At 38.4% G+C, this 1,128,648-nt stretch overlaps 6 protein-coding genes, 1 long non-coding RNA gene, 3 other non-coding genes and 5 pseudogenes across 37 annotated transcripts; 10 read left to right on the plus strand and 5 right to left on the minus strand.

Moving 5' to 3' along the window:
- Positions 1–8,027: 8,027 nt before the first annotated feature.
- Positions 8,028–9,337, plus strand: LOC100979879 (endosome-associated-trafficking regulator 1-like; annotated as a pseudogene).
- Positions 9,338–16,977: 7,640 nt separating this feature from the next.
- On the minus strand, positions 16,978–31,472 carry LOC117976374 (uncharacterized). The gene is made up of 2 exons (XR_004667050.3): positions 31,286–31,472; positions 16,978–18,249 (listed from the first exon to the last, which is right to left on the minus strand). It is a non-coding gene; the product is annotated as an uncharacterized LOC117976374 (long non-coding RNA).
- A 16-nt stretch (positions 31,473–31,488) lies between these two features.
- On the plus strand, positions 31,489–43,452 carry MRPS14 (mitochondrial ribosomal protein S14). The gene is made up of 3 exons (XM_003824684.6): positions 31,489–31,645; positions 36,429–36,587; positions 40,132–43,452. The coding sequence occupies exons 1-3, from the start codon at positions 31,601–31,603 to the stop codon at positions 40,312–40,314; spliced, it is 387 nt and encodes a 128-aa protein (XP_003824732.1). The 5' UTR covers positions 31,489–31,600; the 3' UTR covers positions 40,315–43,452.
- Positions 43,453–44,170: 718 nt separating this feature from the next.
- On the minus strand, positions 44,171–55,258 carry CACYBP (calcyclin binding protein). Its single transcript, XM_034941077.3, has 6 exons — positions 54,788–55,258; positions 50,147–50,366; positions 48,140–48,236; positions 47,784–47,883; positions 46,272–46,369; positions 44,171–45,056 (listed from the first exon to the last, which is right to left on the minus strand). The coding sequence occupies exons 1-6, from the start codon at positions 54,800–54,802 to the stop codon at positions 44,900–44,902; spliced, it is 687 nt and encodes a 228-aa protein (XP_034796968.1). The 5' UTR covers positions 54,803–55,258; the 3' UTR covers positions 44,171–44,899.
- Positions 55,259–58,354: 3,096 nt separating this feature from the next.
- LOC112438378 (U6 spliceosomal RNA) lies at positions 58,355–58,460 on the minus strand. Its single transcript, XR_003026811.1, has one exon. It is a non-coding gene; the product is annotated as a U6 spliceosomal RNA (small nuclear RNA).
- Positions 58,461–59,672: 1,212 nt separating this feature from the next.
- On the minus strand, positions 59,673–890,573 carry RABGAP1L (RAB GTPase activating protein 1 like). 16 transcript variants are annotated; one of them, XM_055111246.3, is made up of 27 exons: positions 890,144–890,573; positions 876,823–877,037; positions 830,905–831,075; positions 829,035–829,227; positions 818,867–819,077; positions 814,600–814,774; positions 805,623–805,780; positions 803,663–803,773; positions 783,803–783,869; positions 780,351–780,453; positions 777,503–777,669; positions 751,173–751,314; positions 687,957–688,050; positions 664,851–665,001; positions 421,808–421,921; positions 373,023–373,097; positions 356,966–357,091; positions 354,350–354,493; positions 296,333–296,374; positions 237,092–237,220; positions 97,905–97,997; positions 86,055–86,165; positions 78,819–78,923; positions 76,117–76,200; positions 72,106–72,177; positions 66,174–66,371; positions 59,673–65,163 (listed from the first exon to the last, which is right to left on the minus strand). In XM_055111246.3, exons 2-27 carry the CDS (start codon positions 876,856–876,858, stop codon positions 65,011–65,013), a joined length of 3,225 nt encoding a protein of 1,074 aa, XP_054967221.1. In that variant the 5' UTR covers positions 876,859–877,037; positions 890,144–890,573; the 3' UTR covers positions 59,673–65,010. The 16 variants fall into 16 exon arrangements, with proteins under 16 accessions (XP_054967221.1, XP_063459867.1, XP_008976580.1 ...); XM_063603797.1 differs by lacking the exon at positions 876,823–877,037 and adding an exon at positions 299,218–299,331 and having other exon boundaries at positions 890,144–890,555; XM_008978332.4 differs by lacking the exon at positions 876,823–877,037 and having other exon boundaries at positions 890,144–890,539.
- LOC129397584 (NADH dehydrogenase [ubiquinone] 1 alpha subcomplex assembly factor 4-like) lies at positions 204,726–223,163 on the plus strand (annotated as a pseudogene).
- Positions 291,455–292,346, plus strand: LOC112441144 (barrier-to-autointegration factor-like; annotated as a pseudogene).
- Positions 592,150–611,228, minus strand: GPR52 (G protein-coupled receptor 52). Its single transcript, XM_003824685.5, has 2 exons — positions 611,099–611,228; positions 592,150–610,018 (listed from the first exon to the last, which is right to left on the minus strand). Exon 2 carries the CDS (start codon positions 609,767–609,769, stop codon positions 608,684–608,686), a length of 1,086 nt encoding a protein of 361 aa, XP_003824733.1. The 5' UTR covers positions 609,770–610,018; positions 611,099–611,228; the 3' UTR covers positions 592,150–608,683.
- LOC103787129 (UAP56-interacting factor-like) lies at positions 690,978–695,702 on the plus strand (annotated as a pseudogene).
- LOC112438695 (small nucleolar RNA U13) lies at positions 849,965–850,066 on the plus strand. Its single transcript, XR_003027070.1, has one exon. It is a non-coding gene; the product is annotated as a small nucleolar RNA U13 (small nucleolar RNA).
- A 63,289-nt stretch (positions 890,574–953,862) lies between the features above and the next one.
- On the plus strand, positions 953,863–953,923 carry LOC112438395 (U7 small nuclear RNA). The gene has a single exon (XR_003026823.1). It is a non-coding gene; the product is annotated as a U7 small nuclear RNA (small nuclear RNA).
- A 4,748-nt stretch (positions 953,924–958,671) lies between these two features.
- On the plus strand, positions 958,672–963,991 carry LOC106633882 (large ribosomal subunit protein eL30-like). The gene has a single exon (XM_034952432.3). It carries the CDS (start codon positions 958,686–958,688, stop codon positions 959,328–959,330), a length of 645 nt encoding a protein of 214 aa, XP_034808323.1. The 5' UTR covers positions 958,672–958,685; the 3' UTR covers positions 959,331–963,991.
- Positions 963,992–1,021,856: 57,865 nt separating this feature from the next.
- RC3H1 (ring finger and CCCH-type domains 1) lies at positions 1,021,857–1,117,554 on the plus strand. 13 transcript variants are annotated; one of them, XM_055111306.2, is made up of 20 exons: positions 1,021,860–1,026,020; positions 1,056,288–1,056,667; positions 1,064,468–1,064,588; positions 1,065,431–1,065,670; positions 1,066,186–1,066,361; positions 1,068,079–1,068,279; positions 1,070,468–1,070,600; positions 1,076,114–1,076,232; positions 1,078,123–1,078,235; positions 1,083,623–1,083,904; positions 1,084,550–1,084,764; positions 1,086,641–1,087,011; positions 1,087,493–1,087,660; positions 1,096,583–1,096,735; positions 1,101,151–1,101,364; positions 1,101,897–1,101,987; positions 1,102,125–1,102,257; positions 1,105,105–1,105,278; positions 1,107,369–1,107,484; positions 1,109,878–1,117,554. In XM_055111306.2, the coding sequence occupies exons 2-20, from the start codon at positions 1,056,437–1,056,439 to the stop codon at positions 1,110,029–1,110,031; spliced, it is 3,405 nt and encodes a 1,134-aa protein (XP_054967281.1). In that variant the 5' UTR covers positions 1,021,860–1,026,020; positions 1,056,288–1,056,436; the 3' UTR covers positions 1,110,032–1,117,554. The 13 variants fall into 13 exon arrangements, 12 of the variants coding, with proteins under 12 accessions (XP_054967301.1, XP_054967303.1, XP_054967281.1 ...); XM_055111313.2 differs by having other exon boundaries at positions 1,105,132–1,105,278; XM_055111307.2 differs by having other exon boundaries at positions 1,021,861–1,026,020; positions 1,109,881–1,117,554.
- On the plus strand, positions 1,079,300–1,079,418 carry LOC112438452 (5S ribosomal RNA; annotated as a pseudogene).
- Positions 1,117,555–1,128,648: the final 11,094 nt, after the last annotated feature.

A 1,128,648-nucleotide genomic window follows, 5' to 3' on the forward strand; every position in this document is an offset into this window, starting at 1 on the left:
ATAACAAACTGCTACAAATGTGGTGGCTGAAAACAACACATATTTATTGTCTCACAGTTTGTGTGGCTCAGAAGCCCAGGTGTGGCTTAGCTGGGTCCCCTGCTCAGGATCTCACAGTTGCAGTCAAGGTGCTGCCTGGGCTCCAATCTCATCTAGAGAAGCTGGCTGGAGAAGAATTCACTTCCAAGCCCTTCAAGGTTTGGGCATAACTCATTTCCTTGATTCTATGTGGCCGAGGGTCTCAGCTTCTAAAAGTTGCTCACAGTTCCTTGCCATGTGGCCCTCTTTCTGGGCAGTTCATGTCACAGCAGCGTGCTTTTTCAAGGCCATAAGAAGTCTCTCGCTCTAGTCTGCTACAACGGAGTCTTACATAGTATAAAGACCTATCCCATCACTTTTGTCATATTCTATGGATTAGCATCAAGTTACAGGTTCTTCCCATGCTCAAAGGAAGGGGATTACAAAAAGGATGGACACCAGCAGGTAGGAGTCATTGGGATCTGTCTATCTGCCTGGATCTGTCTGTCTGCCTAAGATCTGTCTGCCATACTGTTGATACATGTGACTCAAGTCCATTTATTCCTGTTGCTATGTTCTAAGCATGGAGGAAAGACCAGGTGAGGACAAAGAAAGCAGCTGGCCATCTACATGCCAAGGAGAAAGCCTTCCAAGGGAATCAACCCTACTGACACCTTTATCTCAGACTTCCAGCCTCCAGAAGTGCAAGAAAATAAATTTCTGTTGTTTAAGCCACACAACCTCTGGTACTTTGTTATGGCCACTCATGCAAACAAATATAGGAAACACTGGTGTACCAGTCAGAACATTAAGTTTTCTTATCTGCAAATGTGGGCTATCTCTCCATTTATTCTTCATTATCTCTCCATTTAATATTATTGTTTTATTTTCTACTGGCAAGGTTCTATAGTTTTCTCCATAAGCATCTTAATATATCTTTTGTTAGATTTATTCTAAGTTACCTTATATTTTTGGTTTTATTCTCTTACTAATTCTAATAACTTTTTCGTAGATTTTCACAAGTTTCTCTAAAAAATATCATGTGAAAATGACAGTTTGATTCCCTTCCTTTCTATTCTTATATTTTTGCACAAAATTGAATAGGAGTACTGAAAGCTGCTATCCTTGTTTTAATCTTGATCTTCAAGGGTATACTTCTAAAGTTTCAAGGTCACATGTTTTTCTGAAGGGACTTTTGCCCCCTAACATCCTGCAGCAGATGCTGAGTAAATCAACCCCTATTGCCCCCTTTCTCTTACCCCTTCTCTCTCCTTGCCCTCCATTACAATCTATCTGTTCTGAGCTACACATCTTGAAAATAAAGTGAATTGATGCGGCAATTCACACTAAGATGCTTCTGGCTGATCAATGATCAAATGACACATACCCATTTGGGTGGGGGGATGTCTAGACCCAAGAGATAACTGTGACTGCTGGGGCCTGAGTATAAACATCTCAGATCACAGCAGTCATGGAAAACACCCACAGGCCCACTTTACAACTACCTCTTAAAATTATCATTTCTTTGGCACTTGCTCTCTGGGTAGCCAGATCAGACTAGCTCAGATGAACCAAGAGAAATTCCAGAAGATGGAAACTTAATTTCTCCCCTAATTTTGATCAAACTACCCAGACTCACACTTCAGTCCCACCATTTATTGATGTGGCCTTGGGCAAGGTTCTTCTCTTCTGCCCCAGTAGCCTGACCTGTCAAATGGGGATCATAGTAGCACATTCCTACCCACAGGTTTTGTGAGGATTAAATGAATATTAATATAACTCACTTGGAACAATGCTGGGCACACAGTAAACCCTCAGTAAACGTTAGCTAAACCCATGGGATGGCCACCACTGCACCTCTTCAGTTACTTAGTAGATTTTATATCTCTTTCCTTTTTCCTTAAAATCTCAAAATACAGTATTTAAATGTTATTCTATCCCCTATATGTTCTACCCTGCAGCCTGGCATAGAATACTGCTCTAGTCTGTTTGTAAAAGTTCATCCAACCCCACCTTTCAACAGTCACATTACCACTCTCCTTGTCTTTTCTTTTTTTTTCCCTAATATTTAAGGTCGGATGCCATGAGCTTCTAGGCCAGCTTTCTGCAGTAAATGAAGTGCTGAGCAAGAAGAAAGCAATCCTGAAAGGACCATGCTGACCTTGACAATAGTCAAGGAGGCTATAAATGCTGGCATGCTGGAGAGAACCCCAGACAGGGCCCGGTTCACAGCCCTGTCTTCTAGAAACTCTAGGGGCCTCAGTAGACATGGTGACTTCGATGATATCTGGGCCAGGGTCACAGAGAGTAACGGTGGAATGGGGAATGTCCAGCCTTACTTCTTTTCAGTAAGACCCATCAGGCATTGAACTTACTAGGCTGTAACCTCTTGGAGGGCAGAGAGCTGCCATGCTCATTGACCACATTATCTCAACATCTAGCACCATGCGTGGTACCTACTAGGCACTAGCAGATGGACACAAGTTTATAGTAATTTCCCCCGGCATCCAACCCCATCAAAGCCTAATGCAGTTCTAGCTACACAATAGATGGTTAATAAATACTGGTGAATTCTTCAAGTGGTGGTTGGTTGTGCTGCAAAATTAGTGCTATCACTTCGGTGAGCTGAGTTACTGGTAGGTATTCACCTATCTTGCAACATTCTTCTGTTATATTGCACAAGTACACACATCCTCAGTAAACCACTGTAGAGGAGAAGGTTAAGTCACTAGAAAGATACAGCTCTGTCCACTAAGATAGGCATTTTGTCAACAGTAATGAAGTATTGGATGTTACTGTCTTTCTCAGCAGCAGCAGATATGTATTGAGGAACTAAGCCAGGCAAAGCACTGTGCCACATAAGGAGATACAAAGAGGCATAGGACATAGCCCTAGCCCATGAGGGAGTTCAGGTGAGGCATCAAGAGAAAGAAGCACTAACACAGAATGAGCTAGAAAGGAACAAAGGCACAATGGTCAGAACTCAAGTTTGCCTCTTTTAGAAAATCCAGAGCTTCTGGAACTGCAGAAAGCCACCATTGATGATTCCAGCTGCCGACAACAGCAAAGCAGGAAAATTTCAGAGGAAACCTCTGCCACACATGTGCCTCCTCAACCAGAAGAGCGACGAAATGCTTCTGCTGCCTTTCTTACTCCAAATCTCAGGTGAATGCCTCTCATTGGTGGAATCTAACTGGGAACACTGCCAGCAAAGTATTCAGGGACATGTGGTTCTCCGGCTTTCAACCCCTGAGATGAGGGTGGAGTGCAGAAGGAATGGCATGATGTTGTCCACAGACAATTAAGCACAAAAGATTTCTAAGTGTAACTATAGAAAAATAAATTCTAAGGCAGTTAACCTTTGCTGAGGACCTCAAGAGCAATACAATCTGTGCTTAAAGATAGGTGTTATCATGAGAGCTGGGGCCTTTGAAGAAGGCTTTGGGTAGAGTCAGAACCTAAGACAAGGCTTTGTTGAGTAGGGAAGGAAAAAGAAGAAGAGTGCATGGAGATGAATACTCAAGCATTTATTCTGTTGCTCACTCATGCAATTAGCCTTACATTCAGCAAACATTTATTGCTAAGCATTAGGCTAGGTAACTGGAATCCTAGACAGTGAGAAGCCACTGAGGCTTTTTAAGAAAGGAAATAATTTGATGAGATTTTTAGTGTAGAAAGATCATTTCGAAAACGTATATGGGCTTAGACAAAGCTGAAAGGACGTGCACCTCAATGTTACAATGCTTGTCTCTGAATGGGAAAAACGTGATTAAATGTTACTTTCTTTCCTGCATGTCTCATATTTTTTAAATATCATACAATGAGTATGGATTACTTTCTAACAGAAAAAAATTTTTCAAGTAAGAAGATAGAAACATCAAACTTTTCACAGCGTGGAGGAGGCTCATCACACATTTTGTCATCCGACGGTTCCAAAGACTAGGATACCCTACCCTTCCCCTCACCTTCTCCTTCTCCTAATTGCCTCTTACTCATTCCCCAGTTTTCAACTGAAACTTTGCTTCACTGAAAAGCTTTGCTTGACACCTAAGGCTAAGTTAACTCTCCAAGTTTTTACACTCTTGGTCCCTAGGGTTCTCGCACCATTTGTGATACTTACAAGTATGGAATGTCTGTCTTTCCCACCAGAACATAGGCCCCATGAGGGCAGGATCACAGATGTTTCCCAAGCACAGTGGTCCCTCCATTAAATATCATTGGAATTAATCAATATGGCTTTACAGGGTATAAGACTGGAGACAGACAGACCAGTAGGAAGGCAGTTATGGTCATCTTGACAAGGGATGGAGAGTACTTATACTGAATAAAGGGCAGAGCAATGGAGGGGAGGAAGAGCTATGGAGATGTTACAGAAAAGAATCTGCAGAACCTAGTGACTACTTGGATTCATTCAACAAGAAACAGAGGCTTGGGGAAAATTTTGGAGATAGAACCGATAGGACTTGCTGAAGGATTAGATACTGGAATGATGGAAAGAGAGAGAGAGAGATCAGGGAGACTTCAAGAGTTTTGTCTTGAGCAGCTGGATGTATGGTGATAAAATTTTCTGAGATGGAGATGGCAATTGTTAGAGGGAGGGATAAGAGTTGCAATTTCAGATGAGAAGTAAGGAGTGGGAAGAAACGCAGGGTGAATCCCAGATTTTGGCTTGTGGGTCATTCTTTTAGATTAAAAATACAGGAAGTGAACTAAGCTCAAGGAAAAAAACTGAATTTGGTTTTGGACAAGTTGAGTTCGAAGCGCCCATTGAGACATCAAAAATATACGCAATTATCCAGGTCTAGAATTCAGGAGAGATTTCTAGATGTAGACAGATATATGGACTTGGTGATTATAGTAAAGCCATCCAGGTAAATAAGAACATACATAAGATGAAAAGGGCAGAAAAAGACCAACATCAAAACTTTTGGGAAACTGATATTTATGAGGAAAAGGTGCCCTAAAAGGAAATTGAAAAGGAATTGTCAGAAAGGTGAGAATATCAGGAAATTATATGAAACAAGGAGCATCATTTTAATCAAGGCAAGAGTTATAAGAAGTGAGCAATACATTGAGTGACAAGTAGGAGCCAGATGCTGGAGATCCTTAAATGCCAGGGAACATACATCCACTGAAAATAAAGGGATGGAAAAAGATATTCCATGCCAATGGAACAAAAAAAAAAAAAAAGAGCAGGAGTTGCTATACTTCTATCAGACAAAATAGATTTCAAAAAAAAAAACAACTATAAGAAGAGACAAACAAGGTCACTATACAATGATAAAGGGGTCTCAGGAGGTGGAGGTTGCAATGAGCTGAGATTGCACCACTGCACTCCAGCCTGGGCAACAGAATGAGACTCTGCTCAAAAAAAAAAATGATAAATAAGTCAATTCAGCAAGAGGAGATAACGATTTTGAATAAATGTGCACCCAACACTGGAGTACCCAGATATATAAAGTAAATATTGTTAGAGCTAAAGAGAGAGATAGGCCCTGATACAATAACAGCTGGAGACTTCAACATCTCACTTTCAGCATTGGACAGATCTTCCAGACAGAAAATAAACTAAGAAACATTAATCGGCACTATAGACCAAATGGTTCTCATAGATATTTACAGAATATTTCATCCAACAGCTGCAGGATACACATTCTCCTCAGCACGTGGATCATTCTCAAGGATAGATCACATGTTAGGTCACAAAACAAGTCTTAAAACATTAAAAAAATTGAAATAATATCAAGCATCTTCTCTGACCACAATGGAATAAAACTAGAAATCAATAACAAGAATAATTTTGGAAACTATACAAATACATGCAAATTAAACAATATGCTCCTGAATGACCAGTGGGTCAATGAAGAAATTAAGAAGGAATTTGAAAATTTCTTGAAACAAATGATAATGAAAACACAACATACCAAAACTATGGGATATAGTAAAAGCACTACTAAGAGGGAATTTTATAGTTAAAAGTGCCTACATTGAAAAAGAAGAAAAACTTCAAATAAACAACCTAACAATGCATCTTAAAGAACTAGAAAAGCAAGAGCAAAACAAACCCAAAATTAGTAGCAGAAATGAAATAATAAAGATCAGAGAAGAAATAAATAAAATTAAAATGAAGAAAACAATACAAAAGATAAAAGAAACAAAAAGTTGGTTTTTTAAAAAGTTAAACAAAATAGAGGCTGGGTGTGGTGGCTCATGCCTGTAATCCCAGCACTTTGGGAGCCCAAGGCAGGAGGATCACTTGAGGTCAGGAGTTTGAGGCAAGCTTGGGCAACATGGTGAAACCCTGTCTCTATGAAATATACAAAAATCAGCTGGGCGGGGTGTCCATGCCTGTAATCCCAGCTACTTGGGAGGCTAAGGCAAGAGATTCACTTGAACCTGGGAGGCAGAGGTTGTAGCAAGCTGAGATCATGCCACTGCACTTCAGCCTGGGTGACAGAACAAGACTCTGTCTCAAAAAAAAAAAAAAAAAAAAAAAGACAAACCTTTAGCCAGATTAAGAAAAAGAAGATAAACAAACAAATAAAATCAGAAATGAAAAAGGAGGCATTACAACTGATACCACAGAAATTCAACAGATTATTAGTGGCTACTATGAACAACTATATGCCAATAAATTGGAAAATCTAGAAGAAATGGACAAATTCCTAGACACATACAACCTCCCCAGGTTGAACCATGAAGAAATCCAAAACCTGAACAGATCAATAACAAGCAACAAGATCGAAACCATAATAAAAAGTCTCCCAGTAATGAAAAGCGCAGGACTTAGCTTCACTGTTGAATTCTATCAAACATTTAAAGAAGAAATAATGCCAATCCTATTCAAACTATTCCAAAAATAGACGAGGAGGGAATACTTACAAACTCATTCTGAGGTTAGCATGATACCAAAACCAAACAAAGACACATCAAAAAAAAAGAAAACTACATGCCAATATCTGATTAATATTGGTGCAATAATCCTCAACAAACTACTACCATACCAAATTCAACAATACATTAAAAAGATCATTCATCAGGTGGGCGTGTTGGCTCACGCCTGTAATCTCAGCACTTTGGGAGGCCAAGGCGGGCAGATCACGAGGTCAGGAGATCAAGACCATCCTGGCTAACACGGTGAAACCCCGTCTCTACTAATAATACACAAAATTAGCCGGGCGTGGTCGCAGGCACCTGTAGTCTCAGCCACTCGGGAGGCTGAGGCAGGAGAATGGCGTGAACCCCGGAGGCGGAGCTTACAGTGAGCCGAGATCGCGCCACTACACTCCAGCCTGGGTGACAGACAGAGACTCCGTCTCAAAAAAAAAAAAAAAAATCATTTATCATGACCAAGTGGAATTTATCCCTGGGATGCAAGAATAGTTCAACATACACACATCAATCAGTGTGATACATCATATCAACAGAATGAAGGACAAAAATGATATGATCATTTTAATTGATGCTGAAAAAGCATTTGATAAAATTCGACATCCCTTCATGATAAAAACCCTCAAAAAACCAGATATAGAAGGAATATACCTCAACATAATAAAAGCCATGTATGACAGACCCACAGCTAGTATCATACTGAATGGGGAAAAACAAAAAGCCTTTCCTGTAAGACCTGGAGAATGACATGGATGCCCACTGTCATCACTGTTATTCAACATAGTACTGGAAGTCCTAGCTACAGCAATCAGACAAGAGAAAGAAATAAAAGGCATCCAAATTGGAAAGGAAGAAGTCAAATTACCTTTGCTTGCAGATGATATGATCTCACATTTGGAAAAACCTGAAAACTTCACCAAAAAACTATTAGAACTGATAAATTCAGTAAAGCTGCAGAACAGAAAATCAATATGCAAAAATTAGCATTTTTAGTAGCATTTCTATATGCCAACAGTGAAATCTGAGCAAGAAATTTAAAAAGTAATCCCATCTAATAATAGCTACAAATAAAATCAAATACCTAAGAAATGGAGAGGCTCGGAGGAGCGGGGGCGGCCGAGCAGTGGGCGACTGGGGCGGCTACACTGGCCGCGGCACTGGCGGAGCCCGGGCCATGGAGCCGCCGCTGCCGAGCTAGGCAGGTCCTGCCTCGCCGGGCCCGCGGCGATGTCGGGCTACCCGCGCCGCCCAGGCGCCACCCCGCTGTCCCGAGCCCGGAGCCTCGCCATTCCCGACGATGACAAATTTGAAGATCTTGAAGAGGCAAATCCATTCTTCTTTAAAGAGTTTCTGAAGACCAAGAACCTCCGCCTGTCGAAAGAGGACCCAGCCAGCAGAATTTATGCAAAGGAAGCCTCGAGGCATTCACTGGGACTTGACCACAACTCCTCACCCTCCCAAACCGGGGGGTATGGCCTAGAGTATCAGCAGCCATTTTTCGAGGACCCGACAGGGGCCGGTGACCTCCTGGATAAGGAGGAGGATGAGGACACCAGATGGAGTGGGGCCTACCTGCCGTCCGCCATCGAGCAGACTCACCCCGAGAGGGTCCCTGCCGCCACGTTGCCCTGCAGCACATACCTTTCCTTTTTCTCCACCCCGTCGGAGCTGGCAGGGCTTCAGTCTCTGCCCCCGTGGGCGTTGAGTGGCACTGATTCTCGTGCCTCCGGCCTCTCCGGCAGGGAGTCCTAGCGCAGACTTTGCGGCTCATGGAGTGTCTCTGGGAGACAGGCACCTGCGGACGCTGCAGGTAAGTTATGAAGCACTGAAAGATGAAAATTCTAAGCTGAGAAGAAAGCTGAATGAGGTTCAGAGCTTCTCTGAAGCTCAAACAGAAATGGTGAGGACACTTGAGCGGAAATTAGAAGCAAAAATGATCAAGGAGGAAAGCGACTACCACGACTTGGAGTCGGTGGTTCAGCAGGTGGAGCAGAACCTGGAGCTGATGACCAAACGGGCTGTAAAGGCAGAAAACCACGTCGTGAAACTGAAACAGGAAATCAATTTGCTCCAGGCGCAGGTCTCCAGCTTCCAGCGAGAGAATGACGCCCTGCAGTGCGGCCAGGGCGCCAGCCTGACAGTGGTGAAGCAGAACGCCGACGTGGCCTTGCAGAACCTCCGGGTGGTCATGAACAGCGCACAGGCTTCCATTAAGCAACTGGTTTCCGGAGCTGAAACAGTGAATCTGGTTGCTGAAATCCTTAAATCTATAAACAGAATTTCTGAAATTAAAGACGAGGAGGAAGACTCTTGAGGACCCCTGGGTGTTCTCAGCATGAAGCTCCTTGTATGCCTTGAAATCACCACCGCTTGATCTAAATGTGCAGTTGTGTCCTTAAATATGCAGTCTTTACCCAGAGTAAAGTGTTTATCGCAAGGGTCCAGTGTCGTGACCTCAGCCAGTTCTTGGCCACCGCAATGGGAGCAGCCCTGGCCGAGTTGCCTCTGTGGTTTCTATGCAGCCCTTCTTGGCGAAATTCCTGCGATCTTACAGATTCTACTGAGGAAGACACTGTCATAAAAGCCAAAGATTTTAAGAAAAAGAGCGGTTCTGGAATCAGTGTTTTCCAGTCCCATCCCAGAACATCAGTTGTAAGATAAGTACAATTGATTGTCCTTGATTTCATAAGTAGGACAAACACTAAATGTGCCTCTGAGACGGCGATCCTGAGCAGGGACCTGTGCCTTACGCCGACACTCAGGGCTCCCTCTGGCTCCCAGGTCACTCCTGTGGCCCCAGCGGGCGGTCCGTGCGGTCATGGCCCGAGTGCGCAGGGGCCACCGCGTGGCTGCTGCTGTCCTCCCCCAGGACCCACGGGGACCAAGGTCACACATTCTGTGCTGTGAAGCTGTCCAGATGCGCGTCTTTGGCTGGGGGTTCTGGTGGACGTTTCAAGTGGCATTTTGTACAATGCAGTTTAGAATTCAGGAATTTCAAGTATGTGCAGAGCCCACCCGGGTCTGTGAGGTCCCAGCTGCCTTTCTGACGGCCTCCCACAGAGGGAAGGCCACGAGTACTAAATGCCTTTTTTCCTATAGATTTTTTTTAACTTTTTTTCCCTCCTGTTCCAATTGATAGCCTTCTTATTTAATAAATTCTGTAGTTCACAAAAAAAACCTAAGAATTAACCAAAGAAGTGAAAGACATCCATAATAAAAACTATAAAACACCGATTAAAGAAATTGAAGAAGACACCAAAAAATGGAAAGATATTCCATGTTCATTAATGGGAAAAATAAACGTTGTTAAAATGTCCATACCACCCAAAGCAATCTACAGATTCAATACAATCCCTATCAAAATACCAGAGACATTCATCACAGAAATAGAAAAAACAATCGCACAATTTATAAGCAACCACAAAAGACCCAGAATAGCGAAACTATCCAAAATAAAAGGAACAAATCTGGAGGAATCACATTACCCGACTAAAAATTATACTACAAAGCTAAAGTAACAAAAACAACATGGTATTGGCATAAAAACAGACACATAGACGAATGGAGCAGAATAGAGAACCCAGAAACAAATTGACGCACCCACAGTGAACTTATTTTTTACAAAGGTGCAAAGAACACACTGGGGAAAAGACAGCCTCTTCAATAAATGGTGCTGGGAAAACTGGATATCCATATACAGAAGAATGAAACTAGACCTCTATCTCTTGCCATACACAAAAATCAATTCCAAATAGTTTAAAGACTTAAATCTAAGACCTCAAACTATGAAACTACTACAAAAAAACATTGGGGAAAATGTCCAGGACATTGGTCTGGGAAAAGACTTCTTGAGTAATATCCCACAAGCACAGACAATCAAAGCAAACATGGACAAATGGGATCACATCAAGTTAAAAAGCTTCTGTGCAGCAAAGGAAGCAATCCATAAAGTAAAGAGACAACCCAACAAATGGGAGAAAACATTTGCAAACGACCCATCTGACAAGGGATTAATACCTGGAATATATAAGGAGCTCAGACAACTCTATAGGAAAAGATCTAATAATCCAATTTTTAAAAGGGCAAAAAGCTGAATAGACATTTCTCAGAAGAAGACATATAAACGGCAAACAGACATATGAAAAGGTGCTCAACATCATTGATCATCAGAGAAATGCGAATCAAGACTATAATGAAATATCATCTCACCCCAGTTAAAATGGCTAATATCCAAAAGACAGGCAATAACAAATGCTGGCAAGGATATAGAAAGAAGAGAACCCTTGTACATGGTTGGTGAGAATGTAATTTAGTACAACCACTATGGATAACAGTTTGAAGTTTTCTCAAAAAACTAAAAATAGAGCTACCATATGATCCAGCAATCCCACTGCTGGGTAGATGCCCTAAAGAAAGGAAATCAGTATTTCAAAAAGGCATCTGCACTCTTATATTTACTACAGCACTGTTGACAATACCTAAGATTAGGAAGCAACCTAAGTGTCCGTCAACAGAATGAATAAAGAAAATATGGTACATATATGGAGTACTTCAGCCATAATAAAAGAATGAAATTCTGTTATCTGCAACAACGTGGATGGAACTGGAGGTCATTATATTAAGAGAAATAAGCCAGGTACAGAAAAACAGACATTGCATGTTCTCACTTATTTCTGGGATCTAAAAATCAGAGGATGATTAATGGGTACAAAAAAGTTAGAAAGAATGAATAAAGTTGAGTGCAGTGGCTCATGCCTGTAATTCCAGCACTTTGGGAGGCCGAGTTGGGCAGATCACTTGAGGCCAGGAGTTCGAGACCAGCTTAGCCAACATGGCGAAATCCCGTCTCTACTAAAAATACAAAAATTAGCCAAAGGTAGTGGTACACACCTGTAATCCCAACTACTATGGAGGCTGAAACACGAGAATTGCTTGAACCCAGGAGGCAGAGGTTGCAGTGAGCCAAAATCACACCACGGCACTCCAGCCTGGGCGACAGAGAAAAAACAAAGAATAAGACCTAGTATTCAATAGCACAACAGGGTGACTACAGTCAATAACAATTTAATTGTACATTTTAATATAACTGAAAGAGTATAATTGGATTGTTTGTAACACAAAGGATAAATGCATGAGGGGATGGATGCCCCATTTTTCATGATGTGACTATTATGTATTGTATGCCTGTATCAAAATATTTTATGTACCCTATAAATATATATGCCTACTAAAACCCACAAAAAGTAAAATAAAAATATTTTTAAAATAAAAAAATGAAATAAAATAAATCCCAGGGAAGAGGTTGACTCTTTACCCAGCTCCTCCATGATGAGTAGTGATGATGGGTGTATTGGATGTGCTGGCTATTGCCGGCTGAGCCTCCCAGCCCTGCAGGGGAATTAAAAAACAATGTGGGCCAAGGGTCCAGAATCTGAGATTTGGAGGAAGGAAGTAGAGAATGACCTTTTAAGAATATATTTCTCGTCAAAAAATATGTCATATAAACCAAATCACCACTGACTTGGATAAGCTGAAGAGTAAAACTCAGAATTTCAAGAGCTGTCATTATTTTGCTTGGTTCTTCTAATCAGACCTTCAGCAATGACAGAGGACAAAAAAACATCCCCCAGGAATCCTGCTGGTCTAGCCAAGTCCAAAACTAACCACGGCTCATCCAATAGCCTCTACCATGAGCCTCTGTTGTAGAGCTCTGGCGCCACATGGACCATGGAACTTTTTGTTGTGTTCCAGAAGGAGCCATCAGGCAAGTGCAGAAAAAGATCTGTGCACCTTTCCATTACAATGTTCCACAAGAAGAAGATGGCCTAAGGCAAGGGGAAAGCAGACATCATGACTCTTTTAAACTTTGGCAGCCTTACCTTCTACCATGCCACTGTGGTTTTGGGAGAGGTTTAAAACTAAGCTTCAAAAACAATTACAAAGGAAGGATCTGGATAAACATAACCACACAGGGAGACAGAGATGAGGCGGGTCTGTGCAGAAGACATTAGGGTGCATGGAGAGTGTGTGAGCATGAACGTGGGGGAAGGCACCTCAGCTGACGTCTTAGTGGATAGCGTGTATTAGGGAATCTGTATGTCACCAGAGTATGTGCCTCTCTGTTTGAACTGGAAAAGCAAATAGCAATTCAGACTGACAGAAAGATGGTTAGTAACTGGCAGCGTGTTTATGAACATCTGCATGAAACTGTGCTTGGCATAAACACGTTGCAGACACACAATGTGTGGTTGCTTTCAAATAGTCCCAAAGTTCTGAACACTGACAGAAGCCAGAAGCTGCAGAGACTCAACTGAGGGATGAACTAGATCCATCTGCTGCCCCAGGAATGGCTGGCCTGAGAACTCTGTGCTTGAGAACCTGGCTGGGGAGACAGAGAACAAAGAGCAAGGTAAACACAGCTGATGGGGAAGCTCTTTGATCAAAGCTTTGGCCAATCTTCCCCCTAGCCCCCAGTTTCACTCCACACTGGGTTCCTCTTCCCAGTGGAAGGTGAGTGAATAGGCAGAGAAATCTTAAAGAGAGAGACCACCTCCAGGGATGCAAAAGCCAGAGCCTGCACAGCCTTGATCTCCTGAAGCTCAAGAAGCTATGGGTGAGCTGAGCCCTCTACACTTCCTTCCCAGTGAGAGAAGACAGGCCCTTTCTTTCTCTTGGCTTTGTGGTGAGGCCTAGTGTCTCCAGTGGGATCAAAGAGGCAAAGAAAGAAGCTCACAGGTGAAGAGGAACCAAGAAGGGGTCAAGGATAACAATTAGTCCTAAAAGTAAGGTAGGTCTAAGGCTAAAGGTATGGCACCAAAGCCAATGGAAGAAGAGGAAGATCTACACCAAAGAGACAACCTCTACCAGCTCTGTCCAGTCCTGCCCTGTCCAGCGAACTACTTCTGGGTGCTACAAAAGCCAAGAAGACATGATTTGTAAGCTCCTGAAGCTCACTGGTTTCTAGACAGCAGGCGATTACAAAGCCTAATAATACATGAGTGCCGGAGGTGAGTGCAGGGTGCTAGGAGCAAACAGAGGAGCAATCCTAACCTTGCTTGGAGTCCCGAGGAAAGCCTCCTGGAGGAGACGGGTATAGGTTCTTTGAGGGCAGGAACAATACTGTGTACATGCATGCACACGCATGTACACGTGTGTGATATGCACCCTCCACATCCCTGCACAATATTTTGCATATGGCAGATACTTAATAAAGGTGAATCCTAATTCTTGAGTGAATTCAAGAATTAACTATTTTTTCTACTATGTCTGTGAACACTCCTCTGCTTTCTTCCTAAATCTTCTTCCTCTTCTTTTCCTTTGCTGGAAATATCCAAAGAGCTTCATTTGGGGGTAAAATCCAGCAATCTGAATGTCAATAAGTTATACAAACGGCCATTTTATGACATTAGACAAAATGAGAGAAAAGTATACTTGTAGCCCCAGTTAGAATGAGAAATCACCATCGTTATGCTCATCATAGAGCATTTGTTCAATACTCACTGTGTGCTAGTTGCTATTCTAAGTGCTTTAAGTATGAATTTTGCTAAATCCTTTAATCCCCACAGCAGCCCAGTGAGGTGAGGAGTATTGCAGGTTTAGACTCTTACACACAGAGGGGTCGTGTAACTTGCTCAAGGTCCCAGGGCAAGCAGATGGTGGAGCCAACACAGTCTGGCTCCAGAGTCTGTAACTCATACTACATCCCACCCTCAGGACTGAAAACTTGAAAATTCAAGCATCTGGAATTTACACTGTAATGTATAGACCAGAGATCGCTCATTATTTAAAAACCTTTTGAGGCTGCATAATCTCCACCAGTTCATTTTTCTCTTACACCCTCTGTTTCCCTGTAGGGACTGACAAGTACTAAATTCAAAGAGCTTTATAGTTGGTCTCTTTTGCCCAGGCTTTTATTCCAGTGATAATAAATGTACAGCATAAAAAAAAAGATACTGTTAGAACCATGGGACTCATCCTTTTCTCCATCAGATAGTAGGGACAAGTCAAAATCCTACTGCATTCTGGCAATACGAGGTCAAGAAGGCCTGGGCACCGGGATAAAAGACCATAATAGCAGAACAGGCTTTCTTGGCCCCAGGTAAGTGTTTGTGCTTTGGTCTCACCATCTGAAAAATGGAGCTGATGATCTTTCAGCCTCATTAGTGCACTGCAAGGTTAACAAACCCATGTCTATATCTGAGAGGTCTATATGTTCTCAGAGGAAACAAAGATGACTAAGATGTAGTAACCCAAAAAACATCATTAACAGTGACTAGTGTCAATCTTCTTTGATTCTTTCTAAGTATTAAAATCAACATGGGCCAGGCACAGTGGCTCATACCTGCAATCCCAGCACTTTGGGAGGCTGAGGTGGGCAGATGACTTGAGCCCAGGTGTTCGAGACCAGCCTGGGCAACATGGAGAAATCCTGTCTCTACAAAAAAATACAAAAGTTAGCCAGGCATGTCCCAGCCACTTGGGAGACTGAGGTGGGAGGATCACCTGAGCCTAGGGAGGTTGAGGCTGCAGTGAGCCATGATCATGCCATTGCACTTTAGCCTGGGTGACACCGTGAGACTCTGTCAATAAATAAAATCAACATGAATCAAAACTCAAACTATTACTATAGAGGGGTAAAGAATAACCAAGTGAGGCAAAGGGGAGAAAGAGGACACTGTGAACCGCCTCTGTGGTAGCTATGGACATCCACATACACAAATGTATTCAGTAGGGAAGTATCCACGTGTGGGTCTGTTCCCTCATCTCCATTACATCAGCTTTTCCTATGGGTCACCATTTCCCTTCATTACTGAAACACTTCTTCTCTTCCAGAAGCAGACCCTGTGGTTACCTAAAGCATGGGGCTGAGGTTTTGTACAGAATCCCAACTCAAACCCAAGTGGGAGTCACAGCCTGATGTCAAACCCCAAGAACAGATTTCAGACATATGAGATGAGTCTAATTTCTACTTTGCTGATTACCATAATCTGTAAGATTATACCACACATAACATAAATCCTATTCAGTCTTTCCACAAATATTTATTGTGTGTGCATACCATGTGCTAGGGATTGTTCTATGAACTGGGGATACAGAATTGAACAAAATAGCATAGACTCTTCATCATCATCCCTGCCCTTATGGAGTTTACATTTCTAGAGGGAGAGAAAAATTAGCACTCCCTGTAATAGAACGTAATATGGTTTGGCTGCATCCCCACCCAAATCTCATTTTGAACTGTAGTTCCCATAATCCTCATGTGTCATGAGAGTGACCCGGTGGGAGGTAATTGAATCACGGGGGTGGTTACCCTCATGCTGTTTTCGTGATAGCGTGAGTTCTCATGAGATCTGATGATTTTATTAGGGGCTTTTCCCCCTTTGGCTCGGCACTTCTCCTTCTTGCCATCATGTGAAGAAGGATGTGTTTGCTTCCCCTTCCACCATGATTCTAAGTTTCCTGAGGCCTCCCCAGCCCTGCAGTACTACGAGTCAATTAAAGCTCTTTCCTTTATAATTACCCAGTCTCGGGCAGTCCTTTATAGCAGCGTGAGAATGGACTAATACAGAAGGAAGTCAATATTAACAAAGTATTGATCTGTAGTCCTATGAGAGGAGTAAATGCATTCATGATAGTTTCTTCTTCATGTATCATTTAAGAAATTAACACTAGATTTCTCAGTGCTGTACAGGATTCTAATGAACATTAAAACATGACCCCGCAGCTTGTGTCGTATGGAAATTGAGTGATTTAGGTAGTTACCATCATATTTTTTTTCTCTCTTCTTCTCCTCATATAGAACAGAGATACCAAGGGTATCAATTCACTATGAATTATATCCAAGGGAGAGGAAAAAAAAAACCCAAATGGAATACCGAAAGCAGAGGTCCAGCAAGTAGAACTCAATCCTGTAAACCATTTGATCAAAAAGGGGTTTACTGAATGCTGAATGCCTACGATGTGCCTCAGGCTTGTGCTGTGTGCTGTGAGAAACCCCAGAAAATATTATGGCATGAATTCCACCCTCAGAGACAAAACAGGAAACAATTAGTGAATAACACAGAAAAATTATTTTAGCTCTTTATTGACAACACAAAGCAAAGGATACAAAAATGCATCTAGAGATAGTTTTCATTTTCTTTTCTAAAGTAAATCGGGACAAAATGCTAATTCACCTGATTTGACTGACAAGTGATACTCCCAGCAGGAGACGAGGCACATTCAGGGACATTTTTCTTACTCTAGCAGCAGTTAGCCTGAAGGCAAGGGATGGGTGGAACTTAAGGATCTCTGGGTTTTCTAGATCAGGCCCTGGGAGAAAGCTGTGGAGAGGGTCTTTTTGGCAAACATGGAATGTAAAGGGAACATGCTGTCTCTGGCTCCTTCCCAGGCCCCAGCATGGACTACAGACATAATAACATGATACATACTTCTACTGCTCTAGGGCTGCCGGGTGACCTGCAGGCTCACCTGTACTGTGTATCTTCTGCAGAAAAGGGACATCAGCTTTGTGCTGGTATCATCAGGATGTGCCCTGTAGCTTTGCAGAAGTTTTCTACTCTTGAATCCTATTAACTTATGGCTCTTTGATATTTTTGTCCCCATGGCTACTAAAAGCAATGCATTTAAGCTAAATTGCTATTAGTAACATTTTCCCTTTTCATTAGATGGCGTTGGAATTTAGAAAAACCAGGAAGACGAAAAAGAAAAGAGAATAAGGAGAAATGATGTGAAAGAAAAGGCTGCTTTCCTATCTACTCTTTATTTCCCGCAAATGAAAATTTGTTAAGGATATTGCAAAGAAAATGGGTGTGACCTCATCCCTGAAACCACATGAAACATTGTGTTTCAGCCTGGGCCACAGGCAGCTGGGAGGGAGTGCCCTGAAGGTCACTGAGAGAGATTCAAAACCTCAAAGTGTAGGCTTTCCTTGGGCAAGGGATGACAGAGGCACCCACACAATGGTAAGTGAGCAACAGAATCAGCTGGACACTCAAAAAGACCATCATCTTGAGCACCGAGGCAGCAGGAAAAGAGAGCGCTGCTGGGGCTCTCCTGGAGCTCGGCTGATGCAGGAGGTCTGGAATCCACAAAGGCCAGGTAGCTCCGGAGGTCCTCATCTATTCAGGTAGCAGGCAAGGGCTCTCTTGGGCCTTCCAGAGGACTGCAGAGTGACCATGTCTGCTTGGCTTTCAGCCCGCTGTTGAAGATGTTGGTGAACATCACCTTATTGACATCATCCAAAGTTTGCTGGGTGTTGGTCCTGGGCAGGGCAGCATCCTTGATGTTAGAAACACAGAGGTCGGGCTTCACCTCTGGCCTCTGGACTTGGCTTTCTTACTAGAGGGACAAGACATATGCTTTACAACTGTGTTTTATTGACTTTTATTTATTTATTTTTTTGAGACAGAGTCTCACTCTGTCGCCCAGGCTGGAGTGCAGTGGCGCAATCTCGGCTCACTGCAACCTCTGCCTCGTGGGTTCAAGCGATTCTCCTGCCTCAGCCTCTCCAGTAGCCGGGACTACAGGTGTGTGCCACAACACCCGGCTAAAATTTTTTTTGTATTTTTAGTAGAGACAGAGTTTCACCATGTTGGCCAGGCTGGTCTTGTACTCCTGACCTCAAGTGATCCACCTGCCTCGGCCTCCCATAGTGCTGGGATTACAGGCATGAGCCATCGCGCCCAGCCACAACTGTGTTTTAGAGAGGCTCATGAAAGCCCTTCATGCCCCCTATTGTCCTCTTGAGGTTACTTTTGCTCCTCTCCTCCGAAAGACAGAAAAAGTTATCCCCATCATCACTCTAAGTGTGGTCTTTGCTATGCCGGAGAAAAGTGAGATCAAAGTGCATTTTCTTCTACAATACTAGACTAGCAGGTTGTATCCATAGAGGCTGGACTTGAGGGGCAAGTCCATGAGCAATGAAGAGAGAATTTTGTGCCTGTCCAGTCCTTTCCCATTCAGTTTGGCAATGTTTGGTTAGGACACGGCCAAAGGTAAGAAGCTGACTCATCTCATTCTAATTTATGAGCACCTACTACATACCAGACACTCTGCTAGGAACTTGCATATTAAGTTGAAAACCACACATTTCCTTAGGTAACTTTCAAATGGGTTGAAGAAATTAATACAAATACAATACCAAAAGAATTGTATATGAATAGATCAGTCCCTCCTTTCCTGACTTTGACTTCCCTCTGATTCTATATGAAATTCTAATAAATATGTGCTTACCTTTGTACATCTCTTCAGAAATGCAGAATAGTCAAATCTTGTGCACACAAATTATAAATCATTCTTAAAGGGGTAAATGAGGAAAAAAGGAATGGGGAGTTGAAAATAGGAAAAGGAGGTAAAACAGGGGGTGTAAGAAGTAGACGTGTTTGCATTGAAGTCTTGACAAAGATAAAGTAGATGAGTATGGTGGAGTGAATGACGTCCACTCCAAATCATGTCACTCACAGCCTTAGAATGTGACCTTATTTGAAAGTCAGGTCATTAAAACATGATGAGGGTAAAGATTGAAATACGATCATGCTGGATTAGGATGGGCCATAAATGAGAAGGTTCTATTCAGAGACAGAAAAGAACACAGAGTCACACACAGGAAAGCAGGCTGGGTGAGGACAGAAGCACAGATTGGATGCTGCTGCCACAAGCAAAGGAACATCAGCAGTCACCAGAGGCTGGAGGAGGAAGAGGCAAGACAGCGTTCTCCCCTAGAGCCTTTGGAGGGAGCGCAGCCCTGCTGCCAGCCTGGCTTTGGACTTCTGACCTCCAGAAATGTGAGAGGATAATGTTTCGTGACAATTTGTTATTGTAGCTGCTGGAAACACAAGGAGGAAGGGTAACCAGGTTCTTAGCACTGGGAATTGGCCTGAGAGGAAGGAGGTTGCTAAGATGGGAAAGAGGAGTTGACAGGTGTGCTTCTGCACACAGATACCAGGGCCATGCCTGAGGCGATAAACCCCGGGAGCTGGGTAGAAGGGCTGACAATTACCCACTGAGCTGGGCCTCATTGGTTAAATAAGATTATCCTAAACCTTTCTATCTCAAGCACCAACTTACTTAACATCTCTGAATCATGACAGAATTATAAAAATGTAATGCAGCCACAAGCCAGGGAGCCCAACCTGGCAAACCTCATGGGCTGAGAGTCAGGCCCATGTGCCCCCTGGGCCAGTCACAGTCCTATGATCCCAACCTGCACACTGTAGCCAGTGGCCCGGCAGGCAGAACTAGAGGGGTGGAAAATCAACAATCCTAAGTCTGCAAGGCAAGAAGACATTGAATATGTGGATGGAAAATGAGACTCAGAAAAGGAAAACCTCTCTGCATGCATATTATCTGCAACAAATCAAAACAAATAAGCAAGCATCTCGAGACTGCAGGAAAGAAAATTTAACACTTCTTTTTTTGAAGTCAGGAATAGTAAGTGAAAATTGAGTGCTATATCCACTACTACTAATTTAAAATGTGCAAAATGTCAATCGCATTGTCTTTATTTAGACATCAGCTTTGATGATTAATGTAAAGATGACTTTCCATAAATTTACCCCCCCATCAGAGCCATATTTTTCCACGTGATCTCAAGTTCTGCAAAAGAAAAATGTCCTTTCTCCTTACCAAAACCCCTGCAGTGATTCCAGCCTGACGAAAAAGCGCATTCAGGTCCCTAAACTCAGGCAAGCTAACTAAAACATTTACATGGGACTGTGTTGACATGTGACATATTCTGCAACACTACCTCCCCTATCTTGTCACCTGCTCCTCACCTCCTTGGGTGACAGGAACCGGTATGTGCCTGTGTTCAATTAAGCATTTGATGAACTAAAGGGGACTGAATGGAAAGGCTGGCAGAAAGAAAGGCTTCGAGAGGAAGAACCACTGAAGGGGAAACAACAGATGAACAATCCAAGGTGGTCAGAGGTGTTTATGGGGAGACATGGAAAATCACGGTGCTGCAGGCATTGACAGCGATCATAACATCATGTTAAGGGGTTTAAACTTTATTTTGTAGGTGATAAGGAGCTACCAGAAATGAGTAGTTGTAGTCCTAGAAACTTCACTTTGGCAGCAGAAAAGGATGAATGCTTTTGTGGGAGAGATGATGGGTTAAGTTTAAAAAAAAAAAAAAGGGAGAGGCAAAAGAGCAAATAGGAGTCCAGTTGGTCCTAGTACAGAGAAAAGATGAAGAGGGTCTGAACTAGGGGAGTAGGAGCAGGAATGGGAAAAATTAAATAAACAATTTGAAGTAGAATCAACAAGATTTGGATGATCGGTGGGAAGGGATATTTTTAATCTGAGCCTGAATTCTTCCCACCACCCACAAAAGAAGAATCGCATGGTGGCTCACGCCTGTAATCCCAGCACTTTGGGAGGCCAAGGCGGGCAGATCACGAGGTCAGGAGATCAAGACCATCCTGGCTAACACGGTGAAACCCTATCTCTACTATAAATACGAAAAATTAGCCGGGCGTGGTGGCGGGCGCCTGCAGTCCCAGCTACTCGGGAGGCTGAGGCAGGAGAATGGTATGAACCCAGGAGGCGGAGCTTGCAGTGAGCCAAGATCGTGCCACTGCACTCCAGCCTGGATGACACAGCGAGACTCCATCTCAGAAAATAAATAAATAAATAAAATAAAATAAGAAGAATCCAGGACAGAGGTGTGTGTGCCATTTGTTTATTTGGGAGCAAGAGTGAGGGATCAGGGCAGTGGAACAAGAACGAATGAAAAAGAGAAACAAGGACGCCACTAAGTGACTACTAAGTTAGCAACTGCTGCGGCTGACTGGAGCTTGATGTCTCGCTAAGGCCTTCCAAGGAGCCTTATGAAATGTGTTATCCCTTGGCTTCCATCTCCATTGGTTTAGGGTGTCCCCATGGGCATCACTCCCCCTGCACTTGAAGCTATGCATACATGACAGCTGAGCAGGCTCCTGGCTCCTCAGGTGTCCATACCAACACCAAAGAAGCCCCAGGGCAAGGCATGAGAGGTTCCTGATGTGAACCCAAGGTGAGTGTCACTGCAGCTGGACTAAGCTGGTAGCAGCCTGCTTGGAAGTGGTCAGCCAGGCAGTAGCTGGAGCAAGAGGTTGGGCTAAAGACATGAGAGAAAAGGAGCCAAAGGTGACTCCTATTCCCAGTGAGGCCATTCGTCAAGACATAAGGCCTTTAGAACAAAAGAGGCAATCTGGAGGAGACAGTTTTTACTGAAGTTTATGTGGGAACGCAAGGCCTTACATGGGCTCCCCCTGTGCCCCCAGTGTTCTCACCTCACCTACCTTCTTCCTCTCACTCACTTGGCTCCAGCTGCTGCCTCCCTGTTCCCCCTCAGACACACCATGCACACACCCCACTCACAGCCTCCACAGCTGCCATTCCTTTTGCCTGGATGTCCTTCCCCCAGAGCCTCCTAGCTCACTCCCTCACACCCTTAAGGTCTCTGTTCAAATGCTGGCTCATCAGAGAGCCCTTCTCTGACCACATTAGGTAACAGTATCTCCTACCATAATGCTCTTTTTACTCTGCTTTTCTCTTCATAGCATGTCTCCATTTGACACATAATTATTGATTTGTGAATGGCTCTTCCCCTTTCTCCACTACAGTGTAAGCTCCATGAGGGCAGGGACTGTGTATCCTGCTGTATCCCCAGCTCCTAGAACAGTATCTGACATGTAACAGGAACGTTCAATAAATGTTTGCTGAAGGAATGGATGCTTACTAGCTCAGATTGGTACACGTGGAGTTGAAGGAGCTCTGGCACCTGGGCGAAAAGGCTCATTGGAGATATAAGTGTGGACTGGGAAAATGCAAGTGGCTGAGATCATGAGAGCCTGTGACCTGGGCTGGCTTTGCAGGTATGTCACTCATGTGTCACACAGCCCCTGCCGTTCTTGTGTGTTTGTGTGTGTCTGTGCATGTATCCCCGTGCCTTCAGGAGAGCCCTGTGCTTGGTTTAATGCTCTACTGTCACTATCTTGAAATTCTGAATCATTATGTTTTTGAATTTGTGTCTTGTAAGTGAGGTCCAGTGGGACAATGGAACATCTGCATGAGCAGAGGGGACACATGTGCCCATCGTTCCTTGCTGCTCCCTTTGTATGATGCCCCATCCACATGGAATTCTGGTGGCCCCATGATGTATGGGAGATTAATGGGACTCAAAGCGAGTCCAAGGTAAGAGTACTATGTCTATGACTGAGTCAGCTGGGGCACTGGCAAACCCAAGAGGCCACTAGAACTTGCTTCCTATACATGAAGGTGTTGACATTCTAAAAGGACAATAGTTCCTTTTCCTTTCAGTCCTCTCTTACTCATGAGTAAGCCAAAGTCAGAAGGTGCTGGTAGAATGCACGTGGATCAAGAAGTAAAATAAAAGCAACTGAGTTAGTTTTATGCAATATTTTCACTGTTCTGGTAAGAACAAAACACAAAGGCATATACAAGCAACAAAATACAAATTGTATAATTTCACTGATTCTGCCTATGAGTTAAATGCTCTTACATTTGCACGGTGAACTGGCATTCCCCAATATGACGATGAGTGGTAAAATTGATGCTAATGATTTAAAAGTATATTTAATGATTTTGTTTTTCTTTACTTAGAACATTAATAGAAAATTTAAAAATCCCATAACAAGTCAAGAGTCCAGGAAAGAAAGGAAAAGTCTTCATATGTTACTACCTTTAGCAGCACTTTTTTCCCTGCTTTTTGAACAAGAGGCCCTACATTTTCCTTTTGCACTGGGCCCTACAAATCACATAGCCTGTCCTGCCTTTGACCCCCACGGAGGCGGCAAACTCAGTCTCAAACACAGGTCCCACTTGACGATAGGCAAAGTGTCATTATTTTATTTGGGGGACAGCTGTGTGTGTGTGTCATTATTTTATTTGGAGGACAGCTCTGTGTGTGTGTGTGTGTGTGTGTTCAGTTTGCATCAGGCCCTGTGTGTGGGAACCGAGGATGGCTGTGTGTTGGAACGCAGATGTAGTAATACTGCCATCTCGTGTTCAGCGTGGTGCACAGCACATAGCTCCATGGAAGGCTCACAGGCATGGGACCTGTGGCTGCTTCCGGAAGTGCTAAGGCCATCCACACTCTAAGGCCAAACCGGTAAACCAATAGGATTGCTATTCCGCTGGTGGCCTTTAATGAAGGCAGATGTGTAATGAGAACAGAGGTTTCACCCACTATCCATCACACCATTTCAGAGCCACGGTTGAAATGCGTGTGTGTGAGTGTGTGTGTGTGTGTGTGTGTGTGTGTGCGTGGTGCATGTGTCCCCGTGCCTTTTGCTCTCCTTCCACAGGTTCTTTTCCTTTATTATCGCTTTCTTCCTCTTTGTAGTTCCCTCTCATAGCCCAAGAAGTCTGGTTCTTTTGAGCCATATCCAGCTCTCACGTGGAAGGCCCATGATGAAGCACCAGGGGAGTGCATTGGGGCGGGTGTTCAGGCCCAAGGATGCTGGTGACTCAGCTGAGGCCAGCTAAGAACAAGCACACACCAAGTAAACATTCTTACTGTGTGGCACCAGAAGCTGCAGTCAAGTTAGTTTTGTAACTTGCCAGTTATAAAATAATGAAAAGGAATAATTAATTAGTCCTCTCAGAAAACAGAGAAGTTAAGGAAATGATCATTCCTGTATTAGGTAAAGATTAGACACCAAAAGGACAGTTTACTTGATGGCATACACAGAAGCCAGAGAAATGAAGACGAAGGGAAGAGTGAATGGCTTGGTACTAAATATGAACGAAGCAAGCATCCCTGAATTCTTAATTTCTTGCTGCTTTGGTCAGGGTTCGGCCTGTGCCTGTCCCCAAGAATAAGCCAAGGATATTGATGGGGACCAGGAATGACCCCTTCCTATATGCACCTTGAAAAACAGATTTTTCAAATACTTTGGGTGAAATAATATAAATATAAAAAGACAAGAACAGGTTAATATTTTTAAATCAACTTCAACACATATGTGAATCTAATAATATAAATTATAGAGAAATTGGAAAATTTTAAAGACCATAAGAATAACCAGTAATCTGCTCACTCATCTCTCTCTACTCTTAATATTTAAGAGTAGCCTTTTTTAATCTGTCTATTCTATACCTACACCTGTATCTGTAAATATATATATATATATTTTAAATTAGAAACCCATCAGATTTTTAAATTTAGGATTATAACTTGATTTCTTAATTCATTTAACCCTCCACTTACTGTTAAGTTATTTATTTGTTGTTATAGATAAGCCAATGATAAATGTCCTTTTATATAAAATTTAGAGTTTCTCAGTATTTCCTTGGAATAAATTCCTCAAAGTGGCATAATTGGGTCAATAGTTACAAACTTTGAAAAGACTTGCCAAATTGCTTTGCAGACAAGTTATGCCAATTTATATTCTTATCACTCGACTATGAAATTACCTATTTCCTCACACCTCTGACAATGACGAATTTTTTTTAACCTTTGCTAATCTGCTAGCTTAAATAGATCTCATTATTTTAATTTGCATTTCCTTGGAAACTAGTGAGGTTGAACACATCTAATGTTATTAGACAGTCTGAAAATTGTCTACTAAGATTTAAAAGTGTAAAAAATATATTCAGCTAGGCATGGTGACTCACATCTGTAATCCCAGCACTTTGGGCGGCCAAGGCAGGTGAAATGCTTGAGCTCAGGAGTTCAAGACCAGCCTGGGCAACACGGTGAAACCCCATCACTACAAAAAATACAAAAATTACCCGGGTGTGTTAGCCCACACCTGTAGTCCTAGCTACTTAGGAGGCTGAGGTAGAATCACCTGGAGCCCATGAAGCAGACTGAGGTGAGCTGAGATCGCACCACTGTACTCCACCATGGGTGACAGAGTGAGACCCCATCTCAAAAAATAAAAATAAAATAAAACAATAAAAATTAAAAATATATTCATTTTTATTTTCTTCTGTTTTTTAAGCCTTTGTTAGTATTTACCTTTTTATCTAAAATTTGATATGTGGTAAGAGATGAAGATATAATTTTTCCCAAATCTTTACCCAGTTGTTCTAGTACTAGTTGTTTAACAATTTTTATGCTTCCTTTAATACATAACCAAATTCTAATTGCACTGGAGTTTCCATCAGGCCTATCTATTCTATTTCACGTAACTGTCTGTTGATTTTGGCGCCAGTACCACATGAGCTCAATAACTACGGCTCTATAATGTATGATATATTAATATCTGGTAGGGTAAGACTATTCAGTACTTTTTTGTTTGCAAAAATGTCATGGGGTGTGGTGGGTCACACCTGTAATCCCAGCAATTTGGGAGGCCGAGGCAGGAGGATCTCTTGAGCTCAAGGAGTTTAAGACCAGCCTGAGCAATATGGCAAGATGAGACCCCATCTCTACAAAAAAAATACAAAAAATTAGCTGGGCGTGGTGGCACCGACCTGTAGTCCCAGCTACTCTGGAGGCTGAGATGGGAGGATTGCTTGCACCTGGGAGGTTGAGGGTGCAGTGAGCTGTGAACCAGCCATTAAATTCAGCCTCGGTGACAGAGCCAGACCCTGTCTCAAAAAATAAAATAAAATTCATGGTTTTCTATGAGGGAGTTTCTACCTCCTTCCATCCACTCATCTTATATATATTTAATAAATATATAAATATTCAATATAAATATATATTAAATATATAAATATTCAATATAAATATATATTAAATATAAATATTCTATATATATTTTAGATATAAATATTCAATATATATTGAATATATTCAATATATATTAAATATATAAATATTCAATATAAAGATATATTAAATATATAAATAATGTGAATATAATATATAAATATCTAATATGAATATATAATAAATATATAAATATCTAATATGAATATATAATAAATATATAAATTTCTAATATGAATATATAATAAATATATAAATTTCTAATATGAATATATAATAAATATATAAATATCTAATATGTATATAATATATAAATATTTAATATGAATATAATATATAAATATTTAATATGAATATATAATATATAAATATTTAATATGAATATATAATATATAAATATTTAATATGAATATATAATATATAAATATTTAATATGAATATATAATATATAAATATTTAATATGAATATATAATAAATACATAAATATTGAATATGAATATATAATAAATATATAAATACTGAATATGAATATATAATAAATATATGGATATTGAATGTGAATATATAATATATATAAATATGAATATATAATAAATATATAAGAATATATATAGATTAAAATAGATATATATTTATCTATTTCAGTATTTCCTTGGAAAAATTCCTCAAAGTGGCACAACTGGGTAAATATATATCCTTATTAAATATAGATAAGGATATACATTTAATATATATTTATGAATATAATATATACATATATTTATATAGATATATTAATAGATTATATGTAATAAATATATTTAATATATAATATATTTATTTAGAGTAACATATATTATATACTATATATTTATAAAATGTTTATTAATATATATTAATATATTATATAAACACATATTTCTATATTACAGTATATATTATGTATTTATATATATTTATATATTTATAAATACATAATATATATTTATATTTAACCTATATATAACCTAAATATATACATTTATTATAAATATTTATATAATATATAGGAGTATTATATATATTGAAGTATTGACTAAAATGGCATGAAATCCATACATTAATCAATTGATACATTTTATAAGTAAGAATTCTGTGACAACAGTCAGGCCTTTATCCTGAGCCATCGCTCCTCCAGAGGACAACATGGAGAGAGGATTAAGAGCATCTGCCTTACTATAGACCAAGGCAGGTGGATCACGAGGTCAGGAGATCAAGACCATCCTGGCTAAAATGGTGAAACCCCATCTCTACTAAAAACTATAAAAAAATTAGCTGGGCATGGTGGCGGGCGCCTGTAGTCCCAGTTACTCAGGAGGCTGAGGCAGGAGAATGGCGTGAACCTGGGAGGCGGAGCTTGCAGTGAGCCGAGATTGCACCACTGCATTCCAGCCTGGGCAACAGAGCCAGACTCCATCTCAAAAAAAAAAAAAAAAAAAAAAAAAAAAAAGCATCTGTCTTAACGTTCTTAGCTCAGCTGGTTTGGCCTCTCTATGCCTCAATTTCATTATCTATACAATGATTCTTATAATTTAATCAGGCCCAGAATAAATATAGCAACATAACCATCTCTCACAATCAAATTTAAAAATAATTAACTCTTAAATTTTATTTTATCCACCCAAAAAGTATTTTTAAGCCTTCAAAGGAAAGAATATAAGGAAAAAGCAAAGGTAATATAACCATCCTTGGTAGATAGCTCCACTTCTGTCTAAATCTATAATCCCCAGTGGAATTACAAGTATCAGAAGGGCTCGGATTTTTTTTCAGTCTCCGATCTGACACATACTTACACATTCATACATAACAGGCATTTAGTAAATATTTTCTGAATGATTAAATGAATTATGATGGTTCTCCTGATTCTAATATTCCAGGACAGTAAAGACAACAGCCTTTCCCACATTCTGTTAAGTAGCCAGAGAATTAGAGACTCCTTGGGAAAATTCAAGGTAAACCGAGACTTCTTTAGGCCCTGCCAAGTGGCCCACACACTAAGGGGGGAGTGCACACTGGGGGTCTGGGGGGAAATCTTAGGCTGTTTTAAAAAACCAATACAACTAATTAAAGAAGACCCTGGAGTCTTGTCTCAGTACTTCAGAGTTTCCTGCCTCACTCACTCCTGCTTTACTCTCTTCTTAAAGCAAAAAACGGCCTAACAAGATCCTAATGCTGTTTAAGATATTTGTACACACATGTTCATAGCATTATTCACAACAGCTAAAAGGTGTAAGCAAAGCAAGTGTTAATGACAGATAAATAGAGAAACAAAATGTAGTGTAGCCAAACAATGGAATATTACTGAGCCATAAAAAAGAATGAAGTGCTGAGACATGGTGCAGCATGGATAAACCCTGAGGATGTTATAAGTGAAAGAAGCCAGTCACAAAGACAAAACACTGCATGATTCCACTTAGATGAGCTACGTAGAGTAGTTGAATTCATAGGGACAAAAAGTAGAATGGTGGTTGCCAGGAGCTGAAAGGAAGGGGGAATGGGGACTTATTGTTTAATGGTACAGTATTTTAGTTTTGGAAGACACAAAGTTCTGGAGATGGGCAATGATGACAGTTGCACAGCAGTGTAAAGGTACTTAATGCCCCTGAACTGTACACTTAAAATGGTGAGGATGGGAAATTTTATGTTATGTATATTGTATCACAATTTTTAGAAAAAAGTTACTAATGCTGTTTAAAGATGCTTTCACAAGTTGCCAGATAGCTGAATATGTGGAGGTTTCTGGAAGATGGCCCCACCAGGAAAGGGCATGGAAGCTCCAAGCCCCATCCGCCGTGCCTTGTCCCACACATCTCTTCCAACCGACTGTTCTTCTGTATCCTTTTCAGTATCTTTTTTTTTTTTGTCTTGCTGTGTTGCCAAGGCTGGAGTGCAGGGATGCAATCTCGGCTCACTACAACCTCTGCCTCCTGGGTTCTAGAAATTCTCCTGCCTCAGCCTCCCGAGTACGTGGGATTACAGGCACCTGCCACCGCACCCGGCTGATTTTTGTATTTTCAGTAGAGACTGGGTTTCACCCATATTGGTCAGGCTGGTCTTGAACTCCTGACCTCAAGTGATCCACCTGCCTCAGCCTCCCAAAGTGCTGGAATTACAGGTGTGAGCCACCATGCCCAGCCTTTTTTAAATATCCTTCCTAAAATCAGTAAAAAGCCAGCAGGGCTGCACTAGCAGCTTCCAGGGTATGAACATCTCCACCACCCAGAAGAGTTCTGGATCCTGGGCTACCTCTTCATCCAACAGTATTTTGCCATCTTTGAAAGGGCAAACGATCAGCTTGGCCTAACTCCCGTGGCTTAAGTCTAAGTCTTTCTGACCACTTTCCAGGAAGATCTGGCCTAAGTCCTGTGCCCGCTGTAGATGTATATAATTCTCCTGACTGTTCTTCCTATGGGATTGTAGAGGTGGACTCTTGCCCTGTTCCTGGTCACACCAATAAGGTAGAATTAAATCATAACCTACAACAGCAACAAAAAAGATGCTTTCAGAACTAGTTTTCCAGAAAGGAAGAAAAGAGTGCACAGAGCTAGCTCACCTATTTCATGACCTGCTTATAGAAGATGACCCAACTGTGGGGAGGGAGAGAAGGGTATTACACGGGCTTGAGTTAGGAACAGATGCCTGCCTGAGGCCAGTCTAGTTTTCTGATTTTATCACAACAGGGGCTCATGTTATGCTTACCCGCCAGCTGGCCTATCAGACCCTCCCCATCCATTAGATATGGTCCAATACATTTGAACCTCTAAAGAAAAGAGTCTGCATTTGGCGCTCCTTCCTCCCAGAAGGCTCCTGTGTAGCAATGCAGATGTAATTAGCACATGGGTATCGCTCCACTTCATCCACCAACACATCGAAGATACGGGTACTTGCCAAGCTAATATATGCTCCTCCATACTCTTCTATCAGAACGGTAGGTGCGTGGTACTTGCCTTACAACCACACAAAGGAAAGTGGCCCCTCTAAGGGTTCATCCCAGAGGAAGGACAGCGGCTCTAAAGATGACCTGAGGGTTAGTTTCCTGTACTACAAACTGAAAACAGCAGTTTTTAAATGGCAATGCCTCTACCAAGGACAAACGAAATGTTTACGTCCTTTTAACCTAAAATCCCAGTACACATTATATATATATATATATATATATATATATATATATATATATATATATATATATATACCCAGACATACAAATGAACTATATCATTGCCATCGTCAACATCATCATCACACCACCATTACAGTGGAGAAAAGGGAGAGATTTGCAGGATCTATAAGAGAGATGGCAGAGGAGGAGGAGGTGGCAATAATTCCTAGGTTTCTACCCTAAACCAAGTGGAGTATATAGGAGGTGCATGTTGAGCGGAATGGAGAATGCAGTGGAAGAGAAATTGGTGGCGGCAGACTAGTAGGTAAAGGCGGAAGGAAAGAAGGAGAGGAGAGACATAGGTAGTTTAACAGGCTGTGTACAACGGAAGTCCTGTGCCCACTGCAGATGTATATAATTCTCCTGACTGTTCTTCCTGTGGGATTGTAGAGGCGGACTCTTGCCCCTGTTCCTGCTCACACCAATAAGGTAGAATTAAATCATAACCTACAACAGCAACAAAAAAGATGCTTTCAGAACTAGTTTTCCAGAAAGGAAGAAAAGACCACAGTGCACAGAGCTAGCTCACCTATTTCATGACCCGCTTATAGAAGATGACCCCAACTGTGGGTAGGGAGAGAAGGGTATTACACGGGCTGCAACACACGGGGCGGGTCAGGCTGCGCCATCAGCATCAACGCGGCGCCTTCAGATTTGTCATTTGCCCAAGTTCCGTGAAATATCGCGAGAGCTCCGATCCCAAAACTAACCCCGCTTTCCTGTAGGCCACATTCCCACCCACCTCCCAGCTCCGCCCCAGGCGGCCCAGGCCCCGCCCCTCGTGTCCTGCGCTATTCGGCAGTGTCAATAAAGTTGCAGCGGTTTGTAGTTTGCAGCGGACAACATGGCGGCCTTCATGCTGGGCTCGCTGCTGCGGACGTTCAAGCAGGTCAGGCCTCTACTTTTATCCACACCGCTACCCCTCACCGCTGAATCTCATAACCCACGGGTCCCCCACGGCTCTGCCACCTGTAGTGCTCGGTGAGGACCAGTCCAGGGGTTCTCCTTCCGTCCTCTTCCCCGCTTGGGCTTGGTTCAGGGGAGGTCCGAGCTGCAGATGTCAATTTGGTTTTCGTAAGCATATGACTAACTGGTATTGGAAGATGTGAGATTGACTCCGATTTGTAAGGGAGTAAGCAGATAGGAGACGAGGTCCGAGGATTGAGCTCTCAGAGACTTGTAACGTTAAGAGATGAGAACCGTGCAAGGGAGACTGAAAGGAGTTGTCAGCTAGGGAGATGGAAAACTAGGAGAGTGGGATGGCCGGGAAGCAAAGGATGACAGAATTTCAAAGTGTGAGGAGTGGGCAACTCTGCTCAAAGTTGATAAATCAATTAAAAAGAAGTGCTGAGAATTGAAGAGTTTAGCAGTGTGAAGGTTGTTGGGACCTTAATCACAGCTGTTCTGATGGTGTTATGGGGACGAAAGCGTTCAAGAGAATAGGAGGAAAGAAATTGGAGTATAGATAAGCCTTTAAAGGAGCTTTGCTGTAAAGGAGAGCAAAAAAAAATGGGTCAATAACGGGGGCGGGAGGGGGGTTGCTTTCTTTTAACATGGCAGGGAAAACAGCATGTTTGTGTATGAAAGGGAAAGATCCTGTAGTAAAAATTGATGATGTAGAAGAGGGAAGAATTGCTAGAGCTGTACCTTTATGTAGGCAAGAGGCAATGGAGGCTGGTTCGAGTGCAGTGGTGTTTACAACTAATTGATCACAACCAGTTACAGATTTATTTGTTCCTTCTCCACTCCCACTTTTTCACTTGACTAGCCCTAAAAAAACCAAAAACATTAAAAAAAAAAAAAAAAGAGAGAGGCTATGGGGTCTTGTGCATGAAGTTTGGTCTTAGGAACCTGGACAGTTAATCTGTAGCAGTGTTGTTCATAGAAATATAATGTGAACCACATGTGTAATTTAAAATTTTTCTAGTAGCCACATTTTAAAAATAAGAAATAGATGAAATTAAGTTTAATATAATATTTTATTTAACCAGGTATATCCAAAATACTGTGGTTTTAACATAGAATCAATATAACAATGACTTATGAAATAGTTACATTCTTTTTTTTCATACTAGATTTTCAAACACTTAAAGCATATCTCAGTTTGGATGCTAAATTTCCCATCATTAAAATGGGAAATATAGTTCTACCAAAATAATAAAGTTGTTTAATGTTTACAATGCTTTGGTTTTGAATTTTATATTAATTAAAATAAAGAATTACATTCCCCAGTTGCACTAGTTATATTACAAATGTTTAATACCCCTATGTGGTTAGTGGTTACTCTATTGGACAGAGTGGATCTCTGATAACAGGAGGGAATGTAGAACATATGATACAGATGCTAGTAAGTGAGCCACTATGTTGGTGAGCATTTATAGAAATGCTCTTTTGATTTCTTCTAATTTTATAATTAAGGAGAAAGTGAAGTCATCAGCTGAGTGTGAGGATGTGGGAGCAAGTGTCAGAGATTTAAGGGGAGAGAGACCCTGTAAGAGAGTTGGAAATGGACAGAAGGAATGGTCAGGAGAATTGGAGTAAGTAGAGAGAAGTGAGAGAGGGGCCAGAGAGTTGATGGTGTATTCAAGAGAACATTGTATTTATAGAACAATGGAATTCAGGCTAGGTGAGAGAGGAAGACAGGAAATCAAAAGCTGAGTGAAAAAAGTGAAAAATGGTAGGATCAATGGATTGAAAGTCCCAGAAGGATTGTTATTGGGGTGTTAGAAGGAGCAAGCTAGAAAGAAGTGATAATGAGTTGAGATATACAAAGTGAGATAATAGCTTGCACTTATTAATAATAAAATACCCACAACATGGGCATGGAATTGAATAGTTAAACAAGAGTGGAGGACAAAAGTCATTGAAGGAGAGGTGTTAAGAAATCAGAGTGATCAGGGTGTAATTTCATGTATATTGAAATCACCAGGAATTAAGATAGGAACAATATTGGAGAGAGTGACAGTAAGCCAGGATCCAAAATCGTGGAAAAATGAAAGGGAGTGGCAGGGGCTTTGGTAGATGACTGCAACAATGAGAGGTAGTGGAAGGTAGTAAGCCCAATGGCATGAGTCAAAGCCAGGAGCTTTCAGAAAGGAAGGAGAACTCGAAGCTGCAATGAAGAGCAAGGAAGACACTTACCTATCCCACCTCTAGGCCCAGTTATGGAAGAAAAAGGAGCTACAGGAAAAGCTGTGAGGAGGGATTTAAAATTCGGCCAGAGCAAAAGGTGAAGGAGATGTCAAGAGAAGTTGAGAATTTAAAAGATTTTGATGATAGACCATGGATTGAGAGGGCCCAGTGGAAAGGCTTTAGGAGCTGAAGAGGGGTGAGAGATGGGGGCAGGATAAGATGTGTACAGAGCAGAATAGAGTGTGGCCTTAATATATAAAGCACCATTATAAGCTGGTAAGGAAATACACCACAGTAGAAATGCAGACAAAGGACATAAAAATGTTCACAGAAGAAATAATATAATAGGCCAATAAATATTTTATTTTAAAAGTGTATTACTTTGGAATTTCAAGACCAGCTTGACCAACATGGAGAAACCACATCTGTACTAAAAATAACAAAATTAGCTGGGTGTTGTGGCACATGCCTGTAATCCCAGCTACTCGGGAGGCTGAGGCAGGAGAATCGCTTGAACCTGGGAGGCAGAGGTTGCAGTGAGCCACGATCGCGTCATTGCACTCCAGCCTGGGCAACAAGAGCAAAACTCCGTCTCAAAAAAAGGGGAAAAAAAATGGATATTACTTTTCTAGTAAGAAAAAAAGGTATGCAAAATAGAGTGAAAGACTATTTTTAAAAACTAATAGAAGTCTTCTAGGAGAATTTGATTAGGAATACTTTGAAAAAGAATTCAAAGAAGAAATGCTTAATCTTGTTTTCTAAATCTCCTGTACCCTCAATTTCACAGGTAAAAGCAAACCTCACGTTGCCCCTCAATGTGAATGGTTTCTTTGATTTCCCTTGATCTTATGAATATATCTTGTTCTTTTCCATGTTTTGTTTGGACAGACTACCTTTTCTCCCCTCCCCTGTCCCCACTTTAGTCAAAATTCTGTCAGCATTTCAATGTTGAATTGCTGTCAAGATTTCAAAGCCCCTCTTTCTGTGACAAGCATGTCCATCCATGGTTACCAAGGCATTCACTGGACTCAGTCATATGCCACATCAATATTTAAATTCTATTCCTGCTTATCTTTTTTTCAAAAGGTGATTGCAGAATTGTTATATTTCCCCAGGGAACTTTTGTTTAGTAATGTGAGCACTGAAGATGTTCAGTTTATCTTTTGTTAATAGATTGAAAAAATGGTGGCTTTCTATTTATAGTATTCTTATTTTCAATTTTATATTCTGCTATACATATATTTCATTTATAAACATCAGTTATCGGAAGCCATCATTTTTCTATAGGGGCAGTTTAATTAACATGTAATATTTCCTCTGGTTTGAGAGAGACTTATCATTTCTTGTAATCTATACTCCCTTTGCCTGTCCTGTCAGTCAGAACTGTAAATTATCACCGTGAAAATGTGAGACAACAAGGAATATACTGTCTTATTACTGGACAACTAGTGCTGAGAAGTATTAGGTCAGTGATAGTTTTAAAGTACCCTTTGACCTAGCAGTTTTGCTCCCAATAATCTATCCTCATCAGGCACAGTGGCTCATGCCTATAATCTGAGCACTTTGGGAGGCCGAGACGGATGGATCACTTGAGGTCAGGAGTTCAAGACCAGCCTGGCCAACATGGTGAAACCCCATCTCTACTAAAAATACAAAAAACAAAACAAAAAAAACAGCCAGGTGTGGTGGCGGGCACCTGTAGTCTGAGCTACTCAGGAGGCTGAGGCATGAGAATTGCTTGAACCCGGGAGGTATAGGTTGCAGTGAGCCAAGATTGCGCCACTGCACTCCACCCTGGGTGACAGAGCTAGATTCCATCTCAAAAAAGTAGAATAAATAAATAATAATATATCTTCAAGATATATAGGAATACATATGAAATGATTTCTAAGACATTATTCACTGCAGCATTGTTTATAATAATAAATAGTGAGATCTGTCCAGCAATACGTGGCAGGTTAAATTATGATGCTTCTATATAGCGGATTATGCAATATGAAGAAAATGGGGAAGCTTTTTACATTCAGTTATTGAAAGATCTCTAAGGTATATTGTAAACTGAAAAGAGGGAACGAAAAATGGGAGGGGAGTGTATACAGACAAAAATCTCTGAAGGATATACAAGAAACTAGAAACAGTGGATACCTGTGGGGCAAGGGAGTCATTGGGCAGGTGAGGAATGAGGTGGGGGGAGACTTTTCACTGTGTGTCTTCTTATACCTTTTTGATTTTTGAACCATATGACTATTGGCCTAAGTACAGGTCAAACAGAATAATAAAAATTTCTGAAAATCTGTCTTTCACCTTCCAATACATATGTTATTGCATTATATTATTATGATTTTGACTTAATATACATCCATAAAAGTTATTCTGAATAAATTAGGAAGTCTATTATCTTAAACTATTAAACTGATCTAAAACAACTCTTAAAAGAATACTAAATGATAAATAGTGGCAGAAAGAGAATTGCAGGGTTGAGGAACACTCAGAATGTTGTCCTGGCTATCCTTCACTTGTCCCTTGTCTCTGTCTTTCAGATGGTTCCTTCATCAGCTTCAGGCCAAGTTCGAAGTCACTATGTAGACTGGAGAATGTGGCGCGATGTGAAGAGACGAAAAATGGCCTATGAATATGCAGATGAGAGGCTACGTATTAATTCACTCAGGAAGAATACCATTTTGCCAAAAATTCTTCAGGTTAGCTAATTAAGATGAGTCCCTTTGTACCACAAGATCATTAACTCAACATCAGATCACTTTTGATACTGTTTGTTGTGACTTGCTATCAATATAATTTCTGGAGAATAAGATCCACATCAATATAAACAAATAGCCTTGAAACTGATTTTGTTGAGTTTCAAATTAAAGACATTCACTCCTAACTAGCCTTACAACTGTTTCATTATGCCAGCCTTAGAAAGTACTGGTAAATTGGGTGGTTATTTTCACCTAAGGTCTCTCCCTGACTTCATCCCAATTTTTTTTTTTTTGAGATGGGAGTCTCGCTCTGTTCCCCAGGCTGGAGTGCAATGGCTCAGTCTCGGCTCACCACAACCTCCGCCTCCCAGGTTAAAGCAATTCTCCTGCCTCAGTCTCCTGAGTAACTGGGATTACAGGCACATGCCACCATGCCTGGCTAATTTTTGTATTTTTAGTAGAGACAGGGTTTCACCATGTTGGCTGGGCTGGTCTCGAACTCCTGATCTTGTGATCCACCCATCTGGGCCTCCCAAAGTGCTGGGATTACAGGTGTGAGCCACTGTGTCCAGCCTCATCCCAATCTTTTAACTGGCAAGGCACTGGGAGGCATTGCTGATGTTGAAGTCTGTGTGCCTGGTACGCAGCCTAAACTGTTCCTTACCCAGCACCATTCTGAGCCTGTCTTCCTGAACTCCCTTGCCCACCTCTGTGTGCTGAAGTGCCTTTCCATTAAGGCTTACTTTCTTGTCACCCTGCTTGGCTTTCTGAAGCATAAAGTCCTGCACCCAAGTGGTGATGTAGCATATCTGCGTTCAAAAGGCTCATCAGGGAGATATAAATTAAACTCAAGGCCTCTCAAGTTATTGAGAACTCAGATGTTTAAAAAACTACATTTAGAGAAGTTGGCAGAATGATATACATCCTATTTATTACTGTGGTTTCTTTTTAGTCTTGTCTGGATTAAGCCAGATGAGCAGAAAACTGAGAGCCTTGGACCACTGGGTTATGGCTTATACTAAAGTGGCATTAAGCTACTTTCCTACATTTAGGGAGTAATAAGAAGTGGCAGGCCAGGCACAGTGGCTCACGCCTGTAATCCCAGCACTTTGGGAGGCCGAGGCAGGCAGATCACCTGAGGTCAGGAGTTCAAGACCAACCTGGCCAAACCCCATCTCTACTAAAAATACTAAACTTAGATGGGTGCAAGTGGCACACCCTGTAATCCCAGCTACTCGGGAGGCTGAGGCAGGAGAATTGCTTGAACTCGGGAGGCAGAGGTTACAGTGAACCGAGATCACGCTACTATGTTCCAGCCTAGGTGACAGAGCAAGACTGTGTCTCAAAACAAAAAAAAAAGGGCGGGGGGCCCCCAAGAAACTGAGCTCAAGACATTGATCATAGAGGCAGGAAAGCAGGATGGTGGTTGCTTGGAGCTAGGAGGACTAGGGGGTATGGCGGGCAGGGGGAAATCAGGAGATACTGGTCAAAGGGTATACTTTCTGTTGTAAGATGAATAAATTCTGTGGAGCTAACGCACAACACCGTGACTATAGTCAATAGTACTGTATTGTGTACTTGAAATTGGTAAGAGAGTAGATCTGAAGTGTTCTTACCACACATACACAAACGGTAATTTTGTGAGGTGAAGGATGCATTCATTAACTTCATTGTGGTAATCATTTCACAATGTATATGTTTAGCAAATCATGACATTGTATGCCTTAAATATATGCAATTTTTATTTGTCAACTATACATTAATACAGCTGGGGGTGTGTTGTTTGAGTACCTTTATGAAGATACCCAGAAGACATGTCTCTGGTATGACTAGCAGCAATAACTGTGCAGAGTCTGTGAATCATGTAAACTGATCATGGTTCTCTGCTGCCTGCTAAGTAGCTTACAAGTCAAATTTATGTCCCAGTTCTAATTTCACAGCATGCACTTTTGTGTCCTGAGGCTTTTATCTTTCCTACTCTCATTTCTCTTTGCCCCAGTTTCCTCATTTGTAAACTGCCTTAAATCTTTCGGGGAACAAGAAGGGGTATGTATCAATCAATCAATAATTTCTAGCCATTCTTTAAGGTCCACCTCCATGAAACTTGGTTTCAATCTTCCTGCCCAGTCATTTCTCCTCTCCAGTTCCTTGTATAGCATTTATTGTTTACTACTCAATGGCTCAATCATGGTTTTTTTTTTTTTTGAGATGGGGTTTTGCTCTTGTTGCCCAGGCTGGAGTGCAGTGGCACAATCTGGGCTCACCACATCTGCCTCCTGGGTTCAAGCGATTCTGCTGCCTTAGCCTCCCGGCCAGATGGGATTACAGGCATGCGCCACCACACACAGCTAATTTTGTATTTTTAGTAGAGATGGGGTTTCCCTATGTTGGTCAGGCTGGTCGCGAACTCTCGACCTCAGATGATCCGCCCGCCTCTGCGTCCCAAAGTGCTGGGATTATAGGCGTGAGCCACTGTGCCTGGCAATCATGTTGTTTTATGTAATTCTGTTAGTTCATAATGGTAACACATGCATAAGCTTTTGTTAATTTTTGGCTTTTATATACTTTCATTTAATTTGTGTTATTTTAATGTGTTATTTTGCTTGCACCACAGTCTAGCACAGGGTCCATCTACTTGTTAGCACACTTATCAGATTAAAGTGAATATTATGAACACTCACACTCTTGAACACATACATAAGAAAAAATCTCTACTGACAAAACCTGAGCCCCAGCTACTGCTGTAATCCCTACTTTTCTCCCCTCAACCACTTTGCCCTTACCTGATTCATCCTCTACCTTGCAAATGATTTTTTTAAAATATAAACCTCATCTGATCTCTCCCCTTTACTTCTCTAGTTGTCAGAATCTTTACCATAGACATCAGGGCTCCATGTGATACTCTCCTTCCTCCTTCTCTAGTCTTATCTCAAGCCACATTCCCTCCTATTTGATCATCATTCCAGAGGTTTCACTTTCGTGATTCAAAAAACATGAGGCGGCAACAGAAATACATTCACATACTTTACAAATGAGTTAAACAAGAGTATGTAGCTGCACTATTTATATTCGCTCAAATCGTAAGATGACCATCAAATGTAGGATGGATAAATGAATTATGGTACTCATGCAATGAACATTACCTGCCAGTGGCCGGGCGCTGTGGCTCACACCTGTAATCCTAGCACTTTGGGAGGCCGAGATGGGCGGATTGCCAGAGCTCAGGAGTTTGAGACCAGCCTGGGCAACGTGGTGAAACCCCGTTTCTACTAATAATACAAAAAATTAGCTGAGTGTGGTAGTGCACACCTGTAATCTCAGCTACTCGGGAGGCTGAGGCAGGAGAATCACTTGAACCCAGGAGGCGGAGGTTGCAGTGAGCTGAGATTGTGACGTTGCACAATCTAACACCCACAGCCTGGGTGACAGAGTGAGACTCTGTCTCAAAAAAAAAAAAAAAAAGAAAATCACCTGCAAGTGAGAAGGAGCAAAATACATGTGCAACAATGTAATGTGATCTGTGTAATAATGTGATTTCCCTTAGGATGTGGCTGATGAAGAAATTGCTGCCCTCCCCCGGGATAGCTGTCCTGTTAGAATCAGAAATCGGTGTGTTATGACGTCCCGTCCGCGTGGTGTGAAGCGGCGCTGGAGGCTTAGTCGTATAGTCTTCCGTCACTTAGCTGACCATGGGCAACTTTCTGGGATCCAGCGAGCAACATGGTAAATGAGCTCCAGAACCTATTGAGCTTGCAGGGAAGCCAAGCTTGCAGTTCCAGCAAGCAAAGATTTTTTTAATAGACCAAACCCTAATCTCTACAGGGGCCCAGTACAGTTGTTTGGCCTACCTGATGCTATCTCTAAACTACTTTTAAAATGAAGACATTTGGGTGTTTCATGTCAGTGAATTATCTTTTCTCTTGGACTTAACATACTATTCCCATACATAGTGCAAAGAGTAGCATAATAAATATTTTCTGTGAATGTTTTTTATACCCTCCTTTTAAGTTTAATCTTTTAGTAACATATGGGGTTTTTGTATTAAGAGCATTATTTCATAAAATGTTATCTTATACATAATCCAACTAATTGACATGTAGCTCATGTATGGCAGTTTGTAATCCTGGACTAGCTTTGCTGACCTGCAGAGCTCCCCTTAACTATTATTGTTAGATAAACAGTAGATTGGATAGCAAGGCTGCTGTTCTGGATTATCTAATGCTCCACTTCTTCTTGTGATGGCTGAACAAAAGAACCACTAAGTGTTTTCTTGTCCATCCTTAAGGGACTTTAAAATAAATTATGCCTCTTTAAGTCCTTGAAAGTCTCCATCTAAAGAGGAAAAGTTTGTTGGAACAGTATATATTCCCTATTTTTATGTTTATTTAATCCATAACAGAAATGAGTAAGGGTAGCACAAAGTTCTCATTCAGTAACTCAACAGTGTGATCAGCCCAGTGATAAAAATATACATACTGAATGGAAGTACCTACTTAACATCAGGAAAATATTCCTGGAGAACTTAATAAATCAGGAGGTGAGGGGTGAGATTTTTTTCTGCACACAGAGGGAACAAAAGCACAAAGAAGCAAAGAAACTCTGTAGCATCAGAGAACCACAGTAGATCAGAAATATGAAGCACAAGACAAGGCCCATATTGTGGAGGATCTCACAAATCATGTGAAGGAATTAAGACTGACATACCAGGTATTACAGAGTTTTAAGCACAGGAATGACATCATCAGTTTGTAATACAGGTAAGTGACAGCTGTGTGGCAGATGGCCATGAGAGGAAAAAGCTACAGGCAAGACAACCAGTTAGGAGGATGTCTTAATTGTTGAGGAAGATGAAGGCCTGAACTAACATTGTGGTATTAGTAGAGGAGAGAGGACAGATTTTTAAAGTTTTAGGAAAGAAAATTGGGCAAGACTTACAAGACTGATTATATCTAAGAGGTAAAGATGGTTCTCTGGGTTCCTGATAAAAGTGTCTAGATAGATGGTAGAGGGCAATTCCAAGAGGGCAACTCCAAGATAGAAAATTTGGAAAAAGAACAAATTTAGGGGAAACAGAAGATAAGCGAGTTCAGGTTCCAGTCATGCGGTGTTGGAGATGCCTGTTGTCATCTGATGAAGACTAGTACGCAGCTGGATAGCAGAGTCCGAAACTCAGGTGGAGGTGAAGTTATGAGGGAATTATCACAATCTAGTTTGGATTCATATTTCTTAAATATGTATGACAACTTACCAACTGGAATGTTCTAGCTAATATCTCAACTTAGAATCCATCTCACTACCAATGGGCAAACACTTGTGTTCTAAAGCTACTTGAAAGTAGTTTATACTGCCAACTTGATATATATACATGCTATAGTTTGAACATTTTGTGTACTTCCAAAATTCACATTAAAATCTAATCCACAATGCGTTGGTATTATTAAGAGGTGGGGCCCTTAGGGGTGATTAGGCCAGGAGGGCTCCACACTCATGGATGGGATCAGTGCCTTTCTAAGAGGGCTTGAGGGAGAGAGTTTGTCCCTTTTACCCTTCCGATACTGCGAGAAGGCACCGTACTGGAAGCAGAAAGCAAGCCCTTACCAAACACCCATCTGCTGGTGCCAAATCTTAGACTTCCCCAGCCTCCAGAAGTGCAAGAAATAAATATTATTTATAAATTCTTAGTCTATGGCATTTTGTTACAGCAGCAGGAATAGACTAAGACAATGTGTTGATAGGTTTAGGGTCATGTTTTACTTTTTCAGTCATGTTAAATTTTAGATGGTTCTAAAGTCAAAACTCTAGAAAAAGTTAAATTCACAGAATAGCTTCCATTCTCATCTCCTTCCTTCCCCTGCTAACGATTTTTATTAGCTTTGGGTTTACTCGTTTCTTTTTGAAACATAAGCAAATACACCTATGTGCATACATTCACATTTCTCACCCTTTCTTACACAAATGTAGTGGGTATACCATAAATGTTCTGCACTTTGCTTTTCCACTTACTCTATCCTGGAGACCATTTTACGTTATATAGAAATCTTCATTGTTTTGTTTTGTGACTTAAGTACTCCCTCATGTGGATGCACCATAATACATTCCTGTTAAATAGACACGAGTATTTTTAATCTTTTGCATATAGCATTCCAAATTTTTCTAAATGTACCTTTCAGAGCCCAGAAAGAAGTTAAAATTCTGGGTCAAAGGATAAATGAATATGTCATTCTGATGGTTACTACCAAATACTCTTTCTGAGACAAGAGTCTTTCTTACTCTGTCACCCAGGCTGGAGTGCAGTGGCACAATCTCAGCTCACTGCAACCTCTGCCTCCCGGGTTCAAGTGATTCTTGTCCCTCGGCTTCCCAGGTTCAAGTGATTCTTGGTCCTTCAGTCTCCCGAGTAGCTGGAGTTACAGGCATCTGCCACCATGCCCAGCTAGTTTTTTTTATTTTCAGTAGAGATAGGGTTTCACCATGTTGGCCAGATGGTCTTGAACTCCTGACCTCAAGTGATCTGCCCACCTTGGCCTCCCAAGGTGTTGGGATTACAGGTGTGAGCCACTGCACCTGCCCAAATATTCTTGTTAACCAAAGTTTAACTTTTTCATTCCATTCCCATATATGTGTCCTTATTTCTCCACAGCCTCAACTCAATACAGTTGTTTTTATACTTCTTTTTCAAGTGAAAGGTAAAAACACTGGTTTATTCTCTTCTGAACAAGGTGAGCATCTTTACATGTTAAAGGTCATTTACATTTCTTTTTGTATGAAGTATTCTTAATTATTGGAATCCTGTCAATACTACATTGTTTGCCTTGGGTTATGGTGGGGTTTTTCTTGTCCTATAAACATTTTTATGTAGTTAAAATTGATCAATAGTTTTATTTATTTCTTCTAGGTTTTAAGTCACATATAATGTCGTTTTCCCCCATTTTCTTCTAGTATTTGTATGCTTTCCTTTTTACAATTAGATCTTCAGGCGGCTTGGAATATATCTATATGCCTATTTTCAGTTATCTTAGTATCATTAAACACCCATCTTTACCCCACTTTTACCATATTCTGTAACTTGCATATGCATTGTGTCTGCTATTCTGTTCATGTGTCAACCCCAATTACAGAGGCATAATGTGTTTCAGTATTTACTTATAGCTATCCTATACATAAACTGTTTCTGTATTTTAAATCCTACCACTTCTTCCAAATTCCCATATTAATTGTAGCTTTAGTTGAGTTTACCCTTCTGGATTTTTCCTGTGTGTCTAACGGCTTTTTTTTTTTTTTTTTTTTAATGAGACAGGTTCTCAATCTGTTACCCAAGCTGCAGTACAGTGGCATTATCATAGCTCACTGCAGCCTTAAACTCCTGGGCTCAAGTGATCCTCCAGCCTTAGTAGCTGGGATTACGGGCGCCAGCCTTCATGCCTGGCTTCAATTGCTTTCTCTGATCTGTGTTGGCTAATACCTCCAGTAAAATAAAATAATGGAGATCACAGGCACTGGTCCTGACTTCAGGGGGAATAGGAGTAATTCTCTAAAAGCCTGATTTTTCTGACATACTCCTAGACAAATAAATCATAAAACTGTTCTAATGAAGAAAAACTTAACTTTATTGAGCATAGGAATAGACGGGCTTTCAAATTATTTTTTGCTTTATGGTTATTACTTTACTTTTATAAACCATCTGATCCACGGCAAAACTAACTGGTACCATACAAAGATATGTCTATTATTGTCATGTTTAGATTTTCTATTCCACATTCATTGACAAATATATTTAAATCTAGATAGAAACACCTGTGATTGAATTAGTGCATAGTAATGCATGGCATATACATTGCTTAAGGTGGTAATAAGGGGTCAGATGCTCTACAGCAACCTTCAAGCACAGGCACCGATTTGCATTTTATGCAAAACTTCAGGTTTTACTCAATTTTTACACTGGTGGAAGCTGATGTCAGTAACTTAAAGGCAAGCAAATACTTTTCCAATTCTTAGCTGAACAAAAAATACACACAATGTAGCGTTTTTATTGGGCAAGACTTGCTTTTTATATTTCACATGAGAATGCAATATAACCCTTCCTTGAACAAAATGAACAGGGTACTAATAAAACCATCTTTGCAGGAGTGTTTAATAAGCATATTTTATTTAAACAAATCCTCCAGTAGGAAATGGAGAATTCATTGCCTTTACTTAGAAGGCTATGTAAATAGCTATCTGTCAAATTTATATATGCAGCTCACCAATATTCCCTTACTGGAAACATCAGTATTTCCACATCACATCACAGTTCCCAAAATGACTTTAAAGTCTCAAAATTCCGTGTCTCCTTTGGCTTGCTTCTCTCTTGATTCCACCCAGGCTTTATTAATGGTTCGCTTCATATCATCGTCTCCATCTTCATAAATTTTCTTTAGAACATTCATCAATCCCTCACTAGGATCTGTTTCAGTGTCATAGGAGGGCTTCCTTTAAAAAGAAAACATATACAACAATGGGGAAACGAAAGCACCGGAAGATACTATCATTCAGGTTGTTAACATTGGCAGGAAGTAGAGGGATAAGAAGGAAGACAGAGTACCCAAAGATATTTACAATCAAAACGGCACGCACAAATTCATCTTAATGAAAACAACACACACGTACCAAGCATGCACACACTTGGTGCATGAAAGAGGTCATCAAAATAGTTAGGGGCTATTTTTAGGCACAGGGATTTCCCTTTTTTTTTTTTTTTTTTTTTTTTGAGACAGTCTTGCTCTGTCGCCCAGGCTGGAGTGCAGTGGCGCATCTCGGTTCACTGCAACCTCCGCCTCCCAGGTTCAAACAATTCTGTCTGCCTCAGCCTCCCGAGTAGCTGGGATTACAGGCACATGCCACCATGCCCGGCTAATTTTTGTATTTTTAGTAGAGACAGAGTTTCACCATGTTGGCCAGGCTGGTCTCAAACTCCTGACCTCAGGTGATCCGCCCGCCTCAGCCTCCCAAAGTGCTAGGATTACAGGCGTGAGCCACCCCACCTGGCCTCCTGTGATTTTTGACAGGTAAAATAAGAATTTGATTTTCTAACTTGTTTTCATTTTTTAAAAGCATGTTTCCTCATAATTTGAAAAAAAAACACTTGAGGGAAAATCATAAACATTACACATGGATGTACCCTGAAGCTCATGTATTTTTTAATTAGAAAAACTCTACTCTTAAGCCTGAGATACACAGATCTGGGCCTGGGTCTTGAATTAATGTAGTCAGTACCTTTAGAAGATGAACTGACCTAGAATGCAAGTATCATTGAATACATATTTTTAAAAGGTCATTATTAAGAAGGATAAAAATATTTTATCTTTTTCACTATAAACCAGTGACAATGAAAACTATGCATCAGAAGCATCTGAGAAATTTAAAACATACAGGGGTACCTAAGCCTCTCTCAAACTACCGAAACAGAGTATCTGGGAATGGGCACAGTTATTTGTATAGAAGCACAACTGTGCCTAGGGTTAAGAACCACACTAAAGAGCCAACCCTTAACTACAAAGACCTTAAAAAGCAACTTGCTGGACGTGCCCTCTTCAGGTAGTTTGACAGTTGAAAGCAGAAATACATTATCCATAAAGACAAACTATTAAAAATCCATGATCTCAAACAATACACTAAAATTCTTTAAAAAAATGGAAGTAGACTCACTCTTTTTCTTTGCACTCCTTTTCAACCTGGGTCAGGTAATCCCACCTTGTGTTTTCCACTTTCTTTCTACACAATATAAGAACTGTATCAGTCTTGACCTGGAAGAAAAGCAGGAAAACAAATACAGCTTAGAAGACATGGAGATAAGCATGAATATTTATAAAACAATTATCTATTCAATTGATCAAGTCCCTAGTATGTATAGACTTATTTTGGGTGCCAGTAATACCTGTATGAATAGGCCAAAATCTGAACATTCATGGTGTGAAAAGACCATAAATAAGTAAAACTTGAATACCCTGATATCCTGGAAAGTGCTATCAAGACAAAGCGGGTGTTAATGGGGGGTGGGGGCAGGAACTTCATTAGGAAGGCCTCTCTGAGGCAAATCTGAGCTGAAGCCTAAGGTCAGGAGAAGGCAGTTGGCAGAGCATGTAGAATGGCTCCAAGATGGGATCATCTTGGTGTGTTTGAGGAGCAGGAGGAGTGGCTGGATTTTAGTGACTGAAAAAGACAGTAATATAATAAAAGGGGTCGGGGATAGGCAAGAAACCAAGTCGTATAAGGCAGTATGGGGCAAGGTGAGGCATTTGAAAGTGAGAAAGAAGGGCAATGTACAGGTCTTTTAAACAATGATCAATACTTCTAGGGATCTTTTGGTACTCTACCTATGGGACTAGTGGTTGCAGAAGGGTGCAGTAAGACAGCGAATCCAACTATATTTGAGCATCACCTGTAAGCTGTTAAGTAATTATGTATTATAAAAACAGATGGCAGAATGTCATGTCTATATACCTAACGCATTAAACTTCATTTATTCACATTAGGCAGAAAAGAGGGACTATCTGATTTAGTAAAAATTACAAAGAGTAGTTTTTAAAAGACAGTTTCCTTATTTTTATAGCTGCTTCTAACTCCAAGGAGGCTAAGTGCTTAAGACCTCCTTTTATGTATACGAGTATTATGCACAATGCTAACACTAGCATTAATTTAAGCACTTTACATAATGGTATTGCACTTCAGTGTATCATTTCAACTTTGTGAAATAAATTATTACTATCGCATAAATGCAGAAACTGAGGCACAGAGTGATTAAGCTGCCAAAGGTCACAAACAATAAGCTGTAAACCTGGCATAAAACTCAAGTCTCACTCTTAACTACCTTCAAACGTTTACTTCCTCCCTGATTTTAATGGAATATTCTTACAATAGCCTATTCTACAAAAGGAGTTGGCAAATGTTCTCTGTCGAGGGCCGCATAGTAAATATTTTAGGTTTCATTTAGGGCCATATGGTCTGCTGTAGCCACTTAACTCTGCCATTGTAGCACAAAAGCAGCCACAAACAACACATGAACAAATAAGCCTGGCTATGTCCCAATAAAACATTCACAAAACAGGCAGTGGTCCCTGTTACAGAGGACAAATTCATTCCAGTTCATCTCAGTTCTAAATCAGCCAGGTTCAATTTGGTAAGGTTTCACAATATTACAATCAAAAAAAGCACACTCACTTTTTTTGAACTGCCTTCCACAGAGATGGGTTTCAAGAGATTGTTCACAATCATGGAGTAACTCTTCCCATTTAGATTCTTTACCAAAAGATCAAATGACCTGCAACACAATGGTGAATACATCATCTTTCTAGTTCTATGAAAGGTGCTCTTACTCCATAGTTCTTGTGGGAAAAAAGCTGCTGGCTTTATTTCAGGGTGTGCATTTGGCCAGTTAACGCTCACCTCTTCAAAGTAGTTGTAAAGTATAATTAATTCTAAATTTAAGAATTTTAAAAACTGCAAAGAAGAGAGTCTCAAGATAAGGCAATGTTGACTGTTAATTCACTGTCTTTCCCATTATAATGAGAACTCACCTCTCTGTGAAATGCACCTGCACATTCTCAGTGGGAACTTGATGAACTCCAGTTAAGGTAATGTAGATTTTCACAAACTTATCTGACTGATCCCATCCTGGCAACGACAACAAAAGATGGGATGTAAGTAAGCCTCTGAAACTATCTTTAGAACAGCAAATGCACATGGCTCATAACTCAGGAAAGTAAAATTATGAAAATCCAGTCATATAAACATGAAAAAATTTGAAATATAAGAAATTTTCTAGGTTGAGAAATGGAGCCTCAAAGCAGTTAAGTACTCTACCCAAAGCTAGGCATCTAACAAGTGGTAGAATTCAGATTCAAATCCAGGTTTCTGAATACAAAACCTATGCTCTTTTTATCCCTCAGAATAAAAATATGATCACTAAATACATTCTTTAAGATTAGTTCATTTATAGCTTTTATGGAAACAATTTTCTCCGACATCTAAATATTGGTAGTTCTCCACTAAGCTGGATGGCTAAGTATCAATACTAATTCCATAACCATTTCTACTTCTGTAAGTAGTCAAACAAATGGAATCCTAGCTCTCTTAATTCCTTTCCAGGGCAAAGTAGAATGTAAAAGACTCCAATTCTTCATCCAAATCTGACAAACCTACTGGTATCTATTAAATGCCATTTCAGTATGTATTATCAAACTACCAGCACGTCTCTAACCTAGAACTACTCTGTCAACATAAAAGACATATATATAAATACTTCACAAAATACCATCACATTTGTAGAAAATAAAAAACTTCACAAAAAAGCATCTTGTTTATCAAGAATATATACATACATATCCCTGACTATTGCTCACTTAGTCCTATAGAATAGAAACATGCCCCATCCTCCATGACGTTTTTCACATTGCATGCCTACATCAAAACATCTCATGTACCCCATAAATATATACACCTACTATGTACCCTCGAAAATTAAAAAGAAACAGTGTTGATGAAAAAATGCCCTAGTGGGGTCCAGAGAACTTCATTTATTAATAGTTTCTTCCCATTCAGTCAGTCCATCCTCCGGATTGACAAGTTTCTCCCTCAACACAAATCTATGTTCCTGGTTAAAATACCATAATCCTCAACACCTTCAGACCAGTTTCCTATACTCAACTGAGTACACGGTGCAATTTCCTATATTACTATATAGTACATCTCTTAAGCACGACATACACATGCTTTTCACTATAACAATATTCAAAATAGATCATGCCTTCCAACTCTCTATTCACATCCTCTGCTCATGCTGTTCCCCTCCTTTTTGACTTGCTGAACGTACGACTCACCCTTCACACTCAAATCTCTCTAATTCTCCCTGTTCCTCACCTCCAGAATTATTTCTTCAGCTATGTTACCTATTATGTGCTAGACATTATTAGCACAAAGAAAAACAAGACTGTCCTTGCTCCAATGAGAGCTCATCATTCATATTCAAGTTGCGCTGCCGCCAAAACAAAAAACTGTATACACCATTGAAGGAAAACAGTATTACTACATTGTTATACTATGAGTTATACGTCAGTGTCCCAACCACAACATGAGCAAGGACTGGGTCTTAGTCACTGTTGTGTATGCGTAAGTCAAAGCACAATAGTGATACACATTAGGTGCTCAAAAATATTTCCTGAATTTAACTGGATTCCTCTCCTCAGTTAATTGTGGTGGTTGGCAGAGTGAAACATAAAACATGATTAAAAACCACCACCACCACCACCACCAAAGCTGTGTCTCATATATACTGAACGATTTCAGAATAAGTTCCTTCCTTGTTGTTACGTTTTGTAGTGAATCACCTTACTCTTGTTAACAGCTTCTAGAACGCATCCTTTCCTATTTATATCTTTAAAAAGTTTTATTAAATAAAAACTGATGGGTCTTGCTCCAAACCACCAAAAACACAGACTCAAAACTCATTGGGGATGAATTTGTTAGACCACTATGAGGAATAGGTTGCTCGGAGGCAGAACTGGCTATAGGGAAGCAAGTCATACCATAATTACTGATTTTCACCGTATAGCCCGTTGTAATGGGAGCAACCACAGCAGCTGGTTTTTCATTATCAAGAAGTTCTGCTTTCTTCTGTGATTTCTGTTGCATCTTGTTCTTGATTTCTGTCTCAATCTTGGATTTTTCAGCTGTAAGGGCATCACGTACTCTTTTCCTAGTAGCCTTTTCCAGCAACACCTTTACCTCTTCTAGATCTTTCTGTAGCTGTGTTAAGACAAAAAATAAATTAGCTATGATAAATAAGGAAATGGCTTGATATTGTGCGTATCACTCATTTCAACTTACTGAAATAAGCACTAAGAATTAAGAAGTTCATCTAAATTTTCTAGGATTGAGTTGCAACTTCAATTCTTCCGTCTGGCTTATTAACTGTAATTAACTCAAGCTTCCTTTTTTTCAAAAGGAAAACTTTGAACAATCTTGAACAAACAATAAATAGGTCTTCAAACCTAAATTTTCCAGTTTATGTTTTAAAATATTTACAAGAAATGTCTGCGACCTAAAAAGTAAAACAAAGAACTTTTTTTTGACAAAGGATTCATAGATTTCCTTGTAACATCTAATCCGAGTGTCATTAGATGTTAGACACTTTTAAAATATTTAAGAGATGAGAGAACATGCAGTGACTATGGTAAAATGCTTTTATAGCAAACTTAACTGAGGTAATGAATGCTCCACTTTCTGTCACTGATTGGTCTTCATTGATCTTCCCACCTCAAATACCTCACATAAAAAAAGTCTTAATTTTTAAGACAAAAGATTAAAAAAAAAATTTCTGCTTTTGAGGAAAAGTCTTGCTCTGAAGCTGGGTCAGTCTTACACTCAGAAGTGTAGGAGTTGGTTGCACAGAAGGTGACAAAAGACCGAAAATGCAACATACTCTTGGAAATTATCTTTTGAAAAAGCCACCACGTTCTCATTTTCTTCTCTTGCCAATCCATCATCTATTAAAGTCTACTACTTTCTACTTTCTAGAGATAGAGGCAACATTTTATGAAATTCAAGAGTTAAAGACAATGTTAGAAAATTATTGAGCCTAAGTTTTTTCCCCCAATTACCCTCTGACATACTGCAAATACACAAGATCTTTCCAAACAGCTGTTTCACTTTTCTTACAATAACTTTACACTCTGGCTTGACACTACCAACTTGACCAAAAAAATCTTGTGTCACAGCTTGATTATATCAAAAGCTCAATTTAAAAAAGTCTTTTAGTGCTTTATAACTCAGAGTATCAGACGCACAACAGAGTTTGAAAGCCTGTTTCTTAATAGTCTTATAAAATGCAATAACAGAACTAATTCTTTTCTTTTACTACAAGTCTTTTGTTATCTCATTTAACTCAGATGCCCTAGTTTTGCCTATCTATAACAGATGACATGGTATAAAAAGTTCAACTCTGGCCAGGTGCAGTGGCTCACACCTGTAATCCCAGCACTTTGGGAGGCCAAAGCGGGTGGATCACTTGAGGTTAGGGGTTCGAGACCAACATGACCAACACGGCGAAAGCCCGTTTCTACTTAAAATTCAAAAATTTGCCGGGTGTGGTGGCACGTGCCTGTAATCCCAGCTACTCGGGAAGCTGAGGCAGAAGAATCGCTTGAACCCGGGAGGCAAAGGTTGCAGTGACCCGAGATCGCGCCATTGCACTCCAGCCTGGGCAACAAGAGCAAAACTCGGTCTCCCAAAAAAAAAAAAAAAAAAAAAAAAACTCTGCCCAACCCTCTTGTCCACACTCTCGACCCTTCCAAGAACAGCTCATATTACTATGACAAAAAAATCTTGCAAACTCATCTTTTGAGCATAGAACCAAAATGTTTCAGTTCAAAGTAATATTTTTATTGTAATGGTTTCAAAAAAACGCTGATTCTACAACTAATTCATAATAAAAAATATTGAAATGTAAAATGAAATATATTAAGTCTAAGCAAGAGGTTTTGCTTTTTGACTGAAATAGGAATACTTTATCTAGCAGAATCAGAAAGGTACTTCGAATTAGGCAAGGGATTCCCCCAATGGCTGAATTCCCAAGCCCTCTTTATTGCCAGTTTTGACTCTAAAGTACTCTTTTTATTATAAAGTATCCACTGAAAAAACTTAAAACTGAGACAGTTCCTCAGTTCTGTTATTGGCAGACTTGAAACCAACAAAGGTGATTCCTTTGATGCTTTTTCTGCACAAATACTTTAAGATGCCCTAGTTTCTTATCTAATTTATCATGTAATTTTCCTTGCCTTCTTGGCATGTGTTTGTTTTACGTATATAAAAATTTTATTTCCCTTTTATCCCTACCCATAAGGCATTCAAGCTTTATCTTCCTATTTCCTAATTTTTCACTAGGAGGCATTAACACCAATGTGCCTCAAAAATGGGCAAAGGAATTCAACACACATTTCTCCAAAGACACAGAAATGGACACCAAGAACATTAAAGATGCTCAACATCTTCATCATTGGGTAAACGCATATCAAATTCCCAAGATGCCACTTCACACCCAGTAGGATGGTATCATAAACCGAAAAAGAAAAATAAAACACCCCAGAAAATAACAAATGTTGATAATGATGTGGAGAAACTTTCAGAAGCTTCAAACATTTCTTACAGGAATATGATGCAACCACTCTGGAACTACAGTTTCTCAGAAAGTTACCATATGAACCAGTAATTCCACTCCTAGGTATATACCCCAGAGAACTGAAAACACATCCACACAAAAAAACTTGGATACAGTACTCGCAGCAGCATTATTTATGCTAGTCACGAAGTGGAAATAAGGCCAGGCGCCATGGCTTACACCTGTAATCCCAGCACTTTCAGAGGCCGAGGCGGGCGGGCGGATCACTTGAGATCAGGAGTTCGAGACCAGCCTGGCCAACGTGGTGAAACCCCGTCGCTACTAAAAATACAAAAATTAGCCGGGCATGGTGGCGCGCGCCTGTAATCCCAGCTTCTCAGGAGGCTAAGGCAGGAGAATCCTTTGAACCCGGGAGACGGAGATTGCAGTGAGCCGAGATTGCGCCATTGCACTCCAGCCTGGGCGACAGAGCGAGACTCCGTCTCAAACAAAGAAGTGGAAATAAATGTCCATAAACGGATGAAAGGATAAACACAATGTGCCATACGCATATAATAGAATATTATTTAGCCATAAAGAGCATGTGTACTGATACACGCTACACCATGGATGAACTTGAAAATGTTAGTGCTTAAGTTGAAGGAGCCAAAAAACAAAAGGCCACATACAGCGTGACTCCATTTATATGAAATGCCTAGAATAGGCAAATTCACAGAAAGTACAAGATGAGTAGTTGTCAGGGGCTGAGGGAGGAATGGGAAGCAATTGTTTAAAAGACACTACATGGTTTCTTTCTGGAGTGATGAAAATGTTCTGAAACTAGACAGTGGTGATGGCTGCACTACACTGTGAATATACTTAAACAAAAAACAAATACCTGAATTGTACACTTTAAAATGGTTAAAAACTTGAATTTTATCTCAAACAAAACAAAAATCAAGTGCCCTTAAATGTATATTTCTAAGTGCCTAAACTGAGAACGATCACTACTTTCAAGAGGACTAACACTGAGCTATCCACCTGCAAGACTGTGAAGTTCTCTCCTAGGGGCACATAGTACCCAAGACCTACCTTAAAAGACTTGTCACAAGATACCCAGATTAATACTGGAACACACAAACCTCATAGTTTTTCTTCATTTAAAGAAAAGATTTTGAGTTTAAAAAACAAAAACGAAACAAAACAAAAGCTTGGGACTCCCCAGTACTTGTTTTCATAAAGCAAATCTAGTTAATACACACCCAACACTTAACTGTGAATAACTGTCCCGTCTTCACCTCCCACTTACGCCAGGAAATGAGCAATACAAGTACTATCATTCCCATTTTCTAACTGAGCAAACTAAGTCTCCACAAAATTTAACTCTCCAACGTTCAGAGTTTACAGAGCTTTAACACAGGCCATTCGCTTTCTTACTATTAATTACAACTAACTTTCCAAGTTATTTATTTTAAAAATCACATACAGCAGATTGCTGTTTGCCAATCACTGACTTAAACACCTAGAAATCATATTTTTTAACAACCCTATGAAATGGATGCTACTGCGACACAGAGAAGCTAAACAACTTGCCCAGAGTAACACAGCTCCTCGTGTGTAGAGAAAACCTGACTAGGAGAATTCAAGTGCTAGCACTGAGAACTCACCTTCCAACCGCCCTCTACCAAGAACGACACTCATGTTTGCACCCAGCTTTGCTTGAATGAAGCTTCCTGTCCACTGGCTGGGAAACCAGGGCAGGAAGGGCCTGAGGAACACGCGCAAAGGGCCGCTCTCTCAGACCCACTCCCCGCACCGCCTGCACGGATAATCGCCGCACACCCCCGCTCGAGCCCAGCAGGCGAGTGGGGTGCGAGGTCGAGTGGAAGCGCCGGGGAGCCGACGGCGCAGCAAGGGGCGAGTGAGGTGTCCCCCGGGAAGGCGGCGCACCGACTGGCGCGGGACCGGGTCGCCGCAGGGCGGCTCAGCCCACGGAAACGGCGGTAGGGCGGGAGGCTGGCGCTGCAGCTCCAGCCGGGGGGCATAAGGAAGATGGGGCCGGACCACTTACCTCTTCTGAAGCCATGGGGGCTGGGTCTGGCCGAAGTCCCGAGCTGCAGCCGCGCAGAGGAAGGAACAGGAAACCCCGCGCCGAGCCCTCAAACCGAGCGCAGACGCCTACCCACACGAGTCGCGGCGCCGCAGCCTGCGCCCACACCGACCCTGCGCAAGATCGCGGCCCGCCTCCCGCACGCGACGGATCTCGAACCTTCGCGAGGCAGCCGCCGCCACCGCCCACCGCGAGCACGCACAGCCCGCCAAGCCTGGCTCCACCCACCCTTCCTCGCCTCGCCGAGCCCCACCCCTCCCCGCCCCGCCGAGTCTGGCTCCGCCCGCCTGCCGAATCTCCTAGCAACGCTCAAGTCTCGCGAGCGAACCGGCAATCCGAGAAGAGTAATGTCTTGCTCTCCGCCCTGACAACTTTATGTATTATAATTTGACCGCGCTGGGCCACGCTGCGCAGTCGCAGCTCGAAACCGCTGCGTTAACCCAGCCCCGGAAATAACGTACCGATCTTCGGAGTCCAAGTCGGAAGTTGACTAGAGAGTCACCTGCTTTCGTCCGCTCTAGGACACCAGACACACCAGGCCGCCATGTTGTGTAAGGTTAGTCTCTCAGCCTCCGCGAGAAGAAGGCAAAAAATGGGGAGGAGCAGCCTGGTTACTTTCAAACGAGAAAGAACAGATATGTTAAGCGTGGAGGGCTCCTAATGGTAGCGGTTTGATTTTCAGTGAGTTTGGCGCGGTGGAGACGTCACCGCGGTCTATCAGCTCCGACGTGGTGGCGTCATCACTGGCCGCCGTAGGAGGTGGAGCTGCGTTGGCCTCGTGACCGGGCCCTGTAGCGGAAGCCCAGGTCAAGGCCCTAACAAAAGGGCCGGCCTATGGCCACAGTTTCAGGCCCTCCTTTCAGTCATGGACTGTTGAAGCACGATTTCCTGGTGCTTTCGCCCCTTTCGCCGACCATTTCAAGAGTCCGTAGTTCTCGCCTGGGTTTGGATTCGGTATAAGTGAGCCTGTTTACCATCAAAGAAAATGGTGAAATGTCTTCTGGAGACGATGTTCTCTTCTGGTTCTAACCCTGTCACTCAGTGAGACCCCCAGAGAAGCCTAGTTTTCAGATTATTCTAGTCCTTGGCAGGCTCAAGATGTCAACAACACGGTTGGAAACAACCCCTGAGGGGTAACATAGCGCGCACTCAGCTTTACAGATCGTCCAAGGCAGCGACCCCTGAGAGGTCACATAGCGCGCGCTCAGCTTTATAGATCGTCCAAGGCAGCGATTAGAATCAGCAACTCGGAGAGGAAAAAAAGCTGTTAGCGGAATGGAGGCTGACCATTATCTGTAGTAAAGAATCGGAAGTGCAGTACAAAAATAAATTACCGAAACGCAACATGCGTGATTTTCACACAAAAAAATGAAGTTGAGGGAAAGAAGCCAGACATGGAAGAGTTCATATTGCGTGGTTCCATTTAAAAACTAGCCTATGGTGTTAATGAGCATAGTGGGGAGGACAATGACATGAAAGAGCCACCAGGGGGCTTTTGAGGTTCAGGTAATGTTTCTTGATTTGGACACTGATTATAGATAGGTGGGTTCACTTTAGAAATCTCATTGAGTTGTAAACGTATATTTATGTACGTAGTTTTTTCTGTAGATTATGCTTAAGGCCCGGCGAAGGGGAATTTGCCCAGGTAATGGAAATATTACACCGATACATAGAATTGTCAAAGTTCATGGGATGAACTCCTAAGAGCTGTGTATTTTATCGTATAAATTTTTTTAAGTGTCCAACCAATAGCCTGGAATTATTAAGTACATAATTAAATAAAAACAAATATCCCATGGACCTAATGCAGTGAACAGTTACCTCGTTCTCTTAATTGCTCAGGCTAAGGACTCATACCTGAGTCTTCTATCTCAGGCCTTACATCTTATATAACAAGCCTTACTGGCTTAATCTTCAAAATATGTAGCGAATTTAACGAGTTCTCACAACCTCTGCTTCTACCACCTGACGGGGTTTGGGACATGCTACCCAAAAATACGGCGCCTAGACATATTGAATACTTTGAACTGAAGGAATTTGAGAAAGAACATATGCAGGAATGTCTCCAACTTTCTTGCACCTTTCTGCTCTGAAGCAGGACGTAATACCCTCATGTGAGAATTGCCCTGTCTATACCTGGAATAAAAGTAACATCTTTATCTCTGAAAACACGGGGACGTAGAGACGAATATGAACATCAGGCCTTGCTAAGTTTCCCCCAGTTTATTACCCTTAGATCACAGTCTTTTAGCCCCATCACATTTTCCCACAATTCTCCATTCTTCTTCAAACCTACTCTAAACAACACTAAGGTTAACTATTTATTCGGGTCTTCATTTCTTTATGAAGTTTCCATGTTATGTAAAACTAACATTAATATTTATGCTTTTCTCTTGTTAATTTGTCTTTTGTTACAGGATCCCCAGCCAGTGAGCCTAAAATGGGTAGAAGGAAAAGATATTTCTTACCCTACGCACCCAGGTCCAAGTCATCATTATTTTGTCTGAAATTTATCTTCCTAACTGATTTCTCTGCTTCCCCATTGTGCCTTAAGAGTTAGTTTTCCACAGAGCAGCTCGAGATATCTTTTCAGATCATTATATCCCTTTGCTTAAAAACCTCTAACAGCTTCCTATTAGGCTTAGAATAAAGTACAAACTCCTTAATGTGAACTTGAGTGTTTTATGTATCTTATCTCACCTTTACGAGCTTCATGTCAGAACCCATCTCTCACCACTCTTCCTTCCCCGCTCCCTGATATAAACAGTCTGGCACTTTTCTTATTCATTGAACCCACTGGGTTTGCTCTTGCCTCCAAGTCTGTACCCAGCTTTCTCTCTACCTGTAATCCTCTTCGTCCAGGTCATCACACAGATCGTTTCTTCACTCTATTTAGGTCTTTCAGAAGTAACACTAAGGGAGGCTTTTCCAGACAATATTATGCAAATATAAATGGACATGTGACAAATACTTTATTCGACTCATTAGTTACTGAGAGTGTATTTGAGTAGCCAGGTATTTATAGGCAATTTAACAATGTAATGTTAGTATAAGGTGGCAAGGTTAGATATAAACCTGTTAATGTCTCACAGGGTAATAAACTATAACTTTTGGTGTTATCTGTTCCACTGGAAAGGAAGTAGGGATTTGCATTCTTACTGGACAAAAATCTACAAGTTAATGTATAGATTCAGTATAGGACTTTTAAATCAATAGTGAACGATGAAATGAACAAAGTACAATCCCCTAGTCCTTGGTTTGACACTGAAAGGACATGCCACTCACCTTTTTGCCTTGTTTCCAAAGTTTGGAATAATTTTCCTTTCAAAATGAAATTATTTCTCATTCAGTTGTCCTATTGCATGCAGGCAGCCTTTACTGCTTCCCCCAGTTACTGTACCTGTCAAGCTTACTCATGATTTCCTAACTGCCAAATTCAATGGATATTTAAAATTTTTTTTTGCTATGACTCATACTGTTCCCTTGGGGCTTGTCAGCAGATAAAGAAATGACCTTCTGGGGACTGTGCAAAATATGGAATGCTTAATGAATTTGTGTGTTATTCTTGTGCAGGGGACACAACAGTCTTCTCTGTAGATTACAGTTTTAGTGTATGTGCTGTTGAAGTGAGCACTTCTGAGTAATTTTGATTGTTTTACTTTTTATGTCAAATTTCACATTGTTTAAAACACCAGATGGGGGCCAGGCATGGTGGCTCATGCCTGCAATCCCAGCACTTTGGGAGGCTGAGGCAAGTGGATTGCTTGAGCTCAGGAGTTTGAGACCAGCCTGGCCATGTGGCAAAACCTTGTCTCTATAAAAAATAGAAATATCAGCCAGGCATGGTGGTGTATGCCTGTAGTCCCAGCTACTTGGGAGGCTGAGGTGGGAGGCACTTGAGCCTGGGAGGTGGAGGTTGAAGTGAGCTGAGATCACGCCACTGCACTCCAGCCTGGGTGACAGAGCAAGACCATCTCAGAAAACAAACAAAAAATACCACATGGCCAAATGAAAGATGTCTGTGGTCTGAATTTGGGCCAAAAGCTGTAATCTTACAGTCTTTGATTATTTTTTAATACATGCTGAATTCCAAGAGGAGCTGACCAATCTCTTGAGATTTCACTTGGGTTCCATGGATTCCCAGAACAAAATGCAAATGCAAATGAGATATGATTGGGATTCTCTGCACACTATCTCCACTTTCATAAGCGCCTCTGAAGTTTAGTTTGAATTATATAGTATCTCCTACCTTGCTGTACCTTAAAGGACTAACAGCAGCTACCTGACCCAGGATTAGCCAATCATATTTTTTCCAGAATTTGTAATTGGAACAATTGAGATGGTAGTCTTCTGCTGGTAGTTTGAAGAGAGGATATGTAAACTTGGTAGCTGTGTACTTAGAAGCAGAGAAAGCCTGTTTTCAGAGAGAAGAATGAAGCAGGTAAGTCATCTGGAAGGACAAGCAGAAGCACAATTATGGGAACAGTTGCTTTCAGAGTCCTGATGGCATTCCAGCCCCTTGTCCTAGTGCCAGTTCAGGCCCAAGTGTTTGGCCTTTGGGACCTATGATACAGATATCCTATTTCCTTTTAATTAATTGCCTCTTAAAATTACTATTATTAAGCTAGCTTGCAAGGGTTTCTGTTACTTGGAATCAAGGAACCTCAGTAGAGAGGAAAATGAAGCACTTTGTGGTGGTGCTGCACAGGGTATCATTTTGCAAGGTATATACTGTGTGTTTTCTACGTTGACTGGAGTCTGGGGTCAGGTATAAGAAGTGTTACATAAACATTGGGTTCAAATGAGTCAGAATAAAGTCAACTAAAAAAAATTAAAAAGACATACATGGACTTCAGAACAAATGTTTATTACTGCTTAATGGGGCCAAAGGGGCAACACAAAGCATTGAAAACATCACTGGCTCACAAAAACAGTCACCTTGTTACCTTCTCAGTTGCAACTGTTTATTTCACAAGGCTTCATTCACACATAAAAACAAAATACTAATCCAATTCAAGTTCATAACGATTATAAAAGTAAACATTTGTTGGGACAATGTACAATAAATTGCACTTTTTAGACAAGCATTACATTTACATTTATAGAGTGTACTATACATAATACATGGAATTACGGAAACGTCTAATTGGTCATTGTTTATAGAGGAAGAGGCTGATCACTAACGTTTATTTTGTAGTTAATTAGTACTGTTCAGACTAATCAACTCCTTTATTCTAGAACCTGTTTTCATTAGAGATGCCATGGACAAAATAATGGAATTCATAAAAATAGACAATTCAGAATCTCTACTACCTCCTCTGCAAGGGAAAGGTAGGAGTTAGAAAGAAAGGAAGTGGGGCTGACTGAGAAACTTTGTCCCTCATTTGAACTAAGGATCCATGCATTATGCAAAATACCAAAAATAGAGAAACTGATACAAAAGGCTTTTGGGACATCTTGGATCTGGGACCATCTCCAGCCTTATTCTTGTGCTTTCATGACACCAGAGTCTTTCGATGCATTTATATTCTCACAATTCAGTCCATATATTTTATCCCATATATAATATATAGTTATTAAAAGTTATACAGTTTAATGGAAAAGATTTTACATGTTAACTAATTGCCAATGAAAAAGGAAAATAACTTAAAATGTTCACTTTCTACTCAATGATTCTTTTTTCTTAAGCTTTTCAGAATACCACTAATGACAAACCAGAGATGGAGGTAGGAAGAATGGGATATATTAATGAAATGTTTTTATAGCAGGCAGCAAATTCAGATGGAGATAAGCTTGACATATGTAGTCTTTTAGATGGAAACTGAGAAAGGAATGCCAGACAGCTGACTGCAGTCACTAAAATCTTCTGTATGCCCACTTTTCTCATTACAACTCAAGATCAGCATCTCCTATTGAGGTGCAGCCAAGGTTGAAGTCCTCATTTTGGTCACTTTTGAAAGATAAAGAATTTGCTAAGGTAAAGGGCTTTGCCTGTATTAAATGGAAGCCATTATGCGAGAGGAAGAATGTGTTGGGACAGTTCTAGTTCAGTGTGACTATCAGCATGCCGACGAGAAAGAGTTTTATATCTGGTTGTAGGAAACAGGCTGCAGAGCTGTGGTCTGGCCTTCTGGCTTTCATCATCATTTCTTGAAATCTCAATGTGTATTTGGTTGTGTGGTACCCAGGTAAACAAAAGAAGCAGAGATACTCTATATAAAATTCTTCCAATTAAACACACATACAAACCTAATAGTGTTCAAATCATACAACAGAATTTCTTCACACTCTCATTTGTAATTGGAGAAAAAGAGTCAGTATTTTGGAGTGTTTTTAAGGGCAAGTTATATAATATAATCATCTTGCTAATCAAGTAAAAGTGTTCTTTCCCAGAAGATAAAACAAAACCAAGGCATTTAATTTTTAAAAAGTTTTTTTTTTCCCTTAAAGGGGCCCCCCTAATCAGGCAGCTACCTAAGTGTTCGATGCAAAGGTTGGTGGGAGAGTTAGTAGACAGATTTTAGTGAAAGTACGAAGACTTAAACCCCTACATCAGTTACACATGTGATTCTCCTGGGTGACTGGCTCACTCCTTTAAAGATGTAACTCTAGCTCCTCTGCCCAAATCTGTATTGTTTTCTGTTGGTTTTCTCACTTCAGCTAGGAAATAAAGCAACTAGTTATTAACTGGAAAATATTTTAAGAAAATGGAGCAGGGGTTGGAGAAAAATAAATATTAATACACCATAGGAAAAAAAATGAAACAAGATACATGCTATTAAATATCCCCACATCCATACAAAGGTTGCTTTTCTACTTTACTCAGGACATTTCAGAAAGCCAATGAAGAAGAAAGTACTAATTTAACAGCTGGGAGAGGGGCAGAAGACACTGGTTGAATGGCATTCCTATACTAATAGGAATTAGTGTTCCTGATGATAGGCACTCATAAATAAACAGAACATTAAGTAACTGAGAATTTCTTTGCATTAAATTATATGTAACTAAATAAAACCAAATTTTGACATGGTTCAGGATGTGGGAAGCTAGCAAACATATGCACTGCAAAATCCAGCTTGGTTTCTTTCAGATTTAAAGACGTGTTTAGATTCTCAAGATATAAAAGCTGATGAACTGAATTATGAAGTTGAATTTCATTCATTTAATTTTTTCCACAGAATTTAATGAAAATAGAAATGATCAATTCTTAGATACTGCAAATATTAGATTTTCAGAGGAATGTTTTGTACAGAGTGCATCCTAGCAAAGGATGAAAAACACTAGAATGTTTTGAAACTTTCCTGGATATTTGGCTGGTTAATCTCTTCTAAATGAAATTCAAGAGAAGAGATGCAATTCTCAAATATATCTCAAAATAACTAAAATTAAAACTAGGAGTTACTTCATGCTGGGATGCATGAGTTTTCCAACAATAGACAGTGAAGGACATATTGTTTGGAATATTGCTATTATAACATATTGTATGAACAATCATATCACATACCAAATTCTGAATTTTCTTTGTTTCTAGTCTTTACTATTGCTACTGACTCAAAGGCATTGCAGTGAAGGAGAGTTTAGGCTTATGGTACCAACAGGCATACCCAAGTATGATATGGGGCTGGAGAATAAAAAAAAAAAAAACTATGTATTGCCCTCGTAATCTTTTGAAAGAGCTAAAAGAAAACTCAAAAGATGGACTTATCAAACTTGAGAGGTATGTACCTGGTGATTTTTCGAGACGGAATTTTGCTCTTGTCGCCCAGGCTGGATGGAATGTAATGGCGTAATCTTGGCCCACTGCAACCTCTGCCTCCTGGGTTCAAGTGATTCTCCGGCCTCAACCTCCCAAGTAGCTGGGATTACAGGCACCTGCCACCAAGCCCGGCTAATTTTTGTATTTTGCAGTAGAGATAGGGTTTCACCATGTTGGCCAGGCTGGTCTCAAACTCCTGACCTTAGGTGATCCACCCACCTCAGCCTCCCAAAGTGCTGGGATTACAGACGTGAGCCACCATGCCTGGCCAGGGGGTATTTTTCTCTTCTTCTCTTTAAAAGGAAAGGGACTATGAAGTTGAACAAGGTCTTTAGATAAGGGATTGACCTAGAGCCATTATGTTTCTCCCTCACCTACTATTATTTAAAGAAAATTACACACTTTAGGCATTCTGTGGAATGTACTTATTTTTGTAAATTGAAACAAGCTCTGTACAGAACTATGAAATTCACAACACAAAAGAGCATCTTTAATTTAGCTGGCCATTTGATAAGGCAACTGCACAAGGCTTCTTGGAATCAAAGCGTAAAGTACCAGTAAAGGTAACAGCCTATACTAAATGATTTACAAAAACAAGCGCCAAGATAACATTTTCTAGCTATTACATTTTACAAAAAAAAAAAAAAAAAATTAGCTTATCTAGACCACCATGTAGAGAATGTTAAAGCCAACACAGACACTTGGAATGCTGGGTTATGTTCCTTTTTGTTAAGAAAATAAATTTTGTAATGAAAGATGTCAGAACAACAACAAAAGATTTATGTAAGAAAAGTATTATCTGATGAGTATAACATAACAATCACATCAGTTTTATGGGCTGTAGAGAATATAAACACAGATAAAGGGGATTTCACTTTTTAGAACATAAAAGATCATTTTAGAGGAAAAGATCCACTGTGAGCAACTTGGTGCATCCTCCTGGGATGTAGATGGCTCTTATTTGATTCTTCGAAGGGTGTGTTACTTTTAATTGCAAAATATGGCACAGATGAGAATCATTCTGGCACTACAGAGTTTAAGATTCTTTGCAAATAATATGTTCAACAATGAGGCCAATGATGAATATCAACAAATGTTATTGTACATATCTAATAGTAGTTTGGTTGGTTTGAAAGGATCAGAGGCCTCCAAAATAGTTTATAAAATAAAAATAGTTTTGCTCTTATCAAATAATTTCCTGCAAGGACTATTTTTATAGGCATGTTAAATATAATTGAAAAAATATTTCCACTAATTTTTAAACAATAGCTTTACCTTTCCATGAGATAGGTATTTCTGTAAAGGTTTTATATTCAATCAAAAATGTTACAAATGCATTTGTATCTCTTTATGGGTACGAAGGACACATTTTCAGGGAACTACAGAAATCAGAAAAAGTTGCCCAGCATTAAACTAAGATGATGTGAGCCTGACCTCTATTTCCCATTTCAATACTATGTCCTTTAACAAAGTTACAGTATTGTTAGTGTTTCCTTAGCAAGTATATATCAACGTTAAATGAAATACTCTGTCCCTGGTTCTATATTCCACTCTATTCAGCACAATGGCTGAACCTGGGGCTTTTTAGGCGTCTCTGGTAAAGGCTCCCTAAGTCTGTAAGGCGCAATATCCACCTTTAACTTTATAATCGCCAGAAGTCACATCTGTGTCCATACTTAGGCGTACTTAGGAACCCACAAGTCCTATGTGGAATTCTTAAAAGGATCTGTTAGAATACCACAGCCCAAATGATCCTAACCTACACTTATTAAAATCTCAGTTCCTTTTACCTAGCGTATAATCTGAACAGCCCGTCTATTCCTGGCACTTCATTTCCAGATGTACCGAACAGAAAATGAAAGTAAACCAATGATCGCTGATTGGTTCTTTCCTTTGGACAGGATTAACACTCCCCTGGGAATCAGGCTCAGGAGGAAACCTGAGAGTGGTCATGCCTGGCCCCACAGTGTGCTTTATCTGAATAAATCCTGAAAACTTAAGATGTTTAGGTTTCAATTTTTTTTTTCCTGTGACAAAGATCTTCTTATCACTTCAACCTTGGAATAACAGATGTCTCCATTTTTATGTAAGATAAAAATAATTATGAATAATTAGTTCTAAATAAAAAAGCATTTAGTTCTGAATTACTTATTTCCAACTAAACATCAGGCAAACAAAATAATGTGTAATACTATGATGGATCTGAACATGGCCTTCCATGAAGCTGGAAAATAGGTATTCAACATAGAACAGGTCAGTTTAAATAACATCCCTTTGAAAAGTGTCATACAAGAAAGAGTGAGAGCTATGAAAGATTCTGGCTTGTTTTCTGGCCTCCTTGACTTTCCTTCAAAGGGATACCAGGAAGAATCCTCCCAGATTTCCATCGCTTTGAACATTGTGCTCTTGTGCTTGGGTAAGGCTGGAACTATGTGCTCTCCTTGGGTGGCTGGGTGACCGGTGCTGGCTGCAATGGCTGGGTGCCCGTGGCCGTTTTGATAGAGTTCAGGGTTTTGCTAAACCAAGAGTTTTTCGCAGCTTGGATTTCATTCATAAGGGCCCCTCTCTGATGTTCAAGTTCCTAATTAAAGCAAGAAAATCATCTGAGTTAAATAAATGTTTTCTCTTTGACAATAAATAAATAAAAGTGTGCAGCTTTTTGGAGTCTCAAGGTATGTGCTGCCAATTTTCCTCCCACAAAACCCAGGAGAGATTGAATTGGCTTCTTAGTACAAGGATAAAGTTAAGAGCTAAAAGCCTTATCAAAAATCTAGAATCTGTGCTTTCTTTAAACAGTGAAAGAAAAGCTCATTTTATTCTTTTTTTCCCTGCAATTTAGGTCCAAATTTAGGTTTAGGTTGCAACCCGATATAACAGGTTTAAAAACCACAAATAAATGTAAACATATGGATGAATTTTTACTGATAGTAGAAGCATGAATGAATTCCAGTTCCAAAGAAATAGGCTTTGCCCTAAGAATGTCCAAGGTCAGAGCAGACACATGGTGGAAGCTGGCTGGTGTGGTGGAGGCTGGCGACATGGCAGCCATGGTGCTGGTAGGGATCACTGGGAAAATGAAATGAAGAAGAGTCCATCAGAAGCCAGGACTATTTCTAATTATATTATGCTCCAATATGGAGAAAGATAATGGGGAAAGAGGTTTGACAAAATGAGCTAAAGATAAAAAGAAGCTCTAAAGGAAAGAACGGGTGTCAGCCAATGTGTGACTCTCAGGGTGGACACAGCAGAGGGGGTTTGGTTTTTCATTTTCAGGATCAGCCACTGAAGTGACCACATTCTGTGAGAAAGGATGTAAGCAAAAAATCTCAGGGTAAAAAAAACAAGCATATGCTTAATTAAATTCCCATAAGATATAATTTTAATTATTAAAATTTCATTTAAAATTATATATTTGTTTATATCAGCGTTAAGAATACATGATATAAAATGTGATTATGCAGGACACATTAGCAGACAGAAAATGTATTCATCATACAATTCTGACCTAGATAGGTGTATTCTGAAGTACTAGAGTATCCTGGACCATTAATTGTTTATTCTTTCTTCTTGTTCTTTTATCAAATCACCAACCTGAATTTTACACTTGGCCTCCACCAACTGCAGTTTGGTTTGTGCCAGTTCCAGTTCCATCTCTCTCAGCTGCTTCTTAAGTGAGTCCTTCTCATCATCTGTTTCAATTCCCTGGTCCTCTCTGCTTGTGGCTGCTAGTTTCAAAGCACCCTCCTTGCTGAAAATGTCACTGCAGTGTTTGCATGCCATCATCTTACCCTAAAGTATCCAAAAGAGATAACCAACATCAAACTATTCCATAGGCTAAATCACTTTCTGAAACAATTTATGACTTTTTTAGATGCTGCTTATTGTCATAGATGCAGGCCCATTTCTGAAGGTTAATTATTTTTCTTGTGCTGCAATCAAAATCATTAGCCCGAACCCAACTATCCAAGACGGGTGCTCCTTTTTCCTGAAGTATCTCTAGAAATACCCTAGAAATAGAAGGTATTGTAGCATCTCTTTGAAGTCTGTTCTAGAAATTTTATGCTATCATTATTCTTACTAGATGCCAAACCCCACACCAAATGCTTTACTTGTAGTATTTCACTTAATCCTAGAGCAACTGTATAAGTAAGCACTATCATCATCCTCATTTCATAAAGAAACTCAGAGTTTAAAGAACTTGCCTATAGTAGACTGAGGAAGGTCATCATGACTAACCTAAATCTACCCTTGCAACAAAGCACATGTCCTGTTGTTGAATTTTAAGCAAAGAGGACCCCTGTTGCTTAATAAAAGTAACTCCGGCCGGGCCTGGTGGCTCATGCCTGTAATCCCAGCACTTTCGGAGTCCAAGGCAGGCAGATCACAAGGTCAGGAGATTGAGACCAGCCTGGCTAACACGGTGAAACCTCGTCTCTACTAAAAATACAAAAAATTAGCCAGGCGTGGTGGCACACGCCTATAGTCCCAGCTACTCGGGAGGCTGAGGCAGGAGAATCGCTTGAACCCGGGAGGCGGAGCTTGCAGTAAGCCGAGATCACGCCACTGCACTCCAGCCTGGGCGACAGAATGAGACTCCACCTCAAAAATAAAATAAAATAAAATAACTCTACCACATGCCCGCATTGCCAATCGGGCACACAGCACTAAACAACAGCAACTGTTTTCCAGACAGTAGTACTGTTGTTTTCTTAAAGTATTTTCAAAAATAATTCAGTAGAGATAAAAGATATTACATGCTATTTCTACTTTGATGCCCTACTGCTACAAGCTCAATGTGTCCATCACCGTGCCCATCCTCCTCTCTTCACACACACAAAAAGCAACTCTCCACCACACTTTTGTGCCACTGGGCATGTCTCCACCATTTGGGCCTGAAGACTTTGGATCATCTTTTCATTAGCTCTTCTTTCATCCCATATCCAGCTGACCATTAATTTCTTCCTCTTGGGCCAGGTGCAGTGGCTCATGCCTGTAATACCAGAACTTTGGGAGGCTAAGGTGGGTGGATCACGAGGTCAAGAGAGCGAGACCATCCTGGCCAACATGGTGAAACCCCGTCTCTAGTAAAAATACAAAAATTAGCTGGGCATGGTGGCGGGCACCTATAGTCCCAGCTACTCAGGCGGCTGAGGCAGAAGAATGGCGTGAACCCGGGAGGCGGAGCTTGCAGTGAGCCGAGATCGCGCCACTGCACTCCAGCCTGGCGACAGAGCAAGACTCCGTCTCAAAAAAAAAAAAAATTCTTCCTCTGACATGTCTGAGCTCTTGCCATTCCAGGCCAAATCCCTAGGGGTCACCTTCTGAGTACTCACTGGCTTCCTTCTCATCCCATCCATAAACCACTCTTCGTATTCCTTTTCATTAATATTAATTAGACATGTAAAAACAAAACTTGTCACTCTCTTAAGAACCTCTGAGAATAATTAGTCCAGTATAGGCATATTGTAAATATTTGTTGTGTATTTACTGTTGACTAAAAATGTTAAAGAAATAGTTTTGATCTGAGTCTTAAATGATTAAAAGTTTACCAAGCTGGCTAAGTAATTTTATTAGGTTGAACCACCTGAAGAAATAGATTGATCACATAAGAGGGAGGATGACATTTCAGCAAAGAGAACACCACCGTGTGCAAAGACATAGCACCTTCAGATAACTTCAAAGAATTTAAAATGGCTTAAGCAGAAAGTGATTCAACAATGAGCGAGATGAGAGATCCCTGTGGCCAGGTCATAAAGGTCCTTAAATACCATGTTGCTGAATTCTGATTTTATCCTACAGAAAATGTATTCATTTACTCTACCGAGCCTGGTGCTACATGTCAAAGATAGAGCAGTAAGTTTAACAGAGCTGCAGTCTGGCAGACCTGCTAAAATGTGGTGGATACTGCTGATTCTCACCCAATATCCATTTCTTCTTCTTCCTTACTAACAGACCCTGAGTTTATTTCAGCTGGCAGTGTGTCTAGATAAAAGGTGACACTCCCTAAATTCCCTCAAAGCTGCTATGTAAGCAGAAGTTTAGAGGGGAGCTTCTAAAAAGGCTGCTTAGAAAGAGCTCACCCAGGAGAATGAGGCCTTTATATCCTGCATCTCCTTTTGGACTAAAATTCTGCCATAGAGTATGGGTGTGATGGTGGGAGCTCTAGTTGAAAGGATTGGTTTTGGGCTGGGCACGGCGGCTCATGCCCGTAATCCCAGCACTTTGGGAGGCCGAGGTGGGTAGAACATGAGGTCAGGAGTTCGAGACCAGCCTGGCCAACATGGTGAAACCATGTATTTTGTATTTTTCTACTAAAAATACAAAAATTAGCTGGGTGTGGAGGCGCGTGACTGTAATCCCATGTACTTGGGAGGCTGAGGCAGGAGAATAGCTTGAATTTGGGAGGCAGAAGTTGCAGTGAGCCAAGATTGTGCCATTGCACTCCAGCCTGGGCGACAGGGTGAGACCCCGTCTCAAAAAAAAAAAAAGAAAGAAAGAAAGGATTGGTTTTTAGGTGACCTTGAGGATAGAAGTCCACATGACGATGCAGGTCACTAATGACTGATTAGCTTGGGTTACTAATGACACCAAAGATATACCTTTCTAGTCCTAGGCTGCTTTTATGTAAAATAATCAACACCTTTTATGTTTAAGCCAATGCTATTTTGGGTTCCCTATATGTGGCCAATCTAATTCTGCATTGATACACAGAGTGATAGTCAAATATCACTTTATATTTGGGAACACTCATTCTGATTATAGTGTAAAGGATGAATTGGGGGGTGATCATGACAAAAGAAGGTTATTACAGGAAACTGAAAAAACCAAAAGCTATTTATCATACCAAATGAGATAGGAGGAAGCACTAGAGAAAGGGGAGATATAGTATAGTCTAACAGCTAATGTTATTGACTTTAGAGTCTGACTTCCAGGCTTAAATCCTGGTTCTACTAGCTGTGTAACCTTGATCAAATGAATTACCTGTTTGCGACCTTATCATCAATAAAAAAGAAGCTTTACTGTCTTTTTCTTTTTTAATTTTGTACCAGGCTCTTACTGTCACCCAGGCTGGAGTGCCATGGCATGCTCACAGTTCACTGCAGCTTCAGCCTCCTGGGCTCAAGCGATCCTCCCACTTCAGCCTCCTGAGGAGCTGGGACTACAGGTGCATGCCACCACATCCGGCTAATTTTTGTATTTTTTGTAGAGACAGGGTTTCACCAAGTTGCCCAGTCCAGGAGTTTCACCAAGTTGAACTCCTGGACTCAAGTGATCCGCCCACCTCAGCCTCCCCAAAGTGTTGGAATGACAGGCGTGAGCCTAGTTGTTGTTCTTTATTCTGGCTAAGACAAGTTTACATTCCTCTTCCTGAATGTCATGGCCTTTCATTAGGTAGTCTCACCTACTTAGCCAATATTTTCCTCTGTTCCTTAATACATATTCTAATCACATCAGTCTCTGTAATGAGACACTGAAATACTCATTCCTGTGTGTGCGTCTTCACTCACATCATTTCTTCTATAATGTTCTGTTTAAACACTTCTCTCTAACTAATTTCTATCCACCCTGCTTTAGTCCAATCTCCATAAAGCCTTTTTTGGTCTATAGTTCTCATGATTTTGTTTTCTCTACAATGCTGATTGTCAGTGTGATCCAACTTAGCACTTTTTTTGTTTGTTTTTTGTTTTTTTGAGATGGAATCTCACTCTGCTGCTCAGGCCGGAGTACAGTGGCACAATCTCGGCTCACTGCAACCTCTGCCTCCTGGGTTCAAGTGATTCTTGTGCCTCAGCCTCCAGAGTAGCTGAGATTACAGGTGTGAGCCACTATGCCTGGCTAATTTTTGTTATTTTTAGCAGAGACAGGGTTTCACCATGATGGCCAGGCTGGTCTTGAACGCCTGACCTCAGGTGATCTGCCCACCTCAGCCTCCCAAAGTGTTGGGATTACAGGCGTGAGCCACCACACCTGGCCCAACTTAGCTCCCTTGAACTGCTTCCTAAGTTCTTAATTTGCATGTATACATAACTTGTCCTACAGGAAAATTTTAAGCTCCTTTTCATGTGTAATTTCTATAACAAAATGGCAGTCTAATAGCTATGCACATAGTATATGCTCAATAAAACCTTTGCTGAATAATCAATATAAATTCTCATTTTGTTATTTCCATAAAGATTTCAGTTTAGCACTGAGAACACATGGACACAGAAGAGGGGAACAACACTCACCAGGGCCTGTTGTTGGGGGTGGGGACTGAGGGGAGGGAACTTAGAGGATGGGTTAACAGGCACAGCAAACCACCATGGCACACGTATACCTATGTAACAAACCTGCACCTTCTGCACATGTATCCCTTTTTTTTTTTTTTTTTGTTAGAAGAAATTTAAAAAAATTCACTTCAGGAGAGTTAACCCCTTTATGCCATTCAACTTCATCAACTGAATCTTGGTCAGTATGCCTATAATGTACAAAGAGTGGTAAGTGCTAACTAGAAAGAAGTGCAAAAGTAGACCAGAAAGGGAAGATACAAACATCAAATTTTAGCACATCAGAGAGGGAGAACACCAAACCCTATACTCACTAAATCTCTCATTGATATTTTGTAACATGAGTAAGAAGAAAATACTTTTGGAATACAAGGTCTTGTATGTCAGGTACTAATCTAAGCACTTTATATACACTATGTACTTTATATTCATTATCTTATTTAACATTCAGAATGATTTTTTGAGGCAGGTAATGTTATCTCCATTTTATAGAACACAAAATGAAGCTTAAAAAGGTTAAATCACTTTTCAAGATTGCTAAATTACTTACTACACATTTATTTACTAGTATGAAACCTGAACATATTCAAATAAGATGATGTCAGGTTTCTGTAACACTGGTCCCTAAAGTTGACTATGACAACATTGCCTCTTAAGAATACCAATCCGTTGGTTTACTGTTGTTTCTATGGAATAAGCAATCTGTTTTTTTTCAAATAGAGCATCAACGTAATGCATTTTACCACCAGGGGGCAGCAAGTAAACAAATGCCACAGGTTTTCTTTAAAAATAAACCTCTAAAAACTTAGTGCAAGAATCAGTTACCCAACACATGTTTTTCCAGCTAAGTTCTATATTGCCCATGGTGTTTACTTATAAAGAGAGTGATGGGATGATCCTACTGAGTCCCATACTGAAGCCACATCAATGCAGCCTCAGTCAGATGTGGGCTCCTGAGGGTTCTCAGGTTCATACCACCCTCATCTCAAGCTCTGGGGCTTCTTGTGACAATGTCAAATCCTACTTCCTTTCATGTTAGCTGCCTCTGACAGTCCATATGATTTATGGGAGCATCATAACCTTTCAGCTGATAGGGAAGACAATCACACCTGGTCAGAAGAGAGGTATCCTAGTCTCCATAATTCCTATTAATAAATCCTTTAATACAAAATGGTGGTGTTTGGGGTTCTTTCAGGTACTTACAAGCCTGTGTGACTTTGAAATAAATTTTATCACAGCACGATTTCACTCCTTACCTTTACCACTTCCAGCTCCTCCTTGCTGGCTGCTTGCTGTTTCTCCAGCCTGGTACTCAACTGCGAACAGATCTAAGGATGAGAAAAGAGTCTTTTACTAGAAAACAGAACAACTCTTGCAGCATGTACACATAACTACTTATCAATTCATGTGTTATGCTAGCACATCTGATCCTAGAAGGAATTTTACAAATGAATAGCACTGCAAATGCCAGTCATTTCGGAAATGAGCAGCAGAAAGCTGGAGCGTTCCATATGTAAAGCACACTCTACCTTAATTAGTAGAAACATACAGAGAGTAGATTTGGTTTCTTTCTGTCACTAGCCTTCTGTGACTGGTTCAAGTGAATTCCTGGCCTCACTTTTGGAATTAACCTATAGAATCTTTGCTGAGTATTCACTTTGTACAAGTTAGTATGCTGAGAAAATCTTGATGAAAAGAATTCTAGACAGAAATATCTCCTTTCTACTGTCACAGAAAGAACCTGTTTTCAATCACAAAAGTTTCCTTAAGAAGTGGCAGAGTGATGTTCTCACTCATAAGTGGGAATTGAACAATGAGAACACATGGTCATAGGGAGGGGAACATCACACACCGCGGCCTGGTGGAGGGGTAGGGGACTAGGGGAGGCATAACATTAGGAGAAATACCTAATGTAGGTGACGGGTTGATGGGTTCAGCAAACCACCACGGCACGTGTACACCTATGTAACAAAACTGCATGTTCTGCATGTGTACCCCAGAATTTAAGGTATTAAAAAAAAAGTGGCAGAGTGGATAAAACATAGTTAAAATGACCAGAAAATAATACAGACTAAAACTCTTATTAAGTAGGTTTGGCAACATAGCATAGAAATTAAAAACTTAGCTGCTGGAGTTAAATGTGAGTTTAAGGCAGGCCAACTCCATTTCTTTATAGCTTTGTGAGCTTGGGCAAAGTCATTAATCTTTCTAAGACTCAGTTTCCTCATGATTGAAAAGTGCTGTGCTATAGCAATCAAGTGGAAAAAAAAGTATGCAAAGGGGTTAGCATAGCACTTGGCCAATAGTAAGTGTACATTAAATAAAATATATTCTTCTTATTGATTCTGAAATAAGGTGCTAACAAGTATTAGAAATGGTAGAAATAGGTGCTTTCAAAGGAAAAAATCTAGATAAATAAGTATTGGATGTTCAAATCCATTGTCTGAAATAAGAATCTTTTATTTTAGAAAAGTGGATGAAAGGTGGGAGGATCGCGTGAGCCCAGGAGGTCAAGGCTGCAGTGAGCTGTGTTCAGGCCACTGCATTCCAGCCTGGGTGACAGAGCAAGACCTTGCCTCACAAAAAAAAAAAAAAAAAAAAAAAAAAAAAAAAGATGGAAAAACAGGGGATGTGAAATTTTAAAGTACAATTTTAGATAAAAACATATATGGTCTACCTCTATTATCAAAACAGACATTTAAAAAATCCCACCCAGTCTACTCAAAAATAGCTCTGGTGATGAGGGCTTGCTTGCTGAGTTTAGTTTGTTGAGTTTCATTCCAATTTCTCCAGATCCAAGCCTGAGGAACCATTAGTAGGACGGTATTGACTGATGTTAAAAAGAAGAGATCACCATGGTAGATTCTGCAAACCTTAAACCCTTTTAAATAAGCCAAAACATTATGCATAGAGCCAGTAATAGCCAATTCCAACTATAGAATGCATTTAGATTGTGTCTTATATCCTTATCTTCAAACAGATGGGTCTGTTGCCTTTAGCATTATTTCAAGGGCTTGCCAGATAATATTCAAGAATAGTCCCCAGGATTACTATTTGAAGAGTGCTGCATTTGGTGGCCACCCATGGCATAATCTGGCAATGAAAAACATGCATTTGTAGCAATGGGAAATTCCACAGCACAGAGTCTTTAATGTTCCTTGTATTGGTTAATGTCTACCACCTCTTCTCCTAGATGCCCACATTTGGCATCTCAGATCACCTTCAAGGTTTTTTCGTCTAGCAAAACAAAAAAAAACTGTCTTTTGTGTCTCCCTTTTCTCTATTTTCGTTAGTTATTTAGTTCAGGGACCTGGTTCTTCTTACAGTTGGACTCTGGTATTCGTGGTCTGTCTCCTTGGTTCCACATTTCTTACTGGGACAGATTAGTGCCAATAATATGTCTTTGATTATGCCACTTTCCTGCTCAAAAAGATCCTACCACAAACAAAATAAAATCCAAGGTCCCAAGCCTAGCCCTGAAGACTTTCCTTGATCTGGACCCTAACGTCCCTTTGCTTCTCTTTTGTACCGGAATCTCTTACCAAATGAATTATTTTTCTCTTCACTAATCTACTTCCATGCCTTTGCACATCCTGTTCTCTCTTTTCTACCATTTCCATCCTCTTCTTTATCTTCTTTATCTCTACAGATCCAAGTCTTACATCGCCTTTGAAGCACAGCTCAAAAGGTTTCATTTCCCACATGTAATAAGTTTCCTTTCCTCTTATTTCTACGTAGGTATTACCTCCACATTATATGATAAGCTTCTAGAGAAGAAAACTTGAATTCATTCATCTTTTTGTCTGTCAAAGTATTAAGCCTCACAGAAAGCAGGCATTAAATAAACATATGTTCATTATCATAGAAGAGTAAAATAGCTCTAAAGTTTTATTTATCAATCGTCCGTGAATATGCGGATTCCTTATGGAAAGATGTTCATAATGTATTAGCGAACTAAAGCTAGTTACAAAAAAAAAGGATAAACAATACAATTCATCCTGTTTATATATATTTTAAATTTATTTATAAAGCATTTGTATAGCAACAATGCATATTCAATATATTACAATGATTAGCTAGAAAGACTGAGGGAGATTTGTTTTCTTTGTGCTTCTCTGCACTATTCTAATTTTCCACAAGAACACAAATTTAATTTATAAGCAAAAAAACACATTTTTTTAAAAAGTAAGTATCAGACTTCAGAGTCCTATGTGAAGTAGAAGACCCCAGGGAAATCTTTAGATCAAAAGATGGCATATGGTACTTTAATTAATTCTAGAAACCTGGAATTTGAACAGATAACTCAGGGTCTCAGCAATGAGAGGAGTCCTTGCCATGTCCAGCCAACAGGAAGGACAGGAAGATACCAGTAGATACCAGGAAAGAGGGCTTTCTGAGACCACTCTGGTGATGGGGCCAGAAACATCCTCAAGAAGATGAGCCCTTTGTTAAAAGCATTTTAAGGTTCACAATAGAAAGCTTCCTGCTAGCATTGGCCTGCAGAGGGGAAGGCCACATAGCCATGTAGGAAAAAGAGTGCCTACCACATTCTGTACCGTGGTAGCAAAGGACACACTGATCCCCTAGCTACTGCCATTTAATACAATAACTAAACTTCACAAAGAGGCAAATGTTCCAAGTGTGATCTACTGGAAATTAGCTTCTGACTAAGGCAGAAACAGGATCTCAGTAGTCATCAAAAGGTTTTTCTATTCCTCTAAATCTACCCAACACTGTAAACAACCAATAGATTGTTTTGGTCAGTTAGACCTCCCAAGTTATCAGTTATAAGTAATAAGCTATAAGTAATAAGTTATAAGTATGTCCAACCACTGTCTGCTTCAAAGGAGACAGTGAGTCACCAAATTTAATAAATCTGGAAAACTATTCTGGAAACTTTAAAAACAAAAATATTTCTTCCCCCAAAGAAAAACAACAACAAAATAATTACTTTTTTATTTTTATTTTTTTAGAGACAGGGTCTTGCTCTGTTGCCCAGGCTGGAGTACAGTGGTGCAATCATAGTTCACTGCAGCCTCAAATTCCTGGGTACAACTGATCCTCCTGCCTCAGCCTCCCGGGTAGCTGGGACTACCGGCACATGCCACTGTGCCTGGCTAACTAAAAAAATTTTTTTCCTTGTAGATATGGGGTCCTGCTATGTTGCTCAGGCTAGTCTCAAACTCCTGGCCTCAAGCAAAAAAAAAAAAAATTACTTTTATAGCAGCAAACTATAACTAGCTCTATGTGCCACAGAAGTACATTACCTGTTTATACTCAGCAATGATAGCTGTAGTCTTCTTGATTTCATATTCTGCCTTCTCTAGCTGTTTCCTGAAGACTTCTTTTAGCTAGAAAGAATAGAATGAGAAATATCAGGATTTAGCCAAAATCTTAAATTTTCACAAACATCTATATTCAAGTCTGTCTGATTCATAGTCAGTAATAATGGTAACAATGTTAACTATATAAATTATCTTCATGGAAGCTGCATCTTGATAATCTGAAAAAGTCAATCATCTCCAGAGATGCAGAAACCTTACTTTCTTTTCTGTAAAATATAAGACATATGAACAACACCATTATAAAATTGCTTATGCTTGCTACTTCTAAACATATTGCTAAATAAGTATCCATTCAGAAGCTATCTTTATCCTTGTAAGAGTCTAAAACAAAACATCAAGGCAATACTGCATGCTAAATTTGTTACTCTTGATGTTATAAATTACTGAAAAAAATCATTGTAGGCCTCCTTATTTATAGTCTACCTTTACTGCTGTTACCTCTCTGGAGGCAGAAACAAGAGGCTTTGGGGACTAGAGTTAGAAAAGACGGGGGAAGATAAGAGTTTTGAGAAGCACAGGAGATTCAGGGACTAAAGAAACTGACTTTAGAAGGAGCTAAAGTGACACATAATGGCAGGTACCTGTTACAGTCACTGAAATGTTAAATTATGAATGCTATAGTTATAACCACAGTTATTTTTGTGGCCCAGCAGCTCTAGAATTCTAGGTACAGGGGAAAATTAAGGTGATGGAAAAGCTCAGGTGCTACCAGATACAAAGGAAAGAATTAAATTCTGCAAGTTGTTGAACAAACAAGTAATGAAACAAACAAAAAACAACTCTGCTTAAACTTTAAGTACATAATCAGAATAAAGAGATGCGTTCTGCACTAAAGCATCCCAAATTATTAATGGCGTATACTCTGTAATTGCTAGTTCATAAATTATTGCAATTTATAATAGCACTCATTAGATTTCTGAATTTCTTCATATCTGTTAGATTCTAAAATTCTAAGAGCAATTGGTAAGTTATAGTGATCTACACTCAGTTGTTTATATTGATCTTTATTCTCTATCTGACATAATTTAAGGACATAAACAATAACCTTCTTGCCTTCCACGATAAGGCCCCATAGATGTTAGGACAGACTTGGCTGGCTGAGAGTCTTTGAGCAAGGGTCACTAAATTTATCTAAGCCATAGTTTCCTTATCTGAAAATGAGAATAATCCCTATTTTACAAGGGTACCATAATGATTAAAACAGTTACACAGATTCACATGGAGGGGAGGAAGGGTGCAAAGCATCTTGCATTGTTCTTGCAACATACTAGGTGAGTATTCAAGTGTCATATTCCTTCCCATTTTAGGTATCAATTGCTTACAGGCTAGTATATATGTCTATGGAACCACGGAGCAGGTAGAACCTGGGTTAACTTTGTTTGCCAAGAGCTTTATGCCTCATCTAGAGTAGCTTAAGTGGCCCAAAGATGGCAGGAAGTAAAGAAAAAACAAAACCAATTAAGGAGCCTAAATAATCTAAAACTGGGTAATCAGCCCCTGAAAATTTTTGAGTAGGTAAGAAATATATATCCTGGGCCGCTGTAAATGCCAAAGACTCATTAAATCAGATTCCAAGGAAAAAGAAACCATGGAACACTTTTTATAAAATCTGGAAGGTGCTAAATGACACATTCCTCCACATGTAACTTTAGTGGAACTTTTTTTCTGGTTGCTTGGATGTAGATCCTTGAAATGCTTTATGCTGTGCTTTAAGTTTAGTATTACTGATGTCTCAGAATGAAACTCATTAAAATAAGCTAATCACGATTTGAGATGCTTCCTCACTTTATAAGTTAGCTACATTAGTAAAATTCAAACACACTCTTGGCAGAAGACTTCAATTGTTTGTGATGAAACTCTGACTCATAATCTAATCTGTGTCAGGCCCCTGGCTGGGACTGACAGGGGTAGAAAACACTGATGAAGCAGCATGTTCTTCCTTGGGGAAGCGGAAAGCTCCAATTCCTTGGGCCGATAGGCCTGTCTGCCCCTATCCTATACTGCTTTGCACTGGTGGCATTTTCTGGCTAATTAGCCTTACAGCTCCCATGAAGAGTGTAGGGTGCTAACTTCAAGGCTGGTTCCCAAAATGTTTCTTTATATTCCCCCAGGAAATAGGTTTGAAAGCTTAGCCAGGAATACTGATGCTGCTTAAGGTGTGAATCAGGAAAATGAAGTGTGGCTGATTGAGGCAGGGGCTGTGTGGCAACTCCCAGCAGAGATCTCTGTAGGCTTTCGGTTTAACAATGCTCATAAACTACTTCAGAGAAGTCAATTATCTTGGAGATACAACACAAAATTTGCAGATTTGTCAAAGCTCTTGGATCATAATTCCAAGTTACTAAACTTAGAGAAAACTCAACACTCTTGCTAAATATCTCAGTAAAGGCAAATTCCTAAAAGCTGTTCAAGGGTAGAAATACTGCCTCCTCTTTTAACACCCTTCAAAAAAAAAATGTCAGAAATGTTGAACAAAAATGTTGAGTAAGTACACTCAACTACTTACATTACTGCTTTAACATCACCTTTGATTTAGAAGAAATTTAATTTTCCTTCTTTTTTATAGTGTTAATTCCCTACCAACATACCTTTGTAAAGAAAAGCCTACATATTATTCCTTTTACCTGGGCAGTCTCTTCCTCTTGCTTCCTCTTCTCCTCTTCAGTCTCCACCAGCCTCTGTTTGGTCAAAAGGAGCTCTTTATTCAACACATCTGCCTTGTCTTCTGCCTGCAAATCATGGTGCATCACAGTCATACATCACAGTCATACAGAGGGTAAAGAAAGTGTGTGGAAATCTTCTCCAAACCCAATCTTCAGTTGCTGTTCCAAAATTATTGCAAGTCATTATTTTCCCTCCTAGCTCAACCAAGCGATGGCTGCTTTCACTGAATGCCAACTATGTGCCAGCTAGTTGGCACACATTATTTCTAATCCACACACCAACAATAATTTTACAGATTATGACAGTGAGGTTTGGAAAGATCCAACAAACTGTCTGGGGTCACACATCTAATAGAGTCATGATCTGAATTCAGATTTGAATAACATCAAAGTCCATCCTCCTTCTACATGCTTCTTACAGATTTTTAGATGTTACAGCAGCACTCACTCTGTGTAGATGGATCTGATGAAGGGGTAGAGCCTCACATAGAAACTTCCAACTGGTGGAGAATGGGGGTTGACTCAGAGAGGAGGAGCAGACAGGGTGGTCTGAGGACAACAGTTAGGTGGCAAATTCAAAGACTAGCTGAGGTAAACCTGCCCACATGGCCACTCACACAGGGCAGTGAGTCTAGTAAGGAGAAATCAAGACCAAAAACCCATGATAGAGAGAGCCATGAAGAAAATGGAAATATGGACCAGGAACCCAGGAAGAAAAGATCATATTTCTAGAATGATGATGTCTATTTAACACATCGGGCTCTCACCTTTTAGGCCTCAGCTTCAAGTTCACATGGCAATGAAGCATGCCCTCAGCCCTGGCCCACTCACCCTCATCTAAGTTAGCTCCCCTATCTAAATCTCTCATATTTCCCTTAATAGGACTGTAATGACAACTTACACATGGGATTTATTTGTCTTGCCCACTAGGCTTTAAGCTCCAGGAGACAAGAACTATATCTCTTTTGCTCATCACTCTATCCCAAGCACCAAGCCCAATGCCAAGTACAGAATAGGTGCTCCCTAAGTACTTGGTGAATGAAGAGGTGTGGCTAAATCATTGCAGATGCAGACTGCATGCAGTGGAGACGGCAGAAGGCCACAGGATGAGTTCAGCAGAGAGAACCCAGACACAGAGGAGAGGCGATTATGTGAAGAAGCTATCCCTGGCTGACAGCAGCAAAATGTTATCCAAATAATGGTGAAAACTGGCCAGGTGGCCTTCTGTCCGTCTTCTGCCATATCTCCCACATGTCCAGATGGGCCAGGCCAGCCCAGTCTGCTGAGGACTGGCCAAGCGGCCTTCTGTCTGTTTTCTGCCATATCTCCTGCATGTCCAGATGGCCAGGCCAGCACAGTCTGCTGGTGACTGTAGAGAAACTGCATTCCAGCTGCTCTGCTTGCCCTGTCTTCTGGCTCCTGATGGCTCATAGCCCAGTGGTTAGAGCTTTGTTTGCAGATCATTTGAAACCGTTGGGTAGTTAAGGCGAAAAAGTCCCTTAAAAGTCTTTAAGACTCTAAAAATTGCTCTGATGCATTAGATTTTAGGGGGGAAAATCTAACAGCAAATTAACAACTAAAATGAGAGGTAGACCTTGAGAATGCAATATGAACACTGCAAGTCAAGTTTTCATAAGTTGTAAGTCACCTGATGTACATCATGAAAGCATGTGGCATAAAGTACGGCATTTTAAAAGAAAACAAAAAGAGAAAAATAAATAAACCATGGAAGCACAAAGCTTCCATTCTAGAGCCCCAAGCCAGATGACTGACTGAGGTTACTCACAAAGCAGGGAGACCCTCCCCAAAGTCTCTGACAGATAGGCACAGAGTGGCACTTTGAGAGCAGCTGTACAGCTGGGTGCGGTGGCTCACATCTGTAATCCCAGCACCCTGGGAGGCCGAGGCGGGCTGATCACGAGGTCATGAGATCGAGGCCATCCTGGCTAACATGGTGAAACCCTGTCTCTACTAAAAATACAAAAAAAATTAGCCGGGCATGGTGGCAGGTGCCTGTAGTCCCAGCTACTCAGGAGGCTGAGGCAGGAGAATGGCGTGAAACCGGGAGGCGGAGCTTGCAGTGAGCCGAGATCTTGCCACTGCATTCCAGCCTGGGCGACAGAGCGAGACTCTGTCTCAAAAAAAAAACAAAAAACAATTGTACTGCTCATTTCAGTGTTCTTAAAAACTGAACCAACTCTCTCCCTGTAACTGCAGCCCACTGGTTCAAGTTCTACCCCAGAATGTTTGAGCCCTGCTAATAAAGAAGACTGCAACTAAGCCTTCCTCTTACAGGACCCACAGCAATTTCCACTTTGTGAACAGACTGATCCTTTCATAATGTTCATCATGATACTGAAATAAATGGTTTTTTTTCAGTGTGGTCTCTTGGAGAGCCATCTAAAATTTTAACATTTTGTGAAAATGTTTTAAAGTAAATGCTGGCCAGGCGCGGTGGCTCACGCCTGTAATCCCAGCACTTTGGGAGGCTGAGGTGGGTGGGTCACCTGAAGCCAGGAGTTCGGGATCAGCCTGGCCAACATGGTGAAACCCCGTCTCTATTAAAAATACAAAAATCAGCCAGGCGTGGTTATGGGCACCTGTAATTCCAGCTACTCGGGAGACAGAGGCAGGAGAATTGCTCGAAACCAGGAGATAGAGGTTGCAGTGAGCCAAGATCGCACTATTGCACTCCAGCCTGGACTACAGGGCTAGAGTGTCTCAAAGAAAAAAAAAAAAGAAATGAAAGAAAAAGAAAAGGAAAGGGGGAAAAACACTTCCCCGAGGAATTTTTTTCAAAAACACCTAAATGTTTATGCTAAGAAGACCTATTATTTTTATTTGCACATTTTCTGCTGAACAGTCTTCATTAGGTCAAGATTAAGGCAACTTCACTTATTTCTACTGTTACCATATACAACATCTGCAGCAATTGTTGTGGGTCCTATAGGGAAGAGTCCAGTTTTCCAGGAAGCTTAATCCACAGTTTCTCCTCTTATGTTAAACAGAAAAGTAGGAGCAATTGTTCTGTTCATCAAAGTAGGGCCAGATCTGAAATAACTTGAGTATCCCTCTAACAGTGGTCTTTTGAATTTTTGTACAGCCAACCACTATACCTCACTTAAGTAGGAATTAACTTTAATGTTAATGAATGAAATGCTAAACACAAATTCTACCTTTGAGCCCAAATTATAAAGCCTTTCAAATTCTACCTTTGAGCCCAAATTATAAAGCCTTCACCATAATTTTTTTTTTTTTTTTTTTTTTGAGACAGAGTCTCGCTCTGTCGCCCAGGCTGGAGTACAATGGTGCGATCTTGGCTCACTGCAACCTCCACCTCCCAGGTTCAAGAGATTCTCCTGTCTCAGCCTCCCTAGTAGCTGGGATTACGGGCGCATGCCGCCACACCTGGCTAATTTTTTGTATTTTTAATAGAGACTCGGTTTCACCGTGTTCCCCAGGCTGGTCTCGAACTCCTAAGCTCAGGCAATCCACCTGCCTCGGCCTCCCAAAGTGCTAGGATTACAGGCGTGAGCCACTGCACCAGACAGCCTTCACCATAATTTGATAAGATTGAAACATTGTCATTATCAAGTCTAAATACTTATCAATATCTTATAATGTCTCATTGATACTGAAAGTTCTAATTGCAATCTAAGGCTTCTGCTACATATGTATGAGAGAAACAAGCATTGCAATGTGTGATTTAATCATGAATCAACCAATAACCTCAGAAAAGACACAGCCCTAATATCAGAAATGAGGATCTCTGATAAATGATTTCTGAAAGAACTAACCAGGCCAGTCGTTCAACTTAAAATAAAACAAAATAATTTTCCACTTAGTCCATGTAGCTTCTGGTCTAACAGAACTTGCTATGGTGAGAGGGAACCTAGACCCCTGGTCCTCAGCAGGACAGTACTAATCATGTCTCTTCTCTTTTGTTCCTTGCAAATAGGGAAGGACAGGAAAGGCCTGAAAGCAGATAGCAAACAGAAACTGAAATGGAGATGTTGCACCTTTTTTTCACTTCTAATCACTGAGAAATCTTTATTTAAGGAATCCGAGAGAGGGCGAGTTCTCAAGAGAGGAAGGCTCTGCCAGAGGGAAAAGCTGAAGAGCCTTTGGTGCCCAGGAAGCCTGAAATTAGCACTAAAATGGTCAGAGTAAGAAATGATGTATTTTTGCAAAGAACCTAATTTCCTAATTAGTGTTTGTTTGCTTACATATTGTCTTAAATACAATCTACTTTTATATTTGTTTAAAGTTTGCCAGTGTTTTGCTATTTTAATTAAGAGATCTGATTTTCATGAACTGGGAATGGGAAAGTACTGGGCAAACTAGGTGAAGGCCTGCAAAGCCAGTACTTTTCACTCTCAGGCTAGGGCCCTTCCTAGAAGACTGGTGGGGCAGGTCACTTCAACTGCAGGGACAGCTTTTTGGTAAGCAAATAAACCCCAATGAGGAGGAAACTGCAAAATCAGAAGTTAGGAGGAAATATGCATGAAACAGCAGTTTTTATTCTTTCATCTAGATTCTTTCATCTAGATAAAAAGCTCCCAAAGGGAGGGTCCAGGTCATATTTACTTTTCTTAAAAGAGAGGGAAAGAGAGTCAAGGAGGGAAGAGAGAAGGCAGACGAAGAATGAAGGTCTGATGGAACCTTTTCTTCAGGGGCTGTTCTAGCACTCACATAATGAGCTACCCTGGTACTCAATAATCAATTACTTCAGGAATACCTATAATGGCAGTCACTCCAGACTGACTCACATAAAGGGTTCTCTTGGTGAAGAAATGATTTTTAAGATAATAATTTTTTTCTGATTATTAAAGTTATATATATTATTTAGTATTATATTCATATATAATATGCATATTATAATGTTCATTATTTTTCTGATTTTTAAAAGTTCTAATGCTCATTTTTAGTTAACCTATGGTGGTTAGGTAATTTAGGGTCTTTCTATAAATTCTAAATGGGAAAAAACTATAAAGATGAATATAAAAATTATATTTAATCTTATCACCCAGAGATACCTAGCAGTAACATTTTGATGTATTTCCTTGTGGGCTTCTTCCCTATCTAGGTATACTATGGTCCCCTTCCCTATAGGATGACCCAATGCCAGCCAGTAGCCCTTGAAATTTAGATGCAAACATTATAAATGTTTACTGTTTACAGAAAAAAAAAAGTATTTTTTAAAAAAATACTATATCATTATTTTCCCATTAAAAAAAATTATTCCAGAAAGACATTTTACAGTCAAACTGTCATTGTCCCCTACTAGTGAACATAGATAAAATAATATTTCTATTTTTCATTCTTATAAGTAACACTGCAGTAAACAACCTTGTATATACATTTTTTTTAAACAGATCTTTTTTTTTTAGGATAGCTTTACAAGTCAGAGGATCTCTAGTTTCCTCATCTATATAGTTTCCTCATTCATGAAATGGAGGATTAAAATAATAACTGCTTCCTGGAGTCATTAGGGAGATTAAATGAGATGATGTTTATAAATTGCTTTATTTAGTGCTTGGCACATAGTGGGTACATAGTAAAATTTAATTTTATTATTGCTTAAACCTTTTAACGTCTTAACACATATTACCAACTACATTTGCCAAACAACTTTGAAACTCTCCTTAGCTCATTTCACTGCATCCCCACTGAATCCAACTGTTTAAAAATTGTTTCATTTAGTCAGCCATCATAAGAAAATTATTAATGGATAAAAGATTCAAAATGGCAGAATCAAGTGTGAATCAAGACCATTTGGAAAGTTAACATAGAACCAAGACTTTCATTATAGCACTGACTTATCTCAACAGTCTCATGAATACAAAAATATGACCACTGAGGTAAGGCTGAATTGACCCTGATTGAATGGAGATCCGGCTACCTTCTTTGGTTCTGACTCTCCTAGTCACATATTTCTCATACCACTTCTCACAGCTTCCAAATGGGTGGGCTGAATGAGGTTTGTGGTTAACAGGGCCACAACTTTTTAAAAAACCATTCTCTGGGCAGCTTTTTCTACCTTCCATATCCTGTGTCCCAAACAACACAGTTTTTGTTTTTGTTTTTGAATTCCCTTTAGTGCCAGCTCTCTCAGTGTCCTCCTTTCCCAGATATAGCACTGTTTTCCTGAACATGGGTCTTATCTCCAACTTTACTATGGTTAGAACTTTTGAGCCACAAAATTGGCTATCTATATGGGAAAAAAGAAATTGTGGCAGGGGCCATTTTCAGCTGTCCTTTAATTTTAAACATTTAAGCAGATTTATGGTATTAATGAATTTGTATTTTTAATATTGTCAAAGGAGACTTACACCACAGGTAATGACTCTTTTACAGACTCAACAGTCTGAGTGTCAGTTTTTCTGACCCTCCACTATCTGTTGGGAATATTTGCTTTGTAGAAGTCAGAAAATAGAGTGGTAATTTTAAATCTGCACAAGACCGCTTCCATATTGCCAATTATTTCTGAAAATGCTAGCAAGAAAAAACAGGAAGTCCTAAGACTGTCAGCTTAGTTGGAAAGAACAAGGGATGCTAAACAATTTAAGGTCTTCCTAGCAACAGCTAACATTTAATGAACACATACTATCGAAGTGCTTTACTTACTTAATTGTTATATCATCTCTATGAGATAGACACCTTTTTATACCTATAGACAGCTTAAGAACTGTCCAGGGTCATATGGTTCACAGTGGTGGTGCCAGCATTCACAATCAGGCAGTCTGGCTCTCAGCCACTCAGATGCCTATCAATCTAACAATCCAACTCTTAATGTAGGCACTTCATGTAAAAGTTCACATTTATTATGGAGAATAATTCTTACTGGAACAAAAAGTAAGGCACCTACTGTTAGAGTGGCATTAGTACAGGCATATTCTTGGTGACTGATGTTCTCAGATAATTATGCTGACAGCCATTGGTTCAGGAAAGGTATCAACAAAGACATAACAGAGTTTAGAGGTATAAAGAAAGTATGTCACACATGCTATTTAGAAATGACCCAAACCTTTCTCAAAGGCTTATGTTTTCCATGGTCTCCAATTAACAGACTGTCCCTGCCACTTGTCCATTCCTCAAGAACAAAGTCAAGAACAAAGCAAGTTTGTGGGGGCGGTGATGAGGGCAAATCGGTCTTTGCCCTGAGGAAGTCATCACAGTCTCATTTCTAAGGTTTACCTGATCCAAGTCATTCCGTAGAGCAATTTTGCTTGTTACTAGTTCATGGGCAAGGTCATCATTCTCTTGTTCCAACCTCATGCTGGCCTCCTGTAATCTTCGGTTCTCCCTCTGCAGAAGAAGAACAATAGCCAGAGGTGGGCATTAGTGTCTGGACATACAGAAACGAACAGAACTGGTGAGGAAAAACAAGCAACAAAGTGAACTTTCAAAGGTGTAAAAAGGAGAAGGTGCAAGTGGCACAGGAAGGCAGGATTGCTGTCTGGGAAACAACAGTGAGTTTAGCTAGCAATGCAGATGCGGTTCTCTACCCGGTGAAACTGGTCCCTTAAACTCTCAAGATGGAACTTCATTATAAAAAATGTGCCACAAAGAACAAACTTTCTGAGCATATCCCCCCCAATCCTGTGAGGTTTTTACATAGATCTAGAACACAGACACAAACAATTCTTTATTTGAAACATGCATGGTAGTCTCACCCTTGACCTCAAGAGAAACCACAAGACACAGTAGGAATGAAACAGGGGAAAACCACCAGACATTTCTTCAAATTGTTTTTCTAAGACAGGGTTCATATTGAGTATCTTTAAGAGCTCTAAATCAAGAATCATGACACATGGGTTCATGACTTTGCTAACAGCTGACATTTTTATTCTTTGAGTAAGAATATATTTACTTTTCTGAACACCTATTTTTGTGTGAGAGCAACAGTCATAAGATATCTAGTTTTTTTGTTTTTTAAAAAATTTCAGATTAAAACATTCTGGGTAAAATAAATGACTGAGGATTTCTGCTCCCAACCTTGAAAAATCTGAAACAAAGTTACATGATAAAAAAACAAACAAAAAAACGAAACAAACAAACAAACAGAAAGAAAAAAAAAAAAAAACCAAGTCACTAATTCTTATGAAGCAAGGTCTTTCCTTAACTAAACACTATGAACTTGGTATGTTCACAACTATTTTCAGAATAGCTATTTCATGTCTTCCATTCCAAAGTATCAAAATTGCTTTCTTTGCTACTGTTAACAGTTATAGGAGATTCAAAAGAGAGCTGACAGGAAAGACTAATGTCATGAGACCTTCCTGTTTTTCAGATTTACACGTCTAACAGTGTTTTCTGCAAAGGTGGCAAAAACTCAGACAAAGCAGTGACAAAAAACTAGAAGACAAATATATGTTTTGGAAGATAGTTTATCATAGCATACCAGGTAATGTGAAGTTAATTGTATCTTCTATATAACAACCTGGTGTTTGTTATATTGAAAGAGAAGACAATTTCTTTCTTTTTCCTGTTTTTTAAAACAAAGGCTAAGAAATACATGGCAAGGGCAAAGTCTGAGGCTTTCACAGAGGCAGAGGATCCATAAACAGGGAAGGCCGTCAGAGAAGTTAAAGGACAAAACCGCACCTTGATTATACCAGCCACCAGGGCCCATTTCTGTCTTTTTTTTTTTTTTTTTTGGAAAAAAATTAGAGTAGCTGGAGAATGTTAAAGCATTATTGAAAAACATATCGACTAAAAAAGATAAAAACAATCCCAAATCACTTTAATACTTTAAATAAATTCACGATAGAATTCTACTCAGTGTTAAAATACTGGAGAAGGCTGGGTGCAGTGGCTCATGCCTGTAATCTCAATACTTTGGGAGCCTGAGACCGGAGGATTGCTTGAGCCCAGGAATTCAAGACCAGCCTCGGCAACATGGCAATACCCCATCTCTACAAAAAAATTTTTAAAAATTAGCTGGGTACAGCTGGGCACAGTGGCTCATGTCTGTAATCCCAGCACTTTGGGTGGCTGAGGTGGGTGGACCACTTGAGGTCAGTTCAAGACCAGCCTGGCCAACATGGTGAAACCTCATCTCCACTAAAACAAAACACAAAAATTAGATGGGTGTGGTGATACACACCTGTAATCTCAGCTACTCCGGAGGCTGAGGCAGGAGAATTGCTTGAACCTGAAAGGCAGAGCTTGCAGTGAGCCAGAATTGCACCACTGCAGTTCAGCCTAGGTGACAGAGTTAGTGAGACTCCATCTCAAAAAAAAAAAAAAAAAAATTAGCTGGGTGGTGTGGTGTGCACACATGATCCCAGCTACTGGGGAGGCTGAAGTTGGAGAATCACTTGAACCCAGGAAGTCAAGGCTGCAGTGAACTATGATCATGCCACTGCACTCTAGCCTGGGTGACAGAGTGAGAACCTGTGTCAAAAAAAAAAAAAAAGAAAGAAAGAAAATATAATAACAGGAAATACTTACACTGCCTTCCTTGTAGGGGGGAAAAAAAAACCCAATAAATAATTGGAGAATCTCATTGTAACAATATAAACAACCAATATTAACTGTAGGTAGTGAATTTTCTTTATTGTTGTCCTTGTTCTTTTAAAAATGTTTTCAAGTTTTCTACAATGAATATATATTTGTAATAGGATTTTAAAAATAGTTTTATTAAGAAAAAAAGCAATTCAGAATTTTAATTCCATTGGAAGGGATAAGATGCCAAAATGAGAAAAAAAAATTTAAGTCCACTTCTGTTAGAAGGTCATATTCTACACAAAACCATATTGGATCCTCCTTTTTGACCAAGATATAATGTAACCCCTCAGAAGTGGTGCCTTGTGAGGAACTCTTTCCCTAGATGTTCCTGAGAAGACTGTGAATGCTCTTGTAGAGGCAACTTGTACTCATCAGATTCTGTCTGTTCCCCTCAATCTACAGAAGTTACACCCTCCCACAGAAGCATAATAAATGTGGAGACTAAAAAACAAATTTCTAAAAAGCCAGAGCTTCTACAATGAAATCTTTGAATCTTTGCCTAAGTAACACAATTTATAGCAGGGGCTGGAGAGTTAGCCTTTATTTCTGATATATCTATTACTCCTTTTCATGGAAAAAAAAACATATAGGAAACTTAGATTTAAAAAAAAGATTTGAGAAGCTTTTTCAATAAATTTCCTCCCAGCCAGGAAAGAGTAACAATACCAGCACCATTTCAACATGACATATTTCACAATGCAGGCTGCTTAGCCAGGGAAGAGATTTTTCTCATTTCTTGATAAATATCTTCAAGAAACTAAGATAAGACTACTTCAATAGGTATTCCTGAGTTAAGTATCCTATTGCTATTGAAATTGTACTTGTATAACCCCAAAGTACAAAAAGCTCCCTCGACTATTACGTACATTACATTCATTTGGCACAAGTGAAAATGTTGCCACTACCAGTTTTTCAGGTTACAATTACATGCTTAGAATTGAGTTAAAGTAACCTCCAAGTAAAGTCATAGGATGTTCATGGAAAAGTACTTTGTTCAAGTATTTAGAAATCATACCAGGTAGCTACTTCACTGTTGATTAGAGATAAATGTCTGATGGATTATCTGTTATATAAGAAAGAGGTGTGAGTTCAGCTGAAATTCTGACTAGTAACTTCTCATTACAATGACTGTTACAACTGAAACCCTTCCTTACAGACACATAGCTAAAGGGGCAAGGGCAAGGGTGGGAAAAGATTTGGGAGAAACTGGGTGTCTCAGAGTCCCTGCAAAGCAAAATAGCCTAGAGGGCACGCCTACTGGCTTTTGCTTTAGCAAGAAGCTTCAATTTAGTGTCTGCAAAGCAAGCAGCACAGTGGGAAGTGTCAGACTCCTGCTCTGCACTCACAGACAAGTGGGAAAGCAAGCTACGGGGCCAAAAATGCAGTATCATCCTCCAAAGTATGAACCCAGGGTGAGTGCTACTGGGCACTACAGTGAGACCCTGCTACTGAGATGGAGATTTTCTACAAAGAACTTGCCCACACTTACCTACTGAGGGCTAAACAGAGCTTATATTAACGTGGCTGTCTTTTACAGTTCTTCTCAAGGAGCCAAAACTGTTTTCAATACTGACCAATTCTAGAAAAAGTTTGCCTGTATACTAGAATGGAGAAGAGAGTTTGGTTTTGATGGTCTTGGAAAAGGCAGTAACCCTGCTTGGTTCATTTTGAAATGCTGACAAGGGTTGCCCATGGAAGACAGACTTAAAGTCAGCCCCAATAACCTCAGTCAGCCCAGAGAAATTCACATGCTGTAAGTTTGCACAAGCAGATGTGCTGAATGCTCAAAGCCTGTAAACAAAACAGGCAAACTGGCTCCCTCTTGCCTTTCAGAAAAGATTACAGGAGACACTGCTTACATAACTCTTAAAACTCACATCACACTGTCTGAAACATATACTCCCCATCTCACACAACTGACACCGTTTGAACAAAAAGCAGATAACAACTGTCCTCATAGTTTCACCCCTTATGGATAGGAGATGTACAGCTGGGAAAGTTTGGTTAGTAACTTTTGGGAGGAGGATACTGCATTTTTCAAAGAGACAGACACTGATGTTACAGACATACATAGATTAAAAAAAAAAACTTACCTCCTCAAAAGTCATAGACCAACTACTGTTTTCAATCATAGGTACAAAGACAATTAAAAAAAAAAAGAATATCCAATGAAATTGAATACCTACTAAAATATTTATGAAATGGCAATAACAAAAACAGACACTTCTTAATGCTCTTTTGCTTTTCCTTCGAGTGCCATATAACTCTAAGTTCTCTCTGTGACCGCAAACATTCAATGGAACAAAGATACTTGAGGCAGCCAGTGGGCAAGTCTCAACTCAGGAAGACTCATATCTTCAAACTCCTCCCTCTCCACATTGCTGTTTACAGTTTGCATGAATGACTAAAATGCTGTATGTGGGACTATTAAGGAACTACGGTGTGAGGTGTTGATACTGTGTTGTTAAAGCTGGGTGGAAGGAACTTCCTTATATGACAAGGTCAGAAATCTTGCAAAATAGTTCATCTTCAGACAAAAGAATGAAATTGCTGGGCAGGGCAATGCAAAAGAAAAATGGATCCTGGATCTCATGTGTACCTGGGGGCTAAAGTCTGGGTGAAGCAGTTCAAGGGATTGTGAACGTCATTTATTTCAAGATGAGAAACCAGAGAAATGTGAACTGGTAATTAAAAGTAAAGAAACTAAGCTTTAAAGGAAAAAATGACGAGGAGGGAGGCGGCTTTATAAACCCTAGCTCAATATTTTGGGTGTTGTCTGCTGCTATGATGAATTCTTGGCACATGCTTTTAAAGACTTTTAAGGGTCAGGAGAAAATGTTTTCCTAAAAGACTCAGTGCAAATTTATTAGCAACAACACACTCAACTCTCACATATTTTCTTTTGGATACCTCTTTTAAAAGAGTTGACAGCTATCATATTCAAGTTTTCAAATGCCTACAGATAAAATGTTTAAATATCTATGTTGTCCATAATGAAGATCTGAGAAAGAAAATATGGATATTTGAAGGTTTTGTGCTTCCCTCCTTTACTCATCACATCCAATTTTATCTTTGTAGTGGAAAATTTCAAATTTTTAAATGTCAAACTAAAAACAAAATCTTGTCAGTGATAAATGACAGCTGGCCAAACAGACTGCATTTCTTTCAGCGCTTAAAAAACTATCTTAGGTTATACTCTTGCACAGGGGTCAGCAAACTTCTAGTGTAAATTGCCAGAAAGTAACTATATTAGGCTTTGCAGGTCGCATGGTCTATGTTGAAATTTCTCAACTCTACCAATGTCATACAAAACCAGCCATACACTATAAATAAATAAACAGGTGTGGTTGTGTTCCAATAAAACTTGGTTTACAAAAACTGGCAGTGAGCCAGATTTGGCCTATAAACCACAGTCTGCAGATCCTCGCTCTACTCTAGTACACAAATCAAATTTTCAAAAAGCAGATGCATTCTAGATGATATAGAAACATATTAGTGTCAGGTAATTTTCTCAGTAATACTTAAACAGAAAAGAAAACTTTCTAAAAATTAATGGAAGTTTCTTGAAAACTCTGAAGATCATCAGTAAACATACTAGAAATTCTTAGTGTTCCTAAAGCATATTCTTCCCCCAAGGGTTAAGTATAAGGGACTCTAGCAGACCAGCATTGTTAGAAATCGCCCACTCCTTATTAGCTATATTGCTTGAGAAGCCAAAAGGATTTAGTTTTGCATCTTCACCATCCTATAACAATGAACTCTCTGGATTATCCAAGCTCAAAGAGAAAGTGGAAGACTTCTGAAGTTTATCATTAAGTTATCATAGGTATATATAAACCATCCTTGTGTCTATTACTATTCCTTAAAAGCACATTATTTCATAACATAATATTTCCAAAAGCCAACACAGTTTTTGGGATATGAAAAAATAATAAAATGTAAGTTTATTTGCTACGGCAGAAAAAAAAAATTTTTTTTTTTTTGAGACGGAGTCTTGCTCTGTCACCCAGGCAGGAGTGCAGTGGCACGATCTCTGCCCACTGCAACCTCTGCCTCCCAGGTTCAAGAGGTTCTTCTGCCTCAGCCTACTGAGTAGCTGGGACTACAGGTTATGTGCCACCACACCCGGCTAATTTTTGTATTTTTAGTAGAGACAGGGTTTTACCATGTTGGCCAGGTTGGTCTTGAACTCCTGACCTCAAGTGATCCACCTGCCTCGGCCTCCCAAAGTGCTGGGATTACAGGTGTGAGCCACCACACCCAGCCAGAAAAACATTTTTCGAAGATGGATTCACTTATCTTGACTCCCCTGAGTAAGAAAGGGTCCAACAGTTTTTTTTAAAAAGTCTACTCCCTCTTTTTTATAGGTAAGAAATGTATCCTAATTTAAACTTTTCTTTATTTGTCAAGTTTAAAAGAAATGTGAAAATTACTCTAAACTATTGCATTAGATATTTAAGGATGGCAAAAAAGTACAATTAAGCTTTATTTCAAATATTTCATTTGTATTATTTCTACTATGCATAATAGTTTAATTTGAAATTACATGTAGGAGCAATTGCTCTACAAAAACCAGTATGTGCAAGAAAAAACTCTGTGGAAACATAGAGGAATCATTTTCTTTGTTTAAATTACATTTTGATTTTAAAAATTACTTTGTTTAATCTCAAGAATGAGGTTAAACATTCTAAATTTAATTGTACTGAACATGGATAAGACACTTCAATTAGAAATTATGTATTTATAATAATGTCTGTGTCCCAAACCCAAGAGAGTTTAAGCATTCCAGATTCTTTCAGTATTTTCCCATCTAGAACAGGTAACCTTTATTATGCTTTGGGAGATTCACTGAATTTAATTAACTAGCTGTGTGTGTGTGTGTGGGTGTGTGTATTTTTATTTTTATTTTATGAGATGGAGTCTCACTCTGTCGCCCAGGCTGGAGCGCAGTGGCGTGATCCTGGCTCACTGTAAACTCCGCCTCTTGGGTTCACACCATTCTCCTGCCTCAGCCTCCCAAGTAGCTGGGACTACAGGTGCCTGCCACCACGCCTGGCTAATTTTCTTTTATATTTTTATTTATTTATTTTTTAGTAGCGATGGGGTTTCACCATGTTAGCCAGGATGGTCTCGATCTCCTGACCTTGTGATCTGCCCACCTCTGCCTCCCAAAGTGCTGGGATTACAGGCGTGAGCCGCTGCACCTGGTCGTTTATTTTTTTATTTTTTATTTTTTTGAGACAGAGTCTGGCTCTATTGCCCACGCTGGAGTGCAGTGGCATGATCTTGGCTCACTGCAACCTCCCCCTCCCAGGCTCAAGCGATTCTCATGCCTCAGCCTCTCGAGTAGCTGGGACTACAGGTGCTTGCCAGCACACCCAGCTAATTTTTGTATTTTTTAGTAGAAGCAGCATTTCACCATGTTGGCCAGGCTGGTCTGGAACTCCTGACCTCAAGTGATCCACCCACCTCGGCCTCCCAAAGTGCTGGGATTACAGGCAAGAGCCACCATGCCCGGCCAATTAGCTGTGTTTTTAAGCCTTAACTCACATTTGTGCAAATAGTTATTTAATTAAACCAGAAAAGCATATCGTTCTCCAAAGGTAGATGAAGGCTACAGATCTCCAAAAAGTACCAGCAACTGAAACCATCACTAGAAAACTTTCCTCACAACAGAAACAATTCATCTCTTTAAGATAGAAAATATTTTCATTTCTGAAATTGGTAACTTTGCTTATTAAGGGCTTAGTTACTAGTTTCTAAAATATACTAAAACAGCTACACATATTGATAAATGTGTGTCTTCTAGGAACCTGTATAAAAATGAAAACATGCTTATTCTATAGTCAAATCTTTATCCTAATTTCACTTCATTAGAAATCAATCACTAAATTTACAAACCAAAATGTTAGAGTAGACAAAGAATTTTACACAAACCTGGTCAGGTGCAAGTTAAGAAGGAGGATAAAAGAGATTTGAAATAAACATTCTACATTGTTCTTTCAAAACAGTTTCCTTTCTGTCTCTTGGAATCTAGTCATGAAGAAAAACAGAAAGAGTAAAGGCTATAAAGCAGTCATTATGGTGTTCACTGAGTTTAAAATATAAACTGATGCCAAGACCAGGTAGCACAGGCAGTGCATATATGTGTGTGTATTACCTACTTATATATGTTTATATGTGTGTATACATATAATGTACAACATATGTTCTACCTGGAAATTAATGGGCATCACTAAAAATTAATGTACCACCCACTGTGTTGGCTTTTATTCTACAAATATGGACACATATAAGATCAATAGTCACTAATTAGCTCTAATTTCAACAGGAAGCTCTCCCTCCTGCTTCTAAACAGGTACCTCTGGTGTGATTTAGGGTTCATGAAAGGAAAAGGGTAGGCTAAATGACAATCCTCCTGGAATATTCTGCTTTTTTTTTCCTTTGGAGATGTAATTCACATACCATAAAATTCATGTTTTTAAAATGTGCAATGTAATGATTTTAGTATATTCACAAAGTTGTGCAATCATCACTACTTCCTAATTCCAGAAGATTTTCAAGATATGTCGAGTTTTAAAATTTAAATTTATACTAACATTATTTCATCTCTTTGTGGTTGAGATTTAAGTGTTGAATAAAGGTGACTACAGCGATATAACCTAAGCATGAAGATATCTGCATATGTCATAAAAATAGACATAAAACACATGTTTACATAGATGTAGCAAGAAGTATGACTGTTGAGAGCTACCTCACATTGCTGGATCTGTATTCCCACCTCTAGGTTCCCTGTGATAGCCCTTTTACATATGCCACCATGTCCAAAAGAAATAGCATTGAACTGAAATACCTCTTAAAATATCTTATTATATAACATATGTGGGCTTTAAAAAATAAATTTCCCACAACCTTCTAACTCTCTTGTCATATGGCAAGCTAGGGTGTGGAAATGACTTTTTAAGCAATATAGATTCTAATGTTGAGGAGGGGTTGTTACTGAACTGGTGCAAGTTCTCACTCAATGCCCTCAAAGATCTTCCCAAGTCGGTCTTTTAAGAGTTTACATTAACTGGGTTCCCAGTCCAAGATCTATGAATTACAAAGTGCTCATTCCCAGGACAGAGATCTTATTCTTCATAGGATTAAATTTAGAAGATGTAAAAGGTATTTTCTAACTTTGCTACTTTAATTAAGATAATTATAATATGGCTTCTTAAACTGCATACTGATCATCTTACAAACCAAATATGTTGATGGTTAGAAACTTATGTTGTTGACTGCCACCTTGAAGATGTAATTATAATCTAAGAACTATAAATTCACCAAGTGTATTACCAGGACAAATGCCTAGACATTATTAAGAGTATAGAGACATTAGATGAATGTACTGACAAGTTATCACAATAATCTAAAAGAAATAGCAATAGAGGGTATCCGATATGTGTAAATAAGAATCAACAATACTTGAACTGAAAAAGTAATGCCTGCTTTCAAAACAAGAAGTTTAATCCTACTTTGATCTCTCAATAAAAACTATACATATTGATAATCTTACATGTTATAAGTACTTTAAAAATAATGTACATCTTACTATTAATGTATACATACCTGCTTTGGCACAAAAAAGGATTTAAGACACGATAACAAGTTCAATTCCAGCCTGATTTTAAATGTACAAGTTTGGTCTTCCATTTCTCTCTTATTTTAAAGCACTCTTCACAGAATTTATTCATAATAATTGTAGTAATAAGAAAATCTGAATGATATTAGCAAAAGGAGACCTTCATTTTGGATGCTTAATAATAGTTTATAATTACTACCTTCAAGCCTTTCTAAAGCAGCATGCTATGTGATTTACATTAAAAGCTGGTTTTATTGAGGGGATGTTGGTGGTGAAAATTAGCTTCAAACATTATCTGTTAATAGTTATCTGCTATAGAAGTATGTGGGATTTTATAATCAGATCTTGAACCACTTCTATAAGCAAGGGGAGATTATTGGTTGGCAATACTTGAGAGAAATAAGAACAATCAATAAGGGACTAGAGGGGAAGACCCACATAAGGTGGCATTATTCTAGTAATAATTGCATAATCTGTAGTAGTAGGCTTCATAAAATAACAGCCATTTATTGAACACAACTATGAGCTGAGTCCTTAACATACAGCATCCCTCATCCTTGTAACAATCCATCAAGGAATCAGAAACACTATACCTTTTATACATGAGGAAGAGGTTCAATAACTAGTCGAAGATGCTGAATGGTGGCATGGGGATTAAAACCCTCAATTTGGAGTCCAAATCCTGTGCTCTAAAAAATGAGCAAGATTTGAGTTCAGGTCTGTCTGACTACAAAACCTACATATTCCTACCATGTTCCTCTGCACACATCCCATGCTATTCAATTCAGCAACAGAGATAAGATGTTCTGTGTGACTATGCTGCCTATGTGCAGCTCTGACCACATAAAGATAACTCTAGTTACAAAAGTGGAAGTCATCCCAATGTGGGTGATTTAATTAATAATGCCACACAGTCCATTTCTTGGCAGGAGATTTTGGCACTGCTGCTCAGTGCTGAAAATACAGTATTCTTTTATCTTAGTGTATTGATATGGAGGGAGAAGGAGCTGTTACGTATCTGTGTGAGTCTGAAAAGTTAAAGCATGTTGAAGAGAGATAATATTTTACTTGGAAAAAAATAAGTTGGAAATAAGTGTTTCCCAACTTTGCATCCTGGGAACAGTGTTGCTAATTACCATTGAAGAGATTCACAATTAACGAACGTATTAAAATGAAATTATTTTGATTCTGAAACTTCATACTTTAAGTCAAATATCACTGTTGTTCATAAATTCATTTGTGGAAATAAATGTTGCAACAAACACCACTACTGTGCTCAATATACCTTTGTGATTTTTATTTTTCCTTCCAAGTGAGTTGGTATTTTTAACATTTGCTACAGACAGAGGCAAGTTTGAAACATCCTTGTGTCAGTCTTGGAACAGTTCACCTGCTAAAAGTCTTTGTGGATATGACCATGCACAGCTAAAACAGTACTTTGCCATTTTTCCTTTTTGTTTCATTTTTGAAAGTAGAAAGCCACTTTCTTTTTCCCCTCTCTTTCTCTCAGCTTCTTATGAAGATTCCCAGTATAAATGCAACAGCTGGAGTTACCTACAAATATACAAACTGAAAGAAAAGAAATATTATGGTTGGCTATTTGGGAGTCTCCTGAAATGAAAACATACCTGGACAGTTAGCATGATCAGAGAGCATCTAAATCAATCAAGGAAGAACAGAGGGAATTGAACTTGCCACAACTGCTGCTTTAAGAAAAAAAAAAAAAAAAAAAAAAAGGTACTTTGCTGGGAATGGTGGCTCGTGCCTGTAATCCCAGCTACTTGGGAGACTGGAGTAGGAGGATTGCTTGAGGCCAGGTGTTCAAGACCAGCCTGGGCAACACGGCAAGACTCAGTCTCATTTAAAACAAAAAAGAAGGTACTTTGATAGGTGCAACATATTTCTCATACCTTGTATCTATCCATTGGGTCTTCCTGTTGCAGCTGACTCTCTCGCATTGTCTGATATTCTTTCTCATATTTCTTCAGCTTCTTGGTTGGTACCTGCAGGGATTTGAGGAAAACCATGTTAGACAAGGACACCATTTATGAAAAAAAATTCAGTTGTGTTTGCTAGTTAAATTTCTGGCATTCTAAGGGAACATGCTCAACTCAAAGTTAGGAGAAAAATAGAGATTCCAGAGTAGAGGTTGGCAAACTTTTCCTGTAAAGGTCCAGACAGTATATATTTTAGGCCTTGTGGGCCATAGAGTCTAAGTTGCAAAGATTCAACTCTGTCATTATTATACAAAACCTGCCATGGGTGATACCTAAAGAAATGAGCCTGGCTGTGTTCCAAGAAAATTTAATTTACAGAAACAGGCTACAGTTTGTCCACCTCTGTTATAAATAATATTGCTGATGTCACAACCTTCTCTTGTTAATGTATTTAATAGTGCTATTAATTTTAACTTTCTTAAATATAATTCACTCATATCCTTCTATTATGTTGAAAATGAAAATTATTATTTTATATAAGTAAAAAATTGAGCTACAAGAAATATTCTAAAATGGCCTGGGCGTGGTGGCTCATGCCTGTAATCCCAGCACTTTGGGAGGCTGAGGTGGGTGGATCACTTGAGGTCAGGAGTTCGAGACCAACCTGGCCAACATGGTGAAACCCGGTCTCTACTAAAGTTACAAAAATTAGCGGGGCATGGTGGTGGGCATCTGTAATCCCAGCTACTCTGGAGGCTGAGGCATGAGCCTGGCTTGAACCTGGGAAGCTGAGGTTGCGGTGAACCAAGATTATACCACTGCACTCCAGCCTGGGTGATAGAGCGAGACTCAGTCTCAAAAAAAAAAAAAAAAAAAGAAGAGAAGAGAAAAATATTCTAAAATGGAGTTAGTATACTGAAAACAAAGGAGGTTTTAGTGTTTGACAATGAAAACTCAAATATAGAATCATTATGCTGTATGAGATAATAGAAAGTCATCTAAACAACCCATTTATTTCTTGCTAAAATTATGTCATCCACAAAAGACAGTAGTTTACTATTTTCTGAAAAAAGACTAGATTCCTATGGACTCTTAGAATTTTAAAAATAAACAAATAAGCACAGCGTAGTATAAAAGCCCTCAGTAAACAGATATTTAACCTCTCTTAGGGGACAGTGGTGCACATCTATAGTCCCAGCTACTTGGGAGGTTGAGACAGAAGAATTGCTTGAGCGCACAAGTTCCAGGCTGCAGTGCACTATGACGGCCACTTACTCTAGCCTGGGCAACAGAATGAGACCCTGTCTTTTAAAACAAACAAACAAAAAAACTCTCCTAGCCTCAGTTTCTTCATCTATAAAATAGCAGGTAAACAAAATTTCTACCTCATAATGGTGTCAGGAGAATTAAATGAGTTAACAGAGAGGTATCTAAAACAATGCCTGGTTTATGGACATTTTTAAAATTTTTTTAAAAATAAGTATTCAATCAAAATTAACGTATTAGAACTTATTCTGTTCCATAATACATATTAAATCTACTTTTAGCCTTTCTTTGGACAATCAAAGTTATAGAATTCCCTTACTTATATTATTTTATTTTAACTTTTGTAGAGATGGGGTCTGGCTATGTTGCCTAGGCTGGTCTCAAACTCCTGGGCTGAAGCGATCCTCCTTCCTCAGCCTCCCAAAGCATTGGGATTACAGGCCTGAGCCACTGTGCCTAGCCTATGATTCCTTTACACAGCAACACCTTTCCTTAATGTTTTTGTTTGGTTTAAGATTACAAACGTGCTATGTTGCAAACTTCTTGCGTACTCTGAGAAGGCAAGGATGATGTGTTGCCCTCAGTATCTGCCATAATACCTAGCAGTATTTGGCTCATACTAGGCCCTCAACAGATTGTTCCTTGTTGAGTTTAAAATATGGTATTTAGAAAACATATACATATGAGTGAGAGAGCAAAAGAGAATGGAAAGCATCTAGCATGAATATAAAATTATCTCACAATTTCCTTATTTTCATTAAAATGAGGACAGTACTAATTCTCTGGCATCTGGCCAGATAATTTGTTACATAAAAAACAAAGACACCAGGTGTCATTCCCCATCTTATTCTAATTACTTTGTTCTTCTTATCCAGGAACACTATGAAGTACTAGAATTATCTGCTTCTCACCACAATTGGGAAGTTTCACTAACTCAGTCCAAACCTGATAGATGATAGAAACCAGTCAACAACCACATTATGAGAATATTCATCTGGCTGATGGGGGAATGTCTCCCCAGCCAAACAAGGAGTGAGGACATTTTCCAGGGTGTAATTGAATTGCAAAGCCACTGCTGAATATTGTTATGAGAAACACGAATCCTTTATTACTCCATCTCCAGAGACCTCTAACAAGTATACTGTAACCAACTAGAGTGCAATAGAAAGGAAAGCACCACCTGCCAACTGTGTAGCCTCACAGATCATTAGATAAACAAGGGAAATATACACAATCATGTGTTAACAAAACGATGACATTATTTTTCTTGGCTTTGATAGCAGTCTCAATTTCTTTTATTTTCTCTATATACATTAATCATACACTGAGAAAACCAAAAATAGACTCTGAAGATGAAGTTGCAAATCACTAGCACTAAAATAGCCCTGGAGCTATAGAAAAAGGGGAAGCTTCAGGGTTTTAAGCAGTAACAAGGTGTCTCCAATGTTTCCCTAGGAGCAGAAACAAGGGCCAAGGGGAGCAGCTAAAGGTATTGTGAGGAGAGAGCCTACTCCAGGAGCCATTTTCCCACCAGACTGGAAGTATTTCAGTATTTTTACAGCAGGAATACCATACCACTGGACACCAGGCTGAGAATTAGTTCCATGTGGAAGTATTTTCTACATGGTTCTAAAATGGATCCACTCACCAGTGACTGAATTACATACTGGAAGCTTGTGCCTAGAGAATTCTGAAACCATATTTTTAAACTTCAAACTATTATCAATTTTTTTTTACATGTAAGAGAAAAAAATGTCCTTTTAAAGGGATATTTTTACATGTCCTTTTAAAAATCACTTTTGCTACTTATATTAAGAGGTTCATTTCAAAGTGAAATATTTTTTTAAAAAAGGCAATAACACTCTCAATAAGCTAATCCTTTCCCATCTGGCTGAGATTCTAGGATATTTGGCTTCATCTTGTTCAGGGAAACAGAGCAGGTTCCCAGAACAATATGTTGCTAGGAAACCTTCCAAGCTTATTTATCTTGTGCTGTGGGGTGATACTGAGCATCCACCTGTGTGATTGGCACAATGTGAAAGAGGGGAAAAGGGTGGAGGAGGAAGAGACAGGAGAGCTGATATGAAACTCTTGTTATTTATGAGGTAATCAAAGAAAATAGATTTTCAGTTTTTAAACCATCTTTCAGGACAAACTTGATTTTATTTTAGAGAATACTGAATGGGATACAGATGCTTGAAATTTTTCTTTCTGGAGAAAGAAATTTAAAAACCTCTTAGGTAATTAACATTTATTGTTCCCCTTTCAGGGGGACCGTCCCCACGGATGATCAAAGGTCAGTTCCTGGTCAACATAAGTAAACAAGTTTGTTTAAGATAAATTCCCCTACACTCCCTTGTACCTACTCCTTGCCCAATGCCTCAGGGTTACAGAACAGCTGCCTTCAGCTATTCTCCCCTGGGGCTCTGCAGAACCTTCTGACCTTTCAGAAGGTTTGCGTCCTTTCCCTATAGTTTTTCCCCACCGCTCTGACCGATCTCCCAGTGTCTGCTGATACTTTCTATTACATTTCATCGTATTCCACAGTGATTTCACAGACCCTCTAAAATGATTTCATAACCAGCAGTTTGAAGGACACTGCACAAAATGAAATGGGCTTTTTCATCTATTCCCCTGATGATAATACTCAGAGCGTTATAATTCTAAATCACTGGAGAAGCTTTATTAACTCTACTTATCATCAATACCCTCACCTGTCATTACAGATGAGAGTGGGTCCTTGTCAGCTGTTATCAGGAAATACAAAGAATACAGCTTAATGAATTTAAGGCAAAGGGGAGTGGTTAGGGGAATGGCGAAGGAGTGTTAAACAGTGACCTTCAATAACAGTAAAAGACAGAGCACAATAATTACTCGTTTGCCTTCCTCTTTCTCAATATTAGCCATGCTGGCCTCAGACGGAGATATGGGAGGGGAAGACTGAAAAGAATACACCCAACTTTCTTCATTCTCCATGTTTTCTCTCTTCTTCTCATTTGAGGTGTTTATTTCATATTTGTATATATGACTCTTTCAGATTGAATATATATTAATCGTGTTGTATATCAATAATTATCGGAAGAATTTGCCTTAATAATGTTCATCTCACTAATCATATCAACCAGTGATATCACCCTATTTTGTATTCTTACTTTCATATCTTATTTTGAATACTTACTAATATTTGAATTTCACATGCATTAGTTCTTTTTTTTTTTTTTTTTTTTTTTGCATGCCACCCATGCCTAGCTAATTTTTGTATTTTATTTGAGATGGAGTTTCCCCATGTTGGCCAGGCTGCTCTTGAACTCCTAACCTCAAGTGATCTGCCCTCCTCAGCCTCCCAAAGTGAGTTATTTCTAATAAAACTTATTTTGGCCAGGTGTGGTGGCTCATGCCTATAAACCCAGCCCTGTGGGAAGTCAAGGTGGGTGGATCACTTGAGTTCAGGAGTTCAAGACCAGCCTGGACACAAAATGGTGAAACCCTGTGTTTACAAAACATACAAAAATTAGCTGAGCACCGTGGCACATGCCTGTAGACCCAGCTACTTGGGAGGCTGAGGTGGGAGGATCACCTGAGCCTGGGAGGCTGGGTTGCAATGAGGTAAAATCATGCCACTGCACTCCAGCCTAGGTGACAGAGTGAGACCCTGTCTCAAAATAAAACAAACAAATAAAAACATATTTATTTGCTTACATATAAGATTTGGTTAAGTTTCCTGATTATCAAACTCAATCATCATTTTTTTTTTTAAGAGACAGGGTCTTGTTCTGTTGCTCAGGCTGGAGTGCAGTGGCGCAATCACAGCACACTGCAGCCCCAAATTCCTGGACTCAGGTGATCCTCCCACCTTAGCTTCCTGAGTAGCTGGGACTATAGGGGCACACCACCATGCCTAGCTTTTTTTTTTTTTTTTTTTGGTAGAGCCAGGGTCTCACTATGTTGCCCAGGCTGGTCTCAAAATCCAAGGCTCAAGCAATCTTCCCACCTCAGCCTCCCAAAGTGCTGGGATTACAGGTGTGAGCCACCATGCCTGGCCCAAACAAGATCTTTGTACATTTAGGAGTTCAAGGGCTTTGTATATTTAGGAGTTCAAGGGCTTTGTATATTTAGGAGTGCTTTTCAACACCACAGATCTTAAACTTCGGATCATAATGAACAGAATAATAGAACTCTTAAATAACAAATTTGAAACTCACTGTAGTAACTTGAAAAGAACTTACACACAGAAAAGAGAAATAACAGAATACACACGTAAAGATTTTTCAAGTTGATCTATGCTCTGTAATATATATGGCATGATCTTTGGCATATTCTGACTTTATGAAATAGTATATTAATTTTGTGAAAAGTTGGTTTTGCATTTAAGTAGAGAAAAGACCCTGGGCACTACCACTGTTTCTCAAGGTAAGATATTATTGGCATTTTGGGTGGAATAATTTTTGGTGTAGACTCCGCTCTCCATTTCTGAGCCCATGGCATCCCTGGGCCCATTTATGATTTCACCTATTAAATGTCAGTAGCGGCTGCCTGTCACTGTGACAAACAGGATGCCTACAAACCTTTCTAAACCAGGTGTGGATGTTGGGGGCTGGTAGGTTTGAGGGGTACATGCTTGAGAAGATGTGGGATTCATACTAAAAGCCTCTGAGCTAAACTATCAATAAAGACAAGAAGAGAGGCCTGGACCAGTGTGCAAGGTTTTTAGCACTGCATTGATGTATTCAGATGTCCACTTCCCTCTGCTTTGTTATTGGTTAGCAGTAATTGCCACTAAGTATGTAATTCCTTCAAGTCAAAAAATTTCCTAACAGTTTTAAGCCTATTAATTTAGAAAAATCTATATTTAATCCTGCCAGCAACTCCATGAGGGAAGTATTATTTGGATTTTACAAATAAGTTGAGGATAGGTAACTTGCCCAAGATCATACAGCTGGTAAATAGTCAGAAATGAAATCCAGTTGGCCTCCAGAGCCTGCCCTCTTTAACTACTTTGCTCTACTGCCTGGGACCAGATGATTAAAGTAAAGCTGCTCAAGAAGCTGACAGTCTAGACGTAGTGCCAAATATGTGTCTAGTTATCATCTAGTTTCATAAGCGCAATAACAGATATTTATAAAAGGTACAAAGATGATCAAGAAGAAATTTGTGGGACAGAGGGTTGGAGAGGGAGAAGCACCTCAGTGAGGAGGATTTTCATGATGACTGGTTTATGCAAGCTTCCTTGCCCAGTTAAAACACAGAGCATTTCTCCTGTGCTCAGTTTTAACATTGGGCCAGTCACTTGTAAGAGCTATCATTCAGGGTTTGATGAATCTGCTTCTGTAATTCAGAAATGAAAGATACAAAAATATTAATTTATGGATGCAAATACTGGTAAAGTACATCACTGTGTTTTTCTTCTTTAAAGGCTGATATGACCCAAGTTAACATTTTCTGAAGTGAAGATTCCTGGTGCTCAGTTCAGGTGCCTAGAAAATTAATAGGCCAAAGGTGCTAGCCATTATGTGCTACTCTTGCTCACTTCAGACAGTTTCTTAGGATGAATATAAATTATCTCATTTAATATATTAATCAATGGACAGACAAAAAATAGAAATGTAATATAGTATCACTTTCCTTGGAAATTTGGGGGTTACTGAGAGTTTCCAAGTCAGAGTCACAGTTATTTTTGCAAGGACTTATCAAGATCTGGACATAAAGTGGATCAGTGGCAACCAAAATTCTAACAGTTTGCAGTAGTATAATGCACTCGAGAAGAAACAGATGAAAAGGAATCAGGAGAAGGCATCCATCAAGAGGAGGGACACGCCCTATAGGCCTCACTTAATCCTCTTCATAGTGGTCAGCAAAAGAAGTCACTTTGACTCCTTTTAAGCTTTTAGCACTAGGAGGAGAGGGAACATATTAAACAATGATATTTTGCCCCATGTGTCTTGGGTGCAGGAGGAAACCTTCAGAGAATGTAAGAGCCTGTAAATGATTATTAGTTGTATTCTAATACTTAAGGAACATAATGGTTTAAGGGGGTGGGGACAAAGGACATACTTCTCTCTTGCAACTCTAACATAATTTCCAAGGCTTCTTACAGACATCAAATTCCCAGGCATTCTCCTCCTGAATTCATACTAACATACAATCTATGGTGCTGTACTTGTTTTAATCTCATCTGACATGTCTAGCTTTCCCAATTACTCAATCCTAGTGGTGTGCACACTTGTGACATGTACCTGGACCTTTATTCATGAATACTTATATGACATGAGCCACTTTCCAATGTTTGTGGCTTACTCCAGAATGTAGCATGCTCATCAAAGTATCTTTGAGAGCTTCTGAAATACTGATTTGTACTTTATTTGCCACATTCTAGTATAAGCTGTTTTGGGAGACTTGCATTTTATAGAATCTGCTTACCAGTTCATTTTTAATTCCTCATCTTCAGTCCTGTAAGTCTAATCTTGTATAATATTTTTGTGGAACTCCTTGGCACTTCTGCTTTAGATATTTCCTATCAATAAATAATATCTGGAGGTAGAGGAATTTCTGTACTATGTGTTGACAACTCCTAAATTTATAGTTTTCTGCCCAGAACTTCTACTAAGCTTAGCCTGCATATCCAATTGTGAACTTCCTATCATCATTTGGATGGTTAACATTCAAGATATTTAAACCTGGACTAATACCCCACCTTCTACCCCCAATTTGTTCTTCTCCCACTGTTCATCTTCCATCCAGAAGCTCAAGCCAGAAACCCACAAGTCACCATTGTCTGCTCCCCCAACCAATGCTCAGGCAATCCATCACTAGATTCTATACTGTATGCCTCCAAAATATCTATCTTGTTTTTCTTTTAAACTTCACTGGCAATGCCCAATTCAAGGCATAATCACCTTTCATCAGAACTAGTGCCATAAATTCCAAAGTGGACTCCCCATGTTCATAGTTGCTGTATTAAATCTTTTTGCCATTGGGCAGCCAAAGTAATTTTTTCCAGGATGCAAATCTGACATCATTTTCCTTCCTAACATTTTCCAATTGCTTCCTATTGCACTTAGGATAGAGAAATACTTGGCTCTGCTGGTCCTACAGAATCTAGTCTCTATCTACCTTCCCTTCACTCTCTTTGCCTATATTTTGCAAAAGTGTGGTTTGTCCATCCCAGAAAGTACATAAAACTATCCAAATAGGTACAGAAAGCAAAAGGTGATTATTAGAATTTCATATTCTGTTTTTAGAACATGAAAATAGTCAGGAAGGACTATTTTTATTTCATCTTTTAAAAAATATTTGTGCTTATTGTAGTACAGGTGGCTAATTTATTTAAAAATGAATATACATATATTGGTGGTATCGGCTCATATGACTTTCATTCACAAGGATCACAATCAAGAGTTTAAAGACAACCAGTCTCTGCTCCAGCCACACAGGACTTCTTCTAGTACCTTTACTACATCATGCCCTCCCCTGCCTCAGGCTTCTGCTGGGATGGATCCAGCACATTCACCCTAAAATTCTGATTCAGAAGATCTGAGGTATGATCAGTCACCTCTATCTTTTTTTTAATCTTAATATTTGTGGATACATAGTAATTTAATATATATATGGGGTACAAGAGATAGTTTGAAACTGGCATGTAATGTGTCATAATCAAATCAGGTAAAATGGGGTAGCGATCCCCTCAAGCATTGATCCTTTGTGTTACAAAGAATCCAGTTACACTCCTTTTTTTTTTTTTTTTTTTTTGAGGCAGGGTCTCGCTCTGTGGCCTCGGCTGAAGTGCAGTGCCGCTCACTGTAGCCTCGACCTCCTGGGCTCAAGTGATAGTCCCACCTCTTAGCCTGTAGCTGGGACTACAAGCACCCGCCACCATACCTGGCTAATTTTTTGTATTTTTTGTAAAGACAGGGTCTCGCTATGTTGACCAGGCTGGTCTTGAAACCCTGGGCTCAAGTGATCTGACTTCCTCAGCCTCCCAAAGTGCTGGGATTACAGACGTGAGCCACTGCACCCAGCCCAATTATACTCTTTTAGTTATTTTTAAATGTACAATTAATTATTATTGACTATAGTCATCCTGCTGTGCTATCATACACGAGGTCTTATTCATTCTTTCTCATTTTTTTTTGTTCAAGTACCTTTATCTTTACAAAGCTACTCAGGCAATTTTGATATACTGTCCATCTGAAAACCACTGAACTAAACATTAAGCACTAGAAAGGGAGAAGAGACAGGCTAGAGAAGCTTTTATGAATTGGCCTGAGAACACAACCACCACTTCCTAAGGGAATATCCATTCTGAGTTTCAAACAACCAATTTATACATAAATTTTAGGAGAGAAGAAATTTGTAAGATCAGGAAGGACTATTTTAGTGTCCCAAAATATTTCAAGAATCTATTTATATAAGCAGCTTGGATATAAGAATAAAATCAAGTTTTAAAGAAGAGAAAAACCATATTCTTCGAGCACAATTATTTGAGCAGCAGTTTCTCTTTGATACTTTATTTGAGGTGATTTAGAAATTAAACAGGCTGGCTGGGTGCGGTGGCTTACACCTGTAATCCCAGCACTTTGGGAAGCTGAGGCAAGTAGGTCACCTGAGGTCGGGAGTTTGAGACCAGCCTGGCCAACATGGTGGAACCCCATCTCTACTAAAAATACAAAAACATTAGCCAGGCACAGTGGCTCATGCCTATAATCCCAGCTACTCGGGAGGCTGAGGCAGGAGAATCGCTTGAACCCAGGAGGCTGAGGCTGCAGTGAGCCAAGATCGCGGCATTGTACTCCAGCCTGGGTGACAGGAGCGAAACTCCATCTCAACAAAAAAACGAAAGAAAGAAAGAAATTAAACAGGCTTGGCTGGGCATGGTAGCTCACGCCTGTAATCCCATAATCCCAGCACTTTGGGAGGCTGAGGCAGGTGGATCACCTGAGGTCAGGAGTTTGAGAGTTTGAGACCAGCCTGATCAACATGGTGAAACCCTGTCTCTACTAAAAATACAAAAATTAGCTCAGTGAAACTGTCTGAAAAAAAAAAAAAAAGAAAAAAATTAAACACGCTTGCATTTGAAAACTTTCTCTGCCAAATACTAGCTATATAATTTTATGAGCAATTTACTTAAACCTCTTACTCAGAACTTGAATTGTTTATGTTTTGTAATAGGGTAACACAAACAACTACCATGACCATCTCCTTTAATTGAGCACAAAATGCATGCTGCAGCACTGACCTAAGCACTGAACACACACATATATATATATATATTTTTTTTTTTTTTTTTTTTTTTTGAGATGGAGTCTCGCTCTTTTGCCCAGGCTGGAGTGAAGTGGCATGATCTCGGCTCACTGCAACCTCTGCCCCCTGAGTTCAAGCGATTCTCCTGCCTCAGCCTCCCGAGTAACTGGGATTACAAGCGCCTGCCACCACACTTGGCTAATTTTTGTATTTTTAGTAGAGATCGGGTTTTACCATGTTGGCTAGGCTGGTCTCAAACTCCTGACCTCAGGTGATCCACCTGCCTCGGCCTCTCAAAGTGCTAGGATGACAGGCGTGAGCCACAGTGCCCAGCCATCATTTAGCATTTTTTATATTTCTTAAGCCTCACAAAGAAACTGAGTGTTACTATATCCGTTTTATAAATCGAGTAAACCAAGAAAGACTAAGTAACACACGTAGGCCCTATAATAATGACAGACCCTATAGGCTTTTGTTTTAAGAGATTGGGTCTCACTATGTTGCCAGGCTGGCTATGAACTCCTGGGCTCAAGAAGTCCTCCTGACTCAACCTCCCAAGTAGCTGGGACTACAGGCACATGCCCCTGTACCCAGCTACCCAAAAGGTCTTTTTGACACCAAAGTTAAAGCCTTAGTCATACACTATGTTACATGACTATCATCTACATTGCCTGTCATCTAGCCAACATGCATAGCTCTCAAACCTAGGACCTTTGATAAGCCTCGTCAGTAGCCTGCAGCAGTTAACTGAGCTAATCAGCTCAAGGATGGAGGTGCTGTTAATGAATAACTGAGAGGTAATGAACCTAAGATATCTGCCACATTACCAGGCATAACGTAGGAGTTTAAAAAAAAAAAAAGAAAAAGAAAGAATACCTTTACTTTGATCTTTCTGGGCAAGCTAGGAAAAAAATGAGAGAGAGAGAGACAGACAGCCAAATAGACTCTGGGGTGGTTGAATCAGGAATTTAACTCTAGGAGAAGCCTGCTTAAAATTCCATAAAGTCTTAAGAGGGGGCAGACTGAAAATAATATATTTTTCCTCCTCTCACAGCCTTCTGAAAAAAAAGCATTGAGAGCATAAACCACTCAGAAGATTTATAGCTTAAAGCAGATCACCTTAAGCTACTGGAATCAGTCAGTGCTTAGATGGAACATTTTTTGAGGCCTACATCTTCACTGAGTGCCCTTCTTCTCTATTTCCTATACTTCCTTGTTTCTTTCTGTTCCCACTGCATCCCTTATGGATTTCTACAAATAATGCTGGGTTCTTTTCTTCACCCACATGCAGCAGTTGCTGCTGGATCATAACCATTCCTTCTATTGGTTTTAAAATCTGTTTTTCTCAGATTCCTTACACTTGAAGGAAAAAAAAAAAGGACATTTAGCCTGTTTTTCTTTTAAGCAATAAAAATTCTCCTCTCACTGTATTGATTATTCTCAATGTGGGGCTAAACTATGGAAATTCTGATTCTTTTCCTCTTTGCAAAAATTAAGAAGCAATAATATCAAGTTAGTATACCATGTTGGATGTTTTTTATTTCTTTTGGGGGAGGTGCTCAAAATCCATTGTAAATCTCAAGTAGAAATCCATTTGTAAATAAGTTTTTGGTTAGAAATTTATCACTTAAAAATTTTAGTACAGTATTTGGAGAGTAATGGAATGACTACCAAGCACTAAAAATTGAGACAGTAAGATGGCAAGCATTAAATCTGGTTACATGTTGAATTGTATTGGTCTGATTCCAGGGAGTAGAATAACCAGATACAGTTCCAAAATTGGACCACAGAAAGCTGATACAGCTATGCATTCAGAGTGAGTTAATTAAACTATTTGAACACAGACAATAAGAGGGGAGAGAAAGAATGATGGGAAAACCAAGTAGGACACTGTTCTCTATTATTATCAAGTGTTAACTTCATTATCATAGTACTGGCCTTTCCACCATAAAATGCTAAGAAACCTGAAGCATTACTTTTATGTCAGTTGTCGCTGGCAATTAGATCAAAAGTAAATACATGTCGCTTGCTAAAAATACAAGAGACAGAAGGCTGTAGACATTTATGCTCTAAGAAATTTAATTTGAAACTAATGTATAAGACAACCTGAGTAAATCTGATTTTAGAGAGATTCAACTTTACTATACCAGATTATATGAGAAGAACAAACAGTGGAAAAGAAAAATGGGGAATTTTACTGTATTCATCCATCTATAAAGACAGTAAGTAGAACTGGTTAAAAGTCATCACTAGCAATATTAAATTGCATGAAGATTGCGCTGACTTTTTTTTTTTTTTTTTAATTTTTTGAGACAGGGTCTCACTCTGTTGCTCAGGCTGGAGTGCAGTGGTGCAATCACAGCTCACTTCAGCCTTGACTTTCCAGGCTCAAGAAATCCTCTCACCTCAGCCTCCTGAGTAGTTGGGACCACAGGTGTAAGTCACCAAGCCTGGCTGATTTCTTTGTAGAGGTGGGGTTTCACCGTGTTGCCCCAGCTGGTCTTGAACTCCTGGGCTCAAGTGATCTGTACAACTTGGCCTCCCAAAGTGCTGACATTACAGGTGTAAGCCACTACACCTGGCCTTGAATTGCTATTTTTATACATCAACTTTTTAGCTTGGGAAGAAAAGCTTATCCATACAACTTTGCTTTTTTTTTTTTTTTTTTTTTTTTTTTGAGACAGAGTCTTGTTCTGTTGCCCAGGCTGGAATGCAGTGGAGTAATCTTGGCTCACTGCAAGCTCCACCTCCTGGGTTCAAGCGATTCTCCTGCCTCAGCCTCCCGAGTAAGTAGCTAGGATTACAGGTGCACACCACCACACCTGGCTAATTTTTTTATACTTTTAGTAGAGACAGGGTTTCGCCATGTTGGCCAGGCTGGTCTTGAACTCTTGACCCCAAGTGATCCGCCCACCTAAGCCTTCCATAGTGCTGGGATTATAGGCGTGAGCCATTGCATCTGGCCACAACTTGGCATTTCTAAAAATGATTTATTCATTCACTCACTCAACAAGTATTTATTTACTATTTACTATGTAGCAGGCAAAGCCGTCCTGGAACAAAGGCACAGTCTATCCCCTGGAGGAGTTTACAGTCTGGTGGGGAGAAAGTCTTTTTTTTTGAGATGGAGTCTCGCACTGTCGCCCCGGCTGGAGTGCAGTGGCGTGATCTCGGCTCACTGCAACCTCCACCTCCTGGGTTCAAGGGATTCTCCTGTCTCAGCCTCCTGAGCAGCTGGGATTACAGGTGCCCGCCACCACATCTGGCTAATTTTGTATTTTTAGTAGAGACCAGGTTTCACCATGTTGGCCAGGCTGGTCTCGAACTCCTGACCTCGTGATCCGCCTACCTCAGCCTCCCAAAGTGCTGGGATTACAGGCATGAGCCACCGCACCCAGCCTGGGATAAAGTCTTAAAAGAAATAATCACAATATAAATAAATACTGTATTTACAAAGTAAGTTAAGTGCTCTGAGGGAGAAGAAAATGTGGAGGGATACTAATACATGGCTCTAATTTTTATTGCTTCTCTGAGGAATGATAATGAAGCTGAGCCTTGAAGAGTAGGTTAGCCAGTGAGGATTAGGGAGAAAGGGTGTTCCAGGCACAGGGAACAATGAGCACAGGATGACCAAGAGCAAGACCGGCTACATAATTTGCAGGCTCAGTGCAAGATAAAAATTGAACACAAAAACTAAGAATTTCAAGCTAGTGATAGAGCATTCAACCAAGTATGAGGACCTATGTGACTGCACAGGTCACACACACATCAAGCCAGTTTTGGAAAAGGATGCATGTTTAAGGGACTTAAGCCCAGTTGCTGGAGCACAGTGAGGGGAGGGATTGCTAGCTGAAGAGTACGAGAGGTACACAGGAACCAGTCCAAGGTGCAGGGCCTCCAGGGACCAACCTCACAGAGGTTCATAGTTTCCCCAAATAGTTAGCAAAGAGCTATTGTGTAAGCAAGGCTGTTATGTAATCATTCTGCTGGGTGCTGAGAGGAAGACAAAGAAGATAGTTTCTGCTTTTAAGGAGCTTACAAATAATTATATAATTTAGGGTAGAATGTGACAGGTTCCACAAGAAAGGTATAAGCACCAATATTTGGGGGCTTCAAGGCATTAAGATTACTCAGTTGGAGGTGGAGAACTGCAAAGCACACAGACAGAAGGACTGCACACTGACTGAAATTAGCATACTTCTGCCTTTGGAGCTATGATTTAACCATATCACTGCAGGAACAGCAAACACATCCAGCACTTCCTATGTGCCAGGCACTGAGTGCTATATGCTTTACATGTATGAATTCATTTTAGCCTCACATCTCTGAAGTAGGTGCTATTCTATCATCTTCATTTTACAGAAGAAGAACAAAGGCACAGAAAGGTTAAATAGTTTGCCCAAGGCCACACAGCTAGTAAAGTGGGGATTAATTTGAACCCAGGCAGTCTGGGTTTAATATCCTTGCTTTGAACTATTATACTATACTATCATCTTACTAACATTAAATGTTTTATTTTGCTTTGTTTTTTAAATCTGTGTGCTATAATTGCATCTCCTTTACTTTTCTCCTGGTGTACTTGGTTAGTTTCTATATGCTGCTTCAAATTGGCTAGGAAATATAGAACAAGAGAAATAACTGCCCTAAATATTTGTCCTTCTTTATTATCTAGAGCCAGATTTGGCCGAACAGCAGTATGAAATACATTTAGGTATGAGTTTCTGAAAGAAGACAACATAGACAGCACTACTTTCCTCTGCTGTTGACATCAGTCCCAGTGTGTCTTTGCACTAATGGCTAACTAGAGCCATGTAGTTATGGACAATTACTCCTGACTCCCTTAGAACTATGAACAGTGAATTAATGGAACTCTAAGAACTCACACATTGGCTCCCAGTGTCCCTATGACCCAAAGCTGGATCTGTTCCTTACAGAATTGGTAAGTACATGCATGTGCTCATTATAATAAATATCTACTGTGTACAAGACACTATGCCACATGCTATGTGGGATACAAAGAAAGTTATGACACAGTCCTTCAATCAAGAAACTTACAATAAATTTTAAAATTTTATTAATGCCATAACAGAAATATAAGCCTCATTCTATGATGGTGTAGAGGAGAATGAGTTCACAAATCCATCAGGAAATTTAGGATAGACTTTAAGGAAGAGATAGCATGTAAGCATCGTCCTGGAGGGAGGTTTTGCTATTGACCATTCCAAAGTGTCAGGGTTTTGTTTTGTTTTGTTTTGTTTTGGTGGGGGAGGAGGAGGGTATATATCAGTGCCTCCAAAGACTGAAGACAGGCATGGCCATAGGTCTCCTCACTACCTTTCTACCAGGTAGGAAGCATCTTCTGTTAGGTGATAGTCAACAGGCCCGAACAGTGCTCTGCCTCGGGTGACACTGTGCAGGCATTAGGCTACCTGGCTTGCCAGAATCTTATGAGCAATTCATGTGCCAGAGGAACCTGTATGGTATTTCTAATCAATCCAATTTGAAATTATTTCTGACATCCTTTATGCTAACTAGAAAACTCTCTGGTGTAGATTTAAAGATAAGCAGGTTAAATTTACAGTAGTTATCTCCTCATTAGGGTATTTCCAATGCCAAACAACTACCCTTACACTATGTATTCCCTTATCAGTGTTTCAAATGTTAATCACTCACATCCAAGGTGTAGACTAACTAACACGCTGTGTAGACTGGGGTGTTTTAATGTAAATTACTGATTGTATTACAGTAGGGTAGGGCTATGAGAGGGGTATAGGGAGGGACAAGAAGTTCCAGATGGAAGGAACAACTTGTTATTGCTTTTATCTTTCCTCATACCTAAAGGAAACTTCTGTAAGCAAAGGCATGGAGCTACAAAATGTGGGCCTACTAAATGTGCTAAGCAGTTCTGTTTGTTTGGGTGAGGAGCTAGATGACCTGGCATAAGGTACCTGCAGAGCAGGCCGGAAGGAATACACTGAAGCCAGAATGAAGACTGTCTAGGTTGCTGCCAATCGCTGAAAGCATGAACCTATTTTGGTAGTTGCTAGCTCAGTGACCATATTTTCTGAAATAAAAACCAGGCAGATGGTCTTAACAGATGTTTGCATCCATTCTGGATATGAGAAGCAATTTGGAATATGAAAGAACCTAAAATAATAAAAGTTTTTGGATTGTTTTGGTAGCCGGGCTTATGAGGCAGAATATCTGACGTTAGAACTGTCTTTTAAAGGAAAAATCTTGTCACAATGATGTGAAGAGATCACTGAGGTTTTAAAATAGTAAAAGGATCAAGACTGGTTTTACAAATATGAATCTGGAAATCATGTATATGCTAAAGTAGAAGGGAAGATAAAGAAAAGAAGAAAGGGTTAGGTGCAGTGGCTCACGCTTGTGATTCTAGTATTTTGGGAGGCTGAGATGAAAGGATCACTTGAGCTCAAGAGTTCAAGACCAGCCTGGGCAACAAAGCGAGACCCCATCTCTGCAAAAAATTTAAAAAAAAAATTAGCCAGGCATGGTCAGTGGTATGTGCCTGTAGTCCCAGCTACTCCAGAGGCTGAGGCAGAAGAATCCCTTAAGCCCATAAGTTTGAGGTTGCAGTGAGCTATGATCGATCGTGCAACTGCATTCCAGCCTGGGTGACAGAGCAGGATCCTGTCTCAGAAAAACAAACAAACAAACAAACAAACAAACAAAAGGAGAAAGGTAGCAATTGAAAGGACATTTAGGAAGTTATGAAAATAAATCAGGAGAAAGGGACTTTGTGAAAAAGGTGACAGTAGAAAGGGAAAGGAAACAAGTTTTCCTAGTCATGGGAATCAGTCTATGTCACTCATGTAATAATCACATATGGCTGTTATGAGCTATTCCTGGGGTATGAATTTTCCAAACTCCATTGGGATGCCTTAAGGGAAAAATTCTGCCTTACTTACAGTTGGTATCTACTGCAACCTAACATAAAGCTGAATACTTAGTAGATGCCTAAAGCAGATTTACTCAATTACACATATTCTTACTGTCTCATGATTCAAATGGAATTTGTTAATTAGTTAAATGTTGGAATAAAAGAAACAGATAAAGACTATGCCCATACATTTTCCTCAAGTACGGGTGTTACAGGAAATATGTGATGACACAGAGCTGATAAGTGGAAAAACATAGAAATGCACTTAACATAGGATATTCTTGTTACCTAAATGAGAAAATTGTGATAACCAATTAAATTTGGCAGTTTCCTCTGATATGTTTGACAGAGCCAATAATTACCTCTGTTCTGTGGGGCAATTTCTAAAATAATGCATAAGAATAAGACTATTTGAGAAGACCTTTTATACTATGCAATTGGAGCATTCCCTAAATCAAAACTCATTTCTTTTTTTCTTTTTTTTTTTTTTGTGAGACAGAGTCTCGCTGTATCACCCAGGCTGGCGCAATCTCAGCTTACTGCAACCTCCGCTTCTTGGGTTCAAGCAATTCTTCTGCCTCAGCCTCCCAAGTAGATGGGATAACAGGCACGCATCACCACACCCAGCTCATTTTTGTATTTTTTTAGTAGAGACGGGGTTTCGCCATGTTGGCCAGGCTGGTCTCAAACTCCTCACCTGAAGTGATTTGCCTGCCTCAGTCTCCCAAAGTGCTGGGATTACAGGCATGAGCCACCACACCTGGCCCAAAATTCATTTCTTTAATCTTGGATAGAACAAACATGAGAGGAAAGTTAGAACACCAAGCTTGCTAGATTTTTAACACATAAACAACAGATATATACCTATCAATCAAAGTATGTTCAAGATAATTCTCATTTCAGAAAAAAAGGTAATATCAAACTTTCTAAAAATTGATTTAAAAAAATCGAATCATTTTTTAAGTACAGAGTAAATCAAATGAGAATCTATCTGAAATTAGGCTTGGCCAAACACAAGTAAAGGAAAGACCCTAAGATTAGCTTATTTTGTGTGCCTCTTTAAGGTCCGTCTACTGCAGTTTACACATAAACGACTGCTCTTCAAAGTCTGGGGTGGGGTGTTATTTATGTTCCCATTTCTATGGAAACTGTGGGGAGGCATGAAAAATATGGTATGGGAAAATGTGTATTTCAACCCTCACTTCCCTTCTACGCGTCCAGCCCAGCCCTCCTCATTTCCACGGGAACAGGAGTTGAAAGACCTCTGGCAGCTGAAAGTAAAAGCTCACTAACAGATTGCAGCTGTTTGACTGTCAGCTGAGAACTGCAAATGACAGTTTATCACGGCCGTTAAAATTTTTAAATGATGTTTTCCCTAATAAATCCCCCACTGTAATAATTTACAAGGGGGAAACTGACTATATAACTAGTGCAAGGAAAAACACTCAATGGGATCTTCTGAAGCCGAGTCTGTTGCTGTCTTTCATAATTCCAATGTCTTTGATCATTTTTCAGAGAATGACTGCAATAGGAAACACAGTGAAATCAAAAGTACCCTCATCAACTCACTCTGTCACAAACTTCCTCCAAATGGTGGGTGTGGAAAAAGTACTGGGTAACTAATTAAACTGAGGATGGATGGAGAAAGGGAAAGAGAGGGAGGAAGAATCTAATTTAACATTTAAACACTATTTAATTATATTTTATTACAAGAAACTATGTGAAGATTGTCAGCTACCCACAGGGTGGGAACACTAAGCCTGGTGAATGTGGTAAAATCTAGACATAAGCCTTAGCAGAGAAATCTACAGACATACAGTATTGCTATCCAAATCACCTGAATTCAAGTAGTGAGGTATACCTGTATTTCTTTAGTAATTGAAAAGGACAGGCTGGAACTTGCTAAATATTACCCATTTCCCCTCTACATCCAAGGGCTTTGGAATACATATGTAAAATTATTTATAGATGGAAATCTGTGTTATATGCTTTTAGCTCAAGGGAAATATCCTCGTTAATAACCTGAAATGTGACAGGCACGGTGGCTCATGCCTGTAATCCCAGCACTTTGGGAGGCCGAGGCAGGTGGATCGCCTGAGGTTAGGAGTTTGAGACCAGCCTGGCCAACATGGTGAAACCCCATCTCTACTAAAAATGAAAAAAATCAGCGGGGTGTGGTGGCGGGCACCTATTATCCCAGCTACTCGTGAGGCTGAGGCAAGAAAATTGCCTGAACCAGGGAGGCAGAGGTTGCAGTGAGTCGAGATCACACCATTGCACTCCAGCCTGGGCAACAAGAGCAAAACTCTGTCTCAAAAAGAAAAAAAAATTAATCTTGGCTGGGCTTGGTGGCTCACGCCTGTAATCCCAGCACTTTGGGAGGCCGAAGCGGGTAGATCACCTGAGGTCAGGAGTTTGAGGCCAGCCTGGCCAACACGGTGAAACCCTATCTCTACTAAAAATACAAAAATTACCCGGGCGTGGTGGCAGGAGCCTGTAGTCACAGCTGCTCAGGAGGCTGAGGCAGAAGAATCGCTTGAACTCAGAGGTGGAGGTTGCAGTGAGCCGAGATCATACCACTGCACTCCAGCCTGGGCAACAGAGCAAGGCTCCATCTCACAAAAAAAAAAAAAAAAAAATTAATTTATAAAAATTATGGTCCTTCCTCATTCTCACTACAGACCTTGATGTATATGACAGTTGTCCTAAGACAATTTTTTCAAATGTCACTTATAGTGTAACATGTAATTATATAATTGAAGCTATAAAATGCAAATTAATAATTAAAAAAATGAAAGTGATTTATATAAACATGGGATCAAAGTAATAAGCTCTGGTACTTTCTAATTCTTAGTAAAGTTTCATCTTTTCATAAGCAAATATTTACTGGCTAACATCTTGATTAAGTTAGTGTTAGGGAGCACTTTGTTGTCTCTATAAGGTGTCCAGTCATTTAGGTTCAAAACATATATCTGCCAATTCAAAGAATGCTTCAATGTATTTATTTATTTTTTGAGAAAGGGTCTTGCTCTGTTGCCCAGGCTGGAGTGCTACAGTGACATGCTCATGGCTCACTGCAGCCTTGACCTCCCAGGCTCAGGTGATCCTCCCACCACAGAAGCTGGGACTACAGACATGTGCCACCATACCAAGCTAATTTTTGTATTTTTTGTGGAGACAGGGTTTCGCCATGTTGCCCAGGCTGGTCTTGAATTCCTGGGCTCAAGCAATCTGCCTGCCTCAGCCTTCAGTGTAGCTGGCACCACAGGTCTATGCCACCACTCCCAGCTAATTTTCTTATTTTTAGTAGAGACCAGGTCTTGCCACATTGCCCAGGCTGGTCTCGAACTACTGGACTCAAGTGATTCTCTTACCTCAGCCTTTCAAAGTTGTGAGATTACCAGCGTGAGCTACTACACCCAGCAGAAGCTGCTCTTTCCTTGGTAAATATCATCATGTCCTTGGACTTTGTGTTCTCATCAATTCTAATATCAGCACTAGTGGTTGGCTTTTTTTCTGGATATATTTTCTACCCAGAAACAAAGTTAAATTTAAATCTACATACTGCAAAAACAAGTGTGCTTATCAAGACTTACTCTTTTTTTTTTTTTTTTTTTTTTTTTTTTGGTGAGACGGAGGTTTACTCTTGTTGTCCAGGCTGGAGTGCAATGGCGCAATCTTCGCTCACCACCTCCTCTGCCTTCCAGGTTCAAGCGATTCTCCTGCCTCAGCCTTCTGAGTAGCTGGGATTACAGGCATGTGCCACCACGCTCAGCTAATTTTTTATTTTTAGTAGAGACGGGGTTTCACTGTGTTGCCCAGGCTGATCTCGAACTCCTGATCTCAGGTGATCCGCCTGCCTTGGCCTCCCAAAGTGCTGGGATTACAGGCGTGAGCCACTGTGCCTGGCCAAGATTTATTCTTTACCAACCCTCACTGGGCATATATTGACAATCAGGACTTTTACAAAATTACAAAGTGTTACAGTGTCATGGCTCTTAAGGTAATCCCACAAAAATGTTGAAATCACAAATGATAATAAATTAAAAAGTCTACTATGTTATAATTTTCAGAATTCTAAGTCTTTCATATTTCCTTTTTCAGTGTTAATGATTTTCTGAGACACATTTTCAAAGGATTACTTATAAGAACGAGACAAAATTAAGCCAAAGTCCATATTACGTGAAACTTCATCTCCTAGGCTTTGTAAATGTGAGTGGGTATATGTTTATATGTCTTGTTTCTTGTCTGGAAAAAGTCAGAAGTACTATATCTAGATATTCTCAAAACCTTAATCACATAAACTCAGAAAAAACAGAACTCAAAGATATTTACAAAAATTTTGCAGTAAGACAATAAAAGCCTCCTTGAGAACAAAGACAATGAAAAATCATAAATATCAATCACCTTTAAGAAGGGAATCAGCTTTAATTAAAGGGAATCTTTAATTTAAACTGAAACCATTTTAAAATTCAGGTTCTGTGTCCTAATTATCCCTTTTTGCTGACAGAGAAGCTAAAGGATACAGGACACATCTGACCCAGGAATCTAAGCAAGTAACATACTACCTGGCTAATCCAGTTGAGGTGAAGGTCACAATACTGAATTTGAATGTGCTGTGTTCTCTACTGTAAATAAAGTATTTTGTTTATCTTTTCATGCCACTCAAGAAAAAGAGATAAAACTTTCTTATTCTCAAATTGCTTTATACGGAGCCTATCTTATTTACCTGAAATGTAAGCCTCCATGTCTATATATAAGTAAAATTTGTGAAGCATATATATGTGTATACACACACACACACACACACACACATATATGAATGAGATAGGGTATCATTCTGGTGCCTAGGCTGGCGTGCAGTGGTATGATCTCAGTTTACTGAAGGCATGAATGACCTCCTGGGCTCAAGCCATTCTACCATCTTACCCTCCTGAGTAGCTGGGACCACAGGTGCATGCCACCACTAGCAGCTATTTTTTGTATTTTTTTGTGGAGATGAGGTTTTGCTGTGCTGCCCAACTGGTCTCGAACTCCTGGGCTCAAGCAACTGATCCACCTGCCTCAGCCTCCCAAAGTGCTGGGATTACACACGCGAGCCACCATGCCTGGCCTTGAAGTATATTTTTGATACTGTAGAAAACACAGCCAGTATGGGAGAGTAACAGTTCATTAACTGTACATTCTTACATCAGATGTGAGCTTAAAATAAGTAAAAACTGTACAACTTTCGGCCGGGCGTGGTGGCTCATGCCTGTAATCCCAGCACTTGGGAGGCCGAGGCAGGTGGATCACCTGAGGTCAGGAGTTCGAGACCAGCCTGACCTACATGGTGAAACCTCGTCTCTACTAAAAATACAAAATTAGCTGGGTGTGGTGGTGCGTGCCTGTAACCCCAGCTACTTGGGAGGCTGAGGCAGGAGAATTGCTTGAACCTAGGAGGTGGAGGTTGCAGTGAGCTGAGATTGTGCCATTGTACTCCAGCCTGGGCAACAGAGTGAGACTCCATCTCGAAATAACAACAACAACAAAAAAAACCAAAAATGAAAACTACAAAACTTTTATTTCTTTGATACTAATTTCTGGTCCTTCCTTTAAATATTTATTAACTGTAAGGCTTTAATTAAAACGTTTCTATACCAAAAAGACAAAGCACAGTTTAATTCGAGTATAATTCCTTGATTTTCCCTAGAGGATTGGGTTTTCCACGGATGGTGGGTTGAACTGGATAATTATTCCAGTCTTGATCCATATGGGAGGACTTCATTTCTAGGATGGCTCCAAAGCCCTAAAAAATGGTACCAAGACCTTGACAACCAGGGAGTCTTCATTATGCCAGAGATAACCTAGATGCAGGATAGAATACTAAGTTGAGACTCTATCTCTCCTTTGGATAGAGGGTCTCAAACACTAGTATGTGCCAGAATTCCCTAGAAAGCTTGTTAAAGCACAAATTGCTGGGCCCCATAACCAGAGTTTCTGATTCAGATCTGAGATGGAGCCTAAGAATTTGCATTTCCAAGAAGTTCCCAGGGGGTGCTGATGTTCTGAGTCTAGAGATCACATTTGGAGAACTTCTGCTCTAGTTTCCTCCCTTTAAGGTAAACTCTTCAGTACTTTTCAGTCATTCAATTTTCTTTGGTATCCAAATCCATGAAAACAGTGCAGTTTTTCATGTGCTTGGGGAGACCTGGCCCAAGCAACGTAATAAGGGCATTTATGAAGAGTGGCAGCCTGACACAGATGTGTTGGAGCCCAAGCAGAATGTCAGAAAGGCATCCATGGAAGGGTGCAATCTGGCATGCAGCATTTTAACAGGGTGAAGAGGGCAACCACACAATTAAAGAGGTGGCTACTTGGCAAACACTGGGGGATTTATCAGGAAGTTCAGGATCCAGAAAGATGAAAAACTAGAATGAGCTCTGTGGGGTTGAAGAAATACAGGTGCAAATGCATATAAATGTATGTATGTATGTATGTATGTATGCATGCATGCATGTATGTATGTGTGTGTGTGTTTAGTCCCTAGTTCTGTCTGCTGAGAAGATCTAGAAGCAACAATACATATCCAGAAGCAATGAGCAAATCTACTGCACAGATCTTGGTTGCTATATATCAGTGTCTACTAAAAAGAACCAGGGCTACTTGGAGAAATACCTGATTCTAGGGCTAGTGCCAGCAAAGTACAAAAAGAGCCTGGAATATCTTGCTTTTCCAAAAGCAAGTTACGCTTGAAGAATAATGGAAACATGTCAAAAGGACACAAAAGCCATCCTGAAGGAGCTCCCAGTGGCCAAGTAGGGGATAATTTCAGCATTAAAATAAATAATGGTAGAATAAGATATAATACTGAATAAACAGGAAATCATGATTCTATATATAAGTGAAATAAATTGAAAGTTTTATTAGGAATTGGATATTTATATAATTTCAAAGTACTTCGCCACAAAATTCTTATTTGTCAGGAAGGGGAATAGAGCAACTTTACATAAAGAACCTTGCAGAAATCACCTTGGTCAAATGATCAGAGTAAGCATCACCAGCCAATGAGACAAATTAAAATCATACTCCATCTGATAGAATGAATGGGATGAGAAAAACAGCATCACTTCTATAATATTCTTGCTCATGATACATATCCTAAATCTAATCTTAAGGAACCACCAGACAAACTCAAATGGAGAAATATTCTACTAAATAACTAGCTTGTCATCTTCAAAAGTATCAACATTATAAAAGTCAAAGACTGAGAAACTATTCCAGGCTGAGGGTGACTAAGGAGAGAGTTAAACACAGCATCAGGCTCAGCATTCTTCTTTAAATAAAAAAAAAAAAGTATTAAATAAATGAATAAACATCCCTCTTTGAAAACCTTAGAGAAAAGGATCACTTCCTGGAGTGGTTTCCTTCATCCTATATGAAGGAAAAGTACCAGATGATTCCTCTGGGTCCTTTCTAATTTACCAATTCTACTCTGTTTACTATCTAACTGCTTATCTATCATTCAGAGCTCAAGGTATAGTCAGTGTTTTGAGCAAGTATAGCTCAAAACTTCACTGGACAGGCAAAAAAAAAAACAAAAAACAAAAAAGCAGTCTAAAGAAATTTTATAATTTAAATCTTATTTTAATGGTAAGCAGGCAAGCCTCAAAAATCTACCCCTAGGTACAAAATGGAAGGCAAACAATGTCTTCTACCAGAGAAGCCAACATGTACAATCTTTCACATGGTATTTCTCCACTTGATTGTAGGTTCAAACAGGAAGTAATAAAAGGCAATATATTTAATTTTTTTAGGTGAAATATTAACAAAGACCTCTGGTATAAAATATAAGTCATCTTTTGCTTTCTTTAGTGCACAGAAGACCGATGGCAAGTGGTAAATGCACATCTAAAGTACCATCAGTTTATTTTATAACTGAACTTGAGATGGCTACAGCTTACAAATTAATTAAAATTTTTAATACCTTTAGGCAAAGAGCAAAATAGAACTACGTGGCTGAGATGACTAATATAGCCTAGTAAAACATATGACAATAACTGTTTCTTCCCTAGTCTCTTTTTAAAAAAACATGCAAGTCTTCCCAGGGCTGAAGCAAGGTTTAATTTGGCTCAGAAGTACTGGCTTCTATTTAGCTTGAAAAGCCTCACAAAGAAAATCCCTGAAAGAGGATCAGTGAAACAAAGCATTATCTATTGGAAGTCATAAGGAATGACTTCCCTTATTCAAAGCATTCAAAGCTAGGCTTAGAACTAGGGTATTAGAATATCAGTCTCACCATTAGCAGCAGGGATTCTGATTTTTATTTTCAGAATATAATGCAAAGAATATCCCATCAGCTTTGCCTTTTAAATAAAATGGGAAATATTCACCATATAAGAAAATATCAAGTTTTGCTGGACACATATTCATTCCCATCACCCACAGTATATTGTAAAATACCCTGAAAATAAAATTATAAATTAAGAGCATTCACTCTGCTTACTTTGTTACTCTGTTTTAAAAGAGGGGACAATGATGGGATGATTTTTAAATGTTTCTGGCTAAAATAACAAAAAAAAATCCCACTACATTTGGGGTTAAAAGCCAAACTATCCCCTACTTGGTAAATTAGAACATGGTAAGTTCCTTTACTTGGACTCTGGTTGTTTCATATTCATTTGAATTTTAAAAATGCACCCACTATTAGATTATTAATTTCAGTGGGTCTGATATCAATATTATGGTTATGATTTTAAAGTCCTTATGTGTTAAGATATATACTTAAGTATTTATGAGTAAAATGAGATGTCTGAAATTTTTACCTAATACTCCTGCAAAAAAAGATGGGGGAGATATAAAACAAGAAAAGCATGAGGCTGAAGGTTACTGAAGCTGGGTGATGACTACGTGGATGTTCACGGTGCTCTTCTCTCTACTTTTGTGTATGTTTGACAACTTAAAAATGGGTTCGTAGGCTGGGCGCAGTGGCTCATGCCTATAATCCCAGCACTTTGGAAGGCCAAGGTGGGAGGATTGCTGGAGCCCAGGAGTTTAATACCAGCCTGGAGAACACAGTGAAACCCTATCTCTACAAAAAATAAAAAATTAGCCAGGCATGGTGGCATGTGACTGCAGGCACAGCTACCAGAGAGACTGAGGTAGGAGGACTGCTTGAGCCCAGGAAGCCAAGATCCTGCCATCTGACACTGTACTCCAGCCTGGGTAACACAGCAAGATCCTGTCTCAAAAAAAAAAAAAAGAAGTTTGATCTGGGTGTGGTGGTATATACACTTGTAATCCCAGCTACTTGAGAGGCTGAGGCAGGAGGATTGCTAGAGGCCAGGAGTTCAAGGCCAGTCTGGTCAACAAACTGAGTCCCCATCTCATAAGTAAATACATAAAATAAAAATTTTTAAAGGAGTTAAAGAAATTACTTTTAGCAGCCAGCCATGGTAGTTCACACCTGTAATCCCAACACTTTGGGAGCACAAGGTGAGTGGATTGCATGAGCCCAGGAGTTTGAGACCAGCCAGAGCAACATGGCAAAACTCTGTCTTTACAAAAAAAAAAAAAAAAATCTGGCATGGTGGCACTTGTCTGTAGTCCCAGGTACTCAGGAGGCTGAGGTGGGAGGATCACTTGAGCCCAGGAGGCTGAGGCTGCAGTGAGCTGAGATTGCATCACTGCACTCCAGCCTGGGAGACAGAGCAAGACCCTATCTCAAAAAAAAAAAAAATTATTAAATTTTGCTTTAAAATCAGTAGAGATGAACATACTTCCTAAATTTCTTATTTATTTATTTATTTATTTATTTATTTATTTATTTATTTATTTTTTGTAGAGACAGTGTCTCCCTCTGTCACCCAGGCTGGAATATAGTGCAGTGATATGATCATAGCTCACTGTAGCCTCGACCTCTTGGGCTCAAGCCATAATCCTGCCTCAGCTGCCTCGTAGTTGGGACTACAGGCGCATGCCACTACACCTGGCTGATTTTTAAAATTTGCTTGTGGAGATAGGATCTCATTATGTTGCCCAGGCTGGTCTCAAACTCTGGCCTCAAGTGATCCTCCCAGCTTGGCCTCCCAAAGTGCTGGGATTACAGGCATGAGCCACTGTGTCTGGCCCCTAAATTTCTAATTTCTAACTAATTAAAGCAGATAAACTGGTCACATTTTTTACCTAACTGAGGAATACAATCCTTCAATGCTGACAGTTGAAAGTGAGGAAGACAGTAGTAAATAAACCAGGAGAGTGGCATCTCAGACAATTTCCTTCCAGCATCCTATTCTCAGTTACTTCCAGTTATTCTTTTGTTTGCCAAATACAACTGTTAAAACCCCAATAAACAGCCAATCTTCTTTTTTATTATTATTGTATTTTAAGTTCTAGGGTACATGTGCACAGTGTTCAGGTTTGTTACATATGTATACATTTGCCATGTTGGTGTGCTGCACCCATTAACTCGTCATTTACATTAGGTATATCTCCTAATGCTATCCCTCCCCCCAGCCCCTACCCCACGACAGGCCCCAGTGTGTGATGTTCCCCTTCCTGTGTCCAAGTGTTATCATTGTTCAATTCCCACCTATGAGTGAGAACATAACAGCCAATCTTCTTTACAAGGTGGGTTTCATGGTGGAAAAACATGACAAGACAATTAGGAAAGATATTTGAAAATCACTGCTATATTTGTTTGTTTACATGTTTGTACCCCAGCCAGCCAGAGAGATACTCCAGGGTAGAGACAGGCTCTATCTAACTAGTTCCCAGCACTAGCACTGAGCCTGGTATATAGCAAGTAATCAATAAATATTAACTGACTGAATGAATTCAAAAGAAAGAAAATCCCCAAAGAGAGGAAAATAGAAAAAGCTTCTTCATAAAGAGAGAAAAAAAGGCAACAAATTTGCAAAAGATTGCAGGTCAGGGAATCTTTTCCCTCAATCAGTAGACAATCATTAGAATCATTTCCCGAGTTCCCTAAGGCTCCACCCAGGACTCAATGCAGATAATGAAATTAACAGTTAACAAGGCTTTTGCTTTCATTATTTTCCTTTTGGAATAATCCTTTTCTCTTTTATCTCAATCATTGCCTGTCTGCTTGTTCTTTTGTTTATTCATCTATCCCTTATACGTGAACTGAATACCTTCACTGTGTTAGGAATACAATGGTGAATAAAATAGTCACAAACTTCAAGATACTAGATACAAGTCTAGTAGATGAAATAAATATATAAATGAATAAAGACCATACAATTTCAAAAGATTAAGGTTTGTATGGCATAGGAGGATGTACAAAGATTCAACGGTCTACTCTATCTGGAAGTTAGGACATATATTATGGAGGTAGATAAGGCTTGGCTGGGCCTGGAAAAATGAGTAACTGCTGGACAGCTAGACAAAGAGAGGAATGCTAAATAAAGGCCCCAAGGAATGACTGATTTGCTGGTGAATCAGTGGGAAGTAGAGTGCAACAAGAAGGGCCTGCAAGGCTGGAGAAGGAAGGGCCAGATCTTGAAGGGCCTTATAGGGCACAGTAAGGAGTTCAAATTTGTGAAGGCTACAGATTAGGGAATCACTGAAAGATTTTAATCAAAGGAATTTTCTGCTCTGGCAGGTACATGGAGAATAATTAGGCAACAAAGAAAGAATAGAGAGGCAACGACAATATTGAAAATGACAGGATCTGGTCACTGAGCAGCTGTGAGCAATGCCTAGATTAGCTCCTAAGATTTTAGGCTGAATGGTACTATTCTTTGACAGGGAAGTGAGATGAAAGAGTAGCTTTAGAGGGGTTCAATTTTACATTTCAGATTTTTTAACAGCTTCATTTTTACTATTTAAAATATTATTTTAAAAGAAGAAACATCATCCAGCTGTGGTGGTGTGCACCTATAGTCCTAGCTACTCGGGATGCCAAGGCAGGAAAATCGCTTGAACCCAGGATTTCAGTGCTAGAGTGCACTATGATCACACCTGAGACTAGCCATTGCACTCGTCTGATCAACATAGCAAAACCATGTCTCTAAAACGTCTTTAAAAAGAGAGGAAATATGGCTTGGTGTGTTGTCTCATTCCTGTAATCACAGCACTTTGGGAGACCAAGGCAGGAGGACTGCATGAGCTCAGGAGTTCGAGACCAGCCTGGGCAACGCAGCGAGACCCTATCTCTAATTTAAAAAAAGAAGAAGAAACATTACTATAATTCACATATTACAGGATAAAAATCACAAATTCATCAACAGATACACAAACAACACTTAATAAAATTAAATACCTATTAATACTAGGTTGGTGCAAAAGTAATTGCAGTTTTAATAATTAAAAATCTTGGCAAATTAGAATTTGAACAGAATAGAATAGACTATTAACTATTAACCCAACATAAATGATCAATCTGAACCTAAAGCACACAAAATCTTCAAGAGTGAAATCTTAAAAATGTTCCCTTTAAAATCAGGAACAACATAAGGATGCTTATTGTCATGGCCCCCCCACTTTTTTTTTTTTTTTTTTTTTTTGAGACGGAGTCTTATTCTGTCACCCAGGCTGGAGTGCAGTGGTGCAATCTCAGCTCACTGCAACCTCTGCCTCCTGGGTTCAAGCAATTCTTCTGCCTCAGCCTCTGGAGTAACTGGAATTACAGGTGTGTGCCACCATGCCTGGCTAATTTTTGTATTTTTAGTAGAGACAGGGTTTCACCATATTGGCCAGGCTGGTCTCAAACTCCTGACCTTGTGATCCACCTGCCTAGGCCTCCCAAAGTGCTGGGATTACAGGTGTGAGCCACCATGTCCAGCCGTCATGGCCCTTTTAACAGAGAAGTTACTGTTGATGCCGTAAGATGATGTAATAAATATAAAGTTAAAAATTAGAAAAGGCAAAAATCTTCATTTTTTACAGACGATTGTAGTCATTTAATTAGAAAAATCTAAAACAACATATTGATAAAACAATAAAACCATTTAGAAAGACATTAACAAGTTTGTTACATACGAGATTAATTTACAAAGTTAATAGTATGTCTATACACTAGCAACAACCAATTTAAAATGTAATAAAAACAGAGCCCATTCATTCTTACTACAAAAACTTAAGGTCTGGAAATAAATCTAATGATAAAACCTCTATGCAGAATTTTCTAAAAACTTCTGTTAACATAAAAGAGGGCTTAAATAAAACGGATGGGGAGACTGAACTATATGAAGATATCAATTCTTCCATAATCAATTCATAAATGTAACACACTTCTATTCAATATCTCAAAGGATTTTTAAAATATGAGCCTTGACAAAGTGATCAAAAAATTCTTACTGAAGAGAAAAGGACCAAGAATAGTGAAACAATAATAAAGGAAAAGGCATTTGCTCTACTAGACATCAAAGATTTATAATAAGTTTTACTAATTGAAACTGTGACATACTAGCTCAGGAACAGATCAACAAATCAGAATTAAAGAGCCCAGACACAAAACTAAGGCAGTATTATTACAAATAGGTGGGGAAAAGATAAGTTATTTAATAAATGTTGGTCAGACAACTGGCGATCAAAATGAGAAAAATAGGCAGGGTATGGTGGCGCACACCTGTAGACCCAGCTACTTGGGAGGCTGAGGCATGAGAATCACTTGAACCTGGGAGGAGAGGTTGCAGTCAGCCAAGATCACACCACTGCAGCCTGGTATCAAAAAAAAAAAACACACACACACACACAACAAAAAAAAAAAACCAACAACAACAAACCCAAAAAACCAAAATAACAAAATGAGAAAAATCAGGTTCTCTATCTCACATTATATTTTTTTAATTGCACAAAAAACTAAAAACTGAAAAAAGAAAAACAAATATTCAAAAAAATTTACATATAGAACATTTTCATCTTTATGAAAATCTATAAATTCTGTTTTTAAAAAGAGGATAATTAACAATTCTTCTTTTCCTCCTCTAAGTCCTCATCATCGATGATTCATAAGGAAGAAATCAAGACCAAAAGCACAAATCATAAAAGAATTACAGACCAAATGCCTTGCCATGGCCTACAAGGCCCTCCCCTACCTGGCTCGCTTTCTCCCCGGCTATTCTACATCTAGTCTCCTCCACTTTCCTCTTATCTCACCATGCTCTAGCCTCCTTGTGGTTCCTCCGGTACACCAGACATGCTCCTGCCGAGGTTTTTTCATCAGCTGTTTTTTGTTGTTGTTGTTGTTGTTTGTTGGGTTTTTTTTTTTTTTTTTTTTTTTTTTGAGACGGAGTCTGGAGTCTCGCTCTGTCTCCCAGGCTGGAGTGCAGTGGCGCGATCTCGGCTCACTGCAAGCTCCGCCTCCTGGGTTCACGCCATTCTCCTGCCTCAACCTCCAGGCGCCCGCCACCACGCCCGGCTAATTTTTTGTATTTTTAGTAGAGATGGGGTTTCACCGTGTTAGCCAGGATGGTCTCAATCTCCTGACCTTGTGATACGCCCGCCTCAGCCTCCCAAAGTGCTGGGATTACAGGCATGAGCCACCAGGCCCGGCCCACCCGCTGTCTTTTCTCTTTTGAAAATTCTTCCCTCTATCTAGCCATGTGGATGGATCACTCCCTTGCTTCAGTCAAGTCCTTGCGCAAATGTACCTTTTCAGTGAAATCTACCCTTACTACCCTATTTAACACTGCACTCTTCCAGCACTATTGATCTTCCTGACCTTGTCCTATTTTTTCCATATTAGTTATCTTCTAATATACAGTACTATGTATTTTTACTTAGGTATTGTGTTTATTGCCTGTCTCTACTTAAACTTAAGCTCTACTAAGTAGGGAATTCTCGGGGTCTGTAATAGTGACTGGTTTTTCTTAATTCGAGAGTTAACATGTTCCAGGCTTAAGGAAGGTCATCATAAGTTGACACCATCGTGCCCGTTGAGATTATCCTTCCATGCAAGGCTCTGGGGAAGATGGGAAGGACCAGATCTAAAGCAAGGTTGAATAGATTAATGTTGAATAGCAGGGGGACAAAATCTTTTCTGGGCCTGGAGAAAAGTAATGCATCTGAGCAGAATCCAATTACCCTAAATGCTCTGCGAAGTAGGAAGCAAAGTCATCCTTTAGAGTTCTCCATAAATGCCATTTCTTTCATGAAGTCCTCCCTTCTGATTCTGCAGTAAGAGATGCTCTTTCCCCTTTTCTAGATTTCAGTAGTACTTTGTATCTCTCTCTCCTTTTTTTTTTTTTTTTTGAGACAGAGTCTTGCTCTGTCACCACATTGGAGTGCAGTGGCGCAATCTCGGCTCACTTCAACCTCTGCCTCCCGGGTTCAAGAGATTCTCCTGCCTCAGCCTCCCAAGTAGCTGGGACTACAGGCACACACTATCATGCCCGGCTGATTTTTCTATTTTTAGTAAAGATGTGGTTTCACCATGTTGGCCAGGATAGTCTCAATCTCTCGACCTCGTGATCCACACACCTTGCCCTCCCAAAGTGCTGGGATTACAGGTGTGAGCCACCATGCCCAGCCAGTACTTTGTATCTTTCTTATGAAGCTTTCTAGACTGTCCAGTAGTTTGAAAGTGAATGCTTACAAGCCCTGAACCAGGTGTAATAGCTTAGTCATATTTGCATCTCCTAATGAAACTACTCAGCAGTGTAAGTTTTGACTAAATACTTTCCTGATTAAATCTTAGAGGTGACAAAAGCTACAATTAAACAAACTGACTTTTTCTTTTTTTTTTTTTTTTTTGAGACAGTCTCGCTCAGTCGCCCAGGCTGGAATGCAGTGGCACGATCTCAGCTCACTGCAACCTCCACCTCCCAGGTTGACGCGATTCTCCTGCCTCAGCCTCCCAAGTAGCTGGGATTACAGGCACGTGCCACCACACTCAGCTAATTTTTGTATTTTTAGTAGAGATGGGGTTTCAACATGTTGGCCAGGCTGTCTCAAACTCCTGACCTCAAGTGATCCACCCGCCTGGGCTCCCAAAGTGCTGGGATTACAGGCATAAGCCTCCGTACTTGGTCAGCAAACTGACTTCTAAATGTTTGTTTATATACAATATCCTCAAATAATTAACATTATTATATAATTTGGCTATGTGTCACTCATCCAGACAGGGCACTAGGGTAAGGCTTTGAGCTCCAGTTCATTGAGGAGGTGCTGAAATAAACTGTTTAAAACCTTTCATTGTTTTTGAAAAATGGTAATCTATTCAATAAAGCCTCCATATACACTTGACATGTCTTTATTACCCAATAAACATTCACTGAATACCTACTGTGCTTTACACAAATCAGTCTTAAGGTTGATTTCAGTTTTCTCCAATATCTGGACAGCCAATAAATAATGGTAATGATAATAATGACTAACATTTACTGAAGATTTCCTATGTCCCATGTGCTATTATAAGCATATAACACACCTTACCTTATTTATTTCTACAACTCTATAGATATGCTCTATTTTTTTTTTCTTCTGAGATAGGGTCTTGTTCTGTCACACAAGCTGGAGTACAGTGATGTGTCCGTAGTTCTGCAGCCTCAATCTCCTTGACCCCCCAAGTAGCTGGGACCACAGGCATGTGCCACCATACTTGGCTGTTTGATATTTTTGTAGAGACAAGGTCTCCCTATGTTGCCCAGGCTGGTCTCAAACTCCTGGGCTCAAGTGATCCTTCTACCTGGGCCTCCCAAAGTGCTGGGATTCTAGGCATGAGCCACTGTGCCTGGCCTATCCTCTATAATTGGCTACATTTTATAGAACAGGAAATCAAGGTTCAACAAGATTAAGCTGATTTGCCTAAAATCACACAGCTGGTAGTTGGCACAGAAGGGATTTGAACTAAGACAGAGCCCACACTTTTAACCACTACATTGAATTTCTTCACCAGAAAATGAAAAGTTTTAGTATACTTGAGATGTGAATATGCATGAGTTCCAGTTTTAGAAATAATGTTATCATTGCTCTTTCAGATAGAGGAGACCATGAATATCTCACAAAATGATCAAAGGCCTGGTCCTTATTCAGAAACATTTCTCTTCCAATACATTGATAGGTTATGTTCTTAAGCCCCAGGGTGAGAAAACAGTGCTGCGAGAGAGAGCCACTGTCTAAGGAACATGTCAGGAAAGAAGACTGTGGTTTTAAAAATTGAAAGGCAGCTCTTCAGTCCTTGCTTCCAAGATGACAAATAAAGAAGGAACAATGGTCATGCCAAAAAGAGCTGCAGCCACATGCTGTCTATTTGCTGCATAAACTGCGCCTGATGCGTGCCCAAGGACAAGGCCATTTTAAGAAGTTCATCATTTGAAACATAGTAGAGGCTACAGCTGTCAGGGATTATTTCTGGAGTGTCTTTGATGTCTATGTGCTTCCCAAGATGTATGTGAAACTGCGTTACTGTGTGAGTGGTGCCACCCATAGCAAGGTAGACAGGAATTGTTCTTATGAAGCTGGGAATGACTAAACACCCATTTTTAGGCCTCCGGGTGCTGCCCTACAACCACTACCAAGCCTGTGTAAGAAGCTGAGTTTTTAAGGACTGAAGAAAAGCTATCTTCTGGAGAAAAATAAAATGGAAATTATACTTAAAAAAATTGAAGGGCAGAGTGAATGTATCAAAACAGCATCCCCCATATTGATTTCAATAGTGTTTCAAAAGTGGAGTTTAGAGGGAAACTGTACACAAAATACCTAAATCTGAAATTTACAATTCAGTTTAATAGCATTTAGTGCTCACCTACAAATGCATTCATTACATTTTACTAACTAAAGAGGATTCAAAAATGTGCATCTTTAGGAAGCTCATTATTAGGGAGGCAAGATTTATATATATAACACAAGACAAAAAATTCAAACATGACAGACCATAATAAATAAATACATGGTTCAGAAGGTAAATGCTATGTGATAAAGTTCAATTTTTGGCATATTTAGACAGTTCGTTAGCAGCTGATAACTAGCTTTATAAAACCAGAGATTTCCACATTGATTTCCAGATTACTTTGAAACAACTGTAATTAATCTTGATCTTTGCAGAAAATAAACTCCTTAGGGGCTATTAATTGATGCTCACATCTCAAAAGAGGGAAGAACTCTAATTTTATCCTATAGGAAAGAGTATGCCCATGTGGAGGTATTTTTACCTTGAAGAATTGTACACCTTTATTATATGTCTCAGCATGTGATAATGGTAAGAAAGTTTGTAGGTCTATAAAAAACAAATGTATCTGTCCACAATATCTTTGTAAGAGAGAGGGCAATGGGAAGGACAGCACTAAAGTAGGCTGATTAAAACAGGTTTAAAAAAACAAAACAAAACCCAGGTATGCACATTAGTAATGTGCTATTAGTGACGTTATTAGTTCGCTAGGGCTGCCATAACAAAGTACCACAGACTGGGCCGGGCGCAGTGGCTCATGCCTGTAATCCCAGCACACTGGGAGGCCGCGGCAGGTGGATCACAAGGTCAGGAGTTTGAGACCAGCCTGGCCAACATGGTAAAACCCCGTTTCTACTAAAAAAATACAAAAATTAGCTGGGCATGGTGGCATGTGCCTGTAATCCCAGCCACTTAGGAAGCTGAGGCAGGAGAATTGCTTGAACCCGGGAGGCAGAGGCTGCAGTGAGCCAAGATCGCTCCACTGTACTCCAGCCTGGGCGACAGAGCAAGACTCCGTCTCAAACAACAACAAAAAAACAAAGTACCGCAGACTGAAGGGCTTAACCAACAGAAATTTCTTTCCTAACAGTTTTGGAGGCTAGAAATCCAAGATAAAGGTTGTTGGCAATGGTTGTATCTTCTGAGGGCTCAATTCGTGGCTTGTAGATGGCCATCTTCTCCCTGTATCCTCACATGATCTTTCCTTTGTGTGTGTCTGTGTCCAAATTTCCTCTTCTTACAAGGACACTAATCATATTGGATTAGAACCTTCCCCAATGACCTCCTTTTACCTTAATTACCACTTTAAAGACCCTACCTGTAAATATAGTCATATTCTGAGATGCTGACTATACTCCAAATATAGTCATATTCAACATATGAATTAGGGATGGGGTAAAGACAATTCAACTCATAACAGTAGTTGATATGGTTTGGCTGCATCCCCATCCAAGTCTCATCTTCAATTATAACTCCCACTTGAATTGTAATTCCCATGTGTTGTGAGAGGAACCTGGTCAGAGGTGACTGAATTATGGAGGTGAATCTTTCCTGCACTGTTCTCCTGATAGTGAATGAGTCTTACAAGTTCTGATGGTTTTAAAAATGGGAGTTTCCCTGCACCAGCTCTCTCTTTGCCTGCTGCCATCCATGTAAGACATGACTTGCTCCTCCTTGCCTTCTGCCACGATTGTGAGGCTTCCCCAGCCAGGTAGAACTGTGACTTCTCCATTAAACCTCTTGCCTTTGCAAACTGCCCAGTCTCAGGTATGTCTTTATTAGCATGTGAAAATGGACTAATACAGTAGTTAGGCCACTAACATTGGAGTTAGATCTGTTTTGAGTCACAGTTCAGCCACTTAGCATTATGACCTGGACAAGATGCTTAACTTCTCTAAGCCTTGGTTTCTGCATAAGGCTGTTGTGAAGAATAAATCACATTATAATCCACAAAAGTGCTTATGGTCCAATGCCAAGCATATAGTATACACCCAATAAATGCCAGTTTTAAGTTCCTGGTGACCCCAAATAAACTTTTATAACTCTACTTACCTAATACTTAACACTTTTCATCAATTTGGTTTTAATAATTCTTTTTTGTTTGTTTTGTTTTGAGACAAGGTCTATGTTGTCCAGGCTGGAGTGCAGTGGCATGATCATAGCTCACTGCAGCCTGAAACTCCCGGGCTCAAGTGATCCTCCTGCCTCAACCTCCCAAGTAGCTGGGACTACCGGCATAACCACTGTGCCCAGATAATTTTTTAATTTTTTTTTGTAGAAACACTGTGTTGCTTTGTTTCTCAGGCTGGTCTTGAATTCCTGGATTCAAGCAATCCTCCCACCTTGGCCTCCCAAAGTACTGAGATTACAGGAGTGAGCCACCATGCCTGGCTTAAAAATAATTCTTAATTTTTTTATTACACTAAAATATTTTTAATTATTTTATAAGACAAAAACTTTCCCTTGGAGAACACCAGTTCTGAGAACCCTGAGCTGCCATGTAAGACATTCAGGGCACCATGCTGTGAAGAAGCTCAAGACATACGGAGAAGCCGAAGTAGGTGTTTCAGTTAATGGTCCCAGCTGAGCCCTGTCTTTGAAACATCCCACTTCAGGTGGCTGACACAAGAGTAAAGAACCACGGATTGGCCGGGCGCAGTGGCTCACGCCTGTAATCCCAGCACTTTGGGAGGTCAAGGCGGGCGGATCGCCTGAGGTCGGGAGTTCGAGACCAGCCTGACCAACATGGAGAAACTCCGTCTCTACTAAAAATACAAAATTAGCTGGACATGGCGGCGCATGTCTGTAATCCCAGCTACTCGGAAGGCTGAGGCGGGAGAATCACTTGAACCTGGGAGGCGGAGGTTGCAGTGAGCCGAGATCGTGCCATTGCACCCCAGCCTGGGTGAAAGAGCAAGACTCTGTCTCAAAAAAAAAAAAAAAAGAAAAAAGACAAGGTCTTGCTCTGTCGCTTAGGCAGATGCAGTGGCACGATCAGAGCTCACTGCAGCCTCTAACTCCTAGGCTTAAGCAATTCTCCCACCTCAAGCCTCCTGAATAGCCGGGACTACAAGCACATGCCACTGTACGAGACAAATTTTTAAATTTTAATTTTGAATTTTGTGTAGAGATCGGGGGGGGGGGGGGTCTCACTTTGTTGCCCAGGCTCTGAATTCTTTTCTTCTTTTTTGAAAAAAGATCTTGCTCTGTCTCCCAGGATGAAGTGCAGTGGCACAATTTTGGCTCACTATAGCCATGACCTCCTGGGCTCAAGCAACCTCAGCCTCCCAGGTAGCTGGGACTACAGGTGCACAGCAGTATGCCTGGCTAATTTTTAAACTTTTTTTCTAGAGACGAGGTTTCACTATGTTGCCCAGGCTGATCTCTAACTCCTGAGCTCAAGCAATCCTCCTACCTTGGCCACCCAAAGTGCTGGGATTGCAGGCGTGAGCCACCATGCCTGGCCCTGTGTGAATTCTTGTTCCGCAGATTCTGTGAGCATAACTGCCATTGTTTTATGACACTGTTTTGAGGTGGTTTGCAATAAATACTCTAGGACTACAGATTAAAGATAACTGGAGCTATGGAATCATAGAAATGTAGAGATTATAGATAATAAAGTATATTTCACATAAATATATACATTATAGATAATTAGAGCTACAGAATCATAGAAACAAAGGAGACCATAGAAACTAAAATATATAATAAACTCCTTCAATTTAAACCTGAGGAAACTAAGGTCAGCCCACAGTTGCCCAATGAGTGACAGAACTGGGACATACACTTAAGTCTCTTTGCATCCAGTCCTGGGATTTTTCCAAAACATAATTACTTCATAATAAGTTCTAAATTATAGAGGCCTCTTATATTATTATTAAAACTGCAATATTTCAGGATGAGAAGACTCTGCTTTCTGTTCGAGGCCAAACATAATTGTATTTCTGGTTACAGACAACTTAGCCCTGTATCCCTGACACATGACAGGCACTCAATACACGTATACATGTTTTTTGGGCTTTTTTTTTTTTTTTTTTAAGACAGAGTCTCACTCTGTCACCCAGGCTGGAGTGCTAGTGGCACGATCTCAGCACACTGCAACCTCCGCCTCCCAGGTTCCAGCAATTCTCCTGCCTCAGCCTCCTGCATAGCTGGGATCACGGGTAATCGCCAGCATACCTGGCTACTTTTTGTATTTTTAGTAGAGATGGGGTTTTGTCATGTTGGCCAGGCTGGTCTTGAACTCCTGACCTCAGGTGATCAACCCACCTCAGCCTCCCAAAGTGCTGGGGTTACAGGCGTGAGCCACCACGCCCAGCCTCAATACATATTTTTTGAAGTGAAGAATTACTATATCAAGGTAGCTACAAAAACTGTAAATAGTGCAGCTTAGATCTGCAGTGATTGTGTTTGGAAAATTAAAATGGCATTTTCAGTTTAGAAATAACATTTATAAAGTTATAACACTATAACTGCCTCCTCTTCCACCAGCTGTTAAATTCTGGAAATCTCACTAAAGGCAGTCTTTGCAATCGCCACAACAGTGTCTCCAATGTAAGTCCTCAATGTTTGTCTTCTGATGTATACATAATATCAACACATACATACATTATATATTCTGATGTATACATAATATCAACACATATTTATAAATCTGTAATACTGATGTAATTGGCATAACCTGCCAATTTCCTCTAAGTGTGCATTTTCCCTGATATGAACCGAATGTTTATGTCCTCCCCAACACACTCCCACACTGAGATACTGAAGCCCTAACAGCCAATGTGATGGTATTTGGAGGTGCAGCCTTTGAGAGGTAATTAGGTTTTGATAAAGTCATGAGGGTGGAGCCCCCATGATTATTAGTGTCCTTACAAGAAGAGGAAGAGAAACCAAAACTCTCCCTCTCTGCCATGTGAGAATACAACAAAAAGGTGGCTATCTGCAAGCCAGGAAAAGAGTTCTCACCAGGAACCAAATCTACTGGAACACTGATCTTGTATTTCCCAGCCTCCAAAACTGCAGACATAAATATTCATTGTTTAAGTGATATTGTATATGGTGTTTGGTTATGGCAGTCCGAGTTGACTAAGACACCTGCTTGTTATTTAGTAATGTAAGTCTTAGTTGGGCACACGGCCTTCAGCTAAAGATTATGCTTCCAAGTGCTGTTTGCATCTAGGTATGGCCAGTGACAAGTTTTCACCAATGGAATGAATAAAATTAATGTGTGAAACTTCCTTCAAAGGAAGAGATATGCTCTCCTTTGAGATAGTAGAGCGAGTCTGATTTCCTGACTTCAACGCAGCCACCATATCAAATTTGGATTGTGTATACTGAAACTGACACTAAAAGACAAAAATGAAGATCTTTCTTGTTTAAGCAACTATCTGGTTAGATCTCTTCGTTAACTTGTATTTTAATACAAAAAAACTTCATATTTGTGACTATCATATTTTCCCTTTTGGCCCTTTTCCCCTCTGGGTTGACATGCTTCTTATCTTGTATTTATTTATCTGGCTTATGAATATAAAACTTTGTTCAGCTTCTGGACCACTCTTTTCAGCGATATTTAAGTGTTGTGAGGTCATTTCAGGTCCCATCATTGACAAGATTGCATGTAAAAGCAAGAAGGTGAATTCAGAAACATTACTGTGAAAGTCTTAAAAATCTAGCCAGGTAAAGAGAGACATATAGATTAACAGAACAGAATTGAGAGTTCAGACATAAACCCTTATGGTCATCTGACTTTCAACAAAGTTGCCAGGGAAATTCAACAGGGGAATGAATAGTCTTTTCAACAAATAGTGCTGGGATAATTGGATAGCCCTATACAAAAAAAAAAAAAATGTACATAGACCCTTATCTCACACCATACCAAAAAAAAAAAAAAAAAAACTAAAGAAAAATTTATTATAGACTTAAATATAACAGTGAAAACTATAAAACATTTAGAAGAAAACATAAGAGAAAGTCTTTGCAATCTTGGATTAGGCCAAGATTTATTAGATGACACCAAAAGCATAATCCATAAAAGAAAAAAATGGCTAAGTTATTAAAACCTTTGCTTTTCAAAACACACCATTAATTTTTAAAAAGCCGCAGATTGGGAAAAAATATTTATAAATCATATATGTCATAAAAGACTTATTTCTATAATATATAAAGAACTCTCATGACTCAATAGGAAGACAAATAACCCAATTTAAAAATGGGCAAAGGCTGGGAGTGGTGGCTCACGCCTATAATCCCAGCACTTTGGGAGGCCGAGGTGGGCGGATCATGAGGTCAAGAGATTGAGATGATCCTGGCCAACATGGTGAAACCCCATCTCTACTAAAAATACAAAAATTAGCTGGACGTGGTGGCGTGTGCCTGCAGTCCTAGCTACTCGGGAGGCTGAGGCAGGAGAATCGCTTGAACCTGGGAGGCAGAGGTTGCAGTGAGCCGAGATCACGCCACTGCATTCCAGCCTGGTGACAGAGCAAGACTGTCTAAAAAACAAAAGAAAAAAGGGCAAAAACTCTGAACAGACATTTTACCAAAGAAAATATATAAAGGGCATGAAAAGGGGCTCAACACCATTAGAAAATATAAATAAAAACCTCAAATGAGATACTACTACAAAAATGATTGACATCAAGTGTTGTTGAGGATATGGAGAAACTGGAATCCTTATACATAACTGGTGGGAATATAAAATGTTATAGCCACTTTGGAAAACAGTATGGCAATTTCTTAAAAGTTAAACATAAACTTACTATACTCAGCAATTTCACTCCTAGGCATCAACCCAAGAGAAATGAAAACATATGTTCACAGAAAAACTTGTGGGGAACATTCATAGGAGCATTATTCATAGTAGCCAAAAACTAGAAACAAGCAAAAAGTCCATCAACTGGTAAATGGATAAACAAAATGTGGGCTATCCATACAATGCACTATGCAACAAAAAGGAACAAACTACTATTATGCAACAAAAAAGAAGAAATAACTGTTATTTACTATAGCAGAGATTAACCTCAAAATCATTATGCCAAGTAAAAGAAGCCAAGTACAAAAGACTAAATACTGTATGGTTCCATTTATACATACATTCCATTTATATAAAAGCAGATTAGAGGGGAATGGGTCTAGGGGGTAGGATGAGGGCTGACTGCAAATGAGCATGAAGGAATTTTAGGGAGGTGTTCAAAATACTCTGAAACTGGATGTGATGATGGATGCATAACTGTGAACTCTCTGCTAAATTGCACAAACAGGTGAATTTTATACTATATAACTTATACCTTTGTAAGGCTGTTGAAAAAGTTAAAAAAAAAAATCTAGCCAGAATCTTTCTGCAGACAGTAAAGAAAGGGAAACCACTGTATATTAATATAAAGCTTCACCAGTCCTTTGTAGGACTGTTCCTACAGACTCATATGTATGCATTTAGAGGTATTACTGTGGCAGAGACTACTAAAGTTGTACTTCAGTATACACTCTGCTTCTTCCTTTAGTAATAATCCTTCCTGTCAATTGGGCTTGTGGTTATCTATCTAAAGATGATCATTCCCAGCCATCCCTGCAGCTTGGTATGGCCATATGATTAGGTCTGGTTGGTAAATAAAAGTGATATATGTCATTTGATACTTGTGCCCCTAAAACGGAAGGCATGTATTCTCTCTTCCTTTCCCCTGTTGGCAGGGAGATGGTAAAAGCTCTAACAAATCCCTGAACCCATCAATGGAAGCAGCTTGAGAGGAGGCAGAGGCACCCTACTGGCCTTGGACCTCTCAATCCTAGACTGTATGTGAGAAAAACCACTGGATTTTAGGATAATGCAATCACAGTTTAGAAAATAAAGAATGGAGTTCATCCCTTAACTCTAAGTATGATAGGCAGCAACTATCTTTACGGACTGTTTGCAGACCAGCCATAAAAATGTTCTTATCTAATTGCAGAAAAATTTATGCAACAACTTCTGTTAGTTTTCAATATTTAAGATCTGTTGTAGATAAATATGCTGGGAAATCTATCCCGGACAATAGTATGTATCTAAAGTCTATGTATTTAAAGAGTGTTCCTCAAAGTTATTAAAGTTTTAGAATTTGTTTCTTTTGAGTGTTAAGATCTATTTTCTGAAACAATGAGTGGCCAGTCATTTTTATTGCATACAAACACTGGCATTAACACTAAGTAAAAATCTGTTCTTTTTCTTTTCCTATAATTACTCCATTGAAACTTTACGACAGTCATATAGTACAAAGAAACCCTTTGCAGACAGCTCATTTATAGAGAGAAGCTAAGTATTTATTTACTTGCTACTCAATTTAAAATACGACCATGGCAGGCAACCAACCAGGAGAAGAGCTAAAAGTTTGAAAGCACTGCCCTTTTCTCTACTATAGAAGTTACAGGGTCAAGCCTTGGAAAATTTCCACAAAATAAGGCTTTGCTAAACATATTTACCTTATCAGAAAGATTGTATCTCAAAAAAGTTACGTTTTTCTTCAGGCAAGACAAGAAAAACTGCCTGTCCTAATCGACAGTACACAGGGACAAACTTCTATCTCTAGAAACACAAGGTTTAGTGCTGCTACCCTTCTCACACAGCAATGATAAGCAAGGCAAAGGCTCTGGAGGAAACCATCAAAATCTGTATAGTTATATTGTTTTATTATATAGCTCTTAGAAATAAGCATGTAGAGGTTGGGCGCAGTGGCTCACACCTGTAATCTTAGCACTTTGGGAGGCCAAGGCGGGCAGATCACTTGAGGTCAGGAGTTCGAGACCAGTCTGGCCAATGTAGTGAAACCCTGTCTCTACTAAAAATACAAAAATTAGCCAGGCGTGGTGGCATACACTTGTAATCCCAGCTACTCGGGAGGCAGAGGTGGAAGAATTGCTTGAACCTTGGAGGCGGAGGCTGCAGTGAGCTGAGATTGTGCCATTGCACTCTAACCTGGGCGACAGAGTGAGACTTCGTCTCAAAAAAAAAAAAAAAGCTAAAGAAATAAGCATGTAGACAGTAAACTATGCTGGATATCCCTACTTACAACCAAGAGTACTGTCTGTGCCATATATGATAAAGAGACAAAAGCTTTCACACAGTGCTACACAATAATTAAACTCTGGTTACTGGTGCTGCTTAATGAGGAGTATATCACATGATGATGGAATAAAAGCAATCAGAAGCTGATACTATTAAAATGGCACATATTTCAATAATTTTCAGGGTTTAAAAAGTTTAAAAACATACGACTACATATATCTGGATTAAATTTTACTGTTAAATGAATCCCTTTCTGACAATCTAAAAGAGACCAGAATTCAGTTATTTTCAACAAATTAGCCTCATCTAAGATTGACACACATTTTCCATATGAAATAAACTTATCAGATTAGACACAGTTGGCACTCTACCAGATTCACTTTGTGCCCTATTAATATGCACATGGTTATACTTTGCTTTTTAAGTCATAAGACATTTCTAGATATGAGTATGTTCTTTTCTGAGAATACTGAAACTTCGTGAAATTGGCTGGGTGCAGTGGCTCATCTGGCCTGCAATCCCAGCACTTTAGGAGGCCAAGGTGAGAGGATCACATGAGGCCAGGAGTTCAAGAACAGCCTGAGCAACAAAGTGAGGCCCCATTTCTACAAAAAAATGAAAAAGTTAGCCGGGCATGGTGGCATGCACCAGTAGTCCCAGCTACTCAGGAGGCTGAGGCAGGAGGATTGCTTCAGCCAAGAGTTCAAGGCTGCAGTAAGATATGTTAGCACCACCACTGCACTCCAGCCTGGGTGACAGAGAGAGACCCTGTGTCCAAAAATAAACAAACAAACAAAGGAATTTAATGAAATCAAAGACTATATATTTTTTTTCTGCTATTTCTTGTGATAAGGCATGATACATCCTAGCCACTTATAGACAGTTCCAGCTTATCCAATGATGAAACAAGTATCCAATTCTTTGGGCATATCTTTGAGTTACTTTAACAGGGCAATAGATGTGAGCTGATCTGTCCAGATTCTCTTGCTTGGTTCCTATTGCGTGACAAATGTGAGAGGCTACTGGCAGAGAAAAGTAGTAAAATCTACAGAACAGAACACAGTCATCTGTTTCATTTGGATATGGAGCATATCCAAAACTCTGAGAAGAGTTTAGAAATCACTGTTTCCACAGTCATCTTTATGGCCATTCTACGCCATCAAGGCAAGCATAGTGCAACTCTGGAAGCAATAAACACCTCCTACTGCTCAGTCATGTGTCTCTATGTTCAGCAGCTTAGAAGAATCATAGGATCAGCAAGGGAGCTTTAACTTCTATAACAATAATAATTAGATTACATATACGAGTATTTGAATGGGCTATATTTAACACCTTGAAATTTAATAAGATGGTGTCATTACTAACTAGATAATAGGCTCACAAAATTTATCTCCAGTCTCCTAAGCACATTCTCAGATTTTATAAGTTTTAGTGAAAAATCCCAAAATATCCTTTATAGGTGAATGGGACCCTATTTCATAGAAAGATAAAGCTTAGAAAATGTAACAAAGTTATTCAATTCACACAAATTTGCATTAAATTTAGCTATTATTTCTGTAAGTGTCAACAAAGCCGTTTGCACTCATTATTACATAAAGGTTTGCTTTCTTTAAAAAAAGCAAAAATAGTGAGACTTCAAGCAAGTTTAAAACTTTTTTAACAAAAACACTTTCTTGAAAGTGAAAAGACAACCTGCAAAATGGAAGAAAATATCTGTGTCATATAGCTGATAAGGATTTGCTGTCCACAATATATAAAAAAGTTTACTTGACAATAAAAATAAAAAAATTTAAAAATAGGTAAAAAATCTGAATAGATATTTCTCCAAAGAAGATATACAAATGGCTAATAAGCACAAGAAAAGATACTCAACATAATTAGTCATTAAGGAAATGCAATCAGAATCACAACGAGATGCCACTTTACACAAACTAGGATGGCTAGAATCAAAAAATGGAAAATAACATATGTTAGTGAAGAGTGGAGAAATTAGAACCTTCTGCATTGCTGGTGATAATGTAAAACGGTTGAGCTGCTGTGAAAACAGTATGGTGGTTCCTTAATAGTTAAATATAGAATTATGATTTAAGCAAGCAATTCCACTCCTAGGTATATACCCAAAATAACTGAAAACAGGGACTCAAACAGATACTTGCACAGATCGTCTCTGACTTACAATTATGATTTTTGTATGTTGATTTTGTATGCTGCAAGTTTACTGAATTTGTTTATCAGTTCTATCAGTTTTGTGGTGGTGTCTTTAGGTTTTTCTATGAGTAAGATCATGTCATCTACAAACAAGGCTAATTTGACTTCTTCCTTTCCAATTTGGATGTCCTTTATTTCTTTCCTTTGCCTAATTGCTGTGGCCAGGACTTCCACTGTTACGTTGAAAAAAAGTGGTATAAGTGGGCATCCTTGTCTTGTTCTGGTCCTAGGAGGAAAGGCTTCAACTTTTCCCAGTCAGTACAATGTTACCTGTGGGTCTGTCATTTATGGTCTTTATTATTGAGGTATAATAATTCCATTATTATTGAGGTACATAATCATTTCTTCTACTTCCATTTTGATGAGGGGCTTTATCATAAAGGGATGCTGAATTTTACCAAATGCATTTTTGGCATCTATTGAAATAATCAAATGGTTCTTGTTATTGGTTCTGTCCATGTGATGTACCACACTTATTTATTTGCATATACTGAGCCCTCCTTGTATCTCCATCTCTTTGATGGGAGACTTTAAACTACAGCTTTGATCTCATTACTTGTTTGTTTGTGTTTTTTTTTTGAGACAGACTCTCACTCTGTCACCCAGGTTGGAGTGCAGTCGCGAAATCTCAGCTCACTGCAAGCTCCGCATCCCAGGTTTACGCCATTCTCCTGCCTCAGCCTCCCCAGTAGCTGGGACTACAGACACCCGCCACCATGCCCAGCTAATATTTTGTATTTTTAGTACAGACGGGGTTTCACCGTGTTAGCTAGGATGGTTTCGATCTCCTGACCTCGTGATCTGCCCACCTCAGCCTCCCAAAGTGCTGGGATTACAGGCATGAGCCACCACACCCGGCTGATCTCACTACTTGTTATTGGTTTGTTGAAGTTTTCTATTTCTTATGGTTCAGTCTTGGTAGGTTGTATGTGTTCAGGAATTCCTCCACTTCTAGGTTTTCCAGGTTGTTCATAACAGTCTCTAATGATGCTTTGTATTTCTGAGGTTTCAATTGTTATATTTCCTTTTTTGTTTCTGATTTTATTGGGTCTTCTCTATTTTTTTCTCAGTCTAGCTAAAGCTTTGATTTTAACTTTCCATAAAAACCACTTTCACTTTGTTGATCTTTTCTATTGTTCTTATAGTTTTAATTTATTTTATTCCATTTCCATTTGTTTCAAAAAATTTTTAGGATGGGCACAGTGGCTCATGCCTATAATCCTAGCATTTTGGGAAGCCAAAGTGAGAGGATAGCTTGAGCTCAGCAGTTCAAGACCATCCTGAGCAACACAGTGATACTTCATCTCCACAAATATTTAAAAAAATCAGTCAGGTGTATGGTGGCATATACCTATAGTCCCAGCTACTTGGGAGGTTGAAGTGGGAGGATCACTTGAGCCTGGGAGGTAGAGCTTGCAGTGAGCTGAGATCATGACACTGCACTCAAGCCTGGGTGACAGAGTAAGACCTTCTCTCAAAAACAAACAAAAAAAAACCTTTTAAAAAATTTCCTTTTTAGTACTTTTTTTTTTTTTTTTGAGATAGAGTCTCACTCTGTTGCCCAGGTTGGAGTAGAGTGGCGCGATCTTGGCTCACTGCAACCTCTGCCTCCTGGGTTTAAGAGATTCTCCTGCCTCAGCCTCCCAATTAGCTGGGACTACAGGCGCATGCCACCACACCTGGTTAATGTTTTTTTTTGTATTTTTAGTAGAACCTCAGGTGATCTGCCCGCCTCGGCCTCCCAAAGTGCTGGGATTACAGGTGTGAGCCACTGTGCCCGGCCCCTTTTTAGTACTTTCACTGACCCATTGGTTGTTCAAGAATATCTCGTGGCCAGGCGCAGTGGCTGATGTCTGTAATCCCAGCACTTGGGGAGGCCGAGGTGGGCAGATCACCTGAGGTTCGGGAGTTCGAGATCAGCCTGACCAACATGGTGAAACCCCATCTCTACAAAAAATACAAAAATTAGCCGGGTGTAGTGGTGGGCACCTGTAATCCCAGCCACTCAGGAGGCTGAGGCAGGAGAATTGCTTGAACCCAGGAGGCAGAGGTTGCAGTGAGCCAAGATCGCACCATTGTACTCCAGCCTGGGCAACAAAGTGAGACTCCCTCTCAAAAAAAAAAAAAAAAGAATATGTTGTTTAACTTACTTATTTAATGTGTTTGTGTATTTTTGATGTTACAGATTTCTAGTTTTATTCCATTGTGGTTGGAAAAGATATTTGATATGATTTCTTTTTTAAAAAATATGTTCAGATTCGTTTTGTGGTCTAAGATATGGTCTATTGTGGGGAATATTCCATGTGCTGATGAAGAGAATGTGTATTCTGCAGCAGTTGGGTGAAATGTACTATAAATGTCAGGTAGGTCTATTAGATTTAGTGTGTAGTTTAACTCTACTGTTTCTTTGCTAATTTTCTGTCTGGATCATCTGATACTGAGAGTGGGGCTTAAAATCCCCTACTATTACTGTATTGCAGTTTACCTCTCCTTTTAGATTTAACATCTGCTTTACATACTTGGGAACTCTGGTGCTGAGTGCAAAAATATACAATTGTTATATTCTCTTGCTTAATTGACCCTTTTATCATTATATAGTGACCTTGTCTCTTTTCACATTCTTTGATTAGTGTACTATTTTATCTGATATAATTGTAGCTATTCCTGCTCATTTCCAGTTGCATAGAATATATTTTCCCAACCCCTTCACATTAAGTCTATGTGTGTCTTGATAGGTGAAATGGGTTTCTTGAAGGCAGCATATAGCTGGGTCTTGTTTCTTTACCCATTCAGCCACTGTATGGCTTTTAATTGGAGAACTGAGACCATTTATACTCAGTGTTATTATTGATAAGTAAGGATTTACTAATGCCACTTGTTGCCTGTCTTGTGGTTGTTTTGAGACTCCTTTCTTTCTTCCTACCTAATAGGTAGTAAATTTGTTGCTTTTATTTTTAGTGAATCTATTATAGGTTTTTTGCACTGTGCTTATCATGAGAAAAAAAGCATCTTATAGATATAACAAATTATTTTTAAAAGATGACAACATAGGGGCCAGGTGTTGTGGCTCATGTCTGTAATCCCAGCACTTTGGGAGGCCGAGGTGGGTGGATCATTTGAGTCCAGGAGTTTGTGACCAGCCTGGGCAACATGGCAAAACCATGTCTCTACAAAAACTAGAAAAAAATGAGCCAGGTGTGGTGGCACACACCTGCAGTCCCAGCTACTTGGGAGGCTGAGGTGGGAGGATAACCTGAGCCCAGAAGGTCAAGGCTGCAGTGAACCATAATCATGCCACTGCAGTCCAGTCTGGGTGACAGATGAGACCCAATCTTAAAAAAAAAAATTAAAAAGACAACTTATCTTGGATCACAAATAAAAGAACAGAAACAGGCAAAATAAAAAAACATGACAAAATTCTACTCTGCCTCCCCCTTTTGACTTTCAGTTGTCTGATTTTATATATTTTTCATTATCTATCTCTTAACAGGCTGCTGTAGCTATTGTTACATGACAGTAACAGAGTATTTTGGGTTTATCCGTATACTTAATTTTACAAGTGGGTTTTATATCTTGAAAACTTTTTTTTTTTAACCCATTAGTGCTTTCTTCTTTCAAATGGGAAAGCTCCCTTTATTTCTTGTAAGATGAGCCCGCTGGTGGTGAATGATTCAGTTTTTACTTGTCTGGTAAAGATTTTATACCTCCTTCATATGTGAAGGATAGTTTTTCTGGGTACAGTATTCTTGAATGTAAGTTTTTTTTTTTCTTTGAGCACTTTGAAAATGTCATTTCATCCCCTCATGGCCTATATGGTTTTCCATTCAGAAGTCTATTGCCAGCCAAACTGGAGATCTTTCATATGTTATTTACTTCTTTTCTCTTGCTGCTTTTCAAATCCTCTCCTTATCCTTGATCTTTGAGAGTTTACTATATCCCTTGGGATATCTTATTTGGGTTGAATCTGTTTAGTGATCTCAGGCTTTCTTGTACCTGGAAAGTTTTCTATTACTATTATTATTATACTAATTTTTATTTTTTGAGATGGAATCTCATTCTGTCACCCAGGCTAGAGTGCAGTGGTGCCATCTCAGCTCACTGCAACCTCTGCCTCCCAGATTCCAGCAATTTTCCTGCCTCACCCTCCCCAGTAGCTGGGATTATAGGCATCTGCCACCACACCCCGCTAATTTTTGTATTTTTAGTAGAGATGGGGTTTCACCTTGTTGGTCAGGCTAGTCTCGAACTCCTGACCTCATGTGATCCGCCTGCCTTGGTCTCCCAAAATGCTGGGATTACAGGCATGAGCCAATGCACCCAGCCTATTATTATTTTTTGAATAAGCTTTCTAGGCCAGGCATGGTGGACACACCTATATTCCTAGCCCTTTGGGAGGTTGAATTGGGTGGATCACTTGAAGTCAGGAGTTCGAGACCAGCCTGGCTAACATGGTGAAACCCCGTCTCTACCAAAAAATTAAAAAATTAGCCAGGCGAGTTGGCACATGCCTACAGTCCTAGCTACTTAGGAGGCTGAGGTGGAAGAATGGCTCAAACCTGGGAGGCAGAGGTTGGAGTGAGTGGAGATGGCGCCACTGCACTCCGACCTGGGTGATAGAGTGAGATCCTGTCTCAAAGGAAATGAATAAGCTTTCTTCCCCTTCCTTATTCTGCTTAGCTCCCTCTTGAACACCAGTAATTCTAAGATTTGGTCTTTTGAGGCAATTTTCTATATATTGTAGGCTATCTTTATTCCTTTTCATTCTTTTTCTTTATTCTCCTCCATGTATTTTCTTTTTTCTTTTTCTTTTTTTTTTTTTTTAGACAGAGTCTCACTCTGTTACCCAGGCTAGAGTACAGTGGCGCGATCTCAGCTCACTACAACCTCCACCTTGTGGGGTCAAGTGATTCTCCTGCCTCAGCCTCCTGAGTAGCTGGGATTTCAGGCACCCGGCACCATGTCCAGCTAATTTTGGTATTTTTAGTAGAGATGAGGTTTCATCACGTTGGCCACGCTGGTCTCGAACTCCTGACCTCAAGTGATCCACCCACCTTGGCCTCCTAAAGTGCTGGGATTACAGGCATGAGCCACCACACCCAGACTTCTCTGTGTATTTTCAGACAGTCTTCGAACTCACTGATTTTTTTTTTCCTCTGTTTAGTCCATTCTACTGTTGAGAGCCTTTAATGAAGTCTTCTGTTCAGGAAATGTATTCTTTAGTTCTAAAATTTCCATTTAATTTTTTATTATTTCAATCTTTGCTAAACTTCTCTGATAAATTTCTGAATTGCTCTTCTTTGTTATGATGGTGATCACTGAGTTTCCTTAAAACTGCCATTTTGAATGCTAGGTCACAGATCTTACAAATCATCACTTAAGGCTAGTGACTGAATTGTTGCTCTGTCTCTTTGGAAAGGTCATGGTTTTTGCACTGAAGGATTAGTTATTTATTCTAGTATTTGCATTGAAGAATTAGTTATTTATTTCAGTATTTTCTGTCTGGCTTGTTTTGGTTTTTATTAGATATAGTTCCTTAGCAAATCTTTACTACTAGGTCACTTCCTCCTTTTTGGCTCTTGTGGCACCTTAAAGCCCAGGTTCACCTTGACGCTAGTGCATGATTGGAGTGCTGCCTGTCCCAAACTAGGGAGTTCCCAAAGAGATTATCCCAGCAGTGTGAGAAGGCTGGCTAGAGGTTCCTGTCCAAGGAACCTATGAAATATACCACTCTCTTCTCATGCCTGTCATCCCAGCAAGTTGAGAGGCTGAGGTAGGAGGATACCTTGTGCCCAGGAGTTTGAGACCAGCCTTGGCAACATGGTGAGACCCCGTCTCTACAAACAAATTTTAAAAATTAGCTGGGCATGGTGGCACCCACCTGTAGTCCCAATACTCAGGAGGCTGAGGTAGGAGGACTGCTTGAACCCAGGGAGTTGAGGCTGCAGTGAGCTGTGTTCACGCCACTGCATTCCAGCCTGGGTGACAGAGGAAGACACCCCTCCTCCCTAAAAAAAAAGAAAAGAAAAAAAGAAAGAAAGAAATGTACCTCCTATAGAATAGAGCTACTGAACAGCCACTTTTATGTGGCATCTCCTTTGGCCTAGTTACAAAGCAGAGTTTTCAGAGCTAGGGATGATAGTCCCATTTCTCCCCTTTGTCTGCCTGTCCTTGGTGGAATATTCCTCCCTTTAGGCAGTCATGATGCTTCCTGTGGGTTAAGGCAAGAACAGGTCTCCTGCCAGGTAACCCAGTATGGTGCGAAAAGATGGTTGATGGTCTCAATCTCTCTTTTTGTTTTAGAGACATAGTCTTGTTCAGTCACCCAGGCTGGAGTGCAGTGGTACAACCATAGTTCACTGGAACCTTGAACCCCCAGGCTCAAGTGATCCTCTCACCTTAGCCACCAAAGTACAGGGATTATAGGCATGAGCCACCACACCCGGCCTCAATCTCACTTTTTCTAGTGTAGAAACTGTAAGTTGGGGAAAGATTTTCCTCAAGCTTATTGCCAGGCAGAATGGGGGAGAGAGCAGAACCTTGGATATGGAAGTTCAGTTCTCCTACTGACTGCTCAGAGTTGTTGCTAGCAAAAATCTTGGCGCTATATATTTGTTTTTGGTTTTCTGTGGGGGGAGGGGAGAGTGGAGGCAGCTTGCTTCCATGTCACCATTTTAAAATCAGAAATCTCCCTAGGAATTTTTTTTTTTTTTTTTTTTTGAGACAGAGTTTCGCTCTTGTTGCCCAGGCTGGAGTGCAATGGCGCGATCTCAGCTCACCAAAACCTCCACCTCCCGGGTTCAAGCGATTCTCCTGCCTCAGCCTCCCAAGTAGCTGGGATTACAAGCATGCGCTACCATGTCCAGCTAATTTTGTATTTTTAGTAGGGATGATGTTTCTCCATGTTGGTCAGGCTGGTCTCAAACTCCCGACCTCAGGTGATCCACCCGCCTCAGCCTCCCAAAGTGCTGGGATTACAGGCGTTAGCTACCGCACTCAGCCAGGAAATTTTTTTATCCACTTCTTAACCACCTATATCCAGTGTTATATGGCTTTATATGATTTTATATTCAAATCCTAATGCTATACTGCTTTATATTATAATTCCAATTCATTTGCTGAGAATTCTCTTTCCCCATACCCCACATGAACATTTTATTTTCCCATATGCACTGTCATACATTACAAAGTCCATTGTCAAATACCCAAATAGAACAGCAGAATTTGTGGAAGGTCTGTGATAAAGAAAAATGCATTATCTGTATTAAAAGAAGTTTCTCCTTATATTATCACATTCCACTCATAATCTGAAGACAAAGGCTCATGTATTTCACCAGATGCACATTTCATAAACCCAGAGTTGTAATGGGACAACTCCAACTACAGAATGATCTGTATTTCTATGGCATATCTGGGCGTTGAAGCTTTAGGCACCCAGGTGAAGGCCTTTGGAAGGATATTTACACTTATGGTACTTGTGTGTCTTGGAATTCTAGGAAGTTTCCCAAACTCTCCAGGAAACAAGAATTGGTCTGTTGCCTCTATATCTCTAATATACAGGATTATTTATTTTAGAAGATGCATACAATGGAAAAAAATTACAGCGGCTGGAATCAGAGACTGGAATTTGAAATATAAATCCCAGCTTTGTCACTGAGTCCTGATGTCTTAGCCAGTTTCCTTAACTTCCCATAACCTTAGTTTCCTCACCTTTTAGATTAGTTTCAGAGATCAATCCAAGATGGCCGATTAGAAACAGCTGTGGTCCATTACACTCATGGAGAGGAATGAAAAAGGAAGAGTGAATTCAGCACCGAAATATCCAGGTGGTTACACTGGGACTGACTAGGCAAACCACCTGACCCAGAGAGAACAAAGAAAAGTAGTGTGGGGCAGGCAGGGCAGTGACAGCCCACCCAGGAGTGGCATAGAGCCAAAAGAAACTCCACCCCCAGCCAAGGGAAACAGTGATTGTGCAACCCCACCTGGGAAACCACACTTCTCCCACAGATCTTTGCAACTCACCTATCAGGAGAGTCCCCTCATGAGACCATGCCACCAGGGCCTTGGGTCTGATACACAGAGCTATGTGGAGTCACGGCAGAGTAGCCACTTAGGTACATGCAGAGACCCAGGAGTTTTAAATACACCAGCCCCAGGATTCCCAGAAAGGTGGGAAATCCATCTGTATATATCCCTAGGAAGGGAGCTGAATCCAGGGAGTCAAGCAGCGATGTTCTGTGGGCCCCACTTCCTCAGCACCTCACAAGTTAAGACCGACTGGCGTGGAATCCCAGCCAGCCAATGGCAGTGGGTTAGAGTCCATCAGAGACAGCTCTGAGTTCCTGGGGGGGAGGGGCAGCCACCATCTCTATGGTTCAGTCAAGTCAGCTGCTCTAGTCTGCCAGCTATGGAGAATATAGGTGGTCCAAACAAGGAAGGGACCTCCTCCAACACAGCATACCTGCTCTACCAAAAAGCAGCCAGACTGCTTCTTTGGGTGGGTCCCTCATCCCGTTCCTCCTGACTGGGTGACAATTCCCAATGTGGGTCTTCAGCCACCTCCTACAGGTGTGTGTGGGCTGGCAAAAGGTCAGTATCCCCCTAGGATGGAGCTTCCAGTGGAAGGAGCTAGCTGCCACCTTTGCTTTTTCTCAGCCTACACTGGTGATACCTCCAGGTACAGGAAAAACTGAGGCAACTGGGGTCTGGATTGGACCCCCAGCAAACCATAGCAGTCCTACGATAGATAGAGTGGCCTGATTGTTAAAAAGAAAAACAAACAGAAAACTACAACAATATCAACAAAAAAGACCCCATAAAAACCTCACTCAAAGGTCAGCAACCTCAAAGATCAAAGGTAGATAAGCCCACAAAGATGAGAAACGATCAATGCAAAAATGCTAAAACCTCAAAAAGCCAGAGAGTCTGTTCTCTTCCAAATGACCGTTAACACTTCTCCAGCAAGAACACAGAACTAGGCTGAGGCTGAGATGGCTGAAATGACAGAAGTAGGCTTCAGAAGGTGGGTGGTAATGAACTTCACTAAGCTAAAGGAGCATGTTGTAACCTGATATGGTTTGGCTGTGTCCCCACCCAAATCTCATCTTGAATTGTAGTTCTCATAATCCCCAGGTGTCATGGGAGGGCTCAGGTGGAGATAACTGAATCATGGGGGTAGTTTCCCTCATCCCGTTCTCATGACAGACAGTTCTCATGAGATCTGATGGTTTTATAAGGGGGGCTTCCCCCTTTACTGGGCACTCATTCTCTCTCCTACCACCATGTGAAGAAGAACGTGTCTGCTTCCCCTTCTGCCATTATTGTAAGTTTCCTGAGGCCTCCCCAGCCATTCTGAACTGTGAGTCAATTAAACTTCTTTCCTTTATCAATTCCCTAGTCTCGAGTATGTCTTTATTAGCAGTGTGAGAACGAATTAATACATAACCCAATGCAACAAAGCTAAGAATCATGATAAAACAATACAGGAGCTGATAGCCAGAATAGCCAGGTTAGAGAGGAACATAACTAACTAATGGAGCTGTAAAACACAACATGAGAACTTCACAATGCAATCACAAGTATAAATAGCAGAATAGACCAAGGAGGGGAAAGAATTTCAGAGCTTGAAGACTATCTTTCGGAAATAAGACAGGCAAACAAGAATAGAGAAAAAAGAATAAAAAGGAATGAACAAAACCTCCGAGAAATATGGGATTATGTAAAGAGAACAAACCTATGACTGACTGGGGTACCTGAAAGAGATGGGGAGAAAATAAGCAGGTTGGAAAACATCCTTCAGGATATCATCCAGGAGAACTTTGTCAACCTAGCAAGACAGGTCAACATTCAAATTCAGCCTGGGCACAGTGGCTCACACCTGTAACCCCAGCACTTTGGGAGGCCAACGCAGGTGGATCACTTGAGGCAAGGAGTACAAGACTAGCCTGGCCAACATGGTGAAACCCTGTCTCTACTAAAAATAGAAAAATTAGCTGGGTGTAGTGGCTCACACCTGTAATCCCAGCTACTCAGGAGGCTGAGGCAGGAGAATAGGGCCTGGAGGCAGGGAACACAAGCCCAATCCACACTAATGTCCTGAAACTATATCAAGTGAAAGCACTTCAGTAATGACAGGAATGTGAATGGCTTTGCAACTCCACTTCATCCTCTCCACAACATTTACACTTTGTAACTTCACATTCATCCTCTCCATTTACATAGACCACACACACCAAGCAACATCCTCTCCATTTAAAATAGGGCGCAGTCTGAGTAAATGACTCTGTGACTTCATTCTCTTCATTTACATAGAATATACGCCAAGTAACCAATGGGAAACCTCTACAGTATTGAAACTCCAGAAAATTCTGTAAGCGGGGCTCTTACGATCAGGCCCGCTCCCACACTGTGGAGTGTACTTTTGTTTTCAGTAAATCCGTGCTTTGGTTTCCTCACGTTGTGTGTGCATTTTGTCTAATTCTTTGTTCGAGATGCCAAGAACCTGAACACCTTCTACTGGCAACCTTGAAGTACATGTAGTAATTTACTAGAATAGCTATGGGCATTCAGAGGAATTCACTAATTTTCTGGTGGACAGTTCCAATTGCTAGTTTTGTTTTTCCCAAATTGAGTTGAAATCTGTATCTCTAGTAGCTTCTACTCATTAACCATAATTCTGTCTTCTATTCCAACTTCTGCACTATAGTCCTTCAGGAATCTGAAGATTATTCTACCCCCCCAAACATTCCCCTCTCCCAGTAATCACTCTCTCCTCTCATGGGATTTGCTTTACCAGCCTGACTTCCATTCTAGTTATATCCCAAGGGTTTCAGTAGCATGACATCCATGATTATGATTGCTTTCTTCTTCATTTTCTATGCTTAAAAAATTTTCTATATTACCTTTATAATGACAAAATGAATTTTATTTCAAAAAAATAGACATAGGAGTCATTAGAATACCTTCTCCAAAATACTGACTAAAATACGCCTCATGAGAAAATTGATATTGAAATCTGAAAGGAAAAGGAAAAGAACAGAGAGCAGGATGGATGAGGATACTCTGTTACTTCTTTCTAGACATGATCCTCTCAGGGTGCATAAACTCACATTAGGGATCTTTGATCTGAAAGGGCTAATCCAAGTCCCCTACTCTAAAAATGAGAAAATTTAGAACTAGGAAGATCAAATGAATTGCCCAAGTTTAAATAATTGGCCTAATGTTTTTGATAGAGCCACAAAATTAATGACTGCCCTGCTTAAAATCTTTTGAACAGTTTTCCACTGCCCTTTGCATAAAGCCCAATTCCTTATCATAAATAGCAGGGTTCTTTATAATTTAGTTCCTAACGTCTTCTCCAGCCTCATTTTAAGCCCCTCCTGAGCTCCTGAGCTCTCCTCACCTTGCACTCTACGATCCATTTATTTAATTTCTTTAAGCATTTTTTTTGTCTGTTCGGTTTTTTTGTTTGTTTTCTCCCGAAAGTCTCTGCAGTTTAAGTTCTTTTTTGCACATCTCTGAGGCTGAATATATTTCTCCTCTTCCTAGAACACGCTTCCCCATAGCCTCATTCTCTTCAGCTGACTAAATCCTACTCATTCTTCACATCTTCTCTGACCCCTAACTTGGATTAGTTCTTGCTATAGGTTCCCAGAGAACCTAGGGTTTCAAATTTAGATGAGATCAGAGGATGTTCCCAGAGGATTTAGCACTACCTCTCTTTAAAAAACTCATACCCTTTTTTTGAATATGTGTTTAATATCAATCTTGCCTGCTAGACTGTAAGCACTCTGAAGGCAGGAATGGCATTTGCTTTGCTCTTTTAGTCTTAGCACTAACACATTACTAGGCACAAAGTAAATAATAAATATTCCATTTTAAAAAGGCTTAAGTTAGCTCATAATTGCTAAAAATATTTATTAAAACATTGTTAACATGCTATACAGTCACTGTTTAGTATCCTTGCAATAGACCAAGGCCCTCTTTCCATGTATAAAGCACAAAGCCCAACAGAGAACTGCTGTTATTCAGGCAAGCATCATTACTTTATTATCCAAATAGTTAAAAGAAAGTAAATAAAAATCTGATAAGAATGTCAATCATCGTTAATCATTCACCTTCAAAATCCATGCTCCAAAAGTAAAAGAAACTCTAATTATAGATTTGTCGTCTAACTTATCACCTTCCTAAGAAACTGTTACAGTTTAGAAAAGTTCAGATTCTGATCATCAAAGGGATATATAAACAAAGGAATATTGTATGTAACATCTAATGAGGGAGTACAAAGCACAAACGCCATGCATTTGGAATAATCATTAAGAGCACAGCCCTAGAGCCAGAAAGCCTGTGCTCAAATCCTGACTTTACCATTTTCCAGCACTGTGACCTTGAACAAGTAACTTAATCTGTGCTTCAGATTTACACCTGTAAGACGGGCCTGAAAAACTGTACTTACCTCATCAAACTATCATTTTATTTTGTGTCTGTATTAGTGCTATTAAGATGAAACCTAGGCTACCATACTGCAAGATTTATGGACTCTGCTTTTTATGTTCTTCTTATGTCAGTTCTGTTTCATCTCAACTTGTTCATATACTAATTTTCTTTTCCTATTCTAAATCTCCTCATTGAAGTCAGTGAGAATGAAGAAATGAAATTAATTATCTCCCTTTTTTTTTTTTTTGAGATGGAGTCTCACTCTGTCATCCAGGCTGGAGTCCAGTGATGTGATCTCCGCTCACGGCTACCTCCACTTCCCGGGTTCGAGATTCTCCTGCCTCAGCCTCCCGAGTAGCTGGGATTACAGGCACCTGCAACCAAACTGGCTAATTTTTACTAGAGACAGGGTTTCACTATGTTGACCAGGCTGGTCTCAAACTTCTTACCTCAGGTGATCTGCCTGCCTCGGCCTCCCAAAGTGCTGGGATTACAGGTGTGAGCCACCATGCCAGGCCAATTCTCTCCCTTTGAAGAATATCAAACATACTAACAGGCAAGTACATTTTAGTGTTATATGGGAAAGTCTCTAAAAGCAGAGTAAGACTGAATCTACAGAAGCAGATGTGCCATGGAGACACTTACAGCAATGTGGTCAGTACAATGTCAGCAACACTGTTGCCACAGTCATCATGGCTTTTATCTTAGCATAGGTGGGTCCAGGCTCCTGAGGTCAGAAACAGGTTGAAACCTATTAGCTTGGCTTAAATAGATCAGAGGTAAGTGAATATTTCAGTATGAATTAACAATGATTTCATATGATTTTCACACGTTTAATATATAAGCAACTACTACATAGATTAAAGAATTAGAGTAGGCTTGTCTTAGCCCAAAATCTCCTCAAGCTAATAAGCAACTTCAGCAAAGTCTCAGGATACAAAATCAATATGCAAAAATCACAAGCATCTTATACACCAATAACAGACAAACAGAGAGCCAAATCATGAGTGAACTCCCATTCACAATTGCTTCAAAGAGAATAAAATACCTAGGAATCCAACTTACAAGGGATGTGAAGGACCTCTTCAAGAACTACAAATCACTGCTCAACAAAATAAAAGAGGACACAAACAAATGGAAGAACATTCCATGCCCATGGATAGGAAGAATCAATATCATGAAAATGGCCATACTGCCCAAGGTAATTTACAGATTCAATGCCATCCCCATCAAGCTACCAATGACTTTCTTCACAGAATTGGAAAAAACTATTTTAAAGTTCATACAGAACCAAAAAAGAGCCTGCATCGCCAAGTCAATCCTAAGCCAAAAGAACAAAGCTGGAGGCATCACGCTACCTGACTTCAAACTATACTACAAGGCTACAGTAACCAAAACAGCACGGTACTGGTACCAAAACAGAGATATAGACGAATGGAACAGAACAGAGCCCTCAGAAATAATACCACACATCTACAACCATCTGATCTTTGACAAACCTGAGAAAAACAAGAAATGGGGAAAGGATTCCCTATTTAATAAATGGTGCTGGGAAAACTGGCTAGCCATACATAGAAAGCTAAAACTGGATCCCTTCCTTATACCTTATACAAAAATTAATTCAAGATGGATTAAAGACTTAAATGTTAGACATAAAACCATAAAAACCCTAGAAGAAAACCTAGGCAATACCATTCAGGACATAGGCATAGGCAACGACTTCATGTCTAAAACACCAAAAGCAATGGCAACAAAAGCCAAAATTGACAAATGGGATCTAATTCAACTAAAGAGCTTCTGCACAGCAGAAGAAACTATCATCAGAGTGAATAGGCAACCCACAGAATGGGAGAAAATTTTTACAATCTACTCATCTGACAAAGGACTAATATCCAGAATCTACAAAGAACTCAAACAAATTTACAAGAAAAAAACAACCCCATCAAAAAGTGGGTGAAGGATATGAACAGACACTTCTCAAAAGAAGACATTTATGCAGCCAACAGACACATGAAAAAATGCTCATCATCACTGGCCATCAGAGAAATGCAAATCAAAACCACAATGAGATACCATCTCACACCAGTTAGAATGGCAATCATTAAAAAGTCAGGAAACAACAGGTGCTAGAGAGGATGTGGAGAAATAGGAACACTTTTACATTGTTGGTGGGACTGGAAACTAGTTCACCCACTGTGGAAGACAATGCAGCGATTCCTCAAGGATCTAGAACTAGAAATACCATTTGACCCAGACATCCCATTACTGGGTATATACCCAAAGGATTAGAAATTATGCTGCTATCAAGACACATGCACACGTATGTTTACTGTGGCACTATTCACAATAGCAAAGACCTGGAACCAACCCAAATGTCCAGCAATGAAATACTGGATTAAGAAAATGTGGCACATATACACCATGGAATACTATGCAGCCATAAAAAAGGATGAGTTCATGTCCTTTATAGGGACATGGATGAAGCTGGAAACCATCATTCTCAGCAAACTATCACAAGGACAAAAAACCAAACACCGCATGTTCTCACTCATAGGTGGGAACTGAACAATGAGAACACTTGGACCCAGGAAGGGGAACATCACATACTGGGGCCCGTCATGGGGTGGGGGGAGTGGGGAGGGATAGCATTAGGAGATATACCTAATGTAAACGACAAGTTAATGGGTACAGCACATCAACATGGCACATGTATACATATGTAACAAACCTGCACGTTGTGCACATGTACCCTAGAACTTAAAGTATAATAATAAAAAAAATCTTCCAAAAGCAAAAAAAAAAAAAAAAAGAATTAGAATAGGCTGAATGCCATTTCACCCTGGGTGGAATTATTACTTTTGTCTTAAATTATTTTTATTTGTTTGCCCCTTCTAGATTATCTAGGGGAATGTAACAAGTGGCACTTAATAGTGGGATACTAATAGCACTTCAAATTTGTACAGCCTATAAATATTTTAAACACTTTATTCTCAAGTTGAATGGTTTCCATTATTTTCTCCAAACAAACTTGAAAGAATGAATAATTTTCATTCATTTATTTCATTTACTTATTTGACCAATTTTAGTAGAATATCTACCATGTTTTGACCTGATAAGCGTTCAGAGGAAGTCCTCGTCTTTTGGCAGGTGTCTGTTAACAAACAACTTGGGGCCAGGCACGGTGGCTCACGCCTGTAATCCCAGCACTTTAAGAGGCCGAGGTGGGCAGATCACTTGAGGTCAGGAGTTTGAGACCAGCATGGCCAACATGGTGAAATCTCGTCTCTACTAAAAATACAAAAATTATCTGGGCATGGTGGTGAGCACCTGTAATCTCAGCTACTCGGGAGGCTGAGGCAGGAGAATGGCTTGAACCTGGGAGGCGGAGGTTGCAGTGAGTCAAGATCGTGTCACTGCACTACAGCCAGGGCGACAGAGCAACTGTCTCAAAAACACACACACAAAACAAAACAAAACAAACAAACAAAAACAACAAAAAACCCAACTTGGTTCTAGTCTCGACAGTCCTCTCCTGCACCAAATGTAGTGCTCCAAGCTCCATTTCGATCCATAATCAGGAAATGTGAGCACACATTGTAACATAATAGGTGAAAGTCTTTCCTAAGAGAAAAATGCAATTGAAAGCTTAGCCAACTCAGTCATGCCCTCTTAGATAAAATATATTTATTTTCCAGCCTTCTCTTTCCTTTTTGCACCCTTCCCAACACTACAAAAGGTAGTCATTGAAAACATTTAATTCTTGTGTAACAATCTTGAGTGCTAAAGTTAAACCTTGTTTCTCAAATCTTTGAAGAGTTCAAGTCAATAACAAATTGGACTACACATTTACAGATGCCATTAACACTTTAAATGGAAGATATATTTCCTGTCTCTTTAGTAAGAAGGAAGCTGAGCAGCCTACACCCAAGCAATTTGTACCTTTCAGGCAGCAGCAATAAAAATGATTCTTTTACATGAAGGAATAAATTAATGTGTGACTGTTAGGTTGGAGAGCACTGTAGAGCTTCTGGTTAAATGTTAACTATTTAGAGGAATTATCCTGATTCTAGCATTTATCCGGTATTGTGTAGTTTTAACACTGCCTTGCAGATATGGAATCCAAAATTATCAAAATTGTGGTCACAATCTACTAGCTTGGTGGACTTTGACAGATAGCTCAGTAAATGCACCTGGGACCTTCCCTCCACCCCAGCCCACCCTCCAGTATAATTTTTAGGATGTAATTACAGAGGAAAAAAGGTTTTGAAGGTACCTTAATGCACTTCCCTAGCAGCAGGATGCATGTGCTCAGAGTATCAGTGACTTGGAGATATTAATTTGTATACTCAAAGAACAGTCTGGGAAGGATTTGTCACAAACTGTTCCAACAGGCCCTGCAAGTGGAAGACTTGCTATTAATAATATTAGGATTCTTCCAGAAGAGAGCTTTTGAGTATGAAAAGTTAACCTCCTTCCAAGTATTCTATGTGGCTGATAGTTGTCGAGATCCTGATTAGGAAGTACCTCCTAGCGAAGTGTTGCAAAGAGGGAAAGTAGAACATGTTATCTGGATCTATCTAAAAGGCTTGTAGTGAGGCCCTCAAAGAAAATAAATAGTTCTTTCTGTCTTTAAAAGACATTCGTATATTTAAAGAGAAGATATTTGTTGTACAGCTCTACGTTAACAATTATGCTGTAATTTATGCAGGTATATGCATCACTTTTGTTTTTTTCTTTCTTCCTAGGAGGAATCACAAGAATCTCTTAACAAGTGATTGTCTTTGGAAACCACTTTGTATTTTCTATTTTATTTTATTTTATTTTAAAGGCACAAAATTCCAAAGAGAAAATAATAGTCACCCCACATAATTAAACATTCAGCTTGCCAATCCACGCACAGCCAGGCTAAGCCTGTGATTTCAGTGGCCAAGAGAACTGAAGCAGTTTTTAAAACATTTATAATTATTTATATCGTGATTCCAAATGGGTGATCTGGAGAGATGTTTCGATATATCTGATTCTTGAAGAAATTATGCCAAATTAAACTTCTTATTCACTAATATCAGTATAAAGCGGTATGCACACAGGGCCGCACAATGATGTATTATAAAAAATTTGTCACCAATCACTTTCCAATACAAAATGATAATGGTCAAATCAGAAATGAGGTAGCCTGGCTGGGTGTGGTGGCTCATGCCTGTAACCCCAGCACTTTGGGAGGCTGAGGCTGGCAGACCACATGAGGTCAGGAGTTCGGGGCCAGGACAATGTGGTGAAACCCTGTCTCTACTAAAAATACAAAAAAAAAAAAAAATTAGCTGGGTGAGGTGGCGGGCCCCTGTAATCCCAGCTACTCGAGAGGTTGAGGCAGGAGAATCGCTTGAACCTGGGAGGTGGAGGTTGCAATGAGTCAAGATCGTGCCATTGCACTCCAGCCTGGGTGACAAGAGCAAAACTCCATCACAAAAAAAAAAAAAAAAAGAAAACAAAGAAATGAGGTAGCCTGAAGCAATAGCAATATTCACGTTTGCAAGTGATGGACCATCCCAAAGTGGATCAGCTTTAGCAGCCTCATCAAATAAGAAAATGTACAGGCCAAGAACACCAACCACCAAAGAATGGCATGTAAATACCACCCTTGAGTTCCATTCAATCTTCTTTTCAAAGCTAAGACTATTGAAACTTGGAGAAACTTTTGTGAAAACCAGTAACTTACAAAGTAGAAAAGAAGCTGGAAGGTGAAAAAGCTGGCACAAATAACGCTGATGAACAATTTCGTGTTGATATTCATATTTCTTCAACCAGGGATTATAGTGGTGGAGCTGGAAATAGAAACTAATTTCTCCCTCTGACTCTCCACTTGGTTCCTTCCCACTAGACTTTTCAGCAATGGCTGAAATAGCAAGTGGCTAAAAATGGGACCCAATTGATAAGTGTGCTGTGTCCCGGGCTGAGTTCGCTCACAGGTGGCGGCTGAGCCCAGGCGGGAGAGGGCAGCTGGTAGCTACAGGCCTCTGGTCATCCGGCCCAACCCGAGTGCTGGAGCTGGCCAGAGCCACCACGCAAGATGCTTGCAGGAGCCAGGGAAGCCACGGGCTCCGGGCCGGTTGGAGGTGTAGTCGCAGAGGCTCCAGCTACCGCCGCGGCCACCGTGCCCACCCGGACTGTGGCCCACTTTGTATTTTCTAACCCACCTAATACATATATTGATTTTCTTTTATTGTTTTATAGACAACAGGAATTATTTGGATAGGGAGATTACCTCAGAGTAGTAAACTTATGAGTAACTTCTGTATTTTCTGTGTTTCAGTTTTTATTTCTATGTGTTTTCAAAATTTTCTATAGTCAACATATTATTTGAATCCTTAGTAAAAAGAAAACCTCATTTAAATCCAAGAAAAGGCTGAGCGTGGTGGCTCACGCCTATAATCCCAGCACTTTGGGAGGCTGAGGCTGGAGGATTGCTTGAAGCCAGGCGTTCAAGACCAGCCTGAGCAACATAGCGAGACCCTATCTCTACAAAAAATGTTTTAAAAATTAGCCAGGCATGGCGGCATGTGCCTGTAGTACCAGCTACTTGGGAGGGTGAGGTGGGAGGATCAAACCTGGAATTTCAAGGCTGCAGTGAGCTATGATCTGATCACCACTGCACACGAGCCTGGGCAACAGAGTAAGACCCTGTCTCCAAATAAACAAAAAAAGCAAGAAAAATCTTTAGGGACTACACCTTTTTGGCAAACTTAAATTTAAATAAATACACACAAATAGCTATTCTTTTAATAAAATGCATTAATCAACCTTATTATATCATTTCCCTACTCAAAACCTTCATTTATAGAATTTAAAATATCAGCTACTCAGCATTACATACACAACCTATCATGATCAACTCCCACTCTCTATTTCCTGGCCTACCCCCTACATTTTAGCCAGACGGAATAAGTTAAAATTCCTCTTGTGCCATCTTTCTATCCCGTGCCTCTCAAAGTGCTATTCCTTCTGCCTGGAACATCTTTCCCGTCCCCTGACAACCTGATAAATTCCTATTTTTTCTTAGATTCCTGTTCAAAAGTTTCCACCTTTAAATAGGCACAGATATACACTGCTGGTGGTTATATTAACTAATATAACCTTTAAGGAAAACAATTTGGCCTTATCTATCAAAATTACAAATGAATGTATCCTTCAACCCAGCAGTTCCACTCCTAGGAATTTAATCTACAGATATACTCACACACTTTTGTGAAATGTTATATAAGATTACTCACTGCAGTATTGTAGGAGCAAAATATTGAAAATAACCTACACACTCACAGAGTGGGAGGGAGTTGGTTACACATATTATAGAAATCTATACAGTGAAATACTATGTAGCTTTCAAATGAACAAGGACACCCTTCGTGAACTGACATAGAAAAATCAACACATACTGTTAAGTGAGAAAAGCAAAGTACAGAACATAAAAGGGCCACCAAGAGCTCTGAAAAAAGAGAACACATATAAATTTGTTTGCATGTATAAAAATATTTATAGAAGGATACTTCTAAAAAAAACTACTAAAACTGCTGGGAAAACAGGAATGGGTAGGTAACTTCACTGGATATCATTTCATATTTGTTGAAATTCTGATACTGTGTGCATGTATTATTTATAAAGTAAAATTGTAAGAGCTTAAAAATCAAAACCTGTACTTTAAAAAGTGTCTACATCTTTATGAAAATATCTCTAATTATCTCCACCATTCCTTTATTCAATAATTAGAACCTTACTGGCTGCTGACACTATGTGCCAGGTACTATGGTAGGGAGAGAGAGAAGAAATAAAACAACCCACAGGGAAAATGAACTTCAGTGTACAACTCAGAAAAGCAGATAGAATATCCCATTTCAGTTAGTGCACAGGGTGCAAGGTGTGACAGGAGCATATAGGACAAACAGCACCTACACATTTCTAACAGTGTTCACATCACTGACTCATACACGGCTGTTTACATGGCTGTCTCCCAAACTGGACTGTTATCTCTTTGACGATGTCTCAAAGCTTAACACAGTGCTATGCACGTAGGAGGTATACATGTTAAATGAACCACTAAATAAAAGTATAACAGAAATAATCACTGCATTTTTTTGTTTGTTTGTTTGTTTGTTTTTTGAAACAGTTAAGAGCTAATTAAGGCTGGGAGTGGTGGCTCACACCTGTAATCTTTGGGAAGTCAAGGCAGGAGGATCACTTGAGCCCAGCAGTTTGAAACCAGCCAAAGCAACATAGTGAGGCTCCCTCTCTACAAAAAGAAAAAGAAAAGGAAAAAATTAGCTGGGCATGGTGGTATGTGCCTGAAGTCCTAGCTACTCGGGAGCCTGAGGAGGGAGAATCACTTGGACTCAAGCATTTGAGGCCGCAGTGAGCCGTGATTGCACCACTGTACTCCAGCCTGGGTGACAGAGTAAGAGGCACTATCTCAAGAAAGAATAGAAAGACTGGTCACAGTCGTTCATGCCTGTAACCCCAGCACTATGAGAGGCTGAGGTGGGAGGATTGCTTGAAGCCAGAAGTTCAAGACCAACCTAAGCAACAATGTGAGACACCCCCATCTCTACAAAAAAAAAAACAAACAAAAAAATTAGCCAGGTGTGGTGGCATGCACCTGTAATCCCAACTACTTGAGAGGTTGAAGCAGGAGGATCATTTGAGCCCAGGAGTTCGAGGCTGCAGTGAGCCATTATCACGCCACTGCACTCCAGACTGGGTAACAGAGAGAGAACCTGTCTCAAATAAAAATAAAACAGGGCTGGACGCGGTGGCTCACGCCTGTAATCCCAGCACTTTGGGAGGCTGAGGCGGGCGGACCACAAGGTCAACAGTTCGAGACCAGCCTGCCCGATATGGTGAAACCCTGTCTCTACTAAAAATACAAAAATTAGCCTGGTGTGGTGGCAGGCATCTGTAGTCCCAGCTACCCAGGAGGCTGAGGCAGGAGAATGGCTTGAACCCCGGAGGCGGAGGTTGAAGTGAGCCGAGATCACGCCACTGCCCTCCAGCCTGGGTGACAGAGCGAGACTCTATCTCAAAAAAAAAAAAAAAGTTAAAATTAAAATTAAAAAATAAAACAAAAATTCAAAAAAAGAAAACAAAAGGGCTAATTAAGTACTCAGCTAGACTCTAACCTGATTCCACAATCATAAGAACTTAGTATATGGGTCTAAGGATAAAAAGATTTAAAAATAAATTCCATATCTTATGCATACACACACACATGAATGTATTTAATTGTCACAAACATATTGAAGATTATGATTGTAACTATGTGGGATTTCATCTTCCCCCAATATATTCATTAAATATGTACAGAGTGTGTATAATTCCCCTAGGCACAATGCTGGGCTGGAAATACAATGGTAAAAACAGAAATAGCTGGCCGGGCATGGTGGCTCACGTCTGTAATCCCAGCACTTTGGGAGGCAAGGTGGGTGGATCACTCGAGGTCAGGAGTTTGAGACCAGTCTGGCCAACATGGGGAAACCTCATCTCTACTAAAAAAATACAAAAATTAGCTGGGCGTGGTGGTGCACACCTGTAATCCCAGCTACTTGGGAGGCTGAGGCATGAGAATCACTTGAACTCCAGCCTGGGCGACACAGTGAGATTCTGTTTCCAAAATAAAAAAAGCTGACATAGGGAAGTTATAGATTAATGAGAGATTCATTAAATAATCACACAAGTAATTTTCTATACCATTAAGAGGAAGAGAGAAAGTGGAAGGCATGATCAAGATTTCTCCTAGCCCACTGTAAGGAAAGAAAAGACTTGTAAAAATCTTTGTGTCTCAGACAGTATCAGATAAAGGTTATATTAGGGGTATGTGGAGGGAGTTCATTGAATTGAACTTAGATGGAAAAAAGCTATTTTCCTGAACCTCTAACTGAAATTTATCAATTCCTTCCATTATAAATGTAGCCAATAATCCACCGTGTTATTTGTGACTTTGCCACCTATAGATACCACAGATATTTTCATTCACATTATATGTATTACACATATCTCAAAATTATTTTGCATTTATAGTAGCCTCACTACCATTTCTTGCTATTTAATGTGTTTAATAAAGAAGTACTTATTACTATATCATAAATCTGATTTCTGTCTATTTTTGTAATCGTATTTTTTTTTTCTTTTGAGATGAAGTCTCGCTCTGTCCCCCAGGCTGGAGTGCAGTGGCGTGATCTCAGCTCACTGCAACCTCTGCCTCCCAGGTTCAAGCAATTCTCTTGCCTCAGCCTCCCGAGTAGCTGGAATTACAGGCGCATGCCACCACGCCCAGCTAATTTTTGTATTTTTTTGGTAGAGATTGGGTTTTGCTATGTTGGCCAGGCTGGTCTTGAACCCCTGACTTCAAGTGATCAGCCCACCTCAGCCTTCCAAAGGGCTGGGATTACAGTGTGAGCCTCCGCACCTGGCCTATTTTAGTAATTGTTTTTAAATACAATTGATTTCCTTTGTAGTCTTATCTATTTTATGTTACACATTTAAAAACATTTTTTTCTGATAAGGGGTCCATGGACTTAACTACACTGCCAAAGGAATCCATGATCCCCCGAAGTTTTTGCAAATCCCTGGGCTATAAATATGGATCAGGTTGAGATAACAATGTTGGCATACCCTAGAAACATTGGCAAGAGATTTCTGTTTCTTAATTACCTTTGGAAGGGATGGGGAAAAAAGAGTGCCAATTCACTTTAAAGTTTCCAGTAAAATGAATAATGGTAAAAGACTGGTGAGTCTGAATTTTCAATTTTATCTCATTTTTCAATGAGTATATGTCATTTTTTGATGATTAATCTGTGCATGTGCAATTTTTGTGAATATTATATAAGTGTACTATTGAGAAACACAGTGCTTATATATTTTACACAGCTAACCTAACCATGGTGATCATATGAAGGGTCAGTTAGGTCAATTATATATGTGGTAAACTATTGTTCAGCAAATACTCACTTTCCCCTCCCACAACTCCTATTGTGGAGTACCCTTTTCTTCTCCAGTATGTTGGAAGTGGCCTTTTGATTTGTTTGGTCAATGGAACATGGACAAAAGCCAAAGCGTGAGGCCAGGTGTGGTGGCTCCCGCCTATAATCCCAGCACTTTGGGAGGCCAAGGTGGGCAGATCACTTGAGGTCAGGAGTTTGAAACCAGCTTGGCCAATGGTGAAATCCCGTCTCTACTAAAAATACAAAACTTAGCTGGGCGTGGTGGCACATGCCTGAAATCCCAGCTAATCAGGAGGCTGAGGCAAGAGGATTGCTTGAACCTGGGAGGCGAAGGTTACAGTAAGCCGAGGTTGTGCCATTGCATGCCAGACAGAATGAGACCCTGTCTCAAAAAAAAAGAAAAAAAAAAAAAGAATTAAATGGTGGCAATGCTGCCATAAAAAATGTAAAGAAAAAAGTTATGAAAATCTCTATCAAATTTGCCCTTAGACTGCTTGACACATTTATTAATTTACTGCCCCTCTTAAGGAAACTGAAACTAGAAGGCATATGGATTTCAGAATTCCAAAGCAAACAAAGAGCATTAAAGGCCTTAAAGCAAAATTGACAATGGAAGTTTTAAGTAAAAACAAATGTTTAAGTTAGTATGTAGCAATTTTTATCCTTCTTCTCCTGAACCAACTTTTTCTATAAACCAACTACAGCCCTGACTGTGTCGGATAAGAGGGCTTCTGAATTTCAGCCTGCCAGAAATCCTATTGTGGGCATTACAATTATAGGGCTACACTGTTTTGTTTGCTGTAAATCCTGTTTGTAAATAAGCTTGAAGTCCTTGCAATGAGTTTGAGTACTACAATTTGATTACATGTTCAGCTTGCGCACTGTGGTGAGTTTTGATGTAATATTGGTTTCTCGCTGGGCGCGGTGGCTTACGCCTGTAATGTGAGCACTTTGGGAGGTCAAGGCGGGAAGACCACCTAAGATCGGGAGGTCGAGATCAGCCTGACCAACATGGAGAAACCCTCTCTCTACTAAAATTTCAAAATTACCCAGGCGTGGTGGTGCATGCCTGTAATCCCAGCTACCCACAGGCTGAGGTAGGAGAACTGCTTGAACCTGGGAGGCACAGGTTGCAGTGAGCTGAGGTCATGCCATTGTACTCCAGCGTGGGCAACAAGAGCAAAACTCTGTCTCAAAAAAAAAAAAAATTTAATCTCGTTTTGTTTTTATTTTTAATTTAATAATTTAATCATCGTTTTGTTTTTATTTTTTTTGAGATGGAGTCCCGCTCTGTCGCCCAGGCTGGAGTGCAGTGGTGCGATCTCGGCTCACTGCAAGCTCCGCCTCCCAGGTTCACGCCATTCTCCTGCCTCAGCCTCCCGAGTAGCTGGGACTACAGGCGCCCGCCAACATGCCCGGCTAATTTTTTGTATTTTTAGTGGAGACAGGGTTTCACTGTGTTAGCCAAGATGGTCTCGATCTCCTGACCTCGTGATCCACTCGCCTCAGCCTCCCAAAGTGCTGGGATTACAGGCGTGAGCAACTACGCCTGGTCTTAATCATCATTTTAAATTTCTGTTAACCACGCCAGGTGTGGTAGCTCACGCTTGTAATCTCAGCACTTTGGGAGGCCGAGGGGGGAGGATCACTTGAGCTCAGGAGTTCCAGATTATCCTGGTCAACACAGTGAAACCCCATCTCTACAAAAATAAAAAATTAGCCAGGCACGGTGACATGCACCTGTACACCTAGCTACTCGGAAGGCTAAGGAGAGAGGATCACCTGATCCTAGGAGGTTGAGGCAGCAGTGAGCGACAGACCTTGTCTCATTCATTCATAAATAATAAAAGAATCAATTTGGAATAATAACTAACATACACATGCCACTTTCTATGTGCTAGGTATCCAGTGCTTTACATATATTGACAATTAATTTTCTTAAGTGCTTTACATATATTACTGATTTAATTTAAATTTAAACTTAATTTTGATTTAATCTTACAGGTACTACTAACATGATTCTGTAAGAGTTAAAGAAAGAGGAAAGAAACACGAAACACAGCTTGGCAGTTAAAGATAGGTTTACTTTAGATATAACATGAGAGGGACTTCTGGCCGATTTCAGTCAGGACTACTTTCTCTTACAGACTCCAATTTTACAGATGAGAAAAATGAGGTTTGAGATTAAGTAATCTGCCCAAAGTCATAGAGCTAATTGCAAGTGAGGTAGGATTGGACCCAAGCAGTTTAGTTTGAGTGTGTGCTCAGGGGCTCTGCTCTATACTATCACAAAACTCACCTAACATTATTCGGTCAGATTCTCACCAAAGAAATATGGAGTTGTGATTCAGATGGTAGAACTATAAATCTGGATGCTGTGTAGCAGCAATATTCTGCCATAGAAATAAAGAAGCCAAGAAGTTGGAGACAGAGAAATAAAGTAGATGTCAAGAGAGAAGTTTTAATTAGATGGCAAGAGATAGGGAGAATGGTTGCCAGCATCAGTCCAGTACCAGCTCTGTTGCCTAGATGAACTGCCCTTGCATTTAAAGGAACACACTTTGCTGTCCACGTGATAAAATCCCTTATTTAAGATAGCACAAGATTTTATTACTTGCAACTATAAGAACCTTAACTCATTAGAACTGATCAACCAAATGATTGGTTGGATGCTTGAACTGAACTGAAATTGATATAGTGCCAAAATGTGCACTTGCTATGTAACAATGAGAATAAAAAATATTCAGATAACATTTTTAAAAAATATGGATGAATCTTGTTATGTTTATTCTAATCAATATTTGAAATGTATATCTAGTAAAGATTTAGAAATAACAGTATTGATTTTATTGTTTTCCCCATCTCTGACATATGGAATTGCTCTGAATTTTGTTTTTTAATTTGGCATGCTTGATGAAATCTGTGCCAATCCGATAAGGAGGAAGTAATTACAGAATGCTTACCCTCATCTCCCATTTATAGAAAGAGAAACTGTAGCTCCAAGAAAGAGCTCCCTTCCTTTGCTGGCACAGTGCTGCTATTTTGGTTTCTGTCAGTGAAGAATATCTATCCAGTGCCAATATAGTATAGCCATGTGTTAGTCTGATTAAATGGCTTTTGTTAAAGGGCAGTGTTCTAACCACTGGACAATCAATTCTCTTACCGTGATACTGTGACCTTGAATTTCTAGATGTGGAACATGGTAAAGCCAGAATGGGTCATTTTTCCTCCATTCTATTCTTGATAACCTAACTTTCCCATTCCCAAAGACTTTTGACACTATAGCAATCTCCACTTTTGTATGGCTGGAAGCTTAATTTTCACTTATCTCAATCATTTACTCTTCTCATAACATCAGTTGCTGCTTCTTCCTAAATAATATTAATGTATATTCCCTTTGTGAGAACTAACCAACATGTGTAGACTAATCTCTTTATTTACACTCCCACTGTCAAGTGTCTAAGTCCAGACACTTGTCATCTCTTTTTACTTGCATTGCTCTAATGTCCTTTACAATTTTTTTCCTTGGTCAATGTGGGCCCTGCCAGTTCATTACTGCAAGATTCCTGCTGCAGTAATTGATCTCATCTACTCGTCAGAAGGTTTGGCCTATATATACTCCCTTCTATTGGTTCTACATTGCCTTCCCACCCTTCTAAGCTCAAACCTAAGATCTTCAGCACCATCTTCAGGGCAGAAGGCTTCAAGTTTCCTGTAGGACTGGTATCCTGATAGTGATTCCCTAATCAAGCAAAGTAATTCTCCAGGGTAACCCAACTAGTTCATTTTCTCCTTTTGTCCTCCCAACTCCTCCTGCGTCTCCAGGGTGCCTTATCTATTCATCCCACTTCTTCCTTTAGACCTTCTCCAAATAGTCTGATTAGTTCCTCCCTTATTAGAAAAGGAGACAATTAGTTACTGCTTTCACTGTGCTAAATACTTTACAAGTGCTCTCAAATAACCTCATGGTATTCCAATGAGGTAATACTATTATGTCTCTCAGTTTTCAGATGAGAAAACCAAGGCTTAGAGAAGTTACTTAGCTCACTGGTAAGTAGCGAATCTAAAACTTGAACTGAGAACTGTGTAACTTTAAAACCCCCAGTAGAGGCCAGGCGTGGTGGCTCACGCCTGTAATCCCAACACTTTGGGAGGCCGAGGCAGGTGGATCACCTGAGGTCAGGAGTTCGAGACCAGCTTGGCCAACATGGTGAAACCCCCATCTCTACTAAAGATACAAAAATTAGCCAGGCATGGTGGTGTGTGCCTGTAGTCCCAGTTACTCAAAAGGACGAGGCAGAATTGTTTGAACCTGGGAGGCGGAGGTTGCAGTGAGCAGAGATCAAGCCACTGCACTCCAGCCTGGGTGGCAGAGCCACACTCTGTCTCCAAAAAAAAAAAAGTTCTTATGTTCTGCTAGTAGTGACTAGGCTTTTGTTTAGGTTATCACAGTAAACAATATTGGTCTAGGTAATTTCTTAGTTTGCTCATGTGTGTATGATATGGAAGACATAAGAAGTTATGCTTGGCTTCCTTATTGTTTTTTCTTATCTGTAATTTATGTAAAGGGGTCTGTGATTTTCTTGCATCATCATTTACTTTTAAGGACTCAATAGGATATAATCATATTTTCCAAAGTGTGGATAGAGAGATTTCTCAATTCAATTTAGTGGGTCATAAACAATTAAAGCCTTTAAACGATTGAATAGAAAAGAAAAATCCCCTTCATACATAACATGTGGCAACAGCAGGTATTGTTTAGTCAAATTTTCTTTCAGTTTTGTGTGTGTAACAGCTTGCAATGTATATTTTACTACAGATTCCTACCAAAAACATAAGAAAGACACAGGGTTACTTATGAATAAGAAAAAAATGCAGTATCCACACCTGAGAACCACTGTATTTAATCGGATTTTTACCATTCAAGGAATCAAAACACCTCCCATTATGCAACAAAGTCCAATTACAGAAAGATATTTAATTAAGCCTGTACTAAGAAAGTTTCTAAATACCCTTAATAATGAACCCAAACCTAAGGAGGATTTTATAAGTTAGCAAGAGTGTAATTTGCTTCACAGTGCAGTTATCAGATTGAGAAGCAATTTTATACTGTAGAGAATCTGAGAATTTCTTTCATTTGATTTAAAATGTTCATCTTGGCTGGGCACAGTTGCTCACACGTGTAATCTCAGCACTCTGGGAGGCCGAGGTGGGCAGATCAACTGAGGTCAGGAGTTCGAGACCAGCCTGACCAACATGAAGAAACCCCGTCTCTATTAAATATACAAAATTAGCCAGGCATGGTGGCGCATGCCTATAATCCCAGATACTCAGGAGGCTGAGGCAAGAGAATCTCTTGGACCCGGGAGGCAGAGATAGCGGTGAGCTGAGATCGTGCCATTGCACTCCAGCCTGGGCAACAAGTGCGAAACTGCATCTCAAAACAAAAAAACAAAATGTTTGATGAAAAAATGTTCATCTCAAAGCAAAAAATTCAACATGGAATTAAAAGCAAAGGAGGCCAGGTATGGTGGCTCACACCTATAATCCCAGCACTTTGGGAGGCTGAGGCGGGCGGGTCACTTGAGGTCAGAAGTTCAAGACCAGCCTGGCCAACATAGTGAAATCCTGTCTCCACTAAAAATACAAAAATTAGCTGGGCATGGTGGCTAGCACCTGTAATCCTAGCTATTGGGGAGGCTTAAGCAGAAGAATTGCTTGAACCCAGGAGGCGGAGGTTGCAATGATCCCAAATCGTGCCACTGTACTCCAGCCTAGGTGACAGAGCGAGACTCCATATTTAAAAAAAAAAAAAAAAAAAAAGCAAATGATATATATTTTTATCTTGCACAATTTTAGAATAACTTTTCCAGATGAACCAAACCCAAATATTACCTCCAAAAGACGATTTTAAATTTCAAATCTGATAAAACTAAATATCTTTGGAAAGTTTTATAATACCCCAAGATCTGCATTATTTAAAAGTTTGATATATAAAACAATATTATGTGTTTCTATCAGAACTCCAAGGCTTTTCCATATTAGTCAACAAATTCTATTTAAAAATGAGCTACAGGGTTAGGAGTGGGAATTCCCTTTGGTGCAGCTAGGGTTGCATTGAGGCATAATATACACACAATCTACAAATGGAAGAGTTTCCTGATAAGCACATTTATATTAATTCATTCATTTTTTTCTCCCTCCCAGTCTCTTATGTGCCTGCGTCCATACACATACAAACACACAACGTCCTATACTTATTGAGCATAGGATGTTCCCTATGACTTGGTCACTGTCCACCTCTTCAGCCATCACTGTCCTCTATACTCTGCTGCTTCACATCTCTGTATTTGTTTCTTCTCTCCTTTGGCCTAGAAAACTCCTGTTAGTTTTTGAAGACTCAGCTCAGACCTCTTAAGAGGCTCTTGGCTGGGTGTGATGGTTCATACATGTAATCCCACCACTCTGGGAGGCTGAGGTGGGAGGATTGCTGGAGCCCAGGAGTTCAAAACCAGCTTGGGCAACATAGCAAGACCCTACCTCTTTAAAAAAAAATTAGCCAGGGGCAGTGATGTGCACTTGTAGTCCCAGCTACTCAGGAGAGGCTGAGGTGGGAAGACTGCTTGAGCCCAGGACTTTGAGGCTGCAGTGAGCTATGATCACACCACTGCACTCAGGCCTTGGTGACATGGTGAGACCTTGTCTCAAAAAAGGAAGAGAGGCAGGGAGGAAGGAAGAGAGGGAGGGAGGGAGGGAGGGAGGAAGGAAGGGAGGGAGGGAGGGAGAAAGAAGGAAAGAAAGAAAAGAAAAAAAAAGAGAATTCTGTTTCATTTATTTATGATGGTCCTGTCAAGATCCTCTTTTTTTTTTCTGTAGAGATGAGGTCTCTCTATGTTGCCTACGCTGGTCTTGAATTCCTGGGTTCAAGGAATCCTCTTCCTCTTGCATTGGCCTCCCAAAGTGTTGAGATTACAGGCATGAGTCACAGCACGTGGCCATATTCTGAATTCTCTGGATAAGCTTTCATGTTGGAATATTGTAAAATCAATGACTAAAATAAAATTTAAAGATTATCTACAACCGTGGATTATCCTATCCTGATTCAGTTATAGTGTATATTGTAGTTAACTAGGGGGTTGGCAATAATCTTCATATAATATATGTAATTATAAAAACATAAATTATGTATATTATACAAGGAAAGCATGCAACAGGTCAGATGTTTCTCTATTAACACTTCCAGAAATATATTATGGTTTTGTTTTGTTTTTTTTTGAGACAGAGTCTTGCTCTGTCTCAGCTCACCGTGACATCCACCTCCTGGGTTCAAGCATTTCTCATGCCTCAGTCTCCTGAGTAGCTGAGATTATGGGCATGTGCCACTATGCCTGGCTAATTTTTGTTATTTTTAGTAGAGACAAGGTTTCACCATGTTGGCCAGGTTGGTCTTGAACTCCTGGCCTCAAGTGATCTGCCTGCTTCAGCCTCCCGAAGTGCTGGGACTACAGGAGTGGTCCACCACACCTGGCTGAGTATATTACAGTTTTACTGAGTATATTACAGTTTTATATCTGTTTTGCTTTTTGCAAATCTTTTTGCTTTTATTTGTCTTCCAGCTGATTCTTTTAAACTGCATCTCTACAAAAGTGGAGAGAATATAATGAATCACTATGTATTAATACTTATCACCCAGTTTCAATAATTATCAACACATAATCTACTGGTTCATTTTGAATCTCTGCAGACATTTCATCCAAAACTATTCAATATATATCTCTAAATGACCATTTAAAAAAATCATAGTATCAGCCGGGTACAGTGGCTCACACCTGCAATCCCAGCACTTTGGGAGGCCAAGGTGGGTGGATCATGAGGTCAGAAGTTTGAGACCATCCTGGCCAACATGATGAAACACCGTCTCTACTAAAAATACAAAAAAAAAGGCTGCGCACCGTGGCTCACGCCTGTAATCCCAGCACTTTGGGAGGCCGAGGCGGGTGGATCACAAGATCAAGAGCTTGAGCCCACCCTGGCCAACATGGTGAAACTCTGTCTCTACTAAAATACAAAAATTAGCTGGGCATGGTGGTGTGCACCTGTAGTCCCAGCTACTTGGGAGGCTGAAGCAGGAGAATCACTTGAACATGGGAGGCGGAGGTTGCAGTGAGCTGAGATAGCGCCATTGCACTCCAGCCTGGGAAACAGAGCGAGACTCCATCTTAAAAAAAAAAAAAAAAAAAGCCAGGCGTGTTGGCAGGTGCCTGTAGTCCCAGCTACTCAGGAGGCTGAGGCAGGAGAATCGCTTGAACCTGAGAAGGCGGAGGTTGCAGTGAGCCGAAATCGTGTCACTGCACTCCAGCTTGGGCAACAAGAGGGAGACTCCATGTCAAAAAAAAAAAAAAAAAAAAATCAATGCACAAAAAATTACATAATTCTCTTAATATCATTATTAAATACCTAAGGAGTGGTCAAATTTTTCCCAATTATCTTACAGATCTTTTTATACTTTGTTCAAATTAGCATTTAAACAACGTTGATTTATTGCATCTGGTTGATATAACCCTTAAGTCTTTTAAAATCAATCTATAGCTTTCTCCTTTATTTTTTTATTTTTATTTTTTGTAATTTGTTGTTTCAAGAAATAGCCATGTTTTTAAGGTTCCTGTGCCTTAAAATAGAGAAGTAGGGCTTCATATTAGTTAGGTTTAAATGTTATGATATACTCTTTCATTCTGTTGTTTGTGATGAGTCATATTAAATATAATAAGAAGTTACTACAATTGTAGTTAAAAAGTTGATTTTGGGGGCCGGGCGTGGTGGCTTATGCCTGTAATCCCAGCACTTTGGGAGGTGAGGCGGGCGGATCACCTGAGGTCAGGAGTTTGAGACCAGCCTGACCAACATGGAGAAACCCCATCTCTACTAAAAATACAAAATTAGCCAGGCATGGTGGCGCATGCCTGTAATCCCAGCTACTAGGGAGGCTGAGACAGGAGAGTCGCTTGAACCCAGGAGGCAACGGTTGCAGTGAGCCAAGAACATGCCATTGCACTCCAGCCTGGGCAATAGGAGCGAAACTCCATCTCAAAAAAAAGTTGGTTTCAGAGGTATAGATCGTTGATATCTTAAACTCAATAGCCATTATAATGATGACATCTAAGAGAAGAAACAATAAACACTTGCAAGAACTTCCGTTTTTGATTATGCCAGGACATGCATACACACTAAGATCCTGAGAGAATGGCAAATTTTTTTTACAAATATTAAAGCCAAACTAAAATTGTACTGTTATTTTCCTAATAGTTCTTCTTAGTAATAATTTAAGACCCTGAAAGTTACCTGATGTTTAGGTAGCTCAGTTCTCAGTTGATGTTATGACTCACTGGTAGAAACGTTACACTTCTATGAGCCTCAATTGTATGCTATGTAAATATAACTAGCCCCTACCTGATAATTATATACATATTTACAAGGCAGAAACTTAAGACAAAGTGATATTTGGCACTCTAAAATTCCTCTCAACCTCATTATATATGAAAGCATCAGCCTAACATTTTAAGTGTGCTACTGTTATATAAGTGTTTAATTATGTACATAAATCTTTGAAAACCTGTAGACATAACACAAAGCCAACAGCAAGTTATGCCTCAGTTGCTACAGGAGTATAGATATCATGTTAGAAAAGAAAATACAGTCCCAGAGTAGTGTGCAAGGCACCACCTACCATAGACCTGGGCTTGCTGATGGCCACCAGACTAGTGAGGAAGTCTTCATCGTGCAGCTGGCTGAAAACATGGGCGTCATAGGCTACCATAATGGAGATTTCTTCCATCATCTTGCCAGCTGGCCTTTCCACAGCAGCAGCTGCTGTCCCAGCTCCAGACCAGACTATCCAAGGAAAAATCCTACTGCAGCTCAGTGCCAGTGTACACACCCACCTGAGTTCGAGGGGGTGGAGTGTCAAAAATCCAGAAAGAAAGAGAGAAAAAAAAAAAGCGGCTGCTATCACAGGCTTGGCTAGCAATTCACCCCCAGTAGGAAACTAAAAGAGGTTTCTTATCTATGCAGGAAGTATACACTATAAACACCTTCTGCATTTATAACAGAGAAGCTGGAAAATTCAATTTTTGGAAACCTTTAAACTTCAAAAAAGAAATAAAGTTTCCTAACTAGAAATATCCTATAGCAATAACAACAACAACAAAAACTGATTTGTGTTATGTTCTTGGTAATTAAAAATTTTCATAATAGCTCGTCTTCTTACTGCAGTATTATTACATGAAGATTGTTCTTGGAGAAGAAGTAAATTTTCTTAGTGTTCTTAAGGCTTATTTTTTCGTAATCTTAGAAAATGAACAGATGAAAACCATTTTAATTTCTCAGAATTTAAAGAATTTATAGTACAATTACAAGTGATCTCCTGAAGTCTGAAAAAAAAAAATTTCCCCTCTGAGTATTTCTGTTAAAGAAAAAAATGCCAAAACATAAAAATGAAACAGGGACAGCAATATCAATTAATAATCATTACTCCCTTTTCCTACTAAAAAAAATAAGTATTTTAAGCATAGTTTTGTGTTGTTATTCAGAAAGCAATACAAGAGTCTCATTTATAAACTGGTTGTTTTGCTCCCATAGATAAAAGTTCTCTTCATCTTTTATCTTTAAGGCTAGAGGTTTCTTTTAATTATTCAAATCAGTAGATAGCCATTAACTGTTGGTAGCTTAACCACCAGTAGTGCTTTTTAAATTACAGCTGGAGACCATAAATGAACTGCCATATTTCCAGATGAAAAGTTTGAAAGCTGCCCATAATCACCATTACAAAGTTGCTTGATCAGGAAATATAATGTATACTAATTTCATGGAAAAAGGATTAAGCAAATAAAAATGAGGGGAAGACAGATAAGGCTTCTCTGAAGTTGTTTTTCAATATTCCTAATTAAGCTAGTATCTTCCCTGCTTTTTCTAGATCATGACACTGCAGTACTTACTATGAGAAATATTCTTTGTTAGAACTAGAAATTAATTTGGCAAGTTCGTCTAAAATCAAAAGAAATAAGTTGAAATAAAACATTTCAACCAGTTGAAATGTTTAGTCTTCATTACCAATAGCAGGATTATGTTACCTAAATTTGTTTGCTTTTCAGAAAACAAAACTCAGAATGAGATCTATAGTGTTATTTTCCCATGTTTTCCAAAAGTATTTTTTTCATCTACATTAACATGATTACTTGTATAACACCTTGTCCCATTTAAATGTAATTAGTAGAGTTTTACAACTGCTATAGCATTCTAGCTTATAAGAGCGAGCACAAGGAAGGAGGGAAAAGCACCTGATTGCTAGGAAACAAGCAAATCTAATAAGCTTATTTAAACAAAAAAATGCAATATTTTAAATAAATCCACAAGATTAAAACAGCTTCAAACTGTGTTTGACCCTTGTTGGAGTCAGTAAAGCATTTTTACTTCATTTTTGTTCTACAGTGCTGCTTTGTCTGTTAAGCATTATTTTCGTTAACATTTTTTTCCTGCACATTTATCCTGACGCTGACTAACCAGGTAAAAATTAAAAGATAATCAGGAGACAAGGCATTATAAGGTGTCCAGGCAGTTCATACCTTTTAAACTCCTTATCTTTTCAGAAGTACTTTAAAAGATACTGTGAACCTCTTCATGCATTCACCAGCACCAGAAGATTTCAGATTATCTTGCAACATTTTCTAGATGTGAAAGCAATTCCTCTTGCTTTCATATTTTTCTTTGCTATTCAGTGACTCAGAGCTTCCACACATGGATATCTGAATAAAGTGCACTGACAAAGACACCTGTTGTGGAAGGTAAAGAAAGTACTTCCCACAATGCCTTACTCCCTGCTGGCAACCACCCAGGGGCAAACAAGAGTTATAACCGCAGTTCAGCAGCGCCTATGCACCCTGGGAGAGTGCATTCAGCGTAACCATAGGTAATCTTCTTGGTTACGAAGAACCCTTATAACCCAAAAGAAAAGGACCAGAAAAAACAGTTTTAAATAGCACCTAGAGGTGCTGTACATTAAACTCATAAAACATTTACGGCATCAGGCTATAAGCATGCAAAAACATTTTTAGAAAAATAATCAAAGCCTTTAAAAATAGTTTAAGTTTACATACACAGAAACTAATAACTTCAAATAATTCAGTCCTTTTAGAATTCTACACAGGTTCTTAGATAAATGTTTTTAAAAGCTTCTATAATTTATAACCTTCAACAGATTGTTCTAATTAGCCACAGTGACTAGAATTATTAATAACATGTCATTTCTAAACCCAAGTGGTCCTCTATTGTAGCTGCAGTGCACAGATTTTCTTGAGCAGGGACACTCTAAGTTTGATTTGCAATCTTCACCTTTTGTCACCCTTAAAATGTTCCTTAAAGTTTACTTTACTTTTCAGAGTCTGGGAAGGAAAAATTCAAGGTTTCGTTTCCCCTTATTAAGTGTACTATATTTGTGGTTCCAACGAAAAACATACTCTTTGAAAACTGATGATTAGAGAAACTGTCACTCTACCGTCATTTTCTCCAGTCTCAGAAATAACAGCTACACCAATACCCTCCAAAACTTCAGAAGCTATTGTACACAGTCCTGTCTAAGAACTCTTGTTTTACCATCCCCCCAACCCATTGATTCCCTGGGTTGTTTACACCTGAGTGTCTGCAGTTATCGCCTTCACACCACGCAACTGCATTGGAAAAAAAAAAAAAAAAAAAGAAGGCAGTGGTGTGGAGAATTACCTGAGATCAAAGGCTGTGGTGTGGACAATACCATTTGAAGCTAAAACTTACCAAGAGAAGAGTATCAAAACAGGCAACAGAAACCAGCCACACTCCCGGTAACCAAATAGATGGTCCTCAGTTCAAGCAGGAACTAGCTAGCTGTCTGTCCCCAGGCAAGTCATTTAACTTCGCTAGGTTTCAGTTTCCTCATGGTCATGTAAATTGAGAGGGAGAGAATAGATTCCTGGTTTCCACATGGGTATAGAAAGTCAAAAGCAATGTGTCCTATTCCTATTTCCTCCTATCCAATAGGTTTATTTGATAGAAGATATCAAATAGGTTTGAAAGAAGATATCAAATAGGTTTATTTGATAGAACCTATCAAATAGGTTTATTAGGTTTATAAACCCTTTCTGGATCTTATTAAGAAAATGTTTATGAATAAAATAGCTCCAGTGATTTTTAAATGTTGTTCTGAGATTTTACACTGAAAGAGTATTCCATACTAGTAGCTAATTTTGTCCCAACAGTCATCCTCCTAGAACTGTTCTTTTTAACAAAAGCATACCTGGGTCATACTATGAGTCAAATAAACCATCTATTCTCAAGTGTCAAATTTAGAGACAGCTGAAACAAAAATCAAGAAAAGCTTGAATAAGATGTGGCTATTTTTCTATTGTGTTCTCTCCAATGCAGCAAAGTAGTTTCATTATGGGAGTAGCATTTTTTTATACATCAGTCAAAGCAGCAAGTATAAAAATTATCTCACCTCACCGGGCGCAGTGGCTCACACCTGTAATCCCAGCACTTTAGGAGGCCGAGGTGGGTGGATCACAAGGTCAGGAGTCCGAGACCAGCCTGGCCAATACGGTGAAACCCCACCTCTACTAAAAATACAAAAATTAGCCAGGTGTGGTGGCGCACGCCTGTAGACCCAGCTACTCAGGAGGCTGAAGCAGAATCACTTGAACCCGGGAGGCAGGGGTTGCAGTGAGCCAAGATTGTGCCACTGCACTCCAGCCTGGGCGACAGAGGGAGAATTCCATCTCGGGAAAAAAAAAAAAAAAAAAATTATCTCAACTCAGGAGAGTAGCAGTCAAGACCTTTTTCCTATATCTCATATTCTACTTGTTGAATATTCTCATCACGTCACCCATAAAATCAAGATCAGACGGAAAGAAAGACAAAACAACTACAAGAGAAATATGGCTTAGGCCAGGCACGGTGGCTCATGCCTGTAATCCCAGCACTTTTGGAGGCCGAGGCGGGTGGATCACGAGGTCAGGAGTTGGAGACCAGCCTGGCCAACATGGTGAAACCCCGTCTCTAATAAAAATAGAAAAAAATTAGCCGGGCATGGTGGTGTGTGCCTGTAGTCCCAGCTACCCTGGAGGCTGAGGCAGGAGAATCGCTTGAACCCAGGAGGCAGAGGTTGCAGTGAGCCGAGATTGCACCACTGCACTCCAGCCTGGGCGACAGAGCAAAACTCCGTCTCAAAGAAAAAAAAAAAGGAAATATGGTTTAGAGGGCAGAAAGGTCTTCTGCAACCCCCATATAGATGGGTAGCACCCTGGAGAAACTGTTCCTCCTGCATGACTGGCCCTCGTCTAATCTTTCATGAACATTCTTCCAGATGTTCCTAGGTAACTCTATGCAAACATTCACAAAGTATACATGACTCAATGTTAAGGATCTCCAAAATGACAAAATGTTCACAGTGTTCACAGTGAGATAAATAACTATAAGAAAGGCTGGTTGTGGTGGCTCACACCCATAATCCCCGGAGGCTGAGGGAGAAGGACTGCTTGAGCCCAGTATTATAAAACCAGCCTGGGCAACATAGTGAGACTACATCTTTACAAAAAATTGAAAAATCAGCCAGGCATGGTAGCAAGTTACTGTAGTCTCAGCTATTTGCGGGGAACCCAGGAGGTTCAGGCTACAGTGAACTGCAATTGTGCCACTACACTCCAGCCTGGGTGACAGAATAAGACGCTGCCTCTTAAAAAAAAAAAAAAAACTATAAGAAAGATAAAATTCTATAAATACATTCTTAATTACAGAAAATCAATATTCCAAGCAGGTTTCTATCTACTCTTAGCAGTGTACATTACAAAGCCCATGTGCTCTAAGTGAGGTAACAAAAGAGAAAATATGAATGAGAAACCATAGAAATATCAGAAGAAAGCTTTTCAGAATTTGTATTTCAGAATAGTCTAGTAACACCTACTGAGTTTTTACAATGGAAAAAGAACAAGTAAAAGATAAGTAAACTTGTTCTCTTTAAAATTATGCAAAGGTAAATAAAGAACACCATTATTCTTGTGTTGAATTCCAGCCATTCAGCTCATTATCCTTCCTATCTCTCCTAGCAGTTGCTAGGAAAATTCAAAACCTCAGAAAACAGATTGTTCAAAAAAAGAAAAAAAAAACCTAGCATTAAACTAAAAAAAGAAAAACCAGTGGGACATAAATACTTGCTTAACAGGTATGCTGGGTATCTTGCTGCCTCATTTGCAACTTACCACAAAGAATGAGGGTGAGGTAGATTCCAGACTATGAAAGAATAGATGCAACTCTTTAACAATTCAGCTTTTTACCTCATTTGAAACTAAAATCCACCGCCATCACATTCACATTAAATTTTACCTAACCAAAAGTAAATGTTTCAAGTGCTTGTAAGCATTCACCGATATTTGTTATCACTCAAAATGAAGAGTTCCATATTTACCTGAAAACATGAGTAATGCTTCACTTTGTCTCATTTTGAGCAGAGTGCACAACTGAATTCTAATTACAAATAACGATACATTAATTTCTAAAGCATTCAAATAATTATTTAAAACATTTCACTAACAATCAAATGAAATGAAACCATTTCACATGATATTCGTTTTTTCATAAGATCAGAGGGTAGGTTTAGGGAACAGCAATAGGATTTCACGCAAGTGCCCATTTCTCTCAAGTTTTTCTCCCAGCCTGGATAAAACTCCCTTTCCAATGGGACCTCACATGCCTGCATTATGTTATATACTGGCAGCTTACAGCAGGGCACTTGGTTAAATCCTGCAGTTAAAACCTGCAGTTAAAACTTGACAAGTTTGATGGTATGTGAATTAAATCTTTATTTATTTTAAAAAAGCAACTCAGGCCAGGTGTGGTGGCTCATGCCTGTAATCTCAGCACTTTGGGAGGCCAAGGCAGGCAGATCACGTTGTCAGGAGTTCGAGACCAGCTTGGCCAACGTGGTGAAACCCCGTCCCTACTAAAAGTATAAAAATTATCTGGGCGTGGTGGCACATGCCTGTAATCCCAGCTACTCAGCAGCCTGAGGCAGGAGAATCAGCTGAGATCGCGCCACTGCACTCCAGCCTAGGCGACAGAGCAAGACTCTGTTTCAAAACAAAAAACAAACAAACAAACAAAAAACTCAACATTTACTAAATGCTTATAATGTGCATAAGGGGGATTACAGATTTTGTAATCTAGTAATACAAATAATCTATAACAATGAATATTTACTAAAAATGTTATAATAGGCCGGGCATGGTGGCTCATGCCTGTAATCCTAGCACTTTGGGAGGCCGAGGTGGGTGGATCACGAGGTCAGGAGATCGAGACCATCCTGGCTAACACGGTGAAACCCCATCTCTACTAAAAATATAAAAAAAATTAGCCGGGCGTTGTGGCAGGCGCCTGTAGTCCCAGCTACTCAGGAGGCTGAGGCAGGAGTATGGCGTGAGCCCGGGAGGTGGAGCTTGCAGTAAGCTAAGATCGCACCACTGCACTCCAGCCTGGGCAACAGAGCGAGACTCCATCTCAAAAAAAAAAAAGAAGTTATAATAGTGGCAGCTAATATTTAATAAGTATTCACTATGTCCTAAACACAAAATCTCATTTCATCTTCACTGTAAATCAATAAACTAGATACCATAATTATTCCTTTTTTGTAGATAATTAAAATATGGAGAAGTTTTGTGATTTGACTCGACACCTACAGCTAGAAATAGAGCTGCTAGGATTAAAAAACAGGTGTGTCTGTTTCTAGTGTGCAAGCTAAAGGATAAGGAAGTAGGCAAACATATACCAGAATTAGCCGTGTGCCAAACACTGCTGTTTCTCAAACACTGATGTCTCCTTCACACACATACATAGGTTACAGACTATAAAAAAAGCTATGTCTGTCATGTAATACAATAATTAGTGATATAGGACTGTAATAGAATGAAGTCCCTCTGCAGATGGGGAAGCCTTCATGGAAAAGATGGATTGAATTTAGATAGGCAAAGTGAAATAATTTTTTACAGGGAAAAATGAATTTAGAATGACCAGAGTGGTAAACTGATACTGGACACAGCAGAAGTTACAAAGGCAGATTTAAATTAGCCTATGGTAATTTGCAAATATCAGGTCAACAAATTAGGCCAAAGCCAGTCATTGAAGATTACTAAATTCCTGCCTTTCTAGCTTCCATTTATGCCATTAGAGAAAGGAAGTGTGGGCTCCAGAATTTAGAATAACCTGGTTTGATACTGGACTCCACCACTCACTGGCTATGTGACTGTCTTAGTCTGTTTGGGCTGCTACTAGAATAAAATACCATAGACTGGATAACTTATACACAACAGAAATTTATTTATCACATTTCTGGAGTGTGGAAGATTAAGGTGCTGGCAGATTTGGTGTCTGGTGGGAGCGTGTTTTCTAGTCACAGGCAGAGGTCTTCTCTCTGTGTCCTTACATGGTAGAATGAGGAAGGGGTCTCCTTGGAGTTTTTTTTATAAGGGCACTAATCTCATTCAAGAGAACTTAACCCACATGATCTAACCACCAGTCAAAGATCCCGTCTCTTAATATCGTCACATTTGGGTATTTCAACATGTGAATTTTGGGGGGACACAAACATTCAGTCTATAGCAGTGACAATGAGCAAATTACATAAGTTGTCTCACTCCTTGGTTTTCTCATCTGTATTAGTCTGTTTTCACACTGCTGTGAAGAAAAACCCCAAGACTGGGTAATTCATAAAGGAAAGAGTTTTAATTGACTCACAGTTCTACATGGCTGGAGAGGCCTTGGGAAACTTACAATCATGGCGGAAGGTGAAGGGGAAGCAAGGACCTTCTTCACATGGCGGCAGGAGAGAGAAGGGAAAGCAGGGGAAATGCCAGATGCTTATAAAACCATCAGATCTTGTGAGAACTCACTCAGGATCACAAGAACAGCATGGTGGATGCTGTTCCACTCACCTGCCATGATCCACTCCCCCATGATCCACTCACCTCCCTCCCTGGACATGTGGGGATTACAATTTGAGATGATATTTGGGCAGGGACACAGAGCCAAACCATGTCATCATCCACAAAATGAGAAAACAGTAACAATGCAGTGAGGTACCTGACTCTGGAAAGCATTTGATTGATGTTGGTTGTTATTATCAATATTAATAAAAATGATGTACAGGGGGCAAAACTATTTGATGAAAACTAAAGAGAAGATGGAATTGTAACCTTTAGAAATGGGGCAGGGAGTGAGGTTCTCAGTATACGAGAACACAACCAATGCCTCCATTTTTTTTTTTTCGTATTTCCTTGTCCAGGAGAGATGAATAACAGTGTCATACAATTTCAATCCTCTACCAATTTTCCATAAACAACTAAATCTTTCTGGACGCTGATTTATTTGGGAGTAATTTGGTAATTTACATGAGTCCTTCTGTTAGAAATGACTGAGACAGGTTAGTGGAGGTGAAGTCTTGATAGGGAGGCCTGGGTGGGGCGGTGGGGCACAATCTCCTACAGTTTGCTGCCCTCTCTGGTTTCCTGACTACAATGCAAACAGAATTTAATCAATTACCTCTCATTAAATTGAACAACTATGAGACGAACAGGGAAAAAAGAGCATTTGTTATATAATGATATTAGTCTATTGTAACCTGATCAACAAAACACCGTTACTATGGGCTATCATGTGAAAATAAATAATCCTTCTTCATAACTATATTATAATAAGGTTTTCCACAGTTCATTTTTATCTTGAGTCAAAAGAAATACCCTGTGCAATGGCTTAGAGTAGCAGCTAACTCAGAAACTAAGAACTGACCAACAAACCACTTCACTTCAAAGATGTCAACTAAGTTTCCATCAGAGGTAAATGGGGAAGGGGGAGAGAAATAACACATATTTAAAACCTACTGTGCTAGGGAGGAGCCATAATTTCATTATCTCTTTTAGTTCTTACACAATACTTTGTAGCAGATTTAATTATCCCAATTTTACAGAAGAGATACTTGCTCTAAGAGTTTAAGCAATTTAGGCTGGGTGCCATGGAAATCATGCCTGTAATCCCAGCACTTTGGCAGGCTAAGGTGGGTGAATCGCCTGAGGTCAGGAGTTCGAGACCAGCCTGGCCAACATGGTGAAACCTCATCTCTAATAAAAATACAAAAAAAAATTAGCTGGTCATGGTGGTGGGTGCCTACAGTCCTAGCTACTCGGGAGGCTGAGGCTTAACCCCAGGCGGTGGAGGCTGCAGTGAGCAGAGATCGTGCCACTGCACTCCACCCTGGGCGACGGAGCAAGACTCCATCAAAAAAAAAAAGAGTTTAAGCAATTTAAAGTCACACTACTTTGGCTGGGCTCAGTGGCTCATGCCTGTAATCCCAGCACTTTGGGAGGCCGAGATGGGAGGATCACCTGAGATCAGGAGTTTGAGACCAGCCTGAACAACATGGTGAAACCCCATCTCTACTAAAAATACAAAAATTAGCCTGGTGGCATGCACCTGTAATCCCAGCTACTTGGGAGGCTAAGGGAGGAGAATTGCTTGAACTCAGGAGGTGGAGGTTGCAGTGAGCTGAGATCACGTCACTGCAGTCCAGCCTGGGTGACAGAGCAAGACTCTGTCTCAAATAAATAAATAAGTCACACTACTACTAAATGAGAGTTATGATTAAACCCAAACATGTGATTACAAAGGCTCAGGTTTTTTCCCACCTACATCAGGTTTGTCACAAATGAAAGCAAGAGAAAAGACAGGAGATTCAATTCACTTTTGAATAGCCCATTTAGAAATCCTGAAATAGAAGTTTTAAAATTTCTAATGGTAGACTCTATATTTCTCTTATCTTAGTATTTTGCTCTTAATGTTGTATCCTTATATAACGAAAATATGGGCTGAAAACTTATATTGCATCCAACAGTATCTATCTATCTATCTTTTTTTTTTTTGGCGCGATCTCGGCCCACTGCAACCTCCACCTCCCGGGTTCAAGCATTTCTCCTGCCTCAGCTTCCCAAGCATCTGGGACTACAGGCGCACACCACCACACCCGGCTAATTTTTGTATTTTTAGTAAAGACAAGGTTTCACCATGTTGGCCAGGCTGATCTTGAACTCCTGACCTCGTGATCCGGCCGCCTCAGCCTCCCAACATGCTGGGATTACAGGCGTGAGCCACCATGGCTGGCTATCTATCATTTTTGAGACAGGGTTTCTCTCTGTTGCCCAGGCTGGAGTGCAGTGATGCATTTACAGCTCACTGCAGCCTCAACCTCCTGGGTTCAAGTGATCCTCCCACCTCAGCTTCCACAGTAATTGGGACTACAAGCGCCACCACTCCCAGCTAATTTTTAAATTTAAAAAAAAAAATTTTTTTTTTGAGACAGGGTCTCACTATTGTCCAGGGTGGAGTGCAGTGGCACGATCACAGCTCACTGTGGCCTCGACCTTCCAGGCTCAGGTAATCCTCCTCTCTCAGTCTCCCAAGTAGCTGGAACTACAGGCATGCACTACCAAGCGTGGCTCATTTTTTATATTTTTAGTAGAGAAGGGCTTTCACCATGTTGCCCAGGCTGGTCTCGAACTCATGAACTCAAGCCATTCACCCACCTCAGCTTCCCAAAGTGCTGGGATTACAGGTGTGAGCCACCATGCCTGGCCTGTAGTAGTATTTATTATATAAGGCATTTGCAAATATGAGGAGAAAGAAGACTGAAGGCAATTTATCAATTCCTCCTCAAGTTACTGATGAATGCAATACACATTAACAGACTGCTATAATAGAAAATATCATGTGAATTGAGGCAAAATTCTTGTCAGCGATGGCTTCCATGATGTTAAAAATTGGCTTTATGTATGCTTGAAGAGCAATAGTAAATTGCTTAATTGTCTAAAATAAAATAATAAAAAGATTTTCATAATTCTAAAACAGCTGTCATAGTGGTGGCAGTGGCAATGCCCAGAACATTCTAATTTCATTCATTTGAATGACAGTTTATATTTTATGTTAAATCTAAAATATGTTTTTATATTTCTACAGATAGATATAGAGGGAAAGATGAGAGAAGGAGAAAAAATAAACGTTATGGTTGAAGTTTAAACTCTTTGAATATTGGCAGGCTGGCATCTCTCTCTCTCTCTCTCTCTCTGTCTCTCCCTCCCTCCCTCTCCCCTCCTCTCCTTCACTCTCTCTCAAACATACATATCTCTTAAAAATCATTTTTGTCCTAAACTATTTGGCAGATATTGTCTTTGTATCAGATAACTTACTAAGTATGAATCTTTAAACTTCACTCTAGTTATCCTACATTGTTCTCTTTGTACAGTGGTTGACAATGCAAATGAGATATGAGCACAGTTGAGATGTGAACATGATACATACAGTCTTACAGATTGCAGTTTATAAATAAGCTCTATATTAGTCAATTGTAGATGAAATGTTCTATTATTTATCGTTACTATAGCTACTAATAATCTAATATTTCCTTTTTTAAAAAGTTACAGGTTCTTGCTATGTTGCCCAGGCCAGACTTGAATTCCTGGGCTAAGCAATCTTCTCACCGCAGCTCCCGAGTGGGTGGGACCACAGGCACAAGTTACTGTGCCTGGCAATATTGCTTTAAATACACTTTATTTTATGATAGGGTAATGTCTTACTGAAGATACTCCATTAAAACAAAAAAAATCTCTGATATCTATAGAGGATAATTAATCATTACACAAAATGATATCTTAGGAGTTCTTGCCTGTGAAAGAAAATATGCTATAAATTTGCCCAAAGCCTCTCTGCAAGATAGAATTCTAAAGCAGCCATTTTGTAAAGGAGCTTCATTCTGAGACAAAAGTAACTCTTTGAAAGCACAGTTTCTCTTTAATGTAGACTCGCTTAACACTATTAATATAAGTTGCCTGTGTTCTTTTTTGAGAGGCAGTCTTGTTCTGTCACCCACGCTGGAATGCAGTGGCACCATCTCGGCTCACTGCAACCTCCACCTCCTGGGTTCAAATAATCCCCTGCCTCAGCCTCCCAAGTAGCTGGGATTACAGGCATGTGCCATCATGCCCAACTATGTGTTCTTTTTACTGCTAATATTTTTGTGCAAGTGGCACATGGTCTTCTTTTATTTATTTATTTACTTTTTTTGAGACAGGGTCTCACTCTGTCACCCAGGCTGGAGTGCAGTGGCGCAATCTCTTGGCTTACGGCAGCCTCAAACTTCCCGGGCTTCGGTGATCCTCCCACCTCAGCCTCCCAAGTAGCTGGGACCACAGTGTGTGCCACCACATCCAGCTAATTTTTGTAGGTTTTGTAGAGACAGGGTTTGGCAATGTTGTCCGGGCTGGTCTCAAACCCTTGAGCTCTGGTGATCCTCTCCCCAGGCTTCCCAAAGTGCTGAGATTACAGGAGTGAGCCACCACACTAGCCTGATGCAAATGGTCTTTAATGTCTCAACACCACAGAATGCAAAGGGTGCAGTAAGAAAATTTGCTGGTATTTTGTTTTTACTTCAGGGCAGTTGAACAGAAACACAGTTGATATGGTTTGGCTGTGTCCCCAGACAAAGTCTCATATTGAATTGTAATCCAAATTGTAATTCCCATATGTTGGGGGAGGGACCTCATGGGAGGTGACCAGATCATGGGGGTGGTTCCCCCATGCTGTTCTTGTGATAGTGAGTGAATTCTCATGAGATCTGATGGTTTTAGAAGGGGCTTTTCCCCATTTTGCTCGCATTCTTCTCCTTCCTGCCATCATGTGAAGAAGAACATGTTTGCTTCCCCTTCTGCAGTAATTGTAAGTTTCCTGAGGCCTCCCTAAGCCATGCTGAACTGTGAGTCAATTAAACATCTTTCCTTTATAAATTAATCAGTCTCTGGTATGTCTTTATTAGCAGCGTGAGAATGAACTAATATAAGAGTGAAGAAAATAGGTCTGAGATTTGGATAATAATACAGCTTTATATGTCATAGTGGGGAGACTTAACCTCAGACAAGTAAACACACCAAGGCTAAATTAAGTATGACAGGACATTGCAAAATGACAGCACCACTCATACCCTCAAACCTTAGAAAACCCTTAGCTCAGATGACGCTTCTGAGATACTTCTGGGTCAAACAACCAAAAGTAAAGCCATCATGTATAGGTAATAGCAACGACTTCAATTTAATTTCTAAATTCCTTCTCCTAAAACCTTAATGTATTTCCTCTAAAATAATTAGCTTACCATTAAAAAGAAATATTATAGAATTCTGTATCCAGTGAATTAGAAAACTTTTTTTTTCTGTGACAGAGTCTTGCTCTGTTGCCAAGGCTGGAGTGCAGTGGCACGATCTTGGCTCACTGCAACCTCTGCCTCCTGGGTTCAAGCAATTCTCCTGCCTCAGCCTCCCGAGTAGCTAGGATTATAGGCACACACCACCACTCCCGGCTAATTTTTGTATTCTTAGTAGCAACAGGGTTTCACCATGTTGGCCAGGCTGGTCTCGAACTCTTGACCTCATGATCTGCCTGCCTTGGCCTCCTAAAGTGCTGGGATTACAGGTGTGAGCCACCGTACCTGGCCAGAAAACATTTCTTTTTTTTTTTTTTTTAAGACGGAGTCTCGCTCTGTCACCCAGACTGGAGTGCAGTGGCATGATCTCGGCTCACTGCAAGCTCCGCCTCCCGGGTTCACACCATTCTCCTGCCTCAGCCTCCCGAGTAGCTGGGACTACAGGCGTCCGCCACCATGCCCGGCTAATTTTTTGTCTTTTTAGTAGAGACGGGGTTTCACCATGTTAGCCAGGATGGTCTTGATCTCCTGACCTCGTGATCCGCCCGCCTCGGCCTCCAAAAGTGCTGGGATTACAGGCATGAGCCACTGCGCCCGGCCCAGAAAACATTTCTTAACTCAGCAAATATCATTGATAGGGTATTCTGTTAGAAAAGATTAACTAAAGTAAATGACAAATACAGCAATGTTACTAAGAGGTTGAAGGGGGAAAAAAGAAGTTCCCATTAAATATACTGTTTTTCTTTTCTTTTCTTTTTTTTTTTTTTTGCTACAAACAACTCATGTACAAATTAATTATAAAAATGCAGGCCAGGCACAGTGGCTCACCCCTGTAATCCCAGCACTTTGGGACGCCGAGGTGGATGGATCATTTGAGGTCAGGAGTTCGAGATCAGCCTGGCCAAGATGGTGAAACCCCGTCTCTACTAAAAATACAAAAATTTGCCAGGCATGGTAGGTGCGCCTGTAGTCCCAGCTACTTGGGAGGCTGAGGCAGGAGAATCACTTGAATCCAGGTGGCAGAGGTTGCAGTGAGCCGAGATCGAGCTACTGCACTCCAACCCGGGCGACACAGCAAGACTCCATTTAAAAAAAAAAGAAAAGAATTAATCACAAAAATGCAGAAATCCGAAGAAATACCAAAGTGAAACAACTTCCTCTTGGATTTGATGGTTAATACACAAATATATAAATTTAAAATAAGTAAATCCTTCAAGCCTTTACTAGATACCTAGGTCTATTAGTTATTTAGGCAGTTGCTAAGCAACGTCCTCTTCCGTAGGGCTAAAGTGCATGAAATTAGCAGGTTTTCAGGAAAAGATAAATTGAATGAAAAATTAGGGAACAGCCAAAAGGAAAAAGCATTAACTTGCTAATTAGGCTGTAAGAGAGGTTTAGTGACTTTTAGCAATAGTTTTTATGCATTTCGTTTTCTACTAGCACCAAATGAGATGGGTACTTTAACACATTAATATTTTAATTTTATCAAAACAGTGATCATTACACCCACTTCTACACTTAAAAACTTAATTATATAATTAAGGTATTGGATCAGGATAACTGGGGTATCCTGATCCAATGCCCCAATTACTACTACTAACAATGATCTCCATAGATCCCTTTCTCTAACAGTACTGATTTTCAAATCACCAGTTTCAGGGTATGTCACACCCCTGGGTTTGTGCTTAAAAAAATTTTGTTGTAACATGAAATCAGTAAAGATACAGCTTATGATGCTGCTTAGAAACCACTAGATCTCTCTTTGACAAGGGCACCAAGGAGAATACACAATGGGGAAAGGATAGTCCCTCCAATAAACGGTGCTGGAAAAACTGGATCTCCACATGCAAGAGAATGAAACTGGACCCTTATCTTATACCATAACAAACATTAACGTGAAATATTTAAAGACTTAAATTTAAGACCTGAAATCACAAAACTCCTAGAAGAAAACTTAAGGGAAAAACTCCTTTACACTCATTTTGGCAATGATTTTTTGACACAAGCACAGGCAATAAAAGCAAAAATAAACACGTAGGACTACATCAAACTAAAAAGCTCTGCACAGCAAAGGAAACAGTCAACAAAATGGAAATGCAACCTAGAAAATGGAAGAAAATATTTCCAAACTATATATCTCATGAGGGATTAATATCCAAAATATTTAAAGAATTCATATAACTCAACAGCAAAACACCAAATAACCCAATTTAAAAATGGCCAAAGGACCTGAATAGATATTTTCCCAAAGAAGTCATAAATACAGCCAGCAAGTATATGAAAAGGTGCTCAACATCATTAATCATTAGGGAAATACAAATCAAAACCATGAAATATTACCTCATACCTGTTAGGATGGCCATTATTTAAAAAAAAAGAGATAACAATTGTTAGTGAGGATATGGAGAAAAGAGAACTTTTATACACTTTTGGTGGAAATGTAAATTGGCCCAGTTACTATGAAGAATAGTACAGAGGATCTTCAAATATAAAAAATGGAACTACTGCAGCAATCCAACTTCTGGATATGTAACCAAAGGTAATGAAATCAGCATAGTATCTCGAAGAGATATTTGCACTCCTACATTCGCTGCAGAATTATTCATAATGACCAAGATATAGAAATAACCTAAGCATCTGTTGATGGATGAATGGATACAAAAAAGGTGGTATATATATTTACATTTATAGATATACATAATAGAATATTATTCAGTCATAAAAAAGAAGGAAATCTTGCCCTTCATGACAACATGGATGAAGCTGGAAGACATTATGCTAAGTGAAATAAGCCAGACACAGAAAGACAAATATTATATGACTTCAGTTACAGTTGGAATCTAAAAATGTCAAACTCACAGAAGCAAAGAGTAGAATGGTGGTTGCTCCTTGTCGGGGGATAAGATAGACAGAGAGATGTTGCTCAAAGGGCCCAAATTTCAGTTATAAGATGACAAAGTTCTGAGGATCTAATATACAGTATGGTGACTACAAGTTAATGATACTCTACTGTATATTGAAGTTTGGTAAGGGAGATGTAGATTTGCTAGATCATAAGTGTTCCCACCACACACATACACACACACACACACACACACACACATTAACTATATGGGGTATTGGATGTGTTAATTAGCTTGACTGTGGTAATTATTTCACAATGTATGCATCATGTTATACACCTTAAATATAAATAATTTTTATTTGTCATTTATATCTCAATAAGGTTGGGAAGGAAAGAAACTATTAGATCCCTAAAAACTTTGTTCTTTACTATAAGCATTTTGGAATAACTTTTTTTTGCAGATCTTACTATATCAATTCAATAAGTAAAGAAGAATGTTGTTTAATGTACTGGGTATAACAATGGAAACCATTAAAAAGGAAATAGGCAAATAACCGAAGGGAAAATTACTGTGGAATTTCAAATGTTGTGAAGGAAGGAGATAAAAAGTGGAATATACAGTTTTATTATTTTGAGGATTCAAGGGAAAATTCCCCACCCTACCTCTCTACTTGTCCTTTTCTTCATTTTTAAAAAATCATTTGATTTTTTTTTTTTTTAAACAGGGTCTTGCTCTGTTATCCAGATTGGAGTGTAGTGGCATGATCACAGCTCACTGCAACCTCAACTTATCTTGCCTCAGCCTCCCAAGTACCTGGGACAGTAGCTGTGTACCACTGGGCATGGCTAAGATTTATATAAATAAAATACCCTTCCACCTCCGTCTCCCTAGTCATTTTTTAATATCGTGTTGCGAGTTGTGTAAATGGTGCCAGGATACAATCTCTAATCCCCTTACTCACTAAATCATCTCCTTCCTGATTTTCGTAAAGTCCACACTGAGCAAACCTTGATGCAAAAGCTAGTGAGGGCCATATAAGAACCACATAAAGAACCTACATTTGTGATGAATTTTGTCATGAAGGAGGTGACTTCTGTCTGGATTGTGATCATGTAATCATGCCTCCTTGTATTAATCCTGCAACCAATATACCATGTGAGCTTAGATAGTGAGGCTCTTACTTTATTTGAAAAAAAAAAAAAAAGCATTGGACTAAATGATTGGTCAAGTCTACTGAAGTTTAACAGTCCATGACATCATTTTAAAACATACTGCTATATAAAAATTGTTATTTCTAATTTTTTTTTTAACTTTTAAGTTCAGGGGTACATGTGTAGGATGTGCAGGTTTGTTACACAGGCAAACGTGTGCCATGGGGTTTTTTTGTACAGATTATTTCATCACCCAGGTATTAAGCTTAGTATCCATTAGTTATTTTTCCTGATCCTCTCCCTCCTACCCTCTGCCCTCTGGTAGTCCCCAGTGTGTGTTGCTCCCCTCTATGTGACCATCATTTAGCACCCACTTGTAAGTGAGAACACACAGTATTCGGTGTTAGTTTGTTAAGGATAATGGCCTCCAGCTCCATCCATGTCCCTGCAAAGGACACAATCTCATTCTTTTTTATGGCTGTATAGCATTCCATGGTATATATGTACCACATTTTCTTCTTTTTTTTTTTTTTGAGATGGAGTCTTGCTCTGTCTCCCAGGCTGGAGTACAGTAGCACAATCTCCGCTCACTGCAACCTCTGCCTCCTGGGTTCATGCCATTCTCCTGCCTCAGCCTCCCGAGTAGCTGGGACTACAGGCACCCGCCACCACGCCTGGCTAATTTTTTTTGTATTTTTAGTAGAGATGGCGTTTCACCATGTTAGGCAGGATGGTCTCGATCTCCTGACCTCATGATCCACCCGTCTTGGCCTCCCAAAGTGCTGGGATTAAAGGCGTAAGCCACCACGCTCGGCCTCACATTTTCTTTAAACAGTCTATCACTGATGGGCATTTAAGTTGATTCCATGTCTTTGCTATTGTGAATAGTGTTGCAATGAATATACGCATGCATGTGTCTTTATAACAGAATGATTTATATTCCTTTTGGTATATAACCACTAAAGGGATTGCTGGGTCAAATGGTATTTCTGTCATTAGGTCTTTGAGGAATCGCCACACTATCTTTTCCACAATGGTTGAACTAATTTACACTCCCATCAACAGTGTAAAATATTCCTTTTTCTCAACAACCTCACCAGCATCTGTTATTTTTTGACTTTTTAATAATAGCCAGAATTGTTATTTTTCAAAGATTATTTGATCTTTAAACCTGCTCAGATGAGACATTTATTACCAGATAGTAGGATCTTTTGCTTTCTTTTTTGTTTTCCTGTAGTAATAATAAGTGTCTCAGGCCAGACTTAAGAATCCATTGTGAAGGTCTAATAGTCTAGGTAAGGATAAAAGGCCAAGAGTCAGCAAGCAGTTGGTAATGGTACACATGGCTGAACTATGACATTATAATGACCTTCATTTTATTTTCACAACCTCTAGAATTAAATATGAAAAGACTCTCCAAATCATAGAACTCAGTTGAGTCACACAGTCGCATACGGAAGAGTTTTTCAATCTTGGCACTATTAGTGTTTTGGAATGGCTGACTCTTTGTTGTGGGGAGCTATCCTGTGCATTTAAAGATGCTTTGCACAATCATTGGCCTCTGCACACCAGACACCAGTAGCATCTCACAACCCAAGGTTATGGCAACCAAAATATCTTCCAGACATTGCTAAATGTCCCCTCAAGGCAAAATCACTCCCTGTTGAGGACCATGGATATACAGTATATTAAAATTACTGGTCTAGTGTGTGGCTTATGCCTGTAATTCCAATACTTTGAGAAGCCAAGGGCAGGAGGATCACTTGAGCCCAGGAGTTCAAGACCAGCATAAGTAACGTAGTGAGACCCCATCTCTACAAAAAAGTTTTTAAAAAATTAGCCAGGCATGGTGGCACATGCCTGTAATCCCAACTACTTGGGAAGCTGAGGTAGGAGGATCATTTGAGCCTGGGAGGTCAAGACTGCAATGAGTGCCACTGCATCCCAGCCTGGGTTACAAAGTGAGACCCTGCCTAAAAATAAACCATAAAATAATTAAACAATAAAACAATAAAATAAAATACAATTATAGAGAGGAGTTGTTTTTCACCCCAAATTAACTTTTAACTATTAGACTCTTAAAAATATTTTTTATGATTTCAGACCAATCTGATATTGTTTCTGACCCTACTGAAAATTGTCAGTAAATGAGTCACTGAATTAGTATCTGTGAAAAACTTTCTTTTATTTTGAGAAGGTTCTTGCTCTCATAGATTACAACAAGAATACACACTCTTAAAATTAGGAAATCACAAATCAGTTACTGACAAGTCACCTGTGGGTGTCTCATTGTTATCAATATTATTAATACATATCATTATTAATTATATGTTGGTGTAGATATTATTGAAATTCATCAATCAGTTCTATATAGCAGTATCTGTGAATTTCAGAGATAGGAGGGTTATAAAGGGTTTTCAGATTCTTATGTATCCCAATCCATGGTTTATTGATGAATTTATCATCAAAAAGATGATAACTATATTTACTCATAAATATAAGATACAATGACTTCACAGAGTATTGGAATTGGCTTTAGAGATTATTATCTAGTGCCTGATTTACAGCTGGGGAAATGAAAGCCTAAGTCTTAGACAAATGAAAAAGCAAAAATAAATTTCATTTTTAAAAATTAGGAAAATAGGAAATGGAGAGGGTAGCAACAGAAGGAAGCAGATACAAAGCCAAGAGAGAAAAATGTCTCTAATGGTGTGTGCAGGGTGTGACAAACCAAAGCGTCATAAATGGCGGCTCTCAGGCCCTGGGACTCATATAGAACAAGAACAAGGGAGGTTCTGGGTATAATTTTACAGCTCTGAACAAAGTCAATACTTCCTATCAAGGGAAGTTGTTTCTAGTGTAGACCTGTAAAAGCAGATGACAGTGGGCAGACAGAACTTCCCTGGGGCAGTGGTAGAATTCTAGGTTGATATTTTATACCACTTGATTTAACTTGAGATGTTGTTGTTTGGTTGGGTGGGAAGAAGGGTGTACTGAGCATATTTTACACTTGTAAATTTTGAAAGTTTTTTTCATGTTTTTATCCTGGGGCTTTTAAACCCAAAGGTCTAACTTTTTTTTTTTTTTTTTTTTGGAGATGGAGTCTTGCTCTGTCTCCCAGGCTGGAATGCAGTGGGGTGATCTTGACTCACTGCAACCTCCGCCTCCCAGGTTCAAGTGATTCTCCTGCTTCAGCCTCCTGAGTAGCTGGGATCACAGGTGCGCACCAGCACGCCCGGCTAATTTTAGTATTTTTAGTACAGATGGGTTTTCTCCATGTTGGCCAGTCTGGTTTCAAACTCCTGTCCTCAGGTGATCTGCCCACCTCAGCCTCCCAAAGTGCTGGGATTACAGGTGTGAGCCACTGCACCTGGCCTCAAAGGTCTAACTTTAATGTAAAATACATAAAATAGCAAAGTAAAAGGTATGTCCAGTAAAACAGTGGTTGACCTTTGGATGCTTCTGTTCAGTTTTAGTTGTATTTTAAAACTGTCCAGGTATTCCAATGTGTAATTGGTTAGTCTAATCTGAGAATATTTGTATGGGGCTAGAAGTATATAATATTTTAAAAATAAGAGCACAAGTTGTCTTTCTTTCTTTCTTTTCTTTTCTTTTCTTTTTTTTTTTTTTTTTTGAGAGGGAGTCTTGTTCTGTCACCCAGGCTGGAGTGCAGTGGCACGATCTCGGTTCACTGCAACTTCCGCCTCCTGGGTTCAAGCAATTCTCTGCCTCAGCCTCCCGAGTAGCTGGGACTACAGGCGCCCGCCACCACACCCGGCTAATTTTTTGTAGTTTTAGTAGAGATGGGGTTTCACCATCTTGGCCAGGCTGGTCTTGAACTCCTGAACTTGTGATCCACTCGCCTTGGCCTCCCAAAGTGCTGGGATTACAGGCGTGAGCCACTGCATCCAGCTTGTCTTTCCATTTTAACTGGCCAACTGAAAAAGCTATGCTCTGCCAGTACAAACAAAAATAAGTCATTGCATGAACACCAAGCCATCATTAAAAATAGGCTTAAAGAAACTTCAAATACTAAAAAGTAGTTTATATAACTTTACCTTTTCAAGTGGGACTTCAGTTAAATTCAAGAGAACACACAAGTTGCTAAGTGCTTCCTATGTACAAAGCAGAGTGCTACACATCTGGGGTAGCAGAATGAAAAACTCAAGAACTCATATTTCTATAAATAGTCTATAGTAACAAACTGAAATTTCTATACATAATGAAAATAAGTGAGTTAATCCCACATTCTCCACACACACAAAAATACCTTTTAATCTAAATCCATTTCAAAATTTCTTTGACTTGAGACTTTCTTTTCAAAAACCTGCTTTAAACAGGCTCTCAAGAGCCATGTCTTTGTTTAATAGGGGCAGAAAATGAGGCCCATAGAAGTGGAATGCTTACTTAAGGATCCTATGAAATCACAGGTGGAATTTAGACTTATGTAAGAGCTGGACAGGCCCTCTGGAGTCCTCTAACTTAACTGCTTATGTCAAAGGCCTGGTATCACATAGCTATTCAGTGGCAAAATTAAGATGTGTAGCAGCCCTTCTGACTCTTAAGCAAAGGCCCTCATGGAAACTAAAACCATGTCTTGCCCTTGGTTTATGTCTAGGATACAGTTATTCCTAGTGTTCCACAGAGCACAACTGAACTCTTGGAGCTAAATAAGGTGGGAAGAAGCTTCCTCCAGTGTCTTTCAGACTGGAGAAGCTCTAAGCTTGAATGGGGCCATCAGAGTGGTCTACCTGGCTGCCTGTTTCAGATTTGCTATGACCCTCCAGAACAAGGCAGAAAATAGATTGGTCTCTACTACTAGAATATATGACCTACGCTCAATGGTAATTTGACTTCCTACACTTAATATAAAATCAGGTTCCTGATTTTATGTAATTTGTTCTTTATTGAGAATATCATAGGGAAAATATAACTTGAAAAGGGTTTACATAGGAAAGAAAGAGGGAGCACTAAAAAAGGCATTTCTGGGCTGGGTGTGGTGGCTCACTCCTGTAATCCCAGCACTTTGGGAAGCCGAGGCGGGTGGATCACTTGAGGTCAGGAGTTCGAGACCAGCCTGGCCAACATGGCGAAACCCTGTCTCTACTAAAAATACAAAAACTAGCCAGATGCGGTGGTACGCGCCTGTAATCCCAGCTACTCAGGAGGCTGAGGCAAGAGAATCACTTGAATCCTGGAGGCAGAGGTTACAGTGAGCCAAGATCACTGCGCTCCAGCCTGGGTGACAGAGTGAGACAACGTCTCAAAAAAAAAAAAAAAAAAAAAAAGCATTTATATTGAGTCTATTGCAGTTATAATTTAAAAGGTAAAAGTTTTTTTTTCAAATTCACTGGTGGAATCTATAAATCTATCACTCATTTCCTGCTTGCTTAGGCCCTTAAGGGTCTAATTGATTTCCTGAGCTGAAACTAGGTAATGGAAAATACTTAGAATAATAATCATCCAGTGAGATGGGCATTTGGCATCTATGAACCCAAAATATATTCTTGCTCATAATTCCCTTCAGTAATTTATATGGTTTCTAAAGGAATAATCTCACCTTTACAATGAAAGGTCTTCACTTAATAAAACATAGTAAGGCATTTCCCCTAGTGTTTTATGAATAAGGGCACGCCTCTGTGACATTCTCTAGCCTCAACATCTATGTAATATAAGGCCTGGAAGTGTATTACCTGCTTTCCTGCCAAACTATTCATTCGTGAAGTCAATGAACAAAAAATAAAAACAAAAACATGAGGTCAATATTATTACTGTGACAAATCTGAGATTTTCATATTTAAGTGATGGAAATCTGTTATTTAAGCTTATTATACCACCTATTTGCAATACTGTCCCAAAGCTGCAGAGGCCCAAATTAGTTAAGGCAAACTACAGTGTGCTGATGCTGGATGTACTATGGGCAACCTGCAATCTGACATTCATTATACTTCTCAAAGTCTCATTCCCACCAATTTCTTTATCACTGTGGACTGTACATCATTATTGACCATAAGCATTCCTCTGTCACATCTGTTGTAAGATGGAGGGTCCAAACTGTATTTAGCCTAGGAGAAGCATTATTCAGAATATAAACATGCCAGAGGAAAACCCCAAATGCAGAGAGAGCCAAACATGACTTTGAGGTGATCTGTACCATACTTCCCTTTCCTTTAGCAAAGCTCATCAAGAGATAGCTTAGAAAATAGTCTACCAGAGCCAGGTTTGGGCTTTGGAACAAAGCTAGCCTTTTTGGTTTTTTTGTTTTTTTGAGATGGAGTGGAGTCTCGCTCTGTCACCCAGGCTGGAGTGCAGTGGCGCCATCTCGGCTCACCGCAACCTCCACCTCCCAGGTTCAAGCAATTCTCCTGTCTCAGCCTCCCGAGTAGCTGGGACTACAGGTGTGCGCCACCATGCCTGGCTAATTTTTTGTATTTTTAGTAGAGACAGGGTTTCACCGTGTTAGCCAGGATAGTCTTGATCTCCTGACCTCGTGATCCGCCTGCCTCAGCCTCCCAAAGTGCTGGGATTACAGGCGTGAGCCACTGCAACCAGCCCAAAGCTAGCCTTTGAAATGAGACCTAGGTTTAAGGAACTCACCTCACACAGCTCACTTATGAGTTATATATAACTCTGAAACCTAAGCCCAGAAGATTTCAATTTCTTTTAAAATAATATCTGTAAAATATGGTTTATACAGAAAATAAAGCTCAGTATAATATATAATTTGACTAGATGATGCCAATCATGTTTTACTGGATGTTAAAAAAAAAAAAAAAACCCAGCCTCCTTTCTTTCAAGTGGCATTCTTATCATATTATGCAAATTATTACCTTTTAATAATTGAGACACCAATCAGTGATAAAGCCATTTTATGTGTTTTGGCACAGAGCATTAATATAATTTTTGCTACTCTAAATGCCTCAATCCACAACAGAATCAGCAATAATACAGTTTCATTCCTTTTAGAAACATTAAAAACAAAACAAAGCAAAATATTTAATTTCATTTCCTAAAGATAAATAACAAACTTCTGCTAAAAATGATCAATATTATCTTTAAAGAAACTTGATTATCCTAACAATATAGAAACATTTTTCTACTAGTGATACTCCTTTACAGTCATTAAAATCAGTTGTTTAAATTTTTCTTCATGGGTTCTACTTTTTTTTGTTTTTATTTTTTTTGAGACCAAATCTTGCTCTGTCACCCAGGCTAGAGTGCAGTGACATGATCTCAGCTCACTGCAGCCTCTGTCTCCTGGGTTCAAGTGATTCTCTTGCCTCAGCCTCCTGAGTAGCTGGGATTACAGGCCCATGCCAACACGCCCAGCTAATTTTTTTGTATTTTTAGTAGCGATGGGGTTTCACTATGTTGGCCAGGCTGGTCTCGAACTCCTGGCCTCAAGTGATCAGCCCGCCTCAGCCTCCCAAATTGCTGGGATTACAGGTGTGAGCCACCATGCCCAGCCGGGTTCCACTTTTATCACAGATAAATCTTTTTATAATACACTGCACATAAGGCAGAAGCATTCCTTGACCTCAGCAGGCTTACAACAAGTCCCTGACGTCATCTAAGAAAGAAAAAACTGGACCATGTAACTTACTGGCAAAAAGAAAAAACATCACAACTCAGTAACAGAGAGTCACAGTCTTATTGCACTTGATGATGGATGCTATGGACTCCTGATGCTGACTTGCAGCATTTCTGTTGTGTGCTTTTCTACTCAGAATGTGAAGTGATGGGAATCACAGAAGCAATTCCCCACACTCTTGAATCCTCCGACACTCTTCAGAAACCTTAACCAATATGTTTCTTCTCTGTGGTTCTCAAAGTTACTTTTTTCAGGTAAAAGTTTACAAAAGTACTATCAATTAAATAAAAAGTAAATAATAGCTTTCCACACTGTTAAATTAAAAGAATTAATTGAAAGGTAAGTTCTAGTGTATAGCAACTTAAAAGGTAAACTACCTTTATTCGGTCTTGGATAAAACTGCCAATGGAACAAAATTGGGTTAATTTAAGTGAAACTCTAGAAAAACTAAAGTAGTCAAAGAATTCCAGTGTTACTTGATTGCACTATCATATCAGAAATTTCTCTCATGACCATTTAAATCCAGGTCACATAAACCCAGGAATTTTTAGAAAGGTAGGAGTTAATTTCCTAAGACATCCAAAGAAAAGGCCAGGTGTGGTGGCACACATTGTAATCCCAACACTTTGGGAAGCTGAGGTGGGAGGACTGCTAGAGCCCAGGAGTTCGAGACCAGCCTGGGCAACCACAGAGAGACTCTGTCTCTATCAAAAAAAAATTAAAAAAAAAAAAAGCTGTGCATGGTGCTGCGTGTCTGCAGCCAAGCTACTCAGGAGACTGAGATGGGAAGATTGCTTGAGCCTGGAAGGTCAAGGTTGCAGTAAGTGGTGACTGTACTCCAGCATGGGCGACAGAGCAAGGCCCTGTCTCAAAAAAAAAGAAAGAAATGGCAACTTCTTCATTGAAAATACAAGATTATTTGAAACAGAAATGCTAAAAAATTGCTTCTAAGACTATAATCTGAAAGAGGGAAAGACTGAGACAGGTATAAAAAATTCATTCTCTGCACAATTGGAGAAAGTAATGAAAAGACAGCAGAGCATATTCTACTTATGGCACCAATGGAAACAATGCAGCCTCTGGCTGACACATGACACTGTTCCACCGGTTCTGCAGCTTCTTTGGCACTACCCATCACACCCAGACTGGAGGGAATATGGCTCCCATCTCTAAAGCCTCTGAAAGCCCACATGTATTAAAGTTTTAGAATGTAATTTTGCTCTATTAGTTTCTACTCCTATACAACATATTTAGCAGCTGCAAACAATATCCATTTATTATCTCACATCCCTGTAGATCAGGAGTCCCAAGTGGGCTCTGCTCAGGGTATCACAAAGCTGAAATCAAGATGCCTGTTGGGCTGGACTCTCATCTGGAGACTGGGGAAGAATCCACTCTCAACCTCTTTCAGGTTTTTGACAGAGCTAGTAGTTCCTTGAGGTTGCAAGGATTTGGCCAGTTCCCTTGCTAGCTGTCAGCTGGGAGCTGCCCTCAGCTCCTCAAAACTACTTGCCTTCTTTCTCAAGTGGTCTCCTCCACTTTCAAAGCAGCTATTGCACACTGAGTCCTTCTCATACTTCCAATCTCTTTGACTTTCCTTCCTGCCATTAGCCAAAGAAAGCTCTCTGCTTTCAAGGCTCATATGATTCAATTAGGCCCACTCAGATAATGTAGGCTTGAATTTCCTATTTTAAGGTCAACTGTGCCATATGGCAAAACATAATCACAGAATCAGTAATAGAGCATCATATTCATCATGATTCCAGGAATTACGGTGGGACATCTTTGGGGAAGGGAGGTATTTAAGAAATTACGCCTACTACATTTACTGAAAACTTAAGGTAAACATAATAACAAAAGCCAAATAGTGTTGTCAACTTGTTCAAATGTAAAACAAAGATGTTCTAAATTCCTCATACTTGGATGAGTACCATATGCAAATGGTACAAAATACAAAAGGTATAAAAGATACACAGGAAAAAGCAAGACTTCTTTCTAATAATGTCCCTCAGTCCCGGTTCTGTTCCCTGGGAATAATAACTGTTTACTAGTTTCTCATGTGTCCTTCCAGAGATATCCACATTTATTAAAGCATATGTATTTGGGAAGACTGAGTTGATTTATTCCTGAAAGGTTTGGTAGAATTCTCCTGTTAAATCACCAAGGCCTCAGTAGAAGAAAGTTATTCTAGGGTACCCCGGAGGTTTCCTGCACTGGTGTTCCCATGTGTGGCATAAACCTGAGGGCATCATGTTATGAGGAGATGGGGGCTGCAGTGACTCGCAGGATCAGGAATTTCAACCTAGAGAACTGAGCAGAATGGGAAATCAACAAGATGAAGCCCCCTCCCAATCCCAGACACCCCTCTACCAACAGCCTCCTGCAAGAGCAGATTAGTTTCTATCCAGATTAAGGGAGAAATTGCTCATAAAGATGACAAGCTGCTGTCATTTCTAAAAGATGTGTATGTTGATTCCAAAGATCCTGTGTCTTCCGTGCAGGTAAAAGCTGCTGAAAGATGTCAAGAGCTGAAAGAATTCAGATTGCCTTTTGGCCATCACTTTAATATGATAAATATTAAGATCATTCCCAAAGGCAAAATTTCCATTGTAGAAGCATTGACACTTCTCAATAATCATAAACTTTATCCAGAAACATGAACTGCTGAGAAAATAGCCCAAGAATACCATTTAGAACAGAAAGATGCGAATTCAGAAGTCGAAATCTTCCCTCCTGAAGACAAGAAAGCAATACAATCAAAATGAAGAAAATCACAACAATTTCCTATGTGTACTTCTCATCCTGTATATTTTCTCATTTTTCACATATTAAATTGTGTTAATTACCATGTGTTTAATGCTAATTGTGAGAGCATACTCTTAATATTTATTGACCTCCCTGACTTTTCAGGATTGCCATAGAATGTATTTTGTTTTCTTTTAATTTGGCATAGGCATATTTTATATGTACATGTCAGCATGACTAATCAGTACATCTGTACCTTTATTATAAGTAAAAGAGCGTGTTATTTTAGGCACATCATACCAACTTTTAAATTGGTCATATGGCCCCTTGGGAAATATCCTGAATCCCTCATTTAAGTTTTACTGTCCAGTTTAGGTGTTTAGTTCATTCTTCATATATGATAGTGAAAGTAAAAGCTTTCCTGACTCTTAAGACTGTGACATTTTCTTGTTAGGGAAAGAGACTTGATAGTGAGGTAGACTAACAGTATTTCCCAAATAAAGGCACACAGGAAAAAATTACGAATCAGTAGAATCTAATTAAAATTACCACTCCAGGGAGTAAGAAGTATCGAGGATTTATTTTATTTTGAATTGGTTTTAAGTATGGAATAATTGTTTTTACAGTTATAAAAAGTAATTAGTGGTGTTTACAAAATGTTGGGAATTTTTGCTTTGACAAACAAATAGGTAAGTCCCATGGCCTTCAGAGAGGCAGGCAGCAGTAGAAACTTTCGAAAAAGTAACATTTCTCTGGATTTAACATGGAAATAGAAAAATTTAAAGAATAATTAAATAAGAAAACGATGGTAAATGAAATTTAGTGATTATATATAGTTTTGGATGTTAATGCTAGTTGAGAGACGAGAGAAAAAACATCAAGTAGGAGCAGAGAACAGGATCATTGGAAGGGACCTGAGAAACTGCTGCTTCATCCATTTTAGCAAACTTACGAGCATACCATGTACCAGCACTAGGATCTTGAGTGAGATTGCGTGAGTTTAGCTCTGCCTAATATATTACTATTGTGGGATCTTTGGGAGACTGTGTATCCTCTTTGAGACTGAATTTCTTCTATAAAATGAGCATACTGCTACCTTACTTAAATTTAAGGGTTATCATGAAGATAAATGAAACAGTAAAGGACTACAAAGGGCCAAGCAAATATGAATTATTTATGCAGTGGAGAAACAGGCTCCTGGGGAGAATATATGATCTATGGTTCTGTAGTTTATGACCTAACCAGGCCCAGAATTTAGGTTTTCAAATCCTAGTAATGAGTTTTTTCTGTTGTGCCAAAAAGTAGCACACCTCAGGAGAGGGAAAATGTGTGTACTGTGGGTATATTGGGGTTATCAGTGCTTCTGAGGGAAGACAGGCATCACTACTTCCCAGAGATGCCCCTGGAAATGATATAGAAGATGCTGAAGAATTCAACATGATGACGGAAGGAGGCATTTGTAGTAATGCTAAGAACAGAAAAATGGACTAAGTGGAAAATTTGTAAGCATGTCTTTGAATGTAGATTTGTTATGTGAACAAACTATATACCTAGTTTATTTTTGGTTTAACATAATAATTCTTTTGAGAAAACATGAAATAACTACTCAATATAAAACACATTTTAAAACTGCTATAAATCAGTCAAAACTTTATTCCTTTTATCATAATGGTCACTATTTGAGTCACTAGTGCTATTTCTGAGCCATCTCCTATTGGCATCTACATTGTGGTTAGGCAGCTGTTATATGGTTTCACATGACAAAATAAAGGACTTCCTATATCAAAAAAAAAAAAAGAAAGTTATTCTGTGCTAATAGTTTAGATTTTCTAGTTATCTAAAGTTAGTATTTATTTTTTCAATTTTCCTAGAAAATCATCCATTTCTTCTAGGTTCTCAAATTAATTTGCACAGGATTGAACAAAATATTTTCTTAGGATTCTCTTCTATTTTTATCATTTCCCCATTATTTCTTGGTTTATGCTCTTTCCTGTCTACTTTTTGATTTTATAAACTTAATATCATATTTTTAAAAAATCAGCTCTTTTATTTAGCTGATCAATTTTTGTCTAATTTATAACTTTTATTCCCTTCTGCTTTTTTATGTTTATTGATAATTTTTCTAACTTTGAGTTAGATATTTAATGGAGTTATTTTCTTTCTTCATTAAGATAAGTGCCTCTGAACTCTATTTTAGCTCCATCTCACAAGTTCTGATATGTAGTGTTTTCATTATGCTTTTGTTTTAGATTTTCTATAACTTGTTTGGTTTCTTCTGATCTAAGAATTATTTTAGTAGGAAATTTAAAATGTCCAGGTGATGATATTCTTTTTCCTAAGTTCTACTTTTATTGCAATGAGATCACAGAATGCTGTATATATTTACTTTGCCTTTTGAAATTCTTTGAAATTTTCTTTATGGTCTATTTTTGTGAATGTTTTATTTGACATTCTTAGTTTTCAGGATACAAAGCTTGACAAATCTCAAATATTGACTTCATTCATTATTTTATTTGGGTTTTCTTTCTCTTAGTTGTTGTCCACTTGATCTCTTATGAACTAAGAGAAGTGAATAAACATTCTTATCACTACTATGTAACTATTATTCTTTATATTTTCTGTAGTTTCTGCTTTATGGATGTTTAATGCTATACTGTTGCTTTGAATTATTCCTCATTGCCTTATTTAAAACTTTTCCACTAAATTCAATCTTGTCTGATAGTAAAGATATAATCTCTACCTTTTTCTTTGTGTTTCCCATGTTTTCCATCTTGTCTGTGTGATTCCTCATTGAGTCTATTACCCTTCTTCTTCTTCTTTTTTTTTTTTTTTTTTTTTTTTTTTTGAGACAGATTCTCACTCTGTCACCCAGGCTGGAATGCAATGGCTCAATCTCAGCTCACTGCAACCTCCACCTCCCAGGTTCAAGCAATTCTCCTGCCTCAGCCTCCCAAGTAGCTGGGATTACAGGTGCCTGCCACCACGCCCAGCTAAATTTTTTCTTTGTTTTTTTTTTTTTTTTTTTTTTTTTTGTATTTTTAGTAGAGACAGGGTTTCGAGCTCCTGCCCTCAGGTGATCCGCACGCCTCAGCCTCCCAAAGTGCTGGGATTACAGGCATGAGTCACCGTGCCCAGCACCCCCGCTTTCTTCTTTATACCCTAGGAAGGCCAAGAAAGCTCCTGCTGCTAGTACACAAATCCTATCCCATAAACTGGGCATTATTGGTTTTGCCCCCGAGAAAGTTCTGCCAGCTTTGTGTGAGATCTGCAGCCGTGAGCATTTTTAACTGCATTTATCATTCTTCCTCACATTTTGTAGTCTGGAGTTGTGCATATATCTTTCTTTGAAGATAGGGTTCATGTTTCTACCATGTTGCTCTCCCAGTGCAGTTGGATAATTTGTAAGGGAGAAGGAAAATAATGCTGTAATCTTTGTTCTGTCATTTTAAAAATCAGAATCTAGAATTTATTTTTTGCCAATTCTCCTCCTCTATCCCATACTCTATGTCATGCTTTCTGGCCAAATGCTATGCTGTTCTGTGCTCTGCAGATGTTCTGATGTTCTAGATAACAGTATGTTCTGGTCCTTAGTCCCCTAAATGTGAATGGCCTATCTAATATAGTATAATAGTTCAGCTTTCCTTAGTTCTGATGACCAACATTATGCATATATTATCTGGTTCCTTGAAATTCCTCCCATAGTTTCTTGGCTGTTCTACACTGTCTATATCTATCTCTCCCAGAAATTTCTGGAAATCCGACTCTTGTCTCTAACTTGTATCTCTCTCTTCAGTTCAGTTTAGTCTGCCTGAAAAAATATTTTTATCAGGCAGTTCAAAGCTGCTGCTAAACCTTAAGACAGAACCATAGCTGGGCCACATTATGTACTCAATAGTGTTTCACCTATTATATACAGAGCCCTCTCCTGGGAATTGGTGAGGCACACCAAGATGAGTGCTTCAGGAACTCAAAATCTAATAGGGGAGAAAGAAAAAATATTGTTCTGAAGCTATTTTGCTAAATGCACATTTCCATGTAGTCTCCTCAATGCCAACGTGTGCTATTAGTGTTAGCCATCTTTCTCTGAGCCCTCCCTGTAATGCATCACCTCTCTTAAACAATTAGGATTATATACGTTACTTTTTCCTATTCAAGGTCAATATATTCTTGGGTGGCCACAAAACTGCTATTGTTCATCAGTCCTTGCCTTGGTTACAGAGCTAAAATAATAAACACTGAACTCTTAGAACAGCTGTATAAATTAGGATCCTTTGATCACAAAGAATAGAGACTCAGTAAAGTTGTCTCAAGTATCTGTGTGTGGATGTGCATGTGAGAGGGGTAACTGGGAACAGTTATTGTAAGGTTTCACATGAAAATAAGGAACAAAGGTATGTTTTGTGGCTAGGCCTTATGGGAACTCATGGAAAGTAGTTTAACCAGGTCTCATGAAAAGTATAGGAACACAGATGGAGAATTTCAAGTTGTTCAGAATCCAATAGATAAGTAATGATGTAATTAGTTCTTTATCCCCTTGGCAGCAATTTGTTGACCATCCTCTTCCCCCACAGATACAATTTAAATATATGTATCTACCCCCACCCCTACCAACACACACACACACACACATAAACACACACACACACATAAACACACACACACACACTTGTAAAAAAGTTCATGACTTAGCTCATACTTACTTGTCACTCTTGCTTATTCATGGCTTCTACTGACTCATGTCATTTTTTTTTTTTTTTGAGACGGAGTCTCGCTTTGTCACCCAGGCTGGAGTGCAGTGGCGCGATCTCGGCTCACTACAAGCTCCGCCTCCCGGGTTCACGCCATTCTCCCACCTCAGCCTCTCCGAGTAGCTGGGACTACAGGCGCCTGCCACCAAGCCCGGCTAATTTTTTGTATTTTTAGTAGAGACGGGGTTTCACTGTGGTCTCGATCCCCTGACCTCGTGATCCGCCCGCCTCGGCCTCCCAAAGTGCTGGGATTACAAGCGTGAGCCACAGCGCCCGGCCCATGTCATTTTTGTCTGCCTCTTTTTCTGGTTAAGCAGTTGGTGTTTGCTCCTATCAAATAATACTCTCTATTTCAAATTAAAAATTTCCTAAGAAAGAACATCTGATCAGTCCACTATGTCATTATCATCAGTTAGATAAAACACTTGTACTAGGTCGTTAAATCTGTCAGCCTTCAAGCTACCTGAATGCTTTAGGTCAAATGTTCTGAGATGTGGTCAAGATGGTAAAGTCATGCAATATAGAACATGGCCATCTATATGTATCTAGCTAGAGTTGGTATCCTTAGCAAGAGGCTACAGGTAGGACCCCTTAGGAAAGGACTCTGGGTATACAGAAACTCCTAGATTTCACCTATCCAATATAGTATAATTGTTAAGCTTTCCTCAGTTCCAATGATCAACATTATGCATTTTATCCTAGGTTCTCTATGATTAGCAAGAAACATTAGTCTTGTGAAACAGATATGCTCATTTTATTGCATTTTAAGTATTTCTTTTTTACTTACACGTAATCACTGCCAAGATAAATGTCCATATGCTATACCACCAAAGGCATGAGAACTTAGCCTGGCCAGCTAGAAACTTTTTGGAAAGAGCTATATCAAATAGCTACTACTGCTAGTTTTCAAGGGGTTAAAGGGATTAATATATCTACTTCTATAAACAGACTATCCATTCACTAGGGTCAAGCACTAGTATACCTAGCAGAAATTAGGGCTTACTTATAATTACATTTCTGCCACCTAAGACCACACAGACAAAAGATTTTTTTATTTCACTTTTGACAAATCAGCACTGAATTTAGGTCTGCTCATAACAATTCCTATGAGAATAGCTTTTATTATCATCCTATAAAATGGGAAAGAAAATAATTCTAGATGCTAACAATGCCATCATTCTAGATTAGGGGTACACTAGATTAAAAGAATAAACTCCTTTTGTTTTAGAATTTCAACCAGGACACAGATGTAAACTTCAGCCTGGCCTGGCATCTGAACTGAGGCAATAAATGCCATATTTGGCATAGCATTTGTTTGCCCAAATCTAACCATATGCCACTGGAATTGAAGAGGAGGCAATTCTCCACAGGGCCAGAATGTATTCCTTTAAAGCTCTCATGGGGGCATGCTCTTCCACCTGTCCCTGTGTGTGAGATTTGCCCAATTCTTGCAAAACTATAAACTCTACCAATCATAAAAATAATCTGATAATTTTTTAGAGTACACAAGTTGAAGATATATTCATCAAACAAAGGTGATAACAACTTAAGATCCTTACACAATAAACATCATAATGAGAAGTTTCTCATAAAAATATTTTCAATTTCCAGGTAATGACCTATATCTTATAGACATATTACTGATGTGGTTAAAAATAAATTCTTTATAGTGAATAATACAGAAAATTCATTCTACAAGGAACTTTTTTTTTTTTTTTTTTGAGACCAAGTTTTGCTCTTGTTGCCCAGGCTGGAGTGCAATGGCACGATCTCGGCTCAGTGCAACCTCTCCCTCCTGGGTTCAAGTGATTCTCCCACCTCAGCCCCCCAAGTAACTGGAATTACAGGCATGCGCCACCACGCCCAGCTAATTTTTGTATTATCAGTAGAGATGGGGTTTCACCATGTTCGCCAGGCTGGTCTTGAACTCCTGACCTCAGGTGATTTGCCCACCTTGGCCTCCCAAAGTGCTGGGATTACAGGCATGAGCCACTGCGCCCCGCCTGGAACATATTTTTATTAGTCAGATACATACCACACTACTTTCAGCATTCATTTGGTTTTCATCCAAGGAGTTACAAAGCACTTATAATATCATTTTGCCAGGAATCATGCTGGGTGTTCAGCATAGGGAACTGAATTTACCTCATACCTTCCCTCAAGAGAAGGAGCGATGAAGCCAACAACGCAAAAAGACTGATAAGTAAATATAACAGAAAACAATGTCAGAATATGTCTAGCTGGCTAATCCATTGGCCAAAGATACAGAGGGCACATTCTGGCTTCGGCAAGTCCTATCAGAGATATGTCACACTTTGCATATTCTCAAAAGCGTTTACCTCAAGAGATACTATGAAATCTACTATCAGATGTACAAAGGAAGAAAACATATTTCTCAACTTTGATTTATGATTATTTTGTATCCCAGTGTAAAAACTTGATTATTAAACTGGGCAAGAAGAGAGAGATCAAGATTGTCATCAAGTCTCTGTTTTACAATGAGGGTGCTATTAGCAGGTGGAAAGAAATAGCTACAGAAGAATACATCTTTGAAATGAATTACTGGGTCAGACAGAGGGAGAGAGAAAAACAGATTATCTGATATGGAGCATAGAAAGAAAGTATATCCTTCAACTCCTCTCTCATACCTCAAACATCTTAGCTTCTCTCACTCCCTGTACAAACCTCCTAACATCCTAATCTACTCAATTTGCCTGGTCATGTATGACAGAAAATACATGTTGAAAAAAAAGAGAAAAGAAATGAATGGGAATAAAATTATGTTCTTGATACCACCTTGAAATCAAATTAACATCTTTTAATATATGCTAGCTGCTGAAGCAGTTGAATTACAGAATCTGAATGATTTAAAATAATAGTTTATTTTTTTGTTTATGCAAAGTTCAGATGGCAGAAAAGTAGGCATGGGGATTCTGAACCATGCAGTCATTTTAGGAATTTCAACTGAAGGTGGTTCTTTCACCCTCAATGTGTGGCTTCCGAGGTCACTTTGGGTGCCAATATCCAGTTGACACAAGGGATAGACAGCATGAAAGCTGCATAAGGAATTTTTTTTTTACATAACCAGACCAAAAGAAGAAATATACATCACTTTTATTCCCATTCCTTGGCCCAGTCTCAGTCACATGCCTATACTAATAAAAATGAATTTTTATTTCACGTTTCACAATTCAGAACTGATTTTAGTTTGCTCATCACAATCCCTATGAGAACAGGTTTTATTATCATCTTATAAAACAGAAAAGAAAATAATTTTAGAAGCCAGAGGAGGCTGGGAAATATAGTCCAGCTGTGTCAGCAGAAAGAAAAGAAAATAGATTTGGTGAACAGTTAGCCAATCTCTGCCACAGTGTCTCTCTCCGAATATTTTACTTTATCTGCAAATTCATCCAGCTCTTCTGTCCCAGGAATGTGAATTTAAATGAATGGTGTATTTATTGCATTGAAATTCTACTTTAAAAAATTTGCCTCTCAGTGAAATTTACTATAAATTGAATTGCCTATAAAAGGTAAATTTTCATTATCATTACATCCTGACTTGTTCGATTACAAGTTCAACTAACTAAGAATATTTTAAAAACCTCTTTAGTTTTATTATATCAAACAGTGGTACCATCTCCATTAGCATTCTTTATTTATCAAACTTAATATTTCTAAAACTGAACTCTTGATCATTCCCCCCTCCAAATTTCCTCCTGACTTCCTCAGCTCAGAAAAAAAGACTTCTGGACAAGCAGTTTTTCAAGTCAAGTGCTTAGGAATAACCCTTTATATTTTACTCACTCTCAAGTCTTTCATCTAATTTATCAGCAGGTTAGATACATTTTACCTTCAAAATGTATCTTTAATCCATTCATTTCTTCCAGTTTCCTCTAATCCAAGTCATATATCCCTCTCACCTGGATTACTGCTACAGTTTCCTCTCTCCTTCCATCTTTAGAGAGGAACCCTTCAAAAGATTTGCAGGATACAATTCAAACTCTTAACCAAGGCCTTCAAGGACCTGCATGAATCTGGTCCCTGGCTTCATCTCCAACCTCATTTTCCAGCACTTATTTTGTTCTATGTGTACCAGCCTTTTATTTTTTTGAAAAAGGCTAAATACCTTTCTTACTGAGGGCCTTGCAATATAGTATTGCTTGTCTAGAGAGTTTTATGCTTTTCTTTTTATGATGAAATGTATTTGCATATAAAAATATAATTGATATATATGACTCCCACCCATTCAAGCACTAAGATTAAGACAGGCAATTATCCCAACAGCATGTCTGTGGGAAGAACAGGTTAATGGGGGGCGGCGGCGGGGGCGGGGATGGGCTTTTTTCTCCTAGTTCACTTACTGAGAGAGAAGTCTTTGAGAGTCCTGGCTTTGCCTTTTGTCTCCTGCACAAGATCTATTAAAGCCCATGGTTTTGGCCACGAGGGATTGGCAAATGCCCAGAGAAAAAAAACACAGGTTTAGAATTTACTTTTTTTTTTTTTTTTTTTTTCAGACGGAGTTTCACTCTTGTTGCCCAGGCTGGAGTGCAATGGTGCCATCTTGGCTCACTGCAACCTCCGCCTCCCAGGTTCAAGCGATTCTCCTGCCTCAGCCTCCCAAGTAGCTGGGATTACATGCGTGTGCCACCACACCCTGCTAATTTTGTATTTTTAGTAGAGAGAGGGTTTCCCCATGTTGGTCAGGCTGGTCTTGAACTCCCAACCTCAGGTGATCTGCCCGCCTTGGCCTCCCAAAGTGCAGGGATTACAGGTGTGAGCCACCGTGCCTGGCCTAGAATTTACTTCTATATCAGGATTCAGACTTTCTCATAATTCCTGGCTTCTAAAAATGCTCCTTATTTTCCTACTAAGCCACACATTAAAAATTTTTAATTATTTTAGGCAGAACTTATATTGACATCTAGTCTACTATTTTTCCAGAAATACAAGCTCCTCTAAAAGCATACTTAATTATTCCTCTTTAGCTGGTTAGCTCCTATTGGTCTGTTAGGGCCTCAACTTAAAATATCACTTCCTCAGAAAAGTTCTCCTTGATCATCATTCCTCAATCTAAGTTAGCTTCCTACTATTTTCTGTCTTAAAACAACTTTCTGTTTCCTTTTGTAACATTTATCACAACTTGCGATTTTATATTATTTTTGTGTTATCTGTCCCTTCCATTATCCTGAAAGCTTCAGGAGGATAGGAATATTTTCTGTTATGATCATAACTGAATGAACTGCCTACTGCAGTACTAGGACCTAGTGGGTACATAATAAGTGGTAAAGATTAAGTGAAAGAATGAGTGGATGCCATGTAAATGATCATACTGCACTAGAGTAGTTTTAAATTCTGTTACTGGGCTGGGTGTGATGGCTCATGCCTGTAATCCTAACACTTTGGGAGGCTGAGGCAGGTGGATCACTTGAGCCCAGGAGTTTGGGCAACATGACAGAACCCTGTCTCTAATATATATATATGTGTGTGTGTGTATATATATATATATATGTGTGTGTGTGTGTGTATATATACACATATATATACATATATACACATATATACACATATATATACACATATATATATACACACACACATACACACACACATACACACATACACACACACACACACACACACAAATTAGCTGGTTGTGGTGGCATGCGCCTGTAGTCCCAGCTACTCCAGTAGCTGTGATGAGAGGATCTCTTGAACCTAGGAGGTTGAGGCTGCAGTGAGCTGTGATCACACCACTACACTCTATCCTAGGTGATGGAGTGACACCCTGTCTCAGAAAATAAAAATAAATACATTATGCGACTGATAAATACTGGCAGTAATAATCAACTTTTAAATTTTGACTGCCTTCAGAAAATATGTAGTAAAGTGTAAGATTAGTACAAAAACAGTGAGTAAAAGAGGTAGTAAAGCAAAGACTCTGAAACCATACTGCCTGGATTCAAAATTTGGCTTTGTCATTTATTAGCCAAGTAGCCTTCATTAGGGACTTACACATTCTAGGTCTGTTTTCTGATCTATATAATTGGGTCAATAAGAGTATTTACTTCATGGTGTTGTGATGATTAAATGATAAACATGCCAGGCATACAAGGAAGCAGGACATTATTGCTATGGTGGTTGCTATCACTACAAAGTTATTGTTAACCAATGCACTGCTTTCAAACAAAAATGGCAAACAGTGTAGAATCATAAGGGAAAAATATGTAGGAGTGGCAAGCTGGAGAAAGGGACCTGGGGCTACAGATGTGCCAGCAAAAGTCATGAACACACAGAGACAGCCAGGAGGAAGGTAGCCAGTAGTGGCTGTGGGTGTGCCCAGTGTCAGCACATGGATGTAACTGACATAGAGGTCGTGGGAGAAGGGGCTGCTGGAGGGAGCCTGAACTGGGTCTGTGATCTCCTTTTGCAACATGCTCATAGCACTTAGTTCCTAAGATCCATCACCAACTCTCTGTGGGGAAGGATATCTTTGGATCTGTTTTTGGGCGCAGTTCATCCAGAATAGTGGGGAACATCAGCCAAAGAGGCAAAATTAAGTTGTGCACCTTTTGACAGCAGCAAGTATCTCCAGGCATTAAAGGCAAGTTTTGTCTAATGTAGTAGTTTTCCTGACAAATGCAGTACTCTACTCATGGACCTCTTTTTTCTTTTCCTTTTCTTTTTCTTTTTTCTTTTTTGAGATAGAGTTTTGCTCTATCGCCCAGGCTGGAATGTAGTGGCACGATCTCGGCTCACTGCAACCTCCACCTCCCGGGTTCAAGCGATTCTCCTGCCTCAGCCTCCTGAGTAGCTGGGATTACAGGTGCCTGACACCACACCTGGCTAATTTTTGCATTTTTTGTAGAGACAGGGTTTCACTATGATGGCCAGGCTAGTCTCGAACTCCTGGCCTCAGGTGATCCGTCTGCCTTGGCCTCCCAAAGTGCTAGGATTATAGGCATGAACCACCGCACCTAGCCTGGATCTTATTTTTCAAAAGACAAAATACTAGATCTTTTGAATTTTCTTTTGTATTCTTTCTTGTTTCCACCGCATTGTTCTCCAAATACTGAGAATGTATTACATGATCTCCTCTCCTTTGCTTACCCCCAACTCCACTCTCCTACCTTAGGTGTTAGATCAATCTAAAGTTAAGTCACTAGAATTTGGATCTTGTGATATTTCACTGACTATACAGGTCTGATTATTTTATAAGGAACAAAGTTGTAGCGTTTTATCTAGACATAAAGCTAGTTCTTTTTTAGTCACCTAGAGGTTCTACCCATGAACCTCCATGAAAAATTTACATTAAGATGAGTCTAAATATATTATCCATAGAAAGAATCTAAGGTTATATCTGTTGGGATAAAATGACTAATGCTGAACCTTGAGATGAATTAAAACAAGAACAGATTAACTAGGGCCAATCAAAGAGTCTGTCTATAGCAAAACACTGAATAGTTAGGTTGATATTATATGGAAAGCTTTTGTTTGGTTCTCTCATATTTTCAATTGGTCAGTGTCAGAGAAAGAATTGCCAGTTGTCCTTTCTTTAAGACAAGGTGGACTCATCCTCAGGAAAAAAGGGCAACATTTACCCTGAAAAACCAATTGTAATATTCAACTTTAACTTCCTATTTAAATTGGAATATATGAATTTAAAGGTCAGCTGCTGCTGTATCTTGGCTAAGAATGTAGGTACTTTGGGAGACTCGGAGTACTCTCTTAGTCTTTAATTGCAATATTCTCAAGTGCTATTTTCTTAAGAAAGTGTTCATGTTAATTTTGGCAAATATATTCTCTTCCTCCATTGATTTATGTTGTCTAAAACATTCTTTTTAGAGTTAGCATTGTTCAACAGAACAATGAACCAGCACAACCAAAAGATACCAAAGTATTGTCAAATTAAAATAAAATTAAATAAACAACATTGAAAATTTCCCTCAAATCTCCTATAAATTATTAATAACCATGAGGTAGACAACTTAAACAATTTTGAGCCTCCTCCGAACTCTGGAAACCCACCTTTCTGATGTATGATAGAATCAGTATCATAGGTTAGATGTTCCTTGAATCAGAGTATCTCTACTCAAATGTTATTACCAATTCATAATCATCTACTGTTTCTGCTATCAGAGATCCTAAACTGATGTCAGGTTCACTCATTCATTGGTTTTGTGAAGTATTTTTGTTTTGTTTGAAAAATAACAGCTCACCAGGTGCGGTAGCTCATGCCTGTAATCCCAGCACTTTGGGATGCCGAGGTGGGCAGATCACCTGAGGTCAGGAGTTCGAGACCAGCCTGGCCAACATGATGAAACCTTGTCTCTACTAAAAATACAAAAATTGGCCAGGCATGGTGGCACATGCCTGTAGTCCCAGCTAGTTGGGAGGCTAAGGAAGAAGAATCACTTGAACCTGGGAGGCAGAGGTTGCAGTGAGCCGACATCGTGCCACTGCACTCCAGCCTGGGAGATAGAGTGAGACTCTGTCTCAAAAGAAAAAAAAGAAAAATAACACCTCATGGCAAAAAAAAAAACCAAATTATATAAAAGGAAATTATTAAATCACATTATAAATAAAAATAAATAGATTAAATTAAACAAAAAGTATTAACGAGTAAAAGCAAATTTTATTGAATGGGAAGGAAGTCTCCTTTCCACACCAGACTTTCAGCTCTCTCCTCAGAAACTAAGCTAGTTTTTTTTTTGTACTGAAACACAAATTTTCCATGCATGAATGTGGCAGATTGTTACAGGAATGGCTTCTAATCAGTCATGACTCCTGGTATCCCTTTCCCTTGTGGTATGTTTGAAACAGCTTGATAAAGTGTTTGTGCACTGGATCTTGCCTTCTTGAGAACATGGATCACAGTATTGTGAAGATGCTGAGCATGAGTAAGCATGGGGAAAGAGGGGCCCTGTTCTAAGCTGTTCCAACAGTTGAATGCTACCACATGAGTGAATCCAGGAGATACCAACAGAAGAACCACCTAGCCAACTCACAGAATCACGAAAAATATTGTTGTTTTAAACCTGTAAGTTTTGGGATGGTTTGTTATACAGCAATAGATAATTGATACAATGGGCAACCATAAATATGCAGATATACTCATGACAGTCTTTGAATTTATGAAGAAAATAAATGGATAATTATGAAATGCATAAAAAATTGTACATCAAAATATAAAATGTGATTATAACTTCATACATAAAGATGGAAATAACTAGTCTATCATTTGTGATCTATTAGTAATTATATTACATTAGTAATTACATTAGCAATCTTTTGACTATAAACTCTTTTAATCTGACATTCTACTCTGTTTTAAAGTCTGTGGCATATACATCTTAGCCTCAATTCTTTCAACACAGTTATTTTGATCACACACGACTAAGAAACTTATACAAATGAAACTTGAAAAAACTTTTAGTATCCTAAAATCACTGTATAATAATCCAAAAAAATCTAATAGGGATGAGGGAGGGCATCTGGTTAGCCACAACATCAAGGAAGAATGATGACCTTCTATCTAAGTCTTAACGGTCTGGAATGGTGGAAAATTCACAAATTTATATTGCATGAGCTCTCTAAGCTACACAGTATAATAAACACCACTCTTAAAAGCAAAATTCAGACAGATTTCACTTTTTATTTCATTTTTCTATAGGAATAAACCTGGAATACCACTCAGTGTAACATTTGAGGATTTTCCTGTTTATTATCAGAAATATTTTCAGGGAAAATGCAAAGCCCAATATTCTTCATCTTTTATAAACAGGGTTTGTTACCTCAATAAATATAAATAAATAGTAGATGGACTCCTTGATTCATCTACTATGCTAGGTGTTGGTTCAGGCATCTAGGGAGGGGCAAGGAAGAGTCACAGCCTTGAGGACCTCACAATGAGAGAAACTAGAGTCATAATGACTATCTTGGTTGTACACTAATTATGGACTACATTGTGCCAAGTTTCTTATTTATATTATCCTATTTATAATCTTGATAGCAATCCTATTTCATAGAAAATAGGATCTCCATTTTACAGAAGAGATAACTGAGGTACAATAAGTAACTTGCCAGAGATCAAACAGCTACTAATTAATTGGAAAAGGCTAAATTTAAACTCCAACAATGTGGCTTCAGAAAACCACATTCTTAACGCCAACAGTGGTGCTCTAGTGTAGGAATTGCCAGAGTCAGAATAAATAACAGCCTAGGTTTCCAGAGCAGGTGATGTTTGACCTGCAACCTAAAGGGTAAATAGGAGTTTGCTTGACTACATAGCTACAACAAGGAATTAATTTAGCCAATGCTTCACACATGTGTTTAATTTAATTAATTCTTACAACATCTCTGTGCAGTAGGTATTAGCCTTGTTTCACGATGAGGAAACTCATACTCGAAGGAGATCAAGTAACTTTCTCAGGATCACTCAGTAAGAACTGGAGCCAGAATTCAAACCTAGACTTGTCCACTCCCAAAGCCTCTGCCTTCTCCAGGCACTCCACAGACAGAAAGCAACCTAGGCAGCAGAAACAGGATGTGACAAGGCCATGGCATATTGGTATGAGTGAAAGGGAAGTGTGCCAACCTGAGGTGTGTGGGATTGTCTTGCAGGTAACAGGGAGCTTCAGTGTCCTCTGAGGAGTGATAAACTGAGGTTAGTTTTCCAGACAGACAACTCAAATGGTCGCATGCAGAGGAAACTAGAGGGGACAGAAACCAAAGCCGGAGAGACCTGTTATGAGACAGTTATAGCACTCCAGACAAGCAATGTCAGGAACCTGAAACTACAAATTCTGATGGCTCTAAGAAGATCCTACTATGTCAGACAATCTTCAAAATGTTTCCTTCACAGAAGCAATGTCTGCCATCTGGCTTCTTAAATAATGGCCATCCTAAAATTGGGTCAAAATTTAGGGACAAAAGTTTTTATGTAAATAATTCTAGAAAGTAAACTAAGTACCTGTGTCCTATATAGTATTCAACATATGTTGTTGCTTAAAATACTCTATTATAATACAATATAGACTTTCTTCTACCACTGGACATTGTGCAAAGATACAACTTACTTGCACAATTCACTGCCTCTCTTTCAGGAAAAGAGAGGAATAAGGCAGGTTGTGGTCTGCATAACATAGGATACAATATAAAAGCAGGATTATAAGAAAGTTAATGCAACAAGATCATACTAGAACAGGGTATATAAGGTAAATTAGAACTTCTAACAAGCTATCATGCATGCCAGAGAAAATTCCTTGCCAACCAAGTGGGCTGATAGAAGTGGAGGGTGGAACTGTAAAAAAAATAGGATCTTTTAGATCATCTGAGAGTTTAGGAGAAAATGGGTGATGTTGGGTATGCTGACAAAAATAGGAAACTGTCACGTGTTATAAGATATTGGAGGTATAGCTCAGAGCTGCCAAGCAAGATTCACGTTCAGAAGAGAATGTTTTCAGAGAAATTGAGAAGAAATGTGCACTCAGTTACTATGAGAACAACACTGTTATGGGGTGAATTGTGTGTCCCCCAATTAATATGTTGAAATCCTAACTCCCAGTACCTCCAGTATCTGTATTGGGAGATAAGGCCTTTAAAGAGACAATTAAGTTAAAATGGGTCCTTAGGGTGGGCTCTAATCCAATATGACTGGTGTCCTTATAAAAAGAGATTAGAGCTGGGCACAGTGGCACATGCCTATAGTCCTTGCTACTCAGTAGGAGGCTAAGCCATGAGGATCGTTTGAGCCCAGTAGTTCAAGATTGCAGTGAGCTATGATCACACCTGTGACTAGCCACTGCACACCAGTCTGGGCAACATGGTGAGACACCATCTCTTAAAAAAAAACAAAGAGAGAGATTAGGACACAGATAATATAGACAGAGGAATAATCATGTGAGGATACAATGAGATGGTGACCATCCCATGTGGAAACCAAGAAGAGAGGCCTCAAAAGAAATCAACCCTGCCAACATCTTGATCTTGGACTTCTAACCTTCAGAACTGTGAGAAAGCAAATTTCTGTTGTTTAAGCCTCCCAGTCTATGCATCCAACCAGCCTAAACACATATGAAGAAATGCTCATCATCACTAATCATCAGAGAAATGCAAATCAAAACCACAATGAGATACCATGTCACACCAGTCAGAATGGCTTTTGTTAAAATGTCAAAAAATAAGATGTTGGCGAGGCCGCAGAGAAAAGGGAATGCTTATACATTGTTGGTGGGAATGTAAATTACTCTAGCCACTGCGGTGAACAGATTAGAGATTTATCAAAGAAATGTTGAATTACTATTTGAACCAGCAATCCCATTACTGGGTATACACGCAGAGGAAAATAAATTGTTCTACCAAAAAGACACATGTACCTGTATGTTCACCACAAAGCTATTCATAACAGCAAAGACTTAGAATCAAGCAGGTGCCTATCAACGGTGGACTGGATAAAGAAAATGTGGTGGCTGGGCGTGGTGGCTCACGCTTGTAATCTCAGCACTTTGAGAGGCCGAGGCAGGTGGATTACCTGAGGTCAGGAGTTCAAGAGCAGCCTGGCCAACATGGTGAAACCCCATCTCTACTAATAATACAAAAATTAGCTGAGGATGGTGGCACACACCTGTATTCCCAGCTACTCAGGAGGCTGAGGCAGGAGAATCACTTGAACCCGAGAGGCGTGAGGCAAGATCGCACCATTGCACTCCAGCCTGGGCAATGAGAGTGAAACTCTGTCTCCAAAAAAAGAAAAAAAGAAAACTGAAATCACCTTTTCTGCAGCAACGTGGATGCAACTGGAGGTCATTATCCTAAGCAAACTAATGCACAAACAGAAAACCAAATACTACATGTTTTACTTATAAGTGGGAGCTAAACATTGAGTACACCTGGACATACAGATGGGAACAACAGATACTCAGGACTACTTGAGGGAGGCAGGAAGTAGCCAAGAGCTGAAAAACCACCTGTTGCGCACCAAGCTCACTATCTGGGTGAGAGATTCCTTTGTACTCCAAGCCTCAGCATCTTGCAATATATTCATGTGACAAACCTGCACCTGTACCCTTGATTCTTTTTTTGTTTGTTTTGAGACAGAGTTTTGCTCTGTCGCCCAGGCTGGAGAGCAGCGGCACCATCTCCAGTCACTGTAACCTCTGCCTCCTGGGTTCAAGCGATTCTCCTGCCTCAGCCTCCCGAGTTGGGATTACAGCTGGGATTACAGGCATGCTCCACCACACCCAGCTAATTTTGTATCTTTAGTACAGATGGGGTTTTGCCATTTTGGCCAGGCTGGTCTCAAACTCCTGGCCTCAAGTGATCCACCACCTTGGCCTCCCAAAGTGCTGGGATTACAGGTGTGGGCCACCATGCCTGGCCACACCCTCGATTCTAAAATAAAAGTTGAGTAAAGAATCCTTCCAGTGTGTATTTATTTTGTTCGGGCATCCCTAGAAAATGAATGCAGATGTAAAACAGCAGACATGAGAAACAGAAACAAAAGTATGACCTCTTCAGGAACCAATTTTGTAAGAAACTTCAGCTAAAACTTTTCAGGATAAAAGTAGCAAGAGTTAGTAGGAAGTATGGTGACTCTATGGGTTAGGGATAACAGAATAAGGCAGTGCCTGGAAAGGCTAACACACTGATAAATCCGTTGAACTTGTGCCACAATGAGAACGTGACGCTTCTCCTAGCCTAAACTACTATCAGAACACTGTTTTACCACCTCTTTATGTCGTTTGTACTCCAAGATTCCCTCACATTATAAAAATCAAAAAAGCAAAACCAATAATGAGTATTTAAAAGAGACTATATTAACTACATATACAGTAATGATTTGGGTAGGAAGTGCCTCAGGCTAAGAAAAAAGGCAAAAGGTAGATGTTCTAGATGAAAGAAATAGCTCTGTTCCTCTCACAGGTTGAAGTAACAAAATCCCCAAGTCAGAGGGTTTGGCAATGAGAAAAGAATGCCCATTTAATCACAACTATTAACTACAGCAAGGAATATAATTTTCTCCTTAGTAGTTTGTTGTCTTTAAGTGGAACTTCAGAAGGCTTGACAAACAACAGTTGGAGATATGTGAACAACATTTAAAATATTTCGCTTTTTTTGGTTTCTATGGTCATTTACATGTTGCTGCCACCATTTCAAAAAAAAAAATTTTTTTTTAGGAACAGTAGGGGAGAGAGGAGGAGAGAAAAAGGCCCAAGAGTGAAATAAGCAATTTCTCCAGAATATTAATTAGATTTAGTTATTTGCAAGGTAAATGGATCTGAGTTGGAGAAATGAAAATATGAATAATTACTCAGTAAATCTAATATAATTATATTTTATATTCCCCAGAGTAGAGGCATTGGTATCTAAAACAGTTGTGCTTTAAGTGTTTAGAACACTAAACCCTCAGGATGCAATGGCCCAGCCTTCCTAATGTAACTTATCTGAAACACCTAAGACATTTAAGTTTATTTCTTATTTATTTAGAGACAGAGTCTTGCTCTGTCGCCCAGGCCGGAGTGCAGTGGCACGATCTCAGCTCACTGAAACCTCCCCCTCCTGGGTTCAAGTGACTCTCCTGCCTCAGCCTCCCAAGTAGCTGGGACTATAGGCGTGTGTCACCATGCCCAGCTAATTTTTGTACTAATATATATATAGATATGTATATATCTATATCTATATATTTTTTTTGAGATGGAGTTTTACTCTTTCGCCCAGGCTGGAGCGAAGTGGAGCGAACTCAGCTCACTGCAACCTCTGCCTTCCGGGTTCAAGAGACTCTCTTGCCCCAGCCTCCCTAGTAGCTGGGATTACAGGCACGTGTCACCACACCTGGCTAAGTTTTGTATTTTTAGCAGAGACGGGGTTTCACCCTGTTGGCCAGGCTGGTCTTGAACTCCTGACCTTAGGTGATCCACCCACCTTGGCTTCCCGAAGTGCTATGATTACAGGTGTGAGCCACTGTGCCTGGCCTAAATTTTGTATTTTTAGTAGAGACAGGATTTCACCATGTTGGTAAAGCTGGTTTCAAATTCCTGACCTCAAGTGATCGGCAAAGTATCCCAAAGTATTGGGAGGCAAAGGCAAGTATTACAGACATGAGCCACTGTACCCAGCCAATTTCTAATTTATTTTTACTGATACATAATAATTGTACATATTTATGGAGTACATGCGATATTTTGCTCCATGAATGCTATGTGTAATGATTACATCAGAGTACTAGGATATCGATCACCTCAAACATGTATCAATTCTTTTTGTTGGGAACCTTTTGAATCTTCTATTTTGAAGTACACAATAAATTATTAACTATAGTCACCCTGATGTGCTACTGAATACTATAACTTATTCCTTCTATCAAAGTGTATGCTTGTGTGCTCATTAACCAACCTCTCTTCATTTATTTTTATTGTTGCCTAACATAATGAAATTATTTCCAGTGAGAAGCAACAAGGGTTCAGAGGAATGTTTTCTTTTCTTCTGTAAATCGGATCCCCAAACACAAATCATGAAGCACACTTTAAACATAATGTTAATATGAATTCAAGTGATAATAAATAAATAAAATAATTCAAAGAAATGTAGACTCACGGTAAATGGTTGCGGGAAAATTATTGATTACTGCTGTTCCCAATAGTGAAGACAAGTTCTAACGTTATGGCAACTCTGATAGATATAAATCACAACTACTGGATAAAAGGTAATTGGCAAAACACTTCAGAAAGGTAAACAAAATATGGAAACTCTTATTTAAGAGCATAATCATCAGGTTTTGATCCATTATAAGACTGCTGGGCGTGAATTAGGTGCAGGGAAAAAAAGAAAACTTAAAGTTTTTGAAGAAAAATAAACTACTAGGTGAGATAGCAATTCTGATGTTCTTTTTGTTGTTAATTATGCATGGAATGCATATAGTTCCAATTTTGGAATGTCTATAAAGGCATAATGCTCTATTCCTATGGTTTACTATTTCTTTTTCTAAGAAAAGAGTTGCCCAAATATAAATCAATTTTTATATCCATTAGTTTACCCATCAGGTTAATTTTAAAATGTATGCATGGCTTTCTTTTTAATGAACTGCCAGAAAATGACTGGCAGAAGTAGGTACAGGGTAGAAATAAAATGGCAGAAGCAAATAAAGAAGACAAATGTGTTCTAGCTCAGGGGTCCCTACCACCAGGCAGTGGACCAGTACCGGTCATTAGGAACCGGGCCATGCAGAAAGAGGTGCCTTGTGGGAGAGCAAGCATTATGGCCTGAGCTCTGCCTCCTGTCTGATCAGCAGTAGCATTAGATTCTCATAGGAGCGTGAACCCTATTGTGAACTGCACATGCAAGGGATCTAGACTGCTCTGTCTATGAGAATCTAATACCCTCCCCCTCCACCATGGAAAAATTGTCTTCCATGAAAATGATCCCTGGTACCAAAAAGGTTGGAGACCACTGTTCTAGCTGATTAGGAAGGGCCACAAAAGCTGAGTTTTTTAAATGTGGAAGGTGCCTGATGCCTAAGCATCTGGAGCTCTGACCTGTTTCCTCTGCCTGTTATCAACTGTTTCAGAACATGTCCAACATTAACATGTTCCCTGCTCACTGGGAATAAAACAAAACAATACCCCAATCTAAGGTGCACTGAAGACTATGAGTGTTAATAGAAGTCTCAAAGGCAAACAGTGGCAAATGCTTTGATATAGAAACTACTTCATTATCAATTTTTTTTTTGTTTGTTTGAGACACAGTCTTGTTCCATTGCCCAGGCTTGGAGTGCAGCGGTGCAATCTCCGCTCACCACAACTTCCGCCTCCCGGGTTCAAGTGATTCTCCTGCCTCAGCCTCTCGAGTAGCTGGGACTACAGGCGTGTGCCACCATGCCCGGCTAATTTTTGTATTTTTAGTAGAGACAGGGTTTCACTGTGTTGGCCAGGTTGGTCTCCAACTCCTGACCTCGTGATCCACCCGCCTTGGCCTCCCAAAGGGCTGGGATTACAGGCGTGAGCCACCACACCCAGCTTTATTATCAATGTGTTAATTATCACATCTGTATCCTATAACATGATAACATTTCTCCAGCAGAAGATTATGATACTAAACCTAACAACTCAAATGTGGTTGTCAACATATAGAGGTCTTTATAGAAAAGGAACACAAGATGTGTTTTAATCAAAAGTGAATCTTTTCAATGGTGTACATAAAAGCACACATTTTAGATCCATGAAGTTGACAAAAACTTCTGTAGGACCTCAGTGCTAATTCAAAGAAAGCCTCTATTTCAGAGAGTACATTCTTGTTCACGTACAGCAACAACAGCCAGGAATAAATAGCAAGCAGCATGAAGAAATTAGAGGTAAATTGCTTTTAATGCAATTGTTCTTTACAGTTTTGCTCTACTGTGAAAGTTATTTTCAAAAACATTCAAATCCAGTTATGAATATGGAGGTCTTCGAAGAAAAAAAATTAAATTCTAGATAAAGGAATCTACCACTGTCTCATTAAAAACATGATTTGTGAGGGGTAAGATCAAATTGTATTTGCAACTTTAGGAGAGTAGAAAATAGTCCAGCACAATATATAGGTAATTGAGCTGGAGCAGAGCTTAGAATTTTCTGAGGCAAGTAGGTGATAAGTAACATCTTATCATTGGTAGCTATCTCTTTGGCACGGGGTAGGAAGACAATTTTGGTGTGTGAGAAGATGCTGGGTCAGGATTCTGTTTTTAACCATGAGTGCCCTTCCTCATTCCCTCATTCCCCCTACCTGCACTGCCTCTGCCATCTTTGTCTATTCCTCCCACAATGCATTTCCAACCCTTAATCATGTGATCAGAGTAAAATGGTAGTGATGGTGGCAGAATTATTAGGACAAAGAGAAGTAAATCATAGGAGGTGGCCATGAATGCCAAAATAGTAATTGGCATGGTTTTGCTGCGATCACTGGAAATTATGAGCACGGGGCAGTTTTTTTTTTTTCTTTTTGAGATGGAGTCTCACTCTGTCGCCCAGGCTGGAGTGCAGTGGTGCAATGTCAGTTCACTGCAACCTCCACCTCCCGGACTCCAGCAATTCCCATGCCTCAGCCTCCTGAGTAGCTAGGATTATAGGCACGTGCCACCATGCCTAGGGAAATTTTTGTATTTTAGTAGATACGGGGTTTCACCATGTTGGCCAGGCTCATCTTGAACCCCTGAGCTCAGGCGATCTGCCCGCCTCAGCCTCCCAAGGTGCTAAGATTACAGGGGCGAGCCCAGGGCAATATTACTTTCTAGTATCAGAAAGTTCTCTTTAAAATATATGAATTTTTGAGAAAAAGATGCTTTTTATCTTGGGTAACCCCCAATAAGGGAATTAATCTCCTCTTCCGCCATTCTTCCTGAGTCCAATAATTCTTTGTTCCCTTCTCCCAGGCCCTTTTCTTGTAGTCTTTCAGTCCCATCTATCTTCACTCTCTTTTCTATTAATTAGACTCCATTTCCCATCATGTCAACCACTCTCCTGCTATTAGCCTCATCTCCTCAACCCTGTGGTGTACCAGTGTCAGAAACTACCAGCTCAAAAGTGACTCTTAATATTCAGAAATTGAGTGGGGCGGTTAAGTCATTGGTGGCTTGAAATTTGGCCATGGTGGGAGTATTCATACCATGGAAATGGGCAAATGCTACAAATCAGGGATACCTCTTTCTCTACTCCCTCTTACTCCCCAACCCAATATACAGTTTATTAGCACAACTGCCCTGGCCCCATGTCCTTCCTTTGCCTCATATTGGCAAACCTCAACTGTGGTTAAAATAACCATCTGTCTTCTTCATATATACATTTGGACTACTAAATGTTTCTAAAGAAAATTACAAAACACTAGATTTTTGCCACTATGAACTCATAGTCTACAACAATATAGACTAGCTGTTCGTTTGAGTTTTTCCAGTCTAAAAGCTCTTCCATGTTTCTCAAAGCTGTCACTTTACTGCATTCCCTTCATCCTAGATCCTGTTTAACAGAAACAATAGAAAACTTCAAATGAAATATCCTCAATTTCTTCCTCACCAAACTACACATTCACCATTTTCCCCATCCTTCCCTTGCCTATTCCCTCCAGCTTGTAATGAAAGGTCCATTCTTTTGAGGTTAATCCCTTACCTCCTCAGAGTCCTTTTCCTGTTAATATATTTCCCTTTCTTTATTTAATCTTTAACTTTTCTCTTTCTGTGGGCTTTTCCTTCTTATTGGTAGATGAAGTGGTTTGGTCCCTGGATATCAACTGTCATCATTCTCTGAACTACAGTCACACTGGCCTTCTCCTAGTTTCTACAACTTACTATATTCTCTCCCTCTTCACAGGCTTTGCATATGCTGCTTTTCAGTCTGGAATACCTTGTAATCTCAGTTCAAGAATGCTTTCTCTAGATCATTGAGTCAAAGTCAGGTTCCTTTGCTCTTTGCTCTCATATATCTTCATTATATCTCTTCTGAACATTTATCTCACTCTGTAAGTATACATTTATTAAGGTGATTAAATTAACACTGTGAATTCCATGAGCTCTGAGAGCATATGTGCTTTTGCTCAATCTCATATTCCCTGGGTCTATCTGGTACAATGCCTGGCATATAGTAGGTGCTCAAAGAAGAAATTAAGATTCATTGGAAATTTTTTAGCATTAAAGACTCATCTTTCCCATCCTCCAAAAATCCATCTTAGTCTCAACATTCTCTTATCTCTCTCTCTTGTACTTACTCATCTCTCTCTCTCTCATACTTACTCTCAGGCTTGCTGACTATCTCTTTTTTTTTTTTTTTTTTTTTTTTTTTTAGAGACAGGCAGGGTCTTGCTCTGTCACCTGGGCTGGAATGCAATGACACAGTCATAGCTCACTGCAGCCTCCAACTCCTGGGCTCAAGCCATCCTTCCACTTCAGCCAGTCAAGTAGCTAGGACTCCAGGCATGTGCCACTATGCCCAGATAATTTTTGGAGTTTTTTTGAGACAGGGTCTCACTCTTGTCACCCAGGCTGGAGTGCAGTGGCATGATCTTAGCTCACTGCAACCCATGCCTCCCAAGCTCAAAAAATCCTCCCATCTCAGCCTCCTGAGTAGCTGAAACTACAGACACATGTCACCATGCCTGGCTAATTTTTTTTTTTCTTTTTTACTGGTAGAGACGGGGTTTCACCATGTTGCCCAGGCTGGTCTTAAACTCCTGGGCTCAAGTGATCCACCTGTCTCAGCCTCCCAAAGTGCTGGGATTACAGGTGTGAGCCATCAGACCCAGCCTTTTCAAATATTTTGTAGAGATGGGGTCTCACTTCGTTGCCCAGGCTGCTCTCAAACTCCTGACTTCAAGTGATCCTCCTACCTCGGCCTCCCAAAGTGTTGGGACTACAGGTGTGAGCCACCATGCTCAGTCCAATTACTGGCTATCTCTTCCATTTTCCATCCTCTCCCCATACTAACCTTCTTAGAAAAACAGTCTCATCTTCATTTCTCTATTTACTCACCTGCTAGTTATTCCTTGAATCATTTGCTTTTATTTGTCATAACTTAACTGAAACTACTTTCATTAAGACCATTAAGGATGTCTTTTCGTTAAATATTGCACAATAGCTACTTTCCACTTCTCAGTACCTTATACATGACCTCTAGGTACCACTGACACTTGTTCAACTCCTTCCTTCTTGAAAACAAACACGTTTTCCCTTAGTGTTCACAGTCATACTCTTCTGGGTTTCTTCCTGCCTTCTAGTCTCACCAGCTTCTATTCCCTCGTCTGTATTTTACATGTGAATGCATCTATCCTCCACCCTTCTCTCTGCTCATGGTATATACTCCTCTATAAGAATTCACCCACTCCCATGGTTTCAATGCTGATGACTCCCAAATGTCTACTTTTAGCTCAGATCTCACTTCAGTATCCACCTGCCTATTGGATATTTATATCTACTTGGATATGAGTTGTGGATATGTACCACGAACAACATATTCAAAAGTTAACTCATTATCTTTAGTGCTTATAATTTGTTCTCTTGTTTGTTTCCTTTCTCAGTGTGATTTCCACCAAGTTGCTTAAGTAAGAATCCTAAGTGCTATCGCTGGCTCTCTTTATCTGCCCTGATGCTCACATATAATCACTAAAATCTGTTAATTTTATGTCTTGAATGTCTCTGGAATTCATCCATAATTTCTTCAGCCTATTACAAAAACTCTGGTCTCTTCTCACCTAGATGACTGCGACAGCTCCTGAAATGGTCTGTCACCAATACCGAATCTTAACCCTTTCAATCCATTCCCACACAGCAACCAGAATGACCTTCCTAACAATAACCTGATAATTTATGTCTCCTATTTTAAATCCTTCAGTGCTTATCACTCCCCTCAGGATAAAATCCAAATTGCTTACCATGGTTTACAAGGCTCTGCACAAGCTGGCTGGCTCCTGCTTACCTCTCTAGTCTTTTCTCTATCTACTCCCCTAACTGCCTCTCCCTCCTTGCAACCTACTCTCCAGTCATGACCTACATTCAGGTCTTGGGCAACTCCATATTTTTTTTACCTATGGGCTTCTGCATATTCTCTGCATGAAACATCCTTCTCCCTGCCTTGATACACTCCTTAACTCCTAATAATCTTTCAGATTTCATTTTAACTCTTACTTCCTCTGAAAAGTCCTCTTGGCATAGTTCCTGGGACACAACAGGCACTCAATAAATAACTTTTCTTTCCTAATTTTCTTCCTTTAGGTTAATGTCAGATTTTGCCTTTTAATTTTGCTCAAATTATTTTACTAATGAAATACAAGTGAAATAAGCTAACATATTTTTAAAAGCTCTATTATAAAGCTCTACCAACAGAAAATTTTGGATGATTGTGCTTATGAACTTTGCTACTACTGAAGTCCATCGTAAATATGGTACTTGGAACATTATTCCAAATAAAAATCAACTTAAAAACAAAACAAAACAAAAGGACTGACCAGTGCAGTGGCTCACGCCTGTAATCCCAGTACTTTGGGAAGCCAAGGTGGGTGGATCATGAGATCAGGAGATCGAGACTATCCTGGCCAACATGGTGAAACCCTGACTCTACTAAAACACAAAAAATTAGCCAGGCATGGTGGCGCGCGCCTGTAGTCCCAGCTACTCGGAAGGCTGGGCAGGGGAACTGATTGAACCAGGGAGGCGAAGGTTGCAGGAGGCAGGGATCGCGCCATTGCATTCCAGCCTGGTGACAGAGCAAGACTCCATCTCAAAAAAAAAAAAAAAAGACTTGTTTCTTAGCCTTTGGAGAATAATTCTCAGGAAAAGTTTACATGGCCATAGAGCTAAGCTACATATGCACCTATTTGAGCTGTAAGGAGGCATAAAATACTGAATCATAAATCATAAACCAATCAAATACCTGACAGTTTCTGACCAACGGGAATGGTAATTTCATCAATTCAACCTGATACAATATAAATGGTATTGAATAAAAATATGTAGAAAAACAGGTAATCAGATCAAGAATTACAAAGATTATGTGTATATGCACTTAATAAAGCTATATATTACGAGGCCTGGTGTGGTGGCTCACGCCTGTAATCCTAACACTTTGGGCAGCCAAGGGGGGTGGATAACCTGAGGTTGGGAGTATGAGACTAGCCTGATGGAGAAACCCCATCTCTACTAAAAATAGAACATTATCCGGGCATGGTGGTGTATGCCTATAATCCCAGCTACTCGGAAGGCTGAAGCAGGAGAATTGCTTGAACCCGGGAGGCGGAGGTTGCAGTGAGCTGAGATGGCACCATTGCACTCCAGCCTGGGCAACAAGAGCAAAACTCTATCTCAAAAAAAAAAAAAAAAAAAAAAAAAAAAAAAAGCTATGTATTATGTTACTAAGAAAAACAAAATGCTCATATGTTCATACAAAGAAATCCAAATTTCTGGTAATTCAGAGTCTCCGAAGCCAAAATCCAAGTTTAAGAAGCTCTGCAATGGCAGCATTTTTAACTATAAGGCAAAAATCAAAGTATGATATTTAATAAAAACTGACTCCCTGGGAAAATACAGGATATTCATATTAGGCACTTTAAACATCTTTTATTTAGGTCTTGATTTCAATATTAAAAGTAACCAAATGACTGTTCAAAGTAAAGCCTGATGGGTCAATATGTTTTCTGATTTTGGCCTAGTTGAAACCATAGGAACAGAAGGGTATTAGAATAACTTGGAGTCACATTAGTTAAATTACCAGTTTAGAAGCTATTGAAAATGTTCCTGATATTTAATGTCATACAAGTTTTGGAAAAATAAAATTATTTATCCAATCTAATGTGCTTTATTAACAAATCTTGTTGGTACACTCACAGAAATAAACCACATACAGAGCTAACAAGTTATTTTTTGCTTGCAACTGCTGCATCTATTTTAAAGCCAGTTTCAGTTTCACTGAAATCACTGGTTACAGTTCCTTAAAATTAAAGGAAAGTGATTATTTTGGGGGGTAATTAAATGGGAACATGTCCATTCAAAAAAGACACAACTATATACAACACCAACTTTGAAAATAATTTAAAAATTTTTAAAACTTGATTACTTTTGGCAGAAATTCTATCTTTAATCTTAAATAGGCTATGGATAAGGAGTTAAACTTTCTTGCCTATTCCATGCCTGCAGTCACCTTTGTCCATGAATGCTTTGTCTAACACATAAGTCTCAGTCTATAAGTCCATCATCTCCTAAAATTTCCAACTGCCAGCACAAGCTGCTGTAATGATGGCATGATGACTCACATCCTTACCTACACATGCACTTCCATTATTCATTGTAACACCTCGTCATCTACAGCCTCTCATGGGTTGTGGCAGATCAGAGTGGGGAACGGGGAGGTGGTAGGAACAGTGGGATAGGTCTTAGTGTTTTTTCAAAACTACAAGCTATTGTAAAATCGATTTAGTGGGTTGTGGTCAGCCTTTTGGTTTGGGGATTTTCTTGGGATCCGGGGAGAAGTTTAAAATAGAATACAATAGAATACAATAGGTTGGGCAATGGTGGCTCACACCTGTAATCCCAGCAGTTTGGGAAGCTGAGATGGACGGATTACTTGGGGTCAGGAGTTCGAGACCAGCCTGGCCAACATGGTGAAACCCTGTCTCTACTAAAAATACAAAAATAGCCAGGCGTGGTGGCACATGACTGTAGTCCCAGCTACTCAGGAGGCTGAGGCAGGAGAATTGCTTGAACCTGGGAGGTTGCAGTGAGCAGAGATTGTGCCACTGCACTCCAGCCTGGGCAACAGAATGAGACTCCATTTCAAAAAAAAAAAAGGAAATACAATACAATAGAACAAAAAACATCAGAGTGCCTCAGTGCAAGGGTAAGTATCTCTTCAGTTATGTGTATGTAAGTACGTACATATAGTCATGGTCTTGACATAAAAGCAACCAAAATATAGGTCTTGGTTTAAAAACAATTTTAGACCTTTGGATTGGAGACCTACATTCTAGTCCCAGCACAATCCCAGCCCAATACTGGATGACTTATGTCTTCCTTCTTTCAGTTTCACCTCATATCTGCCTCACAATCATTCACTCTACAATTATATGTTATAAATGAAATGGTGTCCTGTGGATACCGTCTTAAATATCCAAGAAAAAGGCATTCTCCTTAGATAATGCAAAGAAAACCCCACAAAAAACTATTAAAACTTTACAAATTATTAAATTATTAAAAAATTTAAATTATTGAAACCTTATTAAAAGCTTTAAAAATATTCATATTTAACTATTCATGTCCAAAAAATTTATTCTGGTTGTACCCAGCACTTCCCTTCCAGGAGCAGTCCATTTGGATTATATTTTGAACTTGTTTTCTAACATTTTATGCTTCTCCATCTCTCAGATCCCATGTTTCTGGATTGATAATAACTAGCCACCTCCAGGAACTTCATAAATTATATTGGAGAAAAAATTTTTCCCTATACATTTCATGTTTTTCAATTGTTTTCCTGGGTTTCTTTTGTCCTCAGTGACTTGGCAATCCTCTGAGATTTCCCTTGAAAACCTTTAACTTTTCACCTTACCTGTACCTCTTATTTCTCAACTCTTTTATTCTTAGAAATAAATATTTTATTTTAAAGGATGCCTACAACATTGACCCAATTTACAATAATTCTCTCTGGCATCTCCGAAACAATCAGTTGGCTGAAGCCTACCTTTCAAACTCACCACCCACAAAATTCAGTCAAAGGCATCATGCCCACTAGAATATACTTTCAAAGTTACAAATAAATGTGGCTTACACGTTGGCCAAATAAAACAATCAGTCGTGAAGGCTTTAAAGAGTTTGCATTTCAGAATGAAAACTTCAGAAATCCATCTTTCTTATGATAGCTTTGGAAAATGATCTCTTTGAATATAAAGCTCACTTGAAAGACAAAATAATTTTTTTCTGCCCAGTTACTTACTTTCAGTGTACTTTTTAACTGTACTTTTTAACATTTATAATTTGATTTAAATTTAAAATGATTGTGTTATACCAAAAAATGTTACAGTGGCTCTGGTGCCTAAAAGAAGTCTGTGTCAAAGTACCTTTTAAGTAATATGCTTAATAAGTTGATGGTGACTCTTATCTCCTAGTTGCGTAGTTCAAAATCAGTGCAATCATTTTAACTCTTCCTTTCTCCTCACACTCACATTTAATATATCAGGAAATCTTATTGGTTCTCTTTCAAAAATACTCAGGTTCCAACCATCTCCATCTCCACTCCATCTCTATCTCCACTGTTAACACCCTGGTTCAGTCTATCATCATCTCTCAAGAGGATTACTCCAAAATCTCCTGTCTGATGTCCCTACTTCTCTTACCTTCCTATGGTTGTTTTTAACAAAATAGCCATTGTGATCCTTTAAAAACCTCAGACAGATCATATCATTGCTCCACTAAAAACCCTGCAAGAGCTCCCTGCTTCACTCAAAGTAAAGCCTAAATGCTTACAATGGCCTACATTTTCTGGCTCTTTGTGAGCATTCCTACTACTCCCATTTCATTCACTTCACTCCAGCTGCACTGGCCTTCCTGTTTCTCAAGCCCACCCAGGCATGAGGCAGTCTCTGGACCTTTGAACTGGCTATTGACTCTGCCTAGAAAGCTTTTCCCCAGGACATCTCCATGACTAATCTCTCATCTCCTTCATTGACTCAGTGAGGTCCACATTGACTATCTAATAACAATCATAACCTTTGCTCCCCCACCAATCCAACCTCCCTTTATCTTCCCCTACTCTCTTTTTTTTCACAGCTATTTATCACTTTCTAACATGTTAAATAAATAATATACTGATTATGTTGCTTATTGTCTGTTTCCTTCTGCAAGAATGTAAAGTCCCTAAGACCAGGATCTCTGTTTGTTTAGGAAAACAATTTATATTTATGTTATGGTTAGGTAAAAAGATACCCTGGTATATTGTAGAGGTATAAGAATTAACATCAGTAAATTGGTTCCAAATATTTTAAGAGTGCTCTCTCACCTTAATACTACAACTTTCTGGAAAGAGTTTTCAATTTCAAATTGATTTATAAAATGTGTTTAGCTTTATCAGACATGTGACATGGACCAATGTATCCACAGATATTTGGCAGGTGTGGGATGGGAATGGGCAGATCAAGACTCAAACTTCCCAAGTCACTTAGAGAAATGAAAGCATTGCCTAAGCAAGCTTTTCTTGCTTTGTCCTAAATAATCTTAAAACAGATGGCAAAAGCTAAATACTAAGTCTGCTTCCATGGAAACCACTATCACAGCAGCCCACTCTAGAGCCCCACCTATGAGATAAATGTTTATCTTCCTATTGTTATAATCTGAGCCTGCCAACTTTAAGTCCTACTAGAAGGTACAGCTACTATACACACATTAGCCTTACAAACACATCTGGGAGAAATCAGTTCATACACAATCTAATCTTAAACATAATCAAACCTTGCAACACATCTGGGAGAAATCAGTTCATACACAATCTAATCTTAAACATAATCAAACCTTGCAACATATAAAAAAATTTTTACATAATTTGTCATATCATTCTGCACTCATATTTTACCTTTATTATATAAAAACTCATGTTCTTACTTTAATATTGCAAGCCTGCTCCATCAGTCTTCTTGCATTTTCCTCTGCCCTGTATCTCTTTGGAAGCTGAACTCTAAAGAACTTTAAAGCACCTTCAAAATCAGCCTGCAGAAGGTCTTCCTTTGAGGTCTGCAAAATAATCATCAAGAATCGTCATTACATTTCAGCCTGCTTTGAGGACAAATATATTTCAAAAAGAATTTATATTTTCTTGAATATACTTTTATAGCTAAGATCTAAGTTAGTTCCAAACATTTTAAGAAGATATTTCTAACATTTCAATATTTAGATGATGTTACTATAAGCTGAAATAAATCACCATAAATCACAGAAGCAATCTAAGAGTTAATGAACAAACTAACATACTGAATTCATATTACCTGAAAATTAGAATGATGGTTCCTGGCAAAGCTTACCAAGTTATAGCTCTGAGAAAAGAATAAGGCTAAAAAAGGAAAAGAAACTGGACTCTAGGACTAATCTGTGACTTCAGCTCAATGAACATTTTAAGGATATTATTAAAAAGCTGGCTGAAGACATAGAAAATGCAACCAAAATACATCAGTTACACAATAAACACCTAATGGGAAGATAGCTTTTCAACTAATGACAGCAGCAGTTCAAGTGAAAAGAATAGGAAATTGATCCCATACCTTGAAGAATGCTATGAAAAAGTAAATGAAACAAACCACCTAACTACTGATCTCTTCTGAAAACTATTGTTTACCAAATTTACTTCTTCAAAAAATAAAAAACCATTTGGAAATAAATATATCTGTGCACAGAAAAAAGACTAAAAAGAAAACAAAATGTTTATCTGTATAGTGGAATCATGGGTTACCACTTATTTTTACTTTTTTTGAGACAGGGTCTCCTGTTGCCCAGGCAGGAGTGCATAGTGCAATCATGGCTCCCTGCAACCTCAACCTCCCAGGCTCAAGTGATCCTCCCGCCTCAGCCTCCTGAGTAGATGGAACTACAGGCACACACCACCACACCCAGCTACTTATAATTTTTTTTTTTTTTAAATAGAGATGGGAGTCTCACTCTGTTGCCCAAGCTGATAACTCCTGGGCTCAGGGTATCTTCCCACCTCAGCCTCCCAAAGTGCTGGGATTACAGGCATGGGTCACTGTAACCTGAAGGTTATTTTTTTCATTACATTTTGTTATACTTTCTGTATAACGCTTTTATAATAAGAAAGACAATAAATATTTTAATAAACAGCTATAAACAACTTTGGCAAACACTGTGATACATATTATAGATTTAGGAAGATGAGTACACAGAAGCCAAAAACAAATTAGATGTTTTACAGTCAGTACTTAATAGTCAAAAACTTCAACAATTAAAAAAGCACCCAGAAATCACATAACTATATGCTGTGTCAAAATATTACTTTATTTAAATTAAAATGTAAAGCTGATTAAAGACTGCACTGAAAAAGTATGCAGGAAGCCAGAGAAATTCCTGCTTGTAACAGGGTCTCAGTTTTCGTCATCACCACCCTGGTCCAAGTTATTATCATGACTAGCAAGACATGTAGTCCAATTCTAGCAACATCTTGTAATCTAGATTTTAGCTCAATATAAGATCAGAGTGAGACCCTCTCTGAGCACTTAAATTCTTCCTCCTAGCCCATTCCCCACCAATTCACTTTCCAGTTTTATATCTGCTCCCCTTCTTCCCCTCTTTGTCTGTCTTTCACACTGCTACATCCACAGCAACAAGAACAATGCCCAGAATATAGGAGGCACTCAAATTTCTAACAGAATAAATGAATGAAATCTACTTTCATCTCTCTTTTGCTACAGTTTGCTTCCCTTTTCCCCTGCCCTTTAAACAGAAACGTGAAAGAAAAGAACATATTCATACCAGGCAGTTTCACAAAGGTCCACAAATTAGTAATCAAAAAATGGAGCTAGGCTAACAGTGGTAATGAAAAAACAAAAAACTCCAGTACATCTCAGATTTCTCTTTCCTCATAAACATACAGATCAATAGCAACAAGTGGTGGAGAATGCTTAGCATGCTCTCAACTCACCTTAACTTAGCTGGAAAAGGCAGTTACTGGAAACAACTTCAGTCTGAGAGAGAGCCTCTCTAACTAAAATATCAACTGCTGAATTATGGGGGAAAGCATCCAGCTACCAATTCTACCAGATGTACCACACATCCCTAGACTTCGTTTTTCACATGTAATACCAGTTCTGATGATTAGCTCTCTGGTAGTGGTTTGGACAATTCCAGACAAACTGCTTCCAGGGTTTGTGGAGAAACAGGATTAACCCTTTCCTCACTACCGAAAGTCCTCTGAAGGCACCTCTTCTATTTTCAATCCTATTAACCTCTAGTTACCTGGAAACAGATGCCCCAAAATGGTGATGGGCGATCTCTTCTCTGCAGACAGTAGCATAGTTATCTAATTTTCTAATATTGCCAAGGCCTAATTTCAAATCCAGCCTTTTAGCACATACAAAAGCAGATAGATTGGTATCAAGAATGAGGAATCCTACATTCTCACACACCGGACCTCTAGTCAAGCAGGGATGGCCATGTAGGCAGAGATGCTGCTTAGGAGAGGCTAATAGCCTCAGGGAGGGTACAGCAATGGGGTTCCCACCAGGGTGGGGCTGAAGCCTAACTCAGGTTAAGTCTCTGGACACGAGAAGCCAGAGTTCCCTGTGGCTGTCCTTTCCTAGACATTGTTGGTGTTGATATTGCTGCAAGTCACATGGATTGCCCAGCTCAGTTAAGCTCAAGAAGAGAGGAGATCTGGCAACCATGGGGCAGGGAGGCTCAAGTATACAAAGGTGTGAAAACTGCATCTTATTCAATTTGCTAACCTCAGCCTCTGGAGTACTTGACACATTAAAGGTACTCAGGGTTGCAAAGGATGTAATAAATTCATTTTAACTTCAACTTTGGCAAACTTGTAGTGCTATCTAAGTTTTCCCATTTAAAAAATGGGAATATCTTTAATCACAAGTATTTGAGAATGAGGCCGTGCTTGGTGGCTCATACCTGTATTCCCAGTACTTTGGGAGGCCGAGGCGGGTGGATCACTTGAGGTCAGGGGTTCGAGACCAGCCTGACCAACACGGTGAAACTCCATCTCTACTAAAAATATAAAAAAAATTAGCCAGGCGTGGTGGCGCATGCCTGTAATCCCAGCTACTTGGGAGGCTGAGGCAGGAGAATCGCTTGAACCCAGGAGGTGGAGGTTGCAGAGAGCTGAGACTGCACCATTGCACTCCAGCCTGGGCAACAAGAGTGAAACTCTGTCTCAAAAAAAAAAAAAAAAAAGAAAAACCAACACACACACACACACCAAAAAAACAAGTATTTGAGAATGAAATAATTTAAGGTATAAGAGTGCATTTTTTGAAATCCAAAAGAAATATAAGGGGTGATAGCATCTGTGTTGCTCAAATATGCTCAAAAATAGATATCTTAGTGGCTAAAAGCAGTACCTTACTCTCACTGAATTTTTTGTTTGTTTTTTGAGACAGGGCCTCAATTTGTTGCCCAGGCTGGAGTACGATGGTGCAATCATAGCTCACTGCAGCCTCGAACTCCTGGGCTCAAGAAACCTTCCCACCTTAGGCTCCCGAGTAGCCAGGACTACATGCGTGTGCCACCATGCCAGCTATGTTTTAAGAATTCTTTTTTGGCTGGGCACGGTGGCTCATGCCTGTAATCCCAGTACTTTGGGAGGCTGAGACGGGCAGATCACGAGATCAGGAGATTGAGACCATCCTGGCTAACACGGTGAAACCCCATCTCTACTAAAAATACAAAAAAAATTTTAGCCGGGCATGGTGATGGGTGCCTGTAGTCCCAGCTACTGGGGAGGCTGAGGCAGGAGAATGGCATGAACCCAGGAGGCGGAGCTTGCAGTGGGCCGAGATCGCGCCACTGCACTGCACTCCAGCCTGGGCAATACAGTGAGACTCCATCTCAAAAAAAAAAAAAAAAAAGAATTTGTTGTTGTTGTTGTTTTGTTTTGTTTTTGGTAGAGATGGGGGTCTCGCTATGTTGCACAGGCTGGTCTCAAACTCCTGGCCTTAAGCAGTCCTCCCACCCAGGCCTCCCAAAGTGTTGGGATTACAGATGTGAACCACTGTGCCTGGCCTCACTGATATTTTTAATTCCATAAAGTGGGCAGTCTAAGTTGGAAGAACTTATATTTTTCTTATGGGCTGCAATACAGCTAATTTCATTGTGAACGAAAACAAAAATGCCAGTAAGCAAAAAACACATAAAACAAAAACCTTGCTGCCAGTATTCTAGAAGACAACCTGTAGTTAGTCCTACTTTGATTCTGATGGGTTTTTTCCTCCAATTTTCTATCTTCGAGAGACTTCCATAATCATTAAGTATTACCTCAAATGCCTTTGTAATGCCATAAGCAGATTATAAGCTTACAGAGATAACTCTTCATTTGCTGACAACTGTATCTAAGAGGTTTTTCCCTCTACAATCAAGGGATAGACACTTCTTGCTCGGCAAAGATTGGATGTTTTCTTGTTCTGCAAAGATTTGGATGTTTCACTAAGAATTTATCAAAAGTTGTTTGGCTTTTTTTTTAAAAGAATACTTTTTCAATCATAATTCGTACATATGTATGTGTATTGTCTACATGGTGGGGTCATAATCTTTTTCTTGATTACATATTCATGGCCCAAAATAAAAAATTTTTTAAAAGCCTAATATAAGGTCTGACTACAGAGATAAACATAATTAATATTTTATTACATTATTTATAGTCCTTTCCCCCATCATTACATACATATCTTACACATATTTAACAAAATTTGAATCACCTATACATATTATTTTGTTAAATATATATGCTTTACAGGCCAGGCATGGTGGCTTACACCTGTAATCCCAGCATTTTGGGAGGCCAAGGTGGGCGGATCACTTTGAGGTCAGGAGTTCGAGACCAGCCTGGTCAACATGGTGAAACCCTGTATCTACTAAAAATACAAAAATTAGCCAGGCGTAGTAGCACACGCCTGTAATCCCAGATATTCTGGAGGCTGAGGCAGGAGAATTGCTTGAACCTGGGACATGGAGGCTGCAGTGAGCTGATATTGCACCACTGTACTCCAGCCTAGGTGACAGAGTGAGACCTTGTCTCAAAATAAATAAATAAATAAGCTTTTTGAATGTCAAGCATTAATGTAATGTAATTAGTCTAAAATACAAGTAGTAGTGCTGTTTATGAAAATAAAACATGGTGTCAACCAGGGCTCCAGAACCAGTTCTCACCATCCTAGTGCTACTATCTCACCATCCTAGCACTAATTATTGTTATTATTGTTGTTACTTTTTTAGAGGCAGGGTCTTGCTCTGTCATCCAGTCTGAAGTGCGGTAGCACAATCATAGCTCACTAGAGCCTCAAACTCCTGGGCTTGAGCAATCCTCCTGTCTCAGCCTTCCTAGTAGCTTGGACTACAGGCATGCACCACCACACCTGGCAAATTTGTTTTTTTGTTTGTTTCTTTTACAGATGGGGTTTTGCTATGTTGCCCAGATTGGTTTTTAACTCCTGGCCTCAAGCCATTCTCCTGCCTCAGTCTTCCTAGTAGCTAAGATTACAGGAGTGAGCTACCATGCCTGCACACATACTAATTATTAATGAGCTGGCTCTGAAGATAATTAGTGCTCATAATTGAGTTTATAATTGTATGAATACTAAACCCTTACCCTGACAATGAAGAGGCTTAACGAATGATCTTGCGATCATAAGATCTATGCTTTAAAAATGTACCCCTGAAAGGCAGACTAACACTTCAAAAACCAAACCAAGTACCCAAAATAGGTTGTGCTGGCTTCTGGTTTACAATTATACATCTGTGCTCACTGTACAAAATCCCTTCAGGCTAGAAAAACTGATTTAAACTGGAAAGGCTGTTCTTCAACTGGGAAATTGTTAGAGCTTTTCTATATTGCTTTCAGAACAATGGCAAGGGAAGAGTAAAATAATGAAAATGCAACTCCTTTCCCAACATTAGTTAAGTAATGTTAGCCAGAAGATAATACGAATAAGATTTAGACAATTTCAATAAGCAGAGGCATGTTTCCTTCCCTTGGAAAATAAAGAAAATAACTCTACCAGCTTTTAAATAAGAACTAATAGGCCGGGCGCAGTGGCTTACACCTGTAATCCCAGCACTTTGGGAAGCCGAGGAGAGTGAATCACTTGAGGTCAGGTGTTCGAAACCAGCCTAACCAACATGGCAAAACCCATCTCTACTAAAAATACAAAAATTAGCTGGGCGTGGTGGCACGCGCCTGTAGTCTCAGCTACTTGGGAGGCTGAGGCAGGAGAATTGCATGAACCCAGGAGATGGAGGTTGCAGTGAACCGAGATCATGCCACTGCACTCCAGCCTGGGCAACAGAACGAGACTTTGTCTCCAAAAATAAAATAAAATAAGAACTAATAAAGGATAACTTTTTGAAATTAGTGGCTCTACTACACAACCATCTTTTGCTCCCTGAGCTTTCTGACAAATCCTTTTAAATAATATGAACCATGTTTACCAATTACATTTCAAAGGTGACATTACTTCTTTCTTCATTTGCATAGAACTATATAAAAAGATAAAAGTAAAGTCATTTAAACAAGTCCTACTTCTTTTCCCTTTCAAGTAGGTAGGAAGAAATATCCAGAGGGAAAGGTAAGCAGAATGTTAATGTAAGTATCCTTTGCACTTACCCCAGTGATATGAATTAAGCAAATTGCCTGACACATAATAGATATCGACATAAATTTGTTCCATGAATTTATTAAGGCTCCACTTCAAGCATATCCAATATTCAAAAGTCAAGATGTATACAATGGAAATTATGGAGTATATTTAGGACTTATTTTCATATAAAAATTGATTTTTAGATTTTTTTGGGGGGTATCAGAAGTATACATGGCAACTTCTGCATTTGGGTTTTTAACTTCTGTTATAAGTTGTAACCTCTCTTTAAAGAGCAATCCTTGCAGCTGTTAACAACAGAGGTAAAAAGGGAAGACATATTCTCCTCTGCTCTTTCATCCTTCCTTAAACTTAATGTTTAAGAAAGTCTACAAAGTTAAAAACAAACAAGATTAGGATGCAATTTATCAGCATAAGTACTTTGACCATAATGAAACCTTAAAATGGCTATGAAAAGGGACAGCTAGATCATTTGTGTATGTATAATCAACCCTCCTTCGATTCACTGTGGAAAATGAGTAGCTGTATTCAAACTCCAGCTAACACTAATTTTAACATAAAATGATCTGATAACTTCTTATGGCATATAGTAGCAAAATTAAAAATCCCGAGGGAGGCCGGGCACGGTGGCTCACACCTGTAATCCCAACACTTTGGAAGGCCAAGCTGGAGAGATCGCTTGAGCTCAGGAGTTTTAGACCAGCATTGGCAAGAATTTCCCAGGTGAAGAACAGCCTTTCCAGTTTTGTAGAGATGAGATGAAACCTCAGTTCTACAAAAAATACAAAAATAAGCCAGGCATGGTGGTGGGTGCCTGTAGTCCCAGCTGCTCAGGAGGATGAGGTGGGAGGATTGCCTGAGCCTGAGAGGCGGAGGTTGCAGTGAGCCAAAATCACACCACTGCACTCCAGCCTGGGTAACTGAAACCCTATCTCAAAAAAAAAAAAAAAAAAAATCCACAGGGAAAAGGGGAGATTTTGAATACAAGCAAAGTCAAAGTTTCTCCTCCTTCTCCAAATATCACACACTTACAGAGTATGGACTCTGGCCACATGCCACCACTGATACCATTTTCAATGTGTTTTTCCCACTGAAAAATTCAGTGCAAGAGTATCATATTTTAAGGTGAATTTTTTTTTTTTTTTAGACGGAATCTCATTCTGTCACCTAGGCTGGAGTGCAGTGGTGCATCCCACCTTCTGGGTTCAAGTGATTCTCCTGCCTCAGCCTCCCAGAGTAGCTGGGATTACAGGCGCCCACCCCCACACCTGACTAATTTTTGTATTTTTAGGAGAGATGGGATTTTGCCATGTGGGCCAGACTGGTCTTGAACTCCTGACCTCAGGTGATCCGCCTGCCTCAGCCTCCCAACGTGCTGGGATTACAGGCGTGAGCCACTGCGCTTGGCCTGATTTTTTTTTTGAAAGAGGTAGGGTGGGTGGAAATATTTCCACTGTTTGAGTATTAGCTCCAGATGCTTCTATTCCAAACTTCTCACTATTCTTGAATAAATATTTCTTTAAGGGCCTCTAATAAGCAGCAGATTCTATGTTTGATTCTTTTAGGGGACTATTTGAAAAAAAAAAATCTAAATGTGATTCTCTTTCTTATCTTCACGATTTTTATCCTAAATGGCTTTTTTTTCCTTTAGTTATGGTATCTAACAGAATTTTTATTCAGCTAAAAATTTCTGGAGGTCTGAGAATCATTTGAAAGCACAGGCTTTAGAAAAGGGAAATACCAGTTAGCTGATGTCTAGGATGTTTGCATCTCCTGTTTCAGTATTTTAATTTCACAAAAGAAAAACATGTTTGGTGAATGTACACATAGAATTTAGGCCTTGTGGTAATATCTAAAATGACATGCTTGCACCTGATTTATTAAAGGAAAATTGTCCTTAACTGGGTGTACCTTTGAAGGGTAACAAGCAAAAATTCCAAATGTGCATCCTCTATTATATCAGTAACCTCCTTCCAACTGAAGGTTAAAGAAACCTAGAGTTCTAGTAGTTTGATGATCCCTCTGTGAATCAGGGAACAATAAGTAATAAGGCTCAGAGACCAAATCCACAACACTGTCTTGGTAAATCTTCATTTATTTGATTTTTTTAAAAAATGACAGGTTTTATGATGAAAAAAAATAATGGGATCTTAAAAGTAAAATAAAGTACTTGTATGTGCTTAACCCACAAGCATTCATGTTTGAAACATGACTAAACAGGTAAAGAGATGTTTTACACTTTAGTACTTCCTCTTGACTAGAAATGAAAAGATTGCAATACTGCATGTGGCAGGATTCCTCTTAGGAGTGTCCTGTGCAGATTAGCCATTGATCCCACATCATTAGCCAGTTCAATAACACAAGGCTGAACAATTTCCCCCTGGTACACATGTTAAACTTTGAGCAGTAACTTACTGAATAGCAGAGCCCAACTCACAGCCATATTGCTAATTAAAGAACTTGTAATTTCCCAAAATGTAGAGTACCCTCATATTACCAATAATTTTTCAAGTGCAACTGTGTAAAACAAAGCCAGAGATTTTCAAGTGGCCCCCAAGATAAATCAGCGTATGCTTTTCTTTTTCTTTTTGAGATGGAGTTTAGCTCTTATTGCCCAGGCTGGAGTGCAATGGCACGATCTCGGCTCACCGCAATCTCTGCCTCCCGGATTCAAGCAATTCTCCTGTCTCAGCCTCCCAAATAGCTGGGATTAAAGGCATGTGCCACCACGCCCAGCTAATTTTGTATTTTTAGTAGAGATGGGGTTTCTCCATGTTGGTCAGGCTGGTCTCAAACTCCCAACCTCAGGTGATCTGCCCGCCTCAGCCTCCCAAAGTGCTGGGTATACAGGCTTGAGCCACTGCATCTGGCCTAGCATATGCTTTTCACACATAATGCAAGTGGCATTATTACTTAGGCTCTAACTGATAGAGCCTAAGTAAGGTCTCAAGACCACCTGAGAGATGCACTACTTCAGATGCCTAATTTGGCAACCAACCAGAGTTGGTACAATTGCAATACACAGATATACATGACCTCCAAAGAGCTCAAGCTTGAGAACCCAACTCCCTGTGGATTTTATTGCTAATTAATTTTTTCAGACTAGAGGCAGTTTAAATTCATCCCTAATGCAGAGTTGAATATGCAAAATATTCTTAATTACCAATTTATGTTTTCCTTCAAAACACTGAAAATGTAAATGCCAAAGAGAGGTGGCACCAAATTACTGGAAAGTTACCATTGGAAGCCTTTGAGTCACAAAGTTGAGTAGTCTTTAGGATGCAGAAATATATTAGACCAAGCCTGATTCCTCAGAGATGTAGAGAATTTGTTGAAATATAGTTTAGCACTTCACAATATCAAAACTCCTGAAATAAAATGCTTCTCATTTCACTTACAAAACAAAACAAAACTCCTTTCTAAATAGAATCATGAATCCTTAGTTTTCTCCTTTAAGAAAAAGATGAGGTTCAGGGAAATAATGACTTCACCTGGACATTAAAACACATGTCTTCAGCTCTTTTTATTTCTTCTTTAAATGACAAAGGAACTACATTTCTCAAAAATAACCCCCCTATAATTGTATGCTAGTCACTGCATCAAACTTTGTTTTGGAATGACAAATAGACTTTCCTTAGGATGGGAAATTTCTTATTTACATGGCTACCTAACATGTCTGTTATGATTGTACAGAAGAGATTATATTTGCATGTAAATACATACATAAAGACTGAACTAGTAATTGTAAAGATAAGTATAAATAGAGATGAACTATAGTGAAGGGAGATATAGGAGAGAAAAGAGTTAAATTCAGTCATGTAAATAATGTACTGAAAAGACTTTAATATGAGAGAACCATAATGAGGAAATAGTCTAAAATGGTATTAAACTCCATTCTATAAAACAGACAAGGCTAAATTATTCTTATTCCATTACCACATAATGGTATAGGACTACTGTAAACCAATTACCTTATAGAATAGTTGCTAGGTATAGTTCTCAAGCCTGCAACAGCGATTGTGGGTATTTAATTTTAACCCTTGGTAGGAAATGAGGAAGGGTGATTTTTCTCTTATTCAGGAAATCAAATAACAAGCAAGTCAGACTTCCCAGATTCACAGCACAGAAGCCAGCAGCTTTAAGCTGTTTCACAGATAAACAGTTCAATCATTCTAGGAGAGAAACCTAAAATTTCCTACCAAAGTATTTTTAGGTGGTAAAATTCTCTATCAAAAAACAAAACAAAACAACAATCAAATTGGCAATCAAATGGGGAGGTTAGAAAGCAAACCACACACAGTCTAGATAAGTTGCTATGTCTGTTGTAAAATTTAACCCTTTGGAGATATACATAACAGAATGCCTACATCAAGCACTTGGGTATTCTGCTTTATTGCTGAGCCTAGCCAGGCAGAAAACCATTTTTTTGCTGCCACAGAGATAATGCCACTAATGTGACCCTGGGCTCTGAGAAAAGAGCCATGATCTCCTCTAACCAATTAAGGGGTGGTGTGGACCAGGCTCCAAATGAGCTGCACAACAGTGGCCACTCAGCATTTCCTTCTCGGCAGAATGGGGAGAAGGAGAAGAAAACCAGAGACAGCAAGCCTCTTTCAGAGATACAAGGAATTTTCACAGAGGATAGCAGATTCCCTACAAATGAAGTTCAATGAAAAACAGTCTCACCGCCAGAAGCCGAGGCACAAACAGACGATGCCCCATCCCCAGAAGTTCCAGCACTCGACACGCATACTCATTCACCAGCTTGCTCCTCTCGTCGTGCATGTCCTGGGACTTTTTGACAGGAGGTGTGAGCTTAGCAGCTGGGGCTGGGCAGGGCACCCCTTCTTCCATGAGCACTAAGTAGGTATCCAGAATGAGAAAGATGGATCTCTTATCCACAATATTAAGAACTGCGGTGGGAGGGGAGCCAGGTTTAGGTCTCCCTGGGAGGACGTACAAGCCAGTCTGTGGTGGGAATTGTCAGCTAATGTCTCCACAAGAAAAACATTTTGGCTAAATTATCCACTGCGAGAACCTCAAAGTAGACTGGAAAATGAAAATGAAATCAAGTACTGATCTAAATAAAAAACGGCAAAAGCAATCGAATGCGAGAAAATGGCCAAGAGTGATGCAGGAGAGTTCAGATACATGTGTAAAAACGGACAAGCTGCTTAGAAGGGTCTAGCATGTGAGAATGTGTGAGAGTGTGTGTGTGTGTGTGTGTGCGAGAAAGGGTGTGTGTGCGTGTCTATGTGTGAGAAGACAGCAGCAGCAGTAGCCAGGAAGCCAGGGCAGTTGTGAAGCTGCAAGGAGAAAAGGATGAGCTCATTGCAATCCTCGATTCGTGACAAGCAGCGCTGTTGTTGCTGCTGCTGCTGCTGCTGCTACTGCTGCTGCTGCTGCCTCTCGCTGTGAATCAGTAATGAAGGGGTAGGGAAGGAAGGGGAGGGAAGAGGAGGAGGTAGGTGAATGAGCATGCAGAGTGTGTCTCAGGGGAGAATGCTGTAATAAGAAGCCAATGGCGAGCCATTGGACAGATGCGCTTCCCCCTCCCAGTCTACCTTCAATCAGTGTTAGTCTGACAGCTTATGCTGTTGAATCCTAAGCCACAGAGAGATGAACTAGCTTTTCCTAACATGTGATGCTCACAGAAAAAAATCAGACAGCCAGTCATCTGAACAGCTGACCTTTATTCACTCTTGCTTTCTAACAACGAGAATAGATCTTATACTTGGATTTAAAGTGGGATGTTCCAATCCTTATTAGATGACTGAAACCGCTACAGAAGAGAGATATTAGGGTAAAATGATAGAGTATGGACAGAAGAGCCAAAGACCAAGCAACCAAGAAATGACACACCCTCAAGTTGAAGTGTTTATGCAATAATAATGACTCTTTGCAATGCAAATACAAGAAGCATTTCAGGATTCTGGGAAGGCTGGCCATGATTAAAAGGAAGATTTTTGTAAACAAGCAATATGATAAATAATAAAAACCTAACACGTATTAAGAGTATACATTTAAAGAACTATTAGAATTGAAATTCTCAAAGCAAAAACAACTTTTGTATGCCACAGACCTTGATAAACACTCAGCTAATAGTTGAAAACATTGTTCTGATAAATCTCTGGTCAAATTAATCCTTCCCCAGTAATATAAAAATTATCCATAGTTCAAAATTTTACAATCTTAGTGCTAATGTGTTATATTAGTCTACTTGTTGTGAATAAATAATCAGTTGTAGCCAAATGAAGGCAAAATGACCAAATCACCATAGGGACAGTCTCTTAACTTTATCCTAACAATTAACTAATCCATATTCAGCATCTTGATTCTGTGGTTCTGTAGTTGCTCTCTTAAGTACCAGGCTGGTTTCTCCATACAAATTATAGCATGGTACAAAGAGAAACAAGGCTAAGAGAGCCAGAGCATGTATTTTGTGAGTCTTAGTTTTCTACTCTGACAAATAAGAGTTACATATCTACAAATAACCAAATAGAAACACATTTATTGATGTATGTCTGTAGGCCTAAATAAATAGATTAATTATGAAAATGAGCTTAAAGAAATAGGAAGGGAGATTCTGCCTCCCTTAACAATATATTATTTGGTTTCATTTTTCCAAAATCTCAGAAAAACAAGAATTTTAAGAAATTTAACATTTAAGTATTATTTAACAAGTTATTTTAAATGAAATATTTATATATTGCTGTTAAGCCTTTTATCTCTTCCAAAAATGATTTCTTTTTTTTTTTGTTTGAAACGGATTGTCGCTCTGTCGCCCAGGCTGGAGTGCAGTGGCAGCATCTCAGCTGCAAGCTCTGCCTCCCGGGTTCACAGCATTCTCCTGTCTCAGCCTCCCAAGTAGCTGGGACTACAAGCGCCCGCCACCACACCCAGCTATCTTTTTTTTTTAATGTATTTTTAGTAGAGATGGGGTTTCACCGTGTTAGCCAGGATGGTCTCGATCTCCTGACCTTGTGATCTGCCTGCCTCGGCCTCCCAAAGTGCCAAAATGATTTCTTAACAAACTAAATAAAGTAGAGCTAGGAACAGTAGTGTGTGCCTGTATTCCCAGCTACTCCAGAGGCTGAGGTGGGAGGATCCTTTGAGCTCAGGAGTTCCAGGCTCTAATGTGCTACGTTCCTGCCTGTGAACAGCCACTACACTCTAACCTGGGCAACATAGTGGAACCCCATCTCTAAAAACAAAAACAAAAAACTATGCAAAGTAAAGATCTTAATGTAAAATGATCATAAGCATAGAATATTACGTATATACAAATAAATTTCAGGTCCTAAAGTTCTGGAGTAAATGTTTGATGTACTGCCTAGGATGAGGATAGGTTCAGCTGGAAGAGGGAGGCCATAAGAAGGAAAAGGTTCTGGGCCTTTCATACTCTATCCCTAAACACACACGCACACCCACACCCACACACCACACACCACACCCCACACACACACACACATCCCCCCACACCTCCCCACACCCCACACACACACTCCCCACACACCCCCCCACACACCCACACTCCCACACTCCCACTCCACACTACATGCCCACACACTACCACATACACCCCCACACATCACACCCCCCACACCCTCCTGCACACACCCACAGACACACCACACACACACCCCCTACACACACATCCCACACACCACACACACACACACACCCAACACCACACACATTTAGACACACACACACACCCCTCAGCTCCATTTTTACCTTGTATATATACTGGTGTTCTGCATTAAATTTTGTTTGATAGGACTGTGCTACTGCTATGTACAGCACTGCCATAGACATTTCACATTTAAGAACAAGGGAACATCCTGAATTGCTCTTAAATGTGAATGAAGAATTCAGTGACTTCTTAGGTTATAGGATTTTTTTCTAGTTGACTTTTTAAAGGGTAGGGAAGATGTTTCCACTCAACTAACTTGGTCTTGAAAAGTACTAGCTGAAGCATTTTTTCTTACATAAACCAGAAACAGGACTTGCCCAAAAAGATTCCAGTAAAAATAAGTAAAAATTAATCAAATGATTTTGGAACTGTATGGTTTGGCTCTGATGCTCACAAAAAGAAGTTAAAATCATATATACTATGTATTAAATGTAATAATTAAAATATGATTTTTTTTTTTTTTTGAGACAGAGTCTCGCTCTGTTGCCCAGGCTGGAATGCAGTGGCATGATCTCAGCTCATTGCAACCTCCGCCTCCCAGGTTCAAGCCATTCTGCTGCCTCAGCCCCCCGAGTAGCTGGAATTACAAGCATGTGCCACCATGCCCGGCTAACTTTTGTATTTTGAGTAGAGATGGGGTTTCACCATGTTGGCCAGGCTGGTCTTCAACTCCTGATCTCATGATCTACCCATCTCGGCCTCCCAAAGTGCTGGGATCACAGGTGTGAGCCACCGTGCCCAGCAAAATATGTTATCTTAATGAGCAAACCAAGTTTCACTTAAAACAGTTAGGTATGTTTAACAAAATGCTGTGTACAAGGCACTACAACAAGTGGTCATGTATTTCAGTTTCCCCATCAAAAATCCCTCATGCTTCCTTCATGCTTCCCCTCAAAAATCCTTGCATTCAAAATTTCCATCATTTCTGCCCTGGTCCTTTTTTCAGGATATTCTTTCAGAATATAATGTTCATCAATATCAGGTAAAATGATTCTTCTAGAACACTACTTGGTGAAATGAAAAAAGAGATTCTAGGGATTTTTGAAGCCCTAAAAGCATCACTCATTTCAGTGAGCTTTTCCTCCTCTTCCTCCCCAAATCCCAAATACTTTTTTTTATTGTTGTTGCGATTCAGTAATAAATAACAGAACAATCACAGAACACTCTTCTTTTGAAATGGGGTCTTGCTGTGTTACCCAGGCTGATCTTGAACTCCTGGGCTCAAGGGATCTCCTACCTCAGCCTACTGAGTAGCTGGGATTATAAGCATGTACCCAACAGAACACTTCACAGAAAACATTTCTGAGTTATAAAGTAGTCCATAAAATGGAATAGGAGAAAAGAAACTCTTCCGATTTAACTAGTTAATAATGCATGATTTCTCACATTTCTTTTGGATGAATCACCCATAGAGAAGAAAAACTTATTCCCTCTATCCTCCTAGGTTCTCTGCCTGGGGCCCTGCAAATAAGTCTGAGACAATACAGGTTAGCAAGATAAACATAAACAGAACTTTATTAACACATGTAGTATGCACACACATGGGAGAAACTCAGTAATGACTAACTCAAAGGAGTGGTTAGTACTTGGGGCTGAGGCCAGGCACAGTAGCTCACACCTATAATCCCAGGACTTTGGGACGCCAAGGCAGGCAGATGGCTTGAGCCCAGGAGTTCAAGACCAGCCTGAGCAACATGGCAAAAACCTTGTCTCTATAAATAATAATAATAATAATAACAACAATAATTAATCATGGTGGCACACACCTGTAGTCTGAGCTAACCAGGAGGCTGAAGTGGGAGGATCACTTGAGCCTGGAAAGCCAAGGCTGCAATGAGCCACTATTGTGCCACTACACTCCAGCCTTGGTGAGAAAGTGAGACCCTGTCTCAGAAAAACAAAAACTTGGGACTTGGGGTTTATTAGCATGTTAAGAAGGAACAATACTTCTGTAGAGAAGTGATAAAACAAAGGAAAAGGACTTTGAGCTCCTAGGGTGACAAATTGTAGGAAGGCAAATATATGGGGAAACTTATGACAGATAAAGACTAGTTAATAAGGTTTGTTTGTATAGACTCTTTCTTGGTGCTATCTCCTCTCCATTTATAAGGTTGCTATCCCTTTGCTGGTATGGAAAGTGAATGGCGAGGCACCTTCACAAGAGGAATTTATGCTTGACTTTCAGGCATACGGGGGATGGCAGAGAGCTCGTCCTATGTCTGCTTTTCCTTAATCGCCTTTACCTCAAAATAATCCTTATGCCACAGTGATGTACTGGGGGGGAGGGGTGACATATTCTGAATCCTTTCATACCCAATAAGAGAGAGTAAGAGAAAAAACCAGGCAATGGTCCCAAAGCCATGGTCTAATGACTAGAAGTGTCATTCTCTGGAGTACTGGAAGCAGGTGGTCAGTGCTGCAATCCCAGTTAGAGCCTTGCACTTGAGAATGCTCTTCCTGAACCACTCCACTGTGTCATGGTTATCAGACATATTCAGGACACATATAGATTTCCATTGTAAAATGAAAAGCACATTTGACTTAATTCATGGACCTATAATTAAGAAAACTGAATGTAACAAAACATGCTAGGTAGTTATTTCAGTAGTTACAAAAATGAAAAAGGAAACACCTTCTGACCTGCAGGAGCTTAAAATCAGGGAGGTATCCAAATACAAAGATAAAGTAGGGTGTGATGGACACTATAAAAGGGGTGACACACTGTGTGCTATGAGGTAGGTATGTCTTTGTTGTCCACAGTAGATGCAGACAAAAGTGGGTTTATACTACTGGGATGGGCCTAGACAAAAATCCAAGAGTAATGATAATTAAATATATCTCTAAGACCAAAACAGGGCATTGCTTATTACATCATCTTTTAGTCACATTTACTAGCTGTATGACATGAATAAGTTACTTAGCCCTCTGAGCTTCTGTATGGCAACATCACCTAGCTGGCAAAGCTGCTCTGAAAATTTAATAAATTAATGCATACAAAGGAACCTCTCGTAGTGCCTAGCACATGGTAGGTGCTCAATAACTAGTAGTTTTTTTCATTCTTTCCAGGAAATCACGTAGAAGAAAAGAAAATGTGTAAAAATACATTGCGTTTATCTGGGTTAGGGTTTAGAAAGACAAAAAGAACTTTGGATATATTCACAATAGAAAGAGAGCTAGTCAAACACTGAAAAGACATTCCTGTCAGATCACCTGCCTCTTCGGTTCACTAAGACACAGACACATCAATAAGTAGCAAAGGATCCATGCCCTTCTTGACTAGGAGAGCAAAACCTAATTCTCTAGCTATTCTTTGCCTGATTGACAATTTTTAAAAAGATGAACCTTCAATGATTTTGCAAGTTCCTAAGATCCAGCAAACAGGTCAAAATACAGATGACACAGTGAGTAGTGGTGCCATCGTGGTACTGTAAAATCCTGCACAAATCACACTCTTTCTTTCATTCAAGTCTTGATTCTGGGCTGGGCATGGTGGCTCACACCTGTAATCGCAGCACTTTGGGAGGCCGAGGTGGGTGGATCGCTTGAGGTCAGGAGTTTGAGACCAACCTGGCCAACATATCATAAACCTGTCTCTACTAAAAATACAAAAATTAGCTGGGTGTGGTGGTTGCATACCTGTAATCCCAGCTACTGGAGAGGCTGAAGCAGGAGAATCGCTTGAACCTGGGAGGCAGAGGTTCCAGTGAGCCAAGATCATGACACTGCACTCCAGCCTGGGTGACACAGTGAAAATCCATCTCAAAAAAAAAAGAGTCTTGATTTTGCTCAACACTGTACTATATGCTTCTGGATATAGAAAGACAGATCAGATGCTGCTTTCTAACTTTAAGGATTATTCAAGCTACTTAAAAGCTAAAATGAAATGTAATGAGACTGAGCTTACAAGTTATATCACAGGGAAATGAGTCTCATTATTTTATAGTTGGAACTCAAACATCGAAGAATTAGAGTACAATATAGAAGATACTGTGCAGTTACCTGACATTTTGGTAGGTGGTTGAGGTCACATGTTTATAGCATCTCTGTAAAATATTGTAGACTTACCTAGCTTTTTAGGAATGCTCTAACCTTGTAAAATTTAAGGCATAACTGTTAAAGAAGGTTTTTTGTTTTTAAATAGAAAGGAGAATTTTCCCCTACCAAAAGCAATTTAATAACATTCTGAATAGTCTTGGTAGCATCACTAATACCTATTGCCAATCCTTGTGATCAGATTCTACTGTAATGCCTTTATTAATGTAAGAATGTCTTACGGTCTGTAGAGAGTCATTTTGTTTCTACTTGGTTTTTCTTTATCTTTTTCTTTTTTTTTTTTTGGAGATGGAGTTTCGCTCTTGTTAACCAGGCTGGAGTGCAGTGGCATAATCTTGGCTCACTGCAACCTCTGCCTCCTGGGTTCAAGTGATTCTCCTGCCTCAGCCTCCCAAGTAGCTGGGATTACAGGTGCTTGCCACCACACCCTGCTAATTTTGTATTTTCAGTAGAGATGGGGTTTCACCATGTTGGTCAGGCTGGTCTCGAACTCCTGACCTCAGATGATCCACCCGCCTTGGCTTCCCAAAGTGCTAGGATTATAGGCGTGAGCCACCGCACTGGCCTGTTTCTACTTCTGTGTCATTATTGACATGTAGCTCAATAGGCTGCTTATCTTATTACTGGACATTTAGGAAAGGGCTATACTGTACATAGTAAGCCAGACATCTGAAACTTCTAGTAACTAGGCTCAGTTTTATATAGTTTTAATTGCTTTATTGAGTATGGCTGACATACAGAAAGTTGTAGATATTTTATATGTATAATTTGATGTACTTTGCCATAAGTATACACTTGTGAAACCATTATCACTATCAGTGCCGTAAACTTATCCATCATCTCTAAAAATTTCCTCTTATTCCCTTTGTTTTGTTTTTCCTTTTGTGGTTAGAGCACTTCCTATAAGAGTCACCTCAATTAAATATTTTACAGCAACACAGACTAAGTCTACTTCTTTTTTTCCACGTGACGTTAATTAAAATATTCAAAGACAGTCTTAATTTTCTTTTCTCTAAGCTAATCATCCCTGCTGCAAACTGGGTCTCCTATGAGGTGGTTTCTGGACCATTCTAGACTATTCACAATCATGCTTGCTACTTCAAGAACACACTTTGGACAGTATCTCTCATAGGGCTGCCCAAACTGAAACAGATACTCTAGATATAACAGAATAATAAAGTAATGAAACCTTGTTGGACCCTAGAAAACACCAAGGTCTAACATGTTTATCCTGTTGAAAAGACTGAGGCAGTAGATAAGTGACTGCTCATCATCATAAAACTTGTCAGAGGCAGAGTCAGGAAGCCAAGATATTCAGAGCACAGATGCACGGCAGGGAACCTAGCATTTCCTGCACTGTAATCTGGTCTTTCAATTAATGTATCCCATAAAGAACCTATCTTATTAGAAAGATTATGCTTCACCACTTTATTCCACATGGAACTGGTCAGGAACCTGAGCCTGCCATCTGGTAAGAAAGAATCTAAGATTCTTAGGTTGAGTTGAGAAGGGGTATCCACAAGTCTGCCCTGAGAACTGTCACTTCTAAACACACAGTTGTTATAATAAAGCACATCTGCCTTCTCAATTTTTAACTGATAAGCACTCTCTTTTCCAGATGAACAGTTCAAGGAGCTACATCCTTGGCAGCTCAGCCACAGCGTCTCTGTAAGAGCTGCTTTCTTGAAGCCATGTTAGTGGCACAGGCTTGAAAATGGAATGCTATCTCAGTTCGTTCATCCCCTTTCCTGGACAGTGTGGATAAAGCTCATATTTATTTTCAAGCTTAAGCAGAAGGTATAAACATATGTTAGCAGAAGCCTGTTTTTAAATTTTGAATTGATCAGATTAAAATTATCGTGTATAGAATCTAGACTATTCCCTGATCCTCTCAAGCTAGACCAGCATTTTTTTATCTTTATGTGTGTGTATTGTCATTGCTGTTAAAAAATAATGAGGTGTTGTACTCATCCTAGTAAGTTGTGAATTGTCTCTACCTTCTTCCTATGGTCCATCTCCAATTCCCTATTAAATTTGCAATCTCTAACATCTTCATCTTCATATTACATAGAATGTTAGGTATAGTTTAACAGCTGTCACTGTAAAAAATAATATTTTCAATGGAGGAGTTATATGGGCCAACCCATGTATTAGCAAGTGAATTTATTTCTACAAAATTAATATGTCAAGATAGGGACATTCATTTTTTTCTTTTTCTTTTTTTTTTTTTTTTTTGAGATGGAGTCTCTCTTCTTCACCCAGGCTGGAGTGCAATGGCACGATCTTGGCTCACTGCAACCTCTGCCTCCTGGGTTCAAGCAATTCTCCTGTCTCAGCCTCCCAAGTAGCTGGGATTACAGGCACGTGCCAGCACGCCAGGCTAATTTTTGTATTTTTAGTAGAGACGGGGTTTCACCATGTTGGCCAGGCTGGTCTCGAACTCCTGACCTCAAGTGATCCACCCGCCTCAGCCTCCCAAAGTGCTGGGATTACAGGTGTAAGCCACCAAGCTCAGCCTCATTTTTTTTTCTTGAAATGGACAAGTCCATGTTGTGAAACAAAGGTGGTAATAGATTGCACAGCCTCCTCCCACTCTAGCTCTCCCACCATACATAAACACATACCCCCCGCCCCCTGCCCACACACACACACACACACACACTCATGGCTTCAAATAGATGCAGCAGAATTTCAGAAGGGCCTCTGCACCGTTTTTGCCGCCAATCTTCATATGGCTAGCTCTACTGCATCATTCAATTCCAATGTCATTTTGCTCACAGAGGCTTTCTCTTTTCTTTTTTTTTTTTCACTTTTGTCGCCCAGGCTAGAGTGCAATAGCGCAATCTCGGCTCACTGCAACCTCTGCCTCCTGGGTTCAAGCGATTCTCCTGGCTCCGCCTACTGAGTAGCTAGGATTACTGGCATTCAAAAATAGCCAGCCACCATGCCTGGCTAATTTTGTATTTTTAGTAGAGACGGGGTTTCACCATGTTGGTCAGGTTGGTCTCGAACTCCTGACCTCAGGTGATCTACCCACCTTGGCCTCCCAAAGTGCTAGGATTACAGGCATTAGCCACCGTGCCCGGCCCAGAGGCCTTCTCTCTTACTATCTTTATCTAATGAAGGGCAGTAAAAAATTTGTATTATTTCTTTTATGACATTTATCACCACTTGAAATTGTTTTCTTACTTCTTTGTTACGTATTCTCTTTTTTTTTTTTTTTTGAGACAAAGTCTTGCTCTGTCTCCCAGACTGGAATGCAGTGGCATGATCTCGGCTCACTGCAACCTCTGCTTCCCAGGTTTCAGTTATCCTCGTGTCTCAGCCTCCTGTGCAGCTGGAACCACAGGTGCGAGCCACCACAGCCAGCTAATTTTTTTGTATTTTTAGTAGAGATGGGGTTTCACTATGTTGGCCAGGCTGGTCTTGAACTCCTGGCCTCCAGTGCTCTGCCCACCTCAGCCTCCCAAAGTGCCAAGATTACTGTCATGAGCCACCACACCTGGCCAGTTATGTATTATCTCTGTACCCAATTAGAAAATATCAGGGCAGGCTTACAGTGGAGAAGAGCAAGAGATTCAAAAAATCTTAATTGACAAGGGTATTGAGAGGAAAACAAACACAAAATAAGATCCTTGTCTCAGCTTCTTCTATTAATTCATTCATTTTCACTTTGAAATATTATAATTTTACAGGGCCTTAGAACCTCTGTTTACTTTAGCAACCAAGAGTCAACCACACTGACCCCTTGACACATTTACGGATTTAACATTTATCGTTTCTGTTCTCCCCAGGAGACCCCACAGAGACACAACACAGTAACTTGTGGGTTTGCTGAGCAATGAACTGAGTCACTCCCATGTAGCAGATGGTGAGTAAATTTAGCTTATAGTCTTTGCCCTTCTCAGTTATTATACATTCTTATGACAAGGCAGTTATTTTATATCAATTTCATAAGTAAAGAAACTCTGTAAAAAAAATCGTAGCAGTATTGAAAAATCAGGGAATGTAAGAGCATCTGAAAATATATTCTTCATGAATGTTGAGTTGTTTTAATCCCCTGAACCCATGTTTTTACATACTAAAAAAACAGACCACGGTCCAACTAAATTGGTCTACCTGGTTAATTGCAGTGATTCCTTAAGAATGCCATGATTAATACATAATATTATGCTTCCAAAAAGGCTATTACTGATCTATAACCATCATAAAGACTAGCCACAGAAAAATGCAGAGACCATTTTAGACATGCAAGTAGCTGAGTCACTGTGGTTTTTGGTAAGAGGAGAAAGGTTTCTATATTTAAAAATAAGGATATCATAATATTGGTATTTAGAGTATCCTGTGAACTTTGGATAATACATGTTATATAACAGTCAACTACTTCAGGAAAGAGAAGAAACTTAAAAGCATAAAACAGGCTGACTGCAGTGGCTCACACCTGAACCCTCAGCACTTTGGGTGGCTGAAGAGAGAGGATGGCCTGAGCTCAGGAGTTCGAGACCAGCCTAGGCAACATGGTGAAACCCTATCTCTACTAAAAATACTAAAAAATTAGCCAGTTGTGGTGGTGCACGCCTGTGATTCCAGCTACACAGGAGGCTGAGGCACGAGGATCACTGGAACCTGGGAGATGGAGGTTCCAGTAAGCCGAGATCACGCCATTGCACTCCAGCCTGGGCAACAGAGCAAGACTTCATCTCAATGTGTCCAATAGGTACATGTGAGGCCAGTAAGTACATCTGAGGCCAAATTATGATGAAAATGGAATGCCAAAAGGATGGGTACTGGACAACAAGTAGGTGAGGAATGCTACGAAGATTACCTTTTAGAAAGATTAATCTAGTAGCAGAGGGCAGGACAGCTTAAGAGAGGAAGAGACTGAAGGTAGACAAGTCAGAAAGCTCTTGTAGTCAATCGAATGTGAGAAAATGAGAGCCTGGACTGGTGTGCTATGGAAATAGAGCCAAGCTTGAATATGAGAAGTACCACAAAGAAGAAATACCTCTTCAGTGTTTCTGTGTTAACTTTCTAAAGTACAGGTGGTTTGCTATGACCTCCTTTGTATAACTCACTAATACAAAACTGCCAGAGAGACAATATTCTTTACCAAGTCAGGGAATGGCACACCACAGAGGAAGCAGAATGCCTCCTGATAAATGAACACAGTGGCTCTCTCAAAGTTCCGGGTGCTGAGGCACAAAGTTGATTATAAGATCACTTGAACTGGTTACTTTCGTCGCAAGTCTAATTATTAATGAAGTTCAAACAATAATACATTAAAGCTGTACCATGCAGAAGCTGGTCTGGTATCACTATTCAATTGCTTAGGGACACCCTGGTTATCACTAAATGCCATAAGTGAGAACATGTAAGGTCTAGTAAGCTTCTTTCTCTATAAAGCACACATTTTAGCAGCTCTTTTCCTTAAAATTAAAGAGAGACCAGGACAGGGAAGTTTTTAAAAGGAAGATAAAAGAAAAGTGGAGGATAGTAATGACTCACTATTCGTTGTCTCACATATCCAACTGTACCCAAGTTCCCTACAGTACCTGGGAAATGCTGCTCAGTATGCCCCTCTACACCCCTATTGTTGCAGCCTTGGTTAAAGAAGCCTTCATTATTTCTCCCCCAGACTATTCTAATAGTATCCTAACTATTCTCCATATGTATTACCAGTACCTTCACATTTCAGTCTTTTTGCCTCCAAATTATCTTCCTAAAACAAAACATTTGATCATGCAATTGTCTGAAAGTATCCATATCCTCTGGTCCACAGGTTCAAAGCACAAGACATCCTTCAGACAAGCTAGATCTATCCTACCTTTCCAATTGCATCTGTCACCTTGATCCCTCATGCCCAATGTCCTCATGAAACTTCTCATTATTTCCCAAATATGCTTTTTAAAAATTATGCTTTTCTTATCTACATATATTGTTCTTGTTGCCTAAAACATCATTCCTTGTTTTGTCTTGCTAATCTTTCAAGAGTCAGATGTCACTTTCTCTCTTTTTTTTTTTTTTTTTTTTTGACACAGAGTCTCGTTCTGTCACCCAGGCCAGAGTGCAATGGTGCAATGTCAGCTCACTGCAATCTCCACCTCCCAGGTTCAAGCGATTCTCCTGCCTCAGCCTCCCAAGTAGCTGGGATTACAGGCACACACCACCACGCCCGGTTCATTTTTGTTTTTTTAGTAGAGACAGGGTTTCACCATGTTGGCCAGGCTGGTCTGGAACTCCTGACCTCAGGTGATCCACCCACCTCGGCCTCCCAAAGTGCTGGGATTACAGGTGTGAGCCACTATGTCCAGCCTCACTTTCTCTTTCAAGTCATCCCTGTCATTACCTCCCTCCTCTGCCTTTGCATCCTGTCCCATTTATGACCCTACAATAACAACTCTTCTACGACAATTATTTGTAGGCACGTCTGTCTCCCCTACTTCCCAGTGAAACTCTGAGATTAACCACACAACATATTCATTTTCACACCTCTAGTACCCAACAGTTTTTAGTCACTGTGGTCAGAGATCATTTAAATACATATTGAGTAAATGAACAAATGAATAAATGATGCTCACGTGAAGAAATAAAATTAAAATATCAGCTTAACTTTTTAAAATATATATATTAAACTAGGGGATAATAAGCATATATGTCTCTTTTATTTAATGTCTAAATTAGTAAGAAGAAAGTTCAAAATGAAAGCAAGTGCAATGTTTATGGATTTCTAAAAGAAGGGAGGGATACTGACACATAGTAAAGCAGCATAAAATCCATAAGAAAATAAATAAAGGTCAATGTTATTTAGCAAAGTACTTATTACCATTTGGTGTTCCTTCAGGAACATGTAAATTTGATTTGGGGAATGTGGGGGTTCTCATGATGATGACCTAGTTCTCTGGAAGTGAATCAGTGAACAAACCCATATGCTTTACAGGATGGACACAATTAGAGTTCAGAAGTTATTGGCTTCCGTTTGGATTTTACTGTGTACAATATAATAAGGAGGAGAGTGTCAAATAAAACAATATTTTTCATTTCACAAAGAAACAGAGTATGGGTGTTGATGGAAGTAGTAACGTAGTTGGCTATAACTAATAAAGTGTTATAAAATCCAATCATTAAAGTTCCCAAAGCTTTTTAAACAATGTCCACATGAACCTAAACTAATATTAACAAAAAATATCCCTTTTAGAAAATATCTGATTGACAAGTTTATTTGCTCAAAAGGGCAGATACTTAGAATTTACCAGTCACAAGACTGAAATCAAACTCAAGAAAATGACACAGAAATCACTTTGGTAAATGGAAGACTCTTCCACACTCCTCCTCTACAAGTTATTATATTTAGAGAAGATAAAAACTACAAGTAAATGCATAAGATGTTTGAAATGGAGTTAGCCAGATGGTATACACATATTAGTCAAATAATTGAGTTCAAATTTCCATTTATTTTTACATTTACATATTTACATACTTTTTTTTACTATTTCTTTCCTATCAGTGATACTCCAGGTTATAATGCTCTGATCATGGGATGTTACAACATTTAAATGAAAGTTGAAATATCTAGCCAAAATTCAAGAACTAAAAGTCTAATATATAAGCATTCTACTGTATTTAAGGCAAAGGGGCCTAAAAGCAGCTGTCACCACTGTAGGGCTTATGGTCTGCACATAACAGTGGAGAAGCAGCGTGGGTTATAGACATGAGAGTGAGCAGTTGAATACACATGCTCAAAAGCTCCTACAGGGCTCGAATGGTCCCGTTCTTAAAAGAAGTATCACTCCTTTAGCTCTCCAAATACCAGAGTCAGCTTTGCTGTCTTTGCTCTGAAATGAGAACGCATTATTTTCCAACAAGAATGCCTAAGCAGCAAGTGTGCTAAGCAAGAGCTTTTGATTTCTTCTCTTTACTCTAAAATTGCCTAACCATAGCACAATATACCAAGCCAAGATAACTACAATTATCGTTCCTTTACTGGAATTATTTATTTTACTGAAACAGTAGCTGAACGATAAGCTAACCTTAATCTCAGAACAAGACAATTCTCTATTTTAAAATCACTCAGGGTGAGTGCAGTGGCTCACGCCTGTAATCCCAGCACTTTGGGAGGCCGAAATGGGTGGATCACCTGAGGTCAGGAGTTTGAGACCAGCCTGGCCAACACAGTGAAACCCTGTCTCTACTAAAAATACAAAATTAGTTGTGATTGGCGGCGCATGCCTGTAATCCCAGCTACTCAGGAGGCTGAGGCAGGAGAATTGCTTGAACCCGGCAGGCAGAGGTTGCAGTGAGCCGAGATTGCGCCATTGCACTCCAGCCTGGGCAACAAGAGTGAAACTCTGTCTCAAAAATAAAAACAAAAATAATAAAATAAAATCACTCATATGGAAATATTGTATTGTGAAATACTGTAGTATATTCTCACCCCCAAAACATACCTTTTCATTTAAATGCTACTGAGAATACAATGGGTCCTATTTAAAATATGCCATCTTTCATTATTTTTTAATTAAGGAGGAGTTACTTATGATTTAATAATCAAGAAGAAACTGACTGGTGGCTTCTGCTCCAATACTGATTCTTCAAAATGGAGCTTCCTCAACCATGCAAGGGCTTATAGAACATGTAAAAGCCTAGTACCAGGTAAACACCCACGTTGCTCTCCACACACTACCCTTACCCCCATTTCTAGGCTGCCTTCCTTTACACTCATTTTGATTTTGCTTTTGCTTTCCTGCAGTTTGGTCTATTCTTGGCTTTGTACTCCGATTCCTGACATGCCCCTCAGGCCAGTCTTGCTTGATGGCCCACACTTGTCTCAGTTACCTCCTTCAGTTCATCTACTCAACTCAACCTTTACAAAATAAAACATTACCATGTCTGGGTAGAAGATGTTTCCACTACCAGTCCCACGCTTGCTGGGGTAAACCTCTCCCACCTCCCACCACAATATAGGAGGGATTGCACACTGGTCATATAAAAGAAAGAAAAGAAATCTGAGATAAGATAAATATAATAAATTGACAACAGAGCACTAAAGAGAAGGAAGAATAGAGAATAAGTAGGTAAATCTATAGTTATCCAAATAAAAGAAGAAAAACTTAGTCCAGGCGCGGTGGCTCAAGCCTGTAATCCCAGCACTTTCGGGGGCCGAGGTGGGCGGATCACGAGGTCAGAAGATCAAGACCATCCTGGCTAACGCGGTGAAACTCCGTCACTACTAAAAATACAAAAAATTGGCCGGGCGTGATGGCGGGTGCCTGTAGTCCCAGCTACTCGGGAGGCTGAGGCGGGAGAATGGCGTGAACCCGGGAGGCGGAGGTTGTAGTGAGCCGAGATCGCACCACTGCACTCCAGCCTGGGTGACAAGCCAGACTCCGTCTCAAAAAAAAAAAAAGAAGAAGAAGAAGAAAAACTCACGGCCTGTAATCTCAGCACTCTAGGAGGCCGAGGCGGGAGGATCATGAGGTCATGAGATGGAGACCATCCTGGCCAATATGGTGAAACCCCTTCTCTAGTAAAGATAAAAAAATTAGCTAGGCATGGTGGCGTGCGCCTGTAGTCCCAGCCACTAGGGAGACTGAGGCAGGAGAATCACTTGAACTCGCGAGGTGGAGGTTGCAGTGACCTGGGATCACACCACTGCACTCCAGCCTGGCGGCAGAGTGAGCCTCCATCTCAAAAAAAAAAAAAAAGAAGAAGAAGAAGAAGAAGAAAACACATCAAAGATGCAAAGATGTTCAGTAACCTCTCAATTATCAACAGAGAATGGCAGTACTAATTTCAAATTGAAGATGAATACAGATTTGAGTAAGTTGTCGCAATTCTATTTGAATATCTCTTAGGTATTAGGCATTAACTTCAATAATGAAGTCATTACAAAAAGAACTAGCTCAGGAAGACCTAGGAATGTATTTAGATTTCTTATCTGGTACTCCCTCATACTGTTAGGGCGGCGGGGGCAGGGTGGGTCTTTGTTCTTAGAGCTCCCAAGATGGTGACGGCCGCTCCCAACGTGGTAGGAAGCCTTTTGTTCTCCGGCCTGGGGTTCTTGGCCTCACAGATTCCAAGGAATGGAACCTTGGGCCATGCGGTGTTATAGCTCTATTAGAAGCCATGAGTCACGGAATAGAACCGTTGAACCCAGCGACTAGTGTTTGGCTAGAATAGGACAAACCTGGGCATTTAGCCACGCAGGAACAATGGCGAGCCTTTAGCCCCATCAGGAGGGGCAATGGGCGCCTCACTAGATCAGGAGTGCAGCGGACACCCTGCAGGATCCAGAGGGCTGGAAGTCAACGGTGGGTCTGCGATGGTAGCATTCAGCAGTGATGAACGGTGAGCAAAAGCTCAGCTCCAGCCAGAACAAACATGGACCAAAAGAGTGTGCAGTTGCAAGATTTAATAGAGTGAAAACAGAGCTCCCATACAATGGGAGGGGACCCAAAGGGGGTTGCCCGATCCCAGCTCCGGAATGCCTGGGGTTTATATCCCAATCATTGTCCCTCACCCTGTGCTCTCAGATGATAGATGTTTTGACTATTTCTTTGCCTCCTGTTTTTAGCCTAATTTGCATTTTAGTGAGCCCTCTTTACTACCTGATTGGTCGGGTGTGAGCTGAGTTACAAGCCCCGTGTTTAAAGGTGGGTGTGGTCACCGTCCACAGCTAGGTTTAGGAATTCTTAGTCGGCCTAGGAAATCCAGCTTAGTCCTGTCTCTCAATACCACTAGCTCAATCCACGGTACCCACAAAATGTCCATTCTCTACTGTGATGCAAACTGACATCCCATGCGGAAATGCAGAGCTCCTCCAGAGAAGAGTAACAAATGAAGAAAAATTTCAAAGAGCTTCCACCAAATTCTTTAAACAGCATTTAAGTAAAGCAGGTCCCTGTTTGCAGATGACATGATTGTATATCTAGAAAACCCCATCGTCTCAGCCCAAAATCTCCTTAAGCTGATAAGCAACTTCAGAAAAGTCTCAGGATACAAAATCAATGTACAAAAATCACAAGCATTCTTATACACCAATAACAGACAAACAGAGAGCCAAATCATGAGTGAACTCCCATTCACAATTGCTTCAAAGAGAATAAAATACCTAGGAATCCAACTTACAAGGGATGTGAAGGACCTCTTCAAGGAGAACTGCAAACCACTGCTCAATGAAATAAAAGAGGGCACAAACGAATGGAGGAACATTCCATGCTCACGGATAGGAAGAATCAATATCATGAAAATGGCCATACTGCCCAAGGTAATTTATAGATTCAGTGCCATCCCCATCAAGCTACCAATGACTTTCTTCACAGAATTGGAAAAAACTACTTTAAAGTTCATATGGAACCAAAAAAGAGCCCACATCGCCAAGTCAATCCTAAGCCAAAAGAACAAAGCTGGAGGCATCACGCTACCTTACTTCAAATTATATTACAAGGCTACAGTAACCAAAACAGCATGGTACTGGTACCAAAACAGAGATATAGACCAATGGAACAGAACAGAGCCCTTAGAAATAAGACCACACATCTACAACCATCTGATCTTTGACAAACCTGACAAAAACAAGAAATGGGGAAAGGATTCCCATTTAACAAATGGTGCTGGGAAAACTGGCTAGCCATATGTAGAAACCTGAAACTGGATCCTTTCCTTATACCTTATACAAAAATTAATTCAAGATGGATTAAAGACTTAAATATTAGACCTAAAACCATAAAAACCATAGAAGAAAACCTAGGCAATACCATTCAGGACATAAGCATGGGCAAGGACTTCATGTCTAAAACACCAAAAGCAATGGCAACAAAAGACAAAATTGACAGATGGGATCTAATTAAACTAAAGAGCTTCTGCACAGCAAAAGAAACCACCATCAGAGTGAAGAGGCAACCTACAGAATGGGAGAAAATTTTTGCAATCTACTCATCTGACACAGGACTAATATCCAGAATCTACAAAGAACTCAAACAAATTTACAAGAAAAAAACAGCCCCATCAAAAAGTGGGTGAAGGATATGAACAGACACTTCTCAAAAGAAGACATTTATGTAGCCAACAGACACATGAAAAAATGCTCATCATCACTGGCCATCAGAGAAATACAAATCAAAACCACAATGAGATATCATCTCACACCAGTTAGAATGGCGATCATTAAAAAGTCAGGAAACAACAGGTGCTGGAGAGGATGTGGAGAAACAGGAACACTTTTACAGTGTTGGTGGGACTGTAAACTAGTTCAACCATTGTGGAAGTCAGTGTGGCGATTCCTCAGGGATCTAGAACTAGAAATACCATTTGACCCAGCCATCCCATTACTGGGTATATACCCAAAGGAATATAAATCATGCTGCTATAAGGATACATGCACATGTATGTTTATTGCAGTACTACTCACAATAGCAAAGACTTGGAACCAACCCAAATGTCCAACAATGATAGACTGCATTAAGAAAATGTGGCACATATACACCATGGAATACTATGCAGCCATAAAAAGGATGAGTTCATGTCCTTTGTAGGGACATGGATGAAGCTGGAAACCATCATTCTCAGCAAACTATCGCAAGAACAAAAAACCAAACACCGCATGTTCTCACTCACAGGTGGGAATTGAACAATGAGAACACTTGGACACAAGAAGGGGAACATCACACACCGGGGACTGTTGGGGGGTGGGGGGAGGGATAGCATTAGGAGATATACCTAATGTAAATGACGAGTTAATGGGTGCAGCACACCAACATGGCACATGTATACATATGTAACAAACCTCCATGTTGTGCACATGTACCCTAGAACTTAAAGTATAATAAAAAATATATACATATCAAAAGCATGTACTTTAGCAAGTAAACTATAATACAACAGTATTCCCTGTGAGTTATCTCTATTTAGGATGATAATGTAAAAATAGAGGAAGGTAACTGATGATCAGGGGTTAGATAGGAGCTAGACTTGAAAAACATGAGATTTAGGAAGGCTGGAGGAAGCCTATTCCCAGACAGAAAGCAGGCAAGCGTAAGGTATGTGTGGCTAATCTTGAGTCCACTTCCAGTTTAGGTAGAGCAGAGATCCATGGTGAGGTTGGAATCATCCATCTGAGCAGAGTATGGAGGGAGGATTTCGAGGAATAAACTATGTATTTGAACTCAATTTTCAATATTCAGGAGTCAGTGAGGGCCTATTAAATATGGGAAAAGCAGGATGGAAACAATGTGAGGCCATACCCAACACTGGTAATACTGAGGGAAATTTTAATTAGGGCTTATTTAATTTATTTATTTATTTATTTATTTATTTATTTATTTATTTATTGTGAGATGGAGTTTCACTCTTGTTTCCCAGGCTGGAATGCAGTGGCACTATCTCGGCTCACTGCAATCTCCCCCTCCTGGGCTCAAGCAATTCTCCTGCCTCAGCCTCCCAAGTAGCTGGTTTTACAGGTGCCTCCCACCACACCAAGCTAATTTTTGTATTTTTAGTAGAGATGGAGTTTCACCATGTTGGTCAGGCTGGTCTCAAACTCCTGACCTCAGGTGATCCAGGATATGATTGTTTAAATAAAAACTAAATTTGGGAAATATGGGGCTTTTGTATTCAAAAGAAAGGAGTTCAGTATACATAATCTATGTGAAGAGACCTGTATTTACCATATAAACAATTAACAAATATTAATCAAATGAAGTAAGGGTTAGTATGATTTCTTTCTAATACAAAACTTCAAAACCAAGCAGAAATCAAATCTTTAGGGAAAAGTCCAAACTACTTCAAACCTTGTTTTAGATGGGGTGTAGTTTGCTTAAATAGAACAACTGGAAAAAACATAAGGTTAATAATCCTTTGGCCTTTTGCTACTTTATGCATCAATTCTGGAATTAGGGATGCTTGCTGAACATGCAGAACTTCACTTGCTCTCCTAGGGGATAAACAGCCTCACACTGTCTTTAAAAAATAAACAGTTTAATTGAAGAATTCAAGACAAGACATACACATACAAAACATCTAAATAACAACAAGATGGCATTTTGGTGTCATAATGGATGACACATGGTATAATCACAGTAGGTGTTCATTTTGGGCAGAAAGAGTTTAGAACCATCCTTTAAAGAAGGTGGGGTTTAAGCCACAACATAAGGGCTAGGAAGGCTCAGTATTATACAAAGAAAAGGGGAGATGATATATGAGATAAAGATGTTTTTAGGAAACAGTACTCGAGTTCAACTCAAATACTTTTGATGGGAGAGTGAAAAGGTGAATGCAGTGTTATAATCAGAAACATGATGTACAGATGTGCAATCATAGTCTATGGGAATGGTATCCCTGAAGTTGTGCTGTACACAAGTTGCCTGGCCCACTGAAGATTTTATATAGAATCACTACAGTTATTAAATTGGAAGTTGGGTTAGGACAAAAATTAGAAATTACTTTTTTTGAAAAGTGTATTTACGACTTCTCCAAAGGCAATAATGCAATATAAAAATGCAGAAGGTGGCCGGGTGCAGTGGCTCACTCCTGTAATCCCAGCACTTTGGGAGGCTAAGGTGGGTGGATCACAAGGTCAGGAGTTTGAGACAAGCCTGGCCAACATAGTGAAACCCCATCTCTACTAAAAATACAAAAAATTAGCCAGGCATGGTGGCGGGCACCTGTAATTCCAGCTACTCGGGAGGCTGAGGCAGGAGAATCGCTTGAACCCAGGAGGCAGAGATTGCAGTGAGCTGAGATCACGCCATTACACTCCAGCCTGGGTGACAGTGTGAGACTCTGACTTAAAAAAAAAATGCAGAAGGTTCAAGGACTTATTGTTGAAAGCTACAGAGGAAGAGAAACCCACCAAAGTGATAAGCAAAGAAAGGACCTGAAGAATACAGAATTGTACTCTTATTACATTTTTACCCACATAGGTACCATTTGCCATGCTCCCCAATTCTTTTGTATAGAGCAGATTCATATTTCTGTGAAGTATTATTTTGCTTCTTCCTTAGGACTTCCTTTAACATTTTCAGTAATCCAGATCTCCTAGTGATGAATTCTTTTAGCTTTTGTATGTCTATAAAAGCATTTCATCTTAGTTTTTGAGAGACATTTTTGCATTTGTTTTGTTTTGCTTAGTATTTTTAACATGTGGTCCCACTGTCTTATTGCTGGCACTGTTTCTAAGGCGAAATCTGCTGATATACTTTTCTTTGTTTCTTTACACATATTATCTTTTTTCCTTTGGATGCTTTTTAAGATTTTACCTTTATCACTGGTTTTGAGCAATTTCATCATAACACGCCTTGATGTAGTTTTCTTCATATTTCTTTTGCTTGGAATTCACTAAACTTCTTGGGTCTATAATTTTCATCAAATTTGGAAAAATTTTCATCAAATTTGGAAAAATATCAGCCATTATTTCTTCAAGTGCTTTTTGCCCACCATTCACTCCCATCCTTTCCTTCAGGTCCTCCAATTACACATTCATTAGGCCTTTTGAAGGATTTCACAGCTCACTGATGCTCCTTTCTGCCTTTTTTAAAATTTGCTTTTTCTTTGTATTGAATTTTGAATAGTTTCAATTGCTATGTTTTCAAGTTCACTAATCTTTTCTTCTGCAATGTCCCATCTGCCCTTCATCCTATTCAATATATTTCTTAGTTCTATCAGACATTGTAATTTTTATCTCTTAAAGTTTAATTTGGTTCTTTTTAAATATCTTGCATTTCTTTACTTATTTTTTTGAACATATGGAATAAAGTTATAGTATTAATGTTTTTGTCTGCCAATTATAAAATCTAGAGTGATTTCGAATGATTGATTTTTCTCTTCATTATGGATCAAAATCTGCTTTGATCATGCAGATGACGATGAGATCCTAGGCAACTATAAAGCAATGATGCTCAACCAGGGGTGATTTTGCCCCCAGGGGAACATTGGGCAATGTCTGCAGATGTTGTTTGTCTCAACTGAGCATGTCCTATGGGCATCCTGTAGAGATGAGGGGTACTGTTGAACATCCTGTAATGCACATGACAGCCACCTATAACAAAGAATTAACTGCCCCAAAATGCCAATAGTTCTGAGCATGAGAAATACTGCTGCAGAACAACAGGATGAAAAGAACACAAGTCTGTGAATGATCTCATGGAGCTGAGATGCATAAAGGTCTGGACCATGTGCTATCTCCACATACCATCACATAAAAAGAAAAAAAATTCTTATTTAAGGTATTATATTTTGGGATAGGTAACCAGAATTGATATACTGCCAAAATAAAAACTTAAAATGTCAAATATGTTTCTTGGCTTTGTGGCTGAGTAAAGATCAAGGTGAAAAAACCAATATTGCAGTCTGGAAAACTAATGATCCTTTTTATGTCATGTCACAATATTTAGTAAAACTACTGCCTTTGATAACTTGGAAGGCAGACTGTGTGCCTATAATACCTGTCACTTCAGAGAACGTGGTCTACAATCTAAACTGATTAAGTACAGTAATTTAAGGATACAGGATTAGAAAATCAAACTACTTGTCCCCAAACAGAAGGATTTAAAAGGCTCTACATTTTTCCTAAGTACCTCTCATTAAGACTTCTCAGCCAAAACATACAGCCAGCTAACAGGCAAAGATCAAATTAATGGTATTGCCTTCTGACTCAAGTTTGTGATTTTAGCTAGCCTCAGGGTAACCACCATTAAAATGGAGGGAAAAAGGATGGGCCATTAAATGCAAACAGGTAAACAAATAAATGAGAAGATTTAGGAACTATGTCTAGAAGAAATCTTTAGACCTGTTTACTCAGAAGGAACTGAATGGAAGCAAAAAGACCACAAGTCGACAAAAGTATTCAGAGAATTATTTCCCAAAAGAAATCAAAATTGGCCTAAAAAAGAGTCATTTGTTTGATCACTAACACAACTCTTGGGCTTCCAAATCTCCACAAGTAGCAAGTTTTTGAAACTGTGCAGCTCCCTAGGAGGATGTACTATTCTCTAATACCAACTTTATTATTATTATTATTTTATTTTTTGAGATGAAGTCTCATTGTTTTGTCCAGGCTGGAGTGCAGTGGTGTAATCTCAGCCCACTGCAACCTCCACCCACTGGGGTTCAAGCGATTCTCCTGCCTCAGCCTCCCGAGTAGCTGGGATTACAAGCGCCTGCCACCACACCCAGCTAATTTTTTTTTATACTTTTAGTAGAGAAGGGGTTTCACCATGTTGGCCAGGCTGATCTTGAACTCCTGATCTCAAGTTATCTGCCTGCCTTGGCCTCCCAAAGTGCTGGGAACTACAGATGTGAGCCACCGCGCCTGGCCTCTAACACCAACTTTAGATATGGCCACGGAGGACAATGGAAAATGGTGTAGTTCTTAGAAATTAGAACCAGGGGACAGCTACACAGGCTAACCAAGAAATCTCCTCTACTGAAATAGCAAGAATCTTGGAAATTCCTACGGACTGACTGTGACATGTTCCCCATTCTTCCATCTTCTGAATGACAGCTTTTATTGCAGTTATATTTTTCCTACCACTTTTGTATACTGGATGTGAGATGAACAGAAAACACGTTAGTGAACTGTGAGGGACCATCACAGACCTGAAAATCAGGAATGTGCACCATCCGGGTATTCTTGACTTTGAGCAGATGAAGTAATCCAAGGGAGCCTTGGAATGTCTCCCTTGGGAGAGAGGGAGTGTCTATGTGTGAGAATAAAGGTAATCACAGACACTGAAAGGTCAGTAGGGTAGACTATATAGACTGCTGATTGTTATCTTAAAAAGTTTTCTCCTGGCCAGGCACAGTGGCTCACGTCTGTAATCCCAGCACTTTGGGAGGCCAAGGTGGGCGGATCTCCTGAGGTCGGGAGTTCGAGACCAGCCTGACCAACATGGTGAAACCCCGTCTCTACTAAAAACACAAAATTAGCCAGGCGTGGTGGTGTCTGCCTGTAATCCCAGCTACCCGGGAGGCTGAGGCAGGAGAATCTCTTGAACCTGGGAGGTGGAGGTTGTAGTGAACTGAGATCACACCATTGCACTCCAGCCTGGGCAACAAGAACGAAACTCAGTCTCAAAAAAAAAAAAAAGTTTTCTCCTGGTTCCATAAATATAATAATTTTAACACGGCACATGGCTGCTGAGTTTCAGACAATTATTTCCTAGTTCCCTTGCGGCTAAGTGTGGCCATGGACAAAATTTTTGTCAATGGAATGTGAATAAAAGTGATGTATGCAACTTCCTCACTATTTGCTTAAAAGGAAATTGCCTTCCCTCCACTTTTGCTTGAAATTTCCCTCTTCCTCTGAATTGAAAGATGTGTCTGACTTTAACCATGTACATGAGGACAACATCCTAAGAGATAATTGAACAAATTCATTATAGAACCTGAGTCCTTGAGTGATCTTATGTAACTGAGCTATCTGCCTTTTGGGGCCAGTCATTTTCTCTCTAGATTAATATCTGTGGGAGAAATACACCATCTTTTTCAAGCCATTATACTTTTTATGGTTTCTTTCTTTTTCTGAGACAGGGTCTTGCTCTGTTGCCCATACTGGAGTGCAATGCACAATCATGGCTCACTGCAGCCTCAACCCCTCAGGCCCAAGTGATCCTCCCATCTCAGCCTCCCAAATAACTGAGACTACAGGCACGTGCCATCGTGCCTGGCTAATTTTTGTATTTTTTGGAGAGATGAGGTCTCTCTATGTTGCCCAGGCTTCTCTCAAACTCCTAGACTCAAGCGATCCGCTTGCCTTGCCCTGCCAAAGTGCTGAGATTACAGGCATGAGGTACTGTCCCTGCCTATGGTTTCTCTTTTATGCACTCTCTTTCTAAATAGAAAAAAAAAATCTTCCTTTGTTTTTTTGAGACAGGATCTCACTCTGTCACCCAGGGCTGGAGTGCAATGGTGTGATCACTGGAGTGCAATGCCAGGCCACTATGCCTTGCTATTTTTTTTATTTTTATTTTTTGTAGAGACAAGATCTCACTATGTTGCCCAGGCTGGTTTTGAACTCCAAGACTCATGTGATCCTCCTGCCTCAGCTTCTCAAAGTGCTTGGATTACAGGCATGAGCCATGACTCTTGGCCATAAAAACCTTCTTAATCAAGCTTACGTATGACACAAATAAATGACTTTATTCTAAATTCATTTAGCTTTACCAAAACCAAATTCTCTTAGTCAAGGAAAAGCAATAAAAGATAAAAAAGATCAAGGCTATGGGCGTTTTAGTTATTACATTTCTAGCAAAAGGAGCATATTTCAGCCTTTTCTCAACCTGCATAAACAATATATTAAATAAAACTGTATATGCTTCAGTTACATTTCCTCTACTGGTTATATTATTCTGATAAGATCAATTGATTCCCACAGTGAGTTATCAAACTATCAACACTGTAATGGACAAAATTAGTCTATTTCATTCTAAAAAGCAATACCAGCAACTCTTACAGATAAAAAGGGTCATAAAAACATATTGGGCAGTGAATCCTCTGACAAGTCTCTTGATAATAGCTCCTTATGATCAGCTCACATACTCTGATTGGTCAGAGTGAAATGGAGTTTAACCAGAGCATTAAACAGTATTCAGGGATGACTTCATATATCTCAAAGATTATGACAGAATAAGTGGAAAGGCAGAACTCAGGAATCAAATATTATTCCAGCCAGTCAAGAGCAGAGAGTATTTTAATTTCATGATGATTTTTGACAGTGAGTTCATTTTCATTAGCCTAAATTCAATTATTTGTTCATATAGCAATGGCTCTTGGTTGCTCTGGCTCTGCTTCTATCCTATTCAACCAAGGACATTTTTTAATTGGGACAACTATCTTTGAACATACAATAGAATATGCTTAATTCAAACAACTTGAATTTAAAAACCTGTTTTCACTCATAGTATGATGTCAACATAGATTTGTGGAATGGAGACTGATTTCACTATAATTTAAGGGTCTCCTGCTGTATAACGTAAAAAGGCATGGAATGTTTAGTGAGAGCCACCTGGCTTTTATTTATTTATTTGTTTATTACTTTTTAGATAACGGGTCTCACTATGTTGTTCAGGTTAGTCTTGCACTCATGGGCTCAAGTGATCTTTCCACCTTAGCCTTCCAAGTAGCTACGATTACAGGCATATGTCGCCATGCCTGGGCTTTGAGTATCAAGTAGGATATAATCTCTTGTTCACAGAGCAATTGTAAGGTTTAAAATAAACACACACACACACACACACACACACACACACACACACACCATAGCTTAGAAGTTAAGAACACTGCCTCTGTAGTAAGACAGGCCTAGTTGTGACTGTGGTATGTCATTTGCCTAACTGAATGACTTTAACCAAGTTTTTTAACTTTTTATAAGTCTTAGTTTCCTAATCTGTAAAATGAGCATATTGATTCATACCAACAAGTCAATACAGTATTAATAGTAATAGAATCACTGATAAAATAGTAATACAATATTAACAGTAATAGAATTATTGTTAAAATTAGGATTTCTTTTAATTAACGTCAGTAAAAAAATTAAGGGTCATACACTATGCTAAGTGAAATATGCCAGAGATAAGACAAATACGATATAATTCCACTTACATGAGGTACCTAGAGTAGCCAAATTCATAGAGACAGAAAGCAGAATGGTGACTGCCAGGGGCTAAGGGGAGAAAGGAATGGGGAGTTACTATTTAACAGGTGCAGAGTTTCAGTTTTGCAAGATGAAAAAAAGATCTGGAGATGGATGGTGGTGATAGTTGCACAACAATGTCAATTTACCTAATGTCACTGAACTGTGTACTTAGGAATGGTTAAAACTGTACTTTTTTTTTTTTTTTTGAGATGGAGTCTTGCTCTGTTGCCCAGGCTGGAGTGCAGTGGTGCGATCTCAACTCACCACAAGCTCCGCCTCCCGGGTTCAAGCGATTCTCCCATCTCAGTCTCCTGAGTAGCCAGGCACGCGCCACAACACCCGCTAATTTTGTATTTTTAGTAGAAATGGGGTTTCTCCATGTTGGCCAGGGTGATCTCAAACTCCTGACCTCAGGTGATCCACCCACCTTGGCCTCCCAAAGTGCTGGGATTACAGGCCTGAGCCACTGCGCCTGACCAAAATTGTACATTTTATGTTACGTATATTACACTACAATAAACAAAATTAAAGGTAGTGAAGATTAGTTGTTTTTTTTGTTGTTGTTGTTGTTGTTGTTTGAGACAGTCTGACTCTGTCGTCCAGGCTGTAGTGCAGTGGCGTGATCTCAGCTCACTGCAACCTCTGCCTCCCGGCTTCAAGCAATTCTTTGCCTCAGCCTCCCGAGTAGCTGGGATTACAGGCGCCCACCACCAGGCCCGGCTAATTTTTTGTATTTTTAGTAGAGATGGGGTTTCACCATCTTGGCCAGGCTGGTCTTGAACTTCTGACCTCGTGATCCACCTGCCTCGGCCTTCCAAAGTGCTGGGATTATAGGCGTGGGCCAATGTGCCCGGCCGTGAAGATTAGTTTTAAAGTGCTTAGCACAGCATCAGATACATTTTAAGTGCTCAATAAATGATAGGTGTCTTACTATTAATTGTATTTATTAAACATTAAAAAAATGCATTTGAGAGCTCATTACAAACTGTTTAAATGCTACACAATTATATCGTTATTGATGGTAGCTGTCAGATTTTTTTACATCGATCCAACACATTGCTTGGATATCTAGAAATACCTGATAGAATGATCACAGTGCAGAGGTGTGAGTGCTAGAAAATACACACACTAACATTTCACTAATGTAGAACAAATGGGTTGTTTATATTCAAGTATGGTTATAAAGAGATTTTTAAGTTGAAATGAAAACATTTTGGTGGTATTCATCTTGAAGTATAACAAATAAAATATTCCTTTGCTCCTAATTTTATTATATTGTTCTGTAAACACTTTTTTTTTTGTAAAAGAGGCAAAGATAAATTTAGCCAAGCACTTAAACAACAAACATGCAAATTATACAAAGATTCTTATCTACTCATTAAAGGACTGAAATGGTTATATAAGACATACAAACATACACACATATACACACACCTATAGCATAGATTGACACAGTTGGCATGACATAAATTTAGAGCATGCTTCCCTGTCTCTTTATTTTATAAGTTAGGAAATTAAGTGTTAAAAGGTTAGATGATTTGATTAAAATTCCACAATAAATTGATGGCAGAAATGTAATTAAAGCCCCTCAGAATCGTATCCTGCGCATCCCCCTCAAATGTGCCATGGCAAAGGACTTGCCTCAGCCATTCTTCCTCATTCCTCTTCTACATGCTGTTCACTCTCACCCTCATGTCCTATTCTCAGGTTAGATGCCACCTTTGGAAAATGTTTACTAGTTTCCCAGAATGAATTTGGCATTCTGCCTTTAGGCTCCCAAAGATCCCTTTTAAACCCCAGGATCAATCACACTGAATTCTTATGTCTGTGTGCCTCCCCTATTAGATGTGACAACTTCAGGACACAGAATGTCATCTCTGTATCCCCTGACATCTAACCCAGGGACTGTCAATAGTGAATATCTGTTGAATAAGTGAACTAACTAACCATCACAGGCTTCTCCAAAGAGAGACAGGAAAGATGGGATCAAGGACATAGTGAGGAAGTTAGCCTTGGAATGGGGGCAGAACAGACCTTCATTCAAGACAAGAGCAAAGCAGAAGAGGATGAAGACAGAGAGGGATTTTTAAGTAAAAGGGATGGAAGCTTAAATGAGTACTTATTTTGCTCACAAAAATAGAACAAGGAGGAAACTGGATTTTTTTGTTCTGTTTGTTCTCTGTCAAGGGAGCTTGTATTTCTTAGGGTACATTAAGTTCAATTTAATCACTGACTACTTGGAAATGGTGTGTTTATTCAACTGTCTTCCCTTCTTGATATTTTGGATTGTTTCATGAGAAATAAGTAATGAGAAATTGCTTCAACAAATTTAAGGTATTATATAATATGTGCATGGTACTGTGATGATATACATTTTTTCCTGATACAGATCCCTATTTCATAAAATGTATTATTTCTGAAACTTTAAAACTTTAAAATTCCTTGAGTATCCTAATTAGAAGCCCAGTATTTGTGTTTGTTGGTTTGTTTTAGCATTTACTAGATAGCATCTTGAAACTAACCTATCATCAAACTGAAGATGCACTAGAGAAAGTTAAAAACAAACAAATGAAATATTCAAGTAACAAATGATGTTGGTAGAGGAAACTGAAATAAAGGAATGTCAATGTCACAGAATTCAAAGTGCTGCATCATTATATTCCAACTCCATATCCAGGAGTGGTGTTTTACTGCCACCAACAGGACAATAGGCATTCCTTCATGAAAGTTACAAAACTAATGGAATGTACAAAATCATTGCAAATCCAAAAAAAAAGTTTATGAGTTGTTTCATTCCTTTTTTCAGGTGTTTAGACTTCTATTTTTGTAACATGAATATTAACTACAGAAACTACATTCCCAACTTCAGTTCTTCCTTAAGTCACTATCTTCAAACACAGAAACAAGAACTTTTAACCCAAGTTGGTACATCAAAGACTAGGGAGAACTGAAATCCATTTTCCAGTTTCAAGGTCTTTTGCTTTTCTTTCTTTTTTTTTTTGAGACGGAGTCTTGCTCTGTCGCCCAGGCTGGAGTGCAGTGGCGCGATCTCGGCTCACTGCAAGCTCTGCCTCCTGGGTTCACACCATTCTCCTGGCTCAGCCTCTGGAGTTGCTGGGACTACAGGCGCCCACCACCATGCCCGGCTAACTTTTTGATCTCATCTAGCCAACTCCCCTCCTGGCTTTAGCCTTCAAGCTGCCATTCATTATTCCTGGGCTTAAGCCAAGCTAACTTTGGGAAACATTTAGTTTATAGTTTAAATGATAATAGCCTTTCCCCAAAACTCAACCAACCTTGTAAAGCTAATGAGAGACCACCAGGCTAGGGGGATAGAGGAGCTTGAATTCTTCTATGGTGTGGACATGATTGTCAGCCATTATTCTAGAGGTCACAAGGTATGCAACTTTCCCAATTACTCCTGTAGATAACATCACTATTATAGAACCTAAGATTGGCCTTTTGGGATATCTTTTCAGGTTTTTTGCATGACACCAATGGCTCCACCTGGACCCACCAACTGCTCCTGTGGCCCCACCCAGAAGCAACTCAGCGCACAAGATGACCGTTTTCCACACCCCTATGATTGTGCCCCCAACCAATCAGCAGCAAGTATCCATTGTCTAGCCACCTCCACCCCTTCTTCCAAACTACCTTGGGAAAATCCCTAACCTTCAATGAGATTGATTTGAGTAATAATTCCATCACCTGCAAAGTGTGGCTGTCCTCATATCAATTAACCTCTTTCTTTACTGCAATGCTCCATGAATTGATTTTGTTTGTGCAGTGGGCAGGAAGCACCTGTCAGGTGGTTACAGTGACAATGGTGGTGACAGTAGTAATCCAGAAATGAAGTTCTAAGGAAAAAAAAAAACTTTTCTGATAGAGGGTAAAAGAGACCAGGAACAAGACAAAGATAATTACTCTTGCCACTTCCATTCAACATTGTACTGTTAGCAGTGAATCTGTACAGGTCTGCAGCAACTCGATTCTTGCCTCCTCAATAAAAAGAATTTGTCCAAGAGGGCATAAGGCAGAGTGAGAGATTAAAGCAAGTTTTTGAGCAGGAGTGAGAATTTATTAAAAACTTTTAGAGCAGGAATGAAAGGAAGTAAAGTATTCTTGGAAGTGAGCCAAGCAGGCAACTTGAGAGATTCAAGTATACTGTCTGACCCTTGACTTGGGTTTTATACATTGGCATGATTCCAGGGTTTGTGTTTCTTCTCCCCTGATTCTTCCCTTGGGGTGGGCTGTCCACATGCACAGTGGCCTGCCAGCCCTGGGGTGGGGCCGCATGTACAGTGTGTTTACTGAAGTTGTGTGCATGTTCATTTGAGGTATTTTTCCCTTACCAGTTGACTGGTGTTCCCAGAGGAGGGTCATATACCTGTTAAACTCCACCAGTTTGCCTCCTGGTGGGCATGCTTGAGCCTACTCGCAAAATCCTGAGATCTTATTAAGAAGCTGCTGATCACCAGCTTCAGGTGGTTTCTATCTACTGGGAGACAGCCTTTCCCTGGCGCAAGCTACAACCATTATGTTAGATAGTTTAACAACTGCATGACCATTACCTGATGGTCACCTGACATTCCTGGGGAGGAGGGCCCTCTCCTGTCCTGTTCATGTCTGCCTAGTTACCTATTCTGCCAGTACTGGAGGTTTTAGTCAGAGGAATTAGACAAGAAAAAGAAAGAAAATGCATCCAAATCAGAAAGGAAGAAGTAAAAATATGTCTACAAGATGACTGATACAATTTGGCTTTTTGTCCCCACCCAAATCTCATCTTGAATTGTACTCGCATAATTCCCATGTGTTGTGGGAGGGACCAGGTGGAGATAACCGAATCATGGGGGTGGTTTCCTCCATACTGTTCTTGTGGTAGTGAATAAGTCTCACGAAATCTGATGTTTTAATAAGGGGAAACTTGTTTCACTTTGCTCTCATTCTCTCTCTTGCCACAGCCGCGTGAGATGTGCCTTTCACCTTCAGGCATGATTGTGAGGCCTCCCCAGCCACATGGAACTGTAAGTCCAATAAACCCCTTTTTTTGTAAATTGCCCAGTCTCGGGTATGTCTTTATCAGCTGCATGAAAACATACTAATACAATGACATCTTGTATTTCAAAAATCTTGGGAAACACACAATACACATACATGAATATTAAAGCTGAAAATGAGTTCAACAAGGTTGCAGGTTATAAGATCAATATAGGTAAGTTGGTTCTATTTAACCCGGGAGGCGGAGCTTGCAGTGAGCCGAGATTGCGCCACTGCACTACAGCCTGGGTGACAGGGTGAGACTCCGTCTCAAAAAAAAAAAAAAAAGGAAAGTCAGTTGTATTTTTGGATACCAGTAATGAGGACGCAGTGAAAATGAAATTAACAAACAATTCAATTCACAATAGCATCAAGCAGAATAAAAGTTAGAATTAAATTTTTTCAAGTGCTTTAAGACTTTTGTATGCTAAAAACCACAAAGTATCATCAAAAACAATTAAATAAGACCTAAATAAATGTGAAAAAACCTCATGTTCATGGATCAAAAGTCTCAATATTGTTAATGTCGATGAAGAGTCAAGCTCTGTAAAATATTTGAAGAGGTTTATGCTGAGCCAAATATAAATGACCAATGGCCCATGACACAGCCCTCAGATCATGAAAACATGTGCCCAAGGTGGTCGGAGAGCAGCTTAGTTTTATACATTTTAGGAAGACATGAGACATCAATCAAATACATGGAAGATGTACATTGGTTTGGTCCAGAAAGGTGAAACAACGGGGAAGTGGGGGCTTCCGGGTCACAGGTAGATTCAAAGATTTTCTTATTGGCAATTGGTTGAAAAAGTTAAGTTGTTGTCTAAACACTTAGGAATGTCTGGGTTAAGATAAGGGGTTGTGGATACCATGGTTTTATCATGCAGGTGAAGCCTCCAGATAGCAGGCTTGGAGAGAATAGATTGTAAATGTTTAACAGACTTAACAAGTCTGTTCTATTGGTGATTCCAAAAGGGAAGATGGCATAATGAGGCATCTCAGACTCCCACCTTCCCCCATCATGGGCTGAATTTGTTTTTTCAGGTTACCTCTGAGATGCCCTTGTCAAGGGACTGAGGTAAAATAAAAGAATGGTCAGGGGGCTTAGGATTTCATTTTTGGTTTATATTCAGATGGCATTACTCCTCAATGGATACAGAGATTCAAAGCGATCCCTATTAAAATCCTATTGCCTTTTTGGCAGAAACTGACAAACTGATCCTAAAATTCATATGAAAATGCAAGGGACCTGGAATAGCCAAAACAATCTTGAAAGAGAAGAACAAAACTGGAGAATGCACACTTCCTTATCTCAAAACTTATTACAAAGCTAGAGTAATCAAGACTGTGGTACTGGTGTAAGAACAGACACACAGATAAGGGAATAGAGAGTCCAGAAATAAAACTGTCCATGGTCAACTGATTTTTGACAAGGATGCCAAGACCATCCAAAGGAGAAAGAAGAGTCTTTTCAACAAATGGTATGGGGACAAGTAGATAGCCATGTGCTAAAGGATGAAGGTGTACCCCTAGTGTATGGTATGCTAGGGCTGTCATAAAAAGGAATCAGACTGGGTGGCTTAACAACAGTGATTTATTTTCTCACAGTTCTGGAGGCTAGAAGTCTAAGATCAAGGTGTCAGCAGGGTTTGTTTCTTCTCACACTTTGGCTTGTAGATGGCTGTCTTCTCCCTGTGACTTTGCATGATCTTCTCTCCATACATGTCTGTGTCCCAATGTCCTCTTAAGGATACTAGTTATATTGGACTAGGGCCCACCCTAACGAGCTCATTTTAACTTAATTACCTCTTTAAAGATTCTATTTCCAAATACTGTCACAGTCTGAGTAACTAGGGGTTACGACTTCAACATATGAATTTTGGGGGTAGGGGGAAACACGATTCAGCCATAATGCCCTGCCTTACATCATATACAAAAATTAACTCAAAATGCATCAAAGTCCTAAATGTAAAAGCTACAATTATAAAACCCTTAGAAGAAGAAATTTTCGTGACCTTAGATATGACACCAAATGCACAAACAACTAAAGAAAAAATAAACTGGACTTCATTAAAATTAAAAATGTTTGTGTTTCAAAGGACATTATCTAGAAAATGAAAAGACAGTCCACAGAATGAGAGGCAATACCCAGCACATATAAAGAACTGTTACAGCTCAGCCTGGGCAACATAGTAAGACCCTGTCTCTAAAAAAAAAAAAAATTTGCTGGACATGGTGGCACACACGTAGTCACAGCTACTTGGGAGTCTGATGTAGGAGGATCCTTTGAGCCCAGGAGTCTGAAACTGCAGTGAGCCATGATTATGCCACTGCATTCCAGCCTGGGCAACAGAATGAGACCCTGACTCAAAAAATATATATCTGTTACAACTCAACAGTAAAAGTGCAGGAAACCCAATTAGAAAGTGGGCAAAGGATCTGAACAGCCATTTCTCCAAAAAAGATATACAAATGGCCAATAAGCACATGAAAATATGTTCAGATGAGATCGGGCGCATTCAGGGTGGTATGGCTGTAGACTAGAAAAGATGTCCCACATCAGGAGAATGCAAATCAAAACATAACAAGATGTCACTTCATGCCCACTAAGGTGGCTATAATAAAAAATAAAGTAGACAATAACAAGTGTTAGCAAGGATGTAGAAGAATCAAACCCTCATTGTTTCGATTGTCTCCTATTCACCCTGCTAATACGGGAGGAATTCCTGCCCTACGGTTGCAGCCATGGTCAAACACGGACAGATGAGATTGACACGGACAGATGACATTGACAGTAGTTTACCTGACACGGACAGATGAGATTGACAGTAGTTTATTAGTAACAGGTATTCACATCCCCAAGGGAGGAAAACATCATGGAAGGGCTGGATTAAAACACAGTGAACAATCAGGGGCTGTGGGAGGCAGCTTTATGGTATCAAGAGAGTGGGGTGCCCCCTAGCTCCCCTGGGATGATGTGATTGGCTTATCTGAATAATGACACAGGCTGGCAAGGAACTGAAGTTTGCTACTCTAAGAAAGAACAATGCCACTGGGTATAGTGGCTCATGCCTACAGTCTCAGCTACTTTGGAGGCTGAGGCAGAAGGACTGAGTCTAGGAATTGGAGGTTGCAATGAGCTATGATTGTGCCACTGCACTCCAACCTGGGCAACAGAGTGAGACCCCAGCCCTAAAAAAACAAAATCAAAGAAAAGAACAGTGCCTCACCCTTTGGCTAAAGAGGGTTGTTTGGCTAGGAAACCTTATCCACAGGAGCAAAATAAGGAGGAGACCTTGCACTTAGGTGACTGGAGGCCTTCCTGATTTCTGCCAGATGTTGAGGCAGCACATCATATTGGGCTTTAATTTTAGGCCTTACAACATACTTATACGTTGCCACAGGGGATGTAATGGTGCAGCTGCTTTGGAAAACTGTTTGGCAGCTCCTTAAAAAGTTAAACATAGAATTACCATATGATCCAAGAATTCTGTTCCTAGGCATATAACCAAGAGAACTGAAAGCATATGTTCACAAAACCTTGTACACAAATGTTCACAGTAGTATTATTCATAACAGTCAAAATGGAAACAACTGAAATGTTTATTAACTGATTAATGGATAAATAAAATGTGGTACATTTGAACAATGGAATATTATCTAGCAATAAAAAGGAATTAAGAACTGATATATGCTACGACATGGATAAACGTTGAAAACATTATGCTAAGGAAAAAAAGCCAGTCACAAAAGACCACTTATCATATGATCCCATTTATATGAAATGTTCAGAATAGGTAAATCTACAGAGATAGAAAACAGATTAGAAGTTGTCATGTGGTGATAGGATGGGGAAATGGGAAGTGGCTACTATGCTTATGGGGTGATAAGAATGTTCTAGAATTAGATAAAGGTGATGGGTGCACAAGTTTGTGACAATCCTACAAACCACTAATTGTACTTTTTTTTTTTTTTTTTTTTTGAGACGGAGTCTTGCTCTGTTGCCCAGGCTGGAGTGCAGTGGCACGATCTCGGCTCACTGCAAGTTCCGCCTCCCGGGTTCACGCCATTCTCTTGCCTCAGCCTCCTGCATAGCTGGGACTACAGGCACCTGCCACCACGCCTGGCTAATTTTTTGTTTTTTAGTAGAGACAGGGTTTCACCGTGTTAGCCAGGATGGTCTCGATCTCCTGACCTCTGATCCACCCACCTCAGCCTCCCAAAGTGCTGGGATTACAGGCGTGAGCCACCACACCCAGCCACTAATTGTACATTTTTAAAGGGAATTTTATGACACATAAATTATATCTCAATAATGAAAATGAGAGAAGCTAAATACTGGGGACAAGAGCAATTAATTTCAAGGTTTTTAAAAGCAAAGGAGGCCAGGCACGGTGGCTCATGCCTGTAATCCTAGCGCTTTGGGAGGCCAAGGCGGGTGGATCACTTTAGGCCAGGAGTTTGAGACCAGCCTGGCCCACATGGTGAAAGCCTGCCTCTACCAAAAATACAAAAATTAGCCAGGTGTGGCGGCGCATGCCTGTAGTCCCAGCTATTCCAGAGGCTGAGGCACGAGAACCTCTTAAACCTGGGAGGTGGAGGTTCCAGTGAGCTGAGATAGAGCCACTGCACTCCAGCCTGAGCAACAGAGCTAGAATCTATCTTAAAAAAAAAAAAAAAAAAAAGCAAAGGAGACCTGGGTTGAAAAAGCTGCTATCCTGGCAGAATTCTTATTCATATACACATAGGAGGAAGTGAGGGAAAAGAAAACCTATGCTTTCTCAATTTGACTCTAAGTCAGTAGTCAATAAATATTTAAGTGCCTACTATGTGCCAGCAACTCCAATACAAAGGCAAACTAGTGGGCAGACCCCACATAGAGATTAACTACAATGAGGAAGACAACAACCAACCAACCAACCATTTAATCAGGTATCAGTCCCAGGTGTGCAAAGGACTGTCAAATAGATGTCCTAGAAGACAAAGGGAGCCTGTGTTTAAGTTTGCAGAAGGCACAGAAAGTTCCTAACGTAGTAAAGCTAAATGGAAATTAGCTTATTGAAGAGAGGGAGACAGCATTCCTGGCAGAGGAAACCAGTATATGTGATGGCTCTTAAGTGAAAGACAGATTGGTCTATTGGGAAAACCTGAAAGAAGTTCATTATGGCTTGAGACAGTGCAAATGAGGGGAGGGAAGGGGCAGTTGAGGATGGAGAGGTAAGTTGTGCCAGATCATAAAAACTATGTGGACTGTGTCAAAATTGTGAACTTTATCCTAAGAGCAATGGAGGCCTTTAAAGGACTTTAAGCAAGAAAAAATTTACTTCTCTGACCTCATCTCCTACCGCCCTTCCCTCACTCTCTTGTTGCAGTCTCGCTGGCTTCCATCTGTCCCTCAACACTCAGTCACACTCCCAGCACAGAGCATCCCCTCACTACCTGCAGTCTTTGTCCAAATCTCACCCTCTAGTTGGGGCCTATCCTGACTACCCTATTTAACATTGCAACCTACCCATAACTCCCATCACCCTGCAGTACTTTTCCTTTTCCCCATAATACTATAACTTCTAATATACTATATTTATATATTTATTATGTTTATTGTTGATATGGTTTGGCTGTGTCCCCACCCAAACCTCATCTTGAATTCTAACTCCCACAATTCCCATGTGTTGTGGGAGGAACTTGGTGGAATGTAATTGAATCATGGTGGTGGGTCTTTCCCATGCTGTTCTCCTGGTAGTGAATAGTCTCATGAGATCTGATGGTTTTAAAAACGGGAGTTTCCACCGTCTGGGAAGTGAGGAACGCCTCTGTTCGGCCCTTGTCCAGCCCCCACACTGTCTCCGTCTGGGAAGTGAGGAGTGCCTCTGCCTGGCGGCCGCACCATCTGAAAAATGAGGAGTGCCTCTGCTAGGCGGCCCCACCATCTGGGAAGTGAGGAGAGCCTCTGCTGGGAAGTGAGCAGCGCCTCTCCCTGGCCCCTGCATTGTCTGGGAAGTGAGGAGCACCTCTGCCTGGCGGCTGCACCGTCTGAAAACTGAGGAGCGCCTCTGCCTGGCCGTGCCACCCTCTGGGAAGTGAGGAGCGCCTCTCCCTGGCCCCCGCACTGTCTGGCAAGTGAGGAGCGCCTCTGCCGGAATGCTGTGCAACCATCCAAGTGTGAAGTGGCAGTCTTGTGTGTGATCTTTCTGGCCTCCTCAAGTTTGCATTTTTGACATTAAAGTTTACTTTTAAATTAAAAAATAAATAAATAAAAACAAGAGTTTCCCTACACAAGCCCTCTCTCTTTGTCTGCTGCCATCCATGTTGGATGTGACTTGCTCCTCCTTGCTGTCCTTCATGATTGTGAGGCCTGGCCCAGCCACGTGGAACTGTAAGTCCATTAAACCTCTTTCTTTTATAAATTGCCCAGTCTTGTGTATGTCTTTATCAGCAGTGTGAAAATGAACTAATACAATTATCAACAGTCTCTTGCTAGAAAATAATTTCCACAGAGGCAAGTAGCTTTGTTACTTTAGTTCACTCATTTCTATTCAAGCACATAGAACAGTATCTGTCTCTAAATAGGTGTTTACTAAATATTGTTGAATAATGACTAAAATCTGCTTTAATAGTATTAAAAAGCCAAAAAACAACAGATGCTGGGTGAGGGTGAAGAGTAAAGAGAATGCTTATACACTGTTGGTGGGAATACAAATTAGTTCAGCCACCATGGAAAGCAGTTTGGCAATTTCTCAAAGAACTTACAACAGAATTACCATTTGACCCAGCCATCCCATTACTTTGTATATGCCCAAAGGAATATAAACTGTTCTACCATAAAGACACATGCACATGTATGTTCATCGCAGCACTATTCACAATAGCAAAGACATGGAATCAACCTAGATGCCCATCAACAGTACACTGGTTAAATAAAATGTGGTAAACACCATAGAATACTATGCATCCATAAGGAGAATGAGATCATGTCCTTTGCAGCAGCATGGATGCAGCTGGAGGCCATCATCCGAAGCAAACTAACACAGAACAGAAAACCAAATACCACGTGCTCTCACTTGTAAGTGGGAGCTAAACATTGAGTACACGTGGACACAAAGAAGGGAACAATAGACATGGGGCCTACTTGAGGGTGGAGGAGGGTGAGGATCCAAAAACCACCTATTGGGTACTATGCTTATCACCTGGGTGAAGAAATAATCTGTATACCAAACCCCCATGACACACAATTTATCTATATAACAGACCTACACAAGTACCCCTGAAATTCAAACTAAAAAAAAAAAAAAATCTGCTTTAAAAAGACTACTGGCAGTGTGGCAACGGACTCAACAATGGTCAAGAGTATATAGGGAAAGTGCAGTCACCCACTTCTGTCAGTTCCACTGCTAACACTCAAATCCAAGCCACCATCTTCTCAAACCTACCTCTTTCATAAACCTCAGCATGATCTAAACTAATCATATTGATATGGTTTGGATGTTTGTCCCCTCCAAATCTCATGTTGAAGTGTAATCCCCAATGTTGAAGGTAGGGCCGAGTGGGAGGTGTTTGGGTCATGGGAGTGTAGATCCCTCATGAATGGCTTATTGCCATCCCCTTGCTAATGAGCTAGTTCTCACTCAGTGAGTTCACGTGAGATCTGGCTGTTGTAAAAGAGTCTGGGACCTCCCCCTTCTGTCTCTTGCTTCTCCTCTTGTCATGTGATATACAGCTCCCCTTGCTTTCTGCCATGATTGTAAGCTTCCTGAGGCCCTCACCAGAAGCAGATATCAGTACTATGTTTCATGTATAACCTGTTGAACTGTAAGCCAAAATAAAACCATTTTTTTTTCTTTTTTTTTTTTGGAGACAGAGTCTCACTCTGTTGCCCAGGCTGGAGTGCAGTGGTGCAATTTCGGCTCACTGCAACCTCTGCCTCCCAGGTTCAAGAGATTCTCCTGCCTCAGCCTCCCGAGTAGCTGGGACTACAGGCACACGCCACCATGCCTGGCTAATTTTTATATTTTTAATAGAGACAGGGTTTCACTATGTTGGCCAGGCTGGTCTCTGACTCCTGACCTCCAGTGATCCGCCCACCTTGGCCTCCCAAAGTGCTGGGATTACAGGCATGAGCCAATGTACCTGGCTGAAACTTCTTCTTTTTTTTTTTTTTTTAAATAAATTACCCAGCCTCGAATGTTTCTTTATAGCAATGCAAGAATGAACTAACATATATATTCATTTATTTGTTTAATTACTATCTTTCTCTCATTGGAATGCAAGTTCCATGAAAGCAGGGTCTTTCCTGGTTACTACTTTATCTCCAATGTCTAGAACAGTACCTGGCACTTCATAGGTATCCAATATTTATTACTACAGGAGGTCCTGCAATAATCCAGGAGGGCATCATCTTCCTGGAAAATTTGGTGGCCTAAAAGCTACCTAAGTAAGAATAGGAGAAAAGTGGGAAGATTCTAAAAATTTTCAAGAAGTAGAATCCACAGGACTTGGTGACTGAACTGATATGGGATATTAAGAAGAGAGTTAAGGATAACTTCTAGGTTTCTGGTTTGAGCAGCTGGGTAGAGTCCTTACTGAAGTGGAGGTTACTAGATGAAAAGTACATTTGGGAGGGCACATTATTTCAGTTTTGACTTTTGATGTGCCTGTGAAACATCCAAGCCGACATGTTCAGTCCACAGCCAAATATGTGGGTTTGGATTAAATATAAATGAGAGTAAACATCAACCTAAGTGCCCATCACCTGAGGAGTAGATGAGAAAATGTGATATATTAATATATACACCATGGAATACTACTCAGCCATAAAAAAGAATGAAATAATGTCTTTTGTAGCAACTTGAAAGAGGAGGCCATTATCCTAAGTGAAGTAACTCAGGAATGGAAAACCAAATACCGAATGTTCTCACTAAGTGAGAGCTAAGCTATGGGTATGCAAAAGCATACAAAGTAGAAAATGGACATTGGAGACTCAGAAGGGGAAAGGGTGGGAGGGCGGTGAGGGATTAAAAAAAATAAAAATAAATGAGAGTAAACATTTATAGATGAAACCAGGGGAATGAATAAGATCAACAAGGGAGAAGCAATAAGCGACTTCCTAGAGGCTGGAGATCTGTAGAACTCCAAGCTAATGGCTAGGGGGAAAAAGGAGTGAGGAAAAAAAAAGACAGAAGTAGCAGAGGGGGAGATAAAAGAAAGGACAGAAACCAAGAGAAGATGTTTCCAAAACATAAAAAAAGAAGGGGAAAAAAAAGGAAGCGTTGTGTATGTCATTATGCTGTTTTGACAACTGTTGAAGGATCAAGTAAGATATTAAAAAAGCTTCAATGGAATGGTAAGGAAAAACCATACTGGAAAGGGCTGAAAAGCCAAAAACATCAAAGATACACTTCAGAACTTTTTTTTTTTTTTTTTTTGAGATGGAGTCTCGCTCTGTCACTCAGGCTGGAGTACAATGGTGCAATCTTGGCTCACTGCAACCTCTGCCTCCTGGGTTCAAGCGATTCTTGTGCCTCAGCCTCCCAAGTAGCTGGGATTACAGGTGCCCACCACCACGCCTGGCGTTTTTTGTATTTTTAGTAGAGACGGGGTTTCGTCATGTTGGCCAGGCTGGTCTCGAACCCTTGACCTCAGGTAATTCACCCACCTTGGCCCCCTAAAGTGTCAGAACTTTTATATAAGCCCCTCCAAACTAAGAGAAGGTCCAGTCTTCTAGAATTTAGCCATGATCCACTGCTTCCCTAAAGAAACTGGATATTCTCCCCAAAAAAGAAAATACTGGAGTCTTCAAAGCTGGCTGAAGAGCTTTATTTAGATGATTTAGTAATAAAAAATTACTAAATCATTACTTTTAAATTGCTTTGTTTTACATTTATATTTATTATATTTATGTATAAATATATAAATTTATATATTTAATATATTTATATATTATATTTATATTTATAACTTGCTTTCGATTTCCATAAAAGTGCTTAATGTTTAGAAATTTTTGAAGAGTATGGGAAAATGTACTCTCACATTGCTAGCAGAGAAGAATTTTGTAATATGTATCCAAAATTAAAATTTGGTTACAGTTTGACCTAGCAATTCCATCTCTAGAAATTTACCCCAGAGATATCAGATAAGTATGCAAAGATGCAAGTTTAAGGATATTTGTTACGGTTTTATTTAACAGGAAATTCTGGAAACAAATGTCCATAAAAACTAAATATAAAATTGGTTAAATAAATTGTGGTACAGGGGAAAGTTCTAGTGGCTTGAGGTATTGGCAGGAGCAGCCAGGCGGCAGGAGGAAACATTATGGGAACTGAAGCTGACGATTAAACCTGAACATGATTACAACCTCGCAAAAGCACCGAGACTTTGTGGCAGAGTCCGTGGGGGAAAAGCCAGTAGGGAGCCTGGCCGGGATTGGTGAAGTTATGGACAAGAAGCTGGAGGAAGGGTGCTTTGACAAGGCCTATGTTGTCCTTGGCCAGTTTCTGGTGCTAAAGAAAGATGAAGACCTCTTCTGAGAATGGCTGAGGGACACTGGTGGTGCCAACGCCAAGCAGTCCCAGGACTGCTTTGGATGCCTTCAAGAGTGGTGTGACACCTTCTTGTGATGCTTTCTGGGAAGCCCTCAATCCCCAGCCCTCATCCGGAGTTTGCAACCGAGTAGGGACTCCTCCCCTGTACTCAACAAAGGAAAAGACTGCTATTGTCCTACTCACCTCCAATGTACTCCAGGGTCTTTTGGGAGTTTTCTCTCCTAACCATTTTAACTTTTTTGGATTCTCACTCTTGCATGCCTCCGCCTTCCTTTTTCTCCTGCTACTTCCCTGGGGACAGTCACCAGCTTTCCTGAATGGATTCCTGGCCCCATCCCTCACCCCCACCCTCAATTTCAGTCCGTTTGATACCATTTGGCTCCTTTTTTGGCAGAAAAGTCACTGTCCTTGTAAAGTTTTTTAGATCAATAAAGTCAGTGGCTTTCAAAAAAAAAAAATATATATATATATATGGTACAGGGCAGGGTGCGGTGGCTCATGCCTGTAATCCCAACACTTTGGGAGGCTGAGGCAGGTGGATCACCTGAGGTTAGGAGTTCGAGACCAGCCTGGCCAACATGGTGAAACCCCGTCTCTACTAAAAATACAAAATTTAGCAGGGCTTGGTGGCTTGCACTTGTAATCCCAGCCACTCAGGAGGCTGAGGCAGGAGAATCACTTGCACCCCAGGAGGCGGAGGTTGCAGTGAGCCAAGATTGTGCCACCGCTCTGCAGCCTGGGCAACAGAACCAGACTCTGCCTCAAAATAAATTATGGCACATACAGTAGGATAAAAACCAGTCAAAAGAGAAATTCTGTCTCTAACAATAGCACCTCAGTACACTGTAGTACTGAGTTCTAGGCATCAATCATATATTAACTCATTAAACTCTGACAACAATCTTATGAGACTGGTATTACTAATATTCCCCCATTTAAAAAATGGAGAAATTGTAATTTACCTAAGACCATTGGATAAATTGTTTTGAATGAATCTGAGCTTAAGTAGTCTGACTCCAATGTCCACATGCTTTTAACCATTACATGTGTTTAGTGACATGGAAAGATATTCACGACATACTGAATGAAAAAGAGTATTGTTCAACAGCATTTTTTGAAAGAAAATAAATTTATGTGCATCCTTTCACACTGTTCTTCTGGATTTTCTCCCACTTTCCCATCTTATCTCAAACTCAGATTAAAAATATACATACATACATATATACATATGTGTATAGGTAGGTAATGCATACTTATATAATCATAGACCAAAGCATGGGATAAAGGTTTTATACCAAGTTTTTATTATGGTTATCCCTGGGAACAGGATTATGATTGGGCTTTCTTTATCTCTGTAGTGTCTGCATACACATGTAGGACACGAAATAAGCATATAATACTTTGGGAAGGCCAGAGAAAAACACTCTGTCATTTGCTTTTAACCATGGACAGCAAACAAAAAACCTATTCTGACTGAAAAATTTCTGTGCCCAACATGAAGTGCTAAGAACAATTCTGACTGATCATCTCCAGTCTATTAAATCTATTGAATGTATTCTATGACTACCTAATGTTTCATATAAGTAACTAAATTACATTTGGAGGAATATATCTGACCTACCTACTGGACACAAAATGATTTCATGATGCTGCCTAGTATTGTGAATCATTCTTTTAGGTCCATAGCTTTTTAGCTACCTGATAGGCTATTACTAACCAAAAAGAAGTTGGTCCCGTTCAGAAAGTAGGTGTCTTTAAAACCTAACTGAGCAACAGAGAATTCATCCTATATCTATCCCATTCAAAAAAATTATAAATCCAACTTTCCCACTACTGAGACAAAAGTCTTAAGGTGATCTTGAGCTTTGATCTCTCAATTATCAACTAGGGGCTGGGGGAAGAATTAGATGTTTTCTCTGGCTAATACCATTACTATTCTACAAATAAATCCTAGACATTTAATGTATGTTAATGAGATAATCTGTTAGTACTTAACACAGAGTATAAATGTTCAAGAAATGTTAGTTCTGTCCCCTCATCACAAGAAATGCTTATAATACAGAGAAATCTGAAGTCTCTCTGTAGCTATACTGAAAATTCCTTAGGCTCAATTCATAAGCACTTTGAAGGCCAGGCTCATTGGCTCACACCTATAATCCCAGTGCTTTGGGAGGCCAAGGCAGGAGGACTGCTTGAGTCCAGGAGTTTGAGACCAGCCTGAGCAACATAGAGAGACCCCGGTCTCTACAAAATTTTTAAAATTAGCTGGGCATGGTGGCATCTACCTGTAATTCTAGCTCCTCAAGAGGCTGAGGAGGGAGGATCACTTGAGCCCAGGAATTTGAGGCTGCAGTAAGCTATCACCACGCCACTATACTCCAGCCTAGGCAACAGAGTGAGCAGAATAAGACCCTGTCTCAAAAAGCAAAAAACAAAAGAAAAGAAAAGAAAAAAAAAAACCAGCAATTTGAACTTCTCCAAAGTTTTTAATTTTGATATAAACAAATACATATTATTTTATCTGGTATACTACACTAGAAGCTGAAAGTCAGTGACTGTCATATATGTTTGTGTATTCTTTTTTTCCAAGTGGTGGCAATAGATCATTAAAGTACACTTCAGTTTAGTCCCATATATACTCTGTCTATTGGGGGGGTCAGCTTCAGGATTCATATAAGGAAGTTACATAAATATAGGGCACTAGTGGTGAGAAGGCTCTTTTTATCTTCTCTAACTAGTAAAATTCTCTAAGATGATGCTAGAAGAGTGCCCATGTATTGCTAAAGAAGACAGACAAAGCCTTCCTGCCCAGTGGCCAGAGTATGTCCTCTGTAGAGGCCTTGTCTGTGTTAACATGGACAAAATAAATGAAAATAATATGAACAAGTCAACATGTCAATCAAGAAGATAATTTACTAATGTATATAGTATTAAGTTGACACAGGGTATAGGTCTGATATCCAGAGAGGTAGTCCTGGGTTACTCAAAAGACAGATTAAGCATTCAGTGAAAGCACTAGTAAAGATAAGTCACCAAAAAAATGAGGAAAGGCATTTTAGGAAAGACATAATATCTGAGAGTTTAAAACATTAGATATAATATGAGAAATCAGAACTTTCTTGGACCTCCTTATACTTAATGTTTTAATATTTTTTTAGTCTGTATTACATATATTTTCAATGCTTAGGCATTCTAAAAGTCTTATTCCAGCCCTGTTGAGAAGACATGTTGGAAAGTTTCAGCTTGGATTTGTTTTAATGAAAGAAAAAAATTAGAGGTCAAAACCCATGACTTCATTAAGGGACACAGCAAATATGTTTGTGTTATTTTATTTAAAATATTTTTCTATTTTCTAAATAGCTTTAGCATAAAAAATATATAAACACAAATGATTTAATTTTAAAAAGTGTATCTTATGAACTTCACAAAGAGAAAATGTGTAAAGGAATAAGAGATGAGGAATAGAAATCCACTTACTGAGTTGCAGAGGGCCTGTACTATTTCATGCCTTTGTTTAGAATCAAGGTTATGTTAATGGTTAGGTATGGTTAAGGCTCTCCTAATGTATCAAGAGGTCCTCCTATGATACCACATCATTATCTTTTGAGAGATTCAGAAGAATGATAAGGGATCTAAGAACACATTCTGAGTCACCTTGTAAAGAACAATAATAATGACAGCTAACTTTACTAGGCAGTAAAATGTTCTAGATACTATACTAAGGACTTCTTTGATCATCTCAATTCTTTTAACAATCCCATAAATTAATTCCTATTATTATCTCAAAACCCAGACTTTGAGCACTTAGAATAATTTGCCTAAGGTCATATGGTAGGGCTGAAATTAGAAGCAAATCTGTCTGAGTCCAGGTCTGCCATTTTAACCACCATGTTATACTGAGGAAAGGGTAAGCCTGTGCCTTTGAGGCAATTATTGCCTTTAATATCAGAATGTCTTCTCTGACTGAAGGACAAAAACCAGCTGGGTTATCTTCATCAACTCTGCAGCAAATGCCTTGCAGTTACCACATTATTAAAGCTGTATGATATGTTGACATAAAATCCAACAAGGTAATTACAATAGAATTCTAAAGTGTTTTATAAATTTCTAACTATCATGGAAAGAACTGCAAATTGAAATGTAGCAGTTTCTTTTTTAGTCAGTATATTATAAAAACTTTTTAATAACTCAATTATATGTTTAGGTACCTCCAGAGATGTTATAGTAAAAAGTGTTTTAAGAAAAAAGCAGGCATCATTTTGACAGAAAACAATTTTCAACCTTTTCTCTTATATCATCCAATTCGTATGATAAAAAGATATTTTATGTTACTGGAAAGAGCTCTATGATAGTACCATTAAATAAATGGATTATAAGAAAAAAAAGACTCCAAATAAACAACAACAGAAAAAGATGAGAGGAGGGAAGAGGATCAGAGTTTCTCAGAGAAGTCATCTATGTTTGTGTGTCTGAGAAACTGAAATGAGTCAAAGACTGTAAATTGAATTATTCCAGTTCCAAGGGCAAAGAGGTAAGAGAATGTGGTAACTTAAGATTAAAAAAAAGACTTACCTTTAGGAGAGCCAAAGCTACATGAAAGATTATGTTCAAACCCTGAAATAGAAAAAGAAAGTGAAGATTAGTACTGCCACATATATCACTATTTTATTATTTCCCCAAGACTTCCACATATATTTCATAAAATTCCTAATTGCTTTCATCTTCACAAACAATAATGAAACCATGAGTTTTTTTTTAAAGGTATTTTCTTTCCCTGAGTGGCTTGTTATACATTTTAGGTGCTATTTAATCAATGTTCACATAAAATTGTTTTTACAAAAAGTTATTTCCCTTCAGTCAATTTCTGGATTATTTGCATGTGCCTAAGTCTTGTGAAAGTCAAGTTCCTTGCTCAAGCTGGCATAATGATGCAGAAGTCTAAAATTATTAATTGAAATTCCTAACCCTAATCTGGACATCTCGGTGTTACAGTTAAACTGCAAGTGGCAGACAGAATAAAATAAAAAAAAACAAGGCAGTGTTGCTGATAAGTGGGACAGATTGTGTACTGGAGGCTTTTAAGTATCACAGTGCATTTCCACTACAGTTCTTATTGTTTTCTTATTTGTTTTAGCAATTGCTTTCAAGTATTATTTGTATAACTAGAGGTGGTCATTAGGGGCTATCTGCCAGACTTCCTTTCCTTTTCTGAAAACCATAGCAATATTTCTTTAGAAATAAACAAATTAAATTGTTCCTTAAGAAGCTATTCTAGAACTGAATTTTGAACTCTGGGTTCTGCCCAATTGCTCTGAAGAGACACTGAGTTATTAAATTCAAAAGATAGAGAATCTTATATGATAAAGGTAACAATCAGAAATGTTTGCTACAAAATGTGCTGTTTCCTTGCCATGCAAGTCATCATACATAAGAAAAAAGATATTTCAAATATGAGTTGGCATAAGTCCCATAAGTCCAGGGTCTATTTGATGTGCCCTCTTTCATCTTGGTCACTGATACATTCTGGCTGGCTTTTGGATATGGAGCTGTACCAAATGTGCTATCCAAAAAACTTATAATAAACCATGCTTCTTCTGTCTCTGAAATAACTCCAGAAGCAAGGATTAGGCCCAGATATTTAGAGTGTATTCCTGTTATGATTTGCTAACATAAACTTTCACATTCAGGTACCAGAAATATAACATAATGATGGAAGGAATGAATGATAAACACAAATATTCAGTTGGTTAAAATATAAACCAAATATTTTTGGTTTGGGGTTTACTCAGCTGATTATTTAAGAAACCAAAAGCAATAGGAAATAAGTATAATCAGGCCAGGAGATAAAAACAAATGAACACAGTTCATTACCATACTAAGCAATTATCCTGGACTGGTTTTGACCACAATTTACCAATTAGAAAAAAAAGACTATTACAGATTTTAAAATGTGGGTTACAATTAAGCAAAATTTGCTTTCTGAATCAAAATTTGACTTCTCACCCACTAGCTGCTGCCCACCTGCCAAAACTTAAAGGCCAATATAAAAAAGACCTACTGCCCTGTTCTCCAACTCTGTCCACCACCACATCACAACCACTAGGCAACAGTGAATTCTCACAACCTGAGTGTTTATCAGCTTGCCATCAGAACCTGATCCACTATTTCTCTGGTTCTTGTTTTTCCAGTCACTGCTCAAAATGCAAATCCCTCTCATGTCTAGTTTTCTCATCTTCATAATGCTCTGGTCCTTTATCCTAAGCCAGTTTGCTACTCCTCCTTTCCTTTCCAAATCCTTTCATGGTAGCCTTTGGAAACTCCACTCCATGTTCAGCTACCTTGGCTGTATTCTTAACCTCCCTGTCAAACATTCCCCCCAAATTCCTTATATTCACAGGAATTGTGAAATTTCATTGATTGTTATAACAACCTATACAATGATTCTCATTTCTTAGAGTATGAATGTGACTAGCCCAATATTATACATGTGAAAACCAAAAAGACAATTCTAAGCCCTCCAACTGACTAAATGGAGGACCAAAGGGACCCAGCTAAACCTGAAAAAATAGTTCAGATCACGACAGGAAGGGGCAATCAGGCATGCCTCATTATACTCTCCTCCCTTTGGAGTTCAGGCACACAACTGACCAGCATTAACATTAAAAGAGAGATCCTAAGACAGACAGCAAACACCCTGTAGCAATAAGATACCAAATTCCAACGTGATTCTAAGTATAGCGTCACATAGCAGATAGCAGGGCCCTGAAAGAAACCAAACTATTTTATCCCAAAAGCACTTTGGGAGACCGAGGCAGGCGGATCACGAGGTCAGGAGATCGAGACCATCCTGGCTAACATGGTGAAACCCAGTCTCTACTAAAAATACAAAAAATTAGCCGGGCGTGGTGGCAGGCGCCTGTAGTCCCAGCTACTTGGGAGGCTGAAGCAGGAGAATGGTGTGAACCCAGGAGGTGGAGCTTGCAATGAGCCGAGATCGCGCTCCAGCCTGGGTGACAGAGCGAGACTCCATCTCAAAAAAAAATAAAATAAAATAAAGATTCCTTGAACATATTTTGAAATGGTCCTACAAAGTTGTCTCTTGTGGGGAAAATTTACTTTCTATAGAGGATTCCCTTCTCTTTCCAGGTCATTTTCTGATCCTGAAGAGATTGGCTGAGAGTCTAGAACCTTTTTAGGATGTCTAAAGGAAACATTTGCCATTTATTGCCTCTGGGAGTGGTTACCCATAAGACTTCATATACATAATAAGAACTCTAGTCTTTACAACCCCTTATCTTAACCCAGACACTCCTTTCTGTTGATTCCAGGTTTTTAGATAATAACAACTCTTTCAACCAATTGCCAATCAGGAAATCTTTGCCAACTTGGGCAACAAAGTGAGACCCCATCTCTACAAGAAAGTAAAAAAAAAATTAGCCAGGTGTGGTGGTACACACCTGTGGTCCCAGCTTCATGGGAGGCTGAGGCAGGAGTGCTTGAACTGAGGAGGTTGAGCTGCAGTAAGCCAAGATCACACCATTGCACTCCAGCCTAGATGACACGGCGAGACCCTGTCTCAAAAAACAAACAAACAAAAAGAAAGAAAGAAAAGAAAAGAAAAGAAAAAAAAAAGATAACATTTTTGAATCCACCTATGACCTGGAAGCCCCATCTCTGAGTTATTACTGCACTGAATGAATGTATGCTTCACATCACATGTATTGACTGATGTCTTTTCTTTTTTTTTTTTTTTTTTGAGACAGAGTCTTGCTCTGTCGCCCAGGCTAGAGTGCAGTGGTGCAATCTTGGCTCACTGCAACCTCCACTTCCTGGGTTCAGGCGATTCTTGTGCCTCAGCCTCCCATGTAGCTGGGGCTACAGGCTCTGCCACCACACCTGGCTAACTTTTGTATTTTTAGTAGAGGCGGGGTTTCACCATTTTGGCCAGGCTAGTCTCAAACTTTTGACCTCAAGTGATCTGCCCGTCTTGGCCTCCCAAAGTGCCGGGATTACATGTGTGAGCCACCGCACCCGGACTGATGTCTTTTTTTTTTTTTTTAAGAACAGAGTCTCATTCTGTCACCCAGACTGGAGTGCAGTGGCACCATCAGAGCTCACTGCAGCCTTGACCTTTTGAACTCAAGCAATCTTTCCACATCAGCCTCCCAAGTAGCTGGAACTACAGGCATATGCCACCACGCCCAGATAATTTTTTTTTCTTTTTTTTTGGTAGAGAGGGTTTCACTATATTGCCCAAGCTATTCTTGAACTCCTGGCCTCAAGCAACCCTCCTGCCTCAGCCTCCCAAAGTGCTAAGATTAAGGGCATGAGCCACTGTGCTCGGCCATGGATTAATGTCTTATGTTTCCCTAAAACATATAAAACCAATCTGAAACCCAATCACCTTGGGCACATGTTCTCAGGACCTCCTGAGGCTGTGTCATGGATCATGGTCTGTAACTTGGCAAAATAAACCTCTAAATTGATTGAAACCCATCTCAGATGTTTTTTGGTTTACATATGTGTTTAGTAACAGGCTAGAATCACCCCCTCAAGCCTCCTGTGTGAGATATTCTCACACAGTGCTGGTATAATGTGCATAGTAAATGCTTATTTGAAGACTGAATGATTAAACTACACTAGCTTTCCCAAATTTTCGGGGGTTGATTATTTCCCTGTGGACCCAACTAGACCAATTTACAGAATTATCATCAAATTACAGTAAGAACCCCTTTCTTCAATTATCTCAAAATCAAACAATTAGACAACCAAGCTGTGCAAGACACAAAGAACTTACAAGTAAAAATTAAGTAAATAAAGATCTCTAAATAGCCAAAATAGCTCTCACAAACACCAAGAGGAAACTTTGCTCAACTTTTTATTCTATACATACTTCCAGTTAGTTTGGTGATATGATTTTGAAGCTTATAGATATTACAAGTAGCAAACTACAAGATAAAGTATGTGCCAGATGGGGTCAGGGATAGATAGCTTATAGAGACAGTTGTCAGAATTAAAATATTAGATCTCACAGAAATAGAAGACATATATTAAAAAAAAAAAAAGACAAAATGCATAGCTCTCTGGGTCCACTTGGGGGAGCCAATAATCTTCAATAGTTAATTATTAACTACTGTTAATTGTCATTATTAATAATGATAATCCAGCAGGATTGATGAATGCTTATATCATGTTATAATACTGTGCTTAAGAAGGGAGGTGAGTGTGTGTTTTAAATAAAAAGTAGATAATGATGTTTTGAAGTTTGGGAAGCTAAAGAGGAAACTTTCAGTTACCAGAAAAATTTATGTATGTAAATTCTTTAAACAAGTTCAGAAAAATAAGGTATTACTATATCTGCTTATATGAAGCTCTAGACATTACCCATAAAAATAAAGACTTCATAAGCCTTGAACTAAAGTAGAACAGAGTGGCTAGACGATGCAAACAAATACACTTTAAGACATTTGAGTTGATGGAATTCAGAAAAGAACTTGTTATTCTATCAGGTTTTTTTTTTTTTTTTTTTTTTTTTTTAGAGATAGAGTTTCACTCTGTCACACAAGCTGGAGTGCAGTGGTGTGTTCACCACTCACTGCAGCCTCAACCTCCCAAGCTCAAGCAATCCTCTCAACTCAGCTTCCAAGTAGCTGGGACTACATGTGTGTGCCACCATATCTGGCTAATTTTTAATTTTTTCGTAGAGATGAGGTATCCCTATGTTGCCCAAGCTGGTCTCCAATTCCTGGGCTCAAGTGATCCTTCTGCCTTGGCCTCACAACATGCTGGGATTACAGGCATGAGACAACACACTCAGCCTTGAAATGTATTTTTAAAAGCAAAATATCTCATACATTTTCAAGATGCCTCCCATTTTTAGGAATATGTAATCCCCAGCAATTTGTTTGTTCTTAAGGGGAAAACATGTACGTAGTAGGAGTCAAAGGTTTGGAGAATTAAGAGTAAAAAATAAGTAAACATATTATGGCCACTTATCATTTATAGTACAAGGTCTAACTCCAAATGCAAAATAATAACCAACATCTACTGAGTATTTTATATGTGCCAAGATATGAATTAACTACATTAAAGGCATGTCCCTATTTCATCCCACAACCACCTAAAATTCCATTTTATACACAAGGAAATCAAGATTTAGAGAAATCAAAGTAACTTTCCTAAGTCCAACAGCTAATAAGTGCAGATCTAGGATTTTAACCTAATTCCAAAAGTGATACTCTAAACAATTAAGTTAGAGAAGATGATTCAATGAATATGTGAATGAATGAATAAATCTCTTATTTGGATATTATTTAATGTGTCCTCTACTTCCTAAAGGATTAAAGCAATTCTTTCCATTTCAAGGCAAGTAAATTTTGAGAGCAGAGAGTAAAAAGATAACAAATAAGTGACTTCTACCAGAACTAAATTCTATTATTTGTTTCCATATTGAAAACACTCATAAAAAGTAGCTGACTGCTTGCAGTATATGAGGCAACAAAAACCCAACTTGCTGTGGGAAGAAAGGGTCACCACCTTCCTCTAATGACAACAGATTGAGATCAGCCTTGCATGCATGAGGAAGTAGCTTTTTAACTGATTTGGAAACTGCTATTTCAAAATTCAATTACATTCTGGCATCATCTTTGCTTTAAAGAACACCTACAAGTAATTGCCCCAAATTGAATAATTGCTCCAAAGTGCAGATCATGGTGTTCTTGGGTAGGCCAAGGATTAAGCACCCACAATCTTGCATAAAATAACAGCTGACAGTAGAGCACTCACTGAAACAAAGACACTGAACATTCTGGCTCTGATAAGCAGGCAATCGTGGGTTCAGAGAGAGCTGACAGATTGTGTGAGAAGCTGTCAAAAACTTAAGCTGACAGCACTGAGAACAAATGCTGAAAAGGTAGTGTCAAAAAGTACCAAGTGTGCATCAGCACCTGGGTTCTTAGGAATCAAAATAAAAGGGAAATAATGGAAATCCTAACAACAAGTCAATAAACCAAATTACCAAATTATCAAACCAAAAATGGCCAAAGTAAATGGAGCAGGTTCACAGACAAAGCTAGAGGAAATGGGGTTCTGTCCTTTCTGACCCATACAAAAGAAAACATACCACCCTAGGAAGAGATAATGACTAAATGAGATAGCATACATCAAGTGAACTGAGTATTTGGTAAATATTCGATAAACACTAGCAATTATTATTATTAGGTTCATGTATTTATTGCCCATTATATCCAGTATTTTATATTTTTCACTTAATCCTCTCAACAGCTCTATGGCATATGTATTATTGCCACCATTTTAGAGATGGCTAAACTGAAGCTCAGAGACAGAACACTGTTAGTAAATGGTAAAGCCAGGCTATAACTCAGGTCTATCAGACTAAAGCAAATCCATGCTTTTCTCCACTAATTCCATCTTGAGTGCCAACTCAGTGAGACTTTTGTTAGATATCTGTGATGGATTAAAGAGTCACAATTATTTGATGCTTCTCCCATTGAGAGTTAAGGTCTCTGTTCTCTCATTTCAACCTGGGCAGACTATGGTACTGCTTTTACCAGTAGAATATGGTGGAAGTGATGCCATGCTAGTTTATGTGCCCAGGCCTTCAGATATTGACAGCTTTCATGTTCAGTCCCTTGGAGCACTCACTCTTCGAAGCCAGCTACCATATAAGAAGTGCAATTATACTTATACCCCCATGCTCTCTAAGGAACCAAGCAATCAAAAGAAGGCCTGGAGAACCAGATTTCATCAGTAAAGAAGAAAGACCAAGAATCACCAAAGTGGTAGATATGTGAGTAAAGAAGTCATCTGGAAGTGAATCAGGTAGTCCAGCTGATGCCAAGTGGATCAGAGATGAACCACACAGTTGAATTCCAAAATTTCTGACTCATGAGATTGTAAGAAAATAAATGATTGCTTTTAATTACTTTTTTTCACTTGGAAATAATTTCGGATTTAGAAAAACTTTGCAAAAACAGTACCAAGAAGTCCTACATATCCTTCACTCAGTTTTACCTAAACATTAACATCTTACATAACCATAGTATAATGATCAAAACCAAGAAACTATTATTTTTATCAAATGCTCCACTAATGCCCTTTTTCTGGTCCAGGATGCAATTCTGGATTATATATTGAATTTGGTTGTCATGTCTCCTTAGTCTCCTTTCATATGGGACCGTTTTCAGTGTTTATTTTTCATGACCTTGATGCTTTGGAAGAGTATTGGCCAGTTATTTTATAAAATGTCCCTCAACTCGATATGTCTACTGGTTCCTTATGATTAAATTCAGAATATGTATTTTGGGCACAAATACCACAGAAGTGATGCTGTGCCCTTCTCAGTGCATTCTATCAGGAGGTTACATAACATCACTATATGTCTCACTATAAAAATCATTGTCCTTTTAAAGCCACTCAGTTTTCGTATAGCTTGTTATATATTACAGGTAATCAAAAGAAAATCCCTTTGGCTTCTCTGATAAATTTCTTGCTGCTATGATCTATAAAGCAATGCATTGTTTCAAAGAAAGTAGTGAAAGTGACAGATAATTAACACGCAAAAAGAAATAAGTTAATACTAGCTGCTCTTAAATATAGGTTCTACAGCAAGAATATTTAGAATATTAGCCAAAAATTCTTTTACTTTATTCTGCTTCTCATGTTTTAATCTCTTTGAAAGTTTAATATTTTAGGTTGGCTAATGGTGCTTGATGGAGTAACTAAATAAAAGGATGTGATGTTTGGGTTTTTGTTCTGAATGTCCACTAGAGGTCAGGATTGCAGCACTGAAAATCAATCGCTTTTTTTTTTTTTTTTTTTTTTTACGTATTTCACAGACCAACATAGTAGCCTTGTATACAAATTGAGACATGCTGTTTTAAAACCCTTATGGCTAAGTCCTCCCTTATTTTTACTATTAATTTACTAACATATACCAAAAAAAAAAAGGATGACTCCCACCCTTCCTTTCCTCTAGCTTAATTATATATTTTCCATTTTATTATAGTTATTTGTTATACAGTTTTTTCATAAATGACTAGTGAATGAGAAAGAGTTCAAGAATGGGTAGGGATGAGAGATAAGTTTAACATGAATGCATCTGTTTAGTCATGAGTAATTTTAAAATATTTTCTTGGTTTACACTTGTTTGTACAGATTAAGTAGTAAAATATCTACAAAATCTAGAAGTCTTTATCATAGGTGACTCTGAGAAGAATTTTTTTTAAAAAAAACATAGTTTTGCTATTATTTATTTATTTATTCATTTATTTTAAACTTTTATTTTAGGTTCAAAGGTATATGTTCAGGTTTGTTATGCAGGTAAACTTGTGTCATAGGGGGTTTGTTGAACAAGGAAAGAAATTTTTAGAGGTTTGTGACATCTGAATTAGATAAAACTTTCAGAAACAAGGCAGGCAAAATGAGATAATGAAATCAAATTAGAGGTTTTAACATGTGTTTCAAACTGACCCAATAGTCCAATAGATAGTTTTTTGGATAAACATAGAAATTGACGTTTTTGGTCTTGAAGCTTGAACCTTAACATTTGTTTTATCGGATTCCTTACTCAACAAAGGACCTTCAGGTCTCTCAAAAAAAAGTATGGAAGAACTGGAACTCACCAGATCACCATATCCAGATAATGAGATGAAGGCCCCTCATTCACCATAATTGCTTCCTTACCCCTCTCTAGTTCCTGTTTCTTACATATTGCTATATCTCTTCCCTGCTATATAAGTCCCTAGTTTCAGTTTGTCAGGGAGATGGATTTGAGACTGAGCTCCCATCTCATCTCGTCTGCTGCAGCCCCCAATTAAAGCCTTCTTCCTTGGCAATAATCATCATCTTAGTCATTGGCTTTCTGTGCTGTGAGCAGCAGGACCTAGACTGAACCCCTGGTGTTGTGGTAACATATTCATCATATGTCAAGCATTTTGAGGACATTTACAAAGATGGATAAGTCATCCCTACACTCAGAGGACTCCCAGATTAGGATAGCAGATAAAAATATAAACAGATAACACACCACCTAGGGAATGATAGGGAGGTATGACCTGAACATTAGAACACTGAAGTATTGCTATAAAGTCCCTAAACACATGTTCCATTGGCCATTGAATACTGGCATTCACCTTTCTGTTCTTCTCAAATTCTCTTAAGTCATGATACACATCGGATTATATTGTTTTACAGTTATAGTTATCAGTCAACCATCCCAGGCTGCAGGGGTGCTTTTGATACTCTTCATAATGATAAAGGACTTCTTATCAGCTACTATTAGCTGATCTTGACCTTCTCCTTCCTCCAGGCTTCTGCCAGTTTTCCATTAACCCAAACCATCCAGAAATCTTTTGTTAGAGTTCTTGTGCTCATACCCCTTTTCTTTCTTCCTTTTTCTTTGAAATGAAGTCTTGCTCTGTCGCTTAGGCTGCTGTGCAGTGGCGCGATCTCAGCTCACTGCAACCTCCGCCTCCTGGGCTTAAGCAAATCTCCTGCCTCAGCCTTCCAAGTAGCTGGGATTACAGGTGTGTGCCACTACACTCAACTAATTTTTGTATTTTTAGTAGAGATGGGTTTCACCACATTAGTTAGGCTGGTCTCGAACTCCTGACCTCAAGTGATCCACCTGCCTTGGCCTCCTAAAGTGATGGGATTACAAGCTGAGCCACCGCATCTGGCCCCCTTTTCTTTCTTCTTCTTCTTTCCTCCTCCTCCCCCTCCCCCTCCTCCTCTTCTTCTTCTTTCCTCCTCCTCCCCCTCCCTCTCCTCTTCCTCTTCTTCTTCTTTCTTCCTCCTCCCCCTCCCCCTCCTCCTCTTCTTCTTTCCTCCTCCTCCCCCTCCCTCTCCTCTTCCTCTTCTTCTTCTTTCTTCCTCCTCCCCCTCCCCCTCTTCCTCTTCTTCTTTCCTCCTCCTCCCCCTCCCCCTCCTCTTCCTCTTCTTCTTCTTCTTTTTTTTTTTGAGACAGGGTCTTGCTCTGTCACCCAGGCTGGAGCATAGTAGTGCTATCATGGCTCACCACAGCCTCAACCTTCCAGGCTCAAGCAATCCTCCCACCTCAGCCTCCCAAGTAGCTGGGTCTATAGGCGCATGCCACCATGCCTGGCTAATTTTTCTTTTTCTTTTTTTTTTTTTTTTTTGTAGAAATAGGCTTTTGCCATGTTGCCCAGGCTGGTCTCAAACTCCCCACTTAAAAAAAAAATCTTTAAAAATGCCACAACATGGTATAAAAGTAGGCACATAGACCAGTAGAACAGAACAGAGAACTCAGAAATAAAGCCACATAGTTACAGCCAACTGATCTTCAACAAAGCCAACAAGAATTTATACTGGGGGCCGGGTACAGTGGCTCACACCTGTAATCCCAACACTTTGGAAGGCTGAGGCAGGAGGATTGCTTGAACCCAGGAGTTCAAAACCAGCCTAGGCAACAGAGTGAGACCCCATCTCTACAAAAAATAAAACACCAGTCAGGTGTGGCAGCAAATGCCTGTAGTCTGAGCTACTTGGGAGGGTGAGGCAGGGGATCGTCTGGGCCCATGAGGTTGAGGCCACAGTGAGCAGTGATCATGCCACTGCACTCCAGCCTGGGTGACAAGGCAAGACTCTGTCTCAAAAAAACACAAAAACAAACAACAAAAACTTACACTGGGGAAAGGACAATCTCTTCAATAAACGGTGCTGGGAAAATTGTATAGCCATGCAGAAGAATGTAACTGGACCATTATCTCACCATATACAAAAATGAACTCAAAGTAGATTAAAGACTTAAAAGTAAAACCTGATACTATAGAAATATTAGAAGAAAAAATCTAGGGAACCTTCTCCTGGTTGTTGGTTTAGGCAAAGAATTTGTTACAAAGGCCTCAAAAGATCAGGCAACAAAACCAAAAATAAGTGATTGGGACTTAATTAAACTAAAAAGCTCCCACACAGAAAAACAAAACAAAACAAAAAAATCAACAGAGTGAAGAGACAACCTGCAGAATGGGATAAAATATTTGCAAATTATTTATCCAACAGGAACTAATATATAGAACAGATAAGGAACTCAACTCAACAGGAAAAAAACAAATAATCCCATTCATACTTGGGCAAAGTATATGAATAGCCATTTCTCAAAAAAATAAATACAAACAGCCAACAGGTATATGAAAAAATGTTCAACCTCATGAATCATCAGAGAAATGCAAATCAAAACCACAATGAGATAGCATACCTCAGCCAGAATCCCTATTATTAAAAAAGACAAAAAGTAACAGATGTTGACAAGAAAGTGGAGAAAAGGGAACTCATATACACTGTTGGTGGGAATGTAAACTAGTACAGCCACTATGGAAAACAGTATGGAGATTTCTCAAAAAAATAAAAATATAATTACCATTTGATCCAGCAATGCCACTACTGGGAATCGACTCAAAGAAAAAGAAGTCAATACATCAAAGAACTCACATATATACAGTTAGGAGGCTTTAAAACACTCAAGAAGTGGTGTGTAATTTTGCCTGGAAACAGCTGATGAATTGAGCAAGAGGCTGTACCGAGACTGACACACCAGGAAATGCTATGCATAGTAAACTTTCATCCCTCCAAGGGGTGAAGTCCTAGGTTTATATCATGTTGGGAAACCAGTAATGAGTGTATTCATCTTTGGGGACCCTTTCTCTTCTGTCCTCATCCATTTATATATAGGTAAATGTTAGTGAAGCTTAAACACTAGGGAAAGCAGAGACAGAAGTGATTTAAGAGAATAACATTGAAAAAGAGTACACAAGAGAGGGTTTGTAAAGTTAAATCATATAAACGACTCCACTGCTAACAACCATGTCTCTATGAAGATGTAAGAAGGATGTTACTAATTATAGGAACTCACAATTTTTAAAAATCACCAGCAGGAGCAACTCCACCCTTTCCTTTACCTTTTCCCCCTGTCACCTAGAGACACTAGCAGCCTGGTACACATAAAAATACAGAGTGAACTTTAAGAATCATAATAATATACCCTGAGGATCGCTAAGGAGCCTAAGTTTCTTTCTGCCACGGGGGATCTAGCATCTTTCTGCCAAGAAGTACAAAAGACTAAACATACCACTTCACAGTAGTATATTGCGTAGTAAATCTTAATTGCTATGCCACCATCTGTATAACACTTTACTGCAAAGAACTTTTGAGTATACAGTTTCATTCAACTGTAAAAATATTAATCCGGCATATAGGCCATTATTAATTACCTCCATTTTACAATGCAAGCTTAAATATGTTAGATGATTTACCTGAGTTCACAGAATTAAGACTGGAATGACAAGTTTCCTGATTATAATTCAGTTCTCTTTCCATTGGACCATTGGCTCTCAACCATGGCTGCTTATTAAAATCACCTGGGGAGCTTTCATAACACACAGAGGCAGGAGATCCATCTTAGGTCAAATAAATAGAAATTTCTCAGGAGTAGAATGTGGTCACTTGTATTTTTAAGAACTTCCGGGAGTTTCTAGTATGAAACCAGACTGAGAACTGAGCATTACCAAGTTTTCAAGCAATCATGATAATTTAAAAGCATAGTTTTCCTATTTGCACTTATCCATCTATACATCAGGGATATGTAAAATCTACAACTTCTAACCAGTGAATCATAATTATCAACTTTTTTAGAAAGCACAAATAAGCTTCTAGTATATTTTCAGTTAAGTAATTTATCTAGCAAACCATTTTCTATTAGTAATTAGCTTTTATGGAACAAAATATCGACAACTTTGGGTACTAAAAGTATATCTAGTCATATTTAACTGTAAAATTTATTTAAACCGTAAAATGGATGAGAGTGCTTGTTTCTTTATTAGGAGCCAAGCAAGAGAAAGGTACCTATCTAATGGAGGCAGATAATTAAATCACTCATGCTGAAAGTTCTTTCCCAAGTAACCCTGTCCTCACATCAAGAAGTTATAATAGAAATCACAGATCTTCCTGCCATAGTGAGGAGGAGATGTCTCCATTTAAAAAAAGATGGAAGAATTAGTTTAGTTAATTGCTCTGAGATCTACTAAATGACAAAACAAAAACAATTTAAAAGTGAGAGCTACAAGGCAAAGAGACCTAATTAGCAAAGAAAATTGTAGCAACAGTAATATAGTGGTTGCTGCAAAAATTTTACAATTATGGGGAAAGGCTCTATAAGCCCTGTGAAATTCATTCCCATTTAAACATAGTATATTGAGCCTAATATTAAACGGTCTGCAAGTTCACAATAGAAGTTCATTAATACTATACTATAAATCAAAAGCTTTAGAGCAGGAGTTAGAAGATCCATATCACAGTTTCATTTCTGCCACCAACTAGCTTAGTTAAGTGTCTCAACCTCCCCCATGTGTAAGATTCCTAAACAGTAAATTGAGGAGTACCAGTTAAGAATAACAAAGGAGATTTGTTAAAAGTTCAGATTCCTGGATCCCACCCTGGATAATTCTGATTCAGTAAGTCTAAGACGGGTATTAACATCTACTGTATTTTAGTGCCACCCACCCCACTCTGCAGACCCTAGAAACCACTGATTTCTATATATTTTACAAGGTAAGAGAAGTCAAATAAGAAAAATGTAGAAATACTGGTATAGGTCAACTGAGGAGGGCCTTATACAAGTAGGCCTGAATTCCAATTCCTTATTCCACCATTCCTGCTTCTACCCCTGAAATTCATCACAGCAAAACTGCTGGGGGGAAATAACCAGTGAAGTGTCTTTCTGATTACTTCCTGAGTGTCTTCCTATTTCTCTAACTGGGATTTAATTTCCCAGGTGCCTTGTGGCAGGGACCCCATTTCTTTCTCTCAGATGGCCAACTGACCAGGACAGCTCAGTTCAAGGTAATCTCCTCCTTGAAACATCTCCTAACTTCCAATCCCATTAAAGAGATGTATTAATGTCAGCCCATGATGCCACCAAACATGGTGGGGATTTCTGTCCCTTCCAAATCTTATGTCAAAATGTTATCCCCAACATTGAAGGGGGGACCTGGTGGGAGGTGTCTGGATCATGGAGGTGGTTCCCTCATGAATGCCTTAGCACCTTCCCCTTGGTGATGAGTGAATTCTGGCTCTGGTAGTTCACACAAGATCTGGTTGTTTAAAAGTGTGTGGCACATCCCCCATCTCTCATCTCTCTCTTGGTCCCACTCTTTCCATGTGATATGCTGGTTCTCCTTCACCTTCTGCCATGATTGTAAGCTTCCTGAGATTCTCACCAGGAGTTGAACAGATGTTGGTGCCATGACTGTACAGCTTGCAGAAACAAACCCCTTTCTTTGAAAATTACACAAAGTCTCAGGTGTTTCTTTACAGATGTGCAAAAATGGTGTAACATAAAAATTGGTACCAAGGAGTGAGGGGTTGCTATTAATACCTGAAGATGTGGGAAGCAGCTTTGGAATTGGGTAACAGGTAGAGGTTGGAAGAGTTTGGAGAGCTCAGAGAAAGAAAGGAAGATGTGGGAAAGTTTGGAACTTCTTAGAGACTTGTTAGGTGATTGTGGCCAAAATGCTGATAGAAATATGGACAGTGAAGGCCAGGCTGAGGATGTCTCAGATGAAAATGAGGAATTTATTAGGAACTGGAGCAAAGGTCACCCTTGTTATTCCCTACCAAATAACTTGGCTGCATCGTGTCTGAGTCCTAGGGATTTGTGTAAGTTTGAACTTAATGATAACAGGGTATCTGGTGGAAAAATTTTCTAAGCAGCAAAGTGTTCTAGAGGTAGTATGGCTGCTTCTAACAACCTACAATCAAATATGGGAGTAAGGAAATGACTTAAAACTGGAACCTATATTTAAAAGGGAAGCAGAACAAAGAAGTTTGGAAAGTTTGCAGTCTAATCATGTGGCAGAGCATGAAAAAGCATTTACAGGAGAGGAATTCAAGCAGGCTATGGAGCAACTACTTGCTAAAGGGAGTAGCATAACTAAAAGGGAGCCAAGTGCTAATATCCACGACCATGGGCAAAAGGCCTTGAAGGTATTTCAGAGATCTTGGAGACAGCCCCTCCCATCATAGGAAGAGAGGCCTAGGAAGAAAGAATGGCTTCAGGGGCCAGGCCCGGGGCCCCATTGTCCTGGTCAGTCTCAGAACATTGCTTCCCACATCCCCGCTGTTCTGGCTCCAGTCATGGCTCAAAGTGCCCAGGTACAGTTCAGGCTGCTGCTCCAGAGGGTGCAAGCCATAAGCTTCCATGTCATGTTAAGTCTGCAGGTACACAGAATGCAAGCATGAAGGATGCTTGGCAGATTCCCCCTAGATTTCAAGACATGTATGAAAAAGCCTCAGTGCCCAGGCAGAAGACTGCCACAGGGGCAGCGCCTGCACAGAGAACCTCTACTAGGGCAGTGTGGAGGAAAAATGTGGGGCTGGAGCCCCCACACAGAGTCCTCCACCAGGGCACTGCCTAGTGAAGCTGCAGGAAAGAGGCTGTTGCCCTTCAGACCACAGTATGGTAGCGCCATGGGCAGCTTGAATCCTCAGCCTGGAAAAGCCACAGGCATTCCATCTAGTGAGAGCAGTCATGTGGGCTGTACCCTGCAAAGCCACAGGGGCAGAGCTGCCCAAGGCCTTAGGAGCCTACCACTAGCACCAGTGTGCCCAGGATGTGGGACATGGAGACAAGGATTATTTAGGAGCTTTAAGGTTTAATGTCTGCCCTGCTGGGTTTCAGAACTGCATGGGGCCTGTTACCCTTTTCTTTTGGCCAATTTCTTCCTTTTGGAATGGGAATGTTTACCCAGTGCCTGTACCACCATTGTAACTGGGAATGGTTAACTTGTATTTAACCTCATAGACTTACAGGTAGAAGGATCTCATCTCCAGATGAGGCTTTGGACTTGGGACTTTTGAGTTAATGTTGGAATAAGACTTGAGGCAACTATTGAGAAGGGCCGGTTGGATTTTGCAGTGTGAGAAGGACATGAGATTTGAGGGTTTGAGAGGCCAGGGGTAGAATGACATGGGCTGGATATTCATCCTCTCCAAATCTCATGTTGAAGTGTAATCCCCAATGTTGGAGGTGAAGCCTGGTGGAAGGTGTTTGGATCATGGAGGTGTATCCCTCATGAATGGGCTTAGCTCTATCCCCTTGGTGATGAGGGAATTCTGGCTCTGGTGGTTCACATGAGATCTTGTTGCTTAAAAGAGTGTGGTATCTCCCCATTCCCTTGCCATATAATATGCTGCTCCTCTTCACCTTCCACTATGATTGAAAGTTTCCTGTGGCCCTCACCAGAAGCAGATGCTGGAGTCATGCTTGTACAGCCTGTAGAATCACAAGCCAATCAAAACTCTTCTTTATAAATTATCCAGTCTCAGGTATTTCTTTTTTTTTTTTTTTTTTTTTTGAGATGGAGTTTTGCTTTTGTTGCCCAGGCTGGAGTGCAATGGCGTGATCTCGGCTCACTGCAACCTCTGCCTCCCAGGTTCAAGTGATTCTCCTGCCTTGGGCTCCAAAAGTGCTGGGATTACAGGTGTGAGCCACCACGCCCAGCCCCGGTCTCAGGTATTTCTTTACAGCAATGCAAAAACCACGATTTCCTGTTTATACATCTTTAAGAATTAATTTAATTGAGTTGACCCTATTATCTAGGTGACTGGAAACTGGGAAGCTTTCTATTCAAGGGAGAAGCTTCCAGCCTTTCAGTTTCTTAAGGAAATGAGAAGGATTATAAAAAAATAAGATGGCTGGGCATGGTGGCTCACGCCTGTAATCCCAGCACTTTGGGAGGCTGAGGCAGAAGGACTGATTGAACTCAGATTTCGAGACCAGTCTGGGCAAGATGGCAAGACCCTGTCTCTACCAAAAAACAAACAAACATGTTTTTTAAATTAGTTTGGTGTGGTGGTGCATGCCTATAGTCCTAGCTACTTGAGAGGCTGAGGCAGGAGGATTGCTGGAGCCCAGGAATTTGAGGCGGCAGTAAGTTATGATTGTGCCACTGTACTCCAGCCTGGGCAACAAAGTGAGACCCCATATCTTAAAAAAAAAAAAAAAAAAAAGAGAGATCCTAATTTCCCAAATTAAATGAGCATACTTCCCACTTAAAAAAAAGACTAAATAAGCATAAATGTGACTCAATGCAATCTGAAGAATTAGTAGGAAAGGTGCAAGAATTTTAGGCATATAAATAAGCAAAAATTATTTGTATTTTAAATAATTCTATTTCTATTGGACATGATGAACGAAGGTCAACCCATGATATGCCTCCAGCTCTGGTTGACTCATGGCATAAAGAATGATCTGGCACATGGTCCCAGTGGAAAAGTAAAGAGTTCTACAATCCAACATTCAAGGTGCTGAACATCAATATATGTTTGATTAGATCCTATCTCTGATCTTGTGCCTCATTTATAATAAATGGCATCTGACTTTCTCCTAAGACTAAGTTTCTGTCTCCTAATTGAGTTCTGGTTCTGGATTCTTACCTTCTTCTAGTTGCTGTCCTGAGAACTTGCTCAAATCTCCAGGCCTGTGTAGAACAGGCATCTCATTTCACTCTTTTCAGTTCCTTTTTATTTTTATTTTTTTAATGAGGTCCTGACTCTAAATTCTATCCCTTTGGCTGGGGCTTTGAAAGCTTTACTGAACTACCTTTTGCTCTGAATACTACCATCTCCCGAGTTCCCTATGGTCATACCTGGTCGTCAGCTAGCTTTCTAGGTGACCCCATCAAGTCTTGTGGCTTTAAATACATAGCATACACTAATAACTCCCAAATCAACGTTTTAGCCTCACTATCTCCTCTGAACTCCAGAATCATATATTCAACTATCTTAAGATCTCTACTTGGATGTCCTAATAGGAATCAAAAACATGTAAAAATCTGAATTCCTTATTTTCCCCATAAACCTGTTCTTCCTCCAATCTCTTCTTCAATGGCAAGTGCATTCCTCTAGTTGCATAAGCAAAAAATCATAGAATTATCCTTTCTTTCTCTCACAACGAACAGTTAAACCATCAGCAAATCTTTTTGGATCTACTTGGTAAACATATCCCAAATTCAACTACTTCCTACCATTCCCACTGCTCCCACCCTTACCTAAGCCATCATCACCTCCTGATCTGGATTAACACAACAGTTTCCTGGTCTCCTCACTCCTGCTCTTGACCCCCCACAGCCTATTCTCCAGAGTGACTCCTTTTCTCTAGAGTGACAGTAGCCGGAGTGATCCCTTTAAGAGAGACATCAAATCCTATCATTTCTCTTCCAAATCTTGCTTTTCTTCCCCACTTAGATATTATGTTTTATTAGGTCAGAAATTTGGACTGACTGATTTCCTCAGTGTCCAGAATAGTGCTTGGCACATAGTAATGCTAAATAGATAGTTGTCAAATGAGTGATGAAAGTACAAAAAAAGGAGGGATATTTAGGGGACAGGGGGAGCCCAAAGGTAGAAAGATCAGTACTTCTTGGGTAGACTTGGAAATGTTACACAATGCAGTAGATGCTTACAAAGCAGTTTTGTCTGAAAGAGGTAGAGAAATAAATACAAATTGGTCAAGTTAAAGTATTGGGAGGAAAGCAGTGCAAACCAAAAGCACAGCATCTGTAAAGGCAGAGAGAAACGAAGCAGGCAGAACTGCCTGTGATCTGGGAGGGATGGGACCACGAAAGTGCATGTGAGGGATGAAGCTGGAGAGGGAGGCAGATGTTTCACTGCTTGCTGGCTCTCCTTGACCCCTGCAGCCTGCCATATCTTGGTCCCAGCTGTTATCGGATCTAGAGATATCTAGGTAAAATAAAAGAAATTTTATTTCCCTTGAAGTCTGACCGCTTCCTCCTTTTATTCTTTTTTGGAGAGGCAATAAAGCATGGTGGTTATGAGACAGACTCGGAGCCAGCCTTCCTAGGTCTGAATCAACTTTGCATCTCCTCCTAACTATATGACTTACAGTTATTTTAACTCTCTCTACCTCGATTTCCTTATAGATACCTCAGAGGGTATTTTTTAAGAATTAAATGAGTTACTATATAAAAAAACACTTAGAAAAGTGTCTGACACACAGTTAAGCACTATATGCCCTGACAATTATCATGTTAAAGTCCCCCAAACAGTTTATTAAATAGACCATGAAATATCACTAAACAGGACAGAGTCTTGGGAAGTGCATCCATTCGTGCCTTTGGATGCTAAATCCCAACCACAGTAAACAGATATTGATAATAAGCAGAGAATTTGAGGAAAATAACCAGGAAGGCAAATATCCCTCCTGTTCTAGTGTTCACCAGCTTCATTGTGTGGATTTGCCTCACACCTAACTGCTGCTGTTCTTTTTACTATATTATGCCTTTACTTCCTTTGTACTATCCTAAAAAAAGATAGAGTAGAGAACACTTGGTTGAATTTTTCATGTTACTGAAGATGCCTTTGAAGGTATCCTTTTTAACGAAATATTCTTAATTCCTTTGATGTGTTCTCATGCGTACTAATTTTAAATTCGTTTGTTCACCTATAAACTATCTTCAAGACTCTTATAAATCATCTAAAAAATAAAACTAGACAGAATTCTGTAGCATAGGTCCAAATACCACAGTCTACTATTAAAGAATTACCTAATCTACTTAGAGTATTAACTTAAAGCCCTAATGCTAAGCTAAACTATCTGCTCCAGCTTTAAGCTTGAGATCAGTCATGGTTCTTACAACTTTTACTGTCATACTTAAGTTCTCTTCTTTTAAATAAGGGGTATTGGCTTAAACTACCTGTAGAGTTACTTTCAAGTCTAACAATCCATGTTTTTTTTTTTTTTTTGGGATGGGGTCTCACTCTGTCGCCAGGCTGGAATGCAGTGGCGCAGTCTCGGCTCACTGCAACCTCCACCTTCCAGGTCCAAGTGATTCTCCTGCCTCAGCCTCCCAAGCTGGGAGTACAGGCATGCGCCACAACACCCAGCTAATTTTTTGTACTTTTAATAGAGACAGGGTTTCACCATGTTGGCCAGGATGGTCTCAATCTCTTGACCTTGTGATCCATCTGCCTTGGCCTCCCAAAGTGCTGGGATTACAGGTGTGAACCACCACGCCCAGCCCATAATTCTTTATGATTTGAATATAGTAGAAACATAGTCCCTTGTTTTTTCTGATTTTAAAATAAGAACAGATTGAATAAGTGTACAGAGACATGGAAGTCCTTAAGTTCTAGTTCTCAGAAGATGTAGCAAGGAAGGCAACAGCATTACCATGACACAGTCTGAAAACCAAGAAGCATTTACAGAATATGCCTATAGAATCTAGCCTTTTAGGACTGGAATAATTGCCAGAGATCTTGCAAAGTTAAAGAGAGGGTGAGTCTACGAATGACTGTGAAGATGGAAGCCAGGAATGGCAAGGAAAAGAAAATTCTCAAGTTGGAGTTCCAGGGTATAACAGGGTTTTTTTGTTTGTTTCTTTTGTTGGTTGATTTTGCATTCAGATTATCCACTAGAAAAAAAATACCTCAAAAGTATTATAATGATCTATTTTTCACAGATGTAAAAGCAAAAGAATTAAAAATCAAGAAAAAGTTATCAAAGTACACTGGGTAAGTTCCTTTTCTAGACATCTTAAACATGACAAGTATCCAGACAGGATGATAGTGCAACCTGTCCATACAAATCCTAGTAGCTTTCATGACATTTGTGTAGTCTTACAGCAATGCTTGTGAATGCACTGGGCTACACCAGATAAAATCAAGATACTGGCTGGGCGCGGTGGCTCACGCTTGTATTCCCAGCACTTTGGGAGGCCGAGGCGGGTGGATCTCTTGAGGTCAGAGTTCGAGACCAGCCTGGCCAACATGGTGAAACCCCTTCTCTAATAAAAATACAAAATAGGTGGGCATGCTGGTGCGTACCTGTAATCCCAGCTACTGGGGAAGCTGAGGCAGGAGAATCGCTTGAACCCAGGAGGCAGAGGTTGCAGTGAGCAGAGATCACACCACTGTACTCCAGCCTGGGCAACAGAGCGAGATGCTCTTTCAAAAAATAAAAATAAAATAGCAAGATACTCCTTACCATCACTTCAGGGGAGGTAGGAAGAAAGGGTAGTATTGTCCTTATACATAAGATTTCATTTGGAAAAAACTTTCTACTCATTAAGTTTTTTTTCTAGGCCACAATTTTTACTTTTTAGTCAATCTATACATTTCTGAGAAGTCATTTTATGCCTCTTTTAATTTCCTTTAGGACCCTGAACTTGTGTAACTAAGCTGGATGATTCCTCAGGTGTGAACAACTCTATGACTCTCTGGCTAAAACTAAAGGATTCCTTCTCAGAGAATACTGTGGATAGACACTTTGTCCTGTTGAACCCACACTGGGGCACTGGACTTAAGAGTATTCAGCTTTAAACATAATTAACCAGTTTCGGGGAAAATCCAAACATCAAGAGAATAGCATTGTATATCCAACTCACCAAAAAAAGGTCTTATTGGAGTCAAGTAATTACTCTAGAATTTACAGAGAGTTATTGGGGCTAATTTGTTTGGGGTTTTTTCCGACTTTTATTTTAGATTCAGGGGATACATATGCAGGTCGGTTACATGGCTATATTGCATAATGCTGAAGTTTGGGGTATGAATGATCCCATCACCCAGGTACTGAGCATAGTATCCAACAGTTAGCTTGTCAACCCTTGTCCCCACCCTTTTCCTCCCCTCCTCTATTAGTCTAGAGTTGTTCCAGTGTCTATTGTTGCTATCTTTATGTCCCTGAGTAGTCAATGTTTAGCGCCCACTTACAAGTGCAAATATGAGGCATTGGGCTTTCTGTTCTCGTATTAATTCACTTAGCATAATGGCCTCCAGCTGCATCCATGTTGCTTTAAGCGACATGATTTTGTTCTTTTTTGTGGCTGCGAAGTATCCTGTGGTATATGTGTACCACATTTTCTTTATCCAATTCACCACTGATAGGCACCTGGATTGATTCCATGTTTTTGCAAATAGTGCTGCAATTAACATGTAAGTGTATGTCTTTTTATTTGTTTTCTTTTAAATATACATCCAGTAATGGGATTGCTGGGTCAAATGGTAGTTCTGTTTTAAGTTCTTTGAGAAATCACCAAGCTCTTTCCATAGTGGCTGAACTGAATTTACATTCCCACCAACAGTGTATAAGTGTTTCCTTTTCTCCACAGCATCACCAGCATCTGTTATTTATTTTTACTTTTTAATAATAGCCATGTTGATGGGTGTGAGATGGTCTCATTGTGGTTTTGATTTGAATTTCTCTGATGATTAGTGATATGGAGCATTTTTTCATGTCTTTTGGCTGCTCGTATGTCTTTTGAGAAGTGTCTGTTCGTGTCCTTTGTCCATTTTTTAAATGGGGTTATTTGTTTTTTGCTTGTTCAACTGTTTAAGTTCCTTATAGATTCTATGTATTAGACTTTTGTCAGATGCATGGTTTGCAAATATCATCTCCCATTCTGTAGGTTGTCTGCTCTGCTGATAATTTCTTTTGCTGTGCAGAGGCTCTTTAATTAGGTTCCACTTGTCAATTTTTTGTTTTTGTTGCAATTGCTTTTGAGGACTTAGTCATAAATTCTTTCCCAAGGCTGATGTCCAGAATGGTGTTTCCTAGATTTTCTTCTAGGATTCTTATAGTTTGTGATGTCACATTTAAATCTTTAATCCTTCTTGAGTTAATTTTTGTATATGGTGACAGGTAGGGGTCCAGTTTCATTCTTTTGCATATGGCTCGCCAACTATCCCAGCACCATTTATTGAATAGGGAGTCCTTTCTCCATTGCTGAATTTTGTCGACTTTGTCAAAGATCAGATAGTTGTAAGTGTGCATCTTCTGGGTTCTCTATTCTGTTCCTTTGGTCTATGTGTCTATTTTTGTACCAGTACCACGTTGTTTTGGTTACTATATAGCCTTACAGTATATTTGAAGACAGGTAATGTGATGCCTCCAGCTTTGTTCTTTTTGCTTTGGATTGCTTTGGCTATTTGGGCTCTTTTGGGTCCATACGAATTTTTTGAATAGTTTTATTTAGTTCTGTCAAAAATGACACTGGTGGCCAGGCACGGTGGCTCACTCCTGTAATCCCAGTATTTTGGGAGGCTGAGGAGGGTGGATCACCTGAGGTCAGGAGCTCGAGACCAACCTGGCCAATGTGGTGAAACCCTGTCTCTACTAAAAATAAAAAATCAACTGGGCATGGTGGCGTGCGCCTGTAGTCCCAGCTACTCAGGAAGCTGAGTCAGGAGAATCTCTTGAACCTGGGAGGCAGAGGTTGCAGTGAGCCGAGATCGTACCACTGCACTCCAGCCTGGGAGGGTGCAGTAAGCTGAGATCACACCACCGCACTCCAGCCTGGGCAACACAGTGAGACTCCATCTCAAAAAAAAAAAAAAAAAAAAAAAGACACTGGTAGTTTGATAGGAATAGCATTGTATCTGTAGGTTACTTTGCACAGTATGGCCATATTAATGATACCGATTCTTCCAATCCATGAACAAGAAATGTTTTTTCATTTGTTTGTGTCATCTGTGATTTCTTTTAGCAGCATTTTGTGGTTCTCCTTGTAGAGATCTTTCACTTCCTTGGTTAGATGTATTCCTAGGCATTTTGTGTGTGTGGCTATTGTAAAGGGGACTGCATTCTTTATTTGGCTCCGAGCTTGAACATTACTGGTGTATACAAATGTTACTGATTATTATACATTGATTTTGTAACCTGAAACGTTACTGAAGTTGCTAATTTGTTTAGCTTTTCATTTTTTAATGCTGTAAAAATTTAAAGCAATTTAAAGAGTAAAGAACTAGGCAACAAGTTACAAATAGAAATAAAAGTTGTAGTTGAATTTTAAATGGATACCAATTAAATATTTGTAGGTCATAATGCTTGGACAATAAATAACTGGGTTTTGAATATAATTCTCTTTAATAATTTCTCTCAGCAATGTTACTGCTGTATAACATTGGTAGAAATGACAAAATGTAACTGCTGACTAATAAAATTTAGTGCTGAGAGTAAAGAATAAGAAATTAGTCTGGAATGTCTTCTGGAGACAGACTCTGGATTCCTTTCCTCTTCTACAAAGAAATACAGTTCTGATGACTGGCACATGAGATTACCCAAAAAAGAAAATCAGATTTTGGTGGATTATTTTTCTTTTGTTTTTTAAAAAAATTTATTTTAAGTAACACATAATAATTGTGCATATTATTGCTTACAATGTGATGTTTCAAAACATATACATTGTGTAATGTTAAAATCAGGCTAATCAGCATATCCATCACCTGAAACATTTGTCATTTTTTTGTGGTGTGAAGACACAGAACCTTTTATTCTTGTCATTTTAAGATATACAATAACTTATTGTTGACTATAGTCACCCTACCATGCAATAGAATACCAGAACTTGTTCTTTCTTTCTAATTGTAATTTTATACCTTTCAGTCATCCTCTTCCCATCCATCTCCTTCTTTACTAGTTGTTTTTCTGTTTGTTGTTTTCCAAAGCTTTGCTACAGAAAAGGCATTCTGTGGGGGCAGTATCAGCAATGCTTAAGTAAAAGTTAGATGTGCAGACTATGAGGTTCCATATCCTATAACCACCAATAAAATCCGAATCAGCATTTAAATAGGATCACCATGTGATTCAAATCCATGCTAACATTTTGAGGCCCACTTACTGAAGTTCCTTCTGGCTCAAAGAGTTTATGATCCTATAGCAATGAAATCTGATTCTTAACAAAGGTGTCTTTGAAATAAGGTAAAAGGGAAACTCACTGAACCTGGAAACAACATTTTAGCGAAAGGAAAGGATTGTGCTATGCATATGACAAGTGTTATCTCATTTAATCCTCACAACAACCTTAAGAAATTGATATTATTATCTTCTTCTTACGGAGAAGGAAACAGAGGTGCTAAGGGCTGAAATTATTTGCCTAAGGTTGCATAGACTGTAAGCAGAAGCTTACAAGAAAGGTGCCTGAGTAGTCACAAAAAACAAACCAAATGAGTCAACTAACAAATGTTTACCGATTACTTCTATTCTGAGCAAAAACAAAATTAAGACAGAACACGATGAGTACAAAATCTTGTGATTCATGTAAGTACTAAAAATAATCAGATATAAAAATAATTTTTACATAAAAAGAAACAAGCCACAGGCCACAAAGTTTCAAACGGGCCACACTACTGCTTTTTTCATTTCATCTATTTTGGCATTTTTCTTTTAGACACTGTATTTCTATTATGTGTAGTGCTTCAAAATATAAAATACTTCCCACAAACAGCAGATGGCACCATACATAAGAGAAGGAATGACAAAAAGTCAGAAAAATCAAGCTAACAAAATTTCTATCTCTCAGAAAATGACTTAAATTTTCTAACTAGCCTTATAATAGTAATAGATAAATTAAAAGACCTCATTTTGATAATTCAGTAATGATGAAGTTATTTTTTTCCCTCTCTTTATCCTAGCAATTAGACCACCAAGAAAGGAAGTTACTTTTGATTCAACCTTGCTGATAACAAAAACAAAATTATGTGAAAACTAAAAAAAAAGAGGTACCCTAATTTATAAAAAGTCTTCCAAGGCTGGGCATGGTGGCATACACCTGTAATCCCAGTGAGTCACTTGGAAGGCTGTGGAGAGACGATTGCATAAACCCAGGACTTTGAAACTGGCCTGGGCAATATAGAAAAAAAAAATCTGCTGAAAATTAACTAATAAGAAGAGCTAGAGAGATGTTAGCCCAAAAGTCACAATATGAAAACTCCAACCCCGCAAAGATTTCTGGAAGAATAAAAATTCAAAGAGAAAATTCAAAGTGCTAAATTATTAAGCAAACACAAATCTAATACAAAAGGACCATAAAATAATTACTATACCCTCAGAATTTATTTCACTCAATAAAGATAATTCATGGTATTGAATTATCATGGGAATTTTATTTTTGTGTCACTCAAACTCATTGCAATTCTTTTGTTTGTTTGTTTTAAATATATTTATTTTTAATTTTATTATTATTATACTTTAAGTTTCAGGGTACATGCACACAATGTGCAGGTTTGTTACATATGTATACATGTGCCATGTTGGTGCGCTGCACCCATTAACTCGTCATTTAGCATTAGGTATATCTCCCAGTGCTATCCCTCCCCCCTCCCCCCAACTCATTGCAATTCTTTTCTTTAACTTCCAATGTCATAAGCACTGTCCCAGAACACAATAAAAACCTCAGAGGCATGCTAAATAAAAACACTGTTACAGTATAAACGAGCCCTTCCTTTTCTTTGACCCAGCAAGCCAGCAAGCTAGCAAGCAAACAGATAGTACTTCAGAGGCTATTTCATTCTTGGACACATAAGGCACCTGCACTCTTTTTTTCAAAGAAAAGAAAGTTATAGAAGGAAAAAAATGAAAGATTAAAAATGAAAATAAAAAGTAAAGTGAGGCAAAAGTTATACATGAATTCTTTCAGTTTATAATTCCACTAAATCTCTTTTCCCAAATAGAAAACTTGTGGGGGAGAAAAATGGAAACCATATTTTGGAAGTAAACAACAACAACAAATAAACCTCACCAAAAGTTTCCCTGCAATATATTCCTCTTTCTCAACCTTCACACTACGTATTTAGTCTTTTGGGGATGATGTTTCCTATTTTCTTAGACAGGTATTTTTCTTGGGAGACACACCACCAATAATATTCTTAAGAGTTTAATTTAAAGTTAGCTTTGACCTTCAATTGCAAGTTCATTGCTGATACATTCAACTAACCACCATCAACTCTTACCCGAGCAGTAGCTCCTAACTGGTTTCCCTGGTCTCCTTATCCCCTTCAATGCATTCACAACAGCCATAGTCATCTCTGAAACACTTAAGTCACTCCATCCAATTCCATGCTTAAAGATCTTCAATGGCTTTTTCCTGCAGTTAGAATGAAATCCCATGTCCTCCTCAATATGGCCACCAAGCTCTGGTATAATTTGGGTGCTACCTACCTCTTGGCCAACTGCTCTTGTGTTCTAGAAAGTCTGGCTTTCTTTTAGAACCTGCCACCCAAGAGCCTCAAGCATGCACTTCCCCTACCCATCACCGTGATTTCTCCTACTCGTCTCTTAGATCTCAGCTTTAAATGTCACTTACTCAGAGAGACCATTCTTGAAACCCTAATCTAAAATAGATTTCCTTGTTACCAAATCTTGAAGTAACTTGTAGTTTCCCTTCATAACATTTATTATAATATATAGTCATATATATTTTTTGTATTTATTATCTGCCCATTAGTGTATTAGCACTATAGATGCAAAGACAACGTCTGTTCTATTAACCATATGTTATGTTAGGACTATTTCAGTGTCAGCACATTAAAGTGTTCAATATTTAATAAATGAATGAATAATTGAATGAATAAAAAGCATTCCTTTCAGTGAATATCTCTGGTCCTCTAGATGTTAAGTTGATGAGATATTATCTATTTTTCTAGAGAAAAGACAAAGCCTCACTTCAAAACAATTTGGAAGCATATGCTGCTCCCTTTTTGGCTTCTCTGGCATCCTCCAAACTGCTGTAAGTACTAGTCTGTCTCATATTCATGTCTGGAATTAGATAGTCACCCACTTTTTCACTCCTTTCAATGCCTTTAAAAGTAATTACTCATGAGTCTTTTTAGATTTCCATATAAGTCTTTAATAACTTAACCTTTAGAAATCTAGTTATCTGCTGACATCATGTAACACATTAATGTATTCTATGAATTCTTTTTTCCTCCAAATATAAAAAGCCACATCATGTAAATGGCTATAAAAGAAAATCTAATATAAAATTTTAACTATATATGATCCCTCCCCCAAGATTCCACAAAAATGTAAGACTGTTAGACAATTTGGTGGTATACCATTTACTCTTAAAATGCATACTTAATACAAAAGATAAAAAGCACAAGTGCTAGAGGACAAACTTACGAAAGCAACAAATAATCCACAATGTCAGCATTTATTCTTAATGTTCAATTTTTAATGCACATATGCCAGTTGCTATCACAACACAACTATTTTGACTCTCTCAGAATTACTTTTCTCAAACATCAATTTCACCATGGCATTACCTTGATTTAAACTTTCAGTGGCCTCCTATTTATATAACAATGCATCCCAAATTATGGTATGACAAACCCCTGAGGTACAAAGAGCTGTGTGTAAGAAAAGGGAAAAACAAGGCAAATATGCTATATCTCTTTGGACAAGTTTTACTTAAACATGTGAAAAAAAATTTGTACTAAGACAACTATGGCTCTATTGTGCAGCAAAATGCAAATTTTACATGTATTTTAAATATATGATATGCAACTTCAAAGAAGCTTTGAGATTGGGAGACTACTAGATACATAATACACACTGAATACATGTGTCGAAAAGACATCACAGAAGACTTCACTCATTTATTATATAAACAGTGACTACTATGGCCCAATAGTGGGATTGAACAGTAGTTATTCTCCCAGTTTAGATTAGGTATTACCTGTTCTTATGACCTTATCTCCAACATATCACTACTCTCAGTATAATATTAGGATGCACCACAGGAAACTGCCAATATTCAAAAATTTTTGACTTACAAAAATTTTGGACGGGCACAGTGGCTCATGCCTGTAATCCCAGCACTTTGGGAGGCTGAGGTGGATCACCTGAAGTCAGGAGTTCGAGACCAGCCTGGCCAACATGGTGAAACCCTGTTTCTACTAAAAATACAAAAATGAGCCAGGCGTGGTGGTGGACACCTGTAATCCCAGCTACTTGGGAGGCTGAGGCAGGAGAATCACTGGAACCCAGGAGGTGGAGATTGCAGTGGGCTGAGATTGCACCATTGCACTCCAGCCTGGGCAACAAGAGTGAAAACTCCTTCTCAAAAACAAACGAAAAAGCCCAGCAAATTCCTATGGGTCAACATAATGCAAGAGTCTGTCTATCTTATTTGTATTGAATCACTCCAGCATGCCTCCTTTTGAAAATGTTTATCAGTTCTGTGTCTCCATCATGTACTGTGACTTGCCTAATATAGAGCACAACATATTGGCTGAGGCCAAAATAGAGCCAAAATATTGGCTGAGGGTGCAGCCTCGGGCAAATACCTCAAGTTCTATATTTTGGAAGAAAGAAGATTGGTAATGGAACCCATCTCCTTCAGGCTAAGGCATAGAAGATTCTTGCTAGCCATTTATCACTACTGGTAGAAGCTTGAGATAAAGGCCAGGTGCAGTGGCTCACACCTGTAATCCCAGTACTTTGGGAGGCTGAGGCGGGTGGATCACCTGAGGTCAGGAGCTCACGACCAGCCTGGACAACATGATGAAACCCCGTCTCTACTAAAAATATAAAAAATTAGCCAGACGTGGTGGTGGGCGCCTGTAATCCCAGCCACTTGGGAGGCTGAGGCAGGGGAATCGCTTGAACCCAGGAGGCAGAGGTTGCAGTGAGCCGAGATTGCACCACTGCACTCCAGCCTGGGCAACAAGAGTGAAACTCCGTCTCAAAAAAAAAAGAAGCTTGCGATAAAAAAGGAAAAATGGGAAAAGCTAGTCATATTCATGTTCCCAGACCCTAATTAAACAAAGTACTTTTCGTACATCTTACATATAACAAAACAATATAATATACCATTCATGTAAGTGTAGAATCTTTTAAGCTTCATCATCTATTTTTATCATTAAAGAAACAGGATTAGCCAAAGTAAGTGTGACTGGCATCAACCATAAAAAAATTGAGTATCGGCCAGGCGCGGTGGCTCACACCTATAATCACAGCACTTTGTGGGTGGGGCGGGCGGATCATAAGGTCAGGAGATGGGGACCATCCTGGCCAACATGGTGAAACCCCATCTCTACTAAAAATACAAAAATTAGCTGGGCGTGGTGGCGCATGCCTGTAATCCCTACTACTAGGGAGGCTGTGGCAGAAGAATCGCTTGAACCAGGGATTCAGAGGGTGCAGTGGGCTGAGATGGCGCCACTGCACTCCAGCCTGGCCACAGAGCAAGACTCCGTATCAACAACAACAAAAAAATTGAGTATCAAATCCTACTTTCTCTTTAAATAAAAAAGTATTCGTGAATTTGATGTTTTAAAACCTTTGATAATTTAGAAAAAGGAGTAATTTTAGATTTTCAAAAGAGACTTACAGTTTAATATTTATAGGATACTACTGATGATCATATACCATTTATCAACTCAGGGCAAGTAAAACTCTGAATAAGCCCCCAAATACTTTGTACTGGGAAATTGCAGATCTACCTTCATTCCCCTATTTGGTAACTGCTAACTCTAAAAAGTTCCATCTTGTTCTTCCCCTAAATCTTCATGAAATAAAATACCTGCCTATTTTTAATTATAATTTATCCTGCTGCAACACTGCTGTGAAACCAGTCTGATCCAGATACTATTGCTGAGGAAGTTTAGTTATTAAAATATGCATCTGTTCTCTGTCAACTTGGCTTTGTTGAAAGGCCCACAGTAACACATGACCAAGAAAGCCTTGAGAAAAATCAACACACCAAGGTTTTCATCCCCAAAATAAACACTAAAAACAAAGCAACCACAGAAATATTGCTGGATATTTCCCTTAAGTTTTGTGCTTCTCTGAATTTATTTCGTTGAATTATTATCTTTCTTCCCAGAATTTGCCAAAGTAACAAATTCAAAGAAATGAAAAAGTACACCATTTCATGCTTCTATGTATGGCCGTCTTCTTGTTCCTCCAGAGAAAGCATCACACCTTTATCATCTGATAACTCTCATATGGGACAGAAAGTAATACCACATAACTCTTTGCTGCTGATGATTAAAATGATCAAAAAGCACATATCCTTTAGCCTAAACACATTTCAATGTACAAGTATACACAACTGTTAAATCAGTATTTCCTAGTCATTAGGAAATAAACCTGAGTATATTTGTTAAACTTGCAGATTTCTAGAGCCATATTCTCAAAGAAGCTTGAGTCTAAGATGACCTCCAGAATTTTTATCTTTAATGAGCAATCTCTCCTGCTTCAAGTTATTTTGTTACATTGAGATGTAATTCAAACACCATAAAATTTGTTCTTCAAAAATGTACAGTTCAGTTGGTTTTTAGTATATTTGCAAGGCTGTACAACCATCATCACTACCTAATTCCTGAACATTGCATCATCTCCAAAAGAAAACTTTCCTATAAGCACTCACTCGTCAATCCCTCCTCTCTTCAACTCTAGGAAACTAATCTACTTTCTATCTCTATGGATTTGCCATAGAGGTAGGGGTACAACTTCATTCTTTTATATGGAGAGAGGGGTGTGAAGTAGGGGTGCAACTTCATTCTTTTATAAGTCAATATCCAGTTACCAGCCGGGACCGGTGGCTCAAGCCTGTAATCCTAGTACTCTGGGAGGCTGAGGTGGGTGGATTACTTGAGCTCAGGAGTTTGAGACCAGCCTGGGCAACGTGGCAAAACCCTGTCTCTACAAAAAATTAAAAAATTAGCCAGGCCCATAGTGGCATGCACCTGTAGTCCCAGCCACTCAGGAAGCTGAGGTGGGAGGAGTGCTTGAGCTCTGGAGGCAGAGGTAGGCAGAGGTTGCAGTGAGCTGAGATCGTGCCACTGCACTCCAGCCTGGGCAACAGAGCCAGACCCTGTCTCAAAAAAAAAAAAAACTATCTGTCTGTCTGTCTATCCATCTATCTATCTATCTATCTATATATCTATCTATCAATCAATCTACATCTAGCTAGCTAGCTATCTCCAGCTATCTCAGCAACATTTGTTGAAAAGGCCATTCATTCCTTACTAAATTGTCTTGGCATCCTTGTTGAAAATCAAATGCCCACAAATACGTGAGTGTATTTCCATTCTGTTAATCTATAGATTTACACCTATGCCATTACCATGCAGTTTTGATTACTATAGCTTTGTAGTAAGTTTTGAAATAGTCCCTCTCCCACCCCTCCCAAATTATTCTAGTGAAAGTTGCTATGAACTACACTTTGAGAAATACTGTCTTATGCTTCTAGGCATAATTATACTTACTCTTTTATCAATATATGTTATAGCCATCATAAATATAAGTCTTGCAATATGGGCTTCTAAAGTACATATATATTAATTTATTATGATTTGGAGTCACTCCTACCACCTCCAAAAATCCCAACCAAATAATATTTCATCTTGCTATCTAAATCAGAGGTCACAAACTGCAGCCTTTGGCTGAATTCGGACTGATGATACACTCTATTTGGCCTCAGCTTTTTATAAAAATTGAATTTGAGTTCCTTTACGTGAATATGTACTCTGCAGTTCATCCCAGTCCTCAATACTCCGTCTTGTCTTATACCTAGCACATTTCACTCATTTTTGTGCATTTGAGTTGGCCATATCTGACCTAAATAAATCTTTAAGTAGCCCCATCAAGGAAAAGTAGAAAAAGTGTAACCAACAACCAATTTTTTCAAGGGTTTTATCCAAATGCTAGATTAAATTAAAGGATCTTTTCTTGAACTTAGAAAGATTTAATAGATGCTTGTTGACTGATTGGTTCTACACTTGAAAGGTTGTGAAACTCTACTGTGTTCAAAGTACTATTTGATATCAAGTCTATTATAGATTTGAAGGTTGAAGATAGGAAGACAGTTAATATATTAGGTAACATGTAATTCAGGTTTATCAGTACTTTTCAAATAAAATCCAATTTTATCTTTAATTATTAAATATATTTTTTAAAGTGGCTAATAATTCTTGGAGAAAAATAGATTAAAAATCTTAATTCTGGCACAATTTTAAAAAGTCATTTTTAATACTGGTATAAAGAAGGCCTCAGAAAACCTACCATACTATAGGCCGGGTGCGGTGGCTCACGCCTGTAATCCCAGCACTTTGGGAGGCTGAGGCGGTAGGATAACCTGAGGTTAGAAGTTTGAGACCAGCCTGACCAACATGGAGAAACCCCGTCTCTACTAAAAATACAGAAATATCCAGGCATAGTAGCACATGCCTGTAATCCCAGCTACTCGGGAGGCTGAGGAAGGAGAATAGCTTGAAGCTGGGAAGCAGAGGTTGTGGTGAGCCGAGATGGCACCATTGCACTCCAGCCTGGGCAACAAGAGCGAAACTCTGTCTCAAAAAAAAAAAAAAAAAAAAAAGGAAAAGAAAAGAAAACCTACCACACTATAAAGGAGTTCCCCCATCTGAGGGAACACTGGTACTTCAGTCCACCATTCTGGCTGTGGCTGTAGTTTCATCCTGAATTTCTCTCCTCTCCTTCCCATAGAGGGTTTCATGTAAACTGCTTTGGGTCTCCACCATCCTTACACTCAGCCTGATACAGCTGGAGGAACGTTTTATTGCCATTAAAATAGTACACGATGACAAATGATGCCAAGGGCCTCAAAAATAAATGGGCTTATTAAACATTAAGAACTGGGTAATATCCAACTGAGACATCAGACGAGCCAGGACAGGATTTTTCTTCCTCTATCATCCTTTCTTGGGGCACAGCACATCCCTTCTTTTCCTTTTGAGCTTGTGCACTTATTGACCCAGGATAATAGAAGGGGGTCTTTTATAATACAACTCTAAGCAGAGAAGTGAGGTAGAGATTCTTAGGAACAAAGTTATGCCAACAGATGAGCATTCTGGCAGAGGAGAATGTCTGTTTGGCTTATATACGGTAGATCCTGAGGGACTAGTGCTAAGTGGTTTTCTTTCCCTTTTTTCTTCAACCTGATTGGATCTCAAAAATTTTCCCAGGTGAAATTAGGTGAGATTGAATAACCAAAACTCAAACCAAAAACCTAAAAGGAAGGAAGACCACAGGGAAAAAGAATAAAATAAGAAGACAACAGAAGAATGAAAGAAGAAGACAACAGAGTCTGGAGGAATAAGTAAGGAGAAAGAAAGCTTCACAGAGGTTTCCTGAGGTACTGAGAAAGGTGGCTAAGAAGACTCAGGTGTTACTGTTGAGGAGCAACTGGGACAGGAAGCAGCAGACAGAGGAAGCCCACCCCATCTGCCTCCCTACCCAAGATTAGTTCCGTGTGAACTATAACAGTTTGAAGTTTGGAGAAAAGAATTACTTGATATGTTCTTCAGGATTCACTGGTATAATCAACTAACGTACTACCTTTTTCTTTTAGTATTGGACTGTTTCACCATGCTCTTCTGATAGTAAGAAAAAGACTCTCATAGAACCAGCAGTACTTGTAAAGTTATCATGCGGTTTACCACCAGACATAAACAGAAAGCAACTATACTGATTTTGGAAAAAAATGTAAGGTCTAAGACAAGAATTAGATAATACATCTAGATTGGTGAATAGGCAAAGTAATACCTGGCATCTAAAGGTGACCTGTTTTTTGTAAAAATTTTGCATGTTTTAAGGTTGACTCATATTAGCTTCAACCTTAGTCACTTATTTTAAGCTGTTTTTCAGGCTGAAAGCTTATACATTATTAGATAAAATGTGCTTTGATTCTATTTAACGGGAACAAAAAAGGGCACTTAAACAAGAGGTTTAATCAGTACTATTGGATATTTATCTTTCATTCTTTTACAGTCATACATTTGTTTGTTTTTGAGACAGGAATCTTGTTCTGTTGCCCAGGCTGGAGTACAGTGGCGCTATCATAGCTCACTGTAGCCTCAAACTCCTGGGCTCAAGCGATCCTCTGCCTCAGCCTCCTGAGTAGCTGGGAGTACAGTTGTGCCCAGCATGCCTACCTAAATTTTTTAACTTTTGATAGACACAGGGTCTCGCCACGTTGATCAGGCTGGTCTCAGCCTCCTGACTTCAAATGATCATCCCACCTCAGCCTCCCAAAATGCTGGAATTACAGGCCTGAGCCACTGCACCTGGCCTAAAATTCATGTTAATATTAACGAGGGATCTTTTACGTATATTTGCAAGGTAACAGAGATGATAAACACTAAGAATGCACTAATTCTTCTCTGTATTAAGGATTCTTATGGATAAAATGGATTCTTGCCTGCCAATGAGCATAACCAAGAATCTTTAGAGTCTACAAAGTAGGGTGTACCTACTTCATTGGGATGTTAGGAGAAAAACTACACGAAGTAAGTAAGTAAACAAACTACCAGGTGCTTTAAGTGCCTTAAGAAATAATTACCAGACATGATGTGGTCCACGCTGAAATCCAATAGGTCAATGAGCCAGAGGACCAGCAGGAAATTGTTTTATTCAATTATGAAAAATTTTCTGGCATATTCCTAAGAAGAGCAAAATGGGCTATACTACTAGGATGAGGACAAGAAGCAAAATGTCAAGTGGACTTCTAAAAAATAACAGCTTTCATACCAAAGGTATTGAAAGAAAAAAATAAAAAATAAGAGCCTCTGAAAGCCCCGGTGAGACAACCCAAAAAGTAGGAGACCAGAAGGTCCTATTATGCCTCTTTTTTAACAAATGCAAACAACAGTTCTAGTACTGGTAGCTAAATATTGTATGTTTAGACATGGTTAAGAAGCCCTGGATAAATAAGAAAAAGGTTAAACTACTCTTTGGTTAAAAATGCCAAACAGCTGGGTACAGTGGCGCATACCTGCAGTCCCAGCTACTTGGGAGACTGAGGTAGGAGGCTCACCTGAGCCCAGGATTTCAAGGCTGTAGTGCGCCACTATGATGATAATGTCTGTGAATAGCCACTGCACTCTACTCTCGGCAACACAACAAGACCCTGTCTCTAAAAATACTACTACTACTAAATGCCAAACAATGGATGCAGATAATTAAGTTCAGTTGCCCTCCCTATCGGTGGATTCTGCATATGTGGATTCAAACAACAGATGGAAAACTGCAGATGGAAAAATCTTTAAAATAAAAATAATAACAATAAAAATAACGTAAACTTAAAAACAAATAACAACTATTCACATACCATTTACAATGTATTATGTATTATAAGTTATCTAGAGATGATGTAAAGCATATGGAAGGATGTGTTAGGTTATATGCAAATATTATGCCGTTTTATATAGGGAACTTGAGCATCCTCAGATTTTGGTATCTGTGGGGGATGAGGGGATCTTTAAACCCTGTGGATACCAATGGAAAACTGTGCCTGAAAAGTGCAGCTGGAAAAGAATACCAGGAGCATCAGGTGAAGGAATTTAACATGGAGAAGTCTTGCCAGACCATAGGAGGACCTGGGATATGAGATCAACAGAGTCGAGTCTTGGACTGAAAGACCCAAAATGATATTGGGAATTGATTACTATTTCTGTCTTAAAATGAGAGTAGGTAATGAGGATTTCTTAAAAGAGACAAAGACCATCTGTTATTTACTAAGGGACATGAAGGACAAGGATAATCACAGTGTCTGCCCATGTGAATTGAAAAAAGTTGAAAAACCTATTTCTAAATTGGGCAACTGTATGAGGGGTGTGAAGGGCTGCAGTCTGTTTGGAGAAGGTAAGAATAGTGTGACAAGGTATGTAAATCTTTTAGTACAGTGTGTGGCCCAGAAATACTCTCCAGTAAAGCCTGCCAGTATTCTGTCCTCAAATATTTGAGACTTAAACAGTAAGTCTGAAAGTTTATCAGCTAAAATTGGATATTTATGAAACAAGGTGGTAAAGGGAAATAACTACTCTTCAATGAAAGGTCTCATTTTTAATCCACTTCCACTGACACTACATGAGTTCCTTCTCTTTTGTACGATATAGATAATTTATAAATTGAAAGAATGTTGTTGCTAATAATTACAATGGAGGTCTTTCAACACTTATTACTTAGAAGATGCTTTCCCAATACAGTTTCTAGACAATGGGAAGCATTAGAATATTTCATATACTTTTGCCAATAATCATTAAAATTATTTATATGGGTCAAAATTGCACACGCTTTTACTTATAACCTCACCTGCAAATGTATACTATGAAAATGATTTGGATCCAGCTACCACTTCAACCCTGAGGACCAAATTATAATTTTAAAGATTACGCCCTATATTAAAACTATGCTATGCTCCACTCTAATTAAATTCCTATGCCAAGCTAATATATAGCTTGTCTTGAGATGCATCAGAATTTTACTTAATATTACATTTATCAAATGTCTACTTTCAATGCAGTCAACATTAAGAATTTTAGTCTTAAATTACACACACACTAGAAATATTTAGAGATCTTTTAGGCCCTGTAAAAAAAACAAAGCTACAAAGAGGTAGGTCAGGAAAGAGGGGAGAAAATCTGATTCATAGAGATTGATAAGAGAATAATACAGACGAGTGTCTAGGTTAACTTTGGTGCCTGTCCTTCCTGAAGTCTACTTGCTCAACTTCTCCTGGATTTCCTCTATCTTTACAATAAACCCCCACTGTACTGGAGCTACTATGTCTAGGTTTCTGTTTCTTAAAATATCTAAACTAAAACAACTTATTTTTTCCTCTTAAAACTCAAGAGCAAAGTTATTTTTCAGCCTGTAGAATTTAAATGAAGATGATAAAAATAATTATGTCCGTTACTTCTTCATTCCTATTTTCCTTCAACAGATACTTTGAGTATGTCTACCATATGTAAAGTTAGATACTAGGTATTCAGCTGCACACAAAAAAGACATAGCTCTTCCTTTCAGAAATTTATAATCTGGTGGGGGAAATAGGCATTTTAAAAGCAATGCAAAGTAAGTCAATAAATAAAACACCGACCACAGGGTGCTAAGAGAGAAAGGAAAAGGATGTATCCATTTAAGAATGGGTGATCAGGGAAAATTTCTTAGAGGAAGTAGCTAGCAAGGTAGAGTGAGTAGTTCATTCCAAGCACAAAGAGGAAAAAATGTTTTTCTTTTTTTTTTAAATTAACATCCCTGCTGTCCTAAAAAATATACAAATGTTTTCAATGTTCCAGAAACTAAAAGAAGACCAGTGTTCCACTACAAAGAGCAGGAAAAAGGCTGACCTTTGGATACCACTGGGGAGGAAGGAAGGGAATAACTGCAGGCCAAATGAAACAATGTGAGTTTTATTTAGTGGGAAACCACAGAAGGGTTTTCAGTAGAGGAGTGTAATCGGTTATGTGTTTTACAAAATCCTCTCTGGATGCTATGGAGAATAATGGGAAAAAAATGACAGGAAGACAAATGGGAAGAACAGATAGGAAGTTACTGAATAGGAGATAATGCTGACTTGGAGAAAGAATAAAGGTTCAAGACCTATTTTGGAGGTAGACTTGATAAACTAGTGAATGTGTGTTAGTCTGGTTCATGCTTTGCTATAAAGGAACACCTGAAGCTGGGTAATTTATAAACAAAAGAGGTTTTATTTTGGCTTACAGTTCTTCAGGCTGTACACAAAGCATAGTGCCAGCATCTGCTGCTGGTGAGGGCCTCAGGAAGCTTACTATCACAGTGGAAGGACAAGGGTGAGCCAGCACATCATACAGTGAGAGAGTAAACGAGAGCAGGGTTTGAGGGAAAGGTGCCACAGTCTTCTAAACAACCATATCTCCCATGAACTCGGAATAAGAACTCACTCATTGCCAAGGGGATGGTGCTAAACCATTCATGAAAGATCTGCCCCCATCATCCAATACCTCCCACAAGGCCTCACCTCCAGCAATGGAGATTACACTTCAACATGAGATCTGGAAGGGACAAATATCAAAACCATATCAGACTGCAATAATATTTTTCAAATATTCTCAATTATAAATTGTCCAGAGATACATACATATGTAGTAAAAAAAAAAACAGACATGCATGGGAATGATTAACACTAAATTCTTCATAATGGTTCTCCTGAGGAAGACCAAAGAAGATGTAGTCAGGAAGAGGTATATATAAAGCTTCTAATCTCATTGACATTGTTTTACTTCTAGAAGTGAGATACATAGCACTTCAATGTATGTCTTAATGATATAGGATGGGGGCAAGGAAGTGCTGGGAGCAGAAGGGTGGGGCTCCTGGCGAGGGCTCCACCTCTGGGCCTGTGCCATTGGACCTAAATCAGGAGAGGCATTTCTGTTTTCGTCCCCAAATATTGCATTTCCCAAGACCACCCTGGTCCGCCATGCCCCCATCTTGTGTCTATAAAATCCCCAAGACCCTGGGGGCACAGACACAAGCGGCTGGACGTTGGGAGGAACACACACCAGTAGAAGAGCACACCAGCAAGCACTGGCAGACACCAGCAGGCCACTGACTGATGGAATGATGCAAAGTTTGGCTGGGGAGGTTGGAGGAGTAAGTAAGTCAGTCAATAAATAAACACCAACCACGGGGTGCTAAGAGAGAAAGGAAAAGGATATATCCATTTAAGAACGGGTGATCAGGGAAAATTTCTTAGAGAAAGTAGCTACTGCTGGGCAGCCTGACTGCAGGGGAAAACCACTGTGTCCGGAATTGGTGGGTTCTTGGTCTCGCTGACTTCAAGAATGAAGCCGCAGACTCTCGCAGTGAGTGTTACAGTTCTTAAAGATGGTGTGTCCACAGTTTGCTCCTTCAGATGTTCAGATGTGTCTGGAGTTTCTTCCTTATGGTGGGTTCGTGGTCTCGCTGGCTTCAGAAGTGAAGCTGCAGACCTTCACGGTGAGTGTTACAGTTCTTAAAGGTGGCGCGTCTGGAGTTGTTCGTCCCTCCCAGTGGGTTCGTGGTCTCACTAGCTTCAGGAGTGAAGCTGCAGACCTTCGCAGTGAGTCTTACAGCTCATAAAGGTAGTGCGGACCCAAAGACTGAGCAGCAACAAAATTTACTGCAAAGAGCAAAAGAACAAACCTTCCACAGTCTGGAAGGTGACCCAAACAGGTTGCCGCAGCTAGCTCGGGCAGCCTGCTTTTATTCTCTTATCTGGCCCCACCCACATCCTGCTGATTGGTCCGTTTTACAGAGAGCTGATTGGTCCGTTTTACAGACAGCTGATTGGTCCATTTTACAGAGAGCTGATTGGTCCGTTTTGACAGGGTGCTGACTGGCGTGTTTACAAACCTTGAGCTAGACACAAAGTGCTGACTGGTGCATATACAATCCTTTAGCTAGACACAAAAGTTCTCCAAGTCCCCACTAGATTATCTAGACACAGAGCACTGATTGGTGCATTTACAAACCTTGAGCTAGACACAGAGTGCTGATTGGTGCGTTTACAATCCTTTAGCTAGACACAAAAGTTCTCCAAGTCCCCACTAGATTAGCTAGACACAGAGCACTGATTGGTGTGTTTACAAACCTTGAGCTAGACACAGTGCTGACTGGTGCATTTACAATCCTCTAGCTAAACATAAAAGTTCTCCAAGTTCCCACCCGACTCAGAAGCTCAGCTGGCTTCGCCTAGTGGATCCTGTGCCGGGGCCATGGGTGGAGGTACCCACCAGTCCCATGCCATGTGCCCACACTCCTCAGCCCTTGGGCGGTTGGTGTGACCAGGCCCCCGGAGTAGGGGGCAGTGCCAGTCGGGGAGGCTCGGGTGTGCGGGAGCCCGTGGAGGGCGGGAGTGCCAGGGGGCACTCGGGCATGGCAGGCTGCAGGTCCCGAACCCTGCCCTATGGGGAGGCAGCTAAGGCCTGGCGAGAATTCGAGCGTGGTGTGGGTGGGCCGGCCGTGCTGGGGGACTGGTGCACCCTCCACAGCTGCTGGCCCGGGTGCGAAGCACCTCACTGCCCAGGGCCAGCAGCGCAGGCCAGCCGCTCCGAGTGCGGGGTCCGCCAAGCCCACGCCCACCTGGAACTCGTGCTGGCCCGCAAGCACTGTGCGCAGCCTCGGTTCCCACCCACACCTCTCCCTCTGAGAGGTGACAGCGTGCCGGCAGCCCTCGCTCACTCTCAGCGCCTCCTCTGCCTGGGCTCCCACTTTGGCGGCACTTGAGGAGCCCTTCAGCCCACCGCTGCACTGTGGGAGCCCCTTCCTGGGCTGGCCAAGGCTGGAGCCGGCTCCCTCAGCTTGCAGGGAGGTGTGGAGGGAGAGGCGCAGGTGGGAACCGGGGCTGTGCGTGGCACTTGCGGGCCAGCGTGAGTTCCGGGTGGGCGTGGGCTCGGCAGGCCCCGCACTCAGAGCGGCCAGCTGGCCCTGCCGGCCCCGGACAGTGAGGGGCTTAGCACTGCTAAGCTGTGTTTGGGCCAGCAGCTGCTGTGCTCAACTTCTCGCCGGGCTTTAGCTGCCTCCCTGTGGGGCAGGGCTTGGGACCTGCAGCCCGCCATGCCTGAGCCTCCCCGCCACCGTGGGCTCCTGCGCAGCCTGAGCCTCCCTGATGAGCGCCGCCCCCTGCTCCACAGCACCCAGTCCCATCGACCACCCAAGGGCTGAGGAGTGCGGGTGCACAGTGCGGGACTGGCAGGCAGCTCCACCTGAGGCCCCAGTGTGGGATCCACTGGGTAAAGCCAGCTGGGCTTCTGAGTCTGGTGGGGACTTGGAGAACCTTTATGTCTAGCTAAGGGGTTGTAAATACACCAATCGGCACTCTGTACCTAGCTCAAGGTTTGTAAACACACCAATCAGCACCCTGTGTCTAGCTCAGGGTTTGTGAATGCACCAGTCGACACTCTGTATCTAGCTACTTTGGTGGGGACTTGGAGAACCTTTATGTCTAGCTAAGGGATTGTAAATACACCAATCGGCACTCTGTATCTAGCTCAAGGTTCGTAAACACACCAATCAGCACCCTGTGTCTAGCTCAGAGTTTGTGATTGCACCAATCGACACTCTGTATCTAGCTACTCTAGTGGGGACTTGGAGAACCTTTGTGTTGACACTCTGTATCTAGCTAATCTAGTGGGAATGTGGAGAACTTTTGTGTCTAGCTCAGGGATTGTAAATGCACCAATCAGCACCCTGTCAAAATGGACCAATCGGCAGGATGTGGGTGGGGGGGGGGCAGATAAGAGAATAAAAGCAGGCTGCCTGAGCCAGCAGTGGCAACCCACTCCGGTCCCCTTCCACACTGTAGAAGCTTTGTTCTTTCACTCTTTGCAATAAATCTTGCTACTGCTCACTCTTTGGGTCCACACTGGCTTTATGAGCTGTAACACTCACCGTGAAGGTCTGCAGCTTCACTCCTGGAGCCAGCAAAACCACGAACCCACTGGGAGGAACAAACAACTCCAGACACACCGCCTTAAAAGCTGTGACACTCACTGCGAAGGTCTGCAGCTTCACTCCTGAAGCCAGCGAGACCACGAACCCACCAGAAGGAAGAAACTCCGAACACATCCGAACATCAGAAGGAACAAACTCTGGACACGCCGCCTTTAAGAACTGTAACACTCACCGCGAGGGTCCGTGGCTTCATTCTTGTAGTCAGTGAGACCAAGAACCCACCAATTCCAGACACACCTCCACACCTCCCTGCAAGCAGAGGGAGCCAGCTCTGGCCTCGGTCAGCCCAGAGAGGGGCTCCCACAGTGCAGTGGTGGGCTGAAGGGCTCCTCAAGTGTGGCCAGAGTGGATGCTGAGGCCGAGGAGGTGCCGGGAGCAAGTGAGGGCTGCTAGCACGTTGTCACCTCTCACCACCATCTTCCCCTTCAGGTCTCCCCATCTATCTCGCTGACAGTTACCACCACTCAATAAAAAAACCTTGTACCCATCCTCCCAAGCCCACGTGTGATCGGATTTTTCCAGTACAACAAGGCAAGAACCCCAGGATACAGAAAGCCCTCTGTCCTTGCAATAAGGCAGAGGGTCTAATTGAGCTGATTAACACAAGCTGCCCGCGGACAGCTAAACTGAAAAAGCACACTGTAACACACCCACCAGGGCTTCAGGAGCTGTAAGTATTCATTCCTAGATGCTGTTGTAGGGTCAGATCCCCATGACCTGCCTGTCTGCATGTACGCCCTAGAGGTCTGAGCAGTGGGGCACCGAAAAAGTGAGCCACACTCCCATCGCATGCTCTGTGAGGGGGATAAGGGAACTTTTCCCATTTTAACAATGCTTTCTTGTGTGTTTTAAATATTTAATCATACATTTTTTTAAAAAGTCTAGTCATTTTATTCAATCAATGTACACAGTTAAACTGCTATGAGTTTTTCTGCACCAAAAAATACTATGAAGTAACTTTAGTTCTTCCAACTCATAAGGAAATGGACAATTTTTATTAGGAAAAAAAAATCCTATAACTTGAAGTCAGTGATCCTTGTTCTGATCATGAGAACTAAACACACAACAATTGAATATAGTGAAGGTTGTTTAACAGGTCTAAGTCTTTGTGAATCTTCAAAGTAATATGGGTCTGATTTTATTGGAGCAAAATATCACTCCTATTTTTAGAAATAAATATGTACCCTTATTTGAAAGCATTAGTTTTGACATGCTTATTCTCCTGTTGTTCATCTTCCATAATTATTCCACTATTTTTTATTTAGAGATGCAAATACTGACCTTAAATGTTCCCAAACATATCCAAACCTGCTTCTAGAATAAACATTGCAGACCTATTGCAACCTGAGCATTGCCAGAACAAAGCAGATAACAATAATATTCTCCAGTCATTTCACAAAATCATCTTTCACAAGATGCTCCTGGAAGGGTAGAAACCACAAAACCAGTCACCCTGCTCTCTCACTACCACATTAAATGAGAACATGTAATTAATAAAACGTAACCCAGTCGATCCATCAGCACGTCCTGTTGCAGCTACCTTTGAAATTTGTCCAGAATCCAACCAGTCACTACCTTGGTCCAAGCAACCATCTCCCACCCAGGTTACTGCAATTGCCTCCTAACTGGTCTCCAACTTCTCTCCCTGAACTCCCCACAATCTCTGTTCAACAATGAAACTGGAGTGATCAGAATAAAATTTTATCAGTGTATGTCACTCCTATGCTCAAATCCCGCCAATGGTTTCCTATCTCAGATCAGTAAAACCTAGTCTTTACAATGGTCAAAAAAGGTCCTGTCATGGTTGGGTGTGGTAGCTCATGCTTGTAATCACAGGACTTTGAAAGCTGAGGTGGGAGAATCGCTTGAGCTCAGGAGTTTGAGGCCAACCTGGGTAATCTAGGGAGCCGTTGTCACTTTTAAAAATAAAAATAAATTAGCAGGGTGTAGTGGCGTACCCCTGTGGTCCCAGCTGCTCAGGAGGTTGAGATGTAAGAATCACCTGAACCTGCAGTGAACCATGATCGTGACACCACACTCCAGCCTGGGCAACAAAGTGAAACTGCCGTCTCAAAAAATTAAAAATAATAAAAGTAATAAAAAGGACCTACTAATATTTGCTGTACCTTTTTCTTCCTTTATTATTCTCCATAGCACTTTTTATGTCTGGTTATATATTCTACTTAGTCATTTGCTTATTATCTGTCTCATCTACAAGGACAAAAACATCATGAGAGCAAGGATTTTATCTGCTTTTTACTTTTTGTTTATCCCTCAACTGCAATGGTGCTAGAGACTTGGTTAAAGTTTATGTAAATTTATTTATTTCAACAAATGTTGATTGAATGAATAGATGTTCCTCTAAAAGTCATAAGAAGCACAGACAATGGTTCTGCCATTTTAACTTGAGATTTCTCCCTTTCTCTGTAATACCAAAATTAATAAAAGCACAAGACAGAATTATAAGTCAACTGATATAAGAACCATAAGGATTCTTGTAGGTGGGAAAGAGTTGGGGTCCAGAAATGAGATTTTAGAGAGACTTTTCTGGCACTGAAAATTTCTGTTGATAAGTATAACTTTACAATAGCCTATATGGTTTTTATTGGTTTAGTCAATGCATTTTTTTCTCTACATTTGTGGCCAATTACAACTGCTAGAGTTTTCAGAAACATTTATATTTATGTCAGAGACTTAAAAATTTTTTTTTAATTTAAATAATTTTTATTATATTTTAAATTCTGGGATACATGTGCAGAATGTACAGGTTTGTTACATAGGTATACATGTGCTATGGTGGTTTGCTGCACCCATCAACTCATCATCTACATTAGGTATTACTCCTAATGCTATCCCTCCCCTTGCCCCACACCACCTGACAGGCCCCGGTGTGTAATGATCCCCTCCCTGTGCCCATGTGTTCTCATTGTTCAACTCCCACTTATGAGTGAGAACATGCGGCGTTTGGTTTTCTGTTCCTGTGTTAGTTTGTTGAGAATGATGGTTTCCAACTTCATCCATGTCACTGCAAAGGACATCAACTCATTATTTTTTATGATTGCATAGTATTCCATGGTGTATATGTGCCACATTTTCTTTATCCAGTCTATCATTGATGGGCATTTGGGTTGGTTCCAAGTCTTTGCTATTGTGAATAGTGCTGCAATAAACATACGTGTGCATGTGTCTTTATAGTAGAATAATACTTTGGGCATATACCCCATAATGAGATTGCTGGGTCAAATGGTATTTTTAGTTCTAGATTCTTCAGGAATTGCCACACTGTCTTCCACAATGGTTGAACTAATTTACACTCCCACCAACAATGTAAAAGCATTCCTATTTCTTCACATCCTCTCCAGCATCTGTGGTTTCCTGACTTTTTAATGATCGCAATTCTAACTGGTGTAAAATGTTATCTCCTTGCGGTTTTGATTTGCATTTCTCTAATGACCAGTGATGATGAGCTTTTTTTCATATGTTTGTTGGATGCATAATGCCTTCTTTTGAGAAGTGTCTGTTCATATCCTTTGCCTACTTTTTGATGGGATTTTTTTTTCTTGTAAATTTGTTTAAGTTCCTTGTAGATTCTGGATTTTAGCCCTTTGTTAGATGAATAGATTGCAAATTTTCTCCCATTCTGTAGGCTGCCTGTTCACTCTGATGACAGTTTCTTTTGCTGTGCAGAAGCTCTTTAGTTTAATTAGATCCCATTTGTCAATTTTGGCTTTTTGACATTGCTTTTGATATTTTAGTCATGAAGTCTTTGCCCATGCCTATGTCCTCAATGGTATTGCCTAAGTTTTCTTCTAGGGTTTTTATGGTTTTAGGTCTTATGTTTAAGTCTTTAATCCGTCTTGAGTTAATTTTTCTATAAGGTGTAAGGAAGGTGTCCAGTTTCAGTTTTCTGCATATGGCTAGCCAGTTTTCCCCATAGCATTTATTATATAGGGAATCCTTTCCCCATTGCTTGCTTTTGTGACGTTTGTCAAAGATCAGATGGTTGTAGATGTGTGGTGTTATTTCTGAGGCCTCTGTTCTGTTCCATCGGTCTAGGGGACCAGTACCATGCTGTTTTGGTTACTGTAGCCTTGTAGTATAGTTTGAAGCATGATGCCTTCAGATTTGTTCTTCTTGCTAAGGAATGTCTTGGATATACAGGATCTTTTTTGGTTCCATATGAAATTTAAAGTAGTTTGTTTCTAATTCTGTGAAGAAAGTCAATGGTAGCTTGATGGGAATAGCATTGAATCTATAAATTACTTTAGGCAGTATGGCCATTTTCACGATATTGATTCTTCCTATCCATGAGCATGGAATGTTTTTTCCATTTGTTTGTGTCCTCTCTTATTTCCTTGAGCAGTGGTTTGTAGTTCTCCTTGAAGAGGTCCTTCACATCCCTTATAAGTTGTATTCCTAGGTATTTTATTCTTTCTGTAGCAATTGTGAATGGGAGTTCACTCATGATTTTGCTCTCTGTTTGTCTGTTATTGGCCTATGGGAATGCTTGTGATTTTTACACATTGATTTTGTATCCTGAGACTTTGCTGAAGGTGCTTAGCAGCTTAAAGAGATTTGGGGCTGAGACAATGGGGTTTTCTAAATATATAATCACATCATCTGCAAACAGAGAAAATTTGACTTCCACTCTTCCTACCTGAATACCCTTTATTTCTTTCCCTTGCCTGATTGCCCTGGCCTGAACTTCCAATATTATGTTGAATAGGAGTGGTGAGAGAGGGCATCCTTGTCTTGTGCCAGTTTTCAAAGGGAATGCTTCCAGCTTTTGCTCATTCAGTATGATATTGGCTGTGAGTTTGTCATAAATAGCTCTTATTAATATGTTCCACCAATACCTACTTTATCGAGAGTTTTTAGCATGAAGGGGTGTTGAATTTTATCAAAGGCCTTTTCTGAATCTATTGAGATAATCATGTGGTTTTTGCCATTGGTTCTGTTTATGCGATGGATTACGTTTATTGATTTGCATATGTTGAACCAACCTTGCATACCAGAGATGAAGCCAACTTGATCATGGTGGTTAAGCTTTTTGATGTGCTGCTGGATTTGGTTTGCCAGTATTTTATTGAGGAGTTTCGCATCGATGTTAATCAGGGATATTGGCCTGAAATTTTTTTTTGTTGTATCTCTGCCAGGTTTTGGTATCAGGATAATGCTGGCCTCATAAAATGAGTTAGGGAGGAGTCCTTCTTTTTCTGTTGTTTGGAATAGTTTCAGAAGGAATGGGACCAGCTCCTCTTTGTACCTTTGGTAGAATTCGGCTGTGAATCTGTCTGGTCCTGGGCTTTCTTTGGTTGATAGGCCATTAATTACTGCCTCAATTTCAGAACTTGTTATTAGTCTATTCAGGGATTCGACTTCTTCCTGGTTTAGTCTTGGAAGGGTGTATGTGTCCAGGAATTTATTTATTTTTTCTAGATTTTCTAGTTTATTTGTGTAGAGATGTTTACAGTATTCTCTGACGGTAGTTTGTATTTCTGCGGGATCAGTGGTGATATCCCCTTTATCATTTTTTATTGTGTCTATTTGATTCTTCTGTCTTTTCTTCTTTATTAGTCTGGCTAGCAGTCTATCTATTTTGTTAATCTTTTCAAAAAACCAGCTCCTGGATTCAATGATTTTTTTTTTTTTTTTTTGAGATTGAGTCTCATTCTATCACTCATGCTGGAGTGCACTGGCGTGACCGTGGCTCTCTGCGACCTCCACCTCCCAGGTTCAAGCGATTCTCCTGCCTCAGCCTCCCGAGTAGCTGGAACTACAGGTGCACGCCACCATGCCCAGCTAATTTTTTTGGTATTTTTAGCACAGATGGGGTTTCACCATGTTGGCCAGGCTGCTCTCAAACTCCTGACCTCAGGTGATCCACCCACCTCAGCATTCCAAAGTGCTGGGATTACAGGGGTGAGCCACTCCACCTGGCCGGATTCACTGATTTTTTTTTAAGGGTTTTTCATGTCTCTTAACTCCTTTAGTTCTGCTCTGATGTTATTTCGTGTCTTCTGCTAGCTTTTGAATTTGTTTGGTCTTGCTTCTGTAGTTCTTTTAATTGTGATTTATGGTGTCGATTTTAGATCTTTCCTGCTTTCTACTGTGGGCATTTAGTGCTATAAATTTCCCTCTAAACACTGTTTTAGCTGTGTCCCAGAGATTCTGGTATGTTGTGTCTTTGTTCTTATTGGTTTCAAAGAACTTATTTATTTCTGCCTTAATTTCATTATTTACCCAGTAGTCATTCAGGAACAGGTTGTTCAGTTGCCATGTAGTTGTGTGGTTTTGTGTGATTTTCTTAATCCTGAGTTCTAATTTGATTGATTGCACTGTGGTCTGAGAGACTTAGTTATGATTTCATTCCTTTGCATTTGCTGAGGAGTGTTTTACTTCCAATTTTGTGGTCAATTTTAGAATAAGTGTGATGTGGTGCTGAGAAGAATGTATATTCTGTTGATTTGGGGTGGAGAGTTCTGTAGATGTCTATTGGGTCTGCTTGGTCCGGAGCTGAGTTCAAGTCCTGCATATCGTTGTTAATTTTCTGTCTCATTGATCTAATATTGACAATGGGGGTGTTAAAATCACCCAATATTATTGTGTGGGAGTCTAAGTCTCTTTGTAGGCTCTAAAACTTGCTTTATGAATCTGGGTGCTCCTGTTTTGGGTGCATATATGTTTAGGATAGTTAGCTCTTCTTGTTGCATTGATCCTTTACCATCATGTAATGCCCTTATCTTTTTTGATCTTCGTTGGTTTAGTCTGTTTTATCAGAGACTAGGATTGCAACCCCAGTTTTTTTTTCTTTTTCGCTTTCCATTTGCTTGGTAGATCTTCCTCCATCCCTTTATTTTGAGCCTATGTGTGTCTCTGCACGTGAGATTGTTCTCCTGAGTAGAGCACACCAATGGGTCTTGACTCTTTATCCAATTTGCCAGTCTGTCTTTTAATTGGGGTATTTAGCCCATTTACATTTAAGGTTAATTTTGTTATGTGTGAATTTGATACTGTCATATGATGCTAGCTGGTTATTTTGTCCATTAGTTGATGCAGTATCTTCATAGTGTTGATGGTCTTTACAATTTGTTTTGTTTTTGCAGTGGCTGGTACTGGTTTTTCCTTTCCATATTTAGTGCTTCCTTCAAGAGCTCTTGTAAGGCAGGCCTGGTGGTGACAAAATCCCTCAGCATTTGCTTGTCTGTAAAGGATTTTATTTCTCCTTCACTTATGAAGCTTAGTTTGGCTGGATATGAAATTCTGGTTGAAAATTATTTTCTTTAAGAATGTTAAAAATTGGCCCCCACTCTCTTCTAGCTTGCAGGGTTTCTGCAGAGAGATCCACTGTTAGTCTGATGGGCTTCCCTTTGTGGGTAACCCGACCTTTCTCTCTGGCTTCCCTTAACATTTTTTCCTTCATTTCAACATTGGTGAATCTGATGATTATGTGTCTTGTGGTTGTTCTTTGTGGGGTTCCACAAAGGAATAGTATCTCTGTGGTGTTCTCTGTATTTCCTGAATTTGAATATTGGCCTGTCTTGCTAGGTTGGAGAAGTTCTCCTGGATAATATCCTGAAGTGTGTTTTCCAACTTGGTTCCATTCTCCCCGTCACTTTCAGGTACACCAGTCAAACGTAGGTTTGGTCTTTTCCCAGTCCCATATTTCTTGGAGGCTTTGTTTCTTCCTTTTCATTGTTTGTTCTCTAATCTTGTCTTCCTGTTTTATTTCATTAAGTTGATCTTCAATCTTTGATATCCTTTCTTCCACTTGATCAATTTGGCTATTGATACTTGTGTATGCTTCACGAAGTTCTCGTGCTGTGTTTTTCAGCTCCATCAGGTCATTTATGTTCTTCTCTAAACTAGTTATTCTAGTTAGCAGTTTCTGTAACCTTTTATCAAGGTTTTTGGCTCCCTTGCACTGTGTCTTTAGCTCAGAGGAGTTTGTTATTACCAATCTTCTGAAGCCTACTTATGTCAATTCGACAAACTCATTCTCCATCCAGTTCTATTCTCTTGCTGGCAAGGAGTTGTGATCCTTTGGAGAAGAGGCATTCTGGTTTTTGGAATTTTCAGCCTTTTTGTGCTGGCTTTTCCTCATCTTCATGGATTTATCTATCTTTGGTCTTTGATGTTGGTGACCTTCAGATGGGATTTTTGCGTGGGTGTCCTTTTTGTTGATGTTGATACTATTGCTTTCTGTTTGCTAGTTTTCCTTCTAATAGTCAGGCCCATTTTTGCAGGTCTGCTGGAGTTTGCTGGAGGTCCACTGCAGAACCTGTTTGCCTGGGTATATCACCAGCAGAGGCTTCAAAACAGCAAAGATCGCTGTCTGTTCCTTCCTCTGGAAGCTTCATCAGAGAGGGGCACCTGCCAGATGCCAGCCAGAGCTCTTCTGTATGAGTTATCTGTCAACCCCTCTTCAGAAGTGTCTCCCAGTCAGGTGGCATAGGTATCAGGGATCCACTTGAGGAGGCTGTCTGTCCCTTAGCAGAGCTCGAGCACTGTACTGGGAGATCCACTGTTCTCTTCAGAGCTGGCAGGCTGGAATGTTTAAGTCTGCTGAAGCTGTGCCCACAGCCACCCCTTCCCCCAGGTGCTCTGTCCCAGGGAGATGGGAGTTTTATCTATAAGCCTCTGACTGGGGCTGCTGCCTTTCTTTCAGAGATGCCCTGCCCAGAGAGCATGAATCTAGAGAGGTGCTATGGCTACAGCAGCTTTGCTGCACTGCGGTGGGTTCCACAACTAGTTCGAATTTCCTGGAGGCTTTGTTTACACTGTGAGGGGAAAACTGCGTACTCAAGCCTCAGTAATGGCAGCACCTCTCCCCACACCAAGCTCAAGCATCCCAGCTTGACTTCAGAATGCTGTGCTGGCAGTGAGAATTTCAAGCCAGTGAATCTTAGCTTGTTGGACGCCATGGGGGTGGGTTCTGCTGAAACAGACCACTCAACTCCCTGGCTTCAGCCCCCTTTCCAGGGGAGTGAACAGTTCTGTCTCACTGGCATTCCAGGCACCATTGGGGTAAAAACAAAACAAAACAAAACAAACAAACAAAAACTCCTGCAGCTAGCTTGGTGTCTGCCCAAACGACTGCCCAGTTTTGTGCTTGAAACTCAGGGCCCTGGTGGTGCAGGCACCCGAGGGAATCTCCTGGTCTGTAGGTTGCGAAGACCATGGGAAAAGTGTAGTATCTGGGCTGGATAGCACTGTCCCTCATGGCAGAGTACTTTACAGCTTCCCTCAGCTAGGGGAGGGAGTTCCTCGACCCCTTGTGCTTCCCGGGTGAGGTGATGCCCCACCCTGCTTCTGTTAATCCTTCATGGGCTGCACCCACTGTCTAACCAGTCCCAGTGAGATGAACCAGGTACCTCAGTTGAAAATGCAGAAATCACCCACCCTCTGCATTGGTCTCATTGGGAGCTGCAGACCAGAGCTCTTCCTATTTGGCCATCTTGCCAGCTCCCCTATGTCAGAGTCTTAATCTTGCTTGTATTAAGCTCATTCTGATGAGTTTTTTGTGGGGGAGAATGGGGATAAGGAGGAAGAATATTGTGTAATAAATAATGAATCTACTCTTCAGATAACAACTTCTGAAAACTGCTTTGAGAGAATTATACCTGGTGATATTTAATCAAATAATGTAGTACTTTCATTTTTTCATCATCCTGAGAAGAGAAGAGAAGCAGAAGATACATTCTAATTTGAAGGGTCAACGATTTCCTTAAATTTCATGAAAATACCAAGTTACTATATAAAGCTGAACATATTTGGTACTCTAAAAATTGAACTATCTGGGAAGAGTCAACTTCAAACACCGGCTGTCAGTTATTCTGTGAAGACTAAAAGAAATACCAGTATTTTCCTTATGTCTTCTGAAAGAATGTGGAGGAGAAGCAAAAAACACTTTTAGAGCAGTATTTGAATCACTACTGAAAAAGGAAATAGAATTAAGCTTCCATTAAGGTCACTCACTTAAAATTTTGCTTTTACCAAAGAAGCATCTCAACCACTGGGTGATGGAGGGGAAGGTGATTAGAAACCTAGATAATTGAAGAAATTAAGAAGCAACTAAATGGGCTATACAGATGGATGGAGCAGACTGCAGGGCAATGTTATTATTAATTGAATACTGTATAGTAGGCAGAGTACTTAAGTACTTGATATCATAATCTCATCTAATTCTTACACTAAACCTGAGAGACAGGTATTGTTAGTCTCATTACACAAACAAAGAAAATGAGATTTACATAGGTCAAGTAACTTGAACAAGGCTGTCTAGGAAAGGTTGACTAAAAAGTCCAATATCCTAACTCAAATGTCATACTGTCTCTACATTGCTCTTTGTAAGACTGAAAATACTTTGCTGGATTTTCCCCATCATAGTAACTTCTCTCATAAAAGCACTAAAGGGACTCTGCTTTTAGGTCCAGTTCTTAGCTTTCAATCTGTCTGTATGCAACTTCAGAGATCAGGTCAATCATTCCAATCACCAAATGAGTTTCATTTTGTTGCATATTCATGGACTCTAATCTGACCCATTATCTGCGACCTAAAAACAAAACAAAACAAAACAGAACAAAACCTTGCCCTTGATCACAAGAAAGATCTTTATTGAATAAAAACAACTCAAAGTTAATGTTCATGCTACCTTGGAAGGCTGTTTGGCAGTATCCATTAAAGCTGAATGTATGTACATCCTAACACAACAATTCTACTCCTTGATGTGTACTCACAGACGTGCATAGGTACGTTAACTAAAAGACAAGTTCAAGAAAGTTCAAAAGATTCACACGGAGCACTATTCATAATGGCCTTCTGGAAACTAGAAACAACTCAAATAACCATCAACAATAGAATGGGAGAACGGAAAACTAAACTATGCCTAAATGCAATGATATGGATGAATCTCACAAACATAATGATGACTAAAAAAAGTTAGACAGAAAAGAGTTCGTATTGTATGATTCTATATACATAAAGTTCCAAAACAAGCAAAGCTAAACTATGGCATTAAAAGTCAGGAAAGTGATTACTTTTCAGAGTGTAGTTACTGGAAAAGGGCAGTGAAGGGGAAGAGGGTTTCTGAAATGCAGATAATGTTCCTTTTTGTTCTTTTTTAAATCTGGGTGCTGGTTACTTCGTTATGTCCATTTTTTGAAAAATCATTAAGTTCTACATTAATATTTGCAAATTTTCTTTTATCTGTTATTATACTTCAATAAAAAGTTATTTTAAAGACTGCAATGTTTTATTATCGATAGGGTAATAGCATAATATTTACACTATAAATGTTAATACATTTAGACTCTTGCTAAACAGATAAAGGCAGATAATAAGATATAGGTTTGTTTTTTTAAAAATGATTTTCATTTCAGTTACTGACTAAAAGACAATCAAAACAGATTTTCACTCATCTTAACATAAGAAAATGTATTTTTAAACTTCAGTTTCAAATCCCATTGCTATCCATCATTCTGGAATTAACTAACCCATGTTATCATATATTCAGATTTAAGCAAATACTTTAAATAAAACTATTAATAATTAGCAGTTGTTCAGTCAGGCTGCATTGTCAAGGTCTATAAAATTCTTCTCTTTTCTGCTAAATTAACTTTATTGGCTTAACCTCAGAATGAATGAAGAAATCTTTAAAATAATATAGCTTAGGAAAGCATGTCATGATACGTCTTCTAAGCATAAAGTTTCAAACTCAATGTCTTTCTTTTTCACTTTGCAATGGGATCTTTGAGTAAACATGTTGCACATGTTAAAAATCAGAATGTAAAACTTTGAAAAGTCAACACTTTTCTACCTGAGAGCTTCCTATCCTTCCATTTTTAAGTAAACATTGAGTCGTAACCTCAAAATTTAAATTGTTTTCTTAAAAACAGAGAATACGACAAAAACAAATACCTATGGATAATCTATTTAAGACTGTGTTACCAATTCTTAGAATATGTCATCACATATGAAATAATAGCTTTTGATATAAATATTTTATTAACTACAAGAAGGAAAGGGGCAAAAAGAAAACACAGACATGCAGGAAGTAAAAGTTTATTCAAAAATTTCCTTTGTAAAATAATTCTTGACAAAGATGAGTTAGTGGAAAGAATAAATATCCTGAGGCACACTACAATATTGTTTCCAATAGATTATTCTGAAAAGCAATTTTAATGGTAAAGGATGTTACCATTTACTTCCCCGAACATCATGATGCTATGATTACAATCTATGTTTTGAAAAGTTTTCCAACTTCCTTAAACAGCTATAGAGTACAGGTTTAAGGGGAGGAAAGGTAATATCTATGATGTTTTTATTAATATTAATGAACATTATGACCTTTCAAACACTGATTGTAAGTCACAGTTGACAAGTGACGGGAAGGCTAATAAATTTATTTATCTTTTCTGTAGCACAAATGTTGCTAGTTTTCTTAACTGACATTAGAAATTCATGTATCTTCAAGATAAAATTTGAATCTAGGTTCCAGAAAACCCATGGACAATGTTCCAATGCCACGGGTGCCAACATTCAGGCAGACAACTTTAGAAAGTCACCATCCCAGTGAACTGAAGGGCAGAGATACCACTCTAGGAAAAGTGATTGAGAAATCACATTTAGTTGGTTATGATTAAGCACATTAATTTTATTCCCTTTTCTACAATGAACACTATAGAACCAATCTAGTACGAAATTAATCTCTTTCTGCAAAAATTGTGAAGCAATAATAAATATTTGCAAGCTCATACTATATATAACTCAAAAACTGTTAAAATGTCATACAACCACTTTCCTATTTTTATGAAATACCATGAAATACTAAACTCAGCTCAGTATATAAAAAGTCTATGAATATTTATCAAAACTTTTAGCATTCACTTATTTTAATATTCTAGAACTTGAAGATGTGAATTTGGTTTATACTTTCAAAGAGTATTGCCCTATAAAATAGCGGAGTTGGAACTGTTCACTACACCAATTTGGATAATCAGGTAGAGTTTTTGGCACAAATGACCACATATGCTTTGTGAATATTGTGATTACACCATGTTGACTTTGAATAAAGTTTTAGCTCCTAATTCTGAATTCTTCCTTTAAGATACATTTAGAAAGGCATTTTACAAACTAATTTGTAAGTAAAACAAGTCGGAGAATTAACATATTATAAATCAGATTCTCTAGCTGTTATATTCAGGATTTGGAAACCTATTCTGCAAGCCTGGCAAGTCACTGAACCCTTCTTTATCAAAGTACAGTACAAATGATTAAAACTCTTACATGTTTACAAATGCCCTGTGACCTCAGGTATTAGGCAAGTACTAACTAAAGCCATTGAAGAGCAAAAGACCAGCCTTGCCTGCATATATAATTGTTACTGTTTTAGTAGGCTGAGAAATAACATTTTTATGCTTTATATAGTTTATACATTGCATCTTTTAAATCTTATTTTTACATTTAAACTTCTAATTCCTAGTGTGATTAAAATCATTAGACTTTCCTTTTAAGAAAGAGGAATCTGGCCGGAAGCAGTGGCTCATGCCTCTAATCCCAGCACTTTGGGAGACCGAGTTTGAGACCAGCCTGGCCAGCATGGTGAAACCCCATCTCTACTAAAAATACAAAAAATTAGCCGGGCATGGTGTTGTGTGCCTGTAGTTCCAGCTACCTGGGAGGCCGAGGCAGGAGAATTGCTTGAACCCGGCAGGTGGAGGTTGCAGTGAGCTGAGATCATGCCACTGCACTCCAGCCTAGGTGACAGAGTGAGACTACATCTCAAAAAGAGAAAGAAAAGAAATAGAAAAGGAAAAGAAAAGAAAGAGAAATCTTTAAACAACTCAATGACAACAGAAAAACCAACTAGCCCCATTAAAAAGCGGGCAAAGGACATAAACAGACATTTTTCAAAAGAAGATATACAAATGGCCAATGAGCATATGAAAAAATGTTCAACATTACTAATTATCAAAGAAATGCAAATTAAAATCATAACATGATATTATCTTATGACAGTCAGAATGGCTATTATTAAAAAGTCAAAAAATAACAGATGTTAGTGAGGATGTAGAGAAAAGAGTCCACACTGCTGGTGAGAATGTAAATTAGTATAACCTCTATGGAAAACAGTATGGAAATTTCTCAAAGAATTAAAAATAGAACTACCATTCAATCCAGCAATCCCACTATTGGGTACCTATCCAAAGGAAAAGAAATCATTGTATAAAAAAAGATTCGTGCACTTATATGCTTATCGCAGCACTATTTATAATAGCAAAGATGCAAAATCAGCATTAAGTGTCCATCAGTGGATGACTGGATAAAGAAAATGTGGTATGTACATACAATGTAGCATTATTCAGCCATAAAAAAGAGTAAAATCATGTCATTAGCAGCAACATGGATGGAACTGGAGGCCATTATGTTAAGTAAAACAACTCAGAAAGTCAAATACTGCCAAATAATGTGTATACATGGACACAGAATTTGTAATAATAGACATTGGAGACTCACATGGGACAGTGAGAGGGGGGTAGGGGATAAGAAATTATTCAACAGGTACAATGTGCATTATTCAAGTGATGGTTACACTAAAAGCCCAGACTTAACCACTACACAATATATCCACGTAGCAAAACATCACTTGTACCCCTTAAATTTATACAAAAAAAAATTTTTTTAAAGGATGTTTACCTTAAGAAGCATAGTAATACACAACTGTCTAGATTATATATTAAGCTTATAATCACGTAGATAAGCTTATACTTTTGATTAGTCCTGCTTTTTAAGATAGCTATATTTTATATACATTTATACTGCCATTGAAAATATACACTTCTTATCTAGCAAATTCCCTATTACTGCTAAGATAGTCAAACATTTTGATGACCAATATAAGCCATATATATGCATAATACTGTTTATTTCTTTAAAAGAGTAAATAAATATAGCCATCTAAGGAACTAAAAACAATAAAATACACAAATATAAACACCTAAGAAATTTTACAAACTAATTTTTGAAATATTCTACTATATAAAAATATAATTATATGACATAATAGCTTTAGTTTATCATTTGTCTCATCATTTGGCAGCAGTCCCAAACATGATAAACAGAAAGATGTCTGATGAACTGAGAAATTAGTTATTATAAAAATCTCATTTATATTCACTCTTGCAGTATAACTGCATTAATATTAAAAAACACCCAGTTCTAAATTCATTTATTTAACCTTAAAGGCATTTTATACTGGTAAAACATTATTATACAGATATAGGTTTATTATGAATTTAATTATGCAAATTTAATCACCCATTTTACTTTGTAGGAATTATATATGCCTTAACATTTTCATTCCTCAGAAATAATAAAATTACAATTAAAATAGTTTTTACTGAAAATTCAAATACAGCTTTTTGGTCAGTGAGTATTTATGGCTTAATGTCACAGGCAAAAACAAAAGGAAGAAAACTGTAACCATTTTTAGTAGAAACTACTTTCTATTTTGGCTTAGTGAAAGATGGGAGTCACTCTACCTCACAAAGCAGTAAGTCAATGATGTGGAACACCATGCAGAGTGGGAACTTGGCAGTAAAAAGAGTGAGAAACCACTGGGATGCATACATATGAGCTTCCAGGTTCAGATCAGAAAAATGGCTATGCAGGTCCGGTAGCTGTTCCTAAAAGTCAAAGTGGAAAATTTAAGAGCAATGAGAAGCTTGCAGCAGAACAATGAAGTTCCTGCCACAACTGCAACTTACAAACAGCTTTCTATGATCGCTGTAACTCTATTCTAGTATTGGTTGTCTTGTATAACTGCACAGAAGTGATGACAGCAGATGAGAATTAGGGATATGACAGATAATTGAGGAAAATACAAACAGACTTATTATAAACAACTAAGAAAGACCATCTCTTGCTCACTTGACTGTTCTTGATTCTTGCAAAATTCTCATTCTACCAGAGCATCTGTAGTGTAATGTGTATCTTGACTCCAGGGTCAAGTCATAGCATCCCCATTCAGGGTTAAATTTTTTTTTTTTTTTTTTTTTTTTTTTTGAGATAAGAGTCTTGCTCTGTCATCCAGGCTGGAGTACAGTGGCATGATCCTGGCTCACTGCAACCTCCGCCTCCCAGGTTCAAGCCATTTTCCTGCCTCAGCCTTCCAAGTAGCTGAGATTATAGGCACCCTCCACCAGGCCCGATTATTTTTTGTATTTTTTATTAGAGACAGTGTTTGACCATATTAGCCTGGCTGGTCTCGAACTCCTGACCTCAAGTGATCTGCCCGACTTGGCCTCCCAAAGTGCTGGGATTACAGGTGTGAGCCACTGTACCCAGCCCAGGGTTCAATTCTTAACTAGCTAGAAAAGAAATGTATCTTCTCTTTGGAAATCATCTAATCTGGGGTCTATGATGTTTCAGTATATTTTTTGAACACTTAGAAAATTCTAAGCCACGACAAACTATTTAGAAATCTGTCTTCAGCATATTAAAAATGGCAAAGCAAAGAAATTATGCAAAGGTATAATATATAAAATTGGATATCTTCTAAAAATGCCTTTATGGTAACTTTATTTTTTTCTCCCAATTTAAACAAGCAAATGGTTTTCAAAAGCATGAACAGCAAGGTACAAAGTATTAGCATAGCTATTACCATAACTGAAAGACAAAGGCCACCTTCATTTTGTTTTCATAAATAGACCACAAAAAGAAGAATAAAAAACAAAATAAGCCATTTCTTGAACTACATGCTCTCTTTGAAAAACAGCCAAATGTGCCCATTAGGTACTTCAAATGGAATGTCCAAATGCTCATTCAGTTAACTGAAAAAAAAGTGCTAATAGAAAAATGTGGTTGAGGTTCTTCATAGTACCACACATCTGTTATTTATTAGGTATATTTACTTGATTCTCAAAGCCCTTAGGAATACTGACCTTCGAAAATATATGAATTTTTTGGTAAATAAAAGGCAAAAAGCAAGTAATCCCAAATATTTACTTGGTAGAATTAAATCGTTAAAAAGGAGCTTATTGCTGTTAATATCCATATTTACCAGATTCTTCTACATAGTCTTTTTCCTCCTTAATGCCCATTTGTCATTGTACTTATGGCTCGTTTTACATCCCTGCCTCCTTTTATTTCTTTTCAATTTTAAAGTCTTCTACCCTCCTACATTCCCTTCTCCCAATAAATTGTTCCTTTAACCTCACTGCAAATTCATCTTCTACTGCCCTGTTCTTCTAATCTCTCAGTCTCCTACTGGCTTCACTTCCCTCTTTAGACACCTATGGATCCCCTGGCAGTTCATATCAATGAGCTCCTACTAGCATCTTCTGCTCTCACATTCCACGAACCTCCTTCCTCAACCATTTTACCCTTCCCCAATATGGAATCAATCCATCCGTGTACTTCCTTCACATTTCTCTTGGATTCCCAAAACCCCTTTTAAACAAAGTCACATAAACATGCCACAAAAACCCATTATAAATTTAAGATTATCAACTTCAGGTAGAACTCCAAAGCTAGTTAAAAATTCCTTTTGTCAGCTCTGGTCAATCACTTTGCCTGTGGTCACAATCTTTTTTACTATGTAATATTTGGTATATATAAAAGGATGCATGTTTCTCACACACATTTATAAATACGCATTGTAAAGCACAACAACAACATTGAGATTAGGAATTATATTTAAAAATTTTTAAATGTATCCCTACAGTATTTTAGTATGTTTTATTCTCTTATGAATATCTTTCTGGCTTTTCCAAGTGTTCTATGTGGACTCAAATAAGGAAGTGGTGCTAATTAGTATGCAGAAAGCTCTTAGGTATTTCCATTTTTACTCTGTAAATATCTCCATTCCTCTACAAACAATACTTGGCAATCTCTTAATGATTAAACTCATTAGATTCTCACTTCAAAGTATATTTAACTTGAACATTTAAAATGTGAGATATTTTTAAAATAGTAAAATGGCTAAATAAACATATTATGATAGACCAATGTAGATATTGGTCTGAAACTAAATCCATGTACATTTTCTATAATATTCCATTAAACTTCCATAATTCATTATTGCTTACCAACTCTATTAGGCTTTTTCTATGACTCAACAAATCCCTGAGTGATAAAAGTTCCTAATTTTTATTTACCTGCATTAGTCTCTCCAACTGGTAGAATTTGCAATGAAGATCTTCGAAGTTGTTTCTGTAGAGGTCTCTCAAACCATAGTCGTACATGATTTTCACCAAAACACAGAATGCTTGTTCCTCTGGCATCTACAGAAAAATATATACATATACAACATAAATAAGTGGCATTTTGCCAGAATGTCAAAAAAGTTCCTTCATGTTATTAGTCCTTTGCATAAGTAGCTGAAGGCCTGGAGCAAATGAAGTCCTTCAGAGCCAGTCTTTGGCAGAGTGACATGACCTCCTTACTTGAGATGGGAATTATCTTCTTTTGTTAATTTTAATCATGTTGTCATTCATTCATTAGGCTATCTTTAAAAATAGGCAATACACTCATGATTAAAAAACCAAAGCACACTTTGGGAGGCCAAGGCAGCCAGATCACTTAAGCCCAGGAGTTCGAGACCAGCCTGACCAACATGGCAAAACCCTGTCTCTACAAAGAATAAAAAAATTAGCCGAGTGTGGCAACATGAGTGTGTAGTCCAGCTACTTGGGAGGATGAGGTGGAAGGATCGCTTGAGCCTGGGAGGCGGAGGTTGCAGTGAGCAAAATCATGTCACTGCATTACAGCATGGGTGACAGAGCGAGACCCCGTCTAAAAATAATAATAATAAAATAAAATAAAAACAATGTAAAAAGATCTAAAGGTAAAAGTCTCGCTCCTCCCTATCATTATATATAAACTAATCCCCGGTACCTACACCCCCCAACCTCTTTTGCATAACCTCATATCTACTCTAAATAATTTCTCCTGTATTCTGCCACTGATTATCTATGCAAATAAAATAATTACATTTTTAATTTTATTTTGTCCCATCCCACATAAAAGATAATATTCTATATTTGTTATACATCTTGATTTTTTTCCTTAACAATATATGTTGGAAATCTTTCTATCTCAGTATATAAAGAGTTGTCTCTTTATTTTTTTAAAAGCAATTACATATATAAAAGTACTATATGTATTCCATTATATAAAAGTATTCCATTATATAAAAGTACTATAGCTCATTTAACGAGTTTCCTATTGATACTTGAGATGTTCCTAATTTTTTAATCATATAAAGCTTCAATAAACTTTGCATATGTATCATTTTGTACATATGCAAAAATGGGGTGGGGTAGAGCACATTCCCAAAAGGGGGAATGCTGGGTGAAAAAATAAATGCATTTTAAATTTTGGTAAATAGCATGAGACTATCCTCCCCAAGTTTTCTTGATGTTGCTACTTTCTGTAAAATACAGTTTTCAGGGAAATGGCCAGTAAACTCTAACATACTAGCTTTCTCAGAGGTATTTTTATCTGAACAGGGAATAAAGTCTGAAGTCAAAGGAACAAACCTCTAAACAGTGGTATCAACAGGTGAAAGAATATGGAAAGGGACATATCTAATATTCTAGAAATTACACCAAGCATACAGAAAAAGTTGTACTTATTCAATGTCCTAGGATGTAACTATTATACAAACATCTACTTTAAATATTACTTCCTTGAAAATTTACATTTGGTTGATTATGGTATTTCATACATTTGTTAGACTAACTTCATACTTCAGCAAGTGAATCAAGTAGAGTTCCATTTATTCACTTAGAAATGCAGTTGTACAAGATTTTATACAAATCAGCCACTTCTATTTTCTAATTATAAACCATAAAATACCCAAATTTGTTCAATAACATCTCCTGAAGTTAAATAAATACATTATAGTGTTTTCATTTTGATTCTTTAAATATTTGTTTATTTTCTTTTTATCTATGAGTTGTTTGAGACCTTTTCAAAATTTCTGGCCACTGACCTCAGCTATTCAAGTTAGCAACTATTTTTCAGCTTCCGTTTGGTTATTTAGGATACAATTACACTGTATTCTTTACTCCTTTGTCATCAAAGCCTCAAATGACACTAACTTGAACATATATGGCCAAGAATACTTCTCTTACCAAGGTGTAAGCCTCTTCATCTTCCTCTCAGATCTCTACTCAAATGGCTATACAAAATAGCTGCATGTAAGATAACTGTAGCCAGGCCGGGCGCGGTGGCTCACGCCTGTAATCCCAGCACTTTGGGATGCCAAGGTGGGTGGATTACCTGAGGTCAGGAGTTCGAGACTAGCCTGGCCAACATGACGAAACCCCGTCTCTACTAAAAATACAAAATAGCTGGGCATGTTGGTGTGTACATGTAATCCTAGATACTGGGGAAGCTGAGGCAGGAGAACTGCTTGACCTGGGAGGTGGAGGTTGCAGTGAGCTGAGATCGCACCACTGCACTCCAGCCTGGAGTTTTGAGATTTTATCTCAAAAGAGAGAGAGAAAAAAAAAGATAACTGAACTGCAGCCAGTCCTAGAGATACTAATTCACTTAAGTCTCTCTCTTTCTAAGTAAATGTCTTACCATCTGATGTCTTATAAAGGGAATATGTTTTTATTTCTTTGAATGTGGTAAAATCATTAGGGCAAATAAAAGGTTTATGTGCCTTTTGGCATTCATACATATAGTCACTGTACAGATGAGGTGCAGGCCCTGTTCTAGGCTTTAGGGATACAGAGATAAAGGTATAGAGCCTCCCTAGGGGAAGAGTAAACAGGCAACTCTACTTGAGTTTCATAAGGATGCAGAAGTCCAAGACTAGGGAATGTTGGGTGTTGGAAGTAAAGGTAAACATCAGAGACAATTTTGGAGGAGGCAGAGCTAGATGGCCAAATAGCAATCATCCTTCAGCAATCATCCTCCCTCAAGAACACCAAATTGAACAACTATCCACGCAAGAAACACCTTCATAAAAACAAAAAATCAGGTGAGCAATCACAGTACCCGGTTTTAACATGATATCAAGGAAGAAGGCACGGAAGAGGATAGAAAAAACAGTCTTACATTGTCTACACCAAACCTATCCTATCCCCCCAGCACTGTGTAGAGAAAGAATCCATGCACTTGGGAAAGGGAGAGAGCAGGGATTGTGGGACTTTGCATTGGTACTCAGTGCTGCCCTGTCACAGCAGAACACAACACAGGGCAGAATTTAGCAGGCACACAACAAGGAAGGATTTAGACTGGCCCCAGACAGAAGGGAAGCCCCCTGGTAGACTAAAGTGCCCTGGTGTCCTGAACAAATTTGAAAAGCAGTCTAGGCCACAAGTATTACAATCTTCTGGCAAGTCCTGGTGCTGTGCTGGGCTTGAAGCCAGTGGACTTGGGGTACATACAATCCAGTGAAACACCAGCTGGGGTAGCCAAGGGATCAAATAGAAACAACAACAAAAAAGTAAGAGTGGCTATACTTACACCCCTTCCCCAACTCCAGGCAGGGCAGCTTGGGAGATACTCCTTTTCTGCTTGTGGAAAAGAGAGGAAAGAGTAAAGAGGACTTTGTCCTGCAACTTGAGTACCGGCTCAGCCACAGTAACATGAAGCAGAGTCCTGAATCCCCTGAGTCCAGACCCTAGCTCCTGAAAAGCATTTCTAGATCCATCCTGGGCCAGAAGGAAACCTGCTACCCTGAATGGAAAGACCCTGGGGCCTTGAATAAACACCAGCAGCAGCCAGGCAGTAGTCGTCAGGTACCATGCTGGCTTCAGGTGTGACCAAGTGCAGTTGCAGCCATAGTAGCCAGTCCCAGCTGTGGTGGCTAGTGCTTGTGTCACCCTGCTCCTCAACTCCAGGAAGCCCAGCATGAGGAGAAAAAAAACACTATTTATTCAGGGGAAAGTGAGAGAAGAGAAAAAGACATTTTAGGAATTCTCTCAGATCTTACCCAAGCCCACCAAGGCTATATCTCTGCGAGTCTGCAAAAATTGCAGCATTATTTGGCTTGGGGCATCCCCTAAAGCAGATATGGCTTCAGTGACTAAAGACTTAGATCACAACACTTAATTCCCTTTGGAAAGGCTTCTCAAGAAGGATGGGTAAAAATAAGTCCAGACTATGAAGATTAGAATAAATACTTAACTTTTCAATGCCCAGATATCAATAAACATCCACAAGCATCAAGAATACCCAGGAAAACATGACCTCATCAAATGAACTAAACAAGGTACCAGGGACCAATCCTGGAGTGAGAGATATGTGACATTTAAGAGAATTCAGAATAGCTACTTTGAGGAAGCTCAATGACTTCAAGACAATACAGAGAAAAAATTCAGAATCCTATCAGATAAAGTTAACAAAGAGACTGAAATAATAAAAAATAATTAAGCAGAAATTCTGAAGCTAAAAAATTCAACTGACAAACTTAAAAATGTATCAGTCTCTCAACAGTAGATGATCAAGCAGAAGAATCAGTGAGCTTGAAGACAGGCTATATGAAAATACATAGAGGAGAAACAACAACAACAAAAAGAATAAAAAGACATTAGGCATGCCTGCAAGATCTAGAAAATAGCCTCAAAACGGCAAATCCATGAATTATTGAGCGTAAAGAGGAGGTAGGGGAAGAGATCAGAGTAGAATATTAGAAAATAAATGGACTGGAGTTGAAAAGTGATGCATAAACCTACAAAATGGGAGAAAATTTTCGCAACCTACTCATCTGACAAAGGGCTAATATCCAGAATCTACAATGAACTCAAATAAATTTACAAGAAAAAACAAACAACCCCATCAAAAAGTGGGTGAAGGATATGAAGAGACACTTCTCAAAAGAAGACATTTATGCAGCCAAAAAACACATGAAAAAATGCTCACCATCACTGGCCATGAGAGAAATGCAAATCAAAACCACTATGAGATATCATCTCACACCAGTTAGAATGGCAATCATTAAAAAGTCAGGAAACAACAGGTGCTGGAGAGGATGTGGAGATATAGGAACACTTTTACACTGTCGGTGGGACTGTAAACTAGTTCAACCATTGTGGAAGTCAGTGTGGCGATTCCTCAGGGATCTAGAACTAGAAATACCATTTGACCCAGCCATCCCATTACTGGGTATATACCCAAAGGACTATAAATCATGCTGCTATAAAGACACATGCACACGTATGTTTATTGAGGCATTATTCACAATAGCAAAGACTTGGAACCAACCCAAATGTCCAACAATGATAGACTGGATTAAGAAAATGTGGCACATGTACACCATGGAATACTATGCAGCCATAAAAAATGATGAGTTCATGTCCTTTGTAGGGACATGGATGAAATTGGAAATCATCATTCTCAGTAAACTATCGCAAGAACAAAAAACCAAACACCGCATATTCTCACTCATAGGTGGGAATTGAACAATGAGAACACATGGACACAGGAAGGGGAACATCACACTCTGGGGACTGTTGTGGGTTGGGGGGAGGGGGGAGGGTTAGCATTGGGAGATATACCTAATGCTAGATGACGAGTTAGTGGGTGCAGCGCACCAGCATGGCACATGCATATATATGTAACTAACCTGCACAATGTGCACATGTACCCTAAAACTTAAAGTATAATAATAATAAATAAAAAATAAAAAAAGAAAAAAAATGGCATAGTACAGTATTTGCAGGTAACCATATATGTTATATTTGCATATAACATTACTGAAGTAGATGATTTTAGTAATCTACTTTAAATCATCTCTTTATAATACTTAATACAATGTAAATGCTATGTAAATCGTCATTACAATGTATTTTTATTTATATTTTTACTTGTTACACTGTTATTAATGTTTCCAAATATTTTTCATCCACGATTGGTTGAACCTGCAGACATGAAGGGCAGACTGAATATATGTATCTCATTTGCCATTTGCTCTGAAAATTTTCTTGAACCCTGATATTATATCATGTACTTAATAGCACCTACTTGTTTCCTTTAACTGTACTTTTAAAATAATTTACTTATAGATGCATTTGTGCAGTTGTTTGATTAGTATCACTCACTGCTCCACTGAGCTTTGGACTCCATAACAAAAGACACCATGTTTATTTTTTTCACTACTGTATCTATTGTATTTGCCTGGTGCCATCCATATAGTCAGCTCTCAGCTTATATATTTTAAGGAATGATTAAATAAGCAATTGAATGAATGAGTAAATAAACAAATTGCATAAAATAAAATATCATTTGCAAAAAAAAAGAAAAGTGATGCATAACAGTAGAGCTGCAGCATACCATTATATACCATTTTTATCATACAGATAAAACAATGTAAATAGTTCAAGAGCACAGACAACAATAAAAAGTGGTAACATAACCAGAAAGTGATGAATTTTGAGTACTTATTACTTTTGTTTTTAACATGAGTTATTTAACTGTAAGTTTTTATCATTTAATTTGTAACAATGGCTGTGCTTAACAACTGGTTCACAGAATTCCTGAAAATTTAACAATTGGCCGTCAAAAGCTGGTATGACCTGGCTGTAGCACAGCACTGATATGACCATGATAAAGAGTTAGGAATGTATTCTAAGTGCAGTGGGAAATCAGTGAAGAGTTTACAGCAGCGGATCTGATTTTTATTTTTAGTAAGGTCACGCAGCTGCTACCAATTCCTCATTAGTTCCCAATATCGAGGGACAACTATATTTTGGTTTACTAAGAATCTATCACTTTTCTTTTGTATACAGGTATAATCTACAAGAACCTATATTCAATCATTCCCCTCAAAACTTTGCCCAGAAACAGATCATGAATATACAAAAGGCGCTGCAGGAGAAATACATGATTTTGGAATTATACCAATAGATGTTAATTTCAGGTAAGGTTTTAATTACTCGCTGGGTGATTTTGAGCAGGCAACCTCTTTTAATGCCTAAGATTTTTTTTACTTCTAAAAAATTAGAAATAATAATACCTATGTCATAGGGATGCTACAAGTATTAAGTGAAATATATTTAAGAGACAACATATACATATTGTTGGCAATCACTAAATGTAAATTTCTCTTATCTTTCCTTCCTTAAAGACAGAGACTGTCTTATACATTGACAATTACCAAAATGCTTTATACAAGGATACTCAAAAGAATAAACGATGCATAGGTAAAATTTTTACTCTAAGATCTTTCTGTTAAAATGATTTGCTGGAATTTAAGTTGTTAACATGAAGCAGCAAAAATGTGCTGCTTTTCATATAAGTGACAGCATTTCTTGTGTATCACTAGGAAGAATGTCCCCCTCCTCCTCCCCATGCTTTTTATGACTCAGACAAACTGCACCTTCAAGGTTCTCCACATGGTTTTGTATACAAGCTCAGAGGGAATAACTGGGTTGGGATATACTCTATAGCACAGCTCTGCCTTTAAAATATTACTGATCTTTTAAAACTGATCATAAGTGGCACTTTGTTATTTCTCTTTAATGTGAGGAGACCCCTGCTTTCTCTGAATCCCAAAACTCTTTGTTGTATGCCATTACAGTTATTTGTGCACTTCTAACCACCACTTTAATGTTGTACCCCCCACTCCACAACTCTTGGCATAGAACCTTCAATAAATATCAAGTGTTAAATATTTCTTTAAGATAAACTAGCAAAATTCTGCATATATCTGCCTTTTTAATGAAGTCATACCACACAAGTAGGGCAATCTGTTGGTAACTGCCAACAAAAATGTAGAAGGAAAGTATTGGTGTGAAGGCTAGAAGCAAGGGGCAGCCAAATGCAACTATATTAGCACTTGATTTCCTGTAATTCTATTCCAAATGCTAAATATAAAAAGCTTTTATATTATCTATATTTTGTGTCGACTATTCAGCTTGTCCCTCAATCGGCATAAAGAAAATCAACCAAGATGTGAGATGCAATGCTAGGTTGTACTGTCAAACTTCACCTTAGTACGTGCAGTTCCTCCACGAGGTAGTACGGTGGTACCTACCTACTTAAAAAAAAAGCACTAAAATGACTATTTAACTTATTACAATGATTAACGCTTCATAGAATAAGATAATCCAATTTATCCAATTTATGCAACTGGTCTAAAGTTACAATAAAAATACATAATTGAACAACACATCTTTAAATAAAATATTAAGGTGTTGGAATATGGTGGGTCTCTAAGACTGAATGTCCATTTTTGCTGTGTACAGAAACTTTATCACCAGTGTTATTTCATTAAGGAAAAGGGGATAAACATTAAAATATTATAATTTAAGATATCAAAATATCATCCATGGCTTTATGAAATACAAAACAAAAATACCTGCCTCACATGCATAATTGAGAATTGAGTGATGTAATCACTGTTTGGTAATAAATGTTGATAATGATCTGCCATCTGTACTAATTGTGTTGATCACTGAATGGAGACAATCTCCAAGCCCTCACTACTTCTCTCCACAATAAACTATAAAACAAAGCAGTGCTAAGTATTTCAAGTCTTTAAGATGCACCTGAAATCATTTACATCAAAGTATTTTTTGAAGTAAAACTACATTTTGATAATTTAAAGTAATCCCCATAGTTAGTGTAAAACTAAATTTCCTGCTTCACATGATGTGTTTCACATCTTTTTGGAATGATCTACCTTTCTCTATGAAGGAGATGAACACTCTACTGATATTCCCAATTTTCTTCAACAAAAATGAATGGGCCCGGCATGGTGGCTCATGCCTGTAGTCCCAGCACTTTGGGAGGCTGTGTGTGATCACTTGAGGTCAGGAGTTCGAGACCAGGCTGGCCCACATGGTGAAACATCATCTCTACTAAAAATACAAAAATTAGCCAGGCATGGTGGCATGTGCCTGTAATCCCAGCTGCTCGGCAGGCTGAAGCAGAAAAATTCCTTGAACCCAGGAGAAGAGGCTACAGTGAGCCAACATCTTGCCACTGTACTCCAGCCTGGGTCATAGAGCGAGACCATGTCTCAAAAAAAAAAAAAAAGATGAATGCTGGTGAACCTTGAAACTCAAGGTTATTTATCATGTCTTCATTTTTTGTTTACATATTAAAAAGCAAATAGAATGAAAACTTCTAGTCATTTGTCTATTCTCCCTTTAAATCAAATAGCTTAATACATTTAAATTGAATGTCAATGTATAAGCCATAAAATTCTATCATTGTATGATATATTAGTCTCCTATGTGTAATCCATTCAAATTAGTTGGACCAGGGACCAAAAGAAAACTGGCTGGGCAAATAATTATTAATGTAAAAGCAAATAATTATTAATTTAAAAAATAACAGCAACAGTTACCATTATTAGACATATTCATTCATGACCCCATTTGATATTCACCAAAATCCTGCAAGGTAGGCATTATTTTTACATTATAAATATAATACTAGTGAACTTCAAAGAAGTTAAATGACTTGCCAGTAACTATAGGTCTATTAAGTAAAGCCTGGTTTTAATCTCATAACTGCATTATTTTTGTGCTAGGTACAAAATATGTAAGACTCTTTACACTCATCATAAGGTACTCAATACTCATAATAAGCCTAGAAGGATGATAACAAGAAACTAAAGCTCAGTTGAAGAAACTTGCCCAAAGCCATATAACTTGAAAGGTATTAAACCACAATCCAAATTCACAGTTGTACTTTTCAGTATCCTTTGAAAGAGTTCAGCTTCAAAAAGGCAGAGAGACATAAGATAGTAGTTAAATATTTTTTAAATAGGTAAAATGTTTGTGTGTATTAGGACACAGGGAGATGTTGGAAAATGGCTCAAAAGCACTTCATAAGAATTAACTTGGAATAGGAAAATGAATGCTTCTTTCTCTTGAACTAGAAGGAAAAGTGATTTGGAAGTATAGGACTTATTTTTTAAATACACTAAAAATCTTGTAGTAAGTATATCACTCAAGATGATGTGATGTACCTGTTTAGCATCCTACTGTCCCATCATCTGATATCAAAACCCCTCTTCCTATAGGAAGACCATTCCATTGTTTAGGAGGGGCTGATGGTGTTCACTGATCTTCACTAAAGACCTGGGCTGTGACAATTAGAATGCCCTACCCAACCAGGCCAAAGTCCAACAGGAAGAAAAACAGAGGGAGTTGTTGGTGTTGTTGCTGTGTGTCACTTTAAATAAATGCAGAAGCTATAGCAAAAGACAGTCCCTTTTAAACGAGGTAGCAAAAAATAGTCCCTTTTAAATGAAGTTGTCCTGATCATATGAATCCAGGCCAGCCAACAGTCATTTTGCCCACTTTTTTGTCTACTAACATAATTAAGACAATAAAATTCAAGAAAAGCAGAGATACAGATTCTTGATGACAAAATATGAACTCTGCAGTCCAATCATGTGAAAAATCATCTCTGACCCTAGATTTCCCAGTTATATGAGTCAATTCTGTCGCATGCAGCAGAAAGAGTCTTGAATAATATAATGCCACAAATACTTAACATATATATATATGTTACAAATATATATATATATACACGATAGAGACTTCAAAATGAAGCCTTTATCTTGTCACCTTGGACTCTGGAATCTGTAATAGGTAGTTCTGCTTCTCATTTACTTCCATTGGTTAAATCTTATCCCAAACCTGTCTTTTTGGTGAGAAATATTTTAAAATTTATAATTTTTAATTTTATTTTACTCTGAAATACAACAAACAGAAAAATGTATAAAAATTAAATGTACACTTTAATTAATACTTGATTATAAACTAAAAAAACTTACAAAGGATGCATGTAACCACTATCTAGGTTAAGAAAGAGAATACTGTCGATAGCCCTGAAAATCCCTGTGTCTCTTTTCAGTCATGATTCCCAGTTTCTCCCTAGAGAAATCACTTTCCTAACTTTAACAGTTATCACTTCATTGGTGTTCTTTACAGTTTTTTCCATCTATCTAGCATCCTAAAAATAGAATTTAGTTTTGCTTGTTATTGAACTTTATGCAAAATGGAATCATACCAAATGTAATGTTGTACTTTGCTTTTTTTAAACTAAATCTTATGTTTATATGATTCATTTATATGAATCAATGTAGTGTGAAACATTCATTTCCATTGCTGTATGGCATTCATACTCTAAGAATATCATAATTTAGCCATCTTACTGTCTAATTACAATTCTAATATTGGACATTTTAGTAGTGGACATTTGAGTTGCTTCAGTGTTTTGACTGTTATAAACACTATTAATTAGGACAAAAGTAATACATGTATTTTGATGTACAAGTGCGTAAATTTGACTAAGGTATGTCTAGGAGCAAAACTTCTGGGTGTGCATATCTTTATCAGACAAAGCCAAATCGGTTTCGAAAGGAATTGTACCTAGTCATAGTTTTTTTTTAAAAATTCAATAGTTTTAAACATGCTAGATTATTCAAACATAATCCTTCTTGCAGTTGGAAAGCTTCTATAAATGCCAATATTAGTATACATACAGTAATTTAACCTTAAAAATGAACATAAACTTCTGAATGTCTAAAAAGGTACATGTTCAATTAAAAAATTTAAAACTTGTAACAATAAATATTGTAGAAAAATTATTGGGTTACAAATTATCTAAAATATTTTATATAATTTTTAGAGTAAGTGAAATATAATCAGGTCATAATTTATTAAGACTAAGAGATAAAGACTAATATCATGATTATGAAATTACAAATTATTATTGTATATTTCATTACAAAGGCAGTTGAACATTATAATGGTTGCAGGCAATCTGTACTATAACATTCTCCAACTGTAAATGACAAATTTCTTGTAATTTCATAAATGGATGTAAGAGTCTACTGTGATAAACATTTAATTCTTCCATTGTCTAAACTACTACATGTTACAAAGCTATTGTCAAAGCATCTAGAAATTTCCAAGTACAAGGAGAGGCTAATTATTTATTTAAACTACTTAGACACGAAAAAATCCTAAAAATTCAAAACTGTTTTTGAACATACTTTCATTTTTGGTCTTACTTTCTTCTCAGGCAATGAATGTGAAATATAAATGACTATGGGTGAGGAAAGGACAGAACCCAAAAGGAAGCAGGCTCTCACAGTGATTAATATGGAGCTTCCAAAGATGTCTGGCAGCAAAAAGAAGCAATAGCTTATGTAACTGATAACAAATTAGTCAGTAAGACCCTAATAATGTATCTCCCTGGAACCTGAGATAGTGTGTTTGATGAATTGTTTAAACCAGTCCGTATTCTTCTATTTGTTTAAACCAGGGAGACAAAAATATAGTAAAAAATAAATTACAGTTAACTTCTGTTATTCAAATTGGTTGAATGGATGGGTTGGTCAGTTAATGGAATATGCTAATTAACAGAATTATCAAACATACTGCCAATTAAAAATTAGAATATGTTTTTCATTAACAGAATGCTGAATATCAGTTCATTGTTCCTTAAGGATTCTAAAAGGATTTCTATATTTCAAGTTATTTTTATAAAAGCCATGACAACACTGAATAATTCTATTAATGTAGAAAGTGTGAGAGACTAGACTGAATTTCTGTCTCTCTTGTAACATACACTGGAAGCTATCTTGTTGGAGTTCACAAAGGCTGACTCACTACGTGGCCCTTATAATAGTAGAGTACATAATGTAGAAAAAAAATTCTGGGTATTTGAGCTCTCGTTATTTGAATCTCCCTCTTTCTCTCTTTGCGGACGGGGTGGGGAGGGTGTTTCCAAATAATTATGAACTTATAATTGACCCAAACTTCTGTCAAATCCAAAACAGATTTCTCAGAGAGATATTCTTCTCACTGAACATTAATAAATATATTATAATATGTTAAACAGGGCTACAGGTAAAAAATGCTAAACTACGGTATGTTCAAAGATCACTTTGTGGCCAGGCGTGGTGGCTCACGCCTGTAATCCCAGCACTTTGGGAGGCTAAGGTGGGAGGATCACCAGGTCAGGAGATCAAGACCAGCCTGGCTAACATGGTGAAACTCTGTCTCTACTGAAAAAAACACTAAAATTAGCTGGGCATGGTGATACGTCTGCCTGTAGTCCCAGCTACTCTGGAGGCTGGGGCAGGAGAATCGCTTGAACCCAGGAGGCGGAGGTTTCATTGAGCTGAGATTGCACCACTGCACTCTAGCCTGGCAACTGAGCGAGACTCCATCTCAAAAAAAAAAAAAAAAAAAAAAAGATTACTTTGTTCAAACCAAAGCTTCACCCATGTCTTGAACTTCAGCTTCTCATCCAAGTAATTATAAAGGCTTCCTTTAGAAGAAAGATGGCTCTGAGCCTTGAAGAAAACATCCATGTCACTGGGTATGGTCTCCAGCCTCTTAGGGAAGGGACCTGACTATTCTAGATTCTAGTGGGTTTAGAAGGGGAACAAGGGCCCCTGAGAATTTGTGACTATAAAGTAACTGGTCATCACAGGAAGTCCCAAAAAGGTGAGATGTAGAGAAATCAAAGAAAGAAGGATAACAAGAAGACAGAAACTGTCATAAACAGATAATAATGTAACAGAGGGAAAAAAATCATCAACCTCAAAGTGAAACAAAGTGAAAATCATAATAGAACTATTATAATTAAAATCAGGTTTTCAGAATTAGGACCATGAATCTACTATAATTGCTCTTCACTTCCAGAATGCTAAACCTCAAAAAAACAATGCTGTCCTTTTAAACTTCTTGGGCCTCTCGTTACATTTGACACTATTCATTGCTTCCTCCCTACTGAGAATCTGAACTTCTTTAAGGATTTTACTTCCGCATCAGGCCTTCAAATGTTTGCTGTTCCTGGGATTTAATCTTCTTACTCTATTCATTCTTCTAGATGATCTGATGTACTCTCATGACTTCAGCTTTCATTTCTCCTCCAGCATTAATCTCCAGTATGCAACTGGCTGCTGAACATATATCTCCACCTAGATGTCCCAAGAATATCCTGAACTCAAATAATTAGAAACAAAACTTATCATCGGACGGGCGCAGCGGCTCCTGCCTACAATCCCAGCACTTTAGGAGGCCAAGGCAGATGGAACACTTGAGGTCAGGAGTTTGAGACCAGCCTGGCTAACATGGTGAAACCCCATCTACTAAAATACAAAAATTAGCCCGGTGTGGTGGCGCATGCCTGTAATCTCAGCTACTTGGGAGGCTGAGGAAGGAGAATCACTTGAACCCAGGAGGTGGAGGTTGCAGAGAGCTGAGATCATGCCACTGCACTCCAGCCTGAAAGACAGAGGTAGACTTCATCTAAATAAATAAATAAAGGCCAGCGCGGTGGCTCACGCCTGTAATCCCAGCACTTTGGGAGGCTGAGGCAGGTGGATCACGAGGTCAGAAGATCAAGACCATCCTGGCTAACATGGTGAAACCCCATCTCTACTAAAATATACAAAAAGTTAGCCGGGCATGGTGGCAGGAGCCTGTAGTCCCAGCTACTGGGAAGGCTGAGGCAGGAGAATGGCGTGAACAGGGGAGGCGGAGCTTGCAGTGAGCTGAGATTCTGCCACTGCATTCCAGCCTGGGCGACAGAGTGAGACTCTGTCTCTAAAGAAAGAAAGAGAGAAAGAAAGAACTCATCATCATCAACTCCTAAACTTTTTCCTTCATTCAATCTCCATAGATATATTTGCTATCTGAACTCAAAATACAACATTCATCCAGTCACCAAAGCCAGGAAACTAGATATGTCACCTTTGACTGCCCCTTTGCCAATCCATCCACAAAACCTAACAATTTTGCTCCCTGAATGTTTCTTAATTCTGCTTTTCTCTGGGTTCTCAACATCTCTCATTTAAACTGACATTTTCTTTTCCTTTTTATTATTATTATTTTTTTGAGACAGGGTCTCCTTCTATTGCCCAAGCTGGACTGCAGTGGTGCAATCAAGGCTTACTGCAGCCTTGACCTCCCAGGCTCAAGTGATCCTCCCACTTCAGCCTCCCAGGTAGCTCACCATCACTACGGGTGCTCACCACCACACCCAGATACCTTTTGTGTGTGTGGTAGAGATGGTGTCTCATTATATTGCCTAGGCTGGTTTCAAATTCCTGGGCTCAAGTGATCCTCCTGCCTCAACCTCCCAAAGTGTTGGGATTACATGTGTGAGCCACTGTGCCTGGCCATATTGATGTTTTCTACCTGGTCTCTCTGCTGCTGTCTGTTTCCTTTAATTCTGCCCTTTACACAGGTATGAAAAGATTTATCTAAAATGATCATATGACTGTATTATTCCCTTGCTCCAAAGTGACCAACGGTTCCTCATTAGCTCTAGAATAAAGCCTGCATTTTTGACATATTACAAAGTCTTCACAATTTCCCATCTTACCATTTTTACGTCACACCACTCCCCGTGTACAATTGCTATAGTAAACTGTGATTTCATATTGTTCCCTTTGTATGCTGTGCCCTATCATACTTCCATATATTTTCTCATATTGTGACTTTTGTCAATAATTCTTTACCCCCTCCCTTTCCCCTCTCACCTTCTCCAATCTCATTTCTGTCTTGACAAAGCTGCCACCTCCTCCAGAAAGTCTTTTCTGAAAGTTCTGGCAGAGCTTGGTTGGGTAATTCTCCTCTCTATTCTCTTAACCTGTGTATCACTTTCACTTAGCATACTGTAAGTTATTTAATGAGTATGTATTATTTTTGTCATCAGAAAAATAAAGACACATAAAAGAGAATAAAAATTATAAGTTCATGCCTACATTATCTGTGCCCCATCCTGGACTATGAAGTCTTTGAGAACACAAATTATAAATGATTCATCTTTATAACCCCACTTCCTAGCCCAGTACCTGAAAATTGATGCTCAATAAATGATCTGTCAAATGAAGGTAACTGACAGGAAAGAGGATATATAAAAATACATCACAGAAATGATAAAGGACTTCCTTGTCACAGTATAGTGGGTCTTAATGGTCCAGGTCCTGATATTTGGGCAGTTATACCGACTTCTTTAATTCCAGAGGATTCTAGTTAAAAATAACTCCAAATAAGCAATTTATCCTTTTCCAGCCAACAAAACTAATTCCATTGAGAAACTGTCCTATTTTTGACATCATATCTCTTACTTTATCACCTAACGTACATTTTAAAAAAGATATGCCATATGTAATCTCCATCAGATAAATGGGAAATAAGAAGGAAGAACAAAGCCAGTAGAAAGTAAAATAAACTTGGCAGCACTGTGCTATTTATCACACGGACCATTACTTACATGCAGCAGTAATACAGCAGCAAGAAAAGACTGCCCTTGACAGTACCCAATGTCTTCATCATACACAGAGTAGGCCTAGAGAAAAGATGAAAAGAAAGAAATATCGTAAATAGTCACAGATTTTAACTTAAATGTTAGCTCATACCAGGCTCCTGCTTGTTCCTGTCCCTGGGCTGTCAACCACAATTCCACTGGTCTTTCAACTTGAATCTGTATACCACTAGCACAGTGAGATCCCCAAAGAGGCTGTGTATTTCCTAAAGCAGCTCTATGTCCCTTTATCCCAGGTTCATCTTTAAAATTTTGAAATAAAGAGATGCTCAGAGGACCTAAGTTAATATTAAAAGATCTATTATGGTTTGAGATCAGCTGTATGAGGCCACAGGAGGCAGAGGCAAAGGGTGGGACAGAGTAAGAAGATTCTAAGGTTGAAGTGTGGGTTCAAATGCACTAAAAGGGGGAAATCTTGATATTGCTGAGACAGAAGTGCAGATCCGCTATTCTGACAACCCCATGCCAAAAAAAAAAAAAAAAAAAAAAAAAAAACCCTTTAGAACCTCCAAAACTTCTCAAAGACCTTTTAAACTACCCTGCCATTTTCCATGAAGGCTGAAGAGTAAAAATGGTTCTCCAATCTATACCACTGGGGCAAACCAGAAATATTTAGCATTGCCCCATGCTTTTTGCAAAATGGCTGACAGCCTCATGCTACATACATAACTGATATTTCAAGTGCTTTGGCTATTCCACAGCTTTAACGTCATTCTAACCAGGCCATCTGGAGTACAGCCAAAGAGGCCAATTCGTAAGAAATACAGCATTCCTTGGAAAGTAGCTATCATATCATTCAACTTAACATTCCCTCTTAGTTTTCAGAGGAAAGGAAATAAGGCCGTATGCTTAGTGTATACTAATTAATAGTTCAAACATCTAGGATTCTCTAATGCAAACAAAAAGACAACATGTTAGTTTTTGAGGCTGAATCAGTTACAGTAGGTAGAGTGTGCAGATCAAAGGGTAAAGAATAGGAGTTAGAAAGCTTTTTCTGTAAAAGTTCGGATAGTAAATATTGTAGACTTTGAGGAACACTTATAGTACTGGTTGCTTGTTTTTTCTTAAGGGACAGGACTTTTTTTTTTTTTTTAAACAACTTTTTAAAATGTAAAACCATTCTTACATTGGGGCAGTACAAAAATAGGCTTCATGGTCCAGTCACTGAACCCTGAATTAGAATTTTTTAAAAAATTTACTTGTTGTGATGTGTGTGTGTGTGTGTGTGTGTGTGTATATATATATATGTGTATGTATAGAGAGAGAGAGAGAGAGTTTTGCTTTGTCTCCCAGGCTGGAGTGCAATGGCACGATCTCAGCTCACTGCAACCTCCGCATGCCAGGTTCAAACTATTTTCCTGCCTCAGCCCCCTGAGTAGCTGCAATTACAAGGGCCCACCACCACACCCAGCTAATTTTCATAGTTTTAGTAGAGACAGGGTTTCACCATGTTGGCCAGGCTGGTCTTGAACTGCTGACCTCAGGTGTTCCTCTCACCTCAGCCTCCCAAAGTGCTAGGATTACAGACATAATCCACCATGCCCGGCCTGCCAAATATATTTTTAAAAGACTCTCAAAGAATACTACTGAAATCCAGGATATGTATCTCATCCCATGTATTCCATCTATGTGTTGTACTTCATTTTAGTGAGGAGATTTCCATTTAATTTAATAGAATGTATTTTGATTTTGTCAGTATAAAAATTGTCTCTGTCTAGGACAAGGCTTATCAAAGATAACTAGGAAGGCTTAACCTATGGAGAGTAAGTGTAGTATTCCCCATGTGCCAAAGTTGTCAGAGCACAGAGTCTGGAACTCCCTTTTACTCAAAAACATAAACTTTATTGATGTATGGTTTATACTCAGTGAAAGGCATACATTTTAATTGTACAGTTCCTTGAGCTGGGGCATTTATGTAGCCCTGCCATTATAAATATTTCCATCACTCCAGAATGTTCCCCCATGCCTCTCTTTGGTCAAACACCTCCACTCCAGGCAACCACAGATCTGAATTTTATCACAATATATTAGTTTTGCATTTAAAAAAATTTCATATAGATGGAATCATACAATAATGTACTCATATAATATGTAGTCTTTTGTGTCTAGCTTCTCTTACTCAGCATAACGTTCCTGAGATTCTTTCATGTTGTTGTGTGCATCGGTAGTTCATTCCTTTTCATTGCTGAGTAGCATGAATATATACTGTATGAATATACCATGATCTGTTTATTCATTCCTCTGTTTCCAGCTTTCAGCTAGTATGAATAGAGCTGTAAATATATACACAGCATTTGTGGATACAGATTTTCATTTTCCTTGAATAAATACCTAGGAATGGAGGTTCAAACTTCAAATGTTAAATGTAAGTTTATCTTTATAAGAAATTGCCAAATTGTTTCCCAAAGTGGTTATACAATTATTACACCCCTAGCAGCAACATATGAGAGTACCCCTTGCTTCACTTCCTTGTCAATACTTGATACTGTCAGTCTTTTTCCTTTTAATTAATTCCTGTAGTTTTGACTTTCATTTCCCTGGTGGCTAATGGTATAGAAAATGTTTTCATGTACTTTTAGACAATTGATACATATTCTTTTGTGACTGTTCAAGTTCCTGCCCAATTATGTGTTGCTGATTTTTGTTTTTTGTTTTTTTTGGAGGCAGGGTCTGGCTCTGACACCCAGGCTGGTGTGCAGTGGCATGATCACTACAGCCTCTGCCTCCCAGGCTGAAGCGATCGACCCACCTCAGCCTCCTGAGTAGCTGGGACTACAGGCTGCCCCACCACACCCAGCTAAGTTTTTTTCTATTTTTAGTAGGGATGGGGTTTTGCCATGTTGCCCAGGTCTGGAGCTCCTAGGCTCAAGTGATCCGCCCACCTCAGCCTTCCAAAGTGCTGGGATTACAGCCTGCCCAATTGTTTAATTGAGTTGTTCATCTCATTATTGTTGGTTCCTACGAGTTCTTCATTCTGTATATGCTCTGTATACAACTCTGTCTGAGTCCATTCTGGATGCTATAACCAGAATACCACAGACTAGTTAGCTTATAAACAAAAGAAGTTTATTTCTCACAGTTTTGGAGGCTACAAAATCCAAGATCAAGGCACCAACCAATTCAGTCTGATGAGGGTCAGTTTCCTGGTTCACAGAAATTGTGCCTTTTCATTGTCTCCTCACAAGGGGCAAACAAGATCCTTCCGGTCTCTTTTATTAAAGCACTAATCGAATTCATGAGGGCTCCGCCCTCATGATGCAATCACCTACCAAAGGCTCCATCTCTTAATAGTATCACCTTGGTGGTTAGGATTTCAACATATGAATTTTGAGGGGACACAAACAATGGGACCATTGCCAAGTCCACTGTCAGACATGCATATTACAAATATGTTTTCCCAGTCTATGGCTTGCATTTTCATTTTCTTAATGCTGTTTTTCAAAGAGCAAGTTTCAATTTTGAAAAAGTTCAATTTAATAGTTTTTGTCTTTTATGGTTCATATTTGTGTTTGTACATGCCCTGTTTTTGTGTCATGAATATTTTTTCCCATGTTTTCTTTAGAAGTTTTTTTGTTTTGGCATTTACAGTTAGGTCTGTAATCCACTTTGAAATAAGAAGTTTTTAAAACCTGGTAAGTCTATGTTCTACAACTTAGATCTTTTGCAAAACAGTTTATTCTAGATTCCTTGCATTTCCATATAAATTTAGGAATTAATTTACTGTCTTCCCAGAAATGCCTACCGTGATTTTGACTGGGATTGTGTTGAATCTATAAGTAAATTTGGAGAATGATATCTTCACAATATAGAGTCTAACAGTCATGAACCTGATATATCTCTCCCCATTTATTATTTCTTAGGATTTTGTACATGCATAACCATGTTGTTTGTGAATGTTAGTTTTACTTCCTTTGGCCATATGCCTTCTTTTCTTGCCCTACTGCACTGACTCTAGTACTATATTACAATGTATTCCAATACAATGGTGAATATAAGTGCTGAAAGAGGAAGGACATCTTTGTCTTCTTCCAGATCTTAGAAGTCAAACATTGTCTTTCACCATGAAGTATAATGTTAGCTATAGATTTTCCACAGATATCCTTCATTAGGTTTAGAAGTTTCTCTCTATTCTTACTTTGCTGAGCATGTTTTATCTTCTATGGGTACTGAATTTATAAAATGCCTTTCAAGCGTCTATTGCAATTGAAAGACAGCGCTAGCTGGATTTCCTAGGCTGACTAAGAATCCCTAAGCCTAGCTGGGAAGGTGACTGCATCCACCTTTAAACACGGGGCTTGCAGCTTAGCTCACACCCGCACACCCGACCAATCAGGTAGTAAAGAGAGCTCACTAAAATGCTAATTAGGCAAAAACAGGAGGTAAAGAAATAGCCAATCATCGATCGCCTGAGAGAACAGGAGGAGGGACAATGATCGGGATATAAACCCAGGCATTCGAGCAGGCAACGGAAAGCCCCTTTGCGTCCCCTCCCACTTCATGGGAGCTCTGTTTTCACTCTATTAAATCTTGCAACTGCACGCTCTTCTGGTCTGTGTTTGTTAGGGCTCAAGCTGAGCTTTCGCTTGCCATCCACCACTGCTGTTTGCCACTGTAGCACACCCACCGCTGACTTCCATCCCTCCGGATAGGGCAGGTGTCTGCTGTGCTCCTGATCCAGTGAGGTGGCGCCCACTGCCGCTCCCAATTGGGCTAGAGGCTCGCCATTGTTCCTGTGCGGGCTAAGTGCCTGGGGTTCATTCTAATGGAGCTGAATAGAGCTATAACACTCACCACATGGCCCAAAATTCCATTCCTTGGAAGCCGTGAGGCCAAGAACCCCAGGTCAGAGAACAAGAGGCTTGCCACCATCTTGGAAGCAGCCCGCCACCATCTTGGGAACTCTAAGAACAAATACCCACCAGTAACATAATGATCATATTACTTTCTCTTTATTCTGTTAATGTAGTTAAAATATATCAATTTTCAAATGCTGGACCAACCTTGTATATATGGGTCAAGAGTTATTATCCTTTATATTACCGTATTAAGTTTGTTACTCTTTTTTGTTTTGTTTTGTTTTGTAGGGGTTTTTTGAGAATATTTTATGAGGAATATTGGTCTGTAACTTCTTTGGTAATGCCTGACACATTTTGGTATAGGGTTATGCTGGCCTTATAAAACAAGTGTGTCAGTGTTCTCTGTCACTCTGCTTCTGAAAGAGTTTTGCGTAAGACTGGTATTAATTCTTCTTCAACCATCGGGGCCTAGAGTATTCTCCTTGGAAAGGTTTTTATTATGAATTAAATTTCTTTAGTGGAAATAGAGCTATCCGTATTTTCATTTTCTTTTTGTTTCAATTTAAATAATTTGTGTTTTTCAAAAAATGCTCTTTTGTATGTAAATCGTTAAGGTTACTGACATAAATTCGTTCATAATAGTCCCTAATTGACTTTTTAATATCTGTATATGATTTATCCTCTTTCATACATAAAAGTTTAAACTTATATTTTCTCTTTTCCTTGATTAGTCTTGGTAAGGATTTATTAATTTTATTAATCTTTTCAAAGATCTGGCTTTTGGTTTTATCTTTTTCTTTTTTAAATACATTTTCTATTTCATTTATTTCTGTTCTTTATTATTTATTTCCATCTATTTACCTAGGTTTTAATTTGCTCTTCATTTTCTAGCTTGTTAAGATAGAAACTTAGATCTATCTTCTTTTCTAATATAGGCATTTAAAGCTATAAACTTGCCAGTAATTTCTTGATACCTTTTAAAGATACCGATAATGGTGCCAATCCTTGCCAACTGTCATCATCCCCAAATATGATAGGTCAGTGGGGTGGTATATACCCAGCTCTCTGTCAACCCAATAGAGTTCAGCACAATAGTTTCTGTGAAGATCTAGGCAATTCCAACTCCAAGGCTATAGCCTCAGAAAAATTTGGGGTTATGCTACCAAGGCAAAGGTTTGAAACTAGGACCACTGTGGCAACAACCTTAGCCATAAGAAATGAAGTGGGGTACATGGCAAAAGCAGGTCTACCCCAGCTTCCTTTTTAGGTCTCTTTCTTCAGATGAAATTAACTAGATAATTCACAAATGCCTCCAGTAATTTGTAACAGAGGTGTTATGCTATACATACGCTCAAATGTTAGGCCTAATTAATCCTTGAGTTGTTATCAATGGTTTATTATAAGTTCTAAAAGCAAATGAATATGTATCTTCCCTGATTCTTGTTTGTTTGTTTTGAGACAGGTCTCCCTCTGTCGGCTCACTGAAGCCTCCACCTCCCAGGCTCAAAAGATTCTCCCACCTTAGCCTCCCAAATAGCTGGGGCTACAGGCACATGCCACCATGCGTGGATAATTTTTTTTTTTTTTTTTTTTTTGGTAGACATGGGGTCTCACTATGTTGCCTAGACTGGTCTCAAATTCCTGAATTCAAGTGTTCCTTCTGCCTCAGCCATCCAGAGTGCTTGGATTACAGGCATGAGCCACCCCATCTGGCCACTTCCCTGATACTTATGCCGTAAGTGGGACAAATGTGGAAACAAATATTAAAATCTTGATGTTCTATCCATTTGTCCAACTTTAACATAAACCATCTACAGATGACTCCTTTAGAAAATGATATCCCTGGGGTTTAAGCTATCATAAATTTTTTGAATCCAGTATCTGTTCAAATTATGAGAGGAAAGAGGAAGGAAGGAAGGAAAAATTCTATTTTATGTAACATAAAAAAGAAAATCAGATTAGTATAGATACCACCATATCTATTAATCTATTACCACCAGTTCAATTAATCAAACCATATGATGGCTGAAGCTAACAGTATCCAAAGATGTTGGAATACTACTGACCATGCTATCACTTCAGTAGAAGCAGTCACCAAAATGTAAACTTTCATTGGAAAATAGATACATTTCTTCATTCATACACAAAGTACGTGCTTCTCAAATAATCCTTTTATATTTTAAAATCAGGAATCTTTTCACTTAGAAGTTGAAACTCCAAACGTTAAAATATTTGATCGGCTGCTTCAATCCAGGGAGAACTTCAGTTTGCTTTGTTCTTGCTTTGTCACAAAAACTATTTAAAATCTCTATGGAAGAACATTTTCTAATACTCACAAACTGAATCAGTAACCTAGTGAATTCTACAGTAACAGTTTCATCTGACTTTTTACTACCAGGAGAAGCCTCTCAAAATCTGTAATGAAAAAACTGAAACAGTAAATCTAGTATGAATTCCCTAATATTTAAAAGGGCCATCTTCATCAACTACACTCAGCAAATCTATTAAAAAGCCTTCTTAGAATAATATATGTAGTCTCAACAATATGCAGGTCTATAGAAGCTTCTGTTTTGTCAACTAAAATCAGAACTTCCACAGGATAACTAAAATATTTTATGGATAAGGTCATCAGTTAATACCCCATGCCCTAAATTACTTTTCAGGCTGCAGTCACTACTCCCAGGCCATCCATTACAGATATGTGGTAAATCAAGGTAGTATTTGTGTAAGTACCTGCTTCAAAGCTGCTTTTTCTTTCTTTTACTTCAAAAAAAAAAACCCTCAGTTTTACTTGCAGGTACCTCTGTTATCACCACTGTGCTAGCAAGGTTTTTGTTACATATGAATAAGAATACAAATCTGGCTATTAAAATTTCACAAAAGGATAGTGACAATATGCTTCTTTCAAAAACGTTTCTTGTTTCAGCCAAAAGCTTCTATTAGGAGAAGCATGAGAGCTACAGGGGCTTTTAAGTACCACTATGTTTGGGTTATAATTCAGCACGTGGCCTGAATCACATAGATTCCATGACATCTAAGAACTAGGTAATGGCAATGCAGTCTTTCAGCTATTAAAAACCCAAGGTAATTCATAGATTCAATGCCATCCCAATCAAGCTACCAATGACTTTCTTCACAGAATTGGAAAAAACTACTTTAAAGTTCATACGGAACCAAAAAAGAGCCCGCATCGCAAAGTCAATCCTAAGCCAAAAGAACAAAGCTGGAGGCATCACGCTACCTGACTTCAAACTATACTACAAGGCTACAGTAATGAAAACAGCATGGTACTGGTACCAAAACAGAGATATAGACCAATGGAACAGAACAGAGCCCTCAGAAATAACGCCACATATCTACAACTATCTGATCTTTGACAAATCTGAGAAAAACAAGCAATGGGGAAAGGATTCCCTATTTAATAAATGGTGTTGGGAAAACTGGCTAGCCATATGCAGAAAGCTGAAACTGGATCCCTTCCTTACACCTTATACAAAAATTAATTCAAGATGGATTAAAGACTTAAACGTTAGACCTAAAACCATAAAAACCCTAGAAGAAAACCTAGGCATTACCATTCAGGTCATAGGCATGGGCAAAGACTTCATGTCTAAAACACCAAAAGCAATGGCAACAAAAGCCAAAATTGACAAATGGGATCTAATTAAACTAAAGAGCTTCTGCACAGCAAAAGAAACTACCATCAGAGTGAACAGGCAACCTACAAAATGGGAGAAAATTTTCGCAACCTACTCATCTGACAAAGGGCTAATATCCAGAATCTACAATGAACTCAAACAAATTTACAAGAAAAAAACCCCATCAAAAAGTGGGTGAAGGACATGAACAGACACTTCTCAAAAGAAGACATTTATGCAGCCAACAGACACATGAAAACATGCTCATCATCACTGGCCATCAGAGAAATGCAAATCAAAACCACAATGAGATACCATCTCAAACCAGTTACAATGGCGATCATTAAAAAGTTAGGAAACAACAGGTGCTGGAGAGGATGTGGAGAAATAGGAACACTTTTACACTGTTGGTGGGACTGTAAACTAGTTCAACCATTGTGGAAGTCAGTGTGGTGATTCCTCAGGGATCTAGAACTAGAAATACCATTTGACCCAGCCATCCCATTACTGGGTATATACCCAAGGGACTATAAATCATGCTGCTATAAAGACACGTGCACACATATGTTTATTGCGGCACTATTCACAATAGCAAAGACTTGGAACCAACCCAAATGTCCAATAATGATAGACTGGATTAAGAAAATGTGGCACATATACACCATGGAGTACTATGCAGCCATAAAAAATGATGAGTTCATGTCCTTTGTAGGGACATGGATGAAATTGGAAATCATCATTCTCAGTAAACTATCGCAAGGACAAAAAACCAAACACCGCATGTTCCACTCATAGATGGGAATTGAACAATGAGAACACATGGACACAGGAAGGGGAATATCACACTCTGGGGACTGTTGTGGGGTGGGGGGAGGGGGGAGGGATAGCATTAGGAGATATACCTAATGCTAAATGACGAGTTAATGGGTGCAGCACACCAGCATGGCACATGTATACATATGTAACTAACCTGCACATTGTGCACATGTACCCTAAAACTTAAAGTATAATAATAATTTTAAAAAAAGAAAAAAAAAACTCTGAACACTCAAAAACAATTTATTTTATTACAAATCATGTTTATGGAGGTATAATTGATATGCAGTAAAAGTCATCCTTTGCTCATTTTCCTTGAGGAAGACATACTATGGGATTTATTGATGACAAATACTTCTACATTCTTTAAATATTATCTCTGTGTGAAGCTAAATAATGAGGTAGCAAAGTACCATATTCCACAGAACTATCTTTACTGAGTTAGCATTTGACATTACATATTCAGCCTTTCAGACTTCAGCATGCTCAACTCTAGAACCCCAGTCCATATAAGAATTTTGATTTAGGTACCACATATGCATCTTTTATAAAAGCACAATGAGGTAACTGTCTACCATATTACTCCAAATTCCCATACCTAGTATAACCATGTATCTCTGGTTATGTTTTTCCAATTCTATGCCTGAAAAATAAAAAAAAATGTGACCTTATTTTTTAAAAAGAATGCATTAAGAAGAGAAATATGTAATTTAGCATTTTCTTTTTGCTTTCATTAGCAGAAATTAATAATCAAATTCGTTACTCAACTGTAGAAAATAGCTCATCTCAGGTACCTGATAGCATCTTGGTCACTGTGTTTATCTATTTTTACATGAGTTTTAATTTTGTAAACTCTTTCAGATCTTTTAGTAAATAGAAAGGCAATCACTCAGTCTAAAAAAAAATCATATTATGGTCCATTGTTCTCCTTTAACTTTTTCTGCTAATATCACTCTCTGTTCAAATGAGAGAAAAATTAGATCATGGGAATCGTTATCTAATGGATGTGAAATGACCTTTTCTTCATTATCATCAGTTTCCAGACCTCTGCCTAATCTTGAAAGATCAATTAGTATCCTTTTACTTATTTAATTTTCTTTGATTTATATAGTTATATTTGATTGCTTAATTTGTACTTTTATCTAGAGCTCATGGGTGTATGTGAGCTCATGGATGTGGAGGAAAGGGAACCCTCATACACTCTTATGTGTGTATGTATTAGGGGTTGGAAGTAGGATAAAGAGAGAATACAGAAAGAAAAAAGGAAAGAAATTATGGAAAAGTTCGAATCCTATCCCTATTTGGAATATTCCTGAATACAGTAGCCTGTATGTTCCTTTTCCATGAACTAGGAACTCTGAGATTTGTTCATGACAAAGCATGTTACATGAATGATAAGTATATTCTCAAGGCTCCCCCTTTCCCATGAAAGATGTCTAAGTGCAGGATTCCTTAAAACTGTAAATCTCCAACCGTAGTATAAAACTAGAAATCAGTAACAGGAGGAACGTTTAAAAATTCACAAGTACATGGAAATTAAACAGCATGCTCCTGAACAATCAATAAGTCAATGAAAAAATTATAAATAAAATTTAAAATTTTTTTGAGAAAAATGAAAATGAAAATACAACATACCAAAACCTATGGGATGCAGCAAAAGCAGTTTGAGAGGGAAAGTTACAGCAATAAATGCCTACAAAGAAGACAGGTTGCAAATAAAAAACCTAATCTTAGATCTCAAAGAATTAGAAAAACAAAGACAAACTCAGCCCAAAATTAGTAGAAGAAAGAAAATAAAGATCAGACCAAAAATAAATGGAATGAAAAGTAAAAACAAAACAAAACAAACAAACAAAAACCTGTAATCCCAGCTACTCAGGAGGCTGAGGCAGGAGAATCGCTTGAACCCGGGAGGCAGAGGTTGCACTGAGCAGAGATTGAGCCACTGCACTCCAGCCTGGGTGACAAAGGGAGACTCCATATCAAAAAAAAAAAAAAAAAAAAAGAAAGGAAAAAAAAAATCAATGGAATGAGTTGTTCATTTGAAAACATAAACAAAATAAACAGCTAGACTAAGAAAAAGTGAGAGAAGACTCAAAATCAGAGATAAAAAAGGAGACATTACAATTGATACTATAGAAATTAAAGGATCATAAGAAATTATTATGAACAATTATATGCCAACGAATTAGATAACTTAGAATGGATAAATCTGTGTACATATGCAACTGATCAAGGATGAAATATTACTGATTCAGTCTCCTTACTCATCTATTTCTTCATGTAGATGAGTAAGGAGACGACTGAATCAGTAATAAAAAGTCTCCTATCAACAAAAAGCCAGATAGTTAAAAAACTACCAAATATTTAAAAATATAGCTGAATTCTACCAAATATTTAAAACACTAACACCAATTCTTCTCAAACTCTTCCAAATAATTGAAGAGGAAGAATTACTTCCAAACTTATTCTGCTAGACCAGCATTACTCTGATACCAAAATCAGACAAAGGTACAACAAAAAAAGAAAACTGCAGGCCAACATCTATGATGAACATACATGCAAATATCCTCAACAAAATACTAATAAGCCAAATAGAACACCACATCGAAAAGATCATCAACCACAATCAAGTAATTAATCCCAGGGATGCAAGGATGATTCACTATATGTAAATCAATAAATGTGATACATCACATTAGAAGAAGAAATGATAAAAGTCAAAGTCATTTCAATAAATGCATTAAAATCATTTGACAAAATTCCGCATCACTTCATGATTTAAAACTCTCAAATTAGATGTAAAAGAAATGTACCTCAAAACAGTAATGGCCATATATGACAAACCCATAGCTAACATCATGCTGAATGAGGAAAAGCTGAACTGGAACAAGATATGGATGTCCATTCTCACTTCTATTCAACACAGTACTGGAAGTCTTAGCCAGAGAAATTTGGCAAAAGAAAGAAATAAAAGGCATCCAAATTGGAAAGGAAGAAACCGAATTGTCCCTGTCTGCAGTTGACATCATTTTATATTGGAAAACCCTAAAGACTGTACCAAAAATCTTAGAACTAATAAATGAATTTAGTAAAGTTGCAGAATGCAAAATCAACTTATAAAAGTATGTTAGTAGCATTTCTATGCACTAACGGTGAACTATTTGAAAAAAGAATCATGAAAACAATTCCATTTAAAACATCTACAGGTTTATATCTGAAAGACAGGCAATAACAAACGCTGGCAAGAATGTGGAGAAAAGGGTACCTTTATACACTGTTGGTGGGAACGTAAATTAGTACAACCACTATGGAGAACTGTTTGGAGGCTCCTCAAAACACTAAAAATGGAACTACCATATGATCCAGCAATCCCATTGCTAGGTATAACCAAAAGAAAGGAAATGAGTGTATTGAAGAGATATCTGCACTACCATGTTTGTTATAGCACTGTTCATATTAGCCAAGACTTGGAAGCAACACAGAGTCCATCAACAGATGAATGGAAAAAGAATATGTGGTGCATATAAACAATGGAGTACTATTCAGCCTTAAAAAATATCCTATCGATTGCAACAACATGGATGGAACTGGAGATCATTATGTTAAGTGAAATAAGCCAGGCACAGAAAGACAAACATCACATTTTCTCACTTATTTGTGATATCTAAAAATCAAAACAACTGAATTCATGGACATACAGAATAGAAGGATGGTTACCAGAGGCTGAAAAGGGTAGTTGTTGGGAGAATGCAGAGAAAAGGTGGGGATGATTAATCGGAAAAAAAGAAGAAAGAATGAGTAAGACCTACTATTTGATAGCATAACAGGGTGACTATAGTTAATAATAACTTAATTGTACATTTTAAAATAACTAAAAGGGTGTAATTGGATTGTTTACAACACAAAGTATAAATGCTTCTGAGCATGAATACCCCATTCTCCATGATGTGATTATTTCATATTGCATGCCCACATCAAAACATCTCATGTATCCCATAAATATATACACCCACTATGTACCCACAAAATTTAAAAATTAAAAATAAAAAATAAAGTAGCTATAAAAACATTTAGGAATAAATTTAACCAAGGAAGTGAAAGATCTGTATATTAAAAACTGTAATATATTGATGAAATAAATTGAAGACACAAATAAATGGAAAGATATCCCATGTTCATGGACTGAAAAAAATAATATTGTTAAAATGCCCATATAGTCCAAAGTGACCCATGTATTCAATGGAATCCCCATAAAAATACCAATGACATTCTTTACAAAAATAGAAAAATAAATCTTTAAGATTTATATTGAACCACAAAAGACCTTGAATAGCCAAAACAATCTTCAGCAAAAAGAACAAAGCTGGAAGCATCACATGACTTGTCTTCAAAATACACTACAAAGCTATAGTAACCCAAACAGCATGGGATTGGCATAAAAACAGAAAGCTAGACCCAAGAAACAGAATAGAGAGCCTGGAAATAAATTCACACATTTACAGCCAACTGATTTTCAACAAAGGTACTAAGAACATACAATGTGGAAAGAACAGTCTCTTCAATACATGGTTCTGAGAAGACTGCATATCCACATGCAGAATAATAAAGCTAGACCCTTATCTCTCACCATTTGCAAAAATAAACTGTAAATGGATTAAAGATGTTAAGACTTGAAACTATGAAACTACTAGAAGAAAATAAAGAGAAAACGCTCAAGGACATTGGTCTGGGCAATGATTTTTTGGATATGACTTCAAAGGCACAGACAACAAAAGTAAAAATAGACAAATGTGATTGCATCAAACTAAAAAGCTTCTGCATAGCAAAGAAAACAACCAACAGAGTGAAGAGACAACCTACAAAATGGGAGAAATTATTTGCAAACTATACATCTAATATGATTTGGCTGTGTCCCCACCTAAAATCTCATCTTGAATTGCAATCCCCAAAATCCCCACGTGCCAAGGGAGAGACCAGGTGAAGGTAACTGAATCAGGGAAGCGGTTTCCCCCATGCTTTTCTCATGATAGTGAGTGAGTTCTCATGAGATCTGATAGTTTTATAAGTGTTTGGTAGTTCCTCCTGCATTCATTCTCCTTCTTGCCGCCCTGTGAAGAAGGTGCCTTGCTTCCCCTTTGCCTTCCACCATGACTGTAAATTTCCTGACACCTCCCCACCATGCTGAACTGTGAGTCAATTAAACCTCTTTCCTTTATAAATTACCCAGTCTCAGGCAGTTCTTTATAGCAGTGTGAAAACGAACTAATAAAACATCTGATGAGGGGTTAACAATGAAAATTATATGAGGAACTCAAATCAATAGCAAGAAAACAAACAACCCAATTTAAAATGAGCAAAAGATGTGAATAGACATGCCTTAAAAGAAGACATACAAATGGCCAACAGGAATATGAAAAAATGTGTCACTAATTGTCCTGGAAATGCAAATCAAAACCACAATTAGATATCACCTAACTCCTGTTAGAATAGCTATTATCGAAAGACAAAAGATAACAACTGTTGGCAAGAATGTGGAGAAAAAGAAACCCTTGCACGTTGTTGGTGGGAACGTAAATTAGTAAAACCATATTCAAAACAGTATGAATGTTCCTCAAAAAATTAAAATTCGAACTACCATATGATCCAACAATCCCACTACTGGGTATATATACAAAAGAAATTAAATCAATATACTAAAGAGAGAGCTGCACTCCCATGTTTATTATAGCACTATTCCCAATAGCCAAGATACAGAATCAACCTAAGAGTCTATCAGCAGATCAATGGATAAAGAAAATGTGGTGTATATATATACAATGGAATACTACTCAGCCATAAAAAAGACAATCCTGTCATTTTCAACAACATGGATGAAACTAAAAGATATTACATTAAGGGAAGTATGTCAGGCATAGAAAAACAAATACCACATGATCTTACTTATATGCAGACCCTAAAAAAAAGTTGACCTCATTGAATTAGAAAGTAGAATGGTGGTCACCAGAGGCTGTGGTGGTCAGGAGGAAGGGAGTGCTGAGATGTTGGTCAAAGGATACATAATTATAGTTAGATAGGTGGAATAAGCTAACAGGTCTACTGTACAGCATGATGCCTACAATTAATGGCAATATAGTATATTCTCACAAAATGCTAATTCTAGAATCTAGGTGGCAGGTTTTTGGATGTTTACCTTGTAATTCTTTCAATTATTTTGTATATTTGAAAATTTTCATAATAAGAGTTTTGGGGAAAAAAATCTTTGGTTGTACCCAGTCCCTCCTCCTGCTCTGGACTACAGACTACTTTTCTGCCTGTGCTCCCAAGAGTAATATACCTTCACTCAGCAATTGAGTATTTACTGAGCACCTATTGTATATCAAACACTGTGCTTAGTAAGGCATATACAAAGTTGAAAAGATATAGTCCATGCTCCCCAGCATTTAGCCCTGTGGAGGAGGTCAACATGTACAATGAAATAGTGCACAGTGAGAGATATATAGAAGATACATGGAAGCTCAGAGAGAAAGAGTAAATAACCAGGTCATAGCACAGGAAATAAAGGCAAGGAAGGCATCACAGACAAGGTGATGTTGTCTTAATTTCATAGAAGATGGCATGACCAGAAGTGCTGCAAACTTGACCACCTGTTTTTGAAGGAAGACTATAGAAATTATTCAGGCATGCTGCAGAAAAAAGGGCATGTACAAAGGCATGAAAGAACTTGACATATTTATTATGTGCCAGATGGAATGCTAAGTTCTTTTCTATGTTCTCATTTAATCTCACAAGTCCTATGAGATGCAAATAGGTTTAGGGAAGGTACCTAACTTGGGCAAGGTCATATAGCTAATAAATGGTAGAATCAGCATTTGAACCCAAGTCTGTTCCAACATAAAGCCCATACCCTTATTACCTTCATTATATCACTTCGATTCTCTCTCTGTTGAATTATGCTTCTTAGATATTTGTGTTTGTGTCCATGGAGATGGGGGTACCTATGTTCTGATTTGCCTTGGGTTTCAATAGAGATGGAGGATATCCTATCCTCAAAAGGAAAAATAACAATCTGATCAAGGGAGGCTTAATCCTTTTCATTTTCTGTCTTCTGGGCTTAGAAAGGAGGACTTTTAATTTCATTATGTAACATATTAATTATCATGCTGACCACAGGATAAAACTTAGGAAACACAGAGAGTTGATAGGCTTAATATTTCTGGTGCTAACATTTATACATAATGTAAGTTCTCCTTAATAAAATATGGAAAATACTTGACTTTTTTTTTTTTTGCCTTGTAACTGTTATCCATTGATAGGAATGCTAACATTGAAAATAAATTTTCACAGGGCAGTAGGAGTTTCTTGGTTAACCCGAAATACACAATGACTACTACTGCTCTTGACCTACCTTAAAATTATTAAAGAAAGTTTTTAGTTTTCCAACTACATTATACCCAAACATTTATTTACAATTCTCTTTTCTCCAAAATGCTCCCTCACACACAAACCTTAACTGGGTTGCTATAAGAAATACAGGACGGTATTTCTCTTTTGTCCCAGGAATGGGCAACATGCAGTACTATTTGATAAGATAAGCACATTTATAGGTAAAAAGGAAAGCTCAGACTCACAGAAAGAATGAAAAGGGAAATCAAAAGATGTTCTCTAACAAGATAAAGAGGCTGCCATGTGAGAGTGCAACAATGGGTCAAACTTCTAAAACATTCCCATTTAGCTTCTTGGTACTGCTAACATACTGACATATTTGCCAGTTTACTTGCTATTGATAAACAGTGGCAAAGTTCATCAGTTTTAACTCTGACACATGTTTCTCCAATTTCTAATGTAAATATTGAACTGTCATGATTTTTTCAGTACAGATTGAATAGCAACGCTGAGAAGAGACAACACTAACACAGACCTCCTTTTTACTTAAACAGGAGCTTGATATTTACGTAAAGCAATTTGCCATTTATTAGACAAACTGTTTCATCTATAACCTACAAAGAACTTCTACCAACATGAGGCTAAAACACATAAATTAGCCTTTGGATTATCATTTTTGGCAGCAGTAGCCCTTAAATGAGTATGTCAGGGGAACAACCAAGTAAAAAATATGTGGAATAAATTTATTTGCAAACTAAGAAGAGATCTGTTCTCACATAAGCTGGGAGACACAAAGAGATACCAAGGAAAGCCTAATTTTCAGTAGTCCCACAATCAGCTGAATAAAAAGAGGTCACAAAGTGACAAAAATCATGATACTAGTTGTTTAAAAGAAATTACAGAAACATTTAAAGAAAGATTACTTAATATAGTATGCAAGAATACAAGTGGCTTTCAAAGAATTCTTTGCATTAATTTCTCTACCTGTTAAATAACTAACATTTATTTATTAGTTACTACTACTCTACTGTTCCATTTATTTACATATATTAATTTATTTAATAATTGTAACACCCCTCTGGGAGTAAGTACTCTTATTATCCTCAATTTTATAGATAAAGAAGCTAAGGCTGGGCACAGTGGCTCACGCCAGTAATCCCAGCACTTTGGGAGGCCAAGGCAGGCGGATCACCTGAGGTCAGGAGTTCAAGACCAGCCTGGCCAAACATGGCCAACATGGTAAAACTCCGTCTCTACTAAAAATACAAAATTAGCTGGGCACGGTGGTGCACGCCTATAATCCCAGCTACTTGGGAGGCTAAGGCAGGAGAATTGCTTGAATCCAGGAGGCAGAGGTTACGGTGAGCTGAGATCATGCCACTGCACTCCAGCATGGGCAACAGAGCAAGAGGAAAGAAAGCAAAGGAAAGAGGCAAGGCGAGGCGGGGTGGGGCGGGGCGGGGCGAGGCGAGGCAGACAAGAAAGGAAAAGAAAAGAAAGAAAGAAAGGAAAGGAAAAGAAAAGAAAAGGAAGAAGGAAAGGAAAAGAAGGAAGGAAGGAAGGCAGGCAGGCAGGCAGGCAGACTAAGGCACTAAAAAATTAAATAATTTATTCAAGGTAGGTTAAATAATTTGTTCCAGTTAGAATGCAACAGAGCTAGAATTCAAACTCTGGCAGTCCAGCTCCAGAGCCCAGGCACTTAGCCACTGTCACTATTTGGTCTCTGGATCTCATGACATTCAGGTGAGTGACTATAAAACCTAACTATAAAATGCCAATTCTTCTTTTTAATCTGCATTTCATGACTATTCATAAACCAATCAGAAAAATGACTTTAAAGAATGTAGAGAAATAACCATCGTCGGCTGGGCAGTGGCTCATGCCTGTAATCCCAGCACTTTGGGAAGCTGAGGCGAACGGATCACCTGAGGTCGGGAGGTTGAGACCAGCCTGACCAACATGGAGAAACTCCGTCTCTACTAAAAATACAAAATTAGCCAGGTGTGGTGGCACATGCCTGTAATCCCAGCTACTTGGGAGGCTGAGGCAGGAGAAACGCTTGAACCCGGGAGGCAGAGGTTGCGGTGAGCCAAGATCACACCATTGCACTCCAGCCTGGGCAACAAGAGTGAAAACTCTGTCAAAAAAAAAAAAAAAGAAAGCAGAAAGAAAGAAAGAGAGAGAGAGAGAGAGAAAGAACCATAATCACAAAATTCACTAGAGTGTTTTACTCTGGTAGGGAAAGACTAGATCTAAGAGGAGCACCTGGAAGGTATTAAAAAATATTGGTAATATTTCCTAAGTTGTAGGTTCAAGGATGTTACTTCTGTTACTTTTTCAAATAATACATTATTTTTATTCATTTGAATGTATATTACACAATTTAAAAAATTAGTTAAAATATTTTGAAAATTACTCACTAGTAATCATCCATTCAGTGGTTTGTGTTAAGATTTCAATTTGGGTGATTTCTCCAGAATATAAATATATTGAAGACACATCTCAAGGCTTCATTGGAGGTTAATGTAAGATTCAAATAGTGAAGTAGTTAACAAATGACAACTATTCTTCTTGGGGATAATTGTACAAAGTATACAAATTGTGCAAACTGTGTACAAATATATATAGTCAATTGTCATCATTCTTAATACTTATGTTCTATAAAGGTGCCCCAACACTGAATAAGCAAACACTGAATTACTACACCTAGGGGATAATAGACGGTTAGGCTCCTGAGAACCCCTGGTCACATTTTCAGCAACTAATCAATACACAAAGTTGTTTTAAGTGTATTTATGTTTAAAGATACCTTATTTAATATATATTGTTGTTTCATTAATATTGAACTCATGGCCAACATTACTGTAATTCATGCCTCAATGAAGCTTACGTAATGTGTATTTTTTTTGCAAGGCACATCACAGCCTCTGAGTCCCTAGAAACACTAGACAGCATTTCAGCACTGCACCTAGGGAACATTTCAAACAGAAAAATCATCAAGAAGCACAAAAATGCAAAACACATGACAATAAGTATATAGCAGGAGAATACTTGTTTACAGTATGAGAGATGAAATAAGAAGGCAGAGCATCAACTTGTTCCACCTGAACTTGAAATGTGTGCATCAGGTGACTCAAATTTTTTGACACTGCATATTCACATATCAGTGAATAACCATAAAAGTATTGAGAATATTGATTTTGTGGTTACAAATAAATTTAAGCAAGTAGGTGAATTTGCAAATACAGAATCTGTAAATAATGAGGATCAACTACGTGTGTGTATGTGAGTATATATACATATATGCACAGGCATTCCCCTTCCTTAACGACAGGAATACGTTCTAAGAAACATGTCATTAGGCAATTTTGTTGTTGTGCAAACATCATAGAGAGTACTTACATAAACTTAGGTGATACAGCTTATTACACATGTAGGCTATATGGTATAGCTCGTTGCTTCTCAGCTACAAACTTGTACAGCATGTTACAGTATATACTATTTAGTCTTATGGACTGAATAGTAGGCAATTCTTTACTGGACTGCTACAAGAAACCATGTATGCGCTATAGTTTTATACAACAGTATGAAAATTATTTGAGTGTCTAAACATAGAAACGGTACACTAAAAATGTGGTATGAAAGATTAAAAATGGCACACCTGTATAGGGCACTTACTGAGAATGCAGCTGGCAGGACTGGAAGTTGCTCTGGGTGAGTCAGTGAGTGAGAGGTGGGTGAATGTGAAGGTCTGGAACATTACTGTACACTAATGCAGCCTTTATAAATACTGTACGCTTAGGCTACAAATTTATTTTAAAAATATTTTTCTTCAATGACAAAATCTTAGCTTACTGTAACTTTATTTTTAATTTTTAAAACCTGTTGACTTTTGTAATAATACTTTGCTTAAAACTACATTGTACAGCTATACAGAAATATTTTAATATTTTCTTTCTTTATATCCTTGTTCTATAACATTTTTCTACTTAGAATTTTTTCATTTATTTGTTTTTACTTTTTAAGCTGTTTTATTTAAAATGAAGACACAAACACCCACATTAGGCTAGGCCTATACAGGGTCGGAATCATCAATATCACCATCTTCCACCTTCACATCTTGTCCCACTGAAGGTCTTCAGGGACAAAAATATGCATGGAGATGTTATCTCCAGTGGTAAAAATGCCTTCTTGGCCGGGCACAGTGGCTAATGCCTGTAATCCCAGCACTTTGGGAGGCCAAGGCAGGCAGATCATTTGAGGTCAGGAGTTCGAGACCAGCCTGGCCAACATGGTGAAACCCCATCTCTACTAAAAATACAAAAATTAGCCAGGTGTGGTGGTGGGAGGCTGAGGCAAGATAATCACTTGAGCCTGGGAGGTGGAGTTTTGCAGTGAGCCGAGATTGCGCCACTGCACTCCAGCCTGGGCGACAGAGTGAGACTCTGTTTCAAAAACAAACAAACAAACAAACAAACAAACAACCAGGCCAGGCGCGGTGGCTCACGCCTGTAATCCCAGCATTTTGGGAGGCCAAGGCGGGTGGATCACCTGAGGTCAGGAGTTCAAGATCAGCCTAACATGGTGAAACCCCGTCTCTACTACAAATACAAAAATTAGTTGGGCGTGGTGGTACACATCTGTAATCCCAGCTACTTGGGAGGTTGAGGCAGGAAAATTGCATGAACCCAGGAGGCGGAGGTTGCAGTGAGCCAAGATTGCGACATTGCACTACAGCCTGGGCGACAGAGCCAGACTCCAACTCAAAAAAGAAAAAAAAAAGAAAAGCCTTCTTCTGGATACCTCCTGAACGACCTACCTCAGGCTGTTTTATGGTTATTTTATAAGTAGAAGAAATACATCCTAAAATAATAATTAAAAAGCACAGTATAGTAAACACATAAACTAGTAATATAGTTGTTTACTGTCCTTATCAAGTGTTATTTACTGTACATAATTGTATATGCTATATACCTTTTTACACCTGGCAGCACAGTAGGTTTTCTACCAGCATCAACACAAATAGGTGAGTAATGTGTTGCACTATAATGTTATGATGCTATGATGTCACTGGGTGATAGGAGTTTTTCAGCTCCATTATAATCTTATGGGACCACCATTGTAAATGCAGTCCATTGTTGACTGAAATGTCGTTACAGGATGCATAATGGTATATGTTACTAGACACACACACACAGCCATATCCAAAACTAAACCAAAAGAGTTTATTGCTGCATTAGCCTATAAAAATCATAACGAAATATTTTTAATTAATAAAACCGAAATTGCTATTGATTATAATAATGAATTATTAGTTTTAGGAAGGCCCACAAGCATTGGAAAAATTAAGTCAGTAAAATATTAATGTAGGTATATTCCCAGACTACAATTTTATATTTAAAAAATTGATTCTAAATAAATATTTTTATTAAAAATTTTCAGTACCCAATATTCCTCATGTTCTTTTTTCCTCAAGCCTTTAGAATCATTATCAACTACATGTTTTCTTACTCCTTTAGTATTCAGTACAAGTAGTCCGCAGTGATGAACAGATCATTTTCTAAAAGTTCTTTACTAGTTTTTCTTTCAAACTCAGCATGTATTTTCCTATAAAATCAATATGGTTATGAGGTTCTTAGATTAGCCTAGATCACAAAATTGGCCCCTTAATATACAGCCCGGAACAGTAACTAGTTGATAGTACTTTAAAATCACTGTTTGTTACAAAATTTACTTAAAAGTTTTCTAATAGTAGTTCTGAATGCCAAACATCTCAAATTCCAGCTCTGCCATTTACTAGAATCACTTAACTTCCCTAAACTTTCATTTCTTTCACTGAGGCAACACATATTTATTATCTACCATGTGGAAGACTAGGGTAAGCAATGAATAAAATGGACAAAAAATTGCTCTCATATAGCTTATTTTCTAGTGGAAGATGATAGACAATGGTCATAATAAATAAATAATGTATATAGTATCTTTGAAGGCAATAAGTGCAACGGTGACAAAGCAGAGAAAAGGGCTGAGGAATGCTGAGCTAAGAAGAGGTTCCAATTTAAAAGAGTGGTTAAGGCAGGCCATATTAAGAAAGTAACACTTGAGCAAGGGATTCAGAGAGGTTAAAAAACAAGCCATGTAGATTTCTTGGATAAGTGTTCCAGGCAGAGAGAACAGCCAGGGCAAGGGCTCTGAAGTGTGAGCAAGGCTGGCAGTGTGGCTGGGACAGAATGCATGATAGAGAGAATAGTCATATGTGGAGTTTACAGCCTGGTAAATCACCGTAAGAATGTAGGCTTTAATACTAAATGAAAAAGAAACCCACTGGAAGCAAGGTGACCAGGTAGGAGATATGTTAGTTTAGACCAGGGTAGTTACAGTGAAGTGGCAAGAAATAATAAGATTCTGGCTATGTTTTGAAGGTGGAGTCAGTAAGATTTCCTAAAAAACTGGTTGTGTGGTGCTGGGCAAGGGAATCGTGTGCAACCTGTTGACCATTCCATGGTTGCAAAAGAATATGCCTTGGGCCTGGAATAGTTTCTTACATGAAGAACAGGAGCCCTCACAGTCTGTGCTGGGCTTATTATTACCTTGTTTAGGAATTTCTTTCCCTCTTCTGAGTTTGATTTATACTTCTTTGTTCTGCTTAAGTGTGTGTCATATGGCGCCTGGCTTACCCCACTGCTATTTCTGTCCCTGGTGGAGAGCGAACAAGGTCCTTCACTTGCAGCACAAGAGGGGTGTATACAGATCATTCCCTGCCATGGCTGTGAGACAAGATCCACTGACACTTACTACTGATACTGTTGTTCTGTCTCTTCTGTATGTGAGCACAGTGTTATTCCATCCAGTGCCTCTGTGAGTCATGTTTTTCTTGGCAACCCTAATACCTGCAAACCGTGTTGTGGGTTAATATCCTGGGATTGCTGTTCTGGTGGTAGGCAACAGGTATTACCTACTCAACATGTAGTGTAAGAGGAAGAAACTAGCAGCAAGGATGATTCAATGTTTGTAGACTGAACAATTGAAAGAATGGAGTTACTGTTAGCTGAGATGGGAAAAAAAAACTACGGGTGAGCAGCTTTTGTGAGAAAGATCAAACATTCTGTTTTACATAGGCTGTATCTGAGATATCTGTTAGAGCTCTAGAGGAGAAATCAAATAGGCAATTGAATATATAAGTTTGAAGTACAAGGAATTGGTTGGGGTCAGATATATAAATTTGGAAATTATCAATGAATGCATGTTATTTAAAGCCATGAGACTGAATGAGGCTACCAATGCAACAAATGTAGATAGAAAACAGATGTCCAAAGACTGAAATGAAGAAGTTGAGAAAAAGAGAAAGCATGAGCAAAAGTGACTGCAAGAAAAAAAGAGAGTAGTAGAAGCCAAGTGAAGAAAGTGCTTGAAGAACAAGGGAGTGATCAACAGTGCACGATGGTGCTGACAGGTCTGGAGGAAGAAGACTGAGATTTAATAATTAGAGTTATGATATGGAATACATTTGTGTTCTGACCACACCATTTTCAGGAAAGTGGTATAGGTGAAATCCTAAACGAAAAGGGTTTAATAAAAAGTAAGAAGAGAGGAATCAGTAACAGCAACTATAGATCAATCTTTTGAGGATTTTTTTTTTTTTTTTTTGGTAAAGTAAAGCAGGTATCTTCATCGGTAACACACAGGTAAAAATAGAAACCACCATACAAACTTAAGGATTAAACACAATGCCTAGCACACAGGGATGTGCTGACTAAATGGCAGTAATGACTGGCTGATGTCAAGGAAAATTACTATGTCTTTCTTTCAAATAACCCATTTGATTTATCGTCAGGAATGAATATGGAGCTGCCTGGATAGGGTCTTACTCATTGCTAAAATTCTTATGGATTCTTAGATTCACTGCCTTCTTGAAAATAATCAGTTTTTATTTACAGGTGCCTAAAACAAAAATCAATTTGTTTACCAGTTTTGTGTACCTTCCTTCCATTCTTGAAGCCAGAGATACTGATTTAGGTCTAACATATCTTTGCAAACTCTCATAAGTAAAACTCATGAAGAACGGAAAGGGTAATAAAATTCATCTTTAAAAAGTAATTAAGCTTCCTGTTCCCTTCCTGAAACCATTAGGCAGAGCAAGATAGAACATTCACACAGGGGTGGCCTGGTGTGGAGTGTCAGACCCTAAAAAAAATGACAAGCCCACCCAGGTGGGGATGTGGGTGGCCAAGAATGGAGAATCAATGTATGACAAGATAAGGAGGAGTTCACCTAGGGTGACATCCTGGCACAGGGTATTAGAGCTTACTATGGTAAGGAGGGTATCTGCACACAAGAGAACTGGCAGCAGTAATGAGAGATTGGATATATAGAGAGATACTGCTCAAAAAGATAAATATATTAAGGATAATGGGAGCTACATTTCTCCCTGTCAGAGAAGTTAGTTACAAATATAGGAAGGGAGAACACTAGATTAATCTTCTGGTGTTGGATTGGAATTGGAAATACTGCTATGAATCCCTAGTTTTCAACACAAATGGTTATATATAGAAAAAAATATGGGCAGTGACATCAGCAAAAAGGCAGAGCAAGAATCACCAAAAATTAGCTCCTCCACAATAGCAGGAAATATCACAAAAATAATCAGAATCAACTTTTTCAGAACTCTAGAAATTGACCAAATACCTGCAGCTGCCTGGAGGGTAATTATTCCAGAAAAATAACTGAATCTTGGTAAGAACAGGGAGCTTTGTGGCGTTTTTAACTTGCTTTGGTGCCATCTCCCACCCTCCAGCTCCATGATAACCTTGAAAACTAACAGCTTGCATTTGCAATGACAAGCAGTCTGGCAGACATCAGAGACAGTGAAATGCAAAGCCTTATTCCCAGAGAATTATCATTATTTGACCTGAATGGTGGTTCCCTGGAACACTCCACTTGCAAGACTCACCCAATATGAAAAGCCTTTTTCCTGGGGGCATTTGTCAAAAGCAGTTACAGGCAACTGTTTAATTTTGTGGCTGTCTGAGAAGGTAGATACAAATTGGGGCAAACGACTATACAAGCAGTATGGAGTTTCCTAAAAAAACTACAAATAGAACTACCATATGATCCAGCAATCCCACTACTGGGAATCTATCCAAAGAAAAGGAAATCAAGATGTTGAAGGGATATCTGCACTCCTTTATTCACTGCAGCATTTACAATAGCCAAGATAAGAAATCAACCCAAGTGTCCAACAACAGATGAATGGATAAAGAAAATGTGGTATATATACCAAATGGAATACTTTAAGCCACAAAAAAGAATGAAATCCTGTCATTTATGGCAACATGAAAAAGGAGGACATTATGTTAAATAAAATAAGCCAGGAACAGAAAGTTAAATACTGCATGTTCTCATTCATATGCAGAAGCTAAAAAAGTTGATCTCATAGAAGAAAGAAGTAGAACAGAGGATACTAGAAGCTTGGAAGGGTAGAGAGAAGGGGGTGGAGAGAAAGATTTGTTAAAGTATACAAAATTACAGCTAAATGGGAGAAATAAGTTCTAGTGTTCTATAGCACTGTAGGATGACTATAGCTAACAATAATAGTTTCAAATAGCTGGAAGGAAGATATTGAATATTCTCAACACAAAGAAATGATAAATATTTCAGATGGAAATGCTAATTACCTTGATCTGAGTATTTTACATTGTATGTATCAAAATACCACTATGTAACCCTAACTATACACAATAAAAAATCGTGGCAAATACACTAATCAAAAAGCTTAAAAGGAAATGCTGGGGAATGAGACATCCATAAAGGCTTTGAAAGACTCAGATATATTTCTGAGAACTTAGAGAGCAATGCTCATGTGCAGGGCTATGTACATGCTCAAGGCTTTGTGCATTAGGAAAGTCCTGAGAAGGCTCTACACTCATGCCTTTGGCTGACTTTGAAGTTCTATACAAGCAGGAGGTGAAAGCAAGACAGAGTTTTCAAATGAATGGTTGAGTAATACAAACGCATGTTCAAACACACACAGAACTCCTTGGCAAAGACTGGTAGACTTACTGGTTCCAGAAATTTAAGGACATGTCTATTCAATCATTAGCTGACCACCAAGCAGAGATTTCAGTGGACAGACATGACAAAGAATACAAACTCTACAGAATTAGTTCACAAAATCAGTAACCAATCAAACAACTGCCACAACAAACAATAATATCACCAGACAAATCCATAAAAACAGAATGTAGGTTAATGATTGCCAAGGGCTGAGGGCAGGGGTAATAAAAGGTGATTGATTTCTAATGGGTATAAGGTTTCTTTTTGGACTGATGGAAATGTTCTGAAATTAAACAGTGGTAATGGTTGCACAACTCTGTAAATTCTAAAACTCAATGAATTGTACATTTATTCTATTCTATTCTATTTATTGAGAAGGAGTCTCACTCTGTTGCCCATGCTGGAGTGCGGTGGCATGATCTCGGCTCTCTGCAACCTCTGCCTCCCAGGTTTAAGTGATTCTCCTGCCTCAGCCTTCCAAATAGCTGGGATTACAGGCACCCACCACTATGCCTGGATAATTTTTGTATTTTTAGTAGAGACGGAGTTTCACCATGTTGGAACAGGCTGGTCTCGAACTCCTGACCTCAGGTCATCCACCCACCGTGGCCTCCCAAAGTGCTGGGATTGCAGGCGTAAGCCACTATGCCCGGCCTGAATTGTACATTTTAAAGGGGTGAATGTTATGTGAATTATGTATTAATAAAAAAAGAAAAAATATGGGCATAAATACATGTTTGTATGCACACACACATGCATATATGTATGTATATACATATAGATTCCTTAGTTCTATACAATGAGATGACTTGTAAGCAATGACACCTCTATAACAATAAACATATTTACCAAGCAGATCTTGGTTTCTTAATATTTTGACTAAAGGAAACAAGGCTCTTTGGAGAAAGATCTAATTCTAGAGCTGGGACAGAGAAATAAGCCTGGAACATCTTTTTGAACCACAAAGGAAGGCAAGGCTCAAAGGATGATGGAATATATTAAAAGGACACAGAAACCAGCTTGAAGTCTTCCCACTGGACAATATGGGGACAATTTGAACACCAAAACAAATAATGATAGCAAGGAAATACAATCCATTGAATAAAATGAGAATTCATGAGTCCATATTGATATCACATATAAATAAACTAATAAATTGAAAGTCTGATGAGAAATGGGGCAATTAAATAGTTATGAAGTATCTCTACACAAAATACCTATTAATTACAATGGGGAAAAGAGTAATTTCATCGTGGAGTAGCCTGGTAGACACACCTTATTAATGTGATCATACTAATCATCACCAATAATGGGAAAAAATGAAACTGCATACATATTACCTGAGTGGAAGAAATAAGAACAGATTATTCTTTCCGTGTTGTTCCTGCCAAAGATGTATAACTTGAATCTAACCATGACAAAACATTAGACATGCCCAAATTGAGGGATATTCAAAAAAATGGCGTGTAATCTTCGAAAGCATCAAGGTCAAGAAAGTGAATGAAAGAGTAAGAAATGGTTCCAGATTGAAGGGAATTACAGACATGACAACTTAATGAAATAAGAGATTCTGAACTGGATCCTTTTTCTAATCTATCAAGAACATTTGGATGATTAGTAAAAACTGAATGATGTCTATAGATCAGGTAGTACTGATTTGGATGTTGCATTATGATTATGTAGAAGAATATCCTTGTTTATAAGAAAAACATCCTAAAGTATTTGGGGGTGATGAGGCATTATGTTGGCAAATCACTCTCAAACAGTTTAGGAAAACAAAATTCTGAACTTGTAGCTTTTATGAGTTTGAGGTTGTTAAAAATACACGGAAATCTGGAAATATATGTATATATAAATTTAACAGTATCATTTTCTCTGTTGAATCTAATAATAAAAAAATGAGTTTAAAAAAGGTTATTACATTTGTCCTATATGCTGGGGAAAAAGGAGAGTATCAACATAAGCTCTAAAAATAGATTCAGTGATGTGAAATAAACACTGGAGACAATAAATGTAGAAAACTAGATGTACTCACAAATATACACTCACAAAGCAATTTTCTTATCTAACATAGCTGGCAAAATTCCTATATGTAAGTTTCCTTTTATGTAACATTGCAAAGAAAAAAAGGCCTTTGGCAACAATTTAAAAGTGAATTCACATACTTTTTTTAAAGACACAGAAATGTAAAACAACTAGAACACCATATTCTTTTTTAAAAAATTGTAATGTCCTCGTTACAAGTAAACTACTATCTGAATATGGTAAATTACTCAGAGTGTTTAGTTTACATTCTTGGACTTTTGATTTTTAAATAGGGTCTAATACAGGACACCACTCATGAACTATACAAAATGAAGAAAAGCTATAGCCTTGCCCTAAGGAATGTAGCCTGAAAAGTTTTTATGAATAAAAGTACTTCACAGAAGAAGTAAGTGATAGAAATAGAATGCTCTTTTAGGGTTTATATGCATTAAATTTTCATCTAAAATATCTGTATTCTGGCCATAAAAATACACATTAGGTCTCCAACAGAAGAGGCTGTAATTGAACGAGGGCCCAACTGACTGCTATGCTGTAAAATCATTCCTGCGTTTGCACCAAGGCCATAGTTCCCATGAGGTTCCCAGGAGCTGTGACTGAGCACAGCAGGAATATTAAGGTGGGCCAGCTTCTGAGGAAATGGGACCTAATTAGTAACTTTGGCTGACGACTCACCATTGGTCTTTTCAAATGTTCCTTAGAAACAAACTACATCTACAATATTTGCACCTAACTTTTCTTTCTTCTTCCCTTGGAGTCAGACTTGCGTTGTGATCCAATGGCTCTCCGAGCCTCTCTCAGCTCCTTCCCTATTTTCTCTTACAACCATTTCCCATAATACATTTCTTACACACTTAATCCTGTCTTGGTGACAGGCTTCTCAGAGGATCTGAAACTAACATACTCATTTTCATCAAGTCAAATTCACAGATCTAATTATATTGACATAATGTTACTAGTACTACACTTGGCTATCTAGGACAAAGAAAACATGAGATAGCTTCTTCCCTCAAACACTGAACACAATGCAGAAAACATTTAAATGAAACTAATCAGATATTGTTCAAAATATGATACATAGGGCTGGCAAGATGAACAAATAGAAACAGCTCCGGTCTGCAGCTCCCAGCTAGATCAACGCAGAAGGCGGGTGATTTCTGCGTTTCCAACACAGGTACCGGCTCATCTCATTGAGACTGGTTAGACAGTGGGTACAGGGGCAAGCTGAAGCAGGGTGGGGTGTCACCTCACAAGGGAAGTGAAGGGGTCAGGGAACTCCCTCCCCTAGCCAAGGGAAGCCATGAGGAACAATGCAATCTGGCCCAGATATGACACTTTTCCCATGGTCTTTGCAACCCACAGACCAGGACATTCCCTCGGATGCCTACACCACCAAGGCCCTGGGTTTCAAGTACAAAACTGGGTGGCCATTGGAGCAGACACCGAGCTAGCTGCAGGAGTTTTTTTTAATACCCCAGTGGCACCTGGAATGCCAGAACCATACACTCCCCTGGAAAGGGGGCTGAAGCCAGGGAGCCAAGTGGTCTAGCTCAGCAGATCCCACCCCCATGGAGCCCAGCAAGCTAAGATCTGCTGTCTTGAAATTCTCACTGCCAGCACAGCAGTCTGAAGTTGCCCTGGGTTACTCCAGCTTGGTTGGGGGAGGGGCGTCCACCATAACTGAGGCTGGAGTAGGCGGTTTTCCCCTCACAGTGTAAACAAAGCCTCTGGGAAGTTGGAACTGGGCAGAGCCCACCCCAGCTCAGAAAAGAAACTGTAGCCAGACAGCCTCTCTAGATTCCTCCTCTCTAGGCAGGGCTTCTCTGAAAGAAAGGCAGCAGCCCCAGTCAGGAGCTTAGAGATAAAACTCCCATCTCCCTGGGACAGAGCACCTGGGGGAAGGGGAGGCTGTGGGCACACCTTCAGCAGACTTAAACACTCCTGCCTGCCGGCTGTAAAGAGAGCAGCAGATCTCTCATCACTGTGCTTGAGTTCTGCTAAGGGACAGACTGCCACCTCAAGTGGGTTCCAGATCCCTGTGCCTCCTGACTGGGGACACCTCCCAGCAGGGGTCGACAGACATCTCATATAGGAGAGCTCCGGCTGGTATCTGGCGGGTGCCTCTCTAGGACAAAGCCGCCAGAGGAAGGAACAGGAAGCAATCTTCCTGTTCTGAAGCCTATGCTGGTGATACGCAGGCAAACAAGGTCTGGAATGGACCTCCAGCAAACTCCAGCAGACCTCTAGCAGAGGGGCCTGTTAGAGGAAAACTAACAAACAGAAAGGAACAGCATCAACATCAACAAAAAGGACATCCACACAAAAACGCCATCCAAAGGTTACCAACATCAAAGACCACAGATAGATAAATCCACGAAGATGAGGAAAAACCAGCGCAAAAAGGCTGAAAATTCCAAAAACCAGAACACCTCTTCTCCTCCAAAGGATCACAATTCCTTGCCAGCAAGGGAACAAAACTGGATGGAGCTCCAAGACACAAAATTGTCAGATTCACCACAGTGGAAATGAAGGAAAAAATGTTAAGGGCAGCCAGAGACAAAGGTCGGGTTACCCACAAAGGGAAGCCCATCAAACTAACAGTGGATCTCTCAGCAGAAAGTCTACCAGCCAGAAGAGAGTGGGGGCCAATATTCAACATTCTTAAAGAAAAGAATTTTCAACCCAGAATTTCATATCCAGCAAAACTAAGTTTCATAAGTGAAGGAGAAATAAAATACTTTACAGACAAACAAATGCTGAGAGATTTTGTCACCACCAGGCCTGCCCTAAAAGAGCTCCTGAAGAAAGCGCTAAACATGGAAAGGAACAACCGGTACCAGCCACTGCAAAATCATGCCAAACTGTAAAGACGATCGAGGCTAGGAAAAAACTGCATCAACTAACGAGCAAAATAACCACCTAACATCATAATGACAGGATCAAATTCACACATAACAATATTAATTTTAAATGTAAATGGAATAAATGCTCCAATTAAAAGACACAGACTGGCAAATTGGATAAAGAGTCAAGACCCATCAGTGTGCTGTATTCAGGAAACCCATCTCACCTGCAGAGACACACATAGGCTCAAAACAGAAGGATGGAGGAAGATCTACCAAGCAAATGGAAAACAAAAAAAGGCAGGGGTTGCAATCCTAGTCTCTGATAAAACAGACTTTAAACCAACAAAGATCAGAAGAGACAAAAAAGGCCATTACATAATGGTAAAGGGATCAATTCAACAGGAAGAGCTAACTATCATAAATATATATGCACCCAATACAGGAGCACCCAGATTCATAAAGGAAGTCCTGAGTGACCTACAAAGAGACTTAGACTCCCACACAATAATAATGGGAGACTGTAACACCCCACTGTCAACATTAGACAGATCAACGAGACAGAAAGTTAACAAGGATACCTGGGAATTGAACTGAGCTCTGCACCAAGCAGACCTAACAGACATCATCAAAACTCTTCACCCCAAATCAAAAGAATATACATTCTTTTCAGCACCACACCACACCTATTCCATAATTGACCACATAGTTGGAAGTAAAGCTCTCCTCAGCAAATGTAAAAGAACAGAAATTATAACAAACTGTCTCTCAGACCACAGTGCAATCAAACTAGAACTCAGGATTAAGAAACTCACTCAAAATCACTCAACTACATGGAAACTGAACAACCCGCTCCTGAATGACTACTGGGTACATAACGAAATGAAGGCAGAAATAAAGATGTTTTTGAAACCAACGAGAACAAAGACACAACATACCAGAATCTCCGGGACACATTCAAAGCAGTGTGTAGAGGGAAATTTATAGCACTAAATGCCCACAAGAGAAAGCAGGAAAGATCCAAAACTGACACCCTAACATCACAATTAAAAGAACTAGAAAAGCAAGAGTAAACACATTCAAAAGCTAGCAGAAGGCAAGAAATAACTAAAATCAGAGCAGAACTGAAGGAAATAGAGACACAAAAAACCCTTCAAAAAATTAATGAATCCAGGAGCTGGTTTTTTGAAAGGATCAACAAAATTGATAGACCGCTAGCAAGACTAATAAAGAAGAAAAGAGAGAAGAATCAAATAGACACAATAAAAAATGATAAAGGGGATATCACCACCGATCCCACAGAAATACAAACTACCATCAGAAAATACTACAAATACCTCTACACAAATAAACTAGAAAATCTAGAAGAAATGGATAAATTCCTCGACACATACACCCTCCCAAGACTAAACCAGGAAGAAGTTGAATCTCTGAATAGACCAATAACAGGCTCTGAAATTGTGGCAATAATCAATAGCTTACCAATCAAAAAGAGTCCAGGACCAGATGGATTCACAGCCGAATTCTACCAGAGGTACAAGGAGGAACTGGTACCGTTCCTTCTGAAACTATTCCAATCAATAGAAAAAGACGGAATCCTCCCTAACTCATTTCATGAGGCCAGCATCACCCTCATACCAAAGCCGGGCAGAGACACAACCAAAAAAGAGAATTTTAGACCAATATCCTTGGTGAACACTGATGCAAAAATCCTGAATAAAATACTGGCAAACCAAATCAAGCGGCACATCAAAAAGCTTATCCACCATGATCAAGTGGGCTCCATCCCTGGGATGCAAGGCTGGTTCAATATATGCAAATCAATAAATGTAATCCAGCATATAAACAGAACCAAAGAAAAAAACCACATGATTATCTCAATAGATGCAGAAAAGGCCTTTGACAAAATTCAACAACACTTCATGCTAAAAACTCTCAATAAATTAGGTATTGATGGGACATATCTCAAAATAATAAGAGCTATCTATGACAAACCCACAGCCAATATCATACTGAATGGGCAAAAACTGGAAGCATTCCCTTTGAAAACTGGCACAAGACAGGGATGCCCTCTCTCACCACTCCTATTCAACATAGTGTTGGAAGTTCTGGCCAGGGCAATTAGGCAGGAGAAGGAAATAAAGGGTATTCAGTTAGGAAAAGAGGAAGTCAAATTGTCCGTTTGCAGATGACATGATTGCATATCTAGAAAACCCCATTGTCTCAGCCCAAAATCTCCTTAAGCTAATAAGCACCTTCAGCAAAGTCTCAGGAAACAAAATCAATGTGCAAAAATCACAAGCATTCTTATACACCAATAACAGACAAACAGAGAGCCAAATCATGAGTGAACTCCCATTCACAATTGCTTCAAAGAAAATAAAATATCTAGGAATCCAACTTACAAGGGACATGAAGGACCTCTTCAAGGAGAACTACAAACCACTGCTCAATGAAATAAAAGAGGATACAAACAAATGGAAGAACATTCCATGCTCATGGGTAGGAGGAATCAATATCATGAAAATGGCCATACTGCCCAAGGTAATTTATAGATTCAATGCCATCCCCATCAAGCTACCAATGACTTTCTTCACAGAATTGGAAAAAACTACTTTAAAGTTCATATGGAACCAAAAACGAGCCCGGATCGCAAAGTCAATCCTAAGCCAAAAGAACAAAGCTGGAGGCATCACGCTACCTGACTTCAAACTATACTACAAGGCTACAGTAACCAAAACAGCATGGTACTGGTACCAAAACAGAGATACAGATCAATGGAACAGAACAGAGCCCTCAGAAATAACGCCACATATCTACAACTATCTGATCTTTCACAAACCTGAGAAAAGCAAGCAATGGGGAAAGAATTCCCTATTTAATACATGGTGCTGGGAAAACTGGCTAGCCATATGTAGAAAGCTGAAACTGGATCCCTTCCTTACACCTTATACAAAATTAATTCAAGATGGATTAAAAACTTAAACATTAGACCTAAAACCATAAAAACCCTAGAAGAAAACCTAGGCATTACCATTCAGGACATAGGCATGGTCAAGGACTTCCTGTCTAAACACAAAAAGCAACGGCAACAAAAGCCAAAATTGACAAATGGGATCTAATTAAACTAAAGAGCTTCTGCACAGCAAAAGAAACTACCATCAGAGTGAACAGGCAACCTACAAAATGGGAGAAAATTTTCACAACCTACTCATCTGACAAAGCGCTAATATCCAGAATCTACAATGAACTCAAACAAATTTACAAGAAAAAGACAAACAACCCCATCAAAAAGTGGGCGAAGGACATGAACAGACACTTCTCAAAAGAAGACATTTATGCAGCCAACAGACACATGAAAAAATGCTCACCTTCACTGGCCATGAGAGAAATGCAAATCAAAACCACAATGAGATACCATCTCACACCAGTTAGAATGGCGATCATTAAAAAGTCAGGAAACAACAGGTGCTGGAGAGGATGTGGAGATATAGGAACACTTTTACACTGTCGGTGGGACTGTAAACTAGTTCAACCATTGTGGAAGTCAGTGTGGCGATTCCTCAGGGATCTAGAACTAGAAATACCATTTGACCCAGCCATCCCATTACTGGGTATATACCCAAAGGAATATAAATCATGCTGGTATAAAGACACATGCACATGTATGTTTATTGCGGCACTATTCACAATAGCAAAGACTTGGAACCAACCCAAATGCCCAACAATGATAGACTGGATTAAGAAAATGTGGCACATATACACCATGGAATACTATGCAGCCATAAAAAATGATGAGTTCATGTCCTTTGTAGGGACATGGATGAAACTGGAAATCATCATACTCAGTAAACTATCGCAAGGACAAAAAACCAAACATCGCATGTCCTCACTCGAGAACATGTCGACACAGGAAGGGGAACATCACACTCTGGGGACTGTTGTGGGGTAGGGGGAGGGGGGAGGGATAGCATTAGGAGATATACCTAATGCTAAATGATGAGTTAATGGGTGCAGCACACCAGCATGGCACATGTATACATATGTAACTAACCTGCACATTGTGCACATGTACCCTAAAACTTAAAGTATAATAATAATAAAATAAAATAAAATAAAATAAACTGGATGGAGAACGAGTTTGACAAATTGACAGAAGTAGGCTTCAGAAGATTAGTAATAACAAACTCCTCTGAGCTAATGGAGCATGTTCTAACCCAATGCAAAGAAGCTAAGAACCTTAAAAAAAAGTTACCGGAACTGCTAACTAGAATAACTAGTTTAGAGAACATAAATGACCTGATGGAGCTGAAAAACACAGCACGAGAACTTCGTGAAACATACACAAGTATCAACAGCCAAACTGATCAAGCAGAAGAAAGAATACCAGAGAATGAAGACCAACTTAATGAAATAAATCATGAAGACTAGATTAGAGAAAAAAGAATGAAAAGGAACAAACAAAGCCTCCAAGAAATATGAGACTATGTGAAAAGAGCAAACCCACACTTGATTGGTGTACCTGAAAGTGACGGGGAGAATGGAACCAAGTTGGAAAACACTTCAGGATATTATCCAGAACGTCTCCAACCTAGCAAGACAGGCCAACATTCAAATTCAGGAAAAACAGAGAATACCACAAAGATACTCCTCAAGAAGAGCAACCCAAAACACATAATCGTCAGATTCACCAAGGTTGAAAGGAAAAAGAAAGTGTTAAGGGCAGCCAGAGTAAAAGGTCGGGTTACCCACAAAGGGAAGCACATCAGACTAACAGCGGATCTCTCTGAGGAAACCCTACAAGCCAGAAGAGAGTGGGGGCCAATATTCAACATTCTTTTTTTTTTTTAATTAAATAATTTTATTCCTTTTCTTTTTTTTTTTTTTTTTTGCTGTTTATGAGAGACTTACTTTTCTTTTTTGGTTTTTTTTTGTTGTTGTTTTTTAAATTATACTTTAAGTTTTAGGGTACATGTGTACATTGTGCAGGTTAGTTACATATGTATACATGTGCCATGCTGGTGCGCTGCATCCACTAACTCGTCATCTAGCATTAGGTATATCTCCCAATGCTATCCCTCCCCCCTCCCCCCTCCCCACCACAGTCCCCAGAGTGTGATATTCCCCTTCTTGTGTCCATGTGATCTCATTGTTCAATTCCCACCTATGAGTGAATTTTCAACCAGAATTTCATATCCAGCCAAACTAAGATTTATAAGCAAAGGAGAAATAAAATCCTTTACACACAAGCAAACGCCGAGGGATTTTGTCACCACCAGACCTGCCCTAAAAGAGCTCCTGAAGGAAGCACTAAATATGGAGAGGAAAAACTGGTACCAGCCACTGCAAAAACATACCAAATTGTAAAGACCATCAACACTATGAAGATGCTGCATTAACTAATGGGCAAAAGAACCAGCTAGCATCATAATGACAGGATCAAATTCACACATAACAATATTAACCTTAAATGTAAACAGGCTAAATGCCCGAATTAAAAGACCCAGACTGGCAAATTGGATAAAGAGTCAAGACCTATCAGTGTGCTATATTCAGAAGACCCATCTCATGTGCAAAGACACACACAGGCTCAAAATAAAGAGATGGGGGAATATTTACCAAGCAAATGGAAAGCAAAAAGAAACAGGGGTGGCAATCCTAGTCTCTGATAAAACAGACTTTAAACCAACAAAGATCAAAAAAGTCAAAGATGGGCATTACATAATGGTAAAGGGATCAATTCAACAAGAAGAGCTAACTATCCTAAATATATATGCACCCAACATAGGAGCACCCAGATTCATAACACAAGTTCTTAGAGACCTACAAAGAGACTTAGACTCCCATACAATAATAGTGGGAGACTTTAACACCCCACTGTCAATATCAGACAGATCAACAAGATAGAAAATTAACAAGGATATTCAGGACTTGAACTCAGCTCTAGACCAAGCGGACCTAATAGATATCTACAGAATTCTCCACCCCAAATCAACAGAATATACATTTTTCTGAGCACCACATCGCACTTATTCTAAAATTGACCACAAAATTGGAAGTAAAACACTCCTCAGCAAATGCAAAAGAATGGAAATCATAACAGTCTGTCAGACGACAGTGTCATCAAATTAGAACTCAGGATTAAGAAACTCACTCAAAATTGCACAACTACATGGAAACTGAATAACTTCATCTGGAATGTTTACTGGGTAAATAACAAAATTAAGGTGGAAATAAATAAGTTCTTTGAAACCAATGAGAACAAAGACACAATGTACCAGAATCTCTGGGACACAGCTAAAGCGTGTTTAGAGAAAAATTTATAGCACTAAATCCCCACATCAGAAAATGAGAAAGATCAATAATTGACACCCTAACATCACAATTAAAAGAACTAGGGAAGCAAGAGCAAACACGTTCAAAAACTAGCAGAAGACAAGAAATAACCAATATCAGAGCAGAACTGAAGGAGACAGACATGAAAAACCCTTCAAAAAAAACTCAATGAATCCAGGAGGTGGTTTTTTGAAAAGATTTACAAAATAGATAGAACATTACCTAGATTAATAAAAAAGAAAAGAGAGAAGAATCAAATAGACACAATAAAAAATGATAAAGGGGATATCACCACTGATTCCACAGAAATACAAACTACTATCAGAGAATACTATAAACACCTTTACACAAATAAACTAGAAAATCTAGAAGAAATGGATGAATTCCTGAATACATACACCCTCCCAAGACTAAACCAGGAAGAAGTCGAGTCCCTGAATAGACCAATAACAAGTTCTGAAACTAAGGCAGTAATTAATAGCCTACCAACCAAATAAAGCCCAGGACCAGATGGAGTCACAGTTGAATTCTACCAGAGGTACAAAGAGGAGCTAGTACCATTCCTTCTGAAACTATTTCAAAAATAGAAAAAGAGGGACTCCTCCCTAACTCATTTTATGAGGCCAGCACCATCCTGATCCCAAAACCTGGCAGAGACACAACAAAAAAAGAAAATTTCAGGCCAATACCCCCGATGAACATCAATGCAAAAATCCTCAATAAAATATTGGCAAACTGAATCCAGTAGCAAATGAAAAAGCTTATCCACCAAGATCAACTCGGCTTCTTCCCTGGGATGCAAGGCTTGTTCAACATATGCAAATCAATCAATGTAATCCACCACATAAACAGAACCAATGACAAAAACCACATGATTATCTCAATAGATGCGGAAAGGGCTTCGATAAAATTCAACACTCCTTCATGCTAAAAACTCTCAATAAACTAGGTATTGGTGGAGCATATCTCAAAATAATAAGAGCTATTTATGACAGACCCACAGCCAATACCATACTGAATGGGCAAAAGCTGGAAGCACTCCCTTTGAAAACCAGCACAAGACAAGGATGCCCTCTCTCACCACTCCTATTCAACACAATATTGGAAGTTCTGGCCAGGGAAATCAGGCAAGAGAAAGAAATAAAGGGTATTCAAATAGGAAAAGAGGAAGTCAAATTTTCTCTGTTTGCAGATGACATGATTATATATTTAGAAAACCCCACTGTCTCAGCCCAAAATCTCCTTAAGCTGCTAAGCACCTTCAGCAAAGTCTCAGGATACAAAATCAATGTGCAAAAATCACAAGCATTCCTATACACCAATAATAGACAAACAGCCAAATCATGAGTAAACTCCCATTCACAATTGCTACAAAGAGAATAAAATACCTAGGAATACAATTTACAAGGGACGTGGAGGCCCTTTTCAAGGAGAACTACAAACCACTGCTCAAGGAAATAAGAGAGGACACAAACAAATGGAAAAACATTCCATGCTCATGGATAGAAAGAATTAATATTGCAAAAATGGTCATACTGCCCAAAGTAATCTTTAGATTCAGTGCTATCCCCATCAAGCTACCACTGACATTCTTCACAGAATTAGAAAAAACTACTTTAAATTTCTCATATGGAACCAAGAAAGCCTGTATAGCCAAGAAAATCCTAAGCAAATAGAACAAATCTGGAGGCATCATGCTACTTGATTTCAAACTATAATACAAGGCTACAGTAACGAAAACAGCATGGTACTGGTATCAAAACAGATATATAGACCAATGGAACAGAACAGAGGCCTCAGAAATAACACCACACATCTACAAACATCTGATATTTGACAAACCTGACAAAAACTAGCAATGGGGAAAGGATTCCTATTTAATAAATGGTGTTGGGAAAACTGGCTAGCCATATGCAGAAAACTGAAACTAGACCCCTTCCTTAAATCTTATACAAAAATTAACTCAAGATGGATTAAAGACTTAAACATAAGACCTAAAACCATAAAAATCCTAGAAGAAAACCTAGGCAATACCATTCAGGACATAGGCATGGGCAAATACTTCATAACTAAAACACCAAAAACAATAGCAACAAAAGCTAAAATTGATGAATGGGATCTAATTAAATGAAAGAGCTTCTGCACAGCAAAAGAAACTTATCATCAGTGAACAGGTAACCTACAGAATGGGAGAAAATTTTTGCAATCTATCCATCTGACCAAGGGCTAATATCCAGAATCTACAATGAACTTAATTAAACAAATTTACAAGAAAAAAACAAACAACCCCATCAAAAAGTGGGCAAAGGATATGAACAGACACTTCTTAAAGGAAGACATGTATGTGGCCAACAAACATATGAAAAAAAGCTCATTATCATTGGTCATTAGAGAAATGCATATCAAAACCACAATGAGATACCATCTCACACCAGTTAGAATGGCTATCATTAAAAAGTCAGGAAACAACAGATGCTGGAGAGGATGTGGAGAAACAGGAACACTTTTACACTGTTGGTGAGAGTGTAAATTAGTTCAACCATTGTGGAAGATTCCTCAAGGATCTAGAACTAGAAATACCATTTGACCCAGCCACCCCATTACTGGATATGTACCCAAAGGATTATAAATCATTCTACTATAAAGACACATGCACACGTATGTTTATTGCAGCACTATTCACAATAGCAAAAACTTGGACCAACCCAAATGCCCATCAATGATAGACTGGATAAAGAAAATGTGGCACATATACACCATGGAATACTATGCAGCCATAAAAAAGAATGAGTTCGTGTCCTTTGCAGGGACATGGATGAAGCTGGAAACCATCATTCTCTGCAAACCAAACACCACATGTTCTCACTCATAAGTGGGAGTTGCACAATGAGAACATATGGGCACAGGGAGGGGAACATCACACACTGGGGCCTGTTGGGGGGTGGGGGGCTAGGGGAGGGATAGCATTAGGAGAAATACCTAATGTAGATGACACGTTGACTGGGTGCTACAAACAACCATGGCACATCTATACCTATGAAACAAACCTGCATGCTCTGCACACATATCCCAGAACTTAAAGTATAATTGAAAAGATATATATAATACATAATCTAAATTTTATAAAATATTTTAAAAATAAATTTTATTGTGTATATTTGTGGTTTACAACACAATGTTATGTGATATATATTTATAGTAAAATGGTTACTACAGTGAAGCAGAGTAACATATCTATCATCTCACGTACTTTTTTTTGTTTGTGTAGCAAGAGCATCTAAAATCTTCTTATTTAACAAAAATCCCTAAAACAATACAATTTTATTAACTATAGTGCTCATGTTATACATTTGATCTCCAGATTTGTTTTAATCTATAAATCACTGTGGGTATAGTGCGTAGGACTACCTTTATAAGGGAGATGGACAACTAAGATTTGGACAGATGGGAAGGAGGAGTAGGGCAATTTAGATTCACATTATTTCTAGGGAGAAAGGACGAAGGGTTCTGATTAAAGAAGAGGCTTTAAAGGTGCGGGAAGAGGAGGCTTCACTTATAAAAATATTGTCAACTGCATAACAATTAGTAACCAGGAGATAAATCCTCATAATTCTGTAACATAAAATAATCCATTCAAGAACAACTACAAGTTTTTGTCTAGGATATTTAAGCCATTTGAATCTAGTATAGAAATAGATCTCAAATATGAAAAAAAATCATAATTCAGGAGGCACCATAAAGAGCATTTTATTTGAAGGTTCCCTGTGTTTCATCTTTGCAGGTTAGTTTTTTTTTTCTTTTGTATTTTAGATAGTAATCTTACTTTCCTTTTCCTCCTGAAAGAGTAGTGTTTTTTAAAAAGAGTGACTATAATCAAACCCTTAGGTGTCACACCAATCCCTTTATTCTAAGTTTATCCATTTTTATCATCCTCAAAATCCCACCCTTTCTCTTCTGTATCCTAGTAAGAGTGTGATGGCTTCAATTAGGCTTTCAGTTGAAAGACTACAGGCTTCACAGAAACTAAAAAGCTATTTCAAGGAAAGCTCTTATGGGACTAAGACCATGAAGAAATTTAAAAATCTCTTTAGGCACTCTGAAGAGTATTATAAATCACTCATTCTCCTTCCAGGACTCTAGCTTCACAAACCCTGACCTTTCACAGTCTCAGAAGAAAAATCTATATTTTAAAATCACATTATATCTTCTCAGTTGAGCTGTGACTCATAAAGTCTATCCTACTAATACGTATATTAAAGAGGACCAAAAAAAACCCCCAAAATAACCCTTCTGTATGACTATAATGATACTAACAAATACAATAAATGATTTTGAAATCTTGTGAGTAAAGGGTAAGTATGAAATTAACCCCAAACATACATACATACACACACACACACACACACACACACACACACCCCTATATAAGTGAAGCTTTTCAACTTTGGGTTGCTAAGATTTATTTATATGTGTGTGCATATATTTAGTGTTCTAAATAGATATAAACATAATTGTTCTTGGCAATAAAGCAGAATTGGACAATTCATCTAAAATGAATAATATGAAAAGATTTAAAAAGGAAAAAAACTAAATCAAACTCTGACTCTAAGAGATTAATATTTATCAGTATGCAAATTTGGTAGCTTCTTTATTCTAATGGAGTAACTGTGGGGATCAAATAACGACATGCAAAAAATGCTTTCAAAACCACAGGGCTTTACAAATTTTTACTATTACTGTTATGATTATGTTGATCCACAGTAGGATGGTTCTCCAAGTCTTTCTTATAAGACCTGAAAGAATTCACTGTTCCGTAAGGAAGTTAATTTGCTTGGAGAATATGCTGCTGTCTCTAAGTGTCTGTTAAAATCACTTATTTCACTGCTCATTAGAATGTGCTGGCAAAGCAGGTGGCCCCAGGGGTTCAAAGAATTTCTTGGCAGCCCATATTTGGATCTGCATTAGAAGGTTGCCATAATTCAAAGCAGCTTACTAGGAAATCAAGGGAGAGATAGGAGATACACAGAGAATAGAAAAATCTGCTTGATTGTCCAAGTGCTTCCTGATTCCTCAAAAGCACTGCTCCAAACTAAATCCTTTTGGATCCATCTGATCCAAGAACACCTATCATCACACAACAAATGGCTCCTACTCTGGAATCCATCCGATTCCAAAGATATGAGTGGAAGGAGTTCCACAGAAGTAGGAGGAGCGCTTAGTCAGTGCTACGTAAAGAATATGGGGCTGAGCAGCTGGGCACAGTGGCTCACGCCTGTAATCCCAGCACTCTGAGAGACCGAGGCAGGCGAATTGTCCGAATTCAGGGATTCAAGAGCAGCCTGATTGACATAGTGAAACCCTGTCTCTACTAAAAAGACCAAAATTAGCCCAGAGTGGTGGTGCGTGCCTGTAATCCCAGCTACTTGGAAGGGTGAGGTGGGAGGATTGCTTGAGCCTGGGATGCTGAAGTTGCAATGAACCAAGATTGCACCACTGCACCCCAGCCTGGGCAACAGAACAAGACCCCGAAGAGAAGAGGATAGGAGAGGGGGAGAGGGGGAGAGGGGAAGAGGGGTAGAGGGGAAGAGGGGGAGAGGGGAAGAGGGGGAGAGGGGAAGAGGGGGAGAGGGGAAGAAGGGGAGAGGGGGAGAGGGGGAGAGGAGAGAGAGAGAGAGAAAGAAAAGAGAGAGAGACAGAGAAAGGAGAGGAGAGGAGAGGAGGGGAGAGGGTGGGGAGAGGAGAGGAGAGAGGACTATAATTTGTTCAGTAAATGCTGACATTCCAACTAGGGCTCATTCAGACACATCAAGAAAGAGTTGAATTAAAAGTAGTCAAATGGCTAGAAAATTGTATTGAAAATAATATCAACTAAGTGAAAAATAATTCATCCTCATAATCACAAATACCCCCTATGTCTAGAAAACAATATAAATAATGTATGATTACATGTCATTTTAAGAGTCAGTGATTATTTGCATTCTCCAAAATTATGCAGCAGATAACTCATCATTAGTATCAAAACAATACTTTAACTGCTCTAGTTTTTATAATAAATCCAATCTTTTTGATAAAAATATTTGGTAAAATAAGGGTTAAGTTTATTTTTGTCCTCCTATAAACCATTATGCTATCAAATTATTAATCCAGATAAAGTATTAATCTCTGTATAATATATTCAATCTCTCCCATTAAGTTAATAGCAGTATCCTCTTTTTTCAGACAGCATTTACACCAAACAAAAAATGAGAAAAAGCAATATGCACAAATTAAATTGTACATCAAATATCACTTCAAATTATATTGTTCTGAATAATATTTTAGCTGATTACTATGACTAACTGGTCTTAGGTCTTATAAAGAGATGTATATCTAAAACTAAACTACTAATGCACTCCATTTGATGTAACAAACCGAACACTGTAACAGAAGGCCAGGTAAAATCTTCAGGTTTAAGGAGAAGACCCTTTTACATCTTTAGTATTGAGAGCCAGAGCTAATAACTGACACAGGATTTAACTGCTAAATTCTGCATTTATGTGTTATATGTCAGGAAAAAAAATTTAAACAACACTGAGAATCACAGAACATTGGAACCGGAACAATCTTATGACACCACACCCTTACAAATTTCCCTCATTCTTAGATCTACTTAGTGAAAGAATCAAAACCAGAACCAGATTTCCTGATGCCCAGTGCTTTAAACTATACCAACCTGTCTCCCAACTTATAGCAGATTTTTACATCTCATGTTAAATAATAAAAATGCAAAATATATTTGGGGTGGTAGTATATTCTTCCCTGTCTCATGGACATTCTTTTAAAATATGTTATTGACCTAACCAATAGGAAAGACAGGGAGAGAAAGAGGGAAGAACCAAATTTTCAGAAACTTTCGTTTGCAGAAATCTATTAATTTGCAAACCTCTTCATCTGCAGAAACCTATGAATTCTACTAATACTTTCAGCTCAACTTCCCCCATATAAATTAATGACAACAGAAGAAGCTTTGAATCATTTCGATTTCCTCCTACTCTGAAGAAAGATATTAAGAGGCAAAACTGGAATTGACAGGGCCATTAAAACATGACAATGAGTTTTTAACAGTCTTCCCTCTAATGTGACAGTTCAAATCATTTCTCCTTTCACCAGAGCCACAGAAAACTTTTCAACTACAAAGTCAGATTGTTGTATCCTTGAAAACAGAGTTGATTTCTAAACTTATTGTCACTGAAATTCTCTTAATTTCTGCTCAATTTAAGAGCACAGCATATTATATCTCCAGTGTAGGCTCCATTGATGAGGAATTGTCAAAAATAAATGAGGTAATATATGTCAAAGTACTCTGCAAATGTTAAATTATTTTAACATATAGAAAACACTATTTTAAAAAAAAAAGGCCTACGATTGTGTTGCTGATGTGAAGAAGATGCAGCTTTCTTAGTGGTTAATCATTAGATGAATTTCCTTTCAAATCAGGAGCAAGAAAAGGATGTTTGCTATGATAGCTTTATTTGAACGCTATACTAAAGGTGTGGTCAGTGCAATAAGACAAGAGACAAATAGAAAAAGAATAAGGATTGGTAAAGGAAAAGCAAAACTGTCCTTATTTACATATAGCAAAGCAGCTGAGATAAGATCAAGGTGTTATTAATGTTTATTCAGTTCTGCGCGGGGTGTCCAGAATAGAAACTCAGAGGAGGACTGCTGAGTGTGAGGTATAATGCTAGTTATTATTCTAGAACCAATGTTTCTAGAAACAATGTTAGAACAGTTAGACTACACAGTTAGACTACCTTTAAGCCTCAGACTACCTTTAAATGGTTAGACTACCTTTAAGTCTTAAAGGTTACACGTAGGCAGCTTTTGGGAATATGGGATGGGGGTCATAAAATAAAAGATTATGGTTCAAATTGGATACAAAAAGCAAAGAAAAGTGGATGTGGAAGCTTGAGAATAATATTCCATTCTAAATTACTCATAAGTATGCTATACTAGATTACTCATAGATATGCTATCCTATTTGTGAGCTATCATCAAACTTAAGGTTTCCTGGCATGAGCACTGGATTACTAAATAATAGTAAATCAAGATGGGAAGGAACCGGGTCAATCACAAACCAAGCGGTCTACAGGGTAGGATGTACACATCTCTGCTCATATCCATTACCAAAGACTGTTGTAAAATTATTTTTATGTATATACAGCTCAGTACAGCATTAAAATCCTTAAAAACTTTTATTGCTTTTATTTAATACTATGTCTAATGTAATTTTGTTTTCTACATCTTCACAAAATTTAGTGTGATTTAAGCTACTTTTCGATAATAAAGTATCTCAGATATACATTTTACAATATTCTTCATTCAGAAAGAGTTTTAAAATGGTTTAGTCATGTTGTAAAATGTATACTGATAATCTAAAATGGCCACATGAGCTCTGGGAATGTACTGATGAGTATTTTCAAATGAATTCAAGGTTGCATTATTATTTGCAACACCAAAGCAAAGTGTATCAACTATTTAAAAGTGCCAATCGTTCAACTTTTATTTTTGTGTTTGGTAATGTTTCAGATTATTTCCCCTCTAAATATTAAATAACAAGGCAAATACTATTTTTACTACAATGGAGCAAAATGTTAAGTCAGAAGCTGCAAGCACATTAGAACCATCTGTTTTAGTTATGTGAAGAAAGTATCTAGTATCAATCAGAGAAAAGCTGAGGGGAAAGTCACTGACTGGCTGAAAATATACTATATGCTAGGGGAAAAAAATGTTCCATATGCCATAAACCAGACCCTCTTAAATAAACTTGGAAATGATATAAATTTTCCTAACCTCTTCACAGAAGCCAGTGTTAATCAGCTTGCAGAATTTCAAAGTAGTAGAAAAATGTTTTAAATAATTACTTTTGTCCTTCACAAGCATATAATGAACATATACCTTTTTTTGTGGCATCCAATGGTCTTTGGTACTTTTCAAAGTAGATGATATATCGCTTTCTAAAGATCAGTATACTCTCAGATTATAAGTTATATATTTCTAGCTCTGAATGACACACTCATATAAAAATAGATTTCTAATCAGCATATATTTATAATCCTCCAAAATGGTTAGATAAAAAAATACGAGAGAGAGAAAAAGTAAGAAAAAAAGAGACAGGAGTGTGAAGAGGCCAAAACCACCAACATGCAAGGACTTTAATGAAAGTCGTGCCATTTGCAGAATTAAACATTAATCCTACTTGGTTAGAATATGTAGGTGAGTGCTTTTTTTTTTTTTTTATACTTTAAGTTTTAGGGTACATGTGCACATTGTGCAGGTTAGTTACATATGTATACATGTGCCATGCTGGTGCGCTGCACCCACTAACTCGTCATCTAGCATTAGGTATATCTCCCAATGCTATCCCTTCCCCCTCCCCCGACTCCACCACAGTCCCCAGAGTGTGATATTCCCCTTCCTGTGTCCATGTGATCTCATTGTTCAATTCCCACCTACGAGTGAGAATATGCGGTGTTTGGTTTTTTGTTCTTGCGATAGTTTACTGAGAATGATGGTTTCCAATTTCATCCATGTCCCTACAAAGGACATGAACTCATCATTTTTTATGGCTGCATAGTATTCCATGGTGTATATGTGCCACATTTTCTTAATCCAGTCTATCATTGTTGGACATCTGGGTTGGTTCCAAGTCTTTGCTATTGTGAATAATGCCGCAATAAACATACGTGTGCATGTGTCTTTATAGCAGCATGATTTATAGTCCCTTGGGTATATACCCAGTAATGGGATGGCTGGGTCAAATGGTATTTCTAGTTCTAGATCCCTGAGGAATCGCCACACTGACTTCCACAATGGTTGAACTAGTTTACAGTCCCACCAACAGTGTAAAAGTGTTCCTATTTCTCCACATCCTCTTAAATGCTGGAGAGGTGAGTGCTTTTATAAGTGCTGTTTTTAAAAAACAGTAAATATAAAATGAAACAGATTTGTGAATATACTTCTTAATTCCATACTGGCTAATATTTGCTACTCATTACAAAGGCTAAATTGGATTATTCAGGAACTGATTACCTAACTTACAAATTAGCCATGATGTTTGCCTTTTTCTCCATATTATTACCAAATTTTTGTGCAGTTCATTATTCATTAACCATCTCTTTAGAATGTTAGATATCAACAATGTGAGTATACCCACCACACTTCATTCTGCATTTCTGATAAAATTAATAACTTGATGGCTATTCTATACTGACAGAGACAGAATCTTCTGTATCCAAGCAGAGCACATTTACTGAAAATCAGGAAACAGGTTTTTTCCAGGCCTACTTACAATGAGGGAGAAAAAAGATTTCAAAATGGGATATAAAAACCGTACAAAAATATATGATGTGACATAACTCAGAATATATCAACAACATCCAATAATTTGCCAGTATTCAACAATAAGCACACTGATTCTTACACTTGCCTGTTGTCAGAAAAATGGAGACAATTGCTGCATGATCTTGTCAGAAGGACAGAGTCATCTAGGACTCTTTTGAGCTTTTATAGCATAGCCTCAGAGGACCTTTTGTTCCTTTCCTGTTAGCAGGAGAGCCAAACCGAGGCTATGCTGCGCCTCCTCCCTCGTGAGGAGGCACGAAACATGCAACCGAAAAGTCACCTTCTGGGATCAGTACTGAGGATCTCATAGCGTGTGTGCAAAGCAGAAAACATGGCATAGTGCAAATAAGAAATGAAGACAGAGTAAAAAAATCCTTAAATGGGTTTCTAAAATATAGCTCTGTAAAATAATTTAGAAAAAGTGAGGAAGAGGGTCCTACCTTGCAGATCTTATAGAGTGATTCTTGACCATCTCCTCCAGTATCTTTAAAGTAATCATGTGCGGGAAATGTACGATGAATATCTCGAGTAATAACACTCTCCTGGGCTGAGTCCTAAAAAAGAAAGAAAATAGACCTGGTTATTAAATTTTTTCCCAGTTATGAAATATAATATATACACATGGTAAAAAACTCAAACAGCAAGAAAAGTAAACAACAGAAAAACATAAAAACTTCCCTTCTATCCCAGACACATAGTCCTATACCCAAGGTAAGTGCTACCAACAGCTCCTTTGTATCTTTTCACCCATCTATCTATACATATTTGTGTGTTTATGTATGTTTATATGGGGAGAAGGGGCAGGGATGGAGGGAAGTTGTATACATACATCTCCATTGAAGCAAACTAGACTGTTTCTTTCACTTAATGGGATAACAGAGTGTTCCTTATCAAGACATGTACATATAGTTTATTCTCTGTAGGAGTGGTTACTTTTTAAAAATAAGGTATATCTGGATATAGATATATCATAATTTACTTAACATTCTCCTATTAATGACCATCTTCTTTGCATTTTTTTCTATTTATATAACAAACAATATCATAAGGAATATTTTATACATGTCTTATGCACGTGTTCAAGGATAAATTCCTTGAGGTTTAATTGCTAAGGCAAAAGTTACATGCATTTCCAATTTTGATGAATGTACTCTCTCTCTCCAGAATTGTCATTCCAATACATACTCCAAACAATAGTAGAGTATGTATTTCTCATCTGTCTAATACCACAAATTATCTAATTTTTAAATCTGACAATCTGATAAAAACTCAGACCATGGTCATTTAAAAAGTAAAAATACTATCAATCTTTCCCAGGTTAATTACCCAACAAACTGATTCCACAAAACAGGAAGCTACAGGCTACTATATTAAGATGATCTCTTTTTTTTTTTTTTTTTTTTGAAGTAGAGTCTCACACTGTTGCCCGGGCTGGAATACAATGGCACAATCTTGGCTCACCGCAACCTCCGCCTCCCGGGTTCAAGCGATTCTCCTGCCTCAGCCTCCCAAGTAGCTGGGATTACAGGTGCCCGCCACCATGCCCAGATTTTTTTTTGTGTGTGTGTATTTTTAGTAGAGATGGGGTTTCACTGTGTTGGAACAGGCTGGTCTCAAACTCCTGACCTCGTGATTCACCCACTTCGGCCTCCCAAAGTGCTGGGATTACAGGTGTGAAGGATGATATCTTCTTTAAAGATAAGCCTAGATATTTGTTGAAGACAAATTTAGAAACCAAAACCCCAAATTGAGTGAAATTCTAGCCTTATAAAAATGATTAAACATTCTCTTGATTTTATTTTATTCCTAGAAATGTTTATCTTTTTAAATGTCAAGAAAATAGTATGGGGCTACTTATAGCAACACTGATGGTGAAAATATTTTGTACAATTCACATCAGACTACTAATTGCAAATTAAAAGAATTGCTTAATGTCTTATTTCCATAAAGATTTGAAGAAACTTTCTCTTCAGTCTCAAATCAAGAAAGAAAAAAAGTTTAATATATGTTATTTTAATGAATGCCATTTCTCTTTCTCTTGATAGCTGCGAAGTATACAAGAAGGGGGTGGTTGATTAGCTCTAAGGTAAGCCATTACCCTTTCTTGCTGCCTTCATTTCAGTTGCTATTTCATGCTGGGTGGTAATTAGATCTTATATACAGAAAGAGAGGAAGCAAACCAAAAACTTCCAAATTTGCTAGCAAACACTGAACATATTACAAATCGATCCAGAGGAAATTCTGATGGCTTACAGGAATGAAATGCTAAACCTGAATTAAAATAGAGCCTTAAAAAATCACCATAACTTCAGTAAAAGGATACAGAGAAAATTTATATTTGCCAAGGTAAATGTAGTTTCTAATGATAAAGAAAACTGCAGGGTGGGGTGGGGGTATAGAATAAGGTAAGTATAAAGGTATTATATAAAGTGATATATTATGAAACATTTGTTTTATCTTGTCTGGAGTCTTGAGTACAAAAATCTGGTAACCAGGCAGACCAAAGTTTTCACTGCCAGGTTTTCTCCAACAGAAGAGCTCTCTTCCCACAAGTTAATAGTTTCCACTTATAAACTACCTGAAAGATGAGGAATGAAAATGTTACTACTGCCATTGCTGAACTATTTCAGGGGCAAATATGTGCCTACTGGCCCACAGGATAACTCTTTTTGTACTTTTCAGGACATTAAGAGAGAGAAATCGTTGGACTGTATTCCCTAGAAACTGATTATGCATTTAGCATTATGCTGTGTTTAAATGGTTCCAATAGTCTGATTCAGGGAAAGAAAAATTGGTAAAAAGAAAAAAATCTGGAGAGTAAATTTGCATAATACTGAGTAATTTTTTTCTATGCACACTTGACCTTCCATATTTAAGAAATAAAGGACAAAATCAAATGAAAATAAAATCACCTTGTCCTTACTTAATAAAATTTCCTGGTCAGGCGCGATGGCTCACGCCTGTAATCCCAGCACTTTGGGAGGCTGAGGCGGGCGGACTGCCTGAGCTCAGGACTTCGAGACCAGCCTGGCAACACGGTGAAACCCAGTCTCTACTAAAAAATAAAAAAAATTAGCCCAGCATGGTAGCACATGCCTGTAATCCCAGCTACTCAGGAGGCTGAGGCAGGAGAATCGCTTGAACCTGGGAGGTGGAGGTTGCAGTGAGCCGAGATCGTGCCACTGGGTGACAGAGCGAGACTCCGTCTCAAAAAAAAAAATTAATTAAAATAAAATTCCCCTTCCTAGGATTACTTTTAAATGTTTAATACATATGTGTTCCTAGAGTTTTCTTCTTATACAGTGCTCTCATTTGGCTAAGGGAATAATTTCTAGAACTTCACTTTATAGACTAAATAAGGTATTTTGCTACATTATTCACTGATCCATCTCATATAAGTAAAGGTCAACAGATAGAACAGAGTCTCGTAAACAGCCTAATAGGAATGAAATTGTGTACTGAACTTGTGAAAATCAAAAGAAAATAATTGTGTTTTTGAAGCAAAAGCTAATGTCAACCCACCTTCCAATTACCCATAACAGTTGAGAGGAGAAACAGTTTATGTTTCAGGAATGCACATCTAATCATCCAAATTCACTCACTCACTCATTCAACAAATATTTGAGTCAAGAAAGTTACAAAACCTAACATTCTGCAAAAGGAAAACAAAACAATTTTTCTCCTCAATATTAATTCCTTTCTTTTTAGACATTCTGATTGTAGTGGTCAATTTTTACAAGAAATATAATGAAGAAAGAGGAAGAACAAAAAGAGGCTCAATAATTCATCATCTAAATATCTGGAGCTAAGGGCTTTCTTATGATATTTTATTTTTCTATGGCTGAAAACATTTTATAGCACAACCAAAACTGATATGAATTCATTTTCTGAGAAGATTCCCATATATGCAGGGGCTCCCTAAGTCCTGCCAGTTTTCTCCAGAATGAGAAGAGGGAACAAGTCATTCCTTTAGGGCAGCCACTTCACCAATATCTAGATGCATAAATTGCTCCACAACTTACTTCTCAGCAGGTGTATCTCCCATTTTGTACCTCAGAGTCCAATACGATATTATAATGGCCTTGAAGCCAGATAAACTCATTGATTCTATTTCCACTTTCCTCACTTAATTCCTATAGGATCTCAGACAAGTTATTTAATCTTGCTAAACTACAGTTTCCTCATGTGTAAAATGGGATGATAATATCAAATGCATAATGTTACTTAAAATAACATTATTTAGAATGTATGTGAAGTACTTAGCATATTGCCTAGTATAAACTGAGTACTTGTTAAATAAATAAAATTATTAATTAATGACAAGAAATATTTTTCCCATTTCCATAAGAATCATTATTCAACTGTTTAAAATTTTCGGTGAATATACATTTTAGACATCCTTCTGTATCTGTATACCTAAATAAACAACTGTTTTCTGTTACATTATGATTATGAAACCAATTCCTTTAGAGATTTACAACACAATGATGAATTAATGCACACACACTCTGTTTAATTTCCAATCATGTATTTTATGTGTCCTAAATTACCCTTTTTTCTATGAATCCATTCATAAAAGCAACAGTGAACAACTATTCAGATAAAGTACTGCTTTTATCAACTAATACACACTCTGGCCCCAGCTTTGCATGTAACCCACACAATAAAGAAAGATGTACACAAATATGTCCAGAAGAAGGATAGGAAGGACAAGGTACAGTAGAATCTAAATTTGCCAGAGCAGTCACCATTTCCATCATTACTTTAGAATTTAGCTTTTAAAGATAAAAAATAGTTGAAGTCATGTATGGAAAGGACAAAAACCACTATCACAAGTATATGCCTCCTTTCTGGACCATCACCACCAAGAATGTAACTCATAGGCAAAGTTCTTGAGAGTATCCTTTCTCCTGCCTCAGTCAGGTTGGTCTATAAACAAAAGCTGACTCAGATCACAAAGTAGAAAGAAGTTTGTCATAAAGTCTGAAAAACTGAGTTTCATCTCCCATACCCCATGCCCTTGACATTATCATCACAGAGAAACTAAATCTGCCTTTCAAGGGTTCTGTTTAATTTCCAAACCATTAGGTAGTAAGACTAAACTTATTCTCAAAAAAAGACATTGATCTCTACTGGATAAAATCATAGTCCAGCAGAGAATACAATTTAGCTTGTTGAAGATCAGCTTAAAACCAACTCTATGAGATATAAGCAGCTTGCTTAACTTTTGATCAATTTAAAGTAGGTTCAATTTAGTGCCTGTTATCAAGAGTATTACATGAACTGTTCTCCCAGTATAACTTATATACACTGACATGTTTGCAATTCTCTTAATTCTTTTTCAAAGAGAATCATCACTTACTTGCTCATTGTGAGAAAGAAATGAATGCAGCATTGAAGTGTCAACAAGCATTAGGAAGACAGCTTTGTATGACCACAGCCTGTTATTTTTTATGAACCAATTTCTGGGCTGTCAACAACTAGAAAGGTATTTTAGTGAGGAAGACTGTTTTCAAATGTAACCTTAGCAGCGGCCGAAGTGTAAAAGTAATATCTTGTCAAATGAACACTGTGTACCTTGATTTGCCACATTTTAAAAACTGTGACAGCATCTTTTTTTATTAATCCCTATTATCAAATCCAAAGTGTAAGCTGTATTTTCACATTAAATCTACCACAAAATCATTTCAACTTTATAAGTATTATACCGTACCAATCTGTTAGTGCCATTAAAAATGCCAGTATAGACTGTCCCTAGCACAATCAGTAGGCAGATAAATAATTCAAAGCTGAAAAACTCTTTGACCTTAGACTTTGCCTTCTATTCTTACTCCACAGGGAGCCTCCTTTAGTTCTATGTTGGATGATAAAACATCACAAATTGGTCTGCTAACATGTTCCTGAAAGCAGATGGGTTTGCAGTGGTCGGTCTGATTTATTCACCTTGATGTTTGCCAAAAATCCATAGAGGCAGAGATGAAAAGAGAAAATATAAAAGTGTACTCTAGTTGCAAACATGCTACTAAAATCATGAACTAGAAACAATAATACAAAAGGGCTGGGTCATTGCCAGCCTTTGTTCCTTGAATATGGGGTGGGGGGAGTCTTAAGTGTGGAAATACAGAAGCAAAGGAAAAAACCTCAATAAAATCATATTGTGAACAAACTGCTTCCCAGTCACTGCACACAAATGCTGCCAAACACTTCAGAATCAAAGCCAGACACAATGGTCAAAAATGTAAGCCATATTCTAGCTTCAGGTAGAAATAAATCTCTTCAGGGAAAGAAGCTACAATGAGAAATAAAGGGAGGCGTGTAGAGAGGAGAGGAGGAAGTGTATTTCGAGAGCAGTCAATATTCATGATGTGTACCTTGTTCTTGAAGGAAGTGCTGGGATTCCAGTGGAAAATATTTGAATAGAACAAAGCATTCTTTAAAGACTATAGGACTAGGAGGCACTGAGGCCTATGGGCATAGCCTGGATTTCCCACAGATTCTAAGTAATCTAGGTCAGAGTTCCACATGACTGTCTACCACAAACATGTGGGGTTAGACTCCAGTTACACCTACCCAATACTCCTGTGGTCACATTTGGATATGCCTTCGTTCTCAGGGTTGCTGACTGTTCATTGTTCCAACTGGGGAACTTGACATTTTTGGAATTAATATCAACAGGCAATAATGAAACCTGCAACTCCTTTTAGGATAAAGCACCATAGCTGAACTCCATGCTGTTACTTTCCGAAGTTATAAATATTTCTCATTTTGCGTTATCTTTAAAATTGTGATTTTTATAAAAACAGCTCTTTGAACTCTTTTGAAATACATACAAATTTTAAGAAAGAGCTCCATGTTTATTATCCACTGTATAAAAATAATATTCTTTTACTTCTCTGAAAAACTTTTAAGGAGTGCCTCGATAAAACTAGGGTTTGAGAAACATGCCTATTTTAACCTAATTATTACAGTTTATAATTTTATAACTTTGACCATGTGTGCATCCATATATGGCCAAAGTTAATAATTATTTTTATAAGCTGAATAATTTTTAGTAATTTTAGAAAACATTCTACCACTTCCTCAATCACTTTAGATGCTTCTCTTTGAAATTCTTCAAGCTCAATTATGTTTTCATAAATTGAATAATACAAAAAGTGACTGTAAGGCCAGATGCATTGGCTCACACCTGTAATCCCAGCACTTTGGTAGGCTGAGATGGGAGGATCACTTGAGCCCAGGAGGCGAGGCTCCAGTGATCTGAGATCATGCCACTGCACTCCAGCCTGGGCAACAGAGTAAGGCCCACTCTGAAAACAAACAAACAAACACACACTACCCCACAAAAAGTGAACGTATATAAAAATTAAGCTTTCTGTTTGCTGAATAGTACAAACTCATTCATGTATTCAACAAAAACTTTTCTTAGCACTTACTAAGAATCAGGCACTATTCTAGATGTAGAAGATATAACTGTTAGCAAGAATAAGTCTTTGACTCTATGGAGCCTATAATCTGGTAGTAGGGAAGAAAGACATTAAGCATATAATGTTGATTGGTTAGTAAAAAGTAATATAAAAATAAAGCAAGATAGGCCAGGCACAGTTGCTCACGCCTGTAATCCCAGCACTTTGGGAGGCAGAGGTGGGTGGATCATGAGATCAGGAGTTGAAGACCAGCCTGGCCAAGATGGTGAAACCCCATCTCTACTAAAAAAATACACAAATTAGCCAGGTGTGGTGTCAGGTGCCTGTAATCCCAACTACTTGGGAGGCTGAGGCAGGAGAATTGCTTGAACTCACGGGGGCGGAGGTTGCAGTGAGCCAAGACTGCGCCACTGCACTCCAGCCTGGGTGACAGAGTAAGACTCCGTCCAAAAAAAAAAAAAAAAAAGGCAAGATAAAGAGATAGTGAGGAAAGGGCTGACCTATTAGGTAGGGTGGTTTTGCCTCTCTGAGTGAGATTATTTAGAGAAAGAGTGTTACAGTCAGAGGGGAAAGCAATGTGCAAGGCCCTGAAGTGGAATGGCAATACTTCTCTTAACATTTTCCATCATTTTTCTGACCTTTATGTTCCCAGTGTCTTCAATGAATTGCCAAAAATGATTCCAATATTTTTCTGGATTAACTTACCTCAGAAATTTATAAGTATAATTTACATCATTTTTACAAGATGATTTAATTCATATATTTGAATAATATACTCCTAGTTGCAAGTCTATATGAAAACTTCCCATTCAAATATTTATTTAACATTTGTTATGTGCAAGACATTGTAATAGGATCTGGGGGCTCAAAAAAACACAGGGCATAGTCCATTATTTCCTTAAATTGCAAAAGGCTTAAGATCAACTTGTAAAGACAAGATATAGGTATACATATCAATGGAAAGAAATGTATGCTAACAGCCAAAAAAAACTATATGGGCAATGTTAGCTATGGGAAATCAGTGGAGAATGTCTGCAAAAGTGGTAAAGTGGTGAAAGTGGCCTTCCACAGGAGATGGGGCCTGGGCTGGGCTCAACAAAACCTACAGATCATGAATAAATATATTAACAGCGAGTGTGGTGTAAACAAACCCTCCAAAGCAGGAAAGCACTTGGCATACCCAGTAGATGTGACTCTAATTGACTGCAGAAGGGAATTCATAAAAGAACAAGTTGAGAGAGAACCAGAATACAGAAAGGTGATTTTCAATGAAAACACTTTAACTTAATCCTGTGGACAATATGGAGCCATTTCATCTGTCATAATCTCTGAAGTCTCAGTTTTGTTAAGCCATTGGTTCCAGTTTGGTTTCATCTGCTTTTACTATCTGAATGACATAGAGTGTAGCGAAAAATTAACCTTACTCAAAGAGAAGTTTGGCCTTTGCCACTGGCTAGTAATAGGTGACTTCTAGCCCATGGAACATCATGCCTGATGAGGGAGGTCCAAGGCATGGGGGCCTTGGACACTGAATAGTCTAACAATGTTATTTATGACTACGACTTTGGACCATGCCATACAAGTTTTACCTACAGAGAGGCCGGAGAATAAAGGTCAGCCACATAGGTAATATGTGACAGAGCCTCAATAAAAAATCTGGGCAACAAGGATTGGGTGAGCTTCCCTAGCTGGCAGTACTCCATGTGTATTATCAAACACTAATGCCAGAAAAGTAACATCCATTACTCATGGGGAGAGGACAAAGGAAGCTCCATATTTGGTGCTTCTCCTGGACTCAACCCTTTGTGTTTCTTCCCTTGGCTGGCTTTAATCTCTATTCTATAGTGGTAATACACTGTAACTATGAGTATAACAGCTTTCTGTCAGCTTCCATGAGCATGTTTAATTAATTATGAACTTAAGGGTGGTTTTGGTAACTCCCTGAATTCACAACTGGTGTCAGAACTGAGGGCAGTGTGGATTGTGTTCTCCCTAACTTGCAGTTGGTTAGACTCCACAAATTGGCCATCAAAAAATTTGAAGATCTCACTGTGGTATTCTCACGAGTAAATTTTCTCTATTTAGATATACGTATCATTGTTCAACTTTTCCTCTGACATTAACAAAATATTATTCATAATAAAATAGTTCCTCAAGACTGTGTTAATTATGAAAACTTTCTAAAAATAACCTTTAATGTAGAACCTCCAAAGCTAAATATATTAGAACCACTGTTGACCATTTTACCACTTGTTCACTGAGGTTGTGAAAAATCTGTATCAGATCAGTGTAAGGAAGAATATTAAGTGAAAAGTTGATCACATAACTATTAAAATGATCTTGGAAATTCCTTTGCATAAAGTACCACCTGAAACTTCAAAGAAGAGTGAATGCATTCCAGTCGCTAATCCATTTCAAAAAAATTGAGTAATAACTACATACCTACAAAAATTTCGGTATTTTTAAAAATATACTTTAAGTTTTAGGGTACATGTGCACAACGTGCAGGTTAGTTACATATGTATACATGTGCCTTGTTGCTGTGCTGCACCCATTAACTCGTCATTTAGCATTAGGTATATTTCCTAATGCTATCTCTCCCGCCTTCCCTTACTCCACAACAGACCCCGGAGTGTGATGTTCCCCTTCCTGTGTCCATGTGTTCTCATTGTTCAATTCCCACCTATGAGTGAGAACATGCAGTGTTTGCTTTTTTGTCCTTGTGATAGTTTGCTGAGAATGATGGTTTCCAACTTCATCCATGTCCCCACAAAGGACATGAACTCATCATATTTTATGGCTGCATAGTATTCCATGGTGTATATGTGCCACATTTTCTTAATCCAGTCTATCATTGTTGGACATTTGGGTTGGTTCCAAGTCTTTGCTATTGTGAATAGTGCCGCAATAAACATACGTCTGCATGTGTCTTTACACCAGCATGATTTATAGTCCTTTGGGTATATACCCAGTAATGGGATGGCTGGGTCAAATGGTATTCCTAGTTCTAGATCCTTGGGGAATCGCCACACTGACTTGCACAATGGTTGAACTAGTTTACAGTCCCACCAACACTGTAAAAGTGTTCCTATTTCTCCACATCCTCTCCAGCACCTGTTCTTTCCTGACTTTTTAATGATCGCCATTCTAACTGGTGTGAGATGGTATCCCATTGTGGTTTTGATTTGTATTTCTCTGATGGCCAGTGATGATGAGCATTTTTTCATGTGTCTCTTGGCTGCATAAATGTCTTCTTTTGAGAACTGTCTGTTCATATCCTTCGCTCACTCTTTGATGGGGTTATTTGCTTTTTGTTTGTAGATTTGTTAGAGTTCATTGTAGATTCTGGATATTAGCCCTTTGTAAGATGAGTAGATGGCAAAAATTTTCTCCCATTTTGTAGGTTGCCTGTTCACGCTGATGGTAGTTTCTTTTGCTGTGCAGAAGCTCTTTAGTTTAATTATATCCCATTTGTCAATTTTGGCTTCTGTTGCCATTGCTTTTTGTGTTTTAGACATGAAGTCCTTGCCCATGCCTATGTCCTGAATGGTATTGCCTAGGTTTTCTTCTAGGGTTTTTATGGTTTTAGGTCTAACGTTTAAGTCTTTAATCCATCTTGAATTAATTTTTGTATAAGGTGTAAGGAAGGGATCCAGTTTCAGCTTTCTACATATGGCTAGCCAGTTTTCCCAACACCATTTATTAAATAGGGAATCCTTTCCCCATTGCTTGTTTTTCTCAGGTTTGTCAAAGATCAGATGGTTTAGATATGCCGTGTTACTTCTGAGGGCTCTGTTCTGTTCCATTGGTCTATATCTCTGTTTTGGTACCAGTACCATGCTGTTTTCGTTACTGTAGCCTTGTAGTATAGTTTGAAGTCAGGTAGCGTGATGCCTCCAGCTTTGTTCTTTTGGCTTAGGATTGAATTGGCAGTGCAGGTTCATTTTTGGTTCCATATGAACTTTAAAGTAGCTTTCTCCAATTCTGTGAAGAAAGTCATTGGTAGCTTGATGGGGATGGCATTGAATCTATAAATTACCTTGGGCAGTATGGCCATTTTCACGATATTGATTCTTCCTACCCATGAGCATGGAATGTTCTTCCATTTGTTTGTATCCTCTTTTATTTCATTGAGCAGTGGTTTGTACTTCTCCTTGAAGAGGTCCTTCATGTCCCTTGTAAGTTGGATTCCTAGGTATTTTATTCTCTTTGAAGCAATTATGAATGGGAGTTCACTCATGATTTGGCTCTCTGTTTGTCTGTTATTGGTGTTTCAGAATGCTTGTGATTTTTGCACATTGATTTTGTATACTGAGACTTTGCTGAAGTTGCTTATCAGCTTAAGGAGATTTTGGGCTGAGATGATGGGGTTTTCTAGATATACCATCATGTCATCTGCAAACAGGGACAATTTGACTTCCTCTTTTCCTAATTGAATACCCTTTATTTCCTTCTCCTGCCTGATTGCCCTGGCCAGAATTTCCAACACTATGTTGAATAGGAGTGGTGAGAGAGGGCATCCCTGTCTTGTGCCAGTTTTCAAAGGGAATGCTTCCAGTTTTTGTCCATTCAGTATGATATTGGCCATGGGTTTATCATAGATAGCTCTTATGATTTGGAAATACATCCCATTAATACCTAATTTATTGAGAGTTTTTAGCATAAAGGGTTGTTGAATTTTGTCAAAGGCCTTTTCTGCATCTATTGAGAGGATCATGTGGTTTTTGTCGTTGCTTCTATTTATATGCTGGATTACGTTTATTGATTTTCGTAGGCTGAACCACCCCTGCATCCCAGGGATGAAGCCCACTTGATCATGGTGGATAAGCTTTTTGATGTGCTGCTGGATTCCGTTTGCAAGTATTTTATTGAGGATTTTTGCATCAATGTTCATCATGGATATTGGTCTAAAATTCTCTTTCTTTGTTGTGTCTCTGCCCGGCTTTGGTATCAGGAGGATGCTGGCCTCATAAAATGAGTTAGGGAGGAATCCTTCTTTTTCTATTGATTGGAATAGTTTCAGAAGGAATGGTACCAGCTCCTCCTTGTACCTCTGGTAGAATTCGGCTGTGAATCCATCTGGTCTTGGACTTTTTTTGGTTGGTAAGCTATTAACTATTGCCTCAATTTCAGAGCCTGTTATTGGTCTGTTCAGAGATTCAACTTCTTCCTGATTTAAACCATCTTGGGAGGGTGTATGTGTTGAGGAATTTATCCATTTCTTCTAGATTTTCTAGTTTATTTGCATAGAGGTCTTTCTAGTATTCACTGATGATAGTTTGTATTTCTGTGGGATAGGTGGTGATATCCCCTTTATCATTTTTTATTGCATCTATTTGATTCTTCTCTCTTTTCTTCTTTGTTAATCTTGCTAGCGGTCTATCAATTTTGTTGATCTTTTCAAAAAACCAGCTCCTGGATTCATTAATTTTTTGAAGGGTTTTTTGTGTCTCTATTTCCTTCATTTCTGCTCTGATCTTAGTTATATTTTGCCTTCCGCTAGCTTCTGAATGTGTTTCCTCTTGCTTCTCTAGTTCTTTTAATTGTGATGTTAGGGTGTCAATTTTAGATCTTTCCTGCTTTCTCTTGTGGGCACTTAGTGCCATAAATTTCCCTCTATACACTGCTTTGAATGTGTCCCAGAGATTCTGGTACGTTGTGTCTTTGTTCTCGTTGGTTTCAAAGAACATCTTTATTTCTGCCTTCATTTCGTTATGTACCCGGCAGTCATTCAGGAGCAGGTTGCTCAGTTTCCATGTAGTTGAGTGATTTTGAGTGAGTGTCTTAATCCTGAGTTCTAGTTTGATTGCACTGTGGTCTGAGAGACAGTTTGTTATAATTTCTGTTCTTTTACATTTGCTGAGGAGGGCTTCACTTCCAACTATGTGGTCAATTATGGAATAGGTGTGGTGTGGTGCTGAAAAGAATGTATATTCTGTTGATTTGGGGTGAAGAGTTCTGCAGATGGCTATTAGGTCTGCTTGGTGCAGAGCTGAGTTCAATTCCTGGATATCCTTGTTAACTTTCTGTCTCATTGATCTGTCTAATGTTGACAGTGGGGTGTTAAAGTCTCCCATTATTATTGTGTGGGAGTCTAAGTCTCTTTGTAGGTCTCTAAGGGCTTCCTTTATGAATCTGGGTGCTCCTGTATTGGGTGCATATATATTTAGGATAGTTAGCTCTTCCTGTTGAATTGATCCCTTTACCATTATGTAATGGCCTTCTTCGTCTCTTTTGATCTTTGTTGGTTTAAAGTCTGTTTTATCAGAGACTAGGATTGCAACCCCTGCCTTTTTTTGTTTTCCATTTCCTTGGTAGATCTTCCTCCGTCCCTTATTGTGAGCCTATGTGTGTCTCTGCACGTGAGATGGGTTTCCTGAATACAGCATACTGATGGGTCTTGACTCTTTATCCAATTTGCCAGTCTGTGTCTTTTAATTGGAGTATTTATTCCATTTACATTTAAAGTTAATATTGTTATGTGTGAATTTGATCCTGTCATTATGATGTTAGGTGGTTATTTTGCTTGTTAGTTGATGCAGTTTCTTCCTAGCCTCGATGGTCTTTACAATTTGGCATGTTTTTGCAGTGGCTGGTACTGTTTGTTCCTTTCCATGTTTAGCGCTTCCTTCAGGAGCTCTTTTAGGGCAGGCCTGGTGGTGACAAAATCTCTCAGCATTTGCTTGTCTGTAAAGGAGTTTATTTCTCCTTCACTTATGAAACTTAGTTTGGCTGGATGTGAAATTCTGGGCTGAAAATTCTTTTCTTTAAGAATGTTGAATATTGGCCCCCACTCTCTTCTGGCTTGTAGACTTTCTGCCGAGAGATCTGCTGTTAGTCTGATGGGCTTCCCTTTGTGGGTAACCCGACCTTCCTCTCTGACTGCCCTTAACATTTTTTCCTTCATTTCCACTGTGGTGAATCTGACAATTATGTGTCTTAGAGTTGGTCTTCTCGAGGAGTATCTTTGTGGCATTCTGTGTATTTCCTGAATCTGAACGTTGCCTGCCTTGCTAGACTGGGGAAGTTCTCCTGGATAATATCCTGCAGAGTGTTTTCCAACTTGGTTCCATTCTCCCCGTCGCTTTCAGGTACACCTGTCACACGTAGATTTGGTCGTTTCACATAGTCCCATATTTCTTGGAGGCTTTGTTCATTTCTTTTTATTCTTTTTTCTCTAAACTTCTCTTCTTGCTTCATTTCATTCATTTGATCTTCCATCACTGATACCCTTTCTTCCAGTTGATCAAATCGGCTACTGAGGCTTGTGCATTCGTCATGTAGTCCTCATGTCTTGGTTTTCAGCTCCATCAGCTCCTTTAAGCACTTCTCTGTATTGTTTATTCTAGTTATACATTCGTCTAAATTTTTTTCAAAGTTTTTAACTTCTTTGCCTTTGGTTTGAATTTCGTCCTGTAGCTCGGAGTAGTTTGATCGTCTGAAGCCTTCTTCTCTCAACTCGTCAAAGTCATTCTCCATCCAGCTTAGTTCCATTGCTGGTGAGGAGCTGCGTTTTTGGAGGAGGAGAGGCACTCTGACTTTTAGAGTTTCCAGTTTTTCTGCTCTGTTTTTTCCCCATCTTTGTGGTTTTATCTACCTTTGGTCTTTGATGATGGTGACGTATAGATGGGGTTTTGGTGTGGATGTCCTTTCTGTTTGTTAGTTTTTCTTCTAACAGTCAGGACCCTCAGCTGCAGGTCTATTGGAGTTTGCGGGAGGTCCACTCCAGACCCTGTTTGCCTGGGTATCAGCAGTGGTGGCTGCAGAACAGCAGATTTTGGTGAACAGCAAATGTTGCTGCCTGATAGTTCCTCTGGAAGTTTTGTCTCAGAGGAGTACTCGGCCGTGTGAGATGTCAGTCTGCCCCTACTGCAGGATGCCTCCCAGTTAGGCTACTCGCGGGTCAGAGACCCACTTGAGGAGGCAGTCTGTCCATTCTCAGATCTCCAGCTGCGTGCTGGGAGAACCATTACTCTCTTCATAGCGGTCAGACAGGGACATTTAAGTCTGCTGAGGAATCTGCTGCCTTTTGTTTGGCTATGCTGTGCCCCCAGAGGTGGAGTCTACAGAGGTAAGCAGGCCTCCTTAAGCTGCGGTGGGCTCCACTCAGTTCGAGCTTCCCAGCCGCTTTGTTTACCTACTCAAGCCTCAGTAATGGCGGGTGCCCCTCCCACAGCCTCACTGCTGCCTTGCAGTTTGATCTGAGACTCCTGTGCTAGCAATGAGTGAGGCTCCGTGGGCATAGGACCCTCCAAGCCAGGCGCGGGCTATAATCTACAGGTGTGCCATTTGCTAAGACCATTGGAAAAGCGCAGTATTAGGGTGGGAGTGACCCGATTTTCCAGGTGCCATCTGTCACCCCTTTCTTTGACTAGCTGCACCCACTGTCCTGCACCCATTTTCCGACACTCCCCAGTGAGATGAACCCAGTACTTCTGTTGGAAATGCGAAATCACCCGTCTTCTGCGTCGCTCACGCTGGGAGCTGTAGACTGGAGCTGTTCCTATTCGGCCTCTTGGCTCCACCCCCTGGTAATGTATATATTTTAAAAATCCTTCAGGATCAACAGGTATTCTATCTGGTGATGTGAATTTTGAAAAAGACAATTAATTTTTATACCAATTCAGGTTATATAATTGCCATTGTGTTCCTTTTTATAACAGCACATTTCCATTAACATAAGGTTTTAGTCACCTAAAAGTAGAAGATGCATGGATCACAACAACATCAATACAAAAGAATAGGAATGGCTAAGAACAGAAGGATTTGTTCCTGAGAGACTATAACAGTTCTAGTTCTCAATTATAAAGGTCACTTGAGTAAATTAAATATCCTCATTCCATCCAGTAACTGTATGATGGAGCATTTTTTGTTTTACAAAGCCTGGTTAATATTACAACTTTCTTTCCTGATACTCTACTTTCTTCATTTTTCACTATTCGAGAGGGTCAGTTGCTGTTTCTGCTACAGATTTTGTGATTATACTTCCTCCAGAAGTAGGCATAATATTTGGAGATAGGGCAAAGCTGAAACTTGATTAATCCCTTTTAGAATAAAGCCAAATCATAAATAGCAGTCTAGAGATTTTTCTTCTACATTTTTTCTCTATATATCAATTCAGAAATGAGGATTACCATTCTAAGAATTGGAAGACTCACGTAAATATACATCCTAGCTGCTGGACACAGTATATTCCTTTTTAGTTCCTTTGCTGGCTCCTTCTCTGCTTACTTCTTGTCTTCTGCTTTGCTTACTCTCCACACTTTCAAGGGAAATCTTATCCATTCCTGTGACTTCAACTACCATTTATGTTATCTCTCCTGGATCTTTACTAAAGTAGGTGTCATACCTTACTAATTATAAGAATCACGTGAGATGCTTTTTCAGAACATAGTACCTCCAGGCAGTCTGCATTTTTAACAAGTGACTATGTAGCCACCAGCAAAAGGCCACAAACTGTTACTTGAGAATTACTGGTCTAATAGAACTTTCATTCCACATTTAAAACTGAAGTATAAAACTCATTTCAGAATTATCCACATAGTCAAGTATCCTTTTTATTCTCAACCGCTATGGAGTGAACTTCCACTCCCATCGCTAAGCTGACATACAAATAATTATTGTGGAAGTCTTGTCTCCCTTTTCCTCACTTAATCAATTAGTCCTCTAGGCTTTCACTCTGCTATTTTAATTAACTAGTGTCCGTGTCTGAATACCCCCATTTGATTGCCACCTCTAGGTCGACCATGACCAATTCTTATTTACTTTGTTTCCCTGGTGCCTGAGACTTTAGTAGGCACTAGGTAAATGAGTACTGAATAAATCAGAATTAGAGAAGCAGGCAGGGTAACCATCTATTCCCCAAGATGGAGACAGACTCAAGTTTTAAAATGTTTGCTTTGAAGTTTAAATTCTCTCCCAACATCATTTAGACAACAGGAGTAGCAAAAGGTAATAATTTGTACCATAACCAAAGATAATGACAAGGATTCACAGACTTCCAAACCAAAATTTCACAGCAAAACGCATACCAAGGGGGGGGCACCCAAGACGGCCGAATAGGAACAGCTCTGTCTACAGCTCCTAGCGTGAGCGACACAGAAGACAGGTGATTTCAGCATTTCCATCTGAGGTACCAGGTTCATCCACTAGGGAGTGCCAGACAGTGGGCACAGGACAGTGGGTGCAGCACGCTGTGTGCGAGCCAAAGCAGGGCGAGACATTGCCTCACTCAGGAAGTGCAAGGGGTGAGGCAGTTCCCTTTGCTAGCCAAAGAAAGGGGTGACAGATGGCACCTGGAAAATCGGATCACTCCCACCCAAATACTGCGCTTTTCCAACGGGCTTAAAAAACGGTGCACCAGGAGATTATATACTGCACATGGCTCGGAGGGTCCTACACCCACGGAGTCTCGCTGATTGCTAACACAACAGTCGGAGATCAAACTGCAAGGCGGCAGCGAGGCTGGGGGAGGGGCACCCACCATTGCCCAGGCTTGCTTAGGTAAACAAAGCAGCCGGGAAGCTCGAACTGGCTGGAGCCCACCACAGCTCAAGGAGGCCTGCCTGCCTCTGTAGGCTCCACCTCTGGGGGCAGGGCACAGACAAACAAAAAGACAGCAGTAACCTCCACAGACTTAGATGTCCCTGTCTGACAGCTTTGAAGAGAGCAGTGGTTCTCCCAGCACACAGCTGGAGATCTGAGAATGGACAGAATGCCTCCTCAATTGGGTCCCTGACCCCTGACCCCTGAGAAGCCTAACTGGGAGGCACCCCCAAGTAGGGGTAGACCGACACCTCACATGGCAGGGTACTCCTCTGAGACAAAACTTCCAGAGTAATGATCAGACAACAGCATTTGTGGTTCACGAATATCCGCAGTTCTGCAGCCACCGCTGCTGATACCCAGGCAAATAGGGTCTGGAGTGGACCTCCAGCAAACCCCAACAGACCTGCAGCTGAGGGTCCTGTCTGTTAGAAGGAAAACTAACAAAACAGGACATCCACACCAAAAACCCATCTGTACATCACCATCATCAAAGACCAAAAGTAGATAAAACCACAAAGATGGGGAAAAAACAGAGCAGAAAAACTGGAAACTGTAAAAAGCAGAGCACCTCTTCTCCTCCAAAGGAACGCAGTTCCTCACCAGCAATGGAACAAAGCAGGATGGAGAATGACTTTGACGAGGTGAGAGAAGAAGGCTTCAGACGATCAAACTACTCCGAGCTACAGGACGAAATTCAAACCAAAGGCAAAGAAGTTAAAAACTTTGAAAAAAATTTAGACGAATGTATAACTAGAATAACCAATACAGAGAAGTGCTTAAAGGAGCTGATGGAGCTGAAAGCCAAGGCTCGAGAACTACGTGAAGAATGCAGAAGCCTCAGGAGCCGATGCGATCAACTGGAAGAAAGGGTATCAGTGATGGAAGATCAAATGAATGAAATGAAGCAAGAAGGGAAGTTAAGAGAAAAAAGAATAAAAAGAAATGGACAAAGTCTCCAAGAAATATGGGACTATGTGAAAAGACCAAATCTACGTGTGACAGGTGTACCTGAAAGTGACGGGGAGAATGGAACCAAGTTGGAAAACACTCTGCAGGATATTATCCAGGAGAACTTCCCCAATCGAGCAAGGCAGGCCAACGTTCAGATTCAGGAAATACAAAGAATGCCACAAAGATACTCCTCAAGAAGAGCAACTCCAAGACACATAAATGTCAGATTCACCAAAGCTGAAATGAAGGAAAAAATGTTAAGGGCAGCCAGAGAGGAAGGTTGGGTTACCCACAAAGGGAAGCCCATCAGTCTAACAGCAGATCTCTCGGCAGAAAGTCTACAAGCTAGAAGAGAGTGGGGGAAGCCAGAAGAGAGTGGGGGCCAATATTCAACATTATTAAAAAAAAGAATTTTCAACCCAGAATTTCATATCCAGCCAAACTAAGTTTCATAAGTGAAGGAGAAATAAACTCCTTTACAGACAAGCAAATGCTGAGAGATTTTGTCACCACCAGGCCTGCCCTAAAAGAGCTCCTGAAGGAAGCACTAAACATGGAAAGGAACAACCGGTACCAGCCACTGCAAAATCATGCCAAATTGTAAAGACCATCGAAGCTAGGAAGAAACTGCATCAACTAACAAGCAAAATAACCACCTAACATCATAATGACAGGATCAAATTCACACATAACAATATTAACTTTACATGTAAATGGAATAAATGCACTAATTAAAAGACACAGACTGGCGAATTGGATAAAGAGTCAAGACCCATCAGTGTGCTGTATTCAGGAAACCCATCTCACCTGCAGAGACACACATAGGCTCAAAATAAAGGGATGGAGGAAGATCTACCAAGCAAATGGAAAACAAAAAAAGGCAGGGGTTGAAATCCTAGTCTCTGATAAAACAGACTTTACGCCAACAAAGATCAAAAGAGACAAAGAAGGCCATTACATAATGGTAAAGGGATCAATTCAACAGGAAGAGCTAACTATCCTAAATATATATGCACCCAATAAAGGAGCACCCAGATTCATAATGCAAGTCCTGAGTGACCTACAAAGAGACTTAGACTCCCACACAATAATAATGGGAGACTTTAACACCCCACTGTCAACATCAGACAGATCAATGAGACAGAAAGTTAACAAGGATATCCAGGAATTGAACTCAGCTCTGCACCAAGCAGACCTAATAGCCATCTGCAGAACTCTTCACCCCAAATCAACAGAATATACATTCTTTTCAGCACCACACCACACCTATTCCATAATTGACCACATAGTTGGAAGTAAAGCTCTCCTCAGCAAATGTAAAATAACAGAAATTATAACAAACTGTCTCTCAGACCACAGTGCAATCAAACTAGAACTCAGGATTAAGAAACTCACTCAAAATCACTCAACTACATGGAAACCGAACAACCTGCTCCTGAATGACTACTGGGTACATAACGAAATGAAGGCAGAAATAAAGATGTTCTTTGCAACCAACGAGAACAAAGACACAACATACCAGAATCTCTGGGACACATTCAAAGCAGTGTGTAGAGGGAAATTTATAGCACTAAATGCCCACAAGAGAAAGCAGGAAAGATCCAAAATCGACACCCTAACATCACAATTAAAAGAACTAGAAAAGCAAGAGTAAACACATTCAAAAGCTAGCAGAAGGCAAGAAATAACTAAAATCCGAGCAGAACTGAAGGAAATAGAGACACAAAAAACCCTTCAAAAAATTAATGAATCCAGGAGCTGGTTTTTTGAAAGGATCAACAAAATTGATAGACCGCTAGCAAGACTAATAAAGAAGAAAAGAGAGAAGAATCAAATAGACACAATAAAAAATGATAAAGGGGATATCACCACCGATCCCACAGAAATACAAACTACCATCAGAGAATACTACAAATACCTCTACGCAAATAAACTAGAAAATCTAGAAGAAATGGATAAATTCCGTGACACATACACTCTCCCAAGACTAAACCAGGAAGAAGTTGAATCTCTGAATAGACCAATAACAGGCTCTGAAATTGTGGCAATAATCAATAGCTTACCAATCAAAAAGAGTCCAGGACCAGATGGATTCACAGCCCAATTCTACCAGAGGTACAAGAAGGAACTGGTACCGTTCCTTCTGAAACTATTCCAATCAATAGAAAAAGACGGAATCCTCCCTAACTCATTTTATGAGGCCAGCATCATCCTGATACCAAAGCCGGGCAGAGACACAACCAAAAAAGAGAATTTTAGACCAATATCTTTGGTGAACATTGATGCAAAAATCCTCAATAAAATACTGGCAAATCGAATCCAGCGGCACATGAAAAAGCTTATCCACCATGATCAAGTGGGCTTCATCCCTGGGATGCAAGGCTGGTTCAATATACACAAATCAATAAATGTAATCCAGCATATAAACAGAACCAAAGATAAAAACCGCATGATTATCTCATTAGATGCAGAAAAGGCCTTTGACAAAATTCAACAATGCTTCATGCTAAAAACTCTCAATAAATTAAGTATTGATGGGACGTATCTCAAAATAAGAAGAGCTATCTATGACAAACCCACAGCCAATATCATACTGAATGGGCAAAAACTGGAAGCATTCCCTTTGAGAACAGGTGCAAGACAGGGATGCCCTCTCTCACCACTCCTATTCAACATAGTGTTAGAAGTTCTGGCCAGGGCAATTAGGCAGGAGAAGGAAATAAAGGGTATTCAATTAGGAAAAGGGGAAATCAAATTGTCCCTGTTTGCAGATGACATGCTTGTATATCTAGAAACCCCAATGTCTCAGCCCAAAATCTCCTTAAGCTGATAAGCAACTTCAGCAAAGTCTCAGGAAACAAAATCAATGTGCAAAAATCACAAGCATTCTTATACACCAATAACAGACAAACAGAGAGCCAAATCATGAGTGAACTCCCATTCACAATTGCTTCAAAGAGAATAAAATACCTAGGAATCCAACTTACAAGGGACATGAAGGACCTCTTCAAGGAGAAGTACAAACCACTGCTCAATGAAATAAAAGAGGATACAAACAAATGGAAGAACATTCCATGCTCATGGGTAGGAAGAATCAATATCGTGAAAATGGCCACACTGCCCAAGGTAATTTATAGATTCAATGCCATCCCCATCAAGCTACCAATGACTTTCTTCACAGAATTGGAAAAAACTACTTTAAAGTTCATATGGAACCAAAAAAGAGCCCGCATCACCAAGTCAATCCTAAGCCAAAAGAACAAAGCTGGAGGCATCAAGCTACTTGACTTCAAACTATACTACAAGGCTACAGTAACCAAAACAGCATGGTACTGGTACCAAAACAGAGATATAGACCAATGGAACAGAACAGAGCCCTCAGAAATAACGCCACATATCTACAACTATCTGATCTTTGACAAACCTGAGAAAAACAAGCAATGGGGAAAGGATTCCCTATTTAATAAATGGTGCTGGGAAAACTGGCTAGCCATATGTAGAAAGCTGAAACTGGATCCCTTCCTTACACCTTATACAAAAATTAATTCAAGATGGATTAAAGACTTAAACGTTAGACCTAAAACCATAAAAACCCTAGAAGAAAACCTAGGCAATACCATTCAGGGCATAGGCATGGGCAAGGACTTCATGTCTAAAACACAAAAAGCAATGGCAACAAAAGCCAAAATTGACAAATGGGATCTAATTAAACTAAAGAGCTTCTGCACAGCAAAAGAAACTACCATCAGAGTGAACAGGCAACCTACAAAATGGGAGAAAATTTTCGCAACCTACTCATCTGACAAAGGGCTAATATCCAGAATCTACAATGAACTCAAACAAATTTACAAGAAAAAAACAAACAACCCCATCAAAAAGTAGGCAAAGGACATGAACAGACACTTCTCAAAAGAAGACATTTATGCAGCCAAAAAACACATGAAAAAATGCTCATCATCACTGGCCATCAGAGAAATGCAAATCAAAACCACAATGAGATACCATCTCACACCAGTTAGAATGGTGATCATTAAAAAGTCAGGAAAGAACAGGTGCTGGAGAGGATGTGGAGAAATAGGAATACTTTTACACTGTTGGTGGGACTGTAATCTAGTTCAACCATTGTGGAAGTCAGTGTGGCGATTCCTCAGGGATCTAGAACTAGAAATAACATTTGACCCAGCCATCCCATTACTGGGTATATACCCAAAGGACTATAAATCATGCTGCTATAAAGACACGTGCACACGTATGTTTATTGTCCACTATTCACAATAGCAAAGACTTGGAACCAACCCAAATGTCCAACAATGATAGACTGGATTAAGAAAATGTGGCACATATACACCATGGAATACTATGCAGCCATAAAAAATGATGAGTTCATGTCCTTTGTAGGGACATGGATGAAATTGGAAATCATCATTCTCAGTAAACTATCACAAGGACAAAAAACCAAACACTGCATGTTCTCACTCATAGGTGGGAATTGAACTATGAGAACACATGGACACAGGAAGGGGAACATCACACTCTGGGGACTGTTGTGGGGTGGGGGGAGTGGGGAGGGATAGCATTAGGAGATATACCTAATGCTAAATGACAAGTTAATGGGTGCAGCACATCAGCATGGCACATGTATACATATGTAACTAACCTGCACATTGTCCACATGTACCCTAAAACTTAAAGTATAATAATAATAAAATAAATTTAAAAAAAGAAAAAAAAACGCATACCAAAATGTTTTTCTAATATCAAAGATGATATATAAAAATAATTTTACATATTATATAAACTATGAACAAAACAAAATGGATCTCTATCTTAAAATAGAAATGGAAAATCCTACTATTATTTGATTCATCCAAAATAATTTAAAAAACTGTTTGGGGTTTGCTCATTGAGTTTTACTTCATTTTATATGAAAAGAAGTAAAAAAGATAAAGATACATTCAATCCCTGCATTATTTTAAAATCACTCTTATTAAAGTGACAGATGAATTACATAATTAATGTGTATAAAACACTGTTAGAAGCAAATTACAATAGATTTTGTTTTTAAATCTCAGGTATCTGTCTTAGTTTACATGTTAACTTTTTCACAGAAAAATAGCTTGAAGTAGTAGATTGACATCAAGGTTAGGTAAGGATCAGAAAATTCCCATTCAGTGTACCTCTGGATTATAGTGCTTAACAGGCTCAGGTTCTTTGCTGTTCTTAATACCATATGAGACAGAAACAGTTTATGGTTACAGTCCTTCTCTCTTTTGAAATTCCCTTCTACCCCTTTAATCAATATACATTTTTGCTTTTGATATGTATGTCATGAGGAGCAATGATTTTTATGTAACTTTTTCCTAATTGACTCTCATGCAGCTAAGAGAACAATTTTAAAGTCTGAATTTGTAATAAAAAGAAAGAAAATGCAACTGCTGTTAAGAAACTGTAAAAGTAACTTCACTTACTCCTTAAGTATTAAGTTGTCATTTGTGGAAGGTATTTTGACTTGATTCAGTGGCTCTAGGGCTAAGAGAAGGTTTCTTTCCAGGAATTTGTCTGGCCTTGCCTTTTTATTTAGACCCAGTTCTACAAATAAAAACTCTTTCATTTTTCCAAAGTTTTAAGTGGTTGATAACAAATTACATATACAAGACTGTTCTTACTTTGCATAGTGATTAGTTATAAGTGTTAAGGTAATTAGGCATAAGTGTTAAGTAGTTCACAATATGAAAATATTATTAGTGTTGAGGTAATTCGGTATAAGTGTTAAGTAGTTCACAATATGAAAATATTATGAAAAATAGAGAATATTATTCAATATATTGTCTAAGTAGACAAACTAACCATTGTTTGGGCCAGCTAAACCATGTGTTCTTTTTTGGCACTACCATCTTTTAATAGGTCAGGATATTATCACTTTATGCCTAAACTATTTCAAATAATCAATTCCCTAAACTTTCTGCCCTTCAATCAGTCTGTACAGTACTTTTAGGTTAATCTACCTGAAGCACTATTTTGTTCCCATATACCATTCAAATCCATCTGTAATATTGTCCCGTTACCCTCAAATAGAAAAAAAGGACTTATTCCATTCCATCTGAATCACATTCCATTCTGCAAAGTTGTGCTTTTCTTTAAGCTTCAAGGCTTTTGTGTAATTTCCTCTGTCTGAATGATCCTACATCCCACATTTTCCCCTACTGAAATCCTGCTCATCTATACAGATCATCAGATTCCTTCCATAGTGCTTTCATAATGTAAAACACCCAGGTAAAAACACCTTTTTCCCTTATGTTACTTAGTGTAATACCAAGTTGTATATACTTATATAATACTTTTTTACATATTGCCTTGGGCTAAGACATATCTTACTTCCACTAACTGAAAGATAAGCTCCTGGCCACTACATGCAGCACCTTATAGTAACACATCTAGTACCCTAAATGTAGTAGGGGCTGAACAAATATTTGTTGAATAATTATTATTATAAACGATCCATATGATAGAAAGAAGAAAATGGTGAACCAAGGCAGAAAGGCAGAGTATGAAGAAAGAGGTTATATTGCTGCTTAAGTGGAAGGTGAGTCATGCCTCACACTTAGGCACATATGAAAGCTAGGATGGGGCAAATTTTTCTTTGTTGGGCACTCACATCTGCCCTGCGAAATGCTTTGAGCTGTCTCCCTAGGAAGAGAGTTTATAAAATCCATTGTAAGGCAGAATGTTATCCAATGGAACTACTCCCATAATCAATGCCATGATTCACAACATTTGTACCCACATGAAACAAATTATCTCATTGTTCAAAATCACACTTTCGTAAGGGTTGCTTGGAGGTAACCCTAGAGCAAGTCATCACATTGTACTTCTCAATACTATCTTCCTGATGTATAGGAAAGAATAACCAAAGAAGCTTTTACACAGGTTTCTAAAACACACATTTTGCTTAAATCTTTATTCAACTCAGCCTAGGCTAAAATGCTTTATGAAGAGGATGTTATGCTCCAATTATTCAAGTAGCCACTGGAAATAGCACTCTTCCAAGTTAGTATTTCCTGAAAATCATGGCTGTGATATTGTATTCAAGCTCCTAATGTAAGTGATACAGCCCTGAAATAAAACTGGAATAGTGTAAACCAGATAATTTTTCACAAATGCAGCAAATTTGAGAGCCACAGAGAGCACAAAGGAGTGGTGGCTGATTTTGAGTCTTTAAACAACAAAGATGCAGCATTGTGATCCTGAGTATCAGCCCAGAGGACACCTCTGCTTTTGCCACCAGAGGAATGTCTGTAACCCAACAGTTAGGGAGAGATGGAGATGAGACTGGGCTAAGTGGGGCAAAAGAGTGGTCTGGCCCTACCCTCTGAGAGCAGGTATTGCAACACCACAGGACCACTGCCCATAGAGAATGAAGGAAATTTTGGCAAAGTGATGGGGGAAAAAGATTACATAAGTGGGGGGCATGATAATATTTCATGAAAAGAATTCATAACTTGTTAGCTCTTTGTTTCTATTTTACTAAAGGATTTCAGTAGGGCAACTACTACAAGAATCAATGCCCCTATGAAGAAAATTTAGGGGTGACAGTTAAAATATAAAATGCCCAGTGAAACCACATGGAATTTAATACTGCATTGAACATACTGATATTAAAAATTAGTCCTTAATTATATGAAACAAAAATGTAAGTGGGTGTCTTGTATTTTTATTTGCTACATCTGGCAGTCCTACCCAGATTACTAATATCATAGTGTTGGGAAAAGCAATTCCCAAGTATCTTCATAAATACTTGGGTTTTATTCTTGATTAAACAAGTTTTAATATTTATTCATGAAAGTTACCATATTTGATATAAACTAGTCACATTTTACTTCAGACGCTAGCTGTGTTACATTTATTTAATTAAGAGGCAAAAATACTAGTTAAAAGCTACAGATACTGCTATGAATAGAATCAGAAAAATTGATCTCAGCTGTAAAAGACAGAGGAAAATGAGGACTTTGAGATAACAATGGATAGACATCATCATTAGTGAGAATACTAAGCCTGTGAGGCACAGAAAAACTGAATTTTGGCTTGGAAAACAAGATCAAATTAAGATATACCAGACTGGTCTGAGGTTACCAAAGACATGAAGGCAGAGAACAGATAAAGATTCCCACTAGTGAATAAATGACAAAGACGCTGAAAATGTCTGCTTTGTCAACACTGTCTCTCCTCTGATCAAATGCCAAATAAAGACCAACCAATTAACGTCTTAAAAAATGTTCTGGTCACAGAAGAAAGTAGCTTTAAAATTGGCATAATGAAATAAACCCGTGGTATGCCTTATCAATGGACAATTTATTTCTCTAGTATTGTCATTGCAAATAATGATGTGAAGGAGTATCAGGGCACAATCTGAAAGACAGTGGGTGTGGCAGGCTAGGGACAAGCACCTTTATATACGGCTATGAATTCAGGAAAAATCAAAATTTATGAGTTGCATATTTTAAACAATTAACATCTACACTTAGCCATTTGTAATTATTTTTCTGAAGGGTTTTAAATTTTTATTGAAATTTCATAAACTAGTAGATACTATATGAGGAGTCTTCAAAATGTTGATGAATAGTGTACATTATTAAAAGCTATGCATGAATATCAAAAAATTTGCACCAAAATAAATTCTCCCTAACTTGTTATAACATGTCTAAATAGCATCTAGTCTGAGGCACTAAGAAGAATAAAACATAAATTTGAAAAGAGCCCCTTTCAGTGCAACATTAATTCCACCAAAATTGAAGCAAGAACAAACATCAAATTCAGGGTGAAGACTGAGTGTAAGAATGGTGAAATCAATTATGCTTTATGAAAAGTTTATGAGGACAATGCCCCCAAATAAATCATCAATTTACAAATAGAAAATTCGCTTTAAGAAGGAATGAGATGATGTTAAAGATGAAGCCTGCAGTGGCAGTCCATCCGTATCAATTTGCAAGAACAAAATTATCTTGTTTGTGCTCTAATTGAAAGGGCCCAACAATTAATTGCAGAAACAATAGCCAACACCACAGACATCTCAATTGGTTCAGCTTATATAAATCTGACTAAAAATTAAAGTTGAGTAAATATTCCATGTGATGGGTGCCAAAACTTTTGTGACCAGATCCGCTTCAGACAACAACAGAGATTTCAATTAAATTTTGAACAAGTGGGATCAAAATCTGAAGCATTTCTTCAAAGAACTGTAATAGGAGATTTAAAAAAAAAAGGCTTTACAAGTATAATCCTGAAGACAAAGCATAATCAAAGCAATAGCTACCAGAAGGAGGAAGTGGTCCAGTAAAAGCAAAAGTAAACCAGTCAAGAGCAAAGATCATGGCAACAGGTGTTTGAGATGCTCAAGCCATTTTGCTTGTTGACTTTCTGGGAGAAATAAAGAATAACATCTGCTTATGATAGCATTTTGAGATACTTAGTCAAAGATTTAGCAGAAAAATGCCTAGGAAAGCTTCATCAGAGGGTCCCTCCTCACCATGACAAGTGTTCCTGCTCATTCCTCCCATCAAACAAGGTCAGTTTTACAGGAGGAGTTTCGTTTGTTTGTTTGTTTTGGTTTGTTTTGGTTTGGTTTTGAGACAGGGTCTCACTCTGTTGCCCATGCTGGAGTACAATGGTGTGATCTCAGCTCACTGCAACCTCTGCCTCCCAGGCTCAAACAATTCTCCTGCCTCAGCAACCTGAGTAGCTAGGATTACAGGTATGTGCCACCACGCCCAGCAAATTTTTGTATTTTTGGTAGAGACTGGGTTTCACAATGTTGGCCAGGCTGGTGAAATCCTGACCTCAAGTGATATGCCTGCCTCAGCCTCCCAAAGTGTTAGGATTACAGTTGTGAGCCACTGTACCCAGCCTAATTTTACAAGAGTTTTGATGAAACATTATTAAGCATCCACCTTACAGTCCTGATGTGGCTACTTCTGACTTCTTTTTGTTTTCTACTCTTAAAGTAAAGAGCACCCATTTTTCTTAGGTAATAATCTTACAAAGATGGCATTGACATGGTAAATTCCCAGAATCCTCAGTTTTTTAGGGATGGACTAAATGACTGGTATCATCACTTACAAAAGTGTCTGGAGAGAAGGTGGTGGAGCAAGATGGCTGAATAGAATCCTCTAATGATTATCCCCTCCACAGGAATACCAAATCGAACAACTATCCACATAATGAAGCACCTTCATGAGAATCAAAAATCAGGTACACAATCACAGTGCCTGGTTTTAACATCATATCAAGGAAAAAGGCACTGAAGAGGGTAGAAAAGACAGTCTTGAATTGCCAACAACATCACCTCTATCCCCTAGCATTAGCTGCATGGCACAGAGAGACAGTATGTGTGATAGGCAGAGGGAGAGGACAGTGATTGTGGGACTTTGCTTTGGAACTCAGTGCTATCTGTCACAGCAAAAGAAACACATGGCAGAATTCAGCCAGTGCCAATGGAGGGAGAATTTAGACCAGCCACAGCCAGAGGAGAATCATCCTTCCCAGTGGTTGGTATCTGAGTTCCAGCTAGGCCGACTGTGAACTAAAGTGCTTTGGGGTCCTAAATAAACATGAAAGGCAGTCTAGGCCACAAGGACTGCAATTCCTGGTCAAGTCTTGGTGCTGTGCTGGACCCTGAGCCAGAGGACATGGGGTACACACAAGCTATAAGACACCAGCTAGGCCAGCCCAGGAGTACTTGTGTCAGCCCTTCCCCAACACAAGGCAGCACAGCTCACAGCTCCAGAAGAAACTCCTTCCTTCTGCTTGAGGAGAGGAGAGGGGAGAGTAAAAAGGACTTTGTCTTGCAATTAGCACACCAGCTTAGCCACAGTAGAATAGGGCACCAAGCAGTGTCCTGAGGCCCACATCCCAGGATCTGGCTCGGGATGACATTTCTAGACACATCCTGGGCCAGAAGGGAACCTGCTGCCTTGTAGGGGAGAACCCAGTTCTGGCGGCATTCATCATCTGCATGGGCCTTGAATAAACATCAGTTGTAACCAGGCAGTAGTTGCTGTGGGCTTTGGGTGAGAACTAGTGCTGTGCTGGCTTCAGATGTGACCCAGCACAATACCAGCTGTGGTGGCCATTAGGACAGGCTCTTTATACTTGAGGAAAGAAGAGAAAAGAGTGGGAAAGACTTTGTCTTGTGGTGGGGGTGCCAGCTTAGGTGGAGTAGAATAGAGCAGGAGGTAGAATCCTAAGTTTCCTGATTCCTGGCCGTGGTTCCCGAATGGCAATTCTGGCCTTGAATGAAGATTGGCAATTACCAGGCAGTGGTCGCCTCCGGATTTGGACAAGACCCAGTACTGTGCTGGATTCGGGTCTGACTAACCACAGTCCAAGTGATGGTAGCCACCAGGTGCTTGTGTCACCCCTTTGCCAATACCAGGCAGCTCAGGATGGAGAGGGAGACTCTGTCTGCTTTGGAGAAAGTAAAGAAAGAGAACAAGAGTCTTTGCCTCTTGTTCCAGAAAATTATCTTGGATCTTATCAAAGAACATCAAGGTGATCTTGACAAGTCTGCAAGAGTCACAGTGTTACTGGTTTGAGGTGCCCCCTAATGCAGATATAGCTGTAGTGATCAAAGACTTAGGCCATAATACTCAATTCCTTCAGAATGCTTGGAAAATCTTCTCCAAAAAGACAGGAACAAACAAGCCCAGGCTGCAAACAATACAACAAATACCTAACTCTTCAATGTCCAGACTCTAACAAACATCTATAAGCATCAACACCATCCAGGAAAACATGACCTCAAAAAATGAACTAAATAAGGCACCAAGGACCAATCCTGGAGAAACAGAGATAGTGGCTTTTCAGACAAGAGAATTCAAAATACCTATTTTGAAGAAGCACAACAAACTTCAAGACAACACAGAAAAAGAATTCAGAATCCTATCAGAGAAATTTAACAAAGAGATTACAATAAGTTTTAAATATCAAGCAGAAATTCTGGAGCTGAAAAATTCAATGGACACACTGAAGAATGTATCAGTCTCTCAATAGTCGAACTGATCAAGAAGAAGAAAGAATTAGAGAGCTTGAAGACATGTATCTGAAAATAAATAGTCAGAAAAGGCAAAAAATAATAATAAAAAACAATGGAGCATGCCTACAAGATCTAAATAATAGGCTCAAAAAGGCAAATCTATGAGTTCCTGGCCTGATATAGTCTGACTGTGTCCCCATTCAAATCTCAACTTGAATTGCATCTTCCAGAATTTCCACGTGTTGTGGGAGGAACCCAGGTGGAGGTAATTGAATCATGGGGGGGTGGTCTTTCCTCTGCTATTCTTGCATAGTGAATAAGTCTCACGAGTTTCCCCTGCTATTCTCATGTAGTGAATAAGTCTCACGAGATCTAATGGGTTATCAGGGGTTTCCGCTTTTGCTTCATTCTCATTTTCTCTTGCTGCTGCCACTTAAGAGGTGCCTTTAGCCTCCCAGCGATTCTGAGGCCTCCTCAGCAATGTGGAATTGTAAGTCCAATTAAACCTCTTTTTCTTCCAAGTCTCAGGTATGTCTTTATTAGCAGCATAAAAACAGACTAATAGAGTAAATTGGTACCCACAGAGTGGGGCGTTGATGAAAAGATACCCGAAAATATGAAAGTGACTTTGGAACTGGGTAACAGGTAGAGGTTGGAACAGTTTGGTGGGCTCAGAAGAAGATGGGAAAATGTGGGAAAGTTTGGAACTTCCTAGAGACTTGTTGAATAGCTTTGACCAAAAGCCTGAGAGTGATATGGACAATAAGGTCCAGGCTTAGGTGGTCTCAGGTAGAGATGAGGAACTTGTTGGGAAATGGGGCAAAGGTGACTCTTATTATGTTTCAGCAAAAAAACTGGTGGCATTTTGTCCCTGCCCTAGAGATTTGTGGAACTTTGAACTTGAGATAGATGATTTAGGGTATCTAGCAGAAGAAATTTCTAAGCAGCAAAGCATTCAAAACGTGACTTGGGTGCTTTTAAAAGCATTCTGTTTTAAAAGGGAAACAGAGCATAAAAGTTCAGAAAATTTGCAGCCTAATGCAGTAGAAAAGAAAAACCCATTTTTCTTATTTATTTATTTCATTTTTAAATTATACTTTAAGTTCTAGGGTACATGCGCACAATGTGCAGGTTTGTTACATAGGTGTACATATGCCATGTTGGTTTGCTGCACCCATTAACTCGTCATTTACATTAGGTATTTCTCCATGCTATCCCTCCCCTTGCCCCCAACCCCACGACAGGCCCCGGGGTGTGATGTTCCCCACCCTATGTCCAAGTGTTTTCATTGTTCAATTCCCACCTATGAGTGAGAACATGCAGTGTTTGGAAAAACCCATTTTTCTGGGGAGAAATTCAAGTTGGCTACAGAAATTTGCATAAGTAGCAAGGAGCCTAATGTTAATTCCCAAGACCATGGGGAAAATGTCTCCAGGCCATGTCAGAGACCTTCGCAGCAGCCCCTCCCATCACAGGCCTGAAGGCCCCGGAGGAAAAAGTAGTTTTGTGGGCTGGGCCCAGGGTACCTGTGCTGCGTGCGGCCTAGGGACTTGGTTCCCTGTGTCCCAGCCACTCCAGCCCTGGCTGAAAGGGGCCAATGTACAGCTCAGGCTGTGGCTTCAGAGGGTGGAAGCTCCAAACCTTGGCAGCTTCCATGTGGTGTTGAGCCTGCGGGTGCACCGAAGTCAAGAATTGAGGTTTGGGAACCTCCACCTAGACTTCAGAAGATGTATGGAAATGCCTGGATGCCCAGACAAAAGTTTGCTTCAGGGTGGGGCCCTCATGGGAAACCTCTGATAGGGCAGTGCGGAAGGGAAATGTGGAGTCAAAGTCCCAACACAGGCAGTGCCCACAGGGGGACTACTGCCTAGTGGAGTTGTGAGGATAGGGCCACCATACTCCAGACCCCAGAATGGTAGATCCACAGACAGTTTGCACCATGTGCCTGGAAAAGCTGCAGACACTAAACACCAGCCTGTGAAGGCAGCCAGAAGGGAGGCTGTACTCTGCAAAGCCACAGGGGTAGAGCTACCCAAGATAATGGGAACCCACCTCTTGCATCAGTGTGACCTGGATGAGAGACGTGGAGTCAAAGGAGATCATTTTGGAGCCTTAAAATTTGACTGCCTCACTGGATTTTGGACTTGCATGGGCCCTGTAACTCCTTTTTTTTGGCCAATTTCTCCCATTTGGAAAGGCTGTATTTACCTAATACCTGTACCCCATTGTATCTAGGAAGTAACTAGCTTGCTTTTGATTTTACAGACTCATAGGTGGAAGGCACTTGCCTTGTCTCAGATGAGACTTTGGACTGTGGACTTTTGGGTTAATGATGAAATAAGTTAAGACTTTGCGGGACTGTTGGGAAGGCATGATTGGTACTGAAATGTGAGGACATGAAATTTGGAAGGGCCAGGGGCAGAAAGATATGGTTTGGCTGTCTCCCCATTCAAATCTCAACTTGAATTGTATCTCCGAGAATTCCCACGTTATTGTGGGAGGGACCCAGGTGGAGGTGATTGAATCATGGGGGATGGTCTTTCCCGTGCTATTCTTGTATAGTGAATAAGTCTCACAAGATCTGCTGGGTTTATCAGGGGTTTCTGCTTTTGCTTCTTTCTCATTTTCTCTTGCTGCTGCCATATAAGAAGTGCCTTTCGTCTCCCACCATGATTCTGAGGCCTCCTCAGCCATGTCGAACTGTAAGTCCAATTAAACCTATTTTTCTTCCCAGTCTTGGGTATGTCTTTATCAGCAGCACGAAAACAGACTAATACATGGGGCCTTAAAGAGGAGGTAGTGAGAGGTAGACCAGGGTAGACAGCATTATTCAAAGAGATAATAACAGAAAACATTCCAAACCTAGAGAAAGATATCAATATTCAAGTACAAGAAGGTTATAAAACACCAAGCAGATTTAACCCAAAGAAGACTACCTCAGGGCATTCAATAATCAAACTCCCAAAGGTCAAAGATAAAGAAACAATCCTAAAAGCAACAAAAGAAAAGAAACAAATAACATACAATGGAGCTCCACTAAGTTTGGCTGCAGACTTCTCAGTGGAAACCCTACAAAACAGGAGAGAGTGGCATGACATATTGTAAGTGCTGAACGAAAAAAAAACTTTTATCCAGTGAAAATATACTTCAAATATGCAGGAGAAATAAAGACTTTCCCAGACAAACAAAAACTGAGGGATTTCATTAATTGCTGACCTGTCCTACAAGAAAAGCTAAATGATGTACTTCAATCAGAAAGGGAATGATGTTAATGGGCAAAAAGAAATCATCTGGAGGTCCAAAACTCACTGCTAATAGGAAGTACATAGACAAATACAGAATATGATAACACTGTAACAGTGGTCTGTAAACTACTTATATCTTCCATATAAAGATCAAAAGATAAAACTATCAAAAATAAAAATAACTACAACAGTGTTTTAAGAGATAGTGTAATAAGATTTAAATAGAAACAACAAAAAGTTAAAAAGTGGGAGAGATGAATAAAAGTGTGAATTTTTATTAGTTTTCCTTCTGCTTTTTTGTTTGTTTGGTTTTACAAGCAGTGTTAAGTTGTCATTAGTTTTAAATGATTGGTTACAAAATGTTATTTGCAAGCCTTGTGGTAACCCTGAAATACCTACAACAGATACAAACACACAAAAATGGCAAGAAATTAAAACACCATCAGAGAAGAGAACCTTCACAAAAACAACAGAAGGGGAAAAGGAAGGAAGGGAAGGAGAGAGAAAGGGAGGGAGGGAGGAAGAAAGATCATAAGGCAACCAGAAAACAAACAGCAAAATAGCAGGAGTAGGTCCTTAGTTTATCAATAACAATATTGAATGTAAGTGAACTAAAGTCTCCAATCAAAAGAAATGGAGTGGCTGAATGGATTAAAAAAAAAAAAGACCCAATGATCTTTTGGCTACAAGAAATATTTCACCAATAAAGACACATATAGACTAAAAATAAAGGAATGGGAAAAGATATTCCATGCAAATGAAAACCAAAAAAAGGAGTAGCTACACTTATATCAGATAAAATAGAATTCAATATTAAAAACTATGAAAAGAGACCAGAAGGTCATTATATAATGATAAAGGGGTCAATTTGACAAAAGGATATAATAGTTATAAATTTATATGCATCAACACTGAAGCACCCAGATATATAAAGCAAATATTATTATAGCTAAGAAAGAGATAAACCCCAATACAGTAATAGTTGCAGACTTCAACATACCACTTTCAGCACTGGACAGATCGTCCAGACTGAAAAATCAACAAAAAAATTGGACTTAGCACTATAAACCAAATGGACCTAATAGATATTTCATCTAGCAGCTGCAGAATACATATGCTTCTCCTCAGTGCATAGATCTCAAAGACAGACCTTTTTTTTTTTTTTTTCTTGAGACAGAGTCTCACTCTGCTGCCAGGCTAGAGTGCAGTGATGCGATCTCGGCTCACCGCAACCTCCGCCTCCCGGGTTCAAGGGATTCCCCTGCCTCAGCCTCCCAAGTAGCTGGGACTACAGGCATGCACCAACATGCCCAGCTAATTTTTGTATTTTAGTAGAGATGGGGTTTTCCCATGTTGGCCAGGATAGCCTTGATCTCCTGACCTCGTGATCCGCCCCCATCGGCCTCCCAAAGTTCTGGGATTACAGTCGTGAGCCACCACACCTGGCCTAAAATGTTTTTAAAACCTGAAATCATATCAATTATCTTCTCAGACCACAATGGAATAAAACTAGAAATCAACAACAAGAGGAATGTTGGAAACTATACAAACACATAGAAATTAAACACTATGCTGCTGAATGACCAGTGAGTCAATGAAGAAATTAAGAAGGAAATTTAAAAATTCCTTAAAACAAATTAAAATGGAAACCCAACACACCAATATCTCTGGAATACAGTGAAAGCAATACTGAGAGCAAAGTTTATACCAGTAAGTGCCTACATTAAAATGTAGAACAAAGAAATAACTAAGATGAAAGCAGAAATAAATGAAATTGGAAAGAGAAAAAGAACAATACACAAGATTAACAAAAGGTTAGTTTTTTGAAAAATTTTTCGAAAAGTTTGAAAAGTTTTTTGAAAACAAAATCAACAAACCTGTAGGAAGATTAAGAAAAAAAGAGAGAAGACAAATAAATAAAATCAGAGATTAAAAAAAAATTACAACTGATTCCACAGAAATTCAAAGATCATTAGAAGCTACTATCAACAACCATATGCCAATAAATCAGAAAACCTAGAAGAAATGGACAAATTCCTAGACACATATAACCTACCAAGATTGAACCAGGAAAAAATTAAAAACTCGAATAGACCCATAACAAGTAATGAGACTGAGATGTAATAAAGTCTCCTATCAAGAAAAGTCCCAGAAAATGATGGCTTCACTGCAGAATTTTACAAAACATTTAAAGAACTAATATCGATCCTATTCAAACTATTCCAAAAAATAATGGAGGAGGAAATACTTCCAAACTCATTCTATGAGGGCAGTATTACCCTGATAACAAAACCAGACAAAGACACATCAAAAAAAGAAAATTCCAGGCCAATATTTCTGACGAACATTGATACAAAAAATCCTCAACAAAATACTAGCAAACCAAATTCAACAACACATTAAAAACATCATTCATCATGATCAACTGAGATTTATCCCCAGGATGTAAGGATGGTTCAACATATGCAAATCAATCAATATAAACATCATATAAAAAGAATGAAGGACGTAGATCATATGATCATTTCAATTGATACAAAAAAACCATTCAATAAAATTCACCATCGCTTCATGATTCAATTTTAAAAAACCTAAAAAAACTGGATAGAGAAGAAACATACTTCAACACACAATAAAAGCCATATAGAAAAGAACCACATCTACATATGGGTAAAACCTGAAAATCTTTCCTCCAAGATCTGGAACAAGACAAAGATGCCCACTTTCACCACCATTATTCAACATAGTCCTGGAAGTCCTAGCTAAAGGAATCAGATAAGATAAAGAAATAAAGGTCATCCAAACTGAAATGGAAGAAGTCAAATTATCCTTCTTTGCAGATGATATCATCTTATATTTAGAAAAACCTAAAGACTTAATCAAGAAATTATTAGAACTGAGAAGTAAATTACATAAAATTACAGGATATAAAATCAATATATGAAAATCAATAGCATTTAAATATGCCAAAAATGAACAATCTGAAAAAGAAATTTAAAATTTAAGAATCCAATTTGCAACAGCTACAAATAAATTATCTAGGAATAACTTAACCAAAGAAGTGAAAGATCTGTACAATAAGAACTACAAAACACTGATGAAAGAAACTGAAGAGGTCACAAAAAATGGAAAGATATTCCATGTTCATGGATTAGAAGAATCAATATTGTTAAAATGTCCAAGGCAATGTGCAGATTCAGTGTAATCCGTATCAAAGTATCAATCTCATTCTTCACAGAAATAGAAATAAATAATCGTAAATTTTGATGGAACCCATGAAAGACCTGGAATAGCCTAAGCCATCCTAAACAAAAAGAACAAAACTGGAGAACTCACATTACCTGACTTCAAATTATACTACAGAGCTACTGCAACCAAAACAGCATGGGACTGGCATAAAAAGAAACACACAGACCGATGGAACAGAATAAAGAATCCAGAAGTAAATCCATACATCTACATTGAACTCATTTTTGACAACATGCCAAGAACATACATTGTTGAAAGGAGAGTCTCTTCAATAAATGGTGCTGGGAAAACTGAATAATCCATATGCAGAAGAATGAAACTAGACCCCTTTCTCTCGACATATATAAAAATCAAGTAAAAGTGGACGAAAGGCTTAAATCTAAGTCCTCAAACTATGAAACTAACACAAGAAAACATTAAGGAAACTCTCAAAGACATCAAGCTGGGCAAAAATTTCTTCAGTAATACCCCACGAGCACAAGCAACCAAAGAAAAAATGGACAAATGAGATCATATCAAGTTAACAAGTTAAAAAGCTTCTTCACAGCAAAGGAAATGATCAACGAAGTGAAGAGATAATCTACAAAATGGAAGACAATATTTGCAAACTTCATCTGACAAATGATGAACAACCGGAATATATAAGGAGCTCAAACAACTCAATAGAAAAAAAATCTAATAATCCAATTTAAAAATGGGCAAAAGATTTGAATAAACATTTCTCAAAAGAAGAAATACAAGTATCAAATAGGTATATAAAAAAGTGCTCAACATCATCAATCACCAGAGAAATGGAAATTAAAACTACAATGAGATATCATCTCACCCAAGTTTTAATGGCTTTTATCCAAAAAATAGGCAATAACAAATGCTGACAAGGATGTGGAGAAAAGGGAACTCTTGTACACTGTTAGTGGGAATGTAAATTAGTGCAGCCACTATGAAGAACAGTATAGAAGTTCTGCAAAAAATTAAAAAAAGAACCACCATATGATCCAGCAATCCCACTTCTAGGTATATTCACAAAATAATGGAGGTCACTATGTTGAAGAGATATCTGCACTCCTATGTTTACTGTGGTACTATTTGCAATAGCCAAGATTTGGAGGCAACCTAAGTGTTCATCAACAGATGAATGGATAAAGAAAATGTGGTACATGTACACAATGGAGTACTATTCAGCCATACAAAAGAATGAGATTCTGTCATTTGCAACAACATAGATAGAACTAAAAGACATTATGTTAAATGAAATAAAACAGGCAGAAAAAGACAATCTTCTCACTCATTTGTGGGAGCTAAAAAAACAAAACAATTAATTCATGGAGATGGAGAATATAATGATGGTTACCATAGGTTGAGAAGGGTAGCGGGAGTAGTGGGGGCAAAGTGGAGATGTTTAATGGGTACAAAAATATAGTTAGATAGAATGAATAAGATCTATTATTTGACAGGAAAACAAAGTGACTACAGTCAACAACAATTTATTGTACATTTAAAAATAACTAGGCCGGGCCAGGCGTGGTGGCTCATGCCTGTAATCCTAACATTTTGAGAGGCTGAGCCAAGCGGATCACCTGAGGTCAGGAGTTCGAGACTAGCCTGGCCAACATGATGAAACCCCCATCTCTACTAAAAATACAAAATTTAGCCAGGCATGGTGGTGCATGCCTGTAATCTTGGCTACTCGGGAGGCTGAGGCAGGAGAATTACTTGAACCCCAGAGGCGGAGGCCGCAGTGAGCCAAGATCATGCCACTACATTCCAGCCTGGGTGACAGAGCAAGACTGTCTCTAAATAAATAAATAAATAGGCCAGACATGGTGGCTCATGCCTGTAATCCCAGCACTTTTGGAAGCCGAGGCGGGTGGATCACTTGAGGTCAGAAGTTCGAGACCAGCCGGGCCAACATTGCAAAAATCTGTCCCTACTAAAAATACAAAAAACTTAGCCAAGCCTGGTTGTGCATGCCTGTAGTCCCAACTACTTGGGAGGCTGAGGCAGAAGAATCACTTGAACACAGGAGGCGGAGGTTGCAGTGAGTCGAGATTGTGCCACTGCACTCCAGTCTGGGTGACAAAGTGACACTCTGTTTCAAAAAATAATAAATAAATAAATAAATCTAAAGAGTATAATTGGAATGTTTATAACACAAAGAAATAAATGCTTGAGATGGTGAATACCTCATTTCCCCTGATGTTATTGTCATGCATTGCATGCCTGTATCAAAATATCTCAAGTACCCCATAAATATATATACCTACTATGTACTCATTACTTTTTATTTGGAAAGTGTCTTGACCCTGATGGAGCTTATGTTGGGAAGAAAAGTTCACATTATTTTATTCTTTTAATTTCATTTTCCCACAAACTTTTGGAATCCCTTTATAGTGTCTGATTATAATGGTACACAGTTGAACAAATTCTTGCTCTCTCTTTGATTAATTGTATATTATTTAATTGGAAGACGTGATTTTTCTTCTCATATTGTACTTTTATTTTATTTTATTTTATTTATTATTATTATACTTTAAGTTTTAGGGTACATGTGCACAATGTGCAGGTTAGTTACATATGTATACATGTGCCATGCTGGTGCACTGCACCCACTAACTCGTCGTCTAGCATTAGGTATATCTCCCAATGCTATCCCTCCCCCCTCCCCCCACCCCACAACAGTTTGACCCAGCCATCCCATTACTGGGTATATACCCAAAGGACCATAAATCACGCTGCTATAAAGACACACGCACACGTATGTTTATTGCGGCATTATTCACAACAGCAAAGACTTGGAACCAACCCAAATGTCCAACAATGATAGACTGGATTAAGAAAATGTGGCACATATACACCATGGAATACTATGCAGCCATAAAAAATGATGAGTTCATGTCCTTTGTAGGGACATGGATGAAATTGGAAATCATCATTCTCAGTAAACTATCGCAAGAACAAAAAACCAAACACCGCATATTCTCACTCATAGGTGGGAATTGAACAATGAGAACACATGGACACAGGAAGGGGAACATCACACTCATATTGTACTTTTTAAAACAGATCATTTGGCCAGGCACAGTGGCTCACACCTGTAATCCCAGCACTTTGGGAGGCCAAAGCAGATGGATCACCTGAGGCCAAGAGTTCGAGATCAGACTGACCAACACAGTGAAACCCTGTCTGTACTAAAAATACAAAATTAGCTGGGTGTGGTGCGCATGCCTATAATACCAGCTACTTGGGAGGCTGAGGCAGGAGAATTGCTTGAACTCGGGAGGTGGAGGTTGCAGTGAGCCAAGATCGCACCATTGCACTCCAGCCTGGGCAATGAGAGTAAAACTCTATCTCAATAAATAATACATACATACATATATACATACGGAGAATTTTTAAAAATTTTTCATTTTTTTTCTTAAGTTCTGGGGTACATGTGCAGGATGTGCAGGTTTGTTACATAGGTAAACGTGTGTCATGGTGGTTTGCTGCACTTAACAACCCATCACCTAGGTATTAAGCTCAGCATGTGTTAGCTCTTTTCCCTAATGCTCTCCCCTGTCCACCCTCCCCTGACAGGTCCCAGTGTGTACTGTTGCCCTCCCTGTGTCCATGTGTTCTCATTGTTCAGCTCCTACTTACAACACGAGGTGTTTAGTTTTCTGTTCACGAGGTGTTTGGTTTTCTGTTCCTGCGTTAGTTTGCTGAGGATAATGGCTTCCAGCTTCATCCATGTCCCTGCAAAGGACATGATCTCATTCCTTTTTATGGCTGCATAGTATTCAATGGTGTATATGTATCACATTTTCTTTACCCAGTCTATCATTGATGGGCATTTGGATTGATTCCATGTCTTTGTTATTGTGAATAGTGCTGCAATGAACATATGCATGCATGTATCTTTTTAATAGAATGATTTATATTCCTTTGGGTATACACCCAGTAATGGGATTGCTGGGTTAAATGGAATTTCCATTTCTAAATCTTCAAGGAATCACCACACTGTCTTCCACAATGGTTAAAATAGAGAATTTTAAAGTAGAAATAATTTAAGCAGAATCTTCTTTAATAAATACACACACACAGACATGCACACATGATACACTACTTCCTTTGAAACAATTTTCATTGGCAACTTCTATCTTTTTGCCTGCAATCAGTCAACCAACCACTGAAGGAGTATAGCTCCCAAGGCTCAGGTATTGACAACTTGCCATGCCACCACTCCAGGGTGGACTTATCAAGGGCTTGGTCTTTGGAAGTATATCACACAGACTAAGCACATGCTTAGCGCATCAGGGAAACAGTGCCCTGAAAAGGAGCAAAACTGTCTTGGAAGAATTTGATATTTCAAACAAAAACAAAACCACTGAAGTACTCATAATGGGAAAAATGTGAACTTTCCTATACTTTCTTCAAGTTGCTTTACAGAATATCCTCAGCAAATCTACTGGATCTGGGCCCTACCAGTCTGGTGTCCCACCCCATCCAAGACCATCTGTTCTCACTTCCAACTGGGGAAAACTTGATTTATTTTTATGTGCCTTACCTGTCCAGTAAAGCACTATATACTCTTTCAAGCTGAGGTAGCAGGTGGACAGGAAGAAAAGGCTGGGCAAAATTTAGCCCTCTTTGGGTGGGGGGTCCTAAAATTAGATAATGAGCTGTATTCCAAAGCATGGCTGGGTAGAGTAGCTGCAGTATTGCCCTAGAATCAATACTGTCAAAAAGAAATATAATACAACCACAAATGCAAGACAAATATATAATTTAAAATTTTACTGTAGCCACATTTTAAAAAGTAAAAAGAAACAGGAGAAATTTTAATGATATTTAATTCAATGAATGTGAAATATTATCTTAACATGTAATCTATATTAAAAACTATTAATATTTTACATTCTCTTTTTAATACTAAGTCTTTCAAATATAGTATGAAATATTTTATACTTACAACACTTGTCAATTCTGACTTTTCACATTTTAAGTGCTTGATAATACATGTGGCTAGTGGTTATTACATTGGACAGGGCAGGACTAGATTTTAACGGAGAAGCTACATCCTATACCTTAGCTCCCTTTGCCACAAGCTTTTCTCTCTGTAGGAGGGATTAAAAAAAAAAACACATACACATACATCTTTTGAGTAGGGGAGTAAAAACAGAGAAGAAGAAAATGATAGAAAAGAAGTTCTTAAAACCTGCCTCCAAGAGTGTTAAGTTTATTGGCCTCACAACTAAACATTACAGAGAAAAATGCTCACGGTTTTGCTTCTTCTATCTATCATCTGAGATACCAAGGTTTCTTACAAAGTGGCCAAGCCCATCACCAAGAATATACATATATTTTTTGACACAGAAGCTCACTCTGTCACCTAGCTAATTTTTAAATGTCACTGTTGAGATGGAGTCTTGCTAGGTTGCCCAGGCTAGTCTTAAACTCCTGAAGTCAAGCAATCCTCCTGCCTTGGCCTCCCAAAGCACCAGGATTGCAGGCAGGAGACACTGTGCCTGACCCAAGAATGATATTTCTTAGCCATGTTTCCCTATCAGTTATAACTAACAAGGACTGATCCTATCACTCCAGGCTAATAGAGAAACACCAGTAAAAAGCACAAACAGGGGCATGGTCTTAAACATTCTTTATAGACTTTGGCTTAAATGAACTCCACATATGATTGTACAGATCTCAGAGATAATTTTTACCCACAGACTGCCAAAAAATATGAGAGCAATTTTATTTAATCCTGTACTGAGATGGCAGTGATCTGATTATGTTGACATTGCCAGAGTTCTCCATTTAAGCAGTGAGAATGCATAAAGGCTTAGGCTATCCAAGATGATTTTGGGACTTCCCCACCCCACCCCATGTTTCTCAATCTTCTTTAGGCACAATAGGGACAAGCACTGAGGCTGACCCTTCATAACGGAATGCCTGTTTCAGAAAGCTTATGGAAGTGAAAAAAACTCGGGTTTTAAAGCCACCTACACACTGTATACTCTTAGACAAGTTACTCAATGTCGCCAAGCTTTGTTTTCTTCATTTCCCCTACTAACCCACCACAATTGTGATGCTAATTCTAATTTTCAAAATTGTTTTAAGATTAGATATTATCTATACCAATCATAGCACCTGACACATAGTAAACATAGTAAGGTATTATTAAGCCTAAAATTCTTTTGCTCTTTCTCTACAGCACAAGGGCAATAAGTCTAGTATCTGGAAATTGGGCAACTCCTAGAGCATTCTGATGTTACCAGGAAGCCAGATCACACCTAAAACTTCTAAGATGAATTCACGGTGAACAAATTAGGGTTTAGCAAATACATGGCCATTCCTGGGACTCCTCTATGAGCTATGGGAACTTTAAGTCTCCATTGGTGAATCATGATTACGACCTACTACTCAGCATGTTAGCTCATAACAGAATGAAAAGGAAAAAAGATAGTGAATACCATAGCATCTCATAGAATAATTACTGAAAACTTTTGCATCTGACTCACAGGCAAACATACGTATATGTATGGGGAGGGTAAAAAAAGTTTGATCACCACTATCTTAGAATACACTAGAATTTCAAGGAGCCCCAAAACTCACTTCCTAGGAGATGCAGATGGGCAGGAAAGAAGAGAGCGTTTGACTCCCTTGAAATGGAATTTTTAGGGCAATCATGAGAGATCTATAAAAGATGGGCTCTGAAATATGGACATAGAATAAGGATATAATGATCGTAATTTTGGTCAATATGTCTGTGTTAAGTCCAACTACCTTCAAATGACTCTAAGACAAAGTATAGTTTGCTAACTAGATGACATGAAATCTTCACTGAATAAAACACTCATTTTTTCCTTAATGACTGTTTCTTCATAAAAGCACTTGGGAAATATAAGAGTTAAGGCTCTGGAAAAAGGAATTTTTCTGACTTCATAAATAGAATCTGATATAAATCCTTTTTGTGTGTTAATTTAGAGATTTACATAATTTGAAATCCCTAATAAAGTGTATAATACATATGCCATAGTTTGCATTGCTATTTTTGGTTAAGAAAAGAAAAACCAACCTGAATTATTAAAGAACATGTGATTTCTAAACAATGAAGCACCATGGTTTGGAAATGCTTGGATTAAAGGAAAAAGTCCTAGTAGTAAGGCATAAAAGGATTAGGGAAAACAAGTTTGTCTTTTATAAACCTAACAATATCCTATCTTTAAAGAAATCCTCCTTTGAACCCTTCTAGATTATACCCTCAACACTCCACTGAAACTGCTCATTAAGGTTACAGTGACCTCTGAATTGCCACGCACAAAGGATATTTTTCAGTACTCATATTGTATGAAGTGGACAGCGACTGACAAAGCTAAACATTCCCTCCATCTCTCTCTCTTTTTAAAGAGATGGGGTCTTGCTGTGTTGCCCAGACTAGCCTCAAACTCCAGGGCTCAAGTAATTTCTCTCGCCTCAGCCTCCTCAGTAGCTGGGACTACAGGCACGCACCACTGCCAGGTTCCACTCCATTCTTCTTGAACCTCTTCCTTCATGGGCTCCAGAATACCTCTTGCCTGATTTTCATCTCATCTCTTTGCAGCTTTTCATATACAAAGCCTCAACTTCAAGATGTTCACTAATGATTTTTTTCAAAGCATGTCTCTAGGCTTCAGATCTACATTTTTTATTTTTATTTTTCTAAGACAGGGTCTTACTCTGTTGCCCAGGCTGGAGTGCAGCGTGCCACCACACTCAGCTAATATTTTGTATTTTTTTGTACAGATGGGTTTTTTGCCATGTTGCCCAGACTGGTATCAAACTCCTGGGCTCAAACAATCCACCTGCCTTGGCCTCCCAAAGGGCTAGGAATACAGGTGTGAGCTACCTCACCTAGTCTCGGACCTACATGTTAAATTGCCTACTGAGCACCTCCACCTGGTTGTCCGACAGCTAAGTCAAAGTCAGCCTACTTAAAACAATAACTCATCATCTTTTCCCCAAACCATTCTTTCCTTTCCATATTCCTACCCCACTGTGGTAATGGCACCATTCTCTATCTAGCCCTGCTAGCCAGAAATCTAGGAATTACCATATATGCATTCTCCTTCCTTTTAGTGTCAAAGCAATTTAAAACATTTTACCTGTTGTTTCTTATTATTGACCCTCAAATCCATCATCATTGCTCCACTTCTATTGCTCCTACCTTATTTCAGGACCTGAGCTTCGTCTCCTTTGTTTAAAAAATAAATTTATTAAGATAAAATTCACATACCAAAAAATTTACCCGTTTAAAGCGTACAATTCCATGACTTTTGGCATATTCAGAGTTGTACATTTGTCACAAGTCGAGGTTTAAAACATTTTCATACCTCCAAAATAAACATCGTATCTTTTTGTCATCACCCTCCAATAATTCCGATTCTCCTACTGAAAGCAGAGGCCATTGGTAGCCTCTACTTTCAGTATCTCAAATAAATTTGCCTATTCTCAACATCTCATATATGCAGAATCATATAAAATGTAGTGTTTGTGACTCATTTCATTCGCTTAGCATCTTTCCAAGGTACATCCACGTTGTAGCATACATCAATGCTTCATTCCTTTTTACTGCTCAGTAATATTCCTCATATGACTATAACGTTTTGGATGTGCTATGAATGGATGAGTTATTTCTTCAGCACTTTATGAACATTTTGGTTGTTTCCACTTTTTTGGCTATTATGAACAATGTTGCTAAATAGATTTGTGTAAAAGTTTTTGTGTTGCTTTGCTTTCAATTCTCATGGCTATATACCTATAAATAGAATTGCTGGGTCATATGGTAACTATATATCTAATCTTTTGAGGAAGTGTCAGCTGTTTTCCAAGGCAGCTACAGCATTTTGACATCCCAACCAGCAGTGTATAAGGGTCCCAATTTCTCTACATCCTTGCCAACACTCGACTTTTTGATTACAGCCATATTAGTGGGTGTGAAGTGGTATCTCACTGTGGTTTTCATTTGAATTTCCCTGATGACTAATGGTGTTAAGCATCTTTTCATGTGCTAGCTGGCCATTTGTATGTCTTCTTTGGAGAAATATTCTCTTTGGAGAAATATTGATTCTAATTTTTCAGTTGGGTTACATTTTTATTGAGTTATAAAAATTATTGATATATTCTGAATACTCAATCTTTTTTTTACTATACTTTAAGTTTTAGGGTATATGTGCACAACGTGCAGGTTAGTTACATATGTATACATGTGCCATGTTGGTGTGCTGCACCCATTAACTCGTCACTTAACATCAGGTATATCTCCTAATGCTATCCCTCCCCTCTCCTCCCACCCTACAGCAGGCCCCGGTGTGTGATGTTCCCCTTCCTGTGTCCATGTGTTCTCATTGTTCGATTCCCACCTATTAGTGAGAACATGCAGTGTTTAGATTTTGTCCTTGTGATAGTTTGCTGAGAATGATGGTTTCCAGCTTAATCCATGTCCCTAGGAAGGACATGAACTTCTCATTTTTTATGGCTGCATAGTATTCCATGGTGTATATGTGCCACATTTTCTTAATCCAGTCTATCATTGTTGGACATCTGGGTTGCTTCCAAGTCTTTGCTATTGTGAATAGTGCCGCAATAAACATATGTGTGCATGTGTCTTTATAGCAGCACGATTTATAATCCTTTGGGCATATACCCAGTAATGGGATTGCTGGGTCAAATGGCTGAATACTCAATCTTTATCAGAGATATGATTTGCAAATTTCCTCTTCTCTAGATTGCCTTTTCATTTTCCTGATGATGTCGTTTAATACAACAAGTCTTAAGTTTTAAGGAAGTCCAGTTTATGTTTTATATTTTGCTGCTTGTACTTTTGGTTTCATATATAATAAACCACTATTAAATACAAAGTCATGGCTGGCCACGGTGTCTCATGCCTGTAATCCCAGCACTTTGGGAGGCCGAGGCAAGGCAGATCACCTGAGGTCAGGAGTTCAAGACCAGCCTGGCCAACATGGTGAAACCCTGTCTCTACTAAAAATAGAAAAACTAGTTGGGCCTGGTGGCACACACTGTAATCCCAGCTACTCAGGAGACTGAGGCAGGAGAATTGCTTGAACCTGGGAGGCAGAGATTGCAGTGAGCTGAGATAGTGCCTTGCACTCCAGCTTGGGCAACAGAGTGAGATTCCGTCTCAAAACAAAACAAAACAAATCCAAAGTCATGAAGATTTACCCCTTTGTGTTCTTCGAAGAGCATCACAGTCTTCGCTCTTAAAGTTCATTTTTGTATATGATGTGAGATAGTGAGCTGTGGTCTTGCTGCCAAAATGATCTTTCTTAAAAAGCAAACAACCAACAATTCTTACTCCATCATCACATAATTAGAATCTCTAATAGGATGCGTCATATCTACTGCAGTGGTTCTTAATTTTGTGGAATTACAGAATCTAATGAAAACTACAAACCCTTTCCACAGCACGTGTGTTCAGTGGATGCGGACGTACAAGTGCATATGCATACTAACACACATACACATACGTAATTTAAAGAGATTCACAATGGACTAAAGCCCATTCAAGGACCCTCAGACAAAAGAATAAAATATAAACTCTTGTGGACTCCCCTTTGCCATTCAATGTCCAACAGGAACTGCCCTAACCCATCATTTTAGCCTACTAGTCATCTGGTCTCCAACTCCCTTCCCACTGATTAGCATTAAAAACTCTCTGACCCTATCCAACGTGCCATGCTCATTATAATCAAATCCCTTTGTACCTACATGTTATTCCTTCTGCTTGAAACACATATCTCCAGTTTACAACATTGTACTCAACATTAAATATAACTATGCAAATGTGTATGGCATATAGAAGGCATAATGTTTGCTAAATCTGAAAAAGGACATAGCAAATATATTTGGGAAAGCAGGTCTCCATATTTTATTTCTAGAAATTTGAGCGACTTAAATGACTGTGTTCTATATGTATTTTTTCCATTCAATAGCTATTATTGGAAAGTCTCATATGTATGAAAACTATACAGCACAAATAAAACAATTTCAAAGAAATAATAAGCCTAAGGGAGACCTAACTGTTCACAAAACTATCTTCTCTATGTTCTTATAAATTTAAGAAAATCATATTGACTGCAGTACCCATTTTAATAAAGTAATAATATAACATAGAAGAATTTATCTTAGAAAATACAATGTTTATTTCTTCAAAAAATTCAATTAGAAAGGTCATTAAATTTTCACCTATATATATATTTCCATTCCACTACATAAACTATCTTTTCTAGGTAACACTTTACAGTGGATCAGTTTATTTATATTTTGTTAAAATTAACCTCTTCACAAATGTGTTGCCTCTACTTGTAATGTTCTGTGTGGAAGAAAATAAAGTGATACTACAAAGTCATATTGTAAGTAATGGTCTTTCTGAACATGAAACATCCTATGTTTCTTATGCTTATTTTCCAATTAAAAAAAAAACAACTTCTGCCTAGGCTTGGTAACTCACACCTGTAATCCCAGCACTTTGAGAGGCCGAGGTGGGAAAATTGCTTTTGAAACCAGCCAGGGCAAAATAGTGAGATCTCATCTCTATAAAAAAATCAAAAAATTAGCAGGGCATAGTACTGTGCACCTGTTGTCCCAGCTACTCAGGAAGCTGAGGCAGGAGGACTGCTTGAGCCTGGGAGGTCAAGGCTGCAATGAGTCCTGATCACACCACTGCACTCCTCCCTGGGTGTCAGAGTGAGACTGTCTCAATAAAGAAAAAAGAAAAAAACCTAGTTTCACAATGTAATTTTTTTTACAGTTTAATTTTTTTTAAAGTATAGTGGACAAATGAAAATATTCAAACAGGCACATATGCACTACTTTTTAAAATTTATTGCATTTTACCACTATACTTATTTCAACATATAAAAGAATGGTGTTCCCAGTACTTAAGCTATTTCCAATTAGACAATGTTTTATTCAACATTTATCCAAGTGTTGGCAATTGAAAAAAGAGAAGATCAGTGTGATTGGTTAATTAAGATTTCAAAGAAACTGCTGTTACCTAGAGGGGTGGTTAATTTCTCATTTATAAGCCCATTTATAACTCCAGCTCTGAGGAATGGTCCTAATAAAATTCACAGTTAAGTAGGCCTTCAAATGCATACCAGCCATTAACATTTGGGCTGCCTGCTGCTAGCAAAATATTAATATTTGATGCCACAGCATTTTCATTTTATAAATCTCTTTCAGAGTCTTATGAAACAGCTTTCTTCATGTGTTAAACAGATTACGCTCAGGTTTAATGGTTGGTTTTAGAATGACTTCAAAATAGCCTATAGCTACTAGGAAACTATATATTTTAGATTAGTGGCCATATTATTTCCAATGACTGCAAGAGGATAGACTATTTTTAGGACAAAGACAACTTATCATAGAATCCTCTGCTGGATCCTCAGTGGTGTTGGTGGCAGTAACAATAAACACTTAACATAGCACTTACAAGGTTGCCAGGTACTGTTCTAAGCACTTTATAGGTGTTTTTTAATATTTTTAATAACCCAGTGAAGTTGTACACTTAGGGACCAAAAATGTATGGAAATTCTTCCATTGACTATATGTACGTATTTATATTGACTATATATATATATAAATATATTTATATTGACTAAATTCTTCCATTGACTATACATATCACTGACTCTCAATGTTTGTGTGTATATGTGTGTGTGTGTGTGTGTGTGTGTGTGTGTGTGTGTGTGTGTGTGTGTGTGTGTATTTTTTCCCCCTAACAGACAGGGTCTCACTCTGTCACCCAGGCTGGAATGTAATGGTGCTATCATGGAGCTATCACAGCTCATTGTAACCTCTAACTCCTGGGCTTAAGGGGTCCTCCTTACCTCAGACTTCTAAAGTAGCTAGGACTATAGGTGCATGCCACGATGCCCAGCTAGTTTTTTGTTTTTTGTTTTTTGTAAGATGTGGTTATGTTGCCCAAGCTAGTCTGGAACTCCAGGCATCAGGCAATCCTCCCACCTCAGCCTCCTAAAACACTGGGATTACAGGATTGAGCTACTGCACCCAGCCAATAATATTCTTTACCAGTTTTCATTCCTGAAGATAGCTCTGTTATTTAGCAACTAGATTTTTCTGCATAACCTTTACAGATCCATGAGAAGACATTTTCAACATCAGTGGTTAGAAATAATTTACACAGTCAATGAATCATAGGATGTTAAATCTGGAGAAAGCTTTAGAGATCTAGCTCAGTTTTAGCAGTGTGATATATCAGGTGAGCTCTCAGGGAACCATACTTAAACATAAACAGCATAAATAAATAGGGAAAAAGTTATAAATATATGTAGGGAGACCCCCTGAAACTACTGCTACGGAATAAAAGATGAAATGCTTCTGATTATTGTAAATATAAAATTGCATGCAGGACTGTGTAAAGACAATGCCAGGTTGGACTGCCAGAATGAGCCAACAGCGTGTGATTTGCTTCCCCCTGCAGAGAGCCTATGAATGGATGTGCAGTCAGGGAGGTTTCACATCACCAAGATTCCTATCCCAGAAAAGCAGATGTTCATAGCTCTGGGAATGGAATGTGACCCTTGTGGAGAGCCTACAAACGGACGCATGAGGGGCGCCTGTTCATGTGGATAAGATAGGGCTATAAATGCCCTCATCTTGCCATGGCTCTTCTAGGCCTCTTTAGGGTTAAGGCATACTCCCTTCTGAGTATTTCTGGTCTAACCAGTTGTCTAGCTTCACATCCTGTTTCTATGGATTGTTTGTAACCAGCTTTTGCTGCAACTGTTACTGCTGATTAATATCTTGCTGATCATAGGTTACGGAAAGACTGTGTTTCTGTTTTAAGGCTCTGTTAGAAATTACTGATGCACACACTATACTGTAAATTCTTTTCTCTGTATACTGTACTTCTGCATACAGATGTTATGTTAAAGAATTACTTCATCCCCACGTGACCATCTCACCTTATAATCAAACGACCCTAAATCCCTCACTAACCTACCCCTGCCCTCACTAAACTTAATAATAAAATGCTGGTATATCCAGTGCATTGGCAGCATTGCAGGACCAGAAGGCGGTGACCCCCCTGGACCCAGCTTTCACTATCTTGTGTGTGTCTATTATTTCTCGACCTGCCGATCTGCCTGGGAAAAGAAAGAGAGCCCCGCTGCATTGCGGGCTGCTGGCCAGATCCCACAATAAATACAATAAACCATTTATAATTACTTTGGTGCTCAAATAAAATGTCTTTTAAGTATAGATGTCTCTATACATCACAAACAAGGGAGCAATGCAATTGTTATCCTTGGTTGTCAATGACAAAAATACCAGTAATATCTCTCAGTTGCATTTTCTTTTTTCAACAGTTTTCCCATCTATAAAATTTATATACAAGACCTTGCTTAAAATTTCCACATTTCACAACTGATGATGGGTCTTTCAGATAAACAAATCTGGGGATGGAATGAGGTTCCTTCTGGCTTACTTCCTGCCTTCCATGAATAGGCAAAACTCAAGACTTCCCCCAGTAGTCTCCATGCATAGAGCTGCTAAATAATTAGAAGGGTCAAAACAACAACCGAAATGATATAAACACTTTGGAAAATGGTATGTTTTTACCAAATATATTATCCAGGTAAAAAGTTATCCCATCTGGAAAAAACTATAAAAACTTTTAAAAGAGGCCAGGCATGATGGCTCATGCCTGTAATCCCAGCACTTTGGGAGGCCGAGGTGGGTGGATCACCTGAGGTCGGGAGTTCGCGACCAGCCTGACTAACATGGAGAAACCCCGTGTCTACTAAAAATACAAAATTAGCCAGGTGTGGCGGCGCATGCCTGTAATCCCAGCTATTCGGAAGGCTGAGGCAGGAGAATCGCTTGAACCCGGGAGGCGGAGGTTGCAGTGAGCTGAGATTGTGCCATTGCACTCCAGTCTGGGCAACAAGAGTGAGACTCTGTCTCAAAAACAAACAAACAAACAAACTTTTCAAAGAAAAAGGCAGACAGATCTAAGAGAAAATCCAGTCTACTCTTCCTTCCACCTGACGAAAAGCTTCACTGATTTCTTAGGTACAATGAAGTCTGAGCCTTACACTATTTTCATGTCTGTTTGTGCCATTTAGGTATTAGGAAAAGTAAAATATGACCAAAATTAAATGGCCAATCAGTTGTTTGGTAATGATATCTAAGAAGAATATTCTAACAGTTGAGAAAAAGTGCCACATCAACGTGCATAATAATAACTACATAATACTCTTTTTAAGTTAAAAAAAAACATGCCGTTTTAATATCTGATTGTTGTACTCACAGAAAAACAAAACTTGTACAATTTAAATATGGGCATATTCTTTGAAAAAATGGCACTGGTATCTCCCTTCTGTTTAAAGCTTCAATCTTTTCATCAATAGGAGAGACAAATTTCTATCTGTTTCATCGAAGAATAAAAAGACTAGACCTAAGACCTAAGAATACTATGTTGACTTTCATTGAGAACAAGATCGATATGAGCCTTCAGACGTAAATCGATTAAAAAAAACCAAAAGGGATTTTAAAGTTTCTCATCAAAATGAGTGTGGAAAAACTAAAAAGGATGATGCTTTCTAATAGGGTCACCATCTTTCTTTTACACATATCAGTATCTATTTTGTATTATATATCAGGAAATGTGTGGATATTTGCTAAAAATCAATTGTTTAATAAGGGCAGTTCCATGAGAAAATGGCTTAAATCTGTGGAATTTCTAGTTATAGAATAATTGTAAAGAAAAGCAAATTTATTACTTTCAAGTTCTACCCAGTAACAGAAAGGTCCTGGGGGACCTGCTGTAATGACCCGATAAGGCTGCCCGTAATTAGCATGCCTCTTATGTGTATGTTAATCAGCATTCTCAACTACTGAAGGCTGGCTGCTCAGAGACATTTTGTTCTTTTAACTATTGAAAACATTCCCTTTATAATCTTGTTCACATTATTATTTTGCATAGGCAATTAAATAGAATTCTGGATCCAAAACTAAATTTCAGTTCAAGTACTGTTCACAATCCTTCTTTAATAGAGTTTAAATTAATGAGGTCTTTACTGGGTTTGGTTTTACTTTTTTCTAAATATTTCTGTTAAGCACTTACTACTCTCAGCAACTTTATTTTTTTTTGCATTCAATAGTTTATTATGATAATTGAAGATAAAACAAGTTTGACACCAAGAATGGCTATTTCTTATGATTTCTACACATATCTACCACATTTCAGAAGCAGAAAGAAAAAAATCATAATCACTATAAGGCAAAAATATACCATAACATAGTAATAGATCAAATCTCTCAAGGATAAGATTTTCAAAAGAAAAATCCCAGTGCCTTGAAAAATACCTAACATAAAAATTGGTAGGCAGTAATCATTAATATTTTTAAATCGCAAAATATTTCTGTGTAAACCAAGAGCAAGGACCTTCTCTTATATAATCGCAATACAAATATCAAAACCAGAAAACACTTAACGACTTTTGATGGTAACATTTTTTGAAACCAGATTTAATTTCAAATGGTCTCTTGACACTGGAAAATAACATTAAAAGTTATATATATACACACACACACAAATTATGTATATATATACACATACATATAAACATTTAGTGTATATATGTCAGACATATATACACACACATATAGTGTATATACACACTAAAGTCAATGATTTTAAAAATATACACACATAAATAGTGTATACATATATATACACATTAAAGTCAATGATTTTAAAAATACTAGCTAAGTGAAATAGCCACTAGCTTGGAATTCAAGAGGTTCTGCCTTTTCTACAGTTAACTAGATAAATGACTTTGGCAAAGTCGATTAATCCCTGGATCTGAGTTCACTTAACCACAAAATGAAGGAATTGGCTTAATTAACTGCCAAACATTTCTCCCAAGAGAGATGAGATGATTCTGCTATGATTCTGCACAGGGCTGCTAAATGAGAAAAATCACTGTTTGTTTTTAAACTCAAAGGTATAAGATCTTTAACTTACTTTTCTGCCTTAAGTGTGGCTGCCAAAGTAGTAGAGCAAGTTTCAACTTAGTGCATCCTTTTTCTTGAGTTTCTAATATTTGACTGGAGAAATAAAGGCTTTTAAAACCATATGCTGTAACTTTAACGTATTTAAAAACACAACGTTGGCTGGGCAGGGTGGCTCACGCCTGCAGTCTCAGCACTTTGGGAGGCAGAGGAGGGCGGATCACGAGGTCAGGAGTTCGAGACCAGCCTGGCCAATACAGTGAAACCCCGTCTCTACTAAAAATACAAAAATTAGCTGGGCGTGGTGGTGCATGCCTGTAGTCCTAGCTACTCAGGAGGCTGAGATAGAATTGCTTGAACCCGGAAGGCAGAGGTTGCAGTGAGCCAAGATTGTACCACTGCACTCCAGCCTGGGGTGACTGAGCAAGACTCCGTCAAAACAAACAAACAAACAAAAACAACATTTAGAGGCTTTAAAGAAAATTTCAAGATATAAGATGTTAACGAGAAAACAGGTCAAGCGTAATAACATTTAACATTTCTTCCTTAAGGAACTTTCACATTACTTCATTTAGTCTTCTCAACAAGATGGTGAGCTGTTATGTTTCCAATTTTACAAAAAAAGGTCAAGTTCCAAGATGGTAGAAGGACTGGTCTTACTCCGTAGTCCATGTGAAACTTCTTACTTGACAGTCCATGCTCTATTACACCAAACGATCTCAAATGTCCATGTAAATCCCCTGGATTTCAGTTTGATTTAGCAGGGAATGTTTTTGAAAATGTTTGATTGTAAGCTGTCACTGTCCCATCAGATTAGGGAAGCAGAGCAAAACTTTGCCAAGAGTACAATATCAAAATTTCTTATCTTTTATGTGTGAGGCGTTCCTAAAGAAAGATTTAGGATAACTTAAACTTAAGTATTTGGGACTAATCCTGAAAAAAATGATAAGAATTTCTGTTTGCAGCTAAAATGGAGCCACCGTGTTGAAGCAGTGTAAACATACTTTATAATTCATTTGGTTCCCAGCACGGAAACTACATAATTTGTAATGAATTTGGAGTTAATCACATTATTTCAAAATTTTATTGCCCTTTTGAGATTCTGCACAAATTTAGACTGTATAAGAAGCTCTTGTCTGAAGAGCTTTGGTATAGTATGTGACTTAGAAAGACCATATGATCTTGAAATCCTCTAGGAACAAGCATTTATATTGCATGCATACACCACTGATTATGAAATATAATTTATTTTTAAAATTTTTTTATTTTTAATTTCGTGGGTACACAGTAGGTGTATATATTTATGGGTTAATTGAGATGTTTTGGTACAGGCATGCAATGAGTAATAATTACATCATGGAAAACTGGGTATCCATCCCCCTCAAGCATTTATCCTTTCTGTTACAAACAATCCAATTATACTATTTTAGTTATTTTAAAGTGTACAATTAAATTATTATTGACTATAGTGTCTGTGGTGCTCTCAAATACTAGGTCTTACTCATTCTTTCTAACTATTTTTTTTGCCCATCCCTCCTCCCCTGCAACCCTGCCTCCCAAAACTACCCTTCCCAGCCTCTGGTAACTATCCTTCTATTCTCTCTCTATGAGTTCAATTGTTTTGATTTTTAGATCTCAAAAATAAGTGAGAACCTGTGATGTTTGTCTTTCTGTGTCTGGCTTGTTTCACTTAACATAATGATCTCCAGTTCCATCTATGTTGTTGCAAATGACTGGATCTCCTTCTTTTTATGTCTGGCTAGTACTCCATTGTGGAAATGTACAACATTTTCTTTCTCCATTCATCTGCTCATGCACACTTAGGTTGCTTCTAAATCTTAGCTATTGTAAACAGTATTGCAACAAACATGGAAGTGCAGGTATCTCTTCCATATACTCATTTCCTTTCTTTTGGGTATATACCCAGCAGTGGAATTGGTGCATCATATGGCAACTAAATTTTTAGTTTTTTGAGGAATCTCTAAACTGTTCTCCATGGTGGTTGTACTAGTTTTATACACCAACAGTGTACAAGGGTTCTCTTTTCTCCACATCCTTGCTAGCATTGGGTATTGCCTGACTTTTTTATAAAAGCCATTTTAACTGGGATGAGATGATATCTCACTATAGTTTTTTTGTCTTTTTATTTTTTATAATTTCAACTTTTATTTTAGATTCAGAGAGTATATGTGTAGGTTTGTTACCATGAGTATATTGCACAATGCTGAGATTGGGGGTATGATTAATCCCATCCTCTAGGTAGTAAGCATAGTACCTAATAGTTCATTTTCAATCTTTACTCTCCTCCCCTCTTCCCCTCTCCAGCAGTCCCCAGTGTCTATTGTTGCCATATTTATGTTCGTGTGTATCAAATGTTTAGCTCCGACTTATAAGTGAAAACACACAGTGGTAGGTTTTCTGTTCCTGTGCTAATTCACTTAGGATAATGCAAATGCAATCTCTTTAACCACTAGTCACTAAGATATAAAGCTCTGTGGTCACTCAACCTGTCCAGTATAGAGGCAAAATAAAAATCTAGTCTATCTGAAAACCACCCTGCATCACCGTTATACCTCTATGCATAGTGATAATGACAGAACTGTTTGCTTTAGAAAGTACTTCAAGTTGAGAATATCTATGAATATGTAATCCTGGTAACCTCTTATCAGTTCCAGCCAATACTTTAGGATTGCCTGTCAGCAACTGGTCAACTGGTATAATTTCAACATCTTTTTGTTATTGCTCAAAATAAAAATCATAGAATAACATGCAGCATCTAAAAGCACACTTACCTTATATCAATGGTTTTACAGAATTCACTTCATTCCATAATAACTACACAGGTTCTTAACTTAAAGTTAGATATCATTTTTTCCCAAAAGCCATTTATACATCATTGCTCTTGATAATTAAACAAACTACCCTTCAACTTCTTTCCTTATCTGCTAAGGTTACTTTTCTCAAAATTAGAGATATTTATGCAAAGTAAAAAGAAATGCAAACAATCTTGTCTAGCAGAAGGAAGAAGCAGCAGAGCTTTCAAACTTCTCTACTTCGTTGATTTTTACTCAAGAAAGCTGAGAAAATACACCACTGGATTCTTGAATCCATCTCTGGACATGGGCCTAACTTCAGTAAATTTGGCTTTCTGAGCTATACAATACAAGAGTTAGATCTTTACAATTCCTTATAAAAACTGGTGGGCATCTGAGAGTAGCCAAGGTAAAGAGTATACACTGTGGATGAGAGTGCCCTCTGATCTTTGTTAGTAAGGATTCGTGTCAGGTGAAAAAGTAAGAGGAAACCCCAGAGAGCAGCTTATTTTTCTTTCTAATGTAAATGCCCAAAGGTTGGCAGTACAGGATTGGTGTGGATGCTCTGTTTTCCAAGTTCCATAGGGATCCAGCTCCCTCCCTGCTTTACGCTCTACCATTCTACCGTGCAGCCCTGGCCTTCATGATCTAAGATGAGCTATGACTGTCACATGTCTGTAACAGGAGGAAGGCAGAATAAGGAAGGGAAGAAGGTCAGATGGTACAAGCCAACTCTCAAAGTTCTCCAAAATTATTCACAACTCTTTTTTTGAGGGCTGGGTGGGGTGCACAACACAGTCATACTTCACTACAAAGGAGATTAAGAAATGTGGTTTTTCACTTGGAGTCATCACATGCCCAGATGAAAATGTTGTTAGTATGGGGAAAAGGTGAGAAAGGATTTGGGGATACTAGCTGTCTCTACCACACTATCTGTGTGACCATAACCACTTTATGTCCTTGATTTCTCATCTATAAAATGGAGACAATAATAGAATCTTCCATTATAAGGTTACTGTGAACATGAAATGGTAGTAATCAACATAGAGAGGTTAGCAAAGTGCCTGGCATACAATTAAATACCCAACACATGTAAACATTTTTCTTCAGATTTTTTTCTCTTACTAATTTCCTTCTAATTGTTAAAAATTTTATAAGCAATTTTGTTCCCTTTTGTTTATCTATTCTTTTCCAAATCCCAAATTATCTGCATAGTGTAAACAGATCTTTACAAATCACTGCTTTCAGCAAGGCCCCTCTTCTTATTAATGTTCCTGCCAAAATACACGAACATGTACACACACTTACACAAACACACAAATACACACACACACACACAGTCTTTCTCTCAAATAAAACTTTAGTGGCATCCCACTGCCTAAATTCGAGTGCACACTCCTATTTTAAAGGTATGCCATAATCACTTACAACTCCTCTTTCTTTATTTCCCTAATACCTTTCCAAAGGTGTCACCCACTATGAGCCAATGTGGATAATGCTAACAATGATAAAAAATGGTAACCACCAAAAGTATTAAATTAATAGAGGCTATCACTGTTTGAAAGGTTTTTTTCATTGCCAGGTAACATGCCAAGTGTCTTACTCATTTTAATCCTCATAATAATCCTTTGATGTTATCATTATTATCCTGATACGGTTTATATGTTTGTTCCCTCCAAATCTCATGTTAAAATATAATCTCCAGTGTTGGGGTGGGGCCTAGTGGGAGGTACTGGGTCATGGGGGGCAGACCCTCATAAATGGCTTAGCACCATCCCTTTGGTGATCAGTGATTTCTCACTCATCTAGGTTCACAGATCTGGCTGTTTGAAAGAGTGTGGTGCCTCTCCACCCTGCTTGCTCTCTTTCATCATGTGATGCGCTGGCTCCCCTTCACCTTCTGCCATGACTGAAAGCTTCCTGGGGTCCTCACCAGAAGCAGATGATGGTGCTATGCTTCATGTACAGCCTCCCGGATCATGTGACAAAATAAACGTACTTTCTTTATAAATTACCCAGTTTCAGGTATTCCTTTATATCAATGCAAGAATGAATTAACACATATCCACATATTATAGATTACAATTAAAGCTTAGAAAGATTATATTCCAAGTCACACAGTAAATATATGGCAATGCTGAGACTGGAGCACAGGTCTGTTGGTCTCAAAAACTATGTATTTAACCAGTGTGACATCTTTCTTATTGTAAAAACATGCCATCTGCTTTCTCTCTACATTTACCTTAAAATTCCTTTTCTAATCAAATCCTGCAGAGTTGCATTAAGGTCTGCCTCATATGTGATCTCTACTATGAAGCTCTCATCAACTAATAATAATGATAGCAAACAGCCAAATAGCACTTATACTGTTATAATACTACATTGTTGTTAAGACACATATACTAACTCTTTAATCCTCAAAACAACCCCTATAACTTAGACCATAATTATCCTCATTTAAAACTGCTAAGCCATATTACTACTCATTCATCTTCCATAATTCATTTCCCCTCTAACAAAATATACTCTTCCTTTATCCTTTATTTAGATATTAAATCACAGCCTTTTATTATAAAAACATTTTATAAATTAAAATATAAGGCATGAGATAAATGGCTAAACCAAATGTGACCTATACATATAACAGAATAATATTCAGTCATAAAAAGAAATTAAATTTTGACATATGCCACAACATGGATGGACCTGGAAAACATTATGCTTAGTGAAATAAGGCAGATATAGAAGGAAAATAATGTATAATTGTACCTATATGAAGTACTTAGAATAGGCAAATTCATAAAGACAAAGTAGAGTAGGTTACCAGGGGCTGTGGGGAGAGGTAGAAGGGTGGGAGTTATTGTTTAATGGGCATAGTTTTTGTTGGGGATAATGATAAAGTGTTGGATATAGATAGTGGTAATGGTTATACAACACTGTTAACATATTTAGTGTCACTGAATTATATACTTATCAGTGTAATTATACACTTATCAGTATATAATATGTATACACAGAGTATAATGATAAATATTATGTTTTACCACAATAAAAAATATCAGGCACATTACATTATAGTCATACTTCATAGACTCTTGAAGGCTGATGAAGCTTTTCTGGGACTGGGAGATGCTAGAAAATTTTCTACAGAGTTGTTTCATACTCTTTTCAAACCTGTGGCCAATAGCAAATGAAAACTATCATAACTGTAAAACACCTAAACAATAAATCCACTAACCAAGCCTTGCTTTCTCAACATGATCAATAGTGCCATCAGGAAAAAACTCTTGCACATAAATACAAAAGACTCTTAGTACGGTCTTGTTTAATTAAACTCTATGTTCAAGGCCTCGCAAAGACTCAAATACATATGGAATTTTTGCAATTACTTCAATAGGTATTCAAGGACAAGTCTATAATCTCCATTTTATAAATGAAGAATATAAGGCATAAAGAGAAGAAGTGATACTGTCTCAGTCACTCTGTAAGTATACACTGAAAGCTATGGTTCCTTGCCTAACAGGGAATCATAAGTTGCTGGATTATGCAGTCTTAAAAAAATGCCACAAAACATCAACCATGACACTAATTCTATCAGAGACTAAAGCAGAGCAGGGTGAATAACAATTACCACCAGAAGTTCTCCTCCACCTTTCCTCCCTATAGCATCCAACAAGCTCCCGAAATTAAAAGAAAAAACGAAATTAAAACAAACAAACAAAAAAACTCTTTGTAGGTGAAACTACAGCTCTCCAGTCAGATCATTCTCCGTCTCCCACCCCTCACTTCCTCTCCAGTTACTGACAAACAGCAAATTGGAATTTCTTCTCTTGCTCTCTGCTTAACTTCTATTGGTGATACAAATAGCTAACAACAATGAAATTACCAAAAGCTTCACACCACAGAAAAAAGACTCAATAAAAAGTAAAGTATTAGCCTGGGTGACGTGGTAAAACCTAATTTCTACAAAAATTAGCTGGATGTGGTGGCATGTATGTGCCTGTGGTCCCAGCTACTTGGGGAGCTGAGGTGGGAATCTCACTTGAGGCCAGGAGGTCAAGGCTGCAGTGAGCAAGGTATTGCCACTGCACTCCAGACTGGGTAACAGAACCAGAACCTGTCTCAAAAAAAAAAAAAAGGGGGAGGAGCCAAGATGGCCGAATAGGAACAGCTCCGGTCTACAGCTCCCAGCGTGAGCGACGCAGAAGACGGGTGATTTCTGCATTTCCATCTGAGGTACCGGGTTCATCTCACTAGGGAGTGCCAGACAGTGGGCGCAGGCCAGTGGGTGCGCGCACCGTGCGCGAGCCGAAGCAGGGCGAGGCATTGCCTCACCTGGGAAGCACAAGGGGTCAGGGAGTTCCCTTTCCGAGTCAAAGAGAGGGGTGACGGACGCACCTGGAAAATCGGGTCACTCCCACCCGAATATTGCGCTTTTCAGACCGGCTTAAAAAACGGCGCACCACGAGACTATATCCCACACCTGGCTCGGAGGGTCCTACGCCCACGGAATCTCGCTGATTGCTAGCACAGCAGTCTGAGATCAAACTGCAAGGCGGCAGCGAGGCTGGGGGAGGGGTGCCCGCCATTGCCCAGGCTTGCTTAGGTAAACAAAGCAGCAGGGAAGCCCGAACTGGGTGGAGCCCACCACAGCTCAAGGAGGCCTGCCTGCCTCTGTAGGCTCCACCTCTGGGGGCAGGGCACAGACAAACAAAAAGACAGCAGTAACCTCTGCAGACTTAAATGTCCCTGTCTGACAGCTTTGAAGAGAGCAGTGGTTCTCCCAGCACGCAGCTGGAGATCTGAGAACGGGCAGACTGCCTCCTCAAGTGGGTCCCTGACCCCTGACCCCCGAGCAGCCTAACTGGGAGGCACCCCCCAGCAGGGGCACACTGACACCTCACACGGCAGGGTATTCCAACAGACCTGCAGCTGAGGGTCCTGTCTGTTAGAAGGAAAACTAACAAACAGAAAGGACATACACACAGAAAACCCATCTGTACATCACCATCATCAAAGACCAAAAGTAGATAAAACCACAAAGATGGGGAAAAAACAGAACAGAAAAACTGGAAACTCTAAAACGCAGAGCACCTCTCCTCCTCCAAAGGAACGCAGTTCCTCACCAGCAACGGAACAAAGCTGGATGGAGAATGATTTTGACGAGCTGAGAGAAGAAGGCTTCAGACGATCAAATTACTCTGAGCTACGGGAGGATATTCAAACCAAAGGCAAAGAAGTTGAAAACTTTGAAAAAAATTTAGACAAATGTATAACTAGAATAACCAATACAGAGAAGTGCTTAAAGGAGCTGATGGAGCTGAAAACCAAGGCTCGAGAACTACGTGAAGAATGCAGAAGCCTCAGGAGCCGATGCGATCAACTGGAAGAAAGGGTATCAGCAATGGAAGATGAAATGAATGAAATGAAGCGAGAAGGGAAGTTTAGAGAAAAAAGAATAAAAAGAAATTAGCAAAGCCTCCAAGAAATATGGGACTATGTGAAAAGACCAAATCTACGTCTGATTGGTGTACCTGAAAGTGATGCGGAGAATGGAACCAAGTTGGAAAACACTCTGCAGGATATTATCCAGGAGAACTTCCCCAATCTAGCAAGGCAGGCCAACGTTCAGATTCAGGAAATACAGAGAACGCCACAAAGATACTCCTCGAGAAGAGCAACTCCAAGACACATAATTGTCAGATTCACCAAAGTTGAAATGAAGGAAAAAATGTTAAGGGGAGCCAGAGAGAAAGGTCGGGTTACCCTCAAAGGGAAGCCCATCAGACTAACAGCGGATCTCTTGGCAGAAACCCTACAAGCCAGAAGAGAGTGGGGGCCAATATTCAACATTCTTAAAGAAAAGAATTTTCAACCCAGAATTTCATATCCAGCCAAACTAAGCCTCATAAGTGAAGGAGAAATAAAATACTTTACAGACAAGCAAATGCTGACCGATTTTGTCACCACCAGGCCTGCCCTAAAAGAGCTCCTGAAGGAAGCGCTAAACATGGAAAGGAACAACCGGTACCAGCCACTGCAAAATCATGCCAAAATGTAAAGACCATCGAGACTAGGAAGAAACTGCATCAACTAACGAGCAAAATCACCAGCTAATATCATAATGACAGGATCAAATTCACACATAACAATATTAACTTTAAATGTAAATGGACTAAATTCTCCAATTAAAAGACACAGACTGGCAAGTTGGATAAAGAGTCAAGACCCATCAGTGTGCTGTATTCAGGAAACCCATCTCACGTGCAGAGACACACATAGGCTCAAAATAAAAGGATGGAGGAAGATCTACCAAGGAAATGGAAAACAAAAAAAGGCAGGGGTTGCAATCCTAGTCTCTGATAAAACAGACTTTGAACCAACAAAGATCAAAAGAGACAAACAAGGCCATTACGTAATGGTAAAGGGATCAATTCAACAAGAGGAGCTAACTATCCTAAATATATATGCACCCAATACAGGAGCACCCAGATTCATAAAGCAAGTCCTGAGTGACCTACAAAGAGACTTAGAGTCCCACACATTACTAATGGGAGACTTTAACACCCCACTGTCAACATTAGACAGATCAACAAGACAGAAAGTCAACAAGGATACCCAGGAATTGAACTCAGCTCTGCACCAAGCGGACCTAATAGACATCTACAGAACTCTCCACCCCAAATCAACAGAATATACATTTTTTTCAGCACCACACCACACCTATTCCAAAATTGACCACATACTTGGAAGTAAAGCTCTCCTCGGCAAATGTAAAAGAACAGAAATTATAACAAACTATCTCTCAGGCCACAGTGCAATCAAACTAGAACTCAGGATTAAGAATCTCACTCAAAGCCGCTCAACTACATGGAAACTGAACAACCTGCTCCTGAATGACTACTGGGTACATAACGAAATGAAGGCAGCAATAAAGATGTTCTTTGAAACCAACGAGAACAAAGATACAACATACCAGAATCTCTGGGACGCATTCAAAGCAGTGTGTAGAGGGAAATTTATAGCACTAAATGCCCACAAGAGAAAGCAGGAAAGATCCAAAATTGACACCCTAACATCACAATTAAAAGAACTAGAAAAGCAAGAGTAAACACATTCAAAAGCTAGCAGAAGGCAAGAAATAACTAAAATCCGAGCAGAACTGAAGGAAATAGAGACACAAAAAACCCTTCAAAAAATCAATGAATCCAGGAGCTGGTTTTTTGAAAGGATGAACAAAATTGATAGACCGCTAGCAAGACTAATAAAGAAAAAAAGAGAGAAGAATCAAATAGACACAATAAAAAATGATAAAGGGGATATCACCACTGATCCCACAGAAATAAAAACTATCATCAGAGAATACTACAAACACCTCTATGCAAATAAACTAGAAAATCTAGAAGAAATGGATACATTCCTCGACACATACACTCTCCCAAGACTAAACCAGGAAGAAGTTGAATCTCTGAATAGACCAATAACAGGAGCTGAAATTGTGGCAATAATCCATAGTTTACCAACCAAAAAGAGTCCAGGACCAGATGGATTCACAGCCGAATTCTACCAGAGGTACAAGGAGGAACTGGTACCATTCCTTCTGAAACTATTCCAATCAATAGAAAAAGAGGGAATCCTCCCTAACTCATTTTATGAGGCCAGCATCATTCTGATACCAAAGCCGGGCAGAGACACAACCAAAAAAGAGAATTTTAGACCAATATCCTTGATGAACATTGATGCAAAAATCCTCAATAAAATACTGGCAAACCGAATCCAGCAGCACATCAAAAAGCTTATCCACCATGATCAAGTGGGCTTCATCCCTGGGATGCAAGGCTGGTTCAATATACGCAAATCAATAAATGTAATCCAGCATATAAACAGAGCCAAAGACAAAAACCACATGATTATCTCAATAGATGCAGAAAAAGCCTTTGACAAAATTCAACAACCCTTCATGCTAAAAACTCTCAATAAATTAGGTATTGATGGGACGTATTTCAAAATAATAAGAGCTATCTACGACAAACCCACAGCCAATATCATACTGAATGGGCAAAAACTGGAAGCATTCCCTTTGAAAACTGGCACAAGACAGGGATGCCCTCTCTCACCACTCCTATTCAACACAGTGTTGGAAGTTCTGGCCAGGGCAATCAGGCAGGAGAAGGAAATAAAGGGTATTCAATTAGGAAAAGAGGAAGTCAAATTGTCCCTGTTTGCAGACGACATGATTGTTTATCTAGAAAACCCCATCGTCTCAGCCCAAAATCTCCTTAAGCTGATAAGCAACTTCAGCAAAGTCTCAGGATACAAAATCAATGTACAAAAATCACAAGCATTCCTATACACCAACAACAGACAAACAGAGAGCCAAATCATGAGTGAACTCCCATTCACAATTGCTTCAAAGAGAATAAAATACCTAGGAATCCAACTTACAAGGGATGTGAAGGACCTCTTCAAGGAGAAGTACAAACCACTGCTCAAGGAAATAAAAGAGGATACAAACAAATGGAAGAACATTCCATGCTCATGGGTAGGAAGAATCAATATCGTGAAAATGGCCATACTGCCCAAGGTAATTTACAGATTCAATGCCATCCCCATCAAGCTACCAATGACTTTCTTCACAGAATTGGAAAAAACTACTTTAAAGTTCATATGGAACCAAAAAAGAGCCCGCATTGCAAAGTCAATCCTAAGCCAAAAGAACAAAGCTGGAGGCATCACACTACCTGACTTCAAACTATACTACAAGGCTACAGTAACCAAAACAGCATTGTACTGGTACCAAAACAGACATATAGATCAATGGAACAGAACAGAGCCCTCAGAAATAACGCCACTTACCTACAACTATCTGATCTTTGACAAACCTGAGAAAAACAAGCAATGGGGAAAGGATTCCCTATTTAATAAACGGTGCTGGGAAAACTGGCTAGCCATAGGTAGAAAGCTGAAACTGGATCCCTTCCTTACACCTGATACAAAATTCAATTCAAGATGGATTAAAGATTTAAACGTTAGACCTAAAACCATAAAAACCCTAGAAGAAAACCTAGGCATTACCATTCAGGACATAGGCGTGGGCAAGGACTTCATGTCCAAAACATCAAAAGCAATGGCAACAAAAGCCAAAATTGACAAATGGGATCTAATTAAACTAAAGAGCTTCTGCACAGCAAAAGAAACTACCATCAGAGTAAACAGGCAACCTACAAAATGGGAGAAAATTTTCGCAACCTACTCATCTGACAAAGGGCTAATATCCAGAATCTACAATGAACTCAAACAAATTTACAAAAAAAAAACAAACAACCCCATCAAAAAGTGGGCGAAGGACATGAACAGACACTTCTCAAAAGAAGACATTTATGCAGCCAAAAAACACATGAAAAAATGCTCATCATCACTGGCCATCAGAGAAATGCAAATCAAAACCACTATGAGATATCATCTCACACCAGTTAGAATGGCAATCATTAAAAAGTCAGGAAACAACAGGTGCTGGAGAGGATGTGGAGAAATAGGAACACTTTTACACTGTTGGTGGGACTGTAAACTAGTTCAAGCATTGTGGAAGTCAGTGTGGCGATTCCTCAGGGATCTAGAACTAGAAATACCATTTGACCCAGCCATCCCATTACTGGGTATATACCCAAATGACTATAAATCATGCTGCTATAAAGACACATGCACACGTATCTTTATTGCGGCATTATTCACAATAGCAAAGACTTGGAACCAACCCAAATGTCCAACAATGATAGACTGGATTAAGAAAATGTGGCACATATACACCATGGAATACTATGCAGCCATAAAAAATGATGAGTTCATGTCCTTTGTAGGGACATGGATGAAACTGGAAACCATCATTCTCAGTAAACTATCGCAAGAACAAAAAACCAAACACCGCATATTCTCACTCATAGGTGGGAATTGAACAATGAGATCACATGAACACAGGAAGGGGAATATCACACTCTGGGGACTGTGGTGGGGAGGGGGGAGGGGGGAGGGATAGCATTGGGAGATATACCTAATGCTAGATGACGAGTTAGTGGGTGCAGCGCACCAGCATGGCACATGTATACATATGTAACTAACCTGCACAATGTGCACATGTACCCTAAAACTTAAAGTATAATTAAAGAAAAAAAAATGTAAAGGATTCACCAACTGTAAGTATCACTGAGATATCTTTGTATTTTTTGGAATGAATTGTAAAGAAATTTAACCTAATCAGGAATGAGAAATTATTAATACAATGTTATACAATAAATCAACACTTACCTGTCTGAAAACATTTATTGCATTTTGCATTTATTTAAAATGCTGGTGTTTAAGCTATACAAACCAGCACAACTTTGTTTGGTATTTAAAATTTAACTTCAGATGTGCTAGGAAAATTCCAAACTGCGTCAAGTTCAGACAGTGAAAAACCTTATAAATATTATGACAATCAGCTTAATATTAACATACGTAAAGGAATTCAGGGGAGAACATAAGAGAAAGTAGAAGCCAAGATAAGCTACAGACAGGGGTCATAAATGAAGAAGAAAGTAACTAGTCAAACAAAAAACAAGTGGGGCAATTAGCTGGAAACCAAGAAAGCAGAAAATACTGCAATGAAGTTATTGATAATTAAAATCTAAGGAAGCAAAACCCCTCTATTAGGAATAGATGATATAGTATGTCAATGTACAGCCACGTATATTAATTAAGTGGAGTGAAAGTAGGGAGGTATGGGGAAAGCCACGTTTCATTACACAGGTGTCTTAAGAGTAGAAGACATCTGTTAGATTAGAATAAAATTGATTCCAGCCCCAGCTCTTTTATGTTCTCATGCATAAAACACCTAATGACTTTAGAAAACTCACATATCCCACCAAACCCATCCCATCTAATAATCCCTTCTTCCAATCTATTAAACCACGAATCCCCCACTAAATGTGACCTCTATCTTCAAAGCATACTGCCTGCATACTCAATAACAAATGCTCTCTGTCCTTTTAAAAAGAATTATTAAAGTTATGGCAAATATTTGATATTCTAGGAGAAAATGATCACAATACTCAAGAAGATACATAGCATGATATTATAAAATAACTTTTTTCGGGCAGGGGGGAGTTGTATTGTATTTGGGAACTAGAAGACAGTTAATCCTTGGTATGTGTTCAGGGTGGCCCACCTTATTCAGGTATACTACTTTTAAAACAATTTTCCTATCCATAGGATCTAGAGAATTCTAAAAATATTAAATAAGTTTTTTTCTCCTCTAATTTTACATATATTTCACCTCTCTGAAGTTGACATCTCTAAGCCAGGAAAATGCTTTCCAAGGCACTTGGGCTGCCTGAAATCCAACCAGAGTCCCTGAATTACATCTATCTACTCTGCCCAGGGGATCTGAGGTGTTTCAAACAAGTAGGAAAAAGAGTACAAGAAGCAGAATAAGAGTCATTGAAAATATCAGAATCAGACACAGTCAAGTTTAACCCTGGCAGGCTACTTTGCCAGATGTGTGAGCTGAAAAAGTTACTTGTCTTCTCTGTGTTTCACTATACACAATTGTAAAATGGTGATAATAATAGTTGTATCTTATGGGTTGCTGTGAGGATTAAACAAAGCAACACATGCAAAGCACCTGGTAGAGTAGCTGATATCCTAAATGGTAAATATTAACTGCATACAAAGGAGTTCAATAATTAGTTGCAAGCTGATCAATCATAATATATGTGACAGATCTAACAGAACCAGTATGTCTCAGGGAAAAAAAATGGGAATAAAAATTTTATCTTGAGATTTACCAATCTTGTTTGTGGTTTTCCAAAAAGAAAAATAAGGAAACGATAACTGTTAGATATGATATGAGATTAAAAAGATTTATAATCATCTTTGTGTTTGGGAAAAATGATATACCATACATAGAAAATTATACTAAAATGTGCATTTCTAAGAAGCAAGAAGAGGAGACTTGCTGGGGCACACAAACTCTGATGGATACCCCTTATTACTACAAGGCAGAGCTTTGCAGGAGCTGGAGTAACCATCCCAGGGAAGGCATTGAAAGTAATAAATATTTTGAAAAAGGCATAATTTTTTTTAGAGGTCATTTGTTTTCTACTAGTGGCAAGACCTGGGGTAACAACATTTTTTTCTGTGACTTTAAGCTCTGGCTGGAGTTAAATGTGTAGCCTGGGTAGATGCCAATTCAACAGCTTTCCCCCCATTCATTCATTTCTGTACAATTTTGTGGACCAGAACAGAAAAGGTATATTCTGTGCCACTGGAGATGCTAGCATTAGGGAAAGAAACAAATTAAGTGAAATCATTTTCCCCCATTTTACTCTGAAAACAACTATTACACATTCACACCTTTGTACTTCATTGCTATGTAATGAATTAAAGAGGCCAAAAATTGAGTTGATTTTGGAACCCTTCGGTTATCACAGTAATAATTAGTGTTTATTACATGGAAAACATTTTCTACATGCTTTGCATACGCTAATTTATTTAGTCCTTGCAAGTTTTAATATTATCCTCATTTTATGGTTAAGAGAACTGGGGCACACAAAGGATAAGTGACTTGCCTTAGATGACAGAAAAGTAGAGCCAAGATTTGAACCAAAGCAGTCTGGCTCCAAAGTTTCTGCTCTTTTAATTAATGTACTATATTGTATATCCATATGGCAGCCAGCACAAATATATGCAATAACTGTTAATTTCATATCTAATTCACATACTTGTGCAAATTGAAATCTTTTTTCGTCAAAGCTTTCCCATAAAACCAAACATAAATTTTAAGTTTAAGCACTCACTACAGCTCACGACTCAGTGCATAGCAAAGGATGCACTGTCAAACTCTAAAACACCCTAATATGTTGAAAAACTTTTGTGGTAAAGAGCCAGATAGTAAATATTTCAAGCTTGGTGGCCAGTACTTATGTCTACAGGAATTACTCATCTCTGACTCTGTAGCACAAAAGTAGAACTACAGATGATATGTAAATGATAATATCAAACTTCATTTTTATTTCTTTTTTTATTATACTTTAAGTTCTGGAGTACATGTGCAGAACGTGCAGTTTTGTTACATAGGTATACACGTGCCATAGTGGTTTGCTGCACCCAACAACCCACCATCTACATTAGGTATTTTTCCTAATGTTATCCCTCTCCTAGTCCCCCAGCCCCTCACAGATCCAGGTGTATGATGTTCTCCTCCCTGTGTCCCTGTGTTCTCACTGTTCAACTCCCACTTATGAGTGAGAACATGCGGTGTTTGGTTTTCTGTTCTTGTGTTAGTTTGCTGAGAATGATGGTTTCCACCTTCATCCATGTACTTGCAAAGGACATGAACTCATCCTTTTTTATGGCTAAATAGTATTCCATGGTGTATACGTGCCACATTTCTTTATCCAGTCTATCACTGATGGACATTTGGGTTGGTTCCCAGTCTTTGCTATTGCGAATAGTGCCGCAATAAACATACGTGAGCATGTGTCTTTATAGCAGAATGACTGATAATCTTTTGGGTATATACTGAGTAATGGGATTGCTGGGTCAAATGGTATTTCTAGTTCTAGATCCTTGAGGAATCACCGCACTGTCTTCCACAATGGTTGAACTAATTTATACCCCCACCAACAGTGCAAAAGCTTTCCTGTTTCTCTACATCCTCTCCAGCATCTGTTGTTTCCTGACCTTTTAATGATCGCCATTCTAAATGGTGTGAGATTGTTATCTCATTGTGGTTTTGATTTGCATTTCTCTAATGACCAGTGACGATGAGCATTTTTTCCATATGTTTGTTGGCTGCATAAATGTCTTTCTTTTGAGAAGTGTCTGTTCATATGCTTTGCCCACTTTTTGATGGGGTTGTTTGTTTCTTGTAAATCTGTTTAAGTTCTTTGTAGATTCTGGATATTAGCCCTTTGTCAGATGGATAGATTGCAAAAATTTTCTCCAATTCTGTAGATTTCCTGTTCCTTCTGATGATACTGTCTCTTTCTGTGCAGAAGCTCTTTAGTTTAATTAGATCCCATGTGTCAATTTTGGCTTTTGTTGCCATTGCTTTCAGTGTTTTGGACATGAAGTCTTTGCCCATCCCTATGTCCTGAATGTTATTTACTAGGTTTTCTTCTAGGATTTTTATGGTTTTAGGTCTTATGTTTAAGTCTTTAATCCATCATGAGTTAATTTTTGTATAAGGTGTAAGGAAGGGGTTCAGTTTCAGTCTTCTGCTTATGGCTAGCCAGTTTTCCCAACACCATTTATTAAATAGGGAATCTTTCCCCCATTGCTTTTGCCAGGTTTGTCAAAGATCAGATGTTTGTAGATGTGTGGTGTTATTTCTGAGGCCTCTGTTCTGTTCCATTGGTCTATGTATCTGTTTTGGTACCAGTACCATGCTGTTTTCGTTACTGTAGCCTTGTAGTATAGTTTGAAGTAAGGTAGCATGATGCCTCCAGCTTTGTTCTCTTTGCTTAGGATTGTCTTGGCTATGTGGGCTCTTTTTTGGTTCCATATGAAGTTTAAAGTAATTTTTTCCAATTCTGTGAAGAAAGGCAATGGTAGCTTGATGGGGATAACATTGAATCTATAAATAACTTTGGGCAGTATGGCCATTTTTTCACGATACTGATTCTTCCTATCCACGAGCATGGAATGTCTTTCCATTTGTTTGTGTCCTCTCTTATTTCCTTGAGCAGTGGTTTCTAGTTCTCCTTGAAGAGGTCCTTCACATCCCTGTAAGTTGTATTCCTAGGTATTTTATTCTCTTTATAGCAATTGTGAATGGGAGTTCACTCATGATTTGGCTCTCTGTTTTTGGTGCATAGGAATGCTTGTGATTTTTGCACACTGATTTTGTATCCTGAGACTTTGCTGAAGTTGCTTATCAGCTTAAGGAGATTTTGGGCTGAGACAATGGGTTTTTCTAAATATACAATCATGTCATCTGCAAACAGAGACAAACTTTATTACAAAACACAAGGCAGGCCAGATTTGACCTCAGGGCCTTGTTTGTTCACCCTGGCTCTAAATTTTATTTACACACATAAGTAACTCCACTGTGGCAAAATAAGACTAACTGCATTACAAGAAGTATGTTTCCGTAAATAATTTATGTGATTTAAAGCAGTGGTTCTCTGAAATCATGTCCTTTTGAAGCAACATGGATGCAGCTAGAGGCCATTATCCTAAGCAAATTAACACGGGAACAGAAAACCAAATACCACATGTTCTCACTTATAATCAGGAGCTAAACACTGAGTACACATGGGCATAAAGATGGGAACAACAGACACTGAGGACTACTAGAAGGGGGAGGGTGCGAAGGGGAGGATGGCCGAAAAACTACTTATTGGGTACTATGTTCACTACCTGGGTGATGAGACCATTTGTACATTACACCTCAGCATTGCACAATTTACTCATGTAACAATCTGCACATGTATCCCTTGAAGCTAAAATAAAAGCTGAAAAAAGTAAATAAATAAAGTAGTGGTTCTCCATCAGCAGCAATTCTGCCTCCCAGAATCATCACAATTAACACGACTTACAAAGTAGATTCCCCTGCCCCTATTCTCAGCTTACTTATTTACTGTGTCACCCACCAGTCCCAATATTCTTTTCTATTCACAGTTCTTAAATTCTTAACTCATAGGATGGGGCACCCACCAGTTGCATAACTTTGATGTGACTGAAAAAAGAACTGATATATGGGACTACCATGAATACTACACTTGGGTATATTTTGAGGGGGTGAAGGTGGAGACACAGTTTAGTGTAGTCTGCAGGATGAGGAAACGTGGTAGGAAAAAAAGTCTTCTTGACACAGAAACCCAAAAGGGAATTGCAATTGTCAATCCTGAAATACAGCTTTCATAAAAGGAAACTTTTTTTTTTTTTTTTTTTTTTTCCTGAGACAGAGTCTCGCCCTGTTGCCCAGGCTAGAGTGCAGTGGCGTGGTCTCAGCTCACTGCAACCTCTGCCTCCCGGGCTGAAGCAATTGCCTGCCTCAGCCCCCCAAGTAGCTGGGATTACAGGCATGTGCCAACACACCTGGCTAATTTTTTCTATTTTTAGTAGACACAGGGTTTCACCATGTTGGCCAGGCTGGTCTCGAACTCCTGACCTCATGATCTGCCCTCCTAGGCCTCCCAAAGTGCTGAGATTACAGGCGTGAGCCACCACACTCGGCCAAAAGGGAACTTTTTTGGATACATGTGCCTGCTCTATTCTCACAGTGCCAGGGCCACTGGTAGGTGGACTTCTGGCAGAATCAATAACCCATTATTGTTCCCAGGTCATGCTTTTGGCTTTACTAACCCTGTTTCTCATCATGAGGACTTCAATAGAACCAGAACCAAAAGAATTGACCATTTAGGAAAGACGTGAAATGGAATGGCTCAAATGAAATTATTTCTTCCACTCAATTCCCTAGTCTTATCTTCAATCTCACTCAACAGTACAAGAAAATGGACTTCTACCGTCTTGAAATTTAAAATATTTTAAAAAGGTAATATTTCCATTGAAAGAATGTTTTAAGCATATTCTTAATATGTTACCAGTCCAGCACAGTTTGGTGTCCAGAACATAAAAAGGTTATTTTAAGATACTCTCTCCTAAATTATCAAAGATGCGGATAAGTCCCTTCACAATACAGTGATCTGAAGCCCCTATGCACTCTTCTTTTTGATAAAGTAAATGTTCTGTATGTGTATATACATATTTTTATGTGTGTGTCAATGCTTGGTTTTCTACAGTCTGGGCAGACCAAAGTTGAAATTTTTATTACCTTGAATAGATAAAGTTCTAAGACTTATGATAATATGATAATATGAGCAATAGAAAATATAGTACCTATTTCAAAAACATATTAGTAAAATGATACTTTCAGAGTATAAAACATGATAAAACACATGGTATTTACATTTCAGTGAATACTTAAGTAACAAAAGCATAGCTTGGAAAGGATGACTGACTAGATGCCCCTTTTCTGGAAAGGATGCCTAGGTGACCCATTCTTGACATTTTGGCAGAATCATTCATTTTAACTTACTCTGACAATAAAACTATACTGAACAGATTATTTCCAGATAGGTAATTCCTTCTTTCTCTGTCAACAGAGAGCTAACTTGATACCTTCAGGTTTCTTCCATTATTTACTCTGAGAGAAATACATCTACATTTGTCTAGAATGCAAGATTCATAATGACTGAGAAAAAAACTAAAGAAAGTATCTGCCTGAACCATAAGTCTATAGATTTGTCATGTCTTTGTTTTCTTCTGGCCTCATATAATGCCCACGGGAATGAACCTCCCAACACCATGGTACTAGTAACTTTTCATTATCAGGAATGAGATATATAAGGTATTAATTAGCATGTTATGGGTAAGGAGCAGCATTTGTTTAAGAGACACAGTATGGTTAAAAAATATTCAAGAGTATCATCTCCAAATGTAACTTGAAAGCTTTTATTTGGAGTAGAGGTCCAGATACTTCTACCTTTAACCATTAATTGGTCTTCCTTTGTTTAGAAAGATCAGCCAAATCAACTATGAAGGTCAACAGAATGATAGAAGACACAGAAAGAATATTTGTCTCTCTAGGGTAACTCTTGGCAAACTTTGAAAATGAGACAAGATTAAACTGGGTAAAGCAGCAAACTTATTAAGCTATATATATTGATTCAATGGCAATTATAACTTACTCTGGCAGTAAAGCTATAAAACAGCACAAAGAATTTCCTTAGGCTGAGAGAAAACATCATGGCTTTTACAGAAAGCACCAAGTTGGCTGGCATGCAGCCCCAGGCTGGACCTTTTGAATGAAAAAGGTCAATACAACTGAACTGTGGGAAAATTAACACAGATTTTAATTGAGATATATCCGTGCCTCAAAGAGTAATACGGATGAACTGCCCTTGCCTTTATCTGATGACTTAAAATTTTTCTCTCTTCAATTTTCAAGGGAAACTCTTCAGGGAAAGGAGAATGTTTTCCTTATCCCATTCCCCTTCAGGGGATAAGGAAGTGGCTGCAAAAGGCTGCAGTGTAACTCTTTAAATTGGGAATAGTTAAAATACAAGGATTAAGCTGGAGTGCTTTCTTTTTCTTCTGAAGAAGAGTGCTCAGGTGGTAGCACTGGAACTGCGTGCCCTCTGATAACCCTGACCCCAAGCTGATGTGGTCCATGTGCTTTCCATGGCCGCATCATCTTTCTCAATCAAAAAGCAGCAGCCCTCCTGGCAGAGCAATTGTTCTTTTCCAATGTATATCCTGAAGGATGTAAAACTCTAACTCCTAAGAATGAGTCTGTATTCCTATAAGGATTTAGACAGGCAGTTTAGTCTCCAGAGGCTTAGAATTCTTGGGCAACATCTCTAGTTCATTCAAGCTTGGTATAAAGCTAAAGAAACCACTGGGATCCTAGCTTGGGCTGGCTGCCCCCATATCTGGCCATGAGAACAACAGGATGATATAATTCAGGTACAGTCTCTGATATGATCTAAGTGGGAATATTCAATGGGGTGCTAGCACCTGCTCTTACATCAAGGTTATGGTGGAGCCACAGTTCCCCAAAGTAGTAGAAGTAGAATGACGGGGATGGGGTAGGGTCACAGAAGTAAGGAGAAGAATTTCTGGAGGATACTCTGGTGGTATATAGCCTATCACTGGTTCAGGCCAGAAATGCTACCTAAGCAAGAGATACACATGGCCATCAGAATGACAGAAGTGATATTTGTATCCAGCAGATACACACTGGTATCACTCAGCCTCAATCAAGGCATCAGCAAGGCAGTTGATAATGTCCAAATTGAAGATATTAGACCTGCCATAGTCCTGAAGAGTTCATGGGGAATCTCAGGCTTGATCTTGAGTGGAACCTCCAAGCTACACTTAGGAAAATCGTGGGAAATTCACAGCATTATCAAACAAGGGCAATGGTAAAGGTTGCTGCACAAGCCAGTCGGGCTGACCTTTCCAGCCACAGAAATTTGCATGCGAATGCGAGTTAGTCCCTTTGCACTAGTCATAAATGTGCCAGTTCATGTCATTCAAGAGTATATATAGATGAGATAAGATCCTTTGCAGACATATGGCATTAAAGGATGTAACAACCTACAGCTTACTGTTAGCCAGAAAGATTCTGTGACATGCTCAATTTTGGGATGGTTGAAGAATTCAGAGATGTGAATCTCCCTCTACAAAAATGCCACTAACTCATTAGTACAAATCTCCAGATTCCTCCTTCTCACCACCAATAATGTTCCCATAAGTTTGTACTCGGAGAAATGTGCACTTATCAAACTGCATAAAGCCATCACCAAAGTTGAACTTACTTCATCCATCTACAAATATTTCCAAATTTCTTGAGCCCTCACTAAAGAACTTCCTCAAGACCCAGGAAAGAAAAGTAATGTGTAATGTCTATTATTTCAACTGTGTAACCTGATACCAGAGTTACTATTCAGGCTGCATCCTTCTTTTGGCTCTGACTCCTCAAATTTCAAGCTTTTGCCACCAGTACAACCATTTGATAAAAGAAAAGAGTACAGGATGGGGAAGAGGGAAAGAAGACTACCAAAACAGCCTCCTAACTGGCCTCCCACCTTCAGTCATCCTTTTATTTCATCCATCCTGGATAACACCAAATAAGCATTTCTAAAAACTCTGATTTTGTGTTATTATTTTCTACTTTTTCTTCATCAGTATATTCTAATCTTTCTAAAATGAACATATGTAATGAAATAATTTTTCAAAGTCAAAAGAGGCCAGGAGTGGTGGCCCACGCCTGTAATCCCAGCACTTTGTGGAGCCAAAGTGGGCAGATCATGAGGTCAGGAGTTCGAGACCAACCTGGCCAAGATGGTGAAACCCCATTTCTACTAAAAATACAAAAATTAGCCGGGCACAGTGGCGGGCACCTTTAATCCCAGATACTCAGGAGGCTGAGGCAGGAGAATCGCTTGAACCTAGGAGGTGAAGGTTGCAGTGAGCCAAGATCGTGCCACTGCACTCTAGCCTTGGTGACAGAGCAAGATTCCATCTTAAAAAAAAAAAAAAGGCAAAAGAACTCAGCTTTTATATTTCATTCCCACTATATGATCCAAACATAGTCCTACAATATCCAGTCCCTAATACCTTTCTTTTCTAACCATTCATTCATCTACTGTGATGAACTTTGCACTCCAAACAAACTGACATAGTCACTTCTCCTGAAAAAGAATAGGAGACATATTCTTTCCCATTCCTATAATTTCACTCTCGGTTCTCTACCATAATGTAGTCCCTAAATCCTTCCTTTATCAAAATCATCTTTACACAGAGATTCCATCACCTTTGAGACTATCAATATCCACTGCAAACCAAAAGTGATCTTTTTTCTCTTCAAAACTCTTCCCCAAATTGAGAGTCAACACTGATAACTTCCTTCCATGAATTATTAGTTGTCTTTCTATGTATATCTATATCTTCACTATTCACAGTAAACATTAAAGAAAGGGAACATACTTTTTTTTGGTGGGGGGGGACATACATTTTTCTTGTTACATAATAAATGCTCAACAAATGTTTGTTGAATGAATCCTGAGACATACTTACAACACTACATATAATTAGACCAGGTGATCAATAAATTTTTGATGCTTACGTGATTAAGGGAAATAAATGATTGCAAGGGCTTTTGCCATAAAGCTAATGATGGGTATTCTGTCTATATTAAAAACACATTAGAGAATGTTTTAAAGCTTAAAGAATGTTGTTATTACTCAAGAGTAGGTTAAGCAGTGATGAGTAACAGCTGAAATTGAGTATGAACGATAATTTGCACCTTGGCATACATGTAATCCTTTTTAAATGGCCCTAAATTTATAGTCTATTCCATTTATTTAATTTGTGTTATTACTTTTCAATATACTTCTCTAAAAATAAGAATTCTCATTTATACAGAAAATATAAAATTGTGAAAGTATGCTTGCTGTTTTCTTTATTTGCATTAACCATAACTAAGGGAACTCTATCAGGACACACTGCAATGTCATAGATGAGCCATCCTTTTGCTTATTCTAACTGTTGGAAACCTAATTAAAGAGCAATTCCTTACATGTTGGCCTTGGAAACTCCAAGTGTAAGCTTAATTACAACAATGCAAAAAAGATTAGGAAATTATCATTGTTTATTATTACCTCAAGTGTTATTAAGTATCAAAAAGTAAACATGCTTTCTGCTTATGTCACCAACTAAATTTAAAGATGACTTTCATTTTCTTCCTTTAAAACAAGTATGATCTGTGATATGTGATAAGACTCACCCCCCACAAACACTTTATTTTCACAGAAAATTAACTCCTTAATTTAGACAGAAAATGTTAATTTTAAACTTCTAGGAATGTGCTTTGCCTAAAATTGAGATATTATTTTAAAATATGTCTTTTCAAAGAAGGTGATACAACATGTAATTATAGTGTATAAATAAAAAACAAACACTTCATCCTATAAAACATATTATGGCATATTTTACTTTGAAATAAAAGTACTGATATTTTAAAATATACCAATACAAAATTTCAAGGAACTCATTTACAAATGCCAAGGGGACACAGACACACTAAGATTATTTTAACTCACACTGATTTCAGTTCTACAGCCACCAGGTTATCAAGAGGAAAATTTAACCTAATTATGAACACATTGCCAGAAACACTTCTAGACACTTCCTTTAAAAGGGAGGTAAACTTCGGATTAAATAGGTTCAACACTCTAAAAAATAGAAAATCAAAGAAAAGGGAAATAGCCTTTCTCAAAATAGGCAAATGATAGAAGGCCCAAGTTTTTAAATTGCACCAAGAATTTGGTCCAATTTGCAAAAGTACTTATATTTCAAAAACACTGATGACAAATGAAACTGTAAAAACCTACTGAATTTGCCTTAAATCAATTCATTTTCAGACCATAGGAGGAGTAACTAAAACAGCACGGAATTGAGGTTGCCATTAAAGTTGCAATCTTTATTAATCTTGAAGAGGAGGAATATTGATTGTAATTCCTTCTAATTCTATGCTTCTTTATTTTTTTGAGACAAGGTCTCACTCTGTCACCCTGGCTGCAGTGCAAGTGGCATGATCTCAGCTCACTGCAGATTCGACCTCCCCGGCCCAAATTCTATCACCTCAGCCCTGCCAAGTAGCTGGGACTACAGGTGTGTGCCACCACGTCCAGCTAATTTTTGTAGAGATGGAATTTCGCCATATTGCCCAGGCTGGTTTCAAACTCCTGGGCTCAAGAAATCTGCCTGCCTCTGCCTTCCTAAGTGTTGGGATTACAGGCATCAGCCACTGCACCTGACCCTAATTCTATGATTCTTGTTGAGGATTTCTGCATTATGATTCTTACTGAAAATGTTTACATGTACATTTGTGAGAAATAATGGTCTATAGTTTTATTTTTCTGTACGATCTGTCTGTTTTAGAGTAATAACATTAGCTTCATAAAATCAGTCAGGAAGTGTTCCCTCCTCTTCTCTTTTCTAGAAGAGATTTTGTGAACTTGAAGTTAATTTCTCCTAAAATGTGCGGTAAAATTCACTAGTGAAATATCTTGGCTGGGATAACTGGCTAGCCATATGCACAAGATTGATACTGGATGCCTTCCTTATACTACATACAAAAATCAACTCAAGATGGATTAAAGACTTAAACGCAAAACGTAAAACTGCAAAAACCCTGGAAGATAACCTAGGCAATACCATTTGCAGTGTAGGCACAGGTAAATATTTCATGACAAAGATGCCAAAAACAATTGCAAGAAAAGCAAAAATCAACAAATGGGATCTAATTAAACTAAAGAGCTTCTGCCTGGCAAAACAAACTATCAGCAGATTAAATAGACAACCTATAGAATGGGAGAAAATTTGTGCAAACTATGCATCTGACAAACGTCTAATATCCAGCATCTATAAAGAACTTAAACAAATTTATAAGAAAAAAACAACCTCATTAAAAAGTGGGCAAAGAACATGAACAGTTACTTCCCAGAAGAAGACATATATGTGGCCAAAAATAATATGGAAAAAAGCTAAACATCACTGATCATTACATTAGAGATATGCAAATTGAAACCACAATGAGATACCATCTCACACCAGTCAGAATGGCTGTTATTAAAAAGTCAAAAAATAACAGATGCTGGTGAGGTTATGGAGACAAAGGAACGCTTATACACTGTTGATGGGAGTGTAAATTAGTTCCACCATTGTAGAAGATAGTGTGGTGAATCTTCAAAGACCTAAAGACAGAAATACCATTTGACTCAGCAAACCCATTACTGAGTATATACCTGGAGGAATATAAATCATACTGTTATAAAGACACATGCACGCATATGTTCACTGCAGCACTATTCACAAAAGCAAACACATGGAACAAACGTAAATGCCCATCAGTGATAGACTGGATAAAGAGTATTCGTATTTCATGGTGTATAGGATCTCATTCTTTTTTATCTCATTCTTTCCATGGTGTACATATACACCATGGAATACTATACAGTCATAAAAAAGAATGAGATTATGTCCTTTGCAGGGACATGGATGGAGCAGGAGGCCATTATCCTTAGTAAACTAACACAAGAACAGAAAACCAAATACCACATGTTCTCACTTATAAGTGGGAGCTAAATGATGAGAACACAAGGACACATAGAGGGAAACAACATACTGGGGCCTTTTGGAGGGTGGAGGCGGAGGGTGGAAGGAGGGAGATAATCAAGAAAGACAACTAACGAATACTAGGCTTAATACCTGGGTGATGAAATAATCTATACAAAAACCCCCACCACACAAGTTTACCTACGTAACAAACTTGCACTTGTACCCTTGAACTTAAATTAAAAAATCATTTATCACATAAAATATAAATCCAGATGAAGATCATGTGCCATGCCAAAATGGAAAGGATAAAATGAATGTTATTAAACATGTATTAATATCTTTTTTAAAAAAGAAGAAATATCTTGACACGGTGATTTCTTTTTCAGGAGCTTTTAAATTACTTAATTTCTTCAATGGTTAAATAGCTATTCAGATTGTCTATTTCACCTTGGTTGAATTTTGGTAGTCTGTGGTTTTCAAAGAATTGATTCATTTCTTCTAAATTATGGGTATCAAGTTGTTTATAGTGTTTTCTTGTTAACTTTTTAATGGCTGCAGGATCTGTACTGATATCCACTATTCCATTTCTGATATTGGTGATTCAGGCCTTCCCTTCTTAGATTTTTCAGTCTTGTCAAAGGTTTACCAATTTTATTAATTTTTTTTCCAAAAATAGCTTTTGTTTCATGGTTTTTCTCTCTTGTTTTTGTATTTTCAATTTCTTCGATTTCTGTTTTTGTCTTCATTATTTATTTATTTATGCTTACTTCGGGTTTATTTTCTCTTCTTTTTCTAGTCTCTTACATAGAAACTTAGTAGTTCCTTGAGAAAGAAACTTACACTATTGATCTGAGAACCTTCCTCATTTCAAAAGTGAGCACTTACTGCTGTACACTTCCCTGTCAGCACACATGTGGGAGGTTTAACTACCTCCCACATATTTTGATATATATTATTTTCATTCAGTTGTATGTATTTTTAAATTTCCTTTGAGACTTCCTCTTTGACCCATGGATCATTTTTCCCCTGTTGTCTGTTACTGATTTCTACTTTGAATCTACTGTGGTCAGACAACATACTCTATATGATTTCAATTCTTTTAAATATGTTGAGGCTTGTTTAATGGCCCAGGATGGGATCTACCTTGGTGATGTTCCACTCATATTCTACTCTTGTTGGGTAGAGTGGTTTTTGTTTTGTTTCTTTTGTTTTTTTGAGATGGAGTCTTGCTCTGTCGCCCAGGCTGGAGTGCAGTGGTGCGATCTCGGTTCACTGCAACCTCAGCCTCCCAGGTTCAAGCAATTCTCCTCCCTCAGCCTCCTGAGTAGCTGCGACTACATGCGTGTGCCACCATGCCAGGCTAATTTTTTGTGTGTGTATATATATATGTGTGTGTATATATGCATATGTGTGTGTGTGTGTATATATATATGTATATATATGTGTATATATGTATATATGTGTGTGTATATATATATGTGTGTATATATATGTGTATATATATATGTGTGTGTATATATATATATATTTAGCAGAGACGGGATTTCACCGTGTTAGCCAGGATGATTTCAATCTCCAGACCTCGTGATCCACCTGCCTTGGCCTCCCAAAGTGCTGGGATTACAGGTGTGAGCCACCGCGCCCAGCTTGGTAGCGGGTTTTATAAATGCCAGTTAGATTCTGTAGGTTGGTTGTGTTACTCAGATCTTTTATATCCTTGCTGACTTTCTATCTAAAAGTTCTATCAGATGCTAACTAGGAATCTTGGGTCCATTTAGATCCTGGCCTCTAAAGCAGCCACATCAGACATACTTTGTTCTTTTGTCCATTGAATTTTTAATGACAAATAATGAGTCAGTATGCAGAACATACAAGAGTAGTCGCTGGCTGAATTTCAGAAGCCTAGGACTATCGTTGATTTGCTAATTTGCAGAAGATAGTTACTGGAGTAAGGGTGTTGTTGACTCGATGATTTTCAGAAGCATGGCCACTGGAGTGAGGCTGTCACTGATTGGCTGATTTTCACGTCATGTGTACTGATCAAAAGTGATTTCTAATTACTGGTGATTACTTATTCATGACTTGGGACTTTGTTCAAAGAATAGTCCTTTCCTTTCTTGAATGTAAAAATTAACTACTTTTAATTACCAATCCTCCTTTTGGTTTTCCTCAGAAAAATCTGCTAGAGACAACATAATGGATTATCTAGATATATATTTGTGGAGGTATAATTCTCAACTAGTGTTACCATTTTAAGTGACTGAGGTACCAATTACTGTAGTAGAAAAGTAATTCTAAATGTGAAATTTTAATAATTTATTTTAAAATGTTATTATTATTGTTAGAGATGGGGTTTCACTATGATGCCCAAGCTGAAGTGTAGTAGCTATTTACAGTATGATCACAGTGCACTGCAGCCTTCAACTCATGGGCTCAAGCAATGCTCCCACCTCAGCCTCCCAAGTAGCTGGATCTACAGGGAATGCCACTGCACCTGGCTTACTCTCAGCTATCATAAGATTATTTCCAAAACCTTGGGTGAGGCTGAAGGAAGGGATTATAAACTGCCTTGTCTTCTGCAGCTTGTCTTCTAGCTAGTTTTAATCTCAAGGGTTTCAGACTGGTATAGTGCTCAACCCCTATTTAATGGTAATGTTAATTCTTCTATACTATTTGTAGGAAAAAAATTAAGCCTCTGAAATTATTCTTGGTTTAGGGAATTCAGCAACAAGTTGGCTTGGCTTTTCAATAGTTTTACTTCTTCAGCTTGTTCCATTTCTTGAGATCTCAAGAGCTATACTAAAAGTCTCAGATTTTTACTTCATCTCTACATACTTCTAAAATTTAGCCTGGAATGGTGGCCAACTTTGTAGAGACTTGCAGTGGCTTTTCTCTTTACAAGAATGCTATGTTACAATATCTAAATAGGATTGCATTCCAATGTTTAAAATCCAGTCTCCTCCTTTAATTCTTTCTTATGTTATCTTTCAAGTACCTACAGCCACCACTTTCCCATCCTCTGAAAGAAAATTTTGTTGAGTTTACTTTCTATAATTTACAGTAAGAAAAAATTGAAATAGTCAAAACAATACTCTACCCTGGAGAAATAACCCTGCTTCTTCTATCTCCTTTTGAGATCTACTAGTATACTGAAAAAATGTAATCTGTTTAAGAAGTATAGGGTACAGGATACCAATAAGAGTCAGCAGAAATGGCTAACATAGTAGCCTTTGGCTTTCCTGTCATTTTTGAGTAGGATATAACCTATCAGATGAATCTGAGGAAATTAAACTAGTTTTCAGTATCCACTTTGCACTCACACAGGACCCAAGTTCATGGTTTTAGATACACTGAAAATAACATATGCTGTATCCTATCTACCTATACAATTTCAAGTATCAGCCACTAAATTTTTAAATCTTCATGGGATAAGCACAATAGTAAAACATTTTCATAATTGAAAAATCATTAAAAACTTTAGATCACTATAGTAGTTTTAAATTATTTTCTAAGCCCTTTTTGGTACTTCTAACTAAGCTTGTAAATATGCTACCTAGAGATTCAGGTATACTTTTAGTGTTACTTAAACCTATGCAGCTAAAATAAACATCAAATAATTACTGAATGTTAAACTTAAAAATCAGGAAAGTGGTAAGGATATAGAATCTGAAGTTTCAGTGGCAGTTAAACTTTCCAACCAAAATGAATAATTAAGCAAAATGAGGGGAACCTAGCCAAATACTGAAATATTGGAAGATGGGTGGTATGCAGAAGCCCTCTGCAAATTTCTGTGGGTATGAAAAAAGTACATCTCACAAAAAGATGAAAAATAGTGATTTTACTGTTTTGAAAAACTTACAGAATAATTTCATTTGTACACTGCCATGAGAAAATCAGGTTATAAAATTTATCTCCAATCTTAGGCATATAATATGATATATCCATATATAAGCAAAAGCAAGTTCAGAGTTTCTTCATTATTTCCACTTATAGCTTTAAATATATGGTAGACAGGACTTTTAAAGTAAGGGTAATAGAGCACTTTAAAAACAAAAACTATCATTTTACAAATGGATAAATTAAGAGGGTAAACAACTTAACTAATGTTATATAGCAAAGAGTTTAAAAACAGAATCTTAGATTACTTGGCTTCAATTCTGTAGATTATGCTTTCTCTTAATTACCTTCACCCTGAGAGATTATGCACACAGGTTGTAAAATGAACATATGTAACATCAACCTGGGAAATGATCCATAAAGTTGCTTCTAAACTGCAACCTCCCATGCAAAGAAAGCACTCATGCTAAGCTGCCAAGAGCACTGACGCATTTAACAGGCATTAAGCCTCTTAATAAGTTGGTGTTTTAGGACATATTTGTACAATTCAGGCTCAGGAAAGGAACTAAAACAAAAAGTATAAGTAATCAGAACATCAAGTCTAATGTCAAATTGCAGCTGGTTACAGGGTGTCATGGAGACCTTCATAGACCCTTCATATTTAACTAGGTGAATAGTCTGTCTCGGTGTAAGACTAAATTTCATCTGTTGCTAAAAGACAAAATAAATATGATTATTTTCAAATACTATGTAATAGGTAATAAACTGATGCATCTAAGGTCAATTTAAATACAAATACAATGACTCCATATCCAAACTTCGCAGATAAATTCCCCATGTCTAAAAGAACACAGAATTACTTTCAATTTACACACATTTAAAGAAAGTTAAGCTCTATGGTATAAGATATATTTCTTTTCTTCTTTTCTTTTAGACAGTGTTTCACTCTGTTGCCTAGGATGAAGTACAGTAGCACAATCACAGCTCACTGCTTCCTCAACTTCCTGTGCTCAAGCGATTTTCCCACCTCAGCCACCTAAGTACCTGGGCATACAGGCACACACTATCACATCCAGCTAATTTTTTATTTTTTTGCAGAGATGAGGTCTCGCTACATTGCCTAGGCTGGTCTCAAACTCGTAGGCTCAAGTGATCCTCCTGCCTCGGCCTTCCAAAGTACCAGGATTACAGGTGTGAGTCACCTCACCCAGGCTTACTTGCTCTTTTCATCAGCTCTCTACCACCTTAAAAATAATCAACGCTCACATTCACTGAGAACTGGTCTGCTAAATGCCAGGTGGTAGCAGGAAAAGGCTACTGTAATTATACCCCTAACTTTTTACACACAAAGAAACATCACAGCTAGCAAAATCAAGAATGAAGATTTGAATACAGGTCTGTTTAATTTTAAATCTCTATGTCAAAACTCAGTTTTAAAAAGGAAATTTAATAAAATCCCTATTGGCCTTGTGTTAATTTAACTGCTTTATCTTAATGCAAAGGATGCAATTTACTAAAAACAAATAGCTAAACAAATCATCTTTTCCTCAATTTTTGTAAAGCAATTCTAATGGTTCTAATTCCCTTACCTAGCAAGGACTGAAAGAGGCATGTTTAAAAGCACCTTCTATGGAAAAGGATTCAGAGAAAAGTTCCTATTCCCCCTTATCACAAATGGCACATTAGAGGAAAGCAAAGAGCTGATAAATGTACAGAACTGGGTGTTATCTAAATTATATGAACAACAAATATCTAAACTTTGTTTATACTAAAACTTTGGCTTAATACAGCCATTCTCTAGAGCAGTGGTTTAATAGTCTATTTTTTAAAAATAAAACTGAGTCACTATCTCAATATATTTATACCTAATAGGCTACCTACATACACTACTATCAACCTGTACTTTAAAATTTTTTAGATAAAATATATGTAAGTAGGTGGTCTAATATGTTCTCTCACCCACTTGGTTATAGTATACTCTTCACTTTGGACATCATTGATCTAAAGATGTGAAATTTTTCCAGTTTCTACTTTTTCTAGTATTGCTTCCAGACCCAACTTTAGAGCAGCTTAAAGGACTTTTTTTCCTAATACTCGGAAGAGCTACCAGAATATCAAATTCAAGAGTCTAAAGGAGTTTACAGGCTAGATCTAAAAAAGCCTTATTTTCTTTAAATTTCCACTTACATTTATCTTCTTAAGATTCTTTTTTTCTTTATGACAGAACCTTTCTACTTAAAACTTTCTACTTTAATGCTAAAATAGATGCCATATAGATTGCAAGCAACATGTGTGAAAAAGAGAAATAACAGAACATTGCAAGTATAACCAAAGCTAATATTTATTAAATAATACCATGCACAAAGCAATACATTAAGCATTCAAAATGTACTATGTCATTCAGTTCTCAAAAAATCCAACAGAAGCTTGGAAGCAATTAGGTAACTTCTACAAAATTACATAGGCAGCAACAGGAAGAGTGAGTATTACAACTCAGGTTTGAACCGAGGTTCCAAGATGGCCAAAAAGGAACAGCTCCAGTCTACAGCTCCCAGCGTGAGCGATGCAGAAGACAGGTGATTTCTGCATTTCCAACAGAGGTACCGGGTTCATCTCACTGGGGCTTGTCACACAGTGGGTGCAGCCCAAGGAGCAGCGTGGGGCATCGCCTCACCTGGGAAGTGCAAGGGGTTGGGGAATTCCCTTTCCTAGCCAAGGGAAGCCATGACAGATAGTACCTGGAAAATCAGGACCCTCCCACCCTAATACTGCGCTTTTCCAATGGTCTTAGCAAACGGAACACCAGGAGATTATATCCCGCACCTGGCTCAGAGGGTCCCACACCCACGGAGCCTCACTCACTGCTAACACAGCAGTCTGAGATCAAGCCGCAAGGTGTCAGCAAGGCTGAGGGAGGGGCATCCGCCATTGCTGAAGCTTGAGTAGGTAAACAAAGCAGCCGGGAAGATTGAACTGGGTGGAGCTCACCAAAGCTCAAGGAGGCCTGCCTGCCTCTCTAGACTCCAGTACTGGGGGCAGGGCATAGTTGAACAAACGGCAGCAGAAACTTCTGCAGACTTAAATGTCCCTGTCTGACAGCTTTGAAGAGAGTAGTGGTTCTCCCAGCATGTAGTTTGGGACCTAAGAATGGACAGACTGCCTCCTCAAGTGGGTCCCTGACACCTGAGTAGTCTAACTGGGAGACACCTCCCAGTAGGGGCCAACCGACACCTCATACAGCCAGGTGCCCTTCTGAGATGAAGCTTCCAGAGGAAGGATCAGGCAGCAACATTTGCCATTCTGCAATATTTGCTGTTCTGCAGCTTCCACTGGTGATACCCAGGCAAACAGGGTCTGGAGTGGACCTCCAGCAAACTCCAACAGACCTGCAACAGAGGGTCGTGACTGTTAGAAGGAAAACTAACAAACAGAAAGGACATCCACACCAAAACCCCATCTGTAAGTCACCATCATCAAAGACCAAAGGTAGATAAAACCACAAAGATGGGGAGAAACCAGAGCAGAAAAGCTAAAAATTCTAAAAATCAGAGGGCCTCTTCTCCTCCAAAGTATTGCAGCTCCTCGCCAGCAACAGAACAAAGCTGGATAGAGAATGACTTTGACAAGTTGAGAGAAGAAGACTTCAGATGATCAGTAATAACGAACTTATCCGAGCTAAAGGAGGATGTTTGAACCCATTGCAAAGAAGCTAAAAACCATGAAGAAAGATTAGACGAATGGCTAACTAGAATAAACAGCATAGACAAGACCTTAAATGACCTGATGGAGCTGAAAACCATGGCAAGAGAACTACACGATGCATGCACAAGCTTCAGCAGCTGATTAAATCAAGTGGAAGAAAGGGTATCAGTGATTGAAGATCAAATGAATGAAATGAAGCAAGAAGAGAAGTTTAGAGAAAAAAAGAGTAAAAAGAAACGAACAAAGCCTCCAAGAAATATGGGACTATGTGAAAAAAACAAATCTACACCTGACTGGTGTACCTGAAAGTGACAAGGAGAATGGAACCAAGTTGGAAAACACTCTGCAGGATATTACCCAGGAGAACCTACCCAACCTAGCAAGGCAGGCCAACATTCAAATTCAGGAAATACAGAGAACGCCACAAAGATACTCCTCAAGAAGAGCAACTCCAAGACACATAATTGTCAGATTCACCAAAGTTGAAATGAAGGAAAAAATGTTAAGGGCAGCCAGAGAGAAAGGTCGAGTTACCCACAAAGGAAAGCCCATCAGACTAACAGCGGATCTCTTGGCAGAAAGTCTACAAGCCAGAAGAGAGTGGGGGACAATATTCAACATTCTTAAAGACAAGAATTTTCAACCCAGAATTTCATATCCAGCCAAACTAAACTTCAAAAGTGAAGGAGAAATAAAATCCTTTACAGACAAGCAAATGCTGAGAGATTTTGTCACCACCAGGCCTGCCTTACAAGAGCTCCTGAAGGAAGCACTAAACATGGAAAGGAACAACTGGTACCAGCCACTGCAAAATCATGCCAAATGGTAAAGACCATCGAGGCTAGGAAGAAACTGCATCAACTAACGAGCAAAATAACCAGCTAACATCATAATGACAGGCTCAAATTCACACATAACCATATTAACTTTAAATGTAAATGGGCTAAATGTTTCAATTAAAAGACACAGACTGTCAAATTGGATAAAGAGTCAAGACCCATCAGTGTGCTGTATTCAGGAAACCCATCTCACAGGCAGGGAAACACATAGGCTCAAAATAAAGGGATGAAGGAAGATCTGCCAAGCAAATGGAAAACAAAAAAAAGCAGGGGTTGCAATCCTAGTCTCTGATAAAACAGACTTTAAACCAACAAAGATCAAAAGAGACAAAGAAGGCCATTACATAATGGTAAAGGGATCAATTCAACAAGAAGAACTAACTATCCTAAATATATATGCACCCAATACAGGAGCATCCAGATTCATAAAGCAAGTCCTGAGTGACCTACAAAGAGACTTAGACTCCCACACAATAATAATGGGAGACTTTAACACCCCACCGTCAACATTAGACAGATCAATGAGACAGAAAGTTAACAAGGATATCCAGGAATTGAACTCAGCTCTGCACCAACCAGATCTAATAGACACCTACAGAACTCTCCACCCCAAATCAACAGAATATACATTCTTCTCAGCACCACATCACCCTTATTCCATAATTGACCACATAGTTGGAAGCAAAGCACTCCTCCGCAAATGTTAAAGAACAGAAATTATAACAAACTGTCTCTCAGACCACAGTGCAATCAAACTAGAACTCAGGATTAAGAAACTCACTCAAAGCTGCTCAACTACATGGACACTGAACAACCTTGTCCTGAATGACTACCAGGTACATAATGAAATGAAGGCAGAAATAAAGATGTACTTTGAAACCAAGGAGAACAAAGACACAACATACCAGAATCTCTGGGACACATTTAAAGCAATGTGTAGAGGGAAATTTATAGCACTAAATGCCCACAAGAGTAAGCAGGAAAGATCTAAAATTGACACCCTAACATCACAATTAAAAGAACTAGAGAAGCAAGAGCAAACACATTCAAAAGCCAGCAGAAGGCAAGAAATAACTAAGATCAGAGCAGAAATGAAGGAGATAGAGACACAAAAAACCCTTCAAAAAATCAATGAATCCAGGAGGCGGTTTTTTGAAAAGATCAACAAAATTGGTAGACCACTAGCAAGACTAATAAAGAAGAAAAGAAAGAAGAATCAAATAGATGCAATAAAAAATGATAAAGGGGATATCACCACAGATCCCACAGAAATACAAACTACCATCAGAGAATACTATAAACACTTTTACACAAATAAACTAGAAAATCTAGAAGAAATGGATAAATTCCTCGACACATACACCCTCCCAAGACTAAACCAGGAAGAAGTTGAATCCCTGAATAGTCCAATAAAAGGCTCTGAAATTGAGGCAATAATCAATAGCTTACCAACCAAAAAAAGTCCAGGACCAGATGGATTCACAGCCAAATTCTACCAGAGGTACAAGGAGGAACTGGTATCATTCCTTCTGAAACTATTCCAATCAACAGAAAAAGAGGGAATCCTCCCTAACTCATTTTATGAAGCCAGCATCATCCTGATACCAAAACCTGGCAGAGACACAACAAAAAAAGAGAATTTTAGACCAATATCCCTGATGAACATCGATGCAAAGATCCTCAATAAAATACTGGCAAACCGAATCCAGCAGCACATCAAAAAGCTTATCCACCACAATCAAGTTGGCTTCATCCCTGGGATGCAAGGCTAGTTCAACATACGCAAATCAATAAACATAATCCATCATATAAACAGAACCAAAGACAAAAAACAGATGATTATCTCAATAGATGCAGAAAAGGCCTTTGACAAAATTCAACAGCCTTTCACGCTAAAAACTCTTTTTTTTTTTTTTGAGACGGAGTCTCATGCTGTCACCCAGGCTGGAGTGCAGTGGCATGATCTCGGCTCACTACAAGCTCCGCCTCCCGGGTTCATGCCATTCTCCTGCCTCAGCCTCCAGAGTAGCAGGGACTACAGGTGCCCGCCACCCTGCCTGGCTAATTTTTTGTATTTTTAGTAGATACGGAGTTTCACTGTGTTAGCCAGGATGGTCTCGATCTCCTGACCTCGTGATATGCCTGCCTTGGCCTCCAAAAGTGCTGGGATTACAGGTGGTGAGCCACCGCGCCCGCTATTGATGGGACATATCTCAAAATAATAAGAGCTATTTATGACAAACCCACAGCCAATATCATACTGAATGGGCAAAAACCAGAAGCACTCCCTTTGAAAACTGGCACAAGACAGGGATGCCCTCTCTCACCACTCCTATTCAACATAGTGTTGGAAGTTCTGGCCAGGGAAGTCAGGCAGGAGAAAGAAATAAAGAGTATTCAATTAGGAAAAGGGGAAGTGAAATTGTCCCTGTTTACGGATGACATGATTGTATATTTAGAAAACCCCATCATCTCAGCCCAAAATCTCCCTAAGCTGATAAGCAACTTCAGCAAAGTCTTAGAATACAAAATCAATGTGCAAAAATCACAAGCATTCCTCTACATCAATAACAGACAAACAGCTAAATCATGAGTGAACTCCCATACACAATTGCTACAAAGACAATAAAAAACCTAGGAATCCAACTTACAAGGGATGTGAAGGACCTCTTCAAGGAGAACTACAAAACACTGCTCAATAAAATAAAAGAGGACACAAACAAATGGAAGAACATTCCATGCTCGTGGATAGGAATAATCAATATTTTGAAAATGTCCATATTGCCCAAGGTAATTTATAGATTCAATGCCATCCCCATCAAGCTACCAGTGACTTTCTCCACAGAATTGGAAAAAACTACTTTAAAGTTCATATTGAACCAAAAAAGAACCCACATTGCCAAGACAATCCTAAGCAAAAAGAACAAAGCTGGAGACATCACGCTACCTGACTTCAAACTATACTACAAGACTACAGTAACCAAAACAGCACGGTACTGGTTCCAAAACAGAGATATAGACCAATGGAACAGAACAGAGCCCTCAGAAATAACACCACACATCTACAACCATCTGATCTCTGACAAACCTGACAAAAACAAGAAGTGGGGAAAGGATTCCCTATTTAATAAATGGTGCTGGGAAAACTGGCTAGCCATATGTAGAAAGCTGAAACTGGATCCCTTCCTTACACCTTATACAAAAATTAATTCAACATGGATTAAAGACTTAAATGTTAGACCTAAAACCATAAAAACCCTAGGGGAAAACCTAAGCAATACCATTTAGGACATTGGCATGGGCAAGGACTTCATGACTAAAACACCAAAAACAATGGCAACAAAAGCCAAAATAGACAAATGGGATTTAATTAAACTAAAGAGCTTCTGCACAACAAAAGGAACTACCCTCAGAGTGAACAGGCAACCTACAGAATGGGAGAAAATTTTTACAATCTACCCATCTGACAAAGGGCTAATATCCAGAATCTACAAAGAACTTAAACAAATTTACAAGAAAAAATCAAACTACCCCATCAAAAAGTGGGCAAAGGATATGAACAGACACTTCTCAAAAGAAGACATTTATGCAGCCAAAAGACACATGAAAAAATGCTTATCATCACTGGTAATCAGAGAAATGCAAATCAAAACCACAATGAGATACCATTTCATACCAGTTAGAATGGCGATCATTAAAAAGTCAGGAAACAATAGGTGCTGGAGAGGATGTGGAGAAATAGGAAAACTTTTATACTGTTGGTGGGACTATAAACTAGTTCAACCCTTGTGGAAGACAGTGTGGCGATTCCTCAATGATCTAGAACTAGAAATACCATTTGACCCAGCCATCCCACTACTGGGTATAAACCCAAAGGATTATAAATCATGCTGTTATAAAGACACATGCATACGTATGTTTATTGTGGCACTATTCACAATAGCACAGACTTGGAACCAACCCAAATGTCCATCAATGATAGACTGGATTAAGAAAATGTGGCACATATACACCATGGAATAGTATGCAGCCATAAAAAGGGATGAGTTCATGTCCTTTGTAGGTACATGGATGAAGCTGGAAACCATCATTCTGAGCAAACTATCACAAGGATTTTAAACCAAACACCGCATGTTCTCACTCATAGGTGGGAACTGAACCATGAGAACACTTGGGCACAGGGTGGGGAACATCACACACCAGGGCCTGTTGTGGGGTGTGGGGACAGGGAAGGGATAGCATTAGGAGATATACCTAATGTAAATGACAAGTTAATGGGTACAGCACACCCACGTGGCACATGTATACATATGTAACAAACCTGCATGTTGTGCACATGTACCCTAGAACTTAACGTATAATAAAGAAAATAATAAAAAAAAGAAAAAAAAGAAATGAAAAAAATAAATAAAAAATAAAACCCCGGTTTACCTGATGCTAAGTTCTTTACCACTAAGTTTAACCTCCAACTAAGCCTATGCATGATTTATCTATGAAAATATAATAAAAATAATAAATATGTATTTACTATGGGCCAGTATTAGATAATTTATTCTTGAAAACTATACTGTAAATAGGAGCTCTTATTATTCTGAATGATAAATGAGGAAACTTAGGTTCAAATCACTCTTTAGTCTTTTGTGTGACCCCGGGCAACTTATTTAACTTTTTAATGAACGTAGGCAGTCTATCTCTAGTGCCTAGACTCTCAACACTACACTAATATGTTTTTCTGTAAGAATTTTGGCCTCCTAAAAAATTTTAAGACAAATTTACCATAGCCTACTATCACACTACAAAATGAGGTTATAAACATGAACGATTACACATACATAAACATGTATACCTATGTGGTATTACGGGACTTATAGCTCCAGGTTACTTGGCATTTAAACAAAATTATCTCTAAGTTGTGCCATATGTCAGAGGTGAAATTCTATAATGGTTTTCATATATTTGACCATTTGTCTCCCAGGGAATTCAAAGTAGTTCTTTGAAAGATAACATAACAATTTTATAGCGCACAGTGAAATATCATTATAACCACCTTGTGGGTTAAAAAATACTAAGTCATAGAAAAATTAAATGTCAGGATGCAGTTCAAAGAGTACATGGTAGCATTGAAAGAGTATACAAACGTCCCTAGATTAGTGGTATGTCTATAGGGTTATACTTCAAAGTTTAAGTTCAATTCAGTAGACATTTACAGGGCACAAACTATACAGGATACAGAGTAGACAATGTTGGGTTTGGAAACATGTAAAAGATTATTCTTATGTAGTTTATATTCTGGCAGAGAACAAAAAGATGTGTGAAGAACTATAAGGGAAGGGTTAAATACTAATAAAATTTAGAAGAGATTTACAAAGAAACCAAAAAAGAGAAAAATTACTCCTAGGTTGAAAAGCAGGAGAAAGCCTAAGAGGGACTAGGCATTTGATCTGGACTTTGGAAATAGTTCAAATGTTCACAGCAAAGAGAAATGGAAGTACCAACATAAGCAAAGAAATGGTTTTCCCAAAGCAGGGTTCAGAGATTGTTGTACCACAGCACGTATGACGAGAGAAATGAGGTCTAAGATTGGAAAGGGAGGTTCAGGGCAGATTGTAGAGAGCATTACCAGGCAAGCTAAGGAGTTCTGAATTTGTTTCTAAAGAAAATAAGGAAATTACATAACAATGTAAGCTTCAAGGAGATTCATCTGGCAGCATTTTTAAAAGGTGGACTAAGGAAGAGAGTAACTAACTGGGTGAGCCCTTATTGAACAATACTCTTGCATAGGGTATGTGAAGCCACTTGATACTCATGGAAGATCTTCCTTAAAAGTTAGTTTCACTGGAAGATTTTAGAGTTGAAAAAAATTATAACTTTTTTGTGTTCTTTAAAAGATCTTGATACATGCATCAGAATCATACTTTTCCACAATGACCACAAACAATGCAGAAAAATATGGAAAATTCACACGATGGCAGATCATTAGTGTTATGCTCTCAGGTAGCACCACTCTACACCTCTCTCCATAGTAACTAGCTTCCTCTTCTTTGCTGGCTGTTGACAGTTCCAAGGTGGATATGTCTGAGAAGTACTGTATATGGTTGTAATAATCTAAGTAAGAATGTCTAAAATACGGCAATTACATAAAAAAAAGGGAAAGGGGGGGATGAATGGGATAGATGTTAGGGGTAAAGCAAGGGTAGTCAGTTTTTCCTCATCCTTCTGCCAAGACTTGATAAGATGCCTATCGTATAAGCTCCCATAGAATACTACACACTGCTAGCTCAGCACTTATCACATTATATCATAACTTCCTGGTTTCCTGTTTATGTATAACTCTCCTCAACTCATAGCATCTCAAGGACTGCCTTGGTTATAATTGTATCCCACGTACTTAACACAGTTTCTGGCATGTAGACAATATTCAGTACATATCTATTGACTAAATGATTCTAGCAGCAAATACATGAAATGACATCATAATTTTTCTATTTCTCATTAAGAGAAAGGAGTAATCTGCCCATTCTACTTAAGGATCCCATTCTTTGATCAAGGATTTAATTAGGTGAAAAGTGAGAATGTGCTCAGAGCCATGGTGACAAGTGCTGTCGGCAGAGTAGGAGATATCCCAACCTTCAAAATTTCCAAAGAATGCTTAGCAGTAGCCTCTGGGTTGTCCTTCTGGTATCTCTAGCCACCTCCGTGAACACTACTGAGTTGGGTAGCATGCATGCACTGATGTTGCGTACAAAGCAGCAGCATGTGCACGGAGATTGGGAGAGTAACTTTGTGTAAACTAATGGAGGAACACCAAAGGCAACCCCTGCTGTGCTGATGATAATGGCTCTGGATTCAGTGGGCCATAAGAGTTAATGTTGTTTTAACTGAATGTGAATATAAATCTCACATTTACATGTTTATGTTTAAAGTATTTAGTCTAGAGGTACTGGTTTCAAAGTAACATTTCTTAATGAATAGTAAACCACTTATAAACCTAATATATCAGTATCTCCATATAAGATTAAAATTTTCAAAGTTCCTCCTTAGGGTCACATTAGTTATATAAAACAGTTTTATTTTCAATAAAATCTTTATCAAAACATAAAAATACAGTTCAAAAACTGTATCTTAATAAGGGTCATAAATATTTAAAACAGAATTTTTAAATTAAACAGGAATTTTTACAATCTAATTACATAATGTACAATTTAATTAAAGTTATAAGTAAGATTTAGAGAAAATGTGACTTTACAAGTTAAATTTAATCATGATGGAGTTTGAAAATGAGGCACCTGTTAAGAAATAATCTTGCTTCTTCTCTTCCTTCCCTACTTATTTCCTTTCTTGAATCATTAAAAACAAAATAAAAACAAAAAACTTATCAAGCAGCTACTTTCTGCCTGTGAGGCATAAAAGGGAGACCAGATCCAATCTTCCTAGAGCTCAGAGCTACCCTAGGTGCTATGGTTTGAATATGGTTTGTTTGTCCCCACCCAAATCTCAGGTTGAAATTTAATCTCCAGTGTGGTGGTAGTGGGAGGTGGGGCCTAGTGGGAAGTGGATCCCTACCGAACGGCTTTGTGCCCTCCTTATGGTAGTGAGCTTCCACTCTGGAGAGACTGATTTTGTTCTCACAGGAATGGATTAGTTCCCCCTGAGAGCAGGTTGCTATAAAGGCAAGATGCCTCTTGGATTTGGTCCTTCTTCATACACTCTCACTTTCCCTTTGACATTCTCCACCGTGTTTTGATGCAGTACAAAAGCCCTTACTAGAGGCCAATCCAATGCTGGTGCCAGGCTGCTTGTACAGCCTGTAGAACTCTGAGCTAAATAAATCTCTTTTCTTTATAAACTACCAAGCCCCAGGCATTCCTTTATAGCAACACAAAATGGACTAAGACACTAAGTAATGTTGTTAATGATGGTAGAGCAAATAACCAAAGTTAAAAGTAATCTGTAAAAATAAACAAAGGCTATGTATTAGTGGTCCATTAAGTCCTACTAACCTTTATCAAGAACACAGTTTTTAGAAGTTTACCACCTCAGATACTTAAAGTGGGCTTCTGGAACTATTTCTTTCCCAGCATGCAGTAATTAAAATGAGAGAAAATGTTTTCTTTGTATGTCATTGTAAAAACTCAGCATATAGTACTTTAAAAAGTAAAAAGTGATTGTACACTTCATGGTAGAATACTACAAATTATATCCAGAAGTAGTACTCAGCAATAGAAAAATGTTAAATACAGAACATCCTTATGATAAAAAATTATGCCATCATTATGTTATAGAAAATATTTGGAGGCATGGGAAAATGTTCACAAGGATGTGTTAAATGAAATTAAAATACAGGTTACAAGCAGAATATAGCATATACAAAATATACATGATTGATTAGGGGAATGGTAACCCTACTTCCTCAAGAATCAAAAGCCTTTACTGTGATGTAGGGAAAATAAAGACAGGTTTCTGTTTCCTGTGTGAAACCTGTAGTTGTTCATCTCTGGTTGTGTATATTTTCATTCTGAACAATCAACATTTTATTTTGAAAGTGTTCATTATAGGCAGGAGAATGAAACCTGTCCATTTCTTCTACCCACAGCTCCTCCTAGAAATGAGAAAATAAACCCAATGCTTGTATACTTTCTCCAATATCTGAATTGTCATTATCCAAATAAATTTTATTAGCCATTTCCTAATAAAAATAGAGTTGCCAACTTTCCTCCTTTTAATTCTCCTTTTCCTATTTTTAGTTGCCAGTGTTCTGTAAATGGAAACCTTTTCTTAAAATAGAGGCCAGTAAAATGCTGTTTGCCTTCCTGCTCAATACCAAAGCTTAATGTCCAATGGCACATTAAAAACAGACTATTAAAACTGCTTGGTCTACACACAGATACACTGTAACACTCCAAGCCTCCATTGAGAAATAGAGTCCAGGGCTGGGCACGGTGGCTCACACCTGTAATCGCAGCACTTTGGGAGGTCGAGGCGGGTGGATCACCTGAGGTCAGGAGTTGGAGATCAGACTGACCAACATGGAGAAACCTCATCTCTACTAAAAATACAAAATTAGCCAGGCGTGGTGGCATGCATCTGTAATCCCAGCTACTCGGGAGGCTGAGGCAGGAGAATCACTTGAATGTGGGAGGCAGAAGTTGCAGTGGGCCGAGATAGCGCTACTGCAATCCAGCCTGGGCAACAAGAGTGAAACTCTGTCTCAAAAAATAAAAATTACAAAAAGAGAAATATGGAGTCCAGAAAATGGCAGAATCAGATTAAGAAAATTCCGTAAAGGAAGAAAAAATCTAAACTTTCTTTCAGGAACAGGAGGAGCAAGAATTGGATGATGGTGTATAGCATTTATTAAGCACCTCTTCTGAGATTACCTGTAGAGGATGGGAAAATACAGACCAGACTTGATATTCCCAAGACCTTTTACCAATATCCACAAGTGGGAAAGTGGGGTGTTCCTTAGGAAAATAGGTTCTTAGTAGCAGTAGGATAAGGGTTACAGGCTTCACTGATTTCTCCAGTAAAACTTTTGTACCCTGAGAGAAAGGCATGTTCCTTTATACCCAGCATAGGTTAAAGAAGGGTAATCATTAGTACTGATATAGCTCTATGTTTCTCAAATTCTGTTAAGCTACTTTGCATTTGGTTCAACCTCATAATATGAACTGTCATAGCAACTCATTCAACTGCCACCCACATATAAGTTTATAGTCTATTTTTAATTGAAACTTCATCTAAGTCAGAAAAATCAGCAAAACCCAAAAGCTCAACTAAAAAGAGGTTTATGAAATTATCTTTATAGTTTGGTGTGGGAGAGAAAAAAGGCAACCAACTACTTCAAAGAAACCAATAAATGAGATTGTTGGCCTTTTAAGTCAAATAACCAACTTCAGATGTAGCAAGAAATATTGTCAGTATCTACTTATGCTCTACAAATTCAAAATTTCCTTGGTTTTACAAGAACTTTCACCCTATTTTTTCCCCAAAGAAAATTGTTTTAAAATGTAAAATAAACATCCAATATCTAAATGTGTCCTTTTCTCTATTAAAAGGGAAAAAGTAATTATTTAAAAGGTCTAAGGTAAAAACGTATTTGTCATTAATGCCGGTACTCTACCTTCTGCTGAAAAGAATGAACAATATTTCCCTTCCTAATGTTAGAAAATTTCCTTGAAATGACTAAGAAAAATTTTTATTTTAACATGATACACAAAAGATGATTTCCAAAAGATATTTTCCAAAGATGGGTTTTCCCTTCTAATCAGTGACTTAGGCTATTATCTAAAAGCAGTTATCAGCTTGATCTAAAAATTTTTATGTATTTGTTAAAGCTATTATTGCTTGTTTTCATAAAAATCAATTTCTTTAAAGGAAAAAAAGCATAATTCTTCCCACATAAAATAAGAATGCTTATTTTTCTTTTTACTTAATTTATCATTCTCAGTTATCCTGGAAATGTGTCAAAATTTCATAGAAAGCACATTTCTCTCCTCTCTCTCCCTCTCTCAATCTCCCAACCCTCCCTTCTTCTATCTTTCCTTTTTTCCATCTTTTTTCACATACGCAAACAAACATACACAGTTTCAGAGAGTTAAAATTGCTTTTACTTTGGAGTATTTCACTTTCAAACTGTCCTTTGGGAAAAAAAGTGATATATACACTTAAAAAAAGCCATACATTAAATTTCCAGAGGTTTTTTTTTTCCCCTGACACTGGAATTATTCATTTTGAATGAATGTTCCAAGTGCACACCTTATCAATAATTAAAATACCAATCAAAAGATATTTGCAAAGAGGAAAAAAATATTATGGTAAAAACCTGAGGTGAGATAAGGACAAGATTTCCTATAGAAAACACAAATATACATTAATTCAGCAATGATGAATTCCAGTAACATTATGCTATCACATTCATTTCACAAATCTTCACCAAGTGCCTACTAATGTGCAGGCACTGTCCTGTAACAGAATAAAACTGAAGAAAAAAATTTTCAAGGTCAAACCTTTTTTGTTCTTATAAAATTATACATATTTAATTTTTAAATATGCTCAATTTTTCTATAAAACTCATGAGACATTTTGAGTTTTCTATTTTAATGAAAAACTAAGAAGCAATTCTGAAAGCTGATAGCCTGTTGTCAGTGTATTTTTCATAACTACAATTAATATATTTTCCTTTGGAATTATTAATCTTTTAGGAACTGAATGTTTTATAAAACTAATTATTTCCCCTAAACTATGAAAGCATGACTTCCAGGAAGGAAAAAGGTTGAAGAAATTGGGAAATGAAGGGCTGTAAATTTGTAAATATAGAGGATCTAAGATGTCTCCACTGAACTGAACACTTCAGTTCTTTCAAAAGTATTCTGAACACCTAGCAGGCAAAAAGTGCAGCTTCTAGGATCCTCTCTTAATAGTAACTACCCAGGCTGAAAATAGACTTCCCCTGGCAAATCACTCACTGACTAATTGGGCGTCTTTGCTTGCTGGCTATAACGTAGTTCTTGCAGTTTAAGCCACCAGCAATCAGTGCTGATTGAGTACCTATAATATGCAGAGCATGCAGTTCTCAGAGATCCTCACAGTCTAGACCTACAGAGTTTCAGGCCTCCTAGACCATCATGAAATTCTGAGATACAAAGAGATTTTCATTAAAAAAATAAATAGAGACAAATTCTTTATTTTTTATTTCCCACAGTTCAATTTTGACTCGTGACATTTCAAAAGAAAATTTTACAGCTATACCTAAAAGATGCATGCAAATTGTCTTAACCGCAACAGATCAAGAAAACAAAACAATACTTAACCTTATGGTGTCAAGTTGAACAGTGGCATTCAAAAACTTTTATTTTTTCCTGAGAACAAGGAGATATAAACCATTCCACTTTCATCTTTTGACCATGATGTGAGCATAACCTCAATGAATCAAACCACACTGTATACACTAATCGTTAGTCACCTTCTGGGTTACCATTCAACTGTCATCAGATCAACTATTACAATATCACAGTGCTATGTTCAAGTAACCCTTATTTTCCCTAATAATTGCTCCAAAGTACAATGTACAAGATTAGTGATACTGGCATACTATTCTAATTATTCTTTTTTTTTTTTTGGAGACAGAGTTTCGCTCTGTCATCCAGGCTGGAGTGCAGTGGCATGAACTCGGCTCACTGCAACCTCTGCTTCCCAGGGTCAAGCAATTCTCCTGCCTCAGCCTCCCGAGTAGATGGGATTATAGGTGCATGACACCATGCCCGGCTAATTTTTGTATTTAGTAGAGACGGGGTTTCACCATGTTGGCCAGGCCAGTCTCGAACTCCTAACCTCCAGTGATCCGCCCACCTCAGTCTCCCAAAGAGCTGGGATTACAGGCGTGAGTCACCTTGCCTGGCCTGCTCTAGTTATTCTATTTTATTATTAGTTATTGTTTTTAATCTCCCGTGCAAACATTATAAATTAAACCATCATAGGTACATATGTATAGGAAAAAACACAATATATACAGGATTTAGTACTAATCTAGTTTTAGACATCCACTGGGGGTCGTGGAATGTAATCCCCATGAATAACGGCAGGGGGATTACTGCAGTTTTTTTGTTTTGTTTTGTTTTTAAACTATTGAGCTGTAAAAGCAAACTGTAGACGATCATATTTAATATACACCATTGATATAAAGTTTAAAAACAGTCAACTTGCTAAATATTGTTTAGGGACACACACACACACACACACACACACACACACACACACAGAGTTGACCTCTGAACAATGCAGGAGTTGGGGCACTGGCCCTATGCACAGTCAAAAATCCATGTATAACTTTTGACTCCCCAAAAACTCAACTACTAATAGCCTACTGCTAGCCAGAAGCCTTGGGGATAACATAAACAGTTGATTAACACATATTTTGTGGGCTGGGCGCGGTAGCTCATGCCTGTAATACCAGCACTTTGGGAGGCCGAGGCGAGTGGATCACCTGAGGTCAGGAGTTTGAGACCAGCCTGGCCACCATAATGAAACCTCATCTCTAATAAAAATACAAAAAATTTGCTGGGTGTGGTGGCGGGCACCTGTAATCCCAGCTACTTGGGAGGCTGAGGCAGGAGAATCGCTTGAACTCAGGAGGCGGAGGTTGCAATGAGCTGAGATCATACCATTGCACTCCAGCCTAGGCAACAAGAGCGACACTCCATCTCAAAAAACAAAAACAAAAACACATATTTCGTATGTTATATGTATTATATACTACATTGTCACACAAAGTAAGCTAGAGAAAAGAAACCCTAAGAAAATCATAAGGAAGAGAAAATATATTTACTATTTATTAAATAGAAGTGGATCATCATGAAAGTCTTCATCGTCATCGTCTTCACACTGAGTAGGCTGAGGAGGAGGAGGAAGAGGAGGGATTGTTCTTGTTGTCTCAGGGGTGGCAGAGGTAAAAGAAAATCTGCATGTAAGCAGACCTGCGCAGTGCAAGCCCATGTTGTTCAAGAGTCAACTGTATGTAGTATAAGGACGTATGCAGAAATGACAAGTATGAACTTTAAAACAGTGGTTACCTTCAGACAAAGACGAAGAGCGATGGTACCAGAGGGGAGCGCATGGAAGGATTCCATTATATTTGTTTGTTTGTTTATTTATTTATTTTTGAGACGGAGTCTCACTCTGTCACCCAGGCTGGAATGCAGTGGCGCGATCTTGGCTCACTGCGACCTCTGCCTCCCGGGTTCAAGCGATTCTCCTGCCTCAGTCTCCCGACTAGGTGGGATTACAAGAGTGCCCCACCACGCCTGGCTAATTTTTTGTATTTTTAGTAGAGACAGGGTTTCACTGTGTTAGCCAGGATGGCCTTGATCTCCCGACCTCGTGATCCACCCACCTCGGCCTCCCAAAGTGCTGGGATTACAGGCGTAAGCCACTGTGCCCGGCTATAGTGTTTATTTCTCAAGCTTAGTTGTGGATACATGGATATTTATCATGTTATATTCTATAGTTTTTTATCAGTTTTTAGAAATACAACAAAACTTGTTATAAGTGGTATTAGTGGCAACTTGTTTTTCTTACTCCCCATTTTTTTTCATATATCTGTGATTAACTCCTCTTTGCTGCTTTATAGTATTCCGTTATATGTAATACACTATCTGGATGAGATATTTCTATTAATAGAGTCATGTAGTTACATAACCCATTCATGGCTGGATAATATAGTATTGTCTTTCCATTCCATTTCTCAGTTTCCTCCACAGTTCATACCTATCTTGTTTTTTGTTTGCTGTTTTCTATGTACTTAAAACAGTCCCCCAGTTTTATGAATCTTCCCTGAATGTGTTTAAATACTCTCAATATTTATCAATTTCATCTTCTTGAAAAACATCTGGCTGAGCGCAGTGGCTCATGCCTGTAATCCCAGCACTTTGGAAGGCCGAGGCGGGTGGATCATGAGGTCAGGAGTTCAAGACCAGCCTGGCCAACATGGTGAAACCCTGTCTCTACTAAAAATACAAAAATTAGCCAGGTGTGGTGGTGCGCACCTGTAGTCCCAGATACTCAGGAGGCTGAGGCAGGAGACTTGCTTGAACCCGGGAGGCAAAGGCTGCGGTGAGCTGAGACTGCGCCACTGCACTCCAGCCTGGGCGACAGAGCAAGACTCTGTCCCAAAAAACAAAACAAACAAAAAAAACCTCCTGTGATCCTTCTGACTTCTGATCTAAACTGCTTTCTGAATAGGCCCTCTAATCAGCTGTCGAGTTGGAATTTTCCTTTCCCTCTTCCCAAGGGTTCCTTTCACCTCTCTCACTCATACTAGATTTTCTAATTCCTATATCTTATGTCTTCCTTTCTACTCGTTTTCTTATTTTTGGCAGCAAACATACTACAGTAGCTTCTTGAGAAAAGCTGAATGGAGATGTTCATAATTGGTAATTTTGCTAGGTATAAAATTCTAGGTTGGAAATAATTTTTTCTCAGATATTGAAGATGATGTTCCATTGTCTCCTTTCTTCCAGTATTTCTATTGAACAGCAAAACCTATATTTTTCTCATTTGGAAGTTTGTAAGATCTTTTATTTATTCCTAGGGTTCCACAATTACCCAATAATATGTTTTGGTATATCTTCCCCACCCCCCCACCCCCGAGACAGTATCTCACCATATTTCCTGGACTGTAGTGCAGTGGCTAATCAGAGGTGTGATTAAAGCACACTACAGCCTCAAATTCCTAGCTTAAAGCAATTCTTCCACCTTGGCCTCCCAAGTAGCTTGAACTAAAGATGCAACCAGCTGCCCCTGGCTGGTGTCTAAGCCACACAGTCATTTTTATTGAATTTTATCCAATATGCTGGATAACTAGTGTGCCCTTTCATTTTGAATACTTGTCCTCAATACCAGAAAACATCCTTGATGTATTTCTTTTTTTCTGCCCTATATTTTTCCTATTTTTATCTAATTCTGAAATTCTTATTGCTGAAGTGTTGTGCATCTTAGACTGCTTCTCTGATTTTTTCCTCCTCTATTATTTCAATTGTGTTTATAATACACAATAAGCAAAACTTAAGTATATAGCACAAATAATTTTTCCATGTGTATATACTTGGTGAACTACATTTATCTTCTTGTATTATACCATCTCTGATAGGTATATGAATCAACCCATCTTCCTGTGTTATAACTAACCTGTATTATAGCCATCTTTAATAGGTAGCCACTATTATGACCATGAACATAGTGTTATCTATTCTTATACTTCACATAAATGAAAGCGTCTACTATATACTCCCTTGTGAATGGTTTCTTTCACTCAATAACTGTGTATTCAGATTCACCCATGGGGTTATGTGTAGCAAGTCTGTTCTTTTTACTGCTATGAGTTCTCTAATTTTATTGTCTATCCTATTTCCTATCTCTCTGTACTGTTTTCTAGAGATATGCTCAACTTCATTTTCTAACCCTTTATTAGATTCAATTAAAATTTTTTTCTGGTTAAAAAAAAATTCCACAAGCTGATTTTAATACCCTGCATGTTCCTTACACAAACGTATGTATGTATGTATGTATGTATGTATAAAAATCTTGGTTTTGATTGTCTTACTTGCTTCCTCCACTAAGAAGAACCAAAATAGTGAGTGAATAACCATACTTCAAATAGATCATCCAAGAGAGAACACTGGGATTTAACAGAAAGTGACAGGAAATACCTAAAGCAAGGAGAAAGGAAGGGAGGCAGACTGCTTGGTTGGGATCAGCAGGGAGCTGAGAGATACTCCCCAATGTGGGGAAAAGGTAATTGAAAGATCCTCAGTAGATCACATTCCCACCATGGACTCCTGAAATCCTAGCTTTGGGAGAACCCCTCAGTCCTTACAGGCTCTGAAACTAACAGAGGGTAACACCATGAGATTGTGCAACAGCACTGCTCTAAGGCGGGGAAAGAGCTCATGCTGGGTCCTACACACTCCCTGAGACCTAAACAGCTACAGCAAGGTACCATTTTTGAGTGCTGTCTACAACAGATTATGTACTGTCCTGGAACCCAACAGTGCCAGGGCTGAAGCTCAAGAGAAGCATGGCAGCTGCCTATGCAGCTTAGACATGAGCAAACATGGGCTACTGCACAGGACACTGAGGCACAAGCACCACTGGGACTGAGGTGCAAGTAGTACACCCAGTGACAAGGCAGTTGTGCTGCTGCCTTGCCACTGGAGAGGCCTAGGCTGCCTGCCACTGAAGGCAGTCCCGCCCTTCCCAGTGTCAAGGCAGCAGCACAACTGCTTTCTCCCACCAGCTGAGCATCCTGACGGTAGCATGCGCATTGACCCACTCCTGCGTAACATGGCTGGTACCTGCACTCACTATCAGAGGACCTAAGGACAAGCCCACCTGGCCAAGCTTTGCCTTCTCCATGCCAGAGCAGAGTCTGGGGGTCAGGGGAGTACCCAGCCCAGTCCACCATTGTTGGCATCTGAACACTACTCCCATGGGCCTGAGGGTGGGCCTTTCCATCCAATTAATACCACTACAACTAACATCTACAAGCACGTGCTGCCTGAGGGCTTGGAGACTGGCCTGTTCATCCCACTGTAGCAACCCAATATGAAAGCAAACTGCTCAGGAATCAGAGGGTTGTCCCGCCATTGTCACTGTCATTGCCCATGCCACACTAGCTGCCCAGAGGCCTAAGAACCTGCCCACTTGCTGGAACCAAGGCTTCAACACCTGGGTAAGTCACCTGGAGGCCCAAGTATTGGCCCACCTAGACGTGCCAACATCAGTGCTGGTGTATGCAACTCTGAGGCCCAGGAACAGGCACACCAAACCTACCACTGCCACCACTAGGACCCAAATACTGAACTATTTGGTATCCAAATCCCCATAAAAACTCCAGCACAACCTCCACTAATAACTACACCCTAAGCCACTAAGGAAATCACAGATACCACTGATGTTGTTTACAATTAAAGAAATCATACAAAGATTATACTACTAGCCTGCACCCAGAATCAAAGCCAAAGTGTCCTAACCAACCAACATTATAGATGCATTTTCAGGAAAAGTCCTCTTCTATAAAAGCCAGAAATTCAAAAAACTGAAAGAAGCGACTGTTATATGAGATGTATAGATATTAATGTAATAACACAGAAAACATGGAAAAGCAAGGAAATATTAATACCTCCAAAGAAACACAGTAATTCCCCAGAAACATCCCAATCAAAAAGAAATTCATGAAATCCCAGAAAATGAAAATTATCAATTCTAAAGAAGCTCAGTGAGATATAAGAGAATTCTGAAAACAAAAAACAAAAGATAATTCAGGACATGAATGAGAAATATACCAAAGAGATAGATATCATTAAAAAAAAAAGAACCAGACAAAAGTTCTGGAACTATAGCTTCAACAATAGAGTAGAACAAGCAGAAGAAAGGTCTTTTGAAATAACACAGACCAAAAATAAAAAAGAATAAAAAAGAATGAGTGAAACATTTGTGATATGTGAGACATCATAAAATGACCAAAATCTGAATTACCAGGGTCCCAGATGGCGAAGGGAGAATGAAAGGGTTAGAAAACCAATTTAATGAAATAACAGACAAGTATGGCAAGATATTTAGAAATCCAGATACAGGAGACTCTCAGATCCCCAAGCAGATACAACATAAAAAGGTCTTCATAGCACATTATAGTCAAATTGTCTAAAGTCAAAGACAAAGAAATACTTCTAAAAACAAAAAGAGAAAAGTGTTTAGGCACCTATAATTAAAAAAAAAAAAACCCATCAGACTAACAATGAGTTTCTTTGCAGAAACCTTACTGACCAGGAGAAAATGGGATGACGTATTCCAAGTGCTGAAAGAAAAAAAAAAAGGCCAGTCAAGGATACCATAGCAAACAAAATTATCCTTAAAAAATGAAGAAAAAGTAGTCTTTCCCAGACAAACAAAAGCTGAGGGAATTCATCACCACCAGACCAGACCTACAAGAAATGCTCAAGGGAGTCCTAAACCTGGAAGCAAACTGACAACCATCTACCATCATGAAAATACGCAAATGTTTAAAACTTAAGCACAAATGAGGAGGAGAAAGGTACAACTACAGAAAACCACCAAAACAGAATGACAAACAAGAAAAGAGAAAGGAACAAAAAATATACAAAAGAACCAAAAACAATTGACTATATGACAGCAACAAAATGTTATATATCAATAACCACCTAGAATATAAATGAATTAAACTCTTCACTTACTAGATATAGACTCACTGAATGAATTAAAAAAATGACTTAACTATTTGCTGTCTACAAGAAATGTACTTTACCTGTAAAGACACATATAGAATGAAAGTAAAGGGAATGGAAAAAGTCTACTCAAATGGAAACTAAAAGGAAGCAAGAGTAGCTGTGCTTACATCAGATAAAACAGACATTGAGTCAAAAAAAGGTAAAAAAAAAAAAAAAAGACAAGTATATAATGATAAAGTAATTATTCCAGGAGGAGGATAAGAGGATATAATGGTTCTAAATATATTAATATATGCACCTAACACTAGAGCACCCACATTCATAAATAAAATATTATTAGACATAAGGAGACAGAGGCTCCAACACGATAGTGGGAGACTTCAACACTCCACTCTCAGCATTAGGTAAATAATCTAGACAGAAAATCAGTAAAGAAACATTGGATTTAAACTGGACTTCAGACCTAATGGACCTAACAGACATTTACAGAGATTGTTATCCAAAAACTGCAGAATAGACATTATTTTCATCAGCACATGGAACATTATCCATGATGGGCCATAGGTTAGGGCACAAAACAAGTCTCAATAAATTTGTAAAAATAGAAATCATAGGCCAGGCATGGTAGCTCACGCCTGTAATCCCAGCACTTTGGGAGGCCGAGGCAGCGGATCACCTGAGGTCAGGAGTTCAAGACCAGCTTGCCCGGCCAACATGGTGAAACCCAGTCCCTACTCAAAACACAAAAATTCACGGGGCATGGTGGCAGGTGCCTGTAATCCCAGCTACTCGGGAGGCTGAGGCAAAGAATCGCTTGAATCAGGGAGGCAAAGGTTGACGTGAGCCAAGATCGTGCCACTGAACTTCATTCCGGGAGACAGAGTGAGATTCTGTCTCAAAAAAAAAAAAAAAAAAAAAAAAAAAAAAAAAAAAAAGAAAACAAAATAAAAATCATATGTTTTCTCAGACCACAATGAAATACAACTAGAAGTTTTAACCAAGAGGAATGTTGAAAACCATAGATTCAGGGATGTTGAACAAAATGCTCCTGAACAAACACTGGGTCAATAAAAACATTCAGATGGAAATACAAATATTTCTTGCAAGAAATGAAAATGGAAAAACAACATACCAAGATGTGTGGGATATAGCAAAAGCAGTAGTAAGTGGGATATATAAAACAATAAATGCCTACATTTAAAAAGTAAAAAGATTCTAAATAAACAATCTGACAATATGCCTCAAGGAACTAGAAGAGCAAGAACAAACCAAACCACAAATTGGCAGAAAGGAAGAAATAATAAAGATAAGAGCAGAGCTAAACAAAATAGATATTAAAAAAGCAATATAAAGCATCAGTGAAATGAAAAATTGGTTCTTTGAAAAGAAAAAATTGATAAACCACTAGAGCTAGACTAACCAGGAAAAGAAATGACCCAAATTTTTAAAAAATGAAAAAGGAGACTTTACAATTGATACCACAAAACTACAAAAGATCATAATAGACTATTATAAATAACGATACACTAACAAACTGGAAAACTTAAGAGAAAATGGATAAATTCCTAGAAACATACAACCTACCAAGATTGAATCAGGAAGAAACAGAAAACCTGAAAAGACCAGTAACGAGAACTTGAAGCAGTAATTAAAATGTCTCCCAACAAAGAAAAGCCAGGACTGGAGAGATTCACTGCTGAATTCTACCGAACACACAAAGAACTAATACCAATCCTCCTCAAACTATTCCAAGAAATTGAAGAGGAGCAAATTTTCCCTAACTCATATCATGAATCCAGCATTACCATGATACCAAAACCAGACAAGGACATAACAACAACAACAACAACAACAAAAAACTATAGGTCAATATCCTTGAAGAACACAGATGTAAAATCCTCAACAAAATACTAGCAAACCATAATTCAACAGCACAACAGACAATATTTGCAAACTATTCATCCAACAAAGGACTAATATCCAGAATATGCAAGAAACTCAGTCGACAATAGAAAAACAAATAATCCCATTAAAACATGGGCAAAGGACATGAATAGACAATTCTCAAAAGAAGACATACAAATGACCAATGGGTATATGAAAAAATGTTCAACATCACTAATCATCAGGGAAACGAAAATCAAATAATACATCATGATCAAGTGGAGTTTATACCAGAGATCCAAAGATGATTTAATATATGCAAATCAATCAGTGTGATACATCACATCAACAGAATGATAGACAAAAACCATACGATCATTTCAACTGATGCAGAAAAAAATGTGACAAAATTCAATGTCCCTTCATGATAAAAACTGTCAACAAACTAGGCATAGAAGGAATATACCTCAAAATAATAAAGACCATATATGACAAACCCATAGCTAACATATACTGAACCGAAAAAAGTTGAAAGCCTTTCCTCTACAAAATGAAACAAGAATGCCCACTTTCACCACTCCTATTCAACACAGTACTGGAAGTTCCAGCCACAGCAATCAGTCAAGAGATAAATAAAAGACATACAAATTGGAAGTGAGGAAGTCAAATTGTCCCTCTCTGCAGATGACATGATCTTATGTTTAGAAAAAGTAAAAGAGTCCAACAAAAAATCTCTTAGAGTTGATAAGCAAATTCAGTAAAGTTGCAGAATACAAAATCAACACACAAAAATCGGAAGCATTTCTAGACACCAATAATGAAATAGCCAAAAAAGCATCAAGGAAATCCAATTTACAATAGCTAAAAAGTAAAATAAAATACTTAGGAATACATTTGACCAAGAAGGTGAAAAATCTCTACCAAAAGAAAGCTATAAAACACTGATGGAAAATATTGAAAAGGGTATAAACAAATGGAAAGACAACCCATGCTCATGGATCAGAATAATTAGTATTGTTAAAATGACCATACTGCCCAAAGCAATCTAAAATTTAATTCGATCCCTATAAAATTACAATGTAATTTTTCACAGAGTTAGTAAAAAGAATTCTAAAATGTTTATGGAACCAAAAAAGAGCCAGGATGGCCAAAGCAATCCTGAGCAAAAAGAACAAAGCTGGAGGTAGCACACTACCTGACATCACATTATATTACAAGACCATAGTAACCAAAACAGCATGGGAATAGCACAACAACAGACAAAAAGACGAATGGAACAAAACAGAAAAGACAGAAATAAATCCACCTATTTACAACTAACTGATTTTTGACAAAGGCACCAAGAACATACGCTGGGAAAAGGACACACTCTTCAATAAATGGTGCTGGGAAAATCGGATATCCATATGCCAAAGAATGAAACTGGACCATTATCTCTCATCACATACAAAAATCAATTCAAGATGGGTTAAAGACTTAAAAGTAAGACCCAAAACTATGAAACTAATAGAAGACAACATAGTGAAATTACTTCAGAACACTGGTCCAGGCAAAGATTTTACAGCTAAGACCTTAAAAGCACAAAAAACTGAAACAAAAATAAACAAGGGGACTATATTAAACTAATAAGCTTCTGCACAGCAAAGGAAATAATCAACATAGTGAAGAGACAACTTGTTGAACAGGAGAAAATATCTGCAAACTATTCATTCAACAAGGGATTAATATTCAGAATATCCAAGGAACTCAAGAATGAAAAAACAAATATCCCATTAAAAAGTGGCCAAATGACACAAATAGACAATTCTCAACAGAAGACATACAAATGACGAACAGATATATAAAAAAATGTTCAATATCACTAATCATTAGGGAAATGCAAATCGAAACCAGAAAGAGTTCTCATCTTACCCCAGGTAGAATGGCTATTATTAAAAAAACAAAAGATAACAGATGCTGCCAAAGATCTGGAGAAAAGGAAACTCTTATACGCTGTTGGTAGGAATATAAATCAGTACAACCACTATGGAAAACGGTATAGAGATTTCTTAAAAAAACAAACAAACAAACAAAAAAAAAACAATAGAACTACCATATGATTCAGTAATCCAACTACTGGTTATCTGTCCAAAGGAAAAGAAGTCAGTATATCAAAGGGATATCTGTACTTGCATGTTATCACAGAACTGTTCACAGTAGCAAAGATATGGAATCAACCTAACTGTCCATTGACAGATGAATGGATAAAGAAAATGTTGTACATATATACAATGGAATACTACTCAGCCATAAAAGGAAGTCAATCTTGTCATTGCAGCAATGTGATTGTAACAGGAGGTCATTATGGTATGTGAAATAACCCAGGTAGAGAAAGATAAATACCATATGTTCTCACTCATATGTGAAAGCTACAAAACTTGATCTCACACAAATTGAGAATAGAATGAGGTACCAGGGGCAGGGAAGAGTGTGATGGTGGGAGGTGGAAATGAAGAGAGGTCAATGAATGGGTACAAACCTACAGCTAGATAGAAGAAATAAGTTCTAACACTAGATATTAGACTACAGTGACTATAGTTAACAACAGTATTATCATATATTTCAAAACCACTAGAAGAGGGGACTTAAAATGTTACCAAAACATAGAAATGATAAATTGTCAAGGTGATGATACCCTAAATATCCTGACTTGATCATTACACATTTTATGCATGTAAAAATACTTACATGTACCCCATAAATACATAACATATTATGAATCAATAAAAGAAATGTTTAAAAATCTTCATTTTGTTTCATTTTCTATCATCTCCCCAGATATTAATTTTAGTTTAGCTTCTTTTTATGTTTGTTTTTTTCCCTCTTCCCTGCATAGTCTTATTCAAGTTGTTTTTATTTTTTTGTTTTGGTCTCTAAAAAAAAAGTCAAATGCTGTCTTCCAATGCCTAATGATATTTGGCTGTATGCTCATATTTAAGAATAGGGCTAAGTGGAAGCTAAGTGGAAGGCCAGTAGAACGGACAGGGCTTGTTGACAGTTGTGTTCATTGAAGGATGATGTGACTGAGCTATATCCCTGGGGAACTCCCAGGGAATTTGTAAGTCTTTCTTTCTTGGACTTCTTAAATTTGGCATAGAAAACTCTTCCGGTCTCTTGCCTTGATTATATATACTTGATTACCAATATGCTGAGGGTTAACAGAAGACTGAAGTCTCAACACTCAACAGGCAAAAATTCCATGTACTATCTCTGATTCAATCTACTATTCACCAGCTAATATCGTCTGGATGTGTATCCTGGCCCAAATCTCATGTTGAAAAGTAATCCTCAGTGTTGGAGGTGAGGCTTAGGTGGGAGGTGATGGAATCATGGGAGCAGATTTCTCATGAATGATTTAGCACCATCCTCTTCATGCTATCCTCACAATAGTGAGTTCTCATAAGATCTGATCCTTTAAAAATGTATGGCATTTCCCACCTCTCTCTCTTGTTCCTGCTCTGGCCATGTGACATGCTTGCTCCCCTTTCACCTCAGCCATGATTGTAGGTTTCCTGAGGCTTCCCCAGAAGCTAAGCAGATGCCAGCATCATGCTTCCTGTTCAGCCTGCAGAACTGTAAGCCAATTAAAGCTCTTTTCTTTATAAATTACACAGCCTCAGGTATTTTTCTTTTCTTTTCTTTTTTCTTTTTTTTCCCTTCCCTCGTCTCCCTCCCCTCACCTCCTTTCCCCTCTTTTTTTTTCTTTTCTTTTCTAGACAAGGTCTCAACCTCCTGGGCTCAAGTGAATCTCCCAGCTAAGCTTTCCTGAGTAGCTGGGACTACAGGCACATGCCACCATGCCCAGCTAAGTTTTTGTAGAGATGGGGTTTCGCCATATAGCCTAGGCTAGTCTCGAACACCTGAGCTCACATGATCACCTGCCTAGGCTTCCCAAAGTGTTAGGATTACAGGTTTGAGTCACTGTGTCTGGACTCAAGTATTTCTTTATAGCAATGCAAGAATGGCCTTATACACCTGCCCTCCGCCTTCTGCTGTTCTGCAATATCCACAGTCCTGGCAACTATATTTTACCCTCTACAGAATATATGCCTTTAGTCTTCTGCCAAGTAGGAGAGGCTTTACTGTATGACGGCCTAGCTGTATGAGGAGGATGGGATCTTGAAAACCAACTACTTTTTTTTTTTGAGACAGAGTCTCGCTCTGTTGTCCAAGCTGTAGTGCAGTGGCACCATCTCAGCTAACTGCAACCTCCGCCTCCTGGGTTCAAGGGATTCTCCTGCTTCAGCCTCCTGAGTAGCTGAGATTACAGGTGCGCACCACCACATCTGGCTAATTTTTGTATTTTTAGTAGAGATGGGGTTTCACTATGTTGGTCAGGCTGGTCTCGAGCTTCTGACCTCCTGATCCGCCTGCCTCAGCCTCCCAAAGTGCTGGGATTACATGTGTGAGCCACCGCACCCAGCCACCACTTTAACTCCTACTTCCAAAAGGCCCTAGTGTTTCCAATTTCTGAGTTGTATAAGATGCTGATATATACATCAGATTTTTGTCAGTTTTCCCCACTACAAACTTATAATTGAGATTCCTCAGGTCTAAATTAGTTCGCACTCATCCACCTGCCTTCCAGCTTCCAAATTTTATTACTTATCTCCACGCTAATTTTCTTTGCCCTTGCAATTTTATTTATTTAAAAACTTCTTTACTTTTGGAGGGTCATTGGGAAAGACCTAAGCTATCTGCATATCTTTGTATCTAACCAGAAGTCCTTTTTGCTTTTTTGCTATATTTTGAAAAGGAACATAAAATTCATGAAGCAAAAAATCTGATTCTAAATTTAGATTGTAGCTGTACCTTTCCAAAACTAGTTTTCTATAAGCTTCTTCTATCAAAGTATAAGCCATTGAAAAAATGAAAATTTCCAATCAACTAATCATTTCATTTAAATAAAATCAATAAACTCACATGACAGATTTTACCATGATTTAAAATGAACAGATGCTTTGCAATAATTTAGAATATTACTAAATAATCTGCTACATTCCAATACATCCAATCAAAATATTTTTCTTTAATTACTATGATTGAATCAAATTAATTTCTTTAGCCTATAATTAAGGTTTTTATTTTCTGTGGAATATAAATTTTATTAGCCACTATCATAACTCACTGCTATATTTCAGATTACATGAACCACCTGGGTTCTTCAATACGGTGTTTTAGTTATCACCACAATATGTTCTTGAAACTAAAACACTGTTTTTTTGCAACAGAGTCTCGCTATGTCGCCACGCTGGAGTGCAGTGGTGCAATCTCAGCTCACAGCAAACTGCGCCTCCTGGGTTCAAGCGATTCTCCTGCCTCAGCCTCCCAAGTAGCTGGGACTATAGGCATGCACCACCATGCCCAGCTAATTTTTATATTTTTAGTACAGACGGGGTTTCACCATGTTGGCCAGCCTGGTCTCAATCTCCTGACCTCATGATCTCCCTGCCTCAGCCTCCCAAAGTGCTGGGATTACAGACCTGAGCCTCCATGCCCAGCCGAGACTAAAACACTTTTTAAATCAGATGTCTAGAGGATAAGAAAGCTAGATTATTCACACGCCATTTTAATTTTGAACACAATGTTTATCTCAACATACTAATTGATATTCTAAAATATTTACTGGAGTTTCAAACAATGAATTTTTTAAAACAATATAAAGAATCAAATGTGAAGTAGAGTTATGTTGTGCTGTTTCTATAGCAGTCAAGAAATGATTAGTGAGAAAGTAAAAACAATTCAGTTTATACATTTGATGTTGTTAAATAGTTTTTATCATAAGCCTATTTTGATCTTAATAATTAAAATTCACTCTGCATCAGTTGCTATGGCAGCACAACTTCACTGAACAATGAATTCCTCAAGTTCTGCTGTGAAGTCACTGCTGGCCTGAAGTCTTTACTTTGAGACTAGAGAGTTAAATATATAATTTTCTACTTCATAAATATCTAGTCAATACTTGGAATTGCTTTGCAATCTATAGCAAGAGTTTTGCTCTCAGAGTCCTGAGGACTGAGGCTTTTTATTTGGCTTTCATTTCCTATCCCTTTAATAAATGAAAACATTCTTGATAAGAACCATTTCGGCAGGGCTCACCTCAGGCAGATTGGCTACAACTATAAATAGTAAAATCTGCCATCTGCCTTTCTATTCTTGTGCTGAATGCAGTGCTGGCATTGTGTTCATACTTCGCTGGTGCCAGGCCTGATGCTGTATAGCCAGCAGCAACAAAAAATAATAGTGCAAGACAGAGATAATGAAATGAAGAACAGAAATGGTACTACTATAATTAACTGCTGTTTTGATATTCACCACAGTAAAGAATACACAATGGGGCTGAGAGACTAAAGCCACATTTTTGCCTTAGCCTCTTTAATGGGTTTGAAATCAAACTGTTGTTAAAGGCCAGTGATTTTTACATCACTGATAATTAATTAAAATGTAAAGAACCTACGCACAGTTAGCAATGTATGTTTGTCATGTTAGCAAGAGACTCAATAGATGTACCATGTATTCTTTATTCTAATAGCATTTAATGAGGCATCTCTTTTTATAATCATGGATATTTTCCTGTTCTATTTTAGAAAGATAAATGTTATGGTTAATACTGAGTGTGAACATGACTGGATTGAAGGATGCAAAGTATTGATTCTGGGTGTGTCTGTGAGGGTGTTGCCAAAGGAGATTCACATTGGAGTCAGTGGGCTGGGGAAGGCAGACCCACCCTTAATCTGGTGGGCACAATCTAAGCAGCTGCCGGCGAATATAAAGCAGACAGAAAAACATAAAAAGGTGAGACTGGCCTAGCCGCCCAGCCTACATCTTTCTCCCATGCTGGATGCTTCCTGCCCTCAAACATCGGACTCCAAGTTCTTCTGTTTTTAGACTTGGACTGACTCTCCTTGCTCCTCAAGCTTGCAGACAGCCTATTGTGGGAACTTGTGATCATGTAAGTTAATAAACTCATATACATAAATATATATATGTGTGTGTATATATATATATTTACACATGGGAGTTTATACAAAAATACAAACAAAAAGTATATACATATATATTATATATAACGTGTGTGTGTGTATATATATATTAGTTCTGTCTTTCTAGGGAACCCTGCCTAATGCAATCAGCTTTCCATAAAACTTCCATAAACAGCAATGATGAAAAAATTATACTGAACCATTTCCCATGCTCTTAGTTCTGAAACCTCAAACAAATTTTAATTTCATACACAGCTCCCATCATTCCTGTTGGGAACTTTGAAATCCTCAGCTACTGTAAAATACAAACTTTTTCTGGTCTTGCTGTTATATACATCTGACCAGTTTTAAATAGAGAGTGACTGTCAAGGCAATCATTTGTACGCCGGAATTGAAGAAGGCTACTGCCATAATGCATATTCCTCTAACAGCAATTACTGAAGCCATTAGCTTATTTATACAACTAGCAGCCAACTTCCAGCAGGCACCATTCATTCCTGAAGGAAGTGCCATTCATATAGAACACAATGTGATCAGCATCTCCTTGAACTGTACAACATGGCTGTACTAAATGTATATTTAACACCCAAGAGGAGATGAACACAGAATATAATCTACCCTCCAATCCATAGGTTCTGCATCTGCAAATTCAATCAACCAGTGATTGAAAATATTCAGGAAAAAAATAACAATACAGCAATAAAAATAAAACAAAAATACAGTTAACAGCTATTTAAAGAGCATTTACAATGTATTAGGTATTATAGGTAATCTAGAGATAATTTAAAGTATACAGGAGGATGTGTGTAGATTACATGTTAATACTACACCATTTAATATAAGAGACTTGAGCATCCTGGAGGTTGGCGTCTGTGGGCATCCTGAAACCAATCCCCCCTAGATACTGAGGGAGGCTTTATACGGATAGTTCAATCCTGTGACTGTCAAACCTGGTCACATATCAGAAACACCTGGGCAGTAATTTAAACATACTCTTGCCTGGACCTTGTCCCAGACAAGTTAAATCAGAATCTCAGATGATCAGAATCTCAGGTCCTGGCATTGTTTTCTGGTTTTCATTTTTTAATGTGCATTTTTGTTTGCTTTTAACTTCCCTTAGGCGATTTTAATGTACGATCATGGTTGAAAACCACTGATATAATGATATCAATTCTGATTAAGTCTTTCAAGACAAAGACAAATGATTTAACCTTCTGTATCCATTGACACCAGAAAATATTTTACCTAAAACTCTTAACTAGCTTTAAAAACATTAAAAAGAAACTTAGTAATATGCTTAACTGCCAAATGTTAACAAGCATATATAAAGAACGATGTCATTGAAAATATAAAGAACTATGTCAATGCAAAATAACAACCAAAACAATATCAACTGTGTAAAGGTATAAAATAATAAGGAATTTCAATGTGATACATTAAAGACAAACATTCTTCAGGAGTGGAACACATTGCTTCGTGAAAGAAACAGATGTACTGAGTAGAATGGGGTACATCTGGAAGAGTCTACTATAATCAAATAGCATTTACATTCAATAGCTATAGTTGATTTTTTTACCTCATAATAAGGAAGGGAGAAGTTTAACAGGTACTTCTACAGTGTATTTCTACAAAATCTACTTCTATAGATACAGGCATTTTTTAAACTTCCCTTTCTAGAAATTATATCAATAGCCCCCCTAGAACTGCAGTGATATAATTTGTTCACTCCAGATCTATAATGTTTTATCACTGGTCTAGTCACTTTCCAGGAGAGAATCTCTAGCTCTCTTAAAGATGGAGTCTTTTAACAAAAAATTTTCAGGGATATAAAAATATTGCAAAAGGTATGTTTCTCTCAAATTATGTCCTCAAAATGATTTAACCAAATCCTTTTAAATTTCTCCCTACAAAACATATGAAATAAATACTTCCCATGAATGTATAACTCATCAATGTAATAAAAACACTTTTAATAACATATGGTTAAGTTACATTGCATCCCCATAATATCTCATTAATGCTAATAATCTTATATCTTAGTGAAATATTATTCACGTCTGTATCTGAGCTTTTCCCCTTAGTGAAATTTTAGGGACTTTATAACAAGTTTCTCTTTGGAATAATTGATGAGCTCCACATTTTAAAATAATTGTGTGCTAACACTTGAATACAGGACTACATTAACAACATACGTTTCAAAGCACTAATAATTTATTTTATTTATTTATTTATTTATTTATTTATTTATTTATTTTTGAGACAGAGTCTCGCTCTGTCACCCAGGCTGGAGTACAGTGGCACGATCTCAACTCACTGCAACCTCTGCCTCCTGGGTTCAAGCGATTCTCCTGCCTCAGCCTCCCAACATCAATAATTTCTTAAAAATCACCGTTCAAATTCTTGGGTTCAACTCTCAGCTCTGCCACTTAACTAGGAATAGTTATTAAACCTTGCTAAGCCCTAATTATAACACACTTGTTTTGAGGATTAAATGCGAAAATGCATACAGTATGTATCACAGTGCTTGGCACACAGTGTGTACTCAGTAAATATTATCTACTGTAATTATCTATTGAGTCTTGATAAACTCTAAATTTGGCCTTTATATTCAAGTAATAGTCATTGATTCAAGGATGTTCTTCAAATTAATATTGAAAAAGATAGGGCCAGGCATGGTGGCTCACACCTGTAATACCAGCACACTGGGAGGCCAAGGAGAGAGGATCACTTGAAGCCATGAGTTCAAGACCAGCCTAGACAACATAGGAAGACCCCCATCTCTACAAAAAATTCAAAAATTAGTCTCATTTTTGTATTTTTTGGTAAGAATTGTAGTAAAGGGATAACTCTGGAAATTACATGTATAGATGTATTTGGCATATGCCTATAGTCCCAGCTACTCAGGAAGCTGATGGAGGAGGATCACTTGAGCCCAGGAGGTCGAGGCCGCAGTGAGCTGTGATTGTGCCACTCTGCACTCTAGTCTGGGTGACAGAGCGAGACCCTATCTCAAAGCGTGTGTGTGTGTGTGTGTGTGTGTGTGTGTGTGTGTGTGTGTGTAGAGCTTCAGTTTTCATCCCTTGACTTTCATAATAATCTATGTTTTAATAAAATTTCTTAAGTTTATTTTGCAGTTGAATATTTGCAAGTGATTTTCCAGGAACTATCATTATTACTGTTTTTTACACACTTCTATTAGAAGCTTGGCTCCTATTTTGATTAACAAATAATTAGCAGGTACCTAAGAAATGTCTCCAAGTGATCTAAGTTACAAATATCATAGTAGGACCCAACTTAAGATAGAGTGCTCATTCTATCATTTTTATTTTAAAAATAAAAATAATTTCCAGAGTTATGCCTTTACCACCATTATCAGCAATAAGGAGGACTATTTCTATTTATAGTAACCCTTATCTACCAAGTATGGGTCAGTAAATATGCAGAGAGCACTTCAATACCATATACCTAGTCATGGTGGGCTACTCCTGATTTTTAAAATACCATCACTGTTCTTAAGGAACTTGTAATTCAATGAAACACGTAAGTATGGTTGTAGCAATAACAAACATTTAGAAAGTAACTAACACAGGTAGGTGTATTAAGGTCTGTATGTGGAAACCAACCAATTTGCAAATGTAACAAATCAGTCTTCAAACTACAGTATAATACTTAAGATCTCTCAAAACTTATTAGACCTATTACCTCAAACTGCAGATAAGCTAGAAAATCAACACTCCTGCCAAGTGGGAACAAGCCCTGTTTCTGAATAAATTATACTTCAGTGTGTGTGCATGCACAAACACAGGGACACACATTTTCAAAGCTGTAATAGCTCAAGTACTATCTAATTGATTTTAAGATTTTATCTAATTTTATTACAAGAGCAGATAATTTTACTTCCCAAAAGTGGTGGATATTTTGAATGAATGAGAGTTGTTCTTAATATTTGTCAATTTTCCTAGATTATCTGTAATTATAGTAACTACTTCATAGGATACAAAATTTCAGTTGGAGTAAATTCAAGAGATCTGTTGTACAAAATCATGACTATAGTAAATAACAACGCATTGAAAATTGCTAAGAGAATTTTTTTAATCCGAAAAAATATACACTCTTCTTCAATTATTTGATACTGGAAAATAGTAACTTTTTCAGAAAAATGTTATATTAATATATAATGGGATGAATAATGTTATTTTAAATAAAGTAAGAACATTTTTAAAATTTCTTAGGTTTGACTTCTAATATGGAAAATGTCAAAAGACAAAACCTACAAAAACAAAAATTATCAGGGCCCTCAATAATTTTTAAGCATATAAAGCAGTTCTGAGACTAAAATGATTGAGAAGTACTGCAACAGACTGAATTAGATTCTCAGGGCCCAGCCTGCAAATTTGGATCCAATCAAAAACCCATCAGAAAGAATTGTGATTAAAAAGAGTGTGGTGCAATTGAATATGCTGTGTGAAAACAAAGAAGGAAAATCATCTTGATCTAGAAACCAAGGTTAGCTAAGAAAAAAGGACAAGGAAAAGCAAACATTTGCTGAGGGAAAACTCCACAGTGAAACTGAGGCTCCTGGGACTGTAATTTTGGACTCGATGTTCTTTTTTTTTTTTTTTAATTATACTTTAAGTTTTAGGGTACATGTGCACATTGTGCAGGTTAGTTACATATGTATACATGTGCCATGCTGGTGCGCTGCACCCACTAACTCGTCGTCTAGCATTAGGTATATCTCCCAATGCTATCCCTCCCCCCTCCCCCCTCCCCACCACAGTCCCCAGAGTGTGATATTCCCCTTCCTGTGTCCATGTGATCTCATTGTTCAGTTCCCACCTATGAGTGAGAATATGCGGTGTTTGGTTTTTTGTTCTTGCGATAGTTTACTGAGAATGATGGTTTCCAATTTTAGACCTAAAACCATAAAAACCCTAGAAGAAAACCTAGGCATTACCATTCAGGCCTCAATGTTCTTATGCATCTACTTAGCAAATGGTAAATGGCAATGCAACGTTTAAACAAGTACATATTTTTAATTCATGATAAAAATCAGCAAACTGTGTAAGTTATAACTTACAGCAGATTACCCTCCTCTATCTCATGGTCTTTAACTGATACATAACTCTTTCAGGTCAAGCTTCTTGAGGAACTAGTCTATGGCTGCTGTTCTACTTCCTTTCCATTTCTTGTCTCCTTAAAGTCTGGCTTCTATCCCACTTTCCTTACCTAAATTTTTAAAGGTGGAAAACGAATCCTACCAACACGAAGATCCCTCCCCAGTTTTTTTTTTTTTTTTGGCTTAAAATATAACACATGCTTCATGATTTAAAAATCCAGTATCACAAAACAGCCCATGATTCCATTGTTGTCATGAGTCCTCTTTCCAGAAGCAACTTTTTATCTAATAGTAATAATTATTCCTAAATAGCCATATGCTTATATTGCTATTTCTTGATTTATTAATTTCAGATTTTGCCCTTAGGTTCCTGCTCTGATAGCTGAACCTTCATCTTTAAAAGAACAACAGCATTCAGTGCTATCACTTTTCAGTCTTCATGATACTCTCCTCTTGACTTTCATGACACTGTGTCATCCCAAAGTAATCACGATTTTGTTAGTTTGGCTTTACAATTTCTCATATGGAGTGTGCTTCAAATTTATTGCCTCTTAGTTACAGATCTAACAAAGATGTTATTTGTACTATACATTTTAAAGAAATTTATCTAAATAAAACTATTTTTAGATAATGTTACTATAACATTAAGAGAAACTCCATATCAAAATAAGCTGTGAAAAATGTTAAGCTGGAAAAGCATTTGTTACATTAATCAAAACATGTCAGTAATATGGTATAGCTTATAATAATGATTTAGTCTAGAAAAGTGGCAAATGACAACAACTACTAGGCTCAAATTTTATTTATTTATTTTTGGGGGTATAATGTCTTGCTCTGTTGCCTATGCTGTAGTGCAGTGGTGTGATCATGGCTCACTGCAGCCTCAACCTCTTGGGCTCAAGTGATCTTTCTACCTCAGCCTCTGGAGTAACTGGACTACAGGCATGTATCACCAAGCCTGGCTATTTTTTTTAATTTTAATTTTTGTAGAGACAGGGTGTCACTATGTTGCCCCAGCTGGTCTCAATCTCCTAGCCTCAAGCGTTCCTCCTGCCTCAGCAATTTTATTCTCCCAAAGTGCTAAAATTACAGGCGTGAGCTACTGCATCTGGCCTCAAAGTTTATTTTTTCAGGTAGTAAGTAATCCATTAAGTGGCAGACATTATATTTCAAACCAAATACAAGTAAATAATACTTAAAATTATATTAATATTGAGTGATGCTATAGAATCAACATTTTAAAAGCACAGGAAAATATAAACGAAAGTACTTACTAGATGCTATTTGTGCCTTTTATGAATGATTAAATTGGAATAAAAGCATCATTTGGCTATAATATTAACAACTGTCATAAAGTATTTCCTTCAGGCATATGTGGGACCCTCTAGCATAATGGTACTATAACAGAAACTTATTCTCAGGGAGAACTGCAGTTACCAGAGAGGCTTAATTTCATTGCATTACAGCACTATAGATGAAAAATGTAAGCAAGAGCTAGAAAATTTGTATGTATATCTCTTTATTTAAAACATATATTGAACAGCATATATAATTTTGTATGTGTACATGTGTAAATAATTATTCTTCTCTGAGAAGAATTACCTAGGCTAAAGCAATGTCTTCAGCATTTTGGGCGCCAGAAAAGTACACATTTAACATGCTTGTCATAGAGGCCTCCCCCAGTGCACCCAGTGAGGCACACAAATCCAGATAATGAAAATTCTGATTTACCTGGCTACACTATTCTGAATGTCTGACCTGTTACCCATGTGCAAATTTAAAGAAGATTAGAGAAAGAGTGAAGGCTTACAGTGTGGTCATTATGCTTTGAAACATGCCTTTTTATACATGGCAAGATGATACATTTCAGTTGTCCCCTTTACTTCGAAGAAGGTGTTGTGCTAAAGTATAACATGTAAATTTTAGTATGGGCTTAAACACTCACTTCTTATGTATATGTTTATCTTCCTTATGTTCCTATTTTGAAGTAAAACAGGCTAAAACACCTACCACCATACATTTCAGACATTATGTAAGTGTTAATTGGAAAATATATAACAAGAACATGTTTGCTGGAAGGCAGTGACTAGAGTAGGAGCTATAATAGTGGCAATACTACCACTGCTACTGTCCCTGAGAATAGTGTCAGTTATTAGCTATCACCATGAATAGAATACTAGGGTAGAAATGTTGTGTCCCAGATGGTAAGTGTTATCTTCTCATAAGTACCCTTGTGTTGTGCATAAATATAATGAAGAATTCTTTGTTTTTCCTAACTAGTTAGAAATAAGATCAGTTTATTATTCATTAAAAATCATCTAGTTTGAGACAATGGATATGTTAATTACCCTGATCACTATACATTATGTGGATCAAAATATCATTATGTACCCCCATGAATATGTACAATTATACTTTATCAAGCAAAATATTAAATAAATAAAAGATTGGAAAAAATCATCTAAAACACTTCACAATATGTAAGAAAATTACATGCTATTGAAAAGGACACAGCCGGGCACAGTGGCTTATGCTTGTAATCCCAGCACTTTGGGAGGCCGAGGTGGGTGGATCACCTGAGGTCAGGAGTTCGTGACCAGCCTCAACATGGAGAAACCCCGTCTCTACTAAAAATACAAAATCAGCTGGGCGTGGTGGTGCATGCCTGTAATCCCAGCTACTTGGGAGGCTGAGGCAGGAGAATAGCTTGAACCTGGGAGGCGGAGGTTGTGGTGAGCCAAGATCACGCCACTGCACTCCAGCCTGGGCAACAAGAGTGAAACTCCATCTCAAAAAAAAAAAAAAAACAAAAGAAAGAAAAGAAAATCCCACTAGGAGAGAATTAGTTTTAACCAGGGCATAGATTGATAGAGTCAAAATTAAATCAAATGAAAGAAGCATGCTCAGTATACCTACAATTACTCCAGTAGTCATGAAAAAAAGCATGAACTTTTAATTTCTCTTAGGCAGAAATTATGGCTTAATTTATTTTAGTTTCTTGTGTTCTAAATTCGTGCTTCTTAGAGTAAGCTTACTTAATTATAAACATTCAGCAATACCTATGAGCCTTAGAATCTTTTATAACCAAAGAAAATTGCATATTTATCAGCACCTACGTTTCACTGAAAACATATATCTCTGCATAAGTGTTTGGTTGGTAAAGAAACAGGTCTCATCCTTCTTAATCTGTAGCCTTATGTACCTTATAAACACATTTATTTCTTGACTTTGTTTTTAAAATCTAAGCTGTCCTTTATCTATCACATTCTTCCACATAACTGAAGCTATGTAGTTGGCTTTTAAAGGTGTTTCAAACATCTATTCAAACCTGAAAATACTTTATCAGGTTATGAATCTGGAGTCCCCCATCTCAGGTCTTGATTCCTTAAGAAACATAACTAGTAGTTAAAACTTCAAAGTTTTGACATCACATTTTCATCATGATTCTGCTTTTGCTTCTTGCCTAAAGTTTTGGTCATTTATTAAGAAAATGAATGTGGATACAAAATATTGGGGATAGTTTTATTGTGGCCTGACAAACAACCAAATTAGTTTGCCTTGAAAATCAACTAATTAGTATATAAATTAGTATCTTAGGATAAATATGTCTGTAATTAATACATGACTCTTTTATTAAATTTCTTTGTTACATGCAGCCAAAAACATAGTATTGTTGTTCCATTTAAAGCAGGATGTTTCTTCCTTCAGTACATGTTTGGGTTGTGGGATATCTGACCTTTGAATGGGGTTTTGTTCATTTATACTATGTAAATGACAAAGCAAAGCTGAGAGAAACCTTTTCAAAATGAAACAGGTCTCTAAACCAAGTCCCTCTATCCAAGTTGCCATTCTAACTTTTTTATGCTGTCTCAGTAAAGTATCATTAGATTAGAAGTAATATAATTCACTTAAGTTAGCATAAACAAAGAAAACTTACTGAGAAGATACAGGACTCTTGCTCAGAACCCAAAGTCAGAAAGGTATAGGTGAGTCTCATGAAATGTATCTTCCAATTCTTCTTCTATCCATTTACTTACCTATTCATTCAGCAAATATTTACTGAGTACCTGCTACGTGTGACATATAGGTTTTACTTGCTACGGATAAAACAGTAAACAAAACAGATTAAAAGAAAATCATTGCCCTCATGAAGGTTACGTATTATGAAAAGACATATGGATGGAAAATAACATAACGTATCTGAGGGGGAAAAATCCATTCCATTTTTCTAGAGTATGGCATATGTGTAAAAGGAGGCTAAAGAGCTAAACTGGGACAGGCCTTGCAAATGAAGCTAAAAATTCTGGTCTTAGATTAAGAGGCAGCGAAGGTCCAGTGGAAGTTTTTAGAGTAATGGCATTACCAGTCCAGTTCTTAAGAAAGCACATCTATGAACTGTGGGTAGAATGGACTGGTGAAGCAGCACGTGAAGATCAAGAGCAACTGCTATACTCCTGGCAAGAGGACATGTGGGCCTCAACCTCAGCAAGGGCAATGAGAACAGAATGAAGGAGATGAATTTGATGATGTTACATAAGTAGAATGGACATGACTTTAGTTGGATGTGTAAAATGCGGCAAGTTGTTCAAAAGTGACTGATGGTGTCATGAACTGAGGTAGTGAAGGCTGTGTGAAGAGGAGGTGGGATGATTAGATGGACTAGAGAATGATTCTTGACTTTGAAGTCATTTAGTTTAAGATGTCATTACATTTCAAATATAGAAATCCAGGCAACAGCTGGAAATACAATTTTGGAGTCCAGGAGACTTGACCAGGAATATATGCTTAGGAATCACTGCATAAAGTGTTGTGGTAGGAATAAAGGTTTACCAAGGCATGGATTACAGGGGGAAAAAATGGGACTGAGACAACTCATTGAAAGATGCCCATATTTAAGATTTGGGGGGGAAAAGGGCAAGCAAGCTCTCTTTGTCAGAGAGCTAAGAACATAAAAAAAATCCAGCAATCTCGATTTTGGTTACTATAATGTATTATTGTACATTACCTGAGGAAGAAGGAAGAAAGAAGAGGAGGTAGGAGTTAGGTGATTATGTATATAAATATACAAAAGTTGATATAAGACAAAAGAGAAGAAAAATGAATGTTTTTAATTTATAAGCTGTTATGTTTCTAGATAACATGCATTTCCCTTTTGCAAGGATATAGAATAGGTATTACAATTTATCTCACTCAGTAGTACTTAATGGGCTAGTTTGATTACACAGATTTTATTTGAATGTATGGCATTGAACTTAAATGAAGAAAGGGTATCTGAGCAAAAGGTTTTCATCATTATTCTTCAGGACTTAATTACCTTACTCCAACATTGAGACTAGCTATTTTTACTCAGAGATATTCTAGCCAAAGATGCTCTAATTACCTTGCCATGAATAGACTCTTCTCATTCCTATTTATATAGTGCACTGCACATTTAAAATTTGCCAGTAGTTTTTAAAAGATGGTATAATACTACACCACCATAAATTAATTAAATGCAAAATGCAGGTGTGCTGGGTTTTTTTTTTCATTTCTAGCTAAATGAACACAACAGGACTGGCTTATTATACAGAAACAATAAAATAGGCATTGTTTGTATATCAGAGTCATAGATCACTAGTCACACAATGTTTTTAATATCATTATTTCCAGGATGAGAAGAAAATAAGTTTACAAATAAAAACATGTGGCACTTGTTCAGAAAGGACAATCATTTCCATGAGATATCCCTGGTCTAGATGTGTCTCACGGATACATTACTATGAATAATTTTTCTAAGGAATTATGCTATAACAATTTCTCTAGCACTTCCAGGAGAAAACACCTCTCTCAAATAGGGAACTGGGTAGAATACACAATTGCAAATGACATACCAATTCATCAAATGTCATGAGATCTTAGCCACTTTTTCTCTGGCTGTGGTACCATTTAGCTAAAAAGCAATCAACAGTCTTCCAAAAAGAACATGGCAGAAATGATTGAAAACTATATTGATAAATAAGAAAATAATCCTGACATTTAATAACAAAGGAAATTGCATAACTGTATTGTTCAGAGAAAAAACAGAAGACAAACAAAAGTACTTAACAGATTTACTAAACCCATATCTGAGACACATTGAAGACTGATTGTATAAAACCACATTAAAAAGATGTTCTCTCACTGGATGGTGGAAAATAGAAAAAATAACAATGAGTCGATAACAGGTCTCAGGGCTTGTTTTACAGCAACAACAACCTGAAATTGTTTGTAGAGAAGATAACGGTTCCTCTTCCAAGAGTGAAAAACGGAAGGGTCTTTATTATCACTTAGCACAAATCATACACATTATGTGAAATCAGGGAAAAGAAATGCTTCCATTTGTTTGAACACTCATAATACTCATATAATTTTTTATTCACTTACAAATTTAAGACTCTTTTGAAAATCAACCAGAACAAGCTACTCAGTAGTGAAAATCCATTCATATTAAAGCATGCCTTTACTGGGCACCTACTGAGTCCAAACACTACCCTGTAGAGAATACAAAACGAAATAAACCATGGTTTTTACATTTAAAAATCTTGCATTATATGAAAAGATAACTCTATTTGGTGAATATAAAATACAGTACATTAAAGATACTTAATAGTAAATCAAAATTCAGCAACATTTTATTATCTACCATCAGGTTTTAGGGTTCATTGACCCTCAGAAGTACTTGTCTGATTCACTTTGAGCCAATTCACTACTCCTTTAATTTTTTTCTCCTCTGGTTTATTACCATCACCAAAAGAGTGTGACAAGACAGTAAATCAATTTTCTTTGGTTTGATTTTTTTTCTTTTTTGCTTCTCATTAGCAGCTATGGTAAAAAGAAGTTGCTATATGAAGTTTTGAAACCACTAATAATACTAAAATAAGAGATGGAGGTTATTTGCATCAATTACCTATTACAGTTATATCAAAAAGCATATAATAAAAAATTGATACTATAGGGAATAGGGTGTTTGAAGGTACTGGTATTTTTTTAACATATGTTTATTTTTCCATGGTATCTCTGATACTTTCTTTCTAAATACAGTATTTGGTGAATTATGCATCAGTGTAACATGGCAACCCTACACCAACAAGCCTAATTCTAACAGCTACCTTTTCTTAATTTTCTAAATTTAATTTTTAAAAATTGTATTAAAGCAATACATGTATATGGTTTTAAAACAGTACTATACTATTAGGCTTAAATGAAAAGCAGCAGTATTCTGTCCCATTCCTCTGCACTTCAGACTCTTACTCGTTTTAGGTGAACATTGTCAATTTATTAAGCTATTTCTTCTCATATTTTCAAACATTGTTCCTTAAATTCTTTTTAAATTGACAAGTAAAAATTAAAATTATGGTGTATAAGATAAGTTTCCGCCTCCCAGGCTCAAGGGATCCTCCCGCCTCAGCCCCCCAAGTAGCTGGGACCACAGGCACGCGCCTCCACATCCAGCTACTTTTTGTATTTTTTGTAGAGATGAGGTTTCGCCATGTTGCCCAGGGTGGACTCGAACTTCTGAGCTCAAGCAATCCAACCACATTGGCCTTTCAAAGTGCTAGGATTACAGGTGTGAGTTTTTATTATTATTATTATTTCAATAGTTTTTGGGGAACAGGTGGTTTTTGGTTATATGAATAAGTTCTTTAGCAGTGATTTCAGAGATTTTGGTGCACCCATAACCCAAGCAGTGTACACTGTACCCAATGCGTAGACAACATGATGTTTTGATATATGCATACACTGTAAGGTGGATAAATCAAGCTATTTAACACACGCATTACCTAATATACTTATCATTTTTTTGTTGTATAGAGATCTTTCACTTCCTTGCTTAAATTTATTCCTATTTTTTGTAGCTATTGTAAATGGAATCATTTTCTTCATTTCTTGTCAAACAGTTCCTTGTTACTGCACAGAAACACAACTGATTTTTGTATTTACATATATATTTGTAAATGACGTACTGCCATTTCCTGATTTTTTAAATTTGTTTTAATTATTGTGTATCACAAGGTTGTTTTCTGTAAAGAGCCAGATAGTAAATATCTTAGGCTTTGTGGGCCGTATAACCTCTTTCTTGACTATTTATCTCTGCCATGTTAGCACCAGAGTGGCTGTAGACAATATGTAAATATCAAATATACACTTAGCAATGTTCAAGTATACAATATATTAAGTATAATCACCATGATATATAATAGATCTCTTGAACTTATTCCTCCTATAAAAGTGAAATTTTGGTGTCCCTTGACCAACATCTTCCCAATCCTCCAGCCTCCAGCCTCTGGTAATTACCATTTTACTTTGTTTCTATGAGTTCAACTTTTTTAGATTGCACGTAAGAGATCATGTGGTATTTGACTTTCTGTGCCTAGTTTATTTCACAGACTATAACATCTTCCAGGTTCATTCATGTTTATGTATATGACAGAATTTCTAACTTTTTAAAGGCTGGATGGTATTCCATTATGTATTCACATTTTCTTTTTCCATTCATCCACTGATGGACTCAGGTTGATGACATATCCTGGCTATTGTGATTAATACTGCAATGAACATGGGAATGAAAATATCTCTTTGACATACTGATTACATTTCCTTTGGATATATACCCATTATTGGGATTACTGGATCCTATGGTGGTTCTATTTTTAATTTTTTTAGGAACATCCATGCTGTTTTCCATAATGGCTGTACCAATTTATATTCCCACCAACAGCGTGCAAGGGTTCCCTTTTCTCCATATCCTCATTGACACTTATCTTTTGTCTTTTTGCTAACAGTCATTCTAACAGGTGTGAAGTGATATTTTGGTTTTGATTTGCATTTTCCTGATGATTAGTGATGTTCAGCATTTTTTAGTATACAACTTCCTGTGTTTATTGCAAGTATTTTTCAGTACAAGCAAAAATTCAGAACACATTTTGTACAAAAAAAAAAAGGTCTTCACAAATGCCCATGTGTTTGCTAGATTTTAAAATATGTACCGATATAATGTTTTGGGAATAAAGTTTGGGCCAAAATTTGAAAAAGAACTGGCTAGAGTAAACGAAATATTCTTGACTACCCTGATCCTAGGAAAATAAAATAAAACCTGACACTGTCTGCTGTTACCAAAAACCACAATCTAACAGCAAATGCCAGATGGATTTTAAATCATATTATAGCTTTTCTCAATCTGAAAGGTAAGGCTCCTCAAGGAGTCAAAGGAGAATTCTGCTTGTAGAGCTTTCCCAGCCTTTTGCTTTGATCACTGCCAAATCTGTAAAGATATGCAAATTCCTCTTACAGCACTGAACATTTTTTTATATACCTGCTGGCCATTTTTATGTCTTCTTTTGAGAAGTGTCTATTCAGGTATTTTGCCCATTTTTAAATCAGGTTGTTTTCTTACAATTGAATTGATTCCTTATATATTTTGGATATTAACCCCTTATCAGATGTATGGTTGGCAAATATTTGCACCCATTCTGTAGGATGACTCCTCACCCTGTTGTTTCTTTTGCTGTGCAGAAGCTTTTTCATTTGATTCAATTCTATTCGTCTACCTTTGCTTCTGTTGCTTGTGCTTTTGGGGTTATATCTAAAACATCATTGCCCAGACCAATGTCATGGAGCTTTTCCCCTACACTGTCTTCTAGTAGTTTTACAGTTTCAGATTTTACATTTAAGTCTTCATTTTGACTTGAATTTTTGTATATGGTATGAAATGAGGCTCTAATTTCATTATTCTGCACATGGATATCCAGTTTTCCTAGGACCATTTATTGAAGAGACTGTCTTTTCCATCTTGTGTGTTCTTGGCATAGTTGTCAAAAATCAATTGACTATAAATGTATTTACTTCTGGGCCCTCTCTTCTGTTTTATTGGTCTATGGTTCTGTTTTTGTGCCAGTACCATGCCGTTTTGGTTATTATACCTGTGTATTGTATTTTGAAGTCAGGTTGTGTTATGCTTCCAGCTTTGTTTTTATTTGTTTGGTTTTTTTTTTTTTTCCTCAAGTTTGCTTTGGCTATTCAGGGTCTAAACAGGATTTAAACAAATAAGATTTAAACAATCCTAAAACATGTTTTAGGGTTATTTTTTCTATTTCTGTGAAAAAAGGGTGTTGAGTCTGGCCAGGCGTGCTGGCTCATGCCTGTAATCCTAGCACTTTGGGAGGCCAAGGTGGGCACATCACTTGAGCTCAAGAGTTGGAGACAAGCCTGGGCAACATGGCGAAACCCTAACTCTACAAAAAAACACAAAAATTAGCCAGGCATGGTGGCTGATACCTGTAGTCCCAGCTACTCAGGAGGCTAAGTTGAGAGGATGGCTTGAGCTCTGAAGGCGGCGTTTGTGGTGAGCTGAGATTACACCACTGCACTCCAGCCTAAGTAACAGAGCCAGACCTTGTCACAAAAAAAAAAGAAAAGAAAAAAAAAAAAGAGTCTATTGAATCTGTAGATTGTTTTAGGTAGTATGGACATTTTAACAATATTAATTCTTCTAATCTATGAACACAGGATATATTCCCATTTGTTTGTGTCCTCTTCAATTTATCTCATCAATACTTTATAGTTTTCAGTGTAGAGGTCTTTCACCTCCTTGGTAAAATTTATTCCTGAGTAATTTTTTTGTAGCTATTGTAAATGGAATTGTTTTCTTCATTTCTTGTTTAGATAGTTCCTTATTACTGCATAGAACACAACTGATTTTTTTTGTATTTACATTTCTTTTTTTTTTTTTTTTTTGACGGAGTCTCGCTCTGTTGCCCAGGCTGGAGTGCAGTGGTGCAATCTCGGCTCAGAGCAACCTCCGCCTCCCGAGTTCAGGCAATTCTCCTGCCTCAGCCTCCCCAGTAGCTGGGACTACAGGAGCCCATCACCACATCTGGCTAATTTTTTGTATTTTTAGTAGAGATGGGGTTTCACTGTGTTAGCCAAGATGGTCTTGATCTCCTCACCTCATGGTCCACCCACCTTGACCTCCCAAAGTGCTGGGATTACAGGCGTGAGCCACCATGCTGGGCCTTACATGTATATTTCTAAATGATGTACTGCTATTTCCTGATTTTTAAAATTTGTTTTAATTATTGTGTAGCCAGATAGTAAATATCTTAGGCTTTGTGGACCATATGGATTCTTTCTTGACAATTCATCTCTGCCATGGTGGCACCAGAGCAGCTGTAGACAATATGTAAATAAATAGGAGTAGCTGTGTTCCAATGAAACTTTATTTTGAAGTAACAGTGGGCAGCTGGATTTGGACTCCAGGTCATAGTTTGCAAACCCCTTATCTACTGACTTCGCAACATGGAAGATGAGAATACAGCACTTACCCACCCACCAACACATATGCCCATGGTCATGTCTGCACTCACATATGTATGTATGCACAACCACATGAATGAACACACATACACACACTCTCTCTCTTCTACTACATCTATTACCCTAATATCATTATATCTCCAATTTAGGTTAATCACTATTTATTGTCTTATAACTACATATCTGTTATTCACAGTTAGGCCATATAATGTTCTATAATTATGTATTCTTGTTCAAGCTTGGTTTTTCCTAGAGTTAGTAACTGTGTCATTTTTGCATTTGAAAAGTTTCACTAATTCATCTCATATTCTCTGAAAGAATTTCTGGAATATTCTGGAATATAAATATATGTGTGTGTGTGTATGTGTGTGTGTGTATATATATACACATATATATGTATACATATACACACACACATATACACACACATATATGTACATATATATATATATATATATATATATATATATACCGTGTACTTTCTTCTGCATTATCTCTGTTTCTCTTGAGTTGTTTCCTGAGTTTCCTTTTTTTCTGTTTTGTGTTATTTGGTTTTCATTCACAATAAAGGTATTCCTTGAAAATCTAGTAATTCTAGACTATTTTATATGTTAAATACTAAAGAACTAAAAGAACTAAAAATGTGATTAGAAGCTCTGTGGACTTCAGTGGGGTTTGTTCAAGAGTGTGCCTCATTGTCAGTGGAGTAGTGACCTGGCCAGCTCTTTGGGATTCTTTTCCTTTGGAATAGTCAGTTTCTCCAGAGACGAATCTGTCAAATTATTGCCTATGTAATATAAATTTGGTTGCTAATATTCTGCCTGGCGTTCTAGCTGCTTATAATAATTAATGAACTTTTTGCTTACTTGTTGCTTATAAAAAGTTCACTATGTTAGCAAATTTATTTTTATATACATTTCAGTAACTATAAAGAGCACCAAATTCTGATGCATATTATAATTTTCTATTTATAATTTTCATGGTTTCTGCCTAATATTATATATTTTTCTTTCTTTTAATTAAGAGTTTCCAAAGATAATAGTAGTTCTAGTAAAACAGCAGAATTTTAGAAATGAAAGAAACCCGTAAACCTAGGTCAGCTCTATTTATAAAACTGAAAGTCAAAAAAAAAAACAGGTATCCTAAGAATCCCAGAAGGATATTTTCCCCTAGAAAGAGAGCATATATGCCATATCAAATACTCTCTAAATGGGTATTTTTTTCCCCACTGAAAACCTATTTGGAACCAAGAGCAATCAAGTGTTTTAGAAACACTAACACCTACTAAGTTATGGATTTTTAAACAAATGTTAATAAAAAGATACTATCTCTTTAAAAAAACAAAAAGTAAAGTGTTATGCAATGGACTGTTAGTACATGGCAGCTCTTCCAAAATTATTTTTTAAGCCAGCAATAAAAATGACAACTTACTACTGTCATTGAACAACTAAATCTTCTCACAATGCCTTAAATGCCCATCAGTGATGCAACTAAGAGATTTTACGAAGGCATAGCAGGAGAAAAGCAAGTAATAAAAGTAAACAAAGTGAGGCCAGGCACGGTGGCTCATGCCTGTAATCCCAGCACTTTGGGAGGCCGAGGCACATGGATCACTTTAGGTCAGAAGTGCAAGACCAGCCTGGCCAACATGGTGAAACCCCGTCTCTGCTTAAGGAGGTCGCCTGTAGTCCCAGCTACTCAGGAGACTGAGGCAGCAGAATCGCTTGAACCCGGGAGGCAGAGGTTGCAGTGAGCCGTGATGGCTCCAGTGCACTCTAGCCTGGGCGATACAGTGAGACTCCATCTCAAAAAAAAAAAGAGTAAACAAAGTGAGAAAATCAAGTTAAGTTTAGAAAATGTAGGGTCTCAGAGGGCATGGAAGATTCTGTGTCTTTCCCAAGCTTTTGGCCTTGCCCTAGATTTTTGACTCCAGAAATATTAAGAGAACTGAGAGAAGTACATTTACAACAGGAAATGCTTATTCCTCAGTTTAGATCACTAAGGTTATTCTCTTAAGAAATTAGAAAATGTTTAGTTTCTTCTACTCAATTAAGGCAATGAATTTGTAAAAAACAAATGACAAAAAAAGCAACTTGGTCTTTAATGTCAGCGGTAGGTAAAAAGACAGAGTCTCAATGATTCATCACTCCCATTTAATTATCAACCAATATCTACCAAATCTTTTATAGAAGGCCCATGTCCTCATGAGCACTGAGTTTTTTACTGGAACTCAGGGATACCGTGCCTCCTTCCTTCCTTCTCAATCAGGGGCTGAGCTTTGCTATGAAATAAGAAATTATGGATAATAATATCTATATCAGAAGGTTATGGCATTAAATGAGTGTATGGGAGTTACTTGTCATATAGACACTTAATAAACTACGGTTCCTATCCCTTTGTTTTCGTTTAACTGTATTTACTATACCCTACTTCTATAATACTTATCACACTACTGTGATTGTCAATCAGTTCCTTTCACTATGAATATCTGCAGGGTAGGAACTTTATAGTTCTCATTTCATGCACAGTACCCAGTGCATAACAGGGTCTCAAGTGAACAAATCAAACTAACAGAGCCTCACACTTTAAATGAATGATACATTGAGGGGGCCAGTATGTGGTACAATGAACAGCGTTCCACTTATAAGAAACCCACCGGCTGAGCTCAGTGGCTCACACCTGTAATGCCAGCACTTTGGGAGGCCCAGAAGGGTGGATTACCTGAGGTCAGAAGTTTGAGACCACCCTGGCCAATGTGGTAAAACCCTGTCTCTACTAAAAATACAAAAATTAGCTGGGCGTAGTGGTGTGCGCCTGTAATCTCAGCTACTCTGAAAGCTGAGGCAGGAGAATCGCTTGAACCCGGGAGGCGGAGGTTGCAGTGAGTTGAGATCGCGTCATTGCAGTCTAGCCTGGGCTACAAGAGCAAAACTCCATCTCAAAAAAAAAAAAAAAAAGAAAAAAAAAAAGAAACCTGCCACAAGTAATTTATACTGGGTAAATCACTTCACTACTCCAAACATAATTTTCTTTCTTGTAAAATAAGAGGTTTGGACTAAATGATCCCCAAATTCCCTTCAGCTCTAAAAGTTTATGATTACATAACTATGACTCTAAACAGTTTAGAAGTTATTAGGGTCTAAAATTAATAACATTATAATATATGAACTTAAAAGAGAGTCCCAGGAACAGAGATTGAAAACAGAGAGAGAAAGCTATGAAAGTGATGTGATATATGTTTCAGATTTGATTTTATTTTCTCACACTATACAACACTAGAACTGTTGTCATTGCTACAATTAGCAACAACTACCATTTACCAACCTTCAATAAGTGCCAGGCACTGCGCTAAACATTTTATCATTTCATCTTCACAATAATTCGTTGAGATAATTGCCATCACTCCCATTTCATAACCAAGGAAACTGAGGCTCGGAATGGTAGCCCAAGGTAACATTGCTTGAAATGGATGAAGCTCTGACTCAGGCCAATGTGTGTTTGATGCCAAAACCCACCACTAAGAATCCATGTTTCTAGGTATCCGAGCTTTCTAATACTATATAAAATAACCTCAATACTTGTAAACATCAAATTGAAATCCAACAAAAAAGTAAAAACAATAATCCACATTTTGTTATTTTCTATGCCAAAATATACCTGTAGTTTTCCTAAATGTTCTAAGTCATATGAACGGTATACACTAATTTGAAAATCTTTGAAGATTACAATCATCTTTCTACTATGCTATTAATTTTAAAATTAATCCACATAAAATAACTTAAATTTTTTTAATTTAAGTGTTTTTAACTTAAATTTCTAAGTTCTGTAAAAGATTTCATCAAGAATATATAAACTATAAGAATATATGAACTGTAAGCCACTCCCCATATCATAATGCATTATATGTGGTAGCAATTTTGCATAAAGAAACTCATTTTTAATTTTCCCCCCAGTTCTACTGGATATGTTCATTGTGATATTTTGGCCTTTTGTAAGATTGAAAAAAAATGAGGGGGTAAATAATTACAACTTACTAATAATTAGAAAACCTACTCTACTTATTAAAATAATTCCTAATGTTATCCAAAAGGAATTTAAACTATAAACAAAAATTCTCTACAGAAATCAAAGAAAATAATATCAAATTTATTTCACTAGATAACATATCAAAGAATCAATTCTTGGCTTTTTGAGGAGAAAGTAATGCTAAAAAGTCACAATTAAAATTTTGTTTCAGGCCAGGCGCGGTGGCTCACACCTGTAATCCTAGCACTTTGGGAGGCCGAGGCGGGTGGGTCACTTGAGGTCGGGAGTTCAAGACCAGCCTGGCCAATAGGGTGAAACCCCATCTTTACTAAAAATACAAAAAAAAAAAAAAAAAAATTTAGCCGGGCGTGGTGGCATGCGCCTGTAATCCCACCTACTCAGGAAGCTGAGGCAGGAGAATTATCTGAACCCAGGAGGCAGAGGTTTCAGTGAGCCGAGATCGCATACCACTGCACTCCAGCCTGGGCAACAAAGCAAAACTCTCTCAAAAAAATAAAAAATGAAAAATAAAAATAAAATAACGTTTTGTTTCAGTTTAAATATATGTATTTCCCATATCCATAAGTTCAATAGACCTGGTTTTTCAAAGTCGCACAGTAATAATAACAAATCATTAAAATGAAGCTTGTAAAACCAATTTGAATTCAACAAGACCTTTTAATTAATTAGCATTCCTAAGCAATATGTGAATATTACATACACAATCACGTATGGTTAATATTTATGGAAGCATATGCATATTTCTATAAATATATGTAGTTAGGTTTACATATACATTCATATAGTACTTCACTCTTCTTTTGTTGAATATACTCTTCTCAATTATCATATTTCAAATCTAAATGAAAAATACATATCAGTGAATTCCAAGCTAAAAAAAACTTAAAGGCCTAAATGATATTATCTTTTCCAAGCATAATTTAGAACTTTAAAAATGTGAAATAAAAAATAAAACTTGCTTTAAAATAAGCCTCTAAGGTAATGCACTTTCAGGGATTTTATCTTTCCTTTTGGGAGGTATTATAGTGATCACTGTATAGATAAGAACTCTGAGATAAAATCAGTCAGTAAAATCAATTTGAAGACAGTCACTGTCAGAGCTACTAATACTGTAACATGTAACTCCCTGACATTAATAGAGATACTCAACAACAGATGAAGTAGCTAATCAGTTTCTTCAGTTAAGCAAAAATCAATAACCAACCTACACAGGGTTCTTGGAATCTTTTGTTCAAATGACAAGGTCACTGCTCTTTATAAGCAGTCTTTGTTGGACTGAGAGAGAGAAAATAAAAACAGCAAGGGAATCTGTAAGAAGCTGCCAATGACAAAAGGGCAAAGAGTGGGAGGGAAAGAGGAGCATAAGAACAGGCTCAGAGAATCAGTGTGCCAGAAAGACCTCAGGCAATAAAAGGAGGGAAATAGAATTCATGCAACAGAGAAGGACCAGAAAACCAAATGGGACAAGGGAGTGGGGGAGAAGGAACATGGGAAGACAGAATTTACACAAACACAGTAAGGTTTTGAAGGACAGGGCTGAAAACAAAAATGCAAGGCAGTGGAAGGCAATATAGCTTCCTTAAGAGAATGAACTTCAAAGTATACATGGAAGTTCCTTAACTTGCAGTTTCCTCATATACAGCACATTGATCCTCGCAAAGTATTACATATGGGCACAGTGCTGGATACATAATAAACACTCACTAATGTTAGCTATTACTATACTTGATAAAAGGAAAAGAGATCCTATTTAAGTTATTGTGATATGGTGAAGATATGATGGAATATTTCAGTAAAGATAGCTACAGGCAACCAGAAGTTGCTATATACTCACATAAAATTCTATTAATATTAAAGCTAATAGAAAAAATATAAAAACTTGTGTATGTTGCAATATGATTTACCCTTGGGTATGCCTTACATGTGGTAGAAGAACCTAGAGAGATACTCCCCAGTAGTGTGTGCACATGTGTGTGTATGCTGGAGAAGGGTGATAAAATTTATACACAATGACTGAGACATTCAAGAAATATATATTTTCATTTCTACATTTTATATCATTTTTCTCTGCAGCATCGATTTCCTCTAATAGTGATGGGTGTGGGTAGGATGGGGAGTTGTCACAAATTTACCAACTAAACATAACTTGGTCTCCTAGTTTAAAGCAGTCTCTTTCAGGCAAACAATCTTTCCATAAAAAGTCCAACTTCTTTAAGGAATCTCTCTACTCTCTCTTCATTCCTGGGATGGCAACTAGGTACAAGGAGGAAGCTGAGTTGTTTCATGGTCATGGTGGAGAGGACACGTGTGCAAGTTCACTTGCTGTAGATCAGGCAATTGGTTGCCTTCAATTGAGATATTTATCACTTGACCTGGTCACTAAATATCCTGTGCTTGTTGTGTTCACTGAGATTTGGCTGGTCTTCTTGGCAACCACTACTGATGCCCTCAAATTTTGCTGTATCTTCTGGTTTTAAGGTCCAAGTATTCTGCAGCCTCCATGCTCTGTTTATAGGCTTTGGCCAGTCTACCAGTGCTCTTAGAAGTTCTCTATCCCTTAGAGGGTCGTCTTTCTCAGACAATCTTGCTGTTCTCAGATTCTCTCCAGAACCTAACTGACTGTTTTCACTATTACTATCACTATCACTGTCAATACCTCCCTGTTTCCTACTTTAGAAGTTCAGCTCCTGAAAAGGTATACAGGGGAATAAAGACACTGACCTACGGCTCTTCTTCTCAACACTGGAAAGGATTTTCCTTCTAATGTGGCAAAAATTGTCCATGTATCATCTTCAGTCCTTTCTACACCATAGAGTATAGTGGAATTATGTACAGATTTTCAAATTTTGTTAATACATATTGTGAAATTTCTAGAATTTAGAAAATCTTCATTTGTTTCAGGAAAAAACCCTCAACTTTCATGTCTACAGTCTGACATAGAAAAAAAAATTTAAACTCAAAGTTAAAAATACTAGTCTTGGCTGGATGTGGTGGCTTACATCTGTAATCCCAGCACACTGGTAGGCTGAGGCAGGAGAAATGCTTGTGTCCAGGGTTCGAGAGCAACCTGGGTAACACAGCAAGATCTCATCTCTAAAAAATAAAATAAGTCTTTGACCTAGTAATTCTACTCCTGGGAATTTATCCTATCGATAAACTCATATGTGTGCAAAATGATGTGTGGCTAGGGATTTTCACCGCAGCATCATTTGTGAAAGCATAAGATGAGGAACTGAAATAATATCTACCAGTAAGATATGATTACTATAACTAATTAAAAAGAATGAGGTAGTTTAATATGTACCAATCTAGAACTATAGCAAAGGTATTACTTGAAAAAAGCAAGGTGTACAAGAGTGTAAACTATGTACTGTTTGTGTATACAGAACTAAATGACAAAGAGAAAGAGTGCTGGTGGGTTGGGGAGAAAGAAGGAGGAGATTTATGTACAATTAGATCCTTTTGGATCTTTTGAATTTTGTTCCTGAAGAAGTATTTTACATTAAGATAAGAATTTATTTTTATAAAATGTAAGTCTCAGAGCTGAGCAATTACTCCTACATTTTAGGCTGTATCTACCTTTCTCCTGAAATAATGAATGCAGATGATTCCATAGGTGAATGGGGGAAGAGCTAGAAAAAGAGGAGCAAGGGAAAACTTGGGGGGAAAAAAAGTATATTGTTTTAATAATCCCTAAAGATTACTCACATCCCCATAGAAACTAAGCTAAATTTCACTCTCTGACTTTCACTCCATGAATTTGTGAGACTAGAAGTTACACTGAAACAATGAGAGTTCATGATATATATCTTCCAGAGGGAGGCAGTTTCCATCAGACACACCACTTATGGTAAAAAGAATCCCCAGACTAGGGCAAACACTCATTATAAGCCTTACAACCCAGGCTGCAGAGTACTACATGCTTTGGGGAAGTTAGAAGCTAACCACAGGCAATTCAATTCTTCTAAAGGAGGATAAGGGATTGATAAGGGGATCAATGCTAGAAGGTAAATTATTTCCTTACCAAAGGTGTCTTCCCTGCCCTGTAGAAACTGAGCATCCCTCAGTAGGCAGGACTTGGCAAAGACTTATCGACTTGATGCACTCAAGTCTCCCCAACTTTGACTTGTTTGTGTACATTCCAACACCCTCTCCCCTTTTTCCTGGCTATGAAAGAATGGGTACTAGTATTCTCTGCACCAGGTACTTCCTGCAGCCCCTAGTAACCTAGGTTCCAGGGTAAATGAAACCCACAGTGAAAGGTAGAGTCGGAGCAAATATGTATAAGAAGATGAGAGAAAAGTGGTTTAAAATGACATTCTAAAAGACCAGAGATTTTGGCTGTTAGGAATTCTTTCTACTGGCCACCTAAAAATTTTACGTTAGTAATGAAAACAGAGAAAATAAATTAGCTTTAACTTTAATCATCTAAATAGGAGGCAAAACAATTAATGATTAAGACTCTGAAACCAGATATTCATAGGCCCAAATCTCCAGAAATAATTTCATTTCACATGGAAAACCAAGAAAACTTTGTAAATTATAATTACTTTGTAGGAATTATCTCCAAGGAAAACTTTTCCCTAATAAAACAACAACAATAATTCAACGGAGGATGAGATGAATAGAGTGTCAAAGTCTACTGAGCAGGTCTGTGGTGCTTTAAATAGCAGCAAAACAGAACAAATTTCCTTTCCTATCATATTTTTACAAGGAACAGCACCTATTGTCCCAAGGGAAAAACAGAACATCAACACAAAAGCAGCATGGCTGAAGATGTCTGTGGCTTTATCTGCAAGAGCCCATCAACAGACATAAACCCATTTACCTCTACATAAACCTTTCCAAAACACCAACAGAGTATTATTTTCAAAAGGCAAGAAACAGATCAATGCCATTTTCTTTCTTAAAAAACTATACACGATGTTCTAAATACATACTCCCAAAATTACTAGGCTCCAAAGAAGGAAAGTCAGAAAAAATAAAATTATTTGTTTGAAAAATACCATCTAACTGAAAAATGGCAACTGCCAAAAAGTATTTAAGTTCAAATATAAATGTGAAACAATGTCAAGATGTCAACTTTGAACTTTGGATAAACCTCAAATAGTTTACTTAAAAGTAGATTTTGCTGTTACAGGAGGTTACATTCTGCCTATACTTTTTTTTTTTTTTTTTTTTTCAGACAGGGTCTCACTCCCATTTCCCAGGCTGAAGTGCACTGACATGATCTCGGCTCACTGCAGCCTCAACCTCACGGAGTCAGGTGATTCTCCCACCTCAGCCTCCCAAGTAGCTGAAACTACAGGTGCACACCACCATGCCAGGCTGATTTTTCGTATTTTCAGTAGAGACAAAGTTTTGCCATGTTGCCCAGGCTGGTCTTGAACTCCTGGACTCAAGCAATCCACCCACCTCAGCCTCCCAAAGTGCTAGGATTACACGCATGAACCACCACATCTGGCCAAGCCTATAAAATTATCATCAACTTTAATATTGGGTAGGGTTATGAACTTCAACAAATGAGCTAATAAACAACCTAAAAACAATATTCATATCTACCTAGACTGAGAGTATTATTTTGGACACATCTGAGATTACTAGTAAATTTCATGAATGTTATTCTAGATATAAATTTTCTTATATATTTTTCTCTGCTCTGTTGCCCAGGCTGAATGAAGTACAGTAGTGTGATTCTAGCTCACTGCAGCCTCAAACTCCTAAGCTCAAGCACCTCCCCACCTCAGTCTCCCAAGTAGCTAGGACTACAGGCATGTACCAACACACCTGGCTAAAATTTTGTTTAACTTTTTGCAGTGACAGGATCTAGTATGTTACCTAGACTGGTCTCAAACTCTTGGGCTAAGGCAAGCCTCCTGCCTCAGCCTCCAAAGTGCGAGATTACAGGTGTGAGTCACTGTGCCTGGTCTAAATATTTATTAAAATATACATTATGCCAAGCCTGGGAATGCAACAATGATGAAAAAGAGACATAGTCCCTAACCTCATGGAGCTTAAAGCCTAATGAAAAAGATAATTAAATGGACAATAATGCTGCAATGTATTAAGGCTACAGTGGAAGTACAAGGTGCTATGGAAACAAAAAGTGAGTATACCTGCTTATACATATGGAAGAGGGGAAGGAAAGGCAGTGAGTGATGAAGGAAGAAACCCTTCACAAAAGGTTTAAGATTTAAATCAAAATTTTTAAAATCCGTAGGACTTATTCAAAGGGAAGGAGAACAAAGCCTTCATGTAATGGAAGTATTATTTGTGTAAGAGAGGAGGAATAGGGACAGTACAGTTGAGGCAGGGTGGGTGGAGATAAGAATACAGTGCATTTGAAGAATTAAAAGTAGACCAGGCACGGTAGCTCATGCCTGTAATCCTAGCACTTTGGGAGGCTGAGGCAGGCGGATCGCCTGAGGTCAGGAGTTCGAGACCAGCCTGGCTAACACAGTGAAACCCCGTCTCTACTAAAATTACAAAGAATTAGCCGAGAGTGGTGGCATGTGCCTGTAAACCTAGCTACTCAGGAGGCTTAGATGGAGAATCGCTTGAATCTGCGAGGCAGAGGTTGCAGTGAGCCAAGATCGTGCCACTGCACTCCAGCCTGGGCGACAAGAGCGAGACTCCATTTCAAAAAAAAAAAAAAAAAATTAGTCAAGCGTGGTGGCATGCACCTGTAATCCCAGCTACTCGGGAGGCTGAGGCAGGAGAATCACTTGAACCTGGGAGGCGGAGGTTGCAGTGAGCCAAGGTTATGCCACTGTACTCCAGCCTGAGCAATAAGAGTGAAATTTTGTCTCAAAAAAAAAAAAAAAAGTAATTCGACATAGAGGGTGGAGCAAGATGGCGGAATAGAAGGCTACACTGATCGTCTTCCCAAGAGGAATACCAAATTTATTAACTACACCAAAAAGCACCTTCTAAGAACCAAAAATCAGGTAAGCATTCACACTACCTGGTTTTAACTGAATATTACAGAAAGAGGCATTGAATAGGGCAGGAAAAAGTCTTGAACTGCCAACACAATCATTCCCTCATCCCCCAGCAGTGGCTGCATGGCAAGAAGAATCTGTGCATCTGGGGAGAAAGAATGCAGTGATTGTGACACGCTGCACTTAATTCAGTGCTGTCCTGTCATAGCAAAAGCAGAACCAGGCTGTACTTAGCTGACAGCCACTCATGGAAGAAGCATATGGACTGGCTCTAGCCAGATGGGAATCACCCATCTGAGCAGTCAAAATCTGAGTTCCAGCAAGCCTTGCCACTGCAGGATGGAGTGCTCTGGGCACCTAAATAAACTTGAAAGGCAATCTAGGCCATAAGGACTCTAAGTCGTAGGTGAGTCCTTGTGCTGGGCCGGTGTCAGAGCCAGTGGACTGGGGGGACATGTAACTTACTGAGACACCAGACACAATGGTTAATACAGTGCTTGCACCACCCTCCTCCAGCTCCAGGCTGCAAAAGAGACCCCTTGTGGCTCCAAAAGGGACCCCTTGCTTCTGCTTGAGGAGAGGAAAGGGAAGAGTAAAGAGGATTTTAACTTGCATCTTGGATACCAGCTCAGCCACAGTAGGATAGGGTACCAGACAATGTTGTGAGACCCCCATTTCAGGCCTTAGCTCCCAGAAAGTATTTTGAGAAACTCCCTCAGCCAGAAGGGAACGCATTGACTTGAAAGGAAGTACCCAGTCATGGCAGATCCCATCACCTGTGGACTAAAGAACCCTTTGGCCCTGAATAACCAATGCAATACCCATGGAGTATGCCATGGGTTTTGGGTGAGACTCTGAGACATGTTGGCTTCAGGTGAGACATAGCACTTTCCCAGCTGTGGTAGCTATGATGACAGACTCCATCTACTCGAAGAAAGCAGAGGAAAAAGTAAACAGGACTTTGTCTTGCATCTTAGGTACCAGCTAGGCCACAGGGAGATAGAGCATGAGGCAGGTTCTTGGGGTCCCCGATTCCAGGCCTTGGCTTTTAGATGGCATTTCTGAGTCTGCCATGGGCCAGAGGGGAGCCCACCACCCTGAAGGGTGAGTCCTAGGTCAGGCAACATTCACCATAAGCTGACTAAAGAGCACTTGGGCTTTAATTGAACATTGGTGGAAGCCTGGCAGTACTCCCCATGGGCCTGTGTTGGTGATGGCCGTGGGCTGAGGCTCCTCTGCTTGTGGAAAGAGGAGGGAAGAACGGGAAAAACCGTGACTCATGGCTTGGGCTCAGGCACAGTACAATGGAACATCAGGTAGATTTAGAAGGTTTTGCATTCTAATTCTAGTCCCTAGCACCTGGACAGCTACTCTAGACCCATTTGGGCCTAAGGGAACTCACTACCCTGAAAGGAAAAACACAAGACTTTCTGGCATTGCTACCTGCTGATTGTAGAGCCCTAGGGCCTTCAGAGAACATAGGCGATAACCTGGTAGTGGTTATACTGGGCCTTGAGTGAGACAAAATGCTATGCTGGCTCCAGGTCTGACCCAGTGCAATCCCAGTGGTGGTAACCACAGGGGCACATGTGTCAACCCACAGCTCCAGGCAGCTCAACATAGAGAGAACTCTGTTGGTTTGGAAGAAAGCAAGGGAAGAGAACAAGTGTCTCTGCCTGGTAATCCACAGAACTCTTCCAGATCTTATCTAAGACCACGAAGGCGGCATCTTATGAGTCTGTAAGAACCACAGTGTTACCGGGCTTGGGGTGCCCCTTCATGCAGGCAGTGCTTAGATCACAACACCCAAGTACTTGAGAATTCCTGGAAAGCCTTCCCAAGAAAGACTGTTACAAATAAGCCCAGAATGAGAAGACTACAATAAATACCTAACCCTTCAATGTCCAGACACCAAAGAATATCTACAACCATCAACATAATCCAGGAAAGCATGACCTCACCAAACAAACTAAATAGGGCACCAGGGACCACTCTTGGAGAAAGAGATACATGGTACCTTTCAGACAGAGAATTCAAAATACCTGTTTTGAGAAAACACAAAGAAATTCAAGATAACTCAGAGAAGGAATTCAAAATTCTATCACGTGAACACTGAACAAAGAGATTGAAATAATTAAAAAGAATAAAGCAGAAATTCTGGATTTGAAAAATACAGTTGATCAAGCAGAAGAAAGAATTACTGACCTTTAAGATAAACTATTTGTATAGTACTCCATAGTGTAAATATGTCACATTTTTCTTAGTCCAGTCTATCATTGATGGACATTTGGGTTGGTTCCAAGTCTTTGCTATTGTGAATAGTGGCGCAATAAACATACGTGTGCACGTGTCTTGATAGCAGCATGATTTATAATCCTTTGGGTATATACCCAGTAATGGGATGGCTGGGTCAAATGGTATTTCTAGTTCTAGATCCTTGAGGAATCACCACACTGTCTTCCACGATGGTTGAACTAGTTTACAGTCCCACCAACCGTATAAAAGTGTTCCTATTTCTCCACATCCTCTCCAGCACCTGTTGTTTCCTGACTTTTTAATGATCGCCATTCTAACTGGTGTGAGATGGTATCTCATTGTGGTTTTGATTTGCATTTCTCTGATGGCCAGTGATGATGAGCATTTTTTCATATGTCTGTTGGCTGCATAAATGTCTTCTTTTGAGAAGTGTCTGTTCATATCCTTTGTCCACTTTTTGATGGGGTTGTTTGATTTTTTCTTGTAAATTTGTTTAAGTTCTTTGTAGATTCTGGATATTAGCCCTTTGTCAGATGGGTAGATTGCAAAAATTTTCTCCCATTCTGTAGGTTGCCTGTTCACTCTGATGGTAGTTTCTTTTATTGTGCAGAAGCTCTTTAGTTTAATTAGATCCAATTTGTCTATTTTGGCTTTTGTTGCCATTGTTTTTGGTGTTTTAGTCATGAAGTCCTTGCCCATGCCTATGTCCTGAATGGAATCATGTCCTTTGTAGGGACATGGATGAAGCTGGAAACCATCATTCTGAGCAAACTATTGCAAGGACAGAAAACCAAACACCGCATGTTCTCACTCATAGGTGGGAATTGAACAATGAGAACACTTGGCAACACAGGGTGGGGAACATCACACACTGGGACCTGTTGTGGGGTGGGGGGAGGGTGGAGGGATAGCATTAGGAGAAATACCTAATGTAAATGATGAGTTAATGGGTGCAGCACATTAACATGGCACATGTATACATATGTAACTAACCTGCATGTTGTGCACATGTACCCTAGAACTTAAAATATAATAATAAAAATAGACAAAAAAGATAAACTATTTGAAAATACACAGAGGACATAATAGAAAAAAAATGAAGCACACCTAGAAGATTTACAGAGTAGCCTCAAAAAAGCAAAGCTAAGAGTTATTGGCCTTAAAAAAACGTAGAGAATGAGAAAAGGTTAGAAAGTTTATCCAAAGAGATAATAGCAAAGAATTTCACAAACCTAGAGAATGCTATCAAAATCCAAGTACAAGAAGCTAATAGAACACCAAGCAGATTTAACCCAAAGAGGACTACTTCAAAACATTTAATAGTTAAACTCCCAAAGGTTAAGGATAAAAAAAGTATCCTAAAAGCAGCAAGAGAAGAGAAACAAATAACATACAATGGAGCTCTAAGTCAGACAGTAAGCTAAGTGGAAACCTTATGGGCCAGGAGACAGTGGCATGACATATGTAAACTGCTAAAGAAAAAAAAAAACTTTTATCCTGGAATAGTATATCCGGTGAAAATATCCTTCAAACATGAGGGAGAAATACAGACTTTCTCAAAGAAACAAAAGCCAAAGGCCTTCATCAACACTAGATCTGTTCTACAAGAAGTGCTAAAGAGAGTAGTTCAATCAGAAAGAAAAGGACATTAATGAGCAATAAGAAATAAACTGAAAGTACAAACTCACTAGTAACAGTAAATACACAGAAAAAAACCCCACAGAATATTACAAAACTGTAACTGTGGTATATAAACTACTCTTATATTAAATAGAAAGATTAAAATATGAGCCAACAGAAAATAGTAACTACTACAATTTTTGAAATCAGGCAGTATAATAAGATATAAATAGAAGCAACAAAAGGTTAACTATCTGGGGAATGAAGTTAACATGTAGAGTTTTTACTCAGTTTTCTTTTTGCTTGTTTATACAAACAGTGTGAAGTTGTTATAGCTTAAAATAATGGGTTATAAGATATTACTTGCAAGTCTCACGGTAACCTCAAATCAGAAAACATACAACAGATACACAAAAAAATAAAAAGCAAGAAATTAAGTCATACCAACAGAGAAAATCACCTTAACCAAAAGGAAGACAGGAAGGAAGGAAAGAGGGATAAGAAGACCATGAAACAACCAAAACCAAATAGGCAGTAGTAAGTCTTTAATTACCAATAATAACATTGAATGTAAATGAACTAAACTCTCCAATAAAAAGACACAAAGTGGCTGAATGGATAAAGAAACAAGACTCAATGATCTGTTGCCTACAAGAAAAACACTTTACCTAAAAAGACATATGTAGACTAAAACCAAAGGAATGGAAAAAGCTATTCCATCCCAATGGAAACCAAAAAAGTAGGAGTAGTTATAGTTCTAATAGACAAAATAGATTTCAAGACAAAACTATAAGAAGAGACAAAGAAGGTCACTATATAATGATAAAAGGGTCAGTTCTGCAAAAGGATATAACAATTTTAAGTATCTATGGACCCAACACTGGAAAACTCAGATATATAAAGCAAATATTATTAGAGCTAAAGAGAAAGATAAACCCCAATAAGAGTAACAGCTGGAGACTTCAACACCCCACTTTCAGCATTATACAGATCTTCCAGACAGAAAATCAACAAGGAAACATCAGTTTAATCTGCACTATAGAACAAATGAATCTACTAGATATTTACAGAACATTTCATTCAACAGTTGAAGAATACACATTCTTTTCCTCAGCACATGGATCACTTTCAAGGACAGATCATATGTTAGGTCACAAAATAAGTCTTAAAACATTAAAAAGAACTGAAAAAATATCAAGTGTCTAACCACAATGGAATAAAACTAGAAATTAGTAACAAGGAATTTTGAATACTACACAAATACATGAAATTAAACAATATGTTTCTGAATGATGAGTGAGTCAATAAGGAAATCAAGAAGGAAATTGAAAAATATCTTGTAAAAAAAGATAATAAAAATATAACATACCAAAACCTACAGGATACAGCACTGAGAGGAAAGTTTATAGACATAAGAGCTTACATCAAAAAAGAAGAAAAACTTCATATAAACAACCTAACACTGTATCTTAAAGAACTAGAAAACCAAGAGTAAACCAAACTCAAAATTAGAAGAAAAGATGTAATAAAGATCAGAGCAGAGGCCAGGCGCGGTAGCTCATGTCTGTAATCCCAGCACTTTGGGAGGCCGAGGCGGGCAGATCACGAGGTCAGGAGATCGAGACCATCCTGGTGAACACAGTGAAACCGTGTCTCTACTAAAAATACGAAAAATTAGCTGGGTGTGGTGGCGGGTGCCTGTAGTCCCAGCTACTCGGGAGGCTGAGGCAGGAGAATGGCACGAACCCAGGAGGTGGAACTTGCAGTGAGCCGAGATCACGCCACTGCACTCCAGCCTGAGTGACAGAGTGAGACTCCGTCTAAAAAAAAAAAAAAAGATCAGAGCAGAAATAAATGAAACTGAAATGAAGAAAACAGAATAAAAGATCAATGAAACAAAAAATTGTTTTTTTAAAAGTTAAACAAAATTGACAAACATTTAGCCAGACCAAAAAAAAAAAAAAAAGAAAAAATAACCAAATAAATAGAATCAGAGGTGAAAAAGGAGATATTACAACTGATGCTGTAGATGTTCAAGGGATCAACAGCGGCTACTATGAGCAAACATAATTTCAATAAATTAGGAAATCTGGAAGAAATGTATAAATTCCTAGATATATCCAACCTACCAAGAGTGAACAAGGAAGAAACCAAAAACCTGAACAGACCAATAACAAACAACAATACCAAAGCTGTAATGTTTCCCAGCAAAGAAAAGTCCAGGACCTGATGGCTTCGCTGCTGATTTCTACCAAACATTTAAAGAAGAAATAATATCAATCTGAATCAAACTATTTAGAAAAATAAAGGAGGAAGGAATCCTTACAAACTCACTCTACAAGGCCAGTATTACCCTTATACCAAAATCAGACAAAGACATATCAAAAAAGGAAATTACAGGCCAATATCATTGATGAATATTGATGCAAAAATCCTCAGCAAAGCACTAGCAGACCAAATTCAACAACACATTAGAAAGATCATTCATCATGGCCAAGTAGGATTTATCCCTGGAATGCAAGGATGATTCAACATATGCAAATCAATAAATGTGATACATCACATCAACAGAATAAAGCACACAAACCATATAATCATTTCCATTGAAGCTGAAAAAGCATTTCACAAAATTCCACATCCCTTCATGGTAAAAACCCTCCAAAAACTGGGGATAAAGGGAACATACCTCAACATAATAAAAACCACATACAACAGACCAACAACTAGTATTATACTGAACTGGGAAAAACTGAAAGCCTTTCCTCTAAGATCTAGAACATGACAAGAATGTCCACTGTCACCACTGTTATTCAACATAGGACTGAAAGTTCTAGCTAGAGCAGTCAGAAAAGAGAAGGATATAAAGAGCATCAAATCGGAAAGGAAGCAGTCAAATTATCCTTGTTTGCAAATGATATAATCTTACATTTGAAAAAACTAAAGACTCCACCAAAAAACTATTAGAACTGATAAACAAATTCAATAAAGTTGTAGCACACAAAATCAACATACAAAAACCATTTTTATAACAGTAAACAATCTGAAAAAGAAATTTAAAAAGTAATCCTATTTACAATAGCTGCAAATAAAATTAAATACCTAGGAATTAATCAAAGAAGTAAATGATCTCTACAATGAAAACTATGAAACACTTTTGAAAGAAATTAAAGAGCACACACACACACAAATGGATAGATATTTCATGTCCGTGTATCGGAAGACTCAATCTTGTTAAAATGTCCATATTACACAAAGCAATCAACAGATTCAGTGCAATCCCTATCAAAATACCAAAGATATTCTTCACAGAAATAGGGAAAACAATCCTGAAATTTACATGACAGCACAGAACTCAGAATAGCCAAAGTTATCCTAAGCAAAAAGAACAAAACTGGAGGAATCACATTACTGACTTCAAATTATATGACAGAGCTACATAACCAAAACGGCACAGAATAGAGAACCTAGAAATAAACCCACACATCTACAATGAATTCATTTTTGACAAAGTTGCTCAGAAAATACATTGGGGAAAGGACAGTCTCTTCAATAAATGTTGTTGGGAAAACTGATTATCCATATGCAGAAGAACCCTATCTCTCACCATATACAAATATCAAATCAAAATGGATTAAAGACTTAAATCTAAGGTCTCATATTATAAAACCACTACAAGAAAATATTGGGGAAACTTTTAAGGACATTAGCCTGGGCAAAAATTTCTTGAGTAATACCACACAAGCACAGGCAACCAAAGCAAACATGGACAAATGGGATCACATCAAGGTAAAAATCTTCTGCGTAGCAAAGGAAACAATGTACAAAGTCAAGCGACAACCCACAGAATGGGAGAAAATATTTGCAAACGACCCATCTGACAAGGGATTAATAACCAGAATCTATAAGGTTCTCAAACAACTCTATAGAAGAAAAATCTAACAATCTTATTAAAAAATGGGAAAACATCTGAATAAACATTTCTCCAAAGATGATATACGAATGACACACAGGTATATGTAAAGGTAATCAATATCACTGATCATCAGAGAAATGCAAATCAAAACTACGAGATATCTTTTCACCCCAGTTAAAATGGCTTTTATCCAAGACAGGCAATAACAGATGCTGGCAAGGATGTGGAGAAGAGGGAACCTTCCTACACTGCTGGTGGAAATATAAATTAGTACAACCACTATGGAGAACAGTTTGGAGGCTCCTCAAAAAACTAAAAATAGAGCTACCATATGATCCAGCAATTCCACTATTGAGTATATAAACAAAAGAAAGGACATCAGAATATCAAAGAGATATCTGCACTCCAATGTTTATTACAGCATTATTTACAATAACCAAGATTTTTTTTTTTTTTTTGAGATGGAGTTGTCACTCAGGCTGGTGTGCAGTGGTGCAATCATGGCTCACTAGAACCTCCACCTTATGAATTCCAGTGATTCTCCTGCCTCAGTCTCCTGACTAGCTGGGATTACAGGCACCTGCCACAATGCCTAGCTAATTTTTGTATTTTTAGTAGAGACGAGGTTTCACCATGTTGGCCAGGCTGTTCTCAAACTTCTGACCACCTCGGCCTCCCAAAGTGCTGGGATTACAGGAGTAAAATAGCCAAGATTTGAAAGCAACTTAAGTGTCCATCGACAGATGAATGAATAAATAAAATGTGGTACATATCCACAATGAAGTACTATTCAGCCATAAAAAATAATGAGATACTGTCATTTGCAACAACATGGATGAAACGTGAAGTCACTATGTTAAGTGAAATAAGCCAGGCACAGAAAGACAGACATCGCATGTTCTCACTTAACCGTGGGAGCTAAAAATTAAAACAATTGACTCAGGGAGATAGAGAGTAGAAGGATGGTTACCAGAGGTTGAGAGGGGAAGTTGTGGCAGGGGGTGGGAGAGAAGTGGGGATGGTTAATGGGTACAAAAATAGAAAGTATGAGTAAAATCTAGTATTTGCTAGCATAACAGGGTAACTATAGTAAAACAAAAATAAATTTTACATTTTAAAACAACTAAAAAGGATATAATTATATTGTTTGAAATATAAAGGATAAATGCTTGAGGTGATGGATACCTCCACTTTGCCTGATGTGATTATTACACATTGCATGCATATATCAAAATATCTCATGTAATCCATAAATATAGACCTACCATGTACCCACAAAAATTAAAAATTAAAAAAATGCTAAAGGGTAATTTGTTTCTTAGAATGAATAAAGACATTTTCTCTTTATTTATCAATTCTGTTTTTTCATTCATTCAATACTTATTGAGCTTCTACTAGGTAGCAGCCCCACTGAACAACAGAGGTATCTTTTTCTTTTTCAAATTATGAAGCTCAAATAAAAAGAAATCAGAAAGCTGTGTATATGTACCAACCGATTTCTTTTTGTCTGAGGGCATGGTGGCTCACGCCTGTAATCCTGGCACTTTGAGAGTCCAAGGAGGGAGGATTGCTTGAGCCCAGCAGTTCGAGACCGGCCTGGGCAATATGATGAAACCCCATCTCTATAAAAATACAAAAATTACGTGGCACACTTGTAATTCCCAGCTATTAGAGGCTAAGGCAGGAGCATTTCTTGAGCCAGGAGGTAGAGGCTGCAGTGAGCCCAGATTGTGCCACTGCACTCCAGTCTGGGCAACAGAGCAAGACTCTGTTTTACAACATACAAAAAGAAAGAAGAATAAATCAATATATCTTATCTGGGCTCCTTCTTCACTGGGATAACTATATTATATAGAATTCCTTTGTAAAACAACCAAAAAACAGTATAATAATGAACAAATTACCTCTAAAGGGAATTAAGCAAGTCTTGGAATAATGAGTTTTATTTTCCTATTTTACTTATCCCTTTGTCTCTGAATTTTTAGTATTTATTTTACAATTTGGTAAGTCGTAAGTCTGACATGGGTCTCACTAGACTAAAATCAACACGTCAGCTGCATTCCTTTTGGAGGCTCTGGGGGGAAATCTATTTTCTTGCCTTTTATTTGCCTTTCCTAGTTTTTAAAGGCTTCCCACATTCCTTGCTCATGGTTCTTTTCTTCCATCTTTAAAGCAAGGGATGAGATCTCAAATGGTATCACTCTGACTCTCTCTTCTGACTCCCTCTTTTATTTCTAAAGATGTTTGTGATTACAATAGGCCCACTAGCATAATCCAGATTAATCTCCACATTTTAAGATCAACTGATTAACAGGTTTAATTCCAACTTAATTTGACTTTGCCATGTAACCTAACATATTCAGTGGTTTCTTTTTTTTTTCTTTTTTTTCTTTTATTTTTTATTATACTTTAAGTTTTAGGGTACATGTGCACATTGTGCAGGTTAGTTACATATGTATACATGTGCCATGCTGGTGCGCTGCACCCACTAACTCAAAGAATAAGACATGGGGATCTTTGGGGTGCCATTATTCTCCCTACCACAGTATATTAAGAAAAAATATTTAAAGATTTCTAATAATGCACAGCATTGCAGAAGCTACAGTGATGATTTCTCTCCTCCTTTTTTTATTTTTTTAACATCTACTAGAGTAGATAAGAAATGTGTACAAAATCATACTATCAAGGAAACAGTCATCCTAAAAGTGCTCCAAGTAAAAATTAGATTAAAAACTACAGAACTGAGAAAACATTTTAGCTCAAAGATTTAAAGGGAAGATGGCCTATGAACCAGGCCTTAGAGCACAGGTAGGATCTGTTAAATAGGCAGAGACGAGTATAGAGGGTGGGGGCTTTGTGCGACTAAATGGAGGGAAAGTAGAAATGGAAGACATTTAACAAGTACCATTGAGGTAGCACGAGAAGCACTCAACAGAAAGCAGCATGAGCTGAGAACTTCAAGCAAAAAGTGGTCAATGATTCAACTGTGGCAGAGATGAAGGAACACAAAGCCAGATAAGTCACTGGAGTTTTAATTAGTGTATCACTGATGATCTTCAAATAAGCATAGTCAAGTGCTGGTAGCAGAAGCTAGACAGCAGCTGTTTCGGAGTGGGCTGGCGTCAAGTGTAAATGACTGTTTTGATAAATTTGTAGTTAAATAAAGTAAAATTTAAAAAAGTTTGAGAGGACAGAAGGTTAAAGCTTTGGTAGTATACAAAGGTAACTGGACAGATAAAGAAAGGTAAGAGTAAAAAATCAGGTCAAAGACACAGGCAGTGCAAATTGTTTAGGTCTACTTTAAAAATCAGTGGAGTCTTTTTCCTCCCCAATCCTAAGTACCTTGGTTTTGAGAGGTATGAATACTATGGACTATAAGGCACAGTTCTTGGGTTATTAATAAACTAGAAAATTCACAACAGAAAGGCACCCCAAAAAGGTCATTTGGTCCAGTATTCTCACCCATGGAAGGGTTATATGTTAATTGTCCCTATGGCATGTTTGTCATCTTCTCCCCTTTCCCTTCAGACAGAACTAATCTCTCTGTGACCATAAAGCATTTTGTGTGATAGATATCCTTCTCACATAGCACTAACTACATTTGGTCATGATGATCTTCAAATCTATTTCTGATACAAAACTTTAAATCTCCAAGGGCAAGGGAGACCTCATAGCATAGGGGTTGGAACAAAACCATCCAGGGATAGCATAAAGAAGCTTGCTCTTAAAGGCGGAGGAGCAGAAAAGGAGTGATGTAATCACAGCTCACTAATCCCAGGCTTCTGTCCAGAGCTGGCCTTGATTGCACTGCAGTTTGCTTTAATTCAATTTATCCTGTAATCCATTTTTGGGTATATCACTGTTTGCTTAAAATTTCTGAATTGCAAAGTCATATGCAAATTAGTGAATAAATGAGATAATAAATTTAAGCAGATGATGGATTAATCCTAAATAAAGCTTTTAAATCACTTTGGCTGACATTAAACAGTTTGCTGAACCAAGTATTCTAAATGGCACTGTTTCTGACAAGATTATCTAATAACTATAACCTCTATATAACCCTTTTGTTTAAAATACTTTTTATAGAATCAATTAGGAATTATATAAATACCACCCACATCCTTAAAACAGAGACATGAATAGATGAAGAATCAATCTTAAAGTTATTAAAAGATATAATTTTTAAAAATTCACTGAGTGACATACTTTTAGAATTTAACTTCTGTCTTAAATGAAAATGACAAACAACTCACTAGTTATCCGAATTCCCTTCAACAAAAAACATGAGAACCAACTCTGTATTTTATATGTGGAACAGGCTATTCTTGTGACAGTTAGTAAATACAATAGCAAGTAATATTAAAGATATAGATGTTTCCAAGAGAGAGAGAGTAAATATCCTAGTCAGAATCCAAGAGTAGAATCACTACTGACCATCCATTCAACATTTAATATACCTACTCATCTACTATTTCTAACCAATTATCCAATTAAGACTCCTCTAGGGTTAATTAGGGAGTGAATGAGCTATGGTCTTCACCATTGATATATTACAATGAATTAATACACCTAGTAAATTATATTGCCTGAGGCAACGGAATAGAAAAGAAAAGCATGCAAATTTATACTACTGCTTCCCCATTAACCAAATACTACACTGGCATTCAAAGCAATCTCCTTTCAGATGGGCTTTTCACTGTATACTTGCTTGGCTTTAACAAGCTGTCATTCCAGAAGGGACCATGAATTTCTATAGCAATTCCAAACTTTAAAGTATCAGTTTCTCAAATTGTGGTGTTAGTCCATATGCATCAAAATCTGAGGAGTTTTCAAAAGTGCAAATTCCTGGGTCCCAAAGTCCCACCAAAATAGACTCTGATGAGTGGAGCCCAAGCGTGTAAATTTAGAGCCAACATTCTCCCAAGTGATTCTCATGCATGCTAAAGTTTGAGAACCACTGCCTAAGAACAAGTTAGACCTGTAACACTGGGCAAATGCATTAGGAAGCACTAGACATATAGATGTAACCCATACTTTCTCCTTAAGGTATGGTACCTAGACCAGGAGCAGTGGCATCACAAGGGAGCTTGTTAGAAATGCAGGACCTCAGGCCCATGCCAACCCTGCTTAATCAGAACTTACATTTTAGCAAGATCCCCAAGTGATTGGTATTTGCATTAAAGCCTTAGACACGTTGTTCAACAGCAGTTATTCTTGGATGCAGGTGTTTCTGGAGTATGATTTTACATCGGTCAAACAGCAAAGCATATTTAAGGATATTGTGGCAAACATGTGAAACACACTTTATAGTAAAATAAGCAATCGAAGCCAAGGCCCTGTTGAAATGCAGACAGAAGATTCCAAATATCTTTTGGAAACTTAAAAACACTCAGGCCAATATCATTTCCATTCTACTCTTTCCAGTATTATATTAATGATAATGATGGAAGATGGAAGTTACTCAGAATACAATTGAGAAGACACAAAAGTTGAAAAAGGTTTCATAGGTAGCAACGGTTTGTGAGTTGTATTGGTCTCTAATTTAAGACGGACTTAAGATATAAATAATAACAAAGAACTTATTCATTTATAAATTCAACACATTCAAAAAGTTACATTTTCCCCATGTATGAATGCATTTGAGGTTGGGATATAGTTTCGTATTTAATAAAAAGACTTCCTGAAAAGAATTTGAAAACCAAGGCTGAATGTGGTGCCTGGTTTTTAAATAATCCCAGCACTCTGGGAGGCCAAGCCAGAGGATCAGTTGAGGCCAGGAGTTCAAGAATAGCCTGGGCAACACAGTGAGACACCATCTCTTAAAAAAAAAATTTTTTTTAAATTAGCCAGGCATAGCAGTGTGCACCTATAGTACTAGCTACTAAGGAGACTAAGGCAGGAAGATTGCTTGAGCCCAGGAGTTCAAGGATACAGTGAGCTATGACTGCACTACTGCACTCTAGCCTGGGCAACAGACTGAGATCCTGTCTCAACCACACACACACACCCCCAAAAAACAAATAACAACAACAACAAAAACAGGAAAAAAAAGTTAAGAGATAGTCCCCTTGAATTTCTTTGAAATAAGGTGGGGTAAAAATCAATCACAGATGGGACTAAAGTTCAAAAAGATATACTTGAAAACTAGACGGGGAAAATAGAAGGTAATATGCATATACTAGATAAATATTATTCTTTGACAAAATATGCTGCCTCATAAATACTTTATGTACATATTACAAACTTATTTTTTAACCACAGAATCATATTAAAGTAATTATAAAACTTATTACTAGTTTATGACATTATTACCACTCAGCTATGAGAATCCTATCTATATTAGCAGCCTATTTATAAAATATACCATGCAGGTTTTATATAAATACTTGAAAAAAATCTCTAAATGACTGATCTCTAAACACTAATTTAAGCACTAATTGATCTCAAAGCACTTACTGGAGATCTTCTTAATGTAGATACAGTAAAAACTTATTTTGTATAGAGTCAAATACAAAATAAATGTCAATATCCTCTTAAATAAATATAATTTTACCATTTCACACATTATATAAGGGTTCCTATTGCACACTACAATGTTGCCTGATTACATTAGTTTTAAACATAAAATAGTTATCACAGCTTATGACAATGCTGTCAGAAAAAAGATGTCCAGATGTCCAGTACTTCTCCCCCATGAGAACCTTGACTTTGAAAACAATGCTATAGAAAGCAAATACCAGAAAATTATGTGAAATAGCCATCATCTATTTGTTGACTTTGAATCAACACTAAATTGAAAATTTTCTCTACTTCCTTTCCTATTTTCTACACTAGAAATAAGATAAAAATTCAATGCTTACTTGATTGCTCAGAAGTCCGAAATGTTAAACATTGATGATTACTATATATGAACATCATAACAGTAGCCACAACCAAGAAGAGAACAACTCCAAGATGCTAAGAAGCACAGTGAAGGTTATTTGCTTATGAAAAGCATAATTTTAGCTTGCAATGCTATTTGTTCACATACTTTAGTTGTCTGGCTGCCATTTAAACATATAGATTAGCTAAGGAGATTTATGACAGCAGCCTACCCAGTATTAACTTTCAGCATTTTATCTGGTACCCAAATAATATTTAATTATAATAACCTGGCTGAGATTACATGCATAACTTTGATATCTCAGCACACCCAGTTCTGCTCCTGGGACTATGGTACACAAGCAGTATCATCCTTAGGTCTAAGAAAGAGGGGACCCTGCCACAAACCCTATGTTTCAGAGGGCCCCAGCTGTCACAAATAACCCAAATTAAATTTAATGAAGAACACATGAACGTCTTCTGCCACTAGGATCTGGCCCTCAGACTGACACTGTATGATCTGTAACCTTGAACATCTACTCTCACAAATAACATCTTCAAGCCCCAAGAAAATGCTTCTGCACATCTCTTGCCCTATGTCCTCAAAATAAAAGGGGATCATGTGTCAGAATTCTCTCAAGGTTTGGTTTGTGCTGCTGCTGAAGACAGAGATAGATACCGCTTTGGAACTTCTGGAGGATTTGAGTGATGAAATCACTTAGGTAAGAGAAAAGACTAATTAACTTGTCAAATCCTTCCTCTCAAATATCATGTATGCAATAAAGCACTGCTTAACCAAGTATCATTTCCCAATAGTGCCAAATGTCCATTTCCTTACTTCATGTTTTAATTTGTTGTTGTGGAGGTACTCACAAATTAACATGGTATTTGAAAGAGTTACACATAGTGGCTGAATAATATAATATTAAAGAATTCATAAATCTCTTGTGTTTTGCCTTTTACTTTAATAGATAATTTTGCATAAATTAGGAAAAAAACTGAAATTATAGTGTAAAAGTTTTTACAATTGCTTTACTTATATTTTTGTAAAAACATATTCAAATTTGAATGAAATATCTTAGATATTCAGCTGGCCAGTAAATTGCTCCAAAACTTACTATTAAAATCTTATTAACAAAATTAATACAATTAAAATAAAAATAGCGTAGGCAACATTAATTTTTCAGAGCATTTGATAGTTTTACATTTAAACTCAGAATGCTAAAGGTTAGAAAATTGTCATAGGTAAGATCTTCTCTTACATAGAGGACTGAGAACTTTATTGAAAAGTTATTTTTATAAAGTATCATGAATGCATGGAAAAAGTAAGAATTAACTCTCACCTTTCCAAGGTCACTCTGCTAACCTTTGTTGGAGCCAAACCCAGAATTCACATCTCCTGACTCCCACCCTATTGTTCTTTCAACTTCAACTTAGAAAGATTTACAATCTTTCTAAATAATAAGTTATAATGTTATATACTGGTATAATGTTAATTATACATATATAACGTTCTAATAAGTTATAATGTTCATCTAACATTGCGAATTTAGGTTTATACTTTCAATTACTGGCCTGTAGATAATTATACAGCAGAAGCAAATGGCCAAAGATCTGACCTGTCTTTTTTTTTTTTTTTTTTTTTTTTTTTTTTAAGACACGGGGTCTCAGTCTGTCACTCAGGCTGGAATGCAGTAGCACAATCATAACTCACTGCAGCCTTGAACTTCTGGGCTCAAGCGATCTTCCCACCTCAGCCTCCCAGAGCTGGGATTGTATGTGTGAACCACCATTCCTGGCTTGATCTGCCTTAATATGCCATAAATCCTTGCTTGGCATCCTTTCAAATTCAATAAACCTATTTACCTACAAAAGTAGATAAGATCATCATGTCTACCTTAATTGTTTGTCCCTAATATTTGGATATACAGCACTGCAAAATATTTTTTAAAATATTGTGTCCCTGGCATTGTAACAAAAAAGTTTTCAAAACAAAGCACTGGATGAGTCCAAAATATTATTGTTAACTACCTTAAAAACAGTCACAATATCTGAGAAGATATAAAATAACTGCCAAAGACAGTCCAACCAATCATTCAACGTATGTTAAAAGAAAAAAAAGCATAACAAGGGAATCTTGAATACTCCAGTGCCTGCTACACCAAGTGTGCTCTGTAGACTACAGCATCAGCAGCACCTACGAGTTTATCAGAAATGAAGAACTGCAGGTCCTAACTCAGACCTACTAAGCCCGAAAGTGCAATTGAACAGGCTCCCAAGGTGATCTTTACTCATGTTAAAATTTAAACACCACTAGTAGGTTCATCACACCTGCTTGTATATGACATCAGCTATCATTTAAATATTTATTAATAAATGATATTTATTAATATTTAAATATTTATTGTAACATACATTACATTTAATACAATCATACATTAAAACACATAATATGTCATTTCTTTATTTATCATAAGGCAGATATTACTTTCCCTGCTTTATAGATGACAGAAATAAGAATCAGAAGGCCAGGCACAGTGGCTCACGCCTGTAATCCCACCACTTTAGGAGGCAGAGGCGGGTGGATCACAGGGTCAAGAGATCGAGACCATCCTGGCCAACATGGTAAAACCCTGTCTCTACTAAAAATACAAAAATTAGCTGGGCGTGGTGACGCACACCTGTAGTCCCAGCTACTCGGGAGGCCGAGGCAGGAGAATCACTGGAACCCAGGAGGAGGAGGTTGCAGTGAGCTAAAATCGTGCCACTGCACTCCAGCCTAGCGACAGAGCAATACTCCATCTCACAAAAATAATAATAATAATAATAATCATCATCATCATCATAATCATCAGAGAGGTTCGATATTATGACCATGGTCAACAGGTAATAAGTGGTAGATCCTGGAGACAAATTCACGTTATTTCAGTTATACACTGCTTCTTTACATACTGGCCTCATAAAAGAAAGAGCAGAGCACTCTTACTAGCTGACATCAGGAACATTTTGAGAGGTAGTAAGAAGGAAGTAAAGCTACAGTTATCATGACATTTTCTATGGAATTCTCTTTGGTTAACCAAAATACTCCTATTATTCTGGGTTTTATGTTGGGGAGTAGGCAATAAAGATTTTTAAAAAGCTGACAATGTAGTTGAAGAAATAAACGATCTCAGAAATTAACAAAGAACCATTCGAAATTAAGACATCAAGAATGCAAAATGATACTACAAATTGAATAAATAATTTCCAAGGAAAGTATTGAATAAATTTATTCATTTTAATGCAGTATTTATTAACTACCTACTATATACTAGGATTACATTAAGCACTGAGGATCTAAAATTAATTTTAAAAAATAGACTGAGGTTAGGGACTCTGAGGGAGACAACACAAACATTTATGTATAAAACAAAATGATAAGCACTATGTTTACATAAAACGTTACAGGAACAGCTACAGGAGAAAATGGGGTTAGTCAAAGAAGTTCTAGAAAAGGGTTTGTAAGGACTTGAAAGAACTAACTGATATAGATTAATTTCCTGATCATTCATTTTTTCATCTCTACTACAACGGAGTTAGAGGGGAGAAGCAATCTCCAAGAACTTTTAAGATTCTCTGCAGGAGCTTTAGGGGCGAATGATTGCAGGACTCCTCAGCCTGCTTCAGCTCAACCTGCTCAGCAGCTCAGCTTTTACATGTTTTACATATGTGGATTCTAAACAAGATGTGGTTGGCATTAAAATAAAGTTTGAGAACTTTTAAAGTTTAACATAATGTAATTATATGTGTCAAATTATGCTTACCTCAAACCATACCTAGGAATTTGTGGTCTGCCCCCAAAACTATCTTTCTATTAACTAGCAAGAGAAGCCTCTAAGGTAACATCCTAAGGAAAGAAAGGGCCACACGTGGTATAGGAAAGGAAAACACTGTCAGGGCATCCTGTTTTCTGGAAGCTCCTGAACCTATGCTATTTCTGCTTCCCACTTCCAACTGAGACTCGTCTAGTGCTCTGGGCAGTAGATGCTATACCAAAATCAAGAAAATAAGATGCTGCTTTAAAAATCTCTTTGAACCTGAAGTACAAAGTAGGAAAGCTTTGGGATTGTGCACCTGACACATGAGGAATTCTGCACACCAGCAAGGTTTACAGAGATCCTATGTCATCAAGAGATGGTGCTTTCAGCAAAGGCATCTTACCTGTTTGAGCTCTCTAGATATTTATTACTAAAGATACTGTGTATATAACTCTTACTCTACAGGAGAATATAACCTAAAATTATGTTCCATGGCTGACTTTAAATGCATGGCAACATTTCATTGTATTCAGAGTTGTTTTTCTCTTCCTAACACTTCTCAAAAATATCCTTTTGTGTGGCCAACTGAAGACAATAATTAGGGTTAAAATTTGTTTCTATTATGCATAAACTTCATTAAGAAAAATAGAGTGACATATATTTAATGTTCCCTTTCTAGTTTAAAATATTACTGTGCAAAAAACAGTTAATACTGCAGGTCTGAGACTGCTATTCTTAGAATGAAATGCTTGAAAGGTTGGCCCTTTGCTGGCAACTGGAAACTTGAATTTCAGCAGTTGCCATTATTCCCTGATAAGTGTGGTTTATTGTACCTAAACTGTTATATGAACAATGTGATTCATGTTAAACTCCTTCTGAGAGTCTGAAATTTGGGTATATTCTAGGCAAAGGGTGCCTATGTGATGGGCTCTTGATAAAAACCCTGAACTCCTAGGCTCAGGCAAGCTTCTCTGGCATATAACACTTTACCATACTTTCACAACTTGATACTTGAGTAATTAAGCTCATCCTGTGCAACTTAACTGGGAGAAGATTCGGAAGTATGTGCCTGGTTTCCTCCAGACTTTGCCCCATGTGCCTTTTCCCTTTACTGATTTTGCTTTGCATCTTTTCACTGTAATAAATATAGCAATGAGGACTATATGCTGAGTCCTGCTAGTCCTAGCAAATCACCAAACCTGGGGGCCTGGAAGGCAGAACCCTCAACAAAATTGGACTTAAAAAATTTTCCCCACTTTGGGAAATACAGATAATATACGTCATCCTTTGTCCCCACATGCTGTCAGCCACTAGGTCCCATGGACTCTTCTCTTATATCACTTTCTTTCCTTTCCCACCATACCCGTCTCATTGCTGTCTTTCCTGATGCCACACTCCTTACCACCTCAAGCTTAGATTATGACAGTGTTCTCTGTCTCTGTCTCAGTCTCAGTCTGCCCTGGCTGCAACAAAAACATACAGCTGGGTGTCTTAAACAACAGAAATTTACTTCTCACAATTTTAGAAGCTGGAAAGTCCAAGATCAAGGTGCTGGCTGATTCCATTCCTGGTGAGGACTCTTCCTGGCTTGCAGACGGCCACTTTCTCTAGCATGGTGGCTTATACACAGTATGCATTACACATTTCTCCATTGTGTCTTCACATTGTAGAGAGAGTTCTGATGTCTCTTCCTCTTCGTATAATGGATCAGCCCTATCCAATTAGGGCCCCACACTTATGACCCCATCTAACCTTTATCACCTCCTCACAGACCCTGTTTTCAAATATAGTCATATTGGGGATTATGGGTTCAATATATGAACGCCAGGAGACGGGGACACACATGCATTCAGTCTATAACAGTCTCCTATCTGGTCTGACTCCTGAAATAAATTCTGCACGCTGCAGCCAGATTAAGTAAGATTCCTAAGAGAATGCAATCATTATGAGTTTCTACTGTTTCAAAGTCCACCAAGGAGGGACCTATAGTATATAGAACAACTACTTCAGAGCCAATAGCTAACACCTGAATGTGGTTTGCTTGAAGGTGAAAAAATTAGAGCTATTTGTGACAGTATTTAGCTCCGATTTGGATATGTTCAATTCCTTTGAAAAAGATTTCCTAATATTAAATTCTGATAAAAACTGACTTTTCTAAGATTTTGCTTAATGTGGCAAAATTTCTAATATATGAAGAGACTATTACCTTCCTAAATAAACTACTAACAGGTATACTGGGTATTCAAAAGCAAGTTGAACAGTTTTACTTTCCCTGTTGAAGGGGATGAACATTGTCTTAATACCATCATTGTATCACCAGCCTGAGTCACATCACAGGCTTGAATTAGAAAGAAATATTAATTCTTCAAAACAACTAATATACCACCAATGCAATAATCACATTCGATCAAAAGGGAGGTTCAATAAGAAGATGGGTAAGTAATAAGTATGACTGAACTCAAACACAAAAACATACACGAATATAGAAATAGAAATTATAGTAAATCCTTCCCAAACAAGTCCATGCAAAGTAGCTGAACTGCCCTTGTATTGAAACATAATCAATATCAGTAAATCAAAGTGTGTTTTTTTTTTTTTCCTAAATACCTGCTATGTATAAGCCACCATGCTAGTTAGTTACTCCAGGGGATACAAAAAAGCTTAATATGTAATGTCAGTACCCTTAATTCTTGACTGAGAAAATGAAACAAACACAGAGGCAAAATCCAACTTCTGAGGCTAGTTAATTTGGCTAGGGCAAAATGCCAGGCAAGTCATGGATTTAATTTATGTAAAAATTAATTGGTATGGTCTGTTCTCTAACTAAACACTGTATTTTAGTTTTTATTTTGATTTTTTTTTTTCCAGTCAGACAAAGTCTTGCTCTGTCCACCCAGGCTGGAGTGCAATGCCGCCATCTTGGCTCACTGTAACCTCCATCTCCCAGGTTCAAGCTATTCTCCTGCCTCAGCCTCCCAAGTAGCTGGGACTACAGGCATCCACCACTACATCCAGCTAATTTTTGTACTTTTAATAGAGACGGGGTTTCACCATGTTGGCCAGGCTGGTCTCGAACTCCTGACCTCAGGTGATCCACCTGTCTCAGCTTTCCAAAGTGCTAGGATTACAGGCCTGAGCCACTATGCCAGGCCAAAACACTGCATTTTAGAGTGCCCCTGAATTCAAGGAAGGCCAGAGATTACAACATGGATGCATGAATAAAAACTCATCATTACTTCTGGAAATTTAATTCAGTATCATCACCTTTGTATATAAAAGGTAGCATTACCTCTTCTCTGATACAAACAAATTTACATAGAATGTACATATGTAAAATTACATTTTTTCTAAACTGGCTTTTGAGGGGCTAGAAAGTAAGAGTTCCTGATTTAAACCCTGAAATTCAAAATCAGTTTATAGCTGATGATAGAGAAGTTAGAAAAAGATGGATCAATACATGGAATGATATCTATTCTGCGAGATGGGGAGATGCATTTGGAACCCTGCAAAATGCAGTAGTAGCCCTGTGCAAGTGGTAAAATAATTCAAGATGGGTCATGGCTGTAGAAAGGATTTGATCATATGGTCAAGATCTCATATACAAGGAATTTTTAGGCTGAAATTCTCATAGTACCAGAGAAAGCTCTGCTCTTGTAGACCTGAAAAAAGTAGAACTTTTTTTTTTTTCCTCCAGTCAGCTCAGCTCTACAGTGCCTAGTTCCCCACGAGGCTTTAAAGGGTAAAGCATTTTTGGCAGTGACAATCCCCAGTGAAGGCAGCTGAGACATTTCCTGGGATGTTGTCAGGAACTGGAACTGAGTGCAATTTTGTCTGCTTTCAATATTGGTCTAGTGAGCAATTTTGATGTTCTTGTTTTGTTCCAGTCCAACAGCTTTTGGAAATAATGCACCTTTGGTTGTAATTCAAACTGACACAATCAGTGTCTTAAGACTGACTACTCTGGAACTTAAATGGGCAGAGAGCTTATAGTGAGGGATTTTTTTCTGTAGAGCTTCCAGGATGGAACCCCTCCCAAAGGCAAAGACACTTCCAGGAAAGTTTCATACTATGATTCTCAAACTTCTGATTGCAGAGAAATCATCTGCAGAGCTTGTCACAAATTCAGAGACTCACATTGTAGATATTCTGATTTAGGAGGACTAAGGTAGTTGCTGAAAATCTGTAATTTTAATAAGCATTACCAGTGAATCTGATGTAAACTGTCCACGTTTATACTTCTGAGAAATGTTGGATTAGTGGCTTAAAGGATTAATTAACATCAGAGAAAATACCTGATTTACTAGAAAGTAGTGGCCTTGTTATCAGAAAGATACAGACAATAATATGAAACTTTCTGATATTTGATAACCAAAATAATTTCCCTTGTCAGCAATATATTCATATACAATTATATATAAGCACAAAGATTTAAACCTATTACCTGGGACTACAAATCAAAGCAACACTTACCTAACCCTTAGCAATTGATAAGACAAAATACAGTAACAGCTGCACTTTTCTATTAATAGATAAAAAGACATGAACATAAATACACATAAGCATATACTTAACACAAATATAAACGTTCTGTTCTTAACTTTTGTATAAAACATTTTGCTAATGGCATCTAGAAATTCAGAGCAGGAAAAACATAAACCCCCAGAAATATTCAAGCAAAACTCTGAAATGATTAGCAGTGTAATCTACTCAAAAGCAAAAATATTCCCCTCATTTTTAGTATAACACTTATCTGCAAAGCCAACACAGTCTGCCCCCAAATATTTACTGAACATCTACCATGTATGGCATCCTGCACTAGGTGGCAGAAACACAGTGGGGAAAGTGACAAAGTCCCTGCCCCATGGAATTTACTGTTCTAAGCAGAAGAAACTGGAATGATTTTACAGAGAGAGAGAGAGAGAGAGAAAGAGGTAGATATAGATGTAGTGTCTATGATTTCTTCTCTGGGTTTAAACTTTTTTATCTTTAGGGATATAATGCTCAATATTAGTTTAAGAAATTAACTACTATTTGAAATTCACTGTTTCATACTACACAAAAATATCTGCCCACGCTGTCATATGGAAAGTGTTTAATTTTACTTATTAATAACATTTAAATTTGAAGTGCATAATAACTATAATTTATACTACAACACCAGCACAATCACAAAACCAAGGTAGAATGTAAATCCATTATTGAACAATGATCAGGATGAATTATTATAATAAAGGAGAATTATTTAATATGAAATCAGCCTATTTGTGTACACGTCTTGCAAGCAAAACTCTCTTCTAGTATTTCAGTATAAGCCATAACAATCCCTCTATTATAAATTAGAGCACTAGGGCATCTCTTACATGTGGAAGAATTCTGAAATCTCTATTTGTTTATCCTAATGGTTACACACAAATGTTTGTGTAACCATTAGACTATACAATATAAAAGAAACTGTTAAAATACAAAGTGGTATAAAGAAGTAAATAAGGTAAATAAATAAGTAAACAAAAGCAACAATTTATCTTAAGTCTCAAAATATTACAGATACAGCAATAATAAAATTAATTCTTTATAATATAATCCCATATATAATTGCTATGTGACCAGAAAACAAAACTTATAATCAAGAAGGCTTCTTTCAACCCTAAGATTTCACGATTTTATAATATTTCTAAAATGTAACGTTTTCCTATTGCGGGAAATTTGCCGAGTTTACTCATGGATCCTCATCAATTCTCTGACTCTAGAAATATCTTCTATAGCAAAAAAGCCTTTATTAGCTTCTCTTTATATAGTTTCAGTTTAATATACATGTCAGTATAATGTTAACTGCCAAATAGTAGGGGAGGTAGCATATATTAGGTAGAAAGGATATGGTTTTGGTGTCAGACAAAGCTGGATTCAAATTCTATAGATTCTGCCACTTAGTAGAAGTGTGATAACCAAGATACTTAAATACTGATGCTCAATTTTCTCACCTATGAAAAGGAGTTGCTAAAAGGATTAAACATATTATATAACATGAATATATATTTACAGTACTTGTCATACAGTAGCTCTGTTATTTAGTATTTATTAGTGGTTACTTTTACATTTATTTAGTAGAAACGTTATTTCTCTTCCCTGGTATAGATAATTTTACTCTTTGTCTAACAAAGACCTGAGAATCATGGCCAAGTGAAATACCCAGGCAATTCTCAACTTTATTTTCAGCCTCTCATACCCATGTCTTTTTTTTTTTTAACTAGGCTCAAACAAAGAAATATCAAAGTAGCTACTAGAAGATCTGGTAGTATTATTAATCTTTGAGAAACTGTAGACCCCTGAAAAGATGATAAATGACTACAGAGAAGACAAATTTTAAGCTTTCAATAAGAACATATGGATTTCAGAGATGGTAACATTGATGCTTCATCTAGTAAAATTCTAGACAGATGGCATATAAGATGTAAAAAATAAAGATGTTTTTACTGTGTCCATCCCTAAGAATAAATGGCAGAAAACTAGCTGTGTATATATTTGTGTGTGTGCACATGCATTTAAAGGGTTTTTAGATCTGGAAAGCCCAAAATAGACTATATTTAATTTCTGTGGGCCAGGAACAACAATGACTACAGCTGCTACTGCTAACATTTATTGGACTTTTCTATATGCCAGACATTGTGAGGGATGATTTATATATCATTATTTCACATATCCCTATAAAGCCAATACAATTATTAGGAAACCAACGGTCAGAGAGGTTAGGTAACATGCCCAGTATTACACAGGTAACAAGTGAGGAATAAAAAATTTCAGTTTGACTCTAGAGGGCAGGCTAAACCATTATGCTTCACTCTCTCTTTTTTTTGGGGGGGGGGATAAAGTCTCGCTCTCTCGCCCAGACTAGAGTGCAGTGGCGTGATCTTGGCTCATTGTAGCCTCCGCCTTCCAGATTAAAGCAATTCTCCTACCTCAGCCTCCTGAGTAGCTGGGATTACAAGGGTGTGCCACCACGCCTGGCTAGTTTTTGTATTTTTAGTAGAGACAGGGTTTCACCATGTTGCCCAGGCTGGTCTCAAACTCCTGACCTCAAGCGATCCACCCGCCTCAGCCTCCCAAAGTGCTGGGATTACAGGCATGAGCCACCATGCCCAGCCTATGCTTCACTGTCTTTAGCAAACATTTTATAAAATATTTGAAACAAAAGGGAAAAAAATGGGAACTACATATTAACAGGTTCAGGTACAGTTTGAGGTAGACCTATGGCCTTACTCAAAATGTGCTAATTAAATAAAGAAAAATCAATTTAGAAGAAAGCTTTTTACTAAGTTTTGCCTAGGTACTCTTCTGTATACATCATTTTTGCTAACTTTAAAGACAACAGGGAACATAAGCTTTCTAAATCTATTAAAAACATTAGAAAAGATCACATTAAAGTAGAAGGAAGTGCTGAGTAAGTAAGGAATAACTGCAAAGCCCTGCAACTATGTTCAATAAACTGATTTTCCAAGTTCCAAACAGGTGAGATTTAGACCTAAATAAGTTCACTACAAAGCTAAGGTGACCTGTTGTTGGAACAGCTGATTACATGCGGAGCTGCACTAAGGGAAGCACATTGTCCAAATATGGCAACTACTCATCCCACTGTAAGAAGAGCACACTGAGCAAGAGAATACTGCGGCTAACAATAACTGCAAAAGGTCTAAATTTTTGTGTCTCCTTCTTTAACAGTTCCCTCACTGATGTAGTTCAGACATCTTCATCTCCCACATAACTAAGAAGCTCCATACTTCCCTATGTACACAGAGGACATTAGCAGATCAGAAGTCTTTCACCATAAGATCATATGTTAAAAGTGCCAAGTCCATGCATGTTGTTGTGGTGGAAGGCAACCAAAATGATGAGATATTTGTAAACCAAAGTTCATGGAGAAGCTGCCTCCCATCTCTAACACTTCTCCATCCTGATGTCCTGTTCTATTATTTTCATGGCATTAATCGTAATCTGAAATTATCTTATTTTTTTTTACTTGCTGGCATCTTAATCTAGAATACTTTTTATCTCTATTTGGATGTAAGCTCTATGAGAAAAGAGTTTATCATTCCTGTTCACCAGATTCCAAATACCTAAACAATGACTTGCACACAAAAGACGCTCAATAGGCCAGGCATGGTGGCTCATGCCTGTAATCCCAGCACTTTGGGAGGCCGAAGTGGGTGGATCGCCTGAGGTCAGCAGTTCGAAACCAGCCTGGCCAATGTGGTGAAACCCAGAGCCTACTAAAAGTACAAAAATTAGCCGGGCATGGTGGCACACACCAGTAGTCCCAGCTACTCTGGAGGCTGAGGCAGGAGAATTGCTCAAACCCGGGAGGCGGAGGTCACAGTGAGCTGAGATCACACCATTGCACTCCAGCCTGGGTGACAGAGCGAGACTCTGCCTCAAAAAAAATGCTCAATAAATATTTGCTGAATGAATGAATTAGCAATGTGTTAAAGAAATAAAGATGTTTAATCTGAGAAGAGAAGGCAGATATAACAGTAGTTTTCATGTTCCAGAAAAGCTACATCATAAAGGGAGACTTATTTCTGTGTTTCCACAGAGATATGACATGGGATCAAATGGTGGACATTTGATCCTATGTCAATAGGATTAATAGGAAGATTTTGGGGCTCATTAATTAGGAAGTATTTTCTAAGCCACAGAACTTTATAATAATTGAAGAGGCTACCTTGCTAGTTATGAAAGGAATTTTAGCCATGGTAGGAGGCTGTATCCATAAGTTATCAGTTAACCTGAAGTTCCTATCATTCAAAGCACATAGAGAATATAATAAAACTATACATAAAGATTCAAAAAAAGAAGGTAATCTTTCTATGGAAGAAGCAAAAAAAAAAAAGTGATCTGGTTACCCAGAGAAAGAATCTTAAAAGACAGTGAAGAATGAAGTGTATAAACTGGATTCTAAATGAAAGAGTGATTAAGGTAGAAGAAAAAATCCAGGTAGTCTTTTTTTCAATTAACATTTATTAAACAGACAGGGCTATAAAGTGGAAATATAAGAAGGCAGTGGTACTAATGACATTAACAAAACAACAACAAAAAAAGAGATGAGCAGTGTAAGGAATAAGAAATGGTAATAATGATTTTCCTTTGAAATTGTTCAGGTTTCAATTTTTATGAAAAACCCAGAATAAGAAGGCTCATTGAAGGCAGCATAGTATACGCTCCCGGAGAAAAGGTACAAGGCCAGATTTGAAGAGTTCTATTTTGGAATTCTTGGCAAAAGGATGATAGTTTAATTCCTGAGAGTAGATGGGCTTTCTGTGAAAGCAGTTAAAGAGAACAATTAATTAAGGATGGGGAAAGCATCACAAATTATAACTCTGTAAGGATTACTTTGAAAAGTCATCCATTCATTCATTTGTCCTTGGGCAGAACTGCAATAAACCCCAAAGGTTTACTATCTTTCATTTCACAAATCTCCACTAAAAGGCATTCTTGAAAATCTCTCTGCAAAATATGTCCCAAATGCTAAAGGTATCTGTATTAAAATCTTTCTATATTTTAAGTGTAGTTATGGAATACAAATGGTAACATTTCTCATAGTAAATGCTATCAAATAATCATATATTAAATTATACTTTGGTTCCTAAATGGGCAAACAGAAGGCCTTTAAAAAATTTGTAATCCAATATGTAGTATAAGCTTAGAAAATAAATTATTCTCATCTGACAAATCCAAATATCTGGATTATATCAAATTAGATGTTATAAAATAAGCACTAACAGTATATAAGTGTTCCCTTTTCTCTGCAACCTCACCAACATCTGTTATTATTATTTTTTTTTACTTTTTAGTAATAGCCACTCTGACTGGTGTGAGATGGTATCTCATTGTGGTTTTGATTTGCATTTCTCTAATGCTAAGTGATGCTGAGTTGTTTTTTTCATATCTTTGTTGGCCACACATATGTCTTCTTTTTTATTTTATTATTATTATACTTTAAGTTTTAGGGTACATGTGCACAATGTACAGGTTAGTTACATATGTATACATGTGCCATGCTGGTGTGCTGCACCCATTAACTCATCATTTAGCATTAGGTATATCTCCTAATGCTATCCCTTCCCCCTCCCCCCACCCCACAACAGTCCCCAGAGTGTGATGTTCCCCTTCCTGTGTCCATGTGTTCTCATTGTTCAATTCCCACCTATGAGTGAGAACATGCGGTGTTTGGTTTTTTGTTTTTGCGATAGTTTACTGAGAATGATGATTTCCAATTTCATCCATGTCCCTATAAAGGACATGAACTCACCATTTTTTATGACTGCATAGTATTCCATGGTGTATATGTGCCACATTTTCTTAATCCAGTCTATCATTGTTGGACATTTGGGTTGGTTCCAAGTCTTTGCTATTGTGAATAGTGCCACAATAAAAATACGTGTGCACGTGTCTTTATAGCAGCATGATTTATAGTCCTTTGGGTATATACCCAATAATGGGATGGCTGGGTCAAATGGTATTTCTAGTTCTAGATCCCTGAGGAATCGCCACACTGACTTCCACAATGGTTGAACTAGTTTACAGTCCCACCAACAGTGTAAAAGTGTTCCTGTTTCTCCATATCCTCTCCAGCACCTATTGTTTCCTGACTTTTTAATGACTGCCATTCTAACTGGTGTGAGATGGTATCTCATTGTGGTTTTGATTTGCATTTCTCTGATGGCCAGTGATGGTGAGCATTTTTTCATGTGTTTTTTGGCTGCATAAATGTCTTCTTTTGAGAATTTTTGAGAAGCATCTGTTCCTGTTCTCAGATGTAGGTAGAGGCCATTATCCTAAGCAAATTAACTCAGGAGCAGAAAACCAAACATCACATGTTTTCACTTATAAGAGAGAGCTAAACATTGGTACATGTGAATATAAAGATTGGAACAACAGACACTGGGGACCACTAGAGGAAGGAGGGAAGGGGATGAGGGTTGAAAAACTACCTATTGGGTACTATGCTCACTACCTCGGTGATGAGATCATTCCTACCCCAAAGCTCAGTGTCTTGAAATTTCCCCAAGTAATAAACTTGCACATATAGCCCCTGAACCTACAATAAAAGTTGAAAAAAAATGTATATCACATTTGCAGAAATCAAAAGTTTAATGACTGTATTAGAAATGGAACAAAGGTTTCAGAAATGCTGGAAAAACTGAGCCAACTCTAACAAGATGAAGTTGAAGGGAGATAACAATGTAAAATTTGTTTAAAAAAACCATTGTACATATATGGAGAAGGAATATAAATTAAGCAGGTGTAAAACAGATGTATAGATTTATTGAAAACAAACTTGATATATTAAAGGATAAACTATAACTACCAAAATATGTAATTTATTTCTGGCCTGAATAAATAGCAGAATAGTTTATAAACCAAGGGAAAATGATAGTCTCGCTCTCATCTGTTACTAGTCATATCACACGCGTAACATTTTATTCAGCCCTGAGCACCATTAAAAGAAGTATTATTAGAGCATAGTCAGGGAAAAGTTGGTGATGAGCTTCAAAACCATATTTTACAAGAATGGTTCAAGACCAAGAGAAGCCTGGACAGAAACAATGCTTTTACTAAGGTATACAGAAGGTTCTTGGGTAAAACAAAAATTCTCATTCTTCCTATATAATCACAATGGGAATAAGCCAAAAATATATTCATTTCAGTAGAATATAAATAAACATTATGGAAAAAACCTGAGCTACCCCAAAGTGTATTCACCCCCCTTCAAGACGCATATTCAAAAAGAGCCTATAAGTCCACTGAATGTCAATTTTGGAAGGAAAAATTCAATTAAAGTGGGAAGCTATATTAAATGATAGGTATATTAAATCATCGTTCAACTCTCCTAAAATATTCTTTTCCATAGCTTCCCCAGTTGGTAACAGCAAGGCACTGGGGAAAATAATCTTGAAGTAATCTTCAGTCCAACCATACCCTCAAGTGAGCTGGAGGTGAAAGAACTACTGGAAGAGACCCAAGAACTACTGTTAACTCTGACAATTAAATTCAATTTGGCTCAAGAAATAGACGACTTACTATACAGAGAGCACTCTGTACTCGGCTCAACAAATAATTGAGTAGCCACTATATACAAAGCACTCTGAGGAACCAGAGAGATGTAAAAGACATAAAGAAGACAAACAGTACAGACCTGCGAGCATGCTTGCTTGTTAGACAATCACACCAGGTGTGACTTTTCTAACGTAAAAGCTGATTTGCTTACCACAGCTCTACCACTATGGATACTATTCCCATGGTTCTGCAGGTTAGGGAAATCCTAAGTATCAATACCAGGCCTGGGGTCAGTGCTTAACTACTGAAATCTTGATGTTCACAAACTCTTCAAGGACACAGGCCTCAAAATTTTCTGCTTAGGAACATATCCTCCCCTACCTTGAAAGGCCAGTAGAGATTATCACTGCAACAAAGGCAGAAGAATACAATAGAAAAAAATTTCGAAACCTTTCTCAAACGCAATATCTAGGTGGCTGTGTGGCACACACAAGATACAATGAAACAGACAATGCTGAAGATAGCAGTAATAATGGGAGAACAGCACTGACAATTCAGTGTTCTTAAACAACAAAGCAGCAGTAGCACAGAGTAAATTGTGAGATAACAATAGTGAGAAGATTATCTGAGCTTAAAGACTTCCGAAATAAAGAATTTGAGACAATTTGGTTTAAATGAGGCTCAGCAGATCCATCCTAATTCATCCATCCATCCATCCATCCATCCATCTGCCTACCTACCCACCTACCTACCTATCTATCTGTTTTAGTGTAGGGAAGAAAAAAAATTGCAAAGAACTAAACAAATTCCCTATAGGGGCTGGGAAGAAATAAGTAAAAAATCAAATTCCTTTAATTTATTTATTAATGTAGAATTGCTGCTAGCAAGTTTGCAATGAATCATCATAGTTTGATACATTATTAGTGTGAAGATAAACTGGATCACTCCTTTGGGAAACCAATTTGGCAATATACATAAATAATCTTAAAATACCTTCATACTGTTTGCTTCAGTATTTCTTCCTTAAAAATTGTAAGAAAATAATACTAAATGTGGAAAAGCCTTATTTATAAAAATGTTCATAAACAATATGCAATAATATGGAAAAATGTTTAAGTTATAAATACCCATATTTTAGAATCCTTTAGAAAAAGCCCTAATCCATAGGGGGGGAAATGGAAGAAAAGAAAACCAAAATCAACAGGCGTTATCATCACACCTAATTATATTTGGGTAGAGAACTATGCATAATTTAGTCTCTTTTTTATCATTTTAAACATTCCCTAAATTTCCTTTATGAGCAACTATTTCTTTGACAATTAAAAATAAAAATAACTAAAATGAATGAGGAGGAAAAAAAGGAAGTTAATTATGTGAAAGGGATGAGAATTAGAAACATTTGAGATAAGTTAATAATGATTTGCTATAACTCATCCTTTTACAACATTGTCAGAAATTAAAAGGTGCCAATTATGGAAGGGCAAGCTGGTGGGTGTATAAAAACGTGGAAACAATCTACCTTGTCACTCAAATTATCTCTATAAGAAATCCCTGAGGTCTTTTCTTAAGACCCTTCAGTCCGTTGACTGGTCTGAAAAAGGCAGAAGGACCTAATGATTCTCTGAAATCTTTCTCTCAAAATCAAACTAACGGAAACCTGACCATTTACAATCTTTTAATACACACTTTTACATAAAATTATTCTATTCATTTGTTTGGGAAAACATACAATAAACATTATTAAGGTATTCACTCTGACTATATGGGTTCTAATGATGGCTCTACTATCTCAGTGACTTTAAACAGTACTGAAAGCATAAAAGCATATACAGTCAGTCCTCCATATTCATAGGGTTCACATCCATCGATTCAACTAACCACTGCTTGAAAATATTCAGGGGAAAAAAAATGGATGGTCGCATCTGTGTTCAACACATACAGACTTGTACATGTACTTGAAATGTATTTGTACATTTCTTGTCACTATTCCCTAAACAATACAACTAATTATATTGCATTTACATTGTATTAGATATTGTAAGTAACTCAGAGATAATTTAAAGTATATGGGAGGGTGTGTGTAGGTTATAGTATGCGATTATATAAAAAGGACTTAAGCATCTGTGGATTTTGGTATCCTTGGGGCATCCCGGAACCAATCCCACACAGGTAATGAGGGACAACTGTGTAAGTGTTTCCTTTTATTCTAACAGACTCCGTGAACTGTATTTTCAAGAAAACATCAAGATCATTTATTCATTTTCTTACTGATTTACTAAACTTGAAGAAAACCAAAACTTCCCAATGGATTATTAATAGTTTAAAACAATAGTACTGCCAAAGCAAATATTATTAAATAATGTATCAAATACCTGTGATTAACTGAATCATCAAGATGTTTAAAATGGCTTAATTTTGTGTAAACATAAATTGTGGCTCTTTAAAATTGCTTTGTATTTTCATTCATTAGTTGACAATGACAAAAAACATAAAACTCCTAGCACTGCAATACACCTTAGCTAAGTGTACGACTATAACCATTTATTTTCTAACTTATATATTACCAAGAGCCTATTAATAATGTCATACATTGGTGTTGAATTATAAATTCTCTTAAGTCATATATGTTTTAGAGTTGCATGTAAATTTAACTCTTATACAGCTATATCTTCTGTTTTTTAGTTTTTTGTTTTACGGCCTATTGGAGTACTACAAAAGAGGCATGCTTACTTATAAGTAAATTAACTCTTTTAGACTATGAGATTATCATTTATTGATGAGAAGTTTAATAAATGCTTCTGAAGTTTGAAGACTACATCCAATGTTAATTATTACTGACTCTATGCTTAAAGGTAAAATACGATTATGTTATATTAGTAGTTAAATAAAGAAACTAGACACTAAGTTTGATATGCAAAGAACTTTACCTGAGTAGGAAAAATCTAAATATAAGTAATGTAGATTAACTATATAATAGTAAGAACTAATTAGAAAAAGTAGATCTGTGTTTCATTTACAGACAGGTATATAGTTGAAAAACCACTGGAATCATACAGGGGAATCAATATCTAGGTTTTTATTCATATGCTAGAAATTTTCCTGATGCCTGACTGAATCAGGTTGAAATCACTCCTTCGTATGAGATCCTTTAGCAAACATAAAAGCACAACATTCTATTGTGAGTAGCATACAAAGGGCATTATAATGTCTCATACCAGGCATCAGCAAATTTTTTTCTGTACAGAAAAAAAATTTTTTTTCTGTAAATTTTTTTCTGAAAAATTTTTTTCTGTAAAGTAAATATTTAGGCTTTGTAGAACATAACATTTCCATGACAACTACTCTCTGCCATTGTAGCACAAAAGCACCCATGGGTAATATATAAATGAATGAGTGCTGCTATGGTCCAGTAAAATTGTATCTACAATAGTCAGCGGACTGTAATTTGTCAGCTCCTATCTTGCCCTATAGTTATCCATATAAAGTCCATATAGCCCCTTGTAGTCTAAGGCTCTTGGAGAACTGAAAATCTGTTTTACTTAGAAATCTCCTTATCTTACACAGAATTAAGAATAGTCCCTGGCACACAATAGCAACCTGATAAATACTTAAATGAAAGAATGAGTGATTCTATTATTCAAAAAATATTAGGCCTACATCATATGATTAACTTGATTGACAGAGAAGTTAAAACCTGCCTGTCATAATAACCTGCATATAGTGACATTCACTTGTAATCACAAGACAAATATTAGGAAAACAACTCTAGAAAAAGTGGTCTAAGAAGATGCCTAAAGCCAGGCATGGTGGCTCACACCTGTAGTCCCATCACTGGAAGACCAGGGCAGGTGGATCACTTGAGTTCAGGAGTTTGAGACCAGCCTGGCCAACATGGTCAAACCCTGTCTCTACTACAAATACAAAAATTAGCTAGGCGTGGTGGCACACACCTGTAGTCCCAGCTACTTGGGAGGCTGTGGCAGGAGAATCACTTGAACCTGGGAGGAGGACATTGTAGTGAGCCAAGATCACTCCACTGCCTGGGTGACACTCTGGTGATCACTCTCCAGCCTGTGTGACAAAGCAAGACTCCATCTCAAAAAAAAAAAAAAAAAAAACAAAAGATGATGCCTGAGTTGGTAGAACATGTCCTATGTGCAATCCCTCAAGCTACTTCTACCCATGTTAATATTCTTGTCCTAATCTCAAAGCTTATAATTTATACCTAAAGTGATGATTTTACTCTAATCACATATAATCCACATAAAGAATATTTTCTTTTTCTTACACTGCATTCCAAAGTTATTGTGTATTCTCCCCACAACACTTTTGTACTAATCTGAACATTGAACATTTTCTCTCCTTTCACTTCAATAACTTCTCAAATATCCTGTGGTATCCTTTAGAACTATAGCATCCAAACACATGGCTAAATATTGAAGCCAATTCATATTCTAAAATGCGTTAATCCCTCTAACGCTACAATGTATTGCATAGTTCCTATGACTTTTCTGCAATCTCTCCCTCAAATTCTAGAAATTAATTTTCCTGCTTATTGGATTCACACAATTCAATGAGTTACTCTTAAGAGTCCAGGACTATTATAGAACCACAATTTATGCCCTTAACATAGCATAGTCAATAAATATTTATTGACCTAATTTATAGATCTGAAATGCAAAAATATCTGGTTAATTCAGATTAAATCCAAATTTGGACTTTGCAATGATTCATCCTACAAACTCTTTAAATAAGTAGCATAAATTGTTATGGAAATTTTACATATTTAAGAGAATAAACTTTTCAAATAACTCAGTGGAACTCATTTTTATTCAACTGATACAGACACTAGAAACGACTTAAAGCAAGATTTCCTCTAAGGACACTTGCAAGGCAATTTTGTGTTTGCCTAATTTGAGTTCCTTTAATTTTTCTGTAATTATATTTATTTCATTGAAATAAAACTGAATTACTTATTTAAAAGGTTTTATTTAATATATCACTAATTCAAACTAATCACTGATTCCCTGACTGATATTTTATAGATTACAAACATACAAAAGCACTATAGCCTGAAACATCAAAATCTTGTCCATCATAATGACTGAGAAAAATCCAATCGATGATGACTCAACAACATTGCAAATCTATTACAAAAAAATTCAAAACGTAAAGTATATGACTATGAAATTAGTACTTTCCAAAAGTAGGTACATGAATATAATGTGATTTTGATGTCTTCATCATTAAGGTTATAGTGTTTAGAATACACAGCAAACAGTTTCAATTTATTCTACATATCTCAATATATTCAGTAGATGACTGCTGTGTTTTCAAAAGGAGAGGTAAATTTTTTATTACCCTCTATGGATAAAAAACTGTTAAAAGAAATATTAAAACACTGATCAAGGCTGATAATACATCTGATTAAAAATTTCTATGATCTCAAAAATCACACCTCCAACATAAAGTTAATTTTAAAATAATTTTTCCTATGCCACAAATTAAAAGAAAAAATTTCACATAGAATTTCTTCTATATCAAATAACTAAGTCTTCATTTTCTTCTCAAGAAAGAAATATCAGGTCACTCTATTACCAGCCATCTATAAATACATTATTCAAGAACTTTATCACAGGCAATATTATTGTCACACAAGACACGTCGTCAGTAGTATCTTTGTCAAACGACATGATCTTGTTAGGGTCACTTAAAAATCTTATCTCAGATTCCTATATGTGAAATGAGATAGTGTTTACTCACAGAAGCTTTTAGAATAGACCTCGTTTATAATGTCAAGAGCATTATATATGTTCAAAAGCGTTATAAGTGTTTCCAAATTTCAACTTGCAGTGTTTTCCAATAATTTCTTACCAATTTAGCATTTTTAATTATAAAATTCCTGAAAAAGTAAATGAATAATTGTGAAGACGTTATTTCTATAAAAATATGCCATCTACTAATAATTATATTAAACTTAGAACTCTATTAAGAACATAAGTAAACATCTTAAAGCTATACTTTACAGAGTATGTACATAAACATTCTTTGTGTCATGTATAATCTCAGACAAAATTACTGCACATCTCTTGCTACAGTCCACATTTTATTCAAAAATAAATTTAAAGAACAGGTCATACAACTCTGTACCTTGTTTGTGCCTTGCAATTAAAATAATTGAATTTATAATATATATTTTGCCATTTTTAACTGGCATCAACCTTATTTACAATTGCTTAAGTAGAAAATAAAATAAAACTGGGGTCAAATGTTTAAGTCAATGATAGGTATTTCTTTTGTATAAAGTATCCTTTTTGGAAGTTTTCAAATTTTTGCAAATTATTTTCATTCATGAATTCTACTATTATGTACTACGTTTCTTGATATTTATCACCTTAAACCTTAGAATTTTAGAATCTCAAAAACTAATTTGGCTCCATTTACTATAGTGAAGGTGGTGATATGTGCCTTTCATGTTAAATATTTATCAGACATAACAGACTCCTGCTAAATTTATTACTGTTATTTTCTTCACCTTTGGAGAAAGTCATATATAAAAGCAGAATAAAAGTTACCATTAAAAAATTATAAATATGTTCTTTGGAGAATTCTGCCTATGTAGGAAATGCAGGTAATGTACCAGCTGGAGCCTATTTCCTAACGCAGGGCCATCTTTTTGTTGTTTAAAGGTGTGAAAAATGCAGAAAGGTGCCATGAATGATGCATTTAAAAATCCTACAGTGGGCCGGGGCGGTCGCTCATGCCTGTCATCCCAGCACTTTGGAGGGCTGAGGCGGGTAGAACACGAGGAGGTCAGGAGATCAAGACCATCCTGACTAACAAGGTGGAACCCAGTCTCTACTAAAAACACAAAAAATTAGCTGGGAGTGCTGGCGGGTGCCTGTAGTCTCAGCTACTCGGGAGGCTGAGACAGGAGAATGGCATGAACCCGGGAGGCGAGCTTGCAGTGAGCAGAGATAGCGCCACTGCCCTCCAGCCTGGGCAACAGAGCGAGACTCTGTCTAAAAAAAAAAAAAAAAAAAATCCTACAGTGATTGAGATCCATTTCAGATTCATCAAGTAATACCTCAAATTGTTTACATTAAAGCAAAAATAAGTCAAGAACATCTACTATTGCAAGTAGAAGGTTGTCAAGTTTATCGTAAAAATCTACCTGAAATAACAAAAATTACAGAACTCAGAAAAACTATATAACCTATCTTTATAAGACAATATTGAGACATTATTGGATAGTGTTATTTGTAGTATCAACATAAGCTGTTTTGTGAAATGTTAAAATATTTTTTAAATATTCCGCATTCTTCTTCTTTTTTTTTGAAATGGAGCCTCACTCTGTTGCCAGGCTGGAGTGCAGTGGTGCGATCTCGGCTCACTGCAACCTCCGCCTCCCGGGTTCAAGCAATTCTCCTGCCTCAGCCTCCCGAGTGGCTGGGACTACAGGTGCATGTCACCATACCCAGCTAATTTTTGTATTTTTAGTAGAGACGGGATTTCACCATTTTGGCCGGGATGGCTTTGATCTCCTGACTTCGTGATCTGCCCGCCTTGGCCTCCCAAAGTGCTGGGATTACGGGTGTGAGCCACCGTGCCCAGCCTTCAGCATTTTTTTTAACCAAATATTAATTTTTCTGATTATAAAAGAAATTTTTACCAATGCTCATTGTAAAAAATTAAAACAAAATAGTCATGAAGAAAAACCTTAATGACATCATGTTAATATTTTTAAAAAACACTTTTATTATTGAAAAAAGTTATGAATATTTTAAAATACAGAGCAAGACTAGCACTGAATCAAACTTCCATTTATGAGAAATCATAAAATAGGAACTGTTTTCTCTACTCTAGCCATTTTGTTTTCCTCAATATCTATGTATTTGGTTACAGGATTACCACTTTCTACATATCCCTCTTAATCTAAAATAAAGTTAATTTCTGCTGAAGGAAAAGAGCATCTTTTGGAACCTACACGTCAGAGTACAGCACTGACTGAGTAACACATACATGCTCCTATGCACCAAAATGGCCCTACCTACACATACATGATGCTATCTATGCTCAGAATGTTATACCAGCAGATTTCTCACATCTAAATCTTTTTAATCTACTTATTATGTAATTGTATCTTTTTCACATCTAATGATTACCTTCTAGCGTGGGGAGAAAAAGAGGAAAGGTCCTTTAAGGCAACTTCATTTATCTTTAAATTCACATAATTTATGTTATCTATGGAGCAAATCAGCTTATTAATCATTGTTTCTCCCAAGAAACAGATATATGACAAAATACTTCAAATCCCATTTTAATAAATGAGGAAAATTAAAGTGCAAAGACAAATGACAAGACATCCCTGGACAATCCTTCCTATTATTACTTCCCTAATGAGAATAAAATGTTTAAGCATATTTAGTGTAATAAAGTAAGAGGTAGGTTAACCTCAGAATCATGCCTGTCTCATCACAACATCCGCTTGCTGGATATCTTTAATCTCAAACGATGTCTTCATGAATAACTATTCCTGGGAAATGAGCTTTCAGAAATATACTTGAAATATCTGAGTTTAACCCCAAAATTTGAATTTAAATAGATTTGCAAAAAGAAATGCTATCTTAGAAAACCCTAATGCTCAATGGTTTATTCCTGTTTGAATTGGGAGTAGTGACCTTTAAGTTGTGATGTTAATAAATATGGCACCCACAAAGATAACAAAACAGCAGCTACCGGCCGGGTGCAGTGGCTCACACCTGTAATCCCAGCACTTCAGGAGGCCAAGGCAGGCAGATCACGAGGTCAGGAGATCAAGACCATCCTGACTAACGCCGCGAAACCCCGGCTCTACTAAAAATACAAAAAATTAGCCGGGCGTGGTGGCAGCTGCCTGTAGTCCCAGCTACTTGGGAGGCTGAGGCAGGAGAATGACATGAACCCAGGATGTGGAGCTTGCAGTCAGCCGAGATAGTGCCACTGCACTCCAGCCTGGGCAACAGAGCAAGACTCTGCCTCAAAACAAACAAACAAACAAACAAACAAAAAACAAAACAAAAACAGCAGCTACCATATTCTGAACACTTTTTATGTGCCAGGAGCTATGCTGGGCACACAGACTACAAAATTTCATTTAGTCCTCAAATTCAGCTAAACAGAGAGCTACAAGTCTCTGACTTAAGATTTTTTAATCAATGCCAAAACTAAGGTTTTGGAGCATTTGGTATCTTACCTAAGGCCAAGCAGTTTATGAGGGCCTGGATCTCAGCCCAAGTTTCATATACTAATAGTGTAAATTATGAAGCTTTCCAACACTCTATAACTCTAGAAACAACTATGCAAATAATAGAACCCTTAGGAAAAAGAACACAGAATGCATTATTTTTTGGCTGTCTTTTATAGCCAAACTGGATAATTACCACAAAATACAATATAATGATGAGAAAAATGGTTATGCTTCCTATTCTTAAAACACATTACCTAAAAAGAGAGGTTTCAAAATAAGGATTAGCTTATTATACAAACACATTAAAATATGATAAAAGGAAGTTAAGTGGTTTGTCCTAGAGTTGTATATAAAATACTATAGTAAATAAATAAACTTAGAATTTGCCTCATTCAGCCTCTTTCAGCCTATGATAAAGCCTTTCTTTTCACTCTTCCTCTTCAAAACAATTTTTTTCCAAAAAGAAATTGATAGAGATTTCAAAAAGGCATTCAAGGGAAATAACAAAAGTAAACCAAAGTAATATCAACAATTTCAGTTTGATTATAGACTAAACTGGTAAGTTTGAGCTTATCAGATTGCTGTTTTAATAAAAGAAACTTTAAAGATCAAAGAAAAAGATATCACAAGACAAGAAAAGAACTCAAGCAAAAGACTTACGATGAGAAAAAAATAAATAAAACTCAGAGAAATATTGTAGGGAAAAGGTACAGACAGAGGTACAAAAATTTAAAGGCTTTTGAAATGAAAGCAGCGCAGCCTACCGGTGAAGCAGGCAGGCTTTGGCCCAGGCCGACTGGATGGGCGGGAACCTCTGCCATTGACTAGTTAACTGACGAATAATCATTTTTCTTTCGTTTCCTTATCTCTGGAGTGGAAATAATAACTATTATCTCAAAAGGCTGTAGTGAGGATTTAAGGTATAACACATGTAAAAGTGAACAGTGAGCCTGGCATATAATTGTTATTAATTACTATGGGGAAAAGCCAGAAGGGGAAAATACAGTAAGCATGGCCTCAGGCTTTCTGTACACAGAATCCACTGGGTCCTTTCTAACTATATTTATACCTTAAAGAAATAAAAATACGATTCCCAAATAATATGTATAATTTAGAAGTCTTATATGTGATATCTGAAATGTTAGCAGTACACTTCCTTGAACTTTCTGTTTTCCTTGAACTGGTCTGAATTTAAAAGGCACATTTAAACCAAGATGCCACTGGCAAACAGGGGACAAGAATAAATATAAACCCAAGCTACAGAAGTATGAAACAATTAGATTTTGATTCCCAAAAAAGTAAACTCTTGTCCTAAGCGTTTTATTAAACTGAGGCGAAGTCTCATTTTGATATATAGAATATTATTTTATTCTTTATTTTAAATCTTTCTTACATGTTTAAAAATATACAGGGGTTCAGAACAACCTCAATAAAATGACAACATTTCTACTAAAAGACCTTTGAAGCCAAACCACCAGGGTGCAAACATGGTTGGCTTCTAATTTGAAGAGTCATAGGCACATTTTATTAAATGCATTTCATAAAACAAAGAAATCAAAAATGCTGAGAAGAAAAATACTCAGTAGTTTGATATAAATTTTAAAATATCTTTCAGGCAAGAAACTTATGGTAAAAAAGTAATACTTAGATGTTTTACTGCTCATACCTGCTTCACTAATTCCCCAAATGCTACTTTGCTATATCTAAACCCCTGACAATTTATCACACAATCCCATGTAGCACGCAAAAAAATAAGTTAATCTCTGCATTTGAAAACAGATCATTACAAAAGAAAATACTGTCAGCTCTTACCTGTATTTGATAATTAAGTATATTATATTCTCAGCGGCACTAAAAATGCAGCTTTGTCTAATATAAATATCTAAATAACAATTACACAAAAGTATTTTTCTCTTAAAATAAGTTTTTGTATATACTTTTTCCAATGTTGACAACTTAAACAACATTGATCTATATATTTTGCTAAGAAAACGTTAGGCACAGATAACATAATTTACATTTTCTTTGCTGTGAAAAATATAATATGTGCAAACGCATATCACACAAATGACTGACTAGTGGACACAACAGTAAGCTATCGTAGACCTAACACAAAAAAGATTCATGTTTTATTTTATTTATTTATTTTTAAAAAGGGCATTCTAAGTACCCTTAAGAGTAATACCTCACTGCTGGGTGAGTATCCTGCATCTGCATTACAATTACTAGTGGGTTTTCTTAAAGAAAAACAAAGCTTTACTATAGCAAAAAAAAGACATCACTTTTAAGCACATGAACTAATTTAAAAGGAACCAGATAAAAATGTTTCCAAAAGCCATTAAAAATATTTAATAAGCTACCAGATTGCTTTGCTGGAAGAAATACATTATTTAACATCATGGATGCTCTATACAGTAGATTCTTTCAATAGCTAAGACACTTCTAAAGTAAGGTACCAATGGATGCAGATCAAGAAAAAGAGAGAAAAAAAACAGGAGACTGTTAGGAAACCAGGGAAAAGCAAATGTCATTTTACCCAGAAGAAACAAAAATACTGTTTCTATTTGTTTGTAGCAGAAAAAACTGTGCTGCAGAGAAGATTATAAAAACACAAGCAAAGGGGTTGTTTGGCAAATAATAAAATGCAATGCTTACTGTGCATCCTCCATGAAGAGATCACTTATGGATTATAGATTAGTGTGATTAAAGGTACACTTTGATGCAAAAGATTATACTTTACCACATATATAATATGTAGCACTTTTCTACAAAGGGCAGTTTATGTAAGTAATAACTTCCACAAAGAGTGAGAGAAACATAGACAAAATGAGAAAGACAGAGGCAGGGTACAGTCAGACAGAAAGACAGAAATACCGAGCCGAGGGGCTTGCTCATGTCCTGCAGAAGATTTGAGATATTCTTTTTCATCTCAGTGCTTAATTTTTCCTATTACTGCACACTAATACTCACATGCTATAATTATTTCATGAGCTAACCCTCTATACATCCTTCCCTTTAGTTTCTTCCATGAAAAAGAAAAAAAAAGAGAAATCTTTAGTCTCATACTTCATTTTACAGTCAACTATTCAAGTAAATATTTCTCTGATGGCAAATTTCCAGATGAATCTAGAATATGATCCAAAACCACTGTCAGATTACATTTGATTTACTATGTAGCTCTCTTCAAATGGAGCAAGAATTAGCCCGTTTCCTAGGTTTGGGTTCTTGTGCTTCCTGATCCTTCACACACATACAGGATGTGCACATTGTCTCAGACAGTCTTCGGAGGCCTAGCCGGAAAACGCTGTTGGAGAGGCTGTATATTACACAGTTACAAAAACTATTACTTATTGCAAGCCAGGTTGTTAAGAAGGACAGAGTTGGATTGTCCAAGACCCGGGAGCTTTCTAGAAGAAAGTAAATTATATAGGGGAGCCACAGCATATAAAATACACTGGTTATCCTAAACAAAACCATGGCGTAGCGACGGTCAGGGCTGTGTCCAGTCTCTCTGGAAGAATCTACCTCATGACTAGGGAATCGGGCTCTTCGGTCATTTATCTCTTTGGTGTGCTGACGGCAAATTTTGAAAATGTGGAAGTAAGTGAAGCAGACAACAAAGGCAGCAGGAGCATAAAGTAAACAAACAATAAAGCCAGTAAAATAGGCACTGGTGAGCCAAGAGGTGGCACACCATTCAAAAATGTCACCATGGTAACCAGGTTTCCCCCAACCAAAAAAGGAAGGCAAGAAAATTAGGCAGGAGTAGATCCAGATCAAAATAATGCAAATTCTCAAGCGACAAGGGGTGACCAGTTGATTGTAGGAAAGAGGCTTGGTTATTGCAAGATAACGATCCACACTGATGCAAGCAAGACATGCCATAGAAACACTTTTTAGAACTGAGATGATATATCCAAAAACCTGGCAAGTCAATGACTCGTGGACACCTGTGGAGTAGTGGAGAAGTGACAGAGTAGGAACCAAGCAGCTAACTCCAACGAAAAGATCAGCATATGCCATCGTCTGAATGAAATAGCTGGTAGTATAATGATGTAACAGTGGAGCACAATGAAAGACAAAGATAACTGTTAGATTCCCAGCAATGATCAGAAATGTCAGCAACACAATAACCACTGTCTCGAAGATGCAGACATCCACCACACTGTAGTGGCCAAATCCAAGTGGGCAGGAGTGACGCTCGGACACATTCATAATGCCACTGCTCATGTTCAGGATCCTCCATTCAGTCCACCTGGATTCATTCATGGCTTGGAAATTTAAAGATACCTGCAGACTTGGCTACAGCAAGCAGATGCCCTGCCCAGCATCTGTTAAACACCGCACATGAGTGTTTCAGAACCTGCTTCAGTAGACAGTGTCAGTGCTTCTGTCACAGCTGAGAGTCCCAGAGAGTGCTCAAGTCTCTTCACCAGCCTCAGTTCAGCAGTGACACACCTCAGCTTTCGGGCGGGGGGGTGGGGGGGGGACGGTAAGGGGTGGAGAGAAGGGGATAAGCTAGAAAGGAGGTGAAAAGAGGTCACTAATTAGTTTCCTCTGGTGCCCTCAAAGAACTTTTTGCAGACATAAGGCACTTCTAGAGAAAATAGACTTCTTATTATCTTGCACTATGAAAAATTAAATCTGTAAAAAGAAAAAAAATGAATTGCCAAAGGAAGAAAAGCTTCTGTGGGCTGTTCTCCTAAGAGAGGCAGTTTCTTAGGGAGCAACTGGAAAGAATGAGAAAAGAAAAACTCTGAAACTGTCTCAGGCTTCCTGCTTTACCTATGATGAAAAATGCATTCATATTTTAGATTTTAAATAATTTAAGATCTCAAATTTGGTTGAAAAGCTAAGAAAAAGTTCATTGTGGCAAAGAGTGTCTTTGGGCTTGGTTCAGGGATTGATGTTGGGGGGTCAAATTTATAACCTATTTCTTATTTTTCTAAAATCTAAGAAAAACAACTCTATCAAAGTTAACTTGAAAAGATTCATCTCTACATGGGCAGAATAGAGGTAACAAACAGACTCCAGATTGCCCTATAACTCTCATGAGAAAAAAGTATTTTCCAATAGAAAAGAGAATATACAAGGAATTAATGAATTAACACCTGGCAAAATGTAATAAACTTCTGAAGTTTTAATTCTGCATGCATTTTTAAAGCATTTAGATGAAAGCAGTTTTAGTCCATTACAGTTACTGGTGGTACTAACAGCATCGTAACTTATACCTCTTCCTTTTCAAAATGAAATTATTTTTGCTATTAATTTGGCATCTATAACTTAAAATAACATTTGTTATTTCATATACCACCTTCCTTATAATGGAGCATGATAATAAAATATGTAGCTCACAGTTATTTCTCACCTTTGCAACTGTATACCCATATCTCACATATATATGTAAATATAAAGTTAGACAATAAAACTTTCCAATATACTCTGAGCTTATTTGACCAGAAATGCTGCCATTATTTATTACTTAGGTATTTCTAATAGGCTTCATGTTCTATGTTGCTATACCTTTTCTATTTTCAGTAGATGATTTAACACATTAAATCATTACTTCAACTATATCTTCTGAAAGTGGAAAATTACCTTGTTTATTACATTTGCAGTTATGTAGCAGCCATATGTTTAAAAATGCCTCTTCTATTTCTGTATTCTATTTTGAGCAAGTGCTCAATTAACACAGGGGCCATTAGGTAGGTTGCAAGATAGTCTTATTTTAAAATACCTCTAAAGTATCAAGATGAACTTTAAATCCTAGAGTTTGAAATATTGCAAGGCTGCCAGGATAGAATCCATCCAAAATGCTTCCAAGGTCATTTTGATATCAGGTTAACATTTGCCAAAGTATTTTTTAAAAGTGAAGTCATTTCAGAGAGTCTCCTGTCATTCTTTGTTATCCTATCTTTTGAAGAAATAACATGCATTAGAAATAACATTTCCTCCAGGAACAATGCAGCAGCTTAACAGAAAGCATTCTTCTGAAAGTTATTTTCTGGTGCACCACCAAGTCATTCAGGCAAGTCCTTCTTCTTTTATAATAGCCATAGGATATTTCTTCTTGTACATTCCTAGTTTCACTTATCGCAAAACAGTTCTCTTGTTACAGGAATAAGGTAATGCTTCTCACCTACATTCACTCTTATCAGCTGCTAGGCTGGGCTGCTTGATTCAGAAGTCCGATTTACTGTGATGCAGCTACAAGGATGCTGTCAGTATATTCTTCACAATCTCTCAGCATCAATGCCTCCACCTGAGCCCAAGCCCTACTCCTCCTCCTCATCCTGGGCTGATGCAGAAAAACTCACCATCAGAAAGGTGACTCGGCCCTCCTGCCCCAATCAACAGCACAGCCAATGGCTACTGCAGCTGAAACTGTCACTAGGTAACAGTTGCCAGGCACATGCAGGCTTATAGACTTACTCGGCAAGCTCCGATCAAGACTGACAAAAGAAGACAATGGAACTGACCGATCTTTATAATATATTAAGGCATTTATGAACTTCTCAAGGTATTCTCCTTATAGCATTTGTAAAGATTATTTCATATGGACAAGACAGAAAAAATAAACTGCCATACTCCTGTAAACCCTGTAAAGAAACTACCACAAGGTACTATGACACTAAAAAGTCAGCAGTAATCTAATGCTCATTGGCAGAAAAAACTTATTAATTATTAAAAATTTGCCAAGTCTTCATGAACTAAAGTGATATGACTACTAACTTCTCTCTAAAATATATAGTTACATTTTAATTAACAGAACTTAGAAATCATTTACTAATCTCTCCAATCCCCATCACCCCCACAAAAAATTGCTGAGTTTGATGTATTTAACTGTACAAACAAAGCAATAGAACTAACACTACTGTACCAAAATCTATTCAGAGCAATACTGAAGGTCAAATATGATCTCAAAAGAGCATAGAAATTAGAATAAATAAAAACATTGCTTATCCACATTTTATCCTAATATGAAAAAAAAGGTCAAATGGTCAAAGAAATTTGTTCTAAGTGCTTGAGCTACACATACCTAAATTAGAACAATGCAAATTAATTTAATCAAATATTTGATGGACATTAAAAACATTTCTGATTATTTTGACTTACTACAGACAAACATTCACTATTTTAAACTTCTTAGGGGATCAGCACTTTTCTTAAAAGTGACTTAGAACTAATTTACAAATTATGTCAGAATTAAAATACACCAGGAAAATTAAGATAAAAATGGAAGATAACTAACATTTGTTGAGTATTTTCTATATGCCAAGCATTGTGCTGTGTGCATTATATACTTTTCCTTTATAAAAATCTTAAAACTCTATGAAGTAGGTATCATCATTATCATTTTCCAAATGAAGAAAGCAGATAGTAGAGATAGTAAGTATAACTTGCCTATAATCACAGACTTGTGAAAATGGGACCGAAATAGGTTATTATTATTCTTAAAAGTCGCAAATCAAAACCACAATGAGATACCATCTCACACCAGTCAGAATGGTTATTAAAAAGTGAAAAAATTACAGATGTTGGCAAGGTGGTGGAAAAAAGGGAACATTTATACAATGCTGGTAGGAATGTAAATTAGTTCAGCCCCTGTGAAATGCAGTTTGATGATGTCTCAAAAATACAAAACGGAACTACCATTCAACCCAAAAGAATAGAAATCATTCTACCAAAAAGATACATGCAGTCATATGTTCACTGCAGCGCTATTCACAATAGCAAACACATGGATCAATCCAGATGCCTATCAACAATGGATTGAATAAAGAAAACATGGTACATATACACCATGAAGTACTATGCAGCCATAAAAAGAACAAAATCATGTCCTTTGCAGCAACACAGATGCAGCTAGAGGACATTATCCTAAGCAAATTAGTGCAAAAACAGAAAACCAAATACTGCATATTCTCGCTTATAAGTGGGAGCTGAACACTGAGTACACGTGGACACAAAGAGGAGAACAATAGACACTGGGCCTGACTCCACAGGGAAGGTGGAGGGTGAGAGGACTGAAAAACTACCTACTAGGTACTATGCTCACTACCTGGGTGATGAAATCATTTGTATACAATTTACCCATATAACAAACCTGTACATATACTCCCTGAACCATAAATAAGCAAAAATACAAGAATCAAATAAAAACCCCACTCTCTTCTTTCTTTTGATGGCTGCTGGTCAGAAAATGTCTTAGAATAATTTCAGATTTTATAAAAATGATTTCTATCATATCAAGTATCTTACTGCAATGGAATAAAACTAAACATCACAAGAGGAGCTTTGGAAACTGTGCAAATACATGGAAATTGAACAATATGCTCTTGAATGACAAATGGGTCAATGAAGAAATTAAGAGGAGAATTTTAAAAGTTCTCAAACAAATGAAAATGGAAACGCAACATACCAACACCTATGAAATGCAGCAAAAGCAATAACACAGAAACTTATAGAAATAAATGCCTAACCAAAGAAGTAGAAAGACTTCAAATAAATAACCTAATGATACACCTCAAAAAACTATAAAAGCAAGAACAAACCAACGCAAAATTAGTAGAATGAAAGGAATAATAAAGAGCAGGGCAGAAGTTGAGACCTAAAAAACATAAAAAGATCAACAAAACAAAAACTTGATTTTTTGAAAAGATAAACAAAATCAACAAACCCTTAGCTAGACTAAGCAAAAAAGAAAGAAGACTCAAATAAATAAAATCAAAGATGAAAAGACATTACAATTGACTCCACAGAAATACAAAGGATCATTGGAGACTTGTGAAAAATATATATGCCAACAAACTGGAAAACCTAGAAAAAATGGCTAAATTCCTGGACACATACAATCTACCAAGATTGAACCATGAAGAAATAGAAATCTGAACAGACTAATAATGAGTAAAGAGATCGAAGCAATAATAAAAAGTCTCCCATCAAAGACATGCCCAGAACTTGATGGCTTCACTGCTGAATTCTACCAAACACTTAAAGAAGAACTAACACCAACTCCACTCAAACTATTCTTAAAAAGTTAAGAGGAGAGAATACTTCCAAACTCATTCTGTGAGGCCAGCACTATCTTGATACCAAAAGCAGACATGGACACATACAACAAAAAAAATTATAGGAGGCCAATATCCCTGAGAAACATAGATGCAAAAATCCTTAACAAAATACTAGCAAACCAAACAACACATTAAAAAGATATGCCATGTTCATGGATTGGAAGAATTAATATTGTTAAAAGGACAATATCACCCAAAGCAACATACAGATTTAATGCAATCCCTTTCAAAATACCAATGACATTCAAATAAATAGAAAAAAAAACCCTAAAATTTGTATGGAACTACAAAAGACCCTGAATAGCTAAGGCAATCCTAAGAAAAAAGAACAAAGCTAGAGGCATCACTCTACCTGACTCCAAATACACTACAAAGTTATAGTAACCAAAACAGCATGATATTGGCATAAAAACACATAGACCAATGGAATAGAACAGAGAAACCAGAAATAAATCTACACATTTATAGTCAACCTAAATTCAGGAAAGGCACCAAGAAAATACACTGTTGAAAAGACAGTGTCTTCCATCAATGCTGCTGGAAAAACTGGATATCCATATGCAGAAAAATAAAACTAGACTCCTATCTCTCACCATATACAAAAATCAAGTCAAAGTTGATTAAAAACTTAAAGGTAAGACCTGAAACTATGCAGCTAATACAAGAAAACACTGGGAAATGCTTCAGGACATTGGTTTTGGCAAAGACTACTTGAGTAAGACCTCAAAAGCACAGGCAACAAAACAAAAATAGACAAACAGGATGATATTAAGCTAAAAAGCTTCTGCACAGCAAAGAAAATAATCAACACGGTGAACAGGCAACCTAAAAAATGGGAAAATATTTGCAAACTATCCATCTGACAAGTGATTAATAATCAGAAAAAAACTATTAAAAAGTCAGCAAAAGATCTGAATAGACATTTCTCACAGGAGGACATAGAAATTGCCAAGAGGTATATGAAAAATTACTCATTTTGCCTCTGGTAAATGCAAATCAAAACTACAAAACTATAATGAGATATAATCTCACCTAGTTAATATGGCTATTATCAAAAAGACAAAAAGTAACAAACGCTGGTGAGGATGCAGAGAAAACAGAACACTCATACACTATTGGGGGAATGTAAAACTAAAATAGCCATTATGGAAAACAGTATGGAAGTTCCTCAAAAATTTAAAAATAGAACTATCATATGATCCAGCAATCCCACTGCTGGGTATATATCCAAAAGAAAGGAAATCAGCAATATCAAACAGATAAATGCACTACCATGTTATTACAACACTATTCACAATAACCAAGATACGGAATCAACCTAAGTGTCCACCAAGACATGAACAGGTGGGGAAAAAAAGCAATATGTATATACAATAAAATATTATTCAACTGTAAAAAAGAATGAAATTCTTACATTTGCAGCAACATGATTGGAACTGGAGGACATTATGTTCAGTGAAATAAACCAGGCACAGAAAGACAAATGTTGCATACTCTCACTCATATGTGGGAGATAAAAAAGTTGATCTTATTGAAGTAGTGAGTAAAATGGCAGTTGCCAGAGGCTGGGAAGGGTAGGGAAAAAGGAATGAAAAGAAGTTGGATAATGGTTACAAAAATGCAGTCAAATAGAAGGAATACGTTCTAGTGGTTGTAGTGGGGAGATTATAGTTAACAATTTATTGTATATTTCAAAATAACTGGAAGAGAAGTTAGAATGTTACCAACACAATAAGTCATAAACATTTGAGATGACAGATGTCCCAATTTCCCTGATTTGATCATTACACATTGTATGCATGTATCAAAATATCACATGTACCCCATATATAACTATTATGTATTATTAATTATAAAAATGATTTCTACTCCCTGATTCTAAAATAAAAGTTGGAAAAAAATTATTCCTAAAGAGTGGAAGGTCCTATTCTTTCCTCCATGTTGAATTTCCTTTCAGAGAAAACCATGTTACTGCCAAAATCTTTGGAGGTTTAGGTGAATATAGAACAGAAAGTGTATTTCTCATTACCAGAAATGAGACGTTTGTAAGATACATTAGAATAACGATTTTCAAGTGAATACTATGTTTAAGGATGAAAAGGCAATATTTAAATTTTATACAAAAGGCTAGAAAGTCCTATTTTATAGGGAAATATTTTGACTTTCAGAGATAATAGTATTAAAATCAAACAAAATCAGATATAATATTCTCTAGTACAAGAAAAATAAATATTTAAAATAAAATTATATTTGATAAATATTCGTGAATGTAGATAGGTCCCACATTCCTTGTAAAGAAAAGTTAAATGCTAAGCTCTACTACCAAACCATTGAAAAAGTATAGCCATCACACATATTTGAAGCAGTTTTGAATCATAATATTTCTAAAATTAGGAAAATGGCAAAAAATATCACTCAGAAAATTTCACATACTAAATCCCTTTAGTTTGTTTCCAAAAATAATCACTGGTAGCTATTTGAATCTACAAATACTATAAATAATTGATAATTGCACATGCTTCTAAAGGGAGATGAAAACATGAGATGAAGAGTTTCAGAAGCAGTGCCTTTGACCCACTAAGCCTCCCTCTTTCTTTCCACCAACTTTAAAAAAAAAAAAAAAGCTTCAGCAGCTCAAAGTAGTTTTTTCTTTTTAGCAACTGACTGTACTAGCTACTTTATTTTTTTGTTCGTTTTTTGTTTGTTTGTTTGTTTTGAGACAGAGTTTCGATCTTGTTGCCCAGGCAGGAGTGCAATAGCATGATCTCGGCTCACTGCAACCTTCACCTCCCAGGTTCAAGCAATTCTCCTGCTTCAGCCTCCCAAGCAGCTGGGATTACAGGCATGCACCACCACGCCTGTCTAATTTTGTATTTTTAGTAGAGACAAAGAGTTTCACCATATTGGTCAGGCTGGTCTCAAACTCCTGACTTCAAGTAATCCACCCCCCTCAGCCTCCCAAAGTGCTGGGATTACAGACGTGAGACACCACACCTGGCTGACTGTGCTAGCTTCCTTACTTTTCTTTCTTACCATACTTTTTTCTGATAGGATTATAATATGAACACATTTATAATGTGAAGCCTTACTGACAAAAGAGTACTAATATATATTTACACAGTTTCCTATATAAAGCATTCTTTGTTTTTAAATTAGGCATAATTCTCTTAATTTTCGGGGTCATTAGGTATCTTATTATTGCCATTTTTTTTTTACAATCATCAGCTGCCTCCTTCTGCTTTCAACTGATGAATGCTAATCAGAAAATATCTAGGAGGAATCATTATATGGAATTACTTGAAACAGCCCAAACTGTATAACTTTATTACATGATACATCACAGGCATTTAATTTTTTATTTATATATTGGATATGTTTTATTCTTTATATATATTATACTTTTATTCTTTTATATTTATCAATATTTCATTATTAAAACATCCAGTCAATTCAAACTACTCCTCAATAGAACTTAAACAGCAAAGCCAGAAAGGACCATTAGCCATCAATGGCAAATAGGATAAATAGTAGGCAATGCCTATCAAAGAGAACTATACAAGCAATATAGTATCAAAGAAAGTAAACAAATAGAGACCAGTCAGGGTAGCTCACATCTGTAATCCCAGGACTTTGGAAGGCCCAGGCGGGCAGATCAACTTGAGGTCAGGAGTTCAAGACCAGCTTGGCCAATATGGTGAAGCCCTGCCTCTACTAAAAATACAAAAAAATCAGCCAGGCATGGTGGTGCACGCCTGTAATCCCAGCTACTCAGGAGGCTGAGGCATGAGAATTGCTTACAGTGAGCAGAGATCGCACCACCGTGCACTCCAGCCTGAGCAACAGAGTGAGACTGTCTCAAAAAATAAAAATAAAAAAAATAAACAAACAGAGACTAAAGTAAACCTGTTGTCCTTCAATAAATTTAAAAACGTACCAAAAGGCTTATGCATTCAGAATTTACCTATTTCCTCAACTACTTCTCCTACCTGGTAACTTTTCTCCATCTTCACTATCATTACCCTAGCAAACCAGCATCATCTTGTGCTTAGACACCTGTAGTGGCTTCCAATGTGGCCTTCTTGAGTTGTTTGTAGTCTCTCTTCAATCCATTATTCACAAAAGAGACAAAATATTTTTTTCCACAATGCAAACCAGATGGCGTTGTTTCTGTTTTAAAATACTTCACTGGTTTTACATTGCCCTTATGATAAGATCCTAATAGGTGCTATAAAAACTGGTCTCTATGCATCCATCCAGTCTCACTTCTCTTCTATGTTGTTTAGGATTAGCTAAACTACCTCTACCTCCCCACCAACTCATATCCCTGACCCACCAGTCACAAATATATTTGCTATGTTCCCTATGGCCTCAGGATATTTATAACTGCTTACTAGGCCATCACACTTCTTTTTATTTAATTCAGATGCAACCTTTAGGTCTCAGTTTTAATACCACTTCCTCTGGGAAATCTTCCTTGAGTTCTCACAGGGAACCAGACCAGATTCTACACATGTTACAGTTTATAATTATTTACTTCATTCACCTTTGTCTTCTTGACTAGATTACAAGTCCCATGAGGAGAGCAACATCTGCTTTGTTTGCCATTGCATCTCAAGTGCCTACACTGCGGTGCTAGACACAGAATAGGTGTCGAACAAATAAGTGTTTAACATAATTTTAATATAAAGCACATAAAATAGCTAAAAGAGTCTATCAAAGGACTGAAAAACACTAACACCCAGTCTATGTGAAGCTCAGAATACACAAACTTCAGAAGAAAAAGCTAGAAAATGCATTTCCCAATTGTGGGAGGGGGGAATTAACCTCCTAATATATTCAAATGAAGGGCAGTATTAGTCATCTATAAATCTCCCTAAACTAAACTAAATATGAGTATTTCACTAGTGCTTTGAAAAGTCCTATCTAGCAATTGACAATGATTATTTAATTACTTATCATCTAAAAAATGCCAAATGCTGCAAAATACAGTACCAATGCACTTTAAATGTACTATCAACTGTAGTATTAAAGCAACTTGGTCTAAGTGCCAAGAATCAAATAAACCCTCTGAAGTGATACATATCACAATCTACTGATTTAGTGACCTCTCAAGAGCAGAAAACAATTTCATGTTGTCAATTTCATTTCATTATGAGACAAATTATTAGCAACTAAGAATATTTAAGAAAAGTTAATTTAGTGGCACTACAAAAGAAAACTTCCTCAACCTGATAAAGACACTTTATGGGAAAACCTACATGTAGCATAATATTTAATGGTGAAATATTTAATGGTGAAATATTAAATGCTTTCTTCCCGAGACTGGGAAAAAGGGAAGGATATCTGCTCTTACACATCTATACACATTGTACTAGAGGTCCCAGCCAGTTTAACAGGCAAGAAAAAAAAAAGCCATACAAGAAAAGGAAGATATAATTGTGCACATAAGAAATACTAAAATGTCTTCCCAAGAGCCCACTAGAATTAATGAATAAATTTTGTCGGAACACAGGTCAATATATAAAAATCATTGCATTTCGATATACTTGTAAGAAACAGTAGGAAACAAAATTTAAAAACAATAAATCATTTAAAGTAGCCTTGAAAAACAGAAAGTAGGTGAAAATGTATAAAACCTCTACTCTGAAAACTATAAAATGTCATTTGAGAAAAATTAAAAAGTCATATGTATATATATATACATATATACACTTTTTTTTTTTTTTGACAGTCTTGCTGTGTCTCCCAGGCTGGAGTGCAGTGGCGTGATCTCGGCTCACTGCAAACTCCGCCTCCTGGGTTCAAGTGATTCTCCTGCCTCAGCCTCCCAAGTAGCTGGGATTACAGGTGCCCACCATCATGCCTGGCTAATTTTTATATTTTTAGTACAGATGGGGTTTCACTATGTTGACCAGGCTGGTCTCAAACTCCTGAACTCAAGTGATGACCTGCCTCAGCCTCCCAAAGTGCTGGGATTACAGGCGTGAGCCACTGCGCCCAGCCTACTAGCTTTATGCAATGGGAGAATCAATATTGTTAAGAATGTCAATTTTTCTCAAATTGATCTTCAGATTCATTGCTATTGCAATTCAAATCCAAGCAGCTTTTTGTAGAACTGACAAGCTACTAATTCTAAAATCTATATGTAAACACAAAGGATCTAGGAGAGCTAAAACGATCTTGGGAAAGAGAAAAAACAAAAAACAAAGTTGAAAGACTGGCACAACCTGATTTCAAGACATACTATAAAGCCTTAAGAGTTAAGATCTTGCTCGTTAGTTGATGCAGTTTCTTCCTAGCCTCGATGGTCTTTACAATTTGGCATGTTTTTGCAGTGGCTGGTACCAGTTGTTCCTTTCCATGTTTAGTGCTTCCTTCAGGAGCTCTTTTAGGGCAGGCCTGGTGGTGACAAAATCTCTCACCATTTGCTTGTCTGTAAAGGAGTTTATTTCTCCTTCACTTATGAAGCTTAGTTTGGCTGGATATGAAATTCTGGGTTGAAAATTCTTTTCTTTAAGAATGTTGAATATTGGCCCCCACTCTCTTCTTGCTTGTAGGGTTTCTGCCGAGAGATCAGCTGTTAGTCTGATGGGCTTCCCTTTGTGGGCAACCCGACCTTTCTCTCTGGCTGCCCTTAACATTTTTTCCTTCATTTCCACTGTGGTGAATCTGACAATTATGTGTCTTGGAGTTGCTCTTCTCGAGGAGTATCTTTGTGGCGTTCTCTGTATTTCCTGAATTTGAATGTTGGTCTGCCTTGCTAGATTGGGGAAGTTCTCTTGGATAATATCCTGCAGAGTGTTTTCCAACTTGGTTCCATTCTCCCCGTCACTTTCAGGTACACCAACTACACGTAGGTTTGGTCTTCTCACATAGTCCCATATTTCTTGGAGGCTTTGTTCATTTCTTTTTATTCTTTTTTCTCTAAACTTCTCTTCACACTTCATTTTATTCATTTCGTCTTCCATCGCTGATACCCTTTCTTCCAGTTGATCGCATCGGTTACTGAGGCTCTTGCATTCGTCACATAGCTCTCGTGCCATGGTTTTCAGCTCCATCAGGTCCTTTAAGGACTTCCCTGCGTTGGTTATTCTAGTTATCCATTCATCTAATTTTTTTTCAAAGTTTTTAACTTCTTTGCCATTGGTTCGAACTTCCTCCTTTAGCTCGGAGTAGTTTGATCTTCTGAAGCCTTCCTCTCTCAACTCATCAAAGTCATTCTCTGTCCAGCTTTGTTCCGTTGCTGGTGAGGAGCTGCGTTCCTTTGGAGGAGGAGAAGCACTCTGATTTTTAGAGTTTCCGGTTTTTCTGCTCTGTTTTCTCCCCATCTTTGTGGTTTTATCTACCTTTGGTCTTTGATCATGGTGACGTATAGATGGGTTTTTGGTGTGGATGTCCTTTCTGTTTGTTAGTTTTCCTTCTAACAGTCAGGACCCTCGGCTGCAGGTCTCTTGGAGTTTCCTGGAGGTCCACTCCAGACCCTGTTTGCCTGGGTATCAGCAGCGGTGGCTGCAGAACAGCAGATATTGTTGAACCGCAAATGCTGCTGCCTGATCGTTCCTCTGGAAGTTTTGTCTCAGAGGAGTACCTGACTGTGTGAGGTTTCAGTCTGCCCCTACTGGGGGGTTGCCTCCCAATTAGGCTACTCAGGGGTCAGGGACCCACTTGAGGAGGCAGTCTGCCCATTCTGAGATCTCAAGCATAGGCGTGGACAAGGACTTCATGTCTAAAACACAAAAAGCAATGGCAACAAAAGCCAAAATTGACAAACGGGATCTAATTAAACCAAAGAGCTTCTGCACAGCAAAAGAAACTACCATCAGAGTGAACAGGCAACCTACAGAATAGGAGAAAATTTTTGCAGCCTACTCATCTGACAAAGGGCTATTATCTAGAATCTACAATGAACTCAAACAAATTTACAAGAAAAAAACAAACAACCCCATCAAAAATTGGGCAAAGGATATGAACAGACACTTCTCAAAAGAAGACATTTATGCAGCCAAAAAACACATGAAAAAATGCTCATCATCATTGGCCATCAGAGAAATGCAAATCAAAACCACAATGAGATACCATCTCACACCAGTTAGAATGGCGATCATTAAAAAGTCAGGAAACAACAGGTGCTAGAGAGGATGTGGAGAAAAAGGACACTTTTACACTGTTGGTGGGACTATAAACTAGTTCAACCATTGTGGAAGTCAGTGTGGCGATTCCTCAGGGATGTAGAACTAGAAATACCATTTGACCCAGCCATCCCATTACTGGGTATATACCCAAAGGATTATAAATCATGCTGCTATAAAGACACATGCACACATATGTTTATTGTGGCACTATTCAAAATAGCAAAGACTTGGAACCAACCCAAATGTCCAACAATGATAGACTAGATTAAGAAAATGTGGCACATATACACCATGGAATACTATGCAGCCATAAAAAAGGATGAGTTCATGTCCTTTGTAGGGACATGGATGAAGCTGGAAACCATCATTCTCAGAAAACTATAGCAAGGACAAAAAATCAAACACCGCATGTTCTCACTCATAGGTGGGAATTGAACAATGAGAACACATGGACACAGGAAGGGGAACATCACACACTGGGGACAGTTGTGGTGTCGGGGGAGAGGGGAGGGATAGCATTAGGAGATGTACCTAATGCTAAATGACGAGTTAATGGGTGCAGCACACCAACATGGCACATGTATACATATGTAACAAACCTGCACGTTGTGTACATGTACCCTAAAACTTAAAGTATAATAATAATAAAAAAAAGAGTTAAGATCTTGCATAAAGGATATACAAAATGATCAGTGAGAAGAAGAAAGTCTAAAAATAAACCCACACTTATATGGTCAACTGAATTTCAATTAAAAATTCTAAAACAAATCAAGGAAAAAGGAAAATTTTCTCAGTAAATGGTATTAGAAAAATTTGAATAATCTTCTGGGGAAAAATTAACTTAGACCATGTCCTCACAATATATAGAAAAATTTAAATGATATGGATCATAGATCTAAACAAAAAAAATTGAAACTGCAAATATATAGCTTCTAAAGGAAAACATTCTAGAAGAAGAATGTCTTCATAACTTAAGGATAGACAAAGATGAACAGGTGCAGTGGCTCACACTTATAATCCCAACACTTTGGGAGGCCTAATGAGGAGGATCACTTGAGCCCAGGAGTTCAAGACAAGCCTGGGCAACATAGCAAGACCTTGTTCATACCAAAAACAAAATTTAGCTGGGTGTGGTGGTGCACATCTGTAGTCTCAGCTACCTGCAAGCTGAGGCAGGAGGACTGCTTCAGTCCAGAGTTCTAAGCTACAGTGAGCTATGGTCATGCCAACACACTCCAGCCTAGGTGACAGAGCAAGACTGTGTCTCTTCAAAAATAGACAAAGACTTATTAGGATACTGGAAGCAATAACTATAAAAAAGTTTAATAAAATATACTTAAAATAAATGTTCTGCTTAGCAAAAGACATCATTAAGAAAATCAGCAAGCCAAAGACAGTATTAGCAAAACATATGTCTAACAAAGGACTTGCATCCAAAATATATAACTGACTCCTACAATTTGTTAATATGAATACAAATAATCCAATTAAAATGGTGAAAAAACTGGAAGACACTTCACAAAAGAAGATATACAAATAACCATTAAGAAAATGAAAAAATGCTCAGCACCCATAGTCATCAGGAAAAGGCAAAATAGATGAGATACCAATATACACCCACAATGAGATACCAATATATACCCACTAGAATGGCTAAAACTAAAAGACTGACAGTACAATGTTGGTAGGGATATAGAACAACTGAAACCATACACTGCTGGTAGTAGTGTAAAATGGCTCAACTTTGAAAACTTTGACAAACAGTTTGGAATTTTCTTATGACATTAAAAGAAAATCTACCCTATCTCTCCCATCAATTCCTTCCAATAGAAAGGAAAACATATTGTCCACAAAAGACTTGCATAAAAATCTTCATAGCAGTATGTATAAAAATGAAATAGCCAAAACCAGAAACAGCCCACGCACATCCATCAACAGGGGAATGAATAAACAAACCGTGATATTTCCATACAATGAAATATGGCAATGAAAAGGAACAACACTAAAGACACACATAACATGGATGAATCTTAAAACTAAAAGAAAGAAGCCATACATTGAAGAATACACATTGCATGATTTTATATGAAGTTCTGAAATGGGAAAAACTAATTTTTGCTGAAAGAAATCAGAACCCTAGTTGCCCCAGGCAGGGTGTGTGTGTGTGTGTGTGTACACGCATGCGCTCATGTGCACACATGTACCAGTCAAGACTGGCAAGAGGTATGAGGGAACTTTCAGGGAAGAGGGAAACATTCTGTATCTTGATACATGTGGTTACACACATGCATGCATGTCAAAGCTCATTAAAATGTATCATTTAAGACCTGTGTAAGTTATAGCTGAAGAGACTTAAAAGGCTGAGATGGCATTTGCATGTAATCAAGTGTTCGACTTCTGTGTAAAGCCACGAAATGAGAGCCCTAAATTATTTGAGTGAATTTTAAGGCATTGCCAGGAAATTATATAGTATAATGATATTTAAAAAGAAACATACCAGAATCCTTTGTAGCAATGTGCCATAAAGAATGAGAGCTACTAAAATGTCTAAAAGAACAGATACTGGTGGATGGAGTAAGTATATCCAGCCTGCACATACTTTCACACTCAATCAGTATATCTGACTCATGGCTCAGTGTTTGTACTCAAGACACAACAGCCCAGCTGCAAGTGAGACACTGAGAAAAGACATATCAAATGCCAGTTATACAACACTTTGAGACTGCCCTAGCTAGCTGAGATCTAAGACAATGGGCCAAGTAAGCAAAAACTTTGAGAGGTTCCACTATGTTTCTCGATCATAAAGAAAAATGGAGACAAAAATACTAATTTACATGTATATTTATCACCTTCTTAGTGGGAGAAAGTCTCAAACACAAAATATGTGTTTAAAACAAAATTAATAGGTCAAAACAGTATGCAGAGCAATAAAATAAAACCATACACAGTATGATCTTTCTTCTCATATTTTCCTCTAGGTATGTTATTACCTTTAATAAACATTTATTAAGTTTGAAGACAAGGAGATACTATGACTTAGAGGAAAGAATGTAGGCTTTATAGTCAGACAGATTTGGGTTGGCATGATGGCTGCACCACTCATTAACTATGAGGCCTTGGGTATATCTTTCTCTCCATGTATCTCAGCTTCTATCTTTAAAATGGAGATAATAATACTTACCTTTAAAAGTTGGTTATGAAAACTAAAACTTAAAGCATGTAAAGCATACAGTGGCTATTCATTCAAAGCTCACTGATAGGAAGATAAGCATATTATTTTACCATCAGTAAGATTTTTGTCTAATCGTTTTTCCTTCAGAAACTGCAACCACAGGTAACATGCTGAGTTTTGGAAATTAATAATAACACTTTCTCTTTTCTATTGAATTGCCAACTCCCTCATCATTCCTTTTTTAAAGTACATTAAAGAAAAGAAATATCAGCCAGGCACGGTGGCTCACGCCTGTAATACTAGCACTTTGAGAGGCCGAGGCAGGTGGATCACGAGGTCAAGAGATCAAGACCATCCTGGCCAACATGGTGAAACCCCGTCTCTACTGAAAATACAAAAATTAGCTGGGCATGGAGGCGCACGCCTGTAGTCCCAGCTACTCAGGAGGCTGAGGCAGGAGAATTGCTTGAACCCAGGAGGCAGAGGTTGCAGTCAGCTGAGATCATGCCATTGCACTCCAGCCTGGTGACAGTGAGAGACTCCTTCTCAAAAAGAAAAAAAGAAAGAAAAGAAAATAAATATCATTGTCTGAACCTGACCATGCTTTTTAGGAAAATCCTGTGATTAGCAATAAAGTAACATAAAAATTACCAAGGCTTAGTCTACGAAAACCTAAGGTACATGGATCTTACATTTCCCAGATAAATGGGGGGCTTTTTAAAATTGATTTTTAATATTATGTTTTATGCTAGCAGACTGGACAAAGAAAATGTGGTACACAGACAACATGCGATACTACACAGCCATAAAAAATTAAATCATATCTTTTGCAGGAGAATGGATGCGACCAGAGGCTATTATCCTAAGCAAATTAATGCAAGAATAAAAAACCAAAAACCCATGTTCTCACTTGTAAGTAGGAACTAAATATTGGGTACTCATGGACATAAAGATAGCAACAATAGATGCTGGGAACTAATAGAGTTGGGAAGGAGAGAGGAAAGTAAGGCTTAAAAAACTATGGGTACTATGCTCACTACCTGGGTGAAGGGATCAACCATACCCCAAACCTCAGCATCATGCAATATTCTGATGTGACAAACCTGCATGTGTATCCCTGAATCTAAAATAAAAGTTGAAACTATTTCTTTAAAAAAGAAAAAGAAAAATGATCCCAAGTTTAAAAAAAAAATTGTTTTACTCTATTACATTAGGCATCTAAATTCTTAAAAGATGTATTATCTATTCCTCTGTCTTCTTAAACCAAGAATTCTGACATAATTTAATATTTGGTAGCCTAGGATCATCACTATTAACATCAATTCAAATACTGTCTTCTGATACAATCATACCTTTGTAGCTGCTGGATTTGTTTGATTTCCATAAGAATTAGGTACCTTAAAAATAATACATAGCTCTCTATATTTTATGAATCTATGTGCATAGCAAACACAGCATAGCCCCTCCTTCCTGTTCTAATTTGCTGTCCTTATTTTCTAGAGGCTTCTGTATCAGAAACTAAGCTTATAAGAATTTTTTCTCAAAGAGCAAATAAAGGTAACTGCTCTATGAGTAAAGTGCCATAGCTCAGGCTTAAGCTGTCAGTTATTTCCAGATAAGTGAGGAGGTACCTGTTTTAGTATGGCAACAGGTATGAAAATACACTTAAAAATAACACAGGAGAAAAGGAAATTTCAACGTTTCTTACATCTCCCATGGCTTACAACTATCCATTAATCACGATCTTTTCCTGCTTTATAAACTAACAAATCTGGAAATTAAATTTTTTATATCATTTCATTTTTATATCAATGAAATCCCATAAAAATTAGAATTATCTCACAGAAAGGGTTCAAAACAGCTGTATCCCTTCAACTTTTGTACAGTAAAAACAGAGAGAGAAAAGTTGAACCTTAAGATATTTCCTACAAAAGTCTGCTAAAATTGTATGAAAACAGAAGAGCACAGACCCATTTTAAATAATGGGTTCACATTATAGGTAAGAAGTGTTGGTTCACATTCATTTTTAATTAAAAGAAAATTTTCTCTTATAAAAGAAAATTGCTATTTTTTAGGATATCTTATTGTTATGGCAACTGAAGTGCTAAAAATAATAAAGAAATATCAAAGTTGTTATAGCAACTAGAATTTTAAAAAGCCATGAAGTATAGAATGATCAAACCTTGGCTTGAAATGCAACATCTATGACTCAGTTTTCAAAAGAAAACTTGAAATACTCATGCTCTTGTCTTTATGAGATGTCTCTGCAGTCCAAGTTAAAAAACAAAAAACAAAACCTTAATCATGAGTTTAATTATTTTTTATATCACTTATATCTTTCATCATTCTACACATATTCAACAATGTGGCTTTAGACAACCCTACATATTACTGACTTCCAAGAACAGTAGGAAATGTTGAGCACTGAATAAATGTCTGTTAAACTGAACTCTAACTATTAGGTTTGTGTGAAATTTGGATTTTTCTGCTCTTCTAACTTGCTTTCATACCTCCAGTCTTGAATGCTCTGCCCTAGAATACACTAAAAATGGAAAAGATTTACTTACTGCCAACATGTTGTGCCCAGATTCGTGCAATTAGAGTTCAATTAAAATGTTAATGAAGGTCTATTGCATGCTAGGTATTGTTTGAGGTCTGGAACCCTATTCTCACAGAAAAAACAAAATCATGAGGGTGCTATAAGAAGTGGTAAGGCCTTTGAAAAAAAATTTTTTTTTTTTTCAGACAGAGTCTGGCTCTGTCATCTAGGTTGGAGTGCAGTGGTGCGATCTTGCCTCCTCCGGGCTCAAGCAATCCTCCCACCTGAGCCTCTGGGACTACAGGCATGTACCACCACACCCGGCTAATTTCTGTATTTTTTGTAGAGATGGAGTTTCAACATGTTGCCCAGGCTGGTCTCATCCTGAGCTCAAGCAAACTGCCCACCTCGGCCTCCCAAAGTGCTGGAATAACAAGGGTGAGCCACTGCACGCAGCCCTGTGAAGGATTTAAGCTAAGAGGTAACACAAATTAATTCATTTTCCCCAGAGATGCCTTATTGGGAAATACAATTTTAAATTTACATGCTTTGTATCAAAAAATCAAGAAGCATCTTTAGTTTCATATGTTCCTTGCTAATAACTAGTGACCAAAATTCAGTAACAAATGTAGTAATATATGTTGCTAACATGACACATTTCCCCGGTATTTATAGACTAACTTGGCTGGAAATGGCTGGAAACAGACCCCTATGTATGTCTCTCCATACCTTTCTGCTTTATTTATACCCTCTATGTGTCTCCTTTGTTTCCCCCTAAATCCACTGGTTTATCTTTATTTTTATTTTTATTTTTATTTTTATTTTTGAGATGGAGTCTTGCTCTTGTCACCCCAGCTGGAGTGCAATGGCACAATCTCGGCTCACTGCAACTTCCGCCTCCCGGGTTGAGGCGATTCTCCTGCCTCAGCCTCCTGAGTAGCTGGGATTACAGGTGCCCACCACCATGTCTGCCTAATTTTTGTATTCTTAGTAGAGACGGGGTTTCACCATGTTGCCAGGCTGGGCTCGAGCTCCTGACCTCGTGATCCGCCCGCCTCAGCCTCCAAAAGTGCTGGAATTACAGGCATCAGCCACCGTGCCCGGCCCTCCATTGGTTTATCTTATGAGCTAGTAAAGAAGACTTGAGAAGCTGGGCTTGGTGGGAAAGAGTGCCATGGATTTTCCTTAGACCTAGAAAGGGGCTTGTTGGTTAGGGAAAGCCTGTTAAATATATATTATAGATCCTCATAACTCTGTAGAAATATAATGCCTTCGAAAAACACAAATGCCCTTCCTCTAACTATCTTATCCAGTGAAGAAGACGACTAGTGATGGCCACTATTATTTTAAAGCTAGCCTAATATAATTATATTGCCTTTCATTAAAATAAATATTACTATCCTTTAGATTAATGATTTACAATACCCTGCTTTATTCTACCCCATGCTTACCAGCATCATACAATAAAATCTTAATTGTCCTAGTTTTTAAAAAAGGAATTGCAAGCACTGAAAAAGCACCAGAAAAAGAACCTAATTTAATTTTACATAGCTGTAATAGTGCTTTTTAAAAGAAAGCTCAAAAAAAAAATCTGTGTTGTAGCTCTCAGTATCATATTCACACTGTCAGCAGTAATTTATTTTCTGGAAGACAACCTAATTTATAACATTAGATTAATATGGCAAATATACATTTTTATTGATTTTATAGTTTGCTTCTAATAGATTATGGTCATGAGAGTTAAGAGTATAGTTTGCATTTAATTGTATATCTCCATGTATTTAGATAACACTGGATAAAATACACACACCCAACACTGGATAAAATACACACACTCAACACTGGTGAAAAGAGGGTCTTTGAGGACTTTTTTTTCCCAATGAAATGGTTTGGCATATTATTCAAAGTTGAAAACCCTGACACAAATAGTAGAATTTTTTTAAAATATCTCTTAATAATGATTAAGGACTCTGGCAATGCAAGTGAAAGTGAAGGCAAAGCTAAAGAACACTATTTAAATAAGTTGATAATAAACTAACTTAATTTTTGAGTTTACAGTGCCCACTGAGGTTTGGAAAATCTCCAACTACAAATCATTATGAAGAGATAAAGGGTTAGAGAGAATAAAGTTAATAATAAGATTCTCATTTAAACATACATTTGCTCTGTACAAGAAAGCACTAAAGAAATGTCTTAACTGTTATGCCCTCCTCTACACTTCCCCCATACCTCGTTTCCATCCAATACACTGCATTGTCAGCTCCTAGACCTAGATAATTGTCTCGCTTATCTCTGTATCACTCAGGGAGCCTAACACATAGTGCTTCAATCATACGTACTCAGTGCATGTTTGTTGAAAGGATAATGTTTCTGTTGACTCAGCATTTCTGTCCCAAAGATCTCATAATATGTTGTAACAGACATTACTAACTTTATAAAAATGATGTATGGCTTACTCAAGATTATACTGTATTAAATATATGATGAAAGATGAAATGCCAGCAGAAAGAAATGGTATGAAAACCTTCTAACTCTCAGACCAGGGATGTATTCACTAGAAGATCAAAAAGACCGTACTGCAGGGACCCGAAATAATTTACTAAGCAATTCCATTGACTAACCAACAAAGGTCTGAGTGTGCTTGATCATCTTCTTCACTAGGCCGTGGAGCTCCTCTGATAACATATTTCATTGCTGTTATCCTCAGTGGCAAGTACAGTGCCTGGCACACAGTAGAAGGTAATAATATTTGCTAAATAAATCAGGTGGACTGATTAGTGTCCCTTTCCTGTTGAACATCAACATAAAGTATTATTTTATATAGTAGGTGTCTTATCTAGAATAAACACCGGGATTCTTTTAAAATATCAGAAATTGGGGTGGCTTAAAACCACCCAGAATATAAAGCTGTTTAAAAGAAAGCTAAAAATACTAAACTTTCTCATCATTCTATCTAGGGGAATAAGAAAAATGAGAAATCAAAGGAATTGACCTACATATGCCAGTACAACTTCCTTTTTCATCAGGCAGTTTCAAAGCTAAGTGGCTAAAGTGATTAGGAAGCATAGGGAACAACTCAGAACACTGAACCTTTGACAGAAATCCCTTTTTAAGAGACAGAAATTGGGAAAGGAAAGAATAAATATATTAGGCTGTTTCTAAGACATGCTTAAGAGAGAAATGAATGTTGCTAAACTGGCAGAAGCCCGGTAAGAAATATCTCTATTGAGAAGGAGTCAAAATCAAAAAAAGAAAATTTGATTAAAAACTGAATTAGAAGATCGAAGTTGGGATCAGCAATCATCTTGGGTAATTTTTGGCCCACTAAGCAGCACAATGCAATAATGTTTATAAACTACAGACTTCGGAAATAAAATCAATGTACACACACACACACACACACACACACACATAAACACGCGGAGGTTTATGTTAAACAGAGGTTTCATACAGGTTTATATCACAGAGATTAAATGTTACTGTTAATCTAACACTAACATCTCCACCATGCCAGCTTCAAACCAGCTATGCTCTAGATTTTTTCAGTGATGACCACAACACAGGCTAAAGCTTTGATAAGTGTGGCTCTGCAACATGGACCCATATTACATATTGTTATGATTGACTGATCTTCCCATTCACTTTCTGTTACGTATCTCTACTTTCAGATGCTGAAATAACTAGGTACACACGCAGCATAAAATAGACTCACAGCAACACTTATTCAAATAGTAAAACTTTTTTAGAATAAATATAATTTTTTCAGAGAAAAATATGACTTTGGCTAAAAGTACATTCTCATAGGATATAAATGTACTAATAAGATGGTAAATTGGGTATTTAAAAATCAGAACACTAACACCAAGTAACTTACAGTCAACATTTACTCTAGGAAAAAAGTGCTCATAAAATGTTATTCACTATCCAATATTCTGATGTTGCTTATAAGATAAATCGACTTCTAGTTCTTTTCTTCTTTCATTATATATAAAGTATTTCCAGTCTAGCTTTTTGAATAATATCAAGATCTTGGGGTCTCAACTCCCCAATATTTTATCAGTTTTCATAGGGCAAAGACATATATTAAGACGTATTTGTAATAGAAAAGTTTTGGGAAATTTTAGGAAACCATTTATCTAATATCTATATTATGTTTTTATATTTGTAGACTTGATAGCCTTAATAGTTTAAATGCTTATATATGCAAATATTATCGGGCTACCAAAAGACAGCTTCAGAAATGTGAGAGAATCTAGTTATAGTAATGGGTTGAAATTACATTTTCCTTAATAACTACTTTTATAAATGTACCGCCCAAGCTGAATGTCATTATGGGACTATTTATAATTTAAATCTTGCTATCAAGATAATTTTATGTCCTGACATGGCACTGAGTAGGCTGGAAACAGCTGTATGCCCTGAAGGGAAACAAAATTGTTGGTGGTGTTCAAGTGTAAAGGTATTAAATAGGCAGTATTTCCTACAGAACTTTATGAGAACAATGATTGATTGTAAAATAGCAAAACTGTATCACTCAAGTAATTACAACGATATTCAACAAATAACTTTTCTTCCCTCTAAATAGAAGAAACTTATTTATAAATATAGTTCAAATCCTTTGAACTTGCTAATAAACTAGACGTATGGCAGTTACAACTAACATTTGTTTATATGTGTACGAAATGGGTGTTTAAAAAGTTTTGGAAATTTTCAGAACCATTTACCCAATATCCCTGGAATGTCTTTATATCTGTAAATTTTAACTTCACATAAAAAATGGTTTTAACCAACATAAACAGAGTTAAAAGAAACTTCAATTATTAAGTAACACAGGCATACACTGTATTAATGGAAAATATGTCTAAACCTCATCATTAATAAAATATAACAGACAAGACAGTGAGATTAAGGTGTTTGTTTCTGTTTTGTTTTATTTATCCGGTTTTATAAAACTCTGTTAGTATAAAGACCATTAAGTTATGTCTAATTTGTTCCTCACATTTTGGGGGATTTCATGAGAATCTAAGTTTGTGACAAATTCTAAATTCACTTGTTGCAAATATTCTTCATATCTTTGCCAAACACTACTGGAAATAACAGAGGAAAGTTCTAGTCCACTTATTCACTGGATGACAGAGAGAAATTCACAGCTTCTCCCAGTCCTAAATGGCTGTCTTATTTTTTAAAGTGACATGCTTACCACCTGAAGCATGCAACAGCAAGATTAGATGTCTTTAAGTTCTTGAGAGCTCTGAAATGTTTACATTCAAAAAGGTGCCTGTTAAGATGTGCAGATATTATAAATGTGGGCTGAGACACAAAGACTGTACACATAATAGTTACAGAAAACTACTGGTAAAGGATAACATCCTACACTATCTATTGGTTATACAGGTCAAATCCAGTTACAGCAAATGCTACAACAAATTCCAATGAAAAACCTCGGCATGACCAAAAGATTCCCAATGCTATAGTTTATGATATACACATCTCAAATAGTATTTTGTATATAATAATGTTCTATACCAACCAAAACCAGCAACAAAATAAAATGTAAAACATCCTATTATTTGCTTGTTCTGACCAATAATGACAGTTTAACCCATTCTGTTCTAAATGCTTAATGATAATCCTATTGTTGGCTTATTTTAATTCCACAAAAAATTTGGATCCAATTGTATATGACAATTTTATAATAGTAATAATGCCAATAAAGTGTTAATCATGTGCACAAATAAAATATAAATTGTGTCATGAATGATGTGATATACAAGTCAATAAAATGTGTTAAATTCAGCTTCAATTTTTCTCTGGAAAAAAAAGAATAAATGTATTAATGACTAAAATTTATTCCTGTTTTTCATAGTAGCAATAAGACAATTGAGAAAGTGTGTGATTTCCAGGTGATTACTACATTGCATGTGGTTAAAATTACTCAGCACCTTCTTCTAGCACCTTTTCAATTTCTATAAAGAAAACAAAAAGCCAACTGCTGCCAAACTTTGTTTTAAAACATGGTTGTTGTTAGAGGTCCTAATTAAAGTTTGAAATATATATGACGAAAATGTTCCTAAAAGCCAATGCAGTGTATATTTTTTCATATTATCAAAAAGCATTTAATAACTACAGAAATACAGAAATGACTTACATTTGAGGAAAGAAATAAAAGTCTGCATTTCACTAATTTTGAACATCACACTGAGAACAGAAAAGTAGCAAGACTTACAGCTATTAGCCAATATCTCTACTTAAGCTAAAGGCACAAAGTCTGAAAACAAGGCACATAAAGGTTGGTATTGTCATACCACAGTACATCTTATTTTAGCTCAACACGACTGAAGACAGGAATTTTATAACTCTTCTTTGGTAGTGGGTCGGAAAAAAAGAAGATATATCCTATATGCTAGGTAGGCCATAAAAACCATAGACACATATTTTCCTTCATCATTCAGTAAACTTCTTTCTTGAAAGTCTACTATATGCTATGCTTTCTTTGTGATCTCCTTTGGTCTTGGTCAACTTCTTGGCCTTTATACCACTCTTATAAACGGTGGCAATTTTTCCTTTAGAAACAAGGGGGCTAACTTGTCAGATCATTTGCCTCTGGCCTACATATCCCAAAATATTTTTTTTCTCTGTTTCTAAAAACAGAGGAAGTTTGGTTCCAAACAGATGTCATATATAAATCAAAAGTAAAATGAACATTAAATCTATCTTCTGTACTTAAATTACCTACAGAAGTTGTTGTTCCAAAATTAGATTTGAGGGTTTGGCAGAAGATAGAATATAGCTTTTACAGAATAGCATTCCCTATAAGAAAGGGAGGAAAAAAGGGAGGGAGAAAGCGAACTAGGAAGGAGCAAACAAAGAAATCTTCAAAAGACCTCCAAAAGGGTTTAGAGAAAATTGGTTAAATATAAATATTTATAATGTGTTTTCATCCCAAGGCATATTACTTAGCATGTAAATAGCCCTTTTGGCCCAGAAGTCTTTTAAATTTTTTTATCAGTTGACTCATAATTCAAAATGCAGGTATACGGCATTTTGGAAATATTATGCAGTTCATTTTGAGATTAGAGAAAAAGCAGTTTTATTCATAGTACATTTTCCAGAACAGAATAAAGAAGCAAAAGTCCAAAGGACATCAGATGCTGCCAAAAGATATTTTTTACATTCATTATTTGTTGATTCAATAAAGTGTTGAGTGCTTCCTACGACATCAGATGCAGTCTAAAGACACAAAGTAAAAATATTGGTGAGCTAATAATAAATGTATATTGTATATTGTTGAATTCATCTCTAAACAACAAAAGATAGTGCAATATTAAAAAAATGGACACAATTTAGAGTTAGAGATTTGGGTGACAGCTTTAGATCCTACATTACTTATGTAACCCATACAAATAATTTTTTGTACCTTTAGATCTTTTTCATTTCAAAAAAGGGAAATACACTGATAATGAATACTGCTTATATCAGATGGCTAGCTGAAAGGTTAAATGAAATTATATTTATGAAACATTTTGGGGAAAAAATCATAAAGTGTGCTAAAAAATGTCACTATTCACTATTTTTAGCTATAATGGTTCAAAAAAAAATTTTTTTTTTTTGGACAGAAACTCACTCTATCCACCCAGGCTAAAGTGCAGTGGCATGATCTCGGCTCACTGCAACCTCCACCTCCGGGGTTCAAGCGATTCTCGTGCCTCAGCTTCCCAAGTATCTGGGATTACAGATGTGTGCTATCACACCAGCTAATTTTTGTATTTTTAGTAGAGACAGAGTTTCACCATGTTGGCCAAGCTGGTCTCAAACTCCAGACCTCAGGTGATCCGCCTGCCTTGGCCTCCCAAAGTGCTGGGATTACAGGCCACCGCGCTCAGCTAGAGAAAAAAAATCTTAAACTAGATTTTAATCAGAGAAGAATGGTTACCTGACTGATTTAAGATTAATTCATATAACTTCTCTTGGGCCTGTATTTGCATATCAATAAAAGGGGATAGAATTATTACTGGCCTAACTCATAGGGCTTTTATAAGGATAAAATTAGAAAGTATATGGAAATAACCTTATAAACTATGAATGTCTGTGAAATATGAATGAGTATTCTTATTATTATAAATTTTATTTTCTATTCCTAAAAACTGTTTTTGGAAGTTGGTCGAATGTTTAAAAAAAAATCTACTTAAATCTTGATGATCCTTATTATCTAGCACAGGCAGCCTAGATACAAGACAATTCTTACCCAATAGGCAGAGAAGATTTTCTGGTTTGTTTCATGTATAATATATATAAAATAGAAGAAACCACAGAATCAGTGCAAAATGAAAATACAGGGCCCTTGTTCAAAAGCCATTAAGCATATCAAGACAGCAATAGTAGAACATTTAATGAAACACAGGATCTTTCTAAGTACGGGTACCTATGCAACAACATAGGTCACATGCCTATGAAACCAATCCTGGAATGATGATAAACTTTCATCAGAGGCTGGGCGTGTTGGCTCACACCTGTAATCCCAGCACTTTGAGAAGCTGAGGCAGGCAGATCACCTGAGGTCAGGAGTTCAAGACCAGCCTGGCCAATATAGCGAAACCCTGTCTCTACTAAAAATACAAAAATTAGCCAGGCGTGGTGGCACATGCCTGTAATCCCAGCTACTCAGGAGGCTAAGGCAGGAGAATCACTTGAACCCGGGATGCAGAGTTTGCAGTGAGCCGAGATTGTGCCACCGTACTCCAGCCTGGGCAACAGAGTGAGACTCCGTCTCAACAACAAAAACAAACAAAACAAACAAACAACAACAAAAAACACAAACTTTCATCAGGCAGTATGAAGACCAGAGGGCAGTGGAACATTTTCAAAATGCTGAAAGCAAAAACTGTCAACTCAGTAGTCCAGTGAAAACACCCTGCAAGAATAAAGAATAAAGGCAAAATAGAGAATGTTCAAATAAAGGAAATCTAAGAGAAGTTTTCACCAACAGACCTGAACCATAAGAAGTGCTAAAAAAATTATTTCAGGCTCAAGAGAAATGACAGCAGAGAGAAACTTAGATTTTGGGAATGAATGAAGAACACTGAAAATAGTTTAAAAATTCTGGATTTTATTCTATATCCTGAATATGTCACTGAAACATTTTTTAAAAGGGTTCTTCAGCTGCACTGTAGAGAACAGGCTATAGGGAAGGAGTGTGTAAAAAAACAAAGATGGAAATGTGAATACCATTTTGAAAGCTGTTGTTGCCTAGGAAAAAGATGTACGTAAGACTCTAACGGTAGCAAAGAAGATGGAGAAGGCCCATTTTTGAATCCCAGTTGTAACATAAGCCTATGCTCTTTCCAAATATAGTGGACTACCCTTCAAGATAAAAAAAAAATGAAGTGTCGTCTCAGTTTGTGATAGTAGCAGAAGATGAAGCTTAGCTTATCTTCATTCTGTCCCAGAAGGGTCCCTAGAAACACACTCACATCATTATATACTTTTGTAAAATATGCACCCACACCCACAATGGGATCTTGTCCTTAAAGAGCTGTTGCCTCCAAATTATATAAGCTTCACGCCCTATAAAACCTGAATCCAGCCAGGCGCGGTGGCTCACACCTGTAATCCCAGCACTTTGGGAGGCCGAGGAGGGCAAATCATGAAGTCAGGAGATCGAGACCATCCTGGCGAACACGGTGAAACCCCATCTCTACTAAAAATACAAAAAAATTAGCCGGGCGTGGTGGCGGGCGCCTGTAGTCCCAGCTACTCGGGAGGCTGAGACAGGAGAATGGCGTGAACCCAGGAGGTGGAGCTTGCAGTGAGCCGAGCTTACGCCACTGCACTCCAGCCTGGGTGACAGAGCAAGACTCCCTCTCAAAAACAAAACAAAACAAAAAAAAACACCCAGAATCCACACTGGATACTCAAACAAAACTAAGCAGCATAAAAGGCATATCAGGAATGAAATTAAAAGCTAGTTTATAAATCCTCTTGATAATTTAGAATAATACTAGAGATGTCTTAAATGATGAATGTCATTTAAAAAGCAACCCAACATATTAAATTGGTTAACATTCAACCTAATGTTCTCTCAGTCAACAATCTAGATTAGTAAATTGTATGTTCAAGGTTCATATCATTATCTCTATGTCAGTAATCAACTATATCATGAATAACATCTTAACTCTTTTTCTTCTTGGGAATGATTACTAAAAGGTAGTGAAAATAAAGAGGCTGAGTTAATGCTTTTAGTATGTGCCACTACATTTCCATAGCAAAAACACTGGCCAGGTTTTCCCAGAGAGCTGTTTGTCACAATACCTTTCTAGCTTTCTGGCTACATCTCTATCCATTAAAAAAAAAAAAAAAAAAAAAAAAAAAGGAGGTTGGGCCTCCAAGAACCTTAAACTCTGTGTTAAACTACTAGCTCCATGATAGAACATTTTAAATTAATATGGTTGGCTTTTTCATTAAAGCCCTCTTCTCTCAGTATATAACCCGAGAGAAGGAATGGGAAACAAAACTTTTCTTCCTGGGAAGTAAAATGTATTATGGTTTTAACTGTGTTGAATATTAATAGTATAAGAATGAAGATTCATGGAAGTAAAATCTAATTCTTGTTTCTTGGGCTCAAATGGAAAATTTAAATGCCTCCATACATGTGAAAAAAGTTAAAGAAGCAGCCTGAATCAAAAATGAAAGCGGACAGCCAAAACCCAAGAGAAAAAAACATTCAAAAGAATCATCTTCTGTTTCTTTGATTCTCTGACTTTTCTTCCTACTTTCACATCAAATAAAAGACAAATGTCAGATGATTTAGTTGTTACATAAAGCATAAATTAAGAAAAAATAACTTAAACCTTATAAGGCAAGTAACTTTAGCCCACTTTCATAGTTCATTTTATATTTATTTACATAATATTCTTTTGATAGTGAACTGTAACTATTTTAAGTTTTAAATTATACTATGTGTCCATCTTTTTACAATAACAAATTAAGCTATGAACTCTCTATTATAATGAAAGCAAACCATAGTTACAGAAAATTTTAAAAACTGTTTTAAAGAAAATAGTAAGATATAGTGTACATTTTTAGCATATTTATTTTCTTAAAACTAAAGTGAGCCAGAAATAATCTCATGAATTCACTGAGCTAATAATAATCCAAAAAATATTTCAGAAACATTCTAGAGTTTACAGTCTATGATCTAGACCCTTGGTTCAAAGTGAGATCCCTAACTAGTAGTAGTGTTGACATCGCCTGATAGCTTGTTCGAAATGAGAATCCCAAGCTCTATCCCAGATCTACTGAATTTGCATTTTAACAAGATCCACAGGTGGTTTGAATGCACATTAAACTTTGAGATCTGTCCTAGGTAATGTTTCTGACAAATAACAGGTAGCAGTAAAATTAAAACTGAATGTAAATAAACCAAGAATAGATTATCAAAAACTAAGTACTCTAACCATTAAATCAAGACTTGAATGAAGAGAGGTATGGAATTGGTACCTTAGATTGTATTCTTAATTAATTTATTTATTTAGAGATGGAGTCTCACTCTGTTGCCCAGGCTGGAGTGAAGTGGCACAATCTCAGCTCACTGCAACCTCTGCCTCCTAGGTTCAAGCAATTCTCCTGCCTCAGCCTCCTGAGCAGCTGGGTTTACAGGTGCACACTACCACACCTGGCTAATTTTTGCATTTTCGTAGAGACAGGGTTTCATCATGTTGCCCAGGCTGGTCTTGAACTCCTGACCTCAAGTAATCCACCTGCCTCAGCCTCCCAAAGTGCTGGGATTATAGGCATGAGCCACCGCACCCAGCCTGTATTCTAAAATTTAGACACTACACAGGATTAAAATGACAAAATGTTGGTGTATAATTTTCCTGCCATATTTTCATGAGACTAAGGACTCATTAAAAATTGCTTGGAGTGCCCCTGAAGCATCATAGTGCCCCTGAAGCATCATAGAATCCTTAAAGAACCATTAAGATTACTAAGGTAAGACATGTGTTTCCCTCATATTTCAAGGACACTCCACTGCTACAGGCATTCTTATAGACTATCTCTATCCAGGATAAAAAGACATCATCATGATTTAATTACAACCATTCTCTCAAAGCATTAATGTGCCATCACAGGAACCTTACATTCAATAATTATCCAGTGACTTAAGACACCATTGTACTGGTCCAAACTGGATAGAATTTAGCAACAAGATAATTTTTCCTCTTATATGGTAAAAAATCATTCTACATTGAGTTCCATAAACAATATCTGTGGAAATAATATCTACTACCTCATTGAAACTGAACAAGACGTGTTATCTTAGGAAAGAAGGTAATTCAAGTGTCAAACTAGAATCAGTTCAGCATCATTTTGGAGTGATGTACAGCTTTCATCCATTGCCTCACATACACCAAGGAAGACAGGCACTAAGCACCGGTAAGCAACACAACCAACAAGCAAAACAAGTTCTGCATATGTGCAGCCATGCCTCAGCATTTGAAATTTCACTTCTGGAGAGCCAATAAGTTGCCTCTTAGTGTTTAGTCTGTGGAAGTACTATTTATTAATGGAAACTTTGATAAGCAATTTTATCACAATATAAAAAAATTCTCTATGATATTATGCTCCAAGTAATGTTCAGTGGAAAACATCAAAAAGAGAGTTAGAAATCACAGATACATTATTAGTAACTCCCGTTTCTATTTCCAGTTCTAAAACACATTTTCTATTTGACTTGGGCTGGGTAACTCAGCTTTTAGACTTCTATGTTAACTGTAATATTATTATTTGAAATCAATATAGTCCACTAATGAGTCACAAAAGTAAATTAATATGTGATTCTTAAAACGACTGTGTTAAATACACACACAACAATACTTCCAGTAAGGTGAATATTTGAGTAAGTTATAGCAATTAATACAAATCCATATACCCAAAGTTTAAAACAAACTATTAAAAATATAAGCCCAGAGATACAAAACTTGAATAAAACCCATGGCTCTAGGCTTTATCACTGTTCTTGTTCAAGATACTGTCTTGTTTCCATTAGATGCATCACATATAAGTTGGGCATTTAATAAGTTTCTTCCTTTGTTTAAACAAACAAGCCAGTAGAACTGCATCTACCTATTAAAAGGCAATTACCCCCAACATTCGCAAGATTGTTTTCCCTGGCTAAGCGTGCCATGAAGTTTGTAAACATTAGACTGTAATGCAGCATCATTTGTATAAGATTTAGCACCTTGAACTATAACTGATTTGAAATATTACAATAGCACAGAATAAATTAATCCCCAATGGGCCACAATTCAAATTGGCTTCATAAAAATATGCTCAGAGTATACGTATTATGTGTCCATTAATAAATGGTGGTTGGGGACAGAAGGGTGGGAAGGATACAAGAAGAATAAGTTAAAATTCCAGTCTTCACTGAGAGTAGCTTTCCAGTTCTTACTAGGCTGGTGCAAAAGTAATTGCGGTTTTTGCCATTGAAAGTAATGCCAAAAACCTTCCTAATTCATCCAACTACTTGCTTATTTTAGAAACTAATAAACTTGTGATGGTGTATACGTATTAGGACAAACATCAAAAAAAGAAGAGGTAAAATTAACAAAAACAACATCAAGAACAATTATAACATTCTCATTAGTTTATAATCAATTCCCGTTTGGTAAATTAAGAAACACCTCAAATCCTAGATATAATAATCATCTTACAAACACAAAGCAGCCGGGGAAACAACACATATAACACATACGTAATGCACATACTCTTGTTAAGTTAAAATACTCTCTTATATAGTAATTCTCTAAGACTTTAGTTAAGCCAAATAAACTAGTAAGTCAACAGAAATGTCAATATGATATACTTAATTCAGTAATAGTTAATTTTTAAATTTTCATCTTGCATGACAAACACATTTGTTTATATATATTTACATACACACTCAAATGCTGTCTACTAGGATTATATGTAAGCAGCATGGCTTGTTCCAGGATTTAAAATGTGGTAAGATTAGAAGTTAAGAAGCCTTCCAGATTGACCAAAATATTCTAACCCAATATTATTGTTTTTATGTTAATTTATACTCAACAAGTCCATTAATATTAATTTAATATTAAAGTTTATCACTACCAAATAAGGTCTGCTAAAAATCCTTAAATTGCCTCTTTTAAATGGGACATAAGCAGTTAAAGAATGATGCTACAAGATGGAGTCCAAGTAGCCAGGTCTACAGTTTCTTTCTGTGGAATAGCCCAAGCAGGCAGCTGATGAGCAGTTTCCTTTTTAATAATAGTTGTTTCCTGATTAATTAGTCCCAGAACACTTAATGCAAGACTACAGTCTGCCACTGGGATGAACAATTATTCTCTTCATAGTAATAGTTAAGCATAATCTTTTTCCTAGTATTAAGCTCAATCTATTTTTTGTCCAAATGGGATACGGTCTGTCACAGCAGAAGTGAGTTGGAAAAACCGCAGCTCACAGCAAGAGACATATCATCAGGCCAAACAGGAAAAAAAAAAATGTGTATATATATATATATATATATATATATATATATATATATATATATATATATATGTAAATTATCTAGGGAAATTCCTTAAGTACTTAATTTAAGGTTCTGGTATAGTTTATGCAGAAAGTCTTGATTTTAAATAGTATAAAATAAAGATCAATAAGCATTTTGAATCCCAGGTCAAATTTATAGGACTGAATGAGTCAAAAATTATGTGAACATACCAGAATCACCCCTGCAAATACTTGAGCTTTGAAAATAAGATCTGAGGTCCCTGGAAAGTAAAGAAAGAAAGCTACAGTAACATCGATTAAAGAATCTCTATGAAGAAATGGAGCCTTACTTAGAATATCTAAATGCCAACTAGACAGATGGGTAGAAAAATTAAGATAAGCTTTCAATCCAAAATTGCCATTCTACTTCACACCAGAACTGAAGATATAAAGAGCAAAATGAAAATTGCTCCTTTTCACATCATTTTTGCAGGTATCAAGGTAGAAGCGTCATGATGCTGTCTTCAAAAAATTTGTCACCTATTAAAAGATTAAGCAGTTTTCATAAACATGTCAGAGATCAGCTTCTCAAAGTGCAAAAGTGACTGAATTTTCCTGACTTTAGTAACAATTAAAGCTCTCTCCTATGGAAAAAAAAAGTATGCATATCCATGATATTCCAATCCAGCAATACAAACATTCTTAGCAACTTTTACTGAGCCTGTTCATCACTTATTAGGAATAAAAATGTTTGTATGTAGAAAATTGAAGTCTATTATGTGCTTAATGGAAGTATTACTGATAAAATAAATTGTTAATCTAGAAAATGTAAAGATTTAATACAGGGAAAAAGGAACTGAATAAAGAATCCTAATAAAATGGTATAGTTATTATTTTAACATTGCAACATATTGAATTAATTGAAATACTTTGAAACAATCTAACGAATAATGTTAAAAGAACAATATATTAATTAAATCACAAGCCAGTTTATAGAATAAAGCTTTAAAGTCTAAAAAGATTTTACAGTATCAATAATATCCCCAATATGGTATTTACATAGAATATTTTTGAAGAAGCTCAAGAAATTTCACAGAGGAACTGAATTTTTCCAAGGCCAACAATAATCTTAAATTTACTCAATGGCTTTCCATTAAATGGTTTTTCCATTTTTTTTCTATTCGATAGAAAAAGGCAGTAAAAACTAGGAAACTAGTTTTCAATAGATGTATGATAGGTCATATTTTGAGGTGTGCATATTAGCAACTACACTTTTATTTCATAAGTAGTAATTATAGTGAAAAAAACTGGTTTGTATCTGGTCCCTAGGATCTACTCATTAAATGTGGTGAAAAAAAGTAAGACTTCAATTAATCAGCTATGGTATATAACTTAAAGTTTTCTACCAAAATTTGTAACTTTAAATCAAATTCTTCAATTACAGTGCCACAGACAATTCACTTCTCCTTTAAAAAAAAATCATGGAGCACTAAGTTTAATTCATAGAGTCATTCAATGCTTATTTATTAAGGGCTAGTACCAGGCTCTGGGCATATAAAGTACAATGAAAGAACACAGTTTCTCTCATTAGTATAGTAGGATCCTATATAGTAGGACAGTATCCTAGATAGTAGGATAGCCTACTATCCTGTCAATTTAAAAATCAACTAAAAGTCATACAACTGAAAAGCAGACTAATCTGAGAAACTGAAAGGGAAAGTAAAACAGCAAATAAAAAAACAACACATAATGAATATCACTTTTCAGAACTACAGTTGACCCTTGAACAACATGAGTTTGAAATAAATGGGTCCAATTATATGTGGATTTTTTTTAAAAAACTGTATTGGAAAATTTTTTGAAGATCTGTGATAACATGAAAAACATGCCAACCATGTGGCCTAGAAATATCAAAAAAATTAAGAAAAAATTATATCATGAATGCACGAAATATATGTAGCTACTAGTCTGTTATAATTTACTGCCATAAAATATATACAAATCTGTCATTAAAAATTATAATTTATAAAAACTTACATATACAAACACAGACCATACATGGTGCCATTCACAGTTGAGAGAAATTTAAGTGCCTGCCATCAGGGGACGTGTGGGCGGATGTGCTGGTCTAACCCTGCCCTTCATGGCCTCTGTCCTATGGTAGTTAAGCAGGGAGCTCAGACCACTGTGCATTCAAAGAATCAGTACACTGCCTGACACAACAGAGAGCTTCCGAAAATAAACAAGAATCAAGTATATACCCAACTGCATTGGCTGCCTAGCGTCATCTACTGGCTTAGTACATTAAATTGCACAGCCCAATATAAAACTTGCCCAAAGAAGTGCATAGGGCTATAGAAGCAAAGCCAAAAGACCCTAACCAGAATTCTCTGCAGTCTCACCCATAGGGAAAGGGGGGGAGGGGGGTACAGAAAAAATAAAATAACATTATAGGGAAATGAAGAAAGAAAAACAATCCTACTTGCAAGAAAATAATGACAAAAATTAGAAGTACCAGTGTCTTCAGATGAGAAGGAACCAGTACAAGAATTCTGGCACCATGAAAAATCTCAATGTAGTGACACTACCAAGGGATGGCCTTAGAGCTGTCAAGCAATGGTCCCCAACTAAAATGGAAACTCATAAATGACAAAGAATTCAAAGCATGGATTGCAAGGAAGCTCAATGAGATTCAAGACAAGGTTGAAAATCGACACAAACGTCTAAAGCAAGCCAGGAAATAAGAGAGAAATATCTTTAAAAATAAATCAATGACAGGTTCAGTCATTAAAAAATTCACTTAAGGAATTTCAAAATACAATTGAACGTGTTAGCAACAGAAGAGACCATGTTGAGGAAAGAATCTCAGAGCCTGAAGACCAGTGTTTTGAACTAATACAGTCAACAAAAATAAAGAAAAAAGAATTTTTAAAAATGAACAAAGTCTTTGATAAAAATAGGATTATGTAAAATGACCTAATCTATGAATTACTGGCATTCCTGAGAAAGGAGAAAAAGTAAACAATCTGAAAAACATATTTGAGTGAATAATTCAAGAAAACTTCCCTAATCTTGCTAGAGAGGTAGACATCCAGATACAAGAATAGAGAACATCTGTGAGATACTACACAAAATGAACATCACCAGGATATATAGTCACAAGACTGTCCAAGCTCAATGCTAAAGAAAAAAATTTTAAAGACAGCTAGAGAAAAAGGTCAGATCATGTACAAAGGGAACCCCATCAGGCTAACAGTGGACTTTTCATCAGAAACATTACAAGCCAGGAGAGACTGGGGGCCTTTTTTAAGCATTCTTAAAGAAAAAAAATTCCAACTAAGAATTTCATATTCTGCCAAACTAAGCTTCATAAGCAAAAGAGAAATAAAACCTTTTTCAGACGAGCAAGTGCTAAGGGAATTCATTACCACTAAACCAGTTTTACAAGGGATCCTTAAGATATTTCTATACATGGAAATGAAGGAAAGATACCTCCTCTACCCAAAAACACACTTAAGTACATAGCCCACAGACCCTATCAGGAAACAACACAATAGAAACTACAAAGCAACCAGCTAACAACTTTATGATAGCATCAAAATCTCACATTATCAATATTAATGTTGAATGTAAATGGTCAAAACACCCCACTTAAAAGGCACAGAATCACAAGTTGGATAAAAAGATTCATACATCTGCTGTCTTCAAGAGACCCATCTCACACATAATAACACCCAAAGCCTCAATATAAAGGGATGGAGGAAGATCTACCATGCAAATGGAAAACATAAATGGGCAAGGGTGGCTGTTCTTGTATTAGATAAAACACACTTTAAGCCAACAAAAGTAAAAGTGAACAAATAAAGGTATTACATAATGATAAAGAGTTCAATTCAACAAGAAGACTTAACTATCTTAAATATATACACGCCCAAGTTTGGGGTATAAACAAGTATGTCTATACCTATGAAAAGACTTAGCCACACAGTAATAGTGGGGAACTTCAACACCCCACTGACAGCATTAGACACATCATCAAAGCAGAAAACTAACAAAGAAATCCTGAACTTAAACTTGACACTTGTCCAGTTGGACTTAATAAACATCTACGGGATACTCTACCCATCAACCACAGAATATATATCTTTCTCATCTGCACCCAGAACATACTCCAAGATCAATCACATGCTCAGCCACAATGCAAGTCTCAATAAATTTTTTAAAAAGTCACACAAACCATACTCTTGGACCACAGTGGAATACAAATAGAAATCAGTATCAAAAAGCTCTCTCAAAACCACACAGTTACATAGAAATTAAATGACCTGCTCCTGAATGACTTTTGGGTAAACAATGAAATTAAGGCAGAAATCAAAAATTACTTTGAAGTAAATAAAATCAGAGTCAGCATCAACCTGATACCAAAACCTGGCAAAGACACAACAGAAACAGAAAACTTAGCCCAATATCCCTAGTGAACACAGATGGAAAAATCCCCAACAAAATACTAACAAACCAAACTCAACAGTGTATCAAAAATTTAATAAATTTGATTGAACACATAAACAGAATCAAAAACAAAAACAAAAGCCATGTGATCATCTCAATAAATGTGAAAAAAGCTTTTGATAAAATCCAACATCCCTTCATGATAAAAATACTCAAGAAACCAGGAATCAAAGGAACATACCTCAAAATAACAGGAACCATTCATGACAAACCCACAGCAAACATCATACTGAACAGGTAAAAACTGAAAGCATTCCCCTTGAGAATGAACAAGACAAGGATGCCCACTCTCATCACTCCTATTCAACATAGTAATGGAAGTCCTACCCAGAGCAATCAGGCAAGAGAAAGAAAGGCATCCAAATTGGAAAAGAAGAAGTCAAATGATCTCTCTTCACTGATGATGTGATCCTATACTAGAAAACCCTAAAGACTCTGCCAGAAGGCTCCTGGAACTGATAAATGACTTCAGAAAAGTTTTAAGATAAAAAATCAGCACACAAAAATCAGTAGCATTTCTATATAGCAATATCGTTCAAGCTGAGAGCCAAATCAAGAACACAATCCCACAATTAGCCACATACACAAAAAAATATACCTAGGAATACATCTAACCAAGGAGGTAAAAGATTTCTACAAGGAGAACTACAAAACATTGCTCAAATAAATCTGAAATGACAGAAACAATTTTTAAAAAATTCCACGATCATGGATTGGAAGAATCAATTTCATTAAAGTGGCCATACTGCCCAAAGAAAGCAAGAGATTGAATGTTATTTCTACTCAACTACCAACATTAGTTTTCACAGAACTAGAAAAAAAACTATTCTAAAATTCATATGGAACCAAAAAAGGGCCCAAATAGCCAAAGCATTCTAAGCAAAAAGAACAAAGCTGGAGGCATCACATTACCTGAATTCACACTATATATAAGGCTACAGTAACCAAAACAGCATGATAATTGGTACAAAAACAGATACATAAACCAACAAAATAAAGAACGCAGAAATAAAGCCACACACCTACAGCCATCTGATCCTCAACAAAGTCAACAAAAATAAGCAATAGGGAAAGGGCTCCTTATTCAATAAATGATGAAAAGACTTAGCCACACATTATCCCTGCTATTACGGGATAGTTGGCTAGCCATGTGCAGAAGAAAGAAACTGGACCCTTATCTGTCACCATACACAAAAATTAACTCCAGATGAATTAAAATTTTTAAATGTAAGACCTCAAACTCTAAAAATCTAGAAGAAAACCTAGGGAACACCATTCTGGACATCAGCCTTGGGAAATAATTTATCGGGGGAACCCACCCCCAATATTTCAACGTTAAGTTCTATTTTCCCTAAGTGTCGGCCAGTCTGAGAAATAAAGAGAAAGAGTACAAAGAGAGGAATTTTACAGCTGGGCCTCCAGGGGTGACACAACATATCTGTAGGACCGTGATGCCCACCTGGGCCACAAAACCAGTAGGTTTTTATTAAGGACTTCAAAAGGGGAGGGGGTGTACAAACAGGGAGTAGGTCACAAAGATCACATGCTTCAAAGGGCAAAAAGGATAACAAAGATCACATGCTTCTGAGGCCAATAAAGATCACAGGGCAAAGGGCAAAGCAAAGATCACAAGGCAAAGGGCAAAATCAAAAACTCCTGATAAGGGTCTATGTTCAGCTGTGCACGTATTGTCTTGATAAACATCTTAAACAACAGAAAACAGGGTTCGAGAGCAGAGAACCAGTCTGACCTCAAATTTACCAGGGCGGGGTTTCCCAATCCTAGTAAGCCTGAGGGTACGGCAGGAGACCAGGGTGAATTTCAGTCCTTATCTCAACTGCATAAGACAGATACTTCCAGAGTGGCCGTTTATAGACCTCTCCCCAGGAATGCATTCCTTTCCCAGGGTCTTAATTATTAATATTCCTTGCTAGGAAAAGAATTCAGTGATATCTTCCCTACTTGCACATCCATTTATAGGCTCTCTGCAAGAAGAAAAATATGGCTCTATTCTGCCCGACCCCGCAGGCAGTCAGACATTATGGTTGTCTTCCCTTGTTTCCTGAAAATCGTGTTATTCTGTTCTTTTTCAAGGTGCACTGATTTCATATTGTTCAAACACATGTTTTACAATCAATTTGTACAGTTACATACAATTATAGTGCTCCCGAGGTGATGTACATCCTCAGCTTACGAAGATAACAGGATTAAGAGATTAAAGTAAGACAGGCGTAAGAAATTATAAGAGTATTATTTGGGAACTGATAAATGTCCATGAAATCTTCACAATTTATGTTCAGAGATTGCAGTAAAGACAGGCATAAGAAATTATAAAAGTATTAATTTTGGGAACTGACATATGTCCATATTAAAATGAAATCTCCACAATTTATGTTCCTCTGCCGCAGCTCCAGCTGGTCCCTCCGTTCGGGGTCCCTGACTTCCTGTAACAATAATTTATGACTAAACCCTCAAAAACAATTGCAAGAAAACATAAATTAACAAGTAGGACCTAATTAAACTGAAGAGCTTCTGCACAGGAAAAGAAACTATCAACAGAGTAAACAGAAAACCTACAGAATAGGAGAACATACTCAGAAACTATGTATCTGACAAAGGTCTAACATTAGAATCTATAAGGAACTTAAAAAATTCAACAAGCACGAAACAAATAACACCATTAAAAAGCAGGCAAAAGATATGAATAGACACTTCTCAAAAGAAGACAAACAAGCAGCCAACAAACATGAAAAAATGCTCAACATCACTAATCTGAGAAAGGCAAATCAAAATCACAATGAGAAACCATGTCATACTAGCCAAAATGGCTATTACTAAAAAGTCAAAAAAAACAACAGATGCTCGCAAGGCTACAGAGAAAGGGGAATTAACACGTAGACACTGTTGGTGGGAATGTAAATTATTACGGCCACTGTGGAATGCTTTAGAGATTTCTCAAATAACTACCATTCTACCCAGTTCAACCCAGCAATCCTACTACTGGGTATATATCCAAAAGAAAACAAATATTTCTATCAAAAAGACACACATGTTCGCATGTTCACTGCAGCACTATTCACAATAACAAAGACATGCAGTCAACACAAGTGCCCATCAACAGTGGGTTGGAAAAAGAAAATGTGGTATATATACACCATACAATACTATGCAGCCACAGAAAAGAATGAAATCATGTCCTATGCAGCAATGTGGATGCAGCTGGAGGCCATTATCCTAACCAAATTAACAAAAAAACAGAAAACCAAGTACCACATGTTCTCACTTATGAGTGGGAGATAAACATTGGGTACTCATGGACATAAAGATGGCAACAACAGACAATGGAGGCTAACAGAAGGCGGAAGGAGACAAGGGCTGAAAAACTAAGTACTGGTGTACTATGCTCATTACCCAAGTGATAGGATCATTCACACCCAAAACTTCAGCATCATGCAATACATTCAGGTAACAAACCTGCATATGTACCCCCTGAATCTAAAATAAAATTTGAAAAACACAAAACAAACATAAAGATGCAGTATTACATCAAAACTATATAAAGTTAAATGTAGTACATACTATGCAACTGTAAAATTTTCAACCCCATCTCGGGTTGCTATTGTGGTGAGTGTATCTGCTTGAAATGCCGTGTAATGCTAATCATCTCCATGTGAGCAGTTCATCTCTCCAGTACATTTTATCATTGTAAAAAGTGATCATGGTTCTCACATATTTCTCATTGTTTAGTGCAATACCATAAAACTTGAATAATACCATGTGACCCATATGAAGTGCCACTAGTGAAGCTAAAAGTGCTTTCAAGAAGCACAGAAAAGTCACATTACAAGAAAAAGCTGAATTCTGAATAAGTACCACAGATTGAAGTCTGCAGCTGCGGATGTCCACTACTTTGAGATAAATGAATCCAGCAAAAGGACAATAGTAAAAAATAATGATAATAATAATAATTAAAGAGGAAATTCATGAAGCTGTCAATGCAGCTACATCAGCACATGCAAAATCCTTGGACTTTTTGCATAATACAAGATACATGTTAACTGACTGCCTATGTTATTGGTAAGGCTTCCACTCAACAATAGGCTATTAATAGTTAGATCTGGGGGGAGTAAAAGGTTATACACAATTTTTCAACTGCCTTGAGATGGAAGCCAGCCACTAACCCCTGCATTCTTTAAGAGTCAACTCTAGATTTTGGACAATTGAGAAAGGGAGGCAGGTAAAAAGAAAATTAAAGATATAATGGAGAGACAAAAAAAAAAAAAACATAAAGAGACACAAAAATGAAAGAAGATACTGAGAAACAGATTCATGAAGCAATCAAATAAGAGGCTGCAAAATGGAACTGTGACCAAAACATGTGCAGAAATGTATAACACGTTGGGGCAGGAGGTAGGTGCCTCATGGGTATCAGCTGCCTATCCCTTTTTTCACCTCAGCCGTAATCAATAGTAAACACATCTAAACATAAATTTCATAAATTTAAATGGAAAAGTAAATCAAAGACAAAGCAAAATCCCTAGAGAGAACTCACCACACCATATTACCCAATGAAACATAAATTAAATATATTCTAGAAATATGTGCTAATGTCAATAAAGTTATTATGAAATTGGAATACAGGAGTGTAATCCCAGGCTCTTGAAAATATGAGACTAGGTTGATGCAAAAGTAATTGTGGGTTTTGTCATTAAAATGGCAAATGGCACAATCACAGCTCACTGCAGCCTCCTAGGCTCAAGTGATCCTCCCACTTCAGCCTCCCGAGTGGCTGTAACCATAGGCATGTGGCACCACACCCAGCTAATTTTTGTATTTTTTGTAGAGACAGCGTCTTTAACTCCTGCACTCGAGATCTTCCTGCCTTGGCTTTCCAAAGTGTTGAGATTATAAGCATGAGCCACCATGCCCAGGCAAGTACTGATTTTATTACTGATTAAAGCCTACAAAACTACACAAGGTGATGACAAAGAACAAGGCAGTCGTATAATTAAGCAATCCTCTGACTCTCAGTGAAATCTAGTATTGTTATTTGACTAACACTGCCTTAAGTTTTTAAAAAGTAAACCATGTAAGCCATGAAATGATCTATGCTCAACAATAACATCTTTCTTCAAAACAGTATACTCCTACTCTAATTCCATAATATGAAAATGAAGGTAATATTAAAAAGTTATATCTTCCTTAATTTACCTCAAAACTATTAAACACATTTGAAGGATAACAAAAACTATATTTGTTACTAATAATAGAATATATCACTTAAGTACATGAAAATACTTAGAGTATATTTTAAATTTTATACACAGTGTTGGAGAGTTGAGAAGAAAACTGTTACTTCTCAAATTCACATATAATTACAATTTTTATATATGTAGATATCACTATAGACAGACAGTAAATGAAAGATCTCAAAGGATGGGGATCAAGAAAATTTGATTTAAATTATTCTGTAAAAAAATTAACCATAAGCAAATATATAATTATGCAAGAAAAGAGAAAATAAATTGTATATTTTCTTAAAGGACCTCTTTCATTAATTCTTAGTTTCTCTTTCTTTTTTCTTTTTTTCTTTTATTTTTTTGATACAGGGTCTCGCTCTGTCACCCAGGCTGGAGTGCAGTGGCATGATCTTGGCTCACTGCAACCTCTGCCTCCTGGGCTCAAGTGATCCTCCCGCCCCAGCCTCCCAAGTAGCTGGGACTACAAGCATGTGTCGCCACGCCCAGTTAATTTTTGTATTTTTTGTAGAGACAGGGTTTCACCATGTGGCCCAGGCTGGTCTCGAACTCCTAGGCTCAAGCAATCAGCCCACCTCAGCCTCCCAAACTGCTGGGATTATAGGTGTGAGCCACCGCACCCAGCCAATTCTTAGTTTGTTTTAATAAAGACTTTCCAGTACCTACATATTCAAGGCATTTACATTACAACACAATGAGTACTCTTTATTCTCCTTGCCTGCCTCATTGTTATGGTTAGTAAATTTTTAGTAACTATACATTTTCTGATGAGATCTTTGTAAATTTTGTATTTATATCAGTAATGTGGTTTTTAATACAACAGCCTGTGGTTTTTATAAATACCAATGGTACAGACACAGCTGGAATAACCTCATTCTATCAAAAAGCTCAAAGCCTACACCTAGACAAGGTGATGACAGAGAACAGAGCAGCCATATAATTAAGCGATGCTCTGACTCTCAATAAAATCTAGTATTGAGTGTTATTTTACTAGGATAAACTGCCTTAATTTTTAAAAAGTAAACCATGTAAAGAAAAAGCAAATATTTACTTGGCTACATGACTCATCTACATGATTTAATTTAGTTTTGAAACTTAACAAATAAAAAACGATGTAGCAGATACTATGACTTTTCAACTATTCACCAAACGTTATTCAATCAAAAGAAAAATACCAAATTAAACATCTCCTCTTGAGAATTTCCAATATTATCATTATAATACATTCCACCAACCCAGAGTAAAAATTCTTCTTTAGCTAAATGTTTTATTAAAAGCCATCTGCTACAATAATACACTGGAGAACAGAAAGAAGACAGGCTTTACTCTGAGCAGTACCAGTAATCTGATGTGAATAAATGCAGGGAAAATTTTTCTGTCCATATAATGCTCAAGAAAGCAGAGAATTTTCAGAATCTTAAAATGGGCCACTCTTGCAGTTGTTTTTTATTATTTCAAAAAGAATTTTTGCCAGCAACTACCAAATTAATATTTGCAACTATTGCCCTTTTTGCTGTCTGATACAGGTTTAAACAAATGCTCTCTGGAGTTTATAAAACAGTGCTGCCTCTTTGCAAGTTTATATTGTTTTACTTTAGTCAATCGATATTTTTTCAGTTAATTAATTTAAAAAATTAATATGTATTATTATCCTAGCACAGCACCTGACACACAATAGGTACTTAAAGATGAACTGAATAGATGCTTTAATAGGTTAAAACCTTATTACATCAACCCTAGATGACCAATTAAATATTCTTTTGTGCTATCATTTTGACATGACATATATTTCCCGAGGCTTATCATGATATGTATTTGTTCTAACAAGAATAAACTTATATTAAGTTTCTATTTAACGCATTGATGCATAAATAGATGAAGCTGGCCAACTAGGACGAGAGTAGGGGAAGGAAGGAACATACTGATTTAACTCTCAAAGGCTTTCTGGATAACCCAAGCTAACTCATTAAATGGAAGCTGAAAAACTACATAAGCTACTCCCTATACTACATGCCCTCTCCTATCCTGCTCAGAAATACTCTTCAAGTCCCACCTCAGATATTCTCTCCTCTGTGAAGTCTTCCCTGGCTCACTCAAGCAGAGCTGTCAAGATCTCTTCTGTATTCTACACATTTGATTAAGACAGTTATTATAACTTGTATCATAATAAAGTTATCTATCAGTGCATAAGCCTGGCTTTCCCTAGGCTGGACTCCTCAAGGGTGTGAAGTCTTTTGATCTACATAGCCCTAGAAACAATAGAGAGCCTAGCCCATAAAAGTTGATCAATCAAGAGTTGGTGAATAAGTGAATTAATAAGTGAATGAGAGTAATACCTGCCTTCTAGTCTTGATTATATAACACAGTATTTAGGAGTGATTTTTAGAGAATATAATTTGACTTTACTATATAGTTGAATTTGCATAATCACTAAAATAATTCATATAACCAATACAAAGTCAAATTTTAGAATGCAAATACTCCATGATATTCACCAACCAAAAAAAAAAAAATCCCAAACCAGAAAAATACAAATCTGACACTTCGTATTTCAGTATAATCAGCTGTTATACTCATCATGTGCTCTTATAAAAACTGTGTAACTGGAAGTTATCTAACACATGTATTAAATTAGAAACATGCCCTGACACCAATATCCATTATTAATATTAACATTACTATTACTGTTGTTCATGATGTAATATCATATTGATAAAGATAGCAGAAGCTAATCATGAGTACTTACTATACGCCAAGCACTTCATCATTTTATGTAATTTACACAAAAATCCCAGTAGATACTACTATTAAGCCTACTTTAAAAATGATGAAACTGAGGCTTAGAATGTTGGGACAATGTTCCAAGATCACAAATTAATACATGGGAGAGGTGAATCTTAAATCCAGGTCTATCAAACACTAGCACTTAAATCCTTTTAAAAGAATGAACTGCAGTGCACTATGATCACACTTGTGAAGAGCCACCACTCCAGCTTGAGCAACATGGTGAGACCCTGTCTCTTAAAAAAAAAAAGAGAGAAGAAAAGAAATGGTATACACATACATACACACACACACACACACACACACACACACTCTCATATATAACCACATACACTTTCGAAAGAAAAGATTCATTTGGGAGAAAAACAGGAATTCAAGTGGTAGAGAGAAACACCTCATGGCGTTATTATTTCTAAAAGCTTATCAATTAAAAGCATCTTTTGATTTTAACAAAGTATACAGTACACACGTTACATACAAGATCATTTTTACAAAAGAGCACACAACTACAATCTAATATTTCCTATGTTATATAAACCAGCAGATGTGATAGGCAAACTATACCATATATGTCATACAATTACTGGAAGTACATACACAGTTCTGTCATGCTACATAAAATTTGACTTGCCCTAAAACATACACAATCCCCATTTCAAATGGCTAAGAATATGTGAAAATGTGATCATTGTTTAGTGGGTCCTCAAGCCAACAATTAAGAAGTACTCATTTCAGAAGCTCTAAATACTGTTTGCTTGTTTCTACACAGGAACAAGGTCATGATCCTTCTATTGTCGTTTCAGATCACCTCAAACGTTATGAAAAATGCAGCTTAACAGGAATAATAAAAACATCTCAATGATAAACAATAAAGGACATAGGATTTCAGAAATATGTGGTAAAAGTCTTCCAGTGATTCATCAGCAGCAGTAGTACCCTACAACTCAGTGGCAGGAATCATGTAACAACAGACAATGGTTGAAGGCTCTAGACTCATCTTAAAAGAGATGACTTGAAGTTAGGCGCTTTAGAACTTCTTTCTTACTCACTGACTTCTAAGGTTTATATGTGTTTCCTGATAGAAACAGAATAGTTTCTGAATTATAAATTTTCATTTCCATACAATGAACAGTATATAGAAATGAGATAGTGCTTTTATTTCTTCAACCTTTTCTTTATTACTCTTAATAACTGATGATCAGAAAAATATAGAGTTTTTCTAAAGGATCTTTACAAGATCAAAAGTAGGGGTGAGCTGTCCCTTTCATTCTAGTTTTGGGTTTTTGAGTTCACGGATTCTACTATTTAGTAACCATGTGACAGTTTTCTTGATGGTAAAAATGGGAATCATATCACAGAAGCTGTGAGGCTTACATGGAAAGGATATATGAAAGCACTAGACATAATGTCTCCCACATACCCCATTAAATCCTTCAGGAAGCGTTTAGCATCTACTGAGGGGCAGTCCTAGCACTGAGTACTAAGGTTAGAGCAGTGAGCAAAACTCAGATACCATCTTTGCTCACTTAGACTGTAGAGTCTAGAGTACTCCCATGGGTCATACTGAACTTCTTACAGCCCCTGACCATGGCAGGACCTTTCACAACTCTGTGTGTTTATGCATGGCATTGCCTCAGCCTAAACACATACTCCCATTCTCTGTTCCTAGGCAGAAATGGCTGTATCCAGTCTTTGTCCTCACTTGTCACTTTGCTCATACCTGTGTCACAGTGCTTAACCATGTCATCGCTGCTTCTTTGCCTTTTTGACTATCTTCCCCCACTGGGCTGTAAACTCCTCAAGGATAGGGTATAGGTATTAGTCTTCTTTACATGTCTAGTGCTTAGCATAGCCTCTGATACAGAAGAGATACTGTTTGATAAATAATGAATGAATTAGCGGTACAAGTAGATAACAGGGTGCTACACACTTCCTGTTTTCTTTCTCCCCATTTCTCAGATGAATGTCCTGAAACCTGCACGGACCTCAAGAGCCCACAGTAATCTCCATATTTCCTATAGTACTTTCTGATGATGTTAATTCTGAAAGCTTACTTCAAACTTCATTTATGCATATATTGCTTTATAATTTTCCTCATTCCCCATCACGGGTGAGTGCTTATCATGTATTAGGCATGCATTGAGTGCTTTATATAAATTATCTTACTAAATTCTCACAACAATCCTGTAAGATACATATTATTATGCCTATTTTACCAAAAAAGGAAGTGAGACTGAAGATAGTTAAGGAGCTTGCCCAAGGTCACCAACCAGTAAGTAGCAGAATTTGAGATTCGAACCCAGGGTCTTCCTGCATAGTGAGCAATAAAATCTCCTCCTAAAGCGAAGCTACCACTGTTACCAAGGCAAGGTGTGCCTGAAAGCTCCTTCTGAAGTGGAGAGTGGGTCAACACGGATTTACACATAACAGCTCTTCTGACTGGTCCTGCTTGGTCCTTGGTTCCAGATTGAGGTTATCAGTTGGTCTACAGCTCCTAACCTGCTTCATTTTCACTTGAATCTCATCCAGAGATTTTCACCCTTTTTTAAACTTTGGTCCCTAGAGTCATTTACTACCAGTCAAAATGATATGAAGAACTTTATTTTCTATAGATTATAAAACCAACAAGACCATATAAAGTATAATTGTTCCACATTGTAATCCCGGCCCTATTCTATGTTCAATATTACTGTCTATCCTACCATGGCAGGCCAATCATTGACCTACCATGATTCAAGGTGACTCAATCTACATGACCCACTACCATTGCAAAATTCTCTAGGGTACTAATTCTTAATGGCTGCCACCTCCTCCCTGGCAAAAAGAGAAGAGGTTAGTTCACCAGGAACAGCTGCTCAAATTAACCCACTGCTTATAGCTCTCCCCAATAAGATGAATAGGTTTCCTACAAAAAAGACATTGCTTCATACTTAAAAGCTTTATCCAGGACCTAACACAATATAAGGCTATAGTTGATGGAAAAGAAAAAAAGAATAAATAACTATACAAATAAGTCAACTATGACCTTATGCTCCTCTTAGGAGGGAAAAAATTTTATTTATCATCTAGAATGTGTCAGGCAGGCCCTATGCCAGGCATAGGCTATCTCATAAGGAGCAACACAGTTGTGGTCTTTGCTCCTGTGGATTTTAAAGTCTGCTGGGGAAGCAGACATTAATCAGTTGCAAGCACACTGTGATAGCCCCCTCCTCTGAAGCAAGCAATGGCTGCTGACATAGTATTATAATGGAGTCACAAAATCGAATATATTTGAGGACCAAACAGGCATTAAAACGTATAAAAGATAGAGAGTAAGTAATAGAGTAATACGCCCATGGCAAAAGAAAGTATAAATTTAATCCATAAGTGTATACCATTCTTTGATGTATTGATAGCCATACAAAGCATATTTGTAGGCTCCACCTAGCCTGCTGGCTGTATATTTGCCACCCCTGAAAGAATGCTTCAGAATGTGATTTGTGGGTTCAAATTCTAAACCAGTACATTCCTACTATAGATTTAAATGGTAGACTACTTTTTCATGGAAGCCAAACCTTAAGTAAATTTTCTGAAATATGATATGGTTTGGCTGTGTCCCTACCCAAATCTCATTTGAATTGTAGTTCCCATAATCCTCATGTGTCGTGGGAGGGACCAGGTGGAGATAACTGAATCATGGGGGCGGTTTACCCCACAGTGTTCTCGTGATAATGAGTTCCCACGAGATCTGATGGTTTTATAAGCATCTGGCATTTCCCCTGCTCATTCTTCTCCTTTCTGCCACCATGAGAAGAAGGATGTGTTAGCTTCCCTTTCTGCCACGATTGTGAATTTGCTGAGGCCTCCCAGCCCTGTGAAACTGTGAGTCAATTAAACCTCTTTCCTTTATAAATTGCCCAGTCTCAGGTGGGTCCTTATAGCAGTGTGAGAACAGACAAATATAAAATACTTCATATTCCTTCTTCCCTGTGTAATCTGAGGCCTCTGGTAGGGTTTTTATAAAGCAATTTTTTATAAAGCAATTGTTTGTTCAAGCTGAACCATTTCATTAACTAACCTTGAAATCTTGCCATTCCCTTAATAAGACAGGAAAAATTAACTGGACCAAAAGAAAGGACAAACAGCTGCTGAACCATGACCAACAAGTGCCAAATATGCACGCACTTCTTACAGAAAATACTCTTGAGTGTTCATGCCCTTTCCACTTAGTGACTATAAGCTCAGATGTATTCACCACCAAAGTACCCACATACACTCTTGGCTACAGGCACTTGTCATCTCATTGCTACCCCAAGGACAGTGAAAGGAAAAAATCATTTTTAGAAAAAATGACATTATTCATTTTACTATAATGCAAGGAAGACAATGAAATTAAATATACCACTGTACTTTATGTCAAAGAAGTCTTATGATTTGAGACCCTGAATAAACGTACATGATTAGAGCCACACATTTCTATATTGTTTGTATGAAAATGTTTTTGATAACTGTATTAACAATAGAAATAACATTACAAACTTTAAGTTGTCATAGATTTATAAGCTGAATGTGAAAATATTTATTATACTAACTGAATTACACATTGCTAATCAATCTCAAGTGGCAATTAGTAAATATTTACAGTTCTAAAATAAAGTTTACATATATTTTTAGAATAATTCATTCCATAATAGATCTCAACTAGCGTCACTATTAAGAGGCAGTTGGGGAACAGAAAGGTAGTTTTCTACTCAATACCTATTTTCTCTTTCCTGTTTACAAAAAGCCTAGATTTTCGGGGGTGGAGGGATAAATCAATGTGTCTATCTTTTAAAAAACATTTCTAGTTTTCCATGAAGATAGTAGCCAGAATTCTGGTCAAGAATATATAGATGGAGTTGTTGTTTGGTGCTTAAGAAAAAGTCTTTAAAAGGGTGATAGACTTGGTTCAGAAATGCCAAAGAGAGGTCTAGCCTTTTTTCCAGCCCATGGACAGTAATCTTTTAACCCTTGAAATTTCATGAATAACAGGATTGTTATTTGTGGTGGGCCCCTCTAACCACATCTGATAGTTTATGTTAATCAGATGATTCATGGTAAGCCCCCAGATAGTTTACACTAAGAAGAAGACCCATGACGTAGGCTGGCCAAGCCACAAAGACCAACCATGTGATTACAGCACTGGGGTTTTGAGCCACGCAACAGCCCCAACACGATATGGTTTGGCTGTGTCCCTACCTTCTTTTCCTCTGGGGAGGAAAGAAGGGGAGCGTAGAGATTGAGTTCTACCAGAAAGGTAATGATCCAATCAATCATGCCTATGTAATAAAACTCCAATAAAAACTCTGGACACCAAAACTAGGTGAGCTTCCTGATTGGCAATACTCCAAGTGTATATTGCTACATATTGATGCTAGGCAGGTAATGAGCCCTTGAGGATAATACCAGGAGGGTAACATATCCGTGAGAATGATGGAAGCTTCAAATTTGGAATTCTCCTAGTCCCACATTCTGCCCTATACATGTCTTCCTTTGGCTGGTTCAGATTTGTATCTTTTTGCTACTAAAAAAACAAACAAACAAAAACACTAAACTACAATTGTTTAAGTATAGCACTTTACTAAGTTCAGTGAGTTATTCTCGCAAATTATCAAACCTGAGGAAGTCTGTGAGGATCTACAAGTTTGAAGCTAGTTGGTCTGAAGTCAGGGTGGCACTAAGAACCCCCAAATTGTGGCTGATGTCAGAAGTCTTGAACAAAGCTGGCAGTCTGGAGGACTGGGCTCTTAGCCTCAAGTTTGGCTACCTTGAGTAGACTTTGTTTTTCTTTTCTTCTTTTCTAAATGTAATGCTGGGTGTAGAAAAGCCATCTTGTGACAACAAGGAGACAAATACATGCCAAGTGTATCAGACAGGGTTTAATCAGGTAAACTATTTCAAAAAAGATGTAATGCAGGAATGAAGGTCCTTAAACACTGAAAGAGCTGAAAGGGCAAAAGACTGAAGACTGAACATCCTGCTGTAGCAGTCTTTTGCCCTTCCAGCTCTTTAGGTGTGTCACCACAGCTACAGTCCAGAGAATCAGAAGGTTGCTGTGGCCACTCAGAATAGGAAACCACAGGAAACAGTAACCCCAGAGTGAAGGCAAGTGATTGAGAATGAAATGCCCAGAGGCAGATGCAAAAACCTCACAACTGGTGAAGCCCAGGTATCTGCCAACCACACTGCCAGAGAAAATATGGCTTTTGCCTCCCTGCAATCTTCACTGGCAGAAAGTAAATCACAGCTAGAACTCCAGAGGGAAGAAATCTAAAAAATGTAATTTATCAGCCTCCAAGTATCTTCCATATATTTTATTCAGTGAAAATGATTTTTGCCATTCTGTTTTTTGTGGTTTGAGACTGGGTCTCACTCTGTCACCCCAGCTGAACTGAAGTTTGATGGCACAATCACAGCCCACTGCAGCCTTGATCTCCTGGGCTCAAGCAATCCTCCCATCTCAGCCTCTCAAACAGCTGGGACTACAGGTATGTGCAACCATGCCCAGCTAATTTTTTTTTTTTTTTTGTAGAGACAGCGTCTCACTATGTAGCCTAGGCTGGTCTTGAAATCGTGGGCTCAAGCCATCCTCCCACCTCCACCTTCCAAACTGTTGGAATTACAGGCATGAGCCACTGAGCCCAGCCCTATCTCTTGATCTTAAAGTATTTTTTGCAAGTTGTATAGTTAAAACTACCATGGTGTTTGGTATAAATGATAAAAATTTTCTCACTATATGAACATACACTGTTTATCAAGAATTCATAAATAATATCAGGGGATGGTATTCTTTACATTTTTCCCTTAAAATTTTTAAAGGTATGAATTATGAAAGCCTCTTAGTGAAAAAGGGGTATGGCAGTTACCTCCTACTCCATGGCAGCCAATAAAAGTATATAATTTAGTTTATTATTTACAAGAAAAAGTAATTTGATACCCAGAGTTATGATCTCTGAAAATTTCAATCAGATACTCCATCGATAAAAACTTCTAGGCATAAATATCTAAGATATATATATTTATCATGTACAAGTGCTACTATACTAATATATTATAGATATTATAAAGCACAGAAATTTAGATAGGATGTAAAAAAGATAATTAAAAATGCTATAAAATACTATTCAATATTGAATATGGATCTTTTGTGTGTGTGTGAAATTTTTCTGTTGTGTTAAACATAACATAAAATTCACCATTTAGAAGTGTACAATTCAGTGGTTTTTAGTATATTCATAATCTTGAGCAACTGTCACCACCGTCTAATTCCAGAATATTTCCATCATCTAAAAACAAACTCCATATATCTGTTAGCAGTCACCCCCAATTCCTTTTTCCTCCAACCCCTGGCAACTATTAGTCTACTTTCTGTCTCTATAGCTTTGCCTATTCTAAACATTTTATATAAAAATAATCATAAAATATGGGTCACTATTTTTAATATGTTTGTTATAGCAGTTTATAAAACAACAATGAAAACTTGTTTCTGCATCAGTTTTTTGATTCATGGTTTTGTTATCATATCTAAAAAAGACTTACAAAGATACACAGACCCAAGTAGACGTACATCATTTTTTCAGTCCCACTCATCAATCATTTTGTTGAAATTTGGCTAGGAAATATCTACTTTCCCTAGGTATTCTTTCTTTTTTTCTTTTTTTAGAGACAGGGTCTTGCTATGTTGCCCAAGCCAAAGTGTAGTGGCTAGTCACAGGTGCAAGTTTCTGGCCTCAGGCAGTCCTCCCACTTCAGCCTCTCAATAGCTGAGACTCCAGGCATATGCCACCACACCAGCTTCTAGATATTCATATGAACAAATCAGAAGGTGTTGTGTTTATATGCTTTTAACAATCAGTTCCAAATTCTCTGTAACTACTTGTATAAGTTTTAAACATATTTAAAGTTTCTGATTCCAGGTTTCTAAGTGTGAAGATGTAAGAGTTTTTTATAGTGATGCATGTTATTTCAATGAAAAAAATCACAGAGGTGTTTAAATTGCCATATGTTTCAAAATGTCCATCTCTGTTACATGAGTTTGTTTCCAAAAGTAGTTGCTTTGTCATTATCATAATATTAATTCTTCCCTGAAGGAACATATTAAATTAAAAAAAAAAACTTGACATGCAGCATCCTGTGATAGTAATCTTTTTAAGCCAATCACACATTTTATGAGGATTAAGTTACATCTAGATAACCTGTAAATCCACTTAATCTAACACATGCAAACTGCAAGAAACCTATAATATTTTGGAAGTTAATATACGAGTGTGAGCCCCACAATTATTCCTCCAAAGTGTGTAAGTTCCATTCTTCCCTAAGGTCACTCCTGAACCATGTGGGACCAGTGGCCACTGGACCCAAGGACCTCATAAAGCCTCAGTACTATGGCACACCAAATATTAGTACAGCTTAGTATCCTTTGGTGTACTTATTTAAAAGAAATACAAATGGAACTTTGGACATTTTTTCCCACACACCAATGGATCATCTTGCATATTCCAATGTAGAGGCCATCAATTAAAAAAAAAAAAAGTTAAATTAAAAAAAACTGAATTCAGCAGTGATAATTATACTAGGCACTCAGAAAATATTTATGGAAGGGAAGGAGGCAAAGAGGAAAGAAAAGTAAAAAGAAATTACAGCAGATAAAAAGTTCTAAAAGTTCATATAGTCTGAGGAACAAAGTCTTGATTATAAAAATCTCATTTATGAGGAGAGGTTCCTTTAAATTAAAAAATAAAATTTTACTATTATTTTAAAATACAGTACTTAGAGTAGATTAAGTAATTAGGTGGTAAGACCTAGGGTGGTGAGTCCAGGGTCAAGGCTAACACCTACCTTTACTTATGCTCTAAAACCAGGTATTTAGACATAAGCAAAGGAATTTACAGTGGAACCAAGGGCCCCTGACAGAAAAAGGGCAAGTATCTACATTATTTAAATGTAAGGTGACATAAGCACAGAAGAATTTTTAATTTCATTTTAATGTTATTGTAAAATTATACTAGAGTAACTATGTATGATTATAACTATATAAATATCAAACAATTAAAAAAGTTTTAATTGAAAAGTTAGAAAACACTTGAAATATAAATATATTCCAATCTGGTAAATAGCTATTATAAAATCACTTGAATGAAAAGATAAAAATCAAGGCATACAATGTTCATAGATGAGTAAGTGCATTGTTTACCACTACAAGTGTTCAGAACAAAAGGTAGAAGTACTGACTTCACGACCTCAATATATTCATGAAGAAGTTCAAAGCATTTATGGCTTATGGGAGCTATGAAAACTAGGATTTATTTAATAGGTCATCCAATGAAAATAATATGAAAAGAACTTCTTCCTACCTTTGTGATAAGAATTCGGTATCTATCCAGCATTGCCTGGTTGTCATGGCAGCCTGCCAATAACTGCCATACCTCTGCCCTCAATGCTTCAGGGACACCACTCTTCACCAGAGTAGACAGCCCTTTCGGTCGTGCACCAAGGTTACTGTGCCTGAGAAGACAAGAAAATAATCCATTCACACTCCCTTTACAACTCCTGAACTGCTGTTGCCATGAAAAGTATACTAGTTTATATAAAAGTGTAAGCTTGAGTCAAGAGAAACCAGTTTGTGGGGGGGCATTAAACAATAATACTGCTTAAGCTCAGTTATATCTTCAATTTTTTTATTGATCTCATCTTCTTATTGGTGAACCAGGTAATTCTACCTCCAGGAAAAGCTTTTTCTTCTTCTCACTTACTTTTACAAATCATCCTATGGACTTACTCATAATAATTAACGTGTTAGTTATATATTGCTAGGCAACATTTCAAGGCATAAAAAGAACCATCTGGATCCCCTGAAATGAATGTACAGCAAGCTGGACAATGATGTGTGGTAGGAAATAGGGTTCAGGAAATGATGTTGAAAACGGATCATAGGCCTATCACACCTTGACTATACCCACTTCTCTGAGGCCAAGCTGAGCTGGGCCAAGTGCCAAAGACAGACTCCACAGTATAGGAGGCATAAGGCATACATATTATAGTCAAGTTTTACCTGGCGGCCACATCCTGACTCCCAGGTCCTCTAGGAAGCCCTATCTCTTGATGACCTAACTTGGAATTCTTTGTTCAAGCATGAACTTAGATATCAATGAACCTCCAAGTTAAAACGACCTAAGATAGGTTTTCTAGTAAGAAGAGTTCATTATTGTTTACATGTCTGAATTTGTCTCCCTGACTTGTTACAACAGCAAGTGCTCATTAAAGGAAGGACCTAACCCTTTCCTACAATCACCAGAACCTACACAACAACTCCAACTTGCTGGGGAAGCAACATATACTTATCAGGCTTTACCACATCCCAAAGGTGTGCAGCATCAGAACAAAGGCAAAGATCTCTCCTCCTAAAATCAATGATCACAAAATAGTAAATATGCTACTATGCCCATCTGACCAAGAAACTGAATTGCATATCTCAATATTGTGAATGCAATTTCATTTGTCATCTTTTTCCTGGTGCCTAGCTTGAATCTGGAACTATATTCTATGCCTTTTTGCTCAGACTTTACTTGTATTTGCTGCTCATTTTTTATCTATTAGAGCTGACTCTGGTGCAACCACTGGGACTCCAAACCTTGACAATGTACTCTGGTTTGATCTAACACCCCAGGCTCTGGTTTCAAGTTTTGAGTCTCGAAAGTCATAGAATCCACACGTCTATTTTCTAAAAGTGGCCTCCCACCTGCTTCACTAGATTATACACACTCTTCTACCTCTAGCTCAAACCCCAGTATTGGCATACCTTCCTCTGAAAATATATTCCTTGCTTTCCCCATACTGTCATATTTGGGCTATCTCAGAAAAAAACTAAAACTTCCACAACTGAAACAAGTTCAAGTAAACTCATCCCATTAATAATTTTAGTAAACCATCAAATTTAATGGTTTCTTTTAGCCTTTTCTAGCTAAGCTTTTGTATTGTTGGGTTAGAGAAACTAAGCTGATAATACTGATGGGCTTGAAGCAAAAATAAACTAGAGAAAGGCAGAGTTTATATGATTTAACGTGCTACCATACCTTAAAATAACAGTTATGCTGCCAAGTGACAAAAGCAAGTTTCAAATTAGTAAATAGGTGTTAGTTTAAATACACCTCCATAACCGCTATTTTGAAACCTGCTTTTAGACATGCATAGAAAAATAATATGGAAGAACATACTCCAAAATATCTGTGTAATCGAATTAAAAGGGAAAGTAGCCCTTTTATTTTCCTATGCTGTCTGAAATATTTATAATGATTTTAAATTCTTTTATAATCATAAAACATAAGAAGTCATTTCAATTCTTTAAACTTCTCTCGTGGCTTTAAATTAAAACATAATTTTAGTTAATTTGGAAAAACATCATAGATAATTATGCTTCACAAAATATGTCAAGTAGAGGAAGAGTATTAATTATTCTTCAGAAGACTTCCACCTGAATAAACTATTTGACAAGGAATATTATGCCACAAGAGAGCCAGGATTAGTCATAAAAGGATCTTTTTGTAATTTAATGTTTGGCTGTGATTATACTGTTGAATAGGAAAAACATATGGGTTAAGGGTATTAGTATAGAAAACTGGGTTAATTAAAAGCAATGATGTACAAAGAGCAAAGGTCATTTCCTCTCAAATTAAATGCAAAATATTCTAAATTATGAGTCCAATAATTTATAATATCATGTAAGAGAAATCCAAAGTAGTTAAATATAGTATATGTTACATGTTATATAGAGATCAGCAAGTCATCACTGTGTCTCTACAGCTATTAAAACTCCAATAAATTAAATTAATTAAAACTGCATGTGAAAGAATCCTTTCTTGGCTGGGCACAGTGGCTCATATCCATAATCCCAGCACTTTGGGAGGCCAAAGCAGGCGGATCGTTTGAGCCCAGGTGTTCAGACCAGTTCCAGACCAGTTCCAGACTGGGCAACATGGCAAAACCTCATCTCTAGAAAAAAAAAAAATACAAAAAACTTAGCCGGCCATGGTGGCATGTGCCTGTAGTTCCAGCTACTTGGGAGGCTGAGGTGGGAGAATCACCTGAGCCTCAGAGGTTGAGACCAAATGAGCTAAGATCGCACCAGGCAGGGCATCAGAGTGAAACCCTGTCTCAAAATTTAAAAATTAAGAACATTGAAAAAAATCCTTTCTTCAATGCCATGCGTAATTCTCCATCACACTCTTACCCTGTGCAACAAATTTCAAGAGTTGGTATGGAAGCACTATCTCTATTTCTTCCCCTCCAACTCCTACCTCAATTCAGTTCAACATGGCTTCTGCATCTCTCCTTGAAAAGTTTTCACTTAAATGATCTATGACTTCTCTCCATGCCCCACTGGATTCAAGACATATTTTCAGTCCTTTCACTGTGGACCAATCTGTTTCCCTTGGCTTCAGTGACAAAGCACTACTTCTTTATCCACCTTCACAAACTCCATTGTTGATTGCTTCTCCTCTATTAACCTCTTAAGGGCTTGAAGTTATCTCTCTTTACTCTTGCCCTTTTCTTTCATTCTCTTGTCTCTAGGCATTATCACCTATAAACATGTATCCCAAGTTCTAGAAGCTCAAAGGCACCTCAAAGTCAGTATGCCCAAGTCTGAACTCAGTTTCTTCTCCCTAAACCTGGTCGTTTTCCAGGGTATTCCACCTCAGAAATTGTTACCACACTCCATCCAAACTGGAAACCTAGGAATTATTTTTGCCCCATCATCTATTACTAATCCACCACCAAGTCTAATACATCTTATTTTCTCAACCTCTACAAAGTTCATGCACTTCCATCTCAACTGCAACCAACTTTATCCTCCCCAGACCTCTGCAATAGCCTCCTAACATTCACTGGACCTACTATAACATATTTCCAACATTGTAGGCAGAATGAAAGTAACAAGCAGCTTGATTAAATACTCGGCTGGCCCAGATTATTTTGCATAATGATTTAACTGTAATATTTTATATAATGATATATAATAACATAATGATTTAACTATATTTTAAAGTTTGAATATCTCTTCCTACACATGCATACACACATACATAAACATACTCCTTAAGATTAATAGTCAACAGTCCCCAATGAATACTTTACCATAATATAATCTAACTCAATTGACATTCAGTTTCTAGCTGACCCTCAGCCACTTGTTTGGCCAGGCATAATGAAAATGTCTTTTCTCCTCTCATAAAAATCAAAGCACTATTTATCTTTAGAGACAGGCATTTAAAAAGAACTGGGTCACTCATAACACTGCTTGATTTACAGCCTTATTTTACTGGTTATCCCAAGTAACAGTACAGCAATTATACCGCATACAGCACCCTATCACTTGAGAAGTCTAATAAATATTAAGCTAGATGCTGCTAGTATATATCTATGATCAGAGAAGATCCAAATGAATAAAAGAGAAATTTATAAAAATAATCATTGCTTTCAATATTTCTGATTAAAATGTAATTACACATTGCCATTGCTTTGATACATTAACTGCAGTTATCAGGAACTTGAAAATAGGCAACTAGTTATGATACATGCTGAACTCTACCCTAGAAACAAGACGGATACCTAATACAATTATTTTTAAAGTCATACATAAATCAAATATCTATTAATCATACAGTAATTGGCTAGGTTTTAATGCATGAATAGAAACTCCACAATGGCAAGAATCTTTGTCTTCTTATATATCTTAAGCACCTAGAAACAGTGCCCCACACATAAAAGGCATTTAATACATTTTTGGTAAGTGAATGAATATAATTATGAAATGAAATTAATATGTCAATTACTAAAGCTAAACAAAAAAGAGTGCTTTTTTAGAAGCAAACATTCTCACTGAATTTAATAGGATCAAAAAAATGTCATGGACTCATCTAGTGGATTTCCTTTGCTTTCAAAGAGGATTTTCTTGAAACTACTTAGGCATATAAGAACTCTACTTTTAAAGGTGTCTATTGGGGGATAAAATTTCAAAGGGAAAGAGTTATTTCTAACAAAAACAGCAGAAAAAGCAAGAGATGAGGGGGATAAAAGTCATTGAATGTGACCACTGAAAAGTCACCAATGGAATTAGAGAAATTTTGATAGGAGGTGGAAGTAGGTGGCTATGAGATATGAGAATATGACACCAGCAGCATGACCTATTTGGAAAAGTTCTCTCTAGAAAGGAAGAGACTATAACTGAAATTAAAAGATGAGGTGGCATCAAGAAAGGTCGGAGATTTCTCCATCCCGCAATAATGAGAAGAACTAGATACGGAGAAGTTATACGACCTACATTAAGAAATGTTTCAAGAAAAAGGATAGATTAAAGGTCATTATGAAGATGAAAAGCATATTAATTCAGAATACATTTTCCCACTCTGATGATAAGTAATGAATAGCCATGAAAAATACAATTAAAATGCCTACTAAATATGTATCAATTTTCTCTTATTCAATAAAAACAGCAGAAAAAGCAAGAGATGAGGGGGATAAAAGTCATTGAATATGACCACTGAGAAGTCACCAATGTAATTACAGAAATTTTGATAGGAGGTGGAAGTAGGTGGCTATGTACCAATTTTCTCTTACTCAATAAAAAAGAATGACCGATTTGAAGGTGACTTTACTTGATGTAATAATCCAATACCCAATTATTTTCCTCCAATGTTCACTTAGTCTTTTTGGTTAGAAAATCTTCCTGCATATTCTTCCTGCTAAAAGTTGACTTACTAAGTATTCACAGTAAGCACTACCTTTATTTTTGTCTTTAAACTTTTTTAAGTTTTCCATGCATCTCAAAACCTGAAGCAGTTATCCAGATATTATTCTGCCTAATCCTTTAAATTATTTAAATAATAGTTAAATCATCAGCATTACCATTCTGAATATATTCAACATATAAAAGAAATCTTGCTACCACGTTTAGTTTTGTTTTTACAAGTTCTCCTATCCCAAATGTTTTCTCTCTCTCTCTCTCAACCTTTCTTTCTTTAGCTTATGTGCTTTTTTCATGTAGTTATTTCTTCAATACACCTTTATCTCCAATCTGTTATAAAGACCTCCAGTACTGAACTTTTTATACAGTCTGTTCTTAGTTTTCTATATTATTTTTATTTTTTCTAATGATTTCAAATTAGTATTGAAATATTTTTCCTTTACATCTTTCTGATAGTGTATTTAATTACAAGAATTCTGACTTTATTCATGTTTTGCTTTTTTAAAAGAATGATCTAGCTATTTAAGAGTAAGTTCAAAATCTTTTCAAACACATTTAAAATTTCACTGAGCATATATACTGTATCCTCACTTTAAAAAATATTTCCCCAAAGCACAAAGTGTAGGACTCCACATGACAGGTGCTTTACCTACATAAATCACAAAAATGTCTATATGTAAATGCCTACCTATTTTTCCCGAGACTTAGGAAATTTCTAAATCGAATGTTTCAAAAAGAAATTTGAGCACTATTAAAAATATTTGACAATCCTCGTATAAAAGACATAGTAGTTTATACTTCTGTAGTTTACACAAATGTTACCCTTTTCATATCATGACATAATTATAATAATGGCCCAAATAAAAAAAATTTGAATTGTAAAAAATCCAACAAGTTTTCTAAAGGTCTAAGAATCAATTATGTTAGTTTTTTAAAACAGTTCCCTCAGACCTTTAAATAATTTCCTAAAGTCCATTAATAAAAATATTATTAGAAATATTTTATTTCTGAAAAAAATGTACACTGAATTTCAGCTGAGCAACCCTGTCAATTCTACCTCAGAAGTCTTTTCCCATTTGGAGCCTCATCTCTGTACATAGGGTCAGTGAGTCTGGTATAAATATCATCAACCCATGCAATTACCTCCCAATTTGTTTCTCTGTTAATCAATGTTCTTCCTACTCCAATATTACCTTCCAAAAAAAAAAAGAAAAACCCAATGGGAGTCTCAGCTTAAAGAACTTTGTTAGATATTGTCTTTATTGAAGTTGGGCAGTGGGCACATGAGACTTCATTGTATTATTTTATTTCTGTGTACATTCAAAAATTTCCATTAGGTCTACAATGCTTACAGAAGGATTTATTGATTATATCACAATTTTCTGTTTAAAGGTCTGCATGCCTCTATAACATGGTAAACCTTGAGGGTAGAAACTATCCTTACTCATCTTTAAATCAGCAGTGTCTGTTAAAGTCCCCAAGAAAGAATAGATGATTAAGACTTAAAAGTTGAATGAATGAATGAAGTGACTTGTTTTACAGGAAAAAAAGTGGTCAAGAAATGTGAAACAGCCTCAGTGTTTCAGTTACTTTGTTAAATAATCTCTTATGAGTATGCATTCCCACCTACATTGATTATAAACCTCAAAGGTAGAAACTATGTTGTTTCCTATGTATCTCTAAGAGTCTAAGATGATGCCTCATAAATTTATATTGAAGCAAGTAATAAATCTTGCATTTTAGAAACTGAGTGGAGATCTCTATTTGACTGTTTATTTAGTCATCAAAATATTTTGTTTTCTTACCCACCATACTGCCATTCTCATAATCTCTCTTTAAAATCATGACTAGAAGCTTCAAGTACTGCCTGGGCCAGGGTTATCGATTTTCCTAGTTTATTCACTTACTCACTAGAACTTCTACATGCTCTTATAAAAACTAATCTAGGCCGGTGCGGTGGCTCACACCTGTAATCCCAGCACTTTGGGAGGCCAAGGCAGGCAGATCATGAGGTCAGGAGTTCAAGACCAGCCCGGCCAACATGGTGAAACTCCGTCTCTACTAAAGATACAAAAAATTAGCCAGGCGTGGTGGCCGATACCTGTAATCCCAGCTACCCAGGAGGCTGAGGCAGGAGAATCACTTGAACCCAGGAGGTGGAGGTTGCAGTGAGCCGAGATCGCCCCATTGCACTCCAGCCTGGGCAACAAGAGTGAAACTCCATCTCAAAAAAAAAAAAGAAAACACAAACACACACAAACACACACACACACACACACACACACACACACACACACACACACACCCTGTTCTGGCTCTAAAACCAGAGTGGTTTAGATTCAGAAACTGGCTCTGTCATTTACTTGATATGATCATGGGCAAATTACTTATTGGCTGTGAGATCTTGAGCAAGTTACTTAGTTGCTGCCATTTTGTTTTCTGTATTTTTACACTAGCTACCTAATATAGCTATGCCTCAGTTTTCTCACCTCTAAAATGAAGATATAATAATACCTACCTCAGAGAGCTGCCGTAACAATTAAATTAACACATGGAGAGTGCTTAGAACAGAACCTGGCACATAGTGAGTACACTGAACTGTCAGTTATTACCTCTGTAGCCACGCCTCACCTTTCCTTCTGTTACAATGAGCTATCTCTGCTCTCAAATTCAACCCCTCCACTAGTCAACATATACATCTTTTCTTGCCTATTCATCAAATTATCCTACAATTATGTCCTCTTTCTCTGACACTATCAAATTTTCTCTGTTACATCCTTTCTAACAACATACAAACATGCTATATTGCCCATTTTAATAAAAAACTCTCAACCCCACATCCATTTACTAATGTGTCCTCGTTTCCTATCATCCTTTTATAGCAAAACTATTTTTAAGAGCTATCTATATCTGCTGATTTCCAATCCAGCTGGGCTTTCATTCCTGCCTCTCCATTGAAACTGTTCTTAAGATCACCAGTGACACCTAAATTGTTGAATCCAGTGGAATTCTAGGCTTCATCGGACTTCACCTATCAGCACTTGACTACTGTGTCATTCTTGATAGACTTAGTTTACTGGATTTCTATCTTGATTCTCCTCCTACCTCACTGGTTGTACTTTCTTGGGCTCCTTTGCCTGATCCTCCTCATACTTCCAACTCCCAAACACTGGAGTGGTCGAGGGTGCAGTCTTTGGATGATGTCTTCATCTAAACTCACTCCGTAAGTAATCTCGCCCATTTCATTCTAACAGCTTTAAAAACCATCTATATACTGATGACTCCCAAACTCATATTTCCTTCCCTATCTTTTCCTTGAACTCAATGTTACATGAAATTGATTAATGGACATAGTCACTTGGATGTCTTAAATGCATCTCAACATCTCCAAAATCTTGATTTTATCCTCCAAATCTCTCTTCTACATTTGAGTAAACAGCAAGTCTTCTAGTAGCCCAAGCCAAAAACTCTGACATCAGTGGCCAGTTATTTATTTTTCTCAGGCCACACAGAAAAGAGAAGCAAATACAGTCAGTACTCTCTTAAAATATATCCAGAATCCGATCACATGTCACCCTCTGCTACCAGCCTAGTGCAACATGTAATTATCTCTCCCCTGGATTATTTACAATAGCATTCTACCTAATCTGCCTGCTTCCACCTTTGTTCCCTTATAATCCATTTTTCACTGGGCAGTCAGAATGATGTTTTTAAAATGGCTAAATCAAAATATCTCACCATGACATGATCAAGACACAAATTACTCAAGTAACATTCCCAGGGTTCAAGATGAAGCCAGATATAAGATAAATGAATCTATGTATAACCTAATGGGGAATATTACAACTTAGATTTCTTAAAACACTATATAAGACAAGATAATTAATTACCAAATATAGATATATAAAATGTTCATAAAATTGGACAGAAATCTGTAGTGGTAAGAGATATTTCATCCAAAAATTCAGTCAATAAATATGAATTGAGCACCTACTATACTCTAGAAACTGCAGGAGATGTCTCTAAAACAACAGTAACTTTAAGGAGGTCATGTGCATTTGACATAACTTTGCAGGATAAGAAGAGAAAAGTTAGTTAACACAGAGTTACCTATAATAAATATTACAAAATAAAGAGAGAAAAATGGATATGCAAGGTATAATGAAGGCACTGTTCTGACAAGAGAAAAGAACACACTTCAAATAGCCATCTATGTATAAGACATAAATTTCTTTTTTTTTTCCTTTTTTTCCTTTTTTTTGGTTTAGTGACACTATTCTTGCTTCAGCACCTACTGCAGTTAAAACTCTGGGCTTTTTTTTCTTTTTTGTCATTTATTTAAGGCACAATTTATACAGAGTAAAATTCACGTTTTTAGTATACAATTCTGTGAGATTTGACAAATGCACATAGGTTTGTGAGCACTACCATAACCAAGACACAGGATAGTTCCCTCATTCCCCCCATACCCAAATTCCCTGGACCCTCTTGTAGTCAATACCACCAGTCCTTAACAACTACTGACATGCTTCCTATGATGATAGTTTTGGCTTTTCCAGAATTTCATACAAATGGAATAACATAGTATTAAGTCACTTGACTTTGGCATAGGTCACTTAACATGATGCACTTGAGATCCATCAGTTGTAATGTGTATCAGTTCATTCTTTTAATTGCTCAGTAGCATTCCATAGAATGAATATACCACAGTTGGTTGACCCATTTACTTTTGACGGACATTTGGGTTGTTTGCAGTTTGGGGTGATTATGAGCAAGGCTATCATAAACATTCACATACAGGTTTTAATTTCACTTTGGTAAACACACAGCGGTGGGATTGGAATTGCTGGGGTGGTATAAGAAGGGTCTTCAATTTTATAAAATACCATGCTATTTTCCAAAATGGCTACATCATTTTGTATTTCCACCAGCAACATATGAGAGTTGCAGTTGCGAGGAGGAGCCAAGATGGCCGAATAGGAACAGCTCTGGTCTACAGCTCCCAGCGTGAGCGACGCAGAAGACGGGTGATTTCTGCATTTCCATCTGAGGTACCGGGTTCATCTCAATAGGGAGTGCCAGACAGTGGGTGCAGGCCAATGGGTGCGCGCACCATGCGCGAGCAGAAGCAGGGCGAGGCACTGCCTCACTTGGGAAGCACAAGGGGTCAGGGAGTTCCCTTTCCCAGTCAAAGAAAGCGGTGACAGACGCATCTGGAAAATCGGGTCACTCCCACCGGAATATTGCGCTTTTCAGACCGGCTTAAAAAACGGCGCACCACGAGATTATATCCCACACCAGGCTCGGAGGGTCCTACGCCCACGGAATCTCGCTGATTGCTAGCACAGCAGTCTGAGATCAAACTGCAAGTCAGCAGCAAGGCTGGGGGAGGGGCGCCCGCCATTGCCCAGGCTTGCATAGGTAAACAAAGCAGCCAGGAAGCTCGAACTGGGTGGAGCCCACCACACTCAAGGAGGCCTGCCTGCCTCTGTAGGCTCCACCTCTGGGGGCAGGGCACAGACAAACAAAAAGACAGCAGTAACCTCTGCAGACTTAAACATCGCTGTCTGACAGCTTTGAAGAGAGCAGTGGTTCTCCCAGCACGCAGCTGGAGATCTGAGAACCGGCAGACTGCCTCCTCAAGTCGGTCCCTGACCCCTGACCCCCGAGCAGCCTAACTGGGAGGCACCCCCCAGCAGGGGCACACTGACACCTCACATAGCAGGGTATTCCAACAGACCTACAGCTGAGGGTCCTGTCTGTTACAAGGAAAACTAACAAACAGAAAGGACATCCACACCAAAAACCCATCTGTACATCACCATCATCAAAGACCAAAAGTAGATAAAACCACAAAGATGGGGAAAAAACAGAACAGAAAAACTGGAAACTCTAAAACGCAGAGCGCCTCTCCTCCTCCAAAGGAACGCAGTTCCTCACCAGCAACGAAACAAAGCTGGATGGAGAATGATTTTGACGAGCTGAGAGAAGAAGGCTTCAGACGATCAAATTACTCTGAGCTACGGGAGGACATTCAAACCAAAGGCAAAGAAGTTGAAAACTTTGAAAAAAATTTAGAAGAATGTATAACTAGAATAACCAATACAGAGAAGTGCTTAAAGGAGCTGATGGAGCTGAAAACCAAGGCTCGAGAACTACGTGAAGAATGCAGAAGCCTCAGGAGCCGACGTGATCAACTGGAAGAAAGGGTATCAGCAATGGAAGATGAAATGAATGAAATGAAGCGAGAAGGGAAGTTTAGAGAAAAAAGAATAAAAAGAAATGAGCAAAGCCTCCAAGAAATATGGGACTATGTGAAAAGACCAAATCTACGTCTGATTGGTGTACCTGAAAGTGATGGGGAGAATGGAACCAAGTTGGAAAACACTCTGCAGGATATTATCCAGGAGAACTTCCCCAATCTAGCAAGGCAGGCCAACGTTCAGATTCAGGAAATACAGAGAACGCCACAAAGATACTCCTCGAGAAGAGCAACTCCAAGACACATAATTGTCAGATTCACCAAAGTTGAAATGAAGGAAAAAATGTTAAGGGCAGCCAGAGAGAAAGGTCGGGTTGCCCTCAAAGGGAGGCCCATCAGACTAACAGCGGATCTCTCGGCAGAAACCCTACAAGCCAGAAGAGAGTGGGGGCCAATATTCAACATTCTTAAAGAAAAGAATTTTCAACCCAGAATTTCATATCCAGCCAAACTAAGCTTCATAAGTGAAGGAGAAATAAAATACTTTACAGACAAGCAAATGCTGACAGATTTTGTCACCACCAGACCTGCCCTAAAAGACCTCCTGAAGGAAGCGCTAAACATGGAAAGGAACAACTGGTACCAGCCGCTGCAAAATCATGCCAAAATGTAAAGACCATCGAGACTAGGAAGAAACTGCATCAACTAACGAGGAAAATCACCAGCTAACATCATAATGACAGGATCAAATTCACACATAACAATATTAACTTTAAATGTAAATGGACTAAATGCTCCAATTAAAAGACATAGCCTGGCAAATTTGATAAAGAGTCAAGACCCATCAGTGTGGTGTATTCAGGAAACCCATCTCACGTGCAGAGACACACATAGGCTCAAAATAAAAGGATGGAGGAAGATCTACCAAGCAAATGGAAAACAAAAAAAGGCAGGGGTTGCAATCCTAGTCTCTGATAAAACAGACTTTAAACCAACAAAGATCAAAAGAGACAAAGAAGGCCATTACATAATGGTAAAGGGATCAATTCAACAAGAAGAGCTAACTATCCTAAATATATATGCACCCAATACAGGAGCACCCAGATTCATAAAGCAAGTCCTGAGTGACCTACAAAGAGACTTAGACTCCCACACATTAATAATGGGAGACTTTAACACCCCACTGTCAACATTAGACAGATCAACGAGACCGAAAGTCAACAAGGATACCCAGGAATTGAACTCAGCTCTGCACCAAGTGGACCTAATAGACATCTACAGAACTCTCCACCCCAAATCAACAGAATATACATTCTTTTCAGCACCACACCACACCTATTCCAAAATTGACCACATACTTGGAAGTAAAGCTCTCCTCAGCAAATGTAAAAGAACAGAAATTATAACAAACTATCTCTCAGACCACAGTGCAATCAAACTAGAACTCAGGATTAAGAATCTCACTCAAAGCCGCTCAACTACATGGAAACTGAACAACCTGCTCCTGAACGACTACTGGGTACATAACGAAATGAAGGCAGAAATAAAGATGTTCTTTGAAACCAACGACAACAAAGACACAACATACCAGAATCTCTGGGACGCATTCAAAGCAGTGTGTAGAGGGAAATTTATAGCACTAAATGCCCACAAGAGAAAGCAGGAAAGATCCAAAATCGACACCCTAACATCACAATTAAAAGAACTAGAAAAGCAAGAGCAAACACATTCAAAAGCTAGCAGAAGGCAAGAAATAACTAAAATCAGAGCAGAACTGAAGGAAATAGAGACACAAAAAACCCTTCAAAAAATCAATGAATCCAGGAGCTGGTTTTTTGAAAGGATCAACAAAATCGATAGACCGCTAGCAAGACTAATAAAGAAAAAAAGAGAGAAGAATCAAGTAGACACAATAAAAAATGATAAAGGGGATATCACCACAGATCCCACAGAAATACAAACTACCATCAGAGAATACTACAAACACCTCTACACAAATAAACTAGAAAATCTAGAAGAAATGGATAAATTCCTTGACACATACACTCTCCCAAGACTAAACCAGGAAGAAGTTGAATCTCTGAATAGACCAATAACAGGATCTGAAATTGTGGCAATAATCAATAGTTTACCAATCAAAAAGAGTCCAGGACCAGATGGATTCACAGCCGAATTCTACCAGAGGTACAAGGAGGAACCGGTACCATTCCTTCTGAAACTATTCCAATCAACAGAAAAAGAGGGAATCCTCCCTAACTCATTTTATAAGGCCAGCATCATTCTGATACCAAAGCCAGGCAGAGACACAACCAAAAAAGAGAATTTTAGACCAATATCCTTGATGAACATTGATGCAAAAATCCTCAATAAAATACTGGCAAAACGAATCCAGCAGCACATCAAAAAGCTTATCCACCATGATCAAGTGGGCTTCATCCCTGGGATGCAAGGCTGGTTCAATATATGCAAATCAATAAATGTAATCCAGCATATAAACAGAGCCAAAGACAAAAACCACATGATTATCTCAATAGATGCAGAAAAAGCCTTTGACAAAATTCAACAACCCTTCATGCTAAAAACTCTCAATAAATTAGGTATTGATGGGACATATTTCAAAATAATAAGAGCTATCTATGACAAACCCACAGCCAATATCATACTGAATGGGCAAAAACTGGAAGCATTCCCTTTGAAAACTGGCACAAGACAGGGATGCCCTCTCTCACCACTCCTATTCAACATAGTGTTGGAAGTTCTGGCCAGGACAATCAGGCAGGAGAAGGAAATAAAGGGTATTCAATTAGGAAAAGAGGAAGTCAAATTGTCCCTATTTGCAGACGACATGATTGTATATCTAGAAAACCCCATTGTCTCAGCCCAAAATCTCCTTAAGCTGATAAGCAACTTCAGCAAAGTCTCAGGATACAAAATCAATGTACAAAAATCACAAGCATTCTTATACACCAACAACAGACAAACAGAGAGCCAAATCATGAGTGAACTCCCATTCACAATTGCTTCAAAGAGAATAAAATACCTAGGAATCCAACTTACAAGGGATGTGAAGGACCTCTTCAAGGAGAACTACAAACCACTGCTTAAGGAAATAAAAGAGGATACAAACAAATGGAAGAACATGCCATGCTCATGGGTAGGAGGAATCAATATCGTGAAAATGGCCATACTGCCCAAGGTAATTTATGGAATCAATGCCATCCCCATCAAGCTACCAATGACTTTCTTCACAGAATTGGAAAAAACTACTTTAAAGTTCATATGGAACCAAAAAAGAGCCCGCATCGCCAAGTCAATCCTAAGCCAAAAGAACAAAGCTGGAGGCATCACACTACCTGACTTCAAACTATACTACAAGGCTACAGTAACCAAAACAGCATGGTACTGGTACCAAAACAGAGATATAGACCAATGGAACAGAACAGAGCCCTCAGAAATAACGCCACATATCTACAACTATCTGATCTTTGACAAACCTGAGAAAAACAAGCAATGGGGAAAGGGTTCCCTATTTAATAAATGGTGCTGGGAAAACTGGCTAGCCATATGTAGAAAGCTGAAAGTGGATCCCTTCCTTACACCTTATACAAAATTCAATTCAAGATGGATTAAAGATTTAAACATTAGACCTAAGACCATAAAAACCCTAGAAGAAAACCTAGGCATTACCATTCAGGACATAGTCATGGGCAAGGACTTCATGTCCAAAACACCAAAAGCAATGGCAACAAAAGACAAAATTGACAAATGGGATCTAATTAAACTAAAGAGCTTCTGCACAGCAAAAAAAACTACCATCAGAGTGAACAGGCAACCTACAAAATGGGAGAAAATTTTCGCAACCTACTCATCTGACAAAGGGCTGATATCCAGAATCTACAATGAACTCAAACAAATTTACAAGAAAAAAACAAAAAACCCCATCAAAAAGTGGGCAAAGGACATGAACAGACACTTCTCAAGAGAAGACATTTATGCAGCCAAAAAACACATGAAAAAATGTTCATCATCACTGGCCATCAGAGAAATGCAAATCAAAACCACAATGAGATGCCATCTCACACCAGTTAGAATGGCAATCATTGAAAAGTCAGGAAACAACAGGTGCTGGAGAGGATGTGGAGAAATAGGAATACTTTTACACTGTTGGTGGGACTGTAAACTAGTTCAACCATTGTGGAAGTCAGTGTGGCGCTTCCTCAGGGATCTAGAACTAGAAATACCATTTGACCCAGCCATCCCATTACTGGGTATATACCCAAAGGACTATAAATCATGCTGCTATAAAGACACATACACACGTATGTTTATTGCGGCATTATTCACAATAGCAAAGACTTGGAACCAACCCAAATGTCCAACAATGATAGACTGGATTAAGAAAATGTGGCACATATACACCATGGAATACTATGCAGCCATAAAAAATGATGAGTTCATGTCCTTTGTAGGGACATGGATGAAATTGGAAATCATCATTCTCAGTAAACTATCGCAAGAACAAAAAACCAAACACCGCATATTCTCACTCATAGGTGGGAATTGAACAATGAGACCACATGGACACAGGAAGGGGAATATCACACTCTGGGGACTGTGGTGGGGTCGGGGGAGGGGGGAGGGATAGCATTGGGAGATATACCTAATGCTAGATGACGAGTTAGTGGGTGCAGCGCACCAGCATGGCACATGTATACATATGTAACCAACCTGCACAATGTGCACATGTACCCTAAAACTTAAAGTATAATAAAAAAATAATAATAATAAAATATTTTAAAAAAAAGAGAGAGTTGCAGTTGCTATGCTACGCTTTCATTGTCTCCACATTCTTGCCAACACTTGTTATTATCTGTCTTTGTAATGACTGACATTGTAGTGGGTATGAAGTGGTATCTCACTGTAGCTTTGATTGGCATTTCCCTGATGGTTAATGATATTGAGCATCTTTTTATGTGCTACTTGGCCATTTGTATGTCTTCTTTAGAAAATGTCTGTTTAGATTGCGTGGCTCTATTTCTGAACTCTCTTTTCTATGCCACTAATCTCAGTGTCTATCCTTGTATCAATACTCTTTTGATTACTGTAGTTCTACAGTAAACCTAGAAATCAGGTAATATGCCTTTCCATTGTGTTCTTCACTTTCAAAGTTGTTTTGGCTATTCTAGTTACTCTGCTTCCTATATAAATTTTAAAATCAGCTTGTTGGTTGCTACCAAAAAATCTGCTGAGATTTTTATTGGAAATGCACTAATTTTAAGATTAGTTTGGGAATGACTGAAATCTTAATAATATTGAGATTTTTTCATTCCATGAACATAGCATATATCTTCATTTATTTCTGTCTTCTTTGATGTCTTTGATTACTGTTTTCTAGTATGTCAAAGTATATATTTAGCTCACAATTTGTTAGATTTCTATCTATTTCATGGTTTTCCTTTATGGTGCTTTTTTGTTTCAAAATCTCTATTTCCAATTTTTCACTGCCAGTGTATAGAAATGAAACTGATGTGCACATATTGATCTTGTATCTTTTAACATTGTAAAACTCATTTATTAGATCTAGGAGTTTTGTTTGTTTGTTTTGTAGATTCCTTGGGGTTTTCTACACAGACAATCACATCTCTGCAAATAGAGACAGTGTTATATTTTTCTTTCCAATCTTGTTTGCCTTTTATTTCTTTTTCTTGCCTGTTACACTTGCTAAGACCTCTAGTACTAAGTTGAGTAAGAGTCATGAGAGTAGATATCCCTACCTTATTCCCAGTTTTCGGATCTGTCATTCTTAAGTTAGATGTTAGCTGCAGGTTTTTCATAGGTACCTTTTATCAGGTTAAGAAAGGTCCCTTGTATTCCTAGCTTGCTCAGAGGTTTTTTTGTTTTTTGGTTTTTTTAAATCAAGAATGAATGCTGAATTGGGTCAAATGCTTTTTCTGCATCTATTGAAATGATTATATGGTTTTTCTTCTTTAGCCTATTGATATAAGTGAATAACACTGATTTATTTTCAAATGTCAAAGCAGCCTTGCATTCCCAAAATACGTCCCACGTAGTCATGCAACATTATCCTTTCAAATTTATATATTGTTGGATTTGATATGCTACAACTTGTTGAGGCTTTTTTAGTCTATATCCATGAGGGACACTGGTCTGCAATTTTCTTTTCTGTAATATTTTCATCCGGTTTTGATATCATGGTAAGCAAATGACATAAATTAGCTGGAAAGTATTGCCTTCACTTATATATTCTGGAAAGTTTATGTAGAATTTATATATTTTTTCCTTCCTTCCTTCCTTCTTTCCCTTCCTTCCTTCTTTCCTTTCCTTCCTTCCTTCTCTTTCTCTTTCTTTCTTCCTTTCTTTCCTTCACTTTCTTTCTTTCCTTCTTTCTTTTCTTTCTCTCTCTCCTTCCTTCTCTCTTTCTCTATCTCTCTCTGTCTTTCTCTCCTTCCTTCTTTCCTTTTCTTTAATTTACTTTACTTTACTCTACTTTATTTTCTGACAGAGTCTTGCTCTGTCACTGGCTGGAGTGCAGTGGTACAATCTGAGCTCACTGCAACCTCTGCCTCCTAGGCTCAGGCAATTCTTGTGCCTCAGCCTCCCGAGTAGCTGAGATTACAGGTGCACACCACCATGCCTGGCTAATTTTTTTGATATTTTTAGTAGAGATAGGGTTTCATTATGTTGGCTAGGCTGGTCTCAAACTCATTACCTCAAGTGATCGGCTCGCCTCAGCCTCCTGAAGTGCTGGGATTACAGGCATGAGCCACTGTGCCCAGTCTTATTATTTTTTCTTAAATATTTGGTAGAATTTGCCAGTTTGGCCTCAAACTTTCTCTATTGAAAACTTTTAAACTATGAATTCAATTTTGTCAACTAATACAGGAGTATTCAGGTTATTTATTTCAAGTAAGCTTTGGCAATTTATGACTTTCAAGTGTTTGTCGATTTCACCTAAGCTTCTAAATTTATAGACAGTGAGTTGCTTATAATATTATTTTATATCCTTGTAATGTCTGTAGTGATTTGTAATGATGTAGCCTCTTTGGTTCTTGTATCTGTGTTTTCTCTCTCCCTTGTTTTTCTTGATCAGTCTAGTTAGATGGTTATCTTTATCAAATATATTAATCTTTATAAAAATCAGCTTCAGTTTGACTGATTTTCTGAAGTGTTCTTCTCAATTCCATTTATTTCTGTTCTTATTTCCTTGCTTCTGCTTGCTTTGGGTTTTTCTCTTTTTTCCTAGTATCTAAAGATAGAAGCTTAGATCATTGACAGACTTGTTTTCTAGTATAATATGCCATGAATTTTAAATCTATTTTGAAATAAGAGCATGCAAAGGCAAAAAAGAAAAGCATAATATTTTTTCTATATTAAATTTTGTTTATAGTTTTAGAATATTAACTGCCATGTAGAAAATGTAATGAATAAATAATTTAAAATCAAAAGACTTGACTGACAAAAATCCAATGTCTGTTTCTACTTCCCTTCCCAAACATTCTCACCTTGCCGTATCTCCCAATAAGCATGTGGACTTTTAACTAAATTTCATCTAAGAATCAAGAAAGTGAGATGTTTGTACATATTCTCTTAAATGAAACAGCCCAGACTGTTATTGTAAATTCCTCAAGAATGGTGATATAATCCCAAACCATAAAAAGACAATAAAAATTAAGGTATTTTCTCAATCTAAGGGCTAGGAAAAAGAAAAACAAAACACGCAAAAAAACTTTGCAAACATTATTCCACTTCTGAAAGACAAAGCATGCATACATGAGCAGGTTTACAAAAGCTTCACTGGAAAAATGGAACCTAAAAATGTTAAATAACTTGTGCAAGCTACCTATCAAGTTAGCACTACAACTGGAAGTCTAATTCAGTTCTGAGTTTAAGCATAATGTATTTTTCCCATTAAATTATATTCCCCTCCCATAGATCTTATCAAGTTGAAATTATTTTGCCTTTGGGAGTAAATTACGGACAAGAAGAAACATCTTATCCAAAGAAAATTAGTTTCTACAATACCTATATATATTGATATCTAAGAGCTGTTTTGCTGATTAATTTCAATTGGAGTATAAGGTATTAGTTTTAGGTGTTGTGTATTTTGCTATACTAGAAAGAATATGTTGGGCCCGTAAAAAGTAAGCACCCAATTCTCAGTAATGTGAGATCCAGTAAGAAGGGAGCCCTTGTTTTATGAAGTGGCCACAACGGAAGACTATGCCCCTGTTCTTCACCAGAGAATCAGGGACAAATAAACTCTGGCCAGAGAGTAGAGCTGCCGCAGGAGACACGTTGCTTATTTCTATGATGCATGGAGGTCCATGTAAATTCCTAAGCCTTCCCCCAGCAAATAACTTGAAGTGGGAAAGGAAGAAACCACGTAACAGTAGAAGCCAAGCTGTGGTATCAATGCATACGCTACCATTACATCCAATACTATCAATCACATCCACATGGTTGGACCATAAAAGTACACTTTCAGACCAAAGATGAAGAAGATTAGGACAAGTTGTTGGTGCTGTTTTTTTTCTTATCAGTGCTCCTAATAAATAAATCTCTATCTAAAAACATTGGGTATCAGGAAAGCCTAATTCAATTGGACCAGATAAATGGGTAAATGAGAATTAGGCCCAGCTTTTACCCTTTTGTAGTCATTTACCCACTGCCTATCAGCTACAAGTCCACCCTTCTGTATTCTGCTCAAAGATGTAAGGGCTGAGAATCTGCAGACTACATATCCCAAACTCCCTTGCCCACTGGCTTTCAGGTTAGGTTCTGCCCATGAGTAATAGTGATGTACAGTTGGAAGGCAGAAGAATGGAAGAAGGAATTCCATTGCCAGCACCAGCTATATCGTTAACTCCTGAAAAATACTAATACTAGCCAGGCTAACAAGTACCAGCACCAATGATGTGGTCCTCCCCACCTGCTCCAAGATCTGGGTATCTCTTCAGAAGTGTGGAACTAAACAGTTGTCCCCTGCCCTGACAGTTCTTTCTAAACACTAGCTGCTATGAGGATCCTCATAATTCTAAGCAACCAGGATGCAGCCCTCTTCAGAGATCCCTGCATCAGCTCCTCAGACCTCCTCTGAGTTCCTAGACTCTGGTAACAATACTTCTTTCATTTTATTTCTCCAGTCCCATAGGCCATAGCTGTTTCCTACTACTTGGGTTACTCCAATCATAATATCTCCTTTCTGCTCTCTCAACCTTCTAACACATTGTAAGCCAATTATCTGCATTAAAATGCTTCTGTTTAAAAAGTTTAGCATGCTTCCTGTTTCCCAGCCTGGTCTGAGACTGAAAAAGTCATCTGCCTCTAACTAGAACACACTCTCCCATCTCACTTCCTGCCGCTCTCCATCCCCCATTGAAACTGTCCTAACTCAGGACCATCTAAAAAGAGAACTGTTCATCTTAAAGTAAAGGAAGAGAGTAACCCTAAATAAAACAGATAAAAACATATGAGATACATTTAGGTGGACAATGCTTGCAAATGAGTAAGTTAGATTCTGGATATAATGTGGGGTAAAATTGTGTAAGATTTTTGAAATGGACAAAATGATTACTGAACATCATTTCAATAGAATGGCTGGAACATCCGGGAATTGGGTGACAACACAGAAGTGTGTGCCTTTGTCTTTGACTAGGCTAGTTTACAACTCTCAACATATATAACATAATGGCAATGCAAAGTTTACTGTCCATAGCTATGCAAATGACTCCCATTCATGGTAATGCAAATGAATTGCCAGGTAAAGAAAATAAATCTCTAAATCAAATCCTTATTTTGATTGGCTCTAATACCTTATTGGTGCTCCATGTGAAAATAAAACCTAAAAGCTGTTGGAATAAAAAACAACAACAACACTTTAAGTCTTGAGAGAGACGTGACTGTTATCTGAGTCACATATGGTTACAACTTCTGTTCTTGGATTATACATTAAATCACATTTTTCTTGTTTTGTACGATAACTAGAGAGAATTAAATGATGTCAAGGACCAAAACCTCCTGCCTTCTTCATTAATGACCCTTGTTATAGATTAACATCCCTTTTGTCATTCTGCTTCACTTAGACCAGATAACAGAAAACCTACGATTATTGTACCCTCTATAAAAAAAGTTAAGAAAAATTTTTAACGTCCCCCCGCCGAAAAAAGCACTGCCTATAACCAACCAAACTGCTGTAACTATGCACCAGCCCTGTATGAATAACGTCATAATCCTGCTAAAAACTCCTGTGCCTCTGCCCATATAAATGAAATCTTAACTTCCCTACTTTGGACCACTGACTGCATTCCTTTAGAGGTGGTGTTTCTGGGTGGTCCATGCTCATATTTTGCTATTGAATAAATTACCTTTAAATTAGATTCTGACTCTTTTGATTATTTTATGTTGACATTCATTCATGAGTTAAATAAGTTCTCTGAAATGTGTTCATTTTATGTGATATGTATAAGGATACATAAAATGAAATTTTCTTTGCTTAAAAAGGAGAAGCAGCTGGCCATTCAGGGTTTATCTCCTTAAAAACAATAACAGGCCCAATACTTTGGTCCAAATTTGATAAACCTAATCTCCAGATTTTACAATGAAAAATCATCAGTATTTCAACCGTTGGAACTGTAAATACATATTTCCTAAATTACAACTAAGGAAACTCTCAAGATGCATACAGACTATCATAAGGAGCATCCACTTTTCTCTTGAAAAGATAAAAGAGGTTTAAATTATTCTTTCTTCTACTGAACTGTGAAATTCCGCCCAGACTTTGTAGTCTCCCCTGGACTACCCGCATGCATGTAATCTGAGTGCATATTCAACAATAAATTGAATTTCTATGTCTATACTAATATGGCGAAGTATTTTGTTGGCAGGATTTTTTCATTACACCAACATATGATAGTCATAATCACCATTTTTAAAAATGTATTTATCATAAATATAAAAAGTACTTAATATAATAAATATAAACAGAGCACTTTTTTTGTAATTCCACATAAAATACGCCAAAATTTAAAGTAATACTTTTAGTCAGAAAGAATGAAACAAGCTGTGTCAGTTAACAATCAGCGTAAAATGAGAAATTCTAAACTATACAACCCATTTTAGTGGTAATAGACTTGGTTTTAAAAAAACATAACCCTTTAACAGTAGACACTTAAATGCATTGGCAATATAGCATAAAATTGACTGTGCTAAATGATGTGAAATAATAAGACAAATAATACGGTCTGAGTGAAATAATAAGACAAAGACATCTTCTAAAAGCAAGTTAAATAAAACCATACTTGGGGGGAAGACCTAGCCAAACATAAAGAGTATCTATAAATTATATTTTAATTTTTAAGTTTTTAAACAATATTAAGATATTAAGATAGATTTTAATATTAATCCTTTAAAACCTATTTTAACACACAGATTTTAATACAACAAATTAACATCAACTATGTAAATATAGAATTTTCAGTATGAAAAATAAAATTTTACCATTTTCCTAGCAACTCTCCCCAAGAATACAGGATCTTCTCAGGACAATCCTTAGACACATCACCTGTTCCACTTGAGAGTTCATTATCACTCTCTGCAGAAGAAACGCAAAAACCAACAAACATTATTTTATATATTACAGTAGATACTTTATATATCATACAATAAACATGACTCCATGTCTAATAAAACCAGCTTCTCTTCATATTACATGCATTGCAAAAATAACAGTAAGAATTTCATTAATTTATCTTCAGTGCCTAGATATTTTAAAAGAACAAACTTTTATGAAAATCTCATATACAGTTTACATAACATGAAATTGAAAATACCTATAAATAAATAGCTGTATCCAAAGAGTAATGTTTAAAGGCTAATGGTAGCACAACTGGAAATTCCCATATGGTGTTCTACTCACCAGATATTCTCAAATTTTATTAATGGGACCAACAAACATAAAAATTAAGGGTCAAACATATATACCTAAATATAACACTGAGAAACATATATATTATGATATAAACACACAAACAACCGGAAATGTAAAAAAAAAAAAAAGTTAGGTTTCTTAAGATGTATTTGTAAAAAAAAAAAAAAAAAAAAAAAGGTATTTTTAACTAAAGGAAAATTGAAACTGGCCTTTTTATATGGCAATTTTACAAACACCTCAAAATGTAAAATAATAGTTTAAGAAACAATATGGGTTGATTTACAGTTTATAATCGGTGGTGAAAACGACCAATACTAAACTCTATAAACCTTTTAAGCAGTAGCAGAGGTAGTAGAGAAAGGAAAGAAAGAACAATAGACACAATGTACCTATTATAAAATAGTCTTTGACACAGTACTACATAAGAAAAGGCTGGAGAAGTACTATCGGAATAAAATAAGATAGCTGAAAATCTATCTGGCAGATAACAAGTACCAAAGTTTTATCAACACTGTGACAGTATAAGAGGGATTGGCATTTAGTGGCTCCCACGGGAATCTGTGTTAAGAACAGTAGTATTACTTAGCATACCACAAAATCCAATGATCCAAGTATATGCAACATCAGAAAACATTAACGTAATAAGTAATGGTTTATTTGGCCAGGTTAAAACATTAGGTCACAGCCATACAAAAAAGATTTGATGACACATTTAGTAAAATATAACCAAAATATGTCCACATACAGAGACAAATGTTTCATCATCTTTAAAGCAATACTAGGTAAATAAGAATTATAAGGGACATTTAATGCAAAAAGTGAACATCATTCTGTTAATTAAAATGAAGGCAAAGAGAGTACACACTAGCATGACTGTTAATACCTCACATAAGCAACTGTATGAAGCTTGTAATAAGTTCATCATGAAAATAACATATTTTAAAAGTTAAAGCAAATGAAATATTACTACTATAGAAGTAATGTAAATAGAAACAACTGAATGATATAAATAGAAACAACTAAAGCTTTAGTGTTACAATACCCTAAGGAACTATCCCATGTAAACAACTATCTTTTATAACATTTATAATTTTTTATTTAAACTGAGGCACTTTTTATAGTGAAAGGGGACTATTAAAAATTATTCTTGGTCAAGTGCAGTGGCTCAGGCCTGTAATCCCAGCACTTTGGGAGGCCAAGGAGGGCCTGAGCTCAGGGGTTTGAGACCAGCCTGGGCAACATGGTAAAACCCTGTTTCTATCAAAATTACAAAAAATTAGCTGGGCATGGTGGCGTACTCCTATAGTCCCAGCTACTCAGGAGGCTGAGATGGGAGGATCACTTGAGCCTGGGAGGCCACGGTTGCAGTGAGCCAAGATTGTGCCACTGCACTCCAGCCTGAGTGACAGAGTGAGACCTCATCTCAAAAAAAAAATTATTCTGGAAGACAGGTTAAACTTAGACTATGTCACACAAACAAGGACTGATAGTTGGCCCACTTATAAATTGGTACCAAGTATAGGTACTTATAAATTGGTATTCAATTAAGCAGGATCCAAGATCATCCCATCTAATACTCTATTCTGATCCACAGTAACTAATAATGTGCCAAGGTTTCAGGCTATTTGATGATGTTGTACATGCCAAATTAGAGACCAAAATCTAGGAACACAATGAAAACAAAAAAGAGAAAAGGAAATAAACATTCCTAGATATTATAAATCTTGATTATAATAAAAATTAGACAATAATACTGATGACAGAAAATCTTTCAAATTCATAATACTCTTGTAGGGAAAGGAATTCCTAAGCATAAGAACAAAATCAAGATACCATTAAAAAGATTTAAAAATCTGACTACCTATAATTTAAAAAAATCTATGACGGTATAGAGTATGTATATTTTTTAAAAGCAAAAAAATTTCCAACATTTGACAAATGGCTATTTTCACTAATATACCACAATCTTACTAATCAATAGAATAAGGAAAAATCCAACAGAAAACTGAGCTAAGGATATCGACACAGTACAGGTCACAATATGTAAAACATGACTAAAATAAAAATGTTATAGAAAACCCCATTTCATGAATCTTTTAAATGCAAATTAAAACAATGAAACGTATCTACCAATTACATTGACAGAGAGTATAAAAATTGATAATACCTAGTTTTCCTAAAAGCATAAGGAAACAGGTAAGAAGGTTGATGTTTAAATAAGAACAATCTTTTTGAATTTATTAAGATGCTAAGTTAATATATCATTTGATCAAATTTATTCTCCAGAAACACATACTCGAAAGACATATTTGTAACAGGATTCTTAGTGTATCACTGCTTGTAATAGTAAGAAACTGAACTATCAGCAATCCATCAATATGTTTTACTAACTAAATTATGGTATATTCAAGAGTATTCCAGAGAACACTATCAAGTAATTTAAAGGAATGGGATAAATTGGTCTGTGCTGGCAACCACGGGTGGGAGGACAAGGATGCTGCCCGGCAGTCTGCTTGTGTGTGTGCATGAGAGATGGCAGGCCTCCAACTCTGGCCTTCCGCACTGACTGTTCTAGTACCACATTTCCAGCCATGAACCAGTTTGGTACCCAGTTGGTAGAAGCCACAGTGACCTTGTCACAGCTGCTGAAAGCCCGCAGCAACAAACACCTTGACAAAATTGGTATGTCTTTGGCTGGTGTCATCAAACTGAATTGAAAGAAAGGAAAAAAGCAGAATTTTCCAAAACTAAACAGAAGACTCCAGCAATTTAGGATGAGAATACAATGGGTACTCCAACAGAATTCTGGTTTTGGTAAAACCAGTCTAAGCTGCAGAGGAAGAGTAATGCCTGGAAAGAGACATCCTTATGGATAATCACTGGACTTGCAGTTAGAAAATCATCTGGAATTGGAAAAGGAATTAGTCCTATGTATGTATTGACCACGTCTAAGTGACAAGAATACAGAACACTATTTTCCAGTGTTAAAAAGAAAGGCAAGCCTTCTGAAGCAAAATGAAGTGCATAGGAAACCAGTTGCAGTTCTCAAGAGACCTAACCAGCTAAACAGAAAAAATAACATTATGGCCAGTTTTACCAGGAGAGGAAATAAATTAAGCCATCAGAAAGACACTTCACAGGTAACTTTTCTTTTCGGAAGAGGCCTGAAGAAGGTTCAGGCCCAGTTGAACACGGAACAACTGCTAGATGTAGTAGCAAAGAGAACTAGTCAATGCCAGACTTCTATCACAAACGCAGGAATCTGACTGTATCTATTGATAACCCTGGAGCAGTACAATGCCCAGCAACTGAGAAACCATGATTAATTCATACTGCTATACCTTCATTCTTTAAAACACGGCAGCAAGAGAATGTAAAGAAAGTTCCAACGGGTGTTCCCCTACAATTTGACATAAATAGTGTTGGAAAACAGACAGAGATGGCTTTGAATGAGCACTTTGGGATCCTGAGAAAACAAAGAGCCACTCTCACATATAACAAAGGAGGAAGTCACTTTTTAACTGTGGAATAAATCCCATGTTACAGGGACTATTGTGTGACGACTGTGTTTGAAAAGCTGAATTGCTTGAAGAGTTCTTCACAGAAATTCAGAAACTTTACTTCAAAATTTTATAAGGCTAAGTAACACCTATTTTTCAAGGTTTAAAACAAAGGATAAAATAATGCCCTGAAAGAATAACAGGGAGTATACGTAACTGTTCTTAGACTTCACAAATGGCTCAGGCAGAACCATTATCTGTTTGACTTCTTTAGTTCCTTGAGCAGAAGAAAATGGCAGAAAGATACTGTTAGTGCTAAACTTTTTTTTTTTTTTTTTTTTTCCTGGAGACGGAGTCTGGCTCTGTCGCCCAGGCTGGAGTGCAGTGGCACCATCTCGGCTCACTGCAACCTTCACCTTCTGGGTTCAAGTGATTCTCCTGTCTCAGCCTCCGAAGTAGCTGGGACTACAGGGGCCCGCCACCAAACCCGGCTAATTTTTTTTTTATATTTTTAGTAGAGATGAGGTTTCACCATTTTGGCCAGGTGGGTCTCAAACTCCTGACCTCAAGTGATCTGTCCACCTCAGCCTCCCAAAGTGCTGGGATTACAGGCATGAGCCACCGCGCCCAGCCTAGTGCTGAACTTTTAACAAGAAATGTGGTTGCAGGAATTAGTCTCAGTTTAAAATGTTGGTGTTTAAAGGCTGTAAATGCATATTTACAAAGTTGTCCCATAGGGCCTTGGAGGAGAAGGTCCAATGTAAAAATCTGAAAATTTGGTTAGTAAAAGAAAGCATAAGAGGAAGTAGTAACTTGAAGGACAGATAACTGAGATGAAAAACTCAAAACTCAGGTCCTAGGTATACTGTTTGGATTTAGTGTAGTCTTGAGTCTAGTGTCCACAAATAATTCTTCAAATGATGTTTAGAAGAATTATAATTATTAAAATGAATTCAGTACCCTGGATATTTTGATAGTAAAATTAATAGCCATAAAGTGCTAGACTTCTTACTTGAGAAGTTAAATTTTATAAGCTTTAGAGTTTGCTAAATTAAATAATTTATAGCTCCAAAGACAAAAATATACTGGTATTTGTCACCAAAAAAAAAATCAAAATTTATAATAGAGTTACATTGTAACCTTGTTGTTTACCTTCACTCTGATTTCTGGTATGGTATAAATTAAAGTTCAGAGGGCAGAGTAAGATGGCAGAATAGAAGCCTACACCAATCACACCCCCACACTCCCTGGAACACCAAATTTTAACAACCATCTGCACAAAGAAAAACACTGTCATAAGAACCAAACATCAGGTGAGCAATCACAGCACATGGTTTTAACTTTGTATTACCAAAAGAGGCATTGAGGAAGGATGGAGAGACAGTCATGAGTTGCTGATACCACCCCACCCACATCCCTCAGCAGCCACCGTGTGGTGCAGAAAGGCAATTTGTACACTTTGGGGATAAGGAACACAGCAACTGGGGGACTTCACATTGAATTCACTGCTGCCCTGTCACAGCGGAGGATAGAGCCATCCTAGGTTCAGCTAGCTCCCACACACAGAGGGAGCATTTGGACCAGCCCTAGCCAGCAGGGAAACACCCATCGCAGCAGATGGAACTTGAGTTGCTCAGCAAGCCTCAACACTGCGGCCTGAAATGCTCTGGGATCCTAGGTAAACTTGAAAGGCATCTAGAATGCAAAGACTGCAATTCCTAGGCAACTCCTAGCACTAGGCTTGGCTTAGAGCTAGTGAAATAGGGTGGCAGGTGCCCAGCAACTGAGAAACCATGATTAATTCATACTGCTGTACCTTCATTCTTTAAAACACGGCAGCAAGAGAATGTAAAGAAAGTTCCAACGGGTGTTCCCCTACAATTTGACATAAACAGTGTTGGAAAACAGACAGAGATGGCTTTGAATGAGCACTCTGGGATCCTGAGAAAACAAAGAGTCACTCTCACGTATAACAAAGGACGAAGTCACCAGCTAGCATGGTTAAGGGAGTGCTTGCGTCACCACTCCCCCAACTCCAGGCAGTGAAGCTCCCAGCATGAAAGTGTCTCCTTCTTTCTGCTTAAGGAGAGGACAGCAAAGAGTAAAGAGGACTCTGTCTTGCATCTTGGACACCAGGTCACTCACAGTAGAATAAGGTAATGGGCAGAGTCGTGAGGCCTCAATTCCAGGCCCCAGCTCCTGGATAACATTTCTAGACACACCCTGGGCCGAAAAGGATCCCACTGCCTTGAGGGAAGAACCCAGTCCTGGAAGGATTTATCATCTGCCAACTAAAGAACTCTTGGGCCCTGAACAACCACCACTGATACCCATGGAGTACACCATTGACCTTGGGCTCTGAGACATGCTGGTTTCAGGGGTGACCCAGCACAATCCAAAATAAATAAAATGGGAGATAAAAAAGAGACATTACAATGGATACTGCAGAAATTCAAAGGATCATTTGTGGCTACTATGAGCAACCATATGCCAATAAATGGAAAAATCTAGAAGAAATTAATAAATTCCTAGACATATACAACCTACCAACATTGAACCATGAAGAAATCCAAAAGCTGAACAGAACAATAATAAGTAACAAGATCGAAGTCGTAATAAAGCCTCTAAGTAAAGAATAACTTGAGGCTTGATGGCTTCACTGTTGAACTCTATCAAATATTTAAAGAACTAATACCAATCCTACTCAAACTATTCTGAAAAACAGAGGAAGAGGGAATACTTCCAGACTTACTCTAGAAGGTCAGTATTACCCTGATACCAAAAGACATATCAAAAAAGGGAAACTGTAGGCCAATATCAGTGATGTACACTGATCCAAAAATTGGCAACAAAATACAAGCAAACATGAATTCAACAATACATTAAAAGAATCATTCATCATGACCAAATGGGATTTATCCCTGGGATGTAAGAATGGTTTGACATATGCAAATAAATCAATGTGATCCATCATATCAACAGAATGAAGTACAAAAACCATATGAGCATTTCAATTAATGCTGAAAAAGCACTCAATAAACTTCATCATTCCTTCATAATAAAAACCCTCAAAAAATGGGGATAGAAGAAATATACCTCAATATAACAAAAGCCAAATATGACAGACCCACAGCTAGTATTATACTGAATGGGGAAAAACTGAAAGTCTTTCCTCTAAGATCTAGAACAAGACAAGGATGCCCACTGTCACCACTGTTAACCAACAAAGTACTGAAAGTTCTAGCTAAAGCAGTCATACAAGAGAAAGAAATAAAGGACATTCAACCTAGGAATACAGCTAACTAGGGAAATGAAAGATCTCTACAAGGAGAACTACAAACCACTGCTCAAAGAAATCAGAGATGAAAAAACAAATGAAAAACATTCCATGCTCATATACAGGAAGAAGCAATATTGTGAAAATGGCCAAACTGCCCAGTGCAATTTACATATTCAATGCTATTTCTATTAAACTACCATTGACATTCTTCAAAGAACTACAAAAAAACTATTTTAAAATTCATATGGAACCCCAGAAAAGCTTGAATAGCCAAGGCAATCCTAAGCAAAAAGAAACAAAACTGGAGACATCATGCTACATTACTTCAAACTATACTACAGGGCTATGGTAACCAAGACAGCATGGCACTGATATAAGAACAGACACATAGACCAATGGAACAGAATAGAGAACCCAGGAATAAGACCGCACATCTACAACTATCTGCAACAAACCTGACAAAAACAAGCAATGGGGAAACGATTCCCTATTCAATAAATGGCACTGGGATAACCGGCTAGCCATATGCAGAAGATTAAAACTGGACCCCTTCCTTACACCATGCACAAAAATCAACTCAAGATAGATTATTGACTTAAATGTAAAACCCAAAACTATAAAAATCCTCGAAAACAACCTCAGCAATACCATTCGAGACATCGGCACAAATATTTCATGATGAAGATGCCAAAAGCAACTGCAACAGAAGCAAAAATTGATAAATGGTATCTAATTAAACTAAAGAGCTTCTGGCACAGCAAAAACAACAACAACAAAACACTATCAACAGAGTAAACAGACAATCTACAGAATGGGAGAACATTTTTGCAATTTATGCATCTGACAAAAGTCTAATATCCAGCATCTATAAGGAACTTAAATAAATTTACAAGAGAAAAACAACCCCATTAAAAAGTGGGCAAAGGACATGAACGAACATCTCTCAAAAAAAGACATACATGGGGCCAAGAATCAATGAAAAAAACCTCAACAACACTGATCATTAGAGAAATGCAAATCAAAACCACAATGAGATACCATTTCACACCAGTCAGAATGGCTATTATTAAAAAGTCAAAAATAACACATGCTGGCAAGGTTGTGGAGAAAAAGAAATGCTTATACACTGTTGGTGGGAGTGTAAGTTAGTTCTGCCTTTGTGGAAGACAGTGTGGCGATTCCTCAAAGACCTAAAGACAGAAATACCATTTGACCCAGCAATCCCATTACTGGGTATACCCAAAGAAATATAAATTGTTCTATTATAAAGACACATGCACACGGATGTTCACTGCAAAACTATTCACAATAGCAAAGACATGAAATCAACCTAAATGCCCATCAATGATAGACTGGATAAAGAAAATGTGGCACATATACACAATGGAATAATATGTAGCCATAAAAAAAATGAGATCATGTCCTTTGCAGGGACATGGATGGAGATGGAGACCATCATCCTTAGCAAACTAACGCAGGAACAGAAAACTGAATAGTGCATGTTCTCACTTATTAGTGGGAGCTGAATGGTGAGAACACATGGGCACACAGAGGGGAACAATACACACTAGGGTCTATCGGATGGCCGAGGGTGAGAGGAGGCAGAGGATCAGGAAAAGTAATTAAAGGGTACTAGACTTAATACCTGGATGATTAAATAATCTGTACAACAAACCCCCATGACACACATTTACCTATGTAACAATCTGCACATGTACCACAGAACTTAGAATAAAAGTATTTTTTTTTAAAGTAAAAATAAAGGGCATTCATACTGAAAAGGAAGAAGTCACATTAAACTTGCTTGCAGATGATACGATCTTATGCTTGGAAAAAACTGAAGTCTCCACTAAAAAAACCACTAGAACTGATAAATTCAATAAAGTTTCATGATACAAAATAAACATATAAAAATCAGTAGCATTTCTATATGCCAACAGTGAACAATTTAAAAAGGAAATCAAAAAAGTAATCCCATTTATAATAGCTACAAATAAAATTAAATATATACAAATTAACCAAAGAAGTGAAAGATCTCTATAATAAAAACTGTAAAATGCCGATGAAAAAACTGAAAAGGATGCCAAAAAATACAAATATATTTCATGTTCATGGATTGGAAGAATCAATATTATTTAAATGTCCAGACTACCCAAAGCAATCTACAGATTCAATGTAATCCCTACCAAAATACCAATGACATTCTTCACAGAAATAGAAAAAACATGTTAAAATTTATATGAAATCACAATAGACTCAGAATAGTCAAAGCTATTCTGAGCAACAAAAAAAAAAACAAAACTGGAGCAATCACATTACTGACTTCAAATTATACCACAGAGCTACAGTAACCAAAACAGCATGGGACTTGCATGAAAAAAGACACAGAGACCAATGTGTGCAATGGTGCCATCTCGGCTCACTGCAAGCTCTGCCTCCCGGGTTCATGCCATTCTCCTGCCTCAGCCTCCCGAGTAGCTGGGACTACAGGCACTCACCACCATGCCCAGCTAATTTTTTGTATTTTTTAGTAGAGACGGCATTTCACCGTGTTAGCCAGGATGGCCTCGATCTCCTGACCTTATGATCCACCTGCCTTGGCCTCCCAAAGTGCTGGGATTACAGGCGTGAGCCACCACATCCAGCCAAAATATTTTTTAAAAATAAATTAAATGAATAAAAAAGGTAAATATCAAAGTCCAATATTAAGAGAGGAGATGAAAACTAGAAAAACTAGTTAATTAATTAAAAATCAAGAATTTATGGGGAGAAAAGAGTTCCTCCCTCCACCTCTGATGGGATGGGAGGAGTTAGTCTGTTGTGCCAAGATACTGCTAAAAGTCCTCAGATGTTGTATACTGTAAATTACAGTATAATGCCAAATGCAACAAAATATCCCAGCTACAAGTTATATGCTGGGTCATTTTGAAGCTCGGCATATTAGTTTACTATAATGTTAAAAACATCTAAGTAAGCGTTAGTTTCCCTAGAGCATATTATTAGTGTTGACTTTTCCTGCAAAACAAAACATTATCATTCTTATTTTCATAAATAACATAACTTTTATGACTATACAGATCTTTTTTAAAAAACTGTAAGAAATAATGCCAAACTATTAATAGCAATTATGTTTCAGTACCTCCAACAGTATCTTATCACACAGCAAGCACTAAATACTTAGAGAATACTTCTTTTATTTCTGAGTTTTATATTTCTGAAATATTCTAATCTCTTATAAGTATGCATAATGATAAGCATGGCAAAAAAAATTTTAACTTTTGAACAATCCCTATTGCTATATGAAACAAAAACCTATTACTATAAACCCCAACGATGTGCCATAAAATCTCACTGTTAACAACAATTATTGTCTTCCTGTCAATCTCCCAAATTATTTTCCACTACAAAAGGATATTAGAACTATAAAAACCTAGAATAGCAGAGGAGAACCACAGGAAAATAAAAGATAATAAGCACAATTTGAAGTAAAACCAGATCCCCGATGAACAAGTAAGGGAGAGGTAAAAGCAAATCAGGGGCCAAACAGTTGGATGGAAAAACAGTACTTGGCCAAAGAGGCTGGGAACCCCAGGCACTTATGAAATGTCTTCCTTTTTTATCTATATTCCACTCACTGTTCTCAGTTTTAAAGGCATTAATCCATTTAATCCTCTAAAAACCTAATGAGGTAGTCACTATTAGTTTGCCCATTTTAAAAATGAGAAAATTGAGGCAGAGAGAGGTTAAGTAACTTGCCCCAGGTTACCGTGCTAATAAATGATAAAAGGTTAGAATTCAACCTGTGTTTGAATCCAGAGTCAAATACTACCTTCCCTCATAATTTTTCCCATCATGTTTTGTAAAGGAGGCTATATCTGGCATTCAGCAGACACCAGTCTGTGTGCCAAGTGCCAATATCCAGTAAATGTTGGGCAGTCATGCCAAAAATAGAAAAGCTAGCCACATTAAAGGAACATGCCCAAGAAACAGTAAATTGGGGGCTAGATTTAATTGAGAGACTTCAAGGGGTAAAATTCCCCTTGATGCCCAGAAAGAACAAAAATGAAATGAATATCCCAGTGACATCAAGCGTATGACCCAGATCTATCTTCCTCTCTGAAGAAACCAATAATCATGAGTGTTTTAAACACTTGGCAGCCTGCCAGAGAGGAAGAAAGGAGCTGAAGAAAAGTAAATTAAATTTCCTACTGTAGTAGATAAGACAAGTTTCTAGATAGGATGAATAAACTAAAAAGGAAATAAGAATGAAAAAGACACTGGAGACCAAAGTACAGTAAAAGACACACCGAGAAGGCTTGCAAGTAGAACATGACAAAGAAGATAACAGAAGGAACAATGCAACCGTGCAGATACGTAAAGGGGTAATTGAAGGTTTTGAAAAAGCAACTGTATCCCATTATACATAGAAAAAAATAGGGAGGACAAATAATAGAAAGAAGCTTAGCTAAATCCTACTTTTCCATCATAATTCAGGTTAGGGGTTACCCTCTTCTGGCTGGGTTAAACACTGCCCCCCTTGGCCCATACCATCATAGCACTTAGCACGTCATATTATAATTATAATTTTCCTCTACATTTTCTCCCATCCTACTATGAGCTTCGTGATAGTAGTGGCCACTTTTATTTCTGTATTTCCAATGCTAGATTAGTACTTGGCCATAAGAGTATTCAAAATTTACTGAATGAGTGAAGGGAGACGACAAAGGAAAATCCATTAAAACTAGGAAAAATGTATGCCTTGGAAATAAATGAACTTTAGTATATAAGCATTTGTGTGCAGACATGGGTAAAAGGCAACTAGGTTCATTCAGTCTGTTAAAGTATACCCCTATCCAACAGACAAAATGGACTCCCTGTGGCTAACTGAGATGCTCAAAGTAAAACAGAACCAGGCGGCCATCCTGGGTGAAGGAGCAGTCACGTACTCTGTGTTCTCAGAAAGATGTGAAAGTGTTACAGGCCCTCCCTTTCTACAATCAAGCCAAACCAGTTCCTGATGTCTGTGCCAAGATAAATAAACCAAAAACCCTACACCACCCACCAGCCATTTGAAAGAAACGTCTGACAGAGATCTCTGGTTTAGAGCTTGGAAATCAACCAATCAGGACTCACCTGCCACAGCCAATGAGGGCTCAGTTGTAGCAACGACTCAGAACTCCACTGTGCCAACTATTTGGAACTACATGAATTTAAATCTTTCATTTGCATAAATGGACCTGATTGGGAATTTGGGAAGCATATTTTTCTATAAAATCCAAACCTTCTCTTTGTTCTCTGAAATGCATTCTTCATTTTACACCGAAGGCTATGTTTCCCTGGTTTGCAAACTGTTCACTGGAAAAAAAAAAAAGTCTCTTTTCCTCGAATTCCTTTTTAGAGAATTTTGTTCACCAGTGACTCATAACGCATAGGTCCCAAAGCCAAACGGCCTAGATTTGAAGCCCAGTTCCAACATTTATTAGTTGTGATACTGGTCAAGGTATTTAACCTCTCTGTGCTTCAGTTGTCTGTATCTAACATGGGGACGATAACAGTACTTATCTTAGAGAGTGGCTGTAAGAAACAAGCAAGTTACTATATGTGAAACATGTTATTAGGGTGCCTGGCAAAGGGCAAGAGCTCTATAAATGTTAGCTATCATAAGCCATTATCATTTAACAAACTTGAATGCCTACTGGCACAGGTTTGAGGAATACATGAGAGGAAAGTGGAGACATTAAATGTATACTTTTCTTTACCCAACTCAGGAAATATAGAAAGATGAGAGACAGGTTAATATAGCTAAAGAGAATTGCAGAGTCAATTCAAGCCTTATGCTCCCTTTATCAACCTCCATTTCCTGGAAAACTGGCCAGTCCTTCCTTTTTGCTCCTATGTAGACTTCTACTATAATACATATAAAACTTTAATGAAAACATGTTTGGTTTTATTTACTCATGTGTTTAATATCTACAACATTCATGTTTACATGTCTTTTCTCTTTCCTAGAATCCAGGCTCTTTGAGTGCTGGGACTATATCTTATTTGTCTTTATATAGTAGCTTCTAGTACATGACACTCGAATGTGAAATAAATAAAAGAATTTTTTTATTAGTGCTTTATTTTTGGAATATGTTCACACGCTTAGGGTGAGGAAAAACAATAGAGAGACAAAGACAAAGAACTGTGTACATTCCTTAAGAATATGAAAGTGCCCAGATTTGGGGATGTGACTGATCAAGAGGGCACTTTATCTTTTGACTGAGACTTTGGGAAAGTATGAAGATGTTAAGAATGGAAGTTAAAACATTCTTAACTAGCAGTCCCAACTTCCTCTATAAATTTTAACATTAGAAGAGATCTCTGAGAGACTATGCTTAACTTAGGGAGCAGAATTTGGTGAAGTCTCCTTTAATATGCCTAACTTCAACTCCCTTTCATGAACATTTTCCTCATCTACTGCAGTTTACTGTTATCCTTCAAAAAGCAGTACTACACAGAGTATACAAGATGTCATCAGACCCACACAGTAGGACTACCACTTTCTTCAACCTAAACATGTGCTCAATGGAAATAATACTCTCAATTACATAGTGTTGTAAAAATTAAATGAAAATATATATGAAGTACTAAACATAGTAACTGACACACAGTAGTACCAAGTGTTAGCTGTCATTCTTTGAATTACTATTATTGTTATTGAGTCTTCTGTTTTATGCCTATCACTTCAAAGGTAACTAAAAACACATTCCCAGTTTGTTTTATCTCTTATTATCCACTGATTTTTAACATGCAGAGATCAGTAGCTAATTGTGCAACACCAAAATAGGATACAATAGATGTAAATTTTTAGATCAAACAAAATAAATATGTATGATACTTCAATCAAAATAATTTCAGGGCTGTTTCTCTCAACTTTGGTCACTCTCTGCTTTGAAAAAAAAAAATTGTGTTTCTATTAGCAATGCTTTTCATCCTAATAATAAAAGGAAATTTTCAGAATCAGTATTAACTGACATTATAAAAGAAATATCTATACACACAATTCTTTTTTATTTTCAAATAAAGTTAAAAATAAATCACAAAATTGGGGCAAAAACACACAAAATCTCATTTTTTTTTTTAACCAGAGAATTACTTTAAAAGCTACCAAGTAGAACACAAATAAAATGTTGTGATTGAGGGTATTCAGAGATTTTTCTCTTAATTTTACTGTTTTTAGTAAACAAATCCTTGCTTAAAATAATATAGGCAACAATAGGTTCTATAAACTTTCCTCTAATCACACCAGGGGAAAAAAACTCAAAACCTTATTAATCATGCAAACCTGTAGGAAGAAGCACAGATCTGAAAAGGTAATAATGATACTTGTCTAACTAGAATAATATAAAAGTGATCTATTTTCATTACCTCCATGTAAATTAGGTCATCCTGAACTGTGAAAGACCAAAACCACATGTGTATGACCTTAAATGCAATATAATCTCTCGTTTCTCAAATGACAGAATCAGAATACTATACTTGTTCTACAGAAAAGCTGACATACAAATGTAAACCATTAAAGCTAACACAAATCATCTTTAATTTCTTAAATATTATAACATTTCCCACTGTCAAAAGCAGGGTGATTTATTACAGAGAGAAGATTCAAGGTAGAAAAGACCACAACTCAAATGATTTCTTTCCCAACTTAAGCATCACCACTGTCATTCTGAATCTAATAACAAGTTTTTAATTTAAAAATCCCTGCAGTTGCTAAGCATAAGTGATTAATAAAAACGTATCATTAATCATTGAAACCCGTCAAAAATACTCGAGACCTAGGGCAGTCAAACATCTTATCTGAAGAACAGCTAACAATATTAAGGAAAATGCTTTCTTTTTTTTTTAATTTTATTATTATTATACTTTAAGTTTTAGGGTACATGTGCACAACGTGCAGGTTAGTTACATATGTATACATGTGCCATGTTGGTGTGCTGCACCCATTAATTCGTCATTTAGCATTAGGTATATCTCCTAATGCTATCCCTCCCCCCTCCCCCCACCCCACACCAGTCCCCAGAGTGTGATATTCCCCTTCCTGTGTCCATGTGTTCTCATTGTTCAATTCCCACCTATGAGTGAGAACATGCAGTGTTTGGTTTTTTGCCCTTGCGATAGTTTGCTGAGAATGATGGTTTCCAGTTTCATCCATGTCCCTACAAAGGACATGAACTCATCATTTTTTACGGCTGCATAGTATTCCATGGTGTATATGTGCCACATTTTCTTAATCCAGTCTATAGTGGTTGGACATTTGGGTTGGTTCCAAGTCTTTGCTATTGTGAATAGTGCCGCAATAAACATACGTGTGCATGTGTCTTTATAGCAGTATGATTTATAATCCTCTGGGTATATACCCAGTAATGGGATGGCTGGGTCAAATGGTATTTCTAGTTCTAGATCCCTGAGGAATCGCCACACTGACTTCCACAATGGTTGAACTAGTTTACAGTCCCACCAACAGTGTAAAAGTGTTCCTATTTCTCCACATCCTTATCTACAACCATCTGATCTTTGACAAACCTGACAAAAAGAAGAAATGAGGAAAGGAGTCCCTATTTAATAAATGCTGCTGGGAAAACTGGCTAGCCATATGTAGAAAGCTGAAACTGGATCCCTTCCTTACACCTTATACAAAAATTAATTCAAGATGGATTAAAGACTTACATGTTAGACCTAAAACCATAAAAACCCTAGAAGAAAACCTAGGCAATACCATTCAGGACATAGGCATGGGCAAGGACTTCATGTCTAAAACACCAAAAGCAATGGCAACAAAAGCCAAAATTGACAAATGGGATCTAATTAAACTAAAGAGCTTCTGCACAGCAAAAGAAACTACCATCAGAGTGAACAGGCAACCTACAAAATGGGAGGAAAATGCTTTCTTAATCATAAGGGTAGCATATGGCTATCATTCAATAACTTAGGAATATCTATTTGAATTTATTATCTATGACTCTTTTTTTAAAGTAAATTGTGAAGTGGCAAAGGAGAGAAGCACTTTGCAGATGATAGGAAAGAACATACATAAATAGCTACAGAAAGAATTAGTTTTAAACATATTATTCAAAGAACAGCTTTTTATAAGGCAGACAATCAATTAGAATAAAAAAATTAAGCAAGTGTTGGAGGTGACTAGAAGCAAAGCTTCCTTTGAGCTGGAGCTGCAAGGTAAAAATTAATTAATTAATAAAATTAATAAAAATTAAATTGAATTAAAAAAAAAAGAAGCAAAGTGGTGGAAGAGAAGAAAGAACCCATCAAGATAGCTCAAACGTAACTAATGGATGAAAAAGAAGCTTGTTAACATCTGTTAGATGTTAGATGTTAGAGCCCATCTCTAACTGGGCAGATCACTGTCTTCAACCAAGCATGGAATTCTAAAAGGGAAAATACAAAGCAATAATAAAAGAGAAATGCCCACAATACTAGCAAAAACAGCAACATGAAATCAGATAGTCAAGGAAGTAACAGTGAGACCACATTCATATCTCCATTCAGATTTTTGTATAATCCCCTCCTAAAGTCTATTTGTACTGCTGAAAAGAACCAAAATGAGTTACTGAGCAAATTCGAATACCAGACATGGTAAAGACAGAGTAGCTATCAAAGAAAGAGGCACTGCAGTGAGGAAAAAAGACGGTGTTGAACTGCCTACACCATCACTCCCTCATCCCTGGATAGTGCCTGTGTGTTGCAGAGACAGAATCCATGTACTTGGGGAAGACAGAGCACAGTGATTGTGAAACTTTGCATTGGAACTCACTGCTGCCCTATTACAGCAGAAAGTAACACAGGACAAAATTCAGCCCATGCCAAAGGAGGGAGCATTTAGACCAGCCCTAGCAAGAGGAAATCCCAGCAGTCAGTGAGTTCCAGGTAGACCCACCACCACGGGCTAAAGCACTCTGGGTCCTTATAAACTTGAAACTTTATTAGGGGTCCTAAATAAACTTGAAAAGCAGTCTAGGCCACAAGGACTGTAATCCCTGGGGAAGTCCTGGTGCTGTGCTGGGCTTGGAGCAAGGAGACATGAGGTGCAAGTGACCTAGATAGACACTAGGTAGGGCAGCCAAGGGAGTGCTTATGTCACCATTCCTGTAATTCTAGGCAGCGCAGCTTGCAGCTTTGGTGGATACTCCTTCCAATTTGAGGAAATAAGAGGGGAGAGTAAAGAGGACTTTGTCCTGGAACTTAAATACCAGCTGAGCAATAGTAAAATAAAGCACCAAGCAGAGTCCTGAAGCCCCCATTCCAGGCCCTCGCTCTCAGATAACATTTCACGACACACTCTAGGTCAAAAGGGAAAAGGGAATCCACTCTTGGTAGGATTCATCACCTGCTGAATGAAGAGCACTTGGGCCTAAAATAAACATCAGCAGTAGCCAGGCAATAGAGCCACAGGCCATGGATGAGATCCTGTGCTATGCTGGCTTCAGGTCTGATAAAGAACAGTCCCAAAGGTGGTGGCCACAGAAATGGTTGTGTCACCCCTCCCCAAACACCAGGTAGCTCAGCACACTCTTCTCTTCCTTTACTTTGGAGAAGAGTAAAGGAAGAGAACAAGAGTCTCTGCCTGCTAATACAGAGAATTTTCCTGGATCTTACCCAAGACCACCAAAGAGGTACCTCTAAAATTCCGCAAGGATCATTACATGGCTTGGGGTGCCCTCTAATGCAGATATACCTGCAGTGACCAAAGACTTAACTCACAACACTCAATTCCCATTGAATACATGGAAAGCCTTCCCAGGAAGAACTGGTACAAATAAATCCAAACTTGAAGACTACAATAAATACCTAACTCTTCAATGTTCAGACACCCAACAAACATCCACAAGAATTAAGATCATCCAGGAAATCATCAACTCCCAAATGAACTAAATGAAGCACTAGCAATCAATCCAAAAGTAACAGAGATATGTGACCTTTCAAATAGAGAATTCGAAATAGCTGCTCTGAGAAAGTTCAAAGAAATTCAAGATAACAAAGAGAAAGAATTCAGAATTGTATCATATAAATTTAACAAAGAGACTGAAATAATTTTTTTAAAATCAAGCAAAAATTCTGGAGCTGAAAAATTCAACTGACATACTGAAGAATGAATCATAGTCTTTCAACACCAGAACTGATCAAGCAGAAGAAAGAATTAGTCACCTTGAAGACAGCCTATTTGAAAACACACAATTAGAAGAGATAAAAGAAAAAAAGAATAAAAAAGAATGCACCATAACTACAAGGTCTAGAAAATAGCGTCAAAAGGGCAAATTTAAGAGTAATTATCCTTAAAGAGGAGGCAGAGAGAGAGAGAGATCAGTTGCAGAATGTGTATTCAAAGGGATAATAACAGAGTACTTCCCGGCCGGGCGTGGTGACTCACGCCTGTAATCCCAGCACTTTGGGAGTCCAAGGCGGGCGGATCATAAGGTCAGGAGATTGAGACCATCCTGGCTAACACAGTGAAACCCTGTCTCTACTAAAAATACAAAAGCAAAAAAATTAGCCAGGTGTGGTGGCCGGCGCCTGTAGTCCCAGCTACCTGGGAGGCTGAGGCAAGAGAATGGCATGAACCAGGGAGGTGGAGCTTGCAGTGAGCCGAGATGGCACCACTGCACTCCAGCCTGGGCCACAGAGCAAGACTCCATCTCAAAAAAAACAAAACAAAACAAAAAAAACACACAGAGAACTTCCCAAACCTAGAGAAAGATAAAAATATTCAAGTATAAAAAGGTTATAGAACACCAAGCAGATTTAACTCAAAGAAGACAACCTTAAGGTTGTCTAACACCCAAAGGTCAAAACACCCAAAGGTCAAGGTTGTATAACACCCAGAGGTCAATCTAACACCCAAAGGTCAAGAATAAAGAAAGGATCCTAAATGCAGCAGGAATAAAGAAACAAATAACATACAATGGAGCTGCAATATGTCTGACAGCAGACTTCTCAGTGGAAACCTTACAGGACAGGAGAGAGTGCTATGACATTTTAAAGTGCTGGAGGAAAAAAAAAATCTTAGGATAGTATATTCAGTGAAAATAGCCTTCCAACATGAAGCAGAAATAAAGTCTTGCACAGATCAACGAAAACAGAGAGATTTTATCAACACCAGACCTGTCCGACAAGAAATGCTAAAGGGAGTTCTTCAATCTGAAGGAAAAGGACATTAATGAACAATAAGAAATTATCTGAGGATACAAAACTCACTAGTAATAGTAAGTACACAAACACAGAAAATGATAACACTATAACTGTGCTTTGTAAACTAGTAAACTACTCATATTTTGGGTAGAAAGATGAACCTGTTAAAAATAACTACAACTTTTCAAGAGTTAGACAAGATAATAAGATATAAATAGAAACAACAAAAAGTTTAGAAGTGGGGCAAATGAAGGTAAAGTGTGGATTTTTTATTAGTTTTCTTTTTGCTTGTTTGTTACTAGGTTGGTGCAAAAGTAATCACAGTTTTTGCTATTGAAAGTAATGGCAAAAACTGCGATTACTTTTGCACCAACCTAATAGTATGTTTGTTGTTGCAATCAGTGTTAAGCTGTCATCAGTTTAAAATAGTGGGTTTTAAGATATTATTTACAAGCTTCAGGGTAACTCAAGTCAAAAAACATACAAAAGATCACAAAAAATAAAAAGCAAAAACTCAAAGCACACCACCAAAAAAAATAACCTTCACAGAAAGGAAGATAGGAAGAAAGAGAATACTACAAAACAACAAGAAAACAAATAACAAAATGTCAGGAATAAGTCCTCATTTATCAATAATAATACAGAATGTAAATGGACTAAACTCTCCAATAAAAACACATAGAGTGGCTAAATGGATTTAAAAAATAAGACCCAATGATCTGTTGCCTACAAGAAAGAAACATCACCTGTAAAAACACAAAACAGACTGAAAATAAAGGGATAGAAAAGATATCCCATGCAAATGGAAGCCACAAACAGGAGGAGCTATAATTAGACAAAACAGATTTCAAGAGAAAAACTGTATGGCTCATGCCTGTAATCCTAGCACTCTGGGAGGCCGAGGCAGGCGGATCATGAGGTCAGGAGATCGAGACCATCCTGGCTAACACGGTGAAACCGCATCTCCACTAAAAAATACAAAAAAATTAGCCAGGTGTGGAGGCGGGCGCCTGTAGTCCCAGCTACTCAGGAGGCAGAGGCAGGAGAATGGCGTGAACCCGGGAGGTGGAGCTTGCAGTGAGCCAAGATCGCACCACTGCACTCCAGTCTGGGCGACAGAGCAAGACTCAGTCTCAAAGAAAAAAAAAAAACACACACACACACACAAAGAGGGGTCACTATGTAATGATAAAGAGGTCAATTCAGCAACAGAATATAATGATTGTAAATATATATGCACCCAACACTGGAGCACCCAGATATGTAAACCAAATATTAGAACTAAAGAAAGAGATCAGCCCCAATGCAATAGCTAGAGACTTCAACACTCCACTTTCAGCAATGAACAGATCATCCACACAGAAAGTAAATAAAGAAACATGGAACTTAATCTGCACCACAGTCCAAATAGACCTAACAGACATTTGTAGAACATTTGATCCAGTGGCTACAGAATATACATTCTTCTCCTCAGCTCATGGATCATTCACAAGGATAGGTCATCAGTTAGGCCAAAAAAAAGTATTAAATTTATTTTAAAAATTGAAATTATATCAAGCGTCTTCTCTGCCCACAACTAAATAAAACTAAAAATCAAGAGGAACTTTGGGAACTATACAAACACATGGAAATTAGACAACTTCCTCCTGAATGACCAGTGAGTCAATGAAGAAATTAAGAAGGAAATTTTAAAATTTATTGAAACAAATGAAAATGAAAACAGAACATACTAAAACCTATGGGATACAGCAAATGCAGTACTAAAAGGAAAGTTTATAGCTATAAGCACCTACATCAAAAAAGTAGAAAAAACATCAAACAACCTAACGATGCAACTTAAAGAACTAGAAAAGCAAGAGCAAATCAAACCTAAGACTAGCAGAAAAAAAGAAATAATAAATATCACACCAGAAATAAATGAAAAAAATACAAAAGATCAACAAAATGACAAGTTATTTTTTAAAAGATAAACAAAATTGATAGAACTTTATCCAGACTAAGAAAAAAAGAGAAGCCCCAAATAAATGAAATCAGAGATAAAAAGAAGACATTACAACCAATACTGCAGATATTTGAAGAATTATTAGAGACTTCTATGAGCAGCTACGTGTCAATACATTGTAAAACTTAGAATAAATGGATAAATTCCCAGACACAGACAACTTACCAAGATAGAACCATGAAGAAATCCAAAACCTGAATAGACCAATAAGAAGTAATGAGATCAAAGTCGTAATTAAAAAGTCTTCAGCAAAGCAAAGTCCAGGATCTGATGGCTTCATCACTGAACTTTACCCAACATTTAAAGAAGAATTAATATCGATCCTATTGGAACTATTTCAAAAAAAAGGAGGAGAAAGGAATACTTCCAAACTCATTCTACAAGGCCAGTATTGTCCTGATGCCAAAACCAAAAACACATTTAAAAAAGAAAATTATAGGCCAATATCCCTGTTGAACAATTATGCAAAAATCCTCAACAAAATGCTAGGCAAACCAAACTCAGCAACATATTAAAAAGATCATTCATCATGACCAATTGGGATTTATCCTCGAGATAAAAGTATGATTCAACATACACAAATCAATCAATCTGATACATTATCAACAGAATGAAGGACAAAGACCATATGAGCATTTCAATTGATGCTTAAAAAATTTTGATAAACTTCAAAATCCCTTCATGATAAAACCCCTCAAAAAAAAACTGGATACAGAAGCAACATATCTCAACACAATAAAATCCATATACAAAAGACCCACAGCTAGTATCACTGTGAATGGGTGAAAACTGAAAGTCTTTCCTCTAAGATAGTGGAACACAACAAGGAAGCCCAACTTCACCACAGTTATTCGACATAGTACTGAAAGTCCTAGCCAGAGCAATTACACAAAAGAAAGGTATAAAGGGCACTCAAATTGAAAAGGAAGAGACCCACAGCTAGTATCACTGTGAATGGGTGAAAACTGAAAGTCTTTCCTCTAAGATAGTGGAACACAACAAGGAAGCCCAACTTCACCACAGTTATTCGACATAGTACTGAAAGTCCTAGCCAGAGCAATTACACAAAAGAAAGGTATAAAGGGCACTCAAATTGAAAAGGAAGAAGCCAATTATCTTTCTTTGGGGATGATATGATCTTATATTTGGAAAAACTAAAGACTCTACCAAAAAAACTATTCAAACTGATAAATTCAGTAAAATGCAGAATGCAAAAAATCAACATAAAAAATTAGTAGCATTTCTGTAAGTCAAGAGCAAACAATCTAAAAAATAATTAAATACCTATGAATTAACTTAACCAAACAAGCGAAAGACCTCTATAATGAAAACTATAAAATACTGATGAAAGAAATCAAAGAGGACACCAAAAAATAAAAAGATATTCCACGTTCATGCACTGGAAGAATCAATATTGTTAAAATGTCCATATTACCCAAAGCACTCTACAGATTTAACGTAATCCCTTTTAAAATACCTATGACATACTTCACATAAATAGAAAAAACAATCCTAAAATTTATATGGAATCACAAAAGACTCAGACTAGCCATGGCCATCCTAAGCAAAAAGAACAAAACTGGAAGAATCACATTACCTGACTTCAAATTATACTAAAGAGCTATAGCAACCAAAACAGCATGGGGTTGGCATTAAATAAAAGACATGTAGACCAATGAAACAGAAGAGAGGACACAGAAATAAATCCATATGTCTATAGTGAACTCTTTTTTGACAAAGGTGCCAAGAACATACATTGAAGAAAGGACAGTCTCTTCAATAAATGGTGCTGGGAAAATTGAATATCCATATGCAGAGGGATGAAACTAGGCACCTCTCACCATATACAAAAATCAAATCAAAATGGATTAAAGATTTAAATCTAAGACCAAAACCTATGAAGCTACGATAAGAAAACACTGGGGAAACTCTCGAGGACATTGGTCTGGGCAACAATTTATTGAGTAATACCCCCAGAAGCACAGGCAACCAAGGCAAAAATGGACAAAAGGGATCACATCAAGTTAAAAAGCTTCTGGTGAGTGGATAATTCACAAAGTGTTTCACACATATTTTCCTTATTATTAATAACTAGAAAGTGGAATTAATTCCATTGTGAATCAGTCACTCAGCCTGTTTCCACAGTGGCCAGTGCACTCACAAGGTATTACAGGGATTCTATTTCAGAAAAAGGGAAGCAGTAGATGACTCTATATCTTCTAATTCAAAGATTCACTGAAAATATGCAGCTGTATCACTATCACCATGATGTGTGAATGATCACACCAAGGTAATCACTAAATCATTTTTTTAGTCTGAATCTTAATCACTAAATAGGCAGCAAAAGAGGGTAAAATGGCTATACAAGCACTCCTAGACACAAGGTCCCTAAAGAAGTAGACTTTGTGTAGCTGCAGACCTTCTACAACTACTTATGAGAACGAAAGTCCAAAGGCCAGAAAGTACTTCCTCACACTATGCAGAACAGATGTAAAATGCTGACAGCAATCCCAGGCAGGTGTAAATGCTCAATAAAAGCTAACTCCTATTGTTGTTATTATCATTACAGAGAGCATTCTCCAGAGATCACCACGAAAATAAGTTTCAAGTACTATATGCTTTTAGACACCCTATATACCTTAACATTCCTGACAAACTATAAGGTCTCCAGCTCTCACTAGAGATCATCCTCCAGAACATTTAAATTTCTTAGGTCAGTTGAAACATGATTAAGATGTCTTACTCTAATGGCACTACATTTTGATTTGATTTATTGCCACCACATCAAGTAAAGCTGCTGTCAGTCAGGGATGAAACAGGCCTAAATGGCCAGCAGCTACACAGCTACAGTGCTGGCAGAGAAGACACTCAATAAACATCTAAGAGAAAGGAAGAGACTTCTAGGGGAAAGCACAAATCCCCTCCCCTCAAACAGGATGGATTATTTCTGGTTTTCCTAGTAATTTTGATCTGTAAATCTATAATGTGTTGAGAGCCCAAAACAATATAGACTGCTTAACAGATAAAAATCCAAAAGGAGTACCCACTCCTTTTGAAGGGAAAGAAGGAATGATTTTTCATGGCTCTTCCCCTACTTTTCTGACTTCCCTTTAGACTAATATGCAGGCAGACTAATAAACCCAATCAGATTTTTAAAATTTGACTATAGGTATTGCCAAATTAAATCTCTGACAGAAAGAGCAGTTCTTAATGAGGTTTTACAGCATATAGGCCACCTAAAAAATCAAATGTATTAGCCCGATAAACATTTAAAACTTGCTAAGCCTCACTTGTAATCAGGGAAATGTAAACAAAATGAGATATTTATTGTGAACTAGAGTGGTAAAAATTGAAAAGACATAATATCTACTGTTGGCAAATTTATGAGACAAAGGGTACTCAGATACACAATAGGAAAGGGCATATATTTGCAATCTTTCTGGACAGAAATTTGGTAGTACCTATACAAAAACAGATCTCCATACCACAACAATTTCAATTCCAGATATGTGTTTGTGTTTCAGAGTACATACTATTTGTATATTTGTAATAGCAGGAAATAAAAAGGGAAAATGATTATAGGACCCTCAAAAGAGAAATGGAAAAATAAAATTATGCTATATCCACACCACAGAATACCGTGCAATTAAAGAGGGAGAAATCGTTTAATGTAGTGTTCATAACATTGTTTGTGGTGAAAAACAAGTTGCCAAGCAGGATATAAAGAATATTCCTCTTGGAAAACAATACATAAACTGTTAAAAAAAATTTCTGGCTAGGTGCAGTGGCTCATGCCTGTAATCCCAGCACTTTGGGAGGCCAAGGCAGGCAGATCACCTGAGGTCAAAAGATCAAGACCATCCTGGCCAACATGGTGAAACCTCGTCTCTACTAAAAATACAAAAATTAGCTGGGCGTGGTGGCACGTGCCTGTAGTCCCAGCTACTCAGGAGGCTGAGGAAGGAGAATCACTTGAACCCAGGAGTCGGAGGTTACAGTGAGCCAAGAGGGCACTACTGCACTCCAGCCTGGGCAACAAGCAAGACTCCATCTCAAAAAAAAAAAAATTATTCTGAGAATTAGAATTGGTGGGCAGGGAAGAGGAATGGTCCATTTTACATCTGTTGATTTAAATTTTTATTTTATCTACCCATCTGCACACTGATGTTGATTTAAATTTTTAAACAATAAAAAAGAAAAAACAGAAATTCTACATATTTTTCTTTGTTTTCTAAGTAATACAAAGTTGCTTATCTTCCCAAATCATAAATCAGTGACTAGCTTTACAAAGATGATTTTTACAGTTTTGTTAATTTATTTAAATATCTCAAAGATTTGGTTAAGTACATGATATTCTCAGTCAAAAACTAAGATTAGTACAGAGAATCACGTTAGCTAATTCATGTGCTTGGGAAAAACAAACTGACAACCATCAACAATACTTACTAGGGAAAAATAGAAAATGCTATTATATTATCAGTTTATCTCAGAGAAAATCCACTTGGGGATTTTCTATTGCATTTGGTTTATCATTAGTCAACAACAATAAGAACTCTATCCTGTTTCTGACCAATCCCCTCTCTTTATTAGGCTACCATTTAAAATGTTATTGATTAAAATGTTAAAATGTTAATGTTTAATATGTATTAAACATATTAACATATTAAACTGTAGCCATAATGAATAAACATTCTTACCTCCCTCTTTTAGCATGCTGCATCTAGACAATCTTTTAAAACACACGCTTTACTGAACCACCTAGGAAAATATACTTACACATAAATTGAAAGATTTTAAAAATTAAGTCAAATTTCTATGAAAAACTGTAACATTTAGCCAGCTCCACTGACCCTTCAAGTACAGAGTTCAGTTATCCATCATTTAAAGGCTGGTTGTACTTATCAAGAAAGATACTTAAATTAAGCCTTCCAACCTTCAGATAAGTATCAGTGTGTAACTTTTTTTAGAATACGACTACTTTGCATGTAGATATGTAAGATTTCTCTCCTTTTGAAACACATTTCATTAAGCAAAACAAATCTTCAGGTCATAAGATAATTATTTGCCTTGAAAAACAAAGATAAGAATGAAATTTTTTAATAGCTTAAAATTTTAGAAATCAAAGATTTTCACCCAATTCCCAATTATTCTATGAATTACATTAAGTAGAAAAAAGGATTTTAATGGACAGGAAAAGTTCCATTTCAGTTCAAACTTCAGGGATTTTAAATAAAACATCTGTGCAAAACATGTACTCTGAACAATGTCAATAAAATACATGAGTAAGCGGTCAAGTTTTCATCCAAGTTGTTAAACTGAACTTCCCTCCTACTTCTAATATTCTCTCCTATCCAATGCCATCTTATTCTACAACACTTACAGAAGTGTTGATAAAGAAATCATACAACCAGCATGGTGCCAATGTCTCTAAGATAAATTATAAATTAATTTTAATCTTCATCTTTCAAGCAACATTTTGTAACATGAAGCATGGCAAAGATGCATCATATTAGCATTCAGAATTTGGGGAGTTGCGAAGTGAGGCACTTATCACACTGAAGTTAGAAAAATGATGGACAGTTGTATACACATTATCATCACATGAAAATAACATGAATTAAGAAAGAACTATCTATCCATCTGACAACAATCTAATATCCAGAGTCTACCAGGAACTTAAAGAAATTTACAAGAACAAAACCCCACTAAAAAGTGGCAAGGGACATGAACAGACACTTCTCAAAAGAAGACATTCATGCAGCCAACTAACATGAAAAAAAAATCAACATCACTGATCATTAGAGAAATGCAAATCAAAACCACAATGAGATATCATCTCACGTCACTCAGAATGGTGATTATTTAAAAGTCGAGAAACAACATGCTGGCAAGGTCGTGAAGGAAAAGAGACGCTTTTACACTGTTGAGAAATTATTTCAACCATTGTGGAAGACAATGTGGCAATTCCCGAAAGATCTAGAAGAAGAAATACCATGTGACTCAGCAATCCCATTACTGGGTATATACCCAAAAGAATATAAATCATTCTATTATAAAGATACATGCACTGTATGTTCATTGTACCACTATTCACAATTAGCAAAGACATGGAATCAACCCAAATGCCCATCAAGATAGACTAAATAAATAAAATGTGGTATATATACACCATGGAATACTATGCAGCCATAAAAAGGAACAAGATCATGTCCTTTGTAGGAACATGGATGGAGCTGGAAGCCATTATCCTCAGCAAAGTAATGCAGGAACAGAAAAGCAAACACTGCATATTCTCATAAGTGGAAGCTGAACGATGAGAATACATGGACACATGGCAGGGAAAAACACACACTGGGGCCTGTCTGGGGAGTGGGGAAGGGGGAGCATCAGGAAGAATAGCTAATGGATGCTGGGCTTCATATACAGGTGATAGACTGATCTTTTCAGCAAATCATGTGCACATGTACCCCAGAACTTAAAAGTTGAAGAAAAAAAGAAAAGGAAGAACTAAGGATAACATTCCATGGGGTACTGGCTAATTCAGAACTAATTTCTTAACTTCTCAAAGGAAGAGTTTTAAACAAATTAGAAAGAAATAAAGAGAAACATGTTCACTTAATTCTTGGCAATGTCTCTTTACATTAATAATGTTTCATATCATGTAAATAGTATATCTACAAAGTACTAAGTGAACTAAATTTGACATTAGTGTGCAAACACCAAAAGAAAAGAGAAAAAGAGGTCACCAAGAAAAACTAAACCTAAAAAATTTAATAACCAAATAGAAGTATTTAAAAATAAAACTTATTAACTCTTTTCTAAAAGCATACAATACAAAAAGTCATAGTCACAACTCATATTTACTATAAAGTTGAAACTTAAGCTTCATACAATATTTTTACATTCAAGGGTGCAGTGGCTCACACCTGTAATTCCAGCACTTTGGGAGGCTGAGGTGGGTGGATCACTTGAGGTCAGGAGTACGAGATCAACATAGCCAACATAGCAAAACCCCATCCTACTAAAAATACAAAAATCAGCCAGGCATGGTGGTGCACGTCTGTAATCCCAACTACTCGGGAGGCTGAGGCAGGAGAATCAATTGAACCTGGGAAGCAGAGGTTGCAGTGAGCTGAGATCACGCCACTGCACTCCAGCCTGGGCAATAGAGTGAGACTCTGTCTCAAAAAAAAAAAAAATTAGATAAAATTGCCTTCAAACAGTATTAACAACACTGAAGACTAATCCTTCCTCAACTAACTTATAAGCAATATAAAAAAAAATTCTTATGATCTTAAGATGTACTTTATTAGACTGTCCACTTATGATAGCCTGAATTACACATTCGGGACTTGCCATAATACCCAACTGTACAGTTATAGCCTTGAATACTGACAACTTGTTTAGGCTCACTTAAATGACCAAATGAGAAAACTGGGTGCCTGCCATCACACCTGTATAATGAAATACTAGCTTCACCATGCTTTTCTTTTTCTCTTGCTACTTCACAAATTTCCTTTCAGAGAGATTTTCTGTTAAGAACAAAGTCAATCTATGAAATTGGAGTTTTTGCGCTGTTTCAAAATGCAAAAAAAAAAAACTTTAATTTTTTAAAGATATTTTCTACTAGAAATACACTAAAACTTCATTATAAATACTATCCATGTAAAAAGTTTTATAAGAACTGTTTATTTTGAAGCACTAATCCAAAGAAAATCTATTATATAATAAAATGTACCAAAGTAACATGATATGTACACAAGAAAAGTATAGTCATACAGTACATTTCACAGACTTTCAGGAATTACATAAAACATACTTAAATCTATTCACAAATATGCTGTGACTACTGGGGTCAGCCAGCTTTCCTGTAAAGAACCAAATAGTAAATATTTTCAGCTCTGTAACACACTTTTCTTCTTTTTTTATTACAACCTTTTAAAAGTGCAAAACCCATTCTTAGCTCAGGAGTCCTAATTTGACAACCCGAGGCTCCTTTCAGAGTACCAATTCATATTTTATTTGCTTCAAAAATGTTAAATATGAAAGAATTTTTAAGTGTACAATACTACACTTTTCCAAAGGAACAATTTCATTAAAAATGAGAGTATATTTATAGCAATAAATAAATATTATTAATTATAATAAAATACCAAACTATATACCTTACAATTTAATATAATAGAAATCATTCCCACATACACTAAATAGGTTAAAATCAAATTTCAATCCACCAAATTCAAGAATAGTACCACTTAAAAAAAAAAACACTACATTTCAGTAAATTTTCCACCAGTTAAAAACAGGATAATAAACTCTCCAGTGACAAAAACATTGCTACAGGAGTTGATTAAAATATATTCTTTGTCAAAGGTCAATTACTCCTTAAAACTGCATGAGGATTTTTACTGGTAAAAGACATACAACCCAGACACCTGAAAATTTAAGATACTTTCGTTGAATGCTGTCAATTGCCACTCTTAAGAAGCTGTTGTTGTATTTTTAAAATACATAATGATTACATATGATTGAGGCTAGAATAAGATTAAACCTTAACAGACTATAATCATAAATTTAACATTGCTATTTTGTATTTCAGAGCTTTAAATCAAATACAAATCACAGGGGAGAAAATTCACATTAAATGCTTGAGTCCAGTTGATATGAGACCCTATCATACTCAAGTATGGTTAAATTGTTTTAGAAATACCACTGGTTATCTGTAGAGAAAAAGGTCAAGAGCCCAAATAATACCCTTAATTAGTCCCACAGCACTTAGGATCTAAGCCACGCATTTGGCACGTACTATATTTGAGTCAAATGCAACTCAAACTGCAATGTTTCACAGTATTCCTTAACTTCTGTAATGATTTAAACTGTTTATTCCTATTTAAAATATAAGCAATCTTAAAGGAACTTTTTGTCATCTCAGAATCAAACATAATGCTAAAAATATAGCAGGTACACAAATATTTTTTAAATGAATAAAATTAATTAATACACAAATATAGCCTCTTCCAGGGCAAGCTAACCCAGAACTCAGTCCTTGAATATGGCAATTAAAGAGAGGTCTGACTCACACACCTTTTCATGTCAATAATTTTCTTAAAATCAGTCATTTTCTATTTCTAGGGCCAGTACCCTAGTTCAGGCTTTTATCCCCTCAAATGAGACTTACATATCACAGGTTCTTCTCTGTTAACTACATTTTACAAAGCTTACTTCCAGCTTAATCTTCCTCACGAAAATCTTTGCTCATGCTATGTCCTAGCTCAAATCCCTCCAGTGATTTTCCACTGCTTTATACAATTAAAGTCCATAATGTTCTATGTTTCTGTGGAGGCTCTTCATGGCCTGCTTTCAGTCTGCCTCTCCAACCTCAAACACTGCCTCATAACCATACTTCATATTCTGCTTGCACATGTAATTCTTGTTTTCACAAATGTCAAAATGTTATCCTTTCTACTTTCTACTCTTCCCTGAGATTTTCTGCTGACCTTGAATATGCAAGCTACCGTGGGTTCTAAAGCGGCAACGAAATGAATTCTGCCAAAATCATGTGAGCTTTGAAGAGCACCCCAAGCCTCAAAGAGACTACAGCCCTAAACAAAACTGATTACAGTCATCTGAACTCTGAACAGAGGACTCAACTAAGACATGTCCAGACTTCTGACCCATGGAAACTGTGATCTAGTAAATGTGTGATGATTTAAGATGCTAAATTTTTTTTGGTAATCTGTTATGCAGGAATAGAAAACAAATACAAATACACTCTCTCCCTCCACTTTTTCTCAAATACTCTTCCTTATCAGATATATTTTTAATCATTTTAATTTGTCAGAATACATAATGTAAAAATGCAATAATACAACAATACTTTAAAGTCCTTCCTCCTCCATTCTTTCTCTCTCTCTTTCTCTCTCTCTCTCTCTCTCTCTCTCACACACACACACACACACACACATTTATAAACACTGAAATTATCTGACTGGTAAAGAAACAGCATCTATCATGCCAAGATTATTGCATGGAAACATATTTCCTCATCTGTAAAATGGATATAATAATTGTACCTACCATATAGAGTTGATAAGAGGATTAAATGAGCTAATATAGGTAGGCAATTTAAACTCTTGTTTCTCAAACCATGGTGTAACCAGGAGCAGTGGTATCCGGACATTTTTTAGGAAAGCAGACCAGGCCCTACCCCTGACCTATAAAATAAGGCTTCGTTTTAACAAGATCTCCAGGTAATGCATGTGCACATTTAAAGTTTAAAAAGCATTTCCTTAACCAGTGCCTGCCACACATAAGCACTATATGATTATCTTTTCTTTAAAAGTTCATTTCTTTTCTATATCCTCTAGTTCCTTTTCATCCAAGTATAAACAATTTTCAGCCAGGGATGGTGGCTCACACCTGCAATCCCAGCACATTGGAAAGCCAAGGCAGGAGGACCACTTGAGCCCAGGAGTCCCAGACCAGCTTGGGCAACACAAGAAGATCTCAACTATACAAAAAACTTAAAAATTAGCCTGGGGTAGTGGCACATGCCTGTGGTCCTAACTACTCAGGAGGCTGAAGCAGGAGGTTCAATGAGAGGTTCACTTGAACCCAGGAGTTCAAGGCTACAGTGAGCCATGATCACACCACTGCATTCCAGCCTAGGCAAAAGAGTAAGACCCTGTCTCAAAAAAGAATCTTCATTTGCAAACTTGTTTCTATAGTAAAAGCTATGACAACTCAGGGGGAAAATTTTTTTAAGATAGCATTTTAGCCAATACAAACACAAAAACAACAACAAAAAATGCAGATTTTACTAAACCTAAAAGGTACAACAAAGTGTTAAGCTTACCTAATGTTACCATGAACCTGGACACTTAAAATTACTTGGGCATATATCTTTTAAGCAACAGAAATAGAATTATTTTGTCATCTCTCAGAATCAAGCATAGTGCTAAAAATACAGCAGGTACACAAATATTTGTTACATGAATCAAATTAATACACAAATATGCCCTCTTCCAGGGCACACTAACCCAGAACTGAGCCTTTAGGATAGCACAATGTATTAGACATTTGTTCTCTTCAAATAGTTTCTTCCTGCAGTTTACTATCCATGTTACAAGTATAAATGCAAGTATGATACCAACAAACAGAAAGCCAGTTTAAAATTCAGATGAAGCAAAACCAAGTAGCTCTTTAACTTCAACAGAGGCAATCCAGAACATGTGGGAGTATATACAGGTGACAAATTAATTTTAAAATAATCCTCATAAAACAGTATTGGTGGACTTAACTTTCTGCTAAGATTATTGGTATTCAAATTAATGCCCTTTAACACACTTCATTTTTTGAACAGCATTTGAAAGATAGGCAAAGATACCTTAATTCATTTTACTTTAGATCTCTCCCAGAAAATTAAAAGCAACTTTAAATCTGTATCCCTTTTTAGTTAAATTACAGGCTAAGGCAAGACAATTTAGAATGACTTGAACTTCCACTTTTGCTTTGACAGGCAAATTGTTGAAAATAATTAAATAAAAGAATACTCTAATTCCCCACAGCAGGAAAGCATTTTTATGCCACCTCCAGCTCTAACTTTTGATGTTTGCGTTGACAAAATGTCAATTACAGAACTAATAATAAAGTGTATTGAAAATGTATGAAACACCTGATCTATAAAAGAAAAGAAACTATTACTTCCTACTCTGTAATTTTCGTAGCTTTTTTTTATATAGGTGATGGCTAATACATATTTCAAAAGACAAGGTGACATCTCAAATAGTGAAAAACTGTTAAGAATAGAAGTGAAAAAATTTTAAGAGAAAAACAAAAATTCAGTGACTTGCTCCTGTTTGGACCATATATAAGAATAATTAATTGAAAATTTTATTTTATGTTTTTGATGTTTTCAAGTGCAATTCCAGAAATGTTATCTCTGCTTTTCTAGTCTTTCTCATTATTGAATAATTTTAAGGTATTTTAAAAGAAAAACATTCATTGACATTACTAACCATTTATTGCTCTTCATTCATTCATTTATTATTATTCATACTATTTACTGAGCTGGCAAGATTTCACTAAGAAGATAGCATTCACAGAAAGACTGGAAAAAGGGGAGGGAAAGAACCATGTGCCTATTTGGTGGAAAAAAAGAGCTCCAGGTAGAGAGGGAAGAGCAAGTGCAATAGCCCAGAGGCAGCAGTTCATCTGGTTTGTTTGTTGGAAGAACAGCAAAAGGACAAGTGTATAATTTATGAGGCTGAGAGTGGTAGAAAATTAGGTCAGAAAAGTAAAACTCAGACAGCAAGATTATGTATGGTTTTGTGAATCATGGTAAACAGAACTTTGGCTAAGTAAAATGAGAAGCCACCAAAGGATTTTCAGAAGAGGAATAATGTCATCTGACACATTTCAAAAGGATGACTATGGCTGGTGTGTGGAACACAGACTCCAGGGGAGGGGACAAGGCTGGAAGGCAGGAAGACCAGTTTGAGGTATCACAATAATCCAGTACAGAAAAGATAGGGTCAGACAGAGGTTGGATTATAAATTCCTATACTTGGAGCCTAAAAGCCGCCACTTACTGACAAGAAAAGACTGTAGATTTTGTGGGAGAATCGGGTATCCGTCATTTCCTGGAGCACAGATTCCCTTTATACAACAGAAAAGAAAGAAGCAAAAGTATTTAGGGACAGAACTCTGGAAACATGTCTGCATTGTACATGTGCAAGGTCTCAACATGGACATATGACCAGTTAGGCAGGCCCTCTCTGGTTTCTCCTGAGTGTGTGCAGAGCCTTGCACATAACAGAGAGCCTTCCAGATGACCAGTGATAATTGTAGGATCTCCACTAATTCCTCAGATCTCCATGTTAAAATCCTGGCCAATCTGTAGCTTTCCCCCACCAGGAATCTCATGCTACTTGCAAGACTGAGCTTCCCATTCTTTTGCTACAAAAATCACTACTGTTTCTAACAATACTGTGGAAACATAGGGTTGTTCCACGCTCTGCTCCAGATCAAGTGAGCCTTCCCTAGCATCAACAGCAAAGCTACTGGTTTCCACAGGTTGCCCTACCCTAATAAAAACTACCATGATAGTAAGTCAGTGGTGAAAATGAGCGTAGTGGGAGCAGCCTCAGGGGCTAAAATATGATAGACATAAGGTTCAGTAGTTTTTTGTGAATAATTGCTTCTCAATCTGTTGTATAATTTTAGTCGCTTTCCAAAGTCCTGAAAAGGCTGTTTTTGACAGTTTAATCCACTTTAATCGTCACTTTGGAATAAGTGGACTTGCTGAGCTCTTCACTCAGCCACTCTGCATTAAATGCATTTTTATTTTACTTATTTTTGTTGACATGTAATAATTATACATATTTATGGAGTACAATGTGATGTTTTAATGTATGTATACATTGTGTAATGATCATATTACGGTAATTAGCATATGATCACCTTAAACATTTATCATTTCTTTGTTGGGAAAGCATTCAAAATCCTCTGTTCTAGCTATGTGAAATATCCGATGTGTTACAGTTAGCTACAGTCACCCCACTGTAAAACGGAGTAGCAGAATTTATTCCTCTTACCTAACTGTAACACTGTGCCCACTGACCAGCCTCTCCCCATCTACCCTCTCCTCATTCTCCCCAACCTCTGGTAACCACTATTGTACTCACAACTTCTAGGAGATCAATTTTTTGGATTCCACATATGAGTGAGATCATGCAGTATTTGTGTCTCTCTGCCTGGCTTATTACACTTTGCATAATGCCCTCCAGGCTCATCCATATTGTCCCAAATAACAGGATTTCATCCTTTTTATGACTGAATAGTATTTTATTGTGTATGTATAATACATTTTCTTTATCCATTCATCCACTGATGGACATTTAGGTGGACTCCATATCTTGGCTATTATAAATAAACATGGAAGTCCAGCTGTCTCTTTGACATACTGATTTCATTTCCTTTGGATAAATACTCCAGTAGTGAGACTGCCGGATCATTTTTTTTTTAACTTTTATAATTTTCTGAGGAACCTCCACACTGTTTTCCACAACAGCTGTACTAACTTACCTTCTCACCAATAGCATATAAGAGTTCCTGTTTCTCAGCCGGGCGCGGTGGCTCATGCCTGTAATCCCAACACTTTGGAAGGCCGAGGAGGGTGAATCACTTGAGGTCAAGAGTATGAGACCAGCCTGGCCAAAATGGGAAAACCCCATCTCTACTAAAAATACAAAAATTAGCCAGGCGTGGTGGTGCACATCTGTAATCACAGCTACTCGGGAGGCTGAGGCAGGGGAATCGCTTGAACCCAGAGGTAGAGGTTGCAGTCAGCCAAGATCATGCTGCTGCACTCCAGCCTGGGCAACAGAGTGAGACTCTGTCTCAAAAAATAAATAAATAAATAAATAAATAAAAATTTAGATAAAATTGCCTTCAAAGAGTATAAACAACACTGAAGACCAATCCTTCCTCAACTAACTTATAAGCAATATAAAAAACATTCTTATGATCTTAAGATGTACTTTATTAGATTGTCCACTTATGACAGCCTGAATTACACATTTGGGACTTGCCAAAATACCCAACTGTACAATTATAGCGTTGAATACTGACAACTTGTTTAGGCTCACTTAAATAACCAAATGAGAAAACTGGGTGCCAGCTGTCACACCTATATAATGAAATACTAACTTTACCATGCTTTCCTTTTTCTCTTGCTACTTCACAAATTTCCTCTCAAACAGATTTTCTACTAAGAACAAAGTCAATCTATGAAATTTGAGTTTTTGGCACCACTGCACTCCAGCCTGGGAGACAGAGCGAGACTCCATCATTCTCAGCAAACTATAGAAAGGACAAAAAACCAAACACCGCATGTTCTCACTCATAAGTGGAAACTGAACAATGAGAACACATGGACACAGGAAAGGGAACATCACACACCAGGGACGGTTGTGGGGTGGGGGGAGGGGGAGGGATAGCATTAGGAGATATACCTAATGCTAAATGACGAGTTAATGGGTACAGCACACCAACATGGCACATGTATACATATGTAACAAACCTGCACGTTGTGCACGTGTACCCTAAAACTTAAAGTATAACAATAATAAAAGAAAAAGAAAAGAAAAGAAAAAAAAAGAGAGTTCCTCTTTCTCCACATCCTCACTAACATTTTTTGTGTGTTTTTGATGATAGACATTTTAACCACAGTAAGGCAATACCTCATTATGGTTTTGATTTGCATTTCCCTGATAGTGATGTTGAGCGTTTTATCATAAACCTGTTGACTATTTGTATGTCATCTTTGGAGAAATATCTATTCAGATCTTTTGCCCATTTTTAAATCAGACTATTTGGGGTTTTTTGCTATTGAATGCATAATGTGCAAATATTTTCTAATGTCATAGGCTGTCTCTTCATTGTTGATTTTTTCCTTGCTGTGCAGGAGCTTTTTAGTTTGATGTAGATCCATTTATGTTTGCTTTTGTTGCTCTTATTTTTGAGGTCTTGTCTAAAATAAATCTTCGCCCAGACCAATTACTTATAGTGTTTCTCCTGTGTTTTCTTCTAGCAATTTCATAGTTTCAAGTCTCACATTTAAGTATTTAATCCTTTTGAATTGACTTACATACAGAGAGAGAGAGGGGCCTAGTTTCATTCTTTTACATGTAGCTATCCAGTTTTCCCAGTTCCATTTGCTGAAAAAACTGTTCTTTCCCCATTGTGTGTTCTTGGCACCTTTCATAAACATCAGTTGGCTGTAAATGCCTGAATTTATTTCGGGACTCTCTATTTTGTTCCATAGGTCTATGCGTCTATTTTTTATGCCAATGCCATACTGTTTTGGCTAATATACCTTTGTAGTAGATTTTGAATCAGGTAGCATGATGTCTCCAGCTTTGCTCTTTTTGCTCAAGATTGCTTGGCCTATTTAGGGTCTTTTGTAGCTCCATATGAATTTAAATTTTTTTTTCTATTTCTGTGAAGAATGTCATTGGAATTTTGATAGAAATTGCACTGAATCTGTAGATTGCTTTGGGTAGTATAGACATTTTAAAAATATTAATTCTTACCATCCATGAACATGATATATCTTTCAATTCATTTATATTGTCTTCAATTTCTTTCACCAATGTTTTATAATTTTCAATGAAGAGATCTTTCACTTCCTTAAGTATATTCCTAGGTAGGTGTTTTGTTTGTTTGTTTGTTTAAAGACAGAGTCTCACTCTGTCATTCAGGGTGGAGTGCAGTGGCACAATAACAATTCACTCCAGTGCCAAACTCCTGGGCCCAAGCAATCCTCCTCCCTCAGTCTCCTGAGTAGCTGGGACTACAGGTGGGTGCCACTATGCCCTATTAATTTTTTTATTTTTATTTTGGTAGAGACAACGTCTCCCAATGTTGCCCAGCCTAGTCTCAAAGTCTTGCCTTCAAGAGATCCTCCTGCCTCAGCCTCCGAAAGTGTTGGAATTACAGGCATGAGCCACTGCATCTGACTTATAAATAGGATTTCTTTCTTGGTTTTTCAAATAGTTTCCTATTGGTGTATAGAAATGCTACTGATTTTTGCATTTTGCTTTTTGTATTCTGCAACTTTACTGAATTTGTTTATTAGTTCTAAGAGTTTTTGGTGGAGTCTTTAGGGTTTTCTGTATAGATAATCATATTGTCTGCAAACAGGGACAACTTGATTTCTTCCTTGTTAATTTGGGTGCCTTTTATTTCTTTCTCTTGCTTAACTGCTCTGCTAGAATTTCCAGGACTATATTGAATAGCAGAGGTAAAAGTAAGCATCCACATCTTGTTCCAGAAATCAGAGAAAAAGGTTTCAATTTTTTTTTTTTTTTGCAGGAGACCAAAGCTTTATTATTATTCAAATCAGTCTTTTTTTAAATACAAAAAATTAGCCGGGCGTGGTGGCGGGCGCCTGTAGTCCCAGCTACTCGGGAGGCTGAGGCAGGAGAATGGCTGAACCCGGGAGGCAGAGCTTGCAGTGAGCCGAGATCGCGCCACTGCACTCCAGCCTGGGCGACAGAGCGAGACTCCGTCTCAAAAAAAAAAAAAAAAAAAAAAAAAAAATTATTATTATGAAATTTTCCTTGTTTAATATGATGTTAGCTGTGGTTTTATCATATCTAGCCTTGTTTATGTTGAGGTATACTCCTTCTGAACATAATTTGCTGGAAGCTTTATCACAAAAAGATGAAGTCTGTCACATGCTCTCTCTGTATCAATTGAAATGACCACATAGTTTTATCCTTCAATCTGTTAATGTGATGTATCACATTTACTGATTTGCCTATGTTAAACCATCTTTACATTCCTGGGTTGAATCCTTCTACATAATGGTGAATTACCTTTTTAATGGGCTTTTGAATCCTTATTGCTAGTGTTTTTTTTTTTTTTAAACTATACTCATTAGGAAAACTGGCCTGTAGTTTTCTCTTTTGTTGTGTCTTTGCTTGGTTTTCAAATCAAGACAGTGCTGGTCTCATAAAATGGGTTTGAAAGAGTTCCTTCATTTTCAGTTTCTTAGAATATTTTGTGAATAATTTGTATTAGTTCTTCAAATGTTTTGTAGAATTCAGCAGTGAAACCATCAGGTCCTTGAATTTTCTTTGATGGGAGGCATTATTACTGCTTCAATCTTGCTACTCAACATCAGTCTGTTCAGATTTTCTATTTGTTCTTGACTCAAGCTTGGTAGGTTGTATGCGTTCAAAAATTTATCCATTTCTCCTAGGTTATCCAACTTGTTGGCATATAATTGTTCATAGCAGTTTCTTATGATCCACTGCATTTCTAGGGTATCAGTTGTAATGATTCCTTTTTCATTTCTAATTTTATTTAGTCTCTTTTATTTTCTTAGTCTGCATAAAGGTTTGTCAATTTTATCTTTTCAAAAATAAACTTTTGTTTCCTGGGGTTTTTTTTTTTGTATTTTTAAGTCTTTATTTCATTTATATTTGCTCTGATCCTTATTATTTCTTTCCTCCTCTCAATTTTGTTTTTGTAGTTCCTTGAGACGTGTTAGTTTTCCTAGTTCCTTGAGGTAGACAGTTAGGTTGTTTATTTGAGATCTTTCTTCTTTTTTAATGATGGCATTTATTACTGTATACTTCCCTCTAAGGACTGCTTTTGCTATTTTGGTATACTGCATTTCCATTATCATTTGTCTTAAGAAACTTTTATTTATATATTTATTTAGAGATGGAGTCTTGCTCTGTCACCCAGGCTGGAGTGCAGTGGCATGATCTCAGCTCACTGCAACTTCCGCCTCCTCAGTTCAAGTGATTCTCCTGCCTCAGCCTCCCAAGTAGCTGGGACTACAGGTGCTTGCCACTACACCCAGCTAATTTTTATACTCTTAGTAGAGACGGGATTTCACTGTGTTGGCCAGACTGGTCTTGAACTCCTGACCTCAAATGATTCACCTGCCTTGGCCTCCCAAAGAGCTAGGATTACAGGCATGAGACAACGTGCCCGGCCAAGAAATTTTTTAAATTCCCTTTTAATTTCTTCATTGGCTCATTGGTTGTTCAGGAGTATATTGTTTAATTTCTATGCATCTGTACAGTTTCTAAACTTCCTCCTGTTGTTGATTTCAACTTCTATTACAGTCAGAAAAACGCTTGATATAATTTCACTTTTTTTGAATTTGTTAAGCCTTATTTTGTAGCCTAAGATATGATCTATTCTGGAGAATGTTTCATATGCAGTTGAGAAGAATGTGAATTCTGAAGCTGTTGGACAGAATGTTCTATAAATGTCTGTTAGGTCCATTGGGTATAGAGTACAGTTTAAATTCAGTTTTTCTATGTTAATTTTCTGTCTGGATGATCTGTCCATTGTTGAAAGTGAGGTGAAATTCCCTACTATTACTGTATTCCAATATATTCCATTAGCTCTATTAATGTTTGCTTTATATATTTAAGTGCTCTGATGTTGGGTATATATATATATATTTACAACTGTTATATCCTTTCGCTCTACTGTCCCCTTTAACATTACATAATGGCCCTGTTTGCCTCTTTTTCTAATTTTTTACTTGTATTCCATTTATCAGATAGAAATATAGGAATTTCTGCTTTCTTTTAGTTTATATTTGCGTGGAATACCTTTTCCCATCCATCATTTTCAGTCTATACATGTTCTTAAGGGTGAAGTGAGTCTCTTGGGGGCAGCATATAGTTAGGTCTTATTTTTCTATCCATCAGCCACTCTGTGTCTTTTCAAAGAAGAATTTAATCAATTTACACTCAAGTTAATTATTAATAGGTAAAGACTTGATGCTGCCATATTATCAACTTGTTCTCTGCTTGTTTTGCAGAACCTTTGTTCCTCTCTTCTTACTGTCTTCCTTTCCAGGTAGGAGGTTTTCTCTATCAGTATGTTTTGATTTCTTACTTTTTATTTGTATTGTATTTATTAAAGGTTTTGCTTTGTAGTTACCATGAGACTTACAAAAAACATCTTACAGTTATAACATATTATTTTAAGCTGACAATTTTGTTCAAAAAAAGAAAACACTAACTCCATTGCTCTCCCATATTTCATGTTTTGATATCATAATTTACATCTTTTTATATACATCTTTTTATACCTTATTATATTATTATACCTTATTATATACATAATTTACATCTTTTTATACCTTAGCAAATTATTGTAGTTGCTATTATTTTTGTTTTGTCTTTTAACCCTTCCTAACAACAAAGGTTAAACCATAAGTGGTTTATGTCCCACAATCACTGCATTAGAGTATGTTGAATTTGCCTGGACACTTACTTTTTCCTGTGGGTTTTATATCTTCAGATTTTTTTCATGTTACCCAGTAGCATCCTTTTCTCTCAGTTTGACAAATCTCTTCACCTTTTTTTGCTAGGCAGATCTGGTTACAGGGAATTCCCTCAGCTTTTGTTTGAGAATGCCTTCAGATTTCCTTCATTTAAAAAAAAATAGCTTTACTGTGTACAGTATTCTTGGTTGACAGGTTTCTTGTTTGTTTGATTGTTTCCCTTCAGCACTTTGAATATATCATTCTATTCATTCTCATCTGTCAGGTTTCTGCTGAGAAGCCTGCTTCCAGGAGTATGGAAATTCCCTTATTTGTTATTTGCTTTTCTCTTTCTGCTTTCAATATCCACTCTTTGTCTTTGGCAGTTTGTTTCTAATACATCTTATAGTTGTTTTATTTGGGTTAAACCTGATTGGTAAATCTAGTCTTGTTATACCTGGATATTTGTATATTTCTCCAGTTTTCAAAAATTTTCTTTTATTGCTTCTTTGAAAAAGCTTTCTATCCCCTTTCCCTACTCCAGTCCCTCTTGAACATCAATGATACACAGATTTGCTCTTCTGATGGTGCCCCATAAATCCTAACAGTTTTCTTCATACCTTCTAATTCCACTTTTCATTTTTCTCCTCCAACTATATAGTTTTGAAGAGCCTGTCTTCGAGCTGATTTTTCGTCTGCTTGATGAATTCTGCTGGTGATGCCCTCTATTGCATTTTTCATTTTGTTTATTATATCCTTCAACTCCAGGATTTCTATTTGATTTTTTATATGATTCCCAATTTCTCTGTTGGATTTCTCTGATAAATTTCTGAATTGTTTCTGTTTTCTAGAAGTTCACTGAGTTTTACTCAAAGAACTATTTTGAATTCTTTGTCCACCAGATCATTCATCTACATGGTTTAGGATCAGTTGTTAGGACCTTGCTTTGTCCTTTTGGTGAGGCCATTTTTCCTAGTATATTCCTATTATTTGTGGACATGCATCTCTGTCTACTCATTGACAAATTAGATATTTATTCTAGTCTTTGTAGTCTAGGTTTGTTTGTGAATTTTGGTGGGTTTGTTTAGGAATCTGAGCTGACTGCTGTATTCTATTTCAGTGCTAGAAGGCACCCTAAGCCCAGGTTAGACACGAGTCTCACAATGGCTCTGTCACTGATGCAAAGGATAGACCCACGGAAGGTCCCTGAAGGGCCCCTAGGCCATGTGGGAGAGCCAGTCAGGCCCTCAAGTCCAGAGGATCTGTGGAATGTGCTTCTTGCAGCATGATGCCCATAAACGGCCCCTTTAGTGCAGCTCCTATGGCAGGTATGATGAGCCACTTCCAAGTTCCACACACCGGCTGCTGCTAGTCCCACATCTTCTGTTTGTTCCTAGCTGGCCTCAGATGGTTGGGCCCCATCAGGACTTGTGTTGCTCCCAATGGGCCAGTGCAGAAGTGAGCCTCCTGTGAAGGGACCCGGGATTGTGGGGAAGCCAAATGTGCAGCTCCAACTCATTTTTTCCAGTATAGAAACCATGAGTCCAGGAGAAACTTCCATGTGTGGTACTGTAATGGCTTGTAGAAAGAGGCATCTTAGTCACAGAGAACCAATAATCTTATCTTCCAACTACAGTTTATTCGTCTTTGCAGTTCATGGGGGCTTTACAGCCTTGGTTGCATGTTCAGGTTCCCTTAGCTTTTATGAAGGTACTTTCATATGTGGATAGTTGTGCAAAATGATGTTTCTGTGGGGGTACTATCAGTGAAGAAAGAAACTCTGCCATCTTGTTCCAACCACATTGCATTTTAAATATAATTTGCCAAAGTAACCTACTAAAAAGGTCATAGAAAATATTTTGAAAGATGTCTGAGAAACTGCCACGATGCTAAAATTACTTTCTTTCCCCCACTATTAACATGCCTTTGTTGAAAAAACTCTAAGCAGAGTAAATAGCATTTGCTAAGACACAGAAGCATGTCAGGAAACTGTATGGTTAAGTGCAGGATGGGTGAACTTCTCTCTATTTTTAGTTCTTCCTTTCTAACCACATAGAAGCTCAAGTCTTTTACACCCTAAAATTGTCCTCTCTTGGCCAGAAATAATTCAGTATTCTCAATCTAATCTCTTTCCTCTTCTTATATTTCTTAAAAGAGTTACTTAAACACTGTTCTCTCCTTCCTTATCTTTAGTCAATCCTCAATGCACTACAATGAGGCTTCTTTCCTAGTTTTATTAAAATCACCCTTGTAGAGGTTCCATAATCCCCCCAAACTAACGAACTTGTAAGAACAGATTTTGGTCTTTATCTTATTAAACCTCCTTGTTTATTTGACAACACCGAATATCACTTCTTCTTTGACAATCTCCATCCCTTATTCTATCCCTGTCTTGGCTCTCATATTGTCATCATTTTTCTGCAGATCCTTTAGCTAGGGCTTTCTCTTCCTGGACCTACCCCTTAAATGTTAGTGATGTCCTAACATCTACTTTTAACCCACCTCTCCCACATTTTCCTCAAAGATAATTTCAGCCATTCTCATTGCTTCATACTGATGACTCTGAAGACTTTATCTCCAGTTGTAAAGTTTTTCTCACAGTTTAAGACTATTTCTAATAACTGAAAAATAGTTCCACTTCAGTGTTCCACAGTGAACTCAAACTCATCAATATTTAAAACTGAATACATTTTCCTCCCACCTCCAAACCCACACTTCCTCCCCCTGTGTTTCCTATCTCATTTGCTGGCACCAAGATCATCCAGTTACCTAAACCAAAAATTGCATTATAACCTTTGATTCTTTCTCCTCTCTTTCTTCTGCCATCTATAGTATCCAATTCATTTATAAGCCTCACTAATTTTATCTCCAGAATATCTCTAATCTATCTCTTCTGCACCCCTCATTTCTTACATTTTGAGGTAGTCATTTCAGTACAACTATTTCAAGACAACTGTCAAAATGGCCATGAGAAAAAATGAATATTGATCTAATTCAGCTCTTTACTAAGACTAAAAAAAAATGACTTTCCAATGATTCGCCTACATGATTTTAAGATCCTAGCAGTTGATGTTTCTGGATAATTTGCAGGTTAATAACACGCCAAAACTGTGGGGTCATTTGGCTTGCCATTTACTTCTTAGTTTATCAGTTTACTAGTAATGTTGTTTTTCATAAGTAAATGACTCTTCCATTATAGAGCATATCCACACAACTTTCAGATTTCTTCACCACTAAAGTAATTATCACTGGATCATAAAATACCTTTTCAAGCCTTTAATAACATTGAGTAATTTATCATAAAAAATGCATGGTGAATAAACTAAAGGTGTATTTGTTGTCTAAAAGACATTTTGAAGAGAATATTTTGGTTTCCAGTTGTAGATTTTTCTACAACTGATCCTTTAAAGAAGTATATGTGGCTACTGGATGATGTAATTTAAAATAATCTATACCTAGAGTTCATTGATAACATACTAGTTTATTTGCATGCTTGAAACCACTTTGCAAAAATGCTTCCAAATATGATGAAAGCTCCCTAAACAATAGTGGAAGATACAGTTTCATGTTCTATTTTCATATTACATTCAATTATATCTTTCTATCAGAAGTCTGCAATTTCAGACAGATCCAGAATATTAAGAATATATAAGATCTAGAACGTCTCATCTGGAAAGGGAACATTAAAAATACTATCTTTTAAGCAATTAAGAGTGTAGTTATATAGATTCAGTGACTTAAAGGAGAGTATCTTTATTTTGTTTATCATGAAAAATCATGGGCTTTCAGGTGAGATTTACATAGATTTGAATTTTGTTTATTATCCCTATGATCTCAAATGATTTACTTAAATTTTTTTGAATCTTCTTCCTTATATATTATATACAGATGATAATAGTTATTTCTCAGGGCTAAAATGAGTAAAATATAAATCTACATATATTAAATATCTAATATATATGCCACAAAACAGATTCTTAAACCATATCAGTTATCTTTCTTCAAACATAGTAGGACAGACGTGAAAACTGTTTTTCACTAAATTAGAGCAAAAGGCCAAATGATGTGACACTGAAGTGTATAATATACTCTTATGGAGTAGCACCTGTCATTTTACCAATTTTATTCTCTCTCAATTCTAGTTCCACGTATTTTTCATTTCTAAAAAAAAATGGCATTTTTGGATGACATTACCTGAAATCTTATTTTCAAGTAACTTTCTGGTAGATGCTTCTCACACCTATTTATTCTTCTCCATGAGCACACAGCTCAATTACATTCCCCAACTGCCCCTGTGGTTCTTGCTTAGCAGAAAATGATGTGCACAGCTTCTAGATCTGCCCCCGAAATCTCCTGCATGTGATATCTTCTCTTTATCCATTCATGTCAGCTGAGATAGAGATGACCCCATCACTGTTCTTGGAAGTCTTCTATAGAATACAGTAGAATCACACAATGTAAATAAGGGCTTAACTCTGTGACTTACAGAATACTGTGTAAGTAATACTGTAGAACCCTAAGGCTAGGAAATATAAGGCACTGAAACTTTCACCTTGGTCTCTTGGGTTGCTCTCTCTGGCAAAAGCTAGACATTATATCATAAGGACAACCAAGCGGCCTCTCTGAAGAAACTTATGTGAAGAGAAACTGATGTTACTTTCCAACAACCAGCATCATTTTGACCGCTATATGAGTGAGTGCTTTTGGAGATTCTTGCCCCACCCAGTCAAGTGTTCAGGTGACTACATGCCCAGACAGTATCTGATTCTTCATGAGAAAGTCTTAGCCAGAATTGCCCAGACAAGCCACTCCTTAATTCCTAACCTGCAGAAACCATAAAATAAATGTTTTCTGTTTTTTAAGCCAAAAAACAGGAACTTTAACCTCTACCTGCAATTACAGATAAAAACAAATAGATAACAGACCTATATGTAAAATCTAAACTATAAAACATCTAAAGGAGCAAAGGAAAAAAATCTTTGTGACATTGAGTTAGGCAAGGATTTATTACAACACAAAAGATATAAATCATAAAGGAAAAGAATTGCCAAATTAGACTTCATGAAATTAAACTTTTACTCTTCAAAAGACATTTTTCAGAAAATGAAAACAAATTACAGAATGAAAGAAATGTGTGCAAAACACATCTGATAAAAAAAATTGTCTAATATATATAAAGAACTCTAATAAATCAGTAAGACAAGTAACAGAATTTACAAATGAGCAACATATTCAAATAGACACTTGACCAAGAAGATATACAAATGGTAAATAATCACATGAAAAGATACACAAAAACATTAGTCATTAGGGAAATGCAAATTAATACTGCAATATACCACAACACACACACACTAGAATAGCTAAATTTTTTTAAACTAGTAAGGCCAAATGCTAACAAGGGTATAGAGCAACTGATTCATCTATTGCTGGTAGGGATGGAAAAGTAGCTTGGTAATTTCAACCCAGTGAACCTATTCGTAGGTATTTTTCCAAGTGAAATGGAAGCATATATTTGCCAAAAAAATTGTAATCAAATTCATTATTCATTATCAGAGGAACCACCCCCAATATTTCAATGTAGGTTCTTTTCTATTTCCCTACGTGTTGGCCAGTCTGAGAAATAAAGGGAAAGAGTACAAAAGAGAGATATTTAAAAGCTGGGAGTCCGGGGCAGACATCACATGTTGGCAGTTTCCATGATGCCCCCCGAGCCACAAAACCAGCAAGTTTTTATTAGCAATTTTCAAAGGGGAGGGAGTGTACGAATAGGGTGTGGGTCACAGAGATCACATGCTTCAAGGGGAACAAAATATCACAAGCCAAATGGGGGCAGAGCGAGAGCACAGGACCAGGGCAAAATTAAAATTGCTAATGAAGTTTCATGTCCCACTGGGCACACATTGTCATTGATAACATCTTATCAGGAGACAGAGTTTGAAAGCAGACAATCAGTCTGACTAAAAGTTACTAGACAGGAATTTCCTCATCCTAATAGGCCTGGGAGTGCTACGGGAGACTGGGGCTTATTTTATCCCTTATCAACAACCATATAATTCAGACATTCCTAGAGCAGCCATTTTAGAGACCTCCCCCTAGGAACGCATTCTCTTTCACAGGGCTGTTCCTTGCTAAGAAAAAGAGTTCAGCGATATTTCTCCTATTCACTTTTGTAAGAAGAGAAATATGGCTCTGTTCCACCCAGCTCCCAGGCAGTCAGACCTAATGGTTATCTCCCTTGTTCCCTGAACATCACTGTTATCCTGTTCTTTTTTCAAGGCACCCAGATTTCATATTGTTTAAACACACATGCTTTACGAACAGTTTGTGCAGTTAACACAATCATCACAGGGTCCTGAGGCGACATACACCCTCAGCTTAAGAAGATGATGGGATTAAGAGATTAAAGACAGGCATAGGAAATCCCAAGAGTATTGACTGGGGAAGTGATAAATGTCCATGAAATCTTCACAATTTATGTTCAGAGACTGCAGTAAAGACAGGCATAAGAAATTATAAAAGTATTAATTTGGGGAACTAATATATGTCCATGAAATCTTCACAATTTATGTTCTTCTGCCATGGCTTCAGCTGGTCCCTCCATTCAGGGTCCCTGACTTCCCGCAACAATTCACAATAGCCAGTAGCTAGAAATAACCCAAACATCCATTAACTCATGACTAAACAAACTGCAGCATATCTATACAACAGATTGCTACTCAGCAATAAAAAAGAACCAACTGCTAACACAATGTAGATAAATCTAAAAGGCATTATGCTACGTAAAGAAGCCAGATACAAAAGACTATGTACTAAGTGATTCCTTTTATATGAAATTGAAGAAAAGGTAAAACTATAATGACAGAAAATAGATCACTGGTTGCCAGGAACCACAAGTGAGGGGAAATGATGAGTTATAAAGGGCATAAGAGAAAGTTTCTGGGGTGATGAAAATGTTTCATATCATAATTCTGGTGGTGATTATGTGGATGTATAACACTTTTCAAACTTGGTGAACTACCACTCAAAATATGTTCATTCTGTTGTATATAATTTATGCCTTCATACCATTTATTTTCAATGGTTCTGTATCAAAACCCACATCAAAATTTTTAGACAAAAATCAGTCAAATGTCCTGTTTTTGAAGAGTGAGCAAGCTGAAGGCAGGGACTTCAACTGGTGGTTCATATATTAAAGATGCAAAAACATAGTGATCGAAGATTTTTATTTAGGGAACAGATGAAGCAAAATGGCAAGGCACGAGAAAGTAAAGAGTGCTAACTAAATAACCGCAGAGGAACATTCAAAAATCAATTAATTACTCTATCACATCAACAGCTAAAGAAGAAAAATCCTAAGATCGTATCAATAAAAGCAATTAACAAAATCCAATACTTATTCATGATAAAAACTCCCAGCAGACTAAGAATAGAAAAGAACTTCCTCACCTTGATAAAGAACACCTACAAAGACCTACAACTAACATCTTAATGTTAATAGTAAGAAACTAGATGCTTTCTTGCTAAGATCAGGAAGAGAACAAGAATGTCCCTTCTCACCATTCCTATTGAGCATTGTACAGAAAGTCCTAGTAAATGCAATAAGACACTTAGAAAATAAAATGAAAGCTATACAGATTGAGAAGGAAGAAATAAAACTGTCTTTATTTTCAGGTGACATAATGACATACGCAGAAATTTCCAAAGATTTGATAAAACAAACAAAAGCTTCTTAGAATTAATAACCAAGAATAGTAAGGTTACCTGTATACAAAGTCAATATATAAGATGTCAACTGCTTTTCTACATACCACAAATAAGCCATTGAAATTTTAAATTTAAAACTCAGTATCATTCATATTAATAACAAGAAGTACTTAAAATTAATCCAATAAAATCTGTACATGATCTATGAGGAAAATTATAAAACTGATGGAAAAAAATCAAAGAATATCATGTCACCAGATCTGTCTTACAAGAAATGCTAAAGAGTTCTTCAACCTGAAAGAAAAGAATGTTAATTAGTAAGAAAAACATTTGAAAGTATAAAACATACTGATCTGAAAGTATAAAAGTTACTGAAAAAAGTAAGTACAAATATGCAAATATGTAAAATATACAAAATATGCAATACTGTAATGGCAGTATGTAAATCACTTACATCTTCAGTATGAAGGTTAAAAGACAAAACTATTAAAAACAATAATAGGTATAATAATTTTTAAAAGAATACACAGGTTAAAAAGATATAAACTGTAGTATCAAAAATTGTAAATATGGGAGAAGGAGATGAAGTGTAAAGTTTTTTTTAATGCAGTTAGTTAAGCTGTTGGCAGGTTAAAAGAGCCTTTATAAGATGTTTTTCATAAGCCTCATGGTAATCACAATGCAAAAGTACAGCAAATACATAAAAGATAAAAAGTAAGGAAACAAAGTGTGCCATTACAAAATATTATTAATCACAAAGGAAGATTAAAAGAGAGTAAGACAGGAACAAAAAGTCTACAAAAAAGAAAGAAAGAAAGAAAGAAAGAAAGAAAGAAAGAAAGAAAGAAAGAAAGAAAGAAAACAATCACCAAATGGCAGTAAAAAGTCTTTATCTAAAGATAAATATCTTGAATATAAATGGATTGAGTATTTCAATCAAAAGACATAGAGTGGCTGAATGGAAGAAAAACAAAACAAAACAAAACAAAAACACAACGTCCCAATTATAGCTCCCTACAAGAGACTCACTTTACCAGTAAGGAGAAAAGTTTACCTGAAACTCACCTGAGACTCACTTTACCTAAAAATGTAGCGAAGAGAAAAGTTATCCCATGCAAATAAAAACCAAAGCAGAGCAGGAGTAGCTATTTTTATATCAGACAACACAGACTTTAAGTTCAAAAGTGTAAAAAGAGACAAGGGGAGAGGTAGGTGGAGGAAGATAGGGAATAGAAAGCTTCACCAATTGTCCCCTGTGCAAGAACATCAATTTAACAACTATCTACACAGAAAAAGAAAACCTTTGTAAGAACCAAAAATCAAGCGAACACTCATAGTCCTGGTTTTAACTTCTTATTGCTGAAAGAGGCACTGAAGAGATAGAAAAAAAAAAAAAAACAGTCCTGAACTGCCAATACCACCCCTCTATAACCCCTGGCATCAGTGACATGGTGGGGTAAGCATCACTGGGCACAGGGGGAGGGAGAACACAGCAACTGTGGGGCACTGAACTTAGTGCTGTCCTGTTAGAGGAGATAGCAAAACCTGACCCAACTCTTGCTGATGCCCGCCCATGGAGGGAGCATTTAAACCAGCCCTGGCCAAAGGGAAATCCCTGACCTCAGCGGTACAAATTTGAGTTCCTGCAGACCTTGCCACCAAGGGCTACAGTGCTATGTACAAGTAAATGTGAAAGGCAGTCTAGACCATAAGGACTGCAACTCTTAGGCAAGTCATAGTGATGAACTAGGCCCAGAGACAGTGGACTGGGGGGAAACATGACATACTGAGACATCAGCTGGGGCAGCCAGGGGTGTGCTAGTATCACCCCTCCCCTAACCCCAGTCTGCATAGCTCACAGCTCCAAAAGACACCCTTCCTTCCACTGGAGGAGAGGAGAGGAAGAGTAGGGAAGACTTTGTCTTACATCTTGGATACCAGCTCTGCCAAAGCAAGATCGGGCACCATCAGAATCATGAGGTCCCCATTCCAGGCCATAGCTCCTAGACATTTCTAGATACAACCTGAGCCAAAAGGGAACCCACTGCCTTGAAGGAAAAAACCCAATCCCAGCAGTGTTCATCACCTGCTATCTGAAGAGCCTTGGACATGAAATAACCAGCAGTGATACCCAGGTACTACATCAAGGGCCTTGGGTGAGCCTCTGAGACTTGCTGGCTTCCGATGAAACTCAGCACATTACTAGCTGTAGTGGCTATGGGAAAAAACTCCTTCTGCTTGAGAAAAACAGAGAAAAAAGTAAAGAGGACTTTGTCTTGCACCTTAGGTTCTAGCATGGCCACAGGGAAGTAGAGCACTAAGTGGGCTCTTATAGTCCCTGATTCCAGAACTTGACTCTTGGACAGCACTTCTAAACCTGCCCTGGCCAAATGGGGAGCCCACTGCCCTGAAGGCTGAGTCCCAGGCCAGGAAGCATTCATCACAAGCTGACTTCAGAGCCCTTGGACCTTAAAGGAATATTATGGTAGTCTGGCAGTACTCCTTGTAGCCTGGGTGGGTGGTGGTTATGGGGTGAGGTTCCTCTGCCTTTGGAAAGTGGAGAGAACAGTGGGAAGAACTGTGTCTTGTGGTTCAACTGCCAGCTCAGGGGCAGTATGACAGAACAACAGGTAGAATTCTAAGGTCCCTGACTCCTGGATGGCACCTCTGAACCTCCAACCCTGGGGTCTGAGGGACCTCCCCACCCTAAAGGGAAGGACACAGGCATGGCTGGCTTTGCCACCTGCTGATGGTACAGCTCCAGAGCCTGAGTGAACATAGGCAGTAGCCAGGGAGTGGTGACAGAGAGAGACTGTTTGTTTGGGAGAAACTCAGGACAGAGAGAGAGAGACTGTTTGTTTGGGAGAAAAGTAAGAAAAGAGAACAAGAGTCTCTGCATGGTAATCCAGAGAATTCTCCCAGATCTTATCCAAGACCATCACGGCAGTATCTCTATGAGTCTGCAAGAACCATAGCATTACTGGGCTTGAGGAGCTTGCCCCTAAAGTAGATACAGCTTAGATTAACACCCAAGTCCTTTCAAATATCTGAAAAGCATTCCCAAAAAGGACAGGTACTAATAAGCCCAGACAGTGAAAACTACAGTAAATACCTAACTCTTTGATGCTCAGACACTGAAAAACATCTACTAGCATCAACACCATCCAGGAAAATATGACCTCACCAAATGAACTCAATAAGACACCAGGGACCATTCCTGAAGAAACAGAGATATGTGAAACTTCAGAAAGAGAATTCAAAATAACTGTGTTGAGAAAAATCAAAGAAATTCAAGATAACACAAAGAAGGAATTCACAAATCTATCATAGAAATATAACAGAGATTGAAATAATTTTTTTAAATTAAGCAGAAACGCTGGAGCTGAAAAATGCAATTGGAGCTAAGGAACAGATCAGAGTCCTTTAAGAGCAAAATTGATGAGGCAGAAGAAAGAATTAGTGAGCCTAAAGGCAGGTTATATGAAAATACAGTCAGAGAAGCCAAAAAGAAAAAGAATAAGAAACAATGAAGCATGCCTACAGGATCTTTAAGAAGGCTCAAAGGTGCGAATCTAAGCATTATTGGCCTTAAAGAGGAGGTAGAGAAAGAGATAGGGTAGAAAATGTATTGAAATGGATTCCCAAACCTAGAGAAAGATACCAATATTCAAGTACAAGAAGGTTATAGAACACCAAGCACATTTAACCCAAAGAAGACTATGTCAAGGCATTTGATAATCAAACTCCCAAAGGCTAAGGATAAAGAAAAGATCCTACAGCATGGGCAACATGGCAAAACCATGTCTCAAAAAAAAAAAAAGGCAAGAAATGAAATCATAGCAACAGAGAAAATCATCTTCACTAAAGAAAGACGGGAAGGAAAGAAAGAAGATCAGAAAACAAATTACAAAATGGCAGAAGTACATCCTCACTTAGAAATGATAACAATGAATGTAAATGGACTAAACTCTCCCATCAAAAGACACAGACTGGCTGAATGAATGAAAAAGCAAAACCCATTGATCTGTTGCCTACAAGAAACAAACTTCACCTACACGGACACATATAGATGGAGAATAAAGAGATGGAAAAAGATATTCCATGCCAACTGAAACAAGAAAACAAACAAAAAAGAGCAGGAATAGCTATACTTATAGTGGAAAAATAGACTTCAAGACAGAAAACTCTGAGAGACAAAGAAAGTCACCATATAATGATAAAGGGATCAATTCGGCAAAAAGATACAACAATTTTAAATATATCTGCCCTCAGCACTGGAACATCAAGATATACAAAGCAAATATTATTAGAGCTAAAGAGAAAGATAAACCCCAACACAATAATACCTTCAAACCCCCACTGTGAGCACTGGACAGACCTTCTAGACAAAAAAATCAACAAAGAAACATCAGACTTAATCTGCATCATAGACCTAATGGACTTCATAGATATTTACAGAATATTTCATCCAATGGCTGCAGAATACATATTCTTTTCCTCAGAACACAGATGATTCTCAAGGACAGACCATATTTTAGGTCACAAAATAAGTTTTAAAACATTCCAAAAAAAACTGAAATAATATCAAGCATCTTCTCGACCACAGTGGAATAAAACTAGAAATTGTTAAAAAGAGGAATTTTGGAAACTATACAAATACAGAGAAATTAAACAATACGCTCCTGAACGACCAGTGGGTCAATGAAGAAATTGAGAAGGAAATTGAAAAATTTCTTGAAATAAATGATTAAGGAAACACAACATACCAAAACCCAGCAAAAGCAGTACAAAGAGGGAAGTTTATAGCTATAAATGTCTACATCAAAAAAAGGAAAAACTTCAAATAAACCTTCTAATGATGCATCTTAAAAAATGAGAAAAGCAGAAGCAAACCAAACCCAAAATTAGTTGAAGGAAAGAGCTAATAAACATCAGAGAACAAATAAATTGAAACTTTAAAAAATGAACAATCAATGAAACAAACCACTGGTTTCTTGAAAAGTTCAACAAAATTGACAAACCTTTAGCCAGACTAAGAAAAAAAGTAAAAAGATACAGATAAATAAGATCAGAAAGGAAAACAGAGACATTATCACTGAGATGGCAGAAATTCAAAGGATCATCAGTGGTTACTATGCGCAACCGTATGCCAATGAATTGGAAAATCTAGAAGAATAGAACACATTCCTAGACACATACAACCTACCAAGATTGAACCATGAAGAAATCCAAGACCTGAATAGACTAATAACAAGTACTGAGATTGAAGCAATAATAAAAAGTCTCCCACTAAAGAAAAGCCCAGGAACCGATGACTTCACTGTTGAATTCTATCAAACATTTAAAGAACTAATACCAATCCAAATCGAACTACTGCAAAACAGAGGACGAGGGAACTCTTCCAAATGTCCAGACTCATTCTACAAGGCCAGTATTACCCTGATACCAAAACCAGACAAACACATATCAAAAAAAAGAAAACTATAGGCCAATATCTCTGATAAATACTCACACAAAAATCATCAACAAAATACCAGCAAACAGAATTCAACAATACATTAGAAAGATCATTCACCATGACCAATTGAGATTTATCCCTGGGATGCAGGGATGGTTCAAATCTATCAATGTGATACATCATATCAACAGAATGAAGGAAAAAAACTATGATCATTTGAATTGATACTGAAAAAGCATTTGATAAAATTCAACATCCCTTCATGATTAAAAACCCTCAAAAAAGCTTGAGATAGAAGGAACATACCTCAACATAATAAAAGCCATATATGATAGACCAACAGCTAGTACCATACTGAATGGAGAAAAACTGAAAGCCTTTCCTCTAAGATCTGGAACACAACCAGGATGCCCACTATCACCACTGTTATTCAATATAGCACCAGAAGTCCTAGCTAGAGCACTGTTACCACTGTTAATCAACACAGTACTGCAAGTCCTAGCTAGAGCAATGAGACAGGACAAAGATATAAACGGCATCCAAATTGGAAAGAAAGAAGTCAAATTATCCTTTTTTGCAGATGACATAGTCTTATATTTGGAAAAGCCTAAAGGCTCCACCACAAAACTATTAAAACTCATCAACAAATTCAATAAAGTTACAGGATACCAAATTACAATACAAAAATTGGTAGCATTTACATACGCCAATTGTCAACAACGTGGAAAAGAATTTTTAAAAATAATCCCATTTATGGCCAGGTGTGGTGGTGGCTCGTGCCTGTAATCCCAGCACTTTGGGAGGCCGAGGCGGGCAGATCACAAGGTCAGATCGAGACCATCCTGCCTAGCATGGTGAAACCTCGTCTCTACTAAAACTACAAAAAATTAGCCAGGCGTGGTGGTAGGCACCTGTAGTCCCAGCTACTCGGGAGGCTGAGGCAGTTCAAGAATCACAACTGACTTCAAACTATACTACAGAGCTATAGTAACCAAAACAGCATGGGACTGGCATAAAAACAGACACATAGACCAATGGAACTGAAGAGAGAACCCAGAAATAAATCCATACATCTACAGTGAAATATTTTTTGACAAAGGTGCCAAAAACAGACATTGGAGAAAGAACAGTCTCTTCAATAAATGGTTCTGGGAAAACTGAATATCCATATCCAGAAGGATGAAACTAATCCCCTCTCACCATATACAAAAATCAAAACAAAACGCATTAAAGACTCAAGTATAAGACCTCAAACTATAAAACTACTATAAGAAACACTGGGGAAAATCTCCAGGACATTGGTCTAGGCAAAAATTTCATGGGTAATACCCTACAAACACAGGCACCCAAAGCAAACATGAACAAATGAGACCGTATCAAGTTAGAAAGCTTCTGCACAGCAAAGGATGCAATTAACAAAGTGAAGAGATAACTCACAGGATGGGAGAAAATATTTGTAAACTACCTATCTGACAAGGGATTAATAACCAGAAAATATAAGGAACAGCTCAAACAACTCTGTAGGAAAAAATCGAATAATCTGATTAACACATGGGCAAAAGATTTGAATAGACATTTCTCAAGAAAAAAAAAAGACATACAAATGGCAAACAGGCATATGAAAAGATGCTCAACATCTTTAATCATCAGGGAAATGCAAATCAAAACTACAATGAGATATCATCTCACCCCAGTTAAAATAGCTTACATCCAAAAGGCAGGCAATCACAAATGCTAGTGATGTAGAGATAAAAGAACCCTTGTACACTGTTGGTGGAAATGTAAATTAGTACAACCACTATATAGAACAGTTTGGAGGTTCCTCAAAAAACTAAAAATTAAGCTACCATATGATCCAGCAATCCCACTGCTGGGTATATTTCCAACAAGAAAGGAAATCAGTGTAGCAAAAAGATACGTGTACTCCTGTGTTTGTTGCAACACTGTTTACAATCACTAAGATTTGGAAGCAACCCAAGTGTCCATCAACAGATAAATGGATAAAGAAAATGTGATACTTATATGCAACGGAGGACTATTCAACCATAAAAAAGAATAAGATCCAGTCATCTGTCAGCTGGGCATGGTGGCTCATGCCTGTAATCCCAGCACTTTGAGAGGCCAAGGTGGGTGGATCACCTGAGGTCAGGAGTTTGAGACAAGCCTGGCCAACACGGCGAAACCCTGTCTCTACTAAAATACAAAAAATTAGCCAGGCATGGTGCTGGACACCCGTAATCCCAGCTACTCAGAAGGCTGAGGCAAGAGAATCACTTGAACCCAAGAGGCGGAGGTTGCAGTGAGCTGAGATCGCACCACTGCACTCCAGCCTGGGCAACAAGAGTGAAACTCCATCTCAAAAAAATAAAAATAAAGATCCAGTCATTTGCAACAACGTGGATTGAACTGGAGATCATTATGTTAAGTGAAATAAGCCAGGCACAGAAAGACAAACATTGTATGTTCTCACTTATTTGTGGAATCTAAAAATCAAAACAATTGAAGTCATGGACACAGAGAGTAGAAGGATGATGATACGGTTAGGCTTTGCATCCCCCACCCAAATCTCATCTTGAATTGTAGTCCCCAGTTGTTGAGGGACAGACCTAGTAGAAGGTGACTGGATCATGGGGGCAGTTTCCCCCATACTATTCTCATGATAGTGAATGAATTCTCATGAGATCTGATGGTTTTATAAGGGGGCTCTTCCCTTTTCTCTCTCTCACTCTCTCTCCTGCCGCCTTGTGAAGAAAGTACCTGCTTCCCCTTCCACCATGATTGTAAATTTCCTGAGGCCTCCCCAGCCATGCAAAACTGTGAGTCAATTAAACCTCCTTTGTTTATAAATTACCCAATCTTGGGTAGTACCCTTACAGCAGCGTGAGAACAGACTAATACAGATGGTTACCAGGGGCTGGGAATAGTAGTGATGGGTTGCGGGGGGAGGCGGGGATGGTTAATAGGTACAAAAAAAATTGAAAGAATGAATAAGACCTAGTATTTGACAGCACACAGGATGACTATAGTCAATAATAACTTAATTGTACTATTTAAAATAACTTAAAAAGTATAACTGGATTGTGTGTAACTCAAAGAGTTATATGAGAGAATGAGTATGAGAGAATATGAGTATGAGAGAATACTCTCAAAGAGTATGAGAGAATAAATACTCCATTCTCCATGACGTGCTTATTTCACACTGCATTCTTTACCAAAATACCTCATGTACCCCAGAAATATATACACCTACTATGTGTCCACAAAAAATAAAATTAAAAAAATTTAGAGACAAAGAAGGTGATTATATAATAAAAAGGTCAATTCAGCAAGAGACTATAACAATTGTAAATATATGCACTCAACATCAAAGTACCTATATATAAAGCAGACATTAATAGATCTGAAGAGATATTCTGCAATACAAAAAATAGTAAGAGATTTCAACAACCCACTTTCAGCAATGGACAGATCATCCAGACAGAATATCAATAAAGGAACATCAGACTTAAAGTACACTCTAGACTAAATAATATATAAGACATTCCATCTAACAACTGCACAATATACATTCTCCTCAACTGTGTATGAAACATTCTCCAGAACAGATCATATGTTAGGCCACAAAACAAGTCTTAACAAATTTAAGAAGACTGAAATCGTATCAAGTATCTTTTTCAACCACAATAGTATAAAACAACAAATTAATAACAGAAAAAGCTTCGGAAAATTCACAAATACATGGAAATTAAACAATATGCTCCTGAACACCAAGGAGACATTTCAACTGATACAACAGAAATACAAAGAATCATAAAATACTGTTATAGACCCTTATATTCAAACAGTTAAACAACCTAGAAGACATGAATAATTCCTTGACACATACAACCTACCAAGATTGAATTATCAAGAAATAGAAAATCTGAACAAACCAATAATGAGTAATAACACTGGATCAGTAATAAACAGTCTCCCAGCAAAAAAAGGAAGCTCAGGACCTGATGGCTCCATCGCTGAATTCTAACAAAGACTGAAAGATGAATTAATACCAACTGTTCTCAAACTTTTCCAAAAATTTCAAGAGAGCAGAGTAATTCCAACCTTATTTTATGAGGCCAGCATTACACTAATATCAAAGCCAGACACAGACAAGGATACTACAAAAAATGAAAACTACAGGCCAATATTTCTGAAGAACACAGATGCAAAAAACCTCAACAGAACACTAGAATACCAAACACAACAGCACATTAAAAAGATTATTCATCATGATCAAGTGGGATTCATCCAGGAGATGCAAGAATGAGTTAACATACGCAAATCTGTAAATGTAATGCATCACATGAACAGAATGAAGGATAAAAATCACATGATAATTTCAACTAATACAGAAGAAGCATTTGACACAATTCAACATCCTTTCATGTGAAAAACTCTCAACATATTAAGTATAGAAGGGATATACCTCGATAAAATAAGGCCATATATGTCAAACCCATAGCTAACATTATACTGAATGGGGAAAGGCTAAAAGCTTTTCCTCTAAGATTCAGAACAAGACAAGGATGCCTATTCTTGCCACTTCTATTCAAAATAGTAATGAGTCCTGGCCAAAGCAATTAGGCAAGAGAAAGAAATAAAAGGTATACAAACTGGAGAAGAAATCAAATTGTCCTGGTTTGCAGATGACATTATCTTATTTATAGCAAACCCTAAACACTCCATCGAAAAACTGTTAGAATTAATACATAAATTCGGTAAAGTTGCAGGATACAAAAATCAGTAGAATTCCTACAGAGTAACAGCAAACTATCTGAAAACTAATTTTTTAAACCCCATTTAAATCCCATTAGCTACAAAAGATAAATACTTAGAAATAAATTTAACCCATGAGGTGAAAGATCTCTCCACTGAAAACTATAAGACATTGATGACAGAAATTTAAGAAGATACAAATAAATGGAGTGATATACTGTGTACATGGATTGGAAGAATTAATATGTTTAAATGTCTATACTACTCAAAGCAATCTACAGATCACAACACAATCCCTAACAAAATTCCAATGACATACTTCACAGTAATAGAAAAAAAAATCCTAAGATTCATATAGAGCCACAAAGGATCCCAAATAGGTGAAGCAATCTTGAGCAAAAAGATCAAAGCTGGAAGCATTACACTATCTGACTTCAAAATCTAGTGCAATGCTAAAGTAACCAAAACAACATGAGATCAGCATAAAAATAGACATATAGACCAATGGGATAAAGAGAACAGAAATAATTCCATGTATTTAGAGCCAACTGACATTCAACAAAGGTGCCAAGAACATACAATGGGGAAAGAACAGTCTCTTCAAATAAATGGTTTTGGAAAAACTGGATATCCACAACATGCAGAAGAATGAAATTAGAGATTAGACTTTTATCTCACACCACCATACATAAAAATAAACTAAAAATGGATTAAAGACTTAAATTAAACTACTAGAAGAAAACAAAGGGGAGCAGCTCCATGACACTGGTTTGGGCAATGATTTTTTGGATAAAACCCCAAAAGCAAAAGGAACAAAAGCAAAAATAGATAAATGGGATTACATCAAACTAAAAAACATCTGCAAAACAAAGGAAACAATCAACAGTGTATAAAAGGGCAACCTACAGAATGAGAGAAAATATTTTGCAAATCACACATCTCATAACAGATATGCATATATGTATATGTGTGTATATATATAGATATGTATACAGCCTGTATACATATACACATACATACGTAAATACACATATATGTGTGAATTTTGCACAACTCAATAGCAAAAAGAAAAAAAAATTTTAAATGGACAGGGGACCTAAATAGACATTTCTCAAAAGAAGACATGCAAATGACTAACAGGTATATGCAAAGGTACTCAACATCACTATCATAAGGGAAATGGAAATCACAACTACAATGAGATATCATCTCACACCCATTAAAACGGCTATTATCAAAAAGCAAAAGTAAGTGTTTCCAAGGATGTGGAGAAAAGGGAACCCTTGAACACTATTGGTAGAAATACAAATTGGTACAACCACTATGAAAAACACTATGGTGGTTCCTCAAAAAATTAAAAATAGAACTACCATATAATCTAGCAATCCTACTACTGCATATATATCCAAAGGAAATGAACCAGTATGTCAAAGGGACAGCTGCACTCCCATGTGTACTGCAGCATTATTCACAATAGCCAAAATATGGAACCAACCAGTGTCCACTGAAAGATGAATGGATAAACAAAATGTGGTTTATCTAAACAATTATTATTCAGTCATAAAATGGAATGAAATACTGACACCTGCTATATCATGTATCAATGTAGATGAAACAATATGCTCAGAAAACACTGTGCTAAGTGAAAGAAGCCAGACACAAAAAGTCACATTTTGTATGATTCCATTTATATGAATTATGCAAAATAGGTAAAGCCATAGAGATAGAAAGCAGATTAGTGGCTGCCAGGGGGAAGGGAAAGGGGAGAACAGGGAGTGACTGCTTAATAGGTATAATATTTCCTCTTGGATGACGAAAATGTTTAAGAACTAGATAGAGGTGATGGTTGCCCAAAATTGTGAATGTACTAAAATGCCACTGAGTTGTACATGCTTAAGTTTTCATGTTATTTTCATGTTATGTGAATTTTACCTTAGTTTTAAAAGTGAGTTGTTCTCATGTTTTAGTCAACTGGCTAACTTGACCGAATAATGTCATAGTTACAAGTACAAATCTTAAAGTCAGATAGCCTGGACTCAGATCTCAGCTTTGTCACTTTGAGCTGAGTGAGCTTAGCAAGTGATGATGCTCTCTGTGTCTCAGTTTCTCATCCTTAAAACCAAGTTAATAAGAGTATTCATAGGATTGTAAGACTCAAATAAGTTAACATATTTGAAATACTTGGAATGTTCTTAGCATATAGTAAGCACTAAATAAATATTAGCTAAAAATAATTATTATGTTTATGGCAATCATAGAAAAAAATAGCTTCATACAGAAGCAAGACTGAGAATTCTAAGATGCTTTTTTCAAAGATAATAAAAATTAAGAAATTTACTATTAATAAACCATACCCTAGAAGCACATGATACAAGGTCTTAAAGTAAACATCTGTCATTTAGCTCTAGTTTGTATAAAAAGAGTATTGAGCACAGAGCCATATGATGTGTGCTTTTTGTGAGGTCAGTTATCGCTCAGCAGCAACCATGTAGTAAATAGAGCAGATACCCCACTATTTCCAAAAAAAGCAGAGGTAAGGGGTACAGCAACAAAAAAAACAAGAATTGAATGATGTCAAATGAGAAACAGGACATGACGTAACAATCATGAAAATTCTAAAGTCACAGGAGATCATTTGAAACTTCTCATTAAATACTTCAAGAAGATATTTATGCAGCCAACAGACACATGAAAAAATGCTCATCATCACTGGCCATCAGAGAAATGCAAATCAAAACCACAATGAGATACCATCTCACACCAGTTAGAATGGCGATTGTTAAAAAGTCAGGAAACAACAGGTGCTGGAGAAGACGTGGAGAAACAGGAACACTTTTACACTGTTGGTGGCACTGTAAACTAGTTCAACCATTGTGGAAGTCAGTGTGGCGATTCCTCAAGGATCTAGAACTAGAAATACCATTTGACCCAGCCATCCCATTACTGGGTATATACCCAAAGGATTATAAATCATGCTGCTATAAAGACACGTGCACACGTACGTTTATTGCAGCACTACTCACAATAGCAAAGACTTGGAACCAACCCAAATGTCCAACAATGATAGACTGGATTAAGAAAATGTGGCACATATACACCATGGAATACTATGCAGCCATAAAAAAGGATGAGTTCATGTCCTTTGTAGGGACATGGATGAAGCTGGAAACCATCATTCTCAGCAAACTATTGCAAGGGCAAAAAACCAAACACCGCATGTTCTCACTCATAGGTGAGAAGTGAACAATGAGAACACTTGGACACAGGAAGGGAACATCACACACTGCGGCCTGTTATGGGGTGGGAGGAGGGGGGAGGGATAGCATTAGGAGAGATACCTAATATAAATGACGAGTTAATGGGTGCAGCACACCAACATGGCACATGTATACATATGTAACAAACCTGCACGTTGTGCACATGTACCCTAGAACTTAAAGTATTAAAAAATATATATATATATGCAAAGAATAAAATAGAAAAAATAAAATAGAAAAAAAGGCTATAATTACAACTAAAAAATTTTAAAAATCAATTGAGGGCAGGTGCAGTGGCTCACGCCTGTAATCCCAGCACTTTGGTAGGCTGAGGCGGGCAGATTACTTGAGGTCAGGAGTTTGAGACAAGCCTGGCCAACATGGCGAAACCCCATCTCTACTAAAAATACAAAAAAAAGTAGCCAAGCATGGTGGCGCACACCTGTATCTGGCTACTCAGGAGGCTGAGGCAGGAGAATTGTTTGAACCCGGGAGGCAGAGGTTGCAGTGAGCCGAGATTTTCCACTGCACTCCAACCTGGGTGACAGGGGAGACTCTATCTCAAAAAAATAAAAAATAAAAATAATTGAAATAAAACAGAAAACAACAGCAGCCAAGTGATGCTGTCAAATTTAAATAGTTGCAAAAGTGGCACTGGGGACTATGCAACTTAGGAACCAAATGAACCAAATTCTTTTCTGCATCTTGTAGAATTTGGCCTAAGGGTAACAGAGGTTAGGAATAACCACCACTTCTCCCCACAACACACACACCTCCTCTGAAGATTGTAAGTAAAGCAGCTATACAGACAGAATAAACTGAGTAAGTCCAACTTCTTACCCTCTTCTGCTTCATCATCCTGGGGTGACATTGGACCCCCTCCACTAGTAGGAGTGACTGGTTCCTCCTTGTCAGACTCTCGCTGTAGACTCACCACCTCATATATTGCATCTCCAGCATTGGTATGGCCTTTTCCCTCAGACTGAGAAAAACATAACAGTATATTTAAATATTAGAAATCTGAAGGAAACATTGAAAGATAGTATTTAAATAATGCATTCAAAAGAGCTGCAATGAAGAATGGCATGTTGTGTTTGATCTACAGCATGTCTAAGGTTCTGAAAACTTTTAAGGTGCACTGTCCTTCACAGGATATTCTAAATTTATGTTCCTCTAGTATTATTTTTAACTAATATGATGAAACCTACTAATTATTTTTGGAGAACTCAATTTCTTTTCATCAGAAAAACCTGAGACACCAGAGGTTCTAGGACAGACAGATAAGCAAGTGATGCTAGACTCTTAACTGACTACCTTACACAAACCTAAACTATATAGCTCAAAGATTTTTTACAACTGTATACAGTTGGGGAACCACATGCATACCAATATGCCTTCCTATATTATACCCATCCCTGATAGGTAGCCACAGATATAGATGTTATATTTTTTGTTAAAGATATATTTGTTATATGTATAAAAATATATATGTGGGTTACATATATAAATATATATGGATTTAATTTGCTAATCAAATTATAAATTATATATATTAGCAAATCAAATCATTTTATACATATACATAAAACAATTTCAAATAAATATATATTCAAATATATTTCAAATCAAATATATATAAACCAAATTACAAATTTTATACATATACACATACAAAATACATCACAACCAATAGGATTTAGTTGGGGAATGCCAAGCTGGTTCAACATTGGAAAAATCAATCAGCATAATCCACTATATTAATAGACTAAAGAAGAAAGACCTTATGTTCATATCAATTAATGTCATAATCAAAATAAAGGGCATTTGAGAAAATTCAGCATTCATTCATGTTAAAAATGCTCAGTAAACAAGTAATACAAGCACGTTTCCTCAACCTGATAAAGAGTATCTAAGAAAAATCTACAAGTAACACTATGTTTAAAGGTATAAGGCTGAATAATTTCCCCCTGAGATGGAGAAAGAAGGAAGAAAGTCCACTGTCACCACTCTCATTCAACATCCCATGGAAGCCCTGTCCAGTGCATTACGGCAAGAAAAAGTATACAGATTGGAAATAAAACTGTTCTTATTTACAAACAATATAACTGTCTTTCTCAGAAGTTGACAAATGTTTTGTATAAACAACTCAACTCTGATGTTGTAGTACAAAATTGTACAATAGTGGTAAAATATTTCATCTGCACTTAGTTTCCTATACAAGCAGAATCTGAACTACTTTGATCTCATATAGAATCTAAATATTGCACCTAAAAACTGAGTTTCAAATAAGTGTATTTTTATTAAAATACACTACTTGTTCCCAATATTCACATATTTTAGATAACTAAAAAATCAATCTGTATTTGTAAAGAAAATTGCCTGGTTCGTATTAGCATTCATTACAGCTTAGCAACATGTAAACAGGAGCTCAATAAATGTGGGTTGGCTAAGTCACATTACAAAGATTCATCACATTTACGCAAATAAATTATAAAACCTTTTTCAATATGGCATGCCATCATCAAATATTAAATACAAAGTACAATATGCTGATATCTCTATAAATTCTCTAAAGTTACAAGTCTCAACAGTGGCTATAAATAAGGAAACCAGACCTGAGGCTTTTTATATTTTAAACACTAATGCCTAATCCTTAGGGCAGGATTTAGGGATCTGGATTTTTTTTTTTAAGGTTCACAAGTTAATCTGATGCAAAGCTGAATTGAGAACCATTGCCTACAAGACCTGTTATTTTCAACAAGAATGTCTATATAAAACATGTAACAGAATCAAATATTCTCACTAAGCTACAGATACATTAAATCACATGAAAAAAATACATTTCCAAGCAGCTTCTATTTACCTCTGCAGAGGTGACAGTAAAGAACGCCAATGCTAATCAGAAGCACTAAGTTAAAAAAAAAAGAAAATGCCCCCGACAGAGATCTTCTCACAACTTTATAAGTACTCCACAACCTTGTTAATTTTCATCTTTCTGCAGTTAGAATAGTTATTCTTATTATTTGGTTACTTTTGGTTATTTACTGACTGATCATACTTTGATTTAAGTAGGTTTAAACCAACATGCATCTTCAAATAGGAATTTTCCTTTTATGCTTTTTAACTTTAATAGTTGATTAAAAGTTTTGTCTCCAACTTAAAGGAATGTCAAGGCACTCAAAAGCAAAGAAGATATTTGGAGGAGAGGGCAAGAAAACATTTGATATTTTAATATCAAACCTACACTTAGCACAGATCAAAAAAGTAGCTTACTTCCCTGTATTGAAAGTCAAGTCATAGAAACTTCTGAGAACAGCTAACTCCTGTCCTGACCTGAAGCCTATCCTTTTCTTATGGGCAAGCCTCTTCCCTCCAAACTATCTCTTGCCTGAAAATAAAAAACAGGAAGTTGGCACGTGGAAAACAGATTTATCAAGAGAAAAGTTTCTGCTCCTCCTTAACTCTTCACCTGAAGTACCATTTCATGTCTTTTTACCATTATGGCTCCTCTCAATTCATTCTAACTTTCCTTCCTCTCTTGTTTCTTGAGACCTCTCTCTTTTCTGAATCCAAATTCTGTCCCAAGCCAGACACAAAAAGCAAGTAAAGTATTTAGAAAAATGCTCAGCACACAGTAATAACAAGTGTTATTTCTTGTTATCATTTTGTGCTGTTGATGTAACACTATGAGGCATGAGAGAGTCTAACCTATAGTACAATATGCAAGTAATGTTCAGGAATAATGAAGCAGCAAAAGTGGCTTCTGTGTCCTAATCTACCACTACTCTGGAAATCCTGCAAAAATAATTACTATGGTAATAACAATAAGGATAGCAAGAATTCAATCCTAACAACAATCCAAGCTTGTCCGTATCTTAGAACTTTTACATTAGCTGTTCCTTTGAAAAGTCTTTCCCTGGATCTTTATATTGACAGTGGCAGGAGGCAGACAAATCCTAGGCAGACAGGGGCAGGTCCCCAGTGAAACCCCACCTTCAAGCCAAAAGGCAGTTTAAAGCCTGAAAGACAAGTTACAAGTCAAATCCACAAACTGGACTGAGAATCTGTCTTCCCATTTGGCACACTTTCCTCTGATTGATCCCCAGCCTTCGCCTATTTTACATATACCTCCCCTTCCCTAATTAACTTTTTACACTGTCATGCCCAACTTTGAGTGTTGCCTTTGTTTTAATCTTTTTGCATACTCACAAACCAATCAGCATACACTCCCCAATCTGAGCCCATAAAAGCCCTGGACCCAGCCACAATGGGAGAGAGGCCACCTGACTTTGGGTAGGGGACCACCCTCGTGTCCCCTCTCTGCTGAGATCTGTTTCATTGCTCAATTAAATTCTCCACCTTCCTCACTCTTCAATTCTCAGCGTGATCCTATTCTTCTTGGTCATGGGACAAGAACTCAGGACCCACTGAAACTGGGTACACAGAAGGCTGTAACATTGTGGCCCTCTGCCCTCTGCTGGCAGAGGGCAGCTGCCCCACACAACAGAAAGCAGCAATGGGGCTGAGCCAGGCCTGCAGCCACAGGCCAAACTGGGGCAAGGGGCTGAAAGAGTGGTTAACACACCGCCATCCATTCCAGATGGCAGTGTGTTAACAGCTCTTTCAGCCCCTTGAGCTAATTAGCATGCTGTAACACCCCCTCAGGGGCTTCGGAGTCACAGCACCCCTGCCTGGGTGCTGTGTCCTCTATCTGGACATCAGAGACCATCACAGGAGTGGGCTTGAGACATGCCTAGTCCAGCAACAAGCACTGCACAAAGCCTGCTTCTGTGTCAGCACTTGGAACAACTGGCCAGACCCCACACTTGCTCGCTCACACCCCACCTCCAACCAGAGGTTGAATACACAGTCGCAGTGGCCGTGGGATCCATGACAAACTGCAGACCGGGCATGAACTGGCAGGCCAAGTGTGGGGCATCTCCTGTGATGAACCCAGGCCCAGCAAAGCCCGGACAGGGGCGTTACCAACCAGAGGTCTCCGACTGGCAAAGTGACCAAGAAAAATCCTGTGTCACTATGGTGAGTTCCTTCTTGTCATTCAGTTCTCAGACATTGATTCATTCATTCATTCATTCATTTGAGATAGAGTCTCACTCTGTCACCCAGGCTGGAGTGCAGTGGCGCCATCTTGGCTCACTGAAACCTCTTCCTCCCAGGTTGAAGCAATTCTCTGCCTCAGCCTCCCAAGTAGCTGTGATTACAGGCACCCACCACCATGCCTAGCTAATTTTTGTATTTTTAGTAGAGATGGGGTTTCACCCACCTCGGCCTCCCAAAGTGCTAGGAATACAGGCATAAGCCACCAGGCCTGGCTTCAAGTATTTTAAACCTTGAACATTTAACAGCCTTCCCAAAATCAAACTTCAGTTTCAAAACCGTGTTCCCTGGCACCTCACTTTTTTTTTTTTTTTTGAGATGGAGTTTCACTCTTGTTACCCAGGGTGGAGTGCAATGGCACAATCTCAGCTCACTGCAACCTCCGCCCCACCGCCAAGTTCAAGGGATTCTCCTGCCTCAGCCTCCCAAGTAGCTGGGATTACAGGCATGTGCCACCACAACCTGCTAATTTTGTATTTTTAGTAGAGATGGAGTTTCTCCACGTTGGCCAGGCTGGTCTCAAACTCCCGACCTCAGGTGATTCACCAGCCTCGGCCTCCCAAAGTGCTGGGATTACAGGCATGAGCCACCACTCCCAGCCAGCACCTGGCTTTTCAAATACTTCAGGGGACCCTGAAGTGTCCAGAAAAAGAGAGGTAAACAGGATTATTTGACATGTTTAGGTACATGGGATTGCCAAAATAATGTTCTGTCTTCTTTGGGTTATATTTTTGTGAATAATGATAATATATGTTCAAAAATCATAAGGGATTTCTAAAATTCTAATGTCTAAGTATATGCTGTCAACCATAATCAATGTTAAGTTATCATAAACCACAGAAATAACCACACTTATTTGTCAATTGTGTTTCTAACTGTAACTACCCTGGGTATTTTGCTACTCACAGACAATTGTTGTCTTATTTTAATCCTTTTCAAAAGATGGTTTATAATAAGCTATAGAACTTTAACAGTCACTCTCAAACACAGACTTCTGATAACTTTGGAGACTGTAACATTTTAATAAAGGAAAATGTACAGGACTCATGAAGAGCTGAAATATTCATGAATATCAAGCAAAACAAGAGTTAACTAAATGCACTGAACTCAGAAAGCCAAAGCAACGTTTTTGACTTTTACTTGGAATACTGCTGATCCTTGCTTTGTTTTTCAGAGTCAAGGAAACTTATTTTGAACTATTTATGGCCTTTAATAATTGAGTAAGGTATATTCCTATGATCAAGATTTGGAGCATGTTTGTTTCTCTCTGCCTGGTTCCACCAGAATTTGAAAACTATCTGTGAGCCTTCTTATGGCAATATAGCTGTTTGCATCAGTGCAGTAAGAATTCATTTTTCTTTTGCAACAGAGCACAATTGGAGAAAGTGGTTATTTTACCGAGGCTGAGTCAATCTCAAATTGCAGAGCCCATAAAAGCCCAGTGAGAAACTGGCCACCTACCCTTGTCTACACAGTCCCTGTACAGAGTTCCTGACCTGTGGTCAGTAAAGAATGTCACTTGCTAACAGGTCCAGGAGCTCCAAGTTTATCTTGGGACCCTAAGAGGAGAGAATCACCCAACTCACAGGTGTTTGAGGATACAAACCCATGATTAGGCTCAGACTTAAAAGGTCTTATCTGAGATTCCTTATGGAACAAACTTCCATCAAAACCAATCCAAAAGGCCTATGTAGAAATAATTATTCTTGCTGCACTTTATGCAAATAATCAGGCCAAGTATAAAACTAAAGTCTATTTTGCAAACCACTCAGTCCTATGACGATTTGTTTTTTAACATGAGGACTAGACAGAGAGAAATCACGTTTCAAAACTTATATTTGCCATTAAATTCTAAACTCATTAGTTGTTTTTAAGTTTTCACCTACATTTTAGACTAACCCTGCTTGTTCCTGTGAACTAACCAGCAATTTCCGGCTGCAGCTCAGAAAGAACAAAAGGGATGGGTAATGTACAAGTCTGGATCAATATTCTAGTTCTGAGCAATTATCCTGCAAATCCTGCCAGATGATGGGAATAAATAGGATGCTCATCACTCAGAGGTTTCCTTTTGGGAAAGTAAGACCAAGGGAGGTAAACAAAGCCAGGCACCATGTACCCAAATCTTAGCACCAGTTATCTGGGTGTGTCACAAGACATCCTTTCCTCTCCCTTGTTGGAGGAGGACTCAGTTCCACAGTTTAACCTTAGCATTTGGCTTATGATAAGGAGTCCATTCAATCCCCTTAAGACACATTTCTGCCCCAGACTCAATTCCAAATTTTGGGTCAAAGCCATAGGAAAGAAAATTGGATCTGAAGGATCCAAAGGCAGACAATAAGGGAAGTTAAAAGGCACAGCGCAGGTGAGTGTGGCTGATTCCTTCCTATTAAGCCAAGCCCAAGCTTCCTATTTGGATAAAGGCCACATCAGTATCCATGGCATAAATCAGGTCTAGGGAACTCCAAGGCTACTGACAGTAGGTGAGAAAGAGACATAGGTGAGAGCAGATAATTCCAATTCTCAGGTCCCCCTGCTTCATGAGTGCAAGCAGCTTTGGTACTCATGGTGGCACCTGTCAAGGTCACCAGAACTCGGGGATGCAAGGACAGAAGACGGAAAGAGGGCGCTCTTCCCTCTCTCCCTCAGGTACCCTGGGTATCTGCTAGGAAGAGAAGGGAACCAGGGACGCCTGCTCCCCTCTTTCTAGATGGGTAGCCATTTATCTTCAGTCTGTTCCCCTTTAAAATACACCCTGGACCCCTAGGAGTCCTTTAAAAGGCACCCTCTTTTTTCCTTTTTTCTCCTCTGTCCTCTCTTCACCGATAGGTAATTGTGTCTCTGTACTATGGGACACGTCCCTCGGATGCATCCTCCAAACTGGAAAGAGTTAATTTCCCAGCCCTTACACTGGTTGGCTTAGGATTGGCCTCAGGGAAAGGGAACCCAAAAACCCAACATGCCAGTAAAAGGGTAAAGTGTTTTTGCCAGTCAGGCTTTTGCCCTCCGGCCTTGGGATTTTTGAGCTGCCCTTACCTGTGCCCTTGTTTCATTTTGATATATGTCTTCTAATAACCCGGTTTGTCTATTCTTGCCTTCAGGCCATCAAACTCCAAACAATCATGCAACCAGAGCCTCTGACGATGGCCCCTTCTGCTGGAAACCCTTAGATAGGTCTCTGAGGGAGCTCTGCCATTTCCCCCAAAACAGCGCCCCCTATCAGCAGGAAGCAGTTAAGATCGGTCTTAGTCCTTATCCTTAATCTAACAGCAGTTAGATATACTTCTTTAGAGAGGGGAATGAGACAGCCAGGTGCGAGGGCCGCCCCAGAAAAACTCCAACCATAATGCTCATTGGAGTGGAACTCGAGAAGTTCGCCCTGTTTGCAGCGGGAGGAACCTGGCCCTTCCTCTTCCTGTGTGGAACCTGGAATTTGAAGAGCCGGCGGGAGGCGCTCTAGCACTCTGGCCTAGCGAGAGTCCCTGCTTCCCCCTTTTCTTCCTTTTCACCCAATAAAATCCTGCTTTACTCACCCTTCAAACCATCTACAAGCCTAAATTTCTGTGGCGTGGGACAGACAAGGACCCCGTCTTTAGCTGAACTAAAGAAAACCTGCAACACTATGTCATGTAAAACTTAAATAAATTTCTATGTTTTTCTCTTGTTATTCTGTCTTTTGTTATAGGGAGTCTTAGCCATAAACCTAAGACACTAAGAAATGTTTTCTCCCTTACAACTCACTTCAATACAATATAGTACATACTCAGAAATAAGTAGTAGCACCTAAATGTGCCTGGTGTCTTATCATTGTTTTGCCTAAACATCACCAGCAGAATATAGAATTATTCCATAATTCAAAAAATTATGTAAGGTAAAACAAAGCAAACCAAAACAAAACAAATACTTTAAAAGGTATTTGTTTTTTATTTGTATTATAATCAGTTCCCTATCAAAGAATCCTGTCACTAAACACCTTATGGATAAAGATGCATGACATTTATTTCCAGTAACAGGAGAAGAAATAATAGCCCATTAAATCATTTCTTAAGCAATTTATCAGAGTAGCAACAGCTGGTATCAACATAAAGTTATGAGTATTTCCAATATGAATTCTATACTGGGGTCCTTAAAAACTCATTTAAAAAACTTTGAATTGACATGTTAAGCACATAAAATTGAAAGCAAGGGAACTTTCTGAAATTCTCATTTTTCTTTCAGCTGTCTTCAAAGACCTTCAATAAATTACAAAAAAAGAAAATACCAAGTGATGCATAATTTCTGAATTACACCAAATCTGCCGAAGAAATTAACTTCTAAAATATCTGTTACGCAATTCCTATAAATGTTGGCGACAAGCAGTTTTTACACTTGAGTCCATATTTTAATGGAATGCTCATTCAGTAGTATCACTAGCAGAAGAGTTTGGCTTCCAAACTCAGGAAAAGTACAAGAAGAGAGTAAATTACATAAAATAAAGTAAAATCTATCCTAATACTTTGGATTTGTACCCAGCATCTCTTTTGTCTCCAGATGCACAGAGGGCTGGGAGTTAAATCAACTAACGCTAAATCAACTGCAATCTGACTTCTGTCCCATTATTCCTCAGAAATTGTCCAAGTCTTAAGAGTTTAAGAACACTGTCTCTTATTTACCAATTAAATCCCTAAATAAGCTCCTTGCAGTAACTGATACTTTAGGCATTCTCTCCTTCTGGAAACTATTTCCTTTCTTGCCTTTCCTGACATCATGTTCTTATGATTTTACCCCCAGATCTGTGTTATCCTTCTATATTTATTTGGCTCAATCCTCCTCCTCTCCAATTTTTTAAACGTCTGTGTTTCCCAAGGCTTAGCCTTCACTCCTCATTCAATACTTAGGCTCTGGGTGATTTCATCTACTGCTTTTCATCATTCTCAACACTGACCACTTTTTAAATCTTTATTTCCCAAGCTTAGGTTACAAATATCCAACTGCTTGCTAAACATCTCTACCTGGGAGTCACACAGGAACAATAAATTCAACATTATCAGGCCACTTGTGGTAGCTCACACCTATAGTCCCAGGACTTTGAGAGGCCAAGGTGGGAGGATCACTTGAGCTCAGGAGTTTGAGACTAGACTGGACAACATAGTGAGACCCCACTGCTACCAAAAAAAAAAAAAAAAAAGGCTGGCTGCGGTGGCTCATGCCTGTAATCCCAGCACTTTGGGAGGCCGAGGCAGGTGGATCACAATGTCAGGAGTTTGAGACCAGCCTGGCCAACATAGTGAAACCCCGTCTCTACTAAAAATACAAAAAAAATTAGCCAGGCGTGGTGGTGGCCACCTGTAGTCCCAGCTGCTGGGAGGCTGAGGCAAGAGAATCGCTTGAACCCGTGAGGCGGAGGTTGCGGTGAGCTGAGATGGCGCCACTGCACTCTGACCTGGGTGACACAGTGAGACTCCATTTCAAAAAAAAGAAAGAAAGAAAAACTAGCCAGGTGTGGTGGCACACACCTGTAGTCCCAGCAACTTGGGAAGCTAGGCAGAAGGACTGCTTGAGACCAGGAGTTCAAGGCTGCAGTTAGCTATGACTGCGCCACACCACTCCAGCATGTACAACAGTGAGACTTTGTCTCAAAAAAAAAAAAAAAAAAAAAAAAAAAAAAAAAAAAAAAGTCCGGGCGCAGTGGCTCATGCTTGCAATCCCAGCATTTTGGGAGGCCAAGGTGGGCGGATCATGAGGTCAGGACATCGAGCCCATCTTGGCTAACACGGTGAAACCCCATCTCTACTAAAAATACAAAAATTAGCCGGGCATGGTGGCACGCACCTGTAGTCCCAGCTACCCAGGAGGCTGAGGCAGGAGAATCACTTGAACCCGGGAAACAGAGGTTGCAGTGAGCCAAGATCACACTACTGAACTGCAGCCTGGGCTACAGAGGGAGACTCTGTCTCAAGAAAAAAAAAAAAATTCAATGTATCAAAAACTTCACTACCTTTCATCACCTCAAAACTTTTCTTTCAGGAACTCTCTCAATCAAGAGCATCAACAACCACCCAGTCACCTGAAAATAATCACACCTTTCTTCCTTTCCCTCAACCTCACATGAAATCAGACACCAAATCTTGTTTATCTTTACTTCCCTAACATCTCTCAAATTTGTCTTTTCCACCATCCTCACTGCCACTGCCTTTCTTGAGGCTATCATCATTTCTTATCTTGGCCACAATAGCCTTCTTACTTTTTATTTACCAGTCTCGATATCCTTTTCACTGTAGTAACAGTGACCTTTCTCAATTAAAAATCTAGAGTCATTCAGAAGTTAAAACCCTTCAGTGGTTCCTCCGTACCTGAGGATAGTCTCTAAATTCCTGACATGGTAATGACCTATCTATCTGTTCAGAGTAATTGCCCACCCAAGTCCACTGATGCTCCATCAATAACTGATTTCCCACAAATCCTGAATATACAATGTTGAATCAGAGATTTATGAAGTTAACCAACTATTGTCTCTGACTGACCCTTCTTTGCTTTGTCACACTTCAAACACCTGACCTATCCACCAGAATTAGTTCTTCAATTCATTGATTCATTAATTCATTTATGTTAGGCTGACTACACAAAGGACTCTGCCCAAAAGGAATACAGACTAGATAGAAGACAAACAGGTAGTCAATTAATAATACTAACAACAATAATAACTAATATTTGTTGTTTATCAGGTAGCAAGCATTGTTCTAAGGGTCTTAAATGAATTAGTATTTATTCACTATGACAATCTTTTGGGGTGGCATAATTATAATCCCCATTTCAGAGACTACTAATATCTTGCCTAAGGTTATACAGCTGTGAAACATACACCAGAGTAAACTGGATACAAACCTAGGATGTCTAACTGAACTCCAATAAGGGTGATAAGGGTGATTAGTGAGTGCTGCTTCTGAACTATGTATATACTTCTATTGTTCCATTATCATCTAGTATTGTAACATTTTTACCAGTATATTGTTTACTGTTTTAGAACAGAGAATAGATAATACTCATTCAAATATCCCCAACATAGCATAATGCCTATCACATAATGCATAATGCCTACCACACTGTAGGCACTCAATAAGTGTTTAATAAACTAAACTAAACATTGAAAATCATTTCTAAAATGAATACCGGCATCTCAGTGAAATTGTAAGTGATACAGGACTTTGGCCTTTCCTGCTCAATATAGTGACACTTCAAGTAGAAATGCCCTCTTCATTTCTTTACCTTGACCCCTAATAAAACCTAGACTAAAGGAAAGAATCTTATTAAAGTCACTACCAATAAGGACAATACAACTAGTAAAAGTTATTATGACCTATTTCCTGGGGATGTTGACATTTTAACAACCAGCAAAGCTTTAAGCCAGTGGAGTTAGCATGTAACAAGAAAATACCAAATGTTCATTCATTTAGAAAGGCTTTTAGAGCAGAAATCTTTTTGGCAAACAGTTTTCAAATAACCCCATATGAGCAGAGTGCTCTTCATGGATCAGGATCATAAATCACTGAATTTTACCAGCCAAGAGCCTATTTTGTTAAAGGAGTAAGGGCAAGTACACTGTCAATGTTTCCAATGTTACAAGTCCTTAGATTTTCTTTACAAACTCTTCATATAACTAATTTAAATAGTGATACCAGCATCAAGATGGTGCAAGTAAGGAAAACCAAGTTGAAGAAGAATATAACCAAAAAAAACTACTGTTCATGAAAAAAAGTTTTCAGGAAAAAAAAAAATCCTAATTTTAGTGTTAGATTATCATAATTTTCCATTTCCCATAAACATTTTATGTGTAAGTTTTAGGGTCAAACTGCTTAGATTCAATTCCTGGTCCACCACCTAATAACCTACCTGTGCCTAAGTACAAATCCAGAGAATGGAGGTAATAATGGCACTTACACCTCAATAGAGATTACTGAAGATTACACAAATTAATCCATGTAAAGTGCTTAGAAGAGGGTATGGTATGTAGTAAGCTAATTAAAAAATAATTAGTAGTGGCTATTACTACTGTTGCTTACAGTAATAGTCACAGAAATTGTTGATCTACTGAGTAAAGATCACAGGAAAATCTTATTACAGAACTTGACATAATGGACATTTATAGGATACTCCACTCAACAACCGCAGAGCACACATCCCTTACAAGTACTTTTGAAAAATTCACAGTAGACCATATGCTGAGTCATAAAATAAGTCTGAACAGTTTAAAAGAATTCAAATCATATAGAGTATACTCTGTGACCAAAATGAAACTAAATCAGAAGTCAATAGCAAAAAAAAGGAAAATCTAAAAATATTGGAAAATCAAACAATATGCTTCTGAATGACCCATAGGACACAAAAGAAATAACAAGGGAAATTAGAAAATATTTCAAATATAATTAAAATGAACACACAATATATTAAGGTTCATGGAATGCAGCTAAAGCAGTGGTTAGAGGGAAGGTTTGAACCTTAGAAATACAAAAGTGTTAGGAAAAAAGCAGTAAACAAACAAACAAAAAAAAGATTAGGTAGGTGCAATGGCCCACACCTGTAATCCTAGCACTTTGGGAGGCCAAGGCAGGAGAACTGCTTGAGCAATTTGAGACCAGCCTGAGCAACATAGCAACCCGAATCCATACAAAAATAAAAAGCCAAGCATGATGGCATGTACCTGTAGTCCTAGCTACTCAGGAGGCAGAGATGGGAGACTCGCTTGAGCCCAAGAGTTCAACACTACAGTGAACTATGGTCGTGCCACTGCACTCCAGCCTGGGTGACAGAGCAAGACCCTGTCAATAATAATAATAATAATAATAATAATAATAAATGATCTAATCTTCACATGAAGCCAGAAAAAGAAACACAAGTGAAACCCAAAGCAGGAAAAATAATGAAACAACAAAGGGAATAAACCGAAGAGAAAACAGAAAAAAAAATAAGAAAATCAAACCACCCGAAATCTGGCTCTTTGGAGGGAAAATGTCAATAAGTTACAGACTTCTACCTAGACTGATTAAAACAAAGGGAGAAAACAAATAAATTAACCAATGTCAGGAATAAAGGAAGATCCTACAAACCCTATAGATGTTTAAAAAAATAGGTCAATATTTTGTGCAATAGACCAAATAAAATTGAAACATTCCTTGAAAGACAAATCACCAACATTTCAAGAAATTTAAAAAATAATAAATGGAATAAATCCAATATTTACTAAAGAAATTAAATTCATGATTTAAAAGGCTTCCCACAAAGTAAACTATAGGCCCAGATGGTTTCACTGGTGAACTCTATCCAACAATTAAGGAAGAAATAATACAAATCTTATAAAAATTCTCCCAGAAAATATAGGAAGAAACAATTTCCAACTCATTTTTTGAGGTACCATACTACATGAACACTAAAATCCAACAAAGACATTATAAGAAAACTATAAACCAATGTCTCATAAAAATAGACATAAAAATTATTTTTAAAATATATTACTGGGTCAATAAAGTGATATATAAAAAGAATACCATCATCACCAAGGGTGACTTTTCCTAAGGAATGCAAGGTTGGCTTAATGTTTAAAAAAAAATCAATGTAATTCAATATATTGATAAGAAAAAAAGGGGGAAAAACCACAAAAATGCAGAAAAATATTTGATAGAGTTTCAACACTGTTCACAGGGGGAAGAAAAAAACTAAGCAAGAGAAGAAAAAGAATTTATAGGCATTCAGATAGAAAACTACCTTTATTGGCAGACAACATGATAATATATAGAGAAAGCATTAAGAATCTAAAAGAGCTGGGCACAGTGGCTCATGCCTGTAATCCCAGCATTTTAAAAGGCTGCAGTGGGAGGCTTGCTTGAGTCCAAGAGTTCAAGACCAGCCTGGGCAACATAGCAAGACCCATCTCTACAAAAAATTAAAACTTAGCCAGGTGTGGTGGCACATGCTTGTAGTCCCAGCTACTCGGGAGGCTGATGCAGGAGAATCGCTTGAAACCAGGAGGCAGAGGCTGCAGTGAGCCGAGATCTCGCCATTGCACTTCAGCCTGGGCAACAGGAGCGAAACTCAGTCTCAAAAAAAAAAAAACCAAGAAAAAGAAAACAAGTTAATTTAGCAAAGTTGCAGGAAATATGGCTAATATACAAAAATCAAGTCTTTATGTATTCTAAAAATAAACAATAAAAAATTAAAATTTAAAGAATACAATTTATAGTAATATCAAAAACATGTGTGTTCTGAGGAATCACATCAGCAAGATGGCAGAATAGGAGGTCCCAAGCTCTAGTCCCCATCACAGAAATACCAACTAGCAACTATCTACATACAAGAACATCTTTGCAAAAATTCCAGAAGCACAAAACTTAGAAAAGTTGTATTGGAAGTATAAGTGGAGCAATTTCAATTTGATGATGTTGCCACTACCCCAGGCCAACACAGCCTCATGCCAAGAGAGATTTGCTGAGTCTATGGTTTCACCAGCAGCACAAGGTGAACATCTAGCTTTCCCAATATTCCAGCGTGCTTCCCAAAAGGCCAAATTATATCTCTTCTCCTACAGAATATTGAGAATTGTCAGGACTAGACCACATGCAACAAGCACATGTATCTTGGCAACGGCACCACACATCCCTGCTGACAGCTTCACCTGACAAGGAGCCCGGGCAGCAGCTCCTCCCACCTGCAGAGCAATCCTGGCACCCAGTCTGGCCAGGGAGTATGGTTGGCAGTACTGGGTGTCTAGGTTTCCCAGTCAGCAATCCAGCCCAGCTGCAAAGCACAGATGGCAACCATGCCCAGGCAGGGAACCAAGCCAGCAGCCCAGAGTATAACCTGCAATCCCACCCAACCAGGGAGCCTAGCCAATGACTACATCAAATAGTGGGGCACAGCCTCCAGCCCCAACCAATTAGGGAGTCCAATCAGTATCCCTACCTGACTGTAATGCCATCCAGCTGTAGAGCCCAGCCAGCAACCCCGCCTAACTTTGGGGCACAGCCTGCAGCCTCACCCAACCAGAGGCAATTACAAAGCCCAACCAACAGTCCCACTTGACCTCAGATACCAGTCAGTGGGCCTGCCCAACAAGAGAGCTCCACCCAACCTTAGAGCAATGGCAGCAGCCCCACCAGATCAGAGACCCCAGCCTCACTTACCTGCATATGCTACCAGCTAGCCCATCCAGAAGCCCAGGCTTGGCAGACTAGTAAAGATCTTTCCTTGCCAAAGTGAACATGTAAAGGCTAGAAGAGGTGATCACTTCCTAAATTGTGCAGACACTAATACAATGATATGAGGATCACAAAGAATCAGGGAAACATGATACCACTAATGGAAACTAATAAAGCTGTAATAACTGACCCTAAACAAATGAAGATATGTAACTAACAAAGAATTTAGAATAATACTCTTAAAAATCAGTGAACTACAAGAAAACACAGACAACTAAACTAATCAGAAAAACAATACATCAACAAAATAAGTTCAACAAAGTAATAAAAACCATTTTTAAAATCCAGCTAGGCACAGTGGCTTATGCCTATAATCCTACCACTTTGGGAGGCCAAGGTGAGAAGATCTCTTGAGACCAGGAATTCAAGACAAGCCTAAGCAAAATAGCAAGACCCTGTCTCTACAAAAGTTATTTTTACAAAATTAGGTGGGTGTGGTGGCCCACGCCTGTTTTTCTAGCTATTTGGGAGGCTTAGGTGGGATCATCACTTGAGCCCTGGAGTTCGAAGTTACAGTGAACTATGATTGTGCCACTGCATTCCAGGCTGGGTGACAGAGTGAGACCCTGCACCCTCTTTACAAAAAATCATAAAGCTGAAGAATACAATGACTGAATTTAAAAATTTAATAGCATGCTTCAACAGCAGACTTGGCCAAGCAGAAGAATAAAAAAATCAGTGAACTCAAAGATGAGTCACTTAAAATTATCCAGTTAGAGAAGCAAAAACAAACAAACAAAGAGTGAAGAAAGTCTACAGGATATCTGGAACACCATCGAGCAAAACAACATAAGCATTCCAGAAGTATCCGAAGGAAAAGAGACAGATAAAGAGACTGAAAAATCTATATAAAGAAATAATGGCTGAAAAGATCCCAAATTTAGGAAAAGAAGAGGACAGTCAAAGTTATGAGACCCATAGATTTCCAAACAGGCTGAAAAGTCTACACAAGGACATGGTATAATTAAATTGTCAAAAGTCAAAGACAAAGAGAGAATTATGAAAATGGCAGGAGAAAAGCACCTTGTCACATACAAAAGAGCCCTTATAAGACTGTAAGTGGATTCCTCAGCAGATACCTTGCAGGAGAGGAAACAGTGGAATAATATATTCAATATATTGAAAGAGAAAAGAAATCCTCAAGAATACTATACCTGACAAAGCTGTACAGCAGAAATGAAAGAGAGAAAGACTTTCCCCAACAAACAAAAACTAAAGGAGTTCATCATCACAAAGATCTGCCTTATAAGAAATGCCAAAGTTCTTCAAGTTGAAATGAAAGGATACTAATTAACAATGTAAAAACATATAAATGTATAAAACTCATTGGTAAAAGCAAATAGATAGTCAAAATCAGAATTCTCTAATATTCTTGTGGTGGTATGTATATCACTTTCAACTCTAGTATAAAAGTTAAAAACAAACATATTAAAAATAATTATAGCTAAAATAATTTTAATGGGCACACAATATTAAAAGCTGTAATATCAATAACCTAAAATATGAGAGATGGGGGAGTAAAAGTGTAGAATTTTTGTATGCAAACACAGTTGAGTTGTTACTGGCTTAAAATAACATGTAATAATTATATTTTATGTAAGCCTCATGGTAATTACAAAGCAAAATCCTGCAGTAGATACACAAAAGATTAATAGAAAGAAATAAAAGCCTGCCATCACAAAAAGTCACCAAACTATAAAGAAAGACAGCAAAAGAGAAAGGAACAAAGGACTACAAGTCATTTTAAAAATTAATAAAATGACAATAATAAGTCCTTACCTACCAATAATTAAATGTAAAAGGATTATTCAATCAAAAGATATAGAGTAGGCTGGGTGCTATGGCTCACACCCGTAATCTCAGCACTTTGAGAGGCTGAGGCGGGCAGATTACTTGAGCTCAAGAGTTCAAGACCAGTCTGGCCAACACAGTGAAACCCTGTCTGTAATAAAAAAGCAAAAATCAGCTAAGTGTGGTGGTGTGCACCTGTAATCCCAGCTACTCGGGGGGCTGAGGTTGGAGAATCACTTGAACCCAGGAGATGGTGGTTGCAATGAGCCAAGATCAAGTCACCAGTGTACTCCAATCTGGGCAACAAAGTAAGACTCCTTCTCAAAACAAAAACAAAAAGATATAGAGTGACTGAATGGATACAAAATTAAGATCCAAGAATATGCTACCTACAAGAGACTCACTTTAGCTTTGAGAACACACAGGCTGAAAATGAAGGGATGGAAAAAGATATTCCATGCAAATGGTAACCAAAAGAGAACAGAGTGGCTATATTTATATCAGACAAAGTAGACTTTAAGTCAAAAACTGTCAGAAGAGACAAAGAAGATCATTATATAATGACAGAGGGGTCAATTCATCAAGAAGATTTAACTATTGTAAATAGTAATACATCTAACATCAGGGTACCTCATTATAAAACAAGTATTAAGAGAACTGCAAGGAGAAATAAATGACAATATAATAATAAAGGGGACTTTATTATGCCACTCTTGACAGTAGATAGATTATGCAGGCAGAAAATCATAAGGAATCAACAGATTTGAACAACACTATAGAAAAAATGGACCTAACAGACATACAAAGAACATCCTATCCAACAGCAGCAAAATACACATTCTTGTCACACACACACACAGAACATTCTTTAGAATAAATAAGACACACAAAAAAAGTCTTAAATTCAAGAAAATTAAAATCATATCATGTATCTTTTCTGACCACAATGGTATAAAACTAGAAATAAAAACAGAGGGAAAAATGGAAAATTCAGATATATAGAAACTAAAGAACACATTCCTGAGCAATCAATGGGTCAAAAGGAAATTTAAAATACATCTAAGACAAAACAAAATGGAAATACAACATACCAAAACTTATGGGATAAAGCAAAAGAAGTTCTAAGTGGGAAAGTTTATATTGATTAATGTCTAAATTATGGGGAAAAAAAAGACCTCAAACAACTTAACTTTACATCTCAGCAAACTAGGGGAAAAAAAAACTGGACCCAAATTAGCATATGGAAAAAATAGTAAAGACTGGAGCAGAAATAAATGAAATAGAGAAGAGTAAAACAACAGAAAAGATGGACAAAACTAAAAGCTGGTTTTTTGGAAAGATAAACAAAACTTTAACTAGAATAGCCAAGAAAAAAAGAGAGAGGACTCAAATAAATAAAATTACAAATGAAAGAAGAGGCATTATAACTGATACCACAGAAATACAACAGATCATAAGAGACTATTATGAACAACTATATGGCAACAAAATGGATAACCTAGAATAATAAATAAATTCCTGGAAACATATGACCTACCAAGATAAAATAATGAAGAAACAGAAAATCTGAACAGACCAATAAAGAATAAGAAGACTGAATCAGCAATAAAAAGTCTCCCAGCAAAGCAAAGCCCAGGACCTGATGGTTTCACTACTGAATTCCACCAAACATTTAATGCCAATCCTTCACAAATTCCTCCAAAAAAAAACTGAGGAGGAGGAAATACTTGCAAACTCATTTCATGGGGCCAGCATTACCCTGATACCAAAGCCAGACGAAGACATCACAAGAAAACTATAGGCCAGTAATCCAAATAAACACAGATGCAAAAGTTCTCGACAAAACACTAGCAAGCTGAAATCAACAGCAGAGTAAAAAGATCATATACACGATCAAATGGTATTCATCCCTGGGGTGCAAGATGATTCACCGTACACAAATCAATAAATGTGATAAACCACATTAATAAAACATAAAAATCATATGATCTTCTCAATAGATTCAGAAAAAGACAAAATTCAACATCCTTTCATGATAAAAATGCCCAATAAATTGGGTATAGAAGGAATGTACCCCAAAAAATAAGAAAGACCATATATGACAAGCCCACAGCTAACATCATTCTCAAAGGTGAATAGTAACAAGGGTGCCCACTCTCACCACATCTATTCAACATAGTACTCAAAGTCCTAGCAGGAGCAACTGGGCAAGACAAGGCATCCAAATTGGAAATGAAAAAGTTAAATTGTTTGTAGATGGCATGATCTTATTACATAGAAAATTCTGATGACTCCACCAAAAAAAAAAAAAACAGAACAAATTCAGTAAAGTTACAGGGTACAAACTTAACATTCAAAATTTGCTTGTATTTCTATACGAAATCAACAAACTATCTGAAAAATAAATGTAAAAAAAATCCCATTTACAGTAGCATACCAAACAAAAAAATCCCTTACAAATAAATTTAACCAAGGCAGTGAAAGATCCATACACTAAAAACTGTAAGACATTGGCCGGGCACGGTGGCTCATGCCGGTAATCCTAGCACTTTGGGAGGCCAAGGTAGGCAGATCACCTGAAGTCAGGAGTTCGAGACCAGCCTGGCCAACATGGCAAAACCCCATCTCTACTAAAAGTACAAAAATTAGCCGGGCGTGGTGGCAAGCACCTGTAATCCCAGCTACTCAGGAGGCTGAAGCAGGAGAATAGCTTGAACCCGGGAGGCAGAGGTTGCAGTGAGCCAAGATCATACCACTGCACTCCAGCCTGGGCAACAAGAGCAACACTCCATCACAAAACAACAAAAAACAAAACTGTAAGACATTGATGAAGGAAACTGAAAATGACACAAATAGATGGAAAGTCATCTCATGTTCATGGATTGGAAAAATATTGTTGAAATGTCCATACTATCCAAAGAAATCTATAGATTCAATGTGATCCCTATCGAAATCCCAATGGCATTTTTCACAATCCTAAAATTCATATAGAACCCGAATATCCATAGCAATCTTGGGGAAAAAAAAAAAGCTGGAGACCAGCCTGGGCAACATAATGAGACCCCATCACAAAAAAAAAAAAAAAAGACAAGAAATAACAAATGTTGGTGAGAACAGAACCCTTGCACACTGATGGTAGGAATGTAAACTGGTATAGCCAGTATGAAAAACAGTACAAAGAGTCCTCAAAAAATTAAAAATAGAGCTACCACATGATCTAGCTATCACACTGCTGGGTATATATCTGAAGGAAACAAAATCAGTATCTTGACATATCTGCACTCCATGTTCATTGCAACATTATTCACTAGACATGGAAACATGTCTGTCAATGAATGAATGAATGAATGAATATATACACACATACTTGCACATAATGGAATATGACTCAGCCATAAAGAAGAAGAAAATTCTGCCATTTGCAGTAACATGGGTAAAGGTGGAGAGCATTATGCTAAGTAAAAAAAGCTAGACAAGAAAGACAAATACTGTATGATCTCATTTTTAACTAGTCTAAAAAAGTTAAACTCATAGAAACAGAGTAGAATGGTGGTTGCCAGGAGATGGGGTTTGGGGGAAAAAGTGAGATGCTGATCAAAGGGTAAAAACTTTCAGTTATAAGATGAATATGTTCCATGGTGACTATAGTTAACAATATTGTATTGTGTACTTGAAATTTGCTAAGACAGTAGTAGATCTTAAGTGTTCTACACACACACAAAAAGGTAACTTACGTGAGGTGACAGATGTGTTAACTAACTTGATTTTGGTAATCATTTCACAATATACATGTATCAAATCATCACATTGTACACCTTAAGTCTATTCCGTTTTGTCAATTATACCCTGAGATGAAAAATTCATGAACTAGGTAGAGATAAATTAAAGTATGTGTAAAACCTGTATACTAAAAGTGACATAACTGCTGAGATAAATTAAAGAAGAGCTAAATAAATGAAGTGATACTCCATGAGATAGGCCATGTTTATTGAAGACTCACTCTTAAGACAGCAACTCCTAGAGGACAGGTGCAGTGGCTCACGCCTGTAATCCCAACACTTTGGGAGGCCGAGGAGGGTGGATCACTTGAGGTCAGGAATTCAAGACCAGCTTGGCCAACATGCCAAAACCTCGTCTCTACTAAAAATACAAAAATTAGACAGGCATGGTGGTGGGTACCTGTAGTCCCAGCTACTCGGGAGGCTGAGGCAGGAGAATCACTGGAACCTGGGAGGCAGAGGTTGCAGTGAGCTGGGATGGTGCCACTGCACTCCAGCCTGGGCAACAAGTTGAGACTCCATCTCAAAAAAAAAAAAAAAAAAAAAAAAAAAAAAAAAAAAACCAGCAACTCTTCCCAAAATCATTTACATATTCAGGCATTCTCAGTCAAAATCTGGGAATGCATTTTTCTTTTTTTTATTATTATTTTTTAGAGATGGGGTGTCACTCTGCGGCCCAGGCTGGAGTGCAAGTGGCATGATCACGGCTCACTGAAGCCTCAACCTCCTGGGCTCAAACAATCCTCCCACCTCAGCCTCCTGAGAAGCTGGGACCACAGGTGCGCACCACCACGCTTGGGTAATTTTATTTTACTTTTTTTTTACAAACTGAGTCTTGCTATGTTGCCTAGGCTGGTCTCAAACTCCTGGCCTCAAGTGATCCTCCTGCCTCAACCTACCAAAGTGCTGGGACTACCAGTGTGAGCCACTGCATCCAGCCTGGGCATGCATTTTTCTACAAACTGATCCTAAAATTCAGATGGAAATGCAAAGAACTCGCAACAAATAAAACTAAGAATGAGAAAGGTTGGGAAGCTTACAACACAGACTTTAATACATAATATAAAGGTATAATGAGCAAGACTGTGTGGTACTCACATAGAGTTCAATGGAAGAGAAATAGTGTCCCAGAAACAGACTTATACATCTACAGTCAATTAATTTTAGACAAACTAATTCTATAGATAAAAGAGTCTTTTCAACAAATGATGCTGGAACAACTGTATACCCATATGAGAGAGGTGTGGGAAGATGACCTCAAGCCTTCATGCCATACATACAAATTAAGAGAAAATAGGTAATAGGCCTGAAACTATAAAGTCTTTACAGGAAAACATAAAGAACATCTTCACAACCTTGAGGTAGGCAAAATTTCCTTAGATAGGACACAAAAAAAGCAAAAACAATAAAATAAAATATTAATATGACTTCATCGAAATGTAAAACTTCAGTTCTTCAAGAGACATTATGAAAATAAAAAGGCAAGCCACTGTCAGGAAGAAACTATTTGAAATATGTGTATCTGACAAAAGAAAATATATTCAGAAAATATAAACAACTCTTGCAACTCAGTAAGACAAACAAAAAGTGGACAAAAATTTTAGATAGACATTTTATAAAGAAGATATATGAATGATTAATAACCACAAGAAAAAAATGCTCAAAATCATTACTCAATGTGAAATGTAAATTGACATTGCAATGAGATACATCTACACACCCCTAAGAATAGCTACAATTTAAAAGACTGACGATACTAAGTGCTGGCAAGGATGAGGAGAAACTGGGACACACATATACTGCTGGAGGGAAAATAAAGTGGTCAAGCACTGTAGAAAACAGTTTGGCAGTTTCTACTTACGATACCACACAGCAATTCCATTTCTTGGTATCAACCCAAAAGAAATGAAAATCTATGTCCACAGAAAGACACAGCAGCTTTAACCACACGAACCAAAAATGGAAACAACTCAAATTGCCAACATATGATCTAATAAATTATGGTACAGCTATACAAAGGAATAACATTCAACAATAAAAAGATTAACAACTGACATACAACATGGATGGATCTCAAAGGCATTGTCACATGAAGAAAGCTTTTACATAAAAGAAGCATATGATTCCAGTTACTGTAATGACAGCACATCAGTCATTGCCTGAGGCTGAAGGTGGGAAAGATTAGCTGGCATGGACACTATAGAACTTTTAAGAGTGAGGGATCTTAATTTTGGTGGTAATTATTCATGTGTATAAATTTGTCAAAACTCATCAAAATGTACTATTAAATGGGTGCATATTACTGTATGCTAACTACCTCAATAAAGTTGATTTAGAAAAGAACTCTGAACGTGGACTCCAAAGTTTCACATGGCCAGGGGCCTACTTGCCTTTCATCATCAACTACTGTGCTTCCCAGTCTTTCTAGTTCTCTGGGCATTTATACTTGGTGTTTCCCACTTACACCTAATTAATGTCTACTCCCCTTAGACTCAGGTCAAGGTGAGAGGTGAATCCGGCTGGGCTTCTGGGTCGGGTGGGACTTGGAGAACTTTTCTGTCCAGCTAAAGGAGCGTAAACGCACCAATCAGCACTCTGTCTAGCTAAAGGTTTGTAAACACACCAATCAGCACTCTGTAAAAATGCACCAGTCAGTGCTCTGTGTCTAGCTAATGGTTTGTAAACACACCAAACAGCACTCTGTAAAAACAGGCCAATCAGCACTCTGTAAAATGGACCAATCAGCGCTCTGTAAAATGGACCAATCAGTGCTCTGTAAAATGGACCAATCAGCAGGGTGCAGGCTGGGCCAAATAAAGGAATAAAAGCTGGCCACCTAAGCCAGCAGCAGCAACCGGCTCGGGTCCTCTTCCACTCTGTGGAAGCTTTGTTCTTTTGCTCTTCACAGTAAATCTTGCTGTTGCTCATTCTTTGGGTCCGCACTACCTTTATGAGCTGTAACACTCACCGCGAAGGTCTGCAGCTTCACTCCTGAAGCCAGCAAGATCACGAACCACCGGGAGGATCAAACAACTCCAGACACGCCACCCTTAAGAGCTGTAACACTCACTGCAAAGGTCTGCGGCTTCACTCTTGAAGTCAGTGAGACCATTAACCCACCGGAAGGAAGAAACTCCAGGCACATCTGTACATCTGAAGGAACAAACTCTGGACACACCATCTTTAAGAACTGTAACACTCACCACAAGGGTCCGCGGCTTCATTCTTGAAGTCAGCAAGACCAAGAACCCACTGGAAGGAACCAATTCCGGACACAAAAGGACTTTCTCTAGTTTACTTTCCTAGCCTCTAGTTTACTTTCCCAGACTCTAGTTTCCATCCTCTTGTTAAGTGCTCTCCTTGCTCCCAGTAAATGGACAATGAATGAAATGAAATGCCATTTGGCCGTGAGTGGACACTAAACAGGAACAAAGCAGACTTTCATACATCCCCACTGCCCACACATAAAGTTCTGCTATATTTGAGAGAAGAAAGTTGCCAAGAAAAAATAGTTTGGGAACAGGGCATCTCATGTACTTTGGTGTTGCCCCCAGGAGTCTGGTCTAATCCTGTCTGGGTACAGGACAAGTTCTGGTTTCATTCAATAAGTTCAACACTCTCAGAATGAAAGAAAAAGTTCTAGGTGTCTAAATCACTTAGAACTGAAATCAATGCATTCTCTCTTTATTTCTTTAAAGTAGTAATGGCCTGGACCCAGATTTTCAAAGGTTACTTTGAATTGCATTAGGTAATCACCTAATTCATTCTTTCTACCAATGTTGTATAGTGTAGACCAACATCTCCAGATTACCATCAACCACCCCAAACCAACCCACCTTTTGGAGTTGTAGAAAGAAGCTAGTCTGGCCTTACAGCAGCATATTCTGGCTTAAGGTAAGGAGTTATAGTCTCCGGTCTTGCAATAATTACTTACATGAATTTTAACAATTACTTTAATCTCTCTCTTTCTCTCTCTCTCTCTCTCTCTCTCCAGGCAGACAGACAGTCGAAAGTACTAGAACTGGGAAAAACCTAACATTTTCTCAGATCTCTAGGAGGTATAATTTACATTATAATTTATCATCATTAGAAGAATGACAACTTTCTATACAGCTCCAGCTCCTTTATTCACGATTATGCAACTATGAATAATTCTATGGCTCAAAATGAAGAATTATTGGATAGTCATAACTAAGCTATTTTTTTAAAAAAGAAGGGTGGGGAGGAAGGAAGACAGGAAAAAAGTCTCATAATAAAATATTAAAAGATACTCAGGAGACTGAAGTTTGAATATTGCTCACATAACCTTCATTAGAATATGCTATAAAAGGAGTTCACACAGTAATACAAACTGAGTCAAATAACAGCCATAATAATTTTATGAAAGATTTTTTTAAAACCACAATAATTTCCAAGTACATAGTATATAAAGCCGAGATGAGCCATGGCAGTTTTTTTAATATGAAAATGGGTAAGAGGCTTCTATATTTGTTTCCTGTGCTGGTGCCTGCTTTTATCACACAGCAGTCCACATATTATAGTATATGAAGCAGCAAGCATTTTAAAACTTGAGAGAATGAAAGTACTAACAAAAACAGCATATAAAAGATGTTCATTATTCTAATAGAGCATTTTTATCCTGATTTTTAAAAAACTCACACAATTAACATTCATTTTTCATTATTATCTGCTTCCTTTGCTATAATACAAAAGTTACATATTTTATCTACTAATACTGCCTAATTTGAGGATATCATAGAAACCATAATTTTGTTCATTTAATATTAAAATAATTTTATAACCTCACTGATGAGTCAAACAAGATGTTCATATAATATTGTCTATCTAATATTACAGGCAGAAATAACTATAGAAATTAGGTATTTCTTAGAAACATTTTCATTAAAATTTTATAAGCATATGATATTTCTGTGCACTGCCTTTTTGGTTTTAAGTAATTGTTTATAAAAGGCAGAAACGTTGTTTTATATGCAGAGTCAATATTTCTGTTAAGAAGGTTCATACATTACAGGTTTCTAGGGAAAAAGTATGTAATTATTAAACTCGCTGGGTTTTTTTAGCTAATATTACCTAGATGTGACTTTTTCAAACACTCTATTGGTTGACTTCAAATATCATTTGATTTCTTTGAGGAATTGTATTGTTTTGCAACTTCAGGAATTATCTTGGCATTAAAAAAGAAGTGTGGAAAGAAAAATGTTTGTTACTATATATGAAGAGAACAAAAAGGTCCTACCTGTTTCAATCTCATGAAGAAAGTCTCTGTGAAAGTCTTTCTGCTGAAATACCAAAATCGCTCATTTGCAGGGTACACACGGACTACTGTCTCCAGGAGAAAGCGAACAGGCTCCACCACCTCTGTGACTACCATATCCACTGCCACAGTCATGTATACTTGCTTATCTGTAGTAGAAATTTTCTGGGTTTTATGCTAGCTTTATTATTCCTTGACTACTTTAAACAAAGTTTCCTCACTTATGAAAGAATTAAAGTTCTTTACAATTGTAATACCTTCTATGTTTATTTTTAACTGTTCTATTCACATTTTGATTAAATAAGCATGCAAGTATTCCAAGCATGTTTCTTAGGAACTAATAATCCTAAGTGTTTGTTGTTTTGAGACAGAGTCTCACCCAGGCTGGAGTACAATGGAGCGATCTTGGCTCACTGCAACCTCCGCCTCCAGGGCTCAAGCAATTCTCCTGCCTCAGCCTCCCAAGTAGCTGGGATTACAGGTGCCCGCCACAACACCCAGCTGATTTTTAAAATATTTTTACTACAGACAGGGTTTCACCATGTTGGCCAAGCTGGTCTCAAACTCCTGACCTCTGGTGATCCACCCCCATCAGCCTCCCAAAGTGCTGGGATTACAAGCGTGAGCCACCACGCCTGGCCTCATTGAGGTTTTTGAATCTATGGCCTGGTCATTCCATACCATTTTGTAATTTCCTCATTCCTTTTTAAATATTTTTTAAAATTTATTTTCTTTACAATTTTTAGTTCTCTGTTAAAGGAAAGTCCAAATAACCAAGGCCACCACTAGAAGAAACCCTCAATAGTGTTTTTAAATATTATATAACATTCAGATTCATCAACTACTTCTCAAATTCAATAACAATTTTATTACATTCTTACTAAATACAGTCTTACTAAATATACCTGCCAATTCAAGAGAAACTAAAATTTGTTAGACATTATACTTGACCTGGAGGACCTTAGAGAAAGGAGTAAGGAGTAATAACACAAGACAGAATATAACATTCAACTGGATCTTAGTGCAGTGGAAAGATCCAAGACTTTTCATCTCTCAGGGTCTAAACTTCTTCCATAAAAATCAAACTTTATTTGATCACAAATTCTCTGAGTAATGTGTAATTTCAAGGACATAATTTAGAAATTTTAAAAATCAGGGCAACATTTTTGTGTGGCATATGAGATAATTTTAAATTTAAAATGTATACTTTGAATCAGAATATTATAATATACTATTATATAGTTTATTTTAATAGAATAAATTATAAATAAATTTTCTTTTGTGGACCAAATATATATTTTATTGCAAAATAAAACTAAACTAGGTGTTACATTAAAAACATAAAAACTATTTTTATAACTTGATATGCAAAATTCTTATATTTTGTTCTTCAAAACTGTCAACTGGCTTATTTTTATCATTTTTGTGGCTTCCTTCTGAACAAGTATAAGAAAGAAGTTACAGGTATTTGCAAGCCTGTCTCCAGAAATAACAAATTGTGGGTCTAAAAATTATTTACTGCTAATAAATGAAAAGTTAAATTTTATATAATCTTTTTTTCTGTTTAGCCTTTATTTTTAGACAGCTTAATATGTGATCAAGGTATGTGACTTATATAAATGGTGAATACTCTCTTTAAGGAAATGAAAGAATAATTATCATTTTAATGCCCTTCATTAACATATTATATTTTCATATCAGTATTCACGAATGCTTCCTGTCAGTAACCAAAAGTCTACTGTGGGTATAAACTAAATAATATAAAATTAATGATAAAACAAACTGATCCATTATATTCTAAATATGAATTAATGGTTTAATGACAGTAAAGCATTTAGGGTAGGCATATAACTCGGCAGGTAAAACTTCAAATTTAGTTTAAAAGTAGATGATGAAGGGGCAAAAAACAGGCAATTAACAGCTATCTGGATGAAGTAGGAATGAAAAAACACAATGGAACAACGAAAAATGTGACTATTCAACATTTATACATTCTGTTCAATACTAGACATGATAAATAATATGAAAAGTTAAAAAACTAAGAAAAAACTATTTGCTACAACTGAAATATTTAATATATATTACAAGCATCCCGAAGGCCAAAAGACTGGAGCCAATAATTAATAAATGAAAAACTATAAGTAAACTATAATGCAAAAATAGTTAATAATTTAAAAATATTCAAAATTCTAAAATATTTCCTTTTCATCATTTTCTTTAATATTTCTCCATCACTAGTCTCCACAAATGAAATAACTCTATAGTGGTATATGAAAAACAAAGCCCAAATGCTTTCTCTATAATCTAATAAAATTAATTCAGGCCAGGTTCAGTGGCTCACATCTGTAATCCCAGTGCTTTGGAAGGCAAGAAGATCAGTTGAGGCCAAAGGTTCAAGACAAGCCTGGGCAACAAAGCATGACCCCATCGCTACAAAAATAAAATTTAAAAATTAGCCATGCATGGCAGCACACACCTGTAGTTCTATTTAATAGCTACTCAGAAGGCTGAGGTGGGAGGATTGCTTGAGTATGAGAGTTTGAGGTTACAGTGAGCTATAATGCCCCTATACTCTACCCTGGGCAACAGAGTGAGACCCTGTCTCTTAAAATAATAACAATAATAATAATTCACATATCTTTTGGGGAGGATTTTTTTAAATAGTGGAGATTTCCCCCATAGAAGCATAAAGAATAAAAATGAACCTCAAATTCTCAATGAAAGAATATGTCCACTTTGAGTTCCAAATTTTTTTTAAAACATGACAAACAACATTGTTCATAATATAAAATGTAAAGCAAACAATAAGGGATCTTTTAAGAAAAGTCACCTTTTGGGGTTTCCTCATTAAGTGCCAGAAATACTGGTGCATTGGGGTTCCACATGCCAGTGATGACATAAGCTCTCCCATCATAGCTCTTTCCCATGGATTCCTATAAAAATTCAAACAGTAATTACTGATAAAAGACATCAAAAAAATCACTACTTTAAATTACATCTTACTTTAAGCAATACAAATTATTAAAATTTAGATTTACAGTCAAGCAGGAGCTTTATATTCATTGTAAATTCTTTTCATCCTACAAAAGCATTTATTTAAATATTAAATTCTTCTACAGCTTTCTTCAAGCACAGTTTCTATTTAAAGACATGTACCCTTGGATAAAAGGAGGCATATACTTACATGCTGAATCAAAAAAACATAATATTGTTACAAAGTTATATTTAACTTGATCTTGACGCCAATTGTCCAAATCTCATATACACATAAGAATGTATATGGTTTCTATTAAAACAATAATATAGAATTAGCTGAAGACAGTTAAACTGAACTAGTAGCTAATCACAGTAGGGAAAGTTAATATTTTTCTTCTAATATTCTAATTTTTAATGAATTCTTAAAATATTAATTTAGTTTGTAGCAATTAATACTTTTTAAATTAACACTTGTCTATTTTCTATATGTCAGATATTTATATACTTTCTTACAATCATAAATTAGTATTAGGAGACTAATTTTTGGTTTGTAAGCAGCATCCAAGTGTATTAACTCTCTCCCTCTACTGTTACACTTACTCCCTCTTTCTTCCCTTCTCTCCTTCCTCCTCTTCTCCATTCTTTAAGACTTTACCAAGCCAGCTCTTGACTCTCACTAAAAAAGCCAGCAACTCCTATGGCAAAAGCTAGTCTACTTATAGCTTGTGTATATGTGTGTGGAGAGAGGAGGGGTAGAGTTTGTCCCATGAAAGAACAACACACAGCATACAAGTATTTCCATATGCAAATGAACAGTATCTACAATATTTCAGTTTTTGTAGCAATTTCCTCACATTATGAATAGAGACTGTTAAAAGGGTCAGACTAAAACAAAGAGAAAAACTTTTCTTTTTTCATTATTACCCATTCACAGATGTTTCTCTGAACCCCCTATAAAATTGTGTCAGTCATTTGGTAATTACTATGTATATTTTTCTAGTGTATTAGTAATACTTCACTAATCAGATTGTGTAGCTTGAGCACAGGGACCATGCATTCCAGAGATGAAATACACTCAAGGTCACTTGTAAACGAAACCCTCCCAGCAGCCCCAACACACTCATATGTTAATGGTCTCTTTCTCTCCTCTACACACACACACACACACACACACACACACAGAGTCACCTGTTGCTTAATGATAGGGTTATGTTCTAAGGTATGTGTCATTAAGTGATTTCTTTATGCAAATAGAATACACCGTACTTATAAAAACCTAGATGGTACAGGGGCTACACAACTAGGCTGTTGCTCCAAGGCTACAAACTTGTACAGCATGTTACTGTACCAAATACTATAGCAACTATAACAATACCATTTGTGTACCTAAACACAGAAAAGGTACAGTAAAAATACATTATAATCTTACGGGACGACCTTAAATTATGGGTCCATCATTCACGGAAATTTTCTTACTCAGCATATGACTGTTATATATAAGTAATCTGGCTATTTCACTGAAAAATATATCTTCATTTATAAATAGGACTTTCCTGTCATGAGGATCACATGATATTTGGGAGTGTCATAGAAGGAGTAAAAGTATTAATATCTTGTTCTAGAGTGCAGAATTAAGACTAATTAGGCCAAGTTACAAGAACTATGATTTCAGGTGATTATAAAAAAATAACTTTGTAATAAACAGAACTGTCCCTTAGACTTTAACATAAGGTAATGAGTTTCTCTTCATTAGAAGTAGTCTAGCTGAGGTTCAATGTCCACTATGAAGATTAACAACACTGGGTAATAACAAATCACAACTGCTAATCATTGCAAATACAAGCCTCTCATTTGCCCAACTATTTGTTGCAAGTAAGCCCCTTCTCTGTCTGAGAGCATGAATGCTCACAACTCTTTTGATTTAGATATGGACTCAAAGGTGGGGAGGACTGTTCTGAAAGTTAGAGAGACATAGTGAAGGGGCCTCAGAAGTTTATACCAGTTCTATAATTCTGTAATCTGAATTTAGGTTTTATGGACAAATCTCTGCAGTAATTCATCTTAGTCTTTTAAACTCTGAAAGACCATGATTAATTAGGACCTAGGATCTTAAAAGTTTTTATTACCTCAATTCTCCTAATTTACTTCCTCATGGAATTTTCAGGGCTCCAAAATGCTAATGGCTTGCCTTAGGTAAAACCACTTTCATTACTGATATGTGGTTAAGAAAAAAAAAAAAGATGTAAGAGACATAGATCAATAGCTAATTTATGTTTTAATAGTCAATTTAACTGGTTGTCCTTACCTGACCTATTCAGGCAGTGCTTCCTCTATATTTCTGTGGCTTGAAGTACCACCAGATACTAAAAAGTTTGTTTCCCACAAGACCATGAACCCACAGATGGTAAGAGCTATATTTTACTCATATGCATAACCTCATCACTTCACACAACACTTAGCAGACAAACAGGTACCCAAAAGCCTGAATAAACCATTCCTGTACTGCTATAAAATCAGTATTGATATTACCATGAAATTACTCAAAAAAAGTTGACCTAATTAGTAATGTTTAACTGATATTTGCAAAACACAGCTAAAAAAAAGAAAGCATATAGTGCTTATTATCACTAAATATAAGAATTTCAGTTCACTAAGAAACTTTATACTTACTCTAAGATGATTATTTTCCTATAACGTCTCCAAGTCACAAATTAAATGTTTTCACTAACTGCAATATTAGAAGGTATTTCTATTTGAAAGTTAAAATAGCTTGCTACTTTTACACTAAATATCAACTGTTGAATATATATTAACCTTTAAGGACATTCCTTAAATAAATATTACTCCTAGAATAAGTGTACTTTGCTAAGGACAGGTAATTAAGAAGAAATTCAGAAAGGGAAACGCTTTAAAGAAAACAAAAGTACCCATCACAAACTCAAATTAATAGCAGTGCATTAAAATAAATGAAAGGCACCATATTCACTCTGGAGATGCTTGTTATAATCATGTACTTGTTACTACAGGTTCAAAGAAAAGATATCTTTCTAAGAAGCCAAAAAAATAAATGGACATTATCATAACACAATCCTTTTATTTGTTGCATATGACTGTTTTGGTGGAAATTGTCCTGAATTCCTCTTTCACAAGTAATTTTAAGTTTGCGTTTCCAAATTTAATTATTACTATCACACAGCTGCAAGAAATAATTTTGACAATATGACAAAATTTGTAAATAGAAAATACTTGTCAAATATAAAATAACTATCATCTATACTTGGTTAAGGTGCTTAAGATTATCATTACCATATCCAGTAAATGCATGTCACTGTTCTTCACGTTTCGACCTGGGCTTAATAACATTCCAAAACATCTGAAAATATTGGGGGAAAAAAAGGAGAAATAAGGTATCAAGAATATATAGAAGCCCAGTGAGCATAAAGCCTTTTTACAATAACTATACAATCTGAGCTCTGTATTTATAAGCTTTAGTTTTTTTTCTAAGAACACCAGAAATAAGTATTTATGAAGATAGATAATAAAATCACACCGAAATAAGTCATCTAAATTTCCAGATCTTTATTTGCATGTAAAATATTACCAATAAGAAACTGCCATAAAAGTGGCCATAAGTTGTTAATTGAAAGAAAATATGGTACTGAGATACAAATTAGTTTCTAGGGAGATAAGAGATTTTATTTGCCTTAGACTTATTCCAAACATATAGGTCAAAATCCATTAACCCAGTTAAACCAAAAAGGAGGTTTTTAAAAATAAGATGACACTATGCTCTCTTTGCATCAAACCAGATTAAAAAGAAAGCAAACTGTTACCCTGGCCCTCCACAGTCATGTTCACTAAGTAGCATGTTAATACTATATCCTCAGTTTAAAAAAAAAAGTTATGCAAACTTTATTACTAAATGGGCTATTAGTGAAGATATTATATCCAACATATTATTAATTTACTGTTAACTATTTAATATTGTTCTGTGCTTCCTGATGCCAGAGAAGCTTTAGGAATCCCATCAACACTGCCACTTTATTTGTAAAGGATTTGCATAAGCTCTAAAATTCAGCTAACTCGAAGATTTTTATGTTTGTTAGGCTATTATTAACTCCACTTTACATGTAAGCAAAGTCAAGTCCAGAGAAGTTAAGCAATTTACCCAAATTCATATTGCTATATTATAGGTCTCGTAACTTGAGAAGCAATGTAATCTGTCCACAGGGTCCCTCTGCCAACAACACATACCCACACACAAGAATGTTTTTATTGTAGTTTCCCAAAACTTCAAGATATGCTATGTAACAATTTATAGAAAGGGTAAAGAATATAACTACATTAAACATAAGATTTTTTCAATTTCAAAATAGTGGCAGCTAACCACTCAACCGTTATTCTCATCCTTGTTGTTTTTCAAAGGTTTACTCTCCTAGTATCATGGCTAATGCTGACATGAGCAAGATCACTGGTCCTGTCCAAATGTAAGCTTAGTAAGGAGTAAATATATACTTCCTATAAGTTCTTGAGGATCACTTGTTCAAGGCTTCCTTCTGGCACCCAAAAATGATGACGTACATAGCAAAGCTAAAGTTGGTAAGCTCTGAGGATAACTTTTCAAATACAGAGAACAAAATATAATCTACAAGAGAAATAATTATACTGTAGTATTCATAATTTCACCTATATACTGCTATGATCTCTCTCCTATGAATTCTTGTAATAAACACTGTCTACACAAATTAAATAATAATCAATCATGCAATTCACTGTACTATTTCTTATACTACTGCCCTAAATTCTTGCTAAGGAAGAATAAAAGATTTAATTCTTTTTTAGAAATAAAATTTGACTCTCTAAAAAATTAGGTCAATGAGAACAGATTTATCTCACACATCTCTACATACTTTGCTTCAGCTTGCATCTCTAATGGTTTTTTGTTTTAAGAACAATATTCTATATTATAGGGTTTAAATTACAAACCCATTATATAGTCACCATAATAAGTTAACAAATACCAAAGTATGTAAAGAAAAAATAATTTCTCCCTTCTGTCAGCCTCCTTAGGAAATAATGCTAACAGTTTGGAAAGTATACTCTCTTTCTTTTTGTTCTTTTTGAAAATTTAAAGGATTTTTTTATAAGGCAGAAAAAGATTTTTTTTAATTTTTATTTTTATAGGCATAAGGATTACAAGTGCAGATTTCTTACATGTATGCATTATGTAGAGATAAAGTCTGTCTGGGCTTTTAGAGTACCCATCAACCAAAGACTGAACATTGTAACCAATAGGTAATCTTTCAACCTTCACCCCACTCTCCCACCCTCCTACCTTTTGTAATCTCTGATGGCTATAATAAAAGTTAAAAGTTTAATGTCATTTGTTTCTCAAGCACTTCCAGGTAAATGATAAAATAGATGAAATTTCACATTTTCTCAGCATAATATTTCTATATTACATTGTACTGCAAAAGGAGCCTTAGAGGTTTGGATTTTTCTTAAGTAGCAATACTCATCACCTTATTTTGATAATCTTTAATGCACTAATCTTTTCCTGGCCTGAAAAAAAAAAAAAAGGCCTGCCACCAACCAGCATGACCTTAGAGAAAGCACCTAACCCCCTGGGACTCTGCTCCCTCTTCTAGCAAACAGGAAAGGTATAATACATGAACTTTAAGCACTTAAATTACATAATTATTTTCTGTCAAGCTGTATTAGTCATTTTCAAAATTACACTTCATTAAAGCACATCAGGATTCCTATGGAGGCCAGCAAGATCTATTAGGAATAATGTGTCAGAAATTAGATAGATATTATTAGTAACATTAACACCTAATAGGAGTATTCAGTGTTTCACTGTGGAGTTCAAAGCATTCAACAGTCTCTTATTAACTCTATAGATAAGGTAAAAAGCAAATTGCTATCCCACCTATTTTCTTAAGGAGTTTACAGTATAGTGGGGGGGAAAATAAGTAAACAGGCAATTAGAATCTGATATCATTTGTTCTAAAATACCTGTAAGTACATAATATTAACAAAGTATAGAAGAGACATCCAACATAATTTATAATATAGTGAATAGCTGACTTCACTGAAAAATTGAAATCAACCTCCTGAGAATGAGCTGATGATGCTATTATATCAATTATTATCATAATAATAGATATTGTTTATTGAATGTCTTAACTTTAAGCCAGGCTCTACTATACTGTTACATTTAAATTTCAAAGCAACCTTCATACAACAAACGATAAAACTGATTTTCAAAAACAATGGTTTTGCCCAAAGCCACATAGCTACTAAGTTACACGACTGGGATTCATGCCCATGTCTATCACTACAAAACTATATGGTCTTTCACATTACAGCCTGCCAAGGACTGTCAGTAAAAGACTATAAACTCCCTGAGAGACCCTGGGCAAATCACAAACCTCAAAGTCTCACTTTCCACATTTCTGAAGTACAAATACTTGCTTTCATGTTCATTACGTCAATGTAAACTCGACATGAAAAAACTCCTGGCCGGGCGCGGTGGCGCGGTGGCTCACGCCTGTAATCCCAGCACTTTGGGAGGCCGAGGTGGGCGGATCACGAGGTCGGGAGATTGAGACCATCCTGGCTAACAAGATGAAACCCCGTCTCTACTAAAAATACAAAAAAATTAGCCGGGCCTGGTGGCGGGCGCATGTAGTCCCAGCTACTCGGGAGGCTTAGACGAGAGAATGGCGTGAACCAGGGAGGCAGAGCTTGTGTGAGCCGAAGCTTGTGTGAGCCGAGACTGCGCCACTGCACTCCAGCGTGGGCAACAGAGCAAGACTCCGTCTCAGAAAAAAAAGAAAAAGAAAAGAAAAAAACTCATGATGAAAGGGCACTGTAAACTATAAAACAGTTGATAATTATAAATTATTATAATTACCATTATCATTAGGAAGAGAAAGCTCTCCCTTTCATAGCAGTACTTAGTGTTTACTCAAAATAGAACTTTAAGCAGCTTTTAACACCAAGTTAACCTCTAGAACAAATACCAAAAACTCTGTATCACTAATACGGCTTTAGACTTAACTGCAGGAAAAAGTGAGAAAAACAGATGTTGTATTAATGTCCTGCAATATGAAACTAATTTTTAAAAAACTTTTACCTTTAGTCTATCAAATCATTAGGAATTACATATATCTCCATGAAGATAAAAATGGAAGGTAGGGAAGGAGAGAGAGGAAAAGAACACGCTCTCTTGCTGTACTAAACTTTTATTATTAAAAATGAAAAAGTGGCTGGGCGCAGTGGCTCACGCTTGTAATCCCAACACTTTGGGAGGCTGAGGTGGGCAGATCACAAGGTCAGGAGATCGAGACCATCCTGGCTAACATGGTGAAACCTCCGTCTCTACTAAAAAATACAAAAAAAATTAGCCGGGCGTAGTGGCGGGCACCTGTAATCCCAGCTACCGAGGAGGCTGAGGCAGGAGAATGGCGTGGACCCAGGAGGCAGAGCTTACAGTGAGCCGAGATTGCACCACTGCACTCCAGCCTGGGCAACAGAGCAAGACTCCGTCTCAAAAAAAAAAAAAAATGAAAAAGTGACAGCACAATAGAAGGGGAAAAACAGAACTGCAAATAAGAAAATCTATAATGCAATCACAGTTTTTCAAAACTTTATGCAAAACACTAAAACTAAATAATTTCATAAAAGTTGGAATCTCAGTCAGTCTCCCCAAAGGGGCTAAAGCAAAAAGATAATTGGGCAAATCTTCTATTGTGTCAATGAGACTGTTATTTCCCTTACTAAAAAGACTGAAGTAGAGAAAGATACACAGGCATTTGTCACTATGTACAGTGGTGTGGAACCACAAAAATAACCATATAAGCAAAACTGCATATAAAATGATATTTTTCAAAAGGAAAAATTATGATTCTTCAGTAACCTTTAAAAATTTTTGTCGAAACTTCAAAAACTCTCTTACTTTCAGTTATAAATTTATAGGACAATTGTTAAAAAGTAAAACTATTGTTTATTTAGCACTTCGTGGTTTGAAGCACAAAAATTAAAGTATTTTAATTATTTTAAAAACTTATCAAGAATATATTGAACAGTGCTTGCTGCCTTCTCATATAATTTACAATACGAAGTATTTTTTCTATCTTGGCAAACTGTCATATTCCTTTCTAAGTTTGGATTAACTTCCAAACTTTATCCTTTGCATGTTCAATGTTGTGAAGTATCTCCAAGAGTTCCTTTAATGTGAAAAATTTGCCAGAGTCATTTCCCCTGGAACATTCATGCTTTTCATCACAACCACTTTCCTTATTTACACTGATAAGTTCATCTTCACAAAGTTCATCTGGCTGCATATCTAGAGTCCACTGAATAGCAACAGTGTCAACACTCCCACAGACAGCTATTTATTCTACATCTCCATAAGTGTCCTATTCATATCCTTCAAAGTTACTTCTATAGCGAAGTAAAAGTTTGCTGTACTACAGACATAATATTCATTGTTGCTCCCTGAAATGATGCCTTCAACTGCATGCTTTATGTCATATTTCTCCCAAAATTGAGATAAAAAAATTGCATAATCTCCAGTCTCCTTATAATTACTATTTCCTTTTGATGTGGCATCTAACTTCAGTATTTTGGCTGACATGCTAGCAAAACTGATTGGAATTTTTGTTTATTACAGTCTTAATCCAAAGCAGAAGTATATGCTCCAGTTAAACCATAAGCAGCTTTCTGTTCCTAGTGAAACTTAAACTAAAGGATGTTGGAGTGATTTTATCATTTTTTTAAATTTATCATACTTTTTCAATATGCTTCATATCACAACTTTATACAGGCCTAGGTCTCATTCTGTCTTCATTTTGCTGTTGCCATTTTAAAATCTTCTAAGACTGTGCATCTTCTAAAATTACATGCAATTTCACTTTCAGCATTATGACTTTTCATTTCTTTGTAGCACTGTTAGCTTTGTTGGCCAATTTCCTCTTTGGATTATCCATTTTTGTAAAATGTCAAATGGATTTATTACCAGAGACAAAGAGGCAACACAACCACATACTTTGCTATCTGTAAGTAAAGTGAATAACAGATACACAGTGACCAATCACCAACAGACTTTGGAAGAAGCGACATGATTGGTCACTAATCATGTATGTATACAGTGACTTGTGGACTGAACAGCAGAGTTTGTTTTGCAATTACTCTGTTAATATACTATGGTAACAGAAATTTGAACCATGTGTTTGGGAGACTAGTGTTATAACTGAACCACGGTAAGAGAAAATAATGTATACCATAACTACAAAGCAAGGACTGCCTGTATATACACACATAGGTTCTAAAGAACTCTAGCCAAGATTTTGCCTTCCAATGGTAGCAGTCTACTCTGATTTTGCAGGTTACTTACTTCTGATTATCACTCAAAAAAGACCAATAGTCTTAAAATATTAACTGTGGTTGTTGTAATAGTACCACTAATAGTAATAATAGCATGCATTTATTAAGCATTATTGTGAACACTTTACAGTTACTAGCTAATCTTCTCCCCACATTCTTAAGAGGTAAGTTTTATTCACAATTTACAAATTGCAAACTGAAGCACAGAGAAGTTAAATAACTTGACCAAGATCACTGTAAAGCCAAGATTCAAACCCAGATGAGGGTACTCCATAGCTATTTATCCTAAAAATTTCACTCTAGTAACTTCAGTGATATCAGTAATAGGAAGAAGGAGTCTCTCCAGATTTAAAAATTGGTTACTCTTTTCATTCATCAGGCAGGAAATCGTTTTATCTATCTATCTGTCTATGTAACTAACTATCTATCTTAGATTTCCTAGAACACTAGGAAAAATCACCAAGAAAAAAAATAACCTAAATAGATCTTAGGACTGCCATAGAGCTGCTACCAGTACAGAGAATTTAACATGCAGATAGGCTATAAAAGAAGAATATCTTAGGTCCACTTTTTTTTAATTTTCAATCAACAAATTTCAAAAACAAAAAAAAATACCAGTACAGAGAAAATAACATACAGAAAGAAGAATATTTTTAGGTCAATGTTCTTAAAATTTTTCATTGAATAAATTTCAAAAATAAAAACAAAAAAACCCTCCATACCATCCTTAGCAATAATGTTCCCATTCTCACATTAATAAAGGGTCAAAATTTAAAATGCAGAATAACTCAAATATGAGTGCTTTCCTTCTTCCCTTTTTTTTTTTTTTTTTTTTTTTTTCAAGACAGGCTCCAGCTCTGTCACCCAGGCTGGAGTGCAGTGGCACAATCTCAGCTCTGCAACCTCCACTTCCTGATTCAAGCCATCCTCCCACCAAATATGAGTACTTTTACTAACTCCCTTCAAATACAAAATGAGAACTTAGCTACAGTCAGATTTTAAAATATATTTAAAATGATTATAACAAGAAAACCAATAAATTTCAAAGTCTGACATGGTTTAATCCCTGCTTAAAACATTTAAAATCAATTATTTTGCTTTTCCATTCAGTAAGACTAATACAGGACATTCAGATAGTGATACATTATTTGGGCTTTTGCAAATACTAGCTATATGCATCAAAATAAACGGGTGCTAATTTACAAGTATTTTTACAATTGAATGTATTTGTAAACATAATTCAAAAACATCTAAAAGCATAAAGAAAAGGAATATCTTCCCCTGTACAGCTACAGCTAATTAACAAAAGTCCATTTTTCTCCTTCATAAAGGCTGATTTTGCAGGCTACTGATTCCTGATTATCACTCATAAAACACATGTAGATAGGGTTGAACAAAACATGGGCAAAAAATGATGAATTCAATTTTATGAGAAAATTTACAGCAAAAGTACCTACATTAACTTTTGATAAAATAAGAAAACTAGTGATTAGACTTGGAGTTCCTATTTCTTTTTCTCTCGATTGTCATTTCTTTTGTTTTTTTTCTAATTTTTTTCTTTTATCTACAGTCTACATTTTTTCCCATTTCTATTCGTATTTTTTCTTTAATCCCTTTCCTCTAGGGTTTTTCTTTCTTTACATAGTTGGAAGTAGAACTAATATGATTTAATGAAGAATTAGATGTAGAGTGAGAGAAAATGGAGTTGAAAATGCCAAGTTTTTCATCTACAATAATTGGAAAGATCAAGTTACAAATTAAAAAGACTGTGAGAAATTACAGGAGGAACAAGTTTGGGACAGTGTCAAACTTGATTTTTTAGTTTGATTTTTGAACATATTAACTTTGAGATGCCAGATGAAGATCTGAAGTTGTTGAATATATAAGTTTGGAGACCTCAGGTCAGAGAAAAACATTTGGAATCATCCAGTTATAGATACATTTAAAGTCATGAGACTGGATGGGCTAATCTAACAAGCAAGTGTGGTAGAAGAAAGACTGCTTAAACAATGTCTTTGAGATGTCAAAATGGAATAAAATATAGTATACAAGTAGAAAATTAGCCTTAAAAGCAGGGACATTTCATATTATAAAAGAATTAAGTTTCTTGTAGTACAGTGGAATAATGAAATAATTCACCTAAATATATAAAACTTCAAAATTTAAAAAATACCAGGGAAATAAAAAGAATGAGTAAATTTATCAAAATATACTGAAAATTTTAAAAATCAAATATTTAAAGCACAAATACAAAATTTCACCTATAAGACATATTTAACTTTTAATTAATTGCTTAAAGTCCTACTAAAAAAATATAACATTTTTAAGTCTTCCTCCCTCTTCCCTTCAAATGATCCAAAGATCTTGAAAAGGGAATAAAACAACTATGCTACTATTACAAATATGGATAAAATATTAGTAACTAAACAATATTTACTAAAGAAATAAAATAATCATATCCTATTTATAGGTACTTAATGCTGACCCCTATAAACATCCCCCAGCCCCCCAAAAAAGAAAGAAAGTCATACAGAAGAGTCAAATGAAAAGGCTTTAGGAAGACTAGCAAGATGGTCTTGATTCAAATACTTGTGTTGCCAATTATAAGCTAGATTTCATAGCAAGGCAAAATAAAATGCTTTAGCTCCCTACTCCCCATTAAAAAAAAAAAGTAAATAAAAGATAATCTACTTTGCAGGGTTTCTTGCTTTAGTAAGAAAAAGGCTGTGCGTGGAATGGAAATAAACATACGGTAGAAATAATAGTGGTTTTTTCCTTGCCATTATCGTGACAGTAAAAAGATTATCTAAAATAACCACTTTTTTGTTTTGTTTTTCCTGGAAAAATATCAGAAACTTTATGGACTGCTTAATATCATTAGATATTAATTCAATTAGATACTGTAAGTCAGCATTTGATTAGGACAGAAAACACAGTAATTTAAACAGGGAAAATTTACTATAAAGAATTATTAACTGTCATAGTAGAGTAACTACAAAGAGAATTTAACCCTAAAGCTAAGGGAGAGTACCACAAGAAGAACTAACTTGGAAGTTGGGTCCTTTCACCAAAGCTGGTATTCAGACCTCACTGGAGAAGGCAGAATTACAGCCCAATGAATAGCAAAGAAGTTTGTTGGACTGCCCAGGGAAAGCTAGACCACAGGCAAGCAGGAAACAACCCTCTGGGCTGCAGCCAGCAAAGGCTGGCAGGCAGGTGGGCAAAGGAAATCAGGGCTTCCAGAGTCAGCTCACTGGCAGGGTGGTACGAGGCCTGGGGCACACAGTGTCTGTGTCAGGAAGGCTGTAGGAGGGCCTCACTGAGACAGAACCAAAGCTATGAGCTCACGGAGGGACTGCATGTGAGTGCACAGCTGGGTTGAACCAAACATCAGCAAAAGCACAGCATCACTGGATGTCCCTGGATCTTACAATAAGCAAGAGCAAGAAAACAATAAATGTAACACATCAGAAACAAAAGAAACCCCATCTTCCTGCAGTGTCCCTGCAACACCCTCTACTGGCATAATTTAATATTGTGCTTGCTGCAAAGAAGAAATGTTTAAAGCTCCATTAATGCAGATCAGCTAAGAGGACAGATTTGGAGCCAAGGGGCAATAACCTGGTAACTGGATAGGATATGGTTAAAATACCCAATCTCTTCTAATTAGCAGCCAGGCTACATATCCAAATTTCTTAAGCTAATAAATTAAATGTTTATATTATAGAAGTATACTGTGATTTATAAAAGGATTCAAAAAGAGCTGCAATAGAGGTCTGCAAATTGTACCAATGCCAATTTCCTAGCTGTGATACTGTACTATGGTTATGTAAGATGTTACCATAGGGGGAAATGGGGAAGCATACATAGAGCATCTCTACACTATTATTGCAATTTCCTGTGCGTCTACAATTACTTCAAACTGGAATTTTTTTTAATGAGCTCCAAAACATCTAGAATCAATCAACTTATGAGAACACATTACAGACAACAATATATGTTTTCATTGCTCATATTTTAAAAGTATTTCTTAAAATACAATGCTAAAAAGGTAATAGTACTACATCCACATTTAATACTTAAACCATGATGCCGCCTCTCCCCACTGGGTGCCAACAGAAGCCAGCAATGAAAAGATGCTGAAAATTCTGTCCTGATTACAAGTTTCAGTTCAAAGGCTGAGAGTCAGATAGAAGCTTCCAGTTATCTACTCCCCAAATTATTCACCTGAAAATGCCAATAGCTTTCTATCAATTGTCACATGAAATCATTAACAGAGAATAATGAAAGTACTTTTGTATAAGTAAGTAATACCTGTTTTCCTATGGAAAAAGAGTTATCCTTCTACTGCCTTAAAAGAAAACACAAAAAGGACAAGTGAGTAAGCTCACAGGGCAGCTTTTAAAATATTATGCAGAATATGGATCATCCCACTAATCTATTCCCATTTTCAGGAAAAGGAGGAATGATATCCTCTAAGAGAAATTATTATAACATCTAAAATTCTTTATTTTGCTGTAAAAGTTCATAAATGTACTAATTCACATAAGAGAATAAAACATCCAAATCAGACTGACATCTAGGCAACTTCAAGATAGTAACTTGAGTTTTTACCTAAATAAAACTGTAACAACTTGCTAAGGCCAAAGTAAAAATAAGTACTAAGTAAATTCAGCAAAAGACCCTCAGAATGGTCTAACATCAAGTTAGAGCAGTCAAAAAATAATAAACAATTCAAATTCTACTGTCCATCAAATTTAGTGATGTCAACTCACACTAAAAACCTGTTTCATGAGAAGAAGAGAGTCCCTGGGTGATTTTTTCAGTACTCCTTGTGTAGGATATCTTTTCCTCAAGAAAATAACACAAGGAAAGGTACTATCAATCACCCATGCTACACAGTATGGTTCTTATCACTTCAGTTTCTCATTATATAGTTTGTGCTGCAAGCCAGCAAGCACAAATTGAAAACTGAAGCAAAATTGCTACCAAAAGAGGCACATCACTGAACTCTCCAAATGATCAAACTACATGATCTGATATGATCACTGCCATTTAGAAGTGATGTTTTTCTAATGTATATATAATGATTGTATCCCCCCAAATCAATGTGAGATAGAAGTGGCTCATGGAAATCCTTATTTTCCAACAGTGTTGGCCCATGTTACTCACTGCAAATTGAGTTGTGTGCTTATAACAACTCTAATCATTATATTCTGCTTGCTGTATCACTACTTCATTCTGGTTAGCACAAGTATTAATATGAGGGCAGACCCCTGAGAACAGAGTGATAGGACAGACATAAAACCTGGTGCCAAAAATCGCTTCCTGATTACCCTTCCCCAAGGCCTGAAACTACCATTATTGGAACCTCTTCATGTTAAGGAATAATAAAGAGGCCCATTTTCTAAATGTATATGGTATTATTTGTCTTGAATCATTTTATCATGAAATAAGAAGTAATACTTGGCAAAAAAAAAATCAACTAGACAGAGCACTAATGGCAAAGACTGAAAAAATTTCCCCTTCTCTCACCTTTGGAATATTGAGCATAGCAAACTATTCAAAGCATCCAAGTGGGTGCTAAGTAATAGTGCTAGTAATAGTGCATTTAGGTAACAGTGCTAGTAATAATGTATTTTAAACACTATCAAGGCTTTAAAAATACATATCAATGTGTTAGTATGCAAGAAATCTTTTGCAATATTTCTGTATGTGGTGATACCAAAACCCATAATAATGGCAGCTAGTCAGGGAGAGAAATGATCACCATTTCTGTTTTGGGAACACCAGAAGAGCCTGACCTCATGTACACACACTTTAACATCTCAGCTGGAGGCCCTCAATAAGTAAGCTTTGCCCTACCACTCCTCACACATTTCATATACAATGATCTTGCTTTCTCCTTAGTTGTTAATGTCAGCTTTCTCTTCTACAAATTGGCTTTTCTCCCAAGGCACTGAGGGTTTGAAATTTCTGAGCAATCACTTGAATGCCCTAACATCTAAGTTCTCACTTTTAAATTCTGCTGAAAAGATACCAAAGAATACCAATTCATTTATCTTCAAACTGGCTTAATTTTAAACCTAGTATATAATCAAGATTTAATTGGGTTTAGCCTTTAAGAGTACACACTCAGAAATCAGATGACCCTGGTTTAAATCCTGGCTCTACCAGTTTCTGGCCAAGTAACCAAAGTTACTTAACCTGATTAAACCTCTGTTTCATCATCTATAAAATAGAGTAATAGGCCAGGCGTGGTGGCTTACACCTGTAATCCCAGCACTTTGGGAGGCTGAGGCGGGCAGATCACGAGGTCAGGAGTTCAAGACCAGCCTGACCAATATGGTGAAACCCCATCTTTACTAAACATACAAAAATTAGCCGGGTGTGGTGGCGCATGCCTGTAGTCCCAGCTACTCGGGAGGCTGAGGCAGAAGAATTGCTTGAACCCGGGAGGCAGAGGTTGCAGTGAGCCAAGATCACACCACTGCACTCCAGCCTGGGTGACAGAGTGAGACTCTGTCTCAAAAAAAAAAAAAAAAAAATGCAGTAATAATAACAGTACCTTCCCTCATATGTTAAGACAAGTTGTTCAATGGCCACCAAATAGTAAGTGTTCATTAAATGTTGGCCATTATTATTGCTCTTTTATATCCAGTTATTAAATAAAGCTTAATATGTGATATCCAACATGGGTAATCAAGAAAAGGAAAAGAATATTAAAAGTTTTCATGACTTGAGAACAGTTTTCATACATTCTTTAAAATACATAGGATTTTATTGGTGCAATGTGCAGTTATTAATTCCATATTACAACAAATTTAGCCAATGCTCTAACTTTATAAACTTTTATATACTTTTTATTGATTTAGTCAAGTATTTAAAAAGAAGCAGTAGAGAGTAAGAATATGTGTTCTAGTACTAGATGTACTTAGTTAAAAATTAATTTTATAGCCTTGGTCAAGTTATGTAACTTTTGTACCTCAGTTTCCTCAACTGAAAAATGAAGATAATAGTACCTATACCTCAGAAATACCACCTAGAACAGTGCCTGGCACTGAGAAAGTGCTAAGTAAGGAGTAAGTACCTAAGTATAAAGCTCTGTATTCCAAGCACTATAGTAGATGCTGGGGATTCTGGGATAAACAACATAGTGCTTGTTATCAAAAGGGTCAAGACAGACAATTGCAGTATACTTTGCAAAATATCTAGATATAAACAACCCTTAAACCCTTGGATGCACACAGAAATGGCTTCTTTCATAATATATTTTTCAAAAAAAAACCAGAATATTGGCCAGGCATGGTGGCTCACACTTGTAATCCCAGCACTTTGGGAGGCTGAGGCAAGAAGATCACTTGAAGCCAGGAGTTTGGGACCAGCCCAGACAACTAAGCGAGACTCCGTCTCTATGAAAGATAAATAAGACAAGATAACATTAGCCCAGAGTAGTGGTGGGCACCTGTAGTCCCAGCTACTTGGGAGGCTGAGGCAGGAGGATAGCCTGACCACAGGAGTTCAAGGCTGCAGTGAGCTATGATCACATCACTGCACTCCAGTCTGGGCAACATAGCGAGGTCCTGTCACCAAAAACAAACAAAAAAAACCCACAATGTTGATAATTTTACATAATTTAAATAATGATTTTAAAAATTTTTTAATGATAAATTTTATTTTCTCGTTCAGAAGATAAACAAAAATTATGTAATTTGAAGGATTTTCTTTCACACCAATGTTTTTATATTACAAATTAACTTTGTCAGCAGCAGTTATTAAAGATTTGGGTCAGTCACAGTGGCTCACGCCTATAATCCCAGCACTTTGGGAAGCCAAGCACTTTAGGAAGCCAAGTCAAGATCACTTGAACTCAGGAGTTCAAGACCAGCCTGGGCAGCATAGGGAGACCCCCATCTCTCCAAAAAAAAATATGTTTAATTAGCTAAGAATGATGGCATGTGCCTGTAGTCTCAGCTCCTCAGGAGGCTGAGATGGGAGGATCGCTTGAGCCTAGGCAATGAAAGATGTAGTAAGCCATGATCACACCACTGCACTCCAGGCTGGGTGACAGAGTGAGACCCTGTCTAACAAAAAAGATTCAGAGGTGTTAAGAATTTTCTTGGTAAGGCTGCCACCTGCTGGACTACCTTAAATTCCACTGTTTACAGTCTGATTTAAACATATTAAATACCACATTTAATCCAATGAAATGCAAATGTTTCTTTTACCAATATAGAAAAATCCAAGAATTTACTAAATCTTCTGTATCACAGGTAATTCGGTCTGTTATGCTGAACAAAGTATCGTTTAGGGAAGAGTCATTCACCTGAAGAAATCTTAGTCAATTAACATTTGGATGTTTACAGAGATTATCTGACAGAATCAGTGGAAAAGGAAGCAATGAAATTTAACATGGATTCAGTAAATACTGTTGGATATATGAGTCCAAGGTTGCAAGTGTTAGATATTAGCATCAGCAAAATAGTTATGTTAAAATAAAAACAATGTAATTTAGCCATTCCACAAGTATACATACCTCAAAACATGTACACAATAATACAACTCTTCTGTGTCAATTAACAAAGAAATAAAACCAATATAGCATTTATGTATTCAAAGTAACTTTAAAAACAATTGTGCTAATGTGTACAAATGTGTACTCGTGTTTTTGGTAAAATATCCAATGTTAGTAGCATATACTGATTCAAAAGGCATTTTCTCTCAACTCAGGCAGAAGTTGACATAATGTGCTCTGGAAAAAATGCCTTAAAATTATTCAAAAAGTAGCTTTAAGGATGATGAAGACATCAATATTAAAGATTATGAGAGTCTGATAAAATTGTTTTATGAATATAAGGGTGGGCAAAAAGTAACATTTCTAAGTTATTGTTTTGTGTAATATATTTAAATGTGTGTGCAAATGTTCTACCCAGTTAGCAAAGAACATATATATAATTAGGCATTCAACTATTTCACCTATATTTGTCTAGGTTTCTATATTCAAGTTGATCAAACTTGGAACTTAATGAGAAAAGGAAGGATTGCATTCCTTTACATTTAGGCACAGTTCAGGCATAATATACCACTTAATCATAAAAGTCCAAGATTTTAAAATTACGCTTATTCAAAGTTAAATTAACTCAATACCTAGTACTTCTTTGTCTGTGTTGCTACGACTTTTTAAATTGAAAGATGCTTTGTTATGCTAAAAAGGAAGTGCTCAAAAAAATGATGCAGGCATGTCATAAAGATAGGGTTCGAAGGGGCTCCAACTGGTTGATTCTAGGGCAATTTGAACACCAAAATAATCAGGTACTTCAGTCAATTATATAGTACTGGGGGGAGGAGGTGGGGTTAAATTTAGGAATCTATATCAATAACAAGTAGTTAAATGGAAGAAAAGGGAAAGAAAAGGTTTACATCAGAATGCCAAGGACTGAATACAAAATGTAGAGAGAAGGCAAGAGTTGAGAAATTAATCATTTTGCAATCATCATAGTACAGACTAGATCCAACAAGAATCATAAAAGAATGTTAAATTAAGGAGGATATTTTGATGAGGAGCAGGATATATTTTCGTGGTTGGTTGTTTTGTTTTGTTTTGTTGAGACGGAGTCTCCCTCTGTCACAAGGCTGGAGTGCAATGGCGTGATCTTGGCTCACTGCGACCACCACTTCCCGGGTTCAAGGGATTCTCCTGCCTCAGCCTCCCAAGTAGCTGGGACCACTGGCACCCGCCACCATGCCCAGCTAATTTTTATATTTTTAGTAGAGACGGGGTTTCACCATATTGGTCAGGATGGTCTCGATCTCTTGACCTCGTGATCTGCCCGCCTCGGCCTCCCAATCTGCTGGGATTACAGGCGTGAGCCACCGCGCCCAGCATATTTTCATGGTCTTAACGTGTTTCCTCACAGACTGCTTACTGGTTGGAAGGAAGAAAAAAAGTAATCATAGTGGGAAGAAATCAGACATCTTAACTATGTAATCAAAATTAACATCATCATCAAGGGACAGATGGCTATCAAGCGCCTCCAGATGTGATACTCTGTGAAGGACATATAAACTATGCAGCAATATATAATCTGAATTTAGTCACAAATATTAAACAAAGCCAAAAATGGGCAATGTTATATTAAAAAGAGGAAAAATGGATGTATTCTCCAAAAATGTCCAAGTCTTAAGAGACAGAGGAAGGCTGTGGAAATGTTCCAGGTTAAAGAAAGCTAAAGACATATGGTAACTAAATGCAATATCTAATCCTAGAATGAATTCTGAACTGGAGGGGGAGAAAGGATATTATTAGGTTAACTGGCAAAATAGGAAGGCAAATGGCAGGTTAGATTAAAAGTTGTGTATGAATGCTAAATTCACGTATGTTGATAAGTATACTGTGGTGATGTAAGCGATATCCCTATTCTTGGAAAACATACACTAAAGCACTTGGAGGAAAGGGCCACGATGTACTTAACTCACTCTTAAAAGTGTTCAGGAAAACAACTGTGTGTGTATAGGGAGTAGCAGGGAGAAGAGAAAGAGAGTGCAAGCTGGGCACAGTGGCTTATGCCTGTAATCCCAGCACTTTGGGAGGCTGAGGCAGGCAGATCATTTGAGGTCAGGAGTTCGAGACCAGCCTGACCAACATGGTGAAACCCCATCACTACTAAAAATATACAAAATTAGCCAGGCGTTGTAGGGCACACCTGTAATCTCAGCTACACAGAAGGCTGAGGCAGGAGAATAGCTGGAACCTAGGAGGTGGAGGTTGCAGTGAGCCAAGATCAGGCCATGGCACTCCAGCCTGGCTGACAGAGCGAGACTTTGTCTCAAAAAAAGAAAGAGAATGCAAAGCAAATTAGGTAAAATGTCACCAATATCTGAGATTTTGGTAACACTGGTAACACTGAGATATTGGTAACAATCTTGGTAAAGAGTATACAGGTCTTCCCTCTACTAGTTGTATTGTTTTTAACTCTTCTGTAAGTTTGAAATTACTTCCAAATAAAAAGTTTAAAACATTGCTATATATAATGCTTACCCCTAAAAACTAAAAGGTTCCTGTATGTAAAATCTAATCATATTCTTTTGGAACTGTAATATTCAACATCAAAAATACGACATCTTCAGCTCTTTTTCATCAATTTTAAGAAAGCCATCAATTTTAAGACTCACCATTATTTTTTGTATCTCATGAAAAAAAGGTGACAACTATAAGATGCCTCTCAAAAGAAGACATTTATGCGGCCAACAAACATATGAAAAAAAGCTCATCATCACTGGTCATCAGAGAAATGCAAATCAAAACTACAATGAGATACCATCTCACACCAGTTAGAATGGCAATCATTAAAAAGTCAGGAAACAACAGATGCTGGAGAGAATGTGGAGAAATAGGAACACTTTTACACTGCTGGCAGGAGTGCAAATTAGTTCAACCGTTGTGGAAGACAGTGTGGTGATTCCTCAAAGATCTGGAACCAGAAATACCATTTGACCCAGCAATCCCATTACTGTGTATATACCTGAAGGATTATAAATCATTCTACTATAAAGACCCATGTACACGTATGTTTACTGCAGCACTATTCACAATAGCAAAGACTTGGAACCAACCCAAATGTCCATCAATGACAGACTGGATAAAGAAAATGTGGCACATATACACCACGGAATACTATGCAGCCATAAAAAAGAATGAGTTCATGTCCTTTGCATGGACATAGATGAAGCTGGAAACCATCATTCTCAGCAAACTAACACAGGAACAAAAAACCAAACACTGCATGTTCTCACTCATAAGTGGGAGCTGAACGATGAGAACACATGGACACAAGGAGGGTAACATCATACACCGGGGCCTGTCAGGGTTTGGGGGCAAGGGAAGGGAGAGCATTAGGAGAAATAGGTAATGCATGTGTGGCTTAAAACCTAGATGATGGGCTGATGGGTACAGTAAACCACCATGGCACAGGTATACCTACGTAACAAACCTGCATGTTCTGCACATGTATCCCAGAACTTAAAGTATTTTAAAAATGCCATCAATTATAAGACAAACTACAATTTCAGAGATGTTCAATATGAAAACACATGCATCTTAAAATTTATAAAAGATGGTTTTTACATATGGCCAAACTTTGCAAGCAATTAAAAACACATGCATGCATCACTGTACCAAGATGCTGAATAAAACTTTTCCTGTTGCCTGGCAGGATTCAAAGATGGGAACAAAGTGGAGCTAGATAGCCTACCTTCTAAAAAAAAAAAAAACTGCAGATAATTGGGGGCCAGATACCTTCTCCTATATTTAAGAGGAACAGAAGTGGCCATGATGCCATCAGCCAGTGCCTCAATTGCCTCCCACCCTCATCCCAGTCTAGAGACTGGAGGGAAGACAGAGGGAATCTATTTATTATTGGAATTTTATTTCCAATAGCACAGATGCCCTAGAATAAGACATAGTATACAGCAGTCTTGATGAAGAGGCTTTTATTTCTCTTGAGCATCACCAACTTCCCTTGCTCCTTGAAGCCAAATAGGCATCTGTATTTCCAGTTTTTGCCACTAAAAATAATACTTCAAAGTTAAATTAATAAACATCCTTTGTTGTTTGACTGAAGTACTGATTGACTTCAGTACTGACTGATAATTGACTGAAGTACCTAATTATTTTGTTGTTCAGATTGCCCAAGAAGTAACCAGTTGAAGCCCCTTCAAACCCTATCTTTAGGATATGCCCCCATCATTTTTTTGAGCACTTCCTTTTTGGCATAACAAAGCAACTTTCAATTTAACAAATATGTAGCAACAAAGACAAAGAAGTACTAGGTATTGAATTAACTTTGAATTAAGTTTATTAATAAACATCCTTACAAATGTCCTTAAATAGTGATACTTTTATTTTGAATAGCACAGATTCCCTAGAATAAGACTTATGTGTCCAATTATAGGTATTAAAATCTTTATATATGTTGCCTAATTGGTTTTCAAAAAGGACATATGTACATTTTACATTTCCATTAACAGTATGAGAATTCCCTTTGCCCCATACCCCCACCATCACTGCATATTTTTGCAATCTGATATCTTAAGGTTACTATAATTCGCATTTCCCTATCTTTTTGTGAATCAGGACCTCTTTACATATGTTTCTTAGCCATCCAATAGCTTTCCTCTGATCTGTTTATACTCTGACCTGTTTTTCTCCTCTGCTTTCTGCCAATTGTTAAGAAATTTATGTATATTGTAGACATTACCTTTTCCTGTCATCTACATTACGAATATTTTTTCCAGAACTATCATTTCTTGTTGACTTTATTTATATCTTTTGTCCTACCATTCCTTTGTTTTCTGAATAGTTTTCCTGTGAATTGACACACAAGTATATGTGTATGTATTTATATATTTTAAAAATATGTATCTATCTTTTAAAGTTTCTAAAATTCCAGCAGCTAAGTGGAAGAGTAATCGAAAGTGATTGAAAAGTTAAAAGTATTTATGCTGTATGTAAATAAGGAACAAGAAAAAAAGATGTGAACAAACCCAGTTGTAGCAGTTATGACTGAAAAACTAAAACCATTTCATGTTTACTTACCCCAGCAATTGAGATTTTCAATGAACCAGTTACATCTAACTTAGAGAAAGTATTATTAATTATCCTCATTTTTAATTGGAGAAAATGAAGTATAGTGAAAAGCCACACTGAGCAATGCATCTGAGACAGTAACAATGTCAATACAAGTTTTTGGTAGCATTTAGGAGCAAGCTGCTTACCTTTCAATAGCTAACTCTTTGTTAGAAAGTTGCTGCACTGTAATCACAACCTTCTTCTCTATTCCTTGCTTTAATTTGAAATAAAATTTATCTCTATCCTTAGGCACAGGGCTGAAATATTCAAAAGGAATAGGAATTACCAATAATCTAATAAAATGATAAAATAACCTATTCCAAGGTTAGAACAAAACAACAAAGTATTTAAGCAACAACACCCTTATTCTTAAGATATACTAAAGTCTCACCTTGCCACAGGCAGCAAACTATAAATTTTATTTGACTATAAACTTTATAGTCAGCAACACAGTCATTATTAATTTTTAAATTGAGTTTACAAGAGCCTTATATTTTGTCTGCTAACCAAAGTTAAAAGCAAGATCTTAAAAAAGACAACATGGCCAAGCACGGTGGCTTACGCCTGTAATCCCAGCACTTTGGGAGGCCAAGGCAGGCTGATCACTTGAGATCAAGAGTTTGAGGCCAGCCTGGCCAACATGGTAAAACCCCATCTCTACTAAAAATACAAAAATTAGCTGAGTGGTGGTGCATGCTTGTAGTCCCAGCTACTGGGGAGGCTGAGGCAGGAGAATTGGTTGAACCCAGGAGGCAGAGGTTGCAGTGAGCCAAGATTGCACTGCTGCAATCTTGCCTGGGCAACAGAGCAAGACTCTATCTCCAAAAAAAAAAAAAAAAAAAATGACAACATGATAAATTTCAGTTTTAAAACAAATTTAGGAATAATGTTTACTTGAAGTTCTTAAGACTGTCACATGTCTGGTTTAGCTGGTTGGGTGGTCATAAGTGCCTGTAAAACAGTGAAATCCAAAGCAAAGGAAGTGAGAAGAGCATACTTTTAGACACATAGAATTTGAGATGACTGTGATGTATCCATGAATATATAAACAAAAGATGGACAAAGAGATATATAACAGGGACAAGTTAATCAAATTCTAGCCTAGGCTAGACTATTCTTACAAATTAATTCATTAAAACAATCAATGTATAAAATATGGCTTGTCTTATCTAAAAAGAAAAAATATCTTGAGCAACTTTTACATGACCTCAATTTCTATGTCTGTAAAACTACAGATAAAATACCTAGCTAGCAACTACTCTTAGAATTAAAGGCACAGCTAAGGAACAAAGTTGAGCATTAAATAATATAACTGTTTCCTATTAACTGTCTATATCTGAACTGGAGGAAAACATTCTAAATGTACAAAAAAAAAGAAATGGTTAATTAAGTGGTGGTCAAACCATATATTATCAGTTACTGTTAAAAACAATTTTTATTAGAACACTTAACATAAAGAAAAAAAAAGGTATATATATACAATTGTGTAAAAATTCCCCTAGAAATAAACAAAGGGAAGAGACCAAATGTTAAAAGTGACTGTGGCTGACAAGATCGTAGTTTTTATTCTACTTTTATTATTTTACTAAATTTTCTACAGTATCAGTATTTTTTAAATCATTAAGAAAATAAGTATCTGACCAAGCGCAGTGGCTCACACTTATAATCCCAGCACTTTGGGAGGCCAAGGAAGGCAGATCACCTGAGGTCAGGAGTTCGAGACAAGCCTGGCCAACGTGGTGAAACCCTGTCTCTCCTAAAAATACAAAAATGAGCCAGGCATGGTGGCAGGCGCCTGTAATCCCAGCTACTTAGGAGGCCGAGGCAGGAGAATCACTGGAACCCAGGAGGCAGAGATGGCAGTGAGTCGAGATCGTGCCATTGCACATGCACACTCCAGCCTGGGTGACAAGAGCGAAACTCCATCTCAAAAAAAAAAGGAAAGAAATATCTGACAAGCACGAGAATAAAAAATATTAATTCACCAGCCAAATATTTATCAGTTTGAGGCTTTATGCCAACACTGTATAGTTTCTTGAAACTTTATATGCGCCTATATTATACTCCAGACATAATGCGAATTTTTAATCTTTCCAAATGCCTCACCTAAAGTTTCCTTTTCCATCGTCTTCTTTTACCTCCAAGGAGACACTGAAGGTAAACACATCACTGTCGGGGGTAGGAATAACTGAGTCTTTAACATCAGACACTTGTCTGGAAGAACGTTTGAACGCTGTACAGAAACTGTACAAAATTCTGCTTACCTAAAAGAATAAAAAAGGAAATACCATTAGGCAAAGGTTTTAATTGCATTCTGATATCCTTCTCTCTTAACTCTTGAATCTACAATTTTCCATGACAATTTTCTTTGGCAGAATATATATTTTTTATATATAGTTCAAGTATTTATCATTGTTTAGATATTACATGACAACATTTTCATCACTTGTGCATTAAAAAAAGAGGGAGTAAACAACTGTAGATGGTAAATGTAGACCATCCAAACTCTAAATTATTACAACCTAAAAACTATCATCAATGTGAAGTCCAAGAAGGGAAATACTGAGGAAATACCGCTTAAGAAGTAAATTAACAGAATTTTTTACTTTGAAATTAATAATGGGGTACATTTCACTTCATGGAAACTTAAGTTCAAATCTGAGGAGGGTTTTCAAATATATACAGATAAAGTTCAACAGTAAGCACCACCAGCATACATACTGGAGACCAGAAGAGAACTATGATTTAGGAGCTGCAACTAGGATCTGAGCATCTTAAGAATGAAGAAGGGCAAGAGGGCCGGGCACAGTGGCTCCATGCCTGTAATCCCAGCACTTTGGGAGGCCAAGGCAGGCGGATCACAAGGTCAGGAGTTCAAGACCAGACTGGCCAGCATGGTGAAACCCCATCTCTACTAAAAATACAAAAAATTAGCAGGGCATGGTGGTGCGCACCTGTAATCCTAGCTACTTTGGAGGCTGAAGCAGGAGAATTGCTTGAACCTGGCAGGTGGAGGTTGCAGTGAGCCATTGCACCACTGCACTCCAGCCTGGGTGACAGAGCAAGTACTCTGTCTCCAAAAAAAAAAAAAAGAAAGAAAGAAAGAAGGAATTCCTTTTACTTTAAAAAAAAAAAAGCTATCTTTCAAATATTTGCTTCTCACAACTCTGACATTTAAACATGGTGATAAAGATATTGAACTAATTTAAGTTCACAAAATAAACTGTATTTATTTATAGATATTTCTAGGCTTCAAAATATACAAGAAATTGAATGTATCCTAAGATAATTTACTAAAATGATGTTGGTATCTGAATCTTCCCAACACACTCTCACAAACAAGGTTTTGGCCAAGTCTCCAAGTTCTCTCTTCACTTCCCTCAGCCTCTGGGGCTAGATACAGAACCATAGAATAAGGCAAATACTGGCTTTAGCAATACAGTCAGTAACATAAAGAGCTACCAGTATTTTTACTCAATGTTGTTGTGCTATAAGTGTTGGGTTCCCAGAATGAATGCTGAAATGGTCTTATTCTTATCTATTCTATTGGTATTAGGCCACTCTAGTGACTACTTTTATACATACATATATACATATATATGTATATACATATGTGTGTGTATTTGTGTGTATAGCTCATATTCTTTCCTTAAAGTGAAGAAGTACTCTAAATCCAACACTTCTCCAGAACTTATTCTACTTCTTGGTTCCAAAAGAAGCATCAGATCATCACAAACTTGTGAGCTTGAAGCACCAAAGACTCTCCAAATCTCTCAGCCCACGCATAGGTTGACAATGAAAACAAGGTGAAATGTGAAGGGTTAAAAAAATATTTTCAATGTGTCACATTGGGAAGTACAGATAAGAAGAATGCTGTGAACATTAATAAATCCCTCACGTTAGATAAAGTGAATTCAAAGTACTTCTTGAACTGTATTAGCCTAGGAATACAATATTTGTAACTTGCTTGAAACAGGAATACTCCCTATAACAGAAGAGTCTGTTAAAGTATGAGGTCTTCTGTTTTCCTTTGTTTTATTCACATATTCTGCCACTTTTTCTTGTACAAGCACACACAGTCTAACACATTCAAAAACTTCCGATTGCCACATTTATACCCACTAACCAATGATTACCCTAAAGTGCCTTCTCAATGCCAAATTAACAGTTTAACTTTTAACAACTATACAGAAATCCTACCTGCCAGTCTAAAGTTCAACTTCTGCAGTAGCACCATATTTATATCATAATGTTCCCAAAATTTCTTCATTATTTTACCATGCTATCCCCGTTTTAATCTTATATGAGTAAAAATTTAAAAAGCAGCAAAGGATTGATGCTAATAAGAACTGTAGGCCTCAAAACTTATATAATTAAGACAATAAACTCATTCATTCAACAAATATTATTTGAGCACCTTCTGTATACCAAGTATTAGTCTAGGTGCCAGAAATACAAGAGAGAACATACAGCCTGTACTCCAGCAAATGTTAAGTTGAATGTGCTTGGGGATGGATGAGAGGGAATCATTAGATAAGCTAAAAACAGAAAGGTTCAGCCTCAGCTGGATAGTTACTGGATTTAGCCCAATAATTCAAGTGTTTATAGAGGAAAACAGAACCAAAGAATATGCTAGAAATATGTCATTGAAGACTATGCCTACAAGGTCAAGTGTAAATAGAGACTTTAAACTACTTTTAGTTCTCTGGGTATTCTCCACTTCCTACTCCTAAATGAAATATAAAGTCTACTGTCTGATTTTTATACATTTAACTTCAGTGTATATTTAGTTTTGTTTTAAGGAGCAGGGAGTTTAATAGGCAAGAAACAAGGGCAAAGAAAAAAGCAGCTCCCCATACAGAGACAGAGGGAGAGGGGCTCCAAAGCCAAGAGACAGAACACCACCTGCCATGGATACTAACCAGGTATATATGCAGAGGCTGGAGGAGGTGATGTCTGATTTGCACAGGGCTCATGGGATGGGTTTGACTAGGCATGCAATTCACGTAGCAGGTGGAAAAAGCTGGCCCTCCCACCCTAGCTTTTCATATGCAAATGCAGGGCACCATGATGCTCTCCACACGCAAGGATATGTGTGGGCAGCCATGTTGCCAGGAACATGTGGGGCAAGGGCAAGAAGGCCCTGGGAATTGCCATGTTGGGTGGACCCGGTTTCTAATGGCTGCCATTTGTATATTATAGGTTGCTGGCCTGGCTCTAAGAGCTGGGGCTTTACAAGAAACTTTTCCAGAGATGCTTTAAAAAATGAAAATTTCCCAAGGATCCCTTTTCATCTCTATATGCCTAAAATAATTTCTTAATAACTCCTACAACATTCCCCACTGTGGAGATGCCACACTAACTGCTGTTAGGGGGTTTTGGGCCATGACTCTTTCTGGCTACTCCTGGACTTAAGCGTATTTTTAAGAAAGCACTGTATGTGAAAACAGGAGAACACCTGTATGTAATTTTGTATACATTGGTAGTTAAACCCCAGCCATATTTATTCTTTTTTCCCCTTTCCCATCTCTTCTTTTTCACATTCTTTATGTCAGATCAGCCAGCTTGTCACATCAGAAGGCCATACCAAAAAAAGTCAAAGAACTTGGCAAATTCTAAAGCATCTGGCAAGGCTTCAAAAAATTCTTTATAGAAAGGTTAAGTGTATGGAGCTGAGCCAGAGTGATAGAGAATGATGGAGAAAAAAAAAATCAGATTCCATCTATCTCTCTTTTGGAGAAAGAACACGACAGTACCTTAATTTCATTAACAGCAATCAAATTACATTTAATACTATGTCTTACAAGCTGCCATTTCTATCAAAAGAGTTAAAATATATTGTGAATTCTAGAGTCTGTGAATAAGCTGAAACAGTAATCCAAGAATTAACAAGATAAACTTCAGAAACAATGACTATCAGTATCTTATAACAAACTGGATAACCAATTACAGTTGTCCTTTGGTACCCATGGGGAATTGTTTCCAGGACCCCCCAAAACCCCCAGATACCAAAATCCATAGATGTTTAAGTCCCTTATATAAAACTGTGTAATATTCCATATAGCCTACACACATCTTTCCATATACTTTAATCTCTAGATTACTTATAATACCTAATAGAATATAAATGCTATGTGAATGGTTTTTATACTGTATCTTTTAGGGACTAATGACAAGGAAAAAAGGCTATAGATATTCAGTACAGATGAAACCATACATTTTTATCAAATATTTTAAAGCCATGGTTAGTTGACTCCATGGATGTAGAATCCACAAATATAGTGGGCTAACTGTACATCAAGAAAGGAAATTAAAAACACATACCATGGCAAACACTTCAATACATGTCACACTTATTAAAACACATACACACAAATAGTCTTGAATGGGCATTTCTTTGCAGAAGGAAAAGGTTTATTGATAAATAATACAATCTTTCTCCAGAAAACAGTATCTATAGAAAATACCAAACACAAAACTGTATATCTGTTTGAGTTTGTTGCTGTTGTTTTTGAAGAGGCAGGGAGGAGAGCACATGTAGATATCTGGAATGAAGATACACCAAAATCTTAACTGTGGCGGAATTTTAAGCACCTTTTATTTTCTTTTTTATTTCAATATTTTCCAAATTCTCAAATATGTATTACATCTTAAAAGTCCAAACACTGTTATTAAGTAACAAAGGTATTTATTTAAAATAAATAACATAGCTAGTTTCTCCAAGATGAAGTCTTTTCATTAATACTGGTGAAAGATAACTCACTCTTTTGGAAACACCATATATCAAGAAAATGTTCACCCAAGGCCAGGCATGGTGGCTCACACCTGTAATCCCAGCACTTTGGGAGGCTGAGGCAGGTGGATCATTTGAGGTCAGGAGTTCAAGAACCAGCCTGGCCAACATGGTGAAACCCCGTCTCTACTAAAAACGCAAAAATTAGCCAGGCGTGGTGGCATGTGCCTGTAATCCCAGCTACTCAGGAGGCTGAGGCAGAAGAATCGTTTGAACCCAGGAGGTGGAGATCATAGTGAGCCGAGATCACGCCACTGCACTCCAGCCTGGGAGACAGAGTGAGACTCTGCCTAAAAATAAAAAATAAAAAGTTCACCCAAGAAATAAATGTGAAAAATCATTCTATGAAAGGCACCTTGAAAGGTATGTATTAAAATTTTTAAAACAGCTAGCTCAAATACATTATTCATGGGAAGGAGCTCAAATAAGAGGCACATTACCAGGAAACTTTTTTAAAATCATAAAAATCAATTGATTTAAGGAAAACACTAACAAGATAACTTCGAATTATCTTCCAAAATGAGGCATTTAGCTAACATACCAATTAAATAAATACTTGTTTAGAAATGATATTTTCCACTGGGTGCGGTGGCTCACGCCTGTAATCCCAGCACTTTGGGAAGCGCAGGCAGGTGGGTCACCTGAGGTCAGGAGTTTGAGAGCAGCCCGACCAACATGGTGCAATCCTGTCTCTACTAAAAATACAAAATTATCCAGGTGTGGTGATGCATGCTTGTAATCCCAACTACTTGGGAAGCTGAGGCTGGAGAATCACTTGAACCCAAGAGGTGGAGGTTGCAGTAAGTCGAGATCACGCCATTGCACTCCAGCCTTGACAACAAGAGTGAAACTCCATCTCAAAGAAAAAGAAATTTTCCCATGCAAGGAACAGGTTTTCTTTTATACAGTGTCATATCTGCAACCCCAAGAAAAAACAATGCAATAAGAATAAGTATCTTCCCAATGATGCCCTTGATATTTATCAAGAAGTATCTCTGAATGCCTTTAACACCAGATGACAAAAAACATGCTTCCATAATGTAACACTCAGAGTTTCTAATACTGAATAGTATCCTAAAACACACAAATATCATCAAAATCTGCTTTGCATAGAATGGTTACACTGGCTAGTAGAAATAAAATCTTTAAAAGACTCAAAACTTTAAAAGTATCTTTTGAAAGTTTTATATAATATATCCAAAAAGATGTGACAAGAACAGGTGCCTCCTTGTATTTTTTTCACTACACTTTCTGATACCTTGCTTGGTCTGCAATTCTTCAGCAGAAGCCTAGCATATCATTCTCCTTATACAAAGATCATTGACCTCAAGATACTTCTGGTTGGATTGTCCAACTCTTTTGCCATAGATTATTGAAATCTACTCCAGCACGGTCCTGCAGAAGCACATCCAAGTGTTGCAAGTCAAATATGTCCTAACCCTTCTGTAGGACCTCCCAATCCTTGTGTCACAGGTGTTCAAGAGGGCCATCACCCTCACTGGGATTCCCTTCTACCATTGTTGATGCCTGCAGTTTGAGGGATTTTATAGTGAAATAAGCATCACAGTGACAGTAGTGGCAGCCATGCTGCTACTCCTGCTTCAGAAATCTTCCTTTAACGACAAACCTCTTCAGCTCTCATCCACGAACTCTGCGAAAATAAAAATAAAAAATAAATTTGTGGCATTGCTGCACAGTACATACTTAAGCAGTAAGAATGTTTGTCAGCTGGTTCCTGAACTATCTGCCAACTGTTTGTGCCCATCAAGAGGGACTCAAATACTAACGACTAAAGGTGTTTATCAAAGAACAGAAAACTTCTGGGAACCAGACAACCGGATGACCAGTAAATGTAACTAGAAGACTTCAGATTAATTAAAACCATAATTATTTTGTAGGGCAGAGAGGAAGATGTTGGACATCTTCTGTAAAAGGGTCAGGTAAAATACAAAACGTAAATGGAATGCAAGCTATGTTACCAATAAATCCCTTTATAAAACATAACTAAAATACAAAAATCCACATTTGTGTTTTATAATATGTAAGCAACAGGAAAGTTGTTACTGAAAACTGTATGGCTCTTCAAAGTCAAAGACTTCAACTTAAAACCCAGCTCTATCACCCAGTCTCTTAGCCACAGGATAAACAAAGGGTAACCAAACAATTTATCATCCAAACCACAACACTTTTGAGAATAAAAATGAGGGTATTAGTAAAAACCTGGACAATAAGCATAAAATAGAACTGCTCCAGGCAAAGAGAAACATAAAGTCACTCGTCTAATAAGTCCAACCTGGTCACGGGCTGTTATGAGTATCAAATGAATGCTTAGCACAGTGCCTGGCATAAGCTCTCTATTTATATTGGGTTATTCCTCATTTAGAACTGATGTCTCATTCATTACCTGGAGGAGGATTTTTAAAATCTTTTTAAAAAGAAATAATGTCTCATAATAAGGTTTAATGACCACTGTCATGTATTTCTCCTTCAAACAATATATTTTACCACTAATGCCCCCATAATGTAATACTTTCTAAAATGCACTCAAAAAATTAAATAATAGATGGAGATAATTTTCTTACAACGTGCAATGGAAAAAATATGCTCTATAGAAATAGCATTTATTTAATACTATATCCAAAATGGTCTGGCCAAGAATTTCCCAGGGTTTCTTCCACTACTTACCTACCATGATAAGCTCTCAAAAATAAACACTTCCCCTACTCTAAACCCAAGTGAATGCTACAATCCAAAAGACAGTTTCATACCATTAGTTATGGAAACCTCTTGCAGCAATTCAGTATCCTTCTGCAGCAGCATTTCTCTCTCTCCAAGCAGCAGATTTTCCAGGTCTTCAAAGCTCATTTCCTTGCTGTTGAGCTCCAGTGATTCGGAAATCACACAGGTGGGTTAAATGATGGCTGCCAACATGAAATGCCAGGATTCTACCATCTGCTTCCCCACCTCTGTAGTGGAGTTCGTAAGGATCAGAAATAGCCCCCCTCATTCACAGAAACATACATATTCCTTCAGCATATTTATATTCACTGTCTACTATATGCTAGGCACACTAGCAGCATACTTACACTCATTCACTCTCCTGTCTATCAGACCATTTTGAACAAGAAGTCAGTATACACATAGATATGTAAGTGCTGGGAAAAAAATAGATAAAGCCTTATCTAAAAAACAAAACACAAAACTTCAACTTCTTTCAGAAGGCATGGGTTCTGATAGAGAATTTCTACAGTTACAATCTAAATTATATGTGTCTGTGCATGTTCAGTTTAGTGTAAAGCAAACTGATCACCAGGGCACAAGAACTGACATAGCCATCATGCTTTGTATCAAACTCACAGAAATCCACATTTCCATTAATTCCCATTTTGTGGCCAGAAATAAACTCAAAACTCCTGTTAATAGAATGATTTATTCATGTTTCATGATAGAGGCTAGAATAACTATTGCTTTCAGCATTTTCTGCTGATAATTTATTTTGTCACAAGCAAACATACCTGAGACATTGCCATCCACACCCATTTATGAATGCCTTTGAAATGGTTTTAAGTACTAAGTGTCTAACAGTGCAACATTTTAAAATTGGTGATAATTCAATAGAAGTAGAAAAGATTTCCCTATGTAATTAACTGCATTTAATCTAAACCATTTCTCCTAACAATAATCTACCAATTAATAATTTCTATAAAAAAACTTACTAGCATTTTCAAAGGACTACAAGTTGTTATACCTGCTTTATGTGAGCATTTCTAATTTTATTTAAGCCAGTTCTCTGGAGCAAAATATAGCCTCTGAGCAAGAAAGCACAAAACAAATAATCATCAATGAAAACCACAGAGATTGATAAAATAATCTTAATGCAATATCTAAATGAAAGCAATATGCAACTATCAAGCCCATCAGAGAAACAGGTATCGTTATAGGCACTTTTTAAAATCACATGGACCAATCTACTAGGGCAAAATAATAAGAGAGCTGCAAAAATAGTCTCCCTTCTGAGCATAAGCAATTTACTACCATGGTAAGGTGGAAAGGCAACCCATCCAGTTGTATTTTTCTACGACAACTGCTAAGCTGTGAGAGTGCCCTACCTACGCAGATATACCAGACTTGGCTTTCCACATTCAGTTTTATGTCATTACAAATATTAATTTTGTCTTTAGAAATATACTCCAAATTTATGTAACATATTTATACAACAGTGAAATTAGAGCTCAAAAATATTACCCTAATTCATCTCTGTAGCAAATTGCTATACTATATTATACTTACTGCCTCTTTAATTTCACAGGAGAAAACATGTATCTGAAATTCTTCTGAACCATGGGAACTCTCTGTAAATGCAAAGCAATTGCTCTCTGTTGTTCCGTCATGTCCACGTGCACAGAATAACACCTTATAGATTGGAAAAGATGCTATCTCCACATTGCTGGATTGGTCTATAATTCTGTAGAACAGTAATGAAACATTAGATAAAATATTAATTCTCGAAGAACAAAGACATATTTCCAGTTAGGTTTTTTTTTTTTTAAAAAAAAAGAACAAATAGTTTTACTATGACAATATATGATATATAAACATAACTATCTTTTTTGTTTTGTTTTGTTTTGTTTGAAACAGAGTTTTGCTCTTTCCCCCAGGCTGGAGTGAAGTGGCCCAATCTTGGCTCATTGCAACCTCCACCTCCCGAGTTCAAGCGATTCTCCTGCTTCAACCTCCCAAGTACCTGGGATAACAGGTGCCTGCCATCACACCCGGCTAATTTTTGTATTTCTTGTAGAGACAGGGTTTTGCCATGTTAGCCAGGCTAGCCTTGAACTCCTGACCGCAGGTGATCCACCCCGCGTTGGCCTCCCAAAGTGCTAGGATTATAGGCGTGAGCCCCCGCATCTGGCCAAACATAACTATCTTAAAAATCACAAAAATAAACTGGAACTAACAATGCAAGAGAGAACAACTTGTCTTCATATTCACAACACACACACACACACAAACACACACATACACACAAATTCTTTATTATCTTCTCACAATTTCTTCATTCTTGTGTTTCCTATGATCCAACTCATTTATTCCAAAGCTAAGTATACATGCCTGGTAACATCTCTATCACCCATCCCTAAATCTAGTCTTTTTCAGTTATGGCAAAACGAATGTCAGTCTAGAATAGTATAGACTATTCCTAGAGAGCCCACTTCTATACAGAGCAGCACCTATTAGTTTATCTAAGCCCTAATTCATTGTTCAACTGAGGCCCTTTCTACCACAGAAAAGGTCAGGTGGTTCCAAAGATGAATTCAACAACGCAATACAAAAGCTGAAAGGCGTCTGGGATTTGGAAGCAAATAATTCTCTGACTTTCCCTACACAAATCCTAAGTCCTGGCTGGGCGCAGTGGCTCACGCCTGTAATCCCAGCACTTTAGGAGGTCGAGATGGGTGGATCACTTGAGGTCAGGAGTTCAAGACCAGTCTGACCAACACGGTGAAATCCCATCTCTACTGATAAATACAAAAATCAGCCAGGCATGGCGGTGGGAACCTGTATTCCCAGCTATTCAGGAGGCTGAGGTATGAGAATCGCTTGAACCCAGGAGGCAGATGTTTCAGTGCGCCAAGATCGTGCCACTGCACTCCAGCCTGGGCAACAGAGTGAAACTGTGTCTCAAAAACAAAAACAAAAACAAAAACAAAACAAAACAAAACAAAGCCTAAGTCCTGGACTGATCTACACATTCAAGACCCCTTCAAGATCTCAAATTTAGAAACTGAGGGTAAGGGGACAACCCCAGGAATAAAGAGGCAAGTCAAAACACTAAATCTCTGTCAAGGTGTGTTTGGCAAATCGAAGCTAAACAGATAGCATAGAAGACACTTTGAAAACAATTTTTCTTTAAAAAGACATTTTGACATTTTTAGACGATAACATATAAACAATATACATGCAAACCCTTTCCTGAAAAATTCAAAGCATTTTTACCAAAATTTTCTAAATTTATATTGCCATTATTTTGGTACTTGGAACTTAGCAAAAGTTTTCCCACATTCTAAACTTTAGAGAATGAAGCAAATCAGAAAGGGTTTTTAAAAGATTAAAGCAACTTTCAGAGAATATTCCAGGCTCCAGACAAATTCAACCTCATTTCCTTGACCTGGTCTGCTTATTTGTTCATTCAGCAAATATTTGCTAAAATCTTGCAATGAATCACTTACTTCCCTAGCCACTGAAGCTACAGCAGGGAAAAATATAAAGAAACTATTCTCACAAGCTTATAATCTAGTGAGGAAGATATCCAATAAACCAATAAGCAAATAAATATAATATCAATTCAAAGAAAAGTGCTATGAAGGAAAAAAAAAAAAAAGGCCCAGTATGAGGAAAGAGAGTTACATGATATAACCAAGGAAGGCTTCTTATGATAAAATGTTTACTAAGATGAAACAAAAAGCATTGGAAAATCAGGGAAAGATTTACTTAGGGAGTATAAAGATAATATGCCAAGGTCCTGGGGCGGGAAATATGACCGGTAAGTCCTATAAGAATGAATACAGAGGCTAGTATAACTGGAATGTAGTGAATGAAGACAGAGAAAGGGAGAGGAAAGTGGTACTAATAATGCAAGTAAACAAATTATCTTCATATTCTTGCACATCTTACACACATACACACAAATGTGCATCTTCTTTTGATGAATGAAGAGAGAGAAGGGAGGAGGGAGACAGAAGGACAGAAAGAGAGAGAGAAGGGAGTCCTCTTGAATAAGATTAGTATCCTTATAAAAGAAACCCCAGAGAGCTCTTACACTCTCTTCCACCATGTAAGAACACATGAACCAGGAAGCAGGCCCTCACCAGACACCAAATATGCTGGAGCTTTGATCTAGGAACTCCCAACCACGAGAACTGTGAAAAATAATTATCTGTTGTATGTAAACCACCAGTCTATGGCAGTTTGTTACAGCAGCCCAAACAGGCTAAAAAGAAAAGAAGGAAGGACAAAGAGGGGAAGAACAAGTTGGAGCAGTAGGTCAACAGTGCCTAACCATGATAAGGATTTCAAATATAACCACAAGTGTGACTGAGGGAAAGGCTGAATGTAGGAGAATAACATTATCTGACTTTTTTTTTTTTTTTTTGAGACGGCGTCTTGCTCTGTCGCCCAGGCTGCAGCGCAGTGGCGCGATCTCCTGGGTTCACACCATTCTCCTGCCTCAACCTCCCGAGTAGCTGGGACCACAGGCGCCCGCCACCACGCCCAGCTAATTTTTTGTATTTTTAGTAGAGACGGGGTTTCACCGTGTTAGCCAGGATGGTCTCGATCTCCTGACCTCGTGATCCACCCACCTCGGCCTCCCAAAGTGCTGGGATTACAGGCGTGAGCCACTGCGCCCGGCCACTTTTTTTTTTTTTAATTGAGATGGGGTCTCTGTCACCCAGACTGGAGTGCAGTGGCATGATCTCGGCTCACCGCAACCTCCATCTCCCGAGTTTGAGCGATTCTCCTGCCTCAGCCTCCCAAGCAGCTGGGATTACAGGCGTGCGCCACCACACGTGGCAAATTTTTGTATTATTTTGCCCAGGCTGGTTTCGAACTCCTGACCTCAAGTGATTCACCCACCTCAGCCTCCCAAAGTGCTGGGATTGCAGGTGTGAGCCACCACACCTGGCCCTGACTTACATTTAAAGAAACTAAAGGTTCAGCTGACGTAATGTATTATTCCTAATTAAGCATAAGAGGAAAAAGCCATTTTGCTTCTTTCCAGTCTAATGTAAATAACTTAAAATCTATGGCTCACTCCAGTTTCTTTCAACCACTATTACTTCAGAAGCTGAAGGCAGATTTTTATGCTCATTCAGGATAGAGAAATAAATATTACAAGTATTTTTACAGTTTTATTTCTATTTATAATATTCTAAGCGTAATTGTTGATATGGGTTTGGATCTGCGGCTCCATCTAAATCTCATGTCAAATTGTAATCTCCAGTGTTGGAGGTGGGGCCTGGTGAAAGGTGATTGGATCATGGGAGCAATTTCTTATGAATGGTTTAGCACCATCCCCTCAGTGCTGTTCTCATGATAGCTGTTCTCATGAAACCTGGTTGTTTAAAAGTGTGTGGCACCTCCCCCTTCTCTCTCTTGCTCCTGCTCCTGCCACGTAAGACAATTCTGCTTCCCCTTGCCTTCTGCCATGATTGTAAGTTTCCTGAGGCCTCCCCTCCTGAGGCCTCCCTCCCAGAAGCTGAGCAGATGGCCAGCATCATGTTTCCTATACACCCTGCAGAACCAAGAGCCAGTTAAACCTCTTCTCTTTATCAATTATCCAATCTCAGATATTTCTTTATTGCAGTGCAAGAATAGACTAATACAATTGTTCAAATGCCCCTTTCAAACAATGAACACAGTCTAAGCCTAAATATGTTTACTCTGCATGTCTACAGTGTGAGTTCACAGTAAGTTCTACACCTGATGATGCTATAACATCTTCACCACCACCCAAAAGACTTAATACGTGTCTAAAGAAAAACATATTAGAGCTTACCTCACAGAACCTTCTGGAACATTTGGTACATACAGGGTAACAGGAAAGGGGTATTGACTGGAAGATTTCATGGTTGCCATTGCCCGTAAAGCCTCTACTTCATTACGTGGGGAAGAAACCTTCATACATCCTAAGTAGGTCAGTTTATTAAATAAAACACTATCTTCTTCAGGTAGTCCACCTGGAGAAGATGGTCTGGGTGTAGAAATTTCTGAAGAAACAAAAAAAGAAACACTCAAAAGTCATTGCAAAACTCCACCATCATTATAATCTTGCCAATGCCCAAAAAGAAATGAAATATTTCAAACAAAATCTAGGTCTCTCTGTATTTTCACTCCTTTTATATTTTAAAATTTTAGGATTTAAAATCTAGGATTCTAGGATTTTATAATCCTAAATCTTATGTCAGAGTTCCAGAGCCAGCCATTTCATACTTTCGAATCTCTCAAAATATTATCTTACTTAGCTATAAGTTCTTCAGATGAGAGAAAAAATTTAAGCTTTATATTAAAAAAACTCAAAAAGATAGAGTACAAGTATGTAAAAGAACAACAGAACCTCTGGTCTCCAAACTGACTATGCCAAAGCAAAAGATAAGCTTGGGAACCGAGTCACGCAATACTGCCTTCTTTTTGTTCCCAGATAGCTGTAAATTCACAACCCTGTGTCATAGCCTTATCCATATGCCAGGTTCCCACAACGATAGAAGGGCACATATCTCCCCAGATGGCTTCCCTCACAGATTACTCACAAGGAATTTCCGTGTGAGCCCCTAAATCATTTAAGATATGTATCCTCCCTATAAACTAGCTCTAAAGCTGAGTTCTGTCAAATCTCATCCTCACAATGTCAATTATCAGCTTATCTTCACAGACACAAGACAAGACCAGAAATCGTCCCTTCACCTACACTAAGATGAATGCATAATGGACTTTCTTCTTTTTTATTCTTTTTTTTATTATACTTTAAGTTTTAGGGTACATGTGCACAACGTGCAGGTTTGTTACATACGTATATATGTGCCATGTTGGTGTGCTGCATCCATTAACTCATCATTTAACATTAGGTATATCTCCTAATGCTATCCCTCCCCCCTCCCCCCACCTCACAACATGCCCCGGTGTGTGATGTTTCCCTTCCTGTGTCCATGTGTTCTCATTGTTCAATTCCCACCTATGAGTGAGAACATGCGGTGTTTGGTTTTTTGTCCTTGCGATAGTTTGCTGAGAATGATGGTTTCCAGCTTCATCCATGTCCCTACAAAGGACATGAACTCATCATTTTTATGGCTTCATAGTATTCCATGGTGTATATGTGCCACATTTTCTTAATCCAGTCTATCATTGTTGGACATTTGGGTTGGTTCCACAATGAGATACCATCTCACACCAGTTAGAATGGTGATCATTAAAAAGTCAGGAAACAGCAAGTGCTGGAGAGGATGTGGAGAAATAGGAACACTTTTACACTGTTGGCGGGACTGTAAACTAGTTCAACCATTGTGGAAGTCAGTGTGGCGATTCCTCAGGGATCTAGAACTAGAAATACCATTTGACCCAGCCATCCCATTACTGGGTATATACCCAAAGGATTATAAATAATGCTGCTATAAAGACACATGCACACGTATGTTTATAGCAGCACTATTCACAATAGCAAAGACTTGGAACCAACCCAAATGACTTTTTCCTCTACTCCCTCTTTTCACATGTAAAGTGTAGATTTATTGAGGCTAGTCAGAGCCTCACAAGAATGCAACCATTTGCCTCACTGCCTACCTTTCCCTCTTTTTTAACCTGTGCTTGCCCTTTCCCCCTTTAAACACCGAAATTTCCAAAACCCCTCTAGAAAAGCACAGGTCACAACTGTTCCTGTGGCTTGTTTTTCCCAGGCACATACTAAACCCTTGACTAAGTAAACCTCTATGGATTGAGACCTGCCACTTTTTGGTTAACAAGTTTATAGAACAATAAGGAGGAAAAACTATACTAAAGATACTGTGAATTAGCCCCAAAATAATGAGGATTAAACAAAAGTAAATCAGCTAAAAGTTTCTCTTGACTGTAAAGATCCTTCACTGCACCACATTTATTAAGCAGCCTAACTTCCTAAGCAAAAACAAGCAATGTTAAAATGTTACATCTCATACCAACAACAAGTGTCAAGCTCCTTATTTCCCTCATTCCTGGCTTGCTGGCTTCTATGAACTATATAAGTATTCCAATGGAATTTTTTTCCTCAAAATAATTATTTTTGATGAATGAATCTACGATTGCTTCGCCCAATTCCATCCCCGTCATAATGAATTTCTTAAAAAAAAAAAACTGTTCATTTTATTCTAAGAACAGCAGGCAGCAAAGGTCCAATTGTGGTTAGAGAGCATCCATCTCCGTGTATCAGGTAGTATAACATTCTCCCTTCATGCCCCTACCTAAAATCCACATTCTGCTTGGCTTCCCCGCTGTTACCTACATTCATGCTGCACAAAATTAAGCATACATGTATCACTTGAACTAGGTCCTTGCAACATTTTCAAACTGCCATTACCAGGATTCCTCTTGTAGGATAGGATTTTAATAAATAATTCACAAAAGCCATTTCAAATTCCCCAACTGCAGCTCCTAAATATTATACTAAAATATGCAACTTCACCACTGACTTTTTTGTTAAGGAACTAAAGCCATTCAAAATGAACTACTTCATCTGCCATGTTCTTCAACCACTGAAACATGTTTTTCTCCCTTTTTCAGTCAGTTCAATATAATGTATTTCAAAAGGGATAAATAAAAAACTACAAATACATTTTAATATGTTTAAATTACTTTGTATTATATTATTATATACATGTATGTTTTTACATACTTTTCTTAATGTAACAAGCACTTATGCAGCAACAATAAGACTGATGAGCCTGGGTGATTACATAGTTCAAGTGGTCTAACATGTGTAACTAGAGTCTTAAAAACAGAAAAAATATAAGATGAATGTGAACCAGGGAGAAACAACAAAAAATAATATAAATAAAAAGAGAAAAGAGGAGGCCAAAAAGAAGTTGTTTGAAGAGGTATTTTACAAACCTGTGTAACCCAAGATTCATGACTCTACAGATTCCAAATATAAAACAGTACAGAAACTGATCCAAAAATAAGAAATGATAAAATAGGCAAAGAAGGCCTATACAACGACTATTATAAATATGATCAAGGATTTAAAGATAAACATCTAACAAAATAAGAAGAAAAATGAAAGACATAAAAAAGAACCAAAAGAAATTCTAGAGCTGAAAAAATACAAGATCTGCAGTAAAATATTCCCCAGGTGAATATAACAGCAGTTTCTAAATTGCAGAAGAGGAATGCTAAAGGAAGTTCCTTGGGCTACAGGAAAATGATACAGAGAAAACTGAAGAGCACAAGAAGTTAAATATGAGAAAAAGACCTATTCCTTGCTCTTTAATTTCTTCAAAATATAACAGACTAAAGCAAAAAAAAAAACAAAAAAAAACAGTATTTTGTAGAACTTCTAACATACGTATTAGCAAAATGAATGAGAGCAGAAGCATAAAATCTAGAAGGTAACAAAAGATCCTTACAATGTACATAAAGTGTTATGATATTATTAGAATGTACATGAGTTAAAGACTTGAGTTATAAACTCCAGAGCAAATACTAAAATAATAAGACAAAATTATATAGCTAATGTGCCAATAATGGAGATAAAATAGAACATTAAAAATAACCTAAAGGCAGGAAAGCAGGGGAAAAACAAGAACAGAAGAGACAGAGAAAAACAGCAAGAGAGTAAGTACACTTAGATCCAAATATATTTAAAATTACATTAAAGGTAAATGGTCAGCTGGGCGCAGTGACTCATGCCTGTAATCCCAGCACTTTGGGAGGCCCAGGCAGGCAGATCATGAGGTCAAGAGATGGAGACCATCCTGGCCAACAGGGTGAAACCCCATCTCTACTAAAAAAAAAAAAAATTAGCTGGGCGTGGTGGCATGCACCTGTAGTCCCAGCTACTCAGGAGGCTGAGGCAGAAGAATTGCTTGAACTCAGGAGGTGGAGGTTGCAGTGAGCTGAGATCGTGCCATTGCACTCCAGCCTAGGCAACAAGAGTGAAACTCCATCTCAAAAAAAAAAAAAAAAAAAGTAAATGGTCAGCTTTTTCTGTAAAGGGTCATATGATAAATATTTTAGGTTTGGTGGGCCAAGAGACAAAATCTACAATATTATGCAAGTATTTATACAAGTGAGAAAAAAACCTTCCACAGATTTTTTGACAAAACTTAAAACTTAATTATGGATACTAAAATTTGAATTTCATATAAGCTTCATGTGTCACAATATTATTCTCCTTTTGATATGTTAGAGCCATTTAAAAATGTAAAAACCATTTTACTTTGCAAGCCACACCATAAACAAGTATGAAGTGGAATTTGGCTCACAGATAGTAGTTTACTTATCCTAGTCTAAACCCAACTAAAAGACTGAGATTGTTAAACTGGATTTTAAAAAGGTATCTACAATAAACACTCTTTAAAGATAAAAATAGATGAAAATTTTTTTTAAAAAAAAAGGAAAAAGAAAAATATATACCATGCAAATACTAATCATAAGAAACCAAAAGTGGCTATATTAATATAAGAAAAACTAGACTTCAGGACAAGGAATTTTAACAAAAAGAAAAGGGATATTTCACAATGCTAAAATGGTCAATTCATTAAGAAAACACAAAAATTCTAAGTGACTACGCCCTTAATAGCAGAACTTCAAAACAGCTGAAGCAAAAACAGACTCAAGATTATTGAACTGGACCAGTCAAATTGAAGTGATAAGCCTGTTACAATTTATCTCTCCCACTGTTATAAGTTATCTCTCCCACAGATTATACCTGAAAACTCTTGACAGAATATAAAAAGCAACGACCGGAGGACTCTTTCTTTCTTTTTTTATTGAGATTGGGTTTCGCTATGTTGCGCAGGCTGGTCTTGAACTCCTGAGCTCGAGTGATCCGCCCACTCTGGCTTCCCAAAGCGCTGGGATTACAGGCGTGAGCCACCACATCCAGCCTCTTTTTAAAAAGTAAATAGGAACAGCCAGATTGGAGAGGAAAGTGAAAATCTGAACCTCTATTACAGTGGTGAGTTTTCCATTTTTCTCATCATCACCTCCCAGTTTTGACCTAAGGGTGGTCCGAGTTGCAGAATAGCAGTAAGCAACAAAACAAAGAAATCCAATCTTTCCGGCCAAATAACAGAGAAGTCCCTGCAAACTAGAGAGTATCTGAGAAATCATGACTTGTTTCTGTTTTGTTTTCTCTCCCAGTTCTACCACTAGCCCCGACCACAGAACTACCTGAAATGCTGGTAGTCGTGGTGGTACTGTAAGCATCTACAATCTGGAGGAAAAGAAATGTGTCTCAAAGGCTAAAATACCAAAGCAAAGAGGCCCCTATAACCCAAAAATGGAAAAGAAAAACTCTATTATTTTTGCCTCTCTTTTCTCTCACCACTTTGTCATAAAGTGCTCCAGACATATGATTCTGCAAAACGCACAAAGCAGCAAAAACTCTAAGAAAGAAACCTGTCTTTCTAACACAGGGGTAGAAGGAAAATGGCCCAAGGAAGCCAGAGAGTGTAGGGAAATCTCAGAGAGGAGAGAGCTGAAGAAGATAATCCCCTAACTCTGTGTGTAAACTAGCAAACTGTGTATGCATGTGGAACAGACTGAAAAAGCACAGCAAAGGTTTTGAGAATTGAAAATACTTTGGAACCAGAAAGCAAGACAGATCTTGCAGTTTGGACACAACCAGGTGGAATGTCTGCTTTAAAAAAAAAAAAAAAAAAAAAAGTCAACATTCTTCAGAGGATTTTAACAAGAAATAGTCTCAAAACATAAGATTCGAAAACTCTGGGAACAAGCCAATTACTCAACAAACATAAAAGGGTGATCTATTCTCAAGTGAAAAAATAATCCACAGACCAATCCCAAGATGTCCCAGTTGCTCCATAAATACTCCATAAAATAAACGTGAAAACACCTGTAATGAATAAAAATATCAAAACTATCCACAGAGAAACAAAAAAACTTTAAAAAACAATGTAAATTTAAAAACAGAAAAATACAATATCTAAAATTAAAAATTCATCAGATGATCTCAATAGCAGAATGGAGATTAACAAAGTAAAAAGTCAGTGAGCTTGAACACAGGGAAAACAATGAAAAGAGCCTAAGGAATTGTGAGAACGGTATGGAAATGTCTACCATTTTTGTCTACTGAGTCCCAGAAAAGAAAGAGATTAGTGTAGAAACAAAACAATTACCAAGAAATAATGGGTGAAAACTCCCAAATTTGGTTAAAGATATAAATTTACAGATTCAAGAATCTCAGTGATCCAAAAAACAAGATAAACTCAAAGAAAACCACACACAGATAATCAAACTGCTGAAAACAATGAAATAAAAGTACTGAAAGCAAAGAAAAATAACATATTACAAATAGGAGAACAATGATTCAAACCACTTCAGATTTGTTATCAGAAACAATGGAGACAAGAAGACACTAGAAAAGCATTTTTAAAGTGCTCAAGGAAATATACGTATGGCTGTTGAAAGCAAAATTATTAGACTGGTAGGTTTTTCAATGTATGTATATGTAATACATGTCAATATCAGGAATGAGAGGATATTAATACACATCCTGCAGACATTAAAAGGATAATAAGAGAATATTACTCTATAACAGAGAAACAACTCTATCCCCATACTTAGGTGAAATTGACCAATTACTTGAAAGATGAAAACACCAAAGTATACTCAAGAAGAAATAGATAACCCGAATGGTCTTTTGCACTCAGATTTAAAATTTTTTTTTGAGATGGAGTCTCACTCTGCTGCCCAGGCTGGAGTGCAGTGGTGTGATCTCGGCTCACTGCAACCTCCGCCTCCTGGGTTCAAGCCATTCTCCTGCCCAGATTATCAGCTGGGATTACAGGCATGAACCACCATGCCCAGCTAATTTTTGTATTTTAGTAGACACGGAGTCTCACCATGTTGGCCAGGCTGGTCTTGAACTCCTGACCTCAAGTAATCCACCCACCTTGGCCTCCCAAAGTGCTGGGATTACAGGTGTGAGCCACCATGCCCAGGCCAGACTTAAATGTTTCTATAATGATATGCAACTATCTTTTCCTTTTGTGATTTGGCTTTTCCTACCTTGACAATCACAAAAATATGCTCCATTGTTTTCTTCTTACAGGCTTATTTTTCACTTTAAATATCTGAATCACTAAAAATAATTTTTATGTACAACTAAGGAAACTAATTTTATTTTATTGCACTCAAAGATGCAACTGTCCCAACACTATTTACTGCATAGTTACCATTTCCCCCAGTGATATGTGAAGCGAATTCTGTCATATACTGAAATCCTTTATATACATAGGTTTGTTTCTGGTACCCTGTTCTAGTGATTCACTTCTATAACAAGCCAATATCACATTGGTTTAATCACTGTAACTCTGTAGTCTATCTTAATACATAATATTCTTTTTAAAAATTTTCTTAGCTACCTGTGTACCTCTACTTGTCCAGATACATTTCAGAATGTTTATAAAAATAACTGAAAATTTGAAATTCCCACCCAAGTTACAGACTAATTTGGAGATAAGTTACATCTTTTCAAGGTTGACTCCTATCAATCAACATGGCATCTCTCCCCATTCATTCAGGTGTTCATTTCCTTCAATAACATTTTATAATTTTATTAAAATTTTACATAAATTTTTGTTTCTTCCTTGTTACCTATTATTTTTGTTGGTATTATGAATGGCAATTTTATTTTCTACTGTTGGTGCTAACCTTCCTAAAAGTCGTTAAATCTTTTTTTTTTTTTTTGAGATGGAGTCTCACTCTGTTGCCCAGGTTGGAGTGCAGTGGCATGATCTCAGTTCATTGCAACCTCCACCTCCTGGGTTCAAGTGACTTTTCTGCCTCAGCCTCCTGAGCAGCTGGAATTTCAAGTGTTCACCACCCTGCCCAGCTAATTTTTTTTTTTTTTTTTTTAAGACAGAGTCTCACTGTCACGCAGGCTGGAGTGCAATGGTGCAGTCTCGGCTCACTGCAACCTCTGCCTCCCGGGTTCAAGCGATTCTCTCGCCTCAGCCTCCTGAGTAGCTGGGACTACAGGCATGTGCTGCCACACCCAGTTAATTTTTGTATTTTTAGTAGAGACGGGGTTTCACTATATTAGCCAGGCTGGTCTGGAACTCCTGATCTCGTGACCTGCCCATCTTGGCCTCCCAAAGTGGTGGAATTACAGGCTTGAGCCACCCCGCCCAGCCATTTTTGTATTTTTAATAGAGACGGGGTTTTGCCATGTTGGCCAGGCTGGTCTCAAACTCCTGACTTCAAGTGATCTGCCCGCCTCACCCTCCCAAATTGCTGGGATTACAGGCATGAGCCACCATGCCTGGCAAAAAGTCTTTAAATCTAATAGCTTATCCATTCACTTTCTTAAATACTTTACCAATCATGAGAATTTTTTCACTTTTTTTCTAATCACACTTCATTTCTTTTTCCTGTCATCTTGCATTGGCTGGATTCTTTAGTACAACGTCAAAGAGCTATGGTGATAGCTATCATGCCCTAACTGCTCCTGTTTCAATATATCTTGATGGTAACGCATTTTAAATTTCAGCATAAAACATAAGACTTTGATAGATATTTGGTTAAGCAAGTTTCCTTCTAAGTTTTCCAAGAACTTTACATGTGCATATACATGTAAAATTTTAAATTTTATCCAGTGCTTGTTCTTTATCTACTGACATTTTTTCACTCTTCACCACTTTATGTGGTAAACCACACTGAAAGATTTTTCTAATGCTTAATCATCCTTGCCATGGAAGGCATTGTGATTACATTCCCTACACAAATGCATCACAGCCCTATTGTGTAACAGTTTGGCTATACCTATACTTACCCTGTACCAAGGTTCATTTGGTTCAGAAATGAATCACGAGTTTCCTAAGCCAATTAGGATAATCCCATCCCCTCTGTCAGAGTGACTTATTTACAGGTTTGAATGTAACCCAGGCCTACAGCTATCAGTTCATGTCATTTCCCTCACTACTAGAAAATGGTTTCACTGGTCCAATCAGAGTGAAACTCAGAACTTTTATTTAATCCGTAAAACAGGCCAGGGATGGGTGCAATGGCTTGCACTGGTAATCCCGACACTTTGGGAGGCTGAGGTGGGCAGATCGCCTGAAGCCAGGAATTCAAGACCGGCCTGGTCAACATGGCAAAACCTCATCACTACAAAAAAAAAAAAAATTAGCTAGGCATGGTGGTACATACCCAGCTACTCAGAAGGCTGAACAGCATCACTGCACTTCGGCCTGGATGACAGAATGAGATCGTGTCACCAAAGAAATTTTAAAAATCAGTAAAAGAATGAAGACTTTCTCTTTGCCACCAGGCACAAACAGGTCACCTTCCCTTACCTACCAGTTTCTGCTGGTAGCTACTTTATAACCAGCTAAGGAGAAAGGTAACATAGAGAAGATCAGAGCTGAGTAGTTACCAAAAAAACACCATCAGAGCCTAGATCAAATTATACCTGTGGTGTTTAAGCCAGCTGAAGTTGCAGCTGGTTTTGATTTTATTTATTTTTGCACCCAAAAGCATCTTGACTTATAAGCTAGTATTCAAAGTACAAATCCTAATTATTCATAGATGTATTTATTATTTAATACACTGTTGGAATTGATATGTTTTACTTAGAGTTTTTACTAAATATAACTTTAAATAAGTGTAGTGAAACTGAGCAAAAAGGCACATCACATGAAAGACTATCTCCATTACACTATTCTGTGACACCCAAGTATTTACTCATTTGTTCAGTAAGTATCTGTTGAGGACCTACCATGCATGAAGTACTAGGGGTAAAATGAGGACCCAGACATAGTCTTTGTTCCCAAAGAACATTAAGACCTGATTTTTATAGGCAGAGATATAGGCAGAAACATAACACCGAAGTGGAAACTCTCAACAAGAACTGAAAGCTTGAAAAGAGCTAACAATTTTTTCTGATTTTCATCTTAAAATTTTCACTATTACTTTATCCCATTTCTTTAATAGTTTCTAAGAATTCAATGCAGTACCTGTGTTAGACGGATCCAAAATTAACTGAAGAGATGGCTTATTTGTTTGGCTGGCTGGAATATCTCCAAACGAATGGTCTGAAATCTCACTGGAACTTTGACAATCAACAAGAAGACTGCTTTGCCTTTTCTCGGAATCTCTCAAAATCTCTTCCATGGCTTTTTCCAATTGTTCATCACCATTAGAAACTATCTACAGACACAGCAAGACAATTCTGTTTCAATTCTACCATAGTTCTAAAGCTAAATTTTATGAAAGTATTTCATTTCTAGAAGAAATTAAAACAATCTAAATATTTAAATATGGTTACTAAAATACTAAGAAGTTGTTTCACATATATAATACATTAAAATCCTGGTTATAAAACTAAATTAGAGGAAGATTATTAGTTTCACAAAAGGATTCTTTATAAAACACTTAAGACAGTTTCCAACTACATTTTATATAAGATCCTATTTACAGAGATGTATTTATCTTTTTTTCCCCTTTCTTTTTAAAGACAGAGTCTCACTCTGTCACCCAGGCTGGAATGCAGCGGTGCAATCTCGTTTTATTGCAAACTTCGCCTCCTGGGTTCAAACGATTCTCATGCCTCAGCCTCTCAAGTAGATGGGACTACAGGCATGCACAACCACACCCAGCTAATTTTTGTATTTTTTGTAGAGACGGGATTTCCCCACATTGGCCAGGCTGGTCTTGAGCTCCTTACCTCAAGCAATCTGCCCACCTTGGCCTCCCAAAGTGCTGGGAGTACAGGCTATGAGCCACCACGCCTGGCCCTTCTTTTTCTTTTTCTTTTTTAGGAACACACCCTAAAAATCAGATAACCTTAAATTTACATGTCTAAAGGAAAAAATAGGTAAATTTAAATCGGGTCTATTATGAATATCATTTAAAAGGTTATGTTTCTTGTTAGCACAGCATAACCATATTTCTGATTTCTTTACAAATTGTTGGCTAGCTCCCAAGATGAATATTGCTAATTTCCTTACACTTAAGTTGACTCATAGTTTTCTCAAAGGCAGGTGAAACGCAAAGCCTAAGCAAATAAATGATGTCTTAAACACAATAATGCTAAAATACAGGTATCTAAAAATAAAGCCACTGATTATTTAAATAAAATTATAAAACAATATATTCTCAACATAAACATTTAGTAATCTCATTTTCAGAATATATTTTATTAGACTGATATATTAATACACTTTTGATGCCATAGTTAATACTAAAAGTCATAAATAATATATAGCACTTTTAACTACTTTTCCTATTCCTGTTTCTAGAAGACAGTTATACCATTTTCAAGCCTATATAACTGAGTTTACTTGCTTCCTTTTCTTTGACTTAGAAAGTGCAACACAGAAGTGAAAAAGGGACCATATCTAAATAAAAACTCAAATGCTAAAAATATAAGATGTGCTTTAAAAACATTTAGACAAGTCGACTGTTAAATCACACAATGGAACGTTACCAGCTGATTTAAAACATAAAAATCATAAAGAAAAAAGTCTCTCAAGTGAAAGCAAAACATTTAATTAACTTCTAAAACCCAGCAGTAAGATAAACAAAAACATCCAGATAAAGTAATGTAAAATTTAACCATTATGTCTAATTCACCAAAAAATCCTTTCTCTTCTTTTTCTTCTTTTATTCTTCCCCCTAAAGTTCCAAATCAAAAGGTAAACAACCAAAAGCAAGAACTTTTTAAAATACACAAACCAAATAATTAGGGTCTGGATAAATCAAACATTGATTTTATTTTGAAAGTCAGCACTTGAGAAAAACCTTTGCATTTTACACATCTCCTGAGATAAGTTTCAAATAGTTTTTAATTAAAAATTATACCATATGTAGAAAAGAAAAAAATACCTTCAGTTGAGGTTTTTCTTCATGTTTTGTAGAATTATCATCTGCATACTGAGGAACCAAAACAAATTCTTCACTGTTCATTGCAGCCACAGAATCAGATGATCCACTAACCTTCTGTAATGAAGCTCTGACCTCCATTTCAGTTCTGCAAACTTCTCTTCCCACATCCACCTGGAAAAACAAAAGGGATTAAAAAAAAAAACCTACTGATTAAAAACATGAACTAATTAAAAACATGAACTAATAAAGCTTTAAAAATGGTTTATGTGAAGAAGAATCCTGCTGGCTAGATAATTATCTCAAAGTTAGGGAGGTTACCTTCTTGGACTAAGCCACTTAATCGAAATGTACTCTCTCTTCATCCTAAGTTTCCAGACTAATAGAGCCATATTGTTACCTAAAAATTTACACAAACCAGTCCATATCTCAACCAGATTTATCACTGTTTACCTGACACACTCACTCTCATTTCTCTTAGAAATACTGTTTTCTTTTCTTTTTAATAGAGGAAATAATTAAATGATACTAGAAATACCTACAAATGCACGCACAGACACAAAACCATATTCACTGACACTGCTATATTAATTAAATCTAAATGCTTCAAAAAAAAACTTATCTCCTCAAGACCGAATATTGTACCTGCAAATATTTTTTCTGAGTAACTAAAGTTGACTAATACAGAATTCAACATCCTAAGACATATAGCTTCTCTTTCCTGACACATTATCACTTATTAACACCAAAAAGAAAAAGAAAAAAGCTTCTATATTGCCTTCACGTAGCAAATAATGTTTCAGTAATCAAACACAGTGTAATTCTGTTTTCTGGATAGATCTCTACAGCATAGAAACAACACTCACTATCATATCCAGAAGTTCATGTACTCACACAACTAAGTTTAACTGCAGACATACACTATATAACAGACACAACTCAGCCCTGAGGTTACCTAAGTGAATAAGGAAAACAAGTAGCCTGCACTTCTGGGGCTTACATACTAGTAAGAAAACAAAGAAAAAGGGAGCAAATGGTGATTCCAAGTCACCCTAAAGGCTATGCAAAAAATAAACACGTTAATGTGACAAACAGTAGCTATGGGAAGTATACGGACAAATTAAGGTGGTAGGAAAAAGCTCTCTGAGAGGAAAATATCTGAGCCTAAACCTGAAAGACAAAAAAGAACCCTACTATTACACAATCTGCTCAGTGACCAAATGAGTAATGTGATAGAGGGGCAGGACAAGCAGGCTAGGGCTAAAGAACACGGGACCTTGTAAGCCATAGTAAGTCTACTGATCCATGCCTAAAATCCCCCCAGAAATGTTATTTTTCTTTCTAATTAGGTTACCTTTTCATTATAGCCTATAAGTATAGCTGCAATATTCCATTTTGCCATTAGGTGACACTAACACCATTACTCTTGGCAATAAAAAGAATGAGTCTAGCTTCAAGTTACATGTGTATCTTTTAAAAAGTAATTACTTTCCAACTTTATAAAAAATCAAAAATTTCAAGAATATCAAAATAAAGAATAACCATACTCCTGGACCAGTGTAATTAGCTAGCCATCATTTATTTCTGTTATGCATGTTAACACCCTTCCTTTTTAAAACCCAAGCGACATTCATCTGTCCTCTGAAGGTTTTTTTCTCACTTTGTATATTATGTTTCTAAAAATGCAGAATGTGTTACAAGCCAGGTCTTTACTCTTCCAGACTGCACGATGAATCCTTAACTGCCAACACACCACATATTCCAGATGTCTTTCTGTGGTCAATCCTTCAAGTCCTTCTCAGGTTGCTGCTCCTCTACCTGATTTCTAAATGTTAGAAATTCCCTGAGTTCAGATCCTGACCTTTTCCCTTGTCACACACTCTAAGTAATGTCTGTCATTGTCATGGACGAAAATACCATCTGCAGGCTAACAGTCTTCCAAATTGCTATCCCAACTCAAATACCTTCTCTAAATTCCTGCCCTGAAATTCACCTCTCTACTTGATATTTCCATGTGGAAGTCTTATCAGTATCTTAAATGAAACATGACCAAAATGGAATTCCTAATGTCTCCTCCAAACTTGTTTCCAGTCCCAATTTGCCATTTCAGTAAATAACACCACTATCTTCTACAAAGTTACTTGAACACGAAATCTGGATATCATCCTTGATTCACCTCCACTTCTTTACTCCTCACATCAGCAAGTCATGTCAGACCCACTTCCAAAATAAGACTCACATCTATCCATTTTTCTGTCTACTACTACTACCACTCTAGTCCAAACAATGCTCTTATCTACTGTAAAAGCCTCCTAACCCATCTTCTATTTCCAGTCTTCTTCCCTCAATCTACGTCATTGTTCACAAAGCTGCCAATTTATTTATTTAATTTTTTTTTGGAAAATAAATTAGATTACATGAAAACTCCAGACCAAAACCTTTTCACTAAAATTTAAATAAAATTCAAACTGCTTCCCAAGACTTACAAGGCCCAATACACCCTTGCCCCCATCACTTTCTCGTTATAATTCCTTAATCACACAAGTTCCAAAACAAGCAAAAACCAAGAAAAATCATTGCCAGCATATCTGGCTTGAAAGAAAGATTAAAAGTAGTTCTTCAGACAGAAAGAAAATTATATAGGTCAAAAATGTGGATCTATGTGATAAAAGGAAGAATAAATGTATTGGATGATTATACCACATGGACAAAAAAAAACCTGACAGCAATGGCAAAAAACAAAAAAAGGGAGGGGGAGAGAGGGAGGAATTGGAAATATCCTGTTACAAGGTAATGGCACTACTTGTACATGGGTTACATGCAGTATAAAATTATTTAAAAATTTACTTTTTTACTCCTTTATTTTTAATTTTTGTGGGTACATGTGTATATATTAATGTGTTATGTGAGATACTTTTACATAGGCATGAAATGCATAATAATCACATCAGGGCAAATGGAGTATCCATCACCTCAAGCATTTATCCTTTGTGTTAGAAGCAATTCAATTATTCTCTTAGTTATTTTTAAATGTCCAATTAAATTGACTACATTCACCCTGCTGTGCTAGCAGATACTAGGTTTTATTCATTCTTTCTAATTATTTTTTCATACCTATTAACCATCCCCATGTCCCTTACCCATCCCACCTTCCCACTACCCTTTTCAGCTTCTGGTAATCATTGTTCTAATTCTCTATCTACATGAGTTCAATTATTCCAATTTTTAGCAATCAGAAATAAGTGAGAATGTGTGAACTTTGTCTTTCTGTGCCTGTTCACTTAACCTAATGACATCTGCTTTCATCCATGTTGCTGCAAAATGACAGGATCTCCTTCTTCTTTATGGCTGAATAGTACTCCACTGTATATGTATACATTTTCTTTATCTGTTGATGGACACTTACGTTGCTTCCAAATCTTGGCTTCTGTGAGTAGTGCTGCAATAAACAAGGGAGTGCAGATATCTCTTCTTCGGAGTATATACCTAGCAGTGGGATTGCTGAATCATGTGAAACCTCAATTTTTAGATTTCTAAGGAACATACAAACTGTTCTTCATAGTGCTTGTACTAATTCATACTCCCACCAACAGTGTACCAGGGTTACCTTTTCTCCACATCCTCACTAGCATCTGTTAATGCTTGACTTTTGAATAAAAGCCAATTTACCTGGGGTGAGATAATATCTCATTGTAGTTTTGATTTGCATTTCTCTGATGATCAGTGTTGCTAAGCACCTTTTCATATGCCTTTTTGCCATTTGTATATCTTCTTTTGAGAAATGTCTATTCAAATCTATTGTCCATTTTTAAATTAGATTTTATTATTATTATTATTATTTTTTTTTGAGATGGAGTTTCGCTCTTGTCACCCAGGCTGGAGTATAATGGCGCAACGTTGGCTCACTGCAACCTCCACCTCCCTGGTTCAAGCAATTCTCCTGCCTCAGCCTCCCAAGTAGCTGGGATTACAGGTGTGCACCACCACACCCAGCTAATTTTTGTATTATTGGTAGAGACAGGGTTTCACTATGTTGGCCAGGCTGGGCTCGAACTCCTGACCCCAGGTGATCTACTCGCCCTGGCCTCCCAAAGTGCTGGGATTACAGGCGTGAGCCACTGCACCCAATCTAAATTAGATTTTTAATTAGATTAGACTTTTTCCTATAGAGTTGTTTGCGCTCCTTATATATTCTGGTTATTAATCCCTCGTCAGATAGGTAGTTTGAAAATATTTTCTCCCATTCTGTGGGTTGTCTCTTCACTTTGTTGATTGTTTTCTTTGTTGTGCAGATAACTTTTTAACTTGATGTGATACCATTTGTCCATTTTTGCTTTTTTTGCCCATGCTTTTAGGGTATCACTCAATAAATCTTTGCCCAGTCCAACATCCTGGAGAGTTTCCCAATAATTTCTGTTAGTAGCTTCATAGTTTAAGGTCTTATATTTGAGTCTTCAATGTATTTTAATTTTGTTTTTGTATATGATGAGATACAGGGGTCCAGTTTCATCCTTCTGTATATGGATATCCATTCTTCCCAGCACCATTTATTGAACAGACTGTCCTTTCCCCAGTGTTATGTTCTTAGCAGCTTAGTCAAAACTGAGTTCACCATAGATGTACAGATTTATCTCTGGGTTCCCTATTATGTTCCACCGGTCTATGTGTTTCCTGCTAGTACTGGTTTTTGCTGTTTTGGTTACTATAGCTATGGAGCATAATTTAAAAGCAAATAATGTGATTGCTGCAGTTTTGTTCTTTTTGCTTAGGATAGTTTTGGCTATTCTGGGTCTTTTGTAGTTTCATATAAATTTTAGGACTTTTTTTTCTATTTCTGTGAAGAATGTCATTGTTATTTTGATATGGATTACATTTAATCTATAGATTGCTTTGGGTAAGTATGGACATTTTAACAATATTGGTTCCTCCAACCCATGAACATGGAATATCTTTCCAATGTTGTGTCTTCTCTGATTTCTTACATCAATGTTTTATGGTTTTCACTGTGGAGATCTTTCACTTCTTTGGTTTATTCCTAGGTATTTTATCTTATTTGTAGCTATTGTAAATGGGATTACTTTCTTGGTTTCGATTTCATATTTTTCACTGTTGGCATATAGAAATGCTACTGATTTTTATATGTTGATTTTTTATCCTGCAACTTTAATAAATCTGTTTATCAGTTCTAACAGTTTTTTGGTGGAGTCTTTAGGTTTTTCCAAATATAAGACCATATCATCTGCAAACAAGGATAATCTGACATTTTCCATTCCAATTTGTATGCCCTTTATTGCTTTCTCTTGTCTGATAGCTCTAGCTAGGACTTCCAGTATATGCTGAAAACAAAAGCAGTGAAAGTATGCATCCTTATTGTGTTATCAATCTCAGAGAAAAGGCTTTCAGCTTTTCCTTCTTCAGTATGATATTAGCAATGGGTCTCTCATACATGGCTTTTATTATGTTGAAGTATATTCTTCCTTACCCAGTTCTTTAAGGGTTTTTATCACGAAGCGATGTTGAATGTTTTCAAATGCTTTTTTATCATCAACTGAAATCATCATATGGTTTTCATCCTTAATTCTGTTGATATGATGTATCACACCGATTGATATGTGTCTGTTGAACCATATTTGCATCCCTGGGATAAATCCCACTGATTGTGATCAATTTGATCTTTCTAATGTGTTCCTGTGTTTTGTTTGGTAACATTTTGTTGAGGATTTTTGCATCGATATTCATCAGAGATATCAGCCTACAGTTGTTTACTTGTTTGTTTTTGATGTGTCTTTGGTTGGGTTTGAGGGTAATACTAGCCTCTTAGAATGACTTTGAAAGTATTCCCTTCTCCTCTATTTTTTGGAATAGTTTGAGTAAGTCTCACTCTGTCGCTCAGGCTGGAGTGCAGTGGCACAATCTCGGCTCACTGCAACCTCCACCTCCCAGGTTCAAGTGATTATCCTGCCTCAGCCTCCAGAGTAGCTAGGACTACAGGCATGCACCACCATGCCCAGTTAATTTTTGTATTTTTAGTAGAGACAGGGTTTCACCATGTTGGCCAGGCTGGTCTTGAATTCTTGACCTCAGGTGATCCACCCACCTCAGCCTCCCAAAGTGCTGGGATTACAGGCGTGAGCCACCATGCCCAGCTGGAATAGTTTGAATATATTTGATTAGTTCTCTAAATGTTTGGGAAAGTTCACCAGTGAAGCCATCAGGTCCCAGGCTTTTTTTGCTAGGACACTTTTCATTACAGCTTCAATCTCATTACTTGTTATTGGTCTGTTGAGGTTTTGGATTTCTTCACAGTTCAATCTTGATAGATTGTATGTGTCTAGGAATTTAGCCATTTCTTCTAGGTTTTCCATTTATTGACATATAGTTGCTCATAGTAACCACTAATGATCCTTTGAATTTCTGCAATATCAACTGTAATGCCTCCTTTTTCATCTCTGATTTCATTTTATTTTATTAATTTGGATCTCTCTTTTTCTCTTAGTCTGGCTAAGGGTTTGTCAATTTTCATTAACTTTTCAAACCACCAGCTTTTAGTTTTGTTGACCTATTATATTATTTTCTTCATGTCAAATTAATTTATTTCTGCCCTGATCTTTATTATTTCTTTTTTTCTACTAATTTTGGGTTTGGTTTGCTCTTGTTTTTCTAGTTCTTTAAGTATTGTTAGGTCGCTTACTTGAAGTTTTTCAGAAGAAAAAAGAATTTTTGATGTAGGCACTTACAGTAATAAATTTCCCTCTTAGTACTGCTTTAGCTGTATCATATATGTTTGGTATCTTCTGTTTCCATTATCACTTGTTTCAATGAATTTTTCAATTTCCTCCTTAATTTCTTCATTGATGCACTGGTCATTCAGGAGCATGTTGTTTAATTTCCATGTGTTTGTATAGTTTCTAAAATTCCTTTTGTTACTGATTTCTATTAGGTTGGTGCAAAAGTAATTGCCTTTTTAACGGCAAAGACCACAATTACTTTTGCACCAACCTAAGTTTCATTCTGTTGTCGTCAGAGACAATGCTTGATATTATTTCGTTTTTTTTGATGTTTTAAAACTTGTTTTGTGACCTAAGTATGGTCTATCCTTAAGAATAATCCATGTACTGAGGAAAAAAATATGTATTCTTCAGTCATTGGATTAAATGTTCTATAAACATCTATGAGGTCCATTTGGTCTATAAGGCACATTAAGTCTGATTACTCTTTGTTGATTTTTTGACTGGAAGATCTGTTCAATGTTGAAAGTGACGTGTTGAAGTTTCCAGCTGTTACTGTATTTGGGTCTATCCCTCTCTTTAGCTCTAATATCTGCTTTATATATCTGGGTGCTCTAGGATTAGGTGCATATATATGTACAATCATTATATCCTCTTGCTGAATTGACCTTTTAATCATTATACAGTGATCTTCTTTGTCTCTTCTAATAGTTTTTGTCTTAAAATCGATTTTGTCTGATAGAAGTACAGCTATGCCTGCTCCTTTTTGGTTTCCATTGGCATGGAATATCTTTTTCCATCCTTTTATTTTCAGTCTATGTGTGTCTTTACGGGTAAAGTATGTTTCATGTAGGCAACAGATCAGTGGGTCTTGGTTTTTTATACATTCAGCCACTACTCTGTATCTTTTCATTGGAGAGTTTAGTCCGTTTACATTCACTGTTATTGCTGATAAGTAAGGACTTACTCCTGCAACTGTTACTTGTTTTCTGGTATTTGCTTCCTTCTTTCCTTTCTGTCATCCTTTTAGTCAAGGTGATTTTCTATGATGGCATGATTTAATTTCTTGCTTCTCAATTTTTTTGTACTTATTGTATGTTTTTAGATTTAAGGTTACAATGAGTCTTGCAAATACTATCTTGTAACCCATTATTTTAAGCTGATAACAACATTTTGCATAAGCAAGCAAACAAGCAAGAAGAAAACTCATAAAGACACTACACCCTAACTTTATCCCCTGCTTAATCTTTTCTTGTTTCTATTTATATCTTTTTTGATTATCTATGTCTTGAAAAGTTGTTGCAGTTATTATTTTTTATTGGTTCATCATTTAGTCTTTCTACTTAGGACAAGAGTAGTTTACACACCACAGTTACTGTTACCATACTCTGTCTTTTTCTGCGAATTTACTATTACCAGTGAGTTTTGTACCTTCAGATAATTTCTTATTGCTCATTAACGTTCTTTTCTTTCTGGTTGAAGTACTCCCTTTAGCATTTCTTATAGGACAGGTCTGGTGTTCATGAAATCCCCAGCTTTTGTCTGAGAAAGTCTTTACTTCTCCTTCATGTTTAAAGGATATTTTCACCAAACATATTATTCTAGAGTAAAAGTTTTTTCCTTCAGCACTTTAAACATGTCCTGCTGCTCTCTTCTGGTATATAAGGTTTCCACTGAAAAGTTTGACACAATGGAGCTCCATTATATGTTATTTGTTTCTTCTCTCTTGCTTCTTTTAGGATCCTTCCTTTATCCTTGACCTTTGGAAGTCTGATTATTAAATGTCTTGAGGCAGACATCATCTTCCTTTAAATCTGCTTGGTGTTCTATAACCTTCTTGTACTTGGATATTGATATCTTTCTGTAGATTTGGTAAGTTCTCTGTTATTACCCCTTTGAATAAACTTTCTACCCATATCTTTCTCTATCTCCTCTTTAAGGCCAATAACTTTTAGATTTACCCTTCTGAGGCTATGTTCTAGATCCTGTAGGCATGCTTCATTGTTTTTGTTCTGTTTTGTTTTTCTTTTGTCTCCTCTGTGTATTTTCAAATGGCCTATCTTCAAGTTCACAAATTCTTCCTTCGGCTTGATCAATTCTGCTATTAAAAGACTTCAATACATTCTTCAGTGTGTCAACAGCATTTTTCAATTCCAAAATTTCTGCTTGATTCTTTTTAATTATTTAAATCTGTGTTCAGTATATCTGATAGAATTCTGAATTCCTTCTCTGTGTTTTCTTGAATTTCTTTGAACTGCCTCAAAACAGCTATTTTGAATTCTCTGTCTCGCTTTCTCCAGAATTGGTCCCTGGTGCCTTATTTAGTTCCTTTGGTAAGGTCATGTTTTCCTGAATGGTCGTGATGCTTGTCGATGTTCATCTGCGTCTGGGCATTGAAGAGTTAGGTATCTACTGTAGTCTTCTCAGTCTGGGCTTGTTTGTACCCATCCTTCTTGGGAAGGCTTTCCTAGCATTCAAAAGACTTAGGTATTGTGATCTAAGCTGTATCTCCATTAGGGGCACTCCATCCAAACCCAGTAACACTGTGGATCTTGCAGACTCACAAAGGTATCGCCTTGATGGTCTTGCGTAAGAGATCTGGGAGAATTCTCTTGATTACCAGGCAGAGACTCTTATTCTCTTTACTTACTTTCTCTCAAACCAATGGAATCTCCCTCTCTGTTCTGTGCCACCTGGGGCTGAGGATAGAGTGACACAAGACTCCTAATTCACCACCACTGAAACTGCACTGAGTCAAACCTAAAGTCAGGACAGCACCGTGTCTCACCAAAGGCCTGCTGTAAGCACTACCTGGCTACCGCCTATGGCAGCTCAAGGTCCTGATGCTGTATAATCAACAGGTAGCAAAGCCAGCCAGGTTTGTGTCCTTCCCCTCAGGGCAACAAGTTCCCCTGGGTCCCAGGTGGGTCAAGAAGTGTCATCTGGGAGCCAGGGACTGGAGTTTAAAAACCTAGAAGTCTACCTAATATTCTACTATGCTACAGATGAGCTGGCACTCAAACCACAAGACACAATTCTTCCACTCATCCCTGTCGTTTCCACAGGCAGAGGAGCCTTATCCTGTGGCCACCCACAACACAGGCCCATTTGGTATACTTCCAGGCTACTGCCGATGTTCCCTTAAGGCCCAAGGGCTCTTCAGTCAGTTTCTGGTGAATGCTGGCTGGCCTGGGACTCATTCCTCAGGGCAGAGGGCTCCCCTCTGGTCCAGGGCAGGTCCAGAAATACCATCTAAGAGCCAAGGCCTGGAAAAGGGGACCCAAAGACTCCACTTTGTGCTCTACCTCATCCCTAACCCCCAGGCCACAGACTGATACTGGTCCCAGGCCTGTTAGGAACCAGGCCACAGAGCAGGAGGTACGCAATGCATAAGCGAGTATTATTATTGCCTGAGCTCCACTTCACATCCAATCAGCAGTGGCATTAGATTCTCATAGGAGTGTGAACCCTACTGTGTACTGCACATGTGAGGGATCTAGATTGAGTGCTCCTTATAAGAATCTAACTAATGCCTGATAATTTGAGGTAGAACAGTTTCATCCAGCCCCCATTCCGTGGACAACAACCATCTTCCATGAAACTGGTCCCCTGTGCCAAAAAGGTTGGGGACTGCTGTTCTACCCCACTATGGCCAAGCTGATAAACTGAATAGCCCTATATTTTTAAAGGAAGCACCAAAGATGACTTCACTGGTAAACTCCACCAAACATTTAAAGAAGAAATAATATCAATTTTCCACAATATCTTCCAGAATATAGAAGCAGAGGTAATACTTTCTAACTCATTCTGTGAGATCAGCACTGCTCTAATACCAAAACCAGATAACAAGAAAAATGAAAAACTATACATCCATATCTATAATGACATTAATACAAAAATTCTTAACAAAATATTAGAAAACCATATCCAACAATGTATTAAAAGAATTATACACCAGGTACGAAAGACTGGCTCAACATTCAAAAACCAATCAATGTCATCCTACATATCAATAGGCTAAAGAAAAATCATAATCATGTAAATTGAAATGCATTTGACAAAATCCAACATCCACTCATAAAACAAAACAAAACAAAAACTCTCAGTAAACTAGCAATTGAGGGGAATTTCCTCCAATAAATAAATTTACAAAACATCACACTTAATAATCACGAAGCAGACACTTTCCCCCTAAGATTGGAAGAAATATAACGTATACAGATTGGAAAGGGAGAAATCAAACTGTCTTTATTTACAGATTACATGATTGTCAATGTGGAAAACCTAAAGATTCAAAAAGAGAAAAAAAAAACCCTCAGAACTAATAAGCAAGTACAGTAAGGTTGGAGGATATAAGGTCAATATACAAAAGTCACTATCCTCCCTACATACAATGGACAATAGGAATTTGAAAGTTAGAAAAGCAGTATCATTTACAATAGCAAGGGAAAAATTGAAATACTTAGGTATAAATCTAACAAAATATGCATAGGGTCTGTAAGCAGAAATCTAAAAAACACTGAGGAAGGAAATTAAATCAGATCTAATTAATGTAGAGATATTCAATGTTCATGGATTAGAAAATTCAAAGTTGTTAAATTGTCAATTCTTCCCAACTTGAGTACTTGATTCAAAAAATAACTTGTTGAGACTGATTGAGCACTGAACACCCAACTACAAGTTAGACTCTTTATCCACAAATTCGGCCACTTAGATGAAGGAGACCAGTTCCTTAAAAGACACAAAGTACCAAAATTCACACCAGGAGACACAGATAACTTGAATACCCCTATATTTTTCAAGAAACTGAATCAACAATAATTAATAGCCTTCTAAAAAAGACCTATCTGCACATGGGCAGGGACCAAGTCTATTTTTATTTTAGCCAACACATCCCCAGGACAGTATCTACACACACTATGCCTCAATAAATACTTCCTTAATAACCAAATGAATTATTTGGGATAGCAAGATGGATTCCAGCATCAGGTAGGAAGTTGGACTGCATGAGTTCTAAAGTCGAGTACTGACTTGACTCAAGATTCTCATGCTATGTGATTTCCAGAAGAATCCAGTCAGCTCCTGACCTACATTCCAAAACGTCCTTTCAAAATATAATTTACTAAGTCTACTATTATGCAGCAGTGTGCTATAACAAAATGTTAACTTTGTCTTTATGTATGGCAATCTGCTATTATTTCAAATCAAAAGAAATAACAGCTGGAATATTCTCAGAGGTCTTTTAAATAATATGAAGCTCACTGTTCTAGTGAACTTCAGACTAATACATCCATTTCAACGCAGCATGTACTACAGAGCAGTGTACAAATGCAAAACTGCTTTAAAATGCACTTAGTTAAGACTGTTCTGTTGCAATCTAAAAATCAGAATATAAAATCTGAGAAAAGATTTTTATGTTTCTTCAGGTGCAAAAAATAATGGAAATATAGGCATAAATATTTTCATTTTCAGGGCATTTTAAAGATATACGGAAATAAGGAACAGAAGCTTATCAGCATTATTGAAAATCTGGTATGAATCAGTGTTTTGTTTCTTCTATCCATCCCCTTCTAAACTCAAAGGAGCTCAATAAATATTTAGATTAAATTAAATCACTTAAAGACACACTTCTCCCCCATACCTACAGCAATTCTACCAAGTGAAATAGCTTATAATTCTTACTTTAATGCCACATCATTTTTGCTAAATGAGCAATAATGATATCTAAATTAATACCTCACTTGGATGCCTAAAACTACAATTTTCACATATACAAGAAATAGTACAACAATATTCAGCAATGTCTAACTGAAAGCTATTTTCTTCCCAAAATAACGTAACATATTCGAAAGTGTGCAATCACAGTGCACGTGATCTAATTTCCTTCAGTGCCAAATGTGGTTAGCCTCCTTCTTGCTTTTAGATCACGTGTTTGTGCCTACTCATTTTCAAGTGGCTCCTGAGCTAAAATAGAAACCTAAAAATATAAGAGTGAGTCAAGATTGGATAGGCTGCAAAGACTATTAGGCATTAGAATTAGAATGACTGTAGGAGATCCATAACAGAAGTAGAAAGGGAACTACTCTTAACTTACACTAAGAAAATGGACAAATACTTTATAGAACAACATTTGCCAACCAAAATTCTTCTGTGCTTTGAAAAACTGAGCCAATCCAGGAAAAAATTACCATGACTTTTGTTTACTAAACAGTCTATCCACTACTCTAGTTCCCAAGCAAGAACCAAACCAATATGTATGCATGTACACAAGTATGTCTCTAGCTCTGAAAAGGGGACAAAAGAACTTTATTAATTCACATTACTTTAATGGATACCTATTTTTATCTGTCCAACAATAATTCTCAAACATCTTATTCTGCGAATAAGCCTTCTCTCTACTTAAACCACATAGCTTTTATAAAAATGTCAACCCCACAGCCAAATAGATGAATCTAAGCTAGATCAATTAATCCAATTTCTAAGATGTTTGGACTAGTGACCAGCCATGTTTTTCCTCAATGAAGAATGACAGTGTGCAGTGAGAGAGAAAAGTAAACCCTAGACGGAGACAAGAAAAAGGGTCTTAACCAAGTCATATCCCTGAGTCATTCCTGAGGCCTAGCTCCAATTGTCCCCATCCTCAGTCTTAATAAATCTTCCATTTTTTATTTCCCTAAAATATTCCTTTCAACAAATTATTTTTGCACAAATTAGTTTAAATTGGGTTTCTAGAATTAGAGAAGCAAGAACAAATCAACACCAAAGCTACCAGAAGAAAAGAAGTATTCAAAATCAGAGCTGAACTGAAGTAAATGGAGACAAGAAAAAACAATTAAAAGATCAATGAATCCAGGAGTTGGTTTTTTGAAAAACTTAGTAAGATACATAGGCCACTAGCTACAGTAATAAAGAAAAGAGAGAACACAATTAGAAATAACAAAGGAAATGTTACCACTGAACCCACAGAAATAAAAAATAACCATCAGAAACTACTACAGACACCTCTATGCACACAAACTAGAAAGCCTAAAAGAGACATAAATTCCTGGACACATATGTCCTCCCAAGACTGAACCAGGAAGAAACTGATTCCCCACAGAGACCAATAACAAGCTCCAAAATTGAATCAGTAATAAAACGTCTACCAACCAAAAAAATCCCAGGACCTGATGGATTTACAACTGAATTCTACCAGATCTACAGAGAAGAGCTGGTACCATTCCTACAGAAACTATTCCAAAAAACTGAGGAGGAGGGACTCCTCCCCACCTCATTCTATGAGGCCAGCACCATCCTGATAAACACAACAATAAAAGAAAACTGCAGGCTAATATCCTTGATGAACATCAACGCAAAAATCCTCAACAAAATACTTGAAAACCGAATCCAGCAACACATCAAAAAGCTAATCCACCACAATCAAGCAGCCTTCATCTCCAGGATGTGAAGTTGGTTAAACATACACAAATCAATAAATGTGACTCATCACAAAAACAGAACTAAAGACAAAAACCACATGATTACCTCAAGAGAAGCAGAAAAGGCCTTTATTAGTCCATTCTCACATTGCTATAAAGAACTACCCATGACTGGGTAATTTATGAAGAAAGGAGATTTCACTGACTCACAGTTCCACAGGCTGTACAGAAAGCATGGCTGGGAGGCCTCAGAAAACTTAACAATCATGGCAGAAGGCGAAGGGCAAAGAAGCACATCTTACCATGGAGGAGCAGGAAAGAGAGAGAGAGTGAAGGGGGAAGTACTACACTCCACATCTCGTGAGAACAACCAGATCTTGCGAGAACTCACTCACTACCATGAGAACAGCAAGGGAGACATCCGCCCCCACGATCCAATCACCTCCCACCAGGTCCCTCCCCTAACACTGGGGATTACAATTCAATATGAGATGTGGATGGGGACACAGAGCTAAACCATATCAAGGCCTCTGGTAAAATTCAACACCCCTTCATGTTAAAAATTCTCAGTAAACTATGTACTGAAGGAATAAAATAATAAGCCATCTATGACAAACCCACAGCCAACATTATACTGAACGGTCAAAAGCTAGAAGCATTCCCTGTAAAAACCGGCACAACACAAGGATGCCCTCTCTGACCACTCCTATTAAAAATAGTATTGGAAGTCCTAGCCAGAGCAATTAGGCAAGAGAAAGAAAGAGCATTCAAACAGAAAGAGTAGAAGTCAAACTATCTCTGTTTACAGATAACATGACTCTATATCTAGAAAGCCCCAGTCTCAGCCCAAAAGCTCCTTCAGCTGATAAACAACTTCAGCAAAGTTTCAGGATACAAAATCAATGTACAGGCCAGGCACAGTGGCTCACACGTATAATCCCAGCACTTTGGGAGGCTGAGGTGGGCAGATCACTTGAGGTCAGGAGTTTGAGACCAGCCTGGCCAACATGGTGAAATCCTGTCTCTACTAAAAATACAAAAATTAGTTGGGCATGGTGGCACATGCCTGAAATCCCAGCTATTCAGGAGGCTGACACACAAGAACACTTGAACCTGGGAAGTGGAGGTTGCAGTGAGCCGAGATTGTGCCACTGCACTCTAGTGCCACTGCACTCTGGGCAACAGAGAGATACACTATCTTTAAAAAAAAAAAAAAAATCAATGTACAAAAATCACTAGCATTCCTATACACCAACAACAGCTAAGCCAAGAGCCAAATCAGAAAGGCAATCCCATTCCAAATTGCCACAAAAAGAACAAAATACCTAGGAATACAGCCAACCACGAGGTAGAACATCTCTACACTGAGAATTATAAAACACTGCTCAAGGAAATCAGAAACAACACAAATAAATGAAAAAACATCCCATGCTCATGGATAGAATGTCATTGAAATGGCCAAACTGCCTAAAGCAATTTACAGATTCAATGCTATTCCTATCAAACAATATTCTTCACAGAACTAGGAAAAACTATTTTAAAATTCATATGGAACCAAAAAAAGAATCTGAACAGCCAGAGAAATCCTAAGCAAAAATAACAAAGCTGGAGGCACCATGTTACCCAACTTCAAACTATACTACAGGGCTACAGTAACCAAAACAGCATGGTACTGGTACAAAAACAGGCACATAGACCAATGGAACAAAATAGCCCAGAAATAAGGCCACACACCTACAACCATCTGATCTTTGACAAAGCTGACAAAAACAATGGGGAAAAGACTCCCTATTCAATAAATGGTGACGAGATAACTGGCTAGCCATACGCAGAACACTGAAGATGGACCATTTCCTTACATCATATACAAACGAGCAATGGGGAAAAGACTCCCTATTCAATAAATGGTGATGGGATAAACTGGCTAGCCACACAGAACACTGAAGGTGGACCATTTCCTTACATCATATACAAAAATTAACTCAAGATGGACTAAAGACTTAAGTGTAAAACCCAAAATTATAAAAATCCTGTAAGACAACCTAAAAAATACCACCCTGGACATAGGAACAGGCAAAGATTTCATGACAAAGACATCAAAGCAATCACAATAAAGGAAAAAAAGGACAAGTGGGATCTAATTAAATTCATGAGCTTCTGCACAGCAAAAGAAATAATACCACACATCTACAACCATCTGATCTTTGACAAACCTGACAGAAGCAATAGGGAAAGGATTCCCTATTTAATAAATGGTGCTGGGAAAACTGGCTAGCCATATGTAGAAAGCTGAAACTGGATCCCTTCCTTACACCTTATACAAAAATTAATTCAAGATGGATTAAAGACTTACATGTCAGACCTAAAACCATAAAAACCCTAGAAGAAAACCTAGGCAATACCATTCAGGACATAGGCATGGGCAAGGACTTCATGTCTAAAACACAAAAAGCAATGGCAACAAAAGCCAAAATTGACAAATGGGATCTAATTAAACTAAAGAGCTACTGCACAGCAAAAGAAACTACCATCAGAGTGAACAGGCAACCTACAGAATGGGAGAAAATTTTTGCAACCTACTCATCTGACAAAGGGCTAATATCCAGAATCTACAATGAACTCAAACAAATTTACAAGAAAAAAACAAACAACCCCATCAAAAAGTAGGCGAAGGATATGAACAGACATTTCTCAAAAGAAGGCATTTATGCAGCCAAAAACCACATGAAAAAATGCTCACCATCACTGGCCATCAGAGAAATGCAAATCAAAACCAGAATGAGATACCATCTCACACCAGTTAGAATGGCAATCATTAAAAAGTCAGGAAACAACAGGTGCTAGAGAGGATGTGGAGAAATAGGAACACTTTTACACTGTTGGTGGGACTGTAAACTAGTTCAACCATTGTGGAAGTCAGTGTAGCGATTCCTCAGGGATCTAGAACTAGAAATACCATTTGACCCAGCCATCCCATTACTGGGTATATACCCAAAGGATTATAAATCATGCTGCTATAAAGACACATGCACACATATGTTTATTGTGGCACTATTCACAATAGCAAAGACTTGGAACCAACCCAAATGTCCAACAATGATAGACTGGGTTAAGAAAATGTGGCACATATACACCATGGAATACTATGCAGCCATAAAAAATGATGAGTTCATGTCCTTTGTAGGGACATGGATGAAGCTGGAAACCATCATTCTCGGCAAACTGTCGCAAGGACAAAGAATCAAACACCGCATGTTCTCACTCATAGGTGGGAACTGAACAATGAGAACACATGGACACAGGAAGGGGAACATCACACACCAGGGACTGTTGTGGGGTGGGGGGGAGGGGGGAGGGATAGCATTAGGAGATATACCTAATGCTAAATGACGAGTTAATGGGTGCAGCACACCAACATGGCACATGTATACATATGTAACAAACCTGCATGTTGTGCACATGTACCCTAAAACTTAAAGTATAATTTAAAAAAAGAAAAAAAAAGCCAAGCAATAATAGCATGAGAAGTAGTTTAACAAAAAAAAGAAAAATACAAGCACACACTCCCTTTAGACTCTAGCACATTGTGTAGCATCTAAATAAAATAAATGATGATAGAATAAAGTACATATCACAGCTAAAGAATAGTTTCTAGGCCGGGTGCGGTGGCACCTGTAATCCCAGCCCCTTGGGAGGCCAAGGTGGGCGGATCACCTGAGCTCAGGAGTTCGAGACTAGACTAACCAACATGGTGAAACTCCATCTCTACTAAAACAAATAAAAATTAGCCGGGTGTGGTGGTGGGTGCCTGTAATCCCAGCTACTCGGGAGGCTGAGGCAGGAGAATCACTTGAGTAAGACTCCATCTCAAAAAAAAAAAAAAAAAATTTCTACACTGGGTGTGGTGGCTCACACCTGTAATTTCAACACTTTGGGAGCCTGCGGCAGATTACTGCTTGAGGCCAAGAGTTCAAGACCAGCCTGAGCAACAGAGGGAGACTCTTGTCTCTGCGAAAAAAGAAAAATTAAAACTAAAATTAAAAAATAGTTTCTATAAACTACCATAATGATAGGAGCAGACTAAAACAAAAATTAACAACCAAAGTGAGCATCTCTTTCTGAATGAAAGAAAAGTGACATGTAAAACGACGGCCCTGGTGGTTGCTACTGAAGGGACAAGAAAAGAAATTTGTTTAAACAGGCAAAGCCACAGTGACTTCAGATGTGGATAACTGAAACCAAACGGGGACACATTGAAAAAGTTTTTCATCTTTTTTCAAGACAAAAGACACTGTACTTTATCCTATAAAGGTTATTTATATAAATGCAAAATACCAGTAGGGAAAAGAGAACATAGCTAAAATTGTATGTATCAAACAATATTGCAGCATAATTATTAGAAAAACAAGGTTCAACGTGACTAGAAAACAAATATAGCAGGAAACAAACATGATCTCAATCCCAGAAATGTCAAGTAAACAAAAAAGCACAGAAAATTTAAACCTTAGAAGTATCAAAGTGGCATAAACTAAATATAACACAATTTGTAACCTTCAAAATATAACTTGTGCCACCTCTGGAAGCAGTTTCAACAGTCTCCCCAACTGATTAAATCTGCTCTAGTAAAATATGATTATTCTATAGGTTTATGGCAAAAACATCTGTATATACATGTTTTCTAGGAGCCATCCCTCTACCTCATATACAGATTTCTTTTTAATTTTTACTCATATTCAGGTAACTGTAGATAATAACCTAATGGACTAATCAAGTACAAAAAGGTATAGAATTTTCCTGTCAAGAATAGAAGCTGTTATGCCAGCTTACTTTGCTAATTTGCCAAAGAGTAAGATATATGTGTTTCACATTTTAGGAACACCAGATTGTTAGCTAACACCTACACAAGAACTTATATAGATCCTTTTGTAGTTCATAAGCATGATAACTGGGTTTTCACACACATATGAGATGTGCCTCCCTCAAACCTTGCTACAGCATTGGTACATTATCTGTCTAACATGGAAGAAAAAGACATCTCAGGTACCTATTTTAGCTTATTTGATTTTTACTTCCCTTTTACTCTAACTTGTTACGAAAATCTCAAATCTTAATGAAAACAATGAATATGACTTCTTTAACATTTATTTTCTCTTTAAAGAAATACCTGGATTTAAATCTATAAACCTCATATTTGTTTCCTATGAGTAATCATGACTAGAGAGAACCTAAGAAAGTATTTTTTAGAGCCAATAATTCTAAGAATAGCTATTACTTCCTTCATGGATTTTTCAGTTTTCCCTCAATCACCCTCACTGTTATTTCCCTGAAGCATTTTGCCAAACCACATTATGAGGGAGGGGAGACAAGAACCATCAACACTGATTTTTGAGTCATGGAAACCCAGAATAAAATTTGCCCTATTTAAGATTTTCAAAAGACCGTTAGAGATATTGAATTGGCTCTCACAATCATGAAGGAATACACTATTAAGGAAATAATGAACAAAACAACTGATCTTTTAAAACAGAATGTTTTAGAATTGAAAAACAATGTATGGGCCGGGCATGGTGGCTCACATCTGTAATCCCAGCACTTTGGGAAGCCAAAGTGGGCGGATCACTTGCGGTCAGGAGTTCGAGACCAGCCTGGTCAAAATAGTGAAACCCCGTCTCTACTAAAAATACAGAAATTGGCTGAGTGTGGTAGTATACGCCTGTAATCCTAGCTGCTCAGGAGGCTCAGGCAGGAAAATTGCTTGAATCCGGCAGGCAGAGGTTGCAGTGAGCCAAGACCACACCACTGCACTTCAGCCTGGGCAACAGAGCAAGACCCTGTCTTAAAAAAGAAAAAAAACAATACATGAATAAAATTGCCTCCACTAAAATATATGACTCAAGATCTTACTGGTCAAGTGAGTAAAATAACATAAAATTCAGGTCTGATATGTCCATAATTTTCATATCCCATAACTTTAAGTGTTTATATTGAAGGCACTGAATTTTTTAATTTTCCTCAGTAATAAGAACTTTTTCTTTTGTCGAGATGGAGTTTTGCTCTTGTTGCCCAGGCTGGAGTGCAATGGCGCAATCTTGGCTCACTGCAACCTCCGCCTCCCAGGTTCAAGCGACTCTCCTGCCTCAGCCTCCTGACTAGCTGGGATTACAGGCATGCGCCACCACGCCCGGCTAATTTTGTATTTTTAGTACAGATGGGGTTTCTCCATGTTGGTGAGGCTGGTCTCGAACTCCCAACCTCAGGTGATCCACCTGCCTCAGCCTCCCAAAGTACTGGGATTATAGGCATGAGCCACCATGCCCGGCCCTGGCCCTCATCTCTTTTCCCATTAATGCTGGAGGGGGCGCCTCACAAGCCAAGACACCTGCTAGTTGTTGGACTCACTCACTCTTGATGACCAAGGTGCCCGGCCAATAATATGAACTTATAAATATTACTTTACCTCAATTCCCCAATACAGTGCAATGCATGCTGCTGCTGATCAGAAAATCTCATTTCCAATGCACCCTGTTGCTATCAGAAAATCCTCATTTGATTACTAAAAAGATTTTCATTTTGGAAAGACTTATTTTCATGTAACTTCAACTATCATCTTAAATCAAATAAATCTAAATACTAACCCAGAATCCAAAGAGCTTAAAAATTCAACTATTCTCAATTTACTCTCATTAAGTCAATTCCCTGAACTTAGGGATTATTTACTGTGTGTCCTTCTCTCTCTAAAAGCCAAGAGTAAAATCACAAATCTGCAAAGTCATTGTGAGGCTGGTTTAGTACAGTAAATAACTCCAAAATGAACTCAACAATAATGTATTTATTACTTCAAGAAACTCCTGATGGCCTTTCTCTGTATATTATAAACAAGATCTAAACCATATACACTATGGATTTGGATATTTTTATCATTACAGCATGAATATTTAAAAATCAAGAAAAGTAACAATTATTTACCAAGAACTATTCAATCACTTTTATAGTCTCTAAATATAATCAAATTAGAACAGTGTTTCTAAGTCATAATAAGCATCTGTATTTCAAAAAAGGTTTCCAGCTGATCATGATACATATACCCAACTACTTTAAATATGCGCATTTTAGAGGAGTATGCTATGTAATCTCCTTATCTAATTTAATTCATACAACATTCACACAACCAATAATTATTAGGTCCATCTTCTGTAACAGGAACTATGGCTGATTCTGAAAACACATTCATATAAAATGGGTTTTTCTGCACTTCATGAAAAGGTGTCAGCTACATGCCCAGAACCCTAAGAATATCTACATAACACACACCATAACAGATTTTTTTTTTTTTTAGACGGAGTTTCGCTCTCGTTACCCAGGCTGGAGTGCAATGGCGCAATCTCAGCTCCCTGCAACCTCCGCCTCTTGAGTTCAAGTGATTCTCCTGCCTCAGCCACCCGAGTGGCTGAGATTACATGCGCCCGCAACCAATGCCCGGCTAATTTTTGTATTTTTAGTACAGACAGGGTTTCACCATGTTGTCCAGGCATAACAGATATTTTAAAAACAAGAGATCAGACGTATTGTGCTACGCTTAAGAAACAGAGAATCAAGCAGTGTGACAGAGGGGTTGTGAATGAGCAAAATTAAGGAAACAAATTCTATGGTTTTCCAAGTGTATTACGTGGAAACTCAGGGGCTCCTTTCACCAAGAGGGATCTAAACACATCTTCTACTGACCATCATGATTAAGATCGGGCAGTGTATCAGTTTGGAACTAAACCTACTTATAAGAGTTCAAGCCCTTTGGGATATTGACGAGAGGCCATTAAAACCTAACTATTTGACACTCAACTGCTGGAGTCAAACACTTGGGTTTAATCCTGGCTCTACTATTTATGAGCCTTATGACCTTAGGTGAGTAAATCTCTAAACTTCAACTTCATTAAGTTTACAGGAAAAATAGTATCTACCATAAAGTTGCTGAGAAAGAGAAAAGGATATAATTCATATGTAAAGCACTGGGCACAGTGCCTGGCACATTTTAAAAAGCTAAATAAATATTAATGTTTATCACTTATTGTTCTCTTTTATGATAATATGAATCCCAGATCAGTCATTCCTGGGGCTTCAAGAAATATTGCCACCTTTCATTTTTCTTAAATCAAAAATTTAATATGATCTATATCTACCTTTGTTATAAAACATCTCAAATTCCACCTTATGCTAAGACTAATACTAAGCTGGCAGAGACCTCCCACTTATAAAAATGAGCAGAAGACAAAGCTGATGTCCAAAAAAATACCATAATTCAAATTATGGATACTAGCCTAAACAATGAATGCACAATTTCTTCAGAAACAGATTTACTATAAGATACAGGAAAACATGTTTATAAAATTTCTAATTGACATTCTCAGGACAATCCAAGAGAAGATTACAAACAAGAAACTAGAGCAGGAAGTTATGATGAGGAAACAATCTAAGATTTGGAGAAATTGCAGAGAAAAAATAATATGAAAACAACAGCAGAACTGGCCAGATTAGAAACTTCGGTAAAGAGAAAAAAAAAAAAAGAAAAAAGATTAAAAACTTAAAAAATTTTCCCAGAAAGAATAAAAGGATTAAGAAATATAAATGCTGCTCACGCCTGTAATCCCAGCACTTCGGGAGGCCGAGGCGGGTGGATCACAAGGTCAGGAGATCGAGACTATCCTGGCTAACACAGCGAAACCCCATCTCTACCAAAAAATACAAAAAATTAGCCGGGCGTGGTGGCGGGCACCTGTAGTCCCAGCTGCTCGGGAGGCTGAGGCAGGAGAACGGCATGAACCCAGGAGGCGGAGCTTGCAGTGAGCCAAGATCGTGCCACTGCACTCCAGCCTGGGCGACAGAGCAAGACTCCGTCTCAAAAAAAAAAAAAAAAAAAAAAGAAAGAAAGAAAGAAAGAAAGAAATACAAATGCTGAGGAAAGAAAAATATGGAGATCATATCCAAAAGAGGCAATCTAAATAAAATAATTCCACAAGAAGAAAATAAAAAGAACTACAGCCCAGGCGTGGTGGCTCACGCTGGGAGGCCAAGGTGGGCGGATCACGAGGTCAGGAGATCCAGACCATCCTGGCTAAAACGGTGAAACCCTGTCTCTGCTAAAAATACAAAAAATTAGCCAGGCATGGTGGTGCATGCCTGTAATCCCAGCTACTCAGGAGGCTGAGGCAGGAGAATCACTTGAACCCAGGAGGTGGAAGTTGCAGTGAGCTGAGATCACGCCACTGCACTCCAGCCTGGACGATAGAGCAAGACTCTGTCTCAAAAAAAAAAAAAAGAAGAAGGATAGAAAGAAAGAAGGATACAAAGAAAGAAAGAAAGAAAAGAAAAGAAAGAAAGGAAAGAAAGAGAGAAAGAGAGAAAGAAAGAAAGAAAGAAAGAAAGAAAGAAAGGAAGGAAGGAAGGAAGGAAGGAAGGAAGGAAGGAAAAGGAAAGGAAAGGAAAGGAAAGGAAAGGAAAGGAAAGGAAAGGAAAGGAAAGGAAAGAAGGAAGGAAGGAAGGAAGGAAGGAAGGAAGGAAGAAAGAAAGAAAGAAAGAAAGAGAAAGATTGATTAAGAACCCTACCCAAAGTTACTAGTATCATAACAGGAATTGGAAACCAAACAATCTGGCTCCTCAGTCTGTGGTCTTAAACATATTACACTCTCAAAAAAATACGAGAAGGAAATTTTTCTAAACTGAAGAAAAATCTGAATTGGAACATGTACAGATTTTGAGTATATAGGGAAAAATTAATTAAAACATGCCAATATCTAAATACAGCCTAATAAAAACATTTTTCAATCCTACAGAAAAACAAGAAATCAAAAAAGATTATCTACAAAGAGGAAAAAAGGAGAAATGGATATTCGGAAGGGCCAAGAGGAATCAAGTTAATCTCAGACTTAGCCCTTTCCTCTGGAAAACTAAAAGCCAGATTATAATGGATCAACCCTTAAACTTTCCCAGGGAGAAACATAAAGATCAAAATCTGAGAATCCCATATCTGCACATGTACATAATCAAGTCCTTCTCAACTGAACAAGAACTCAGAAAAGAGATCACTCATATAATATACTCTTCCTGAAAATAATTATCCAAATATATATATTCCAGGTTATCAAGAAAGAGCCAAAATTTTAAAACAAACACTCAAGGAGGGGGAAATTAGTTTATAAAGAACTAAGAGTGAACAATAAAATCAATTCACACCATATTAGGGTGAAATCACTTGTGATTCAATGTAAAGACCTCCTGAAAAACCTGATTTTATAAACTGGAAAATAATAATTTGTGTCAATCTAATTTCAAAGCAAACCCTGTGCCCACCAGCAGTCACTACCCATTCTCTCCTTCCCCCACTCCTGGCAACCACCCATCTGTTGTCTGTCTCTTCCTGTTGCTTTTTCTTCTTATAACTTTTTAGATATTCCTGACTATTCAAGAGACTGTGGCTAAGGCGTGCGTGCCGGCCCACCAGATGTCAGGTAACTGATAACAATCTTAGCACTTTTCCTGGGGGCAATGAAGAGCCAACAGGTCACTTTCTCAGAACTGGTCTCTAAGATTTAAAATCCTACTGACAGTCCCAGGCTTTAGAATTAACTGAAGCCGGCCGGGCACGGTGGCTCATGCCTGTAATCCCAGCACTTTGGGAGGCTGAGGTGAGCAGATCACGAGGTCAAGAGTTTGAGACCAGGATGGCCAACATGGTGAAACCCCATCTCCACTAAAGATACAAAAAATTAGCTGGGCGTGGTGGTGCACACCTGTAATCCCAGCTACTTAGGAGGCTGGGGCAGGAGAATCGCTTGAACCCAGGAGGCAGAGGTTTCAGTGACCTGAGATCATGCCATTGCCCTCCAGCCTGGGCGACAGGGCAAGACTCTGTCTCCAAAAAAAAAAAAAAAAAAGAATTAACTGAAGCCTAATCCCGTAGATTCTCCACCACCACCACCATTAATTACCACAAGGGAGAAGAGAATGGTTACGACTGACTGAGTGCTTAGTACGAATGCAATTAAAGAGGTACCAAAGCCAACCAGGTCAGTGTTGACCCCATGCTGGGCACTAAGAATGCCTGGTTTTGAATCATGGCTTCTACATGGGTCAGTTTAATGACCCTGAACACGTAACTTGGTCTCTCCATGCCTTAATTTTTTTCAGATGGAGGATAAATATTCCCATCTCACAGGATTGTTGTTAACATAAAATGAGTTACCATAAGTGCTTAGAACAGCACACATAAAATTATTGCTCCTATTACTGTAGTAATCATTTAACTATGTATATGTATATCAAAATATCATGTTTTACACCTTAAATATATACTATTTTAAAAGCTCCTATTTCAAATGACAGGTATTCACTAATGTACAGTTGACCCCTATTAATACTCCCTTCCCCAAAACACATGAAGAATATTTCTGACATTTTGACAAGAAAATCAAAACCTCTACCTGGCATTCTGTTTAATGTTCCTATATATGGTCAAGTCTTCAATATAAGGGCATATCAGCATAAAGGCAATTGTAGTCTTTTGTTTCCTGAAATGAGTAGGTCAGAGAAACAATATTAGTTTAAGGAGACAGGTTTTCTATTTTGGAGATTTTTTCTGAGAGTCTTGCTCTGTCACCCAGGCTGGAGTACAGTGGCAAGATCTCGACTCACTGCAACCTCCACCTCCCGGATTCAAGCGATTCTCATGCCTCAGCCTCCCGAGTAGCTGGGATTACAGGCATGCACCACCACGCCCAGCTAATTTTTGTATTTTTAGTAGAGACAGGGTTTTGTCATGTTGGCAAGGGTGGTCTTGAACTCCTGACCTCAGATGATCTGCCCGCCTGGGCATTCCAAAGTGCTGGGATTACAGGCGTGAGCCACCGCGCCCAGCCAAGTTTTCTACTTTTAACAGCACAATTTAAGAATGTAACAAATGTGGCAGTTAAAATTTTTAAAGATGTAAACATTCGAGGTTTGACTTATTAAGAATAACTGTTAAGGATAACAGTTATCCTTTTATTACTACTATTTGCTAAACCAGAAACTTCTACTATAAACCAGAAAGTTCTGGGCATTTTAGTCATGTTTATGTTCGCAGTCATCACTCAACTGTATTCCCACCTTACAAATGAAGGAATACGTTCAAAAGAGTTAATTTGTTTTATTTAATATAGCTAATTAAAATACATAATTCAGTCCAGATCTGAAGCAACCAAATCAATCTCACTTTGTGATGGTCTGTCTCCTACAGTAACGACAGCATTGTCAGGTGCCCATCTGAAGCCCAATGGTGACATGCCTGCCTAGTTTCCTGCCCAAAGTGTTTATCTGAAGGGACTCTGGCAAAAAACCTATTCCTTTGTTCTCCTATTTTCGTGTGGGGGCTTTCACTTTTTGCTAGAAGTGCAATACTGTAATATTCACCACATTTTCTAACTCAACCAGTAATGAAGCTCAATACTTTATTTTGATCCATGTTTGGCTTATTGTTTCTCTTCTCTGTTAAGAAATCAGAGGCTGGGTGCAGTGGCTCACGTGTGTATTCCCAGCACTTTGGGAGGCCGAGACAGGTGGATCACCTGAGGTTGGAAGTTCGAGACCAGTCTGGCAACATGGTAAAACCCTGTCTCTAATAAAAATACAAAATTTAGCTGGGCATGGTGGCATGTGCCTATAATCCCAGCTACTTGGGAGGCTGAGGCACAAGAATCACTTGAACCTGGTAGGTGAAGGTGCAGTGAGCCAAGATCATGCCACTGCACTCCAGGCTGGGCAACAGAGTGACAGACTCCATCTCCAAAAAAAAAAAAAAAACCTCAAAGAGGTGGATAAGTGACTTAATTAGACTCTCTTGAACCTCCAACTGCCATGTGTTACGCAGTTAGAGAAATAATCAAGGTTTGAGATCAAGCAGATATAGTTAATGAAACACACTGACAACATAAAGAGAATTACAGGAATGAGTATTATCATTTACAGAATAAAACCACTAACATAAATGTTCTAAGTTCAATTATAACATTTCAGAGAAAGTATATTTTTGAACATACCTTTACTTCCATCTATGAAATTTTTAGACCATTCAGTCTAATACTCTAACCACTTTGAAAAAAACTAAGTCAATATCACCTGCTTTTACTGCTGCACAGAAAGCAGACTCTACGTATAAATGCATTCAGTCCTACATTCTAATTCCAATTTTTAGTCTGGCCCATCTTTCCACTGATTAATGTAGATGTATTTCTAGACCTTTGCTTACTCTGATAAGCTAAATCCAAACATTTCCCTGTGCACTGACTGTTCCTGAGTCAGTGTGTCTCTATTATTCCAGGAATGTCTCAGCTTATGCCCCAAGCATCTTCTAGCATTATTCTCTATGCACTGGCTAATAAAAACCATCAGGGCAGTAAGCAAGCTGATTAAAGCATACCAAGCAGTTATAAGACCTGGGTTAAAGCCAAGAAGAAAGCAACAGGAATGTGGCAGGAAAAGGAGGAAGCAGCTAATAAATGTTTAATTAGCAGCTACTATATGATCCCCTCCCAAAAAAAGTATGGGTACACATTATTGGCCCAATTTATGAGGGTAGCAGACTCAAATTAAGTAATTTTCCCCAAGGCTATACACGTAAGAGGGAGAAAAGTAATGCAATGTTTCATTATCTGACTGGCCAATCTTTTTTTCTCAAACTGGTGACGTACATCTTCAGGCATAAACTGAAACATACCAGGGATACACTAAGAAAAAGAAAGTAAGTGCTAAACCGGGTATGTAGTGTCAGCTCTCTTCATTTACCCCAGTTTTCAAAAATCAACAGACAAACAGGAAATGATTTTTGTTTTTCCTTTTTCTGGCAGTAATTCAAATATTTCTATATTTTTATTAACAGTATGCAATGAAATGCAAAATTCACACACATTCCTGAGATAAAACACAGAATTTAAGAAATTTTCAAGCTATTATAAGGTACAGGCATACCTCATTTTATTGTGCTTCACTTTATTGTGCTTTTTCATTATTATTCTATCTGTTCTGGTGATCTGTGATCAGCGATCTTTGGTATTACTATTGCAATAGTTTACAGGCGCCACAAACCGCACCTATCTAAGACAGCGAACTTCAGAGTTTAAAGTCTGTGTGTGTTCTGCCTGCTCCACCAACTAGCCGTTCTTCCATCTCTTTCCCTCTCCTTGGGCCTCCCTATTCCTGAAACACAACAATATTGAAAATAGGCCAATTAATAATGCTACAATGGCTTCTAAGTGTTCAAATGAAAGGAAAAGTTGCAAGTCTCTCACTTTAAAGCAAAAGCTAGAAATGATTAAGCTTACTGAGGAAGGCAACATGTTGAATGCGGAGACAGGCCAAAAGCTGGGCCTCTTGTACTGGTCAGTGAAGTCTGAATGCAAAGATAAAGTTCTTTTAAAAAATTTAAAGTGTCAGTCCACTGAACACACAAATGGTAAGAAAGTGAAACAGTCTTTTGCTGCTGAGTAGAAAGTTTTAGTGCTTTGGATAGAACATCAAACCAACCAACCATTGTCTTAAGCCAAATCCCAATCCAGAGCTAGGCTCTAACTCTTCAATTCTAAGCAAGGATGAAAAGGGTAAGGAAGCCGCAGAAGAAAAGTATGAAACTAGCAGATGCTGATTCATGTCATTTATCTTAGTCTGCTTTCTATTGCTTATTAAAAAATACCTGAAACTTGGTAATTTATAAAGAAAATGATTTCTTACAGTTATGGATGCTGAGAAGCCCAAGGTAAATGGGCAGCATCTGGTGAGGGCCTTCTTTCTTTCTTTCTTTTTTTTTTTTTTTTTGCAACAGAGTCTCACTCTATCACCAGGGTGGAGTGCAGTGGTGTGATCTTGGCTCACTGCAACCTCTGCCTCCCACGTTCAAGTGATTCTCCTGGCTCAGTCTCCCAAGTAGCTGGGACTACAGATGCATGCCACCATGCCCAGCTAATTTTTGTATTTTTAGTAGAGACGGGGTTTCACCATGTTGGCCAGGATGGTCTTGATCCCCTGACCTCATGATCCACCCGCCTCGGCCTCCCAAAGTGCTGGGATTACAGGCGTTAGCCACTGCGCCCAGCCAAGGGCCTTCTTTCAGGTGGGGACTCTCTGCAGAGTACTGAGCTGAACGGCAGAACAGGGAATCACATGGCAAAGAGGCTGAATATGCTAGCTCAGGTCTCTCTTCCTTTTTTCTTTTTGTTTGGAGACAGAGTCTCATTCTGTCACCCAGCCTGGGACTACAGGTGGCACTACAGGCACACACAACCACATTCAGCTAGTTATTTTTTTAGTTTTTGTAGAGACAGAGTCTCACTATGTTGCCCAGACTGGTCTCAAACTCCTGGGATCAAGCAATCCTCCTGCCTTGGCCTCCCAAAGTACAGGGATTACAGGCATGAGCTACTGCATCCAGCCCCTTTCTCTTCTTAAAAAGCAATGAGTCAGTCTCACTCCCATGATAATCCACTAACACATTAATCCATGAATGAATTCATGAGGGCAGAGCCCTCATGACCCAATCACCTCTGAAAAACCACACTTCTCAATATTGCCACAATGGAAATTAAGTATCAACAGAAGTTTTGGAAGGGACAAATATTCAAACGATTAAGCAAGGTTTAAAGAAAAGCCATCTCCATGACATGTAAGTATAAAGTGAAGCAGTAAGTACTAATACAGTAACAGAAGCTGCAGTAAGTTATCCAGAAGATCTGGCTAAGATAATTGATAAATGTGGCTTCATTAAACCACAGATTTTCAATGTAAACAAACAATCTTCTACTGAAAGAAATGCTATCTGCCGGGCGTGGTGGCTCACGCCTGTAATCCTAGTGCTTTGGGAGGCAGAGGTGGGCGGATCACAAAGTCAGGAGATTGAGACCATCCTGGCTAACACAGTGAAACCCCGTCTCTACCAAAAATACAAAAAATTAGCCAGGTGTGGTGGCAGGCACCTGTAGTCCCAGCTACTCGGGAGGCTGAGGCAGGAGAATGGCGTGAACCCGGGAGGCGGAGCTTGCAGTGACCCAAGATCACGCCACTGCACTCCAGCCTGGGCAACAGAGCAAGACTCCATCATAAACAAACAAACAAACAAACAAACAAATAAATAAATAAATAAATGCTATCTAAGACTTTCATAGCTAGAGAGAAGTCAATGACTGGCTTCAAAGCTTCAAAGGACATGCTGACTCTCGTTAGAGGCTAACATAACTGGTGACTTTAAGTTGTAGCCAATGTTCATATCCCATTCCAAAAATCATACGGCCCTTAAAAATTATGCAAAATCTACTCTGCCTGTGCTGTATAAATGGAACAACAAAGCCTAAATGACAGCACATCTGCTTAGGGCAGTTTACTGAGTATTTTAAAACCATTGTTGAGACCCACTGCTCAGGAAAAAAGATTTCTTTCAAAATATTATTGCTCATTTACAATGCACCTGGTCACTCAAGAGTTCTAATGGCAAAGTACAAAGCTAAACAGGAAAAAGAGAAGACACAAAAGTGTTAAAAACCCTAATAATTAGATATGTCTGAATTAACAAATCTGTAAAACTTTCTCCAACTCTCCCAAAGAATCAATTACTCCCTCTACAGTGCTTATACAACACTTTACATAATTTATATTCCTACTCTAGCATTTATCGTATCACATTATTTATATGTATCTCATCAATTACAATTATTTCCTCTAAGACAACCACCATGCTTTATTCATTTTTGTATTCCCAGAAAAGTATAAGAAACATACCAGCTGATAATACTTATTTTATGAACAGGTTAAATTTACACACTTCAAAGACCAAAATAATTTCTGTTAGAGAAATTTTGATCATTTCAGCACGAGAATTTTAAAAGATTTGAATTAAATTAGCCAACCAATACAAATACCAAATCCAAATCCACTTTACAGCTAATGGAATTTGAAAGGCTAATTTCCTCACCCATAATCAAGAAACCACACTCTATAGACCTAATATAAAGACAAACACTAAACACTTACTGCCCATAGTCTTTATATAAAGTATACCCTGCTATATCAGAGAATTTCTGGTCATGCAAAAACAAAAGTGGGATTAAAGAAGAAAACCTTTACAAATGATGCCTTCCTTTTTGTTTATCCCAGCACACCTTATTAAGGCCAACAAATCTTAAGACATAACAATCAGAATTATAGTATATTAGTTTAGTTTTAATTACCTATATTTCAGTTCTATACTTCAGGCCCATTTGGCTCTCCAGAGAGCAAATATCATTACGTTATGTAGGGTCACAAAGAAAACTCTAATTTAGAGGAAAACAATTCTATAATTATTAATAATAGTGCCTATGACCTTCCTAGTGTTTCTAAGTTTCCTACAAGATGATCAGAATTCTTAAGATAGTGAATGAAAAATAAATGACTATTTTTAAAAAGATAAGCAACATTGCCCCCATGTTTTAAAAAGGGTCCTAATTATTTTAGTAAATTTGCATTATTCTCTCCAGTATTAGCATCTGAAAACTTTTTTAAATGTCCCATATTTCATTAAATGCATACTTGGATGTACACACTTCCATTTTAAAATGTACTATAGGCTATCAATGAGATGACTAAGTGGCATTTTACTAAGTAATGCCCCCCACAGTGCCTGACACTTTATATATAAATAATAAACATTTGATTAAGTCTACAAATATTTAAGCTTCTTATTACATAGCAGACACTGCTCTAACCAAAGGCTATTACACTATGATAAACCCAATATATATGGATGGCCCTTGCCTTCACAGAGGCTTCAGTCTTGTAAAAAGAAAATTACCTGTTCACTTCCTTCACTCTACCTGCCACATTTGGCAGGTACAGTGAAGGAAGAGAAAAGGGTGATATTAGTGGGCTTGTGGGGAGGTTGGGGTTATCCTACTTTATACTGGAATATTATCTAATATTTACGAAGCCTCTCTGAGGACAGAACATTTGAGAAGAGACCTCAAAAGATCTGGGCCAGCCAAGGATTTAAAGAAATTATCATTCCAGGTTATGGGAACAATATGTGGAAAGGCCCTGAGGCAAGTTTCGGAAACTGAAAAGTCAGTGAAACTTATCACAGAACACCTAAGGATAAGTAGATTTCGAAAAAACTGGCAAAGAGCCACATAATGTACAGTCTTGTACCACATTTAAGGATTTAAAGTTTTAAGTACATTGAAAAATCTACAATGAAGCATTATAGGGGAAATGGATGAAAGAAAGACCAAGATATAGAATGCCAGAAGGCCTTGGCCCAACATCAAAATCTTGGTAAATAAATGTATACCTCGATTTCAAGTTAAAATAAAATGTTTAAAGTGTATGTATGTTATGTTTTTATGACTCCTAACTTTAAACAACTTCTTCAATTAACCCATCATTTACTAGATCTGATCACATTCTCTCCCTTTCCTTTACATGTCCATACTAGCAGATGTAGAACTGAGTAGTAACAGGTCAAATGTGAAGAATAAAAGTACACAGATAATAACAAACTGGGAAATCAGCCTCTGAATAACTGAGCTGACTAGTTTTTCTACAGGTTGGTGTAGAAGGGGAGCAGGGATCTATAGAGTAGATAGATAACATTCTGAACTCTTTAAATTTTAACCATATGCATTCTTTTTAAATCAAAGCATTGACTTTAATTATTTCTTACTAGAAAGCAGTTTAAAATAACTGCTTGCCAAAACATTGCCAAATCACCCAGAATTAGTGATTGTTAGCTATAACTTTGTGAGATTATCCTTGCATCTTCACCATCTACCTGAAATTCAGCTACGTAGAGAATTTCCTTGGGAGTTTCTATGTCCAATATTCTATTTGGTAAACATCTTTCATCTTTATCAAAATAAGTGTGAGCATCAGCGCCCAAAAAGCACTAGAAGTCAACATAAAACTCTCTTAGAATTAAAAGAAAATTTTTAAGAAAAAAAATTTTTTTTTTTTTTGAGATGGAATTTCGCTCTTGTTGCCCAGGCTGGAGTGCAATGGCGCGATCTCGGCTCACCGCAACCTCCGCCTCCCGGGTTCAAGCGATTCTCCTGCCTCACCCTTCCCAAGTAGCTGGGAATACAGGCATGCACCACCACTCCTGGCTAATTTTGTATTTTCAGTAAAGACGGGGTTTCTCCATGTTGGTCAGGCTGGTCTCGAACTCCCGACCTTAGGTAATCCGCCCACCTTGGCCTCCCAAAGTGCTGGGATTACAGGCGTGAGCCACCGCGCCCGGACTTTAAGCAAATTTTAAAGTAAATGTACACAATAATCCAGTGATCCATCTGCAAAATTCTGTCCCAGGAAAATACTTGCCAATATATCAAAGTACAATTACAAGGACACACATGTCAGCATTGCTTTCAAAGGGGGTGCAGGAAGGAGGGAATCTAAACATTTAACAATAAGGAGACAGTTAATTAAGTTATGTGGTATTATGCTGCCACAGAACAATATCCAAAATATACTCAGCCCATTATAAGGTCATTTTTTAAAAGGCATATGCTTATTAAACAATGTATAGGGAGAAGTAGAATTGCACTTTTATTTGTATTCTTCTTTAAATGTGCTACAACTATCACATACTAACCAGCATTTTAAAATAAAGGAGAAAATTTCAAGAAATAATTATTTGAATGTATAATTTTATATTTATTCAAATAAAACCAAAAAATCAATTTAATTATAAATAAAACCTTCTAAAAGAAGTAAAATTTAAAATTACCCTTCACTGTACTTTAGCTCTAAAATTCTCAAAGCAAGCTGCCTACACTTTTCTCCACCTCAGTTGGTATATTTACTTGCTTACTGAATGATCCCTAACCGGTAGATTTTGAAGTTATTAACGGCAATCATTTTTGCACCAACCTAATAGATCTAAAAGATTATAAGGCATCTTAAGGTGTCCCCATATTTTGCAGATACTGTCACTACAAACAAAAGGATAGCAGAGAGCACTGACAGATCTCTCCCAGGTTCCTCCTTTCCCTAGAAACACTTCATTGAAATCTATAACCCAAAGAGGTCAAGAATCATTGCCCTATAGAGCAAACAACAAGTTAGGCAGGGAAGGGTTGCCACCACAACTGTACCCCAACCTTGAGTGACCTTTAGAAACACCTCCCACACCACTTAGAGGTTGAGCATCTTCTTAAATAAAGTAGACATCGCTAGCATACACCTGCCAAAAGTAAAATCTAATTACCTTTGGCTACTAGGAATTGAAGAAATAAATAAAGAGACTAGTCTTAGTCTGGGAATATGAGTTTCTAAATCCATAGTTTACAAGGGATTAACACCATAAAATTTCACGAAACTTCTGTGTTAGCAGAGACCCTAGGCAAGAACAGCTACCACAGACTTCATTTTTTAGTTTTATATGGAAGATCCCAGGCAAAGATCAACCTGCAAATATTGATCTGCAAAGCCCCAATTTGTCTGGGATATTCTGAAAGTACTCTGGAGGTTACTTTCCTGAGCTTAAAAGTGTTTTGTTTTTGTTTTAATTTATTTTTTAAAAAATGATGACAGATTTCGTTTTGGACATTTTAAGTTTAAGTGAATTTAAATTTATGATGTCATTTCATTCACTGCTAGTGCGGATGCAAAATAATACAGCTACTTTGGAAGATAGTCTGACGGTTTCTTACAAAACTAAACACAGTCTTACCATATGACCCCACAATTGCACTCCCTGGTATTTACCCAAATGAGTTGAAAACGTATTCATACAAAAATCTGCGCATGGATATTTACAGCAGCTTTATTCATAACTGTCAAACCTTGGAAGCAGCCAAAATGTCCTTCAGTAGATGAATAGACAGACTGTGGTACATCCAGACAAAATGTAATACTATTCCATGCTAAGAAATGAGTGACAAAGCCACGAAAACACAAAGGAACAGTAAATGCATTTTACTAGGTGAAAGAAGCCAATCTGCCGGGCACGGTGGCTCACACCTGTAATCCCAGAACTTTGGGAGGCCGAGGTGGGCAGATCACGAGGTCAGGAGATCAAGACTATCCTGGCTAACACGGTGAAACCCCATCTCTACTAAAAAAAAAACAAAAAATTAGCCGGGCATGGTGGTGGGTGCCTGTAGTCCCAGCTACTTGGGAGGCTGAGGCAGGAGAATGGCGTGAACCCAGGAGGCAGAGCTTGCAGTGAGCCAAGATTGCGCCACTGCACTCCAGCCTGGGCAACAGAGCGAGACTCCATCTCAAAAAAAAAAAAAAAAAAAAAGCCAATCTGAAAGGGCTGTATACTCTGTGACTCAACTATATCACATTCTGGAAAAGGCAAAAGTATTGAGGCAAGACAAACTAGGGTCCAGGGAGGGAGGAATAGGCTGAACACAGGATTTTTAGAGCAGTGAAACCATTCCATATGATACTAATAATGGTGAACACACGTCACTATACATTTGTCAAAACCCATAGAATGTATAACATCAATAGTGAAATCTAATATAAACTACAGACTTAAGGTGAAGAAATGATGTGTCAAGTAGGTTCATCAGCTGTAACAAATTTACTACCCTGATGTATGAATGTCGATAGCGGGGAAGGCTGTGCACGTTGTATAAGGGCAGGGGTATGCAGGAACTGTCTGTACTTTCTGCTCAGTTTTGCTGTGGGCCTAAAACTGCTTTAAAAAATAAAGTATATCTTTAGGCCGGTTACAGCGGCTCGCACAGTGGCTCACACCTGTAATCCCAAGACTTTGGGAGGCCAAGGCAGGAGTATCACTTAAGCCCAGAAGTTCGAGACCAGCCTAGGCAACAAAGCAACACCCCAGTGAGCCATGATCTTCACCACGGCAGGGCCTGGGCAAAAGAGTGAGTTGAATAATGTATCTGTTTTTATTGGCATCCATTTTAATAAAATTTGGAAGAAAATGCTAATAATAGATCAAGAAAATATACAAATTGTATCTACAACTCTCGCCTCATCTTTATGTGAAGTACATCAACTTTTCAAGGTATATAAAGATGAAAACAATAATATATGCCTTAAAGGGGCTCACAGTCTAATAGGAAAGAGATAATAAGGGAACTATTATAACTCAGTGTTATTATGCATGCTGTTATGAAACTACAGAATCACACAACTCTAAAACACATGCATATAAAGAAATAGCTTTAGAAAAATATTACAACATGTTCACAGAAGTTATTTCTGGTTTTCTGTAATAAATATAAATAACTTAGTGGGAAAAAAATGTCTTAAGAAACTTTAAATAGCCATACTGAGAAAGGCAACATGAAAGAAAATCAAAATAGTTGATGTATTTGTCAGGGCAACACATATTTGCAGTTCTAATTTTTTACATTCTACACTGTTGTAGAGCTGTTTACGGGGGGAAGTAAAAGTCTTAAATGCTAACAAAGATTCACTCAAGTGAGGAGAGAGGATAGGATGGGAGGCAGGACCTTCAGGAGTTTGACTGTGGAAATATTCAGACTCAGAATTATGTCCCAACTCCAACAGCTTCAAAAATGGCTTAAACTATAATTTCACTGCTTAAACTATAATTTGTGATTTATGGGTCTTGCCTTTTCACTTCATCTTTTGACTAAAACCTACAGCTGGCCCTCTTCCCCTGAGATCCAGTGTTTAATAACCTCTACAGTCGGAAAGCTGTTCTTTACCTCTAACCAAACTATTTTATGATAATCTCAATTTCGTCTTCTAAGAATTGAAGGGGTGGGAGAGACAAGAACCATTTCGACTTAGAAATTTTACAAGCTTGAAAACTATTAAGGTCACTTACTAACTTTCTCTCAACCAAAATACAGAGAAATTCCACTAATTCTGGTAATTAGCTTAGAAAGCCTATGCTTCATCTCCTTAATGCATATTTCATTTTGTTTTCCCTGAATCTCCTCAGTTTCTTCCCATAGCCCTGAAACTACACAGCTAAACCAAATTATTTAACATGAAGCCAATTAGGGTTAAGTAAAGCAAGTGGTTACCCATCAGTCCACGGAGGACACAGTTATATTAATTCAACCCAAAGTTGCCTTTTAACATGATCTGCATTACTTATCCATCTGCATCAGAACTTAGACTACCTAACCACTGTAACTGTCAAATCTCCATAGGATTTCTTCTATCCTGAAATTTATTACCATTTATATTTCTCCCTCATTTATGCTATTTTAAAATATCTTCTTAAATTAGGGAGGGAGTACAGTATAGTAGTAGTTAAAAGACACAAAGGTGCAGACACTCTTTGTTACCTATGTAAATAATCATTCCTACCCACCTCCCTTCTTTCTGTTGGCAGAGCCCTTAATTTGTTTAAGCTGTCTCCCTTACTGGCATATGCTCAGGAATAGTGACCTTACACACATACTCTCTCTTCACAGCCCTACTAATGGTGGTTACAGTCCCTTGGTATCTGTGGGGGCTTGATTCCAGGATCCCCCATGGATACCAAAATCCACAGATGATGCTCAAGACCCTTGTACAGGCTGGGCACGGTGGCTCACGCCTGTAATCCCAACACTTTGGGAGGCCGAGGTGGGCAGATCACGAGGTCATGAGATCGAGACCATCCTGGCTAACACGGTGAAACCCCATCTCTACTAAAAATACAAAAAATGAGCTGGGCGTGGTGGCAGGCACCTGTAGTCCCAGCTACTCGGGAGGCTGAGGCAGGAGAATGGCGTGAACCTGGGAGGCGGAGCTTGCAGTGGGCCGAGATCACGCCACTGCACTCCAGCCTGGGCGACAGAGCGAGACTCCGTCTCAAAAAAAAAAAAAAGAAAAAAAGAAAGACCCTTGTATAAAATGATTAGTAGCTAGGCACGGTGGCACATGCACATAATTCCAGCTACTTGGGAGACCAAAGTGAGAGGATCACTTAAGCATAGGAATTCAAGACCAACCTGGACAATACAGCAAGACCTCATCTCTTTAAAAAAATCAAAATAAAATAATATGGCTTAGTACTGGCATATAACCTATATACATCCTAAGTTTAAGCTACTTTTCTGGTGTTAGTTGAAGCAAAAAAGAACCTAATAGAAAAGAGTTTACATCTCAGTTCTGCCACTTATAAACCATATCATATAGGACAAGTTACTCAATCTCCCTGTATCCTCTGTTTTCTCGTCTGTGAATTAAATGTAAGAGAAGTGCCCACTTCACATATTGATCTTAAATGAAATAATGCAGGTAAAGCATGAAACAAGTACCAGGCACAGAGTAAGTGTTTTAATAATTATTAAATTATCAAGAGTGAATATATGAACACAAATAAGCAAATTTTAAAACACAACAAGAAATAATTTATTCAGAGGCTACCAGGTACTATTTTCACAAAATACAAGTAAAACTTGGCCAGATGCGGTGGCTCATGCCTGTAATCCTAGCACTTTGGGAGGCCAAGGCACGAGGATAACTGAAGCCCAGGAGTTCGAGACCAGCTTGGGCAACAAAGCGAGATCTTGTCTCTACAAAAAAATATAAAAAATTAGCCAGGCGTGGTGGCATATGCCTTCAGTCCCAGCCACTTGGGAGGCTAAGGCAGGAAGATCCCTTGAGCCCAGGAGTTCAAGGTTGCAGTGAGCTATGATCACACTATTGTACTCTAAGGTAGGTGACAGAGTGAGACCTTGTCTCAAAAAAATGTACAACTTAAGCAAAGTTTATCAATTATGGCTTTCAAATTTTAGCTAATGGAGGAAATAGCAAGTTTCCACTTGTCATGATTACATGCATCACTATCATTGTATCATTATTCTAGTACTAATGAAAGACCTCAAGAACATATAAAGCGGCAGTAAAGAGTGCTAAGAAATGACAGTGTGGTCACACCAACTTGCCCAAGGTTACAACAGTGGAGTCAGGGTTCAAACCAGGTCTGTCTGGCTCTAGAACAACTAGTTATCTGCTACTCCAAATCCTGTGTGTGTGTTTTCACTAAACTATTTTGTTGTTTATAGATCTGAATTGGAAGCTATTCTTATACAGGATCAGTACCCTGAACTTAGCAACTGATATAAAGGTATCCCTTATGGAAATCTCAACTAATTCTTTATTCCTTTTAGGAAGAAGAGTCTTAAGAATATGCATTATAAAACATGTTTCAATGAAGTTATTTAAAAAATGTTTGCTCCAGCATACTCTTGCTATCTCCAAGGAATATATTCTGAGACTTTAACAAATGTCCAAAATCTTGAATACTACTAACATATTATTTTCTACATTAAATGCATACATAAGATGAAAAAGTAACATTGAACAACAAATTGCTGGGCTTATACAGGGCTTGCTCTATTCCAGCTATTCCCAAAGTGTGGTCCATGGACCCCAGAAGTCCCCCAAGACCCTTTCAGAGAGTTCATAAGGTCAGAGCAATTTTCCTAATAATACTAAGACATTATTTGCTTTTTTCACTGTGCTAATGTGATGATGCAAAAGCAATGGTGGGTAAGATTGCTGGTGTCTTAACACAAATGAAACAGCAGCACCAAAGTATACTGGTAGTCACTGTACAACCATATATGCTCAGTTAAAAAGTGTGTGTGTGTGTGTGTGTGTGTGTGTGCACGTGCTAAGACTGTCTTTAATGAAACAGTAAAAATTGTCTCCAACCTTTTGAGCACACATCTTTTTAACATTCTATGTGACAAAGTAGGAAATACACAAAGTATTTCTGCTGCACACCAAAGTATAATAGTTTTCAGAAGAAAATGCACTTGTGCAATTGTTTGAGTGGCAAGTTAAATTAACCATTTTCTTCACAGAGTACCATTTTTACTTTAAAGAACAACTAACTGACAAACTATAGTTGTAAGGACTTGGGTATTTGGAAGACATTTTCTCTCAATGGAACAAGCTAACACAGTCAATTCGAAGAAAAGAACTGACAGTATTTGTTGCCAATGATAAAATTTTAGCTTCAAGCAAAAAAAAAATCAGCTTAGGCTAAGGCAAGAGGATCGCTTGAGCCCCAAGAGTTTGAGTACAGCCTGGGCAACACAGCAAGACCCTGTCTCTTGAAAAATAAAAAATAAAAAAAAACTAGCTTAACAGCCTCACACTACTTAAAAGACTTTTCTGGGATTGTTTTGTTTTGTTTTGTTTTTGTTTGTTTTACTTTCAGTTTTGGGATACATGTGCAGAATGTGCAGGCTTGTTACATAGGTATACATGTGCCATGGTGGTTTGCTGCACCTATCAACCCGTCACCTAGGTTTTAAGCCCTGCATGCATTACCTGTTTTTCCTAATGCTCTCCCTTCCCTTGCCTCCCAACCCCCAATAGGCCCCAGTATGTGATGTTCCCCTGCCTGGGTCCATGTGTTCTCACTGTTCAACTCCCACTTATGAGTGAGAACATTCGGTGTTTGGTTTTCTGTTCCTTTGTTAGTTTGTTGAGAATGATGGCTTCCAGCTTCATCCATGTCCCTGCCAAGGGCATGAACTCATTCTTTTTTATGGCTGCATAGTATTCCATGGTGTATATGTGCCACATTTTCTTTATCCAGTCTATCACTGATGGGCATCTGGGTTCGTTCCAAGTCTTTGCTATTGTAAATAGTGCTGCAATAAACATACGTGTGCATCTGTCTTTATGGCAGAATGATTTATAATCCTTTGGGTATATACCCAGTAATGAGATTGCTGGGTCAAATGGTATTGCTGGTTCTTTATCCTTCAGGAATTGACACACTGTCTTCCACAATGGCTGAACTAATTTATACTGCCACCATCCATCTCAGCCCAAAAACTCCTTAAGCTGATAAGCAACTTCGGCAAAGTCTCAGGATACAAAATCAATGTGCAAAAATCACAAGCATTCCTATACACCAACAGACAAGCAGAGAGCCAAATCAGGCCATTCACAATTGCTACAAAGAGAATAAAATAACTAGGAATACAACTTATAAGGGCGATGAAGGACCTCTTCAAGGAGAACTACAAACCACTGCTCAAGGAAATAAGGGAGGACACAAACAAATGGAAAAACAGTCCATACTCACGGATAGGAAGAATCAATGTTGTGAAAATGGCCATATGCCCAAAGTAATTTATAGATTCAATGCTATTCCCATCAAGCTACCATTGACTTTCTTTGCAGAATTAGAAAAAACTACTTTAAATTTCATATGGAACCAAAAAACAATCCATATAGCCAAGACAACCTTAAGCAAAAAGAACAAAGCTGGAGGCATCATGCTACCTGCCTTCAAACTATACTACAAGGCTACAGTAACCAAAACAGCATGGTACTGCTACCAAAACAGATATACAGACCAATGGAACAGAATAGAGACCTCGGAAATAACACCACACATCTACAACCAGCTGATCTTTGACAAACCTGACAAAAACAAGCAATGGGGAAAGAATTCCCTACTTAATAAATGGCGTTGGGAAAACTGGCTAGCCATATGCAGAAAACTGAAACTGGACCCCTTCCTTACACCTTATACAAAAATTAACTCAGGATGGATTAAAGACTTAAATGTAAAACCCAAAATCATAATAACCCTAGGAAAAAACCTAGGCAATGCCATTCAGGACATAGGCATGGGCAAAGACTTCATGACTAAAACGCCAAAAGCAATTGTAGTAAAACCCAAAATTGACAAATGGGATCTAATTAAACTAAAGAGCTTCTGCACAGCAAAAGAAACTATCATCAGAGTGAATAGGCAACCTACAGAACGGGAGAAAATTTTTGCAATCTACCCATCTAACTATGGTCTAATATCCAGAATCTACAAGAAACTTAAACAAATTTACAAGAAAAAAACAAACAATCCCATCAAAAGTAGGCGAAAGATATGAACAGACACTTCTCAAAAGAAGACATTTATGCGGCCAACAAACATAAGAAAAAAAGCTCATCATCACTGGTCATTAGAGAAATGCAAATCAAAACCAAAATGAGATACCATCTCACGCCAGTTAGAATGGTAATTATTAAAAAGTCAGGAACCAACAGATGCTGGCAAGGCTGTGGAGAAATAGGAACGTTTTCCACTGTTGGTTTTGTTTTGTTTTGTTTTGAGAGAGGGTCTCACTCTGTCGCCCAGGCTGGAGTCCAGTGGTGTTATCTCAGTTCACTGCAACCTTGACCTCCTGGGTTCAAGCAATTGTCCTTCTTCAGCCTCCCGAGTAGCTGGGATTACAGGCGCCCACCACCATGCCCAGCTAATTTTTTTTGTATTTTCAGTAAAGGTTTCACCATGTTGGTCAGACTGGTCCCAAACTTCTGACTCAAATGATCTGCCTGCCTTAGCCTCTCAAAGTGCTGGGATTACACACGTGAGCCACCATGCCCAGCCCTTAGAAGACTTTTCTGATGACACTGATGGCAGTATTAACAAATGTTGACCTTTTTTTTTTTTTTTTTTTTCTGAAAAAGGGTCTCCCTCTGTTGTCCATGCTGGAGTACGGTGGTGCCATGTCAGCTCACTGCAACCTCCGCCTCCTAGGCTCAAGTGATCCTCCCATCTTAGCCTCCCAAGTAGTTGGGACTACAGGCATGTGCCACCATGCCTGGCTAAGTTTTTTGTATTTTTGGTAGAGACAGCATTTCACCATGTTGCCCAGGCTAATCTTGAACTCCTGAGCTCCAGCGATCCGCCCGCCTCGGCCTCCCAAAGTGCTAGGATTACAGGCGTGAGCCACCATGCCCAGCTTGACTTCTTTATATTGTATAATAAGATGTGCCAATATTATAAAGATCTGCATAAATCAGTGAACCAATGCCTTACAAATGACGAGTTATAAAATTACGCATAGATAAAAGATCCATTCAAACTGCAAGACAGACCAGTGGATTTTAAATGTAACAGGTTACAAAAAGTTCATTAATGTGATGTAAGATTTTACATGGCAACTAACCATTAATATAAAACTACCAACTGTAGAATTCTGGTGTGATATGAAAGAAAAATATCAACATTACCTTAAAAGACTATTAAAATACTCCTCCCTTTACAAGCTACGTATGAGGCCAGCTTTTCTTTGGATATTTCAACCCAAAAAGCATACTGCAATAGGGTGAATGCAGTGACAAATATGAGAATTTGTCTGTCTTCTACAAAGCCAGACATTACACAGGTTTGCAAAATCTAAAACAATGCTGTCTTCTCGCTAAACTGTTAGTAATACAGGACTATTATAAGAATTAAGCAATACTGGCTGGGCATGGTGGCTCATGTCTCTAATCCCAGCACTCTGAGAGGCCAAGGAGGGCAGATCACCTGAGGTCAGGCGTTCAAGACCAGCCTGGCCAACATGGTGAAACTCCATTTCTACAAAAATACAAAATGTAGCCAGGCATGATGGCGGGTGCCTGTAATCCCAGCTACTCAGGAGGCTGAGGCAGGAGAATCGCTTGATCCTGGGAGGCAGAGGTTGCAGTAAGCTGAGATCGCACCATTGCACTCCAGCCTGGGCAACTGAGCAAGACTCTGTCTCAAAAAAAAAAAAAAAAAAAAAAAGTAGCCAGGCGTGGTGGCATGTGCCTGTAGTCCCTACTCAGGAGGTTGAGGTAGGAGAACTGCTTGAGCCCAGCAGGCGGAGGTTACAGTGAGCCAAGATCGCAAGACTCTGTCCCAAAAAAAAAAAAAAAAAAAAAAAGAAAGCCTGTAGTCTAATGCAGAAACAGGCAAGCTGCAATACAATGTGATTAGTATGACAACAAAGAGGAAAACTGAATGCTTTAAAAGCACAAATGAGAGATTTCTAACAGAGACCACAGTCTCAAGAAAGGCTTTTTAAGATGATATCTATGCTCAGACCCCAACTTCATGCCATCCAGAACAAATAGACGACATGGTTCATGCTCTCTAAAAATTCTTGGTACCCAAGTAGTTAAGAACCATAACTCTGGTATCTAAGTAATTTCTAACTACAGTTATATAATATTGTACTGAACAATGTCTAGTATTCCATAATCTACTGGTCTGTATGTGTCATATACAAGAAAATTAAATCTATGGTTATTCAAAGCCTTTTAGAAATCAATCATGCTGAAAAAAACAATTTGATAACTGTACTAAGTTTACCCCCTGGTTTTCATCCTATTTCATATTTTAAAAATCTTAGTAATATAAATACTTTGACACCTTCATAAATTTACTGTGATAGCTAGTTTTAGTTGTCAACTTGACGAAACTAGGGGATACCCAGATAGCTAGTAAAAGCATTATTTCCGCATTTGCCTATGAGGGTGTTTCCCAAAGAGACTGCCATTTGAATCAATAGACTGAGTAAGAAAGATCTACCCTTACCCAGTGTGGGCAGGCACCATCCAAACTGCTGGGGGATAAGATAAAACAAAAAGGCAGAGGAAGGGCAAATTCACTCACTCTCTGTTCTGGAGCTCAGACATTTGTCTTTCTTGCCCTCTGACCTCAGAACTTCAGGTTCTCCAGCCTTTGGACTCCAGGACTTGCATCAGCAGCCCCCTAGTTTTTCAGCCTTCAGCCTCGAATTGAGAGTTATTTTGCAAAAACCTCAATCACTTTTGCACCAACCTAATACAATGTTGGCTCTGCTGGTTCTCAGGCCTTTGGACTTGAAATGAGCTACTGGTTTCCCTGGTTCCCTAGTTTGCAGACGGCCTATCACGGGATTTCTCAGCCTCCATAATTGTGTAAGCCAATTCCAACAGATCTGTATCTACACATAGCTATCCTATTGGTTCTGTTTCTCTGAAGAATCCTAACTAATATATATACTATACAGGACATATATTTCATGTCTTCTTGGTAACAGAGAGCACAGCAAACTTTCATTATTATTCTATAGTATTACAAATACATTTGATACCCTTAAAGCTAATTTAGTTGTCCAAGGATGTTTTCCTTGTATTATCTATGACTTATTCAGTTGTGTGTGTGTGTGTGTGTGTGTGTGTGTGTGTATTTTTTTCCAATTTCTTCATCGCTATCATGTTGTCAGAAATCTCACTGTCTTGTTATCAGTATGTTTATTGCAGCATCTTGCTGCTTGTAAATTATTCCTCCTTAATCTACTACAACCTTAGAAACCTTAAGTATCATATATAAAGTAAAAATAAGCTCTCAGCAACAGCCTAAAGAGCTTTATTTATAAAGAATTTCTTATTAAACTGACAACTATTTGGTGGCTTTTGTAATGTTTCAGAGAGATGAGGTACTGCCACTGAGTCTAGATAGGTAAAGACTTACTATTTCAAAGTTTCATACCTATATCTAAAATATCCCTCTTGCTTTCTATAAACTCAACTCAGATATTCCAGACAGCCTTACTTGAAACCCAGACCAGTTTACATATCCTTCTGAAGACACACCTTGTGGTGCCCCTTCCTTGCTACTCTCTATTCATCTGTTTCCCCAATAAGACTGTCAGCTCTTCAACAATCTCTCATCTCTGCTTCTCCAGCACAAAACCCATATTCTACCTTATAAATAAATACTTGCTGAAAAAAAAACAATGACAGAGAATGAAACCAACTGTATAAAAAGCCATAAACTTACTACATAAAATTAAAATGACCTTTCATATATATAATGATATTAAGTTTCTTCTCAAAATGCACACTCAGGAAATCCAAATTTGAGAGGAAGTCATAAGAAATGCATTAAGAACCAAGTATGTAATAATGTAATAGTAAGCCATTTCACCCACCCCATCCTCTAAAAAATCTTTTTAACAGCCGGGTGCTGTGGCTCACGCCTGTAATCCCAGCACTTTGGGAGGCTGAGGTGGGCAGATTACCTGAGGTTGGGAGTTTGAGACCAGCCTGACCAACATGGAGAAACGCCATCTCTACTAAAAATACAAAACTAGCCGGGCATGGTGGTGCACGCCTGTAATCCCAGCTACTCGGGAGGCTGAGGCAGGAGAATCACTGGAACCTGGGAGGCAGAGGTTACGGTGAACCGAGACCATGCCGTTGCACTCCAGCCTGGGCAACAAGAGTGAGACTCCATCTTAAAAAAAAAAAAAAAAAAATCTTTTTAACTTGGAGGGGAAAAAGCAAAACACCATAGCTGCATCTTACTCAGATAATTATATATTTGTATTCAATCTAAGTGCAACTGACATTTAAAGAATGTTTGCTAAAATAGTTTAAAGAAGTAAACATTAATATCTATAATAAAACCTTAAAACCCCTAGAAGAAAACACAAGGGAAAAGCTCCCTGATATTGTTCGGCCTTGGCAATGATATTGGTGGATACTACACCAAAAGCTCAAACAACAAAAGCAAAAATAAATAAGTAGGACTACATCAAACTAAAAAGCTTCTCCAAAACAAACAACAAAATGAAAAGGCAGCCTATGGACTGGGAGAAAATATTTGCAAACTATGTATCTGGTAAAGGGTTAATATCCAAAATACATAAGGAACTCTCACAACTCAACAGCAAAAAACAAAACAAAACGAAATAACCCAATTAAAAAATGGGTAAAGAACCTAAAGAGACATTTTTCCAAAGAAGACATACAAAGGGCCAACAGGTATATGAAAAAGCACTGAAAACATCACTAATTATCAGGGAAAAGCAAATCAAAACCACAATGAGCTATCACCTCACACCTGTTTGGATGGCTATTATCAAAAAGACAAAAGTGTTGGCCAAAGTGTGGAGAAAAGGAAACCCTTGTACACTGTTGTTGAAAATGTAAATTGCTACACAGACATTATGGAAAATGGTATAGAAGTTCCTCAAAACATTAAAAATAGAACTGCCTATGATCCAGCAATCCCTCTGCTGGGTATACACCCAAAGAAACTGAAATCAGCACCTCATAGAGATATATGCTTTCACATATTCATTGCAGCATTATTCACAATAGCATAGATTATGGAAACAACCTAAGTATCTGTCCTAAGATGAACAGATAAAGAATTTGTGGCATATATATATATATATACACACACACACACACACACACACACACACACACACACGGGAATATTATTCAGCCTTAAAAAAAAAAAAAGGAGATACTGTCATTTGAAACAACATAGATGAACCTGGAGGACATTATGTTAAATGAAATAAGCCAGACACAAAAAGAAAGACACTACATGATCTCATTTATATATGAAATCCTTTTTTTTACTTTTTATTTATTTATTTATTTAGATGGAGTCTCACTCTGTCGCCCAGGCTGGAGTGCAGTGGCATAATCTCAGCTCACTGCAACCTCCGCCTCCCGGGTTAAAACGATTCTGCTGCCTCAGCCTCCTAAATAGCTGGGATTACAGGCACATGCCACCATGCCTGGCTAATTTTTGTATTTTTAGTAGAGACAGGTTTTCACCATTTTGGTCAGGCTGGTCTCGAACTCCTGACCTCGTGATCTGCCTGCCTCGGCCTCCCAAAGTGCTGGGATTACAGGCGTGAGCCACCACACCCAGCGAAATCCTTTTTTTTTTTTTTTTTAAAGGTGAATACGCAGAAACAAGAGTATAGCCACAGTTACCAGGGGAAAGGAGGGGGACGAAATGGGAATAAGTAGGTCAAAGGGTACAAACTCGCAGTTATGTAGGATGAATAAGTCTAGAGAGCTAATGTATAGCGTGAGGTCTATAATTATTCATATTGTATAGTATATATAAAATTTGCTAAGACAGATTTTAGATGCTTATACCACAATTTTAAAAATTATAGAAGGAGATGGATAGGTTAATTTGCTTAACTGTAGTAATCATTTCATGATTTTGTATCTGTGTATGTTTTGTATATGTATAGCAAAACATGCTGTATACCTTAAATATACACAATTTTAGAAAAGGACAAAGAAAGAATGGTGATTATTGATGATCTAAGCTAAAATAAAATTAAAAAGCTCTTTTGGGCATATCTCGCTAATTTGAGGATATTCTAACAGAAAATAAGTAACCCATAACAAAGACTCATAGATTATTGATGTTGGAAGGATCTTATAGGTCACCTGTTATTTACATATACTCCTCATTGCAGAAAGAATTCAGGCTGCTAGAGATCATCTGATCCACTTTTTATAATACATCCCTACATTTCTGCATTCCTCTACCTTTCACTCACAGATCCCTTGAACCCACACAAAATATGTCTTTATAGATAACTTTTCAAATATTCATCTGTTCAACTTATTTTATAGCATTACTGATTACAAACAAATATGTGTACAAGATTTCAAAGATTTCTTTGGTGTCTCAAATATTATCCAATAAAATGAATACACCAGAGACATCTGTGTGTTCTTTTGTACACCTTATCTTTTTTGATTCTCATAACTACTCTATGAAATGTGCAAAACAAGTACCATCCCATTTAAAGATTGTCAATACAGAGTAGTAGTAGAGAGTCACTGTGAGACAGATTTAGAAGCAAGAGATAACTGCCTCTCACAAGCTACGTGATTTTTTTTTTTTTTTTTTGAAACAGCGTCTCACTCTGTCCAGGCTGGAGTGCAGTGGCGCAATCTCGGCTCACTGCAACCTCAGCCTCCCTGGTTCAAGCGATTCTCCTACCTCAGCCTCCCGAGCAGCTGGGATTACAGGCACATGCCACCACGCCTGGTTAATTTTTGTATTTTTAGTAGAGATGGGGTTTCACCATGTGGCCAGGATGGTCTCAATCTCCTGACCTCGTGATCTGCCCACCTCGGACTCCCAAAGTGCTGGCATTACAGGCGTGAGCCACGGCGCCTGGCTATGTGATCTTAGGTAAGTTACTGAAGTTCTCTAATCCTGCTTCCTCACCTGCAAACTGGAGATGATATTATAATCGTTCCTACCTCATATGGTTACTGTGAAGATTAGCGAGATAATGTACATTTTCTTATGTAATAACTACCCCATGTAAACACTCAATATTAGCTCATGGTTAATGTGCAAAGAGGAGAAAGAAGTTGTGTCTAAATTACTTATTCTCTCTGAATTTCACAGCAGCACTAGATCAAGAATTAAGGTTCTATGTTCTATCTACACTGTCTCCCACAAAACCAAAAATGTTTGTAGTTACTTGCATTTTAAGTATTTTTTTCCACCCTTGGATAACTGATAAAAATGTCTAAAAGCTACTATTATCCTCCTCTAAGTGAAATTCCCAAAAGTTGAAAAATTGTGCAGGGTTTAGTGGCTCACATCTGTAATTCCAATGCTTGGAAGGGCTGAGGCAGGAGGACTGCTTAAACCCAGGAGTCTGAGACCAGCCTGGGCAACATAGGGAGACTCCCATTTAAAAAATTAGCAGAGTGTGGTGGTACAGTCCTATAGTCCCACCAGCTACTCCTGAGACGAAGGTTGGAGAATCGCTTTGAGCCCAGGAGTTCGAGGCTGCAATGAGCTATGACCGTGCCACTGCACTCCAGCCTGGGCAACAGAGAGATACCCTGTCTCCAAAACATGAAAAAAAAGAAAAATTGTTAAAGGTCTGTCTTTAGAAAAGTAAATACTCAGTGGAACATAATGAAGTTACCATGCAACACAATGAAATTTATATTCAAAATAGGAAGTATTAGATTAACTGATAAACTGGTTTCTCTTTCCTACTATTACTAGATTATCTTTTAAAAAAACTTTATCTGGGCCAGGCACAGTCACTCACGCCTGTAATCCCAGCACTTTGGGAGGCCAAGGCTGGCAGATCACGAGTTCAGGAGTTTGAGACCAGCCTGGCCAACATAGTGAAAATACTACTAAAAATACAACAATTAACCAGACATGATGGCACGTGCCTGTGGTCCCAGCTACTCAGGAGGCTGAGGCAGGAGAATTGCTTGAACCTGGGAGGCAGAGGTCAGAGGCTGCAGTGAGCCGAGATCATGCCACTGCACTCCAGCCTGGGCGACAGAGCAAGACTCCGTGTCAAAAAAAAAAACACCTTTATATTTTCAAATGGTAGGGATGGCTAATTTATTGTGTGTGATACCAACTGCAACAGGAGAAACCTGTTTCATCTATCAAAGCTATTGATAATGTTGACAAGAACTATAAAATGCATGTCAGAATGTTTTTTAACTTAAGAGGCCTACATTATCATATGTAAAATAACTCAGAAACAGAAAGTCAAATGCTGCATGTTCTCACTTATATGTGACAGCTAAACAATGGGTACACATGGACATACAGAATGGTGGATATTCGGGTGATGGGTATACTAAAAGCCCAGACTTCACCACATCTATACATGTAAGAATCTATACATGTAAGAAATCTGCACTTGTACCCCATAAATATTTTTTAACTTTTAATTTTTTAAACTTAAGAGGCCTAGCCTCAGTGAAAATTTAAGCTGCATAATTCATGCTGAAAAATTTTCTATGTTCATTAGTGTTGGCAAAAAGGTCACCCTAGGATTTGAATAACAGTAATATTTAATTTCATTTCCCCATTAACTTTGCCAGGAATCTCACACTAGTGTTAAGGTAACTTCTAGAATACAGAAGGAAAAAAGGAATGGAGAGAAGAAGACATTAACTGAATTACCATTCAATACCATGCAACTTGGTAATAGATCTTTGCACAGACAACAGCAAATCAAAACATTAGTCCAAATATGACCACTGACTTCAGGGCAAATATGAGAGATTTAAAATGAAAGAATACAGTTCATGAGATTTAAAAAAAAATGGAAAAAAGCAATAATAAATGAATGAGGTCTGGTGATAAAACAGCTGCTCAATAACAAAATTATTCTAAAACAACTTCAGAAACCCTACTGTCTGCCAATATATATATAACCTCCCTTCAATGGTTGATTTTTCAATGGTCAATTTTTCACTAAAGTAGTATACTCTATTCAATTTTTTTTTTTTTTTTTTTTTGAGACCGAGTCTCACTCTGTAGCTCAGGCTGGAGTGCAGTAGCACGATCTTGGCTCACTGCAACCTCCATCTCCCAGGTTCAAGGGATTCTTGTGCCTCAGCCTCCCAAGTAGCTGGGACTACAGGCACGCACCACCACATTCGGCTAATTTTTGTATTTTTAGCAGAGGTGGGGTTTCACCATCTTGGCCAGGCTAGGCTCAAACTCCTAGCCTCAAGCGATCTGCCTGCCTTGGCCTCCTAAAGTGCTGGGATTACAGGTGTGGGCCACCACCCCCGGCCATCAATGTATGCAAGATAAATTGACTACAGAAAAATAAACTATTCAAAGAAACACCTAATAACCATTCTAACAACTATGCCTTTATACAATGCTCTCAGCAAAAGGCCTCACAATGACAATTACAACATCTTGAAGCACAGAAAACACTACATGTAGTGTATAAAAAAAACTAGTGATATGTGTCTCTTAAACCTTCATAACTCAAAACCACAGGTTTGTATTTTTTCTAAAAATAATATTTATTTGTATCACTTTTAGTAGAAGTCTGATTCTTAAAGTCTTCTAATTTTGCTTACTGCTAATAATGAGGATGGTAAACGGGTGTATGTGTGGGGTAAAGGAGAAGTTGAGAAATTCCTCACTGGTATATGAATGAATTCCATACTTGCCTTTTAAAATGTGCTCCTTTCTTGAAATTGGGCATACAAAACCTCCCTCTGGGTTTGCATTACTTTCATATTTGTGAATACTCACATGGTAGTCTTCAAAGAGCTAGAACACTTGTTTTCAGCCATTTGCCAGGTGGGTGTATTTTCACCACAAATTCCAAGAACTAATGATATGTAAATACATATGTATGTATGTCTACACATACATATACGCACACTATGTGTATGCGTGTATATCTTTACAAATGTTTACATAATTTAATTATGGGCACCATCATTATACTTTTTACCACACACACAAAAAAAATGGTGGCAGAAAATCTGGAAAGATTCTAATAACCTCAATTCGTGAAAACTAATATGCCTCAAAAAAGAGGGGGAAAAAACTTTAACAAAAACACTGTGCTGACATGATTAGCTTTATCATTTAACTGGTGTGAGGCATCTGGGCCATGCCATATTTGAACTCTTATCGTGGTGTTTGGGGTGTGCTATATTGTGGAACAGTTCATATGAAACTGCTGACACCTTCTAAAATGGTAGGACAACATTTACATATTAGGAGCTTACATAACTGAAGAAAATCGTGTGGCAATGACACAATTCATATTTATTTTAGAACCACGGCTCATCTCAAAAACTCTTTATCAACTATCCAGAAGTAGCCCAGCTTTTTACCAACCAAGTAGTTATTTACTATAGCAACTTCTTTACCAACATTTCCAAAATTTTCCACACACTTCCATGATGAGCTATTAAGCAGTCTCTGTATGTGTTGTTACCTGGGCAACACTCTAAGAAGGCTTTTACCTTTACAGAACTGGTGGGTCAAAGAGAAGCAAGGCTTCTTCAAATCGACTACACACTATTTAATTAGAAGCAGTAAGTGTGAAATCATCAGCAGACAGAAAAGCTTGAGAACTGCCACCAGTACTTCAACTTGATTAACAGACACAACTTACTGGCATTTATACCTTCATTTCTAGCTACCCAATTCCCCTGTGAAACAAGGCAAGTTCCATCCAAGACTTCAAAACATCTTCAGTCATACAGGCTGTCAAAGACATAAATGCTGAAATCTAAGAAAATTCTTGGAATAAAGAAGCCATCAATTCCTTACAAGTGGATTTTGTATAAAATACCCTGCTTTGCTGCCCTAAATTCTAAAAGCTACTCAGCTTAGCTGCAGATCTGTATAAACTACCCTTCTGCCTGAACTAAACCTGCCTCCAAAAATTAAGATCCAGTCATTTAGAAATCACATTTTAGAAGGCCCTTGTAAAGACTTTCAAAACTGCTTCCTGTTCTACTACAGCCAATTTGATGCTATTTAATGAAGGAAAACAAAAAACAAACAAACAAAAAAACACTGTCTCTCCTTACAAATAAAATATTTTTCACTTTCCAACACTTTTAGGATTGGTAAACTCAAGGTTGCTTCTCTAACACTAATAATTTTTCCCTTCAGCTTCTACTCTAAGGATACTTATGTGCTCTCTGGATCATATTTTAATCATAATATATAAATCCTGTTCAATGTTAAGAAGTACTAGATTACTCCAGAGTCAAAAATGAAAGATAAACTGAAAAGCAGAAAGGAAAACTGGCATTCTAGGCTCTTAACCATCTGGTGCTAACGGACTCTTTCTTGCCTAGCTCTTTCACTACTCATTTTTCCCTGTCTATGCTTGTATACCTTTGATCACCCTGGCCCCTGGACCAGAAAGGCCTTTCTCTCATACTAGTTGTCCTATTTCCACATGTCCAAATCCTACCCATTCTTCAAAGCATAGTTCAGGGGCCGGGCGTGGTGGCTCACAACTGTAATCCCAGCAATTTGGGAGGCCGAGGCAGGAGGAAAGTTTCAGTCCAGAAGTTCAAGAACAGCCTGGGCAACATAATGAGACCCCGTCTCTACAAGTAATGAAAAATTAGCCAAGCATGTTGGTGTGTGCCTATATAGTCCCAGCCACTTGGGGGCTGAGGCAGAAGAACTGTTAGAGGCCAGGAAATCAAGGATGCAGTAAGCTGTGATGGCACCACAGCACTCAGTTTGAGTAACGGGAGTGAGATGCTGTCTCCAAATTTAAAAAAAAAAAAAAAAAAGTAGTTCAAATGTCACCTCTTCTTTTATCCTTAAAACTAAAAGTAGGCCGGGCACGGTGGCTCACGCCTGTAATCCCAGCACTTTGGGAGGCTGAGGCGGATGGATCACCTGAGGTCAGAAGCTCAAAACCAGCCGGGCCAACATGGCGAAACCCCGTCTGTACTAAAAATACAAAAATTAGCCGGGTGTGGCAGTTGGCGCCTGTAATCCCAGCTACTCAGGGAGGCTGACGCAGGAGAATCACTTGAACCCGGGAGGCGGAGGTTGCAGTGAGCCGAGATTGTACCACTGTACTCCAGCCTGGGTCAAAAACAAAAAACAAACAAACAAACAAAAATAAAAGTAATCTCTCCCTCCTCTCTAAACTCTTATAGTTCCTTATCTTTATCTTTTTACCACCCATTACTTTCTGCCTTTCATTATCACTGTTGTTTCCATATTTAATCGCCCACCTAAGCATAAAGTCCTCAGGGTCAAGGTCCATCTTTATTCAAACTGATTAACACAATCCCTTATACACACTAAGCGAGGTTAGGAAAGAAGCCCACCAGAAACAACTCCAGATTGAGTCCAGAGCCCTGGCTTTGCTAATAACTCACTATCTGACCTTGGCCTTGAGGCTCTTAGTATGTTCCTTCACTTACAAAGTTAAGAGGGTAGGCTAAACTAGTTGTATTTGTTGTTAAATGTAGGCTATAATCCATTAGCTGGGTGTAAAATTAATTTGGAAGTCAAAACCCAGCATTTTAAAAATGAAATGAAATAACAGAATATATCAATGTGTGTTATAAGCAGTGGGGTGCTATAAATGTTTAACAACTACCTATGAGGAGGGAAGCCCTAAGAATACCATTTGCTGAATTTCCTGGTGTAAATATTCCCACCATGACCAATTTTGAGCTACCAACATGATGTCACTGGACATAGAGCTAGATAGGAAGAGATATGCACAACTGGTCTTGCAAGCCATTATAGCTAACTCAGCAGGGCCCTGAAAAGATAAATATTATTTCACCAAACTTTCAACTTTGTGTGTGTGTGCGCTTGCGGAATCAAGAAGTAAAATGTATTTTTTATTGTGGGTCACAGTCAAATGAGTTTAATAAATGTTCAGGTAAACAATCTCCTGGTGTCCTTCATGTATACTACATAATTTGATAAATCTTACTCTTGGTTACAGATGTCTCTTCACCACAATTCATATTTTTCTTCAAAAATGGGAGTAACAAACTGATATCACCGGAAGGCAAATTACACAGAGCAGGAATTTGGTTTATGGAATATCAGCCAAGTGCCAAGGTTTTTAGCATTTGTTCAGCCCTACATACCTGAAGGATATAACACACTCCTACTATCAATGGCTCACTTAGCAATGGGTTGGGGGGCAGGTAGGGGGTAAGAGGAGGAAATCCATAGTATAAAAAAAAAAATCCAGATAATTCTAGTATTTGTGCTCATGTTCCCACCCCACTGAATACCCAGATACACAGAAAATTAGAGCAGTAAAAAGTAAATGTTCCATGCCTGATGTTTCCCAATCAAATTCCCTTGCATCCCTCAATGAGACTTCCATTACTAAGAATCCTCTACTGGAACTAAGCTTTTACCATGGACTAGGGATGCATAGTTCTTGCTGAATTTAGAACAGGCAACAGGGAAAATAACACAGCAAACAGTTGTTAGGCTTCATATTCTGGGAAAATCAGGCTTTTATTAAAAAAAAAAAAACTGTCTTATTTTCCTCTTATTTAAGCTTACTAAACTGGGTGAGAATTTTCTTAAATATATTTTTGGCTGTACTATGTCTATCACAACACAGCCTGTAACCAGATTTTTCATGAGTATTTATAAAGAATTGTGTTGTTGTTGGGTTTTTTTTTTTTTAAGCCCAACAGCACTGGCAAATGTTTTCTATTTTAAAAGCTATTTAGAAAATAAGAAGGCTCAGAATTTCAAGTATACTAATAATCTTAGCCCAAATCTAACTCTAAATCAACTGAATATATGCCTAGAACTTTCCCAGGAAAATCCCCAAAAAGTACACCAAAAAACACCAAAAGATAACAAAAAAGAGTTAGCATGCACATAAACTTGGTATACCCAATTATGCCATCCTATCTGTTGAATAAGAGCAATATGGGAAGTAAACGAAGTATAAAAAGAAGATGCTCAGAGATGCAAGCTCTTCTTAATTCATTAACTCTTCCTTATTAGGGTCCACTGATGTTCACATACTTATACCCAATTCAAATACTGACTATAAAGTCAAAATTATTTCCCCTTCTGAAAGTCTAGGAGTCAAACAATGTCTTTCTCTATAATATCAGCATTAAAACTCTCCTTTAAAAATGAGTATGTTTTACCATAACTCAGGCTCAAGTCCGTACTTTCTCAGCCTCCACTGTTTGTAATGGCAAAATGCTCATCAGATCATCTCCACAAGAAACCCCTGAGCCATCTCTGAAATACCAGCACCTGGAATAGCCTTGGGCTGCTGGTCATCCTCAGACTCAACGGCTGACCCATTTATATGTCAAGAGTTATAAAAATATAGAACTCATTAAAATTAACACATAAGCAAGCTCTGTGCCTGGGAATCCCATAGGCTTACACCCCCTCTAACCAGTCATAATGATCCATACCCCACTTGAAGACAATGGTAGGTTGGAATGCAGGCCCAGTTCTACACCTTCAATATAGGAAATTTTTGCTACTTAGCCACTACTCTCTTCAAAGTCAATCTCTTGAAGCCTAGCTATCTCCCACACATATTTTTACTTGGCACAACAGAATTCCTTCTTTTGATTACTCCAAAAGCATGGATAAAAGGACTTTCTGCTTCAATGCTGTATCATCTGAGAGTTCAAATAAATATACAATGGCTGAGCAAATTCAAGTTTGGGTTAAGGCAAAGAAAAAAATTCAAGTTTTTTAAAAGTCACAAATTTAGAACTGGAGAGCTGATCACATGAAAACTCCTGTTTCACATGCCTAATAAAATTCTTTCATTCAAAGGAAAAAAAAATCATAACTACCAGCGTAAAAAGAAAACATCTAAATCATGAAACAATTATCAAAGAAACAAAAATTCTCAGAACATCGCAACTGTAATATATAGAAATTCCCATCAAATAACTCAGGTGAAAACAAAAAAATGGGACAAGCACCGTTGGCTCAGGCCTGTAATCCCAGCACTTCGAGGGGCCGAGGCGCAAGGACTGCCTGAGGCCAGGAGTTGGAGACTAGCCTGAGCAACATGGTGAGACCCTTGACTCTACAAAAATAAAACAAAAAATTAGCCAGGTTTGGTGGCATGTGCCTGTGGTCCCAGCTACTCAGGAGGCTGAGGTGGGAGGATCTCTTGAGACCAGAACTAGGACTGAGCCACTGCACTCCAGCCTGGGCGCCAGAGCGAGACCTTGTCTCTTTAAAATAAACAAATAAACTTCATATATTTACAGTCACACTTTTTTAGGTTGGTTTGTATATTCACCATATGCCCCAATAGTACTGAGACTTACTAACTTGTTTCCAGCTTTCTAGAGGACAATGTAGGTTATATAATATGTTCACATATAAGCTCTACCCTATTTCATCTACTTCTCCCCATATGACTTACTAATACACATCAGAGGCCGGGCGCTGTGGCTAACGCCTGTAATCCCAGCACTTTGGGAGGCTGAGGCGGGCAGATCACCTGAGGTCAGCAGTTCCACCAGCCTGACCAACATGGAGAAACCCCGTCTGTACTAAAAATACAAAATTAGCCAGGCGTGGCGGCGCATGCCTGTAGTCCCAGCTACGCAAGAAGCTGAGGCAGGAGAATCGCTTGAACCCGGGAGGCGGAGGTTGTGGTGAGCCGAGATCGCGCTGTTGCACTCCAGCCTGGGCATCAAGAGCGAAACTTCGTCTCAAAAATAATAATAATAATAATACACATCAGAGCAAATGTAGGCTACATAATATGTTAAAATATAAACTCTGCCCTGCTTTATCTACTTCTCTCCAAATGAATAATACATAATATCAGCGCATTTATTGAACTGATTTAGTATAGACACCAGTCTAACTCAAAGTCTAGAGCTAACCCCTCAGGCAGGTGTACATTTAATACAATTTGATGATAATGTATACATAAAGTTCAACTAGTCTTTCTCCTTAGAAATCTCATTGTCAATTTCATAAGGGACGCTCTACTGAGAAAATGAATCACAGGCCAGTTTTCTAGTACTAGGAGCTTGTGAACCAGTATTTTCCATGAACAAAATCCACTTCCAATGTGATCACAACAAGCAAACTTCACATCCGTATCTTCTGACATCATAACTAATGGATATTCTACGGAAGATGCCAAATATAAACACTACTGTAAGAAAAGTCAGAAGGTTTTCATGAAACTGTGTTTTCAGAATTTTAACAAGCAACTACTTACCTCCCACTATGCACGAGGAAATTTAAATGTATTAAAAATCCCTAAACCCCTCCAGTGCCAAAAATAAAGGCCTTAAAATCATTTTCCAAACTGCGCTGAAATCTGTCAGGCAAGCAAAAGTTCTCCTTACCATTAGTGTTAAGGCTGGCATTTCAGTTTACTTGCATGAAACCAATTTTGCAAGTGACCACCCAAGTTTTGGTACATATTCTAATATAACCCTATCTGAGAGATCCAAGGACCTGGACACACTGCCTAGTATCTGAAACCCGTCAGTTCAGCTCCCATGCACCCGGCCACCTCCCGCTAGCCGGTGGCCCCTTTCCACATGCTGACGCACTGCCCAGCCCTGTACCGTTGGCGACCAGTGCAAAGTACTAGCCCAGTCTCAGAAACTTTGACTCAGTTATCAGGACACTGAGCACTCACAAGCTGGGTGGGGGTTGGGGGGAGGTGTTTGTCATGGCTCAGGAGGTCAACTTTGAAGCGGGGCATTCCCTACAGGTAGGTATCTGCCCGGAACGCATCCCATCCCAAACTGCAAAACCACAAGCATCAACAGCAGGAGCCGAGCAAAGTGCTCGGCGGAGGAAGAGGAAGGGCGAGGGAGAGAAATGGTCGAGTACAGAAGCCTGCGTGTGGGTAAGAAAATACCCTAACCACTCGCCCACCGGACGCAGGGCGGCTGGGACTGCGAATCCAGCAGCAGCCACAGCGTAGCAGCGGGCGGCAGCCGCCGAGGCAGCAATGTCAGGAGGGCACAGCTGGAGGAGGCGGCCGCCAAAGCCACTACCCCACCCCCAGGTAAGGGCGCCGACCCCGCCCGCCCTATCCGCGAGGAGCGGCCACCTGGGAGAACTGCGGCGTCCAGGAGGCGGCCGACAGTCCTGAACCCGCCCCGTACCCTCCTTACCGCGGTCCTCCCGCATCCCAGTCCTGGGCTGGGGCCCCATCTCGACCCTCCCCAGGCTCAGCCCGACGCCAACACACCCAGGCAGCCTCGGCCCGCGGATCCGGGCCGCCGGGCCGCCCTCGTGTCCCTAGGAGGCCGTCCTCGCCTCACCTCTTCACGTCTCCGCGGGCGCTGCCGAGACAACAACTCCTTCAGGCGCCCGCGTTCCACCCTCCACCTCGCGCTCTGAAGCCGGGCCGGTCCCGTTCGCTCCGCCACCGCTGGAGCCCGAGGAGGGCGGAGGGAGCTGAGAGGGGAGGGGAGAAAGGCCGCCTGGCAGGAAGAGGCGAGGGAGGGGGCGGGCCGAGAAGGAGGGGAGGAGGAGGAGGCGGCGGGTCGGAAGCGCGCTCGTCCAGGCCCCTCTGCGCGGCGTGCGCGCTCCTGATGTCGGAGGCGCCCACTCTGCCGGGCGGCGGCGGCGCACACGCGCGTGCACGTCGCTGCGTGGCCGCGGTTGCGCCGGGAGCGGAGGAGTGAGGTCCTGACAGAACCAGAGCTGTTAGAGCAGGGACGCACGAAAGGCGGGAGTACGGGCGGCGCTAGAGAACCTCCGCGGCGGAGGGGCCTGGGGGTGGGACCGCGCCCGCGAGCCCGCCCTGACCGGGGTGCGTTCTGCTGGCAGTTGCTGAGTTCGGAAGATTAACTCTGAATGTGGAGAGATTATTTTCTTGCTCGTAAACCTGGTTTACATATTTTCATTCTTAATGCTCAGTAATCTTAAGGAAAGTCACCTGAAAGAATACTTTTTCACCAAGTACTCTTCTGCGCCTGTTCGAAGGTGTCTGTGTGCTTGTGAAGCGCTCCCTTGTTAGTTCCTTCTGTGAGACTCGGGGGAGACTGAACAGGGAAATCACCTGCGGGGAATGAACAGGAAAGCAATAAGTAAGCACCATTACGTATTATATGAAGAAAATGTGCCCTCATTTGCACCTTTTTATCCTTTGGGGTAAAAGATGTTGAGGTACAAACTAGGTAGAGGTAGAATAAACCAACGCTTTTTCGCTACGAAGATTGTACTGATCCTTGAATTGCGGACATCCTTCTTCTAGATCCTGCAACCAGAAATGACCTGTAAATTTTCCGAATCTCCTTAGCACTTTGTTCTGTAGTTTTGTGGCACCTAACATGTCAGGCTTATCCAGGTTGCCCTGTGCAGCATTTTATCCCACTAGACAACCGCTGTGAACCTGCATCATTCATTTATATCTTACACTGTGCACCCTGCCTAACTCATAGGAAGCACTCAATGAATGTGATTGCATGGATAAGTGAATATAGTGTCCAGTGATTGCAGCCATAGAATGACTTTAGTTTAAATATCTCCCTTCTATCCCACTTCAATTCCCCTGCCCTCATTTTCCCACCCATATTTAAAAGCTACTCTGAGAAACGTGACATTTGTCCAAAGGGCCCTCCCTCACAAATTCCTTCCCTCCACACCCCCGCTTTTCCTGATGTTAATGTCTATAGATGCTGAGACATATCAAGAGTGTTGTAACTATTTTTTTGTTTCCCCTACCTTCTGGGCTGCTTCCCTTATTAACTTCTGTATCTCAGGAGCCTACCTAGCCCTGGGCCTGACAATAAATGCTGACAGTTTTTATTATATTTAATAAAGTTAGGGTTAGAATAACATAAATCATCTGTTGATTTCCTGAGATGTACAGGAACTATTAATAAATCTGCCAACCAGTAAGTACTAAGCCTCTACTAAATAAAGTACTAGTAAATTTACACTGCGCGCCATGAGGAAATCAACAGTTGACAAAGCCGCAGTTTCTGCCTTCAGGTATCTTCTAACTGGAGTGAAGCTTTTTGACAAAAAAGGACAATGGATGTGGTAATTATGGGCATTCAATAGGTAACTTAGCTAAAAAAGAATTTTAAAAAAAAATGGCAAGTCCAAAACAAGTTTAGTGTTCCCCAAATTCAGTTCCATATGTCTTTAAAAGCAATAGTGGACACCACTGGCCACTGCGAGTTAATTCTTCTATTTAAGTGGAGCATGCTATCTTCATGTGCCAACTTGCTATAAGGAAAAGAAAAATCCTGTCCCATGGCCACATGTGACACCTCTCATCAACAGGGGTCATTCTTTAAAACTGAACTTTTCCTCACAGTACAACATAGATAAGAGACAAGTCATGAGAGAACCTAGATAAAAGACAATTAAGGTGATCTGATGCAAACTCATCCTTACCACCAGAAAAACAATTCTAAGCACATGCCAAAAAATTATTAACAGATCTTCAGGCTTTTAGTCGAGAAACTAAAAGGAATAAAAAATTAATAACAAAGCATTCTTCATGTGGTACGTGCTGCTCACTTCTCTTTCCACTGTGGCTTCATTTGCATTAAGCGTATCTTAGCAGCCCTGGTCCATGAAAGGACTGAAACTCTCACTTTGAGAGATGGTGTTATAAAATACTCCAGCATGATTCATAACATGACAAACTGGTGCCCCAGGTACAAATCAAACCCACAAACATGTTTTGTTTGGCATACATGGTGCTTAAAAAAATACATATCCAAAGTTAAAAACCAGAAGATTATACATGCATTTTGGGCTTCTCTTTAAAAAGTGGAAGATTTGGTAACAGTGAGCTTACATTATTACATGATAACGATCAGCTGCAGGACATGCATTCTCTCTTTTGCCAAAGTCTCTACATTCTCTATTGTATCTTACAGTGTTGTTTCTCTCATTTATGTCTGCAACTCCTAGTTTAAAATGTAATATCAAAAATTGGAAACAGACCAGGTGCAGTGGTTCATGCCTGTAATCCCAGCACTTTGAGAGGCCAAGGCAGAATTGCTTGAGCCCAGAAGTTCAAGATTAGCCTGGGCAACATAACAATACCCTGTCTCCACAAAAAAAGAAAAAAAAAATTAGAAACAAGTTAAACATTGAACAATAATGTAAGAGTTTAAACTGGTATCTAATGGTACAGAATATCATATTGATTTTATAGTGAGCATTATATTGATTGATTCCCCAGAATATATTTCCACCCCTCTGCAATTGCAAGACAGCCAAGGATCTGATTAGGCCCATCTCCCACTCCAGGTGTGGACAGTGATTGTGATAATCAGCCTAATCCCATTCTCACTTGACCTGTCAGTATTCATTGATAAACACTGACATGAGTCTAAATTGGTGCCAGTCACATGGAAGGCCATATCTTGTGTTTGTTGGGAAATGAAAAGTGCTCTTTTTCTTACTCTGGCTAGTGTGATGGGTAGATGTGAGTCCAATAGTTACTGCAGCCACTTTGCTACCATGAGGAAGCCAGCCTGAGGATGAAGCTGACACAAGATGGAAGCACTCAAACCCAGCTTGAAGCCTACCCCTTCCTCTGAGACAATAAATTTTCACAGCTTTTTTTTTTTTTTTAAACAGTCTCACTCTGTTGCCCAGACTGGAGTGCAGTGGCACAATCTCGGTTCACTACAACCCCTGCCTCCCGGGTTCAAGCGATTCTCCTGTCTCAGCCTCCCGAGAAGCTGGGATTACAGGTGCCCACCACCACGCCCAGCTAATTTTTGTATTTTTAGTAGAGATGGGGTTTCACCATATTGGCCGAGCTGGTCTCAAACTCCTGACCTCAGGTGATCCACCCGCCTCGGCCTCCCAAAGTGCTAGGATTACAGGCATGAACCACCGTGCCCGGCCTGATTTTGACAGCTTTTTAAGAAGGTTCGAGTTTGGCTTTGTATTTCTTACAGATAAAGCTAAATCTTTCCATGCATACTATGGAACGAAGAACTTTAGTTGCATTATATGACTCTTCCAAGGATACGTTTCCAATGATAGAAAGGTAACAAGCTGTCTGGCAAGATTTTACAGGGTCTTGAAAGGAATTTGACCACACCAAAAAATCCTTCCCTGACTGGGCTACCTGATGCCTGAAAGCCCATCGTTACACTTTTTTTTTTTTTCACTTTGACCTAAATCCTGTGCCCTATTTAAATCAACTTTGCCCAAGAAGAGCACTTCATGACTCCAATCACTAATCTTGTATAAATGAGTTTATCACATGATTTTTTAGTCTTTTTTTTTTTTTACTAACAGGAAGATTTGGAAAAGAGGCACTGGCTACTGGAGGAAGGGAGAAATCACCGAGAGAGCGAAAGATGTAACAGGTAAAACTGGAGATACAGAAGAAAACCTTTTTTATTTCACAGTTTTATGTAGGGCTGAAATTCAGAGTAATCTGAACAAGTCATAATGAGCTTATATGATAAACCAAACCTGTGTTGCAATCACCCATTTAAGACTAAGAACACAATAAAATATGTATATAGGGAGCAGAAAATTTCCTCAGCAGTAGAAGAGGCAGGCAGAGATCTAAATGCCTGTTTTGTTTTATTTTATTTTTTGAGACAGAGTTTCACTCTTGCTGCCCAGGCTGGAGTACAGTGGCGCAATCTCGACTGACTGCAACCTCCGCCTCCCGGGTTCAAGCAATTCCCCTGCCTTAGCCTCCAGAGTAGCTGGGATTACAGGCACGCACCACCATGCCCAGCTAATTTTTGTATTTTTTTAGTAGAGACAGCGTTTCGCCACATTGGCCAGTCTGGTCTCGAACTCCTGACCTCAGGTGATCCACCCGCCTCAGCCTCCCAAAGTGCTGGGAGGGATTAAAGGCATGAGCCACTGCGCCTGGCCCTAAATGTCTCTTGAGGAAGAATAGCTAGCCTACTACTTTTATTTCTTTTATTTTTTATATTTTTTATTTTTTGAGACAGGGTCTCACTCTGTCACCCAGGCTGGAGTGCAGTGGTGCGATCTTGGCTCACTGCAACCTCCACCTCCCGGGTTCAAGTGACTCTCCTGCCTCAGCCTCCCAAGTAGCTGGGATTATAGGTGCCCACCACCACACCTGGCTAATTTTTGTATTTTTAGTACAGACGGGGTTTCACCGTGTTGGCCAGGCTGGTCTCAAACTCCTGACCTCAAGTGATCTGCCCACCGTGGCCTCCCAAAGTGCTGAGATTACAGGCATGAGCCACCATGCCCAGCCCCTACTACTTTTAGAATTTGATACTTAATGTAAAGGACACCTACCAAAAATGGTTTTTCCCATACATTGTGGTAGGTGTCTGAAATTCATCTCACCATAGGAGTCCTTTTCTTTTATGTGGGGCAGTGATCCTCAGTAGTGTATAACAAAATCACCTTGGGAGTTTATAAAAATGCATATCTCTATGCTCAACCCCCAAGAAATTCAGTACCTCTAAGATAGGCCCCAGGACTTGTTTCAACTTTTTCTTATAAAAAATGTTTAAGCACATAAAAAGTAGAGAGAAGAGTATAATGAGCCTTCATGAGTCGGTCATTCAGCTTGAACAATTATCAACATGTGGCCAATCTCCTTCCCCACCCCTCACATGGATATCACCCATAAATACTTCATCATATAAAACTCTAAAAGATAAGAATTCTTGACCAGGCATGGTGGCTCAGGCCTGTAATCCCAGCGTTTTGGGAGACCAAGGCAGGAGGATTGCTTGAGCCCAGGAGTTTGAGACCAGCCTGGGAAACATAGCTAGACCCCATCTCTACAAAAAATTTAAAAATTAGCCAGGGGTGATGGCATGCACCTGTGGTCCCAGCTACTTGGGAGGTTGAGGTAGGAAGACCGCTTGAACCTGGGAGGTCAAGGCTGCAGTGAGCCATAAGGGGGTGACAAAGCAATACCTGTCTCAAAAAAAAAAAAAAAAAAAAAGATAAGGATTCCTTTTTGCAATCAATAAAATCCAGAATGTGGGAAACTCTATAGGACATACCACCAAGTTTCTTCAGCAAATAAATTGCATACATATAAGTGAGAAGAAGGATCTGTTGAACTTGCTTGGATGTTGATTTTGTTTGTCCTTTTTAACATCTTCATGAGATATAACAGACATACAATAAGCTATTCATATTTAAAGTGTACAATTTGACAAGTTTTGACATATGTACGCAACTGTGAAACCATCACCACAATCAAGAGTAAACATATCCATCATGCCCCTTTGTAATCTCTCCATCCTACTCTGACTCATCCCCCTCCATGTCCTCAGGCACTCACTGATGTTGCTAGAGATTTGTTTGCATTTTCTAGAATTTTCTATAAATGGAATCATATAGTATGTATTCTTTTTTTGTGTTGCTTTTTTTACTCAGTATAATCATTTCAGGATTCATCCATGTTTTTGCACTTGTCAATAATCTATTCCTTCTAAGTCTTTGAGTCCCACAACATGTATCAAGTTCCAGTACTCATGTGAGCCACTGGGCTTCAGTATATACTTGCCTTCAGCTTCCTGTAATGCTCTGGTTTTTTGTTTTCCTTTTTCTAAAAGCTAGTGATTTCCTTTTCTTTTTTCTTTCTTTCTTTCTTTTTTTTTTTTTTTTTTTTGTTGTTGTTGTTGTTGTTTCGATGGCTAAAAAAAAAATTTCTTTGAGACAGGGTTTTACTGTGTCGTCCAGGCCACAGTGGAAGTGGCATGATCACAGCTCACTGCAGCCTCAATCCCCTGGGCTCAAGTGATCCTTTCACCTCAGCCTCCCGAGTAGCTGGGACCTCAGGTGAACGCTGCCATGCCTGGATTTTTTTTTTTTTTTTTTTGATAGAAATGGGACATCTCTATGTTGCCCAGGCTGGTCTTAAACTTCTGGGCTCAAGTGAGCCTCCTGCCTCAGCCTCCCAAAGTGCTAGGATTGCAGCCACCATACCTAGCTGATTTCCCTTTCTTGCTTTCAAGCTTGACAAAATACATTTTTTCAATTTTTAAAGTTATTATCCCGCATTTGTATATTTTTATAAAGGTAGGGAGTCTTTCCTTGTCAGCCCAGCTAGCCATATTAGTCTGAATTATATTAATTTTTTAATAATGTAAAGAAACTATACAAAGAGGGAGGCTGCTTTTCTACAGATGTGGTATCTTCCTTCCTGATGCTTTCCCTGCACAAGCGTTTCCAAACAGAGCTTTGGCAGTAAACTCCAAGTTCCTTTGAAGTACTTACCATAGGCCTACTAAATTGCAGGTTTTGAATATATAAGAAATATTCCTTAAATACATATGTTTTGTAGAAAAAGCTACTTCAAAAATTACAAATACTTTCATGGTAAAGGGAGGAAAATTACCACTTTCCTCTTCTGAGTCAAGGGAAGTTCACGCCCTCTCCACCACACCCTACCCCTCCCTCCAAGACATTTTTTTAGTCCTTTTCCCTTTGCCACATAAAAAATAAGCTGCAAATTTGAAAAAAAGATTATGTCTAATTCTAAGAGACTCTCTAATACAAAAGTAAATGAGAATTATAAAATGACAAATGCCATTGCTTTAGAATATATTAAAATATTCCTAAAACTTTGTCTAACACTTTCAATTTCAGGAAAATTCTTACTATTTAATTCTCTGATTTGGTGACGGTGACAATAACAACCTCTTCGTGGAAGATTTTTAGTTTTTGACACACCTACATACATCATTACTAATAATTTCAAACTGCTAATAATTTCAAACTGCATATGAAAATCAGAATTGTATCTTGTAATTATATTCAAAATATCTTGTTTCATAGGCAGATGGTGCATAAATTGATAGCCATTGTGTTATTCTCTGTACCTTTTGATGTATTTTAAATTATGTAATCATTTTTAATTGAATTCCACCATCAATGTATGCCTTACTTTGGATGCATACCCTTTAATCTCATTTTTGTAGAATTGATATCTTGCTCTACTGTACCCCACAACACCAGATACATACATTTTTACTGCACCTATAACACTTTCATACATTTAAAATTTTTTATCACCATCTTTTTCTACCAGACTGAACACTTTGAATTTAAAAATTATGGGTTTTTTTTTCCTAGTACCTAGGCATTCGGTATGTTTATTGTATGAATGATTGAATGAATGTATTTACAAATCTGTGTTCGAATTTGCTGAGATGCTTCTCTTAGTGAAACAGAGAGCTTAAGTAATAGAACAAATCCCTGATTACTGACCATGAGTTAGTCTTTCTTTGGTTGCAAGTGACAGAAGTGTTCTCTACATAGAGAAAGCAAGCATTTAAAGAACACTGAATCTACAGTACAATTAAAGATCTTTACCAATAATTCAAGCTTATTAGTAATTAATGTCAGACCTAACCATCTTATTAAAAGAAATATATTTAAGTGTGTATGCCAGAGACTCCTAGCTGCTTGCCTCATCATCCATTTTCTCCTTCCATCTTAGTAAAAGAACCCCAAATTTATCCAATATTAAACTATACACAGATAAAAGACTATAATTCCTGTCTTCCTTTGCAGCCAATATTCTGGCAAATGAGAAAAGTAACTGTGAAATTTTCTTCAAAGAGAGAGACTGGCCTCTTCTTTTCCCTTTCTTCCCTCCTACTACCTGGAACATAGATGTGATGGTTGAATCTAGCAACCATCTTCAGCCGGAGGATGAGGACCACCCTAGGTGTGGTGTAGTGACCAACCAGAAGGAGTTTATGTCCATGATGACTTTGTGGAACCTCCATCTCACCTGAAATCCCACCTGAAATGCCAATTTCCAAACTTATAGAGAATGAAACCTTGTGTGTTTAATCCATTATTTGTTATTTTTAGTTTTACTCACTTGCAACTGAACTTAATTCTAACTACTATTTTTACTCTTAAACCTTATCTTAGGGTCATATTCCTTCTTAATTGATTCACATGATTTCTGAAGAGATTATAATTTATAATTTATGGGATTATTAAAATAATTTCAGAAAAATATAATTCTAGCACTCTGGGAGGTCAAGGCGGGTGGATCACTAGAGCTCAGGAGTTCAAGACCAGCCTGGGCAACATGGCGAAATCCCATCTCTACAAAAAATACAAAAATTATCTGGGTGTGGTGGTGCCTGCCAGTAGTCCCAGCTGCTTGGGGGGCTGAAGTGGAAGGATTGCTTGAGCCAGAGAGGTGGAGGCTGCAGTGAGCAGAGATCCCGCCACTGTACTCCAGCCTAGGCAACAGAGTGAGACCCTATCTCAAAAAACAAATAAAAATTCCTAGCCAGGCATGGTGACTCGTGCCTTGAATCCCAGCACTTTGGGAGGCCAAAGCAAGAGGATCACTTCAGGCCAGGAGTTTGAGACTAGCCTGGGCAACATAGCAAGACCCCATCTCTATAAAAAAAATTTTTTTTAATAGCCAGACATGGTGGCACACGCCTGTGGTCTCAGCTACTGTGGAGGCTACAGCAGGAGGATCACTTGAGCCCAGGAGTTTGAGGTTATAGTAAGCTATGATAGCACCACTGCAGTCCAGCCTGGGTGATAAAGGAAGACCGTGTCTCTAAAAATAATAATAACAATAATAATAATTCCTTTAAAATTGAAATTCTTCACTTGGATGCCTCATATCTAGAAGGATAGCTGATATAGGAAATTTAAATAAGAATTTCAGTAATTATTTCATCTTAATAACCATGGCTAAAGGGTTGTTGTTTTTTAAGTCCTTTGTGGTTTGATAATCATTCTACTGAAAGTACACTGCATATTTCCCTGTCTTAGAAAGACTGAATTTTTTTTTTTGAGATGGAGTCTCACTCTGTCACCCAGGCTGGAATGCGGTGGCGTGATCTCGGCTCACTGCAACCTCTGCCTCCCAGGTTCAAGCGAGTCTCCAGCCTCAGCCTCCAGAGTAGCTGGGATTACAGGTGTGCGTCACCATGCCCAGCGAATTTTTGTATTTTTAGTAGAGATGGGGTTTCACAATGTTGGCCAGGCTGGTCTCAAACTCCTGACCTCAAGTGATCCGCCTGCCTCAGCCTCCCAAAGTGCTGGGATTATAGGCATGAGCCACCGCACCTGGCCAAAAGACTGAATTTTTTTGTCATTCAAATTTTTAATTTATTTCTTTCATAAATTTTGAATATATACATTTTATTCGCTTCAGGACTTAGTGTAGTGATTGGTGAATGAAACTAATATAGGAATTGTAAAATTTTTTATTTTAAAAATTTGAGCTTGCCATGCTCTTTTCCTCTTAAGACATGTACCCGCAGGTTCTGAAAGGTTTCCACCAACTGTGTAGCAGAAAATCTGTATATTTATTGCATTGAACTAGTGTGACTTGTAAAATATAATCAAAACATAACTATTCTCTTAAAACTAACTCAGTGGGGTTAGCTTTTTCCCCTGCCACAAAGATGAAAATTCCAGCAAGTCTCATGACTTTCCTGCCCACTTGCAGAAATCATAAGGTCTTAAATTTTTAAAATCACAAAATTCAGCCTCATTTGAAAGGGAGGATTCTGAGAAAAGAAACGTGTTCAGCTCTTCTCTCTTTCCTGTTCGTGTTCTCACCTACTCAATGGCTGTTGTCAGTGACTCTCTCATCCTTTTTATGGCTGCATAGTACTCCATGGTGTATATGTGCCACATTTCTTTATCCAGCCTATCATTGATGGGCATTTGGGTTGGTTCCAAGTCTTTGCATTGTGAATAGTGCTGCAATAAACATGTGTGTGTGTATGTCTTTATAGTGGAATGATTTATAACCCTTTGGGTATATACCCAGTAATGGGATTGCTGGGTCAAATGGGATTGCTGGTTCTAGATCCTTGAGGAATTGCCACACTGTCATCCACAATGGTTGAACTAATGTACACTCCCACCAACAGTGTAAATGCATTCCTCTTTCTCCACATCTTCTCCAGCATCTGTTGTTTCCTAACTTTTTAATGATCGCCATTCTAACTGCCATGAGATGGTATCTCATTGTGGTTTTGATTTGCATTTCTCTAATGACCAGTGATGATGATCTTTTTTTTTTCATATGTTTGTTGGCTGCATAAATGTCTTCTTTTGAGAAGTGTCTGTTCATATCCTTTGCCCACTTTTTGATGGGGTTGTTTTTTTCTTGTAAATTTGTTTAAGTTCCTTGTAGATTCTGGATATCAGCTCTTTGTCAGATAGATAGATTGCAAAAATTTTCTCCCATTCTATAGGTTGCCTGTTCACTCTGATGGTAGTTTCTTTTGCTGTGCAGAAGCTCTTTAGTTTAATTAGATCCCATTTGTCAATTTTGGCTTTTGTTGCCATTGCTTTTTGTGTTTTATTCATGAAGTCTTTGCCCATGCCTATATCCTGAATGGTATTGCCTAGGTTTTCTTTTAGGGTTTTTATGGTTTTAGGTCTAACATTTAAGTCTTTAATCCATCTTGAGTTAATTCTTGTATAAGGTGTGAGGAAGGGGTCCAGTTTCAGTTTTTTGCATATGGCTAGCCAGTTTTCCCAATGCCATTTATTAAATAGGGAATCCTTTCCCCATTTCTTGTTTTTGTCAGGTTTGTCAAAAATCAGATGGTTGTAGATTTGTGGTGTTATTTCTGAGGCCTCTGTTCTGTTTCATTGGTCTATATATCTGTTTTGGTACCAGTACCATGCTGTTTTTGTTACTGTAGCCTTGTAGTATAGTTTGAAGTCAGGTAGCGTGATGCCTCCAGCTTTGTTCTTTTTGCTTAGGATTGTCTTGGCTATACAGGCTCTTTTTTGGTTCCATATGGAATTTAAAGTATTTTTTTTAATGCTGTGAAGAAAGTCAATGATAGCTTGATGGGAATAGCATTGAATCTATAAATTACTTTGGGCAGTATGGCCATTTTCACAATATTGATTCTTCCTATCCATGAGCATGGAATGTTTTTCCATTTGTTTGTGTCCTCTTTTATTTCGTTGAGCAGTGGTTTGTAGTTCTCCTTAAAGAGGTCCTTCACATCCCTTATAAGTTTTATTCCTAGGTATTTTATTCTCTTCGTAGCAATTGTGAATGAGAGTTCACTCATGATTTGGCTCTGTTTGTCTATTGTTGATGTATAGGAATGCTTGTGATTTTTGCAGGTTGATTTTGTATCCTGAGACTTTGCTGAAGTTGCTTATCAGCTTAAGGAAATTTTGGGCTGAGACAATGGGGTGTTCTAAATATAAAATGATGTCATCTGCAAACAGAGACAATTTGACTTCCTCCTTCCTATTTGAATACCCTTTATTTCTTTCTCTTGCGTGATTGCCCTGGCCAAAATTTCCAGTACTATGTTAAATAGGAGTGGTGAAAGAGGGCATCCTTGTCTTGTGCCAGTTTTCAAAGGAAATGCTTCCGGCTTTTGCCCATTCAGTATGTTATTGGCTGTGGGTTTGTCATAAATAGCTCTTATTATTTTGACATACGTTCCATCAATACCTAGTTTATTGAGAGTTTTTTAGCATGAATGGGGTGTTGAATTTTATCGAAGGCCTTTTCTGCATCTGTTGAGATAATCATGTGGTTTTTGTCATTGGTTCTGTTTATGTGATGGATTATGTTTATTGATTTGCATATATTGAACCAGACTTGCATCCCAGGAATGAAGCCGACTTGACAGTGGTGGATGAGCTTTTTGATGTGCTGCTGGATTCGGCTTGCCAGTATTTTATTGAGGATTTTCGCATCTATGTTCATCAGGGATATTGGCCTGAAATTTTCTTTTTTTGTTGTGTCTCTGCCAGATTTTGGTATCAGGATGATGCTGGCCTCATAACATTAATTAAGGAGGAGTTCCTGTTTTTCTATTTTTTGGAATAGTTTCAGAAGGAATGGTACCAGCTCCTCTTTGTACCTCTGGTAGAATTCAGCTGTGAATCCGTCTGGTCCTGGACTCTTTTTGGTTGAAAGGCGATTAATTACTGCCTCAATTTCAGAACTTGTTATTAGTCTATTCAGGGATTCGACTTCTTCCTGGTGTAGTCTTGGGAGGGTATATGTGTCTAGGAATTTATCCATTTCTTCTAGATTTTCTAGTTTATTTGCCTAGAGGTGTTTATAGTATTCTCTGATGGTAGTTTGTACTTTTATGCAATCAGTGGTGATATCCCCTTTATCATTTTTTATTGTGTCTGTTTGATTATTCTCTCTTTTCTTCTTTATTAGTCTCTCTAGCGGTCTATTTCGTTAATCTTTTCAAAAAACCACCTCCTGGATTCATTCATTTTTTGAAGGCTTTTTTGTGTCTCTATCTCCTTCATTTCTGCTCTGATCTTAGTTATTTCTTGTCTTCTGCTAGCTTTTGAATTTGTTTGCTCTTGCTTCTCTAGTTCTTTTAAATGTGATGTTAGGGTGTTAATTTTAGATCTTTCCCACTTTCTCCTGTGGGATTTTAGTGCTATAAATTTCCCTCTAAACACTCCTTTAGCTGTGGCCCAGAGATTCTGGTACATTGTGTCTTTGTTCTCATTGGTTTCAAAGAACTTATTTATTTCTGCCTTAATTTTGGTAATTTTTCTCCATCCCTTTATTTTGAGCCCACGTGAGGTGGGTTTCCTGAATACAGCACACCGATGGGTCTTCACTTTTTATCCAATTTACCAGTCTGTGTCTTTCAACTGGGGCATTTAGCCCATTTACATTTAAGGTTAATATTGTTATGTGTGAATTTGATCCTTTCATTATGATGCTAGCTGGTTGTTTTGCCTGTTATTGATGCTGTTCCTTTATAGTGTTGACAGTCTTTACAATTTGGTATGTTTTTGCAGTGGCTGGCACTAGTTTTTCCTTTCCATATTTAGTTCTTCCTGCAGGAGTCTTGTAAGGCAGGCCTGGTGGTGACAAAATCCCTCAGCATTTGCTTGTCTGTAAAGGATTTTATTTCTTCTTCACTTATGAAGCTTAGTTTGGTTGGATATGAAATTCTGGGTTGAAAATTCTTTTCTTTAAGAATGTTGAATATTGGCCCCCACTCTCTTCTGGCTTGTAGGGTTTCTGTAGAGAGATCCGCTGTTAGTCTGGTAGGCTGCCCTTTGTGGGTAACCCGACCTTTCTCTCCGGCTGCCCTTAACAATTTTTCCTTCACTTCAACCTTGGTGAATCTGACAATTATGTGTCTTGGGGTTGCTCTTCTCAAGGAGTATCTTAGTGGTGTTCTCTGTATTTCCTGAATTTGAATGTTGGCCTGTCTTGCTAGGTTGGGGAAGTTCTCCTGGATAATATCCTGAAGAGTGTTTTCCAACTTGGTTCCATTCTCCCCATCACTTTCAGGTACACCAATCAAACGTAGGTTTGGTCTTCTCACATAGTCCCATATTTCTTGGAGGATTTGTTCATTTCTTTTCATTCTTTTTTCTCGAATCTTGTCTTCTTGCTTTGTTTCATTAAGTTGATCTTCAATCTCTGATATCTTTCCTTCCACTTGATGGATTTGGCTATTGATACTTGCGTATGCTTCACGAAGTTCTCATGCTGTGTTTTTCAGCTCCATCAGGTAATTCATGTTCTTTTCTAAACTGGTTATTCTAGTCAGCAATTCCTCTAACCTTTTATCAAGGTTCTTAGCTTCCTTGCATTGGGTTAGAACATGCTCCTTTAGCTCAGAGGAGTTTGTTATTACCCACTTTCTGAAGCCTTCTTCTGTCAATTCATCAAACTCATTCTCCATCCAGTTTTGTTCCCTTTCTGGTGAGGAGTTGTGATCCTTTGGAGGAGAAGAGGCATTCGGTTTTTGGAATTTTCAGCCTTTTTGCACTGTTTTTTTCTCATCTTCATAGATTTATCTACTTTTGGTCTTTGATGTTGGTGACCTTCAGATGGGGTTTCTGTGTGGATGTCCTTTTTGTTGATGTTGATACTATTCCTTTCTGTTTGTTAGTTTTCCTTCTAATGGTCAGGCCCCTCTGCTGCATGTCTGCTGGAGTTTGCTGGAGGTCTAATCCAAGCCCTGTTTGCCTGGGTATCATCAGTGGAGGCTGCAGAACAGCAAAGATTACTGCCTGTTCCTTCCTCTGGAAGCTTCATCCCACAGGGACACCCACCAGATGCCAGCCAGAACTCTCCTATATGAGGTGTCTGTCGACCCCTGCTGGGAAGTATCTCCCAGTCAGGAGGCACAGGGGACCCACTTGAGGAGGCAGTCTGTCCCTTAGCAGAGCTCGAGTGCTGTGCTGGGAGACCTACTGCTCTCTTCAGAGCTAGCCAACAGGAATGTTTAAGTCTACTGAAGCTGTGCCCAAAGGAGCCCCTTCTTCCAGGTGCTCTGTCCCAGGGAAATGGGAGTTTTATCTATAAGCCCCTGACTGGGGCTGCTGCCTTTCTTTCAGAGATGCCCTGCCCAGAGAGGAGGAATCTAGATAGGCAGTCTGGCTATAGTGGCTTTGCCGCCCTGCAGTGGGCTCCACCCAGTTCAAACTTCCTGGCAGTTTTGTTTACACTGTGAGGGGAAAACCACCTACTTAAGCCTCAGTAATGACAGACGCCTCCCCCCACACCAAACTCAAAGTCCTAGGTCGACTTCAGACTGCTGTGCTGGCAGTGAGAATTTCAAGCCAGTGGATCTTAGCTTGCTGGGCTTTGTGGCGGTGGGATCCGCTAAGCTAGACCACTTGGCTCCCTGGCTTCAGCCCCCTTTCCAGGAGAGTGAACAGTTCTGTCTCGCTGGCAGTCCAGGCGCCACTGGGGTAAGAAAAAAAAAAAAAAAAAAACTCCTGCAGCTAGCTCAGTGTCTGCCCAAACGGCCACCTAGTCTGTGCTTGAAACCCAGGGCCCTGGTGGTGTAGGCACCTGAGGGAATCTCCTGGTCTGTGGGTTGCGAAGACCATGGGAAAAGCATAGTATCTGGGCCAGAATTTACCATTCCTGATGGCTTCCCTTGGCTAGGGAAGGGAGTTCCCCAACCCCTTGTGCTTCCCAGGTGAGGTGACACCCCACCCTGCTTCAGCTTGCCCTCCATGGGCTGCACCCACTGTCTAACCAGTCCCAATGAGATGAGCCGGGTAACTCGGTTGGAAATGCAGAAATCACCCGCCTTCTGCATTGATCTCACTGGGAGCTGCAGACTGGAGCTGTTCCTATTCATCCATCTTGCCAGCCACCCTCAGTTTTACATTTTAAGTTTGACAGTGATTAGACATCCAAGCGAAGACTTTTTATTTTATTTTATTTTTTGAGACACAGTCTTGCTCTGTCACCCAGGCTGTAGTGCAGCAGCATGATCTCGATTCACTGCAACCCCTGGAAGGCCTCCCAGGTTCAAATGATTCTCCTGCCTCAGCCTCTGGAGTAGCTGGGATTACAGGCACCCACCACCACACCTGGCTATTTTTTGTATTTTTAGTAGAGATGGGCTTTCACCATGTTGGCCAGGCTGGTCTCAAACTCCTGACCTTAGGTGATCCTCCCGCCTCAGCCTCCCAAAGTGCTGGAATTACAGGCATGAGCCACCATGCCCTGCCTATTTTATTTTTTGAGACAGGGCCTCCCTCTCTTGCCCAGGCTGGAATGCAGTGGTGCATGATAGCTCACTGCAACCTCAAACTCCTGGGCTCAAGTGATTCTCCTGCCTCAACTTCCAAAGTAGCTGAGACTACAGGTGTATGCCGCCATGCCTGGTTAATTTTTTTCTGTAGAGGTGGGGTCTTGCTATGTTGCCCAGTTTGGTGCAAGTGGCAATTTTGACTAGAAAATTAAATATATGATCTTGGGTTCAGATCCACGCCGGAGAGAGAAATTTGAAACTCATTAACATATAGTCTTCTTCCTTTTTAAAAAACAATGTCGAAAATTACATGAAAGATGCAAGGATAGCACAAACAACGTTTTTCCTCAGTCATTTGAGAATAATGACAAAAGCTGACCCAGTAATGACACAATGAGAATGCTGACATCATGCCCCATCACCCCGATACTTCAGTGTGTTCTTCCTATAAATAAGGACATTTTCCTGTATAAACACAATAAACCCATCAAAATCTAGAAATTAAGACTGCTATACTTACCTAACCCTCAGACCTTATCCAAATCATAATGTCCTTTATAATAAAAGGATTCAGTTCAGAATTTACCTATTATGTCTCTTTAGTCTCCTTCACTCAGGAATATTTCCTTGGGCTTTCGTTGATTTTCATGGCCTTGCTGCTCTTGAAGATTAACAGGCCAGTTATTTTGAAGTATATCCCTCAATTTTGAATTTATTTTATATTTCATCATGATTAGATTCAGATTATGCATCTCTCTATTAAGAATATAAATAAGCAATCCTATATTCTTATTGCATCCTATCAGGTGTTAGGGACACAATTGCAATTTGTCTCATTATTGATGGTGTTCATTTGAATCACTTGATTAAAGTAATATAAGCTTCTCCATTTTAAAGCTTTTTTTTCCCTTTTGTACTTAATAAGTATTTTGTGGAAAAGTACTTTGAAGCTATGTAAATATCCTATTCTTTTTTGTTTTTGTTTTGAGACAGGGTATTGCTCTGTCTCCCAGGCTGGAGTGCAGTGCCAGGATCATAGCTCACTGTAGCCTCAACCTCCCAGGCTCAGGTGATGTTCCCACCTGAGCCTCCTGGGTAGCTGGGACTAGAGATGCACGCTAGTAGTTTTTTTTTTTTTTTTTTTTTTTTTTTTTTTGGTAAAACAGGGTTTTACCATGTTGCTCAGGCTGCTCTTGAACTTCTGGGCTCAAGCAATCTACCTGCCTTGGCCTCTCAAAGTGCAGGGATTACAGGTGTGAGCCACCACGTCTGGCAAATAGCCTGTTCTTCATCAAACTTTATTTATTTATTTATTTATTTACTTATTTATTTATTGAGATGGAGTCTTGCTCTGCCGCCCAGGCTGGAGTGCAAATGGCATGATCTCAGCTCACTGCCACCTCCGCCTCCTGGGTTCAAGCAATTTTCCTGCCTCAGCCTCTGGAGTAGCTGGGATTACAGGCACCCACCACCACACCTGGCTATTTTTTGTATTTTTAGTAGAGATGGGCTTTCACCATGTTGGCCAGGGTGGTCTCAAACTCCTGACCTCAGGTGAAACACCTGCCTCGGCTTCGCATAGTGCTGGGATTACAGGCATGAGACACTATGCCCGACCTTCAAACTTTCCATGTATTAAATTTATTAATTTATGTTTGTATTGACTCATCGTTTTTTAAATGAGTATAATCTGTTTCCATCATTAATTCTCAAATGATCTCATCCCATGATTTGAAGAAGTCTAAATAAATAAATATCCAATTGTCTCAGATTTGGTCAGTAGAAAGCCCAAGCTGGCTTCTATCTTTTGATATACCCCATCATTCTTAGAGCACTTTTTTGTCTGGCTCAGCAGATGTTCCAGGGTTAATTTGTATTTTTGCTGCCCCAGTACTGGAATCAGCCATTTCTCAAAGAACCCTGGTTATTTTTGTGGAGAACGATACTTAGAAGTCAAAATCTGGGGCTAGATGTGCTCAGTTGCTACTGGGGTGTAGCTACTCCCAGGCTCTGTCAGTGGTCAGAAGTGAGGAATATAGAGATAAAAATAGAGATACATGAAAACATATACACTTTTACATCTATATTTATTTCTATAACTATATTTCTCTATCAATCAATCTATTTAGATATACAACCATAAATTCACACAAATATCTCCTATTCTAATCAAACATCACAAGGTTTATTCTAGTATTCTTTTCCATCTGACAATGGGGAACCTGGCTCTAACTTTTTAATATATTTATTTATGTAATTAAGCCCCCTGTAATAACAGATCATTGATTGTCACCACCACTCTCTTCTATGCACAAATGTCCTCCTCACTCCACTCAGTCTCTAACACCCATACCTGTCTACCCCTGCCATGTAAATGTCTTTCTCATTCTGCTTAGGCTTTGACTCCTCGTGCATGACCAGTTTTCTGTGTGGATACCCAGTAGCCCATACTATGCTGCCCCTCTCCATGGATGTCCTTCTCACTCTGCTCAGGCTATAACTATCCTTGCTACACAGTCCTCTTATGCAAGCATCCTCCTTTCCCAGATTGGGCTCCAAAATCCCAATTGGCCTCTGCGATTCTCTCCAACTCAGGCCCAATTCCAACCTTGCTTTTTCCACCTAATGGCTTTGGGATCAAATCATTTAAGAAGAGAAGGGAGAGAAAGGAAAGGGGAAGAGAAAGATATATATATATATCCTATATCTATATCTATACCTAGATATCCTATATCTAAAACTATATACAAACTACATATACGTAACTATATATATACATATATATGTATGTAACTACATATATACACATATATATATGTGTGTATATATATAGTTTTTGAAGCCACAAGACTGATTGAAAGCTCCTAGGGAATGAAATGAGGGTAGATAGAGAAGAGGAGAACTGAGCTAGCTGTGGGGCACTCCAGTTTTGACATTTACTTGTCAATGTAATGAAGAGGAACCAGCAAAGTAGACTCCAAAGAAGCCAAAGAGATAAGGGAGAAACCAGGAGAGAGAGGTTTTTTTGGAAGCCAATACAGAATGTGTTCCAAGAAGATCAACTGTGCTGAATACTGCTAAGTGGTCAACCATGATATCATGAAGACTGATAATTTGGCATTGGGTTTAGTGATATGGAGGGCAATGGTATACTTGATGAAAGTATTGCCAGTGGAATAGTGAAGGCAAAAAGGCTTATTAGAGTGGATTCAAGATAGAATGAGAGATGACCGAGGGACAACAAATTTAGATAATTCCTTTGAGATTTTCTGCAAAAAGAAGTGGAGCTGTGGCTAATGAAGGATGTGAGATCAGGATAGAGTTTCTTTTATTAAGTGGGAGATATTCAAATATATATTATATGTTGATGTTAATGATTCTACAAAAAGAGAAAAGTTGATACAGGAAAGAGATGGAATAATTTTGGGAGCAAAAGAGGATAGGACCAAGAGCACAGGAGGGAGGGGTTAGACTCAGACAGAAACAGGAATATTTCAACCTTCATAGTAGAAGGGAAGGTAAGACGCAGGTAAGTGAGTAGAATTAGTGGTGAGAAGTTGTGAAGGTTCTCTTCTAGTTGCTTCTTTTTTTCAGTGCAGTGTTAATAGAAAGCAAGATCATCAGCTGAGAGGGAGGAGGAAGAAAGAGGCTTGAGGGGAACAGCTTCATCTGAAGAGTAGAAGAGTCAAATGACTATGGAATTGTAAAGAATTGCTGGGCAACACTGAGAACCCACTTGAGGCTTGAGGTCATAATTTTAAAGTGAGTCCAATTAGCATGATAATTTGTTCTTCTCCAGTTGATTAGATGTAGACATGGAGTAGGTGAGAAGTTGCATTTCATCAGGCTTGGAGTTTTGCCAGGCAAGTACCAAAGGAGAGAAGGGCAAGGGTGTTGAGAGTGTGAATTCTCTGTACAAACCATAGGTGGTTACCTCATGAAGTATTTTATGAAGCATTATATAATGCTTAAAATGCATTTTAATAAAAAAATTAAAATAATTATAAAGTAGTTTCATCATAGTGATACATGTATATATGTGTATTTATATTGAAAAATATATAAATATGTAAATAAAATATTATTTTAACTATAATTGCCAATAAAATTTGGAGATAATATTGTTTACGTGTCCAGGAATGACAAATACTAAATACATTCAGAAGGCAATTTTATCATCATCATCATCAATATTTTCACTATATGACTATGGACTCTATAATAAATGGCTGTTGTTCCTTATCTATGAAGTGAATGCAGTTTAGGAAATAATGAGCTAAACTTTTACCTTTGCATCTAGGGGGCTATTAACTTAAGTATTTCAATCCTCCTCACCCCTCTGTTTTGTCCTGAGGCACTATTAGTTCAGTAATTTCATTATCTCTTTCTAAGATACTATAACTAAGCCAATAGGTGAATACATTCGTTGATATCCAGATGTTCCTTAGGCCTTAATCCCTTTTAGAACTGTGTGGGCCAAGGCCTTCATGTGTTCATTCATTCACTCACAATTACTCAAACAACCGCCATATATTTGCTCAGTGGGGGAACAGAAAAACTAACACACTAAATTTTCTACCCTCAAGAGGGTTTCTCAACAGTAGGCCAGATGAGACATGCACACAAATAATTCTATAAAGCAATACGTAATGAGTGTTAGTTATATTGTTATACAAACTAAATGCTATAGTTATATAGATTGATTGTTAATTCCAGGTGTAATGACAAAGTAGCTATTAAGGAAGACATGGTATTTGAACTGGGACTTGAAAGATGGCAGAGTTTTGAATGATAGAGAATAGAATAAGAAAGCATTCTAGAGGCTGGATGCACAGGCTCACGCCTGTAATCCTAGCACTTTGAGAGGCCAAGGTGGGAAAATTGCTTAAGGCAAGGAGTTCAGGATCAGCTTGTGAAACATAGTGAGATCCGATCTGTACAAAAAATTAAAAAATAAAAAGTAAATAGAAAAAAGCAAGGTAAGCAGAAGGGTTAAAAAGAGCATCTGTATTGTAAGAAAATACTTGAGTTGTTGCCAGGTGCAGTGGCTAACACCTGTAATCCTAGCACTTTGGGAGGCCAAGGCAGGTGGATCACTTGAGGCCAGGAGTTTGAGACCAGCCTGGCCAGCAAGGCAAAATCCTGTCTCTGCTAAAAATACAAAAATTAGCCAACTGCAGTGGTACAAGCCTGTAGTCTCAGCTACTTGGGTGGCTGAGGCATGAGAATTGCTTGAGCCTGGAAGGTGGAGGTTGCAGTGAGGTGAGAGCATGCCACTGCACTCCAGCCTAGGTGACAGAGTGAGACTCTGTCTCAAAAAAAAAAAAAAAAAAAATTGCTTGAGCTGGAATAAGAAGACCTGAGCTTGACTCTCAAATCTGACATGCATTACCTGTGTGATTTTCTTTGGTAATGGTTACTCTCTGTATATGTTTTTGCCTCATCTTTACAGCACTGTTAGTGATACTGTTAATAATACAGGACTATTATAAGAATTAAGCAATATTGGCTGGGCACGGTGGCTCATGCCTCTAAGCCCAGCACTTTTAGAGGCGAGTTGGGCAGATCACTTGAGGTCAGGAGTTTGGGACCAGCCTGGCCAACATGGTGAAACCCTGTCTCTACTAAAAATACAAAAATCAGCCGAGCGTGGTAGCGGGTGCCTGTAATCCCAGCTACTCAGGAGGCTGAGGCATGAGAATTGCTTGAACCTGGGAGGCAGAGTTTGCAGTGAGCTGAGATTGCACCACTGCACTGTAGCCTGGGTGACAGAGTGAGACTCTATCTCAAAAAAAAAAAAAAGAATTAAGCAATATTTATTATGAATACTTACATTTCATACTTATTCTGAAAAATTCTTGAAAATTATAAAGCCTTATATAAAGCCCCAGGATTAAGGGAAAAGAAAGTAGTCCAGATTTGATAATTCAGATTTTTAAAAAGTATAGTAGACTGCATGATGGATTAGAGCAAAGAACATGGAGTCACTCTTCTTTGCTCTAATCCATCATGCATTCTACTATATTTTTAAAAAATATAGAGATATATTAGGAAGCCATACAAATAGTCAGTGAGGGTGTGGTACCAGCTTGTAGCAGGGGTAAGAGACAAGATATGCAATAGTATCAGTAATAATAAAATCAGGAGATATTAGTATTAGAAGTAAGATATTAATAGAATTAGATAAGGAAGTGGATATGAAAGTAATTTTGAAACTGTATGCAATATGAGCCATCCCATGCAGATTCATTTCTTTTTTGGGTAATTCTTCAGATGCTGAATAAATCTATGAAAAAGGGAGAAAATGACACTTCATTCAAGAATACCCTTCTGGAACCCAGGAGGGGTTCAAGGGTATTCAAGAATAGCCTTCTTGAATACCCTTGAGTGGAAAAATAATTGGGCTTCTTGCATATGGAAGTCTTCTGAAGGAAAGAAGACAGAAAAATGTTAAAATAGTACTTTTGAAACAGAATTAGCCTCTTGGGAGAAGACAAATTCGTTTGTGAGAAGTACAGTAGATGGCCAAGTATGATATTGACTGGCATAAAAAGACTAACTTGCCTAACACTGTATTCCCCAGTAGTCATGCTACAATGGTCAATGTTTACTGTTTTGAATTTTGAAATACTGAAGGTTTCTGTTATACATATATATATATATATAAAACAGAAAGTTATATATATAACAGAAAGTTATAAATATATATAAAACAAAGATATATATAACAGTAAGTTATATATATATAACAGAAAGTTTTATATATATATATATATATATATAATTTTGGAATAATTCATCAAGGAAATGAATGGAGCTTGCTATAAAATGCCAGCAGAGGAACCCACTAGTAGAGAGGGAGCTTTTAAGGGCACAAAGCTTGTTGAAAAGGTATCACCTTAAAAGTAATTAATGTATCATTTATTTTTACCTAGAATGATGAGAAGGAAAAGCAATATAGGACAGGAGAATTTTGCTGAAGAGGCAGGGGACCATGAATGGTCTCATACTGGCACTGACAACATCTGGCATTGTTATACTGTGACAGTCTCCCACCCTTCATTCCTGGTTGCTATGTGTAATATGAGGCAGAATAATGGGCAATACCTTAGGAGAATTGCTCCCTAAATATTAGGTCCTTCTAGCAGTGCATGGAACTGGAAAGAGGAATTGTCATATACTGAGATAGGGAAAATTTTAGGAGGAGCAACTTCAAGGTGGAAGAAGGGCAGACTCTGGAGTTAAACTTTAGATGCATAAAGGTTTAGATGCCTATTAAGTATCCCAATAGAGATGTCAAATCAGCAGTTAGATTATAAAGTTGGATTTATAAGACCGGAGTTCAGGAGAGAGGTCTGAGCTAGAGACAAAAATTTGAGATTGCCAGTAATAGGGAAGTTATTTAAAGCCATGAAACTGAATGACATCACCAAGGGAAAGAATGGAAATGAAGAGAAAAGGGCAAAGGGCTGAGCCCTAGATCACTTCAACATTTATAGGCTGAGATGAGGATGAACTCTCAAAAGAGACTGTGGCTGATGAAGCAGACAGGAAATCAGCAAAGTATGCTATATAGGAGCCAAATAAGTATAGTGTTTCAAGGAGAAAGGAATGAGCAGCTGGTATTGAATGGTTAAGAAGGAAAGAAGTGAGAATTCCAGTATCAGTCCTGGATTTCAAGGAAATGAAGATAACAAAGATTTTTTGTTTATTTGCTAGCTTCCTTTTAAAAATCACAGCTAGGCTGGGCGCGGTGGCTCATGCCTGTAATCCCAGCACTTTGGGAGGCCAAGGCAGGCGGATCACGAGGTCAGGAGATTGAGACCATCCTGGCTAGCATGGTGAAACCCTGTCTCTACTAAAAATACAAAAAATTAGCCAGGTGTGGTGGCGGGTGCCTGTAGTCCCAGCTGCTCAGGAGGCTGAGGCAGGAGAATGGCGTGAACCCAGGAGGTGGAGCTTGCAGTGAGCCGAGATTGCGCCACTGCACTCCAGCCTGGGCGACAGAACGAGACTCCGTCTCAAAAAAAAAAAAAAAAAAAATCACAGCTAGAGAGGTAATGATTCTTACTGCCTTTAAGATAGACATGTCTTTATGAAGATGTGAACTATCTTTATAAAGATTATAATCAGATTATTCATTGAAATTACTACACTTCCAAAATAGTCACATTTACTTATTGAGTTCCTTTCATGAAGAAGACTCTGTGCTAGTTGCAGGAGAAAAAAAGATAAGTAAAATATGGGCCCTATCTCAAAAAATAATTATTGCTACCATATTCTGTTACCTACTATATACTTGGCATTGTGCTAGGCACTTTACAAATATTATCTCAAATATATAAACAAATATATAATTACCTCAATATATAATTATATATAGCAAATATATAATTACCTCAATATATAATTATATATAACTATATATAATTATATAACAAATATATAATTACCTCAAATATATAAACAAATATAGGTATTTTTATAATCATTTTAAAGATAAGAAAATTGAGGTACTGACAGGTTAAATGACTTGACCAAGTCATTTGTGTACTAGTAATAAGAGGAGGAATCATGTGTGTATGTGTGTGTGAAAGAAAGAGACCATTTATTTAACTCAGCGGTTTTATGGTTCAGTAATTTGGGCTGGACTTTGATGGGCAGCTTTTCTGGTCTCAGTTGAACTGGTTTATGCATCTGCAGTCAATTTCCAGGAACCTAAGAGGTTCTGCTTTTAGAGTTTAGCAAAAAGCAGCCAGGAGATGGGGATGACTGCACTATATGTCTCTCATCCTGCATCAGGCTAGTACCAGCTTATTCACATGCACTAGCAGGTTTCCAAGCAGAAGTACGCAAGTCTCGTAAGGCCTGGACTCAGAACTGGCACACAATATTACTTCTTCCACATTGTATTGGTCAAAGCAAGTCACAAGGACCCCATACAAGGTGTGGGGAAACTGCCCAATAAATACGCCCACAACATCTTGCACTTAGTAGATGCTCAGTAAGTGCTTATTGAACAAATGATGACTTCAGTCTTTTTTTTTTCTTTTTTTTTTTTTCTTTTTGAGACGGAGTCTTGCTCTGTCACCCAGGCTGGTGTGCAGTGGCACGATCTCGGCTCATTGCAACCTCTGCCTCCCAGGTTCAAGCAATTCTCATGGCTCAGCCTCCTGAGTAGCTGGGATTACAGGCGCACCACCATACCCAGATAATTTTTCATATTTTTAGTAGAGATGGGGTTTCACCATGTTGTCCAGGGTGGTCTCTAACTCCTGATCTCAGGTGATCCGCCCGCCTCGGCCTCTCAAAGTACTGGGATTACAGACATGAGCCACCACACCCAGCCCACTCCTATTTTTCGTTTCAGAATAGCAAATGATAAGCACAAGAAATGGGGGCAAGAGGCGGCCCCAATGAGGATCTCAGTGAACAAGCTTAGCTGGCCCCAAAAAAAGCTCCTCTAAAGAGTTCCAGGGCATCCTCAGAAACCTAGTATCTCGCCCAAGCCTGGCCACCTGAATTAGAAGCTACGTGCCCTTTGTTATGGGTAGAGAAAAACTTCTAGACTTTTGTCAGGGCATGGAGACAGTCTCCTTTTATTCCCCCACCCCCCAAATTTAACATCTTTATTAAGACATAAATGATGCAGAAAAAATTGCACATATTTAAAACGTGCAAAAAATTTTTTGAGGCAGGGTCTCATTCTGTCATCCAAGCTGTAGTGCAGTGGCGTGATCATGGCTCGCTGCAGGCTCAATTTCCCAAGTGCAAGCCATCTTCTGCCTCAGCCTCCCAAGTAGCTGGAACTACAGGTGTGAGCCACCATGCCCACCTAATTTTTGAAAACGTTCTTGTAGAGATGAGGTCTCACTACGTTGCCCAAGCTGGCCTCAAACTCCCGAGCTCAAACCATCTACCTGCCTTGGCCTGCCAAAATACTGGAATTACAGGCATGAGCCACTATGCCTGGCCTAAAGTGTGCAATTTGATACCTCTCGACATATATAAACACCTGTGAAACTATCACCACCACCAAGATAATTATATCTATCACCCCAAATTTTCTCATGCCCCTTTCCCTCATGCCTCTCTCTGTCTATTCCTTCCCAAGAAACCACTAATTTGCTTTCTGTCACTATAGGTTAGTTTGCATTTTCTAGAATTTTATTTAAGTAAAATCACACACACTTTTTTGTCCAGCTTCTTTCATTCAGCATAATTATTTTGAGATTCACCCATGTTGTGTGTATCAATACTTCTTCCTTTTTATTGCTGAGTAATATTTCTCTGTATAGTTACTCTTCAATTACAGTCATCCCTCAGTTTTCTTGGGGACTGGTTTCAGGATTCCCACGTTTACCAAAATCTGCACACGTTCAAGTCCCACAGTCAGCCCTGCAGAAAGAACCCTTGTATAAAAGAGAAGTTGCCCTGTTGTATACATGGGTTTTGCATTTCTTGAATACTGTATTTTCAATCTGCATTTGGTTGAAAAAAATTCATATATAAGTTCACCTGCATAAGTCAAACCCATGTTGTTCAAGAGTCAAATGTTTTTATCTGTGTACTTGCTGATGTACTTTTTGTGTTGTGGTAGCCAATTTTTTGTTGTTGTTCAATTAACTTATTAATTTATTTTTTTGAAGGAGTGTATCAGTTCGTTTTCACTCTGCTATGAAGAAATACCTGAAACTGAGTAATTTACAAAAAAAGAGGTTTAATTGGCTCATAGTTCTGCAGGCTGTACAGGAAGCATAGCAGCTGGCATCTGCTGTATTTCTGGAGAGGCCTCAGAAAACTTAAAATCATGGCAGAAGGCAAAGGAGGGGTGAACGCCTCACATGGCCAGAGCAGGAGAAAGTCGGGGAGGTGCTACACACTTTTAAACAACCAGATCTTGTGAGAACAAAATCACTATACAGTACAAAGAGGGGACAGTGCTAAACCATTAGAAACTGCCCCCATCAGGGCCAAGGTGGCCGACTAGAAGCAGTGGTGATTGGAGGCTCCCATCAAAAAGGACCATAATAAGCATGTGAATCCTTCACCAGCAACCAAGGTATTCAGGTTCTCATCAGAATGGACTAGGGGACTGGTGTGACCCACGGAGAGGAAAGAAGAGCAGTGTAGTGAGGTGGCCCACCTGAGAGCCACACAGGGCAGTGGAGTCCCCAGCCCACAGCCAAGGGAGGTGGTGAGTGGGCATGGTACCCAGCTGGGGAAACAGTGCTTTTTCCACAGAACTGAGCGGCCCACAGATCAGAAGATCCCACTCGCAAACCCATGCCACTGGGGCCTAGTGTCCCAACCCCAGAGCCATACATATTCTCAATAGCCTCTCAGCTAGAATCTGCTTAAGCCTACCAAGCTCCTGGGGGGAAGGGGCAACCAGCACCACGGTTGCAGCTGCCTGCTGTCTAAGCCATTTGAGCTCCTTGGGGGAGGGGCAGCAGCCAGCACTGGGACTCACAACTGCCTAACACACTGAGCTCCCTGGGCAGGGGAAGGATGGCAGCCATCTCTATGGCTCCAGGCCACACTTTTCCCCTGCTGGGGCCAGGAAGGCTGGACGGCTTGGTCCCAAGATGTGTCCCCCACAGCCCAACACACTGGCTGTGACATACTGTGTCCAGAGTGCCTCTTCAAGCCTGACTCTGACTCATCCTTCCTCACTGGGCAGGGCTTCCCTGCAGGGACTCCAGTAACTCCAGCCAGAGGCTCAGGGACAGAACCCGGATCTCCTGGGCCTGAGCCCCTAGGGGGAGGAGTGGCCACAGTCTCTGGACCAGCAGACTTAGCCTTTCCTCCTGGTAGTTCTGAGGAATCCAGGCAGCCCAGAGGAGTGGGTTTCCCACCCAGCAAAGCACACCCCTCCACCAAGGGACAAAGTACTTCATTAAAACAGGTCCTGTTCCCCATGCCACCCAACTGGGTGAGACCCTCCAACAGGTGTTGTCAGACACCCTATACAGGAGTGATCCTACTGGCATCAGTTTGGTGCCCCTTGAGGTCAGAGGTCCCAGAAGAAGGAGCAGGCACTCATCTTTGCTGTTCTCCTCCTTGAGTGACATCTCCAGGCACAAGAACGAACCAGATGAATAGGGCCTGAAGTGGAACCCCCCAGCAAATCGCAGTATCCCTACAGAAGAGGGATCTGACCATTGAAAGAAAAACAAACAAACAAAGAGTAACAACACAGCAAAAAGCCCCCACAAAAACCCCATCCAAGGATCAGCAGCCTCAAAGATCGAAACTAGACAAACTCATGAAGATCAGAAAGAATCAACAAAAAAATGCTGAAAACCCAAAAGGCCAGAGTGCCTCTTCCCCTCCAAATGATTGCATTGTCTCTCCAGAAAGGGCGCAGAACTGGACGGAGGATGAGATGGGTGAATTGACAGAAGTAGGCTTCAGAAGATGGATAATAAAAAACTATGCTGAGCTAAAGGAGCATGTTCTAATTCAATATGAAGAAGCTAAGAACCTTGATAAAAGGTTAGAGGAGCTGCCAGCTAGAATAACCAGCTTAGAGAGGAACATAAGTGATCTGATGGAGCTGAAAAACACAGCACGAGAACTTTGTGAAGCATACACAGTATCAATAGCTGAATCGACCAGGCAGAAGAAAGGATATCAGAGTTTGAAGACCACCTTGCTGAAATAAGGCATGCGAACAAGGCTAGAGAAAAAAGAATGAAAAGGAATGAACAAAGCCTCCAAGAAATATGGGACTTCGTAAAAAGACAGAACCTATGATTGATTGGAGTACCTGAAGGAGATGGGGAGAATGGAAACAAGCTGGAAAACACACTTCAGGCTATTCAGGAGAACTTCCCCAACCTAGCAAGAAAGGCCAACATGCAAATTCAGGAAATACAGAGAGCACCACCAAGATACTCCATGAGACGATCAACCCCAAGACACATAATCATCAGATTCTCCAAGGTTGAAATGAAGGAAAAAAATGTTAAGGACAGCCAGAGAGAAAAACCAGGTCACCTACAAAGGGAAGTCCATCAGACTAACAGTGGAGCTCTCAGCAGAAACTCTACAAGCCAGAAGAGATGGGGGGGGGCCAATATTCAACATTCTCAAAGAAAATAATTTTCAACCCAGAATTTCATATCCAGCCAAACTAAGCTTCATAGTGAAGCAGAAATAAAACCCTTTCCAGACAAGCAAATGCTGAGGGATTTCATTATCACAAGGCCTGCCTTGTAAGAGCTCCTGAAAGCAGCACTAAATATGGAAAGGAAAACTGCTACCAGCCACTGCAAAAACACATCAAAATATAAAGACCAATGACAGTATGAAGAAACTGCATCAACTAGTGTGCAAAATAACCAGACAGCATCATGACAGAATCAAATTTACACATAATAATACTAACTTTAAATGTAAAAGGGCTAAATGCCCCAGTTAAAAGACACAGACTGGCAAATTGGATAAAGAGTCAAGACCCATCAGTGTGCTGTATTCAGGAGACCCATCTCATGTGCAAAGACACACATAGGCTCAAAATAAAGGGATGCAAGAAAATTTACCAAGCAAATGTAAGGCAAAAAAAAAAAAAAAAAAAAGCAAGGGTTGCAATCCTAGTCTCTGACAAAACAGACTTTAAATCAACAAAGATTAAAAAAAGACAAACAAGGGCATTACCTAATAGTAAATGGAACGATTCAACAAGAAGAGCTAACTGTTCTAAATATATATGCACCCAATACAGGAGCACCGAGATTCATAGAGCAAGTTCTTAGAGACCTACAAGGAGACTTAGACTCCCACACAATAATAGTGGGAGACTTTAACACCCCACTGTCAATATTAGATCAATGAGACAGAAAATTAACAAAGATATTCAGGACTTGAACTCAGCTCCGGATCAAGTGGAACTAACAGACATCTACAGAACTCTCCACCCCAAGTCAACAGAATATACATTCTTCTCAGTGCTACATTGCACTTATTCTAAAATCAACCACAGAATTGGAATTAAAGGACTCCTTAGCAAATGCAAAAGAATTGAAATCATAACAGTCTCTCAGACCACAGGGCAATCAAATTAGAACTCAGAATAAAGAAACTCACTCAAAACCACACAATTACATGGAAATTGAACAACTTGCTCCTGAATGACTACTGGGTAAATAATGAAATTAAGGCAAAAATCAAAAATTATTTGAAACCAATGAGAACAAAGAGACAATATACCAGAATCTCTAGGCTACAGCTAAAGCAGTGTTAAGAGGAAAATTTATAGCACTAAATACCCACATCGGAAAACTAGAAAGATCTCAAATTGACACCCTAACATCACAATTAAAAGAGCTAGAGAGGCAAGAGCAAACTAATCCAAAAGCTAGCAGAAGACAAGAAATAACTAAAATCAAAGCAGAATTAAAGGAGATAGAGACATGAAAAACCCTCCAAAAAATCAATGAATCCAGGGGCGGATTTTTTGAAAAAATTAACAAAATAAGACTGCTAGCTCAATTAATAAAGAAGAAAAGAGAGAAGCATCAAATAGGCACAATAAAAAATGATAAATGGGATATCACCCCTGACCCCATGGAAATACAAACTACCATCAGAGAATGCCATAAACACCTTTACACAAATAAACTAGAAAATCTAGAAGAAATGGATAAATTCCTGGACACATACACCCTCCCAAGACTCAACTAGGAGAAGTCCAATCCCTGAGTAGACCAATAACAAGTTCTGAAATTGAGGCAGTAATTAATAGCCTACCAACCAAAAAAGTTAAAAAGCCCAGGACCAGACGGATTCACAGCCAAATTCTACCAGAGTTACAAAGAGGAGCTGGTACCATTCCTTCTGAAATTATTCCAAATAATTGAAAAGGAGGGACTCCTCCCTAACTCATTTTATGAAGCCAGCATCATCCTGATACCAAAACCAGGAAGAGACCCAAGAAAAGAAAGAAAACTTCAGGCCAATATCCCTGATGAACATCGATGTGAAAATCCTCAATAAAATACTGGCAAACCAAATCCAGCAGCACATCAAAAAGCTTATCCATCATTTTCAAGTTGGCTTCATCCCTGGGATGCAAGGCTAGTTCAACATATGCAAATCAATAAACATAATCCATCACATAAACAGAACCAATGACAAAAACCACGTGATTATCTCAATAGATGCAGAAAAGGCCTTCGATAAAATTCAACATCCCTTCATGTTAAAAGCTCTCAATAAACTACATATTGATGGAAAGTATGTCAAAATAATAAGAGCTATTTTTGGCAAACCCACAGCCAATATCATATTGAATGGGCAAAAGCTGGAAGCATTCTCTTTGAAAACCAGTACAAGACAAGAATGCCTGCTCTCACAACTCCTATTCAACATAGTATTGAAAGTTCTGGCCAGGGCAATCAGGCAAGAGAAAGAAATAAAGTGTATTCAAATACGAAGAGAGGAAGTCAGATTGTTTCTGTATGCAGATGACATGATTGTATATTTAGAAAACCCCATCATCTCAGCCCAAAACTTCCTTAAACTGATAAGCAAATTCAGCAAAGCCTCAAAATACGAAATCAATGTGCAAAAATCACAAGTCTTCCTTTACACCAATAATAGACAAGCAGAGAGCCAAATCATGAATGAATTCCTATTCACAATCACTACAAAGAGAATAAAATACCTAGGAATACAGCTAACAAGGGATGTGAAGGACCTTTTCAAGGAGAACTACAAACCACTGCTCGAGGAAATAAGAGAGGACACAAACAATTGGAAAAACATTCCAACCTCATGGATAGGAAGAGTCCATATCTTGAAAATGGCCATACTGCCCAAAGTGGTTTATAGATTCAATGCTATCCCCATCAAATTACCACTGACATTCTTCACAGAATTAGATAAAACTACTTTAAATTTCATATGGAATCAATGAAGTCCCTGTATAGCCAAGACAATCCTAAGCAAAAAGAACGAAGGTGGAGGCATCGCGCTACCTGACTTCAAACTATACTACAAGGCTACAGTAACCAAAACATCATGGTACTGGTACCAAAACAGATATATAGACCAATGGAACAGAACAGAGACCTCAGAAATAACGTCATACATCTACAACCATCTGATCTTCAACAAACCTGACAAAAACAAGCAATGGGGAAAGGATCTCCTATTCAATAAATGTGCTGGGAAAACTGGCTACCCATATGCAGAAAATTGAAACTGGATCCCTTCCTTTCGCCTTATACAAAAATTAACTCAAGATGGATTAAAGACTTAAATGTAAAACCCAAAACCATAAAAACCCTTGAAGGAAACGTAGGCAGTACCATTTAGGACATAGGCATGGGCAAAACTTCATGACAAAAATGCCAAAAGCAATTGCAACAAAAGCCAAAATTGACAAATGGGATCTAATAAAACTAAAGAGCTTCTGCACAGCAAAATAAACTATCATCAGTGTAAACAGGCAACCTACAGAATGGGAGAAAATTTTTGCAATTTACCCATCTGACAAAGGTCTGATATCCAGAATTTACAAGGAACTTAAACAAATTTACAAGAAAAAAAAACAACCTGATTATCAAAAAGTGGGCAAGGGTTATGAACAGACACTTCTCAAAAGAAGATTTTTATGCATCCAACAAACATATGAAAAAAAGCTCAACATCAATGATCATTAGAGAAATGCAAAACAAAACCACAATGAGATACCATCTCATGCCAGTCAGAATGGTGATTATTAAAAAGGCAAGAAACAATAGTGGTTGGCAAGGTTGTGGAGAAATAGGAATGCTTTTACACTGTTGATGGGAATGTAAATTAGTTCAACCATTGTGGAAGACAGTATGGCGATTCCTCAAGGATCTAGAACCAGAAATACCATTTGACCCAGCAATTCCATTACTGGGTAAATACCCAAAGGAATATAAATCATTCTGCTATAAAAACATATGCACATGTATGTTTGTTGCAGCACTATTTATAATAGCAAAGTCATGGAACCAACCCAAATGCCCATCAATGATAGACTGGATAAAGAAAATGTGGTACATATATACTATGGAATACTATGCAGCCATTAAAAGGAATGAGATCATGCCCTTTGAGGGGACATGGATGAAGCTGGAAGCCATCATCCTCAGCAAACTAACACAGGAATAGAAAACCAAACACCGCATGTTCTTACGCATAAGTGGGAGTTGGTCAGTGAGAACACATGGACACAGGGAGAGGAACAACACACACCAGGGCCTGTTGGGGGCATGGGGCGAGGGGAGGGAACTTAGAGGATGGATCAATAGGTGCAGCAAACCACCATGGCACATGTATACCTATGTAACATACCTGCATGTATTCTGCACTTGTATCCTGGAACTTAATGTAAAAGAAAAAATTTTAAGAAAAAGAAACTGCCCCCATGGGCCAATCACCTCCCACCAGGCCCCACCTTCACCACTGGGGATTACAATTTGACATGAGATTTGGGTGGGGACACAGATCCAAACCATATCATTCTTCCTTTGGCCCTTTCAAATCTCATGTCCATCTTACATTGCAAAATACAATCATCCCTTCTCAACCATCCCCCAAAGTCTTAACTCATTTCAGCATTAACTCAAAAGTCCAAAGTCTCATCTGAGACAAGCCAAGTCCCTTCCACCTATGAGCCTGTAAAATCAAAAACAAGTTAGTTACTACCAAGATACAATGGGAGTACAGGCATTGGGTGAATACTCCCATTCCAAAAGGGAGAAATCAGCCAAAAGAAAGGGGCTACAGGCCTCATGCAAGTCCAAAACCCAGCAGGAAAGTCATTAAATCTTAAAGTTCCAAAATAATCTCTTTTTACTCTGTGTCCCACATCCAGGGCACACTGGTATGAGGGGTGGACTCCCAAAGTCCTGGGCAGCTTCACCCCTGTGGCTTTGCAGGGTTCAACCCACACAGCTGTTCTCAGGGGCTGATGTTGAGTGCCTCTGCCTTTTCCAGACACAGGGTGCAAGCTGCCAATGGATCTACCATTCTGGGATCTGGAGGACAATGGCCCTCTTCTCACAGCTCCACTAGGCAGTGTCCCAGTGGAGACTCAATGTGGGGGCTCCAACCCCACATTTCCCCTCTCCACTGTCCTAGTAGAGGTTCTCTGTGAGGGCTCTACCCCTGCAACAGGCTTCTGTCTGAATATTCAGGCTTTTCCATACATCCTCCATACATACATAGGCAGAGGCTCCCAAGCCTCAACTCTTGCATTCTGTACACCCACAGGCTTAACACCACATGAAAGCCACCAAAGCTATGGATTGCACATTTTGAAGCAGCTGCCTGAGCTGTACCTAGGCCCCTTTGAGCCGACGCTGGACCTGGAGCAGCTGGGACACAGGGAGCACTGTCCCAAGGCTGTGCAGAATGGTGGGGCCCTGAACCTGGCCCAAAAACCATTCTTCTTTCTTAGGTCTCTGGGCCTGTGGTAGGAAGGGCTGCCACAAAGATCTATGAAATGCCTTCCAGCCCTTTTCCCCATTGTCTTGGCTATCAGCATTTGCTTTCCTTTTACTTTTGCAAATTTCTGCAGCCTGCTTGAATTCCTCCCCAGAAAATAGGCTCTTCTTTTCTACCACATGGCCAGTCTGCAAATTTTCCCAACTTTTACATTCTACTTCCCTTTTAAACATAAGTTCCAGTTTTATGTCATTTCTTTGCTCATGCATATGAGCATAGGCTGTTAGATGCAGCCAGGCCAAATCTAGAATGCTTTGCTGCTTAGAAATGTCTTCCTCCAGATACCCTGGATATCATCACTCTCAAGTTCAAAGTTTCATAGATCTCTAGGGAAGGGCCACAATGCCTCCAAGTTCTTTGCTAAAGTATAACAAAAGTGACCTTTGCTCCAGTTCCCAATAAATTCCTCATTTCTATCTGGAGACTTCCTCAGCCTGGCCTTCACTGTCTAGCATTTTTACCACAACCATTGATCACTACCAGCATTTTGACCACAATCATTCAAGTTTAGGAAGTTTTTAAACTTTTCCTCATCTTCCTGTCTTCTTCTGAGCCTTGCAAACTGTTCCAGCCTCTGCCTGTTACCCAGTTCCAAAGCTGCTTCACATTTTCAGGTATCTTTATAGCAATCCCCCACTCCTGGTAAGAACTTTCTATATTAGTCTGTTATCACTGCTCTAAATAAATACCTGAGACAGGGTAATTTATAAAGAAAAGAGGTTTAATTTGCTCACAGTTCTGCAGGCTGTATGGGAAGCATAGTGGTTGGCATCTGCTTGTCTTCGGGGGAGGCCTTAGAAAACTTACAATCATGGCAGAAGGCATGAGGGGACTGAGCACCTCACATCACCAGAGCAGGAGGAAGGTGGGGGAAGGTGCTACACATTTTTAAACAACTAGATCTTGTGAGAACTCACTGTACAGTACCGAAGGCAGATGGTGCTAAACCATTAGAAACTGCTCCCATGATCCAATCACCTCCCACCAGGCCCCAACTCCAACACTGGGGACTACATTTCAACATGAGATTTGGGTGGGGACACGGATCCAAACCATATCAGGGAATATCCACCACCTCAAGTGTTTATCCTTTGTATTACAAACAATCCAATTATACTCTTTTAGTTATTTTAAAATGTAGAATTAAATTATCAACTCAGGTCACCCCATTGTGCTATCACATACTAGATCTTATTCATTGTTTCTGATATGGTTTGGCCCAAATCTCATGTCAAATTGTAATCCCCATTGTTGGAGGTGGGGCCTGGTGGGAGGTGACTGGGTCATGGGGGCAGTTTCTCATAAATAGTTTAGCACCATCACCCTAGTGCTGTTCCCATGATAGAGTTCTCATGAGATCTGGTTGTTTAAAAGTGTGTAGTACCTCTGCCCCTCTCTCTCCCTCCTGCTCTGGCCATGTAAGACATGCTTGCTTCATTTTCACCTTCTGCCATGACTATAAGTTTCCAGAGGCCTCCCCAGAAGCCAAAGAGAGCCACTATGACTCCTATACAGCCTACAGAACTATGAGCCAATTAAACCTCTTTTCTTTATAAATTACCCAGTCTCAGGTATTTATAGTAGTGTGAGAACTGACTAATATACTTTCTAACTATTTTTTGTATCCATTAACCATCTCTACTTCCCCCACAACCCTTCCCAGCTTCTGGTAACTATCGTTCTACTCTCTATCTCCATGAGTTCAGTTGTTTTAATTTTTAGCTCCCACTACTAAGTGAGAATATGTGAAGTTTGTCTTTCTGTGCCTGGCTTATTTCACTTAACATAATGACCTCCAGTTTCATCCATGTTGTTGCAAATGACAGGATCTCATTCTTTTTCATGAGTGAATAGTACTTCATTGTGTATAAGGACCATATTTTCTTTATCTGTTCATCTGTTGGTGGGCACTTAGATTGCTTTCAAATCTTAGCTATTATGAATAGTGCTGCAGTAAACATAGGAGTGCAGATATCTCTTTGATGTACTGATTTTCTTTCTTTTGAGTACGTATATGCCTAGCAGTGGGATTGCTGGATCATATGGTAGCTCTATTTTTAGTTTTTTGAGGATCCTCCAAACTGCTCTCCATAGGGGTTACACTAATTTACATTCCTGCTGACAGTGTACAAGGCTTCTTTTTTCTCCACATTCTCACCTGAATTTGTTTTGTTTTTTAGAAACAGGCTCTTGTTCTGTCACCCATACTTGGAGTGCAGTGGTACAATGATAGCTCACTGCAGCCTCAAACTCCTGGTCTCAAGCAATCCTCTCACCTCAGCCTCCCAGGTAGCTAAGTTTTTAAATCCAGTTTTGCTTGACTTGAATGTCTATGACTTTATCAACTGTGGAATACAGTTTGTTATGGGCTGAATTGTGTCTCCCCCACCCCCAAATCATATGTTGAAGCCTTAACCCCCAATGTGACTGTATTTTGAGATATGGTCTTTAGGGAGGTAATTAAGGTTAAATGAGTTCCTAAGGGTGGGTTCCTAATCCAACAGGTGTCATTACAAGAGGAAGAAACCCCACAGTGCATGCTTATGCACACCTCTCTCTCCTTCTCTCTCACCCGCACACAGAAAAAAAAGGCCTTATGAAGACATTGCAAAAGGACAACTATCTGCAAACCAGCAAGAGAGACCTCACCAGAAATCAACCCTGCTGGTGGTACCTTGATCTTAGACTTCCAGCCTCCAGAAGTATGAGAAAATAAATATCTGTAATTTAAGTCACCTAGTCTATGGTATTTTGTTATGACAACCCTAGCACACTAATGCACACTTCAATTGAAAGAATTAGTGATATCTCAAATTCAACAAGTGCAAAATGAACCCAAGATCTTCCCCACCAGAACTTGGTCCTCTATTAGCATGCTTGATCTCTCTGAATGACACCACTATTTAACCTGTTATGGTAGCCCAAAACCTAGACATTACTCTTCACATTTTCCTTTCTCTCTCTCTCACCTGTTCTCTCATTTTTCAGTTTATCTCTCAGTTCTGTCAATTCATTTCTTGACTATTCCTTAAACCCAGACATTTCTGTTTTCCTCCACTGCCATCTCTCTACTTCAAGTACCATTCTCTCTTACCTGGACTAGCCATAGTGTCCTAATTGATCTCTTTTTATTCATTCTTGCTCCCCTATAACTCATTCTTCACATGATAGCCAGAGTGTTATAGTAAAAACCAAAGCCAGGGCCAGGCAAGGTGGCTCACACCTGTAATCCCAGCACTTTGGGAGGCCAAGGCAGGCAGATCACCTGAGGTCAGGAGTTCAAGACCAGCCTGGCCAACATGGCGAAACCCCATCTCTACTAAAAATACAAAATTAGCTGGGCATGGTGGTGCATGCCTGTAGTCCCAGCTACTCATGAGGCTGAGGCAGGAGAACAGCCTGAACCCAGGAGGCAGAGGTTGCAGTAAGCTGAGATTGCACCATTGCACTCCAGCCTGGGCGACAAGAGGGAAACTCCATCTCAAAAAAAAAAACAAAAAAAAAACCCAAAGCCCGATATCAACCTTCTACCAAGAACAGTGCCCAGTACTATTAGGATTAAGACCAAATTTCCTAACATGATCTACAAGGCCCTTTATAAGCTGACCCCTGCGTCTCTCTCCAATCTGTTTCACTAGTTCCCCTTATTCTCTGTACTTCAGCCACACTGGCCTTTCCATTCCCTAAATGTGCTTACTTCTCCCAGTCACAGGGCTTTTGAACATGCAATTTCCTCTGTCTGGTCTCTCTCTGTCCTTCTGGCCAACTCTACCTCAATCGTTCTTTCACTAGAAAAACTTTCTGGGACCTCTCTGCCTAAAGTAACTCAACCTATTATGGATCTAACATTACAATGGTAATTTTACATTTGTCTGTATGATTCTTTAATTAATGTCTATTTTCCCAGTGCCTAGCACAAATATAAATATGATAGGAATTATTGTAAAATGCAGAAATCTTCTAGAAAGGTGTGTGTATGCCCTGAAACTATGTAAAATTCTTTGTACATTGACTGGGTATATCTTTTCTTGCAGAGAAGGGCCACAGTTTATATCATACTTTCATTTATTAGGGGGAAATTAGGGTCAGCAATTGGCCCATTTTTAAATTTTTAGTTGGCCTGGACTTTCCTATTTAAAAGCAAAAGAAGGCCGGGCATGATGGCTCATGCCTGTAAGCCCAGCACTTTGGGAGGGTGAAGTGGGCAGATCACTTGAGGTCAGGAGTTTGAGACCAGCCTGGCCAAAATGGCAAAACCCCATCTCTACTAAAAATACAAAAAGTAGCCTGACATGGTAGTGCAACATAATCCCAGCTACTAGGGAGGCTGAGGCAGAATTGCTTGAAGCTGGGGGGCGGAGGTTGCAGTGAGCCGAGATCACACCACTGCACTCCAGCCTGGGTGACAGATGGAGAGTCCATCTCAAAAAAACTAAATTAAATAAATAAATATATATATATATAATATAAAAGCAAAAGAGGAGAGGGGGAAAATGAGTTAAAGGCCTAATGCTGTTCACATTATAAGGTATAGCTCTAACTTCATTGCATACCAGGGCTGTGTTATACAGAATAGTTAGGAAAATGTTTATTTTCCTCCTTATTGATACAGCACTGAAAATTGATGTCTGTCCTTGGGAGATCAATGTGTATATATGTGCCTGATCCAATAATTGTCTCCCAGATCCTTAGACTGCCAAAACTCTTCCCTAAGCTCTAAACTATGCAACTGGACTTAAGAGTGTAAAGCCCACCAGGAACCCCATCCCTTCCCTATGGTATTATTCTACACTAAAATGTGCAAGGTGAGGCAATGTGCTGCTAAAGATACTCAGATCCATAGACTACCAGGAGACGGGAGGAAGATATAGCAAACCATTTCTACCATTGAGGGAAATGGCTCAAACCATTTGCAGCAGAAAAATGAAGAGTATCCTCTAACTGGGCAGAGAAGCCTTCCTGAGCAGCAGAGTGCAGGTGGGTAAACCCATAACAGATGTGGAGCAACCCCTTTCACCTTCACTTTTCCCAACCCTACCAAGGAAGGCAATCCTAATCGGTGAGAGTATCATCTAGGGAGGAGGACTGTGAAGGAGGGCTTCCCAAGGGAAAAGACATCTGAGCTACATTTTAAGCTAATAAAAAATTTTCATAAACTATTATGTAAAAGTAATAAAAATCTTCATGAGCAGAGTTCAAGGAACTGAAGCATAAGTAGGTAAATATATTTCCCCAAAGAAAATATGAAGCATATGGCTTGGCAGCTGATTTGGCAACAAGACAGAATATTTGAAATTGAGACTCTCCAGAAAATAGAGAGCATATGGTCACTCACAGCATAGGGTGTAGCTTGGGAAAAGGTTCTAAGGTGTGAGAGGAATGAGCCAAGGAAAGAGTACACTGAGATTAAGCAAATGTCTAATGTCATCAGTGTTGATTGCAGGGAGTTAAAAATAGAGCTAAGATATGGAAGCCAACAAGAACCCCTGAAGAGTTTCTCTCTTTACTCTGGTGTGATTGATATTAACAGCCTCCAGCAATGCCCAGTGGGTAGGCTTTAGAAGAGGGTGATGATGGATTTTGAGTTAATATTGGACATGAAGGTCAGCAAAAAACAGCAAAGCAGTTAGAAAACAGGCAGCAAATACTGCAGCAAAGATACTGATTGCACTTCCTCTAAACTCCCACCTTGTGACAAATGCCAGCATCATAAGTATTTTTATTTAATAGTTTATATGTTCTTTAAATAAAAGAAAAGCTGGGCACAGTAGCTTGCACCTGTAGTCCCAGCACTTTGTCAGGCTGAGGTGGGAGGATCATTTGAGCCCAGGAGTTTGAGACCAGTCTGGGCAATAAAGTGAGACCCCATCTCTAAGTAAATAAAATAAATAAACAAATAAATTAAAAAGACAAAAGATGTAATTTTTTTTCTTTTTGAAAGGGAGAAAATATTTTTAACCTAAAGAAAAAACAGATTGATTAGATAAATTGCATTTTGGTACCACCTACTTAATTCCTTCCTATATAAGGTATACATTTCCAAGCACCCATATTTAAAATAGATAATTCACTCTGAGTATGATACTTTTAGGAGTAAAAGAAAATAAATTTTGAAAATCTAAACACTTCTCGAGAATGAAATAAAAGAGTGAAAAATCAACTAGAAAGCTATTTCAGGGAGGAAATAATTTGTAAAAACCAAATGGCTAGATGATGATGACAAACCAAATAATGTCAATTAATGAAGGGGATGATAATTACTTTCAGAATGTGAGTGTGCTTCTCCGCATTTCAAGATGGAATTAAGTGGTTAATCTCATATATCTACAATGAAGAAAAACAAACACTTGATAGGAGCAGATAATTCACAAAAGAAGAAATACAAGGCCAAAAGATACATTAAAATGTTAGCCTCACTTGTAATCAATAAAACAATGAGATACCTCTTGGTTTATCCAATTAATGATGATTAAAAAGAATGATAATACTCAGTGTTGTTGAGGGTGGAAGTAGTCTCATAGCTGACTGGTAAGAGCATAAAAAAGGCACAACTTTTCTGGGAGGCAATTTGTCAAGATATAAGAAAACCCTCAAGACTGGCTTTCTTGCAGAGATACCAAGACTGGTATCTCTGGTGTAAAAATTCAATATCTAATATTTATTTTTGAGAAATAATCAGAAAAACGTTGAAGGATAAATACACAATTTTGGCGGTATTATTTATAAAGACTAACAATGTTTAACAAAATTCAATGATAGTCTGGGAGTGGTGGCTCACGCATGTAATCCCAGCACTTTGGGAAGCCAAGGCAGGAGGATTGTTTGAGTTCAGGAGTTCAAGACCATCCTGGGCAACATAACAAGACTTCCTTTTTACTAAAAATCACAAACATTAGCTGGGCCTGGTGGTGTGCCTGTAGTCCCAGCTACTCAGGAGGCTGAGGCTGGAGGATCGCTTGAGCCCAGGAGATTGAGGCTGCAGTGAGCTATGATTACACCACTACACTCCAGCCTAAAAAACTCAATGATGTGCTAGGTGTGGTAGCTCATGCCTGTAATCCCAGCACTTTGGGAGGTCGAGGCGGGCAGATCATGAGGTCAGGAGTTCGAGACCAGCCTGGCCAACATGGTGAAACCCCATCTCTACTAAAAATACAAAAAATTAGCTGGGCATGGTGGCACGTGCCTGTAATCCCAGCTACTCAGGAGGCTGAGGCAGGAGAATTGCTTGAACCCAGGAGGCGGAGGTTGTGGTTAGTGGAGATCCCGCCATTGCACTCCAGCCTGGGTGACAGAGCAAGATTCCATCTCAAAAAAAAAGAAAAAAAAAACTAAATGATGACATGTTATGATACTTCTATACATTGTAAAAGTGTGCAATCATTTGAAATTATATCTATCCAGAAAGAAATCCACAATTCTACCAATAAAGCAGGTTCTGAAATAGTATGCATCATTTGACCCCCCACATTTTTAAAAATTGTATAATTAAAGATATGAGTGTTTACAGAAAAGAATATCAAAATGTTAGTAGTGGCAGAATTATGGATGCTTGTTTCTATTTCTCTTCCAGTATTTTTATTTTATTTAATAAAGATGTATTGCTTATGCAATATCATTGTAATAACCATTTTAATGAGCAGGAGTATTTTTATTGAAGGTTTCCTCTCCAAAGGATGGAAAATCAAAGTGCAGGAATATGAGGATGTTAGGAAGGTGAAGCTGGTGAGAGATGGGTGTGTTCAGGAGAGATGCCTGTCAGCAAAAACAACAAAGAACTTTTATATATGGTCCAAAGATGAATAGTTAAATGGGTTTTTAGGTTACCACTTTCTTCTATTCCCTTGACCTTAAAAATTCTTCATCTTGATAATTAAGCATTCATAAATTTGGAGGTTATGGAATGGGATGGAGAAAATCTAAGATTTTCTGTCAGCAACTTTATTTTTAAGTGATTTTACATTCTGTCAATGTTTGTTTGTCTCATCACCAGGGAAAAAATGGTTCATGGTAGTCTCAACCATCAGAAATATCTCAGGATTTCAAAAATACAATAAGAACACTCATTACTGATGCTTTTTCAGAACTTTTGACATGCTAAAAAGTTCACTAACATCAAAGAGGGTCTGTAATAACTATACAAGCTGAATTAAGCCAATATGACTCATAGGGTCATTGTGAAATATAGAAGGTTACCAAACTGCTTATACACAAAGGTGTCTGTTTCAGTCAAAGTTCTTGGTAAGAATAATTGCGACCAATTCTCTTTGATTTAAGCAGAGCAGTAGTTGATTAAAAGGGTATTGTCTTAGTTATTTGGGTTTCTATTACAAAATACCATTGACTGAGTACCTTACAAACAACAAAAATTTATTTCTCACAGTTCTGGAGGCTGAGAAGTCCAAAATCAAGGGACTAGCATATTTGGTGTCTAAGGAAGGCCCCTTACTTCAGTCGTGGATGGCACCTTCTTCTTGTATCCTCACATGGTGTAAGAGGCATTCTTTACAAAGAGACTCTGCTTTCTTGGGGCCTCTTTTATAAGGGCACTAATTTCATTCATAGTGGCTCTGTTCTTATGACCTGATCACCTCCTAAAGGCCCCACCTCCTAACACCATCACATTGGTGATTAGGTTTCAACGTAAGAATTTGGGAGGATACAGACTTTCAGACCATAGCAGATACTGAGTTATACTTCCATTAATTTTTTTTTTTTTTTTTTTTTTTTTGCCAGATGCAGTGACTCATGCCTATAATCCCAGTACTTTGGAAGGTCAAGGCACAAGGATCCATTGAGGGCAGGAGTCCAAGACCAGCCTGCACAACGTAGCAAGACTCCTTCTCTACAAAAAAATAAAATAAAAATTAGCCAGGCATGGTGGTGCACTCCTGTAGTCCCAGCTACTCAAGAGGCTGATGTAGAGGATCGCATTATCCCAGAGGTCAAGGCTGCAGTGAGCCGTGATCATGCCTCTGCACTCCAGCCTGGACGATAGAGCAAGACTTTATCTCAGAAAACAAAAATTTAAAAAGATATCGGGTAGCTCATAGAATTGTTGAGAGGGCTGTAAAACCAGGCTTGAACTTAAACAGCAACGATAAACCACCCACAGAACGGACATGATGAAGAAGTTGGCTAATGTTACCAACTGTCCTGGTTTTTTTGGTGACTGTAGTTTCCAAGGATTCAGATCCTTCCATGCCAAAATCTGAAAAATGCTGGGCAAAGTATGACTGACAATGTGGTAATCTTACAGCTAGCACTAGAGACATCAAGCACTAGACAACACAATTTGCCCTTTGGCCACTTGTACAATGGGAACTCACGCTTGCAGTAACCTCTACTACCACTAGGAGAGAGAAACACAGAAGGAGGAAGGGAGAAGGGAGAGAGAGGAAAAAAACTGTTGCTTGTCTCTTTAGCTGTGGGTCAAAGGTCTAACACAGATGTCTGGCTGAAAAGCCTAGGTCACATGCCTGCACCCCAGAGAAAGTATGTGACATCTTCTGCTTCCATTATGGGAAACAGCCTTTGCTTGTCACGAAGATTTACATGGTGAGACCTAAATATAGGGAAGCTGTTGAAGTGGCCCAAATAATGACCAATTTCTACTAATTTGTACTAATATCCAAATTACTTTTAATGATCTAATATTACTTAGATACAGTGAGGCAACCATTCATTGGATATATAATGGTTTCTTTGATGTCAAAAATCTTTTTTTTATGTAATAGATGTCTGAAGACCATCAAAATAAATTCTTAAAGTCAGATTAATAGAATGTTACTTATAATATTATTGTAATTATTTGACCACATAATAGTTTACACCCATTATATACTATGCAATTGTATGATGGAAATAATGCTGTACTTTGTAAAAGTTTAATTATCCTGACCTTTGTTCATCATAAAGAATTGCTCCATTTCTATTATTTATCGAGGAAAAAGGTTTCTTTTTGTTTTTAATATGTCATGAGGAGAAGAGTAGTTACACGTAGGCTAGAGTGTTTGCCAAGAAGAAATTGATTTTAATGGTAACCTTCTATCTAAGACAAACTTTAAGAAGAGCAGTAATGGACAATGTGTTCTGTGCAACTCTTCAGCCTTCAGTCTCACATTCATTGTGGTCAAGTATTTTCAGCAAAGAATAACAAGTCAGAGTTTGTGTATATTTTTCATAGCTGTTCATTCTCTTACAGAGTAACCTTGAACAAACCTCTTAAGATTTGTGTTTTATCTTCATATACTGAAATACAAAATGGGAATGCCTATATTTAATCAAAGATATAATTTTTACTGATAGATAGTAAAGAACAAAACACTGGAACAAGAATTCCTGTCCTGCCTTTCACAATGTGGTTTTGAGGCCTTGGCCATGTCACTTAAATTCTCATATCTGTTTCCTCAATCTATAAATGATCATAATACCTGCACTATCTGTCTCAAATTACATATGTGAAAGCATCTTAAAGGTACAAAACAATAAATACAAAGCATTATTATTAAATTATTACACCTTCCAGCATTTAATGCTAAAAATGCCGAATGCGTCCTTTGGTTATATGTAGGAAATATGTCTCGGAAAAATCAATTTAAAATTATAGAAGCTAACAGGTAAGTCATTTTAAGTGTGTGGTTATCTTCTGCATGGCAGATTTTTAAATGGTAATTATTAATGAAGTTTTCCTGTACTTACTGTTTCCAAGACTCCGTTCTTTCCAAAGTTTTCTGAGTTATGCTTACCATCCCTTAAGTCTTAGGGATGCTCTTCTGAGCTTTTGGGGTTTGTTTAATTGATATGTCATAGTTGTACATATTTTAGGAGTTCTTCTGATATTTTGATACATGTATATAATGAGTAATGATAAAATCAGAGTAATTGGGATATCCATCACTTCAAACATTTATCTTTGTGTTGGGAACATTAAAATTCTTCTCTTCTAGTTATTTTGACATATGCAGTGAATTATTATTAACTATAATTTCCCTACAGTACTATCAGATACTAAGACTTATTTCTTCCATCTAGCTATATTTTTGTACCCATTAACCAACCTCCCTTCCTTCCCTCCCCAGTCTCTGGTAATCACTATTCTACTCTCTACTGAGGTTTTTTTAAACCTAAGATATCAAAAATAAGCTTCCATACAGGAGACAACAATTAACACAGCAAATAGAAAGTAGAATTGTTCTACGTAAAATAATTACGCCCTCTTAGAGGCATAGAATATGACTCTATTTATAAGAGGGAACAAATGAAGAGGAGAAGAATGTGTTGAAAGAGATTTTCTTGACAAATACATCGTATCTACTTTGTGAAATTACCAAGTGCCTAAGGACTAGTAAAGTACTCAAATAGCCCCTATAAAGAGGCTTCTTTGTTTCTTTGATCTCTGGCCCTTTAAATAGTGTCTGGATAATCTCATATTAACTCCTGAGAGCTGTGAATTTATAGATTTAAAACTACTGATGCAGGACAGCTATGCAATTAATCGAGACACCAAAAATACAAGCAGGCAGACAAGATGCTTATTCTGGCAGCTCCACAATTTGGACTCTTCAGTAGGAAAAAATATCTCAAGCCTACTCCTTTAGAAAAGTTCTGTTTCTCAACTTTCACTGTCTAAACCTAAATAGAATTCCTTTCTATTTTTAATCCCCTTTCAACAAAGCGAAAGCTGAATTTACACACCAGTTTTTGTCTTTTATCCATCAACACTTTAGTTGAAGACAAACTACACTGCTCGTTAATCTCAAGTGGGATAAACCTTTCTGACTTTTTTCTCACACCTACTCAGTGTGTATTTTTCACAAAAGTTTAGTTTAGAGTAAATAATCTGAAGAGGTGGTATGCCTGATTCTGCGGGTGACCTTGGCAATCTCTCAGATTCTTTTCCTAGAGAATGTAATATAGTTAATAGATATAGTAATCCAGTTATTAAAGAACTATATGTACTGCTGGGTGTGGTGGTTCATGCCTATAATCCCAGTACTTTGGAAGGCCAAGGCAGGTGGATCACTTGAGCTTAGGAGTTCGAGATCAGCCTGGGCAACATGGTGAAACCCTGTCTCCACAAAAAATACAAAAATTAGCCAGGCATGGTGGCGTGCTCCTGTAATCTCAGCTACTTGGTGGGCTGAGGCTGGAGGATTGCTTGAACCTGGTAAGCAGAGGTTGCAGTGATCCGAGATTGTGTCACCACTCCAGCCTGGATGACAGAGTGAGACCCTGTCTCGAAAAAAACAAAAACAACTATTATGTACTATAATTGATTTTTAAAACTATGTTATCTGTCTTGTCCAAGATAAGTACTCCAAAAAAACTGTTGATTTATCTTCATCCATTTATGCTACTATTACAGATACCACAGACTAGGTTATTTATTTATTTATTTATTTATTTATTTATTTATTTATTTATTTTTTCAAGACAGAGTCTTGCTCTGTCTCCCAGGCTGGAGTGCAGTGGGGTGATCTCGGCTCACTGCAACCTCTACTTCCCGGGTTCAAGTGATTCTCCTGCCTTAGCCTCCCAAGTAGCTGGGATTACAGGTGCAAGCCTTCATGCCCGGCTAATTTTTGTATTTTTAGTAGAGACGGGGTTTCACCAAGTTGGCCATGCTGGTCTCAAACTCCTGACCTCAGAAGACCCACCTGCCCCGGCCTCTCAAAGTACTGGGATTACAGGCGTGAGCCACCGCGCCCGGCCAGACTAGGTAATTTATAAACAATAGAAATTTATTTCTCACAGTTCTGGAGGCTGGGAAATCTAAGATCAAGGCAATGGCAGATTTGTTGTCTGGTGAGGGTCCAGTCTCTACTTCCAAGATGGTGCCTTGTTGCTGCATCCTCTGGAGGGGAGGAACACTGTGTCCTCACATGGTGGAAAGCAGAAGGGCAAAGGGGCAACTGCCTCCATCAAGCCTTTTTACAAGAGCATCCAATCACAGAGGAGAAGCCCTCATGGCCCAATCACTTCTTAAAGGCACCACATTGACAATACCTGAATTTTGGAGGGCATATATTCAAACCACTACATTGTTGATTTCTTGATTGGGAGGTAATGTTTTGACTCATAGCAAGGGAAAAAGCAGATCTCATTTGTAAAGTGAAATATTCCACTCAGGATAGTTTATACATTAACTGAGACTAAAAAGCAATTTGATTTGGTTCTTCTTGAGTCTTATACACACAATATCCTACATATTAATAAAAATACAATGCAAATAATGCCACATTGTGTCCTGAAGTATAAGAAATAATCCCTGATCTCAATTTTACAGAGTGGTAATGGCTTATAATTTCTGACACATTTAAAAGGATTCCATTCAAAAAACAATTAAGTGTCTTTACCATGTACAAGGCATGGTAAACAAAATAACTATTTCGGTGTCCTAAGTAATGCCTCTGAAATATTGTGATTATAAATTAACTTTGTGTGCTTATTTTTAAAAGTCAACAAATTTTATGAGATATGTTAAAATAAAGAACAGCTCTCAATTGTTCTTCCACCCATCATTTCCCTGTGTCCAAAGACAACTACATTTACCTCTAAATGATTCTCTTCATATGTACCTCCATACTCTAGATAACATGTTTGTCTTGCTATGTCATATTCTTTTAGTTGTAGGCATTCCCTATGGTCTTCCTCTCCACACCACAATTAAACACAGACATACAAAGCAGTTATCATTCTTATCACAATATAGTGATATAATTTTGGTTAGATAAATATATAGTGTTTCTATTATTATGACTATATATGCTTTCAGAATGGAGCAATATAGTCAACTATAATCATTTTCCTTTCCTACAAAATATTTTGCTTTCCCTACAGCTAATAATTTGTGTGTGTGTGTTTAACTTTCTAATTTCTAATTCAATCAAACTCTCTTACAGTTGTTTAAATTCACATATTCTATCAATTTATCAATTTCATCTTCCTAAATATTTCTGTCCCAGGGTTTATGAACTGCCTTAACTTTGACTTGTCACATAGCTGTCATCCTAGGGTCTCCCTTGATAAACATCTTGGAAAATCCTTTCACTTCTCTCATAGGATAGGGCTCCTGTTTTGATGATGCACACCTTTGGTAACTTCCTCAGAGAGAATGTATGGGAAATAAATTTTTTGCATACTTGCATGTCTGAAAATGTCTCCTTCCTCTTTTTAAAAAACATACGTACTTGGTGTAGAATTCAAAGTTGGAAATAATTCTGCTTCAGAATTTTGAGGCCATTTCTCCTTGTCTTAGTCTGGTATATAAGCTATGCCACAGACTGGATAACTTACAAACAACAGAAATTGATTTCTTACAGTTCTGGAGGCTGGAAAGTCCAAGATCAAGATGCCAGCAGATTCCAAGTCTGGTGAGGGCTGCTTTCTGTTTCATAGGTGGTACCTTTTTGCTGTGTCCTCACCTGCTAAAAGGGGCAACACAGCTCTCTAGCATCTCTTTTACAAGGCCACTAATCTCAATCATGAAGCCTCTGCCCTCATGACTTAATCACCATTTAAAGGCCCCACATCTTAGTACTATCACATTGGTGATTAGCTTTCAACATATGAATTTTTGGGAGGACACAAACATTGAGACTACAGCAATATGTTATCTCTCAGTTTCACTGTGAGATGGTGTATTAGTCTGTTTTCACGCTGCTGATAAAGATATACCTGAGACTGGGCAATTTACCAAAGAAAGAAGTTTAATTGGACTTACAGTTCCACATGGCTGGGGATGCCTCAGAATCATGGTGGAAGGCAAGGAGGAGCAAGTCACATTTTATGTGGAATGCCAGCAGGCAAAGAGAGAGAGCTTGTGTAGGGGAACTCCTCTTTTTAAAACCATCAGATCTCATGAGACTTATTCACTATCACAAGAACAGCAGGGGAAAGACTTGCACCCATGATCCTATTACCTCCCACCGGGTCCCTCCCACAACATGTGGGAATTCAAGATGAGATTTCTGGGGGGACACAGCCAAACCATATCAGATGATATGCCTGGATCATTTGCTGAGGAATTCCTGAAGTTTTATCTATAACTTTCCTTTTGGGTGGATCTGATCCCTAGAAAAGTTTCGACAAACTTCCTGCCTAACAGGTCTAGGCTTGGCTGCCAGTGTCTTGGAGCTTTCTTTGCTACTGATCCTGTATTCTCTCTGCCTTTAGCCATCTATTTCTTATCTAGTGTGTTACTGTCCTTCATTCCTGAAAAAGTTGTACCTTTGGTGATGCTGCCCATATAGGTTGCTGTAGTCTTCCATTACCTTTTACCTCTGAATATACCAATAACAGAAGGGGCTCCTAATAATCACCTGGAGTTCAGCTACACTACTCCTCTCCCTATCTTATAGCAGCAGTCCTATCTCCCCTGATATCTGAAATATATTACCACAGCCAATCCCACAATCCTCTTTCTTACCAGTTGTATTGGTGGTAAGAAGAACCTGAAGTGACCATTGAATTTCAACTTCAATGGAATTGCTGTTGTATTCCCTGGTAGAAGTATTCTTCTCTTGCTTTCTCAGACCACCAAATAATGAGAGCTCAGAGCTGCAGGGACAGGAAGAAAAAACATTTGAGGAAATCATTATGTATTAATTTATAAAATATTTATTGACAAATAGCATGTACCCTTAAAACTATCAGTGTTATAAAATAAAAACAAAGAAGCTGGGGCACTGTTCTAAATTTCAAAACCTTAAGAGACATGGCATTTAAGTGAAATGCATAATTCCTGATTGAGTCCTTTATTAATTTTTAAAAAACAGCTATAAAGTACATTATTGGAACAACTGAGGAAATTTGAATACAGGCTGTGTGTGTATAAATATGTATGTGCATGTGTATATATATAATTGTTAATTATCCTGAATGATATTTGCATTGTGGTTATGTATGTTATATATCATAGCTAATGCATGCTAAATTATTTGGAAGTGAAGGGTCACCGTGTCTAAAACTTACTTTCAAATGAAGTCAGCAAAAAAAGTGTGTGTGTGTGTGTGTGTGTGTGTAGTGCAACTGAAAGAGAAATAAAGCAAATGTGACAAAATGTTAACAATGAGTGAATCTAGGTGAAGGGGATATGGATATCCATTGTATTTGTTGTTAAATTTTCTGTAGGTTTTTTGTTTGTTTTTTGAGACAGGGTCTCGCTCTGTCACCCAGGGTGGAGTGCAGTGGTGAGATCATAGCTCCCTGCAACCTCCAACTCCTGGGCTTATGTGATCCTCCCACCTCAGCCTCCAAAGTAGCTGAAATTATAGGTGTGTGCCACCACACCTGGCTAATTTTCAAAATTTTTTTGTAGAGATAGAGCCTCCCTATATTGCCCAGGCTGGTCTCAAACTCCTGGGCTCAAGCAGTCCTCCCACCTTGGCTTCCCAAAGTGCTGCAATTGCAGGCATGAGCCACCACACCTGGTCTCTTTAGGTCTGAACATTTTCAAAACAAAAAAGTTGGAAGAGGCCAGGCACAGTGGCTCCCGCCTGTAATCCCAGCACTTTGGGGGGCCAAGGTGGATGGATCACCCGAGATCAAGAGTTCAAGACCAGCCTGGCCAACATGGCAAAATCCTGTCTCTACTAAAAATTACAAAAATTGGCCCAGCATGGTGACGCACACCTGTAATCCCAGCTACGTGGAAGGCTGAGGCATGCAAATCACTTGAACCCGGGAGGCGGAGATTGCAGTGGGCCGAGATTGCGCCACTGCGCTCCAGCCTGGGTGATAGAGTGAGACTCCGTCTCAAAAAAAAAAAAAAACAAAGAAAAATTGGAGGATAGAGAGAAAGAAAAATATCTGTTGAGTGTGTTTTAGGCACCGCATTGAAAAGACAATAAATGGCTGCTTTCTTGGTAGGTAGAGGGAGCAGACAATAAACAAAATAAAACATATAGTACAATTATAAGTGTCATGAAGAAAAAACAGACAAAGGAAATAAGAAATACAGAGGGAATGATGGTTGCAGTTTTAAATAGGGTTTTTGTGTAAGCCCTCACTTAGAAAGTGACATCTGTACAAAGACTTCAAGCAAATAAAATAACAAAATATAGTGATATTTGGAGGTATGGTTGGGATGAGGGGAAATGTTCCAAGTCCAGGGAATAGGATGTGCAAATACCCTTCTGTGGGGACAAGCTTGGCACATGCTAGGAACCCTAAGGAGATCAATGGGGCTGAAACAAAGTGAAGACTTTGGCTTTTACTTTGAATGAGATGAGAGTCACTGGAAAGTTTTAAGTACAGAGTGACTTGACCTGAGTATGGAGAATAGACTATTGGTGAGCAAGAGCCAAAGCAGGAAAATCCACTAAAAGGCTATTGCAGTAATCCAGAGACTATGGTGTTTCAATCCAAGGTGGTAGTGGCAGTGGTAAGTGATCAAATTTGGGGTTAATTTTGGAGCTATGTCAAAAGGATTTGCTGATGGATTAGATGTGTAGTTTGAAAGAAGAGAGTCAGGCCAGGCACAGTGGCTCACACCTGTAATCCCAGCAATTTGGGAGGCCGAGGTGGGCGGATCACTTGAGGTCAGGAGTTTGAGACCAGCCTGGCCAACATGGTGAAACCCCAGGCGTGGTGGTGCATGCTTGCAATCCCAGCTACTCAGGAGGGTGAGGCAGGAGAATCACTTGAACCCAGGAAGTGGAGGTTGCAGTGAGCCGAGATTGTGCCACTGCACTCCAGCCTGGGCGACTGAGTAAGACTCTTGTCTCAAAAAAAAAAAAAAAGAAAGAAAGAAAGAAAGAGGAGAGTCAATACTGGCTCCAAGATTTTTGGTCTAAACAATTGGAAAGTTGAAGTTGCAATCAATTCAGAAAGAGAAGACTGCAGGAAGAACAGCCTTAGAGGACAGATCTGGGGCTCAGTTTCTGACCAATTAAATGTAAACTGTACACGCAGGTGGAAATGTATTCCGTTGGATACTTGGGACTAGATTTTAGAACCAGGCTGAAGATTTAAATGTGACTTGTTAGCAAATTTATGTTACTTAAAGACATAAGACTTGAAGGGATCACCTAGGAAAGGAAAGTACGTAGAGAAGAAAAGAAGTCTAAAGATTGAGCTTTGGCTGAGCACAGTGGCTCACACCTGTAATCCCAGCACTTTGGGAGGCCGAGGAGGATGGATTACCTGAGGTCAGGAGTTTGAGACCAGCCTGACCAACGTGGCGAAACTCCGTCTCTACTAAAAATACAAAAATTAGCCAGGTGTGGTGGTGGGCACCTGTAATCCCAACTACTTGGGAGGCTGAAGCAGAAGAATCACTTGAACCTGGGAGGCAGAGGTTGTAGGGAGCCAAGATCACACCATTGCACTCCAGCCTGGGCAACAGAGCAAGACTCCATCTCAAAAAAAAAAAAAAAAAATAGAGCTCTGGGACACCCCAACATAAGAGGTCAGGGAAATGAGAAGGAACTAGCAAAGATATTCTGAGAAGAAATGATTAAAGAAGGAAAATCAAGGAGGAGTGGCACTTGGCCTCCAAGATGTCTGCTTGGCTCTCTTCCAAGTGTACTTTCCTTTCTTTCCTGCTCTAAAGTTTGTTTTTTTTTTTTGTTCTGTTTTTGTTTTTTTGTTTGTTTGTTTTTTTGAGACAGAGTCTTGTTCTGTCACCCAGGCTGGAGTGCAATGGCACAATCTCGGCTCACTGCAACCTCTGTCTCCCAGGCTCAAGCAATTCTCCTGCCTCGTCCCCCCGAGTATCTGGGATTACAGGCGTGTGCCACCACGCCCGGCTAATTTTTTTTATTTTTGGTAGAGACGGGGTTTCACCATGTTGGCCAGGCTGGTCTTGACCTCCCAACCTCAGGTAATCCGCCCACCTCAGCCTCCCAAAGGGCTGGGATTACAGGTGTGAGCCACTGCGCCTGGCCTCTAAAGCTTTTTTAATCAACCTCAACTCCTGCTCTGAAACTTGCCTCAGTCTCTTTTTCTGCCTTATGCCCCTCAGTTGAATTCTTTCTTCTGAGGAGGCAATAATTGAGGTTGCTACAGACCCATACAGATTCACCACCAGTAACTCATATTCACCACTGCAAATATATTTTGGTGCCGTGTAACTCAGACACATTCCCTAGTGATAAGAGATCTCTACGCCTCGCCTTCTTCGGCTGCAGGCATTTGACCCCTGTGCACGATTTTCTTCTCCCCTTTCTCTCTCCTGCTTACTAACGAACCCCCAGAACAATGCCTCTTGGCCACAGGTGACCCTGCTCCCCACGGCCGATTTCTTAGCTCACCCTGACAGGTGGCTCATGGGGGTGGAAGGGACCTTAGGGTCCGCACCGAGTAGATCTGAGGCACTAGTGGTTCTCCTGGACAGGAGACTTGCAAGAGTGTAAGGCCAAAGCCTAAACCATGCAACGTCTGGAGTTTCCTCTGCTTTTTCAACTTAAAAAAAAAGGAGGAGTGCCTTAGAAGCCATTGAAGAATGTGTTTCAAGGAGGAAAGAGAGATGAACTGTGCCAAATGCTCCTGATAGGTCAAATAAGATGTGCATTGAGATTTTTTTCATGCAGTATCCCGTCAGGGGCTTAGGGCTTGTTGCTGCTGCTAGAAAATGGGGCACTCAGCAGAGGCAGCCGCCACAGTGGCCTTAGTGAGAGGACATGCATGTCATTGACCCGACTCATAGCCATCATCTGCTGCAATGGCCATTTTATGAGCTCACTGAGCAAGCACTTGGATGCAGAAAGAGGTTGAGTGACATCTATAGTATCAATCATTTTATCCACTTCATTATTGAGATGGTCCTCTAAAGTGGGCATCTTTTGTGGTCATTCTCATGGGACTCAAATATTCTAACATTCTGGACCCAATCTGAGAGATCTAGCCTTATACCACATTTCTAAAACTCCTTGTCAGCAGCTCTTCAGTCCATTTACTCCCAAGACCCTGACCATTCAGTGAAACCTTTCATTATTTTCCAGGAATCATTGTACTTATTTATCTAATGTCATCTCTCCTTTTAGATAAAGTGGACAATGAGAAGTCTTCGTTAAAGTGTGATTAACTGGGGGATTTCTTTTTTCCACTACTTTTCAGGATCGCATCTGAATTAAGCTATCATCAAGTCCTCTTCCTTGAAATTCACATTCATATATTCAGCTAAAGACATCTCCACTTGGATTAATAATACATATCTTAAACTTCATTCAAAATTAAGCCCCTGACCTGCTTTTCCAGCTGAATGAAACTGTAAGCTTTTCATTTGGTACCAATGAAACCTAATTCTCTGTAACCAAGCTGGATTTTTTTTTCCTCCCCATGATCATAGAGAATTCTACACAAAGCCCTTAGGTATGGGCTGAGGAAGAAGCAACAGAAAAAATGCTGTAAATATGAGACATCTTCACATGACACTTACTTGTATCTTGCTTGTTTCTGGTCCTACGTATACACTGCTTTCACTTGATGGAATGCTGCTGGCAACATCAGACTGTATGGCTAGGTAGGTCATACAACACTTGTTTAATGGAACGTTCCTCAAAATCCATGGCTCCTTGGTACCTTATGGTCAGGTGCTCAGTTTCTATCAGAAACCAGTATCAGAACAAGAGTTGCTTATCAAAAATAGAATAGTCACTTGCCAAAAAGGGCATAGTTCTCTCCCAAACTATCAGGTACCTCCATTTTGACTCCCTTACTAGAACTTGCCATCATCTCCATGCAGCTCCCTGATCCACCTTTATCAGCTAGAGAAACTTTTTTTGCTCTGGGGCCCTCTCAAAGCTGAGATCTTTTGTGTTAACCTGAAAATGGATCAGGGCAACATACTCAAATGTGGTGTATGCTGCCTCCAAAATCCAAGGAAGCTCACAAACCATTGTGTCTCTTCCTGAATGGTAGGGAGAGTAGAAAAACATGATCATCATTTTAGAGGGAATATCCTAACTCATCCAGGCTGAAGTGCGAGTGGTGCTCAAAGACTGATCAATTATGCCTTATAGAGAATGTGCCAAGTTTTGTTAGGCGAATCACAGCAGGGTTTTGTAGCACTTAGAGGCACTTGAACACTTAGAGGTCATTGTAGGGTTATTAACTGACCTAATTTCAATTTTGTTGTATCTTAGGAAATAGAACAGTATGAGGAAAGGAAGAAAGATGAGAGAATGAGTTGCCTATGAAGTACTCAGAACACACATTTTTTACATGAAGTTCACCATCTTTTTTTTTTTTTTTTTTTTTTGAGATGGAGTTTCGCTCTTGTTGCCCAGGCTGGAGTGCAATGGCGCAGTCTCAGCTCATTGCAACCTCCGCCTCCGAGGTTCAAGCAATTCCCTGGCCTCAGCCTCCGGAGTAGCTGGGATTACAGGCGCTCACCACCATGCCTGGCTAATTTTTGTATTTTTAGTAGAGACGGCGTTTCTCCATGTTGATCAGGCTGGTCTTGACCTCCTAACCTCAGGTGATCTGCCCGCCTCAGTCTCTCAAAGTGCTGGGATTACAGGCGTGAACCACCGCACCCGGCTAAAGTTCACCATCTTATATGAGCGTGGTTGGTGGTGCCCCAAAACAATTACAATAGTAACACCAAAGATCACTGAGCACAGATGACCATCACAAATGCAGATCACTTGCATTTGTTAGGAGAATCACAGCAGGGCTCTATACTCACTTATAAAAATTTATATAATTTAGGCCGAGTGTGGTGGCTCATGTCTGTAATCCTAGCACTTTGGGAGGCCAAGCGGGGAAGACCCCTCTTTTGTTTTTTTCCTTTTTGAGACAGGCTCTCACTCTGTTTCTCAGGCTGGAGTACATTGGCATGATCTTGGCTCACTGCAGCCTTGACCTCCTAGGCTCAAGCGATCCTCCCACCTCAACCTCCCAAGTACCTAGGACTACTGTCATGCACCACCATGGCTGGCTAATTTTGTTTATTTTTTATTATTTGTAGAGACAAGGTCTCACTATGTTGCCCAGGCTGGTCTCGAACTCCTAGACTCAAGCTACCCTCCTGCCTCTGACTCCCAAAGTGCTGGGATTATATGTGTGAGCCACTGTGCCTGGCCAGGGAAGATCTCTTGAAGCCAGGAGTTCAAGATCAGCCTGGGCAACAAAGCGAGACCTCGTCTGTACAAAAATAAAACATAAAAAAATTTAGCTAGTTCTGGTGGCACATGCCTGTAGTCCTGGCTACTTGAAAGGCTAAGGCAAGGGTACAGTGAGTTATGATTGCATCATTATATTCCAGCGTGAGCAACGAAGTGAGACACTGTCTTAAAAAAAAAAAAAAATTACAGGTTTGGCACAGTGACTCATGCCTGTAATCCCAGCACTTTGGGAGGCTGAGGCAGATGGATCACCTGAGCTCAGGAGTTCGAGACCAGCCTAAGCAACATGGCGAAACCCGGTCGCTATCAAAAATACAAAAAATTAGCCAGGCATGGTGATGCCCCTGGGGTCCCAGCTACTAGGGAGGCTGAGGTGGGAGGATCGCTTGAGCATGGGAGACAGCCATTGCAATGAGCCAAGATGATGCCACTGCACTCCAATTTGGATGACAGAGTGAGGCCTCATCTCAAAAAAAAAAAAATTAAACATATAAAAATGAAAGAAAAAAATATATAACATAATATACAATAAAATACAATCTATAATGAAGAATTATATATATATATTTTTAAAACACCCTGTAGGGTCGGGTGTGGTGGCTCACATCTGTAATCCCAGCATTTTGGGAGGCTGAGGTGAGTGGGTTACTTGAGCCCAGGAGTTTGAGACCAGTGTGGACAACATGGTGAAACCCTGTCTCTACAAAAAATACAAAAACTAGCCAGGTGTGGTGGCATGTGCCTGTAGTCCCAGCTACATGGGAGGCTGAGGTGGGAGGATTGCCTGAGCCCGGCGAGGGTAAAAATGCAGTCAGTCGTGATCATGACACTGCACTCCAGCCTGCGCAACAGAGGTGAGATCCTATCCCAACAACAACAAGAACAAAACAAACAAACAAGAGCTGGGCACGGTGGCTCATGCCTGTAATCCCAGCACTTTGGGAGGCCGAGGTGGGCAGATCATGAGGTCAAGAGAATGAGACCATCCTGGCCAACATGGTGAAACCCCGTCTCTACTAAAAATACAAAAATTAGCTGGGCATGGTGGCGCACACCTGTAGTTCCAGCTACTCAGGAGGCTGAGGCAGAAGAATTGCTTAAACCAGGAGGCAGAGGTTGCAGTGAGCCAAGATTGCGCCACTGCCCCTCCAGCCTGGCAACAGAGCGAGACTGTCTCAAAACAAACAAACAAACAAGAAACAGCCTGTGGCTTGCTTGCTATAATCCCTGATAGACACTGAATGAATGCCCATGAAATACCTGGTACCAATCATTAACCTGATATTATCTAACCAGACATAAAATCAAGCATCAGTACAGGTATACTTCATTTTGTTGTGATTCACTTTATTGTGTTCATAGATACTGCATTTTTTTTTACAAATTGAAGACTGGTGACAACCCTGCATGGAGCAAGTCTATTGGCACCGTTTTTCCAACAGCATGTGCTCACTTCGTGTTTCTGTGTTACATTTAGGTAATTCTCATATTTCAAACATTTTCATTATTATTATATCTGTTATTATGATCTGTAATTAGTGATCTTTAATGTTACTATTGTAATTGTTTTGGGGCACCACAAACCATGACTATGTAAGATGGTGAACTTCATGGATAAATGTTGTGTGTGTTCTGATTACTCCATAGACAACTCATTCTCCCATCTTTCTCCCTCTCCTCACATGTCCCTGTTCCCTAAGACACAACAGTATTGACATTAGACCAATTAATAGCCCTACAATGGCCTGCTAAGTGTTCAAGAGAAAGGAAGAGTCACACATCTCTCAATTTAAATCAAAAGCTAGAAATGATTAGACTTACTAAGAAATGCACATCAAAAGCTGAGATAAGCCAAAAGCCAGGCCTCTTGAACCAAATAGTTAGCCAAGTTGTGAATGCAAAGGAAATGTTCTTGAAGGGAATTAAAAGTGTTACTCCAGGGAACACACAAATGATAGATAAAAAAGTAAAACAGCTTTATTGCTGATATGGAGAAAGTTTTAGTGGACTGGATAGAAGACCAAATCAGCCAAACATCTTAAACCAAAGGCTAATCCAGAGCAAGGCCCTATCTCTTCAATTCTATGAAGGCTAAGAGGGGTAAGGAAGCTGCAGAAGAAAAGTTTGAATCTAGCAGAGATTCGTTCATGAGGTCAAAGAAAAGAAGCCATTTCCATAACATAAAAGTGCAAAGAGAAACCGCAAGTGTTGATACAAAAGCTGCAGCAAGTTAGCAAGAAGATTTAGCTAAGACAATTAATGAATGTGGCTACACGAAACAACATATTTTCAGTGTAGATGAAATAGCTGTCTCTTGGAAGAAGAAGCCATCTGGGACTTTCATAGCTAGAAAGAAGAAATCAGTGCCTGGCTTCAAAGCTTCCAAGGACAGGCAGACTCTCTTGTTAGGGGCTGAGGCAGCTGTTGACTTTAAGTTGAAGCCATTGCTCATTTCCCATCCCCAAATTCCTAGGGCCCTGAAGAATTATGCTAAATTTACTCTACCTGTGCTCTACAAATGGAACAACAAAGCCTGAATGACAGCACATCTGTTTACAGCATAGTTTAGTGGATATTTTAAGCCCAGTATTGAGACCTCCTGCTCAGGGAAAAAAAAAAAAAAAAAAAAAAAAATTCCTGAAAAAAATGTTACTGCTCATTGACAATGGACCTAGTCAATCAAGAGCTCTGATGGAGGTGTACAAGGAGATTAATGTTTTTTTCATGCCTGCTAACACAACATCTATCTATTCTGTAGCCCATGGATTAAGGGGTAATTTCAACTTTCAAGTCTTATTACCTAAGAAGCACATTTCGTAAGGCTGTAGCTGCCATAGATAGTGATTCCTCTGGTGGATCTGGGCAAAGTCAATGGAAAACCTTATGGAAAGGATTCACCATTCTAATGGCATTAAAAACATTTGTGATTGATGGAGCCTGAAGATTAACTGCAATGCTGCAATCTCACAATAAAACTTGAACAGATGAAAAGTTGCTTTCTATGGATGAACAAAGAAAGTAGTTTCTTGAGATAGAATCTACTTCTGGTGAAGATGCTGTGAACATTGTTGAAACGGCAACAAAGGATCAAAAATATTACATAAGCTTAGTTAATAAAGCAATGGTGGGAGGTTTTGAGATGATTATCTCCAATTTTGAAAGAAGTTCTACTGTGGGTAAAATGTTATCAAACAGCATTACAGAGAAATCTTTCATGAAAGGAAGAGTCAGTCAATGTGCCAAACTTCATTGTTGTCTTATTTTAAGAAATTGCTGCAGCCATTCCAACTTTCAGCAACCACCACCCTGATCAGTCAGCAGCTGTCAACATGGAAGCAAGACTCTCTACCAGCAAAAAAATTAGGACTTGCTGAAGGCTCAGATGATCATTAGCACTTTTTAGCCATAAAGTATTTTTAATTAAGGTATGTACGTGTTTTTTTAACATAATGCTATTGCACAATAGCAATGGACTACGGTGTATTGTAAATAATAACTTTTATATGCATTAAGAAACAAAAAAAATTGTGTGACTTGGTTTATTGCCATATCCACTTTATTGTAGTGGTCTAGAACCAAAACCACGTTATATCTGAGGATGGTTTCCACCATCATCAAGTGGAAACAATGTAAACAGGACTAGACCCAACAGGTCCAAAATCACAAGAAAGTTGCACATGCAGATGGCTCACACTGCAGCATGCCTTTTCTGATTTCACTGCCACACTTTCCATATCCCACTCCTGTGGAATCACGGATACTTCCTTATGATCACTTGCCTGGGAAGGAAAAAAAAAACCTAACCAAATTTCTAGAAATCTCTGCATGGTATGATAGCTCTTGCCCTAAATGGATTTCTGTAACATTCAGTTCCATCTAGGTAGACCCTGAAGGATGGTGGGAAAGGGATATCCTCCCTGTGGGAGAAACTTCAAGAACTGTAACTCACTGGGTAGTCTGCTCCTTGCAAATGAAAACATCCTATGTGATGTGAATTTTCCATGAAACATTGCTTCATTGCTTCAACAAATGAACTCTGTGAGTCAATATTCTGATACCCATTATATTTACAGGTCTTATCTTGCACCCCATCAGCCAGAAGCAGTTGATGTTGATCTTATAGAATAGTGACATGGCTATTGAAAACCCAGTTACATTGCCAGCTCTCAGGCCATGTTATATTGGGGTGTGAAGCTGGGATGTGATCCTGCAGGATGAGGTAAATGCTCAGAACCTTTGAATAATACATAGTGCAGTTTCTCTTCTCCAGGAACCAAAGGAGTATAAATGGGGTTGTGCCTCCAAAAGTTTTATCAGTAGCCCTTGCATAAAATGTTTGTTTCCTGTCCTCATGACTTTGGTCTTTGATAATTTAGCAGTTTTAATAATTAAGAGTACACACACCAGGGATACAATAATTTTGTGGGATAGACAAGTAGAAATGTCTTTTAGTCAGAAAATACAGGGTCACAATTTAAATGAGAAGACAAGACTAGAGATAACAGTTTGAGAGTCTTCAGGTGTCCGATGTGAAGGTGTAAGAGTAAATTAGTCCTCTGAAGGAGAGTGCAGACTGAGCAGCCAGCCAAAGACTGCAACCTGGGAAATCCTATAGTCAGAGGCTGAAGAAATGAACACAGGTTGAAACAATCTACAATAAAAATCAATGAGGCATTTCTAGCTTTAAATAGTATTTGGCTAGCAGCCCTGCCTCAGGGTCTCTCAACTGCTGCCTATAACACATAAAAAGGTAAAGAAAAATGACAAAATTAATCCTAACACAGAGCATAAAGAATGACAAGCTGCTTGCTCATTACCAGGAGGAATTGCCCTAATTTATGAGGCTAATGGAGGTGGATTCAGAAAAACAGTTGTTGGCTTATCCATACTCTACTTCATGGTACAGAACAGATCCACCCATCTGAAAGAAAGTTTGGCATCTGAGCATCCCTTTCCCACTGTCTGCTCACTGAATTAGAGAGCCAGTGTCCATCAGAGCTGCAAACTAAGCAGCTGGCCCTCTTCGGCCTCTGTATTAGCCTGTTTTTGAATTGCTGTTAAAAAAAAATTACCTGACACTGGGTAATTTATAAAGAAAAGAGGTTTAATTGGCTCATGGTTCTGAAGGCTATACAGGAAGCATTGTGGCTTCTGCTTTTGGGGAGGCCTCGAGAAGCTTCCAATCATGGCAAAAGGCAAAGGGGGAGCAGGCATCTTACATGGCAGGAGCAGGAGCAAGAGAGAAAGTAAAGGAGGAGGTGATACACACTTTTAAACAACCAGCTCTCACGAGAACTCACTATCATGAGGCATAGCGTGAAGGGGATGGTGGTAACCGTTCCTGAGAAATCCACCCCTGTGATTCAATCACCTCCCACCAGGCCCCACCTCCAACACTGAGGATTATAATTCAACATGAGATTTGGGCAGAGACACAGATCCAAACAATATCAGCCTCTCGAATCTAAAATCCTGCTTTGAGAGGTGATTATAATACTGTTAGAGACCATCATCTTTATGCATGTAACTGGGGACTGCAACTTCCGGAATTCAGTGGGGAAAGATGGGGTGGATGGAGAGACAGGTAATTGTCCATTTGCCCTGTCACATTTGTCCCTATGAATACAGTGTACGGGGAGAGTGCTGGCTGCAGTGCTTGCTGAAATGATAGCTGATCATGGATTCCATTGGTTTAAGACAGTGGAATAACAAAAGGCCCTGGGAATTACTTTTACATAGGCATATCGATCTGGACTCTACTTAGAGATCTAAGAGTGGAGCCAAAGGAAATCCACATTTCGTATCTGAATAGATGACTGATATACTGGATATAGATGAGAAAATAAAGAAGGGGAAAATCTGTCCAAACTGACCTAAGATCTTAATTCTCTCCAGATTTAGCAGTATGAAAAGCTATCACATCCTTGTGTATTTTATTTCCTCAAGTTAACATTCCTGGCTGTCTCCAGATTCTACTAGTTAAGGTCCATCTTGCCTGACAACCTTTGAAAAAGATCCAGTTCTTGAGTTCATCTTCCCTCACAGATTTCAAGTTTCAGATTATTGTTTGCTTCTCAAGGCTGCTTGGCAAGGCTCTTAGACTTGAACTCTCCTTTGTTCCCTATCCACAGCTAGTGGTCAGCTCTGCTTTCTTGCACATGACCTGTCCCAAGTCCTTGGAACCTTGGTCCATATCAGACTCCCAAGCCCTCTTCTTGTCCCAAGAGAAGCATAAAAAATAATATACAAAAGGGAAAGGGTCATAATACAGAAGATTCAGAAGATTCGCTTATCTCTGAAAGTGATTTTCTAAGGAAATAGATACCTCTTTTAGAAAATTTGCATTCTCAAGAAGAAAGCAAGAAGATGAGGCTTGTACGAAACAGAAGCAGAAAGACAAAAGAGATGAGATAAAACCGAATCTGAGAATTACAAGTATGTTTGAGGAGTAATCTGGACTAATTTAAACAGAAGTAATAGTAACTCAAAGGCAAATTGAATAAAAATATCTAGACTTAAAAGAAGACCTAAAAGTAAAGAAAAAGGTGACATGAGATTAATGGTCAAAGATCCATATCTAGACATATCCTAGGGGGCAGAGAAGATAACAAGGAGTTTGCAAGCATTCCAGTAGACTAAAACAGATTACTTATAAATAACTAAAAATCAGATAACCCTCATTTAGAGCTTCCATTATAACAAAGTTTGTAACAAAATTTGGATAGATAAAATTTACAATTTAAGCTACTGTTTAAGTGCAAACTAATGTGTTTATGTACGATGGCAAGAGAAAACATGAGAAGTTTCAGAATAAAATAATACCCATATTTTCTTCTTTAAAAAAGTCTTGAGCATAGCCGAGCACGGTGGCTTTTACCTGTAGTCCCAACTACTCAGGACTCTGGAGGCTGAGGTGGGAGGATTGCTTGAGCCCAGGAGTTCAAGGTCAGTCTTGGCAACATTGTGAAACCCATGTCTAAAACCTTTTTTTTTAAATAAAAAATAAATCACATTACAGCTCTTTTAAAATTTGTCTAGCAGGTTTTCTGGTCTTTACCAGAAAGTCCCCGACAATGAAAAAACATTTTTGTAAGAAAAATAAATTTTAAGAAATAAATCTTGGCTGGGAGCAGTGGCTCATGCCTGTAATCCCAGCACTTTAGAAGACCAAGGTGGGAGGATCACTTGAGCTCACGAGTTCAAGACCAGTCTAGGCAACATGGTGAAACCTCGTCTCTACTAAAAGTACGAAGAAAAAAACCTAACTGGGCATGGTGGCCCACACCTGTAATCCCAGCTACTCAGGGTGCTGAGGTGGAAGGATCGCTTGGGGCAGGGAGGTCGAGGATGCAGTGAGCCAAGATTATGCCACTGCACTCCAACCCAGGCAACTGGAGTGAGACCCCATCTCTAAATAAATAAATAAATAAATCTTGAGTATCTTCAACTAATTAAGAAATCAGAATAAGAATTCCAAATGAAAGCCAGGTGCGGTGCTCATGCCTGTAAACCCAGCACTTTGGGAGGCTGAGGCAGGCAGATCACCTGAGGTCAGGAGTTCGAGACCAGCCTGGCCAACTTGGCAAAACCCTGTCTGTACTAAAAATACAAAAATTAGCCAGGCGTGGTGGCAGGTGCCTGTAATCCCAGCTACTTAGGAGGCTGAGGCAGGAGAATCGCTTGAACCTGGGAGGCAGAGGATGCAGTAAGCTGAGATCATGCTATTGCACTCCAACCTGGGAGACAGAACGAAACTCCATTTCAAAAAAAAAAAAAGGAATTCCAAATGAGTAAGTTGTGCTATAAAATATGCACAATGGACATTAAAGCCTATTAAGTGTTATTTATTCAATTAACAGATATTTATTAAGTATTTTTACTATGTACTAAGCAATGGAAATGCAACAGTGAACAAGACTGTTTATTCCACTTGAGGGAAATAAAGACAATTCAATAAGTAATTATGGGTCGGGCGCGGTGGCTCACTCCTGTAATTCCAGTACTTCGGGAGGCTGAGGCAAGCGGATCACCTGAGGTCAGGAGTTTGAGATCAGCCTGTCCAACATGGTGAAACCCCATCTCTACTAAAAATACAAAAATTAGCCAGGCGTGGTGGCGAGTGCCTGTAATCCCAGCTACTCGGGAAGCTGAGGCAGGAAAATCACTTGAACCTGGGAGGTGAAGGTTGCAGTGAGCCGAGATGGTGCCACTGCACTCCAGCCTGGGTGACAGAATGAGACTCTGTCTCTCAAAAAAAAAAAGAACAAAAGTAATTATGATCAAGTGTGTGCTATGAAGCATATAGTGGAGGTTGAGGGCCACCCAGAGGAAGTGCAATGTTAAAACGAGGCTAGAAATTAGCCAGGCAAACAAAAGCAGGGAAGAGAATATTCTAGACAAAGTGAAGAGCCTCAAAAGAGAGAGCATTTGAAAAATGGAAATGTGTTCAGTGGGCCTGGAGCTTTGAGATCAGGCTACCAAGGTAGTCAGGGGCTGGATCATGACTGTAAGCCATACTAAGGGCTTTGGTTTTTATCGTAAAGGTAAGGCAAGGGATAGATATTATGGAAGAGTTGATCAGGAAAAAGATGATCAGATCTGAGCTTCAGAAAATACTTTTTTTTTTTTTTTTTAGGCAGGGTCTCCTTTTGGTCACCCAGGCTGGAGTGCAGTGGCACCATCACGGCTCACTGCAGCCTCGAACCCCCCCAGGCTCAAGCAATCCTCCCACCTCAGCCTCCTGAGTATCTGGGACCACAGACTTGCACCACCATGCCCAGCTAGTTTTTTTTGTTTGTTTGTTTGTTTGTTTGTTTTTTGTAGAGACAAGAGTTTCGCCATGTTGCCTAGGCTGGTCTCAAACTCCTGGGCTCAAGTGAGCCAGCTGCCTGGGCTTCCCAAAGTGCTGGGATTACAAGCATGAGCCATCATGCCCAACCATATTTTTTCTATATAAGAGATGGATTAGACTGTAGTAGATAAGTGGGTGGATTCATAAGATGTTTGCAAAAAAAGATAGGAAATCAAATCAACAGGATATGGTGAGTGACTGGAAACAGCAGGTAAGGGAGAGGAGAAGTTAAGAGCAATTTCTAAGTTTCTAGCAGGGGCTGTGAGGTGGATAATGGTGCTGTTACTGAGAAGGGATATCTTGCAGGAGGACCAGGTTTAAGGGAAGGGCTCAGTTTGGAATATTTTGAGTTTGAGGGAGCTAGGAATCATTCAAGTAGACAACTAGGTATATGAATCTGAAGCTAAGGGACAATATCTTTCTCAGTGTACAGGTCTTGGAGTTAAAAACAATTGTCAAAAAGATTAGCCTAAGAATGTTCATAGAAGCTTTATTCACAAAAACTGGAAACAATCCAAATGTTCAATGGGAGAATGAATATACATACTGTGGTACATTTGTATTATGGAATACTACTCTGTAATAAAATAATAAACTGTTGATATATATATATAATACAATAGGTGACTTCAAAACAACATCATATTAAGGAAAAAAAAGCCAGAAAACACTACATATTTTATTATTCTATTTGTGTGAAGATTAAGACTAGTAAAACTAGTCTATAGTGATAAAAATCAAAATAGTTGTTGCCTGGAGTTTTTGGGCAGTAGGAGGGGGTGTTGGTGGCAAGGAGGAGGATGAGGGGATTAACTGGAAAAGGGCTGGAGGGAACTTGCTGTGTTGACAGAAATGTTCTGGGTTTGTCTTGACTGGGGTGTTTTTTACACAGAAGGGTATATTTGTCTTAACTCATCAGATTATATACAAAAGATCTGTGCATGTTACTGTATGCAAATTATATCTCAGTAAAATTAATTAGTGAAAAATAAATAAAAAGCACACAGGAGAGAATTTCCACAGGTTCCTACCATCATCATATCTACCCATCCTATATCTGTGCCCAGGTACTGCCTTTCCTCCTGTTTATAAAAATGAACTGTCTTTTCTCCTAAAGCCACTCTTCCATTGCAACACTATATCCCATTCCTTCTCATCTCACCTCATTGAGGACATTACTCTGGTAATTCTCCCTTCACCCTCCTGCATCAGTTTTTCTGTCTCTACTGGATCATTCACATGAGCACAGAAACATGCTGAAAAATCCCCCATTCTAAAAAGAGAGAGATGTCCTCCTTTGACCTGACATCCTCCTGCAGCTTACATTCCATTTCTCTACTTTTGATACAACAAAATTCTTCATAAGTGTTGCCTCTATTTTCTGTCTACAAGTTCCTTCCGTGTCTTCTCTTAAACCTACTCCAGTTAGGGTTTTGCCCTCGTCACAACTCAAACTGCCTGCCAAGGTCACCAATAACCTTTTTGTGGCCAAATCAAATGGTTAACTCTCAGACCATTGATCTTTCTTTTCTCCGCTAAATACATTCTACACTTGCTTCAGGGTTTGTTTTCCTCTTACCTCACTGGCCATTCTTCCTTTGCTGATCCATTTCCCTCAACCCAATCCCTAAATATTGGGTTTGACCCTTGCAACTCTTTTCTTTCCTATCTATGCTCACTGTCTTGATGGTCACATCCAATCTTGTGGCTTAAATACAATCTATATTCTGACAATATCCAATTTAAAAAAAAAAAAATTCTCTCCTCAAGACCTGCATCAACCCCAAACTCACAATAATAATTAATTCCCAGTATAGCTCAGAGGGAAAATTACAAGCTCTACTGAGTGAGAGAAAATACTATATACACAGAAAATGCAGCAGTTGAAGGATAACTTGTATTGTCAGAAATTTGGGGAGCATATTGACAGTATATTCTAAAGGTATTAGTCCACAGAGAAAAAAATATAAGGTTGGATCTGGCTAAATTTATTAATATAAATATGGAGATGTAATATGTTTAACTGCCTGGGTGTAACTAACAATTTGCTTGGTTGGTTAGCAGGACTGACTTCAATAGTGGCCTATAGTGAATGAAATTGAGATGCCATCCCAGCACTTTGGGAGGCCGAGGCGGGAGGATCATGAGATGAGGAGTTTAAGACCAGCCTGGCCAAGATGGTGAAACCCCGTCTCCACCAAAAATACAAAAATTAGCTGGATGTGGTGGTGCACGTCAGGCACACCACCGAGTAGCCTAATCCCAGCTACTCAGGAGGCTGAGGCAGAAGAATCGCTTGAACCCAGGCGGTGGAGCTTGCAGTGAGCCGAGATCGCGCCACTGCACTCCAGCATGGGTGACAGAGTGAGACTCTGTCTCAAAAAAAAAAAGAAAGAAAGAAATTGAGATGCCAGTACTTCTTTGGTATGCTCTAGGAATTAAACCTCAGGCTTAGGGAAATGAGTATGTTAGAGCAGATATGATCATCCACATACCAACCATACCTCCTGGAGGCCTAGAGGGTATTCCCTTCACCAAGCCATTAATAAATTAATAAATATGAAAAATTAATCATTTAATAAATGCCTGAGTTGGGAGCTTCAGTATCCTTTTAAAGCTCTGTGTTGGCTGTATTCTGTAGGTCAGTGATGATGGTCGGAAATGTTGCCATGAAATTAGGAATCCCTGATTGCAATGGAATAATAGAATCCTGGTGTGTAGAAGGCCAGGTGGCAGCATTTAATCATCAGAGACAGGATAGATGCAATTACCACATTAAGCTGCAGAGAGGAAATGTTAATCAAGTACTTTAACCCAAGAGATTTGTGGCAATAATTAATTACAAGGTTCCTGGGAATGAAACAGGTGGGCAGCCCATCAAAGTTTTGCTTTAGAAAAATTCTAGGTCTTCCCTTCTTGCCTCCCAGTTACCTTGGCAGCTGCTTTTGTTTGGGGGCCATCCCACACCTAATGCAGGAAGATGGTGCTTGCAAAGAAGATTAAAAAGTCAGTGGAATCGATCAACTCTAGGCTTCTACTTGTTATAAAAAGTGGAAAGTACATACTGAGGTACAAGCAGACTCTAAAGATGATCAGGCAAGGCAAAGCAAAATTGGCTATCCACACTGAAAACTGTCCAGCTTTGAGGAAATCCAAAATAGAGTACTATACCATGTTGACCAAAACTGGTGTCCATCACTACAGTGACAATAATTTTGAATTGGGCATAGCATGTGGGAAATACTGCAGAGTATGCATGCTGTCTATCATTGATCCAGACGATTCTGATATCGTTAGAAGCGTGCCAGAACAGACAGGCCACCACCTTGACCATTCAGGCTTCTCAGCCAGTCCAGCCTGTGGGCCTTGGAGAGCCCAAACTGATCAGGGGCTGAAAGGTTCTCCAACACAGCACAGCTGCTCTACCAAAAAGCAGCCAGACTGCTTCTTTAAGTGGGTCTGTGATCCCGTTCCTCCTAACTGGGTGAGACCTCCCAACCAGGGACTCCAGCCATCTCCTACAGGTGCATTCAGGCTGACAATAGATCAGTACCCCCCCTGCGATGCAGCTTCCAGAGGAAGGGGCAGGCTGCCATTTTTGATGTTTCACAGCCTTCATCAGTGATACCTTCAGGTACAGGAAAAACAAAGGTGACTAGGGTCTGGAGCAGACCCCCAGAAAACCGCAGCAGCCCTGTGGAAGAGTGGCCAGATGGTTAAAAGAAAAACAAACAAACAAACAGAAAACAACAACAACAAAGAAAACAACACAAAAATCCCACCAAAGGTCAGCAACCTTGAAGATTGAAGGTGGATAAGCCCACAAAGAAAAGAAAGAATCAGTGCAAAAACAATAAAAACTCAAAAAGAAAGGAAGATGACACAAAAACAAATGGAAAAACATTTCATGCTCATGGATAGTAAGAATCAATACCATGAAAATGGCCATACCACCCAAAGCAATTTATAGCTTCAATGTTATTCCCAATAAACTATCATTGACATTCTTCACAGAATTTAAAAAGAACTATTTTAAAATTAATATGGAACCAAAAAAGAGCCCAAATAGCCAAGACAATCCTAAGCAAAAAGAACAAAGCTGGAGGCATCATGCTACCTGACTTCAAACTATACTACAAGCCTACAGTAACAAAAAGAACGTGGTGCTGGTACAAGAACAGACACATAAGCCAATGGAACAGAATAGACAACCCAGAAATAAAACCACACACCTACAACCATCTGATCTTTGACAAGCCTGACAGAAACAAGCAATGGGAAAAGGATTCCCTATTTAATAAATGGTGCTGGGAGAACTGGCTAGTCATATGCAGAAAATTGAAACTGGACCCCTTCCTTATATCATATAAAAAAATCAACTCAAGGTGGATTAAAGACTTCAATGTAAAACCCAAAATCATAAATACCCAAGAAGAAAATCTAGGCAATACCATTAAGGCACAGGCACAGGCAAAGATTTTATGATGAAGATGCCAAAAGCAATTGCAACAAAATCAAAAATTGACAAATAGGATCTAATTAAACTAAAGCACTTCCGCACAGCAAAAGAAAAGATCATCAGAATGAACAGACAACCTACAGAATGGGAGAAAATTTTTATAATCTATCCATCTGACAAAGGTCTAATATCCAGCATTTACAAGGAATGTAAACAAATTTACAAGAAAAGAAAACAACCCCATTAAGAAGTGGGAAAAGGACAAGAACAGACACTTCTCAAAAGAATACATACATGTGGCCAAAAAACATATAAAAAAGGATTCAACATTACTGATCATTAGAGAAATGCAAAACAAAACCACAATGAGATACCATCTCACACCAGTCAGAATGGCTATTGTTAAAGTAAAAATAAAAAACTGATGTTGGCAAGGTTATGGAGAAAAAGGAACACTTTTACACTGTTGGGAGTGTAAATTAGTTAAACCATTGTGACAGACAGTGTGGCAATTCCTCAAAGACCTAGAAGCAGCAGAAATACCATTTGACCCAGCAATCCAATTACTGGGTATATACCCAAAGGAATATAAGTCATTCTTTTTTTTTTGAGATGGAGTCTCACTCTGTCACCCAGGCTGGAGTGCAGTGGTGTGAACTGGGCTTACTGCAACCTCCGCCTCCCAGGTTAAGCAATTCTTGTACCTCAGCCTCCCAAGTAGCTGGGACTACAGGTGCATGCCACCATGCCTGCCTAATTTTTGTATTTTTAGTAGAGACGGGGTTTCACTATGTCAGCCCGGCTGGTCTCAAACTCCTGACCTCAGATGATCCACCTGCCTTGGCCTCCCAAAGTGCTGGGATTACAGGCATGAGCCACTGTGCCCAGCCCTCATTCTATTATAGATACATGTATGTGTATGTTCATTGCACCACTATTTACAATAGCAGAGACATAGAGATGCCCAGCAATGATAGACTGGATAAAGAAAATGTGGTACATATACACCATGGAATACTATGCAGTCATAAAAAAGGAATGAGATCATGTCCTTTGCAGGGACATGGATGGAGCTGGAGGCCATTATCCTCAACAAACTAATGCAGGAACAGAAAACCAAATATTGCATTTTCTCACTTATAAGTGGGAGCTGAATGATGAGAACACATGGACACATGGCGGGGAACAACACACACTGAGGCCTGTTGAGGGTGGGAGGAGAAGGGAGGAAGGAGAGCATCAGAAAGAATAGCTGATGGATGCTGGGCTTAATACCTAGGTGATGGTATGATCTGTGCAGCAAATCATCATGGCACATTTTTACCTATGTAACAAACCTGTACATCTTGCACATGTACCCCTGAACTTAAAAAAAAAGACATAGAAAAGAAACACAGAAATGCAAAACATAAAAAAAAAAAATTACATGAAATGTAGACCAGGCATGGTGGCTCACTCCTATAATCCCAACACTGTGGGAGGCCAGGGCAGGAGAACTGCTTGAGTCCAACAGTTTAAGACTGCAATGGCAATGATAACACCACTACACTCCAGTCTGGGTGAAAGTGAAAGACTATCTCTAATGAAAATAATAATGATAATTACATTAAATATAAATGGTCTAAACATACTCCATTAAAAGGCAGAGTAGGCTGGGTGTGGTGGCTCAGGCTTCTAATCCCAGCACTTTGGGAGGCCAAGGTGGGCAGATCACAAGGTCAGGAGATTGAGACCATTCTGGCTAACAGTGAAACCTCATCTCTACTAAAAATACAAAAAATTAGCTGGGCGTGGTGGTGGGTGCTTGTGGTCCCAGCTACCCAGGAGGCTGAGGCAGGAGAATGGCGTGAACCCGGGAGGTGGAGCTTGCAGTGAGCCGAGATTGTGCCACTGCACTCCAGCCTGGGTGACAGAGCGAGACTCCATCTCAAAAAAAAAAAAAAAAAAAAGGCAAAGAGTAAGATTTCAATTATATCCTACCTGCAAGAAGCCCACATTAAATATAAAAATACAAATACATTAAAAGTAAAAGAATAGAATAATATATAATATGCTTACACTAATCAAAAGAAAACTGGAGCAGTTATAGGCAAATATTTCAGTACTTAGAAAGTACTACCAGAGATAAAGAAGATGATTTTTAATGATACAGTAGTCAATTCATGAAGAGGAAATAATAACCCTAAATTATGGACCTAATAACACATTTTCACAATACAAGGAGCAAAACTGATAGAACTGAGAATAAATAGATGTAATCCTCAATTATAGTCAGAGATTTTGATATCCATCTCTCAATATGTGACAGAACAAGTGAACAGAAAATTAGCAAAGACACAGAGTTGAACAACACGATCGAATAATTTGACAAAATTGAAATTTATAAAACACTCCATTCAATGACAACAGAATACATATTTTTTAAGTGCACATGGAACGTTTACTAAGACAGATGATATTGTGAGCCCCCCAAAATCTCAATAAATTTAAAGGATTCAAATCATATAAAGTATGTTTTCTGACCAAAGTGGAATCAAATTAAAAATCAAAAATAGAAATATCTGAAAAAAACCTTCAAAATAGTTGTAAATGAAATAACACACTTCTAAACAACCCATAGGTCAAAGAAGAAATCAGAAAGGGAAATCAGAAAACAATTTGAGTTGAGTCAAAACAAAATGACAACATATTGATATTTGTGAAATGTAGCTAAAGCAGTACTCAGAGGGAAATTTATTGCACTAAATGCCTATATTAGAAAAAAAGAACTGAATCAGTGTCATCAGCTTCCTCCTTAATAAACTAGAAATGAAAAGAGTAAATGAAACCCAAAGTAAGCAAAAATAAATAAGAAGAATAAAGAGCATAAACAGAAGCAGAAAAGTAATAGGGGAAATTAATGAGACCAAAAGCTGTTACTTTGTGATCAACTAAATTGATAATCTTCTAGCCAGGCTGATCAGTAAAAGGAAGAAAGGAACTGCAGTGTGTATTCTGGATGTAAAAGGAGGAGGAAGAGAAGGAAAAAGAAAAGGAAAAAAGGAAGGAAGGAAGGAATTAAAAGAAAAATAGAGAGGATAGAAATTGCCTATGTCAGGAATAAGGACGTGATATCAATACAGAATCCACAGGTATTAAAAGCAAAACAAAGGAAATTAGGAGCAATGTCATGCCAATAAATTCAACAATTTAGATGAAATGGACAAATTCATTGAGAGATACAAGCTACCTAAGCATACACAAAAGAAAGAGAATCCCAAATAGCACCATTTCTATTAAAGAACTTGCACCTGTAGTTAAAATCTTCCTATTAAAATAAAACTACTCCGGGCTCATATAAATTATTTGGTGAGACCTAAAAACAGAAATACCATTTGATTTAGCAATTCCATTACCTGGTATACGCCCAAAGGAATATGAATTGTTCTGTTATAAAGATACATGCATGCATATGTTTATTGCAGCACTATTCACAATAGTAAAAACATGGAATCAACCTAAATGCCCAGGAATGGTAGACTGGATAAAGAAAATGTGGTACATATACACCATGGAATACTATGCAGCCATAACAAAGAATGAGATCATGTCCTATGGAGGAACATGGATGGAGCTGGAGGCCACTATCCTTAGCAAACTAGCAAAGGAACAGAAAACCAAATACTGCATGTTCTCACTTATAAGTGGGAGCTAAATGATAACACATGGACACATACAGGGGAACAACACGCACTGGGGTCTATCAGAGGGTGAAGGTTGGAAGGAGGGAGAGGATCAGGAATAATAACTAATGGATACTAGGCTTAATACCTGGGTAATGAAGTAATCTGTATAACAAACCCCCATGACATAAGTTTACCTATATAACAAACCTGCATATATAACCCTGAACTTAAAATAAAAGTTAAAACATAAAAATTAAACAAATTTTAACAATTAAGTTATTTGGTGAATTCTACCATTTAGGAAATAAGACCAATGCTATGCAAATTCTTCCAAAAATTTGAGAAGAATAAAATACCAACTCATCCTATGAGACTAGAGGCTAGCATTACTCTGACACCAAAATACAACAATTACAAGACTCAAACAAACATACAAACAAACAAAAACTAAGGACCAACATACCTCATGAACATAAATGCAAAAAGAGCCTTAACAAAATTTTACCGAGTTGAATCAGTGTCCAAAAATGGTAATACATTATGCCTAACTGGAATTTCCCCTCAGAAATGCAAGTTTGGTTTAACATTTGAAAATCAATGGAATTTACCATAGAAGAAAACCAAAACCAAACCAAACAAAAAACGAACCTACTATATGTTCATCTCAGTAGATGCAGAAAAAAGATTTCACAAAAATCCAATATCTGTTCTTGATTTTTTTTTTAAATCTGCCAGGGCCAGGTGTGGTGGCTTACACCTGTAATCCCAGCACTTTGGGAGGCACAGGCGGGTGGATCACCTGAGGTCAGGAGTTTGAAACCAGCCTGGCCAACATCGTGAAGCCCCATCTCAACTAAAAATTCAAAATTAGCCACGAGTGGTGGCACATGCCTGTAATCCCAGCTACTTGGGAGGCTGAGGCAGGAGAATCACTTGAACCTGGGAGAGGGAGGTTGCAGGGAGCCAAGATTGCACCATTGCACTCCAGCCTGGGCAACAAGAGCAAAACTCCATCTTAAAAAATAAATAAGTAAATAAAAATAAATTAAAAATCTGCCAGGTGTGGTGGCTCATGCCTATAATCCCAAAATTTGGGAGGTCAAGGTGAGAGGATCACTTGAGCCCAGGAGTTCGAGAGCATCTTAGGCAACATGGCAAAACTCCATCTCTATAAAAAATTCCAAAATTAGCAGGGCATCGTGGCATGCATCTGTAGTCCCAGCTACTCAGAAGACTGAGGTGAGAGGATTGTTTGAGCCAGGGAAGTTGAGGCTGAAGTGAGCCATGATTGCATCACTGTACTCCAGCCTGGGTAACAGAGCAAGACTGCCTCAAATAAGTAAACAAACAAACAAACAACCAAATAAATAAATAGAATGTTATCTAATTAAAAGGAATAACATTTCCTCAACTTTATAAAAGTTACCCCTCAAAATCTGAAGCTAATTTGATACTTAATGGTGAAAGACTGAATGTTGCTCCCTAACATAAGGAGTAAGGGAAGCATGTAAGTTCTCACCACTTGTATTCAACATTGTACTAAAGAAAGCCAGTATATTAAGGCAAGAAAAATAAATAAAATATATCCAGATTGGAAAAGGAGACATTAAATTGCCTTTACTTGCAGATGACATAATTTTAAGTAGAAAATTCTACAGAATGTACAAAAAAGCTGCTGGAACTAATAAATGAGTTCAGCACAGTTGAATGTTACAAGATCAATTTCAAAAATTAATTGTATTTCTAAATACTAGGAAAAAAAAATCAGAATTGAAAATTGTAAGGCCCAACATTCACAATAGCACTAAAAGACATGAAAGACTGGCTGGGCACGGTGGCTCACACCTGTAATCCCCGCACTTTGGGAGGCCAAGGCGGGTGGATCACCTGAGGTCAAGAGTTTGAGACCAGCCTGACCATCATGGTGAAACCCCATCTCTACTAAAAATACAAAAATTAGCCAGGCATGGTGGCATGCGCCTGTATTCCCAACTACTCGGGAGGCTGAGACAGAATTGCTTGAGCCCAGGAGGTGGAGGTTGCAGTGAGCCCAGATCATGCCACTGCACTCCAGTAGGTGGGACTACAGACGCATGCCACCATGCCCTGCTAATTTTGCAACTTTTTGTAGAGATGGAGTTTCGCCATGTTGCCTAGGATGGTCTCGAACTCCTGGGCTGAAGTGATCCTCCCACCTTGACCTCCCAAATGCTGGGATTATAGGCGTGAGGCACCGCACCTGGCAGCTTTTTTATTTATTTTTATTTATTTATTTTTTGAGATGGAGTTTTGCTCCAGATTCATTCTTCCGTATGTGGCTTGCCAATTATCCCAGCATCATTTGTTGAATAGGGTGTCCTTTCCCCACTTATGTTTTTGTTTGCTTTGTTGAAGATCAGTTGGCTATAAGTAGTTGGCTTTATTTCTGGGTTCTCTATTTTGTTCCATTGGTCTATGTGCCTATTTTTATGCCAGTACTATGATGTTTTGGTGACTATCGCCTTGTAGTATAGTTTGAAATCAGGTAATGTGATGCCTCTGGATTTGTTCTTTTTTTTTTTTTTTTTTTTTTTTTTTTTTTGAGATGGAGTTTTGCTCTTGTTGCCCAGGCTGGAGGTGCAGTGATGTGATTACTGCAACCTCCACCTCCTGGTTCCAGCAATTCTCCTGCCTCAGCCTCCCTAGTAGCTGGGATTAGAGCCGCATGCCACCACACCCAGCTAATTTTTTGTATTTTTAGTAGAGATGGAGTTTCACTATGTTGGCCAGAATGGTCTCGAACTCCTGCCCTCAGGTGATCCACCCACCTTGGCCTCCCAAAGTGCTGGGATTACAGGTGTGAGCCACCACACCCAGCCAGATTAGTTCTTTTTGCTTAGTATTGTTTTGGCTATGCGGGCTCTTTTTTTTGTTCCATATGAATTTTAGGATTGCTTTTTCTAGTTCTGTGAAGAATGACAGTGGTATTTTGATGGGAATTGCATTGAATTTACAGATGAATAGAATGTATATTCTGCAGTTGTTGGGTAGAATGTTCTGTAAATATCTGTTAAGTTCATTTGTTCTAGGGTATAGTATAAGTCCATTATTCCTTTTTAGGCTTTCTGTCTTGATGATCTGTCTAGTGCTGTCAGTGGAGTATTGAGGTCCCCCACTATTATTGTGTTGCCGTCTATCTCATTTCTTAGGTCTAGTAGTAATTGTTTTGTGAATTTGGGAGCTCTAGAATTAGGTGCATATATGTTTAGGATTGTGATATTTTCCTGTTGGACTACTCCTTTAATCATTACATAATGTCCCTCTTTGTCTTTTTTACCTGTTGTTACTTTAAGGTCTTTTTTTTTCTGTCTGACATAAAAATAGATATTCCTGCATGCTTTTGATGTTCATTTGCATGGAATATCTTTTTCCACCCCTTTACCTTAAGTTTATGTGAGTCCTTATGTGTTAGCTGAGTTTCTTGAAGACAGCAGACACTTGATTGGTGAATTCTTATCCATTCTGCCATTCTATGTCTTTTAAGTGGATCATTTAGGCCATTTACATTCAACGTCAATATTGAGATGTGAGATACTATTCTGTTCATCCTGCTAGTTGTTGCCTGAATACCTTATGTTTGTTGTTGTTGTTGTTATTGTTTTAGAAGCCCTGTGGGATTTATCCTTTAAAGTGGTTCTATTTTGGTGTATTTCGAGGTTTTGTTTCAAGATTTAGAACTCCTTTTAGCATTTCTTGTAGCGCTGGCATGGTAGCGGCGAATTCTCTCAGCATTTGTTTGTCTGAAAAAGACTTTATCTTTCCTTCACTTAATGAAGTTTAGGTTTGCTGGATACAAGATTCTTGGCTAATAATTGTTTTGTTTAAGGATGCTAAAGATAGGACCCCAATCCCTTCTAGCTTGTAGGGTTTCTGCTGAGAAATCTACTGTTATTCTGATAGGTTTTCCTTTATAGGTTACCAGATGCTTTTGCCCTCACCATCCTTAAGATTCTTTCTTTTGCCTCGACTTTAGATAACTTGATGACTGTGTATCTAGGTGATTATCTTTTTGTGATGAATGTACTGGGTGTTCTTTGAGCTTCTTGTATTTGGATGTCTAGATCTCTAGGAAGGCCAGAGAAGTTTTCCTCGATTATTCCCTCAAATAAGTTTTCCAGACTTTCAGATTTCTCTTCTTCCTCAGGAACACCTGATGGCAGTGACAGGTCTCATCCAGCTCCCATGCAGCCAGCAAAGCCAGTCTCACTCCCACCATGCCCCATCAACAGCATGGAGTTTATATCCAGGTGAGCAAGACTGAGATCTTGCCCCAGGCTACAAGCTTCCCTGCTGAGAAAGCAAGCAGGGCTTTCAGGCCCTGCCTCTCCCTGCCTGCTGTGGCTTCCATGCTCTTATCTGCACTCCTTGTTCACCCCCCTCTCCATTTTGCCCAGGAAAATTCACGCTCCATCAAAATTATTACAAAGTTCAGCTTGAAGTTTCTTTCCCCCTGTGGTCCTTTCCCAGTTCCACTGGCAGCCCCCCAACAAAGACCCCTGTGAGAAAAAGTCAGAAATGGCTTTCCTGGCCTTCCTGGGGACCAGGAGTGCCTATAGGGCTTTTCCCACTGCTTCTTCTACCTTCATATTTCACTCAACTCTCTAAATTTGTTTCAGCTGTAGGTTAGGTCAAACCCTTCTCCCGTGATCTGGATTTTCAGGTTCCCCACTGAGGATGTGTGTTCAGAGGCAGACTTTCCCCTCTCACATATTGGCCACTCACAGTTTTTTTACCGTCTCATGGAGTTTAGAGCAGCAAGTTGCTTCTTTCAAAGGGTCTGTGAATTTTTTTGGTTTGTTTTTGTTTTTTGTTTGTTTTTTCCTTTTTCTTTTTTTAAAACTCTACAGAGAAGTACCCTTACATCTGTTGGTGGACAGGTTGTTTACAATCTTGGCTATCGTGAATACTGCTGCAGTAGACATGAGAGTCCAGATATCTCTTTGATATTGATTTCCTTTCTTTTGGATGTATACCCAGCAGTGGGATTGCTAGATCATATGGAAGATCTATTTTTAGTTTTTGAGGAATCTCCATACTGTTTTCCTTTACGTAGTGTAATAGTGTACAGCCACTGTAATAGTAGCCATATTAATTTACATTTCCACCAACAGTATGTGAACATTCCCCTTTCTCCACATTCTTGCTAACAAATGGTCTTCTTGACAATACCTATTTTAACTGGAGTGAGATGATATTTCATTGTGGTTTTGATTTGCATTTGTCTGATGACTAGTGATGTTGAGCATTTTTCCATTTACCTGTTGGCTATTTGTATGTCTTCTTTTGTGAAATGTCTATTCAGCTTATTTGCCAATTTTCAAATCAGATATTTCGTTTCATTGTTGTTGTTTTTGCTATTGAGTTGTTTGAGTTCCTTACATATTCTGGTTATTAATGTGTCATCAGATAGATAGTTTGCAAATTTTCTCCCATTCTGTAGGTTGTCTCTTCACTCTGTTATTTCCTTTGCTGTTTAGAAGGGTTTTTTGTTTGTTTGTTTTTTAGCTTGATGTAATCTCGTTTGTGTATTTTTGCTTTGGTTGCCTGTGTTTTTGAAATCTTACTCAAAAAATCTTTGCCCAGACCAATGACCTGGAGTATTTCCCCAATGTTTTCTTCTAGTAGTTACATAGTTTCAGGTCTTACATTGAAGTCTTTGATTAATTTTGATTAGATTTTTGTATATGGTCAAAAGAGATAGGGGTCTAGTTTCACTATTCTGCATATGGTTATCTAGTTTTCCCAGTACTATTTATTGAAGAGACTGTCTTTTCCCTAATGTATGTTTCTGGTGCCTTTGTCGAAAATGAATTGGCTATAAATGTATGGATTTATTTCTGAGTTCTCTATTCTGTTCCATTGGTCTATGTGTCTGTTTTTATGCCACTACCATGCTGTTTTGCTTACTATAGCTTTGTAGCAGATTTTAAAGTCAGATGATGTGATGCCCCCAGTGAGGATTAATATCACTTTGGAGAAAAAATATTTATTTGTAATTCAGTAATTTTTTTCACTTTTAAAATTTTCCTTTTAAGTAAATTAAATAAATTTTAACAAACACATATAATATAATCACATATAAAAATAAAGAGTTTTTCTTTTTCTTTTTTTTTTTTTTTTTTTTTGAGACTGAGTCTTGCTCTGTCACCAGGCTGGAATGCAGTGGCACGATATTGGCTCACTGCAAGCTCCGCCTCACAGGTTCAAGTGATTCTTCTGCCTCAGCCTCCTGAGTAGCTGAGACTACAGGCATGCCACCACTCCCAGCTAATTTTTGTATTTTTAGTAGGGACGGTGTTTCACCCTGTTGGCCAGGATGGTCTCGATCTCTTGACCTCGTGATCCGCCTGCCTTGGCCTCCCAAAGTGCTGGGATTGCTGGCGTGAGCCACTACTCTCAGCCTTCTGTTTTTTACATGTATATATTCAGGGAAAGATGTTTACCTAATGTCAATGATGATTATTTCTGAACGGTGAAATTTGAAGGTAACTATTAGTTTCTCCTTTATAGCTTCCTGCATTGACTTCCTATTAAACATGCCAGTTTGAAGCAAGTGTTCATTTCATTGCTTATACCAAAATGTCACAATTTTTTTTTAAAAAGGCATAAGCTCAAAAGCACTAAAAGCCCGGGAGAGGAGACTATAGTGGCTAAGATGTGTCAGTAAAATTTTAGAAGCTGAAAAGTGGATCGACTAGAGAGAACTGACTTCAGAGAACTGAAAAAGCCAAAATTTAAGCCTAAAGTTGTGTGTGTGTGTGTGTACATTGGAGGTGGGAGTGTGAATCTAGAAAGAAGTAAGCTTAATTTTGTTGCAGCACCCTGGAATGGTTCTTAAATTGAAGGCACAGGTATCTCCAGAGGAGGGGTAAGTATGGTATTGAAAATAGAAGAACTGGTTGAACTATAAGGAGGGAAGGTCATTTGTAGATGCCTTCTTTCAACCCACATAGGCTGTCAATCAGTAGTCTCAAAGTGATGTCTCTGTACCAGCAGCAATAGAAAATTACAAATACAAATTCTCATGCTTCACCTCTGACCTCCTGAATGAGAAACTCTAGAGATGGTGTCACCGGTAGAGAGTCATGACTACAAGTTGTCCAGGTTCTTGGTGTTTTGAACAAAGAATTGGAAGAAACACCCAGCAAAGCAAAGAAAGAACGAAGCAACAAAAGAACTAAAGCAAGGATTTATTGAAAAAAAAAAGTACACTCCACGGTGTGGGAGCAGACCCAAGCAGTGGCTCAAGGGCCCAGATACAGAATCTTCTTGGGCCCCCTAGAAGTTTCCCATTGGCCACTTCATGCTAACCTCATGTAAATGAAGTGGTATCCCCTGCTCAGTCTGACTGGTTGCAGAAAGCAACCATTCAGAGGCTGGAGTGAAGTTACAAAGTTGCAAACAAAGACTCCACCCGCACTCAGCATGATTTTTTGTAGACAGCAAATTTCCCTCTGCCACGCAGAAAAGATCCAAGGGAGTAGCCTCTGCTCTTTTTGTTACTTAGGTGTGCAAAGTTAGGGTTTTCCTTTCAATTTAGTTCTAGGAAGTCAGAGTGAAACAGCCTTACGTTCCCTGCCTCCAGACCCTATTCTCCTGCCTCAATGGGATCCAGCCACCTGTGTTTTACCAAGCCCTCCATGGGACTCTAGTACATGTTAGAATTTGAGAATCACACCATTAGATTGGAGGTTTATTATCTGGAAAGTCTGAAGCAGAGAAAAGGTAGACTCAGAGACACCAGGAATATCTGAAGGTATGAGTAATTTACTGAAATTAGTAAATGTGCAGCAAATGAAAATCTACTTATTCCAAGTAATATATTTAAACCCCAATTGAGCTCCATGATGTTGACATCCAGGGTTTCATTCCTTAGAGAGCGATTAACACGTTGCTACCCAATGTTTGGTTCACAAACTGGTATTCATTATTGGTCTACAACAAGATATGGAATTTGTGCAAGAATGTAAATCTACTATGTCACTAAGTGCACTGTGTGGTTTGGCTTACTTTTTTTAATTAGAGAACTTCTCTCTGAGGAAATTAACTAGCAATCTGAACTGTGTCTGATATCCCTACAGTGAAACCCACTAGTTGTGAAAAGCTTCAAACACACTAAGATTTAAGTGAGCATTTTTATCTCTAACTCTTAACTGTAAATGAAGAGCCAAGAATCATCAGACATTTGAAGAAAGTCTAATATGGAAGAAACCAAAAGAAATGGTCAAAAGGAACTTGGAGAAAACTGAGACAAGTAGTAACAGAAAAAAAAATTACAGTTAAAAAAAAAAACCCATACTTTAACATCTTCAAAGAGATAAAAGGAGAGATAGCATCCCTATGCTAGATGATAAAGCTATTTTTATTTTTATGGTTTTTTTTTTTTTTTGGAGACAGAGTCTTGCTCTGTTGTCTAGGCTGGAGTGCAGTGGCATCATCTCTGCTCACTGCAACCTCTGCCTCCCAGGTTCCAGCAATTCTCCTGCCTCAGCCTCCCAAGTAGCTGGGACTACAGGTGTGCGCCACCATGCCTGGTTAATTTTTGTATTTTTAGTAGAGACGGGGCTTTGCCATCATGGCCAGGCTAGTCTTGAACTCCTGACCTCAGGAGATTCACCCGTCTCTAGCTCCCAAAGTGCTGGGATTACAAGCGTGAGCCACTGCACCCAGCCAATTTTTTTTTTTTTTTTTTTTTTTTTTTTTTTTTTTTTTTTTTTTTTTGAGATAGGGCCTCCCTCTCTCGCTCAGGCTGGAGTGCAGTGACATGATTTTGGCTCACTGCAGCCACGGCCTCCCGGGTTCAAGCGATTCTCTTGCCCCTGCCTCCCAAGTAGCTGGGACTACAGGTGTGCACCGCCACGCCCAACTAATTTCTGCATTTTTAGTAGAGACGAGGTTTCACCATGTTGGCCAGGCTGGTCTCAAACTCCTGAGCTCAAGTGATCCACCCGCCTCAGCCTCCCAAAGTGCTGGGATTACAGGCGTGAGCCACTGCACCCGGTCAATAAAACTATTTTTCAAAAGACCATTATGGCCAGGCATATATAGATAATTTAGATATCTATCTATGATAGATAATACATGCATATCATATCTTATATATATATTCTGTTTCTCAGGAGAACACTAATACACCAGCTAAATGGCTTGAAAGAGTGATTGCTGGGGAATGGAGGGAGGGGGCCATTTCGGGGGAGGGATGGGACCAGGAACTCCATTTTTTACAAGCCTTATCATCCTTTTTGGCTTTTAAAACTATCTGCATACATTAATGTGACAAAAATTTAAAGTAAATTTAGAAAACACAACAAACCCAAGATGTTTCCTTTGTTAAAATTAAATTATATTAAAATGTGACCGACTCCTTTAAACTAGTGTAGTGAAATAAACGATAAAAACTTGTTTGTTCCTGTCTTGTTCCATTTCAATGATTCCCAAGTTTTTCCTCTGTGCTCCAGGTTCCTCACACTGTATTAAAGGAAGACCATTTTACCATCTTCACAAGGAAGGAGGAAGAACTAATAAAAATGGTTGATAAGTGTAAAGAGGCCTGAAAGGATAAGGAGTCTAGGGCAAGTCTTTTTGGCTGAAAATTGTTAGAATGTGAGATATGAAAAATAATTATAGATAAAAGCTGGCAATTACTGACCAGTTGCTAAGTGGCACATGTTGTGCTGGGCCCTTTCTTTGCATTACATCATTTAAATCCTCACAATGATCCTATAAGTTAGGCTATTTTCCCCATTCTACAGATAGAAACCTTTTAAAGGATGAGTAATTTGTCAAGGAAAGTGGCAGAGCCTGGATTTAAACTCAGATCGGTTTTACTCAAAAGTCTAAGCTCTTGGAAACTTACAGTGTATTTTGAGCAAAACCAAAATAACAATCTGGGGGGTGGGGGTGGGGAGATATGAGGAATCACTATGGCTGCCAAGTCTCAACACGGGGCTATAGGAGTACAAGAGAAAATTACTCAAGACTAATTGAAACTGTAAAAGAATGATCCTGCTTCACAAAGGAATGCCACAGTAGATTGTCACATGAGCACCACTAGAATAAACTGAAGTATATGTACATTAATTCACCAAATATTTATTAAATGTCCTGTGAGTTGGCCACTGAGTTAGGGACTAGTAATATAAATTCTTCATTTATATAATCTAATACACTTCGATATGAGGAGTTTCTTGAAGAATTACTATAAAATTAGGGGGTTTTTACTATCCTGAGACATAATATCAATATTCAGTTTCTTAGAAGAAATTCGTTCCTCTATTACTAATTTGTTATACTATGACTGTTTCAGCAGAGGGCACTAGGTAACCAAGATAGTTTTGAACTTCATGTGGCAAAATAGTTAATAAAAGTATCTTTCTGAACTGTATCTAAAAACAGAGTCATGATTTTTAAAAGCATATCAAATGTTTCAAAACTGGAATAAGCCATGAACCAAAGAAAGGAGGCTTGAAATATGAATATTGGCAAGATCACTCAGGTCAATATTCGAGATGCTTACACAATTATAGATTTTTTTTAGTGTTTCTGCTGCTTGTAAAATGATTTCGATTATTTATCTGCAAGCTTCTATTAGTGCTACCAGGAAATGTCAGTTTATCATTTAGCACTTATGAGAGAGATGGCTTAGGGTAGTGGAATAAACCCTGGGCCAGAAGCAAAAAATCTGGAGTTTGAGAGCACCTCTCTCCACTCACATTGCCTTTTACTAATTCTGTGACCCGGAGCAAAATACTTGATACTTTAGAGCTGTTGTTTCTACACCTCTACAATAGTGATAATGTCTCCCTTGCTTATGAATGTGAAAATGTGTTGCAAAATGTTGTAAATGCATAAGGTATTATTAACATACAAAATGTCAAGCTGCTAGAAAAAGAAATTCTAGAAACAAAATGCAATCCTACATAATATCCTTTTGATTCCAGGCCTGTAACAATTGGCTTTGGAATCTTCTGGTAGTAGTGTATCTTATTAGTCCAAACAGAGACAAAAAGCAGCAACCTATAGTCACGATTTTAAGATTATTTTCTCCAGCCCCTTAAGATTTTACAAGTCCATTTTTTTCTTTTTTTATACAGGGTCTCACTTTGTCACCCAGGCTGTAGTGCAGTGGCGCAATCTCACCTCACTACAGTCTTGACCCCCCAGGTTCAAGCAATCCTCCTGCCTCAGCCCTCCAAGTAGCTGGGACTACAGCCTATGCCACCATGCCCGGCTAATTTTTGTATTTTTAGTAAAGACGGGCTTTCATCATGTTGAGCGCAAGTGATCCGCCTGCCTAGGCCTTCCAAAGTTCTGGGATTACAGGCGTCAGCCACCCCGCCCCAACTACTAGTCCCTTTTGCACATCAAAGAAGAAATACAAATTAATTCATAAAGATTTGCTAAAAGATCTTTTCATCATGTGATCATGCACTATCCTCAGACAAACTGCCACTGGTTTGCACAGAGAGATTTCTCAGTTTTCAGGGGGAAGGCACATCCGGCTGTATGCTTTTCATTTTCTTAAATGTACTCACACAGTTTGCATGCCTGACTAGAAGTATGGCCACTCATCAACACTTCCAAATTGCCTTTATGAGCAATGTTTCCGTAAACCAATGAATAGGGTATGATTATATGTTACTTATGTGTGGGAAACTAAAGAACAAAAGGATCAAATGTGTAAGTGGGAGCTAAACATTTAGTACATATAGACACAAAGAAGGGAACAAAAGACACTGGGACCCACTGGAGAGTGAAAGAGGGAGGAGGGAGATTACGCCTTCTGACAATCATAGAACCACCGGAAACCACTGGAACCACTTAGAGTTACTAGAAAATTAGCATTCTGCCAGGGAGGTGGCTCATGCCTGTAATCCCAACACTCTGGGAAGTCGAGGCAGGTGGATCACTTGAGCTCAGGAGTTTGAGACCAGCCTGGCCAACACGGTGAAACCCCGTCTCTACTAAAAATACAAAAATTAGCCAGGCGTGGTGGCACGCGCCTGTAGTCCCAGGTACTAGGGAGGCTGAGGCAGGAGGATTGCTTGAACCTGGGAGGCAGAGATTACTGTGAGCTGAGATCATGCCACTGCACTCCAGCCTAGGCGACAGAGCGAGACTGTCTCAAAAAAAAAAAGAAAAAGAAAATTAGCATTCTATCATATTACTCTTCTGTTCACATAATCAAATATATTTTGAACAGTTAACTACATGCGAGGCCCTGTGGGAGATGCTAGAGATACATTAGGGAAAAAACAAAAATACAAAACCAGCTCAGTCCCTGCATATTTGTGGAGCTTATGTGAGGGGGAGGGGCAGACCAAAAAATGAGGAGAGAAGGAAAATAGTTGTGAGTTGTGAATATTTTGTAAAGAAAGTAAACATGAGGGTGAAATAATAAAGAACAGAGGAAAATGATCAAAGGCAGGCTGTTCAAGAAGTCAGGTCAAGAAAAGATGCTGACATTTCAGCTGAAACCTGAGGAGAGGCAGCATTTCAGGGGTTGCAGCTCTCCCAACAGAGGCAATAAATAGCATGCGCAAAAGCCCTGAGAAGAGAAAGATCCTGATGTGCCTGACAAACTGCAAACAAAACAAAACAAAATAAAACAGAACTGAACTGAACAAAAACCAGATGCTCACAGCATAGCAAGCAAGGGGAAGAGAGCCTTTAAAAAACGAGGTTGAAGAGTTAAGTCGGGGTCAGATACCAGGTTTTGTGGGCTATGGTAGGAGTTTGGATTTCATTCTAAGGAAAATATAAAGTCACTGAAAGATTTTAAACAGAGAAATAATTGGATTTGTATTTTAAGAAGATTCTTGCTACTTTGAGAAGAATGGGTTGGAAAGAAACAAATAGCAACAGGGAGATAAAGTAAAACTCTAATGCAATTTTCCCTGAGATAGATGACAATGAACTCAATAAATGTGTTGATGGAGACGTAAAATTGTTCATAAATTTGAAATGTATTTTAAGAGATACGGATCGTTCTACTGGTTATTAGTAAAGTGTCTCTATGCAAAATATATATTGGAAAATAACTCAAAATATAATAATTTCATTTGACAGAATGAGTTCTGTTAACTTTTAATGAACTCAAAGCTGTTATCAAGCACTTTAATCACTTCATTATATTAATTGAACATCTTTGGAGTGTACAGAAATGAAATTTGAGGCCAGGGGTGGTGGCTCATGCCTATAATCCCAGCACTTTGGGAGGCTGAGGCGGGTGGATCACCTGAGGCCAGGAGTTCGAGACCACCCTCGCCAGCATGCCAAAAACCTGTCTCCACAAAAAATGCAAAAATTAGCCAGTTGTGGTGTCAGGAGCCTGTAATCCCAGCTACTTGGGAGGCTGAGGCAAGAGAATCGCTTGAACCCGGGAGACGGAGGTTGCAGTGAGCCGAGATTATGCCACTACACTCCAGCCCGGGTGACAGAGCAAAAAAAAAAAAAAAAGAAAGAAAAGAAAAAAGAAATGAAATTTAAGAGATATCCTTCTTCCTTAAAATGCTTATCAGTTTGGAAATCAAAAGCTTCCTGAATAAACCAATTGGAAAATGACCTATCGTTTAACATAAAACTAAACTGTACAGGGCAGAAAATAAGCACTCAGAAAGGATAGAGATTAAAAAATAATTTGGACTATCAAGGAATTTTTATGGTCTCCAAATTGGAGATTCTTCCTGGGCTTTTAAGGAGGGATGAAGTTTAAGTAAACCAACAAGTTCAGTTAGGGAAAGGATTTGAGCAAGATCATTGTGGTAGATACTTGAGGGTTTCTGCTCATCTCAGAATAATTTCTCCTTTTTCTCTCAGAACTGGCTCTCCCTCCACAGGAATGGGCACCTGGTAGACATCCAGTGCAGTCTAATCAATCTTGACACAAGAGAAGTAATTGCACTGGATGCTTGACCCAAACCAAGTGAAGCCAATCAAATTCTATCTCAGAAATTCTGAATTGAGGTTCAAAATAGGGAAGTAGTTCCCTAAGCATGGCTGGAACTGTACCACATAAAATCAGAAGCCATAGATGGGTACAGAAGTGGGGAAAGCTAATCTGCAGAGATAAAAAGAGAGAGAAAAAAATCCTGATTTCTTGGTTCTAGAACCTACTAGATGCTTCCAGAGTCTCTTACTACACTCTTGTCCTTGAGTTCTGTGAGAAAACACTGTATCCTTAAAATAATTTCCCTTTTTGCTTAAATCACTTTGTGCTAGTTGCTGTTATTCAGAACCAATGTACCTTATCCAAGTCCAGTAGTCATAAAAATAAGAACAAGCATGATGAACAGATAGGACTAACTGTAACAGAGTATCATTCTATACACAAAATATTGAGAAAAAATATAACACTAGGCACCATCTTTAACAAACATACATTTAGTGGAGTAAGATAAACAGCATACCAGAATTACAATGACACCTCATGGATACTGATATCAAAGATTCTTCAGGCAAAGAATGTAAATGACATTATCAGACAGGAAAAGCAGTCACAAATTAGGGACTCATACTTTCAGGTGAAAGTGTTAATTCTGAAGATTAATTTGGCAATATCTATTAAGATTCTTTAAATGGATATAGTACTTCTTTCAAGAAACAAGGATTTCTCAAGTCCTTAGTGTATATCACGTGCATGTCTAGGTAGTGGAAATAAAGTACTAAACAAGAAAGGTAAATTCTCTGCCCTGTGGAACTTACAGGGAGGGGGGAAGAAATAATAAATTAATTACAAGATTGCCCATAATTTCTAGGAATTTGACAAGGTAAACAATCAGATAAATATACACAGATGTAGGCACAAACATGTTGACACATTATAATGTTACTTATAATTTTTAAAAATTGGAGGCCAGGCGCGGTGGCTTACGCCTATAATCCCAGCACTTTAGGAGGCTGAGGCCGGTGGATCACCTGAGGTCAGGAGTTCAAGACCAGCCTGGCCAACATGGTGAAACCCCGTCTCTACTGAAAATACAAAAACTAGGCTGGGCGTGGTGGCTCACGCCTGTAATCCCAGCACTTTGGGAGGCCGAGGCAGGCGGATCACGAGGTCAGGAGATCGAGACCATCCTGGCTACCACGGTGAAACCCCGTCTCTACTAAAAATACAAAAAAAATTAGCCGGGCGTGGTGGCAGGCGCCTGTAATCCCAGCTACTAGGGAGGCTGAGGCAGGAGAATGGCGTCAACCCGGGAGGCGGGGCTTGCAGTGAGCCGAGATAGTGCCACTGCACTCCAGCCTGGGCGACAGAGTGAGACTCCCTCTCAAAACAAAAAACAAACAAACAAACAAAATACAAAAACTAGCCAGGCATGGTGGTGGGCGCCTGTAATCCCAGCTACCTGGGAGGCTGAGCAGGTGAATTGCTTGAACCTGGGAGATGGAGGTTGCAGTGAGCCAAAATCGCACCATTGCACTCCAGCCTGGGCAACAAGAGCGAAACTCAGTCTCAAAAAAAAAAAAAGGAAACAACCAGCCAGGCGCTTTGGCTCATCGCAGCACTTTGGGAGGCTGAGGTGGGCGGATCACCTGAGGTCAGGAGTTCAAAACCAGTCTGGATAACATGGCGAAACCCCGTTTCTACAAAAATACAAAAATTAGCCAGGCCTGGTGTCAGGAGCCTATAATCCTAGCTACTTGGGAGGCTGAGGCAAGAGAATCACTTGTAACCTGGGAGGCGGAGGCTGCAATGAGCCAAGATTGAGCCACTGCACTCCAGCCTGGGCAACACTCCATCTCAAAAAAAAAAAAAAAAAAAAATTGGAAACAATCTAAGTGTCCAATAATAAGGAATCAATTACATAAATTATAGTATATCCAAATAATGGTGTGCTATGTTATAACTTAAAATATTTTAAAATAGTAATGGCTAATGTCCATTAAGTGCTTACTGTGTGCGAGGTATTGTTGTGTTTTATATCCAGTAACTCATATAATTACTCATTTAATAAACACAAAAATCCTGAAGTAGGTATTTCATTATCATCTCCGTTGTATACATAAGGAATCTATTGCATGGAGAGGCTAAGTAACTCACCCATAATCGTATAGCTAATAAGTAGGAAAAGTGAGATTTTAATCCAGAGAAGAGTTTAACTTTAGAAACCGTGCTCTTAACTCCGCCATTCCCTGAGAAACATTCCTATATGGAAAAATATCCATAATATAGTTTTAAGTCAAAAAATGCAATATATTAATAGAATTTCATATATAATTTTTAAAAATAAATTATGTATATACTTTTACCCAGAAAAAAAGGAAGAGATTCCAAAATATTAATAAATCAATTTCCCTGAATAGTAGGATTAAAAATTTCAATCTTCTTCTTGGTCTGTTTTATATTTCCAAAACTTTTTGTACTTAACATGGATTATTTAGTAAAGAGGGTATAATTTGTGCTGAGGTTTAAAGGATGAAGAGAAATTAAGTGAGAATTACAAGAAAAGTACATGGGAGGAGGTTTAAAATTAGCTACCACAATCTCTATAGTGAATCAGAAAGCAGGAGATAATCTAGCTTCTAGAAGTTGCACCTTCCAAGATGTTTTTGAAAAAAATATTTGATGACTGACATTTAGGACATTTTATTTGCCATTTTTACAAAATGAAACTGATATCATGAGAAAAAAAGTAACATGTCCACCAGAATTAATATGGAGCTAGAAAGAGAAAAAATATATTCCAATAATCCAGCCACTTCCCTACATTGTTAATATTGAGAAAATGGCTTTTCCAGGTTTTTGAGAGTCTCTTTGTTGAAGAAAAGCATTAGGATGCTCGGAATTGCAGAATAAGTAAACAAGGCAGGTATAATAAAGTGTTATGGTGATATAAAACATATTTTAAACAATTACAAAGGTGGGAAGGATGACTTCTAGGCAGGTCAATAGAACTTAGCTATGAAGAATGGTAGAAATTCAACAGACAAAAAAGAGAAGCAAAGAGTGCATTCTAAGTACTCTAGCAGGTGTGGAGGCAGAAAACCACAGGATGTATTAATGTTGATGCCACACAGAGGATTTTGAATTCCAGGCACACTGCCAGAAATATACACCCTAAGTTTTTATCTTCTACTCAGCTCTAAGAAGCTGAGAAATAGGCCAACAACCTCTAGGCAGGAAATGTGAAAGGCTTTAGGATGTCTATTCAGGACTATCTGAGTTGTTCAAGAGTTGAAGATAACAGCATTGGGAGTTCCTTAGCATAGTGGCCAAAGCAGCTTACTCTACAGTAAATTTCACAGTTAACAAACCGTACTCATGGGCGCAGAACTTCCTATCAGCCTTTTAGTGGTTTGAAACAGATGAGCAAAGATCACAGTTATCTAAGGAAAGCCTCTAACAAATATATAAAAGTAACTTGGAGGAAATGAAGACTGTGGGGAGAAGAATACTCCCTAAAGAAAATCCTCATTAAATATCCTCAGAGATGCCGGGTATGGTGGCTCATGCCTGTAATCCCAACACTTTGGGAGGCCGAGGCGGGTGGATCACCTGAGGTTGGGAATTTGAGGCCAGCCTAGACAACATGATGAAATCCCCTCTCTACTGAAAATACAAAAATTAGCCGGATGTGATGACACTCACCTGTAATCCCAGCTACTTGGGAGGCTGAGAAAGGAGAATCGCTTGAACCTGAGAAACCGAAGTTGCAGTGAGCTAAGATAACGCCACTGCACTCCAGTCTGGGTGACAGAGCAAAACTCTGTCTCAAAAGAAAGTAAATAAATAAATAAATATCCTCAGAGAAATAAGACAAAATGTTGCATCCATTAAACAGACCATGATGCCATACAACAGGAACATTTATGATACAAATCAACAAAATAAAACCAAAAAAATTAGCTCTTGTAAATTAAAACTTTGAGAACCTACATGAAAAATTCAGTATCTGGAAGATAATGTTGAGAAAAAATAAGTAAAGTTAGAAATGAAGGATGAAATAGCCAGTGGAGATTAGAGGATTAATCCAGACAGACCAACATGCAAATAATTACGTTCCAGAAACAAGAACAGAAAAATGAAAGGGAGAAAATAGTTAATGAAAATATTCAAATTAAATTGAAGAATGTGAGTCTCCATACTGAAGTGGTTTATATAGTGTACAGCACAATAGTTAAAAATAAGTTCATACAAAGGCATATCATGAAATTTCAGAAACCCGAGGACAATGGGAAATGTTATAAGCATCCAGAGGTAAAAATAGGACATATAAATCATAAATTAGAATAATTTTAGACTTCTGTGGTAGGCAGAATTCTAAGATGGCCTGCAAGAGTCCCCACCCCCTGTGGACATGTCTCTGGTACCAGAAATGTCATGGATTTCATGACCATAATTAGGTTGTTATCATGGCACAGTTGACTTTGAGAAAGGCATGACCTAATTAGCCTTATGAGGGGCTGAGAGGACTCTTCCTGGCAAAGGAGATTCTCCATAGCCGGCTCTGAAGATGAGCAGGCCGCAGTGCAAAGAATGCAGAGGCCTGTAGGAGCTGAGAGTGGTCCCTGGCTGATAGCTCTCAAGAAAAATGCTGATCTTGGTCTTACAACCACAAAGCACAGAATTCTGCCAACACCCTGAGTGAACCTGGAGGCAAATTTTTCCCCAGAGTCTCCAGACAAGCATTCAATCCAGCTAACACCTCAATTTCAGCCTTAGGATACCCTGAACAGAGAATCCAGTTATGCTGTGCTCAGATTTCTGACCTATGGAACTGTAAACTAATACATGGGTATTTTTTTAAGCTGCTAAATTTGTGGTGATTTATTAACAGCAATAGAAAACTAATACAGCTTCTCAACAGCAACAACAGAAGCTGGACAACAACCATGACACTCAAAATTCTGAAGAAAAGTTACGTATTCTTAAATAAAAATTTTTACTTTTTTGTGGGTACATAGTAGTGTATATATTTATGGGGCACGAGATATTTTGATAAAAGCATATGACGCATAATAATCAAATCAGGGTAAATGGAGTATCCATCACCTCAAGCATTTATCCTTTCTTTGTGTTATAAAACGATCCAATTCCACTCTTTTAGTTACCTTAAAATGTACAATGAATCATTGTTAACTATAGTCACCTTGTTGTGCTATCAAATACTAGATCTTATTCATTCTATCTATTTTTTGTCCCATTAACCATCCACCCGCCCTCCTCGTCCCAACTACCCTTCTGGTAACCATCATTCTCCTATCTCCATGAGTTTGTTTTCACTTTTAGCTCCCACAAATAAGAACATGCAGTTTGTCTTTCTGTGCCTGGCTTATTTCACTTAACATAATGACCCTCAGTTCCATTCATGTTGTTGCAAATGACAGGATCTCATTCATTTCTATGGCTGCATAGCACTCTATTGTGTACATGTAACAAACTTTCTTTATCCATTCACCTGTTGATGGACACTTAGGTTGCTTCCAAATCTTGGCTACTGTGTATAGTGCTGCAACAAACATGGGAGTGCAGATATCTCTTTGATATACTGATTTCCTTTCTTTGGAGTACATACCTAGTGGTGGGATTGCTGAATCATATGGTAGCTCAATTTTTAGTTTTTTGAGGAACCTCCAAACTATTCTCCATAGCAACTGTACTAATCTACATTCCCAGCAACAGTGTACCAGGGTTCCCTTTTTTCCATATCCTTGCCAGCATTTGTTATTTCCCATCTTTTATATATAAGTCATTTTAACTGGGCTGAGATGATATCTCACCGGAATTTTGATTTGCATTTCTCCGATGATCAATGATGTTGAACACCTTTTCAAATACCTCTTTGCCATTTGTATGCCTTCTTCTTCTTCTTCTTCTTTAAATAATGGTGTTGTACACCTGATACTGCCTAACATCTGACAGCATATAATGTCTGGTTTTCTCACTCGTTTTTTTGTTTTGTTTTGAGACAGAATCTCACTCTGTCACCCAGCCTGGAGTGCAGTGGCATGATGATGGCTCACTGCAGCCTCCACCTCCCAGGTTCAAGCAATTCTTGTGCCTCAGCTTCCTGAGTAGCTAGGATTACAGGTGGGTGCCACCACGCCCACTAATTTTTGTATTTTTAGTAGAGACAGGGTTTCGCCACGTTGGCCAGGCTGGTCTGAAACTCCTGACCTCAGGTGATCTGCCCACCTTAACCTTTTTCCAAAGTGCTGAGATAACAGGCGTGAGCCACCACACCCAGCCCATTTGTATGTCTTCTTTTGAGAAATGTCTATTCAAATCTTTTGCTCATTTTTATCAGATTATTAGATTTTTCCTATAGAGTTGTTTGAGCTCCTTATACATTCTCGTTATTAATACCTTGTCAGACGGGTAGTTTTCTCCCATTCTGTGGGCTGTCTCTTTACTTTGTTGATTGTTTCCTTTGCTGCGCAGAAGCTTTTTAACTTAATGTGATCCCATTTAACTTAACTTAATGTGATCCCATTTGTCCAAATTTTGGTTGCCTGTGCTTTGGGGGTATTACTCAAGAAATCTTTGCCCAGTCCAAGGTCCTAGAGTGTTTGCCCAACGTTTTCTTTTAGAAAAGTTATTTCTAACCTAGAATTATATATCTGATCAAACTACCAATTAGCTGTGAGAGTAAATTAAGGAAATTTTCAGACATACAAGGTCTCAAAAAATTTACCTCTCATGTACTCTTTCTTAGGAAGCTACTGGTGTGTGCTTCACCCAAATTAGGGGGAAACATAAAACAAGAAAGAGGAATATGTTTTATAGAAGTGTGAGGAGGCCAGGCACGGTGGCTCACGCCTGTAATCCCAGCACTTTGGGAGGCCAGGGCGGGCAGATCACCTAAGCTCAGGAGTTCGAGACCAGCCTGGGCAACATGGTGAAACCCCGTCTCTACTACAAATACAAAAATTAGCCAGGCGTGGTGGTGGGCGCCTATAATCCCAGCCACTCGGGAAGCTGAGGCTGGATAATCGCTTGAACCCAGGAGGCAGAGGTTGCAGCGAGCTGAATTGTGCCACTGCACTCCAGCCTGGGCAACAGAGGGAGACTCCGTTTCAATCAATCAATCAATCAATAAGGGGAGATAGTGAAAGGGACCTCTACAATTTAATCAGTTGCAAATAGCTTTCTTGGGAGGAAAACAGACAACCCTGTGATCATAATGAAGTGTTTTCATGTTAGCATCCATTTTAAAAGGCAAAGAGGTTTTTATTTTATGTGTCAAACAATGGAGCATTGTTGTAATTTATTATTATTATTTTTTTTAATGAGACAAGGTCTTGCTCTGTTGCCAAGACTAGCACAGTCATGGCTTACTTCAGCCTCAACCTCCTGAGCTCAAGCCATCTTCCCACCTCAGCCTCCATAGTAGCTGGGACTACAGGGGCACACCATCATGCCTGGCTACTTTTTTTCTATTTTTTATAGAGACAGAGTCTCACTATGTTGCCCAGGCTGGCCTCCAGCTCTGGGGCTCAAGCTATCCTCTTACTTCAGCCTCCTAAAACGCTGGTGTTGCAGGCATAAGCCACTGTACCCAGCCTGTTATAAATTTCTGAGCAGAAGAAATTCATTCATTATGGCAAGTGGGGATGGAAAGGAGTAGATTAAAAATTTTTTTTGAAATATCAGATTCAATAGTACCTGGTGATTGATTGCTAGATGGATGGAAGGAGTGATAACATGGGTGTGAGGAAGGAGGGAAGAGTCAAGGATGGTTCCCAGGTTTCTGCCTTGGAATACTTGGGTGGATTGCGGTACCCTTTTCTGAAATAAGAGAAATAGAATTGGAAAGACAGGAAAGAATGCAAGTTGGATTTGAGACATCATCAAACAAAGTAGCTATGTGACATTCAGGCAGAGAAGACGGGTGACAACTAGATATGAAAAAGTTCATAAGGGATTTGGCCTGAAAGGAGAGAATCAGGAATGTAACAATATGAATAAGACGATGAGGGGAGAAGAAGCAGGAGAATCCTTCCCTGGGTACAGACCTGCTTCGATTAAACCCATTTAGAGAGACCAGCCTTCAAAAGTCATGGGAAGGTTGGCAATGATAGAGAAGTCAAAAAGTGCTAAATTACTCTAAGAGAGGGTGTATGAAGGATTAGGCGAGAGCGAGAGACTGGCTGGTAGCATTTTGGGGAGAGGACAAAAAATGTTCAACTGGGAACTTTAAGTCATTTGTGTGTGGTGTGCCTTGTAAATTCTTCGCCTTTTTCTTTCCATAAAATCTTTAGTAAAAACTGGCTCTTCTTCTCAGTATTTTGTGGAGCAGAGTTGTGGGTGGGAGGTAGGGGAAATGTGACAAAAAGATAAATTGTGTCTTGAGGTTTTTACAGGGAGAAGTCCAACATGAGCCAGGGAAGGATGGCTACATGACTATAGGTATAGCTAGCACAGTGTTAGGGAAACATTTGCAAATGCCTCTGGCAAAGACCAAAACAGAACAGCACCCAAAGAGGTCACTGCGGTAGGAGCCAATCATAACCCTGAAAGACACAATCCTGAACACCATAATCCTGAATGTTGAAATCTCAAAAGAGCAAAATTATGAAAATATAATTCTGGAATAATTCTGGAAACATAATTGTAAAAATTTTAAAGATATTTATTTACATATTTAAACAGGGACTTATTAGAGAAACATAAAAACAACAGAAGTAGGCCAGGCGTGGTGGCTCACCCAAGTCATCCCAGCATTCACAGCTGAGGCAAGTGGATCGCTTGAGCCCAGAAGTTCTAGACCAGCCTGGGCAACATAGCAAAACCCCATCTCCACTAAAAATATGAAAAATTAGCCAGGTGTGGTAGCACCTATAGTCTCAGCTACCTGGGAGGCTGAAGTGGGAGGCCTGACCCTGGGAGGTGGAGTTGCAGTGAGGTATGACCACGCCACTGCACTCCAACCTGGGTCACAGAGTGAGGCCCTGACTCAAACAACAACAACAACAAGCAGAACACTTTATAGACCACTTTACACAATAGATGAGACATTAAGATACATATTTTTGCAAGCATAAACACTCAGATATTCTAAAAACAGTCACCTGGGTGTAACATTTATGAGCAGATGAACCATATTCATTAAGAACTATGGCCAGGTGCAGTGGCTCATGCCTGTAATCCCAGCACTCTGGGAGGCTGAGGCAGGCAGATCATTTGAGGTCAGGAGTTTGAGACCAGCCTGGCCAACATGGAGAAACCCCATCTCTACTAAACATACAAAAATTAGCTGAGCTAATTTTAGGTGCATGAGCTAAAATTAGGTGCATGCCTGTAGTCCCAGCTACTCAGGAGGCTGAGGCAGGAGAATTGCTTGAGCCCAGGAGGCGGAGGTTGCAGCAAGTGGAGATTGCACTACTGCACTCCAGCCTGGGTGACGAGCAAGAACCTGTCTCAAAAGAAGAAAAGAAAGAAAGACAGAGAGAGAGAGAGGGAGGGAGGGAGGGAGGGAGGGAGGGAAGGAAGGAAGGAAGGAAGGAAGGAAGGAAAAAAGAATAAAGAGAGCTTATATAACTTCAATAATCTGGTATCTCATGATAGAGCAAGAATCTGTCTAAAAAGAAGAAAGAAGGAAGGAAGGAAGGAAAGAAAAAGAAAGAAAGAGAAAGAAAAAGAGGAAGAAAGAAAGCGAGCTTATATAACCTCAATAATCTGACATCTCGTGATGGGCAACCCAAGTCTTCTGATGAGGTTGATCAAAAACCATGATGGTTCACCACTGCAAATGCAGTCATCCAAAGAGCTGAACTCTCGAGAAATTTTATCTTTCACTAATGAAAATGCACAAAATGAACATCTCTTCATTTTTTTGAGGACATTTCAATGTTTTTATGTACATGTACATGCTTATACACAAATGTACCTTTGTGGAGACAAATTTGCAAAAAAATGCATGAAAAACTCAGGAGGCTGAGACAGGAGAATCGCTTGAACCTGGGAGGTGGAGGTTGCAGTGAGCGGAGATTGCGCTATTGCACTCCAGCTTGGGCGACAGAGCAAAACTCCATTAAAAAAAAAAAAAGAATTAGAACTCTGAAAGTCTTTGTACAATTTATACCGCCAGTATTGGAAATGATACAAAGATGAGATACATACCATAGAGACTTCTAAAAAATAATGCCAGCAATTTAAAATAGCAGGAAAAAAAAAACTAAACTAAACTAAACCAAACCAAAAGCCAAAAAGAAAACCTGACATACAAAAAAGTGCATTACAGAGATAGACTATGGGTAATTGCACAGAGGTAGTCCATAAGAGCTGAACAACTTTAACAATCATTGACTATGTTTTGAAGTCTTACATTTCAATGAATACCTGCTTTTTTTTCTTTTAGGGCATAGGTCTCCTTGAAAAATACGTTTACATTCATTTTCTATGTGACACTGCTCTTTTTGAAATTTTTCTATGATTCTCTATACATAGACATCAGCATTCCCTATTATTTTTCCCATGCCATGCTTCTGTGTTGTTTTGGCCATGTGGAAATCCATTTCACTTGCACTCATATACAGACCACAGATTTGGTGAAAACAATACTGGTGATCAAACAGCAATATCAGGCCAGCGAGATGGCTCACACCTATAATCCCAGCACTTTGGGAGGCCGAGGCGGGTGGATCACTTGAGGTCAGGAGCTCAAGACCAGCCTTGCCAATATGGTAAAACCCCATCTCTACTAAAAAATACAAAAATTAGCCAGGAATGGTGGCGCGCACCTGTAATCCCAGCTATTCGAGAGGCTGCGAAACAAGAATTGCTTGAACCCAGGAGCCAAAGACTACAGTGAGCTGAGATCGCGCCACTGTGCTCCAGCCTGAGCAACAGAGCAAGACTCTGTCTCAAAACAAAAAACAAAAAAACCTCAGCAATACCATTGAGTGTCTTCTCATCCTACCACATACGTAATTATTTTTTAACTAGTCAGTAACTTCACTGGCTTCTTCAGGCACATGTAGCTTTAATTTATCAAAAGCTCCTGGAATGTCATCATCTGGAAGGAATGTCAATGCAGGAAAATGACACATTTTTTAAACTGAGGTTTTCATTGTTCCCTTATTGCCTGGCTAATCCACTCATTGAATTTCCCACCAAATGCATTGGGCTGAATGGAAAAAAAAATTTTATTAGCAATACCTTGAAATTCACTTTTAGAAGGATTGATTGGTCTTAATTCCAAACCTGTCATTATGGTTTGAGGATTCAGTTGAAATCCATTTTCTTCTGCCAAGTCCACCAAATCTACAAGTACTGTTTTATAAAGTGCCTCACTTTTTTCAGTCATTAATACATAAACAAGCAAACAAATTCTAGAACTTTTGGATTTAACAGGGGCATAAATTGCATATAATTCATTAAAAAAGAAAAAACAGTGGGGACAGTTCTGAAAGTGCCATCCATTAGCCAAAGATAAGCATGTGCTGATTTTTCTGTTAGATTTACTGGAAAATAAAAGAAGTCTATCTTCTTCAACAGTCAAATCCCGAATTCAGGATAGTTCGCTATTCAATATCAGCAAATAACTTTGATTCAGAAGGTTGCTGACCTTGTTGAATTATTTTTATTCTCTGACAAAGGACATTCTTTAAAGGTAAGAATGTTGCTATGTATGAAGGGGCAAAAGTTGTACATGATTGAATAATTTGGCAGGGGAGACTTGTGGATTTTTTGCCTGTGTTTTCACTTCTTCTGTAATCTTCAAAATACTCACTGCACTTGTATTTAAAGAGCTGTTGTGGTATAATTTTTTTTTTTTTTTTTTTTTTTTTGAGATGTAGTCTTGCTCTGTTACCCAGGCTGGAGTGCAGTGGCACCACCTCAGGCTCACTGCAACCGCCGCCTCCTGAGTTCAAGTGATTCTCCTGCCTCAGCCTTCTGAGTAGCTGGGACTACAGGCATGCACCACCATGCCTGGCTAATTTTTTTGTATTTTTGGTAGAAACAGGGTTTCACCATATTGGTCAGGCTGGTCTCGAACTCCTGACCTCAAATGATCCGCCTGCCTCAGCCTCCCAAAGTGCTGGGATTACAGGCGTGAGCCACCGCACCCGGCCTACAAATTTCTAAAGTATATGCTGTCCATTGGAAACTCTGGTTATTGCTTAGCCATTGCAATGAAGCAATTTTCTGCTTTCACAGCATCAATAATAATTAGCTTTTAGACTTTTATATTTCATCATTAAGCAAACTCATACAATTATCACAGCCTTTTTGTGAGGAAACAATTTCACAGATCTTTTCATTATGTTGTGAGAAAGTCAGTAAGGGGGAATCATACTCAGCTTCCCCAATACTGAGTCTGTATTAGTCAGGGTTTTCCAGAGAGACAGAACCAATAGGATATGTGTATACATATAGGAGAAAATATTAGGGGAATTGACTCACGCAGTTATGGAGGCTGAGAAGTCCCACGACATCTGTAAGCTGGAGACCCTGGGATGCCATTAGCATGGCTCAGACCAAGTCTGAAGGCCTCAGAACCAGAGAAGCCGAGGGTGTAACTCTCAGTCTGAGGCCAAAGGCCTCAGGGTTCAGCGGCCTGATGATGTAAATCTGGAGCCCAAAGGCTGGTAAGCCTGGAGTTCTGATGTTCAAGGCAGCAGGAAAAAGAAAAAGAAAAAAGACAGAAAAAAAAAAAAAAGCTTGTCCCAGTTCTAAGAGAGAGACCAACTCACCTTCTGTGTTTGTTCTCTCCAGGCCGTCAGTGGATTGGGTGGTGCCCACCAACACTGAAGGCAGATCTTTCCCACCTAATCCACTCCAACTCACACTACAGTCTCCTCTGCAAACACCCTTCCAGACACACCCAAAATAATACATTACCAGGTTTCTAAGTATTCTTTAATCTAGACAAGTGGACACCTAAAATCAAATCCAAAAGTTTACCCCTTGTCAACTTGGAACCCATACAAATCTCCTTAAATATATTTAATTTCCAAATAAAGACAATAACAGGTCGAGCACGGTGGCTCATGCCTGTAATCCCAGCACTTTGGGAGGCTGAGGTGGGCGCATTAATTGAGCTCAGGAGTTCGAGACCAAACTGGGCAACATGGTGAAACCCCGTGTCTACAGAAAATACAAAAATTAGCCAGGCATGGTGGCATGTGCCTGTAGTCCCAGCTATTCAGGAGGCTGGAGGTGGGAGGATCGCTTGAGCTGAGGAAGCTGAGGTTGCAGTGAGCTGAGATTGCACCATGGCACTCCAGCCTGGGTGACAGAGTGAGACCTTGTCTTGAAACAAACAAACAAACAAATGCAATTGCTATCAAAATATCAATGACATTCTTCACAGAAATAGAAAAAAAAATCTTAAAATTTATGTGGAACCACAAAAGACCCTGAATAGCCAAAGCAATCCTGAGCAAAAAGAACAAAGGTGCAGGCACCATATTACCTTGACTTCAAAATTCACTACAAAGCTATAGCAACCAAATCAGCATTGGAGTGGCATAAAAACAGACACATGGACCAATGGAATGTATAGAGAACCCAGATACAAATCCATGCATTTACAGGCAACTCTGACAAAAGTGCCAAGAATATACAATTGCGAAAGGACAGTCTCTTCAATAAATGGTGCTGGGAAAACTAGATAACCATATGCAGAAGACTGAAACTAGACCCCTGCCTCGTACCATATACAAAATCAAATCAAAATGAATGAAAGACCTAAATGTAAGACCTGAAACTATGAAGCTACTAGAAGGAAACTTTGGGGGAAAACTCCAGGACATTGGTATGGGCAAAGATTTTTTTTTTTTTTTGAGATGGAGTCTCACTCCGTTGCCTAGGCTGGAGTGTGGTGGTGCAATCTTGGCTCACTGCAACCTCCATCTCCAGGTTTCATGCAATTCTTCCTGACTCAGCCTCCCAAGTAGCTGGGGTTACAGGTGCCTGCCACCATGCCCAGCTAGTTTTTGTATTTGTAGTAGAGACAAGGTTTCACCATGTTGGCCAGGCTGGTCTTGAACTCCTGACTTCAGGCGATCCACCTGCCTCTGCCTCCCAAAGTGCTGGGATTATAGGCATGAGCCACTGCACCCGGCAAGGGCAAAGATTTTTAGGATAAGACCGCAAAGGCACAGGCAACCAAAGCAAAAATAGATAAATGGGATTGCATCAAGTTTAAAAGCTTCTGTACAGCAAAGGAAACAACCAATAAAGTGGAAAGATAACCTACAGAATGGGAGAAAATATATTTGCAAACTACCCATCTGACAATAGTCTAATAACCAGAATATATAAGGAGCTTTAATAACTCAATAGCAAAAGAAGAAATAATCTGATTAAAAAGTGGTTAACAGACCTGAATAAGTTGGCGGGGCTCGGTGGCTCAGGCCTGTAATCCTAGTGAGAGGTGACAGCGTGCTGGCAGTCCTCACAGCCCTCCCTCGCTCTTGGCGCCTGCTCTGCCTGGGCTCCCACTTTGGCGGCACTTGAGGAGCCCTTCAGCCCGCCGCTGCACTGTGGGAGCCTCTTCCTGGGCTGGCCTGAGCCGGCTCCCTCAGCTTGCCGGGAGGTGTGGAGGGAGAGGCGCAGGCGGGAACCGGGGCTGCGCGCGGTGCTTGGGGGCCAGCGCGAGTTCTGGGTGGGCGTGAGCTCGGCGGGCCCCACACTCGGAGCGGCCAGCAGGCCCCGCCGGCCCTGGGCAGTGAGGGGCTTAGCACCGGGGCCAGCAGCTGCTGTGCTCAATTTCTCGCCGGGCCTTAGCTGCCTTCCAGCCGGGCAGGGCTCGGGACCTGCAGCCCGCCATGCCTGAGCCTCTCCCGCCCACCCTCCCTCCCGTTCCTGTGGGGCCCGGAGCCTCCCCGACCAGAGCCGCCCCCTGCTCCACAGCACCCAGTCCCATTGACCACCCAAGGGCTGAGGAGTGTGGGCGCAAGGCGCAGGACTGGCAGGCAGCTCCACCTACAGCCCCAGTGCGGGATCCACTGGGTGAAGCCCCCTGGGCTCCTGAGTCTGGTGGGGACTTGGAGAACCTTTATGTCTAGCTAGGGGATTGTAAATACACCAATCAGCACTCTGTATCTAGCTCAAGGTTTGTAAACACACCAATCAGCACCCTGTGTCTAGCTCAGGGTTTGAGAATGCACCAATCAACACTCTGTATCTAGCTACTCTGGTGGGGACTTGGAGAACCTTTATGTTGACACTCTATCTAGCTAATCTAGTGGGGAGGTGGAGAACCTTTGAGTCTAGCTCAGGGATTGTAAATGCACCAGTCAGCACCCTGTCAAAACAGTCCACTCAGCTCTCTGTAAAATGGACCAATCAGCAGGATGTGGGTGGGGCCAGATAAGAGAATAAAAGCAGGCTGCCGGAGCCAGCAGTGGCAATCCGATGTGGTACCCTTCTACAGTATGGCAGCTTTGTTCTTTCACTCTTTGCAATAAATCTTGCTGCTGCTCACTGTTTGGGTCCACACTGTCTTTATGAGCTGTAACACACTCACCGTGAAGGTCTGCAGCTTCATTCCTGAAGCCAGCGGGACCACGAACCCACCGAGAGGAAGGAACAATTCCAGACCCGCCGCCTTAAGAGTTGTTAACACTCACTGCGAAGGTCTGCAGCTTCACTCCTGAGCCAGCGAGACTATGAATCCACCAGAAGGAAGAAACTCCAAACGCATCCGAACATCAGAAGGAACAAACTCCAGACACGCCACCTTTAAGAATTGTAACACTCACCGCGAGCGTCCGCGGCTTCATTCTTGAAGTCAGTGAGACCAAGAACCCACCAATTCTGGACACACTAGCACTTTGGGAGGCTGAGGCGAGTGGATAACCTGAGGTCAGGAGTTGAAGACCAGCCTGACCAACATGGAGAAATCCCATCGCTACCAAAAATACAAAATTAGCCGGGAGTGTTGGCGCATGCCTGTAATCCCAGCTACTTTGGAGGCTGAGGCAGGAGAATCGCTTGAACCCAGGAGGCAGAGGTTGCGGTGAGCTGAGATCCACCATTGCACTCCAGCCTGGGCAACAAGATTGAAACTCCATCTCAAAAAAAAAAAAAAATCTGAATAGTTCGGGCGCGGTGACTTACATTTGTAATCCCAGCACTTTGGGAAGACAAGGTGGGCGGATCGCTTGAGGTTGAGAGTTCAAGACCAGCCTGACCAACATGATAAAACCCTGTCTCTACCAAAAAACACAAAAATTAGCTAGGCGTCGTGGTGCGCATGCAATCCCAGCTTCTCAGGAGGCTGAAGTGGGAAAATCACTTGAACCCAGGAGGTGGAGGTTGCAGTAAGCCGAGGTCATGCCACTGCACTCCAGCTTGGGCAATAGAGTGAGACCTTGTCTCAAAAGAAAAAAAAAAGATCTAAATAGACATTTCTCAAAAGAAGACATACAAGCAGCTAATAGGTATATGAAAAAATGCTCAATGTCACTAATCATCAGAGAAATGCAAATCAAAATTTCATTGAGATATCATCTCACCCCAGTTAAAATGGTTTCTATCAAAAAGACAGGCAGCCAGGCATGGTGGCTCACGCCTGTAATACCAGCACTTTGGGAGGCTGAGGCGGGTGGATCACCTGAGGTCAGGGGTTCAAGACCAGCCTGACTAACATAGTGAAACCCAGTCTCTACTAAAAATATAAAAATTAGTCAGATGTGGTGGCAGGTGCATGTAATCCCAGCTACTTAGGAGGCTGAGGCAGGAGAATCGCTAGAACCCTGGAGGTGGGGGTTGTGGTGAGCTGAGGTTGCACCATTGCACCCCAGCCTGGGGGACACAGTGAGACTCAGTTTAAAAAAAAAAAAAAAGCAGTAACAGGTGCTGGCGAGGATGTGGAGGTAAGGAAACCATCATACACTGTTGTTGGGAATATAAATTAGTATAGTCACTATGGAGAACAGCATGGAGTTTCCCCCCAAAAAATGAAATTAGAACTACCATAAGATCCAGCAATTCCACTACTAGGTATGTCTATCCAAAAGAAAGGAAATCAACATGTGGAAAAGATATCTGCACTCTCATGTTTATTGCAGCACTATTTACAATAGCCATAGTATGAAATCAACCTAAGCGCCATCAATAGATGAATAAAGAAAATGTGATATAGATATATATATATATACACACACACACACACACAATGGAATATTATTCAGCCATAAAAAGAATACAATCTTGTCATTTGCAGCAACATGGATGGAACTAGAGGCCATTATGTTAAGTGAAATAAGCCAGGCTTAGAAAGACAAATATCACATGTTCTCACTTACATATGAGAGCTAAAGAAGTGGATCTCATAAAGACAAAGAGTTGATTCATGGTTACTAGTGGCTGGGAAGGATAATGAGAAAAGGGAATGAAGAGAAAGAAGTTGATAATAATGAGTACAAACATACATTCTGATAGAACAAATAGGACCTATTGTTATATAGATCAGTATGGTGACTATAGTATATTTCAAAATAGCCAGAAGAGAAGAATTGGAATGGTTCTAGCATAAAGAAGAGACAAATATTTAATGTGATAGAAAAAAATTTTAATGATCTTCAAATTAAAATAAGTGGGAAAAAGCTAGTTATCAGGGAATTCGAGTCCAAGGAGTATAATATTATACAAAGATTTTCTAAGTAATAATCATTGCTCTCATTTATTGAATTACCAAGTCGGTATCAGGTACTGTGTGAAGCACTTAACCTGACTTACCTAACGTAACATTTGAAACAACAATTATTAATCCCTATTTTGTAAAAAAAAAAAAGCTAAGTTCCCAAAAAGTTGGAGAACTTGCCCAATCTGGCCAATGTCTAACCTAAAGTTCAAATTCAGGTCTCAGAACTCAGGGCCTGTGTCCTTAAGCACTCTGTGATTTGACCTCATAATTTTTTGTGTGTGTGTGTGAGACAGAGTCTTGCTGTGCCACCCAGGCTGAAGTGCGGTGGCTCAATCACAGCTCATTGCAGCCTTGACCGCCCAGGCTCAAGTGATCCTCCTGCCTCAGCCTCCTGAATAGCCGAACTACAGGTACACAACACCACGCCCGGCTAATTTTTTTTTGTTTTTTTTTTTTGGTAGAGACAAGGTCTCACTATGTTGCCCAGGCTGGTCTTGAACTCCTGGGCTCAAGCAATCCTCCTGTCTTGGCCTACCAAAGTGCTGGGATTACAGGGGTGAGCCACTGTGCCTGGCCACTTCATGAAATTAAAACAATATTTCCACACTATATTTAAATCTCTTGAGAACAAACCAAATTATCTACCAGATTCTGAAATTATTGAAGTGATCTCTGTAATTTTTTAAAAATTGGGAAAAATGGGCTAGGTAGTAGAAGGCTGGTGATAGATACACGTATTTGTGATTTTTAAGAAGAATGAACTGTATAATAAGGGGCCATACAACTATGTAGTTTAGTTGTACCATGTCTATAACAATCTTGGCATTTGAAATACCTTTAGACTAGGAACTTCAGTTTGTATATGACTCACCACTTCCAGTTGTCTTCTTCCAGACATTTTACGTTTCAATTTTCTGCCTGGCCTTCAGAGAAACTGCAATGTATAAGCCCTAAAAACTACAGAATTCTGTCCCAGGAGAAATTTGAGGACACACACATTGTTTAGAATCACTTTAAAAAGAAGTAGTAATCAATTGTTAAGCATCAGCAGAGGTTTATTATAAACTCATAAGACTAAATTCGTTTTCTAAAACAAAGCTATTATATATATATTGATTCTTAGAAGGTTGTGGCAGCAAAAATATAAAGTGTATATTTTAAAAACCTACACATTAGAATATTTTAGAGGCAAATAAATACTCCAGAAACTGGAAAAAACGTTTTCCTTAGGGAAAGGAACGGGGAAGTTGGAGGACAGAGGAGGAAGGCTTGTTTTTCATTGCCTATCCGAAAGTACCTTTTGAATTTTATCGGTCCAAGATTTCACAGTTGATGGATCTCTCTTTGATACAAAGACAGGAACAACTGAGCATACGGAATGGAATTCAACTGAATGAGCCTAATCTCCAGGAAAAGTTTTCTGAAGATTCTCTGAGATGATGCTGAAGCCACCCCGCTTCCCACACCATTTTGGAGCCTTTATTATGACACAGAGAAACCAGTTGCCTTTGTTCTCAATTCCCACATGACACTGAATCCAGCTGCCTGTTGGAAGTGAAGCTCAGTTGTTCCAATACATGACGCAGCCACTGCTTGGCTTCACAATGCGTCTTGTCATACTGAACCCAATTAAGTCACCACCAAACGAAAACTTGTTCCCTCCCCCTTTTTTTTTTTTTTTTTTTTTTTTTGAGACGGAGTCTCGCTCTGTCGCCCATGCTGGAGTGCAGTGGCGCGATCTCGGCTCACTGCAAGCTCCGTCTCCCGGGTTCACGCCATTCTCCTGCCTCAGCCTCCCGACTAGCTGGGACTACAGGCGCCCGCTACCACGCCCGGCTAATTTTTTGTATGGTCAGGAGATCGAGACCATCCTGGCTAACACGGTGAAACCCCGTCTCTACTAAAAATACAAAAAAATCCCTCCCTCTTTAAACGTCTTGGGTTATTTGATGAATGTTCTTCAGTTTCCCAACAATGGAAAATTGATTCTTAGGCTGTGAAGTTCCTCTCTCTTCTTTTACCTTCTGTTTTCCACAGATTTTAAGCTTAAGAGAGCAGAATTAAAGTTTCAAATCATTGCTTCCCTTAGCTTTTTGTCTTGAATGACTTTTATATATCTTTGCTTAGAAAATATTAAATTGCTGACTTTTTATCAACAACAAAAGATATTAAAAGATGTTACTGCCGGGCGCAGTGGCTCATGCCTGTAATCCCAGCACGTTAGGGGGCCGAGGCTGGCGGATCACCTGAGATCAGGAGTTCAAGACCAGCCTGGCCAACGTGGTGAAACCTCGTCTCTACTAAAAATACAAAAAAAAAAAAAAAAAAAAAATAGCAGGTGTGGTGGCACATGCTTGTAATCCCAGCTACTTAGGAGGCTGAGGCAGGAGAATTGTTTGAACCTGGGAGGTGGAGGTTGTAGTGAGCTGAGATTGTGCCACTGCACTCCAGCCTGGGCAACACAGCAAGACACCCCATCTGAAAAAAAAAAAAAAAAAAAAAAAGATGTTACTAAATTTCCCTACTTTTTCCAAGAAATACAATGTAATCTTAGAGATAAAATAACATACATAAACCCTAAATTGGAGAGAGGGGGAGAATAAAAGAGAGAGAGAGAGAAAAAAAAAACTGTGGGTCAGGTTGAAGGTGGAAACACTTTAATATACTAAAAAAAGTTTTGTTCTTCACGTTTGTTTATTTATTTATTTTTGAGACAGGGTCTTGCTATCTCTCAGGCTGGAGTGCAGTGGCTCACTGCAGCCTCAACCTTCTAGGGCTCAAGAGATCCTCCCACCTCACCCCCCTGAATAGTTAGGACTACAGGTGTGTGCCACCATGCCTGGCTAATTTTTTTTTTCTTTTCTTTTCTTTTTTTTTTATAGATAGAGGTTTCATTATGTTATCCAGGCTGGTCTTGAACTCCTGGACTCAAGTAATCCTTCCAAAGTGCTGGGATTACAGGAAGTTCGTGCCCAAACTTCTCTATATCTTTAAAGACTTAACTATTTTAGTATACTTACATCACTATTTTTCTCTTTCTCCTTAAATACAAAGCAAAAAATTAGAATTTTTGACTATTACTTTTCCATACCTGTTAACTGAAGTTAAAATACATGCCGAGTGTTTCTTTCTCCTGTAAATATTGAGAAAAATTTGAACTTCCCCCAACTTAGTACTATAAACCTAAACAAAATGACTTTGGCTTCATATTTAAAACTTAAGAATGATTGCTAAACAAAGGGAATACGCCCAAGATGCAAAAATAGCATGAAATAAAATAGTTAAACTCTTCAAAAGCTTATTCCATTCATTCTGTTTCTTGGATGCTAATTATCTAGTTTGCAGAGTAAACAGGTCTTTTGTTCCTTCTCAGTTCAAACATAGTTTGTTTTCTCCTCCTGTAGATATCTAGAAGAAATGAAAGAAAATACAATATTTCAGCTCATGAACTTTCAAGAGATCAGGTACTACTTTATGTAGTCTAGTGCTGCAGTCCCCAACATTTCTGGCACCAGGGACAAGTTTCATGAAGGCAATTTTTCCATGAACCTGTAGCAGGAGGGATGATTCAAGCACATTATATTAATTGTGCACCTTATTTCTATTAGTATTACATTGTAATATATAATGAAATGATTATACAACGCACCATAACGTAGAATCAGTGGGAGCCCTGAGCCTCTTTTCCCATCTGAGGGTGATGGGAGAAGTCCCATCTGGGGGTGTTCCCATCTGGGGTGATGGTCCCATCTGGGGGTGATGGTCAGTGGTCAGTGACAGATCATCAGGCATTAGATTCTCATAATAAGTGCACAACCTCGATCCCTCGCATGTGCAGTTCACAATAGGGTTCACGCTCTTAAGAGAATCTAATGCTGCCACTGATCTAACAGGAGGCAGAGCTCAGGCAGTAATTGGAGTAATGGGGAGTGGCTATAAATACAGATGAAGCTTCGCTCGCTTGCCCACCACTCACCTCCTGCTGTGTGGCCCAGTTCCTAACAGGCCATGGACCAGTACCAGTCTGTGGCCTGGGGGTTGGGGACCCCTGGTCTAGTGGATGCTGTGGTCTGGCACCCCAGCTGCCAGGTGTATTGATTGCTGGATCACAGCTGCAAAACTCTGGAGACTGCTGTCAGCTGAAGAGAGGCGCTTCACTGAAGTCCTGACCCCAGAAGGTCATGTCCTTTCTTGGGGATAGCTCTTATCCAACAACTGGTCAATGTGAGGTTAGAAAGTTCTGGCCTCTTGCCTCAAAGTGAGACAACTCTGAAGGAATTCCTAGTTCCAGAGCTTCTTGTGGGATCAGCTGAGGCCTCTGTTGTGATTGTGTCACAGGTCAACTTCTCCCCCTGCCCTTACTCCCTTGCGGGTGTTGTCCTTCAGAGCACTCCCCAATAAACCTTTCTCTTACAAACCAGGTGTGGTGACTTATGCCTATAATCCAAGTACTTTGGGAGGCTGAGGAAGGCAGATCATTTGAGGCCAGCAGTTCAAGACCAACCTGGCCAACATGGTGAAACCTGTCTCTACTAAAAATACAAAAATTATCCTGGTGTGGTGGCACACGCATAGTCCCAGCTACCGGGGAGGCTGAGGCAGAGAATTGCTTGAACCTGGGAGGTGGAGGTTGCAGTGAGCCAAGATCGTGCCACTGCACTCCAGCCTGGGCAACAGAGTGAGACTCTGTCTCAAAACAACAACATCAACAAAAAGACTTTCTCTTACCAATCTCCATCTAAAAGTCAGATTCTGGGGAAATGACCTAAGTAAGATAAATGGGCTGATTTTCTCCCCCAGCAGAAATAAATTGATGTATGGTGATATGTCTGTACTATTTTTCTCTCTCTTTTCCTTTAATTTGCCAGTATTTTTTGTTCCTTTTATGTTCCTGTAGTAACACGTAGAATTTCATTAGGACATAGGGTCCTAATAGCAGCAATAAAATGAAAGCTGGATTATTTTTTGCCTATAAAATTGACAAGAAATAATCCAGCTTTCATTTTACAGCTGCTGATAGCTACCCAAAATAACATTTATAGCTTCCCAAAATAGCATTCTTGACCTTCTCTGTGAGTTAGGGGAGAAGATGGAGTCCATGAAATTAAGTAAGTTTAATTAAACTCCATGGAGAGCAAACTCATAACCTTGACATTATTTTGCCATCCTCTGTCCAACTGGGCTAATAGGCTTAGATAGAAAGCTTATTAAAAAGTGAAATTTAAAGATTATTTCTATAAACCTTGCTACTCCTACTAATGACAATCATCAAGAGGAATCTAAAGATTGTATATGTGAAAGCCTTTCTATTTCTCTCGTAGATTCTGGTTGAAGATGGCAGTTGATCACATGAAATTATCTCCTCTCCCACCTAAGACCCCACTAAAATTAAAAGATAACTTATTCCACAGAGCAAAAACTGAAGAACCCCTGAAAAAAGATGGCCCTCAAGTGAAACAGCTGGTTCCCACCTAATCATCCTAAACTGAATAAACAGAACAAAAGGACCCAGGGAAGACAGCAGTAACATAGAAAGAAGAAACTCTTTTTAAAACTCTAAAATTTTCTGAGAAGTAAGAGATTATATGATACCCATTTTAAAACAAAAACAGGATGCTGTTAAAAAAATAAGCAGAGAGCACAAAAGATATCTTAGAAATTAAAAATGTGATCCCTTAAAGTAGCAGTCACCAGGGACTGGTTTTGTGGAAGAGTTTTTCCATGGATGGCGGTTGGGGGGTTGGGGGGATGGTTTGGGGATGAAACTGTTCCACCTCAGATCATCAGGCATTAGATTCTCATAAGGAACACACAACCTAGATCCCTCACATGCGCAGTTCACAGTAGGGTTCACGCTTCTATGAGAATCGAATGCTGCCACTGATCTGAGCTCAGGCAGTAATGCTTGCTTGCCAGCCACTCACCTCCTGCTGTGCAGCCTGGTTCCCAGCAGGCCACAGACCAGTACCAGTCCATGGCCTGGGGCTTGGGGACCCTTGTAAAGAATAATATGGTTAGAAGGATTAAAAGAGAAAGTGAAATCTCTCAGAAAACAGATAGTAGAGAATAGAAAATAAAAGAGATGTAAAGGATCAATCTAGAAAGGCCAACATCCAAGCTATAAATTTCTGAAAAAGTAAAGAGTAAATAGAGAGGAACTATCAAAGAAATAATACTAGAAATTGCCCTGACCCACAAGACAGTAGTCTACAAATGGGGAAAAAAAAAAACCCAAATACCTTGAGCAATGACTGAAAAAAGTAATTCACACAAGGATTTGTCATTGTGAAATTTTAAAACTCCATAGATAAAGAGAAGATTCTAAAGCTTCCAGAGAGGAAAAATGGATCCTATTCGAAAGAGAACAGTATCAGAATTCTGTCGTCAATACTGAATGCTAGAAGGTAATTGAAGCAATGCTTTCAGAATTCTGAGAAAAAAAAAATACCTTTCAAACTGGAAGATAGATTTAAAGACATTTTCATGTATTCGAGGACCCAGAAAATTTATTTCTATCTTTCTCTGACTTTCATTAAAAATACACTTCAATAAAAATGGGATATAGATCAAGACAGAGAAAAACATAGAATCTAGGAAATAGTACAATGCAATAGCAAAGAAGCAGGCCTAGAGAGCAATCAATACAGACAGAAACAAAACAGCAGTTTCCACATATGAGGCTCTAGGAAAATAAGAAAATTGACTGCAGCCAGGTGCGGTGGCATGTGCCTATAGTCCTAGCAATTAAGGAGGTGGAGGCAGAAGGATAGGAGTAGTTAGAGGCTGCAGTGATCTATGAATGCTCCTATGAATAGCCAGTGCACTCCAGCCTAGGCAACATAGCAAGAACCCACCTCAAAAAAAGAAAAAAAAAAAGACTACTTTTCTGAGATGTATGAACATTTGGGGGTAAACTAGTGAAAAAATGGATTGGGATTCTAATTAGGTTGTTAACAACCTGCTATAGTCTGAATGTGTTGCCCAAAATTCATGTTGAAACTTAATTTCCAACGCGATAATATTAAGAGGTGGGGCCTTTGGGAGGCAATTAGGTCTTGAAGGCACCTCCTTTGTGAATGGGATTAGGGTCTTATAAAAAAGAAGTTTCACACAGAGTTCAGCTCTTTTTGCCCTTCTGCCTTCCTTCTGCCATGTGAGGATGCAGCAAGAAGGCCTTCACAAGATGCTGAATGCCTTGATCTTGATCTTCCAGCCTCCAGAACTGTGAGAGAGAAATATCTACTGTTCATAAATTACTCAGGCTGTGGTATTTTGTTATAGCAGCACAAATGGTCTAAGGTATTCAAGAGTTGCAGAAAGAAGAAATATGATTATAGTACAGTTTAGAGCACCACAGTGAACAATATCTACACAAACACACACAGATGATTAATTTAACTAAAATTATTATATAATTATAACAGAACTATGGGAAATGGATGGAAGGATTGTAAAAGGGTCTAATCCACTTGACTGCAAGTTCCACAAAATCAAGGCGTTGTCTGTTTTGTGCCTCTGGCACCCCCAGCACATAGAGCAGAATTTGTCATATAGTAGTTGTTCAATTAATATTTGTTGAACAAGTAAACTCTTTCTACTATGCCAGGAAGTCAACTGATAATTTCTAAAAGTGATAAACCAAGAGGCAGTTTTATAAAGATATTATCAAGAATATGGGCATAAGTCATAAAGAAACAGGTAAAATGGAAAAAAAAAAAGAGGGGAGATTGTTTCTAGGACAAATATTGGAAAGTAATTTGGAGGAATAGGTCAACAAATTATTGTTTGTTGACCAGGCGGAGTGGCTCACACCAATAATCCCAGTACTTTGGGAAGTTGAAGCAGGTGGATCACTTGAGGTCAGAAGTCCAAGACCAGCCTGGCCAACATGGTAAAACCCCATCTCTACTAAAAATACAAAAGTTAGCCAGTGTGATGTTGCACACCTGTAATCCCAGCTACTCAGGTGGCTGAAGCACAAGAATCACTTGAACTCCTGAGGCGGAGGTTGCAGTGAGTTGAGACTGCACCACTGCACTCCAGCCTGGGTGACAGAGCAAGACTCTGTCTGAAAAAATAATAATAAATAAAAATAAAAATAAAATTTAGCTTTCAGGATTCCATGTGACCCTTTGAGATAACTGTGCTGTTGTCAAACCAAGGGACTGGGAATTTCTGCAGTGTACATTACATGACAATGTTTGAGTAAGAGGAGCTGAGATAACTGCTAGAGGTGGGTGGTGGGTACTTGAGGTTTTTATTAATTCTTTTTTTTTTTTTTTTGAGACAGAGTCTTATTCTATTGCCCAGGTAGAGTGCAGTGGTGCAAAATCAGCTCACTGCAACCTCTGCCTCTCGGGTTCAAGCAATTCTCGTGCCTCAGCCTCCTGAGTAGCTGGGATTGCAGGCATGCGTCACCACACCTGTCTAATTTTTCTATGTTTAGTAGAGATGGGGTTTCTCCATGTTGACCAGGCTGGTCTTGAACTCCTGACTTCAGGTGATCTGCCCGCCTTGGCCTCCCAAAGTGCTGGGATTACAGGCGTGAGCCACTGTGTCCGGCTCTGAGGTTTTTATTATATAATTCTATCTACTTTATGTGTACTTGAAAATTTCTAAATAAAAAGCTAGAATAAAGATGAGCTCCCAATAAAAGAAAAGGTGTTAAATCAGTTTCCCTGAGCAAAGCATTTGTTGGTACATATTCTTGATGTTTCAGTGAGTCAACTTAGAAAAGAAGGAAACCATTTTCTTGTAAATATTTTCCTTTATAAATTATATTTCTAATTTTGTTTTTGTTAAAGAGAGTGGCCTAAAACACAATAATGATTTCATCTCTTTTCTGCTAAATAGGCCTTGGCCTGCTACGCACCTGAGTGAGAGAAACTCAGGGGAATCTAGGTAGGAAGCAGAGTGTTGATGAGTCAGCCTGTGGCACACTTTCTTTGACTGATACTAAATCAAAGCTGCAGTTAATGACTAGGCCTGCTTCCTTTTTGCCGAAGTGCTTGTTCTGGGAGTAACAATAAGATTGAAGGTGTAGCTATTAATAGACTCTAACGCCTCCTTCTTTTTCTGATAATGTTTGTTTCAAAACTCCAAGTTTTGCTTGTGGACACTTAGATAAGTCATAATTTGGATAATCATTTTCTTATTGAAACTCCATTTGTGGTTTCAGTTAAATGAAAAATGATGTCTTCTTTCCTGACCTAAACTATTTGAATAGGTTGTTTATATATTAAGTTGTGCCAAGCCTAGTCTTCCCTCACAAAGGCTGTGCTTTGCTGGTCTTTGGGTGATTCATTTACTATATGCACATAAAAATTATAGTTCACAAAGTTGTTGTAAGAATTAATTAATGTTTGCTGTGCAGTTTATGATCCTCAGATGAAAGGCACTAAGGAAGTGCAGTGTGTCTACATAAAATAATAAGACCAGTATACATTATAGAGAACGTTGTGATCTTTCTGAAAGGTACAGCATTAAATCTAAGTAACTCTAGATAATTCTAAAGTTATCTTTGTTAGTGTTTGCGGAAGAATCAAACAATATTTGGGGGAATATAATGAAACTCAAGAGATTTTCAGGTGTACAGGTAACTAGCCAAAAAAAAAAAGTAGTATCCACAGTGGCTCATGTCTGTAATCCCAGCACTTTGGGGGGCTGGAGGATTGCTTAAGGCCAGAGGTTCAAAACCAGCCTGGTCAACACAGTGAGACCCTGTCTCTACAAAAGAAAAAAATATATATATGTGTGTATATATACACATATATGTGTGTATATATGTGTATATATATATACACACACGCATATATATATACACACACACACACTTATGTGTATATATACACATATATATATATATCTTTGAGACGGAGACTTGCTCTGTTGCCCAGGCTGGAGTGCAGTGGCACAATCTTGGCTCACTGCAAGCTCCGCCTCCTGGGTTCACGCCATTCTCCTGCCTCAGCCTCCCAAGTACCTGAGACTACAGGCTCCCGCCACCATGCCCTGCTAATTTTTTTGTATTTTTAGTAGAGACTGGGTTTCACCATGTTAGCCAGGATGGTCTCGATCTCCTGACCTCGTGATCTGCCCTCCTCGGCCTCCCAAAGTGCTGGGATTATAGGTGTGAGCCACTGCTCCCGGCCAAGAAAAAAAAATTTTAATTAGCCGGGTGTGGTGGTGTGCACCTGTAGTATCAGCTACTTAAGAAGCTGAGGTGGGAGGATTGTTTGAGCCCAGGAGTTCAAGAGGTCAAGGCTGCAGTGAGCTATGATTGTGCTACTGTACTCCAGCACCAGCCTGGGCAACAGAGCAAGACCAGGTCTCTGAAAAAAAAAAAAGGTAGTATCCAATAATTCTCTTATAGACTAATAAAATACATCCTTTTTGCTTTTGGACACCTAAATATCAAAAAGAAAAAAAGAAAGAAGTGAAAAAAGAAGTATATGCTCAATGTTCAAAGAATGCAGCCTAAAAACAATAACGAAGATTCTTGATTCTTGAGATTTTTTCCTATTGAGATATGCATTTATTAACTAGTCAAAAAGAGTTTATAGGAAGTATTTGAGCCAGACACGGTAGCTAATGTCTGTAATCCCAGTGCTTTGAAGGCTGAGGTGGGAGGATTGTTTGAGGCCAAGAGTTCAAGACTAGCCTGGGCAACATAGCAAGACCCCTCTCTACAAATAATAAAAAATTAACACCAAGCATGGTGGCTCATGCCTGTAATCCCAGAACTTTGGGAGGCCAAGTGGGGCGGATCACCTGAGGTCGGGAGTTCGAGACCAGCCTGACCAACATGGAGAAACTCTGTCTCTACTACAATTACAAAATTAGCCAGGCATGGTGGTGCATGCCTGTAATCCCAGCTACTCAGGAGGCTGAGGCAGGAGAATCACTTGAACCTGGGAGGTGGAGGCTGTGGAGAGCCGAGATCGCACCATTGCTCTCCAGCCTGAGCAACAAGAGCAAAACTCCATTTCAAACAAACAAACAAACAAAAACAAAAACAAAAACTTAGCCAGGCGTGGCATGCGACTGTAGTCCTTACTTGGGCATCTTAGGTAGGAGGATCATTTTAGCCCAGGAGCCCAGGAGGCTGCTGTGAGCCATGATCATGCCACTGTACTCCAGCGTGCGTGACAGAGTGAGGCACTGCCTCAAAAAAAAAAAAAAAGAAATATTTGATCTGATTTCACTGCTGAAAGTTTTACATACGAGTTGGGGGAAGACAGTTCAATGAGAGGGGAGGAAGAGAGAATTGGGTCAACATGGCCAGCACGGTGGCTCATGCCTGTGATCTCAGCACTTTGGAGACTGAGGGGAGTGAATCACTTGAGGTCAGGAGTTCCAGACCAGCCTGGCCAACATGGTGAAACCCCATCTCTACTAAAAATACAAAAAAAATTAGCTGGGTGTGGTGGCATATGCCTGTAATCCCAGCTACTCGGGAGACTGAGACAGGAGAATCGCTTGAACCCAAGAGGCGGAGATTGCAGTGAACTGAGATTGCACCACTGCACTCCAGCCTGGGCGACACAGGGAGACTCCATCTCAAAAACAAACAAACAAAAAACTGGAGACCAAAATGCTTGAGATTAGACTTTGGATTTTTTCTGGATTTTAAAATATTTGGGCCAGGCACAGTGGCTCACGCCATTAATCCCAACACTTTGGGAGGCCGAGGCGGGCAGATCACCTGAGGTCAGGAGTTCGAGACCAGACTGACCAATATGGTGAAACCCCGTCTCTACTAAAAATACAAAAAATTAAGATCAGGCACGGTGGCTCACACTTGTAAACCTAGCACTTTGGGAAGCTGATGTGGGTGGATCACGAGGTCAGGAGTTCAAGACCAACTTGGCCAAGATGGTGAAATCTGTCTCTACCTAAAATACAAAAAATTAGCCAGGCATGGTGATGGATGCCTGTAATCTCAGCTACTCGGGAGGCTGAGACAGAGGATTGCTTGAACCTGGGAGGCAGAGGTTGTAGTGAGCCGAGATTGTGCCACTGCACTCCAGCCTGGGCAACAGAGTGAGACTCTGTCTCAAAAAAAAAAAAAATTGTGTATACATAATGAGATCTCTCAGGGATAAGACCTAAGACTAAATATGAAATTCATTTATGTTTCTTTTCTTTCTTCTTCTTTTTTTAGAGAAAAAAAAAAAAACCCTGTCAACCAGGCTGGAGTGTAATGGCTTGATCATTGCTCACTGCAGTCTTAATAGGCTCTTGGGCTCAAATGATCCTTCTGCCTTAGCCTCCCAGTAGCTAGAACTACAGGTACAAGCTGCCACACCTAGCTAATTTAAAAAATTTTTTACAGATGAGGTCTTGCTACATTACCCAGGCTGACCTTGAACTCCTGGCCTCAAGCGATTTTCCCATCTCTGCCTCCTGAGTAACTGGGATTATAGGAGCTAGCCATGGTGCTCAGCTCATTTATGTTTCATACATACTTTATACACAGAGCCTGAAGTTAATTCTATACAGCATTTTAAATAATTTTGTGCATGAAACAAAGTTTGTGTACATTGAACTGTCAGAAAGCAAATGTGTCACTGTCTTGGTTACCCATGTGGACAATATGTGTTTGTTCGGCATCACCATCATTCCTGACTCAAAATTTATGTGCTATTGATAAACAATAATTTTCTGACACTTATTTACACAAAAGTGAATTCACACACAAGTGGGAGGGTCTTGTTTCCTTTGAGGATGCTGAATAAACTGTGTTGTGCATCTGCATTTTGACTACAATCCATTACATGAGATCAGGTGTAGGATTGTTCACTTGTGGCATCATGTCAGTACCGAAAATGTTTCAGATTTTGGAGGATTTTCGATTTTGGATTTTCAGATTAGGGATGCTCAACGTGTATTATCTCTCAAATTTTCTACTTCCTTTGCTACAATTCCATTCTCACTAGTAAACTCTGGTTTTCCAGGGCCCCTGATGGCAGGAAGAGAGAGCCCCAGAGAGCAGTAAGAGTTTCCAGATGCTGGAAAGAGAAATGCCTTATGACATTATGACCAGTATGTAAGTGTCCTGAGTTTGGTCAGTGCGAATTGCCTTCAAGACACTATTCACATCTGGGTAATGGAGAAAATCCAGTTTACAAATCTCCAAAGCTGAGGAGCAGTCACCAGGCAGTGGTGATCTTGCCAAGTATTCTGCTAAGGAGAGCCTGCCAGAACAGTCAACCCTTAAGCCATACTTCCACTCAGTGCCCCAAATTGTTACACGCTTCCACTTGACAACCAGCTGTCCTGATGTGACCACACTAGAGAAGCCATATAGTGCAGTAGTCAAGAGAGTAGACTTCAGAGCTAGGCAGCTGCAGTTTGAATCATGACTCTGTTATTATTCATTGTCACCTTGGGCAAGTAGCCAACCCTTCTGTGCCTGTTTCCTCATATGAAATAGGATGCTAACTGTGCCTACCTCACAAGGATGTTATGAGGAGCTAGGATAAGTAAAATGGTTCAGACAGTGCCCAGCGTATAAGTGCTCAAAAAATAGCAATTATGCAAAAAGCAAGTTCCGGGTAGGACTATGATAAAACTAGTTTAGGCCCAGTCTATTAACTCATTTTGGTAAAATATTAGGAAAAAATTGTAGAACTTGTTTACATTTTGTGATTATTTGTTGCTTCCCCATTTTCATCTATTTCTTTTGCCTACAAATTTGTTTCCCCATAGCCATTAACAGTGATTCCTTAAAAAGGAAAAGGGCCTCTAGGCTTTTTTTCTAAGGTAATCGAGGATGGTTAGAGAAGGCTGAAGACATGGTTTCTCAGACAGCCTTGTGAGGAGAAACATAGATGGTGTGGTGGCAACTGTAGAACAAAGGAATGCAGGACAAATTACATAAACCCCTGAGGGAAGAAATAAGTGTCCAAAGGTGTTACTGGATCTCAAGATCTGTTTTTTTTTTAGAGACAGGATCTCGCCACATTGCCCAGGCTGGTCTTGAACTCCTGGGCTCCAGTGATCCTCCCACCTTGGTCTCTCAAAGTGTTGGGATTACAGGTGTGAGCCAGCATCACACCCAGCCTTCATGATCTCCTTATGAACAAGAGCTGATTTAAGCTTGGCCCAATGCTTACTCTCAGCCTACAAAAAGACAGTCTCCAATTGTTCAGTAGATAAAGTTGTTTGTAATACAAGTAAACTCTTGGTTAATACCCAAGGATGTGCTTTTTTTGGTGGCTATTTTCCTAGGGTATCGAAATACATTGTATCCCATATATTCTTTGGGTGATTTAGAACACTGATGAATTTTTTAATTCGCTCTAACCTTCAATAAATTTCTATATTTTATTTAGTTTTTAGAGACAGAGTCTCACTCTGTCACCTAAGCTGCAGTGCAGTGGCACGATCATAGCTCACTGAAGCCTCAGTTCCTGGGTTCAAGTGATCCTCTTGCCTTAGCCTCCCGAGTAGCTAGGATTACAGGTATACACCACCACGCCTGGCTAATTTTTTTTTTATTTTTTGTAGAGACAGGGATCTCACTATGTTGTCCAAGCTGGTCTCAAACTCCTGGCCTCAAGCAATCCTCTGGCCTCAGCCTCTCAAATTGCTGGGATTATAGGCATGAGCCACTGCACTCAGCCCAGTAAATATTTCTGCGTCTTCAACCTCTTATGAAGGTCAAAACCAAACTGATCTCTTGGATTGATTCCAAAATCTCCACTGAGTATACTGGAAAATATGTTTTTGCATATTCAACAATATTGGGCAGTTTTTCCTCCTACTCTTTAGCAGGACGACTTCACAGTCCAGATCCTGCAGCAGATTGCCAAGCTCAATTTCCAGCTCTACCACAGTTTTGATGAGTGACTGCTGGGCGATAACTTAACCTTTCTCTTTCCTACATTTGTAAAATGGTGATAATAATAATACCAATTTATAAAGCTGTTGTAAGAATTTAAATGAGTTATTACATTCAGAACAATGCCTGACACAACCTCAGCACTCAATTAAGATTAGCTGCTAGCTGGGCATTGTGGCTCACGCCAGTGATCCTAACACTTTGGGAGGCTGAGGTGGGCGTATCACTTGAGGTCAGGAGTTCGAGAACAGCCTGGCCAACATGATGAAACCCCATCTCTACTAAAAATTAGTAGGTCGTGGCTGGGTGCTGTGGCTCACGCCTTTAATCCCAGCCCTGTGGGAGGCCGAGGCAGGTGGATCACGAGGTCAGGAGTTCAAGCCCGACCAACATGGTGAAACCCCATCTATACTAAAAATGCAAAAATTAGCAGGGCGTGGCGGCATTCACCTGTAATCACAGCTACTCAGGAAGCTGAGGCAGGAGAATCGCTGGAACCCAGGAGGTGGAGGTTGCAGTGAGCCGAGATCACGCCACTACACTCCAGCCTGGGTGACAGAGCAAGACTCCATCTCAAAAAAATTAAAAAGAAAGAAAAAAAAGGATGGAAAAAATCTAAAGATGCCTTAAAAACTGTTTTAGGTTTTTATATCAGTTGCAGGAAACATAAGCACACTCAGATTATATCAAGTAGTAGACGGTTTACTAAAAAGATATTCAGGGAAATTTTAAAAAGAAAATAAAGACGAATCTTAGCCACAAATCTCAGCCAACCAGGAAAATAGGAAATGGCAAGATCACTGGATCACACAGGAATAATGTGAATCTGAATACAGCTGAACTAGACAGAGTCAATACTGTGGTTTCTGAACTAAAAACTTCTTCAGGATTCAGCACAAATAAAGCATCCCCTCTGCTGCAAGAACTTGCTGACATTTCCTGAGTGCTCAGCTATTGACATCGTATCTTTTCTCTACGAGTCTGTTTCTCTCAGGGTGGGTGACTTTCTGCCCTTGCTCCTAATACCAACTAGTTGACCCCCTAAATCTATAGATCAAATACCAGATAGATTGTTGCTAAGGACCTGATGACAAAGCTCTCACTCCAAGTTCTTTCATAGGAAGCCAGCCAGTCAATCGTTTGCTGTTCTTGGGCCAATGGCACTCACCTGGTCCAGTCAAGAGGAACAAACACATCCACTTATTCTGATACCCAAGGATATCGCATTGTTAAAGATTTCCTTAGAAAGAGGCTGTGGGTACAATTAGCACTTCCAGTGAAACAGAGTGTTCTTTGAATATATATACATAAATATATGTATATGTATATATATCAAAACAGGGTCTCACTTGATCACCCAAGCTGGAGTGCAGTGGCACCATCTTGGCTAACTGCAGTCTTGACCTCCCAGATTTCAAGCAATCCTCCTGCCTCAGACCCATAAGTAGCTGGTACTACAGGCGTGCGCCAACATGCCTGGCTAATTTTTGTGTTTTTTTGTAGAGGTGGTGTTTCACCATGTTGCTCAGACTGGTCTTGAACTCCTGAGCTCAAGCAATCCACCCTCCTCGGCCTCCCAAAGGGCTAGGATTATAGGCATGAGCTACCATGCCCAGCCCTGTTCTTTGATTATATTTGAAGCATGTAAAAATGTTTGGTGGTATTATCAATGACAGAATTCAAAGCTTTAAGCTAAAAATAAAAATAATAATAATATTTTTAGGCTCTCACCAGTAAGATTAGAGATTATCAGAATGAGAAGAGAGGTCTTTCAGTCCAAACTAGCAATATCCTATCCATGACACTGGCCAAGACAATGTCCATACCAGGGTCCTATCAGGCTTGTGGAAGATACTCTAAATATTTAAAACAGACAATGTTTGATGTACGGAGTTAGTTACATAGGTGTTAGGAGGGGCAATCCAGAGATTAGCCACCAACAACACTAGTTTAAAGGGACAAAGAGAGGAAAACGTTTTACAGGGACCCAGGGACTAGGGTTACCTGGTGGAAGCCTGCTCAGCCTCAGGTGGGGCCATGAAGGAAACAGCTGTTGCCCAGGATTCCACCTGAAGCAAGAGGAAGAGAATCAGCAAGAAGTAACTTGGCTTCTTTTTCCTCCTTCTTAGCCAAACACACCAGCAAGGCAGCTGACACAGGAAGGCCAGTCCTTACTGTGATTCAGGGATCAAGTAAAGCAAGAAATGGATCTGGAGGTAAACAGTCTCAGGACCAGCCCTGTATCTCATCATTAACTGAGTCAAATTGGTTATTACTATCATTAAAAAGAGAAAGCCATTCAAGCTTTGGATTGGCTAAATTTACTTGAGATATCTAAGAGAGTCAGTACTGTTATAATATAGACTGAGTACATTGGAATGAGTATAACTGGCTTTGAATCCTAGTTCTGCTATTTACTCTGTTTTATTTGGAGTGAGTTATTGAACCATCCCAAACCTCAGTTTTTTATTCTGTAAAACGGCAGTAATAATATCCATTTCTAGTATTGTAAAGATTCAATATAATGAGTATAAAGCTTCTAGATGTGGGGGATGCTTTCTTTTTATGATGGTGGTCTTAAATACCTGGGCTCAAGAGATCTGTCCTCCTCAGCCTCTCAAAATCCTAGGATTACAGGCATGAGCCACTGCGCCTGGCCAACAGGGAAATCTTGCCATGTCCCTCTTCAGCCTTTCAGACTTTGCTGTTAAAATAGAGAATAGCCCAGTGAGGTGGAGCTTGCCTGTAGTCCTAGCTACTAAAGAGGTTGAGACAAGAGGATCACTTAAGCCCAAGAGTTTGAGGTTACAGTGAGCTATGATCGTGCCACTGCACTCCAACCTGGAGTGAGACAGAGTGAGACCCTGCATCTCCTAAATAAATAAATAAAAATAATGGATAATTTTTTCAATTTATGTTCCATGCAATATTTGGGACATATACTAAAATACTATTGTTTATTTAAAATATAAATTAGTTTAACATCCTGTACGCTATCTAGCAAACTTATCTTAAAATAAAGCTCAAATGATTTGAAGATATTGAAAAAATAAATTAAATAAAGCTTGAAATTCCTACTTTGGCTTCCAAGGTCTACCTGCTGGCCTCTGTGGCATCTTCTTTGTTTGCTAGGCTCCCTCTGAATCTGTATACTTTCTTCAGCCAAACTGGATTTCTGTTAGTTCCTTAAATATACCACACTTTTTCCTACCTCAGAGATACTGCACATGCTATCCTCTGCCCTGAAACATTTTACCCCTCATTTGCCTAGCTAATTCCTACTCATCTTTTCACTTCAGCTTAAACATCACTTTCTTGAGGAACCTTCTCTGTTCATCAGACTAGGTCAATTCTTACTGCTAAACATCCCCATGTACTTTGGCCTTCAGGACACTTAACATACTTGTGGTTATTTAATTATAAGTCTTCTATCTTCCACACTAAACTATAAGCTTCTGAGGGAGAGACCCTGTCTGTTTTGTTTACTGTTATATCAACATAGCACGGCCAGACGCAGTGGCTCATGCCTGTAATCCCAGCACTTTGGGAGGTTGAGGTGGGCGGATCACCTAAGGTCAGGAGTTCAAGACCAGCCTGGCCAACATGGTGAAACCCTGTCTCTACTAAAAATACAAAAATTAGCCAGTTGTGGTGGCAGGCGCCTGTAATCCCAGCTACTTGGGAGGCTGAGGCATGAGAATCATTTGAACTCGGGAGACAGAGGTTGCAGTGAGCCAAGATGGTGCCACTGCACTCCAGCCTGGGTGACAGGAAAAAAAAAAACAAAAAAAATAGCATGATGTCTGTGGTGTTATGTGGCACATAGGAGGTTACCGAATATTTGTTGTGGTTGTAATAAAGTGAATACGAATTAATTTTGTTCTGTGACTTTTATATCATCACTTGAGAACATTTGTGACTCAATTAGATGTTGCAGAAACAAGGTTAAGTATCTTTGCAGAAAAAAAAACCATAAATGAACATTTCAATTTTGGTAGTTAAAATATTTTTGCAAAAATGTAGAAAATAATTCTTTTTCCATGTAATTTCAGCAAGGAAGGTTTTGATTGCTTGATTGCCCCAGATGAAATGCTTGATTAGAAAAATTCTTCCGAGATCGCGCCACTGCACTCCAGCCTGGGTGACAGAGCGAGACTCCGTCTCAAAAAAGAAAGAAAAAGAAAAAAAGAAAAATTCTTGTTAGGAATTCAAGAAAAAAACATTTATTTTTTGTAATAGCTTTTAGCCAAGGAAGAGATTATTTTATTCTTCTTTTTCTCCCCTAGGATATAAATCCTGACTAAGAGAGAAATTGATATGGACACTTTCCCCTTGAGAAATTAGTGCAATATTAGTTTTAAAGTAGACACTGAACATTCTTGACAGATGGGTAAAAAGTTCAAATCAAAAGCTTGAAAGGAGGGCTTATTATTTGGGAATAATAAATGAACTGAGTTAACAGAAGGAAACATGTCATTTAGGATACCTTCACTTCAATTTAAGTGAAATGGATGTAGATGTACCTTGAAGTTTTGAGACTCTGACAACTGCAATCATAAAAATCAGGGCACAGAAAAAGAAAAAACATGGATAAGTCCTTTAAACTGAGTAAAGGGTGTCTATATGAGAAATAGAAAAATAGATTATTTCTGCAGTCCCTTGATTTCTACACTCTTCCTCCTATAGGTGAAACTATCTCAGTGGCTAACTTAAGCAGAATAGGAATTTACTAGGAGCCAACTGAGTAGCTCAAAGTTTTTTTGTTTTGTTTTGCTTTTTTGAGATGGGGTCTCACTCTGTCACCCAGGTTGGAGTGCAGTAGCCTGATCTTGGCTCACTGCAGCCACTGCCTCCCAGGCTCAAGTGATCCTCCCACCTCAGCCTCCTGAGTAGCTGGGACCACAGGCATGTACCACCATGCCTAGCTTTTTTTTTTTTTTTTTTTTTGGTAGAGAAGGGGTTTCGCTGTGCTGCCCTGACTGGTCTTGAACTCCTGAGTTCAAGCCTCCCAACGTGTTGGGATTACAGGCCTGAGCCACCGCGCCCAGGCAGTTCACAGTTTTGAAGAACAGGAATTGAGAGAACCTAGATAGCCAGAATCACAGCTAATGTCAGCCTTGAAATGCCCTGATAAGAGTACCACTGCCACTGCCAGTAGATGCTGGCCATCACCTCAGGGATTGCTGCCATCAGACTCTGATGTCCCACCAGACTCTTGGTACCAGCGCTGCTAGTGGGATGAATTCTACTTAATTCTGTGTAACTCACTGCAGATTCACAGTCCCAACTAACAGCATCTATAGTCGTCCAAGCTTAGATCACTTTCCTTCAGCCTAGTTGGGTGTGTATTTTGTGTTTGGCAGATTGAGGGAGGGCATTTAGGCAAGTATCTGACCTTTCCAGTCCTTATAGTGGGAGAAGAGACCCTGCCATCCACTAAAACTCCCAAATGGAGAATTCCCAAAGAGAGGGAGGAGGAGAGAGTCAGATGCTGGGCAGCCAAAATTACTAATGTTTACAACACTTACACATCCCTCAGGGCTATATAAGAACCTTGCCCTATCCAACAGCTACTACTGCATCCTTTCTACCATTGTAGGCAGTAGGTTACTAAATTACCAATAACTTTATTTAAACATACCTATACACACTTGCGCGCACATCCACACAAACTGATCCGCTGACTTTTCCTTTAAGTTCTATTCCTATTGAGACAGAAGATATTTTTCTTTGTTCCAGATTAAAGGTAATGAGCACTGGTATCATTAAACTTAACCATAATATAGCCCCTAAACTCAGAGGATAAATCAGACAAAAATGTATTTTGATGAAGAAATCAGTGTTGAGAGAAGGTAAATTCAGCCATGTGGAAAGCCATGAAGTACTATTTAAAGGATCCCTTTTTAAAAGATGCTCCCTTACAGCCTGTTGCTGAAAAAAGGGAGCTACTCTGGGGCATCATTCTCCTCTTTACATTGGTTCCTGAATGAGTCCTTATGTTCCTTTTATTTTATCTGATATTTGTAAATGGAAGCATTAGGAGAATCTGGCCATTCCTGAACTCAGTTTCACATGTAGTCTTGTATAGTCATTTGTTTATGTGATAATTACTCATGCAGGATTACTTATAAATATTATGTCTGTGTTGTTGTTTTGAATGACTAATTCCTTGGAAGGCAGGAGCATTGTCTATTTAATTAACTGTGTATTGCACCAAACACTGTAAGGCTTTTAATGCCGCCATTGAATATAATAATAATATACTTTCCCTGGCTATAGCAAATAAAAAAAAATCTCCCTCCACATAATAAAGTTTTGGCAAGCAATTGTCTGGGCACCAAATCTGGCCTGCCACTTCCTTTTGTCTGTTTTTATAAATAAAGTTGTATTAGAAACACTCATTCTTATTTGTTTACATATTGTCTACAGCTGCTCTAACACTACCATAACAGAGTCAAATAGCTGTGACAGAGACCATATGCCATGTAAAGCCTAAAATATTTACTATCTGGCCATTTACCAAAAAGGTTTGCTGACCATTGCCCTATGTCAGTGGTTATCACCCAAGAAGACAAGATAAAATCACCTGTAAAATCCAAAAAACATAAAGATGCCTGGCCCCAAACCAACACTCCAAATCAGAATTTCTAGGGTCAGAGCTGGAGATACATAGTTTTTTGTTGTTGTTGTTGTTTTGTTTTTGTGACAGGGTCTCACTTTGTGTCCCAGGCTGGAGTGCAGTGGTACAAACACGGCTCACTGCAGCCTCAACTTCCCCGGGCTCAAGTAAACCTCCCACCTCAGCCCACCAAATAGTTGGGACTACAGGTGTGTGCCACCACACCTAACGAATTTTTGTATTTTTTGTAGAGACAAGGTTTTGCTATGTTGTCCAAGCTGGTCGTGAACTCCTGAGTTCAAGTGATCCACCTGCCTCAGCTTCCCAAAGTGCTGGATCACAGGTGTGAGCCACCATGCCTGGACCATAGTTTTTAAAAGTTCACAGCAAAATTGAGAACCACCAGCCTAATGCAATGTACAGTACCTAGTATAATTTTAATAACTCTCATTCATCAAGTGCCTAATAGATGTCAGGCATTGTACTAGATGTTCTACATATATTTTCTCATTTTAATCTCCATAAAATAAATTTCACTATCCTTGTATTTTATATTAGATACATTTGACAAATCTTACACTAAAGGAAAGTGAACATTTCTAAGGTTAACTTGTACAAGATCACACAGCTAGTAAGCAGTGGAACAAGGGCTTGAACTAGATCTTTCTGCCTGTCCCAGTTTGACAACTGAAGAAAAATATCAAGATGGAGAAGGACTCTGACTCTCAACCCGAGTGATTTGCTTTTCCTCTGGTGGAGCTCTAGGTATTTCCCATCACTGGTGCTATTCTGGCCCAAGTATGGTTGCAGAACTATCCCATTAATAGAAGATTAGCACTGAGAAAAGACTACAGCACTCAAACACTTTATTCAAACTTAGAGGATAACAAAAAGAAAATAAACTCATGGAGTAACATGAAGCTGAATATTCATCTTCAATGAGGAGCCTACTATACAGACATTTTACTGCATGGTTCGTGAACTGCCTCCAAGTGATAGGGATAATCTTTGATCCCTAACCTCTTAGAAAAACAAAAAACTCTAAAGACTCCCCCAAGTCCAGATCATACAAAGTAAAGTATGGAGCAAAAGGAAGTTTCTCCTCCATATTGCTTAAAGCATTATGTTTCAAATTCTAGTTTCCTGAATGATTTACATATGAATGTCCAACTTTTTCTTAACTGATATTCATGATCGGATAAACCTAATATTGCCCAATAGATATTGAATATACATTTGTGCTAGAGGACATCATTTGGTTACAAAGTATATTGAACTCAGTGTATCTAGAATTGTATGTTTAGATAGACAGAGCCCCACACGAGGTTCCAATAATTAGTTATATAAACAAACAGTCATCTTTCCCTTCACTTTCAGTCTACAAGAGTCCTTTAAGGCAATGATCCCCAACCTTTTTGGCACCAGGGACCAGTTTCTTTGAAGACAATTTTTCCACGGACAGGCCAGGGGTGAGGGATGGCTTCAAGATGAAACTGTTCCACCTCAGATCATCAGGCATTAGATTCTTGCATGTGCATTTCACAGTAGGGTTCATGCTCCTATGAGAATCTAATGCTGCCACTGATCTGACAGGAGGCAGAGCTGAGGCGGTGATGCTTTCTTGCTAGCTGCTCATTTCCTGCTGTGTGTCCAGGTTCCTAACAGGGCACAGACCTGTACTGGTCCATGGACCAGACGTTGGGGACCCCTGCTTTAAGGTGAAGTGAGTCTTATGTAGGCAGCATATACTTTGGTCTTGTTTTTTGTTTGTTTTTAGAGATAGGGTCTCATTCTGTTGCCCAGGCTGGAGTATGGCAGCACAGTCATAGCTCACTGCAGCCTCCAACTCCTGGGCTCAAGCGATCCTCCCACCTCAGCTTGCTGAGTCACTGGGATTACAGGGGTGAGCCACTGTGCCAGCTCCAAGGGTCTTTTTTTTTTTTTTTGAGATGAAGTTTCACTCTTGTCACCCAGGCTAAAGTGCAATGCACGATCTCGGCTCACTACAAACTCCGCCTCCTGGGTTCAAGTCATTCTCCTGCCTCAGCCTTCTGAGTAGCTGGGATTACAGGTGCCCACCACCATGCCTAGCTAAGTTTTTTTTTTTTTTTTTTTGAGATGGAGTTTCACTCTTGTTGCCCAGGCTGGAGTGCAATGGTGTGATCTCGGCTCACTGTAACCTCTGCCTCCTGGGTTTAAGCAATTCTCCTGTCTCAGACTCCTAAGTAACTAGGATTACAGGCGCCTGCCACCATGCCCGGCTAATTTTTGTATTTTTAGTACAGACAAGGTTTTGCCAAGTTTACCAGGCTGGTCTCGAACTCCTGACCTCAGGTGATCTGCATGCCTTGGCCTCCCAAAGTGCTGGGATTACACACCTGGCCTCTAAGGGTCTTGTTTTTTTTTTTTTTTTAATCTTTTCAGCCACTCTATGCCTTTTGATTAGATAATTTAATCCATTTACATTCAAAGTAATTACGTATAGGTAAGGACTTATAAGTGCCATTTGAAAAATTGTTTGCTGGGTTTTTTTTCTTTTTTTTCTATGTTTTTTTTTTTTTAACTTATTATACTTTAAGTTTTAGGGTACATGTGCACAATGTGCAGGTTAGTTACATATGTATACATGTGCCATGCTGGTGTGCTGCACCCACTAACTCGTCATCTAGCATTAGGTATATCTCCCAGTGCTATCCCTCCCCTCTCCCCCCACCCCACAACAGTCCCCAAAGTGTGATGTTCCCCTTCCTGTGTCCATGTGTTCTCATTGTTCAGTTCCCACCTATGAGTGAGAATATGCGGTGTTTGGTTTTTTGTTCTTGCGATAGTTTACTGAGAATGATGATTTCCAATAAACTGGGTTTTTTTTTTTTTTAATTATTGTTTTGTTATTCTGGTTGATTTGTAGTTCCTTGTTCCTTTCTTCCCCTCTCGTTTTCTTCCTTTGTGGTTTGATGATTTTCTATAATGGTATGATTTAAATTTTTTCTTATCCTTTGCATGCATATATATATGTGTATATATATATATATATGTATTTTGGGTTGTTTTTAGACTAAGTCTCATTCTGTTGCTCAGCCTGGAGTGCAGTGGCATGATCTTGGCTCACCGCAACCTCCACCTCCCAGATTCAAGCGATTCTCCAGCCTCAGCCTCCCGAGTAGCTGGGACTACGGGCATGCGCCACCATACCCGGCTAATTTTTGTATTTTTAGTAGAGACAGAGTTTCACTATGTTGTCCAGGCTGGTCTTGAACTCCTGACCTCATGATCCGCCAGCCTCAGCCTCCCAAAGTGCTGGGATTACAGGCATGAGTCACTGTGCCTGGCCTGCATACCTATTATGGGCTTTTGCTTTATGGTTACCCTGAGGCTTACATAAAACATCTTATACTTATCCCGGCCAGGCGTGGTGGTTCATGCCTATAATCCCAGCTACTCAGGGGGCTGAGGTAGGAGAATTGCTTCAACCAGGGAGGCAGAGGTTGCAGTGAGCTCCAGCTGCACTCCAGCCTGGGCAACAGAGCGAGATTCCATCTCAAAACAAAACAAAAATCTTATACTTATCCATTTTACACCAATAATAACTTAACATGCTGCCATGTGGGATTACGTTTAAAAAACAAAAAGCCACCCAGACTATGGCATTTGGTGTGATAGCCCTAGCAAACTAATAGTGAAAACAACAATATTCCAGTGAGTTTTGCCACTGGAAAAGTGGAGCTACTTTCTCTTAACCTAACTGCCTAGAATGGACCACTTTGCTGAAAGTTGTTTGATATCTCTTTTGTAAAGGCATTCTGTTTATCATTGGCTTCAGATAAGTCTCTAAGGGTCAGCTGAAGTTCAGACAGCTCAATGTTGGGCTGGAGGCCTTTATGGAAGGCAGGCCAATTTAGAAGCAATTTCATGTAAGACTCAGAAACATCATTTTACTTAGCTCTTTTGGAATCTCAAGTCTGCAGGAACCTAGCTCTTGAAATCTCAGAACTAAATTGGGCTATATTTGCCATGTGATTAACACCCTGAATCTACAGCAATCCCTTAGGCTTAATTTGCAGATGATGATTTGGGTCTGATTTTGGACTTGACTCCAAAGGTGTAGGGTAGGTCAGACACCATCGGTTTCCTCATATTTCTATAGTGTATTGCATGGGACATCTTCCTCTGCCTCTTATTTTTTAGAGTTTTATTTTTAATGAAATTTTAATAGGAGGGGTACAATATTGTGGACTGGGGAGGAAGTAGGAGGTCATGGAGAATCTTTGTATAAGAATAAGAGATGATAGTAAGGATGGAGAAGACAATTAACTTCCCACTCTTACTTTACCTAAAGCAGTTCAGAAAACCCAAGTGGCTCAGCTCCAGTACCCGCTATTTTGTGTGTGTGTGTTTGAGGATGTCATTCCCTACCCTTACATAAATTATTTAGACTGGAGAGGTCTCAGGTCCCAGCTGTACGTTAAACCAGGTTTTTTAGTTAATCCAGACTCTACTCTCATACCTTTCAATTTCTCCTTCCTTATCCTTCTTCATCCCCCTAGTGTCCCAAATCAAGAGCTGATAGGATTTCTATGCCCCGGGTACACATCTGATACCACAGAATTGCCACCTGTCAGAAGGTAGGTTCCATGACATTAGAATGATTTTAACTCTCAGAGGACTTTGTACTTACTTTCTTTCTTTTTTTGAGATGGAGTTTCATTCTTATTGCCCAGGCTGAAGTGCAATGGTGCAATCTTGGCTCACTGCAACCTCTACCTCCTGGGTTCAGGTGATTCTCTTGCCTCAGCCTCCTGAGTAGCTGGGATTATAGGCACCAGCCACCATGCCTGGCTAATTTTTGTATTTTTAGTAGAGACAGGATTTCACCATGTTGGCCAGGCTGGTCTCGAACTCCTGACCTCAAGTGATCCACCTGCCTTGGCCTCCCAGAGTGCTGGGATTATTGGCATGAGCCACCTCACCCGGCCTGACTTTTTACTTTCTATGCACTAATCACTAAGGTACTTTATATTCTAGTTTACATGAATATCTTATTGCATTGTTCCTACTAGGTTATTCAATTTCTCTAAGGCAGGGATACATACCTCATTCATCTTTTCTCCTCTTTTCCCAGCCCTCTTTGCTCCCTAACCCCCTCCTCAATTACATGGTGTTTATCTATAAAGAAGTAGTTGGGTAGGTAAGTGATCTATCCAGTCTTTCTTACTCTCAGCTTCGACTGTTGAAATAAATGAGTATCTAAGGTCATTTCTAGACTTAATATGACAAACAGTGTGTTAGGCTGACATTTACACATTCTAGAACAATTTTAAAGCATGTAATAGGTTAAAAAGTCATGCAGCATAACCTAAAAAGCATTAAGTTATTCTAAAAAAAAAAAAATCAGAGGAGGCCAGGTGCAGTGGCTCACGCTTGTGATCACAGCACTTTGGGAGGCCGAGGTGGGAGGATCACAAGGTCAGGAGATTGAGACCATCCTGGCCAACATGGTGAAACCCCGTCTCCGCTAAAATACAAAAAATTAGCCGGGCATGGTGGCACGCACCTGTACTCCCAGCTACTCGGGAGGCTGAGGCAAGGGAATCTCTTGAACCTGGGAGGCGGAGGTTGCAGTGAGCTGAGATTGTGCCACTGCACTTCAGCCTGGTGACAGAGCGAGACTCCGTCTCAAAAAAAAAAAAAAAATCAGAGGAACAAACAATATAGTACAGGCATATCAGAAAATACAGTACAGGCATATTAGAATATATATTGAAAACATAAGGCATTATTTTAACTGATTTGTGTATGATCTGAAAAGTTGCATTAATCTTTTTTTAGGGGTCATGCAAAGAGCAAAAATGTATTTGATGACTTGTCATTCTTATCTGACTGATTAAGAAACAGAAGACTATAATAACATATGCACAAAATGAATTTGAAAAAAATTGAGTACTTACTATATGCCATGCGCTGATATTTTACATGAAATGACTCATTTGATTTTCATAGTGTATCAGTAGTGGAAGCCAGGGCAGAGTCTAAATTTATGGGTATTGCACATCAGAATTATTAACAAAATATGAGATAAAACAATTTGTTTAAGTTGTCTTGAAGCTACAAAATAGTGATTTTTTTTTTTTTTTTTTTTTTTGTGAGACAGGCTCCCACTCCGTAGCCCAGGCTGGAGCACAGTGGCATGATTTCCATTTGCTATAACCTCTGCTTCCCAGGCTCAATTGATTTTTCCACCTCAACCTTCTGAGTAGCTGAGTAGTTGGGACTACAGGCATGAGCCACCAATACCCAGGTAATTTTTGTACTTTTTGTAGAGATGGGGTTTTGCCGTGTTGCTCAGGCTGGTCTGGAACAACTGAGCTCAAAGCGATCCGCCCACCTCAGCCTCCCAAAGTGCTGAGATTACAGGTGTGAGCAAAATAGTGATTTCTGAGCACAAATGGCTATGAAACATATAAGCTGTTTATCTTAAGTAATATACTCTTAATTAACATATAATCTAAGCTCAAGACACTTCTCAAACACTATTTCAGTGTATTAATATGAGTTTCAGTGGATTAAAACAAATTTTAAGAGTTCTGAGGTTTAAATCTATATAATTTAAATTTCAACATAGTGTCTCATTAATCTTTTTTTTTTTTTGAGACAGAGTCTTGCTCTGTCACCCAGGCTGGAGTGCAGTGGCGTGATCTCGGCTCACTGCAACCTCCGTCTCCCGGGTTCAAGCAATTCTCCTGCCTCAGCCTCCTGAATAGCTGAGATTACAGGCATGTACCACCATATCCAGCCAATTTTTGTATTTTTAGTAGAGATGGGGCTTTGCCATGTTGGCCAGGCTGGGCTCGAACTCCTGGCCTCAGGTGATCCGCCTGCCTCGGCCTCCCAAAGTTCTGGGATTACAGATGTGAGCCACCTCGCCTGGCGTCATTAATCTTTTATAAAATTTTTTTTTAATTAAATAGAGACAAGGTCTTCTATGTTGGCCAGGTGGTCTTGAACTCTTGGCCTCAAGCAATCCTCCTGCCTCAGCCTCCTAAAATGCTAGGATTACAGGCATGAGCTGCCATGCTCAGCCTCATTTAATCTTATTTATATTAATTCACAACAAATCTCAATACTCTAACAAGAGTAAAAACATTTTAAATAAAATTTTTAAAAAGAGCTTATTTCCCTAGCTAAATTTTCAAATAATTGTTAATTTAGGAATAAAACCCAGAATATCTTTTTTCCACCTTGCTGAATATTCATATTATCTTTATTTTAAATAGACTCAGTTTCAAGAGATAAATTATCCTCTGTGTCTTTTTTTTTTTTTTTTTTTTTTCTTTTTTGAGATGGAGTCTTGCTCTGTCGCCAGGCTGGAGTGCAGTGGCGTGATCTCGGCTCACTGTAACCTCCACCTACCAGGTTCAAGCGATTCTCCTGTCTCAGCCTCCCAAGTAGCTGGGATTACAAGCGTGCACCACCATGCCCAGCTAATTTTTGGTGTTTTTTTTGAGACGGAGTTTCATTCTTGTTGCCCAGGCTGGAGTGCAATGGCACGATCTCGGCTCACTGCAACCTCCGCCTCCCAGGTTCAAAGGATTCTCCTGCCTCAGCCTCCCTAGTAGATGGGATTACAGGTGCCTGCCACCACGCCCAGCTAATTTTTTTTGTATTTTTAGTAGAGACGGGGGTTTCACCATGTTGGCCAAGCTGGTCTTGAACTCCTGACCTTAGGAGAGCCACCCTCCTCAGCCTCCCAAAGTGCTGGGATTACAGGCGTGGGCCACAATGCTCCGCCAAGACCGAGTCTTGCTGTCATCCAGGCTGGAGTGCAGTGGTACAATCTTGGCTCACTGCAGCCTCTGCCTCTCAGATTCAAGTGATTCTCCTGCCTCTGTCTCCTGAGTAGCTGGGACTATAGGCGCGCGCCACCACGCCGGGCTTTTTGTATTTTTGGTAGAGACGGGGTTTCACCATGTTGGCCAGAATAGTCTGCATCTCCTGACCTCGTGATCTGCCTGCCTCGGCCTCCCAAAGTGCTGGGATTACAAGCGTGAGCCACCGCTCCCGGCCTTATCCCCTGTATCTTATACTTCTAGTCTGACTGGGGAGTTGAAAACATATGACTTCTCACAGATCAGTTTTTTATTTTTTATTGTAAGCATAAGTGTTTTCTTCAAAGCTGCTCTTCTTTTTCTGTCAAATGCATCTTTATATCACTAAAATGAATTTGGGTTTGGGGAAGCGCCTCCATTTTTAACTTTTTTTTCTTTTCTTTTTTTTTTTTTTGTTGAGACAGAGTTTAGCTCTTTTTGCCCAGACTGGAGTGCAATGGCGTGATCTCGGCTCACTACAACCTCCACCTCCCAGGTTCAAGTGATTCTCCTGCCTCAGCCTCCCGAGTAGCTAAGACTATAGGTGCACGCCACCACACCTGGCTAATTTTTGTATTTTTAGTAGAGATGGGGTTTCTCCACGTTGGTCAGGCTCCAGACCTCAGGTGATCCGCCCCCCTCAGCCTCCTAAAATGTTGGGATTACAGGCGTGAGCCACTGCATCTATCTGTCCTTTAACGTATTTTTAATTGAAATATTGACGAGATAAAAATAAACAACTTAAAAATCATACTGCTTAAGGGAACCTTTAAGGAGCCTTACCAACTGTGGTACAACTATTAATAGTTCAAAGAAATTACATTATCTAGGTTACTTGCAATGGAAGTTGAGTTACTCGCTTCACCTAAACAAGGAAGTTGGCATGTTTGCCTAGCAACAGTCGCTAAAACCTTCTGTTGTGGAAGGTTCCCTAGGAGTGAGAAGAAGGGAGGAGGAGGAAAAGCAGGAGGAGCAGATTAATCTGTTTTTCCTAGCAGGGTACAGAGGCCTGGTCTGAGAAGGGAAAGGCTTTAAGAGATCCCTTTAGATTGGCACATGCTAACCTAAATCCCCCTGTGGTAGCTAGAAATTCACTCTCTGTAGGACTGGGGTTACTATTTAGTAGGCTGAAAAGACGATTACAGATTAAACCCAGTTCAGAGGCAGCAAATTCCAATCAGTGGAAAGACAACAATAGGTCTTCTAAACAGAAGCTGAGATCTCAGTAGCAGGAGGGTGTTAACAACTAAAAAGAATTCTTCTCTGCCAAGAGTTTAGGAAGGTGTGTGATATTTCTTAAAAATAATACAAAAACACTATCTGTGATAGCGATTCCAATGTATCAAGTTAAAGGCAGAAGTGCTTCTCTTGGGGTACTGTGATGTAAACAGTGAAGAAAGGACAGAAAAACATAATCTCTGCTCTCTTGGTCAAATCCTGAAGCAAAAAAGGTGATAGCGCCGAGTAGAGAGTATTAAATGGTTGTTTATTTGGGGACTCTCTCTCTCCTCTATTCTAGATGATTTATTTTGAAATTAGTACTGTATGGTGTTACAATAATCCCATTTCTTCCCCTTCTCAAAAGCGAGCGTTTGGCTAAAATGAATTGTCTGAAGGGACCTCCCATTCCCCAAAACCAAAACGGCACCTTTTCCACAAGGGACAAGAAACTTTTAAAGAGTCGCAAGGTTAGATTTCAGGAGCCCTTCTATGGGCCATATCTTTTCCTGTCGTCCCCAAATAGCTCTTATTGTTCACACAGCCCAGGAGAGACGTTTTGGAGTAGCGTGTCCGGGCCTTTTGGGCTGTTTCACAGCCTTAGGAGGCTGAACTCCCAGAGGGGTGACGAGGACAAAGCTGATGAGATCCAGAACCTGGATAATATGGAAGAAGAAAAATGGGGTGGGGGACAAGAAGTGAAAAAGAAACAAGAGTTGGGGGACAACGGCTGAGAAAGCCAAAAGAGTAGACGTAGTGTGGGGTTCGATGGAAACGAAAGAAATTCCCCCAATTTACTCTCGCCATCTGGCCACTGGCCCGCTGAGCCCAAAGGCGCCGGTGCGGGAGGGCAGACCGGACCGAGGGACCGGTTCATCTGCTCAGGGCGTGTGAGACTTTCGGTCGCGGCGGAGAGCGTCGCCGGTCTCCCTCCGGGCGTTTGTGGCCGGTGACTCAGAGCTTTGCTCCCGCGCCCGCCCCTCCCCTCCGCCCGCCCCGCCTCCTGAGGGAGGATCCTCGCCCTCGTCTCCGCCCCAGTCTCCGGGGCGGGCCGGAGCCTGAGGAAGAGGAAGGGGACGAGGACAACGAGCGACTGGGCGGCGGAGGACGAGGAGGAGGAAGAGGAGGCCGAGCAACAAGATGGCCCCTGCTGCAGGAGCAGCCTCAGCAGCAGCAGGTGGGAGGCCGGAGGCGGTGCTGGCGGTGGCGGCGGCAGCCGTGGCCCGGCGGCCTGGGACAGAATCAGAGTCAACGGTGGCCTCGGCGGCGGCGGCGGCTGCCGCGGCGGTGGCGACGGCCGCGGGGACTCGGAGCTGAGAGGAGCTGCTGCTCGGACCAGCGCGGTGAGCGAGCGGCGGGCGGCGACTTGGGGAGCGGGGCTGCCGCGGCCGGGGCCTCAGTCGGGAACAATAGGCAGCTGTGGTCGGGAAGGGTTTGTCCTCGCCCGCCTTCTGCTCCTCCGCGGCAGCGGCAGCCCGGCCGGCCCCAGGCTCCTCAGGGCCCCCGCCGGCTGTTCTGGGGCTTGTCAGTGGCCGGCGTCCTTTAGGCCTCAGGCCTCTGCATGCCGCCTGTAGGGCCTGTCGGGGTAGGTAGGCCGAGAGGAGGACGAAGGGAGGCTCGGACGAGAGGGAGGGGGCGAAAGGGCTACCTGGCTCCTGTGGTACTCCCAGGGCCTGGGCCAGGCGGGGAGTGCGCACGGGAACTGCTTTTTGGACCCCTAGTCTGTGGGGGTGGGGGAGGGCGAAGGCGTCTGTAAACAGGCGCCGCCTCGGCCTCCCAGCATCTCAGGGCTGCTTCCTCCCCCAGCCCCTGAAGCGCTCCCCTTCTTTGGCCAAGTGGATTTCACGGTGTCTGTTTCCCTGAAGTCCCTGGAGATCTAGCCTGGTAGTCTTCTCCCTGCTGGCGATGGGAAAATTGTGTGTGTGCAGGTGTCTTTAAAAAAAAAAAAAACAAAACTTAAATGCAACAAAAACATATAAAATGTGGTTATCGGTAAAGGATGGAGTGGTAAGGGATGCGCCTCTCTAAACATCTCTAAGTATCAGTTCTATAAACATCAGTTATGCCCGCATCCCAGGTGAGAGTGGATTGAAACAAGGACTCTTTTGGAACAGTAATAACACAACTCTTGACATACCAGAATAACCTATGAAACTGGAAACAAACACTGGCAACGCGGAGACAAACTGTAATGTTTAAAGAGGACTTTTATTCCAGCTAGGCGTTTTGAATTACTAACATGCAGTATAAGAAGCAACATTAACTAGCATAAAGTGGACCTCAGGAAGCACTTCTAAAGGAGACAGGTGGTTCATCTCCGGCCATAGAGCTTCTTGTGCCTTGTCTCGTGTTTCAGTAATTTTTCCTGAAATTGTTCAAGACCAGTCTTTTCTCTGAGTTTGAAATTTGATTTCGTTTTTGTTTGTTCTTGTTTTGTTTTGCGACGGAGTCTTGCTCTGTCACCCAGGCTGGATTGCAGTGGCACAATCTCGGCTCACTACAGCCTCCACCTCCCGGATTCAAGCGATTCTCCTGCCTCACCATCCGGAGTAGCTGGGATTACAGGCGCCCGCCACCATGCCCGGCTGATTTTTGTATTTTTAGTAGAGACGGGGTTTCACCATGTTGGCCAGGCTGGTCTGGAACTCCTGACCTCAAGTCATCTGTCCTCCTCCGCCTCCCAAAGTGCTTGGATTACAGGCGTGAGCCACCTCGCTCAGCCTTAAACTTAATTTTTCAAGGCTTCTACCACATTTTCTTACAAGTGAGGGAAAAGGTAGATTTATTTCTAAAGTACTTTCTACCTAGGTATGCAGAAATTTATATTAAAATCGCTTGGATACATCCAAGGAGATTGCTTTTCACTTGTTAACATTCAACTGCAAGGCCTAAGGGTTATAGGTTGTGTTCTTTTCAGCACTGACCTGTGCTGAAAAGATGCCAGTTAATATCTTTCACCTCTTCTAAGGGTAAATTTCTAAGTAGAATTGGTCCAAGTCTGTTCTAATTAAAAACATTATAAGCAGCACTAGTCTAGTTCTTAGTTCTTCCACAATTGACACTGAATAGACTAGCAATTGAATAAACATAAAGGTTGAATTTTCTTGTTTAGAATTTGAAGTATAGTGAATGAATATCAATACTGACCTTCATTTTATGCTTAGCATAAATAATGTTGGAGATGTTTTGATTTTTTGAATGATGGAGAAATAACAACTTTCTATGGCTCCTGATGTTGTGGCTTTTTTGCAGATATTTCAGAAAGGACACCGTTTTTCAGGTGCTCAAATCTGTGATTTTTTTTTTTTTCTGTGCTAATTTTGTTAGGTCAGCACAGATTCCAAGTAAAGTCTGTGTTATAATGATACTTAAATTTATGTATGGCCCTAAACCTATTAGAACAATTGTAGTAATTTATAGGTTGTAAGTTTTAAGTGGTTCATGTGCTGTGTTATGAAAACAATCTCACCGTGTTATGTCAAGGGCAGATTTACCTCATATTTAATATCATTTTCCTGAAAATAAATATTTTTAAGTGGTAAGGTTTTGTATTTCAGATTGGTTATTGACCCAGCAATTTATGGGCTTAATCTGGGTCCGTATTTCTGTTTAATAGGAAAAAAATTTAGGGAATTGTTTTTATTTATTTTGTGTCAAAACAGTTTTAAGTTTTGACACAAACTCAACTGTCCGTTCTTCAGTATCAATACTTATTACTTAAGTTCACATTTTCTCAGGTAATAAAAATTTACTTCTAAGAAGTTTTGGAACCAGAGCTTAAGAATTAGATTTATATTTTCTTGGTAATATTAAAAGTTAATATATGCTTGATTTATTTGAAGAAATAAAAAAGGGTAATTTTGTACACAACACCTTTCAGAACATATTTGTTGAATGAATAAAAATATTTAAGCTTCCTCATTATGCTGCAGTATTAGTTCTGTTGTCCTCATTTTTTCATATGAAGAATGTGAAGCTAAGAGTAGCTATGTAACCAGCAAAAAGATCACATAATTAATAGGTAAAAGAGCTTACTCAGACTCAGATCTTGTGACACAAATTAGATTCTTTGCCACTACCACATGTGTCACAGTTAAACTTTGAAGCATCTTCTGTGTTGACAGATTCCTTTTTTTGCCTGTGAACTTACCCTATTATCATTATTTGTATCCTGTCAGATATCTACTTGTAAGACCAAGAAAGTATTTGTTCATGTGAATCACAAAAGAAACACTTAAATTTTTGTTTTTAGCATATCTGAATGCTATAAAATATAAAAACTCATACTGTTTACATAGGACAGATTTATCATACTGCTATAATTGTTTTCATGGTTAATTTGTTATATAGGCAATTACTAAATTGTGCCTTTGAAATACTTTATAAATTTTTTTAAATAATTAAAGATATTCAATGATGTTAAAGTTGGGTCAGCTAATATTTGAAGTTCTTAATTTATACTTTTTTTTCTTTAAGCCATAGATAATTTAGAATTCTGCAGTATTTTTCATCTCCAGATCTTAGGGCTTGAAATGAATTTTGATGGGTCTAATCAGTCCACTCTTGCATATATCTTGAAAATGGTCAGCATCCAACAAAGTGAAGAATAAACTGATAAATGATCCCTGTTTGGTGAACACCTCAGATCAGGATGTTCCTTGGCAGGGTATTCTGACCTGGTTTAGCTTTGGCCCCGTCTGTGCTCAGGGTTCAGGTATTCTTCAGGATTGGGTTCAGAGGGATTAAAATTCTCAGATTGGCCTGTATCAAAACAGTCACAGATTTCGGTCAGCCTTTTCCCAGAATCGTCTCCAAGATTTTTTCTTTTGTGTAATTCTGGAATCTAGGCTGGATTTGGACTAGCTTTAGAGGTTATGATAAAAGATTAATTTTGTCAGGCATTTATACAAAGGAGGTTTTCTTACTACAGAGTTTCTTAAGGTAGATTCCTTCTATTTTTGAAGTCTGACATTTACCAATCTGAAGTAATGTTGCCCTACATCCCCAAGACAGTTAACTTTAGCATATTTATTTCTGTCCATTTTTGGTCAGGATTGTGCCTGTTTACTTATATAATATTCTTGTTTACTTTTTGTTTATTAGATACTTCTTATTAGTTTATAATGTTTTCCTGATTGAGGCTTGGGGAAAGAATTTTCCTCAAATTTAAAGTCACCTTACTTATTTACAGATGTATGTCAGAGCAATATTCTTTTGACAGTTATCAAGCATTTTAGCAATGCTGTATGTATATATTATGAATGAATGACAGAGTCACTCATGGTCTGTCACCCAGGCTGGAGTGCAGTGGCATTATCATAGCTTACTTCAGCCTCAAACTCCTTGGTTTAAGTGTTATTCCCGCCTTACCTGGCTACTTTTTTTTATTTTTATTATTTTTATAGAGATAGCATTTTGCTATGTTGCCCAGGGTGGTCTCAAACTCCTGAGAGCAAGGTGATCCTCCCACTTCTGCCTCCCAAAGTGCTGAGATTACAGGCATAACAATGTTTTAAACTGACACTGGTATACCTTCACTGATTATTACTGTGCACATGTGGTAATAATTTAACTTATAAGTGCATTTTATCTAAAAAAATTTCCAAGATCTAAATAGCATTTGAACATGGTAGCAGGTTTTTTTTTTTTTTTTTTTTTTGAGCAAGAAAAGAGTTCTAAAGGGGTCAGTTTTATCTACAGATTAACATAATTTTTTTATTGAGGTTAAGTCACATAACATTAACCATTTTAAAGTAAACAGTTTAGGTGGCACTTTATACATTCACAATGTTGTTCAACCACCAGCTCTAATTCCAAAACGTGTTCATTACCCCAAAAGGAAACACTGTACCCATTAAGCAGTTACTCTTTATTCCCCTCTTCCCTAATCCCTAGCAAACGCCATTCTGCTTTCTGTCTCTAATTTGAGCCAACATCGAGGAAGAGTACTCTGTGCAATTGAAATTGCAGAAAAAACTTTGGGATGTGATTGTTAGGAATAAAAAACCACCTAATTCTTTGCATGCTTCTCTAAGTACAGTAGACATGCTGCCAGGGGCTCTTTATGGAAGAAAAGTTGAGACTCATAGAAGTTTGCAGTTTTGTTTTGATCACCCCAGAGGGTTTTGCTCAAACTCTTAGACTCATTTGTATTTCTTCATTGGGTTATAAGAACTAAAATTTAATGTTCTATACAAATGTGAACAACTAATACTTGGTCTCCTATCTAGAACTTGTTTGCCTTTTAGGTTTTCTTAATGTATAGAAGAAACTAGGAATATTCACCAAGGATTTATTTGAAGTTACACTGGGAAACGATTTTTAGAATTTGAAGCTCTTTGATCCCTGTGAATCTAACTTTATGACTATTTTATTCAGCTAATCTTTGAGAATATTTAGTTTTGATTTGCGTGGCACTCTGCTTTTAATCCCTTGTTGAATAAGTGTTAGAAACCTTGATCTTGACCCTATACCTGATCACTTCTAAAAACATGAACAGTGTTACAAAGGCAGTTGTTTAGTAAGCTTTTTTGGATTGTTTTAATTGGCTGACTGAGGGAGACAAAATTGTTTTTTTTTTTTCTTTCTAGAATAAAGGGTAATAAACTTGGACTTTAGAGTTACTGCTAAGATTGACATTTCCATTTGGGGCTTTAGAAATATATTGTTATCTTAAATTCAAAATGGTACTTTATCTAATTGAATTGAAATCTTAAAATTTATGAGAAACAAAAGTCACTTTATGTTCTTAGTAAATATTTCTAATGGGGTTATAGGAGATCTAAGTACAAAAAAAATTAAAATTTTGTTATTAATCTCCCCTCAAGGAAAATTTTATTAATATACATAATTATAATTTAGTTATAAGAACAACTTAAGTTGAGTACAGTGGCTCAAGCCTGTAATCCTAGCACTTTGGGAGGCCAAGGCAGGAGGATCTCATGAAGCCAGGAGTTCCAGACCAGCCTGGGCAATAGAGTGAAACCCCACCTCAAAAAAAAAAAAAAAAAAGAAAACTTAAAAAATGATAAGGAAAAGGATTATGTCAGAATATTTAGAACTCTGCAGTAAAATTTCTGGTTTTCTGTAATTTTTTTCAGGAAAATGTCAACTTTTTGTAAATACATGTTTCTGTGTTTTTATATATGCCTCATTAATTTTTTAGACTAACATTCAGTGGAAAGCTAATGTACTCAATTAATACATTTAAATTATAAAAATAACTTTTTTTTTGAGACGGAGTCTTGCTCTGTCACCCAGGCTGGAGTGCAATGGCATGATCTCGGCTCACTACAACCTCTGCCTCCTGGGTTCAAGCAATTCTTGTGTCTCAGCCTCCCAAGTAGCTGGGATCACAGACTCATGCCACCATGCCCGGCCAAATTTTGTATTTTCAGTAGAGACGGGATTTCACCACGTTAGCCAGGCTGGTCTTGAACTCCTGATCTCAGGTGATCTACCTGCCACGGCCTTCCAGAGTGCTGGGATTATAGACATGAGCCACTGCACCCGGCCGAACTTTTATCTTGAAGTAGATAGTGTCAACAAATACAAAAATAAAAATAATGTCTTTAAATGAGGTGATGTTTAGAGCTATATCCATGAAAAATATGGGATAGGCTAGGAGGCGGTGACTCATACCTGTAATCCCACCACTTTGGGAGGCCGAGGTGGCAGGATCACTTGAGGCCAAGAGTTCCAGACCAGCCTGGCTAACATAGTGAGACCCCATCTGTATTAAAACATATATATATATAAAAAATATGAGGCCAGGTGCAGTGACTCACGCCTGTAATCCCAGAACTTTGGGAGGCCGAGGCGGGTAGGTCACAAGGTCAGGAGTCGAAGACCAGCCTGGCCAAGATGGTGAAACCCCATCTCTACTAAAAATACAAAAAAATTAGCTGGGCATGGTGGCAGGCACCTGTAATCCCAGCAACTCAGGAGGCTGAGGCAGAGAATTGCTTGAACCCAGGAGGCGGAGGAGGTTGCAGTGAGCTGAAATCATGCCACTGCACTCCAGCCTGGGCGACAGAGCAAGACTTGTCTCAAAAAAAAAAAAAGTGTAGTGGAAAACTTTTGAATGAAACAGAATCACTAAATTCTTAGCTTTATTATAGAACAGTATTTAATTTGTCCAGGTCTCAGTTTAGATTAAGAAGTAGGCCAAAAAAAAAAAAGGCCTATAATTATCAGAAAAATTAATGAACTAAATCATCTGCACTAACATATTGGTTTAGAAGTTCTCTTGCTTTGTACATAATTCAAGGAATTTGATTATCTGTTTTCTCGTCCCACAGCAGATTAAAAGGTGCAAATTAGATGTTGGAGTAGAGCCATATAGGTAGGATGGAGGGCCAGCTGGGTGGCAGGAAAAAAGTCACATTAGCCTGAGGCTGTTTAAAATAGGGACAGCAGTTACCTATACAACACCTCATTAGACTCTGAGTATATCATTAACTGTTATATTGTGCTATATATAAAGTATTGCTCCTGATGGAAAATTCTCTGTGGGAAAATTATGTTTGTAATTTTGGGAATCATAAACATATATACAGTAGAGTGGTGTATATTAGAATATAGACCTCGCTAAAAAAAATTGAACATACACTTTGGAGTCCAGTATATCTAGGTTCTCATCTTCTATGACTTAAGCATTATAATTCCTCATCTCTAAAAACAGAAATGGTAATACTTTTCTCTAAAGGTTGTTTGGAAATGTAAATAATAATATCTTTAGTATAGTACCTGACACCTTTAATAAATGTTATTTTCCTCCTTAAATTCTTTTTAACAAAAATTAGAAAGAGATTCATCCAGAATATTTTTTATCAAGTTCTACTGTAAAATGTTAATATAGAAGCTACATATAAAACCTTATATAGTTTAGGGTTAACTGTATGTGTACTTTTGGGAGTGGTAGTCAGAAATGAAGTAATTCTTCATATACCATTCTCATTTTCTTCTCACATCAGTCTATTTATATGGGCCTATGCTGTTCAATACTGGCCACTAACTATATGTGGCTATGTAAATTTGAGTTTTTTGAAAGATTTTTTTTTTAGAACAGTTTTGGATTTACAGAAAAATTGCTCAAAAAAATACACAGTTCCCATTTATACTGTCCCCCACGGTTTCCTCTGTTAGTATCTTGCATTAGTGTGGTGTGTTGGTTATCATTGAGGAACCAGTGTTGATACATTATTAACTAAAGTCCATAGTTCACATTAGGATTCACCCTTTGTGTTGGACAGTTCTATGGGTTTTGCCAAATGCATAACATTATACATCCACTATTCTAGAATCGTGCAGAATGGTTTCATTGACCTAAAAATGTCCCATGTTCCACTTACTCATCTCTGCCTCATCCCTCTGAACCTCTGGCTACCACTGATCTTTTTACAGTCATAGTTTTACCTTTCCAGAATGTCATGTGGTTGGAATCATAGTATATAGTCCTTTCAGACTGGCATCTTCACTTAACAATATGCATTTAGGTCTCTTCGTCAGTATCTTCTTCTTTTGTTTTTGTTTAAAATAGAGATTGGTCTTGAACTCCTGGGCTCAGGCAGTGCTCCTGCCTTGGCCTCCCAAAAGTGCTGGGATTATAGGCGTGAGCCACCGCGCCTGGCCCTCTTCATGTCTTTTCATGGCTTCACAGTTTATTTATTTTTACTGCTTAATAATATTCCATTGTGGCTGAGCATGGTGGCTCGCGCCTGTAATCCCAGCACTTTGGGAGGCCAAGGATCACGAGGTCAGGCGATCAAGACCATACTGGCCAACATGGTGAAACCCTGCCTCTACTAAAAATACAAAAATTAGCCATGCGTGGTGGTGTGAACCTATAGTCCCAGCTGCTTGGGAGGCTGAGGCAGGAGAATCGCTTGAACCCGGGCGGCAGAGGTTGCAGTGAGCTGAGATCGCGCCACTACACTCCAGCCTGGCGACAGAGTGAGACTGTGTCTCAAAAAAATATATATATAATAATAATAATATTCCATTGTATGGATACATTTAAATTTTATTTAAAATTTAATTCCTCCGTCTCACCAGCACATTTCAAGGGCTCAATAGCCACATGTACCTAGTGGCTACCATATTGGAAAGCACTGGTATATATGATTCCCCCAAGGTTCAATTCTCCACTTCCATTCACTCTCATGGAGAACTTTCCTGTTTATATGATCTCAATTTTTCCTCAAGCCTACATTTTCAATGCATTATCTATTTTGTTTTGTTGCTTGTACTATCAGCAACCCTCAGTTGGATATTTAAAATCCTTTACTCCCCCAAAGAACCATTATTTTCAAATGTTGTCCATTATAGTATGGTTTCCTAGGTTTTCCATCACAGCATCATCTCTTTTTAGTCTGCTCTTCTTTTTTTTAATTTTCTATAATTTTATTTTGTTTTTGATCCTTCTTTTTTTAAAGAATTTATTTTATGTTGCAGCATTCTATAATAGTCTGATCCTTTTTGTCCTTAAACTCTGGAATCATCTTTTTGTTTTTTATTTTCCTCTAAACCTTTTGAATATTTAGCAGAGGTGTGCAGATCTCAGCACTAATAAATGGCAGAGTTGGTATTAGAATCTAGATCTCCTTATTCTAGTTCTTTCTTTTCTTTTCTTTTCTTTTTTTTTTTTTTGAGACAGAGTCTCACTCTTGTCGCCCAGGCTGGAGTGCAGTGGCGTGATCTTGGCTCACTGCAAGCTCTGCCTCCTGGGTCCACGCCATTCTCCTGCCTCAGCCTCCCGAGTAGCTGGGACTACAGGCGCCCGCCACCACACCCGGCTAATTTTTTTGTAGTTTTAGTAGAGACGGTGTTTCATCATGTTAGCCAGGATGGTCTCGATCTCCTGACCTCATGATCCGCCTGCCCCGGCCTCCCAAAGTGCTGGGATTACAGGTGTGAGCCACTGTGCCCGGCTCTAGTTCTTTCTTGGGATCACCACTAGTTGGGGCTACTTTTAGAAGTTATTTTGAAGAGGGTATTGGAGACTGATTATGTATTATGTGATTTAAAATATCTTTATAAGTTAAATCTATAGAAGCTATAGCTATAGATTTCATAAACATATTATTTATAATTCTTTAAACAATTAGAAACTAAAATGAGGAAATTTATCCTAATCAGCTAAATAGCTGATTCTCTCGATGCAAAAATATTTGTCCCTTCATATGTTACCTATTTTTTGTTTTGAGACAGAGTCTCACTCTGTTGCCCAGGCTAGAGTGCAGTAGAGGGATCAGGGCTCACTGCAGCCTTGACCTCCCAGGCTCAAGTGATCCACTCACCTCAGGCCACCCCTGCCACCTCATCCCCACCTGGTAGCTGGGACTACAGGTGCATGCCAGCACACCCTGCTAATTTTTGTATTTTTTGTAGAGACGGCGTCTTGCCGTGTTGCCCAGGCTGGTCTCGAACTTCTGGGCTCAAGCTATCTGTCTGCCTCAGTCTCCCAAACTGCTGGGATTAGTCATGAGCCACCGTGCCTGGCTGTGACCCATTTTAGATGACAAAAACTAATTTTCAATGCTAATACGAATTGGTTGTTAAAGGTGAATATAATTAAACTGAACAGTATTGGCATCCTAAATCCTTTTTTGGCCATAATTTACCTTTGGATTCTATTCAAACTACACTTTGATCTGTAGAACCCAAATTGGTTACTATGTGAACTTGCATCTTCCTAAACTCATCATGTTAAAAATTTTCACAGCTTGAAAAATGGAGGTCCTCATATCAGTCTCTTGATTTTCTTTTGAGGTAAGCTGTCCCTCTGTGCTTAGTCCTTGACTAAAAATAATCGTACTGCTTATGGTCTTGATTTGACTTTTCTGTATACTGGTTACACTGGCTCAAAAGTCCATTTTTGTGGAGACTCTTTTAAAAAGTAGTAGTCTTCCACATTCAAGTACTGTACTTGAAAAAAAAAAACACCTGGATTTCAGCTTTCATTTAGAAATGCTTTCCCTGTAATTACTACTTTTAAAACCCATATTTTATATGTCAATTTTTACATTAATTACCCCATTGATAGCAGTTTTTGAATGGTTTTAGTTAAAACTGTCAATCTTCTTTGCTTGAATCTAGCCTCTCATTAAGTTTATCAAAAACTTTAAAAAGTAAATGTAAGACTCTTCATATAGTGGTTTTTTTTAAATTGAGTTATGGATTCTTTGGATTTATTCATTATCTGAGTTAGTTTTTTCAGAAATGTCTTCTTATTTTGTAGGTCTGTGGTTGATGAAAACCTGTTCATGAGGGCACAAAAGACTCTTCCAGTTTATTCTATCACTATAAAATAGAATTTGATGGATTTCGAAGTAAGAAAATTCTTAGAATAGAAAATAGGATGGTAAATCTTTAAATGCATATGAGTAATTAGAATATCATAAGGCTAGTACAGATAATATTCTTACAAAGGCATCCATAAATAGTGAAGTGGTAGCACCTATTCCCCCATGATTGACATTCATTAATTAATCCATTGTACCCAGAGTTTTAAGATGAAAAGCTTTAAGTACCTTCTTCCCCTCATGAGTAATCGCTCCTCAGTGAACATACTATATGCTTATTGCCATTTGAATATCCTTTTCTGTTCAAGTGTATCATCCTTTTTAAAAATTGAGTTGTCATGGAAGAATTTGATGTAGGTAAGTGACTATCAGCTGTGAGGAAGGTAGAGGAAGGCAAGAACTATCCTGAGGACAGAGATCAGTTAAACCGTTGCTGTGTGGTCAGGTGTGATGGCTCACAATACCAGCACTTTGGGAGGCCGAGGCAGGAGGATCGCTTGAGTCTAGGAGTTTGCAACCAGCCTGGGCAATATTGTGAGACCTCGTCTATAAAAAAAATTAAAAAAACAGCCAGGCATGGTGGCGCATGCCTGTAGTCCAGCTACTGGGGAGACTGAGGTGGGAGGATTGCTTGAGCCTGGGAGGTCGAGGCTGCAGTGAGCTCTGATCATGCTACTGCATTCTAGCCTGGGTGACAGAGTGAGACCTTGTCTCAAAAATTAAAAAAAGAAAAAAGGTTGCTTTGTGATCTAGGTGATAAGACTGTATTCTGTATGAGAGCAAGGACTTTATTTCATTCAGGACTATATCAGTTTCTGGGACACTGGCACGTAGTAGATGCTCAATAAGTAGTTTTTGAATGAATGACTAAGGGCCTCAATCAAGAAAGTGGAGATGAAAAGGAAATTATAGATACAAGAGGTAATTTATTATTATCATTTTTACTTATTTTTAATTTTTGTGGGTACACAGTAGGTATGTATATTTATGGAAGATTTTTTTTTTAATGGAAGATAAAAGTGAGGACATCAGGCATGATTACCAGAAATGTGCATTGTCTAGTGGTATCACTAAAGAAAGATTACAGAAGGAATCACCAGCTCAAAAATAAGAATAAATTTAGTTGCCAAGTGACCAGCATATTACCTAACATCTCTGTTACAGTGTTCTCGGCCCTAAAATTAATAATGAGACCAAATAGGCTCATTGCGAGGATGAAGTGTTTGCATGTGATCTGCATAAAAGACTTCCTGGCACATAGAGTGTACTCAAAAATAGTTAAAGATAGAAACAAAAATCTGTTTGTTTTTGAGACTGAGTCTTGCTCTGTGGCCCAGGCTATAGTGCAGTGGCACGATCTCGGCTCACTGCAACCTCTGCCTCCTGGGTTCAAGTGATTCTCGTGCCTCAGCCTTCCAAGTAGCTGAGACTACAGACGCGTGCCACCATACCCAGCTAATTTTTTGTGTTTTTAGTAGAGACGGGTTCACCATGTTGGCCGGGCTGCTCTTGAACTCCTAACCTCAAGTGATCTGCCCGCCTTGGCCTCCCAAAATGCCGGGATTACAGACATGAGCCACCATGCCTGGCCCACTTTTAAGGAGCTAATATTTCAGTAGCGATGGGTATACACTGTAACAAAATAAATATGAAACATAGATGTTGGATGAGAAGTATTATTGAGAAAAATTAATCAGGAAAGAGATGGGAAGCATGCAGTTTAACATGTGGTTGGATAGCAGAGGGCTGGGGAGGGATTGAGATTGGGGCATCTATTTGAAATAAGGTGATCAGGGAAGGCCTTCTCTGAAGGAATTCATATATTAATGCCTATATAGAAGTGGGGAGAAGGTTCAGGGTTGGAGGAAGAGTAGGACAAACTATATTCTTAACCAGGGTCCCTGTTTTTACCAAGCAATAAATAGACTTATCTGTTTATTGTGCAATCCACAGTGGTTAGACTTATCTCAACCTTTCATTTCCTCTTCCCTATAACATGCACACTATACAAACCTAAGCATGAATTTAATCCCTGAAAGATCATCATTACATCTTTTGGAGGAAGTGTCATATTTGATTCTGATACAGCAGCAGCCAGTCAGTAGGTTCTCTAACATTCGCAGCTACTTGGGAATCAGCAAAACATCTCTTTGTTTTTTTTTTTTTTCAGACAAAGTCTCACTCTGTTGCCTAGGCTGGAGTGCAGTGGTACGATCTTGGCTCACTGCAACCTCCGCCTCCTGGGTTTGAGTGATTCTCCTGCCTCAGCCTCCCAAGTAGCTGGGATTACAGGTGCCTGCCACCACGCCTGGCTAATTTTTGTGTATTTAGTAGAGATGGCGTTTCGCCGTGTTGGTCAGGCTGGTCTCAAACTCCTGACCTCAGGTGATCTGCTGGCCTTGGCCCCCCAGAGTGCTGGGATTACAGGTGTGAGCCACCACACCTGGCCAGAACATCCCTTTTTACAATTTATTTCCTGTTTTAAACCGCTTTATATAAAGATAAAATAATAATACAGTATAAACAAGATACATTGTGGCTATAGGATTCTGTGTTTGGAGTTCATGTAGCAATTTTTTCGTTCTTTTAAACCCTTCAAAATGGAATTTTGCTTGCAATAGTAGTTGAGAAATAATTCTAAAATGGAAAATGAATCAGCTCCTCCTCTTCCTCCTTCTCCCTCCTCCTCCCTTCCCCTCTTCTGCTTCTTCCTCTGCTGCTGCTTCTGCTTCCTTCTTTCTTCTTTTCTAAGCACTGTTTTTCAAGTATCTGCAATTAAAAGTCTCTGTGACATTGTTTTCTGGAAATAGTTTGAATTCTAGGAGGCATATTTCAAAACAAAACAAATTAATGAAATGTCCTTAAGACCTAAGAGATTATGGGGAAATACATTTTAAAAATATTGATGTTATTGCTATTATTAAATATACTAGGTTTTTAATGCAAATAAAATTTCTAGGTCAGAATATATAATTAGATATGTACCTGTTGTGAATACATCTACATGTTTCTAGAATTAGTCAGAACATGATGGCAGCCACCAAATGCCACAAGGAAGTCTAAAGCACAGGATCATAGGGAAAAAGAAATAGAAGCAAGTAATAGGAGCAAGAAGCAAGTAATAAGAGACTATTAGTGTGTGACACATATGCTGTGTGATGCATACACTGTTTTCTTGAGTAAAGAGGAGATTTTTGTCTACTTTTTTTATTGACATTCATTTTTGTTCCTTCCAGTTCAACATGAGAAATCTGCTGCATTCAAAATCTACAAGTCATCATTGCTCCAAAAATAAGTTCACAAAGGGTAGCTTCCTAACTGTGATCATTTTAACTGGAGTGCTTTGTAACAGTTTAAAATGTAGTAAATGCTGGGAAAAAAAAATCTAACAAAAATAATGTTGTGTGGGCCGGACGCGGTGGCTCACACCTGACATCCTACTGATCTGGGAGGCTGAGGTAGGAGGATCACTTGAGGTCAGGAGTTTAAGACCAGCCTGGGCAATATAGCCCATGTCTACAAAAATTGTAAAAAGTTGCCCGGCATGGTGGCCCATGCTCATAGTCCCAGCTCCTCAGGAGGCTGAGGTGGGTGGGTCGTTTGAACCCAGGGGTTTGAGGCTGCAGTGAGCCATGATCATGCCACTGCACTCCAGCCTCGGTGATAAAGCAAGACCCTGACTCAAATAACAACAACAACAAAACATTGCATGAAAGAAGCCAAGTACAAAAGAATACATACTGATGATTCCGTTATATAGATTTTTTTTTTTTTTTTGAGATGGAGTCTCGCTCTGTCGCCCAGGCTGGAGTGCAGTGGAGTGATCTCAGCTCACTGCAAGCTCCGCCTCCCGGGTTCATGCCATTCTCCTGCCTCAGCCTCCCGAGTAGCTGGGACTACAGGCGCCCGCCACCACGCCTGGCTAATTTTTTTGTATTTTTAGTAGAGATGGTGTTTCCCCGTGTTAGCCAGGATGGTCTCAATTTCCTGACCTCGTGATCTGCCTGCCTTGGCCTCCCAAAGTGCTAGGATTACAGGCGTGAGCCACTGCCCCCGGCCTGTTATATAGAATTTTAAACCGGGCAAAACTAACCTATTGTGTTAGGAGTTGGGATAGTAGTGATATTTGGGGAAGAATAAAGGAGTAATCATTGGGAGGGATAGTGAGGGGGGGCCTTTTGAGATGCTGATAATGTATGTCTTAAGTATGCAGGTATGCTCACTTTGTGATAATTCGTTGAACTGAACACTCTTGATCTGTATGTATGTTATACTTCATCTTAAAATATCAGTAAGGCGTCTTAAGATATATGATTCATTTTATTTTAGTTCCCTTCTCATTTCTCAGTGAAATATTTTAATAAAATCTTCAAGACAAAGTTATCCTTTTGGTTCTCTTCAAAAGAAATACAGTAGTTGCTGCTACAACCTAATTTTTTCTTTTTAATAAACAAGTAGGTTTAAACAGTTCCAGAGTTCCTACTTAAAACCAGTCATGCTCAGATTAAACCCAAAACAGGCATCATTTAATTTATATCTTTAATTATGGCTGACTAATGATTATTAAAAAGTATAATAAAAAGTTACAAGTGCTCAAAGTTGGAAGGCATGGTGTTATAGTGGAAAAAATACAGGTTTTGGAGTCAGATAGATGTGGGTTCAAATTATGACTAAATCACTAAGTTAGCTGAGTAACTGAGTTTTCTTTCCTTCCTTCATCAGTAAAGTAGAGGTAATAATATCTATGTCAGAAGGTTGTTGGAAAGGTTAAATGAGATAGTGATTGGCAGTCAAACGCCCTTCTTTTCCTCCTACAGTTTCAAGATAGAGAAAATATTTGGGGAGTATATGAAGATAGTTGTAGGTAGGTAAAAAAGTATAACTTGCTGAAGATGACCAACCTTAGCTAATGATGGTAAAGAACAGTCTTTATTTATTTATTTACTTATTTATTTATTTTGAGATGGAGTTTCGCTCTTGTTCCCAGGCTGGAGTGCAGTGGCGTGATCTAAGGTCACTGCAACCTCCACCTCCTAGGTTCAAGCAATTCTCCTGCCTCAGCTTCCCAAGTAGCAGGGATTACAGGCACCCACTACCATGTCTGGCTAACTTACTGTATTTTTAGTAGAGACGGGGTTTTGTCATGTTGGCCAGGTTGGTCTCAAACTCCTGACCTCAGGTGATCCACCTGCCTTGGCCTTCCAAAGTGCTGGGATTACAGGCATGAGCCACCGCGCCCGGCCAGGAATAGTCTTCAGATTGTCACCAGTAAGGACTAACAACATCTAACTTGGAAACACATGAAACATTATCAGTATTAACAGTTAGTAATGCTACTTTGGCACATCAACATAGAGGACTGTTGCATGGATCACAGCTTAAGTATGTTGAGCTGGATTATGATACATTTTAGATAGGTTTAAATTAAGCACAAATGGTAAATATTTTTAAGTCAAGAGGGGTTCATTGCCCATGTTGTGCTTTGAAAATGTATCCTTTTGCTTTTCTGTTACTGATAATTTATGATGCAGGATTGAGGAGCCAAATTTAGGCATGTTGTGTTTGTGAAGGTCCGTCAGTATCTTTGTGATTTTTAGAGCCTAAAAAAAGATAAATATGTTCTGTCAAAAAGGTTATGATTCAATTGAGACAACCTTTCAAATTCCTACATCAATAGTATATGTTTTCTCAAAAGACTATAATGAAATTTATATATGTAAAACTATCTTAATTATATAATCACCAGATAATCTATTATTAAATAACAAACCACTCTAAAATTTAGCTGCTTAAAACAACCATTTTATTCGCTTACAATTCTGTGAGTCAGCAATTTGGACTGAGTTTAGTTTGGTAGTTCTGCTAGTCTCCCCTGAGGCCACTTGTGTAGCTACAATCATCTGACAGCTCAAATTAGGACTGGTTTTAGGGATCTGAGCTATTATAAAACAGCTCTTCTTTGTTTCATGTACTCTTGTCCTCAGACAAGCTAGTTCAAGCTTCCTGCAAAGTCTCTTGAGACCTAGGCTCTGAAACTCTCCCAGCATCACTTCTGTTGCATGCAACTGTTGAAAGTAAGTCAGGGCCACCCAGGTTGAAGGATGGGGGAAATAAACCCCATGTCACTATTTTCTCTATGGTTTTTAATACTTAGGAAGCTGTCCTATATATGTTAGCAAATCTATCAAGCTGGAGTATTCACATATTCTCTAATAGAAAGTCAACTGACTCCTGTCCCCCTGCCCACCCCCCTCTAAAAAAAAGCTTTTGGGCTAGTGGGAAACTGTTGGGGAAGAAACCTAGGGCCTTTGCATGTTACTCTGAATGGTAAGACCCTATCTTCCCTGGCAGCTTCCCATTAGCCCGATAGACTTTTTTCTTTTCTCTCTTTTGTGATCTTGGCTCACTGCAACCTCCGCCTCCTGGATTCAAGCAATTCTCCTGCCTCAGCCTCCCTAGTAGCTGGGATTACAGGCAGCTGCCACTATGCCCAGCTAATTTTTTTTTTTTTTTTGTATTTTTAGTAGAGATGGGATTCCACCATGTTGGTCAGGCTGGTCTCGAACCCCTGACCTCAGGTGATCCACCTGCCTTGGCCTCCCGGAGTGCCTGGATTATAGGCGTGAGCCACTGCCCCTGGCCCTGCCAAGTGACATTCTCTTAGAGAACACATAAATACTCCAGCTTGATTGATTTGCTAACCTATATAGGATAACATACGTATTTGTGTATTAAAACTATAGAGAAAATAGGGCCAGGCACAGTGGCTCACGCCTGTAACTTCAACAATTTTGGAGGCTGAGATGGGAGAACACTTGAGCCCAGGAGTTTGAGACTAGCCTGGGCAACATTGTGAGATCTCATTTCTACTAAAAATTTTTTAAAAACTAACCAGGTGTGTTGGTGCATACCTATAGTCCTGGCTACTTGGGAGGCTGAGGTAAGAGGATCACTTAAGCCCAGAAGGGTGAGACGTGAGGCTGTAGTGAGCAGTGATTGTGCTGCTGACTCCAGTCTGGATGACAGAGCAAGACCCTGTCTCAAAAAATAATAAAAATAAAAATAATATATAATTAATAATATATAATTATATATGATATATATGATATATAATAATATATCATATATATAAAATAATTTTAAAAGAAAGATTAAAAAAACTTCAGTGACTGAGTGACATACCAGTTACTGTGATAAAAGCATGGGGAATTGCCGGGCGCAGTGGCTTATGCCTGTAATCTCAGCACTTTGGGAGGCCGAGGTGGGCGGATCACAAGGTCAGGAGATCAAGACCATCCTGGCTAACACGGTGAAACCCCGTCTCTACTAAAAATACAAAAAATTAGTAGGGCGTGGTGGCGGGTGCCTGTAGACCCAGCTACTTGGGAGGCTGAGGCAGGAGAATGGCGTGAAACCTGCGAGGTGGAGCTTGCAGTGAGCTGAGATTGTGCCACTACACTCCAGCCTAGGGGACACAGAGAGACTCCGTCCCAAAAAAAAAAAAATTCTCTGATTTTTCAGGAACTTACAGTCTAGTTATTATAGCCTAGCTTTGCTGTATTAGGGATGTTTGTTACCAGGGATACCAGTTAAGAAATTGTCACAGTGATCCAGGTCAGAGATGTTGGTATTGGGAATGGATAAGAAGGTTTTAAGAAACATTAAAGAAATAATATGTACATGGCGATTGATGAGTTGATGGGTAGGGGTGTGAGAAAAGAGAGTAGTCAAGGATGATTCCCCGTACGTGTGTGTGTGTGTGTGTGTGTGTGTGTGTGTGTGTGATGGGAGTCTTGCTCTTGTTGCCCAGGCTGGAGTGCAATGGCTCAATCTCGGCTCACTGCAACCTCCACCTCCTGGGTTCAAGCAATTCTCCTGCCTCAGCTTCCTGAGTAGCTGGGATTACAAGCGCCCACCACCATGTCTGGCTAATTTTTGCATTTTTAGTAGAGACAGGGTTTCACCACGTTGGCCAGGCTGGTCTCGAACTCCTGACCTCAGGTAATCCTCCACTTCAGCCTCCCAAAGTGTTGGGATTACAGGCATAAGCCACCATGCCTGGCAGTTCCCCATGCTTTTATCACAGTAATTGGTATGTCACTCAGTCACTGACAAAGAGAACAAAAGGTTTGGTGGGGAGGAGATGAACATGGATGACTTAGTAGTCAACTGGTTATATGGCCCTGGCACTCAGAAGAGAAGTCTGAACTTGAGAGAGAGATTTGGAAGTCAGCAGGATCTAGTTGGTAGTTGAAAACATAAAAACAGATGAAATTACTCAGGGAAACTTTCTAGGGAAGAGAACTGGGGAAGGAATTCTAAGAACCAACACTATTCCAAGGATGAATAGAGAAGAAGAAGCCCTCAATAGATATGGGCAAGGAGTGGCTTGCCAATCATTGGACAGTATGTTGTATAGAACCTAGAAAAGGGCAGCTTTTGTAGGAGTAACTTTAATATTATTAAATGCTATATAGAAAGAAGTAAAATAAGAATTGAGATATGACTCTTGAATTTCATAAGGTTCTTAATGTGCTTGTTAAGAATTATTCCACAATAGTGGTGGATGGAAACAGGGACAAGGATTGAATGACTTTTTTAGATGAGACAAGTTGGAGACAGATTTCTTTCAGCTCCTGAACAAAGATTTAAGCATGCCAGTGGGGAAAGAACTAATAATGAAGGACAAGTTGAAGAAACAGAATATTAGTGCCACCCTCTAAAATGTCTTAATTTCATCATATTCCTGAGGATTCTATAGGATAGTATTTAACAACCTGAAACATAAATTTATCAGGCACAGGTTAGATTTTCTTTCCATTGTGATTATTTGTCCCTGCATCCCACATGATTATTTGCCAGTCAGATTTGTGTGTCTCAAAATAACTGGACAAGAGGAGTAAACTTCCTTTATAAAAATGAACCATTATTGCAGCAAGAGGACTGATTTCAAAAGATGACCTGGAAAACTGTTTAGTCTTGTTAAAATATTTGGCCTCATCTTCAAAATGTATACATGAATCTTTCATTTTGGGATTGAAATATCTTTCTGATTTAGAAAAGAAGCTTGATTAAGAAGGAGATGTCAACTTTTACCTCCCCCGCCCCCAACAAAAAAACAGTTTCAGAAATTTATGATTAATTTAAAAGCAGTTAAGATAATAAAGCAAACAATTTTGTAAAATTTTTTGAGGGTAATGAGTAAACTGGAATGCTCAATGTATACTAAAAATACTCCTGATCTTAGTAACCAGTTTTTATTACATCCTTAGTGTTTGTACTAACACTAAATTGGTGATTATAAATTTATTTACTTGATAGTATAGTATATGTAATATTCAACAGAGTGTTAATGCAAAAACTGAAAAAATTAAAACATTTTGATTTTTTGCTTAATTGGTAAATTTTCCTTTCTACTACCTTTAAAGATGATGCTTTTGGCTGGGCGTGATGGCTCATGCCTATATAATCCCTGCACTTTGGGAGGCTGAGGCTGATCACTTGAGGCCAGGAGTTGGAGACCTGGCCTACATGGTGAAACCCCATCTCTACTAAAAATGCAAAAATTAGCCAGGCATGGTGTTGCACATCTGTAATCCCAGCTACTCTGCATGAGAATGGCTTGAACCTAGGAGGTGGAGGTTGCAGTGAGCCAAAATCGTGCCACTGTACTCCAGCCTGGGCAACAGAATGAGAATCTGTGTCAAAAACACAAAAACAAAAAAAGATGATGCCTTTGAGTCTGGTCACATCATTCTGCCACCTCTTTGATAATTAATGAGGGCTAATGCCCTCTTTAATGTAGCACATTTGTATGTAATGCATAACTTGAACCTGGAGATTCAAACTACATACGTAAAGTTAAAGACTGTCTTATTTTCTCAGGCACTCTGTTTCAAACTCAGGTCAGGCGGCTTCTCCATGAATGATTTTGTCCTTTCTTACTACTTCTCCTCAATCTGGTATTAGGTTGGAGATAGAAATTTTTCTTTTTGCCTCTGAACGCTGAAAAAGTAAGCAACCTGAATTAACCCCTTGAACTTTCCTCGACCTTTCTTTATCAAGTTCTATTTTTCAAGCTATTTTTTCCCTCTAACTCAGAAGCCCTTCTCTTTATGCCTGTCCCAAGTATTTATCCATTTGTACTAACATAATCATATTAAATTATTTATATCCAGGATTTTGTATATATAGGGTTACAATTCAGTCCCTACATTTTGGGAAGATGTATTTTTACAATCAAAACTGGGTCTTTGTTCACAAGATATTATTGCTGGAAAAACCTTGAGCCTCCTCAAATTTTAGACTCTATTTCCACTGTAAATTAGTTGATGCTCTGCTGAGGATTAAAAAATTAAGTGTTATAATAGGCCTTCCTTAGTTTTCTTCTTTGTGTTTTTATCTCCTGCTTCTAGCTTCATTTTTCAAGGCAGTGAAACATTTTCTCTTCTCTGATGTGGCCCTACATGCTGGTTGCTATGGAAATGTTCCAGAGAAATGAAAAATTAAGTTAAGGTCAAGAATAATGAGTTAAAATCTCATCTCATCGGGCATAGTGGGAAGAGAGCCAAGATTTTCTTCTTACAGACAGTGTGGTTTTGTTTGATAAAACATTTTTCACAGGCCAACTTATACTTCAGATATGTTAATCCCAGCTCAACAGTTTATTGATTTGGGGCCGTTACTTAATGCCGCCAAACCTCGAGTTATCTTCTGTAAAATGGGCATAGTAATGCCTCAGAAGAGTGCCTGGCTCAGAGTAGATAGTTGAATTTTAATTTCCATTTTTCTCTCTCTAAATCAGGAACATATAAAATGAACCTATAATAAAGGAGATGGTAATAAATGTGTGATATGTTTAAATGAAATCTTCACAGCAATGTAATTTAGCTATTTAATAGGGCTATTGCTGTGCTCATAGAACAGATTCGAATAGTTTCTATGTTTCTACATTATTACTTAACATTTTTGAAAACTAAGACTATTAAAAAGCCCTTAATGACTATTTTAACAGCTTTATTGAAGTATAATTTACATACCATAGAATTCACTTATTTTAAATACACAAATGATTTTTAGTAAATTTACAGAGTTGTGCAACCATTACTACCATACAATTTTAAGGCATTTCTGTCACTCCCAAGAGCTCCCTTGCCATAATTACTATAAACTTTTATTCGTGTGGTGGCACAAATTATAGTTTCAAAGTACCAGCCTGGGAGTTTGGCTGGCCTGAGTTTGAGTCTTAGTCGTGCCACTTTCTAGCTTTGTGACTTGGGGACTTTGGTTTCCTTATCTTTAAAATGGGCATAATAACTACATTAGTGTTACTGTGAACATTAATTAGATACTGTATATAGAGCACTGAAAGTATAATGTCCTAGTTTTTGCTTCACAAATGTTGGTTATTGGTGGTAGTTCACATTGTGGATATTTAAATAAGAGGAAACATCTGAAAACACCTAGCACAGTGACTGACACATGATTGATTTTCAGAAAACAAAGCTGTTCTACGTCTTTCCAGATGCATCATGTCATCACAATTTTGTCTGTAGTTGCTCATTGACAATGTTTTAATCATACTTAAACATCGATGCTCACAATATGTAGTTATTTGTTATTTTGCAGAGGCATACATTTGAATTTAACAGCTAAAGGAGCTGTAAGACTTGGAGTTTGGTATCTACAAACTAGTTACTTAGCTGGTGGACCCAGGCAGTAGCCTTGTTGTTTATAATTCATATCTTTCTTTCTCTCTCTTTTTTTTTTTTTTGACGGAGTTTTGCTCTCATTGCCCAGGCTGGAGTGCAATGGCACGATCTCGGCTCACCGCAACCTCTGCCTCCCAGGTTCAAGTGATTCTCCTGCCTTGGCCTCGCGAGTAGCTGGGATTACAGGCATGTGCCTGCTAATTTTTGTATTTTTAGTAGAGACAGGGTTTCTCTATGTTGGTCAAGCTGGTCTCAAACTCCCGACCTCAGGTGATCTGCCATCCTCAGCCTCCCAAAGTCCTGGGATTACAGGTGTGAGCCACCACGCCCAACAGTTTTTTTTTTTAGAGATGGGGTTTCTCTGTGTTGTCCAGGCTGCAGTGCAGTGGTGCGGTCATAGCTCACTGAAACCTTGAACTCCTGGGATCAAGCATACCTCCCACCTCAGCCTCATGAGTAGCTGGGACTACAAGTACGTGCCACCACACTCTGCTCATTTTTTATTTTGCTTATAGAGACAAGGTCTTGCCTTTTTGGCCAGGTTGATCTCAAACTCCTGGTCTCAAGTGATCCTCCCACCTCAGCCACCCAAAAGTGCTGAGATTGCAGGCATGAACCACAGCACCTAGCTGAAATAATTTTTTTATTTTGATAATAAGATCTTTATTTCTTTGTTAAGAAAAAAAACTGAGTAAAGTCAAATGGTAATATTAGTGATAAAAGTTTAGAGATTCAAGAAAGTGGTGGTTCTTAACCAGAATTTAGACATTGGGATAAATTAATAGTGAAATGTCAGATGTAATATTCTGTACTGTAGCTTCAGTCAATGCCATGAACAAGGCATATAACTGAATAAAGCAGTCTTTTCAGTGTTTTCTGTGAGCACTCTTTAGTGGTGTAAAAATGTGTATATATAATTGGGGAAATTATATGGTATTTTTGAACTTGGGTCTTCGGTCAGACCCTTGAACTGATTGCTATTTAATTATCATGTATATTCTGTATTAGCAATTATCAACAGTAAAATCTCGTCATTTTTGTAGGAGAGGTGTCCTTATTTAAACTGGTGGGGAAACTAATCATTGCTTTCATACTTGAGCAGCAGTGTCACTCTTTTGAATCTTTTTGGAAATAAAGAGGGCTCATCATTTGTCTTCTGTTTCAATTGGAAGGTTCCAATAGAAATACTCCTAATGAACTAGATTTGGCCTGACCCCCAACAGTTTATCTGCAGGCCTTGAATGCATGTGCTTTGATTAGTAGAATTATTTACAGCTGTTTTTGTTTTGTGGCCTTTTTTAGTTTGCTGACATACCTTTTTCTGAGGAAGTTCAAAAAATCTGGATGTTGGTATATTAATAATTTTATTTCGTATGTTTACTTTTGACTGAAAGAATGCTTATTGTATTTAGTAAATCATGTCTTTTGTGGTTTAGATACATGTTGTGGTTGAAGAGTATATAAACTGTCTTTGAGAAGCTTGGAGAATGTTTGGAAGAATGCGTTTAGAGAAAGATACTTAAAGAATGAGGAAATGGAAATTCTTCTTAGATCTACCATCTACAATTAACTGACACTTTGAGTCTCAAAAAAATCTTTGCCTTGTGATTTTTTAAGTCCTGAAATAGGGTCATCTAAGAGTGACTTTCTGTTATTAATCATCAAATTTCCCAGAAAAAGTCAAGCTTTAATATTATTTTCCCCTTGGTCTCTCAAACCTGTATTTATGGTCAAAATAATGCTTTTATTTTTAATGAAGAACTGATTGCTGATTTTTGTATTTTTATTCTATCAAGTTGTTTATAGTTGTGTCAAAGAACTATTTTACTAGAAAATTTAAGAGATTAACAACTACATACCTTACTTTACAAAGTTAATAGAGATGGAGGTGATAAACAAAATTAAAGGAATGCTAATTCTTTGAAGGGATAAGTTACAAACTATTTTAAGGTTCTTAAATTTTGAAAAGAACTAATAAGTTTTGATATTTGGCTATCTAAATGCGTAAAAGAAGATTAATAATATTAGGACAAATGTTTTGAATCGTTTTAGAGTGATTATCTTAAGAAGCTTAAATTGTCCTCTAAGTGTACTCTAGCTTTGTGTTACTCTTTCAATTTATTTGTACTTATATAAGTAATTCATGATTACATACTTTTGTAAGTTGCCCAACTGTGTAACTGCCATTAAGTTTTTTTGTTTTGTTTTGTTTTAGACAGGTCTCGCTCCGTTGCCCAGGCTGGAGTGCGGTGGAGCAAACATGACTCACTACAGCTCCGACCTCCTGGGCTCAGGCAATCCTCTTGCCTCAGCCTCCCATATAGCTGGGACTACAGGTGCCCATGTCCAGCTAAATTTTTTATTTTTCTGTAGAGACAGGGTCTCACTTGATTGCCCAGGCTGGTCTCAAACTCCTGGGCTCAAGAGATCCACCTGTCTCCACCTCCCAGAGTGCGGGGTTACAGGCGTGAACCACCATGCCTGGCAGTGCTGTTAAGTTTTGTTACCCAAAAAAAAAAACAGAGTTCCTTTGCCTTTCAAGTAAAAAATGACTCCACAAGAACACAGATTTTGATCAATGGAAGTTTTATTACTTGTCACAAGTAAGGAGAGCACTGGGAGTATTCTCCAAAGCAGTGGGTCTCTGAGGGAAAGTGAGAGGAGGGTTTTATGGGGCGATGGAGAGGGAAGAGAGGGTATGTCACTGCATGTAGAGGAGGGGTCGCAGTGGTGCACATATAGTGAGTCTTTATGCCCGGACGTAGGTCACATGCTATGGTAGTGAAGCTATAGCTTCTCCCAGGATGGAGACTTTAGCATGGTAACGAGGAAAGTTCACTCAGGTTTATCTGTGAGTGGCCAGGGTCTGTGAGGAACTGGTTCCAGCTGTCTAGGTGACTGCATTCTACACAGGGTTTAGGCAAAAATAGGCTGCAAGGCAGGAGGCTATAAAACAGGCTGATTGTTCAAGTTGATTAATTCCTATAGTCCATGAAGACCTTGCTGTCTGCTTACAGCTTGTTGAGTGTCTTTTCAGACCTTTTTCTTCCATTCATTTACATATATTAATACGTAGACTAATATGTAAGGGTTCTTTTCCCTCAGCACAAATGATGTCATATATATTGGTCTGCAAGGCTTGTTTTTTTACTTAATGTATTTTGAGTCTCTTTCCATACATTTTCATAGCACTGGTATGTCTCTGTTTATCTAGAGTGCAACGGCGTGATTTCGGCTCACTGCAACCTCCCCCTCCCGGGTTCAAGCAGTCCAACTGCCTCAGCCTCCCGAGTAGCTGGGATTACAGGCGCCCATCACCACACCTGGCTAATTTTTGTAATTTTAGTAGAGATAGGGTTTCACCATGTTGGCCAGGCTGGTCTCAAACTCCTGACCTCAGGTGATTTGCCCAACTCGACCTCCCAAAGTGCTGGGATTACAGGCGTGAGCCGCCACACCCAGCCCAATTTTTTCAATTACATCGATTTCTGGTCTTTTAAATCTTATTATAAATACCTTGGTAAAGTTTATTATCTTCCTGTAATATGGACAATCACTGTAATCAATCTGTTTTCCATATTAGAGTTTTTACATATCAGGTTTTCTTAAAATAAGCATCATGCTGGTGTAGCAGCATATGAGTGCTTTAGGGCCCAAGAGTGAGAAAAGACATATAGTTGTTACTCTTCCTAGTTGAGCCTTGAAGGAGATCATAGTGGACTGTGTGTGATTGGTGAGAATAATATCACAGGAGAACATTCAAAACAATAAAGTGAGTCACCTCCTGCCCCTTCAGTGGCTTTACACTACTCTTCATATAGTAACCAAATACCATCATATAAGTTAGAAGATCCTGTGTTCTTTGGTCCTTGCTAATTCTTTTTTTCTTTTTCTTTTTTTTTTTTTTTTTGAGGTGGAGTCTTGCTCTGTCACCCAGGCTGGAATGCAGTGGCACAATCTTGGCTCACTTCATGTTCTGCCTCCCAGGTTCACACCATTCTCCTGCCTCAGCCTCCCAAGTAGCTGAGATTACATGCATTGTGCCCCCATGCCTGGCTAATTTTGTGTTTTTAGTAGAGACGGGGTTTCTCCATGTTGGTCAGGCTGGTCTCGAACTCCTGACCTCAGGTGATCCACCTGTCTCGGCCTCCCAAAGTGCTGGGATTACAGGTGTGGGCCACCATGCTTGGCCTCATCTCTACTATATTCTATCTAGTCTCAGAATCTATGGTTATGCTGTTTCTTTACCTAGAATCTATACCACACATATTAAACATTATTCTTCCCTTAACTTTCGTTCAGCAGTCATCTTTAAAATCTTACCATAAATATCACTTACCTGTACATCAGCTCCACCCTAATTTGGTCAGGTTGCCTCTGTTATATATGCTTGTATCTCCCTGTACTTTACCTACATATCACTTACCATAACTTGCACTTATATATTTAGTTATGTGATTGCTGTTTATATGTTTAGTGAAAGAAACAGTGCAAGCTCCATGTGGACTTAGAATGACTTATCTTTTTTTTATCATTAGTACTGAACACATAGTAAAGACCAATAAAACATTTTTTTGTCATTTAACTAAATTTAATTTTTCCTGGGAATGGAATAAGGTTTCTTTTTTCTTTTTTTCTTTTCTTTTTTTTTTTTTTTTTTGATATGGGGTCTTGCTCTGTCACCCAGGCTGGAGTGCAGTCACATGTTCGTAGCTCACTGCAGCCTCAAACTCCTGGGCTCAAGCGATCCTCCTACCTTAGCCCTTAGCTTCCTGGGTTGCTGGGACCACAGGTGCATGCCACCACGCCTGGCTAATTTTTGTAGAGACAAGGTCTCCCTATGTTACCTAGGCTGGTCTCAAACTCCTGGGCTCAAGCAGTCTTCCCATCTCAGCCTCTGAAAGTGCTGGAATTATAGGCATGAGCCATCACACCCAGCCTGAAAAATTTGTATGAGTCTGTCAAGATTGTGGTATAAATACAGAGGAAACATATGTTTATATAAATTGTTTCTACTTTTAAAATATTCTTATGTTGTCAAAAGTTTTGTTTGTTTGTTTGTTTTGAGATGGAGTCTCACTGTGTCGCCCAGGCAGGAGTACAGTGGCGGATCTCGGCTCACCACAACCTCCACCTCCTGGGTTCAAGCAATTCTCCTTACTCAGCTTCCCGAGTTCCTGGGATTACAGCCACGCACCACCACACCTGGCTAATTTTTTATATTTTTGGTAGAGACGGGGTTTCACCATGTTGGCCAGTCTGGTCTCGAACTCCCAACCTCAAGTGACCCACCCGCCTCAGCCTCCCAAAGTGCTGGGATTACAAACCTGAGACACCGCGCCTGGCTGTCAAAAGTTATTTATGTCTTGTTCAGTAATTCTTCCCTCCCTCTACCCCCTTCCCCAACAAAGCTTTTTTTTTTTTTTTTTTCTGAGATGGAGTTTCACTCTTGTTCCCCAGAGTAGAGTGCAATGGCGCGATCTTGGCTCACCACAACCTCCGCCTCCCGGGTTCAAGCGATTCTCCCGCCTCAGCCTCCTGAGTAGCTGGGGTTACAGGCGCCTGCCACCACGCCTGGCTAATTTTTGTATTTTTAGTGGACATGGGGTTTCACCATGTTGGCCAGGCTGGTCTCGAACTCCTGACCTCAAGGAATCTGCCTGCCTTGGCCTCCCAAATTGCTGGGATTACAGGCGTGAGCCACCATACCCAGCCAAGATTATTTTTTAGATATATTTATTTTTTAAAAATTAGAGATTTAGCTGGGCATGGTGGCTCACACCTGTAATCCCAGCACTTTGGGATGCCAAGGCGGGAGGATCATCTGAGGTCAGGAGTTCAAGACCAGCCTGACCAACATGGAGAAATCCCATCTCTACTAAAAATACAAAATTAGTCAGGTGTGGTGGTGCATGCCTGTAATCTCAGCTACTTGGGAAGCTGAGGCAGGATAATCGCTTGAACCCAGGAGACGGAGGTTGCACCATTGCACTCCAGCCTGGGCAACAGGAGCGAAATTCCGTCTCAAAAAAAAAAAAGACTTAGATAAACTTAAGAGACTAGGGTCCTGGATGGAACTTTATTACTAACTTCAAGTTTCCTCTTAGGCAGGGGACTACTTCCCATCTCTAAAATGAGGGAATGGAAATAGATGTTCTATCATGGCTCTAATTCTGTAAAAGTGTAAAAAGATGGATTACAGTGATACAAATGTGGTATAAAAAGTTGTGGAATAAGACTGGACTTGTGGTTCTTTTTCAACAGTTTAATTGAAAAGAAAGACACTCAATTTTTTTCCTTTTTCTTTATTTTCAGGTTATATTTCACACTATGTGCTGACTGTATCTACAGAAGATATTTAAAAAAAAAAAGATAAACTTTTTTTCAAAGATTTTGATTCCAGTGGAATCTTTGCTTTAGATTTGTGTGTGTGTTTGTGTTCGTGAATTGTAACTCCAGAAGCAATGCCTGTACAAGCTCCACAATGGACGGATTTCCTCTCCTGCCCAATTTGCACTCAGACTTTCGACGAAACAATTCGAAAGCCCATCAGTTTGGGTTGTGGCCATACTGTCTGCAAGATGTGCCTGAATAAACTCCACCGCAAGGCTTGCCCATTTGACCAGACCACTATCAATACAGACATTGAGCTCCTCCCTGTGAACTCAGCATTGCTGCAGCTCGTGGGTGCTCAGGTAGGATGGGTGACTTAATACTTTTAAATTTCTCCCTCTCTCTGTGTGTGTGTGTGTGTGTGTGTGTGTGTGTTGTGCGTGTTTTTCTCCTGAGAGAAACCTGTTGAATTAAAATTGGGTAACATTGCCTTCTATTTAAATAGGTATAATTCTGTTTGGTACTGTAAATCCTTTATTTCAGCATGTTAGATTTATTGTGGTAGTCCAGTGCTTTTTAGTCATAGTACAGTAACATCCATTTAATCTTGTCAGATATTCAATAAACCTAGCTATGCAGATCACTAGAGAAACCTAAGGCCGGGTGTGGTGGCTCATGCCTGTAATCCCAGCACTTTGGGGGGGCCAAGGCGGGTGGATCATTTGAGGTCAGGTGTTTGAGACCAGCCTGGCCAACATGGTGAAATCCTGTCTCTACTACAAATACAAAAAAATGAGCTGGGTGTGGTGATGTGTGCCTGTAATCCCAGCTACTTGGGAGGCTGAGACACGAGAATTGCTAGAACCTAGGAGGCGGAGGTTGCAGTGAGCCGAGATCGTGCTGCACTCCAGCCTGGGTGACAGAGTGAGACCCTGTCTCAAAAAAAGAAAAGAAACCTAAGAGGTAAGTCATAAGGACCTTTTTTAACATTGAGAAAACTATTGTTCATAAAACCACTGCACTTTACTCAGTAGAGAAGGTGCAGCTGCTTCAGGCAGTTTTACTCAGTAGACATTAACTGAAATGAAAGGTGAGAAAGGTGACAAAAACTATAGCACAACATTTGGGAACCATTAGAACGCACTTAATGCTTTATAAACCTAAAAATGGTTGGGATGGTAAATTTTGTGTTATGCATATATTATCATAATAAAAAAAATAAAATTTTCCCAAATTTTCCTTTCATCTAAAAGGAAAAAGAAAAAATAAATTAGACTTTAAAATATATAATCACCAATTTCTCCTAGGAATATAAGTTTGACTTAACATCTGCAAATCAATTAATGTAATTCACTATATCAGTAAAAGTTGCAAAATTGCACACATATGATCATCTCAATAGACACAGAAAAAGCATTTGGCAAAATCCAATACCTTTTCATAATAAAAGCACTGAAACAACTAGGAGAAAAACTTCTTCAACCCAAAGGACATGGATGAAAAACCCACAGCTAACATACTGAATGGTGAAAGACTAGATGCTTTTTCTGTAAGATCAGGAACAAGTCAAGGATCTCCACTCTTAACTATTTCTGTTCAACATCATACAGGACCTTCTAGCTAGGGCAATTAGGCAAGTAAATGAAACCGGTGACATTCAGATAAGAAGTAAAAAATAAAAACAATCTCATTCACAGATGACATGGTCTTATATATAGAAAATGTTAAGGAATCTGCAAAGGAAAAGCTATTAGAAACAAAAAACTAGGCAGAGTTGCAGGATATAAGATGAGTATATAAGTATCAGTTGTCTGAAAAAGCAAAAGTCTTTCTAAGGTGTAAAAATGCGTTTACAGTGTTTCATAATTTCTTTCTTTCTTTTTTTTTTGCTCTGTCACCCAGGCTGGAGTACAGTGGTGTGATCTTGGCTCACTGCAATCTCTGCCTCTCAAGTTCAAGTGATTCTCATGCCTTAGCCTCCCAAGTAGCTGGGATTACAGGTGTGCACTACCATACCCAGCTAATTTTTGTATTTTTAGTCGAGACAGGGTTTCGCCATGTTGGCTATGCTGGTCTCAAGCTCCTGACCTCAAGTGATCCACCTGTCTCGACCTCCCAGAGTACTGGGAATACAGGCATGAGCCACCGTACCCAGCTAGTGTTGCGTACTTTCATCCACAGTATGTTAATAACAGTTTTCTTAGGCCGGGCACAGTGGTTCACGCCTGTAATCCCAGCACTTTGGGAGGCCGAGGCGGGTGGATCACGAGGTCAGGAGATCAAGACCATCCCGGCTAACACAGTGAAACCCTGTCTCTACTAAAAATACAAAAAGTTAGCTGGGCGTGGTTGCAGGCGCCTGTAGTCCCAGCTACTTGGGAGGCCGAGGCAGGAGTCCCAGCTACTTGGGAGGCCGAAGCAGGAGAATGGTGTGAACCCGGGAGGCGGAGCTTGCAGTGAGCCGAGATTGCACCACTGCACTCCAGCCTGGGCAACAGAGCGACACTCTGTCTCAAAAAATAATAATAATAATAATAATAATAATAATACTTTTCTTACACACGTAAGAAAGACTGTCTGGTACATAGTAGGCCCTTAATAAAGATTTGTTAAATAAGTAATATATATGTTGTATTTCTATACGCTAGCAATGGACAATCTGAAAATAGATCAATTTCATCTACAAGAGCATAAAAAAAATTAAGAATATATTTAACAAAAGAAATGTAAAATTAGACCGGGTGCAGTGGCTCATGCCTGTAATCCCAATAGTTTGGGAGGCCGAGGCTAGCAGATCTCTTGAGGCCAGGAGTTCCAAGACCAGCCTGGCCAGCATGGTGAAACCCCGTCTCTACCAAAAAAATAGAAAAATTAGCCAGGTGCGAAGGTGCCCACCTGTAATCCCAGCTACTCGGGGCTGAGGCATGAGACTCGCTTGAACCCAGGAGGGGGAGGTTGCAGTGAGCTAAAATCACACCACTGCACTCCAACCTGGGTGACAGAGTGACTCTGTCAAAAAAAAAAAAAAAAAAGTAAAACTATATTTTGAAGACTACAAATCGTTGTTTAAAAGTAGCTTAAAACTTGAATAAACATTTACTCTATTAACTCAAAATGGATCAAAGGCTAAATATAAGAACTAAAACTACAAAACTCTTAGAAGAAAATATAGACATAAGTCTTTCTGACCATGGAGTAGGCAGTGGGTTTTTTCAAGATGTGACACCAAAAAGCACAAGGAACAAAAGAAAAAGATAAGTTGAACATCAAAATTAAAAACTATATTTCAAAGATACGAACAATTGGCTGTTCACAGTGGCTCACGTCTGTAATCCCAGCACTGTGGGAGGCCAAGATGGATGGATCATTTGAGACCAGCCTAGGCAACATGGCAAAACCCCATCTCTACAGAAAATACAAAAAAAAATTTTTTGCTGGGTGTGGTGGCACATGCTTGTAGTCCCACCTGTCTGTGAGGCTGAGGTGGGAGCATCACCTGAGCCCAGGAGGCCAAGATGGATGGATCATTTGAGACCAGCCTAAGCAACATGGCAAAACCCCATCTCTACAGAAAATAACAAAAAAAAGAAAAAAATTGCTGGGTTTGATGGCACATGCCTGTATTCCCACCTATCTGTGAGGCTGAGGTGGCAGCATCATCTCAGCCTGATCACCTGATGGAGGCTGCAGTGATCCTCGATCGCAGCACTACGCTGTAGCTTGGGCAACAGAATGAGACCCTATCTCAAAAACAATAGCAACAACAAAAAACAAAGATACCAACAAGAAAGCAAAAAGAACAACCTACAGAATGTGAGAAAACAATTGTAAAATCCTATTTCTGATAAAGACTTATATGTAGAATATATAAGGAACTCTTACAACTCTGATAAAAAGACAACCCAGTTTTTAAAATGGACAAAGAGCTGAACAATCACCTCGTCAAGTAGATTATACAGATGGAAAATTGGCAAAATGAAAAGTAGCACTCAGCAGTTTGTCTTTAAGTAATTGCAAATTAAAACAAGTGAGATACCACTACACACAAATTAAAATGGCCAAAATCCAAAACATTAGCAACACCAAATGCTGGTGAGGATATGGAGCAACAAAAACTCTCATCTTTTTGGAAATGAAAAATGGTATAGCTACTTTGGAAGACAGTTTGGCAGTTTCTTTATAAGCTTAACATAGTAGGTATTTACCCAGTTAACTTGAAAATTTATGTCTACACAGAAACCCTCACATGACTATTTATAACAGCTTTATTCATGATTGCCAAAAAATGGAAGCAGTTGAGATATCTTTTAATAGGTGAATGGATAAACAGTGGTATATCCATACAATGGCACATTGTATAAAATGAAATAATGAAAAGACATAGCTGTCAAGTCACAAAAAGACATAGATATATCTCAATGTATATCATTGCTAAGTGAAAGATACCAGTATGAAAAGGCCACATACTGTATGATTCCAATTATGTGATATCTGTAAAAGGTAAAACCATAGCAACAATAAAAGTATCAGTGGTTGCCATGGATTCAGGAGTAGGGAGGGAGGATAGAATTGGTGAAACAGTATTTCTTAGGGCAGTAAAACAGTTCTTTATGATTCTGTAATTGTGGCTATATGACACTCTGAATTTGTCAAAAACTGTAGAACTTTACAAAGATTATGGAAGACAATCTGAAGTATATGAAACAAATCACTAAAGGGGTGTAGGAGAAAGGTAGATTGTGTAAGATTAAAGATAGAGAAAGATATTATCTATAAGCAGTGTACTCTAGTCTTTTCCCATGGGGGTACGAATTAATTCTGATACTGCTGTATGTATAATACATATTAGAATTGAACAGTTAAGTAAGTGAATGGGAAATGATTGGAGCCAGTTAACAGATAAACAAGGAGGAAGAGGTTAGAGTGATTCATGTGATAATGGATTGGAGTTGGAGGCATCAGTATGAACTCATTTTTAGCTTGATATGGATACAGATGGTTATATACAGAAATAGATATACGAGATATCTCGTGTATATCTCGGGTTATTACAATGTATATCTCGGGTTATTACAGTGACATATTTCCTTGCTCTGTCATCTAAGATGGCCTAGAAGGAACAACACCCCAATAGTAATGTGCATACATAGCATTCATATCTTGGTTTCTAATACCATTCTCCAATAAAAGGAACCAGAGTTCCTTGGAGAAATGGCTAATTCTAAGACTGGGACAGGAAATACACGAAATGAGTCTGGAGTAGCTTGTAGCACTGGAAAGTATAGAGAAGTATTCAAAACACACACAGACACATACACAGAGTAATGGGGGCTATATCAAAGGCACACAGGAGCCAACTGAAAGAGCTCTCAATGGCCAAAGCTAAAACAGTTTGAACAACAAAATAAATGGAATTGGATCATAACCCAGGTATAAGATAAATATCCTTGAGTCTACACGATAAAATTAAATGATTGAATAAATAGATGGAAGAAAGAAACAAATCTCCCATGCAGAATTCCAAATTAATTACATAGATATTCTGCTCTCAAGGATGTAGAATGTGTGTGGACTATGCATAGTGACTGCTTCCAAAAAGTACAGTTTGTGGAGATTATGTAACTTTATAGTGGAGAAACCTGGTAAACACTGACTAAACCAGCTGTTCAAATTTACCATCAGCAATAATAAGTTGTGTTGGTGGTGTGTAGCTTTGATATGATGTGATAAAAAATGGCACTTTTCCCCTATGATCTTCCAAAAATCCATAACCCCAATATACTCATGAGAAAAATGACAGATCCTAGATCCCAGTTTAGGGGCATTCTACAACATACCAGACCAGTGCTCCTCAAAACTGTCAAGGTCATTAAAACAAGGAAAGTCTGAGAAAGTGTCCAAGCCAAGAGGAGCTTAAAGAGATATTGAAGGGCTAGCGCAGTGGCTCACACCTGTAATCCCAGTGCTTTGAGAGGCCAAGGCAGGCAGATCACTTGAGGCCAGGAGTTGGAGACCAGCCTGGCCAACACAGTGAAATCCTGTCTCTACTAAAAATACACAGAATCAGCCAGGCGTGGTGGCGCATGCCTGTAATCCCAGCTACTCAGGAGGCTGAGGCATGAGAATCTCTTGAACCTGGGAGGTGGAAGTTGCAGTGAGCCGAGATTGTGCCACTGTACTCCAATCTGGGCGACAGAGTGAGACTTTGTCTCAACTTTGAAAAAAAAAGAGGGAGAGACATGGAGGGAGAGAGGGAGGCCAAGGTGGGTGGATGGCTTGAGCCCAGGAATTCGAGGCCAGTCTGGGCAATGTAGTGGGACCTCCATCTCTACAATAAAATACAAAATTAGCTGGGTATGGTGGCGTGAGCCCAGATGCTGCCACGGCACTCCAGCCTGAGTGACAGAGCGAGACTCTTTCTCTGAAGACTAAGTGTAATATGGTATCCTGGATGGGATCCTGAAACTGAGAAAGAACATTAGGTGAAAACTAATATCTGATTAACATGGATTTTAGTTGTTAATTATGAATATGTTGATATTGGCTCATTAATTTTAACAAATGTACCATACCAGTGTAAGATGTTAATAATAGGGGAAACTGTTAGTCGAGTGTGGTGGCTTGCTCCTGTAGTCCCAGCTACTTGGGAGGCTGAGGCAGAAGAATCGCTGGAACCCAGGAGGCAGAGGTTGCAGTGAGCTGAGATGGTGCCACTGCACTCCAGCCTGGGTGACAGAGGGAGACTCCGTCTCAAAAATAATAATAATAATAATAATAATAGGGGAAACTGAATACAGGATAATGAGAATTCTGTGTACTATCTTTGCCATTTTTCTGTAAATCTAAAACTGTTCTACAAAATAAAGTTTACTAGGCAAAATGGGCAAAGGATCTGAATAGATATTCTTCCAGAGAAGATATACAAATGGATAATAAGCATATGAAAGGATGGTCAACATCATTAGCTATCAGGGAAATACAAATCAAAACCACAGTGAAGTGGGAGGAAGGTAGATGGGAAGAAGAGATAATTATCAAAGAATACAAAGCTTCAGTTAGACTGGAGGAATGCCTTTAGTGATCTATTGCACAGAACAGTGACTATAAATAGTAATACATTGTATGTTTCAAAATTGCTAAAAGAGTAGATTTTATTTAAAATCTACAAAAAAAAAGTGAGGTGATGGATTTGTTAATTAACCTGATTTAGTCATCTCACATCGTCACATTGTACCCCATAAATATATGCAATTATTATTAATTTAAAATAAAATTTAGACAAACCACAATGAATTACTACTTTTCACCCAACAGGATAGCTATAATAGAAAAAGATAATGAGTAGAAGAATTATCATTCTACATAAAATGTAGAAGAATTGGAACCCTTATACACTCCTGGTAGATATATAAAATGCTACTCTGCTTTTGGAAAATAGTTTGGCAGTTTTTCAAAAGGTTAAATACAGACTCCTAGGTATATACCAAAGAGAAACAAAAACTTTTGTCTACACAAAAAAAAAGCAGCATTATTCGTAGTAGTCAAAAATAGAAACAACCTATATGTCTGTCAATGATGATTGTGTAAATAAAGTGTGATATATTTATACAATGGAATTTTATTCAGTGATGAAAATGAATGAAGTACTGATACAACTTGGAAGACCCTTGAACACATTGTTAAGTGAAAGAAGTAAGTCAGAAAAGACTATTTATTGTATTGATTTTGCTTATATGAAATGTCCAGAATAGGCAAATCCATAGAAAATAGATTCGCCTTTCCAAAGATTGGTGGATGGTTGGGAAGAAATAAGGGGTAATTGTTAAAAGGGTACTGTGTTTCTTTTTGGGGTAATGAAAAGGTTCTAAAGTTGATTGTGGTTATGTTTGCACAACTGTGAATATACTGAAAACCATGGAATTGTATGTACTTTAAACCAGTCAGTTGTATGGTATGTCGATTATATCTTAATTAGGCTGTTAGAGAAACAAAACAAAGGAATGCAAAGATACATGTTAATAGGAAAGATCTTTTGAAAGAATTCAGTAAATTTAGTGGGCGTTTTGATGTTACCAGTGTTAGCATTATGAGTGCATAAACTATACTAAATAAAACAATTAATGAATTGAGCACTCATACAGATCTTTTCTTTTGGCCTCCAGGTCCCTGAGCAGCAGCCTATTACTTTGTGTAGTGGGGTTGAAGACACAAAGCATTATGAGGAAGCCAAGAAATGTGTAGAAGAATTAGCATTGTACTTAAAACCGCTCAGCAGTGCTAGAGGTAAGTTTGTTTTTGTTTCTTATTTAAAGAGTAAAATTGCTTTTTTAAATACTCAGTACATAATCCTGTATAAGTCCTGAGGAATTCCCAAAAAACCTAACTAGAGGTAAATTTGATGCAATTATCCATACTAAGTAAATGTCTACTAAAGAGACTTGTTACCATAAAAATTGTGAGCTATTAAGCAAATGTTAATGAAATTTATCTATTGTAAACTAAACTCATTTTGTGCTAAATATCATTACACAAACCACATCAAATAAAATAGTGAATTTTTAGTTTATGTGATGATGGAAACATTATTCGAATGATGATAATAGCAAATATAACTACTTACTTCAGCAGTGCTTTCCATCATTTGACAATTCTGAATGGTTTGCCTTCTATCCAGTTTTATATGCTATGCTATAGGCGGTATAATAAATATGGAAGTTGCCATTACTGCACAGAAAGGGCTTGCTATTTAATTAGGAAAATAAGGTTAACCACTGTGAAATAATATACCAGAACTCTTAGGACCTCAAGATTTACATTATAAACTAATTATCAATGTTGTCTACTCCTTTTTTCTGTCTTCCTCTATGATTAAAATGAGTAATGGTATATTTAATGTCATAATGAATGCTAAGTGCACATGAGATAACTCATGTATACATTTGTATACTTTAAAAATGTATACTTAAGTAAGCTTTACATGTGTGGTTTTATTTGTTGCTTATTTTAAATACTCTAGTAAGTCCCAGAACTAGTCACATACCCACAAGTTAACCCAACAGAAGAATTACTCCTGGACTGTAAAATTGCATTGTGAACCTAGGAATAACTTCTTTACTCTTTTAAAGGAGTGGGTCTGAACAGCACTACTCAGAGTGTTCTGAGTCGCCCAATGCAGAGGAAGCTTGTGACTCTAGTCCACTGTCAACTCGTGGAAGAAGAAGGCAGGATTCGTGCCATGAGGGCAGCTCGATCTTTAGGTGAACGAACAGTTACAGAGCTCATTCTCCAGCACCAGAATCCTCAGCAACTCTCTTCCAATCTTTGGGCAGCAGTAAGGGCTAGGGGATGCCAGTTCCTTGGACCAGGTACATAATTAACTTTTGGTATTTATTCTGCTGGTAATTCTAAAAGTATGATGTAGGAATTATAAGTGATGTACAAAGCCTAGTTCTTTGCAGTATTTTATTGTTACCAAGTAATATCTTGTTTGATGTTCGTGGCTTGGGCAATTCCATGTAACTTAGTGGACTTACTAGGTGAACTTAGTGAACTTAAAACTTTTCTCTTAATGCCAAAAGTTGTTTCTTTTTTTAATTTTTTAATTTTTCCTTTTTTTCACACCTGTAGCAGGAAGTTCATTCATTTTGATAGAAGTTTTTCTTAAATTTATTAATCACTTTATCTGTTTTCTTTATAAAATATATAGAATGTAATACAAAATTGCTCACAAAAATGGTGTAAAAGTGTATTGCTGGTTAATCTTAACTGTATTGCCAGTTAATTGAATAGCTGCAGAAATGATTAAATATTCCCCTTCTAATAAATGGATTTATCTTATCTATGTACTTGATAAATTTTGGTTTTGCCCAACTTTCCCTAGCAATGCAGGAGGAAGCTTTAAAGTTGGTTCTGCTGGCCTTAGAAGATGGTTCTGCTTTGTCAAGAAAAGTATTGGTTCTCTTTGTGGTGCAAAGATTGGAGCCACGGTTTCCTCAAGCCTCTAAAACTAGCATTGGGCATGTTGTTCAGCTCCTTTATAGAGCCTCCTGTTTCAAGGTATGAACCTACATTAAAGCTCAGCTTGAAAGGAAATATTGTTCTTTCCCCAAAGTTAAGTAGTAAAACTTTGAGTTTAATAAAGTTGCCTGTATCTTTTCAGAAAATCTCAGCAATTTTTCTTTATTCTTTTAAAGAATGTAGATGGGGTCTTATTATAGTTAAATCCTATTATATTGAATTTTTGTATGTTCAATATGGAACAACATAGATCAAGTCAAGGTTTATAGATTTTTGTATTTGAAGAGACTAAGAAACTATATCAATTTCTTACCAAGACTGTGCAGAATTGGTCTGAAGAGAGAGTTATTGAAGCACAAATAAATTTTATTTATTTATTTTTATTTTTTTGAGACAAAGTCTTGCTGTCGCCCAGGCTGGAGTGCAGTGCACGATCTCGGCTCACTGCAACCTCTACCTCCTGCGTTCAAGCGATTCTCCTGTCTCAGCCTCCCGAGTAGCTGGGATTATAGGCAGGGCCACTGCACCTGGCTACTTTTTGTATTTTTGGTAGAGACGGGGTTTCGCCATGTTGGCCGGGCTGGTCTCGAACTCCTGACCTCAGGTGATCTGCCCGCCTCAGCCTCCCAAAGTGCTGGGATTACAAGCGTGAGCCACCGCGCCCAGCCAAATAAATTTTATTCAGAGATTTTCTCCTAGTGTAATTCCACATATACAATAATGAAGTTCCATTTGCCATTTCAGTTTATATGGTAATGCTGGACATAGTCTCTTATCCCAAATTGAATAAGCACCGCCTCAAACATTGCTACTCACTATGTATCATTTATTGTACATCCAGTATTATTTTTCTGACTTTTTTTTTTGAGATGCAGTCTTGCTCTGTCGCCCAGGCTGGAGTGCAGTGGTGTAGTCTTGGCTCACTGCATCCTCTGCCTTCTGGGTCAAGCAATTCTCCTGCCTCCAGCCTTCTAATCATAATCATTATGATTATTATAGTCTAGCATCTCACACTTTACACTTTCTGGTAGTAGCCCATCCCACAAAACTCCATGAAGAATTAAGCCAAGTACAAATTAAATCATTTTTAGAATTACACCAGCATCTGAAGCTCTACAGTCATCAGTCCCACCTAGCTCATTGTCAGGCAATCCCAAGAGTCATAATCCACATTTATGGAGAAGAAACATATTGTTTTTCAGAATATAGAATTGTATTAGTATTTTTTTCTTTTCAAAAATACATATACACACACATACACCTTAAACTGAATGTATATGTTAAAGTATGTCAAATCTTTGGATTTCATTCCAGCACATACAGATTGACTATACAAAAATCCAAAATCCAAAACTTTTTGAACACCAACATGATGCTCACATGCTCATTGGGGCATTTCAGATTTTCAGAGTAAGGATGCTCAAGTGGTTTAATGCAGATATTCTAAAATTTGAAAAAATCTGAAATCTGATAACACTTCTGGCCCAAGCATTTTGGGTAAGAGATTCTCAGCCTGTATTTATTCTTTCTGAAAGACCTATCCAGAAAATGTTGGCCTAAATCCAGCTTGACTCAGAATGGGATGATAGCAATATACCTACCTCAACAAGTTGAGGAGAAAGTATTTTGCAGGCAAATGGTATATTCATTTAATCTTGCTGTTGCTGCTAAATTTGTTACATTAAAAATTATATGTTCGTATAAAGCATAAACTCATTTTTTTGACTTCATTATGAGATTATTTGTGTCTTATTAGGTCACCAAACGTGATGAAGACTCTTCTTTGATGCAGCTGAAAGAAGAATTTAGAACCTATGAAGCTCTGCGGCGAGAACACGACTCCCAGATAGTGCAGATTGCTATGGAAGCAGGCTTACGAATTGCACCGGACCAGTGGTCCTCTTTGCTTTATGGAGACCAGTCTCACAAATCTCATATGCAGTCCATTATTGACAAGGTAGGACCTTTTTTGTTCCTTACTTCTTAGACTAATCTTGGCATTTTGGTAATTCATTTAACAAATGTATATTAAAGTGAATACTGTATAGCTTTTGTAAATTGTATTTATAGCCAGTGTCATGTCATAACCAATCACGTTATAATACCACTTTGTTCATTTAAAGATTTGATTAGTTTATATTTTTTATTTTACTTATTTTATATTTTATTTTATTTTTACTAGAATCACAGAGGTGAAGGCCAACTCTAGAGACCACTCTACATTTAATTTAGAGAAATAGAGTCAAATAGTAAGAGTAACCTAAAAAAAAAATAATGAACATTTACTAAAATCTTAATATGTATCTAGTGGTTTTAAATAATTCATTTAATCCTCTCAACAGCCCTGTATTATCCATTTTAGACAAAGACAAAGGGAAGTTAATATGTTTTTCCAGCATCACATAGATAATAAATGACAGAAGTGGATTTGAACTTGACCATTCTCAGTGTAGAGTACACTAACCTTTTACCAGACTATTCCCCCCCACCTTTTTTTTTTTTTTTTTTCCTATTTCTAAAGATAGAATTCCTTGAATGGGTAATACAGTGAGAATTGGGAAATATGTTTTTTAAATGCTTGGTGTAGGGTGGGCACAGTGGCTGATGCCTGTAATCTCAGCACTTTGAGAGGCCAAGGTGGGGGGATTGCTTGAGGCCAGGAGTTCAGGCACAGCCTGGGAAACATTGGGACACTCATCTCTACCAAAAAAAAAAAAAAAAATAGCCAGGTGTGGTGGTAGGCGCCTATAGTCTCAGCTACCTGGGAGGCTATGGTGGGAGAATCCCTTGAGCTCAGGAGTTTGAGGGTGCAGTGAGCTATGTTAGCACCTCGGCAACAGAGTGAGACCCTGTCTCTTTAGGGGGGATAAAAAGGCGGTACATAATTTTCAGTTACAATGTAGGTTGTTTACTCTGCTCTATAAGTCTTCCCTGGATACCTTTAACCAGACTTTACCTGCAACTCTTAGGTTTGGACAGGAGCTTGTATCGGAAGTTTTGCAACTGATTTATAATTTACGGAAACGCTTAACGCTTAGTAATGATCTATTAAAGGAGTACCTTTCTACCTCTGAAGAGAAACTTGGCTTTTTTTGTTTGTTTGTTTGTTTGAGACGGAGTCTCACCCTGTCACCCAAGCTGGAGTGCAATGGCACTATCTCGGCTCACTGCAATCTCTGTCTCCCAGGTTCAAGCGATTCTCCTGCCTCAGCCTCCCAAGTAGCTGGGATTACAGGCACGCGCTACCACACCCTGTACCACGCCCAAATTTTTTGTATCTTTAGTAGAGACGGGGTTTCACCATGTTGGCCAGGCTGGTTTCGAACTCCTGACATTGTCATCTGCCCACCACAGCCTCCCAAAGTGCTAGGATTACAGGCGTGAGCCACCGTGCCTGGCCTGGCTTGGCTTGTCTTTTATAAAGATTCTACAAGGTGGTTAATCTTGTCTGAACTGAACTGTGTAACTAGGTGTATATCCTACAGTAATTTTCTCATATCACACGCAGTGCTTTAAATTTAATATCCAGAGACCTTTGTACAACAAACTGGTAAACTTTGCAGTGTGTGTGATATTTTATAGAGCAATAGAACTTTCTGTAATCATGAAAATGTTCTGTGTATGCACTGTCCAATATGGTGATCACTAGTCACACACGGCCATTAAGCATTTGAAATGTGACTTTTGCAACCGATGAACTGAAATTTTTATTTCATTTAATTAACTTAAATTTAAATAGCCACATATTGCCAAGGTTACCATATTGGATAATACAAAAGAGAATTTATTAAAAGTGATGAGGAAAGCACTAATTCTAGTAAATTAATGGGGAGAGAAACAGGAATTAACAATTCACAAAGAAGACTCATCAGTATATCTAATTGATGGTAGGCTGAATCGAGAGAGGTCTCACATTTGAAGAATGTGACAGCAGAGGCAATACAGTACACAATGTGCCAAGCTCTGGATGCAGAGAAGTACAGAATTTATTTGGGTAGCAAGTAATCTACTCTGGCCAAAGTGTAGGGTATATGGGAAGATAAAAATTAAACTTAATAAATCGCAAAAATGATTGTGATATAAATAATCTTTATATTTAAAGGATTATCTGACCTTTGGGAAAGTTAACATTTATCTTTTTTAAGTTGCAGACTCCAGCCTCTTTTGCACAGAGTGTTCAGGAACTAACAATTGCTCTCCAGCGGACTGGAGACCCAGCAAACTTGAACCGACTAAGACCCCATTTGGAGCTGTTAGCAAACATTGACCCTAGTCCAGGTAAACCCACGGGAAATTAATGGACTATCTTATATGTGCCTTTCGTGCTGCTCAATGATTCTTTAATTATCTTTTGTTGTTCCTCTAGGGTTTCCCAAAGTAGTTACTCCAGATCTTTTTTACAGTATTTTAAGTTTCCATTTTAAATCTTTTCCCTCTTTATCTCAGGTTAGTTCACTTTAATATTTATTTAATACTTTTTATACTGTTGCTCATTTCATCAGGAAAATAGATTTCTCTGGGCTTCTTTATGTTTCTTCTTTCTCCCGTCACAAAATTGTGTTGTATTTTACCATTCTTACCTCTTCCAAATCTCATCTTTCTCATTTTTTTCTGTATTATGTATCCTTAGTTGCATTTCCTTGATCCTGTTTTTGCCCTCTCCATGATATCTTGTTCCTTCAAGTATCCTGTCTTGTATATCTTTACTTAGGCTTTTTCTGCTCCTTCTCCGTAACCTGAAAATATACCCAACCTTCATTTTTCAACTTGCACTTACATCTAAGTTATTTTAGCTTCTCTGTGTTTATTCCTACTACTGATCTGAAGCTCTCTTAATATTCACTAGTAGATTCCCAGTCTCTGATTCCAAAAGCTTTGTCTTAGTCTTTAAATCACTCCCATTTGTTTTCAGCATTTGGATAATGTTGTTGAGCACTTTTTTGATATCTTTCTGTGATCTCATAGTTCTCTTCTGACCTGAGTGCTACTTCTGTCTTATTTGTACCATGCTTTCCCCTCCTACCCACTAAAGAGTAGGCAGGTTATGCTCTTGGAATTTTGTTTTCTCTACATGCTCTGATGGTGGTTATTCATTCTTAGCATCAGGTATTACCTTAGTGTAGAATACAGACTCCCAAATATCTCTATCACTATTATCTCTGCATCACTCCAGATACATCTCCCAGTGCTTGCTGAGATTCCCCATCGTGTCCTCTGAGTGCTTCAAAGCAAGCCCATCATTTGATACTTCCTCTTCCTTTAATGTTTCCTCTTTCTGATAATGACCTCATTCTCTGAGGTATGTAAGTTTAAAACCTTAATGTTTTGTCTTGTCTCATCTTTTCCTTTCACTTGTTCTACATACTGTTTCATACAATAGGATTTATCTGTTCTTCTTTCACAATACCCCTATATCCCCTGCTTATAATTAATTCCTTTGAGAGCCTCCTTTTTCCTGAGACTGAATGTCTTCCAAGTTCCTCTACTATGAGTTCCTCCAATCCAGTCTACTTACTGCTGTAAAAGAAATCACATCCCTGGCCGGACACAGTGGCTTACGCCTGTAATCCCAGCACTTTGGGAGGCTGAGGCGGGCGGATCACGAGGTCAGGAGATCGAGACCATCCTGGCCAGCACGGTGAAACCCCGTCTCTACTAAAAATACAAAAAAAATTAGCTGGGCATGGTGGCGGGCGCCTGTAGTCCCAGCTACTCGGGAGGCTGAGGCAGGAGAGTGGTGTGAACCCGGGCGGCAGAGTTTGCAGTGAGCCGAGACTGCACCACTGCACTCCAGCCTGGGCAACAGAGCGAGACTCCGTCTCAAAAAAAAAAAAAAAGAAATCACATCCCTGATCTTCCTTCCACACTCATAAACTTTCATTGTTTGTAGAATTGCTTACGGAATAAGGTTTGACACTCTTGACTATGGCATTCAGAGCCCTCTTAGTTTTTTATCAGCCTACTTTTATAGATCTGCTCCCAAAATTGCTTAGTAAACCAGATCAATGTTACTAGAATATATAGTGATTTTTTTCCCTGACTGCTGTGCTTTGATCATCCTGAGCAGTCAAAAGAGAACTTTCACAAGTTCCTAAACCATTTTTGACCCCATTTCTCATCTACCTACCACTTCATTTCTTTTTTTGGCACACTCTTGAACTCAACTCCAGTCAGGCATTTATCTCCACTGCTCTATCCAAACTTATTTTGTCAAGGTCATAAATTACTTCCATGTAGCTAATTCCAAAAGTCAGTTCTCAGTTCTTACTGTACTTGATTTAGCAGCATTTAACTTTTTTTTTTTTTTTGGAGATACAGTTTCACTCTGTCCCCCAGGCTGGAGTGCAATGGCAAGATCTCGGTTCACTGCAACCTCTGCCTCCCAGGTTCAAGCAATTCTTGTCCCGAGTAGCTAGGATTACAGGCGTGTACCACCACATCCAGCTAATTTATTATTCTTATTATTCTTATTATTTATTTTTAGTATCTTTAGTAGAAACAGGGTTTCACCATCTTGGCCAGGCTGTTCTCAAACTCCTGAACTCAGGTGACCCGCCTGCCTCAGCCTCCCAAAGTGCTAGGATTACAGGCATGAGCCACCATGCCTGGCCATTGTTCTGTACTCTCTCTTCCTTGAAATGCTTTTTTCTTGGCTTCTAGGCTACTAATTCTCTTCTTTATTGGACTCTCCTCAGCATCCTCTGCTTTCTCATCTTCATATCCTGTACTCTTTGGAGTGTTCTCAGAGTTTAATCCTATACCTATTTCCTAGATAATCTTATCTATCCCATAGCTTCAAATATAATTTATGTAACTCACAAATTTACTGTATTTTTATCAGTTCTGAGGTTCATAATTATTTCAGATCTTAGCATTTCTGAAATTGGAATGCATTTGTATGAAGACATATTATAATTAACAACCTTTTTTTTCTTTGTTGGCACATAAAGTAGTACGTATTACAATTGATAGTCTTTTAGAATTTGAAATATATATCCAGCCCATGCCTTTTTCCTGAACTTGTATATAAAACTGCTTTCTCGGCTGGGTGCAGTGGCTCACGCCTGTAATCCCAGCACTTTGGGAGGCCAAGGCGGGCGGATCACAAGGTCAAGAGATCAAGACCATCCTGGCCAACATGGTGAAACCCCGTCTCTACTAAAAATACAAAAACCAGCTGGGCGTGGTGGCAGGCACCTGTAGTCCCAGCTACTTGGGAGGCTGAGACAGGAGAATTGCTTGAACCCGGAAGATGGAGGTTGCAGTGAGCAGAGATCATGCCACTGCACTCCAGCCTGATGACAGAGCGAGACTCCATCAAAAAAAACAAAACAAAACTGCTTTCTCAGCATCTATCATCTTATATCTGATAAGCATTTCAAACTGAATCTATCTAAAAATGAGCTCTCCCCTGCCATCCTGTTTGTGGCAACTCTGTCATTCCAGTTGCTTAGTCCAAAAACCTCTTCTTTCTCTCATAATGTATACCTGATCCATTAGCAAATTCTGTAGGCCCTACCTTTAAAATCCATCCAGAATCCATCTACCTTCACTGCTACCATCCCCATCTCTCAGGGGATTATGGAATAGCCTCCTGTTGTCTGTCTGATTTTAACAAAAGAGCCGGAGCGACCCTGTCACCCTCTGCTCATAAATTCTCCTGTGGCTTTCTGTCAACTCAGTAAAACCCAGTATCCTTCCCATGATCTATAGGGCCTCATGTGATCTGGTCTTCTACTACCTCTCTCAAACCTCATTTCCTACCCTTTTTTTCACTTAATTCCCTCCTCTCTGATTCCACCTCCATGCAACATGCCAGGCACACTTCTTACATCAAGGACTTTGCACTTATTCTTCCCTCTAACTTGGATGTTTTTCCCTTGGTATATTATTCTGCATGTCAAGAGGAATTAGTTACAGAATATTCTTTGATTATAGGGCCTTTTGTAGTTTTTGTGGTGTGTTGTATGGAAACATACATATAGCTGTATTGAACATTATACAAAACAAATATTAGAAGATAATTTATATATTTGAAAGTCTCCAGTAGGCACACTTAAACCCTTCTTTCAGGTCTTTAATCAAATGTAACCTTCTCAAGGAGGACTTTTCTGGCCTCTGTCTAAATTTTTTTTTTTTTTTGAGACAGTCTCCCTCTATTGACCAGGCTGGAGTGCAGTGGTGCAATCTCAGCTCACTGCAACCTCCGCCTCCCAGGTTGAAGTGATTCTCCTACCTTAGCTTCCGGAGTAGCTGGGACTACAGGCGTGTGCCACCATGCCCAGCTAATTTTTTTGTATTTTTAGTAGAGCGCAGTGGCTCATGCCTGTAATCCCAGCACTTTGGAAGGCCAAGACAGGTGGATTGCCTCTGTCTAAAATTTTACACATTGGCCCCACTTCTCTTCTTCGCTCTATTTTTTGAATTCAACATTATCTAAATACTACTGTATATTTTGCTTATTTGTCTTGGTTATTATCTGGCTCTTCTCCTTGAATATAATGGGGATTTTTGTTTTAATCACTATTGCTTACCCAACAACTAGAACAATAACTCAAGATTTAGCAAGTGTTCCAAAAACTACTTTTTTGAATACTTGTTTTCTTCACCTTTTTTCCTTTTCAGTTTCCATGTGTCCTTCAAAGCCCAGTTCAAATGCCATCCCCTAGAATTCTTTCAGGGTGTCTGAGCAAGAAGTTATCTCTACATCTCTCTTCTTGTTTCATTTTACATATTTCTTTTAAAGAATATATTTAGCCTTATAGTTAATTTTTCTTTTATAAATCATAGTGCTGACACTGGGCAAATACCTACTAAATGAAGAAAACATGTAGCAGAGTTACTTGATATGATAGTTCTTCTATTAAACTTTTTTTTTTTTTTTTTGAGATGGAGTTTCGCTCTGTCACCAGGATGGAGTGCAGTGGTGCGATCTCGGCTCACTGCAACCTCTGCCTCCCGGGTTCAAGCGATTCTCCTGCCTCAGCCTCCTAAGTAGCTGGGACTATAGGCGCGTGCCACCATGCCTGGGTAATTTTTGTATTTTTAGTAGAGACGGGGTTTCACAATGCTGGCCAGGATGGTCTCCATCTCTTGATCTTGTGATCTGCCCACCTCGGCCTGCAAAAGTGCTGAGATTACAGGCCTGAGCCACTGTGCCCGGCTTATTAAACTTTTTAAGCTTTTTGTTTACCAAAACTTTATTTATATAAAAGTTCAAAATAAACATGCAAATTGACTAACTGTAGGCAGTCCTCAGTTTTGTTTAGTCCACACAGTGTTGATCTGAGCAATGGTCTAAATTTCTTAGATGCCAACATTTTAAAACTGGGAAATTTTTACTTAAAAATCTCAAGTTTCAGGTTTCCCTGGGAAACAGTGAATGTATCTGGCAGTGCCAGCCTTGCATCATCACATAACAACAATCATCTAAAGCTGAGTTATAACCATACTCTTAGATGAGGGACATGCTCCCCAGTTCAGCAGTCCCTGTCACTCGTTGTTGTCTCCTCAACACTGAGAGTCTAATGACAGTTACCACTATTGTGTGGCCTATTTACCTCTTTCATGTTACCTTTCTTGTTCCTATGGTTATTTCAGTTTGCAACCCCAGCTTTGAAAGAATATGTCCATTCCTTTAAAATGATGGTTAGGTGAATAAGCTATTATCTAAAAAGCTAAGGTGTGAAGCTTGATTTCACTGAAATGTTGTCAAGTAACTCTTATTAATTTGATATTAGGGAAAATTTTGAGTAACATTAGAGTTTAAAACATTATCATTGGTTGTATAGATGCTCCTCCTCCTACTTGGGAACAGCTGGAAAATGGGCTGGTTGCTGTGCGTACAGTGGTACATGGGCTGGTTGATTATATCCAGAACCACAGCAAAAAAGGAGCAGATCAGCAGCAGGTAAGGAAGCTGTTTAAAACTTAGAGTTAACCCACTGTGGATATGCCTTAAAACTATAGGTAAACCACTGTGGATATACCTACAGATACAAAGCCAAAAAGATGACATGAATATTTTGAGACTCTGAGTATAGAAACTGTAAATTACCTTGGCATGGTTAACAGTTTACTGCATTAGGCTGATAACTTTATCTGACAATATTGACATTAAATAATCCTTATTGATCTGATGTCCTGCTGGGGTCAGTCTTCACATTGGATATGGCAGCATTTGATGGAGAAAATGGATTCAGTGCTGAAGTTTATTCCATTTATATAAGATTATTATTCTCTTTAGTTTGTTTAACATTTTGGTCTGACAATAAGTATCACTTTTTAGTGCTAATACTGTGTCTTTCCAATACTGTTCAAATTTCTATAGATTTTCTTATTAATATTTTAAGATTTTTTTCATTCATAATGTCTTATGCCATTGGGCCAAATTTCCCTCAAAGTTTTTAGATGAAAATACGATGGTAGAATATAATAACTTCTTATAGCTAGAGTTTTAAATTTTATTCCCAGTAATTTTATTTTGCTCTCAGGATTTATATTAGGTTCATTAGATCTTTTATTTTGCAGTAGTAAGCCTGTGAACGTAAAACTCTTAATTTACCTGGTTCAGGTAAATATAAATAGGTTACTCAGTATTCCTTTTTGCTTAAGAGGCAAGAAATATAAAAATTATCCTGCTAAGTAAAATAATCTGGATATGATTTTCCTAACCTATCTAACACAGGTCAAAGCTTTATTTATGAACAGGCATAAAAGAAAGGAGAACCTACAGTTTTTAACTCTCTGTTTCATTAGACATCTTGAAGAAAATAACAAGCGTAATGAGACTAACCTTTAAAGTCTGCCATATAGTGATAAAATACACTAAATTTTGTCCAGTTTAGTGTTGTGTCTCATATTTCATTAACTTTCAAATCCATCCTCCTGCCTTATCCTTGAGTTATAAATAATAAGTGTCATTTGTACTTTTGGAACTATTTTAAGTTCTTCGTATATTATTCTGCATGTCAAGAAGAATTAGTTACAGAATATTCTTTGATTATAGGGCCTTTTGTAGTTTTTGTGGTATGTTGTATGGAAACATACATATAGCTATATTGAACATTGTACAAAACAAATATTAGAAGATAATTTATATATTTGAAAGTCTTAAACTACAGTGGTTTGTTTTTTCATTATAAAATGTGGAAATGGGCTGGGCACAGTGGCTCACACCTGTAATCCCAAGCACTTTGGGAGGCTGAGGCAGGCGGATCATTTGAGGTCAGGAGTTTGAGACCAGCCTGGCTAACATGATGAAACCCTGTCTCTACTAAAAATACAAAAATTAGCCAGGTGCGGTGGTGGACACCTGTAATCCCAGCTACTCAGGAGGCTGAGGCAGGAGAATCGCTTGAGCCGGGGAGGTGGAAGTTGCAGTGAGCCAAGATTGCGCCGCTGCCCTCCAGCCCGGGCAACAGAGTAAGACTCCTTCTCAAAAAAAAAAAAAAAAAAGTGGAAATGAGATCATAGTGTCCCCATGAGCTTTTTCTTTTTCCATGTAATACAAGTATAAGAATGCCCATGAGATTTATTCAAGAATTTATATTATGCTACTTGTTTGAGAATTAATATCAACATATCAGAAAAATTAGGACTACCTTCTTTGTTTTTGCTTTATTTACATTTGGACTTTGAAACTTCAGACAGAATGACTTTCCAGCACTTTTGCTCTTGGTAATCTAAATAAATATGTGAATTACTTATCTAGATTATCAAGATCCTAAAATGACAACACAAAATTTATGTTTTTTTGTGGGGGGTTATTACACATCTAATGTTTTGATTTTGGTTTTAGCCTCCACAGCATAGCAAATACAAAACATACATGTGTCGAGATATGAAGCAGAGAGGAGGATGCCCTCGTGGGGCCAGCTGTACATTTGCACACTCACAGGAGGAACTGGAAAAGTAAGTGTGAAAGTCAGGAGACTTTGGAATAAGGTGTAAGTGGAATAATTCGCTGACATACAGAAATACAGAAAGAGTAGCTGCTTTATCTTAAATGAATAGGACATTTTTAGAATGTAACACAGCTTGAACATTCCTATTCTGAAAATCTGAAATGCTTCAAAATCCAAAAATGCTTGAAAGCCAACTTGACACCACAAGTTGAAAATTCCACACTTGACCTTGTGATGGATAGCAGTCAAAACTTCATGCACAAAATTATTTAAAATAATGTATAAAATTACTTTCAGACTATGTGTAAAAGATGTATATGAAATATAAATGAATTTCGTGTTATATATTTGGGTCTTATCCCCAAGACATCTCCTTATGTATATGCAAATATTCCAAAATCCAAGACAAATCCAAAACTTGAAACACTTCTGGTCTCAAGCATTTCGGGTAAGAGATATTCAACCTGTACATAATTTTTAAAAATGAAAAGCAGTTTCTTCAGCTTTTATTGCATCATGCCTATAGATAGGAAACTATTTTATGATTAGCTAAATCTAAAAGTGGGTCATTTTCACTACAAAAAAAATTAAAATTATAATAATTTTAATCAATTTTAACTTAATTTAACTAATTGCATGATGTATTTCCAGTGGAAAATTTTGCCCTTGGCTCAGTTTAACAGATTCTTTTAAACTTCAAGGACAAGATAATTTCAGGGATGTTAAATTTTTCAGCTCTTTGAAGAAAGAAAGGAAAAACCTCTTTTTTTTATTTTTATTTTATTTTATTTTATTTTTTAAAAATAGAGACAGGGTCTCCCTATGTTGCCCAGGCTGGTCTCAAACTCCTGGGCTTAAGGGAGCCTCCTGCCTTGGCCTCCCAAAGTGCTAGGATTACAAGCAGGAGCCACCACACCCACCGCCTCTTAATTTATTTATAAATCCGATGTAACACTTTCATTAAATTTGACAAAGATAACACAATTAAAACTGCAAATCTACTGCAAGTATTAATATTAAAAATCTCAAAAATTTAAATATAATTCAGTAATACATTATAATAGATGCCATGTCTATGGGCATAACACCCTGAATCCACCTGAGCTCATCTGATCTCGGAAGCTAAGCATGGTCAGGCCCAGTTAGTACTTGGATGGGAGACTACCTGGGAATATTGGGTGCTGTAGGTTTTTTTTTTTAAAATATAAATAATATAATTTTTTTTTAAAGAAAAGAAAATAGATGCCATGACTCTGCAAAAGTAGTACAATATAATTATCACAACTTAGAAAATAACATGATAATATCCAAAAAATGCCAAAGGCCTTTGAATAAAATTGAATGTCAATTAAAAATCAAATTCCAGCCAGGCGCCGGTGGCTCCCAGCACTTTGGGAGGCTGAAGCGGGTGGATCACAAGGTCAAGAGATTGAGACCATCCTGGCCAACATTGTGAAACCCCGTCTCTACTAAAAACACAAAAATTAGCTGGGTGTGGTGGCATGCGCCTGTAGACCAAGCTACTCGGGAGGCTGAGGCAGGAGAATCGCTTGAACCCGGGAGGTGGAGGTTGCAGTGAGCCGAGATTGCACCATAGCACTCCAGCCTGAACGACAGTGCGAGACTCTGTCTCCAAAAAAAAAAAAAAAAAAAAATCAAAATTCCTTAATACAACAGAAATGCCATACTTTCTCAGCATGGTAATAAATTATATTGTAAATCAGAAGCCAACATAATAGTATGATGCTTAATTAGTAAAATATTCTATTCACTCTCATTAAAGTCAAGGATAAAGCAAAATTTTCTGCTAGTAATTAGTAGTAAAATTTTCTACCACTGTTATTTAACATTGTGGAAGTAGTAGCTAATGTATGTAAGAAAGAATAACATAGCCATAAAATTATTGGGAAAAACTTTAGTACTAGAAACAAAAGAAATGAGAATTTAGTAAGATGGCAAATTTTAAAAATCACAAACATGAATTGCCCTCATGTAAACTAAAAAGAGAAACATAACCAGTTTAAAAATAAGTTAAAATTAAGGATCTCTTCCAGGGTGTATATAAATTGAACCAATAAATTACCTAGGAACATAAGAGAAATATTGAGTAAACATACTGTGTTCTTGGATAAGGTTTGATGCTATAAAAGTTTCATTTTCCCATAAACAACAAATTCCAAGAAATCCGAATTTAAATCTCACCATGATGATGTTAAGATCCTATCAAAAATTCACTTGTAAAGAATAAATAGGTACAAATAGCAAGGAAAATTCTGAAAATTCTGGAAAAGAAGTTTTAGACAGGAACTAGACTAATAACTATTTACCTGTATTATGGACTACAGTGAATAAAAGACTTTAGTCTTTTGCGTAGGAATAGATAGATTAATGAAATGCAATAGAGAATCTAGGAGGAGTTTGAGATGCATATAGGAGCTTAGCATATGTGCTAAAGGTGGCATTTCACATCAGTGACCAAATGAATGATGGAAAATAACTGTCACCTATTTGAAAAATAGAGCTGGATTCTTACCACAATCTTTATACTAAAATGAACTCTAGATGTATAAGAGATTTAAATATTTAGGAAGGCAAGAAACCACAGAGTAGTTAAGAGGATTTTTGTTTGTTTGTTTTTAGTTGTTAAATAAGGAAAGAAGGAAAAGATTTTTTTAAGAACTGCAACCCAGCATCCATAAAGGAAAAGATTGATAAATTTGATTACATAAAAATTATAAAACTAAGGTATGGTACAAATACAGTTTTTTATAAAAAGCTTGGTGAGGAAATGACACACAGAGGGCTGATATCCTAACATAAAATGAGCTCTTACAAGTCTGTAGGAAGGAGAAGAACCAATAGATTTATGGATCATAAACATAGTTTACAGAAGAAATACTAAGGGCCAATTATCCTGTGAAACTATGTTCAATCTCACTAGTTGTTAAAGAAATGCAAATTAAAGCAACTTAGTATTTTTGGACTACCAAATTAACAAGACCAATGCTACCCAGTATTTGATGAGGTTTTGAAAGACATTTTTCTTCATGATCAGTAGGACTTAAAATAGTTTTAGAGAGCAGTATGACATAAAAATTTCTAATTTGCATGCTCTTTGACCTCATTCTGCCTTTGCTTATTTGGTTATTCACACAGGGTGCAAGTACATGTTCATAATTATCTGTTACTTTTTTTTTGAGACAGGGTCTTACTCTGTCTCCCAGGCTGGAGTGCAGTGATGCAATCATGGCCCACTGCAGCCTCGACTTCCAGGCTCCAATGATCCTCTCACCTCAGCCTCCCGAGAAGCTGGGACCACAGGTGCATGCCACCATGCCCAGCTAATTTTTGTATTTTTGGTAGAGACAGTTTTCCCATGTTTCCCAGGCTGTTCTTGAATGCCTGAGCTCAAGTGAATCCACCCACCTCAGCCTCCCAAAGTGCTGGGATTACAGGCGTGAGCCATTGTGCCCAGCACATTATTTTAATAGCCAAAAAAACCCAACCAGCCTAAAATGAACTGACATAAAGGGATGTCTAAGATTATTAAGTGGAGGGAAAAATTAGCAGTAATATATGACTCAGCTGCTGCAAATAATAATCTTATATGAATATAAAGCTAATGTATAAAGGAACAATTCCATATAATGATACACTAGACTTTCAACAATAATTATCCCTGAGGGGTAGTTTTCTCCCCAACCTCAGAAATTTGTCAGTTTTGGGAAACGTGGAAAAATAGCATTATTACTCTGATGGGGTTTTATTTATTTTTTTATTTACTTTTTTTTTTGTTTTTTGAGACAGGGTCTCGCTCTGTCGCCCAGGCTGGAGTGCAGTGGCACAATCTCGGCTCACTGCAACCTCCGCCTCCCGGGCTCAAGCAATTCTCCTGTCTCAGCCTCCTGAGTAGCTGGGACTACAGGTGCCTGCCACCACACCCAGCTAATTTTTGTATTTTTAGTAGAGACGGGGTTTCACCATATTGGTCAGGCTGGTCTCGACTCCTGACCTCAGGTGATCTGCCCGCCTCGGCCTCCCAAAGTGCTGGGATTACAGGTATGAGCCACCACGCCAAGCCGAGGTTTTATTTTTCAAAATAAAAATGCATTAGCAGTTGTAAATGGACTTGCTTTCATTGTTGAGGAACAAAGATCCTGGAGTCTGATGGCTTATATTTTTTCCTTTGGTTAGATTTCAGAATCGATGTGCTTGTTGTACCACAGCATCTCTTTAAACCTAGGCAATTATTCTGTATTGGTTCCATTAACCTACTTTTAAAATAACTTTAATTTTGTATTGGCATACATAACATCAGCATCTCTGAAGCAGTTCTAATAAAAGTCACTATCCTTAATTGCTTAAATTTTTTTTTGAAACAGGGTCTCACTGTGTTGCCCAGGCTGGAGTACAGTGGTGCAATCTTGGCTCACTGCAACCTCTGCCTCAGGCTCAAGTGATCCTCCAGCCTCAACCTCCCGAGTAGCTGGGACCACAGGCATGCACCACCACACCCGGTTAAGTTTTTATATTTTTGGTAAAGACAAGGTTTCACCATGTTGCTCAGGCTAGTCTCAAACTCCTGAGCTCAAGTGATTCGCCCGCTTCAGCCTCCCAGAGTACTGGGATTACTGGTGTGAGCCACAGTGCCTGGCTGCTTAAATTTTTTAACAGAGTAAATGATAAATGTTTCACAGTGCATACTGGCTTTGTTTTTCTTTTATTCCTAATTTTTTAACATTGGCTCATTGTATCCCAAGGCATTTGAGGGAGAGCTGAAGTAAAATATTTCAGAAACTATCTTCTAAAGATTTTTCTACTAGCTTCTCCAATAAGTTTTAGAAATACAAATGTCCACAGAAATATATTATAGCAAAAATATTAATAGCATAATTTATAATATGACAAATGTTACTCTTTTTTTTGAGACAGAATTTCGCTTTATCGCCAGGCTGGAGTTCAGTGGTGTGATCTCGGCTCACTGCAACCGCTGTCTCCCAGGCTCAAGTGATTCTCCTGCCTTAGTCTCCCTAGTAGTTGGGACCATAGGCACACGCCACCACACCCAGCTAATTTTTGTATTTTTATTAGAGACGGAGCTTCACCATGTTGGCCAGACTGGTCTCGATCTTAACCTCGTGATCCGCTTGCCTCGGCCTCCCAAAGTGCTGGGATTACAGGCATGAGCCACAGCACCCGGCCTATGTTACACATTTTTATGAGGAATTTTATACTTAATATGTCTTGCTGCTAGAGATTTTATGCAAAATATACACACTGATAGAGTTAATGTTTCAAGAGAGAATATTTCTAGAAAATAATATTAAGTACATTTTAGTTCTTGGCTTTGCTTTTATATTTGCTTTTTGATATGTGCCTATGCTTTTTATATAGATTTCGTAAAATGAATAAGCGCCTGGTTCCGAGAAGACCCTTGAGTGCCTCTTTGGGTCAACTTAATGAGGTGGGCCTGCCTTCAGCAGCTATCCTTCCAGATGAAGGTGCAGTGGATCTCCCTAGCAGAAAACCTCCTGCTCTGCCAAATGGAATTGTATCAACAGGGAATACAGTAACACAGCTTATTCCGCGAGGGACAGACCCCAGCTATGATTCTAGTCTGAAACCAGGAAAAATAGATCATCTGAGCAGTAGTGCTCCTGGATCCCCTCCTGACCTGTACGTCATTTTTCTAACTCTTATTTCAAAATTTCTTCTTCATAAAGTCGAAGGAAGATAGAATAATTAATGTTTGGGATTTAAAAAAAAAACAACCCTGATTATTTTTTTTTGGCCTTTATTTTGTTGCTTTTTTATTTCCCATGCTAGTGTTTTTTAAGAAACAATTAGCATAGCCAGGCATGGTGGCACATGCCTATAATCCCAGCACTTTGGGAGGCTGAGGTGGACGGGTCACTTGAGGCCAGGAGTTCGAGACCAGCCTGGCCAACATGGTGAAACCCATTTCTACTAAAAATACAAAAATTAGCCAGGCATGGTGGCACATGCCTGTAATCCCAGCTACTTGGGAAGCTGAAGCATGAGAATTGCTTGAACCCAGGAGGCGGAGGTTGCAGTGAGCCGAGATTGCACCACTGCACTCCAGCCTGGGTGACAGAGCGACAGAGCGAGACTCTGTCTCAAAAAAAAAAGAAAAGAAACAATTAACATAGGGGAAATAAGATTAAAAAATTGCAAATTTTGTAGAAGGGAGGACTATTAGAATAAGTGAGTTTCCCAAATTGTAGCAATCTTTTTTACTTGTAACAATTTATGCACATGAGAAGTATTTTTTAAACAACTTCCATAATATTATTCCCTTAGGCTAGAATCTGTTCCTAAGAGTATTTCTGCCTTACCTGTGAATCCACATCCTATACCTCCAAGGGGGCCAGCAGATCTGCCTCCAATGCCTGTTACCAAACCACTTCAGATGGTACCTCGAGGTTCTCAGTTATATCCAGCACAACAGACGGATGTTTATTATCAGGATCCTCGAGGAGCGGCTCCGCCATTTGAACCAGCACCTTATCAGCAGGGTAACGATTTTAAATTTATATTGCTCACTTTTCTTAGGAATTATCAGAACTGTTCTTCAGGTGAGAGTGATCATTTACACAGTAGCCTCTTTAAGATAAGTAAATGTATAAATGCATTTTTTAATACTTTGGAAAAATTGAGATTTTATGATTAAATACTATGAAATAAATGAAACAAAGTAATAAAAATCAAACCACCATATCTACGAAAAGCAGTTGCATAATACATGTGTTCATATATAATATTTATGGAAATAACAAGTTACACAAGTAGGCAATGGAAATTTGCTGAGTAAGGTAGCATATATTCTCCTGACCAAAATTTTCTTCAAGCATGAAAAAAGAATTAATATTATAGTGTGTGTAAATTAAACACCCACAGTACATTTTTCTTCTTTTAATTATTATTTTTCTGGGCCCTGTAATATATATGAAAAAATGCAGCATACACACCTTTAGAGAGTTTACAGAATAGAATAAATAATGGTAAAGAATAGAAAACTATATGCATGAGTAGTAGATGCATGTGTGTGGTGTTTATGTATGTGTTAAAAATTAAGTGATCTGTTGTGGTTAATATTAGCTTGATAGAGATTGACTGAAAGACTCAAGGGAGATCATTGAGAACTTGAGGAATCAAAAAGACTTAATGGAAGAAATGCCCTAAATAGAGGTATTTGGAATAGAAAAAAAAAGTTATGAATGGATTGGAAAAATGAGAGTTGAGTTAGGAGGCTGTTAATCCTGGTGTGAGTACTGACGAATTAGTGTGGTGGGAAAGGAGAAGAAGGGATTTCAAAAATAGACAAATTTGAAAATTAGCCAGCTTTAATGATAATACCAGGTATGGAGAATGAAGGAAAGAAAATAAACTAACGTTTTACATATATAGTTTATATGTAAAATAAACACTGAATGATTTTAAGTGTTGGATCTCTCTGTCAGAAGCAGTATAGTACTATAATTTTTAAAATGGCAATAGATTAAAAGTGCTGTCTTCTTTTTCCGAGTCTGTCATTTAATTTTGAATCATGTTGTCTTCTCTACATTCATTCATGAGAATGTTTTTTAATTGATATGGCATTACTAATTCATGCAAAATATGATAAAACGTGATTTGTATCTTCCTTTGACCATCCATTATAGGAAAAAATGCAACTCTTTTTGTAGCCTGGTTTCAATTTTAGGTAAATTATTTTAGCTATATTAAGCAGAAAGAGATTTAGTGCAGGAGTTAGGTGCCTGCCATATTGGTGGAGGTACTAAAGAAGCAAACAGTGCTCCAGAGTTAGCTGCCAAGAGAACTTGTTACAATGAGGAAGCAGTAGAAGTAGAAACTTCTGTCCTAACTGCTTAATTCCAAGATCACGTCATTTGAGGCAAAAGTTGGAAAACTGAGAAACTATTGACACAACTGTTGTCTCAAGAACTGTAGAGCCAAGCAGTAGCTACTAATCTGCGCCAGCAAAATTGGCCTTTTGTGTTCCATGTCTCCTCCCAGTTATTTCAGTTTCAAATTCAAAACTCATGCAAGTGATTGATTTGTGGAACCTGACTTCAAGAATATCTGGGAAATGTAGTTTTTTTGTTTTCCAGTGTCTTCATTGCATTAAGACACACCAGAAAGAGGGTCAAACAATGAGAGCCAATCTACTATTATAGATTATAAGTAGGGTAGTTTTTTCAATGACTTTTACAGATAATTTTTGCTTATTTTTTAAAAAGCTAACCTGATTATATAAGCAGATGGAAAACTCCTAAAGAAATAAGTAGATTATCAATACTTTAGTGTTTCAGTATTTTAAAAGGTAAAATCTTACATAGAAAACTAAATTGGCTCATTATTTGCTTTTGGGTCCTCTTTTGTATTGTGCAGGTATGTATTATACTCCACCACCACAATGTGTGTCCCGCTTTGTCCGACCTCCACCATCTGCTCCTGAACCTGCTCCTCCCTACTTGGATCATTATCCACCCTACCTCCAAGAACGTGTTGTAAACTCTCAGTATGGCACACAGCCACAGCAGTACCCACCTATATACCCATCTCACTATGATGGCCGTCGAGTGTACCCTGCTCCGTCTTACACAAGAGAAGAGATATTCCGAGAAAGCCCTATACCCATTGAGATTCCACCTGCAGCAGTACCATCGTATGTACCAGAATCCAGAGAAAGATACCAACAGATCGAGAGTTACTATCCAGTGGCTCCTCATCCAACTCAGATCAGACCTTCGTACCTCAGAGTATGCTGTATTTTTTTTATTACATAGACTTAATTTGACTGTTGCTTGCTGTGATTCCTTACTTTTTATGCAATGACAATAACCCTTTGATGAATTCTTTTTTATAAGAGAGCTTCTTTTTTTTTTAAAATCTTTTCATAATTTGGGTAGTTTTTTTTTTTTAACTATATAATGAGAAAAAAAATCTGCCTCCTCCCCCCAATTAACCTTTCTTAGTTTCTGAACTTTAGATGGTTTAATTAACAATTCTAGATCTACTTGGTAATTATGACCAAATAAAAGAAACCTAAATTTAGCTATTTGGAAGATCTTGAGAGTTTGGGGGGTTTTGTTTTACTTTGTTCTGTTAAGTGTTGGTGTTTCCAAATGTTAAGAAGGGTATACAAGCTGTTTCATAACTTAAAATATACGCTGAGTATATTAAATGAATTAATCTGTCCTGAAATTCTCTTTCAATTTTAACTAATCTTTCTATTTTTAGGAACCTCCTTATAGCCGGCTTCCTCCTCCTCCCCAGCCTCATCCTAGTCTAGATGAACTACATCGCCGACGAAAGGAAATAATGGCCCAGCTAGAGGAAAGAAAGGTTATCTCTCCACCTCCTTTTGCACCTTCACCAACCTTGCCTCCTACCTTTCATCCGGAAGAAGTAAGCAAATCATTTTTAGTCTCATTTATCCGTGTTTTTTTGTGTGTGTCCGGTTTAAGTCATCTTTGCCTATTCCCAATGGTGTGAAGATTTTTTTTCCTGTTTTCTTCTAAAAGGTTTTTTATCATTTAACTCTACAATCCATCTAGAACTGATTTTTGTATGTATGTAATGTAATGCATTAGGAGTCAAGATCTTTTTTTTTTTGTTCCTGTAAGGCACTGACTCAGCACAATTTAATGAAATCGGCATGCTTTCCCTGGTGTCCTGCTTTATCATAATCAGGTGACCACACATGTGTTTCCTGACCCTATTCTTTTCCGTCAGTCTATTTCTATCCTTGAACTGATGCCACATTCTCTTCGTGTAGTTTTATAATAAGTCTCAATATGTGGTGGTTATATTTTCTAGTATTGTTATTTTTCAAGAATCAGCACGTTGATTTCCACAAAAACATCTGCTTCAATTTTGATTAGGATTATATCAGATCTGTAAATCTGTGCTGTCCAGTATGGTAGCCACTAGCCACATGTGGCTGTTGAACATGTAATATGTGGCCAGTTTAAGTTGAGACGTACTATAGTTATCAAATACACACTGAATTCAAGGATTTCATACCAAAAATGTAAAATTCATTAATATTTTTGATACATTGGATTAAATAAAATTATTAAAATTAATTTCACCTGTTTTTGTTGTTAATGTGGCCACCAAAATGTTTTAATTTTATATGGGGATCACATATTTCTATTAGACAGTGTTGCTTTATTTTTATTTATTTATTTTTTTGAGACAGAGTCTCACTCTGTCACCCAGGCTGGAGTGCAATGGCTCATTTTTGGTTCACTGCAGCCTCTGCTTCCCAGGTTCAAGCAATTCTCATGCCTCAGCCTCCCAAGTAGCTGGGACTGCAGGTGCACACCACCATTCCTAGCTAATTTTTGTATCTTTTTTTTTTTTTTTTTTTGAGTCGGAGTCTCATTCTGTTGCCCAGGCCAGAGTACAGTGGTGCAATCTCAACTCACTGCAACCTCCACCTCCTGGGTTCAAATGATTCTCCTGCCCCAGCCTCCCGAGTAACTGAGATTACAGGCACGCACCACCACGCCTGACTATAATTTTTGTATTTTTAGTAGAGACACGGTTTCACCACGTTGGCCAGGCTGGTCTCGAACTGCTAACCTCAGGTGATCCTCCCACCTCAGCTTCCCAAAGTGTTGGAATTACAGGCGTGAGACACCACGCCAGGCCTAGACAGTGTTGTCTTAGATCAATATGATGAGAAGTGACAGCTTTCTTTTTTTTGAGACAGAGTGTTGCTCTTTCGCCAGGCTGGAGTGCAGTGGTGCGATCTCAGCTCACTGCAACCACCGCCTCCTGGGTTCAAGTGATTCTCCTATCTCAGCCTCCCAAGTAGCTGGGACTACAGGCATGAGCCACCATGCCCGGCTAATTTTTTGTATTTTAGTAGAGACGGGGTTTCACCATGTTGGCCAAGATGGTCTTGATCTCTTGACCTCAGGTGATCTGCCCGTCTTGGCCTCCCAAAGTGCTGGGATTACAGGCATGAGCCACCGCGCCTGGCTGAGAAGTGACATCTTTCTAATATCAAGTCTCTATGAACATGATATACCCCTTCATTTATTTGGATTTTCTTTATACTTCATACTTCAGTGTCTTGCGCATCTTACATTGAATTTTATTCCTCGATAACCAATGTTTTTTGAAACTATTTTAAATAGAATTGTTTGGAAATTTTTATTTTCTATTATTAATATAGAGAAATTAAATAGATTTTTATGTATTGACCCTTCTATTCAGCAGGCTTGCTAAATTTCTTTATTAATTATAATAATGTTAGTAGATTCTTTTGAATTTTCTGTGCACACAATTATGTCCTCTGAATAATCTTTTTTCCCCTTTTTAATCCTTTTGTTTTGTCTTTGTCTTATTATTTTGGACTCCAGCATAATACTGAATAGAAGTGATGATAACACATATTCTTGACTCCTTTCTAATCTTTGAGTAAATGGAGCTTTTAATAATAATTTACCATTATCATGTTTGCTGTAGGCTTCTTGGTAGAAAATCTTTATCATATTTATGAAGGTTTTCTCTAATCCTAGTTTCAGATTTATTTTAAATAAGAAAGAATATCAAAGATTTATTTAACTCAGTAATGAGGAAACCAGCCAGAAAAGTTGGTTTAATGAATAGGAAAAAACAGGTAAATATAGATAGTGAAAATCAGAAAAAAAAAACAGTCAAATAAGATTGCTTAAAAAAAAAACTGGTTAATGTATCACAGGGCAATAACCATAATTTGGGGAGTCAACTTCTTTGTATTTCTGTATGACAATGCTAGTAGTTATAGTGAATAAGTGTTGTCTTATTATCTTAATGTCTAGATGGTCTACAGTGATGTTCGTTTTTCTATTTCTATATTGGTAATTTTTTTTTGTCAGTCCTGCTAGGGATTTATCAATTTTATTTGTCTTTCAAAAAGCCAACTTTTTTTTGGTTTTGTTTTGTGAGACAGAGTCTTGCTCTGTCGCCCAGGCTGGAGTGCAGTGGTGCGATCTCGGCTCACTGCAACCTCTGCCTTCTGGGTTCAAGCGATTCTCCTGCCTCAGCCTCCCCCAGTAACTGGGATTATAGGCATGTGCCACCACACCCAGCTAATTTTTTTGTATTTTTAGTAAAGATGGGGTTTCACCATGTTGGCCAGGCTGGTCTCAAACTCCTGACCTCAAATGATCTGCCCATCTTGGCCTTCCAAAGTGCTGGGATTACAGGCGTGAGCTACTGTGCCCTGCCCAAAAAATCCAACTTTAAAGTAATCGTATTTGTTTTGTTGATTGTACATACTGCTTTAGCTTATAGTTTGTTTGTTTTTTTTTTAATAATCAAGTAAGGTTTCTCAGGATTACAGTTGATACTATGTAAGGAACTTGTCTTGCATCCTTTATGTATAGAATTATGATTCTAAACATTGCTAACTGACAAATCATGAATAATAAATGAAAATTGAGAAGTACATCACACATAGTAAATAGTATCTTGTTGGGTATATGAAGGAAGTCTACTAAATAGAAGTTGTTCACAATATCTAGTTTTCCCATCTAAACACTTTGGATGAGTTTTCCACAAAAATGTAGGTTATTAGTAAAGTCACAACATTTCTATTAATGTAGTTTTATTTGTAAAGTAAAAACAGCCAGGTGTGCATTAGCTCACACCTGTAATCCCACACTTTGGGAGGCTGAGGTGGGAAGATTGCTTGAGCCCAGGAGTTCAAGACCAGTCTGAGCAACATAGTGAGACCCCATCCCTACGAATTTAAAAATAAAAATGAGCTAGGTGTGGTGGGACACGCCTACGGTCCCAGCTACTTGGGAGGCTGAGGTGGGAAGATCGAGAGGATCGCTTGAACCTGGGAGGTCCGTGCTGTAGTGAGCTATGATTGTGCTACTGCACTCCAGCCTGGGTAACAAAGACCCTGTCTCAGAAAAATTAGAGGGGGGGAAGAAAACAGGTGTGATATTTTTTCAAAAATTCTTTATTAGAGTACACCCTGGAACTTTGTTATGCCATATTGTTTTATAAGAAATATGGAAAACAATATGACATTGTAAAAACTGAGCAGTTTTTGGTATCAAACATTCTAAACTTTGAGGTTCAGTTGTGTCCTTCACTGTGTGATCTTTTTAAAATTACTTAGCCTCCCTGAATCCTGAGGTGCACGTTTCTTCATTTATAAATCAAACATAATAAAGCCTACCTCATAGTGGTGTGGTGAAGATGAAACATAAGGCATCTGGTATGTAGCAGGCATTCAGTAAATAATTCATATTTATTATTGTTATTTTTACTCCTAATAAAAATTATAATAATGTCTGAGTATTAAGGAACATTATCTAGAATCATTTTAGTTACTGAGATGCAAAGACATATATTTAAACCTCAGTTCTGATTATAAACAACCTGAATACAAAAATTAGCCAGGCATGATGGTGGGCGCCTGTAATCCCAGCTACTCGGGAGACTGAGGCAGGAGAATTGCTTGAACCCAGCAGGCGGAGGTTGCAGTGAGCCGAGATCGCACCACTGCACTCCAGCCTGGATGACAGAACAAGACTCCTTCTCAACAAAAATTTAAAAATAAATAAATAAAACAACCTGTGTATAGTTGTTTTATTCATACATTATAGAAATACATGATATAGAAAGAGAAGTTTCTCCAAAATCTCATTTTCTATAACCGTTTATTATGTATTTAAACTTCTTATATATATTTCACCTTCTTTCTGTGCATGAACTAACATCTTTTTAGTAGACACATTATAATTGTACAAGTTTATGGGATACAGAGTGATATTTCTTTCTTTCTTTTTTTTTTTTTTTTTTTAATTTTTTGAGGTGGAGTTTCACTCTTGTTGCCCGGGCTGGAGTGCAATGGCGCGATCTCGGCTCACCGCAAACTCCGCCTCCTGGGTTCAAGTGATTCTTCTGCCTCAGCCACCCAAGGAGCTGGGATTATAGGCATGCACCACCACGCCCAGCTAATTTTGTATTTTTAGCAGAGATGGGGTTTCTCCATGTTGGTCAGGCTGGTCTCAAACTCCCGACCTCAGGTGATCTGTCTGCCTTGGCCTCCGAAAGTGATATTTCAATACACATATACAATATGCAATGATGAAAGCTGGGTAATTAGCATATCATCTCAAACATTTATCTTTTATTTATTTTGGGAACATTCAAAATCCTCTCTTCCTTGGACAATTGTGTATGTGATACTCACTGCTGGAAGGTCAAGGTTACAGAAATGCAGGATGCTTCCAGAGAGTTTCAGGTCACCCTTTGACTGGTAGGTAGGTAGCATTTAAGTCATTCAGAACAGTCATCCAAATTTTCTTTTCTTTTTTTTTTTTTGAGACAGACTCTTGCTCTGTTGCCCAGGCTAGAGTGCAGTGGCACGATCTTGGCTCACTGCAACCTCCACCTCCCAGGTTCAAGTGATTCTCCTGCTTCAGCCTCCTGAGTAGCTGGGATTACAGGCATGCACCACCATGCCAGGCTAATTTTTGTATTTTTAGTAGAGGCAGGGTTTCACCATGTTGGCCAAGCTGGTCTCGAACTCCTAACCTCAGATGATCTAGCCACCTCGGCCTCCCAAAGTGTTGCGATTATAGGCATGAGCCACTGCACCCGACCAGTCATCCAACTTTTCTTTGAAGAAGAGAGCAGTGTTATATTTTAATTGTAAATTTTTGTATTATGTAACATTGTAGAAATAACATTCTTCCTGTGGGCTAAATAAATATCTCCTTATGATTTTCAGATTTTATTTCAAGGAAAAATGCTGGGTAGATCTACTGTTGTCCTTGCTTTTTGTATCTACAACATTGTTGACATAGTGTTTATCTCAAGATTCCTTTATAAATTGGCCGGGCGCGGTGGCTCACACCTGTAATCCCAGCACTTTGGGAGGCTACAGTGGGCAGATCATGAGGTCAGGAGATCAAGACCATTCTGGCTAACAGTGAAACCCTGTCTCTACGAAAAATACGAAAACAAAACTAGCCGGGCGTGGTGGTGGGCATCTGTGGTCCCAGCTCCTCGGGAGGCTGAGGTGAGAGAATGGCGTGAACCTGGGAGGCAGAGCTTGCAGTGAGCCGAGATCGCGCCACTGCACTCCAACCTGGGTGACAGAGCGAGACTCCTTCTCAAAAAAAAAAAAAAGCCAACATCTCTTACTGCAAACCTGATGTTGTTGTTGTTGTTGTTGTTGTATGAAGATTGTGGTTTCTCTTTTTTTGTGTGTGTGTGACAGAGTGTCACACTGTTGTCTGGGCTGGAGTGCAATGGCGTGATCTCAGCTCACTGCAACCTCCGCCTCCCAGGTTCAAGCGATTCTCCCGCCTCAGCCTCCCGAGTAGCTGGGATTACAGGCGCCCACCACCACGCTTGGCTAATTTTTTGTATTTTTAGTAGGAACAGGGTTTCACCGTGTTAGCCAGGATGGTCTCGATCTCCTGACCTCGTGATCTGCCCGCCTCAGCCTCCCAAAGTGCTGGGATTATAGGTGTGAGCCACCACGCCCAGCCTAAGATTGTGGTTTCTTTCTTCCTCAAATCGAAAATCATTTTGTTGATATTCCTTTCTTTTGTCAATCTATCCTAGATACTTTCCATTTTATTTTGACTTTCAAGATCCTAAGTAGAAAATTTTAAATGTTTCTGTTTTCTTAAAAAAGAGACAGGGTCTTGCTGTGTTGCCCAGGCTGGTGGTCTCAAACTCGTGGGCTCAAGCAATCCACCCACCATGCCCCGTCCAAATTTTTTATGTCATTTGTAAATAAGTAAATAAACCTGGATGGAATTGGTCTATAGAAATAATGGATAAAATTGTATATAAAGATCAGTTTATGATGTTAAAAGTTTTCTTCAAAAAAAACATAATTTTTTCAAATCAGGAAAAACAATCCTCTCTTCTAGTTTTTAGAAAATATATAGTAAATTATTAACTGTACTCACCCTGCAGTGCTATAGAATGCTAGAAGTAATTCCTCCTGTGTAGCTATAATTTTGTATCTGTTAACCAAGCTCTCTCCCCTTCCCTCCCCCCATTCCCTTTCTAGTCTCTCATAACCACAGTTCCACTCTCTACTTCTGTGACTCAACTTTTTAGCTCCCACATTGAGTGAGAACATGAAATATTTATCTTTCTGTGCCTGACCAATTTCACTTAATGTGATGTCCTCTAGGCTCATCTATGTTGCTGCAAATGACAGGATTTATTTTTTTATGTCTGAATAGTATTTCATTGTATATATACCACATTTTCTTTATCAATTCATCTGTTGCTGGATACCTAGGTTGATTCCATATCTTGGCTATTGGGAATAAAACATGAGAGTGCAGATATCCCTTCATATACTGATTTCTTTTCCTTTGAATGAATGCCCAGTAGTGGGATTGTTGGATCTCTGCATTATTATTATTATTATTATTATTATTATTATTATTTGAGATGGAGTCTCACTCTGTTGCCCAGGCTGGAGTGCAGTGGCATGAACTTGGCTCCCTGCAACCTCCGCCTCCCAGGTTCAAGCAATTTTCCTGCCTCAACCTCTCGAGTAGCTGGGACTACAGTCATGCACCAACACGCCCAGCTAATTTTTGTATTTTTAGTAGAGATAGGGTTTCACCACCTTGGCCAGGCTGGTCTTGAACTCCCGACCTCAGGTGGTCCGCCTGCCTCAACCTCCCAAAGTGCTGGGATTACAGGCGTGAGCCACCTTGCCCAGCCTCATTATTATTTTTTAATAGGATCATTTAGTAAATACATATTGGTTTTATGTCTGTCTTGCCTTTGTTTTTGTTTTTACCTAATCCATTTTCCTGGCCGTCTTTGTATGTCAGTATATAAATTTATCTCATTCATTTAAATAGCTACATATAATACACTACAGAGATTTAAAAAAGGAGCACTCTTGGCCAGGCGTGGTAGCTCACGCCAGTAATCCCAGCACTTTGGGAGGCTGAGGTGGGTGGATCACCTGAGGTCAGGAGTTTGAGACCAGCGTGGCCAACATGGTGAAACCCCTTCTCTACTAAAAATACAAAATTAGCTGGGTGTAGAGGTATGCACCTGTAATCCCAGCTACCTGGGAGGCTGAGTCAGGAGAATGGCTTGAACCTGGGAGGCAGAGGTTGCGTGAGCAGAGATCATGCCACTGCACTTCAGCCTGGGTGACAGAGCAAGACACCATCTCAAAAAAAAGGAGCACTGTAATTGGTAGGTCATGTGGTTTAAAAGTTGGCTGTTCTATCTAAAGTTAGTAAGTAGAAGAAAAATAAAAAAGGATAAAAATTTTTTAAATAGTAGTAGGACAAAGAAAAGGGAAGAGGTTATGAATAATAGAGACAGAAGAGTGATTGACAATGAGTGATATTAGTGAGCAGCAGACCCTATGTCAATGCAGAAGGCCAATAATGATGACTCAGAAAAGAGATGTTTTTAGTATAGCGGGAGGCATAGATCCACTTAAATGAACCAATACAAATGAACACTGATACCCCTAGATATCAGTGTATGTATGTCTTGTGATAAAATGAAAGAAACATTAAAGTTATAGTCCTAGCACTGCCCTATACTGGTATAGCCTTGGTCATATCATCTGTGTTGTCTATCATGGATTTAGGAGCTTATTAGGTAGTATACATGAAAACACTTTGAAAATGTAAAACATTTTATAAATGTGAATGTTGCAATTTTAGTGAAAATACATTAGCCTTAGAATAGCTATTCTGTTATTAGACTGGAGAACTTACCTTGAGAAGATAAAAATTAGACATCCTTTTCATCTCATTGAATCAACCTAAGGAACAGAATTTATTCAAGATATGAATTATTGCTATTAAAGAGATTTCAGTAAAAAGTTACTACATCATCATGTACTATAAAAATCAAAATTTTTAATGTTCTTGTTTACCTTGATTTTATTGAAAGAAACGTTGAGGAGGGTCTAGCAAAACTATGGCTTGGTACATATATGCTTAAATGTTTACTGATCTAATGAAGAAAAGGATGAGCAAACCCATAAAATCCTAGTTTGATTCCTGGAAGGATATTGAAATACCTTTTTTTTTTTTTTTTTTACCTTCTGCTAAGGTAAAAAAAAAAAAAAAAAAACCTGAAAGCTAAAAATCACTCTTCACTTATTTTATATTTTTCATAGTAGTTTACAAAAATCTTCTATTGTGGCACTTAAAAATCAAATAATCATCATTATGTTGCTTCAGCACGATGCTCTAAGAAATTCCCTGCTTTCTCTGTCTTGTTACTCATAGACCCATTTCCTGTTTTGTTTCTTTCTCTTTTTTTTTTTTTTTGTTTTTTTTCTTTCTCCATCTGTAGTTTTTGGATGAAGACTTGAAGGTAGCTGGGAAATACAAAGGAAATGATTATAGCCAATACTCTCCCTGGTCATGTGACACCATCGGCTCCTACATTGGAACCAAAGATGCAAAACCCAAAGATGTTGTGGCAGCAGGGAGTGTGGAAATGATGGTATGTGTAATAGCTAAGCAATAATTAATACAAATTAAGATAAACCAAATAAATTTTTACCCATTACCATTTAGGCACAAATAATTCAGCTTTGCTTAAGAGTTTCAGACCATATTCTATACTCTGCAGTTGAGTTATCTTTAAACGGTATAGGTTTTTGATTCATTTAGGTGTAAATAAAAATATTTTAATACTTACCAAGACAGAGCATTTATTATATTTCTGTGCAAATAACAATTTCTCAACAATTGTTTATAACCCAGATTAAATTATTTTACATAATTAATTAAGATCTTGGACTTCTTCACCAAATAAGTTAAAATTCTTTGTCACGGAGAATGGCATGAACCCGGGAGGCCAGAGCGTGCAGTGAGCCAAGATCGTGCCACTGCACTCCAGCCTGGGTGACAAAGCGAGACTCTGTCTCAAAAAAAAAAAAAAATTTTTTTTCACAGCTCTGAAGTTTAAATAACAAAGTTGAATGTAGTGAACAAAAGTAGTATTTGAGTCAGAATTATAGCTGCTCAGCTTCAAGTGAACTCTGAGATACTGAAATTTAATGCTTGGGTTATTTTATTCTTTAGTGAAAAATCATGTAACACCAGTGTTTCTAATAACCAAGTTGAAAATATTATCAAAATCTTATCTCTTTTTTTGCGGGGGGGGACGGAGTTTCACTCTTGTTGCCCAGGCTGGAGTTCAATGGCGCGATCTTGGCTCACCGCAACCTCCGCTTCCCAGGTTCAAGTGATACTCCTGCCTCAGCCTCCCGAGTAGCTGGGATTAGAGGCATGCGCCACCACGGCCAGCTAATTTTATATTTTTTAGTAGAGATGGGGTTTCTCCATGTTGGTCAGGCTGGTCTTGAACTCCCGACCTCAAGTGATCCACCCGCCTCGGCCTTCCAAAGTGCTGGGATTACAGGCGTGAGCCACCGTGCCTGGCTTCATCTTATCTCTTTTTATAGAGATAGGATCGATCTTTGTCACCCAGGGTGTAGTGCAGTAACATGATTATGGTTCACTGTAACCTCAAACTCCTGAACTCAGGTGATCCTCCTGAGTACCTAAGACTACAGGTGCTTACTACCACACCCAGCTAATTTTTTTAAAAAAATGTTATAGAGATGGGGTCTTGCTATGTTTCCAGACTGATCTTAAACTCCTGGCCTCAAGTGATCCTCCCGCCTCTCCCTCCCAAAATGCTGGGATTACAGGCATGAGCTACCCTACCTGGATAGTATCTTAATTCCCTTTTTATTTTTTAAAGAAATAAAATTTTCAAGAAGTAGTTATATCCCCCTGTATAAATCCCCCAAGTCTCATTTTTCTCCCTCTTTCATTCCCTCTAAGTAATCTCTATCCTGAGTTTAGTATTTATCATTTTCATGGATAATTTTATTTCCCCTAAGACAGGATCTCCCTCATGCTGGAGTACAGTGTCACAATCACAGCTCACTGCAGCCTCACACTCCTGGACTCAAGTGATCCTCCCACCTCACCCTCCCAAGTAGCTGGGACACAGATGTGTGATACTATGCTCAGCTCTTTTTTTTTTTTTTTTTTTTTTTTTTCTGGTAGAGATGAGGTCTTGCTATGTTGCCTGGGCAGGACAGGCTGGTCCTGAACTCCTGGGCTCAAGCGATTCTCCTGCTTCTGAAAGTGCTGTAGTTACAGATGTGTGCCAGTATGCCTGGCCATGGATAATTTTATACTATTCCTAAACAATATTGTTTTATATGTTTATAGACCTTATGTAAATTATACACTTCAGCTTGCATTTTCATGTTTTCACTTAGCATTGCTTTTAAGATGTGTACTTTTTTTTTGAGACGGAGTTCCACTCTGTACCCAGGCTGGAGTGCAGTGGCATGATCTCAGCTCACTACAACCTCTGCATTCTGGGTTCAAGTGATTCTCCTGCCTCAGCCTCCCGAGGAGCTGGGACTACAGGCACATACCACCATGCCCGGCTAATTTTTTTGTATTTTTAGTAGAGATGGAGTTTCACCATATTGGTCAGGCTCGTCTCGAACTCCTGACTTCAGGTGCTCTGCCCTCCTCGGTCTCCCAAAGTGCTGGGATTACAGGTGTGAGCCACCACGCCCAGTCTGTATTTATATCTGTAGCTCAGGATTATTGATTTTAGCTGCTTTTACGAGATATTCTGTGTAACTGATACCATACAATGATTATTTTTTGTATTGGTGGACATTTAGGCTATTTCTGACCTTTCACTGTTAGGTATGGTACTCCAACAAACATTCTTCAAACATTCTTATGTATGTCTTCACGTGTTTGAAAGTTACACTTAGAAATGGTATTGCTGGCTGGGTACTGTGGCTCATACCTATAATCCCAGCACTTTCAGAGGCCAAGGCAGGCGGATCAGTTGAGGTCAGGAGTTTGAGACCAGCCTGGGCAACATGGCGAAACCTCATCTCTACTAAATACACAAAAATTAGCTGGGCATGGTAGCAGGAGCCTGTAATCCCAGGTACTTGGGAGGTTGAGGCAGGAGAATTGCTTGAACCTGGGAGGCAGAGGTTGCAGTGAACCGAGATTGCGCCACTGCACTCCAGCCTAGACAACAGAGTGAGACTCCATCTCAGAAAAAAAAAAAAAAGAAATGGTATTGCTGAAAGGTATGCCTTCACTATTATTCTTAACCCATTTGTCCTTATTAACTCTAACAGAGGTTTCCTAGGTTATTATATAGATTTTCATAGATAAATACTTTTCCAGGTGGTTAAGAAAAGACCAATATTTGCAATAAAAAAAGATTTGGATGCTGATAACCACTGTAAATGAGTGAAGTGATATCTAATAGCATAAATACGATTATATGCCAGCCCCCCCCCCCCAAAAAATAGAGAGTTTTAGAGGAAGAAAAAGCAAAATACATTTTTTTTTTTTGCAGTAGAATTACAGAAGCATTGTTTTTAGGCTGTAGTAAGGCTCTTATTGGAACGAAATGAGGGGAAATTAGGCAGGAATCTTTGCCTTGTACTTGGCTTTCAAAAGGAAAGGGTTATTATATTAAAGTAACACGAGTATTAGCAAAATAAAACTCATTTTCTTAAATCAGTAAAGAATTAAAAAGTTTGGGCCAGGCATGGTGACTCAAACCTGTAACCCCAGCACTTTGGGAGGCCAAGGTGGGAGGATTGTTTGAGCCCAGGAGTTCAAGACCAGCCTGGGCAACATAGCAAGACCCCATCTCTTCCAAAATTTTTTTAATTAGCCAGGTGTGGTGGTGCACGCCGGTCCCAGCTACTTGAGAAGCTGAGGCAGGAGGATCGCTTGAGCCCAGGAGGTTGAGGCTCACACATCACTGCAGTCCAACCTGGTGACAGAGCAGAACCCTGTCTCAAAAACAAACAAACAAAAAGTTGCAATCCAATCTAGAGGTAATTGAAAACCTCCCAAATAGGTGTAAGAAGTCTAACCTAGTATTTCTCAAATGTTAATGTGCATACAAATTATATATTTGTGTGTCTATATATATGTGTAACATTATATAGGGATAAATATATATTTGTATGCATATATATATACTAGGTCATTATATATATATATTTCTTCAAGATTGAATTGGCTTTTATTAGTGATTGATTAATCAGGAAGCATTTCATCTGTGAAATAGAAAGATGCTCTAATGAGCTAAACAGAGAAAAGGAACAAAACTCAGATTAGTTGTTTCAAAGTTATTTTCCTTATAGGACTAAAGCAGAAGGGACTTACCAGTTCAAATTGAGTGGTCCTCTTATGATTGATTGCTGTGAATCTCCTGTTTTTTGGAAAACTGGCCCATTTTCAAGTTCAGTTTGATTTTGTGGCATCTAGCATAAGTGATTACATTCTGCTTTGATCTGGTGTCTTGGGGCTTAGTGCGGGAGCTTAGTCCAAAACAGTGGCCTCCCATACATTTAAAAAATATATTTCTTAGGCCAGGTGCAGAGGCTTATACCTGTAATCCCAGCACTTTGGGAGGCTGAGCTTGAGGCAAGAGGATTGCTTAAGCCCAGGAGTTTGAGACCAGCCTGGTCAACATAGGGAGACCTCATCTCTATAAATAATCAAAAAAAATTAGCTGGGTGTGGTGGTACATGCCTGTAGTCCCAGCTACCTAGGAGGCTGAGGTGGGAGGATCACTGGAGCCCAGGAGGTTGAGGATGCAGTGAGCCATGAGAGTGCCCCTACGTTCCAGCCTGGGCCACAGAGTGAGACCCTGTCGCCCCTCACCTCAGAGGTTTAAAAACCAATGTTACATAAAAACAACCAAAGGTAACTAATGATTTTAGTCTTACCAGTAAGAGTGCTGTACTCTTCTTTAACCTTATTACAGATCTAGAAAAAATTAGGTTACAGAGCGATCTGAGTGTGGGGTAATTTCTCATTTTGCTTTTTTATCAGAATGTGGAGAGTAAAGGAATGAGGGACCAGCGATTAGATCTTCAGAGAAGAGCAGCAGAAACCAGTGATGATGACCTCATCCCATTTGGAGACCGACCAACAGTGTCTCGGTTTGGTGCCATCTCACGAACTTCCAAAACTATATATCAGGGTGCTGGTCCAATGCAGGCTATGGCACCTCAGGGAGCTCCTACAAAATCTATTAACATTTCAGGTAAGAATCTCAGAGGTAAGCTGACCTAAAGGGTTCATAATCTTGACTTTCAGCATTACCCCTGCTCTCCATTTACTATCAGTGTTTTTAGTAATCTTGCAAGGCAGTAATTTTCAAACTTTCCATGGAATCATCCCTGTAAGAAAGGTAATATAACCCAGAGAATTTTAGGTATATAAACTGAAATTAAATGTCTATATGTGAAGCTTTCCTAATGTTTCTTCCCCACTCCACCCCCACCCCAAATAGCTTAATTGTTATTTGGGGGAATAACATTCTCATTATACAGTAATTTGGAAGAAAAACTACAAAGACTGAAAGTTCATTGGGGAAGAAACAAACATATATCAGCACCCAGCATCATGCTGCCTGATATTTAGAAAAACAAAGTTAAAGAATTTTAAAAATCTGGACATTTAGGGTAGATACCAGATACCTGTGTATGCAATACACTGATGTCTTTCAGATTATGAATACCTTAAAAGAAGAATCAAATCTGTGAATTATACCATAATAAATCATTCTCTTACAGATTATAGTCCATATGGAACCCACGGTGGCTGGGGAGCTTCTCCATATTCACCTCATCAAAACATACCTTCTCAGGGACACTTCAGTGAGAGGTATGAGTCATTCTTTTTACTTGAACAAACATGTAGAAACCTTTAAAATTAGGCAACTTCTTTTTGTTTTTCTGGTCAGTAATATGTTAACAAAATGAAATGTTAAAATTTGATTCACACTTTCTTTCTAACCAAAGGGAGAGAATATCTATGTCAGAAGTGGCCAGTCATGGAAAACCCCTTCCATCTGCTGAGAGAGAACAGCTACGACTAGAATTGCAGCAATTGAACCATCAGATTAGCCAGCAGACCCAGCTACGTGGACTAGAGGTACCAGCCTAGAGAGCCATTTTATTCCAATTTTTGAAGGGTTCTCAGAGATTTTAAATAGGAACTTTTGAGGCACTGTGAACAAAAAACTTTAAGGTCTATTTCTTAGGAGTTAGTATAGGTTTCCATTCTTCAAAGAATTCAATACTGGATTTAGCTCTGGGACAACAGAAAACGTAAAATTTCTGCTACCTAAAAATAGAAAACAGATTACGTAAAATTTCCCAACAGGAGCTTATATTCCCTGATGGCACATTTAAGGTTTTGTTTGTTTGTTTGTTTGTTTGTTTTGGTTTTCTTTTTTTGAGACAGTATTGCTCTGTTGCCCAGGCTGGAGTGAGGTGGCGTGATCTCAACTCACTGCAACCTCCATCTCCTGGGTTCATGCAATTCTCCTGCCTCAGCCTCCTGAGTGGTTGGGGTTATAGATGTACACCACCATACTCAGCGAATTTTTGTATTTTTAGTAGAGATAGGGTTTCACCCCTGTAATCCCAGCACTTTGGGAGGCCGAGGCAAGTGGATCACAAGATCAGGAGTTTGAGAACAGTCTGGCCAACATAGTGAAACCCCATGTCTACTAAAAATACAAAAAATTAGCTGGGCATGGTGGTGTGCACCTGTAATCCCAGCTACTCAGGAGGCTGAGGCAGGAGAATCGTGTGAACCCAGGAAGCAGAGGTTGCAGTGAGCCAAGATTGCGCCATTGCACTCCAGCCCAGGCTACAGTGTGAGACTCCGTCTCAAAAAAAAAACAGAACTTTGACTTAAAAAGTAAAACATAGTTCCAGTGTAATAAGAATAATAACACTTTTCATTTACATAGTTCTGTACCATTTAAAAATCACTACCACTTATCTTATTTGACCCTTAGAATATCCCTGATATTTTAGGCAGGTGGTATTGTCCTCCTTTTTTGATTGAAGTATATGAGTTTCTCAGAAGTTGAAACACGAACCCAAGTCTTCATACTCCAGATTCAGTGTTCTTTCCATCATGCTGCCTGACACTTAGAAAAACAAAACTAAAGAATTTTTAAAATCTGGCTGGACATGGTGGTTCATGCTTGTAATCCCAGCACTTTGGGAGGCCAAAGCAGATGGATTGCTTGAGCTCAGGAGTTTGAGACCAGCCTGGGCAACATGGCAAAATCCCTTCACTACAAAAAGTGCAAAAATTGGCCAGGCATGGTAGTGCACGCCTGTAGTCTCAGCTACTCAGGAGGCTGAAGGCAGGAGGATCACCTGAGCCCAGGGAGGTTGAGGCTGCAGTGAGCCCTGATGGTGCCACTGCACTCCAGCCTGAGTGACAGAGTGAGACTCTGTCTCAAAAAAAAAAAAAAAAAAGGAATTTTTAAAATCTTTTAAGTGCCACATAAGGAAGACTAGATTTTGTTTATACATCATCCTTTACGTTGGAACATATTCTTTGAATATGGAAAACTGAAGACATTCTAATGATAAATATATTGTCCTTTCTGGAGGAAGAAATGGTACTGTTAGAACATTAGTCTGTCTTTCTACCATAATCTTTAATAATAAGTAAGCCATCACTTTAGGGGGGAAAAAAAGTTATAAGACAGACTTTCTTAGTAGACTTTCTTTTTAGGAAGACCAGTAGGAGATTGTTTTTGGAACATATAGCTGGCTTGTGCCCCTATGTACGCAATTAGATTTAGGAATTTTAAAAATCTATGTAATACTTAGATTTTCTCTGCTTTCACCATTGCTTATTTACATTGATTCAGAACGTCTTGCTGATTCCTGTCATAGAAACAGAATGCCATGTTTGCTTATGGCAATCTTTCGTTCATTAACTTTTTAAAGATTCAGACCTTCAACCCAATAAGGCATTACTCCATATCTTCAAATGCATGGTTTTTTGTTTGTTTGTTTGTTTGTTTTATAGACTTTAAGTTCTAGGGTACATGTGCACAACGTGCAGGTTTGTTACATGTGGTATACATGTGCCATGTTGGTGTGCTGCACCCATTAACTCGTCATTTACATTAGATATATCTCCTAATGCTATCCCTCCGCTTTCCCCCCACTACATGCATGATTTTTTGTTTTAAAGTTTCCAGGAGCATTTTCTGTCCAAAAAGACTATCAGTATTATTTAGAAACTTGCCACATATTTAACTCGGTACAGTTAAAAGTCCTTGCCATTACTGAGGTTTCATTGAAATAAGTTATAGGATTTACTTCAGAGAAAATTACCATTAAAAACAGAGGGGGAAAGATGCACATCTGTAGTTGACTTGTTTTTCTTCCATTTCCTTTTTTTTTTTTTTTGAGAGACAAAGTCTCACTCTGTTGCCCAGGCTGGAGTGCATGGAGTGCAGTGGCATGATCATAGCAGCTCGCTGTAATCTTAAACTCCTGGGCTCAAGTGATCCTCCCTAGTAGCTAGGACTACGGGCCCACACCACCATCCCAGGCTAATTTTTTGGTTTTTTTATTTTTTTGTAGAGGCGAGGTCTTGATATATTGCCCAGGTGGATCTCAAATTCCTGGCCTCAAGTGATCCTCCCACCTCAGCTTCCCAAAGTGCTAGAATTAAAGGCACAAGCCACCATGCGTAGCCAACTTCTCTTTCAAATCAGAAAATACAAGGAGCAATTTATACATAAGATGAAATTACTGTTTACTAAATTTAAATGTCCCTATTTTGTTATTTTTTTGTTCGAATGGTACTCAAAGAGAACAGCACCTTACAGTTGCATTATTTTGTTGCAAATGGCTGGGTGATAAGCTACTCAAGGCTGTGGACTGGAATTGAGCCTGGTTATTCTGTGCATGGTGTGAAGTGTGTTGAGTTTTCTGTGTGCTTGGCTTTATGCACTAGGCTGTTAGTAACAGGCTGGTGTTGCAGAGGGAGGCAAACACCCTGGCAGGCCAGTCACAGCCCCCACCACCGCCACCTCCAAAATGGCCTGGGATGATCTCAAGTGAGCAGTTGAGCTTGGAACTGCACCAGGTGGAAAGGGAAATCGGGAAGAGAACACGGGAACTGAGTATGGTGAGTGTTATGGTGGGGAAAGAGAGGGAAGGTGAAATGAAATCTTTCATGTGGCTCTAGAATTATCTAGAGGTACAGAATCATCACTTCAAGGCACTCTGATGAGTGGTTAATATTTAAAATAATTCTCATGCAGGTGGGCTACCTTCCGATTTTATCATTCCCTTCCTCATTCTCTTGGTTTGGGTGTGTTCTTTGTCTTATAATTCTTCGTTAACTTTTAGGGAAAACAAGGTTTTAATGCTTCTGTAATTTAAGAACTTAATGGAAGTCTTAAATTTCTGTTTAGCATACTGATTAGGGAAGCAAATAGGATGGTGTTTACTATTTTGCAATGACAACATGTTATATAAAGATGTATTCACCAAATAACATTCTAGTTTCATAGCCTTTATAATGATGACCTATTTTTGCTATGAGTGATATGCAATCTGCACATTGTTTCCTGTATCCATTATGTATGCTTAGGAAAAACTATATCCATTAATATGCTTAGGATTTGCTTCATAGTGCACAGACATTCATTTTAGTAAATTTTGAATCTTAGGGGCTTCCTCAGGTTGCATGATATGATTTTTTTTGTTGCTTAGTTTTCATAATCTTTCTTTTTTTTTTTTTTTTTTTTTTTGAGGCGGAGTCTCTGTCGCCCAGGCTGGAGTGCAGTGGTGCGATCTCGGCTCATTGCAAGCTCTGCCTCCCGGGTTCACGCCATTCTCCTACCTCAGCCCCCCAAGTAGCTGGGACTACAGGCGCCTGCCACCTCGCCTGGCTAATTTTTTGTATTTTTAGTAGAGACGGGGTTTCACCGTGTTAGCCAGGATGGTCTCGATCTCCTGACCTCGTGATCCGCCCGCCTCAGCCTCCCAAAGTGCTGGGATTACAGGCGTGAGCCACCACGCCCAGCCAGTTTTCATAATCTTTCTAAGCAAATAAATTGAGCATGCAGGTTTTTTTTGCTTTCAGTAAGTATGTTAAAGATATTTATTGTACTTTGGTTTTCTTTTCTTTTCTTTTCTTTTTTTTTTTTTTTTTTTTTGAGACTGAGTTTCTGTCACCCAGGGTGGAGGGCAGTGGCCCAACCTCAGCTCACTGCAACCTCTGCCTCCCATGTTCCAGTGATTCTCCTGCCTCAGTCTCCCGAGTAGCTGGGATTACAGGTGCCTGCCACCACACCAGGGTAGTTTTTGTTTTTGTTTTTTTTGTTTTTTTTTTTTAGTTTTTTTTTTTTTGAGACGGAGTCTCGCACTGTTGCCCAGGCTGGTGTGCAGTGGCACGATCTCAGCTCGCTGCAACCTCTGCCTCCTGGGTTCAAGTGATTCTTCTGCCTCAGCCTCCCAAGTAGCCAGGATTACAGGTGCCTGCCACCACACCCAGCTAATTTTTTTTATATTTTTAGTAGAGACGGGGTTTCGCCTTGTTGGCCAGGCTGATCTCAAACTCCTGACCTCGGGTGATACGCCCACCTCAGCCTCCCAAAGTGCTGGGATTACTGGTGTGAGCCACCATGCCTAGCCTTTTTTTTTTTTTTTTCCTTTTTTTGAGAGGGAGTCTCACTCTGTCACCCAGGTGGGGAGTGCAGTGGTGCAATCTCAGCTCACTGCAACCTCCGTCTTCTGGGTTCAAGTGATTCTTCCCCTCAGCCTCCTGAGTAGCTGGGATTACAGGCGTGTGCCACCACGCCCAGCTGATTTTTGTATTTTTAGTAGAGACGGGGTTTCGCCATGTTGGCCAGGCTGGTCTCGAACTGACCTCAGCAGTCCACCTGCCTCAGCCCCCCAAACTGCTGGTATTACAGGCGTGAGCCGCCATGCCTGGCCGCCTTTCTAGGTCATTGTTTTTTTCTGAGAAATTTTTTTTCATGTTAGCTTGAGGCATTGTCTGTCTTATTGTCCAGCTTGGTTAGTGAGCAAGTGGATTGTATTCTGTTATGTTTTTATGTATGTCACTCTTTTAGTCTGCCAGTTTCTTTGGTTATTTTACAAAATTGAATATGATTTCTGGATCATCACTTTGTATTATCTGTAATTTGGTCTCTCCCATTAACACCATTAAATAGATGATAACTGATTTTATTTCCTTCTCTTTCAAAGGAAAACCAGTGTTCTCTGGACATGAAAAGCAAACTGAATACAAGTAAACAAGCAGAAAATGGACAACCAGAACCACAAAACAAGGTTCCGGCTGAGGACCTTACATTGACATTCAGGTAAAGAAAAGGAGATTGTCATAGCCATATTAAATTACACACAAAAGAGAAACTAATATATTATCCAGTCATATCAGAAATACCCTCATAAATATAATTTGATTCTTAAAATATCATTATTCTGTGTACATAAAGAATATTTTTGCGGCCAGGCGCAGTGGCTCACGCCTGTAATCCCAGCATTTTGGGAAGCCGAGGTGGGCAGATCATGAGGTCAAGAGATGGAGACCATCCTGGCCAGCATGGTGAAACCCCGTCTCTACTAAAAATACAAAGATTAGTTTGGTGTGGTGGCATGTGCCTGTAGTCCCAGCTACTCGGGAGGCTGAGGCAGGAGGACCACTTGAACCTGGGAGGAGGAGGTTGCAGTGAGCCAAGATCGTGCCACTGTACTCCAGCCTGGCGGCAGAGTGAGACACAGTCTCAAAAAAAAAAAAAAGAATATTTTTGCATAAATCTGGAGTTACAAAACTTAGATCCAAGGTTGAATTATCTATTAATACCTAACAAAGGAAAATTTCTGGTTATGTTTCCATCTTCCCCTTGTTTTTAAATTTATTTCGAATACAGCCTTATATCTTTACATTATAAAAATACTATATGCTCAATGTAAAAAAAAAAGAAAAAACATAAAGTCACTCCCCCATCTTAAATATATTATAAAAAATTAGCTTTAGGAAATGGAAAATTTTAGAAAAGGGCAAATTTTAAAATTGCCTGTAATTCCAATATTCAGAGATACCTCTTGTTAACATTTTGGTGTATTATATTATCTTTCCAGTTTTTTTTTTTGAGACGGAGCTTCACTCTTGTTGCCCAGGCTGGAGTGCAATGGCACGATCTCGGCTCACCGCAACCTCCGCCTCCCGGGTTCAAGCGATTCTCCTGCCTCAGCCTCTCGAGTAGCTGGGATTATAGGCATGCACCACCATGCCTGGCTAATTTTGTATTTTTAGTAGAGACAGGGTTTCTCCATGTTGGTCAGGCTGGTCTGAAACTCCCAACCTCAGGTGATCCACCTGCCTTGGCCTCCCAAAGTGCTGGGATTACAGGTATGAGCCACCGCACCCGGCTCTTTCCAGTCTTTTTAAAGTGTGTGGGCATTTAGCCTCTTGCTAGTTTTACAAACCCAGCACTCCATCTCCCTGGTTTTTAATTCAGTCTATCCTATATCATCCAATATTATTCTGCAGATACGGAAAGATACATATCAACTACCATGAACAACCCTACAATAAACAGTATTACAATTAATGCTTTGTTTGCATATCTTAAATTATTTTCTAAGGCTATTGTGAGGCTTTTGAATGCATAGTCCTAAGTTGCCCCCCTGATGATATATAACAAAAATTTCTAATGCTTTCAGGCTTGGATTTTGACTGTTTTTTTAATTCATGCACTATCTTGGATTCTTTTTTTTTTTTTTTTTTTGAGATGGAGTCTCACTCTGTCACCCAGGCTGGAGTGCAATGGCATGATCTCGGCTCACTGCAACTTCCGCCTCCTGGATTTAAGTGATTCTCCTGCCTCAGCCTCCCGAGTAGCTGGGACTACAGGCGCGTGCCACCACACCCGGCTAGTTTTTGCATTTTTAATAGAGACAGGGTTTCAGTGTCTTAGCCAGGCTGGTCTCAAACTCCTGACCTCATGATCCACCCGCCTCAGCCTCCCAAAGTGCTGGGATTACAGGCATGAGCCACCACGCCTGGCTTTTTTTTTTTTTTTTTTTTTTTTTTTTGATAAAATCTCATTCTGTCACCCAGGCTGGAGTGTAGTGGTGTGATCTTGGCTCAGTGAAACCTCTGCCTCTCAGGTTCAAGTGATTCTTGTGCCTCTGCCTCCCTAGTAGGTTTTTACAGGCACACACCACAAGGCTAATTTTTGTATTTTTAGTAGAGACAGGGTTTCACCATGTTGGCCAGGCTGGTCTCCAACTCCTGAGCTCAAGTGATCCACCTGCCTTGGCCTCCGAAAGTGCTGGGATTATAGGCATGAGCTCAAAATTATTTCTTGTAGTAGCAAACCTGCTAAATCAGGGATAAGTACTCTTCTTAAAGGCCAGGTAGTAAATATTTTAAGATACGGGCCTTACAGTTTTTGTCGCAATTCTCAACTCTGCTCTGTGGTTTGAAAGCAGTGGATAATACGTTAAACAAATGACCAGGCTATATTCCAATAAAACTTTAGTTACAAAAATGTGCACCTGAAAAAAAAAAATACGCACCTGGCTAGCTTTAGTTTGCCAACTGTGTGCTAAAACATGGATAAGGGGCTGTAGATTAAAATGTGGAAGCCATTTATATATTTTTAATCATGCTAAATTATATCCCCTGTTGATTTTATTGTACTAATCATTTTTCTCTCTCTCCTTTTTCAAAATTTTAAAATGTCAGCAGTGATGTACCAAATGGATCAGCCTTGACACAAGAGAATATCAGCCTCCTATCAAACAAGACCAGCTCTCTGAACCTGTCAGAGGACCCTGAGGGAGGAGGGGATAATAATGACTCCCAGAGATCAGGAGTTACTCCCAGTTCTGCTCCTTAAAATATGAGGAGTCCTACTTTTATCTTCTGCTCCTAATCAGTTTGTCGGGCGTAGGGGTAGGAGAACACATAACTTCTAAACTTTTTCTCTTAAGAGCGGTCAGAGAAATCCAGGAAATTCACCAGAGGCAATGTGCACAAACACCACTACTAAAAACAAACCCTGCACATAGTTCACATTAATGCATTTTTTTAATTTAAAGAAAAAGAAAATTAGCAGTATCTGCAAGCAATTCAGATTAAATTTGTTTTTGTTCTGTGAATGAACTTTATTTTAATAACTTTGGACGCCTTGGATCCAGGGCTTAAAAAAAAAAGATATTATATATACACTCTGTTTGATTAATTGTATGATCTTAATGAAGTAGGTTTTCTTGTATTTTGGTATTACATACCCAGTGTATAATTTGTATAATTCCTCACCCCCAATCCTTATCAATTCTCACCACCCCATAAACTTAAAACAGACCAAAAATGTCAGCTTTCAGAGAATTCTGTGGTGCTTGAGAAACAGACAGTACTAGACTGAGTTATTAGAAAATGTGCAGCAAACCAACTTTTCCCAGAGCTGTTATTTGGAATTCTTTATCCCTTTCTAGATCACTAGCTTCATTGGATACGTATATTTTTCTTGACATTGAAGCTTTTTGTTTGTTTGGGAGGGTTTTATTTCTTGTTTTTATTTTCAACTTTTCAAATAGAATTACCAATTTTGAAGTCCTCATTTTCATATTAAGGATCATTTGCATTCTCTTAATATAATCAGAAAGCTGATTCAGTGTTTAATTAGATTTAAATGTTGATCAAGAATTAACTGTAACTTACTAGCACTGAAAATACATGTTTGGTGTTTCGCCTGCGTTCAGCTCATGGTTGGAAATTTGAAGCAGTGCTTTTCAAATTAAACTTTTGCTGACATCATAGGATGCTCAAAAACAAGGACAATCAACTATGTTTTAAAACTGCGACATTTGATTTGAACTTAAAATGAATAGAGCCACATTATTTTAATGGATGTTTTGTTTTACTTGTGAACTGGTTGAGTCTTAAGGATAGTTTATGAATTGATCACTTGTTGCTCAGAATCATTAGTATAAGTAGGTAGGAAATAGTTTGAAGTCATTTTTCATAGACTTAACTGTCCAATGTTGCAAATGTTTCTTCATGAAAATATTGAAAAGAGTAAGGTTTTTTTTTTTTTTTAATTCTGCTGCACATATTCTGATGCCATGTGTCTGTGCTTAATTAACTAAGACCCTATAAAACGTGTTTAGTGGGGACTGTTTGATATAGTTGCCCTCTCCATTCCTCTATTTGCCTGATTTTTTCAGTTTCCCTTTCTGGATTTTACTACTAAATTAGAAAGCACTGGTTATGTAATAAGTTACTACATTGCTTTGGTTGGGTAAAAACAAGAGTTTATATTTTTCTTGTTTCTTATTTTCTTAACCCTTAACTCCTGCTGAGGTCATAACAACCTCAGTCTAAGCTCTGTGTCCATCATACTGTTAACTTAAACAAATGGGTGGTGGGGGTGGGAAGGGTAATACAGTCCTGCCATTGCCTACCAGTAGGAGAGTCCAAACAGAACACTCTTTTGAGTAGCAATTATTTAATTTGCCCAGTCAAGGCACCGTGTTTATATACTATTTCACATTGAATTTGATTATGCCCTACAGACCTGGCTGGTCAAGGATTTGATATACACATATTGGCTTGGGATTCGAGCTTTCTTTTTTATTTAAATAAAAATTTATATATATTATATATATACATATATACATAGCTATATCTGTATATATATTGGGTATGTTTTAAGGATTTTTTCACATGAGCGCAGCTGTTGCGATAAATTGACCGATTGGGAGGTGGTAGAAGCACTGAATGAAGGTGAGGCTTTTTTTTTTCCAGTTTTCTTATACATTTGTCTTCTTTTTAAAAAAAAAAAAAAAATATATATATATATATATATATATGCTTTTTCTCTTTTTTTGGCTTTTGTTTGCTTTTTGACTTTTACTTAAAACCCTTTTACATTTCCACTTTAAATGCCTATTGTTTATTGGGAGAAGGAAAGAAACTTTTGTATGTCTGACAGAGTCCCAAGATTTTTCATTTCTCTGCATAACAGTAAAAGGCAACATTATTGGCCTCCAACCTTCTTTTTTTTTTTTTTTTTTTTTTTTTTTTTTTTTTTTTTTTTTTTTTTTTTTTTTGGAGAGGGAGTCTGCTTCTGTTGCCCAGGCTGGAGTGCAGTGGGTTGATCTCGGCTCGCTGCAACCTCCACCTCCCGGGTTCAAGCGATTCTCCTGCCTCAGCCTCCTGAGTAGCTGGGACTACAGGCACGCGCCACCACGTCCAGCTAATTTTTGTACTACAACCTTCTTATAAGCAGATTTGGACCGATCTTTTCCTTTGGGTATGTCAGATCATCCTAAATTTTAGAAGCAGTTGATTCACTTTGGAATTCAGAATGATTCTTGTATTAGAAGATAATTTGTGGGTATTAATTTTTGTTTAAGTTTAAAATAAAAGTAAAGATTCATTTTGGATATCAGTTGAAACCCCTTAGTAACTCAGTTTCTGTTATTCTTGTTCTCATTTCCTTTAAATACACTTGTTCTTGGCTTTCGCCATTTTGATTCTGTGAAGTAGGCAGGAGCAGGGATTAATTTATACAGTATTCCTGTTCTGAACAAAACCAGAAAAGTCACTGTATAAACTTGACTTAAAATAGTATCTTTCTCTTTTCATGTATTTTCATTTGGGGGAAAAAAAATCTCTTTAATTGTAACCTGAATTCAAGCTGTACCCCTCCATGGTCCTACACTCTAGAGCTAATCTGGTTGGGCAGAAAGGCAGAAGGATGGTATATTGTCCCATTGTGCCTATAATGTATTTTAAATTGGTCATTCCACCTTACCTAATGGAAATTCTTGCAGCTTTCCTAGTGCTCATCAGCGGTTTTAGGAATTCACTAACACCCCCAAAATTTGTTTTTTGTTTTTTGCTTTTTTTCCTTTTCCTTTTCTCTGTGATATCATGAGCCTGTAAGGACAAATGGCATATTTGGGCATAACTGCTTGACTCTGTAACTACTTTTTTAAAATCAAAATTGAAAAGGTATTAATTGCTTCTGGCTTTTTAATTTTTTTTTTTAGAGACAAAGATGAAACCAGATAGGAAATATGGTTTTTATGTTTTCTACTTACTAAAATATTAGTTTCTTCTAAATATTACTTTATTTGTATTTCACTAAATTCCAAAGCAAAAATCGGATATCTGAGATGAACAATTTTGAATGGGTTAAGGTAGGAGTAATAAGCATTGTGTTCACTCATACGTAGGTGAGGGAATTTTATTTATAGCGAGAAATATAAAAGTATTTTGACTTACTCTTTTTTCAAGGAGTCGCTAGGAAAGGGTAGAAGAACTGAGAATAAGACATCTAGATTCCATTTCTGGTTTATATGTAGCTCTTTTGCCTAATTTATATATAATTTTGTCATAAGATAAGTCCAGTAACTGTCCTGTCTTAGATAACGTACAGAGGCTGAAGTGACCAAAGATCCATTCCTTATTACTTTTCTAATTAAAAGAAGAGTTAGCTAGATTTCTAGTAGTAGTATTCTAGATATTGATAAGACATTATTCCTAATGCCAACTACAAATATTCAACTACTCAGAATGTATTTAAAAAATTGTTTGGTACAGCATTAATGTTGGTGATTCCTTTCTCCCATCTTATTTCCCTTCCCTTCTATTCTTTCCCATGTATTTCTTTTGCCTAAAAGAATATTGGTATGATTCTCATTTGCTACTTTGAGTATATAACTCCATCAGACTTTCCAGAGTTCTTCAGGGATGGAGCTCAAAGTTTACATTTTTCCATATATGTCTTTTTTTTTCTTGACCTTTTTCCACCCTGTAATTTCCCCTTGACTTACCCACTGCCCTCCCCAATCTGCAACAGTGACAGTTTGCTGCCTCAAAACAGAGCATTCAAATGAATTCGCTTAGCCAATAACTTCTGTGAAGTTGCCTTTTCTAATGGTGTTATTACTCAGTGATGCACAAATGTGGTATTTGCCCTACTGGTAGGCAAACAAAGGTCTGGTTAAGAATGGTAACCTGCTGTTTTCTTTAAAGGAGAGCCAAAGACTTGTGCTTTACTCTGTTTTGGTTTTGGGGGAAGTAGTAGCCATTTTGATCATGAAACCTTTTAGTATTTGTGAGTTGATTGTACTGTGTAAGTAGATTTATCTAAAGTTAACTGTTAAAGTTAGCTAGCCTTATAAAATGTAAAAGTAATGAAAATTCATCAGTTTCTCTAAGCCAGTGAATGTCATCTTTTGTAATATTGTGTATAAGCATTTGTGCCCACCCCAGCTTCTGCTATCACTGTGGTCAAGTCATGGGTCTGAGTAAAAGAATTCTTGAGTATGTGACTGGTGAGAAATAACTAACTATAGTCAGTACATGTACAGATTGTTAAAATTCAAGACAAAATACTTTCACTAAAAAAAAGGATTCGTCTCAGTAAAGAAGTATTCAGTTGCTGTCACTTATATACAAATGGTGGTGGGTAGCAGTCTCACCATTTTTCTACTCTCTTTTTGCTCATTTTAAATAATTGAGTAAAGGTTTTATTTGTAAAATCTATCTGTAAAAAGCACCTGTAACAATTTATATGTCATTGAAAGGAATGGCCCAGTTACTTTTTAGGAGAGATTAATAACCTACCTGGAAATTAACTGCAGTGTTTACTTAGATTTTTTCCCCCTAATAAGAGTCTAAGTGTGTTAAATTTTTAACTGATGATATGGTTACAGTGTTGCAAAGTGATCTCTTCCCCTGAAAAATCTGCCTATCCTTTTAAGAAAAATTAGACCTACCAAACTAAAGCAAATTTTACTTTCATCATTAGCACCTAAACAAGCAAGCAGTCTACTACTGTCATCATTTTACCTGAGTGCCCATTTTGCTGATCCACAGTCATACCTTTCTACCTTGGACAGCTATGATTTTTACATTTATTTGTTGCTTCAGCTCAGGTTTATGAAATTTTCCTGCTGAAATGACTTATTGGGAGTTGTAGGTTGATTATAGTTACTATTAAACATTTTCTCAATTTAGCTTTTCTGAGCCACTTCAAGAAGAAAGCTGTTTTTGTCAAAAGGTACTATTAATTGTAGCAAGTAAATCTTAAGATTTGAATTTTTAAGATTTTATTTCTGTGTTCACTAAAGATCTTTCCACAAGTAATAGATTATAATTGATAAGTAATACTAGCTATAGTGTTAATAAAGAGTAAGACTATCACCACCAGGAATAAGTAACACCTTTTAATAATAAATCTATTCCTAATAGGTATGTTTTCAATACTGCACTGAACAAAGTGGGTAAAGAGCCCTTTGAAATCTTATTGTAATAAAGGGACTTACCTCACCACTGGAATCCTTGTTTTCAGAGCCTCTGGATTTTCAGCCAAACACTGAATTTCTCCTAAACTTTATCCCTGAAACATCCCTAGAGAACGAACTTTATTTTCACAAGAAAATAAGGCACAATAAGGGGGAAGAACTTAAACCTCAACATAATATCGTGTCCAAAAATGTGTATTTAGAAAAATAAAATCCTGTGGAGTTTGTTATCCTAATGTTTATTTTATACTAGATAAGGTGACTTGTTTTCTTGTATTGAGGTCTTACTGTTTCAGATTTGTTTTTGTTTCTGTTCTAACTCTAAGCAGACAGAGCTCACAAGTCTTTGGCATCCATTTTAGGTTGTACACTCAGAGTCATCTTATAACTGGAAACTGTCAGGTGGTCCCCCACCCCAGTGAGTGTATGAAAGAGTCAAGAAAAACATTGGAAACAAACTATTGGGTGAATAATTGGTTGCTCTATTATTATCATTATTATTATTATTTGCCTGTTTTTTTAAATCACCATTTGTGTAATCTTTCTCCATTGATTGGCTGTCATTCTTATAATATCTGAACTACCCCATAAAATAGTTCTCTGATTTAAAGGCATTTAGCTTTTGCTTATCGTTTTTACATCCTCTATTCAACTAAGACACTGTCTTGAGAGTTATTTTTTCCAGATGGATCGTTGGCCTAAATTTTCACACTTCTCCCCTGTTCATCCTTTTTCCTCTTCCCTGCTTCCTGGGAATAAAAGGAACTTTTAAAAAAAAAATTAATTAGTCCACAGGTCTCATTATCTTTCTTTATGATTAATCTATGACTTTTTGGTACAAGAACAATGGAAAAAGTGAATTAAGGTAATGAACAAAACCTTTCACCCACTTAAACATTTTCCAGTTTTGAGATTCCTCTTCGTGTTTGTGGTCTCTTCCCCTTGTTACCCCTTCTGCCCTTTTTCTCTGACTATGGTAATTTGGTCTTTAGGCTCATACCAGTCTCCCCGAGACATTCTGCAGTCATTATCACCTTTTTGGGTGGATTTTATTTTGTTTTATTTTGTTTTTTTTAAAAAAATAACTTTTTAACATTGGTGCATATTTGCTTGGGATAGAGCTTGTGTAATTTACCAATCGTATTGATTGTAAGTGATTGTGCCCTGCAGAGGTATATTTAACAAGACAAAAATAATCTTGGTTAATAAAGGAGCCCATGAGATTTGAGTCAGGTTATAAGTGACTATGAAATCACTTACACTTTTGGATAGAATTTATACTCCTGCTCTTATAAATCAGTGGTAGACTTACCATTTTTTAAAGTTTTCTTGCATTTTTTGTTTTTTTATTGCCACAGCTCCCTATTCTTTCTTGCCTGCCTCCACCCACCTGTTCAGGAAAAAAAAAAATTGAGCCTTAAAGTGACAGCTGATTTTTTAATTGCTGAATTTTGTGAAATTTTACTTTTTCCAAGTGTTTCCAACTTTAAAAAGAGAAGTGAAGACAAATAGGTTGGAATGGTGAAGACAAATGGATTGGAATTTCACAGGCTGTGAATAATTCCTTAGGATCTGGCAAACTGTGAAGTCTTATTTGAAGACCTTATCTCCTGAGAGTTCTTTTGGAGTAGGAAAAGAACCCTATTTGAAATAGACCGTTTTTCTCTTGTTTTTAATCTGTTTAATATTTCTGATTTTTAAGCAGCTTTCAAAACAAGTGTGGTGGAAAAAAAGAAATAGTAGTAGGAAGATGTTTAGGGCAGCAGAACTCTGGGTCTAAATAAGTACATGTTCCCACTTGTTGCCGATTTTTGAGAGTACTAGGGCCATCTTTCTCAATTTTGTATTATTTGTGTGCATGTTTATATCAAAGATGCCCATTTTGTTAAAATGCTATTTCCTTTATTACCTTGGAAACTGACTCAGCCTCATGTTGCTCCTAATTAGTGTTTAAGGCTCCCATGAGTTGCAGATAAAATGATTTATTTTAACAAGTAGAAGGAGGTGATTCACCTTTTGGATTGTAAATATATGAAAATGTCTACAAGGTCTTTATCTGCTTTCTGTCAGCATTTATATTAAATGATAAATTAATGAGGAACGTGTGTATTTTGTAAATGAGTGTGTGCCATCTTATTCTAATCTTGAGATTACTTTCTTACACGTTTTTAATGGAGGGGGCTTTTTTAGGTGAAAAATAAAGAAATGGCTAATCTGCATGAGCAAACACATACTTGGAGTAGCCAATTTTGTGTGGACATCACAGGAATTAGTCCAATCTTAAATAAGCTACAGTCATATTCCTTCATTTGTCACACAGTGATTGCACATTAGGAGTGAGGGTAGTGGTTCTGAGATACTAGCATCAATTCAATGAGATTCAATGGCTAACATCCAATGTCTCGGTTTTTATGGCTTCTCTGAAAATTAGGACCATCTTTATGCTTAAGTGAAAAGGACTTGTCATGGTAACTTCCTGATGCAAAATGTTTTTTTGTCTTTCCATTTTTTTTTTGAGATGGTGTCTTGCTCTGTTGTCCAGGCTGGAGTGCAGGAGCACAATCTCAGCTCACTGCAGCCTCTGCCTCCCCAGTTCAAGCAATTCTCTTGCCTCAGCCTCCCAAGTAGCTGAGAATATAGGCCTGCGCCACCATGCCCAGCTAATTTTTATATTTTTAGTAGAGATGGGGTTTCACCATGTTGGCCAGGCTGGTCTCAAACTCCTGATGTCAAGCGATCTGCCCGCCTCAGCCTCCCAAAGTGCTGGGATTACAGGCATGAGCCACTATGCCCAGCCTTGTCTTCCCATTCTTACTGACTTCTGATTGTCCTGAAATCCCCACCCATTAGTCATTCCTCGAAGTTAGTGGATATAAGTAAGTTTGTCTAATAGAGACCATACGTTAGTCAACACCTCAATGGCATGAAGAAGAAAAGGGAGGAGGTTGGGTGTGGTGGCTTGTGTGTGTAGTCCCAGCTACTCAGGAGGCTGAGGCGAGGATTGCTAAAGGCCAGGAGATCAAAGCTACAATGAGCTGTGATGCTTGATCGCACCACTACACCAGCCTGGGCAATGGAATGAGACTCTGTTATTCTAGATTAAAAGAAATGTAAGAAGTACAAAAATCAAATGCAGCATAGGTGATTTTAGCAAACCAAATACACAGAAGACTTTTGTATACAGGAAAATTTGATTAAGTATTGGGCATTAGATGATACCAAGGAAGGGCATTTTTGTTCATTGTGAAACATGATTATGTAAAAAATCCATTTTTTTAATAAAGATGGATAACACAATAGCTGCAATTTCCTTTAAAGTAGGAACTAAATATTTTTAAAAAGTAAATAATGCAGCCACGCACAGTGGCTCACACCTTGTAATCCCAGCACTTTGGGAGGCCGAGGCAGGCAGATCACCTGAGGTCAGGAGTTTGAGACCAGCCTGGCCAACACGATGAAACCCCATCTCTACTAAAAAAAAAAAAAAAAAAAAATTAGCCGGGCATGGTGGCGGCCACCTGTAATCCCAGCTGCTCGGGAGGCTGAGGCAGGAGCATCGCTTGAACTCAGGAGGTGGAAGTTGCGGTGAGCTGAGGTAACACCACTGCACCCCAGCCTGGGCAACAAAGAGTGAAACTCCGTCTCAAAAAAAAAAATCAATAATGCACATTACCAGTGAAGGTTATTTACTTCTCCTACCAACAGTTAGCGATTAGGTGTCCATTGGTATATCTGACCTCAAGGGAAGGGACCATAGTAAAGAAAGCTCAGGGTATGAGGAGTGGTAACTGCTGCAGCCATCCCTGAATGATTATAAATTCTGGACTGGGAATTACAAAACTAGCCCTGTCATCTTAATCACCTACCTAGGCCTACCCTGCTCACAAGCAATAGGGTACATTCTGACCTCTTGGGCTGAAACAAAAATACCAATAGAAATTTGGTTTTTATGCCCATTAGTGCTTCAATCCCAATAACCAGCTAATCTTCAGTGATCAATTAGTAAACCCCTTTGCCCTCCAGCAAGATGACTCATTCAGTAAATGGCTGCCACCCTTATTTGAAACACCTACCATATAAAAAGTGGACTTGTCAAATACCCACTGAATACCCATTGAGTATTTACTAAAGAAATGTATTGAGTACTTCCCATATGCACAGCCCGGTAGAGGACAAAGAGTTAGAAAATACTGCCTCCACCCGCAATGAACTTTAATTCTGGAACTTGACAAAACACTAAACAGAATTACCAAAGAATTTTTCAACCATACTTGTCCTCAGAAGAGCAAGGAGCAGTGAGATGGTATCCAAGGAAGACTTAACCTTGCCTGGCTGGTCAGGCTTTCCTGAGGAAGTTGCATTGAAGATAAAACTTGAAAAATCATGGGGGAGGGGGAGAAAGGTGTGTGGGAGACAAGAGGCTTGGTCAGAGAAAATAGAATGTGTGAATTCTCTAAGGGAAGAAAGAGCCTGAGGTGTGGAAACTGGAAGGAGTTCATTAAGACTAGAGGAAAAGGAGTGACACAGTGGCTTGAGATGCACAGCCGGATAGATCATGGAAGCCTGTGGACCGTGCTTAAGTGTTTGGATTTTATTCTGAAAGTAAACGGAATGCAAAGAAGGGTAGTAAGCAGTGGAATGAAGGGACCAGATTTGTGCTTCTTGGGAGCTGATCATAATCCCAAAAGACAACCCCAAATATTGAAATTCTGAAAGACAAAAGTTCCAAAGATATAATTTTGGGGAAAAAATATGTAAATTCTTTAAAAGGCATTTACTTTTTTTTTGTTTGTTTTCTCGAGACAGAGTCTGGCTCTTTCACCCAGGCTGGAGTGCAGTATTGTGATCTCGGCTCACTGCAACCTCCACCTCCTGGGTTCAAGCAGTTTTCCTGCCTCAGCCTCCCGGAGCACGTGCCACCACCCCCGGCTAATTTTTGTATTTTTAGTAGAGACGGGGTTTCACCATGTTGGCCAGGATGCTCTCAATCTCTTGACCTCGTGATCCGCCCGCCTCGGCCTCCCAACATGCTGGGATTACAGGCGTGAGCCACCGCACCTGGCCCTATTTAAATTTTTCAAAGGAGATTTAGGGCCAGGCGCGGTGGCTCACGCCTGAAATCCCAGCACCTTGGGAGGCTGAGGCGGGCGGATCACCTGAGGTCAGGAGTTTGAGACCAGCCTGGCCAACTTGGCGAAACCCCATCTCTACTAAAAATACAAAATTAGCCGGGCATAGTGGCACATTCCTGTAGTCCTGGCTACTCAGGAGGCTGAGGCAGGAGAATCGCTTGACTCGGGAGGCAGAGGTCGCAGTGAGCCGAGATCTTGCCATTGCACTCCAGCCTGGGCGACAGAGTGAGACTCCATCTCAAAAAAAAAAAAATAATAATAAAAGATTTATTTGAGAAACAGGAAAACACGACAGCCTGGGCAACAATAAGACCTGTGTCTACTAAACCATAGTGTGGTGCATCCCTGTAGTCCCAGCCACTCAGGTGGCTGAGGCGAGAGGATCACTTGAGCCCAGGAAATAGAAACTGCAGTGAGCTATGATCACATCGTCACACCACTGCACACCAGCCTGGGCGACAGACTGAGACCCTGTCTCAAAAAGAAAAAAAAAAAAAAGACAATACTTCATAGGCCAATTTACATAATAAAATAGGCAATGATACATTTGTATTTAACAAACACGGATATAATAACAGTCACATGGATGTAACAGTTAAGAGCAGACAAACCATATTTATAAGTAGGTCAAAAAGCAAAATGTATAAATGCATATTACTGTGGTTGGTTATTGTACCCAGCATTATAATCGCAGTCATGTGAAATATAGTGGCAGACAACTCCAAGAGTTGATGAAATCAATCAAAAACTACAATGAGCTGAGTGCAGTAGCTCACATCAGTAATTCCAGCACTTTGGGAAGCTGAGGCAGCTGGATCACTTGAGCCTAGGAGTTAGAGACCAGTGTGTCAACATAAGGAGACCTCGTCTCTACAAAAAATAGAAAAATTAGCTGGTCATGATGATTTGTGCCTATAGTCCCAGCTACTGGGGAGGCTGACACAGGTGGATTGCTTAAGCCCAGGAGGTTGAGGCTACAGTGAGCCCCATGATTTTGCCACTGCACTCCAGTCTGGATGACAGAGTGAGACCCTGCTTCAAACACACACACACACACAATGGGTCACCACTGCATATACAGTCGTCCCAAAACCTGAGATCTTGAGAAATTTTACCTTTCATAAATACAGACATACAAAAAAACCTCTTCATTTATTGAAGAAGTTTAAACATTTTTACATTGAGAACCAGGGAAGTGACAGCCTCAAGACCTGGCGAGTCTCTGGTTTAAGTCCTGGAGTCCAAAGGCCTGTGAGCTTGAAGTTCTTTTTTTTTTTTTTTTTTTTTTTTTGAGACGGAATCTCGGTCTGTCACCAGGCTGGACTGCAGTGGTGCGATCTCGGCTCACTGCAACCTCGGACTCCTGGGTTCAAGCAATTCTCCTGCTTCAGCCTTCTGAGTAGCTGGGACGAGAGGCGCACACCACCACGCCCAGCTAATTTTTGTATTTTTTTTTTTTTTTTTTTAGCAGAGATGGGGTTTCAGCATGTTGGCCAGGATAGTCTAAATCTCTTGATACTGTGATCTGCGCCCCTCGGCCTCCCAAAGTGCTGGGATTACAGGTGTGAGCCACCGTGCCCCACTGAGCTTGAAGTTCTAATGTCCAAGGCAGCAGAAGAAAAGTCTGTCACGGCTCTCAGAGACTTCTCCACCTAGTCCACTCAGACTCACACACAAATGTCCTTGGGAAACACCCTCCCAGACACATCCAAAGTAATGCTTTATCAGGTTTCTAGGTATCCCTTTATCCAGTCAAGGTGATAACTAAATTAAGTCCACAAGTCTACCTATTGTCAGCCTGGCACCAGTGATGCATCTCCTTAACCCATACTTAATTTCCTGCAGCCTCAACCTCCCAGGCTCAAGTAATCCTCCTAACTCAGCCTCCTGAAGTAGCTGGGACTACAGGCATGCGCCACCCGCCTGGCTACTTTTTTGTTCACAGTGACAGTGTTTGGCCATGTTGGCCAGGCTGGTCTCGAACTCCTGAGCTCAAGTGATCCGACTGCCTCGGCCACCCAAAGCACTGGGATTACAGGCGTGAGCCACCGCACCCAGCCTCCCTTTGCTGTTTCTCTTTCACCACCTACAACTTCCCAAACTAATATAAAAGCAACAAGCTTTGACCCCACACAACTCTCTCTTGCTCAGCCTCCAAAGAATAGCCTTGTCCAATGTTTCTGTTCATACAAGGTGTCAATTCTTCTGGATGAGTAAGCATTTTTTACCTTACTTGATAATCTAAACTTTCTATTTGGGAGGAATTTAAAGTGCTATATTTCCTGTTATTAAGTTAGCAGAACTACTCTGGACCTGGATTTTTTCAAACATGAATGTTTATCAAGTACTTGGTACATTGAACAGGACATGTTCAATAAATATTTGCTGTTTTGATTTGGTTTCCCTGAAGCCAAAACTGAACTTTCTAACAGGAGGATTTGGGCAAATTCCAGTGAGATGCCTTGAGAGCCTCAGCTAAATGCTGCTAAATGATAATGTAGGATTAATTTTGGTAAGTTTAATTTCACCTTAATTAAAATGTCATGTTCACCTAGTAAACTGGGAACCCAAGGGAGTTGGAGACTGCTTTTTGTGCTAAATGTTTTGCCAAATTTCCATGGAAGGGTTAAGCTTTGAGTTATTCAGTAACCACAGCAGAAGCTGGGTCCTATCTCTTCCCTGCCAAGGTCTTACTCTTGAGTCCAAAGGAAAGAACAGAACAGCCCAGGGTATGAGGCAATGGACATGGACCTGCTGAATTACCTGCTCATGGAAGTTACTACTGAACTGGAAGCAGGGCTAGGGAAAGAGGAATTTTATCACTGATCTTGAAGGAAGTACTAAAAAAAGAGAGGGTAATCAACTGCTATGTTCTCTCCTCTTCATGGTTCCTTGAACCTACTCCTAACACAGCAAAGCACAAGCCTTCCAATCTTTTCACTCAGAATTGAGAAAAACAGTGCCACACAGAAGTAGGGAGTCCTTTTCAAAAACTGATTTTTTTGTGATAAAAGTTCTTAAGATGTCTATCTCTTTCTAATATTTCCAGTTCTAGAAATATTAGAAATTTCCATGAAAACGTTAATTTAAAGAAAAATTATTTTTCTTTCTTTTTTAGAGACAGGGCCTTGCTCTATTGCCAAAGCTGGCGTGCAGTAGTGTGATCATAGCTCACTGCAGACTCAAAATCCTGGACTTAAGAAGTAGCTATGGCTGGCCGGGCATGGTGGCTCACACCTGTAATCCCAGCACTTTGGGAGGCCAAGGCGGGCGGATCACAAGGTCAGGAGATCGAGGCCATCCTGGCTCACATGGTGAAACCCCGTCTCTACTGAAAAAACAAAAAATTAGCCGGGCGAGGTGGTGGGCGCCTGTAGTCCCAGCTACTCGGGAGGCTGAGGCAGGAGAATGGCGTGAACCTGGGGGGGCGGAGCCTGCAGTGAGCCGAGATGGCCCCACTGCACTCCAGCCTGAGCAACAGCGAGACTGCGTCTCAAAAAAAAAAAAAAAAAAAAGAAGTAGCTATGGCTACAGGTGCACGCCACCACACCCGGCTAATTTTTTCATGGTTTGTAAAGATGGGATCTCGCTATGCTGCCCAGGCTATTCTTAACTCCTGGCCTCAAGCCATCTTCTAGCCTCAGCCTCCCAAATCATTACAAGCATGAGCCACCATGCCCAACCTAAAATATCTTTATTATATTTAAATATACACAAAAAATACTTTTCAGAATACCTATGTGTGTGTAAACACACACACAGTCACAAATTAGTTTGCCCAGCATACAAGCTCTTTTTTTCTTTCCCAGTCTAAACAGTCTAAGATGAACCAAGAGGAAATGGATCTGGGATCATCCAAACCTTGATAGTATAATAAAAGCCAAGGGGAGCTGTGTGCAGTGAGTACCAGAGACTAGGCTGGTGGTAAAGTCTCCCAGAGACCAGTGAAAACTCTTGGGAGACCTGCAGGAGAAGCATAGTGGAGAGGGCGAGGCAGCCTGGGATCCAGCAGATGATCGCTGCACCCACTATCCCTTGACTGTTTCCTGACTGTGTCTTCCTCCAAACCACTGATGGCAATGTTGGATAGGACAGAATGAGGCACATGGCTTCTCGGTCCGGAAACATGATTATAGATCCGTTTCTTTCATTCCAGGGCATGGGATCTCAGTTTCCCAAATGTGCTGGGTCCAAGAGGTGAGAGGCAGGGAATACCTGGGCTGATAACTTCCAGGGCTTAGGATCAGTCTCATCTTCATCATGTGGCTTATAGACTGACCTGTGGAAAAAGAAAGAGCAAGTGTGCTGAATGCCCAGGCTGAGTTGTGAGTATGCTCATTTGGGATGTGCATCAAATAAAATATGGATAGACAGGCTGACTATGGTGGCTCATGCTTTTAATCCCAGCACTTTAGGAGGCTAAGGCAGGAAGATCGCTTGAGACCAGGAGTTCGAGAGCAGCCTGGGCAACATAGTGATTTCGATTCTACAAAAAACAAATTAGCCATGTGTGGTGGAGCATACTGTAGTCCCAGCTGTGGAGGCTGTATATATATTGTATCTATATTATATATAGATATTATATATAGAGAGAGAGGGGCGGCGGGGAGAGAGAGAGAGAGGCAAAGGAAAAGGTGGTAGTCCCTGGGTTCATTTCTGGGCACTGGATTTGGAGGGAATTGTGAACAAGTTTGACAGAGACTATCCAGAGGAGAACCAGATGAAAAGCAGTTGGACACTGTGGGTTGTAACATGGGAAGTCCTGGGCATTTCTTTCATATCTATTGTGCTGGGACACAAGGGCTTTGAGAGAAGCAGAGGGAGGTTTGAATCTCAGCTGTGCTAGCTTTGCAATTTGGGGCAAATAACTCTTGTAAATAGTAGTGTTCTCATCTGTAAACTGGGCATAATTAGTATCTTTCTGGTAGAGCTGATGAGAGAATTATATAAGCTAATGCCTGGGAAGCATTTAGTATAGACCCTGATATACAGTGTTTTTAAATAGCACCTATTAAGATGGCACCTATATGATCATAAATCATATTCAAACATTTAAAGAGTCTGACCTAGGCTAATGTCTAACACTAAAGTAATGGTTAAGTTCTAGACTACTGAATATTATACAGCCATTAGAAATTACTTTCACAGGCAGGGCACACCTAAACACCTCTTTCCACCTGCAGACCCATTCTCCTTTTCTCCCCTGTCACCAGCCAGGTGCTCAGCCTGCCTCAGGTTCCTCTTTGGTGCTGCCACTGCCCTCATCCTGCCCTGCTCCTCTTCTCTCCCCAAGCCTCTGTGTGAATACAACACTGACACCCTTGTGTCATAAAGTCAAGACGTATTGAATAGGTGATACGTTGACATGTTCAACATTAGAAAACTAAATAAGATGGTACATATTGATAAGTCTACTCCCACCCTTGTCTCTAGCCGCCCCTCACCCCATCATCCTCACTTTGTGTTACAAAAAGCATAGCATACTATAAACACTTTCTGCAGCTTGCTTTTTCCCCACATAATTATCCTAAGGACCCTTCCATATCAGTACATCCATATACAGCATCCTCATTCTTTTACACAATGGCACAGTTTTCCATTGTGGAGATGTGCCTTGGTTTATTTAATCAGTCTCCTACAGATGGAAATGGTGTCCAACTTTTTGTTATTATGAATCAGGTCATGGCAGCTAACCTTGCTGAAACCCATGCAGGTGTAGCTGTAGGATGAATTTCCTGAAGTGGAATGTCTGATTCACAGGGTACATGCATTTGTAATTTTGGTGTTTCCATGTTTCCCTACAAAGCACCTACAAAGACTTATGGCACTTTGTACCCCGAAGAGCAAAGGATGAAACAGCTTGTTTCCTCACAGCCTAGTGTATTGTCTAACTTAATCACTTTTAATTCTAATGGTTTTTGTGATAATCCTTTTTAGAGAAACATGGAAATAACAGGGAGGGAGGAGTGCTTTAAAAGTCTTGCAGGGGCTGGATGTGGTGGCTAACACCAGTAATCCCAACAATTTGGGAAGCCAAGGCAGGCAGATCACTTGAGCTCAGGAGTTAGAGGCCAGCCTGGACAACATGGCGAAAACCCATCTGTACAAAAAGTTTTTAAAAATACATAAATAAGGCCAGGTGCGGTGGCTCATGCCTATAATCCCAGCACTTTGGGAGGCCAAGGCAGGCGGATCATCCGAAGTCAGGAGTTCAAAACCAGCCTGGCCAACATGGTGAAATTCCGTTTCTACTAAAAATACAAAAATTAGCAGGGCATGGCGGCGCATGCCTGTAATCCCAGCTACTTGGGAGGCTGAGGCAGAAGAATCACTTGAACCCAGGAGGTGGAGGTTGCAGTGAGCCAAGACTGCGCCATTGCACTCTAGCCTGGGTAACAAGAGTGAAATTCCCTCTCAAAATAAATAAATAAATAGCCAGACACAGTAGCACACACCTGTAGTCCCAGCTACTTGGGAGACTAAGATGGGAGGATTGCTTGAGCCCAAGTTGTCTAGGGCTGCGGTGAGCTAAGATGGTGTCACTGTACTCCAGCCTGGGCAATAGTGAGACCATGTCTCAGAAAAAAAGATTAATTAAAAAAAATTTTTTAAGTCTTGCAAAAGGATCATTGAGGGATGCTTAAATTAGCAGGTGAAAATTTGATGGAAAACAATATATTTGCATACTCTCAAGTATGTGAAGTATCCCCACAAGACATTTAACAAAAGGGGAAACATTGTAATTTTACAGCAGAGAAACTTGGCAGACACAATCTTGTAATCCAAGTTAATCACCAGTGATGGGATAAATTAACATCTGTACCTCCTGATGCGATACACTGAGAAGGACACAGTATTACCTCTGTTGTATTCCTGCCCCGAAAAGGATAACTTGAATCTAATCCTGAAGAAATTTTAGACATACCAAATTGAGAGACAGTCTTCAAAATTAACTGGCCTATATGCTTCAAACAAGCCAAAATCATGAAAGAAAAAGAGAGGAACTGTTCCCATCCAAGTACTAACCAGGGCCGACCCTGCTTAGCTTCTAAGATCAAGCACTTTCAGGGTAGTATGACCATAGACGAGAGGAACTGTTCCAAGCCGCAGAAGACTAAAGAGACATGACAACTAAATGCAATGTGTGCTCCTGCCCCAGGGAAAGGAGAAAAAAAATTCTTTTCTTTCTTTTTTATTGGCTATAAATCAGTGCTTCCCAAAGCATGGTCCAGGGACCCTAGGAGATTCAGAAAACCTTTCAGTAGGTATATGAAATCGAAACGATTTCACTTTATTTATTTATGTTTTGAGACAGGATCTTACTCCATCACCCAAGCTGGAGTGCAGTGGTGCCATCATGGCTCACTGCAGCCTCAACCTTCCAGGCTCAAGTGATTCTCCCACCTCAGCCTCCTGGGTAGCTGAGATTACCGGCGCATACCTCCATGCCCAGCTAAGTTTTTGCATTTTTTTATAGAGATGGAGTTTAGCATGTTGCCCAGGCTGGTCTTGAACTCCTGGGCTCAAGCAATCCTCCTGCCTCGGCCTCCCAAAATGCTGGGATTACTAGTGTGAGCCACTCAGCCTGGCCAAAACTATTTTAATAATAATATTTAGATGTTCTTTGGCAAGACTATAAAAGGATTCTGAAACAAAGAAGGTGAAAACCACTGCTTTGAAAACCAGGTGTGGTGGCTCCTGCCTGTAATTCCAGCTAGTGGGGAGGCTGAGGCAGGAGGATTGCTTGAGGCCAGGAGTTTGAGACCAGTGTGGGCAGCAGAGCAAGACCCCCATCTCTAATGGCAACAGAGTGACAACCAGTCTCTAAAAACATTAATTGGATGATTGGCAAAATTAGAATAAGGTTTAGAGATTTTTAAATAGTACTATATTTGAAAATAATGCTGGGCGCTGTGGATCATGCCTGTAATCCTAGCACTTTGGGAGGCCAAGGCAGACGGATCACTTGAGGTCAGGAGTTTGAGACCAGCCTGGCCAACATGGTGAAACCCCATCTCTACTAAAAATACAAAAAAAATTGCCAAGCATGGTGGAAGGGGCCT

Source organism: Pan paniscus, chromosome 1, assembly GCF_029289425.2.
Source record: "Pan paniscus chromosome 1, NHGRI_mPanPan1-v2.0_pri, whole genome shotgun sequence".
Lineage (NCBI taxonomy): Eukaryota > Metazoa > Chordata > Mammalia > Primates > Hominidae > Pan > Pan paniscus.

Bases quoted from the DNA above. Each gene is read 5' to 3' on its own strand.
- MRPS14 (XM_003824684.6), top strand. From the start codon at position 31,601: ATGGCGGCCTTCATGCTGGGCTCGCTGCTGCGGACGTTCAAGCAG. The intron at 31,646-36,428 runs GTCAGGCCTCTA...TCTGTCTTTCAG, and splicing joins TGCTGCGGACGTTCAAGCAG to ATGGTTCCTTCATCAGCTTC. The intron at 36,588-40,131 runs GTTAGCTAATTA...GATTTCCCTTAG, and splicing joins TTTTGCCAAAAATTCTTCAG to GATGTGGCTGATGAAGAAAT.
- CACYBP (XM_034941077.3), bottom strand. The intron at 48,237-50,146 runs GTATGACTTGCT...TGTCGTTGCCAG, and splicing joins GGTGAAAATCAGTAATTATG to GATGGGATCAGTCAGATAAG. The intron at 46,370-47,783 runs GTGAGTGTGCTT...CTTTTCTTCCAG, and splicing joins TGGAAGGCAGTTCAAAAAAA to GTCAAGACTGATACAGTTCT.
- GPR52 (XM_003824685.5), bottom strand. From the start codon at position 609,769: ATGAATGAATCCAGGTGGACTGAATGGAGGATCCTGAACATGAGCAGT.
- RABGAP1L (XM_063603797.1), bottom strand. From the start codon at position 831,042: ATGGAGGTCAGAGCTTCATTACAGAAGGTTAGTGGATCATCTGATTCT. The intron at 814,775-818,866 runs GTAAGCTCTAAT...ACTGTTCTACAG, and splicing joins GTTCCAGAAGGTTCTGTGAG to AATTATAGACCAATCCAGCA. The intron at 688,051-751,172 runs GTAAGAAGTTGG...TTTCTTCTGCAG, and splicing joins GGATGATGAAGCAGAAGAGG to AGAGTGATAATGAACTCTCA.
- LOC106633882 (XM_034952432.3), top strand. From the start codon at position 958,686: ATGGTGCTTGCAAAGAAGATTAAAAAGTCAGTGGAATCGATCAACTCT.
- RC3H1 (XM_055111306.2), top strand. From the start codon at position 1,056,437: ATGCCTGTACAAGCTCCACAATGGACGGATTTCCTCTCCTGCCCAATT. The intron at 1,066,362-1,068,078 runs GTATGAACCTAC...GTGTCTTATTAG, and splicing joins ATAGAGCCTCCTGTTTCAAG to GTCACCAAACGTGATGAAGA. The intron at 1,070,601-1,076,113 runs GTAAACCCACGG...TTGGTTGTATAG, and splicing joins AAACATTGACCCTAGTCCAG to ATGCTCCTCCTCCTACTTGG.